Source organism: Numida meleagris, chromosome 9 (assembly GCF_002078875.1).
Source record: "Numida meleagris isolate 19003 breed g44 Domestic line chromosome 9, NumMel1.0, whole genome shotgun sequence".
Lineage (NCBI taxonomy): Eukaryota > Metazoa > Chordata > Aves > Galliformes > Numididae > Numida > Numida meleagris.
In genome coordinates, this window is record NC_034417.1 from 3,485,011 (window position 1) to 4,506,888 (window position 1,021,878).

Here is a 1,021,878-nt window from a genome sequence, read left to right on the forward strand (position 1 = left end):
GGGCGCGGGGCGGTAGCTCCCCCTGGCGGCGGCCCCGCTCCCTGCCGTAGCCCTGCATCGCCCCGCCTGAGCGGGGTACAGGGATCCCGAGCGGCCGCCCGCCGTCCTACGCCTGGGCGAGTTCCCGGGACGCGGGGAGGGGGGCTGTGGCCCCGCCAGGTGCAGGGCTGAACCCAGGGCTCGCAGGACGTGCCCCGCGCTGCCGAAGTGAGTCAGGCGGTGCTGCTCCCTCATCCCGCGTGAGGTAGGTCCGCCTCGGGAGCGGCACTCGCCGCCCTGCTCTGCCCTTTTCCCGTGGCTCGGAACTATCCAAACGAGTCAAGCCAACACCGGTCAGTGCAGTGCCCCAAGACGCTCCACGTGGCCCAAAAGCACGGCACCCTGACATTCCACGCACACCGGTAAGTACAGCGTTCTCTCAGTGACAAGCATGACTCTCTGCCCGAGCGTGACTGCACAGAACACCGTCCCAACGAGCTCCCAAACGCTGCCCTCCTGCAAAGGGAAGCAGCGCTGGGATTGGTCGGGGGGGATCGTGCTTTTCAGGCAGGGAATCTGGTAGCACTGCTCTCGCCTTCATCCTCGGCGATTCCCAAATAGTCTGCATACTTTTCCTTATAAGGAATATCTCCCCTGGATCTGCATGCGGTTCCTTTGAACGAGTCCAATAAGCGCCCTGCTAGGAAGTGCCTCTCCTCCGCGCGGCCTCGCACAGAAGAAGACAGACATCTGATCCACATTAAACACACAACCCCTCTCTCATCCCTATGTGCGCTTATTGTTGAGGTCTCTGTCAAAACTACACAACTTAATTGCTTTGCTTTATGGTTTGCTCTTTTTAAAAGTAAAATAAGATAAAAGCGTGTTGTCTTTGATGCCAAGTTGGCTTTAGCAACGTTTCCCTTTCTGAAAGTATCCTTCCTCCACTTTGCTGTAACTGGCAACTCCTTAGCTTTGGGGCTCGTTCTGAAAGCTGCGCTATAGGAAAAGGATGGTCATGGCTTTGGAAGCGCTGCGGTTTCACCGTGTCCTGTAATTCAGACCCGAGATGTATCTGGACAGAACTGGGTCGTACTGTAGGAGCCACACTGCTCCGGGCCTTATCTGCAGGAACAGGAAACTCGCATCGCTTCGTGTGTGTAGTACATTAATTAGATGCATGGCAGGGGCGGACAGGTGGGTGGGCTGAGGCCTGGGAGGGACACGAGCTCTTGCACTATTACCATATAAAGTGCTGAGCTATATATATCCCCCAGCTCGCTCCCAAGATCCCTGTCCTCTGAACTGCAAACCCAGCAAGTATCATCTTCCAATTTCCTCTCACACAGGACAGAACTTTTCTTTGAGACATGAAATCATCCCCATTTTTTTCCAGGAATAAAAACTAGGAGAAGGGACTTCATCTGTGGGATGAGTGAATGAGCCTAACTAGTCTCTAGCAGCAGCACTAACGCATGTATGCCCGCGACAGCTCTCTTGCAGAAACAACCAGCAGCCCTTACTCTCCTGCATCTGTGGGATGTACAGGACGCGCTCTTCCCGGCTGTCCCTCTCCCAGATCTAGTTGCTGTTAGCTCTCTGATTCTGTCTCATCAGCTATCAAAGTACTGCTGTTCCAACCCGAGCTATTTTTCCCATCATCTGAATTGACAATCCGCAGCAAATGGAACGACAGCAAGTACACATAGAAAGCACGTGTTGAGTGCGCAGAAACCCAATCGATGCCTCAGACAATGTGCAAATCTCATGCAAGGAGGCAGTGCTGTGTCTCCCACCTCCCTGCCCAGGAGGTGCCAGGAGCCTGACCCCAGCATGGCTGCACAGCGCTGCGGGGTGGGAGTCCTGGCTGTCCTGTGCGGCGGAGGGCCGTGCTCCTTGTATGAAGGGGGTGGTGGAAGGGACAGGGGTAACTTACATCTGTGGCCTTTTTGTCAGCCAGTTCCAACTTTTCCTGTGCATCTTTAAGGGACTCGGAGTATTTGTCCAGCTCATCCTCAGTGCCCTTCAGCTTCTTTTGCAGAGCCACCAGCTCGTCCTCCAGCTGTGATACGGGCGGAAGGTGGTGGAGAGGGGAGGGCAGGCAGGAAAAGGTGCAGCAGGCAATGTGATCGTGCAAAGGGAGAAGTGCGAGTGCAGAAGAGACAGAAAAGAACGGACAGACAGAGAGAGAGAGAGAGAGAAAGAAGGAGAGACAGTTAGATTCTCTTTGCTTACGGTAAGGGCACGATACCTTGGCAGCATTCTCCTCTGCGGAGAGGAGGCTGTCCTCAGACTTGTGCAGCTCTTCCAGCACTTGGTCCCTCGAATCCTCCGTCACGCGCAATTGCTTTTCCAATTGCACAATGTCATCCTCTAACTAGGTGCATAAGAGGAAATACAATGCACAGATACATTTCTCCCTGGGCTCTGAAAAGGGGGAAGGTCATTTTTAAATCTCTCTCCTTTCCTCTGGCCTCCTTCGGGATCTCCAAGAAACTCACAACCACCATGCCTCCCTCCCCCAAACTAATGAAGCCCCACGTGTGCCGGGGTTGGGGGGGGGAGGCTCGGAGCAGTCCGGGAAGATGGGACACATATCTGGAAAGAGGGGGAGCAGCTAGAACTGGACGAGTCTGCTGGACAGTGCTGGGGGAGGGGGGCACAAACACAGCTTTAAGTCCTTTGCCAACAGCCTGTCTGTCCAGCGCTAACAGCCGCTCGAGGCAGTGTCCCCCAGCCACGCTCCCGTGACAAAGGCACGGAGGCCGTGCAGCTGTCCCAGGACCCCTCCCCAGCAGGATGGGGCAGGGACACGACTCCTGCCCGGCCCCGGGATCCTCCAGCCACAGTGCGCCAGAGCGAAACTCTTTAGGGGAATTTCAGGAGTTCAATCGGTTCTTCGGGCAGTGGAGGGGGAGGTGGGGAAGGACACAATAAGGTACGTTAAGAAAAGATTAGAGAAAGAGATCGCCCGTAAAGGCATGTGCCCTGGCACCAGTCACACCCGGCCTCTCAGTGCAGACCTGCTTGCTCCTCTCCTCCGCTGCCTTCTTGTCCGCTTCGGCTTGCTCGGCTCTGTCCAAGGCATTCTCCTTGTCCAGTTTCAGCATCTGCATCTTTTTCTTGATGGCATCCATGGCGGCGGTGGGTTAGGGCGCGTCCCCGCGCGAGGTACAGCCGAAATCAGAGCAGGGAAAGCGGCGGGAGAGCCCCGGTACGAATCCGAGCCGCGGCCCCGGGCAGCGCTGGGGCCGAAGAGTGCGGGACGGGCGCCGGCGGAGTGCGGACGGCGGGCGGGGAGCGCCTCACTGATATGGCCTTTCCCAGGGGGCTGACTGCATTCCTCAGGACATCCAATACTTTTTTGGAAAGGTTTTTTTTTTTTTTTTTCCCCTCCCTCCTGCGTTTGTCCCTACCCCTTTCCCTCGCTTCGCTCCCCCTCGGCTTTTTTCGGCGGCTCGGCGCTCCCATTCGCTGCCGCCTGCCTTTTGACCGTGGATATGCCTATATATGGGATGTGACGGGCGAGGTAAGGCGGGGGAGTAGTTTTTTCCTAGTTCTAAGCGGGCAAGACGGGGCATTTCGCTGCTACTCCTGGGAGGAGAAAATAATTAAATAAAAAGAGGGGGAAGGGCAGCGACTCGAAGCGGGGAACGGGAGCAGGGAGCCGCGCGGGCTGCTCAGGGCGGGTGCGATGCCGGGGTGGCCGACGGCGGGACCGTGCCGGAGCCGACCCCAGCCGCGGAAATGAATCTGTTTTAAAGCAGAAGGGGCGCGGGGCAACAACGGGTTACGAACACGCACGCCCGGAGCGAGCGCGCCCCGAGTGCACCCCCGCGCCCCGGGGCAGGGGAGGACACCCCCGGCGGGCGGAGAGCTGCCGGCAGCCCGGGCACCCGGAGCGGCGCGGCACTGCCAGCTCGGGACAGACACTGCGGCACGGCAGAGCTTCTGCGGCTGCAAACGCTTCCCGGGCCGACAGCGCTCCTTTACCGGACCGCAGTCGGGTTAAAGGGAGAGGAGCGGGGGCTCAGCTGCCCCCAAGGGCGCCCAGAGCCGCCAGGTGTGGAGCCCGTGGAAAGCCGGGACACGAACTGGCTGCTGCCACGGCTTGCGCCCTCCGCCTGCAACGCCAGCGAGAAACTGAGGCAGCGAAGAGAGACGAGCAATCTGGAGAACAATTACCAAACCATGTAATTAACTAGAAACCGATTTTCGCTTCTGGCAGATGTCTGTCTCCTTAGCACACTGAACAAGATGCAACACGCTCTGCCACCACCTCGCACGCTCCTTTATGCTGCGCAGGAAGCACACGAGCCCCGAGGATTTGGTTGCATAAAGAGAAGCAGCCTCTTTGTCTGAGCTCACAACTTGCACCAGAAAATTCCTCCCTGGTGCCGTCACTGGATCTGCTGAGCCGATGTCACTGCGGCAGGCCGTACTTGCAGGGCAAATAGGGGCAGCGGTGAGCAAAGCAGGCCGTGGGGGGCAGCTCCTGCACAGCCCCAGTGAGTTACAGCACAGAGCTCCGGCTCTGCGGGACAAGAAAGCAAAGCCCCCTGGGTTCTTACCAGAGGTCATCTTCCTGCCCCTGAGAAAGGCCAGAGTCTGGCTTCAGCCCTGACCCACACAAGGTTCACACAAGCTCACAGCCAGTCTCCAGGACGTACGTATGTGTTGCTAATGCCACTGGCAAAGGAGCTTTCCTATTCCCATCCCTAAGATGGTTGCTTACTGTATTCCCTTAAAAAACGGACTCCTCAAAGTAATAGTAAAGTAATAGCAATGACAATAAAAGGAGCAAGTAAAATCTTTCTAGAGGATGACATTCTCGCTTTTCGGCACAAAATTTATTCATTAATCCTTATCAGTTTTAAAAAAATACCGGTTAAACCCGCCTAAACACAAACAGCAGCGCACAGACTGAGTAAAAGTGCCAGACAAAGTACTGAAAAAGTCTGCAGACTTATGTGGAGCAAATTCTTAACACATTTTTGCTCTTGTCGCTTATCTTGCTTTTACTGTATGGCCGGTTACAACACAAGGGCCTTTTTTAAGCACTGTGAATATTTAAAAGACATCAGTTACATATTGCTCGACAGCTTGATCGTATTATTAAATGTATCAATGTTTTGTCTGTAGTTTAGGAGAATTTAGTCCTCTGCCACAGAAAATTCCTTTAAAAGTGTGTTGTGGCTGGGAATCCAGTGAGGCAGCTCTTCTGCCTTTGGGTAAGCACATATTGGGAAATTACACAAACAGGATCCTGTCTGGCTAATTTGGGAGTGGTGCTGATAGGCTCTTAAAGAATTCCTGTGCAGAGCCATTTTTCTACAAGAATGTTAACGACGACATGGGAACCTCTGGGACACATGAGATGTGGGGAAAAGGAAAGGAACTGAACGTTTTTTAGAAAGACGCCTGGAAGATGCCACCGCCTCCACAGAAAAACAAAATCCTGAGGCCCCATATGCATGAAAATGTCCAGAAAATAAGCTTTGTTTAAGTCAAAGACAACTCTGCATCCACGGGACAAAATTGGCGTAAGTTTTTGTTGTTATTTTTCTGTAGTAGAGAATGTAGTATAGACACATGTAAGCATGCCTGCTTTACCTTTAATTAACAGTTTGAATTGCTTGGAAATTTCCAGCTGGCAAAAAAAGATAGGTTTGGAAATCAAGTAGCTTGTATAGTCACTCCCTTTTTAATTGGTATGTGAAGAAAGACGGTATACAAATTAATACTGAAAAAAGAAGGCAACACAAACCTTGTGTCTCTGACAGAATACTAATTCTGTAATGCCCCTCACAACTTCCCCCATCGCCACTCCAGCACTGCAGGGGCTGGCTGCTCTCCCTCGTTGACAAATGGTGCACGAACACCCCAGCTGCAGTTTTACTCAGCTCTGCACCTACTACACTGGTCTTGAGTTCTGTTATTTAAATCAGGCTCTTCGTAACACCAAGCCAGCCAACACAAAGAACTGGCAAAACATATCCACACGCCATTTATGCACACATACATATATATATATGTTTAATTTCACTACGTCTCCTGTAAGTAAGTGATGTGGCACTTCAGGCTTCCTAACAATTTGATTTTGTTTCCCAGGACGAGGCCAGAATCTGCTTATATCACGATGTTCCTGTGCCATGCCATAGATCTCTTGACACAGGCAGAACTTGTATTAAGAATCTGCTTTTCTGTTCATAGTTGGACCAGCCGAAGGCAATTCTCAGCAGAGATGCTGATGACATACAAAAGGGCAGGTGGACTCGCTTGGAAAAAACCTTCAAATAGACTTTCTAACAAAGTTGGAGTTGTCTTTTTTTTTTTTTTTTTTTTTTAAGGAATATGCAGGAAGTGACACCTAACTTCATGCTGCAACTGGTTCTTCCAGTTCTGTGAAAACATGCCTCTTAAAAGATGAGGAAGGATTCGAATTAGGTCAGTCAGAATGAACACATAAGACTATATGTGTCTTTTGAGAAGCACAGTGTTCCCCTGGAGGGAGACAAATGTAAATAAAATACCAACTCATTTTGAAAAGGTTTTTGAGCCCTTTGCAGCCTTTCTAAAAATGGAAGGTTTATTTTGGACAAAGGGAGAGGCAGGACTATGGCATATCAGTAAAAAAATGGGAAATAGAAAACATCCGTATCTACCTGGAAAATAAATAAAAAATAGGTACTGAATTGATTAAGTAGGTTTTACTACCACAAGTAGTGCATATATTATCCTGTAAGGATCTCAAAGAGCTTTGCGCAAAGGGAGCCAAGGGACAATATTTCTACAAGTGTAGAAATGGCAGAACTTCCCCTGAGGAAAGTGGTCATATATATACTTAGCCATAAGGCAGCAGAAAGGCTTAAAATAGAAGGGAGGAATCCTGCTGGTCAGTTCTCTGTAACGCCCAGTGGGCAGCAAATGAGTACAGAAATACCCCTGAACATGCCACTCAAGCTTGATAAATGCATGTTATAACCTTCTAAAGGCTATCCAGAATATTTCTAGGGTAATTGTGAAGAGCACTTTGGCTTTGGAAACTAAAAAACTGGGACATGACCTGTTGGAAAGTAAATTTCTAAATTCTTCTCAAATTGTTTTGATAATCTTCCCCTTCAGAACGAACATGTTGCTGTTCAGTTTGTCATTCAACGAGGCCACTCTATGAAATCCGTGAACTCCTTAAGGGTAAAAGTATTTATAGTGCAGTCCTCTGCACCTGCCCTGATCTGTAATCCAAGGGTCTGTTCAGATGCCACAGCAAATGGTAAGGAGCTCATGACCTAACTCATGACCTAAGGGTCCTAAAATAACTCGGAGATCTTTTTCTGCGCAACTCCTTTCACTCTAATTCCTTTTCAGCTGAGTAAATTTACATCTCCCAGCACTTTGTACTGTGTTTCATTTTTAAAATTGGGAGGTTTGCTTTAACTGTAGCTTACCAAAACTACTTCTCTGGAAGAAATAAACAAGAATCAAGTAACAGAGACAGAAACAAACACAACAAAACAAGCAAACAAAAGAACCAAAAAACAACCACTTTTGGTAAGATGTTTTCACACATCCTTTTTTTCAGAGGTTCAGATAGTTTTAGGCCAAATAAAGAAAAGCAGTTTGTTTAGAACTATTTGTACTTATACATTGCTGTGCTTGCGCTCCACTCCGTTAAATCTCTACGGAAGTCACTTAATTGAATTCAACTACATTCGTCTGGTACTTAAAAAAATAGTCTTGCAAAAAACATCTGGTCCATTTCAATTTAAAGCATGCTAGTGTGAAAGAGAAAAGAATGCTAAAGAGGAAGGTCACAGTAAAGAGCAAGTAATATGTGATGGGGGCTGGGGGAAAGACTTATTCAGGTTATGCCAAAATGCTCAACTGGAAAGAAGTGTGGATCAACAGATCCAAAAGGAAGTAATTCGCTCCTGGTGAAAGGGCGCAGTCATAACTGACATTAAATACAGTGGATTTCCTTCTGAATTGCACTATATCAAATGATATCAGACTCGGTTCTGCTGAATGCAAGGTGAGAAAAAAGTTCTTGAAATATCCACTGTCCTGGACAGTGCCTTCAAAAGATGTAACTCCATCCATTTGCCAGTGCTCTGAGCTATATATAGATGAATACACTATCGTTGCAGTATCTACTGCCACATCTATGTGATTATAAGCTGTACCAAAGTATAGCTTTGCAGTTTTATTGGAGATTCTGTTCTGGCAGAACAGTTACCCTACACGGTCTTAAAAGATCCGTGTTTCTGACCTACAGAGCAATATATGATGATAGTAAATTGTGGAGTAGAGCAGGAATGGAAGAAATAGCCAAGACACCTGATGATTTTTCTGACATCCACCCCTTGATACCAATAGTACAGAAGGAGATGTTACGGACATACCAGGGCAGACAACCACCTCCCCTGTCTTGGCCACAATTGAGAACACTAAAAGCCTTTTAAGAATTTCCTGAAATCATATATCTAAGTTCACAGCAGGTGAACTCTAGAAAAGAAAAAGCAGCTCTTCTAAGTGAATCAGCAGAAGCTTCTAGGCTGTACATGTGAATGCTCATTATCAGCCATGGCTCATTTTGTTTTGTGGAAGTTCTCAAACTGGCATATAACAACAATCAGTCTGAATGTGGACAGCGTGAAGGAAAATATATCCAGATTCGTGCAGCCTAAATTCAAGCTGCCTGCTCATGACTGATAACCTAGGAAAGTAGTAAGGAGTCTTCAGAGATTCTGAGACGAGCAGAAACACTGGCACAGGCTATATGAATCTGGCTCTGGGAAAAGCAAATTTTATATTACAACACTTGGTCTTCAACATTTACTCAGTTTCAATAGGATTGGATTTGTTCAAGAAAATTAGAAATTAAATTGTCAAAATGCAGTATATGAGCCTAGAAGGTAAAAAGATTACTTCTGAAAGACAGTAAACTTCCTTATTTGAACTGAATATTCACCTTTCTGGTGGTAAGATCCCAAGAACCAACTGATTATACCTTTAAATAATGTTATTGTTCTTTTTTTTTTTTTGCCAGCAGCTAGCCTACCAGGTCTGGCCAAAGTTTTCTCATTACCCTACAAGACCACACACACAGGAGAAAAAAAAAAGGGAAAAAGATCAAACTCACTTGCAGTCATTACCGATTCCAGGATGTTTTTGGAGCAAATAGGAGCAAAATGCTTACTTGAGCCTTGAGCTCCCTGTTGGCACTTGGCAGAGCCAGTGAAGGTGATTTTTGTGACATGGTCTCCTGCCTACTTTCCAGATGACAATCAGCTAATTTTAACAACAATGTTCACCCAGTCCTAGTAGGGGCCAACCGGTATTGAGGCTATATGCCTTGTTTCTCATCCTTACTGTCATTCTGTTCCTTCATGCATTTAAAGACTTAATTTAAAAATCTCTACTGAAATGTAGAGGTTTCTTTTTTCCTGTATCTGTTCTTTTTTTAAAGGAAGGAAAGACAGTGAAGAAAGATGCATTCAGCATTATTTTATAAACAAGCATTCATCATGTTGCAGTAGAAATAATGTTTTATCCCCTTCACTTTAGGCCTTGTATTTGAACAGCCTGAAACTTGCTGACACTGCAGAAGATCTGTGAAATTGTTTAGTCTCGGTTCAGGTAATTGTGTGTAGCTCAGGAACTACCCCTGTCCTTCCGTCACATATCTTCATGTATCCCACAATCTCAGCTTGTTCTTTCCCATCCTCCCTAATAGCAAATATGCATTTCATATCACTGAGATCTTTGAGCTGGCAACTTGATGTGTTATTATTTAAACATGACAGATGATATTCAGTAATAATAAACATAGAAAAGCCAGTCCACTGGAATAACAAATACATATTAATCTGTCCTCCCATTAGTTCCTTATCCTTTTTATCTCTGAAACCTTTCACCAGTTCCTGGCAGTTAATGCTCTTCTGGTTAAAGAACTTGATGTCCTCATTAGTCTTCATGCTGTTTCTTCTATGGAAAGTTATTTGGGCAGAATTCACAGGTCTGTATAATTTACATTTACACATTTGCCTCCCACTATGAAACAGAAGAAAATAGAATAAAATCACTTTCCTGGAATTACTTCTGATTTGATGTTAAATGTGTTTCCCCAAAATTCAGAGGACATACTTTTATGTCACAACGCAAGACAAAAATTACCAGATCCAAAGGGAAGATGTGAAATAAGTTGTTGAATTCCATCAAGAGTAGCATATTTCTTTAGAAAAAAGATCTTTCTATGAATTAGTTAGTTACCATGTCGCCAAAGTGAACAGCTTTCCATTTGCTTTGGAAAGCTGTATAAGAATACTGGATACAAGACTGCCATAAGAATGCTGTACAACAGCACTTGGGTAACGGCAGAGATGAGCGTCTGCAGGCCCTCTGTAGAAGTACTGTAATAGTTAATTCAGTATATCACAACACACTTATTTCAGCATTCAGACAGCAGTTTCAAGCATTAAGATCACTGCAGGTTGTTTGGAGCTTACAGCTTCTTTTCATTATGAAGGTAAAATGGCCCTTATATTTCCAATTTACAGATCAATTTTAGGGAGCATTGTTTTGAAATACGTCTAAGGCCTCGTGTCGTTCTTTGACTGTCATACTTCTCTCAGCTAATTGCTGGTGTTGTAACAATGCTTATCGAAACAGCAGCTTGCAGGTGCCAACAATACAAATGTTTGAAGAGGTAATCCTCTGCATGTCAACATGCTTAACATCCATTTCAACCATCCCATGGTCTGTATGAATTGTTAATCAAGTAGAATTGAAAACTGGCACGCAGATGGCATAACTGTTACAGCTGGATAGCAGGCAAAGAGCCAGCCAGAAGCTAAAGTTTCATTAGAAGCTATTTTAACATTCATGGGTCTAGGGGGACAATAGGCTTAGCAAACATTTGGACTTGGACTATTACAGCCCTCTGCCAGAGTGGTTCTTGACAGTTCGCGGCTGAAGTTAACAAGTTAAGAATCATCTGCACACGATTCCTCAGCAGCCGACAGTGGGCTTAACCAGAGACAGAATTCCCCAGTGGCTTTTTTTTGCAAAAATTTTACTTTGTTGATTACAGTTTCACTTCAGCTGTTTATGAGAAAGAACAACAGCTTCTAACAGAGGCTGCACAACCAGCAGCATAGCGAACACAAGTCCACATGAAGTTGAAGGCTGCTCGCAGCTTTTCTTCTCTAGCATGCAGCCCTACAGCAATGGCTTCAAAAACACACAACTGCCAAGAGTTAGGCAGATTCAGATATTCTGGACTCATTCATCTGGGCTATAGAGATGAGTAGGATAGCACATTCTGCCGCACTTTGACACTGACAGAAAAAGGTTCTGCAAACCAGCATCTACTAATTCTAGACACCTTGCTGCAAACTGATAACTGCTACAAACCTAGCATGCGTAAAACAGAAGCAGGTTTGGGGTTCCTTACAAGTTGCCGATTCAACTTCTGCACAGGCAACTTTCAGATTTTGTTACTGCCCCTGGTAGCCTGAATGGTTTTCAAGACAACACTTGGACACTGTTTGCCATCTGCTTCATCACTGAAACATCGGGCAGCACGCGACAGATCTGTAACAACTGCACGCTGACACCAAGTGAGCACTAGGAAAAGAAGATGTGTTTTTCAAGTTCTACTCATGTATTTGACTTTCAGTGTATAGCATGTACATTTTATTTTAGCATGTGTTGGTTTGCTGAAATAAATCCTGTGTCAAAAACCGGGGTATCTGCTAGGCAGCTAAAATTTATTTGCTTTAGACAAGCAATCAGCCATACTTTTGTCAGGGCTGTTGCACCAAGTGTAATTGTTTCACATGAGATTTTTCTTGTGAAAGCAAAGCATGAATTTCATTGTGTTGTTCTCCACAAGCCCACAAATCAGAGAAGCAGATCTTACACATCACACATGAAACCTTCTTTTTCACCCTATATATTTTCCATATTACTTTGCTTTAAATAAAGACATGGTTGTCTGTGTACTCCAGGGTGTAAATGCATTTCTTGTACTTAAGGCAATGGTATCTGGTACATTTACCAGTATTACTATTTATTTTTTCCCCTCCTACTGTATCACTTATTACCAGGTTCATTTTGCAGATCCTTTGGGCATGTATATGCCACATAATGAGCACCCTGTGGAAATCCTCAAGCAGGTGTTCAACTTAGCGGCAGAACTTGACGAAGTTTAGCTGCATGAATACACAAAGGTATATAAGCTAATTAACTAGCACTTAGAGCACTGCCAGCACCCAAACTGTGCTCACTATCTCTGCGTGATACTATGCTGCCCAGTGTAGAATCAGCAGCTTGCTTGGAACCAAACTTGGGATCTCTAATATGGGAGGTCTTTTCTGCAGAGTAAGCTTGGCCTTTGTTTTCTCTAATTAAACAGGATATCTGCAGGACCTCTTCTGTTCCGCAGAATACAACATCTGCATGAGCGTATAGTAAAAAATACTTAGTTCTGGTTTCTGCATGCTTTAAAGACAATAAATATAACATACTCCTGCACCATATGTTAAAAATAGAAATAATAAAATATAATCTGGTCAAATGTTATGTATGACATATATCATTTTAATGAAAAATATATTTTAAAACAAAAACAATGGGATCCTTCTGCCTCCAATCTGATGTGAATTAATTCTCAATATTGGTGTAGGAGTTTGGTACTTAGAATAAGATCTTTGTACTTCTTTTTATTCTTTTTTGAACTTTGGAAAACCTTATGCTTCTCTCCTTCCTCTGTGCAGTTTATTTTGTTTAATAACTGGTTTTCAAAGCATGAAATCCTTAGGCTCTCAAGGATTCTGACAAAATGGTTGAGTGGATTTTTTTTTTTAAGTAAGTAATTTATTCATAAATGAAAACACCACTTCCACCACAGCTTTGACTCTTATGCTTAAAATTAGACAAAAACTAGGGATAAATGCAACTGTTTTGATCGATTGGATTCCAGAAATGTTATATAATTTTCCTAATTAAAAAGGAAGCTTTATAAAAGCTCATGTAATGTAACAATCAGAAGGAAGAAAAGAATCCTATTTTAAGTCAGAGCTTGTCACTGATTTCCAGCTGGTGCCTTACCATGTCACTTACCCTCTCTGTACCTCTCCTTCTGAGTCTGTATACTATGAAAACATGAGGGGCTGGTTAGAACTTACTTGGGAAGCACTACGACAACTGTACACACAGTAACTGGATTGTCCTTTTTTACTACACTGCTTGTTATCAAGGTTCTGTCATAATTATTTCTAGCAGTCCATAAATCACATCTTAGCATCAGTATCAAGGGAAGAGAATTTTTTACTTACAAATTAAAAACATCAACATGAAATATTATTAAAATCATTGGAACTGAAAGCTGTATGGAAACACCAGTTCCTTTAGCAGTCGTGTCTTCAAGATGTTACAGCAGGAGATGATGAAAATTCTAAGGATTTAATTCAGCCAACTATTTCAGAGCATGCTTAACTTAAACACATGCTTAAATTCAAACTCACTAACTATGAAAAGGAAACAATTACTCACTATTTTTCCTGGGAGCACCCAACTGGAATTATCAGCCTTAAAACAAAAGCAAATGTTTTTTTCATAAGAAGTGTAATTAAACTATGGAACTCACTGCCACAGGATGCTTTGCTTTGAAGGCCAACAGTATAAATAGGTTGAAAAAAAACTCAGCAAACTACTACATGAATACACAGTCTATTAGCTCATGAAAATTTGTTAATGTGTTTGCTTGGATGAAAAACTGATCAGAAATCCCTAAACCGTTGCTGGAAGGAGTGAGGAAGACCAGACAGTGCAGCTGGGAAAGAAGCATCCCACTGTGCTTTTATTTGTTTTTTTCTTCCCTTAACCGTTTGCTAGTAAGTATCCCAATGTTCTCATGTTTCTTTGACCCAGTACCTATATTAATTTAATTTCTTTTCTTGTCAAAACACCTCTTTTCCTGAGAAGCTTCAGAGAAGGACTAACCTGGAATGCATGAATTTCCTGGAAAAGGAATAAATTCAGCAGATGACTAGGCAAGAATCTGCTATATTGGAAAGCAACTTCTAAAGATTGTCTAAATGCCCAAGGAGAAGGAGGAAGTATTCATTTTAAGAGAATCTCACTGTGACTATTGCCAACACCTAGGCCTAGCCCTTACAGACACTGTCTCTACACTGTGAAGTTTGCTGGTACAAAATAAAGCTGCTACTATGATGTGCAGCACCCATTACTGGGAGGGCAGCAGTGTTATTCTCCAGATTTGATCCTCCCATGGAAAAACAGTACTGGGAGCATCAAGAGTATCAAAAGAGTTCATGAAAACTCATGGCATAAGTCTCTTTGGAGGAAAAAAAATACTATGCTGAACAGCATGAAAAGAAATCTTCTGCTCTCTAATTAAGAGTCAGCTAATTAACAACACTGGAAGCATACTTCTTATGACTACAGTGAGGAAATATAATCTATACATGTTAGACAATTTTCTGCATTGAGACAACTAAAAAAATGAAGATTTCAAAAAATATTCCTATTTTTCCCTTTTGGAGGAAACCGCAGTTGCGAAGGATGTTACCAATTAAATTAAGGATACAATAAATTAGCATTGCTGTTTCCATGCAAAGAGATTACACTGTCATCGTGTTTATCTACAAAACATTAAATCTCAGTTAAAATACTTTTCTCCCTTAGAGAGCCTGACACACTGCTGTTGCTCCCCTTCTCCTTGTCTTACACTCAGGGTATAAGCCCTGTACATAGACACCAGACCTTTCGTTAGCACGTGGGGTATTCCCACGACATACCAGCAGTGTAAATACACAACAATATTGAAGAATCATTCAAACCAGACACAGAAATTCACAGAGCAAACAGAAACTACAGTGCAAAAACAGTCTAACTCTTTAAAAATACCAACCAAGACAAGAAAAGTGCTAGAAGTATATATGCTTGTGAAAATCATGAAAGTAAAAAGAATTTATGAAGGTGTTTAGAATCTGGCATGGTGAGGGTGAAGCTGTATGATAGATATTTCTGAGCACATCTTGTAGACCCTGTAATTGAAAGGGAGATCTGAATTAGGCTGCAGGATCTTATTCCTGCCCTTGCATCAGATGTTTGTTTGACCTAGCTGACCTAGCTCACTAAGTCTGCATGAAATAACCCAGTAACTCACAATAAATCTGTAGGGTTTTTTGCTGTTTGTTGTTTCCCAGTTCAGTGACCTGAATTTGCTCACCACGTCATCAGACAAAGCCTGATCTGGCACAAGGGAATGAATGGCCAGCTGTGGAGCCACCTCTTTTGGCTTCAATGAGTTGTGTCAGTTAATTTATTTAATGGAGCTTAGCCCTAGGTAGTCCAGATAACTGCCTTTGCAACCTGATGGGCTAATGTCTTTCAATTTGAAGATACCTATAATTCCAACTAAGATGTCAGGCATGTAAAGTTCATTTTAATCTGCAATATTTTATTTTCTTCATTACCTTGTAACAGATGTTTACCTTCAGCTCCTAGAGAACCGTGTACTACAGAAAGAGAACTGCTACTGAAGGACTGGCACAGCCAGCATCTTCCAGCCATCTGCTGAGAACCTAACTAACACACTATGTTATAAACATGCAGACGTGGATAGTGACAGATACGAAGTGTGCTGCAGATTAATGTACCTCCCTGTATGCCCAGCTGGGTTGCTTATAAACTAGAACAAATTTCCTGCTGTTTCACTGATTAAACTCATCCCCGTTATCATGCATTTATATAAAGTAAACCATTTTGTCAGTGAAAAATTACCTTGCCATTCTCATCATTCCAACCCAAAGCTCATTTTCTGGACAGGAAGCATTAACAAGAGTTGAATTCCCACAGCACCATATATGCATTGTTTTGCACAGACCTGCCCAGAGGGCTAAATTAAAGAGCTTGACATTTGTCCCTCACCTTACACCTCTCCTCACTTCGTCTGTTTTGGGAGAATGGGGGTGAGTGTGAAGGGGAGGAACTACCAACAGGTATAATAAGTTAAATATCAAGGACCACTCACTAACTGGTGAGTAACTCGAAAGCTGCTGCCTTTGAAGCTGTACATCTTGTTCCAGAGTGCCAGTTCACAAGTGTAGCACTCGCAGCTGAAGTCACAGAATCACAGAATTGTAGGGGTTGGAAGGGACCTCCAGAGATCATTGAGTCCAATCCCCATGGAAAGCAGGCCCCCTACAGCAGGCTACATGGGTAGGCGTCCAGGAGGGTCTTGAATATCTCCAGAGAAGGAGAAGCCACAACCTCCCTGGGCAAAGTCAGTGTGATGCTTGTGGTACACCACACATCTGAGAAATGCAACATCACAACATCGCTGTCTGAAGGTTTTGAGAGGTTGTGGATGCCCCCTCCCTGGAAGCTTTCAAGGCCAGGCTGGATGGAGCTCTGAGCAACGTGGTCTAGAGGGAGGTGTCCCTGCCTGTAGCAGGGAGGTAGGAACTAGATGATCTTTCCAACTCAAACCATTCTATGATTCTATGACTTTCAGGTTTTAATAAATTAATTCTATTTGTCTAAATGTTTTCAAGACTGAACAAATGCTATGTGTAACTTGACATTTTCTTTCTGTCTTCCTGGCTGTAGAATACATAACACACAGGGGGCTTTCTAGCCTGTGTAAATGATACTTGCTGCCAGAACATGTGTACTGTGGCAGAACAGCATCCCAACATCATATAGTCAACAAAGCAATTATGTTCCCTGAGCAAACTCATCAGGACTTTAAAATGGCCTTTTAGCACAACTCAAACATCATTTTAACTGTCTGTTCAACATCTCTAGAAAAAATATTCTATTAATCAGCAAGAAAAACGTAGACTACTAAGTGGTAGACTGCCAGGCCTGACTCTGGTCAGCTTTGCCCCAGACTGCCTAACAGAATTTCAGGTAAAGTAATCCTGTTCATGTTAGGTCTCAGTAAGACATGGATTATGGTACTGCTCTTTCTTATGATTCAAATACGAGTGCTCACCACTCAGTGCATTTGTTTTCTCAGATCTTAGGGCAACAGGATCCCATCTTGCATCACAGATACCATAACAGAGGAACTAATACCCTAAGTTCACAGGTAATGTACAAAACAAAACTGACTGAGAATAATGGATTCTTTGTTCCTTCACAGCATATTTATTTGAACTTATAAAAACCTCACGGTTTATGTTATTCAGTACTGGAATTACACTGTTTATTTTTAAAGCAAAATTAGACACCTTAGATAAAAAGAAAAATGAAGAAGTCACTCACAGAGGTCTCTTCTCTGCCAGCACAGCATCTTGCAGCTCTTAAAACCTTCAGGAGATTCTACATTCAGAGCACAGCTGCTTCATTTTCTAAAGACCCTTTTTGTTACACCTCAATGTTTTCTTGATTTAGAACTAAGAAGATTTCCTAATTTTTTCTTAATCTCCCGCTAACAAAGTCATGAGGTGTTGGCCAGGTAGAAGCTAAATATTTATTTCCCAGACCAGTAGAAATATGACTAGAACAATTTCTGCTGCGACTGTCTTCACAACAGGCCACTTATTCCAGGAATAGCTGAAAATCTATCTGCTGGAAGAGTTAAAATGATTCAGGGAAAAAAAGATGGCTTTCAGGACATTGTAGGGTGCCTTATACACATTACATGAAGGCATAGAAAGCACTCACTGTGTTCAGAGTACATAGCTAAGATGAAATTTTCCAGAAGTTCTCAAAGAAACCCTCCGCTATCAAAAGTCAACAGGCATCATGAGTTACAGGGTTCTGCAAATGCCTAATTGAATGAAAGACAAAAATGAGGAAGAATAAACACACAACTATGCTTTTATCTGTCCCTGTCATAGGCTGTTATGAAGTGCAAAAAAATAATAGGTTTGCTGAAGAGAGGCAGAATGGGGGCAAGGTAGGGGGCAGAGTCCTGTGGCCTCCATTAATTCCATAAATACTAACTCTGAAACCAGAACTATGTCAGGAATGTCTATCTTAAAACAACCACAAAGTCTTTTTCCTGCTTTAAAATGGCCAAATAGGTTAAACTTAAGAAAAAAAAATTCCTGGACTTCCTCTTTTAATGCCAAGTTTCTGTCTGCAACACATTTTTGTGGTTGTATATTAATCTTGTAAACACAGCATAGAAACGTTGACAGTTGTAATAGTTATTCCTACTGGTCCTTTACTGCCATAAAGTTGTTAAGATCTTGCAAATTACCTATGCTTAATTATCATGCCAAGATTAAAAAATAAATAAATAATCCCCCTCCCATTCCCTTTCAAGAAAAGGAACCAATATCTGTCTGTAACACCAGCGCGGGTGACATTCGGCCATGGAACCCCAAGCTCTTCATCCATGCAGTAAAAATAAGCAAACAAAAATAAAAACAAAACAAAAAGACCCTGACATGACTTCTGAAGCCAACATCAGTTGATAAAACAAGGTATGTCTTTACTTATATATTATATCTGTCATAAGGTTAGAAACAAAAATGAGCACCTGGTGTTAAAGCTATCATGTAAGCAAGTTTAGTAAAATAGTGGCCAGGGCCAAGTTTAGTAAAATAGGGCCAGGAGTCTTTTCATTACTAGCTAGTTTCAAAGCAGATCCAAAAGAACTGAGCTTGGAGGGAGGAATTACATCCTTGTTCATTACTCAGAGGGGTAGGAATTTCCAGATTTCAGCCTACACTGGTAAGAGGAAGCTAGAATGGGGGAGGGCAGGGATACACTGAAGGCAGATTTTAAATGGAAACTGAATAAAATTTTAATGAATAGCTTGACCAAACTGAATTCAACTGCTTCCAGCAGGACCCTGATAATGATACCTTGATTTTATCTGAACTTAAGCTATGGATGACGCAGTGAGAGTCAGAGAGATGCAGTTGCTTAGATGTTGTAACAGTAGAGTACAATAGAATGTACTCCATTTGTTTTTGTTAACGTGCAGTGGTTAGGATAAAACAAAACTAAAATCAAGCGGCCCTCTCTTGGTGGAGTTGTAACAGAAATTTTTGACAGAGAAGTTTAGGATGTTAATTGTACTATCCTCTGCTAAAGTTCTGCATGGGTCTATCTATCTCTACTCACAGATGCCTTTTTACAAAAACATAAATAAAACATTCGCTTCAGTTAAACTCTTTTCTTCCTTTTTTGATTGCTATTTTAAGATTATCAGTATTAAGGTAAAAGTCCCACTACTATTTTTTCCCACTTTGCTGGAGCTTTCAGAATCAGTATTTTTTGGTCCAGTTTGATTGAGATTGTTACTTTTTTTTTCCCCTCTACAGAACAAGAAATTCTGGAATGGAGTTTCTGTTGACCAACAGGGTAACAATGAGGGCATTGTCTTCCAGTGTGACTGTTAAGGGAGAAATCATATTAAACCACAGAATTTAAAGAAAATTATTCAAAATGAGGAAACTTGTCAAAAGAAAATTGGTTCTAGATAATATGAAAATATTGTGATTGAGAATCCAAAATTCAAAATGTATGATTAAAAGCTACTTCATGTATGATTCAGCTATTTCAACAGCTATTCGCAAAAATCATCAGAAATTGTTAGAGATTTCTCAGTTGCATGTTCTCTCCTGTAATTTTAAATGGGTAGCAATGAGAAAAGTAGATTAACATCAGGAAAATTCTTTACTTTTCAGAGTGAAGTAATGTACCTCACAAAGAATGTTCTGAATTTCAACTATCTGTAACTGAATATAACTGCTCATGTGCAAGATATGGGCTAATGGTGGGCAGTTCTGCTAAATCATTCTTCACGCAGCTGATGAGGTCAAAAAGGTTAAAACTCAAATGGAAAAGAATATTATAAAATTAAAATGCTATTCTAAAGTGAAAGGGGTGCCTTCACCTGTTTTAGTGGGCAAAAGCGAAGCTGAGGAGAGACTGGTGAGGAAACGAACTAAAGGAAAGATTTCCCTTTGAAAAAAGCACGGATGAAAGGAACTGTTTTAGAAAGGAGATTAACAACAACTAGATTATATAAAAACAATAAATGGTGTGGGAAAAAAAAGATAGGAATTTCTTTTTGGCTATTCCCATGTTAAAAGGAAAATCAGACGTTATGTAAGGTGCTGGAAGCTAGGAGCCCTAAAATGGATGAAAAGAAAACTTGGATAAAATAAGTTTAATCCATGAAACTTCTGCAGGTATAATTAAGGCTAAATACACAGCAGATACAAATTAGGACCAAATGGCCATGAGATCATCAAGAATCCAAAACACCAAGGGAATTTTGCACAGCACACTTTTGCAGCCTTCCATGTTGCCCCTTTCCCCTCTTCAAAGAAGCAAATTTAAAATATAGACTCAAAACAGAGTATATAGCTCCACAGTTCAGGGAGGAATTCAGTAATTTAAAAAAAAAAAAAAAAAGGTTAAAAAAGAACATAGGCAGGTTATGTCAGAATTGTGCTTTATGAATATTCAGTATTCTTTTTGAAACATCTGTCTCTGACTCTCAGAGACAGACTTCTGGACTACATAAATCATTGTTCTGAGCTGGCATGTCAAGTTTAGACTTAGCCTTATGTTGTGGACATTTTGCATTTCTGTCTCTCTATCTGCTAGAGACACAGTCAAAGCTTCCTGTGTTTATGGAATGTCTGCAAAAACCACTAGCATTTTGGGCGGGGAAAACTGACCACAAGCGCTGAACGTTCAGAGATTGTCTCAAAATTCACCCGATGATTAAAAACAGGCTTTGGGAAAAGGAATATCCCTCTCTTCCTCTCCTGAAGGAAGTGTACTGATTTAAATGATTTAAATGCATGCACTTTTTAAAAGGAAGATGAGGGATTTTAATTTTTTTTTTTTTTTTTAGTAAAGGAAAAAATAAAGGAAGTGGGTTTTTTTTTTTTTGTTTTCCCCTAGGAGCAAGTATTTGAGGCTCTGTCAGCTTTGAACTGTGCAAGCTCTGTTTCATTCACACTTGGAACTCAGCTGGGCATCTTCTCCCACTGTATACATACACGCAAATAATCTTCAGTATCTTCTGTGGAGGAGGGGGAATAACAAGCAAAAAACAAACACCCTACCATTCTACTCCAAATGCACACTAACTCCTTCACCAGTCTCTTAAAAAAAATACCACAACAGCTTGGGACTTTTTCTCTGTCCTGCATCCTGTCTGAGCAGTTAAGTGAGAGTTCATTGAGTGAAGTGTGGAATAAAGTGTCACAGCCTTTGCTAGAGCCACTGCCCAGTGCCTTAAGAAATAAAAATTAAGTGCCACAGCTGCAATGATTCCCACCCAGTGGATATCTCCTTCAAATCACAGCAAGCTGGTATTCACTACAGCAAGCTGTAATGAGGCAATGTTATTAGCCCTACTGCAGAACTGCGGAGCTGAAGCACAGAAAGGTGAAACCACTTAGCTACTGTAGGCATACTCATGAAAGAACAGACTTATACTCTGGTCTCCTAAATATGAAAATAGTGATCCAACGGCTGGAACATCTCTTCCTAGAGATACTATTAATTCCCTACTTTGCTTTCCCGACTGCCTTATTTAGATAAAGACAACAGTCAGATACAGAAAAAAATCATACAATATAGAAAAAGATCCATTCTTCTTTATCTCATACTCATTTTTGATGCAGTGAAAAACCACTTTTCTTTTTAAGTACTTGACAGTACAACATTCATGTAGGAGGAGCTCAGGACAAAGAAAAACAAAACTGCTGTAAGACAAACTGAGATGAAACCCTAAGTCCAGTAAGGTTGCTTCCTCATGGCAATCGATCACATTACAAATTTCAGCTACCTGCAACCCACTGTATTTCTTTCTCATTGCAGTGAACATGTGTAGTGGATTCTATGAAGGGCTCTACGGAACAGCCCTACAAACTAAATTTATTGCAATAAACGTTCCCTCTTTCCTTTTTCCAAGAGACAGTTGCTCATCCAGAACAGAGCTAAGAGTTGGCCCCCGCCATTTGACAACTGCTAAACTGCACAGTTTTAACTCAGAGTGTAACGAACACGGTCAACTGAAAACATAGAGAAATTTTAGGTAGGAAAATTATGGTTACTCACACTGAACTTCAGTCAGAAGGTGGAGTTATCAGCACTAGCAACAAATAGCAGGTAGCTTACACTTCTGTTTGTCACATTCAGTATCTCTTGAAGTATCTTAGAACCCTCAAGGCATGTCAAGGAAGGAAGATATGGAATTTCAGCTTCATAGTTGCTGACAGTTCCATTTATTCAACCATTGCTTTGTTTCTGTAGAAACAGAAAAGCGTTAAAAGTGGAGCATATTCAACAAAGCACACAAAATTAGCAGCAATAGTAACAACTGTAGTGTCAAACTAGTACAGCTCAACTGCTTGTAAACGGAAGAAGGTATTTAACACTTAGATCTGCCCATGAGGATAACTTGTACTAGGATGGTCCAATAATCCCTTTAACAGTCTTACAAACAGTTTCAGAAACTAAAAGTACCATTTCTTAGAAGCTAAGGTGAAACTGATTTTGATAATAAAGGGCGAGCAGTGAGGAATCAATCCTTCTGTTCTTTGAGGACTGCCATTTAAAGTCATCCCCATTAAATTCCAGACACTGCTCCCTTAGCAGACAGCCTGTGGTGCCATTTACTCACCAAGTTTTTCGAGCAGCTGGTTTCCTTTAATATGTGCATATATAAGAAGTTAGTTTTTCTCCCTGCCTTTCCCACTGAAGCTCAACATTGAGCTATCCTCAAGTGCCTTGGCCAACTTAATTAGTCCAGTCAGGCCAGGCTCATTTTCCTGGCACCAGAACTTAACAGCTCTGGTCAGCAGACAGGTATTTGGGGTTGGTTTTATGTGGCTTCATTTTGAAATCATAAGAGGGAGGGAAAAAAAAAAAGGTTCTCTAGCCTGGGCAGGTGGTGCCATCCATCTGTTCAAGATGCAAGCAAAATATAAAATAACTTCATAACTTCATCTCATACTTCAGACTTTCACTACTGTAAGATTAGAACCAATGTGGAAACAAGCAGCAGCGATTAGTTTTTTCCGCATTAACGAACTGCGAAGTAGCAATTCAGTCAGAGATGTGGAAAGAGGAAACAGTTAAAGAACAGTACTCCTTGGCTAAGGCATGCTAGTTGATCAAAAAAAGCACAATGAGCCCAATATAGTAATTCTTCAAATGCATAAGCTACCAATTTATTACCTGATATATATTTCCCATTTATAACTATGTGAAGGGAAGAAAGAGAATACTCCCTTGATGTAACAGATACTCTACAATGGCAAAGTTAGTTTATAAGGAACATGTTTACATTCTGTGGTGACAGGCAGCAGCATAGGCCCCTAATAACTTTATCTTTTCTAACACCTTCCCCTTTTTCTTCTTGGAAGTAGGAAAACTTGCATTGTTCTGAAATCACTGTCTAATAAACTGTGCTTCTCACCACAGCTAAATGCTTGGGAGGAGTACAGTTTTCCTGTGGCTGCATTGCATCATGCTGTGGGGGTGTGTCCTTTGCATTAGGCTGAATTTAGGAAGAAAGAACACATTTTTGAACTCAGCTGCCAATGTGTAGTGAACAATGCCAGAGCCTGGGCTCTAAGTTGTGCCCCAGGAGAACTGTTCTCACTGCACTGATTTTATTCAAGCCCAAACCACACGTTGATACTGCTTTTTAACACTGGTAGGTTGAGTGAAGTGACTCTCAAGCACATAATTTTGTTAAGTAGTTGGTTAGGGCAAGCTTTGGGACTGATAGCAATTTATAGGGCAAGCTGCTTTTCCTTTAAATGCTGTGATCCAGAGAGCCATAAATGAAGTTTCATGTGGGCAAAAAGAATGGCAAGAAAAAAACTTGGGATGAAATGCTTTACATTTTTCTTTTAATCTAAATTTAAGATTACTGGATAAATCACTTGGAAAAAATATAGCAAATATGTCAATCCTCCATGAATTACACATCTTAAATCAATATGCTGTAAGACAGCGTCTTCTGTAGAAACATCACAGGTAGATAAGATACATCTTGGCAGTGGCTCCTTCTATCTTAAGACTCTCTAGCAATCCCAGCAGTTGATGCAGTGATCCTGTGAATTTCCCACAGCAGTCGGGGGAATGACTAACATTCTTTTCAATGCTGTGCTCAGTAGCGGACCCCTTGCACTGACTGCGAAAAACAATCTCTTAATCCCCTCCACTCAGCACTGATCTAAAGGAGCAGATCAAAACACAACCCCTAGAATGACCTCAGCCTGCTCACCAAGGGTCAGAGGTGTCAGTCAGCTCCCTATGGGCCCTTGTTTTTGTCTAAGGAATGCACTCTGCATCAGACAAACAAGAAAACTCCTTTACAAGTATGTAACACAAATACATGAGGATATTGGCCATGTTCTTGATGAGATCTACATGCAAAACAGAAAGCAAAAATTACATGTACAGTTTACTGAGGCCACATTTTTTCAGTGCTTAATGCTTACATTTCAGTCACCAAATGATTTCTCAAAATACAGCAGAAGACACTAGTGGCACAACTATTAAAAATAATTGCACAAATCCATCATAGAAAAAAAACCATCCCAAGTAGTTTGTTGCTGATGCCAACTTGTTAAGTGCACTATTTTCCTTTTTCAAGCCTTAGAAAGGGGGGATAAAGCTGGGAACACAACTGTACATTGAAGACCACAATGCAGATTCCATTTTATACAGGGTCAGAAGAGAGGGAGAGAATTTAGACAGATTTTTAAGTCTAATTAAAATGTCTCTGATAGAAGCATCTGTTCAACTGGATTATCTTGAAGCTAAAAAAGGTTCATTCATTCACTCTTAGAAAAACTATGATTTGGTGCTTGACTAATTAGCCTCTAAATTCAGTGTCAGCAATATAGAAACATGATTGTGGTGGTAAACAAGGCATTACTTAATCCTTTTGACATACTTAATCAACTTACAAGCTATTCATTTCTTTGAGGATAATTACTTATCTTTTGGCATATTTGTTCTGTTACTCTGTCAAGATTCCCTAGCTGCCCACTAACCTAAGAATGAGATCTTTATCTGGAGAGATAAGTTAGAAAACCTGGATCTTTTGGATCAGCTGTCAAGATTTTGATCTGTGTAAGACAGTGTACAGCATTTGCTGCCTGTGACAAAACTGGGGTAAATGAGCAATGTCAGCATTAAAAAAAAGCTCATACCTGGATGTGGAAGACCCCTCTGTTTTCAGGCTCCATTCCGAAATACAATTTGTAAGTAGTTAGAGAGACTCAAGGATTATGGCATCATGTAGATGATCAGAAATGCATAAGTTAATCCTAAAAAAATCAAAGGGACAGAAACCACATTATTATATATCTCAGGAGCATACAATTTTTCTATTGCTTATCATGTTTGCTTTTTTTGCTTTACAAGAAACACACTTTTATACCAGTGCTTTTTCACCTGTACTCCCTAGACCAGTGGTGGTCTGGGGTAGGCAAGAGAAGGAAGTTTGCAAAATAACTTAAAAAAAAAAACAAAAACCAACAGACAAAACCAACAACCAGAAAACAGAACATGCATTTGCATATTGCCCTGCACTTACCTGAAGGAGACACTAAGCAAAATGAAAGAAACTACAGATTACAGAAGAACAGTTCAAATTTATCCTCATTTTCTTATCACAGTGACAGGTCTTCCTGTTGTTTTCCAATTAACACAAGTACCGTAGAGCACTGCTACATTCTCATATTTGTCAGCATGCTGACCAGATCCAGTTCAGCGTACAATGTACTCAGTACTCATAGTATGTGATGCCATAGCACATAGCTTTCTTTGTCATGCCATGACTCTGCTGCATCCCTGCACAGGTGTTCCCTCCTGCTTGCTGTCAGTCTTTATTTGAGCTCTGCGTATGTAAGACCACAACTGCTGCTTCAATCTGTCTACTGTTTGCCAATGGAAGGAAAAGCTGTGGTATTCCTTTTCCCAGCAACAGGGTCTCAGTCTGACCAAGGAAATTAAAGCAAATTCATTGTGATGCAAAATAAGACATTGGAAAGTGAGGATCAAGAAAGATTTGTATACTGTTCATGGCTCAGATCTTCAGGCAGCATGGAGGTACAGTGTTGAACTCATTGCCACGTGGTCTGGAGGGCATATATTTAAGGGTTGAAAACCAACTATGCAAACTCATGGGAAAAAATAACCCATTGTTAGTAAACATAAAAGCACCATCTTTAATTCAGATGATGTCTAAACCACAGATTAGATAGAGATGGGGAAATACCCGAGTAACTATCTCTACAAATGCACCTCGTTCTGCTTTCTTCCAGGCATCCACTAATAGGGAGAGAACGTTAGGCTCAAGGTTGGAAGAGAGTACTCAACTCTTCCACCATCATTGCAGCAAACTGCATTTGCTGACCAGAAAAGCATATATATGAAGAGTATAACACTGATGAAGTCTGGGGGGAAGCAGAGGGTATTAGAATATTTGTAAAAGATTTTTTTTCCCTGCTTCTACAAAGAAAAAGGGTAAAGGCATGTTGTTAGTGGAACAGCAAAACCCTACCAGCCTACAGACTCACAATCCTGCTATGACATTTTCATGTCTTTATTAAAATATATATAGGGCCTCTTTAAAAATGGGAGGTGGCTTTTCAAGCACAGTGAGCAAATGATCACAATGCTCCCATGGTACATAAAATATTTACACCACCTAGAGATTATTTCAGATTAAATCCAGAATATGAACTGGGAATAAAGAATGGCATAAAATTGTCTGTCATGAATACCAATATAAAAATGTTATTCAAAATTACAATATTAACCATCCTGAAATTTGTATTGGTGAGCCGCTACTCTATTGCTTACTCCATCCGTGTCTTAGGCCATTGTTCAGATAAACATCTGAGGACAAGCTGTTATACTGCATGGTACAGGTGAGTCTTATCCGCATCCAGTGGGCCCATGTAAACCTAATTAGGTTCAACAGGGCCAAGTGCAAGGCATTGCACTTGGTTTGAGGCAATCCCAAGTGTGTCTACAGACTGGGAAAACTCACTGAGAGCAGTCCTGAGGAGAAGGACTTGGGGGTCTTGGCTGAAAAGCTGGACATCATTAATTTTGAGGAGCAATACACAAAATTTTCTTGCATACAAAATGTTTGGATGCCTAGGTCTCTAAAGGACAGGAGATTCACACAGTAGAAAGGGCAGACAAATTGTATTGGACATTTACAGCTACAGAGTTCACCAGTGAATGACAAAAGGATCAAGTGACAATTTCTACGTGGAGGATTTTATTGCTCTTCCACTGTGATTTTTAACAAGAGAATTCAGCTGCAAAGCTCACAGCAAAGCTGATAGCCTAGGACTTGTTCCAAGCACTTAGTATCTCTATGATGTTTCCTAGAATAAAACTAGCGGAAATTAACTGTATAAAAGTATGGGGAGAATGATGGTTGTATCACTGCTATGTCACATTCTGCCCTCTCTGAAGTATGGATACATTTGCAGTACAGTTACTCAAGAATTAGAAGTCAAGGAATGCTAGCCCAGATCCTGGAAAACATCAAGGCTTCTAGAGCAATTCCCTTTTCTATTGTATTTTAGTGTCAGAAGCAATTGAAAAACATGCCAGCTAGATTGAGGATTTCCACTGGCAGAGTAGCAAAGAGCACTGTCTACCTTCAAAATCAACTTCTGGATCAGCTGACAAAAGTACAAAGGGTGATGCCGCTTTAGACACTGTCACTTCTGGGAAATTCTGCAAGGTTCTGCAGATGGCCAGACCTGCACATCTGAAGCATCTGAAAGATCCCAATGAGTGAAACAAAGAAAGTTCCAAGTGCAGCATCAACTAACTAATCACAAAACTTAGCAATCTGACATTAATCCTGACTGTTATTCACAAGACTGCTAGAATATATTTATTTCCCTTTACTAACTGAACATATGCCAGAATTTACTGGAAGTCAGTGTAAGATCACATTTGCATTACAGCATTTAGCTCATCAGGTTACTTGTTTTCTAAAGAGACAGTTGCCACTATAGTCAACAGATGCTACTTTCTGCACTTACACATGCTGACTCACAACAAACAGAAGAAATTAAAATGCAGTTCTTCCTCAGGAGCTTCCATGTACCATACCTCTCTGATGCCCATCTATGTCCAAAACCAGCTGTTTGTTCATTCACAGACTGCGTTTTAAAGTGCTGAGGGGTCTCAGAAATGATCAGGCCGTTTCTTGGGATGTCTTGTTTGATGCACTGAAAGCTCGCTGCCTTTCTGGCAGGAGAAAGCCTCTGGGCTATGCTACCATCATTCTTGTGGCATCACATCCCACAAACACAATTGAGCTAGCTTGATAGTACTGTTGGCACATCTCATGTATTCGGCTAGCTTCTAAATAGATTTTACAGCCAGTATTGCCCTGTACTACTGTACTGTAACTACTCTTAGTGTCAAAATTGCTTAAGGAAAGAGGTACTAAATCTTCAGTCAGAGCCTTCCATTCTAATTATATTTTCTGCTCTCATCTAGATTCTTGAAGGAATGTCTCCAAGAAAGGCATTTTCTAGGCATTTTCTTTTTTAAAATCTAAAGAGCAGAGATTGAGAAGCAGATTCATGCTTAAAACAGCTTGGAAGGAAACGCTGGGATCCCCAGGGGGACTGAGAAACATGTGGGTTTGGGATGAAAAGAACCAAGCCAAGAACTAGCTGGCCACTTCCAGCTTTCACACCATAAATCATTACATTCTTTAATAGTCAGCCAGCTTTCACAAACAGAAAGAAAATGAATACAGTAGGATGTATCAGACAAGATATGGCTTAGTCAAGGGCACATTGTGTCAGGTATCCCTTCATACTCATAGTGGCAGTGCAAATAAACAACTGGCACGAGGCCCAGCATCTCTGTAAATCAATACAGCTGTTTATTCAAACCAAATGCCTGGCAAAAATATCAAGCTTTGATTGTTGTAGCAATTTCCAAAAGGAAATTAATAACATTTCAGGAGATGACAGCGAACCCATGTGAGAACAAAAGAATTATTTCCAACTAAGTTTTTATTCATTATAGGGCATGCTTTCAGTTCACTGCTTCAAGGTACTAACAGATAGTACCCATTATTATTAGAATTGATTATCGTAAAACCCAACAGATTTCAAGACAGGTATTCCTTCCCAAGTATTCCTGACAGTAGAAAGCTTCAAAATATATTTGCAGTCACTAACGGCATGTGTGTAAGCTTCTTGGCAATGTGTGGGAATCAAATCCCTAGACTTACATTTGACTGCAAAGTCTGCTTAAGACTGGCATGGACATGTGGTGCTGCAGTGCTACATAATCCTCTGGGTGAGAAGTTGGCAAGACTCTGGCCCAAGGTTCTGCCTGCATACAGGAGTAACTGCAGTAGGAGAACTGATTTTCTGCCATGTGATATCTTGCCCTAATCCATTTTTTCCCATTTGTGACTAAGACAGCAGATACATAAATCACTGTTACAGTAAAGTAGGAAAAACCAAGAGAGAAGGATAACGCGTGTCTTTAACTTCCCTTTCCAGCGTATCCCGGATCATACAAATGTTGGTAGTATTTTTGCAATAAATAATTTGCTTTTCATTGTACAAGTGGTCCCTTTCTATTTTCAAGGTTATTGTTAATTTTTTTTAATAACCTCCCAAGAGATGGAACTAGATACTCTTATAAAAAACCACCACCAGCAAAACAACAAACAAAAATCCCGCTATGACCTTTGCCATTTTCAAGCTATGTTATTACATTTTATTGGAATTATTTAAGACGGCAGGGCAGAATAAATTTGACAGCTGCAAATGAGCACTGGGAACAAGACTAAAGTCTGTTCTTTTTACAACGACAAACAATAATGTTTCACTGTGGATGGGACTCACAACACAGACACTGTCTGGCTCACTGTCAGAGTAACATAAACCTCTCCTTTCAAAGTTACTGATTACATGCAAGAGAACTTCTGGTTGGAGCAGCACTAAAAGATCAAGAGTGAGAAAACAGGAAATTCATCAGATGTAAATTACTACTGTAGGGAATCTGCTTTAGCAGGAGGGTTGGACTCCATCAATGATCTTTTGAGGTCCCTTCTAACTCCTGCAATTCTGTGATTCCTTAGCCTGATTTTTTTGTCACACCTACTGCACGAGTTATGGATTCCAGAACATTCATATATTTAAATAAAATCTGTACTTACTGACACACAAGGAGTTTCACCTATGGATAAGGCAGAAAAACTGAGCTAATCTCACAAAAGGCCTACCAAGCTGAAAGCACGCAACGTTAGGATGTTCAGAGCAATCACTATAATAGCAAGGGCCAGCAACCTGCTCTGAGAGACAGGATTCCTTTCATGCTGTGCTAACCCACTTGATTAAGAAGCACAAGGACCGTCTTGCTATTTTTAGTCTCTGTTTTTTGAAAATTGTTTCTTTTCAAACCTGTGTTCCTGAGGATCACAGACTGCTAAAATGGCAGAAAAAAAGTTCTTTGTCACTGTGTTGTGGAAGAGATTTGTGGGACAAGACAGCCAAGGTCAGCATTAGGAAGTTAAGTGTTTGGTAGATTTGTCATTCATTCCTGCACTGATACATTGCTGCAGCTTCTTGAATACAGTGATGATCCTAAAATAGGTGCAAGGTCATTTCATAGAAGTCCTTCAACTGGCAATAGAAGATATCTAACCCTCTCAGACACAACTCAGAGACTTACAGTGAGAGGCGCAAGAAAAGTAGAGTTTTGTTTTGCATTTTGGCTGTTACTGTAATGTTATTGATAGAATTTTTCCTTTATCATTTTAAGCTTGATCATAGCCATAATAATCTAAGAGAAAAGGAGCACTGAAGATGCTCCCAGGTAAAGGTACTTCAGATGTCAGCCTGCGGAATTTCTTCTAATTTATCACTTTCCCTTGCAGAAGCTCCTGCATCCAAGTTGAAGAGCAGATGCCCTATTGCACCTGTGCAAAGCAAAGAATGTTGAACCATCAACAGCTGCCTCACACAGGCTGTAACTGAGGTCTAAATTGCATCATTAAATGACTGTTCTGCCCTACATAACACACAGCCTGCAAACACAGGAACTCTGTACCACAAAGATAACCTTAGATTACATCTAGCCTTCTCCCCTAGCTAGTGATCCTGTCCAGGATTAATCTTCATCTGTTTCAGGAAAAGAAGATGAAACGAGAAAATAAGCCTTACACCACTTCAAGTACTACCTGAACCTGGACTCAAAATCAGTGTAGCAGACAAAGTTGAACAAGGAAAAAGAGATTAGAGCATTAATTAAGAACAGTGATACAGAATCTGATCTATCACAGCATCAATCTGGAAACAAGTGAAATTATTGCTGTACTTGGCCCAAAATTAAAGTAATGCTAGTCAGTCTACTGTAAACTTTGCCATGTTTTGTGGTAAAGGACGTAATAGCTTCCCTGCTCAAAACAGTAATGCATGAAGTATAATAGTGCATAATTATGTCTTACATCATAGGCAGGTGAGCAGTCTATTCCTCTTCTGAGGTAGAAGCTCTGTCCTGAACAATCTGATTATTCTTTTCCAATGCCAGGAAAAATGTGCCTGTTTTGGTCTTCAGTAGGTCTGTTGCAATATTCTTAACCCTGTAATCAATAAAGAAGTACAGGCAATGTTACTGCTGGTCTGAAGACATGGACTTCATGATATTATATATTTAAACATGGAACATTTGAACATCTTATATATTTAGCACATGGAAAAAATTTGCTTCTCAACATTATGAAAAGTACTTGTGATCAACAAGAACAGAAATGATGTATATGCTGTTGGGAATACTGAGTGATCTTGGCCACTGGAATCACAGAATCACAGAATTGCAGGTGTTGGAAGGGACCATTGAGTACAATCCCCCTGCTACATCAGGCTCCCTACAATAGGTTGCACAGGTTGGTGTCCACACTGATCTTGAATATCTCCATAGAAGGAGACTCCACCACCTTTCTGGGCAGCCTGTTCCAGTGCTACATCACCCTTACTGTAAAGTTCTTCTGCATGTTTGTATGGAACTTCATATGCTCAAGTTTGAGGCCATTACTCCTTGTCCTGTTGCTACGCACCACCGAGAAGAGCCTGGCCTCGTCCCTTTGCCTCCCACCTCTAGCGACTGGGGGATGATGCAGCTCAGATGATCACATCACGCCTGTCACTTCAGTCTCTCAAGCCCAATTCTCAACTCAGCTTTGACGATGCTAAACAGACCCTATGACTGGAAATGAATAGCATGAGGATCATTTGTAGATGAAGGACTTTCATACTTCACAGAATCTTAGAATATGATTGTGTTTAGAGAGTGCAGTGAGACATAGGCAGGAAATGTATAACCCACTCATCTCTGCATCAAACCAAGCACGTTGCTGACATTCAAACAGAAAAAAATAACAGCATCCTTGAATGTTTTAGTATAGTCTTTAACCAAAGGACCAAGGGAAATTTTAGCCTGGCTTTTCAGAAATAAAGTTCTAAAAGTAGCCCCTCGTGGGTGAAAGTGTATAAAATTATTGCCACCACGGAGGGAACTAAAAGTTATACTCAGCCCAAAACAGCAGAAATAACAACCTAGTGTTATATTCTAAAATACCTAGGTAGTTGTGACTTTATTAAAAATAAAAACAAAAATAAAAAGAGGCTGAGAATAGTATCAGTCGAGTAATTAATCACTTTATAAGGTCATGACCGGTGCAGTTGCAATATTACTGTTTATGTATTTGTCTATTTGATTACTGCTGATACTCTGCTAGGCAGGTACAAAGGCTTAACTCTTCCTGGATTGTGACACATCTCAGGACAGTGGACAGTGACTCCAGATAACCCATTTGCCATTATTGAGTTGATATTCAGGGAATGAGGCTTTTAGAATAGACCTTCCTTATACAAACGATCCATTTCTCTGGATATTTCCAGAACATTGATGGAAAGGCTCAATCTCCTCTGCTATATCACCAACACCTGCTTCTGGTGTCATGGGCCTACATAATAAAACAGGAGGCATTACTTTCAAAGCACTCCTCACCCATGTATACGTATCTGTATATGTACAAACTTCTATACACAAACATACACTACATTCCAGTTGTTAGAAATCTGTGACTACATAAGTTTGAAAAATTTGTTATTGCTGTCCTCTAAATCAAAGTTCAGTAATGCTACTGCAGACAGTACTTGACTATCTATCTCAAAGGGTTGATTTTTGTCACCAAAGTATATCCCTTTTGTTTTACGTGTCTTACTTGATGTTCATGTTAAGTGAGCATATGATAGGATTCTTCTAAGATATCTCATAAGGACTGCTACAAAAATAAGAGCAGAGAAGATTCTTAGGTTCAATTTAAATGTGTTTTTAACGGAAACAAGCTCACCCCTACACCCATGGGGAAGGTGCAGCACATACCGCAGCAAAGAGCAAGAGGATACTGTGAGCTTTTTAGATCTATAAAATGCTGCAAGCTTGCTGCTCCCATTTCTGTCACACCTCTACACACTTTCTTAGTCTATCACCACTCCAAAGCTGAATGCCGAAGTCAGATGTCTATAAAGATGAGGATTTAGAGCCATGGGCTGTGCACACTGTGCAAATCACTATTTTTGTAAGAAATATGAAGTAGGGCCCCTGTCTCTTTTGCCAGGCAAAAAGAGATAGCATTTTCAAAGGCAACAGGTGGAAATTTGTTTTTGACAGCAGAAGTTTTTCATCTAATAAGGAACATGTGGAACACTCGTAGTGGGATATAATATTGCCCTGCCATCAGGAAATTCCACTGGTGCTCTCTGGAGTGCTGGTTTAGGAAAAGAAAAAGGGAAAAAGGAAAATAAGAACAGGAATCGGCCAAGCAAAATATTTTTTCTGGATTCTATGCTAACAGATACATTAGAACCATGCAACTTGCAGGGTAGGAGTGCTGGAAATTTGTGCATTTGTATACTCTGTAACTTGAGAGAAAATATATGGAAACAGAGTTGTACAAAACTTGTAAAGATTAATTTTGAAAAATGAAAAAATAGCTTATATCACATTTACATCAGCATCTCACATTACTGTCCTTGCAGAAGGTTGTTTAGATTTCCTAAACATTAGTAAGAAGGACTTCAGTAGAAGAATTGACTCTAAGAGTATGAAAAATGTATTTCTTTTCTTGTGTAACTAGCATTTCACAACAGGAACATTTTCAAATCTGAAGTTAGTTCTCACAATGGCAGCTGTGCTTTCTTTTTATATTTTCTGTGGCTGAAAAAAGAAAGCAGACTTTTATAGCCCAAGGCGTTTCTCTCAATTGCCATGTACTGTTGTGCTAGATCAACGCTTCCTGCAAAAGCAGATTTATTCATTGATTTAAATTAAACAGAATATTTTATTTTCTTCTTAAAAAATCTGATTTTCCTTAAAAACACAATACAAACACAAAACAAAAATACAGTGCTATAATCCACTACCCCTTAATCTCCTACCCAACCTCTTTCACCGTGGGCTATTTGCTGGCTCATTTATTTGTCCTTCCCTTCGCAAACACACATAACAGAAAGAAAAATGTTTCGCTAATTGACTGATGCCAAGCCATCAAACTCACTAACAGCTGATCAGTGGTGAATACAAATGATTGGTTGCATGGTTATTCAATTAGTAATAAATAACTAAATGGGGTTAAAGATTCTCCCAGAACCAGCCCATTCCTGAATCCGTTCTATAAGAAAGAAGTGGTTCTCTCATCTTCAGTGCAACATAGCTCATAAAAAGTTTGCTTCCCTAAGAAACTGTGGAAATGTATTGTGACCTGCACTGTCCTCTAATAGGTGTTGTATCAAGCTCTGCATAGTTACCTTGGTGCTCTGGAATCTAGGCTTTGTGGGGGCTACCTTAGCTTCTTGCTCCCATCATTACCATCTTTATCTTTTCAGATGTTATCTGCTTTCTCACCAATGCATGCAACTCAATTTTCAAAGAATGCCAAAACAAAGAAATTAAGAATGTGGCACTTGGAAGTTTCAAAGACACAGAGAACTGCTTATATTTGTTGGCAATATCTTCATTCATGCTATGTTACAATCTCTAATATGGACAGACACAAGAATAAAACCCAGTTCCCTGGAAGTGGAGCTGTAAATTCCAGACTAACCGGTTTGAAGGGAAGGGATACTGGCAGCTTAGTCACATGCGTATAGTTACCTTCTTTCTCAAAGTTGATATCATTGGAAAGCTTCTTGGCTAAACGACCATCTGGTCACCATTAAAGACAATAAAGCCAGAGACACCAGTAAATAGCAAGGGGCATTATGGAATTTAGTAATGTGTGTCAATAAATTTTATAATCTGTGGACACAGCAGCCAGTGATCCAGGTGATGCTGATGAAAGCTTTTTCCTATGACTTCATGATCATTCCAATCACTTCTGGTTATTGCAGATTTAAATGACAATGTCTGCTTAGAGAAAAGATCCCTTACACCTTATTATGTTCTGCCTCACCTGCTGCTCCAGCTAGATACAGTCCTATCACCTTTCCAGTCTTCCCAAAAATGAATTGAGTCTCCATTTGCTACCTGAAGGACGGATAGCTCAGGCAACCTCATTTTATATGGCACAGTTAGGTACAGATTACAGGACTCCACTGAGATGAAATGTGAAACTAAATTTGACAGCAACACTGAGATGAACCACTAAAACAGACACAGTCTAGATTTTGAACTGTGTAGCGTAAAAGGCATTTCCTTCTGCCCACAGTGAACAACAGTCTATGAGTCTTTATCATCTCTGCTTAAGAAATTCAAGCAGGTTTTTAGCTCCAGAGACTGAAACCCCTACAACAGCGTAAACATCCACATATCAACCAAGAAGGTCGTTAGAAGTATGTGCGCAGATTTATTTCCATCAAACTGTCCAGCAAGAGCTTAAAGTTTTAATTCCTTCTGTAGACACACATGTACATGACAAGGAACCAAATACACCTTAAGTGACCAAGATGTTGTTAAAGAATGACAAAGTAGGGATGGAAGGAGTGGGGAAGTGTCCATGGGGATGAAAAGGACAAAGTATCAGCCAACAGACATCTGATGAGTTACAACCAGAGTGGCTGTCAATTGCGGTAAGAAGGGTATTTTAAGAACTCAATCCCAAAATTCCTTTCTTTCAAGAAAATTAAGGCATTTGTAAAAATATATGTCATATATGTCATTTTACAGTGAGGGTGGTGAGGCATTGGAACAGGTTGCCCAGATAGGTCCCTCCCAACTCTAAGGATTCTATGATTCTATATGTCACAAAAGGACTGGCCTCAAGTTATGCCAGGACAGGTTCAGGCTGGATATTTGGAAAAATTTCTTCTCTGACATGTTTTCAGGCACTGGAATGGGCTGCCGAGGGAAGTGGAGTCACAATCTGTGGAGGTGTTCAAGAAACGTGTAGATGTGGTAATAAGGAACGTGTTTTAGTGGGTAACATTAGTGGTAGGTGGATAGTTGGACTAGATGATCTTAGAGATCTTCTCCAACCATAATGATTCTATGATATATGAGGCAGTTGAAAGGATTGATTTCTCATTCAAAAATTTCACGTATGCACAGCTGTACAAAAAGTTTTCTATTTCAGAGCTATTAAATAACTTAGTTTCTGATTATCCTTCATCTTAAAACACAGCCAGCCCCTGTAGTGAGCAAATATCTATAAATAAGTATTTTCTGCAATCTGACCTGCTGAATTTATCAAATTACTTTCACTCCAGTAGTACTGATTTTTGCAGAAGGTACACTTTATTTCCTAGAGACATGCTGAAATACGATAAAAGATGTACCAAGAATTGCCATGGCTTAAGGCAAGCAGAACACAAGCCAGCAGTATGCCCTCACAGCCCAGAAAGCCGACCATATCCTGGGCTGCATCAAAAGAAGCATGGTTAGCAGGTCGAGGGAGGTGATTCTGCCCCTCTGCTCTGCACTGGTAAGACTTCACCTGGAGTACTGTGTCCAGATGTGGAGTCCTCAGTATAGGAGAGACGTGGACCTGGTAGAGTGTGTCCAGAGGAGGGACATAAAAATGATCCAAGGGATGGAACACCTTCCCTACAAGAACAGGCTGAGAGAGCTGGGGCAGTTCAGCCTAGAGAACAGAAAGCTCTGAGGAGACCTTATAGAGGCGTTCCAGGACCTGAAGGGGGCTATAAGAAAGAAGGGGACAGACTCTTTAGCTGGATTTGCTGTGACAGGACAAGAGAAATGGTTTCAAACTAAAGGAGGGGAGATTTAGATTGGACATAAAAATAAATAAGTTTTTTACATTAAGAGTGGTGAGGCACTAGAAAAGGTTGCCCAGAGAGGTGCTGGATTCCCTATCTTGGACACATTCAAGGTCGAGCCGGACCAGCCTCTGAGCAACCTGATCTAGCTACAGATGTCCCTGTTCATTGCAGGGGAGTTGGACTAGACGACCTTTAAGAGTCCCTTCCAACTCAAACAATTCTATGATTCTATGAATTAGAGGAAGTACCTGTGAGCCAGGTGGACAGGTCCTCACTTGGAGGATTTTGGAAGTGGCATTCATATTGTACTGACAAAAGCTGTAGGGAAAACATGATAGGGAAAAGATAGGACAGGGGTCAGTCTATCATGTATCCTGCTTTACCTGGACGCAACCTCCTACTCTTTTGCATAAATAGGAGGGCACAGTTATGCTTTTTGTTTCTGTCAGAGTAGTTAAGTTGCCAGCAGTCCGGGCACTTCACTCTCCCAAGCTAAATGCATGAGTTTACACAATCTGGCTGGGGCAATAGCTATCTGGTAACATTTTGTAGGTTGGACTCAGAGGCAGATGTACACCACAGGTTCACTGAAAAGTTTCATGTGCCCAATTCCTGAATTTACTGCTGGTAATTCTACATAAAAAGAACATGTGGAGATAATCTCAGCCAAGTTGCTGTCAATTTGGGTAAAACCAGAGCCCTTGCAATAACAGCTGAAATAGGAGTGGGTAATGTATGTTACAGTCTGAAAGCCCAGTTAATGTTCTTTCATCCTTCTAGCCCTGTCATACTCCAGGCATTTGTTTAAAAAAGTAGCTTGAGATATACATTTAAAACATTTACGTCCTTCACTCAAAATTTTTCAGATCAAGGCTTCTCATTTAATGCTGGGGAATGACTTGTACCTTAAAGGTTTGCGCTGTTGAGGCATTACTTACCAAAGACTTGTGACTAGTAACACTGAATAAATACGCTAATTAATTACAACAGATGCTTGCTCTGTAAATGCAGGGAGGGGTCTCAGTTTTCCAGCAATTCTGCTTTGCCCAGTTCTACATGCTCAACAGGTCTTTTTATTACAGCTCCAGGGATTCTACACGTTCAGGCACTGATAACAAGAGGGGTTAGTGATGTGACCAAATGGAAGAGCAAGTCAGGGTTACAAAATGCTTCTCTGCTTGAGACTAACACTAATTCTAAGACTTCTAGCAATTCAATCATGTTTTTAAACAATACAGCTTTCAGCTTGCTAATACATAGGTACCAGCATACTAGTGTTTCTACTCCAGAAAACTCTTCTCCAGTCTGCTTGCTAGCCACAAGTGCATTAATTGACAGACAGTGTTTTAATTTTCTCTGAGCTTTTTCCATATCCATCAATGGAGAATGCTGGGTCTAAGAAGGGGATGCAGTATGTGCACCATTGGGAAACTGCATGCCCCTAATGGTTTGCTAGACCTTCAGCCTGGGAAGCTTCTAAAAACAAGGCTAAGCTTGGTTTTAAGCGTTGAATCAACTGATTAGTACTTACATGGGCTCTGTCAAAGCGATATGGCAGGGATCCTGCCCTGAAACCAGTCATACATTTTGCTCTCTGGGAAGATCTCCAGATAGGAGGGCTACAGATAATAACAGTAAGGCTTTCAGACAAGGATCTTCTCCCTGGTTATAAATCTGTTCTTATAGAGGGCTAGGATTAACCTGAAATAATTTGCTTTGGCAGTCTGACAATGTTTGCACAATGCCTATTTGCATTACACCTTGCTCATACCAACACAATGAGCTACTTGCTTTCATTATCACTAAGTACATTACCAAACTTGAAAGAATGTGGCTGTTTGAAATCAAGGAGGATCCAACAGCAATCCTCTGTTGAACACAATTAATCTTCCTTCTGCAAATTACCTGCACTTTTTAAAAGCTCAAAATCCAGAGTCAGCCTTAAGGAACAGGATAGGAAAAAGGAGACAGAGATGCAGTATGGAACTCTGTATTAGCAAATGCCATTCACACAGGCCTCTGAACTTACAGCCTGACATTTATTTTACTTGCTTACTCAGCTTCTTAGCTTGCCTCTACAAGAACTACACTCATCTGCAAAACTCTTCTGTCTTTAAGGGTTATGTCATCTCCATCCCAACAACATCTACTTACTAAAATGTGCGTACAAAATATCAAGAATGCCTCAGTATTTCAAAGGAAAGTATCTATTTCAGTACAAATAATTAAGGAAAACAGTCACGAATGCCATCTGTTTGTAATCAGTCATTCCTCGTTAATGAGGGGCCTATGGCTTTCTCAGTTTCTCAGCAATCCCTTATCTCTCACTAGCTTTAAATTCAGAATTCACATTTTAAAACATCACAGGATCTTTTAGAGCCCGTAGTTTACTGGTGTTTCGTTACCTCCAGCAGAGTTGCACTGCTGAATACCTTGAGCTAAAAGCTTCTGTAAATTACTTGACAAGTGAGAGCAGGCAGATTTTCATTTCATATATACTGTATATAAAGGTATACCTACCTAAATCCATGCTTAAATGCAATCATTTTCTTGCATACAACTTCTGATTCTGTGGGGTTTTTCATTTCTTTTTTGAAGAGCAGAAGTAAAAAATATTAAACATCCTATGAGAAGGTTAGATGGTTCTTCCTGTCTTACAGAGTAAGGATCCCAATCCCTTCAGCAGGTTGTTTTTCTTTTCTTTTTTTTCTTTTGAAGAGCGACAACAGGACAATCTCACACTTAGATCCTTGAATCTTTCTGGAACTGGCTTCCAACCTCAAAAGTGCATTTCAGATAGACTTATTTTGCCTCTCTTAAAGATCTTTAAGGACTGTTTCTACTATGTCAGAACCAAAATGACAGAAATTCCATATCCCCTGCTCATCTTCTGTTTGGGAAGGAAGTCTCAAAACAATCTCTACTGTTCTAGGATTATCAAATCTAACTGTACTTGGTTCCCACCTTTGACCTCATCAGCCACTCAGAAACCCTTGTCTGAACACTTTCCGGCTGGTTTTCATGCATGCAGACGACTTCTTTTCCTGTTAAGTACACCACAAAATGTGACTCCTCATCATCTCCGATTAGTCAGATAGCACCATGAATGACCACAAAACATGCAAAAACCAGCTACAAGTAATACTATAACTCCTTAGTTTTTAATACTATCCTGCTTCCTACTCCTTATATGTATCTGTGCTAGCTGGATTTATTTACCCACACTGAGGTTTAAAAATACTTATTTCCTTTGCCATTGTTTGTTTAAGGATTGCTGCTATGTGCAGTTCATAAATGCCAAAAGCTCCATGTCAAGGGTTACTTGTCTTGCTTCTAACTTGCCCCCAGGCACTAAAATTGGTTCCTGATGCTCTTAGAGAGAGAAGCTTCCAAAAAAGTAATGTCACTCAAGACCATCTGCTACAATACAATATTTTTGAAACATCTAGACAGATTCTACATAATTTTTATACACATTATTAAAACTTTGCACCCCAACAAAAAGGAAGTAAACTGATATTTTTAATCAAGTAAAACACCATGGAAATATAAACAACAACAAAACAACAACAAAAGACCCCAACCCCTTAACTTTCACAGCAGCGCGCAGCAAATGAGCATTGTTGTTCCTTACTTGTATTTACATTAACATAAAGCATAATATTTTTTCAGTACTTGCTTTCTAAATTAGACAAACATGCATAAAGTCACTGGTGGATTTGGCACAGGGTTTCTCATTGATCTGTTCACCCGTTCCTTGTCTCAGAGAGAATCATATACAGAATAGTACACATTGGAAGGAAACCCCAAGGATCACAGTGTACAAGTCCTGGCTCCTCACAGGACTACCCAAACCCCAAAGCCCATGTCTGAGAGCAGTGTCCAAATGCTTCTTGAGCTCTGACAAGTTGGCTGGGGCTGTGACCAATGCCCTGGGCAGTCTGTTCCATGCTCACCACCCTCTGATGCAGAATCACCAGCCTGACCCTCTCCTGACGCAGCTCCATGCTGTTCCCTCAGGCCCTTTTTGCTGTCACCAGAGAGCAGAGCTCAGTGCTGCCCTTATGCTACCCTTGTGAGGAGCTGCAGCCGCCATGAGACCTCCCCTCAGCCTGCTCTGCTCTGGGCTGAACAAATCCAGGAACCTCAGCTGCTCCTCATATGTCTTGCTCACCAGGTCCTTCACCATTTCCACATCCCTCCTTTGGACACTTGCTAATATCTTTATGTCCTTCTTATATTGTGGTAACCAAACCTGCACACAGTGCTTCAGGTGAGGTCACACCAGCGAAGTGCAGTGCAGGACAATCCCTTCCCTCACCTCCTGGCAGTGCCGGGGCTGATACACCCTAGGGCACACTGCTGGCTCAGATTCAACTTGCCATCAGCCAGAGCCCCCGGATTCCTTTCTGTGGGGCTGCACTTCAGCTTTTCATCCTCTCATCAGAATGTACAGCCAGGGTCACCTCCTTCTCAGGTGCTGAATCATCAGGGAAAATATATGCCTGATGTATTGCTTCTTCGTCCTCAAAAATGGAAGTGTAGTTTGGTATCATCAGTGTTAACCCAACAGGCTTATATTCATTACTGTGCTGTCTCTACTTGCTTTCCTGGGAAAGGCAAAGGGATGGAGGTGGCATGGAGTCAAGAACATATTCCCAATCTTAAGACCAATTTAATATCAACCACAGCAATTATGATAGCAGTTTGATAGTGTGAACTCCACAAGAGCTGTAATCACAGGAGTAATTAGAACTGAGGTGCTTTGTCAGCCTCTACCTCCTATTTCTTCCCTGGACAACAAATGTTACTGCTGGGCAAATTGTATTTGCTATGTACAGCAGTTAAGTATCTCTGACATATGATAAGTTTGTACTTTTTGATATTCTCAAAACATATAGCAGGAGCAGAGATGTGGTTTGTAAATCATCAACAATGGTCTACATATCTTTTGTGCTGACAGATACTGGACCAAAATAATTCAATCTTGTTCACTTACCTCTGTTAACATATTTCCTGGATTTTCTACAGATGCCTCTGCTTTTGTATCCACTCACATTCTGCTTTGCTTCAAGCCTGAACACTGAAAAAACTGCTCTGTAACTCCCTGCATATTCCAAAGGCATGCTCTTTAATCCGCAGAAAACAAACAGTACAGTACATTTTTTCCTACGGCAATGCCCAGAAATCTAGAATAATTACCTGAGGAACACATACTGATTCCCTACGTTTCCTTCGCCATCATTGTAACCCTCTATACGTATCACAGAGGTCAATGTGTTGATGCTGTCAGTATTGGTAAGTAAATGACACATAGTTCCTCTCCAATGACCTCCAATGTAAAGGGAAACAATTATGTTAATTATGACAATGTTATGCCACACTCCAAGTATATACAGGGACAATAAAAACCCTAAGAATCAAAACTGACTGTGAGACCAGAGGCAAGTGCACATTATCCCTCGGTTACACACTATCCTAACCCATTTAGCTCTACTAAAGGTTCCTTTCACAGGAGTAAAGGAAAAGCAAAATAGTACCTATCATCTTCTGTCTGAACTTACATTTTAGTCATGGAAATCAGAACTTTTATTCTATTCTACACCAGTGACACAGAATATTTTACATATAGAATATTCTATTCCATACCATATTCGTGCCAGCAGTCTGGCAAAAACTGTTGGCTTTGTTCCTTCGTGGACTCCTAGCTGAGCTCAGAGGAGCATCTCACTTCCACATTCAGTCATAACTTGAAAAAGATATGCCAAAGAGGCCGTTCAAAATGTTCACTAGCCAGGGCAGAAAAAGCAAAAATCTGAACAGCAAACCATTTCCCATTCCTTCCCATGGAGGCTACTTCCAAACCTTATATTCTAGTCTCAAACAAGTCAATTCAGAGGGCAAAATAACAAATCCCCTTGTCTGCCCTTCCTGCCTGGGAAGCTGTAAGGGAAGGGAACACCCTTCTCCTGATAAACAGACCCAGCTTCCACTCTGGGCTCACAGCTGAGCCCAGATTTGATAGGCCATCAGTAAGAATGGTAATGCCTCGCTTACCAGAACACCTTTAACTTGGCTGTGATATTACAGAGCGTACATAAGACAATCACTGACTATAAAGCCACCGGCTCAAATCCTGAGCAGGAAAACAAATTCTAATACTTAGGATTTTTTGAATAATTGCTCAGCTATGTAGACACAGTATCCTTACAGACAAATCACTGTGGACAGAGGAGAAACAGAAGAGCCAGTACAGTTCTTTCCTGAACTTCCAACTAGAGATGTTTCCTCTAGAAAAATGAACAATCTCGCATCACTGGATTTTTGAAAGGAATTCACATGATCAAGCTATAGCAATGAAGAGGTGTAATTCATATAAAATTACAAAATATGAGTTGAACAATTTAAGAACTTTTACCAAAGCAAAAGCTATTTATACCATCAATTATTGTACTCTCATCTCCTGTAAAGAGGGCTCACTTGTCACATCCCTACTGATTGGATTTAGAAGCAGAGCAGATCAGTGATCACTCAGATAGTTACTTGTCATGAAGTAGCACAAACAGAAGCAGTTAATCTAACACTGACACACTTTGAGAAAAATCTGTTCTCACTGAATCACGGATGAACTACAATGCAACTCCAGCTGCTCTGCTCCCAGTTAATAAGAACAGTGTTAGGCATATTGCACAAAAAAGTCTAGTATTGTGTTCTACTGTTACTTTTCCAGTTCAGGATGGACTTGAATAGTAGTCTTGGAACAGCCTTGGGACCAAGGAAAAATGAACTCTTAGAGATAAATCTCTCTGCTATAGGCCTTCGAGGAATTAAAATAATTTGTATTTGTCTATATCAACTAGAATAGAGACTTGAAAACTGCAGTACCCTACACAGACACCAAATTATTTCAATTATATTAATCTAGGATTTAAAGGACAGGGAGAATATTGGTCCAACAAAGAGCTAGAGAAGGCTAGCCAAGCATGAGGAACTGGCAAAGGAATTAATAATTTTTCACTGTCTGGTTTTGCCCAACAGTTTTCACTTGGGATTATTTGTCTCAGAAAATCAGAATACATCTTAATTCCTCTATAAGCATCAGTAACTAGAGGTTCTGGCACAGTTGAGTGATTTCTGAAAGCCTTGCCTCTAACCCTTTACAACTTGCACTATATAGCATTCATATGGTTGGAATTGGACCTTCCTGACAGGATTTAGAGTTCTGTAAGGCTGTCTTGCTGATTATATTTGAAAACATCTTGTAATTTCTCTAAGCAGCGTAATTATTTTTGTTCCATCCATACATGCCTCATCACTCTTAGTAGGGTTGTTCAATTTCTAGTCAGGCAACAATGCTGTCTATCTCAGTAATTTCTCTGCTATCAGCCTGCCTCCAGCAGGTCACCTCATACCAGTATTACCTAATCCCCTTTCCTCGTCATGTTTACCCTCTGCCATTGCTTTGAGAAGTATTCCACATCCACCATGGGCTGAGAAAAGCAGATCCTAAATCATAGCAATTTTTAAAGATATTGCTTAACATAAAACAATACACACCAATGAGCTATGCTCAAAACCAAACCTTGACAACTGACAATGGAGAAAACAGGACATCTCATTACCTTATTTTATTATTACCTTAATGTGAGCTACATCAGAACTTAAGGAAATGGTTTAATTGCTAGAAGAGTAATCAATGAAGTGTTTTGTCTGACAGCAGATCCTGATTCTACGCTGAACTTCCTCTACCAAAATATTCCCAAGCTCACAAGTTCATTGGATATGTGTTGCATGCTGCCCAGTCTGCCAACTTGTTCTTGTCTTGCTTGAGACAATGCAATGAGAAAGATATTATGGGGCTGGGCTAACACTATATTTGACACAATTTGCTCTATGTGCTTAAAGCTGTCATCCAGAACTCCATCTTTCCAGCATGAGAGAAAAGTGCCTCTTCAAACTGCCACTTATCAAGGCGAGTAGTAGCAACCATGATTCAATTTCCTGCTGCCATAACTTTGTGGGTGGTTTTGCTTGTTGTTGTTGTGTTGTTTTGTTTTATTAAATAGGGCTAAGGGAAGACCTGTAAACAAGCATACTGTTCTGAATACAGAGCTGGTATCTGTGACCACAGTACAGTGGCAGGTGATGCCAGTGGGAGGGGACAGCCTTCTGTTCAGGTCATCAGACATTTTCTATATAACTAATTATTTGTTAACAATGCCATTTTCCACTGTGACTCCACACACCGTCAGTCAGTAACAGAATTTTTCACCCGCCTTTAGAGACCTGACCTCAGCCTTACATGGAATTTAGGAGCTCACAAGGAATGCAGTAAATCTCTTGTCCCTTCTCTGAGGCAAATATTCTTTAAGGAGAATAACATTAGCGATCCTTTAAGAAATGTAGGAATTTCAAGATCAAGCTACAGATTGGTTTCTAAGGGAAAATTAAGTTCTGCTGTCTAGAATTTTTTTCCAAAAGTGTATTTTTCACAATGGTAGATAAACTAAGAGTTGAAAATACTAAGATGAAAAGGTAAATTTATTCAGGGACCCAGTAAAATGAAGTTTCACAAACTAACTTTTAGCACTACAAAGAAGTTAATTTTGAATACTACTGGGTTAATCTGTTTCTAGGAAATAGATTCTAGGCTTCCTATACACCTGATACAACACATTGCTCCTGGTTGCAGAATCTCACAGCAGCAAGATCGTGGGACTGCTCACTCCAGGGACTTCCCAAGGATACTCCTGACCATGGGATTCATTTCTGCTAAAAAACTGGGTCATAAGCAGACGAGACTTTTACAGCTCTCCTCTGACATTGGTAATGGTTATCAAGAAAACTGTCAATGTGAGTGCAGGAGCTGGTGCGGGCTGGTTGGGCCCAGCAGAAGGAAATGACAGTTGGACAAGCACCAGCTGCATCCAGGTATACAAATTCCATTTCACTTCTTGCAACTAGACCCACAGCAGTCCAAGCTGTATAAGCATACTCTGACAAAAGTTACAGCAGCCAACATCTACCCAGACTTTGAAAGAATTTTAACTAAAAAAAGCCTTTTTTTTTTGTTTTTTTTTTCCCACCTATCAGAGAGTTTTTGCAATGAAGTGACCTTTCAGAGCTGAATTCATTGATACATTCATTCCAAGAGTCTAAGAACTCCTATTTATTTAGAACAATGGCCTTTCCTTCACTGACAGAAGCAGGATGATGGTATAAGGAAGCCTAAATTAATATTTTCAGAAGGGTATTTCAAAACAGGGTTTTTTTGGACTGTGCATTCTTAAGTAGACCAGAAGTACAAACACTAAAACTTTGGTTGCCAGATGAAAACTTCCATATCAAACCAGGATGAAGATGGAGGTAAAAACCCCTATGCATTCATTTTGCCAAGCAAGAAATGCACTGCCTTGCATGATTGTTAAAGGACATGCATGCTTGATCCGCAGATATAAAATTTATGAAAATGAAATGATGCATAGGTGAAATCTTATACATTTGTGAGGAAAACATCTGCCGAAAGCCTCCCAATTTCTGCCCTTTCTCTGAACCAGTCTTTTGAAATGAAGATCTTTGTACATTGACAGCTTGCTTGTAAGAGACATTCCCATGCTTTTCACCACCTTTCAATGATTGGTATATAAGAAAAATGCAGCATGCTTTGCAGGTCTGTGAGGAAAGGTTATTCATTTTACTGAGATGCTTCGACACACTTCATATATAGAATTCTCTAAAGCTCCAAGTTCCTTTGGAGATGGGAGAAAAAACTTGACGTTTTTGCACAGCCATCCTTCCTTGAGGTAGGTATCTGATAGAGAAAGGCAGCTCAGACACTGGCTGGAAGAAATGAAGTCCAGGTTTTCTAGCACTGCAGACTAGTTTTTTTGGTTCCACCTGTCTCCTGTTAAACAGGTACAGGCTTTTAGTTCTCTGGCTTATACTTAGGGGCCCCACTCAGAGGAAAGTACAGGACTGATAAGATTTGATTCCAAGGCTCTTTCAAAACAAATACTTTGTAAACAATGAGACCCAGTGCACAAAACTATCTAATACTGAACTCAGGAACGGTTTTTCTCTCCTCTAGTCACACTCCAAGATAAGTCAACGCACCCCAGGCAAGAGGGGCAATGCAAACTAGAGGAGCCTAATCAATCCAAATCAACATTTGGAGAGCCCTGTAAACAGAGGTCATGCGGAAATGCTCTCCTCTATTAGTTTTAAATAAATAACATTAAATTTTTATTCTCAATGCCCACCATCCACAGATGCCCAAAGTACTGAAAAACCTTAAACTAGCACATCAGCAGCAGGCAGAGAGCTCTGGAACACTGTATTACCCAAGAAGGAAGCAGACAAATACACAAAAAAGGTATACTACCTCCTACCATAATTGCACAGATTTTTAGACTTTTAAAATCTCAGACAAAGAGATCAATACGCTTTGGAGTGTGCACTTGTGTTTGGCGGCCAGCTCATGTACATGCTTCTCTTGTCAGAAACCTGTGTCCTTCAATCCGGTCTCCCCAGGGAAACTTGCAATCCTGCTCTATGCTGCAAAGAGGAGGATGTGGAACTGCAACTCTCATTGCCAACTGCGAAGCATAAAAAAGCTTGGCTGGCTGCAAGTGAACACAGCAAGCTTTCAGCCTCCTAAGCAGTAAGACCATAACAGGAAGCAGGCAGAACACCGTAGTTACAGTATCAATGTTTTCTTTAAGCAATCTTGCAATTGCTAATGCATACACTCAGAAACACAGTATCTGTGTGGTGTCACCACAGTTAATCCAAATAAAATTGTCAAACAGATAATCAGCATGAAATTTGCTCCACACAGTTAAACTACCTCTTCCTACCTCTTCCTTACAAAAGGCATATTCCAGTGCCCACTGAAATCTGCAGGAGTCTTTGCATTGGCTTTAAAGGCTTCTTCAATATTTTGAAGCTTCTCACGAATTTCTCAATAGAGATGGCAGATGAGATTAAGCTTCAAATCTCAAATTAAATTCTTAGAAAACTCATCGCTGGGAAATGTCAAGAATTGGGCTATTTGTTTGGAGTCAGTTTGGGTCATGAACATGTTTGTCAAAAGAGAAGAGAGTTGAAGAGAAGGTAGCTTGTGCATGGTTGAGATTTGAGTTTGGTTTAGGTGCACTCCTGGTTTCAGTGCTTTCTGCTCCCTCCTCAAAAATGTGAATTAACATATCAAATTCAGGGTGACATTTCTGATAAAAATCAGTTTAAATATAAGGTCCTTCAACTGAACAACACAGAATGACAATGCCATTTTTACCTGCAAAAACTGCCAGTGCAAGCTGCTGCTGAATCCAGATCAGACACTATTTGTCATGAAATCACCAGTGCATTTAATTCTTTCATTCACAGAAAACTTAATCTTATCTGGTGTACGGCAATGTGGTAAATCACATTGTTGTAATGGTATAATAATGAGAAGGCATTAGACCAGTACAGGAATTGCTCTCCATGACAGACCCTGGCTGAATGCAAAAGGCACATATTTCAAGTACAGTTAACACACATTATTAAAATGCTGTAAGGTAAACAGTATTTATTTTCCTCTATTAAAGCTCTATCTTTCCACATTCTCTATATGGTAACAAAGGAACGTAATAAGAGAACAAAAGGTGTCTCGACCTTTTCTATGTTTTCCCTATCAGATAATCTTTACCTTTGGCCCTCTGAAAGCCACTCCTTTTTCCTTATGAACCTAATGTATTAATTAACGAGACAGCTGCCTCAGAAGGAGTCAGCAAAATGCATTAAACTATTCCTTCTTCAACTAGATCAACACCTCCTAAGAGGCTGGAGAACTTCTAGTAGCCATAGGCAGCCTGTCACAGCTTGTTATATGCTGGTACAGGGACCACAGTCCAAGAGCAATCAGTTCCCTTCCATTGGAATTCCTGCTATGGGACAAATCTTGCACTGCTCACTCCTGAGGTATGCTTACACTCTGGAGGTCCGAGGACAACACAGGTCAGTGTCTCTCCAGCAGTTGTGGCAAGCATGCAAGAAATTGCTCTGGCCTAGAAGTAACAGAAGAAATCACAGCACAGGGGAAGAAAAACATAAATCCTCCCACTGCAATTCCAAGCAGAGACCAGAATTGCTCTGTTGCTACACTGGTTCGGGATTTCTGGTAGAAAAGAGCACCAAGTCTCCCATTTTTGTAAGGTAAACCAGGCAGTGATAAACAGATCAGCATCTCAGACAACATCTTGAATCCTCCCTTTTTACTTTCCATGTTTTGACAGTTCTGCTGTGTTCCTTCTTCAGGGACCTTTTGCTCTACCATGTGTAACAGACATTCAGTCAACTGAAGAGCACAGCCTCATACAGTGACTTTGCTGAGCAGTGTGTTGCTGTTGCCTCATGCTCTTCTGCTGTCAAATTACATTTTAAAAAAACTAAGTGAGACAGCAGATAACTTCATCATGGCTTCAGTTATCTTGAGCCTGGTCCACAGAACAGGCTGGAGTTGGGCTTAGGATAAGCTCCAGCATGCAGTAACCTTGTAAGACAGCTATGTCCCAGAAGCTCAAAAAAGTGCTAACAGCACCTGCCACTACACAGCAAAATCCCAATATAGCGTTTAATAAATCAGAAACCTACCCCGATCCTGTCAGCCCAAAACTCGCCCTGCTCAGTGGAGGCCATTTTAATTCCACAGCCACGCCACCGCGAAAAGCTGGAACGGCTCTCTCCTTTTTCCCCACCGAACGTCGCGGGTGCAGGAGGAGGAAGCAGGTGCACCAGCGTTTGGGACTCCCTCCAGGGGTGGAAACGGCAGAGGCAGCCGCTCGGCCGCACGCCCTGCCCTCAGCACCGCCGGCCTCGCGCGCCCCTCAGCGCGCGCCACTAACGGCCAGCGCGGGAGGCGGGCCGGGCTCTGAGGCACGAGAGCACGCGCTCCCCTAGCGAGGCTCGGCCGCCATATTCCGCCCGGCTCCTCCTGGCAGCGAGTTTGAGCACAGCTGCGCGCAGAGCAACGAAGAGTTGGGACACGTACACCGTGGTGTTCAGGTGCTTGCCTGCATGGTGGAGGAGGCAGCAACGTTGACACAGAAAGACCTGTACATGAGAAGGCCATGAAAGTACCATCTTGATCAACAGCATCTGGGTTGTGTTATATGGTATTGTCCACAAAAATCTTTCTAACATGTATAGATAAAACCAACCGTTGTGCTGTTGTAAGGGTCAGAGGCAGTGGCACAGGGAAAATACGAAGCTCCACAGGCTTTGACTGCACTCCAGAGACTCTCACCACACTGGTTTGAAGCATTACTGGTCCCACACAAGCACCATGCCTCCAGACAAGAGCTGGCATCCCTCAGCGCAGGGAGCAGAAATTAGGTGTTCCTGCTTTTCAGCTGCTGCAGTATGTAATCCATATTGAAACAAAAATGGATGTTGATGGAGCAAAGGCACTAACCTGTGCAAGAGAACACCTCAAGCACAGACTGTTCTGAGGGCAGTAAGCTTAGCAGATGGACAGCAGGAGCAATCTTAGCTTCTGTGGCTTTATAGAGTTGGGTCCTTGCCTGACTTAGATGAATCAGTGCTTGTCTGTCAAAGCCTCCACTTAGGTAAAATACACCAAGCCTTGCAATGAACGGAGCCCAGAACCCAGCTTGTCTGGAGCCACTTCTGAAACACCTGGTGAAATGACAGCTTAGGTAAGATTTTGAACTCTAACACAAAATCTCATTTGTTCTGTATAAACTTGAGACAGTGGTTCTCTCTCCTTTCTCTACTCTGGAGTAACTTGACTATAGCTGTTTTCTGTGAGATACTAGAAGCCCCACTTTAAGGTTCATGAACTTTCAGAGAGTACGGATCATGCAGCAGCTCAAAAAGTTTCACTTAAATCATCTGCTCATATCAGAGCATGATGGTGTCCCGTGAGTTCCTGAGGCTGATTCCAGAGAGGAGACACCTGTGCAGCCATGCTCCGTGTTACAGCACAGGTAGTCAAAGTGAACGTAGTGGGGGAGTTGTGCCTAATGGCATACCTCACAACTGTGGAGGATTTGGAAGCATAGTGATAAAGGTAGGTTAAGGAGCTGTTTCTAGAGAAACACCAAGCTCACTACTATACTAGCAGTGTGGACTGGATTTTAAACTGCAGGTTATATTCACCTAGTTGGCTAACATAGAAAAAACAGTGGCCAGTTCTCAGAGTTACTTGAATAGTCAGTGAAATTATACCTGGTATTATCTGTTGCCTACAGAGCAAATCTGGTTGAAGACTTGTGTAATGTCTGGACCAACAGCAAAATAAACCTTTTGTATAGTATAATGCAGTTACAAAAAGCAATATATCTGCAGAAGAGAGGGTGATTTCTGGTATCTGTAGAATTACAGAATATAAAATCTTCAAATTTAGGGTAGGTTTTAACACCAAAATATAGTAATTTTTTTCAGGATTAAATACAATGTTACAGACAGTTGTGCCCCCCACATGCCCACACACGATATACTGACTGAAGTAAAGACATGGTGTCTTCAAAAAAACTGAAGCATCACGTGAAGATAGCAACACATTCACAGGTTTCTTAAGTGAGGCAGGCAACTAACTAGGTAAGTGCTGGTCAGTCTTACATTTTCTCTCTTTTAGTAGTCTCAAAACAGCACCAGAACAGTATGTTCAGACTCCTGCTTCGTGCAAACCACAGTCCAGTGGTATGTGTCTACTTCACTGTCACCATAGCATTGCTGCTTAGAGCCTCTAATCCAGAGTTTGCATGGAGAGACGGGTCAGCTTAGATATTTAAAAACTCTTGGATAGCCTTCTCTTTCAAAATCACTAGTGAAATCCCTCTGAGAGAATAACACACTTGGGTAGGCAGCAGAGAGAACAGACGAGGTGCCAGCAGATGGCACTCAAGAATGTGAGCAAGCACTCCTGAGCAAGCAGAGAAGCTGCAGTACCACTAGTTGTGTGGTGCACTGTCAAGTACTTGCATGCAGGCTGTACACACCCAGTATGCTCCTAGACTAGTGTAATTAATTACTCCTAGAGTAATTAATAGGGCTTTCAGTGTTTCACGTCTTTAATCAGGAATATAAATCCTGTCTTCAGTTTAGGAAATCTGCACGTGTATGACCAAAGTACTCTATGAAGTAGCTTCTTTCTGGATTTAGATTAAAACTGGGTTTTGCTGCATTATGGATAAGCTGAGCCATTGCTTCTAATTTTTTGTTAAGTTCTAGAAATTTTATTGCCTCTTCCTCAGGTCCTGGCAGTCGAGTTGAGGAAATGAAACTTGGATGGTTTATGTGTTAAGAGCTCTTTTTAAAGGACAGCTTTGGTCTCTAACCTGCTGCTCTTTACTAAGATCACTGCAGAAGGTTATTTCTACTGGTCTTATGAAATAAGTTAATGTCCTCCTCTCAATTGGTTTTAATTAACAACACTAAAGAGATTCTGTCTGCTAGAACTTTACTGTTGGAATCTAGGAAACATTTGGAAAGAAACATCAGGCTCTGTCTGTTTATGTCTGTCTGTCGCCGGCCTTAAATCACCTCAGATCTACCAGCTAACCTTCCAACATGCAAGAGGTCATGACTTCAGTTGATGTGGAAGATAAAGTTGCATCCTAGAAGGGTGACATTAACTAAGGAAGGGAGTCTTATTACTCTAATTAATGAAGTTAGCCCCCCAGTTTGCTGACAAAACTTTTCTTCTATGATTTATACCTGCACCCTAGGGAATTTCCAGGTTTTTTTCCTTCTTTTTACACTATGACTGGGTTGAATATATCCAGCATTCTTACACTCTGGAGTTTTCAAAGTGCCTGAGTCATACTTTCGCTTGTGTTTCTTTGGTCTAATATGGGCAGGTAAAAAAGAAGTCTGTCAATGCCAAAAGCTTTTTCCAGAACTTTCCCTGTAAGGCTTACAGACCGAATATTAAACTCCGGGCTAAAGTCCAGCATGCTGAATCCACAGAGGTTTCATAAGTTAAATAAAAGAATTAAAAAACATTTCTGCAGTTTCAAGTCTATCCATAGCACCATGGGACTAAGTGTGGCATGGATCTGAAGCTCTTGAAAGGGTCGAATGCAATTTCCCCTATAAATATAGCTGTATAGTGGTTAAAAACTTAGCACTTAAATTGTATCTGCTGAAAGCTCGGTATGCAAGTTAACATGACAGTATTTTTCTTTTGGTCTGAAATATGGTTTAAATTGGTAATACCGTTTCAAAATATTTTTGTGGTTTATATTCTGGTGGTTTTCATTTATTTGTTTACTTATTTTTGTTGTTGTTTAATAGCCCGTGAAAATAGGGTTTAATTAGAAAGCTGACATTTTGTAGCGATCTGTTCCTCTCTGAGAAAGGCAAAGAAATGAGCCACACGTGCACACACAGGCAACACTTCTGGCTTCCAGCCCACTCTGAGATTGGCCTGCAGAAAAATTTATTGCCAGTTTCTAGAGAGGTAACCTGCCTTTCACAAATGTCTTAATTATTTGAGTTAAATTACCACAACTCCAGTTGCCATACATTTGTGGATAGCTTTTCCTCCAAACTGTGCAGTCATCCTGATTGAGGGAAGAGCTGGTTAAAAAGTGGGACTGAACTAACTAAAAGAAAATAAAAACATTTAGTTGAAAATTACACATCTGTGTTTACCCCTAGGCTATTATGTGAGATAGTGGCCTGGAAACATGCACAGAGATTCAACTCTGAATCCATCTGTTTGTTTATGTTCTGACTTTGAGCAAGTCCTGCTTTACTCAGTTTTCTTTTCCCCATCAGTTTTGGCTGATAGTTCTAGTTAAGACAAAGAGATTAACTAGGATTCTTCTCTAAACATTGGTTAGTGCAGTAGATCTGTTTGCATTATGGATTATAGTCCTTGCTATGTGGCTTGAAGGCACCTTGCAGTGAGACTGAAAGTTAAAATAGCCTGCATCCTGAAGACCTGACCCGTCCGGGAGACAGCTGATGCCTGTGGAACCTGTAGGGCCATTGGAAACCTTGCAAGAATTTTGATTCCATGTTGTAGAGAGACATTGTGGAGGAACTGCTGAAGCTGGTCTGGCACTCTAACTGCTCTCCCTGCACTTAGACTACATGGGTGCAAAATATACTGCTAGGGGAAACTTGAACATTATGGGGCTACAAAAATCTGGGGGTGGTAGTCAAGAACACGGGGCCCTAGGTGGTGTTCTCCTCAATCCTACTGTGGGGTGAAAGGATTTGAGAAGGAGGGCACTGACAGGACAATAATTTTTATTTTCCCAAATCTATCATCGTTATAAAGGAAAATTACTGAATGATGGAGACTGATGGAGGCCCAGGCTGGTGCCTGAATACATACAGCCATGGACTGTGAGGTCACTGACCAGGTGGTTGTGGTTGTGATATCAGAGAGAGATGAGTGTGACCTCACTGACCCTTGCTGCAGAAATTTGGGCACTGGCAGAGTCCAGCGTGCACTTGTGCCTGGACACCAGCTGAACACACCTATGAGACTTGGAGTCCCAAACAAGGCCTTGGTTTGGTTGTACTGTGGGGCTGCTGGCAGCAGTTCTTGGTGCCTATCACACAGCATCAGCATTATTTCCCCGACCCTGCCTGGCTCAGGCAGACAGGCCCTGTGTAGTGCACTTGAAGCAGCAGAGGTAAGTGGTGTGGATATATGGCCCTGGGGCAGCTGGTGGGGAGCAAGGGCCAAGAGGTTTGCTACTGAGGGACCAAGGCATCACTGCTGCCGCCCTGGGGACAGCGAGTGACTACAGTCTTGCTCTCTTTCACAGTTGGCAACACCTCCTACCTGCTGCAGCACTAGTAAGGGGAGTTGCTTCCCAACTTCAGCTGTCCCCAGCCCACTGCACAGCCCAGGGCCATGGAGGTGCTACTGGACTGGACCTGCCCAGTCTGTGAGCGCAGCCAGGATGATGCCACCTACGTAATGCCCTATCTCCACCAGCTCTGCTTGAGCTGTGCAATCCAGTGGGCAAAGAAGCAGCCGACCTGTACCCTGTGTGCATCCTGAGAAAAAAGAAGGCAGGCAAAAATGCCAGGAGGCCTCCATGGATCAACAAAGAACTCCTGGACTTACTCAAGCTCAAAGTCTATACGGAGTGGAAGCAGGAACAGGTTACCTGAGAGGACTACAAAAAGGTTGTACAAGCAGCCAGGGATCAGGTTAGGAAAGCTAAAACCCAGACAGAATTAAATCTAACCAGGGACATAAAGGGGAACAAGAAGAAATTCTACAAGTATATCAGTGATAAAAAGAAGGTCAGGGAGGATGTGGGCTGTCTCCAGAAGGAAACTGGAGACCTGATCATGAGGGATATGGAGAAAGCTGAGGTGCTCAGTGCCTTCTTTGCTTCAGTCTTCACCAGTAAGGTCTCTAGCCACACTGCCCAAGTTGCAGAAAGCTATGGTAAGAACTTGGAGAAGGTAGGTCTGCCTGCTGTGAAGTGAAGATCAGGTGCACAAGTCCATGGGACCCAACAAGATCCATTCACGGGTTCTGAGTGAACGGGCAGATGAAGTTGCCAAGCCACTATCCATCATATTTGAAAGGTCATGGCAGTCTGCTGAAGTTCCCACTGATTAGAAAAGAAGAAACATAACCCCCATTTTCAAGAAGGGAAAAAAAGGAGACTCAGGGAACTACAGGCCACTTAGTCTCACCTCTGTGCCTGGCAAGACTATGGAGCAGATCCTCCTGAAGGCCCTACTAAGGCACATGGAAAATAAAGACGAGGTGATTGGTGGTAACCAACATGGCTTCACCAAGGGTAAGTCATGCCTGACAAACTTGGTGGCCTCTTATGATGGAGTTACGGTGTCAGTGGATAAAAGAAGAGCAACTAACGTCATCTACCTGGACTTGTGCAAAGTGTTTGACACTGTCCCACATGACATCCTGGTCACCAAATTGGAGAAAAATGGATTTGATGGATGGACCACTTACTGGATAAGGAATTGGCAGGATGGTCACACTCAGAGAGTAGCTGTCAACCGCTCAATATCCAAGTGGAGTCTGGTAATGAGTGGCATTCCTCAGGAAACGGTGTTGGGACTGGTGTTATTTAACATCTTTGCAGGCAACATGGACAGCAGGATCGAGTGCGCCCTCAACGAGTTTGCAGATGACACCAAGCTGAGGGGTGAAGTTTACATGCCATGGGGAAGGGATGCTATCCAGAGGGATCTGGACTGGATTGAGAGGTGGGTCCATGCCAACCGCATGAAATTCAACAAAGCCAAGTACAAGGTCGTGCACCTGGGTTAGGGCAATCCCAATTGATTGCACAGATACAGGTTGGGCAGAGAATAGCTTGTAAGCAGCCCTGAGGAGAAGGATTTGGGAATGTTGGTTGATGAAAGACTCATGAGCAGGCAATGGGTGCTTGCAGCCCAGAAGGCCAACCGTATCCTGGGTTGCATCAAGAGAAGTGTGACCAGCAGGTCAAGGGAGGTGATTCTGCCCCTCTACTCTACTGTTGTGAGACCCCACCTGGAGTACTGCGTCCAGTTCTGGGGCATGGAGTTGTTGGAGCAGGTCCAGAGCAGGGCCATGAAGATGATCAGAGGGCTGGAGCACCTCCCCTACGAGAACAGGCTGAGAGAACTGGGGCTCTTCCTGGAGCAGAGAAGGCTCCAAGGAGACCTTATAGTGGCCTTCCAGTACCTGAAGGGGGCCTACAGGAAAGCTGGGGAGGGACTTTTTATAGGGGCATGTAGTAACAAGAGGGTGGGGAAATGATTTTAAACTGGAAGACGGTAGATTTAGATACTAGGAAGAAATTCTTTGCTGTAAGGGTGGTGAGACACTGGAACAGGTTGCCCAGTGAGGTTGTGAACGTCCCCTCCCTGGAAGCATTCAAGGCCAGGTTGGATGGGGCTTTGAGCAACCTGGTCTAGTGGGAGGTGTCCCTGCCTGTAGCAGGGGGGCTGGAACTAGATGATCTTTAAGGTCCCTTCCAACCCAAACCATTCTATGATTCTATGAAACATATATTTATACTGTAGCTATATGAATGAAGCTTTAGGGGACTCAAGGGGAGAACATATCTACACAAAAACTCAGAATCATGTAAGTTAAGAGTTTGGAGGTAAGTACTATAGGACTGTCATGGAATCTGGAAAAAAGACCAGATTAAAGAGGAGATGGAGTGAGATACATCCAGCACAGCTGGAGATACTAACTGGGCCAATTGGAAGGCATGAAAAATGAAGCTGAAGCAATAGAAAGCAAACAGAAAGGACTAGATGAAATGGTGGAAATAGAAAGCAAGCAAAGAGGACCCAGAAGGGTGACCATTTCTCAGCACATGCAACAACCATTACTAAAGGAATTCAGCACAAGGTTGCTGAAAATGAGCAAAAGGTTCTGTTAAGTGACATTGTATGCTACAGAAGAGAAACAATAAGTAGAAATGCGATGCAAGTTGTATTCTGCAGGAAAGATGACCTCTGAGGTAACTGTATGCACATTTTCCCAAATGTGGATACATGCATAGTCCTATTCCTACTCAATAATCGCCTGTAGTCTGTGGATTGATCTTTAAGCTATTAGCCAAAATTCCACAGAAGGTAAATGTTATCTTGATCGGAACTTGCAGCAGAGAGGAGGGACCCAACATTTGATTAAGAATCTGGCTTGCACTGGTCTAAATTTGAAGTAAGCTTGTTGTTTCCCAAGATAGAAGAAAAAATCCAAGTCTTTGGGGATGTCTGCTTGTGGCAGTTTTGTGCTTGATTTTGTTTTACTTCCCTTCAGATCACAGTTAAAATGCCTTAGCAACAAGGAAGTCTTGATTCTGATCTCACAAGGCATTTCATACCAGGATGACTTCACAGACTTCAGCTGAATTACTTCCAAATATGCTAGCGTAAGTGACTCAGAATTAGACCCAAGGTGCTCATGACTTCACATTTCTTCAGGCTCCTGAATGACACGTGTTTTTATAAGTGACATGGGCACCTGCAGAAGTTGGAGCATTGATGCAGATCAGTTCTAAACAATTGCTGTGGTGAAGAAAGTTTATAAACAGCTGAGGTTCATTCCACCTGCGCATTCTCCCCTCTCTGAGTTGCCTGCCTACACTGAATTATTATTATTATGTATACATAATTCAGTGTTTATTTTTATGCAATTAAAATGGCAACCTCAAATGGCAATTCATACAATCATCAAAGCAAACAAATGGCAAATGTGCACACGACAGGAGAATAAAATCATTTGAAAGAATTCAGTCTTAATGAGACAGCCAAGAGTCTCACAGTATTCTGTTTCGCCTGTAGGATACCAGTGCAAGTGACAGGTCTTGGCAGACAGCTTCTGAAGAGAGGCAAAAGCATCATACTGAGCTCACAGCTGCAGTCAGTCCTGGCAGATGCTATTTCATTGCCATACTTGGGATTTCTTACTGGGCCAAGGTTCCAGCTGCTCCCTCAAACTGAATAAGGAAGTGTGAGTGAACACAGTCTTACATTACCCTTCTCATTTGGGAGTATATGAAATCTAATCCTAGAAACTGACAGGACAAGACAAAACTGTGACAATATAATATGATGGAAATTTTCATTTTGAACCTTTGCTTTCTCTTCCTGTCTGAAATTATTTTTTTGAAAGTAATTCTTCACAGTCATCTGAGTGGAAAATCTATAAATACCAAAGCAAGTTTCTTTCAGCGCTGAAACTACTTTCCAGCCAAGCTGAACAGATTATATATGCAGATATCTCTGAAACCTATGGCTGAGGAAAACTTGAAGTAAATCGAGACTGTGGTGTCTTGACGTTAAATACATTTATAAATTGCACTTTCATTACTTCCCACATTCCCCTTTTCAATTTTAGTTTCTATATTAAAGGACAGCTCTCTATTAAATGTGCTCTTGTTCAGGTAACAAGGCACTAACAACAATAATTATTTCTATTTCTAACATCCCATTTAATGGATTTCATTTTTAATATATCCTTTAATCTGGGAATAATTTTATTCATTCTGAAGGTTCATCTGGTATTGATTTGACAGGGTTTAATCTTAGCATTTGTGTTAGCATCTGTTTAATGGGTATTTTTATGAGAGTTTAAAGAAACACACTGAACTACACATTTCAATCCATACGAAAACATTGTCATATAGAAAATCTGCTGGTCATATCAAGGTGAAGGGCGAAGAAGTAATCAGAGCACAAATTTCACTGCTGGCTGCATTCTTTGAATTTAGGGTTCCTCAGCTATGGCAATCCTGCTACTTAGAACAGCTCCAGTTATCTACCTTTAGGCTTGCTGAGCTTGCATTTTAAAATAGGGGGCAGTACCTGGCAAACTCAGCTGGCTGTAATGCTACAGTAGGATTCAGGATGGATTATAATAGCTGGTTTCAGTGACATTGCATTTGGCTTTATGCTAGCTAGATGTCCAACCTGATAAATCTAAAAGCATGACAAAGAGGAGCTCTTTATATATGTACACATACATATATGTATATGTACTGATAGGCAAGCCCAACTGTATCCATATTAGCAAGCAGAAGTATGTAGAAGTAGCAAATTTATAGGGCAAATCTTTTGGTACTAAACAACACAGTTTGTCTTATATCCATTTTAAGAGGTTTTATTTCAGACTTCCTCTAGTCCTATGTGGACTGAATGTCTGCTGATGGTCTGGCCATAGCTTCTGTCTCATCTAAAAGGTACCTAATCAAGTCTCTATGCCCCAAGACCACCCAACAATACAAACAAAAGCATAGCAAATGAGGTTAACAGAGGTTCACATCAAAGCTACAGTGCTGATTTAAAATGCTAATGAAGTTCCATGCTTTGTCCTTGGGGCAGTGCATAATGTGAATGGGTGATGCAGTGCAGTGCCATTCTTATAACTGCTTAAAGAGAAATCTTCAGTACCATTAGGAGTCAATGATTTCTTATCTAAATCAGTAATTTCTCTTAAGTACATGCACCCTGACTTTCCCCTTGTGTTTAACTGCCATTTCAAGTTTACTGCTTCCTAGGGTGGCTATAAATCACATTTAGACTTCTTGTGGCACCTGAATCTTTTAATACCACACCATAAATGTCCTATGCTGCCCATTGTGTTTACAGCTGAGAAAATGTTTCCCTTCCAGTCTTTTTTTTTTTTTTTTTTATGAACAGTCTCTATGTCGTTAGTCAACTCAGTCAATTTTCACTGGCCTGTAAATTAGAAGGGAAAATAAAATATGCTAAGCTGAAGCTAAAATACCGAGACATACTTCACTGATTTACTAGGGAGTAAACAAAAGACAGATCTTGCCTTTTATAGATGTGAGCTTCTCTGTGCCATAGCTGTATAATCTGCCTTTGCCAAAGTTTCATTACACACAACAGTGTTTACAGGCCCTTACAATCACAACCTCTGTTAAATTCCATTAAAAAAACCTGTGTTTAAATACCTCACCAGAAGAGATTTTCCATCATGGGCAGGCTGTCACAAAGGAATCAACTGCAAAATAATATATTGGTATGAATGAAGATGCTCTGCCTCTTCCCAGGAGACAGTATTTGAACGTAGATATTTCTGATTTAACATAGCAAATACCTTGCTCCATAAATGCCAAGGAGAGTAGGATAAGTTCTGATGTCCAGAACTGGCCTGAATATTTAGAAAAGAACAATAAAATCCCAGATCTTAAGACAGCCTGAATGCTGCAATAGTTGGGATCCATAGCACTCAGGAGTGCAAATAGAGGTCCGTCCGAAGTCACACTGAAAGCTCAGGGCACCACAAACCCAGCAGTTTAGTCCTGTCAGTGTTCCTACTGAGCATCCTAGTATTGTGTACTCAGATACACTTCACACACTAGGATCCCTGGTATAAGTCAAAATGTCATAAACCTCATTGTTATCATTGCAATAAATCTTGTGAATATTTTTATAAAGTGAAAAAATAATTCATTCAATCGCTTTTTGGCTAAAAAAAAAAGAGCCTGCTATACATACTCACTTGGATTTAATTTTTTCTTTGTTCCATTTGGCAAATTCTTCTCTCTCTTATCGTCACTCTGCTTCAGTTGCAGATAGAACTGAGGCGGTGGTTTAAATTCAGCTATCCAAGCTTCCCAAGCACAACACCAGCATAGCCAAAACCATCAGCTGGCAGAGTTTTCCAAGACATGCAGAGAATTTTGAGGCAATCTGAGTAGCTCTTTTCTCAAATGCCTCTTTCCCAGCTTCCCATATAGTCATTCGGATGGCTACCACTAGCTGCCTAAGATTACTTTCGTTTGACAGTTCAAGAGGCAAGTGGCAACAGTTAGCTGGATCTGCCAGACAGCAAGATGATGATGCACATTTTGGAGTGCTTGTCACTGGCCACTGGAATGAGCTAGAGGACAGAGCTTTAATCAAAAACTCCTCGTCTTGAGCTATTTTAGAGCTGTCTCTAGCAGCTTACCTGGCAACAGCCTCTGACATATGCCTTTATTAGTGCAAAACTTATTCTACTGTGCACTGATTGTACCCAAAAAGTTATGGTGATAACTATCACTGTTGGATTTCTGCTGCTGAGACAAGAGCACGGCTTGAATGTTAGCTGCAGAATTATTAACGAGACAATCTTTGGGTGTATGTTACTTGAACAATCAAAAAAAGATTATAGATTTATAGAACTCCAAAATATTCCTGAATCTGATAGATTTTGTTTTCTGAACTATACTTTTAAGATATACAGTAAAAATCCTGGCCACAGTGCTAGTAAGGGTGAATACTGAGCTTTTAATGCTTATTTAAGCTTTTACATCAGTTACGTGATGTTATCCAACCTTGTGCTTACTGGCTACAGGTATTTTACCCACAGAGAAGTTGCTCAATGCCCATTGTTCCACTAGAGCTTAAGGTTATTGGATTCTCATGCAGAGAGAAAGCCAAACATTACAGGAACTTGTACAGCAGTGAAGAGTGGTGCAGAATGGATGAATAAACTAGCCTCAAGCTCTGTCTGGCCTATGGACATGAAAAAGGAACAAAGGTATTTTTGCAGACTATTGCAGTGTAGCACCGTGTTGCTGAGCTCACGGTTTATACGTACATGCTCCGAGATCAGAGATCCATACTTACCAGGAATAGCCACTGACTTTTGACACTGGAAACTCAGCTTCAAGTCCTTGCAGTGTTGGAATCAGCCAGGAATTTAAAGCAATGTCTTCCACATCTGAACCAAACGTCCTAAATGCAGTGCTATTGACTATATCAGTTAATTGCAACTTTGTGGTGTCAGGGAACTCAAAATAGTCACTAATCACAAAGAAAGAGTCCCAACGTGGCAGATGACAATGTATGAGAAAGAGCAGAAGGGAATGGAAAGAGATGGTGATAAGCATAACTGTAATTAAATGAAGCTCAAACAAGGAACAAACTCTCTGTAGCTGCAAACACATTTCCAAAGGTATCAGCTGTGCTGAGTGGGGTTTTCAGTACATTTGCTCAGTGCAAACTGAACTTGAATTTGAATATTGTGCATTACTAAGGTTTGCAAGGACGTTTTCTCTATTTTTGAAACTATTTCTGCATGTCAAAAAAGTAGGAATTACCAACTTTGGCCAGTAGCCTTGCACTTTTCCTCTGAACTCCACTAATGACATGAGAGCTTGAACTGCTTTCATCCTTATATTTTCCAAAATCTGTTCTACATTTTCCTTTTCTCTTCCAAGAGCAATGGCATAAACTAGCATGATCTATGTTAAATTGATTCCAATTAAATCATTTCTGTTTACGCTGATTGAGCATCTAGCCAAAAAACCACCCCCAGAACAGCCACTATTACACTTTGGCACAACTCTGCTGTGCTCCTTCAGATGGTATGAGGAGTTGGGGAGAGGAAGAAGAAGCATCTATCCACTTGCATTCAAAACCAGATATACCCAACTTACGTATGTTCCCAAATCATCATGGGAGGCAGGGGGGGAAAATGACATTTTATTTGCTTTAGATTCTCAGCCATTTTGTCTTAAAATTAAAAAAACAATAACAAAAATCAGAGAATCAGGTATGTCATGGCATGTTTGTCCTAAGCCACCTAGAGCCTCCAGTTCTGGCAGGAAGCAGGTATACTTCAACAGAGGAAATGTGCAGACAATCAGTAGCCTTTAATATTTACCTCTAGCAGATTATGTAGCTGCTGTCCCAGTAACACATGTAAAACACTTGACACCAGTGAGTGCCAGACAACGTGTTACTGAGCTGTGGATGATAAGCATATCTCCAACAGCAATAACTGTCGTAACTTATCCAGCACATTCCCTGACCAATTAACATCTTGACTGCACATGCACTGCCTGAAGGACATAAGGAATTTGACAAGGGATTAGACTAGATAACTTGGCATTATTTTTATCATGATCCTACCAGCGTTGTATCTTGCTTCTATAAAGATATTCTTAACAGCATTCCTGGTAGGAAACAAGCTTCTGTCTGTTACTGTTGCTTCCAGGTTAAGTTTTTAAATCTTGGCAAGTGGAAATAGGGACACTCCTGAGTGATACTAACACAGCAGACCATTCTCTTTTACTTACTAATTGATATGCATCTAGTGTGCTGTAGAAATGTTCTCAGCACAGTTGCCTAGATAGTGACACTGAGCTGGGATGTTCTTTGCAGTTCTGTTTACCTGCAACTATCTGCAGAGATAAAAACGTAAGTACACATTAGAGGCTGATTCAAACTCCTTCAGAAAACATACTTAGCAAATAGTCCCAAATCGGGACTCCTCTTTTCTTTTTCAAAAGAATTTGGTGGTGTAATTCCAAATTAGATTCATACTTTCACTTCCGCAAAGCTCTCTAGGAACCAAAATAGTGTAAGATCAAAGCATTTCTCAAGTTTTTAGTGTGTTTAATTTTGCCATTTATCTCTGTGAGTTTTGTGTGCAATGACTCCATTTTACAGATTGGACAGAAAGCGTAGAGGACAAAATCCACAACTGAGGTCATACAGGAAGTCTGTGGAAAGATGAATTACCAAATAGGTGAATATCATCTGCTGACACCATCACTAGCATGGCACAGAAGGCTAGCCCTTGTCACTGCAATGGACTCTGAAAGAAACCAGGGATTATACCAGCTGAGGGTGCCACAATCCTCACTGCTTTGTTTCTGAATACTCTCCAGTGCTGTATGAATGCATTTGTGTGTACACTTAAAGGGATGGAATGAAGGGAATTGGTCTGGGAGGCAAATTACAGCTTTGATCAGTTTGTTTATGGTACTGTAATGTTGAGAAGAACAGATCTCCTCTCTAGGTGACAGCCCCTTTCCTTACCATGGGGGGCTGTGAAATCCCTTGGGATGAACAGTCTTGGTGAATACTTGACAGGCTGTAAGGTATTTTTTGGTTAAAAATAATAGTTGGTGCTCTTTCAATGCCTTTGATTCTAACACACTTCGCACACATGCACTGCTGTGTGTATTTCTGATGTGAATACTTGAAGAGCCCAAGGCACAGCAGCACACCTGTTACTGAGGGGAGGAAAAGCAGAGAGAATTAAGAACACAATTATTCATCATGGACTTTTACCAGAATATAGATAACAACATTTAGATACTTTGTTACAAAACATGGAAAAAGTAAAAAACTAACACAGAAAGCTTTTCATGCAATAATCAAATTTTCTTTGCATGCCACAACTACTACCAGGACTCATTCAAAGTTTATAGCTGTATTTTCAGAAGTGCTACACCACAACACCTACGGGCCAAGATACAGTGCATCCTTCAGTCAGAGGGACCACTCCTTCCTTTCTTCAAATAAAGAAGAATCTCCAAGTCTTACATAATGACATAACGCATCTACCCTTTTACCCTTCAAAGCTGCAGACATGGCCATGTCTCTTGGCACAGAATTGCATCCTGGAGCATCTGTATCAGGTTTTACATATCTGTATCTATCTATATAAATAATGAGAAAGTCTTAAAAATGCCTATTACATTGAAGTGGCAAGTTAAAACTTGCAAGTAGCCACAAAAATGAACATTGCTATGAGATTATATAATCGTCATAGAATGGTTTGGGTTGGAAGGGACCTCCAGGATCATCAAGTTCCAACCCCCCTGCCACAGGCAGGGCTGACAGCCACTAGATCAAGTACTAGATCAGTCTGCCCAGGGCCCCATCCAACCTGGCCTTAAACACCTCCAGGGATGGGGCATCCACAACCTCTCTGGGCAGCCTGTTCCAGCACCTCACCACTCTCTCAGTAAAAAACTTCCCCCGACATGTAATCTAAATCTCCCTTCCTTTAGTTTAAAACTGTTCCCCCTTATCCTATCACTATCTACCCTTGTAAAAAGTTGATGTCCCTCATGTTTATAAACTCCATTTAAATACTGGAAGGCCGCAATGAGATCTCCCTGCAGCCTTTTCTTTTCTAGGCTGAACAAACCTGGTCCCTTCAGCCTATCTTCACAGAAGCGCTCCAGCCCTTGGATCATCTTTGTGGCCCCTCTCTGGGCCAAGCTGCTCTTGTTGTATGACTCCCTCTTTCCCTTACACACCAAATTTCTCTAGGAAGAAAGTCAAAACACCTTGATCAATTATGGAAGAAAATTATAATGCTTAAAGACAGCTTAGGTGCAAAATCTCAGACTTGGATCATTCAGAGATTACTATGCACTGCTGCCATTTGGAGTAGCCCCTAAAATCTTAACATATGTGAGCAAATATGATACATGTTCAAAACTGAAAACTGAGAGAACATATTACTTAGGTGGAGGAGAAATGCACAGGGACTGACTGAAGTTGTACTGAAAGCCATTTTTCTGTTTCGTTTTTAAATCAGTTGGTATCTCTTAAAAGCTGCTTGACAGCTTTGAAGATGGAAAGCAGATCTCTCTAATGCATGTCGAGCAGCAACCCAGGAATGCTAGCATATTCATAAGCCTTCTCTACCGCTAGAGAAGGACTGTGAAGAGAAGTGGCCAAATATGGTATTGCTTCAACATCTCAAAATGCCTTTGGAGTTGCATGTGCCTGAGTAGCAGTAGGTTCACCTCATCACAGAAAAAAAAAAAAAAAAAAAAAGATTTTAACGGAGAACCTTTACAACTGCAGCTTTTCCCTCTGCATTTTCACCACACAAAGTACCAATAGTTGTACATTACCCTGTCTCCTCCCTCCTTTAAAGAAAATTAAGATAGTGGCTTGGATGGACGCAGTGTGATAGCTAGCGGTGTCTTCAGCACTGAAGCAACTGAGCTCCTGCCAGACAGTCAGTATGCTGGCACATGCAAAGAAGCAAGTCTACACAGCCCTGGTTTTGGAAGGCTTCCACAGCTTGTGCAGAGCTATCTGGTGCTGCAAGATGGCAATTGCTGGTTTTCAAGTTAGCAGCTGAATACCATTTGTAATGGTCAGTATTTCAGTGTGGATACGGCAGATAATTTAGAATAAGGACAAAGATGTGTCAGACTGACATTGAGATCATTCTGATAATGGAGAAAAGGGTAAACAATATCAATTTGGAATACAAAATGAATCTCTGCCTTTCATATCACAGCAATGGTTTGTACCTCAAAGAAGAGCTAGCTGTGTCAAGAAGGAAAGCGCAGACTTAGTGTTAGCTTCCTCCATTTGTACAGCTGGATTTCTCACAGCAACATCGTCTGGAGATACTCAAGTCCTAAATGGGAGACTGGACACCAGATGTGGTCATATGAAAAACAAAATGCTTCTGAGGAAGGCCTTCTCATCTCTTTGCCATGGTTAATGCTGTAGGTTACCTCAGCTGAGAAACTCCCCTTTTTTGTGTCCTTCTTGTGATGAGAGCAGTTGATTCTGAGCTGAATAGCAGAAGTAAGAAAAATGGTTTAACTGAAATTTGTGGGGGGGAAGAAGGGAAGAAGCTATCTGTTGTTTCATTTCCTGGGTCTCACAAGAAGGGGACAGGAATGGAATGCAGATGTGATGCTGAGCAGCTTGGATAAGCATTATGCTGAACTATTCCAAGGTATGTTAAAAGAAGGCAATATTCATTGGTTGGTCTACTTCACCCAAAATATAGTAAGGGGATGTAAATGAAGAGGAAACAACATAAGTTGCTTAACCAAAATTAACATTAACATTTATTCAGTTTCTCAAATGATTATGTAATCTTTTTTTTTTAAAGAGCAGTTTAGAAGTGAGGCCAAATTTACTCTTTGCCCTAAGTGTATCATTAACCCAAAATGTCTTGCTCTACTGAGAAAAATGAGTGCCATTGTCAGTAAGAAAACAGAGAGAAAATTGCCAAGAACCATTCAGCTCAATGGTGAAAGAAATTCAGCTCTCAGGCTTGGGGGCTTTAAGTTATTAATGGAAGTTTTCCACAATGACGTAGTCATTTCTGCTTTGGACAATTTCTGCTTAGCACTAGTGATAACAAGTAGAGGGGCACATTTGGCATATTAAGGCAGAGGTATAAATTCCACCCAGTTCTTTGTTCTTTTGTTCCCCAGCATTAGCTGAATTCTTCCCACTTTCCATGATTTAAGAGCTCCTGCAGATGTTTTAGATTTCTTCTAATCATAGCTAAGCACTACTTACATTTTTTTTTAAAAAAAAAACCAACATGCAATATATAATTTTGTGTTAAGTTCCAGTTTTCCAAGGCCTATCCTGCCCTGTGCTTTTTGTTCTCATGTTACCCATTATAAAAACGGTCCTGTTAGCCAAAAATTATTCCACAAATATTTTCAGGCTTTGTTCATTTTGCCTGTCTACAGACATTGCATCTGTCTAATAGTACAAGGGTGCTACGTGGAACTGTGATTACTAGTATATTTGCAGTTTTACACTTTTTCTGAAGAAAAACTGCGACACAGTTCAATATTGCTTGCTGAAGAAGAGATGAACAGTAGTTGTTCTTGTAGAATCAACTGAAGTAGCACAAGAAGGAGCTCCTGTAGCTGCTAGGACCAGCTTGCATTGCAAGATAGGAATGCGAGAAGTCAGAATCACTCCATGGAGAAAAGGAATACTCATGCTGCTATCCACTGCAAACCCCTACGGCTGGACAGCACAAACAGCATCTGCGGCCATGAGTTAGCTGTGCAGTCTGCCTCTGCTCTCCATACCCAAGATGAAGACCCTAACTACATGCTCTGCCATAATCCAAACCCTGCTCGGAAGACTGCAGGTTTCAGACCACCTTGCTGCCCACAAGCAGTGCTAACAAATCAGATCAGCTCTGAGAGAAGGCAGGGAACCCAGAGCAACATTAACAAATCTAAAGAAGCTCATGAGGCTGAGTTGGACTCGGAGAAAAATCCTCCAGGAATCCACCATACAATGATGAAGCTTTCCTACTTTCTTCCTTCCTCCTTCCCTTCAATCTTGGAGCTCCTTTCAAACAAAGCCAAGTTCAGCGGTTTCAAGCACCAGTATCCAAGAAACAATTCTTAGGGTTGATAGAGCTTACATTTGCTTTTCTCTTATGTTCAGTCCACAGGCAAGCAACAAATGGGAAATGAAACAGGCAATCTTCACCCAAAATGACTTCCTGAAACAATGACTTCCTCAGTAGTTTATCTCCCTCCTGTGGGCAAAGAGAGAGTGTGAAGAGATCAACATGGGCAGGAAACGTGTTCAAGTAAAACACTCCCACAGTGAGTGAATGCAAAAGACAACAGAAGTGGGTCACTCACTCAGGCATACAGGAACTGTCAGCACTAGCAGGCATGGCTGAGAGAAGAGAGGCTCTACTGAAAAGCTCAGGGCGAGCCTCCAAGTTCACGGTCAAATCATCACCAGAGTTAAGCGGAGAGAGAGCCTGAGTAAAACAGGTTCAAGTTTCTACAGTAAGAGCGCTTCTCTAATACCAGTTAGTTGAATCTTATCCGTTACTGCATTTGCCCAGCTGGTGGACATTGCCTTTAATCCCAGGCTGTATTCCATAGTGAAATGGTGCATTCTACAATTTGGAGAACAAAGACATTGAATTGTCCTTTATGGTCTAGTAAACAATCCAGAGAAAACAGATACTGCCCTTTCCTTGGAAGAAAGGAGTTATATGCAGCACATAAAGACAATTTACAGCATTTTCAAGGGAAGAGGCGGTCCTGTTCTCCTTGACAGTTCAGCCATATCTGAACTCCAGGGTACAGTTTGCATGCAGAGGGGTTGACTGCGTATGAAAGGTTTGCTTGACATATTCTGGAAGCAAATAGGATCAAGAGAACCTTGACACTGATTCTTCTCCATATAGCACAGGCTCACGTGATATGTTAAGAAAGTTACTAAGCTACGAGCAACGTCATCTAGACTCTCCCTCAGCTATTTTCCTCCATGGATCTTAGAAGCAGATTTTCTAAAAGATTTTCTGTAGAGCTGTGTGCTTCTGAAAACTTTTAAGAGCTCTCTGATTGTAGCAGCCTTCATTTTCCAGACGTTGTTAAATGTTATTCTGGGCACTGGTCTATACCCTTGAGAAATTCCTTACTGAGCAGCCAGTGACCCAATAACCTTCATTTTCGTGGGATGAGGCAATGGCCAGTTCACGCTCAGGAAGTACAGTGGGCTGAGCAGAACGTGAAATGAGCTGCTGAAATTCCCATGTCAGCATTTTATTTCCATTCCATCGAGGGTAAGATTTCAAAGCGTAGAACAGTCCTTTAAGTTCTCTCTTTTATGAGGTCAGGCTGAATGCTTCCCTTTTATATATGAAGAGAGGGTAATCTTTGCCAGAGTCCACACTGAGCTTGCTCTTGTTTTGATTTATGTTTTGGTTGAGAGCTCTGTGTAGCAGGAAATGCAACTTTCAACAATAGTTCAGGCTTTGTTATAAAGTGTCTCCTTCAAGAAAAACAGTGGACTTAGGAGCATTGAAGCAGAGCAGCAGCAGCAGGGAGGCACTCAATTGCAACCACACCCTGTCTACAGACTCTCACTCAAGCAATCTTCCCTTCTATCTAGTCCTCAGCTTCAAGACTCCATGCTTGATTTCGGGAACGAATAACACAAACAAAAGAATAAGATGGAAAAAAGTGCAGAAGAGTTGGCCAGGGTGTGAGAAGAAGGGTAAAGATTTCAACATGAGCCTAACTGTGAGGAAGTGAAGGGCAGCTTAAAAAATCCAGGACTGCATGAGAGGAATCCTATAAGATATTCTATGTAGTAATTTGCATCTTCTTGGTTTAACCAACTAGACAAGAAAAACCAACTCCCAGCAGCCTGCAGGGACCCCCAGGAAAGCACTGGAAAGTCCATTAAAACTGGTAGATTGGATGAAAGAATCTGAAAACGTTCAGTGATGGGTAGTACCTGCAGAGAGATGAACCGAATTTGGCTTGACTGCAGGCACAAGCAGGGTCCTGCAGTCCATGCTGCTTTTAAGATTACAGGAGTCAGCTGAAGTGGCTTGAACACTAACCTCAGCTACATAGGGCATAGCTGTATCTGATCTTACAGAACAGAATGTTTCACATGATACATGTGTGAGAAGCATGTCACCATGAAATACAGTCCCACTGGATGGAGAAAGCACAGCATCATGCTGGAACACTGTTCCCCAAGGGCTCAGTTAAGTTTTCACAGCCCACAATGATGGGGAAATTGTTTAGATTTCAGGCTGACTAACCTGGGAAGCTAGCACTGGCTTACCATCACACATTTCAGTGTCAGTTTGTAAGAGTCAGAAGCAGAAGGGCCCTGTGACTGTCTAAACCCATTTCTCAGTTGTGATGTCAAAAGAAGACTCATTGCTACTCTAGCCCTACTTAAAGACAAGTCCAGTGTTTCCTTGCTCTGATGGCCATGAAATATCTTCTTATGCAAATTCATTCAGGACCAGTACATACCAATTCTTCTTATGCTAAGTGTTCTGAATTTACATAGCTCTCTGTCTCCCAACTCTGTACTACCTTCTTGCTGTTTTTATGCAACACATTCATATCCTCTCTCAGACACTTTAGCAAAACATCTCCATTTTGCTCCCATGACACTTTCCTCTCCTTTCAGTTTCAGAATTTACACCCTTAGAAATACCATGGTTTGCCAGCTCAAGATTTCTGATCACAAGGATTTCTGCAGGAAAAAAATAAAAATAAAAAAAGTCATCAGTGCATTCAGCACTGACACCCAGAATTAGTTCTAGGGGAACTAGCTTTGTTACAGAGTTCACTGGGGCTCTGTGGAAGTAGTTGGGATGAAGAGCTGCCAACAGAATTTTTAGAAAACAGCTGCCTTTTTCTTTGAAAATCCAAATGAAATGGCAGAAACTCGCTGCCGCTGGAAGAGGTTGCACTTGAATCTGGACAAGTACTGCTAAATCACTAGAATTTTCCAGGGACCATGTAACGCTTGTGGAAACAAGCCTCCAGCAGGATGCAAGATTACTCCTCAAGAACAGACTGTATATGTTCTTAGTTTAGAAGGGGAACAAAATCAGAGGAATTTGATGCCAAGTAGTGAAAAAAAAGAAAAGAAGCCAGACATTTTCTGGATGTCTGGGTTATTAGATGGGCCAGCCAGGGATGAGTTATTTGTCTTTGAGCTATAAAGCTGTTAAAGTTCCAAGAAATGAAGTCATAGCTTTCAACATGTGCTGGTTATAGCATGTGTTTCTGTTTGAACTCTGAAGGTGGCCTTGCCTCAGAAATACATGGCAGTCTCAAAGGCCAACAGCTACTTGTCTGCAAGATCAGAAGGGACCAAAGCAACATCTGAGCATACCTTATTTTAAACGTAATCCTGTAACTCAGCAAGTGAGCCCTACTTTCATTACCGACAGTGTCACTGCCGTCTGACTTACCCCTTCCAACTCTTCGGGAAACTTGTTCCCAGAGCATGGCCATCCCAGCATCACACCACACTAGTATTCAGTAGCCAGTGGCTTTTGCTGCATGAATTCTATGGTTAATTTTTACTAGCAGGGAACAACTACACATAATATAGTCCTTGTTTGGAAACAAAAATCTGAAACAAACCTCAAACACATTGTGATTGCTTTCTTAATTTATGTATTTTCAGAGCTTCTCTAGGAATTTGAAAGTAGCACAGTATTTCCTATTTCCTGACCCTGAGATTTGTGCCAGGATTTACCTTACAGGAAAATCTGAGTGTATCTCCCCTAACCTTTATAGTTTCCTTTTTGCATCAGTATCTTTCATAGTGTCAATAAAAGGGTCAGAAATTGTTATCTAATGCTTTACACCTTGCTGTTGCTCAGTGAGGTTCTTTCCTCCACCACAGGAGTTAGACATTTCTGTGGAGTGATGTTCGGCGCCTTTCCAGCCACATTTCCAGTACACATTCACACATATCCAAATCTTTGCTGGCACCTTGATTCCACTGCAGTGTGACCCACCAGACCTGCAGAGAGACCTCTCTGCAAAACCCAGTGCTGCTCCCCAACCTGCGCCAGGTTTACAGCCCCCCCACAAAGTAACAGGCATCTTCCTATACTATATCCAGTAAAAGCCATCCAACATGTTAAGCAGGGAAAAAGAAGAGTGTGAAACAACAGAATACAAGTGAATACTTGTTGTCTTTATCTACTGACATAATGAATTTACTCATTATAAATCAACTTGAGGACCAAAGAGTGAACTCTGTTGCTAGCAAATACTATCAAAAAAGGACTACAGGTTGAAGATTCTCTTTTTAGAGGCTGTTACCCTTCAGAAAGGTAAGAAGATCTGAATATGCTCTGACCTCTTCTGGAACAAGTGCACTAGCAGCCTGTATTGTCTTACAAATCTTTTAGTCTAGGAGGCGCTCAGCATATTTACAGTTTTTCTAGCGGAATAGGAAACTCCTCAAGAGAAGTTTTGCATCTAGCCTCTTTTTAGATAACAAGATTTTGGACAAACCAAAATATGACTGATCTGGTCATGTAAAAAGGAGCTGCTCATATGACTTTGAAGAGATCAGAGATGACTCCTGAACAGTCAGGCTTACCAGAAAATTCTCTGTGGCTTGAACTGATGGGTCACAGGATCTGGAAGTATCACAGACATCACAGCAGTGGTTTGGCAAGAGAATTACCCTAAATAGCCTTATTATCACCAAATGATAGAGAATGGCAGTGGGACTGTAAGCCAAACACAACGGAGTGACTTTGAAGCTGTTCTTCTGTGGTCTTCTGTTTGAACTTGTCTATTTTCTTTCCCCACAATTTTGGTATCTGAAATGATGATCCCAGTAACACACAATTCTGGGTCAGAAGAGATCAGCAATACATAAAAGAGATAAGCAACATGTTCATACCAGAGTTCTCATTCGTCTTCATTTTCCCAAGGCAAAAAGAAACATGCTTAAAGTTATTCTGGCCCACAAACATTTAACTGAAATTACTACTGATTTCATGAAGCAAAATTTCAGGCTAGTCTTGAAAAATATATCCAATTTGTTTCCTGGTATTCCACTGTCTTAGGTCATAACACAGATACTCCTACAATGTCTGCATTGCTTAAATTCACATCATTTGAAATCTATTCATGAGAATATTCACTGACCATACATGAAGGGTCAAATTTTGTTCCTATAATGCAGTTTCATAAATTCAGGGATTGAGTGTCATATCACTAACAGCAGTTGATAAATGCCACTGGAGGATTTGCTCTTAACTCAGAAGAGATACTGTTCCTGATTTTGGTAATAAATCCTTAAGAGCCCTAGTTTCTCCCCAGATAGAAACAACTGTGACTAAAGCTCCATGTACTGAAACATGCTGACTTCCAAGAAACACAAGGAACCAAAAACCAACCACTCAAACAAAAAAACCCACACAGAAGAGAAATAAACATTTATCTGAAATCTCCAATGATTTTACGGGACAGAAGTTCAGTCTAGGCTTGAAGAACAGACTCTTTCTGTTTCCCACTATGCCTCTGTCTTAGGTCATAACCCAAACATTCCCAAAGTGACTGGATTACTTCAACTCTAAATTTCAAGTCCATTCATCATTAAATTGTTAGTAATGATCTTCCCCCCCAGTAAAAGATACAAAAATGTCACAAGTATAAGCATTTAACATGCGCTCAAGCTACTAGATGTCTCACACCAACTTTACAATGCAGGTCATATTTTTTTTTAAATATAGCCAATAATTTCCATAGAAAAAATAGAACTAGATACAACAATATAGAGAATTTGCGCTAGCATGTTAGAAATATAGTGTAATCTCAATTTCTTACTGTTAAAAAATGCAAACAAAGGATGGATATTTAGAGGAGACAGGATTCTCATATAGCCAAAGGCAAAAAGTAACTACAGACAGGAGTCATTACTGTGGTGCTGCTAATGTCTAGTTCTCACGTGGATGACTAGAGGTATCCGTAGGTAAACTTCAAGACTGGTTCTGCTGCTAAAAGTGTCACAGTAGAAGGCTTCAGTGCCTCAGGATTTTCATCACATTTTGTAGGCAGATTTGGTAAAGCAAGAGGCTGATTTAAATAACCTGCAAGAGCTTTGTCCAAATTACTTCAGCTGTCACTTCTCTTGTAGAAAAAGACAGAAAAATAAAGTATTAAGTAAAAACTGGAAAAGAACTGAGGCTAGCGCCTTAACAGAAGTGGCTGCATGAGGCAAAGCCAAAGCACTGTGCACAGATTCTTGCAGATTAATTTCAGCTCTGGAAGACAGGATGTTTGTCTAAAGCATTGGCAGTGGAAGACAGAGTTGTTCTTGGCACCAATCACAATCACTGTTTAAGTCCCTCTGCTATATAGTTACAGGAAAAGAATGCAACTGATTTCTGCGGAGCTAACATAGTACCAAAACTTGAATGCAAAAAATAATGTAGACCAGTTAGCAACTAAATGGTATATAAATATTAACCCTTTCCTTGACAAGGCCTCTGCTGGTCTATCTTATTCCTGGCTCACAGTAGGTAACTTAACTAGTTACTTACAACTAGTAACTAACTAGTTCTAGCATGTAAGTTGCAGGTAACATGACAAAAGAAAACCACTTCACATGGGATAAACTCTCACAGTGGATATTTTAGGACACTGAGAAATCACCAGCCCCTTCTATCAATTTTTAAAATAAGTAAATATATTTAAAGAAAATAACAGGTAAAGAATTATAATGTCTGATATATAAGCCTTACGTTATCCAAACTAGCAGTGGGTAAACCCCACATATTATTGTATATGACAATCAAGTAAAAAAAACCCACAGTTTAGTCTTAAAGTCTTCAGGCGTTACTGTGCAAGCACAAAGAATTAACTTCCCCAGAGTCTCTAAAGTTGTTTCAACGTATACTAAAATCATGTTGCACAGAAAATAAGGACAGCAAATTCCCCAAATGCTTTTCCTAGTAATTTAAAATATCTTAAAATGTTTAGCACTTTACATGGGTATTTTTAAAGAATTTAGTCTAAAACATGCATAGTGCCTCTGTATCTGCCATTTCATTATTGAGCTAACCAACCCCGAAATAAGAACATCTTCAGTCTTGTTTCCATTGTGGAGATTGCAGGGAAGAAAGTCACCATATCATCAGCAACAAGACACACACATCTGGAGATGGATCCAAGTGATGAGCACACACATTGCAAAAAAGATCCCAATGAGTGCAGTAGTGCCAAAAACAGCCACCCTACCAATAGTAGTATCAGACTACTGGAATCTATTCTGAAATAGATTTCATGTAGCACATGAAATAACATATATATATATACACATACAAACAGAGTTGTATGTGACACGGAAAGATACTGAACAAAATGGAAACTAACATACATAAAAGCAACATCAACCTTCCCTCCACAATAACCAAGAAACATGACAACATAACCAAGCATTACGTACCCTTGAATAATTGGTGTTTGTCTTTTACATACACGTGTAGTTCACATGCTTTAAGGATACTGAAGGGTTACTGACATATAAAGTAAGCATTCATATTTTTGTTTATGCAGAAGACCTGTACATAGGACTTCTGTCAGATGGGAATTCTGCCTTTCCCCCACACTGCAGATAGATACTTCTGCTTTATTTCAATTAAGTAGCAAAACAATCCTTTGCATGACAAGTGCAACATAAGTCACAAATACTTTCATAGAAAACCAAAACAACAACAGCAGAGGAATTCCTTCAAGTGCTTATTGTTGGCACAGACAAAAATGCAATATATTATTTATAAATTTTAGTTGGTGTAGACAAAATATAGTGTATTATTTATACATTTCTGTTGGTGTAGACAAAAACTCAATGTATTATTTATTTTTGTGTCCAGATAAGAACTATACATAATGGCGTGACAGCATGACTGTGAATTCCTCCGTGCCTTTCTTGGGTGTAAAACCTGAATAGAAAAAGAAGGTATTAAAGTGAGAGTTCACTACTCCTAGACATTCTGGCATATACTTACAAAGATGAGCAGGAGTTTCTTCCACTGCAACAAAGTGTACTAATTTGAGATAAAACAGAAGTTGGTACTGCCTTATTGTTTTTCAAAAAGTCAAAATGTGACAAAATGCCAAGTACTTGTAGCTCAATGAATGACAATCTTCAGGTAAAATGAAGTCAGATACGAACTGTCATGCGTTTATCATTTCCACAATTCACGACATGGTTGCTTCTGCCTGCTCCTTGAGTGTGGCCATGTCTCATCAATTCTGTTATTACATTTCTCTGGTGCTGAAACATTGTGGCCCAGGAACTCCTCTGCATTATCTGCTTTATGCAGCAGCTCCTTAATACACACAGCTTAGCACCACCTTTACCATGCCTTCTGGAGACCTCTCTATAGCTCACATTAGGCTGAAAACAGCTACAACAAACTGGTAAGAGCCCTGATCTGACACCCGACAGCTGAATTAGGCCACGCTCTGCCAATATTGGAACTACCAGCTACTGAAGAAATGAATGCTGTTGTGCCTCAGTACCAGGTCTTCCTGCACAGTGCTGAACAAAATGTCATGAGTTTGGAGGTGCATCTACCCCCCTGACCACCCTGATGAGAGCGAAGATGTTGTCTCTTGGTTTGACATATCCCCATGTGGCTCTACCCTGTGCTGCATGCACTTAGTGATGTTTGCTCAAGGATCTCTGTAGCATTCTCCACTCAGTGATGCTCTGTGCCCAAGGACAGAGTTCACACGTTAAACGAAGAGTAGCTCATGAGCCAAATGCAGCCTGTGCATCTGTCACCTCTAAGGCCATTCATTAGACTTCACTGTAGATATTAAGGTCAGTCAAAATAGCCATCTGCAACTGACTAGCATCTCAAATGACCAGATAGCTCCTGCACTTGGCATCAACCTGTGTGCCACAGGGATGTGTGGTTCCATAACCAGGAACAACTACAGCGTGTTTATCTTACACTGCTGTGAGTACTGAAAAGTAGGTTACAGGAGTGATGTCAAATACAGACAAGTAATTTGTTAATCATTACGCAGTTACAAAAGGACAAAACATTTACAGTATAAAGCACGAAAATATTTAAAGCTGTAGATTTAGGAAATATTAGGGGAGGTAAGTTTAGTGATGGTGCTTGCCATACTTCTGGTGTGAACATCTTACCAGTTTGGTCCAATTAAAAATGAAAATGTGCTCACAAGCTAAATATATTTTGAGAAGGTTTCTAGAACATTTATCCATTCCCTCATAAGGAATTAAGTAATGAAGATGCAGAAAGTCAAAGGTGAAGGAATAGATGAAACAAGAGTCTAGCCATCAATTTTTGTTTTAAATCTTTTCTTATTTCGAAGCTTCTGACATAGAAAAGGAAAAGCTTAGGTGTCATAAAACGTTCCATTCAAATTATTTTTCGGACACTTAGGGAAAACAACACTAGACTGTTCGTACACAAACAACTTTGAGGCATTTTGCTTTTAATTTGCATACAATTTCTTAAAGTGAAATCCACATGAAGAAGGGTGAGATACAACAGAGCCCATTTACCATTTCACAAGTTAACAGCACAAAGTAAACATCTGCTTTCCTTATTAACTAACCTCCATCCCTTACCCCAACTTGTCACTTCCTGCTGCAAGTTTCCATGCCAAACAAATGCACGGACAAGTTCCAAACTCCACAGATGTGCACATCTGGACTTCAGTGGTACTGCAAATTATAACAGCAAGAATAAATTGAAATAGAAAGCTTTTAGATAAGCTTATATTCTCTGAATGTTTCCCAGATCAAGACCCAAAGTTCACAGTAAAAAAACACTTATTGAGTTGTTCAAGTTCAGCTACTTAGCTGACTGTGTTTCCTCTGTGGAGCACATAGCTAAGGAGAAAAAAAGAATAATATTTCCTGTCAGACAAGAGGGAGTATTAAATCTGAAACAGAGAGGCTTCAAAATAAATGTGCTGAAATGGACTGTCCAAACACCTTTAACTGGTACACAATTAGAGCGTGCTCTTCCCATCTACATTATGATAAAATATCCTAGCTATGCAATTTCTGCATATAGTTGCACTTGACCAGGCTTTTGGCTTTTTTCAAACTGGCAAATACCATTCTGATCAAAATATATTACAACATTATTATATAAACCTACAGTAAAATACTGTCATGGTACTAAGAACAGCATCATCTTTCTTCTTGCTTTGATGAGACTAAATAGGTCAAACATAGCTTGAAAGAGGAGCAGTAACAAATCTGTCTGGAAGATCTATCCAAAAATAGAGATGGGAATGTGAGGCTACCTAGATTTAAAAAAGGAGAAAGAGCCATAAACTGCAAAGAAGCTTGACCTACCAACAGCAGCAGAAAATCCCTGTCACCTGGAGCTGTCTTTTTTTAGGTCTTAGAACAATAAAACTGGCTTACCTTTCTACCTAAGATTCTGTGACACTACTCACTGAATTCACTGCGTAACAGCTGAAAGAAAAAAATACAAATTGTGCAGAATTGGAAATCACAGAACTCAGAATTGCCTGTGTCTGATAGTAAGGGTTTGCATATGGACACAAGCCTGCACTTCACAGCACATCTGTCAATGCCAGCAGTTCTATCTGGGATCTGCCTTTTTTTTTTTTCCCCTCTCAGTATAGATTCTCCAACAATTCAACTGAATCTGAAATATTTCAGTACCAGAGAAGAGACTCTGACAAAAAAGAAAATCTTCATACACACTAATACTTATTAATTCTGTAATCATGATTCCTATATATTTAACACTAGTGTGACAAAATTCTTGGTAATTATATGTCATGCAAGTAACTTAAATGAAGAGTTAGCACTACCTAAACCCATAAATATATCACTAGGGGTTACTTCTGAGTCTACAAGACAAGTATTTCTGCAACACTGACTAGGTGGGTATGCTTATAACATAATAGGCTCAGTTGGAGGTATGTAACAGGTATCTAATGACAGCACAGCCTTCAGAAGCACTGTAGCAGCAACGCCTTTGACCTAAATAGGCTTGACTTTTTCTTTTTTTCTTTCTTTTTTTTTTTTTTTTTTAAAAGAGGGCTTGAACAGAGGTACGTTGGAAATTGCTGTTAGGAAAAATGGTGGTTCTGTAGTTAGTCAAATAGTTCAGCTTTTGTTACTTAAAGTTGCTGTAGTTTTGTTCTTTCTCTGACAGGATAAAATGTTTTTACTCACTCTACCCATGTTGCTATTGTTTAGGTTACAACAGAGATATTGAGAACATACAGTACCTTTCTGCAGCTGCTTAGACTGCTGCTATTCCTTCTCTGCAATTCTTTGGTGAGTACATTTTCATCAATACCAAGTATGAAAATAAACTCCCTAGTGTCCAAAATTTTATTATTTATATTACAAGAAAGGTCTACTTGTAAATCACTTATTCTTTTCTCCTACAATACCCACAGGTTTCAAAACAAAACAATTACAAATGAAATTATTAGAATACCAAGAGTTGTGATAGTTCTTCTGTTGTACTGGGTATTTCCCTTTTTTAACTAGGATACATTCTAACAGAAATCCCACAGTACAAACCAGATAATTTAAACTAGAAAACAAAACATAAACTATTCAGTCCAATGTGAGAGCATGTGTATGTGTGTATAATACTGTAAAAGTAGTCACACATTAGAGGTATATAATTGGAACAGCATTTTCCTTCATGAACCTGCTATTATTGAGGCAGTGACAAGGTTTCCATCTCTTTGTTTTCTCCGCTCTTTAAAGAATGGCTATTGCCACATTTTGTGAACCATAATGCTGTACAAGCAGAAGCTTGTTGCTATCAGGTAAGGAGTAATAATACTAGTGCAAACAGATGCAGAGAATTTCTCCAGTTTTGGGATGAACCAGTTATATAACAGACAGGCCAGGCATTTTCTTCAAAATCACACTTGTGCATCTTTCCCACTCAGACATACATCCTTTTCTGTCTTGGTCTTCTTATTACAAGGGTGGGTGGGGGAGAGCCACCAGCTCATGTGATATTTATCACAGGCATGATTTCTTGACTGTTTTCCTACTAATATTATGAATATTTTATATCAAGTCAAGGAACAATAAATGTGTCAAGCATCAAGAAAGTGACAATAATACTGATTTAGAATATTCAGTAAAAAGAGGAAGATTCTCTCCTGAGATGTAAGTCCAGGAAGGAACAGGAATGAACTTAATACTGTACCATTATTTGATCATCATAGAATGCACCCTAGCTGACCAGATGACAAAGAACAAGTGGTTATTGCTCTCTGTTCATCCAATGCTGTGATAGGCAGTTTATTTAGGTAAGTGCTTGACATACCAGAATGTTGTCAGATCAGTTCTTGCTATACTGTCCCCCCTTAGCTTATTTCTTTAAAAGGAAAATTGAAAAAAAAAAAGGAATAAAGGAAAAAAGGCAAGAAGAAAATCTCAGCAGGCTAACCCTCATCTTCTCTCAGCTCTGTGGGGAGAAATTTGTATTGCTGTTGGCGGATCTGAGCTAGTTTTTTCCTTGCCTCTTCCAGCTCTCTTTCCTTCTTCAGCATTTCTTCTTGGGCCGCAATGATCTAGAAAAAGAAGCACTAATTATGACAGAAACGAATACAGTCTGTAAAACAATTTTTCTATGACACCAGTTTGACAATGGCCTTAAGCATTTTTCAGAGAAGTGTCAATGACTTCAGTAGAAATTGCTCAAATGTTTTCCAGGTTCCAACAAGAACAGTACTTTATTCCCAATTGTTTCTTATAGTGAACTTAAAAAGAAGAATCTTCCAGCATAGTTTTACCATACACCCACGTTGGATTTTACAGCGCTGCGCTCTCCCAGCACTTACTGGGTGAGGGGCTAGCAAAAATTGGATACTCATTTTTCCAGGTATTCATAGTATTTTTCTGCATCTTGAAATGTAAGAAAAGAAGAGACAGTACCATGGACACATAGAAATAACACATTTTTAGTGGTAACCACGGTATATGCTGTTCCAAATTCACAACACTGAATCCAGAAACTAGTATACCCTCAGACCCTTGAAATCTATAATTTTCCCATATTTATTAAGGTCAGGGTAATGAAATTTCATCAGTTCTTATCTCTTACTACCTTTGTCTTTGATGATGACACATATGCAAAACTGGGGTTCCATTAAGACTAGGGGATATTTCAAGTGCCTGACAGAGGTTTGAAAAGAACCATTAATTTAATCAGGAAACAACAAAAAAAAAAGATATTGGACTACTGTAGCTGCTATTATGGTAAAAGCTCAGTGAAGAGATGTAGTCATGCTATACTATTTCACTTTGCTGTTGGGTCAGTGGTTACCTAACAGTGAGGGATCCAGCAACTCACAGATTTCTAGGTAGCTTTGTCTAGTCTGCAATACAGCATACAGACATAGTAACACTTTGCTACTCCTCCATGAGACAGTTTTTCTCTGCTATAGTTTTTGGTGACTGTACCAACCTGAGCAATGCCACCCACAAACTTCGTTTTGACTACAACGTCATCATCTTCTGCTTTTCCAAATGCAGCTTTTTGAGCTGCCCTGACAAGATTGTCTGATGCTCGCTTGACAGCATTTCCTGCAGCCTTGGGAAAAGACAAAAGAAATTTAGTAATACAAAAATGCATAATTGTAACATCAGTTCTTCTGAGCATCAAAACTAAAACATCTCGGCTTGACTACACAAGAAGCTGGTTGTTTTTTTGTTTGCTTCCATGAAAAGCAAATTAATCTTCAAAAACCAGTGCAGTGGACTGCACATGGAGCTGCACATGGAAGTGTAAAAGAGATCTTTCTTATACCACTAACAGTCTCCAACTCTCTATCATCAATATTAGAGCAGAGGCAAGAAATCTCTGGGCTGATATGAATTTAGAGCTGGGAGGTACCACGGATTACTCATTCTGAGAGACTAACAGAGATCGAGCTATGTGCTCTACTCAGCTGTGCATACAAAAACTGAAAGGAGAATCCCTAAATGTATTTCAAGTGCTTTAGCAAAGAAACAACTTCACAGAATAGGATAGGCCACCACTCAAAGTTATTTCCACCTCCTGAGCAAAAGAAACACCTGTGAAGAATTTAGTTGAGATACCAGAAGGAACACGTTACCTAGACTCCTGCAGTTACGTGCCCTGGGCAAACTGACATGAATTTATGACTACTCAAACTGGCTTCTGCAATCCTGCACAGCATAACTTTGTACCACGTACTCTGAAGAGCAACTGAAGGGAAGGGTGTGAATCTTCTACTGCCTTGCTAGAATCTCTGGACTGAGAAGATATTAGCCTATAAGCTAAATTTGACACCTGTGTGCTACAAGAGTCATTCAGGTATTCCTTCTGTGTAGATGGAAACTAGCAGGAGGAAGCTGGGACAGACATAAGTGAAGGTGTCCTAGCTTAATCTTTTGCCCAACAAATGTTAATTAGACTCTAAAAGTTTACACAGGGTCAAGGAGGACTTGATAAATTTAACAGGAGAAAAACACTGAGGGTGATGAAACATACAGAATCTCAATCAGTCTTGGGAAGTTCCTAAGCTGACAAAGCTGGGAAACTGAGAACACAGAAGAGAGCAGTATCACACACACTTAACCTGTTCTTACTCTTCTCTGAACATTTATTTGTGGTCACTGCTGGACACTGATTGGGCTTTATGAACTTCTGATCTGATCCAGTAGAGTAGCAACTCATATTAAGTCTTAACATCTAACAGTAGATCAGCCAATGACACCAATAAAATACATTAATGCTATCACAGCACACAGAGGAAAGGCAGGTACTTGCAGTGCTGTGACAGGCAGTAAAAGAGAATGGGTCTTTTCTCACCTGAAACTACCAAAGAACAAATAATTTGAAATTTGCTTTGCCTAGCCTAGATCTGATCTAAACAGAATGGAAACATTTCCATTTGTTTCATTAAGTTTTGGAAAGGATACTGTAACAGTGCATTCAAAATCAGCCTTCATGGGAAATGCAGTTCAAATGTCTCCTCACAAACCTTGCAGTTGTTCGTAGGGGTAGGAAAGAAAAACCTAATACACTCAAACCTAACCTATTGACTAGACTATATGAAAATATTTGTGCTGAGGGCAAAGCCAGCTGAAAAATCATAGTAGATTTGGCAAATCCACCAATAAAAATACCTGATAGATATCAACTAAATGGTTTAGCTATGATAAAGGACACTATTTCTAAGTCCAAACTGCTTTTCCCTTCATTATTCATTTTGGGACAAATGTAACACTTGGTAAAGTGGCAGAGTTCAATTTCAATCAGTGCTTGGACTTCTCTCCACATTCCCTTCCAACTTTTCACATTCCATGTCTATTTAATAATATTTGCCTACAGTGACTGAGCACCCTGAATTTCCTGACAGAGCTGAGAAAACATGGTCTTTAGTAAATTATTTTGTTCCTCTTTGTATTCTTTGTTCTCATTTAAAATTCTTTCAGATTTATCGCAAAGTTTGGATACTAAGTAGTTCTTACATTCCAAGCCGAACATGCAGGACTGAAGTCAGAAAAGGCTGCAGCCATTTTTAAAATGAACACCCTTAAACAAAACAGTAGACTTTATTCCTCATAACACAGTGCTAATTCAGTAGCAGTTCATACAAACTCAACATGAAATGGACGTGTAAAGTAAAAGGAAATGATTTTCATTCAACAAAGTTAAAATAGACTATGGTTGAGAATTTCCTTTATTTCCTTTTTTTTTTTTTTTTTGTCCGACAATGATTCTCCATTTTAGAAACATTCTGTCTACAGTTGATGTCTCTTGCCTCCTAGAAACAAAGGAATACTGACCACACCCCTGGCGGGCAGCACTGAAGCGATTACTTTGTTAAAGGTATGTATAATCTTGCAGAGGTCAGAAAAGATACTCAGGTGCAACCACCTTAAGCATGCTTAACAGTTTGCAAGCTGTTAGCAAGGAGTCTAACTGAATACAGAATAACCACAGAAAATCTCACTATATTCAGTTGCCATAAAAATGCACACAGTAAACATTCTCAGCTGGTGTATTCCTGAGATTGACCATGAGTATGGGTCTACTGGTATTGCATCTAAACCAGGGCTTGGCACAGGCTAGTAAGCACTTGCATTTCTCAAGATCATTCAAAAATGAAGAATAAAACAAGCAGTGAAGAGAGCTTTAGCTACTGCCGAATAATCACAGAATCATAGAATGGCCTGGGTTGAAAAGGACCTCAAAGACCATCGAGTTTCAACCCCCCTGCTGAGTGCAGGGTCGCCAACCACTAGACCAGGCTGCCCAGAGCCACGTCCAGCCCGGCCTTGAATGCCTCCAGGGACAGGGCATCCACAGCCTCTCTGGGTAAATGTCAAATACACAATCACTTGATCTTTGATGAATGGTACTCTCCCCTAGAATCCTACAAAGAAGGAAAACTGGACTGAAGTCTGAAAATACAGGAGACTTCCTAACATTTTGGATTTGTTCATGCAGTACTAAAACAGTGTTTACACTGCACTACTGTGGGTTTTCGGTAATGAAGAATACAAGTACCTGTAGCCTCCTCATGGCTTCAGAATCATGATCAGCCTTCACTTTGCAAGCCACGAGCAATTGTGCTGTGGAAGCTGCGACTTGTTTTGCAGATGAGATGAGCTTCTCCTCACTAGCGTGGCCTTGTACTGAAGCATTAGCTGCTTCACAAAGATTGCTGGTTGCAGCTGCCACCATTCGGGCCTAGGAGTCAGTAAAGAAAGTCACTGCATATTCTCACAGGATATTGTTTCTTCAGAGAAGGTGCTAGCTTCCCTGATATTTTGAAGTCCAACATAAAAGAGAAGTAGTTACTCACAGCGGAAATAAGTCCCTGAGACCACTGTCCATCATCAGCTGCATTTGCAGGGATTGCTCCAACCTGGAAAAACAGTTCAGAGATGACTTACAGTGAAACAGAAAATACACCTGTTTTGTCTTAGATTTAGGCATGCAACAAGCAGTGGAAAAGGGAGAACGCCTGCAGCTGTGACTGTGCACAGTACACAACACAAAGTCCACATGAAAGTTAGTAGTCAGCAAGCGTGCTTTCAGCTTGAATTGCCCATCCCTTGAATCATGTTTAGAAATCCCAGAGTAGTATCTGTTGCAGTGGAGACTTTGGCATAAGCAACAGTGGATCACAATTACATGACCTTTAATACAAGTTATTTTTGTCTCTACAACACATTTAGATTTACATTATTTCTGAATCTCTTCTGATTCTGGCATTATGGAAAGGCACAAAACAGAAAGCTCCACAGGGATGTCCTCTAACTGCCTTCATGCTTAATAGTGATATTTGAGGAAAGCATCCTATTTTTCTTCTTAGTTTATCCACTGAAGAGTCCATGGCACCAGCAGTACTGCCAGCAATCAAGAAACAATTTTTCTTCCACTTCAGGTGAAATAAAAAAAATAAATTCCTACCACCAAGTAATGTGGGAAATTTACGTGGGACAAGAACATCCCTGGTTCACATGTATCCATTACATCCCACCACTTCCAGAGACCAGTTAAATGGTCAGTGAGGAACCTACGGCAACAGCACTTACCACTTACTGTTCAGTATCGAAGCGCTGGATGTGGAGCAGATCAAATTTGTCCCTCCCTCCTACACACTGGAGTCCACATCACATGCCTCAGAAGGTTTCTTGCAAAAGCAAAATGCTTCCCCCAGTATCAACAATAAAATCCTCCCACCTGACACACTGAAGCCATTCACTATGGGCAAGAATTTGGTCAATCACTGTAGCAGCCAGCTTCCTGTACATCTGGCCGTACTTCTATGGAGGCACAGGCCACCAGAGGTGTCTGAGGATACCCAAAAGTGACAATTATCTAAAAACTAGTAATCAGTAAAGACAGAAAAGAGAGAAGGAACATGGGGTTGGGCTTCATTATATCAGAATTATCTTAATGGCCTTACTTATTTGTGTATCATAGTGAGAGGAACTTGCACAAACAATTCTGAAGTTTTTTTTTTTTTTCATCAAGTTTTCATTTTAGGGGTTTTCATTAGGGGCTAATTTCTTCCTTTACAGATCATAGCATTATTTGCTGGCTCAAGAGAGCAGATTCTCCAAGAAGGCAAGCAACTAACAGTTAAAGCTATTCACTGCAAAAATTTGTGACCTTTCAGCAAGTCTCTATAGAATAATGAGGAATAAAGCAAAATGGCTATATATTCAGCAAAACAGGCTGAACAGATCTGTTAATATGACATTAAATTTGACAAGTGTGCTTCTATTAGAATAGTAAACTACAGCTTTCCTCTAACAGATAGATTGATGTTTGTTTTTGTTTTTAAGCAGTTTTCATTAATCACTCCCAAGCTCCTTTCCTTCTGTATTAGCACAGAACAGTTAAGAGACTAGATTCCATCTTGATGCTTTCCCTGTTGCAACTTGTCCTTTTTACCCACCTTTCCCTGTGCCACCAGTTCTCTCTGTGCTGCTGAAGCTGACTTCACAAGGGCGCTGGTAGCAGCTGCAATTGATTTAGCTGCTTCCAGGATCTGTTCTTCAAAATCCAGAGTCTCATCTGCTTGCTATAACCAAGAAAAAAACAATGTCACATGTTATCCACGAGAAAACAGTTGCGTTCTCAAGATCAAGGACATATGCAAGTGGTGACAAAATTTTGAAACACAGAAGTAGATTCGAAAAGAGGTACAACATCATTTTCTGCTAAGGAATTTCACATGGTCTACAGCTAAGAATCAGCATAAGTGAACTTAAATACTAAGTTGCAGCTGTGGTTGATCCATGTGAAATTGAATATCACTCAAGATATATCAAGAATTGCCTTCAACTTTCTAATAAATTACGCTTCACTGGGCACACTCAAAACTACATTCAGAAAAGTGCAAGTCTGAAAAGAAATATTTGCCTTTAGATATCAAAATTATCTTTATAACACTACAATACTGGCTTTCAGAATCACTAAATTAGTGGAGTGTTTTCTAAATACTTAAAGAGATAAGGCATTAGAAAAGAACAGTGATAGGTATATATTGTCTTGTACATCTGTACTAAGAAATGTAACATAAGCATGAAGCAAGTGAACAGGTTTAGCAGCTTTTGGTAAGAGCTGTTATTACACAGAGAGCAGCACTGTGCAGCAGCCTGGTTCAGCCGTCCTGAAGATATGAAGTTCCAAAGGTCTGTCTGGAATGCTTAAATCATCCAAACATATCTTCCCACAAGCATGTGTAAATAGATATATCAAATCTTCCTAATGAGGTTTCTAACTTTTTAAAGGCAAATCTGATGCTCCACAGAACAACTTACATGAGTTTCTAACCATTTAGACATATGCTAAAATCATTTATCCATTTAAGCATGCATACTAGTTTCTAAAAAGTTAACAAAATAGACAAATGGTTGTAACTGATTTTTTTTTTTTTAATATAGATACAAAATAAACTAGTGTAATTTCTTTACTGTGATCAAATCACAGGCCTACCAGAATCCAACACAGCAGGACTGCTGGATATGATACCACAACAGACCACCTTGGGGGACATGAGGCTTTTGAAATACAGGTTTTTTTCCAATTTATGCAACCATCACATTCTTGTGTCAAGTAATAACTATCAGAATATGAGCTATGTGTTTGAGTTATAAAATTGGGCACTTCATTTGCAAGGCTGAATGCATACATATGATTTTAAGGCAAGATTTGTTCTCTGGTTGCTACTATCTGATTAAATATTAGTCATTTATTAAAAAAAACACGCAAGTAATTATAATTAATTACAAAATAGCATAAAGATGTGCTCAGTCCTACAGCATTTCACATTATTGCTACCAAACAAACTAAAACAAAGTCCAGGAGATGAAACTGTAGTGTCCATGGACAGCAGACAGTCTTAACCATTAAAAACTGATGCATAGATGAAGTTGCTTGGCGCTTTATATTAATCTTATTAGGAAGAGCTGCCTAGTGCAAAGAAAAATATTTGTCTTGCTGCTGGGCTAATCGTGTGTTCCACCTAAATTTTTGGCTATGTTTGCAAACATAACATCAGAACCATTATTATATCTAAATAGTAATCACACTGGGTTTCTCAAACCTCCAATATCTACATTTTCTGTAATTTCCAACTCCTTTTACTTATGGAAAATAGGAAAAAAAATCTATTCACATCCTATCTCCCACGTGAAGAATTCGTTTTTGAACTGGCTTTAACTATACTCAAACTGTGGCACTTCTGATGAGTTTTCATTTTCTCTAACAATACCTTATTTTCTAGTCCTTCCCTTTAGCTTTTCCTTCAGCATTTTCAGGTATGACATCTAAGGGCTGGACATGTATGTTTGAAATGGAGTAGAGAGAATGCTGAGTCAGCACCATGGGTATGTTTACCCTCCTGTACCTACCTAAAAACATTGCTCAGCTATAGGGACATGTAGAAGTGCAAGACTGAGCACAGTAAAAAGCCCTACAAGAAATGTCATTCACGTGGATCAAATGTCATACAAGAAATTAAAGACTGTGTCATGGTAGGTTCATGCTCATCAATAGTGCTGTCACAGCTTGTGTCACTTCACAACCTTCCTGAACAAAGTCACGAACAACGATGCGATAGGTAGCAGAAAAATTCACCTTGTGAGATTTTTAGTTAGAGAGCTATTTGTATTTCTTTAGAAAATCAGACCTGTGAGACCAGTGATTAACCTCTCCTTCTTCAGTAAGCAACCATGAAGACCAGCACTGCTTCTTCCAAAAGCTTAAACTAATAAGCTATTATTGACTATGTATGCGTGTAAGTGGACTGGAAGATGAAGTCACCAGAACAGAAAAGCCAAAATTGTTAGGCTAGCTACAAAGTCTGCAATATAAAATACCCTAAAAATGCTGATTATGCCATTAAAAAGATATAATTTGTTTCTGTACTTTCTTTTGACCAGTCTTCTACAGAATCTCCATTATTAGGAGTGGCATAAATAAAGTCAGGGTTAATAGGAGAACAAATAAACCCCAATGTCACTGCTAAACAGTAGAAAAAATTACAAAAGACAAACCATCTTCTTTTGAAGCAGCTCTCATCTTCTATTCCATAAAGAGAAAACCTATATGGATTAGTTAGTGCACTGAGCCATGGAAAACACAATAACCATTTCAGAGGAAGTCAGCTCTTGGCATAGCTGCTGCTTGCTGCCATAAAAGGCCCTACACAACTTATAAGTCTCTCAAAGAACATATCTACTGATAGAGGAGCACTTTGTGGATATATTTAAAATCAGATTCGATTATGAGTATGCAGGAAGTCTTCTAAACCTGCTCGAGAGTGAATGTACTCCTTCATATTGCCTTCTACTATGTTAAACCCCCGGAGACAGGGCAGGACACTGTAGGAATATGTTTGATATATAGTTGGATTAAATAACAACCTAATATATCAAACATATCACACAGAGTCCTGCAGAAAAAGACATCCAGGTTTGATTCATCTTGGGGAAAAAAAAGGACAAACTGCTGAAAGCTAGCAGCAGGGAACTCTTTTTGACTACTAAAGACTCTTGTATTTGAAGGCATACGCCCACATAGAAGCATGAAGAGCATACCAACAGAATAATGTACATACAGCAATGCTCTCTGCTGTTGTATCCCGTCTACAGCACCACTTTCCTTAAAGTGTTCTTTTTTCAGTATTAACAAACCATATAGTTTTAATTACATATATTTTTTTTTCTGCAAAACATTACAAATTTTGGGAGGCTGTTATTTTACAGCCAGGGTTGTATTTACAGAATGGGGGAAAGAGGTGGCTGCATTGCACAATTGGTGCAAAAATACTAAGAGGAAACAAGGAAAAAAAAAAGAATTAAAAAATATAAAAGTATCAAAAATTTAAGATACTGGAACAAATTAGAAAAAACCCTACCTTCAACCACCGAAGTTCTCTTTAGAGATAACAGACAAACTGGAAAAAACAAAGATGAAAATTTCAAGTCTAAAAGAAGCTCACTCACAAATAGAGAATCAGCCACCAATTAACAATGAAGAAGATGGTGGGTTTCCTGCAGGCAGGTTACTCTAAAATAATCAACAAAGGACTTCTCTGCAAGTTTACTTAATGATGGTTATTATTAACCAAACGAAGATACTGGACTAGCTAGACCAGCGATCTATTCCGTTGTAGAAGAGAGCTACTACTGCTGCATTTTATGTACTAAGCATAAGTAATCAATTTGATTGTATCAACCCTATTAGCTAGCCTAGGCATACACACTACAACATCATGTATGTTGTCAAAGACTTGAGCATCAGAAAGACAGAGGCTGTTCAGGCAATCCTGCTCTCAGAAGATACTAGACAACACTGGTCTTGTCCAAAATTTAACTCTTCAACGGGAAAACTGGTATTTGAGCCACTCTGCAATCTTCTCATACCTTTGATGTACAGTACAATTCATACTGGGAAAGGGATTAAATATCTAAGTACAGGTTGGAAGGGCTGTTTAATTCCCAAATTAAGCAAAGAGTTGAATATGAATTTTACTTTATGAAAATGACAAGTAAGCAGACCAATAAATCACAGAGAGGCTGAATACACAAATTAACATGTTAAATGAGGAGCAGGTGTGGGATCTGTATTCACTAGAAAATTACAATGACCCTGGAGTGGGTCAGATGTTGGAAAGAAACTGCTCCATGGTAACCAGGCAACACACATATGCTATTGTGCAGTGAGTGTATAGAAAAGGTGATGGAGGACTCTTCCTCTCCTCAAACTCAGCCCGTGTCCTTTGCTCTGCAGAATCTCATTATGAGGAACCATTTCTTCTTTATAAACGAAAAACGGATGCACTTGTTAAAAAAAATGCAGGACAAAGAGCACTTCTTTTTCATGAGATAATTTATTCCTGTCACCAAATGGGGAAAACAAGTCCTCAAAGAGTGAAGCTACCAAGAACTATTTCATCTGATGATCCTGAATGACAGAATACCATTCTGTGCTGAAAACAAAAATTCAAAACAATTCTTGAGGGCCTGCTTTTTAGAAAGATTTTTCATTAGCCTTAGAAAACAGTTTTGTGCCTACAAAGCAGTTTAAGCAGGAAAGTAGACATGTAGTCCTTCCTGAATTAAATTACAAAGCTGAAGTGTAATTTCATTTTAAAGATAGAATTGTATGCAACATGGTTATTTCTTCTAAAGCCTGCCTCTTATTCCACACTAGGCAAAAGGTAGCAACTCTTGGTGATCCAGACACATGAACCATGCACACAGACAGAAGTAACAGCTGTGTCATACATTCCTGCTGTACCACTCATGAAGATAGTCGACTTCATTTTATGTAATATATTCAGACAGGTTTGAAATTACCTGGCAACATGCAATACTACCTGCTTTCATAGAGAACTGTGATTCATTTTCCTTCAGGATAATTGAAGATAAAGGATCATATTTGATTTGATACCAAAGCAGTTACTCTTTTAGCACAGAATAAAATGCTATGCTTTTAATCACAGAAAATCCTGAAGCTCTTGCATTCTGCTCAATCCCTTCTATGTTGTTGCTGCTGCTTTCTCCCACTATTCTACATACATTCAGATGAAAACAAAAAGTCCTCACGGGGGAGCAAGTGAGAATGACTTTTCACATCAGTAAAACAAGTTTGGAAACACAAAGCTGAATAATCAACAGTAATTATACTGTAACACAAGCATTTCTAACACTTGCCTTTTCTTCCTTTGCTTGCACGTCTCGTACTTGACTTGCTCCTTGAAAAGCATCTTTTTAACCTCTTCCTTCAGAGTAAGTCCCACCTAGTGCAGCATCTAGTGGCACTGAGGCGGATGCAAATTTTTGACTGTTTATACCATTATCATGGACAGTAACAAACAACAAACATATAGGCTATATGCATCATCTACTTTATTACCTTCAAAGAAACAACTGGGATAGACACTCACCTTTGGCTTGGCTCTGGGTTTCAGCTGCTCTAACTTCTTTGCTGCAGCCTCAATTGATGCTGCAGCCCCCAGTAGCTCTGTCTCTGCAATGACTGTTGGGTCTTCTGGATCCACCCACTCTGTCCCTGAAATTAACCGAGAGGAAGACAATAACTTCAGTGCCACTGTGAGCTGCCATTCAAACAGGGCGATTTACAACCACATTTCAAGTGTCAAATACAGAATGCATTCTGTAGAAAGCTCCTTTTAATAACATAATGGAACAAAATGCTATAATTTATGCTGAGTGCAATATTGTTTAAAGAAAGTATTTAGCAGGAATATTCTGTTATGAAAGTAATTTTAATTAAGAACTGCATAATCAAAGCTGCTTCTAAAAGGAACACTGATCACATTGGCTTCCAGTTTCACTCAGCTTCCACTTATCTGGGCTCTTACTACGTTCTTGACCAAATCTGTAAGCTAGAGGGAGAAATCTAACAGTGGTAAAGATGACATGTTACAGGCAACAGCTAATCAGACACAACACTCTTTTCAGAGTCTCTTTTTTGGCACTGGTTAGAGATGAAGCTAGTACTAAATGCAGAAAGCATGGTTTTTGACTATGTGTTTCTAATGCATTATAGAAAGGGCCAACAGCAGTTTCTGTAACATATTCAAAGGTCATCTTTGCTGTTATTGAGTTTTTGGCATTACTCTTAGCTAAAAGAAATTTTGTAGGCACACAAAGTGAATGCTTGGCTGGAGATCATCATAAATATTTCTAAGTTCTCAGTGCACCCTTACTTTCAATTTCATAACATTATTCTCCGGATGACAAGCTATAGAAAGCATCCACGTTCTTCACTGAGGGAAGCAATGAAACAGCCAAAAGTAACATCAGCTTGGGGGAAGAGAAGGAAAGCAGAAAGAAAACTTCTGAGTTCAGAAATGGCAAGGGGAGAAAGTGACATCACAGGCCTGCCAGTACCTGAAGGGGGCCTACAGGAAAGCTGAGGAGAGACTTCTTGAAAGGGCATGTAGTGACAGGACAAGGCGAAACAGTTTTAAACTGGAAGAAGGTAGATTTAGACCAGAAGAAATTCTGTACTGTGAGGGTGGTGACGCACTGGAACAGGTTGCCAGGGAGGTTGTGGATGCCCGCTCCCTGGAAGCTTTCAAGGCCAGGTTGGATGGGGCTGTGAGCAACCTGGTCTGGTGGGAGGTGTCCCTGCCTGTAGCAGGGTGGTTGGAACTTGATGATCTTAAAGGTCCCTTCCAACCCAAACCATTCTATGATTCTCTGATTCTATGAAAAAAGGAAGGGAAGAAGTGTACAGAAGACAAAGGAAGACTGAGCTACAATGAAAAAGTAAAGCAAACAATCTCTTAAGGCCTTGTTATACTTCCTGAAATTTGATAAAGTTTAAGTGAACCTTACAAAAAAATATCAACTAAAGTGTTATCCATGATTAAAGAAGAATGGACAGGAAGATATTGGCCCTTTGCATCAAGAATAGCATAATCCATTTCTGTTTCATCAAATACTAAACAAAAAATACAAAAAAACTTGAATGCTTATGGGTTCACACTGCGTATAAAATAAGGCAGTTTCTGCTACAGATGATCAAATCACAGGAGACTGCAAAATGATCTACTCTGATTTATAATGTGCTGGGAGAAAGTTAAAATACATTGCTTTGTAATCCTAGAGAGCTACTTCTCATGCTGCTAGTACTCTCTCTCTCCCTCTGTGTATATATATACACACATGTACATACAAAATATAAAACACCAGAATGTTACCTGAGACAATTTCTCACCTTAATTGGTGTACAAGATGAAGAAATTATTTATTAAACCCTAACTTTGGCCACAGAAGCAGGGGAAAAAATAATGGCATTTTTGTTAGAGGCAGCATACAGAAATACAATCAAATCTAAACTCGCAAAATGTAGGAATTCCTCTCCAAAAAAAAGGTATTTAACAAAGGTGAAAACATTTACAATCAAAATCAGTTAGGAGACAATTCTATCACGTGTCAATAAAAGTTACCTAGGAATGATCAAAAAACATTTTACTTTGAATGAAGAAACTTTTAGGGTGAAGGAAAAAAAAAAATCCCTACAGGCAATACGTAAAAAAGGAATTAAAAAAAAAAGAACAACAAGTGTAGCAGGATTTTAATGAATATGAATTAAACATCCAGAAATGACTGGAAGTAGATGTCTCCAAAAAAAAAAAAAAAAGGACAATAATATTTTTTTAAAACTAGCTGGGGAATAGGAAAATTCTGATATTGGCTTAACTTATTAGCAAACAAAAAAAGAAATTTCCAAACATATAAAAGAGTGCAGAAAAAGGGTGAAGTGTTCAATAAATTGACCTGCAGAGGAAAAAAGCATAATGAAGAGGACTGTTACATGGAACAGAGTAACAACATTAAGACCTATAGGAATATTACAACGTAAGTGGGAATTCCTTATTGATTTCTTATGACAAATATTTAGTCATCACATTCCAAGGAATGCGTACTGATTCAAGCAAGAGTTAACTGAGGAAATCATACAGTCTATACTGCAGAGAATATGAGATAAACAACTGCAGTATTCTCTGGTCTAGCTTAGGAAAGAATAATTGTACAAGTACAGATTTACTAGAAGCCTTTATGGAGGAGCAGGATTGAAAAAAATGTGACTACACTGTTTCATTCAAAGTATTTTTCTGTAACATGCTATAAACTAAGTAATTTGAATGCTTGTATGCCTTTTTGACAGCTGTGAATGTTTCTTTAGAATGAAGTTTCCTGTTAATCTTGTATTAGATATGCTTTAACAGTAGCGGTCTAATATTCATAACATTACCCATAATATGCATTTCCCTATTTATCATTATTTCTCTGAAAATGCAGCTCATCTCATTTAAAATGAATAATGTTAAAATTGTTATCCTAAGAGTTTGCACACATCATTTTCTCAGTATCTGAGAAAATACCACAAATCTAAGAACGGTACATTGACTAAGCCATGGAATTCTCTATCTATCAAGTGCTGAATTTAAGCTTGCCTGCAAGTTGCTCAATTCTAAAGAGTTCAGGAAATCATCCTGAACCACAATTTCTGAAGTCTCATTGTTTCATTAACACGCTTTGCCAGCACAGGACCCACACAGAGGGCCATATGCACAACATTCCGAAAGCTTACGTCATTACTAGAAGCTGAGTATTAACTGGCCAGACGACAGCATCCCCTTTTATTTGAAGTTGTGAAGCAGTTATCACCACAAAAGACTTATATTGCCAGAACAAGTAAGAGTGTAGGAAGAGGAACCAGCCATTCAATTAAAGTCCAACTCCCAGTTCAGTAAAAATTCTATTACACTTCATTTGCCGCTACTGTGGCTCTTGAGTGCTGTGCTTGATGGCTCCACCTTCAAAGGCTACACGCTTTACAGATGACTTATGACTGAACATATGAAGTGGAAAAGGGTCAAACTGCCATGCTTACCAATGCCATGGATATTTTTGCACAGATTACACATACTACAAGCTATGCAAGAAATGCAAATTAATCATTAATACTTTACTGGCAGGGTCATGTACATTATTCTTATTCTGGACTTCAATAAATTTGTTTCTTGCTACACATGTGCAAAAAAGTTACTGCCTTCTCTAATTGTAAACTTACATGGAAGTATTATCACTAAGATCATATTAATGATGTTACTGACTTGTACACAAGTGAATACTGGCAGAGAAATTAAAGGACTGAAATTAGATGTTACCAAGACACTTGGAACGGAGTAAGAAGGGTCTTTGTTGACTTCTGGTTTTGATTTAAAGTAAAAAAAAAAAAAGGAAAGATCATCATTTCTGGAGTAAAGAGCACGTTGTGCCAGTAACCAGGCTATCCAACTCACCCTTCATAGCTTCTGCTGACTGAATAAGCTCTGTAACAGCACTGGCAACCCTCTTGGAGAAAGCAGCCAACTGATGCTTTAGCTCTGGAGTTGGTTTTTGAAGGATCTAGAGAAAAAGATAAAACATAATTACACACATTAGTAAGGGTTCCAGATAACACTGGAATGTTCCCAAAACATTAACCACAGTGGAGTTGTACTAGATGGCTTTAAGAGGTCCCTTCAAACTCTAAGGATTCTATGATTCTAAAACACAATATTCTTTTTACAGCAATCAGCAGAGAGAAAAAGCGAGTCTAGTGAAAAAAGTACAAGTATCATTAAATCACTAACAGCGAGGCTTACACTGTAATGTCTGATGTGTACAAGGAAAGAGAAGTGACTGTACATTTCCAAAGGAGCTGGCAACATTGTCTGCAAGTTCTCAGTACTAAAACTAGGACAGAATTCTCCAAAACTGAGAGGCATGTATGTGAGTATATGGGAAGAATATACAACCTGAGCACTCCATTCTCAGATACTACAGTCATTATATTTAGGCATCAGGTTTAGTCTTTCCAAACTGCAGAGGTGGAGCTGATTTTCTAGCATTATCAAATTGGTTGCATGTTGTTTCTAAGAAATGGAATTAGAGAGTTCTCCAAACCTGTGTTAGTTGCCTGTCCTGATAAAAATAAGCAACGGTCAACACAATGGAAATATCAACCTTGGGCAAGACCCTTAAACAGATGAGAAAGTAAGACAACTCTGAAGTGAATTTGTATTAAGTATTAAAACCATGATTCTTCAAATGGAAAACAGCCCAGTGAACTTGAATTCCAGTGATGCCTGTCTTTCTCTAAACAGGAACAACATTTGCATTTTTAATTATCACTCTGTAAAGAAAAAGAAGATTAAGTTCTGGGAATTCATTTATACTTAACAACTATTTTTGAGAACGACAAATATATGGAGAGGTCTAAGATCAAAACAAAGGGTTAAGTCTCCAAAGTCACAGGTTAATGTTTTCAAAAACACCTCCTCAAAGCAGCCCTGAAAACCAGGCACATATTTAAAATACATTTAATTTTCTTAAGTCTGTTTTCCATTTTGAACCCAAATGTCAAGCCCCTTACTCTGAAAGAATAAACTCAACCTAATAGTTTCATTAATTTTGTAAGATGAAAATTATGACAGAGGAGGAATCCCATCTCTTTGGAAATGTCATGTCAAGGTATGGGTTGATAGTTTTGCTTCCTAAGGATGATGCTTAGTCAACTAGTTTCCACAGTAAATAGAAGTACACAAATCCTCAAATGGTAAACAGTATTAACAAAATGAATGTCTCCTCTAACAGTAAGGTCATAACCAGGATTTATCCAGTGCCTCATAGGTAAACTTTTCATACTTTCAAAATGTCACAAACTGCATAAATGTGGTCAGGCCTATAGCAAGGAATTGCATTTTGCACTCCAGCAGTGACAACACTAGTGCCAGCTATAAGATACTTGTTACAATATTGGAATTGAACAAGTGGACACAAATTTTAAAACTGGAAGGTTTACAAACTGCATTGTTTTAAAGGAAGTTTACCACTTTCAACAGATCCTCATCCCCTGCAGATCCATGTACAGACATTACATGAGAACAACAATGGAAGCTTCAACTTCCACTCAACTGATGTAGCACGCATCAAAACTGGGAAGGAGCACAGGTGGCATATATAGGAGTGTAGATCAGTACTCAGCCTTCCTAAGAAGGCAGCTTACAAGCAGTTTTATAATAATTTCATTAGTGATGACGATTGGTGGAATATTCCTCTGAGTAATAAAGTCAGTTTTGCACCACTTGCCCAAAATAATCTCTGCACAGGTCAACACATTGGCTTAGGTCTTAGGTATTGCATCTGATCACTCCTGCACTTAAAATGTATTGTCTTCAAAAAAAAAATAGAGCTGCTGAATACAAATCCTTGGCATTTCAGTGCTGAGATACCCATACAATCATCCCTAGCCTGAATCTCAATGCCTTAACTGAACTAACAATTGCATTACAAGATAGGACAAGAGGGAGAGGCTTCAAGCTGTGCCACAGGAGGTTCAGGTTGGATACTAGGGAAGAATTTCTTCTCAGAAAGAGTGGTCAGGTATTAGAACAGGCTGCCCAGGGAAGTGGCTGAGTCACCATCCCTAGAGGTGACTAAGGAAAGGGCAGATGTATTTCTTCAGGACATGGTTTAGTGGGCAATACTGGTGGTAAGAGGACAGTTGGACTAGATGATCTTAGAAGTCTTTTCCAACCTTAATGATTCTATGATTCTAAGATGCCTCCTGGACTAATTAGAGATTTCTAATCTGAGATGATCTGTCTTTCAAGAAGTTAAAAATTAAATGAGATTGTATACCTAGGGTTGCTTTGGTCTTTTTTTTTTTTTTTTTTTTAATGTACATTACAGGTCCTGCTTACATTTATTAAGATAAACATAGATGCATTACGTGTGTATATGACCAATTCTAGGTAGGTTTATGCAAATAGTCAAGATGAAGTTACCATTCTACTCATCTTTTTTTCCAAGCAGGCATTATACTTTTCAATTTTGGTTGTAGTCTGGGTCAGGGTCATTTTTCTAAGATTGCAAGAGTTCGGGAGAAGAAACTATTCTGAGCTTTATTCTAAAGAAATTAAAGAGGCTTAAGATAAGACAGGCCTGTTTCTCTTGTAGAACTGAACAGAATGTGGAAAGTAATCAAACTGAGAGGAATAAAATAAGCAAAAATTGACAGAAGTCCTTGATCTATTCTGGTATATAGTTTGAAACATTACTGTGACCAAGTATGGGAGACCAAATCTGAAAAATTTCTCAAAGTACTTCAAAACTAAAAATATATTACATATCTGATGTTAAATTACTGACTGCTATTCAGCTCTAGGAATTACATTAATAAATTCAGTCTTTCCTGAATGACTTTCATTGCTAGTGGCTAGCATAAACATAACTGTGGCTTCATGTCTATGCTCTGTATACATCAACAAGTTGATGTAATTGATTGGCCATGACATATTCTCAGCAGTAAGCCAGGCTTGGATTTGCTAATCCACAGTTGCAAATTTCAGTTTCAGATATTTTAATATGTCTGCTTAAAGTCATTTAAAAGAAATCTCTAGCAGTTCATGAAGCCGATTCAAATTACCTCCAGAAACTTCAATATTTCAAAAACCTTTGTTCTAACGCAGATTATTGCTTTCTACAGTTGTAATAGCAACAGAAGAGCAATATGTTATTTGACAATTACTTATTGCCAAGAAAAACCGAATGAATACAGAATGCATGTGTTTGGATTTAAGTGGCAATTTTTTTTTTCAGAGCTTCGGGTGAATCGCATCTGGTATGAGTTGGAAAGCTCTGTGAGATGGTGCTAACTTGGAGTTTTGGGATGACATTGTTAAGTGCCTCTTATTTTCCTGGAATATGCAAGAGGCATGTAAAAGTGCTTTCATAAAGTTTTCATAACGTCTTTGGTCTGGAGAACTAGAGTTTGTTTTATACGTCTAATGCTTGGAGTGGGCTTAAAAGAATACTGAAATGTCTTATTTTAATTTCTTTTCTGGGGACAATTTTTAGATCAGCACCCTTACTATCTCCACATCTGCTTCAGAACAGAACCCCATTTAGTGCTTCCAGACACCCTTCTGTCTCGTGGTTTGAGCTGAAGTGTTGAGTTTGCTCTAGACTGTTTTTCCTGAATAACAAAACTGTTCATAAAAATATGTTACTAACAGCCACTACAGAAAGAGAAATTATTCTTTTTGGAAGGGTCCAGCATGTGCATGCAGGCTCCTGCTCACCAGGAGGACATGTTCCAGAAGTTCCAGGTATCCCAGCGTACATTCTGTTCCAAAGCGCAGGGCTCTCTCTCGAACTTCTTCACTCACCTCCTGGTGATATGATGCTTGCTGAGGAGGCAAAACAACATTAGTACCCCAAATGTGCCCCAAGTAGATGTCTATACAAGGAATTTAGGGAAATAGAAAGGAAGAGATTTCTCCTAAAATGCAAAAGACATTTGAACTTGAGAGCCAGCCATTTCTATTGTAAGCAGGCAAGCAAACTGGGCTCAAAGAGAAGCAGAGCTCCAGCTCTGAGAAGAACATTGAAAATACATTTCTTTTTATTTAGCACAAATTCATCAGTAATCTTTTTTAGTATTCTTCCTTAGGTGTTGTCAGCAGTCATACTACCTCTTTTATCAGTGAAAAACAAATAGAGAATCCTCTGAAGAACACTCTGGAAACAGAGGAGAATTTATGATGTTTCCTAATGAAAATATTTATCTTGGAAAATATCTTGGGACTGGAACGGGCTCTTAGGTTGTATACACACTGTTCTATAGTGCAAGGTTCATTCCACTGTGGTTTTTCCTGTCTACTAGTATCAATAAAAATCAAAATCTTAAGTGTAGTTTTGCAGCTCAAAAATGGATATTTACATCTTTCAGGTTATAAATGTGCTAAAACTCTATTTTACTTTAAGCCCCTGCAGTCAGTCTTAAAGGAAACAAAACAGAAATGGTCACCTGGTTCAGACTCCAAAGCACTGGGCTGGATCCAGAACACTTTGTACCAATCAGAGTTCAAGTACCAGCCTAGGGTTTTCTAAAAGCCTTGTATATTGTATTGTATATATATTGAGGGAGAATGGCCTCAAGTTACTCCAGGGTAAATCTAGGCTGGACATTAGGAAACACTACTTTTCTGAAAGAGTGGTCAGGCGCTGGAATGGGCTGCCCAGGGAGGTGGTGGAGTCACCGTCCCTGGAGGTGTTCAAGAAACATTTAGATACAGCGTTGAGAGACATGGTTTAGTGGGGTTATTGGTGGTAGGTGGATGGTTGGACTAGATGATCTTGTAGGTCTTTTCCAACCTAGCTAATTCTATGATTCTATGATTCTATATTCTAAAATAAAATTCTATGTCACAGGGGACCTTTCTACTGAAGGTAAGTGCTGACTGTTGACAGAAAATCTTCCTAAATAAACTAAAAATTAGCATTTCCTCTCACAGAACAGCCTCATCCACCTGTGCAGCTTTCTGTCTTTGATTAGGTCTGGAGATTATCTCATTGCTTGTCTATTTGGAGTATTCTCTGCAACCCTCCACATTCAGAGCAAGTGCTCCTGTGAGCTGGGCCTGCAGCTTGTCTATGGGCTCCCTCTGCTGGGAAGTTCAAGATCAGCAGAACACAGAAACAGTTCTCATTTGTCACCATCAACTCCTCATCTTGTCAGTAAACAATATGAAGGGAAAGGAGTTAACAAGATGGGATTTTCCCCACCTTCAGCATACTTCAAACAACTTCCAGAGGTCCAGAAAATCCAGTACAGCTTATTTTTCATTTTCAAATGGTGCAGAAGGCTTCCCAAGTGTTCCATATGAAGATACTCTAAATACCCTAAAATGCCTCTTAAGCACTTAAGTATAAACTTCCTTTTGTGCTTTGCATACATAACCAAGTCTGATATCAGAATACTTTTGGAAACATTTCTGAGGTTCAATGAATCTTAAACCATTTACTTTCCAATAGTCTAAAGACATTTCTAGAATCTAGAGACATAATAACAGAAATCTGACTAGATCAGTTAGGACTTGTAACACAAATTCTTACTTTCCGAGACATGCACACCAAGTCTGCCAAAGCACCTTAAACTGAAAAATGCTTCCAAAGATCTAGAATATATATTTCCTTATGCCAAGGCTTCTCTTTGCCACCAACCCTCATTTTCTCTAAATATGCTTCCAAAACATTGAGGCAGCACTACCTCTCATTGTACAACTCCTAGACCATCAGCATTTGTGGAGTAAAACGTACCAAAACTATTACATAATCAAAAAATCACTGCTGTTGGAAGGGATTTTGAGAATACATTTAACCCAACCTCCTTCTGCAGGGCCATCATTAAATTCAGACCAGACTGCTTCGATCTTGTCCTAGTTGGGTCTTGAAGACCTCCAAAGATGGAAATGTTGGAAATTAGAATGGAAGTTAGCTTCTTGTTCCAGTGACTAATTACAACCCTGGTGAAACACAGGTGGAACTGCTCTTAAGTTTCAGTATTTTACTACTGTGTTTTATTCTCCTGCCATGCATTCTCCTTAAGTGTCAATTAACTGGATTCTGCCTAAGACATAATATGGAATAGTTCTCAGGAACTTAGCGTGGTTGTTTAAATTTACTGTGAAAATTAGAGCTGTGTTGTTAAGCTTCTGAGGTTTGCAAGTTGAGAGGGCAGAAACAAAATCTGAAGCTTGAAAAGTATTTAAGAACTGTCAGACAGTAAAATCTCTCTAGCAAAATGAAGTCAAATAAGAAAATTTCATTCAACAGTTTGTATAAATTCAGTTATAAGTTCTTATATAACTTCCACTTCTGTATGATGATCATAAAAAAAAAAACAAACAACAAAACACAACAAACCTTTCCATGTGGCCAGAATTAGGCTACAAGTAATCTGGAATTGACTTTGGCAGAGATGTGATGAAATAACAAAATTCCCACACGTCAGAGAGCACTATCATTCCTGTCAGCTTCCATACATGTAAAGGCAAAGTAAATAAACAGAACTTACAGACAGAGGCTCTTTTATTTCTGTAGGCCAAAAGGAATGAGTTGCTTCATAAGGTCTTTATAAACCCAACATTTCAAATTTCTGCTTAGATCCTTTTCATGATCAGAAAAAAGATAAATGACTATTAAGTCACTTCTACAACATACATGACCTCTCCTTCTCCCCCTAAGTTTTGCAGACCTGATTTTGAAACTTGTCTAGCTCAAGTTTAGAAAACAGGCTATCAATATTTTCAGTGCAAATCCAAAACACATTTTTGTAAAGCACAAAAGAAATTGAGCAAACCGATGGGTTTAGCTAGGGGAGAAGGGAGTAGATAGACCTGAATGGCTCCTTTCACCAGTGGATTCCTAGTGGTATTGGAATCATATTTCTGACCATAGCATTATTCTTATATTCTACCATTTGTATTCACTGCTTGTCTTCCAGTTAAATAAGAGATTGAAAACAATGAAAATTCAGGTCACTTAGAACCTCTTATTTTCACAAAAATAAAACAGTGAGCATTAGTGGTTTTTTTTAGCACAGAAAAATCCTCTGATAGAGATGTTACTGCATCACCTTATAATTATTATAACCATTAACTTTCTCATCTAGAAAGTAAAACACTAACAAAAAGAAAACTGAACAGCATCTGTAAATTAAAAAGACGTACAGAGGGGGAGAAAAATAAAATAGAGAGGGAAAAAAATATATCAGTCTTAGACATGGAAGCAATTCTTTACCTTACAAGCTGTTAGCATGTCAGCTACTGCTTTGCGGCTCAGATTTGCTGTAGCAATCACATCCTCCTGTCTGCATGAGTTCCCAGCTGCCACAGCTTTGGCTGTTGCCATGGTGATTCCTTTCGTCATCCGGATTGATTCTTCAGGTGATGATGTCTTTTCTGGAACCTCATTTGACTGAAACACCTTTAAGTGAAAGCAGAAGGAAAGCTTGATACCCATCAAATCAAATCAGAACAACTCAAACCATGAAAAAGAGACAGCAACTGGATGCAGAGTTTCATTAGCAGGAAATTAGAAACATATTCAGAGTACTTCAATATCATTCTCATTTGTTGTGAGCCTGGTCCTGATAAGCCTGCTTACCTACAGGAAACAGAGAAACAACTAAAGAGCCCTTGCTGCCAAAACCAGCACAGTGCAGGACAAAGAGCATCACTAAAATATTCACGTCTCTTAAAAAAAAATAGAGGTGGAGGAAAGATAAAAATTGTATTTTCTCTTACTCTACACTTAGTCTCCCTTAGAATCATAAAGATCAACTTTTGCATGAAGACTTGTATGAAAACAGTTTAAATTATGGCAATACACAACACTTATGAATAGAGGAATACATTAACAGTTTGAAGATATAGATAACAAAAGACAGGTAACCCTACTTTAATCTCATATTTCATGTTTCCAAGTTACACTCAATTTATTGCCATTCTTTTACTCTGCAGAAGCAATTCAGAATACACAATCAGGAGGTGTTTTCGCTACTACACTCATTGCACACAACGCTTTGGGACTACCTCTTAATCTTAAGCATGCGAGCAGTTACGGAGCCCAAATGTCTTGACAACCATTTAGCCTGGTCTATCCCATGCTCCCAGTTAACCAACTTTTCCACTTTTTCTCTCCAGAAGTGGAAGAAATGTTAAAAAATAGTCTAGTCAAATATCTGGATGACATTACTCAGTGTTGTTCAGATTCAGTCCCTGGAGTTCCAGGTTGAGTTTGAAACATTTTCCTTAGCACATATGTGCCATTCTTGCTTCCTCCGTACACCCTCCCAGCACTCTGCTTTTCTTCCCATGAGATGACACCAGCACTGCCACAGGACCATTCCTTAACAAAGCCGACAAAAGGAAAAAGAGGAGGAGGAATATTTCAAAGAGATACCAACTAGATGGAGAAATCACACATGGTAATGCACAATGCTTCAAACATAGATCTGAGTACGTTTTAGAATTTATGGGAATGAATGACGTTCTGCTTTTAGTCACATCCAGATCTTCATGAGGATACATGACAGTAGCATGCACTAGAAATCATAGAATCACCTAGGTTAGAAAAGCTTCTCGAGATCAAGTTCAACCTTTAACATGACCTACCGAGTCTCATCACTAAACCAGGGCCCTCAGAGCCACATCCACACATCTCTTAAATACCTCCAGGGAAGGAGATTCCAACTCCTTCCCACTCCAGCGCTTGACTACTCTCTGTGAAGAAATTCTTCCTAATATCCAATCTAAACCTCCCCTGGCACAACTCGAGACTACTTCCTTGCATCCTATCCCAACAGGTATACAAAAATTGCTTATTTTAGTTTCTTTTTGTTTTCCTTTCCCCCTTTTCCCCAATAAAGACTAATTTCATGCATAAAAGAGCACTGTTCTCACCATGAAAAACAGACACTTTCTGGAGAGCCCCTGAGAAGACAGTACTATGCCAAGTGCAGTTACGCTGCAAGTATTGTTAATGCACACACCATACAATGAAGTATTTCTCAATGAAGACACTGTCTATAGATACTTTTTTAAAATGGATTTTAATCAAGGAAAGAGGGAAAGAAGAAGAGGCTTCTTCACAAACAAATAAGTATGAATTTATGTCACTGATCAGTGTACTAGCGGAAGAGTAACTGAAAGGTGCAGCTACTGGTTATACTATCATATCTTGAAGAGGAAAGAAACTAACTGTCATGGTCTAACACCTAATTTGGGAAGTATTGCCAATTCCTTCTCAGACAAAATATCAGATACAAGGCTATTTATCACTGGTAATATCATTTCTTAATAAAGGAAAGATTGAAATAAGATTAAACTGCAGGCTTAGTGGCACAGAGACATTCCGAAAGCCAAGATCAATAAAAAGCGAACAGCATTTGACTTAGAAAATAAAGTGAAAGCTTAATGTCTAAACAACAAAGTTGCTTCCAGATTTTTACATGACAGTAATATCTCAAATCTCACAGTGGGGACTGTTAACATCTCAAAGTAGACAGGCCGAAGTGGCATGTAATTGTACTTTCAGAGATGACATACAACAGGTGGAGATAATCAAACTGCATCCAATTCACCGCAGGACTTGAGGATTCCCCGTGCAGCCTGATCTTATGATGTTAAGAGTTTACTTTCAAAAGCTGCCATGTACGGTTATTTTATTATTTACCGTGAGTTCCTGTTTGATGTACTCAATTGTGGCCTCAAGAGCTCTTGTCCCTCGAGTTGCTTCATCTTCTACTGCTTTAACAGTCTTCAAAAGTGATGTGACATTTGTTACCATCACCTGAAAAACAGAGAGATGAAAATAAAAAAAAAAGCATGATTCATTCTTCCCATTCTACAGAGATGGCATGGTATGAATCAAGGCAAATTAATCTAGTTGTCTTATTACTTCTAATGGAGCCTAAAAAACTTCATGAACTGTATTTGTTATGGGAATAAATATTGACTCTCCTGTTCGCCATCTTATGAGAGCTCCCCATAAGCTGCAGAAATATAGCATGTCTTACTGCAGAATGATACCACATTTGTTGCACCCATGACAAACCCAATAGTCATGATACAGAGAATAACATAATAGTCATTGTCTTTCCTAAACCCCAGTACTTTGACATATGAATGATATCTAATCAATACATTTGAATTCTTGGGAATTAAGATGAAACAGAAAGGCCAGCTTCTTGACAATTGGAATTTAAAACACAGGTAGCTCTTCAGAGCAGGAAGAGTCAAGAAATCACTTTTCTTGACTAGATGGGTCGTTTTCAAGTGGTGCCTCTACTGTGTACTGTTCTCATCTTCTCTGAAAGGAAGGCATGGGTCTTAAAGGTAAAGAAAAGACACGTGAGTGAAGGCATGTGAGCCAAGCAAAAAGCTATCATAACACTCCCATAGTATGGAAGCAGAAGTAATACCGTCTCAATTTCCACATTTAGAAATATTTTTTAAGATAGCTGTAAGATCTTCCTGAGGCAAATGTCAAAATACATCTCAGACACAAGGAAAATGTAGCACAAAAATGTCATAGACATGGTGGAATCTGAGTGCTTTTTGAGCTTTTACATTTATGTACTTCCTGGAAACATCTAGGAGAGAGGGACTGTAAGCCCTCCTAAGCATAATGTATCACCATAGGGTTTTTGGTGTTGTGCTCCCTACCTCTTGAAGCTGCAAGGTCTAAACAAGGAGGCTAGCATACTCATCTTGAGCATATGTCATCATCCAGATTCCACAGCTTAGGTAACAGTTTTTCTAGGATGAATTGTAGTCTGTAATGGTATGAGAACTGGCCCTTTCGGGATTGCAAAAGATGTAAATTTCTCGTTAGAAAGATTACAGTTCTTCAATCAAAAACACAAAATTCATCTAGCAGCCCACAAAAACTCACAGAACTTAATGGCAACTCAATAGTATCTCATTATTTTCATATACATCCCAGGATGCTACTGAAACATCTTGGGGAACCGGAAATTGCTGCAATCCAAAGTTAAGCTGTCTAGGAAATGTAATTGTACCTGATACTTGCAAACAAAAAGTAAGAACAAGCTTTCACACCTTGGCAGCCCCCTTCAGCTGGTACATGGATGGGTCATCTGCTGGCTTGCTGGCAGCACCTTTTGTAGCACCAATAAGGTCAGAAAGGGCCTTTGCAACATCCTTGATAGCATTGATCAGGACAACCTATAGGAATGAGAAAGAGACATAAGGCTCAATCAACAAATGGATGGAAGTATGATGAAGAATTCCCAGACAATATACAGACACTGCAACAACCTTGCCTATTATTTTATGGTACTATTTCAATAACTCCTCCAAACTTGTCCTTTTCACCAACAGAAAATCAGATGTTCTAAGTATTTTTCTAGACTTCAGAGCAGTCGTTCAGTTTAAGAAAAATGTTAACACATAAAAGAAAAGTAACGAAGCTCAGAGGAAATAAGTGGAACAATCACTTCTCAATAACTGCATTTTCGTAGCAGTATGAAAATAAGAACACAGCTTCATTTTTGCCTGATTTTGTTCACTGTAAATTGTACACAAATAAAGTCCTTGGTTCTCCTGAAAAGTTTATTAGCTTTTGGTAGCTCAGATGCTTTATAGCCAAGAAAACATGGAAAGAACCCGGGACATAAGATGTATTGATGTGATTCTCCATTTTCCAGCTGACTACACTGTACAGCAACTAGTACTGTAAGACATCTGAAACTATCATGTCAGGAGAAGTCAGCTTTGCTTCTATAGAATAATGTTGTAATGGTGTTGTGTTATACAGTTATTAGAAATGCTCCACTTTGGACAATTTCCAGCTAGTAATATAAAGTTGCTCCAAAAAATATCTACTTGTGATTAATCGCAGTTTATTCTAAATACTGTATCCTCAGCTTTTACATAGAAAAACAATGCGAGATAAAACTTTTACATTTGTAAATGTTGTTAGTTTAAGGAAATACTTCAGTTAAAAAAAATACATATATATGTATTTCCAACAGTGTTTTTCCAGACAGGAAAGTCTTGGAAGTTTACTCCATCATAGAGGTCAAGCAAAACTGAACACACAACCCTTTCAGAGCCTTATTTGAGATAATCTACACTAAAGGCTTAAGTTATCACGTTAAATTAAAAACAACTCAGATACAGCTATAGAATGCTGAGAGCTTGTTAGCCTACGCAAGTAACACACAGTGCCCAGCCCTGCTGTTAGATCAATGAAGAGTTTTGAAATGATGCACATCTATTTAGAACAAAATGAGGTAAGTCAGGATTCCCATCACAACTTAATGAAACTAAGACAAATACTTCGTGAAAAGTATTTGAGCAGGAAGACACCAACAAAATAAAAGCCAAAATCTTGTACAAAGGCTTGTCTATTTCCACTCCGTGTTCCAGGGTCTTGATTGCATTCTAAAAAATGAGCAATGCCTGATCCAGAAAAGCCCCCAGAGAGACGAACCCTACTATCTTGATTTAAAGTACAAATCTCACAAAGTCTTACCAAACAAAAACTTTCTCTAGCCTCTTTTTCAACTTCTGTTAGTTCCTTTGGTTTCTTTAAGAGTATCAGAAAAGCCTTAAGAACATCTCACCTGTGTTTCAGGATCATCTGATCCCAAGCTAGCTGCTCCCAGTTTTACTACCTCAGCAAGTTGGGTGATGGTGTTAGCTGATGACTGAGCCGCTTGAGCCAGCTTGTCCTGACTTGAAGCAGCACCGGAAACCAACAATTTCGTATCTTCAACTAAGGCTTTTGCTGTTTTCAGGATATTTTCCCTGCAGCAAAAATAAGGAAGCAGACAAGGAAGTGGAAAAGTAGAAAAGGAAAAAAAACATGTTTTTCAACATTATGCTCACTAACAGCTATATAGAAGAGCTGATATAAGTCATTGTGCCAGCGTCCACTCATGACAACATACCACAAGCCAGACAGCAATTAAAAAAATAAAAGACGACTAGTCTTAAAACAATAGCATTATATTTTGAGCAAGACGCAAGGCAGTCAATGAGGTTACTCTGCCTTGATAAGAAGTGAGACAGGGTTAACAGCAGGACAGAACATTCCATTTAAACACTGGAAGAAAATCTGGCCAAGCTGTGAAGAAACAACTGTCAAACCCCCATTTTAAACAGAATATAATAAAGAAATGAAAATAATTTAGGAGGGAGGGAGGCAGTAGCTAGAATGGCAAACCTAAGAACGTGACTGAGTTAGTGCTCCCCCTGGCTGCCACCACCATATACATCCAAAGCACGACTGGAGAAAAGAAGAAACCATTTTGAGAATGTGCTTCACATACAGGACAAGTTAACTGAGAGCTCTAATTGCTTTCATGTGAAATGTCAAGCTGGAAATTAATGGAACTTTCACAAAAAGCCAGTGACTGGTATTTCCTATGTCACTCAGCGTAGCAGAGGGACAGAATGTTGTTCTAGGGTATGCTTCAGGGAAGTATTAAATTCCAGTACTGGCACCTTAAGTAACATACATTAAGAAACTAAAAGATTGGTCTAAGACAACCATCTTTAGTTTTCACTCACTTTCAGTTATCTAAACTGAGAAATGAGTCATCGCCATCCCCCTTCCACCTTTTTTTTAAACAGGAAAATCATTCCAGGAGCATGGTAGAGAGCTCAGCACTCGCATATGTAATTTATGCTCAAAGGAATTTAAAAGCAATACTTAAAAGCATTATTATTCTTCAGTCTAAATAAGAGTTAAATCATGCTCTTCAACATGAAAAACTTTTGAGTCTCAGAATTTGCTCATCCATCTCCTTTCCAAACAATGCATCTGCTTTGAAGAAAAAGAATTACATTCACAACACAATATGAAAACATTGTGGAACAAGAAGAATACCAAATTTACACCACAAAAGACACAACTGCACCAAAAGAAAAAGCTTTAAACACTGTTCAAAACCACTGTATTTTCTGTTTTATTATAGGTGAAGAGATGCTACGTTTTAAATTAAATATGCTAACAAGACAATTTTAATTCATATCTACTCTTTAAGAGGAAATTGAGGCCAGTCTTAAGTATCTACCCATAAACCAGTAAAGCAAGCATTAGCCCTGTGAACTTAAAAGAAAATGAGCCGTGACTGTCACTCTCTAGAACAGCAGCAACTTACACACCATTGTGTCTTTCCTCTTTCCTGACCAACTCGCGTAACAAGGTGGGAAATAAATGCTAACTATGCAACTGCTGTGTTGGCCAACTAGGTTGCTAAGCAATTATTCAGTGAATAAATTGTGGCTGCGAAACCCTAGAGTTTTACTGCATAGGAAGCCAGTCAGATGGCAAAAATCTCTCAATATGCTGAAAAATGCTGTGAGATTATTATATGCCAGATGCTACTAGAAGGAAAAACTGGCTTATCTCTCCCAAAGGAGAAAACGTGTGGCATAGCTGCACCCTATGCATCACAGCTGCTTACAAACATTAACCATATAAAGCATTTAGCAAGACAAACTACCAGTGAGAAACAGCTGTTGGAAAAAACATATAGAGAAGATTCCTCTTCAATGTCATGGACCGCTGACTGACCCTACTGGAAGGACAGCATATGCTAGTTTATACACTGAAGCAGCTTAATTAAAAACAAAAAGGCCAAAGCAGAGCCAGTTATGGTTATCTGTTGGAAGTGCTCTTAGTAGATGCTCTCCATCTGTTAAAAATTCTTTCCTAACAGAAATAAAGTGAAGTTTGCTGTCCTCTACTCATATCCTAATTTTCCCATTTCTATTCACATTCCTCTGCTACATTTGACTGCATTTCTGGGAATCTAGAAAAGTAAATATTTATCTCCACGTGCCTTTTGCTTCTGCCAGTTCCTTTTTTTCCCTTTGCTTGCACTCTTCATTTTCTGTTACACTGACCTGTGGTCTGCAAATGATTCGTTGTTTTCAGCATTAAGGGTTCCAGCAGTAGCAAACATGATAGTTGTGTCTAGATCTGCAATTATCCCAGACACAGCACTGGCTGCAGTAATACAAGCTTGTGTGCCTTTGTTTCCTGCTTGAAGGGCAGATAAAACTAAGGAGACCTGGAAACAACATAAAGGAACAAGGTGATCATTGAAACAAAGACTCATTATCTGATATTGAGTTAAGCTAGCTATTTAACAGTAGGAAGCCCATTACTGGCCTTTGTCATTCATACAAAGACAGGTTTGATTGGGCACTATATACAACAAATGAGATCACAAAGGCCTTACCAACATCTACTCTTAAGTATAAAGAATGACATTTGCCAATCAATATTATAAGCATGCATCTTCCTTATTATCTGTAAGAAAGCAAAGGTGTCCCTGCTACAATAAACAAGAATTCAAATGATCTTGCAAAGCTTTGTATTGTCAATAAGCAGCCGGCTCACATTTCCTTCAGGGTCAAAATCACTTTTCCATCATCTCTGGTACTGCTTGGTAATGTGATCACAAGGTTGAAGAACTTGCTTTGTGACTCTGTGTTGTCATACATACAGTAGTAAAGGGAGGTGCACCTCTGCTGGCTGATGCTATCTATACAACTGCTGTTGCTGAGGTGAGATCCCTCCTCCCTGCTTTTGAGAAATATGTACTTTGCACAAAGCATGAGGAAAATAATGGCTTGGAGTCAATGACCAATTGTGCTGTACATAATCACAATGCAGTGCTATAGTGATAAGATGCCACTGCCACTCTAGTTCACTTTCAAGGAAACACTCACAAGAAAACGATCACCATCTGGCAACAAACATCTACATCCAAACAATACTTTGGACCAAACAACTGCATGCTAATTCCTTCCTCTTCTTCCCTCAAATACTGCTTTTGCAGTAGAATCATTTGAATTGGAAGGGGCCCTTAACATCATCTAGTCCAACTCCCTGCAATGAACAGGGACTTCTGCAGCTAGATCAGGTTGCTCAGAGCCTGGTCGAGCCTGACCTTGAATGTCTCCAGGAATGGGGCATCCACCACCTCTCTGGGCAACCTGTGCCAGTGCCTCACTGCTCTTATTGTAAAAAACTTCTTCCTTATGCCCAATCTAAATCTCCCCTCCTTTAGTTTGAAACCATTTCCCCTTGACCTATCACAGCAGACCCCTATAAAGAATGGGACAGACTCTTTCTTATACCCTCCCTCTTTGGATACTGAAAGTCCGCTAGCAGGTCTCCCCAGAATCCTCATCTAGGGATGTTTATACTAACCTCTAGTAGTATATTCTTCTTGAGGTACTGTTCAGATTCAAACTTTTCCCCTGAACAGGTTCCCGTGATTCACTATTATTTTTGCTTACAGCTGTAACTCTTCTTACAAGAAATTATCTGCCTTTGCCCAAATTTAGAATTGCTGATACTCCAGGGATACAACATAGTAGAAAAGTTGTACAGCTGAGAGCCTACTAACACAGGCTGAACAAGTGATGTTCCATGAAATCTAAACGAAGCTGACATTTAATTCTCCATTTTTGTTCCCCAACAAAATCAGGCTACTTACCACACATGTCCAAAGACCAAGAAAACCAAGACAGGCTGAAGATATTATTCTAAGCACATTAGAATGGCCCAGTCTTAAAAGCAGAGAGGATGCTAATACAGAAAGAAAGCGTCTTCAAACAGCCTCATTATGTTACCTGTGCCTATCTACATGGAGTTATGAGACACTTCCCCTGGAAGCACTTAAGACACAAGTGCGACCTCCCATCTTAGGACTAGACTCCCTCTAGTATAAGGATGAAGTTTTAATACAGGATTAGGACTAATCTAGTACATGCACTGCAGTAAATATTTAAAAAAAAGAAACAAAGTAAGAACTTTAATTCAGTCAATATCCTAGTATAATGGGAAGTTTATATATAAAATAACTGGTACCTAAGCAACTTGACTGATTGACTCCCTAGGCAACTTTGGGTTAATACAGAGGGATGTCCTACCTTTTCAGTCACAGCACGAGCACATTCTATCAGTTCCCTTTTGGTGTAACTGTCTGTTGGGCAAATCTGGAGAGCTCCAGCTTTTTGCACAAGAAAGATACAGCCATGACCAAGTTCTTGCACCCGAGTCTTGATCTGGAACCCTATCTAGATGATAAAGGAGGTACAGGGTAGAAGGGAGAAAGAGCAAAGTAAGTAAATGTCATGCTAGTACATTGTGTCAACACAAATAGAAACATAGTCACTCTGGCGATTCTTTATTATGAATATTCTGCCCATCGCTGTATTTTCTGCAGAGATTGGATAGATTTAATACCATCTATTCCCACACCAGAACCCTGGATAAGGCCTACTTACAAAACTAGTGAACTGGCTCAGGGAACAAGAACACATCTGTAAGCCTAACACGGTTAGCATAACACATTTATCCAAGTCAAGACTATTTAATTCAAGCACACACAACTTCCAAAAAGGCTGCATGCATCTGAATAACAGTTATTCTCCCAGAATTTCAAAGCAAAAAAGTTACTGTCAGCATGAGATTTCTCAAAAGTATTTATAATGAGTAAAAAGTAAATGCTTGCTCTACACTGCTGAAACCAGGTTGAAGAATATATGACTTCTTTCATTCATTTTTGAGTTAAGTACAGATTCTCAGCCCTCTAGAACCGACCACATACATATGCAATACCGAAATCTGGAAAATCCTGCCCTCACTGCTTCCAATTCACTAATAATCTTATGGTATAATGAATGGAATATCCCTGTTTGGAAATTCGCACTAGTTTTAGTACCCGTATGTACTGAGGCATATAATTTTGTATTCAGATTAATAAGTAAGCAGAACTTACAGTCAACAGTATCATAAAAGAAATTATTTCTACTTCAGGTTGAAAGTAATGTGCACCAATGGTCATCAATATAAAGACAAACGCAAGCTACTGCTTTCTTTTTAGTTACTGAGCATGGAGCACTGAAGCAGTCTATCAGTGATAAAATGTAATTACGAAGTCAAAATCTCAGAGTAGGTCTTTTATCTTATCTTGATACATGTGGTGACAGTGTGACCAGATCTCGACAGAGTTTTTCTGTGCTCCATAATCAGAGAAATTCAATGAAAAGAAGAGAGGACAAAGGATTTATTTTTGCTCACAGAATATGCAGCACCTACTATAGCTGGTCATGCCATTGAGGCAAACCATAAGCACGAGGAGCATAATGCCATGTAAAGAAGCCCCTGCTCCCACATCATATTCCGATTCTATGGCATGAAAGATGCCCTGGCAGCTAAAGACAACTCTGCTCCTACTGTTTGCCCATACCTCACTTTCAGAACAGGAAGTTAGACCTGAAATCTCTTACAGCAAACAAAACAAAACAAAACAAAACAACAACAAAAAAACTACAACACATACATAATTCATTAGATCCTATGAGATAAAGAGCTTTCTTTGTGTTTGCAAGTTGTTTCTAAGTTACATCCTCAAATGACCTGCAGGAATCTGTCCCAGACTACAGCACTGTCAACTATTATTGTGAGCTGTTCATTTTTGAAGCTAGATGGAGGGGTTTTGACTGGAGATTTTTGTTATTTGATCAAGTAATTTGTACAAAAAGGCATTAAAGCATGAAAACCCACACTTAAAGTAAAATGCTGCTCTTTTTGCATAATTTCTAATGATTGTTAAAAATCTGCTGATTCCTAGTAGGAAACTTGTTCCATAGACATTTTTTGTGCATGAAAAAGACTTAAAAGATCCAGAAGCTAAGACAAGTTAAAATTTTCATTGATCAACAAAAACATTTCATAGTAACTCCTACTTCCTATTGCTCTACAGCCACACACAAGTAATGTCAAAGCTCAGGTATGTTGTCAGTAAATATGCACTCAGTAGTACAATGCACAGCTCAGCTGTAGCCTAGAAAGCCACAGTGAAAAGAGACTATATTTTGGCTCAGTGTAAGGAGCGGTATCAAACAGCAATCAGATCTCTTCATAAATTATAATAACGAAACAGTACTTGTGACACTTATCTGTAACTAAATGTAGATACTTTAAGATTTCACGCGGTCTTGAAAAGACACAAAATTTTGCTGGATTCAGGCCCTCGGGCCCTGTCGCTGTGAGAGAGCAGAGCTCAGCGCTGCCCCTCTGCTCCGTGAGGAGCTGCAGCCGCCATGAGGCCTCCCTTCAGCCTGCTCTGCTCTGGGCTGAGCAAACCCAGGGACCTCAGCCGCTCCTCATATATCCTACCCTCTAAACCCTTCACCACCATTGTTGCCTTCCTCAGACTCAGCAACAGCTGCAACCGTATTACTGCAACTGAGTGATGTGATTACCTCCCGATATTTTGCTCTATATTTATTTTATTCACTACAGTAAAGGAATACCCATGCTGGCGCCACTGTATGCACAGAATAAAGAGGTCTAAAAGCTGCAGACCTCCTCTGGTTCAGCGGTAGCTGCAGCCATTCGGCCCTGGAGAGCCAAATGCCCATAGTCATTGGTCATTTGTGATGCAAGTCCTCCCAACTCTTCCGGGTTAGTAACCGACTTAGTCATCTGAAAAAAGAACACAGGCAAGAGAAAAATGACAGGCATGAAAATAATTTGTTAATACACTCCAGTTTAGAAGCACGCTCATTTATTTGGTCACACTGATGAAGTGGGGAAAAACGCCTGAAGTGTAAGGGAATTGTCCTCCAGTAAGAACTCCATGAGAAAATTCAAGCAAGCATGCTTTATTAGAGTCATGATAACCAGGCACTCGCAGAACATCTGGAATAATCAAAGAGCAGTGGTTAGATCTTGCAGGTCACTCTTTGACACAGTGGAGCAATAGGCCAGCTGCACAGTTATTCTCATTGGATGATGAAGTGGGTTTTATCTTTCAGAGCCACCTTATGTTGTCAAAGGTGAGCCAGCCTGTATCAATCTCAGCTGATGTGGCATAGGAGCATAAGAACTGAGAAAGTCCCAGGATCAATGCAAAACATTTCTAAAATATGAGAAGAAGGATAAAGTATACCTTGGTGTATCTCTCTGGAAAACATCTACTTTTTAACAAAAATATTTCTTCTTTCTCCAACTTATGTTAGCAAAAGGCACAAATTCCTTCCATGGGGCAAAACTAGTTTTAAACAAATTCTTACTATTTGCAAAGAAACGGTCATATTATAGAGAGCAGTAATATCAACCCTTCTGGACTGCAAAACTTAATTATTTCTTAAAGATCATCACTCCACAGTACATTTTTGCATCTAGCATACACAAATAATCCTCTATCCTTCCTGAAAACAAAGTATTCTTCAAAACTCAAACACTTCATTGTAAATGTTATACAGAATAATATTGGTTCAATTAAAATTTTTCTTTTTTTTCCTCTGTTGTTTTTAAACGCAGACAAATCCCACAAACACATGAAAAAACACTATAATATCATAATCTGTATTTATTCATAAGCATTATAAGTATCTGAAAAAAACTGATGTTATTTCATGGGCTAAATTAAATAATAGCACACACTGTGAAAGGACAACTTGAAGTTGTCAATAAATGCATGGCCATATTTCGGTGACAAGTAAACAGACTGACCAAAAGATATTTAAATAAAACATTTTCCTTGTATTTCTAACAGAAAACAAGCAAATCAAACGTATCTTTGAAGAAGAGCTGCAACACAACCCAGAGACCCAGCACTCCTAGAGAACGCCCCTATCAGCATATCTGTTAGGTCCCATGAGTGTATTTTACAAAATCATCATTTCATTTATTTAATTGTTCCTAAATAGATAAGGATATAGGAAATCAGCATGACAGAGAGTTACACATCAGTGTGTAAAGCATTCCATGGTTCTTATGTACACAGAAGAGCTTTTAGTCAGGTCTAGTCAAATTTCTTACCATTTCCTGTGCTGTAATGGCAACGGCTTTAGAGTATTTCACCACAGTGGTCTGATAATCAACAAATGTTCCCTTGGGATCTGCAGGTGTACTTTCATCCAGCTACAGAAATGTAGGAAAATTATGGAAAAAAATAGTAACTTCATAATAAATGACAAACTTTCCACATAACATTGAAATTATGAATTCATTTTAATACTCACTCTTTCTCTAAATGCACAAGGAGATATATAGATATACATACAGAACTCCAAAAAAAAAACCAACTTTATTTTATGACTGTGAAATAGAACCTAGATACAATTTTTAACTCAGAGTTTTTGAGTGCAAGGCCAACTTGCATGGAAAGTTCATACCAACTCTTATTGTTCTCCACAAACGTAGAAATGAATATACAATGGCTATAGGAAGAACTATCCCTGAGAAAAATGCATGTAAGATTCCCTTGTGAGCTAACAGCTATGGTTCTGCACACCTTTAGAACACACACACACAAAAAAAACCCCAACAAATAAGAAATGTGAAAAGATGAATTATTTGGTTCAGCTCATACTTTGCAACTGTAACATTCCAGTAGGGCACCGTTCAAAAGGCAGAAAAACACCTTAGGCTTTGCTGCTTTCCCCATTGGCACTAACCTGCTTCAAGGCAAACCAGCTGATCACTTAACACACTAACATAAAAGATGAATAAGAAAAAGGAAAACAATTAGAAATTCAGATGACCTATAACTATGACTTGCTTTCACTACCAGCATGGTACTAGACTAAAACATTCCCAACTCATTCTAAACACCACTTGCTACCTAGTTTAGTATTATGAACACCATCCCGTGCCTCATGTTGATTACACAGTTTGTATTACTTCTGAAACAATCACTGGATTGCCTGTTTTCCATGTCAGTTGCCACATACCGAAATTAATTAGCAGTATCTCCTGCACTGCAGATCTATTTCTAGCACCAAGGAAAACTGTGCTCTGCACTTCTCTGCTCACCTTGCTCATTGCCTCTGTTATCGAATCTACCATACCTCCAACCATGCCTACTTCGCTAGCAGCTTCATTTAAGGTAACCATGATATCATCCACAGCCTCTTTCATCAGTTGAGCTGCCTCAGTAATTGCATCATGAGTATGCGATGCCTGAAACAAAGAGAATAACAAGACAAAAAAAAAATCATAATAATTAAAGCAAAAAACATTCTGTTAAAAAAAAAAGATTTTAAAGCCCTGTCTTAACCCCAAGTCTCTCTAATAAAAAAGGCTGTAACAAACAAAACTTCTTTAAGCAAGGACATCAAAAATTGAAGAAAAGCTCCACTGCAAGGCCTGTAAACAAATTAAAAAGAGTAGGTGCTCCATCACACAGTTGTTCCTCAAGATATTGTGTATGCTGCACCTGCCCTTGTCCAGTGGAGCACCTCAAGGCACTGGGCACGCCGCGCTCACCTCTTACTGAGCAGCAGTGTGCATGCCTCCAAGTGCTGGGTGGGTAGATTTGTGCCCTCTGTCATTTATTCCACCACTGTCCAACTGTTTTCCAAGTCTCGTTTAACACTCTACCTCAATTTTGGTACTACGTCTCATTCAGTGACTTCTTTTTTAGTTTTACAATATCAACTTATATACAATTTATCATGCACACTTTTTTGGATGCATCACTGAGGAATGCATTTCACCCTCTGACTTCTCACCATTTGTTTATTATGCAGTGACTATACCTTGGGATTTCCTCCTCCTTCTTTGGCTGCGTACAACATCTGTAAGGCAGACTCTGCTAATGTCTTGCTCTGGTCCAACACTGTCATTTGTTGCTGATGATCCAGAGTTTTGGATGCTACACCAACTGCAGCTAACACCAAGGGTTCAAAGTAACTTGCCAGCTGTGTAACCTGGGAAAGCCAAAACAACGTAATCAACAGGCGTTTAAGACTATTTCAGAACTGAGATGAAGAATGCTACTCTCTAATTAAACTCAGATTAGCTAAAGTAGCACATGGTTGTAATGCCTAAGAGCTGTACATTTAGTTTGTAATATATGCCAGGGCAATTCTGTAGGTCAAGAGTTTTCAGTTCTGTAATAACGCAGTGTTTCTCCCCTCAGAAGCATACAGTTGAGGACATGATGGTTCATATCAAGTGAAATCACTTTCAACACTGACTCAATGATCCTTATGGGTTCCTTCCAACTCAGGATATTCTGTGGTTCTGTGATTCTAAGTTACATAGTCCTTAGCAGAACAAAGAAAACAAGTCAGCCCCGTGAAAGGGAGGATCAGCTCAACTTTCAATTGCACACAACAGGTGATCAATGGCACTGCACTGGATTTGGACTGCTCTGTTCACCTCAGAGACTGTAGACACTCACATCCTTCAGGCCCTAGCCTCTCAAACCCTCTGCACTGGATTACCATGCAGACCTGGAGATTTCCCTTATGAATAAGATGCCACAGCAGGCAGAAGCAGTACCATTTCCTCTAGACACAGGTCATCACTCATGCATTAACAGTTCTTTAAGGCAGCCACATGTCCCAATTGTCCTTACTGCTAGAGAAGTAGGAGATGGGTGGTTGAGTGACTGTCTGCAACAAAGCGGTAGGCTGACATGGCATGCTATGAAGATTACGTGCCAGGCACAGTCCATGTGCCAAGTTAACCACTTGGGTTCAATACTTTGTTTGAAATACTGAAAGATGCTTCACTATGCAAGCATTTTCTGCTGCTGTAATTTACTCTTCTACTGGAAGAAAAAAAAGAACTGCTCTGGGCTGATTATCCCCAGAATATGGACCAGCAGCCCCATGTAGAATAATTCTCTAATAACTCTGAGATTTCAGGTTACTAAGTGTCGGTACATTTTAAACAGCTATGAACATCATGGAAGCTTTACAAAACTGGCCTGATGAAGAAAAACAGCAGTGGTTAGCACATTTCTTGTGGAAGAGAAAATGAAATTTTTACTCCATCTAAATGACTATGTTGTCTAAGAGACAATTAAATTTTAAGACGTAGTAAGCCTTTTCTTGTTTTCCAGGGGAAAGCAACAAAAACACTAAGATCATATTCACATACGTAAGGTCTTTTAAACTGCATCCAGGAGAACAGCAGGAGCCATACCTTCTGCATTCAGCAGGTAAAACTAGAGTAAACTGCTTTGGTAAACATTCACCAAACGAGTGAGAGATGGAACGTGACTCCATAGCTGTTATCCTTAGCCATGTCTAGTCAGAGGAAACAGTGTCTCCCTCAGAAGGTGGTAAGCAAGCACCTTACACTCCTTAAAACCAGTCTAAACCTCCATCTTTGCTTTTCCCTTCCCTTTCTTAATTTGTCCTTTCTCCACTAATCTCTCCCACACCAAAAACTTCAGTGGAAGTGCCTTGCTTATGGCTGAAAAAATAAACAAGCTTTAGTTGGTCTCAGCCCCAAGTACTGGGAAATCCCAGGTCTTTCCTTCCAAGTACTTTCCTCTTCTCATTCAAATGAAGTGAGAAGCACTGCTTTATTGTGGTCTCCCCTTTATGTCCAACTGTTCAAGACTTCATTAGGACTGCACCTTGTGCCCAAGCTGAGCTGCCTCTCCCCGAGCTGCGGTTGCTATCGGATCAATAAGGTGGCCAATTTCCTGAACAACTGATGTCAGCTGCTCCTGTAGAGCCTAATAAAAAGAGAAGTTGACAATTACTGTTACATCTGTACATTAATCAAGTCATGCCACACCATAACTATCAGGCTTTGACCAACTGAAATACTCCAAACTGTTAAATGATCCACTACACCATGATGCAAACATGCATGCTGCCCATCTGATTTCCACGATCATTTCTTCTCCTTTATCTGACTTCAACTCCAAGAACATTGAGGTAGGCCCTGCTGCTGTAAACAGCACCGATATGGCAGGTATGGGGAGCAAGGGGAAAGGTGGCTCCCTCCAGCTGAAAGCAGCAAATTCAGGAGCAGCTGCCTTTTATCATTGCAGTGTGGCAGCCCCCACTCCCCAAACTCAAAACAAACAGGAAAAACACAACAAACAAACAAGGGAACAAAACAAACAAATATAACACCTGTTCTTGCCCTGCCTAGGGGTCAGTATCACTGCACTTATCAGAGGAACTGGTTGGAGCTCTAATTTAAATGTCAAGAGATATTTCTCAAGGCAGACAATACAGCACAAGACCTCTGCTGTGGACTGTGAAACCAACAGCAGAAATTCAGCAGTGGAGAAAGACAAAGAAAAATAATTTATTGCATTAATAAAGAAAGACATTGTAATTTAAATCACTGGTCTTCTAGTAATAGATGCATTTCAAAAACAGTCTAACTTTCATGCAGCAAGTCAACAGGAAAACATTAACTATCAGTCAGTCACATCAGCAAAGGAAACCAAAATAATACAAAGATGACGTTTAAAAATAACTACTTTCACCACTGCTTTTGGCCAGTGATTCTGTTATCTTTTCAGAAGCAATGCACTTTGGCCAGCATGAGATTTTACCCAGAAAGACTTAGTAAGAATAATTCTCCCTTCAGGCATAGATTCTGCCAAGTGCTTGGCTTTACATGTTCAAATGCACAGAAACGCTGCAGGATGAACGAGGCTGCTCAGTGTTCCTCTGTTACTACATCACCTCCCTTACCTCAACTGAGATGTCATCTCTGGTGGCCAGACTCTGACTGACGGCTGCAAGTGAGGCCTGCTCAATGTCTCTGATGCATCTGTTGATCCCATCAATAGAGTAATCACATTCCCTCTGGCCTGGGGCCTTATCCCTGAAAGACAGCAGTAGTAATTTGATCACGCTGGGAAGGAGACAGGCCCTATCCTGACTGTACACTGGTGCTCTTCATTAACTGATGATACATAAAGCAAGTGGGAGGAGGTCAACAGTGCTTAAGTTAGTTTTGTTGTACTGACAAGACTTGGACTTACGCACTGAGTACTCCAGACACGTTGAAGAAGTCTCCTCAGGACAGTCAGGGGATTAGCCCAATAAGAAATGTCAAAATGAAAAGGCAACAAACAACAGGAAAAAATACTTCTGTGTAATTGACCGTTTCAGGAAACAATTCCTTGGGTATTCTCTTTTACACTCAAATTCCCTGGTATCTGTTAATTAAGATTAGTTTTCAGGTAGTTTCTCCTGACATGCAGTTTGCTATTTCAGCAAAATCATTATCAAAAGATCAATCCAACTGTACAACTCCTTAGCGCACTATGCTCCAACAATTTTGACTTTGAATCAATATTGAGAGGTGGAAGATGGAGCATGCTCCTAATGAGTTTAAAACTTTTCAGTAAGAAATGGATATACAGGTTTAGTCCAAACATTAAAAGATGTTCACACTTTCTAACAGCATACTTGCAACAAAGCCAAGACGACTACAGTAACAAATAGGTAACAGAGATCTATTATGTACAGGAACTATCTGACTCACCCACAAAAACTACCCTTTACCACGCAGTCCATACTGCTAAGTGGTCTGAATGGAAATAATATCAGTTAAACTTGTTATTCCACAGCACGTCCTCTAACATTTATCTTTAACTCGATCAGAGGTGGAACAGATGAAGGAGAACAACAAACACAAAATCAACCCTATGCTGAGAGTGCTGTGGTCACTGATTGCAATTAAACAGCACAAATCACGGAAAAAATTATTTCCATTAGTGAAGAATACCACAGCCCCATGGACCATACAGTATTATACATTAATTTTCCTTTATTTGAACAGCTTAGCTGTGGATTAAATCTTGACATAAATGCATTTACCATAGAAGGCATACCTGATAGAGGTGATAAGACTCTTAATAGAATCTGAGACAGTATGGGAATGCCCAGCTAGCACTGACCACGTAGGAGGGTCTTTTGGATTGATTGCCAGAGAACGAGCTGTTTTGATCAATAAAGATGAGCTCTCCAACATCGTTTTAGCAGAAACGAGAATTGGCTCCTGTGCTCGTGATCCCTGTGATCAAAAGGTGAAAGATCACAAAGAACATTTATATCATTATTTGAGTTTCCCACACATTCTGCTACTAAAAAAAAAAAAAGATTTAATTAGCAGCAGTGAAGTAACATGATCAATTCTTCTTTTATACTACAATATTTACTGATAACCAACACGCAAGTAGTAGTAGAGAATGCAGTTCAATTGTTTTCTCCACACCATACTTCAAAAACTATTTTTCAAGTTTAGAAAGTCACCATCCAGCTGATAAACAGGACAAACTAGGAACATTTCTCTAACTGTAGACTACAGAGATACCATTTAACCAACTTTTTGCCACAAAACTTTCAAGATCCAAGCATGCGTACTCAAAGTAGAATACTCTAATTGAATCATCATTTTCACAACTATTTTATCTCCAGTAACCTGGTAAACTCAAGGATCACAGGCCTGGAAGGCAGGCTTAGATTTCAGTTAGAGTCCCACAACTTTTAGATAGCAACAGTTACTGTATCATCTAATATTTCCAGCTTGTACTGAGGTTTCCGACAGCAGGAAGCAGCAGTTGTGAAGTCAGTAACAATACATGACCTCTACTCTTACCTATGCTTTTATAACCTTGAAGGATTTTTTTTTCCGCTTAAAAAAAATCTTTACTAGTTCAAATAGATACTAATCTGTAGTAGTTACAGGGTTGAGGACAGAACTCTCAAAACAATACAGATGACCTACGAGAAGTTTCTCTTTGCAAAATGTCTGGTTTTTGTCACTGTGACTTTGCATCGTTTTTGGAAGGGAGAAAGCACAGTGACATCCATTCAATCCTTTCCAGAACTAATTATTCTTGAGGGAAAAGGGGAGATTTATTACTTTATAGCATGGAAGAATCCAGCTAACAAGACAAGGAACTTGCTTTTCCCATGTTACTTCACCAACAGGAGGCTGCCAGTGCTTACTGGAGCATAACTAGTTTTATCTTACTGGTGCAAAATTCAAGGCAGGAGGTTAAGCAACAGACTGCAAAATGTCCTTGGAAAATGGAGACATGTTTCAGGGCAAAGTCTTTACACTCCCTTCCTGTTTCCCAAGAGACAATTCAATCATTGTTTTTCAGGATCAAACTGCCACATCCTGCCTACCTCAGTGCTGATCTGTGCTGGGATGCTGACAAATTCTGGATTTGAAGCAAATGCTGTCAGGTTTTCCACAGCCTCTATCAACGGTGCGGTAGCAATTCTGCACTTGTTGCGGTTCTCTTCAGAGAAATCACCATCCAGGGCCTAGAAGTTAAATCATGAACACTGTGTGAATGGGTTTATTTGCAAAATCGAACGATGATAGTTTAATTCCTCATGAGTTTAAACTGTTGTGTGTTAATGACATCTGAAATTTGAAACTTCTCACAGAAACAACACTGATGTGAAGAATGTGATACTTTAACTGTTTTTTCACTTAGATGATTATCAACTCTAAACACAGCTGCTTTACTTCACAAGACTGAATAAGTGAACAAAGCGATTTAAAAACTATTGATTTCTGATTTTTCTCAGAAATCACATCACAGTACACCTCACGCTCTAACACGTGGAAATGGCTAACAATTTGGCTCTTTCTTGAACTATGTTTTTTTTAAAGTAAACCATTAATTTATTGTTATCATTTTCACACAAATGACCTAACTTCTTTCAGAATCTCACAGAAATACTTCAGTATGAATATGCTACCTTCCATTCTTAAAAGGAAAACTACTTTCACAAGAAATTCAGTAGTGGATCAGCTAATGGACTCAGATTCATCAATTCTCTGTACCTTAGCAAGTATTATTTTTGCTTATAAGAGGCAAAACTACGCCCTGCCACAACACAAGCAGGTATCTGGAAAACACATTAGCATTAACAGAAGTCTATTAAACAGAAGCAACATAAACTACTCTGGATTAGCAATACAACACCATGTACCTTGATAGTCTTAACCAGGTTAGCGGTGCTGTTTGCAACTTCCTTGGCAGACTGCACAAAGTGTCTCTTGGCAACAGGATTTGCTGTCTTTGACGAAGCAATGCGACAAGCGTTGCACAGAGCAGAAGTATGTTTGGCCACAATTGTGGCAGCTGACAATACCTGTCAAAATAGAGGGCGCAAAACAAACACACTGTCAGAACAGCATGACAGTTACTATACCTCTGCAAAGCTACAGTTCAAAGCCACACAACAGTTTCAAAGCAAAACTCCTTTGCTTGGTCACAAACAAATCATATGCCCTAACAATGACAGTCTCACCACAGTCCTCCGGAATTACCTGTGATGGGCTGCTTGCTGGATCTACCAAATTCTGGCAAGCCATCTGGATTGCTTGGTTGGCTCTGGCAAATTGAATTGGGTCAACAAGTCCCTGCTGACCTGCCTGACTGTTGGGATCTGAAATGCCAACCAGGTAAGCAGCCTAGAAATCGAGAAAGGAAGAAAAGAGCCAATGAAACCATGCTAAATTCATCTTGTCTTTCTGCTAAGCTTGACATGTTCTTGCATATGGTGTTTATTCAAAAATTATGCTGAAAAGTACTATGAACATTGTCTTCAGTAATACACCTCCAGAATCCTCCGAAAACAGGACATCTCAAGACACTGCACTAGCAAAATTTAATTAGTGAAAACAAAACCATCCCATTTGCTTAGGCAGCTGGTCTCCCTGGAAAAGTTATTTTTCACTTGGAGAGTCAATGGAAAAGCTTTAACTATCATAAGCATTACCATGTTATTTACTAGATTTGCCACAGCTGGCAGTGGAAAGGGTTTTGATGAAGCCTGAGCAGAAAGCCAGTTTTACTTTTCTTCATTACTTTTTAATATATAAATCCAACAAACACCTCCTTGCATTCCTTCTCACCAGCTAAAGTCAGGACACCACAGCAAACATGTGGCTGCTAAGCAGTTGACCATCACATCTGTGGGAGATCGTCTCACTGCAGTTCAAGATGCCTTATGGCCAAATTTATTTTCTTTCTTAATTTAAGACTGTTTCATGCCTCTCAACAAGGAGGAATTGTCTGGACTGGCAAAACAGTGTTTAAAGATTGCCTTCAATGAACTTCCATTATAGATACACCACCTATTACCTCCACATGTCGGTAAAGCAACTCAGGGTTAGATGAAGCCCATAACGAGATATTCTGTATTTGTGGAAATCAAAAAAGCAGTTTCCAGATGCAAAGCATGATTCCCCACAGCCTGATGCTTTACTGAAAAGGCTGTATCAGCTTTAATCATAAGGGAGAGGATCTCAAGAGAGCAATTATAAGATCAAATCACAGTGACCATTTCTTGACTCCTTTTGGTTATTCAGAAAGCTCCTCAAGAGCTGTAAGATGGATTGCTTATGATTTAAAATGTAGTCTGGGATTAGGAGTACAAACCAAAACAAAGCTGTATCATCCATTTTAACTGTGGCTTCACTATTTGTTTGCTTCTCTCTGATGCAATTGTTTGGAGCTTGAGCTGCAAACATGAATTCTATATACTGCAGCTTTACCATTTGCTTTATCGTCAGGAAAGCTTAACTCTCTTGATGTCATTTCCTTTCCTCATAAAATATGCATATTATTGCAGTCCGCTACGTGTGCAATGCACAGAAGTGCATTCACAATTTATGTGGCTCCTACACACAGCAAACTATGTAGAACAAGGTCATCATCTGCTTGGCCAAAATGAAGTAAACATCAGCTTTACACATGCATAACATCAGCTTTCTTTAAAAAAAAAAAAAAAGCATACATTTGCTTTACAGACTTCAATAACTTACCTGAGCTGCCGCCTCTGTGAGGCCACAAAGAGCCTTGGACGCAACTCCAACACATTCTCCAAAGACTAAAAGATCCCCGGTTTTTGCATTCTGGGAAATCCCTGCCATAGATTCTCCAAGAGCCTCAGAAATTAAAAAACAAAGTAAGCTTCTCAATATGTCTCCCAACCAGTAAAAGGCAAATGATTTCTGGTCCTGAACCAGTTCTCGCCCCACAAATCTGCTTGATCCAGCTTCTAGAAATTTTAGCTAGTTAACAAGCTCATGGACTTGGGGACATTCCTTTGTGTGATTTGAAGGATAAAGATATGCACATTAAAACCGTATTTACAGTGCCAAGAACTAACACTGTTATGGCTCCAATGACTATGAGAATACAGAAATAACCCTCATTAATTTTTCTATCATGCAATAATCATTACAGCTAGCCTGGCTCTAGGTAGGTTTCACAGATTTCAGAACATGACAACCATACCAGCAACTGCTTTCAATACATTCTGAATCTTCTTTGCCCCTAAACTCACTGAAACTCACTGGAGCTGGGATTGTGTCTAGCCTGCTGGGACCATCTGGATACCAGAATGCACACTAACTCTTAAAGCATCTCACTGAATTCAGTTCATCTCTTTTTAAAATTCAAAATAAGGTTTGACCACAACAGAGCAATAGAACAAGAATGACATACATATCCCCAATGCCTTAAGCATTCTTTTTTTCTTTTAGAGAACGAAGAATTCAAGACAATCCCAATGCATCAAGTAATAAAAACGTCAAAAGCAAAGCTTCTGAGCAAGATGTATGACATGACACAGTATGCTTAAAAATAACTTAAGAGATTCCATAAAGATCTTCTGATGTACTGGAATATCTGGAGTTCTCAGACATTTTTCTAAGCTGTTTCACACAGAACAGTGCAATGGTATTTCATTGCCAAGGCTCCCATTTACACTCTGGGCATTGCCGATAGCTGTAGTCAAAACATATCATGATGTACGACATGCTGTATAATGTCTAACAAACAGGAGAAGAGAGAGAGGGGGAATCTGTACCAGCACTGCATGCCAGTCACATAATTAAAAATGTTACCAAGGTAAAAAGCCTTTGGAGTGACAAAGAAAATGAAATGACCTTTCTCATAGCCTGCTCTCAGGCTAAGTTTTACCAAGGAATGCAACATACATTTTAGCATAGATCGTGCTGTGTTACCAACGTGTTTAATATGTATGTGGAAATGTATGATAATATACTTTACAACTGTCACAGAGATAGGAAAAGGAATTTACCTTTGAGTTTTCCATTACGCCCTCAATACAATCAAAATATGAGAGGTCGCTCACAGGCTCATTGGGGTTATCCAGCATTCCCTTAACTGTCTAAAAAAAAGAAAGAAACTTGGCTTACTGACAGAGCCTGAAGTAGCGAGCTGAGACAAACATACACCATCACAACTGTCCTGCTTTTACGCCAGTGTAGTCACAACTTTGTCTCCAGCAAGCAAATAAAACTACAGTCATGGAGAGCTCAAACACAGATGTACACACGACACCTTAAATGCTACCCCACATCAACTGAACTGCAGTAACAACTCATTATTGCACTACAAATCTGCTGGAAGTATAAGCTTATGTAAATTGCCCTGCATTTGTTACGACTGACCTATAGTCAATAACACTTGGCTGACATCAGGCAACCTGGTTCTGTGTCCATTCTGAACAGTCTAATACATGTTTTATATTTTAATATCTTATAACTGAAATTAAAAGACTAAGTGATAGGAGGGCAAGATACCATTTAAGTGCTGCCAAGATACAAAAAGGGCTATCAAACTAAATGCAACTTCATGATCTGCTCGCCTCCTCCTATTGTTAAAAGGACCCAAAGCATAGCTCCCTCTGCCAAAAAACTGCAAGCATGGGATTTAATTTTTTCTTTCTGAAGTGAATCTGATGCCTAGAAATAAAAAAGTAAAAATTAGTCATATCTTCACTTAGAAGATTGATTTATTTAGATAAGCTTGTAAAAAGCCGCAAGAAACAGTAGACAATAATTCTCTTATGCTTGAAAAATCTGCAAGGTGCCTTTTTCCAAGTTTGAAAGAAGAACCTCATCAACTACCAGGCAAAAATGACTTAGCAACCTTTCTGAAGGAAGCGAAGCCTGTAAGTTAAAAGATCCTAACGCCTGTATCTGATATTCATCTTGCACATGAAGGAAATCTGGGCATAAATTTAAGCCATTAGATCTGTACGAGAACTCAACTCCTAAAATAAAAAAAAAAACCCTACAATATTTTTAAAGGCCCAGCCATTTTTTTCTTCTTTTTTTTTTTTTTGAGTTATAGTTTTAGAAGTCTTTGAAGTCTTACAGCAATTAAGAAACTGTGAGAACAAGGCGCTGTGAAAAGAGGTCATATTTAGAAAACAATTGCCAGAGTCTTCCCATCTTTTCCACAGTTCTCACAGCAATTCCTCATGGTTGTGCTTCATCCTTACATAACAATTTGTAAACTACTTCCTGCAATATTTGCACTACTGTGAAACAGAAGCCCTCAGAATATGAGGAAACAACAGCAGAACCCAAGTCAGCACAACTTCGTGCTGACAGATAAATGTATTTGATATTGTTGCAACACCTTTGTGTATTCTATATTCCTATGAACCTTTCAGCTGAAATTCTGAAAAAGTTTAATCGTCTCCATGGAGGCCATACAGTAAGGTCCTCTCAAGACACATTATTTCAGAATCTCCAGGAAAGACGACAGAACATGCTGACAAACTATCAAGTCCCAGCTGAAATACACTCAAGTGTCTAAGTAGCACTGGAAGTAACAACCTGCTAAAAGCATAAAATCAAGGAACTGCAGCTCCCCCCTTCAGTGCACTGCTGGTCCTGGGAATGTCCAACCCGTTGTGACTCCTTTTTAATTCACAGTAATTATGAAAAATCTTGACTAAAAACTGTACTTTCTGGGAAGCAGAGAAGAGGGAGAAGGAGACAGGTCAGCAAATTTCACTCTGGCCAAAACTACAAGAGGTTCAGAGAGGTTCTATGCTTACCTTGTATGCAATTAAAACCTCTGCCACAGATATCAAGTGAGAAGACAGAGACAGCAGCCAATCAAAGAAAACAGGGGAAAAACAAACATTTGGGGCCCACTGTTCTTCAACAGAACTTTCTGGAATGTAGTAATACCTCCAGTTCTCTGAGTGCATTGTCACATTCCTTCTGCCCGGGAGCCTGCTGGGTGCACAGTGTGATGAGCTGGTTTATGCTCTCAGTCACAGCTCTAGGGAAAGTAGAAGGAAAAAGATATATTTTCAAGTTGAACTATTCTTCTTACTGAAGCTTTTGTTTCAATAAATGCATACTACAATGTTTTCAAGCTTTCATGTTCTACTACCATTTTTCTTTCCACAGTTTGGGGAATAACCCTGTATTAAAGTAACTGACCTAAAGACCTCTTCCTTAACAAGCTTTATAGCAGCAGAAAAACCTCTCACTAAGGCATTTGATAGTGATCAACATCTGAGACAATTGCAAACAACTGAGACGTTAGTCCGAAAGAAACAGAAGCTTAACTTCCCTGACATTTACTCTGGGCGTCCACGGCACTGGGGTTCCAGCTCACTCCAAAGTGGACCTACTGGAGCAAACAGTTGAGACCAGCAAACAAGCTGCTGGCACCAAATACCTCAAATCTCTTCAAATACATCATATCAATTCTTGGATTCTGCATGGCACTCAGCCCCTACCACAGTATGTCTGAGGAAGACAAGAGAAATGGCTCCAAGAGGGGACAAAAGCTAGTGAAAAGGGTAGGATTATCAATTAAAACTAGGTCAAAGAGGGAGAACAGAAAAAAAATACAAGAAAATTAATCACAGATCTGTGAAAGATCAGAGCAAAAATAAGTCAAGTTGGTGGGAAGTAAAGAAGTTGTGCCCTGTTTTTTTCATTTTCTCAGAGAAGAGAAACCAGAAATATTTGACCTGAGCATATCATAACAGCAAGGAAAAGAGCCCCGACAAACTTGTCACAACTACTGCATTTGCAAAGTTTTGAGAAGGGAAATACAGTGCCTCCTTAGAATCTTGAATGCAATCCCATTACTTTCTGTTGCTATCTAGCGTCTTAAGAATGCAGACATGCCTTCACACACAAACACCATGGCAAGAGAGACCATCCAAAGACCATACTGCTTGTCTCTCCCTTTTTTATTGAATGTTTCTACAGAGGGAATACTAGTCTGGCAGAAAGTAATAAACAGGTGGGCTCCACTGGAGACACAAACCACACCCACACCCCAAAGAATTAGGCATATTCTAAGTCTAAAGCAGAAATCCAGAGCAGTCTAGTGCTGTGCCATAACACAGCCTCATGCAACCCCTTCATTTTAAGCAGTGTACCTTTGATTACCTATAACTTTCCTAGAAGCCTACTTATTTCTGAGGAGACAAGATGGGTGTCAGAACACTGCTGTCAAGAACACAACAAAATAAAACAGCATATCTTTCTTCTTTAAGAGACTGGATTTTTTTAAAAATTATTTGATATTGAAAAGTGATGATTCCAGAGTCCAGAACAAATATCAGCTACCTTTTCCCTAAGGAAGCAACAGACGTAACTTAATCACTTCCTCTCCATGCTAATCTTTGAGGGAGTAAATATTTTGGAAGACGATAATACTAAGAGTGACATCCAAATCTCATGTCAGACATCAATCTGATACAATATCAACACTTCTAGGAGAAAGTGCTTCAGCAGTCCTCTTCCAGTTTGATATTTGAACATTCAGTTAAAAGACTTAGGTAACAGAGTGAGTTCATTTGATAAAAAAGTCATGAAAAATATGTGGGAAAAATAAATGAAGTGATACTCCAGTCACAAACACTGAAAGGTAGTGTTATTTTTCAAATAAACACTGAGAACCATGACCAAGAAACGGGGTTTTAAAGATGAAATTCAAGGGATGGTTAAAAATCTTTAAAGTAAGGTTATCTTAGAATAAATCTATCATATCATCCAATCCTTTCAAGACTTCTTGATCATATGCACTCTTGGTAATAGTTAGCCACACCATGATTTTTATGTACAGCTTATATAAGGACATGGATTCTGTTCTTTTCTTTCTTAAGGGCTGAGAGATTTACTATTACCTAGCATCTTGTCAGAACACAGATGGAAAGAAAAGTAAAACACGTTAGTTCCTTTAAAAAATCAGGCTAACTCTTTAACAAGTAATTATCTCCTTCAAGGTTAACAAGTTGTGCCAGATAAGGAACTACTGCAAAATGAGCATTTTTCCTGGGACCAACATTCATTTAAACAGAACTGAAGGTTCCAACCACTCAGTGAACTGACAGATAGCAAATACCTTAAGTAAAGCCTAAAAAAGCAAAACATCCTTACCTTGCTGCTGCTGCTAATAGGTTCTTGGCATTAGGAGCTCCAGGATCAACAGACAGAGACTTGGCAGCCAGTAAAAGCTTGCTGGAAGCCATAGAGATGCTCTTGAGGTTACCTATTACTTGAATCTGGTCTTCTTTCGTCTGAAAAGGCATAGCAGTATAACATTAAGTGCCTAGCTTGCAATACAGTGAGTGCAAAAGCATCATTTGGAAACCCATTTTGTTTATCCACCTGAAACCACTGACACGTGGAGGGCCATAGTCCAGAGGAAGACATGGACCAAAGCCTCTGTTCACCCAGACAGGTGCCTCTAGCTCCATTCACATAACAGAACAAGAGACCCATATAACAAACAGCTTCATCTCTAACAATGGCAGTATTCACAAAGGAGCAATGGAGAAACTTTACTACTTGTTAAACAAAGCTTTCATTGTCAAGATTCTCATACATCTCTGCCTGGCACAGCTGATCCACATTACTCCATCAGTGTGTACTGTCTGTATTCTAACATCCCGTGTAACCCACAAGCTCTCCTGCATCCAACTGGGATTACTTCCACAGAAAGATCCCTCCAGAAAGTCCTCTGTCCCAAGACAATAAATTTCTATAAGCCTACTTTAAAACTTCCAAGTCAGAATGCTTACTATGACCCATTCACCTAATGCCACTGTTCGAAAATGGATAACCTTCATATGTGTACAATTACAGGGAGAACTGCAAATAGCTATAATAACTAGATTCTTCTCTTAGTCATCAGCAGAAATGAATTTGTTCTAACGGTCTGTTTAAGGCTTAAACAGTTGTCTACTACTCAGTTGATGTGAATAGTTTTTCATCTATATTTACATTCTGCCCCCTACTCTCATATGGTACTGCTTCTGTACAGGCCAAATAACTAGACACAGACAGAAGTCATTCTCTATTGAAAGATCTGCCATTATTTGCTAAGATCATTTTAATCCACTATGACAGCACGACAAGCAAATCCTGAAGGTCCACAATATCACCTGGAATTCTTTCAAGTAGCAGTTTGCACTGTTATTTCTACCTTTGCCTGCACTGAATTGCCTCGGATAAAATATTCTAAAACTTAATGAGGCACATGGATGAAGAAATAGATGTTGAACTCCTATTTCACTTCAGAGAATCAGCTGGCATTCAGTATCTACCTCACTTCACAAATGTGAACCTCAGTTATTAAGGTTTGATAAAAAAAAGCCAACAATTGTTGCTGTATCTCTCTCCTCAGCATTACCTGAAAAGTACCTGCTTTATACAGGCACTTCTTAAGTGCCTTTAAAGGACCAGCACACTCCTGCCAGTATTTCTTTCAGCAACAATTTTTAGGTTTACAAATTCTGCTTACTAACTAGGCCAAAACAGTCCACAAATTCTTTTTTCTGCGTCCTCCCAGCTTACTTGATATATGACTCCTCTTCATATGCTGGCATTTGTTATGTTAAATCATCTCCAAATGACCAATGAGCATTGTTTGGTATGCCTAAACCCAGTAAGATAATGAAGGAGACATCCTCAACTTCAAATGAGAACGCAGATGACTAGGAAAAAACTAGATAATGTAATAACATTCCTGAATCCTACTGTGTTTACCAGAACAGAACTCTGCCAGATTTTTAACCACTAAATAGAAGTGCAGGTGCTGCTGTCACATGCATGGCACTTCTGCTCTTCACACACTTGCTCCACTCTGCAGTAGGTCCACGGTGGCACACAACATCAAGCAGTACAAGTCTGGATTTTAAACACATCTTCCTGTCCTTCCACTTAAAGCATTTGAAATGTAGCACAGAAAGGTGTCACATGCTGGACAATGTTTACCTACAATACATTTAACAGTAGCTCTACCAAAATAGAGGCAACTATTTCCATAACCTTTGAGAAGTTCAGCAGGCCTTTGTACCTCCAGATATACAGGTCACACATTGGTTAGCAAAGAGACCAAACCAGACAGAGGAACATGAAGGCACACTTCTGGTTGGCCGCAGAAGCAAATACACAAACATTGAGTTCACTTCACTCTGGATGACTGCTGCATAACCCATTATCTGTCATATTTGGATACGCTTACACTAGCACATTGTATTGCATTCCCAGGACAGTCTTGCTCCCAGTTAGCAAGATAAAAAAAAAAAAAAAACAAAAACTTACTTGAGCTTGGCCAGCCATTTCAATACCAGCATCAAGAAATTCATCAAAATCATCACTGAATTTTCCAGATGCTGCAGCTAGTTCTCCACTTTGGCCCCGTGTAGCATGGACAACTTCTCCTGCTGACTGATTCAAATCTGCTGCTGCCTGGTTCAGCTCACTCTGAGCTTCTTGAAATGACTTAGAACTTGGAGGAAGCTGTAAGAGATCAAGAGCTGTGTTTTATTGTCTACCAAATCACACCAGCTCTTTGTGACTGCAAAGTTCAACACAATTCAAGAATACTAAATGTAACACAGCAGTACGTTTCACAAACAAGAATGGAGTACTGGGTCTGAATGCCTACTGTTACAGTTCTCAAGGCAAAATAGTCTAGCTACAGGATAGTCAACAAGGAATCTAGACAGCAAGCTGTTTCTTTCCAGGGACAGACCATTAAGCAAGCTTTTAAAGGGACAGATAAGATGTCAGCTATTTGATTGTCTAACATTCGAAGTGATGAATTCAGTAGAAAAAGTTGGAGAAGTTTTGTTCTCCATGTCATCGCTCACTTCCACAAACAAGATTTCCAGAACAACATGCAAGTATCAGCAGTTCTTCAATGACTGAATTTAGCCCTGACTTGATCTGACCAAGCAGCACTGCACAAACACTAATGTACAATTCCTTCTTCATCCACAGAGTTGCAGGATCACTGATAGATGAGACTGAGTTGTTCAAATCACACAACCTTTTAATGAACTGGCAGTGTACAGGTTTTGTTTTTTTATGTGACCCCCCCCTGCCCATTCCTGATACTGACAGAGTTAAATAAATGTAACAGTTAATCTCTTCACATAAAGCAGCCATAGATGCACTAAAACTTTTTTAGATGATGACACTTCTTAAAACTGAATGGGTCGCTTGTGTGGGAGATTAATTATAATTTTCTCCTTTTTATATTCAAACTGTGAAGTCACAGCTAGCATTCTCAAACAAAACAACAAAGGAACAAACAAAACCCCCCAACAAAATAAACTGACGGTGATCAAAGACAGCAATTTTAATACTGCCTTCATAAGCCACAGATACATTTCAACTTTCTAAGAGAACTAAGAGAACAGCATTTTAGTCAAATAACTAAGTTCTCAAAACTGCATAGCAATCAAAACATACATGAAGTATACTTCAGGCACATTTGCTACATGATTTGATATGTGGAGAACCCAGATCAGCTCTTCTGAAATTTATTTTATGGTAAAAGACATCTCACCAAATCAACAAGGAGCTTCTTGCTAGACTCCCCAATACTCTTCAAAGCCACATCCACATCCTTTTGTCCAGGTAGACAATTCACACAGTTATTCAATGAGTGAGACACTGCTTTTGCCACCTACAACGCAAGTAAACACAACTGCAAGGAGAAAAGCTTAAGCAATCATTTAGCTTACAAACAGGAGGCACAATCTATACCCAGCAGTTTTTACAGTTCTAACTCCAACAAGGCCATTTTTGAGGCTTGCAAGTTCCTGGGTTGCTCACCTGTAGTCTAGCAATCACTAACTACACATACTCATTAGATAGGATTGTGCTGGCAGGGCAGCTCCACAACTGCTCTTGGCATCTGGAGTAAAAGCTTCACCACCCCAGATACAAGAAAGCCACAGAGGTTAACCACATACTGATCAATCTTCAAAAGCAGTTGCAGCAATCACGTAGAAAACTATGCTCAGAAGGTGAGCACAACATGAATACAGATCCTTTTATTAACAGTGAGTTTAATAGGTGTTTTGTCTTGCACTTAATTGCATCTTTGCCTCAGTTTGTTTTTCTGAAAGATGACTACAATACATTTAGCACTAACTACATTGTTTGATGCAAGACATGATGTAACTATTTGCAAGCTGCTAGAAGTACAAGCCAGCTCTGACATTTCTCGTGGCCCAATGATCTGTTGTTTTTCTCTTACCATTTAGTGCTGTACTCTATGGAACTTCAGTTGATTGTCCACAATACACGTAGCTGCTCAAGTCGCTACTTACCTGGGCTAATCTCTGCTGACTGTCTGCATCTCCTGGTGCAGCCAGGGCCTGCTTTGCCTCCTGAATAAGCATAGCAGAGCCTTCCATGACATCCCTTGCTGAATCCAACATTGCATGTGCTGCTACAGGGTCAGTAGTTGATGCTGCAACCCCTCGTGCTGCCTGAGCCAACGTCTTCAAAGCCTGAGCAGTTTCTCTGGCAGCAACTCCTATGTTCAGATTTCATTGAGGAATCTATTAGTACTTTTGAAGACAATTCTTGTATTTTATGACAGCTAAATTTGCAGGTTATGATTCCACTGCAACGCAACATTTCAAATGCAGTTTAAAAGACAACTTTCAAACATGAACATATTTGAAGTATACAGCAGCATTTGCTGAGAAAAATGCCTGCAGTGAAGCCATAAAATTAATATTATGTCCTAAAGAGGACATTCTGAGGCAGCTATAAATCAGTGACCAAATCTCACTGAAGCAGAATGAAAGAAGAAAAGCAAAAAATCGGAAATAAAGAGTCATATTGCAAGCTACGGGAGAAAGCGATTATCTGTAAGAACTGCATACATGACTTCAAGGCTGCAGCATCTCTGCCACTTTTCAAAACATGACTTTGGGTTTTTGGAGAAGAGAGAAAAACGGCTAAAGTTCAAGCAATTAAAAGCTAAATAAAAAGAGATTACTAACGATGTGGCAACTTGATACAACATAATCCCGGCTTGAGTACAAGCTTATAAAAATAAATTCAGTCAGAGAACATGTCATGTAATTACTTTCAACATACAATGAAAAGAAACTTGCTAACATAGGTACAGGCAAGAAGGAACGCTTAAATAGTGGAGGTAAGCTGTAAAGACTTCCAATCACTGATAAACAGCAGAATATGCTATAACATTCATAAACACTCTGCGCTCTTTTCAGTGCAAAAGGCTTTTTGCATAACAAAATACTATATAATAAAAAATAGTTAGTTGGGCTCTGAAAATGAACTCACTGCTTTGTAAAATTTCCCAGCTGAACAGACTTCTTAGCTCGATGTTGAGAGCTAGATTCAGTTATTAGATATCAGCTGCAATTATCTGTATTCCTTTACCACAAATCCAGCCCTAACCTTCGCTTAACTACGGAACAGAAACGCACGCCATCTTAATCCAATTAACGTGCTTCAAATGAAAGCAAATGCAAGTTACATAGCTCTGATGCAGTTACAATCAGTGAAATCGTCATGAATTCTGTCAGTATTAAGAGCATTCTACTGTAGCATTTGCATCAACATTCCATTTCTAACACAAGGAAGGAAATGGAACATTATATTATTGAAGTGTAAACCCTTTTTTCCCACGCGACAAACATTTTCCTTATTAAGGTGTTTTCAGTTCCTGAAAGTGCAGGTACATAAACTGGGGCAAGTACTGAAGAGAACCGATTGCAGAATGCGTGTGTCAACATTCCCCACTGGCTTTTCCCCCAAACTGCGCAGAAGTTGTATTAATGAGTCAGAAAGACTGGTTGCGTTATACAAAGGAGATAGCAGCATCTAATAAGAGATGAACTGTTTTAGACATCACCAAACCATCCCAAGTATGTTTACATCTTATATTTCAAAACACATCCAGAGACCCTTTCAATCTTCTGAAAGGACACAGAAACATTTCCAGTGGCACCAACACTTAAATTGCACTATATTTTCATTCTGTCTTTGGAAAGAGTGTGTAATATATTTTTGAAAACAACAGATGTCTCAGTCTGTTCTGGTTATGTACATACAGCAGATTGCAACACTGTTTTATGAAGCACATTACTTAAATTAGCAACCTGTAGTAACTTGCCAAAATTCACTATCAGCATAAAGAGGTGAGCAATTCCTTAACTTCAGCAGTTTGTGATGAGAAAGCCTTCAAACAAGCATCTGATGGGAAGTGTTGTTTTCACTGACATTATAAACAGAACAGTACCTGTGTAGTGCTCGTTGCCTTGAGCGGCACAAGTTAGTAACTGGGCCATCGATGAACCAACTGCTTTGGATGTGCTTCCCAGATCCTGGGCACATTTCTCAAGCTGTAAAAAAATGCAAAGGACAGAATTCTTTCCTTAAGCTTATCTGAAACACGCTTGCTTTCTAATCAGTATTAGAAAATTCCTCTCTCTCCAAAACCAAGCTTTTATCTTAGCTACAGGGAACATGTGGTTAGTCTGAAGACTTATTAGCATGTTTTCCCTGTCCATGTTGAAATAAAATTACATATAGGTCTTATAAACAATAAAACTAGAATTAAAATATTTCATAATTAGCAAGTGAAAGAAGTAAATAAATTTTTGGTGAGAAGGAGGCTTTTGCCAAATAAAACATTTCACTTACTGAGCCTATCAGAACATCAGCTTCTAAGTTCTCATCTTTGTCCTCATTGAAAAAAAAATCTTTTTGAAAGGGCTAAACATGACTACTACTAAACTGTATTTTGCTCAATACAGGAGGAGGGCCTACACTTCTGTATTTCTGCTAAAAAATTATGCCTCCTGTGTAATAAGAATATATACTCCTTTTAAGAGAATCAGTGTAAAATCCTGCCAGCAGAATCATCCAGTGTCTCCTAACAAGTTTTCCTCAAACATTTAAAATGCTAACAGCTAACTTTTTGTTTGTTTTTAAATGAAGGACATCCTTTATTAATTACCGTTTCTCCTGGAAGAGGTTTTAACTGTCCATCCACAGCTGCCATCTTTGCATCTTGCAGTTCACTTTTGAGGGTCTGGACCGTATTTAAAGCAGAATCAATTTCCATTGGGCCACATGCTTCGTGAGCCTATTCAGAAATCAGATCAATAGCACTGTCAGCACATGTAATCCACTATCAAAAATAGTAAATGCTTCATATACAATCCTTCCAGCATAGTTATTGGTTTCATGACTTCAGGGACCCCTACACATTATGGCTTCCAAACTACTGCACAATACTCTTAGTTTGTGAATAGAGTAACATGCTGTTAAAAGCCACCACAAAATGCAGTGCACCCAGTATACCTTCACATTAGACATTTCAGATACTGAAAAAATAACTGCGTCCATTTGGACTTCACCTTTGATAAATAGCCGAACTATGTATCGCAACTGAAGTCCGATGTGGCAGCCCACAATCATCAGTATCTTAGATGAACATTTTCAAGTTTGCTGAGGTGCACTCACCTGTATGCTACAGTCCTGGTTTTGGGCTTTGGCATTCACAAGAGCAGACTTTCCCACAAGAGTTTTTATTTCTTTTTTTTTTAAAAAAAAAAACACAACAATACATGAAGTGTGGAAATCTGCATTGATGGGCTGCTCTGTGCGTGCCCTCCTACCATCTTTCTGGTTCAGCAATGGTAACTCTAGCTTTTCAGTTTTCTTATCAGTTATTCCTCCCCTTTCTATTATGACACAGGAGCCACTTGGGATTCTGAGAAAACTGCTGACCAAGAACAACACTGAAGCACAAACTTCCTGAGCATGAGCCACTTCCTTTTGGGTGTGGGGGGAAGACAGGGAGCCAAGAAGGAGTGAACCACTGACCACTCCTTGGGCCATCTTGCTTTAGCTAATTAGAACTACTACTACCTACCTTCTGGGAGGCAGTCCGTAGCTCAGCTAAGCTGGTGGCAAGGTTCTTCGCACACTGACTTAGCTGCATGGCTGCTGCTTGATCAGTCACAGTAGGTACTGCAGCTTTAGCAGATGCCACCATTTTACTTCCAGGCTGTCCAAAGAAGAGCCAGGAACACAAATTTTACTAGCTAGTTTTCTTGAGGAGAGACTTAGTATTTAATGAACATGCTTTTTCCTCCATTTACACAACAATGAGGTTTCTAAACCTTCTGTAATGACCGCTTCATGTACTTGCCTGCTCCTTAACCATGCACTTGCCTTCTCCTTAACCATGCACCTCCTAGGTTGCAGTCTTCTATTCATATCATAACTCTACATTGCTGCGTCCCCTGTAGCAGGAACCATTCATGCCTTACTGGTACATCAGCCACTTTGTAGTAACCAGTGTCTGCCTGTGGCCTCGAAGTACTCATGCAGACTGTGTAAAAACATCTGAATTTGCAGTTTTGCTATTGAGCATCTAAGTGGCATTATCAAGCCCATTGAGGACAAATGACAAATCTCTTTCACTGTTTCCAAATATTAAATTCTTTCAAAATTCTATACATGAAACAAGTAATACAAGCAATGACTCTACAGGGTTGGCTGCTAATACAATTAATGTACTTTTCTGATTCACATCATCACTATGGTTCACAAATACAGGCACAGAGGAGATGGATCACTTTAACGACTCCAGAGGTGACCACACAGCAAAATACAGAGTGGCAACACTGTTATAAGCTCTACTACATGGGACCATAAAGAACCTCATAATAGCATTCAATGAAAGGCTTTATTTCCGCTTCACTTCTAAAGGTATAGCTGATGCCAATTAATGATAGTGTTATTACTCAGAGAATTGGTTTCTTCAGTTTGTTTCTTGTACGCTCAACAATATACCCAATAGTGTTATCAGCGCTCTTTGATTTTATCTCTTTTTTTATGTTTTATAAGAAGCAGAATCAAAATACATGTTTTGAACAGAAATCAAAATCTGCTACATCTGCAGATCAATATCTAAAACCCATGGTAATATTTCCTGTCTCCCTGTCATTTTGGAAGAATTCTGAAGATTGCTGCTGCAGCACTGTAACTCTGCCTTCATTAAAGAAGGTTACGACAGCATCTCTAACATTCAGGCCTCTGCTTTGAAAGATCCTGAATTGTCACCACCTTGTTCATTAAACTCTTTCCGAGAAAGCAAATGCCACTCAAACAAACATTTCCTCCCAGTATACTTCAGCTTTCTTATTACTAATACTCAAAACGTTGGCAGTTTTCATTCTCCTCAGGTTCAACATGCATCAGCTACCTGATCTGAGGAACTAAACTCTCCCTAGCCATGACTCCAAGTCTGCGATGAACTTCTTTACACTGTTCTTAACAGTTTACTGCTTATTCATCACAAATAAAACCACAGAGAATTAGAAGTACTATTTGTTCTGATGTAATCTACTACAGTGATTTACTTCACCTGGAGGAAGTTCTGGCTGGAGTTTATCAGAGCAAGCTGCGCACTGAGGTCTTCTGCCTGAGCCTGACTTCCTCTCACGCCTTGCACCAACTGAGGAATGTGGTCTGCAACATTCTACAGTAAATGAAGGGAGAAACTTTCAGCATATAAATATGAACAAACACTCTAACGCTAAATCAGTCTCTTTCCACATCCCCCTAAAAGATGACTGGTAAAATTCACAGATACAATACTCCTGTGCCTTCACAAAATCCGTTTAGGAGTCTGCGAAACTGAATTAATACATGACAGGATTTCTCACAAACATTCCACTCTTATTTAGAAATATTTGTTTATGTTACTTGTTAGTTTAAAGATCCTACAAGACAACCAAGATTCTTCTGAAAAGTTATGTGCTTACACAGCATTTACAATGACTTTGTTTGCATGCATAAATGTTAGTAGTACTATTTTCAAATGAGTGCCTTGCTTTAAGAAAAACAAAACTGAACACCCCAGCCTACTTTTCCTTGACAATATTAAATTTATAGAACAGCTGTAGCATTCTGAAATGTGTATTGTCAAAACATTATTCCTGGAGTGCCCAAACTCATGCTCACAGAACTCCTTGTCTATCTACTTCACATTAATCTTACTTCAGCAGTGCAATACTGAATTCCCCCCCACCCTCAATGTACCGAAGTAGGTATTGATCTCCTCCACTATCTAATAAATCATAATCATGATCAATTTAGAACAAATTGTAATGTATGTAGGGAATCAGCTTCTTTCTCTTTAATTATTCATACTAAAATAGTAGCTTCCTGCAACACAATCTTGAGACATACTTGAGCTACCTTATTTCTTTCTTTTGTGGTTTGGTTCTCATTCCCTGCATAACTGCTCTCAAGAAGAATATAATTTTGCCTTCTTCTATCCTCTTTTCAACTTATATTTTTTTTTAATATAATTTCATTAAAAACTGCAAAGTAACATTTGTCTAACATTAGTTACAAAACAAGCTTTAAAACATAGCATAAAACCAAAACAGAACAGCTTCTTGGCACAAAGACTCTGAATTTTAGCTTGGAACTATAAAACCATGCTTGACTTCAGGCATTTGGCATTGAGTTGTGACAGGTTTACCTTACAGCTCTGCACAAGTTGCTGATGGGCTGCAGTGTTCTTATTTGAAACAGCTGCATTCTGAGAAGCTGCAATAGTCTGAGTAGCAGCAGCTGCAGCTTGTTTAGCTGCAATCTAAGGACAAAAATAAACAGTTAAAACACTTAGTAGTTAGACCAAGTAATTCAGAGTATGAAGTACTCTAAAAATACTGAGAAAGTCTTCTTCAAATGCCTGGGATTTTTGTTATCAACCTTTCCTCCTTGCAAAATTAAAAATTCCAACAATTTATCCAAGATGTTCCAACATGTTATGCAATTGTCTTCTTTAACTGGCCCACTAACTACCAACCATGTATGAAGTTTATCCTTATCATCATATGCTTAATTCCTACATAAGGTGTTATGTGTTATCAGAGCATTATAAAAATAATCTTCATAGAAAAGTTTTCTTGAATTCAGTTAGCAAATTAAGGCATGATTTATTTCCTAAAATACTCCTGATTTTTTATTCTATATAGAGCAGCTTAAATACACTTATGAAATACGGTTATTGAGTTAGATGATCTTGTTTGTCTAATCTTGTTGTACATAAATAATTTTCAGACTACTGGAAAACCACATTTGTAAAGTAGAGATTATGAAAGGGTTTTTTAATCTGTCTTTTCTACATTTTAGCTGAGAACAGGAAGATCAAACCAGGCCTAAAAACCAAACTCCAGATAAATTTCATCTTTAGTGCCTTTTTTGCCTTGGCTCTGCCACCAGCTACTGTGCATATTCTCAGTTTTGTTTCTGCTATTTTTTATTTCATCAACAACTTAACACTTTAATTGGATACGGTGCATTTCGACATATCTTCACAAGGAACTTTACATGAAACTCTGGCACATATACTGATAAAAAACACCAAGGATATTTTGTGTAAATGGCAGATCATATAGATAAATTAAAACAGCAATGAAGGAGTTTCAGCTCAGCTGTTTGAAACCTAAGCTTTTCCAATTTTATGGCTAAGCCACCATCAAATATTTTCTGAATCAAATGCTAACACCAGTTTTACTACTTCAGTGATAAAAGCTCTTCAGTTTTCCATATCTGACCACTATGGTATCATACGCTAGCATTTTAAATTTCAAGCCTTGTATTTTGGAACTGATCTTACAGTGCTTAGTACTTTTTCTGAAGTATGTATTTCTAATTACTTCAACTTATCTACAGGTTTATCAAAATAAACTGAAAATTCAACAGTATGTGGCTCCAACCTCTAATCTGTTGACAATCTTCTTCTTGATGGCATTCTGTGCAGCAGCATTTGTAGCAACCCGCAGTCCCTCAGCTGCTTCTCGCAGACGCTGCTGTTGATCCTCGTTTTCAGGATTGGCTGCAGCTCCCTGCAGAAAATTTCAGAGCAAAAAACATCAGCCACATAAACTGATCTTGAAGAGGTGAATATAAAATCTTCAGTTACAGTCTGCTACATGGGCCTTTATTTTCTTTAATTACCTAATCCAAAATTAGAACATTAGACTATGAGAAGAACATTAAACTGCAAAACAAGTGTAAGCAGAAAATTTGTTGTTTATGAAACACTGTTACTATTGCTCACTGATACGTTAGTACTTCAAGGAAGTGGAACATCTGCTTTGTATACTACTTTTTGCTTCGTGTACTACTTTAGATGTCTGGGGAAAAACTTGTTTTGTAAAACAACTCTACTATAACATACCACATACCATCTCTTCTTTGTGCCTAACTACACCATTTTAAGCTGACAATTACTTCAGTTTTCCCATACCTTTGCAGCTTCAACCATGCGGGCTGTAGAATCGGCAAGGAGCTTTGCAGCTGCTAGGAGCTTCTTTGAGTTTTCCATGTCAATTTCTGCTTCAGCATCTGACCTCATTGCATTGACGAGATCTGAAGTTGCTTGAGCCAACACCCTGGCCTGCCGTACCATTTCACCTATGATATGAAAATATGTTTTTACTGGCCTAGTCTTTGCATTTGAGCTTTGCTCAACAAGATGAACAAAAAGTAACATTTGCTGAAGTATTCTTTTGACTTGAAAAGGACAGGTAAGTAGTTCGCAGCTTAGGAGCTTCACAAAGTCTTGATGACAATGTATGTGATGGATACTGCTACAGTGGACGTGCAGAAGAAATGTAGTATTTGTATTACAGATAACTTGACAAAAAGCAAAAAACAGTATGCCAGGTTCAGGCAAACTCTTGGCACAGTGAATATTAACAATAATGCTCTCAAATTACAGCCAAGATTTTACTCCTTTAATAAAAATTACCCCCTCTTGCCTATTCTTTTGGGATGTTTGTTTTGGAGAATTATCTTCTGTCTAACAACATAAACTAGACTAAGAACTCTTTCTGGAAGGACTCAATATTAATAAGGTGTTTTCAACCAAAATAATAGGAGGTGTTTGGGTCAAAGGTCTCATTCTTTTTTAATCAAAAAACTATTAGAAAGAAAACCAAAGCCCTATTTTTCTCAGGTGCAAATCTGATTTGTAGGGCTACAGCATTAAATGTAGAAAATGGAAGTGTAGTAGCTGTTACCAGGTATTTCCTAATGTCTGCTTTTGCAATTAACATTTTATCCAAACATCTAACTCAGGTCCCATTCCACATTTTCTGCAGATAACAGTCTTTAAATGGTTTTTGCTACAATATTAGGCCAGCAAATCAAACTTAAGGAATAATCTGATTAGGTAGTGATATAGCAGTCCGAAGCCGAAGTTTCTTTACCATCCAAATTATGATTGTAAGACAACTATCTGTTATTGGAAACACCACTGAAATCTGAATGGCTTTTACTAAAAACCAAGTACAGCAAGCACAAGAAGATACTTGACTGTGAAAGGAAACATTACCAAGATTATCCCTTATTGCATCCTCCTGTACAGAAGCTGAATGGTTTATAAATGACATAAAGCTTAACATGTTTCACTATGCATACATCTACTAATAAAATTCCTTAGGATAGCTACAGGACATTAGAATAAATTTTGTGAGCTTTCAATGGGAAGATCAAGAACAGTTTAGCAAACAATGCTCCTATGCATCTCTTAAAAATCTTAATCAGATTTCTCAAAGAAGCTCCTTCTAAGGCCAAAATACACTGAGAACACAAATTACTTCCCTGCACAAGTTCCACTAGGAAAGTGTTGCACAGCTGAAATGAATTCCTTGAAAAAAAATTCTGAAATAATCTGAATTTTCCAAAAAAGTTTAATTGGTTCATATTGACAGTACTGTAAATACAACTGTGACAGTGAAGTACTTAATTTCCTGGCCTTGTGTTCATATAACACAAAAGAAAAAGCAGACCAAAAACATAAAAATCCCAAGAGATACCAGAACTGCTTTTAAAAATCAATGCCAGTTTTATATATTGAATGAGTTGTTTAGATATCAAATAGACACTGTCCCTTCACACTGATAATTCATCCCATTTTTAACTACTGAAGTTTCACTGTTCAATTTAATTTCCTACAGGTCATTTAAATGTTAGGCATCTCAAGCCCGGCTGGCTCTTGAAGCTGAGCATTTTAGAAACATCATAAGAATAAGCAAAAATAATTTTTAAAACCTACTACAAAATCTAAGCACAATGAAATCAATCACTGGCAACTGTTCACTCGGGTACCTGTCTTCCTATTCAGAGATGAGAACTTGCTGCACAATTTTGTTAAGTGAAATAAGAAGGTAAAAGAAAACGGAATACTGAAGTGATTCGTTAGCATGGCATTGATTGTTTTTGAAGAATATTCATTCTATCTAGCACACAGCTATGTGCATTTCACTGATATAAATAATATCATGGGTTGAACGACTACCTAGAAGTACAGCACCCTACAAGGTTTTTGACTCTGTTTGAAATGTGCACATCTCTGAATCATGAAACACGACTATCCATTAGAGAGACTTACCAGCATCCCCCATCGAACTGAAAATACTCTCCGTGACACACATGATGGTATCTGTGGCCTGATCATAGCGTCCAATAGGCTCTCCCCTGCTTGCAAACTGGCGGACATGCTGCAAGAGGTCATTCAGGGCTTGGCTGACAATGCTGGCAGCTGCACTGACCTGCTTCAGTAACTCAGTGTCATCTGTGGCAGCCTGGCAGGCCCTCACACAGTTCTCCACTGAACGGTCCACCAGTTTTCCTGCCTCGATCAGCTGTTCCTGGCACACTGGAGAGCTGATGGTGGGACTCACAACCTGCATGTGGAAGGGGGACAAAGCATTCAGAAAACACCTTATTTGCAAATTTTCCAATTATCAGTAAACAAAACATCTGTTATATTACTGCTTTCCTTAGACAGAAAACCCTGAAGTTAATATTTAAATAGGTAGTTTCAGACATCTAAATGAGGAAGCTAAGCTCTGGATGTCATTAATTTCATTTAAATTCAGATGTCAAGAATGGAGCCCATCACTGTCTTCCACCTCTTCAGCAGCTACTGACTTGAGCAAACACAACACAGTGGTTCTGGATGGTAGGCAAACACTGAATTCCTCCAAAATAACTGTACACTTGACACACTTCCATACTCTGGAGTTCCAAACAATATGGAAACTTAATTGGAACTGATTTGTAAAGCCTTCCGATAACAGTCTCTTCTTCATACATATTCATTACAAAAAGCTCTTACAGCCAAAGCAACAAGGTGAAAACATTGAAAATGTAACAGTTAAAATGGGCCATTAGTTTTATTATAAGACTCCTGGATGTTTCAGAATAGCTGAATACCCATTTTCCAACACAATCCTATGGAAGCAGAATCTGCAGAATTCAAAAGCAGTTTCTAAAGTAAGAACTGTGAATTGCTTTAATTTTTACTGGGAAGCAACAGTTGGCCAAAGGCAATGGATCTATTAAAATAACTGAGTTAGTGCAAAACACAGCAAATATATCTGAAATTAGCAACCACTACCTTGATTTTGATTGTTTAAGTTTTAGGTGATGTGAATTCATTGTAATTTTAGGCTTCATCAGAAAACATGCACAGCCCCCCCAGGCAAGTGTTATTTCTTATACTAATACTTCTGAAGTTTGTCTTTTGATCGTTACCATCAATTCAATGGCAGAGCTGTATTATTTATAGAACCTTCTTTGGTGATTATAGAAGCACCTTGCATCCTCTGGGCCACTCTTTGCAACACTTAGGGGGGATAATTTATTTATCAGCAAGTTTGATATCGACTAACTCTACAACTCTGATATTACTGAAGTATATTGCCTGAGACTATCAGGAATGCACAGAAGGATACACCCACACGGATGCTGTGCCACATCATGAACACTGCCCGCCTCACCTTGGCACAAGCCACAAGCTGGGAAGTAGAGAGCGCACACTGTGTAGCAGCAGCAATCACTCTGTTCTGCAGGACTGTATCTTCAGCAACCTGTGCTACGTTCTTGGCCTTCAACACTAACATAGCAGCAGCATTTGCAACGGCTTTGGCCAGACTCATCAGAACATCCTAGCAAAATGAAGGGAAAATTCAGTCTTATAAACAAAAAGTATGTGCTTTGCTAATGTAAGAACAAGTCACCTCAAGGTAAACAAAAAAAAAAATTAGATTCATTAAAACAAAATAAAAAAACATTTCAAGAAAGGCAGAAAACATACCTATTACTTAGAAAACTGGACATTTTTCTGTTCTCAGCAATCCCAGAACATTTTTCCCTTGTATAACAACAGTTTAGTTCCTTGAAAATGAAAAATTAAAACACAACTCCTGCAATGAAATAGTTCAGGAAATTTCTCCCTGTTTTCCTATTTAAAATACTCCATTTCATATACTTTTTTTTTTTTTTTTTTTAAAGTGGGATGGAGCCTGCGAAGAGATGCTACAGATACAGTTACGTGTAATTTTCATGTGGGAGCAGAAATGAATTTTAATCTCAGAAAATGAAAACACCAGATTTTCATTTTAAGACATGACGGCATCATAAACTACCCCTCTCCTTACCTGTCTTTTCCAACATTCAATAGCACATAACAGAACATTTAGATTCTTCCATTTACCCAAGAGAGAAAGCAGAGGGTAGCAATATGTATAAAACTAGCAATACAAATGATAACTCTGATGAAACTTGCAGACAGATTTACTAGCGCATCATGTGTTTAAAATGGCCTACAAGGTATATGAGCAGACATTTTGCATACAATATCCTTCAGTGGTCTACCTTTTGCTGTAGAATACTTCCCCTTGTTTCTGGATCAAACCTGTTCTTGGTATTGAGTGGGAAAAAAAAAGTTTTTAACAGATCATTTAAGGACAACAGTTTTAAACTGCTAACTATGTGATTAAGCCAAACAGGCATTATCCTTTGACAATCAATAATATTAATCACCTCATAATAAAGCTACGTATTTCTGACAGTAACAAGCAATCCCCTCATTACCTGGAACCTTTCATCTGTTTCATTCTCTCCAATCTGTCTCAGTAGCTCTCCACTGGCTTGCCCAATGCTTCCAGCTGCAGTCAAAACTGTCTGTCGAGGCTAGAAAAATAATGGTGAAATGAGTTATTTCAAAGAAAACGAGCTTTACTTAAAACTTTGGATTTCCTCGAGGAATATCTGCATTAGCATGCAATCAATATGACTAAGAAAAATTAAACCAATAATTCTTTGGAGAAATCTTTATTTTTCCATATACACAGTTGGTTTATTTTGGGCGTTTCATCTGCAGAATGTGTGAAGAACTTGGATGAATTTGAATAGACATTACTGTAATAACTCCAAGGAAAAATAAGGATGGACAGCCAATATGACAACTGATCTTAAACAGCAGATTTCACATTTCTTCAAAACAAATACCTGGAGCAAACTAGCTTCAGACTTGAACTCACAACAAACCAATCCAGATATCCTATCCAGGTTAGTACTACTTTCATTTCTGGAAAACTATCACAGAGGTTAACTTCTTATTTTATTTGTCAAAGATGACAAAGACAGTAAAGAAATAAATCAGAGAAGAGTATTTCTCCGTTTCCAGCTGGCCCCAGAATGGATCCACTGCTGGCCAATCCTGAGCCAATGATTTACACTGGCTGTGCCTCTGCGGTAACGTAATTCTAGAAAGGGGAAAAGTGCTGCACAACAACAGCTGGAAGAGAGGAGTGAGAAAATGTAGAGACACGACCCTGCATGCACCAAGGTCTATGAAGAAGAAGGGGAGTTCCAGGCTCTGGATCACAAGTCCAGTGTTAAACCACCACACTCACCTCTCCTGAAGTAGGTTGAACAGCCTTCAGCAAGTCTGAGACAGCAATGGCCAATGTTCGAGCAGCTTTTAGGAGGTCCTCTCCACTTCCAACTTCATCATCCATGAGAGCAGCAAGCAGTTTCACACCTTTAGACATCTCGGTGAGGTTGGAAGAGATGGTTGTAATTGCACATCCCACAGCAGTGTAGTCAGTGTCAACAGGGTCACCTGTAGAGCAAATATTTTTTCATGAGAAGAATGCTTCAGTGGTTAAAAAGGAAAATGACACAGCCACCCCAAGCTATGATCTGGTGGGAGACAACAGACAGATGTGAAGATGGCCGAACAATGTCTACTAAATAATTTCAGTGTCACTTGAAAACTAAGGTCTGCTATCACTTTTCCAATCTCTATACATCTCTTAAATAGAACTACTCTTCATCCAACGTAATTTGCTGAAAAGTCCACGGTTTCAGCTATCTTCCCAATTTCTACCTTTGAGGAATCCAAAGTAACATAGTGTTAACCCCTTTAAATCACTCAGCTCCTTCAATTTGTAATTTGCCAAAGCAAAAACAGTCAGTAAATATCTATAATTTCTAACAAGTGTCAAACAAGTAACACTCTTGTAGTAGCACTGCAGAGAGTACTCTGTTGAATAAGCAAGCTACATTTTATCTTCATCAATGCAGTACTTTCAACATTAGCGAAGATAAAATAAAAATCAGAAAACTGTACTGGTAGGGATAGCTTGTTTTGCATGTCAATGCATGTAGGTATCTGACTGTTTTGAAGAAAACTTCTCCCACGTTCCCTTACAGTCAGTCCCTATGGTACTTGAATTGGACTGATAAATAATTAGGAGACTGCAAGCAAGTTCTTGCCTTTGAAATTTACCTGCTGTAAGGTTAACAACAGATGCAGTTCCTGCAGTGATAGCATCAACCTGAGAGTGTATTTCATGTTTTGATTCATCAACCTTGTTCTGAACCCATACTCTTGATGCCTGAAGAGCAACAACAAAAAACAAGAATGAGGGACTGCAGTAACAGGCTGCAACATGAAATCCCGTGTTAATCTCTCATTCCTTCACAAATCTTTAAAAGTGAAACAGAGGACAAATACCAAGCCTTTAAAGAGAAAAACAAAAGCAAACATTTTCTGTTGCTGAATCTCACACTTCACAATTTCCATCAGCTCAACAGCTGCCCTTTTAAGGTGAACACCAAAAACAGTGAATCCATGAAAGATTATGATTCTTTACTGATAGTCTCCTATGAATAGTAGTTTCTTGATCTGTCCTCCTGCCTTAGCCTGAATCAAAAGTTACAGAATCATATACTCTTCTTTTTCATTTGATCATATTTTTCAAGGCCTAGGAGGTGGTCGCACTCATCACAAGTATTGTTCATAGTTTGCCTTTAACAAGGCAACATATAACATTTTGTACATGAAACAAAAAAAAACTACAAAGTTATGCAAAGATGGTTGCTACAACCAATCTCAGAAGACTGATGAAAGTGAGTTGGAGCAGTGTACAGTAATTCCTTATAGCAAGCACAAAAAATTTAAAAGCTTTAGAGATACCATTTTACCTCCAGGGACAATTATTAAACTGGTCTGCAAACACCCCAAAGCATTACGATCCATTTCTATGGAGACTAGAAAAACTCACCATGTCCTGCCCTAGAGGTGGTAGGTTATCAACCTCACTGAGGTCAGCTTGAGCTTGTTGAACAGCATGCATGCTGGTATTAATAGTCCCCATCAAAGCCTGCTGAGCTGAAGTCTGAAAGGCAAAACAAGGAAATGGCTGTGCCGCATTCCAGAGGACACTTCAAGCAGGTGTTACTTTGGCATTAAAAGACAGTGAGCAACAAGTCCTGATCCTGACTATGCCATTTTACACTCACACTCCTCTGTATTTGCACACATTTACAAACTGTTAAACTTGCAGCCACCAAGGTTGACCAGCTATACATACTACTCTTCTAGCAGTAAATCATGAGCTTAAGCGTACTTAAGCTTTTTGGTATTCTTAATTTAAATGAGACAAATCAGTATCAACTTTAAGCCTGCTAGAAAATTTTAAATTGGTAGACCATTGACAAGCTGCATATGAGCATTTTTCCTAAAATTGTTTACTTTGGACAGTCTTTAAAATGTTTTTTTTTTTAAGCTTGAATTCTGTTTTAACTACTTGGAAGTAAAGAAAAGGTTGGCAGAGCTAGTTTTAAGACAAATGAAAAAGTCACTCAAAATGTGATATCCTAAATATTTCAGGCTTGCTCAAAATATATGTTCAGTAAGACAGCCAATACACCACACTCTACAACACCCTCCTGCTCTTGCAACATGGATAACATCCTGCTTCTAGCTATTTGCAAAAACAACAAGTTTCAAATGCTAATACAAAACAAGAAGATTCCTCACAAGTGGGGGCATATGTCCTCTGTGCATCTGACCAATCGTGACCTGCTGCTGGGGAGAAGGCATGATGCCGACATTAAAAGTTTCTGGGCCGCTGGACCCTGAACGCATAACAGCTGGTAATGCCACAGAGCCATGCTCTACCTTCCCTGTTCGGTTGAACTGTTGCTGTAAGATGGTGGACCTAAAAGAAAATGAATGAGCGAATAAATAAATAGACAACTAGATGGATAAGCAAATAAATATAATAGAAAAATGCAATACGGAATTAGTCATCTCCTGTAAGTCCTGCCAGATGTTCTTCCTTTAGGATTTTAAACTGCATTTTACATCATTTGGAGAAGCTGAAAAATTTCAGTCTTTTCTTCCAAACATTTTCTAATACTTTAGAAAAAAATACATCTGCAGCTTTCAGTAGATCAAATATTAATAGAACTAATGAGCAAGCAGCAAGGAAAGAAGGTAATGCACAGTTTTGGCATACATGGAACAAAAGCTTTACCTAAGATCTTTCACAGGCAGAATCAGAACAAGGTTTATAGCACGACAGCCTGCTTTGTTTTAACTGTGTCAGAGGCTGATCAAAAGAAGCACATACGCTCTGGAGATGGTTCTTGTGAGCAATCCCTGCATTTGGGATAAAAACTAACAGAACTTCCTTCTTTACACACATATGTGCACACAGTACTTGCCAATAATCTGGAAGTCCAGATTATTACTCTGCCCTTGTGAGGCCCCATCTGGAGTAATGCGCCCAGGTCTGGGGCCCCCAGCACAAGCAAGATGTGGAGTTGCTGGAGAGGGTCCAGAGGAGGGCCAAGAAGATGCTCAGAGGGCTGGAACACCTCTCCTATGAAAACAGGCTGAGGGAGCTGGGCTTCTTTAGCTTGGAGAAGAGAAGGCTCCAGAGAGACCTCACTGCAGCCTTCCAATACTTAAAGAGAGCTTTTAAACAGGAAGGAAATCAAATTTTTACACAGGTAGATAGTGACAGGACAAGGGGCAATGGTTTTAAACTAAATGAAGGGAGATTTACATCAGGTATCAGGGGAAAATTTTCACTGAGAGTGGTAAAGTACTAGCACAGGCTACCCAGAGAAGTCATGGATGCCCCATAACTGGAGGTGCTCAAGGCAAGTTGGATGGGGCCCTCGGCAACCTGATCTAGTGCTCAATTTACTGGGTGGCAACCCTGCCAGTGGCAAGGCAGTTGATCCTTGAGGTCCCTTTCAAACTAACCCATTCAGCCCAGAAGGCCAACTATGTTCTGGGCTGCATTAAAAGAGGAGTGGCCAGCAGGGAGAGGGAGGTGACTGTCCCCCTCTACTTGGCTCTTGTGGGGCCCCATGTGGAGTACTGTGTCCAGGCCTGGGGCCCCCAGTACAAAAAGACACAGAGCTCTCCAAACGAGTTCAGAGGAGGGCCACCAAGATGATCAGAGGGCTGGAGCACCTCTCCTATGAGGAAAGGTTGAGGGAACTGGGCTTGTTTAGCTTGGAGAAGAGAAGGCTCCAGGGAGACCTCACTGTGGCCTTCCAGTACTTGAAGGGAGCATAGAAGGGAGAACGATTGTTTACAAGGGTGGATAGTGATAGGACAAGGGGGAATGGTTTTAAACTGAGACAGGGGAGATGTAGGTTAGATATTAGGAGGAAGTTTTTCACTCAGAGGGTGGTGACGCACTGGAACAGGTTGCCCAAGGAGGTTGTGGATGTCCCGTCCCTGAAGGCATTCAAGGCCAGGCTGGATGCGGCTCTGGGCAGCCTGGTCTAGTGGTTGACAACCGTGCACTCGGCAGGGGGGTGGAAACTCGATGATCTTTGAGGTCCTTTTCAACCCAGGCCATTCTATGATTCTATGATTCATTCTATGATTCTACGACTTACAGTCTGAGCTCCATTGCTCAAGAATCAACTTACGACAAATAGGTACCACTGCTGGTTGCCTTAACAAGCATTTTTACTACAGAAAAACCTACCCCACAATCCTATAACAAAGCCAGAAGTCTACAGAATTGCCTGGAAATAGTGCTCCCTTCTGTTGAACTACTCTGTAGAAAATAATTTCTAAAGTGTAATAACCATACTGTATTTTGAGTGATGAAAAAAGTTGCCATTGCTAATGGATGTAACACAAATATTTACTCCTGTTGTATACACTCACTTCTTTGGTGAAACAGATTCTTCCAACATCGTTGATTCCTCATCACCTTCAAGACCAAATCTATCTTTACTTTGTTTCTAGAGGGGAAAAAAACCACAAAGTTAAACAATATAGGTGGCTTCTTGCTTGCTATCTCTCCAGTATTTTCTTGCCATTTATCAGAAATCTAGTCAAGTAAACTGCAATCTTGCCCAGTGCTGAAAACTATGGTTGTTGGGATTGTTCGTTTTTGAAAGAATGTGATAAAATAGCCTCCACTTTGGAGGAGGTTAAATAGTCCTTCAGCATTTAACAGACAAGTTCTAAGTCCTGGAAGATTAAGTGTACAAAGACAAAAGGCCTATCATAACCAGCAACACAAACAAACTTGAAGCTTTTTTGAATAAAGCAGTATGAATAAAGTGCTGATATTATTGTCTTCCTCTCAGAAAAACAAAACAAAACAAAACAACATTCTGGAGACAGTGACATGCAACAACACAAACTCCAGCACAGACAGTACACATGCCATCATCTGACTCAGGATCAGCCAACTAGAACTCAGCTACAAACCATCTTAAGAATCCTGAAATGTCATTTTATGGTGCTACCTACCACTAGGAAACACATATCCATAGGAAAGGTGTATTTAACAATGTGCCAAGTTCTTTTACTGCAGTTACTTCATATATCTGGACAATCTCAACATCTGACTTTGAGGAATGGCTGGGTTTTGTTTGTTTGTTGTTTTAATTTTATAATGCCAAAAGGGAGCTAGAAGTACACAAAGGAATTAAGTTAGTCTAAGCCACTAGAAAACATACAAATGGGAAACTATACTAAGTTCTAAAAGCATAGCCTTGTAAAAAACAGTCATTTTCCACTGCTGACCTACTGCAAATACACTGCTTTCTTTCTACCTTGTTAAATGTCTTGCACTCCAAATATTCAGAAGACAAGAGGGAAACACTCCCTGTGATCTTACGTAAATTTAAGAGGAACTCTTCATGCATATCCACATATATACACACTCCAACTTGCTTCTGAAAAGTCCTTACTGTTGAAGTTTGAGTTTATGCATGAAACTGCCTATTTCTATTTAAGATGATGTCTTGCTTCCAGATTAGCAACAAAAATTTAAAAAAACATCTGGATTAAAAACCAAGTAAAAGCTACTCAGGTTTAGGATTCCCTGTCAACTGTTAAAAAACAACTTATCACTAGAACTGCAGTTCAAGAGTTCGTGCAATTTATTTTTTTTAAAGGAGCAATAATACCATAGCAGGAAAAAAACGTTACCAATCCATACCAGAGTGAGTGAGCTGAAATAGTCCTAAACACACCAAGAATTATTAACATTATGCACCTGAGAGATGAACTATACTTCATGGTATGCACCAGTGAGGCAAGCTGGGCTCAAGAACTAGAAATTGCATGCTTCTCATGTGTACCATGAAGCATCATGAGTGTTTACTACTTAATCTGTTCCAACTTATCCATTTTTAAATTGGCTTTGTCAGCAGACTGTCAAGAAGAAATCAAAGACTGGAAATGAGTAGAAACATGCACATCTGCTCTATCAGAGACTGCTTTTGTTTGAAATTAGAGAGCAAAGCTACATGTGAAGTTTAAGAGAGTGAGAATTGAGTTTTTAACCATCTATAGAAGCCTGCTGCTTATTTAACATATTAAGTCTGAGATTGACAACCTCAAAGAAAATGGCAAGTATTTTGGATTCCAACAACCCTCCTCAAACTCTGATTTCACAACACTTGATGTTACATCCCACACTGCATGAACAAGGGCAACAAATTTTCCTGAGCTACCTAGTTTTCTATCATTCCTTGGCTATTGAAAATCTGATAGAGCAAATTATTAAGATTCAGCCAAACTGCATCAAGTAAAAACTTTTCAAGGAGTAAACAGTGCTATATGAAACACTTCAGATCACAACAACATTATTTACTTGTGAAAATTCTTAATGCCGGAGGTCCATATCAGCCTCCCCTCTCTCACCAGGCACACTTCACAAAAATATATTTCAAGATAGTCTTCACAAATACCAATTTCCTCCCTCTCTCTGCAGAAAGGAAATATAAATCTTTGCTTTACTGACCACAGTATTTGACAGACAACATGTCAAAAAATGACTTTTTTCTTCATTTTTGCCAAAATACTTGCTTGGCTTTGATGCAATATACGCAACAGACAAATATTGCATAGTCTTTAACATAGTTTTAAATGCTGATCACTTCCTCCAACTTAATTCACTGCTTTGGTCCGCAGCTTAAAAGAGCTAGCTTAAAAGGAGAAAGTTTTTAATAGTTCTCTGGATATACACTCACAGACAGAAGTTCACCTTCCAGATGAAGGTGAACCCAAGCCCAGGTGTGTTGTATTGAGTCTGACCCATACGACCAGTATAGTTAACAACCTTGATATCTTCCAGAAACAATCACACACATTGAACTGAAAGAGCTTATGGTACTTAAATATAAAAGGTAGTAATACTAAAACACTAGATAGTACTGGCTCCATGAGAGAAAAACTGAGCTTGCACACACACTGAAGCTTTTGCACTGCTATACAGTGATTTTACAGCATTTTTCCTAGACATCATCCTAATATTATACCTTCTTCAGGATGATATCAATATAACCTGCAATTAACTGAGAGATCTGCTCCCCTTCAGTGGTCTGTACTGAGTAATAGCTTTCCTGATATTCACCAAAATCCTGAAAAAAGAAAAAAGAAATAAATTAACTCTTTGAAAATGGAGGATAAACAAACAGTATCAAATGTGAGATAATTCCAATTTTAAAATGGTTTGTATAGACACTTGATTATATCTAACAATAGATGAAACTACTCCAAGAGTGTAAACTAGACTAAATATAGGAGTAAGTAGGAGGGGAGAAGGTTGTTTTTTATTGTTACTTAAAATAAGATTCTCAAATTCAAATGGCATAAGAGCAATAGATATTTAGTCTGACCTTATCAGTCACTGAATGAAAGAGGAAACTTGAGAATTGTATTCTAAAGTATTATCATCCATGCCATTGGAAATTAGATGCATATTTTTCAAATGAATGTTAGCATCTAGCTACTACTTCTTGCTCTACCACATTAAACAACACTTTCATATCGAAGATTTTCTTCTTGCAGTGGATTCCTATGGACCAATTAACAATAGATATCACATCCATGAGATTTCTTTAAATCCATAATTTATGTTCATATCCTGCAAGTCACAAATTGCATTTTTAATGATAATCAACTTAAGGGGTTAAGCAGGTGTTAATGTTCTTTTTTCATAACAGTATTAGCTGCTAGGCACAGAACAGATTTAAACAGTGCTTTTTGGAAAACTGGTCCATGTAAAAACGTCAGAATACAGAGTGACCCTAGACACCAAGATGGGCCAGTTTATTACCATAGGACTCTACACTTAATTCTAGAAAATTCCAGATATAACAGACTATTTATTTATTTAATAATAAATCGTTGAGATTGCAAGTCTATCTTCCTTTCCCTATGCCACACAGATCCCTCTTCCTTTTGAAGATGTACAGAAAGATTACCAGAGTAAAGCTTTTAGGTGAGGCAGCCCAGCGTTTCACAGTTGTCAGTGGCCATTCCTGCAACACTTCTTTGGTCTTCTCATCGACACGCATCACTGAGTCTTTAGTGACACCCAGCAAACGAGGAACCAGCTTGTTTTTACCTTTCATTTTTTCCTAAAACAGGGCACAAAAGATTGTTTTCATTAAACTGTGGCATGCCAGAGAAGAAAGGAAAAAAAAAAGTCATGATGGATACACTGAAAAAGAGAAGCATGCAGATGAAGAAAATTTGAGCTACCAAGCTCAGTTTTTGTGGCCACAGAAAGTGTCATTTCAAGCAATGCATTAACATCAACAAGTTCTTGGCTTTAACATCATTTTTACCATACAGATCAGAAGACACTCCATTTTCTCTGTCTCCTAGTAAATACAAACATTTTAAGGAGGGAACCTTTGGAAGTCACTGGAAAAAAAAAAACATGACAGCAGTCTTTCTAGAAACAAGCCTTCACAAGTAAAACCATACTAGACAAGCCGAATGGGAAATTGGAAGACTGAGAAGCTGAATTACCATCAGTTTTTGCTCTCAACTTCACCATTTCTCTATAAAATATCTGGAGAGGTGAAAAGACAGGACGGGTCACTGGGATTTATTTGGGCTGTAAATAAAGCAAGATTAGCCATAATTTTTCCCACATTCTGGATTTGAAATTTTAGTTATTTTCAAACCACAAGAGCATCCTAACCCATATGAGCATGACAGGGAAGGGGCTAGAATTAATCAGCATGCTACAAGTTTCTCTGTCTTAATTTATCGGGTATTCCACCTCTTTAGTTTTTTAAGGTCACAGAATACGGATCGCAAATAACAATTTGCTACAAAATCTATAACAAAATAGAAATGAATTTGCATATCCCATTCCCCTGAATTAATGTAGGCTGAAGAATCAGCTCCTATTTATATAGTAGGTAATCTGATGGGCTTCATAAAAGACCAATCATTCCTTTAAAGAGAAGTTTCATGATAAAATTACTTGCTTCAGTTTGCTTTAAGCTATGACCAAAAAAGCAAGATATTAATGAAAAACACAAAGATAGCATTACCTTTTAACATACATGTCAACTAGACTGTGTTAATAAATCTCTTTGAATTAGCAGCTTGTTCTAAACACACATGCTTGTTAGGTTTAATATTTTAATCACTGGAAACAGCACACTGTAACTTTATAGTTTCCAAGCTACAAATTAATACATTAGCGGACAAAGCCAGGTTGAAACATTTATTGTTTATGGTCTTTATGTAATTCTAATGCTTGCATTTTGAGGATTCATGTTAACAGCCAATTTCATTTTAGTATCTCAGAATACATAGCCCTGTATTCCTAAATAACTTATTAGAAGTTGCATAATTCAGATGGAGTAATGACAAGAGATAAAACTAAAAAAAAAAAAAAAAAAAAAAAAAAAAAAAAAAAAAAAAAGAAGAAAGAAAAAGATATTACTGCATGTTTAGCTCATTTGTTTTAGTAATTTGACGATTTATAATAAACACCAAGTACTCCAGGATGCCTAATGATGTACCTACACTCTGTATAACGGACACTAGCCTACTATACTGAAAATGAACATAGATTTGGATAGGGTTGAAAAGGCTTTTCACAGTCAGGTTGCTAACTCAGCAGCTCCTCTGAAGAGCTAAGATTGCTTTCTTCACTAAAGTTAACTAACATGGCATTTTCCCTTAAAGGAAGCAAAAAGAAAATGTAATTATTTCAAAGGTTACTCTGTGAATATTATAACCCTCTGCTTGTTTTTTCATTCTATTTTCACCTATCTGCTTCCACAGAATTTATGGGTGACTAAGTACTTCAGGAAAAGGCAAGGTATTGATATTCAGCTACCTACAATGATTCATAACTGCAACTGTAGAAATCTAAGAGCGAGAATATTTTCCTTAGTTTACCCTCCTTTCCTTTATATGTCAGCTGTTACTGAACACTGAGGCATTAGTGCTTCAGTCCAACTTTAACAGCAAAGCATCAGTAGCTTGGTATCAATTTGTTTCAACACCTTTAGACCACAGTCCATCTTATTGTAAAGACTAAGAGAAGTTAATCATGCAACTCATGAAGTTCCTCATCAGACGCAGGTTTCAACATGCAATTCATATTACCATTAAACAGAAGCAGGTTTTGAGGTTTTTTTGTGTGAAGACTTTTATGATTAAAGTGCTTTGTAACCAAAAGATAAAAGTAGAAATGTCCATTTAAAGAAGTAAAATCAAGACTAAACTTTCTTTCTGGAATTCAGTACAAGTATAAAACTGAAATCATGATCCTCTCTCGCATGGTCATTTAAACTTTTTATTTTTTCTCCCAAATTGTGCTCACAGAAAGAAAGCTTAGAAACTACCTTTCACCTTTGTTTAGTGGAGAAACTGAGGTAATACATAACCAAGCATATAATATGGACAGCAAGAGCTAAAAAGAAACCAACCTTAACAAGAAAAAAGGACACTCCATAGGTCCGTAGGGAACGAGCTAGCTTCACATACTTCACTTTGGCTTCTATTTCTGTCATCTCACCACAGTTTTTGTGTTCCTGTAATGAGAATTAACTATCACTTAGAAATAACATTCTTTCTGGAAACAAACAAAGTTAAACAGATAAAAGGCAACACATTTTTTATGCTTAGTTATAATCACTCAAATTAAAATACTTGAAACTTGGGTAGAAATGTTAGTATGACTGTATCATAATCACATAATCCCTGATTCCAAAGTATAGAATAGGTGATGGTCATGGTTATTATATCTGTGCCTCAATCAAGCAGATTTAAACTACTTCTGAAACAGTTTAAAATTATGGGTACTGCTGCTATTTGACACCATTACGTTTCATACTGTCAGTGTCTCTTTACTTATACTATAGATCATTTAAAAATACTCCTAGCATCCACAATTTATTCCGGGAACAGACTATTTCAGCTTTGTGCTCTAAACCTCTGTTTCATAGTCTCATGAGACTCATGCCGTTTAATTTCTCATCTCTTGAATGGGTTTCCTGTGGGCTTTTTTTTTTTTTTTTGCCAGTTGCACCTTTATCCACAATTACATCATGAACTGAAAAGAATTCTACAGGTGAGAAAGGTGATTTTTTTTTTTTCAAAATAGTTCAACCTGAAATATTCATCTAGGTGTCTTACAACTCCATTTCTATTTAATATTTAAACAATTTACTCATTATTACATTTTCTTACCTGCAAGAAATGACAATTACCAATACTACCCTATTCAAACCTACCAACATCTGCTTTCCTATTCCAAGACAGTTCTGCTGAAAACCCTGACTTGACTTGTTGCTATTCAAGTACTGTTTGTGGGTTTCCCTGGAACATTCCAATCTCCCTTCGCAACCATCTTCATCTTCTGAACTGCTGGATGTCATCTCCTTCATGCTGATTGATGGCAGCAGGGGGAGCACCAGCAACATGGGAAACATTTCCCTACTCCAGCTTAAGTTCCCACCTTAAAATTCCACAGAGGCACACAGAGAGGAGCAATTGCAACTCTTAGAGGCCCAAGGACACAGACTAATCAGATCTCTCAAATTCAGCATAGAACATGGTTAGGATCCCTGACCATAGACTCACAGAATCATAGAATTAGCAAGGTTGGAAAAGACCTACACGATCATCCAGTCCAACCATCCACCTACCTCCAATATAACCCCACTAAACCATGTCTCTCAATACGTCTAAACATTTCTTGAACATGGAGCACAGTCATTGTAGATGATCTGGAGAAAGTCATCTGCCAAACTCAAAAATTTCATAACTCAGGAGAATGGTTTATGTTTTCCAAAGAGACAGCTTGGCTATTCTGACTTAATGTTGCATCTTGACCCAGAGTCAGAGTCGTCACTGATTAATATCCATACACTGAAGTATGTCATTGTTGAAACTACTCAGACCTGGGCAAGTCAATCGCTATCAGTCCCACACTCGGACATTAAATTTCTTTGCTTAAACTATGTCACCACCACCAGCTGAAGGTATACAGAAAAGTGTTATGCATCCTCATTTGCAAGCATGTATTACAAGCTTACAAGTTTGAAGATTTACCAAGCTACAGAATTCCTACATTACAAGTGTTACAGACATAGGAAAGTATCTGACCTCCTGCTGCTCTTCTCTTTCAAGAATGCAGGTCACTGGTACATCTTTGCAGAAACTGTATGACTTGATTTCAGCTGCTGACCTTAGAATTTTCAAATTAATTACACTGCCAAATTCATATTTCAATCAGCACAGATATTTAGGGCATCTATAGCACTCAAGTTTGAGAACATTTCCAACAGTATTAGTATACTGGAGACTCAACTGCTTTAAGTCTTCTACAACTGTGTGACTTACAGGCATGTCACTGAATTCAAGTATTAGCTGGAAAACTCCATATTACTTGAAGCTCGTGACTGAACAGTGAATGCATGAAAGACTGTGTGGAAGAAGTCAAAATAATTTTCCTAAATGTGCTTTTGCTCTACAAACATCCATCCTTACATTTCAATGCAACTGAGAAAAAGGTCTTATTAAGTATTTTCTCTGTCCCATTCAACAAAATACACTAAATAGTCATCAGTGAAGGAAAACAGATCAGGACAATAACTCTGCTGAAGGAAGAAGAGAAAAGCTGTCAGATTTTTACACCTGATTTTCTGGTACTTATATAAGTCAACCTGTAAATGAGAGCTCAAATTTTTATTATAAAGGAATTGAAACTATAGTCAGTTTTTCAGTCTCACAATTACCTGAAATATTCTTTTTTCAGCCCCTCTTTGTTTCGTATATTCTTTAGGAAGGAATTCTTTTAGGCTAAGAAAAAAAAAAAAACAACAAACAAACAATATTATAGTTAATAATGGCATCTTGAGAAGGGATGCTTTCCACACTCCTTTATTGCTCTTATGGCACCCAACCTTCCTAAAGTGAGCATAAAATACCTATATCTTCTTCAATCTCTGTAATTACATATTATGACAGTGCACTCAGTTGAGAAGCATCTAAGAGCAAGTTTATATAACTACATCTAGTTTGAGTTACTTCCACAGTTCTTCAAAGAAGTTATACATAATCCAGTGAGGTACTAGAAGAGGTTACCTAGAGATGTGGTTGATGCCCCATCCCTGGAGACTTTCAAGGCAAGGGCTGGATAAGGCCCTGGGCAACCTGATCTAGCTGTGGTGTCCCTGTTCATTGCAGGAGAGTTGGACTAGATGGCCTTCAGAGGTCCCTTCCAACTCTAAGATTCTATGATAAGTGCCAATATATTGTCTTTCATTACCATAAAGATATACCTAGCATTCTTGAAAAAGTCAGTGTAAGACAGTAAAATGTAAGACATACATATGAATAATAAGACTATTTCAATAGATATTCTCCTATCAAATTTAAACATAGGGTGCTTCTAGGTGCAATGCAGAACTTCAACTGCTAGCAGGAAGGGCATGAAGAAGGGCTTTTTGGAATATGATAGCTTAAGAGCTTTCACAATTTCTTTTGATTTGAACTTCAAGGAAATTCCGACAACCAATATCAAAGGGTTAACAAGATGCAGGCAATAATCTTCTCCCGTGCCAAAATCATTTGTTAATGACAAGAAAAGGATAGAAAGCATTTTTGCACATAAACATAAGGCAGACATGCTCAACTAAACCAAGCAGTTTTGAAATAATACTAAAATATACTAGCACTTTTCTGCTAATGCTGTTTTCTGTAAGAGCAGATAAACCTTCCTTAAGAGAATCTGGACACATGTTCAGGTGCCAGCAGTGGGTGAGTGAACACTTGAACTGTATTTCACACATGCACCGTACACCACTACATAAAACTTGGCTACTTCCATTCTTGAAATGAATCAACACTTAGCTACGAAACAGGGAGGTGAAAGTAAAAATACCTCAGCCTTTTTGAAAAAAAAAAACACCAAACAACAAAGTGTTTTCTGAAATGGCAAGAGACATTTTTGATAAAAGTCAGCATTCACCTATAGTATTTATGTATATTGCTTGTAACATGACAGGAGAGCTTAGCTTGATTAGACTCAAAACAGAAGCATGAGATTTCACAGAAAGGCTGTCATAAAGGCTAAGTTAGGCGAATGCATACAAAGCTAAATCAAACATGTGCACTTGAAATCAGAAGACAAGGGACTTATGGTTCTGGAGCAGGCTTCTCCACAGAAGGCAAAAGTGCAACAAGAATGACAGAGAAATACTTAATTTTATGAAACTAATTATACACCCACATAGCGAGAGGCTAGATTTGGTGGCCTACAAGGCTCAATCCTATTATACTCAGAACTCATTTATATGAAAATAAAACAATAAGTAGAGAAAATTCCCTGCAGGGAATAGCAAGGTTATAATATTTTTAATTCCAGTTGTAGGTCATTTCCACTGCAGTGCAGTTCTCTTTTCTAACACGCCGTTCAGTTATTTACACTTTCCACTTACATTAGCATAAAAAGATACTGCACTTTCTGTGTAACATTTTATTCTGTGATGGACGTCAAACCATTTTGCATTGTTTACCAAGCACAAATATCATCTAACCAGCAGTTTTGTTAAAGCATAAAATACATTTATGACACAGAGCCTTAAAAAATTATCTTGAAACTGAAAAGACCGAGAAGAATGCTTAAAAAATGGAAATAAACAACTACTGCACAGCAGTTTGGAAAATGTTTGTGGGGAATTATTTCTTTAAAAATCAAAACCAGCTAGAGCTAGGAACACCTAACTCTTGAAATCATTACCATGACAGTGAGAGATGGAGAAGGAAAGAAAAAGCAGACAAAAGACAAACCCCAGAGGAAGACTGTTGCACAACTTGTCACAATTCTAGGGAGTAACAACCAAGAATACACTAATGCAATTACAGTAGATCTCCATCGCTCTTAGGGACATTAGCAGCCCTATCAGGAAAGTCTCACCAGCCAATTGGTAGTAAAGAGTTGGTACAAAGGAAAGCTAATTATTAATTGGAACGGAAGGACATTTGTTCATGTGGTTTGTTTGTGCAACTGAACTGCTGCCTCAGGGAAATCCTTCAATAGTGAAGAGTTTGACACAAACAAGGTTGTAGTATTGCACATTACAAGTCAAGCCATCATTTTAAAGTGATTCACTGAAGCACAGTAAACTCCAGACTTAGGCTCACAAAGTATAATAGTCAGCACTGAGCACTTGCTGCTTGGATATAAGGAAAAAGTCTTTTACAGTGAGAGTGGCAAGGAACTGGAAAAGGTTGCCCAGATACATGGTGGATGCTCCATCCCTGGAGAATTTCAAGGCCAGGCTGGACCAGGCTCTGAGCAACGTGATCTAGCTGTGGATGTTCCTGGTCATTGCAGAGGAGTTGGACTAGATGAGTTTTAAGGGTCCCTTCCAACTCTAAGGATTCTACAGATCAATGATTAACGTCACTAAAAAAAGTTACGAAAACTTGAGCTGCATATACAGCAGTATTAATTTCAGTCAAATGAGAAAGTATCTTTCAATTCATGTGTTTTCCTATCAAATAAAAATCTGTGATAGTCATTGACATATCTCTAACTTCACAAATTGCATTACTAAATGCAGGTAGCAGAGAACGTCCAAACAAGAATAAAATTCTAGTTCTCCCTAGCTCTGGGATAACAGAAGTTTCAGTACTCTTAAATCTAATCCCAGATGGTCAACTTGTGGCTCTTGAGCTGCAAAGAAGTTCAGAGCAGTTCTGATGCAAGGGGCTTACATGTCTTAAGTACATGACATGAGAATGGGGCTGCATTAACAGGACAGAGACTACTGAATAACATTAACTTTGGCTTTTTGAGAAAGCAGAAAGAGCTTCCATGGCCAACATCACCATGTGATTGGGAAAACTAGCTGCATAGCTAACTGGTACTCTGGGGAAAGCTGGCACCCTGTAATGCCTAATAAGCTACAGCCAAAGGTCCCCTCAGCAGATGGAGCTCTGATCTATGCAATAAGGCTCCTACAATAGAAAATGCATGGGATCTGGCTACCTCTGTTTGGAATACTAAAACACATTTAGGCTGTGACAACCTAACATTAGTTACGTTTCAGGTCACCCAAATGTATAAGTTAACAGAAGTGTTTACTCTAAAAATCCAGGTTTGTGTTTGTGCTCTACATGAGGTCCAAACTGGATCTGTGCTTGAAAGCCTCCAAACTCACAGGCCTTCTCAAAGGAGACAGGATGGGAACCATTCAGAATGTCATCACGAGCCTGTACAAAGTAAAGAAAGACATATCAAGGACACTCAAGATAATTATTCCATCTCTGAAATTCCTTAAAAGTTTAAGCACAGGCCAAGAATCCAGCAACACAGTTTTCTGTCTGAATGTCGTTGTTGTATTAGTCATAAACACATCCATGATGGAATAATAAACAAAGGGCTAGATTCTTTTCTGGTTAATATCTAGAGATACATCCTGAATTAATGACTGTAACAACTTTCATCAAAAAGTGGACTGACATACATTTCCTGCGAAATGTATATAGATGTATATATAAAATACAACTTAAATATATATACACACTTATGTGTATGTATGTACATATACATATATATTATATTTATACACATATATATGGGTATGCATACACACACAGCTTAAAAGCTCTTATCTTACTACCTTGTAATAGCAGGGAAAATGATCTACATAGCTCACAATTAAGAAAACAAACAGCAAGAGGTGAAGGTGAACAGTATTTTCCTCCCTTTTATTTACATTTTATGGTCATAGAAGATGATGGATTTTACAGCTCTGGCAACAGAATGGTCATCTATCCATACAGAAAACAATGACAAGACAGTACCTATGAATACTGTCTAGGTGCACATACTGAAAGAAGCATCCAATGAGCAAGAGAATAGCTCAGAGCGATAATCCTCCAAAATTCTTGAAAATTTAGTGCAGGCTTGCAAGCAATATCATTTTTATAACTTGCCTCAGAGATTTAAAATGTAATTTAGAGCTACATCACTTGAACCAGTTGCAAGTATAACATCTGAACATCCAATTAATCATCAAATAAATAAATAAATAAAACCATAGATTTTAAAAAAAAAAAAAACAGAACAAAACTAACAAAATATTTAAAACTTTACTGATTTCAAACTGCATTGCAGCCAACTGCGCTGGAGTACGCAGTTAGAAACCATCTTCTGCAGAAAAACTTCACTTTGCTAAGGTCTAAACATCTCTAACGGTTTGGGAAACCCACCGGTGCGGGCTACCACCATGTTAAATGATACAGTCCACTTCAAGCAGGAAGCCCACCTGCTGTGCGTTGTCTTGGTTGCAGATTGAAAAGGGCATGCAGAAGAAGCTCTCTCACTGATCAGGCAGAAAGAGAAAAGAGGTAAAAAGCAGAAAGCTGACTGCAAGTTTGAAATGAGGTTCCACGTTACAAAGGAAGCATCATCTATGCAAAAGAATTTGGAGACCTATACCCAATAACTTAAAAGACTGATCTAAAGGCAAATACATTATTGAATGTTTTAAGAAAACCAGGAGAAAGCACATCCTACACAGCTAGAACTTCTGGTGCACATACCGTACCTGAACATAAAGCAAATTCAGTTGAACAGGATCTCTTGAATCTACGTTCTGGTCTGAATAAAAGAACTTCCGTCTCAACAGTAGTGTTTCATTTTCATCGACTCCTTGCTCTCTAAACGTCCGGCTATGATCTAGCCAATTTACTGTAACAGAATCAGACACACACACTCTTTAATATGTTGTGTTGCCAGTGTTGATAGCTATTGTGAACATAATATGAAAATCACCCTTTCCACTGGAGGGGGCATCCAGCAAATAAAATACTGCTTTCATTTTTGTTTATAGACACTGTCGATGGTTGCTACAAATGAGAATTTAATGAGAGAACAGCATGCTGAGAAACAAGAACGTATTACATCACAAAACACCATGAATACCTTTAAAGAAATAACAACAGCAAAAGTAATGTTTCAATACTAAATTCAGACCTACAAAGCTGCACTGTGCAATTACTTGAACGTTTACCACCACATTTGCCCCACCAAAACCAATACTTTGCTTACTTTCCTTTCCCTTGAATGCATTTTAAAACATCTCCCTCCCAATAAAAGTTAATCTTAGTCCCCTGAAGTTAAATCAAAGCGGTTCTCATCACTTTGCAAATAAAACAAATCAAACATTGTCTTAGTTCTTCAGCAAACTCTATTTACAGTTAATGTGTTGACTTTCAAAGACATAACAACATTAAGATAGCTTTCAGGAGGCGTCAATAGTTAGACATCCTACTTGAATGAAGGCATGAAAAGGATTAATATGAAAATAAAAAAATTCCCTTCCCAACTAAATTATGACTCCACGACCAAAAAGCAACAACAACAAAATACACTTCAAAAGTCACAGGAACTCTCATAGCTAGAGGCAATAATTTGTCTGTTTAACTCAGGTTAAAAGTACACAATAGTAGAAGACACCATATATAAACAGATGCAATACAAGCAGGGATCAGCTGAGTCACACTGAAACAGCTTGAACTGCATTCCTGTATGCATTTCTTGTCCTATTTTGCGGAAAGACAGTAGTACAAGAATCACCTTGGAACACACTACTCACAATCATCATCTGTATGAAGCTTTGCCTTCAATTTTTCCATTTTTCTTTCATCACGCAACAACGTCCTATCTTTCTTAAGAGTCCCTGTACTCTCTTCTTTCTTTTCTTCAATGCTCTCCTGGATTAAGGAATATTCCTCATAATTTGTTATTCCTGGAATTATAAATAAACCCAGTGTTTGTAACAATGAGAATTTAATACATTTTAGAACAGACAAAATTATTTTCCATACATCAAAACACTGATGGTTAATTTCAAGTATAATAAAGACATTACAGATGAAATGCAAATCAAAGTACCCAGAGTATGGGGAACGGGATCCCCAAAATAATCTATGACTCCTACACTGACAGTTCTTCAATATCTGGCATTGTATCATTATTTCTTTGTATGCTGCATTTGTCAATTTTGGAAAGACAGGCACTTCTGTTTATTTATTTGTTATCTACTGTGAGAAACTGCCAGATTAAGAACATGACAGAACATAAAGCACCAGTAAATTCCAGAAGGGAGACATGCCATGGTAAAATTCCTTTCATGGATGCCTACCATTGTTTCCTGAGAACTGTGTAATTTCAACTTGCCAACGATGTGCAGAAGCTGCAAGAGCAGGGTGACGAATAAAAATAATTCTTTTTTTTTTTAATTAAAGATTTTTAGAACTCTTGACTTGTCCTGTGACTTTTACATGAAGATGAATTCAAAAACCAGCCCACAGCATTCATCATATGAGCTAAGTTGCTCTCATTTCTGCTCCACTCATCTTTCTCCACTGTTTCGTAAAGCATATTTATGTTTAATGCTTGCCTATTTGACCACATTTGTGAAAATTGGTCAAACTTTAAAAATAAGTAAATTAACTGCAGACATTGGAATTTGGCATAGGAACATTGTAAATAGATACATTTAGATTTAGCTTAATTCACTTTGAAGGCAAATTATTCCCAATCAATTTAAGACCACTAATTCAAAATGAGAATTATGCAAGGATTTAACATGGTTCAAACTGTTCTATATTGAATGCATATTTATAGTTAACTTTGAGTAAGTTTACCAAAATGTCTGTGTAGGTAAATGTAAAAGCAGACTATAACCAATGTAACACATTTTAGTCCAGCTCCTTCTCTGGATAGTTCCCATATGCAGTTATGCAAGTATTACAGTACTGTGACCAAACTTGAGTCATAACACAGTACCCTAACCTTAGGTATATTTCAGCTTCTGTGACATTAATGTTGAGTACAAATTTAGTTCTATTTTTCTGCTGCCTAGAGGAAAGCTTGTGTAAGAAGCTTCCCTCCTTGCACATAACTGTACTGTCACATAACCCTGTGTCTTCGAATACTAAATACTGAAATTTAAAGATATAACTAATTCTCAACTGACTACCACAAGAAAAACTGAACAACAGCTTTGAAAAATGTTTGGTAAATGTTAACTGATAACAAATTTCAACAGTTTTTGAAAATGTGCCAATATATACGCAGTATTTAAGATGCCAATATGGCAAGTAAAAAAAGAAATTCTTGAATATGTAGGTTCCAGAATCTTACCTATCCTGCTGCAAATGGTAACAAGCAATTCACCAACAGTTTTGGAATCATCCACCATGACTGTTTTCACTGAACCATCCAACATACGTATTTTCTGAGGTCTCTGTTTCTTTTTGTACTCCAGTACATCCTAGGAAGTAAACAGTACTGTTTCTAAGTGTTTATGGAAGCCACAGCAAAAAACAACTCAATAGAGTAGTTATTTAAAGTATGATTTCTCTTAATTTTTTATGCACACACAGTGCATCAGTTTCAAGAAAAAACTTAAAATCCTCCTACTCCTCTGAATGCTAAACATTTTTCTTGCTAAGTTGGGCAACAAATTTTCTAAAAACATGTCGATCAAAGAAATGACAGACTTGTACCATACCCCATTTCTCAGCATGTAATAATCCAGTGTTCTTCCAGCTTCCAGCCATATACCTTTACGAGGATCTTCATCCGACAAGAACAATCCATAGTCAGAGGCTGTGAAATAGAAGAGACAGCTTACTGAAAAATATCAAACCTCAAAATACAAAAGTGGTTTCAGTTAAGGCTAGTCAGCTCCAGAGTTACACTTTCATTACATTTACCTCCCATTCTTAATGAACTTAGAAAGATATATTTTTTGGTCCTTCAGAAAATATTTAGATTAGCAGCTGATACCAGAATAGATCAGATGTGAGAGAAGACCTGAAAAAAAGCTTCACTAAGCAAGAACATTTCACTTCAATTGGACAATTTCTATTTACGTTCAAGTCCTTCCAGTAAGACCTCTTCTGAATGCTCACAGGTCCTTCTTATAGGGCCTATATCCTTACAGATTAAAAAAAAAAAAATACAAACAGCTGGGATTTAATCACAGTATACTATTTTAAGCAACAGTTCTATTTCCAAATATAGTTTGTTTTCAACCCTTAACATATTGAATTTATCCTAAACTTCTAAATCTTTTTTGGTAAGTGCTTCAGATTTATACACTGAAAAAGATACAATGCTTTTAGACTTACATCCATAACAACAACCTCAGGATGAACCCACAGTTATTATAGGCTAAGCATATTCCTATTGATTCTTTCAGAATCACAAGTAAATAGTAGAATCCAAATAGTCACAGATGACCAAACTCAGGCTTAGGCATCAAAGTCCAAACTTCAGGTATACAAACTGAAGACCATGGCTGTCAACTCCAGGCCTACTAAAGTACCTCTCCTTGATTAAAATTATGCACGAACACAGTATATTCTTAGACAAATCCACTATCTCAAACATCATAAGCTACCGTTCATCAGCTGAGCTTGCTGTAGTTGTGGTCCTAAAGTTAAAGTTAATGCCTGTTTTCACAAAAGCTGGCCAGCCGTGTGCACAGCCTGTTCCAACAGTGCAGGAACGGTGCCTTGCTTATTTTCAGCCATGCAATCACACCCTCTGATCAGAATGTCAGGTAAATATAGCCACAATTTTTGGACAATGTCTCATCTTTAAGTGCGGTGTATAGCAATAATTTACATTTATTCAAGAGCTTTATTAATGAAAGTGTAACTGAAAGGTACCAAATTTTGAAGGAAGAACTCAGCTGGATAAGGAGAATTTTCCTACAGACCTTAATTAAAAACCCCACTGAAAAGCCAAATGATCCATACAGAGATGTTTAGGGAAACAAATTCAGCACAGAATCAGTTATATAAAATTTTAGAATTTGTGCCTATAAATAGCTTGTGACCTTTACAAGCAGACTAAGTGCCTTATGCAAAGCACAGAATTACCAAGGAAGCATAGACTGCTCTAATTTTCACTTCTGGGGAATGCACCTTAGTAATGAAACAGAAGTGGCTGCAGAGCTTGCACATGAATATCACGGTCATCTTTGTCCCAGCGCGCATAATTGTTGGAGAAGTGAAATGTGTACAGCTGACAGTCAAACTTCAGGATGATAACATTTTCTGCTCTGCAGGTACTAGTTTCATCAGTCCGTACTGTACCACTATGAGCTTTTCTAACAGGCAAAGAAACATTTTAACAGCCACAATGAGGGGGAAACCATATGTTATTTCTACTCATCGCAACTTCAGAAAGGTGTTTGTAGTTTGCAACTGCACGACAAACACATATAAAGATACAACCCTACCAAACAACCTCAAGAGAATTCCTTGGCTTTTCTATGAGATTCAAAATATTAAGGGGTATTTTTTACCGAGTTTCTCTGAATTGAAGAGTTGCTCAAAATAATTGCCTTGAGAGATCAGTACAGCAACAATGTGCACATTATATCTGAAAAACAAGCTCTAACTAGACCTCTTAAGGGCTCCAACAATGGGTACATATAACAAAGTAAAACTGATATCATCCATTACTAGAAAGTTGTTTATAGAAGTTGAGATAAGGTTTTCAAAAGATCTCCGAAGTTAGAAAACTGTGCATAAAATAAGCAAACTGTTTTAAGGATTACATTCTAATCGTATTATACACAGTACAGAATCAAAGGATTCTGAAGAATCTGGATTTTTTGACAACTTTGGCTACATTCAAGCCAGACTTTTTTGCCTGAGTGAACAAAGTGTTTTTTCATCTAGTTTGATTTGATTATCATATATCAGTGTTCTGAATATGATTTTATTTAACCAGTTTCAAACCTTTCCCTTTGTGCACTTTGGAGATGACCAGCCATGTTTGGTAATTCTACATTGCCTTTCCTTTGCTGAGGCACAAGTCCAATCAGATTTCCCTAGAAAGCACAGCCACAAGGTTGCTTTAACAAGATGGTACCACAAAACTATTTTTCAGTAAATGGTCAGAGAACAGAGTGAGATCCAAAAAGACTGGTGAAAGTGTGTGCACATAGGAAATTATCCTTCAGGCAAACAAGCAATTTATGTAAAAAGTCAACGTTTCACACACAAAAAAAAAATCCCACTGCAGAAAAAGCTGTCTCACCACAAGAAGGAAAAAAAAATGCAACTATCTTCACTGACTTAAAAATCTTTCCCTTTCACTCCAGAGTCTTATTCAAATAAAAGCACAAACTCTCCAACTTGAAAGACAGATGGAGGACCAGAACAGGCTGTAAAAAAGAAAAAAAAAAGTCAGTCTGTATTTATGTTCAGGAACTCACCTTGTCCCATTTGAGCCTCCGGCACTCGCTCACGAATAACTCTGCAGGCATCGTACACTGCAGTGGATGGTTCAAACTGCATCGTCTTCACAACATTGCATTGGCGGACACAGATCTTCAACGATAGGGCTACCATGGTGTCAAATCACTTGCAGTTCCCTACTGAAGTGTCTGAAAGAGCAATGATGCGTTATTGCTCAGAATTTCAACGTAATGTTTTAATGTTCTCAAACTTTTCTTTAAAGAATGAAACGAGTTCACTAAAATGATATGTTCTCGATACATTTCCACATAAAGTTCTACTATCATCATAAAGCTACAAACTATCCCCAAACAGATATTTGTCTTGGCATACTGGAAATTCATTTTCAGAAAAGGTGTGTATCCATTCCTAAAGGCTAATATTTTGTTCAAGATACATCAAAATGCTGCACAAGACTAGAATTTACTGTTTACATTTACTGTTTTTCATCACCAGCAGCCAATATTTACTACAAAGAGGAAAGCAACTGCATAATTTTTAATAAATTCATTTTTCAATCTTCAATATGATATTTAATAACAAATTCAAATCAGCAGTCAATTTCTCAGTTAATATGCTAAACTCAAATCAGAACTGTTATTTTCTCCTCCTTTTCAAATCCTGACTCGTAGGGGCAGGGGAAACAGGAAGGAGTAGGTTGCTTTCCAAAGACAAAGGCTACATATCTTCAGATGTAAAAATTAACTGCTTCCCCTAACGATGAAAATAACTTTTCTCTCCCCACACCTTTTTGTTAGTACGTTAGATTAGCTGGCAAAAAACACCTTAGAGTAATTACATAAAGAAAAGCAGATTCACAAGTATGCAATACTGTGTGTTCTTTTCAAGTCTCTAGAAAAAAATCCACTAGAATTTTTTTCTCCCGTCGTGCCGCTACTGAAAGTTTCAAGAAGTTATTTTTCATTTGAGTTCTATTTTAGAAACATCACTGAATTTGACAGCATTTGTCTACAGAAACAGGAAGCTACAGATGCTTTTTGTTCTGTTTCGTTTTATAGATGGTCTGGGTTTTGTCTCAAGTGTCTTCCCTTGCTGTCATGACACTCCAAACCACACTTCCATCACTGGACTTTCCATAACTATCTCCAAGAACTCTTCAGAACTAAAGCCCTTTCTGCACCAACGCAGAATCGACAAAATCCAAAAATCCTTTCTGCGTAAATTCAAGTACACGTGTTTTAAATAGGAGGATGTGAAATTCTAAGGACTCAAATTAGCTGCTGCTGATAATTTGAGGACAGACTCCACTAGATAAAAATTCAAATGCCAGTTGTGCATCATTTTACAACCTGCATACTCAGTACCGCTTGGAAAACTCACCTGCAGAAATAGGAAGGAACCACCATTCTCATTTCAACAATGTTAAGAAAACAGAATACCAAAGCTCTGAGCTTAATGACTGTACCCTTCTCCAAGGCACAAACAACAGACAAATCGTCTCTCAACCAATACCACTTAGGAGTCACTTTTGCTCTAAGATGTCATCCTCCACCATATTACCGGAGCAGCCCATCCATCTGCATCTTAACAGCCAACATCATCCTACTTTTTTTTTTTATTAGTTTCAGAACCACTTTGTACCAGTATAAAATCCCAGACTGTGTCAGATGCTAAGACCATCTGACAAAGGGCTGAATGGGAGAAAAATGTGCAAGAAGCAACGTAAAGTGCTTTCCAAATCTAAGAGTGCCTGATAAAAACCTGGATTTTGAGCCAATCATCCTAGACAAAGATCGGTAAATAAATGAAGATCTTTCCCTACTAATGCTTAAAACTCTCCAAAACAGTCCTTAGTTCAAGATACATTATTCAGCATAGTAGCAGCACAAAATAAATGCAGGAGAAAAACAAATCAAAAACAACAACAACTACAACAACAACAAAAAAAAAAAAAAACAAAAAACCTTTCCATAGTATTTCCACAGAGATTCAATATGATTAAGATTTTAGTACTTAATTGCTTATAAATAAGAAAAAAACAGCATTACAAAAACAAAAGTATCAAAAGAAACTACAGGCTCGAGCAGTCTTTTCACCATCCAGAATGGTCATGGGAAGAATTATGTGTCCATGTGTACATATGCGCACTCTTAAAAAAAAACACAAAAAAACTGGCACACTAACAGCTGGAAAAAAGCCACATGAGCTTGAAAAACAGCCTGAGCAAGTTGCTCAGAAAGCAATCCTAACTCCTAGGCAACCTGGCTGTGGGCTTCTGCGGCGGTATGGTGAGCTACAGCTCCTGCTCCCTCTTCTATCTGCAGAGGTGTTTGATGAAGCTCTCCACGGTCTCTCATTCTCTCCTATTTGCTACTCTTCTTCAAAAGAGTAAGAAATATAAACTGACATCAGTGAACACAAGTTCACAAGAACTACAAAAAGCTCTTGTCTGCTTTTTCTATTGCACCCAAAGGTGAGACCTGCAAGCCACTTGCATTGCATTTCAAGTCTTGAGCTGATATCTTGTTCAAATACTGCTCCTTAAAGAAGGAAGGACCTAAATGTATTGACAATCTGGTCTCCTTCAAACTCAATGCTCCTGCTTATGGACATGCCAAAAGACACTTTATTCTGAAAAAAATTATGAAGGGACCCATGAGCTATTGGCTTCCTCCAGCACTGTGTTCTTGAAAATCAGAGACAGGTTTTCATCTGTCACCTTCAGATTACCCACAAGCTCCAAACATCCCCACCTGGCTTTCAGCAGGAGCTGGGACAGGCACTTTCCATCTTCTGGGTAACAGCTCAAATAGGAGAGCTGTTTTTTCTCAAAATAAATAAATAAATAAATAAAAAGGAACTTGTTCAAGAAAAAGGACTGACACTAGTAAGAAAAACAATGGAAAAAAATCCTTCCATATTCCCTTTATCTTCTGTACATTGATTCACACCACATTTAAATATTTCTCTGTGCAGGTAATGGACTCCCTCTTTTTCCTCCCCAATACTACTCACTTTCTGGAATAGCGGACAAAAAAACCCTAAAGGATTCCTTATAATCAAATGATTTAGGAAGAAATGTTTTGCCTTGTATTAAGTCTAATGTCCTGTAAGCAATGGAGTAGTTAATTTCTAAATCAGACTGTGACTGATCTGTGCTTGCAAGGCTGGAGATCAAAATAATAAGTTATGGACCTGACAGGGCTGGGAGAGGTTACATAAGCTCCAAACTCAGTGCGGGAACTCAGTACTGACAGTACGTGTGTGGAGAATGAACATCAAGGCCTGGAGCTGAGACCTCACAGAGCCTGTGCTCTGGGAAATCCTGACAGAACAAGAGTATACCTAGTGGTGAATCATGATAAGCAGGTATCCTTGTGCCCACAGAGATAGCTTGGATAGACTATGACAACAAGCAAACCTACTTCAAGTGTAAAAACCAATATATTGCTAAACACTGAAATGACCTACAAATGAGGCAACGTTAAAGTTCTTCCGAGAGCAGTAACATCAGGCTGTGGGGATGCCTGCCATTCCAGCTGCAGTTCAGCGCTGGCTAACTGCTATGACAGCCAGCTACGTTCCAGCTCCAGAAGTTAACAGCTGCCAACATTTCTGTTTGCACAATCACATCCACCCAATTCTGACACTTTTTTTTCCTGTGTTGGCCATCGCATTTGAAAAGAATCATTTCCTTAGTTTTGACAGAACTGGGTTATAGAGTGATTATCTAACATAACTTGCTAGAGAATCCAATGCACTAGTCATCTTCAGCAGAGGAACAGGAGCACCAAGTGGTAAAGGGATAACCACTGTCTCATTTGGACCACAAGGAGACCAGCATGTCACTAACTTGGGAAGATAAAACTTGCAGCAGGCACCCATGCTTCCATTTGCACAGCCTAAAAAACTTGCATTTCCATCAAATGCTACTTCGTCTTTCCCAAAAGTTCCTTCCTTGAAACAAGTTCATCAAATGCTTTTCTACTGACTTACTGATTTGACAGAAAATAAGCCAGAAAGCATAAAGGTAATGATGGATAATAAGTCACAAGACAACGAGTCCAACAAAAACAAACATATTTGTTAAGTCCCCTTGAAATGCCTTCAAAGTAACAAGAACAAAGTCAATGTCAAAACATGCCCACTCTTTTCTTCTCCTGGAAATGCATTTGAAATGCTTCTCCCTCCTGGTATCAAGTAACAAATACACAAATTCCACAGCACATTCCCTGAGAAGCTAAATGGCAACTGAGTGCCCAGCTGTGCTAGACAGGGAAGGTGGCACTGGCTTTAAGACTATCCCATCAGCTGCTGTGCAAAGAAACAGAAGGGGAAGCGTAATTATCTCAAAAAACACTTTACAAGGACTCTTGAGAGACACGTAACCCAGGATAAAAGGCTGTGCCTCCGAATATTGACAAGAACAGGAGTTTACATCATGTAATTCAAGTAAAAATCAACTATCATCAAGCTAAAAGCATACAATAAAACAGAAGAAGTATGATGGCTTATGAAATACATGAGAGAAATGAGATTTACAGGGGCAACCACTTGCCGAACACTGACCTCCCTGACCACTCACATGACTGCCTCGCTTCATTTCTACCATTCCGATTCCAGTGTCTGCAGTGTCTGGCAGCTGATGAAATATATATAATTTGAGCCACACTGCTAAGCAAACAGAGAATATAGATTATTTATTTTCTTACTTTCTTAGCTTAATACTATCTCTGGTTAATGTTATGATGATAAGAACACTCCTTTGCCTTCCATTTCCCACCCTTGCTAATGAAATGTTTTAAGTTAGTGCAAGCCAAAAAAAGCTGTATTTCTTAACTAGGCAAATGTGGAACAACTAACACTGACACGTCAAATATGAACTACGCCCATCAGCAAAGTTGCCACTGTCGGTGTTGTTTGTGAAAAACAAAGCTCTGCTATGATTCTGCAGAGATCTGTCTTCCTGTAGATGTTCCTTAACTCAATCATTTAAGCTTGAGCAAACACATATCTAGGTCAAGAGACTCAACCTAAAAGCCTACATTTATACATGTTAGTATGGGTAAAGCTATGCATTTTTATACTAGAGTAACTTTCTAAGAAAATCCAGTGGGTCAGAAGTTCTCCATTCATCTTAGTACCCTCATCACTGCCCTGCTGGCACAAGGCACCAGAAAAACAGGACATGTTACCTTTTCAACTGTTCATGACAGCTGAACATCTAATTCTACTGCAACACACCAAACATTTCCTCAGTGGGCTGGTACCTGACAAGATCTTAAGCAAAAAGTACTCAAAACCACAAACCTTATCGTAATATTAACTACATTTCTTATTTCCAAAATTATTAACGCAAATCAAAGTGTCATCTTTCACAATCAATGACAGGACCACAGGGCAGGAAGGAAGATGGTTGTGCAGGCATTAAGATTAACAATACATGCTTTACTACAAACTCAATGGTACTTCAACCAGTTTGCTCAACGCTACTGTTGTCATCTTTTGTACTTATCCTGTAAAAGATCACACTTCACCAACTGCTCTCAAAGGTCCTATTAATTTTCATAGTACATTAGGCAGATTTTCTGGAAGATCACTGTATAGCACCTGATTGATATATTGCGGTTGTGCTTTGACATTCCCCTGAGAACACTGTAGAGAGGTGCTTCAGGGAGAATTACCACTTATATCCAAATATCATATGCGTGTATGCTGAACTCAAAGTCCAATTAGTGTTTCATTGGTAAATTCAGAAGGGATCTGTATGCACTCTTCTGGCAGCCAGAAATAAAAATGTCCCAGTTTTCCTCAAATTAGCTAAAAGATAAGGGGAATGGCAGTAAACATTAACTTTTGTTCTACGAGTACAAAGGTATCAGCCTTAGAAGTGTTCAAAAGCAGACAAAGTCTCAGGCACTGTGCGCTGTCTGGGGTGGCTAGTCAGAAGTGTTTAAGTAAGCAAACAAAATAACTACTGGCCTTCCTTCCATCACTTAAAATAAAAGTAACTTAATGCTATTCGACAGAACACTCTTTATTCTATGCTTGTAAAATGTGCATGGACAATTAAATGCAAGGCCTCTTACACATCTCCACCTCTAAGAAAAGACCACAAGGCCTATATATACACACCACACGTTCTGATAAGCAAGGTTACACTTACATCCTCCAAGAATCTCAGCAAAATTTCACAGTGTTTATGTGCAATGTGCAATACTAAATCTTAAAAGCAGGTAACTTGAAAAACAGTAAACTAAAGGTGAACAAGGGCAAGCTTAGGAAGCTACTGTAAAAGTAGCCTTTAATCATTAGCAGGCACCAATCATGCCTTTTTCAGTTCACACAGTTATACAGAAGCATCAGCTATTTTCCTCAGTACAAGGAAGTTCCTTCAAGCAAAATTATGCAAGAGACCAAAATATTTGAATCTAAGTGTTATTTATAGGACAATCATTTTATTATCAATTCAACTACAGTTTGCTTTTCAAGTCAAAAGACAGACTTGCAAACTTATATTAACGTACCTTCAAAATAAAATGTGAATTACAGGGTATCATGAGAGGAGTACCATTGTTGTGAACGAGCCAAAATAGCTTTTGGATAACAGAAGATAAGAGCTTGACGAAAACAAGCTCTAATGTGGAACTCATTAGTCTCATGAGTAGAAGCCTCTGACACAGCAGTCAACAACTAAACTCTTTGAAAAGGCCCTCCAGGCTCTTGTTCCTATTTGGCCAGGACAGCACAGAAGAAAGTTGAAATTGGAGACTACAAGTTTTGTACAAGTCAGAAGAGGTGAAGTAGCATCTTTCTGCAAGGTTCCTCTCCAAATGCACTGCTTCCCCTTTAGGCGTGAGACCTTTTAAGGCTCCCTTGGTAGGACAGTAAAGATATTCACAGGTTCCAACAGTATAACTTATGCAGTATCGAGATACTGATGTATGCACTTATTCTTAAAGCGGGGAAAAAAAAACCCAACAATCTGCTTGAAGCATTAATCTAGATTCATAACAAGAGCTACAACTTGTTTGAAGTCAGATACATATTTAATCGATTTTGTATATATTTCTGGGAATTTAAAAAGCACATAAGTGAATTAAATAGGATAGAATAAATTAATATTATTTCTTTCTCTGTGGAAGAATTAAAGCAATACAAAACTGATCTTCCACAGGAGCAGATTTAATTGTTTCAAGCATTTCATCCACATATTCTAAATCACATTGACAATGGTAATAGGTCAAACTACCAAGTGGGCTGTTAAATCCAGGCTTGCAGAATTCTGCATATTCACTTCATTTTCAACTGTGGAAATGCTATGAAATTTTGAACAACAGTTTTTATGTCTGGTTTTACAACCTTTGAACATACTCACTTCAATGCTTTGTTTTACTGAATTAATTCAAAGAAGTCAAAATTCTGGCTATGTCTGCCACTTCTTGACAACTGCCCCTAAGTAGAATGTGATAAACCAACTTGTCAGACTTGTTAATAGAGTCATTAAATGACACAGCTAGGATGTGACCTACTGGATTCATCTAATGTGGTCTAAATATTATTCCACATATCTTCATTTTTTTTCAAGTGGAATGAGGGCACAATTTAGAATGTTATGCATTTTGCACACTTTGCCCGTTTGAAAGAAAAACAAACAAACAAGGAATCTTCTTCTTTTGGTACAGAAACAGCATTGCAAAGACAAAATGTTATTGTAAATCATGTAAGGACTCAGCTATTGCTTTCCTCCTGTGCTTCTAAATGTCACTTGATATCTGTCACCTTTGAGCTTTGCATTCATTTTCTTTTCTAGAACAGTGGCAGTCAGCAGTTACTTCGTATATACTCCACTATTACCTATCTTAAAAAAACTGACAGCAAATAATGGTCTGCTCTGGTTTCTAACAAGCTCTGTCAGTAACGTTTCTCACTCAGTTACGGAAGCTGAACTACTAAATAAAACCCATTTAGCTTCTGAAGTCACAGAAATAAACTCACATTGAACATTTTGATCAGCACCATCACCCACGTTTGGATTTGGGAGACAAGCATTCAGAAGCAGCTGTGCTATACAGAAAATAAAAACTGAATCCTGTGATGGGCTGCATATGGAATAGTTCTCTGTTCTCGCTGAACTGAAATGCTGCACTTAAGAGGCACCAAAGTGACTTTCTGTAAATTTTGATCAATTTATCCCAACAATCAGTTAATACAATCTGAAGAGTCACTAAAACAGGAAGTGAGGCAGAAAAAAAAAAACAGTAAACACATAGAGTGTTATTTGGATGAATTAAGTGCAATCTAGTAATTAGTATTCCATGTAATTAAGTCAGAAATCAGAAGAATTTGAGGGAAGACAGCACAGAGTATGGAAGTTATGCTGCCAATTTAATCAAATGAGTCTTTAGAATACTTTTTTCTGCCTTGGGATATTTATTGGAAAATTCAAAATTAAGCCTATTGCTACTTGAACCTAACTTATTAATAATTCATTTATGTTTCTACCTTTTAAATACTCTTGATTCCATTTCCTGTAATAATACTCAGTCACTTTTTTCTCATGAGCATCACAACATGGAATCAATATACAGTTACCACCATTTCTGTATAAATTATCAGTTTTAACAATGTTCATGTCATAAAGTTTACAGAAAACCAATTAAAAAATCACAACAAAATATTGCGAAGACAGCAATGATAATCCAACATGCATCCCTTCCGACAAAAGTAGTCATATATAACAGTGATACTTCCATTTCATCTTGACAAGTCAAGTAGATACAACAGCTGACACACCATCTACCAGTCAAACAATGCATTCATAAAACATGCCAACCTGAACAACAGTAGATCATGTAATCTTCTCCTAACACATTTGAAAAACCTACCAGAAAAAAAGATTTTCCCACTCTTACAACCTCCATCACCTCCTTCAAATTTACTGTAAATGTGTTTACCAACCATAGTTTGCAGTATCTAGAATACCAATGGATTTTCAGATAGTATTGCAGCAAGCTTGAATAAGCTTAGTGCATACTCTTTTCATTTACTGATGCTAGCAAATGAATAGAGGGTAGGAGGAAAGGAGAAAAAAACAGTGTCCTTATACTTAAACATTTCAGGCTATCACAGAGGCTGAAAGCCAGCTGTAATAATTTTTTAAACACCAGGTTTCTGGTTGAAACATCAGTCTTCCCTCTGTTCTGATTACAAAACAATTCAGATTAAAAAAAAAAATCGCTAGCCTTTCAACAGAAAACAAACAAACAAAAAACAGGGAAGGACTAAAAAAGAAAACTCCGAGTATGAAACACAGAGAACCAGAAGGAAGAGCAACAGTAAAGGAACAAGACCTATACGCTACAGACAGTAGAAGGCTCAGTTACTACCAGAAACATCGACACGAATGAAAACAGAAAAGCTGAGCAAGGGCAGCATGCCTGCACCTATGAAATGAACATTTTTGAAGTGTTCAGAAGGATTCCTGTATGCTAGCTAAATTCAATCTGGTAGATTTTCGGACTTTACAAGGCCACATGTTACTCCAACAAGATACCGTCATTTTATATTTCAGCTCTAACACATTTGTAAGGATTCAAACACCTCTGAAGAATTGTTGCACATGAAAGGACAATAGATACAAGCTGACAATGAAAGCTATTAAAACTGGACAAGATCTGACTGCTTCACTCAATGAGGAAAGAATCCTGAAAATCTAGGAAAATTCATCCCCCCAAACCAGGAAAAAGACACAGTTACAGCCTTCCTGGTAACAATTCAGTCTCGCCCTCTCTTCTTTTTTAATGAAAATCACAGAATAGCATCATGAAAAAAATCAAGAAGCCACAAAATAGAAAAGCAGAGACACATGTGAAGTCTAACATTCTTCAGTGACTGGTTCAAGCAAGCAACCTGGCATTCATTTATTTCCAGCTTTAAGAGTATGTCCAAAGGTAAGAAGCTCACAACTAATGGAAAAGGAGATGAGAACATTACAGAATGGTGTAATCTCTATGAAAATTTATGAAACTGGTTTAAGGTTGAGGAGAGCCTAAATCTCTGAAGAAACGAGGATGGAACTCCAAAGCAGCCACTACTGCAGGGATAAAAAAGAAAAGAACTTAAAATATTGCAAGGGCTTAACAGTGTGCAAATCAAGTAGGTTATAATTAGTCTAATACATGGTCAACTATGTGCTAATCTCAGGTCAAACCTGTTCCTTCATCAAATGTGCTCATAAGGAGACCCTGGCAGTGATCTTACTTAAAAGTTCATGGTCAAATTAGCAGATTCTTCAGATGGTTGAGCCCGAATTCACATATTATTTTTCTTAGCAAGGCCTATTTCAAGATGTACATGGAACACTGGATGAATCTTACGCCTCATAACTATCAACTCATTCTTAAAATGAAAAATGTTATATAAGTATTATATGTAAGAACGCATACTCTGTACATACGTAAATATGTAAGTATACATTTATATATGTATGAAAGTGTTATGAAAAAAACACTTGTACAGACTATTGAAAATATATTAGACAGGCCAGTGCTTTTGACACGGGCACAAGTTCATATTAAGATGCTGAAATCTAGCTAGCATTGCCATCTAAAGTCCACTATCCAAGAAGATTACAGAGTACATTCTCTACATAGAGAATAGATCTCTCCAGGAAACTTGGTTCCTTAAGCCAGAATAAAATCTCCTACCAGGACCTCCCTTATGTCATTTCAAAGAGGACCACAACAGAATCAACATTATCTTGGAGAAGCAGCTGACAGTTACACATCATTTCTGTTTCATTCCAATATTCTACACTACATTCAGCCACCTAGAAAACGTAAGACACCACTCTTTGTGATGTACACAAAAAGACCAGAGGGCAATAAAAAGGCTACCACAAAAAAGCAAGGTTATTTTCCAAGCACAGGAGGGAAAAATAAACCGTCACTGTCACTGTTTCTATCAATTATTTTCAGCAACAAATGTGAAATCAACCTGTGATCCAGTCTACAACTACAGGTATCATTTCCTTATTTCCAGTCAAAACACACAGGATTCTAGTTTGGGCCTCCACTTGCCTCACTTACTATCAACCTTCAACAGCTTTCAGTTCGGCCACCTCAGAGATGCCCCTCAAAGACTTCTTTCTTACTGGCTATTTAGGTGGGAATCAGAGGAAAGCCACATAAGGGTCAGTTTTCTCATGCATCACGTTTCTCTTGTGTTAGTACCTTGATTCAGAAAAAAAAAAATAACCCACTGAATCATGGAAGACAGGAAAAAAATAGATTCCTTAAGTAAATTCCAAGTAAACATTTTCTATCATTAACACTTGAAAAATCTAAAGAATGGAATTTGTGCAATGACAAACACATAACATTAAATCTGATTAAGAAAATTTCCGGAGATTTTTATCTTTTGTTCTCCTCTAATCCAGCACATGCATGCTAGAGTAACTTGAAATGTTTCTTATTATTCAAACTCTTCTCCAGCAGCGATTCCACTAGTGACAATGCTTACTTCCTTCTACTAATGAAATATTATTTTAGGTCAGAATTGAACAGAATCATTAACATTCTATTTCCAGACTTCATACATATTGCTCTCTTCAAATACCTTAAAGGTGATTGCAGTGAGAGTGGGGTCGGTCTCTTCTCACTGGTGACAGGACAAGGGGAAATGGCCTCAAGTTGTGCCAGGGGAGGTTTAGGTTGGATATCAGGAAAAACTTCTTGACAGAAAGGGTTGTTGAGCACTGGAACAGGCTCCCCAGGGAGGTGGTTGAGTCACTATCCCTGAATGCGTTTGAAAACCGTTTGGATGTGGTGCTCAGGGACATGATTTAGCGGTGGGTTAGAGTTAGGGTAGTACGGTTAGGTTGTGGTTGGACTTGATGATCTTGAAGCTCTTTTCCAACCTGAGCGATTCTATGATTCTATGTTCACTGATCTCCATATACTGGAAAGGATATAGCCTAGACAAGCTTTAGGTTCAGATTTATGTTTTGCCTGACCAGTTCATTCAGTCAGTTACACAGCCAGACATAATCAGCCTGACTGATGTAAGAGATTTTTAAAAAAAAATAGTTTCTTAAATCAAAAGCTAATTAAGATCTTTAGCCACTCTATTTCACATCACACTTGATAACAAGGATTTAATAACAGTATCACTGAAATGAGGAAAACATTGGCACTGCAAAAGAGGACTGAATGCAGTGATAATTCATAAATATACACTAGTTACAGTGTTCTTTCTGGCAGTCTATTATAAGAATTCCCCATAAATACTTGCCTCCAACTATAAAATATCAAGAACAAAGCAGAGTTGCTAGCCTTAAGAGTTACAAATAAAATGAAATCAGTAGCTTAAGCAACTATTTACTCTTGATTTTACTTCATTTAACCTTGTCCTTAGACATAGCTGATATAAACTGAAATGTTGCGTTATTTACAGGCTATTTTAAAAGTTCACTGTATTTTTAAATACGGAGAACAGCAGGACAAAATTCCATTAGCAATCTTTCAGTATTACAAGCACCATTTCCAAATGAGGAGTCAGAGCCAGGGACACATTTAAAACAATAATGTGCACAAGGTCAAAATTACTCCAACAGATTAAGAAACCAGAGTTATGATTTAACACTTCGTCTGAAGCCAGGCTTACCACTTCAGTCTTCACTTCTCAAAGCATTATAGTATAGAAATAATGCATCTGTTTAGTCTATAAATGATTTTTCTTTTTTTTTTCCTGTTACTTCTCTTACATATATTAAAATGAAACCAAGTCATCACCTCAGCTATTTGTTCTCATACCAGTGAAAGGCACAGCCCTCCTTTCTAAGGCTTCGAGAACTCATTTATTTTGTATTATCCTCCAGTCTCCCTGGAAACTGTTTAAAAATAGTCAGAAGATGTAATGGTCAGGTTAGTCTCCTGGCTGTTATTCACAGTGTTTACTTGGAGCTTCAATATTCATGCATCACATTTAATTTTCACCTTGACTTCTCTTCACAAATACATCCACAGCTGTATATATTTCATACATTTCTAAAGAAATTACTATACCAATATATACAGGCAGCAGATAAAGGTTTTTAATTACTGTAATTATTCTCTGTCATACTGCATTAAAAAAGGTAAAAGTAAGCAGAACCTTACCTCAAAATAAAACTTCATTTCATAGAAAATAAGGCCGTCTCAATGTACTGCTAGACCATGCAGGATGCTTCCAGTAACCAGGTCTGTAACACAGGAAACAAACAAGTTACTTTCTTATCCCCAGTCCATTCATTTCTAGATTTAAAGTACTTTCTGCCAGCACATGGAAAAGGAAGCAACTCAGGAAACTATGAGTTTCCTTTTCTCTTTTAGAATTGGAATATGCACTGCCAAAGAAAATAGCCTAGGATAATCCAATTCAACCTATGCTTCCAAATTACTCACATTAAAAGTTCATTATAAATGAGATCTAAGTTTATAGAGGTAAACACCTCAAAATTGTCTAGTCACTTGACAAAAACCTTGTAGCACAAGCCTAGGTGTTAACATAAATAAAGCAATCACAGACTCTCACAGAGCACTATTTTGCAATAGCACTGCTTTTCTATGGCTTAAAGTCTCTTTGTGAAGTACCACAGTGTAGTAAATAGCTAAACAAAATCCTCTCTGGGCTACTTCCCTTCACAGTGCTTTTCATTCTGAGAGTATGATTGCAGAAAAACAGAGTTAAAGTTTCTGTCTTTTTTTGAAAAGAAAAAGGGAAAAAAATATATCTATTTCAAAGTTTTGGCTGTCTGGGGAGGTGAGCTTTGTTATTGGGCTGGTTTTAGGCTTTGCATTCCTCTGTTCCGAGGCTTTGGGGAGTTTGTTCTTTGTTTTTAATTCAAACAAAACCTAATTTAATATGAAATTTCAATACTCATCTCATGCAGATGAGCAAATCAGTTGGAACATCAAAATAAATTGTGATTTATCCTTTTTTTTTTCCATGCAACATTATGAAATCAACAATACCTTCTAGCTACGTCAACAATTTCAAAATTGTCTGGTCATTTTTCCAGGCAAAGCAATATGTTTCAAGAAATAAAAAGCCAGGTTGGATGGGGCCCTGGGCAACTTGATCTACTACTTGATCTAGAGGCTGGCAACCCTGCCTGCGGCAGAGGGGTTGGAACTTGATGATCCTTGAGGTTCCTTCCAACCCAAGCCATTCTATGATTCAATAACCTAAAGCTTTCTGCTGGAAATGTCTTGTGTATGTTCCATGCATCCAGATTGCAGTCACAGAAGGGTTTCATCCTCACTTTTAGATCTCTTGGAGCAGCTATCCAAATTTGAAACTAATTTACATATTCACTTAGAAAGACCATGAATAAAGTTACATGTCTGTACAAAAGTCCATGGCAACAAAAGAATACCTGTAGCATTTAAACAACCAAATAAATTTGATGTATTTTCCTTGGCAAGTCTGGTTAGAAAGGTGCTTCTTTGTTTACCTTCCCATGGACTTTTAAGTAACCTTAACTGTATTGCCAAACAGCTTGTAACTGTAGGCCAGCTCAGAGTAAATACAGTCTGCATTAGGATATTTCAGCATCCAAAGGATCATCCACACAGAAGCCAGCATGTACACTGAATTATAAGGCATGCCACTGGTGAGCACCACGAGGATTTTTCTGCTAATATTTAAGGCCAAGATAAAAGCAAGTTCAGTGCAGACAATGTCTGAGTATCTAATGCCTTCCCATGTGTAGCTATGTCATTGTGCAAAGAATTCAATGGAAGGCAATTATTTATTTATTACTCTAAGATGTCAGAGTCCTGTTCAGTACAGCCCATCAATTTGCTAGCCACTCTATTATCTGGAAACCACTTTTTACTTTTCCAAACTTGCACATACTTTTTTTTTTTTTTTTTTTTTAATTTGGTTTAAATGTGATTCTAAAGTATTTCAATTACTTTCAACATTTCTACCTTTCTTCATCTTCAGTTCTCTGTTGTGGGGCTGTGAGAGCACCAAACATCAGGTTGGAGGCATCTCACCTACAGAGAGTCTTCCTCAATTGTGGAAATCAAAATCCAGTGTCAAACGAATGTATCACATTTATGGGACAACGACAGCTGAGGTAGCAGGGAAATGAATCTGAGTATTGCTGCTTTCTAGTTACACCTGTCCCCCAAACAAATTTTCCACTTCAGTACAAGCTGTTCATTCATCAGCGCTGGGAAGCTGCTTTGAAACTTGCTCTTTTCAGGTTCAGTTCTATAACAGAATTTATTTCCGTTGCTAAAGAAAAACAGTCTCTTGTTTTAAAGTTATAAACTGAAAACAGAATTATAGTTTTCCTGCTCTGACAGAACTAGAAATAGATTTTTCTCTAGTTTGTCAGGGAAGTCTATCCAATGTTAACCCCAAATGTGACTATGCAGGAAGAAGATGAATGAACTGCCCTCAAATGTTTTACAAGAATAGAAGGAACACAACACCGCATTTGCACATATTATCAGAGCAATCTAATGATTACAATACCATGTTTCAAAATTACAACTTCATTTAAAACATGAGATTCAATTATATGAATATTTAACAGAAGAAAAGAGAATTAACATTGTAGAGTCTTAAAGAAACATAAATTGTTTATCCAGTGTTCCATTTTAAGGCCAGCTTGAACAAACGTGACTGTGGGAAGAATGTTAATTTTTCAAGTGGGTCAGTTGCTGCTGAAGATACCATGCACATTTTTTAAAGAACCTTGCCAAGTGACAATTGTAACTAAACAGCCTAAAATGATTAATCACTGCTTATACATTCTATTGTCTTCACTTGGAATGCAGCCAGAAATGAAACTCAACCGCCCAGAAGCCCAGTCAGCAAATGAGCTGCCCGGAACCCGGCGCTTGCTAACACTGCGAGCTCACCCACCAGCATTCTTAGCCTGTCGCAGAGTGGGGCAATGAGTTCGTAAAGCACCTAACTCCACAAGTTTACACAAAATTCAATGAGGGTGAGCATTCCAAGTCTAACTCCTCCCCACTCTATTGCTAGTAATGTTATTTGCAGAAAAAAAAGAATATTGAGAAAAGCAGAAAGGGAAAGTGTGATGTCCCAATTCCATTCCAGAACCCCACACTGTTGCTCCAAAAGTAATGCTTCCTATTTATTTCTGTGGAAATGACAACAGATACAATGAGCACAATAATACTGTTTGATAGAGCAAATTATCAGCTACAAAAGCACCATTTTTTCAACACAGTCATAACTATTAGCTGTGCATTTTCATCAGCAATGAACAAGAGCCTGTACACTGCACTCATAAAAATCTGCACCAGAAGAGATGACACACTGCCACTGTTGTCACTGCTGAAATGCACCGCCCACCGCCTCACGGTGCTCACATCCACTGCTTGGTCTCTGTACACGTTCAGCAAGCGTCAATGAACGTCAGTGGTGCCATTTTTTCTGCCTGGAGGAATCCAGTGACACTTATTTGCTTCATCCGCACTTCCATGTCAGATGCCATTCTGTCAGAGTGCCCCTCTGCTGCCATGTGTCCCACAGCAACAAAATGTATTGAAATACTGGCAGGAAGGTTCAACCTCTACTGCCATACCACTTTCATGTGCCTCTGATGTTGGCCAACGTAATAAAATAGGAGGCATTACTTAGGAGCTGCCCTCATACGACTGTGCCCCTCATAGATAGTTCAGGTAGTCTGCATCCCCAAAATTCTTAGTGCTACTGGATTTTACTTCAGTAGTGTTTGCATTGGCAGCTCACTGAGACTGTAAAGGTGAATTCCAGCCCCCTCTCATGCTATGTTGTTTCTGTTTGCATATTTTCTCTACATCTATGCAGGTTTTGCTATACCCACAGGCTAGCCATGGTTATGCCTACACTTTCATTTCCTGAGGGCAGACTGCCTCAGAATGACCCACTGGATACCCCTGATTTCTGACCGCCGCTGCCGTATTACTTCCCCAGACTGATCCAGTGTATGCAGGTATATGCATGCCAAGAGACCACCACAGAAACTCCCCCTGAGAATGATGGTCACAGACTTCCATGCACTAAGAGCAATTATTCAGAGTCTCACAAAGATCCTAGCCTGCAACTACTTGAAGAAGCTCTCATTTAAAAACTTTCCTAAGTGGTTTGTGCTCATTTTTAATCTGGTTAACAGTTCACTACCAAAGGGAGTTAAGATAAAGCTTTGAATGTTTTATATAAATGGTCCTCTAAGGTCCCATAACAATAGTAACCATGAAAAGCTGAGCAATCATACCACAGCCGTTAGTGTTCTACTCTGGATAATACACGGAAATTATTAAATTATGAGACTAGACTTTCCTTTATGCCTGAAGCCACATTTCAATAACCAACTTTTCAAGTTTTAGATGTTGCACTACTTTGAAGCTAGAAAGATGCTCCAGTTGCAAAAGGTAAGCAGAAGAGTATATATAAATCCAACAACATCCCATTTAGTTTCATTAAGTTACTTGCTCAGTGACAGAAAAGACCCACGTGCTTTGCCACTATACTCACTGTTCATGAAAAATAAAGCAAGCAAAAAAGGAAGAGAAGTGACCAATAAGCACCCTGCACTCCAAAAGAGCTGCCGCAGATAAATCAGCTTTTAATAGTGTAAACTGACACATGAAAGGTACCTTTAGAATACAACATCAGTTTTAATTAACCTTTTCTCCCCTCTAGCAAAGCATCATGGGAGACATTAAAGACAGAAACACAGAACAAGCCAATATTCGGTATTAGTCCTTACCTTGCCACCCATTCTAAAACACATGATCTATCATTTACATTTCAGATTTGAGAAATTACTGCTTGTGCAAATACAGATTGCTGCGTCTCCCCTAGCCAAAAGGCCACTCAGATTTTTCCCCCATCCCAGTTTATGTAATAAACTGTCACTGACTGAAGAACACAACAGAAAATAAAGGTGGCATTTCCTCTTTCAACATAGGGCTTTTCTCTGTAATTTTCTGCCTGTAAACAGAGGAACATTTCAGTCTTGGAAGACAGAAGAGATGAAAAGTTTATGTAAACACAAATTTAGAATATGAATAGCAAAAGCAAGCCAAAGTATTTAGAAAAGGATTTAATTTTCTAGAAATATATATATGGACTTATCTTAGGAAACTAGTCCGGTTCAAGCATGGAATCTCTCACAAGGAATGAAATCACATCATGGTATTTTCACTCTTTTTGGGTTCCTGAGCAGGTCAGACATACCGAAGTCATCAATGAAGAAAAGTAACCAACAACAGACTGAAATGGGAGATGCTTGTGAATATTTAAGCTCACTGAACAGAGACACAGCCCTAGCATCTTCAGGAATCTGAGTTTGTACCTTACCAGTGTAGACAAAACTAGCTAATCCAAGGTTATCAGGAAAATCAGAAAACTCCTCACCTTGAATTTCGGAGTTTTTATTCACCTATTTGAATTTCAAACACATTAACCATGCTTTGTTTTTTGTAAATCAAGTGGTGCTATTAAGGTGTGTGTTGAGTTTGTGTTAAGTTTGAATAGTCATTTAACCGCGACAGCCAATTTCTGTTAACTAACACTACAGTGTTATTTTGTTTAGCGTTATATTTAGTGTATATTGTCAGTGTATTATTTGTTATATATTCTAGTTTAATCAACATCTTACACTTCACTGCATTTACTAAAACCATCAAACATTTCTGGGTCTTTTTGCCTAACATCTGTAACTCACATTAGATTATCTGGTCAAAATAACCATTACAAACAAACATTCTTTTTTAATACTGTGTAGTCAACAGCTGCATCGGATATCTCATAAATGGTGAGAAATCAGCGACTGGAAAAATGTATTCAGCATATAGGCAATTTTTACTATTCCTCAACTGAAGTTATACTCTCAAATACAATTCTTCCCTTAACATTGTTAACTAAAATAACTCTAACAATATAAAGTTTATGAAAATGGTGCTTCAGTGTGTGCTAAAGTATTCAAAACTGATTTTCTTCCTATATACCTCACAGGTGGTGGCAACGCAGCCTCTCAATCATCTGCTAAAAGCCAGCTCTCAACCTTAGAGGCTCCTACTACTGCTTCACTCTAACAGGTCTTAACCATTGTTTTGAGTTTTAAAAACTTGTCAGACTTTACCACATCCTAGAAACATGGGATAGCTTGAGGAGGTCTGAAAAGGCATGACAGGTAAATTTTGCAACACAAAAGGTAAATATGTTATTAATTTCTTCTCAAGGTATGTTTGTATACAACGTTAAAGAAATTGCCTGTTGTGACCATTTAAAGCCAATGATACTCTGATGCATTTTCAAGATTATGTAAATCTCAAATCTCTTACATGATGAGGCTGAACTTATTTCTGCAATAAATACAAGAGAAACGCCCTGTGCTTTCACCAACTTTAAGTTTTTGTCCGTCAAGTACTACTTTCCTCCTGATCAGAGCTCCTCAGGAGTAGCAGGAAGTTCTCCATTAACGAAGCTTCTATTCCCCAAACTTTATTCAGAATTGTCATTTGAACCCTCTACATAACAAGCTCTAGTTCTGTTGCCTGCTAGGAAGAGAAAATCTTGTTTAATGTGTTCAGTTATGTCTGTGGGAGTTGGGGAGCAAAGAAGGTTTACCAAACTAGAAATGCTAACTTACTTCCACTTTATTATTATTACTATAGAAAAAGCTACAGCAAATACATTCAGTCACGGCTGTTAAGTTCTTTGAAATGCACGTCCCCAGAACAGCACGTCATCCTGGCATCAAATTGCAATGCCTTCCTTTGATGACAGAAAGCAAGTCTGACTTGACTGATTCACCAGAGTAACGTGAAATATAAGGCAGTCATGCTTTACTGCCCTCCTGAGAAGACACGCATTAGGTCGGTGCCACATGTCAAACTCACCTATACTTCCCTCATGATGTAAACAACTTTCGCCTTCCAAAATGTTTGGAGTCTGGCAATGATCAACCACTTAACGTAAGCCAGGCTCAGAACGTCTGCAAGGAGTTTGCTAGAATGCAGCCTTTTAAAAACGGAAATAAACTTTTTTCCAATAATGTGATTTGTGGTAAATGAAAAGGACAGATAATGATGTGAAATCACACACCTTTGAACTACGAGTACCTGGCAGTGTCTACATCGGGGTACCATTCCCACTAACTGTAACTTCTCATATTCCCTGATTTGGAGTCTGCATTGAAGTTATCCTTTATTTACAACTGGACAAAATGTAAGCTGTTCAACAACTGTAAACAAGAAGTTATGCCTATTTTTCATGGAAGCATAAAGAGTAGGTCACATCAGCACAGTTGCACTTCCTGCTGGCTTCTGACACCTGAGCAGTGAAGAACCCCATAGTATCAGAAAGAAAATCCTCAGCACAGGGTCTGTTTTCTTCTCACCCTGTGATGCCATACACTCAGAATATCTAAATATGTACTTGGACTTAAGTAAGAATTCAGATTTCTTACCCATTTATGCTTATATACACTAAAGTAACAATTATTCAGCAACCCTTGATAAAGACTCGCTGGTTCAGCTGAAGCTATTCAACCTCAGCAATTCTACTGCAATATAAATAAGCAACAGCATATTTGCATTGTCTTCATAAAAAAAAGCAGGAATTCAACTGTCATAAGTAATTACTGTCAAAAAATATACAGGATCTTCTTTTTCCTGTACTATTAAGTCATGAATTATTCAGGCTGCAAACATTTCTAAATAAGTAACACTTACAGTAGGTTTGCATTTCCCTTTAAGGTACTCGTCCAAGAAAGGCATATCAATCCATGATATAACACATGTTCTGCTCAATCTCCATTCAAGCTGTCTTCTTCAGAAAGATGTATTTAACCATCAATTACCTCTTTTTCCACTCCACCTCTCCAAGAATAAAAAAATATCCATTAACCTATTCTCACAGCTGGGTTAAAGAAGAATTTAACCTACACAGCAATTTCAACCACCATCGTTTTTATATTTTGGCTTTATTAAACTGTTTGAGAAGAAATACTTAAAATTTTCTTGTTAATATACTATACACATGGTAGATTTTAGCCCCATAGAAAATAAAACTATCACCAGATTCCAGTCTTAAACTAAGATCACCTTAAAGCCTTGACTCGCACAAAACACGAGCACACCAAGTGAGCTAGAAAGCTGTCTAGAACATGGCCTACTGCAGCACATACCCCAAGCACAGTGGTGATGAGGCATTTTCAAAAGTACGTTCATCTTCACAGTTCAAAGTACAGCCTGTGAAGCAGTTAGCTAAATGCAAAGATAGTTAACATTCATAATCAACAAGAATTAGCATGTATACATTTTGGAGACTGTAAAAAAAACCAAAAACTCACAAGCTATTTGTACTACAAAGATTTTAAATTCAAGTTATTTAAAAACAAAAAAAATGATAATACATAAGGCCTCACTGAATCTGCAGTTTCATTACTAGCAATCCACCTAAGTCTGCTGCTGAGTAGGTGCCAAAGAATCACCATGGGTTTGAAGCTGTATGAAGTTAGTAGGCAAGTATGTGAGAATGGGAGCAATCTGCGTGGCCAGCCCATTCCTTCACAACAAGCACTAAAAAGCATAGGTAAAACAAGGAATAGTGTGTATTTCTAAAACTGAATTTAGCACTGAAGTGCAAGCTATTATTTAACTAGGATAAATAATACATATGTATCTGTAGCTACTTTTAAGCTCCAAAATGAGCTAACTCCTGTAAATCCATTGTCTGTGCATACGTACTTTTACGCTTAATGGGCAGCAGTGCTCTTGGAGACAAGATACAGCTCCAAGAAAGAAAAAAGAGGTAGAATTAAAAATGGATGCTAATCAATGCACTATTTCTGCATCTTGAGTGTAGACAGTTCAGGCTATGTAATCCCTTCATATGCTGTACATTTAAATGTCTGGTTGACATCAATCTGGTTGAACAGATTTATAACCAGGTATTTTATGTGAGAAACTACAAAGGCCTTTTAGCAGACTCAATTTACAAGCTTCATAAACATTAACTTAAGAATTAAGGCTTTTCACCACTCATTTTCTATATATGCACTGATAATTCATTTAACGTAAGAATACTAAGATGCAAGAGTACTAAAGTGCAGCTACTAAAAATGCACTTTCCTTTATTGCCCTTTTGAAAGACAAGTAGAAGGGTGACATTTCTAAGGACTGATTGCATGCATGAATAAAGAGCACACATGAGAAAAGGGATAGCAAAGAACAACAATACGTGAAATTTCAGAGCAGGCACTATACTTGAACAATTCCTAGTCCTGGAGTTCATTGTTACTTGCAATGGTACGTTTTCAGAGACCTGTTGTCCACCTGCAGGTTGTCACTTAGTACTGACACAGCAGAAATGAATTTAGATTCAGATATGGACACAGGCACTGAGTTCTAGACTCTGAAGACTGAAAGTGATGGCTCCTTGACAACTGACTGCACGACTTACAGTCTGTTCTCGTGGAAAATAACAGATTCAGTTAAAACCCGAGCCTTATCTACCAAGTTACTGCTTCTCAGCTAAGAGACTGCAGTTCACTAACAAATGTAATCCTCAAGTTTCAGGCCTATAACGTTTGAAATTCAGCAAATTCAGTGGTGACCTCCTGGCTGCACTGGTTTTTAATGCTGTCATCATTAACTTTTTTCTGTTTCACTCTTCTTTATCTGGACTCTGTTCTATGGTTCTAGTTACCAACTAGACATAGTAGCAGTGCAGTTCTAAAGGAGTAATCATAAACAGGGCTTTATTCAAACTGTAAATAGCTTTAAAGCTTTTACCCACCTCGGTACTGACAGCAACAAGTCAGTTTAATCTTTCTACAGACATGGACAGCAGACATTCACTGCTGCTATTGCTCGCAATGGAACTGGAAGCTGTTGCTATTGTTAGTAGTGCTATTACTAGTTAATGAACATAAACTGCGTGGGCCACAGAAATCCTTGCAGGAAGAGTAATAGAGGTGATTGACTCCAATTACAGACAGTTAAACTGATAAAGTTTATTGCATTACCAATATTTTATTTACTTATGTAACTCATTTTTACAAGCAACAATCACAGAACCATTGAATGGCCTGGGTTGAAAAGGACCTCAAAGATCATTTAGTTTCAAACCCCCTGCCTTGTGCAGGGTCACCAACCACTAGACCAGGCTGCCCAGAGCCACATAATACAAGGTTACAAGGAAGTTATGAGATTGTCTCCAATATGACCACTTCCATCTTGAATCATGATGTGAAATTCGTATGGAATTTTGGCTAAATACCTGCAGAAAAAGTCACTAGCAATATGTGTAGCAACAGTTTCAGGAGCTCAGGTTTAGGCCCAGGGCTGGGGCATGAGCTGGATAAACAATAAAAATAAAAACAATCCTTCAAAGGGCTGGTAAAAGAAAAAACACAAGGTTTCTATTTACAGAATTTCTTCACAGTATGTTACCACGACAAGACATTTGCTATTCTTGTGGTGTATTTCTCGAACTGTCTATATTCAGCACAGAACTTGCCAGCTAATTCTGTTTCCAACAAAACTACAGTCCATTTACACTGTAGCAAAGAAAGCATACCATTTATCTCTTTGGCATGGCTAAAGAGGAATTTGCCAACTTTCCAAACAATCCTCGAAAGCTGGGTTGCTCTATATTTGCATCCAGAAGGTTAGTACAGTATTGTTTTAGAAACTCTAGAATGTGTTGGAAATTCATCCTCAGTATAAACAACCCAGATTTTTATTTTTATATCGCCCTCACTGTTTTACTAGATTGAAGTCATCCTACTTAAAGAGCAGTGTTTTGTAAAGTTTCCTTACTTTCAGATTAAGCTATTTAACACTTATTTTAGGCAACATATCAACTATCCTGAGGGTAAGAAACATACTAGAGTCACATACTTAAATACCAAAAGTTTCCGTGTGCCTCCATCTCCAAATAAAAGCCATTTATTCAAGTCAGCGAAGTCTCATCAAAAAGGTTAAGAAGCTTAATGGCTATTTAACAGATTAGGGATTCATTTTCTTGCAAGAGGTACAATTCTACCATATCACTTGAAAATAAAAGAGAACTTAAGCAGTTTTATCACTGCTACTTATTAGAATTCTTCAATGACTGAGAATTCAGAAGTTGCAGAAATTGTATACGTAACTGTTGTACACTGTATCAGACTGACATAAATAAGTTCTTCTTTCTGCATGCTGTGTCTTGGAGGACAGTAAGTTAACATTTCAGAAAAAAAAACAGCACATCTTCAGGTCCTAGCATCACCATATTTTTATGCCTGTTACTTTAACTATGTCGCTGCCAAATCAATTCTTTCTGATTAGAATACACTTTGAATTTTATCAAGTCTTCCCACAGACACAAATCTTTCTGTCTTAAGCACTTCTTGTCATTTTAATTGCTTCATTTCAAGTACCCTGAAGAACAAAAACAACGCTTTACAGTGCTCACTAGGCAGGTTGAACAGCACTCACACTGTCCCAGGTGACAACACTATTTAGAATCACCATTTAAATGGGGGAAGAAGAAGAGGCAATGTTGAAAACACATATGTAAGAAATACATGCTGCTTATACTCTTCACTGAAATCAAAGACAAAGCAAGTTGAGCATCCCTGCCACCTCACCACTGCAATAAAAGGAAGAAAGACATCTTCTCTTGACTGAACTAAGCTTTCTCATGTGTTTCAGGGCTCAGACATTGTCTAAGCTATGTAGGAGAACACAAAATAACCCGTTTCAGGATGAGTTATCTATTTCTAACTACATACTCTAAGTTTTGTTTGTTCGTGTGCTTTTACACACAATTTATATTTATTCAGTAACATAAAGAACAGGTAGGACTCCATCACACTTTTGCACTGAAATGATCTTTGTGAGATCCTTGAACTGAATCAGCCCTCCACCTGTGCACACCAGTCATTTAACTCCGAGATCTCTCTCAATCTATGTGAGACCACACAGCTGCCACTGTGCTCTTGCAAGGTGACATGGCTACAAAACAAACAAACAAGCAAACAAGCAAAAGAACAACAAAAAAACCCACACCAACCACATTTCAGCAACAAGTCAAGGTATTCCTATGGAAGAGCAGACTGAAACTTGCCTAAAATTTCCACTAAAAAGTCTACCAAAAATGTTTCCATTCGTTTCGTATTCATTTTCCTAGAGTTTCAGAGAGGAAAAAAAACCAAGAAAAACCCCAAACCCAAGCAATTTACTGTCTGGTCTTTTTGAAACATGTCAGTGCGTCACTACGACCCCCTCACAGTCTACACAGAATTTAGTCTTAAGAGAGAAAAAGGCAAAAACATTGCATTCTTAGTCCCCAGCATGCCATAGCACGGCAGTATCTTCAGAATATTATACAGTTGCTATCCAAAGTTTATTCCAAAGTTTTTTCATGCACTATTTGCCCAAGGGACTGATTCCCCTGCATTCTGAAAGCACATCTGAACTGCCTATCGCTTCCAGATTTTGAAAGGAGAAATTACTGCTATAACTCAGCTGGGTTGTCTTAAAAGCTCTGCTAAAACCTCTCTGGTTTTCATCCCAGAGTCTTACTTCAGATTAAATACATTTCCTGTGCAATAATTTTCCAAGAATATAAAGCTCATATTCAAGTCTTGGGCAAAACAATTCATTTAATAAGAAAAGAGAACATGTAACAGCATTTACATTGCAGTTTGCTTCAAACACCTGCAAAATATTTGGGAACATTAGTTGCTGCACATACCACTTCCTAACCAAGAATCTGAAGCACTACGTTCAGAACTTGCAATAAACACAAAATTTGATAATTATGACTTGGTCTAATTCTGCACTTCATGGCTTTATCATACCAAGCTAGCACATAGGTAAAAACTGATTTCACTGCCCCAGATACACAACTGAAGCCAAACAAGAGCAATAGCCAACACACAGATCAGCTCAAGTTAATGATAAATGAAGCTGATGTATAATATCTCCACACCTGCAGGTCCAGCTATGCCATAGCCCAGCTACCAGCCTGATCCTAGTTATCAGAGCATAGACACCAGTCATGGCTGCAAAAAATCAGGAATTTACCCAGACAGCTTTTCCTCCCTGAAGTCACAGGCCATAAAATTAAAATACAGGAATCTACTGAGAATACAACTGTTTTTGTTGAATGCAACAGCTAAAATACCTGTTTAGGAACATTAACTTTCTCCACAGACCACAGGAATGTAAGAACCAACATTAAGTAAATGATTACCACAAAGCTAGGCAAAAACCATCTGAATGAACGGATGAGCTGAGCGCATCCATGAAAACTGGTATCATTACACAACTGTTTTTTGGTAGATAGAATTTAGGTCGATAGGACAAACAAATAACATGGTCAGAATTCAAATTCCATCTTTGTTGCTGTTTCTAACCCTGTGCATTGGTTCCTACATGGATTTTGTCATGAAAAATTTAAAGCACTCCCGATTAACCCACTTCTATCACAGCATGCTTAAAAACAAAGCCTCTGACTTGGCAGAAAATTCAGAGCAGCCTAAGTGAGAGATACAGTGCAGACAAAGTGAGAAGCCAGCAACAGCACTGGGCTACTACTGAGCCTGGTATTAGATAATTATCTGCCAGCTAAAACAGTTATTGAAACGATATTTAGTGTGCAAGCATTTTCAAGTGTCTAACATGAAACTAGAAACGACAAGAAGAAAAAAGTTTTTCTAAAAACTAACCACCTTTTTATCAATTTACTCAATGGGGAAGGCAGCTGCAGAATGTCCTTTAGCATCAGTTTAATATCATTCACAATTATTTTCTGAGTTGACTTTCACTCCAGTTGCTCTCATGAAGGATGAGCACTCAAGTCTCCTGTCACTCGGTGTTACTGGCTAGTCAGATAGTGCTTTTCTCTACAGACAGATGGCCAACAAGTTTTTAAAAGCAACTCAAGCCAAGAATATCAAAGCCAAGCCTTGCTTCTTGACTGACAAGGCTGAGGAGGGCCATGAAGGAAGAACCACATCTCTAGTTGATGTATTTCCCTCTGGCACATTGCCCTGACTGTGCAACCTGCAGGTATTTAGGAGGGACAACTTTTGTGTTGGTGCAAAAGCAAGTGGGGACAGAACAGTGAGGGTATGGAGGATGGCAGATCAAGTTTTATACTTACAAGTACCACAGCACAATTAAACAGAAAACTAAACAAAACACAGCCCTAATGTAGCTTAAAGAGACACACAAAAAGGCTGAGGAACAAAGAATTCCAGAGATGGAAGGAAGTGAGGCCTACAATATACTGAGCTCAAAGCAGGAACAGCGTAAGAGAAACCAGAACAATATTAGGCTTTTTCACTGTAAAGGTGTCAAAAGCACTCCCCACAGTGATGTGGGTCGTGAGGTAGCTTATCACTCTCCCAGAGACCTGGACAATCTTTTTCCTAGAAAGTTGCAATGGAGATTTTCCCTTTAACTTTCATTTACAGCAGCAACTGCTCCACAATAGCTTTGCAATTCCACCCACCAGCCTCTGCTTTAAAACAGCAATTCTCACAACATTTTCCAAGCCTCTCCCTTGCTCTCCACAGGGCCTTAACAAGCTCACCCAGCTTTGCCAGTGATGCAGGAAATTAGCAGTTGCTGCTGTCATGCAGTCCATTTTTTACTAATTTCTGTATGCAGTCACATAACATTACCTCTCTGGGGACCACTATTACTAAGCTGTCAGTTCTGAGAAGCCCCAGTAATTACAGAGATGCCCTGGCCTTACATTACCTTTCAAAGAAGACAGCATATTTGCAACCAAGCAATATTACCTACTGCAAAATAAGGCTGAACACTGACAGTAATTAAACAACAACTGCAAAAATTTAGAGAAGTTGCATTCTACTTTCACTTCCTTTTTGGTTCCATAAGCCCTGCTTTATATCAAGTTCTTCAGAACAAACTTGCACTGTAATTCCTGAGCCTTTTTTTCCCACTGAAGGTGCTGGGCACAGTGCTAAGAGTTTCAGAACGATGGGAAAAGGCAATGGAAGCACCTTTCAGCCACAGTGAAATTACAGCAATGACCATAGTTCAACAAATTTTGGTAGTGTGATACAAGTTTACACAATACTTGAATTAGGCCCAGAGAATGAAATCCATGATTCTGTGGTTATTAACTCTAAAAAGAAAATACTCGAAGGGCCCTTGCTCAATATTAAATACTGTAGCAACAAGGAACCTTCAAAAATGAAACATAATTTGCAAAACAGTTCAGTGGACTCACATCATCCAGTCTCCCACAGAATTCCTCCTCCCACACAACTGCAAGTTTGAAAGATATTCAAAATGGATGCTATCCTAGATTTTCTTCAACTGAAAATAAGATTTGTAGACAATACTCACACCACAATGTTAATCAACAATTAAGCTTACAAACAAAACTAAGTTTTTAAAACAAAAGTAGCAATTGCAAGTTAAGCACTTACTGCGTGATACAATACATGCTAAAAATAACCAGAAGTATAATTTCTTTTAGTAAACAAACTAGTCATCATGGTATTTCTCTCATTTATTTCTTAAGAACACACGATGTTAGAATAAAGGCTAGTCAACAGATAAAAGCTTTGAGTGCTTTTAGGCAATTTTGTTGTTGTTTTGAGGACGGGGTAGTTAAACAAAACACCAGTGAAAGCAATGTCCTTCGTGCAAAAAAAATCTGAAGAACAGGCAGGTTAGCTCAACAAGACTTAGCCTGGGTGCATCAGGCAAGATGTGTCAGCTCATATGCATACTTGGTAAGTATCTGCACTGGTAGGTGCATCTTACACCTTCCATATGCTATGTGTGCTTGGTTAGCATACATTCAGGTTCAGTTAGCAGGTCACTGTACAGCTGTATTGTTTGAACTCCTCGTTTAAGCAATTCTAACCAAAGATTTTAGTTTGATTTGCTAAGTATCAGACTGAGCATCACATGTTTGAGCTCAGGAAAAGCAAGGCACTCTTAAGGACCCTTTAGTACAATTCTGTAAGGCTGGCATTGGTGCTCATCTCTTAACACTATGCTGAAGCAGTACTCCAGGTAATTTTTAAGAAATGCTGGAAAAAAACTGTTCCTTCACAAACCTTCTCTGTTGTCTTAAAAAGCAAAGCAGCTCCTCCACACTCCAGAAAGCCTTTGTACTTACTTATAATATCAAGCATCAAAGAGCACTGTTGTTCTACACCTCTTAAGATTCAACTTGTATGTAGCAGAAACTGCCACGTTACACAACAAGTCACCTCAGGCCACATCAGCACTCCTGTGGCTTTTTAAAAAGACATACAAATGGAGAGGGTGACTCAAACCAACCCGATAAATAATCAGGACTGCAAACAGTAGTTTCTGAAATACTTTCATTACTGTGTGGAAAACCAAAAATGACTTTAACAAATGTTTTAAGAAGCAGGCATCCTACTCATTTCCTATTTGCTTCCTCACAGAGACGAGGTCACTTCTACTGGCCAATAATTTCTTATAAACATATCTAACTTTGCTACAATTGTCAAGAAAACGGCCTGACATCCAGGTCCATTTTGCAAATGTTGGTTTGCAATTCACATACATTAGAATATAGTTCACCTGGGAGGGACCTACAAAGATCATCGGGTCCAGCTGCCCGAGAACTTCCCAAAAACTAAAGCATATCGTTGAGAGCATTACCTCTTGAACAGGCATGTCCAACCTGCAGCCCACTGTGGCCCACCCCCTGCCCCATGCCATCTTGGCGGCAGCTGGCACATGCCCATCACTCAGCAGCAACCAAACTTTCCACTGTGATACGGGAATTTGAGAATAAGATTCAAGACTGCAAAAAAATTACTTTTTTTTTTTGTATATTTGCAACTCCGTTTTCAGTCAGCAAAAATACACGACCTATTAGATACCTGCTACGTAGGAAAAAAAAACCAATGAAACGTAAAGGTTGCCATGTAACTACCTAAAGACTCACCTGTGAAACTCAGTTTGCAAAACTACCTCTCACTTTCTAGCTCTGTCTCTCTCCTCAGTACAACATTAAACGTGCTCAGAGTCACTGATGGGACTCCTACATGAAAACTGATCTGGTTTAAAATCTGAGCATAATTCAGCTGCCAGGAACACAGGCCATCATCCTACCTCTGGAATACAGTACCAGATCCACTGTTGGAAGTTAACAGAAAAAGCTTCAATGAAGAGTAGAGCCCAAAGAGTAACACTTCTCTCCACAGCATTGTAAAATCCACAATACTCAATTGCCACCACACAGGCTTTGTCAAGAGATGGCTTTTCCCCCATTCCACATTTTATAACTAGACAAAATTGAACTGCTTAATTAGCAAGTAAAATTTTACACAGCATATACCAAAATCCATACTGGCCATGTATTTCCACGTTAACATTCAATTAACACATTCTTCTGTGGAAGATTTAACACAACTGCTACCATCTCTATCATTAAATGGAGCAAGATGAGACATCTTCTGTCTGCACTGCTAATATGACAAATGTCTTGGCCACCTACAACCGCTTATACTCATTCTGACACCTTATTACTAAAGCTTCTGCCATACCCTCTGTAAACTAAGCAATACCATTTAGCCTAAATTGATTTGCTTCGCATTAACTTCATTATACCGACACCTATGCACCCAATAGGGTCCCAGACAAGCATGTGAATAAACTGAAATTAACTAGAATAAAATCACAGAACAGAAATAACATGGCCTGATGAAAAATGACTGCTTTCTTGCTATAGCTGTGAAAAGATCGAGGCCATCATTATTTGGAAAGTTAATTTCTGAATGCTGAACTTATCAGCAATGCTTCAAGGATATATTTAGCTGCTGTACTGTAGCTGTCATCTTAGATTACACTACTACATAAGTTTAAAAGCAACACATGTTCATAAAGCTGTTAAGAGTAAACATGCAAGCCCTAATGAAAAGTTTGTGTGGGCTAGGTTAACCCATACGTACATATAAAACTTAGGCATTACAGGGGAGGACTTCAGTAACTAGTTTATCACACTTTTCAGCTCTCAAAAGTACCTGCAAACTAATTTCTCAATTTAAGACAGGAAGAGATGAATAGCTCCCCTCATTACTGGAGAATAGCCTTTCCAAAACAGGCAGCTAGAAATAGACACAACATACTCTCCTCTCACAGGCTCAGCTTTCTTTCCAAGTCCTTTATCCTAGAGAATGCAATGATCCACACAAATCACGTAAGAAAAAAGGATCAGAATTGGGTATTCATTTTGTGTGCCCAAACCAAGAAATCCTTCCCAGCCTAACACTGCAAAGCTCAAGAGTCTGAGAGTGGTTCAGCAGCATTCATTCTCTGGATATGGCAAGGCAGGAAACATGCAGCCTTAACAAGCACCAGTAAGACATACAATCTGAAAGCCAAAGAGAAGAAAACAGTAAGCTGAAGGGGAAAGACACTGAAAAGAGTTTGACAGCAATTCTTCCTTCCACAGAGTGCATTTGAAAAGACAATTTGTGGCAGTCTCACTTGATGATATGAAGTATCTTAAGCCACAGGAGTCTGAACCACAATCTTCTGTAGAAGAGACCACTTTATAACTCTTATCTGCTCCCCAAAATGCTGTTTAAAAAAAAAACAAAAACAGAGAGAGAAAGGTAATATATATTACAAATAAAAGAATAAAAGATTACATTTTCATTTTCATTCCTCTGTAGTATTTTCATTGTCTTCAAATTTGGAAAGTCTCAGTGCCTCTCCATTCAGAATATTTAGAAGTCAAGAGTTTTAGTCCATGATTTCAGCTTAGTTTAAATCTCAAACTGTCCAAGTTATTTCTTACTTGTGCAATAAATATCAACACCTGATGATAATTTAGCATCCATTTGCAGAATGAACTATGGAGAGGTTCAATCAAATAAATCATTCTTAACTTAAAATCTCTGTAGAAAAGGCAGAATTTTGAGTTTACCACACACACACACACATCATGGGACACAGTGATTTATCCCGAATAAAAGGATAACATGGCAAAGTTCATTAACAAGCAAGATCTGCAGTCAAAACTCACTTTTGTTTTTAAATTTCACTATCCAACATTAAGCACTTCTGAACACATACTCACTTGCTCTGGTATACAACAGCCAAACCTTCCCTGCAATAGCTGTGATAATCAGCATGTAAACAGTCACAGCCAAAAACACAAGAAATAAATACCAGTATGGTAGTAAGTACATGAAGCAATCAAAAATCCCTGATGAGACTGAGTGGTCAAACTTCATAATCAAGTTGGTACTGAAACTCAATCTAGCATTCAAACAAATAAGCAAAACTTAATAGTAAGAATCAACTGCATTGACACAATAAAGTCATGTCAATGGAGAGAAGAATGACAGCAGAGAAAAAGTGACAGTTTTATTTACACCAGAAAATGCTTGTGACTGGAAATAATCTCAAATAAAACACTTCGAAAGCTAAACTACAACACCACTCTTCATTAAAAAAAAATCAAAACGCTGTTATACGAGGAAGGAATGTCATTTTCAGATTAGTGTAATGGTTGAAGACATCAACAGATTGTCTCAAAGGGATTGCACTCTGAAAGTGCTAGGAGAAGAACCGCAGTTTCCAGTCACATGTGAACCACATTTGGACTAAAATGCTTTCATGTTCCTTCCTCAAGTCATCATACCGTTGATGATAAACATAATCCAGTATTTCCTATTTCTGAACTGCCACAGTATGAAATACTTGCAACAACACTGTTTTTTGCTTCAAATGTCTCTCTAGGACTCGAATATTGCAGGTTGACAGTTGTTTGAAAGACCATGTAGTGGTTAGTATGACATTCCCAGTAAGGAACACCTGATGAGTTGCTAGAGACAAATACTTCTTTCTTTTCCAGTATTCTTGCTAAAACATTTAATTTAGCATCCATTACCTCAATTCTCCATTTCTCTATGGGTAATGCACCATTTCTGCCAGAAGATTTGTTCAAATATAGTTGTTACATTTTGCAACAACACACCAATGCAAAACAGCAAAGGCTATGTCATGGGGACCCAACTAGTTCCCCCAGACTACTTATTTTAGGGACCCACATTAAGTTGCCTGAAATAACAGATGTGAAACATTACATTCAGCTGTTCATTGAAGCAAACATACACTGGAGATGACACACTTCAATGCCTAAGCTAGAAAGACCTTTGAAACGTCTGCTAAAATTCCAGCTAGAGATGTCCAGAAAGGGAACGAGTCAAGAACAGACAAAGCAACAGAACCTGCTGAGCATGAGATCAGTGAGGGAACCAAGTCAACAGCTACGACGCTTCAGTTTCTGAAGCCAGCCTTGACATACTGACAGAAATATTTCATCTAATGTGGCACTCCTCAGTCATTTAGAAAGAACATTGCTTGGACTGCTAGAGTTGTTTCCAAACTATGCAACTGCAACAAAATAAATTACAAACAAAATCTTCCCATGCTTTTGTCATGCACCGCTGTACTAACAAACACACGATAAGTGCATAGGTATGAGGTGAAACACCATGTACACTACAGAATGACCAGTCAAAGACAAAAATTCCTGATATGTAACTTCAGATTATCAAACTACACCCTACTATATCCAGTTAGCTTAAAGTTAGCATGCTTCCCTAGTCTTACTCCTCCTATTGAAATAACTTTTTAGGTTACAAAGTCAAATATTTGCCTAAGATCACAAAATAACTAGAGACATTGAGAAGTTACTTTGCTAACAGAATTTTCTCCTTTTTCCACGTAATATTTTCTTTAAAGGATAAATATATAAAAAGATAAATATATAAAAAGGAGTTTTCACAGAATCACTGAAAGAGCTTCTGGAGATAATCTAGTCCGCTACCCTCTCTCTCACTAAAGCATGCTCCCTAGAGTAGGTTTTAAGAAAGTAATACCTGAACTTTGAATACTGATCAACTGTATGCACTAAATCACTGAGGGCTAAGTGGTATTAAATAAATGCTGTCAGTTGCCACTTGTTTTACAAATCTACATACAGCACAGTCAACATCATGCTAACTCTACAATTTTTCCTTACAGAATGCAGAGCTATAAGTGAAAGCAAAGTATTCCCACAGTACTTACAGATTCCTTTGTGCCAGTCTGGGATCTCAGAATATTGGAACAGGTCAACAGGACAGTCCAGCAGCATGCAAGACATTGATGTTATGCCATAGTAAAGTGCTCCTGAAGGGACCACTACCATCTCTTCTCCCTCATCTCCCGCAAAAAAACCAAGCCAACAACAAAGAACCATTTTAAATATTCTAAATGAAAAAATAAGTGAAAGCAACAGCAAGTTACGTCAGTGCTCTTCAGAGTAAGAGGCACACCAAGCCAAATAACAAAGAAAAAAACCCTTGAAATATGACAGTAAAATGACCGATACTCTAGTTCTTCAAAGTGAAGTTATTAGCAAGCCAGGGATGGAGAGACCTAAAAGGAGCAACTGCTACCCAAGCATATACAAGGAACTGCAGATCTACAGGTTCGATCAACACTCCTAACAGTGGAGATGTGAACAGAAATAGGGAACAGCTGATAGACAATAATTTTAAGATCTGCAGTGTCACTATTTCTATCACCCAACACTTGTGGGTAGGAAAACTATCATTATTTTCAAGATGACTGTGATAAAATACTACAGCAAATCCAGAGGTCTTCAGGCACCTTGAAGTTGTTTGTGAATCCAGTTTCCTTTAAACACCAGTCATTTTTCCACACTGATATCTGAGAGTTTGAATGTCATATACATCAAGATGGTCAAAATTCAATGTTTTGTCCAAATCATAACAGAATACTGATTAAAAATGCTGTACTTTAGAAGCTTTTTTAAAAAGACTGTATTTTATTCTCATACAACTCAATCATTTGACATTAATACATTTGGGCTAAAACTTAACATAACCAAACTAAGCAAAAAATTACACTGGAGCCAGTGAAAGAATAAGCACTGCAATCAAAAGAAATATTAAGCCTACAAGTGCTAGAGCATTGGTGCTAAGGCATTAATTTAATGAGACCATGTTGATGCACCAGCTACAACTGAGGTGCTATTTCACGGACTTCATCTCCCTTTGCTGATTTTAGTACTGGCCTTTGAAACTTGCAACTTACTAAGCTTTTAGCGATTACTTGCAGTGTTCCAGTGTCTTAGAAGCCAGTGATGCTGTTTATCCAGTGATGTAAATACGTATGCAACCACGTGTATGCAATGCAGATATGCATGATAACACAGTGTACCCTTTACTCCTCGCTGGCTTCATTACTCCCAGTAATGAACAGGCCACTGCTACACACTGTTTGAGGCTCCAAGGATTATTTTACAAGTGGTTAGCTTTTCACAAAAAGGATCTAGAAAATGAAGTCATTTGTTTGTCTTGAAACTATAGCAGCCGTCATTACTATTCACTTTACAATTGTTGCTCATCTGTGTAGTAAAGCTGGGCATTTCAGAAGGCATCAGTCATTCACAGCATGAGTGTCTCACTGCGTGCTCTCCAACACAGAAGAGGATCAGATTCCGCTATTCTAGAACTACTCAGAGTAATCTACAAAACCAAGAAAGTAATGTAAGATACTACCTCTTCCCATTTGATTATAATACTTGAAAGTGCATTTCAGTTTCAAGGCTCAGCAGAGGAAGGTGCTTCACGGACAAAGATGGATGAACTAAAAGCCATTTCATCTAACATCTTTACAGATGAGGGCAGTAACAGTTTTATCTAAGAAAGGAGAAGGCACTCCAGAAATAACTGGGGATTCAAAGCAAACCTACACTACAACCTACTTTCAGTTTACCTTTAGTCCTTACTGGAACTATTACATGCTTCCTGATCTAAGACTTACTTTATTTCCTTCTCCCACAAATTTGTCCACTGCATGGCTCAGAAACAGAAATATAGGTTGACACAGAGAAAGCCTAAACTGATCCTAAAACTTTGACTCACCTACTAATCAAATATCTGCAGCTGTAACAGAAAACTGCATGTGATTTGTCTGCTAGAGGAATACTAACCAGAGATCAACATATAGTTCATGGAGTGGACATATGGTATCATTGCCTCACACATCATTAGATGTTTAAGACAGACAAGATCCTTTGTAATATCAATACTACCAGTCTTAAAGACATGAGATGTCATTTGACAAGGGGCATAAGACGGCTTCCACTCTATCACTTACAGAGGAAAGAACTGAGTATCAGCCTGTGAGAAATGATTGCTTTTCTCACTGTATTAAAAGTTTAATCTAAGAATGCAACTCTTAACTCTCATATTACTTGCTTGTCATTTGACAGCAGATAAGTCATTATCATTACACTCTCACTGTTTTATCACAACCAAACACATTATACATTTGTTTCCTCCCCTTGGCTTTCTCAGAACTGACTTGAAAATGTGGTTTCCTTACTCATTAGGATCCATAAAGATGAATAATGAGAAAAAAAAATCACTTAAAAGATTCAAAAGTTACCAGATTAAAAGTATAATTTCACATTCAGCACACACACCCAGAAGCCACAAAACATCAAGCCAAAGGCATAATTAGCATTCAAACAGCATCACTCATTTCAAAGGCGTACAAAATGGAAAAGAACAATTTCGTTATAAGTAAGTAGTGAAAATGTTCAGAGCGTAGATATCATGTGTTCTCCAGTAACAGCTAAAAAACTACTAAATTGTCATCAACTATCATCACTAAATTGTCATTATCAATAAGTGTTTAAGAATTCCAGGATTAAAAAAAAAAAAGAGCTATGTTATTAAACCTCAAGATAACACATTCTGCAGTGCAGATAGCTTTAAAGAGGATATTTTAAAAACGAATGGGTAAAAATTAAAACTTGACTCCTTTATGAGCTTTTCAACATTTGATTTATATTTAAATGAAGGAAACAGAGGGCTTAGTATGCAATCACAGATGTTTTCTGCTGACATCACTTCCCCCTGCTTCCTCTACAAACATCCATCACAAGTAAAATTAACACCATGAGCTATTCTAGGAGGAAACTCCTGAGATGCATAAATTTACATGAAGCACCTTCTCACCATAAAATTTTCTGAACAGATGAACAGCAGATAGTACTTTTGAAAAGGCACAATTTTCAAACAGTGGATGTTTGAAACACTGAAAATATTTGTCTTCTTCAAATGCCATATTCAGACATCCTACAACTGATGTCTTTCACCTCTTCCACATATGAAAATCTTAGCTAGTCCAAGCATACTGTTTGGATAACCAGTGGTAGCCAGCTAAACAAAAAAACAGCTTTATGATTGCATCCCTACAATCAGCTTGGAGAGGGAGAATTCAGATCATGCTTCCATCCAGCAGCAGCTGATACAAAAGGAAAACTTCGTCTCGTCAGCAGCACACTCCTATCTTCACTCTAAGCTCTCTATTTACACTAGTCAGTAAACACAGATCTAAAATAAAACATTTAAAAATGGCATATCAGTGTTTCCCTGTTGTTACCATCATTACCAGTTTTGAATTGTTTCTGAAGGCATACTTTATGCAAAGTTTAGCTATTTACATGCATATTGTTTAGCTTTACCAGTAACAAGTGAGCAGAGCATCCACACACTTGAAGACAGGCACTGCAGCAGGTAGGTGGCTGCTTCACCTGCAGCTGCTCCTGACCCTGCACTCACCCCTTCCATCTTACTTTCTAGGAAGCAGGTAACGATGCAGCTTCTCTTAACTAGGAGCAGCTAACTAAAAGATGTAGGTTTCCTTTTCAGCTGCCATCCTTTCCCAACAATCCCGAACAAAAACTAGATGCCCCTGCCATATCCATTCCTGTAACTTAGGAGTCAATCTCATCGCCTCCAGTTCTTACTGCACATTTAGCACAAAACATATTCTGGCTTTTATATCTTCAGTTGTTTTCCAGCCCTTTGCGTCTGGCTACCTAACTTCTGTCTGCAAAGCAGAAACAGAGCCCTGTCACGATCTTTAGAGATCTATGTACAGAAACAAATGCAAAGTAATGCTAAAAAGCTACAAATAAGTGATTTACCAAGTAGTTATTTCCATACTGTATGACATCACTTTGGAGATTAAGAGACAGATATCTGTCAAGACAATCATATCTTAATAGTATGTCTAGCACTCTATAAAATTATGCAGTTTCACACAGGATACAATGATCCTTGAAATACAGAATACAAATATGGTACAGACTTGGACAATACCCTTCTATCAGTATAATGGATTTGACTTTGTGTGTGGGTCCAAGGCTTTCTAGGACAACCACATGCAATCTCATGGCCAACCAGCACAGTCAGCATTGTTAGAACACAATACCAAAAAAAAAAAAAAAACCCAACGGTGTGAGATAGGTTTGGGGCTACATGAAAACTTTTAAGAAATCATAAAGCTTTGAGAGATGCTTTAGGTAGATTTCCTGCTGTCATTTCAACTCTTCCTCAAGGGCTCTAAGAATAACAACAGAGCTGGGAAGTGCATACCAGGAAAAATAGTCAAGCCTTTACACCCCTGATTACATGGACACAGACATTTAGGATCAACTTGGCAAGCTGTTATCCAGTGAATCCATGGTAATTAACATGCACTTCAAAGTGTACTGGGTACTGGCATTCATGAAGCTGCCTGTAAAGCATGTTAGCCTCCAGTTAATTACTTGTGTTAAAAGAAAGGGTACCGGTAGAGATCAATACTGCAGAATTTGTTTCTTCACCAACCACTGGGCAGCGTGGTCTAGTGGTTGGCGACCCTGCACTCAGCAGAGGGGTTGAAACTCGATGATCTTTGAGGTCCTTTTCAACCCAGGCCATTCTATGATTCTATGACCTAAGGCTTGTGCTAGAAGTGTGTACGCATGTGTATTAAAAAAATAGGAATAATTAATTCTGTGACCTCTTATATAGAACTGGCTTTCTGAAATGCAGAAAATAATGCTTAATGGACACTTAATTGAGAAAACTTAATTAGGACACTGGTTGATTAAAATAATTTCAACAGAATAAATGTCCATCTGTATTTGCATGCCCTGATGAATTGCAGTACGATGGATAGCAAGTTCACCTATCTCTTCAGGAGCAGACTTGGAGTAAACTTCACCAGAAGATTCAAAGAACAAAGTCTTCAAAGTCAAGTTCCCTGAAGTACGTGCATTAACAGCAATCTTCCTGTACAGCATAACTTCAAGCAACCAGGAACTCCCAACAGCTAACTCAAATCTTTCACACTCCCATGGGAAAGGTCTGCAGAATCAGTGCAAGACCTGTTATTGCTTCTACAGGTTCAATTAACACTGAAGATTGGTAGGTTTCAAACACTCTCTGTAAACGCTAACTCTGTTTCTCTTGCAGCTTCTCTTCCTACCCTTCTGCAGTTCTGAAAATTCATCCAACATTACCTTGCTCACATCTCTCTAGAGCAGATAATTTCTCTCTACAGCACATAATAACACCACATTTCCACCATTCTTCTCTCATTGGCTTGGCTATGACTCAAAGCCTTTAAAACACAGGGTTCTTAGCTTGCTTCATATCCATTTTCCCTTATGCATATAAAGTTAACTCAGCCAAGATAACAGCTCAGTCAATGTCTCAATTAACAAATCACCAAATGGTATTTAAAAATTACTTTCATTAAAACCATTAATGTGGAAACCATTGTATAACTCTGACGACTGCTGAGTCAACTGTACTTGCACTCAAAATGGGTGCCTGAAGTCCATCCTTCCCATCTTCTCCTCCCATCTGCTCCCTTTAGCTCCAGATGTGATGGAGGTAAAAAGCACAGACATTCTCAGAACAGTACGCAGAGCCTCGGAAGTCTGCCATCTGGATGGTTTTATATACAGTTACTGAAAAATCATTTGCTTTACTTCTCATATAACCTGTGTTTAGTATCTTGTGACAAGAGCATTCATCACTGTTACAATGCCCATACCACTCAGCCTAGGTCAGTAAGGCAGTGAAAGATGGTTTACCCGCAGCAATGGATGACATTTGAGAGGTGGCTCTTTTTCTCTTAGTGAAATAGGCCACAATGTGCAAAATGGATAAGAAAACTTTCAAACCTTTGAAATAGCAAGCTTTCTTCAGCAGAAAACATATTTACCTTCTTCTCCTCTATCTTTTGCTATGTTTATTGGAAAGAGTCATGAGAATACAAAAATATGTAATAGAAATTAAATGAAACAACACTGATACACAAAAAACCCCACTGATAATCCAGGAAAAAAAAAAACACAAAAACAACCCTATTAATTATTTCTAAGCAACTTTGAGAAGAAACAGGGATGGCTAAGAAAGAACAAATCTCCCCACAATGTATTTGCTCCCAACTGGATTTTTTATTTTAAACCTATCCCTTCTCAATCAAGTTTTAGGAGAGGTAGAAACAAGAATCAGGAAGCACATTAACAGGAAACTGACAATTACAAGTGTTAAATTCCATATGGCAACTTAGTTTAAAACAATCACAGAAGAAACCGAACTATGTATACTGAATTCTGCTCAAATCACTATTTCCTTCTCAAATGAAGGAGACAAATCAGATTAGTAACTCACACAGAAGAGCTGGATGATACCAGTTTTAGAAAAGTGATGCTACATTACCTAAGCCCAGATGAAGGCACGCTATAGCTCCAGAAGTAACTCGTTTCATCAGTTTGAACTGGAAGCTCATAACACTGCTATCTACACCCTAAGAAGCAGAGCACTTCTATGAAGAGGACTAGATTCCCTGGGGGATTCGGTTCTTCCCAGCTTGTGCTGCCTCAGTCCCATCTTTCACTTTACCCTGCTATTGTATTCAAGGTACCCAGAAGGCCCACAGCGCTAACCTAGCCTTTACACCTTTTATGAGGAAATACTCAAGCACACATGCTCCAGAGAAAGCAAGAAATAGCTCCAAGTGGTTCTCTATCAGATATGGTCATTGTTCAAGCCTACAAACTACACAGAAGTTCAAAGTTAGGCTATTTCCTTCACTGCAGTCAGCTGTACTGGAAAAGGTGAACTCATATGCATGGTATTGTGCATGAGAATGAGCTTTTTCAGTCGAAGGTTTGTACCAATCTGCCTAACAGACTTCACCACTACAGCTTTTAGAACACAACCAGTGCTATGTTCATACTGCTAGCTAAGAAGAGCATTCATGGCAACTTCTGAAAAGGCAGATGGCACAAATTTATCTCCTCCTTTAAACAAATTATCATTCTCATTTCCTCCCAAAATTCTCTCAATTCATCCATCTCAGCCCAAGCCTTTTACACTATATGATCTAATGTAATGAAAGGGGATTCATGAATAATTTATGTAAAGATTTCAGATAATTCATTGCAATGCTCATAGAATACTTCAAGACATGTGGAATCGAATGTTTTTTTTTTTTAATAAATTGGATATGACGGCCGCCTCTACTTTCTACACTTGTAACCAAGAACAATTCTCCACAACTGAGACAGCATGTTATTTCTCAGCTGTAGAATTATAACCAGAGAAAATATATCCCTTCTATATTGGTAGCTAAGGAAGCTATGTAAAGTGTTTGGCAGCAAAAAATTCATCATCCCATCCTTAAAGAACTGGGTACCAAGCATTCTCACTGTTGACATCTTATCAAGATGCTCTCTCATAGCTAAAGGAGCACTGTATAAGAAGGTTCCCTGTAAACATACGAACCTATCTTCTGCTTTCACAGATGCTATCAGTTCCAAAGGTCTTCATCAGGATCAGTTTTAGAGCAGGTAGTTACACAGTACAGACCTTCATGGACACAAGGAAACAGCCTGGCTTACAACAAAACCAGGAACGCTATGCTGCTATGGAATGATAGCAGGCTTTGTCCTCCTCCCAGCTCTCATTTAAGCCTTAGCTCCCAATAAATGCCATAGATACAACTATTGCAGCCTACTTCATTTAGCTGCAATAAATAGATGCTTTGTTTCCAAGTTTGAAGTACAGAAAGAAGGCCCACCCCACGCATTTGTGCAAGCAAACTGGAATGCAACAGCATAAAGGTCCTCAACTATTAGTGGCTTCACATTTACAACATACAAATTTGTTATTAACTTGTCAAAGCTGAAGACTTAATGCATTAGCTCTTCTCCACCTTAAAAAGTACTGTATACACCACAAACATATGTACATACAGCATACAACAGATGCTTTTAGTCTCCTTGACTGTTAGATAATTGCTCATATATTCAAATGCGTGTTGAGACCAGCAACTTCCATTGCACTGCAAAGAATTAGAAAAGCGTGAATACTTAGAGGTTGCATGGTAGCTTTCCACCCCCCCAACTTATTCTGATTATACCTTAAGATTTTGCTTCCTCTGACCATTTCAGAACTCTCACTAAAACTTCCCGAAGAAATTCAGTTCTGCAAAAAGTACAACTGAAAAAGATGATACTTCAAATCTGAGACAAACACATTTTCTGTAAGCATGAAAGACACATGACTGCAGTACTCCAACTGACAAGAAGTGATCACTGCTATTAGCACCAGCTCTATATACTGGACACTTCTAAGGGAAATTCCCAAATACATGGTCTGGAGAAGCAACAGTCTCAATTTTCACAGAAGCGTCATATTCAAATACATTTAATCAAAGAGGAGACTCTTGACCTTTTTTATTTTCCACAGACAAGATATATGAGTGCAGGGGTTATTTAATAACTTTAAAATATAGAACGTTTTCTTGGAAAGATGAAGAGAAAATATGGGAGAGAGAAAAGAATTGGCTAAGGAGAAATATGAAGAGAAGAGAGATTAGTTTCATTTAGCAAACAACAGTTGGGAAGTGGCAAACGAAAGTAACAGTTACAGCTTAATGGGAAACATCTATGTAAACAGGAGCTGCAGTTAACAGAGGAGACGTTGGACTTAAGAGAAAATTTTGGATATCAATCCTTGTGCTGAAGGCTATGAGGGTGATTCAAGTTTCTGTAATCCTTTTTAAAAACAAAGGCTGCTATTCAACCAAAAAACCGTATGTTTAATATTTCAGTCATCTCAAAGTTTGTGACCAATAGCCGTCTTTGTAAAAAAGTTCATAACCACAAGACAAAAATCATAGTTAGGCAGTCTCATTCATCTACATTTTCCTCACATCCCAAGAGTTTAGATCTGATGACAAATCAGATGAGCAGACTCTGGACCTCATCACCTTCTATTGCTGACCTGTGTCAGGGGTGGAAGGGAAGCTCCCCTAGATGGGCATTTTCAGTGAAGGAAGGAGAGAAGGCAGAGGAACCAGAAGTACTAAGTGTAATCATGCTGATCTGAAGCCCTGGACTAATTATTAGTACTGTTTGTCACTGCCAAAATAAACTGCATTGCTGCTGCTATAGTTTTACCAGTGGGTACAATAGTTGTTCTCACATTTAGCACCATAATCCCTGTCCATCACTTCTCTTTAGGACAAAAAGAAACAAACAAAAAATTTGTCCTGTTACTCAGTTCTGAAAAAAAAAAAAAAAAAACAAAAAACAAAAAAACCCATACAGTGTAATCATGATGAAAAAAGGTATTCCGCCAGTGGTACTCTAAAAATATCAGTAAAATGAGACAATTTAACATGGTAGCATAGCAATAAATAAATTGTAAGCGTACCAAATGGATGGTATCAGCTCTCCAATAGAAGGCAGTTTTCACACCTGAAACTGAAATAAAGCAGTAATTTTGATCAAAAGTTGTCCTCTAGAAATAGTAGAACAGTAAGTTACTGCCAGTGTACATTTGGGGAGAAAATTATTCTAGTTACTACCACTGACACTATGATCACCTAGGATAGTTCTGCATGTACAGGAATGAGCACTGAAACCAGTGATGAAACAATGAACACATGCAAAGGAATGAGTTATCGTTAGCTGTTACAGCAGTTTTATCTCCAGCATTTTGAATCAAAAGACATACGTAATGAAAGTCCAAAGCTGTTAAATTACAAAATCTCAAACCACTAAGAGAGAATTACAATATAATGACCAAAGAGATGGGTGTGGAGAGGTGGGGCACAAGTGAAGGAGATGCTGTGCAAAAACAATCGCTGCTCATGACCCAGTTGTGTCAGTCATGGAGAGGCTGAATCAGACAAATCTGATTTTAGCTTCTCTGAAAAGGGTAAAAGGACGGAGAAGGATTGACATGAGTCTACTCGCAGCTCATCTTTTTCAGGCTAATTCAAAATTTCTCTCACAGTTTTACTACCTTGATTTGGTAAATGATACAGAACAAATACTTAGGCAGATTACTTTCACTATCCCTCCAGTTCAGCCAGAAGCCAAGCTTAACCACATCTTCCCTTCCACAACTGAATCACACCATGCACAAAATAATGGCATACCACTAATTTTGCTGTATTACCCAGCTACCAGATACAAAACATTTTACACTGCAATACAGGACTTGTGCTTCTCATTCTGTCCACCAGAAATCACTGGCCTAAGACTCATGTTGTTCCAATGGCACTGCTTTCAAGATCAAGCATCAAACATGTTTTAAGTAATCAGCTGCTTTCAACAAAGTAACACTTAATCACTGCAAAATCTAGAGATATAAGCAGTATAGCATGTAAGGAGAATGCTAGTAACTTCACCAGCTCATGGCTCAAGGTACGCTGGTTTTGGAGTACAGCTTGTTGAGGGCTGGAAGGTACAGCGCACTGTAAGTGAGTTTGAACAAAAATAGAAAGCCATGAATGGAGGAGAGGGGGAGAGCCACAGGGAAATCCCCTTCTTTCTCACTTCTATTTATAACTGAAGGCAAGTAAGGTCATTTCCAATTTATCACTCAGTTCTCAAGCAGCTTCTGCTGGAGTGGGAGAAAGTAACAAAAGGTACATGTATATCAAGCAAAATGCCCCAAGGCAATAAGTGTTAAACCTCACAAGCTAAGAACTTCATCAGCTATTCATAAACTTTGTAAGACAAATGACACTGACTATCTACCAGACAGTAGTAACCAAGTCAGGGTTCTGCGTGTTATTTGTTTCAACATCAAATGCAATGAACTCTAAAGTATCTGGCATCGAAATGAGGAGTAAAGAAGTAAAACTAACACTGGTTTCCTTATCAGCCATGGGAAAGAATAAATTCTGCATTGGTTGGACTTATTTGAAACTTCTGTTAGACTTCAAGTGTCCTTTAGATAGAAGGCTTCAACAGTTAGAAACATTCTTTCAAAGGGAGTCTGCAGCTTCCAGCCCAACCTAGAAAAGGAGGATGAGATTAAACACATCTTCATTTCCCACCAAAAAAAAAAAAAAAAAAAAAAAGGTATCAAAGCACACTGCTGATGAAGACTTTCATCCTAATGTCACGCAGAATCTGTCCTAATGTCATCACACTAACCTGAATGACGAACATAGGAATGCTCTTAATTTTGAAGGGTGCAGAGGGGAGTTGACACATTGCAAGTCAACTAAGTCTTCTGCCAACTCACTACCCACACATTTTTCCATCCCACCTACATGAAGAAGCCAAGTATTATACTTCAGTGCATTTAGGCTTCTCATTTCTGGAAAAATGGAATAGTGGTGAACAGTCAGCTAACCACATGGGAGGCTCTTGCACACAAGAGTATCAGTCTGCATTTTCTTTGCTCGTCTTAAGCAGGAGACAAGCTTTAGAAACTGGTTTACTTGAGAGCTTAACATAGCATAGTGACAAGAATTCAGTTCTTCAAGGTTTATGTGATAACTTTTGTGTCTTCTCACAAGCAGCTCTTACAATGTGGTACCAACTGCAAACCAATTTAACTTTCCTTGAATTGAAGCAAAATGGCTTCTGGAGAAAAGCATGCATGAAGTTATGCTACGTGCTGGTGAGATCTGCTTTAAAACAGCTTTTAAAAGTAGAATCCAGATTTTAAGCAACCTTGACAATTTACACTGGTTGAGTCAACATCCTTGCATGAATTTAACATGCTTGAAGTCTTTCAAAAAATTGTATTTGAGAAAAAAGGACAAGTCGCAGTCATTCATGCAACACAAGCATCTCCAGCTTCACTGTAATTCCTGCGTGCACTGCCACACACCACTTAAACTCCACGCCAAGCTCAGGCTCCTCTCTAGACACCAAACAAGTCTCACCCCTTAATGTGGTAAGAATTTATAGCAACTTCTCTACAAGATTCAATACCTGTCAATACACAGATAAAACCCCTACTTTTGCACAGAACATACTGAACAGAGAAGAAAACTGTATTAGTGACAATTATTCAATCTCAATGGTGCATCCCTGCTCTGCTTGGTAATAAGCATTTCTCACAAGCATTTGGAATGAGTTATTTGTTGCAAACTATATTCAACCAAAACCACAAGGACTGTTTTCAGTATCAGCACCAAGCAATTGAAACACATGCTCCCTAGGAAGCGCAGCTAAGGGAGCACCAGAAAAGAGCAAGTACTCATGCTGCTTTCCATGAGTTCAGGTGCTACAACCTTGCTAACTGGCCACTGAATTTTTGTGGGTTTTTCTGACGGCATTCATCTGAAGTCTTGAAACTGTCACCTAGCTAAAGAGACACGATCACCTAAAGTTTAACTGCAATAGGATTAGCTCCTTCCAAAGCAGGATATTAACTTCAGTTCTGGTCACTGTGCATGCAGACACTCCTTTTCCAAGGAATGACACCTTTGCTTTCACAAGCTGTACTTCAGTATGCAGCTACTAAATATTTCAGCATTGTTTACCAGAGGAACTGTTTGGGAAGACAGAAAAAAAGAAAAAGCAGGAAAAAAAATGAGAAAAACATATACATATACACATTTACACTAAATACATGAAATCCACAAATAACAGAAGCAGGTATTTAAGAACAGAAAGTTAAATGCCAAAATCCAAGAAATTTATTTTTGAATGTTGGGATAAGTAGTAACAAAGAATAACTGACAATCAACTTTTATCTTAAGTATATACATCAGATAATTACAGTGCACCAAAAATGGACTCCTCATATTCCAGGTACAAGTCAAAAATCAGCAAAATCTGCAGAAGTATGCCTTTTCTCAGGAAACCTAATATTTTCACATCATTGCATAAAAAAAAAGCAGTTTCCAGATGTGCCCCATCAGGATTTAGTGATGGTAGGTGTTACTTTAAGCTTATTCAACAAATGCCAAGCCTAATCTTACTGTAGTAGGGATTCTGTTTCCTTAATTCTCTTAATTTCAAAAGAGTTCTGAAATTAACACTGATGGGCAAAATCTGTTCTCTAGGCTTCTCTTGTGTCACTGGAACACAGCAATGCAGACTTTCAGTGAATATATAAAGGGTGAGGGCGATACAAGTTTAATAAAGCTTCAAACTCAAGGTACAGGTCAATATCTGCCTTCAGAGTCAGTATTTCAGATCCGAATCTGACATTTGGGCTTAGGAACTTGATTTGCTACGGCACACATAATTACCTCTCCCTCACCCACCAAAGTCTCTGCCTTCACTTTTCACAGAGCAAAAACATGCCCACGATGCTCCTAAGAAGGGATAAATCGTCACCACTCAGCCAACGCTACACATCCAATGCAAGGAAAAAAACTGTTCCCCCTACAGTCTCTGCTTTAACTGTGCTGAGGTTGAGGACCTCTACTGTCCCGCCCATGTGGCTACCCCAGCTCTGATCCCCGAAAGAGTTCCAGGGCCCACAGATTGGCTACATGCTATAACAAGAGAATGAAGTGTCAAGTGGCAGAATAACTTGGCTTTAGACTACCAACTCTACTTTTCTCACAGAGAGAGAATTGAGAATGCAGAAACAACTGATGCCAGTAATTCACTGATACAGGATGCAATAATTCTGTAAAAAGGTTTACCACAAAAAAATAGCGCCAGAACACAACTCACTTCTGAACACTTCAGCAGCTTACGCATAAATAATAGCCCTTGCCACTGAGCTATAATAACCACATTGGAGCATTCAAACCAACACCACAGCCTTGCTATCCAACCGTTATCAACTTTTTATAAAGTTACTTTGCAACGTGCCGTATAGTAACACAAACTTCAGCAGCTGCTCTGTGTGTGCACACATGTGCATCTATGTGAAATTACTTTTGGAGCAGGCCCTCTTGCTAAAGCTAGACCTTTTACAATTCTAAGCCACTTGGAGATGCCTTTAATATGAATTACTAGAATTTCCAAAGGCAAATTCCCCACAAGTACAAGGCCTCTACTCATCGCCAGAGGCACAGTAGATAAAGCCTCAGATGCACAGCTTGTCCCCAGCACCTCGACTCATCTGCCATGCAAAGCAGCACCCACTGCTGCTTCCTGCTATTCATTCCCATCCCAAAGAGAGTTAGGTCTCACTGAATAAGCGTAAAGGTAAATGTCACAAATAAAATCAAGACAAGCTAAATTGGAGACACTTCCTACAACAGAATTTAACTCCAAAAGAAAAAAAACAACACCTAACTGTAAATCACATAGAAATAAATGTTGGTACCATACACTCAGAGCTTCTCGAGGTCTGCTTCTATGTAGAGACAGTTGCTTTCTGTAACTTGTCATGCTAGTACAGAGACTACTCCACAGGTAGCAACGCTATTTTATTTTAAACAATGAGGTACACCTCGAGCAGGACATTTTAAGCAAGAGTCTAGCCAAGAAGAGATTAGTCCATATCACCCCATTGTAAATTTTCAGTCTTTACAAAACTGTAACTACAGGTAAAAAACCTACTTCTCATTTTTCCTTTTATCCATGTAATTTCTGTGCTCATTCCACACTTTTTCCTTCGGTTTTAAGAAGTTCCTTGTAAACAACTGAAAAAGAAACTACCTGTTTTGCCTTTCCCTTTTACTAAAGGACTTATCTACAATCCCACCTTGTGTCTGAGTCCTCTCAGGGGCTGAAGTTGTATTTCATTCCTAACAACTCACGTGACAGCTACAGAAAGCCGAGCTGCACGCGGAGATACACTTCTTGGGTGGGTACCAAGACAGTATTGGAGCCTGATAGCAGATGTTTAGCAGGTACTTGAAATTTATCTTTAAGGGAAGCCCTGTAGCTTAAGGATGAAAACTACATTTTAGTGGCTGCTAAACAAACTGAATAAGAATTGCTGCCGCTTCTTAGAAGTCCCAAACAAAACTAAACAAAACTAAAAAAAAAAGAGACTTCAATCACTTAGGAATGCTTATTTCTAAAAGTTTACCTGGCATGACCCGAGGCCACAATTCACAAAGGGGTGCTCATGAAACTTTGCATGTTGTCACAAAACACAGGGGTCACATTACCAAACACTACCTTTTAAATACAAGAATGTGAGGTCAGCAAAGGCAAGGAATTCTGACCAGGGAAATGCACCAGTGGTTTAGAGCACTCTGTAGCTGTGATCTTGCTCAACTCAGCTCCATTCTGGCCCCAAGAAGTGCTATTATGCGTTTTGTGCACAGATACTGGGGAAGATTTCAGTTTTCCCTCAAAATCCATGTACATTAACTGGTACAATCATGGCAAAACCAACAACTTTTTTCTAACATACAGTTATGCACGGAGACTGAATCCTGAACACATCAACACCTGAGCAAACAGACTTCAAATCCCCCCACCCTGCCCCACTTTGATCACCTGCAGTTAAGTACAAATACCACCACCACTCGTGGCTTCATCCATAGCTTTCCAGTTCCCAGGTGAGGAAACCGGTTACATATCACTTACACTACATCTAGTTCTCACACAGTAAGACAAAAATAAAAACAGGGCTTCAGTGTTCAGGTGTAGTGCATGCAGAGCAAGGAGGTAGCACACCAAACTGCAGCCTAAAATGAAGAAGTTAAGAACAAGCAAGCAATCTTACCGAACTGTGAGACAGTGAAACCCAGAAACTAGATCCACATAGATGGGCTATGGCATGTCATTACCATACTGTCAGCAATGATACAAGTAAATGCTTCATAGAATCAAGGAAGACAAGATAACAGACAGCCAAGAATGGTAAACAGTTCCCTCTAAGGACAAAACGTCACCCACTCATCCAGCACGCGTTAATCCGTCTGAGCTGATCCCACACATAACCATATCCTCTGCATTCAATGGCCTCGGACAAGGCCCATTAGACTCTGCATTTCTCCTTCTCTCCTCTTAATACCTGGGTTTGTGATGTACTTAATTTGTAGTCTGGCCCGTCCAATATCACATGCAAAATTTAGTTAACCACTTTCCTCACAGGTTTTAGTCTTCTTTTCAGTTATGCTTCTCTGGTCCCCTTCAGCTGCTTTTAGATCTGGTTAGAATCACACTGCGGCTGAACATGCAATTCACTTCCAGTCAGACTGACTTGGGCCTTCCAACTGCAAATGCAACAACCAAACTTTACTTCTTACTTCTTAAAATCTATAATTTTCCAGAGTGTGGGTACATAGAAGACCTTGAGTTCTCCTTTAGGGTCCACACATCCTCAACTAATGCACATAACATTTCCAAGGTGTACTATAAATATCGCAACAAAATGATCTCATTTTCTCATTTTCCGCAGCCTTTGCCTTTTTAGAATGAAGCTGGGCATTCCCTCCCTGCAATACTGCCTTCAGAGATACCCTAACGTCGGAGGCTTGCCACTGGCTCCTTCTGCCTGACCCTGCATTCCAGCTGCACAGTAGCGGTGACTACTTGATCCTTCCCTCAGATAGTTCAGATGCCTCTTGCTAATGAGAGATATTTCTTTATATTGGGAATAAAAATTAATACAAGATAATTTTGTAGTCAAAAATAGGAGAATTACAAGGAATTGCAGAACTTGCAGGCTACAGGGAACTGAAACATTCAAGTTCTGATTCCTGATCTCATTTATTTATTTATTCATTTATAGCCTCATTCATGAATTTAGATTCTTTCCTATCACTTCAGTGTTTTTACCTTGACTAAATTATTGTTTCAGTTCTATACTACAATCACATTCCTACCATCACTCTTCCCACTGGATTACTGCAGGTTTTTTCCTCATCAGGGACCATCATTTCTGCCAGAAATTCATTACCTGCCTCTGCTGCTTCCACTCTCCTCTTTCCCTCTGGCAATTACCATTTTGCTGTTTCCCCCTAGGCAGTATTTGGCTTATTTTAATTGGACAGTCAAAGATAAGACGTACCTGCCACCAGTGCCCTTAAGGACAATTAATGTATTCACTGGTACACATCTGAGCCTGATTTTTACCACCAGTAAGTTTTCCAAACTGTTTCATGCCTATGTATTTCATCTACATTCAAACCTTCCAAAAAAAAAACCAAAAAAAAAAAACAAAAAAAACCCACAGCTTTCCCACCTCTGTCAACAAACTGCAGTAAAAGCTAAAATCTACCTGGAAAAAAGGAAAATTTATCATATTACAGATACCAGCTCCCAGAAAAGGTAAGAAATCTGTCAACATAAATATAAGAAGCAGATAGGTGCTGAGGAAAGCACTGTGCAGCACCGAAGGCCTTCCTACACTGAAGACAATCCTATTGCGTAATAGGTTCTCACATCACTCAACAGGAATACTCTACAGTTACAAATGCCTCTCTCTCAGCTGTTAAAAATGTAAATTGTTATTCACCTTGAAAAACTGAATGGCCCATGTAATACCATTGATTCTTTATCATCTTAACTGTTATTTGCTGTGATTCACAAGAGTGAGACCCTCCTGGCTTCCTCCTGTGTTAAACATCACTTTTCTATGGAAATAAAATCTCAATCTTGCAAAAGCTGCCAAATAGAAAGACACATGCTCCATTTACCATTCCCTTCAACTCACATTGCTTCCTGCTGCCCAAACACAGAAAGCTGAGCTACCTACTGAGAATGCCAGCGAGGCAGTTCCAAGTGCCAGGCTGACCCGCCCTGGCAGAAATTCAGCGGGCTGCTGCCAAGAAAAGGGACTCCAAGTAAGAAGTCAACATCATAGTACTGTACAGATATTTTAAGATACCATATTATTGTATGATCACCCTCACCCTGTAAAGTCAGTCAGTGTGTTTTCTTGCTAAATACAAACAAACAAAAAAAGTACTGGAGCTTTGAGAATTGAGGGGGTGGATCTCCGGGGATGGAATCCCAGCTTGCAGCTGGAAGTGGAAAACATCAAAATGTTATCACAATTGCTTCAAGTATGCAAGCTAATTCAAACTCAATTCCAAGATAAGCATGTGTGCACACAGCACACCCGGGGAAATGGCTCTGACACAGCCATGAAATGGGTTTTCAGCAGCGTTAGCAGGGACAGCAATCTAGAACGTTCAGTGTTCACAGTTACGAGTTTGGCATCAAAGCTAACCACAGGCTCATCGCCACCACCTCATTCCCAAGTCTCACTCAAAAGGCATCTGCTTATTACACTCAGAGATGGAAGGACACGATTCTCTAACCCTTGATCAGACCCAGGATTGCAGCACCGTGTGGACTGGCCTGGGCCTTGCAAGGCTAAGTAGCTTGGGCTGCTTTCAACATAACCAGATTCTTCCCTTTTTTTTTTTTTTTCCCCAATTCTTATTTTTTTTTCCTGAAAAAGGAGTGGATTATTAAACGACAGTAATAAAAAGAGCTTAAAAGCAATGCGATGTTCATACTCATAACAACCTCATGCATCGAGTTGCAATGGCCTAGGCTATTATGCCTCACATAGCTTTGTACTTAGGAGCTGGGTTAGTCCAAAAAAAAAGCTCTTCTCTCTCATTTACCTTTCCCCTGCCACTTAAAGTTCTTCAGTTTACTTCACGTTCTTATCACTGTGTGTGGTCAAAAAGAAAATTCCAGAAGCAAAACCCTGTGTTCCCCTTCAGGTACAAACAGGGCTATCTGAAACAATGTCCAGCTATATACCAGTAACACTTATTCCATTCTGCACCCCAGAAATAACACTGAATATGCAAAATACTGCATATTGGGACTGCCTCTCTCCATTTCCAACAACACACAACCGTTCTGTTTGCTGTTCTCAATTTGCATCAGCATTCTATTGTCTGCAGAAACATGTATAAACAGACTTGCCAAATCATGACAGGATTCATGAGCAGAGGAGAAAAAAAAGAAAAGAACTTTTGAAAGCTGAATATAGAGCTCTCACACGTCTCTCCCTTTACTAATTATATTCCAGTGCAAAGGCAGCATCTGGATAAGAAGTTCTTCACGAGAAATGTCCTTTATTTAAACACACCAGGATGTCTACGTAGCTGGCAATTTCTCCAAGGTTTAGAGAGGACAAGGAGCTGACAGCTGCTTCAAACAGCGGTTTTGGTACATTAATGCTAACGTAATGGATTGGAATGATGCTTCAGCGTGGGTCCTTTCCAGCTTAGGATATTCTACGCTTCCATGCTATGCTTCAGCAAATGGCTTTGCCCGCACTTTATCATGAACATACAATACTGCTATCACAGCAGCTATCTGACACTGAAATGCCACAATAAGGGATGGAGGTGGATGCCTGCACTACTGCTGAGCTGTGATGACTAATTAAGAACTAGCATTTTTGGAAGCTGCCCAGATCTTGCATTTGCACAGATTTTACAGATATATATTCGATAGGTAAGCATATAGATTAACACAGTCCAAACATTAATGCTTCAGATCATCCTTGCTATGCTGAGTCAACTTTTTGCAGAAACCATATCAAACAAGAGAAAGTTTTCACAGCAAAAACTAAGCCACCAGGAAGACTATGCAGACCTAGCGATGCCACAGCCAGATACATCTCTTAAGCCCAGATCGCTCTCTCCAAGAATAAAGATAAAAATAAAAAAAGAATCAAACAGACTGCAGCGCTGTTTTATACTATTCAGTTATATTTTTAACTACAAATGCCTTTTCTAATCTAAGCAGAATTTGGTGATTAAATGAGTTGGCAAATGATGAAAGAAGTCTAAGTAAAACTGCATAGCTAACCAAGCTCAGAGTTAAAGCACTTAATTCTTTGCAGTTCAAATGCAAATTCATCTTTCTTAGTATCTTCTACTCCCAACCATCAGTGTATCCATCACACACTCCAAAAAACCTCTCACCCTCTGAGGCACTACTACAGTCCAATGGCAACATTTCAAATCAACTTAAATTAAGCCGTACCACATTCCATTACATGATATCATGCAACAGATGTTACGCTCAGAACACACAGGACAATTATTCAGAAGTATTCAGGGGAAAGTGCCACGATTTGGATGATAAAATGAATGGGTATCCTATTAAAAATTGCTATATTCTTCATCAAGTTTTACACAAAGATTCACAACTTAAATACTGACCAAGTTTGTCACAGTAACCCAGAGACTCCAAATGACAACCAGAAACAAGCGCTCTTATCTTACTTAGGCTCAGTGATTTTGCCACCAACATATAAGCTGGAAGAAAAATTCAACTCTTCAGCAGTCAGCAGTTAAAGGAGCTGTCATGAAGTTCATGTGAAATGCACTTCCCAGAGGAAAGAAGTCTTTTCCTAGCTCTGTGGTAACCTCCAATCTCAAGGCATTGCCTCAAAAATTTCATACTTTGAAGGTTAGAGAGGAAGTAGTTTGGACAGCTTCATTCACTGCTGACCTAGCTAACAGCTGCACTGACTGCAGAGCGTCTGACCATTACCTCAAACAAACGCGAAAGCTTTTCACATCCTGCCATTTGTAATGTATTCCTACCTAACACTGAAGCTTTCACCCGTACTTAGAATGTACACATGGCCATACAACTAAAAACAAATGTCGTTTTACTTAAGCAAGAGCAATCTGATAGACCTGTTGTGTGTTTGTAGTTAATCATACGGACATTTTCCATAGCTAATGGGCTCTCTCAACCTGATGTCCTGAAGTACCGCGCGGTGCTTTCAAACTTTGAGCTGGCTTGAAACTTAACAGGGCTCAGAGTTGGCTCTAAGACACAGGTCTGTAACATAAGCTTTTAAACAAGTTGGACTTTTTGAATCAATGAACGTTCCCATGATCTCCTCGGATAGACGCTACGCAGCGGCAGGGTTTTAACATACAACGCACCGCGCGGAGCAAACCAAGCGAACAGAAGCGCTACAGAGGCGCGCACAGGGCAGCTAAGGGGCAGCTCCGGGCAGCGACCCCCTGGGCGCGCAGGACCGCAGCCACGAGGCGGGCAGCCCACGGCCCGGGCCGGCGGGGAAGTGGCACGGGCAGGAGCAGAGCGTCGGCGGACAGCACCCCGCGCCGCGCCCCCGTTCCCTGCCCGAGGGAGCGGCCCCGGCCCGCGGGAAGGGGCACGTGCACGCGCGCGCAGGTACAGATGGGCACACGCGTGTACACACGAGCTCGTACGGGCGTCCTTGGGAGGTCGCCGTTTCGCACCGCGCCGCGAGAAAGATTTTCCTCCATTGCGGTGCTTGGGGGCGGACGGCTCCGCGCGCCCACCCACCGCCCGGTATGGGGGGGGGGCTGCGCCTTCCTCCCGCTCCGGCGGATCCCGAAGGAGCCGAGGCTTCCCTCGCGCTCCGTCCCGCTCCCGGCGAGGACCCTCCCGGGGCTCGGCTCTCCCGGCGGCTGCAGCGCTCCAACTTGTTGGGCGCGCGGCGTTCTGCGGGGCGCGCAGCTCCCTCCGGCACCGCAGCGCCTACGTGCGGAGCCACGAGCGCCCGAGCTGCCGCAGCCTCGGGGCGGCCCCGCTCACCGCCGCGCAGCCCGGCACGGAGCCCTCCCCTCTCCGCGGCGCGGACCGACGCTCGGCGCAGCGGTCAGGACGGGGTCCGAGCGGGCTCCTACCGACAAGGGCGTTACTGCAGCATCGCCTCGTCTCGCCCCGCCGCCGCTCGCCTCCTTCCTTCCTTCCTTCCTTCCTCCCTCCCTCCCCTCCTTCCCGCCGCTCCCGCCGGCTCCGCAGCCGCCGCCGCTGCGGACTCCAGCGCAGCCCCCCGCCGGGAGGACAGGAAGCGCGTCATCACTCCGGGACCGCTCCGCCGCCCTCCGCCCGGCCCGCGGCGCGGGCAGCCCGGGCAGCTCGCCGTCCCGGCCCTGGCGACCGCGGCTACCCCCCCCCACCCCCCCGCCGAGCGCCCGGGGCCGCGCCCGTACCTGGGCGTGAGGCAGCGGGCTGAGCGCGGCCCTCGCTGAGGAGATGCGGCGGCGCCGCTCGCGCCCGCCCGGGTCCGCGGTTACGGGGGTGGACGGCGGCTCCTGAAGGAGAACGAGAAGGACCGGGAGAGCTCTGCACGTTCTGCAGCCGGAAGGAAAAAAAACAAACAAACAAACAAAAAAACGAGCGGCGAGGACCGAAGCGGGCCCGGGGAGGCGGGCGAACCGCGCACCGCCGCCGCTCCCCTCAGGGGCCGTGAGGCGCCTCCCGCCCGCGGCTCCGTGCAGCGGCGCGTGGCCCCGCGCTTCCCGCCCGCACCGCCCCGGCGCGTGGCACTGCCGCTCCGAGCACGGGCTCTGCCGAGCGGGGCCGCCAGCCGGAGCCGCGCTGCTGCAGGAGCCAGGGAAGCCCCGAGGTCCCTCGGCGTCCTCTGCTGCTGTGCCGGTGGTTGCCGTACCCAGACACCTGTATTGACAGGAAAAAGGGGATGGCTTTGCAACTTAAGTCCCTTGTGTGAAATACCTCCAGATACAGATGGGACCTGTCAGCAAAGCTGTCGTAGTTCAAAATCACGCACCCAGATAACAGAACCTAATGCAGTTCCAGTACAGCATCAGTAAGACCTGTCCCTGCAACCAAAGCGAAGAGCCGCTCCAGCCAGCGGCTGTTCAGCCTTCAGAAGAAATTGAGCTCTTCTTGGGGCACAAACCAAACTGTTTCGCTGTGCTTGCATTGCACAGGGCTGTAACAAGCCATGAGAACATAATCACAATACACGCCAATATAATAATGATATTGTAACAGTAACAAATATAGTTACAGTTAAAGAGCAGTTCCCTTCCAGGAACCACTGTTTGTTATTTCAACCATGAGAAACAGCCGTACTTGAGCTGCAGCGAATCTAGAGAACGCACGAGCAGGTTGCTGGCTGCCTCACATCAGTTCAGCTCACTGAAACTTGCAGGTGGGCACATTTCTTCTGGAAAAAAAGCAGCCCCCAAACAGATGAACCTGAAAACGTTCACAGCCGTGCACTTGCATCATCCAGCATCTCTTCAGCGCATCTTGCAAAGCTTTTGGCCTTTTGATTCTATCCAGTTGCCACTGGATTCCCAGAGCACACAATCACAGAACCTTGGGGGCTGGATCCCCCAGCCCCACTCCGGCCCAGAGCAGGTTCCCTACAGCAGGTTACACAGGAAAGCATCCAGGCAGGCTTTGAGTATCTCCAGAGAAGCAGACCCCACCACCACTCTGGGCAGTCTGTTCCAGTGCTCTGTAGCCCTAAAAGCAAAGCATTTCTCATGTTCGTACAGAACTTACTGTGTTCCAGTTTGTGCCTGCTGCCCCTTGCTCTGTTGCTGGACACCACTGGGCCCCAAGCACCCAGTCTCACCCCTTCTCCTTGACACCACCCCTTATATATTGACAAGCTTGTGTAAACCATAACCATCAACCCCTTCTGCCGGTCACAGTGCAGTGTGAGACCTGAGTATCTGCAGGACACAGTAATCCCTGAGGTTGAATCAGATGCTGGCCATAGTCACATGACAGGGAATGTTTATGGTTTGTTATGACGGTGGAAAAATTACTTTCCTTTTTTTTTCCCCCAGAATAGAATATTTCTTGGTTTTACTCGTACTCAGATGAGGTTTTAAAATTGAAACATTCTAACACTGTTCCAATATTTTGCCTTTCTGTCTCCCTAGCTGCAAAATTCCAGAGCCTTCACAGTAAGCGTGCTTTGTCAGAACGAGGGTGCAGCAGCCCACTGTGCTCCTGGGACCAAACTGGGACTGGCAGGTGATGTCAGGGGTGTTCTCCAGCAGTGTGAGGTGGGACAGAGAGGCCATGAGCATGGGAGGCAGATGTTAAGCAGCCCTCAAACCCAGAGGAATGAAATGGCTACATAAACCATCTATAAGGGCTGTCTTGCTTGTTCAGAGCCCTGCATTAATTCTTCTATTGAAAATATTTTAGGATTCTACTACTTAAAATAGCCCGTGGAGGAGAGCAATTCAGTGATGCTTCAGGCACAGCAGAGCTTAGGTGTGCGTGCAGGGCCTCCTCTGATGTGTGCTGTGAGCAATTGCCTAAGCTGCCATCCCAGATACATTTTAAATCACTGTCTCAGAACATGTCCATTAAAATGCAGCACAAATCATACCCAAGCATGTAAATTAGAGTGTGTGTGTGTATGACTATGTCAATGAGCATACGCATTTCCACAGTGGTGTGGCAGATTGGGAAAACTGACAGCGATAAAATAATCTTTCATTTTAAAAATGAGTGTTCTGCCACTTAGCAAGATACTTCAAGCACCTCCATGGAAATGGCATCGCTTACAGGGCTCAGGAAACATGATTCCAGCAGGATAAACTGACTGAGCAAAAACAAATAACAACACCAACCAAGCAAGCAGCTAGCAAAGGCTGGGGCTAAGATGTGACCAGAACAAGAACTGCAGTAGAAAGCTTAGAAAGATGAACTTAAGAGGAATAGCTAAAAAACAATGGCATTTATATGGAGTCCAACTCATTCTTGATGAGTAATGTTAGGCAGTTATCAGCACTGTCACTATTAAGCATCAGCAAGCAGTAATATTGCAGCCCTGGTTGCACCGACAGCCCATCACTGCTCTGACCAGCCTCACCCGAGGCCTCACCCACACACTTGGCCCATGGGTCCCAGGGCTCCATTTAATCTCAATGTTAGGGATGTAATGCCCATAGAACCTAGCTTGTAGGACTTTCTGTTTCTGGCATGATTTGGTGGGTATGTTGCTGCACTGATGTTGTTTATTTATTTGTTTTCTTGCTTGAACCTGGCTTCTGTTCTCAGGTTTGCTCCGCTCTTCTCCCTGTGATGTGGTAGGGTGGGCTCTGGCCAGTGAGGATCATGTGCTGTTGGATGTGGCTCTGTTCTCTAGGAAGCAGCAGGTCCTTGGTGTTCCAGTAGATACTGGAAGCTTGTGTGTGTTTTATTATTCTAATATTTCTGTTATTGCTTACATTACACTGTAAAAGTTCTAATTTGCTAAGATATTAACCAAGTGCGGAATAGAAGAACTATCATTTCTTTCAAGAGCTCACTACTGAATGCCATAGTGGCACTCTGGAGTGTGACAGATAGTTAGAAGTAGCACCTTAGTAGTTTGTTTGCCATACTCTTGTTTGTATGTGTCAACAGGCTAAGGCACTGCTGATTATTATTAAGTGTTGTCGTGAAGAGAACTATTAAAAGCACAAGCAGGTGACTATATAAATGCCTTGAAAGGCATGTGAAGTGTTCATTGTAACACATCTAGCAGTTATTAATTGTGCAGCCATTAAGAAGAGCTTGAAGGAAGCCTGAGAAACCAACTTTTGATACCTTGCTATTGCAAGGTGCATAGGTTATTTGAGACTGCTGTTAGCTAAAATCATTAGGGCAGGAGATATGCTACATCGTCATGTAGCTGGTACTGATGTTCCACCAGCCACGGCAGAAGGCTTCTTTGAGGACTCCGTCCAGGTCTGTGGTGCTAATTCAGTTGACTTCTATCTGTACTTCTCTTTTGTCACGGTAAAGAAATAAGTCATGGTTCTGGCTGGGTGGTTACTGTAACAAAAACTTAACAGCTATTGTTACTATTATCTTATTTTGTCTTTACTACAGTAAAAGTCTTAGGCGTTCCTGAAAAGCTTGTTAATTCTCTGTACTCCTGTTTGTATTGCTACTGCTTCATGTATGATTTTCAAAATCTGGGATGGCCCTTCCTATGTTTTTTACCTTTCATTTTCCCCTATATCTAGGGGAAAACAAAGCAACAACAGAAAAAAAGTGCCAAACAAAAAAATATTCACCCACTTTTGAATTAGAGAGTGCATTTACAGAGTTAATTTCCTTAGTAAGGAATACTGAAGACCAAGACAGCAGAAAATAAAGAACACATTTTGGTACCTAATCTAAGGGGAAGAGCAGCTTCAGAGGCTCAAAAAGCATGAAGAATAGGATTGTTATTCAGCTCTGGTTCCCACAGAAAATGTCAGTCCCAATGAAGTTAATGGGACACAGATTTGGCAATGTGTGAGGTCAGGAGACTGAGAGCAAAGCTGGTCCCCTCTGAGTTGTATCTTGCATAGTACTCGGACTGAAAGGGTCACAAATGGGTGCCCCAGTAATCTGCCTGCCCTCATGCACAGCATCTGTAGCATCAGAGACACGAATGCCACAGCAGTGGTATGTTCTGTAATGCTGTCCCTCAGAGGGCCTTTTGTTTGTGAGCTCCCTACGGCTTCTGACAAACATACTTTAACATCAGTGTTTGCGGCTGAACTACATTCTGATATGATGAACGCTTCCAGGTTTTCAGAACTGCTGTGGGAAGAGTTGGAGAACAAGCACTGTGATTGCTGTCTGCAAACTCATGTGCATCTGAGTGATAATTCTCAGTGTGAACAGTGAATAACAATATTTGAGCTCCAGATACTCTGGAGGGTAAATATACATACTCTGTGGTTGTTTTTAAAGGCACCAGCTACACTAGTACTTATTTTTTTTAAGTCCTTTGCTTTTCTTTTCCATAGCCAAAGGTTGAGAGTAACATTTGCTGTGAGAAGTACACCAGGAAAAACTGTATTAGCTTTCAAAATAGGATTTAGTCTTCTAAATGGCTTGAGTACCCCACAGGTCTAAATCAGATGCTACCTGTTTCATACTTCTTCAATATAGAATTATATTGAACTTCTTACTTCGTCTGAAATTCACATCATGCAGCAATTAGTGTTTGTTTTTTCAATTGCTCGTACTTTACAGATGCTGGTAAAGCACTGGAGTGATGCCATGTATTTTAAGGAATTGATTGCTATTTCCATGGCTCTCCAGATGTCACAGTACGTTAGGCTTGCTGCTGTAATAGAGAGGGTTTTTTTGCTGTGTTTCTTTAAGTGTGGTGATTCAGTGCTTTGGAAAAATCTTCACCTTAAAATGAGAGCTGTTGTTAGCACTCTTTCTTCAAATGAATCACTCACGTAACAAGCACTATAATGTACACAACTGTTTCCTTTCCCTTTTACAATCTCCTTCAATGACTGGCAACATCTGCACCTCATTTCTCTCATGTGGTTTCATTGTTTAGAATTACTGATTATTTGTTATGATTTATAACTCCAAAATTCTTTGATGCTTTAAAACAATGAAACACACTTGGAGATACTTAAATGAATCCAACAAATGCATTGTCTGAGTCTGTGTGATACCAAAGGAGAGAGCTACAGCTGACACAGGAATATTTCCTACTGGAAGTTTGCCAGAGAAAAATTGGCAGCAGTCACAGTATTTTGTTTTTTTTATTGCAAATCTCCTATAATTTTTATGCTTAATAAAGCACTAACATCTGGACCCACAGGGTAAACTCTGTGTGTACAAACAGCATAGCACTCTTCAAAATGAGTATTGATTTGCAGACCTCTTAGTCAAGCAGAAAAACATTCCAGGATACTGGCTTTGGGGCCACACACTGTTCTTAGCATGACTATGGGTTTATGTGGAACCGAAGTGTTAGGTAAGCTTTATTTCCTGCAGCTCCCATTCAGTTAATCTCTTCTCTTCATGGCCACACAGGGATTCCCATAGCATGGCCCTAGGCTTCTGCAGGCAGTTGGCACTGCTGCAATTACAGACCTCCACTGGAGAGCCAAGGGATGAAATCATGGGAAAAATGGAGCTGTGCTGAGGGATGGCCACCTCCAGGGTGAAGTGCAGGGCAGAGCACAGGAAGCATCTTGGCTGATGGGCAGTTGCCTGTGTTTGTTCCTCTGCCCCTTCTCCATTCTCTGTTTCTGTTCTTTTCCCTCATCTCTCGCTGGTTGTGTGGCAGTTGGAGGGAGTATACACATGGAGTGTAAGGATGGGCTGGTGGGCTTATGTATTCTGCAGAGCCTTTTCCACAACAAGAAAGGAGTTGTGCTGAATGCTTAATTCTGCTGTATCAGGCTGCAGGTCTTTCTTAATAGCTCTATCCAAATATTGCAGAAATCTTGCTTGCTTCTAGATCCCCAGATCTGTTTTCTTACTTATGCTTTTTTTTTTTTTTTTTAATGTGAGGCAGACCCTGAGACCTAAAGCAGGAGGTACAAGAAGCTAGACAGTACTTTTTTTCCTTAGTGATATGCATTGCCTATATACAAGTGTTGGTTAATAGGCTAGTGTATTTGCTTATAGTATCTTGCTGTACTGCTGACTTGGAATACTCAATGTTGTGGGAAGCTGTGGAAGGGCAGGGGAAGTTACTGCTGGTGCAGTACCTTGAATAACCTTAGGCACTTTTTAACATACTGATGTGTGGATGGACTCTCACTCCAGAAGCCAAGTGGCTGCATAGAACTGGACTATCAGTGACCTAGGGGTGCAAAGGAGTGACTAAGAAAGAGGGTAGGGTGGTAAGTTCTTCGTAGACTGTTTTCTACATTTGTCTTAAATGTTTATCCTGCTCTATCCAAATGGATGAAGACCACGTGACAAAGGAAAGAGCTGCTCCTAACACTAAGTGGGAAAGTATAATTATACGTTATGTATGCAAAGCATATTGTAAGGATAAATGTGGAAGTGGAGTCCTTGCCTATCAGTTCTGAGCAAGTAACCTCTACCTGTGTGTGTTCTCTGAGCGTAACAGGATGACCTGTATTTAATATTTCATTTGATGTTTTGATCTTCTGCTACTTTCCTTTCTGCAGATGCATTGAATAGACATCGGTGCTGATGTACTTATTTCTGCCTTCCTAACCAGAGACATCTACTCTTGTTGATGTATGCTCAACCAGCATTTTACTTGATTGCAAATGTTAATTTTTAATTAATCATTTCTGAATATCAAATTCATACATAATCAGCTTTTCACTCATGTGAATAGCACATTAGAACTTCCCTCTGTAAAATGAAAAATTCACTCTTCACATGAAATCACTGACAGCACGTAATTATTACAAAATACAACTTAGATGAGAATTTTATAAAAATAGATCAGTGCATCTTTTGTTTCTCACATGCCATTCTTTTGGGCTGCTTCTTCAAAAGTAAGCTGCCTTTTCTGCGATTTCACCAATGAAATTCTTGACCGTTGTGGTCTCCTGTTGACCTATTAAATCAGTAACGATTCAACAGCAGTTGTTAATGAGAACTATACTACTTCTGGCAAGTCTCTGGTCTGGAGGAAACATAAGTGAAAGACTCTTCTTCTACGCTTAGCTGTAAGACACCCTTGTGTTCTTCTCAGGGAGTCTCAGTTACAGCCAGGGCCTGGTTACATTCAGATGCCTGTACCTCTTGCTGGACAGGCAGAGCTGGCATTGATCCTTCTCCCATTCTCACTGTTTTAAGCACTTGTCCCTTGTATCCCCCCAGGAAGCCTTGCTACCTACCCCATCCCAGACATGAAGCCTGTTCTCCAGTTATCAGTCCCTGGAGGGGTTGTTTCTACTCTTTTTCTGTGCTTTGGGTAATACAAATGATGTGGGGTGCCATGAGGCATTTAATGTGTGTAGACATAACTCTGTACATTAGAACAAGGCTAGATGTTCTTAATCTTCATTTTGAAGATCTCGTGGCAGAGAAGTCGATTAAATCTACAAATTGTAATCAAGACTTGTGTGTTTGGCAGTTCTCCCTTACTCCCTAATCAGGTTTACCACTTCTGCCAAGCCACCCCTTCCTTTCCAGCACTGACAGAGCTTTGTGGAGTTGGACCTAACATGCTTTTTCCATCGGCTCAAAGCAGATACATAGATACATTTTTTTTTTTTTTTTTGCTATTGTATTAACTTCTGTGATAGTCTGTTCTTCTTTGATCATATTTATTCCTTCAAGGGCAAATTTTACTGTTTCAGTGCAGCCTTGCATTCCTTCCAGAGTGGGTGCGTTGTACCATGTGCTTGCCACCCTCATATTGGAAGAAGAGGAATGACAGGATGGCAAAAGTATCAGCTGAACAAGTTTTGTATGGTTAAATCCCTGATGCTTTCATTGCTGGAATATCTCACATAGAAATGCTGACTGTTACTTATTTCATCTTCAGCTCTTAAGAAAGAGCAGAGGAGTGCTACCACACTTTATGCTCAGGAATAAGTATGCTGTGGGGTCGTTCAAGTATAGTAAACCTTCCAATAATTTTGAAGCATGAGCTCACACTTTGCTGGGGCATGTGCAGTGGTGGGAACTTGGCACAAACTTTAGCCCTTACATACCATTCTATACCCTGCGTTGTATATATCTGGCTTCGTATTTTGTATTTTTTTTCAACTCCCTTTGCAACAATTGATCAAACAGATAAAGCATAAAACAAGCCCATTCTCTTTTGGATGCAATAAGCATCTGTGCAAATGTGTGTACACGCCTACCTCCTCAATTTATCGGAAATGTGATTAATAGCATTGTCCTTGGCAGCTTGGGTGGAGGGTTTTTGAACATAGTGCTCTAGATGTAAGAATTAAAATCCTGGTGAGATGGATCCTGGCACATACTGGATATAAAGATGTACAGAATTTCTTATTTCAAGCTTGCAGGCAAGATTTTTTGACTGATGAATGTAACTTCGTCTCATCAGATATTTATAGGCAGAAAGCATAGGCAGAGTTGTTTGGAATTCTTATTTTTGAGTGTGGTTAATCTGGTGCTTGGCAGAGCTGGCTCTAGGCACAGGCGAAGAAAGCAGCAATAGGGATGCCAAGATGGGTGTTGGCAGAGCACAAGAAGCCAGGCTGACTGCTACTGCTGCCAGGAGGGAGGAAGAGAATGAATAAAACAGCAGCTACTTCTGGAAAACAGGGGGCACACAGGCCTCTCATCTTAGTCACTTGCCTGTGACAGAAGCAGCTAGCTCTGAGTGTAACCTAGATTCTTCATCCTCAGGCAGAAAACTTAGTTTGTTTATGCTGATAAGAAGTCTGGAGCCAGCTCTGGTCATTAACTTGCATTTACTGAGCCTTCCAAATTAAGTGTGTACAATCATTCACTAGCAGTTTTATGCAAATCTGATCTTTCTAAACAAAAAAGAAGCCAACCCTTCAAGTGAAAATGTTACGAATTATGGCAGACACGGGTAGGGGAAGTACTTGGAATGAAACAGAAAATATTAGTAGAACAACTGAGGGAAAACCTGGTTGTGCCAGCAGAGCAGCAATCTGCGAATGTTTATGAAGTCTGACGACAGAAGAAGTGGTGAGATGCAGAAATGCAGGAGAATTTTTTCCAGGTTGTAGAGAAGGCTCCTGCATAAGTTGTGAAGCTTTGTGAAAGGACCTGGGAGCAGCCAAGTCTCAATCATGGGAGGAAGTGCAGGATAAAGATGATCTATGAATAATCGCATTAAGAAGTGTTGCTTTTACTTTTCCATAGTTCTATCCAGAAAGAACTGCAATAATGTCTCCAATTGTTGCTGAATCCAGTGGATAAGTTTCTCCCGTGGCTCACATCCAACTATTTCTGTCTTCCAGGCTTTATATGATGGAATATTCTTCCCTTGTGCAGAAGTGTGGTCTCTTTCGTGGCCCCAGACTGGCCAGAGATCTGGATTTCTCTGCAGGAGTCCAGTCTGCAGATTCTTCCAAATGTTTAAATACAACACAGGTTGACAAATCAAATTTATTTGCACAATTTTAGATGCAGCCACCTCTATAGAAGACAAATATTCATGGATTTAGGTAGAATGTTGGCATGCAGAAATCTTCCTTGCTATTATGCCTTGGGGAATGACACAATTATGACATATCATGCCTTGGAGAATGACAAATGCTACAGTATACCACGCTCATTGTCTGCAGATAACCAATCCATGTAATTAAATATGTTTTGAATGGATCTACATGTTATAATGCCATGAGGTCCACTTTCTTACATGTATTCCCTCCCAGATTTTCAGTAACTATTAGCACCTTTATGACCTTTTCCTGCCAGTCATGATTCCTTTTCGTTGTTTTTTTTCTCTACCACTTGAATAAAGCACTGTATGTCCCTTTTTTTTTTCTCTTCTTCTTTTTCAATGCTCAGATTCAGCAGCTACAATAAAGACTGAATGTCTCTGAAACAGTATTGTAGTTGAGTTATTAGTGTGGCAATAATGAAAAAGTAAAATCAGCTAGGCTGATATAATGGTAACCTTTTTCTTGATGGAAAAAACATTTCAACAGGTAAGGAACAGTTTTCTAGATGTAATTCTTACCTGGTAGGCTCTTGGTTTTGGAAATCAGCATGAGTCCTGCTTATTTGCATATCTGCACTTAGTATCTGAAAAATCCATTCTTTATGGATGCATCCTCCACCCAGGGAAGCTGACGGCACAAATCACGTTGAATTCTGTGGGGAGGATTAGGCCTTGCCATGGCTTGCTTGTGAGCCTTGTAGCCTTGCTTTCCTAACAACAAGAAAGTACATCGTGAAGTGGTGATGCACAGCCCTGTTTTTCTGGCTAAGAGAGAGCTCTTAAGGTACTGCTGAGCCAAGGTCATAACATACGATAATATCCGACCCCTTGCCTGACAGACATCAGCTCTCTCTCTTCATGGAAGTGCTTAGAGAGTCTTAAAAATGGATGGCACAGTGCTGAAGCAATAGCTGCTTCGTGGGATTAATTAGCTGTTAGGGCACGTATTTTTAGAGAGCCAGGGACTGCAACCCATGTGATGCTGTGTGCTGCTGGGCGTGCCAGGACCATTTCACGTCATCAGGCAGTTGCAGTATTACGACGTGTTACATTTAATAGTGCTGTCTGGTGCCCATTCTGCCTCAGGAATGGTTTCAGCATTATTTCAATAGAGTGTAATTGCCAAACCAGAGTTACCATGCAAATTAGATATGTAGCTTGCACCGGAGTGTTTTGTAGCCCTCAATTACTTAATTCAATTTTATTCTAAAACTAATTTACGCTAATGGTTCTACATGAATTTTACTTCACGTTCATTTATGGTCATAAAATTGAAGTGGTTAAATATTCCTTAACTACACAGGGAAAAGAGAGTTTCTCTCCTGCAGCAACAGAGCTGACTTTGTGACGTGCTCTCCCTTGGCTGAAAGCTCCCCAAAGCTGAGACTGCAAGCTCTTGGGAGCTAATAGGAGCAACATGGAAGGGGGGAACGTACCTTTTTGCATGATCTTAGTGCTCTCGCATTGAGGCAGTACTAGGAAAATGGAGAATGATTCTGAAGTAAGAAAATAACACTTCTCAGGAAGCAAGGCGTACATGCAGTCCTCATCTGAGTGTTTTAATGAGTGCCAGAAAATTGAGTGACATGCAGCAAGGACTCAACCCTTGCACGAGGTAGCCTGCCTCATTAAACAAGGAGGGATTGCTATTTCTTTTTTTGTTGAAAAGTAGGTAGTGTGCCTTCATACGGCCATCTTAGATGACGTACTGCTTCATTCTCCATCCCATGGAACAGGTTGTACATTAGGTCTTCAGTGCTTCAATGTGACTTGCTTTTCAACTACCCCAAAAAAGCAAAAACACAGTGCCAAAAAGCCATATGTCCAATTTCAAGAACAAACCAAATGGAGGGAAAAAATATTGTTCTTAGGGGTGGGAAAGGTTATAATTACAATGCTGCAGGTGTTTGAAGAAAATAAAGGATTCTCTGGATGTGTGTAGGACTAGTGTTAGTGGGGGAAATGGGATTCCAGGATGTTACGTTTCACTAAGATTAATGGGAATTAAAAAATGAAAAATGTATTAGCGCTGATCAATAGAATAACTTGTAATTTCTCTACAAAGTTTTCAATTCTAGTTCATCTCTGCGATGGTCCATGTCAATAATCAATTTCTTGACTAGAATTTAATGAGGAGATATGTAGAAAACGACACTAACATTTGTCAGTTGTAAATCTAGTCACCTCTTCCCTCCCTTTACGGGCAGGACATGGCACAGTAGTAGAGTAAGCAGCTTTGACAGAGACAGCCCCTTTCAATCTCTTCCCAAGTCACCAGAGGCTATGCATGCAAACACAGAGCTGAATGATGAGACACCGAAGGCTGTGCTGCTGGCATACCAAGGGGGCCAAGGTATGCTGCTGGGAACCTTGTGGCTTTGCATACTTCCTGGTCAGTGGTTGGAATTGGCATTGACTAGTTGGGATGTGGTATCACTTCAGTAAGCAATGATGGTTCCATAACTTGTGGAACTCAGAGCTAAAGGGGGTTGTATGAGGTGTGCCTCTGATTGGAGACAGCTGGTTGACTGGGCATGGCATGCAGATGAAATCAATATATGTTTTGCTGTAGACCATAGAGATGGCTGAGCTGCTGATAAGGGGCCAAGTTGGCAAACTTCCCGAGAATGCAGGTAGGTATCTAGCAGAGAGTAAGAGCACCTGAGCTACAAATGCAAGCCACATCTTAGATGCTCTCTAAAATCTCAAGTCAATCGTGCATCTGCCTACATCCCTAAATGCATCTGCAACTTTGGCACTACACAGTTGCTTTACACCTTGCCTCCTTGACAATAAGCATAGGCACTTCTCATCATGGCCTAAAGCATATGTGTCCAACCTGCTTGTTCTATGTTTTTGTTACCCTCTTTTTTTTATGCTTTAATAAAAAATAAGTTTTACTACGTACATATGTTAACCATACTATCTCTTTCATATGTGGCCCAAGACTCTTTTTCTTCACTCAGTGTGGCCTAAGCCAGCCTAAAGGTTGGAGGTTGGACACCCATGGAAACGTTTCTGTAGCAGAACAGAAATCCCACACAGCTTAGAGTCCACCCGGGGCCAAACCCTCACACTGTGCAGCCCACCCTGTCCTGCCGTGGTGAGGAGGCCCCAGCAGTGTGGCACAGAGGCAGCCTGTCCCAAGTGCTCTGCTGGGTGGAAATGCTCTAAAAGAAGTGCATCTGTGGCTGGAGGTGTGCAGTGGTGGGGATTGCAGGGGAAAGGAGCTACAAACTGGTTATGGTTAGAAATAGCAAAGCTATTAGACAAGAGGGAAAAAAGAAGAAAGGGAGAGTAAGGCATTAGATTATCAAGGCATTAGTGACTGTGGAGGGAGTTAGTTACAACTTCGTAGTTTTGTGAGGAAATTTATTCTGCCTCAGAGAACTTGGCTACAGGGCAGCAGTGCCTACCAGTCTCAATTCCAAATCCTTTCCTGGCTCTCAGTCAGATATTGCAGGTGTTTCTTGTGTGCTGAGACGGTACTCCTGCCCAGCAATTCAGTGAGGTAATAGTAAGTTTCTATCTATCCAGCACTGAAGTACAGCCACTTCTAGAAGCAGCAATGTTCATTTGGACTTGGTTTTTAAATGCAGAGTCTTTGAGGGGAAAGCAATCACTAAGAATAACAACTCCAGGGAAGTAAGGCACGCTGTGTTTGTATTTGTTAGTGGGAACCATGTCAACAGTGATCAGCTCAAGTTTTTGTGGCAACCTTAACACCAATGTAAACTGGATTCTGCTACCTGTAGCCCAGCTCATATGCTTCAAGTAAGCCTGAACATTAATAGAGTCCATTGATCCAGCCTATCCAGATCCCTCTGTATGGCCTTCCTACCCTCAGGCAGACAACACTTCCCCCCGCTTGGTGTTATCTGCAAACTTACTGGTGGTGCACTCATCCAGATTGTCAGGAAAGGTATTAAATAGGATGGGCCCCAATACCAACCCCTGGGGAACACCACTTGCAACTGGCTGCCAGCTGGATTTAACTCCATTCATCACCACTCTCTGGGCTTTGCTAAAGCCGAGGTAGACTGTGACCACAGCCTTTCCCTCATCCACCAGGTGGGTCACTCAGTCACAGAAGGAGATGAGGTTGGTCAAGCAGGAAATTCCCTGTCTTCTCAAGGAGGAAGAGCCATTACTTCAGTAAGAACTGTCAGCTCTGTGCTTTTTAACAGAATCATTAAGGCTGGAAAAGACCTCTAAGATGATCTAGTTCAGCTGTCAACCCATCACCACCACGCCTGCTACACCATGCTAAAATTAAGTTCATCTGTATCAATGCCTCTGAGAAAATTATGCTGTGTTATTGGTAGGTTCAAGGACTGACTTACGGATCAGTGAGCTGGAAAACATGGAAGTGATGCACTGTAAATGTTTCTTTGTCTCCCTCGTTTTTAAATGAGGTATTAAAGACAAAGTGATAACACTTTCTGCCTTATCTTTTGGGAGGTTTCTGATGCATTGACTGCTTTATTGCTTTATATCCTATACATCGCCTTATGAAATTTTAAATAGTTTAGCTTACTTTGTGTTGCTAAAAATAGAAGAAGATTCTTTATTAAAAAAAAAAAATAGATGTACGTGGCTGAGGCCCCACGTCACTTGGTTGAGGGACTCCTTAAGTTAAGTTAACTTATTAAATGTCTGCTATTTGACTGGCAAAACTATTGTAAAACATTATGTTCAGCTATTATCCTATTTTTTCTGAGTTTGTGCCAACATACCCTGCAGAAGAATTAAAGCATCTGCCAAAAAATAATTAAAAAATCACTCTTCTCCTTCACTCTGAATTCGCAAAATTTGAGACTAACAGCTGTTCCAGTGTGAACAAAAAAAATGTATCTAGCAGGTGGTACCATGTATGTATGTCTAATTGTAGTCCAGCCATCTGCTACTTGGTTACCAAATAGTGAGGAACTGGATTGTGATTCAGGTGAAGAAGGGGAGCAAAGAGAATGGGAAACTGGAAGTTTTGCCTCAGGAAATGACCACATTTATAGATGAGAGTAATGTGTGCAGCTAGGAGCAGCGAGATGCATCGTTTCTCTTGCTTGAAATGTTATCTTTCTGACTAGTCACTACCTAGAGGAGCTGGCTATAGCTGCCAAGCATACTGGTGACATAATTGCATGTCCACTGCAGGGTTGAGTAAAAGTAAACCTGACTGATGGACTGTCTGTAACAGTGATATGCAGCTCCCAGTCCAGAGATGGCAAAGCAGCGGTATGTATGCTTAGGGAGCTTACACTGCGCGCAGTGAATCCTCCACACATGCCTGCTCACACCTGCACTTAGAAGGAGCAGTGACATGAGCATGTATTTTCATTTGTACAGTCCTGATGGTAATCCATTTCAACTCTGTGAATAGAATGTTTCTACGCAGCTTTCCCTTGGCTCCTGTCCAGGAAGCATCGTTTATTTGGATTTCTGATTACCAAAATATTCTGCCTCTTCCCTCAAACAAAGAAAGCCTTTGCTTGAAACATCCTGTGGGGGAGGATTTTGACAAGGATGGAGAAATCAGTGTTCCTCTAAGGCAAGAGAAAAAGAACTGTTGTCCACAGGGATGAAGTAAAAGAAACAGGAGGAAATTCAGAGCTGTAAAACGCGTACTCTTGCAATTAGGAGAAAGAACAAAACCCTCCACAATGAAATGTGAGCCATGTGGGATAGCGGCTCAGGTATAGGTCAGTCATGAGGTCACCATGGGCAGTTAATATAAAGCGGTTGTGAAAAAGGCAGGTATTAGGATATCCATTTCCTGTAGATACAATAAATATTCCTTCTTTGATATAAAACACTAGTGAGTGCTCCAATTGCAGGGAAGGATAGGACTAGTCTCTTGTACAAGAGAAGACCCAAAGAATATGAAGTTTATCTGCAGTGACTGGGTTCTGGAATGATCTTCCTCTGCGAGAAGTACTGAAACCTGACTTTGCTTCATGATGCAGTAAGTTCATGATGGGAAATTGGATAATATGGTGTCTGTAATAGCAGGGGATCGTGTTCAGAGACCTAGAAGACCTTTTACAGCTCTGCATTCCTTGTCCAAAAATGGTCTACTCTGCAAATTTGCCTTGTATAAATAATCTTCAAAGAAACTCTAATGTCAACAGTAGAGTTGCTGGTAACAGTAGAGGGATGTCTAGAGTGGTCATACCATAGGAAAAGCCTCGCCTTAGCTGCTTGTTCTGCATCAAACATCTGCAGAATCTGTAAGAATGACTTTAGAAAATGGTTTTGATATGTTAAGCTGAGCTGCATTTGGAAATGGCAGAAATCTGACAGGCACTTAATTTCTAGGAGAGGAAGAAAGTGGAATTCTAGAGTACAGTGTAACCTATGGCTGGAGAAAAGATGAAACAGATTGGAAGGGCAATGCTATCTAATATTTTTTCATGTTTTTTGAGATGAAGTGTTCTAAGTCTACTAGATCAGCCTTCTTTGGTCAATATGCTTGTTGTTTCAGTTGCACTGAAATGGGAGCGAGAACAACTATGACAAATGGTTTAATCATCAGTCTAGACGGAGAGATGAAAGGGTGGCATGGGAACAGTGCTCTGTAAAAGGACTGATACTGAAAAAAAGTAGTAAAAATGAAAAAGACATACATTCTACTTTGGGAGAACCGAAGAAAGAAAATTGCTGCTGCTCTTGACATTACAGATTGCCAATGAGATGCTGATTGAAAAGAAACGTACAATAAAATCAGCAAGAGAATTCCAGCAGTTCCTGCATACAGGAATTGTTCCTATGTACAGGAACTGCTAGGAAACCTCTTGCGCTGCTGCATTTTCTTCCATGAAACTCAAGCCCCTGGGAAAAATGACCAGGTGGATAGGAATATTACCGGTGGAAACTCTGGAGTCACTGTTGTGAAGCTTGGTCAGAGCACAGTGTGCATTTGGCATATGTCTTTCTTCTCACTTAGGTTGTGAAAGTCTGAACTTACACAAAGGTAAACTCAGCACAACTGAGGGGAGTGCTGACTCCCAGCTGCTCCGTCTCCAGGATCTGATGGTGATTTATTTTAATCACGTAAACTGTCAGTTTCTGCCCCATTTTTCACCGAGCCCCTAGAGGTATAATTTGTTTGCATTTCCTGTGATCAAATCAATCTTTCATCTTATTGTCAGTCATTCACTGATAGCAATCTTCAGTTAAGTCTTTCTTTTAATGATACTTTATCATGCAGATAAACCATAAAGTATTTCTTTGCCTGGAGGACTCAACGTGCTGCTAATTCAAACTGACTTATGAAATGGTTTTTTACACTTTCACTGGGCAGCACACTGCAGATACTTCTCAAAAATATTTAAAATCAAAGCATCCTGTGTAATAGCACAAGCCCAAGAGCATTCTTCTTCCTTTGTTCCCCATTCTTTTCAAACTGGGTGAAAGTTGTTTCTGCACAGTCCCAGTAGGATTATGGACCACTAAAACAGTCCTTGAAGGGCTCGTATCATTACAACCCATTAAATAGTGCAATACTTTAAGAAGGTAGTGGAATGGAGTATCAGGAACACAGCTAACAAGACATCCACAGACCTCTATTTTATTTGGCAGCTTTTCTTCAGAAAATTGGCCTAAGCATGGGGTCATGAGAGGTCTCTATCTGATTTCCGAGGGCCGCTGGTCTAACAGAAAGTAGAAGAGATTTTAATTACATTCTTAGAGCTGAAGTGGGTTGTTTTAAAGAGGATTTGACATTTCAAGGGGGCTGAATTGTTGACAGGTGAAGTGGGGCAGCTGTTGATGACTTCAGATTGTCTGAAAATGCTGTCCTCTGAATGGGCAACACTATCCAGCTATGAGGGAGCTGAAGCTCCTCTGGCCTGGTGACACTTTATCTGCTGTTGAATGCTACTGCTTTGATACTGCAGGAGAATTGTTAAGCAGTGAATTGGTGGGTATAATATTTTAACTAGTTAAGATCAGTTGTTCTTCTCAATCATAGTAAAGAGCAAACAAGAGCAAACAACACAGAGTGAGAGTGCTGTCGTTACAGAGCTTGATGTTATAAATATCAGAAGCCAGAGCTATGCTTGTTAGTGCCTGAGTATCTGTTGGCCCTGAAGGCCAGAGATTTTTCTTCTTTTGCAGTGAAACAGCAGCTTCCAAGTATTTCCAGTCCCAGAGACTCCGAGGAGGGGCTGCCCTACCATCCCTGCACTCACACATATATACCCATGTCTGAGCACCTGCCTACAAACAGAGGAGAGAGAGATTACAAAGCCACAACCCAGGAAGTCTCCTTCATCGCTTACTCAGGTGAGAGGAAAACATAAAAACCTGCTGGATGACCTGTCTGGTTTCACATTGAGCTCTGAGGATGGTGCCGCTGGTCACAAAGGAATTGCTGTGCTTCCCATAGCTACAGCCTGGACATGGTATTCCCCGCTATCCCATCTTTCTTCTCAAGGACCCTGTCCATGCAGCCCCTTATCAAACTGGTGCTGGGAAAGCATTTCTCAGAGCTTTCACTGTATGTTATTTCTATTGACAGACAGACAAAGTGGCCAGAGATGCTTGTGAGTGCTAGAAAGCAGACGAAGTTATCTTTTAATTTCCTTGTACAGATAGCAAAAAACACATCTCAAAAGCTCAAGTATTTTATTCTGCCACGCTTTTGGGTAGTGCGAGACATCAAGTGGAACATGCATGACAAGCAGATTGCAGCCTGTTTCCTTTTAAGTGTTTGGGGTAGAGAGGGAAGACTTCCTGCACACCAGTGCCATGCGTAACACATTGCCTGCTCCCAGCCTCCAGCAGGAAGGCTGCCAGCCCCGAGGGGCCAGGGAGGGAGGCTCAGGCTGGGATCAAGCTTGGAGCTTGCTTAAGGGAATAAGAGGGGTTGAGGCAGCTAAAGGACTAAGGGTTTTGTTTCATCCTCCCCTCTTAACTGAAGCTCTTCACCATGTTACAATTTCTACAAAGTGCTGGGGAATCTCATACAGCCACATGAGCCTATTTCTACTTTTCCCTGTAGGAATATGTATATGACTGCAATAACTTCAAATTGTTTTTCTTTATGTAGTAATATCTTGTGGCCATATGTTGAAATTCTTCATGTTTGGGAGCAGCAGTAAAGCTGTTTGTTTTCTCATGCTGATGGATTCCCTGACTTGGAAGCAATTTTATCAGAGAAAATCTTTGCTTTTCTCACACTCTTGCTGTCCATTGCTGTGAACCGGTGCTGTTCTGTATATATTTTTAACCCAGTTTGCTACTTTTCTGGTTATAAACCATTAATGGCAGATGATTAACAGTGGGATTTGGGAGGAGAGAAGAGGTTACTGCAAAATTCCTTTCTCCTTTCTCCTTTATCCCAGAGTACGTGACTTCTCTTTTAATTTTGTTTTAAATGAAATTTGTGGGTTTCTTTCTGATAACAAAATTGTCACTATTTTCTTCCTTTCCCACTGTTCCCTAGGACCGTAAGCAGCACTTCTGTAAGATCCCAAGCCTGTTCCTGAAGTCAGCAGAAGTCTATAGGGCTCTCTACAGTGCCTCCTGGATTCAGTTACGATAGCAGTTTCACTAATGGATTGCTTTTTTTCCACCACTGATATTCAAAATGATTTATGTTTTCCAAGTAATCTGCGAGCATAAGGAGCTCTAGCATAAGTGAGGTAATCATGGATTATCCGTATGAAGGTTTACGGGGTCAAGGCCTTAGCAGCCCCTGTTTTTTAAATAGAAAGTGAAAAATGCAGAACACTTTTTCATTTCAAAAATACTTCCACAGAAACACAACAACTTGGTGGACAGAAAGCTACTGTACAGCTGCTGAATGCACCTGGGTCCTTCTAAAATAGAACTTAGAACTGTCCTTCTGCGCAGAGAAACACCGAGGACAGTCTGAAGATGGAGGGTGGAGCTCTAAGGGTCTTGCCACGTGCAGTCTCCAAAAAGCAGGGAATCTGCTGGCGAGAACTTCAGCAGTAAGACAAAAAACCTACCGGAAATAAATAAATAGAAGGCATTAGCTTTGGTAGCAAGTGTCAGCCTCCTGACTTGGTAAAAATGCCAGGTTCACTCAGATGGCAGAAACCTTGTTAAGAGATGCTACGGGGAGAAAAAAATACTTTGTAAAAGGATGTTAACACTGTAAAGAGTAGAACTCTTGTATCCACGTTGTTTTCCTCATTTATGCTAAATTTTCAGGAATTAATATTTGTCCAGGCTCTGGCTAACTGCTCATGTAGAGAGGTAGGGAAGAAAAGGATTATACAGAAAAATTCCTAGGGACAAAGGAAGATAAAGATCCGGTAAAATATGAGCAGCTTGTGCAGGACTAAATCTTCAAGCTGTGGCACACAGCTGCTGCAGAGGGTCAGGCCACTGATTAGATGAAGAATCTAAGCCAGTCACTGTTTGTACACCTGTGTCAAAGGCTGTGGAGTTCCACAGGCATATCAGAGAGTAAAATCCATTTCAGAAGCTTGTAGTTTGTCATGCTGGGTTTTAAGGTCTATTGCACGAACAATTTTTGTCCTTTCCTACCAGGTCACAGCTTGGTAAAATAAATGGTTATTTACTCTTCACTTTTGCTACGAGATGATATTCCGTAGTTCATACAGGAAAGGAAAACCAAAAGCAATACAGATCTTGGATGGAGCTGACACTATCAGCACAAAGACGACTTGTCACCAGGCACTCCAAGAACGTATCACCTTTCTGCTTCTCCTTTTCTAGGATTAAGAGTATTCTGGTGATGAATTATTTGCTGCAAAATACAGAGTTAGCAAGCAAGAGCATAGTCTAGATCTGGAGGGCTACGTGCTATAGGTCTGAGTACTTACACTCCTTCTTGCATTGGGTTCCCATTGGTTTGGAAAGAACTCCAAGTATAATCTCTGAATAATTTTTCTATCTTGGGCATTTTCCACGAGGGAGAAGCCAGTCAGATCTGGAGGCAGGATATAGATAAAAGCCAGCAAAGATTCTTGCTAGCACCAAATGCCAGAGCTAGGAGTGGATGATGATTTTCAAATCTTATTTGAAGCAAAGCTTTGCATTGTACTTTTTTTTTTTTTTTAATTACGTGCTGCTGACTAGTGATACCACTCTGGAACGTATTGCACTTAAAGATATGATTTCTCCTATCCACCAAGATATTGAAGCCAGTCCTACCAGTGTGCCACTTTCTTCACATGGACAAAACATTCAACTAAATTTTAATACTTGTAGGATATCCCCTTCTGATTCATCAAATTTCTCTTTAATAATTTACTTGCAAGGGTCTGAGTGGAGCTGCCTGGACTGGCAGTGGCTGTCTTAACTTACTGCAAAGCAGGAATATCTTCAAGTCAACTCTTAGATCAAACAAAGTCTAGGGAAAAGCCGATATAAGTAAATAGGGGTTCACCACATGATGTGGAGAGGAGGGAATCAGCTCTGCATTGTCGATTTTTTTACTGCATAGAAAACATTTCCCTCAAGTCTTAAATAGCACATCTTTAACTTAGCATTTGTCCCTCCGAAATACGCCAGCTGTATAGCTGAAGATCACAAAATACTGATGCAATTAGTATTCTGCAACAATACCTTTTGCTCCAGCAGACTCTGAAACGGACATTTTCACGTGCTCCTGGAGGCAGCTTTTCAGGCATGCACTCCTGCATGTGCACCTTAGGAGCCTTCCACCTGACAGCAGAATTGCCCTTCCTCAAAAATGGGCAGTGGCTCCTTGATGCCTCCCGTGACAGCGCGTGGCTGAGCAGGGGAGACCTGGCTCCTTGGAGCTGTCACATTCACAGGCTCTCACAGTACGTACAGTGTGGCCTGCAGGCAGCTGTATTTAATGTTATCATAGCTGAGCCTAGAAACTCCCCTTGTTCACTGACACCCCAGTCTTTGTGACATGAGAGGGAAGTGATGTCTGTCAACACACCTGTTTTTAAAACGTTTAACACTCTGAATTAAGGCCTAGCATGTTCTGACAAGGTAAATTATCCTTTTTGAAATGGCCTTGGCTTGCTGCCTCATTCATTCTCACAAGTGTTGTTTGTACTAGCAGGTTGTTACTCCAACACAGCGACGTCACCTAGTGCACTTAAGCTGCATACGTACTGTACCTGCAGGGCACACTGCAACCAGCCAGGAAAGCCCGAGAGCCTGTGTCTGAGGTGCAGCAGAGAACTAACCTTTCCTTCCTTCCTTTTAAGGTTGTTTCTGGTCTGTGCTCTTTGGAGGACAGAGTGTGTGTGTGGTAGTGGAAATAATGTAAATGTTTTCAAATTTGAAATAGATATGAAGTAGATACTTCCTGGAATCAGGCGTATTTCCGTTTTAAACATGGAAAAGCATTTAAAGCCATGTATGGCTAGATGCCTCTGTAGTACCATACTTCAGACGCAGACCGGACTGGTTTTGCTGAGTTCAGTGGCAGTGGAATTAGGGCAGCATAATCTCTTTGGATTTTGCATGGCAAGTGTCAGCTTCTTGTCACAGGACCATATAATACGCTACAGAGAAAGAATTCGTCAGTTCAACCTAGTTGGTCTGTACGATGCATACTGCTGAGACACAAGGCACTTGAGACACTTTGCATAAAGCCTCCATGTGCCTGAAGGGCCCTGCCACTCATGTGCTCTTGCTGCCAAGCAGCATTCATTCATCTGTTCTTTCATTCATTTGTTCCAAGGAGTAAGAACACTTACAAAATTGCACAGGAATTGGCCTTTGTTGATGAGATAAAATACAAGCTGCCACATGATATGAAATAGAAGATGAAAGAAAGTTTTCGGATTAGATTTGCTGGATCTCTGCAACTACTGAGCTCTAGTACCCTCAATGCAAGTGACTGATTTAGGCTGGAGTGGTAAGCAGACTGCTGTGAGATAGCTTGCACCTTTGTCCAAATGACAGGAATGAATCAACGTGCTAAATATTTGCTCATGATATTGATATCTAACAAAAACAAAAATCCAAATGCCTCTCAGTTCTGTTGAGGATGTTTTTTCAGGAAACTACAGCTGAATGACTGCTGGAAGTCTTTGCCACCTCATCTCTGCTGTCCTTGCACACTCCCTATTTACAGCGGACAGACCAAAAAGTTTTCTTTTTTTTTTTCTCTTCCTGCTCATCTTGGCTGGATGTGCCAGGCAGGAAGGGCAGAGCCTGAGCCTTCTCCAGGGAGCTGGGGACTCTGCTGGGATTGCCAAGCCCTAGGGGAGGTGGTGTACCCTGAACTGGGGTGGGGGGCTCCCGTGCTGCACATCTGCACCTCAGGGTCCACCGTAACCCCAGGGTGAAAGTTTCCTTCCAGTTCCTTGAGCCAATCACTGCCATAAATGATCAGAGGGCTGGAACACCTCTCCTGTGAAGAAAGGCTGAGGGAGCTGGGCTTGTTTAGCTTGGAGAAGAGAAGGCTCCGGGGAAAACTCACTGTAGCCTTCCAGTACTTGAAGGGAGCTTACAAGCAGGAGGGCAATCAACTTTTTACAGGTCTGATAGTTATAGGACAAGGGGGAATGGCTTTAAACTGAAAGAGGATATATCTAGGTTAGATGTCAGGATGAAATTCTTTACTCAGATGGTGGTGAGGTGCTGGCAGAGACTGCCCAGAGAAACTGTGGGTGCCCCATCCCTGGGGGTGTTCAGTGCCAGGTTGGATGGGATCCTGAGCCCACAGCAGGGAGTGGGTGGGCTATAAGGTCTCTTTCAACCTAAGCCATTCTATGACAGACAAATACCTGGAGAACAGCTCTGGATTAGTGTAAATACTCCACGTAGAGATGTCTTCTACCAAAACAGCTGCACTGGACAGGCTGTGCAGTTGTACAGGATAAGGACATTCTCCTTCCGTTACAGAAATAGGCTATGGTAGCTGTGTGTGGGGTGTGTATGCATGTTATCCCCATGCTCGGCAGCTTGTAGCGCTACCGTGTTTCTTTAACAAATAATCAGGACATTGCCATTGCTTGCGGGAGAACGAAATCATTTGTAAACTAAACCCTGAATCAAAAACTTCAGTTAGATCCGGTGAATGCGACAGGGAAGCCTTCACGCGCGAGGCCGGCCTTCGAGCTGGGGGCTCCGGCCTCACGCACAGCCCCGAGAGCCGCAGCGCGCGGCCGACAGGGGGTGCCCGGGGCCCGCTCCTGCCCCGCGGCTCCGGGAACCGAAGCGGTGCGGCGCTGCCGAACGGCAACCGGGCTCGGCCGACCCCGAATCACTCGGCTACGGGACTTGCCGCCGTCCCGGCTCGTCCAGTCCCCGGCCAGATCGCGGAGTTCCACCTGATGTTCGGTACGGAGGGTGGGAAAGCCTCAGTCCCAAGTCATAGCCCTTCCCGTTTAGAAGAGGCTTATTGTAAGCGTTTTTATAGCAACGGGAAGCTTACTTGCTCTTTAATTACTCTCTGAAACTAATCAAGGAAAAGAGCAATTCTTTTGAACGCAGGAAGCTAAGCAGCTAATCACGCACTGGAGTGCCTATTTCCAGGGCGATGTACAAGCACTCGAGGGCCGCTGAGATCCCAGCACAGCAGCTGGCTGTAAATGGCCACAACGGGGCTGGGAGGGGGCTCGCAGCACCCACTGATAGGCACCTGCTCGGCCTCAGTCACTGGAGGGAGGGGGGTGACAGATCAGAGGATCTGGGGAATCCCTAGCGTTGTTGGTTTTTTTTTGTTTGTTTGTTTTTTACTGTGTGTAGAGGAAGCCTAAATGGAAATGATGCACCTAAAGCAGGGTAGCTGCTTTATTTCACCACTGCCATGATGGCCAGATCTGGGCAACATCCGTGAACTGTCACTAGAAGTAATAAGCATCCCACTAGAAAGCCTTCCTTCATCTTTCTCCACTTACAGAGGCCAATCTTTCTTTGATATTAAGAGCAGAGGTATGTGTAATGGGACGAAGCTCCCTTACTCAGTGGAAGTTCCATGCTATGCAGTAGGTGATGTGGTGCTACACCACCCCAGTGCTGCTGCAGTGTGTGCCACATGGCTCTGCTGCCCAAAGGAGCGCATTCCTGTGTCTCCTCCTGCCCTGGGCCACCAAGTCCTGCTTGCTGGCGAAGGTGCAGGATCCCCCTCCTGCCCTCCCCTCCAGGCCGCTCTGCATTAGCTTGGAGACGACTGGAGCTGTGCTCACAGCAAACAAGTCCACTGAAGTAAACTACAAAAGCACTAACAATTAAAATGTTACCGGGGAGCTTTTGGGTGTCCAGAACCCTTTTACAAAGCATGGCAGAAAAGACTGTCTCTTATTTAACCCCCTAGAGGATTATTACGAAAGTGAAGCTTGTAAAATGAGCAGCAGCAAGACAGGGCTCAGCCCCAGGACACGTGTGTTCCCAGCTGAACCTTTCAGCAGGTTCAAAATGTTCCCTGCCCCTGAAACCCACTTGATCTGTTTCCTCTGAGCACATCCAGTCTATTCCAAGCCAAGTAAACATGAACTTTAGCTCTTCAGGGAGAAAAGGAAAGACAAAATTGTTCCTGTCACTGCGTTATAGGCATTCAGCTTCAGCTAACCTCTCCCAGGTGTGCAGTGAAGGTTTCTCTTAGCAGCCCGTAGCATAATCACAAAGAGTTTGCAGAGCTCCATTTGTGTTCTGCTGCATTGCAGAGCTGTGCCGGGAAAGTTCGCGGATCCCACGCCACTCTGTGAGGTGTCCCATAAAAGACAGGCATGCCTGCATTTTTAAGATGCTCCTTGTCAAGGCATCTTGCCAAAGCATTTCTTTGCCTCCTCTTTCTCCTCATTTTGTCCTGGTTCCTGTTGCTCGGTATCAGTGACAGGGTGCTGCCTCGGGGCTCAGTTGGCTCATGTTCTTTGCTGATAGCACGGAGGGAGGGCACGCACCCCGATGCAGAAAATCAGCCAACTCCTTTTTAAATGAGCCAGGAAAACTGCGCTCCATGCTCTTAGGTTGGAAAACAGCCAGGATCTCAAGCAGAAAGGAAGCAGTGAGACAATTCTGCCTTTTTACTGCGTTTGTTAGATAATCTCGAAAGCGGCCGTGAATGAAAAGCAGCTGGGAACGGGGAGGACGAAGGACTTCCTCCCGCAGGGCGGCTCTGGATCAGGGTTAGCCCTCCCCAAGAGGCGCAAATCGAGAAGCGCTCTTTCGCCGAGGGCTCATTTTGCGATTCCCCCACCCCGAGCCGCTCCAGGCCCGGCTCAGAGCGCGGCGGCACCGCGGGACGCCCCGACCCCGCAGCCCCCCCCGCTGCCTCCGTCCCTCCCTCCCCGTGCCGGTGGCGCGGTGGGAGGCGCCCGGCGCCGCTAGAAAAGGGCCGGCAGCGGCCGAGACACCGGCGCGGAGGGCCGCTGGGAGCCGGCAAGGTACGGCCTGGGCGGCGCTCGGGGATGGAGCGCGGAGGGGTTGCTCGGGGAGGGCTCCCGGTAGCGACTCGATGCCTCTTTGGTGGCTTCATTTTGCCCTTGCGGCAAAATCCATGTAGCTTCACTGACGGCAGTGTGCTGGACAGAGGCTGCTTTGGAAGTGCGGGCTGCATTTGTGCCGGTCCCGCCGTTCTCAGCATCCTCAGAGCTTCGCTTTGCTGTAGTGTGCCTGGGAATCACGTTAATGTAGTTTTGCATTTCTGTGTCTACAGGTAGATTTGCCTTTTCAGCTCTTCCCCTTTGCGGACCTCCCGTCTGGGTGCAGCGATGTGGTTCTTGGACAAGATCAGAGCGTCGCAGGGAAGCGGGAACCTCCCCTGTGCCTCCTTCCTGGGCCTGCCACCCGGCCAACATCTGCTGGAAAAAGCCCGCCTGGGGGCTGCTGCATTTCCCAACGTGCTCACCCCAGACAGAATCCCGGAGTTCTGCATCCCTCCCCGGCTGAGCACCGCTGCTCCTGCTCAGGGACCCGTCTCCCGCCAGTGCCACGGTTCGGAGGATGCACGTCTTAGTTCCTCAGACCACAGCTCCAGCTCTTCTTTGCCCCACTGCATCCAGGTGGAAAGTGCCGAAGAGATCCCAGCCCTGGAGGAAGAAGGCACCAACTCAGACCCGCAGTCCCAAGCAGCGCTCTCCCTGCCTCACTTTCCCAGAGCCCCCACTTCCTATGGCTTCTGCACTTTGCTGGAGAGTCCCCACACCAGGAGAAAGGAGTCGATTTTCCATGGTGACGCTTATGGGGCTCTGCCCAGCCTGGTTCTGCCTCGATCCAGAGCTAACACGTTCAGTGGCAAAGGGAACGCGTCCAATCCCATTGCTATCAGCTTCACCTCGGTAAGGCTGCCTCCCAAGCACCTCTCCCTGCACAGGCAGGGTGCCTGCGACAGCGACACTGCCTCCTCCAGCGACTCCTCTCCTTTCAGCTCCCCACTTCTCAACAGATCGCCTCCCAGATCCTGCTCCTTGATCAAGACGCGAAGTCAGGAAGGATTGCTCTGCCGAGCACTGAAAGCCAAGAACAAATCTGGCATGGCCAGGAATAATTCTCTGTCTACAGAGGAGAGTAGCTCCACTGATAACAGCCCCAGTGCCATCAGGCGGGCCTCGGAGGGGCTGCTCTCTGCACGGAGCTGCAGCATGTCTTGTTCTCCCCTCTTTCCCCTGGACTTTGCTCACGGCCGGCAGAGACTGGTGGGAGAAAGCACGGTAGTCATGGACAAGGGGGGCATGTTGAGGCTGTCGGCTGAATACTGCTCAGAGAATGAAAGGCTGCGGATCCGTCTGATCAGTGCAGAGGGTTTATATGATGACTCTGTAGAGCCCAAAAACATAAACTGCTGCATCACCCTCTCCCTGGTGCCAGGGAAAACACAGAAACAGAGAAGCACTGTTATAAAGAGAAGCAGGAATCCCATCTTCAATGAGGACTTCTTTTTTGATGGCATTGCAGAAGAAGAGCTCCTCAGCCGCTCTGTGAGGATGAAAGCAACAAATAAAGGATGCAGCATGAAACGGGATTACACCTTGGGAGAACAGGAATTGTCTTTAATGAGTATGTTGTCCTTGTAATACTTCAGACAGACTAATTTTGTATTCTGAAATTTTTCTACTAAATAAAGTTTTGGTTTCTTATTCTTATAGAATACTTGAAAACACTGTGTCATTTGGTATTGTTTTCATGCCAATGTGCCTTAACACTCTGAGCTCTGTAATGCATTTGTTTCTAAATTCCGTGGTGGCTGTGGAGGTGGAGAAGGGAGAAGGGCTGGTTTGCCTTTAGGATCAGGTATTAAGCAGTTACCGAGTCAAAGCTGTTTTGTTTATGGTTTTGAGGGGGTGGAAGGGTTGTTTTTAGTTTCCTCTGGTCCCTAAGCACATACACAGCATATGCAAGCAGCAGGCACTAAACTCTGGCAGCACCCAGGTAATACATCAGTTAAATAGACCGTTTTAACAGCACTCATATTTACAGAAAGGAACATTTTAATGTGCCTTATGTTTGGGGAGTGAGTGCGGGAGAGATGGTTCATTTGGTAATTCACCTTTCTAGATCACTTGGGGAGGATTTGGATTCCCAAAGCAGGCGTTAACAGTTTTCCTTGTTTTGAGAATAACATAATCAGCTTCTGCTGGGCAGCAGCTACGTGCTGCCGTGTGCAGGCTCAGCTCTCTCTCCACAGACCTGTACTGTCACCATTACGCAGTCAGGTGACTCCTGCTTTGCGTCACTATGGAGAGGGCGACTGCTGTTAGCACAGTTAGCATCTTCATTTACCCTTCCTTTCCGTGGTTGATTTCACAGCTGCCTGGGTGAAGTTGCCAGGTAATTGTGTTTTGGTCCGGAACGTACCCTGGAGCTCTAGCTCTCAGCGATTTAGCTACTGCATCCTTCCATAAACTAAGGCAGATAGGGTAACAATGCTGGACGGGCAAAAGATGGCTTGGGATCTCTGAACTGAATTCCTGCTTCAGCTGCTAACTTGTTGTGTACCTTGTTTAAGGTGTTGGGGTAGAATAAGGATCACCTTTTTCTGTACTGTACCAGCAAATAGCGAGCGGCTGAGGTGCATGCTTTAACATCATAAGAACCATAAAGCTGCATGCTTGAGGACACCCTCTCCCTCCCTTTTTTTTCCTTTTTTTCTGTGCTGAGCTGGGCTGTGCAAGTGTGGGGAGGCAGAAATTGTCTTGAAAGTCCAGGACTGTTGCTGCCCCCCCCCCCTTGATTAAGTTACAGGCTTCATTATGTGAAAGGTAGGTAGGCATGGAGCATAGAAAAAGGTTTTTTTTTCAGAGCTCATTATGAGGCCGTAGAAATGGGGCTTTGCTTATGCCAAATCTACAGCTTAAAAGCTCTTTCAAATGGATTTCTAGCAGATCCTCCCCCTGCTCTACTCTGGCATGAGTATAACTGCCTGCAAACCATGGGCCTATTCATGGGAGGTTGTGGTATTGTCTGGCCACCTAATTATTTGATTCTCTTTCAGGTTTAACTACCCCAGCAAGGATTTTCTTCCTTGGAATAGCAGAAAAAGCCCAAAAGATGTTAACTGTGACCGTGAGTGCTCAGAAATGCTCGCTGCTATTCCTTGGTCCATCTCACGTGAGAAACTTCTTAAAACAATCTCTGTACAAAGCACAATTTGCACAGGGGAATGGCTGGGTATATTCCCAGAAGATGATTAAAATCAAATGTAATAATAATCCCTCTATGCTGAAGGAGAGAATTAAATGTACTGATCCATGTTTGCACAGCAGGATGTGATGCACTGACACTTGTATCTTTGAACTTGGGCAAACTGACTACTGGAGAAAACACAAAGGCAGTGGGGAGAAGTGAAATTAAGAAGTGTAACTCCAAGAAAGAATCAATATTGCTGCGAAAGAAACAAAGCCCTTTAAAATGCTCATTGTATGCCAGACCGACTTAAAATTGAACTGTTTCTTCCTGCTTTTCTCATATGGTATTGAATTCCCCAGAGGAAGTCAGATGCTTCTTCTTCAGGCAGATGACAAATCACACTTTTAGTCCTTGGAACTTGAAGTTCCCTCACAGGTACACCCACATGGAGAAAGAGGCTGAGGTCACACAGAAGGAAACATTTATAGGTGTCAGAGGTTCACTTGCAGTCACACCACAGTTGTGTGTCTGCATGCTGTGCCACTGCTGTACCACAGGGACAAAAAGATGGAACAGCTGAGGTGGGAAGGTGCTCTGGTGGCTACAATGCCTGACTGCTGCTGAGAGTAGTGTCCTCTTTATTGCCCCCCATCAGCCATTTACACACAATTATGGGATCTTTCCTGAATGTTCTCTTCACCATGCTAGTGGGCATAATGTATTTTCTAGGTGGTTGTAAAGTTTCATCCTTCATCAGGCAGGGATGGAATTAAGTACCTGGAGAAAGTCCTCCGTTCCTGTAATAGGGAAATAAGTTTCCAGCTGGGCTCATCTAGTCAGGTATTCAGAGAGGAAAAAGCTTCACCTTTGGTCAGTTGAAAGAGAATTGAGCTGTTTCTAATGATCTTTAAAAATGACTTGTTTCTGAGAAAGCCTCCTTACAGAAGTTTGATGATAGGCTTGCCTGCTAGGGGATGACTTGGGCTTATTTTCTTATGATCTTAGAGCTGAACTAAACTGTAAGTGGTGAACTCCTACAATGCTGCCTATGCTGCAGCTGCTTTCCAAAAGCGTCAGTTGTCTTGGGGCTGTTACGTAAAACACCTGCATGAGCAAACAAGAATGCAACCGGATACCTCAACCTGGAAAAAAAAATCGTGATGCTTCAGTGCTAATATGAGTCAACAGCAAGAAGAAAATCCACGTCCTAGCACTGGAAAACAGCTTCTCAGAGTTAAGAGGTGTTCTGATCAGAAGTTTTCTAACGTTTAAAATGCCATGTATGAAAAATGGCACTCTAAATGGCTCTCTCAAACGAAAACTCCAGTTTGGGGTAGGATGATCAGAGGTGTTCGGTGGTGCTCACTGGCCAAAGGATCACTTGGTAACAACATGTTTTAAAAACAGTGACAAATATTTGAGAAAATAAGTTCTTTCTGCCAAGATCCCAGACTCTTGTTTTGCTAAGCAAACATTATCTGTTTCTGCTGCACTGGATGTACTAATTGTGCTGGCCTTTTGAAACAGAGTTATTTTAGGCATGCCTCTTCAGATGGTCGGGGACAAACGTTACTGCAAAGCAAGCATTTCCTTATTTTGATGCCACTTTCCTGATTATTAAATCAGAAACAAGCCTGCACAGATTACACTCTGCAGGGTAAAATGCAGTTCCTACAACTTTGCTGCTTTTCATGTAAAGTTCAGGAATAACACCATGGGAAGCAAATACCTATGACCTCAAAAGCCTGACAGCACAGATGTGTAGACCAGGGATTAGGAGACACAGTTACTGCAGTATCACATTCCATGTATGGCACCATTTGTTCAAAGCTGCTCCTGTTTTTTCAGACCAGCTCTGGAAAGGCTCTGCTGAAAATGGCACCCATGCTGTCTCTGAGCCCTTCCTGGGAGGCAGCTCTTGAAAGAGGCTGGCCACTGTAGAAGCTGCAGTGAAAAAGTGAAAATATGGTGGGGTCTGATGGGCACAAATTCTTTGGATATAATGTAGCAATTAGATGTGGCAGGTAACTCTTATTTTCCTCAGAAAACCGAGGGGAAAAAAGCTAGACAAATGTAAAAATCTGTGAAAAACCTACATTTGGGTCACCAGGATATTTGCCCCAGGCCAGGAAAGCTGTCCCAGAGAAATCCTTAGGAGTACCACAGGCCACGTGTTCGCTGGGCCATCCTCCAGCAACTACAGCCTGCTTCAGAGCCTCCCGCTTGTCCTGCATCTGGGTTAGAGGACTTCAACTTGCTCAGGGGGCTGAACTGTGGGGCATGATATTTGGCCAAGGCAGGAAAGGTAATGAGTCACATCTATTGATGGCTTTTTGTGGCAGGATGTTTGGTTAAAACAAACAGTAGCCTTGCACTCATGAAACAAATGGCATAATTAAATGCTATCTCTCTTCCATTACTGTGTATTCTGAACACACACGCACAGAGCCACATAAGATTCGCGTGCATTTTTGAATAAGATGGTATTCAATACAGACTTAATGCTGAGGACTGGCACTAAAATGCACTCTAGAAATATTAACATTATTAATAGCGTGTTAGAAGAAAACCAATCTTCCTCTCCTTCTTTTGAAATCTTTCTGGACTATCTTTCCTCATAGTGACGGTAAAAGGAAGTTGAATGTTCCAGCGTGCCCGTGAACTAACATACTGCGCAGAAAAGTGACTGATAGAAAATGCAGGTGGCAGGAATTGGTAGACTGCAAATGCAGCCTGAAACTAGCCCTCACCCTGATCTGTGCACAGCATCACACAGCCTGCAGAGAGGGGAAGAAGGACTGCTCTCTTTGTGTTTGGATCACTTCAGGGAGTCATGCTTCGTGCTGCCAGTTTCTTGGTATTTAAGGGATTCTTGTAAGAGGAAAAGAGCTCCCAGTAGTTCTTTGCTCCTGTGAGGAACACAAATGGCTACTGCTAAACCACTGGTGGCATTTGGCAATTGGAAATTGAGCACAGTCCCAAAGATGAGAAGAAGGGTCCAACAAACAGCAATGATAAGAAATGGCAGTATCTTTTCGCCTTGATACCACCACAGGTGAGCAGAGAGCTGTCTTTGGAATTTTTTTTTAATTCCCTCTGCTATTCCTTTTCTATTTCTGGTCACAAATGTTGTAATGTTGCAAAATTATCTGCCCTGAGTGGTACAGTGAGAACCTGACCTTGTCAAGCATCACATGTACTAGACAGAAAAACTGAACAAGATTTTCCAGTTCACTTCCTTCCTGTTAAAGCTTAATGACTTTTCTACTTGCATTTCTCAGCCTTTTCAGGGCAAACCCAGGAAGCATGTGAAAGACCATAAGGTGAGTGAGAGGGTTGGTTGCAAAAGAAATTGAGTGCCTTTTTTTTTTTTTTTTTTTAAGAAAGACAGCCAGCCAAAGTTCTGGGTCTTCATTAGATTGCTTAGCTGGGGAGCCATGTACAGGGCACCAAGTCACAGCCTGTGAGTTTAAACTGTTGCTGTGAAGTCCAGGAGGTCACACAAGTATAGTTCTCCAGGGCTGGCACATTGCTCAGTGCTGTCAGTTTTATGTGGCTGACTGGCTAAGTCTCATGATGTTCCTCAGTTTCCTGAAAGGAAGAGTTTCCCTTTGCCTACACATAACAGGCAAGAAACACAGTGAGAAGAGCACTTGAATAAGAGCCTCATGCTAACGGTGCTTCTTTTCTCACATGCAGAGCTGAAGGATGAGCTAGAGTAGCTCAGAGGGGTACTGCTCAAATTCCCATGGTTATTTCTATCACCCCCTTACCAAAACACACAGTTCCTTAAGATGTGATATTTAACCATTTAACTTCAATCTTTGCTCTGTTTTCTTGTGTGTGTGCGAAACCTTCCTGTCCTAACCATTAGCCACTTCCAGTGAGCAATAAACCTGAATTTATCATTTCAGTAAAAATGAAAGTAATAACAAATGCTGTCTTGAAATGACAGAGCCAGCTTAAGTTTGTTTGAGGCTTCTCTGACTTCAGCAGATTATTTAATGTATGTAACTGTGACTGTAGATGAAACTCTGGTTGGCTGCACATTAGCTCTAGTCCAGTGCCTATAGCAGAACTGTGTCTGCCAGATTTGCTTTCTGCTGGGATCCAACCATCGGATTTCAGGGATCAGTTGGGCACAGCTGGCTTTTGCTGTGCTGGATGCTAGAGCTAGAGCTGGAGGTCCCAGCACTGTTTTGACACACACTTAAAACAGTGTGGCAAAGCTTTGATATTAAAAACAGGCTTCACAAGAACAGCTGTCTGGCCTGCAGGGATTGATAAATTATGCTGAAGCTGATGCTGACCTAGAGTTGAAGCCCATATGGGGAAATCACCTAGGCAAATGGTTCATCCTGAGTGATAGCAAAAGCAGTGACTGATGATGAAAGAGCAACTGTGTTCAATGAATCCCACATCCCTAATTATTTTGCCTAACGCGTTGAAGCTTCTGCAAGCCAGTAATTCAGCTGTGCAGTCTCAGATCAGTGTAGGAGTTTTCAGGCAGCACAAACCAGCAATGAGAATGGTGATATACTCTGTCTGCTCAGTAGGCTGTAGCCTCAAATCCACAGCTGGTAATACCAGCACACTGTAAAATGAGCTCTTGGCTTACTGCTGTGCATAAAGAGAGCTGCTTTTGCATGAGTAGTTGAGGAGTGCAAGGCTGCCTCATTTCATGCCACAAGTGAGTTAAGCCTGGGACTCACGGCTCTTTTCTGTTCTCAGGGCATGAGGCTGGTGGAAGTGAATGTGACCTCCAGCAGGGAGTGTCCATTTCAGAGGGGCTCAGATGGTGCCACCTGCAAGATTTGTGTCCTGGATTTTCCCAAACACGAGACCTGATTGACCTTGTTCTCAAAACAAGGTTAGAGCTAAATATAACCCATAGCTGCAAGGTGCATTTACAGGGCTCTGAGATATACTGCAAGTTTGTCCAGTATCTGCTTTTGTTCTGTGCATAAAGGTTATCTGCTAAACAATGTGCTTTCCTGAACTCTTATGAGGGGTGTAACTGACTTCTTGAAATTAAGCTTCTTCAGTGGTACAGGCTTGTCTGGTTAACATCAAAAACACTGTTACGAACCTGTATTATTAACTATATTATTAACTATATGAAGTTATGAGAAGCTACATGCGGTGGAATCACTGGGAATAGGATATATACATTCCAGGGTGTAAACTGTGCTTCCAAATTACCAGGTTCCTGGAGGTATTCAAGGCCATGCTGGATGGGGTTCTGGGCAGCCTGATCTAGTCGGTGGCAACTGTGCCCATGGCCAGGGGTTGAAACAGAATGGGCTTTAAGTCCCTTCCAACCCAAAGCATTCTGTGCTTCTGTGATTCCTAGGTAAACATCTCTATTGTCTTCTCCCTCCCAAATGTAACCAGTTTTCTTTTCCCTGGGAAATAGCTGTGAAGCGATAGCTGACCACTATTGCAACCAAGACAACAAAGTACTTGGCACAGCCAGGGGAAGAATCATGCCACATGTAGCCCATTAGTGATGGCAGGCGGCTGGGCTGGGAATGGAGGTGTTGTCTTGTGGGGTGCTGTCAAGAATGTCTAAATAGGTACAACTGGCTTCAGAAACATTTCCTCAGAGAGAGTGATTATTCCTATTCCCTGACAGAGGATGCAGTGCAGCTGAGAATTCATTTTACATCTTTCTCATGAAGATAAAACTTCTGATTTCCATTCAGAAAATTCCCTAAACTATTCTCCAGCTCTGTGAGAGAAATCTAAAGCAAAACCATTAATATGAAAAAATTGGTAAAACAGAGCTATTCCCACCGAAAGCACTAGACATGATCCAAGCCTGTGTAAAATTTGAGTACAAAACAATTCAATAGTGAGTTTTCTAAAATTTGTCCTAAACATTTTTACTGGGGAGAAATGGGCACATTTTGTAAATGCGTGCCAAAAGGATTATGTGAAGCACATTTCTGTAATAGTTCTAAAAATACATACGGCTTCATTTAACCATCTACTTTAAAGATACCTGTAGGAATGAATGAGCTAAGGTTGCCTCAGGATGGGACTGGAGGGAAGTTTCTGGGCAATAGCATGTCCCAGATGGTAGTGAATGATCCATCATGCTTGAAAATTACTGCATGTGTACAGAAGATGGGACTTCAACATCAAACAGCCAGACGGGGCAGAACACTTGAGAACTGCAGGAATGCAAATGGAAAAAAAAAAGAGATACTTGTTTTGTGGGACCTTTTAAAGGTCAAAATCCAGCACAATCTGAGGGAAGTTACTAGAGGAGAAAACGATAAAGTTGAAAAACAAAATGCGGAACTAGGATTATCAATATGGAGCTAATCTGCTTCACTTATTTATATTTCCACTCAGCGTTCTTGTAAACACTGTTTCAAGACTGGACACTGCTCATAGTTCACTTTTTCTTGATAAGAACTTTGTAGCAGGTTAAACTCTCATTTCTAATGAAAATCAGCCCTTGTTAGGACATTGGTCCATGACTTTCTGTCAGCTTCAGCATCACAGGATGGTTGATGCTGGCAGGGACCTAAGGAGATCAGCTAGTCCAGGAATGTCCAACCTGTGGGCCTTGGGCCGCATGCAGCCTGGCCCAGTGCATCCTGCGGCCACCCCCTGCCCCGTGCCACTGTGGTGGCTATTCCCTGCCAAGTGGCTCGGCCTGGCCCTGGATATGCACCCATTGCTCAGCAAAAACCAGACAGCAGTCTGGGCTGAAACCAGGATGAGGAGAGGGAACTGTGCAGTGCTAAATCAAGTTACGGTGAATAATTTTATGCATTTTGGTATGCTGGCTGACAACAGTCCTCTGAACAGTGAAATATATGCAGCCGTGCTTTCCATTCTGATAAAGGAATTTGAGAACAGGTTTCACAACTGCTGAAAAAATCATCAATTTTTTTTGTATATTTGTGATTCTATTTTCAGTTGACACAAATAAATTACCTGACAATTTTCGAACGGATTGTATGGAATTGCAATCAGACATTCAACTCAAAAATCTGACCATGCCTATTTACCAGACTTTTATAAAGACCTCTCTTACCAGAGAAAAATCACAATGATGCCTTATTCATGTCATAGCTTTTTGGCAGTACGCACATTTGTAAACAACTATTTTCAAGGGTGAAGTACAGGAAGAGTAAAACTGTTGATGTTTGTTTGCATTCTGCATAGAAAATCCAACAAAGATCTTGAGGTATTTGGACCGATTGTGTTTTGCAGAAAGGTACAAAATATTTGAAATTGTGAACACAGATGTTTCTAGTGATGAGCTGAATTTGGTAATAAAAATAAATGTGTCACCAAGATGCTCTAAGAGCTTAGTGCCTCTGTAGTGCTGATATGGGGCAGGTTGGATATACGTTTCTCCGTGCTAGGAACTTCTGATGGGTGTAAATATTCAGTATGTGGGATGAGAAACAATGGAAAAATTAATAGCAGTTTTCTCTGGGAAGAAAAAAACTGTCTGTGGAAAGGATAACGGTGGGGTACAGAATTTGAATCAAACATTGTTAGGAGCTAATAAGCAGTCAGAAGGGGCAATGGTTTCATACACTGAGTAGTGGTAGGTGCTAGGATATTTCTGCTAGCTACATAAACACGGTTAAACGAATGCAGGCCTATGCTACCAAACATTCTGTAAACTACAAAACAGGAGAGATAAGAAGATGCGAATGGAGAGATACCCAGCGCAACATGTAATACTAAGTCCTGCAGGTTTCTTGAGACCATGTCCACTTCAAACTCACAGAAATATAAGCATTAACAAAATCTACTGTGTAGAATTCCCTCAGGTACGCGAAGTAGAAAAAAAATGAGGAAACTGCTGATATTAGAGTACATCTTAAAACATTACCGACCTCCTCATTTAATGCAACATCACACCCCATTGGACCAAGCAGTCTGGGCAATAGCAAGATTAAGGAAATAAAATGAGGACTTCTTATATATCTCATGAATTTTAAATTGTTCTAGAAAAAAAGGGAAAAAAAAGCAGGGCCATACTAATATCAAACTAACTTCTCAGGGGAGAAAAGGTGATAGAGTTCCTAATTTACCGTTTGCCTTTACTATACATTTCTTCCCCAGCAGTTTCTGAGCCTCCACTTTATGCTGGCGTCCATAAATGTTTTGTGTATCTGTGACAGATAAATGTAACAGAAGACTACTCTGTACATGCGAGTGGGAAGCAGGCAGCTAGGCTCTGCATCCCCGCTCAGTGTGTATGAAACTAGACGATTCATGATTTATGCTGCTGCTGAAGAGGCTGAGGCACCAGTGCATTATCATGATTAATTTAATAAAGCTTACTTAGAAACGACACCAGAAAAGATATCTAATGGCATGTTGTTTCACTCTTAAAAGTAACATCTAATATGCACTTAGAAGGAAGAACAGGGAAATGAAAGCCTGCTTTCCTGTGGTAGTCTGACAGATAAAATGAGAGGTGGCATATTTCTGACTTTTCCCCTGCTTGACGCAGCTTCAGTCTGCGAAGGAGAGGGAAACAGCTTCACCTCATGCAAGATCAATGCATAATGCCTATGAAGGTAGCTCATTCATGGCTCTACAGTGGTTGCAAGCATTGCCTAGCGAGGCTGCCAGCCACACCATGCTTATTCGGGATGTTTTGGAGTTAACCACTCTATCAGACCTGGGCAGCAGTGCCCTTCCTCCATGTGCGCCCTGGCCAAATTCACTGAAGAACATTTTGCCATTGTACCTCTATGTGCCTCTCAGCCACCGAACTCCGTGAACTGCTGACATTTCTCGGGGCAGCTTTGACTTACCAGACAGGTTCTTGAGGGAAGGCTGGCAAACAGTTAGGTTCAGCAGCCTCACGGTTAACATACTTCCCAGACTGCATCAAAACTGTCAAACCATCAGACCTGCCACATAAACAAATGAACTTGATATAAAACTGCTTTTAACCTGTAATTTAATGTTTTTGTGAGGGAAATTGCCAAATCCTCATTTCACATAAACAGATATATGAGTCATTACAGTGAGTGTGTTTATTGTACACGGCACTTCTTTCCAAAACACACATGTTTAAACAGATGGCTTATGTTGACTATTAATGCAGTTCCTGCAATTAAGTTCAGACTGAACAAAGTAGGCAGAGACTGACATTCTATTGACATCAAAGCCAGTGTATTGCATCTTCTTCTTATGAATGTTCAAATTCAGAGCAGCTACTACAGCCTTACTGAAATGTCAACTGCGATAAGTCACGATGTAAATGAAGAGGAGAGATAAGGTAGCTGGCATCTTGCTAATTTACTTTTTGACTGGGATTTACTATATGCATATTTATGCTGTTACGTTTTAATGGTGAAAGTCCACGTTTGAGCAAATTACTGTAAATAAACATAGCAGTTAAGATTCAACTTGTCTCTCCAACCCTATAGCTGCAGTGGGCTCAAAGCACGTGCAAACTAGTTTCTACCATACAGGGAGCCCAACAGCAAGGTGATGGTGTGCTCTTCTTGTTGTGCTGCCAGCAGAAGTGGCCAAATGGCCCATGAACAGTTATGGTGCTGCATGCAAGGCTGCTATGCCAGAAACAGAAATGGCCATACCTGGTCAACCCCAAGGTTCATCTATCACAGTATTGTGTTGATGCAGTATATTGCAATAGAGGCTGGCTAAGAAGGAATGTGAGAGCAGCTCACGTGACGTGGCACAGATTACACAGCTGAGACTGCTCCAGGGCTTCCTGACCTGCAGCCAGTTTCCTTGTGTTTGATAGTGCCTAACAGGTTTCTCCTCTATGAATTTGTTGCAGGGCTTTTGGAATTGGTGTAAACATTCAGTATGCACAATTTCCTGTAGCGAAGTGTTTCATGGAAAAAGTGCTTCACTTTCTTTTGAGCTTGCTATTAACATTCTTTGATGACCTGCTGGTCTTGCACTGGAATAAGCAGTGAACAATTGTTCCTTATTCACTGTCTTCTGTGATTTTTTAAAGTTTATTCTATCATCCGTTGTGTTTTCCAGGCTGAGGAGCTCTATACTATTTTTGGTATGGAAGGAGTTGCATACCTATCTTTATCATTTTTTCTCTATTACCTCATGGTTATTTTTTACTTATCTCTTTATTTTCAGATAAACTTGTGCAGCAGGTAGTGCTATGGCCCTGCAGTTGGAGTCTCATGGCTACAGTTCAATGAATGGAATCTCCAGCCCCATGTGACCTGTTCAGCAGTTGCTGTTTGTAACTTCTGGAATGATATATGAGAACAGGTATGGCTAGGCTTAATGAAGTGAAGTGGCTGTTTAAAACAGTTCAACAAGCATTTCATATCTATTAGGTACTGCTTACCTTTTCCTCCTTCCTTGGTATTCTCTTAAACCAAATTTCATCTCCTGCTTCTTGTATTCTTCTTCATTCAAATTTAGTGGTGGAAAAAAACAACAACATGCATTTCATTTATGTCTTTAGATAGAGATATTTTTAAATGCCTTTTGTATTCAGTAGTAACTTTCTAAACCGGCTTGCATGAGAACAGCTTTGTTACAGCACAAAGCAGGGTAGTAGTTAGGTTACTTTGTCCTCTGCTCCACCAGAAGCTGTGACACAAGTTCTTGGAAGATCTCCAAGTGTCACTGCATGATGCTGGACAAGGCTGAAGCTGAAGCAGAACAAGGTCCCTTTTATTGCCCAAGTCTGGCACATCTTCAGCGTTTCAGGGCTGGTGCTGCACAGTGGAACACTGCCTCCCTGCTGAAATACCACCAGCTGTTGGAGAAGAGAGATCATTTTCAGTCATACTAATGCAAGTAGCCAGAGAGCCATATTCAACAATCTAATTAAGGCTGAACAAGGGGAGAAACTTGATACCTTACAACCTAAAAAACAACTAATCGTCCCTCTTTCTGTGGTCATTGCTGGAAATAAAACAAAACAAAACAAAAAATAAAAAAAAAACCAACACAGACAAAAAAACAAAACCCACAGCACTTCTGGGAAAGACCCAGGAAAGCTATTTCAGGAACAACACACAGTACTTAAATTTCTTCCAATTTGTTTTTGACCAGCTTTAACAGAATTCACAAAACAAAATAAAACAGAAAAATATATCTCCCATTACACAAAGCCTGTGAGCTTTCATTTCAGTTTATATACAACAATAAATGTTAACTTTATGGAGTTACTTCAGCACTCTGTGGTAATATTAGGAAAAAACACCACGCCAAATCAAAACAACTTTGCAAAATATCTGTCAGTGAAATGGCCTGACTGAAGTAGATTTACTCTCTGAAAAGCTATAGTTAGTGTTTTAGTTGACACAAAGCTTCAGAAAGGAAATCTCAGACCCAAAAGGAAGAACAGCCTTCATGCTTTTCCAGTAAGTGGTAACTACAGCAACCACCAGGCATGGCTATTAGCTCTCTACAGAAAGAGAGAAGTAAACTTAAGTCATGCTGCAGCTTGATTAAATATTTGTGAAGCTTATTTAATGTCCTTTCACCAAGTGAACGTATAATGCTCTAAACAGCCATAATTATAATGCATAAATATAACCTAGGAAAACAGATTCTTTTTATAACTTTGCTTGAAAAATGGCTTCAGAGCTGTAAAGGTAATGTACTGATACCAGAAACATTAGGAAGCTGATTACAAGTGTATCTCATAACACCGGTTATTCATGTTGCTTGACGCTTCCTGTCATCAGAGCTGGATTTCAGTCATTTGTAACTTTGCCAGTTTATAAATGTTTGGCCTCAAGTTTTCTAGCCTGAATGCTACGCTCAAGGCTGCATTTCAGCAAGAAACACTGATCAAAAGGCACAGTCATCTCTAAGGATCAAGTTTAGGAATGAGATCTTGGTTTTTAATTCTTATCTCCAAAGGCTTGGGAAAATGATTCAAACACAGCATTGCTGTTGGTCTTGTAACAGGGTTAGACCGCTTGATGTTCTCATGAAAGCTAGAAGGCCTTGATAAATTGTAATTTGCATATGATCCATGTAGATTTAGATCTTACTTGCTAAAATGTCAGTATTTCTTGTCTAGTTTGTGCATGTTTGATAGAATTAAATTTTCTTATTTTTGATAAAGCTGTGTATGAGAGAGCCATTAAACCTGATTCAGCTCATGGATACAAGTAGAGTCAGACTTTCCACAACGAAGCTGCTCGGGCCACAGCACAGAGCTTGTCTTTTCAGAGCTTGCATTGATTCTCCTGCTAGGACAGAATGGATGTGGAATAAGGAGGGATGAAGGCTGAGAGAAGGGAAGCAAGCTGACAGGTTGCCTTGGGGATGTGGTAGGATATGACAGCCCCTGCAGGAGTTGTTGATGACATTGGTATGATGGTGGTGGCTGGGGGGACCAGCAGAGCTGGCCAAGCAGTCAGCAGCTCAAAGACTTGGGCTCACAGAAGACAAAAGAAGAGAGGAGGAACAGAGTAGAGAGACAAACTGAGCAAAAAGGCTAAGCAAGGGAGATCTGGGAGGGTCCACAGCAGCAATGGTCAAGGCAGGGGAACAAACAGAACAGTGGAAATTTTTCAAGCAGCAAAAACAGTTTACTAGTTTTGAGGATAAAATATGCCAGGTCAACATATATATATTTTTAATGTGTATTTTCTGAAAGTTAAGTTCTAAAACAAGCTATTTCAAATGAATAATATTAACTATAGCACAATTTCAACAATAGCAGGATGCACCCTGGTCTTTCCTGGGACATAAGTTTGCCACATTATTTCTGAAGATTGTTGGTGTTTGCAATGAAAACATCAGGTAACACACTCTTTTAAGAATTTCTTAAATCCAAATTATAGACAAAAGTGAAGGAAAAATGATTCAATTATGTCTGCTAGTAGTTCTTGAATTTTATCTCCTCCTATGTTAAACAAATGATATGGTTGTGCCAGTGCCTTTATTTTAGATTCCTGTCTCTAAGCCTATTGGCATTTCCTCATGCAATGAAAAGGTAAAACTAATTTACTGAGAGATTATAGAGCAGTAATTTATGTTGGTTTAGGCAATGATTCAGCTTCTGTCTGACATGAAACATCAATCCCTATTTCCCTTTGGCTTGTGGAAAGATGTGGCAAACTTTTCACAGCTACACCGGTAAATTAAGGAGCCTTATAAATAAAGCAGGCTTGTAACCACCAGTTACACCTCAGAATGGCAGCTATCAGTTTAACCTTGTGACAGGTGACCATCAGTAGGATTCCTATCCTGTGCTTCCATATCTTGTGCTGCCAACTATGAGGAGAGGGTAATTTGCTGGCACAGTGGCCTTGGTAAAGTGGTAGGCCATAAAGCTTGATACTTAGATGGAAATAGACGTGAATGGTGACAAGGTGGTGTTTTTCCTTTTTTTTTTTTTCCCATTCAACATTTGATACAAGTAAACAGCTTCTTTTTTTTTGTTTGTTTCCATCCAGGGGCAAACTATCTGTATGTTACAAAGCACCAACAGTTTTCTTCTTTGCTTTCATGTTGAATATGAACTTGTCATTCAGAGAAATATCATCAGGCAGCTTCTCCATGCTGGTGTTTTTGGCACACACATGTACCTCTTCTTCTTCCTCTTTCTGTGTCACTTGGCTTGGGCAACTTTTACCACACACACAGACAAGCTATAAGCAGCATACATACACCTTCAAGGTACAAAGCAATTATTTGTTGCCTTATGCACAAAGATGATACGCTGGGACTAACAAGTTCTCAGACAAAGGAGGTAGGCAGGGAGGGGCGGGGGGACTGTGGGCTTCCCTTGTTCCCTGGCAGAGGCACATCCTGAGATTCGCTGAGTTGACACCCTTGATTCCTTATTTTTTCCTCAGGGCTCCACACCTTTCTAGGTAAATGATTTTCCGCCTGCATCACTGAGCTGCTGACTTTCTCAATTTCAACAATCCTGCCCCTGTCTGTGATTTTGCTTTTCTCATATTGCCCAGCTCTAGCTGAGCTCTCATACTCACAACATGGTGATCTTCTCACGAGCCCGAGTCCAGATTACATTGCTGTGCCATGCAAAACAGAGCCTGGGATTATAGAGAGCTGAGCCAAAAGGAGAAGGGTAACAGTGGAGGCACAGCCATGAAATCTCCCATTTCCGTGGTTCTGTAGTGGTCTGGGAAATCTGGCACATCCTCCCAGTATTGTGCTGAGCCAGAGCTAACAGCCGAGAACTAGGACTAGGTATTAGTGTACAGAAACAGAGTATTATTACTGAAGGCCAAAAATAATCCTCTCAATTGTCTCATGCTGAGACAGCTCTGTTTATCAGAGTCTAAAAAACAACAACCACCTGTCACTAGACAGTTTCTGCTTGCATTAGCAAAAGAGTTACTTATAAGTACGTTCCAGGAAAGTGCACATCCACCAATCCTAATGCAGTAGAGAACAGGAAGACTTCATAACTAGCACTGAAGCCTAGGGACAAACCTGAGCTTGCAGTAAAGTAAAGTTACTCAGAGGACATAACAAATCTGATGAAGATGTAAGATGAGTCTATGCCACATATTTCAAGCTCTAGTTCTATGTTATAAAATCTGACTTTGAAAACAGATGTGAGAGATTGAAAAATTCAGTCTACCTGACACACTGAGTAAATGCCTTGCAAGGACACAAGACAGAGTAAGCGCCTTGTTCTTCAAGTAGTCAGAGACCCACAGAATGAGAAGCCAATTCTGACACACATGAGGTCAGTGTGCAAGATTCATAACAATGAATAGATTTACAGTAAAGACCATGTAGGAGGAAAAATCAGATCTACTATGGTAATACATAGCTGCAGACAAATGAAGAGGCTTGATGAAAGGAAATTTATCAGAAACTGTGCAGGGAGCATTTCCAGAACTCCTACCTGAAGTTTGGAGGTAAACACCTTGTCTAACATGCTTTCAGAAGGATAAAATCACAAAGAAAGTGTATGGCTAAACAGGAAGTGGAGCCTTGTCAAAATGAACAAACATCCTTCAAAAATAATGTCCAAACCACAGAAACAGAAAAGAGTATAAGCTCTGGTTTTAGAATTAGCTTCCCCCAAAAAGGAAGCCATAAGAACTAATAAAAATCCCTCAAAAGGATCTAAAGTAGAAAAGCTGCCAGGAGGTCTGCAGCACTCATTGAGGAAACAGTATACACAAGACTGCTCATGAAACAAAAGGTTATATGAAAAATTCTTAAAAATGGGTCAGGTTGTATGGCGAAGGTAGAATTCATGGGGGATCCTGCATGAAGACTTTCTTTGTAGAGACTGAGTCAGAGAATCTATCTCAAATTGTAGTGTCCAGAGGCACCACCTTTCGAGACACATCTATAGACTGAACTATATGAAACTGAAAGGGTTATGCAATTCTCAGTGCTTAGCTGATGACTGGAGGATCGGACAGCAGGCTGCTTGGAATTACTATATTCCATTTTTTGTCATGCTTCATGGCTGCTCTGTGCCTCTTAGTCTTGGACAAAAACAAGTAGAAATTCTTAGAGGTAGCAGCACATCTGGCATTTGTGGTCATCCTTCTATACTGAAAACGTAAAAATATTTACATCAGTCAGTATTACATCAGTTATGCCCTTAGAATTCTTACTCACTGGTTAGTCAAAACACTGCATCTTTATGAAGGAACTTACTCCATTCATAGTAGTTGCACATCCTGTCAAGCTTCAGGATAAGAGGAACATCCACGAATTGCACTTATGTTATGAATTACATCATGTTGCCACGCACTTGAGCCATTCAGGAAATATTCCCTTTCTTTCAAAAAGCCTTTGAGCTGCTTCCAGGGAAAAGAAACAATTTTTAATCTTGCTTGGTGACAAAGAAAGCCTTCTAAAATTTTTAAATCGAGTTAATGTGAAAGCATGACAATTTATCTGATATCTCCAGGGAAATTTATGTGCACAACACTAACAATCAATAGAGGAAAAAAACTGCATTCTTAATACATTCAGAAATACCAGACATAGAAATTTGCAACTCACTTGTCAAGTAGCCCCACTTTTTAGATTTTCAGGACTTGACCTACTATAAAGTTTGTCTAGAGCCTTAGTCTTTGGGTGAATATGCTCCTTTATCTTCAGCCACAGTCAGCCTCTGACAGCTGCCAGCATTGGCATCACTACCTCTTCTCCCTCCATAGCACTTGTGACAGCTACGCAGAAAAGCTGTGTCTTTATCACCCTTCAGTTTGCTCGGCTATTCAAGTCAAGCTCTTTTATTCTTCTCCTGTAGAATATGCAGGAGATACACTCACCCGTCCTCTGATCATGCAAGCGGATAAGGTTGAATTCATCTTTTCCTGACAAGGGGTGATTTTCTCTAAGAAAGGCCTTTGTTTTTAAAGCCCTAATTTGTGTTACATGAGGAACCTGTAAAGGGCTATTAAATATGAAGGCATAATCCAGTTCTATGTGCTTTTTCTGATTTTATTATTTTAAATACAAAGGTAAATATTAACATCACAGAAGCACATTACATAGGCTCAACTACTGAACATTATAATCAAACCAAAATGGCAATTGAGATTAGATCAGTGTGTTACCAATTATATTGGCTTAGTTCATCAGTTTATGAAATCATAAAATTAGTACAGTGTGTAATCAAAGTGCGTGTCCAACAAAGAGAAGATGTGCTATGTGTTAATTTCGCCCCAGATGACTGAAAGAGAAGTTATTTCCTTCTGGTAAAGATCTATCTGTAATGGAGGACTTTAGCAACCTGGAGCTGACCAGACCCAGGATTCACAGAGCAAAAGACATTGCCTGGAAGAGATTTATTTAGCTCAGCTTGAGGAACTGCAGAGATTATAACGCTGTAGCAAAAATTTGTCTGTATGCTTCAAAGGCTTGAAATTGTGCTGTTGTTCTGGAATGGACGCTACCAACACCTGAGGTAACAAAATGCCAAAATGTTATCCCTCTCCTTCCCTGGAGTCTATTGCTGTCTCCATCTCAACCAATGCTGCAGTCCGCACTCATTCTGGATTATAGCAGCAGGTAGGCTGAGGTGATGACAAGATAATGGAAACTTTATTTTGTTTAATATAAAATCGAAACCAAGAAAATTCCAGTTACTTTAGAAATCAAATGTTACTGCTTAGTTTGGCTAGCAAGGAACACACAGATCTTCAGGAGGGGGAAATGACGTTTAATAAGAGGGTCCCAAAAGCTGTAATGCATGTTCTCAGCTGCCTTTGAGCATGAGGAAGAAGCACAGATCTAAGCAGGCATTTTGCAGTTTTCTGTTTCACTTCCTCCTTAAAATTTTGTTGCAGTTGTGGAGCTATTGTTTACTCTGCATAGTTATTACTTGCCTTTACCCACACGAGAACAATGGCAACGGTTTTGCAGTGAGGTCAGTTTCTGGACCAGTTTCATGAATAACAAGAGTAGGTCAACATGGCCTACTTTCAGATGACTCTTTGATCTCAATGTACATAATAGGATTTTGGGCTGGGAGCTGTTTTTCTGGGAAACACACCACTCTTTGTACATTATTACACAGAGTGACAGTAAAGTAAGTTGTGCCCTTTGAACAGAAACTGTGTGAACCAGTCCTCTTCAAGTGGGAAATCCCAAGACTTAAATCCCATTCAGAACGCATCTTCATCACACTATGCCAAATAAGAAAATCTCAGAAAGGATTCATCTATCTTTTTAAATACATAATCACCTGAGAATCCACAACTGGAATGACTTTTTTTTTCCTGTGAACATAAAATAGCTTAAATGCCAAATATATTGTTAAAGATAACAATTCACCCGTCTCCACTGAAATTTTCCAGTTTCTGGGTAATCTGAATAGTCAGTATCTTTTGTAAAAAAAAATTAAAATGAGTTCCTAAAATGGAATTGTGTCTTTCTATGTTGCCATCTCTCGGCTTTACATTACATGCATCTTCTAGGGGGAAAAGAATTCTGGCCCAGGAGCTGTCTGGACTCATTGACAGTGCTTTAAACTAGGTTTGAAAGGGGAAGCGAGCCTGCCCACAACAAGGTGTGAGATAGCATAGCTAAACTAGAGGGACAAGGTGCTAGTGAGGCCCCTCAACCTGATGAATCTTATGATGAATATACTAGGCAGCAAGCCAGCAGGGCTCATCACTGGGGCTTTAAACAAAATTTGATGGGGGAAGGTGATGTGCTGCTGAGGAACAGAGAAGAGTCAGGGAACACTGTAGCTTTTGGAAGCAGCAGGGGAAAACCTCAGATTTTTTCCCAGAGGTCTTTGGGAGGGCTCCTCCACAAAGGTAATGCAGCTGAAAGTCCAGCTGAAGTGCCTCTATACCAATGCACACAGCATGGGAAATAGCAGGAGGACTGGGAACCGTGGTGCAATTGGAAAACTATGATCTTATTGCTATCATGGAAACATGGTGGGAAGACCCACACAACTGGAGTACCATGACTGAGAGCTATGAGCTTTTTAGAGGGGATAGGCAAGGTAGAAGAGGTTGGGGAGTTGTTAAGAAATGAATAGACTGTGAAGAGCTGCCCCTGAGAAACTGTCACGAGCAGGTTGAGAGCTTGTAGATTAAAATTCGTGACTGGACCAAAAAAGGGCACCTGGTGGTCAGGGTCTACTACAGGCCACATGATCAAGGGAAGCCTGTTTATGAGGTCTTCTTGCTTCAGCTGCAAGAGGCATTGTGCTTGCAGGCTCTCATCCTGGTGAAGGATTTCAATCACCCAGGTATCTGCTGGGAAAACAACATGGTGAGCTGCAAGCAGTCCAGGAGACTCCTGGAGTCCATTGATGGCAACTTTCTGGTTCAGGCATTGTACACACCCACCAGAGGAGAAGTGTTGCTAGACCTGGTGCTCATCCATGCAGAAGAGATCCTAAAAGAGGTTAAGATCAGAGCGTACAAGTCTATGGGTCTAGACGTCAGGGTTCTGAAGGAACGGGCTGATATGGTTGTTACGCCGCTTTCCAGCATATTTGAAAAATCGTGACTGTCAGGAAAAGTCCTCAGTGACGGGAAAAAGGGTATCATCGCTCCCATATTCAAGAAAGGGAGAAAGGAAGACCTGAGGAAATACAGGCTGTTGAGCCTCATGTCTATGCTTAGGAAGATCATGGAGCAGATCTTCCTGGAAGAGAGGTTAAGTTGCCAGAGAGGTGGTGGATGCCTCACCTCTGGAGGTATTCTAGGCGAGGTTGGATGGGGTACAGGGCAGCCTGATGTAGCGGCTGGCAACCTTGCCCATGGCAGAGCAGCTGGAACTAGATAATCTTTAAGGTCCTCTCCAACCTATGCCATCCCATGATTCTATGAAAAAAGTTGTATTTTGCAATTTGATCTATTTTAATTCATAGTCTAACATCATATGATTGTGTATTTTCAGTACTTCCTAAATGTTCAATAAAAAAGAAATATTTTCAAAAGAATCTCGTAAGTAAAAAAACGTATTTGTATACACTTTAATAGCATTAATTATGAAAGATAAAAATGGAAAAAAATTAGTTTCCCAGTCACAACCTTACAAACTCATTTGTAATTGAGCTGACGGATGCAGTTATTAATTATAATATGCTTTTATCCTTTCCTGACTACACTAATTCCCAGAAATATTGTAAGTTGTGGTTCTGCACACAGTTTAGCTCCCCAGTAAACATATCCATCTGCTCAGTGTTTTTCTTCCTGAATAACTATTACCTCAGTGGTACAGCAGCTGACTGAGGGCATTAGGCAAGAAATACGTCTGCTCTTACAGACTGCCTTGTTATAATGAAACTGGAAATCAGGTGATGTTAGTTCTATCAGATGATATCTATGTTGACAAATGTCAGTTAGAGTTCAGGGATCCTGGTGACAGGAAGCATCAGTGCCTACTACCTTCACTACCTAAGTGCCAAGGAACCTTTCTTCTACTTCTGGATAGCTCTACCTTGAAGACTGTTTCAATTCAAAACAGTAGTTCTCTAAACTCTATACACCCAAAGTAGGTAAATCTGATGTGATTATGGGCAAAATTGTCATGTCCTGTACACAGTTAGGACTCAACTTATTTTAAATACTTTTCTTGTTCTCAAGAGATGTAGCGTCATCTTCAAGTTTGATTATTCTAATGGCAGAGATATACACACAGTATTGACATGAAGTTTAGAATAGTGTAAGGAACTTTCTAAGCTCTGGTGGGTTCCCTCTCGTGCTAAGCTCAGGTGGGTGCTAATTAGAAATTTCAGATGTAGGATGCTAGCAAAATTCAACTCATGAAAGCTATGTATACTGTATCTGCTCTGTACTTTATACATAAAATCTCAGACTGTCATTTTTCCCCCCAGGAAATTTATGATAGCAATTATCAGTTTCATAGGCCCCACAGACTCTACAGGGAATAAACTTCACTGCAAATTAAACAAATTCAATGCCACAGTTATGGTCTGTATGTTACTCTTGTGCCGTTATGTCAGAACATGATCTGCTAGTTGCCATTAGAGCAAGTGCTCGTATCATATCTCTTCTCATAAAGTGAAAGTGGATAAACTACAGACAGTGTGTATTACGTGGCCAATCACGCGCTACTTACATGTGGCCAGCTCCTTGGTTCTAATTAGAGTTCATTGTCTCCAGAAGGTGTTTGCCAGCTCATGTGTTCAACTTTGCCTAAAGGCTGTGTTTTCACACTGACTCCAGCTATTCTATGAAAAAGCACAAGCAAATAAAAAACTTAGTTCAGGTCAGAGGATAAGAAGATGTCCGCCATGTTTTTCAGTCCTTAGTATTTACAGTGGGGACTGGCTGTTCTATTCTTACTAGTTGCTTCGCATTGAATGGGGAGTATGCTCTTAGAACTCAGTGTCTAATTTAAAGCCAGTGTAGATTTAGTTTGTGCATTTTAGAGGAGAGAAAATATATTTTTTAAAAAATTGAAATTATAATGACTGAATAATTCTCAGAGTTGCAGGAGAAATGTTCATTGTTGAGAAAAAACGCAGGTATCTAACCAGGACATAACTTAGTATTACATGAAGGTGAATGAGAGTTGAACAAGTACAATATGGAGAGGCAGACAAGACATTTGTGTGTGACAGTACTCCTTCAGAGGTTTCACCCTAGAGAAAAATTTTGATCTTTTAAGTGACTTTTAAACTGAGATATCAATAGTGAAATGTTTGAATATGAGAGGCTTCCAATCCAGCTATGAAGTTCAGATGGAACTCGCACCTGTGCAGTTAACCCATCTATGGGACTAGGATTTAACATAAAGTGTAGGACAGGGCTTTTGATGCATGTCTGTAGTTCAGAATTGCTACACTGAATTCTTTATATCTGTAAGTTAGGAGATTTGTCATTCAAATACTCGAGATCATCACACTGATTTCTACAGACACTTGCAGCACAGCACGCAAGTGCTTAATTCACGTACATGTTTAATATTTAACAGAGTCCTTCTTTGTTAGAGTAACAACAGGAAAAAGTACATATGGTTCGTCGCTGTCAAAAAAAAAAGATGTAGAAGCACAACAAGCAGAGGCCGTTAATTCCTTTCTCATACGCCAAGTACAACCTTTCACCTAAAAAAATATCTGCAAAAGGTAGTTGATATCTTGTAACTTTTTCAGTTATTATTAAAAAGCTTTTACTTACTTTTGATAAGGGACAGCTTAAAATATGTACAACTTACAATAAAATTCTTATCCATAAGAAGTCACGTATGCTGACTGTTCAGGGGGTTAATGTTTTCATGAGAAAAACAAACTTCGGAAGTAAGGCTGAATCTATAAATAGCTTGGTTACTGAACGCTGGTGCTTAGGGCTGTGGAATATATGGTAGAAGAAGAGTTTGTGTTTCCCAATATTTCCTACAGATAATTAACAGTTATGTAGTCTATTCCAGGCTGCCTTTACTGCTTCCTAAGTAGGATGAAGGAGGCTATGGAGCAATTTGCTAAGCAGTCAGGAAGATTAGAATACAGTTAGAACTGTCAAAAATAAACTTGAATTAGATGCTGCTGAAGAACTTTGGTTCTTTGTTATTTTGTTTCTTTTCTTACTGAAAGCTTTCTATTTATACCATAATGAATGGCAAGGAAAAGGAAGTGGCACTGATTTGTAGGAGAGCTGTAATAAATAAGGAGCCACTCTGCTGAGAGGGACAAAGGAAGGGAATAGAGCAGGTGATTTCCTTGTGCTTCCTCTGGCCCTGGTGACGTGGTTTGATTTGAAGGCACATAATAAAGAAGTAACATGACAGCTGCCTTTCTTCTATGACAGGGGACTGACTCCAGTGGTTAATGTGGGAAAGAAGAGGCTGCTGTGTGTCTTTATTTGGTCTCTTTGGGATCACTGAAGCATAGCTCAGGGAGATTCTGTCTTTTGGGATGCTATTCTTTCTCCTTCTTATAGCAATCACTAGGATCAATGATGAGCACTGAGGTTTGCACTGGTATATTTCATAATGAGACTCTGTACAGTTTAAGGACTCCTGATTAATAGGACATCAATCTATCTAGACTACAACATTGTCCCTGGAGGTGTTCAAGAAACATTTAGATACAGTGTTGAGAGACATGGTTTAGTGGGGTTATTGGTGGTAGGTGGATGGTTGGATGATCTTGTAGGTCTTTTCCAACCTAGCTAATTCTATGATTCTATGATTCTGATTGTCTGATGCTTCCTGAATGATAAAGTAGCCATTACTGCTGTTGGTCATACCACCCTGCTTTGTTTTACCTGCAAATTTCATAAGAACTCAGGTTGATCTGGGATTTCAGCTCCCTTTATTTTTAAATATAAAACATATTAGACATCAACAGCAGTCCACGAAGAACAAGAATTAGTGTGATGGATTCCTTCTCCATCTTCATAATTTTTCTTTGAACATAACCTGTTACAATCTCATCTTTAGCCATGTGATACTTACACATATTCTCTTCCTTTCTATTTTAATACAACAATTTTAAAATAATTCCATTTTTAAAAGAATAATTAAACTTAATATTTCAAAAATAGTGATTTTCCACTAGGCACTGTATCAAATGCATTGTTTAAAGCTTCTTAGATTCGTTCTATTGAATTCTTCTGGTCTGTGGAGCTAGTTATTCTGTTGAAGAAAGATAGCTATTGATATGACAAGATCTCCGTTTGATAAATCTATGCGGCAAATTATTTCAGTCTGGTGACTCAGGATTAACTTCTTTGGATATTTACATTGAATCCTCTGCCTGATCTCCTCCCTAGCTCCCATTCACTCAGATTCTAAGATTTTCCATAGAGCACAGTTCAATTCTGCAGGCATTGTATCTGATCATATCACTTTTACAGTTGGATTTTGGTACTGCACTGGTTCTGAGATACACGTTTGAACTGACAGCGTAACTAAAAATCATTGCTACAGGATTTATTCTTTTTTGTACTGGCTCTTTCAATATTCTGTTATGGTGATAACAAGGAACAGCTTAAACCCCTGCTCTTCCTGAAGAGTCACACTGCAGCTACAGATCTCTGGATGAGGTCATCAAACAGTCTGATGAAAGGTGAAGGCTGTGCTAACAACAGCAGCAGAGATACAATAAACTCTACAAGCTTTTGGGGAGCAAAAGACAAAGCAAAGCTAGTCTGTTTTATCTGGAGCGTGCCACCTTTATGACTTTTTTATCTTATTGACTATTCTTGGTTCCTACAGCAGAACCATCTTATAGAATAGTGCCTATCAGCAACTGAGAGTTGTTACAACATTCATATTCTATCACAACAGAATGTACTGATTTCATGACCTCATAAAATAGAAAAAAAACAGTGATTCTAATTTGGTTTTAGTTCAGTTCTCAGATGTCAAATACATGCAAGAGTTTCAGAAGTTGAACTCAGCACTATCTGAAGATGCACTGGCATTCAAAAGCATTGTACAAATTTTCATGTGGGATGTGATTCCAAGTGATTTCATTAACAATTATATCTGCCAGACAATTCCTGTCAAAAATGAAAACCACTGCACCGTTTCACACACCATTTTTCTTCTGTGATCTTTCATTTAAGGATGTTCTTATATTCTATGGGAAAATGAAAAGTGATGTTAGCTTAAAACCATGACACTCAGTCCACCTGCCCTGCTTTCAGATTTGGCAGAGTTAAATTACAGCATTGAATTTAAAACTTTGGATTTAGCACAATCTAAGCGCCAAACTTGACATCTACCACATTATGAACTATCATTATTAAAATTACCAAAAGAAATGAAGTTTAGATTTCACTACATCACTACCATTACCTATATGGATCTGTTAGCGGGATGTTGGCTGTGCAGGATTTTGGAAAATAGCTGCCATTCTTGGTGAGTAGTGGAGGATAGGGAAGTATGAATAGAAAAGTGAAAGTTAAAAGGCAGACCTTGCTTTTAAAGTCAGGCCTGGGCTGTTCAATACTCCTTCTCAGTTGAGTAGAACTAAAAGATAGAGAACTTAAAGGTGGATATATATATTTCTAATTCAAGAACTATATTTCAGTGTTATAAATTGAAACCTAACCTTTGAGTGCCTTATTTATGAGACAACTGATAACTTGCCACTTATATTCACATACACACATACTTTCTACATGAGAATCAGAGCATAATGTACATCTATATTAAGCACATGAAACAATAGACTTGGAATGATAAGCACATTTACCATTACTGGAAATTTAAATATTATAAATCCTGCAATCAGATAAGCTTTAAAAATGCTTCTCAAAGGCTTATTCTCATATGACTAGTTGGTCTCAACAGTGAAATGGAAATAAAAATAAAGGCCATGTTCTTTGGTAATGAGAGATTACAGTAGAGATTACACTCTGCACTCTTGCTGTATGGAAAGACCTCTCTCCACAATTAGCAGCCTACCTGGTCACGAGTATGCCCTTTCAGTGCGATGACAGATTGCCTTGCAGTGTCTTGTGGACTTGTGACCCACTGGGGAGAAGTTTGCCGAAGTTCAGCTTTGAATAAAAGTTTTTCTAGCCCATGGAGCACCCTGCCTGTGTACAAGACGAACCCTGGGTCAATATCATTATTAAGAGTAAAGGAGAAAAAGAGCACATTTGCATCAAGAAACATAGATTTGCAATAACAGAAAAAATAAGAAACTAAACTTCTAAAAATGTGCTACTCGTACTAACAATACTATAATTAACGATAAGATTCCTCCTTTGATGCAGCAGTGCCTCGATTTGTTGAAATGACTAATGTAGCAAGTCACTAGAATTTATGTTGAAATTCACTTTTTTTTGCAGTTTTTTAGCTGTTACAAGCTTTTTCTTGCTTTTTCTGTCAAAGGAACAACTGGTATGGAAGCCTTCTTCTTTCTTGTAAAGAAATTTTTCTGCTTCCCCACCCAGACTTCTTCCCTCTTGCTTGCCTGTACTTCCTTTCCTGTTGTTAGAACGAGACAATAACACAGAAATAAGGGAGATCGGGTTGTATCCTTCTCCTTTTCACTGAGCATGGCCTAACTGACAATTTATTACGTTGTTTACCTAGCACTTTTTTCAGTTGGTTTTGCTTATAGATTTTTTAAGGTATCTTGGCAAAATTATACATGTTATACAATGAGGAATATCAAAGGCGTTGTCTTGGTATGTCCACAAGTCCCTTCCATCTGGGAGAACTTACAAGCTTTCTGGCAAATAAGACATTTTAGGATTGTCATGGTTGCTAGGCTCAGTGTATTTTCATGAACAAGTTCTCATGGATTACATTTTCAAACCTTCTGGGGAACACTCAATAAACAAGTATCTGAACCACAATTATTACTTTATTAGTTAACCTTGGTGCTTGTTACGTCTGTCTGACCCTCCAGTTGGTGAAATGCATTACCAAATAAGGTATCTCATATTTTCAGCCTCAAGTAAAATCCTGAAAATTTTAGGATATCTAATAAATAGACGCTGTAAAAAGTAGGTGACAATAAAGATTTTGTATTTCCTGTTGTTTAGAGATATATTTATTTTAACCAAAAGCAATAGTCCAGTACAGCAATGTCTGGAGTAAATGAGACTTCTGTGAGAAGAAACTCTTTCTTTTGATTTAAGTGAGACATTTGGAATTTTTAGTGAACAATAGGTATTATGATCGCAACATCCCCTGTTCTTCTCTTAGTCACTTAAGAAGCAAACTTCAGCTGATAATAAATAAGTGAACATGCTACCTTCCAGCATCCCATTTCTTCAAAATCAGTCAGTGCTTTGCCAAAAAAGCCACTCAAAAATTTTTATTTGAACAATTCTGTCATCATCATTTTGAGAGTTTGCTGGAAAACTGTTAAAACATCCAAGTGAATGTGCAAATAACTGACATTTTTATCAAGTTAAATTGCTTAGCTTTGGATTAATAGATACTCACGTGTCCTTTCTCAATGGCTAAGTAAAAAATTCTTATCAAGTGAATAAAAATACACTTATCGAGACTAGATTATTATTGCTTCTTTCCCCACTCAAAGGCAATTTATTCACTGAAACAAGTTCATTTTTCTTTCAAGCAATTTTCTTACATAGCTAGTGGCTTTTTCATCTTCACGGCACACCACTGAAGAAAAAAACTATGATTTCCAGAAATATCATCAAATAAAGTCCTCATAAAAAATTAAGTTAGATTAATTTCAAGATACAACTTACTTAAAGATATTGAAGTAATTTATAATTCACATTTCACATGGTATGACATACATGTGATCAATACTGATCAAAAAGACCAAGCCTCTTGGCTTAGAAATCTCATGCAAAAATGCAGGTTCTCATTCAGAAATCTCCTAGACACAGATAAGATACAGTAGGTAAAGGAAATGATGCTTTGAACTCCCTTGAAAACTACCTGTCATAGTAAGACTGTACATGTAGCCTCATTTACAGACACAGTGTTATTTCTTACCATGTGGTATATATGCAGTATTTATTCTTTTGTAAACACATGAAAACTAAAAACAGTGAAAAATAAAGTCAGTATAAAAATGAAAAACAAAAATCCAACAATATAAAATAGTATTAATTCCACAGTATTATTATTATTACCATGTTTAGAAAAAAAGGATGGCAAAATTATCAATACTGACTTGTTGCATCCATTGTCTAAAATATATGCCTTTATAAAGTTACAACTTCTGAGAATGTTACAATAAAACATGAAATAACAGGAGATTCTCAGCATCTAAAAAAAGTAAAAAACCTCTCAGAATTTGAATGGATAAAGAGCAGGATGCTCAGCGAGGCTGCGATGTAACCATTTTTGGACATTTTCAAAACTTGTACGGACAAGGCTCTTGGCAACCTGCTCTAACTCATCACAAAGTCCTCTAATCCTTGGAGGCTTTGTAATGAGGAGAGTTGATGCTACGTTACTTGGCTGATTTCCCAACTGCTAACAGGCATGCACTCTGTTTAGTGAGGTATAGTGGATAAAATTTGCCATCTGCTCACTTGCCAACAGTCAGATGGCAGGAGCTGGAGATTTTGTAATATTAATGCAGTAAAAGATGAGAAGAAAGCCGGGTTATTAAGTGATCAATCCATGTACCCGCCTCAGATTAGCATTATGCTGTGACTGTTATATTTATTTATGAGTGCAATATTGCGTAACAGGCAACACCAAACAAATATTTGTTATTTCAATGTGTATTTCTATTCATAAAACTAAAGATTTAAACTGATACTTTCAGTGTAGATTTCCTATTCTTTTAGGCTACCTTCTGCAGGAAGTTCTACCTGAGGGAACTGAGCAAATCTTGCCATACAAATAGAAAAACACAAAGTTAAGGGTTACAGTGCTGTGTTTATGGTTTCTTATTAGGAAATAATGAAGTGCTACCATAGTACACAAGGAGCATGTTTTTGAGGACTTTTAGCTGAGTTAAACTACTGACCCTATTCATATTTATCAAAGCAATAATGCCTATTCAATGTTGGCATTTAGAAAAAAATGGGCAGAATACACATAGGTTCTTCCTTGCAGTGAATGAACATGATCTGTGCAATCAGTGAATGTTAAGCAAATTCCAACGTTTCTGTTCTGAATCTGTTTTTCCAGATACCTCAGTGCTCAAAAGAAATTGCATATATGTCTACAGCTAATATCTATGTAAACTGCCTTCTTCACAGTTTGTCCATTCATAATTCCATTCCGTTTTCCTTTCCTTTTATTTTGTTTTTGAAATATATGTAGATTTTACTGAAACAAGATGTTCGACACAGACTTGGCTTTCTGGCAGTCCTGTTCCAGGTATTTTGTGAGCAATTTTTCATGCACTAGGCCACATATTTGTGTTTGTTGGGAAAGAATGTTTGTAAGCAACAACAGAAATTTTATTTTCTCAACTACATGCTACAAGAAGATGATTTTCAGAAATCATTTTGATTAATTAGAAAATGATTTGACCACAAAAAAGCTGTTTTCACCTGTTATCCAACAATTTATAGTTGTGATAAACTGATCTCTGCAGAATTTTCTGTGCAGAAATCATTATAACTGTTATGAGAAGCATAGAAAATGGATTTATCATCTTGATTATATTATAAAATTCTTATAGAGAACATTTGGTGCTATTGATTTTCACAATTGCTCTTAAATTTATATACACTAAGAGGGTGAGCTGTCACTGATTAGCTTTTGTTCAAAGCTGAGTTATTCAGCCATGGTTTGTATATAGGAAGCATAATAAGTGAAGGTCTTTTAAAGTTATAATATAACAATCACAAATGAAAGTTTGTTACCAATCAGACTGGCAGCAGAAGCTCTGCACACAATTTCCTACCTTCTTTTCTTGCGCTGACGCTTCCCTGGGATACAAATGGCTTTGAGCATACAGCACTGCATGGAAGAAGTGAAAAAATAAATTACTGTCACCTTCTGTAGTTTCTATAAATTAATTAGAATTTCTTCTTCCTGTCTGAAGCTAAACTGAGCGCAAAATGAGAATGTGGTACTTTAATGCCATCCTCTAAGGAAAACTCTTATCTGTTACAGTAATCATGTCAGATATCATCATGTCTTTCTTTGAAATCACCTCTGGGTTGACACAGGTAGAATTCTTTGAAAGAACAGAAATAGCACTAACGACTCAACATAAAACCAACTTATCCACATACAGGCACCAACCAGCCTTGCAAAAGGGCCAGAATACAGCATGCACAGATGATTTTGATCAATACAGTGACTATTAATAAAGCATCTGACAGTGCTTGTCCAAGAACTGCCACAGTATGTGCAAGGGAAATGGCGTTCAGTGTGCTCTGCTACAGCAGTGATCTCCAGTGGGTGCCTACAGAAAGGTATACAAGGGTGAAACTTCCCACTGATGAACCTTTCCATGATTTCTGTGCATCTCCAGCATTTTGTCATACAACTTCCCCCATCCAATCACACAGATCATTGTGTTCAACAACCACAGGTAGACCTGAACTTTGGTCTTAGTGACGTAATGGTCTGCCTCACGCTTTAAATCTTTAACACTGAAAAATGCTTGTGGAAAAGTGAGGCATACATATTCCCAGCAATGTACAGATCTGGGATGCACTGAGATACAGCGCTAAATAAGGAACCCTCTTGTGTTGTTGCCTGCTCTGGGCTGGCTGTATGCTTTATTAAACAGACAGATTTAACAGATCAATACTTAGATGAGGGTGATCTCATGTACGTGCCTCTCGCACAAAGAAGTCAGCTCTTCGGATTCCCCTCCGCTACAGCAGAGGGAGCCTGCACACGGGTTGTAACAGCACCGAGGGGTAACAGCCGCTGACAGATCTTCATCGGTTGACATAAATTCTTCAGCTTTGGTTTCTTAACACATCCTTGCACTCAGCTCCACCATGTTTTTATCAGCTTTTTAAAGCAGCATTTGCCTGCCTCCCTTACTGATCATCTCAGTGTTACCTTATTTTCATGTATTTTTGAGGCCTATTGCCAGCACTCATTTCTCTTGTTCCCCTTTTCTGCCAGTTTTCACGTCTCTTGGGCGGCTGCGTGAGCAGAAAGGAGTTTTTCTGTGCGCCCTAAGAACTTCCAGGGGGCACCACTTCGAGGCGACCCTCGCGCTCCCCGCGCCGCCTTCAGCGCGCTGCTCCCCGCCTCGGAACCGCGGGTTGGGACTGCTCCTCTCCCCGCCCGTAGCTCCCCAAATTCCGGCTCCGCAGCCGCCCCACACGCATCCCCCGACCCCCAGCCCCTGCGCCGCCCCGGCGCTCCCTGTGGCGCTGCGCTGCCCCGCCCCGTCACCTGACCGCGGGAACGCGCCTGGCGCTCCCTCGCGCCGCGCCCCGCCGCCCCTCCTTCCCTCCCCTCCCCGCTGCTCTCCGCTCCCGGTGGGCCGCGGACGGCGGGCCCGCCTCCGCCATGGTGCTGGAGTCGGTGGTGGCGGATCTGCTGAACCGCTTCCTGGGCGACTATGTGGAGAACCTGAACAAATCCCAGCTCAAGTTGGGCATATGGGGGGGTAAGGAGCCTATTCCGCCCCGGCTCTGTGGCGCAGCGGGGCCGCCGCTGCCACCCGGGAAGGGCGCTTCCTCGCGAGGAGCGGGTCTCGCCGGCTCCGGTCCCCCGAGGGTTTGGCGGTCCCTGTGACGAACGGGCGGGCTGCGGGCTGGCGGCCCCTGTGAGGAGCGGGCGGGCGGCCTGCGGCCGCGGAGCCTACCTCCTCCTCGCTCCCCCGCGAAGGGCGGTCGCTCTGCGGGCCGCGGCATCCCTGAGGGGCAGTCGGTTGGCTCGGGTCCGCGGACCACCCCCCGGGGGGCGGTCGGTCGGCGGGGGGCCGCGTTGCTGCCTCGTGAGGGGCGGCGGTGGTCGGTGGGGCCATGGCTTCCCGCGCTGTTGGCGCCCTCCAGCGGCGGGCGGTGCCCCTGAGGGAGCTGGGGCTGCCCGGGCGGCGGCTGCCTCTTGTGGGGGCCGTACGTGCCCCAGGGGCCGAAGCGTTTCTTCTCAGCTTGATTGCCATGGTGGTGAATGATTCACACCTATGTTATGAACAGTATAGCCCTAGGAAGTCTGGTGTTAAAGCACTCAGGTGGTACATGTGCATTCATCATCATGTATGGCTTGGTGTGCCTGTGTTCCCCGATGTTATACATTATATTTGGAAGAATGCTTTTGTTTTCCTTGTTCCAGCTTGCTTTGTGTAGTTGTTGGAATCACTGAACTTTTTTCTTCCACATAGGTAATGTGGCACTTGACAACTTACAAATAAAGGAGAATGCGCTAGTAAGTATTCCAGTAATTCTCAAGTTGTATTGGTGAAGCCCCTGACTAAGCGCTGGGGCTGCTTACTGTAGTCTCATTTCACAGAGTATGCCTTCTCTGCTTGCTACTGAAAGTGGTACTTGGTTAACAGCTTCTAATGTTGCTAATGTTATTGGAGCCAAGGGAAAAGAGGCCACAGGTTAAATCATGTGTCCAAGAAGAGCGCTTCTGAGAAATTACCAGTAGTGTTTTGAAGTACATTTCCTGACGTTTTCTGCATATCAGTCTGCCTGAGGGTTGGAAGGCCCTACAGAGGGATCTGGACAAGCTGGATCAATGGGCTGAGGCCAGTGGGATGAAGTTCAACAAGACCAAGTGTCAGGTCCTACATTTCATTTACCGCAGCCCCATGCATGGCTACAGGCTTGGGGCAGAGTGACTGGAAAGCCGCGTGGAGGAAAAGGATCTGGAGGTATTGGTTAACAGCTGAACATGAGCCAGCAGTGTGACCAGGTGGCTAAGGCCAATGGCATCCTGGCTTGTATCAGAAGTAGTGTAGCCAGCAGGACAGGGAGGTATTTGTCCCTCTGTGCTCGGTGCTGGTGAGGTTGCACCTCGAGCACTGTGTTCAGTTTTGGGCCCCTCACTACAAGAAAGACATTGGAGCCCTGGAACGTGTCCAGAGAAGGGCAACAAAGCTGTGAAGGCTCTGGAGCACAAGTCTTATGGGGAGCGGTTGATGGTGTTGGGATGATTCAGTCTGGAAAATAGGAGGCTCAGGGGAGACAACTCCCTGCAAGGTCAGCCTCTTGTGCCAGATAGCAGCAGTAGGACGGAAGGTAATGGCCTTAAGTTGTGCCAGGGGAAGTTCAGGTTGGGTATTAGGAAAAATTTCTTCTCAGAAGGAGTGGTTAGGTGTTGGCGCAGGCTGCCCTGGGAGGTGGTGGAGTCATCATCCCTGGAAGTGTTCAAGAAAAGGTTAGGTGTTGTACAGAGGGACATGATTTAGTGGGCAATATTGGTGATGGGTTGATGGTTGGACTAGATGATCTCAGAGGTCTTTTCCAACCTTAACAATTCTATGATTCTACATAGATATCACCTGTCCTAGTATTTGAAGCTTGAAATAGTAAAACTCCAAAATGTTTGTGCGTTTCTGTTACTGCTTTAGTCTTCCAGTACAAGCTAAAGAACTTAATTTCTTCTGTGATTGCTGCTGCATAATCATACTTCCGTAAAGTCATAGTATAGACTTCCATAGGTTTTATCACTTGTATGTCCAAGCACTCAATGGTTGTATGGTTCAGAACAATTTATTAGGAATAGTTGATATGCACAGGTCTGTGTATTCTTTTTTTCTGCTTGTGTTGAATAAATGGATTTTCAAAGCCTGACTCCTGCAGATCGTTATAACTGAGGTCCTCTGAGAGACTGTGATGCTGTGTTTATTGATGTAGGTACGAAGGGAGAAAACGTTCTATCCGTTGATGAAATAAAGGCTTGTATTTATGGCTATGTAAGTTGATTCTCAGTTGAAACTGTTGAGAGTGACATATTTGAGATGTGTACAGTCTGAATGTAATAGGTACATGCTGATTAACCATGTAATATGGTTATTTAAATGTTTGGTTCCTTTTAAAATAGGAGTAACAGTGAAGGAAAAACAAGAAAGAGCTTCCAATAAGCCGTGGTTGATTATTGTGTTCCATCTCTGAGCTAATGAACAGCTGCACTACTGAAAGATTCTTACAACAAACTTCAGTGTGTTTAACTCTTCTCTCAGGAAGATGAGGGAAAACATTGAATTTTTGCTTGACATCACTGTTTTTTTCTTAGTTGCTCTGAAATTTCGTATCTTAACTTCCTCTTTCACCCATTACTGATAACTTTGTACTTACAGCCCTTGACAAAAGCATCTTTATAATATAGTAGTTAAGAAAGGAAGTAGGTAAGGAAGGAAATACCATCTAATTTGTATGTAAATCTTCCTTATGGTGCTGACATGGTTGATTGCAGATCTAGCAGTTGTTATGTATGAAAATGGTTATATGTGACTGATCAGAGCTCAAGGAAAGATGAGAAAAGTTCAAGACCTGAAGATAAGGGGGATTTCTGACTAATGTACAGTTGCAATATGAAGGACATTTTTTTCAAAAGTAATTAAAATAAAGTTAGTATTGAGTACCATTTTTAGAGAAGCATTTAGAGAGCTTATTGAAAAAGGAGTTAAAGGTTTGTGCTATAATAAAACTTCATCTTTTTGTAGTTTGTCTGTCTGCTGCTGTCTGGATCATTTTTGTTTTCCTCTTAAGGTTTCCCATCAGAATATAATTAGCTTCCAATTTCTCATAAATGTGGTACATTTCAAATATCAGTAAAGAAACCCCTTTAGAAAAGGAGACAGGAGCAAATAGTTGCATTTAGTGTTATTCTTGCAAATTTATTTTCCTAGTAAAAGGGCAGTTCATTAAAATGAAAGTTTATCAGAACTCTGTCAAATTTAAACTACAGCTAATGCAAAGTGAACAAATATTAGTGTAAGATTTCTAAAATAAATTTGTGTAAAATTATATTACATATGGATTCTTATGCGCCTTGGAAATGTAAAAATAAGAAAAATAATCCCCAAATATGTTAAAAGATTATATTTGGTGACAAAATGCTGAAATGTCCGTTTGAAACACATTTTTATTTTTTCCTTTGAGGATGTTGTTTTGCTTTATGTGACCTTAGCTATAATGAGAAGTCTAATGTGGCAGTTCCCATTAATATTATATTTTTATATTGTTAAACACTTGGAATAGTGATGTTAATAATTTCTTCTTGATGGATTTCTCCAGCTTTATCCTATTTCTCAGTCATAATGTAAAATGCTGGATGACAAACTATGACCTAAACTCTGTAACAACCTGTTGTGTTTTTCTCGGGCTTATACTACCCAAATCATTGCTACAAAACTTGCAGCAGGTGGTACCAACTAGAAATTGGGATTTGTCTGTAAGAACAGTTAAATCCTTATGTCTTAATTTTTAGTTTTATCTTTTCTTTCTCTCTTTTATTATTCTTTCTATTTATTTTGTCTCTCTTTTAGCCAGTGGTTATATTCCTGTTTTTGCGGTACACTATGTAGATGGGATCCTTCATGAGGTTTTTACTTGATGGTAGTAATTGTTCACTCGTCATGTCTTCCTCAGATATTTGAGTCTATACTGTTCTTGATGTTTGGCAGGTGTTTTACTAAGAACTCAATATTGTTACTGAGGTTTTTAACATATAAATTCTAATTGCTGTACTGATTATCAAAAAGATAAGACCTAAGGGATGACTGAACAAAAAAGTAAAAATATATTCTCATATGTAGATGAAATTTTACTTCTCAAGTAACCTTTGGAGCAAAGCATTATCATACTTGTATTAAAGAGCTGCTAGAAATGTATAACTCCTTTGTTTTTTGGCTTTCTATGAGCACGACTGTATTCATGGATTCCTGTGTTCACATGGGCATTGCTGATTAATTATACCTATGTCATACAGAGAACTGCATCTGTTCTGGAACTTCAATTCTGTGTGTACAGTTTTAAGAGAAATCAGGATAATAGTTCTGCTGTGTGAACCAAGTTTCCTTCACAGTACATGAATCTGTTTAATGCTTGTTTTTCTTTTACAGAGTGAGCTGGATGTGCCTTTCAGAGTCAAAGTTGGCCACATAGGTGAGTTTTTTTTGTTTCAACGTAAAACTTAAAATGGAAGTTTTAGCACTGGCCTCAAGATCAGTCTTGCCTTTGAATTTCTTTGATCCAGCTTTCTTAGGTGATCTCTGTAGTAGTACTTGCCATTGAAGGTAGTGTAGTTGTCTAATGTGGCTGCCTTACATAAATGATAAAAAGTTCCCTGGGTAACCCTGTTTGTGTAACTTCATAGGCTGAGTATGAAAAACATATCTGAAAAGTGTTTCACAGGTATGCGGATGATCAAGGGACCTGTTGAGTAAAACAACAATGTGTGTGACTCCTGAAAGAGTAGATTAGGAATATGAAGAACTTAAGTACAATTGCTGAAAGATTGGCAAACGTGGCAAGAGTTTAGCAACTCTTAGATACGTGTTGTTAAAAGTTCTTTCCCTGAAGGTCTGCGTTGCTTTTTCAAATGAAATGTTTTTTTGGAAAGAAATGTATTCTATTCCTCCTTATACTTCCCTGGGAAAATCATATTCATACCAGTGAATTAAAATCCAGTCACAATCTCAGTTTTTGATCTGAAGTCTTTGGACTCAAAACTGCATCTTCTTGCTTGTGTTTTCTCTGCATATATTTTAGAACTCCAAGGGCTTTATAAAAGGTGTACCCATGCAGTTTCTCCTCAACTTCTAAGGCATTTAGTACATGAAGAAGTAGAACTAATAACCTTCACTGTATGTTCAAACTAAGCACAGCATAGGTTTTTGTTTGATGTAACTTTTATCTGCTTTATGTAGATAAACTGACTCTGAAGATTCCTTGGAAGAACCTGTATGGTGAGGCAGTTGTTGCAACTCTAGAGGGCTTATATCTTCTTATAGTTCCTGGAGCAAGTAAGTAATCTTGTCAACATAGTGAAGTAATCAAAGAGATAAGTATCTAAGGGTACCAATAAATTAAGTATATACCAAAAATTAGTTCACATAAGCTGCTGTTTTTACACTCCATTCCCCCAGGGGAGTTTCTAGACAAATGCAGGGAAGTGAGTGGAAGAATGGTAAGCAAAAAGAGCACTGATTGCCTTAATGGAAAGTCTTGGTTGTATCCATTCATTCTAAGTTCAGTTTAACAAACATGATTTCTTTGGTGTGTACTTATCTTGAATCCACTCTTCTCTCACAGTTTTTATCTTTTGGCTGTTGCAGGATATAGTTTGCTCAAAAATTGATAACAATCAAAAGTGGTAATTCTGTTAGAAGTGATTTTTAGGGAGAGGAGAAGATCAGAGAACTTAATTTGTTTTCTCTGAAATCAGATGCTTATAAGAAGGGAACTTTAAAATTTCTAGACTATCACATACATGTGTCGTAGAAATCAGAACCTGAGTTGCATAGTGCAGACCACATTTAGGTACTTCATTATACATGGAAACGTACTCCTATAAAACAGTGCTTAAATGTTGGTGCAATCTTTTGTATCCTGCTATGTTAAAATGCCAGTTTCAGAGGCAGGATGGAGGTTTCAGCATCTAGAATAGCCTTTGTTTAAAATGACATTTTGCAACGTAATGTTCAATATAGTGCACATTGCTTGATTACGTGTTTACATAATTTGAAATTTGGGGTAATGCTGTCCCAACTTGGCTTACAGGCATTAAATATGATGCAGAGAAGGAAGAAAAATACTTGCAAGATAATAAACAAAAGGAGTTGGCCAGAATTGAGGAAGCCTTGCAGAAAGCAGCCGAAAAAGGTACCAAGTTAATAATGCAAAACTCCGATGGAATTTGGGGATTTAGTTTGCTACAAAAGAGAAGTCTCATTTTGTGATCAATTTAATAAATTTTAAGTGTCTTGCTATTCTTACTACAGTGCTTTAAACTAAGGAGGAAAGAGCCTCTTTAAGCTTAAGAAGTGTTACTCATTTTGTTTACCATTTCTTTGTCCATTGGAAATGAGAATTCAGTTATCTGGTATGGTTTTCTTCATAAAGCTCTTTGGGAATAGGACCGAAGACAGCAACTGCATCTCATGAGGGAAATGTTTATTTCTTTAGAATTTCAGTAATGGATGTTGAATAGTATTTTAGAGCTGCACGTGAGAAGTCATTCTTTGCTCAAAAGAAACATTAAAGGAAAGTGGAAAGGTTTAATATTTTTCACAAAAAATATCAACAATAATGCCTTCATTTCAGTTTCTGCTGGTTTTTTATGTATGGTGCAAGATATATGATGTATGGTGGTCATGGTGGCAGAGCTCAAGGAGAAGGTAGAGAGATTAAGGAGGAACAGGGAGTGTGAGCAGGAGGAACAGGAGGGATGTGGAACTGTTGGAACGGGTTTAGAAGAGGGCAGTGAAGATGCTCAGAGGATTGGAGCAAACCTCCTATGAAGAAAGGCTGAGGGAGCTGGGCTTGTTTAGTTTGGAGAAGAGAAGGCTCCGCAAGACCTTACTGTGGCCTTCCAGTACTTGAAGGGAGCTTGCAAGCAGGAGGGGGACTGACTTTTTGCATGGTCTGATAGTGATAGGACAAGGGGGAAATGGCTTTAGACAAAACAAGGGGAGATTTAGGTTAGGAATAAATTTTTTACTCAGAGCGTGCTGAGGCACTGCAACAGATTGCCCAGAGAGCTTGTGAGTGTTGCATCATTGGAGGTATTCAAGGTTGGGTTGGATGGGATCTTGGGCAGCTTGATGTAGTGGTTGGCAACCGTGCCCTGGCAAGGGGGTTGAAACTGGATGATCTTTGAGGTCTCTGCCAAGCTAAGACATTCTATGATACTGCATTGGGACTGGTGTAAGAAATGAGATTGTCTTGATGAGGAAATAAATAATGACACAATAAAACAATTGAACGCGAAGACAGTAAACTTTACTTAAAGTTTTGATCTAGATCATTAAGAATTTAATAATTAAATGATTGGCTAAAATAATTGACCATTTCAGACTGGTTAGTCTGGTTTTATTTTTTGTTGTAACAAGTACGTATGTTAGAATAGTGGTATGAATTAGGCTACTTTGGACAGAGACCAAGCTCAGAACTGATGACAGCATGGCAGGTAACAATATGTGTTAGGGTAAAGACATGATTACTGAAGGTTTTGTGTGATAGGAGGTATGATGGTTGATAAGATGCATCTCTATGAAAATAGTAATGCTCCAAGTCATTGGCCTTGGAAAAGCTCCTGAAAATGAAATGTCCTTAGAATACTTGGGGAAAGATAGTCTGTATTGTAGTCTCTCTGCTTGTTTTATTTTCCAGCTTCAGGATGCTCCACTGCCTTATTCCTATTTTGTTAGTTTGAAATAAACATTTGCAGTCCTTCATGCAGCAATTAGGCAATCTGCACAGAATGCAGAAATAAACCTTGCTTTATTATTTGTCTTTGATAAGTCAGAAATGATATGTGAGCTAAGCTACTTCAGTGGATGAATTTTGCAACTGTTACTTTATACAGAAGGAATGTTCATAGAAGTTTAACCTTGGTTTCAGCTATGCCTAAGCTGTTATTCTTTGCATCAGTAGCAATGGGATGAAGGGATAATATAAAAAGAATTTAACCTAATAGGCAACACTTCAGGAATTGCGGATCAGGAACTTCGTGCAATAGTTAGTGCATCTGCAGCAAAGCCTTTGTATTTCTGAAAGAGATTTAATACCTCCAATGTTTGCAGGGCTTTGAAAACGAATTTTCTTAAAATGATACCTCAGTAGATCCACTTGTCATGTGAAGAGCTAAAATTAGATTTGTGGTCATGCTTTGCAAGGCTGCATTATTAAGTTTCTGTTGTGGGGAGTCAAAAACTAGAGGAACATTCGAATTGGATTATTCGAAATTGCAGTTCTTCTGCAGCCTCATTCAGTGGTACAGTAGCTTTGCTATTTGTGATTTTCAGGTCTTCTAGGTTATTGTGATCAGGAGGACTTGTCCGATTCTTGTATGGGGATATCTCTCCTCTTTGCTAGATATAAAGTTATTGGGGTCTAAGTTGCTCAGCTGTCCTGTAAACTAATAAGAAATTCGGCTTTTCCCAAAAGCTTTTGAGCTCACAATAGATGGTGAAAATCTGGGAAATAACAGAATGGAATGTTTTTGGGTCTGTGAATTCTTGGCTGTATTTGTTCTTCCGATTAGTACTCAACTGACATTAAGTGTGTAGAATCTTAATTCAGCACGTCAGTCCTAGGGATATTTTCTTTCAACACGCTATTCAAATGTTGAACAAATATATCTCTGTGTGGTCAGTGTAATGTGATAGAGAAGTGATAGCAAGATCTGCTAACAGAAACTGACAAAGCACTTCCTATTTTCCACGCTAGTTGTCAGTATCAGTACTCATATATGGAGACCAAAGTTTGAAACTCTTGTCTCTTGCTGAATGGAAGTAAAAAGAAAATGACATAATATGCATTTGTAGACAGTCTTTGAAACTAGATATTTCTGAAGCAGCTCCGGTTGCAAGGTACTGCAATGTGAATACTGTCTTGACACCAGTTTTATGAACTCAGCGTTAATCCAGGAGCTGAATGTAACATTAAATCAGGAGCTGATTTCCTTCTTTTAAACAAAATGCATTTTTTGGTTACTTGCTGCCATGTGGACCAAGGCGCTCATTCACAAGATTCCTTGTATGGGTTGGAGAGTCTGATTTACAAGGACACCAAGCCTGGTGGGTATGCATGGTTATTTGCAGCTTTATGTTTAAAAAACAAACAAAGAAACACAAAAAAACCCAAAGCAGACAAATGTGGAAATGAGAAAACATACATATTTGGTTAACATATGCAGATCAGTGATTCTAGAAATAAGATTTTAATGATTATTGATTCAGGCAGAAACTTCAAGTGACTAGGGCTGTTCAAGAAGACTGAGACCCTTTAGGAAGGTATCTGTCAGCAATCAGCTATGTCATATTCAAGAGTGTCATAAAATGCTGACAGCATTCTACTTCAGTATTAAAACACTGGCATAGGTTTTCTTCTCCTTCCCCCTTAGCCCATTTATTTTTTATTTGTAGGATGACCACTTTGTAAGTACGTACAGGACCAGTTAAAGTCTTGGCTGGCACTCCTTCCTCCTTTCTTTGAAGGAGCGTGTGAAGTACATAAAACAAAAATGAAGCTCTTCCCCTAAGTTAAATTGGCCTTTGTGCTTGTTCCCATTTTACTTTAGTAGGACGCACCCTTCTTATGCTATAACCTTGTAAAGTTAAGTACAGGCAGCCCTGTTGCTGAGTTCTTTTCCCCTTTTTGTTCACCTCTCTGGCCGTAATGATACAACTTACCCAACTGGTTTTCTTTAGAAACATGGAAAAATAGACCATTAACTTGATTCGTGGAATGGTTGTGATTGTTTTGACCGTGATCTGTGTGTGAATATTAGAATGTAGAATTAGAATTAGAATTTTCATATAAAACTCTTAAAGAATTATTATTTCCGTATGCATTTTTTGCAGTTTCAGCTGTCATTCATTCAAATAACTTTCATATCCTGCTGTTGATTATTGAGAGAATCTTACTGGAAAGCTCTCTTTGGGTTTTCTTGTATGTTGTGAATATCTTAACTTGGAAGTGAAACATTTGCATGGTAGAAGCCTCATCTGGATTTTGACTTCAATGTTTTTCCCATATGAGTATTCTATGAAGTGTTTAGTTATGACAGTTATGCCTTTGCCTGAAGTCATTAAATAAATGCTTGGATTACAGAAAAAAATATTCACCAGGGTTCTAACAAGTAGTCATGATTCTGTTTTCAGATCTGCTTTGTACATTGGAGATCTGAAATGAATTCATTAAAAAGTCTGAGTGTGTATTTGCTGAGAAGCGTGGTGATTATTGGTAACTCCTTAAACTCATGGATGTGGTGTAAGGAATCTTGAAATGTGAATTTCATGCCTTGACTTGCAATTGGCAAGGTCCTTGATCACAGTGCAATTTGTATACTCAATCTAAAGTTGTTACTGGCTGCTTGGTTTAGTGGGGCTTTGACATTATATAGAAAAAGAAAAGGTAAGGCTTCAGTTGCTTCCATGAAAGTGAATTCATGTATACATGAATGATGGAAAATGATGCTCTGTGTTATGAGGAGTACCTGATGGCTTCCTTAACAGCTATGAAATTCTTTAACAGCTTTTAATGAGAGCTTACTAAGGCATTCTGCTTTGACAAGCTAAACTTTCTTCTGTCTTTTCTTACATTTCTTGCATTTCTGCTTTGCTAACTTGAATTTTATCCTTTTCCCAAAAAATTGCTTGCGCTGAAAATAGGACGTAAGCGTAAAAAATATAAAAAGCATTTTAAGAGACCCTTTAAAGGTCGTGATCACTCAAAAGGTGGGTAAAAAACTTGACTTTGATTTTTGTTTTAATGCTACATATTTTGCACGCTATTTGTAATAGTTTCTCTTAGTCTTGCATATACATCCACTGATTATTTTTCCCCTCCTTTTTGAAAGAGGACGTAAAGTAGAGAGAGCTTTCTGTTGTTGGTTATCCACTCTCTGGATTGAACTTGTGCTTAGACCTTATGAATTTAGAACTTATGAACTTAGCTTAAATGATCACAGTACAATTCCACTACTGAACAACTAGAGTATCTCGCAGAGTATCTTTACATTTTCACTTACAGTATGCAAGCTATTTAATCTTCTCAGGCAATATCCTGTAAAGAGCTCTAATGGACCGATCCTTTGTTATGTAAACATCATCTTCACCGGGGTGTTTTAGAATATTTTGTGCTAAATTACCTATTTTCTTCTGAAACTCCTAGTTAATTGCTGAGGGACTTCTAAGGGGCTTTTGCCTTGGAAGGAGTGGGGAGGTATATCTTAAAAATCAAACTGGAAATTAGTGTAAGCTGAACTATTGTCAATGAAAATTAGACAAATTTTCTTACAGTTGTGGTGTATGCACAAAACTAATATTACATTTTCACAGTATGGATGGGCAGAAAAGAAAAAAAAGTACCTAAACAGCTAAAAACTCAGGTACTAGGTATTCACATTAGAATAAGCATTACATTTACATTGGAATAGCTGTTAGTGTTGTTAATATGTATTTGTTTCACTGAATGCTGTTTATTTATTTTATTTTCCAGATAAACCGAAGGAGGAGAAGAAGGATACTTTCTTGGAAAAGCTTGCAACTCAAGTTATAAAAAATGTCCAAGTCAAGATCACAGGCATTCATGTTAAATATGAAGATGATGTAAGTACCTGGCACATGCTTTCTCCATTTTAAATTTGACTCTAGTGCTATTGTTATAGTCTAGTCCACAGAGATAAGCTGTTATTTACCACCTTCAAAAAGTTACTGTGGCTTCTTATGCATATCTTTGAATGGAGTACTTCACGTACAACTGAAAGCTGGAGTTATTCTGGATATGTGAAGTAGATAATCTCTATTTTGCATTGCCTGGTGGTGCCTTGCTCACTAAATGTGTGTGGTGACAGTTTGTCACACATTAGTGCATGCAGAATTTCTCATTGTAATGACCGAAATTTAGAATGGCAGGTACTTGTGGACTTATGGATGAGCTGGAAAACAAAAAGTTAAGTACCTAATAGGTAATAGGTAGTATTCTGTCCCCATTCCAACTTCCTGGAAATGAATGAAACAGTTTGTGATGAGATAGCTGCTTGTAGTTAGGAAGCATTGGACATAGAATGTTACCCAAAGCTATTTTAGGACTGTTTTCAGGGACACTGTATTCAAAGTGGTGGGAAGAATGGAAGTCAGAAAGTGATATAGCTGACTGAGACATGGTACTTGATAGTTCTTCTGCTCTTTACTATACAAAGGTTTTAAAACTGGAAAGAAAACTTCAGAATTGAATTTCTAAGCCTTTAATCTGCAGCCATATTGGTATTGACCCAATTGAATGCTTCAGCAAGAATGATTAAGCAAAGGAAACAGCTCAAGATTTCAATTAGTTTTAATGAAGTATTCTTAGTGTGCAATGAATAGGGATAAATAGCTATTCTTTTTCTATTTTTGCAGATTACAGATCCACAGTGTCCAATTTCTTTGGGAATGACATTGGGCGAGCTTAGCTTATTGGTAATATTTGTGTGCATGTGTGCATTGTTCATGTTTTTTATTTACCTATCTTTGGGCACCAGAAAGGAAAAGTCATGCATTTGATAAAATGCAATTAAAATACAGATATGGAGGGTAAGACAATCTTTTCTTGATGCAAATAGTACTCGAAGTTTGTACAAGCAGCAGGGATGATTATTGAGGAACATCATGCTTTTTTGAGACTAGCGATTTCTTCTTATGTTTCAAGTGATCTTTAAAACTGAATGTGTTTAATTTCATAGGAAAGGTTGTTTCCATGTCCAGTAGATAAATTAAGGCTGACGTTACACTGTGATGAAGAATGTGGTATTTTGCCATGTCTCTTGAGAAAAGAGGAGAGAGAATTTCAGCTAACTTGTTTGCCATAAATGCATAGGATTTCATGGGTAGGATAAGGAGTTGAAAATTAACTTGTGTGTATGCACTCTAGAGAAGTTGAATTGTGTAATCTGGTGGGGCCGAAGTGATTTATTCTGTGCTTGGAAGAATAGTATAAAACCACAGATATGTTAAATAAGGTGTATCATGGAATGACTTTTGTCCCTTTGAACTTTTAGACAGCAAATGAGAACTGGAAACCTTCAATCCTAAATGATGCTACAAAAATAATTTACAAGGTAATGTGTTGTTTTTTTTTTCCTAACTGGTTAAAAAGAGAAGCTAGCAACTGATATTTGGAGTGACGTAGTTTGCAATTCAAAGGAAAAATTGGAAAAACTGCAAATTCTTCTATTTTTCTTAATTTTGCTTTGTATTTAAGTAGAAGTAGAACCAAAAAGGCTGGCTTTAAGTAAGGCATACCTTTCAGTGCTGTAGTTTAACCAGTGAAATGCAAACACTGATCTGCTCATAAACAACATTACACAGCAAGACTGAAATCTATGTAGTAACTATGATTTCAAATAGTTTTGTCAAATTGCCATTTCCTATGCTAGTCTATATGTAAAACGTGTTTGGGATTCTGGTAGTGAGGCATGTCATGCCCTTCTGCTCCTCCCCACCCCACTTGCTTTTGACCAGTGTGTGTGAATGTGTGCACTCTAAGAGCATGCTTTTGAGCAAATAATTTTCTTTTCAAAATAGAATTATAAGATTAAATGCATCTCAGTGCTTATAGTAGACTTGTTGTGTGGGCTATTTTTTTTTTTAATGGAAGCTAAATTCATAGAATATATTGAATACAGAGTATGGAATCTGTTGAATGTTTTTTTTTTTCTCTGCAGCTGTTATGCTTGGACAGCCTCAGTGCTTACTGGAATGTACACAGCAAAATGTACTATCGTGGCTCCCATGAACAAATACTGGTAATGCAGAGTTAAAGGTGTTGAGCAGTGCTCTGTCTCATGACTATTATATTGTTTCAAACAATGCTATATTAATTTCGACAACACCCAGCCCCAAACATTTGGTCAGCTCTATTCTGGTAGCAGGGCCATATGTTAATCCATTGCGCCCTTGATAGCTAATAGTTTTTGTTAACTCTGTGTTACCAACTGCTGTAGATTTAGAGATGAAGAAATTGGGTTTGTAAGATCAGTTCTATTAACGTGTGACGTAGCATGCTGCTTACTTAGTATTGTTTATCAAATATGTGGGCTGTATGAGGTCTTCTTTAGCTACTGAAATGAAAACTGTAAATTAACATGGAGTTATTAAAATTTCAGAATATTAAACCTTATTGGAGCAGGAACTTAAATTACATATTATGAAGATACCTAAGCTATGTAGGTGGGACTAACCAATATGATGTAATCAAACAGAACAAGACAATAAAGCAAAGAACATTGCCAAACAGAAGAACAAGACCATAAAGCAAGGAGCATTTATTCTTTTTTACTTCTAGCAAACTATAGCTTATGGGTAGTAGCTGTCTGCTGTCTGACTTAAAAGTCAGAGGGGTTAATGTAACATTTCTCTGAAGGTGGTACCCCTCTTTATGGGGAGCACATTTGGAAAAATGAGTATGCTGCACTTGTCAAGACTAAAAGGGGTCATAGCTTTAAATAGGAAATACTCAGTAAGACTGAGTAATGATGACTTCTGAAAATGTGGTTGAGTGAGACATAATTAAGGTAGACTGTATGACAAAGATGGTGCTGGAAATAATTAAAATGGTAATTACAGGGGAAGAAGAAAATCTATTTTGTGTGTGTGAGCCACTTGAAGGCTATGTGTAGTTTTTGTGATTTGTTAGCATTCTGAGTTGCTGTTAGCTAGATAAGTAGTGGTGTACTGCAAATTGTAACGTTGTAAGCCTATGAAATACTCGTGAGATAAGGCAACAATTAAATAAAAGCAAAAGAGGTTTTACTTTGAAGAGAAACTGGGAAGGTGGAACTATTAATAGGGCAATTCTGTAGACGTAAATTCTAGCTGAGGGCAAACCTCATCCGTCTGTGCTGCAGCTGAGGAGTACTGGATTGCAAAAGCGCCTTTGCTGTTAAGTTCGTTTCAGATGGCTGTTACGTAAATGTGGTTAAAAGATAGCTTATTTGTGGGTAATGAGGAGCAACTAGTTATTCTAGTGAGCTGTTGGCTAGTAAATTAATGAATACTTTAGGTTTTGAAAGTAAACTTTCGAGGGGATTATGAAGACAAGTCACTTGGCTTGGAATATTGTACATATGACTACTCTTCTTAGTTTATCAGAAATTTGTTTCATTTTGCTGTGGAGAATGCCAGATATGTGATGTATGCTGTCTATCTGCATTTTATTTTTGGTTTGAATAAGTACATCTGTGCAAAATACAGTGCATTATTTACCCCGTGTTTATAAATGTTATGCAAATGTTCTGTGTATCTTTGTACAATATTCCTTGTTTCCATTTCTTCTGTTGCTCTTGTCTTTTACAGGTATCTTTTATTTATTTTTTTTCTTGTTAACAAAACATACACTTAACTTGATGGACTTAGTACTAATAAGGAAGTATAGTTCAAAACTGGTAAAACCAGCCAGTCATTAAATGTGCTGTGAATCTTTTCTGTTATGTGAAACTTGAAACCTAAGTCCTCCTTCTATTTTTGTTCTAGTTCCCATTGTAAGGTAATCTTCATTTTCTAAAAATTAGGATGCAAGTTCACCGTGTGTAGAAGATGCTGTGAATACGTTGATTCTTTGTCCTGTCTACAGTCTCTTGCTTTGTTTAAACAGCTAAAATTCCTCAGAGTGCTTTCCATTATGCCTTTTTAGTTTATCAGAGATGCATAAAAATTCTTAATAAGCCATCATGAGGGAAGACTGAAATTTGGCGTGGGCATAAGATGACTTGTGTAAATCCTCTCAGCTGCTTGTGAAGTCCCCTCTGTTTCAGAATTTTCTTCATTAAAGGCTAGAATACATTTTAAATGTTTTCTGTAGTATATCCTGTTTCCTGAAATGCTAGGCCTTCCGTCCAGACAGGCCATTTCAGTCTTAGTTGTAAGCAGTATTATCAAGAAATGAGATTTAGCACAGTAGTTGATTGGTCTGCCTCATAGTTGGAATAAGCTGTGTAATCCACAGCAGTCTGTCACTTTCATACAACAGTCTTCATATCTAAATAACATGAGCATATGGCTGTTTGTGAAATTAGCTGTTATGCACTTAAGCTCATTGAAAAGCTTACTTTCACTATTAGAGTTCAGAAAATACATTTAAATGCAAATATTTTTAATGAGCAAATGTACTTTTTTATAAAATACAAAACATTTTTATATAAGAAGTTGGGAAAAGAAATTACTGGAAGCAATTTATATCTGTAAGATATTTTCCTTGTAAAAACTATGCTTAATATTGACAGTCTTTGTAAAATATGACAGTAACAAGCACTTCATCTGCCTTCATATAATGCATAATATGTACTGCTTCTTAAAAGCACGTGTCCTGTTTTAACTGATAGTGCCATTGCAATCCCAAAACCAGATGAAAGAATTGCGTATTTGTGTAGCATCCTCCAAAAAAAAAAAAAAACTGCTGAAGAATTGCAACAGCAAAGAGACCTGATTTTGGATGAGGACTCAGTTCCAGCATGATATTTCTCAGTCCTGTCGGGCTGTTGCATTATTTTCCTGACGATATATCTTTCATTTCTCTCTTAACTGCATAATACCAGAGGACTCAAATGGCTTCCTAATGGGATAAACATGAGGAAGGGTAGATTATGAATATGTTGTCTCAGCACCTTCAAGGAGTTCTAAAAACAAATACTTGATCTATTACACTATATGTCTGAATATACACAATTGCTAGAATATTTTAAATTAATGAACACTAGTTGTTGCAAGATATAAAGGTTCAATGAACTTATAAATGAAGTTGAATTGAATTGTAATAACATTCCACTTGATGAGAGAAACTTATTTTTATTTAGTCTGCTGTATTAAAACGTTTTACTCTTAAGTACTTGTGCCGCATTAGATATCTCATTTAAGGAGTGAAGAGGGGGGAAAATCCTGCAGAAAACTTGTTAATTGGAGTTGGACTGTCCTCTAAATTTTAAGTACACCAACAGTAGTACTCTTCAGCGATTGCTAGATAGTATCATATTCTTTTACAGGATCAACTGAAAAGAGGAATCCCGTGTGGTGATAACCAGCCTCAAGACTACCAGTACAGTAAGTAAACTATGAATGAATGAATGTACACTGTTTTGAGCATTTTAGTTGGTCTGAACTGATCATACAGGCATGCCCATACTGGCTTCATTTTAGAAAAGCCTAAAGATAATGTAACATCTTAGAGGTTTTATTTTTTCTAACTGTTGCTGGGCTGATCTCATTTGTTGTATGAATCAAACGCCGTTTCCTAGAATCATAGAATAGTTCGGGTTGGAAGGGACCCTAAGGATCATCAAGTTCCAACCCCCCTCCCAAAGGCAGGACCACCAACCTCCAGATCTGGTTCTAGATCAGGTTGCCCAGGGCTCCATCCAACCTGGTTTTGAACACTTCCAGGGATGGAGGATCTACAATCTCTCTGTGCAGCCTGTTCCAGCACCTCACCACTCTCTCTGCAAAGAACTTCCCCGACATCCAGTCTAAGCCTTACTTCCTTGAGCTTAAAACTATTCCCCTTCTCCTGTCACTGTCTACCTGAGTAAAAAGTTGATTCCCTTCCTTTTTATAACCCCCTTTTAAATACTGGAAGGCTGCAATGAGGTCTCCTCGTGGTCTTCTCTTCTCCAGGCTGAACAAGCCCAGCTCCTTCAGCCGGTCTTTGTAGTGGAGGTGCTCCAGCCCTCTGATCATCTTTGTGGCCCTCCTCTGGACCCTTTCCAGCAGCTCCACATCTTTCCTGTACTGGGGGCCCCAGACCTGGACACAATACTCCAGGTGGGGCCTCACAAGGGCAGAGTAGAGAGGGACAATCACCTCCCTCTCCCTGCTGGCTGCCCCTCTTCTGATAGAGCCCAGGATACCACTGGCCTTCGAGCTGCAGGAGCACACTGCTGGCTCATGTTCAATTTTTCATCCACCAAGACCCCCAGGTCCTTCTCTACAGGGCTACTCTCAAGGAGTTCTTCTCCCCGTCTGTATACAAATCTGAGATTACTCTGACCCAAGTGCAAAACCTTGCACTTTGCTATGTTGAACTGTTTCTGTGGGTCTTGAGTGTACACATCGTATTATGTGGAGTAGGTGATGTATCAGGCAGTGGGCTTAAGTATTCTTAAGATGTCTTCCTGTATTAAATTAATCTCAATTTTTTAATCTTTTAAGTTTTTAGACCAATATCAGCCTCTGCAAGAGTCTTTATCAACCCAAATGCAGAAGTAGAACTGAAAACTCCCAAGCTTGATTGTAATGTAGAAGTACAGAGGATTGCTATTGAACTCACAAAGCCACAGGTAAGTTGGGTTGGTGTCAGTTACCACCTGTTTCAGACTTTGTGAGGAGCTGTAGCAGTAATTGTGATAAAACATGTGATCCCTTTGTAACAGTCGCTCCCCTCCATTAGATTCAGGCTCTGTGACCCTGTTACCTGCAGAAGCTGTGAGGACAGCACTTGGAATAGTGAATAAAGAATGGGATCGTTCTTATGATTAACCCTTATCTTGTTTTGTATGCTAAAACTGTAAGCCAACACTATAATGGAAGAGAAGTAAGGATAAAAGCGAGGGTAAGACTGAATGGTGTATACTGGCTTTGGCAACAAAGCCCGCTGAAGTACCAAGAAACGTTTAGAAGTACCAAGTACCTTTAGATAGCTCCCCAGCAATGTTATTGTTTATTCAGCGATAAGTTACAGTTTGGTAAGTGTATTTTTAACTCTCATTGATACCCAAATGTAGTCTGTGTTAAGAATGGCCCCAAAATATTAGTGCAAATGCAGTTCCAATATTGGGGAAATTTTATATTGATGAAGAGAATAAGATTTATTTGAGAAAGTTCAAGACTGTGTTTTGAGCATGTTAATAGAAGTAAAAAAAATAAATTTGCTTTGTTCCTTAAGGAAACCTGAAATTCAGATGGCGGTGTCCTCCAAGAGCAATAGATGGAGTTGTTGGTCTACTTTTATATAGCAAGGAAAATGCATAGGCTTATATTTCTATGTAGTTTGGGGAGCACTGAAGACACCTTTATAAACATATATTTCTACTTGAAATATTGCATGTAATGAAATCTGAACCTTTGCTAAGGGACTTGTTTTCCTGTGTTTAGTACCTCAGCATGATTGACCTTCTGGAGTCCATAGATTACATGGTTCGCAACGCACCGTACAGAAAGTTCAGGCCAAATGTATCTCTCCATAAAAATGCCAGGCAGTGGTAAGTTGCATTTGGTCATGCGTTTTTTGGGAGATGCTGGAGTCCTTTCCAGTCTCCACATTCTTCTTTGTGGATAATGTGGTTTTAAAACCAGATGGGGATGTAAATTTGTCGTTAATCAGACATTAAATATAAGCTGTTGGTCTTTTCATGAAGTGAGGTAGAAACCACTTAAAATTTTTTAAGTGAATATCTTAAATGAAGTGGTGAAGAAATTGTTTGCGTGTTAATAAAATACCCCTTCTGCAGTTTCTAAGTTGCTGGGCATGAAATGAAATATGAAATTACTCACATGTGTGGTTTTATTGTAGGTGGAAATACGCAGGTGACAGTGTTCTTGAAGTTCACATAAAAAGACGTACTCGTATGTGGTCATGGAATAACATAAAACAGCATAGGCAGCTTCTGAAGACTTACAAAAATGCGTACAAGAACAAACTGACACAGAGCAAACCATCAGAAGAAACACAGAGACAAATTCAGGTATGCAGTGTTTCACTCGAGGGCAAGTATGTTTTGATCCCTTGATTACATAATTCTTTAAATATACATGACAGTAATCAAGATTGATAGTTTTACTAGAGCACAAGAGTTCTGGAAAGACATTTTTAATCAGAAGCCCAGTGTAACCTGTTGGGGAAAGAAAGAGTTCTAGTAAAGTGATGTTTAAATTAACATTTCTTGGTTATAGGGTAATGAAATTTGATATTTTTACTGAACTGTAAGATAAAAAGATAAAAATCAGACTGTCTAACATCAGGCTTCAGAAGCAGATGTACCCATTGAGAGAAAGGAGCATGTCTAGAAAGAAATTGGAGAATGAATATGAAAGGATTGGTAGAGAAATTGTAGTGGTGAGTCTTTCCTAAATATGACTGGGAAGCAGATGATTTCATCATACGTTTTTTCAGGAACTAGAAAGAAAGCTTGATGTCTTCAATATAGTCCTAGCAAGACAACAGGCGCAAGTTGAGGTAAGAAATTATTTCTGTTCAGTAATATTGTAACACTTCAAATAGGATTGATTTGTCATTATAGAATGCTGACAAAATTTGTGGTGATGAGTATGGCTGAATGGGAAAGAAAGAAGGCAAGCTTCCAGTCTTTCCAGGACAGGAATAAATCAGTTTACAAACTGGAAACCATTCCCTAAAACTTAGCACTGTGTGCACTGTTTCTGCTGTCTAGTCTGTACCATTCTGCAATTGTCTCTGCATTAATGATTATTTTATTCCTTTGGCTTCTGTTATTTCAAGGTTGGCTCTGCAGGTGCCAAACACATACAGCTGTTACCGTACTATCTATACCTTCAAATATTCTGATGCCTTTCTAGTGGACATCCAATTTAATTAAGCAACAGCTATGATAGAATTCTTAAAAGTTAGATGAAATCTGCATTTTATTTTGGAAGTTATTTGTGCACTATTAAGGAGTTGCCTGTTACGACAGTAGGGAAAATTTGGGGTCTGCAATTGAGAGAAAAAAAACACGTAGCATACTGAAAGTAAGCTCAGAATAGTCCCTTATGTAGGGGTGGTGTTGCTGTCCCTCACATGTCTATTAAGCACATAATTTACAGGAAAACAAAATGCATAATAATTAATACATATTTTAATGTCTGGTTTGTAGACAATAAGATCAGGACAGAAATTACTGAAGAAGAAAGCCACTGAAGCTGAGAAAAAAAGTGGAGGATGGTTTAGTGGTTTCTGGGGTAAGAGAGAATCTCGAAAAAAGGAAGATGAGGAATCATCTGTTCCTGAAAGTAAGTGTAGGCTGTAATACTGTGACTTCTTAATAGACTTGTGAGTTTCTATGTACTTGATTGAATAATGATAAAGAAGCAAGTTACAGTATGTCTTGCTTCCTACTGTAGAGAATGAAATAGACAGTACCATACAGTACCATCTATTTTATGATTTTATTTACTGTTATTGATGATTGAGTTGGGAAATAGGGCATATTTCTGAAATGGCCTTAAGCTCTTTAGAACCTGAGACGAGTATTGAGTTTTCAGCTGTGGTTTTGTAGGCGACGATTCAAATACTGTATTCTGGTGATCTGCCATCTGGATGAGAAAGTAGTTCTAATAGTACTCCTCCAAGCTCTTTTCATTGTTGGAAAATATGGATAGTCTCATAATATAAATGATGGCATTATCTATGTAGCACAGAAATTACCATATATGAAGGCTGCTTATTATTTTACAAGGTGGAATTTGCTGCAGTATGGAGTTTTGTGTCAACAGAGCTTAAGTACAGTCGAAAACTTGTGGGAGGAAAATTGGTTGTAGTTACTAGCTGAAGTGTAAGTGTTTGTGGATTTTATTTATGTATGTATGTATTTATTTATTAGCTATCGATGAACTAATGACACCAGAAGAGAAGGCTAAACTTTTTACTGCTATTGGTTATAGTGACAGCTCCTATCACCTTTCCTTACCAAAACAGGTAAACAACTTTTAAGGGGATGGTTTAAAAACAAAAAAATCTTTTGATTATTGTGCTTCAAACAGGAAAGCTGAGAATTACAAATGCGAACACCATAGTCTCTGTACAATCATGTGTGCTAGTGTTCTTGTCAGATTGAAAAGAGCAGAGCAGCAGCAAGCATCTGTGACCAACGAAGAAGATACAAAACCCAAACAGTGTAGTTGTGTAGGAAAAGATTCAGTTTTGGTTTAGACAAATTATTAAGTGTGAAGATGCTTTCATCTCTGTCAATACCACGTGGAAATGTGCAGGCTTCAAATTGATTATGAAGTATGGTTCAATTTTTCTTAATTTGCTGATTGACATTGTCAAGAAGGGTACATAGGCAAAACATGTTTTCACAGTTTAAAACCCCTGTGAATTCTGAGAAGAAAAAAAAAATCAAATTAACTCAGCATTTCTTGAAATACCATGTTTTATATTTCAGAAATGTCTGGTGAGGGTTGAAAGTTCTCTATACCTAGGTTCTTGTATTGGATGTATGGCTGCTGGTTTAGCCGTAACTCCACATTTCATCAGATTCTTTTAAATTAGGAGTTCAGAAAAATTTGTCTGATAAGATGACTAATTTCAGTTTTCTCTCTCTTTGCTAGTACATCGCCCATATTGTGACATTGAAGCTGGTAAGCACTTCTCTTACAATCAAAGAAGATGAGAATGTGGCAGAAACTCTTAAAGTACAGATCATTGATTTGAGTACAAACATATCACAACGTCCAGGAGCACAAGCCATTAAGTAATTAGATTTACATTTTATTTTTGTAGAACCATTACCTCTTTTTCAAATTCCCTACACCTTTTTTTTCCTTGAGTATTGTATTTATGTTTTACATTAATTTGTTTGTTTATATGGATTCTGATATTTCACTCTTTCTAGCTAATTAGAAGTTACTGTCAGTTTGCTGAATAATATTGAACGGAATGAGGAAAGGAATATTATTTGTTGCTCTGTGTGAATATGAATAAGCTGTTTGTTGAATCCGTATGTTGAAGTGCTATATATTAACTTTGGGAATTATTATTTAAGCAGCGTGAAGTGGTTTAGCTAACACATTCCAGCCAAGCTACTGAATGTGCTACTTACTTACTTCCTACAGAAAAGAAAATCCATACCTGTGTATTGTGGGTAAGATGTATAAACCAGCATGTGGAAAGCTGAGACCTTTCTCTTCTGAGAGAAAACACCAGAAATAATGAGCACTAGTTATTGTTACACAGTGATGTAATAATGTTTTCAGTGTCTGGGAAATGAGTCTGCCTTTTTTCACACTTTGATTTGCAGTTCCTTTATCTTTTGACTTCATGCATAAAACCATCAGCTCAGTTGTTAACTGTGGAAATATTTTGCTGAAAACAGTTTTGTGTGGTATTAAAGGTGCAATCTGATTGCTACACAACCCCAGAAAAGTTTTAAAATTTTACCAAAATGTATGCAATATAACATATTTCACAAGACTGAAGCCTGGAGTCAGGGGGTGGTCCAGAAAGTAAAGGGTTTCCAGTAATAAGAGACCCAGCACCCTAGAAGGAATTTTGTTTCTAATAGCTGCTGTTGAAAGAAAGTATCACCCTTCTTGTTGTGAACAACATGCCTCCTGCCTATTTCTTCACAGTCTCTTAACATTAAAATTTGTTAACCATATGGTATGTTAGTCCTGTGAAGCTAGCTTCTTTTCTTGTTTTCCTTTATCAAAAGCTTTGTGATCTTCCTTGTTCTACTTAGATGGAGCTGTTCTGTGTCCTAATATATATAATAATTAACCACCTGTCTTCTTTAGGGTGGAAGCAAAGCTTGAAAACTGGTATGTTACAGGCCTGAGACAAGAAAATGTTGTACCATCACTTGTGGCTTCCATTGGGGACAGCAAGTCTTCTCTACTTAAGATAGAGTTTAATATTAACCCAGAAGATAGTACTGCTGATCAGAGTCTCAGTATTGAATCACAGCCTGTGGAAATAAAATACGATGCAGTGAGTAGTAATCAAAATTGTTCTCTCTTTTTCTGGTTCTTTTTTTTTTTTTGACTGTTGCTTTCATTCTCTTTGCTCAGTTAAGATTTATTTTGGAGTTTTTACTGAATGCCTTATGCATATGTTGTTAATTCTCGTCTCTCTGTCTTTAAAAGAAAACTATAAATGCGATGGTAGAATTCTTTCAGACAAGTAAGGGAATGGATCTTGAAAGATTAACATCAGCCACATTAATGAAGCTCGAAGAAATCAAGGAAAGAACTGCTACAGGTAAGGGACATCTCACCTGAGGCAAACCCTTGACAATCGTAGAATACTTCTATATGATTTGCAGAACTTCCTCTGTCTGTTGATTGCTGGCTAAATAGAATTACTAGGTGGAATTACTAGATTTTTTTTGCCTTTTTTTTTTTTAAACTTGGATTAGTGGGTGCTCTGTTGGGGGAGAGTTTAGGTGGAAAACTCACTTCTAAAAGAGTCAGTCATTATCTAAGATGTGTTATGTTTCAGATAACATCTCTTTATATGTGGTTTGGAAAAAATGTTTTACTTGTGAGTAGCATTTCAGTTGTAATATCACTTCTCTTTTGTTAAAGGATTAGTTCATATTATCGAAATGAGGAAAGTCCTTGACTTGAAGATTCACCTGAAACCTTCCTACCTTGTGGTTCCACAGACAGGTTTCTATCATGAAAATTCAAATTTGCTGATTTTGGACTTTGGTACATTTCAGGTATATAAATGATCTCTGTTATAAATGCAGAAGAACAAAAGAAATACTCTTTTTCTCTTTACATAGCTGTCATGTAAAACTGTCTGAATTTCAGAAGGTGAAGGTGCACGTCTATGAAAGTTTTTTCACATAGTATACTTCTTGAAAAATCAATTGCAGTCAGCAGTTCTGGCAGCATTCAGAGCTGTTAGGTCATCTCTGATGTACTTTAGCTGTGTAACCTGCTGTGGAAACATTGTCTTTTTTCAATAAATCATGATCATAGTATTTAATTAATATCTTCGATATACTCAGTAAAATGTGATTTTTTTTCCTTTTGTTTTTCTTTAGAATGATGTACGTTTTATTAATATAAGAGAATATATTTTTCTTTACTTGAGTTTGAAAGTTGATTCTGTTATTTCTATGAAGCTAAAAAATGACAATTATTTAACTTGATTTTAACTGACTAAATAAATACTTTGTTTGTACTCCAGTAGTAAACTTTTAAGCTAATAGTAAGACTTCATTTCACGTTACTTGAATTGAATGGATTGATTGCACCAACAGAAATAAGAATTTATCTAGCCTTGGTGAGGGAAGTGTGAAAGACATTAAGGTATCTTCTCTGTAAGAATTCAAATGACTATCATAAAGTTACATGAATGATCTTTTTCACCATCACTAGAATTAATATCACATGTGTGTGTTTTATACTTGATAACTTATCTTGTCCTCATGTTTTTTAGCTGAACAGCATAAATCAAGGCAGTAGTGAAGCTTCTAGTTTTTCATCTTTAGAGGAGATTATGGACAAAGCTTATGACAAGTTTGATGTGGAAATAAAAAATGTGCAACTTCTTTTTGGAAAAGCAGGTATTAAAACTTTCAAACTAATAATTATCTGTTTACTAAAAACTGTTTATTCAGAGGATTGATTAAGGATACTTTTCTGTAGTTAGTAAATATACTTTTAAAGGAAAAGGGCAAACAAAAAACAGAATTTAAGTAAACATTATTTAAAAAAGAAAACACCCACCTCTTCTGGTATTAAGCTGAGAAATTGCCTTGTTAGTTTCTCTTACAACATCTGCTTGTGTTTTGGTTGTAGGTCTGTATATTATTTCTTTACTTCGCTAGTGAGCAACATCAACAGGACTATTATTTTCCTTAATATGCTGTAAAATATAGGTTAAGTTGGCCTTAGGAGTTGTTCATTTGGACTTAAGTATTATGGTCAACAAAATGCTAGGTTACTTTTTAAAGATTTTTTGTATTATAGTGTGTCTTTTAGTGTGGAATTGAGCTTAAGACTGTCAAGTCAATATACCGTTAAGGAATATTGAAAATCTATCAGAAAGCCCTAAAAAGATCTCACCCAAGTTGTTCTGAAAGCTTTGGTTTGTGAGTGGGTTCTTCAGCTTTTACCAGGGATGCCTTTTGAATACTCACAGTATTTTAATTATAGCAATTAGCAAGCAATGTGTTTCATCTAAATTGATTTAATACTTGCAGGTGAAGACTGGAAGAAGGCTCGTTTTCAGCGTTCATCAACTTTGCATATGTTACAGCCTATGGATATTCATATACAGCTGGCTAAATCAATGGTGGAAAAAGATACTAGAATGGCAAAGTAATGTATTAACGTTGAGAGGGCTGATTTTTTAATTACTGTGTACTTACAGAAAAGAAAAAATGTTTAGTTGTACTTCAGAATTGAAATACATCAAATTCTTAGTTAGCTTCCTACTTCTAACAAAGCCTTTCTTCACTATTTGTTCCTTGATCACCTTAACTTAATGAAATGACTAAATGAATGACTAAAAACCTGATTTTAATGAGTGCAACACTTGCTTTTAATGCAGATTCACTAACTTTACTGTGATCTGATCTTAATATATTAGTATTATTATCAGTAACATTTTAAATCAAGAATAGGTGTGTACTGTTTCTTTTGTCTTGGAGTGAACCAGATTTCTTTTTTTATTAAGGTTTAAAGTGTCAGGGGGGCTTCCTTTAGTGCACATCAGGGTTTCTGACCAGAAAATGAAGGCAATTTTTGATCTGATTGATAGCATTCCAGTGCCTCAGACATCATCTGTGTCAATTCCAAGCACAAAGGTAAGCTGAATATAAATGATAAAAATGAAACAATAATAGTAAAAAAGACAACATCGTCAAAGTGATTGTTGTGTGAATTCCTCCTAATGTTTGCTCTCTTTTTTTAATCTAAAATAAGAGATCTGTTGCTCATTTGAGCTGTGCAAAGTGGCTTCATTACAGCTTAACATCAGAACATGCTGGCTTATTCAAACAAAGCTAGCTTTGTCATTGCCATGGTGGCTTTAGTGTAAGTATTGGAAAAACTCAAATGTCTAATAAATGAAAGGCCAGCTTAAAGATTTATCATCAGTGGAAAATATAACTGGACGTACCAAGTTATGAAAACTTAAAAACTGATTTTTCTTTCTTGCTCTAGGCAGCAACTATTCCCACAATTCCTGTTGATGCCAAAGGGTTGCTTACTACACACCACTTGTTAGCAGAAATGGTGTCAGGTAAGAAAAAAAATAGCAGGGCAAAATTTATGGAATGACTTAGCAATTTCAGGCAAGTATTGGTCTTAAAGCATGTTACTAGGACAGTAGGGATGAGTACAGTTTTCTTTAACTTGCAGTGCATAAGAAGATTATTAAAATGCTGTCGTTACCTCAGAATACTGCATACACTTTTTTTTTAAAAACAAAGAAACCTTTTTTGAAATGAATTCATATTCTGCATAAGCAGCCTCTTCAAAATGAGTGAGCTGTTAATAGCAATTGCATCAGGATGTGATTAGCAATCCAATGTAGTTATCCGGATGACATGCCGCATCTTTTAGAGAATTGAGAAACCTGTTTCAGAAATAAATTACACTGCTTTAGTCAAAAAGGAATCTGCTGTTGCCATTTCAAGAGTTTGATGTCGAAGACATCTACTTTGGAGTAGGCACATGGAGAAGGTTAAGTAACATATTTTAAGCACATATTCTTTTGTAAGTAGCCAGCGTATGGCAGAAGTACTGCTACAAACATTACAGGAATGCTGTCTGGAATGTTTTGCATTAGCAGAGCTCTTCTGTCTCTGTAAACACAGAGCAAGACTAGCAAATGGCAAATTAATGATTGATACTTTGGATTTTAATATTAATTTTCATAGTTGTTCCAGAAGAAGTCTTGTATAGTGGAACATGAAAGATTCACTTCTGTGAGTTTATAACTGTACTTCCTTTATATAGATTCTTTAGCATCTAATTGTACAGCTAAACTCTAGTGCTTTCCTCAGTAGGGCTTCAATTTTTGTCACTTTCCCATTTCATCTAATGGGAAGAAAGCAATATAGATCTAAAAAGTATGCTTTGTCAGATTCGGTTTAAGTGGTACTAGAATGGGAAAGAGGGGGTGAGAGATCTATCCTTGTTCCTGGTAAAAGTTCACTGAGGAGATCACCTCTGTTCTGCAGACTCTGAAGAAGAATATTTCGATTTTGAAGAAAGTTGTGAACAAAGTGATAGGACACTAAGTAAAGGAGAAGAAATAGGAAGTAAGGAACCTGCTAAAGAGGAACTGACAGATCTTCAACTGAAGTTTGAAATTAAAGAGGTATGTATCTTCAATTTTATCTTAATCTTCTATATAAAGACCACTTAATATTAAAAAAAAACACAAAAAACATTATTACCAGTGTTCTCCAAGTTTATGGACACATGACACATATTTACCAAAGTAAAAATATATGTGTGTGTATATATGTATATTAGTTATTTCTATTTATAAATCATAGAAAAGAGTAAATAAAACATTCTTCAAGTGTATGTATAAGTTGTGTAATACAACACAAACAACAACAACAAAAACTATTAAAAACCCCATTCCTGGAACTATTATTTTATATTAAAAGTACTCCAGGTCCCAATTAGACATCACCACCCCCTTTATTCCCTCCCCAGAAAAGAAATGGAAGAGCAAAGCAAGTAACTCGGCAGGTCGCCTACAAAGAGCAAAATCCATAAGGTGTCTGTGACCATCAGATAAAAATGAGGCATTAATGCTAGCATTCCTTCATTGCTGACTTGAGCGAAGAAAATGCTCTATGTGAAAAGAGGGCATAATTGTATTTCTTGCTCATCCAGGTTTTGTTAGAACTCACCAGGCAAGAAAAAACTGAGGAAACAGTGCTTGTATTTGATGTAATGCATCTTGGGACAGAAGCAACTGTCAGAACGTATAATTTAGCAGCTGTATCATATTTGAAGACAATAAGCTTGGATTACTATGAAATTGGAGGTAATGTAAGAGAAATATATTATGTGTATTTATAGTAGTTAGTCTGAAATTCTCTCTTGTCTTTTTCTGTGCTCCTTAAAATTCAGACATTACTCTAGTTTTGCGGGCACAATACTTCGGTATTATGCAACTTTCCATTGGAAGTGCTTGTCTTAATTGTACAGTTGTCAGTTGTGGACTGCCACCTTAATGCTTAGCAGATAAATAAGTAGTTTTGGATAGAGAAAGAATACAGACTTGCTGGTTTAGACCTGAAGACAAACCATTCATTCATGTTTCATGGGGAGTAAATTTTAACAAACTGCATTGAAAGCTAATCCCTGGGTTCAAGGCACAAATGCCATTGGCTCACTGAAAGGATCAATCTAACTAACTGTTGTGCATTTTGTGTGTATTTTTTTTTGTATGTTACAGGAAAAAAAGCACCCCTTCATCTCATTAGCTCATCAGATAAACCTGGCTTAGACCTTCTGAAGGTAGAATATATCAAGGTAAAGATTAATCCTTCTTAAGGATGATGTGGGTTTTTTTTTGTTTTGGTTAAACCACTTCTGTACACTACAAAGTCTTAGACCTACTATTTACGGAGTATGTTATATTTTCTATTTTAAGATCACAAAGGGTGGTTTGAATTAACAACTTCTATGCTAATCATTCATTTCAGGCTGACAAAAATGGTCCACACTTTCAGACTATTTTTGACAACACTGAACAGAAGATTCAAGTGAGTGGAGTTTTTTTTCTTTTTCCTTCCTCTTGCACCAGGGAGCCTGAAAGTTCTAAAGCGCATGTCAATTTTTATACACTTAATGTAAGAGCTACATGCTAGTCTATTTCTTAACTATGGAGAAAAGATACGTAGTTACAAGCTAATGTGGATAAAATTAAAATAGTATAAGGGTGTGTCATTTTCTCAAGCGTATAAAATGTTAATGTAAAAATGCTTGCTATGGGAAAAATGTGGCAGATGGATAAGTTTTTCTGTTTCTTGTCAAATTGAATATTTGTATTGTGTGAGCTGTGTAATCAACACTCTGGTTAAATTTGCTATGAAGTCTGTGTCCAATTAGGAGTAATTTTTTGTTTGGGAGGGGAATGTGTTCTAGTTCTTGGCTCTGAAATAGGAGATTATTGTGATACTACTTTCCACTCCATCATTTCTTTCATTCTCTGGAATGATAACTTAATCTCTAAAAACATAATTTTATATTGCAGTAATTAATATGACAGTGAATATGTACCTTTTTAACTCTGGTTGTTGTGCTAATGGCATTTTTTTGAGTTAATGTTCATTCTAAGTAAAAGCAGTATACTGGGGAGAAATTTCTTCTCTAAAAGGTATTTCCTTCCCTTTTGAACATCATGACAAATATTTTCCTGCCTTAAAATCATGGGATCATTTGAGTTGGAAGGGACCTGTGAAGGTCATCTCGTCCAACTTACCTGCATGAACACTACCAGTCACATAATAGAGTGCAGATTGTATCAGGGAAGTACAGAGAATACTGGATTTTTTTTCCAAGAAGAGTTTCCTGAAGCTCCAGCAGGAGGTGACAGTTTTATTCCACTGCTAGTGAATGGAATTGACTAACTTTATCCTATGGGAGAGTGCTGGTATTTAGAAAACTCCACTTACTCTACGTGATTAAGTGTTGCATTCTAACTCTTCAGTAAGGCTTATGTGTCTGTAAGAACTGGATTTGAACTCTTTCTTATTCCAAGCTGATTCAAGTGGATAATATGGTTTGCTGAACTACAGGGCAGGCCATTTATTCACCTTTTTGGATTCCCTTAATGTATTTGCTGAGAAATTTCTTTATCCTGAGCATTTGAGCATATCCTCACTTGCTGTAGCCTAGGACTTTGCTACTATGCTGTCATTGCTGCAGTTTCCATCTTGTTACAGCATTACAGCTCCATTAGGTGCTCTTACTTGTAAGCTATATTTTGTGATGTAGAGTCTTGTGTTTTCAACAGGTAGCTTTTTCGTCACTAAATATTCTGCTGCATACAGAGGCCCTTATGTCTGCTGTCAGTTTTCTAACAACTGTTAGTCCATCAGGAAGTAGAAGTAGTAGAGAGACACCAACTAAAGAAGAAAAACAACGAGATGACCTTACGCTAAAGAAAGGTACCCTTGTGTTTGTCAGAATGATGGGTCTGGATGGATACGTTGCATGTTGGCAAAAAGATGAAATGAACCTGATGAGCTTTGTCTGGCTGGGTGAGGATCAAGGCTTGTGTCACAGTGCCTCTCTGGGTTGGAGGATTGTTGGCCTAATGAAGATCTTACTGATCCTAGAGTGCTTTAAAAAAAAAAAAATTGTATCAAAATAGTGGGCTCACAGGGGAGCAGATTCTATCGTGCTAGTTGATGAAAGAATCTGTAGGAAACTACTGAATCATCTGAATGCCACAGTCACTAAATCAAAACAGGCCTCCAGTGTTTTCAGGAGTTTAACTGAAAACACTGATTCCGTGACTTGAAAAAACACCTTCTATCTTTTCTAGTGACAAGACCTTCTAAGGATAAGGATGTCTTTGCCTTCAAGCTTTTTGCCAAGCTGGATGCCTTTTGTTTAAGTCTTTGTGATGAGAAAAAGAACATTGCAGAGATCAAGATTCAAGGTATTACATTTTCCATTAGTAGTACTGATCTTGTAGTTTAATTTCAAAGCAACTGCTGCTAATTGGTCTAAAAGATATTTAAGATGTAAACTTTCAGCACTTGTTTTTTTTTTTTTTTTTTTTTCTTCTATTGCCCTGAACTTCTGTGGCTTGTGGTATTGCTTCCAAAGTTGATCTTTTAGTTGGTCGTAATGTTTTGGCCTCCAGCTGGAGAAACATAATATATTATTCTTAAGGTTTTTAACAAGGGTTGATGTTTTGAAGGAATTGGATTACGGGTGACTTCTTGTTTTCTGCTAAGATTGGGATTTCTTTTTTTGAGTGCTTGAGTTACTTAGTATATTTTAAAAGTTTTTTATGGATTTTGAACTCTCAGGCTTTATTTGGGTTTCTTGTTTTGGTTTGTTTTTCCTTATTCTCTCCCTCCATTAGCAAAAAGTTACAGTAGAATTACTTCTAAGTTCCACTTTTTTTTTTTTTTTACCTTTTTTCCCTTGGGTTGTTTCTGTCATTGTTTTCTTTTTTTTCTACGACTCTAAAATGCCTGGGATGTAATAGAGCTCTTAGTTACTTTGTCCCTTGGTGTAGAGACTGTAAATGACTTATGACATACTATATTTGGAAACAAATGAGAAAATCAAGTGTTTGCAGGGTTTTTTTATTATGTATGCGTGCCTGTGCTTTTCTGCGGTTTTTGTTGAATTTGATGTGGGATGAAGAACAGAATTTCTTGTAGTAATGTTATTTAAGAAAAATTTGTTAAGACCTTTCCTCACCTTCCCTTCTTGTGTTGTCCCCACTTCCCTGAAAGCAGTTGTTACTTTGCTGCTACTGTTTGTTCTTGCATTTGACAGGTCTTGATTCATCTCTTCTTCTTCAGTCAAATCAAACGGAATTCTTTGCCCGACTAAAGGATATAGTTGTCACAGATGTTGATACAAGGACCCTTCATAAAAAAGTACAACTACAAGATTTTAAGTCTTACTTGATTCTTCATTAGTTTTGTGTGTGCAAGTGAAGTGTAATGCATATTCTTACTCCATTATTTAAAATACTTGATTTCCCTTGAATACCTCTTTCCTAGTCAAAGTGGTGAGAAGGGGTTTTCGTAGTAGAAGAATTGATGTCCAAATAGACTTTCTTTAAAAAGTCATGTGTAATTAGTATATCTGATAGGCTGGCAATATATTTGTTTCTTCTTAGCAGCCATCAGCAGCTTCTAAGAAGGTACTACATACTGTTTCTTTCTCTCCAGGCTGTATCTATAGTAGGAGATGAAGTTTTCAGTTTCAGTCTGATATTATTTCCATACGCTACTGAGGGAGAAGCCTATACTGATATGTCAAAAGTGGATGGTACCGTATCTTTGAAAGTAGGCTGTATTCAAATAGTATACCTTCACAAATTTCTTGTATCTTTGCTGGTAAGTCTTTTTTCTTTATGTGACTTGTGTTGCGTTCATTAGCTTTCCCTATTTGCAACCTCAGAAAAATGTATATATGTGAGTTTCTGAAAGAGTGAGCTTAACTTTCCCTATGTACTACTTATAAACTTGGATAAGCAAATTGTAACTGATTTGAAAGTCAAAAACTACCATTCTGCAACACTGCAAGGGGGCTGTTCTGTGCCCCCTCCCCTCACCTATGCTTCTCAGGCATTTCAGTTCTCACAGCCACCTCCAGGGAAAAACTGAGGTCATTGCAAATGTAGCCGAGTTAACACAGGAGACAAAAAGTTTTCTGCAAATTGAGATTCTCTGAGGACTGCAAATTAATCACTGTAAATCACTTGTCCTTTTGTCAAATATTTGAAATCTTGACTTTTTTTTTGTAAAGCATTAGTGAGTTCTCTGCCACTAATTACTGACTTGAATAAGTATTAGTGTTCACTGATAACAGGGAGGGGGGTTTAAAAAATAATGTATTCCCTGGAAGGTAATGAGATAAAAGAACCTTGCCACTAATGTGGGTGGGAAACAGATGCAAAGAGATTAGCTTAAAAATTATTGGGTTGTACTGGTTAGTACATTTCTGGCCCTGTAACAAATGTAATGGTAAAAGATATCCAGTTGCCTGGCCTCAGGGAAAATTTAACATAGCAAGCAGCAGAACTTTTGGTTGTTGTTGGTTATGACTGATGTTGTAAAAAGAGAGATTAGTCAAGATTAAAAAAGAAACAACCCTATTTATAGCTGTATTTCTCCTTTCTCTTCAACTCTTTATTCTAGGCCTTCTTGAACAACTTCCAGACAGCTAAGGAGGCACTGAGTGCTGCTACGGTCCAAGCTGCGGAAAAGGCTGCTACCAGTGTAAAAGATCTGGCTCAAAGGAGCTTTCGACTTGCCATGGACATTCACTTAAAAGCACCGGTTATAGTCATTCCTCAGTCCTCAGTTTCCTTCAATGCTATAGTAGTAGATCTTGGCTTGATTAAGGTTCAGAACCAGTTTAGCTTGGTGTCTCCAGAAGGCAGTTTGCTTCCTCCAGTCATTGACAAAATGGATGTGCAGCTGACTAAGCTGAAACTGTCTAGGTAAAGTGCATTTCATCAAGTAATGCCTTAGCTAGTTGGTAATACTGGTAAACTTTGTAAGATGCTAATCTGTTTGTTCAGAAATCGTGGTTAGTGGCAGTCAAATATTTGGTGTTAAAGTATGTCAGTTGAAAATAATGTCTCCTATTTATTTCCATGGAAAGTACAACATATGGAAAGAGCACAATAACACTGTTTGATAGAGCAAATTACCAACTACAAAATGCTGTTTTTCCAGCATAGTCACTATCATTAGCTGTACCTTTTCACCAGTGATGAACAAAAGGCTGCATAATGCACTCCTAGAAATCTGCATGGCTGTTTAGAATATGGCTTGTCTTTCATGTCACTGTCACCGATGCTGAAATGCACCGCGCACCAACCCACTGTGTGGACATCCACAGGTCTCAGTAAGCATTCAGCTAGTGGTGAGAAGTGTCAATGGATGCAATTTTTTGCACGTGGAGGAATTTAATCCCACCCCTTTGCTTCATCCACACTTCCATGTCAGACAGCATTTGTCAGACTGCCCCTCCACCTCCATCTGTCGCATGGCAACAAAATGTAACGGAATATTGCTGGGAAGGTTCATCCTCTACTGCCATACCACCACATCCACCTCTGACATCGTGGGCTAACATAATAAAATTGGAGGCATTCGGTTTGGGGCAGCTCTCATACTAACATGTTAAACCTAGGAACAAATAGATGAGCAGTGAAATAAGTTATTGTTCTGCTCGGGAAGCCATATATGCCTAAAGAGATTAAACTTGATATTTTAATATGTTTTGAGTTAAATATAGCATGATTTAACTGTATTCTTTAATGTTCTTTTTTTTTTTTCTCCTTTATTTTAAGAACCACTATGGAGGCAGGTTTATCGCATCAGGACATTCAGATACTTCGCCCTATTAATTTGAGCCTGTCTGTCAGTCGGAATCTAGCTGCAGCTTGGTTTCACAAATTGCCAATATTGGAGATCACAGGGTATCTGGATGCAATGAATGTAAGTTCAATGAAAATAAGAGAAGCTCATAACACTACTAAATGTAAGACTAACCAACCACAAAAGTGGAATAAGCTACAAGCTGTTAGCTGTGGAATGTGTTTCAGGGATGTCAGTAGCATTTAACTTATCTATGTAGATGTAGAAGTTTGAAAGTGTCCTTAAATATTTAACTCCCTGTGCGCATTTCCTAAGCTGAAAGGAAAAGACAGAAGTGAAAGGGATGTCAAGGAGTCTTGGTTATTCCCTGTTGTAAAGCAAGACCAACTTACATCTTGTGTTGTTGTGCAACGTTCTTTAAGTGAGTCTTTTTCATTGCCTTTTAAAAATTGGTATCTTCTTCAGAGGAATTTCAATGTATGTAGATAATTCCTTTAGCAACTGCAGCTTCATTTCCTACCACTCTCCAATGATCTCAAGAAAGTTGTGTATTTTGGCAATTGATATACTGTATCTCTTGGTAAAACGGGAAGTAAAATGTCACGAGGTAGCATGTTGTTAAAGGCGTCAATACTGTAAGTAAAGGCTGTAATATATATTAATACAGCTTTAAGAAGTCATAACCTTCTTAATGCTTTAACCATAAGTGCTTATAAAATTATCATTGTTTGTTATATTCCCCAAGAGATGACAGTTAAAACTTTAAAGAACAGTTGTTGTCATTGTTGTTGTTTTTTATTGTTTTTTTTCTGCTGAGAACTGTGATCTGCAATTTTGTAGGTTGTAGTAAGTCAAGAGGATTTGAATGTCTTCCTCAAAGTGTTGACAGAAAACCTTGGTGAAGCAGAAGAAAAACAAACTAATGCAAAACAAGTACTGCAAGAGGAAGGTGAGAGAGATAACTTGCCTTAAATATTAAGCGTGTTAGCTTTCAGGAATAATACAAATCATGTATTATGTGGAAAGTAAGCTTAGATCTGAGTATGATAGGCAAGTAGTAAACCCTTTTTAATTTTGCAAAGGCAATGGTCATACTTAAAAAATATTGAAAAAGACAATTGGGGAATCTTATTAGCTAAAAAGTCATGGAGGTGGCAAGGCATTGAGATTGCAGTGTCCTTGTTGCCAGAGTGTTTCTACATTCTTCTCTTGCTCCGAAGTTAAAGGCTTTGTGGAGGTATTGCTAACATATGTCAAGTGAATTTAAGCCATGTGAATGAAAAAAAGAATTGGATTTGTTTCTTGAGCTAAATGAATGCTAGCAATTTTGTAAGTAAACAAATTTATTTAATGCTGCAGGTAAAAACAAAGGAAGGGAGAAATCGATCTTGATGCAGAATAAGAGCGTTTCAGAAGGAACACTGTCTGAAAAGAGAAAAGGAACATTAAATGAAGATGTTATCAATGTGCTGCTTAATTTTGAAATCAAAGAGGTATGTATCCACTTATAAAACTTAGTGTTTCTTCTGTTTATCAGAAATTGGCTGTAATTTCTGATTAATGGGGTAATAACTGATGAAATAATAAAAATCTGGAAGCGAGATTCTTTAGTTCACAAGGATTTATTGAATACTACCTTTCTTTAGTTTTTTTCTCTTGTGTCTGCATGGTATGAGATAGTATTAATAGAATGCTTAACATACACAGTATGTCTAGCAGGGAAAAACAGATTTGTTTCATATCCTCTGCATTCGCCTAGCCTTCATCCTTCATAACATGGTACTGAGTTTTTTAAAGCAAAATGGCTAAAATAGGTAAGCTAGAACTAATACCTTTGCTGTAAAAACAGAGGACTGAGGGTGAGTTTGTAGAAGAACAAGAAAAAATGCACAAGCAGTCTAGTAACAAAGGTATTTGTGGATAAGATGTCATCCAATTCCTGTTTTTTTTTTTTCTGATGATGTCTGTGGTACTTAAACATGAAGAACTCACTATGACCTTATCATTTTTTTTTCAAGAGCCTAAGCATGCAGTTTTGTTTCATTGTGATTTTCAATGTGTAAACTAGAAAAATCTTGTTTAGCCAAGTATCAGTAGATGTTTCCATTCAGTAAGAAATCAGCATTCCTTTTCTTAGATTGAAAAGACTGCCTACAAACGCCCAAACTATTGCTGATTGAGAGGCACACTGGAAGACTAGAAACTTCTTCCTATACCATTCCACAATAGATAGGTACTGTTCGGAATGATAGGAAAACATATTAAAAAAAATTAGTTTAAGGACTTTAGGGAATATTTGTTCCATGGGTGAAGTGCAGCCTGGCAGGTAAAACAGTGTATCCAAGTTTTTGGGCATCTTTCATGTTCACAGAATTGTAGCTTCCAACTCTTTCAGATTTGTTGTTTTGGCTGTGAAGAATTTTTTAATGAAAGGACTGAAATATGTTGCAGGCTAACCTGTAGTACTTCATGTCACCTTGTTTAATATATCTTATGAATAATTCCTTGTCATACTTACCATGATTTTACATGTGACTCGTGGACAAATTAGAATTCTTTAAATTCTTTGTATGGTAAATTGTTAGGTTGAAGACACTATTTTGAATTCCCATAAGTGGAGGATAGTTGCCTCATCATAGTTGCTTTGTATTTGGTGTTGTTCATTGGTAGCTATATCTAGTTATTCTTTAATTTTCAGATGAGTTTAGAAAACTTTATACAGTTTTTTCCTTTTTTGAACCTATTATCAAAAGTTTAATTCACGTTGACATCCATTCTCTACTGCCATTCCTTCCAGATCAGTATAATCTCTATTAACTGTTTTTTCTGTGTTCAAACTGTAGCATCCAATTCAAAACAAAACCATAGTCAAGTTCTAGCCAAATTAATAGACTTAACACTTTTTTTCTTAATTTTTTTTGTTGAATGTCCAGTTATAACTGCATGCTTCTAACATACTTCCGGACAGTTTTACTGAAATAGTGTACTTAATTCTTTTTCTGTATTCAAGGTTGTAATAACCTTGATGAAACAAGTTCAGAAGGAGAGGTATCCATTACACATTCTAAATGTACTGCAGCTTGGAACTGAAACCAAAATCAGAAATCATGAGTTGACTGCAGCAGTATATCTGAAAAAAATCATTATGAAATGCACTGAAATAACTGGTGAGTATTCTAGTTAACAGGTGTACAGTCAATACCATATGTATAATCCTCTTCTGTTCAAGAGGATATTGTGCTCAAAGATAGCGTAAACAAACCAAATGCCAAGTTAACTTAATGACCCTAGTTGTAGAATAGTAGTAGTGAATATAGCATTTCACAAGGTAGTGCTTGATCTGCAGCTTCTCAGTGAAAAGATGTGTTTAGTGCCACTATGTCAGTAAGTGTAGGTTGTAATGGAGGCATTCTGTGGGTGGAAGAAAACTTGTGAATGGAAAGTGTTTCCATTAATCAGTATTTTATTTCTTTATTTGCAGACTCAAATGGAGATCCTCTCTGTATTATTAATTCTTCAAGTAAGACAGATGAACCTCTTCTGAAAATGGAATACATTAAGGTTTCGATACCTTTCTAACTAAGATTAATTGAGGAGTAAAATAAGGCTTCCATACTTAGCCTACATAAGATCTTTTTCTTGTTTGTTTTGAAACATGTAAGATTTATATTTTGCTTAGGAGTTCTCCCAAATAGCTGTTTTTTCTCTTACCATCCCCTTTTTTCACTCCATTGCATCCATATAGTGCTGGCTTCGTAAGTCAGCACACTTACTGAAATCACGGTGTGCTGTGGATGTTGGATCTTTTGGCTTGCCTGAGAAGGAGATGAAAAGGAATTGTGTTGAGCTGCATGTAAAATATATAATATGGTTAATGTATATGAGTAACGAAACTTTAAAAAAATTTTTTTTTTATTAAAACATAAAAAAGAGGGCAATGAGAACATCAAACCAGTGAGTTGGACGCATGGTGTAAACTAAATGTATGCGTTCTTCTCTGTTAAAAATACAGAGTAGTATCTTTGCAAAATTAATAGATGAGAGTGTCTTTGCATAGTTAAGTGACAGGCAGTCTTTACAGGGGATAAAAACATTTGAGGAGGAGTAATCTGGTAGATGGAATAGAAACTGACTGTGTGTTTGGCTTTTTTTCCCTCTTTCAGGCAGATGCAGATGGACCTGATTTTGTTACTAGTTACAGTAGCACCAAGCAAAACATTGATGTAAGCACAGCATGTATTTTATAACATTAAGCTTCTCAAATAGTAACATTTGTATGAACCTGTTATTACTGAATAGAAAAAAAGTCTTTCTAATCATTAAAACTTACTGCTTTGTATTTCATTATTTCAAAGAAAAATCCAGGTGAAAAAATGTCTTAAATATAAATGGTTATTACTGATTCATTAATGAGCTTCTTAACAGAAGCTATAGGCTTCTTGTGAGTTGAAGTTCGTGTGAATGTATTTCTGGCTGTAGGATGTATGAGTTGTTTTTTTTTTTCTTCCCACCCTGCCTCCAGAACAGTAAACTTGACAGCATACAAAATGAGGCCAGGTGTTGCAGAATTTGACGGCCCCTAACTGGAATCTTATGAGCATTCTCAGAGGTGATGTGTTCAGTCAGTGCTGCTTAGCTTTCCTGAAAGCAGTTACTGATGTGTAGTTTTCCATCACTTCAGTGATTGCTAAAGTAAGCTGACCATGGGAATTGTTGCTTTGAAAGATGTTTCTGTTGAAGTAATCATGTTAGTTGAAGCTTGCTTCTTGATAGCCCTATGTGGAATCTGTAGTGGTTGATCTACTTCACTGAGTCAAGAAAGCTGATAGCCCTTAATGTATCAGTAAAACTAATGTTCTCAGAGAGTTGCTTTTGTCTAGGAAAAAGTGGTTAGCTGATATTATTTTAAGTAATAGTGAACACGCTCATTGTACTTTCTGTTCTAATTTCAGATTTTGAGTCTTTTTTCTTTTCCTTTTTACTAAAATGTGTCTAGTTGGCTCTGAAGACGTGAGCCAAAGTGCTCTGTAGTCCACAACAAAATGCAGTAGAACTAAGAGCTTACTGAAGAAGTTTATCTATATTAAATAGTGATTTTGAGGCGCGCTCTGTAGCTTTCTCAAGCTTCTCTTCCATAGCTCCCTCATCTACTCTGGGGTTTGTGTATGGTGTAAAGTTGAAGGAGGTAGAAAGGATGGAATGCATCTGAAAAGCAAGACTTGAAGTTTAAGTGTGACAGTAACTCTCAGTTGTTATTAAATTGGCATTCTACAATAAATTACAATGGTACTTTGTTTCTCTGCCTTCATTTTAGGTTGTCTTTTCATGTTTGGATATAGTACTTCACACAGAGGCTTTAATTTCCATCATGAGTTTTCTCACCTTCAGTGTTCCATCAGGTGCTCTTCCCAGCACTGATAAAGCACCAGACCACAAACCTCAAACAGATGAAAAAGAAAAAGAAAGTGCCCTCAGACCAGGTATTGTCATAAAAGAAAGTCCATGCTTTTGTTACATAGCAGCATCTAGACTTTGGTTTCAAAAGACAGTATTTCATGTGACACCACTGCGATCTGTTTGGTGAGAAACAAGATACGCGCAACTGTATGTGTGGAGAAAATAATATCATTTAAAGCAAACGATAAAACATCGCTGGTATAATGGTAGTCTTTGGAGAGGTCAGATGGTTTTTGCTGTTGCTTAATTCTCCAAATCCCCCTTATGCCTTATCTTTTTTTCCTAAATGCTAAACTCTTATTATAAAAGTGGAACAAATGAAGTTGAAGTAAGTGGTATCAAAGCCTTCTCAAAAGATAAGTGTTTTAACTAGGTTGTTCTCTGGTTTATGGGCTGTAAGAGTATTTACACTGATTTAAAAAAACTAACAAAAATCAACCAAACACACACACAAAAAGAACTGACAAAAATTAACCCAAACCCCCCGCACAAAAAAAAACCAACACATGCTCTTGAGCCATGGGGAAGCAAGGAGATGTTCTCAACTTGAGTTCCTCCTCTATCTTGTGCTTATTTATAACATTGACATCTGTAAGCTTGAAATAGGACAAATTTTTACATGTAGGTTCCTTAAGGATGTTTTGTGAGTTGCAATGCAGGTAACATCATGGCATGTCAGAGCTATGCCAAAAGTTATACTTGCTTTTGGAGTAGTATTTATTCTAGTTGCAGAATTTGTAATCTCATTGGAATTTGTAATATTAAGACTTGTAGTTGGCTATCCTGTTTGTAGATCTGCTAGTTTTGATATTGTGAGTTCATTCCTCTGTTTGTATTGTTCGGGGAATTCAGGGTGTTCTAATCAGTTGGGATCGAGTCTATGGTGGTTGTTTGTTGTATTGTAATTTTGAAGGCACCTTTAATTTTGCTGCAGGAACATTTTTTCCTCAGTAAATAGAACTAAATTGACCTTGCTATTTTATACAAAAAAGAACACTTAGCATGCGAGGTAATGCTTCAAGTAATGAAATGTAGAACTGTATTCAGTATCCTGTTTTGTTAGAAATTAGATGTTGTGTTGATTGTTGTTGGACTGTGTTATCTGATGACTGTACTTGGACCAGAAGATAACTGTTTTAATTTAAAAACGAATAATAATCATGTTATATCAAATCAGTTATCGTTAACTCTAGAGAATAACTGCAGATTATTTTCATGAATGTATGCAGATATAATTCAAAAATAATACAATGTATAGATGTAACATCTGTTTTAAAACAGTGATGATGGTCATCTTACAAGTCACTTGTTTTTCCCATCCAGCCTCTAGTAATGATACCCATGATGATATCTGTGAGTTCAAACTTACTGCAAATCTAAATGCCTTCAATATTTCAGTCTGTGATCAGACTTGTAGAATTGCAGACATTAGAATACAAGGTAAGGTTTATTATTTAAGTGTTAAACGAGTTAATCATAGTGAGAAATGTTATTTCCCTTTGCAGACGCTTCTGAAAGGCAGAAATATGTGTGCTGCATGTATGCTTTGTGTAAAACTTTTAGAATATGTTTTAATTATATAATACTGTTACAGTTAAGTATCTTCATACCCAGAATTTGGTAATGCAGTAAAGTTTATGTTATAAAAATTACATTTTTGAATAGCTCAATCCTTGATATTATGAAGATTTATTTATTTATTTTAACTGCTGTTTGAAAACAAATTTATTTTGGCAGATTTTTCATGCGTAAAAAGGTCAGGATTTCTATGCTGAGCTGTGTTGGTTGTTCTGTAGCAGAATTCTGATTTCTAAGCTCTTTTTTTTTTTTTGTATTCAGTAATAATGTTTCTTTCTTTAAAAAAAAAAAAAAGGCAAAAATTCTTCGGCTCATAAATGTCTGTCTTCTTCCTTTTGTTTCAAATCAGGAATGGATGCATCTGTAGCTATGAAAACTAAAAAGATAGAAGTGTTCTCCAGACTTGAAGACATCATAATTACAAACGTTGATCCGAAAACAATCCATAAAAAGGTGATGTATCTCGCGGATTCTAAACAAACAAAAAGACCTAATACTTCAAGCTATTTAATGAAAGCACTGTAGTTGATTTGCTGTGTTGTACATATGCATCGTATCAAGTATGATTTAATGCATCAAATATTAAGTAAGGTTTCATTGGTTTATTTCTTTTATCTCAGGGAAGTAAAAGTTTTCATTAATGTTTTTAATTCTGAGAATTAACATAGGTTAAAAATAAAACTTCCTACTGATAGTCAAGTGAGATGACACAGCAGTTTCCTGTTGATTTCTTTGTGGAAATATTTATGCTTAAGTAACTTAAACAATAATTCTATCACAGATCACTGCTTGGTAGTGTTAACTGCACAGTCTTAATATTCTAGGTGGTCACCATTGTAGGAGATGAAGTCTTCAGATTTCAAATGTCACTTTATCCAGATGCTACTGCAGGAGAAGCCTATGTTGATATGTCAAAGGTGGATGGTAAAATGTCTCTGAAAGTGGGCTGCATCCAAATAGTTTATCTACATCAATTCTTCATGTCTCTCTTGGTAAGGCATTAGTTTCATTTCTCTTCTTGACATTAAGAGTTGTTTTTTAACTTTTTTTAATCAGCTCTGTTTACTGTCACCAGTACCTTTTGGCGAGCTGATGTACAAGCATATACAAATATTTTGCTGAAGAAATGTCAGTTTAAAAGTTGCACTGTTCTATAGAAAAATAATAATTAAGGGCAAAGATGTCCAAAAGCAAGTAATGAATTAAGTTGATAGCTTTAAAAATATCTTAAAAATCAAGTAAACAGTGTCTTTGTACATGTGTTTTTTTGCCTTTTTCTTCTTTGAAACTTTTTTGATTGAATTGGAAGATCAGTATTTCTGACACAGCTGAACTGTTTTTCTTTGCCTCAAACTCACTTTTTTTTTTGTGAGGCTTATTTTGCTCTAATAGAACTCTTACCTTCTTGACTACTTTCCAACAGAACTTCCTAAACAACTTCCAAGCTGCCCAAGAAGCCCTGAATGCAGTCACCGTCCAGGCGGCGGAAATGGCTGCTTCCAGCATGAAAGACTTTGCTAAGAAGAGTTTCCGTCTCTTAATGGATATCAACTTGAAAGCTCCAGTTATAGTTGTTCCTGAATCTTCAACTTCCTGTAATGCTTTGGTAGCTGATCTTGGCTTAATCAGAGTTCAGAATGAATTCAAATTTGTGTCTTCAGATGAATCTTCCCTTCCTCCAGTCATTGACAACATGGACGTGCAGCTAACTCATTTGAAACTATCAAGGTATACATAGAGTTGTCTTCTGCCTTGAGAAACGTTTGCTAAGAAAGCAGGTCCATATTCCATAAGCAGCACTGTTCTATTATGTAAAGATTGTAGGTGATGGAAACATACCAAAACCAACTAAACAAAAAAGCCCAAGCTATGCTTGAGTGCATTTATATATGAACATATATTCATAATCTTTAAAATTGCTTGGAGAAAAAGGAATGATAGGAGAGTAACTGAAGCACTCTTAACTGCATACCTGGGCATAAGTGCACATACACACACGTGATTATCAGTTTAAATAATAATTTTGAGTATTCTATTGTTTGGGATCTTGCAGCTATTAAATATCTTTCCTCTTCTGCTTGCACCTTCTTTTGTAGATGCATTTTATCTGCAGATTCTCAACCAGATTCTGAAATTCTCTGTCCTGTGAGTTTGACTTTACTGGTCCAGAGAAATTTAGCAGCAACTTGGTATCATAAAACTCCAACGATTGGCATCAAAGGAGACCTAAAACCAATGCAGGTAACATCATGGCATGTCAGAGCTACGCCAAAAGTTATACTTACTTTTGGAGTAGTATTTATTCTAGTTGCTGAGTTTATAATCTCATTGGAATTTGTAATATTAAGACTTGTAGTTGGCTATCCTGTTTGTAGTTCTGTTAGTTTTGATATTGGATAGTGAATAGTTTTGGTAATTGGCATACAAACAATGCAAAACCTTTTTTTTTCTTTTTTTGGGGAGGTGGGGTGTCTGTGGAGCTATCCTTGGGATTAACAGTGAAGTCAAGTAGGATCTATCTGTTGAGTTAACATTTAAACTCTAGATCTAATACTTCTACTTGCTTACCTGTAATCATCAGCTTATTTGAACATTCGGTAGACTTACTGGAAACAAAAATGATAGAAGTATGTCACTGATAAACAACAGTTTAAATTTACACTTGATGTCTTTGCAGATAGAGTAGTTTGCTTTCTCTTTTCCTGTGATAACCATAAGAATTAAAGTTGGTAGGCATGCACTGGAAGGTCTCTTAATAGTAAATTAGACCTATTCTGTTTCTCTGTACTGAAGCCAGATGTAGCACTGGTGAAGCACAGAGGAATACAGTACTGAAGGAGTACCATTAAAAAAAAAAAAAGAAAATATTATAACACAGCATATTTTTTTACTTTCTAAATGACTATATTTTGCCACTTTTTACTGCTTTTTTTATGACCGTGCTAATTTATAATTGGATTCAGATTAATTAACTTTTAGATGCTTATTGAATGACAGTTCTTTACTGTTTACAATGTAAATCATGGCTTTAATGTTATCTGACTATGTTTCTTGGCTGCTGAATTGTTAAGAAGCATTGATGCTTATCAACTATTAATACCTTTTTGCAACCAAAGAACCTTTACACATGTTAAACATTTATTGATCTTGTAGAATTCTTGTAACTCCTGTTCATAACAAATAAGAAATAATATTTTAGGAAGAGATCAAATCATTTTTGTTAAAATTTAAGATGTTTTGGCCAGGATCTTTTTTGAATCACTGACATGTTTATGGTGGAATCAACATGTTGTCTGTCATTATCTGAATACTATTGACCAAGATAGGGTTCTGTACTGAAAGGAAATGGGATCACCAAAGTTGAGGTTGTGGGTTTGTTGCTTTACAGATAGCTCTCAGTCAAGATGATCTAACTGTTGTCATGAAAATTTTACTTGAGAACCTTGGAGGAGCTTCTTCCCAGCCAAATACTGTGCAACAGAGCACTGAAGATAACCAGATGGTTAGAAAAGGGAAGGTTCCAGATGAATCTGGTATCTCTGAGGGTATGTTATAACCTATAACTGAATAGATTTAAGGAGAGGACTGGTGACAAATTCAAGAGTCATTGATCTGAAATGGTTCAATGTATATAAATAAGTTGTTTTTTTTAATTGTTATCAATTTGTATATGAAAAGTTGTAAATAAGATGAATACATACAATGAAAACATTGGAATGCAAGCTGTTGATGGTTAAAAATCTTGCAGCTTTTTTTTTTTTTTAACCATTTTTCTTTTGTAGGGTGGGATTATTCAGCCTGTATCAGAGGCCGAAGTTTCAGATTTCAAAAAGATAAAAGTGAAACCAACAAACTGCCTAGAATGTAACTGTTACATCCTGGGCTATTGTAATTGTACCCTTTAATATTTTAAGTGTGTTTTAATGTAAACAGTGGATGTCCTTAATAATGTGAACATTTTGCCAACTCTCAATATTAAATCATCATTTTTTAAGCCAGTAGTTGAGGTGCTTTACTATGGGAAGAATACAGAAGGAAAAGTAATGAATACTCTGTGAACAGTATTGATATTTGCTGTAGTTCTTCATTAAAACAAATGAGGAACTGCCACAGTAAATTAGTGACAGCTTGTTAAAAGTTCTTAAACCACTCAGTTAGAGGTGATTGTAGCAACCATTCAAGAGAGCAAAATATGGGTGAGTATATAAAATTTTGAATTGTCATGAGTAGTCTTTTTGACTTAGATCTTTTCTTCCTTCTGTGACTTTCTGAGCTTGGTTTAAAAAAAAACAAAGAAAAAAACACAAAATCCAAACTTGGAAAACTGTCCCCAAGCTCAGTATTCTAAAGGAATATACAAATGTTTTCTTTTCACTAACATGCTCTCTCCTTGCTTTAGGACAAGAAAACGTTTCTACATCTCAGTCTTCTGCAGAATGTTATACAGTGCTTAGATTTGACTTCAATTTTCAGTCGCTTTCAGTAACTCTCTACAATAGTGACATGAATCAGGTCTGTGACAAAGCTTTTCTTATTCTTGTGGGGTGGGGAACTTTTGCTTCTTACATGGACAGAATCCAAGATAGTAAAACAAAGAACTTCATCTGTTGTAATGCTCATCTTAAGGATTCTGTACAATTTATCCTGCAAGCTGGAGACTTTGAGCAGAAAATGACCTTAATTTGAAGAATGTCAGTGTAAAATTCACACTTAAAAAATGAATCAACCGACCAAAACGACCCAGTGTCTCTTTTAGTTATTCAAGACTTGATTCCAGATGTCCAACCTATAAAATGAAATTTTAAGATGTAGGAATTGCCAGCCTTCATGATGCTAGTTCAGTGCATGACTCATCTAGTTAGTGAGCAGGCCTAATATGTTGTACGCAGTCCATGCATCTGTCTTTCACAGTCCTGAGTGCAAACAATTAACAAACAACCTTTCTGTGCTGAAAACAGAAGAGAAACATGTAATGTTGCTTTGTTATCATGGCTTCATAGGCTTTGTTCAGCTGAGAAGTTACTTGCTTTTTAAGCCTTGGTACATAGCGAATGGGTGGTTGCGTTTAAGGCAACTGTAATATAGTAATTTGCATTTTGTTTCAGGGGCTGTGAAAAAATGTCTGTGAAACAAAGCTGTTATAGGATTTCATTTAAATGTCTTGCTTATGTATTTTCAATTTAATCCTTAGGTCCTGCTTGCAAATGTAGTTAGTGTGATGGGTATGGAGGGATCCTCTGAGGTTCAGAGTCAGGTGGAGTATCATCTCGTCATGCATTCTGAACAGCTACTGGAAATGACGTGTGCTACAAGCCAATACGTTTGTTAGATTTTTTCAGTTAGTTTCTTAGACTCATTTGTGTGGTTAAAGGAATGATTGCATCAATAGACTAATGGTTTCTTCCATTTGCAGATCAGAATGCATGTCTAGTGACACAAGAAATGTGCTTAATACTTCTGTAATAACATGTTTTACTGTTTTTTTTTTTTTTGTTACGTAGAAGTCCCTGCTTTCTCTACATAATGAGAAATTACGTCTTGGTGAACTCCGACTGCATCTCATGGCATCATCAGGGAAGATATCTTCTGATGGTTCAGTGGATGTGAGTGTTAAACTTAAGGCATGTACTCTGGATGATCTTAGGGAAGGAATTCAGAATGTGACAGCAAGGTAAGTGTGAGTGCAACAGAAATGAAAAAATTCTATGCAGTTTATGAAGAAGACTGTTTCCTAGGTCTTACTATTTTGCTTCACATGGCATTGATAAAATGTAGTAGGACTGTCAGTCTTGCTATGCGCTTATGCAGTTAGTGATGTGATTTTAATAATGTTAAACGGTTATGTCTTGTTATATGTTGATTTTTCAGGTCATCCAAAATAAAAAATCCTGAGGCTTGAGTATTACAGTAAACCATGTAGAACGACTGAGTAGAGTATGCCCAGTCTCAGCTAGAGAGTCCTGTGTCCTGAAACTGAAGTCTGATGGCTAAATGGTGCTTTTGTGGGTCCTAAACTGTACAACAGATTTTAAATTCAAATTGTTTATGTTAGGGAAAAGTCTGTATCATTTTTTTTCTGTAGACAGCACAGATTGCGTGTTTTATAATTGTGTAATAAATGACAAAGGGAGGAAAAAATGTACTGCATATACATCTTGGTTTTCTTGTATTAATGTGTTATGACAGTAGAAATAATACACTTCAAACTTGTTTTCCAGAATGATAGACAAGAAAGATGACACAAATGACAGTTCTATGATAGATATGAGTTACAAACAGGATAAAAATGGAACTGAAGTTGTTGCTATCCTTGACAAGCTGTACGTGTGTGCCAGTATGGAGTTCTTACTGGCAGTAGCAGATTTTTTCATTAACTCCATGCCAACATCCTCAACAGAACGATCAACACAGCTCCATTTGAAGAATGTTACTTCTGGTAAATCAAAGCCAGAAACAGGTCTGTAAAACTGACTTTTTTTCCCCTTCATAATGGAAATAAATAATCCAAAAGTGCTCAGGATGCTTGTCTTGCTATCTGATTTAGTTTGTTATTCACAATCTATAAACTGGCCACTGAAGCCATAGATTACTGTAAGCAGCAGTGGATGCAAAAGTGCTGCGTTAAGTAATGGAGTGCTCTCCAGCTGAACTAAATATTAAAATTCACTCCTGTTTTATAGTATTTTTTCTCACCTATTTCTGCAAAGAAAGCATCCATAGAATAAGATGGACTGTGTGGATAGTATTTAAGAAAGTAAAAAGAAACAACTTGGTCTTCAGATATGAGTGGCAATGAGTGCCTTACCCATCTGCAAGCTGAGAATTTTGAAACGATGTCCTGTTGTTTCAAAGCATGATAACTATATGTTGTTATTTCAAAGTTAGAAGACAACTTTTCCCTTTTTTTTGTGAAACACTGAAGTTATGATATGGTGGAAAAAAGGGTAAGAGACCATCTCTGAGTTGGGTTTTGTTCGTTTTGAGTGATTGCCAGTCTTGCTTGGCTTGTGGTCAGACCTAGTCATTGCGTTATGTTGTCTAGCCTGTTCCCAACAGCCCCCCTTTTGTTTTGGGGATCTTGGCAGAGCGGTAGGTGTGAACTTTCTGTTTTGTATTGAATCAGAAAAGAGTGATTTTCAACTCGGCTTTATAGAGCCAGTGCTTAGACTGACTTCCAGGTATTGAGGCAATTTGTTGAGGACAAAAAGCCTCACCAATTTCCTGAATTCTGGATGCTGTGTGATTTTCGACTTTCAGTGAAATACTGCAGTATTCCTGTAAAAGATATTTGTAAAAATTATACCTCTAAAAGCTGTGCAACAATTTCTATGTGTAGTTTATGTATTACATGTATAATAATGCTTTCAAGCCTTCTGTATTCAAGAATGGTTTTACTTGTTATCACAGAAATACCTGTATGGCCAAATACGAAAGTAAAAGCTGTGATCATGGATCCAGAAATTGTGTTTGTTGCTAATTTGACCAGTGCTGATGCCCCTGCCTTAAAAGTTTCCTTCCAATGTGACTTTTCTCTGACATTGGGAAAGCTTGCACAAAGGATGACTGCTCAAGTGAAGGACTTCAAAGTATTGGCTTGTGCTTTTCTCAGAGAAAAACAAGACAAGAGTGTAACTAAGGTATGAAAGGTAACTAATGTATGGAAGATAACTAAGATATGAAAAGTTGATTTCTGTAATGAAAAAAGTAGCAAGAATTCTTGGTGGATGTGCCTGTTTACTGGCATATTCACGTTTTCTCGGAAAACTCAGCTTTCATATAATTATTATGTAGATAGGAAAGGGCTGTGCATATGTGGTGTACCATTTAAAGATGAATCCTTTTTCCCTTAATGCATAAGCCTTGAGCTTTGTGTAAAACCTGTGTGATGCATCAATATATTAAAGTGAAGAAATTGCATGAGGGGTTTAGAAGACTAAGAATACTTCTTTGCAACTTGGTTTATTGACTGCCAGTTTACTTGTTGCAGTAGAGTATACTGGATGAGCATCCTGTCTGGAACTTGATCTGTTCAAGGTGGCCTGTGTAGTTCATTTTGCATGTGGTATCTTTGCTTGTATATTTAGTGTTCTGGAGGATTTTCAGGGCTTATGACTATAGCATTTGTCCACCTGTGTGTTGGCTTTCTGATTTTGTATGTATTTCTAATCTGTATTTAATTTAGTGAGTTTTAACTAGTACAATAGAGCTCTGGTTCAAATTTGAAAGGTAGAATGAAGCACAGTACTGCAGAAAGAATGCTGTTCCTCTAAAACCTGTTCTTTATGGGATCAGCAGCCCTTTGACCTATGGGATGAAAAAATATAAGCATTTTGAAAGCTGAAATCCAGGAGCTACCTTACTGATCAAATTACATTTTTCACTCAGGTGTTACAACCATGTTCTTTGGTCATGGAAAACATGATGCATGTTTCAGGGTTGCAGACTGTGGTTGTAACAATAGAAGAGCTTACTATAAAGGTAAGTTGGATTATTATAACTGTCTTTGCAAGAGGACCTGTGCTTTCTCAAAGGAGCTATTGCTTAGGCTTTTTTGATCTGTGTATTCCTCTCTGAAACATTAGTTTCTTGCAGCAGTTGAATTCTGGAAATAGGTGTTTCTATCTTTCAGAGCTGCTCTGTGGACAGATAGTTACTTGTCTATTGTTTTGGCTGTTTCTTGGCAATATAGAGCAAACTTTAAATATTTGATACTAAGATTCCTCCTATTAGTTTCTTCCTGTTTTACAAAACAGCCTTTTCCTTTCCACCTCTACTGTTTTTTCTCTTCAGAGAGACTTAATATGCACTTCCATGCACGCTCTTAACTTAAGGCTCTTAATGTGATTTCCAGAATGGTATATAATGTGAAATACTGTGTTCTTAGTAGGTGTTAATTGTTGAGTGTATCTATAGTAAAGGTTTTTCTGAATATAATTTGCAAGCTCTGCTATAAATATATTAACAAATAATAATTTGTGTTCTGAAAAAATGGTCAGAGATGAAATCTGAAATTGGAAACAACAGTACATTGTGCTTAAACTTTTTGATGGATGTACCATACTGTTAACTGAAGTGGTGTTATATGTAAGCATGCTGACATGCTTTTTTGACCACCTTGAATTTCTTAAACATTATTCTTGTGAATAATATTCTTGAGCCTGTGGTATTCTGAGGGAGAAACTAGAAAATGTAGGAAAAGAGGAGGTCCGCGAATAGTTTCTCTTTCTTTGTCTTGAAACTTAAGTTGCATAATTTGTAAGTGTCTTCTGTGCTGTGTACCTGTATCAGGAGCTGAGGAGTTATTTGCCATTTCCATCTATCATGTGTTTTAAATGCTTGTCAGTTTTAAAATGTGTCAAGTGATACTTGTTCGTTTGCTTGTTTTAAGATCTCACCAATAATTCTGAATACTGTGGTGACCATTATGGCTGCCATAAAACCAAAAACAACAGAGGAGGATTCTAAAGGAGCAACTGAAGTTCCTGAAAATTTGTGGCAAGTGAAGCCTATAGATCAGTGCAATGCTTGGTTTCTTGGTGTTGATGTAGCCACAGAAGCAACAGAAACTTTTAAGGACCGTGAACATGCTGTGAAACAAGAGAAGTTTGACATTGTAGTGAAATCTGTTCAGATCACCTTGGAATGTGGGCTGGGACATCGTACTGTCCCCTTATTGTTAGTAGAGTCTGCATTTTCAGGTGTCATTAAGAACTGGTCCTCACTGATGGAAGTCTCTGCTGATATGTCGCTGGAGGTTGGTACCATTAAATTATTAGCAGTTCATGGAAAGGTGCAGAAATGTTTTAATTGTCAAGTAACTTGAATTTTGATAGTTTCTATGTTCTGAGTTAACAACTGGTTTACACTAATGCTCTGATAATTCTCAGTAGTCAAGCAAGTATGAGTTAGCATAATATTTATACAGCCTTTATACACATAAAGCACTGCTGTACATGGAATCAATAGGAGATTCTAATGGCAATTACAACTGTGAAATAATCTGGTCCTCACTGAAGTACTTGCAGTGCTGAAGTTTCTCATCCCAAAATCACTCTCATAGACCCTGTGGAAGAGTACAGAGAATGCATTATAATAATAAAAGTTATGTGTGGTATTACTAGACCATCTAGCTTTGTTTCTCTGAGCGTGCTAGACAGTCAATGCTTTTGAAAATGGTGTCACTGAAGAAAAATGTGTGATATGTTTCACCTGTATGTACTGTTTTTTTGAAGCTGTTAAATATTAATGCTAGAGCTCTGAAATGTGAATCAAAGATTGAAAAGAAGTTTTAGCTTTGTTTTGTTTTCTTAACGTGATAGTGTATTAATTGCTATAGGGAGGAACTTATTTCTTTGTTTTTATATGCCATATTTAATTTTGATTCTTTCTTTAGATTCATTATTACAATGAAACTTATGCAGTGTGGGAACCTCTAATTGAAAGAATTGAAGGAGGAAGGAAGCAATGGAGTTTAAAGCTGGAAGTATGTAAACGTACTTGAAACTGTAAATCCTGGGTTTGAGTAGACAGCTGTTTTTTAATAATTTTGTGTGATGGAACATTGACCCTTTAAATGCTATTGCTTTGGGGGAGCTATGGAATTTCATAAGGAAAAATTCAGTCTGTTGACGTGAGAAAGTGTTTCTTAATGAAGTTATTTGTCCATGCACAGGCAAAATGTAGTATGTAACCACACATGTAGATAGGGAATGAAATAACATGCTTGCCTTCAGAATTGGTATAAAACTTCCATGTTACTGATGAGTTTATGTCTGAGATGTATCACAGATTTACTAGGTAAAGTAAGTATTCCTTTGCTTGGAGAAAGTTTCAAGTGTAGTGCATGCTTTTTCCTGTTGTAACATAGGAGGAAATAGTTCAATACATTCATAATTGCCTAGTGAAATTTTTGTTGTAGATGAAGACTAACCCTGTCCAAGAAAGAAGTTTGATGCCTGGAGATGACTTCATCGTTTTTCCTGAGCCACAAACTGCAGTTAACATCTCTTCAAAGGATACAATGAATATAACAATATCCAAATGTTGTCTTGCTGTATTCAGTAATTTAGCCAAGGTAATCATCAAGTTATTTGGCTCTGTAGGGAGTTCAGACTTGGGAAGAACTTTCTGTGCTGCTAGTCGCAAGCTAATCGTCATTCTACAGCCCTGACAAATGTTAGTGAGCAGGGATGAAGAGTTTTACTCTGATAGCCCTTATGGGTTAACAGCAAAGTGGTACTAGCTTTTGAAGAAGGCGGTTTCTGTGTTGGAGGAACAGATGTGCTCGTGCAGGACTGAGGAAGGAAAGATGAAAGGGAAGTAAATTTCTCTTAATATGTCAGAAAATGGACTGTAGGAAACACGTTAATTAGAGGGTTTTATTTCTGTTTGGCCTGCTTCTTTTCTGTAAGACTGTTCCATTGCAGAAATGAAGCCATTTGTACAGAAGTATCTTGTGTCCTTTTTTTTTTTTCTTTAACTTCCAAATGAACAACAGTTTATAAGCTAATACTTGCTTATGCTGTAAGTCTATACTGGAGATCAGTTAATATGGATGTTGTGTAATAAAAGAGATGTTTGTAAGCCGAAGTTATGGTTAAATACGAAGAATGGTGATGTGTTTGTGACTTCTGTGTTGTGTCACAGCTCTCTTAGTTTTCTTGTTAAGCCTGCAAACAGCAGCAACAAAAATCCCTATGAGGAGCATGTATAGTTATTGTGGTATCAGCATTTGCTGTAAGTTACCAAATAACAGTAAAATCTTATGGAAGTGATCTTCCCTGAAACAGTGCTTCACATAATTATACATATATATTTTTCTCTACATACAGTCTATATCTACATATGTAATTCAGAACATTATTTGCTGAGCACTGTCTCTTAAGACTTTAAATTTTACATTTCTACAGCTATTTACATGTGATTACATATATAATAAGTTAATAATCACTATGAATGTTCTTAATTGCAGGCATTTTCGGAAGGGACTGCATCTACATTTGACTATTCCTTTAAAGATACAGCTCCTTTCATAGTGAAAAACGCCCTTGGTGTTCCTCTCAAAGTGTTTCCTAGCTCCAGTTTTCGGATCGTTAATTCAGCTGAAAAAGAAAATGTGCACTGTGTAGAAAGTGGTCAGAACATGGAACTGGAGTACTCGGTTTTTGAAGCTCCTCAACACAGAAAGCTGTCTGCGTTGTACCGACAGGAGAGCTCTGTCTTCTCTTTAAATTTAGGTATTATGATAGGGAACGCTGTAGGGTATGACATGTTGAGAATGGGAAAATGGGTGACTCAACATGGTTAAATTCAGATAAAGTGTATTGTGTTAAAACTACTTTTGAGTACTGATGGCAATTAAAAAAAAAAAAAAATCCAGACAGCCACAAAGCCTAGTGTTGGCTTGTTTAAAAGATAGAAATTCTAGTTTTTTAGAGTGAGAAGTACATTTTTTTTTCTCTTAGGCCTTTAGATAAAATAGGTGTTTTAGTACAGTCATTGATAGACTGTTTTACAGACCCTTTGGGCTTAACTCACTCAAAAATACCTTTGTGTATTCTTTGGTGTATTTATTATGCAAATTATAACATGAAGTTAAGAAAAGTTAAGGTCTTTAGGAGTGTTCTGCCTTAACTTCAGTTTTCCCTAGTGTTCAAATAGCACTTCAGGTTGTTTTTGCTAGAGGGCAACTCTGATGCTTGTTATTGAGTCCAGAGAAACTTGGGTTTGTTCCATTCTTTAAAATTGTAATATGATTTCTGTTTTGCATAATTAACACTTGTGTATTTTTGTGGATTAGAACTGGAAGGATACAAAGAAGTGGTAAACATTCCCATTGCCAAACCAGGTCGACGACTGTACAACATAAAATGCCTTCTTGATGGTCATTCAGATTCTATCATTGTACAGGTTGATGCTACAGAAGGAAATAAGGTTATTACTGTGCGATCTCCTCTACAGGTAAACAAAAACAAAACCTGAAAGAAATGTTCTTCTGAGTGATTTTGCTTGTCGTTCTTCATGGTTGTTTTTTTTTTTTTAATAATGCATTTCCCGAAAAGCTAATTAGTGACAAATTAAGTAATTTACTATATTTATTTTTTTCTCTATATTTTGTAGGATTTTTTCCCTGAGAAATAAAAAGCTAGATTTTCTTTCTTTATTTGGCGTTCTAATATTCTGAACTTTGAGATTGAATATGTACGTTTTATGTGAATTGACATTTTAAGCATGTTTTACAATTCATGGAATTTAAAAGTTAATGTAGTCTTCTCGTACAGTTGCCTATTGCTCTCCTTCCAAAGCATATTTCTTACTAAGACACTCTTTGTCACTTTTCTTTCATCAATTTTTACAAAAAAAAAATAATGTAATGAAACTTTTGTCTTTTCATCCTAGATTAAGAACCACTTCTCCATCCCATTTGTAATCTATAAACTGGCTAGAGACTCCAGATTGCTGGAGCCAATTGGCATATCCAAGCCTGAAGAGGAATTTCATGTTCCTTTACATTCATACAGGTATGTTTTGTTTTGTTTTTTTTCCTGTTCTATAGGGCTATTCTTTGTAAGACTGATAAACAAGTAAAGCATTACTGAAGAAGCTTAAATTGCAGCTCTTCCTGGTTGGGCAAAAAGAAAAAAAGAAAAAAAAGCTGTCTTCATTAAGTAATTACACAGTGTGCTGCAAAAACCCTTCAGAATGTTAGCGATTGCTTTGAACTGGTTGATGTTAGCTGTCAATGCACAGATATTTTGTGTACCGTTTCTGTCCTTTTTCCATAGGTGTCATCTGTATGTTCGACCAACGGGGATATTAGAGGGTCAGTTCAGAGAGTCTACAACTAATATTGCTTGGAGAGAAGAGCTCCATAGGAGCAATGAAGTAAAGTGCTTGTTACAGTGCCCAGACACCGAGCCAAATTTCTTGCCTCTAATAGTCAGCACAACAGCAGTACCTGATCAGTTAAACTATATTTCAGCATATGGAGAGGAATGGGATCCTGCCTACATTATCCACCTTCACCCTACACTGACTGTGAGGAATCTTCTGCCATACTACTTAAGATATTTACTGGAGGTAGGTGCAAAGTAGTTCAGTGTTGTTGCGCCTTGTAGCAAGATTCCATTTGAAATCATGGAGGAGGGAGAGAACTGGGTCAGGGGATACAGCAGAATCTGTTTGTCTTCTTGAAATCTTGAATTGTTTAGTCTTTACTGTCCTGTAAGTAAAGTGAACTTGACCTTGGATTTTTCATAGGATCAGGCTCAAATAAAAGTGATTGGAAGTTGTGACATATGGTGCTAAAATACCTAAAAAGTGAGCATCCTGCAAGAGAAGAATAAAATGCTGTTTTGTGAATGCGTACACTTTGTCTTAACACCTTGATTTGCCCCTTTATAATTTTGATGCAGGGAACAGCAGAAGCTCGTGAATTGCAGGAAGGGAGCGCTGCAGATGTTTTTCATTCCAGAATCAATGGGGAAATAATGGAGCTTGTGTTGATAAAATATCAAGGCAAAAACTGGAATGGCCATCTTAAAATTCATGAAGGAATGCCTGAATTTTTTTCAGTATGTTTTACATCCCATTCTGCAACAGTGATGACAGTGGACTTGTACATACATACCAGGCGAATTGGAAGCCGTATGATCTTATCTGTCTTCAGTCCTTACTGGATAATCAACAAGACTTCTCGTATTCTTCAGTATCGAGCTGAAGACATTCATGTGAAGCATCCAGCAGATTACAGAGATATTGTTTTGTTCTCCTTTAAGAAGAAAAACATTTTCAGTAAAAATAAGGTACGCTTATTTTTAGGTGGAGGTGGTACTTTGAAATCTTGCTGTTACGAAGAAAAGTAACGTGTATTGCGTGCCTACTTAGTCTCTTCATCCCAAGCCACATACAACTTCAGGAAAATGTATTGGGTGGTGGTTGGTCTGGTTGTTGTTGTTTTGGTAGTATTTAAATCCCTAGACTTTGATTTAACTTTTACTTTCTCATTAATTACCCATTTAGAGGACTAACTACACTTCATTAGAAGACTAAGTAAACAGAATAGACTTACTGTCTACATGCTTTCCTGACCCTTTCGAAATGTCATGCTGCATCCAGTCAGCTAACTTTGATCCTGGGGAGAAGCTGTTTGGTAGAACAGAGTAGGCAGGGACTGCACACAGTCAGCTTACCTGCCAGAAAACTCTTCCCTCAGGGAGAGGGTGGAGGATTTAAGTTGGAAGTAAATATTCCTATGGAGGTACATTCTACTGAATAATGTGGAATCGCAAACATGTTTTAATTACCTTTACTGTTTAACATGCACAGTGTAAATGTTCTGTCCAGTGTTAAACATACATACTTTGTTTTGACAGGGTGATTTGCATGGTCAAAAGAAGAGTACTGTAGTAGTAGATGTATTTTTTTCCTCATGTGACTCCTCTTTCCCTCTCAATGTTTTACGCCCGTGTGGCTGAAGAAACAGTTTGACCAAGTGCTATTTTATTCCGTTCAGCTCCCCCTTGAAGTTGGTAAAGCACCACAAAATTGTATTTTTTTTCTACGTTTGCATGTGCTCTCATTAATGAGTAGTGATACTAAGTGCTTAATCTTATCTTAATTTATTGAAGGATTTAAAAGCACTTAAATGTGGTTTTGATACTGTTCCACGTGATATAGTAGGACTCCATAATGGATGAACTCTAAAATGAATTTATTGAAATGCTTTCTATGTTGTCCATTTGTGTGTGTAGATCCAGTTATGTATTTCAACGAGCACTTGGTCCAGTAGCTTTTCCCTTGATACTGTAGGAAGCTATGGATGTGTCAGGTGTTCAGCTAACAACATGGAATATCTGGTAAGTTCTTCTGTGTTTTATGGGTCTCTTGGCGCACTTGTTTTTCTTCATTTTGAGGCCTTTGTTTCACTGGTTTTAAATCAAACGTCAAAATGAAAATTAACCAATTCCTGTTATAAGGCCTTATGAAAATATACTGGTGATCTTTAATATTTAAGGCACAAGCATTCACACTGAAAACTGAAAATTTGGGGGATTGTTTAGAGCCTGACTGAGCAACTTCGTCTAAACTACCTCCAAAGCTTTGCAGAATACTACTAATTAAAAAAAAACCTACCCAAGGCTCCTGCTAAATTGGTACCATATACTACCAAATACTACAGCTAAAAGTGTCTTTTTTACCTTTGGACTAATCATGTTGGATAGTGCACTCCTTTTAACTGAATACTTCTTTGTTCTCACAGTGCAGATGTTCAGAACCAGGGGTATTCTGTGCTAGCCTCTATAATTAATGTAACATTGGCTTTTCTTTTCATCCATCGTGGCTTTTCATCTTCCTGTTGATTGTTTGAATAAATTTTCCTTGTTCAACAGGTTGGAGTCAGTATCAAAATGAGCAGTTTTAACCTTACCAGGATAGTTACCTTCACTCCATTCTACACAATAGCAAACAAATCTTCTCTGGAGCTAGAAGTTGGTGAAATTGGTCCTAATGGCTCTCTTCCAACTAACAAATGGAATTATATCTCAACTTCAGAGGTAATATTTTGTTTTGCTTCCTTTGGATGTTATCATAGACAAATAATAGGTCTTTCGCTGTCAGCTAAGAAAATAACATTTCTGTAGGTGCTCTGTCTTCTCTTGATGTGATATGGACACTTCACATATCTCAGGTCACTGTGAGCAGCACAGGTGACATACACTGGGTAAATTAATCAAGTATTTCAATTTAGATAACTTACTAAATGTACACAGTGTTTCTATTACTAGAGACTGGGGTAAGAACCTAAGGCATATAGGTTTGTCACACAAGACTACTTACTACTGGCTTACTATATATGAACTGTAAGTCATGCATATTTCTTGTTTTACAGTGTCTTCCATTCTGGCCTGAAAACTCATCTGGTGAACTTTGTGTAAGAGTAGTTGGCTTTGAAAGTGCATCCAAACCATTCCTGTTTAAAGTCCCAGATAATGGCACGCTGCTGAAGCTGGAAGAATTGGTGAGACTGTGACTCTTTGTGGTCCATGCTTAATACTTTATTTTAGCTTTGTAGTATTGAACTTAATGCATCTTGACTCCCGGAGATGACTGAGATGGAAGCCTTGTACTTTAAGATCTTGGTGCATCACACTTCAGTTCTGTTTCATAAGAAAGACTGTGAATCATGTTGTCGTTGTTCTCAATGTTTTCATAGCTGTTGGAAGCAGTCAAGGTGATGTAGTTTCGACGAGCTTATAGGAAGGTCAACAGCTCTACTGCTGTTAAGTTAAAAATGGTCTTTAATACTTTAAAACATTCCTTTGTAGAGAGTATTTCTTAAATGACTTGATTTTTTTTTCTTTGTCATTATAAGGTAGCTATCCTGAAATACGTCTGTCTTGTTTTCTTAATGAGAAAAGAAGAGCTTATGGATAAACTTATAATTGCGTTAGTAAAATCTTAATTATTTCAGAGTTTAGCTTCTCCTACCATTAGAGAACATGCATGTAAATGTGGCATGTTCAGACAAGTCTTTGGAGATAACGCTCTATCATAATTAGCTGAAATACAAGTGAATGTGAAGATAACCTATCTCCAAGTTTGCTGAAGCAGCTGGAACAGGTGTTTCCAAAGCAAGATGTCATCAGTAGTCTAGAATTCTATTGGCACACTTAAAAATGTGTATTTTATTTACTATTCTAAGGTAGTAGGTAGCTCATATTTGGAAGATAATCTTTTCTAGACATATATATAGTGAGGTTTTGTACTATCTCATGAAGTGGTAAATGTAAGAAATTACATGTCTCTGTGAGTGGGAGAATCCATAGGATATTTTTTTCAAAAGCAGATGTGTTCCTTTCCACAGCTACCCTTAGTCCAGCTTTACAGCGTAGTGAGAAAGTCCATTTGTCTCGGTAGACAAGCATTTGAGGAGGCTATCCAAATGGATTTTCTAAGAGGGAAAGCATGAGGTAGCTCCCTTCTGTAAGCAAATGAGAAAAAACTGAGCTGTACACGTTTCAGATGTGTCATTGTATTGGAAATACTCGGGAGGAAATCAGGATATTGAAAGCCGTTAAGAGAGACTCAGCGTGATTTGCTTAGAGATTTATTCAGTAGAAATTTTCTGCTCAGCGATCAGCGGTTGAATCTACCAACACTGAATTTATCATTCCTTTTAATAACTATGGTGCAGTCGTCTAGACTTCTGTCTTTCAGTTTTGTAAAATTTATAGAAGGAAATGTCTGCCTGTTGGTTTTACTGAGTGTAGCCAAATAAAATGATTTAAAAAATGCTAGACATCTGATTTTAAAAGCTGTTTTTCTTACAATGGGAATATAAATTTAAAGTTAAACCTACAGATATTTTGTGAATGCTACTAATGTCTTAATTAAGCCACTACATGTGTTTGATGTTACTGTTACTAGATAATGTGGAATAAGTTTCCTTTTTTTGTTTCTAAGAGGCCCATGTAAGAGACCCATGGAAGACCGATATAGAACTAATAATTTAGCCTCTTCTACCTTGAATTTATGCATAGAGCAAATACTGAACTTTCTCTCTAACTTTCACTCTAGACAGGGGGCTTATTGGTAGATGTGAATGTGACAGAGCACTCTACTCTTATAAGCTTCTCAGATTACCATGAGGGAGCTGCTCCAGCTCTTATTGTTAACCATACTTCATGGGATTCCCTCAGATATAAACAGAGGTATGTGAAAGAAACAGTTCACCGATAATTATTTAAAGAGTGGGTATCCTTTGAGAACAAAGTAGTAGTTCTCTTTTACCATTATGGTAAATGGTTCAATAAAAAAAAAAAAGAAAAAGCTATATCGTATTCTTTTAATGAAGTATTCTTTACCTGCTATTAAGCAGTTAGTACTATTTGAGAAGCTAGAGAGGATGAAGTGGGAGTATAGACCACAGTTCACCAAGAGCCTAGCTACAGCTGTTCTGGAGCTGATCGCCTAGGCCCTTTATGCCTCAGCTCCAGGAGGCTGGTCAGAAGAGTATATGGTACCATATCGTGTTATATCATCTTTAAACAATGAATTATGTAATCTTTATTTTAAAATTATAATAATTATTATTTTAAACTGCAGTGGATTACAGGAGGAAATGGAGTTGAAACCAAAGCAAGTATGCCTGTTTGCATGGACAGATCCAACTAAAACAAGAAAATTGTCTTGGGGCTACTCTCAAAGCTTTGGTGAACATGATCTACTGAAGGTAAATCTCATAAGGGGAGAAGTAGATGCTGAACCAGACTAGGACTGTAACAAGTTGAAAACTTTCAGAGAGAAAGTTTCTTCAGTAACTTGGCATCTCTGTCTTGTCCTGCAGCAGATGTTTTATCCTATTCTCAATTAAGCAAGTTTTTAGGTATTTAGATTACTAGGAATAGAGGATTTCATACGGTTTCCAAGCTGTGTTTTCACCATGCTTTCCTCAGATATTAAAGAAGAGTGGTGAAGAGCTTTTGGCTGTAGAAATATCTGTGTAATACAAAGGGCAACATAGATCACTTCTAGCAGTGCTGCATTCATCTTAAATATCTCCCTAAAGCTGTAGGAAAAACTGCAGCTGGCTTCCTTATGAGAAATGCTTGCATGGATTAGAAAACTGGGTTGTTCAATAAGAGGTATTTGTAGTGTTTCTAGCTCACACAATATTAAAATATTGTTAAGTGGGTGCAAAAGACAAATGATTCAGTTGAAAAATGAGTGAGGGGGTGGGGGCGACTAACTACAATCAGAGGTTAATCTAGGATAGGACCAATCAGGTATTTTGTTAAGCAATGGGGAAGCAGGCATTTACCATATAATCACTTTCTTGGGTCAGATTTTATTTTCAAGGGGTTTTAGTTTGCATGAAAACTTATTTCCTTGGTGTATCATTGTGATTACATTTACATGACTTTTAAGAAGGGGATTTTTATCTATCTCATATGTGCCTCACAAATTAACAAATGAGAAATCTCTGCATTTGAAGTTCTGAACTCTTTTTAATCGTTGTCCATCTCTACTGTTTTATGGTATGTGATTTAATGCATCCTACTCCCATAACATAGGATTCTAAGTTGTTTCTTTTGCTGCAAAGGCCTTTGCTTCCTAATCATTGCCAAAGTGCTTCTCACCAGCTATTATTGCTGGAGTGCGTACGCTTCAAAAGTGCTTAAAAATAAATTAAAAATGGAAAAGATAAAAAAAGAAAAAAACCAGCCAGCTTCTTTGCAGTGTTTGGGATACAGCATGCCACTAAATCAATACGATGCAGTAAGCTGAATCAGCAAAAAAAATTATTTTAGCTCTGGTTTACTTGTGTACCAGTAAGCTTGTTTGTTTATATACATGCAGCAACATTGTGGATTTACTCCTGCAATATACTAATTATATATATATTTTTTCCAATACAGGATGAATGTGGCCAATTTCCATACAATGCAAATACTCAGATACACTGGGTTTCTTTCCTGGATGGTCGCCAACGGGTGCTGCTTTTCACAGATGATGTTGCATTGGTTTCCAAAGCATTACAAGCTGAAGAGCTAGAGCAGCCTGATCAAGAAATAAACTTGTCAATTCACAGTCTTGGACTTTCTCTTGTTAACAATGAAAATAAGAAAGAAATCTCTTACATAGGAATTACTAGGTAGCGCGCATAGAAGCCTAAATATTTCTTTGAGTACTCAAAAATTGACAGTATATGGTAAATTTAGTAGTGTGGTTGAATTGATAGGAATGTCTTCCCCATGTAATTGATACGAGTGAAACCTTTTAAGCAAAATTAAGTTCTGCCTTTTTTCCTGTTATCCTATTTAAATAAATTGCGCATGATTGTTTTTCTTCTTAGCTTCTATAAAAAGAGAACAGTAGTTCATTCAGGCCTGAAGAATGAGGATAGCATCTTTTTATGTGGCCCATGTGCATAAGAAAGGCTTAAGCATTTTAAAACTGTTAACCTTGTTGTGTGTCTTGCAGTTCTGGTGTTGTTTGGGAACAGAAACGGAAGCAGAAATGGAAGCCATTTAATCAAAAACAAATAAACCTACTGGAACAAGCCTATCAGAAGTATCTTTGTAAGAGTGCTTTCCAAGGTCCAGGTTGGCATAAGCTAGACAACAGTACAGAGGTATGTTTTGAGTTGGAGCATTTAAATGATTGTAGAGCCTGTAGACTTATGTTTTGCTAATTAAGGATAGATGACCAATTAAAAGAAACACAATATGTAAAGCAAACTTTATATTGGAATAGTTTCATGTTCTGTAAAGGAAAATATCTTGTTCTGACATAATATTGATACAATATTAATGTATTTCCTGTGTGTTTATCCCTAAGTAAGGGATCACCTATCAGGATCAGGGTAGAAGCATCAACTGGGAAATGAGATAGCCGCATGTAAACATCTTCAATTATACCAGTGTGTGATGAATAACTGTTAAGATAACACAGATGTTTTTTATTTGAATAATTGAAGTTACATGTAATGTGCTTGTCAAAAAAACTTAGGATTTTCTTTCCTTTCCATGCAAATACTTAATTTGAGTAATTTCAGTAATACGTGTGATCATGAAGTAAGGAATAAGGCAGGTGTTACGTACTAGTCTGTTTATTGGTATTATGAAATGTTGTTTATCCTCAAGCTTAAGAAAACAGAACAAATGTATCATTTAATTATTATTACCAGGTGAATTTTAGTAAGGTCCCAATGGAAATGCGCCTCCCAGTTAAATGCAGCATCCGACGTAACTTCCTGTCAGGAATTCAAGTTGAATTCAAGCAGTCACCTCACCAAAGAAGCTTACGAGCTCAGTTGTATTGGCTGCAGGTATCATCTTTCCTCATGTTCTATATAGTAAACACTTAAGATTTTATTGTATTTATTTATCTACATGAAAAGATGTCTCCAAATCTAATGTGTAGCACAGAATCACAGAATTGGCAGGGGTTGGAAGGGACCTCTGAAGATCATCAAGTCCAACCCTCCTGCTAAAGCAGATTCCCTATGTTAGGTTACACAGTAAAATGTTCAAGTGGGTCTTGAATGTCTTCAGTGACTCCACAGCCTCTCTGGTCAACCTGTTCCAGTGCTCTGTTACTCTCACAGTAAGGAAGTTCTTCCTTGTTTGTATGGAACTTCCTGTGTTCTAGTTCTTTTCCATTGCTCCTTGTTCTTTTGCTGCATATAACTGAAAAGCGTCTGCCCCCATCCACTTGATGCGTATGTGACACTTTGCTCTCTGATTTCAGAGTAGCCAAAGTGTTAAGAGTACTCATTGGAAAAGAACTCCATCCTGTCATTTTGCACAGTATGGAAAAGATTACATAAAATTGTGGGTTAACATAAAACGGGATCCTAAAATGGAAAGTGTATTTCTAAAGAAAGTTTTTTGGTGTTTATAGACAAAGAAAAAATGAAGTAAAATAACCTTTTTCAAAATTTATCGTAGTTGCTTCTATACGATCATAGCTTGCGTATAGTCATGTAACACTTAATTTTAGGTAGTGTACCTAGAGAGTCAGAACTCTTTGTCTGCAGAAGTACCTACCTACTGGAAAGCAGACAGTAGACACTAAACCAGTATCCAGCAATTCGTCTGTACATAAATTTAGCAGTGAATTAACATTCAGTACTTGCCTCTGACTAGCATACTTCAGTTGGTGCTAATAGTGCTGATACATGAACAAGAATAACCAGTAGATTGTCTGAGCTGGTACTTCTGAGAAATGCTTAGTGTTAGAGGGGAATACTGAGGAAAATAACTGTCATCTTCATCAGCAGTGGCCTTTCAGAGAGTTGCACAGAGGAGGCACTCATCAAGGACCCTGCTGATGCTTTTTCTGACCAGCTGGTCGGAAAGAGTTTCCTCTTATTTTTCTTTTTTTTTTTTTTTTTTTTTTTTTTTGCATGAAGGTGCTTCTTATTGTTAGAGTCAAAAATACCATCAGTTACAGACCCTCTCAATGAATCTATGTGTGAAACTCCATAAACACCCCTTTGCAACGCTTCGAACCATTAGATCTTTTACAACTTAAAAAGTAACATGTCAAAATTATTGCAGCAAAATCTTCCTCCCCTTTTCTGCTTCCCCTAAGAAGGGGGAAGGAGTATGGAAGCAACGTTATTCTTGAACAAAATATATTAAAAAAAAAAAAGTTCTCTAGGCCTTCTAAACTGAAATGGTCTTTGATTATTGTGGTATTAAAACATGAGTCTAATTAATATGATAATTTTAGGTTGATAATCAGTTACCAGGATCGATGTTTCCTGTCGTGTTTCACCCAGTAGCCCCTCCCAAGTCAATTGCTTTGGACTCAGGTAAGTGAAGACCTTTAATGGTACCAGACTTATGCAACCTTGAATGTAGTAGCTTGACAATTTATTTTTTATTTCTTGTTTCAGAACCAAAACCATTCATTGACGTCTGTGTTATCACTAGATTTAATGAGTACAGCAAAGTACTGCAATTCAAGTGAGTTTAATAGTGTGCTGTAACGCATCTTCAGAGATTTTAAATTCTTTTTAAAGTGAACTTTATTTTAAGAGTGGGATTCTCCTATCCAAACAACTCCTGACTTTGATTGAGTTTTAAAATGTCTGTAGTGAAAAAACATCATTTTTTTATTTAATTTAGAAGGTGAGAATTGGCCTTGTTAAGAAACCGTTAAGGAAGTTCTTTAGTAATTAGAATGAGGTACCTCTTCAACTGAAACATCGGAATTCCATCTCTGCCTGTTTGCTGTGCAGTGCTGGGTTTATTCGGTGCTCTAACAACAGACAACTCATTCAGTCTCTAAAGTAGCTCAAGAATGTGTTTTACTGTGAAATGTATGTTCTCTAGTTAGTATGTCTGTGCCTTCAGTTGTGTTCTTGTACTATGAAGTGGGATGAAAACATTTTAATGGTTACTTACAATTTTTTTACCTGGCTAGAATGGGTGTAATTGAGGACGGTCAATTTCAATGAAGTAAATATTCAATAGTATGACTTACGGCAGAAGGCAGTTGGATAAGAGGAACAAATATACTACTTAGGTGAAACCAGTGAAGCACATAAAATCATAGTATACAAAATTACTAAACATTATTGAGAGCTGATATTTTTAGATCCATTTTGAATAATCTACAGTAAAATATGAATAATCTACAGTAAAGCAACACATAGTTTCATGTGGCTGCTAAGCCCTCCTAACTGTAAATAAACAGTTAATACTGTAAGTAGTTTTACTAAGCAGTATTGAATAACCAAGCCTCAGTTACTTGTTTAGCTTAAATTCCGGATGCTTTCAAATACACACTGTTCATATTCCCATTTTAGATACTTCATGGTTCTTATCCAGGAAATGGCACTGAAAATTGACCAAGGGTTTTTAGCAGCACTTAGTGAACTTTTTACTCCATCTACAGATCCAGAAGCTGAAAGGCAAAGGGTAATGTATGGCAGAAACTGATTGTTGCCACAATAGGTCCTTATATGGGCCTATGTGATTTTCTGAATATTTTAGTGAATGTTGCATTTGAGAGCAGTGAATGAAGAGACTTAATAAAATAATTGTCAACGAAGCATTGGTATTTCCATTGACATTTAGGGATGGGTATTATTAACAGACAAGCTTGAGTAACTGATACAGGGGTATGTGTAGTTGTTTTTTGTTCTTGTTATGCTGAATTGTTTGACACAGTTGTTTCAACTTTGGCTACAAAGTGTTAAGGGTAGTAGATTAAGGTTGGGGTACATAGAGTAATCTTTTAACTGACTTGTCAGTAGTGATGTATGACTGGAAAGTGATTTTTCTTAGAAATCTTCAGATCTATTATCTAAAATTCTGATTTGGTGAGGAAATACAAAAATGCAGATGAACTCAGGAAGTTAATTACTAATATTTCTAAATTAATACGGAAGTGATATCTGTTAATGATTGAGAAATATAAGGACGTATCAAGTAATCAGGAGGAACTGAAAAGTCGCAGAAATTTTTGTGTATACCCTTTTAAGGAAAAAACTTAATACAGTCTGGGATACAAAAGCAGTTAGCCCATTTCCAGTTTTGGAGTTTCTGACCATTTAGTTAGCTCACTGTTTTACAGTATTTGTACACAATTATTCTTTGTGCTGGCTTTTATTCATATATTTACATATGTTTATGTATAATGTGTATATGCTTGTATGTTTTTATGCTGATACATATAATGATAGCCTGCTGTTCAATTTTCTTTCTTTTTATCTTAAAATAGTCTAAACTAATTCAGGAAGATATGGATGCACTTAACACTGAACTAATGGAGTCTTCCTTGACAGACTTGTCAATGCTGAGCTTTTTTGAGCTATTTCATATTTCTCCGATTAAGGTATGTAAAAAATAAGTTGAGGTAATTAATCACTTCATAAAAATTACTTCTTCATTCTCTATAGTAAAATAGATGCTCAGATCAACCTTTTGGATAAAATTGCTGGTTTTACTAATTTCTTCTTTACAGTTGCATTTGAGTCTGTCTCTCGCTTCTGGTGGAGAAGCATCAGATAAGAGTGAAGAAATGATAGCCATCCATTCTCTTAATTTACTTTTGAAAAGTATTGGAGCTACTCTAACAGATGTGGATGATCTTATTTTCAAGTAAGCCAAAAAAGTCTTTTTTAATAATTTAAAAAAACAGGCTATATACTTGAATCAGCAAAGTTTAATATAGACCTTCTGATTATCACTAGTATAAAAAGGTAGAGCCTCTATGGAAAAGGAGAAATGGAGGAGAGGTGTGTTTTCTTCTCCTTTTCAATGGAATATAGCTTCAAGTTTTATCTCAAGGGAAAAAAAAAAACTGCTGAAAAGGAGAAAGAGTGCCTATAAATAATGTACAATTATTACACAATTATTTGTCTTTCAGACTTGCATTCTTTCAAATTAAATATCAGTTCTACAAGAGAGACCAACTGATGAAGAGAGCTGTTAGACATTATAGCGAACAAGTAAGTTTTAGTCCAGCCTTTGTGTAAAATATTGAATAAATGTCTTTACAGAATGAGGAAAATAAGAAAGAAAAGATGAATGAAAGCTACCAATTTTTTTTTTTAAGTTCATGGTACTGAAGTAGGAATCTGGAGGCATGCTACTCAAACATAATTACAAAAACCTCCTGAAAATATGTTGAAGGAATGTATGTAGTTACTTTTGTTCTTTCTGTCTGTGCATTTATTCACTGCAGTGTTCTGTTAGTTATCTTTGGATAAACTGTATTTTTACATTAGCCAGCCTTTGTTGCAGTAGAAATACTCGCTTCAGTACTCTAATGCCTTACTTGGGTAGTCAATCAAAAAAATTAAGCACCCTTGAATTCTACCATGTAACTGGGTAATAGCAGCCAGTAAAGCTGTTCTGGGTTGTTTGTTGTTGATGATAGTTTAATTTTTGTTGTTTCTGTTTTTATTTAGTTCCTGAAACAGATGTATGTTCTTGTACTTGGGTTAGATGTTCTTGGAAACCCATTTGGCTTAATCAGAGGTCTGTCTGAAGGAGTTGAAGCTTTCTTTTATGAGCCTTTCCAGGTATGACTTTGTGATTCTTCAACCGTACATAAACAGTAGGCTGATTAAATATATAGTTGGAGTTGCAGGCTTTTTATCATTGTACTCTACAGTTAACGTTAAAAAAAAAAAAAAAGTTTTCTCAACTCTTAAAGAAGTGCCATTTTAAAACAATCTTGCTCTAATTGATGTAATGGAATTGCTAGAACTTTCTCGAAATGCATACGCAAGTGCATAGTTTTCTTCTAATGATAATAGGCTTCATTTTCAGGGTGCTGTTCAAGGACCTGAAGAATTTGCTGAGGGCTTTGTAATTGGTGTTAGAAGTCTTCTCGGACATACAGTGGGTGTGTATCCTATTGCTACTCATTTGATGAAATAGATTAACTCATGGATTACATTTATGTATTCTTTCTCTTATTTTGGAGGGAAGTTATGTTTTGAAAATATCTATGGGATATTTCTTTCACAGGAGTTTAAGTTTGTACAATAGTGTTGCCAATCTTCATCTTAGACTAAGCCAGAGAACTATATGTGTCCTAAGTTCTTGTTACACTTACCTTAAATGTTTATTCAGCTGTGTATTACAGTTAGTAGAGAAAGTCAGTTTCCATTCAGTATGATATATGATACATATTGAGCTGATTTAAGAGTTCTATTATACTAAACTAATGGATTTCAGACCAATTTCTTCTCATACTCAACATGACAGTCAGCTTATGTAAATCAGTAATACCTAAATTCAATACGGGGGAAATCTCTGTGGTTTATTGTGTGTTTTCTACTGTTAAATTGTGAAAGAACAATAACTTTTACTTTCTGATCTGTTCCATTAGGTGGTGCTGCAGGGGTGGTGTCTAGGATCACTGGTTCTGTAGGGAAAGGTTTAGCAGCCATTACTATGGATAAAGAATATCAGCAAAAACGGAGAGAGGAAATGGGTCGTCAGCCAAGAGACTTCGGCGACAGCCTGGCCAAAGGAGGAAAAGGCTTGTTACGGGTATGAATGTGAAGTTGAGTGTATGATGCATCAACTCTTAACGTAGACTTCAAACTTCCATGTGTATAATTTTTATAATGTCTTCTTTGGCTTTATCTAAACATGAGCGCTAAACAGAAGACAAAAATGGGAAGTCAGGTTATAAGAGAATCAATAGCCTCAATATCATTTGTTAGCTTTAGTGTTTGAGGTTATGTTGTTCTTTAGGCCGACACAAGGAACTGAAGATAGGTTCTTAAAAAGGGAAACTGTAAAAAATAAACAGATTTTTCCTCTGTTGAAGTAACTGGGCCTTTAAATTTTATTCCAGTTAATTCTGTCATTAAAGCAATCTGGCTGTGAATTTGAACTCTGGACTTGTTCTGTATAGAAATGGCTTCCTATATGCTGAGGTCTTACAAAAACTCCTAATTTTTTTCATTTATTTGCACGTTCTTCTAAGTCAAGTTGAATGTTTATAAAAGTGAGCGTCTTAGTAGGTTGGAGAGATTCGTTTTCTGAAATAGAAACTGCTCAAGCGTCATCTGTTCGTTATTATCTGAAGTCAGAAACCTTTTCTGGTTAAAGAAAGAATGTCCCATTTCTGGTGCTAAGTGTGGAAGAACTCATGTAGACAATTACTGAGAGACCTGTATTAGATGAAAGTATATTAAATCTCAATAAATTCCATTACAGTCAAATTTATCAACTTATTTCTAAAGAATTATAAGTAATAAGCATTGTTTTGGTGTTTCTGGTTGAGTTTGCTGAAAGTTTAGAAGTTACCCCACTGGATTTTTTTTTTTACCTTAGTGTCACTTAATGCCTCGACTTTGAAGTCTTTCTCAGTTATCTGATGTTATCTTAGAGATTTGGTACTGCTCACTCATGACTGGAAATTCTGACAGCTTTCTGAAGAACTTTCTTTTAGGAAGAAGCTTTCTTAATTATTATGAGGCAGAGAACAAAGGATTTCTTTGTCTTTTGTTGCCAATTAAATGTTACTTGAGTCATTTCCCTCTTTTACTTAATATTTTAAAGTGAAAATAAAATATTTTTGATATTGAACTTCATTATCAGCTTTTAAAATGAAAATGAGATGATTGGTTGCCTAGCTGGACACTAGCATTCTAACTTCTAAGTAGGAACTTAATTATCTTCTTTGTTGTAGGGTGTTGTTGGGGGTGTGACAGGAATAATTACTAAACCTGTAGAAGGTAAGTTCTAAGGCTGCACTACAGTGCTTAAAGATTTTTTAATATTTTTGATTTATTTAATTTTAAGAAATTTCTGTTATGATGCTAAAGCATAGGAAGATTATTTTCATATTTCTAGCTAAAATGCAACCTTCTGCAGTGTTTTACTCAGATACGTTTACAGCTGTTGTTATTTTTTTGTATGAGTTAGGGAGATATCGTCTTTGTAGGGTAGTATGTTATGCTTGTTGTAGTAACCAGATTGTTCTTTAAAGCTAGAATAAAAATACTATCAACAATTCTATAAAAAATAATAAAACACCAATTGAAAAAGCTTTAGAAGTTATGACATAGGGACGTGGCTTTAGCGATTGGACTTAGTAAGTCAAGTTGATGGTTGACCTTAACCTTGAATTTCTTTTCCAGCCTAAACAGTTCTATGATTCTGTCCTAAGATTCTGACATTTTATATCCTACACTACTCATGGCATGTTCATATCAGATGTTGAGCTAATAGATTTTGGATACTGCAAAAATAATGAACAACTCAAATAATTACTTATTGAAGATGACAGATGTCTTATCACTACATCTTAATTTTGGGAGGACTTCAAGTATTGAGGAAATCTTAATAAATAAATCTGATTTAGTGCCCAGGAGAAGTATAAGTTTTCATGAAGGCTGTCACTTCATCAATATAGTAGATGATGCTGAACATCTAAGAAAAAATATTTTACATTAAAGTTCGTGTTTGAGTGATTTAAATATTGCAAGTTAATTGTTATAGTGCTGTATATCACCTGTGCCTTATATATGGTTGGCAGATAATTTGAGGTGTAGTATTTCTTTCACTAGTGGATGAGCAGATGTGCTCTCTAAACGCTCTCCTGGTTCTTCTCTGTTAGGTATCATGAAAAACATGGACTTCAGAGAGAAATAATTAATTTCAGTTGTGTATATGCAGCTTAGATTATTCAAATTATTTTGTTGTTATTACTGACGTATAAAAACGAATATATTAGCTTGAAGACTGGACTGAATGTGTGCGGAACAGAATCTAGTTTGACTGATGGATTGGGCTCAAACAGTTACAATTAATGAAGCTACATTAGGCTGGAGACCACTGGGATTCCACAGGGCTTCATTTTAGGGCCAATTCTCCTTGATGTTTTTATGAATGTTCTGGATGCAGGCCTCAGATGCATGCTAAATTAGGTGCTGGAGAGGCCTTACAGAGAGATCTTGACAAACTGGAGGGATGGGCAATCAGTCACCAACCACATGAAGTTTAATGTGACCAGTGCTGGATTCTGCACTGGGATGTGGCAATCCCAAAATATACATCCAGACTAGGGCACGAGAGGCTGGGGATCAGCCCTGTGAAAAGGGATCTGGGAGTTCTGGCTGACAGCAAGGTGAACATGAGTCAGTAGTGTGCCCTGGGGTGCCCAGCACTGCCAGCTGAGTGAGGGAAGAGATTGTCCCGTACTGCTCTGGGCTGTGTGGCTTCACCTCAAAAAGCAAGTTTGGGCACCACAATAAAAGAAGGACACGAAGCTTAATAGCTTAAGAGCATCCAAAAGAGGGCTACAAAGATGATGAAGGGCCTAGAGGACAACAAATGTGAGGAGAGGCTGAGTTTTGTCAAGCCCAGAGCAGCACAGGCTGAGGGGAGGCCTCGTGGCGGCTGCAGCTGCTCACAGGGAGCAGAGGGCAGCGCTGAGCTCTGCTCTCTGTGACAGTGACAGGGCCCGAGGGAACGGCGTGGAGCTTCGTCAGGGGACGGGCGGGTGGGTGTTAGGGAAAGGTTCTTCGGTAGAGGGTAGGGCATGGGACAGGCTGTCCAGGGCGGTGGACACGGCCTTGAGCTGTCAGAGCTCAAGGAGCACTTGGACACTGCTCTTAGACTGGGGTTTTGTTTTGGGATAGTTCTGTGTGGAGCCAGGAGGTGGACTCGGCCTACAGGTCCTTACCGACTCAGGATATTCTATGACTCTTACATCTTAGCTGTGTTGGCTTTGAAGGCAGCTAAGACTTTAAATGAGCAGTTACATCACTGAGTGGGCAATCTGTGACTTGTTCGGAGAACTTCTTAGTAACTGGATGGTACATAATCAGTTCCTGTGGGCTCTTTTTAGACAAAATGTTCTAATGTTGTTTGGAGCAGTAGTGGTTTAATTCTGTGGCTACTGTCTTCTGGCAGATCATTAAAACTAACATTTTTTTCCATTCTTCCTTCTGAAGGGGCTAAAAAAGAAGGTGCAGCTGGGTTCTTTAAAGGAATTGGAAAGGGACTTGTAGGAGTGGTTGCTCGCCCAACGGGTGGCATCGTAGATATGGCCAGCAGTACCTTCCAGGGAATTCAAAGGTAAAAAGTCAAGGGGATGTTTTGGCGTAGTCTCTGTATGTTGCGCACCATGTAGTGAAATGATCCAGTAGTCACACTAAATAATTTGTGTTATGTACAACATTCAGTAGGATTTATAGGACCAAGAGATAGATAGCAGCCTCTAATGAACGTGTTTTATGATAATCTCTGGAAATTGCTGCTTTAGAATTTGTCTTGCAGCATTGCAGGTCACACAGACAGTAACTAGATCATTTTCTCATTTCAGTCCCTTCTCTTATGAAAAAGTAATTAAAGGATCTTATTTAAATTTTCCCGCTGAGGTATATTTATGTTCTGCTGAATGCAAATGTCTAATTGTCATTTAAACTTACTGTAAAAGTTGACCACTGAAATATTACCAGTTTGAAACTCAGTTAGCTGCGCACACCGGGGATTTTGTGTGTTTTAAGGGAACCTTATGAAAATACGTTAATGAACTTGAATTCTTAGCACTTGTCAAGGCATGGGAGTAAGCTTTTCTAAGTTGTGTTGTAATTGGCTAATTTTCTAATGTTATCTTGGGTTTATTACTGGCAGTGTGCCTTTGTTATTTACATCTTTAGGATATTCGTGAAGTCTAAGTGAGATAGTAAATAGGATGATTTTAAACATAAATCAGTGAAACTCAAATGTGTAATGAGCTTATGAGAATACTGTTCCACTGTCTCTAACAGGGTGGCAGAATCAACAGAAGAAGTACCTAATCTCCGCCCTCCACGTCTCATTCACGAAGATGGCATCATCCGGCCATACGATAGGGTGGAAGCCGAGGGTTATGATTTATTTGAGGTATGACTTACACTGGAAATGCACTTTTAAGTTCTCTGACCTACAGGATTCCTTAAAGGATGATAGAAATTCAAGAGAAAAAAAAAAACACAAAAACATCGCTCTGAAGGGAGATAGCATTTCCACACATTCTCAAAATATTTTTAATCCTAAGAGAAACATTTTTGCACTCAGATGAAATACTTTACTGAAAAAACAGCACCTTGGGATTTATTATATTATTCTTAATGCTAGTATGTTGTAACTGCAAGCATTCTGGGAACATCTAGGCTGCTTTTACATCTGGATGTGGCTAACGTACAGGGGATTAGTAACAGTTGTTTTCAAGTTCTAAATAATCAGAACCTAGTTGAATTGTATTTCAACTTTCACTTCCTTAAAAAATTAAAATGGTGGTTTTTTGCTAAGAAGTTAAAGTAAAATGACTTTCCTGATGAACATTTAAAAAGTAAAAGTTGATAAGTTGGTACTTCCTTCTTAATGTTCATTTTTAGTCCTTATTTCCTAGTCTAATGTTTTTCTTCTTTCTCTTTCTTTCCTGGCATACGCAGCAAGAACTGGAATAAAGGAGTAAACATTTTCCATATTTCTTCTTGTTTTCCTTTGTGATATTTATCAACCTTAACTATTTTAGGTTAAGGGCATGATTTCATTTAACATGTTCTCTTCCCACTGTTCATGTCTTTTCTTTGTAGTAGATAGTGTTTCATGTTATCCGTGCTAAGAAACAAAACTAAAAATGAACTTGAATATCTAAGGTAAGATTAGTTAAGTGAGAAAGGTGAGAGAGAAAAGGGAGTGCTTTTTTCCCTTATGTCTGTTTTTCTGAGAATGCTAAGCTCCTTACAAATGGCAGCTACTGAAGGCATTTGGGTGGAAAAAAATCATGGTAGCATAGATGCTAAGTTCACTTGGTGGTTAATATTACCATTCTCATAGAGCTAGGGCTATGGATGAAGAGAGCAATGTATGAGCACAAAATTTAAAATAGTACTGAATAGAAAATTCTTCTGTGAAAGTGTTTGCTTGTAATTTCATGATTGTATGGCAATACTGTTTCCACAAAAACTTGAAGAAAACTTTGTCTTTCTGGTTTCTGTAATATGCTGTAGGCCATCCACTTAGATGTTTGATGAACCCCTGTGCCTTCAAGTAAACATTTCTACTAATACTACTTCTTTATGAAATTCTATCAATTAGAAATATTATAGCCTGCTTATTGACTCTTGATTTAATTTCCAGAATCTTCTGGGACTTTTCTGTTTAACATAATTAAGTGTCAACTATTAGCATGAATTGATAGTTAAATATATTTCTACATGAAGTGATGCCATAATTTCACTTCTAACACAACACAACACAATAAATTAACAAAGCTGAACAAGTTGTCTTAGGAGCAAAGTACTTTCGTATAATAAATGAATAAAACTTAAGCTGATACGTCTCTGCTGCTAATACCTTTCTAGAATTTGGAGTTCAATAGTCAACGTTTTTCATTTAAGTTGATTAAAGAAAGGAAATGTATTAGGGATTTCTTTATTTTAGCTGTTTTAGAGAGATTGTCATAATCGTGTGTGGAGCAAAACAGATTTCTTCATACAATGACTTCTTTTTATTTTAACTTCTATTATTTTTAAATCATGCTGAAGATATTTTTAGTAATCTTGTGCATTCTCACTGGTTTCACTGTATTTTCTCCATCTATCAAAAAGGAGAATGTAGCATAATTAGCACCAAAAACTGGGTGTTTTTGCATTTCCTGCACATCTAATATTTGTATCTTTCTTTGGCCTAAATTGTTTAGATCAGAATTGCACACTATACAAGAATGAATCCTGTGCATTGTCCTCTAGATAGTCTCTTCCTTTCATAAGCCAATTAACTGAACACAGCCTTTATTTTATTTACATATGTATTTTAAACTGCTTTTGCTCTCTTTGCTAGAGGTTAGTGTTGTGAGGGTTTTGTTTCTTAGTATAAGTTCCAAGCAAGATGGGCAGTGTCTTACAGGAAATAAGATACTTCAGCAGGGAAGACAAATCAGAAGGTCGGTTTATGCACACAGATATATTTGCCATAAGTTAATTTATATGTTAGTTTGCTTTATTTTTGATTCCACTTCCGACCCAAGATCGCAAGTAGCTTAAGCAAGATTTTCTCATCTCAGTAACTGTATTTTTCCCCCTTCTGTAAGTAGCTGAAGAATAAAGTTTATTCAGAATTGGAGAACTGTAATATGTAAATGTGTTTTGGATTCTTAATTCCTATATTCTCGTCTGCCTGGCGACGCTTTCTGTCTGCCATACAAACACTGACCCAGAAATCATTCTCCTGCCTATGCAGTTAAAATTATTCCAAATTCCATTCTTACCTCCACCGAATACTTCTGTATTTTGCCTTGACTGTATCATCCCTAATTCTGCCACTGACTTTACCTTATTAAATTGAGTAACTAATTCAAATTCATTTGAGAAAGCTCTGCTTCTTGCCTGCTGCTTTAGCCATATTAGTGGCATAGCTCAGATCCATTTACAGAGTTCATTGTTTGTATCAAATTACAGGTGACTTTCCTTAGTTGATTAAAAACCCTATGTTTCAATATGCTTTCTTTTCCAGCCACACTACTTTTATGCATCTTATACGTCATTAACTCCTTTGCTTTTCCATGGAAAAAACTTAGCTTGCTTTGACTTAATTCCTCTACAGAGGAGCTGTGCAAAATACTTTTCTAGTTTGCTCTGCTTCGACTTTTTTTTTAATGATTTAGTCTAGTACGTATATCCTTTTAAAATAAATATGTATTTCCAAGGTTGAAACCTTGTCATATTACCTTAAGGAATGGATGCCTTAATAATATCCAGTGATTGGACAAAAAATATTTTACATAAAAATGTAGATCTTCCTAAATGTTAGAGCCCTACCTAGGATGAGCAGATGTGTAGGTCAGGTCTGTCTTAAAAGACAAGGTTGTTGTTGTTGTTTTTCCTCTCAGAAGGGTGATGGGTTTTTTTGGTTTTTCTTTTTTTTTTTTTTTTTGGGTGCACAGTAAGAAGAGCAGTGGGATGGAGTAGGCTGACTGATGACAATGTTCATTTTCCCAGAGATCCTAGATGTAGTCTTTGGGCTACATGGGGTTCCAGTCAGATGTCATATCTTGCAGGACATGTCTCTAGCTTGTGCAGTGAGGCTTGATAGTCAAGAATGTGCTATGTGAAATCTATGTACAACTGGAGAAATCAAAGGAAAAAATATGGCAACTTGAGGAAAATTGTTTCTCAAGAAATGAATTCTCGTGAGCTTTATCTTTGTGCAAGGCTTTGTTAGCCATTGCCTTTTAATGTGTATTACTGCCTGTTCTCATGAGGAGACTCCCATCTATCCCCAGCACTTAAGATCTGGCTGGGTGTGATGGGTTTTTATTCATGTCTGTAGTGCTACTTTGCCTCATTTCCTAGTTAACACATGGGGCTTTATGAGGAATACAGAATACTTGAGGAATGCTTGAGGTGATGCTAGTGTTTTGCAGCAAGAAAAATGTTATCTTTCAAGAAACTGCAGATTCTATATCTAGTTGAGTTTCAGTACTGCTGTGTATATTTGCATTAGTTCTTTCATTTCCATGTAAACGTTCAATAAGTTGAACTTCTTTAAAGTGCTTGTAGTAGTCTCATCAAAATAAAAGCTTCTGATAAAGATGCCTGAATTTGAACAGTGTATGCAGATCACAAAGTAATTTGCATCATATGTCCCAAACCCCTTTTTACATAATGCTCCACCATAATGCATTGAATTTGTGTCAGGAGTATTGGTACAGCTCTGACAAATACTGCATCTCTTGGGCTGAGAGCTCCATGGAAACTCGTCTTAGTATACAAAACTTAAAAATACTAGGATAGCTTTTGAAGTTAGGGTTACAAAACCAGACTTTCTCACCAAAGTTTTGAGTTTAAATAGAGGAATAAGCTTATGAATAAATCTGTTTTAAAATACAGTATGTCTCACTTTTTGCATATCCGACAGAAAGATTCAGAATATGAGTTGCAACTTCTGAATTGTGGTCTTGCATGGTGATGTGTTTTGCTTTTCATTTCTTGTTTTTATATATTCAGATTTATATAACTGAATCAGCTGTGGTTTGGGTTTGGATATAAAATGTGAGTTCATGTTGTGGTTTTAGTCATTTGCTGCTGTCTTTCTGTGTTTTGAAGAAGTGAGAAGTCTGAGATAAGCAGTCTTTTGTGGCATTTTTTTCTCTTTCATGTCTATTTTACAGTATCAAAAAGTTCTAAGATGGCCAGAAATTGATATATTTGTATATAAATATATATAATTGTAGAAGATGGGGACCCTGTATTTTTGGTTGCTGGAAAATTCAGAAATACATACATATATTTTAATAGTACATTCCTTGGGGTCAAATCCGGGAAAACACTGGGCTGTTGATCTCATCAACTGCACATTTATCTGCCTTTGATCTTAAAGGGTTTTTCTGGGATCTGTTGAAATGTATGATGATGCTTTAAGACATTTGTTAAACTTCAAATAAATGAAAATAAAATGAAAATGTTGAAAATTCTTTTAATTGATTCTGAAGTAGGCTGGAATGACAGCTTTCTTTGTGGTTACTTGATCTGTATTGAGCTTTTAGCCTGCCTGACTGACCTTAGACGGATGAACATGGAGTCATGTCATAAATTCAGCTAAGGAAATTGAGAAGGTCATTTATTTACAGGAAATAACTAAAACTGTACTGTTTTTTTTTTTTTGTTGTTTCTTCCCTCCTCCATTTCCAGAATGTTCTTTCTAGTTTGTCACAACTTTTTCAGTTGTCAAACAATTTAAATTTACTGTTATACAGCGGCTGAATTCCGTAATAACAGAAGTAAACTGAAACTCCCCTCAAATTCATTGATGTGTCACTCTGAAATGTGGTGTCTTTAAGCTAAAGTTATTGTGAGTGTTACTTCGGATTTACTGTGAGACTCTGCTGTACTTCTCTTTGGAGTTGATTGAATATTGTAAACCTGGTAATGTGTTGTAGAAAAAACTGCTCTTCACTTAAATAGCATGTGGAATGGAAAATCAGAAAAATACTTCATCAAAAAAATATTTAGGAACGTACAAATAGTTAGAAAGCACTTCTCTGATATTTTGAAGCTTTTCTAAATCTCTCTTTGTAGTTCGTCATTTAATTTGTAGCTGTCAAACATAAATATGTGTTGGGTAGTTTGATCTACCCTTTCATATACCTTCCATATATTGGATATTGAATGACCATGCTTGTTCAGTGCTTTAGAATCTGACCCTTGGGGGGCATTGAGTATTTGTAACCTGATTATTTCTATGGGTCTAAGCAAAGCATTATATTCTTTTAAGTACAGTTGCAGGATTTTTCACTCTTGAATCAAGTCTGCAACATAGGATGTAGCAGAATAGGAATTACTAAACAATAATTAGCACAAACAGAAAATTCAAGGTAAATAAGTAGTCTAATAACACTGCAGTGTCATGTTCTCCCTTCTGAGTGGTGGGAGGAGTCAGATATTTCACTGATGCTTGAGGACTGCAAGCACTGTGAGAGCCTGCCTTTAAAGAGACAAGTTCAACTAGGTGATCTTTTTGAAAGGTTTTTGCATTGAAAACATTGCTTAGACTTCTGTTTTTACAGGCCAAATATTTTCATTTTCTGTTTCAGAAATTACACATAAGAAAGCTGGAAAAAGAGAACTACCGATACCACTGTGCACTTCCAAGAGGCCGAAGGGCAGCAAACCTTATTGTTACCAATAGGTACTAAGTTCCAAGGGCTTTTTATGAGCTTGTCTTGTTTCAATTTAGGGATCAGGCATCTGGCTAAGTCAGAACTGATAGCTGTTCTTTGCATGTTCACTTTTCTTATTTGATTTCTTATGGATTTTATAATTTATTTTCTTTCTTTTATGCAAACAGTAAGATCATGATCAGTGGTGTTGACACTAGGTACTAATCTGGGAAGCTATTTTAACTGACTCTAAAGGTCTGTGACTATTTCATCCTACTGGGGGAAGTGCTCCTTTTTCTGATGTTTGAAATTAGCTTGTGCAAAGTGTCTGCAGTCAAACCAGTGTTTTGATAATGCATGTTTACAAGCTTGTTAATTAAAAAGTACTCTGAGTCAGATTTTTTTAATTCAGATTAAAATGAATATTAAATCCATCGGGCAGTATTTAGAATGTAAGATATTGCTATTCTTGGATGATTTGAGGACTCAAAACCCTGTAACTACACTAAGAAAAAAATGAGCCCATGAATGATGATCTCTGCACTAGTTTCTGCCCTTTGCCTGGATTTATGAGGTGGGCTTATCCATACCAAGACTTCGGGAGACATGCAACTTGAATTTGTTTTATATCAACTAACACACTTCCTGTTGCAGCAGAACAAGATTTTTAAGATAGGTACTGACATACTTTTATGATAGTTACATGGTTTAGGTTTTGGGATTTTTTTGCAGCTTCAGTTAAATTTATACTTCTGTCCTTATCCCAGTTGGTCTATATATGCTTGAAACTTCTGCTTAATTCCATTCAAAGCTGCCGCTTTTTTTTTCTTAGCATGCTAGATGACACTGGATATCTAAAGTGATGAGGGGGCAACTAGTTAGCAAATGTAAACTGTAGCAATGGATCATCCGTCCGTCTAATTATCATGTACTTCACTATATAGCCAGTATTCAGCTGGCTGACTGCTCTCACATAGTAGATGCTGGCATTGAGGAGCTGGTGAGAATTAAGTGATGTTCCGCTAGTATCCAATTCTATTAAAATGTTTAGATTTGCAGAGACTGGTGGTCTTGATTAATTTGCCCTGGGCATACCGTATGATAACATAGAGCGTCTGAGTCTTAAGGACAAAGTAACGATCTCAGAGTATATACTAAGGAAATACAGTTGAACTCCTACTGAATGGATACTTTTGATCCACATAGAAAATGCATTCTGAAACATATTTCTGTTCTCCATTTTGTTTTCTCACGAAGTTGTAATTCCTGGGAGAAATTGTGTATTGACTTGTTTTTCCTTCTAAACAGGAGGGTGATATATGTAAAAGAGGTGGAAATCTTAGGTCACTTATCAGCAGAGTGGGATTACTTATTTGAAGACTTTATACGCTGGCCTACCTGTGAAGGGAATGTTTTAAAACTAACTGTTTCGGTAAGAAAATCATGTTGTTTGTGGTTTTTTGTCTTTTTTTTTTTTAAATTATTTAGTTATAATGCAACACTACTTATTTAGATGTCCAAACATGCTCTTAATTTATCTAAGGACTCCAACTCCTGGCTTTGGAGATATGGGAAAGTGCTTCATATTTTTTGAAAGTGTGGTTGGGTTGGACAGAGAATGAACTGAAGTCTAAGCTGAAGTTGACATTCAAGCCATTTATGTATCAGGTTCTGTATTCTTGTTCTGCAGTCACTTGAATTATATTTTTGTGCCCCTTTGCAACAGGATCAAGGGATGTTCCAAAGGAAGGACAGTGTAGGTCATGAATGTGTAAAGGCAGTTCAACTTCAGGATGAAGCTACAGCAAGGGTATATTCTTTATTTTTCTGTGTTCTTTTGTCTTATGATATTGTTGTAGTTGTTGAACCTCCAGACATCTGAAAAATAGTAACATTCACATGCCTGAGAACTGTTTGCCGTATTTTCTTGTTGAAAAATGAGTTTGACCAGGAAAACAATGAGATAAGATAGTTTAAAGCATTCGAGAGAGTATATGCAAGAATAAATAAAGTTGAAGTTGCATCATCTTATACTTTGTATGTTACAGCTCATTAAAGGAAAATAATTCAAATAATTGGTTAGGTTAAGTTCACTGTAGTCGGCATATGTCTGAATTATGGTACCTCCTTAGTTTTTCTAGGTAACTGAATTAACCCAGTAAGTGTACCTCTGTGTGAAAAGAATTAAACTGCATTCCTGCTCCTCATGCTCTGCTGGTTTTCTACCATTTATTTTCTGATATTTGCTCACGTTGATGCTGCAGAGGCTGATTTTGGGGAGTTCTTGTTCAGCGCGTGCTTGAGTCTCATAGCTAGCTCACACAGGCTAAGCTAACAGTTTACATTAATTCCTTGATTCCTCTACAACAGAAAAATTTACCTTGGTAACTATCTGTCTTAATGTAGTTTTGTAGCAGATTGAGAGGAAGAATTCTTCCCAATATCAGAAGTGGATTCAGTTAAATCCACAGCATCTTGTATGCACAATTAAAATTGCACCTTGAGTAAATGGCCAGTCACAATCAGAATATGGCCAAATTGCTCCTGTGAAATTGATTGAGACCGTCTAAAAGATTAGATTAGGCAAGGGAGGAAGAAGGCAATCACCTGAAGGCGTTTTGTTTTTTTTTTTTTTACATACGGAAACACTGTGTATTACTACTTTGTTGTCTCTTACCTGAAGAAAACGTTTTTTTCAATGTTCTTTTGTGGCATACATTGCAAATAACACTTTTGGTCGTTGGTTGACTAGTGAAAATCAGTTTTATCTGACAATGTCAGAAAAATCTTTGTTTCATTTTCTTTTTACTGCTTAATTACTGTTCCTTTGCTCTTATTTCTACTGTTGTGTATATGTTGAAAATAAATTTCTCTGTCCTGTTTACCTTTTGTGAATTTCAGTTGCTCTATTTTATCAGTAATACTCCATGTTTTGCATCTCCCTTCTTTGTGTAGATTACACTTGTAAAACTCTGCTGGTTTGACAGGATGCCACAAAAAAAGTTTACTTCACAAATAATAAGATTTTGGGTTTCAGGTCTGCCTCTTTTTATAGTCGTATGAATCTTTCCCCAATTTCCATAAGTTACCAACAATCCATAAATGTTTGTTGCTTCAGCTTGTTGTCTGTCCATCCAGCTTAAATTACTCTTTCTCTTCGTATTCATTGTATGAATTAGTTTGACTTAATGAAATCATGAGCAGAAGCGCACTGACAAGCATTTCAAACACTTCAGCTTTCACTAAGTGCTAAAATTACTCAAGCAGAATTAGATGGGCCATCCAAGCTACACTAGCACGCAAGCTAGTCTACGTGTATGTAGGCATGAATGTTGAATTAGCCATTTTTGGTAGCATCTCACAGAAGGAAACCGCAGACTAGCTTTTATCTCCTTTCTTTCAATGTGTTGTTTACAGAGCGTTTGTGTTGCCATTGAGGAAGCATGGGCAACGAGAAAACAACAAAATCTGGTGAAGCAAGCGTCGCTGCGGTTGAAGAAACCACAAATGCTGTCTTGATAATAACAGGATTTGTCGGGTTTGACCTTTGGCATACAATCTTATCATTAAAGTTGATTTGAAACAACATACAAGCATTTTGCAGAAAATACAGATGAAATAACCGAGGTCTTCCTTTGCTGTTAATTGTCATAACTCTTTATTTTAAAAAGCTATGTGTTTTGCCAAAACTATGGATTTTGTTACTAGATAAGCATCTAAAATTTACAACTTGTGATAAAAAGTTTTCCTACTCTGAAATTTCCTTTTCTGCTTCTTTTTTTGTAAATAGGTTCTCTAAGATAAAATGGTTATCTAATTTGTGCTCTAAGGTTGTGGTTTACAGGCACATTGCAGTGATCACGGTTCTAGCATTTTGCAAACTCAAGTACTTAAGTAAGTAAAAACCAGTTAAAAACTTAATTTTAAGCAACATTCTGTTAAAGATAAACAATGTAGCTACTCTAATTTAATCTGTCTGCTTAGTTTCCTGAAAGTGCTGTGCTAGAGTAACATAAAAATGACTATGAAATGAATGAAATAGACTACTGCTGCATAGAGGTATTTACTTTCGAATGTTGTCGTTTATACTGCAAATATAAATCTGCACTTTAAAGATGGAAAATACTATTTATCTGTCATGAGAATGTATATGTTTTTGGTTATATCACGATAGATAAAAGAATTCTCCAGGAGGAACTGTATAGTTTTTAGAAAATATTGTATGCCAAATGCATAAATCAAAGCAATTTGATTTATTTTGTTTTCAGTATTTCAGTGTATAGCTATTTCACTGCAAGAGTACCATCTAAGTCACTTCTCATATTACTTTCTGTTGCAGTTTTTCTTCTTGAGGACTCTTAGAATACAGTTTAGTAAGATACTTAAGCATATTCAAAGCATAGTTCTTAATGGGATGGATAATCCTGCAGACGTCATTGAGACAAGTTCTGTTCTTAACACAAGGCATACACAAGGTAACTGTCTGTGTCAGAGACTGTGAGAGCAAAAGGGTTTCAGTTCAATGAACTTAGTTTATTAAGCGCTCTTGCTAAAGTGCCCTTACATATACCTACTCTTAAAAATGTGTTATTCCCATCATATTTCACTTAAAGACCATCAGTGAATGATTTCTATTTCTTTTCTCTTTTTACTTTATTTTATCATTTTGTACTGGATATGACCTCAGAATAAAAATGGCAATATTCTTGCATAGATCTGTTTTGTAAGTGGAGCAATTGTGAGAGCTAGGCCTGGGTTTTTGACCTTTCCTTATATTTAAGGGCTAGTGGATTCTATAAATGTGCTCTGAACTCACAGCTATGATCTCATAAAAATTAGAGAGCTTAAGATAGTTGATCCAATTGAAGATAGTTGAATCCAATTAAGATAGTTGAATCCAATGATTCAATTGCTATGAGGGGGAGAAATGTGGTATACAATGTTTGTTGTTGATTCTGTGATAACACCTATTTTCTACATTCTACTTAAACATTAATGAGATCTGCTACCTAAGTTGTATGTATTTCAAGCCTTGTTTAAATGATATTATATAGAGAGACAATAAATTTTTATATGCAATTATTTGCTATTACTTTGAATATGTTGCTTCAGAAGTGCATTATGTGTTACTGGTTTGTTGCTTGTCACTAATGCTATATGGAAAAAAAGTATTGGACTTAAATGTGCTGCACAAGAGCTGTCTGGAGCCCTGTGTTTCCTTCAGTTTGATGTCTGGGATATAAGAGGTGATTCAGATATGTATCATAGATGGCATAGGTTGGAAGGGACCTTAAAGATCATCTGGTTCCAAAGCTTCCTGCAGAAGGATTGCCACCTGCTAAATCAGGCCCAGAGCCCCATCTGCTCCGGCCTTCAATGCCTCCAGGGTTGGGGCATCCACAGCTTCTCTGGAAAACTCATTCCGGTGCCTCACCACCACACCTCTGAGTAATGAATTTCTTCCTAACGTTTAAACTAAATTTCCTCTCCTCTAGTTTGAAGCCCTTCCCAGTAATCCCTCTGCCTATAAGGCCATGTAAAAAGTCGGTTCCCCTCCTGCTTATAAGCTCCCCTCAAGTACTGGAAGGCTACAGTGAGGTCTCCCCAGAGCCTTCCCTTCTCCAAGCTAAACAAGCCCAGAACTGTACTGTACTGTTTTTTAATCCTGGTTGAAAACAGATTTCAATTCTGTGTGTTTTAGTCCATGTTTAGAAGTTACTATGTGCCTTTTTTGAGGTGGAGAATGTGAGCTTAAAACAGTCCTGATGACATGTTTCTGGCTTCTGTCTTCTGCTTGCTTCAGTTCTGTACTTCCTCATTTTTATTTGTAAACCTTCTGGTTTGAGTTCTCAACAGCAGGTAACTTTTTCTCACTCTGTGATTAGATACTGGGAAATAGCTTCCTATTTAAAGCAGCCTGAAGAAGCAGTAGGGCTTCAAAGATCAACTGATTTTGAAGGGTGTGTCTTTGCAGTTCAGGTTGTTAGCTAAGTTTGAACTGTAGATGTCAGTAGGAATTCCAGCCTAAGTAATGAATGATCTTCTGTACCACTTGGATCAAGCACTCCAGAAAATATGAGAGAGATCACTTGCGAAGGAGTTCCATTTCTTGCTTAAATTAATACAGATATTTGGGTGTAACAGGTTTCCAATGCTTCTCTTGTGCTTTCCTTAGTCTTCCATTTTACTATGCATGCTTCCCTGTTTTGCCTTGTTTTTTTTGTCCAGCCTTTTTCATGGCTGTAATCTCTCCAACTGCAAATGCTCTTGGCTGTACCTAGGTTTTGTTGTCTCTCTTTGGCAGCTTTTTTGTCCTGTTATATGTGTGTTGTTCTTCTTTAATTTCACATCCTGTTGATGTGCTGGCTGAGAGCATTAGGAATGAGGAGTGTGTCTTGACTTGTACCTAAGTATATGCGCAGCATAAGAACAGCAGCTGAATTAAAGGCTGTTTGGATGATCTGTAAGAAGGAGGCATTGCTGGGGTGGAGTGCGTTTTCAGTGAATCTTTAGAGAGGAATTTCAACGAGGTGCTGCAATGCAAAGTGAGGTTTATCAAAGATTTAAGCATGTTCTTGCAATGTGGCAACAAAGTGATTTCCCATCCCGTGCAGATATTATGCTTTTATGAAGCTCTAGTTTCAGTGCTTCTTGAGTATATGAGTTAGCCAAACTGTTCAGAGGTTTCTAGGCCTTTCATTACAGGGAGCTCCCAGAGTTTTTGCTGTCTCTAAAAACAAGTTTTTACTGAATACAAGATGTGGAATGCTAGATTTATTAGAATACCCAGCAGTTAAGTAGGGACTGATCCTTGCTTTGCACAAGCTGGTACTGGAGATTTTTAGTTATTGATTGATTTATTTTTCAGTTTTACTTTTTCACCGATTTTCTGTCCAATCTGAAGAGTAGTAAATTAAGACTGTATTCTTTCTCCTCTTAAAAGAACCCTATATTCATTAACTATGCTACTGCCAGTGATAATGATGTTTTTCTCTTTGGAATAAGCCAACCAGTTAAAACTGCTTAAATGAGCGTGAATAACATCAAGCAAATTAAAAAAGAGTAAAATTAAGAAAAGATAATTTTAAAAGTGAGAACTTTGTGGTACCTTTTAGAAACTAGCATTTATTTGACAAAATAATTCTTTCAACAGCTTAGAAGGTCACATTTACTCAAACCCAAGTGTGAAGACTTAAATTAAAATAGATGCCAGTGGACTGACCAAGAGAAATGATGGTATAAGAAACAAGTGGAGGGATTTGAGAATCGCTGTGTACAACTTCAGATTCCATCTGAAAAACTGAAGCTTTAGTTTCATTGATGTTTCCTGGACGAAGGTATGCTTTTGAGAGGGAGGGCAGTTAGCAATTAAGTGTATGATACCACACAGTATGTGACGGGAAGATGGAAGAAAAGGAAGGCTTAGGGACATAGATGTAAAAGAAAATGTGTTCCAAATCTGTTAATATTTTTTCAGTTTATTGATGTTTCCTAATGCAAGTCCATTCCTTGGATTATGGACCTCATTTGCATAATCACTGAGTAACAGTGATGCAAATATGCAGATCTCTAGACTTCAGCAATTATTACCTCTGTGCTACAATCTACTCCTGTTCTGTAGATTTCTAGGTGTTTGTCAGCAACTAAGGTGGTAGCTTATTCTATTCACCTGATGTAGAGAGATGAAAAAACAAGGATATTTGTAATTTTAAAATGATTTTAGATTTTTTGTCATCTATTTTACAGTGAGAGTATTCAGCGTCTCTATCTTGATGTAGTCTTCAGATAGCATTTGGGATGAGGGAAAGGAGGAACTCTCCTGTAGTACAGGTGTGGTAGCTGGGAGCAAAGGAAAGTGATGCATCTGTAGAATGGCTCTTTCTTCAGAGGTAGGATATTTGTAAAAGCTAGTACAATATATTGAAAACCTGCTACAAATTCCTTTTGCATCAGTAATGAAAAATATCTCTTCTAGTTATGAAGAGTAAGTGCAGTATTTGGAAACAGTAACTGTGTTGAATTGTAACAAGGAAAATAAATTTTTGTTTGGATTTCGGTTGGGGAGGCACTTAGTAATTCACAGGCGTGTACGGGCATCAGCAAATGGAACTCTTACAAATCCTCTTTATTAATAACATGACAACAGGTAAGTTCCAGTGTTCGTCTTGTATGTACTCACGGTGTTTGTAGACTTTGCTGTTGATTACAGGCAAGCATAATAAGGTATATATATATCATAATTCTGTCCAAAACAAAGAGCTGGAGAATAGGGAAGGTGTCTATGCACTGTACAAGGGCTGCTTTGAAAGCAGTGCCTCCTCTTTTTTTCTTTTGACCCACAATGTCAGAGGCAGATGTTGGTGGGACGGCAGTAGAGACTGAACCATCCCACCAGTATTCTGTTAGATTTTGTTGCCATGTAACAGGTGGCAGCAGAGGGGCACTCTGACCAAATGACATCTGATGTGGAAGTGTGCATAAATCAAAGGTGTGGGATTAAATTCGTCCATGTGGAAAAAATTGCAGCCATTGATATTCACTGATGCTGAATGTCAATTGAGCACCTGTGGCGTACTTCCAGAGGTTGAAAACTTTTCTCCATGAAGTATGATAAGATTCCATATATATAATATATACATATATATAATATATAAAAATAAAATAAATAAAAGCCTTATAGGCAATGCACTGAGCAGTGCAGATCCTAGTCTCTGCTCTGATAAATATTATCTCAAATCTACCCTTGATTTGTAAGAACTGCGTTGTGCTTATAAAGCTTTCCGTTATGTTTATTGTAGTCTTTACCTCTGGCTCTGCTTTTCATTTGCTGTTGATTTTTGAAGAGCTATGACATGGAGCTAAAATGCTTTTGAAGGATCCAAAGAAACTTGGGCAGCTGACTTCATAGGATTATTGTAAGTTAATTATCAATAAAAGCAAGACAGAACGTATCTTGAGTCAGTAACTTAATACATAAGAAACCCAGCTTTTGACCTCATCCTGTCTTTAAAGGAATATGATAGTTGAGTAAGTTAGTTACAGTGCTAGTATGACATTCTAACAAACATACTGGGGAAAATTTTTGAATAATTGCTTTTAAATTAGAACAATAATATCAGTAGAATTTCATGGGGACAGTCCTGAAGAAACAGATACCTCTTATATTCGAACCCCAGTTATTTAAATTCCTTTTGTGCCAGACATTCTTCAGACTTTTAACAGAGCACAGCAACTTTGAATAATTGATAGCTGATGCTGATAAGCATCAAAAGAGCAGACATTCTCCAAATTTTTGTGGGTTTTTAGTAAATAAAAGAGAATGTACTACTTCAAAAGTATTTGCAGTTCACTCAGAGTAGATTTGACATCCTGTAGTATAGCTGAAATCCACATGAAGTTTGATAGATGTGTTGCAAATGATGAAATACCACAGTCAATTGTTGTTTCAGTTATTATCCACAAGGTGGGGGAATAGATCTTTATGTTCTGCTGCTGTTGTCTTTTAGCTTTCTTGCCCACACTCCTCCCATCTGGATACTGTGCTGTTGAAATCACCTTGTCAATATGTTCAATACAGAGCATGGAGCTATATGTCAGAGGCTGTCAGAAAATTTTACCAACTGTAGATCCAAGCCTGAAGTTATAGAAGTATTGGGAAAAAAAGAGTATAGGGAACATTCATATATGAATTCTTACTTGCAAATACAATGTTTGTTGTAGAATTGATGGTGATTTCCACATGTAAGAATTTCTTTAGAGACTAGTGCTTTAGAGTAAAACCTTTGTGTAGTTTTTATTCAAGGGTTCGTTCTCCTAATGCTACTGTTGAATTGCAGAAATTCATCTGAAGGTGGCTGTATAACAGACTGTCATATAAGGTATGTACTGCTTTTCTTCTGTGTATCTAATAAATTCAGAGAGATCAAAGGCAGCCCAGGAAGCCATCTCAAAACTGTTTAACAGGATTTGATTTTTCTTTGCACGGTTCATCTAAAGCTAAATCTAGTTTTTCTAAATGGAAGAGCTTGTTCTGTGATAGATATCATACCTATTTCAAATAGTGCTTAAAAACTACCTAAGACTAATAGTTGCAAACAGGGAAAATGAAGAAGTAAGTAGTACTATTCTGTATTTGGGTCATGATCATCTCCTCTTATTATAGATGTCCAATATGAGCTACTGCTCAAGAGAACTAGTCTTCACTCAGCTTCTGTAGTTCAGCTATAGGAGCCATTCTTATACTTGAGAGCATCCAGGAGAGTGCAGAATAGTGTTAGTGTTCGTCTACCGCATGCAAGAAGTGAAGATCCATTAGCCTATTTGCTCTTCGTCTGTCCCTATTGTTAGTTGCAAGTGTCCTTTTCTTTGTCTGCCTTTAGGATCCTTTTCTTTTTCTACTTTCTAGAGTTTCCCCTGCTACTTCTACAGAACAAGACACCCAGAACAGGAAATAGGTAAGGCTATCTAAATGTTTAAAAATAGTAATTAGGCCGTATATTTCTTCTGATAAAAGATATTTGAGGGGAAATGTTGCTGGGATGGCATATGCATGAAAGATGATCCTCACTGTAGTGTAAGTAAACATTTTAAAGCGCATTATTTCTAGTATTTTGAGGTGTAAAGCTTCCTGTGTTTCTGAGGCTGTGTGGCTTCTCAGTTTCTCCTGCCATCCTTCTGTTTTCAAATCCTGCAGCATTTGGGCTTGCAGGCAGCTATTTCCTGTTACAGACAGGAGCTGAGAACTGAAGAGAGGAAAAGAAAGAGACGGGGTGCCTGATTACTTCCAGCAGATGCAGTGAGATTGCTGCCTTAGTCCTCTTCTAGTCTCTGCCTAGCTATTCTAATCCATGAGAAGACAAGAACTTGCAACTTTTTGTGCCCCATCTACTATATCCTGGGTAGCTAGCAAGCAACACGTGATTTTATTATTATTTTTTTTAACTTCTAGGAGCTAATGTCTCCCCCTTTCTAAGGGGATACTTTGTGGGGTTTCCTTTTACTTGACAGGCAGACTGAGCTGGCTGTAGCGTCAGTGACACACTTTACAAAAGCTGAGTAACAAATTTCAGATGGCCTCTTTTCTTCCCAGTCCTTGGCACTTGCCTGACTAATTGAGAGGCTTTGGGAGGATTTAGAAGTTTATAATGGAGGACGAATGGGGAAAAAAGTGGTAACCTGGAAGAGTCAGGAAACTTGAGAATCATTTTCCGACTCTGATACTTGCTCCCTCTGACCTGTACTCACAAGGTTTAAAACCCTAATGTAGCTTCACTGTCATAACACTTATATTTGACTTCTAAGATCTTCAAAAATTCTCTTAGACTGAGATAATACTAATTTCTGTCATAGATAAGAGCACATGAGGACTTTTTTCAATTTTCCTCTATGGATGTCTCATAAAATATTCTGCCTCTAGTTAATTGTTTCTTCTGTATTTACACATTTGCAATTTTAAATATAAATACTATGTATGCATAGGATACACTTTTTGATGCTGCATGTTATCAAGTGACTTTCAAGTCTCTGTTTTTGAAAAGCAGGAGTAACTTCTTTGGAAGTATATGTATATAGTATATAGAAGTACTCACAGGCCTACTAATTTGATTCTTTCTTGTTTGCGTGTGAGCACACAACTTCTTTTCCAGAGCTAACCACCCCTGTGCTCCCTGCCCTTCTACAGTGTCATGGGACCCTCCCTATTCTAAGTATTTAGCAATCTTATAGGCCTGGAGAATGCATAATGTAGCTGAAAGCATGTTTAGAGCTGTGTCTGCAAATGATAAGCATTAAACAATATGGCTAAAGTAGTATTAAAATTAGACAGGTAATCTTAGCAGTGCTTACAAGGACATAATGATACTTAGCATGGGCCTACTTTCCTATTTGTTTCAGTTGTTCTACATGACATGTGAAACAAGTTTGACAGTATAAAGATTTTATAAGCAACATTGGTTTGTGGAGTTCAAATGCAGTCTAAGCCACTCATTCCTGTTTGTGTCAGTTGAGTAAATCCCATTGTTGGTGGAACCAAATGCTAAATCAGATCAGGAAACTCAAGCAGCCAAAGCAACACTAGCAAAACCCTTCAGTGGTGGGACAAAGCAATCAGAATGAGTAGCAACATTGCTACCAAATGATTTGTATAACTGAATCAGAGACTTGGCCCATGTTACTCTTAATTGTTTTGCCAGTACTTTTCTAATATGCCATGAGTATGTATATCAGCATGAGAACTTGTACTTCTTAAAGGTAATTTCTATTCTCATGCGTAAGATATACACAATATAACAATCCTCCTACATCTGTTGAGGAAACAAATCAATAATCCATATGGCATTTTGCTTATTGCAGTGCAGTAGTTAAGTCAACAGCACATCAGCTTCCCTCCTTTATTTTGATTGCTTGCAGCAATCATAGCAGCTGTGCACCAGATGATTGTTTTTCTCAGTTTTGTCTCACCAAATAGAAGGCGGCCTTACATTTCTCACCTTAACAAGATTTGTACTAAATTCATGTAATATACCAGGATGTGTCCAGGGGATATTAGTATGCTTGATACAGCCTCTATTTGATGGATCAGAGGAGATCTATGAAAGATATTTGTGCATTAGCCATTTTTCAGCTCATTGGAATCTGTAGTGAACATGGATGTAATTAGTTCACATACAGACTGTAAATTCAAATGAGCAGTATGATTTAATGTTCAGAAGAAACTGAGATGGTAGCAATTCTCTTAACAACCTTGAGCTCGAACATACAATGGGAGGATGGAAAAGACACATGAAATATTACCCTGTCTAAGTTAAGGGCTGTGATGTCAACACTTAAATACAAACAACAAAATTAACCAACATGGATTAGGTCTAAAAAAGATGCGTCCCACTTGTCCTCTGGATTAATTGTCTGCCAGATTAGCAATCAGCTGAATAACTAGGGAGGGGAAGTAAAGGGAGAGCAAGGGAATAGATGACAGGAGGCTGTTAGTTGGATCAACTTCATCCTAAATGTCACTGGTACTGAAGAACTGAAATTTCTCCATTGACGTTACACTCTGAAATGGAGATTATACTGTGGTCTGATAAGAGGTGTGAAAGCGATGGTCACTTTGCAGATATCTTTGATACTACATAAGCAGTACTGTAGCCACTGATGAAATTCAAGTTTCTTTTCACAGCAAGTTCACAAAGGCATTTGCTGTTCACTGAGAAAGGATGAGCTGGGGATTGCAGTTCTGGTCTGGATATTCTGTGCAGTTACTAATGCTGCCCCAGACTTGTAGTGAATCTTGCAGCAGATTTTAAGTGCTTTTTACAGCCTCACCCTTAAACGATTCAGTTTCCCATCTGGCAAATATGATTACAGCGCTTTTTGTAGCTGACTTGTATTTGATGTTTAAAATTGTCAAGTAATCAAATATAATTATGTTAATTCTGTTAACTCAAGTTAAATCTCTGTTCAGGTGATTTTGTGCATTGACAGTGCAAGTATGTCAAAAGAAAATATGATAGATATTTGGAGGTCCTTTGTTTTATAAACATCAGAAAATATTAATCCCTTTACACGAACTCATGTTGGCCAATGCTTATAAACCAAATCATGACAGATATTCTCTTATTGTACTTTGTCTTTCCCTTCTTTAATGAATACTTGGAGAGATCCTGGGGGTAATAGAAAATAAAACAATACTTTCTGGACATTATTTCAGTCATAGTATATGGATTCACTGAAATCTTGGTTCTGCCAGGTTATGTCAGATTGGAGCTATTTTAATTACTTTTTACAAGAAATGGATTTTAAGACGGACTAATCCTCTGCTATCCAGATCTCCTACCCTTGTTCCATGAGATCTAGATCCCTGTCACGGCAGCACAAAAATCTTGATTTTTATTTTTATTTTTTAATTTGGGTGCTTTCAATCCTGTTGGAAGCAGATGTGGTAGAGCACTGATCCTCCCACATTTCAGGTAACAGTATTTTGGTGAAACTTCTGTCTTTGATTACAAAGCCTTCAAAACGTAGTGCTTTTGTCTTACCAGATGATGGAGAAAAAAGCGATAAAGGTAGTAGTGGAACTGGAGATTAGCTTTTCTCCTGGCTGTGAATCTAAGCTGTATTTTAGAATAAACTCAGTCATGTTATGTCATCATACTAAGCCTTAGGGGGAAAAAAAACCCCAAAACCTACTGAGTATATCTGTCGTCTCATGATAGTATGTGGTGAAGAGGACAAGACAATGCTGGCTCATCTCAAGATATCAGTATTCTAGAAGAGTTGGAGCTATATTTCTCCTGTGTGGGTGTTTCAGCGTTTGAATTGGCCATCTGTAGGGACAGCAAAGCACTTAACCTTTTTCTTCTTTGTGAGATATTTCTGTAAAAGTCTGAGAAATAAACCAGAGTTCTAATCTACAGAGGAAATTCAGATGGTTAGCCACTCCATTTTGCGAAAGATATGATGCTTATCTGGAGAATTTGCCTAATAACTTCAGAAGGATTGTAAATACAACCAGTGTATATTTTTAGATGGTAATTAAATACAGTAGTGCTTATGCCGAGTGTTCTGAAGCCTGCACTGATTTTGTTAAAATCGTAGCTCTAAGATAATAGGTAAGCTCGTTGAATATCCCAGAATTAAAAAATAAATAAATAAAAAAGCAAAATATCAAAAAGCAAAATATAGCCTTTTTGTGAGTCGTACTTCTTTCTGTCCTCAACAGTGTCGGTTCTGAATCGGTGAGCTTTGCTTATGATACCAGTAATCTGATTCAACTTGCTGATATTCACTGAGGCATTTCTTTCAAGAAAATTGGCTTTTTCTCTGATTAGGCGTACATTTCCCCAGGCTAGTATTTGTAGTCAGAAATGAAGCCTATAGTATTTGTCTGGTGTAGGGTCTCTACAGATACTTGTTCATTAGTGAGTCGTGATGTTTATAAGTTCAATATCTTGAACAACCAGTGGTTGACTGAAGTTCAAAAGTTTTCATGAAAGACCTTCAATTACAAGCTTTCCTGCTTTTGACAGTTCAGTATCTATCTCAATTGTCTCCTTTTTTTCCAGAGAGACAGTGATTTAAGATTCACCCTAAACGTAAAACCAATGATCGATGGCAGCTGACAGTTGCCATTGTTTGTTTGTCCAATCCGGTTAGATGAGCAGCCAAGTCGGAACAATTAGTCCTCAGCTCAGTTCTCCTTTGGGCTGTAGCTAATTTTGTACAATGTTTATTTTGCTTGATGACCATGTAGAAAGGTATATTTTTGGCAGTTTGTAATCTGGGAAGAATGAAGTTGTGATAAAAGGTTGAACTACATTGCAAGTAGCTAAAGCTTTTCTTGTTCAAAATGAGCCNGGGAGGGCAGATACTGTTAATGATATCTGATGATAAAGTTACTTTAAAAATGAGTTTCCCTTCTTATGGTGTTAAATTCCTACACACAAGATCCTCATACTCTATTTATTTTCTATTCTAAAACACAATGTCTTGGCTGTGGCTCATTTAATGAAATCCAGAAACACTGAGAAGGCACACAGTTGTCTTCCCTTCTGGTCTGTCCTTTTTTAAAATGCTAAGTAGTTATTTTTGCCATAGTGATTCTGATGAGAAAATACGTGCTTCAAAATGTAAATTCTATACATTTGAAAAAAGTAACTGAGCAGAGGAACAAACAAGTTATTTTATGTAAATAGATAAATTTTTGAGATCAAGTATTCTCTAAGACTTCTAAAAACTGGATGTCTAAGTCAATGGAACTAAGATGCCTGTTCTAATACCTGCAAGATTCTATCTTTTATCTCAAAGGGATGTTCACTATTTGTTACTCAACCCCTTAATTTGTGTCTTTTAAAATTCTATGTGGTTTTGGCCTTGTGATTTTGAATTTAGATAAAATTTTAACCTTCTCCTGCATAGCAATTATATCAAGATCATAAATAGCTATTAAAAAAATGAGAAAATGAAAAAACCAAAACAAATCCTAGACTGAAGCAGTAAGAGATGGATAAGAGAGATGTTTAATATATGTTTTAATGGAAAACTTTTGTTTACAGATTGTATTGAGAAATTGAGATTGTTCCTTAATGTTGTTTGTGGTGGCTCAATTTTAGATGTTTTTCTTTTAGTTTTATCCTGCTTCTCTGCTTCTGGATCAACTCTGCTGCTGATTCTGGAAAAAAGATGAAGTAGAACTTCCATTATTATTGCTCTGGCTCTGCCTAAAGACTTTGGTAAAAGATCTTACTGTTGTGATAACCTGTTATTTCCTGCAGTATTCTCTGAACGCAGTCGAAACCGAAAAGATTTCTGTGACTATCAGAGGGTGTTAACACCCAGTTGAAAGGTTGTGTAGTTTTGATGTGCCAGTCAAATGATGAGTCAAATCCTCCTTCTCAGTGGTTTTCATCAATTATTTAACGTGGTGGCTGGAATCACACGGTGACTAAATCCAGTGACAAGCTTTAGAACGTGGGAAGTGAGAGTTCCGGGGAAAGTGTTTGCATGCTGCAGCTATAGAGAGCATAACATGTATTTATATATGGACAGACCTGGTAGTAATACAATGCATACTGAAATGTTTACCTGTATAGTTTCAGGTAGCCAAGAGGGTAAATGCAACAGTGTAATTGTCAAAGATAGAGATTAGCAGCTGCTTTGGGCCCCAGAGGCCAGGAAGTGTAGATAAACCAGGTACAAGCACTGCCAGTTGTTTGATGAGTTGATCTTGCTTGTGGTGAGGCCTGTGCATGTCCATTGCATTAGTGAATGCTGCAGGAAGCATTTGTCATCAGTGATACTGTACTGACTTGGGGAAAGGCTGCCAACCCCAGCTAGCCCAGTGCTTATTCCATTTACATCCTTCAGTGATTGGAACATTTTTATGCATTGTTATTTGACACTTGTGAAATTTCAAGTGTCTGTGCACGCACACTTGAAGTGAGTGGTCATGTAACCCCTGAAAAGGGCCCAACAGAAGGGTTTTGTGTGCATCTGCCTGGGATGCTTCTATGTTTGTATGTGTCAAAACCAATGAAAAAACAAACCTCAATTCATGACAAACATCTGCTTCAAAATGAACAAAATCCTTTCTTGTCAGATTTTATCTGTCAGTGAGGATCAGATTAAGAGTGTTTAAATAAAGAGTAGATGTGTAATTGTATTACCCACCTATATCCTGGTAACGTTCCCCTAATCATCCAAGATAGTTAATTCCTTAAAAATATTTAAAACTACTGTGTTATTGGTATACTCTACTTGGACTCATGTGGGCATTCTGTATTTCCTTTCTTGATAAATTTAAAACAGAGCATGTTTCAATGTCGCTCTTTCTGAATCCAAGACCTGTTTCATTCCTACTTTTTAGCACAGTAAATAAACTCTGCAAATTGTAGTCCTGTATTAATGTCATAGATTGGGATGCTTGTAGCTTTCAAGCTCAGGAGCGCAAGAACTAATATTCTTATAAATTTCACTTTATGAAATAGACTGCTTTATTGACATCATTTTTTTTAATTTTGATTTTTGTTTTACTGAATTTATAGCAAAATTTTCTAGAAAAAGCTGTTTTAAGTTGGCTGTTGTAGAATTGTTTTTCTGGAGATGTCTAATAGAGCCTCTTATTCAAATCGCAGCTTCCTTAATTTATCCTTCATTGTGCCACAGCAGAAACAATAGATTTCACATAGCTCACTTGCTGAAAATGCTTAGATGCCATGTGCTTTACTGAGATCTTTTGCGGGGTATGGCTTGAATTGTATTAGCTGTAGTAAAATCCTGTATCTTCTTTCATTCTATGGCGGTTGGTTGATACTTTGAATTCAGGCAAAGCACTGTGTATCTGGTTTAATAAATAGTTGTGAGTTGTTTTATGTGAAGTGGTGTGAATACAGTGCTATGTACGAAGTCTGCACTTGGGCTAGGTGTAAGCAGCAACAGGGCAAATTGTATTAGGGAGACAGTGCTCTGAGTATTTGAAAGTCTCCAGGGAAGCAGACTCCACAACATCTCTGGGCAGCCTGTTTCAGTGCTCTGTCAGTCTTACAGTAAAATTTTTCCTCATAGAGAGAACTTCCTGTGTTTCAGTTTGTGCCTGTTGCCTCTCAGTTTGTCGCTAGGCACCACTAGGAGTCTGGACCCGTGTGCTTGACACCCTCCATTCAGATACTTAGACACACTGATGAGTTCCCCCTCAGCCTTCTCTTCTCCTGGCTGACTAGGCCATACTCCTTTAGCTATTCCTCACAAAAGAGATGCTCCAGTCCCTTCATTGTTTCTTTTTTGGATAAGTATTTGAGATAATCAAGATACACTAACAGTTTAAGGAAGGAAAAAAAAAAATTGGTTCTAGGAGAAAAGCCAGTCATGCATGTACACAAAGCACATCAGAGCAGGGATGCTGTGCTAAGTTATGTATGAGTGTACATTTATTATTGTGCAGATCATTACTAAGTCACCTCAGAAACATGGTTGACGTGTTAAACTAAATAATAAAACAAATGCACTACTTATTTCATAAAACATTTCAGTATTAGCAGATGTTTAGAATCTGTTTCAGCACGAACTTTTGAATAATTTCTACTATATTGTAGCTGAGAAAAGCAAATGGTCAGAGTTTTGACTAGTTTTGAGTACCTCCCAACTAATTCTGTGAGTTCCAACTTAGTGACATGTTCAGCTTCTACCCAACGTATGGTCCTGTTTGTGCTGTGATTGAGGTACTAGCGAGACAGGAAGCAAACTAACTCAGTTTGTTTTCCAAATCTAGTGGGGTGATAATGGTGGGCACTGCTTCACAAAATGAGAATTGATTTTGTTGCTGTGATAGAAAATTGTGGCAGAACTACTGTTTCAGGCACCCCACCTTAATCAGCCTTTGGGTAGAAATCATTACCCTGCAGGGATGCTGGATGCTGTATGTCTTGATGACTGGAGAAAGTTACAACAACGAGAAATAGCCATCCTATACCAAAAGTCATTGAAAAGACTCACTTCACACCTAATATCCTGTAAGTTTGGTGATGCAAGATTTTAAGCACAGTTCCTTGGAGAGGACATCTACGAGAAAAGCTTTATAAACATGATTATTAAAAATGTGAGAGCTATTTTGTTGCTGTGGCAGAGAGTTGGTAAGCTTCTTGTGGTTTTACTCAGAATTATATGACAGCATTTAACGTGCCAGGCAACACCAAGATTAAAGCTTAGCTGTCCACATAATAGTTTAGCACGTTGTCTGTGTCCATGCATGCACTCTCAATTACTGCTAATAGGAGTTGTATGAAAAATCAAGGAAGGCTGGAAAAAACACTTGTCCTGGTGTTGTAGTGCTCCCACACAAGCTAATCTTTTAAACCTAATTTGGATCCTTAATTCAATTTTTCTGCATGTGTGAAGGAAGAGGACTTGAATATAAAGAGGTCAGTGGAAGGAATAGAGATGTCCTTGCATTCAAGTTCCATGTAGCTTTACAAAGCGTTCCCTTCTCTGAAAAGGAACAGGGACATAGAACACGAGGGAAATGGTGCTTTGCTCAGATCTGAGGAATATGTTGTTAGTTTCCCTCTTCCTCCCTTGATGGGGGTTGTGAATGAAATGATGTCTTTTTATTTGTTCCTGGTGAGGAAGACAAGGTAACCATGCTGTCAGTCTTTTCTTTGATACAATCTTACTTGTTTACAAATAATATATACAGTACCACTTAAGTGAAGGAATCCAATTCAGTAAGTGCTGCATGCACTATCAGCAGGTAAAAGGTTCTGTGGCCCCATACAGTCGTTGTCTTTTTTTTTTTTACATAAAAAGTATGTTTAGTGAATTACTATGACCAGCCTGATAATCCCTGAAGACAGCAAGATGTTGTAAATTAAGTGTTAGTGATCACTAATACAGTTTTCTTCCAAAGAGAACTTGAAATGTTACTCTTCTATTGCACCTTCAGTCTTCGCTTGCCCAATTATTTCATAGTCCTAATAATTACAGTTCTTAAAGGGAAAGCATTACTTCGGCTTGGATTCAAATTGGATTCATATCTTCCATGTCATTCTTTAAAATGAAACACCAATGGTGTAAAAAGTGAGTAAAATGGAGAAAATTTTAATTGACTGTGTGAGGCTTCGAATCTTTAAATTACAAGTGGCCTGGATTTCTAATTTGTCTCCACAAATACTTTTAAAAGGATATACACAGAAAACTTGTAACTTCATATCTCACTAGTTATATTTTCTTGTAGAATACTCAGAAGCCTTTTCTTCACTGTGTGATGGAAGTATATTAAATTGCATGGAAAAGGGAAGCAACTTATCCAAGCTATATGCTGTGTGATTGAGAATCTTAGGTTAAAATACTTCTGGAGACTTGAGTCATTATTTTATAGTCGTTACTGCAGTTTTGTCCTGGATGTATTCTGAATTTTCAGATGCAGTAAATTAAACATCTGCTGTACTCTGTTTTCAAGAAAAGCTGTAAATCTGTGTTAAATAATGCCCACAGCAAATGTATTTGCCTTTGGCTTAGCCTCTAGCTTTAAGACAGACTGCCCAAATGTTGATGTTACTCAAAGAGCATGGTGTCTAAGGTTCTTGGTATGTTCATGCTAAAACACTGACATAGAACATGTTTGGCTGTATTATCAACTTCAGTTGTTTGTTACTATCCCAAACAGCGAATTCTCCTAGTGATGCTGAAATGGATTTCCCTATCAGTGAGACAGCAGACTTGCTGTAAGGGGTGCATGGCCTGATTGCTATGTCATCTGCATAGTTACTGCTGACTTTGGTTATTTTTTCTACCTTTGTCAGCTGACTGATATAGATATGTAGAGTGAATAGATCATCTTTGTGGTTATGAGAGTGGAACAACCTGAAGTTCTTCTTCCTGTTCTACTTGCATCTGGGCTATTGTGTTGGATTCCGCCATGTTGAATCATCTGACACCTGCTTTTTAATTGCAGTAACTGAGGACTTTTTCCTCTGAGGTGTTTCACACTATTTTAGTGGTTGTAGCTAACTGAGCTACCAGGGTGACATTTTCTCTCGACTTTGCTGTATTATGATTATATCATAAATCTCTGTCACAACTATGTTCATACTATTCTCTAAAATTTGGCTTATTTTCACAAATGGGCATAATGATAGTCATTAGTATTGGTGAGACTCAGCAGCTGCCAGCTTCCTTAGAGCAAAGCCCCTACTAATGCTGGAGTCTGCACTTTGTTAACAGAAGGTCACTGCCATTTCCTTCTTTCTTTTCTCTCCATCCCTCTGCATCCTTCAGCAGGTCATCTTAAATAAACTAAATTAAATAAATGATCTCTGCTTTTCAGCTGCATGTAATGTGCCATGATGTTACATAATTTTAAAAGTGCCATTTCTAAGCCAGGGCTACAAACAGGGAGTCCTAATGCAAGACCATCTCAGCCTACATTTCTTTAGAAGTCCCTATTCTAGAACCATTTCTCTTAAAGCATACAAACCAAAGGCTACTTTCTCGTGAAGCTGGAGAAAGGGTGTGCATGTTGTGGTTTATTCTGCAGGCTAATGGACGTTGTTTCCATTGAACCATTGCTATGATACTTACAGAGGTATTCACAAAGGATGTTTATCTTTAAGAATCTGTCTCATTAGGTTTCTTATGGCTGATTCAGAGGTCCAGCTAACAGTGATGCAAAGAAGGAAAGCAGGCATTCCTCAAGGATGTGTTGTCCTTCAGTACCATCCAGCTTGAGACAGGACCTGTGGCATCCTTGAAGGAAGGTTTTGGAGACAGAGTGTGCTGTGTTTTACAGGCTCCGAGTCTAGGAAGGTGGGACCACCTCCTGACCCACAGCTTAGTTGTGGTCTTCTGGTGGAAGGGACAGCTGTGGGAAGGAACAGGCAGTCTGCAGGCAGATTTTAACACCCATTTTCTAACTGTGTATGATTTCAGCACTCACTCCTGCTGAATTGGACCAACTGCATCTAGTATAGCCCACCAGCCTCAGAGGAGAACTACGCTGATGATGAAAGTTCCCTCAACTGAAGCTAGGCTCCTTAAATACCTCCCTGAGTTACAAATTAGGTATCTTCTTGGTAGAAAATGTTGAGTAGAAAAATCTCTACCAGCTTAATACCAAGTCAGCCCTCGGCATTTCTCTTCTGTTTGCTATTTCAATCAGATGTAGCGTATGTTCTTCACCTCTTCAGTTTGTAGTGTAGGAGAAAGAGATAAAACTAAGAACTGGAAACGCTATGGCTCTCAGGTGTTAGCCTCCTGATGTTTTTGTATATACCTTAAGCAAGAGAAGGGACTAATCCCAGGCATCGAGCCTGGGACTGATTTTATTGCAGAAGACCAGTTGGCCAGGTTTTCACCCGCCCAATACCACAGGCAGGCCTGGAGTCTCTTCTCCATTTTCCTTGCAGTGGTCTATAGGCTTACTTGTAAAGTAGGCAACTCTCAAAAACAACTTAAAGAGCTGCACAGATTTCTGAACATTCAGGGGTACATTTTCACTGTTCTTGAGCAAATGTTTCATCATTTCAGTGGAAGAAAATATTCATCCAGAAAATGATTTTACCTCATGGCATAGCTTCTGTAGCACATCCCGTCCTGAAACAAGCTGACTGAGGTGAAGGAAATGCCTGCACCAGGGATTCCAGAGATTGCAAACTATTTCCCAAATCATTCCAAAAAAGTGGTGGTAAAAATGGAAAGTTAGAATCAGTCTGAGAACTGTTTTCTCTCAGAAACTGACAAAATAAGTGACTGTAATTCTTCTATGAGTCAGTGTAATGTGTAAGCTGCACATGGTAGTGGCACTTAATAAAGTGTATTTCTTTTGTGTTCACAGAGCATTTGGTTAAAATGGAAAATCTAGTTAAAAGGACACCATTTCCTCTTAACTTAATATTGCGAGTTGAAGTAGCTGAACAGCTTCTGCACGGAACTCATGTAACTTTAATGCCCTGTGCAGGCATTGTTTACTTGACAGGCTTGTAACAGCTACACTGCTTGAGCTCCTTGAAGACAAAATTTGTTTCATACCTTGAGGGTGCAAAGTCCCAGGGCAGCAGATGGCCCTATGATTATTATTTCCAACCTGTCTTACCTGACCATTCCTTCCCTGTATGAACAGCTGTTTCATTTACTTCAGTGCAGCCCAGCCCGATCGGCTATTTTTCTTCTCCCCTTTTCTTTGTATGCAACATAAATCTTTTTTCTTTTTTTTCCCCTCCTTTGACCTGGCCTGCAGCTCCATCCACCTGTGCATGCCTTAAGCAATGTCAGACTCTTGCCAGATCCACTTCCCTTTGACTAGATACATTCTTTTGAAACTGAACTTCTTTGCAGTAGTGCTGTATGGTTACAGTCTCTTCTCCTCTTAGAATACTCACTTCTTAAGTGTTTGGTGTGAGTTTAGCGCTCTGTTCCAGTGAGCTCAGCCCATTGGTTCAAGGGTATTAGCCTGTTGATGTTAAGCTCTGAGTGGGCAATTTGTGCAACTTACAGGTTGAGCAGAGCACTTCGTATAAACCTGTGAAGTTAATTTCATCTCTAATGTTGCAAAGTGAATTGATGTAAGAAAATGCCAGAACTAAGATGTACCCATGAAACCTCAGTTTAGCCTCTTAATGCACAGCTGCCATTTTGAGGTGGTTTTTCATTCTTTAATTACATGCCTATTCTGAAAGAACCCGGTTTCCTTCACTGTGCATGGTGCTCAGTGGAGCAGTTCTTTGGTGTTTCGGTTTATCCTTGTTATACAGACTATGGCTTATGTCCTCTTTACTGTGCAGCACTCGCAGTGTGCTGAATGTAAAGAATGTGATTTCTGTAATGTCAATTATTGTTCACCTTTAAGAGTTTCTTGTTGGAATGCCATTTCTATACAAGTTAGATACATGCCTTTCGGTTGACATCAGGACTGTTGGAACACATGGAATCCTGGTATGTACCCTACTGAATGATGACACATGATGACGTAACCTCAGTTACCAAAGCTTTGGGTTTTTAACCGCAGGGACAACTCCTGTAGTGACTGATAATGCTCAAAAATTCTGCAAATTGAGTAAGTGAAGTTGGGCCCCTGTAAAATGAAGTTTCAGTAGCAGCTGTAGAGCTTCTGCCATATGTAATTTGCACAGCATCAGATGTTCCTGGAGTCAGAGCCGGCTCCAGAATCCAGAGTAGAAGTCAGATGCCTTCACAGATTGTCTCAAACTGCAAGACAGGGGAAGAGGAGCTTTGTTCCGCACACCATTTGGTACGTTTCCTGGACACTGACCTTTCAGTCCCATTTGACAGGCCTCTTGTGGTAAAATTTAGAGGCTTGCCAGGTGACAGACATTCACAATGTGAACTTGCTGAAGTTTCACAAGCATTCTCATTTTTAGTATTTCTTAACTTCGTACACTTAATTCTGTAGATCCACTGCTGTTTTGATGTTATTTTTTTAGGTTTTAGTTGTCCCATGGAGATGTTCTTATTATCGTCTCCTTCTTCATGCCATGATAGAATAACTTGTGGCCCAGCAGATTTCTGATGTTGTTGCAGCACAGTGTCTTCTATTACATGGATAATATTTTTTCCTCGATCAAATGCCTTGATTTAGAACCAAGTGTCTGGCTTTATCCGCTTTGAAACGCTGCAAGCAGTTCCTTTTAGGTAACATGAAATGCAAATTAGGATATATTTGATACAAACTAATCCCTAAAAGGACTTGATGAAGTGCTGCAAGCTTATTTTTCTGAAAGCTGAGTCAAGTCCCACTTAAACATCAAACTGTCTTCCAGCGTATGCTCTACGCAAATAATGAGTAAATGATGCTTTAAAAAAAGTTTCATCAGACACATCTCTGATCTTGTTCCATGATTTTCTTTTTTAAAGAACATACAGTGTTTTTCATAGTACGTGGAATTCTAGCCCTAATTCTCTATCATGTGAAAAATATGTATTCCAAAAATTAAATAGGAATATTATATGGCAACTGGAAGATCTGAAAGATAGTAGATGTTAAAAAAGGAAGAGTTCTTCCTGAAGAAGTATCTGTAGAATAGCCACCTTAAGCTGAGAGGTACAGGTAGAGTTCACCTGCAGTTCTGCTTTTTGTATTCAAAGACAGAAGTGTGTAACAGGGAAGCGAAACAGTTACAAAACTAATTTTTTTATGCAAATGTATTTGTGATATAACTGCAGTTTATTTATTAACTTCTCTGAAGTAAAAACAAACAAACAAACAAAAAACCCCAAAAGGTGTTCTGTGGATATAATTGGGGAAGAAAGGATGAATTTACCTTTGGGTGCTGAGCTGGAAATTGTTTAGTGTCTGTGAATCTCTGGAAGAGAAATATTGATGATTATGATGAATTACATATATACCTGAAAGCTAATACGCACAAATGTGCTTATGTTTGATAGACTAATTGGTTGGCAGAGTCAAAGACATGACATGAGGATGGTAGTCGCTTTCCAGTAATACTGTTAGGTGGCATGGTATGTTTCCTCCCTCTTTCTGAAGGTATGTCAATGGAAATAAAGGTTTGCTGTGATTTCTGTAGTGACCTGAGTTTAATTCCGTGTATATGCTTGTCTCACATGTGCAAGCACCCATTAACACTTAGAGGTATTTAAACGTGAAGGACATCTGTTTTGGACTTATGGATGTGAGAGAGATCTTGCACATTATTTGGGTTGTGCTATTTCTAGGAAAGCAAATTGGATTTTCTTTTTACTATAGTACACAGAATCATGAATGGCAGAGTCATAAATGATGGAAAGATTTTAAAGACTTACATGAATCCTGAACGGTGCAGGGAGAATTGAAGTAAACTTTAAATGTTTCCACTGCATGTACAAAGTCATTTTTACAGAGACAGCTGTTGAAATGCAAGTGCCTGTCATTAATTCATCAGATCAGATAATCTACAACAAGAAATAACTTTTTAAAAATAAATACTAACATTTACTCTTTAGGACTGTCCTGCACTCGTTTGGCTTTGAATACAGGTTGACCTACACTGATTTGGAATCAAAAGCTTGTATCCAGAGCCTGCTTCTCTCCTTGACTCAAGTCACCCTGAGCGGTGCATAGCATTTATATATACTACAGAGCAAAAATTATTGAAGCCCTGAAATTTTATTGCTAAGGAGAATTTTATGAGCTTTTCTTAGCCCCAGTCTAATGTGAAGTTGTATTTCAAACACATTGTTTTGAGTCTGGATTTAAGAACACAAGTTAAATCAATATGTTGTTCTTTCATTTAATTTTTCTGTTAATCTGTACTTGTTTTACTGAATGTAGCAAGATGTGTATAGAGTTTAAATAATAGCTGTGAAATAGGAGGGGAAATGTAGTACAGTTGATGTATAACTGGGCATTCAGGTCTCTGTCTGTGTACCAAGTGAGTTTAGTTATTAATGCTTTGAGTGGTCCAGGAGTGTCTAGTGAGTGCTTTGTAGATGATACAAAGCAACTGGCTGGAGACAATGGACTGACCTGAGACAAAGCATTTTCCTGAACTTCTGGGCAGCTGCAGAGCACAGCTCTTGTCTGTTATCAGATGAAGTTCTCCAGGTGGGAACTTGGGACAGTCCCAGGGATTACCCCAGGTAACTCCTTCTGTTTCTAGCCCAATTAATATCAACACTTTGTATGCATCAGTGTGTTGATTAACATCCTGGGTGGAGAATCTGGCAGTCTCAGGGCATCCCCCAGGCAGCTCCTGTTGCGGAGTTGACCAAATTATGCAGGTAAGATACCTGTAAATAGTCAGCAGAAACTGCTGATGGGAAATCAAGATAAGTAAGAGAGATTTGGTGTGTAGTGTGATAGTCATTAGCAGTGGATTGGAAGTGCTGGAGTGTTCATGTAGGACCATGAACCAGCTTGACTGTAGGAGTTTACTGGGTTGATGGGCTTATCTGACAGCTGACTGCAGTTCCAGGCACTGATGCAGCGGAGACTGCTACGAGCATCAGACAGCAACTGACTGTCTTGAGAGGTTTAATTTCTCCATTTAAATATTATCCTGCACAGTATTATTTTTTTAAACCAACACTGTGTCTGTGCAACATAACACACCAATAGTTTTTCTGCAAATCCATTTGCAAAATCATTGCAAATGTGAAGCTGGGTGGGAGATGTTAATCTTCTGGTTCTGCTGACAATGTACAAGGCTGGATTTTGACTACAGAGCTTTTCTCTTGAGGAGGAGGCCAAAGAAGCCGCATCCTGCTTTAGGAGCATGACCTTGCCACAAGGCAGTGACAGGTAGTCACTAAAAACTAAATAAAATAAAAAATAAAGTGGATTATACTTATATAATTAACCAAAGGAAATGTTATGGAAATGGCTGAAAATGGTACAAGTAAGAGCATTTAAAACGCTTCTCTTACTCAGCAAGCAGTATCGCTTAATTTCCAAATTAAATTTTTGTCTGGTCTATAATGCATTTTTCTCAGATCAAAAACTTCTTTTGGTGTCCTCAGGAAGTAAAAATATTAGAAGACCATATTCTGAGGGCCTGATAGCCTTCCAAACATTAATTCAGTGTGGATTTCTTAGAGACATTTTGATATATATGTCCTCAGGCCACTACAGACACAGAACTGGAGTGTTCCTCAGTATTGAGGATATTCCTTAATATGATTTCTCAATATTTCAGAAGCTAATTTGAAATTAAGCATTTCAGTGGCTAATAGGACAACTTTTTTAGTAAAAACATACGTGAGGTATTTCTAAGAGTCAGATGTATGTCAGCAGTACACTTCATCTGAAAGCTGGTGGTAAAGTGTGCGCGCATCCTATAGGGTATACTTCATTTCAAATATTGAGCCCTTTTTCTTCCAGTCTTGTCTGTTACTACTGATAAAAGGAGCAAATACTCTTCATAAGTCTCTCCTGGACTTCTTTTGTGAACATCTGTAGCGTTGGAAATTGAGAGAGGGAATAGTACTGCTCACTTTGTGTTTCAGTGAGCAAAATACAGAAAGTAGGCAACACAGACAGAGGGTTTGCTAAGCATCTTAACAGCTACTGGTCTTGCATTTGTAAGGACTTTTCAGTGCTCAAAGAAACGCCCAGTCTCAGGCAACAAAGGAGGTAATACAAGTTCTTTGATATCTCTTAGAGCACCCAGATAAGTACAACTTAGATGAACTACAAAGCTGATGGCTCAGAAAGCAATGCAGCTATTTTTATTTGCTAAATCACTTCTACCAATAGAATGTACTGAGACACTCAGCAGTTCTTCAGCAGAGCTGTTTGTGTCACCCGGCTTAAAAGGGTTTCTGGAAGCAAATCCAAATATGATTTGTTGCATCTGCTTTTGAAAGCTGAAGGTTGATTAAAATCACTGGGGTCGCTGTTTCTTAAGCTACTAGAAATTGTAGAATGTTAACAAAAACATGCAGGCAATGTTTGGAAAGTTTCTTTGCTTTGGATGCTGAAGTAGATAGTGATTGAAATCCAACCAGGAGCTATGCTTTTTTACTTGATTCTTCCCACTGCTCTTGCTCATTTGTAGATCCACAGAACCTTCTGTATAAGGCTAAGGCTGTTTGCTTTTTTTTGAGTTGCAATCTTACTTGTAAAAGACGTGATTAGTGTATAAAGTATTTCCTGCAAGAAATTCCTAGAGTAGAGAGAATGACGAAAAATTTGGTATGTTAGATCCTCTCTCTGTCTTTGCTTTCAAATGTAGATTTGCACTCCAGAATAACATTCCTGTTTGAGTTCACCCATTCCACGAGGAAAAATATTTCTAACCTTTTACAAAGAAGGGAGAGGCACACGTTCACCTTGTGAGGAGCATGTGGTAAGCTTTTCAGATTGCCACTCCTTCATGCTGCAAAAGAAGAGTAATGGTTTTCACACAATGTGAAAAAGTGATTATTTAAAGTCAGTGTGGAATTCATTCAAATTCTTCATAAGGTCAGATCCACAGGCAGAACTCACAAAAGTGGAGTATTTTGCTTATCTGCTGACCTAAACTGCTGATCAGATATTTGTGCCTCCTAGAGAAAAAAACTACATTTTTTTTTTTTATTATTTACTGCAGCTTTCTTTCATAAACCACATTGATTCTGGACAGCAATTAAGATAGAGACACTCTTAGTTAAGACTTTCACATGGAACTGTCTCGAGATGCTGTTGAATTTCACCGAGGTCTATTGGGACTCAGCTCTTCTCCTTCCTCTTACCTAGACTTCCATGACGTTGTTAGTTCTGTGTTATAAGTACCCTAAGATATCTGCAGTCATCATGTAATCAATATATTTTAGAAATCTGCATTGTCAACCTCTGAGTCCATTCTGTCTTTTGAAGGTGCAACTGAAAACCAGCAATGAAAGGCTGAGTTAGTAACAAAAGGCCAGGTTGGCATTTCCATTGAAATGTTTGTTTTGTTTTGTTTTTGTTTTCAGTGGTTTAACTTTGTACTTTGAATTTCAGCCTCTTTGGCAGTGCATCTATACCACATGAATTCACTGGCATAAGATGGCACAGTTAGAATTAGGGAAATCTTCAACATTAGAAGTAATGTAAGATGTAAAAATGTTGGAAAATATAGCCTCCCGATTTCCTGACATTTCAAATTCTTCAGCATATTGCTAATGAACATAAATGGGAATTAGAAGAAGGCTAAGAAAACCAGGAGACCAAACTTTTAAAATTAAGGTTGTGAATTATTAAAAATAATTGATGTTAATGAAACAATGCATACTCTGGGTTTTTGAGAGAGAGATTTTCTTCCTGAATTGAAGGTCAGAGCTCCTGCACTTTTAAATGCCAGCTCTGGCGCTGTTATACTATTTTGGGTTTATGTTAAATAGTGAAAATGTATGTTAGGAGGACTTCCATTTCCCTAATTTAGTACCGCTAACAGGAACAAAAGTTAAAGGAGATAATACTACCAAAGCTACATTTTAAATTTAGACCTGGATCCTGAATTGTCTCGAACAATTGTAATTCTGGGGATAATTAGTATCCTATCTGTACATTGAACAGTAATAGGGTGTAGGTTGTAGAAAAGGACAGGGGATGAAGTATGACATCTATAAAAATATGTTTAAAAACTGTCACCTGAATAGTACCAAAGCAAAGCCTGATCTTGTGTGTGCTATTAAAACCTGAAATAAATTTATCTTCCATGGAAACCTCTGTGTGAGAGACCGTGTGTTAGCTCCCCTAAGAACACCTCAAATAACAAGACAGAAGTTCAGTCCTCCTCTAAACTTTAAACTTTCTTAACATTGTTTTTCACTAAAAAACACTGTATGGAAATTTCCTGGATCTGAATTCACCATTGATTCAATCTTGCCTTCTCCTGTTTGCAGTAAAATATGTTTATAACTCTACCTTGACTGCATCTGTAGAGTGAGTTAATATTTCTTGGAGAAGCTGCACTAACTGGATAGACTAGCCCAGCCCCCCTGATATCACGATGGATCTGACATGATACTGTTGACAACGGAGAACCGTGTGTTATAAAACACACAAAACGTTTTCTATCAGAGATCGTTCCTCCAGATCCATTTCTCTCCAATTAGCCTGTCTTCTTTCCTTGTCTCAGTGTACAGAGGCACACAGAACATCAGAGGTTGATAAACTGTGATAAGTATTGCATAATAGTTTTCATCCCTTCTGATATACATACATAGCTCTTTGCCAAAGTTATAGTTGCTAAGAAATTCATATAGTTGTAATACCCGTGCGCTCTGTGAGGTTAAATGTCATCTCGTTCCATCCCTATCACATGAATATGTTATGGGCCATGCCTGGCTGCAGGGTATAACTGCATGCCCTGACTCTGGGAAAAGGGTTTGCAGAACCGCATCTCTTACATTAAGCTCAGTCTCACAACTTAAAATATATGAAATTATATTGTAATTTCTATTGTTACTCATTTTTATACATCTAAAATGTACCGTTTCCTTTTATGAAGTCTTGGTTTATGCTCATGGTTACAACTTTTTGTGATAGTCTCTTGAATACTGCAGCTAAGTGCAGAAGGGGTTGGGGAATAGAAGCTTGAGGAACTATTTTTCTTGGTGTTTGCACTAAGTATTGTGGTTTTTTTCCTTTTCTTCTTCTCTTAAAATCTTATCCGTAATTAAAGCTGCTTACATTTCTTTTTTTTTCCCTGCAGTTTACACTTTATTTTTTTTTAAGCTTGGTTCTTAATTACGTGAAATACACATGAAATCAGCTTGTCTACTTGTAGCCATTTTGAACATTTTAACAGTTTCTGTGGGCTAAATGATTCACTAAGGTTTCTGCCAACTTCTGGAAGTTTTCCCCAAGGATTAGTGCTGTTTATGCTGCTTCTTTTCCATCTTATATTTCTGTGTATCAGCTTGATACTGCTGACACTTCCATGTTGTTGGACATCACAAAGATTTTCGCACTGTAATAATCCCTAATTCCAGATATGCATTTTCTTTGCAATATACTTTGGAATTACCCTTTCTTTCCAGCATTTCTTAGAGTCATCCAAGGCATAAGTTCAGAAATGCCTTCCCTTCACTGGTAGTCCTGATGTGCTGAATCCATCTGCATGAAAAAGTAAATAGCCAAATGCAATGCTTGTTTGTTAATTAATTATTAAGCTTCCTAACTTCTGATGAGCATGTATTTAGATGTGCTAGGTGGGGAAAGCAGATAAACAGTGCAGTCACGTGCAGTTCCCATGGCCAGCAGCTCTGGAAGCAGCAGAACAATGTATTTTGTGCTGAAATCAGGAAAAAGGAGCAGCAAAGTCTGGCAGACGCTGCTGGGCTTCTTGGAAGTTTAAATAAAACTAGTGAGCCTGTTTGCAAAGGTGGTTCCCCTTCCTTGGCAGGAGGAAAGTATCAAGCATATTTACAGAAGCACTGTTTTATTCTGACAAAATGTACCAACTTTTGATATTTTATCAAAAATGCCAGTGTAATTACCATCTGCTCTTATTCTGTTTGCCTTTTCCATCTGGATACCAACATATCTCTGTATAAACATAACCCACCTACTAACTCATTGGTCTCAAGCCTGCTTCATGAATTGTAACACTTGAATGACGACTTAACCTGTTGTCACCTTAATAGAGAGCAGGTTATGACCTCGCTGAATTAACGACTCCAGCTAGGGGGCTGTGCTGAGTGGGCATGGAATGGGAGTTGCACAGAAATATGTCCATTAAGAAAGAGCATGATGGACTGTACAAGGAGAGGGGTTTGCGTATCCAAAGCTGTCTCCATGCATGGAGTCCATGAGTCCATGGGGGTAATTCTGCCTAGCATCTGGGGATGCTCTGGCGAGCATGAAAACACAGAGGCATGTGTTTTTCACATCATATCTCTTATGCTTGTGAATTGTTAAATTTCTGACAAATGATTAAATTTGAACTCCACTGTTCTGGATTTTCTAAGTTTCTTATAGCTTTTTCTCTTTTTTCTTTTCTCTTTCAAGAGGAAATTGGCCTGAACTGATTGTTACTGTATTTTGATTTCAGACTTTGAAATTAATTTGCTTTATTCTTCACCACAGTTCTGATTAGTTTCCAGGAAAAAAAAAAAAAGAAAAATCATTTCAGAATGCAGAATGTACCTGTGTTGGGACACTAGAGCAGCGATTGCACGATATTCTCTAGAATGAAAAGGCTGGGGAGGTGGTATAGAAGTGCATGCTCTGGTCAGGTCTGTTCTTGACCCACTGGTATTTTTGGTAACTGAGTTCATGTTACTTTTGTATCTGTAGGTATGAGCGTGGAAAGTCTGTTTTAGCCATGTCCCATCAGGACAGCAATCTCTTGAGGTTTTTTTTTTTTTGCTTGTTTTTTGGTCACGTTCTGACCAAAGAAATGTCACCTCAGTCTTTTCCTTCTAATGTAAATTGAGTTGTGGCTCTTTGGCACGCTACTAAATGTCTGGCACCTTCCAGCTTCAAATGGGAGCAAGTGAAATGATTCTTCCACATTCAGATTAATCACACAAATTAATTCTACGCATAAAATGGTATATAAATAATTGGGGTGGGATTAAATGCCATCTCCAGCACCAATCCTTCATTGATTTGCTTAGTTTCCTGCTATTTTTCTTTCAAGGAAGAGCCCCAGTGTCTTTCTCAGGTTCAGCCTGGTAAAATCTGTCCTGTGATTGAATAAGAGACCAGATAGCCAAAAGCCTGGGCTGGTGCTTCCAGAGTCATTAATTCAGTCCGTCAGACAAATGGGAGGCAAGAGAACAAGAAACAGTGACCAATTGGTCACATGGCGGGGGATCTGCCCTGGAGCATGAAACACACTGAGTTCAGCCCCTGAGCTGGATGGTCACAAATATGCCATAATGATTTCTTAGCATGGCCCTGGCTGTGGTAGCTCATGCCAGCCCGCTGAGCAAGCTTGGCCGGGCTTCTTGAGATTCACAGATAAGATTTATTCCTGAAGCCTGACCTACATGAGTGTGTATCTAAATGTGTGAAAGCTGTGATTTGATGGCAAGCAATGAAAGGTCATAGAAAAAGCAGGCAATGCATTTAAATCAAAATGATGAAGCTGGGTAATTTCATTAGCAACAGTTGTATTTACTGGAAGTCACAGATGGTGCAGTTTAGCTTATGGCCAATTTGTTAAGACAAAATAAGTATAAAGAAAGAAATATTCCAAGTGAGAGGTGGTTAAAAATTAAATAGGCACCAGATGGCTCAAGATTGTCCTTCATACAAATTTGGTGAAAGAAGACATAAACAATCCAAAAGCATTTCTGAATGGGACACTCACAGGCTGGCTAGGCCTTTATCAAAGCTAGGTTTAAAACCAGAGTGATTAAACTTCCCTCACTTTGTACATCTGACATCCCAGCAAAATGCTTTACATTAAATGATGAGTTATTTTCTATTGCATAAGCTGTTTAAACTGAGAAGCAGGGTAAATGGAAAACCCACAAATGTGTCAGCTTTCAGCTACCATTAAAGTAACTTCAGCTTTTACTTACAACTAGGAGAACTTTATTGCACAACATCTACATGTCGATACTCAAGTTATGCTCAGAGAAGTAGCAATATTTTAAGTGTTGCGTGCTTCTGAGAAATGTTAGCAATGGTTGGAGATCACCGATGATAAACCAAGGTAATGGCTCTAGACTAAATTGCAGGAGATACAAATTTCTTTTCCAGGTTGCACCTAAATATTTTCTCTGGCTTTGGACAGATCACTTTCCACACTTATATATACTATGTAGACATATACAGTATATGTCAATATGCCAGCCCTCTGGTGCATTTTGGGATATTAATATCTCCTGCATAGTCCAGAGCTGCTAGATCATTAACACTGATAACTTTGAACCCTCTTGTAAGACTGATTCCCTTTGTTTCTGGTTGGTAACATTTTATTGTACTCATTACCTGAATTCTGTTTTCTGCTCATGTGCATAACGAGCTTCCTGGTTTTTGCACAGGCAGATGTCAGGGGACTTACAGTGTTTTGTTCAAATTATAGCATACCCCCCTGTACTGTAACAGAAAATCTAACAGTTAAAAAAATAAATAAAGTTCGAACATTAAAAATGACTTTAAGGAAAAGAGTTAGCATAATGTGACTGAAATGTACTCTCTGGTTTTATGTGGAGCACTTAATATTGATGACATCAGAGATACAGCAGAATCCTCTTTAAAGAAAACTGTATGCATGGAGCTGGTTTCCCTTTGCGGGGGGAGGGAAGGAATCTAAGGAAAACAGCCTTGAATAAGGGAGGCAGCTGGAGACTGTGTTAACTAATTAATGAGCAACATCCACTTGAGAGCTTTTACTCGTCCTGTGCTAGCTTTGCTCATTTTCTACTGCATGTTACATTCTCTCCGAATGAAAGCTGTGCAAGTGGTGCCTGCTTGCAGGGAAAAGATACACTTGAAAAGATAGTGGTACTCTTTCAAGGGAAATGAAAACACGTACAAATGTCCTGGAGAAGCCTGGAAGAGTCCAGATGGGGGACAGGATTTGAAGAATTTTAACATTAAATTAAATAATAGGGGAAAAAGTAGAATGATCCAGGAATAATTTTCTCCTGTGCTAAGTGATTCACGAGCACAGCCTTGCCAGGGAAACACATTCTCCACCCCCATCAGGAACAACTCATGTGTCAGAGTTAGACCCGTGAGCAGGAAGGTGATACACAGCCATGGCTTTGTGCTGAACAGGACCATCCAAGTTGGGTAATAGCATATTTTTTTTTCTTAAAGAGACAGAATGAAAAAAACAATTTTACTGATCTTCGAGTAGAAATAGCACAGACTCCTGTATGTGTCTACAGTGTTTTCCATGTGGGAAGAGAAAGGGGGAAGGGTGGAGAGGTGGGCTGGGAGGAAATCACTCTCTTTAAAGTGCATACTCCAAAAGCTTTGTATTTAGCTACTGCCTCTTGTCTGCTGCCACTCTTTGCAAACTGGTTAAATGTCTTTTGCTGTCCTCCTGACAGTCTGTCACCTGGGAGACCCTGGCAGCATTTTCACCAGAAAGCTCTGACCGTCTGCAGGTAGCACCCCTTCCTGCACAATGCCCCTGACCTCTGCTCCTCACAGCAGGTGTTGCCAGTTTATAAATGCGGCTCTGCTTCAGGCCAGTTGTCCTGAATTCACAATTAATGGGGTTATGGGGACAAAAACCTAACTCCAGTTACAGGTGGTGCTGAGCAAGAAATCTTACCTTTCCCAGGGTTTGAAGCTAATTGTGTTCAGTAGTCCGGTATCCCATAGTTGCTAATAGCCTTGGTGAGCAAGGTGTAAGGACTGCATGGATGATTAATGACATTGATATTTATTGAACAAATGGTGATGCTCTGAAGTATGCATCAACTCCTTTTTAAATGCAGCAGAAACTCTGAAGTAGAGAAAATATAAACCTTGCAAGTTATAAAGTTTTGAATTTACATCCATTTTTCTGCTGGATCAGTTTCCTGATTAAGCAGAGCAAATGTTGGTGCATTTAAGAAAATATTGTTGGAGGTGAATTTAAAATAACTTACTATGAACAAGATACTCCATGTGTCAACTGAGGCTTGGTGCTAAACACCTGGTAAATGCTGTTCTGCAAAATGTACATGAGTGGTAGTGGAGGTGTTGATATTGTCCTACTATTTGTTTGTATTACTTCTAAAATTTGAAGTCTTGTGTGGTTTAAATTGTGTACAGGTTTTTAACTCTTTGATATCCAGCATAACGCAAGACGCTTCCCAGTTCTATCTTTGTTTATACCTCTTTGAAGACTAAACAAACTTCTTCAGCAAACTAGTTTTATTGTGCTGTCTTTAAGAAACTTTTTTGCGAAATATTTTCTTTTTCCCTAACAAACCTAGGCCTTGGAATATTTTTATTTTAGAGGCTCTGTGTCCTAGCGTCTATTTTATGTCCCAGTATGGCAGTATACAAACTCTTCTTTTATAAAGCCAAGGACAGAGATAAATTAAGAACTGCCCGCATTTCATTAGAATTGCATCTGTTTAGAAGCAATGTCTTCACTGTTTGTGGATGTACCAGCCAACAAGTGTTTGAATTGCTCAGTCAAACCTTAAGGAAAATGAAAACTCATTGTTGCAGTTGTAAGCGTGGATTCAAACTGTCTTCTAGGCTGTATCTTAGCAGGTGCTGCTATTTAAGAGAAGAATAGAACTCCATTTGCATTTTCTTAACTGAAACCACCTGAAAAGATTATTGGTCCAATTCCGCTTTCCCAGTGGTGCTTACGAAGAAGGCATAATGTCAGAAGCTCTCTGCTACCGACAAGAAGAAGGTTCAAAAGCATGAGTTGGGGGTTCAGTTTATGTGAGTTACACTATAAGGTTTTCTCTTGACTGTTTTGCTGGTGTATGGGATCTGTATGTAACTGGCAAGCATAGGGTATTTGGTATGCATTTTATGTAACTGGTGCTGGGTGGATTCTTGCATAAGAGGAGTCTTTCCTGGCTCACGTGTCATCCTGTAAATTTGTGCGTTTTTACTTTTTCTGTAGCAGACTAGTCCTGATTTCTTTCTCTGTGGCTTTCCAGTGTTCAACTTTATGAATGTTTTTATAGGGTTTGTGTGCCCAGGGTCTACTGAGTTTGACTGACCAGTAAGTTACAGTTCTGTTCCGTCACTGAGGCTCTCTACCTGTGTGCCTAAGTAATCTGTAAACTTGATCAGTTATCTTAAATTTTGATTGTGTTATGAATTTTGCATTAATTGCTTAATTTTCCCTAACTAAATGTGCTCAGCCAGTTTTATTAACATATATCACAGATGTCAGTTCTAGAGTGCAAATCAGCATATGGGACTTCCTTCCAAAAACTTTGTGATGAAAATTTTGCAGTTTAAGTTTTGAATTCTCCAGGGTCAGCTTGACTTGTTTATAGCCCATTATTCTTCGATGAACACCTTAGTGTTAGCAGCTAGTTCAACAGTAAGGAAAATGAGTGGGAATATATGTGCCTGGGATTGAAAATGCGGATAAAATGAAGTTCACAATACCTTTCATCAACAGAAGTATGTATACAAAGCAGGAAATCTTCCAGAGCCTGTAGAATGTGGTCCTTTAAGGATTATAGCAGCCTTTGGAATTAGTTGGATCGAGGAGAAAAAAAATACAAATCTCATTAACTGAAACCAGGAAGAAATTATTGGTAGGTATGGAGAAGATAAGAATTCAAATTCTGGGCAGACCTGTTTCCCTCCAGGGTCATGTGGGTATTTGTAAAACCACCCAACTTAGAGGTCAGTATGATTTCCCAGATTTACCTCATTCTTTCTGCACAATTACTTTTTCTTGTCTGGAATTGTCTGCGTGTTGATAGATCACCATGCGCGTTTGAGTTTTTGCTCATTTTTTCTCTTGTTAATCCTTTCTCAAGATGAGAAGATCTAGTTCATAATGACAAACAAGACAGAAGAAGTTGTGTGGAGATGTGTAGTTGGCAGATACAGGAGCAAGTACAGTGTATATATGACAACTAAGAGCTGCCAGACAGTCACAGAAGCACTATTACAGAATCACAGAATTGTAGGGGTTGTAAGGGACCTCTAGAGATCATCAAGTCCAACCGCCCTGCAAAGCAGGCCCCCTACAGCAGGCTGCACAGGTAGACATCCAGGCAAATCTTGAATATCTCCAGAGAAGGAGAAGCCACAACCTCCCTGGGCAGCCTGTTCCAGTGCTCCATCACCCTCACTGTGTAGAAGTTCCTTTGCACATTGGCGTGGAGCTTCCTATGCTCAAGTTTATGGCCGTTTCCCCTTGTCCTGTCTCCACAGACCACTGAAAAGAGGTTGGTCATGTCTGTTTGACCCCCACACTTAAGATATTTATAAACATTAGTAAGATCACCTCCGAGTCTTCTTTTCTCAAGGCTGAACAGACTCAGTTCACTCGCCTTTCTGTTAATTGACGTATAATGCTTAACACTTTCAGAGCAATTTACATCTTCTAAGGACCATGCTATATAAACACTAATTAATACCTAATTAACTTATCTAAATGTATTAGCCAATTAATTTCTAATTAGTTTATTTACAGATTCTTCCACCCTGGAAACTAATTAAGGTGGGGCTTTTTATCCTGTTTCTAGAATATTGTCCATAGTCTATATGAGGGATGGAATTAATTTCCCCAGCATTTGAAGAGGTGGTGTAACTGTTATTTGTCTGTTGTAGAGATGTCCATTCCCACTCTTCTCCTTTATGGTGGGTAGGAGTGTTTAAGCCATTCAAAAGTAAACCCTGTGAGTGTGCTGCAAAGGCAGTAGGACTTTGTCCTGGGACAATAGGACATCTGGTTGATTTGGATCTTGGGTGTGGAGGCAGAAAGGCATGGGCAGCTTCAGCTCCTGAGGACTTCCAGGAGCATGTTGTCTTCTGTCCTTTCCATAGAAAGCACTAAATATGAAATATGGAGTCTGAATCTGAGCAAAACTGGTATTACAAACTGCTGTGCAGTTGTTTTTTTTTCTTGCTATCCCATTAGAGGAGAGAAATATGTGAGTTCTGAGGAAGTTATAAAGATCCTTCTGTTACTTTTACTGGATTATTTAAATCAGCTGAAGCTGCTGGACTACCATGTACTAAGGCTGCAGGAAGGAAACTGTCCAAATGCTGACACGAGTCATGAAACTGATATTTTATTTAGATGTCCTTGCAGCACAGGGCTAACTGCCATCATGTTTATAGTCAGCATGCAATAGAAATATAAGAAATCATATACATTTTGGTAGGTAGTGTTCAGATTCAGTTGTAATAATTCACAGTGTTGCTTCAGGGCTTCCATATTGCTTTGGGCATAAAGCTGTACTATAAATTACAGCACACAAAGCTGAATTTGACCTACCAGTTGATGCATAAGAAACTGACTTAATTCTGAATATTAACTACATATTGTGGCCTAGAGGTTTTTTTTTTTCTCTAAGTGTAGCACTGAATTATACAAGAATCTTTCTCTTGAGTGAAACCTAAATAAAAATTCCCAGTCTTAATACCACACAAAGGTACCAATGGGAGAATATTTTCATTCTAAATATTTCTAATGGCAGCAGAAAGGTAATTTCTGAATATTGCCTGCTACAGGAAGTGATTATCAAGACTTCTCAAAAACTAAGCACCAGGAGCTGATTAATATCCGAAGGATTTTAGCAGTAGTTGTTATGAATTCTGATTGCAATGGCATATGATTCCTTCCTGCATCTGGACCTGTCTTACGAACATGGATCCTAGCTCAGCTCTAAGATTTTGCCTTAGGCTGAAGTACAGGATAAACAATTTTGGCACTGGTGAAAATGTGTAAAATAAAGAAGATATGGTCCAACCATCTTGGAATTTGAATTCCACTCACAAGGTTTTTGTTACCGGTCAATAATGTATGTTAATTTAATCTGCAATATACTTGCTTACCAGCAGGACTAGGGGTGTGTCTTTAGAGATTGCGTCAAAATGTGCTTGTTTTCTATGGAGCTATTGCTGCAGAAAGCTACAAACTAGTTCTTTGTGTTACTTCCTAGCTGTTTAACAGACACGAAGAATTGTGAAAAATCATGGGCTCATCTAAAAAAAAAAAATTACCTCCATGTTACATTAGAGGTAAACATGTATTAATTACATGTAGTATACTATGTTAAATTCTTACGGATTTGCAGGATTTTTCCACAAGAGGTACAAATAAAATATGACAAACATATTGTGTGACCTACTGTAGGGAACCTGCTTTAGCAGAGCAGGTGGATTTGATGATCTCTTGAGGTCCCTTCCAACCCCTGCAATTCGGCAATACCATTTTTTTTTCTGTTCTTTATGAATAATATCTCATACACAAGATTCTTTTTCTTTCAACCATCAGCCTACTCTGACTCCTAAGAATGTTCCGTAAAACAGTATCGTTTAATGTAAAGATGATAGCATCTTTAAAGTGCTCTAGGTAGCAGACATACAATGCCACACCACCTTACCGTGTTTTCTGATGCTGACACATCACTGTTAATTCTCACCTCCGTGAGCTGAGCTCTGAATGGCATCAACTATGAAGGCCTCCCCTCCCCTTGCACGGTATAGCCTCTAGGGAAGATGTGACCCTTTCCCATGCCCAGGTCTACTGGCTGAGAGGAGCTTCCCAGGAGATGTTCTGGAAGCCATTAGCTGCCTTAAAAAAAAAAAAAAAAAAAAAAGCTATGGCAGTATAAATTTCTCAGAAATGCTGGATGGAAGATTAAAGAATATCTGCATGTCTTTTCCTTTATGGCACATCAAAAGGAGAGAAGAAGAGCAGACTATTTTTACTTCTGCTATCATCCAACCTCAGGGAAGGGAATAAAGAGGAGGAAGATGGAGCTGGTCTGCTTGGGATACTCCCATCCCTTATGTTCTTGCTGAAGGAGGAAGATGAAAAATTCCAGATCCCCAGGCCCTGTCCTCTAGCAAGGTCCATACCAATGATATTAGTCTAGATAGGCGATGACCAGCATTAGTAGTTTAATCAGAATCCACCTGGCCTTCTCTTCAGATGCCATGGTGTTTACTAATACCACCCGGTTTCTGTTTTCCCTTGCCTGAAATGCTTCAGGTGGAGAGCAGGTGATGCATATTCCTAGTAAATGCTAAAATACATTTGAAAAATTGTGATTCAAGAGTACTTTAAATACCAAGTCATCAATAATTGTTTTTAAGGGGGGAAAAAAAGGCTCATTTCAAAATATTCTGAAAATATTCTTGAATCAGCTTTCAACTACTGAAATATTTTTTTCCAGTGTTTGTCTCTAAAAATTCCTATGATATTATATTCCAGAATTATAATCTTATGTGATATTATCTCAATTTCAGTCGAGTCCTGGTGAGAAGCATATGACAAACAGCAGTACATCCAATCATTTCCAGATACATACTTCATCCATCATAAATATTTAAAATTTAATCATTAATCAAAACAGCTGCACATTTTCTTCAAGTGATCAGCCACTAATAGCTGAAGAACTCTGATTTTAATTTGTATTTTAAAAAAACAACAACAACAAAAGAACCCCACAAAACCCAGCTTTCACAAACTCCCCCCTCTCACCACCTTGCAGAAGGGAGAATCATGGAACATCTTTCTCTTCTAATAGCTCCAGCTAGCAGGAAAGATAACAGGACAGTTGGAATTCCTATTTAGGGATTGCTCCTGTTTGGATCTACCTTATGGAGTCTGGTTCTGGGTTTTCGTCCAGATTCTTGATTATGAGGAATGATGGCATGAATGATGCTACGTCTTTTCGAGTCAAGAAACACTACAAGAATTGCTTGTTGTGCATGCATAACCACACAGGATGAAAAATAAATCTTAGCTAAAGGGTTTTTTAAACCAAACCGGCAAAGAAAAAAAACACTTTATCTGTTATTTCTAGGGTGGAAAATAAAAAAATATTTCTTGAAAAGAACCCCAATATCTGCCTTACATGAGTACATTAAATTCAGTGCAGATAGTTAGCAAGAATAAAAAGTTCCTGGCTTTGCTTTGAATTCCAGATTGTAGTCGCTGTTGTTTTAAATCTGAGGCTTACACCTAGCAAATTTTGAGTGAAGTCGGCAGTAGGATAAAACTGTAGCAAATTCTCATTTTGTCTGGTAGTGTAGGATGATAGTTCATTCTTTTTCCTGAAAATGCAATTGCCAATATGCAGTAAAATAAATAACAGCTGATATTTATGTGTTATCTGAATATATGTAGCCTGTTACAGTCAGTTTTCATCTGTCTTGTATTTATTTAAAAATGTGTTTGTGAGGCCTGTAATGCTGTGACTCCATGTGCACTGGAACAGGACTGAAACTATCTGATAATCCTGAGTGGGAAAGAGACAGAGAGACAATCCCTGGTTTTTATGATGCCGTGTGGCAGTGATACACTGAGTCCTTATTTTTGTGCTTTTCAGATCCGTGGCCTGCTTTCAGACCCAGGCTTTATGGAGTCTTTTGTTTCTAGCCCTTTGGCAGAGTTAGAGAGGTATAAGGACAGCTAATGTCTCAAGTGATGCACTTTCCTACTGCATCTTCTCCCTCCAGAGTGGAACTTGGTAAATTACTGATACTGAGCAAGTCTTTATGAATATAGGTGACCTGATGTTTGTCCGGAAGTGAGGATTTCCCAGTGGTTTTCTTGTCCCCATGTCATGTGTGTTGCGTGCCACCTGTTCCTCCTGACACAGGTCAATGGATGCCCCCATGTACTATTTACATGTACAGTATTTTATTAGAGTTACTGGGCTTCGATGTCCTGTGCAAGACAAATGATTACTGCTTTGGAGGTGATAATCCCATTTGATGCCATTAGCCAGTACTGTGATGTGCTGATGTTTTAAAGTAGTGCTGTAATAAACAGACATTACAAGCTAAATGGCCGCCATTTTAGACGTTTAGATGTTGTACTGAGGGACATGGTTTAGTGGGAAATATTGGTGATAGGTGGATGGCTGGACTGGATGATCTTAGAGGACTTTTCCAACCTTGGTGATTCTACATTTTTCCCTTCCTGGCTATTTTCCTCAGAATTATTCTGGCCTGGAGGACTAAGACATTTTTTGATACCTAGACCCGATTAGACAAGGTATTCAAAGGCAGAGTTTTTTCCACAGGCAAATGCTCCCTAGTTCAGTGAAATAAAACCAGGTAGCTGATAGGAGAGAAATCTGATATAGAATCTCACGTAGAGGTGCCCAAACATCTTCATTTGTGAGCTGTCATCTTTAGAGACTAATCCAGTCTGCCTTCCTTTCTTTCTATGGTTGATAGGACCAAGCACTTCCTGGTTTTATCACCTGATTTGGCCATGTATGATAGATGCTCCAGGCACCACAGTGTTGCCTAGATCCCTAAATGAGGAGATAGTGCTGCCTTCTAAAATTTTGGGGTATCCTTTGATCAAACTCCTGATGGTTTCACCAGTTCATGGCAATCTTGGCAAATCCATCTTCTTGTTCTCTGTCTTCAGATACCACGTCTGTTCCACTGCCAGTGCTTTATTGCATCAAGCTCTGCTTTGATGTCTGAGTCTTAAAGACAGGAGAAGAACCATCCCAAATTCTGCTCTGATTCACAAAAGCTATGGTCTCAAGAACAGTGTGTTTCTCTTCACAACGCTCATTTCAAGTATTCCTCCTGCCCTGTTTGCACTGCCTCCTGTGTGGTACCACACTTCTGTTGATGGATTTTTATTTAAACCAGATCAGCTCACTGACTCAGTGTGCCACACGGCTCCACAAGTACCTGAGCTGGCACAAATGGAGAAGGAAGGGGAGCAAGCAAGAAGGGCAGTATGAAGGAAAAGAAATACTGTCACTGGGGAGAGCTGTCATCAAACACTACCTATCCTTAACTATGGCCTAAGTTCTCCTGTGAGGCACTTTGTCAGGGAAGCTTTCTGCTTTCCTGAGGCATCTCTTTACTTCATTTCTCTAAAAAAAGTTATATAGCTTCCAAAATGTGTATTAAGTTGAGTTTACTTGCTAGCTACTGTGGATAAGCAGCTCAGTGGATGAGTTTTCACTGTGATTAAATAATGTTTGGAGGGAAAAAGATGCTGAAAACAGCACATATACTGTTGAATCTGATTTGTTTATGGCAAATGTAAAAGACTGCTGTCTTACAGCCTCAGCAGGACATTTATTCTGCAATATTGTCGCCGTAAAGGTTTCTCCCATGGAATGATTGTGAGGTGAATGTAAATGTAATTACAAAAGATAGTTCACAATTTGGAAAAACAGCCTGTCTACGCAGGGAATTAATCTCATGAATGACCTCCCCAGCTGTTTAGACTGAGAACTAGTATTTCTGAACGTTAAGAATACAAATTAAATAAGAAATGTGAGGTTGTGAAGGATATTAGATATGTTATATGCCTGATTAAAAATTAAAAGTCTCAAATTCTGAAAGGAAAATAGAATCGTAACAATAGGACATTCCTTGTAGGAGGAATGGAAAATATGTTTTCCTTTTAGATGCACAGCATGAGTTCAGACCTGTAAGCCAGAGTGCTGAAATACAAATTTAGACACGCAGACATTGACAGAGATTACAGACTTTCACATCTGGAAAACTTGATAATAACAACAATTCAGTTCATGTAGATGGATAAATTCTGCTTTCAATTCTGATGCATGGCATGAGCTCTAGATGAGCAGATACAAACTGCAGTTTGTATGAGTTGACTGTTTTCCTTTTTTTCTCCAAGTGAAAAAAAGAAATAATAGCTTGCAGAAACTGGTGCTTGGTGGATTCTAAAATAATTCTTATGACATGTCTAGATTTTGTTTCCTATGCTGCTGAGAACATACATCACCTGTAGTAGAGTAGTGATAAAGTACCATCTGACTGAATGCCAATGTTTTTGAGTCTATCAAGCAGTAGATTATCTAATTTGTTGTGTACATTGCACATGTGCACCTGCTAATTCGAAATGCTGATGCACCAGAGAGAATGTAGGCTGCCTGAGGAGTCAGCTCTGACCCATTTCTTTGATATATGACTTGTTCTATCTTTGATATTAGCAAAGAAGTTTTCTATCCACTTGTAGTTTGAAGAATAATAGCTTGGGGCCTGAACACTACCTATGATTTCCATTTTATTGTGAGCATCTGTATACCACACAAAACCCAAACTACAGACTTCAAAGGAATAAAATGTAAAAAGATAGGAGAAGCATCTCTTCCCCACTCCTCCGAGGTTAGAACAAAAAGCAATCTACTAAAGATGATCTCACAAAAAATGTCAGACTTTGTATATTTAAAGTAGAAAAATGTGACATTTTTTCCCAGATTAAAACATGTTAATGGGAAAAAATTGCAGCCATAATAAATATTGTATGAAAAGCTGCCAAGTAACAAAGCCTTGACAAACTCAGGAGAACAAGGAATTTCAGTTGATGCTGCCACATTATTTTAGTATTATATTCTGCCTACTCTTTCTGTGTATGCAGAACTCTGCAGTGTCTGTAGGAGTTTCACATTAAGGGCAGATTAACTTAGACATCACATTGATACATGTCTTCTAGAACACTATGTGGCCCAGTAGTGCTGTTACCATAAGATACTGCTGTCTTTGTGATCCCATGTGAGAACCTGTACACAAGGGTGATTCTTACACACATCTTTATAATTTTTATGGCTGACAGACCAAAAAGACAGAAAAAATACCCTGAAATTTCCTGCTAGTAATGATTGATTCTTTAAGTAGTAGCTAGAAATATGTATCAATTCTGAAATAAAAAGTTTTAATGCATGTGAAATGAAGCAATATTATTGAGAGCAATGAAAAGATGTCAGACTTTGCAGAAACATTAAAAAAGAAACTCTGAATCATATCAGCTGAAAATTCGAGCTGATGCTTTGGATGTTTGAATGCAGATAGGGATAATTGATGTCCTATATGTGGGATTTTAAGAACAGAATTTGCCTTTCATAGAATCATAGAATGGCCTAGGTTGGAGAGGATCTCAATGACCATGTAGTTCCAACCCTGTGCCATCCAAGCACCAGATCAAGCTGCACAGGATCCCATCCAACCTGGCCTTGAATGTCTGCAGAGATGGGGCATCCACAACCTCTCTGCGCAACCTGTTCCAGTGCCTCACCACCCTCTGAATAAACCATTTCTTTCTAACGTCTAACCTAAATCTCCTCTCACTTAGTTTAAAGCCATCCCCCCTTGTCCTATCACTATCGCTATCAGACCATGTAAAATGTCAGTCTACCTCCTGCTTGTAAGCTCTCTTCAAGTACTGGAAGGCCACTGGAAGGTCTCCTCAGATCTTTCTCTTCTCCAAACTAGACAAGCCCAATTTCCTAAACCCTTCTTCATAGAAGAGGTGCTCCAGCCCTCTGATCATCTTCATGGCCCTCCTCTGGTCCTGCTCCAGCAGCTCCACATCCTTCCTGTACTGGGGCCCCAGGCCTGGATGCAGTATTCCAGATGGGGCCTTACAGGGGTGGAGCAGAGGGGGACAATCACTTCCCTCTCCCTACTGCCTCCTGTCTTTTGATGCAGCCCAGGATACTGTTGGCCTTTTGTGATGCAAGAGCACACTGCTGGCTCATGTCCAACATTTTGTCCATCAGGACCCCCCCCAAGTCTTTCTCCACAGGACTGCTCTCACTGAGTTCTTCTAGCCTGTATTCATATCCGGGATTACCTAGACCTAAGTTGGCCTTGTTAAATCTCATTAGTTTCTCATGTGCCCAATTTTTGAGCATGTCTGGGTCCTTCTGGATGGTGTTGCCTCTTTTAATGTGTCAGCTGCACGCAGTTTTTGAGCTGGCTCTCTTCCTGTGGCCACAAGTGTAGTGTTGCTGGTGGAGTTCAGCAGGCTGAGCATGTGGTCTGAAGAGGGAGTTTGTGGGTCTGTTCATAATTTAGGCATATTCTTCAAAATAATTGGGGATATATGCAAACTGCAGACTTGTTAAAGGCTTGAACACAGTTGTGCAGGCAGTCAGAATGCCATAGTTGATGAATCTGCGGGGCAATTTGCTGATTTTGTTACTCTTGCTCAAATACTCTTTCTCCCAGGTGATGACAATCTGCCAGGGTTACTGTGTGCATCAGGATGCCTTGTTTGGCTCTCAAATCTCTAGACCTGTTTGGATCTTGTGAGGCTGTTTTCCCTGGCCATAAAAATGGCAGTGTTGACTCTATTGTTCCTAGTCCATTTTCTATAATAGATAAAGTTACTGGGAGTGAGCCCACGCAGCTGAACTGCTCAGGAATCATCGTGGTTCACCCAGATGTTTTAGTAGGACAGACAATTTTCATTTTTCTTGGAGTTCCTTGGTCAGTCTCTAGATTTATTGTTTATTCTTGAGGCCATAACTCCCCTTTTACATAGATTTCTGGCTTGAAAACTGATTCACGTTAATTTGTGGAACTCTCACCCTTAAGTCCGGCAGAAATATTGTACAGGAATCTGTACATATTTGTGGAAAGTAAATCCTTCTATTAAATACAGAGAAATTAAATATAGAGAAACCTCTTAGGAAATCCCTGAGATGCAAATAGCTGAGGACTCAGTTGTAGTAAGAGCACTCAAAAGAATTGTTGCATGTGTCTGTTCTGCATTTGTACTCTACTGTAGGGTCATGCTTTGGGCTACTGTTAAAAGCAGGGTGCTGTGCTACATGGGTCTTTGTGTTAGGTATGCTTGCCCTATGTAACATGAATGCTCTACCTCTGTTGCCAGAGTAGGAACTCCTCTTGCGTCCTCCCACTGTGTTGAAGTCAATTTCAAGGCAAAATACACTGAGGAAGGCAAAAAGACTATCTGAAAGTGAATTTACAGAAAATTACAAACGCAACTCTCCCATTGTAAAAATAATTTGTAGATTGAACTGTGGCAGTCATCAAGACAGAACATCATCATGACATCAAGAAGCAATGCTATTAATAAAAATAAATTTAAGACTCTTCTTCCTATTCTGTTCCCTATTCTTCTAAAATATAATGTTATTTTTCACCTAAATCCTGATTGTATTTGGAAGAATTGTGAGATTGTGATTGAAAGCTCTAAGATACAGGGAAATTTTTAAATAGCCTTCTTTCTCTTTAGCACTTTGCCTTTTCCTTTTTCCCTTGTCCATTAAGAGATGTTCTGGTATTGAGTTCTAACTTTAAAAAAACTAGATCAAATGCATATTAACAAAGCAGTGGAAGTACAAAATGCAGTGATCCGCTGATTAGGAAGTAATAAAGATACTGAAGTTCAGTTTGAAGGTATAAAGAAACTGTGAACAAACAATGACTATATAAGGTTAGTGTATTTAAAATACAAAAAATAAATTTCAGATGTTTATGTAAAAGGTCAGATAATTTTTACTTAGTTTGCTTTATGTAAAATAGGATAGTTGAAGTAGGTAGTTGAAATGCCAAAGGTGGATGACATAACTATTTTTCCTATAAGTGTGTTTCTGTAACTCCTCCCAAAGCATGAGGAACTAAGTGCTCTATTCAATATATCTGTTTCTAGAGAAAATAACTTTTGTCCTGATACTTGGTGGTGATATTCATACTTTTATGAACTGCCCTCTGCTGCCTTCTGTGTAGTGAACTCAGTTTCTACATCAAGAATTCACTGGCTTTCTGAATTGAATATGTAATAGTCTGCTCAGTAATATGTAAAACCATCATAATAATCTTAAAACCTAAATGATCCAGATTCACCCCAGAATGGCTGACTTGAGCAATTGTAACGGCACTGCTTCTGTGCATGAGGATTAACTAAATTCTGCTAGTTTCATCCATAAAGCTGGATGAATCTGCTGTGTTCCTATCCACTGCGTTACTAGAAAGTGATCTATTTTGCTTTCTGATTCTTATTTCTCTGTTGTATTGGCCTAAAAGCTTCTCAAAATACCTTAGCAAAAACTGAGTGCAGTCCCTAGAATGGAATTTCAAAGTCTGTCTGTAAACACAGCCACCTCTACAACATGGAGAGCCCAATTTCCTGCGTGTGACAGATCATTTGCATTGTCTTAATAGCGAGTAATTTCTGTAACCAGGGATTCAGTCTTGTTGCAAAAACGATGTGCAGGTTTCACAGACCTGTACTTAGTCAGCAGTCTTTTTTTTTCCCCTCTGTTTTTTCATGACATAAAGTGGAAGAGAATGTAGCGTAACAGGAAAAATTTACCAAAGAGTTGTAATCTGTAATATGAGTAACTTTCTGTTCTGTATCGCAGTGTGCATTTTTCAGCTTGCTACCCAAACACAGAAACACTGATATGTTTTATAATTCAGCTACAAAGATAAAATGGGAAGGAGAAAAGTGGGAGGAAGGAGAGGGAGGGAGGAGAAGAGACGAGAGATTAAGCAGTACAGGCAAGAGAGCAAAGCCTTTTGATGCTGTGTTTTCAGACTCAAAACTTAGATTAATGAAGACTGACTTTCTTAGATTTCTTTGGAGTACTGCACATGAACTTCATCTGATAGGAAAAGGACACTTTCAATGTAACCTTCCCTCCTATGGTTCTGAATAAGCTGCTGGCTAATAACGTGGAAAACTTCAAACCATCTCTAAATATTAGAGCATCAAGCCAAATGAAGAAAGAATGACTTATTAAGGTGTTAGCACAATGTGAGTGACCTTCTTGATGTGACATTTGTTTGGCAGAAGAAACACTTCCAGCAGATGTTTAGTATTTAAAACTATTTGAGAAGAATATTCTTCCGTGGAAGTAAGCTGCTAGATCATTTAAACAACATACAGCAGGCTGTCTGTCTACACAGGTAGCAGCAAAGTAATTGTTAGGATTTCCGTACAGAAAGGGAAGAGTTGCTTCTTTCTGTTTAACCTGTATGTTCAGGATTCTTTCTTCCCTGCTCCCTCACTGCCTGTATGGTTTTGGGGAAAAATATTCTCTTCTTCCCCTCATTTCTTCTACCTGCAAATTAGACGTGTTTTTTTTTTTTTTTTTTTTAACATCATGTTGGTTTTAAAATTTGTCTGTTGTCTCTGAAATGTTTTGAGTATCTCACTGATAAATAGGAGTGGTAGAATTGTTTGGGGACAGAGACCAGGGTATCCCTGTCTGAAGAGCATTCTTACCCAAAGTGGTATTTTCTTTCCTTTGGCAGGAGGATGATGCAGCATAAGCTTTTGTTGCCAAGAAGAAACTTGCCAAGGGACATAGTTGAGAGCTGAGTAGGAAATTTATTTAGTCATAGTGATTTCTGATTTGGAAGCATCCCTCAGTGCCTATGCAGAAGTAAATGAGCCTACACTACCTTAATCAGAGGAAAGGGAAAGACCTGAGTTCAGATCCCTGTGTCTGATCAGTTGCTCTCATCGTACAGCTCATGCCATGCTGATAATGACTGGGGAGATGGAATGATTTTCACTTTGACCTGAAAATGTGCTGTGGACCCGAGAAACTCTTTCTGATTAGCATGTCTTTGAACTTGATGCATTCCCATGAAAGCTCTTTGATTCTTCAAAAATCCACTGAATTTACATTTTCTGATGAGGCAACTAGAACTGATCAGGACTTTCTCTAAGTGTCTTGTACTTTATCAAATCCTTTAAGGGAAGCGAGAAGGAAGGGAAAGGGTACAACTTCAATCCGTTTAGTTTGCTGTCTTGCTCAGAACAAATCTTTAAAGGATAGCTCACACAGGGCCGGTATCTCACAGTTTTTGCCAGTACCCTTGGGACTATGGAGTTGCCTGGGGTACATAGGTCACTCAGACAGTAACGCCTCCTATTTATTTTCATGGAAAATACAATAGATACAAAGAGCACCATAACACTATTTGATAGATTAAATTCTCAGCTATCAAACACTTTTTTGTGACATAGTCACCACCATTAGCTGTGCATCTTTGCCGTCGATAAATAGGCACCTGCATGCCATGCTTGTAAAAATTTGCACCACCAGAGTTGGCTGTCATCACTGAAGTGCGCCATCTACATCATCACTATGCTGACATCCACTGTTTGGTCTCCATAAATGTTCAGCAAGTGTTGATGAATGTCAGTAGGTGCCATTTTTTCCACATGGAGGAATTTGCTTCCACTCCTTTGCTTCATCTGCGCTTCCATGTCAGACGCCATTTTGTCAGAGTGCTCCTCTGCTGCCGTCTGTCACACAGCAACAAAATGTAATGGGATATTGGCCAGAAGGATCAACCTCTAATGCCATACCACCAACATCCACCTCTGGTGTCGTGGGCCAACATAACAAAATAGGAGGCATTACTTCTGGAGCACATACTGAAAAAAGCGTCAGATCAGTACCTGACAAACATTTTTAACAGTATTACTCTCTGTACTCGATTCATATGAAAAATATGTGGACTGATCCATTCTTGGTGTAGGGAATACAATCTGAATGAAATTTCTGACTCCTGAATTGCATCCCAGCACTCAAGTTATCTTGTTATCATTAAATGTCCTTACCATGGTGCACCTGTTCCTTCATGCTGTAATTACGAACTTTCCCAAAGTATTACGTGCAACATAGTGGCAGTAACTCTTCTTACAATCTCCTTCTTAAAAGTATCATACTTGTTTCACTAACAGAAAACATGAGGTAGAGATGTAGGAAAGCGATGAGAGAAATCCATGGCAAAGGCAGAAATGGAGGTTGTAGTCCATGAAATCACCAACACTGGACGAGTACAAAATTTGTAGCAGTAGCACACAGGCTGCTACAGTAATCTGTGTAATTGTCCATTAGCAAAGCTGCTCTCTACTTGTTGTTGCCAGAGACTGGCCCTGAAGCATGCTGGCTTAGGCCAGGTCTGAAAATACCTTAGTTCAGATTTTTTTTTTCTGTTTCAGCATTGTATGTCTGACTATTTGAATGTTGCTTAGTTCATGGCTATCACTCTCTAGAAATAAGCAGTATAGGCTAATTGAGAACCTGAAAGAAAATTATTCTCCTTTAACCATTTTGAGTAAGTCCCTCTCTAGCAATAAATCTTACTATCAGTCTTGTCTTTACAGTTAGGTCATCCACAGATTAACAGTCTCTACTCTTTCAACTCAGTACATAGTTTTTTTTTTTTAACTCAGTACAGAGGGTTTTCCAGTGCTTCTGATCGTTCTTAGTGTTCACCACTCCTAAAACAGTGAGAAAGCCTGTGTGTATCTATTGAGGCACTCACATTTAGATTATAAAATTATTTCATAGATTAAAGATGACGGGGTTTGCAGGAGGCATAACTTTCATTAGGCCAGCTAGCACAGCTGCAAGAGGAAGAGGGCTATTGTACCGAAACTTCCTAGGTATCAAGCTCTTCCATTTGAGTTAATAGAAGATACTATAGCCACATCTGCCATTATTGTCCTTTATTAAGGAGAATGTACCAACATGTTGCTGAATTTCAAAACTCTGGGGCAGTTATTTGACATATTTTACTTTACTTTGTCAGTTTTCAGAGAGATCTGATGGGGGCCTGTGCGTATCAAGAAAGATTGTTTCAATTTACTGAATTCATTGATTCCAGTAATTCAGTGATTCACTGAAATGTTCAAAACAGAAATATATGAAGAATTATCATGTATTGATTTCTGGGATATAGATGGTTGGTTTACCACTGTGCTGTATATTTTTTGCAAACTCTGTTCAGACCATATAAAATCCTTGAGGAAGTCAACACTAATATGGTGGTGAGCATATTGGTTTCAACAGTGTTGTGGGAAGCCAAAGCAGCATGAAACTCTATGTGACACAGATCATATTTCTACTGGCTAATCGTACTGAAAGAGCAGTTATTCCCCAGCTCATGATATATAGTACCCAATTCATTCCACATATAGCCCCATTGAAGTCACAAGGATATGGTGGAGAAACTTTCATCACTGTGTGAGTAAGGACATCAATGTTGTCCTGATACCTACTGAAAGTAGCTGGAGTAGATTTGTCATGTTGGACATTGTCTAATAGCACTTTCAACCTTCCATGAAATGCTTTTATTAAGTTTTCTGAGAAATGTTTTTCCACTGGCAAGGCCTTATTTCCACAGTGGATCTAGGTGCAGTGCAGCTCGAACACTGCACTGGGAATCATGTAGTCCGTGGATGATCTACTGTTATAGGGTAGCTCATGAAAGTGTTCACTAAAAGAAAATCACTTGTACTTTGTCACAGCTTTTTGGAGTTTACAAGGGGGTGTGCCCAATAGATAAGTGCCACTGATGAACTGGAAGTGCAGTATCTTTGCGTAGTGGCTGCTGGTTTCTTTATTAGCAGATGCTTTACTACTCTTAATGCTAAAGTATCCTTCAATTTTAAGTCCATGTATTTACTTTTTAATATGTTGATCTCTACATTTGATTTTCAGTGGTGCAGGCTGATGTCAGCTGTTCCTGCTTCAGGGGTTTTCACTAGAAACAAGTGTTTGGCTTTCCCTTTCTTGAGAGTTCTGTCCTTAATTTGCCTCTGCTTTGGAGGCATAGAGCATCTGTCAGCATAGTTCTTTCCTTTTGTCTGTCACAGGACACCTGGACTTAAAATCCTCAACTTGTCTATCTGCATGTTCCCAGCAGGTTACAGAGCTGATGGCAGACTATTGGGTGTCATTTTCCCCATTACCTGGCATCCCCCAGCAGCGGGGACTGGTGGGCACTGTGCTGCTCTGTGCTTCTCAACCACTTTGCTGCTGGAGCAAGGACTTGGCCATGCTGTAACTGTGCTGGGTCATCGTCCTCGGGAAGAGACATTCAGGCAGCGCTGAGCATTGCTGACATCTGAATATTTCAGTGTTGCCTCTAGCTTAGTATCAGAATGGACTAGGAGTTGTAGTCTAAAACACTGCATTTCTAATGAGCTGCTACTGTGGTCTTGAGAATGGCTCAGATGCTCTCCCCTCCTTTTCTCAGGATGTGGCAGTGAAATACTGTGTTTTAAAAAGCTTGAGTGAGTTGTGAAAAGCTCTTTATTACCCACCATAAGTCACTTGTCTTTGCAACTCTTGCATGCTCCTATGGTTATTTTTACTTGCAGAATGTTTTTTCACCATTCTTCAGCTGCCGGGCAAGATGGCGTTCATTTGGCTTCAGTTCTGACAAAAGATAAATGAGCTTTGGGCCCTCAGTGATTCACTGTGGCTGCCAGGGGGTTCCAAAATAGCAAACTATTTTTCATAACCGCAATGTGATATGAAGTGAGTTGCAGCAGGTGCTCTAACGTATACTACAGCCGTCTGTGGAGTGGGGAATTCATTAAGTTTCCTTGTTTGTCCAAAAAAAGTCACCTTTCTGACTGGCTAGCATTCTGTCTTTGCCAGCTGAAGGTACCCTCTCCTGAAGGTAGAAAAAGGGGGTTTTTGGTTGTGCAGTGTGTACATATGGAAACAGTACTGTGAGGTTAATTTGATCATCTTGTGAAGAATAGTTCTCATTTGGTAGATCCATCATTTACTTTTCCACTCAGTACAATTTTTTTTTTCTTTTCTTTTGCCCTTTCTTAGGGATGCAGATGACACGGGTCCATGATTTTTACTTTGCACTGTGTTGCACTGTCTTTGTGTGCTTATAGATATGCTGGAAGTACAACTTCTAAACGTCGTTTAGGAAAAAGATAAAATATCTAACATTTGATGGTGCATTTTGGATAAAACGCTTCTTTCATGGACCCACTATGAATAAGTCAAGTATGACTGCTAAATCAATGGCTTGATGTGTGCTGTAACTTTTTGTGTAAGATACCGTAAAATATTTTCTAGTAGAAACAGGGAATAAATGCTCAAAGGTAATCAAAGCCTGTCAGAGTCATGCAAATTTCAGGGCGAGCCCACAGAGGAATTTAGAGGAACTGGATTATTGCAGGACTCAGAGTGGGGAAGGAAAATGTGCCCAGCAGGAGGGTGCCATGAGGGGCAGGGCATTCCCTTGGAGTTGTAGGCCCCTCTCCTTCTGCAGGCTGGATGGGTCACAAAGAGACAGTGAGATGAGACAGGATGGTTTTCCTGCAAGACTTCCAAGAGAAGCTGTTCTACACTGTGAGCTGTGAGAAAGGGGCCCTGGAGCTGAGTACAGGAAGTGGCAGGCCTCCTACCACTCCTCCCATAGCTGTCCAAGGGGACGCTTATCTGGTTAAGGGTGTTTTAAAGGCCAAGCACAGCTTTTGCACAGGCTCCTACCTGAGCTCCCAGTGACATAAATAGGATACCATGTAAGCGCTCAGGTCCTGCAGCATCAGCTCGTGAAGAATTTATGCCTCTATAATTGCTCAGACATGGAAAATGTAATAAATATTAATGTTATTCTCAAGGAACAGTTTCCAAAGAAGAAACGTGCAGATAAATTTAAACTTATACATATTTTAATCCATAAAATATAGATTTTTCTTAAAGTGCTGGAGTACTTAAACCTTATATATAGGGAAGTATTCTATGCAAATGTTTTCATACTAAGATTTATGTGGCCATATATTGCACGTAGGTGTCCCAACACCCAGCGTCATGTTTACAAACACTACCTATCTGAAATTCTTATTTCTTTCCTGAAATATGCAGCACCCAAATAAACAAATAACATCAGTCAGTGACTTAGAGACCCCTCTCACACTGGAACCATAATTCTCACATGCTACATACAATTTGGGGCTCAGTTTCTGCTGCCCTGCAGAAAGTCAGTGATCTGGACTTGCCAGAACTTAGCTCATAAAACCATCACAATAAGTATGTCCTCTTCTGGAGTAGTGTGTGTAATGGATGTCTACACCTCGGCCAGTGGGCTGAGTTTCCAGAGCGCACTGTTCTTTCTGTATGACTTTTAGTATGATTGTCATTGCAGAATTTGGTCTCACTCCTGAGAATATTTGCTGCTGCTGAGGAGCAATGTAGAAAAGAACAGACTACAGATTATCCAACTGTCAGGGAAACTGAATGCTATACAACTGTTATATGCTATACAAATGCTATACATTTGTTGTCTTTCTCTGCCTCCAATGGCAGTAGGAGAGAAACCCGTGTTACAGCTGCACCACTCCTGCGCTTCCAAGGAAGAACAATATGATCAAGCTTCTTAAGTCCCTAAATGTTATGGGCAAAACCAGAAGGCAGAGCTTGATTTCCCAGTTATGATTAATGCTTTTTTAAAATTTGCTGGAAAGCCATGGTGTTGAAGGGGAATATCTTCAGGCCTCTAGCACGTGATATAAAGCTAGAGCAAAAATGATTAGAAAAGCAATAAAGCAAAGCAATTAAAATATATTCATGAGGTGATCTGTGGTGTACCGTTCATTCAGCACATTGAATGTATCAGCTGGAGTTTCTTAAAACAGCACGCTGCTGGTTACTCGTTAATTATATTTGATTAATATTGACTTTGTACCCTCATTTACCTACTTTTTTTAGTAGTGTACTTCCACTGAAAGTCAGAAGGAAGAACTCGTCCATTGGCAGATAAAAGAAATGGAGAACAATTAAAATAATCTTTGGTTTCGTATTTGCAAGTTTATCTCTATAGCTGGAAAAAAAGAACTGGATGCCTGGTGCATGATTAAGACCAACTTTCAAATTGTACAAGGCTTCAGGGCTCTTGAGTAAGCAGGAAATCTTGGCTTTTGTGAAAATGTGGTACTTAAGTGATTTCCTGCAGAACATAACGGTGAGCTCATCTTTTGACTCAAAATTCTCAAGTTAACTGCTCTTCGGGTCTCTCCCTAGCATCTAATACGAAGTGTAGAAACGCAGATTTCACACAGTATCAGTAAGTGTTTTGACAGATGAGATCTGGCAAATTTTCTGTGCTGATTTGTGCTGTTAATTAGAACGACAACAACAAAAAGCCATAAAAATTTAGTTTCTAAGTTGAAGCACTGTGTGTTGGAGCTCCAGTGCAGTGGTTAATGATTATAGCCATGCTGAGAGGACGTTTCTGCTAGAAACTTTGCATCGGTAATGTCTTTCAAGGGCTGATTCAACTGGTTCAGTTGGACATCTGTGTCATCATGGGATATTCTGCTTTAACTGATTTCTGCCTGGCAGTTTTGATTGTTTACTAAAAGTTTCTTACATTATACAAGTGGATATATTAGGAATGCCTAGTAACAGTTAGTACTACACTGTATCTGGCAAACTGTAATAAAAGAATATTAAAGCTTTAAATTAGGCATTTCAACATTAATGACTACTAAAATTAGAGATGCCCAAGTGTTTGTTCTTTTCCCCATGTATACTTATTATGAAGTGTTTTACTTGCATGATCCTTTTCTTAATGTTCATGTATGTGATGCAAGCTGAAAAAAAACATTCTGGGTTAAGCTTTGGGTTTTGTATTGACTGGTGCAGATGTCATTGAGGGACTTGGAAAGTTTTATTTTCTTCTAGTTACTGGCCCTAAACAATTTAAAGCTCTTGATTTTCAGTACAAGCCAGGCAGAAATGTTATTCCTACAAGTCATTTAAATTGGGATATTTTTGTGCCAGCTTCCCCCCAAAAATTAAACATAAGGGATGTAACAGGAAGTTTTAGTTTCAGCTGCAAAATGACAGGGGCAACCGTGCTAACATTGCCAGCAACTTTCACAGTATTTCTGTAGTCTCACCTCTTATTCATGCTGTTTCCAAAATAATAATAATAATACCAAAAACCAACAACAATAACAAAAGCAAACACACACACACACACACAAAACACCAAAAAACAAGCACTTCTTATCTTTCTAAATGTTTTTTGTATGAGTGTTTTCTTTTTACTGGGGGCATTGACAGCTAAATTCAGGTTTGAAATTTGATTAAATAGATCACACTTCTGTTTGCAACAGGAGATGCGGGATATTGTTGCTGTCATTTGCTTTGGATGATTTATGCAAGTATATTTAGAAATAGAGGATGGACTTTAATTGCTAATATTAGAAAAGAGTGGATTGCAAATAATCTGTAGAACAAAAATTATTATAAAAAATTGAGATTTCAGATTTTTATTCTCTTTTCATATAACTGTTGAGAGTTTGAGCATAATCTTTAACTATAATTATGTTTTTGTATTATAGCACTTTTTTTACAATTCAATATTGTTTGATATTTTAAGATTGATACAGAGGTTTGTTAAACTGCCCTTGTACAGGCACTGATGTGTTGAATTCCCATCAGTGAGTTTAAAGAGTTCAGAGCCCTCCTTTTACTACACAATCTTTAACGGCAAGTCCAAAATCGGCTCTGCTCCCAGCGTTCAGGTTTTCAGAAGAGAAGCAACAGCAGCTATTACTACAGTGGTGACTGCTTGAAAACTTCATGACATATATGTAGTGAGATTTGTTTGTGTTGGGTGGCCTTATTTGAGAGGCGGCACTGAGATACGATAATATTGATACAGCTGTAAAACGCCAACACTAGACTGGCATTATACACGTATGAGACACAAATATGTGAAAGCTGTGGATGGGTTTTTCAGGACATAAGGTTTTTGCTACATAACAGTAAAGATTTCTAGGTAAGAATCTCAGCTGTTATCATTCTTGTATCCTGATCTCAAATCTGATGGACTGCTGCTGTCCCAAAAATCTGTCACATACCCTGAGATTGTTTCCGCTCACTTCACTCCTATTTCTAATAGCTCTCATTCTTGTTATGGAGGGAGTCCTTCTCTGTCCCTTTTCCAAAGAAACACATTTCTGTATGTAGAAATCATTTCCCTTTTCCCTCTTTTTTGCATTCAGTTGGTACTTTCCCTTCTAGAATTTCACACTGTAAGTTTGTGTATCCCTTTTGCTGGCCTTGCATCCCTAAGACCACTGTTCTTTAGGGTGACTGTTTCTGCAGAGAAATATTAGAGGGGCTACGGAGATCACCATCTAACTTCCTTCTGGTGTAAGTAACTCACTGGTGTGGGGGTGTGCAGCCATGGTAGATCACTTTGGAAGCATTCTTCTCTAAGGATCAAACATCTGGTTAACAGCATTTCCTAATATTTGGTATCAGGAGTCATAGCAGTCAGCTATTAGCCACAAGGATGGGCAGCTCAAAGAAGGTGTGCCAATGTGTTGTTGTAAGGTTGGCTATAGGTGCCCTATTTGTATCTCTTTCCTTAAGTTCCAGCATTGCCACATACAGTGAGTTTATTTGGTATGTGCTGTGGTGAGATCACGAGGAGGATGTGATTTAATGCCTCGTGGTATGTCTTTGAACATCATGGTGCAGAACCTGGGTGTTGTTTTATAAAGCCAGTCACTCTTCACTCTCCACTGTATCCTTAGCAGCAGCACTGGCTTCTGTTTTTTACCTACTCCTCTGTCCATAACTTTTCAGAGAAACATATATCTTAATCTTATTTATTATCCGAAAGTAAGAGCTGCATCGTTCTCTGCACCCAGTCGTGTTCTTAGATTGGAAGCATTGCCACCTGCAGCTCTAACCATCCTCCTTTCTTATTATAGCAGCATTCTTAGAACCCAGTCATTTTAGGTGTTATCAGAAGATGTTATTACAGAAATGCTTGCTGTAGTTAATGTTGCATCAGCATTTCTATTTTAAAGTGCTTTGTATCAGGCCTATAACCAAGCCACAGGACTTAGGGGAGGCAGCCATTTTGATCTGGGAACTGGCAGTCAAATCTGACATCAAAGGAACTCTGTCAGCCCTGATAAATTCTTATTCGTTGTTTTAAATATAAGCTAATGGCAAGACATGAGGGATGTAAATATTCAGCAATCTCCTGCTCTGCTGGACATCTAACACAGCAGAGTTGCCTTTGGATTTTCTGAGTTGACTTCTGCTTCCCAGAAAGAGAGATATGTGCTAGAGAACACTTAGTTACAGGAGAAAATCTCCAAGAGGGATAAAGCAGACGTGTAAGATTTCTTCTAGCCTTAATTTCTGTGAATCAAGCTGGAAAAGAATACAAGTTAAACTTAAGATGAATAATTGGATTCCACTGTTTCAAATCTAGCAGTGAACAAATGAGTTAATAATAATGCATTTAACTCAGATAGGAAAGGTGTTTGACAGGAAAAAAGAAAGGCTGTTACAGAATAATTTAACTCATTTCCAAAACTCTTGTAGGCAGTTGTCTTGTTGTCATAACAGTGGCAGACAAGCTTGACAGTTACAGGTGTGCATCTGCTGCAAATTCAGGTACATAAGAGTTGTAGATGTCCTTTAATACATCAGGTTTTCAAAATTAAAGCTCAAAAACTCAGGAGGTGCTGAGGTACCTCTGCTCACTCCATTTCCCTCACTGATGTGTATTATCCAACAGACCTGGGTTGAGCCCCACTTCAGATTTTCCAAGTTGCTGCACAAAGAAATTGCATAGTAACTGCTATGTAACTATACTTAGGGTGTTCAGGAAGAGAAAGAGGGACTATTGGAGGATATAGACTACATGTTATGTCCTCATTTTTTCTTTTCTCCAAATCCATGGCTATGTCTACTTTTGTGTACATAAAAGGATTGTATTCTGGGGCGTGTGCTGCTTTTCTGCAAGTTTATCCTGCAAGGAATATTCAACAGACCAGGAAAATGTAATGTATTATGTGGGACCCTCCAAAGGTATTAGCATCTATGTCTCTGTCTGATTGCTGCAGTGGAATCTTTTGGGAGATAACTCCTGAAGCTAGAGCCAAAATATTGGGGAGCAGCAGCCCTAATTGTAGTTATTGCTATGGAAGCTCTTGTCTCTTGGGTATCCTGTGATTTTGACAATTGCATCTTAAGACAGAAACAGCTATCGTACTACTTGGAATTAAAGATATTTTCAGTCAAAGCCTCCAGAGCTATTTCTGTAGTGCAGCAAGAGACTATGCATTCTCAGAGAGGGCCTTTTACCATAAAGACATCCAATACAGAAGTCTCTGGTGCCATATCTCAGGCAGAAGTTTTTTCTGCCTCATAAATCTTCATTGTCTAACTTCATATACCCAGACCTGAGTTTCTAATGTTTTCTAAAAAATGAATTAAAGGATGAGGCCATTGTCCTGTCAGCTCTACTTTGTAAAGGACAACTCGATGACAGGCAAAAAAGTTAGTTTTAAGAGTGCATTTAATTCATCTGTAACATGGTTGTGTGTTGATATGTACATCTCCATTATAATTACTGCATTAGTGCAGTGTCAGAGAGCAAGAGTTGGCCCTTACCGTATGTTTTGAATAAGGTTTGGGCATTATAAGAAGCTTTGATGTAGTTTAATTTTGTTTGTTGGCAATAAAAGTGTGGCTTCAACAAAAATAAGAAGCATCTTTCTGCCTAGCAGAATGATCCAATTCAAATAAAAGGGTTGTTCCTTAAGAATAAATTGAATGGCAAAGCTAATTTTACTTTTTGGCTTTGTACTAAACTCATTTTCAGAATATGAGCCCATCCTAACATGTATATGCATTCTGAACTTCCTTTCTCTTTATAACATAATAAGAAATGAGATATTTGTGGTAGAGAGAGAAATATACCACAGAGTCATCCTTTAGTCTTCAGCTGCAGCAGCTATATTTTCCCTTCAATACAAAGCAAATTACAGAGTCCAGTGAATGAGAGATCACTAAGGGTCAAAAAGAAATTGCTTTAATATCATGGCGGTTCTCTTTGTTCTCAACAGATGACATATTAAAATATGAAACTGAAAGACTGCTGTGAAGTTGTTACCAGCTGTGCAATGCTTTTTCTTGGAATCCCAACATTATGCCTGTTAGAAATACATTTTTTTTCTCAGCTGAGAGTGTTGGATGGCTTACAATTTTATCCATGACAACACCCAGAATGTTGGGGTAAGAGAGATATTCCCTAAATGTGTAAGCAATCTAATGGACAGCTAAGCTTATCCCATTGCTGCTGGATGGGCTCTTCTGGTTGCTTGTGTGACATTAGACCCCTTCTCACATTCTGCCTTGCAGAAGATTCTCAAGGAATTGTTCCACCAAAGACCTAAAATGTGAAAATGTAGACCCAAAGGTTCTCTGTGCCTCTGCTGATCATCTCATTCATTCAACATCGTGTTTGTGCACTATACTGGAAAAATTATAAGTGCTCCAATACAATTACTTTTTCCATATGAAAATGGTTTATTTCCACCCAGATATTATGCAGCTGTGAATATGCAGTGGTTGTGTTGCCAGATGTCAGAATGTGGTCCCCATATTATGAAAAATTATCACAAGGTGTGCAAGCTTTATAGGAACTCTCAGCTTCCTCAGAAAGTTTCTTTAACTGGGCATGTATCCGTTCTTTGTCAATTCTGTCTTGCATAGGTTTGCAAGAACACCATAGGCATACCACAGGTGCTGGTCACTGATCCTGGATACTATACTGTTGTCAAAGCACAGTAGTACCATTCTGAATCAAAGGAAGAACAAACCACAGTATGAATTTGTATTTGTGGGCACTGGCTTGCGTCTTGTATTTGAAGCATTTTAAGCAACTTGGTCTTCAGAAACCACTGAATCTGAAAACACTGGCAAAGTGTTGTCTACTGCTCTTCACATACAAATAAGCTTGCTCTAGCTGCACATATGTTGGTGCATTTCCAAAAGCTGAAATGTAAAGGACTTGCAAATTATTTAAAAGGGTATCATCCTTCCTGCACACTTTTCAGAGTAAACAGGACAAAACAGAGGAAATTCTGAGGCTTGCTAAATGTATTCTCCATCCTGTGTTCTTCTTGCATTGCATATGCTTCCTAGATCCTGTCCAGCACAATATAGAAAAGCTTCTCAGCTTTTGAAATGCTGGTCCTGAAATACCCACCATTTAGCTTTAAGCCACCTTACTAATAAAGCTCCAAGCAATGCAAAGTGGAACCTAAAATGTCAAGCAAATGCACGGTATAGTTTATTGTTGTGTTCTTTGTTTTCGTATTCTGACTTCTTCTGAGGCTCTATATTCCTGAGAAGACAGTTTTTACTGTCTATACATACTATAGGAAGTAGAAAGAAATTTTTTCTATGAGCTGTGCATGAAGATGGTTGGTTAAGCTCAGCAGAAAGTGTACTTGAAAGTGTAGACTGCATACATGCATATGTTCTTATGCTGCTCTACTTTCACATGGACTGTCACGCTCTCTGTCCTTGTCTCTCTGACTTCCTCCCCTCTCAGTGAGTGTTAGAATGTGTGAGCAGAATCTCTAAATTCAAATGAAAGCTCTGTTACAGAGTACACTGCGAGAAGACTCAAAGCAGAATGCTAAGCTCTGATGATGTTTTGATCTCTTACTTTATACTGTCTTTTTAAAGAAAAAAAAATGGAAATATCTGTTTGGCTGAAAGCGTGTTCTCTCCTTCAACAAATAATCTCATAGTTAAAAAGTCATTCTCCTGGGTCCGTTTCCTGAGCCTCGTTTCAGATCAGCTTATGGTAAGCTGGAGCACAAAATAGGCTGTGTGTTTTTGTCAGATAACCTGAAGGGGTCTGGGAGGAGGTCTTCTCCCTTGATAAGATCTGGCACAAATGGCTGGATGCATCACAAGAGTTAGTGCTTTGGTATTTGCCTCTGTAGAAGCAGGGAATAAAACTAGACGGACGATTTGTCTGCTCCAGTACAGCAAACTCTGCACCTCCGTACAGAAATGTTAGATCCTTTTGTTATTGCCTTTCTCTCTGAAAATACACAGTGTGTTGATGCTGACTTGTTTTGAATAGCTGTGCTGTGAAGTGGCACTGCAAATGAAACATCAATGAAGACTGCATTCTTGCCTGTATAATATTTGCACGCATTTCAGTTGTCATTGTGGTCCTTAAGCCTTCATTTAAAATGTTTTCAGCCTTCCACAACTGCCTGAACTTTGTGGAAGAATTGATGACCTTCTGAAAGTAGCTTCTTTTTGCTTCGTACACGAAATGTTTTTGCAGGCCAGATACTGTCCTCATTTCTACCTGTGCCACCCTATGACTTTCCCAGAGGTTGCACAGGTGTAAGTGGTGTCAGAGTTTGAAGCCCATGAGGCTACACAGCTGGTCCAAGAATCTGAACTTAGCAGTGCTGGCAGTGCCCTTTTACTCTGTTGTGCTGGATGACTAATGAAAAGCTCTGACTGAGTAAGGATTCAGGTCCCTGATCAGTTTCTGCAATGCTCTAGTCTTTGTGCTATACTGTCACACAAACCAAAGGATATAGTTAACTCTCTTAGACTTGGATCTGCAGAACTCCACAGTAATCATGAGAGGCAGCTGAAATCCTAACACGAGCAGAGATGAGACTGCAAATCCTTTCAGAGATGATCTGTTGAGTGAAAAGGTGCCATCTTCACAGTGTTGCATCTCAAGAGTAGAACTGCACATTAAATATCTGGATGTGTAGTAAACAGACAGGTTTGTTCTAGGATCACAGCATTATGGATACAGAATCTTCCTCAGTCTGTCTCCATGATGTTTTTTTTCTAGCATTCTCTTGTAGCTTTCTTGGTAACCTGGGCAAATCTGTAAGAATATCCTCATTTGGTTATATTGTTGGGGTTTTTTTTTCCCCTCAAAATGCAGAAAAGTCGAATATATTTTCTGTTGGCTTTTAAATATATTCTTAATTTGATTCTTCTACAGTAAAATATATTTTAAAACTATGGGTAGTGCAAAAATTTCTGAAGTATTTCTGGTCAAATTTATTTCCTGGTATATTATTTTGAGATGACCCCATCATGCCCTGGTATGGAGCTCATTAGCTGGTAGCTTTTCTGGTATAAGTTGGCAGAGGAGAGAACCTATTAGCTAGTCCTAATGACTAGGCAGCCAAGCAAGGCTGCTGTAGACAGTGATTGACAGGTAGAAGCAAGTCAGGATAGCTCATTCTTCCAAGCAGAAATAAAACAAAAAGGGTCAAAAGCTTTTTTGGGAAAGATATTATATCCTAGAGAATTCTGTCTCTCTCTTCCTCTCTTTTTTTGCTCATCTCTTCTTGTTTGTAGTCTCAGAACAGCAAGTGGCAACACGTGAGTAGTTCTGGATGTTTCCTTGGTCTGCAAAGTTATTCTCTTTACATTTGCGTCATTTTTTCACAAAATGTGCACTTTTCCCAAAGAATTATTTCTTCAGTTTATGTAGCTAACTACAGTGATTTTTCTGTAAATGGAAGCATGACACTTTCCATCATATATTGATGTACAAAGGAGAGAGGGGAAACCCAACCCTGCTTACCTTTCCTCAAAGACAAGAAGCAAAGGGCATTTGTTACTTTCTCTTCTTGCAGCTGAAGGTGAGCTAGGAGCTGGGCACTTGGATAGCTGGTTGAGATGGAAGGAGCAGGAGGGATGGCCAGCTGCCACTGTTCAGTGTCAGATGCAGTTGTTTGATGTTATGGCTCCCAAGTATTTCCACCATCATTCAGTTTCTAGAGAGATTTGAAGAAATATGTCAGATACTGCCCCCATGGAACACAGAATGAATCCTGGCATTTACTGAAGAGAGGTTTAAGCACACAAGCAGTTCCACCTGTGCTAGCACAGGAATGTTCACATACTTAATTTAAAGCACTTACTTAAATGCTTTGCTAGGTTGGGACTGCACGTCACTGACGTTTACAGATTTTTGAAGAGGCAGATAGTTGTGTGAAGTCTCTGGGAAGCTATTTTCTTAGACATTTTGAGTATCTTTAAAAAACGCAAGAGCTAGAGAGCAGTTATCTACAAACTCAGTGCAGGGAAGGAAATAAAACAGAGCTGGATCAATAGAGCTGAGGGCTTTTTCTCCCACACCTGCTTTATCTGAGATTATCAAAGCCAACAGCAATGATACCTCTTCAGTTACTGTCACTAGGCAGAGCCTAACAGATATGTTCCAGCTGTTTGCCCTCAGATTTCACAGTCTCTGCTGGAATACAGCAGTAATGTAAACCCCAGAGACAAGACAAAAGGGCTTCTCAGCTGTCTGTGGCAGGTTGGTGTGAGAGAAAAGATTGCGGACCTCCTCACTGGGAAACGTGGCCAAAGCTGCAGAGGGGCTGCTCAAAGATGGAGTGGGAAGGTAATGAAATGCATCTGGAGGTAGCTGTAGCGTAGTGCATAAATTGACTTTAAACAGGGGGGAAGGATTGAAGAACTTTCCCGGAGTGAATGATTTTGCAGATTATTGATTTGGGCAGCAGTTTATTTAAACATTAAAACTCTGAATGAAGCAAGTTACCCTGAAGAAAAATGTGTCAGGTATTGGACTTGTTACAGCTAACTGTTTAGCCTCTGAGGACTTTGTAAACTGTCCAGATATATTTATTATAGAAAATATTTTCTCGAGGAAAAAATAGACTGTTTTCCCCCTCCAGAGTACACTGTGATATTTTCTGAAGCGAATGCTTGAATTTTGTCATCTGTTATCATTACAGTTACTGTATGTATGTATGACTGTACCCAAGAATTTGTAACCTCTCTATATTTCCCAGGGAAAGAGAACAAAAAATAACAATTCTGAAAAAAGAAAAAATTACTGCAATAGTAAATAGCAACAGTTGTATCATTACCCATCGAGATGTATTATTGTACTTAGAGCTATCTCTGTGTAGTGCCCCACAGCAATATGTAAGCTCTTAGAAAGGATCTGTCATTCAGAGCTGGAGGGGAGCTTCAGGACAACGAATGACAAAGCATATTCCTGCATTCCTCGCCACTCCTAGCAATCTGTGGATACTAAATCCCTCACACTTCTGTGTTTACTGCCAAACAAGGTAGGTGAAATACAAGTCAGGCAGTTAGGAGTGGGGGAGGTTATGGAGAATATTTATTCTGCATTTAATAAGGACCAAATCCTCAGGCCTTGACAGAGCTAAGCAAAAGAAAGGCTTGTAGGAGAAGCAGGCGAAGCAGCCTCCCTCATTTCTGATGTCTTGCCAAGAGTGAGGAGGGGTTCTCCTTAGGCTGAATGGACAAAGTGGATGCTTTGAGAATCCCTATGGGTGCTCTCCAGCTGCTAGTGCTGATTTCAGCTTCTGTCTGAGTAGTGACACAGGCACAGCAAGCTGGCTCCTGGCAAATGTGACAGAGCTTGAAGTTGCCTCTGTGTGCATCTGTGTGGAGGTAGGAGAGAGAAAAGTTTGGCTGGACAACTTTAAGTATCAGGATCAGATTTCTGATCCATAAATCCTGAAACATTTCAGTATTTTCTTGGCTTTTGTAGTGGAAATGCTAAGTCAAAACTTGAAACAGTGATTGAGTGTCTGGTGGGAAGGCAGGGCCAACCCAAGGGAGCTCAGGTGCATGCAATGCAATGCACTTGAGTGACCAGAAGGGGTGGAGCCAGCATCCACCCCTTCCCAGACCTCATTTAAGGGTTGGCAGTGGAGACAAGGATATCTCACTGGAGATCCCTGTGTACTGGAGGCCTTCCAAGAGTAAGCAGATTTTTTTCTTTGTTTCTGTGTCTAGAGCTGCTGCATTTGGGCGTACCCTCACTTGCTGCAGTCTAGGGCTTCGCTACCCCGCTATCATTGCTGTGCTTTCTCTCACAGTATAGCGTTACAGCATTTTATATGAGCTTTATTTATATGAGCTCTGTGTAGGTTCATGAGCTCATGTAGAGTCGGTCACAACCAGTACTAAGTGATCTCCAAGGGTTTGCAGTTTCAGTTCAAGTAATTCCTTATGTCCATTTCTATGATTACCCTACCATTTCTGTTCTTCTTTCTTTCTTTTGCACCTGCTTTCACCTCCAAAGCTTTCATCTTTCAGTGCTTCCAGCGTCAAACACCGGCACGTTACCATCCAGCCGCTAGTGAGTAGCACTGCTCCCCTCGCAGCGCAGCCTCCTGGCCAACTTGCAGCCTGCATGTCCTGCAGTGGAGGGGAGTTCTTCAAGTATAGCTCAGCTCTGTGCAACTCCACTCCAAAAAGCAGTGCTAATTCAAACCATGATGAAGTTTGCATACAGAAGCTGGCTTTCAAGCTCTGATAGTGTTTTCATTTCTGTCTTTCTTTCAGAATTGTCTCTCTACCCTCTCTCTCTCAAGCTTCACTGACCAGATCAGTCAGTCCATGGAAGTGCTTCCCAGTAACACAGTTGCACAACTGCTGACTCCTTGGTTTGATTGTTCTCAAGCACTTCGCATATATGTTTTGTCTTCTGCTCTTCAAAGACCCACAGAATGAAAAGTGGTCAGCAATTTGCTGCAGAGAGAGAATAGGAACAGCAAACGGCTTATTAGTACTGGAACACCTGTGATTCATGTGAGTTGAGTGAACAAAAAAAGGAGCTTAGTGTACAAATTAGAAGTGCTTGATACTAAAACTCATTATTTTGGAGATACAGCTACTTTGGGTTAGCTTACTCCCAGGAAATGGTCTTAGTGGAACGTCCACTGTCCAGATTGTACGGTTCATTTCCCCTACTTAGCAGCAAACACCCACTTGTTCTCTCCCACCAAATTCCACTATTTTGAATTACCAAAGCTTGACATTTTTTTGTCGCACATTTGCGTTAGTGGGTATTGGGTCTATGTGTGTAATGCTGTTGGCGCAGCAGCTGCACTATTACCTGACTCACTGCCTTAAACCACCATTTCAAAATAAACATAACACAGTCAGCACTGCATCAATAATTTCTGACTATCCCAAAACCAAGTACTATGAAACCAACAAACTTGGCCTTGAGGTTAAATTTTGAGGGAAGAAACTAAGAAGAAGGGTACGTTACCATCCTCTCTGTGACCTGTGCTGAGGACCATACGTGAACAATGAAGGCATTGCAGGACCTAGGGTACCTCATCAGTTTGAAGAGTTCTTTGTTTGGTTTAGTTTGGGGTTTTTTTTGCTTGCTTTTTTGTTTTTAAGGTGGCTTTTATTCTTTTTTCTTGGGTGCTAGGAAGCTCCTGCTTCAGCCTTGAATTCTATTTCATCATAATAGCATTTCTTAAATTAACTTTAATCTGAATGATCTCAGTAAATAATGCTTTCTGGGAAGAGAGGTAGCACCAGAGAAGAACAGTTAAAGCATCTCTGTTGTCTATTCCACCTTAAATTTTTGATAAGTACTCTACTGCAATTCCACATCCCTAGAGCTTTTCTTTTTAAATATTTAAACAATAAAAATTACTAAAGCTCTAAGAATGATGTCTCATGGTATTCAGTGACCTGAACATAAGTTGTATCAGCCTTCAAGAAGGTACAAAAAAGACTTTCATGTAGAAGGTGAAGAAATATAGTTTTACTAGACCTCTGTGAGTGAAATCACACAGGTTCTCTTATGCTAGAACATACTATCTGACAGGCCAGTCCTGGAAAATGCCTGTTGCCTTAACTTGTACACAAGTGAATAATTTAATTTTTCCAAAATGGGCATGCTTTGCTTGGACTTTGGGTGTGATGCAGACCTTATACCTGTCTTGACAGAGAAAAGGCTGAGAAATAGCCCTGTATTCTCTACCATCTCTAGAAGGAGGACCGGTGCTTAAGGTGGCTGAAAAGTTAGTTTTGACTATTTTCTACAGTTTTGCTGGTGGATTAGCCATTAGGACCAGCAACACTCCTTTTCCTGTGTTACAGCCGGGCACACCATGCACTGCAAACAGCCCATCCCAGGAACACTCCTGCAGTTCGTGCATAAAGGCTTCGGGCAGTGCTGCCCAGGGATGTTTCACACTTCTGCTGCTTGCTGGAGGTAGCTGTTAGAACTGTCCTTAAAGGAGAGAGGTTTGCTCAATCAAAATATTTTTCCGTTGAAAATTAATGGCAAAGTGAGTCATTTAATATCATAATGTAAGTTGGTCATATTGTAAATTTCAAAAGTGTGTATTTTTGATTTCACCTTGCTATAAATCTCAAAAATACTTATTCATCTCTTCTGTTAAGCAGGGAGGTGAGATCTGACTGTCCTTGGTAAGGGGGAGGGGAAAGCTATTCTTCTGCTTTAACACTCAGTCAATTTGAAATCTTATGATAAGACCTAGACCAGACCTAGATTTCTCTGTTTGTACTGAGTGTCATTTTGCACAGGCAGGCCTGGAACCCTGAGTCCCAGTTAGCAGTTGCCCTAGAAAGGTTTGCCTAGGTGCTATTCAGATTCAGGCCCATCTATAATGAGAGGCCCAGATGGTTTCGTGCAGCTAGGCTTATACGGTTTTTTTTTTAATGCGTTTCTTCAGTGAAGCTGAAATCTTTCCCATTACACCTGATTTTTAACTCTTCCTTTATCAAAAAAGCAGCCAGATGGTGATTTGCATTTCCTGGGGGAACAAAAGCAGTGGATGCTAACATGGAGCTCAGTGCGCCCTGAGCATCTCCTGCCTGGCCATGCTGTGTGTGGTTCCAGGAGCCCAAACCAGCTGCAGACTGGCTTTGTGCTTGGTGTCCTAACCCTGCTTTCAAGCAGCTCCACCATCCTACGTGGAACAACCAGTGGTGTTGCTGTTTGTGGATTGGTCCTGCTTGAACCCACGCTACTTTGCACAGTAAAAAGCATCCTATGTTTAATTCTAAGAAAACCTAGTTTGCCTAGAAAGATGGTGTGAATCTCTTTGAAATAGAAACATATCACATTTTTACATGTGGAGAAAATGCTTTTGTGTATTACTGGTTTGTTACATTGAATATCATTTGTGTGGTCCCTGACATGTCCACAGCAATATGCAGCTGTGTAAATGGACACATTATTTGGCTTTTGTCAGCTCACATCAGTCAAAACAAACGCTGCCTTCTGTTCCTCAGCTGCTTTGCCCACGCCTGTGCCCTCCTGGTTTCCTTCCTCAGCGGAATCCCTTTTTTGCTCTCATTCTGTCTGCTACAAATGGCCGAGAGTGGGAGTCGGCAGAAGCAGCGTGGTTTTCATTCACACCGAGGACAGCAGCAGACAGCGTAACAGCCAAGCTTCCCAGTGCCTCGCTGAGGCACGAGGGGCCTTTCAGTGAGCTGGGAAAGCTGGATTAATGCTAGGGAGAATTTGGTTTTAACTTGTTTCCCCAGTGCAAACCTGGCCAGGTCTGATAGGTAAGAAGACAGTGGCAGGCTGGGTGGGGAGGGAACGGGTACTGGAGGGCCTGGGCTGTGGTGGCAGCGGGGCCTCTGAGGGCGGGAGGGCTGCTCTGCCATCGCCCTCAGCACTGGTACAGCTGGGCTCTGAAAAGCCTTGCCGGATGGCCCACGCTGCTCTCTTCCTTGCACCGCGCCTTCCCAGCAGCCATGTCAGGCTGGGATTTTCTGATGTTTCTCTGGAGTTCGTTGTTCTTCAGCTTGTTCGGCCCAGAGCAGCGCAGGCTGAGGGGAGGCCTCGTGGCGGCTGCAGCTGCTCACAGGGAGCAGAGGGCAGCGCTGAGCTCTGCTCTCTGTGACAGTGACAGGGCCCGAGGGAACGGCGTGGAGCTGGGTCAGGGGAGGGTCAGGTAGGTTAGGGGAAGGGTCTGCCCCAGAGGGCGGTGGGCATGGAACAGGAGTTATTTCAATGCCCCTTTCTGCGTTTTATTTTACTTAATTGAAGTTACTCAAGAACACAATTCAGCAAATGACCAATTTGAATTAACTTTTTTTTTCCCTTCATTTTCTTTTTTTTTCACTCAGTGTAATTTTTACAAAGACTCATTTATTTTCCCCACTTCCATTTTTAATCCCCTGATGTCATGGTTGGCTACATAAGTAAAACGCTCTTCCCCTCTGGGATTTCTTAGTCTTTTGATTCAGAATTTCATTCTTATGAAAAACCTTTAAAAACATGGTCGTTAAAACTTCATGGATAATCAAATGAAGTGATGAAATAGTCCCCTAAGAGAAAATACACTTCAATATGTAAAATATTCCCTGCAGATGTCTTAGAAAGTGTTCCCTTTCCTCCTGCAGTTCCCACTAGCAATACGACATGCTTTGCATTGTAGATGGTTTTCCTAAGTGTCAGGCATTGGGACTCCGCAGAAACACCATCCTTCCTCGTTTGCATTCCATGCAGTTTAACTGAAGGGATTTCTTCTGAGGGCATTCACAGGCAGAGACAGGGATGGATAAAGACCAATCTTCTGTGCTATGCTATGTTAAGCAGCCACATACAGTCCTGTTTCCTAAGTAGCTATGTTAGATAAATAAGGTAAATCTCTGGCAGAGAAGTACTCACTCCGGGCTTTTTAACATGAATGCAGGATTTTGCCTCAGTAGGGCAATAAACATGTGTCCAGGGTGTCCTTGCAGGGACTTGCCTGTAGGCTTGGCTGCAGCAGAGCAATGCCTCACACTCTGGCTCTGTTTGCTGCAAATGACGTAGCCCTCATGATACAGCAGCCTGACATCTAACGCTTCCTCAGATCAGTCATTAATTTGAGCTTGATAAACGTCCTAACCTGGGATATTTAACAAGTCAAAATAAAAATGTGCTTTGGCCACTCCTATGCCAGGAGCTTGGAACCCGTGCAATTCTGGTTCATTCATGGATACTCTTTATCACGTCTATGGATTTTGCTCAAGGCCTAGTTCTGATGTTTGTGAGACACACTAGATTTGATTCTGGCTTGCCTTTATCAAATAAAAAACCTCTTCCGACAAACATACGTCACAACAAACTATTTAAATGTTACTTTAGCCTCCAGAGCTGCAAATGCTTAGAGAAGCTAGAGCATTTTGGCTCTAAAATTTGCCAAAAAAAGCCAAAAAACTTCTTTGGTCTGGGCCTTCTCATGTCAAAACAGCATGATGCAGTGCACTAGGAAGCCCACCTTTGTTTGGATTCAGTTAATTTTTAATTCTGATATTCAGTTTGCTTTACTGCTTATTTAAAATTCTCCCCACCAGCTGTGGGATAATTACCTATCAGGGTGTAAATCTGATGTTTATAAGCCAGTGATCCTGCTTGTCTTCTCCTCCAGTATGACCTGATCCTGGTAGTTGTGGAGCTTTATTTTTTCCAAATGACTCAAGGGCCAGTAATCATGACTGCTGTCATGTAAAACGCCATCTGTGGTTCTGGCTTGGCTGTGCTGTGTTCCAGAATGCGCAGTGCATGAGCAATAGTTCAGATTGTGGTAATGAGTTGCTCTTTCATTAGTTCTGTATGTAGTTAATATGAGCTAAGAATCATACATCTTTCCTCTGCCCTTTTTCCTACCACTGACGTGGCACCTGTGCTCTCAAGTGTGTGATAGAAAGGTATACTCTCCTTCTGGAGGCCCTCAGCCAAACAGACCCTTCCACTTACTGCAATGTTTTGGCTTTGCGTTTTTTATCAGTTTGGCTCAGTCACTGCTCTGCGGAACCTTATGCTATGGTAACATTTTATCCATCAGTATTATTCCTCTCTGTCCTTCCAGGTCAAAGTCATTCACAGCAAATGTTTTGTGGAGAACTGCATCTTCCATTCATGGGTTTGGCGGGAACCTTCTACACTCTGCTGTTATGAGTCCTTCCTTTCTCACTCTTTCTTAGAAAGGAGCTGCGACGAGATGGAATTCCTTGCTAGCGTCCCCAGCCTGAATTCTTTGGGCCAAAACACTGGGTATCTTCTTAGAGACTTGGTTAGGTGCCCTAGGTATAATACTGCATATCCTAACAGGAATTACATATTTGTACAGAGAGAAGCGGGCTGGAGGGAGGGGATGCACAAGCATATCTAAGTCCAGCCCAACTCCATGAACAAGAAGCTAACTTCTATTTATAGCCATGAATGTATATAGGTACATGTCTAGTTCTAGCTCACTACAAAGTAGTTTCTTTTTTTTTTTATAGGTATGCATACAGCAGGTACCTGTATGAACCTCTGAATTGTTCATCAACAAGACTGACAGACTGACAGTTCTGACCAGCTTGGCAAGGTACTTTTGGATAGATTTCTCAGTATTTAAGAGAAAAAGATGAACTCCCAACTCTTTTACACAGACAAAAATGTCAAATGGTGAGAGTGTAGGTAATTTACAAAAAAAAAAAAAAAAAAGAAAAGAAAAGCAGTACTGCTTTACTTCTAACTTTCTTCTTCAGATTTATAAGTTTTGGGTTTCAAACTCCACAGCTTGGAACTTGCCTTACCTATTTCAAGAACTAATCAGATTTGAATACAAAAAGTGAACAATCATTACTGAGTTTAAAAGTGAAATGTTATGTGAATGTTATTTGTCTTCAGAAGTTTACTGCGTGACTTTAAAAAAAATAAAAAGAAAAAAGAAAATTGCATCTAGTCGTCCTTACTGGGACTATTTCTGGAAGGATCCTGTCACAGAAAAGAGGAATTCTTAAGGAAAACAAAACCATTAGGTCAAACTTTGTTTCATAAGTAAGAAATAGTATGAAAGTTGCCTTTGACTGTTGCTGATCTATAAGTACAAACACCAAAAGATACAAATGGTAGTTCCAACAAGCTGCCATCCCTCTGTTTCCTCTTGAATAGTGCTGTGCATAAGCTTGTGACTTGTGCTGCTGCTGGAACATGGGAGGGCCACTTATCTGAACATTTTCTAGGTGAGTGATCTAATTTTAAAGACTGTTGGAGAATTGCATCTCCTGTTCATGCTGTTCTTATTTTTTGCTTACTGCAAATGGTCCTGAAAGGAAGCTTATTTTAGTGCTTTTTATCTTTCCAGTTATATTTTTTACTACTGCGGACACTGCTGTATAGGCTGAAAATACTTTCTCTGCCTTTGTTTCACTGTTCCGTGCTCTTTTTCTCTTTGAGGAACCTTCACTTGCTCTCCTGCCTGCAGACAAAATCACAGGCTGCTGGTAGAGGGTCACGCTTCTGAAGGAAGCGAGTGGTCAAGGGCTGGCTGATCTGAAGAACTTCAAATTTTAGCTTGGACTGGGAATCCACCTTCCCTGGGCACTTGGGATCTTTAAGTGTCAATGGCAAAAAGCACTTTTGAAGGTTGTGTTTATACTGGACACTACATTGACACCAGTAATGTTATTGTTTTTACTGTAGTTGCCTCTGGGTTACAGTGTGCAGCTGAGGTTCTTTGGTTCTATACAACTTCAGAGCAAGAAGATCCTGCCCCTGCTCTGCAGAACTGACAAATAAGCATAAGGCAAAACTCAACAGGTGGGAGCAGACAAAGTAACAAATAATTGATTCAATTTTGTCTGCATCCTGAGCTAGCAGATTTGTAAACAGCTGGAGATCCCAACTCGATTTTGAGCTGCACACATACAAAGATCAAAGCCGTATTTCTGGAGTTTGATTTATGAATTAACAATATTCTCAAAATAGAAGTTAGCTTTGTTTTCAGGCTTTTAGCTGTTCCCAGGATTTGTGCAATCCCACTCCCCACCATACCTGTCCTCAAACCTCAGTTTGGGGGTTGCTGTTTGTTTCGAGGCTGCTGTGTGGGATGGCAAGTCAGTTGTGCCAGTGAGTCAGCAAAACCTACTTCACACTTCCCCGCAGGTTCAACAGCAGCTCCAGGCAGAGGGTATTTCAGGCAAATGCTATTAGTCTGTTACAAGCTATACTGGTCTAAAGCAGTTTGTGCAAACAGCAGTTCTGAAAAAACTGGTCCTATGCGATATCTGGGATTTGTAACTTCAGAGGCTGTAGGAAGTCCTGACTCATCTTCAAAGCACAATTGGATGAGTGAATGGACACAAGGATGTGCAGGTAATCTGTTGTGTAAACGCATGCATAGGGTTTTGTGGATGTGACAGCATGAAAAATGAACTTGCTGCATCTGAACTCCTCAGATATGGTATCACACTTGGTCAGCTGTTTTCTCTCCCATGTTTGTTGCGTGCAAACAGGACTCTCCCCCCTGCTCCCAGCATGGGCTAGCCTGCCCACAGTGGCACTGGGACAGAGAAACAAGCACGGTTTGGGAAGTGGATCATTGCCAGCTAAAGCCAACAAAACTTGGTACCACCAAATCCACTTCAAAACTGCAGTATTCAGAGCTTTTCTCTGTAAATGACTGAGCCTAGTAAACTAGATTGCAAATAAGATACCTGGTTTCCAGCAGTTTCCACACGCTGTTGCACTGGCCAAAAGAAGAGAGAAGTAGCACTAGGGCAGGCAGAAGCAGGGAGGTAGAAGTGGGGGGGAAAAAGAGTGTGGTGAGTTTTGGTACCCATCATTGCCATTGAAGAAAAGGTTTCTATAACTGAAACCTAAAATGACGTGTGTAGACATACAGGTCTCCTGCTGCCCTTGCAATAGGGCAGTGATATAGAGTGGGGAAAGGGGAGAGGGAAGCAGCAGGGACCTGTAGCATCATCTAAAGCACCATGGGCTGTGTCCTGGAGTTCCCTGAGCTGGTGGTTGTGCAGTGAGGTGCCTGGGTGGGAGGACGGCTGCATTGTTCATGTTTGGCCTGTAGCTGTCCTGTACCCTGAACCTTCCTGGTGGAAGGAACTGCCACAGCCTGTTCTGGTGGTGCCGTGCCACTGCCGCATTGGGCTGTATCCACATCCCTGCTACTACTGAACAGCAGAAACAATTGGAGAAAAAGATTCTGTGGCAACGCTAAGTGTATATCTCTTGGCAAACAACTACAATGAGCCTAGCCTGAATTTTAAAGTAAAGCTATTAATTGCATGCCATTGTGCGAAACATTGATGAATTTCTTTGTGATGGAAAATATGTGCACATTTCTTCTAGGCATTAAAGCCTTCTCTCTTTGGTGGTGGTAATTAAAAAACAAGGACAATATGACTGGCAGAAGGGAGTGGTTTTTTTCTTTTTCTAAGGAGACATAATTTATAAATTAAAAGCAGTATGTCTGAGCCAAGAACAAGCTGAAGGGTGGTCTTCTGAACTGTGTAATGAAAGTCATCAATGAAAATGAAAGGTAAAAGATGAAAAGCATTATATTTTCCTGTTAGAATGAGCATTTTTTTCATATTTTTTTTCAAATTGTGCAGAGCTGAGTTTGTAATCTGTACTGACTCAAAGGGACAACTGGTCAAGAAAAGCTCCCTGAAGCTGGCTTTCACAGGAACACATTCCAGTCACTGACACTTGAAAATATGAACAGACGGAGCACCATGGTGTCAGGATTCACTGTGTTCATCTGGGAAAGCCCTGCCTCTACAAACCTGACCTAACCTGACCTAACCAAACATGAGAGGGTGGCTGAATGACCTGCTAATAAGTGCAAAGAAGTAACTATGTTCTTACAAATACACATTTACTTTACAAATGAGCGAAGATCCAGCATAACATCTAAGGCATGCTTTCCAGTATTGCTGTAGATAGGGCAGATGTGTGCACCACATGATATTTCCTGATGTAAACGTTTTCCCGAAGTCTACATAACTGTCTTTCCTCCCCCAGTCTCTAGGAGGAGGTTGTGGCCTTGCAGTTCTCATTGCTGAAATGGATGGTTTAGGTGATCCTGCTCTGTTGTGGCTGTGGAGGATGCAGCTCTGTGGTCAGTTCTGTTCTTTCCAGTTGCATTTTTATTCTCTTCTGGCAGCGCTGTGTTAGTCTGCCTTGTATGTGTCAGTCATTTAACAATCTCTTTATCTTCAAGTTAATTAAGATCAGGGATGACTGAGTATTTTTCAAGTTAAAGAGCAATGCCAATATTCTATTTTCACAACTATGTCCCTAATATGTCCCTAACCATCTAAGTTCTTAATGAAAAAATATGGGATTTCAAAGACCTTTCCCCCTGTACTTGTTGTACTTTTTCTCTGTTCTCTGTCCCTTGTTTCAAGCTTTTTTTTTTTTTTTTTTTTTTTTTTTTTATACCAGGGACAAAACTGGGAAAAAGGGTACAGAGAGATGGGAAATATAATTTTTTTTCAACTCTCCCCATGCAAGTACCTGACTTTCAATCAGTGCAGGTTGGAACCAGCTGCAAATTCATTCCTGTGGCCCCAGTACGCCTGCACTGTGCAGCACCTCTGCCCTCTTCTTGATATTTTTAGCCCTGCTTTTCTTAGCTAGATCTCTGCTCTTCCTCTGCGTTAGAGGACAAAGTAGCTTCCTGTGTGGTTCGCCTGTTCTCTCTGCCCTTTGCTGACCCCTAGCACTTTTTCCTAGAGGCAGAAGGATGAATGTTACTGGTATTCCAGCTCAAGGCACAACACTGCTAGAAGGCTCTGACGACGCTGGGTATCACAGGAACGCTGAGAACTCTGCTAGCGCTTTTGAGAGGCCTGATTATGCAGTAGGTGTCTGTCTTTGTGTCCGTACGCTGTGTTACCATGGGGGAGCTGAGTGGGAGATGAGTTCTCTCAACTCTTGGCCATTAGAACAGCCGGAGTCTGGATGGCAGCATGTATTGCCTGAGGCCGTCCTCCCACTTGGCACCCCCAGCCTGGCGGCCTCTGCCGATCCCTTCTGGGCTGGCTGTGTGTTGTCCCGACACAGACGCAAAGAAGCATCAGCTGTCTTTGTCTGCCACTGCTGCTAGCAGCTTTTTGCTGCCGACAGCTAACGCCACAGTACTGTTTGCGTGTCGGTTATTGTGGGAAGCGTGGGGAAGACGTCCCAGTGCCGGTCCCTGTGTGGATGATACCAGAACACTGGCAGCCAGGCTCCTTGCTCTCCTCCTTCCTGCGGACTGTAGCCAAGAGAACCCGCCCGACTCCAGCTCTCCATTCCTGAACCTGAGCCCTTAAAACTATTACTAAATTCTGAAACTTCCAGAGGTGATTAGATTAAGTATAGGAATGGTGTCACAGATCCTGCATCTGTCAGAAGACAAGTGAGAACAGGACACTGATTATGAGGAAAGTCACAGTTACTTCCCTAAAGTGATGATTCATTTTCAGTCTTCTATATACTGATACTGTGCGTAGTTGTAAATACCAGGGCCTTACCAATGTCTGTCTTGATCTACTAGCAACAGAAATGAAATGGTTGGAGGATTTGCTTGTGATTTGTCAAGTGAGGAATGTTTTGAAAGGGAAGCTGTGTCCTGGCTTGGTCAGATCTCTGGGCCATTCCTCTCATGGAGAGGAGGAACTGACTTCAGTGCACTTGGAAAACATCACTCATGGCAAACGGAACATTTGAGGATGAGGCAAAATCTGAAAGATAATATTTAAACTTCTGTGCTCTAGATAGTTAGACTAAGTTTTGCTTTCTTTAAAGATCTTAAAGATCAACAAAACCATGTAAGACTGTAAGATACAGGCAACAAAGAGGTGCTTGGCATGGTGCAGTGTAGGTGAATGGGCTGAGACGCCTGAAGCGTTTGCATCTGGTACAGGATGACTGTTCTCTCAGTAATGCTGGGATGGTCCACGGGATTCTTCTGCGAAGTTTAGAGACAGCAAGTTGTGTTTGTCTTTGCCGTGGTCTGAAATGTTTGTCTGGGCAGCCTGGAGGGAACATAAAGCCATCAGACCTGCCTCTGAGGAGCTTCCCACAGAGCTGCAGCTCGGGCTTCTTCCAGGACAAGAGGCTACAAATGCTGTGGGATGCACTGTTGTCTTTGGGCCTTTCAATGCTTGTTTTTAAATCTGACATGGAATTCAGAATATATACTTAGAACAGGAACTGTTCTCTGTGTGACAAAGTACACAGATGAAAAGAAAATAAATTGGAAACATAATATGCAAGTTTTCACTCATGCTGTAGACTTTTTATTAGTATGGAGAGGTCCCAATATCTCTTGGGGTCTTCTTCAGAAAAGTTTAATTTTGCAGAGAGGAAAAAGAAGAAAGCTCTTCCACAACGGCTGTATTATTTGGGATTCTTATTTTAGTTTTACCTATTGCATGAGCAGGCTGTTTTTCTTACAGTGCTTTAATGCAAAGTTTGAAGTGGAAAAAGTGACCTTATTATGAGAATACCTAGCAGACATTCAATATGCCAGCAGGACTAGCCTGGTAAAGCTAATGGCTTGAAAATTCAATTTCCAATGGTACTTTGATTTTTCTTTTTAAAAAGAATTTCTCTTTGCAGTAAATTGACATTTAAATAACATGTCTAATTCTACCAGCAGAAGTATTACAAGGCAGTGGTGTTTCTGTGTCATCCTCTTATGGCTTTTAGGGTAGCTGCTTGGCATAATACAAAAAAAAAAAAAAGGAAAACAGAACAAAAAAAGGAAACAATTGAACGCTTGAAATTCAGCTACAGAATTTAAACAGTCTCTCTCTTTCTTAGTTCTCTTTTCTTAGATGTAACTCCCATTGTATATCTTCTATATTCATGTTTTAGAAACCATCAATTGACTTCAGTTTAACTATTGTTGAACTAATACTGAAGTGGGGTTCATATTTTTCAGGGATGTGAGAGAAAATACGTGAGGAAAAACAAGGATTCAGATGCTTTTTCCTCATTTAAGAAAAAGTAGACAGTAGAAAACTGGGATGATGCAGTATGGCATCTGAACATATTTAGAGTTCTTGAGACCCTGGTATGAGACTTCTCTGTAGTTCAAGCAACGTTTCTGAACATACATTTGTTATCTACAGAGGAGGTCTTTTTTTCTGTCTGCTTTTCCCTAGTTAATGGCTTTTTTTTTTTTTTTACCCTATAGTTGAAAGGCCCAGCAGGCTCCACCTGCCATACCAGCGCAACCCGCTGGAGCAGCAGCATATCAAACTAGGCAAGGTTTTTCTAGCTGGCATTCAGCAAACTACTTGTCATAGCCAGCCTGAGACTTTGCGAGTGGGGCAGCAGACAAGGGGTTATGTGAACTCGCGTATGTTGGAGCACAAACATGTCATAGCCAATTTTAATCCTTAAGCCTTCTTTTGTTTCGAAGGTTCTTGTTTTCTGCAGGTATCTAAATTTAGCCATATTTTTGTCAGCTAGAACTTATGTTACAGAAAAGAATGCTAGCAAATCTCAGCAATGTCACACTTTATTAGTCATGCAAGCACTTAAAAGCAAGGTTAGAAACACAAAATTCTGGAGATTTGTGGTGGCAGTTGTTTAAAAATGCCACACTGAGCTTTTTAGGATTTACCTTCTGAAAATGGACCAAGTTAGAGCATTAAATTTCATGAACAATGCAGCTTTTTTTTTTTTTTTTTTTTTTTGGAAAAGGGAATATTTAAATCCTAAAGAAAAGCTTCACTGGACATGTACACTCTTCTTTTTTTGCCACGTTCTTGAGTCCATGACATTCTCTTCCAGCTTTAGAGGCAGAAAGCAGTATTTGTTGACAACCTGCTTTTCTCTTTGGCAATGGCTGCAGGCAGCTCGGGTCCTGCGGATGATCTCAGGGGAATGGTGGCATCCCCCTGCAGCCCCTTTCTCCCCGCAGCCAGCTGGCTGTCCTGCTGCAGTGCCGTGTGGGCAGGAGTGCTCCGTGCTGGGAGGGTCCCACACGTGGCCCTTTGGCTGCTGGGATTGACAAGGAGGGTTAAAAATCAAAGGCCCTTCCAATTTTGACAACCTGGACTTTCTCTGATTTATTACTTTCTTTTACTGCTTGTGACCATTAGCTACTTGAAAACCTAGTAACAGAATATCCTTTATTATTATTATTTCTTAGTAAAAGCATGTACAGAAAGTTGCATACCAAAAAAGCTGAAACATTTTAACGTAACATGGAAATCATATCATTTTTGTGATAGTGGAGCTGTGTAAAAACCCTCTGGAGCATCCTTCGGTGCAGCCTCCAGGCAGCCTTTGTGTCCTGTGAGCTGATGCTTGGCTTGGGAGCAGAGCAATGGCAGACCCTGCGTGGCAGTCCATTGGCTTTGCATTTCTACCCGGGGTGCCTCAGGACATCCCAGCTGGCCACGTTTCGTACTCACAGTGACTTTCTAGCTACTTTACTAGAGGATGCCATTCTCCAAACAGAGCTATAATCTAAATAGGTAATCTGTTTAGACCGGTAATCTAGATAGCTATCCAATAAGCAGTTGAGCTATGCAAGATCAAAAGGAATTGGATTTGGGAGCTAGGATTGTGAGCAGGAGATTCAAAGCCATCGCTGGGCAGCTGGAGCAGAAGGGAAGGGCAGCACAGGAGCCTGCCAAGCTGATGTCCAGAGCCTGCCTGGAGCCAGGAGCGGGCAGGGTGGCTTAATGGAGCTGTCTGAAGAAGAACCCAGTCTGTGGCCAAGAGGAAAACTGCCTGTGGAAAGGCTGTGCTGAGACTTGTCAGCTGTTGCCCTCTTACGTGGATTCTTTCATAGAAGAGCTTTTCTCTGAATGCTTGGACAAGTATGTACAAGTTGTCCTGACTCCAAATCATCTTCTACATAACTAATATTGCTGAAAACTTATCTACTTTCCTGTGATCGAGGGAGGTGTTTTGTAGCTCTAGTTTTCACAGACACCTGTCTGCATTGATGCAGGGCCTCAGCCACAACATTGCATCTCTAATTGGAATAATCCATTTTGCTTTATTGTTGAATACACCTTTGTTCATAAAATATCTAATTTATAACAAGTAAGTAGTACAAGGTGATTGCCTTTTACAAGAATGATGAAGTACGTGAGGAAAATATATTGTAAATTAGTAGTGGAATGTAACTTCTAGCCTTGCTCTAAGAAAATCTGCAGAATTCTCTACACATTTATGTGAATTATTTTACGTACCATGAAATAATATAAAAATGTCCAAAAATTAGGGCTATGTTAGTAGCAGACCTGGCTTTAGAAAAGGCTTATGAAGCCTTTGAAAATCTCGTAAGAAAAATAATAAAAAATTCAAAAGGATTGAGTTGGTAAAGAATGTAAATTGCTGCTGATCAACCTGGTTTATGTCATGTTTACAGACAAGCTCTTGCATTTCTGCAAATATTTAAGTCTATTTTCGTTCTTCCTTGGAATGTATGATAGCAGCTAATTTACTAATGTACTGGAGAACTGAGTAATTACCATTGCTGTTCGATAGCAGGTGGGGAAAAGGCAGTTTCAGTTGTGTTTTTACACTGGACTGTATAGTAGTGGTTCCTTTTCCTTTTTCAAATATTGTTCATGAGGACATGAAATGTGACCTAGGTGGGGAATGGGGCAGGAGTTTTGGTCCTCTGAATTCCGGATCTGATGTCCCTCTGCAGGAACTTGGCATCTGCTGTCTGACATTTGATTAGCAAATGTTTGTTTACTTTCAGTGTTAACGCCCTGATTCTTCCTGAAACTCAGTTTGTTTAGATGAGGTCTGTAGATTTGCATCTTATCTTGCATCTCTCTTACACTGTACGTCCCATACAGTCTAGCAGATTGGTGGGATCACCCTTAGAACATAAAGACCTACTCTGGGCTTCTTTCTCTGCATGCCATGAGAGAAGAGTATCTCCACCATTTTGAGTTAGGAGGTCCTCCAATTGTTACTGTAGTTCAAAGTATCTTTTTCACTCAGACAGGAAGAAACAGAAAATTTGAAACAAATGTACACAAACTATAAAATAAACATTATATAGGATATAAATACAGAATGCTTACCTGGAAATGAAGGGCATTTTCAAGATGGCTTTGTTAAACTTTGTGCCAAAGTCATGAATATCAAGAAATAAAATCAAAATTCAACTAGTTCAACTTTTTTTGCCCTTTTCCCAGACATAGAGCTGCAGCTGCTAATTTTACAAGCTATTCTGCTTCCAGGAACAGCAAATGTGAATGATAAACATCAATGAATTGCGCTTAATATGGTTCCACGAACAGATTTCTGAAGGCAGCACAATGTGGAGTTGTGGGTAATTGAAGCCTCAAGGCATTCTTGTCCCTTGATCTTTACCTGGTTACAGAACCTCATCTTCTAATGCCAAATCCCATTAGGATACCCCAAAATGACAGATGGCTCTGCCTAACTGCCAGTCGGCACAGATGTGATCCTTGGTTTTGGACGAACAATAGGACTCATTTTTGTATGTAGTAACCTAAATTTTCCTGGCCAAAGTGTAGCAGCTCTGTGATAGTAAAGCAAATTGTTTTGTATAAATTAAGAGGGATATGTGTGTGCATGAGCACATACCTGTGCATCTATAAGATTTCTGTGAAGCGGAATTACAGATCTGGGGCCTGGGAGAACTGTTCTAACATAAGGCAAGGTGTGAATTTTATACCACTCATTTTTCAAGAGGAACTCCTTCCGTGAAGCATTCTAGCTGTGTATTTCTGCTTTAGTTGAGCTGAAATTAGGGTGTCTGTGTGAGAGGTAACAGTATGACTGAAGTGGCTTAAACGTAGCTGCTTAACAGAGAATACTTCTGTCCGTAGCCTAGCCTTCAGGCTACTTTTAAAAAGTATATGCATATATATGTTAAAAACATATATTCATATTGCTATTGGAAAATGCATTAAGCATTGTAAATATAAGTGCATCCTCACAAAATGACTCAAATAGACCATTTAGTTGTCCTATTATACAGTTGGTAAACAATAAATATTAATACAAAGCAATAATTTCTACAGGATGCGATACCTCACTGTTAAACGCATTCTTTATGGCTTTCATTACTGCTGTTAGTGACTTCTTTGGCAAAGAGTAGCAAAACTGTATAGTCTAGAGGAATCACAGCACAGAGGGAGGGGCATCATAGCAAGCAGAAGGGGTTCCTGCATGTATGGGTACAGAGTGGTTGTGATGGTTATGTACTTCTACACCCCTTTTCTCATTAAGTTCTGAGTGGTTACTCTGAGTCAGAGTCCCTACGTACAATGCATTTGCTCATTATAGGCTTAATTTACTGCTTCTGTGGACCTACATACAACTTCATGGAATGCAGCCCCACAATCGTCGGTGAACTTGAGGTTCTCAACTTCCAAGCTCTGAGGCTGAGACAGGTCTTGTCAATATCCACATATACGAGGCTGCCTTAGCCACTTACTGTAGCTTCTTCATTTGTCTCCACCTAACAGCTAGAAATTAAGGAGCTTGAACTTTGTCATTTGCTCTGAACGCTTAGACTCTGTGGGGTAAATTCCCAGGAGCATTTTATGCCTGTATTTATTCACATGGCAATTGTTCCATCTCTAGTGTTGGATGGAAATCTACTTGAGGATTATTTTTAAATAACCTTAAAACTTTCGATTTTGCTCTCGGTGTGCTGAGAATAGCAGAATGTCATAACTGCCCCAGTGGCACCCTGCGTGTGCTGCTTGGGAACGTTTGCTGTGAGCAGCAGAGCTTGTTCCAGAGGGGAATGGAAAACTGCACTGTAAGGGGCAGAGGAAACAGTTGGTAAGGGCAGTGACAAAAAGCCCAGAGACATTGTCACGGTGCTGTGGGTGCTGATGAAAATGTTCAGTCCAGAAGAGTTCTGTGATGTGTTTGGTTACTCCTGGAGCCATTACACAATGTGTTAGCCTCACTTTAAGGTTTCCACCAATACAAAGAGCAGTATTTCATTCAGAATAGGTTTGTAATCACACCTTAGAACAACTTGAAATACTTGGGTTGGAATTCAAGATAAATAGACTTTTCCTTTACTATGATCAGGCTGAGAAGGTTGTGACAGCCAAAGCACTGAGCCCTCATTGCAGTCTGAGGCAGGGAGCTCCTTAATGGCTTTGTGCTTTGTTTTCCTGGGCCCAGCCATCTTGGCTGGCTGTTGGCTTGGTGTCAGTGAAGATAACAAAGAAGGAAAGGGCTCACAGTTTTACCCTGTTTGCAACTTCACTGTGCTTCTCTTGTATCAATGTCTCTTTTTTTGTAATGGGAACAATGGGTCAGGGGAAGCAGCCTCTAGAAAACACAAGTGCTGTGGGGTCCCTGAAGGACACCCACTGTTACCCACAGGCAGTGAGGGGAGGGAAAGCCTTGGGGCAGGGGATGTTAGTTCCAGCACTCCTGTGACACCAAAAGCAGTGATTTGGTTCTACGTCATTAGAAATGTATTTCATCTATAATAATTCACTCCCTCCTTTCCAGGTTATGACTCTACTATTTGAAATACCAACTTCTTGGAATGGGCATTATTTAATTTTTTCCTAATTTTTTATCAACTTTTTGCTTTGACATATTCAGCTAAATGAACAGAGGAAAACTTGCATTTGTTTACTTGTTCTTTTAGAGATAAAACACCTCTGTGCCTCAGCCTTTGAAATACTGTGAATGATGTTTTTTTGAAAGTGAATTTAGAAACTATCCTGAATTAAATATTTATGTTTAAGCTTTTACAAGGCAATCTGAATAAGTCTTTTGGGTTTTTTCCACAGCAGCCTTAACCGTACTTAGCCGTATAGGAGAGTTCGATTTCCTAGCTACAAAAGCCTTCTGTTGTTCTTTGTGGGAAGCTCTGGCTGCCTGTAACCTCAGTGCTAAGGTGCTGAGCTAGGAGGCACTGAAGAGGGCCCTGCCCATGTATTGCAATCCTGAAGTGCTGTCGGATAGGGTCCAAACAGCCAGCATCTCCAAAGCTGTAATCCCTGGTGGATCAAAGTAGGTTAAGTGCACAGTATTCTCACCAATTACCTGTGTCACTTAGGAAGGCAGCAGGCTGTGGTATTGACTATTCCAGACTTGCTGGTAGCAGAGAGATGTCTCTGTGCTGGGAGGGAGTGGGAGGAGTGTAACGTAGGTTCAGGAGACTGCGAGAAAGACCAGAAGACAGCATGATCTGCAGGGTGCAGAATGCCAGAGAGGAACTACACTTCCATGCTGACAATAGGACTAGAGAAATCCATAGGGTTTTGGACTCCTCTCCCCATCCTCAGAGAATGGAAGCATATGCTTCAAGCATATGCAGGAACAGAGATAAGAAAGCAGGGATCAGAGGCTAAAAGTACACACTCTGCTGGGAGCAAGCAAGACTCCACTAGATGTCCTTCATGTCCACATAAATGACACTGTCACATTCCCTGAAAAGGCTGAAAGGTGTCTGCAGAAGAATAGGGAAGGTGCCTGAATGAGTGGATCTAGGAGTATGGTGGGGTTCCTGTCTGCATGAAGGGAATTCATGCGTAGTACTCTGTGGCTTGCACAAAACTGTGACCTGTTTCCCTGGAGAGGTGTTTCTATTGGTTAAAACTACTCTTTAGATCACTGAGGAAGATGTCAGAAGCTAAAACTAACACCTCTGAGGTGTTAGTGTGATGTGTTACAGTCTTTTTTCTTTTTTTTTTTTGTATGTTTTACATGGCTGCTAATTGGGTACTACATACTTTATTTCATAGTCTACTACATGCTTTATTTTGTAGTCTACTATTGCTTGCATTGACTGTGGCCAGTAGGAAACTGATGTGAGTGCAGCAGTTTCCCAGAGACAACCCAATGGAAGGTCAGCATTCACTGAGGCTGTACTGAAATAGGGGAAGGAATTCAAGCTTCCAGTTTGGATGCCATCTGTGTCACTGAAGTAGATGCTTATTAAACTTGTATTGTTAATAGTTATCAATAATCTCCTTCTAGAGATGTGATGAGATGGACCTATGGCACAGCCTGAGCACTGTAGCTGGGTTCACAGGCTGGGGAAATTGTTTGTTATTGAATGCAAAGTTGTTCATGAAAAGGAATCAAATCAGATGAACTTGGTGATTTGTTTGCTTTGAAACAGTGATTATTAGAATTTTCTTATAGGTGCTTCAGCCAGGTGATGGAGAGGGGAGTGGTGAGCATTCATTAATGACCTGGATGGTGCTAGTGAGAGCATTTATGGAGCATAGTTTGTGGATGTTGTGTGTGAACGTTGGAGCATTGAACACAGAGTGGAGGAACTGAAACAAGCAGTGCACAGAGGGCAACAAATCTCACTAGGAAAACGAAAAGCATCACTCTTGAGCTGATGTTGTGTGCTGTGCTGATGCTAACACTGATGCTAATGCTGTCCACTTTACACAAAGCTGAACTACATGTCTGGCAGGAGACCCTAGCCTGGAAGGAAAACGAAGTGGAAATTGCTGAGGAATTGATTCTTGGGCAGTGCCTACTCAGTGATCTGTTAATTCTATCAGATGTTTAGGTTCACAGGGTTTACCAGTTTTTTTTTAGCAATGCTGTGCTACTTCTTACTACTATGTGATCTCAGCAGCAATGCTGGATTACAGTGACACTTCCATCTTCCTATACTGTGCATTATGCCATGAGAAGAAACACAGCTTTCAAAAGCTGAATGTTCTTCTATGATCAATATTGACGAGATAAATGTTAGTTTGCACTTAGCATGTCCACATCTTTCAGCAAGCTAGGAGATCTCCAGCTGTCTGGAGAAAATCTACATTCAGCAGTGAAGGAACAGGACAGGCAATGCCTAGTATGCATTGAATAACTGCAACATACTCAGATAAATTGCTTTCCATCATGTTAGTATGGAAAGTATTAAGTGAACACTGCAAAACTTCTGGTGTTACAAGCTGAAGAAATATGGATATGTATTTTTAAGGTTTCTCACTTTGCTATTTTCTTTCTTTTTTGAATGGGGGAGGGTGAAGCATTTTAGCAGCCTAAAAACCTTAATAATTTTGCATGGACAAATGTATGCGATATGTTACACTGTTTCTAGTACAAGGGTAAAATTAGAATTGCTGATACCATGGCAAAGGTGTGTGATGAATTATACGTCATAAGAAAGCACTTTTTATACACTGAATTCTGAGCACTTTAATACTTTGTGCCTGTTGATGTTTTAAAAGGATTGATTAAGCTGACGTTATCTCAGAAAACTGCAACCTCCCTGTTCCTCTGCCGTGCTACAAGAACAATATCTCAATTTAATGAAATGTATGGCAAGTTGGAAAGCTCCTGTGGTCATCTGCCACAAAATAAAGCTTAAAAAAAAGTACATACATTTCTGGATGGTAAAAACAGAAATATGGGGAAGGGTTTCATAGGAAAGAGACATTAAAGGATATTGAAGAATAGGCATGGTAAAGCAGGAATTCAAATAGATGTGGCAATTTGTTTTACAACATACCCATAAAATACCACTTAAAATGCCTTATTTGTATTTTGGGTCAGTGTTATGGATGTATATTTAGTAACTTTCTGAAAGATGTACATTTCTGTTGGTAAGTACTGAAAGCATATGATTAATGGAAGAAACTTGCCTTTACAGAAAGGTATCTTTCTGTAGTTAGGGCAGAATGACTGCACTTGCTGGGACGTGATTGCAAGGAGAGCTGGGTTAGTCTCTTCTCACTGGTGACAGGTGAGAGGACAAGGAGAAATGGCCGCAAGTTGCACCAGGGGAGGTTTAGGTTGGATATCAGGAGAAACTTCTTTACAGAAAGGGTTGTTAAGTGCTGGAACAGGCTCCTTAGGGAGGTGGTTGAGTCACCATCCCTGAATGTGTTAAAAAAAACATTTGGATGTGGTGCTCAGGGACATGATTTAGCAGTGGGTTGTTAGAGTTAGGGTAGTACGGTTAGGTTGTGGTTGGACTTGATGCTCTTGAAGGTCTTTTCCAACCTGAGCAGTTCTATGACTCTGTGAAACCAGCCCTCCAGTGCGACCATCCATTCCGCATCCCTCTTTGGCATTTTATGACTTTATGGCATTGAAGCATTCATTTTCATCTTGTAAGGCAGAGTAACTGGCAGCTGATGTCTGCTTTCAGCAATCATTTGCTTATTGCACAGAGGCCCCATTTATCTCACACATATATGTTACATCCATAAATAAGGCCTTCTTCAGTCTGCTGTACATGATTTGCATTAGGCAGAGCATCACTGTCCCATGATGGATATTGCTGCAAATGAAACCTATCTTCGTCAGGATGAAGGCAAGTAAATGGAAAGGTAAATTTAAATTTAAAAAGGATTCCTCTGAAAAGATGGAATAGATATCAAAAGGGTTTTTGAGGTTTCAGCTTTGAGTTGAAAACTGTGTGTGACAGTATTGGCAAGTCTCATAGTGGCTTGCCAAATCCACTGATGGGTTCAGCTTGAAATTCCTTTCACAAAAATATTCAGACATTTCAGGAAAAAAAGGTGTTAGTATTGTAGTATTTTGACTGAAATATTTTCATCCTCAGGTTCCACAGGGGAGCTTTCTGCATCTATTTGTAATATGTTTCTCACTTTGTGATTAATTAGTTCTTCTTGCTGGGAGAGCTATCTTTGTCCATCTTTTCCACTGGAGCATTATATAAGAAGTGGGATCGTCCCACAGTCTGTCAGTGGAGTATATCACCTATATGGAGAAATGACCTGGGAAACAGATAACATGTGTCTTCTCTTTGACTGCTTCTCAAGTTTGGAAGTGGTTCTCTGTCCTATGCACACAGGGAGAACAAGAGCCTTATAATGCCTGCTGCTGCGTCCTGCCTTCTGTAGTCAAGGCAACTGGTTTACCTAGTCCAACATTTGACTCCAAATACAAATCCCGTGTTTTCTACAGTCATTCATTCACCAGCTTCTGGGATGTAAGATTCCCAAATCCTGCTTTTTCTAGAAAGTGGAAAGTAGTCATTCTACGAATAATTTTGTGTTGCTAACATGAAGTTGCTTTTGGAGAAGCACTGGCACAAAATCTGTTTTTCTAGATTCTGCAAGGTTTTCATCATGGCTGTACTCAGCAGTACTTCTTGGTGCTCTCCATGTTTGGACATACATTTCTCTCTGCCATGCTTATCAGTAACATTTTTTTAAAATTCTTTACAACATTTAATATCTTACCGGCTACGGTGAGCAGAAGTAAAATTTACCCTTTGAAGTTGTGTGCCTAGTAAGAAGGCTAAGGCACTCCTAATTTGCAACCTGAATGAAAACTTAGTTCAGTGTTGTTTGCTTAGAAGACCGGGATGGAGAAAGTCCATTCCTCTGTTGGTACCTGTGGGTGTCCTCTTCATTCATACTCCTTCGCTGCACTGCATCTGTCGTCTGACTCAAAAAGTGAGTCCAGAGCGTATAAAAGCAAAGTCAGAACTGTCCTGCAAAGCTCTTTGAAGGAGAGAGTGTTTACATCTTCCCTGAATTCACACTGCATACTTCGGAAGGCTGGGCGAGACACTGAAGTCTGTGGCAGGTTAGCGTCATGCAGATGTGAGGCAATCTGAATCCAAAGCTTGCCTTGTTTTCTGTGTATAGTCTAGCCATGGGATTGTCTGTTTCTATTCATTGAAGTCCCATTTGACTCAATAGCTACTAGATGGAACCTACCAGTCTCTTAGGTAGTAACTAGTTCTTAATATCTTTTCCTTGTAACTTTACTACACGTTGAGAAGACACACACATGACAGCTCTTTTCTAGCGTTTCCCTTATTTCCTACTTTACCATAATGTATTCTGAAAGCCTAACATTCATTTTCTGGAGTACTCAGTTTAAAGTGCTGCTTTGAGATACTCCATCTCTGAGAAGTGGCACGTGTATTTGTTTTCTTTCTGTATCTGGAGGAGTATGTATGTGTAAATTGCTTTGCTTTGCAATGGTTGCCCAAACAAATACCGCTCAGGCACGTATACAACAGCTGCATGACTGGCAGGCAAGGAAGTAATGAACTCGTTGTTCATTTGCTTGGAAGACCAGTGGAGGTAGTCAGCTCCAGCAGAGGAAAACTCCACGTGTGATACATCTGCCTGCAGTTACCTCTTGGCCACCCCTCCATAATGTCCCCTAGTCATTCCCTTTCCCATTCACAGGGATGTGATAGTGTTATCTTCCGAAAAGCATTATTGAGTAAAACCTTATGGGGCTCCATGTTTAATCCTTCTCATGACTTCTGAGTTTGACATTAAAGATCAAGTAACTTTTCTCCAATTGCTCATTATGTTTTGTTTTTTAGCTTTTTGCCCCTGAATAACACAAGGAAAGGAGTTAAATCTAATGCATGTTTAGGATTTGATCTTCACAGATGTGTCTAGGTGTGGCTGTGCCTATGGTATGTGTGATATGCTCTGAAAGAATTAGAAAGCTGTATCCTTCTAAGAATAACTTTAAGTAATTTCAGTCTGAGTATAGAATATCCCATTTTTCTTGTACCCCTTTTGTGGGTGCCTTGCTGAAAATCTCCTGACAGTTTCACTGTCTGGAGAAGGCATAAATCTGTTTCCCATTTTGAACAATGAAGAGGAAGAGAAGAAGAATATAGAAGCAGCAGGTGGGGGTTTGTGGCAGAGCAGCTAGACTCTGGAGCTACAAACCCTGTTTCTAGGGATGTCTGGAAGTTGTCAGGCAGGTTGCTGCTCTCTGAGCCTGTTCATTCAGTTTCGAAAATCTTTGGCAGATAGTCACTACTTGTACTGCACATAAGCAACTGAAAGCACCGTGGGCTACTTGATATGCAAAAACTAGTCATAACTATTGGGTTCTACTTCAGTTCCAGTTAAACAGGAACTAAGGGTTTGTACAGCATTGCAGACGCTGAACAGATTGGACAAGTTTTATGAACTGTACTTAGAACTGCAAACAAACTGTGTTTCCTCTCTTTACTACTTTTGCTTCCCATTCCAAAGAGCTTTCTCTGAAGATTTAGTTCCCTAAGTAAAGGATCTGACTACAGAAATTTCAGAGAATGAGTCTGTGGAGCTACCAAACCTTCCCCCAAGCCTCTCTTTATGCCTGTCTCCCATTTAGCATGCAGTGCACAGTGTAGACGATTGCGTCTCAGGTCAGGCTTCCTAAGGCCTTCTCTACTTTCCCCCAGTTTCTTTGTGTAGCAGTCACAGAATACATTTTGCACATGACCCGACCAATGCCTGGCCAATTTGAGAATATTGCAGTGCCATTACTCAGGCCCTTACATTTTCAGCATAACTTTGCTTCAGCAAGAAGTGTGTGAGATTCAGGGAGATCAACAGACGCAATAAATGTATGGTGACTTTGGACAGAATTTTTTCGGCCTTGCTACCACTGAAATATTTGAGACCATGAGAGCTCAGTTCTGTGCTACAGCTCTTTCCAGACTTCAGCAGGAGAGGAATCGAAAGGTGCAGGTGGTAGGGCACTGTGCACTTCCACTAGCCGTAAATGAGAAAAAGCAGTAGCTTTATAGCCAAAACTGTCTTAATTTTCTATGGGATCAGTCAATATTGTTACTACAGTACTACAGCTGAGATAGTATTTATCCTGGTGTTTATGCAGGTTTCAGTGGGGACTAGAAAGGAAGGTGAGAGCTCAGTAAGAAGGAATAATCAGGCACCTTGGTGAAAATAACTAAATGGTACATTTTACTTTTGACTTCTGTGTAGATCTCTGGGAAGTAAATGCAGTAGTCTACTCTGTCTCTATGTTTTCCAATGATGAGAATTAGCCCAAAGCAAACTTAGCAGACAAATCATGTGTTGTTAGCATTTTCATATTTTTACTGTTCCTGGGAAAACTGATGATTTGGGCGACATGAATGAAGGAGCAATGACGTCTTTTTGTTTTCTTCCTGCAATATATTTGTTAGCAAACTTAGAAATGTATGGCTGCAAAGAGAGACCTTATTATAACATTTTAATAATTATTCTAATTCTGATTCAAGTGACATTTAGATGTGCTTAATCCTGACTTCTTATGCATTATTTTGTATACCATAAAAAGATGCAAGCAACTGTACTGTAAACTGCAAATTTTGTCTTTAACTTTTGTGACATGAAGTAATCTGTTCTTCTTTCACCAAAAGCTTCATTTGGTTTGGTCTATGTAATTTTTTCACTAGCTGCTTTCAAAGCATATTCTTAATCTTAAGATTCTTTAGCTCTAAAAACAAAAGTGCTTAGGAAGAGGCAGTATTAAAATGTATTTCTTAGTGTTATATGCTCTCCATTTCATGAAGCACATTGTTAATCTCCTGGAAATGTTAATCTTTGAGAGTACACAAACAGCAAATATTTTTTCTAATTTAATACTTAAAGATAATACGCTGATTCACACTGAAAGCAGTGAAGCCTGAAAGTGAAATAGGTTTAAATTTACAGCTAAGCAGTGCATTTTGTATGTTGTCTTGCTTTAAGAAAAGGTTCATGGATATTTACATGTAAGCGTACGTGTGGAATATATCGCTTACGTAGTTAAATATCTTTTTCCCTAATTAGAGCTTTTGTTTGTTTTCTGGATCTTAAACCCAAACCAAAGTTTAAAAAAATTAAAATCAGAAGGCTAAATGCAGAGAGACTATCAACATGAGGCAAACTGTCAGGAATCTATGAATATAGATTTTAGCAAAAAACATGTTATCAAGGAGTTCTCTCAACTATACTTGGCATTTTTGGAGCAAGAGGAGTGTTGGTGCTTTATTAAAGAGCAGCTCTGTGAAAAGGGAGAGTTTGTGGAGCCTCAGCCTGGAGTGTCCTTGAAATAAATATAGGAAATCTGAAAGGTGTGTTCCTGCAACTATGGCAATATCCAAAAAACCATATATTTTTTATTTATTTATGTTTTTGGAGCACACATCAACCAAAAAGCTGTAAATAATCTACAAGAATGCTGAACTGTCACAAAATTATTTATGATGAAAGCGAAGGTTATAAAATATTCATCTTCTTTTTTTAATTCATGTAAGACAGTAAAATTAAACAAGGTGAGCAGCGTACCTGTTTTCTTTCTGTGTCTAGTTTCCCTCTGACTGCCTAATAATGATGACGAAGAGGTGAACTGTGAGCATTTTGGTTATAGTTTTGAGCAGAATTTTATAGCGTTACATGCCTCAGAATCTCGTTCAAATTGTACTTAATCTGCTAACTTAGCCCACAAAGCATATGTTCTCTCTCAGCCACACAAAGTATTAAAGACAGAATTACAGGCTCATCTTTATGAAGAAAGAGACGTATTTTGAATCAGGAGCTCATTACTGTGTGTTCAATCTTGTGCTGCTCTTGCTTTTCAAAACTTCTGTTAGAGTTAATAGGGGCTTCATGTGAATGTGTAATGCAGGATCAGACTCCAAAATGATACAGAATGCAAATCTCTCTAACCAGTGAAATTTACTGGAATTGAGGGTTTTCTTCAGCCACGGACTAAATTTGTAGTGGTTTGTTCAACAATTAAGCAGTAGCAGCTTTGGGTTTCTCTGTTGTTGCTGTTGGAAGCCAAACAAGCTTGCGTTTTCAGCACTATTAATGCATGAGCACTCACCACATCTGTGTGTGACCTGAGAATCACAGCAGCAGTTCACTGCTTTTGTGGGCAGGAGGTATCTTGGGAAGGTGACCTTGGTGGAACATAGGTCGGTGCTGGTGCTTCTTGTCTTCTGGTCCCCAAAGAGATGGAGAGTTTGCGAAAGCCTGGCTGCCTGGGCTGTAAATGACATTTGCTGGGCTAAAACAAGGGTGAAAGGACAGCCAGGAATGGAGGTTTGGTCAAAGCCCACAGCTGAATGCTTAATTGTTTTTCTTCAACTACCTCCAACAGGATGAAAACAAACAAACTAAAAAAACAGCACAAAAAGAACCCACATTTGTGTGTGTGTGTGCCTTTTTCTCTTACTCCTTTTCTGTGTTGTGTCAGTCAGATCCTTGAGCATGTTAGATTAGGCCAAGTGAGAAGAGGGAGAAGAGGGCTGAGGAGGGGGTAGAAAGGAGAGAACAGCACCATCCAGTCCTTGTGATGTGGTTATATTTGCCAGAGAAAGGGATGCCACCCACTTCCAGTGTTGAGCATTAGGCTGCTGCAAGCATTTATTCAACTGCCAATGCTGCATTCAATTCTCTGGATGCTGTGCCTGAAATCGCCTCCCAAACCCCAGCTGTAAACATAGTTCCTAAATGCATACCTCATAAAAGCACTTCTTTATGCAAATGGCCCCTTTTTCTTTTGTGTATATAAAGCCATTTGGGCGTATAAAGCCTGTGTGTATGCATCATATTCCATTTGTTTATGATTGATAGACTGTCTTCCAGACCAGAGGAATAAAAAGAAAAGTGGAAGTCAAAGCCTCTGATTTTTATTTCAGTGGTAGCCAGGCACATACATCTGTGTGCAGAATTTGGCACTCAGCAAATCCGACTTTTGCCAAACCAGCAAGAGTAATTGGTGTAACAAGGCTCCCCTGAAATGAAAACATGCATGAAGTATTTCACATCTCTGTATTGGAAGTTATTTTTAGGGTTAATTTGGGCTATGCAGTTATATTGTTCATGGTTAATATAGAGTCTTTCCTATGCAAATGTTGCTTAGAATGAGCACAAACAAGTCGGGTTTTTTTGGTGATGTTAATGTCCAATGGCCTGTCCTCAGTAGGTGCACCATGAACACATGTGCTGATGTTTTGCTGCACCAGGGCCCTTAGAGTTTAATTTCAAGCACAGATCACTTCTGTGGTAGTTGCAGGTGGTGAGGCGAGAGAAGCTGCAGTCATCCACAGATGCTGACTAGGTACTGTGGAGGGGTTCTTTGTCCATCATGTCCATGTGCTCTGTAGTTCTGTTACGAAGGGATGCCCTTAGTAGGCATTACACTGCGTAAAATGTTGACTGGAGCTGGTTATGTGGCATAGCGATTCAATTGCTGTTTCTAAATAATGTTTTGATAGAAACATTGATGTTTCAAGTCCTAGCTGGGCAATGCCACCACAAATGTATTGTTTCTAGAGCATCATTAGCTAAGTATTTTTCCAACCATTATGATTTTTATCTGTTGCAGATTATTTTCATTTACTTCCTGGTATTTGTGTTTGTGGGGGGCCATGGGATTGTACTTCCATATTTTCCTCTGCAGACAGAATGCTTAGCATTTGCACAGAAAAAAAGAACCAAAATTCATATGAATCAAAGATTTCAAATATCTAATGCCTAATGATAAAATCAGGAGGACTGGATACAGCCTTCGTGTGTTTGATTTAAACAGTGTGCGGCAGCGTTCAGGGTTCTTAGAATTTCATGCTGACACTGGAAAGGCATGCTCCCAACGGTTTGCTCCCTGCCCTCTCCCAGATGATATTTGAAAACAAAGATGGGTGAAGAGGGGAGGGAAAGCAGAATTTAACCCCCTCCCAAGTATTTTATAAAGACTTTTTGTAGTATAGGTAATTAAAACATTGATTTTATCAGTTCCTGACAGTACTGGGTAAAAAGAAAGTCAGGTTTGTCTTCATATAAAGCTTCTGTGCAATTTTTCTGATTTTCTAGAGGGGAAAACAGGAAACCCCCCGTTCTCCCTGCCCGAAGATGAGTAAAGGCGTTGGGTATCCAGGTCACAACCCCACAAGACATAGCGATGCTCTTTCAAAAAAGAGATTCAAGTAAGGCATTTTTCTTTGTGATTCATGTGGAAACTGAAAGCCATACTGTTCAGCCTGGTCTTGAGAGGATACTTCTGATAAAAATGTCATTTGGTTACCAAAGCCTGTTTCAGCAAGCTTATCAGAAATCTCTCGAAGCTGAGTTCAGACCAAGAAGTATTACCTGCCACATCCTCTGCTTTCAGGGGCTCACTTCCTCCTCAGCACTCATCTAGCTTGGAACCTTCTACAGCTAAACTAGTGGCAGATTTTTTAAAAAGAAAGAAAGAAGAAACAAGAGAAGGGAAAAAGAAAAGCAGAGGAAAAATGTCACCCTTGATCTAAAGAAGTCTATTCTCGTGAGCTTTGCAGCTCAGCTGTGTTTTTTTTTCAATTTGTGTACTTACAATCAGCGTCTGACCTCCTGCGTAACCTCACCCTGAGCACGCAGAGTGCTGTGTGTCAGTGTGAGAATCCGCGTCGCTGCTCCTGCCACCCCCGCTTTGAGATCTTTACAGATGCCTTTACATAACAAATGGATTCCTAAAACTGCTTAAGAACAGTTTCTGAAGAAAAATTAAATATGATCTTTTAAGATGAAAAGAGGAAGGCCAACTACTCTGTCTAAAATGAGTTGGTAGAAGGCACGTTAGGTGCTGGTGCTGTTAAATAGTAATGCCAGCTCTGAGAACAGAACTAGAGCCCTGGTCCTGTCACGCCCTGAAACAACAAGTATTTCTGGCTTGGTAGTGTCCAGCCTGGTCGTTGTCTTTGTGTTTCTTTTAATAGGCTTTAACCCACGGTATCTCTCTGCATCAGTATCCCCCATATAATGATGATCCGTGCTTTGAAGGCTTTTTAGACAAACTACAGCTATTTAATATTTTCTGTTACATTCAGCGGGTCTTTTCATGAGGCAGACCATAGCGATCGAGCTATACAGCCTAGCACCGCTTTGTCTGTTATATGATTGTTATGTTTCCATTTATATCACAATCTCCTCGGTACTATTCAGATCCAGAAAGAGGGGGAAAAAAAACGACTGCAGTTACATTTTCTGTTTGTAGAAATGCATTTGGTAGCTGCGGGAAGGTGTGTTTTCATGAAGTTTGATTTTTTAATATCATCCAAGTTTCTTTTCGCATCGCAGCTACACTATGACAAAGAATTTGCAGGCGGGTGCCTTTCACAGAGAGAATGGAGTTGTGGGGCTCGCTGGTGTCCCACTCGCGGCCCCTCCAGCTGCTGGCCATGAGGCACTGTGGCCCAGACGCCCCTCAGCACGTAGCTGCAGCGAGCTGGGCAGGACTGGGCTCCAGGGGGCCTCGTGCTGCAGCGGGGATGGAGGACAGGGCTCCGCAGCATAGCGGGGACAGCCATGGCAAACCTTTGTGTTTTCTGAGCAAGAGGGCCTCTTCAGACTGCCCCTGGTTTGCATCGGGACCCTGCACTTCCTCCTACAACCCTCAGTGCTCAGCTCAGGGTTTTTATGAGGGACAAAACAGTGATAGCTGATTCTTTCTCTTCCTCCAACTTCAGCTTCCAACATATTCCTCATCGCATTCTCTTCAGGAGGGCTGCAGTGAGATGAGCAGCTGTGATGCTGCAGACCTTGGGCATGGGAAGGCAAGGATGACTTTGATCTTCAGAGCCAATGTGCAGTTGCCTGAGAAGGACACCCTGCCATGGATGTTGTGCCTCTATCGTTAACACTGAAAACCTGTGTTGAAACAGAGAAAGCACAAAAGCTTAAACAGAAAGATTCTCAATAATGCGTCATAGCCCGCTGGACATCTGCTTGGTTTTACCCGTGTTTGTCCTTTGAATAAGCAGCAATTTCAATATTTTCACTTTCCAAGATGTACTTCTTGTTTTAGTGAAAATATCTCAGGCACTTACTCCTGGGAGTTGATGTTACAGTGACCTCCAAGAGGGCTGCCTGCACTTTCCTGTGCGACCTGCTGTAGGGAACCTTCTTTAGCGGGGGCTTGGCCTGGATGATCTCCAGAGGTCCCTTCCCACCCCCACAGTTCTGTGATTCCTCCAGCCATGTTAGTACAGGTCTCAAATCTGAATTATTTCATTGAATGGCTTTATTTCTGGCTCATAACATGAAACTGAGGTTACTGTGCCCAGTGTTGTGTCTGTAACTGCTCTTTCCAAATCCTGATGATAAACCTCAGTTTGCTCAGTAAGAATTACCACCAGTGTTTTGAAATCACCTGAAGACAAGGTGTCCTGCTGAGCACTGCATAATTGCAGAGAGGAGCTGTTGTATGCTTCCTTGGTACTGTTTTCCCCTGTTCAGTAACCTTTGATTGTTGCTGTCTGTTGTACAAGGCTTATACATGCTGTTTTCCAGCTTCAACTGTGTGTGCATCTCTCTTGTTATTGTCTGTATGCTTAGGTAATCACTCATGTTGGCAGAGAATTTCCCTCGTTCTTCCAGGTCAGAGACCCTCTAGTCATTACATTAATTTTAACAGTTTAGGAGTGATCAACAGCAAAAGCAGTGAACACCATTCGCTTTCTTTAAATAAACAGCTAATCTCCCTGCAACTGCTGTACCCTCTGCTTATCTCATTCTTATGTGTTATACTGCAAATTTCTGCTGTCTGTGAACTCTCCTGGATTTTTCATAATTCTTTGGACTGCATCCTTGGAAACAGTTCTCAATTGCAGCTCATCATTAAGTATGTTGTCCAAGAGTCTGAGACCAGGTGCACTGTGTTGTGAAGCTGACATAGTTCTAACACCACTAGTATGCTGGAGACCTTTTGATAAACTCATTGAAAGAAATCTCATTTTTTTCAAAATGATTGTTTTCTTAGTCTTTACTTATATGGTTTTCAGTGGGTTTCAGCAAGATCTAGATTTTGTGGGTTGTTTTTAACCCAGCATGACATCAGAAGTGTTACAGAGTCATGTGGGACATTTTCTTCTGTTCTTTTTTTTAAAAAAATCAAAAGTTCACATTAATGACATTTCACACACAGACAATTCAGTCTAAGCCCTTGCTTCAGTTTAACACATTCACTTTTCCACCTTAAACTGTCCCAGTCTCAAGAAGCTGTGAACCCCTAAAAGCAGTGTAGTGCCATCCTACAAGTGACAGGTTTAACTCTGGACAAATCCATGCTGAATTTGTTATCCTGTCAGAGGGACCTTTCAGTGCACAGCCTGCTCATGTCCTGCAGTTTCCAATACCCAGAGGTGGTGCACTGGTAGTTGTGTTTGGTTTCTGCATCAAGCTTTACCCATTTATGTATTCATACCTATAGTCTTCCGAAAATATTTTCTGAATGAATCTTCCAATGTTTAATTTCTGGCTGTTTTACACATGCAACCACTGTTTTTCTGCAGTTTCATCTTCTAAAAGGCTCTTGGCTCTAGATGAGGGATTCATGGCTAGGAAGGGCTACAATGTTGAGCAGTGAGATGAGCACAGAGACGACTGGAAGGTGGTACCAAACCCAACCATCTTCTCTTGCCTCCTGACAACCAGCAACCTGGAAGCTGTGCATGGAGCTAAGAGCAGAGGAGTGCTGTCCACTCCTGCAGCTGACAGAGCAGACACAGTCCTGCTGGCTGTGTTCATACAAAGCAGCACAGCACAGCTGTAGCGCAAACACACAGTAGCCTGTCCTGAGCAAAAGCACAGTTAATGCTTCATCCCTCTTCAGACGATGACATCTCGGGCGGGATTGCCACTGGAGATTTGCTCAGGGTGGCTTTCTGTCCTTCTCAGCATCTGCCCAGCAGAAACTGTGCAACTCATAAGCTGCTGAGTAGGTCTCACATGGAAGCAACTCTTCTTTCTTTGTGATCTGGCCTGAATTTGAAGTAGCCACTGAGGGTAGAAGGCTGTCTTTGGTTAATATCTCCAGGCAGATATTCAGGAAGTTCTCTACCCTTTCCAGTTTTGAATTAAGTCATGTTGTTTGGGATATGTAGATTGAGTTCAGATAAGCTTAAAATAAGATCCCCTATTCCTCCCCACCTACTCACACATGTAACCTTTTCATCCATCAACTTATATCAGACCCTTCCCTTTAGCTAGTAGTGGGTTTGTTGTGCTCCCAGAAAACTGCCTGTGCGCTGAGCTGCACAAATTGCAGCTCAGATTGACTGCTCAAATTTAACGATACAGAATTTAATGCAGAATGCAGCAGGGAGGTTGCTAGAGAGCTTCACACCAGAGTGACGTTTGTTCACTGTGGGCACGAGTGTGTTCATCTCAACATCTTTGTGCTTAATCTGGGGAAGCAGAAAGTAAATGCAATTCTTACAAAGAAAAGTTTACAGAAAAATATCTTTTTGCATCTAGGGCTGGAACTTACAAGGGCATTTGAGGCTTGATTAACCATTTTCTTTCCCATCATCTACAATCAGAAGATACGTTGTTGTGTATTTTTTTAATAGTATGTGCAAGGCATATTGGAAAATACCAGTAGCGTGGTACTTTGGGTTCCAACTATTGATTTAAATGCACACTACCTGCCAGCCATATAAAGGGACAACATTGTTGGGTTTTTTTTTTTGGTAAGACACAGCCTCCACTAAATAAATTCAATGTTATTAATAGCTTGTCTCCTACCCTCAATTACTTAAAAGCAACAGGATGTTTTGAGAGAAGTATTGAATTGTTATCAAAATGTTTCAGTCTCCCAGCTCAGGCTTTGACATGTTCTATAGGGAGTTTATTTCTTTAGCCAGAAATATGGCATTGAGGATTCCACTCAGTAACTTCCCACTCAAGTTATAGATTTTCTGTCAGAAAAAATAAAATCATGCTTGTATACAGCTACAATTAAAACATATGGCTCTGCTTTAGCATCTGTTCTTTTTTTCTATTTAAAGACTTGAAAGTGTATAATAAAATGCACAGTTCTATGACTGTATCTACTTTAAGTTAGGGATTTTACACTTACACTACTATAGCCTTTCTTTAAGAGCTATAAAAATAGTTCTTTACTGCTGGTCTCTAGATCATAGCTTCTTTGTGGAATCAGTAATGTTTTAGATTAAGTTAATAAAACACTAAATCTGGAAATGGTATTGAAGTTTATTGTACCAGTACAGCTTAATTAATCAGAAGAATTTCTTAGCCACAGTTACAACTGGAGACCCTGTTTATCCCTCTGAGCTTTCTAAATTGGAGGTAAATTGTGCCATATTTGTAGTGGAGGTCAAGAAATTCCATCCTCTATACCTACCTCGACTAAATTTGTAGATCAGAAAAGATGTATGGAAGCTGCACATAACTTCTGAGCCGTATACAAGTGAAGTACATACACTCAGTGAAGTGTATGGGTTTTAAAATAAATCTTGTTTTCCATTTGGCGCTATTTTTGCTTTTCATGTTCTAGCTTCTGAGTTATCAGATTGAGTGTTATAGTGTTATGGACACAAATATGGAAAAGATCTTGGTTGTTTGGCAGTACCTTCACACTCACTGATCAAACACTAAGTGCCATCTGATCACATTGACAAATCACAGCAAATAATACAGTTTACAGTTGAATTATCAGGAGCCACAGAGCAAAATATGTGCTAACATATTCATCATATTCAAAGTTGAATACGTTAGAGGAAATCATGATCTTCGCATTGATAATCTATGAACCCAAGTATGCTGAATGTAGTGAATAAGTTACTTGTGAATTATTTGCTCAGCTCTGAAAAGCATGACGAGTCTTTTCAAAGTAGCTGTGAATTTTCTGATGAATCTGAGTCTTGAAAGCATCTTGTTTGGATGTAACTGTATATTCACATTTGATTGGAATCTTTTTTCATTATTAGCCTAATGAGAGAAATAATTTCTATTGCTAAGAAACAAATCCTCCCACTGAAGCCTTGGACTTCAGCCACTGATTTGTTAGGACCAGTCCCCTGCAAGTCCCTGCCTGTTCTCAGCAGTCTGGGTGGAGAGCTGGCTAAGGGCTCCACTGGGAAACAAGAAAGAAAATTGTCAACAAGTTTCTTGTGCATATAGTTTTCTATGGCACTGTTAATAGCTTTGTGGCTGTTAAAGACTGCAGAAGGAGACAAGAGATCTCATGCTTCACAGCTTCACGTAACGTCCTGCATAGTTCAAGGAAAAAACTTGAGACAAAATTCTGACTACAGTGACTGTGAGAATGGTTGCATGAGGAGTTAGCCATTGCCTACTGAGACCTAGAGAAAATGAACCAGGGATACAGCTCCTATGAGGAAATCCCCGCCTCAGTCTGCCACTGGTGTCTGGTGGTACATCTCACATCTCTGTGGATCTGTTATTTAAGCCATAATATCAAAGTCTTCTATCAGCAGATTTCTAAATACTTTAGTAAGAATGTATCTCACAATGTCTGACTTCATCTGTGGAGAAGCTGAGGCACTGAGAAGTGACATGACCTCCCTGAAGTTAAAGAAACAAAGCAGGAAATACAGCCCGCATCTCCTGAGCCTCCTTCCTGTGCTCTCCCCATCAGAGTGTCTATGTCCTGTGCTGCTGAGGCCCAGAGACTGACAGTCACATTTTGCTGAAGTCAACTATATCACTTTAGGGCTATTAATTTACATATATTGAGTGTTCCAGCCCGATGTAATTTAAGTATAAGGCATACAATAAGTGCTCAGTCTAAAAAAGTCCATTGCTATGACTGGAGAAATAAAATTACTATGGCATAAATTCTTAGTCTTTCCTAGGGCAGCTGCAGTTTTGCCATCTGCTCGTATTGACTTCTCCCTCTTGGCCAACTTGAGTAGTCAGCTCCTCGAAACCGGAGATTTTCATTGTATTAATGATTAGAGATTACGTGATGGGTGGAGACATAGGCAATGAACATATCAAAAGTCTTTTCAAATGCTCTTAGATTTTTAGCTGTGTCTTGTTCTTGTAAAAACTTCTCCATTTATTACCCTTTGTGGATGCACTAACTTCCAGAATCTTTCTCTCTTGTTACTCCCCAGGGAAAATCTTTCTCTCTCTAGAGTTTTGAAAGCTATCCAAGATGCTGTTTTGTGTCTTTTTCACACTTACTTCTTTGGAGAGACCAGAGAAATATTTAGTTGGATGCAGACTAAGACCTTTATCACTCACACTGCTTTTATTGTAGACTGTACATTTTACAGTTATTTTGGAGAAATGTTTCTTTAAAGCTAAAGATCTCAATTACTCACACCATGCTGAATGCGTTAGGATTTTATTCATCTGCAGGGTCAATTAGTCTTACTAGCTTTGACCTGCCTTGTTGGGAGGACACTTCTATAAAACACAGTGTTTCTCAAAATAGAATCATGGCCATTAGTGTATGGATCCTCAAAGTAAAGCAGTTTTGATTGTTGATATTGTTTAAGGTGTAGCTGGGAAGAAATCAAAGTTAGATGTTGGAAATGAGTGGGAGTTGTAGGACAAAAGGTCATAATGCAGCTAAAGGGGAAGGATGAAAAGGGAGGATCATGGTGGGAATTGCTCCATATTACTTTCCAGGGAAAAATTACATCTGCGTGGAAGCCGTCTAATGAAAGTTCAAAGGAAAGAGTGGAACAGAAGAGACAAGTCAGCATTCAAAGGCCCAGGAAGGACTCCCAGTTTGAGTCCTGGAGAATACTGTTCATATACTAAAAGTGAGACCTTAGCAGTGAGATGGAAAGGACACAAAAAAGCTAGGAAAAAGAGCTGGAAGCGTTTTGTTTAGCCTGCTTTTTTTGGTTTAACCTTGCAAGGGTAGGATTTGGCTGTGGATAGATAGCTACAATCACATGAGCTTGTGTGAAACAGCTGGAGGAAAAGTTGAAAAAGGTAAAAAGAGACAAAAAGTGGTATCTGTTAACATCTTGTTTTAACAGGTGAATATGGGGCCCGTACAGGTCTTGACAGAATATCTGTTGAACGTTAAATGTGAAAATTTGTTAAATGATAAAATCTCTCCATGCCCACTTCAACTTTGTCATGGTAACCGTGGCTCTATAGGTGATTTCTGTCATGTATCAGTCTTGCTGTTAGTCAGAGTTAAAATGAAAACCTATGTGCATAGTACCCACAGAGCAGAGAACTATTCTTAATATTTTGTTGACATTTGAAGAATAATGGGTTTAGTTATGTTTGTTCAAACATAAAGCTGTTGTTGCCTCCAGTCACTCTGTTTGTGGTGGATATAATAAATCTGGTTTGCACTTTCTATCTATTTAAGATCTCAATTCAGATATTGAAATCAATTTATAACAGTACTCCCATAGCTCATATTATCCTTATGTGAGCAGTCTAGTGAGAAAGTTTTATTAGGAAGAATAACTGTGGAAAGAGAATTTTGGATTCCTGTATGTGTGGGAAACAAATGTATTTATGTGACCAGCTGCACTCCAAGTATTAACCAGCTATTGTTTCACCAAAGCTAGACCTGTGATGTACCTGACAGCTGGAAATCAAGGTAAAGATATTCATTAGGGTATTTCTGTTATTAACAGTTAATCATTCAGACTGTAACTTCTTTCCCCTAAAACAGGATTAAATTCATTTTAAGAATGAAGAAACTGACAGAAGTAGCCAGCAACTTGTGCTTATTCTCTGCAAAAGGCCAATTCCATCTCGTTATTTTCCTAATTCCAACTCCTTTCCTTAGGCTTGTACCTGAGAAAGAAGAGAATTATCAAGAAAAAGAGTAAAATTGCGGGAGAGCATTTCCTTTGTCTCTTCTTTTTTTCTGAAGATGGAAAACTCTTCTCTCTTGAATTAGTTCTTCAAATTTGGCCTCAAGTCAGGATTAATTTCTCTAAGTGTTTTTCCTCTGGAAGGATTTGTGTGCTTGATAAACCCACCCTCTCTGTGCTGACATCTGGTCTGTGAGTGCGTCTGTCCCTTGTCGTGTCAGGGCACAGAGCAGGAGGTCTCTGGAATGTGTGGGACCTGTCTCTGAGTGTTCCCATGTCATGTAACTTCTTAACTTCCTGCTGCTTCTTGTTAACAGTAGTCAGACTCAGAAATGGCTTTACTATTTCTCATTTTTACAATTTTGATGGTGTTTTGGCAAAAAGAAAGACATTGCTTTCATTTGCTCACACTTCTGTATCACGTGACCTGCTTTGTACCTCTTTCAGAACTGTTTGCTTAACTCTAGGATTTAATATTAGGTGTTCTGGTTTGCAACTTTCTTCAAGTGCCCTCTGAACAATTCCCTTGTTGCATATGAGACAAATGTATGACCCGTGTCAGTCTGCAGCCTGATGTATCTGCCTTTTTCTGTAAAGCTTCAGGTAGATGTTGACCAAGTGAATGCTGGAAGCAGACTGCTTCCTCTTCTTGAGGAAGAAGCACAGAGTGCATCTGAAGGCTTCTGTTGCAATGCAGTGTGTGCCCCTTACCTGGCCACAGCTAGAGCATCCAATGAAGCCTTGCCTTGGTACATTTTTAGGCCTTAACAGGAAAGCAAAACAATTCACCAAGAAGGGGAAACTTTGTGAAGTGACTAGAATTATTTCTCTGAAACAGACAATTTCAGATTACGCTGTGTCTTTTGTCTTACTTTAGTTACCCCTGTACTCAGAATTGTGTTAAAGAGTATTTTTGGATCTTTTTGGAAACTGTGGGCCATTTGAGGCAAAGGCACTGTATTTTTGTGTGTTCAGGCTTCCAGCAAAACAAGCAGCGATTAAAGACTTCCAAAGCGTTTTTGGAAAATATACGAGCAAAGATCAAAATATGTTGACCACGGGTCGGTAGAAATGGCTGTTGTAATATATTTCGAAAAATCTGCTGTCTAAGTTAGTAATGTTTCTTGCAAAACCGATGTTAAGTTTAATAACCTATAGACTTTCATGTCTTAAATTGCAAGCTTTAATAGACTATTACAAAAAACCTTAAAACTTCTTCATTCATGGGACAAATTCCATTCTGTATATGTACGTGGAATCCTGAACAGTGTGTGAATGATATAAACTAAGTTATGGTGGGCAAAGAAAGTGCCCAGGCAGATTTCTCCACTATGACCTTCAGAGCACCCGTGTGCTATAGATTCACCCATAGTTGCCCACGGAAAGAATGGCTGGTGAACGTGCCAGCACAAACAAGCTGCAGGCCTTGTGCTACGATGGGGATCAGCGTGAAGAAGGCGAACAGAGGCTCTGATGTGAGGTGCTTTAAAAATTACGTCCCTTTACAGCGGGGTAGTAAAGCAGTGCTCAATATTACATTAAGATATGTGGTATTTCACAGCAGAAAAGGAGCCTTTCAAGCCATTTTCATGAAAACAAATTTCAGGGGCATACAAAACCAGATACTAAATAGTATTAATTGTCACTTGGTTATATCTGTGGAACAATCAAAATTATAAGTACTCATTTGTTATATAACTCCCTCATCAGCAGATAATTCAGGTTGATATTGACTTCTTTAGTAAAGATTATCATTATTTAGCGGATGGGAAACTGAGGCACATAAGATCTCTGCGGTCCCCCTGCAATTTGTGCATTAGATCACACTGCCTGCCTTGTACAACAGAGATACTTTTAGAACAGAAGCCTCCTCTAATTAAATCCATTCCTCCTCTCCTGCATACAGGAAAACTGCCAATGGGGCTACGGGAACGGGAATTGTGAATTACTCAGTGCAGTAGATTTGCATAATTTGGGGTTTTCATTCCTTTTCAGTATCTGAGTTTCATTATCTGAGCTGACTTGGGGTCGAATGCCTGAAGGATTTCATGCACCCGAAAGCAACATCAAGACCATAGTTGTGATCCTTTGGGAAATAAAAGCAACATATTATCTGCAGAAGGATCTCAAGTTTCTCTGCCAGCTGAGGAGATGCTTGTGACTTGCCACAGGACAAAGGGGAGTAGTCTGGGATAAAAATCTATTGAACTCTGGATCCTGATTCAATCGTGCACTTCCCAGGAGCTGAAATGACATACAAACACTGAACCATAGCTCTTGCTGCAGAGCTGGGAAGGGCCAAGGGACTTCTCGTTTCTCCTCGATGTTGTAAATGAGGTTTCTGTCCCTCTAGCTCTGCATTCATGGTTCTCCCAGGGAATTTTCAGGACCTAGGTAAGTATTCCCTTCTATCAGACAGAAGGGAAAGAAGCAATCTCTCTAAAAAGGAAGAAACACAAGCATCACAACAGCTTTGCAAACAGAATAGCATGAAGCTTACCAGAGGAAATCCTGGGAAAGAATTCAATTTGGAACAGTTTTATATCAGACGGGAAATGTGAGGTAGAAATCTCAACCATTTTTTTAAGCAAGTGTACTTTAGGAAACATACATTTATAAGTTCCAAAAAAAGCTCAAATAGACCCCAATGAAACCAATTCCTTCTGTTTAACTTAGATAAAGGGAGGAAAGTAAGCCTTGAGCTAAGGCAGCAGTTAATTGACATTTAATTGACATGGTGTCACTGCAGATCAGGCAGCCTGAGGAGTGTTGTGCTGCTGGGCATGGAAGGGAACATCGGTGAGGAAGTGGTAGAGCTGCTTTGTGGACGTGCAGCATGGAAGTGCCTTGTGAGAGGGCTAAAGAAGGCACAGGGAAGGTGGCTCCTTGGGATGCGAACAGGATGAGAGTGCTCCCTGCTGTTATGAGTGCACAGGGATGGCTCCTGGGGCGGGAGGCTAGCAAGATGCATGGGGCACCCTACATCATGTTGCCTAAATTTTTTACTTATTTGTGTATACCTGAAATGTCCCCGATCAGCTGTCTTTTGCAGGAGAGAGGAGGTAGTGTTCAGGCCCCACAAATTCAAGAAAGACCTCACGGTGTCTCTGCAATACAGAAGTGTATGGACAAATTTAGAAGAGGCAGAAGAGCTTTTGTTCCCTGCGGAAATGCCTCTGCACAGCACTGCAGCACCTCTGCAGCTCCTCAACATGCACATCCCAGAACCAATTAACTGTGCCATAGGTTTCCCGGCCAGGAGAAAATCTGCAGTGGTGTGCAGGATTCATTCACAACCCCCAGTGCAATGCAGTGCAACCCAGCAGGTAGAGATGTCCCTGCTCTGACACCCTAGTTCAAGAAGGAACAATATTCCTCTGCTCCCATCCCACATTAACAAAGAAGTGGCATCCATGCAGTTATAGAAGGAAACAGTCAACAGACATATTCTCAGAAAGTTTACATACAGGTAAAGGTACAAAAGAACACGATCATATATTGTATTGGCCAAATTTTGCTGAATATTCAGGGGCATGTACTTGTGTAAGGTTACATCACTAGCATGCTTCTTTAAGCATTTGACAATAGATAATACATTTCTGCAGACTAGCAATCAGGGACTGAACCAATTTCTAATATTCCTGCTAGCAAAGTAGGATTTTGCCAGTTGTGCCATTTGTTGTTACGTTTACCCCTGCTCTTAGTAAAAATGACTGTAATGCCTTTGTTCAAAACCTTAAAGAGTTGATCTGGATGTGCTGTAAACAATGCTGGACAAAACCTGAATGCTGCCTCTCCCTGTCTCTCCCGAGAGGGTAAGAACACTATATTGCTTAAAATATTGAAAGGTTAGTTTGAAGTTAGTTGCAAGATAATGATTGCAAGGAAAACTAGTATTAGAAGCACTGCTTCTGAACTGATCCCAGGCACTGGTTTCAGTGGAAATGGCAATGCTTTCTGCTAGAGTCAGCTGAGTTTTATACTGTGAAATATTTCCAAGAAAAGAGGTACTTGGTATGTTCTTACACGAGGAAAAATAATCGTGATCTGGATGTCCAGATACTGATTTTAGTAGTAGTAGCGTATTATCCGCAGTTGAAGGACCGCTGTGTCCCACTGAAGCACGATATATCAAATGTCATGAAATGCTGTTATGGGTGTGCGGGAATCACAGCAGAGACTGACATGAACACTTCTCTCTTCTGTGCAAACCTATAAGACACAAAAACTGTTAAGACTTTACTGAATGTATCATTTCAGGTTTGGGTGAAATTTTACCTCAGTAGATAGGAATCTCAAATGCCAGTGGTGGCGGTGGCATTTTGCTACTTTATATACAATATTTTCTTAGTCTGTTGTTAGAATTGCATTTAAAGGCAATAAGCTAAAGTAAAACTGTCTGGCTTAGAATCCAGGGAGATTATAGTTTCACTCAGCTAAAGGCTGTCAGATATAATAGCAAATATATAATTAAATGTATATATAAAAAATTTTTCAGTCAGGATTCATGTTGAGAAGTGAGTTACTCTAGTACTATATTCATTTCTTATCTCAGAACAATTAAACATGGATAGCCATACTTTATTTTACTTAAGAAATAACAGCAAGAGAGCTTATTCTACATGGGAGAGACAATCAGTGTTCAACCTCTTCCATTCTTGTTGGCTTGGTAGTATTCGCCTGGATCTGTTCTTCTGGGAGGACGTGTGAGAGCAGGGTAGGAGGGTAGTGAGAGATTTGGAAATGCAGAAGCTTAGGCAAGGCTGGCAGTGAGAGCAGGCAAAGCTCTAGGTCAGTGGCTGGCAGATGGCTTCTGAGCTGAGGAGTCTGCTGGCAGATGGTATTGACAGTGTGGACAAGACAAAGATTTTGGCTACAGAAAGAGAGCTTTGGAAAGACACTAGAAGTCTATCTTTCCTGATAATATCACCATCCAATTTGGATGCACATCACATTTTGGTTTTTTTTCCCCCCATTTTTTTTTTAACAAGAGGAAAGGTAGAGAGGTTTTGCTGCAGCAGGAAAGAAAAAGTAAGTAGAACAGAGAATGTGAGGTCTGTTATTTGGTTTAGCTCAGAAATCCTGACCATTCAGTAACAACAAAAAAACCTTGCGGTGCGTAATTGGCACGTAATTATTTGCGATTACCAGTCTGATTCCTCTGCTTCTCTCACTGTTAGTGAACTAATTATACCTCTTATGCAACATTAGCAAATTAAATCATTCAAATTATCTGCGTTTATTTCCTTTCATCTACTTGTGTTTTCTCTACTGCTGTAGTTCCTTCTCATCACCCGGTGCAGCAGTGCCTGTCACAGCTCCGCTCACAGCCTCACTTCTTCCTCCCAACTCTTAGCGGGTGCGAGGGCCTGGCCGGGCCATGGGCACGGCTCTGCACCACGCTGTGCCTACCCCATGCACACCTGGCCCAGCGCAGCTACAGGCACGTGCTGAACTAGGGCCGTACCCATGCGTGCAGACGCCTCAAAGGCAGAAGGCCTGTAACCCCCAAAGGAGTTTGAGAATAGGGGGATCACTTGAAACAGAGTAAGAACTGGCTTAAATGCTCACACACACAGAAGACCAAGTCTCAATATTCAATTACTGCTTATTTTGGTGTTTGTTCACTTGAGGACACCAAAATATACAGGGCAGTGAACCCTTAAGCAATGTGAAAGTGCTGTAGGAAAGTGGAGGATCTGCTGTAGAACTATTTTTCCATAACAATATTCTGAACAAGTTTTGCAGAAATGAACAGTGGGGATTTTAGCAGCACTGCAAACCCTCTCCCCCAGCATGGCAAGGCCCCACCACAGCCAGGACCCTCACGGGCTGGGAGGCAACTCATTGCTCTGTCAGGCCTTGGTTGCCCTGGCCAGCCTCACCTGAGACCCCCCCATCCCACCTGTGGTCCCAGCAGCTCTATAACAGCCTGGCAGCTCTGTTCCCATTTGGAGCTTAGCTCTGTACCCTGACATGGGGCCTTGCCTTGTAGCCTGGCCTCAAGGCTGCCTTCTTGCCACCATCCGTGCTGCTGGTTTGGCCTGGGGCTTGACCCTGGCTGCTGGTCCTGCCTGGCACACCTTGCCTGGGGCTGTGGGACCTGCCTTGCCATCCCAGCTGCGTGGTCCTGCTCTGTTTCCCCTGTGTCAGAGAACAGTGGTGCCATGCCCTGACACCTCTGCGGACTTGTTTCTCCTGGAGGCAGGAGATAAGACTGAGTTTTGCTTATGGTCCTTTCTTTATTCCAACTGAAATGCTTTACTGTGGCAATTATATTCTGCTTCATAGGGTATAACACATTATGTTTTACAGTTTCAGGGGGTCCAGGCAGCACTGTGTACTTGGAATGTTCTACTTCATGGTATGATTGAATGTTACAGTGTAGAATGGAAACTCAGGCAGAGGTGCTGCCCACTTTGCTGCCAAACAAACGCTATCAGTGCTGCACATGGAACTTCTGTTCCTTCTCTGGGAGCAGCCACCTGCAGCTGCTCCCCCCCGCCTTCAGCATGGCAGGCTGAGGTCTGCACGGTGTAAGTCAGGCTCAGTACCACAGCTGATATAAAAGATTATTGTGGCACTTCTGGGTACAATTTGTAATTTTCTTTTTCTGCACTTAATGTGTTAGATCAAGAATAATGTCTGTTCGCTTAAGTCCTTAACTGGGAAAGCTTTTCCCTGTGCAGTTGCAAATGAAATACAATTGCCTGTTTAGGTCTTCTATTGGTGAACAGATGCTTTGAATCACTTGGTTTTTATTTCCCACTGTCACATTTTCTTTTGCTAATAAAATATCTATTTCTTCTGTTTTCCTTGCTCTGACAAAGAAAATTTTAACAGCAAAACACACATTTTTGCATTTAACCTCAGGAAAAGATCACAACATACTCCCATTAGGAGCACCTAAGTAGGAACAAGAATAGACACTGGATAGAATTACAAAATAATTGTTCAAAAAGGAATCAGTGGGAGAGAAATCACTATTCTTTATTTCGCCTTGTAGCTTGGATCCAGTGTTTGAATTCAGAAGGCTGAAAATATTTAGAAGGCGATCCAGAATGATCTTGCGTCCCAGCTTGAGCACTGAGGAGTGAGGCTGGGAGTGTATTTGCACGTCTCAGGCTTGCCTTGCTTTTTGCACTTGCAGAGCTGAGAACAGGTGAAAGGCTTTGGTAATTAGTCACAGAGGGATTTTTTGTTGCCTTTCTTTGTAGGTAAAGGCCTTGCTTTGTGTGAAAACTGGAAGCAGACATTTAACTTCTTTAAAGGTCTTTAATGTATTCCCTCCAGAAACAATATTGGTGTTTACTATGTGGCAGCAGGGTGTAATCTGGAGTACTCAGGACTCTGCTTTATAGAAGGAGTATCCAGCGTTGCTGAGCTGTTATGAAGCTATCATAGGAAATCTTTAAATTTTGCAAAGCGGTCTGCGGTAAAACCTAATTAATGCACTATATTAGCACAGCTGTGGGTATGTTTAATTTGTCATTGTCTCTGGTCTGGCGCTGCAGTGTGGTGGTGTTTGGTTCTGAATTCCAGCACACGTTTGAATGAGGACTGACTTGAATCAGGTTTGTGTGCGTGGTGGTAACCTCGCCCGAGTAAGAGTGAAAGGCACTGCATGCTTGTTTGTGGTGACGGATAAGATTTAAGTTGGATAAACAATCCTGCAGAGTCTTTTTCCGGATTTTGACATATGCAGGTATATGAATTTACAGGTTTGTGAACAGTGAGGAGTTTTCATCAGCCGAGTTATCTACCTCTGCAGCAATCTGAAAGTCTGAATTCCTCTCACTTCCTCCCAGGAGAATGTAAATGATATGGAAGGAATTAAATTTGTGTCTTTATGTCTAAATTTGCTGCCTTCTGCCCTTTAAAAAATGAGCAGCAGCAGCATGATGTAGAAATTACTGTCACGCTGAACACTTGGAGGACTTCTAGTGAGTGCTGTAAACTGTTTCAGTTTATCTTAATGGAGACTGCTGAAGACTTCTGTTAAATCTGGCAACTTTAATGTTTGAACATAAGCTTTTAATTGCTGAAGTGCAAGCTGCTGATTGAGTTTAATGTGGTAATAGTCTGTACGAGCAGGTGAATTTCAGTCAGTGCTTACCAGTTGTACTGTGAGATGGGTGATATGTTCTTAACATTGTGAACTAGCCCTGTGTCAGATGTGTGTGTTCCAGCAGCTGTCAGTTATATGTATCAGTATTTACCCATTTTACCAAACTTTCTGGCAGTTCTATTAAAACAAAAGAAAAGAAAAGATCCCTGACAGTGGTTCTGTGGAGATGCAGTAATTTGCTTTTGAAAAAGTAAAGTTTTGAAGTTCCATACTTGTTAAATTTGCTGGCATCTTCTTGACAAGATATTCTTGGTGTTAACTGCACTTCTCAGGTACTGCAATTCTGGGAGCATGATTACAATATTTAGTGTGATACTGCCATCCATTATCACCAACACCACCTACTTCTGCAGAGCTGTAGCAGTGGGCGTGATGCTATCTGGTTCACGTTTATTGGCCTACAATTCCATACAGAGAAAAAAAACAAACTTCAGACTTATGGTAATGTGGGTATACATTTTAATTTACTTTTAAGTTTATTGTCCTTATCTCTAACTCAGGAATGTCTTTTTGCAATTGGAAATGATTTTCACCAAGGGAGGTGCAGCTCTCTTCCTGTGGCTGTGTTTGGTCAGTGGGTAACGCTGTTCTGAGTGGGACAAAAGCTCTTCACACGCTCTGGAGGTTGTGAAAGCTGATGCTGTGTAGAGATATCTGTGCGTCACAGCCAGCTTAATTGCTGTGACCTTAATGAATCTTCTTTTCCAGTTCGAGGCAAGATGAAACAAATAAAATACTTGCATCTTTCAGAATGACACAAGGTTAAAGAGCAGGTGCTATGTGAGAGCAGGAACTTGTAATCTGAGTTGGATCTGATGCAGAAAATGTTGTTGGATCTTTCCATGTATAAAGCAACATTTATCAGCCCAATCGTTGTTACCATACAGAGGTCACACAGCAGAGACCATGGCGAATACTTGGCAGTTGATACTGAAAGCTGCAAGCATTGTCTGTATTTTGTGTACTGTGTGATGAAACGCTGCAACAGGGACTGAAGGCTTCTTTTACATCAGCAGCCATCTTATAACATAGGAAGACGTAGTGTCTGTGCCACTGGCTTACGGCTTCAAGGTAGGCTGAGGTGCTGCCAGACTTGCTGCTATTGCTCTTTTCTGGTCCATCACTGTCCTGCACTGTTCCCTGATCTAATGTTCACTAGTCAATATCTGTTTTCTATTACACTATGAGCAGACTTTGGGGGCGTGTAAGGTACTAGACTGCGCTGCAGGGTTTCATTTTGCTCAAGGATCAATATGTAGTCAGTTGCTCGGTTTATTCGTGTCCTTATGACCTTTGGTCCCTTTTAAAAGGGATGAGGAAGAAACTCCTGTCTCTCAGTTACCTTTTGTTCCCAAATTCCTCTCAGCTCCTTCAGCTATCATTCTCCCTCCAGGCAAGAATCTCTGTGTGAGCCTTTCAGCCCTTCTGTCTCTGTTCTCATTCTGTAACAGCACTTCGAAGCCTTCCTCTTGGATAATCAGCTCAGCTTCCCTTGGTGGCACAGGGCCGTTCCGTGGCCCACCGGCAGGAGGTAGGAGGCCACCTGTACACTGTCCTGGCTGCACTAAGTTTCCTGTCATGAAGCCAGTGATTCTGTGACATATGCAGATATAATAGTTATTGCAGAGAATAATTTCATTTAGAAATCACTTGAAGCCCTTCAAAGGAGCAAGAGTTTCAATAATCTTATCTAGATTTTGAGCTGCATACTATGTAAACAACTTGCATAACAATACTTAAATATAAGCACAGATGAATGAAGCTTATGTTCAAGTTCAAATAGCCTTATTTCTTGCACTGTGATTGAGAAGCAGTAAATAGAAGAGAATCTTAAAATTAGACAATTCTCTGCAGGAAGAACTGTTTCTCCATGCAGGGACCACTGTACATACTGACTTTATATTATGTTCTGTTCATACTACTGCAGTACAAGGTGAGTATATTCGACCTAGTACAGGATGAAGTTAAGATGCTTGTGACAACTTTGGATTTGTCAGCTGTACACAGTTATAATAAGCATGATACTTGGGATATCTGGGTGAAAACAGCAGTCTGGGGGCATTTTCTACACTGTCAGGTTGGATATGGCAGGAATCTTTTTATGTTTATTCCCATTCAGCACACAGAAGCACATACAGCACATAGTCTGTGTTCATTGCAGGAGAGCTGGACTAGATGACCTTTAAAGGTCCATGCCAACTCAAACAATTCTATGATTATACATCTGTGAAATTATTTGAAGTTGTTTCAGTACTGTTCTTCTGCTGGCTGATGATACTCAGCCATCAGAAACAAGATACCTGTGTGTTTTGAAAATTAGATGTAATGAGATTGGACATGCTCAACTAACAGCCAGAGCAGAGAGTGGTGTAAAATGGAGGAAAATGGAAAACTATGCTCCTAATAGTAGTGGTGTTGACAATACTGATCCACAGCAGGTGGATTATTTCCGTGAATTTTCTCCTTAATTGTCTTCAAGCCAGGGTCTCTTGTCTCCATGATGCCAAATCCTGTGGTTTGTTCTCAGTGTAGCAGCCAAGTACAGGCAACTTCTAGAGAGGAGGGAGAGGAAGGAGACTGGCGGTGGTCATGGGAATGTGTGCTGCCCTGCATCTTCCTCTAGCTCAGGTTTGTCTGAAAGTACAGGAAGAGATGCTATTTTCATAATTTCACAATCTGTGTTTAGTAGCTTCTGCTTCATTTCACTTGAAGTTGCAGATATAGTGGCTGGAAATAATTGTGGCTAATACTACTTTTTAATGATATTTAACTTTTGGGGAGATGCCACAATGTAAGTGCTGGGGAAGTCAGAATCAGTGTGCAAACCAGATGAGAAAAGATGATGAGTGCTTTTATTTGACAAGATACTGCACGGAAATTAATGGGAGTGTGTGATTATTTGTTGTTTTATTGATATTCATAGTGGAAAGACTGGGACATGTTGCTACTATATCAGCCTTCTGGTTAGAGTAGGTAATACAAGCTTTTGGTGCTGTTTGTATGCTTTTGATTACATTGGCACAAACTGGCAGATGGAAACAAGTTCAAAAAGCAGGTACATTCAAAAACTTTCTAAGAGCTAAGACTCAGGGCAATGTTGTAAGATTGCCAGATTTCATTGCATAGCTGTTATATAAATTAGAGTGAGGAACTTGTTTTCTGGAACTCATTGCTTTAACCTTGGACACTTGAGGCACAATAAGCTGCAATAAAGTATACTGGGCACTTTGTGTCACAAATGTTTATTTTATACTCAAAATTGTTTTAGAAGATTTTATTTCAGATACGAGACTTAGTTGCATCATGTTTTGATGTATTTGGAATCACAGAAAGAAAATAATATTAACTAGGACATTAACTAGCTGATTGAATTTAGTTTGAAATATCACAGCTCACGTTGCAAAACAGGTGCGCATATGTGAAGTATTTGTAATAAAACTTTGCTCAGAACTCAAAAAGCTTTTCGGATTCACAAATGTACTGATGTTAATGAACACTTTGACAGTGGTGCTAGTGTATGAAATTTCTAGGAAAATAACAAGGTTAGTATCTTATGAAATGGCCAATCCCAGGTATCAAAATAGTTCCATTTTTCAAGTGCCTGTCTCCTATCAACTACAAGAACACGAGCTACTTATTCTGTGAATTCAAAATGCATTGAGATGCTTATTTTAAAGTAATGGCAAATAAGCAAAATGGGACCACTGCAAAAGCATGTAAAATGAATTGGTGTATACTGCAGCGGTGTCTCTAACAAAATTGTGAATTTTGTAGAGCTTTAATTACTAGTTAACTAGATTCAAGATGGATCTGTATATAAGCTAAACAATAGATACAAAAGAGCATTATGCAGAGCATAACATGCCTCTAACCATTGTTTGTTCCACTTGATTTGCAGTTCCACATAATAAGATGCCATTTGGGCTAGAGATTTACAGCACGCCTTATCTTTAGTAGATACGTAGAAATTTTTTAATCATCTATAGTAACTTCTCCAATTAGAAGATAACTACTTGAAAGGTTTTTTTTGTTTTGTTTTGTTTTTTGTTTCCCCCTAGAAATCTTTTCCTTAGACTTCATTATAGTACACCAGAGTATAAATTCATCATTTTTTTGCTAGCTGGAATTGAATAAAAGTTCAAATAGCTTACTTTGAATTTCTACATTTATTATTTATCTCTAATAATTTCAAGCACAGCTTAAACTGTCTGATTTTTGTCTTTATATATGTATATGTACATACATACCTGCTTTTTAAGTACTGCATTCTTCACCACCTGTAGTTAAGTTGCCAGTACTGGGCAGCAATTGCATCTAAAGCACTGGTAAACTGGGATGAAGACTTGAGTTTGCTTTCAATGTGAATCCAGCAGTGTTCAGGTGGAGCACAGTGCTTGAACATGAGGAAAGAAATGTTCCTGTGAGTTTTCCTATTTTATATGTGGCTTGGTAGTGTGACATGTGTGGAACACTCCGGATGTTGATTTGCTTTATGTGGAAGAGATGATTAAATCCTACTGGTCTGGTTTTCCTTCATCTCTTCAGTGAGGATTTCCTGGTTTTGACACTGCAAAGACACTTTTCCTTCTAGCTTCTAGGTTAACGGAGGAGTATTCTGCCTGTGGTAGCTGTCGACAGTGCACCTAGGCTGGCACGCAGCCTCCAACAGATGTGCCCATTTGATGTGGAATCCCATGCCCACCAACAGCTAACTCAAGGCTGGCTCTGGTGAGACCTGCTGTAAAAATGCTCCCATCTGAAGAGAACACCCTTGTCATTTTATTAAACTAGAGGGGAGTGGCAGGGTTCAAGTGGTATGCAAGGAACACTGTTGTGAATAAAAAATGGCAGATCTCCACAGCTGATGGGATCTTGGGTCAGCTTTGTGTAAGCTATTGTTGATAAATCCCAGATGTAGGGAGTCCAAAAATGGAAATGTAATTAACTCACAGCGTAGGCATCTCGTCCTTTCTTCTGACTGTCCTGAACAAAGTGTATCTCACAGTGTATGTGTTGCACAGATTCCAGTAGTTCCAACATGATGTAGAGTTTTGGTTGCTTTTTTTTGTTGGTGGTTTTTTTTTTTTTTTTTTTTTGCTAGTATGTGGTTTACTGAATGAATGCAAAGATCTAGGGGATGCATTATTATTTTTAAACAACTTTAGAGACATCTGAGTTGGTTTTGTATCCTTGAGAAAGCAATTGTAGCAACATAATAGCATGTATGAAAGAGCCCTATTGCGTTGTGCAATTGGTGGGTGTTTATTTGTGGAGCAAATGGCATTTACAATTCATCAGAACATAAATTTGCAATCCACATTTGAAATTCAGTAGTATCTTTCATCTCTACTCACAAATATAATTGTCCTCCCTAGAATGGCTTAAATTAATTTCTGAGAACTGTCAGGAAACAAGGGTACTAAGGCACATTTTTCAAGACAGAAGGAAAACGTTGGGAAGCTTCTGTTCCATAACGTTATTGAGGAACTGGAGAAATGCTGCTTTGAGTCCTTGTTCCACCTTCTTCTGTCCTTTCCTTTCCTCACTACCTCAAATTACTGAGAAACCACGGAAGCTTTCGGTGATTGAACAAGAAGTGCTACAACTGGGTAACTGGCAAAAGAAAACAAATAATATGGTGAGGGACTAGAGAAATGATATGGTGAGGCTTTTGGCCATGGGTAGGAATGTGAAAGCTACTGTGGAACTGTGAAGCTCTCTGCTGTGGAACAAGGTGGAAAGGACATTTGATAGTAACAAGGTAATAAATAAGCTATGGGAGTGTGCTGCAGATGTCACCTGGCGCGAACCATTGAAATAGCTTATTCTTTTCCACACTCTCCACATTTGAAGATGCATTGTGATGTTTCGTCTCCTGTAACAGCAGCTTGTCATTTGTTTATTGCTGACGTTGTAGAAAAGTATGATGAGTAAGATGTCTGTTGCTTTTTGCTCTGAAGCTGCCAGTGGGGCAGAGTAAACAGGGAAATGGTTACACTTGTATTTTTGTGCTTGTCCAAGCTTTCATGCTTTGGTGCTCTTTTCTGTCCTCCTGTTGAGGATGGTTTGTTAGGTGTGGGGCAGTCTTACAGTAACAAAAAGCAGGAATCTAAGAGCTCAAACTTTCACCTACTCTAGTAGGGGCACTGAACCATGTGTTGTTTCATTTGAGGCTTAAAGTGGTTTATTACATAAGAGAATAGAAAGTAAAATAGGTTGTTTAATGCAGGAAAATAATCCATAAACACTTAGTACATATAAATCAGGAACAAGTAGGCCAGTAGAAGAAAGATCAGAGTGCTTTTAATGTCACCATTGGAATCATCATCGAAATGTGTGTTTTTGGGTGCTAGGTCTTTCTCCTGAATTTGTAAGTTAAAATCAGATATCAATACGAAAAAGATCACATATTTTTTCTATGTGATATCAACTTTGCCGGATTTAGAATACGAACTGAAAACCTCAAAATTGCATCTAATGAAAACTACATTATTCCTTAGCGCTTAGTTGTGTGCAAAACTACCTAGACAGGTGTGCAATAAGGGTCCCTGTTGTAAATGCCTTGTTTTTTTTCAGGTTCTGTTTTAAGGTGAGTCAGCTCTTGGTCAGCAGGTGGGACTTGCATAGATAGTAAACCAGAATAGTTAAATGCTTTCAGAATTTGTAGTGTTGGTACCTCAAAGCTGGTAGATTTTCATGCCAAGCTGCAACCATGGCACATTGAAAGACTGCGTGTAACTGCAGTTTTAAAGTCTTGACTTATTTATTAGCCAGAATCATTAGATATGATCATTTTCACTATCATAACAGTCAGAAGGTGATTAAAAAAAATAAAATGCATTTTTGGCAAAAGCTGCAAACCATTGTTACTCATCAACACAGAAAGGTGATAAATTTCAGATTGTGTTTTGTGAACAATTTGCTTGTAAGAACTTTCTGTTGATATATATGTATTGTTTTTTGTTTTTTTTTTAATTTGAAGTGTTGGAAACGATTCCTTTCCTTCAGCTGTTAGCTGTGTCTCTTGAGAAATAAGTGCATAGAGCTTTATATCGAGATGTCTTTGAGGATGCACAGTCTCAAATGTATCAGCACAAAGGAAACAGCGGAAGAGAATGCTGTCCCACTCTTACTCAGATCAATCTCAGCAGAGTCTATCTGTGTCCAGTTGCTTTAACTTAAAGGAAAATCTGTGATCTTAAGGGGACTTGGAGACTTAAAGAGGTAGTGGCCTGGTTTGAAGAAATGCGGTTTGTGGCAGATGCATCTCCTGTTCTCCAGTGTATGGTGGGGTCTGGTCTGGATCTGGGTTTCAGCCCAATGCAGGCCTCCATGCTGCTGAGAGGTGCTGCTGGACACCTGCTCTGTCACTGCCTTCCAGCTTCCTGCTCATCCATGTGCCAGCACAACATTTACTTAGCATGGATATATTCTTAACACAGACCTGTGCTGTATATTTGGTGCTCCGGAGGTTACCAGAGTGCAAATCGATGGCAGTTTGCTGGATTGCAGTCCTGTCATTTTACCTGCATGGGATGAGGGTACAATATGGGGCCTCTCTGACACGTACACTCAGACTTTGGATGAGAGAGAAGGTGAGGCTTTATCTAGTGCTTTTGATAAAGCTACCTTGAATGAACTGTTAGCTCTGGTTGTCTTTCAGTCCAAGAGGGAGAGAAGTAGATTTTGGAAGCACTTTACGCAAGTAGCCTGCTTCATCTACAAATAGGATAAGGTAACTTATCCTTTAATGAATAAGCCACTGTGTCTCAGGGAAACTGTTTAAAAGAGTACAGTGGGAAAGAGTGTCACAAATGACTTAAGAGATGAGACACCACTGACTGGGTTTCAAAGATACGCAGTATTTAATTACTGGGCAGATATCACCGTAATCACAGTATCCAGGCAGCACCCGTGGAAAGCAATCCACTTTTTGAAAGAATTCAGGGAGATTTGGATCTGGATACAGCCCAGACCTGTGTTTGCTTAATTATCCTACTTTTGAGGTGTGACTAAATAACGTTAAATATTTGCATAATGTCTCTTAGCTAGAAAAGGCATTTAACTACTGAAAGTTAATTTAAAGCACATAATTGCTTCAAAGCTGCTTGTTTCTTCTTAAACCATTGCAAGATGCATAGCTTTTGCCATGAATTTTTACGTAGAAAGGAAGCTACAGCTGGTTGTTAGGGTATCCCATTGCACTAGGTGACAGGGTGCTCTAATGGACATGGGCACATAAAACATTGAGGGAGAAAGCAGGGTGTGTGTTACAGCGCATCAGCTATTCTGCAGTACTTGTCTGTGTGCATATTCCTTGTCTGCAGAAAGCCTGATGTAGCAGCTTTCCTGCTGGGCAGAGCACATACGGGTGGTTACGCCAGGATTACGCTGGGGAGGGGGCGGGGAGGGATGTAGCATGCGCTCTAAGCTCATACCACAGTTTGTTTTGCAAGTATTCATTCATATCCTGAGTTCTGATTCTGGCACTCTATAATAGATAGTTTGTGAATTTCAGTGGAAATAAGCTGTGAAGATAGCCAGTACCCTGGGACAGAGTGTTTGTTTGTTTGTTTTAATTTAGAGTAATGAAGTATTAAATAAATTTGGGGAATTATCTTTCTGATAAATATGCTAAAAAATGTCCACAGTGTTATGGCATAGGCATGATCATGGCAGGGGGGTTGGAATCTGATGATCCTTGGGTTCCCTTTTATTTTTACTATGTTAGCACTTTGTTAGCATTTAGATCCTTCCCTCCTCTCCCCACAGATAAGGGCTTTGGTGTGACTGCAAATAACAAAACTCCTTCTTGAAGAGAGGAAAGCCTTTTTTTCCTTGTGAAGGATAATCTCCTTTTATGCTGGCCTTTCTGCTTGTGTCCAGAGAGATTACTGGAGGGTACTTGAGTGTAATGTCTCCAGTAGAGAACAATTTTTAAGGCTCTTCATTACAGTCTTTAGTAACTTCAGTAAGAAACCTGACTTCTTAGACGTTGTGATAATTGTCAAGGTGAAAGTGTAATTATAGGCCAAAGCTAGTGAAAGTTTTTGCATACTAAAGAGCTGTTCTGAAACTTATTCTGGGGCCATTCAGTTATTTTAGTTTTGTGGTGGAAATAAGCTGTTCAGTCAGCATGAATTTAAAGGAACACATTTCATGCTGGCCTGTACTGTTAGGAAACACATTAGAATCTGCAGGAATCCTAGGGCTCGTGTGATGTCTAGAAAAGGACTATTTGATGTAGAAAAACTGAGTTTATGCTTTTTCTTTACTACTGATGATCTTTTTCAATTATGTGAACAAAAAGAATATCTCTAGAACTGGGCTATCATTGACTTGAGGAGAGCGCTAGCCAACCTGGTTTTTTGTGTCTCTCTCTCTTTTTTTTTTTTTTTTTGGCTGTTTTTTTTTTCTTCTTAACTTGCGGATAGATGTAACAAAGATGAACTGTTCTGTCTCTTCATGCACAGCACATTCAAACACTGATCCCATTAGGAAAAAAAAATGATTTTAGGTGGTCATACAATGTAGCCATTGGCAGCTCAGTTCTAACTAGCGTGGTTCAGGACTGTTCGTTTTCTTTTTCAGAACACTCCAATGCTTTTCTTTTTATATTGAACGTCTTTTTCCCTTGAGGCTCAAAACATTACTGTGTCTATTGAGCAAATATCCAACACAAACAATGACACACTGTTTATCTTTTTCCTGTTGCTAATAATATTTTTAATCAGGAACACAGACAATTCCAAAGAAATCAATCAAGATCAAGCAATCAGCATGTGGTGGTCCTTAAGCAGAGAAGGTGCTGTTGATGCAAATGCCTGATGAGATAACTGAGTTTTTGTCACAGCACTGATATTCTGTGACCTTCCACATTAGTTATGATGGAGAGTGAAATCATTGCTGTGTATCTGATGGCTCCTTTGGCTGGCATGGAGACAACTGCAACAGACTGTCAATATCGTGTGCTCGGCTTTACTTTTTTTTCCCCTTAGGGTACTGCCTGTTTTGCTCAGCTGGTAAAACCCAGCACATCCATACTTGCTCTCCATTTGTCACTAACTACATTCCGTGTAGTATACTTTTGGACTAGTGCTTCTTTGCTGTATTAGTCCTTTTACTGTAGATATGGTAGCAGCAAGACATAAATGTCACATTCCAGTGGAAATGGTTGGAGAAATCTGTGGTGTTACCTTCTTGGCTGCTTGCTTGTACCATGCCAGTAGACAATACTGGGTGGTGACACTGATTTCTCATGTTTGGTTCTGTGCTACTTGAGAAGAAAGAATACCTCCATACTTACCAGACAAGGCTGCAATACTCGTTCTTTCTTGACTATACTCTCCACATGTCCACACATAGCTGGTGACAAGTTGACTCTCTTCTCTTTCAGTCCCTTTGTGTTGGTACCCTCACCTCTCCTAATGTCTGCCATACAACATGATGAATATGGGTTGCAATGCTTGATTTCCTATCATCACATTGCATCTCATTCTGTGTTACCTTAAGTTCCACTTTCTCTTGGCAACCTAATCCTCTTGTAGAAGTGATTTTTTTGGTTTCTGCTGCTACTGCATTTTGACCAAATGATTTGAGATGGTTTTTCTTTGCTCTTTCTGGTCCATGTGTGGCCCTTTGATCACATTCAAGGGATATTCCAGTGTTTTATTAATCTGTTTGCTAATCCATAACTGACTGCCACTTTTTAGGTCTATAACATTACACAAGAACATGCAGGCAAACTAATTGTTGCTTCTCCTTTAACAACTGCATTTTTTTTTCTCCAGTTCTTCTTATAATATCCCATAACCTTCCTATAAGGTCTATTATGGATTTGAATATATATAGTTCTCCAGAAAGTAATGCCTTCTATTTATTTCCATGGAAACTACAACAGCTACAAAGAGCATAATAACACTATTTGACAGTGCAAATTCTCAGCTACAGCACACTATTTTTCAACATAGTCACCACTGTTAGCCATGCATTTTTACCAGCAATGAACGAGAGCCTGTCTCACTGTGCTCACATCCCCTGTTTGGTCTCTCTAAACATTCATCAAGTGTCAAGGAATATCAGTGGGTGCAGTTTTTTCCACACAGATGAATTCAATTCCACCTCTCTTCCTCATCCACACTTCCATGTCCGACGCCACTCTGTCAGACTGTCCCAATGCTGCCGTCTGTCACACAGTAACAAAATGTAATGGAATATTGGTGGGAAGGGTCTACCTCTACTGCCATTCCACCAACGTCTGCTGCTGACATTGTGGGCCAGTGTAATAAAATAGGAGGCATTACTTTCAGAGCAGCCCTTGTATAGCTACTTTTTCAACCATGGGACAAAATATCCTGGCTTAAAATCACATCAGATTTGTCTGTGACATGGACTAGGTACATCAAGGGTCAAAGACTCCTACGCTTCCTGTGTAGATTGCGAAAGCTCATGAGAATGTGTTCTCATTAATATTCATGAAACATTCTCATTCTGCAAACATTCGTGTGAACAGTGTTTGTCAGAACCTTCTTATTATACCTAAGCCTCCAATAGGAGTTTAACATCTTAGGCCAGCATTTCTTTCAAGGCTGTAACAGGTTATTCATTTCATCAAGCAGGCTGTTTGCAACGCTGTGTTTAGCTGCATGTCAGCCATAGGAAATCATGGATAAGCTACAAGATTGGCTTCTCTATGAGAATTCATGTCGGCTTGCACACAACTTCTTTAGCTAACTCTATTACTGTAAGTTTATTATCAAGTAGATATATGTGGTGCTGACAGCTCCTGACAGAAAAGTGCTTTATTACATAGAAGCTTGCAAAGAAAAAGCTTCAATGTTAAAACATGATAATCTTTTATGCCCAGAAAGCTACATATTGGACAAGAAATCCATATAATTAATATTAATTGTAATGAAGTGTGACAATCAAGAAAGAGTAACAGGAGATCCTGCTCATAAGTCAAGACCTCAATAGAACAGAAGATACAGAGCCAGCCAGAGATGGATGATGGAAGAACACTAGACTGAATAATTCATGAAAGAACACAGTAGATTGCATGTGAGGTCTGAAGCCTTTTAAAGGCCTGCGAATAGATGACAAAGTTCACTCGGTTCAGGTAAATAATGATGAGCCTTAAGAGAGGAGAATGGAGAATGTACGTGTGATGTATCATAAACTATTAATAAGAGTTAAAAGGTCGTATACTTGCCATGTCAAGTGTGAACGATCGGGAATTTAACATGCAAAGAGATGTATGTAATGTGTAGCATGTAAGGAAACAAAAGCAAATATTACCTTTAGAACAGCTTTGGTAATTTAAATGCTTGTTAACTGCATGTTTATGGCATAAAAAAAAACTCGACCCTATTATGAGAGCAATATGTGCACAGGAGCAGTAAAACTAAGTACAGTGCCTAAAATACATGGGAGCAGTAGGTAACTTAGATTGCCATGAACAACAGTGTTAGGTAGCTTGGGTTATAACTGGAGATGAGTGCAAAAAGAGAAAAATTCTACTTGGTATTTGAATGTCATGATCTGAATTAATGTTATTTAAAGAAATTACGGTCACGCTCCTTACGCAAATCTTAAAAGCAAGGATATAAGGTATGGGGGATCTGGAGGACTGGCTAGAAAAGATGTTTTGTCCTGAATTAAGTTTCCACTAGAGACATGAAAAAGTATATTTCTGGGGAAGCATTTCCTTAGAGAGAATATTGTATGGGGAAAAAAAAAATGCATGTTTTGGGGCAGTTCTTTTAATTTTCTCAAGCTGAACAAATTAAATACTGCAATAAATGGGAAATGAGTTTTTGGTTATTTCATCTACGCTGTTATTAGTCTGCCAGTTTTTTTCCTTACTAGTAAAGCTGTTGATTTAATTCTTTACATGAAGATATAAAGTAAGAAAGATCTTAGATTTAATGTGAGAAAGCCTAAGCAAGTAAATGGTGTTCTGAGGTGAACAGCCTTGCAGCAGTGTGGAGCAGCCTTTGGCTGAAACCTGCGAGGAGCTGGAGGGAATAGGGTAGCAGCGTGTGGCAGCAGAGGCTGTGGGCACCAACGCTGCTTCCTATTCTGTGGTTTGGCAGCTTGGTTTCTTTGAGAGCATTGTGGGGCAGGTAACTTACACACCAGTATTCAGGAATGCCTTACTGACAAAAGCCAAAGGCATAAGAACCTTCTGTATAGAAATAATAAGCTTGTGTAGTTAAGAGAGACTCAGTACGACCAATACAGCTCAAACCCTGGTGTGTGAGGCAGTTTTGTACTGATAAAGGTCTTGATATTCTGCTGCAACTTTTCCCAGTGTAATAAACAATATTTTTTTTATGATTTTAAGTCTGAAAATCATGGATGCAGCTAGCTATGATATGTCCTTTGTCAGATATTTGGAAAGTCATCTGAGCTCATTTTACACTGCCCTACCTTTCTCATTTCTGATGTGACAGATCTGTGTTAATGTATATGGTTGTGCTGAAGAGGTTGTCACAGGAAGTGAGAAGTTCTGGCAGCTGAGTAAAGGGCGTGTGGGAGCTCTCAGTGCTGGGAGTGGTGTGGGACATGATTTGGAAGCTGGATACTGGCGTGTTTTTGCCTTCAGCACTGAAGGAGCAAGCAGTGATGCCCTGAAACAACATCAGCGAAATGTTCCTACTAGCAGGAGAGCTTATTTTTGCTGAGGGGGTAAAAATAAACACTATAGAGTATCAAAGTTACTTCACCTATATACTACTCTAGCATGGGATACTGGCAAAGAATGTACAAGCTGGTTGGGTTTGTTTGTTTGCTTGTTTTTGTTTGTTCATTTGTTTTCAACAAACATTTGTATTTGAAAAGAGTTTGGGAAAAATAGTGATTCTGTCACCAAATAATGTTCAGCATTTCTCTGCAGTCATTTCTAGTATGGAGCTGAAACTTCCGAGTATACAGAAATAGCACATCTAGAAAACAGGGAAGGAGCCCTGTCTAGGGAGTCAGGAAGGCATATGTAATTGTGGCAAGGTGATCACTGAAGACAGATACTTGCAGATGTGAGTGTAAGAGCAGATGGGAAAAGGCACTTAGAAAATCTGTTACTATATAACTGAAGTCTGTTTCAAGAACTTACATAAATCCTAGTTTTAGGTGGAGTAAAGCTCTTAAATAAGCAATAGGAGTTGGTTGGCAAGATGGTCTTTTACACATGTATATGCTAATGTAAATGTCCTAATGCAAATTTAAGCGCTGAAGAACATTGTGCGGATTTGGGAAAATCCCTTAAAAATTTAATTCCATAAGCAAAATATTATTTTGGCAGCACATGACAGAAGTAATCCTGCTCCCAGATGTTTCATACCATTGCAGTTGAGACTGCTTATGTGGCCTTCTTCAAGACGGCTCTAAAACAGTGCAAAAGCTTAGTGGAATATGAAGCAACTCAGACATACAGGGGAGCAGAGTGCTGTGTGAACTGCTAACGTTGCAGACTTACGGGGAAATACCACAGGGAATGGAGTCTTCACCAAGCTTTGAAGCATGTTGATGAGAGAGTGAACTGGAAAAAAAGCTTTGTAGTCCTCTGCAGGTTTATATGGGTGCCATGGCATGCCACATGTTGGCATATGGGGGCTGTGTGCTGACAACCGACTGCTGCCCTATACATGGTGGAGGTGTCAGAGCGTTCCTTCTGCCGTGGGCATTAAGACTTCTGGGTTCCTTTTGTAGAAAGGTGAAAAATATTCTGACTACTGGCTATATGCTTATGTCAGCAAGCTGAAATGCAGTTATTCTTTTACTCCAAAAATTGAGTCTTAATGGAAATCATTAAATGCTGAGCGAAGTACACAGGAAAGCTTGGGTGTGTTGCTCTATGACCAGGAGGGCTGGGTGCCATCGGTTTGATGCTTTATAAACCGTGAGGAGCTTTCAGATGAACACTTTCCTCCCCCCCCTTTTTTCCCCCAGAGGATAATTTTAAATGAGTACATCTCATTTAAAATGCTTACTTTCGTTGACCGGTTTGTTACAAGAGCTAAACCTGGTGCAAATAGCTCTCCTCTTCGCTGCTTCCCTCACCAGTAAGGGCGGCTGGTCGGCTCAACCCAGAGCAGGAAGGGCCCGCGCCTTTCGGACTCATTCCGCTGCCTTTCATGCAGCTGTACTCAAAGCCGTGACTATTCCCTCAGCGTGCATCAGCGCGCGCGCTGCTGAAGCAGCCGAGCGGCAGAAAGCAAGCAGCTGCGCTAGCATCTGAGTGCCCGGGCAAGGGCCTGCGAGGGGAGGAGCCGGCCGCGCGATGCCTGCTGCGCCCCTGTGGCGGCGCGTGCACGGCGCGAGGCGGGAAGCGCCGGCGGGAGCGGTTCCTCGCGACTCCTCACAGCCCCTCACAGCCTGCGGGTGGCAGCGAGCGCCTGCTCGCGGGTGGGAGCCTGCCCTTCGTCGCCGACTGCCCGCCCCTCAGGTATTCTGGGCGCTCGGGCCGGCGGTGGTGGAAAGGCTGAGAGCTCTGTGGCCACAGAGAAGCCCCTCGGGTCCTGCAGCTCGCGCCTCGCCGCCTCAGCACCCGCTAGCAGCCATGTTGCGTGCCCGGCTGCTTCGGCACAGGGGAGCCGAGACTGCTGACCCGGGTAGCTCAGCCGTTGATATCACGGAGGCCGGCGGCTCCGTTCATCGTGCCCTTGAGTGTAAATTCAGGCGCTGAACCACGTTGGGAACACCGAGGTAAAGTGGGAACGACTTGAGTGAGGTGGCACAGCCCTGAGCCCGGCTGCCCTGTAAGCGTGGAAGGCGTGAGAAACCCGCTGCCCTCGCCTGACAGGGCTGCCCTGAGGCTTCCTGCACCGCGCTTCTGGATCTGCTGCTGCTGTGACCCTTAAGTGGCAGTTTGATTACCTCTGTGGTGATTACGTCCACTCTCTTTCAAAGTACCTCTGCTTTTTTTATGATTGTAGTTGAAGTAAGCGCAGAGGGCGAGTGGCAGTGTTACTTGTGTATGGCTTTGCCCTGTGTGTGCATCTCTTCGGCTAACTGGCAGAACTTCCACAGCTGTGACCTGGGCCCTGGTGTGTGACTGCAGGCAGCTGCTGCTCAAGATGGAGAGATGAACCAGCTGTGTTGAATTTAGACAATCAATTGCTGAGCAATTCCTTTGCCGTGCTAGGGCATGGAACAGGGTATACCTTGTCTAGAGGGAACGTGGCAGTGTTGTTCACGCAGTGAACGCACACCTTTTGTGCGTAAGTAACTCTAGAGGGAGGGATAGCTGTGTGAGCTGCTACCGAGCAGTGAATAGTAGCTGCTCAGCAATCGCTGATGGGTGGAGAGAAACCGACAAGAAGTGTTTTAGACCCTTTACTCACCAGACATGATACGGTCACAGAAAAGGGCAAATCTAGATTCAGGTAGGTGGAAGAAGTTCATGAGCTGTTTCAATGGTTATGTAAGCACGGCATGTTTTTGAAAGGGAATAGGAATGTAAAGGCAGATGAGGATCTGCGGTCGGAGGTAGCAGGCACTGTAGCTCCCACATGGCCTTTTTTTCCTCTTTCTTCCTGAAGTGCTGAAGATCCTGGACAGGGAACTCAATTTCAATTTTTGTGGTCTTAAGCACTAGACACAATCTGTTGTGGGGCAGTGAGTGGCCTCGTTTTTGTCCCTCCTGTCTACAATTTCTTTTTTTTTCCACCTTGATAGCCAGGGAATGTGTAATTGCACCAGTATCTATTAGCCACAAAATTTGAAGGCAATCTTTTCTTAACAAAACACTTTCAAAACTGGAAAAAAAAAAAAAAAAGCTTATCTCTAAATGTTCATGGTAGGCTTCCCCCAGAAATATAATTAACTAGCACAGCCTGTTGATGTACTCTGCTTTAAGAATTAAGTTTCTTTTCATGTTCCTGTGGTTCTTCTGTGGTTCCATAAGGCCCTATTTATCAGCCTCATGACAGTATGGCACTTGTCCCATGACATGGCAAAGTGTAACAAAGATACAGCTGTACACAAGATGGTGGTGACACCAGCTGTCACTTGGTCTGTAAACGTCAGTAGCAAGCTTCAAATGTGACTTCTCAGAGCTCTTCAGCTACTTGTATTCTTATGAACTATATTGTATTGTAAATATGTTTTTCTTTTCTGCTGCAGGATAAGTTCTACCTGAAGTTGATTATACCAAGTGCAAGAGATTTCCTCTGTAGCATGTCTAGTTAAAGATGGAAATTCTAACTGTGAACCAGCATATCCCACTTCTGTGAGCAGGTTTATCCTGGAATGCTGAAGACTTGTGTATGGTGAGTCAAGTTATTATGTGTGTGATATAAAAGACCGGAGTATGGAAATCACACCAGAGACTGGAAAAAAAGAGATGCAAATACTTCTTATCGTTACAATGCCCTGAAGTTACCTTTTATATGTTTAATGTGTACCATAGTGCAGTGTGTTGTACAGAAGCTTTTCTAGGCTGCTTACTTGAGTGCAGGAGTGAAGGGAAAGAGGAGCAGGTATTCCCTCTCTTGTATTTTGGTATCATAGTGGAGAGTGCTTTATAGGTATACTTGATTTCTTTTTGTTCTAGTGTTGTTTTTTTTTTTTTTTTTTTTTTTTTGTTAGAGTACACTACAGTTTTATGGGATTACCATATTGCGTATGAGGAACGCAACTGAAGAGCGTTCTGGCAGTACTGCTGATTCTGATGTCTTTTGCTATTATGAGTGTAGAGAATGTCTGATATCTAAAACTGGGGAGAACTTGGTTAGAATTTTGAAATATTTACCAGCAATAAAATAAAAATGTAAGTAGTGGGGAGAAGTCCTGTAAAGTGATATTTGGTGGTATAAGAGCCAGTATAAGGGTGGCCTGAATAAAAGGAACTTAAAGTGAAGCAGGGCTTTTTCTAAATGCTTCTCATACTCTTCAGAAAAAATAAAGGTAATACCATGTTGAACACTTACAAATTTAATTACGAAAAAAATCAGAGGGACTAACTGAAATCTCTTAAACTCATAATAACGTTTCTTTCTGCATGTCTATGTAGTGTACAGTTAGTTGTTTTAGTTGTTTTTTCTTAGAAGCTAGAAAATGCTAGATTTCTTTTTATTAACTATTGTTAGATGAGAAACAAGGTATGAGCTTGTTAGTAACATTCTGTAAGGCACTTTTCCCATGTTCTAATGTTACAAGAAGAGAAGGCAACACTTTTTTTTTTTTTTCTGTTCTCCTTATGATCCCATAGTTCTTGATAAGTGCTCCCCTGGGGTACTTCCAACCTAATAAGAACAAGCTATGTAAATAGTGCTTTCATTCCACAAATACACCCCTCCTTAATTGGGGAAAGACACTAGTTTTTCATTAGTTAGAATGGGAAGCTAACTCAAGCTCTAAGCCTCACTTTTGACCTGTGACAATACTTAGAGCTTTCCATAAGAGGATCTCCACATGCATCACAATCATTAACAAATTTAACTTGCCAACTGCCTTGTGAGGTAGGTAAGTACTACATTAGCATGCTCCCTCTTCAAGTGGGGAAGCTGAGAAACATTACGTCTGTCTTATTGCTTGAAAAAGCACTTTGCAGAACATATAGAAGACATGCATGCCTGCGGGAGGTTATAGCCTGAATAAAGATATAACAAATGGATACGAGAGAACAAAGGAGATTGAGATGAATGAAGCGACAGGCTGGAAGACCATGTGGTCACTTTGAGACTGATATGCACAACTTAATCCTATGGGTGTGGGTGTTATTTCATAATACTTCAGATTTTTCACTGTGACATTTGTAGAATTGAAAACCAAGGACAGTTTCCAGAAGCATCATGGACACATTAAAATGATGCTAAGCAGCATAGAGGTCAAATTCTTAGGAAGAAAGCAAATCAAAAGCCATTCATCTGCCACAAACGATAGAATAGAAGGGCTGGCATGCTATGACTTGAGTGAGACATAGACTGAAGCGGCATTTGGGTTTTATTAAGTGTGGGGGAAAAGCCAGAATTCTCTGCCTTACTACTGCTAGCATAGTACATAGTGCTAACTGCTCAGAACAGGGGAACAAGATGTCCTTTGAAAGCTTGTCCCAACAAGTGGGGAGAAGCAGCAATTAAAAACAATCTTTTCTTTAGTTTTCCTCTATTTCAAGCAACTTTTTTTTTTTTCATTCTCTGAGTAATCGGTCTTGGGTGATAGGCACTTCATAGACAATCCTGAGGAAGGAATGTGCTCTCTGTGAGATGATGCTAGATCTGTGGGTGTTTCTGTAATAGCTTTGGATATCTGATCCTATTTCCCAGTGCTGCAAGCTCCATTTGACTCTTTCTGCGAGCCTCTCACTACTTGTGAGTGCCTTAAATAGTTAAGGAATCACAGAATCGTGTGTAAACACAGAATCATGGTGGCTGTAAAGCCAGAAAATTCTACCAAGGAGATTCTGTGGAATTACAAAATTGAAATAAATTTTAGAAAGCGAGAAAGTAGCTATTAAAATCTAATGAATGTTGGAAGCAGTATCTCTGGTGATCTTTGGATATAAGAGTACTACTGTTACTTTTTTGTAGAAGTGTGTGTCATTGTGGATGGTAATGCAAAATATTTATTTTGCTGCTAATGCTTTTGTAAGATACCATAGGTATTGCATTAGTAACTGTCTACAGTTTTGGTGCCAGCAGATAAATCTGCAGCTTGTATTTAGCAGCTAAACAGCATTTCTCTTCTTGGGCTATAGGAGTAGTACCTTTTGCACAGTGGTGTTTGTTTTCAGCTAGTTAAATGCATAGTGTATTCTATTAGAAGAAAAAAAGAAAACCTTCAGCACTGGAGAGGAGGTAGTGGCACCGATGACTGTTAAGTGGAGCTCTAGAAATAACTATTAATATCTTTCATTTTCAACTCTGGTATATTTCTGGATATCAAAAAAAAAAAAAGATTCCTAGGCCTTTATCCATAGGATCAGTGTAGTAAAAAGTTGCACGTAGAGAGGGGAAAATGGAGGCTGGCTACTCAGTGCTAGAAACGATTGGCTATATTTTGATTAAATGTCATTAGCACCACTTAATGTCAAGTGCTTATTCAGCTTATGATCTAAAGTCATGCAATGCACAGCATTATTGTACATAGGATACATTTGTGCATCTAGTGCTTAAATCAAGTATGTGTTATTTGCATTCTGGAGCATCCCTAAACATTGTTGTTAGAATTGTCATTTTAAAAATATGTTTTGTCCTGCTTTTAGAGCACACTTAATCTTTTCCCCATTAATCTGCTTTCCCTAAACCTTTCCCTAATACTTCTGAAGGATCCCCGACCTGCTGTGCAGGCTATACAACACAGCAAATCTAATCATGTCTGGAATTATCATTTTATCAGTTTAATCCATATTTTTGTTATTTGCTTTCCAAAATCTTAGATATTTTATGTACCGTAGTGAGTAATGGAGCAATTGTGGCGGTTAGTATCTTTTCAAAAAAGCAGCAACAACGCAGCTAAGATAATTGATTTTCTGGAATGTAGCATTAGTGCTCCATGTTCTGAGCTTAATCCTTTGATTTATTGAATATATTTTAGTCTTCAAATTGTAGATCAGTTGAGAAATTGTGTCCCTGTGTTTAACTTTTAGAGCAACTATTCTGAATAGTCCTGATTATCACTTGGGCATTGATTATACACTCAGCATTCTGCTATCTCTCTGAATTTGTTTTCATACTCTCAAATGAAGTCTCAAATTGCTATTTTTTTTTTTCTGGAAAGCTTTTATAAAATGGCTTACAGCTAAGACAGTATCTATTTTCTTTATGCTACAGTTTGCTTTCATGAAGCGTAGCTACAAGCATCTAAAGAGAACACCATCTTAGTTCAAACTAAGTCATGTTTGTGGAGCTCATTTGATTTACAGTGGTCTAAAGAAGGGAATTTGACTTGATGCTTCATTCTTACTCCCCATGTCTGTGCTACATAAGGACATTAGTGAAATGCTAGTGCTGGCAGGGTCTTCCTCTAACAAAGTAACTGCTAGCAATACCCTGTACTAATTTGGATGAGGATGTTTTGTTACAAATACATGAGGTACTCTAGAGCAAATGAGGTGACTTCCTCTAGATTTCATAAATGAAGAGCTGTGGAAATGCCATCCTTCACTTCTGGGGGTTTCCTCTTTTCCTTGATGTGTATTCCAGGTAAGTTCTGTAATCAGCACTGCTTTCTGTTCTACTTCTGTCCTTCGCTTTGTCTTATTGTGAAGCTGTGGGATGCTCAGTGTCAGCTCGCTGCTTATCGTTCATGTGAAGGTCCACTACTGCTAAGGCTGTTTTGTAAAAATGTAGTTTAGCAGAATTCTTGCATAGGTTATCAGGCTGTAAACCATTTGCAGAAAGTTACGATTTGTGCTGTTTTCATTCAAAGTGGGACATTAAGGTTCCAGCCACATTTCATTATCCATTTGAGTAACTTTATTCAATTTAGAGCTCTCTGGCTAACCACGAGCACTAAATTAATACTAGATTTTCACTCTGCCTAGTGGGAACACTAAATAGATAAATAAAAACCATTGCAGGGTAATTGTAGGTGCTGTGGGCTGAAAGCCAAACCGGGCCAGTTCAGCCTTTGAGCTCCGTCTGCCAGCTTTTCTTTTTTCCTTGCCCATCATAATAGGGTATTCAATTATAATCTTTTCTCTGTATGTACAGTGGAGGTTTGCATACAGTGGCCCAGAGGCATTATTAATCTCAGTGCATTTGGAGAGTGAATAAAAAGACTAAAGGTTTAGGGGAAAAATCTCTCTCCCCTGTAGCTGTATTCATCACTTAAGGTCTTTGTCAAAAATGTACTTTTCTTTCTCCCTCCCCCCGTTCCTTGGAGCATAAGCTAGAAATGACTCCAGAAGTTAGAGGACAATGGAAGCATTAGTACAGAGATTATGGATCTCCATGTGGAAGATGGGGGTTGGGGAAGAAGGTAGAGGCAAGGATGGAGATTTTAAAATACGTGGATAGACCAGTGTTTAACAATGCTTAAGAAGCAAGCCATGCTGTAATCAATCAGGGTGAGGCTTTTCTGGCCACTCGGAAAGAATTAATACAAGGGCTATTTCTATTTCTGGCAAATAGATTGTTTAGGTTGCCAGTTGATTATAATTGTCTAGTGAAAATTATTGAGAAAAAAATACATGTATTTCATTTTAATCAATTACAGAAAATCACAAGCTGCTGGAAGAATTCTGTTGGGGAAAAACAGTTCTTCTGAGTAGGTTCAGTGAGTGCTTCTTTGCTTGCAGTTTCTGTGTGCTTCCCTGTAATGTTCACATGGAAACTTAAATAAACTACCTTAGTGTTTTGGAGAAACTGATTATCATGGCTGCTACCAAAAGGATTTTGTTTGAGTTGAGCAGGGGCATGTGGATCCATAGTCTCGTGTCAGGCTGAGCTTTCTAAATCAAGCTAGCATGATTTTCAAGGCAGTTTTCCTGTCTGTTTTCTGCAACATGAGTGGCTTGGATCAGCAGTAGGGCACGATAGAGCAAGTAGCAAAGTCATCCAAGTTGTAATCTCTATTTGTTGTAGGTTAACCATAAATAAAATGTATCATTCCCAATCATCATGGCAAGAAATGTTCTTCTTTCCTGTGAGGACACTAGATATTGTTGCCATATACTTTATTTTGATGGTCAAGCTGCATTAAAGAACTTAGAATAGCATTATTGCTGCCTCTGCTTCAATGAAGTTGCTTCACTCCGTCGGTAGCCACAGAGCTTATCTTACAGTGCTCCAGTGCAGGACCCGCAAATGCTGTTTGCTGACTATTCCTTACTACAAAAGTAGCTGTTTACGGATGTACTGAGTCCTTTCCAAATATTTAGATAATAAAATCTTCTTTGGAGAAGTTTTAAGGGCACAGCCAACTGCCAGATATCTCAGTAGAAATTTTATAAGAATTTACATTATGTTGCTCAATTAGATTTTCAGTTATGCTTATGAAAGCTGCTGTCTCATACGCTACTGACCTAATTAAACAGTATTAGAAATTATTCTAAATGACAAACAATTAGTCCTCTCTTCTCCTGCTCATTCTTCCCTCTTGATAGAACTTAGGCAGTGACTACTCAGAATAATAATAAAAAATACAAATTAAATAACTTGTCAGTGTCTAATACTACAAAAAAAAAAATCAAACCAAACAAAGAAACCCCACAATACTTAAAAAGTGAAAAGAACCCCAAACCACAACTGAAACCAAATAAAAAAAATCCCACACCTCAGATCTTGTAGAATTCCCCAGTGGAAGGCTTCACGCCTGCCTACTAGTAAACTGGTATTCTATGGAATCTGATTTAACCTGGATAATGCTTTAACAGTGTCTTCCAGCATAAAAGCTTTAACATTTCACATCAGGACCTTGATTTACTTACCATCTGCTCAGAGGTCTGTCATCAACAGAGATGATTTCTAGCTCCCTTCAGATAACTGGCGTTTGGCAGGGCTCTGCTAAACAGTCTATAACCTTGAAGAGAAGGAGTATATGATAACTCATGCATATCAGTTAACCTTTCAGAGGCGTAATTGTCTTCTTTCCTAAATAAAACTGTCAACTACTTCATTTTTTTCCTAATCTTTTTTTCCTCCCACAGTCAGAAAAAGACAATAGGAGATAAGGAGAAAACTGTTCTATTTTTGTTTTTATTTTGTATTAACATCGTTAACAAACTTACTTTTATTATAGTAATACTTGTCTGTATTGTTCATTGCTGCTGTAGTAATGTTTATTTCAGAAGAGTTTAAAGAATAACGTACTTGTGGTTGGTACTTGGTTTAAAAAAATAAGCTAGTGCTACTATTTCATGGAGCTTCCCCGGGCAAACTCTAGAAACTTAATGGGATCGGTTTGTCAGAAGTCAGTCAAAAACTGACTGACCTCAATTTTAGCTTTAATACCAAGTCTGACATTTGAGGAGGCTAATAATACATTTCTTTGGCTGTCACGTTAATGATTGAATTAGTCATTAAATTTAAAGAGCAAAAGACTATTTCTACAGAGGCAGCTACATTTTTATGTTTGCTGAGACTGACGTTTCAACGTTGGCTAGGCAGGCTTCCTGGTACAAGTCTTTGTTCTTTGGGCTGTTTGAGGTGGGGGATTTTTAGGATAAGATGGCTGGCGGGTTCTCTTCAGGTAGCTAGAAAGACAACTCCAGTTCGTCCGGATTCACTGGAAAGAGCTGTGCTGTGAACAGAACACTGTGTTCTACCTAATTAAATGTTGTTTCTGATTATTATTTTTATTGTGGGGACAATTTTGATGCTGACAGGGTCCCATTTATAGCAGTAATGAGAACTATAAGCCTGGGCAAAAAATTTAACTAAGATGAGGTAGAGCTCTCCTTCCTGAGCGTTAAACGTATTTGAACCTGGATTGCACAGACCCCTTGGTCTTGGCATGAACATAAACAACTGTTTAGATGAATCCTTTAGATGAATCCTTTTCAGCAAGATTTCATAGAATCATAGAATTAGCTAGGTTGGAAAAAACCTACAAGATCATCCAGTCCAACCATCCACCTACCACCAACAACCCCACTAAACCATGTCTCTCAACGCTGTATCTAAATGTTTCTTGAACACCTCCAGGGATGGTGACTCCACCACCTCCCTGGGCAGCCCATTCCAGCGCCTGACCGCTCTTTCAGAAAAGTAATTTCCTCTCACTGAAAACTCTATCAAAAATGGATTGACTTAGGCCACTCCTGTCAAAAGAAGAAACGAACCATTATAGAAGACAGGCCTGTAAGCCACACTTAACAGGGAGATGGATAGTGGCAGGCATGTTTAATCCAAAACAAAGCTTTATGGCTGAGGGCTTGCAATCAACATCTAATTGAGGCAGATGATTGTAGTTTTGGGTGGGGGAAAAATAAGAAAAACCTTGCAAATTTGACTCTCTTTATTTTTGCAGTAATTTTTTAACCCAGAATGTCTGTGGTTAACGGCTTCTTTATTCTACTGTTCAGAAGCAAATTGGAATGAAAGGTGACTTTCTAAGGAACAGGCTGTGTGCGTTCTACTTTGAGGCTTGTATATTGTGAGGGGGAGCGAGCTTCCATGTTCGTTGTAGTGTCTGTTTTTTCTAGGTACTTCCAGCAAGTTAGCACAGGTCTTTTCCCTGTGTGATAGGGAGGGGAAGTCTCACCATAGTAGCTGATAATTTCTTACTGGAATTAATTGAGTTGATGCAGTGAAGGTCTGGTAACTGCTTACTTCCTCCTTTTGTATTTGTCTGACTGTTGGGTGTGTTCAGTGTTTATAAGCAGTTGAGAACTTCTAGATGCTGTCAAGCATACAGTGAATTAGTGGGCACCTCGCTGTTTTGGTAAACTGAAATAAATTGACTGGGACTTACTTGGATTACTGTTGAACAGGTAACAGATGAAAAGCATAACTGCTGAAAAAATGGCCTAGGTCCATGATAGGTTTACCATAGGGAATGCTAGATTTCTCTCTATTACATGAAGGACTAGTAGACCCAGAGAGACTGAGCAAAAAGTCTCAACTATGTTTACTTCATGTCATTTCCCTATTTTACAGTAATGAAAAGGTGATTGTGAAACTTGATTCTATGGAAAAATCTCTGAAGATGTATACAAGCTTCGCATGTTAGCAGCTCTCTCTTACAGAGCTCTCTACAGCTTGGTCTGTATAAACAGGACTGTCATTACTGTTTCACATAAAGAACACACGAAGAATATTTAGTGTGAAGTTGGATAACAATGCCAGTCTGCTTTTAGGTCTCTGGAGGCCAGCAGAGGATTATATTACAAACTGCCCTTCAGTCTTTGCTTCTAAAGAAGCTGAGTTAAAAGGAGACTTTTTAATGCTTAATTCTTAAAAATATTTCTTCAATAATATGTCGGATGGCCTGGATATCAATTTTAATGGCATTATGCCTGATGTACATTGTTTTCTCTGAGATGAAAAGCTGAATAGCATGACTCTGAATGGTGTCCAGGTGCAGCAACACCTTCTTGTATTGCATTCAAATTCCTGACTATGCACTAGGACTGCAATTAATTCAGAATAAGGTTTGGCATAAAACACCATAATTTGGCTCTAAAGGAGCCCAGCTTAGCTTAGCTGTGATTAGCTTATGAATGTTTCTGTACTGTTAGTGATTGACAGGAGTCCCGCAGACTTCATACTACAAATAAGTACGATTTATCCGTTAATGAAAGTCGCTTTTTTATTTCTAGGCATGTTAAAATAAAAGAAGCCACACTGCAAATCCATTGTTGTTTTTTTTAAATGCTTAAGCTTGTTAATTACTGTACAAGTAGTATTCATCTGTATTGTAAGCCACTGTTGTCTCTGCATATGTACATGTTTCTTTTCATTTGTGGGTACTTATGAGATGAGGTTATAAAGATCTTTTGCGGAAATGTCTGAGCAGTAGTGTATACAGAAATTGGTCATTTGTTAGGCATGAGTTCCTGTGCCTCAAAGTGTCTTGTGACAGATGTCAAACACATTGAGATATTTAGATATCTCAATCTCAATATTTATCAAAGCTAAAAAGACTGCACTTCTGCAGAAACTAGTTTTCTGTTCCTAGTGTATTGTAGAATGTACAAGTTTGGGACTTTCTTGGTGGGATTTTCGGAAGTTTTAGACTCTGGCACTCATCTAAAACAGGTGATCTTGCGTGCTTAATTCTGAAGTTCCTTGAAAAGTCATACTTGTTGTCTTAATGGCTACCTGCAGTTCAACTTAATATGCTCTGCTTCAATTATGTTCTGCAGAGGCCTGAGGGAAGCTGGAAAGGAAGCAAACTTGTTTCTCTTTGAGAGAAAGGGAATTCATTGGTACTAGAATCTTGATTTTTGTAAGTTTTTGCCTAAATTTCTCTCTTTGGGACTGTCATCCATATTTTTGCTTTGTATCCTTCTGCCTTCCATGCTTTACATTTTTTTATTGTGCTTGGTGAAACTCGCTGCTGTGTAGATCATCAGGCAATCTTTCCATTTTCACTAAGGCCTTCTGTGAAGTATCTTTTCTGTCTTTCCAAGTGTCACCTACTCTAATACCTTAAATTGTTCTGACCAGTCTTCAAAGCCAGGAAAGAGTTACAAAAACCTCTGTATATGGAAACCCTTTGCAGGTATTTTATTTAAAATGAAAAGGACATCTCCTAATGTTAAAACACAGGTGTAGAACTCTGGTTTCTGAACATACGGCTGGTTTAGTTATCAGGTAGCCCCTCTGAGCTGAAGTAGCACAAATGAATGGATTTTTCATCTGCGAATGGCAGAGAGAAAGGAGGAAAGAATCCTGAGTGGACAGAAATCAATTTCTACTTGCTGATCCCCTTTGGCTTGTGATTCTTTAAGTCATTCACTGATGCCATAAATTAGAGCAACATGAAGAGTCCAGAATAAACCAGGGCAGCCTGCTTCCGAAGGAGCGTTCAAGCTTCTGTGTATGACACAAGTCCATTCTCTCACTTCCACACTGAGTGGAGCTCTGGCACAGAAGGGAGGACCTTTCCCTGTTCTCTCACTTTGTTCTGATAATCTTAGGTGTCAGAAATACAAGAGCATAATTATTTTGTAGGCACTTAATATTCTTTTGATATACTTTCTGTATTTGATTTTCTAACTAGCTAGTCTTTTTATCAAATGTCCTAGCTGTGTTTCCCTGATTTTCTTTCTTATTTAATACTCTGACATCTCCAGAGGTCATTAGTAGTAGTAGATGATTTTGATAAACACTTGGAAGCTGTCCAGTTTCTGCATCGCCTTCAGATAAAGCAGTCTTCTTCTGTTTAAAAGTGAGAAGATAATGGAGGACCTCTAAAGTTCCTCCAAAACGTGTGAGAGCAGGCTGAAAACATAAATTAGACTTACAGAAAATACATTCTGCTATCCTTAGTTGTATTAGGTAAGTAGAAGGTAATGCAATCTGGTCATGAACCAACGACCAGAAATGAAAAGGACCAGATCTTCTCTCATCTTGTCTATTGCTCTGGAGTCAGAATCTTGCTATTCCACGCACTGCATTGTTTCTCTCTGGTGGCTTAGTCTTGGAGGAAAGATGTACTCTAAGTCTGTATGAATTGAAGTTTGATTCCTTATTCAATAGATAGTCTTTATTTTTCCAAGTACTTATTGCAGATCATTATCTTTTGTGCTATTTTCATCTTTTGGGAAGCCATTTTCATGTAACAAATAATGAGAGATTAATATTAATTACACAAGCTTTGGGAAAACAATCTTCAGAAAGCAGGTGAAATTATTCAAGACGCTTATTAAAGTGGGCCTATCTTTCTATAGCTATTTTGAATACTTGTTTCATATTTTACATTCCCACTGTGGTCAAGATTTAGGCACGATAATTGCTATCCTACTAGAAATCTACTACATTTTGCAGTGGATATTTGTACCATAATGATGGTAATGCAAGCCACGTCTTAATTTTCAAACAGATTGTGTAAGGGAATAATTCATCTGCTGCAGGCTAAAATTTTGGTGCAGATCTCTGGGTGCCTTACAAACAAGACAGGTGTAAAGACTTCAAATGCTGAATCCTAATCAAACTTGATTTTAATGAAAATATCTTTAAGAGAAAAGTGAAAGTATGTAATTGACCTGTCTTTGTTCATCTGAATGTGATTGAGAAGAGAAATTGAATAATAACCAACAGAGGCATCACTTAAGAATACAGAAACTGCTACTGTCAAATATGCAAACACAGAGGGGAAGGAAAAGCCTCCAACTGCTCTTTGATTTCAACTGAGATGCATTACATTTATAGATACCCAGCAATTCTGAGTATGTTTAAAAGTGTTGTCAGTATAATAAAAATATACGTTCTTACTACAGTTCTGGATGTCAGGAATGGTTGGGAATGAGTCTGACTGGAATAACAAATTGTCACTAGTCAGGCTTTCACTGGATGTTGGTGGGCACCAAGCCTGTTATGCCACAGGAAATTTTCACTGTAAATGTGTTAAGGAGCTTTGAGTCTGCCTGGCTTGTTGAGTCTATTGCACACACAGTAGTGGGCTCTGCTTTCCAAAAAGGGCCATGAGGGCATGCAGGCCAGAGTTCTGTTTGTAAAACAAGGAATTCAACCCAGAAGCAGTAAGTACCCAGCATTCTGGAAAAATAAAGTTGCAACAGGAACCAGTGTTGGAAGAAAACTGGGCTAATCACTAGGTTTTGTCTGTTGAAGGTGGGGCCCAGTTCTGCTCTTCCCATCCCAACTATAAACCGTTAGCTTTGAATAGTCTCAATACAACTGGGTGCAATATATGCATTTCTTAGTCTGTTTTCTGCAGAAACGATGCCTTGTTATGTTTAACAAAATGAACAATAATGCCAAATAATTTGATAGCCAGAAGAAGCTAAAAATCTGTCAGGGACAATAAATACTATCTGTAGATTCATTAGGTAGAAGCCACTGGATCTTGACTTGAGCAATACTTAGTGCATACCAGTAAATGAATGAAATGTTAGCTTCAGAGTAAACAAGGGATGAAGTTTTTAAACTTGAAAGAGGGTAGGTTTAGATTAGATTCATTAATGAGGGTTTTTTTTTGTGATCAGAGTGTCGGACAGTGGAACATGTTGCCTAGAGTAGTTATGGGTACTCCATCACTGGAATTGTTCAAGTCTGGTTGGATTAGGGACATTAGGGATGGGGGATTAGGACAGCCTGATTGTGGCAGGGAGGTTGGACCAGATGATCTTTAAAGGTCCCTTCCAGCCCAAACCATTCTGTGATTGTAAATGAGAGAAAGAGTTTAGGTTTCTAAGGGAGGGAATGAGCCTCTTGCTATATTAAATACAATACGGTTATCTTGGCGAATAATAAGGCTAGAAAACAAAATGTTGTATTGCAAAGTTAATATATCAGGCAATTAAAACCACAAATCAGTACTTCAGGAGAAATAATCCACCATAAAATCAATTTTATCACTGTGAGAAGCCAGATCATTATTTTTTTCCAACTTTGATTTTAAAAAGAGAAATCCCATTTGTCCTGGGAGGTAGAACTGTAGTTCTTAAGAGATTGTAGCTGCCATATTTGGCTTCACATAGCTCATGCAATGCTGCAGAAAGGATGTGATCAATACGATATAGTACAGAATTCTTGTAAGGATTTAACTAGTTTATTTTGATTAAACGTGCCAGCTACAAGGCAGTGACAACAATTTCTGCCATATGTAAACAGAACAATTTTGTAATCAATTTATTGACTGTTGTTACTGATGGAAAAGCTTTACGATCAGCGCAATATGTTCAAATCATCCCTTTTTCTTCCAAAAAACCCACTGCCACCAACAACAAAAACACAGACCAGCAGGCACAGGCTGTGGAGACCGTGAAGAGTCCTGTTGTGCAAGCTAGTCAATAAAGAATTACAGTCATCTAATCCTGAAGAAAGACAAAAGTGTAAATAGCCTTTTGAAAGGCTTCTTGAGTTGGAAATGACAACTACTTGGCAATAGCCTTTTCAAATGGTCTGGAGATGTTCTTGTAATGGAGATGAAATACTCCTGTGTTCTAACATGATTTTTAAATGTTTCCAGCTGCTAAAGAAACCATTTGATTGCAAATGAGAAAAATATATGGTGGAGAAATAACCTCCTTTGAGATTTACAGCCAGGAGGCAGCATGACTGCTTTGTCCAAGGAAAGTTTGACACAGGAGATTGAAAATTCACCAAAAATTGTACACCAGACATTATCCAGTCTGCATTTGTTTAGTGGGTAAGCTTACACACAGCTTCTTGACACAATTACAGCTCTTTAGGTCACAATGCAATATCTATACAGCATTCATGATGTGGGACTATGTTTTTCTTAGGGTGCAGAAAGACTTACCGTATCTTCCACAGTGAGCCCGGTCAGTCTGCCATCTTTGTTCTCTACAGACCTTTGTGCCAAACTCCTGGACAACTTAAACTCATTATTGCTGATTTTTATTTTAACCTTTTTTTAGGACTTAAGAGAGTTTCTCTTAATATGTTGTTAGTAATGATGTTTTCCATTTCATACACGCAAGATTTTAGAAGTGTAATGCTGTCTGATAGAACAATAAGGTCTCTTGCGACCACAGTAAGAATTTGACACTTGCAGTCCTGTGAAAGAGGAAAACCACGTCTTTTTTCTTTTATTGTTAATTTCAAAACAAAAGTTTTGAAAGAAAACTATTAGTAAGAATGACTTAAGCTCTGCAGTATTCTATTACTGAGCCTGTTAGTAAAAAATCTGAGGTAGCTCTTGAAACTGCATAGTTACAAGATCAGTCTGGAGGTTTACATTGACTCAAAAAGCAAGACTGATTCTCTTGTAATTCCAGTTAGATTATTTACTGCAGAAATTCTGAGTTTTCTGAAGGTTGATATTAAATCAAGTGACTGCTTTGTTCCTTTATATAATTTTAAAGGGCTCTTTTAATTGTTGAATCTTTTCTCCTTGAAATGGATACTTATACGCTCGTAAATCACCACATTTCCTAAAATTACTCTGTAGCTGCCCTCAAGTTTATAAGATTGGAAGTACAAAAAAAATGAAGTGTTTTAAAGCTCTGTATTTTTCAACTTGCTTGCCTTGTGTATCTGAGCTCCTTCTGAATGGTTGTGTTCCCTGGTTTGGCAGTTGTTGGTCTCATGCATGTCTTGTGGGACTCTCTTCTAAATGCTTTTAAGGGGATGCCTAGTAATAGGAGCAGTAGTGCTGGAACTGCACCCAAGCACATGCACCAAAGGATTACTGAGTGGAGACTGAAATAAATAAGTTTGGGATGTGCATGATCTCTTGTGAGAAGTGTCAAAAATAAGTAGTAGAAGTATGTGCTTAGTTCCTATGTCTGGTTACGAGAATGCAAGACTTGCACTGGAGAGTGAACAAAGGAGGGGATTACATGCGCTGTTATCTAACACAGGCCCATTCCTCTGTTTCTTTACTTACAGTGCTTGCTGTCTGAACACGAATGTATTCTTGCAAGGAAGAGTTTAGAACCTGTGGTCACATCAAGCTGTTTTCATGCTTCTGTAGGCATCAGAAGACAGATCTAAATGCAATTAAGCATGCGCTTGAATTTCCTATTAACTCCTTAAGGTGCTGTTTGCACTAAGAGGCAAATCTGAGCATTCAAGTGAATTATGTGATAATCTTCTAGAGAGGAGGACGGGCTTGTTTCAAAAGATACAAGGCAGCTATGGATATTAGAAGTGCTTGATTCCAAGCGTTGCATTTTATGTAAGAAGCAAATATTCTCAGGGTCTTTTCTTTTTTCTTTAGATTTATCTTATGTTCTAAGAAATTGAAGTAGAGATACAAAGATGCTCTTTGAAGTTAAACTTCGTAATTTTTAATCAGTGCCCTGTTTCAATAAATTTGGAAAAAATAGATAGATAAAATAGATTTCCACTGACTTCTTTCAGGGGCAGGTAAGAGGAGAACAGCATCTTTGCCTCGATCAGAAAGCAGTCCTCTCCAAAGCTGGGAAACGATGTTGCAGGGATGAGAGCCGTGGGAGAAAGGTGTGGCTGAGACTGCCAGAGGTGTGAGACGCGAATTCTGGCAGGGAAATGAGACAGTTGTTGCAGCTTCAATGTTCAAGTAGAAGTAGGAGCTAAGCAATAAGGCTGAGACAGGGCAAATATTTCAAGAGAATGAAATGCATAGAAAGTTACTGGAGAAGGAAGACCAGTGAGAAATGGAGAGTGATGGTACAACTGATAAGAAATAGAGACTAAATAGGATTGCAATATTTCGGATGAAGTTACTCTTCTTGAAAATAACTGAAGTAATTAAAGAACTCTGTTATATATACAGGTGAAGCAATGGTAGGAGATGTGAAGAAATACAGAGGAAAAACCTTTTTCTTAAGCAGAAAGTTTATCTAGAAAACAGTTTAAAATCCAAAACTTCGTAGTAACTTTGGCGTATATTTGTACAACTCTTCAGTTGCCTATTTGCTTTTATAAAAATGTATATGTTTATAAGAAGATGGTTATAAAACTAACACTAGCAGATGCTATGAAAAAGAGCACGGATAGCACTGTAGAAACAATTGGTAAATATCTTTTGAAAGCTAATGCCATTAATGATTTTTTCTTGTTTAAAGACTACATGGTGAGCTAGGCTAGATAAACATTTGTTGCTTTCAAAATGTTTTTCTCACATCAAGTAGCAGTTTTTCCTTTAAGATGTGGCTGTATAATCAGTCTGTTGTATTTTCATGAGAGCCTGAGATTAACTTGATGGCTTCTTATTCTTGTGCTTCTTCAGTTTTGTAAATTGGTGGTCTTATGGTAGTTTGGCTTGCTTGTTTTTATTTTATTTTTGTTCAGATTGAGTTTTTATGGAGTTACCACCCTAATTTTGATATGGAAAAACGTACTGCTTTTATGGAAACCAGTTCATCTGCCCCCATTTGCTTGGAGTAGATTAAGTAACACCAAGCGGTATGACTTGAATTGTCCGTGTACGTGTATGGTCATGTCATTGTGATGTAAGGAGATATTTTAATTAAAAAAATTCTTTGCTTATATTGATATAATTTCTGTGACAAGATCATCTCTAAATAGTTAAAATACATTTAGGAAGTTTAATGTGTATAAAAATCTGAAATTTTAAAAGAGATGAAGAATATTAATAATAAAGTATTTTTATAGTTTGAAATTTTCAGAGATTGTCTTTTTAGGCTGAATTTGGAAGTTTTTCATCGTTAATGTGATGACTGAGAAGAATTTTTTAGAAGTCTAATCTATAAGAAGTTCTGATAGGCTTTTTTTTTAAAATTACATGCAATTTATTGGAATATAGGTATTTTGCAATGAGGAGTAGGAGATTATGAAAACACATGGGTCAGAACAAAAAAAATCCTTGCTGTTACTGCTATTTCAGAACCAGAACTGTATGAGGACTTGATCTAAAGCCATCCCTTATGTGAAGAGAATGGTAAATTTTAGAATCTGTGGAAACAATGGTTTCTAAATGTTTTTGCACAAAGGAGAGAGAAGCAAAACCTCAGTGCCTTGGAGTAAGAATGTAAAGTTTTGTCTTTTTCTAAAGCTCTGTAAGGAATGCCTTAGGCAAGGCATTGTGGTGGTAGTACTCCAGCTTTGAAAAGTCTGAAGAGCCTTAGTCCTTCCAATGTGAGTTATAACTGGAAGCACTCAATTCAGTGTGGGATCTCAGTTTTACATTTTTTTTTTAGTAAGCATCAATGCCCATATTTTCCTACTAAAGTATAGGAAGAAAGATCCGAATTTTGCAATGAATAGAAATTTATGTTTGGCTTATTCACCTCTCCTTTTTTGAAAATAAAAGGAATTCATCTTGCAGAGGAGTGCTGTCTTGACCTCCATCGTGACAGATTCAAAAAGGTGTGGCAGTGCCAAGCAGCAAAGCAGAGTTTGTAGAAGCTATGGCTTCCCCTGAGTCCACGTAAGCATGGGAGCTGCAGGATGGACATCTTTGGTGTTGGGAAGCTGGAGGAGAAAACTGAACTGTGTCATGCAGGTTAATCTATGTCTGTAGTCAGTTACTGCAGTTCTCTGCTCATGGTCTGGGTGCCTTCTCCCGGAATGCAGATGTCAGTGCTATTTGCACCTTACTTCATGTTGCTGACAAGCAAATTCACTACTTGGTTAGGGCTGTTAATCACTACTTTTGGGAAATAGTTCATATATATTTATCTTGTAGAGTAGTACCTAAGTACTACATTATGGATTTATACCATTCTCTTTCTCTCTTGTCCTCTGGACAGTAGGGAGAGCTTCAAAAAAAGTAAGGGTAACCTCAGGTAAAGGAGGGAATAGAGGTGTCCTGGAACTTTTGTGAGCTCTCTAACTGCTGAGCTATTAGATGTAGAAAGAGTCCTTTCTATAACTATTAACAAAAGACAGATGCACCCTTAGTGGTTTATCATGGAAAGGCCTCAGAGTTGGAAGTTCAGCGCGGAGGCAGCTGTTTTCCTGCAGTGAGAATTGTTCACCTGGCGTCTGGAGCCTTAAGACACAGCTCCGGTATTGTGTGAATCTCATCCCTCCTTAACCCTCCTTTGGCACTTCACAGGAGCCCTGGCACCTAACTGGGCACTGGGGATTGTTTTAAGGCTTTGACTCTGAGTTAAGCGTTGTGTCATTGTGCAAAAACTTTTATGTGAGTTCTGTTCCGAAGTCTCATGAGCATTTTTGAAAATACTTAATTTTCTTTTTCTAAGCCTGATTTTCAAAGGTGATACAGGAGCCTCTGCTGAAAAGGGGCTTGAACTTCATGATCTACAGACAATCAGCACTGTCTGAAAAAATAATTCTCAGGCTTTACTTCCATGGAACTCAGTATGTGGTATTACATCTTGAAATGAATGACCTCTTCAAGTAGTCTTTATTCTGATCTTCCCATTTCATATACTGTAGCAATGCCTTTGAGAATAATCCAGATAAGCCACTAGAAAAACTTATTTTCTGAGTGAGAAGTGTCTGTCAGAAAACTGTGAGGAGCACTCCCTAAAGAAAAAAAATGTTTCAGGACATCCATTGTTTTTGCTAAACTTGCATAAACCTTGAGTGATGTTTAAGACAATGAGTGGCTCTCCTTGACTGGAAAACCTGAGATTTTCAAAGCTCACTCACACTTTTATCCAGATTTCACCATACTGGGTGTCAACGGTTTACGGGCGTTAGGCCCGATTCCGTGACAAAGGGGACGGGGGACCCAAGGGCCCACGTCCTGGGAAAAGGGGAAAGGGGAAATGGGTAGGGAGATGGCCCTGAGAGCAAAGAACAGCGGCAACAATCTGAGGAGAAACAAACTAATTTACTAAATAAAATATCGGAATGCAAAACAACACACTATAATACAATATAATCACAATTTAAGCTGATAAATCCAATACAGAGAGAGAGAATGTCCCAAAATCAAGGTAGGCCTTACTCTACTACCGACGATAAGACGGCTGGAGAGCGAGGTGCTGCCAGGACGAGAGACGGCGGAAAAAGGGACGAGGTCTCGTGATCTGCAAGTTTTTATACTGCGAGCTTCTATCTTTTCCCTCCGGCTGGAAAATGGTAACAAAGGAGCAAAGTACCGTGGGGACTGTAGTAGTCCTTCTCTTCTGAGAACTAGGTATGTCCACTACATGATGTTATGATGTGGAATACCAATAACCGAAAATCACAAAACCATGACACTGGGTCAAGAAATGCTTTTTAGATGCATAAGGTAGTCCATAGTAACTTAATGTGAGGGCTCTGACTATGGTGTAGTTTCATCCGTTTTCTTAGCAAAGCTGAGAACTCTAGTTGAGGTGGATGCAAGTGATCAGTTTACAGTTACTTTTACCTGTGTGGAGCAATTAAAAAAACTTAAAAAGCTGGAAAAAATAGCAGAATGAGTGATTTATTGTGATTACCATATGTTAGAAACTTGGTTTTTTATTTATCTGTTTTCCAGTAAGTCCTTTTCTCCCTTTATGAACACTAAAGCTCACTATTTTTTCCTCTAGAGATCTTCCCAAGGTTCCAGCACAGAATGCATTTCCATCTACTTGTAGCTTCTTTAATGGTACATGGAAATTTTACCCAGGAGATGACTTTTTCCTTCCTGGGGTTGTATAACAGTTATTATTCTATCCTGTATTTATTTAAGCATGCAACAGGAGAGGGGTAAAGCATCTGAATCCCTTTATATGGAGAAATAACTTCAGAAAACTGTGAGATCATGCAGTGTAATTCAACCCAGTAATAATTTAAAGCGTAAATATAGAATCAAGTAATATGGAAGGCATTTAAGTTCAGTATCAAAACATCCACTGGTCTGAATGCTGACACTTTTTTAGAAACAACATGATTCAGAATTACCTGTGAAAGTCTGGAACATAATCCTCTTAATGCATAAGAGGTGGTTGCAGCACACCACTGGGTTAATATCCAGCTCAGCAATTTCTTTCTGTCCCTCTGAGCGCTCGAGGAGCAGAAAACTTGACAAAGAGCAGCTCACACATAACACAGTCCCTTAGTACAAGTCTCCAGTTCAGCTTAACCTGGGCTGCAAATGTACCTGCTGCAGCTACTCAGTATCTTCATCTTGCTAAATTGATACAGAGTGCCAAAGTAATTCTTAGTGTACATTACTTAAGATCTGATTGCACCTCATTAGCTGAATGCAGAAGACACCAATCTGCGGGCCTGACAACAGTTAGTCTGTGGTAAGGTGCTCCAGTTGGCAACATGCTAGATGACTTGCTTTTTTGACTTGTACTGTAAATGCAAGGATCTGGATTTAAACTGTTTGCAGATGTGAAAAGCCCATTGTTCAGGTCTCTGTAAGAGGAACACAGCTCTGGATTTTCTACTCCTTTACTCCGTTTTCACATGATCTCAGGTATGTCTAGTTCGGAGTGCGTTCAGGACATAATGTCAGTCTCCACTTTCTTTTCTGTATTTGAAAAGAACCCCAAAACTGCAGTGGGTAGAAGAAGATCTCGGACATCCTGATATGCTCACTGCTGGGTTTGCATGATGACTACTGTGTTTTCTGGGTATGAATTTTGCTATTTGTTAATGAAGGTCAGGATCATTCATACCTTGTAGTATTTTGACTTATTAAACAGAGCAGTCTACAGTAGGAATTTGCCAAGTATGATCGTGCAATATTTGTAAGTGGCTTGCAATTAGTTTTGCCAAGTAAATTGCAACGGCCATGTTGATTTTGGCTGTACTCTATAACCTGCCGGATCACCTAAGCTGTAGTAGTTGTAAGCTCTCCCTGAGTTGCCCTGGAACTTGTGTGAGGGCATGTGCTCCAGGAACTGCAGCTGTCTGATGCTTGGAGCCTGCAGCTTTAAGGCTGTTTGTTCCTGATGCCAAAAGATCCTCCAAACCACTCATCTGTAAGGCAGAGAGGTAGGGGTGGAAACGGTTTCTCCCCATACCTTTAGAAGTAAAGAGTTACCACATTGCCAGCGTCAGCATACCTTTGAAAAACAAAATTGGCATGTGGTTTTGGAACACTCTGTGCTTCCTAACCTGCTGGTGAATGGGCCTTCTTTAAGTAAAACGTGGAGGAATTCTGCATGCACTACCAGGCTGTGGAACTTCATCTCCTAAGAGCAAGCCTGAGAGTGATAGGGAAGGAGTAATTCTTTTCCTAATGAAAATACAGAGGTGTGCATGAGATAGTCCATAAGAAATTGCTCCTTCTCAAGCTAAAGCAGAGTTGCAGATTTTCTTTTTGTCTCTTCTTAGAGTCTAGAACTGTGGTCCATGATTAGAATTGTCTGAAACACCTTGGTAAATGATGAAATGTAAATGCACATCTTGGATGCCAATGGTATTGTGGTCCCATTTGCTAATCTACGATGCTTGTTGAGGAGACTACAAAAATTTACTAATTGTCTTTGCAACATGTGAAAAATATATTACTGCTGGTAGGTTGCATGGCACTTTGAACTGCACTGCAATCCAAATTCTTTCTGGAAACCCTGTTGCTAATTACTCTTTCCCCCAGTGTTTGCAAGGGTGTTTTTATTTATTTATTTTTCCTCAGAATGCCCATTGATCGCTGTTACTCTACTTAGACACATGCAGTGCAAACACAGAACTCCTTGCCTTGCTTGGTTGAGCTGGCATTGCAGTTTGTGAACTGCTTGCATTGAGAACCTTCTGGGACAAAGAAAGTGGCAGTGGCCAAACACTGAACTAAAAACTGAAATTAAAAGATTAAGAACAGCCTTGCATAATGTGGAAATAGCTGCACAATATACTACATGCACAGTAGAATAACGTATACAACTTCTTGGAAATAAAGGTAATACCATTCCAATTCACAATGAAATTAAAACAAAATTCCTCCGTAACAAAAAGCAAATCTGTGACAGGACTGAGTCAAGATTGAAGTTTTGAAATGATGTAGGTTCATGCAGGAGTCTTCTCTCCTTTCCCTGTTGACCAGGCAGGGTTCATGGGCAACAGACCTAGTGGGTTACACAGACAACTTGTCTTTGAATGTCACAAGCAGATGGCACCTACTTTGTGACTTGACAGGCTCACAGCCTGTTTGGATGTGTTAGACCAACAGTGGCATGCTTCAGAGCTAGCTTCCTAAAAGGTGGTGGTGGTTTTTTTTTTTCTTCTTAAAGTTTGAGGTTAACCACAATGTTATTTCATTAACCAACTAATTTTGTTCTGTATGCTGTCCTAGAGGTAAGGCATGCTATTGTCAGGTAGAATTTTATTCCAACAGCAGAGCAACTTTGGGTTGGACTCGTGAAAAGGGGATAACAGCTTTCAGATATTGCGTTCTAGTGAATAGCTGGCTATTATTCAGTGTTTACCTATTGCAAAAGTTTGATGAATAGCTGGAAAGCTAATTATTGACTTTCTGTATTTGTGAATCATAGTGCTTCAGAAAGTGCAGACTACTGAATACCACAGTCAAATTTCTGTGAGTATTCACTTAAATTTAGAAATAAATTTACTTCAGCCAAGTATGTCCTCATTTACTCATTTGCCCTTAGTGGCTTTTTGCCACCACTTAAGCATCTGTTTGGAAGGTACACAAAATGTAAATTCAAGACAGTTGAAAACCAAGAAGCAGCTGTATAAAACCTTACATACATTTATTTCTACTATCGCTCGTTACTTTAACGCATTTGGGAAAGAACCAGGATTCTTAGAAAGCTGACGGGTGTCATGCTGAAGTGGGTCCTGGTATGGCTAACTTCTCTGAATGTGCTGCTGTGGATGCTATGCTGTGACAAGTTTGAGGTGGATCGCCTCAACTTCTTGCAACTGTATGTTAAGTCATGCTGTTTGAAACCCTGGGCATGGAGCTCTGACTAGCTGGGGCTGTTCCCATTGGGACTTTGTGGCTTAGATGACTAGGCCTGTCTTTTAAAATGGAACACTGCATTGTAAAAACTGAAATAAAAAAAAAGAGGAAAGAGGAGAGGGAGAAAAGATGTTAGTGTAGAGTGAGGGCTACGAGCAGGTCTGTCACCCTGAGGCCTGCTGCTCCCCTGGATTTGCTTCCTCTGAAGCTCAGTCGGGTTGCTGCAGCTGTGCCCATCAGCCTGACAAGAACAGAGCGGTGTTATTTAACTATTTGTGGTCCTTCTGATTTCTTGCTTCCCTGCACCAGCAAAACAAGTACTGTAACTTGGCTTGAGCTTCTTGACAGCTAGTATTGAGAGCAGTAAATAATCCCACATACGTTTCCAGCAAGATGCTTATTTTGAACCAATTTACTGTTTCTTCCATATTCTTGATGGAGAATCTAAACCAACAGAAATAGGTGGTGAACGTTCTGATTAGTGTGTGGATATAGATACACGCACTCACCCACCATACTCTGGGATGAATACAAAATATGTTTTTTTCAAGGCAGCTCAGTTTTCCAACATGGAAATAGCATTGGTACCTTGCCAAATATAATTTTGTGGTAAAAAAGAGCAAGGTGAAATAAAGTGCAGCTGTGTCACTGTCTTGATAACACTTGGAGGCTGAATCAAAACTTTAAAAACTGGGGAGATTAACAAATAAAATCAGACCTCATATTTCAATTCAGGCTTTTTTTTTTTTTCTGAGAAGGAAGCTTCAGTAATTTTGATTTAATGCTATCGTATTTCAGCAAAGTATGAGTGCTGCTCTGAAAGTAATGCCTCCTCCTTCTGCTGGCCCACAGTGTCAGTGGCAGATGTTGATGGGATGGCAGTAGAGGCTGAACCTTCCCACCAATATTCCATTGCATTTTGTTGCCATGCGTCAGATGGGGCTGTCTAACAAAGTGGTGTCTGACATGGAAGTGCAGATGAAGCAAAGGTGTGTCACTGAATTCCTCCGCATGGCAAAATGGCACCTACTGATGTTATCAGTGCTTGCAGAATGTTTCTGGGCACGAAACAAGCAGTGAATGTGAGCACAGCGAGGCGGTGGGTGATGCGTTTCAGCAGTGACAACAGTGACAGTGTGTCACCTCTGCTGGTGCACATTGTTACGAGCGTGCCATGCAGGCTTGTGTTCATGGCTAGTGAAAATGCATAGCTAATGGTGGAGACTGTGTTAAAAAAGAGGGTTTTCTAACTGAGAATATCCTCTATCAAGTAATGTCATTGTGCTCTTTGTACCTGCTGTAGTTTCCATGCAAATCAACAGGAGGTGTTACTTTTGAAGCAACCTATGTATTTAATAATATGTCACGTAAAGCATGTGACTACTTTCATTATTTGTTAGCTGTATGCTTTCCCAAACCTTAGTTCTCCAAAAACTTAATTTGTAGAAAATACACACAACTCCACTGACACTAAGTTTTGTTTTCTGGATATTTTGTTTGCTCATTAGGTCTGAGATGTACATTCTATTAATTACCTGTAGTTAAATGAGGCACACAGATGTTATTCTACCTGATACGGGGAAATACTGAGCAAATCCATTCTTGACCTGTGTCAGTGTGTGGAGTGCAGGGAGTATGTAATTTTGTCTGTAAAAGGATTTTAAGAGCACATGCAGCAATCATTTACATATTCCATTTTTGATTATAAAAAATACACTTAAAATATTTTTTGAAACTTTTTGTGCCGTTTGAGATTTGTTTCTCCCCTCTCCCACATCTAATCCCTGTCTTTATGGAGGCAAACATTTAGGAAGTTGGACTCTTCATGAGAATCTCTCATCCACAAGCCAGAGGACTGCAGAAATATTACTGTGATGATCAGCACATTCATCTGAAGGGGAAAAAAAAAAGCTGAGCTATTTATTTATCTTTAATTATAAGTGGCTAAACAAGGAGAGTAGACTTACAGTTCTTACTGAACTTGAAGAGGCTTATTTGTGCCAGCTAAAAATTAATTAGTAAGGAATTTTCAATTCCAGCATCCTGGGCTGAGTTTGTGATAAAGATGTCCCCGTGGAATAGAGTTATGAGATCAGATTAGAGGGAACATAAACTTTGTCTCATGAAGCTTGTACTTGGTGCGTTGATGCACAGAGCAGGCTGAGCGCTTTTCTTGCATTGGATTCTAAGTGCAAAACCGAACAGCTGGGAGGCCCATCGTGCCAGTGGAAGAGCCCAACATCCTTGAGTGTAAATGGAAGATTCTGAAGTGGAAAAGTATTAATGGCATTTTAAGGCCAGGTATGAAATTGGCGTCTGAGAGTTGTTTGTGAACCTGAGATGATATAGTAGTGTACAGTGTCTGTTTTGGAAGATCATTATGTACTTCTCCCTCTGTCTTTTCTCCTTGAAGCAAAGATGCATGCAGCACTTGCAGTAGAAGTCATATTGCTCATTTCAAACTTTCATCTAGTCATGTTAGATTTTGGCTTTTTTTAATGTGAGGCTAAAAAGTGAAGAGGACTTAAAATTGCACAGTGAAAAGCAATCATGAATAGTAGATAGGGGAAAAAAATATATATAAACTTTTTTGGCTCTCAAAATCCAGGCTTGCCAATTTCAAGTGTTTCCTCCTCAGACAAATTTTGCAATGCTGTGTGGAGGTAGAAAAAAGATAAGAGTGTCTGTGATATGAGTTCAGATGTACATTCAGACAATCAAAAATTCTTAAGAAGAACTGCTACATTATATTTGTGTGTTAGTTTTGACATGAAAAGCCACAGATGTTGGTGAGGAACTTTGAACAACTTTTTGTTCCTGTGAATGTTGTTCACTGATCTTAGAAATGTTTAATGTTACCTTCAATGTATTGTAAAGCTGTAAGTCTCGGTGGATGGGGAACATGGCAGTAGTTTCCACTGGCAAAGGTACCGGGAAAATAATGGTGTAGTGTAAAGGATTATAGGTAACTTGAAGAAAGTAAAATGATATTTGGGTAAGGTTAGTTCTATAAATATTAAATTATTGGCTTAATCTATGTGAATCTGATGCAAATGCTTGCCATCATGCTCAGGTGAGAAAAAGCTGCTAGAGAACATTCGTGTTGATTACTCTGAGTGACTAATGGCAAGTGTACAGAGATGAGATGAGACGTGGTGGAAGCTGCAAAGAGAAACTAGGAAAGGATCTGTGGATGCTTCACTAATGTGCCCATAGGATAACATTCCTGATGGTTGTGGAAAAATATATTCCATTTTATATAATTAAATTGATTTTCACGTTACTCACTGACAGAACTCACTGGAAGATAGTAAAGGTAAAACAACAACAACAACAACAACAAAAAACAACAAAAAAAAAAAACCCAGGAAAACACAAAAACAAACAAACACAAAAACCAGAGCATAAAAGTAGCTGTAAGTGGCAAGTTCAAATGGAAGAGTGCTCTAAGAATCGCAGTTGTTTCTTTTTGCTTTTGCTTTAAAATTCATAATAACTGTGGGGTATTGGGAAGTCTCCCAGTCACAAGATTTAAACCTCAACTAAGACCAAATCTGTGTAGCAAAGAGCTTTCTATTTTGATTAGAAAACCAGTGAGGCAAATATTTGTCTAGTAACAGAATAAAGCATATCTGAATACATTTGTGAGGATATTTTACTTAACTTGTGTTTGCTTTTAAATAACAGCTTTATTTAAAGAAATGAATCTTCCTAGAAGAGGGGAGAAATGCCTTGCCTGTCCCAGTTGATGTAGCATTTATAGGTTTGGAAAGATAAAGATAGAGAGGGTTGTGATCCTGTGTTCCAGGCTTACCAAAGCTGAAATTCGCTAATTTTTGGGGTTTTGAATCAGCAGGAAACAGTCTGATATTTTGGTACTTAATCTGAATAGTTCAAGATGTACCTAGCATCCTGTGGCAAATGAGTTGAAGATAGTTATTTGGCTAACAATCTCGTTCAATTTATTTAAAATTAAAGATGGTTGCAAATGAAATACTAGAAAATCTGCCCTTTAAATCATTTTTTAACTAGACTGAATACTTCTTTAAAATTTCTCTGTTCTTTTTATAGGAAGATGACATGTCAACGTGTTTCTTCCCTCTGGCTTTATTTCACTTATAACTGATAAAGGTTTTGCAAGTTGTACTCTAGTAGCTCTTTGTTTTGCTGTTTGTAGATTTGTTAGACTGGTCTGAAAGGCAGAAGTAGCGTGTTTATTCAGCAGTATGGCTGTGGGCATTGCCATAACCAGCTGTTACTCTTTACAATTCATCCTGCGTATGAGAGTTCATAGGTAGCCACAGAGCAAGAAGCACATTCAGCCAAAGGAGAGGTGAGCACAGCTTGCCTGTGGCTTAAATCCTTGTTTTGGAAGAGCTTCTTATGGCCTTACACAGATGTAGTTCTTAGAATGCTTGTCCTAGATCCAGAACCCTGACTAGGAAAGCTATTTATAATGTTCTAGGAAGGCCTAACTTTTTCATGTCGATATGCAAATGTGTCTGGAAATAGTCTACAGCTCACCATATTGATGGTTCAAACGTGACCAGAAAGCTTTGCCATATCGTAAATGGGTATGGATTGACTTTTGGCTAGACGAATCCCTACCTGGGTCAATTGAAAGAACTCTTTTTTGTGTGTGTGTGTGTGTGTGTGTGTGTGTGCGCTCTATTTGTAGAACTGAAGAAGAAAGAGGAAATATGCAAGACTGACGTTGCTTTTTTAATATGTTCAAAAGGTTTGTTTAAAGTTAAAAATCAAAATAATGTGCATTTTTCAGCATTGTACTTTGAAGTGTATCTACATCTGTTTTTTAACAAGTAAAATATTGAGGTGCAAAAAGCATCTATTAATTTCAGGTCAAATATTGTTTGATTAAAGAAATACTTTTCCCATTGTATTTTTCATCAGAGAAAGCATGAAAGCTGGAGAGAAGAAAAAACAAAACAAAAAACAGAACTGCTTTAGATTTTTGTGCACTATTGAACATGACAGCTCGAATAGCAACTTTAAAAAGAACCCCCCCCCCTTTTTTTTTTTACACTATTATAACTGTCAGTTGTGGATGTTCTCTTCCCTCACTCATCTCCAGGCACAGGGGAAAACCAAACCTTTTCTTACTCTACCTTTGTTCCATTAACACACTCAAACATATTTACTATGGAATTCTTCCAAGGATTTTTTCAGCTTAATACTTGAAACTTCATCTTTCTAGCCCATATAAAAACACATAACATTTTGCAAAAGACAGAGGCTTCACGTGCATATATTTAAAAAAGAAAACAACAAAAAAAAGAAAGTTGTTTTATCCTAGACTTTCAGTATATCTTAGACTTTTTAGTACATCAGTTTTCTTATTCAGATCCCCTTCTCTGTCTCTCACTGTTTCTTAACTCAGGTTAAGAATTGTGTCACTAGGTAACATCAGTTGTGTGGGAACATGGTACAAAAGTAATGCAAAAACCATTCAGATAATGAAGTCAACCTGCATTACATTGGCATCTCATTAATAAAAGCATTTTATTGTCTCCAGGGCAAATGGAAGGGTTAATGTTTTTTGCTTTATATGCTTTTGCTCTAGGAGTAATATTATGTTGTAGAGTGTTAAGTTCTCAAAGAGTAAAGCAGGCAGGAGAATGCTTTCAGCAATGCTGGGCGTACACTAGTTGACCTTTGCACATAGTAGATGGCTTTCCATTTTTCTTTGAAATAAAAGTATTTGTCGTGATACGGCGTTTAAATAAATCAAATGAGGCTTCAAATTATATACAAGCAGAATAATTATTTTACATTAAATTGCAGCTTTCATTTCTGCCTTTCTGGTATAATTCAGTTTTAATGCTCATCTAAACCCTAATGTCTCTGCTGTATATTTGGGCTGCTTGAATTAGCTGATGGTTAATGTAATTTTTTGGTACGTGTTAAATGAAGGAAATCTTTATATGTCTAAGCTAGCTAGAAGATCAAGTTTTGTGACCTGGAGAAAAAGGAGGGAAATCAGAAGGTACAAAAAGCATGGCTCCTTGCCAATGGGGTAGGGTGCTGGGGAAAGCTTCCCACCTGCTGTTCAGAATGTGTTCTTCGATTGCTGGGCTGTGATGAAGTGGGAAAACTTGCCCATGTTTCAGAAGGTAGTGTGTCAGAAGGCATCGTTAATGGTGAAGTGAAGTACACAACTATCTAGCATCACGAGTTTTGAAAGGGAAGTGTGGCAGTGCTCTAGTAGATATTATGAATCGTTGACTGTGGCTACGTGTCAGCGTAGTCAGGCTGTACGTGTCAGGCTGTTCTTCACGTACCTCAGATATGTAGGTATCATCTTTCTTTCCACATACTTAGGAGAAGTAAATCTCAGAGAATATTATTTGGCCATGTTTTAGATTGGTGCAAATATGTACTTCGGTTAAACTTTATCCTCCTGTACGTGCATTAGTTCCTAGAAAGTATCTTATTAGTGACAAGTTAAATCACAGCAATAGAAGATAACTTGTTGTTTTCCTATTCAGAGTGATTTAGATGTCTGAACTTCTAATCTAATACGCTTTTCTCGGCTAGTACAAATTTCCTCAATGATTTTGAGTGAAAGTGAGCTTTCCAAGTACATGTGAACTTTCAAATACATTTAGATCCTGCCAGTGAGCCAAATAAATCAGAATGGTTCTTTCAGGTAAGATATCCTGAAGGGGGTTACTGACAGGCTCTGCTGGGAGGATGACAGACACATGAAGGAATATGACCAAGGAACAGTTTAACGGTAATTATAATATTTCTTCTAAATGAGAAGTGGTTCTTTCTCTTTGCTTTAATTTGTGTGTAACCTACAAATGCTTCTAGGGAAACACTTTGTTTTGTTTTGCAACAAAGAATACGAGATATGAGTCTGCTATAAAGGAGGAACGAGGTAATAAACACTGCATTTGAGAGAACAACTGTTCAGTAAAAATACAATTAAGAACAAAGTACTGAAGGAAGAGTTGATTAAAAACCAGCCACCCTTTCTTTGGATAGAGAATGATCCAAGATTTCAGAAATGATGCCTCACTGTTTCACTAGAAGAACTTCCATTTTCTTGAGAAGAAAAATGTATCTTTAGATCTGATTTTGCTCTTCAGTGTTTCCCTTCATGTCTCCAGAGAATATGGCCAGGCTGAATTGCTCCTCTAATTTGATTAGATTACCTTTGTGGGAGGAAGAGGTTGTCTGCAATTGTATGAAATGTGAGAACAGTGTTCATTTTGCTAAAGGAAAATATGCTGTTGTTTTTTTTTTTAACCAATCACAGAAAAACAGCAGCAAAGACATACTGAGGAAGACAGACTTCTCTTGGACTTTTGCCTTAATTCATTCCCAAAGTATTGAATTTTTAAGAACTGGCCTCTGCTGTTGCTGCTTACTCTTTACATACAGGGCGTGCTGATTGTGGATGTGGCGCCAAGCGTTAATTGATATGTTCTATGCTTCTCTACTTCCTTTTCTCAGAGATGGAAAATCCTGTAAGGAATGAATACAAATGGCCTGCTACATACTTGCATGAGTCCAGAACTTGCTCATCTGAACATCTACTGTTTTTTCTTCCATCTGTGACTTTTGCTCTTTCTTCTTTTCCTGAAAAGCCGCTAAAACCACAGATGCAAACTGGTTCAGTGGAAGCAAACGTGCCTTAGTCTTGGCAGCTTGTTGTGCCGGAGGAGCTGGACAGGAAGAATTTGGGGGAATGTCACAAGAGAACAGCAAAGACAGAAAATGCCACCGGCACCAAAATACCTTACTAGTTCTTCCCATGTACCTAAACATGGCTCTGCATCAGTATGCTCTCCACAACTGCTACACTGGAGCTAATAAACTTCCTAGGAAGGTTTGACAATTGCTTTTGACATATTGTGGCCAAAAGTCACTGTAGTGCAGATCCACAGAAGGGAATGCAGGCTACTATGTACTTCTGGATTGGGAATGTACTTTGGCATCCTTATTGAAGTAAGATATTTTAATAGCCCTGTTAGTTATGTAATTTGAGGTACTCAGTCCGGGCCGTCTAATTCAAAATGTGCTTGCGTATTAATGGATCGCCACCACTAAGGCAAAGCAGTGGTGCTCTGCTCTCCTGTGCTGTATGATTTTCCTGCTCGTGTGTGCTGTGTGCCTGTGCCTGTCCTGCCGTCCTTTCGGTGCTGTTGGCTGTGTGCAGTACAGCTGTTCTGCCATGTAGTCTGTCACCCTGGCAGTGTCCTGAAAAAGTGTCTGCATCATCCTAATACCTTGTCTACTCCAGAGTTGCACAAGGTTTGTGTGATTTTTTAATTATTAAAATGTTTAGTTACTGAACATCTATATGGAATCAAGAAGATAAACATGAAGTGTTTGGCAGTGTTTTCCCTTTTTGTTCCACTACTGTTACTTCCGAAAGAATCATTTCTGGGCCACTCTAGCATGTAACATTCCCAGCAATTTCTAGAGCGCTTTTAAATCTAACCAACCCTTTTATCTTCAAGGTTCTCAGCGTACAGAAACTTGATAGATATCTTTGCTGCTATTGCCATCTCGCTTGTTTAAACAGGCTTAGTGATCAAAGTTAATGACCTGTGTTTTGGACTGAGTTGGAAGCTAGACATAAAGACCAAAGATTGAAGAAGACCTTTTCTGTGCCCAGGAAATGTCTCAGCAGAGCACCCGCAGTGAGAGGGGTCTTGAAAGAGATGATGGTTTTCCTCAGTTATATAGAGCATGAGCAAACTGAAAAGCCTTAGCTTTTCCTGGTGAGGTCCTCAGGTTTTTCAGGCACCCTCTGTTCTTATAAAAGAGCAAAGCTGTTCTGTCTCTTTGCTATGTAAGTGCTGTGAAAATATAGATTGTTGCCTCTCCGGGCTTGCTAAAGGGCTGTCCTGCTTTGGCTGGTTCCTACTGCTGGTGACTTGAGAAACTTCAGAGTGCAAACTAATTTTTTTCTCTATAGATTCAGGTGCTTTAGACACTGGTTTACTCCTCTGTGACAACCCTCCCCCCCCCCCCAATTTCTTTTTAAAAACAACAGCTACAACAAAAAGCAAATGGAAGAATCACTTAGTTTTCGAAATGGGAGGAAGGGTACACTAAGTGACAGTTATGTTGTGGGGTAGGTGTATTAAATCTCAGCAGCCTTTAATACATCCAGGGAGGAAAAAAGCCCATGCTTCTTCCTAATTTAAAGTATTTGGAATACTAAAAACAGTCCTGCAAAACACTCACTTGAATAATCCTCACTGTGGCAAGTAGCTTGATTGTTCCTGGTACTGGTGAAAGGCAGTGGTCTGGCAGCTTTGAGGAATGAAGTCCTCTTTTTTTATTAGCTGGGCAGGTTTCCCAACACACACTGCCTGGTCAGCCTGCTTAAACCCTGAAGAGAGAAGGATAAGCTTTCTCTAAGGATAACAGGCATTTCAGTTTCCACAGCTCACATAATTCTTGCTTCTATTTGGAGGCTGCCAATTAGTGAAAAGTGAAGGAAGAGAGTTTGCAGGAAACTGCAACTCTAATCCAACGAACTTGCATCACAGAAGGACCACCTCGCTGCTCTCGGCACATTCCAGCGAAGCCATGCCAAAAGGGCTGTGAGCCGGAGTTAGCAGCACTGCAGTGTAAGGGTGGAACCTTGCCCCAAAGCCTCAAAGTAAGGCACTGGGAGCAAACTGTGCTCCCGCCTCCCTCATTTTCACCTCCAACCCCCTCCCTGCCCACTATCAAGAAGGAGGCAGAGATGTCTTCATTTTTCACCGGCGAAAAATTTCACGGCCTTTTGTGCTCCTGTGCTGGGGCTTCCAGGTCTGCAGTAACTGAATACTTAATTTTCAAGGACAAACACCACTTACTCAATGGACAGATCTGGAAGTCGAGCTCTGATCTCTGCAAATCTATTTGCTTTCTGTAAATGCAGAGTTGTTATTCTAACTAATCAGAAATACCATGTGATTTTTTTGTTTGTTTCTTTTTTTAGATACATGTAGCTGAAACTTCGGGACCTCCAAGTCAACTAATGCAAGACTCTACTTTTACGATAAAAGACTGAATATCAACAATGCAAGGGGTAATCTGATTTGTGGATGCGATCCTGGAGCAAGTATGACATGGTAGGTTTCAGAACTATTTTTGAGCAGGCCCTCTTTGTGAGAGAGCAGTGACATTGGGGCCATGGGGCTGCTCAGGCTGGGTTTGTCCAGGGTTTCCCTGGGAATGCCATCAGGTACCAATGCCAGCAGTGTTGATAGCAGTAGCACAGGACAGCACGTAGGTCCTTGCTGGCAGGAGGTGGCATATCAGCTGCCTGCATGCAGTGTAGCACCACACTGGAAGAGCTGGCACTGGACTAAGTGCTGATATCTTTGGTTCCCATCAGAACCTTCTGTGCAAAAGGTTCTGGGCTCCACAAGATGTGGCCTCTTACACAAGAGGGATGCATCCTTCAGCCTCCTCCTTATGGCAGATGTTACTTGATTTCAAAATGGGGTGAATGGAGCGCATCACTACACCGTGCCACACGAGAATGCTTCCAGAAGTCCGACCCGATGTAGGAGTTTTCTGGTACCTCTCCCATCACCTTTTGTCTTGTGTCAAAGTGCACCTCATTGAAAGGGAGGTATTGTGTGAAACGTGCCTGCGTGGCTGCTGAACGGATGGGTCCTGAGACGCTTAACATGGATGGCATCTTCTGCTGCAGCTCCGGCTGAAACACCAGGGGAGGAGAGGGCCGTGTTTCGAGGCTCTTCCCTCCGGGGTGAGGCCGGAGCCGCGAGCCCCCCGGGCGCGCTGACCGAGCAGGAGGGTCCGGGTTCGGGAGGAGGCCGACCGCTTCCCGCCGCCCCGGGCCGCGGCAGCGCCTCTCCTCCCCCGGGCCCGGCGCGGGGCTCGGCAGGGGCCGGCCGGCCGCCACCTCCTCGGTGCCCACCCGGGGCCCTGCCCGCGGCGCGGGGCCATGGCGGAGGGCGGCGGGGCGCGCGGCTGGCGGCGGGGCGCGGGGAGCGCGGGGGGTGCGGGGGCGGGGGTGCGCGGCTCTCGCTAGCGCTGCTTGTGGTCACAGCCAGGCAAGCTCGCATCCCATCTGGATCGCGCTCGCTCTCTCCCTTCTGCTTTTCTACCATAGAGTTGCGCTGGAAACAGAAGATAGAGGGAGTGTAGGAGCTCGCCATCTCCAAGCGATCTACATTGGGAAAAACATGGAGTCCGCTCCGGCAGCCCCCGATCCAGCAGCCAGTGAGCCGGGCAGCAGCGGCTCCGAGGCGGCCGCCGGCGCCAGGGACACCCCGGTGAACCTGGAGCCCGCCCGGAAAGGCGATGCGCCGGCTCCGGTCCGCAGGCAGAGCTACTCCAGCGGCGGCGGCAGAGGTAGGAGACTTGGGGAGGGGGGAGGGGGCCGGGGGAGTGGGATCGGGGTGGGTGGGAATAGGAAGAGGGGGGCAAGAGAAGGGGGAAATGCGGCGATTTCATCCCCCGGGGTGCCGCTGGCGCTCGTGGCAGCCGCGCACGCACACACGGCGCGCTCCTACCCCCTGCCAAACCTCGCAAACTTTTATCGCTTCTTTTAATTGCGGCGGGAGGAGGGACGGAGGCGATGGAATACGGAGCGGGGCTCGGCGCTCCCCTCGCGCTCCCGTTCGCCGCCCGCGGGGTCCGGATGGGCACCGCGCTCCCGAAATTACATAATTTATAAATATATAAAGCAACAGCCCGAGCGTGGGGAGGCGAGGGAACAAACTTTCAAAGCTGCGGTGTCCTTCCTGCCCCCCGCCCCCCTCCCGGCGCGTCTCCGTTTGACAGTTTCCCAACCGGTGCGCCGCGCCGTGTCGCGAACGGGGGCTCCGCGGTTAAAGGGAGCTCGGCGGTGCGGGGAGGACCCGCTCGCCCTCTGCGTGCCGTCTTCCCTCGATTCGTCGCCGTGCGCCCTATACCCGGCGGCTCCTCGCGGAGCGGGCGCTCTCGCGGCCGCCGTCGTTCCGCGGAGGCGCGCAACTTCGGAGGGGGCTCCGCCGCCGCTCCTCGAGGGGAGCCCCCGGGAGCCCCTCCCCGCCCGGCCCCGGGCCGCTCGCACCGCGCGGGGAGGGGCATCGCGCCCGCCGGAGGGGGAGCGCGCCGGGGGGGCTCGGCTCGGTGCGGAGGGCGGCGAATTAAATAAAGGCGCACGACAACGCCCCGCGGCCGCCGAGCGGGGCGCCGGGAGGTGCGGGCCGAAGGGAGCGGGGCCGTCCTCGGCGGCGGGGCGCGCGCCGCGGGCCGGAACATGGCTGACCATGTGCCGCCGTGTGTTTTACAGTATTTTTCCCCGCTTGGCCACGCCCCCTCCGCGGGCAGCTCCCGCTCGGGGACCCCGCGCGGTGCGGGGCGGCGGGGGGCGGCGGCGCTGCGGGCGGGGCCGGGCCGGGCGTGCGGGGCGCCCGCCGCGCGGTATATTTAGCGCTCGAGAGAGAGGATGTGGCGTGCGAACGCCTTATGTAACGGGGTTAATGAGAAACACCGGAGAAACGGCCTCGCTTCGGCGGGGAGTTCTCCGGGCGCTCGCGGGGCCGGCGGCTGTTACACAACGGGCGGGCGCGGGCAGACGGTGCCGCGGGGCGGCGGGGCCCGGCCCGGAGCCGGCGGAGGGCGCCGCGGGGCGCCCATCAATTATGTAACGCTCGGCCGTCGCTGCCGCCGGGAGCGGCGGGGGCCGGGCGCGCGCAGGACGGCGCCGGGGCGGCCGCGGAGCGGAGGCGCGGGGCCTCGGCGCCGCTGACCCGCTGACCTACATGTCCCCGCTCCCGCGGGGCGCTGCGGGACGGGGCCCCGCTCCGCGCCCCGCGCCGAGCCGCCCGGGCACGGCCGCACGCGAGCGGCGCCGGTTATGTAACGCGCGGCTGCGGCGCGAAGGTCGGCGGCGGAGAAGGCGCGCTGCGTGTACGGCCCCCGGCGGTGTGCGGGGCCGCGGGACGGGGACGCCGGGATGGGGGGGGGGGGAGCGAACGGAAAAAGAAATGTTTGGGTTTTTCGGGTGATGTAATGGAGTTGGCAGAAAATCCAAGCCTACTCCTAGAGTGCAAACAGTAAGAAAATCGGAGCTGGCGTTCTGTGCTAATGTTGCAGAAATTACAGTATTGGAAATAAATTGAGCTACACGCTGTACAGCAGGAGGCTGCGGTACTAAAAACACGAAGGTACAAAACTGGGCAGGAAAACATCATGGTAGTCGCCTTTTAGCCTCCCTGAAATCGGTACTCAATACTGGCCGTGCAGGGTGGTCCCTGCAGACTTGGACCTTTTACTATTGTTATTGTTAATTATTGAAATCAAATTTTACTTCTTGCTTCTTTCACGTGGTTTCCTACAGCAGCAGCATGACCTTACTATGTGCCTGGTACAGGTGAATGTATTTTTAGAGCAGCTGCCTGGAAGCTTGTATGTTCAAGTGTGCACAGGTGTAGGAATTTTCCCACTTGGGCCATGGTTCTGCAGCACGATCCGAGCCGGCAGCGCCGGGCTCTGGGGCGGCATGCAGGGAGGAGTGGTACCATCAGCGCAGCTCCATGTGCACGCAGCTGTCTGTCTGCAGGAATCCTCGCTTGACTCAGCAAACCCTTCAAAGCAGTAGAAATGTTTGGTTTATGCCCCTTATTTTCTTTCGTGGTTGTGTCTGCTGCAAAGCTGTTTTAATACTTCAACATTTGTGACAGCCGGCTTATCTGCAAGGAGGGAAAAAAGTGAGGAAAGAGCTATTGGTGAAGAGCAGACGGGGACAGTTTGCCGTAGACTAAATTCTTCAATGCAGCTGTTGTTACTCTTACGCTAGCATTTCAGAGAACCCAGCTCCCTGGTACGCATACAGGAATGCCACGTCCCCTTGTGCCTGTTTCTTATTTTGCTGAGGTTGTGTTGTTTGTGTCACTGTGTGCAATGCTGAACTGAAAACATAAATTCAGGAGTTATCAAAAGCATCTTTCAAACTGAGAACGATTACCTGGTTTACCTGGGATACGGGAGCACGTGTGTATGCCGGTACGCTGCAGAAAATGTATTTCGGTCTGATATCAGAACTGATTGTTGGAAAGGTGACAACGTATGCGGAAAAAGCAGGAAACTATTGGAAAAGCCTGTTTTCTCCTCCAAAGGATGCCATTACTGTTGACACTAATTGTAAGGGTTCCCCTAAGAGCAGTTACTGTGCAGCAGTTCAATCTCAGCCTGTGTGCGCGTTCCCACTGGGGCTGTAGTTCCCCGTGGCGAGCAGGGACGATGCTTGGCCCAGTGGCTGTGGCCCCAGCCCGAGGCTGTGAGTGCTGTGCATTGTCCTCTGTGGGCCCGGTGGCCGTGCAGCTCTCCCCAGGCTTAAGGCCTAATGTTCTACCCATCTACTTTAAAGTAGGCATAATTGAATAAGCTGTGTTCTAATACAGAACGATTGTCTCATAAAAAATGAGAAGTATGTAAAAGCTTTCTAATCTGATCAAAATGCTCTGGTTTTGGTAACCTTGGTCTTAGTCAATCCAGAGGATGTTTTACTGGGAAAAAAAAACCTGAAGACAGCATTCAGATCAGTAGAAGGTGATGTGTTTAAATATTGTCACGATGTCTGGTATTTACTAACGGGAAGCTGCAGCTGTGTAGGTGCTTGTGGTCCTCATTCATGTTATCATGCTGTTGAGCTGCTGTTGATTGTTTTCCAGAAGTCTTTGGAATTTAATATATTGCCTCGTCAGCCCGATTCTTTTTCTTCCGATGGGTGGGGGAGGTGATTTCTGTGTTTGATTTTAAGTTGGGTGCTGTTCCACCAGTAGGGATGTGACATCAGTAGGTTTGTTTTGTTCTTTTTTTCTAATCTTCTGCTGCTGGGTTTTCTCTGCTTCTGGGTTGAGACTGCTCCGCAGAGTATAGTTGTACCAAATGTTGATGTGTTGTTTTGGGAGGCCTCTGAATTTTTATGAATTTGGATACGTTGTGTAGATGCTGAGGGTTGCCTTTGTTATCACCAAGGGCTATTCCGCATGCACTACTGGCTTAGTTGTGTTTTGGTGTATGATATGTGCAGGGAACCCTTTAAAGGACAGCGCTGTTTAAAATGCTTGTAACACAGGAGCAATAATAGCAGCAGTATGTTGTTCTCTTAGGAACAGCGCAGCTCCCGTTTCAATAAACCGTAACCTATTCTCTTATTTTATTTGCTTGAAAAATATCTCAGGAGCTCATAAACCAGTATGTAAATACTGTTATCATTCAACTAAGCACTGTAATTTTACTAAATAAAGAATGTGTTTTGTAATGGAGATTAACGGGCTGTGTGACAGTTTTGGTTTGGGTACAGCACTGCGTTTGAATGGAAAGGGCAATTTCAGCTTTGGGAGGTTGTCTGATTTTTCTAGTATTTGTTTTCTAAGCTACAAAAACGCGTACTGGGAAAAATCTGGAATGTCTCAATTGATCTCGGTGGATTTAATCGGAGAGCTATCCCAGTGAAAAAGAGAGGAGAGAGAAAAGCTAGTTCTAAATTACTCTGCTATCTATATCTCCCTTGAAATTAATTCACATGCAGGTGATCCATTCCCCACTGAAACACGGTTGAAGAATGACTTTTCTGTGGCAGGCTGTTGTAGAAGAGCAGATGTTAAGAAAAAAATGGGGGTATATCTAAATGTAGTGGCCAGTCTGGGTGCTTGTACCCTCGAGGTTGCTTACAGACTGTGTTTCGTTGCTTCTAGGCCCGCAGCAAAGGGGCCTGCAGTCAGAGACCGGTGCCAGGCAGCTGGGTAAGGCCGGGAAGGAGAACGCCAGGCCCAGGCAGGTCGCAGGAGCCGTCGGAATGGAGCAGTGCACTTGGCCTTGGGCCCTTGCTTTGTGTGTTGCCAGGCAGTTGTGCCACCTCAGTCACATGTCTGTCCTGGACTTTTGGCTGCAGGCACCCACCCCCCCGGCTGCTGCCATCTCTGATCTGCAGGGCAGGATGTGTGCAGGGAGCCCGTAGCTGCTCAGCTGGTGCTGAATCTGTCGCAGTGCACTTACACCTGGCCTGGGCTCACTAGTTTTGTCATTCTTCTGATTTCTTTGGCTTTGGTAGAAGCAAAAGTTAATACAGGTGTGAGGTCAGAGAAACCTTTAGGTGGGGGAAACTTCTAACATTTCATATGCAGAGTTCTGCTGTCCTGTATTCTTTTTCTCGTTCTTTTTTTTCTTAAGTATCTCATGTGTCATCTCTTGCTAAGGCACTCCTTGTAGGCTTATTAATCACTTGTGGAAATGTAATACACAGAGTTGTTAGTTTTAACATTCAAATATGTGTGTCTGCAGCTGGCAGACGATTTGTGCCTCCGTACTGTGCTGATCCTTACGGATCCATGGAGCAGGGCTCTGTGGAGCACTGAGTCCTTGTGCTGTCACTACATCCGTTGCACAATTCGCATCGTAAACTGATTGAACTTCAGTTTAAAGGCTGTTAGCTTTTCTGGCCGCCCTGTCCTGACAGTAGGTTTTTCTACAGCTTTGCTGTTCAAGTGATTAAAAGGCTTCTTCTAACTAAATGCACCTGCGACCAGTTAGTTCTCTCGCTTCTTTAAGTACTGGTTATAAAATCTCCTTGGACTGAAAATGAGAAGGAGGCTGGTACTGTGTTTTTGATAGCTGAACTAGCATACCAAGCTCTGTTCTCTGATTCGTGGCTTAGATCTTCAGCCTGTCTGTTGTAGATGGTCTGTGCTGATAGAAACGCAAGAATAGCTTGAGCTGCATGTTAGGAGGAGTTAGTTGTATAATTTTTGAATGTGAAGGTTGTGAATTATTTCTCATGCTCTTATCTGAGGGCTCATCTGGGCATGTTACATGTTCAGCAACGACTGAGCTCTTCAGAGACTGAAGGTATTAGGGTGTGTACTTTTATGAAGAAATTGTGGGGCTTATTTTACGGCAGTTTAATCTTATAGTTTAGCCTCATTGCACCATTCATTTGGAAGGATCCCCAGGTGTTTAAAACTCTATCGGGAACCATTTTGCTTATTACTGAAATCCAGCCACTTCTAGTGTGGAATCTGACAGCTGCTTAATGGTGCTCAGCCATGCTAAGCAGATCAGAACAGAAAGTGAAGAATACCATACCTGATTGAAACACTCAGAGGGATTTTAGGTACAGATAATATAATTATCTACATTGGAATTGGGTCAAACAGCACTATTCCTGTAGAAAATTACTAGATACTTTCAGGGACTGTGTATGGTCAAGAAATTGGTTTAAAATATCTTCCTGGAAATTGTACCTGCAGCAGTGAGATAATCGAAGATCCTGCTGCTTACTCTGTTATGATCACCAGCTGCAATATTATCAGCGTTCTCTTCAGATATTTCTGTGTATGTGAGCTGTTTGGTCTGGTGCTGGTGTGTGAAATCTTACAGAACAGAGGACAGAACTGTGTTGTCACAGGTCTTCCTTTGTGAAGCAGATTGCCGTGCAGTTCTTCCTTCCAGAAGCGTTCTGCGATATGTCCTGATATTAACAGAGCTTTTTACGATGCTTGTGGAGGTTCTGTTGGCACTTAGGCCGGGAAGGAGTTGAGTGCGTGTGTGCCACTGCCCTTTCTTTGGGAAAATGTGGGGCTCTCTTCCAGTTGTCTTCAGTTTCACTTCTTATATCATCTTGAAAAACAGGATGTAAACAGAAGGTCTGCAAAGATGCGGAGGAACAAATGTTAAAATTCACGATCAGCCGAATGTACATAAATGGTCCGGTAATCACGACTGACTGCAGAGTCTCTCATTTGTAATTTAATCTAATAATTTCCATGCACTTCTAAAGGAACGCACTATGAAGCTGGCAACTTCTGAGAAATTGCTGCGCTGTTACAAACAGCGTTTGAGCTGGCATTATAGCAGCATGATAGATAGGGGGATGGAGAACAAAGTTAGCAGTGGAAACTGAGCTGAGAAATTGCTAGCAGAATGTGAGAAAGCGGAGTAGGATTATGATAACCTCCCTGGTAGAATCAAATTAAACCTTTTTAAAGGTATTATTGATTTTAGTTTATAGTTGTACCATGTATTTACCTCACATGGGTGCAGGAGATTAATGAGGCAGGTGTAGTGATCAAGGAGTGAAAAACTGTGGTGCTGCTGTTCTTTTTTAAAGGTTTCATTTTGTACAGACTGTGGGATATTTACAGCTTTAATTGACAATAGGTCTGTGGGCTTTAGTTCTGCAACTGTTTAAATGGATTGGAACTGTTTAATCTACGGCATTGGAAATGAAAGCTCCTCAGCTCTGGGAAGGAGGTTGAATGGGCCTCCCTCCCCCTTTATAACTCACTTAAGAGTCCTTAAACAATGCATACTTGTCCGAAGAGACACTTAGCGTAAAGAATGGTGAATTTTTGGCTGAGAAGGCTACGGGTAGTTTTGAAATTACGGCTGAAAGAGTACAAAAAAAAATCAAAAGCCAGAGGTAGACCATTTGGTGTAAGCGCTATGGAGTATGCATCCAAGAGTACTGCCAGCTCCTCTCATAGGAGAGAGGAATTTTTTTCCATACTTATATAGAAGTGTTTGCCTTGTATTTCTGAAAAAAACATGTTTTTGCAGAACTGTAGACACCATGGGGAAGACTTAAATTATGTATTAGTAGAGCTTGACTTGACTGTTCTGGAACTGAAGCAAGGTCTGTTAGATACAGTCAGGGATAAAACCAAGGCCAAAGCTTGTGAAATACAGATTGTAGGTTTTATTTTCTTCCTGTCACGGAAGTGTGAGAATACTTTAAGTAGAGGTGGGAAAAAGCTCCTTTATGAACTGATAGATGACGATACCAAAGCCTCTACCAAATGCAAATCAGTTAGAGGGCTGTGCTGCGTCGCATCTGTAACTGAGGGCAGAAAGGTAAGGTTTGAACTATTACTTTGAGAGAAGTACTGAAATTTGATAAGACAAGCTGAGACACAGCTTTTCTTAATACTTTACTCGAAGTCAAAAACTGTCAGTATAAAAGCGTCTTCTAAATCCTGTGTATATTAAAAAATAAAATAAAATGAAACCAATCTCAGTGGAAACTGGGGCATAACAAAAATCTCTCTTTGCATCATCTTTCATTTGTGTAATTTTCAGGAGAAGTTTTGTAGTCATTTATGTTGTGGTTATAGAAGTTAGAAAGGGTTTTTTCCTGCCTAGATTATTGTCAAGTGTCCATATAAAAATTCTAATGGAATGTACTCCGAATTATTAGCATCTGATGTTGAATCATAGTGTTTCTGAGGCCATACACGATAGTCTGTTATCAAAAGCACAAGCAATTCTTTCTAGGGCTGATGCTTGGAAGAATAATTAATGAAGACAAATGTAGTCATTTTGTAATTTCAGTCTCTAAGCATTTTTGCCCATTAATCACTGACCAGTTTGTCTTCAAACGGAGACTTTCATAACCAGGCCAGTAAGTCATTTCTAAAGATTTTATCATTCAACACTCTTGATATTTTTAGTGATACAATATATTCTGCTAAGTTCAGGTGTACTTTGAAAAACTGAAATCATATTTCCATGGACACCGATCTGCAAGAGATCAGATTTACACCCGTTGTGTTAGCAGTCTGAAGGCTTTTGTTGGCTATAAGAGTTCTGATCTGCTGGCAGAAGGCTTGATCCTCTGACATTTCATATCTGTGTTTAATATTAAGCATTGTGAATGATTCTGTTGATGTTAGTGATACTGTATAAATGTACAAAGCTGTGTGTTTGTTAAGGATCAAGAGAAGACTGCTAGCAATAAAGAACTGCACTGTAAAGTTGTTGAAAAAAATACAGATTTGTAATAGCGATGAACATAACTTTGGAAAAGGAATTGATGGTTGTTTTCAGTGTAGGTAGCACTGGGTGAGTAATTGCAATTACTTTGGCAGATATTATCCAGCTGTAATCTTGCTTCAGAGTTGCAGTTCTATCACTGGAGAAGAATCAGTCCTTGTTTAAGGAGAATCTTGTGCTTGAAACTGCCATTCCACTTCTTGGATCTTTGTGTATCCTGTATGTATGCTAATATTAGTAAAAGTTTGTCGTACATAATTGGTGAAATCCTAGCTCTATTCTTCTTATAACAACCAAAAAATCTTTTCTGTGTCCTGCTGGAGAGTAAGAGGGAGGGAAAGGGAAACAAACTGTAGGGATTCAGCTGCAGAAAATCAGGAAGCTGGTTGTTGAGATGATTGGGCTTACTGGTGTCTGTATCTTTAGACATTGGCTGGTTACCAAATCTGTGAATGCTGGCTTGATTTCATCCAAGAGAGTGTGTCTTATAACTGAATTCTCTACCTTCCCCCCCCTTCCCAGGCAAATTACACTTTAGGAGTTTACCTCTTTTTAGGGCTTCCTGACTGTAGTTTGTGAGGAAATTACAGTTGACCAGAAGTGCAATATCCAAGGATGTGCAAAAGATCAAGGTCTGATCATACTTATTTGTTTTTTAAAGGGAAACAAATTCCTTTCAAAATTTCAGCTGGTCATTAACTTTCCCCAGCAGTGAATGCATCTCTCGGTAGATGAAGCAGATCTGTCCCTAGAATCTTTAGTTTTGGTTCTCCAAAGAACATTCTCTCCTACCACATTCAGCTTAGAGGAAACAGACTGTTTTAGACAAACCCAGGATCAGTGAGGTTTACAGATAGCCTGCTGAATGGAAGTTTTTGTCCCAGTGTTGGGTTTCTCTGTTCTAGCTGCGTGCTGAAATGGCTGTCTGGAGTTCCCAAGTCCACCTTCCTGTTTCCAGCTCAGTTTAGAGGTTGCAGAAGTGACTTGTCACAGATCTCTGGAATTGGCAGTTCTCTTCTGAATTTCTTCCGCATCTCTCTTCTTTTCCACAGCAGAAGTTCAAAGTGAAATGTCTTTAGGGATTTGAGAGCAAATGATCACAAGTGTCTAGGAGGGGACTTGAGCCAATATACTGAAAATATTTTCTTACATTGCTTTTGTCTGCACACAGCAGAATGCATGCTGAAAGCAGACTCAGTTGTGGAAGAACAGCAATAAAAAATGTGAAAACAAACCCAGAAAGGAAGTAAATGAGGCCAAAGGGGAGCTTGGTAGTTTTGGGTAATGAACAGTAAAAGAAAGACGTGGTGCTTAAGAGGAGTAATAGAAGGGCATAAAGGAAAGATGACTGATTTGGAGATCAGCCTGAAAAGGAATCCAAACACATTTGGAAAAGGACGAGAGTAATGGGAGAAACATCGGTGCCTACTGGAGGGAAAGGATAGGATTTCGTTGCCTTATGGCCTCAAGACAATTCATAAATTAATATTCTGTGATGTCGCCTTTACTACGGAACGTAATAGAACATTTTTTTAGTGGGCGATGGGGTCTCAAACAGTTGCCTTTTGCAGATCTGCTTCAGCACCCTATTGTTCTCAATGAGCTCTGACTAAATGCTTTTGCCATAGAACTGCTAATGTGTTATACGAATTATTTGTCTTATCTCCGTGCTGTGAAATTAGAAGCCCTTCCCCACAGTGTGTTAAGCAGATTAAAATGAAAGCCTGTTTTTATGGTCCAGCAAAGTGCAAATATCTTAAATAAACAAAGAAAAATAATGTGATCTGATAGTGGGGTGCTATTAGAAGGCTGTATGAAGCAAATGCGTTTTGTAACCTAAATGGTGAGATAAGTTTCAAGCTTTCCTTGAAAAGTTTTATATTGTTTTTTCTGATGCCTTAAATCAGAAGGAAGAGCTTGAGATCGGTAGATTCTACCAAGATAGCCTTTTTTGCTGTTTCTTGAAATTAACTTCCCAGGCAGCTGTGCCTGTCTCTCTTCTAAACCCTTCTGCTGGCTGAAGGGCTACGTTTACCTTCTGGCAGACCATCTTGGGGTGGATTTTTGGCTGTCCTGGAAAGTGTTAAGCATCATACTCTTGTGGGGTACACCTGCTATCTTTTGTTTACAAGAGAGAAGTTGTTTGAAGTAATACTCATCTGAAGGCTTTGCAGAGGTAGATACAAAATTCAGGGTTAGTGTTGCTCTCTTGAACTGCTGCCTTGTGTACCACTCCCTCCTATCCCCCACTTCCCTGGTGGGTAGAATGTATTTTAGTTACAGCTGGATGTTAAGTTACCGATTTACTCTTAGTGCTGCAGTATTCCAAGGCACTTCATGTGTTAACTGCTCTTCTACCCAAGTGGTCTTTGTCCCACAGAAATTCTAAAACTGTAATGCCATTACTGCAGATACGACGCGCTTAAGGTAAAAAGAGGATCTTACTGTGTTTGAGCAATAGCTTAATTAAGAGATCACATACTATTGTTATGCATTTGGGAACAGACAGAATAATGGTATAATGTCAGAAACGAGCATTGTACTTTTTCAGGACTATTTCTGTAGTTTTCTTAATAATTTCTCTTATTTCCCTATGTGGAAATAATAAACAAGATTGTATCTTGTGATGTCAGTGCAGTGCTGGTCCTTGGAGCCTCTTCAGTTCCTGGTCAGGGTTGAGAATTTGAAAATAGTTACAGGCTACATTGTTTGGAGGTTTAGACTGAGACATGCTGGGTTTCACATCACTAGGACAATAAAAGGCAGAGGGGAGGGTGTGTGAGGGAGATGCCCTGTCCATGGGTTTACAGCACCAGGCTGAGGAAGTGTCATAGGGTGTACTTCCATCATTGACTTACAGACATTTGCTTCCCACAGGAAATATAGAAAGGGATAAGCAGAAGTCTGGCATTATTCCTCCTGCCAGAGTTAGAGAAGGAGGAGGTGGTAACAGCTGAGCTGATTTCCCTCTTACTCTCCAGCATCTGCTCTAGGTAGCTCCATGCAACCGCATGTCCTTGTATATTTTGTTGGTGCAGGGAACCAAAAATGTATGCTCTATACCTGATATTGCAGTCACAACTACTGGTGTGGATGCAGCTATGCCAGCAGAAGGGAGATTTTAACAATTAATCTTGTGTTCAGGAGAAGAGTTTAGCTATGTCAACACAAAAATGTTTTGTGTCCTAAAAATTGTCCGTTGTCAAGATAGCCGTGCTGGAGGTAGAGCGAGGGCTGGGGAGGAAGGGGCTCTCGTCACCGTCGCATCAGCAGAAGCCGTACTGCATAGATAGTGGGGGAAAAAAAGATAGCAGTCCTTCTTTTGGCATGAATTTCTAGCACAGTGGAGAGGTTTGTAGTACATTGTAAAAACATGGTGCTCAAGGGACTGCCATAACAAGTAGCCTGTTGACATATTCCATAAGGACACCTTGGAAGAAAAATAAAGGAACTTCTTTCAGTGGCACAGCTGTGGTTATAAATTTGTTTTCTGTTGCTGGTGAAATTTACTTGTGAATGTTGCCATTGAGGTGCCCGTTCCTTGGAACTTGTTTAAAACTTCATGGGGTCAAACTGGGGAAGGTGGAGTGCGGGTATCGTGGCGTGCTTTGCTGAGTATCACACTTGTTTGTTTGCATACAGGCGTCCACAGGGGTGCTGTGCTCAGGATAGGGACAGTGGTTTGAAATCATTCCTAGTTGGTGCATTGCAAGAAGTGAATTCAGTTGTATGCGTTGGTTAAGAGTTCTCACTGTGGCCACTGCATTATCAAGGGGAAGGAGCCCTGCGGGGAGAGAGCAACAAACACAACCTCAGAATTCCTTGGTAGCAGTGTTTCATCTGGTTGAGTCTGCCTGATCAAATCTGTACTTCAGAAGAACTTGTAAGGGATGATACGGCTGTAAAACTCCATTTCTCCAGAGCTACATTTTCCTTTGGACCCAGGAGAAGCACCTTAACCCAGCCCACCCCCGAAGTTTAGCTGCAGTATCACAGTGCCTGCAGCCACCTCAGGCTGCACCAGATGCAATACAGCCAGGGGCAGCTGTCAGCCAGAGTATCCCATGGCTCGGCAGAGTTGGGGGCTGGGAGGGCTCTGCTTTGGTGATGGCCACCTCAGGCACTGCTGCCGATTTGGAACTTAAAATGCAAGTGCTCGCTGGGTGTATCTCATCAGCCGTCAAAGACTCTTCAATACTGAGCAGAGTCTCAGATTCAGGATGTGAAAAGGATGGGAATACAGTATGTTATCTAACTTCAGTTAATATGCAGTTGTATTACTGATGATGAAGGACAGGTTCTGTTTTGTCCAGAGAGGCTTTTAGGAGCTGGAGATATCCAAAATATTATCAGTGAACCTTCCCACTTCTTATTAACAGTGTCTTGTTCATGCAAGTGTTACTGTGAACACTAGTAAGGAAAGCTGCTGGTTGATCAAGTTGCATTTAAGTGAAGCAAAGGGGCTGAAGGTCACTGCTGTTTCTTTTTCTCCAGTAACCACCCCAAATAACAAAATCCAAATTTAATCTTAATATGAAGAACTCACGTTGAGGTGTCACTTGGAACCTATTATTAATGTAGTGACTAACTTCATAATATAAGAGCATCTGAAATGCTTAGAATGAGGTCACGATACTGTGTCCTCCAGGACTGTTCTTTAAAACAGTTCTGTCCTAATTGCTGTTGATGTAAACAAGGAGTTGTCTTAGGTTCTTTTGTAAATTTTGGCTCAGACACTTAAGAATGATTTGATTTTTTTTTCAAGCTTCAGTAGTGGAAAAATATACACAGTGTGTATGTTAATTCCTATCAGTGTTCTGTTGGTTGGTTTTCAGCCACCAATTCTTCATGTTTGTGTCAGCTATCTTGAAGACACCCTTTATATTCAGCTATAACAAAATGTTTCAGGTTACTGTTGATTCCCTAATTTTCACATCTTTGCTAAAATGAATAATACTCTGAATTAAAACTCCTATTTCAAGAATAGAAACAACAGTTGAAATTACATCCTCTTACTTTCTCTCTATGTATATGTTGTCCTTTTGAAATGGCAAAGGCTTCTTCCCAAGAGACTAGGGAAGCTTCTGCTGTTCTTGTTTGAATCTTGCTAAGGCAAGTGCCATCAGGTATTGTCTATTAAATCAGCAGCGAAACAATGTTAGTTCATCTTTTTTCTGGATGGTGGAAGGAAGCAGGCTTTACTCTGAGTGACTTCCGTGCACATTTGGTTCCCAAATACTTTCTTAACACCAGAGTTCTCAAAATATTCCTATGTACGTAGGTCACTCCAAAAGTAATGCCTGCTATTTATTTTCATGGAAACTACAGCAGATACAAAGAGCACAACAACACTATTTGGTAGAGCAAATTCTCAGCTACAAAACACTATTTTTCAGCATAGTTACCACCAACAGTTAAGCATTTTAGCCAGTGTTGAACAAGAGCTTGCATGCTGAACTTGTGAAAATCTGCACCAGTGGAGGTGATTGTTTCACAGCTGCTATTACAGTGTAGAGGCTGGGAAAACGCTGCCCTCGTAGTCCATCTTTCATCAGCCCAAACAAATGGAAGTCAGAAGCTGCCAAATCTGGACTATATGATGGGTGTGGTAGGACAGTCCAGCCAAGATTGGCAATGTGCTTCATGGTCTTCAAACTGGTATGGGGCCTGGTGTTATTGTGTTGCAAGAGAAAGGTTGTCCTCTTCTCTGGTCTGACTCTGGAAGTTGGAGCCTTCAGCTTAGTCAGCGTTGACACAGAGGTCAGAGTTGATGGTTTGTCCAGGTTCTGGGAAATTCTGAAGGATCGCCCCTTTCCCATCCTGAAAGAGAGCACATATCACATCACCTGCTGAGGGCTGCATCTTGAACTTTTTCTTCAGTGGGAATTCACACTTCGCCACATCATGGACTGTAGTTCTAACTGGCTCGTAGTGGTGTTACCACAGGAAACAGTTATCGTCAGCCTTGTATTGGTTCAGTAGATCCTGACAAACTCGCACATGGTGTTCTTTCTGTTCCCGTGTGAGCATTTGTGAGGCCCACCTGGTGCAAACTTTGCAATTTTCCAATGTTGCCACCATCGTTTCCAGTGCATGAAGCTGATACTGAGCTCTGTACACAGTCCCCTGGTTGTAATCTGCCATTTTTGGTAGAAGCTCTTCGTTTCATGGTGCGACAACTGTGCATGGTGGACTGAAACGTGGCTTGTGAAAATTCACCTCCTCATATGGGCCTGTGTGATTTTTGAAGTCACCCATTTGAATATAAGCTTTTAATTGTTGGGATCAGTAAGATTTTCTACATTCGAGATTAAGGAGAACATCTGGAGAGAAGCAATCAATTCTAAAATGGCAAAGGAGGATTTTAGAGAACAGCAAATGCAGGGGACGTGGTGTCCCATTAGCAGAGATCATCTCCCAATCTGTTGTTTTTTTAATTGACAAAATTATAACAAATGATGGACTGCTGGGATCAACATGTTGTAATGACCAATTAATGGAAACAAGGAGATGATTTTGTTTCAGAAAATTGATGTGGTGAGCAACAGGAGCAGATGTAGGTATGCTCATAAATTGCTAAATTGATGCATTGAAGTACTGCTTCTGAAAGATGAACAGCTGGGTAAGAGTTTGAGGAAGTGTTGATTTTTGACTTAGTGAGATAAGTACTGATAATCGCACTAACAGAAATAATGTTTGAGTATTATTCTACTGGCTTGTATGCTTTGTGTGTTGAAATTGTAATTGAATCGAGGTCTCTCTCCACTGAGGATTAATAAACTGTTTCATTTGTGTCTTCTGTTGGAGTAATTTTGCTTTTATATTGTTGCTTTCTCACCTCTGTGCTGGTTGTGCTTCAGCCTTCTCACCCATAGATATTTCTCACTTATTTATTCCTTATATATCTTGTTCCTCATTTATAGCAAAGAATGTTTTTCAGGGTGAGTAAACTTCACGATAGCTTAATGAAATTTAGCTTTGCTTGTTGCTGTCCTAACAACCTTCCTTCTGGCTAGACAAAATTAAGCTCCAGTCTTTCAGAAGACATTTTTGTGTACAGATTTGACAAGTAACTTTAGCTGATTGCTGAAAACAAGCTAAGATTATGGGCTGGCAGTGTTTGCTACCAATTCTGAATATTAAAGAGGCAGTATCTAGTACTTGCTGGGAAAAGAGCCCCTGTTACAGCTGGTGATTTGATAAAATAAGCTGCTAGCCCAGTTGTGTTTTAAGAAGTACAATGACCTGAGTTCATTATTTTTGGTGTGGGGCTGATTACTGATGTTTTTGCCATGTTCTTCTTTTCGTAAGACTCGACCTGAGGGAGAAGGATGTTGTTCATAACTCTGAAACCTCATTGCTTAGGTTAGCTGACAGCAGTCTGTGGACCACTGCTGCTGTAGTCTGCAGTGTATGTCTTAAGCTTGGCAGAAGCTATAAACATCTGTAGCAGAAAACATCTGCAGAGGTTTAAATGGCTCTCTGATTGTTTCCTACATAATCTTTCACTTCTGAATCAATTTGTTTACACTTTGTAAAAAGTAAAACTTGTGCCGGTTTTTTTTTTGTTTGCTTTTGACTGTAATGCTAGATATGTGATCGGTGTTGCAGTATTAAATAGTCATGCAATACAAATACAAGTTATTTCCAAGCAACCAGGATCACATTAACAGGCTCCTAAAGGGCAAAAAGAAGAATATTCCCTAAGTTAGTTGTGCAGAGAACAGTTTTTTTGCTATTGCCATAGATGCAGTAACCGTCAAAACTATAGCATTATAATGTACTTAAAAGGAATTTTTGGAGGGGATTATTTTGATCACTATATATTTATTTTCTTTAAACAGTACAGTAATTTCTATAGTGTAAAAATTATCTATGTAGATTCTATTTTTTACCCAGACTGTACAGAATCCTGAGAAACTTGGATACATTCTGCTGCCTTGGTCCCTTCTTTGGGGAGGTTGTGTGTGTGTCAATGAAATTAAATAGTTTTGGCAGAAATGTGGAAAAACCCTGCTGGTGTCCTGAGTAGATATTGTCCCTGGAAGCGTAAATCCTGAAAAGCAAATGAAAGCTGCTGTTTGGGCTGGGGAAAGGAGTATGAAAGTATTGCTTGCACGCTATCCGATTAATGGGCTGATGAGGAAAATGCCTGGCGTGGACTGGGAAAAAGAAGATGAGGGCAACCCTGTACAGGGAGGCTTCCAATGCCTGGAAACCAGCTGAATGAGTTACATACTCTACAGGTTTTGAGATTTGCTTCACGTTTTTGATGCCATAGTGGAATTGTATGGATGCTGACTTGCAAATGTGTGATTGTGTCACAAGTCCAGTAACATAAAGCAGTATGGTGGAAGATGTTTACCCAGTTTGCTGGCAGTCTAGCTTTTTCTGATCCGCAGTTTCTTTGTAGTGGCCACGAAGCTTCAGCCATTTTCCTTACCAGTAAGGTCTGCATTATCTATCCTCATCAGGTTTCTCCTTCGTAGTTGTCTGAAAAGCATTAGAAGGGAAGAGGCAGGTCTCCAGGGTTGATAAGAAGCCTCATTGTGTTTCACTTTCCACTCTGATAACTACCATGGGGTGTTCTAATACTCCTTGTCTTCAGGTATGCAACACTGATACCTCCTACTCATTCAAAGTACTGAGTGAGAAGGAGTCATCTCATGTTGAATTGATCAAACAATTTGTAGATGTTTGCACAGTAAGTTTTTCAAAATGTCCCATAATTCTTAGCAAAAAAAAAAAAAAAAAGGCATTTTTAGAATATAATACTGGAACATAAAAATTGTGAAGGCTGATATCCAAATTAAGTCAGGGAATCACTTGCAGCCCACCTCCTTCTCTTGTATAAAGTATAAACATTCCATGAAGTGTTCCTAGTGTTTTAGGGTGTACAGCAGATTCAGGTATCTACACCATGGGTGTTTAAATGTAGGAGTGGGAAAGAAGTGCATTTCATTGGCATAGTATGTAGGGAAGAATTCTATGGGTAAGTTTACTTGGGGTGTACTTCCTCCTGTTTAGAAATTTTAGGACAAGGATAAACTGAGAGCAAATGACTTAGCTACTTTTTTCTTCTAGTCGTGATTTAATAAAGTTAATTGTTGTGAGTTTGAGTATTGGCTCTGTGTGTATTTAAATGGCAGAATTTTCAAATTGCTGAGCATGGCTGTCAACCCAGTGAAGCTGAACATGATTTTAATGTTAGAGATGCAGTCCTCTGTACATACTAATGCAGGAAGAGTCCTTCCTTTCTTGTGACTGTTGCATTCCTTACGGGCTTAATGCAGCAGTCAGAAAAGTCACTCATAATTCATTAGGAGCAAAAAAAAAATACGATCAGAACTGTATGTTGGAGAATAAGTGGCCCACTGCAGTTAGCCTGGTTCAGATCTAAAACAGTTACTGTTATAAACGGAGAGCTCTTCAAATTCCTTTTATTCAAGCACTATATAATGTTCTCCGTCTTCAGCTAATTTGTGTGCCACTGATTGGAAAATACTTCAGATTGAATGAAACGGAAAGACACTTCCAGTTCTTTGTATGCAATATTTAATTTTTTATGGGTGACTCTTGGGCGTAAATACGCTCTCATGTGCGCTTACAAAGCTGCTATGAGAATCCACTCGTGGCATAACTGAGGGTAGAATTTGGCCTTTCATAGCACTGTATTGTAGTTAAAAAAACAAAAAAAAAAACAGGAACTCTCATGAAATTGTCAGAATATATATGATATTTTAATAGCTGAAAATATTACAGTCATTTAAAGTTTCACCTTTTATTTACACAACTCCCTCCTTGCCCCCAACTTTCTTGCTTTAGCTGCTGCTCTCTGACTCTCATAGGAATCATTGATTTTACGCCAGAAACATTAGTGGCTCAGTGGACTTTGAAGATTAGTAGGTCATGACCAGGTACAGAATGCATGTTGTAAAACGCAGGCTCTTGCATTTGCTCGAATTCTTCCTCAACAAATGAGAAGGGGTAGCTTTGAACAACAGACATCTTTGAATGGATTAATTCCTTGTGTATTTCAAAGAGCTGAGAATATGCTGAAGAAACTACAAATGTGGAATTAATTTTCAGTGACTTGAGAATTCAGCTAGCTGACAAATAGTTCTTTTAGATAAGTCAAGATGGTGAGGATGGAAGTGAAACGGTGAAAGCTTGAGGAGGAGAGGAGTATGTTCAGTTAAGGTTTTGCTTTCCTGCATTCCCACATTCTCTTGCGAATGCAGATGCACAGAATTGGCTGCCATACTTCAGTCACATTTCTCTGATTTCAAAGCTTTGTTTTCTGTGTAAGACCGGACACTTAAGTACTCTTACATACTCAAATGAAGATAAATATGGCTAATTTGTGTCTCTTGCTGAACCGATCTTTAACTGTCTAGCGTTCAGCTACCATCTTGAAACGTTCTGCCTTGGATTTTTAGAGAAGTTCGACTAAATCCAAGTAGCTTTTGAAGGTCTCTCCAGTGATCACATTCCAGTTGTATGTTGTTTTGCCTGCTTAGACGTGAAAACAGTGAGGATTAGAAAAGGTGGCTGGTTTGATGTGACAGATGAGCGGGAACACGGACAGAATTCCAAGTGGCATTTGTTTGTTGTGAATTGACTGGCCATAGGATGCCTTCATTGCTTTTCCTTTTCTTCCCTTACTCTCAAGATTCTCATCTTTGTATTCCTCTTCATTCTCATTCTTTCGTGGGGATTTCAATTTTAGACACGCTTCTATTTTTTAATCTGTCAGTTTTGGTCATGTTTGACAGAAGGACAGATGTTTCAAAGATAATGACGTATCTACAAGTTTTGTGAGAATAGGCATACAGCAGAGGCTTAATTACATGCAATTAAAGGAAAGTACTTATTAGACACTAGAGAATCTATATGGAGGAGTGAATTTAAAAATGATTCCTCTCCAGAAAAAAATGCAAGCAGAATTTCTAATTGATAATAAAAAGCATCAGGTCACTTTGAAATCTTCTAATAGTGTCAGGGCTCCTTGCTGTGCATCAAACTTCATTTGTGATGAAGCATCAGTAATGTTAGCTGGCAAACCCGGTTCTTCATTCACTGGCTTCCTAGTGTAAAGTACACTTAATTCTTTTCCTACTGCAGCTAAAATTGCTACTAATCTACAGCAACCATATGAGTCTTGTATATTCATTCCAATTAGTAAATTACCTGACCAAGCCTGACCACAGTATTGTTGGGAAGTGAAAGAAAATCTTCCCCAGGGCAATACTGTTGGCTTTCTCCTTTTCTAAGGCATTGCTTCTATTTCTTTTTATGCTATCATATAATATGGAGAACTATATTTGAATCAGCATATCCATAGAAATTGGTATTTGGGGGGCTGACTGTGTAAGGATTTAATCTATTGTGAAAATGGTTTTTGTTTTACTGCATTATTATCAAAGCCATTTTGTGGGCTTTCCCTCACGCTCATTGTTAGGGAAAAGATTTTTCTCTGTAGTTGCAAGGTGTGCACTGAATTTTTAGGGCCACTGACAGTTTAATTCAGGCACAATCTAATTAGAGATCCAGAGAACTGGATTCAGTGTATCCTTAAGTATTGACTGTCCTGAGAGATGCTCTGGCAGATGGTTAGTTCAAAGTGAGTTTACCTTGAGCTCAGTTTCTTTAGACTGACAGCTTTTTTTACTCAATTAAATGAGACAACTGTCAAAAGAACAGACTCTGAGTTGATGCAAATAACTATGCGGCACAGATAAAGCTTAAATGTGTTCCTTGAGTCAGCTGAAACTGTCAGGTGCTTTGAGTAACTAGTTCAGCCAGCCAACAAGGCACACTGGCAAGTAAAAGAAAAGGTTGGGAGGTGCCTAAAAATAAAACAACTCCCAGGTTTTTGCTATCTTTTTCATTGACTTCTGTTTCTGTCACATGCCAGTATAGGATATTGGATACTGTTCTTCACTCTCGCTCTTGTATTCACTTAAGTAAGGAATTCTCGTTATGTTTTAATTATCCTCTGAAGTTTATTTGTTGTTAATGTGCCCAAAGTCCTTAGGCTATGAAAGCGTGAAAATAATGAGCTATTACGGTGGAGCTGTCAGGCAGTCCCCAGTCTAGCTGTCCTTTGCTCTGAGATTTCAGCTGTTTGCAAGTAAATTACTATATATAGAGAGTATATTAATATATAATATATATTACTATATACTATAATTTTTTTTTTGTAATTTAAAAATGCATGTGTAAAGCTTATAGCTAAAATTCACTATGCTCTTCCATACTCTCTCTCTTGACCCTTTCAGTAACAATTCAGATAGTTCTTCCTGGTGAGGTTCTCATTGGGCAGGTGAGAACCTGTGTTTCTGTTCTGTTTGAAGTCACTGCAACTTCCATTTCCTCATGAGTTACTAGGTTTAGTGAACTTAGTGGAGTAAGGAGGCCCTGCTGATGTTACAGCGCTGCTTGGATGGCAGCTTCTCTGCACCAGCATTTGTCCAGTGTAATTTGGCATTGGAAGTGGTGAAAGAGTAGACAGAATATTCTCGTGGGTTAAGCAGAAGCTGCTTATCTGCTGCTAACCTGAAAATGAGTTGCTGATATCTTAAGAACATGTACATAAATGTGAAATAAGAACAGCAGTCATGCAAGTTCAAAAGCCAAAAGCTGGGGTGACTGCAGAGAAGGCTGTGATATTTGGGTACCTGTTCGTTGCTGTGTTTTGAAATGTGGAGTGCTCAGATGAAAAAATGCTAAAACTTTACCGCATTTTAATTGAGAAAAGGGTAAAAAAACATCATGAAAAATCCACCCAAAAACTTTACTTACCTTTTCCTCTAGAAATTTCCAGTTCAAAGAGGAGTGGGACAAAGCAGGACGAGAGCAGCGTCCATCTCATGAAAAGGTAGATTGGTGGCTGTGTGCAGTTATGCAGCTTCTATGCCCTCAAATACGGACTCATGGAAGATTCCTGATTTTGCATTGCCTAAGATGATTAGAAACGTTAACAAACCTGTGTGATTTAAATTCTTAGTAAATGGGCAGACAGTCCCTTGAGAGAGCTCCCATTCCTTCTCAGAGCATCTAATGCAGTCAGGAGCCTTTGTTAGTTTGTTACTGTATCCGCTCCCAGTTTTATAAACTCCTTGGTTGACTGACTGGCAACTTCCATCAGCTGGCTGGTCAGAGTGCTTTAATTTCATTCCTCAAATGTACCAGAAACACGAAGTTTTTGAGTCCTAGCTATGACATTTCTGTACTACTTGCAAGTGAACTTGAGAACCAGAATCTTAAATGTTGGTTTTGGGCGCATCCTCCTTGCCAGCTTGGTGCCAGCTTCCTGAGCGGCTGCCTCCCGCCATCGCTCCCCCCAGGATGGCACTCTGCTCTCTCTCCTGCTGGCTTCACAGTGCGAGTCACGAGAAGTGTACAACATCAAGCTCATGCCAAATACATTAAATCATATTAAATACGTTCCTATCAAATAAATATCAGTCCGACTGTAAGGAAGTGCATTTAAACTTTCCACCTCCCTCACTTGGATGAAAGTTTTCAGTACTATTATTTGTCTGGCATTCCAGCTTGCCTCTGAAGTGCGTGTTGTGGAGTCAGAAAGCTTTCTTTCCCTGAACAAAGCTCAGTCCAATGAGTTCTGTAGAGTTTTTGCATTTTAAAGCATATATATGCTACTTGATACATTTTCATGAACTTATTTGAAAGTCTTTTTAAACTAGGAGCATTAAGCTCTAATTTCAGTGTGAATGAAAATGCTGACTATAATGAAAGTTAAAGAGAAGTGATGAGAACATCAAAGGCCTTGTTATGTCTATTAGGAAACAAGATACAGAACTGTCTGCAAGCCTAGAGGGAAAAGAGAATGATGAAGCCAGGAGTAATTGGGCAGCTGGGTGTGGCTGGTGGGTGTAATCCGCAGGCATTGAATGGGAGAGGAGTGTCTGGCTCCATAGAAGCTTGTGGGTGGGCAGGGCTTCTGATGGCAAGCTTAAACACAGGGCCTCGCAGCTAACTGCTGTCATGCATTTTTTCATTCCTCGTTGAAAGTTCATTTTTTGGTTGACTTGTTAATGGAAAAAAATGTGGATTAATGCTACAACTGAGTGATAAGTATTTCAAACCAGTGCACTTATCTGACACAGCTGCTTGAAGTAGCGCTGGAAAGATTCTGATAGTCCTAGTGTATAATTCTGGCAGATGTGTGTCAGTAGAGATGAACACAGACCTTCATGTGAGCATGATTTATGGGTTGAAGGAACTGAGGAGTTCTTGGTCAAACCTAATTCTGAGTTTTCCTCTATTGGTATTGGTGAAGATTCACAGTTTCATTGTATATGTATGCTTTTGAAGGGAGGGGTGGTGAAAGTGAAAATAGAGAGCGTTATATCATTCATTGCTGGTCTTAGCCTTTGAAGTTTTTTTAGTACTCTGCAGTACTGTGTAGCCATGTCTCTGTCAGACAAGTTTTGAACCTGTAGGATTGGTTCGACCAAAGCTGTGCAATCTGCTACCTGCTGAAAAGCGCTTTGACCGTCCACCTTTATCTCTAGCAAAGAGATGGGATGATCCAGAGTGCTGTAGTGCCTAGATTGTTAGCTGCTCATCAGTCTATCTGATTATTATGCTTATTTGTTGTTTCTTATTTGTAGAAATCATTTGGGCAATTGATGGGGCTTTCACATTTCTTTATGGAGTTCCCTTACAAAGAGAAAGAAGAGATTGCATTTGTGGTGCAATGCATAAGTGAGGGCATCTGCTGGTGTGGAAGGGCTTGGATTTGGCTGTCCATACACTGCATAGGTGGTGTGGGCATGCTCAGTTCAGTGCACTTGGGCCTTGGGCAGTCCAGTGTAGTACTCACAGCTCTTTTCTTGGCTGGGTTGTAGAATGTCTAGAAATAAATCCCCAGTAAGTTTTGTAAATCCTGCTTTTCAGCCCCAACAAGATTTGTGGTTGGAAGAAGGCAAGCATGTTATTTTCATAACCCCAGTGGTATATGGCTGTTTGTAAATATATCAGCGTATGCTTTCTTGTTTAATTTTAATAAACATTTTTTTCCTTGCCTTCTTTTTCATTTCTTTTTCATTTTTCACCCTATAGTAATCTACCGTACTTTGCTTATGAATGCAGAATTATTTTGAGTTTTAAGAGAGATTCTCATGTCCTTGTTTTTTAAGTACATCAAAACATCTGTGGATGCTTTTTCAGTTTATGCTTTCCTGAGGTCACAGTCAAATTTTCGTCTAGCATTGTTTAAGTGTATTTACTTCAAATGCTTTTCCTTCCCAATGGATTTGTCTAAAAAAAAATGTTGACACGTTCTGTCTCTAACCTGTGAACTGGAGGATCAGTTACAGTCATGAGGTAATATGGTGGAAGCTGGTGGTACAGTAATCTTTCCTTCTGCAATGTCCTCATTCATGTATGTTTGAAAATAAGTTTTTCTTTAGAACTAAAGTGGAAACTGTTTCTAGCAGTGACAGTAGTCAGTTTTTGCATTCAAATAAGTGTAAGCCTTTCCCAGTGAAACCTGAAGGGATTTCCAAGTCAGAAGATAGAGATCTCCAGGGTCAGTAAGCGTACAACAGCGAGAAGAAAGGAAGCATCTCTTCTCCTGAACTAGGCTCTGGAGTTCTGTGATATGCAAAGAACTTTGTGATGTTTCAAAATCATTAGAAAAGAGTATGTAAAGACCCTAAAGTGAGTTGATAACCAGGCACAGAGAGGCTTTTCCATAAAAATGTCAGTTGAGAGACATTTGTGTATTTATTGCCACTTGCTTTCTTGTTTATTTTCAGACACAGGTTGTCTGAGCTGTGTTACACTCACCTGATGCTCTGTTCTAACATGGGTGCTAATTCTCTGGTTTCAGTGAACGGTAACTCAGTGACTTGCCTGTTGGTAAATGATGAAAGGAGAACAGATTCACAGATTAATGTTAACTGATAGTCATAGGGAAGCACTAAGTGCAAGTGCTAAAACAGTTTCATAACAGTGCTAATAATACACTTTATTCTCATAATAAGGTTCCCTGTTATGATTTCGTCACGGTAAAGCACGCGCACTTTGGCTTCTCACTATATTAAACTGTGAAACTGTCTGTGCCGCCTGTGCCTGCTGTCTGAATGCATGTGGGAGAGATCAGAGCCAGCTTCGTAACCCAGCAGCCGTGCTTTCCTCAGGATTTGCAAGCTTGCTATTACAGTGGCCATTACCACCAGGTTTCTGTAACAGGCAGGCTGGAGGCTTGGCTTACCTAATTATTTCTGTGCAGGAAGGAAACTAGAATGGGCCCTATGTCTTTAAATTTCTATTATTTCATATGATCTGTCAGGCAGTGGACCTCTGTCCTAAACCTGCAGAGTTAAATTTACCCAGAATGACAACTGTATACTGAGGGTTTAGTTACATAACAGCAGTTGCTGCGTTTCACATTGCACTAATCCAAACACAGTGATAAAGCACGCCATGAAAAAGCTGTCTGTTTTTGGTATGTTACATGGGCAATAGGATAAAGAGCTTTTTAATTTTCCTTTCTGCACTGCTGAAAGTGTTCTTTTGACCAGGGTGTTGTGCCATCCAGCAGCTTATGTATTGTTTTAACCAGTATGCTGACAGATAGTGTTGTTTGATGCACAACTTTGTAAGTTATAAAGATGGATGAGAAGGTGGTTGTGTTTTTAGGCAACATGCATGCACTTCTGTATGTGTTTAGATAATAGCATCAAGCCTGGAACTCTGTGAGGTATCATAAGGATTAAACTGTGCTTCTGAAACTGCTCGTAGCCTGCTTCTGCAGCAGCACTTTCCAGCAGTATGCAGAGGAGAATCCATGTGCTGTGTAAGGCAGTTACCTCTGCGTGCTCACAAGCCCGCAGCGGTCATCTCATCTATCATGTATCCTATCGATAACATGGTACAGCTCAGCTTTTGAGCCCTGCTGAGAGCATGCCGTGGCAGGGGAGGTTGGAACTAGATAATATTTAAGGTCCCTTCCAGCTCGAACCATTCTATGATTCTGTGCCCAAATGCACTGCTGAGTTCCCTTTCTGAGTGTAGACATTCAGTTCCCTGTGGAAATGTTTGCGGAACTTTGTTAAATATTAGAGACACTTCTCCAGGTTCCCATGTGTTTAATCAAAATGAGAACTCTCCCTGGAGGTGAGGAACAGCAGTGAGGAGGAAGGAAGAACGTGTTCAATGCTTGTGTTCTGGCAAGAGCTTGGAGTTAGGAGTCAGCTTGTTCTAGGTCATGTATTTCCTTGAAACTTCCTCAGCATCCTTGCTGAGTCCTTGAGCTTCTTTCCCAGCCATGTCACTTTTGTGAGACTTCTGAAGCAGTGATAGTTGGTGTTTTTTCTCTTTTGCCATCTTGCTTGGCACTAGGTAAACAAAAATAAAGGCCATCCATGCCATATAAAGAGCCTGAAGGTAGGGAGCTTATGCCTCTGATGATCCTGGGAGAGAACCACATATTTTTTTTCTCTGGCAAAATGCCTGTGGTATGCATTGGAGCGTGGCAAAGACCCATTACAACCTCTTGAGCATCACTGTGCAGTGCACTGGTAGACCAGCTTTGTAAGGTAAGCTGCAGCGTGCTAAAGGGTCCTGAGCACAGCGGTGTGAGAGACCCGCTGCAGAACTGCGGCAGTACAGAGGTGGTAAACGTTGTGAAACTGTGCTGTCATCAGTAAGGGATTGGTTTGGGGGCACTGAGGAGAGAAGTCTTAGGAGAGTTTAAAAGCAAGAGCTTAAAATGAAGTTGTTGAAAGAGTGGAGGTTATCGTAAGCCTTGCAGGGTGTTGCCGGTGGAGGCAGACAAATTCATTGCTGTGCATTCAGAAACACTGTTGACTGAACCAAAATAAGAAGTTACAGTACAGGACTTAAATGCACGTTCAGAACGGTATATCTTACTGTCTGTCAGTACAATTTATATATGTTATTCTTAGTCAAATAATTTATTTGGATTTTCTTTACTGTGGTCTTCCTACTAATCTTTATGCACAGAACTGTTAAGATGATTAGTTAGATAGCTATACACTGGCCTTGGCAAAAGTACACTGAAATAATTAGCATGAATATATTACCTTTAATCTCATGCACATCTGTCTTTAAATGTAGAGGTCTGTCTTCTTGGTCAAGAACCCAAAAATATAAAAATCATTTTCTTAAGCAAAATTAATGAAGGTAGATGTATGCAATATAAGGCACAAGTGTTAATAGGTGACCAAAACCAAAATGGTTTGGTTTTTTGCTGGAAGCAAAGCTTCAGGAGCTAATAAGGAGCTGTGGTTAGATAATGTTTGAGCGTTCAGAAATGAGGCTCTTTCTTCTGCTGCAGGATGATTTGAAAACCCCCGCATAATGGATTACATTTTGTTTTGTATTTTTTATTTTGGACAGCCTGAGCTCCATTTGTGAATGTTCCCTGATACTTGCATTTTATCTGGGAGCTAATGGGCTTATTTTCTCTTTTGAATGAACACATGTACTGTTCATCCCAATTAGAATCAGGAGATGCAAAACTTGATTTTTTTTTCTTCCTATTCAGCTCTCCCGTGTTTCCTAATTTGTGTTCCATTCCTTGGACGCTGTTGTATGAGCAGCCATTTTGGTCACCTCTTTCAGGATGAGAAGACTTGAGTGTGTGTGACAGTGGAAGAATAGTGACGAGGAAAAGGGTGATTCTTGTCTCTTTTGAATACTGTCTTTGGTGATGGTGAATAACTGTGTGTTTCCTAGCATCACCTTGGTATGGCTGCCTTCACCTTGGTAATAGAGTTCTTAAGCGTGGATGTGTTACTGTTAATTCATCTCCTTTCAAAAAAAAATGAAACCAGAAATTGTGCAGTCATGGCTTTTGGAGCAAAAAGTAGGCAAATAGGCATCAAACTGTTAGTGACTATCTGTTTTTGCATTCACAGCGGAGGGATGAGGAGAAGGGCCTGGTCTTCATCTCTGAGTGTTACATGAAACTGTTGTCTTGGTAAGGGTAGCACCACTTTCAGACACACCAAGTTTGTGTCCATCACCTCTAATCTCGAGCAGCACTGGTGTGTAGTTTAAGTATTTGATGGAGGTCTGCAAAGTGGAAACAGTCAGTGCCTTTGGTAGTTAGCTTATATTCAGCTTTTGGAAACCCACTTTTTCTCCTCAAAATTTTTTTGCTTTTCAGTGGGAATAATCTGTGTGCTGGGAACTCAGGTTTGAGAATAGCATAATGAAGCTGCTGTGTTTTTTCTTCAGATATCCTGGGCAGGTAAAGCACTGAAGGATTTTTGTTTTCCTTTTGGTCGCTTGGGTTTTGTTTACTTTTTTCTGGTAGTGATTTTCTTTAGCAAGATGACTGTTTTATTCATCTTATAAAAAGACATGTCGTGAAGCTGTCTTTCAGTTGCAACAACATTCATAAGAGATCTTAATGCAACAAGCCCTGTCAGTTCTTCCCTGTTCTGAAGTTTTCCTTGACTTTTATGGGTGTCTGAATTCAAATATAGCCTCCTCCTCCCTTTTTTTTCTTGTTGCTGTTTGAACGTTAGCTTTCTTTAGGGTATCGCTTCATTCCTGCCAATCTGATAAAGCTAACTTAATTAAAAATATTACCATTAGATCATACAGTTCTCTTTATTTGTTTAGTCCATGGGGCTCCTTTTCCACTGGAAAATTATTTACTTCAGAACTTGCAAGAGTAGCCTTCACTGACTTTGTTTAATGCAGCTGCTTTAAAGCTTTCTCTCAGATGAATGTTTTCCAGGTCTTTTCTTGCAGGTACGCTGTTATTTGGAGATAACTCTGCTCAGATCTGCGGCGTTCACTGCGGAGCAGGGATCTGATGGGAGGGCTTTATGGTGAAGGAGCCACAATGCTTTATTTCGGATGACTGGTTATTTACTCCATTTTTCTTCTTTTTTGCTGCCTCCTTGCTGCCCCCACCTTATTTTTTCCTTCCAAGTGAGAAAACCACCTTTTTGCCATATGGGCTGTCTGAAGTCCTTGTTTAGTCTTCCACGGATTTTTTTTTTGCTTTACTAGGTGGGGGAATAGGGAACTGCCGGAGAAATTATATGACTGTTCTCTATTTCTTACAAACAGTTTTAAGCAATAGCATGGACAGCTTGTTTAGTTGGAGGTCTGACCTGCGGGTTTTTATTTATGCTTCTGTTTATTGCTTTGTAATGTGGAGGAGGTACTGGGCAGGATGCTGGAAGCAGTCAGTGTTGTATGTCACATCATCTAGAGATACAGGTTAGAAGAGCAGAGCAGTGTGTAAATTCTGTGCTCTTGAACAGGTTGTGGTGTGACGTTGCCTCTGTTCTTGTGTTGCATTTTCCTTCCTGTATCTGATGTTTCTTGCAAGTATTCTCTTCCTTAGATCCTTAGAGCTGCTGAGACTTCAGTACTACTCTGATGCAAGAGATGGCAGTGAAATTAGTACTGTGGTTTTGTTCTACATATTTAAACTCTTTCAGCACAGATACTCATTTCTCTTTATTCTCTAATCCAGTATATCTAATCAAGAGGTCAAGTTTTATTTTTCAGTAGATACTTCTAAAACCGTGATACAGAGCAGATAAACTTACATTAATACATCAGCCTATAGAAACAATCTGGCAATTAGCTTCCAAGTGCTGTTGCTGTAGGCAGCAATCCCAGCCCGGGCAGGGCCACAGTTGCAGCTGCTGCAGTGGTAACCAGCTACAGGACTGCCAAGGCCTTGCTGGGCACAGCCACGTTCGAGGCTTTTTTCTAACCTGTTCAGTAAGTCTTCTGTTTGATGCATTTGAGATGAGACTGTTATTTCCAAACCTCTCTCTTCGGGGGCATGTGACATGGTTACCTAACATTCCTATGTTACTCTGTACAGCAATAAATGTGCATATGCTCGTAGCATTTTTTTTAACACGATCTCTGAATATTGAGATATTGAATACCCGTGAGGCCAACTCCTCTCCTACTCAGACTAGCAGTCCTGCTGAGGTGAGAAGTGTGAGTGGGGTTTGTCCTCTCTTACCTTGCCTATTTCTTTTCTTGTGGGAAGTGACCGTTGCAGTTTAGGCCATACCTGATGTTAACATGCAGGTGGCACTATTTTTCAGATAGCTCCCTCCCTCATAATTGAAATTCATGAGCAGTTCCCCAGGGAGCCACCTGAGGTAACGAAGTCTTTTCAGTCCGCCATTAATACCCAGGAACACTGAATGCAGGCATTTGGCTGTGTTGGCTCTTCCTCACTCTTCCCTGGCTGGTCGCCTGTGTGTGTTGTGGAACAACAAAACTGAAATCTGGACAATTTATATTTCAGTAGCGATGGGATATTCTCTCTTTCCCTGTCACTTCACATTAAGGACCTGCCACTAATAAAACTAATTAATAACTCTTGGCTCCACACAGAACTCTTGGGCTCCCTGGTGCTGGCACTGTGCCACTGTAGCTTTTGAAACAAGTGCTTCATCTTAGTCAGGGACAGGATGAATATTCCTCCACAGTTGTAATTGGACAAAGTGCCTCGGCATTTCAAAGGCAGCAGATTAGCAGGCTGTAGATACTCCTGGTGGGACCTCCCTTCCTCAGCCTCAGAGGGGAGGGACCACAGTGTCTCATCTGCGTGCTGTGGCACGAGTAGAGTGCAGGAGTGAACTGCACCGAGGAGGCAGTTCCCAGCCAAGGGTTTCACCCTTCACAGAGTTGGCCCTTAGGGAACGTACCTATAGCACGTGCAAAAAGGAGGAGGTATAGGTAGCATGGCTTCTCGCTTGAAAAGACAATGAAGCGCTATCAAAAGAATGCCTCTGACTGTTATAAAATCATCTGACTAAATGATAGAGACAGTACTGACCAAATGACAGTCTTGCTGAAAAGCTGCACATCAGTGGGAGGCTTTGTTGGCATTATGATTCCACTTGTGGGCATATTTTGTTGGTTTTTTTTTTTTTTTTTCCTTCTCACTACTGACATAACTGTGGCAGCAAAATTTTGTAGTATAACCTGGGTTGTGTTATAAAAAACATTGTTCTGCCATCTGCTCTCACCCCTCTTTCTCTGTTTAAAAAGATACTGTTTGCTTGCACACTTCAAGACCTTTCCACTGATGGATCTGTGTTCAAGACAAGGAAGCAGGCGCCAGTGGCCCTGGTGATCCCAGATGTCCTGCTGTATGTATTTATTCATGAACAGATCATTATAAACAAGAATGTTCTTCCTGACAGCCATGAAGCACTCTCTACATGCCTTAGTTCCTGCTCAGACAGGAACAGCACTTCTTTCTGGACACAATTTTTCATACATGCTTCATTCTGAAGGAGGTCAGTACAACAAGGAATATGGTTGAATGTGAAGTGAGCCAGAGAATTTCTTTCAAAGGAAATTTAATGGAAAACAGTAATGTGGTTGAATACAAAGAAAACAAAATCGCAAACAGCGAGCCCTTTTGAATTTTCTCACCTGGGAAAAAAGCATCCAGTCCCTTACCACAATTTTGCCGAATTTCTGACTGTGCCTCCATATAATTGGTGATTATTTTTGAGACTACATTATTTTTCATTGTTAAAGTATGAGAAAGGCTTCAGGCTTTTAGACAACTGAGTAGATTCATAGTAGGAAATATCCCAGCATTGATTTCAGTATCTCATAATGTATCAAGTAAATAAGCATATATTTTCTGCATCGTACCGACTAGTTTACTGTCAATATGACACACTACTCATTTATTATAATTAATTTGTAATGGCTGTTGATGTTACTTTACTGACACAGGTGGATACTCTGACAACTTGTGCAAGTAAAATGAAGCTGGAGGAGGTGGAAAATGTTGGATTACAGGTGAAGGAATGCAGTGGTGACAGTGAGAGTACACAAAAGCCTGGGTTCTTCACAGGGCCAAGGCATTCGTAGCTTTGTACATATGTGATGAGCTAGTAGTCAAGCATACACTTCTGATATGCTTTTATTATTATTATTTTGAGTTCCTGGTACCTCTCATTGCTTACAGACCCTTAGCAATCACAGTGATGGAGCTTCAGCAACTGATACCCATGAAACAAGGAGTGCTTCTATTTAACTATAGTGGTGTCTTTGTTACTAGGAGGAATATGTTGTCAGTTGTGTATATGGAGCTTGTGCTTTTTCAGGTTTTCTGTCCTCTTTGTTGTGGAGATGATAAAAGACAGGACATGAATCCAACCCTTTCACGATGATGTGAATCAGTAGTGCCACTGACTGCACCGTAGTCATTTTGGAAACTACAGACAAGAATTTGCCTGCTGGTCTTCTTGCCAAGTCAACTTAGAAGTGTCAATATTAAATTACCGAAGAGCAGCTCCCGACTCCACAGATTCTGCAGAAGTATTAAAATCCATGTTGTGCTGTCAGAAGAAGGTATGAGTCCCTAACTCCCAGCTACATGCTTTTCCTAGTCCTGCTCCTGCAAGGGTTCTCCTTGACGTTACTCTTTAATCCTTTCCAGCAGAACAGCCAGTTGGCAGCTTCATGGGCTCAGAAAATGAAGTTGTTGTCTCTTCCCCCCAGCATTAAAAAAGGGGAAGGTTGGCTGGGTTATAACTGGTAACTTCAGTTCCTTCATTACACAGAATGCTTTCAACTACTGCCATCTCCTTCAATTTTTGTCTGGATGTCAAGAATAAGAGCACAGCTGAGCAGAAGTGCCTCTCTCTCTCCTGCTCTGGTGCACTGAGTTGTTTCCAGTTTCTTATTTGTGAAGTCAGAGGTGATGCATGAGTGTAAGATCAGTGAGACCTGACCCTTTGTTTTTCCTGGGATTCACTGTTTTCTCTACCCCCTCCCGGATGCTTTTTTTTAATAAAAGGGTTGCGTTTTTTCTATTGAACAGCAGTTCCTTCACAGAAATAGTTAGGCTCAGGCTGTGTTTCCCACCAGCAATTCTTTTTAATCAAATCCAGGTTTTCTAGGCAAAAACCCAAATTCCTCATTTCTTAACTTAAACATTTCAAAAATAATAACAAAAAAGTATTTTTTTTAAAGGTGCAATCCACAGTGGTGCTGTTGGAGGAAAGCCAATGCTGGGTTATTAAATTGCCACTATTTTGCAAATTACCACGTAGCAGAGGCAGGTAGGGGAATGCTGTCAGCAGTAGGAGAGCTGTCTTGGGGTGATATACGCCCAATTAGAATGCCAATTTGGCATACAGGGGATTAGGTGAGAGAGCATCAAAGGAACTCTGGTGACAAAATGACTTGGGCATTTAAGCAGCACCCGAGGAAGCTTGGTCATACAGATTACAGGAATGCAAAATCAGGCTTTGGTTAAAGCACAGGTACTGCTGAAAGCAAGGCTGTTGTTGGAATCAGTTTTGCAGAGAGATATTGCTTGTAATGAGAGGGATTTGTTTCAGAATATTGATTTATGATGTCTTTTCTACTCCAGTTGAGATGTTTTATTACAATACTATTGCCCCCGTAACTGCATTTTGATATAATTACTTCAGTTTTCCTTTAGAAGTTGTACTTCTAGTCAGAACCTAGGATGTGGATGTCTGCTTGCTCGCAGTTCTTGTTCTTTTCCCAATATGTGTGTGAGTTCTTCTTACGGAAGGTATGACATGGTTGCACTTCAGATGCGCCTCGATGTGCTCCGCTTTATTCCATAAAATCAGGAAATCCAAATTTCACCACGTAGTTGAATGCCTGGATGTGCAGGAAATGCTGTGCTATCTTGTGCTGGAATTCTTGAGGGCTGATTAAGGCCATCAGAAGTCTGGAGTATTTCTACAGCTGATCCCTTAAATGGGACTGTTGAGAGATGATCCTGTAACGCTTGCTTGTGGCTTGTAGTCAGAAATGAGAGCACTTCACAGACTGCAGAAGACTCTAAAAATGTCGTCTTCAAACAAAAACAATTGGTGTATGTCAAATCAAAAGCCTGGCTACAGTCCCAGTTGCTGTGCTGTGGCACGCAGGTCTTGCAGCCGCCCTTCCCTCCCGCCCTGGGCAGCAGCAGCTCCCTGGCCTCTGGGGGCAGGTCGGGCTGTGTGCCCTGCTGGGGAGGACCTGCCAGCGCTCAAACCCCTTTGCTGGTGAACGCACTTATGTGAATAGGGAAAAGGGAGCTGGTTTGTCTGTAGTGGCGAAGTAAATCCTTTTTTACATCCAGTTGTTGGAAAGAAATGTAAGAGTTAAGAAGGAGGATGTTTCACTGAGTCAGAAGGTGCCATGGAGAAGATTGAATTACTGTTGAGTGCTCCAATTTGGCGTACAGGGAATATTCTAAAACATCTTGTTGGTTTTGTTTTATTTTAGTAGTTACGAAAAATAATAATTTAGAGCACAGCCTCCCCTAAGTACTCCTCTTTAAAAGCTTTCTTGTTCAAACAGATGATTTACTTGACTGCTTTTGGAAGGCTTTAGAGTGTTGTTCAATACTGAGCTTATTTGCAATTTAAACTTACGGTGACTTATAGTGTTTGGAGGGCGAATGCCAGTTCGTATCCGACTCATATTTTTGACTGTTTGCTCCCTAATGAAATAGCAGTGTTGACTTTGATTCTTGCAAATCTATTATCTAGAAGAATCCCTCTCAGCTTTTACTCCATTGTAAGGTTCATTCATCAGAAATGAAATAGTTCTTGCTCCTGTTAGTTTTGATGATGATATAAATACACAGTGCTATCAGTAATGTCTAAATAAGCTGTGCATAGAGAAAAGTGACTATGCCATAAATCAAGATGGTGGGCTTCTACAAAGTCTCTAAATGGGGACCCATCTCTCTTCTGTTGGGTTCGTTCCATACATTTCATAGGTAAAGTCTGTAATGTATTGGTTACTGTGAAACTTTACTAGTGGGATATAACTATTTGTAGTTGGAGGTCAGGATATGTGATGCTTCTGATAATATGTAATTTGAGATCACTTGAAAGTGGTTTTTTTCTGTATTTGCCAAATGGTTACAGCTTTTCTATAGGCAGCTATAAGCATTGAGATTTCCCTTATTTGTTTTGTATTCTGGAGAGCCTCTCACTGTGATTTCTGTGTAATGTTCTATATGGACGTGCAGATACAGGAAGATTACCTGATAGGGCTTGATAGCTGCATTCATAGCATTCATAGCTGTTTTTAGAGGGGAATCTAGTTGTGTAAATGTTGATACAGTCTATCTTCTTCATGTTTTCTTGAAAAAGTTAAGTAAGGATTTATGACTTTTGTTTTATTCCCAGTTGTGCTTCATAGAAGTGTAGCACTGGAGCAATCTTTTGATACGTTATTTTGGTGCTGGTTGAGGTTTTATGGTACGTATCTGCAAGTTCTCTGGACAGCTGCCAGTCTAGCCTATGCAACAGGAATTTAGAAGGGAATCTGTACAGGAGGAAAACAGTGGTTATTGTGGAAAACAGTCACAGGCTATCCACAGGAACTTCAGTGAGGCATCTGCCAGGCTGTTATTAGTGACAACACATGTATGTAGTTGTGTGTATGCGTATATGATATGTGCATATATATGTACATATAATCAATATGTGATTCTGTTGTATATTCATCAGTTCTAAACATACATTTTTAAATTTGTCTCATGTTTAATATATGGCCCTGAATGTGAAAACATGATATTTTTTGAATTTTGGGGGAAATTTTGAACGCAGGTCTCTACATGTCAGGCCCCTCTGCAGAGCTGATGATTTATTTTAAAATTCAGAACAATCCCTATGAACTCCACACTTTTTATAACATCTCAAAACGTGTTTCTTTTTTCCTGTGGTGTGAGAACGTATATGCCTGTATAAATATATGCTGGCACATGTTTTTTTCCTTCAAAATGACTTGTGGGCCATAGCAGAACAGGCTGCTCAGTTACTATGCCTGGATTGCTTCTGGACTTAAATGTCTAGTATGTGTTGGTTTGAGGGTAAAAATATGCAGTCAGAAATAAAAATTGTCAATTTATTTTTCTGAAGGAAAATTACTCATTGGATAAAATATTTCTCCAGCAAATGGATGACTTCTGCTGTACAACAGACATCCCTTTTCCTGACGAGCACTAAGAACATTGAATGAGAAATACCTCCATCTGTAGTGTGTTGGAATGAGGGAGTGTAACTCTGAGTTATCAGAGTTGTTTGTTTTTTTTTTCCTTTGATTTTGTTTTGTTTATAAATGTGGAAGTGCAAATTAAAATGCATTGTGTAAGCCTGACCTGAGGTGTCTCACTCAGAATTGGACGTGTTACACAGTCTCTTGCAGTTTCTCCAAGTCAGTACTGAAGTGATGCTTTATTAATATAAATAAATAATGCTGTCCGGTATTGCTGAACATCCTATAAGCTTTTCAGGCAATAGAGATTCTCGATCTGAAAATACCTTCTCTAGTAAGCTTTTCTACATATATCAAGACAGACCAGCTTCTGTCACAGGTCATCTGGTTTGCTAATTATTCAGAATTCAGAGCAGGTATTTGCAGTGAAATTAGCATGCAGAAAGAACATTCCTGAAAGTGTTTTCTGCTAGGAAAACAAACAAACAAAAACAACCAAAAACCCCAAGCAAAATTTAGAGTAATATTTGGAGATGTAAAAAGATCTTTATTCCTGTGGACTTGGTTGCTGTAGGGAATATTGAATAAAGGTGAACAATAGTGAAATGAAGTGGTAGTTACAAGCTTGAAGATGGCCCACTTCTTTTGTTACAAAGACAAAAAAGAAAAGGGAGGAGTGAGGAGGCTGAAGGAGGGGAAAGGAAATGATTAAATCTTTCAGTTTGGTGGAAGCAGCAACATAAAGAATCATTCAAGGAGCATACATAGAGGCTGAAGAAATTAACAACAGCTGGAAAAAGAAAAGAAATAAAAGGTTTATGCAACTAAATTACAGGGAATCTACTCTTCAGATGACTTACACCATCTAGTTGAGAGCTTGAGAGGAGAGAGAAGGAACATTTACGATGTTGGTCTGTTTTCTGCCATCTGGATGGCAGTTATCTCTTATTCTATCCTTTGTGCTGGTTTGTTTGATTTCACAGATGGATCAGCTCATAGCTGATTTCAAAATATATTCCCAGTGCTACTGTATATTAATTCTTACGTGATAGAAAAGATGGTGAATTTTCCTTCCTTCTAGCTGATGGACATTTCTAGACATTTGTAGCAAACAATGAAGATGCTATATTATCTTCCTGTGCTCTCTTCTGCCCTGCCCCCGTAACTCATCAAGGCAAAGTCCAACCAGATAAATTTTAAGCAAAGAAAAAATGAGGTAATATGGAAGATGAATGCACTTGGAAAAGGAAGCTGAATTATAGCTTAGTACTCCTTTGTGTTTTATCTTTATTTACTGTCATGGTGCTTGTATGTAGCTTTATTTTTGTAGGGGTACCTGCTTCTGTTGAGTACCTACCTGGGTGTAGGTATCATGTCATACATATCAGATCACTCTTCTTGTTTGGATATGCTTTAGTCCTCACTGGTATGACTCCCATGTACTCCACTAGCTGCTTTGCTTTGGAGGAGAGGGCAGGCACGAGTGGGTATTCCAGCTGGACTGCTAGGCCTCCGCCATGTGCAGTGACAAGGATCCATTGCTTTGGTGCTCTTCACATGATGCTGCTTCCCGTTTTTGGTCAAACTCAACCCAGGATGCCTGTAATCCCATCTGTCCTGATCACCCTTTTTGCAGAACATGAGTTGTGTTGCACCTTGCTAGTAGCACCATCAAAACAAAGCCTGTGTGGACAACGGAACAGCACTGGAGACTCAGTTACGAAGTTACTTACAGTGAGACACGAGAGTGTTAAGAGCACTTGGTACTTCCAGCTGAAATAGCAGACGTGAGTTTTTGGAAGTGATAGAGAAGGAGAAACCTCTCAGAAAGAGATATGTGGTTTCCCTCCACAACACAGTGAAAATTTGTTGAGCTCTGAGAACAGCTTTATATCTTAGACCTTGTTTCTTTCAGAATAGTGCCTCAGGTCACCTGTGCGGTCAGAATCTGAAGGAGCATGGTGGCCCAGCAACAGGAGAGGAAACAAAGTGAGCAGTGAAACTGTTCGTTGCTGTGGTACTTGTTAATGATTCTTCTGTGTAGTAGCAATAATGAGCAGTTGAAAGAAGTACTGTATGTACCGTGAATAAATTGCTCCCAAACATCATAATTGCCACAGTTCTGGCTTTCAGTAGGCCTGGTAATGAATTTTTGACTGATGTCCACATGTAATGCCTGTTACTGTACTTGATTTTCATCCCACTTTGAGTTTTCTCATCATGGGGTGGATGTTATTTGTATTAAGTGTATTTGCCCAATATCAGGAATGGCAGAATATGCAAGCTTGAAATCAATTCTGCAATTGACTGCAAGGTGGGTTTTTTGTGTTAGGCCTCCTTTTTATGGTTCTGATTAATTTTGGTTTAATATGAGTAGATATGTCATTTCTAATGGTACTGCCTGGGAAACCTGGCGTACTGATAGCAGAGTGAAAGGATACAGCAGCCTCTTACAGGGTACTTTTATACATAGGGGAAAATAGATGCCTTCTTGTCTGGGAAATGTAGACACCACTGAGGTGCTCTGAATGCCAGAAAATGCCTTCAGTTCAGATGGGCATGATAAAGCTGAATGTCCCTTAAAAGCTTGTGGCATGCGTCTGTCATCAGAATTCAACGTGGTTCTCACCTTCTGCTGACAAAACGAAAAGGAGAAGGAAGTGGAAGATCTTTTTTTTTTTTTTTTTTTTTTTCAGAAAGAGAAAAATACAGAAATCTGGGGAGATTTTTACCTCACTTACATGAGCTCTTCCTATATGTATAATTTAACATGGCACCTTATATATAATTTAACATGTGAAATAAACATCACATTTGAATTTCACAACTGGAACTCTTCTACTTACAGAAGTGGATTTTTCTCCATCTGCTTTTAATTTGAAAATCCCCCTTCTTAAATGAAATGATCGTGTATCATGACTTACAAATATTGCTGAATCCTAAGGGTAAGGATTGGCTGACATCTTATACTCTTCATTAGATAGTGAGCTGAACCTCCATACAAGGTATATGTCGAATTGGCGTCAGCGTCATGACTGATAAATCACTTTCATCCTGCAACAGAGCCTTATGTATAAATAGCTCCTCAGTAGAATGCGCCCAGTTTGCCATGATGCTTTTTCAAACCCCTGAAAACACTGGCTCCTGCCTCAAAGAGCTTATAGTCTAAATTAAATAGATAACCAGGAAGAAAGGATCAAAGAGAAGTGGCAAGAGGAGAAGCAGTGGGTAGCAGAGAAGGGAGGTGGACATAAATCTCAGCTCAGGTCCTGTTTTTATATTCTTGTGTTGGCTTCTTATTTTTAGAAAGAATATTGTTTGCTGCAATTGTCATTGAAATCAGACAATGTTCTGGAGCAGAGCTCACTGAACTAACTAACTGGTCTTGATGAGTTTTGTGGAGGAAGAGAGGGTGTTCTTTTGTGTGTCAGGCGAAGAAAGGATGACTTGGACATTAGGAGTGGCACGAATGTGCTGCTCGCAAGGAGATTTTTACAGTAGATCAACAGCTAGTGTGAATAAGCTTTACTTCATTGCTTTTGATTCATTTCAGCTGAGGATGTAACCCAGAGGAAGCAGTTAGGAAAAAGTAGTAGACCTAGAGGGGAAGAGGAAATTGTTTTTCCTGCACTAAGCCTGTGGCCCTGCAATCTGAATTGAACCTTTGCTCTCAAGCGAATGCTTTGGCATGTCATGCACAACGGAAGTGACCAACTGCGCAAGCACATTTAAAAAACAAAAAAACAAACAAAAAGAATCACCCCAAACCAGCAACAAAGTAAAACCCAAGAAGAACAATAAAAACAACCAATGCAGAATAAGAGTTATTTGGTCGTACTCTAAAGCTGCACAGCTCAGTTAAGAGGTTCTGTTTGTTTTAAACTCTACTGCATTTGTGTCTAGTAGGTGTCTAGTAGGTAAGATGCTTAAAACCTGTTGGAAACTTCTTGTGTTGCTGCTTGCAGCTGTGGCTATCTCTTCAGGCTGGGGAGAGAGAGAATGTTCTCGTGAACTGTAATCTTGACAGTCAGCGTGAGAGTTGGTAGTAGATTATGGGTCTGATGAAATTTTGGGGAAGTACGTTGCCCGTTCACCTGTGGCAGATGATGAGAGAAGTTTTTGCAGCTTGGAGTGCGAAAGTAGTGCAGTGGTGCTGATGGGTTACCTGTCTGTTGGAAGTGGAAAGCAAATGGAAACCCAGAGACAGAACTGGAGCTCTCTGGTTTGTGGCCACTGTTTTTAGAGCAGTAATGGTACAGCCATTTAGCTGGCCTCATAAAGTGGTCAGAATTTCTTAACAAGACTTACAGCCATGTTATGGAAACCCTGCAGAAACTGGAGTTACTGAAACTTGTCCTTTCAGTCTTTATGCCATCAGTGATGGTTGTAAAATGTTTCCAAGGTGTGGAAAAGTTTGTTAGTCCAAGAGAAGTTTTCATATGTGAAGTACAGCATCCCAGCAGGACTCCTAAGTTATGTCAAACCGGTAGAGGCTTCTGAATAGAACCTGTAAGTGTTCTCGTAAAAACAGTTCTAAACTCTTAGTTTAAAAGTGTATCTTTTGGAAGTATAGGATTTACATGCCATCATCAAAAGTGGAAAAAGTCTCTGTGCCTGTTTTCTTTGGTGCAAGGAATTTCAGTATAGAAGTGATGATGAAAATCCTTGGTACTGAACCTGCTTGCTGTTAGGCAAGATGAGTCAGGGTGTTTTAATTACCAGTCTTGCAAAATGCCAGTTCTGTAACATTGCTGTTGTGTCCAGGCTGTTGGTGTGGCGTGCCGGGTTAAAACGTTGTGTGTTATTAAACAGTCACCAAATTTAGAAGTATTAAGTATTACTGTTGCCACTTGACGGTGGTCAAGTTGTTAACTTTGCTGCAGTAAGACCATTCCACTTCTCATTTTCTCTTTGTAACATGCTTTTTTTTTTATCTTATTGCACAGCCGTGCCCGTGTTCTTGTATTTTACTTGAAGTTAGTAAAACATCTTGCTGGTACTTTTCCATTAACCTTGCTTGGATGAAGATAACAGTGGTGTAGCGTAACATTTCTTTTATTGATTCCCTCCTTTGCCTCCCTGAATTGCTAAGCCAACACGGAGAGGAGTGCATAGTTATTTTTAAAATACCTGTTATGATTAAAAACTGTAGATAAGGCACTGACAATTTTTCTCTTATTGTGCTCTCTTAGTCGTCAGCTGTTACTGTGGCAATTTAACCTCCAGCTGGGAGGGTGGACAGGTAGCACCCTCTTGGATCTTTGTGCAGCGCAAGCCTTGAAAAAAGCTTTGTGGATGGGTTGGTGCAGTACATTGTGCTAGCCAATTTTCCAGAAGCAAATTGACCTGTTTTGTGTCAAGTAACAGATGAAACCTGCAGCCATGTGTGCCAGAATTTCTTCTAAGTGCAGTATTAGATTTTATGTTATGATTGTGAAACCAGCTATTTTGCTAGTTGGTGTTTTCTCTGTTCGCCCTCCCTCTTCTTTCGGTTCAGCGGGACTGCTTCTGAACGTGTGTGTATAAATACTCACAGTGTCTTGTAATCACAGGGCAACAAAGGAGAGCCCTGAGGATGTCTTGGCCTAAAAATACCCTCGCTGTGGAGCTTGCTCTGTGCAGGTAGCTAGCAGTAACATCTCCTCTGCTTCTTCTAGGGGCACCTCTGCGCTCAGGCTTTCACCGCAGGCTGACATAGCAGGGGCAGGTGGGACATGGGACCGAATCCCAGTCCTGCAGTCAGCAGTGTCTGCAGTGCCTTGAAACTGAACAAAAGAGTGGCTAAAATCTGTGCTGTCTTAGAAGATTCAAAGTGATACGTTTGTCTGTTGGGCCTTCTTCAAGCGGAGGGAAAAATAGAACAAGATTAGTTTTTCCATAATCTTTCCCCTGTAGCCCAAAGAAGACTACATGGAAGAGATGTCTTCTCTAATCTTCTCTTCCTACCCTGCATTATTTTCTTTCCCTCCTCCTTCCCTTCTGTCTCACAGCTCCCCTCCCCACATGCATGCACGTATACACAGACTTTTGACAGAACACCAGTTTTATTCTCGAGCTCTTTTTAGCCCACATGGGTGTCTAGTCAGTGCCTTAGCCCCAGCTAATACACGAGAGTTTGAATAAATGTATAACAGCAGGTAGCAAGTGACTGTTGACAGGGTGACATATTGACTTAATATCTTGTGTAATGTGATATGAAGGATGTGCCTTTTGGTGAGTATTTTCATTTAATTTTTTTTTTTTTTGCTTTGCTTAGGCAGACACTTGTAGGCAGTTTTGAGTAATTGTCTGAAATCATTAACATGTTTATTAAATAAGGAAGCAGAGTGCATTATCTAGTGAATCAATTATGTAAATGCACAAAAAGCATAAGAGATTAGTCTTTAACTGTTGCTGAACTGCAACTACTTTCCTAAATTATAGATGAAAGTGTTTTTTTTTTGTCAGTGTCTGTGTGATGTTAGGCTCCACTTTGTTCTGTTGGAGCTTAAAGTAACAACAATTAACTGGGGGTACTGTGTAAGAAGAGGGCAGTTCTGATGTACACTAATGAACACCAATGTGTGTACATCCTTTCTATAGAGGGAAACAGATGGTCTGTAGTGAAGAACAGACGTAATCTCAATTGAAGGGTCTGGATGACAAGATAAACTGACAGTGAAGCTCTAGCAATTTATTCTCTCATCTAGACACTGGGAAAAAATCTCCAGGAAAATCTGTTAATCTCCAGCATTTTTAGCAATATGTTTTCTTTCTTGATAACTTATGATAAAGTGAGAGTATGCCTCTACAGTTATACCAATCCTCAACTTACAGAGCAGGGAGAATAGAGTTTAACACTCACTGTGTATGTAGAAAATTCACTTGCACTTACAGCTGTATAAATGGTGTGTGTAGAGGAACACATAATAACAGCGCAAACTACACCACTCTGTTTTCACCCACTGCATTTTTGATTTTGCTCAATTGGAGAGTACTCTTCTCTACTTGTGACTACAATTTAGCCACTGATCTGAAGCATATTGTACAGAAAGGAGGAATACTTGCATCTGCTTATGTACATGTTGGATCCGTCTGCAAGAGTCATAGAGAAACTTACAGATACATTTTTAAAGTAAGCAGTGCTCATGGAAGCATTCTCATTCTTCTGTATTAACTACATGTATGATCTCTAGCTTCCAGTAGGAGCTGAAACCTTCTCAGGGGTGATCACCGTGCAGCAGAGTAAGAAAACATCTCCTGTGGCATCAACTGTATTTTTTTTCCCTCCCACTACTGTTGCTTCCATGTCAGCTCCTGTGTGTATTCCGTGGAGGTGAGCAGAGGGATTGGACCACATTCAGATGCCCAGGACAGGGGATGCTGAATTTCCCCACAGTGTTGCATAACTTTGCAAGTTAGCATAAATATTTGAGCTGTCTGCATCATAGTTGTCCTGTGCAGTCATATATGTCTGAACTGGCTATTTGCTGTCATTGGAAGGATTTCTGGAGTGTGTATTGCTGATGTTAGAAGTGTGGAGATGAGGTGATTTAGCTGGAGACAGTAAATTACATTACCATACCCAAAAGCTGGATTGTTATAGTTTCTGATTAAATTTTCACTTGTGTAACTCTTGTGTAAAGCCAATGTCTTCCTAAGAATTCCCAGTGCTAAAGTAACAGGACATTAATTGTGTCATGTTTATTAATTGTCAAAATTAGATCAGTCTTAACAGAGCTAACAGATATGTCTGGTTAAACTGGTAGATGAAGATGGAAGAGCTAGTGGATATCACCAAGGAGCTGAGAGATGCTAGGAGAAATGACAAATGTGGCTGGATGAGATGTAGTGGGATTGGAAGAATGCAGTTTTAGTCATTTCCTCAGGGAGGAAATAGTAAACATTGCAGGCACTGAAAAAATGTTTTGAGTGAGCAAGAACTGAGGAGTTTGATTTGTGCCATCATCTCTGACTTTCTGAAAGTGTCTCCCTCTTCACGAGAAGTTACCATAGGAAAGTCAGTGCTCTAAGAGCTAGGATTTGAAGTTTTATTCATGTTTAGATTAAAAGATAGAGCACAAACTGTAAAATATCACTGTGCTTGTCCTGATTCTTTGCAACCTGAACTGAATCCATACCTTTAGTACTCACAGAGACTTGAAAATCTTTAGCCTGCAGTGTTAAAGATCTGTCTATCCTGCAATGACTCACTTGGGAGCAGAATCCTGTACCTCATCAGAGAGTAGGAATAAATCCAAGGTTAAAAGATGGGTGATCGAAGTCCAGCCTCCCTCCTTTCTCAGAGGCTTTGTGACCTTTCCAGTGAAGTGGGAAGAGCGTGTCACAGTAATATGAGAGGAAATGCAGTGGGATTTGCAAAGCATCCATGTTTGGAGTTAGCAAAGTACCTTAGAGGCTCTGATAATATGGCCAATATACACGTAATGTTATTTCTAGTATCTTAAAAGCTAATTTGGCAATAATAAAAATAGTAAGAACACATCTTACTGCAGTTGATGCATCATCGCATCCTTTCACATACATTTGTTTTTCAAAACATAGAATATAAGCTAAATTCTCGAATGGTGGCTTTGGAAGAAGAGAACTTAGAGGTTTTTTCATGTGATAATACTGCATAGGTGTGGCACTTCTGTAAAAGTTGGTTCAGAAAGTCTGCACAATGCTCCATCGATGCTATGAAAATGTCTTTGTGATGAAGCTCAAAATATGCCTAAAATATTTTGATACTGTTTTTAACTTTTTGATACATCTCTTGGCTTCAAAGATGAAAGGATTCGCTCCTGGAATTTACACTTCTCTGATGTGATTAAAACCAGATAGGTGTACTCTAAATAGAATATGCTCCGTATGATGATAGGTATGGTTTACTGCTCTTTGAGCAGGAGGTTTCTTACAGTGGAAAACAGCTCTTCTTGATGAGTTGCATGTCACTGTTTTCAGCAGCCCCTCCTTTCATCTATTATTCATTTTGGGAGACTTAATAGTATAGTTTGGGCGTGGGCTGGTACCAGATACCAGTAAACTGTAACCCCTGCTAAAATAAGAGATCTGCAAAGCTATCAAGCATAGAGTGGAAAACAGTAAAAATGTATTTTTTTTAATTTTGAAAATAACTCCAGCTTCCAAAAGGAGCTACATTATATGGTGTAAACTCTCCTTTCATCCCTTATTTGACTGCCCGATCAAGCAGAAAAAAAACCAAAAGCTTCTGTGCACCATGTGCCTGCAATAAGGTATGATGAAGACCCCTGTATTGTACTGAACGGAGTAGGAGATTTGGTAAGTACTAGAACACAAAGCAGTATCTATGAAGACTGCATCTAATATTTTTCTCTAGCTGATGAAGACAAGCTGAAGTGTTGGTGAAAGGTCTCCATTGGCACAGATTGCCCAGAGGTTGTGAGAGCTTTTCCTTGCAGATCTTCAAATGCCGCCTGATTATGGTCCTTGACATCCTGCTCTGGGTGGCCCTGCTTGAGCAGGGGTGGGACCAAGTGGACCCAGAGGTCCCTGCCAACCTCAGCCATGCTGTGATTCTGTCTACAGTTTCTTGCCTGTGTTTTACTGTGAGGTCTGGGGGGCTACAGTTTAGTGTGTATGTAATGACTGTGAAGTCCTTCGTGACCGAGGATATGTTGCAGTCTCTGTGTGCATATAGATGGATGTATTTATAGAAGAATCCCTGTGAATGTGAGAAATAAGCCTTTGAAGTGTCAAGCCAAATATTCTAGGGGGAAAAAACGGATTTCTTGTCTACATCAGAAGCTTGCATTTCATGTAAACTTGTCTCATTTTACCCAAAATATCTCCCCACAGGTTAGGAGAGCTGAAAATAATAATAATGCGGCAAGTAGGGGGAGGGAGAATGGCAGAGAGAAAAGAGGGAAATAACAAACATCTCTGAAATGTTTTTGTTCCTCCTTACTTAAGGCTTGTTTCTTTTCACTGGCTTTCCCTCTCACTTCATTTCCTGTTCTGCTAAAGGGCTGCCAGGGCTATGGAGCTGTCTCGCTTCCGTTTGGTCGGGCCCCTGCAGGTGCCTTGTTGGCAAGAAGCAAGTGACAGAAGACAGCTTTCAGTCTTCTCCAAGCAGCATGGACCACTCCCAAGCTCTGTGATGTGATACTAAGTCAGTGTGTTGGGAGCTCTTCGAAGGATCTGCACACCTCAGCTCCCGACGTGGCTGCTACCGCAAGGCTAGCCCAGCCCTGACACAAAGCTTTTTATTTGTTCTTTGCTTCCCTTCGGAAAAGAGAAGGCATATTGTCATTCCAGAGTCACAGAAGGTGTCCAGTAGTCTTCCGTTAAGCTGCAGCAGTGATATAAGAGCAGGCTGAGTGATTTTTGGTTATGGATTAAAGCGGAGGAGTGTTATTGAAAGAGGCTCTTCGCAAAGTGAAATAGAAGGCAGAAGTTTTTCAAAATTTAATGCTCAATTGATGGCAGAGTTTTTAGGCATTTTATGTACTACTTCCATTCCAGAGATAGGAAAGGGTCGTTTTTGTCAGGAGCTGTTAGAGGCGGCCATTTGAGGCAGGTAGGCGTCTTAGCACACGTTGCCACTGGGACATCTCAAAACCTTCACTGGTGCTTTCAGTGAGAAATCCTTGAGCTCTGTTAACAGGTTGGAAAGTGATTCTCTGCATCTTTTGCTGTATATTTATGGCTTGAATACAGTATATTCTTGTCACAATTGAAAAAGGATTTTCCAAATAGTTCGTCATGTTAGGATGAGAATTCCAACTTTCTTGCTCATAGTTAGTCACTTATGTGTGTATATATATATATATATATATATATATAGTGCTCATTATTTTCATATTGTAGTTGGTCTTTCCCTTTCTTTTTCTGGCTAATATAATGTGTATTACTGAACCTAAAGAAAAGCGGGAAGGCAGGAGAATTCACTTACAAGTGGGACACAAGCGAGTCTGTTTTTAAAATACCATGTATTTTGTACTGGTGTGTTAAGCCTTTTCATGCTATGCTGTAAGCTTATGTGCTAACAGCGTGTGCTGTTAAGAGGTCATTTCGGTCCTGAGGAACTAAACCCTTCCAAACAGCTATTTGTTGTGCTCTGTATTTGAAATCCATTATTTATAATCCTACCTTGATGTGATTTCTGTGATTGTTTTAGTTCTCTGCTTTGAAACTATTAGGAATAATATTTTTTTTTACCATCTAGCAGACTTTAAAATCTTCCAGTTAAAGTAGTAATAGGGTGCTAGCTGCCATCTTTAGTATGTATTTTGAACAAATCTATAGAGACCCAAATGAAATGAGCAAGTGTCTGGAATTAAGAAAGCGTTAGAATTTAGCCTCAAATAGCTGTAAGAATCAATAATTGCAAGCACTTCATCTTTTGTGGAAATATCTGGGTTGGACTGGGCTTGCACCTTGGCATTTGAATTGACTCGCACGGCTGTAGGTAAATGTTAACATACAGCAAACACTGCAGGCAGATGAGCTGGCTGCCAAAAGAAGGGCATTTTTCAAATGTATTGCTGTAGCATTGAATGAGAAGCTGGGAATATGGTTTCTTTGAGAGACTGAAAATGCTTAAGAAGCCATTAGCAATAAATGAAAGTGCACCCATTGGTGAACAGCACTTGCCTATATATCAGGACCGTTTCTGGAAGCAAAACTTGTAACATAAATTACTGAATACTGAATTACTGCAATGTGTTAAGGATTCTTTTTAATTACAGGATGTTAAGGCTTCAAAAATAAAATTCTTCAAAGTTAATCATGGAGTAAAATAACTCCATATTTAGCTGAGCTTCAACTTCATTAAAGCTGTTCAAACGGCTGATGGAGCCCTAATAAGTTTTGTTCAAAGATAGGAAATCTTTGAAAATTTTCTGCAAATCTGACTGTTATCTTTGATACACTTTAATTGGATATTGCTATCTCTATTCATGTTGCCCAGCAAATTGCATCCTTGGTACGGTGTTGAAAATGTATCCCCTTGTCCTGAAATGAGCAGATCAAGGCTCGGAAGGGCTATTTTCAGGGCAGCATTTAAGCCTTCGAGTGATACTTTATCATCAGGCAGGTACAAAGTATATATTTTTCCTTGTATAAATATAAAGCCATAGTGTGGAGTGGAAAGCGGGGGAAAACCTGAATTCAGAGCATCATTCTGACAGTATCAAACCATTAATGAGGGCACCAGTTCCTTAATTATTTACATCGTATTCGATGCGCTAATCTGTTTTAGGATTGTTAATATTGAATGTGTTGTTTCTTACATACGCCTCTTTTTTCTTTCTTTCTGGTTTCCTTTTTGAGGTACAATTTAATTACCGATGCTGTTCAGTCTCCAGAGCTGTAAAGATTGTTTTTTTCTTCTGCAAAATAAAACCACGAGGTAGTTTACTCCAGAATACCTCTTACCGGCGGCTGCCGATCCGACGGTGGTGATGTAGAAGCGTGGTAGCCTGACGTTTATTTTCGCCGAGTGAGGCGGAGCAGGTCCGGAGCCGATGGCTGCGGGTGCTGCGTCGCCATCCGCCTGAGCGCGCTCGCTGCTCGTCCCGGCGCGGCGGCGGGGGCTGCCCGCGGGCAGGGCGCTGCGGGGCGGCCAGGAGCTGTTCCTTTCAGCACCCGCCCGGGCCCTGGCGCTCGGCGAGCGGCGCGTACCGCTTTGCCCTCTGCTGGGAGCCCGGGTTTGGCAAACACGGAGCGTGAGCCGTGGTGCCAAACATTCTGCTCAGAGACACTGTACAAATCCGGAGAAATATTCCTCTGGTTTGTAGATTTTTATTTATTTTTTTTAATTTCCTAACCCCCCCCACCTCACGCCTCATTTTGTAGGTGTTTTAGCAGCAGCCTAGGTTCCTGTTCTCTTTGTGTGTGATGATTTTTCTCCCTTACGACACCTTCTAATTTTACATCAGTGTTGTCGTTAGAAATCATCTGTGGCTCTTAGGCCTCAGTGAAGTCTTTTGTCCCGATCCCTTATAATAATATAAGCTACCGCATTCTTGCCTGCCATTGTATTTATGGATCTGATGTGTGGTGTGCAAAATCGAGAACTCAAAAAGAGGAAATGACCTACTTTCTAGCTCTGGTATGGAAGCAGGGAAATGTACTTCTTATGTAATTACTGCTAAAGTTTTTGGAATGATGATAAAAGAATTTTTTGAATATAATTTTGTTGTTCTGAAATTCCATTAAGAACAAATTTTTCTAGTTGCTGTTTTGAGATGCTTCTTGAATGAGCCCATACATCTTAGATAATTGTAATAATGGATAGGACCATTTCTTCTTCATATTTGACTTGTTACCAATGGCATAAGCTGCACAACAATTTCAGGAACATGATGCTTGCATGGTGTTCAGCTGACCAAATGTCTTGCTGCACAACATCAGGAATGTCAAAGCCCACTCTTCTGAAAAAAAAATACATACACCATCTGAAAAGACCTGAACAGTGGATAAACTTCATATCTATTTGCTGTAAAATGTCAAGTTAACCTCAACTGTCGGTGATACAAAGGAGAAATATTAATTAGGTAGAAAATATTGTTTAGCTTGTATCGAAGATCCTGAATTTTTACCGTCAGCATTGCTGTTCTTTGGTCTTTACTTAGTCTGAAACTGAGCAGCTCATTAACACAGACCATCAACTCAAAACCCTTGTGCTTTATTCATGTGAATGTAATGTGTCGCTGATATTTTGGAGGGAAAATTTATTCATTTCCTTGCAGTGCTGAGCAGCTTCACAAAACTTTCCAGAATCTTTCAGCATTTTTTCATGTAGGCATATTGTTAACTGTGGTTTGAGAACCCCTCTGGGTTGGGATGAATTTTATCCTTGGGATTATTTAGTCAAAACCTGACAGACACTGATCTGTGGCTGGTGGCCATCTAGAACCATGACATTTTCAGAATGAAATCTTTGTGGTTCATACAGAAAAAAAACCTGCATGAAAGTCACACAGAGAACAGTGTTAGAAGAGGTGTTTGGCATCTGTCTTCAGTTCAAATACTTGGCATGCATTAGAAGTTTTATCTGTGTAATTTAGTAGTCACTAAGTGTTGTGAGGTTCTTGTTATGGCATTTTTTACTCTATGAAACAAATTTTGGTCACTTTAACTGAATGGAATTAGCTTTTTTTTTTTTTTTCCTGTGAGTTGTCATTTTATCTGCAGCTCTGCCCCAGGGACATAAGTTACTGTTTTTTTCCTGAAGGATTTTCTTTGAGAGAAATAAGTCCAGAGCAGGAGACAAAATAAAGAATAGGCCCATACTGTTTCCTTGATAGCTTGTGAAAATGCCACAGGTATGTCTTGATTTTCTGCCCAGTTGAAAATTTGTTCCGTTTTAAACATCTGAATTATCAGATTGTTATTTTTATAATTTTATTATTTTAAATTAATGAAACATGGTGATTAAAAAAGGCATGCGTGAACCATTTTACCTTGAAAGTTATTGTCACGACTGCTTCGTATTAAGTGCTCGTTGAGTACTGTGAGATCAATTTACGTAATCTTGATACAACTGCCCTCCACCCCTCAGCACCATGAACGTAGTCTGTATTTGTTTGGTGTTCCTATATGCATGGACATGCTTTCATGTGCATCATTAAATGAAATCTTGTTCAAAATGATCTGTTGTCTAAGGCTCACACTGAGAGGTATTTTCTGTATCGCTTTTCTCATCTATGCTTTTCCAGCTGTTTTTATGGAATGTCCCACTTCCATAGGTGTGACTTTTTCTATTAAGTGTGGGATGATGTGTTGTGCCACGGTGTTTGACAGTGCACACATATGTGTGCACGTGCAGAAGCCTGTGAAAAGATTTGGTGAACACATCTCTGAAAATTTTCCAAACTTAAGGAGAACAAAAATAGAGAAGCAAATTGATGAGGTGCAGATGTGCTTTATGTAACTGTAATGATTTATGAGAAGTGTTGTTTTCTGGCTGTGGCAAGTATCTTGAAGCTAGAAGGTTTGGGTGCTGTTCCCAGCTCTGTCGCAGGCTTCCAGTGCGGTCACTCCGTGTCTCAGTGTCTCAGCTGTTAGTGTCACCAGGTTCTTAATGGTCCCTTGATTGCACTGCCTGAGTAGATGTGTCATTGTGGTAGGAATTAAAATAGTGAGCTTATTGCAGCAACTGCAGGTTTGCCAGGACTATAGTATTAAGAAGCGTGAAAGAGGCATTAAGAGTATTGCTCCTGCACAGTAAGTTCCAAACTGAGGGTAAAAATCTGTAATTGTATGGGATTAATTATATTTTCCTTTTTTTTAATCATTGAAATACTTTTGTCATAACTCAGCTGCAAGCATTTTTGTGTTGCTGTAATCTTTTTTGAATCTCGGAAGATAATGCAGATAACGTTCTTGATTGCTGTAGGATATTGCAACACTTAAAGTATTTTTGTTTGCATCATTTTCCTTCACTTCAGATATTCCATCTCTTGTAATCCTTTGCATTTCCATGTTTCATCAGCAGCCTGCACTCAGTTTCACTTGCTTGGTGGTTTGAGTGATAATATTCCTTGCCATCTTCTGAAGTAAATTGTCCTGTAACAGTGATACTGAATCTACTCGGTCATGAGATTCAGAGCTGGTTCCTTCTGCAGAGCTATATTGCAGGCATTGCCGAACACAAATTTGAGACTGGAAAATCACAGTAGCTGTGAAGTTAGCTCATTACATGAAAAATGTATTGCTGTTTGAGGATTATACTCCTCATTTATTTTATTCTTTTTCTCTGAACAGGTGCCTCATATTCTACAGTATACCCACTGAATCTCAATAGTGACCTAATTTTTTGCTTATATTGGTGAAGGGTGTCAACGTGGCACAGTCATACACAAATGTCTCCATGCTACATAACTTACCAAGAATACAGGAAATAGGTGGCAGCATTTATGCATGTGGTAAATATTATCTGCACGTTTGTTGGACAGATAAATTAAGTGCAGTAAGTGAAAGAATTTGTTGATTATTGAGAGACAGACAAGTAGCTAGCTTTGCCAGCTACTTGTTACAAGCTAGTCAACTACTGCTGTCTCGATACTTCGCTCATGCTGAAACTGTCCTAGCAACAGCTATGTTTAACACTGCCTTCTGATGTAGATTATGGGTAGTAGAGCAGGAAGAGTAATTTTCACACTGTCCTTTATATAAACAAACTGGAAAAAGGGATTATTCAGATACAGTTTAAAAAAAATACTTTATCATATCAAGGAAGAGGTTGTAAGTGAAGTGCAAATTAGTGTGTGAGCAGGAGATGCTTTTAAAAAAATCAAGTATAGGTGAGGGAGAGGAAAACAGCAAAAATGGAAAGTAAGAGATGAAAGATGGGAATAGAGAGCAAGGGAAGGTTAGGAAAAATATGAAGTGGAACCAAGATAAACTCTGACTTTCAGAGTTAAAGATGACAGAAATTACAGTAGCTATTCATCTCTTTAGCTTGGCTGAATGCAGAGGAGTGTAAAAGTTAAGGTCCCGTTAAAGGGCAGGTCAGCAGTGTGGCTTAATCATTCTGTGTTCCTACTGCAGTACAAGGGCTTAGAAAAAGGAATGAGATGAACTAAAGGTACATTGGAACATAAAATACGCCTTTCTCTTCTTTTTTTTCTCAAGAGATTACGATGATTCAGCATGAAATACGGGCAATAATGCCCACTGCTTTGAACTGGCTTTTTTTATACATAAAGGTTTAAAACAGTTGCCACATTAGGGATGGATTTCACCAAAATTATATTAATTTAGTCTGTCTGAATCCACATAAAAGTTACTTAATTGATTCAGACCTCTGCCCTTTTTAGTGTCTCTTTTATCTGACAGTGTTCTGTATTGGCTGCTGTGAAAGTGTGAGAAGACATGCAATGCCAAGGTAGGGAATAATGTGGCTGTATGAGATATTTTTCCTTTCTCAGATGAACACTGGCTTATGCCATGGAGTATTTGCATTTATATTCCTTCAGCATTTATTTAATTCTGTACAACATAATAAAGGATATTCTCACTAGCTATATCAATCTCAATCCTTTTAAAAAGCTGCAGCACTGATTATCCCATACCTGGATTGTCCATTCTTTGGCTGACTTGTAACATTCATTAAAATGGTGACAAGCTTCTTGGGTTGGTCACTCACACAACCATACTAAATGCAATAAAAATATAAATTTTTTTTAGCCTCAAAAAATGTAAATATAAAAAAAAATATAAATATATTAAGAGATAAAGGCAAGAATTAAAAAAAAAAAAGTGAAGACTTTTTTTTTTATGTACAAAAGTTTTAACATTTGAAAAACAAGCGCAGTTTCCTAAAACGTAGGATGTAAGAGGTAATCCTGAGGTATGCTTAAGTGGCTGCTTTCCTCTTTGAGTGCTGGGGAAAGTTCTGCCTCTTCTGTAACTTGTGAGTAATTGTCAGTTTTTTCATGACTATCTCCAGTTTGAACGTGTACAAGAGTTCTTTATGAAGTTCAGTCTTAAAAAGGCTAAACTATCTCAATAGTTTATTCCTCTCATAGCATCAAAATTCTGTTACTTCCAGCATTTTCAGTTTGTAGATAAATTCTAACACTTCATTGAAGGATGCGGTTGTTGTATTAGGTAGTTTGGTAATGTAATAGGTAAATGGAGTTCTCATTTGCCAAATCTATTTGTCAGTGCAGCATCTTCTGCCTTTGGCCATATATTGTGTATTTATGTTAGAATTTCCAATTCTACTGGATATTTGTAGTTTATAAGCAAAAAATATATGCATATATATTTGACTGTCAGAAACCAGATTGAGTTGACATAGGTAGAAGGCAGTGTTTGCATGTCCATGCATGCGGAGATTATTCTCGATGGGAGTGCTTTAAGAAATTGTATGTGATTTCTCAGTCACATGAGTATTTTGAGTGTTTCAGTTTCTCAGTTTCTTCTTGTTTCTTGAAAACCTTGATATTTCCATCAGTGATCTTAACCATTAAAAATTTGCTCCTTAAATATTGCTTTGGTATTTCAATTTATGTATTCCAAGGAATGAACCCTCAACCTCCGAGTGCCATAGGATATTTCCCTATTTAATGCCATTAATTCCATACTAGGTGGATTTTGTGTGTGTGTTGTCCTCAGATTGTTCCTAATAATGCTGAAATACATGATGTGTCAATATCTTAGCCTCCTCAAAAACCATTGAAATTTATTTGATAGCTGTCATTGAACTGCGTGCAATTTTAGACTCACATTTTTGTATTAAGGAAAGTTTTCTTTTGGTAGAGAATGTCAATTACTTTTTCTTGAGTGCGCTGATCTGAAACTTGGGTTCAAATACACCTCAAACATTTTCCTGATAAATAAAATGATATGAGGAACATACAACTTTTCCTTGTGGACTGGAAAAAAAAGGAAAGCAGGAAAAATGTTTGTGAGAAGTCGCTGACTTCCTCTGACTTAAAAATGGTGGACATCTCAGTTGAGCTTTAATCCAGGTTTCCCACTGCTTACTGCATAAAATAGAGTTGGTAAAGTAACAAGTAGTTCTCTAAATTCAAGAAACCCTCAACATGCCTCAGGAGATGTGTAGTGAAGTAACATAGAGGTTGAAATCTTGGTGAGAGTCATTAATGGAAACAGAGCAACGAATCTATCACCGAGAGGGGTGAGTTGTTTTATATGTGAGAGATGTGTATTCTAATAAGGCATCTTCTCACACCCACCAGGCATAAGACATACCATGTACTTCTATATCCCATCTTGTTTTCAGTAGGAAGAATATATTTTTAATAAGAATAATGTTTAGGAAAGACAAGCCAAGAGGTTTTCCCATGTGTAGGAGAAATCATGAATCGTTTCCATTAGAGTATGTTTCAGAAGAGGAGGAGCATGCCATAAGAGAAAGAACATCTGGTATTTTTCAGTTGTCCTTCCAAAGGAACACAATCTGGTTATGCTCTAACTGGTTTGTGACAAAGGAGTTACCTTTAGTGGGGAAAAATAAAATAAAAATTGGGTCCCCTCCATCAACTGGGAGTGCTAAATATATTGACATATATTCTCCTGGAAGGAAACAACTAAGTCTATATTTGGTGACAGCAAATCCAGGAGGGGTGATAAACAGGTGCCCACGTCGTACTGCCTTTTGCTGTGTAGTCTCCAGTGGGAGGAATGTTGTTGCTAGATGGGATGTGTGTGCTCTGGTGAGGAAGTTCAGCCAAGAAAGAGGCACAGCCAGAGTCTCTGAATCACATGGCAAAATCCCATTTGGAACTGGCAGTGGGGGGCATGATGGGAAAGGGAGAGAAGATTGAGTTTTGGGTAGTCATGGGAGGAACGTACGGAAAACAAAAATAGTTCAAAAGGGTGCCAAGTGGATGGCAAGTGCCTTTTCATTTTCTCTCTTTCTCTCCTGGCAAACTTTCTTCTTTCCTTGCTTGCCTCCTGGAACTGGTATCTCACCTGTGAGCGGCAGCCTCCACCAATCTAGTGAAAGTTTTAACTTTACCTATTGGGCAGCTGTGAAGTGGGAGAGAAAAGGCAACACCTTGTATCAGAGGGAAAGACTAAACAGGGCCTGGACGGGGAAGTGGGAAGGCAGCTCCATGGGGAAAGCATTTTTTGTGGTTTGCAGGGGGTGTGTAATAAGGGCTGTCTGCTCTCCAAACACCAACCTATTCACCTATATACAAACAGAAGAGAAGCTGTTGTGACTGGAATAGTTGCTGGCAGCTGTTCCTGGCAGCTGTCTACTCTGACTGTGCCTTGAGGCAGCCTTGGGCGTAGATACTTGAACCCAGACTTGAGCCTTTTCCTGTTCTGGCAAACTCTATATGGAATGAAAACTGCTCTAGAGAGAGCAGTAGGCAGCCACGCCTCAAAGCTGGGGTAGAATACCATGTTTCTTGAAATGTAGCTGTGTTTTGTAGGAAGCCAGGTTCCAGTTTCTGTGTTTAGTAAACTGCTGGTCAATTGGTTTGAGATTTATCATTTTCCTCTTAATTGTTCCTGGAATAAATAAATAGTTTGTTGTATTCTTGGTATACAATCTATTTCAGAAAATGGCATTCCTTACCTTTCCTGTCCTTAGATTTCAGAAAAGACACGATTAGTAGTACACAAGGAAATGTCCAAGAGAGGAGGTCAAAGAGGGATGGATACGCTCTTTTCTCTGGTGGGGGAGCTAAGCAGAATTACATAATGCATTTCAGAACAGAAAGACATGTAAGTTGAGGGATAGTGGAAGAAGGGTTGTGGTGATGTGCACCAACTCTCCCAGTGGACTAAAATAGAAAGCACGTAATTGTCCTCCAGATGGAAATGTATTGGCATTATCATCTAACATCTGCACTGCCAGAAATATGAAACCTGGAGAAAGGAGGGTCTCCAGCTGCAGGAAATAATTGAATGGGAGCAGTTTCTGCAAGGATAGAAGACAAGAGGGGAGGCTGTTCGGAGTTACAACTATCTAGAGACTGTTTTTATGGGCCTGTTCAGTAAGAGTAGGGATTTCCCTAGGTAAGTGAAGGCTCCATTAACAGTTACTGTGATCTAGAAGCTCCGAGGTAAGCAGAAGTCTGGGAACAAAATTATATATTCTAGTTTCTTTTCTTTGCAAAGTGCTTGACAGCTGAGTGGGAGAGACAGCCAGGGGCAGCTGAGGGGAAAAGAAAATCTGTACTTCATTCTGACCCCTTCACTCACTCTGCTGGAACTTGCCTAGCTACTCCCAACTCTGCACTTGGTTGTTAAGATACCTTCTGAATACTCTGCAGTGGAAAATTGTTTCCCACATCTGCTTTTTTTACGAGACTTGTTAGCATAACCGATTTATGGCATACTTAAGATAATATGCCGGTAAACTTGTGCATTTCAATAAGAATTGTCGTGCAGGATTTTCCTGGCTACTTCAAGAAGTCGTACAACTTGATGTGTTCACATGAAGGTCTTGGAGGGCCGGTTTTTCTTTTAATGAATTTCAGCTTCTTTAAGAAGTGATATTTCCCCAGCATATTATTTTAAGAAGCAGGTTTGCTAGTCCTTCAACAAATGGTACAATAAACTGTCTTTTTTAATGGCATCCCAAGGAATGCATTAGTCTTTGAAGCTGAAATACTTTGACATCACACTGGGAGATGAGTTGCTATGGTTTCGAGGGAAGTGTTAGTGCTAGGAAGAGACTGCGTCCTTGAAATGTGCGCATGGGCAGTCCTGTGCTCCTGTGTGTTTCACGGCCAGAACTTGGGAAGTAGCCTTTCGCATCAGTCACTTCTTCACAGGGCATAAGGAAGATCTGCAGGAAGATGTGTGACTTGATTCGTCTTCACTAATAGCCATTTTATGAGGTTTGAATAGGTGGAGCTCTGTGTGGCAGCTTTCAGCGCTTTGATGGAGACAGGAAGCTTATGCCTAGTGTGCTCTTTGTACGCAGGAGGAATTTTTATGGCAAGCAGAATGCAGAGTGAGAGGAGGTACAGAAGGAGAGGATTCCTGCTATGGTGCTGAATGGGCTGTTCTTGCAAGCCGTTCGCCAAACTTCTTGAAATAGATCTTTCAATCTGTAAAAATTGCCAGATTTTATCTGGTGCAGAGAGCCTTAATGTGTATGTACTTTCTCTGAAGAGGCAGCAATACAGCAGTATGTTTTTAAGAGTATAAAAGCATATTTTTAATGACCAAAACAAGTGTATTAGCCACCTTGCTTTAATTTCCATTTAAATGTCTTTAAAAATAGAGTCCTCATTACAGTTTTCCCTTGAGCCCTGTAGCCTGCAAATAAGAAACAGATAACTGTGGAATGTTTGAAACAGTACATTGTTTTTCAATATATCATAGAAATGAATTCCTCTGAGTTGTATTTAATGCATACATTAATAGTAAATATATAATAACTTCACTGTGGTTAGTGAAACATATCTCTGACAGAAAGAATGATTTTCTTAGGTCTTAATGAGCACCTTATGAGAGTTCCTCTTCCCTACAAATAATCTAATTTTGATAAAACAGGTATAATTACCATGATTGTCATTGTTAAATTTCCTCTGATTTTTCAGTTTTTTTTCTAGATGTGGCCACGGTTGGGTTCAAGTAACTACTTAGATTTGAAGCTGTGCTTGGTTTCTGTCCGTATTGCACATTTCCCTCTTCCTCTACCTAAAACAACAGAGGGGCACTCGTGAAGCCCCTTACAAGCTTCATAAATGCATCCCAGGTAACCTGTCAGCCACAGGCCTGGGATTCTCCAGCTTATCAAATGCTTTTATATGTGTTGAGAGATTAGTAAGACTTTGTGGGCACATGGAAACAGCGAGGAGTCCCACAGTTCGCTTATCTTCCTTTGTGTTATTCCATATTTTTTTCCTTGATCCTTCTTCCTTCACCTCTGTTTTTCAGTCTAGTTGGTAAAATGTGACTTTTCAGAAGAAAGCTACCTGATATTTTTGGGAGCAGCTGTTTGGTCCTCAATGAGTTTATGGATGTGTTGAGACCAGCAGGATTAGCAGTTTTCGTCTAGAAATTTCTCACTCTCACCGCAGTGAAGGGAAGAAATGGTGCCAGAAGACTGAATTCTGTAAGAGTTATTTCCAACTTGAAATGGTCGTAGACACACTGTAATTTTTTTGTTCATTTGTCTTCTTTCTAACAAGCTCATGGCGCATATTTATATTTGCCTGTGAATAACGGGGAAGTGTTTTGGATTTTCTGCAGGGAATGCAGGTAATGAATTTGATTCATTGTAGTATTTAGTAGCTGTGATGGCTGGGCATCAGAAGGTTTGCCATTTTCTTTAGGTAAAGTTCACTGTATTCTAACCCCAAATTTTTGAGATTAATATCTTCACTTCTGTTACCCAAAGAAACTACAAGTACTAGACTTCCCCAGTGGTTTCAGATGGAGTGAGACCAACTTTTTTTTTTAATGGATTCAGCTGAAGTGCAAAGTGCAGGCATACAGAAATCAGGGTGGGAGAATCTGAATTCAGGTGTGGGTCCTGCTCAAATCTTACGAGGCCATTTAGGTAGTCCTTTTTATTTTGTCTCTTTACCCACTGCTACTTAACAGCTTGTAGAGATCTTTTGAAACTCTATTACTTTATGCATTAGAGATTTGCCTGCTTCCACCCTCCCCCTTCTGGGATTCTGTGAGGCTTTCTTCTTGTATGCTGTGCCAACAGCAGATTTTGCCTGAGTATTCTTTTGCTCATTAACATCAATTGAAGTGAGACGTCAGAAATCCAGGACCATTTGCAATGACAGGACAGTGCCAATGCTCTTCCTTTTATAACCCATAGGAATAAAACTATGCAAAGCATCATTTCATTATTCACTTTATGATAGCCTGCATAAATTACAGATCATAAGCTAGGGAAATAATTTCCATGATGTCCTTTGTCAAATATCCAAAGTTTAAATTTTGAGAGGAAACAGGAGGAAGAATTAAAAAAATGAAAATGCTCCCACCGGTGGATTTTGGATGTGATTTTTCTTTGTTAACGTTTCTTCCAGGATACAATGTTATCCTACTTCAGGAAGTGAGGATGAACATCAGGCCTTCTATTTCTTTGCTGCTTTAAATAGTGTGCGCTGAAAATTCTTTAGTTTTAAAGCTCGTTGATTTTTTTTTGCTTTTTTATGAGGACCTAATAGAGCAAACAGTAGCATTTGGACTGTGATTATAATGAGCATCGCTCTTGTTTTCACTAGGCAAAATACTTCAAGTTAATTAATGAGATAAAATCCAGTTGAATTGAGTGGAGGGAAAGCCATATTGTAGTTTACTCTTAGAGAAGCAATGACCTTTTATTTTTTGCTGGATTCTGTGAGTTTTGCCCACATGGGCAGAACAAACCATTTTTCCTCATGGGGATGCAGCCAGAGCAGCCTCTGCCAGAGCTCAGTTCCATTTCATTTTTCTGCTCCTTTGTTTGAAAGTATTGCTTATGCTGGGATAAGCCAATAGCCGAGGGGGATGGCAGCAAACTGTTCTCTCCAATACGCCCAAGCTTTAATAACATGATGATTAGGCACGTACATACATCTCCTGGTCTAACATTGTGTGTCTTGCTACCTTCTGAAGATAACAGATAGGTATTTCTTTGGAGAGGATAACAGAAACTAAGAAAAGAAAAGAGAAGCTTCCATCAGTCTTCAGGTAGCCCCTCTGATCAGATGTTGCCATCATGCTTTTCTCCTGTAAAATAAGCATTTTCATGTATGAAAAGCTGGAGGAGTTAGAGAGGGGACACCTTCATTATAGAGGAAAAAGATTGAGGAAAATTGAAGACATTAAAATAATAGCTCAAGTTCAACACTTCTTTGAATTAGTTTAAATGCAAATTAATTAAACTTAATGATTTTGAGAATTTTTAGTTTTAAAAAACAAGAAGTGAGGCACCTGTTTGATTTTACGTGTTTTCATACTGCCGTGGGTCAGGGGTCTGTAGAGTGTGACAATCTTCTGTCTGACCGGGGGAGCAAGAGGGCTGGGTTTTATTTCCCCTCTGTGGGTCATGAGAAGGAAGTCTGGATTTTAAAATGAGAGGAAGGACAGGAAGCCTAAGATGCATTCAGAGGTATAATTTAGTGGGTATGTATTTCCTTACTTTTTCCTAGGCAGAAAGAAGCTTTAAAATAGAGCAGTAAACAGTTATAATTAAAGAAAAAAAGAAGAAAATGGATTAATGTTGTTTAATATGAGGAAAAGGAAAAAAAGTCATGCTTTCTATCAAATGCAGAAATATCTAAGAGTTTGTTGCTACTTTTTTAGATTCACGAAACGCACCATACTCGTGAAGTGGAGTTTCAGGGCGGTTGGAAGGCATGTTTAAGGAAAAAGGTTTTCATCCCTTCCTGCATGCAAATTATTTAGAGTTGCAGTGTTCATAGATCCTTTCCTTTGTGTCACAGCTTTCTGGGACACGGGTTTTAGATGTCTGAAGCCAAGAGAATGTGATAGGAATTGGAATGTTACACTTAACATCCTGTACCTATTCGTTTTGTGCTTGTTCTGAACAGCCAAGGTAATTTTTGGGAAGGTTGCTTAGCGTGTCAACAAATCTCTTTAAGAAGAATAAAGGATGTTTAACAGTCACTTCACATAGTTCTTCTTAGATTGAGGTAAAGTTCAGTAGTAAAGATTAAAATGAAAACAAAACATAACCAAAGGCGCTGTTAGTGGAACTCTAAATGTCATACACCCCTTACAGAAAGTATCTCTCAGATTAATTATGGAATCCCTGGATTTCAAGAAATCAGTTTCGGAGGCAGGAGGGATAGTCCTCCAGGGAGAAATGTAAAGATGCTTCATGCAAACAATAAGAAATTATTAGGGAAACGAATAGCTGTGAACCATTAAAAACAAAACAAGAATAAATAAAACTACTGAGAAGTTGTCAGGCTGAAGTAAGAAGGGAAATGAAAAAATATAAATGATGTTTAAAGAATTAGTGGAATAGAGAGGGCTTCATATGGCTGTGTCCAAGGTGCTTGGTCAATTTCAAGTGTGTTGTCTATATTCATTTGAGGTTACCTCTGTAAGTGCATCAAGTTTGATGCCTGCAGATGCAGCTCACACATGAGGCCAGCTTCAAATAAAGCATATTGTGTTCTTTGTCATTTCTTTGAATCTAAATCGCTTCTTTTGCTGTCAAGTGTCATAAACTTGTTGTTTATCACACTGTGTGCCGTAGTGACCATTCCTTTTTTGTTTTGGGTTTGATTTTTTCTTTTTTCATCCCATAGCATAGTAGGATGAAGTTGCTGCCTATGTCTGATCTGCACATAAGAGGATGGCTGGATTACATTTTGTGTGGCCCCTGCTTTTCTGCTGCCCGACTTGAGCAGCCCTGCTGGCATTTACTGTTTTAGCTGCTGCGGTTGTGTGTGTGTGTATGTGGGGGGGGGGGCATTTGTGTGTGATAAGGCAAAAAGAAATGGACAACGGTAGTTAGTGCTTGTACTGCAGATCCTAGTACTTATCATGCAGGGCTGATAGTTGTGGAGATGAGGAGTATGTGACACTGAGGAGAGCAGATACGGGGAGCCAGGGCTCTGTAATGGCCTTAGTGTGTTACAGAAGAGCGGGAGATGCGTTGCACAGCTTGAGGCAGGACTTTCATTTTGTTTTTGAGGACAGCTACAGCCTGCATATGAAATGCAAAAGAGAAAGGATTTATTGTGGCTCGTTTCAGCCTTGCTGGAAGCCAGGGTTTGGGAGGGTTGTCCAGTCTGGATTGAAGGCAGTGGGAAAGGTCTGTAAAAACTTAGCGTGGTCTTCAGAAATTGTCACCAAGACTGTTTTTTTCTTTTTCTTTTTTCTTTTTTTTTTTCCCTGTGTCCATAAGATGGTAGGGCAGGAAATTCAGCCTGAGAATCAAGTCTTTGTCTTCCTGGGAACGCTGGGATAGCAGTGGGTTCCAACAGAAGTCCTTTACCAGGAGTCAAGCTATTTGGATTTTACAGATTTGTTCATCTGGCTTGCAAGTTTTTGTGCTGAAGTAGGAATAAAATGTTTTTGTTTAACAGGAAAACTTGTGTGCGTACTTCTGCACTTGTGTGCTCACATCTCATCCTTTTGGTTTAAGCCACTCTACTTCATTTTGATCTTTAACCCTTCAGATATGAGAAAAAGCAGAAGTGCAATATTTGGACAACAGTTTACTAAATCATTTGTGATTCCTGCTTCTCAGCTGACTGAAGTGTCAGTTGGCTCAGTCAGTGTGTTTGCAAAGCAGCAGCATTTATTTATTTGCAAACGTGTCTTCATAGTATGTCCTTTTATTTCTGGGTTTGAACGACTAATCACTGCCTGTTTCCTTGAAGCAGGTACAGTAGGTTGTCTCAAGTAACTATCAGAAAGCACCTGTTTGGATTATGCTCAAATGTAGAAGTGGTGCTCTGTAAGGGAGGGCAGTCTAAGGTGCTCAATGGAGGCTGAAGCATCAGGAGTTTAAATGTACTGCAGCTGAGGGAATATGGTCTCCTTCACAATTTCAAGTTCAAACTGGTCACCAAATGGTGGAGATGGATGACGTTCAGAGGGACTCTTGGCCTCTCTTCCCTACTGCTCCATTATAAAGCACTGCGGGCCTGGCATGTTGCCTCATTAGTAGGGGGAGTATTTCTCTCACTTGTCAGGTGCTGCACGTGTCTCAGGGCAGTTCTCAGAGCTTGTGGCTTGGTGTTTTCATACAGTCTAATAAACTCTGCTTTTGCTTTCCTTTCTTGTTGGCTGCTCATTCGTGAGCATTTCTGAACCCTACCTCCCCCATAGTAGAATACTTTATTTCAGAAAAGGAAAGAGAATAAGACGGTGCCTAGGCCTTCAATGTGTGCAAAACATTACAGTACAAAGCCTTAGCTGATGGTTTCACTAACATTTTACACATAACCTGGTTTATAGCTCCCAGTTTGGTTTCTACAGGGTTTGGGAGGAAGAACTTTCTCAGTAAGTGTTCCAGAGCTTGATGTGCAGAGGTGATTGGAAAATAGAATATATTCTTTTATTTGAAACAGATGACAGAAAAAGAGCAAGGCCTCACAAGCCTCTCTGTGGCAAAGAGAAATAAGGCATGTGGCGATTGACGGATTTATGTATCTAGGTAAAATCTTCCACCTTTCCAAAAGAAGAACTTTCTCTTTGTGCAGTGTTAGTTTCAAAGCCTCCAGCTCCTGCTGAGCCTAATGGCAGGTATGTTTCCAGCTACTTCCTTTTTATGCTTGAAAATGGGATCATTCTTAGGTCTGTTCATTGTCATCTGGTAGCTCTTCCCTTTCACTAATTTCCCCAAATGAGTTGTGGCCCACTCTGAGGACTATGGGATTCATTAGAATGAAGCTTTTTGAGAATGTCCTTGGTGTTCAAACAGGAAGGAAAAATCCCCAAGGCTGCCAGAGATAAAGATCACCCACTGAAAGGATAAAAATGAATAACGCTTCTCAAAGCGAACCTAAAAATACAGTACTTGTTTCTCTCACACTGAGTTTAGTTAGTGAAATAACTTGATTGTACAGTGCCAGAATTATTTTTATCTAAAGGAACTATGAAGTCTTGCAAATGTAAACAAAATGTAATCTCAGGGAAAACACGGTTTCAAGTCTAAACATTACCTGGTGTTCTGGGGTAGGAGGGGCTTACGCGTGTGGCAGTACGAAGAAGATGGAAGATCTCTTTTCACTACTTAACTTTTCCACCGACTTGCTGAATAACTTTGGTTTAGATGCATCATCTTTTTGTGTCTGTTTTCTATTGGCAGGTTTTTCAAAAGTGAAATGTAACAACTGTGCTTTTTTGCATGTGAAAGTTGATTACAGATTGCTTTGCTGTGTTACGTGCTCTGAGTCAGAGACGTATTAAAACAAGCCAAGAACACTGCAGAGTTTGTGACAGTCTTCAAGCTGATACCGTTGCCTTTAAACTCATTATTTATTAGGTGAGCTTATGCTTAAGTTCCTTGCTGCGTAGTAGTTCCACATTAATAATTAAACTGTTCTTTATCTATTTTAATATGAATGTCTGCTTAGTATATGCACACAAACATGATAGTGATATTTGCGAATTCTACATTCTGTAGTCCAGATGTGAAGACACTGTTAAATAGCACAACTCTGTGATGTTAATGTGCACAGTTTTCTGCTGTGGAGGTTTCTGAGTCCTGCTTCAGATTGTAGAACTGGAGGAGAAAGAAGAAAAGGGGTGTAGTCAGTGCAACTAATTGTTCCTACTAGGTAAGGATATACCCCTTTTACTGTGTCTGTGATGATGACTTTTTGTTTTTAGCTACAAGCAAATCTAATTTGCAAATGAAAAATATCATTATAGCAGAAGTTGCCTGCAAGGGAATTAAAGCAGGCATATTCAAAAGAATTCAACAGAACATACAATTGCTTCTTAAAGAATGGATTTATGATCCCAGTACACAATTAAAATAACAATTGCTTTTAAGTGGTACCTATTATTTTTAAAAGGTTAGATGTTCCAACAATAGAATTTTAAAGGAACAAGTCAGCTTGTGAGGAAAACATGTGGTAGGTAATTGGCAAAGCTCACTTAATATTTTTTGTTTGCTATCCAAGAGCTATTCACGATGCCACTGTAACAGTATGTTGTTGGTACAACAGAGCTGACAGTTTTCTGAGATGAAAAGGAAGAGAATGGAATTAATCACACAAACTTCATCATCCAGTCTGGCATAACTGAAAGAGTGAAGTGTGTTCTGCTATAGTTGAACTATTTTAAATAACTGCATGTTTTATTAATGCAGTTTTTTCTCTTTTAACCTCTTCTGTGCTTTCTGCCCAAAATCATGTTGTGACTTCCTGTCCTTTGAAGGGAAGCCCCAGATACATAGGTAGCTGTAATATACAGCAAAGGGGAATCCTGCGGCAGCCCCTGTACAGTACTGTGTGTGCATGTCAAGTAATCTGGTTGTAAGCTTGTAGGCTCTGGCAGGTTACTGGTTCAGAAGGGATGAAATAATTTTCAATATGTTTTTCTCCAAGCCTATTTAGCAGTCTTCTGCTACTGGGTGCTGTGTCTGACATAATGCAGAAAGTGCCTGGCAGGCCTCAAGGGAATCCTGCCTCCATTGTGGGGGGAAGAATAAAGTACTAGGTGTCGAATCTTTACTGAACTCAAGCTCTTTATGGTTTTGGGTACTGTTTTTACCCCTTTCTGTGTTTTCTGTCCCAGCTGGCATAATGTTTCTTCAGATAAGGAAGGGTCTTTCTCTCTCTTTTTTTTAATTCTTCAATTCAGTGCAATACCACATGACCTGCAAGCTCCACACTTTGGCAATATTTTGATATGTTAGCCTCTTTCAGAGAGAAAGCAAAGAGGTCATGGCAAGATACCATTGCTAGCTTCCAAGAAAACTGCCCTAGGTCTTAGCTTTTACATATTTAATGTCAAGCTGTGAATGTGTTTGTGCAGATGACGTAAAATATTGGTCTTGGATTAGCTATTAAATCAGTTTCCTTAAAGGATTGCTTTGATTCCTTTCACTCCTGTTCCATTGAAGCTGCAAATTGCATCCACTGTGATATAACCTTTGTTGGATGTTATGCTGGATATTTGGCCTGAATCTATTATGAATTTATATGTCCATCTTGAGCTCGGATTTGCCACGTTAGACTCTGAAGACTCTATTCAGTACTTCACTGAAGCAAGAGTCCTGCACCTACACAGCCAAAGGAGCTAACACACCATGAAACCGTATAGTCTTAGCTCATGGTGTTTGATGTTCCCCTGCTGACACTGAGGAATCTTTCAGAGCTACAGATTTCTGTTCTTTCAGGCTTTTATATAATTTCTGTGTCTCAGGAATATAAATTGTATACCCAAAGAAGACAAAATGGAGATTTGAAATATTGTATCAAGACAAACGCATAAAACAGTCTGAAATCTTTCAGCTGCCACATTTCTTTAAAACAGATTCTTGCATGTTCCTTGATGTGTGAAAAGTAGTCTGTGATGAATGGATGACCGTGACTACCATGTGCATTCTCTTATTCTTAGAAACCTGATAGCTTTCTTCTACCGGAGCTTCTCACACAAGGAACCACCGTGTGACTTTCTTCTGGCTTCACACAGTCACAGACTGAGGCTGGCAGGGAGCTCTGGGTCCATCAGGTCCCACTCCTGCTCAGGCAGGGCCACCCACAGCACGGTGCACAGGCCCATCTGCAGGTGGCTTTTGATCTCCAAGGAGAAGACCCCACAACCTCTGTGGGTAACCTGAGCCCATGCTTCGTCACCCACACAGCACAGAAGAGCTTCTGTGTGTTTGAATGGAACCTCCTGTGTTCCTGTTTGTGCCGGTTACCTCTTGTCCTGGCTGCCAATATGTCCACATCTCTCCTGTACTGGGAGGGACCTCTCAACCCCAACCCTTCCATCCCTCAGCAGGGGGGGAATCTGTTAGGAAACCTAGTTCCAGTGTTGAAGCAGTGGAATTTTGAAGGTGTTACTTGTGGCTTTGCAGAAAGGCGTATGCTGGCTGACAGCAGAAATTAAGATTTCAGAAAACACTATTTTTGAGCTATGGGACCGATGTTATTTGCAGAAAATAAGTTAATGGATAAATAGTAGTTTCAAAATTGCAGTTTTAGTATAAGCAGTGTGCCAGCATAACTGAATCTACATTATTTCAACTCTTCTATTACACGGTTGAAAATAGAAATGTACTGACCACTCTTACTGTACCTCTAGTTGCTTTAAGAAGCAGAAGCAATACTGCACAATATTCCAGAAACTATGCAGAAATGTACAAAAACTTTTGTGGTGGCCATAACAAATGTTAACCACCAGAGGATTGCGGAGATGACAATTCTCATGACTTTGTCAGAAGTCTTGTCATGGTTCTTAGAAGTTTGTAACTGAAGCTCACCTTTAACTGGTTAGGAAAAGAGATCTCATTTGTAGAAAGGATACAGTTTTACATTAAGTTCTAGTTTCCTTAATAATCTTGTCCTCTTTTTCAGACACCATATTTCTTGGAAACTTTAAAGTAGTGACTACAGAGCTGTGATGAATTGCTCTAGGCCAGGAACTGTATTTTAATACACATCACGTACGTGTAGCATGAAGAGCTCAACTACAAACACTCCTCAGTGACACTGTCCTTAAGAAGAGACTTGGTAGCTTACTTTACTTAAAAAGTAAAAAAAAAAAATAAAGACTGTTTCAAGTTAGTGTTAATTTCAATTAACACTTAGTTAATTTCAAATCACAGTGATGAGCGCTTAAGAGGCTGCACCAGGGAAAGCGTAGTTGAATTGTATATGTTCATGATTAATGCTCTGGCACTGCATTCTAAGACCTCTTTCAATTTAAAGGGAAAAAAAAAAAGTATTCTTTGTTCCCAGATTATGTTTCGTGGTCTGCTTGTTTTTTTGCCAATGAAATTTCATGGTCTGCATGTAGTCTAAGGGATGTTGCTTTCTAGAAATCAAGAAAGATATTTAAGCTGACCTGAAATAAACTAGTATCACATGCCATAGACATGGTTATGTTATGAGATGGTACAGTGAGCATTTTAAAAGAGTATTTGGACAAACCTGACTGATCTTCAGGACGCTGAAATCTCTGTGCTCCTTTGCTGGAGAGCTGAATCTGACTCACTCTCTCCCATTGCCTTTGAGCGGCGTTTCTCTAATAAGGAACTGCTCGTAGTGCTGCTGTCACTTTAATTTATTTCTTGACTGTCTTTTTACTCATCTATCTTATTATAGTGCTTTAAGTATGAGTAGACAATTTGCCTTCTTTATGCGATGTGGAAACGCTTTATTGTTGCTTTATAAACACTGACAGTGCTTTGTAGAACAAGGATTGCCAGCCAGTCTGTTTTGTTCAGACTCTCAGGCAGTGAAGTTTTGAAGCAAAGTTTATTTTCTTTCATAGACTCTGAACTTTCGGATTAACAAATCGCTTTCTACATGCTAATCAGTTTAGATAAGCAGGATACATGTTAACACTGTTGTACAGATGGGGGAAACCAAGATACAGGAACGTTAGGAAACTTGCTTGAGGAAGTCTGTTGCAGCTGACCTTGTTCTGTGAGAGACCCACGCACCATCCTTTCTTGTCAGATTCTTTCTCTTTACTTAAACTCCTCCCTCCAAGAAGTCTCTGATACATAAAAAGATCTTTCAGATTGTTTCTGTGTATCTATATTTACCTACAGCTAAAACAATTTATTCTTTTCCCATGTGTGACTGAGGTCCTCATTCAATCGTGAAGCAATTTCTCATTGTAAAGCAGACATGGCTTTGCTGGTTATCTGGCAAACTGCTCTTCAGAGGCAACTGCACCAGGAAGTGAGTTCTGCAAAAAGTACAGTGAGTGTGCGGCGTGGAGCTGACTTGCATAAAGAAAGTGTTCCTTCACCTCAAGTACCCCGCAGGTCGTGAGCCCGACTGCACCGAGCTGCACACTCTGTCCTCATGCTTAAATAAGAATCTCCGGTGGAGCTGGGTACTGCAGAGATACGGTGTTTTTCCTCTCGGCAGGAATGGATGTATGGAGTTAAACAGTATAGGGAACTAGACATTTACTATTTCCATGGCAACTTCAGATGATGATTTATTAAGCTGCATTTTTTCCACCTTCGAGACTGTGCATTTTTGTTGGTCTGTGCTCTCCAGTGAATATTTCTTTCCACTCCCTAGTGAGTCCTTTTCTCTCATCCAATTCTTCCCTTCTGTTTTCTAAAATGACAGAGTAATGGAAACATGTTTGTAGCATTCTTTGTCAGGCAAATGAGGCTTGATACAATCATTACTTTATTAATAAATACACTGATTCTAGTTACCACTTAGAACTCTAATGTAATTCTGGTGGCTCGTGTAGCAGTTAGGAGGCAAAGCAGCAAAAGGGAGAGTGTCACAAGTGCTAACGGAGCACAGAATGCTTCAGGAAAAGAGAAGGAGACCTTTTGGCCCAGCCAGGCTCTCTTTTCATTGATCTTAAACTCTCCCTCTTGCTTTTGCTCCCCTGGGACCATCTCTTGCTGCTTTCCACTCGTAATGGTGGTTTCCAGCATCCCCTGCTCTGCGAGGTCTGATTAAGGAGCACTGTACTGCTGCTTCTTTGAGTCACAGTACCCCTTTGGAGTCTGCAACCTGCTCTTACGGTGTAGCTTAGTGGAACTCAGCTCAACTGAAAATGTAACATTCTATGTTTGTGATGTATTTGTGAAGTTAGGGCCTCGGTGCCTTCTGTGGCCATAATGACACCTTCCAGCTCGTTTGTACTGCTGTACTGGGCAAGCACAGTGATGGCCTCTATTGGTACATGCTTCCTCGCATATTGCAACTACTCTCTCAGCACTTTGCATCATAGGCAAGCCTGCTTTGTTCAGCATTTGGAATGCCAGCAAGATATAGCCCTAAGTAAATTCTCCAGATGCAAATACAGGAGACTTAATAAATTATTCATTTTTGAGCTGCATAGACACAGTTTGAAAATCTTGAGCGTGATGGTAACCAGGCCCATGCAAACAAAGTGAATGGAACAGTTACTGAATATAGAATTGTGAAATGAATCTCAGAGCAGAAAAGATCTTTTTCAAAAACCTGTCATCTTTCTTAACATACATCTATCTTTACGAGCAGATAGCAATCTTTATGGCTCCCATTTATAACATTAATTTCTGTGTAAACTTTTTTTTAATTTCAAATATCAGTGGCAAATGGTTTATTTTACATTTGTCTTTATTCTTCGAATTAGAAGCATGTCCTAGAATGCTAAAATACTATAGTTCTTGATGTCCCCTACCAGTTTCAGCTGGCAACTTGCCTTCTTTTGATAAGATGTATTCTTGTAGTGGGGTTCCAGTATGATTTGGCCATATTTGGTACTCTTTTTTTTTTTTACTTAGTAGGTCGTTATGGACCCCCTAATATGACAAGTATGTATTTTTAGGTGTATTTGCTTCAGTATTGATTAACTAAATTTTTAAGTCACTAATGCGTAGCTTAGTTCTTCAACTGAACCACCTGAGCTAACTCCTCCAGCAAATGCATACATCCATACCTCTGTGGTTACTTACAGTAAGGATTTTCAAGTGAATTCAAGTCACTTTACTTGGCCTGGACACACAGCCCTTGTCCAAGAGAAGTTTCTGCATTTTTTCTCTTAAATAATCTACGCTGCACTGTTATAAGACAGGGATAGTTTCCTGCCTTAGTTTCTAAGCACGTTATAGAAGTACTTAGAAAATCATAAAATTAGGTGTTAACAGCTTTGTGAACAATGCTGGATTCAGTTTTAAGCCTTGCCAGTATTGAAGCTTTGCCGACGTTACTCAGTATGATGACATAAACAAATCTGCATATAGGGTTTTTCTTGAAGAGCCCTTATGTCTCTACAACAACATGGAGTGGCTGCAAGTACCAGGATAGTTCATTTTTGAAAGTATCACTTTCCACTCTGTGGGAGTATTTTTTAAATACTGGTGTGCAGGAGGAAAATTCCGAGTTTCAAAAAAATCAGAACTGTGTAATTAAAGAGGTTGCTGAAGATCATGTGTAATATATATTCATATCCCCCTTCTCTGTCCCCCAGTATCAAAATCATTTTATTCTACTGTGCTGGACCCAGATTATAGGAAACATTTTTAGGTTCAGCTAAAAGTGGCTCCTTTGTGCTCGCAGCCCTCTGCCACCCAGTTCTATTGTTTGCTCTGTGCTGCTTTTCAAAACCTGGATAAAATAATTCATCTTTGAATGTTCATTGCCAAAAGACATTAATGTATCTCGCAGCCAGTACTTATTAATATGCCTCCATCTTTTGGATTTTCGTGTACAATGCAAGTTTGAAAATGTCTTTGTTAGCTATTACTGGTATCCTATAGAAATCAGGTGCAGTAGAAGAGCTGAAGTCTGATCATAGACTAGAACTGAAAATTCCTGTCGTCGTTAGGAAAGTCAGCACAGTATATTGTAGCTCTGATATGAAAAAGTACTTTGCCAACTCACCAACTGCTACAGGCACATTTTCTATAATCCAGTGCCTGTCAGGCACAGGAGAGATTTGGTTCTGGCACCTATTATACATCAGCATATATGTCTGATGAAAAAAATTTGTACTAAAGGCATGTAGGAAGATGGAGAAGAATAAGAGAAAGAGACAATTCGTTTACTGCCTCTGCCTTTTAGAATCTCTCTGCTTGAAAATTTGAATGAAACCCCTGGGTAACAGTGACTTTAATAATAATAATAGGACAAGATGAAGAATTAGAAGAAAAAAAGAAGCCCAAATACCCCAAACTGTACAGGAGCCCCAGAGAATCACTGGCTGGATATAGTAGCTGGGGAGCTGCAGTCCCACCATTATCATGTCAGAGCAATCACTGGGAATTGCTGCTGCAATTTTATAGACACTTGGGGAGAATTCAGCCAGCCAGGAAGAAAAAAAAAAAACAACAATCCCATAAGCAGATTGTTAAAACTAATGGTAGAAAACAAACCGAACCAAAAAAAAAAAAAAAAAAAAAAAGTTGTATTCCTTGCACTTGCATCTTGGGTAAATTAATGTTAAATTTTAAGACTGGAAGTGACTTCTGTAATTGTCTAATCTGGCTTTGATTTAACAGCAGCCACAAACTTTTGTTTAATGTCATGCCTATGGATTTTTCTTTCCAATTTTGAGGTTTTCTGTGATCTGGAGGACTTCAAACTGGGCATAAACAGTACCTCTGGCTGCCATACTTACTGAGTGCAAGTTTTAGGAAGACAGGTTGCTTTTACAGAATCTAGAAAATGATTGAAACGTTTATTATCAAGGAGAAAGACTGCAAAACAAGGGAGCCTATCTCCGACTGCAGACCTTGTGCCTTTCTGTTATAGGGAGCTGGGTTCCGACTTTGAAAAGATCTTAGGTAACCTGCCAGCAAATCCATTCTTCATGTGGTGAACATAGTGGTTGCAGGAGTTAGTATATACAGTCTAACTCTTGTGATACCTTTACTGTTCCTTTAGTAGTGGCATAACAGCTTCATGCCATAAAGGTACTCATTTAAGTGAAAATGAGCAGAAGAATTTAGAGAGAGAACAAATTTGCTTTGTCTTAGTGACATAATGTGGGATTAGAGAACAAATATTGGTGAATGCCTTGGTCCCTTTTGCCAGGAATGCGCACGCAGTGTGTGTTTGCATTTCTGTATCGTGACTCACCGCGTCATTCCAAGGGGTGTTATGTTAGCCTTGGTGCTGCTCGTAATTATTATGACCTAGTGAGGAAGATTCATATTCCAAAGCAAAGCAAGTTAAGGTGTGATGTTCTGTGCCAGTACTTCTTTCAGATGCAATGTGTGTGATTGAGTTGGTATGTACCTGTTAGTAATAGCCAGTACCTCCAGTGTCATCTATCCAGCAATATTACAGGGACGCTTCTAAATCATGCAGGTGAAAGGATGAAAGTCAGTGAAAACTGGCAGTGAGGGATTGCCAGTGATTGGAGGGGGACAAGGATTTTGCCCCAGCCGTTTGTATTTTTTGCCTGATTAGTTCTCTTTTCAAGAAGTAAGATCAAACTCGGTCATGTTAGGATGAGAGCAACTCATGCAAGATAGGAAAGGATGATTATAACAATAAAAGAGAATTATTAATAGGAGAACAATTTACATCAAGGAATAGTGGGAGTAAAGTGAATTTTGATGTTTTGAAGGTTGATTGGGTGGGTGGGCATGTTGACAATAACAAGACAATCAGAGCTGCTTTAGCAACTTAGTAACAGGCTTCAAGGTTTTCAAATAAAATGTATGAATTCAGTGGAAAGTGTTGTTTTTATAACAGTAGGAGAGTTGGTGTAATTTTGTCTGCAATGGACCTGAAAATAACTTCAGTTATATGCTGACCTTTTGGGTCATGCTGTCCCAAAAGTTTTTGTTTTCTTAAGTTTTCCTTTCAGCATTTCTAGGATTAAGGGCTGTAGTTCAGTTTTACTCTATGTAACATAGTGGCTTTTGGAAATCTTCAGAATATTATTACTCCTTTCCAGGAAGCGTTTCCCTCATGCAGAGGCTGATGTTGTGGGACAAAGTCTTTAGTGCATGTGATGATGCATCTGAGCAACAATTGTAGACGAACTCACTTATACTGGCCTTTTTGTCTACATATATCTTAAATTGTACCTTTAGCCTTAAGAAATTCGAAGTGCTGCCATGAAAGTGTTAATAAACAATGGCAATCTGTAAAATGACATTTTAGAGGAAAAAGCAGATAAGTCAGTGGCTGTTTTCATGTACTGTTGTGACGTTAGCTCAGATGATAGGTGTTTTCTAACCATTGTGTCATCCGGAGCAAGTCCCTGGGTGGATTCTGATTGTTGTCATTTTATTAACATATTCACTGGAAAACCCATTTGTGTACCAAGGCTTGCTCATACCGAAATGTAACAGGAAGCTAGCCTGGCTGAAAACTCAGCAAACAGATCATGCTCCGCTCAGATACATGGTGTGATGCTGAGCACTTTGGGCTTGGTTGACCGTCTATAAAATTAGCAGCTTGATAATGTGGAAGAGAAATAGGAACAAATGCACCATCTACTGTAGAGTATGTTTCTGGAAAAGAAAGTAGCAGTAGGTCATTTAAAGCTGAGGTAGCAGGGCCAGTGCTGGAAATAAGGATTCTTGGATCTGAGGGTCCTTCCTCCAAAATTTCAACTTCTTCCAAGGGCCTTAGTCTGTGCAGCTGGGCTCTTGAGCTGGGAGCTCATTTTGGCCTGTCCTGTGACTGCGTGAAATGCAGACAGGGCAGTTGTACGTTCTTACAGAGGAAGGAAAAAGTTCTTGCAGTATTAAATCCAAGTTGATTAAATTTAAACTTAGGTACCTTCTGCATCTTGCCTTATATTACTACATATTTTTTCCTAGACATTCAAAGGAATAAAAAGGCAATTAAAGGTGTCGATGACTTTTTCTTGGCATTTCTTTGTTTTCAAATTGCTAGTTCTCAAGACCATTTTCCAGAATATATATTTGATATAATATATACATTTTGAAAAAAGTGTGTGTATTTGTGTGTGTGTGTGTGTATACACCAAATACATATGTATGAACTCTTTGCACACCATTTTGGTTTTTAGTTGATTTCAGTTCCAGTTATAGCAGCGATTAAGCTTTAAATTTGGGCAAGGGGTGCTTTATTAACAGGTATTGCCTTTGCTTTGATGCAGTCCACTCTGTCCTACTGCAGAGGCTGAGGAAGCATAAAATCTAATCAGTTTAACCACAATGGGAGGTCAGATGTTGAAGGCTGTTCCTTTCCTGTCCCTTCTTGAGCATTCATAGGGCTCAGCAAGTCCAGGGGTTGATGAGTGCAAGAAGCAGCCTGATACCCAGGGGCCATTAAAAGATGTAGCATGTTACTTGGGTAGATTTCTTAGTGTAAGCCTTCCCAACAGTAATTATCTGTCTCTCCCTATTTTTGTTCTTAGGGGATGATTAAAAATAAAAAGCTGTATTCCCTAACATCTTATACAATATGCCTATGTCTGTGGCTTTTTTTTCCCTCGGCATGTAGTAAAAGGAAGCATAAAAAGATCTTCTCGAATGAGAAAGTGAGGATCTTTAATCAGATGCACTCTCTCGTTGTATCTCGTACTTTCACTGCATCAAATATGCTTTATGTCTTTTTTAATGTATCTAAGTATTATGACCTCTGCTGTATTTGTCCTTTGTTGATGCGCATTGTCCTGTCATCCACTGGTTTTGTTTTTCGATATTATTATTGTTTCTATGTTATGCCATTGTTACACGGTTACAGTTGTGGGTCTTTCAGGACAATCAATCTGAAAGATACTACAGATGGAGCCTACGGGCACATTTTTAAAGACATGTATTGTGAATGTGCAGATTTTGAGCCACATGTATTTTCTGAAGGTGTTCAAGCACAGTAACTCAGCCCAGTGCGTGTTGTGCCCAGGGAAATCTCGCAAAATTCCTCAGCCCCAGGGGTGGAAGTTCTCCAGTTCTGCATGGGTGACCTGCATAGGAAGCTCTTTTTGCAGCTCTAAGGAGCTACACAGAGGTGATGTGGCAGTCATGCGAGTCTCCATTTCACTGGCCTGATTTCCTGAAGTCAGTAGGAAATTCTGCGAAATACTCCTTGGCATAAGGGTCCCTACAAGGATAAATAGAGCAGTCATGCTTTCAAAAGCTCCAATAAATATCTGCTGGCCCTCATGGAACACCGAGTTTTCATTTGGGAAATACCACTTGATGACAGAGTTGATGAAAGGTCCTCAGGCATCAAACACTTATCAGCTATATATAAAAAAGGCATGCTATATATGGTCATTACTTTCTTTGGGAAGACATTCCTTCTGTTGTTCTTCTTCGCTTATTTTAGTCATCCGTTTCATACCTCCTCTTCACCACTTGACCCTTCAAGATAACCAGTCTGTGGCGCTGATCCGTATTTTTTCAGAGAACTTGGAATGAGAAAGGCTGTTAGTGATGGTGCTAGGAATTCCTCAGTGTCTTAATCACTACTTCAGATTGGTGGATCTTCACCTTTACATTGCAAATGTGATGTGGTTTTGAGAACTTCGGAACTTTAAATTCGTGTGCAGTTCCTGTTTGTAAGAGTGCTTCTTACAGCCACAACGTGGGGGATTGAATGCGCTTTATTCACCAGAATGTAATGCAAAGTTCCTTCTTGCTTCTTCCTGTGAGCTCTGCTTCAGCTGCAGCAATCTGTGCACTAAATGTAGCTCTGGCTACCTGCCGTATCTCAGACACATTCATGGAGAATCAGTGCAAGCTGGCACAGCGATTCCACAAGAATCAGGACTAGTTTCAGCACTTCAGTATTTCTGTTAATTGGAAAAATCTATGAATCACTGATGCTATATTTCCAAGTAGCACAAAGAGCAACAGACTATGAGACAAAAAAGTACTCGTGACATTTTACACAGTGAGCTCGGAATTGTTTTGCCTCTTTAAGCAGGAGGCTAATGTACGTCAACTCACCTGAGAAAAACTACATGTTTGAGTGGGAGAAAACTATGTCACATGAAGCAGAAACGCTCCTCTCAGATAACAGCTGACCACAGGCTTCTGATAGGGAAGAAAGTCACGTGGTGCTTGTTTGTGTCAGTGGGAATGAGACAGAAGAGAGAGATGAGGCTTTGCCTCTTTTTAAGCCTCTGCATGTTGGCTAGACCATTACTGAAATAATTCCTTACATTTTCAGATTCGTATATTTAGGAGGGACTTGGAAATATTGGGTGATGTTCAGAAAGTCACCATGAAGTATTTGGGATGGAAGGGTCTTCATCCAGTTGAAGCATTCTTTCTTGGATTTATCGAGGAGAAAACTGGGAGTCTGTAGGATAACAGTGCTGAAGAATCTTCAGAAAGAGAAAAGACTGGATACTGAAAGGACTGTGTTTAAACCTGACAGAGAAGCAAAATGGGAAGCAGTGGGTAAATGCTGGAGCAGATGCATTCAAACCAGAGAACCGGCAAAAGTCCTCAGCACTGAATATAGGTAAACACTGGAACAAATTAATAGAAGGAGCAGCTGATGCACCACAACTGAGCTTGGATGCGCTTCTGTAAAAAATGTTTTGATCAAACACTGTGTATGGGGCTGAGTGCAGGGGTTAACGATGTGAAATGCACCAACCCACGATAAGCAAGTTTTACATTATGAAAGAATAGATCATCCCACTGGTCTTTTTTTGACTTCAAAGTCTATGAATTTATGAATGTATGATAGTGACACATCTTGAATACCTCTGTAGAGTGCCCTAATTCTACAAGAACTTTGCACAATTTTTTGACGTTATAATCTTAAGAATACTTTACGGATTATTCTCTTGGTTTGTTAGCTACTCTTGGCCACTCATAACTTCTACTGTCTGTTATTTGGTAAGTAATTTCACTTTCTCACACTGGGTCTTAATAAGGCAGAGGTGAATTCAACTTTTAACTCAACACTTTGAAGACAAATGTTTTGAGTTATTTAACTCAATTCATGAGAAAATTATAAATTTTGGAGGTTGGAAAATGTAATTAGTGCTTACATGTTCAGCAGTACCTTGTTAGCTGTTCCTCTGTGTAAAGACTGAATGCTGGATAACACATAAAGCAAGGCTCTCCTGCTTGTGCACTCTACATCTAATCTGAGGTTTGCTACGTTGTCATATTTTTTCCGATTTGTATTTAATGCTACTGACTTTTTTTTTCCAATTGCAGAATATGAAATATTAGATCCTCAGAGAGTAGCTGCTAAAGCCTTTCTGTTCCTTTAAACATTATTTTAGCTAATAAATATACATCTGAAAAAAAGCATTGGGCTCCACATAAAAGAGAATCAGCCTATTAAATTGATCAACATGCAAGCAAAAGGTAGCTTTTTTATTTCCCCTTCAGTCTAGCGTTTAGTTGACTGAATATCTTCCCATTCTCATTTTCTCTTGATTTCATTTTTTCACACTTCTATTGTTATTTGTTGTGATATTCTGACAGTGATTTTGGTTAGCTTGGCAATATTTTATAGTTTGCCAGAATCTGCACGATACTCTCCTGTGAAATAAGACCAATGAGGTAGGTCTTGGTGCCGGCACAGTGCTGTGACCGGGAGGGCTGGCTGCGGGGCTGCTGCTCCATGCTGTGCCCATCCTTGGGACTGCTGCAGTGGCTACAGGGAAGCACCTCGCCAGACACAGGTAGACTCTGCATTGTCTGCCCCACAGGTTCTTAGGTCAGTGACCTTGAAGCCTAAAAATATGGAGCTTTTGCTACGTGATTGGATAGCTGCTGGTTGGAGGTCTGCGCTGATGTGGCAGTGGCTTGCTCTGGAGAGCTCGTTGCTGTTCGTGTGCTTTTTGTTTTCCTGTGGCAGGCATTCGGCCCTTGTTGGAGCTGAGTCAGAGCTGCTGAAGGAGGAGAGCCGCATGGGGATGCCGGCAGAGCTGCCCTGACCTCACGCGGGCACGCCGCCGGTAGTGCAGTGAGGGCTGCCAGCGAGAGCAGAAGTACAGCGCATTTCTGAATGAACGATCTGCTTGAAGATAATAGGTGTACTGCACTGAGGGGGGACAGGAAGCTTCCATCCTTCCGTCCTTCACAAGTTAAATTGCAGTTCGCTGGGGCGTGCAAAGGAGAGGAAAAGGCATCTTCAAGAGTTTTAGTTGGTTAGTTTTCACGCAGGTACTCTGTTCACCAGGATTAGTGCTGACCTCACTTTGATGTTGACAGTCTTCTCTAGCATCCACCATGGCAAAGTAGGAAAAGCAGCATGAATATAAAGAAGTGGAGATCTTTTTCTGTTCTTAATCACTAGAAACAGATCTATGATCTTCTATGGTTTGTAAAGATGGTATTGAGGAGTGTTTGCATGGTGGTTGGGTTGGTTTTTTGTTTTGTTTTGTTTTTAAAGTCAACTGCTATTTCTGAGCTCCAAGGGCTGACAGCTGTTCTAGTTTTGCTTGGGGACGTTTTCACAACGTGGATTAATCAATGTTATGAACTGGGTCCATGGGGTTTTGGGAATGTAATTGGTTTCAGATGACACTTTGCTAGTCAATCTGTGAAACAGCCTAATGTTGACACAGCTGAACAATTCCAGCTGTTTCCACTCACCCCTTCTTCCCTCCCTGGATGCACCAGCCCTTTCCCTCTCTCTTGTCTCCCTTTCTTATTGTGACTTCATGAAAGAAATCTGTGATCTCTGGTTCTGTCATTTGTCTCTGGTTTGGTTTTGCTTCTCTTCCCATTATGCTTTCAGAATAGATTATTGTAGGAATTTTTATATATATATATATATATTTTTTTTTTACATCAGTTTGGGCCTAATTTGGTTTAAAGGAATTAACTCTTTCAAAGTATATTTAGATGTTGCTTGAGGGGGCAGTTTTCAGGTGATTTGGGAAGCTTGAAAATACTTTTGTATCTGTTGTGACTAGCCTATCTTTTCTTTCCTAAAAGCTAACAAAGAAATAATGATAACAGAAGAGGGACAAACTGTGAGGTCTGTGCGCAGAAGTGTGCTGCTGAACGCCTTCTCCTTCTTTGTCTGAGACAGGATTGCTTTTGTGTTGTCCTGCCTGGTATCCTGGCCTTTTATAAGGCTGATTGCATTTCCATGCTGCTGTTTCAGAGCCTATTGGCAGGTAGTAATAACTCCTAAGGAAGAAGTGGCTCATAAATAGTCTATGTCGTTTATACTTCTAGAATTAATTTTTGAATTTTTTTTAATTTTGTTTTTCCTTATTTTTACCCCACGGTATGATGAGCACAGAAAAACATCATGCAGGTTTTAGTTACTGTATCTGTGTGCTTCCTGATTTCTAGCAATAAAGAAGAAAGTGGATGCAGAGCAGTGCAATGCACGTCTCTTTTCTGTGGCATTTTTCATGCTACTTCAGGAAGCTTTGCAGCAAGGACCAAGGCTAGGCTGTTAAAAAATCTGCTTACACAAACATGCACACATCCAGTGTTTTAACAAGTACGCCAAAAGCACTGCAGAGGTAGTCTGGCTATGTTAGGAGAGCCTTTGGGTCACCGTACCTCTTGTAATATGCTCTTGGCCAGTTTGTGCTTCTTATTAGTAACTACAGTGGTAGTGATTTTCTATTTTTAGCATTTTCCCATTACAAAGTCAGAAGGATCTTGAAGGATGTATGCTCACTTCTTTATTTGCGTGGCTCCTCCAATGGCAGACTGTTCTAATTTAGAATTGACATTTAAATGCAAGAATCTGCTGTCTTTGGGCACCAGTTAGCTCTACTAAATTTTAGGAAGAGCAGAAGGCACCCACGTATCTTGAATCATTTGAAGTCATGCCTATTATAATGTAATATATTAGAGTAGCATGTAATGGAATGGCTGATTAACTAGTTTCCACATATAATTGTTACCGCTTTGCCTATAAATTTGACTACTACATATGACCTATTTAGAAAATTATGTATATATATAAAATAGAAAAATGATGTCTCTGTGAGTATCTTAGTAAAGTGTTGCTGACAGAGAAATCTGTGAATTTGTGCACTGTGGTTTTCAGAAAGTCTCAATGTTAATTCCAGGATTTTCTTTGTTTTTTGTTTATTGGTTTTGTGTTTTTAAATAACAGCGGTATTCCATAGTATCTCACCCTACAAACTTGGTGCTGGCAGTGAGAACTGTGAGGTTTTGTGGATTATGTGATGGGAGAGACTTGGGGGGCATCTTCAGCGCCTGGGTCCATGTGGTTCTCCAGTGTCGCTAGAAACCAGCCGCTTCACTTGTCTCAGAGGCCTCATTTGTACAGTAGGATAAAAGTTGCTACATTTTCTGAGGTTTTTCCACATTCTCGCTATGTCCTGGAGATTCTGGATTCTTACCAGCAGTTTTAACCAGTATTGAAGTCCTCACTGGCTGTGAACTATTGGGATTCTTCTTTCTGTAAAATGTAGAAATTGCGGGAAGTGCTGGACGGTGTCGAAGTGCTATAGCTCTCTTTTTCCTTTTAGTTACTGAAAACCAGATGTCCTCCGTGCTGGAGGCAGACAGCTGCTGAACCTGAAGAAACATCTCAATGCGCTTGCTACTTGTGTGTGTGGTTTTACGTATGTCCCAGTGGTAAATTGGATCTTACATTTAGTCTAAATTGTATTTCAAATAATTTGGGATTTCGTTGTCCCCTGCTGTGCCAGGCCATAGCCGTTGTCAGTTTGGCAATGACTGCACAGAATGGAGCAGAGAAGTGAAGCATAGTGCTTACGTTTGTTCAGAAACAAAATCACAGTGTTTCTTTAAGCTGAATGTACATTACATTCATCAAGAATGTGTTCTTCACTCTAATGTTCTGTTCATCATTCTTCAAACAGCTCGCAGAGGTTTCCTGTATGATCTTTGACAAATCTTTCTTTGTAGCCATAGTTCTCGTTTGTTATGTTGACCCACCAAAGGGTCCTTGGAAAGCCAGAGGGAATGTCGACAGTCGGCACGGTGTCGTATGTCTGTTTGCTATTACATGGTTGGTTTTGAATGCTTGTAGAGCTGTCGTGTGTCCAGGTTTTTCCCAGTATGTCTCTTAGCTTCTGCTGGAATTTTTTATATGAGTAGAGAGGAAGGAATTTGTCTGTGGCCTGGAATTACTAGACCTGTGTATGCTGGATCAGTGTACTTGCTTCTGAGCTATCTGGTGATTGATGCCTGTGCGCAATGTGCTGTTCTGCAGGTGGATCTGCTATAGAAGTGCAGTGCATTCAGTCCTGTGCATGAACAAGAAAGAGCAGTGCATGGGATGTCCTAAGCAGAAATAGCTGCAGCTTCCTTTTTTTCTGAACGGGTTGTTGTTGTCATACTGGAATTGAAACAATTCACTGTGGTTTTTTGTCTAAACTCAATAAATGCTGTTAGTGATCTTGACATCCTTTGCCATATTTGCAAAAGGAAAGATATTGTAGGCTACAGGATGTTACTGAGTGTTGTGATTTGTCAGATTAATGCCACTAACAGCAAGCTGAATTCACCATTTGATTGTTTTGTGTCACGGTCTCTGGTGTGCAATGGAAAAAAAGAAGTTTTGGTGGTGGAACCTGCTGAGAGCACACTTGTATAAGCTCATGAGCTTTTTGTGCCTGCGCTACCTAGCATGTTCTTGTCAGCGTGATCACTGTTGTGAATTGCCTTTGTCTTTTGAGCTAACAAGTGATCTGATGAAGGAAGATGGATTGAGTGCTGCATACCAAATTCCTCTCTCTTAATTTGAAGTACTTGTTTGTGTCTCTTGAATCCCTGTCCTGGTGTGGTCCCACAGTACCTAAATGCTGAAGCAGAGACTTCAGCTAGAACCCTCTGCGAGTCATCCATCCCAGTCACCGGCTTGATCCCGTTGTTTCTGTGGCACAGCTCTGTTGTCAGCCTGGAGCTGTGCTGCTCAGCTGTGACCTGCTGGAGAAGGGCAGGAGCAGCCCTCACACCGTGATCCTGAGCTCTGATGGAAAGCAAGGCTGCTCAACTGCATGCTTCTGTGAGAGGAGGTCTTTGGCACACCCTTTGTGAAGGCTTTCACATAGGAAAGAATAACAGTGGGGTAGCAAGTTGCCGCACGTTGGCTAATCCAGAAGAAGCGCAGGGAGGATTTTACTCCTGAGGTGAAGGGCTGCCAGCTGATGGGTTTCCTCACCAGCCCAGCTGGCTTGGCCTGAGATCTGCTGATTGCTGGCAGGGCTACTGGGTGCAGGTGCACAGCCTGTCTGGCCAGCAAGGCTGCTATTTCAAAACCAGAGGAAACCTGGGATAGTATGAGGTGACTAAACCTCATATCCTAAGTTTCTGTGCTCCTACCCAGAGTAAATGCCTTTACTTTGGAACAGTCCACTCTCATTACTTTTTCTCCTCTCATACCTTTTCTGGGCATCAAAGCCCAGGTTACCTCAGGAAACTCCTCTGCTAATATCGCTTTTAGGATCAGGAAGGATTTCAGAAGAAGTTTCTAATAATCAATCCATTTGTAGCCTTTAGTAATCCCGAATCACCAGTCACTTCAGAAATGTAGGAAAGAGGCCTCACGTCCCAAAGCACCAGAGAGGCTTGTACTCCATAGGCGGGGAGATGCATTTCCCTTGCTGCCTGTCTCATCTGTTAAGTTGCTGGTAAAGGTGCGGTTCTGAGGAAGAGAGCAGCACCTGTAATTTGCATACATCCAGTGTCATGTTGCAGAATTTTCTATTTCAGCATTACTGTTTTCAGGAAAGCTTTGGTGTTTTTCTCCTCCAGCTATTTTGATGTCAGTTGATACTTAGTAAGCCTTGTCAGGGCGCTGCATGCACTAACAGCCTGTAATTGCCCTGACTATCCTCACCTGTGGCCTCTGCCCCTGGGGCTCCATTTAAGCTCAAATCTGGGCTATATCAATAAGTTTATATTTTCTTTTGTCTTACAATTTAATAATGCAGTTATATATAACTTAACAACCCTCCCCCAAGGAGTGATAGGAAGAGATAACAAAGCATTCAGAAAATTTCCATCCGTGATTGTATCATCCTGTACTGGTAAGTTGTTGGCATTATGATTTGCTATGCTGCTTAGTTTTTGAGTCACTGGAAATAAAACTTGAGTCATAAGCTCATGTATTCTCTTGCCTGATATATTTTGAGTGGTTTTTGTTTGTTTGTTTTCTTTGCTGATAGTAATAATTCTTCTGAAGAGGAAAGCTGGTAAAGCAGTTCTGAGAAGCAGACAGAGCAAGTTACAGTAAGAGTTGTGTGATAAAAAGAGGAAGAGTTAGAACGAAGAACCTTGGCTGGTATTTCAGTGTATAATTCGGTAGGTGTGGTGAAGGCACAAGTCTACTGGGAGTTTGTTGATTTTGCTTCAGCCCACTTAGTCAGTAGCTCATGCTATTAAGAAGATGATTTTGAGAGTGTGACAGATGCATCAATGAAAACTTCGAATTCAGACTTCTTCAGAAATATCATAGTTCAGTGTTAAAGTGGCATCAAAACAGTTTCGATCTTAAACTTACAGCTGAGTTTTGTAGTGCATAAAACCACACCTCATATCAACTATGACACCGCAGATTATGTTAAAGAAAATGTTAATCAGAAATATCTTTGCTGCACTTTAGTTATCATTGATAGAGATTAAAAACAAGGTTAAGATATCACTACATGTGGGAGGAAGCTGCATGAGAATCAGCAGCTTTGTCTAAGGCTTCATATGTTCAGCTTGCTTCCCAGTTGTCTGTCATCTTCTGTCTGCCTTGGTGACTGAAAGCACCATGAGAAATTGTGCAATACCTATCATTTCCCTCATTATGTAAGATCTCAGGATCTTTTTGAAGGTAAGTTCAAATAGATTTAAGTTGATTCAGGAAAAGATGTCGCTTAAGAATTCTTGCCTTTTTCAAGTGGTTCACTTAACTTCACGTGAGATGTAGCTGCTGGTGGAGGCTCCTGGCAGACCTCATTTCATTAAGGATGCTCAGACATGGCTGAGCCTGGGTCTTCCTGAGTGAAAGAAGCTGGTCATGACTTGAAGGCAGCAACAGCAAGTTCTTTCCTCAGCTCCTTTCTGTCCCTTCCCACCTCCATTTTTGGGCCTGTTCTTTCACATCCTTAGAAAGCCATAAGAATGCCATTGGTGTTCATAAGGTGCAAATCCTGCTATCTCTAGGAGGCTGACTTCGTGCATTGCTATATACATTATGTCTCTTATGTCATGATCTTGTTCTTCTTTGGAATAAGCCATCTCTGTTGTTGTTGGACCTGGCTCCCATATGTTCCTAAGTCAAGTGTGATGAGTGTGGGTTGCCGTTTCCTCAGTGCCCATGTGCAGACCTCTGTACTGGGGAACGTCAGTCTGTGACCCAATCCCCAGACATAATGTGGGGCTGCTCCTTGTTGTTTTTTGTTGTTGTTGTTTCTCTTTTGTTGAACACCATGAAACAAAGGTGTTCCTTACGGAGAACACAGCACGTTAGAGGGTTTTATAGACTTGCTGTGATGTTTTAAACCTTAGAACTGCATTTCCTACTCTCTCACCTGCTTATACAGTCTGTTGTGGATATTCTGAGATTTGTAGATGATCGCCTTTTTAACCTGTTCTGCTTTTGTTTCTTTCCTTGGCCTTAGTCTCTTCTTTTGTTACTTCCTGTTTCCTTAAATAAAGCACTCAGATGAGTTGAGCAGAAGGAGGTGCTGACTTCCTAGGTGGGTGCCATACCTGGCAACTTCAACCTCTTTATCTCAAACTGTAGCTTTCTTTGCTCCTTGCTGAAAAACAATGTGGATGGGCCCAGATTTCTCTTCTGTAGGCCTCAAGCAGAGCCAGGAGTACCAGCTCTGTATCTCTCAGGTGCCTGCCCTGGCCTGTGACGCAGCTGCAGTAGAAAAGCCTTGCTGTGAGGAAGGAGCCAAGCCCCAGCTCCAGCAGCTGAAGCAGAGCAGCTTGTAGAGAAGCAGGCGGTTGCATGGTTGGATTCAGAAATGTTTTGTTCTCGTGGAGCATTTGTATCTTGACTCCACTACTACTGGTACTCTTTGAAGACGGTACTGAGAGCGCTTGAAGGGGAAAAATCAAAACGTTTGGCAGCATTATTCCAGAGAAGAGTGAGCTGAAGGAGATCTGATAGACACTCTGTGAGGAGGTTATCAAAGTGATTGAGCTGGGCTCTTTACAGTAATACATGGCAGGAGAGGGTGGGGATTATGGGCTGAAACAATGGAGAATCCAGTTGGTATAGGGAAAAAAAGATCTCATGAGGACAATCAGACATGAGACAGACAGGTTGCTGTGAGAGGTTGTTGTCTATATCACTGAAGATTTTCAAGACCAGGCTGCATAAAGCCACAAATTCCCTGATCTTATCCTATAGCTGACCTAACTATGAGCAGGAGGTTTGAAGAAAAGCACCCTTCCAACTTGTAGTGTGAAACTGTGAGCAATAGTTTTCTGGAAGTCCATGTGGTTGGTCTGGATGCGTAGCACTGTTCTTGTTGCATATTATGCAAGAAAGTTTTGTCACAGTGTTGCCTGTTTAGAACAGAGCCTTCTGTTTAACTGCCAGCTCTTCTTTAAATATGTCATTCTTTTAAAAAAACAAATTGCTTGCAAAGGAGTTTAATGGATCTAAGGCAGACAGTCTATGAAATGCTTGGGAGAGGAGGTAGGATTGGCAAAAAGCTGTCCGTCTGAAAGTGTCCTCTTCGTCTTTCCTGTTTCTGTATTGAAAGAAAAAACAATGGTAGCACTAGATTGCCAACAGAAGTCAGGTGGAAGGGACGAAAAGGATCACCTATTGAAAAGTACATCAGATTCGTGAGCTTTTCAGAACTTGGGGAAAACTTACAACGGTTAAGTTGATGGTGTAAGGAAAAGGGGAGAGCGTAGATATCTAAGTATACAGGAAAGCTTCCTAATTCTCCATTCATTTATTTTTACTGTAGCTTAAACCGTAATATCTGACTGCTGTGGTGAAAGTATCAAGTCCAAGCCAAACTGGAATGAACTGGCAATATGAGAAGTAACCATTTCGTTTCTGGTACATGTGATTCATGTGCTTTTGTTTTGTTTCTTATGTTTAACGGAGACCTTTCTGAAAATGGAAGACAAAGGAGTTGTGAAAGGAACTCAGCAGGGAGGAGAAACCTCTAAGTAAACATTGCTTGTTTTCCCTTTGATGCTGGTACTTTTTAACTTCGTAGGATCCACTGCCACGGCGTTTGGATGGCAATATTTTAAGTTTGTAATGAGTTCACTGGCCACAGCTCCACGGAATCAGGGCCTTGGCATGGCCAGAAGGTCTCCTGTTAGTGTGGCTGGAGCTGCAGGCCAGAAATCAGGCTGGCACTTCTCCTTATGTCTCAATTGAGTGTCAGCAGTGCATCTCGTTAGGTGTACTCTCCAGAGAGGCTAAATAATGCCAGACCCAAGCCACACTGCAAGATCACTGGATGTGTGTCAGGGGAGAAGAGCAGGAACGCTCTGTGTCCGTCAGCGTGGATGATTCTCAGCTGTTAGGCACTTACCTTTCTGTGCAGCCTTTTCAAAGGCTGATACTGCTTTTTTTGGTTTGTTTATTGCATAACTCCAATATAAAGGAATTCCTGAGGCATGAATGCTAAGGAGGAAGGAAAGAATAAGTGGTGCCAGTTAAATTTTCATGTATTTATGCCTTATTATGGCCTGACAGTCAGAAATAATATTCTTTTCCTTTTATCCTGATTTTCTCTTTTGACTGTGTATTAAAAAACCACCAGCAGTAACAAAGTGTAAAAGATTGAATTAAATCCTAGTTAGAATGACTTCACCTTAAATACTGGAATATCTTAGATCTCTTTCTCTTCCTTTTTTCTTTCTCTCTGTCTAGTCTTCAGAGACTTGGCAGTCTCGGATACCCTTGGGTGTTCAAAGGTAGATCAGTCTGCGGCAGGGCTGCCTTTGATGTTTTCACCTACAAAAATGTCACATCACAACCTGCTCTGTTATTTCACATTGAATGTGAAAGATTCACTAAAAGGTTAATTTCAAGTCTTGTTGAATTTTACACTATTAAAGTCAATGCCTTTTCAAGGATGCACCTAGAATGTTTTCAGGAGGGTAAGAGAAGGGGCTGGTTATAAGCTCCCGCTGCGGCTGCTCTGGCACCTCGCAGCTGTACGCACACGGTGCTTGTGGCTGCGCAGCCCCTCTGTGCGGCAGTGTTCCACCCTGTTTTCCACACGGAGGAGGTGGTGTATCACCGGACGTACCCTCAACTCCACTACATCTGCTTATGCTGCCGTTACCCACTGGGGCAGTGTTCTGTCCCATGAAAGAGAAATCTAAAGGGGGATAAGCTCTTCTAGACTGATCTTGGGTGGGGTATTTTGTAAGAGTAATTCCAAATATCTGTTCTGATTGGTGGGTTTTAGGAGTGATTTTTGGAATGATTGGTAAAGGAATTACAAAAGCATGAGTAAAATATTTCAAGACATTGTTATTCTTGTTCCTGATCCCCAGTCCCCTGCCTCCTCCCCACCCTTTCAAAACCGATGGAGATGCTCCATGTTTGCATTAAACAAATGGGTGATTTCTTTGTGGATACCATAGATGTGGCTGGGAAATGTGCTTTTTGAAGGATGAGTGTACCGTATTTTGAATGTTATTTTGGAAAGAACACGCTTTTCTAAAGGACTCTTTGGGTTTGGAAAAAATACTTGTTTGTTGCTTATGCCACACAGTACATTTGCAAGATTTCTGAGTGCTCAAATGCTGAAAGAATGGAAGAGGTAGGTTGTGTGTTAATTTCTTTAATAATTGCCCCACAACTATATTTTGTTTTCTCATTTTACAATGAAATCCTCAAACTTAGGGCACTTAGAAAATAATGCGACCTTTCCTTCCAGCTTCCCTTAGCTCGGGTATGTCCTTCAGATGCTGAGCTCAGTGTCCTCCTTTTTGTCCCTTCATGAAATCCGTTTTCCAAGTGAGCAGTGAGGAGTCGGGCAGCTCGCTCTGGTGTCTTCGCGTTTGTAGCATAGCAGAGGCTGGGATTACATGCTCTGTCATGCTGTGTTCTTAAGGATGTGCCACGTTCTCCTACTGTTTTAACACAGGAACTGGCTCTGTCGTTGCTTTTCCCTGCATTCTCTAATTGTGTGAGAACTGAGGGTGCAGCAGGTGAACGCTTCCAGTCTAATTGGCATTTGAAAGCTGAGGACAGGAAAAACAATTAGAAAGTTGTGGTCATCTTCAAGAAGGGCTGTAATTGAGGCAGAACTTAAATGAAATTAAAAAATGGATTTCTGCTGAGCTGAAATGGAAAGGGTGTATGTATGGAAATCAGCTGTAAACAGCAGAGCAACTTAGGCTCCAAAGTTCAGCCTTCTGCAGTGAATTAGGAGAGACTCATTGTCCCTGGGAGAAGTAGTGGTGTAAGGACCTGAGTGCCTCGAGCGTACCTGACATGGGATTTAGCTTCTCAAGCTGCTTCACATTTTTTTTAAAGATAGTTGAGGATTACCATAGCTGAACTCAGGGTGTTACAGAATGTCTCTGATGTTGTTCATCCCCTTTTCAGTCCATTATATTCTGATGATAACACTGCAACGTGGCCTAGCTGGTCCATTCCACCATCTGGTTTTCTCTTAGCTTAAGATCAAATAAAGCAGTAGTGATACTAGAAACAGACTCGAGTGCTATTTCAAATCAGCCTGGTAAAGCCGAGGTAACAAAGGAGATAATTTTACTGTTCAGGCTGTAACAATTGCTGCATAAACTGAGTGATGAATCAATGTAAAAATCTTTCTCTTGCCATTTCTAGTAATTGGATGTAGGGTTTGTAAGGGTGTATTAAAATATGTAACTCAGCAGCTCGTTGCTGTTTCATCATTTGACTGAAGGTTAATAAACATCTGCAAGCTCTAATTCTTAGAAGTCGCAGTCCAATCTGTCACATTTACTGTGGAGCGTGTAGTAATGGTTGGTTTTAAAATCAATCTTAACACTAATTGTAGCAGTATAACTAGCTGGTAGTTATGTAGGCAGGAACGTAGTGTGCATATTAAGCCTCTGTGCTGGAAGAGCTGACAGCTCCTTCCCTGGTCATCGTGCTGAGGAGCTGCTGGCAAGGGGTGCAGTCCAGCCCTTAGCTCATGCAGTGACCCTGGGGAGCAGATGCAGGCCCAGCAGCCCTCTGCTGCCAGCAGCCTTCCAGAACATACCAGGAGCAACCCTGAGCAGCCAGAAAGCAAGAAGTGCCTGATGTGTATTAGCCAGCCAGTTTGTTTTTCTTTTCTGCTTTACCTTGATGTTAGAGATCATGCCATGCTGTCATTTTGCCAGATATTTGCTTGTTAAGATGATATATCAGTGTTTGCATAGGGGAGCTCTGAAGCTGCTTGGAAGAAGCTGTAAACTGCACTTCTTACTTGGGAAACAAGATGGACAGCCTGCTTGCCGAGCAGCCTGGCTGCAAGGTGCGATTGCACTGGGTTACTTATCTTTCAATCATTTTAAGTGATGGCTGTGGTGGTATCTTTCATTTCTACAGACTCCTGTTCCTTTAGTCCCTTTCCCTAGGAACCCTCCCTCTGACTCCAAGTATGAAAAATTCATTTGGGCACTGCTCTGACTTCTCCTTCGTGGTGTAGTGTGTGCTCTGCTGAGGATCTGTGGTGTTCCTGCTGCAGCGGGAGCAATTCCTGATCAAGACATGTAGTGTGAATTTGGCAGATTTTGTAAAATATGGTGCTGTTTAGTAAGGCAGGGTTGCAGTTGTAAACTTCTTGGAAGAGTATGATCAAAATCTGAAGGCCAGCGTATTTTAATGGGTTTTATAAATATGTTTCTTGTATGTGTTCCTACTGGGACTATTGCTCTACATTTTCTACAGCTAATTAGGATCTTTTGGTTAAATGGAACTTCTGGCCATGCTGTTTTCTTAACAAGGACAGTACTTTTTAATGGACACTATCCGGCTACTCGCAGAATTTTTTTTGTTCACATGGAAATAGTAGATGCTTGCTGTGCGAAAGACAAACTCTACAGGCTGTAAGGAGAATTAACCAAAGTGATAAATAGCTCGTGATAATACCCACCTTCTGAAATAGTGACGCTGCCCTAGTGACGTCAGCTTGATCCTGCCTCATTCCTCTTTGCCTGGCTGCAGTTTGCCCTGTGTGTCTGTCTTGGCAGCTCCTCCTTGTTCCCTCTGGTTTCTGTAAATCTCAAGGGCTGCTGCTGGCACTGCAGAGGTGGCAGACTGGAGCTGCTGCGTGCTCTTGTGCCTTGCTGCTGCTCTTGGTCTGGTGAACCATATAGGTGGCTGTGCAGGAAGTCAAGGAGTGCTTCAGCGTATGGACTTCTGCTGAGGCTGGTCTATTCTGTCTGTGATCTCTTTCTTCCTCTTACTGTGGACTGAGAACAGTACATGACAAATATCACTAGGTGGCATAGCCACCCTGGTGTACTATGAGGCAAAATTGCATTTGTAGCAATTCAGTTGGTGATTAGAGTTAGAAATAATTCCTGTCTAAAAGATGCTATGTCCTGGTCTTTTATAGCACTCTTTTAACACTTCATCATTGAACGCAATCACAAGACAGAAGGTAGATAGGCATGTGCACTCAGCCTTATGTAAGTCAGAGCTGTCCTGAGAAACCTGAGCTGTTTCTGCCAGCGTGCTACAAAGCAGTGCAGGCAAAATGCTGAAGATTTTGCTTACTTGGAAAAAATGAAATTAAATTAGTGTTTCCAGAGCTTTTTAAAATGTTGTTTCACCAGAAGCATAGTTTAATCTCCCTGTTGAGTTACTGAGCTCCTGTGATGTTCTGTTTCAGCCTTTTTGGAATTTATTACAGGAAATCCAGCGTATAATCCAAATTTAAATAAAGCACTTTAAAGTAGGTGCCTACGTTTTAAACATATGCTTAAGTGTTTTCACTAGGGAAATGAAGAATAGAAAGCTTTTGCTTGAAGTTGAGCACTAGTCCCAGCCCAACAATATTCTTAACTAGTCTGAGTATGTATTTATGAAACTGGCTGGGGGAACTCCATTTAAAATTATACAATAGTTCCTGTATGCATTTCTCGTAAGGTAGAAATCAAAGTATGGGATAGACTATATCAGAGAGGTGATCTAAGTCAGTTTTACTTTGACTTTTGGTGAATTAGAATGTCTTTAATCTTGGACTCAGAAAGTTCTCAGAAATTGGTGAGGAATGTCCTTTTGTTTTGAAGTAAACTCATTGAACTCTAACGTGTCAGTTCGGTTCTCTGAACTCTGACAAGTCAACCTGTGAAAACTCACATTGGTTCCTTGAAGTTGGAGGAATTTGTCTAAGAATGGAATTTGGATCTCGATTAACGTAGGTTGTTCTAAAAGTAATGCCTCCTGTTTATTTCCATGGAAACTACAATAGATACAAAGAGCACCAGAACACTTTGATAGAGCAAATTCTCAGCTACAAAACACTCTTCTTGGACATAGTCACCACCATTAGCTGCACATTTTTGCCAGTAATGAACACAAGCCTACATGCTGCACTTGTACAAATCTGCATCAGCAAAGGTGCTCCACTGTCTCCACTACTGAAATGCACCACTCACTCCTCACTGTGATCCCATCCACTGTTTCACCTCTTAGTCAACATTCAGCAAGCATTGATCAGTGTTGATGGGTGCCATTTTTTCCGCATGAAGGAATTCAGTTCCACCCCTTTGCTTCATGCTTGCTTTCATGTCAGGCACCGTTCTGTCAGCCTGCCCCTCTGCTGCCATCTGTTGCATGGCAGCAAAATGTAATGGAGTATTTGTGGGAAGGTTCAACCTGTACTGCCGTACTACCAACATAATAAAGTAGGAGGCATTACTTTTGGAATGACCCTCATACAATAAAGTTTTAAGATGGACAGTTGAACTAGATGACCTTGGAAGTCTTTTCCAACCTTGGTGATTCTATGACTTAGAAGAACAGCCAAAATTATTGAAGTTCTCCTGCAATCATGCAGTTTGGTAGATGTACATCTTACGATGGTATTGTTACACATTTTGCGTTTTAGGCACTGTAGCATAACCTCTGAGACTGTAATAATCCATGGAATTTCAAGAACTGATTTTGTCATGACTACCCTGTCAGAACAGCTGCAGGTGGGTGAGTTGCACAGCCTGGTCACTGTTCTTAACCTCACTTTTCATTAGCTCAGCTGTAAAACTGAGTTGTGAAACTGCTGTGATCCTTTCTTTGAGATAACAGCCTATTCAAAACTCCAGTGTATGTCTTATGTCCTTATGTATGTCTTATATCCATCTCATGGTATCCCTTCAACTAGCTGAATTGGTTTGTTGGGGATGAACTTCCTGCTCTCTGATACGGTCACAAGTGAGATGTTTCATACCCTCTCAAGCGTTAACTGCAGACGTGCTCCATTCCTGACATGGGATCTTCTGTCTCTGGGGCTATGGGAATACCTGGCTGGCCTGAATGGGTAGGATAGCAAGCTGAAAGTATAACATACACTTGTCTTTATCGAGTGCCGTTATTGCTTGCATTTCATTCTTTGTATATGTCTGAAAATATTCTTAGAAAGTCAGAATAGTTTGGCGAAGTGGACTTTAGAGCTATATATGAAATGTAGGGGGCTGGGCACATTTTAGCTATAATGGGAAATGATTTTGAAGTGTGTGTTTCTCCCCGTTCCTTTTGTCAAGGTATCACAAAAATATCACAGTTCTGTACTGTGGAGTTTTTTCCCACTTGGGAGAAAGGACCTTTCATTGTAAAAGGAACACGTATACTGGGACAGTAGACAAAGGTGGTGGTGTTAGAATAGATGTGAGGAACAGAATGTATATATCTCCTTGTAATGTGCCTCTCTTTGTATAGACTTGTCTAATTTTATTCTTGAGATAACTGAGCTTGCACCACTGATGCAGAGGGGTGTCTGTGCACGTGGCAGGCCTTCATTTCTGGTCCTAAATTAAAAACCAATCAAACAAAAAAAGTGAAATTCAAGCCTTTCTGAAGTTGGCCAGCGTTTGGTCTGGGTTCAGTCCCGTCCTCTCCCTTTGTAATTATTGCAAGCAAGCCCTGTGTCCTTGCTTGAGAGACTGCTGTGGGCTTCCCACGCAGGGAGAGTCAGTTGCAGGGGTTCTATGGCTCGCCCTGTGACTGATGTCAGCGTCGCCCACAGCTCAGGATGCAGCAGCACTGGAGCCGTGCAGATGAACAGCTCCTTCCTCTCGGGTGTAATAACCACAAGCAGTTGGGCTACCTGGTGCTGATGCACAGATTTTTGCAGGCAGAAAGTGAGCTTCCCTAAAACCGCTGGGTGAAAATAAAAGCATCCTTAGCGGAAAACAGCTCCACAATATGTGTGTCCCTCATCCGTGTCTTTTTTTCTTGGTGTTTGTTTGTCTGGCTGGTTGTTGTTTTTTATTTTTTAAACATGTCTTAAAAGAGATGTTTTTCCCTCTGTGATCTTTCTGTTACCCTCTACCATGTCACTTCTGCCTGATTTTATTTCTGGATGTGTGCTTCTGCATGTACAGATGAGTGCATGCATGGAACTGTTGATTCATACTGTTCCTCTCCCTTGATGTGCTCTATTTCGTTGTTCTTTTTTCCCCTCTTAATTAGGCACCCAAAGCAACTTGGCCAAGAGCATGCCATAGATCAGTGGGAAAATACAGACCAAATCTCCAGATGTTTTGTCTTCCACTCGCATTATAAAATGGAAAGTTACTTTCCCTGAAACCCTTGCTCCAAAGTGTTCTTGAAATGAGAAATTAAGAAACAGAAGAATGTGTTTTCTGGCTCTTACTCGACAGCCTAAAGTTAAACCCTTTTAGCATAAATCTTGCTGGAAAGAGAATCATTTGCTTTAAAAATAGCAGTTTCATCTTGACTGTGAGTGTGATGTGAAAAAGAGACAAGACCAAGTCCAGCCAGACATGCTCGGTTTCACTGGTGCAGTGTGCGGGAGGTGAGGGCAGAGCTGAGGGCAAAGCATGCCTAGCAGTGGAGAGGTCAGGCTTAAGTGCACCATCTGCTTTGACTTTCTAAGTTACAAATTACTAAGTAGCACATTGCAAAACCCACCTATGAGGAGTTCTTAGTCTGACATATTTTCATATATGGTGCCAGTAATTGTTCTCATGTGGGATGCAGAGTTGCACCAGCAACTACTTACTGTGTTGGTACCTGTGTTGAATTCAGTTGTCCTTGCGTTGCCTTTGCTAACTCCTCGAGGTTTGTTGTGTTCATCTAAATTTGATTCAGAGGGGAAGGACGTATGGTTAGGTTACGGTTGGGCTTGATGATCTTGAGGGTCCTTTCCAACCTGAGCAATTCTATGATTCTGTGACGCCAACGATGTGCCGTAGCAGTTGCCTTGCTGTATCTCCTTCCAGATGTTGCATTTCACAAAAGCTTTTTTAAATAGCTGAATCCATGAGGACTTTGTAGAAGTTGTGTAGTTTGAGGCCGTAAAGCGGATTTTAGCTTTTCTTGCTTTTGTGTGGCTAACACTACCATACAAATACCGGTTTTGAGGACAGACAGTAGAAGAATTTGAACTAGTTCCAGTGTGATCAGGTGGTGCCATACATGAACATCAGATTCTATTTGCTGTGTGCTCTGAAGCTAACTGCTCCAGGCTGTCTATGTAAAAGCAAATGCAAGGGGAACGCTGTACACATTGCCTCTCTTCTTTAAGGAATTATGCATCACATCCTCGAGTTGCTACCTGTTTTCCTAGCTACCGGCCTTTTCCACTTCTGGGCCAGCCAGGCAGCTTCGACTTGAGATTTTCAGAGGTCTTCATGCTGTTTTCTGAGCTGAAAAATACAGTATGTTTGTATGGAGCATTGCGGGCGTGTAACTAGAGGCTTGTTCTGAAAAACAGACTTGATCTCTGAGGATATCAATCTTGTGCTGCTGGTGAGATGGGAAGGACCGGGAGGACATACAGCGCTTTGACAGATGGCTTTTGTCTTTTTTCTTTTGGTGTGCTGCTCTTTTTATTTCATTCATCAGCCAGGATGTTAGACACTCACCCCATGTCGTGGTCTTGTGCTACATCAACTAGATGACAGGATATGCTTATAGCAGAGGTGTTCCTCTGCCAGCATCAGTGGGAAGGCCCATGGTAACAGTTAGCCCTTTTAAACAGGTGAAGATTATTTTTGTTTTGATATTAAGATAGAGATTGGTGCACAAGGTCAGTATTTGATGACTGACACCTGGAAAGCTGTTATATTTTGCACTTTGTAACTGCAGATAGTAATTATGCATATCATCTCTTAAAAGCTATTTGGTTTTAGTGAATCTATTTTATGTTTGGATTTTGTTAGACAGCAAACGGAATAGTAGCCTGCCACTAGAAGAGCATCACTTGACAGTTTGTGTCTCAGATACTGAAGTTAATCAGCTACTCAGAAATCAGTTTTAAAAGGCACACACACAAGCCAACAACAGAAAAAGCAATGCTGGTGGTTCCAAAGCTGGGCTAGTAAACATAGATGTGTCCATGTGATATTTTTGAATTGAAGCCCTTCTGTGGGGAATCTTTACAACCATTCAGACAAAATTCCTTTTAATTTCAAATAAGACCCCAGGGCAGTGAAAAGAGGAAATATTTCAACAGTTATTCTCTAAGCTTTCTGCAGCAGGATAACGTGCAGCAGGATGGGCATGGGAAGAAAAGAGCTGCAGCAGGGGCTGTATTAATGTGTTTCTAGCAGCTGTTCCGGAGCTATCATCATGCCTCCCCAGCCACCGAGAGATACAAATTAATATCCTGTGGCTGACCAATTCCATTACTTTGTCAGAAAAACAACTTCTGGGCAATAGATGCTTTCAGACTGCTGCCAGCACTTTTTCTTCCCTTTCGCAAACTACAGAAAGGCTTTGAAGCTTCTGTTGTCTACAGCTCACTTGATTTTTTTTTTTTTTTTTGTTGGTAATGGTCTGAAAATGGTCAGTTCCACCCAGAGATAAAGGAGCTCTCAGGAACATTTTGGAAAGTTTTAACACTATACTTTGTCTGGTTTCATCCTGTAAAATCAGTTGAAAATGTCAGTAATGAACTTGATGACACCAGTGTTACGACACAGAAGTTACGCTGTGGTTCTACATATGAGAAAGGACTGCAAAGCAGGCTAACAGGAATTTCTGTGTCTGAATGATTAATCAATTAAAAAAGCCAGAGACAACTTAGTTTGTTAGCTGCTGGTTTTGTTCGATCACGTACATAGTTGGTTTAATTCTGTGTTAGTCACATAGCTTGTAGCACACCGATAATAGTGCTTGCCTACCTCTGTAATGTGTTTGAAGACACGTGCTGAAAAAAAGTACTTCATAAATGTTTAAAAAGACGTAAACGTAAGGAAATGGTGAGTAAATTTAGTAGATGAATTCCAGTGATGGGAATGGCGTGTATTTGAGGAGTTTTTAAGGTAGTGTAAGGGAAAAATTTGAAGCAGCATTCCTTGAGGAAAACCTGGGAGTGACCTGTGAGGTGTGACAGTGTTGAAGTAAGTCTGAGAAAAAGAAATGGTGCACAAATTTCTTCTTTTCTCTCCCTCCGTAGTTCATACTGGTATTTAAAATGAGCAAGACCTCTGTGGTACGAAGGAAAATGTGTAACCAAAAATGTGAAAGTCCTTGTGCGGGAAGCAAATATCAGCAGCTTCCTGCTAGGAAAGTAAGCGTGAGCTTATTCAATGCTAGGCAGACTGTCAAATACCAGTTAAAATACTAGATAGGATGCAGAATAAGATTCTGATAAGATAAGAAAATGAATAGGGCTTGTGGAAGCTATTGGCAAAACTCTTGCTGATTCGATGTGGCTGGAATTTCACTTAAAATATATTGTGGTTGAGATGTTCCCTCTATTCAGTGGCTTGTCATCTTTTTGAAGCGTTTCTTTAGCTCTATTTATTTAGAATTTTTTAGCTTTTTCCTACTGCTGTAACCAATTCTGAGTAGACGTGGGGAAAACTGCAGAACGTTCTGTGCTGCTGCTGGTGACCAGGCTGGCATGGACTTTGTTCTCTGACGTGTGAAAAACGCTTGGTCTCTATAATGAGAAAGCATTATTTTTTCTTGTAGAGATCGCGGGACTTGCTGAGATGTTCCAGCAACTTCAGTGCACACACGCACACAGAGAATGGCTTTCCTTTTGGATGCGGGGATTGTTTATGGAAATTCAGATGGCCATGTATTAATGATGCCGTGAGAAGGTACTTGCAGGCCTTGGACATAGGCCTTTTTAGCATTCAGATAGCCAGGTTAAGTGAAATAAGATGCCATATTAGCATGTTACAGTTTGCAATGAGAGCAGGAGGTTTTTTTCATAGTTAATTATGTAAGGAGATAATGGGAATGGCTCGGAAGGAGTGATAATGAGCTGTGAATTTGTGGTGATAAATCTATAAGTAAAGAGAGTAGAATGGATGGAAGACAGTGTAATAGAACTGGTAGAGCTGGTGCTTTAAGCTAGGTTGTGAAGTAAATGACAGGTCCTGTTGAAGTCTGTGGAAAGATAGGGTGTTTTTTTCCAAAGAATTGCCCAGGTTTTCCAAGTATTTTTCCAAAGTGTGTTGAAGGAAGAAGCAGGAGTAAATGATAAACTTGGAAACTAAACAAATGATGCTATTTAAAGAACAAGAACGCACTTGGACACGCTAAGAGGGCTGAGAAGTTCAGGAGAGTAACTGCAAAATTTTCCTTCTGAGTTATGAATTTGAGTCTGCACTGACAGCAACCTTGGTCAGTGTGGGGAATAGAGAACTCATTTTATGGTTTCTGTACTGCACTTGGAGCAGTAAAATATTTCCTGACAGCTTAGAGAGGATGCCAAGGTGATGGTAGTGAGTTAGGTCAGTGTTTCTGGTATGGAGAAGGTGAAGATTTGACTTACCTTGGAAAAGTCAAAAGAGAGGATGAGATGAAGTGCTAGATTTAGGCAGGAAAGATAGCAAGCATTAGAAAGATGATGATGAAGTATTGCCATGGGGAAAATGTATGTGTTGGAGAAAGGTGGGAAAAAAAAGTGCGAGATCTGCTTTATCATCCATAGAAAAGAGGGTGACATTACAGAAGAAAAATCAAATTGAAGAGAAAGATTATGTTATCCTCACCAGAGGAGGATTTTTCTTTCTCTGAAGAAATCATTAAAATCCTGTCCAGAAAAACAATGGAGACAGATATGAGTCAAAGACAATTGAAAGTTGACCATGATGGTGGATGCAGGAGTCAGTGAAATGAGAGAAGTAATAGTTTTGCAGGGAAGATGGCCAAACAGAAGGAGTGTTTATATTGGAAGAGGGCCGCCTAGTTTTGTCATTCAGGCCGTGTTAAAGCAGCAGAAGGGCATGGTGTGCCAAGAGGACAGGATGAGCCAGGCTGGAGACTGAGTCATCTCTGACTTGTGTTCTTGCGTTGCAGTGATTCAGTGCTACCAGTGCAAGTTAAGGAAGGGGAGGGCTGAAATCAGATGAGAATTGTTAGTGCTGCTACTGCATCTCTACTCCTTTGATGTGTCACTGTGATGACAAAGTACCATCATGAGGGAGGAAGGTGCAAACCAACCCTAAAAACTTTTAGAGACTGATACAATAGATCTGTTGGCCATCAGGGAGGTGTGGGTTGCTGTGAGTGGTAAAACCCTTTCAGCGAGCAGTCCTGGTACCTACAGGCTGCCTGAACACAAGTATCACATCTGAAATCTTAGGGCTGTGCTGGGTGGTCAGGAAGCTGTGGTTTCTGCACGTAGTTGTTGAGGTGCTGCAGATGTAACTGGAGTTCTCTCTGATGTGCATAGACACCAATGTGAACTGTGTTCTTGGAGCCTCGTGAAGCAAGAACGTGATGTTGAAATGGTTTCTAGATGCCCATACAGCTACACATTATTTGCAGGCTGATGCCAAGGTGTTAGTAACAATTCAAGGTGAAAATTATGGTTACTGCTTCTAAAGTAATCCTTGCTTTCCATGTGCTGGTAAGTTTGCACTTTTTTTTTTTTTTTTTTTTTTTTTTTTTAGTTAAAAGCTCAGTTGTTACAGTGTTTGAAAGATGAAAAAAAGTACACGAAGTATTACATTGTTCTGGTATGGGTGGTCATGTCCTAAATTGCATGAAATATTCAGGAAAAGAAGTTATTTTATGTATTTCTAAAATACTTGTCAGTCACTTTCTAAATTCACTGAAATCACCACACTAGGCAATCTCCTTGTGATACCTAATTCTTTCCCGGCCAGAATACAAGTAGCCAGCACATAGGAGCTGCACAGATATTTTTCCTCTAGACTTTCAGAACAAGACATTGTTTACTTGTCTTTTAACTTTGCAGATAAACCCTTTCACCTGAAAATAGAAAAAAACTCACAGTTTAACTAATTCTGTCTTGTTTGGGTCCTTAGCGTGTTGTTTCTCAAACTGACCGCTGTGTTGCCTTGCCAAAGTGGTTATTTCTACACAACACCACAGCAAACAACGTGTCGTGGACAGCAATACGGAACAATGCTTAACTAGGTGACTGCACTGTGACAGGTCTAAATTCAGAGCTACAAGAGCAACAGACTTGGGAGCAACAAGTGAGTAAAGAAGGCCATGATAAGAAAGAAATGTGAGTAACACTTGAGGCAGTGAAACCTCATAAAAACTCTAGCCCTGGTTTTCATCACGGTTCAGGGCATTCACTTTCCTGCTTCAAAATGGGTATAAGTGAATTCTCCTTCACTGCCAAAAAAACACTGCTGTTGGCTTCTCAGTATACTTCGTAGAGTTTGGATCCTCTAGTAATACAGAAGCTGGTGTAGTCCTCCTTAATTGCAGCACGGATTTGTACCCCATAATAGTTTGGTGAGGGACTGGTTGTGTTTACCTTTCAGATATGCCAAGTCCTGGTTTGAATAATCTTAGCTTTGTCATGAGACTTGAGGTTTAGAATTTGGATGTGAATTTACATTTTACAAGTATTTGCTATTGCAGTGTGTAAAAGACAAGCGTCAACTGGCTTTTGACTAGCACTTTCAGGTCAAAAAGCTAAGTTTGGGGCTATCCATTTTATTAATTTTTCAGATTCTCCTAGAAGCCCACGTTACCATTTAGTTGGATTTCTGCTCCCTGGGTCTGTTGGTTTCTCTTTTTAAAAACAGCTGCCATGTGATGTGAATGATATTTTCAAGTCCTATGTTTTAGTTCTTGAGATACCAATGTGCAGAGAATTGGCAAGCTCTCTGAAACAAAGTGGCACGCTTTATTTTGTCACTAGAAGTCTGTTCAGTCTGCTATTTGATTCCCTGTAGCATTTTGATTAAGAGCTCCAGTGAAGTTATGTGAAAAGTGAAAATCCTCTTTATTCTTTCTCTCCAAGAAAATGAGACGTGCAACATTGTCAAAATATTTGCCTAATCTCACAGATTTGGATGCTTGTTGTAGTTCTTCTGACAGACCAAAACAATGGCCATTAAATGAGAAGCAGATGCAATAAGTATGCAAGCAAGCTTACCGTGATAGACTGATTGGGGGGGAGCTGCCAACAACGCTCACTAAGCACAGGAGAAAAAAAGGAAAATAAAATCCTTCCTTGCAGTTGTACCCCATAAATAATCATTTTGTGTTAGTAATCTAGGCATTATACTTTTATGCATTGGTATTTTCATATGTTCTCTTGCAATATTGACTTGAAATCTGGATGCTCCTTTTGGCTTACTGTAACTTCTTCCTTGCCAGTGAAGGAAAATGCCAAAGAAATTATTTAGCTTGATTTTTTTTTTTTTCTCTTCTGGTTTCACTCACTGTGCAAAGCTGTTATTTTAGGACTAAAGGACATTGTCCAGAAGGAATCTGGATGTGCTAAGTTTTTTAATCACAGTTTTGTGTGATTAGGAAGACAGAGAAACGGGTGAAAACAAATCACCAAGTGTGACCTCAGGAGCTGGCAAATTTTATATCAAGACGTGCAGTGTGTTTCTGAAGCAGATAACTAGAAGTCTGCTTTCAGGTTGCAGGGCTGCCGTGTGGACTGATCAGGATACTAGTCCAAAAACTGCCTAAAATTATAAGGTCTGCCTTTAAGAAAGAGAACTGTTATCTTAGAAATATGAAGAAAACTATTGTCCAGGGTCTTCCTTCAGAATTGTATACAGATTCATATATGTGAGTGCTGTTAGTGTTTGTGGTTTCTTATTTGCCTTTGTTATCCATAAGTTACTTGTATTAGCTGCTGTGTGAGAATTCTTGATCCTTGACTTAAAAAACCAAACCAAACATTGGCAATATGGTTGTGTCATACTTGGTAGTTCAAATTCTGTCTCTATCTGCTGCCCCGTTCTCCAAATTCTTGCATCTCGTTTGCAGTTGTGGATGAATATCTGCAAACGCATGGGCATATGCTTATCTTCAGAAAGAACATAAAGAAAATGCTGGTGTTGGCATATGTGGAAAAGTGTACAATAAGGACATTGGAATTAAGGTCAGCCTATGTATTGCAGAGAAAATTAAATGGAATAGGCAGCCTCTAAGCCAAAGGTACAACAGTTGTGCAATATACTGCGTTACGGAAATACATCATTTACTTAAAAAAAGACACTGCTGTTTACAGGACTCACAAAACAAACTGAGTCCATCTTGACTGCAAAAACCTGTTCTGGTTCAGATGTCTCCTGGTGCTGCCTCAGTTCATCAGCATGCAGTAACTGGGATCAGTCAGTTACAGGGTCTGTGTGCAGAGACCAAGCACCCCTTGTGCAAGGTGTTTATGCTGTTAGCACAAGTTGTATGTGTTCAGGGCATGCATTCACATGAGCAAGGCCATGTTCGTAGCCTAATGTCTACGGATTGGATTTATTTGTGTATGATGAACTGAAACTCATGTCTAAGGCTCAGGAAGAATCTTGTTGTCTTACATGTTAGACCTTGTCCCTGGTCTTTTGCAGAGTCCTTTGAAAGAAAATGTGAGAACTGATGTGCAGAGGTGTACAGCTGCTTGCAGAAAAGGCATGATGTCAGGCAACACCACTGCTTGAGTTTAGAGGAGTTTTCTTCATACTTCTGGGTCCCAACCGTAGACCGTGCCTTAATAGGTAGTGACTTTATAAGTGGTGTTTGCCTTGGTTTCAAGGGCATGGAGTTCTTTGGGAGGATGCTCGCCCATGGTTTGTAAGATGTGGTATATAAAATGCTTCTGTAGCTGCCTGGTCACAGATCGAATGCTGCCAAAGTTCCGTATACAGAATAACTACAAGTGGCTTCCTTTGCATTTGGCTTGTGAGTGTTGTTATAGTATTTCAGGTTCTCTTCATTTTTTTTTTCTAGTTTATTTATAAGAAGTTACACAGAGTTGATAAGACCTGAAGCACTGAATGGATTTCCCTGTTGTTTGTGTTCTACAATGTCATAAATGTACCTAATCTTTCAATTAACAATTCTTCTTGGATATGAGATATGTTGGAGTCTGGGAGCTTGTGTGGTACCTGAAATGCTGTCCTTCTTACGTATGGTTGGAAATGGGCACTGTTTAAGGTAGAAAAGAATTTCTAAGCAGCAAGTCAGATCATTCCTTTCACATAGCTCTCTTCTAAGGAGAAGCGGTGATTCTGGCCAAAGCTTAAAAACAGCTGAATCAGACCCAATGTCCAAGTTTAAACATCTGGAAAAAAATATTTATAATTCCTGAGAGAAATACAGAAATGTTGATCATTAACCATGGCTAGAGAGACTTCATTCACACAGGCACTGCTTCAGTGAGAGTTCACTGTGTACAGCATAGCATAAGTGCTGGATCTCTCTGAAGGATTTCCATGTGTCGTTAGCTCTGGGTCTGTTCCCACTGACTAGCTCGGGCTAAAGTACGATGTGTTCAGGAACAAAGCTCTGCCTGCTAGCGGCCCCACTCTACTCCTTTTTGTGTGGCTTTCTCTAAAACGTATTCTTTTTCCGTTCTGTACTTCTAATGGCTCTTATCCATCTGGTGTCAGGAACACATAATTTGGGGGTTTTAGACAGCACCACTGAGGTCACTGACACCCTCAGCTACAGCTGAGGGCCAGGGAGTGTTGGGTGGAGGAGCTGTGGTCCCACTGCAGGGCACACTGCTGAGAGAGCCGTTTTAACACAGATTGGATGAAACCGCCCAAACCATGCTAACAGTTTGGAAAAGGTTGGCTACAGTTGATAACAATTGAATTGCACCATTTTTCACCTATTCACACTAAAATATTATTCTATTCCTTTTATTGTCTGTCTCAGCACAGGAACATTCCCTGTAGAGAGCAATACTTTCTAATGCTTTCAAGATGTAAGAAGAACGATTTAACTACCCAAAGAAGTGATCTGAATTTTACTCTCTGCTTATGATGATTTGATCATCTATTCTGTGTTGTTTGATGCCTTTGAAAATTAGAGCAGTAGTGCAAGTGGCTAAGCTGGAACTCCTAACTTACTCTTCCTGAAGGGAGTAAATTGCAAGAGAAAGTTAATCTTGGCAGTGCTGGGATTAGGAGCCTTATCTCCTTGAATGAGTGCGCTAACCACCAAGAGCCTCCCATTCACCATCTTCTGATTAGTTTCAAACTCAAGTTTAAAGCCAATCACAAGTTAATAAGAGGAATAAGTGCTCCACAGATGCTCAAAATATATATATTTTTTTCAGGTTGTAGTTTCTGTCTACCAGTTTCAGCTGCCTTATGAAGAGACTGTAGCAAAGCAAACTGACTTGTATTAATTTTTTTAATCAGTGAAGTTAAGCTGAGGGCCAACTTGGAAGACTTTGGTTCTACTGGAATAACATCTCTGATTAGCTTGGGGCAAAATTACTAATTCCACTCAGGGATTTTGAATTTTTAGTTGAGCTTAATGTGCAAAGCCCTTAAATATTCTGTCATGTTTAGTAACCTGCAATATCGGGACCCTGCGAATCTGTGTCTAAAAGGCTAAACAGTAGAAAAATGCTGCTAAAGTTTTTGCTTTAATATTCTAAACTAAGGTGATTTTGCCTGTACTGTAGTTTTCTGAACAATAGTATAGTATTTGAATATTTTCATGTGACTATTTCTTCAGTGTTAAGATAATAATTCTATTTAGTGCACATGAACTTGTAGTATTGACAACAAATAAATCTTGCCAAAAGCTTTAGAATTTTCTGAGCATTGTCCTGTATTGGTGGCAACTCAGATACACGTCTAAGCACTAACCATGAAGAAGCTTGTTCTGAAATGAATGTAAATTGAGTTCTAGCTGATGATTAGTAATCTATACGGCTGTTAGCTTGAACTCTGTGAAATCTGGGGCTTTACAATTCAGCAGGGAAAAGAGCACAAGTGGACAATTCCAGCAGTGATCGATGGGTTGTTAGTGGGTAAAAATAAATAGCTGGTAATTGTGATAGCTTACAAAGAATGAGGTTATTTACAAATGCTCCATTTCGCATGTAATCTGACGTCTTTTCCCATGAGCTTGCTTATAATTCATATTCCGCTTTAATGTGCCTGCAAAATGTGCTTCTTTCTGTATGTGTATTATTTTTAGGATGTTATGTTTCCTTGGTGCATACACAATGAGCCTGAAATCCTGTAGGAATGTGTTTAATTTGAAAGTTTTATCCTCTGGGCCTGGTTAATTCAAATACAAGGCTCAGAACATTGCTGCAGCGCCTGGAAGAATGCAGGAATGGCAAATCGTGTGCGCAGAGGCAACAGGGAGCCAGCGCTCCCTCATCCTGTGATGCCTGTGCTGAAAGGGGCTGCTGTCCTGAAGATCTCTTTTCTGCAGCTCCTCTGCTCGCTTCTTTCCTCTGGCAGTTCTGTGCACTAATAAAGGGAGCATTTGGCCGGGTCCGCTTTCCTTTCTGCCGTTGGGGTGGTTCCTAGGGATATCATTCTTACAGCGTGCACAGATCCTCAGTTACCCAGCAGCACGGTACATAGCGAGGAGCTGCCTCGGCTTCCTTGCTGGTGATGCAGTGCCTATACAGTAATTTAAGAGGGTTTGTCGGTGCCATTCCCCACCCTGTTTTCTTTGGAAGATGGAAAAATACAGCTGCTACGTCGGTGCTACTCAGAGCAGTCAGCTATGTTTGCGTCCGTAGGAATGTGTGTGCCGAGGAACAGGAGTGTGCAGCCTGCTGGAAAGCACTGCTGGCTCAGGGCTGCAGGGGAACGGGGCTGGCCGTGAGGGGGGAACTGAAAAGCATTTTTCATAATACCCTGGGCACTGCATGCAGGATGTTATGTCTGGCTTAGACAGGGCTGACGTGGTGGCTCAGATTTTTTTTTTCTTCCTCTGGAAAAAATAGATATAAGGGGAATAGGGAGAAAACCGGTACAAAGTTAAAAGCAAGCTTTATATTTCACAGTGAATAATTTGCGGCATCTTTCCTCTAAGAAATCGGGCTGCTGCTAGAGATAGAAAGCAAGCGGCGTCGACTTCCCTGCAAATGTGTACAGGCCTCTTGAATATCCAAATTGCAGCAGCCCTGCTCGGTGTCCGAGGAGCAGGCCCACTAGTGGCCAGCGGCTGGAAGGAGCCCCGGGCAGCCCAGAGCTGGTCCGCAGGGGTTAGGGAAGAGGAGACGGGAGTGGAGAGAGGGCTGGGAGAGCTCCTGGCTTCTTGTTGGCTGAAGAACAGCTCTAGACCTGTGTGCGCTGAGAAAGGAAAGGAAGGCGTCGGCTCCTTCCTAAAAAGGGATGTGCAGTTGCTGTGGATGTGTGCGGCCTGTTCTCCAAGCACCTTGGGAGGGTGGAGTGGCTCTGATTCCTTTTCCATAACTGATTGGGAGCAACTGCTGTTGAAACCTGCTTCGTTTCCAAGAGGAGGGTGTGGTCAGATTTCTGTGGTCTGAAAGTAGTCTGTCTTCAGTTCCAGGCAGTGCTCAGACTGGTACCCTTCTTTGAATAAGGCTCTCTTCCTTGGCTTTCATTTTAACTTGATGCAAGACAGATTTTCTTCCTATCTGAAATCTTGAAGCATGTACAGACGCTGCAGTCCTTGCCCTCTGTGGAATTTGCCAGTCACAGCCCAGGATTTAGCCACTCCTTTTAGAGAGAAGTGTATTTAAAAGCAAAGATGGGAAGGGGAATGGAGGTGGAAATCCCAGTTAGTGCTGCAAACCTGATTGACGACTGCATGCTGTCAACTGCCTCATTCGTTTCAGTATATTAGTAAATCCCCAAGGCTGATTGTTGTCTCTGGATTAGACTACGTGCAAGTGCTTTTCTATTCCTATGAGTTTGGTAGTCAGAGTCCCAGTGGCACAGCCAGTACAGAGCAGCCCCTGGCTTAAAATAGGCAAACCTTGGTTGTTTCCTCATCTAGGCTGAGCCTTGCATCACCCGGGAATTTTTATGTCCCTCCTCCGGACTTTTATACAGCCCAAACAATAGACAAAGGTTTCTTTAATCATTTTTAATAATCAATTTTAATATTGAGGTAGAAGACAATAATATAGCTGTGCCATTTTATCTGCGTCTCTGTAGATGACAGGTGCTTTGTCTGATGAAATGAAACTGAACTTTTATTGGGTTTTGTTGCATTCTTCAGCTTCCAGAAGTTGCAGGGAAAGGATTATTCCCCCTCGTTCTCTAGGTGTGTACACTGGGACTTCCAGCTCAAATTTATTTCACTGAGACTTTGGAGTCAAGTTTCATGTGTAAGTTTTTGATGTAGGACCTAATTAGGCCCTACATATCTTAATGCTTTTTGCTTCATCTGCATTAAAGATGGTATTGCATATATTTGCATGCAATTTACATTTAAAAGTTAGCCATGCTGTGAGCAATAATCATTTTAGCTGAACACCATTGACAGTCAATATTGTGAATAAGCAGACGTAATATGGATTTACACATGCCTTCTTTTGTCTTTCTCGAGCACCCTGCATAATTTTGGATTTCTTTTTAAGCATCCTAAGTTAGCTGTTGTCAGGAAATTTCTCTCACAAGCAAGTGAATGAGGGCAACTTAAAGATGAAGCCTCCTACTTTAACTAGAACCTGTCTGTGTAAGACCGTGTCAAGTTACCCTGAAGTCTGAGCGTATTTGGGCTGCGGCAAGTGCCAAGGTCAGTCAGGATGCTCAGATCTGGCGTTCATTTCCAGGTCAATCTGTCTCCAAGTCTAGCTGGTGACTAAGAAGGGGACCTCTGTTAGTAGCTATTGGCTCTGATGTGTGAAATGTTGTTTTCCAATTTGCTTTTGAAAGTGCTGCTAGTGGACGATCCTGGAAAGTCCTGAGGTCTTTTGGGTGTTGCCCTGGAAGCATGCTGGGTTTTTCAATTTTTCATCTATCAGAAATGAAATCAGGATAAAAAAAATTTACAAACAGCATGAAGTCATCAAAAGAAATGAACAGTTACCATAAAGGGTGAAGAATCTTCATCCTTTGACATTTATGCCAAGCATTCAGTCCAAGAGATGCAGATTTACATCTTGAATAGTCAAGGTAAAGAACACATCAGCAGAAGTGTCTCTGCAAAACACTCAGCAGAACTCAGGCTGTGCTCTTCAGCTTAAGGGATCGACATTTTCCATTCTATGATTATGATGCCAGTCTTTCATAAAATCTCTTCTAACCTTAATCAAAGGATAGAAGGCGTGAGGAGAGCTTTGAGTCTGCTAGTGCTAAGGCTAGTAAAGATCACACCGAGCCACGTTCTCTTTAGACAGATTTTTGGATCTCATTCTGTCAGAGGGGGAGACGAGAAGTTTGACTTTGGTGCTCCAGGTGACATGTACACACCAGCAGAGTCAAATGTTAATTTCCATCTTGGCGGCTAAGTAATAGATTTCATTCATCCTTCTTGGCTTTTCCTACAATCTCTCATCTTCAGGCAAATAATTTTCCTCCTTTGCATTTACTTATGAATGCTTTTGTCTGCATAAATGTTAGAGGTAGCTGAGGTTTGGCAGATTGGCAAGCTGATAAAGGAAGGATTTGATTCTTCAATATTTAAGCTGACTGGAGGTTTTCCTGTTGTCTTGGTCAGGTGCCCTAGAGCCACTCCTGTGCTCAGGAATGGAGTTAATCATTTCTTCGTGTACTGTATTCCCAGTTAGATGGAGACATGTTTATGATCTTGAAACCTTTTATATTTAGTACCTATAGTTTCTTCCTCTGGAAATTGAACACAATTGAATTCATCTGAGAAGTTATGAATGAATATGCTGTTTCTATAGCAGCATGAAAACAGTTGTGCTGGAACACCAGCTCCATGTGTGCCAGCTGATGTGGTTTCATGAACTGGAGTTGCCAATACTGGATTAAGCATTGTGATGCTTCTAGAACTAACTGGGAGGATGAAGACAGCTGTGTTTCCCTTACAGTTGAATCGACTGTGATTCCATCTGTACTGTGCATTGTAAAAATTAAGCAGATGTCACGTTAATAGTCACAATAACAGAGGCAAATGTACTTTAGACAATCTATGAAGTAACTTGTGTCTCACCAAGCGCCAGTGTGTAGAGATTTACAGAGCAGTAAATGCTTCAGGAAGACTTACCTTTAGTGTTTTTGGCCTGTTTAGAGCTTGGATTCCTTCCCTCCCAACCTCAGCAGTGTGCTGCTGCTCTGAAGACTGCATAGCACGTACATGAGCGACGTGATACCTGCCTGGCCTTTAAAGTTCAGGACAGGACGCTGTTGTAAGACTTGGCTTGGGCTCCTGATCTCTGCTCTTTTGTGGCTGTTGGAAAACTGGCCGTACAATAGCTGATTTTGCTACGGAAGAAAAGTCACTGCAGTGTGTTTCAATAATTTTGTTCTATATTAACGTTGTGCTTCCTAATCTACAGTGTTTTGTTTTTTTTTTAATAACATCATCTCATCCAGGTCCAATGTAAGAGCTTTTTCCATTGGGGCCATTTTCAGACAAAAGGCTTTTGGAGCAATGCAGCTTCCCTCTACGTGCGTTTTCTACCGCAGGAGTGGTGTGGAGTTGTTCTGTTTTTTTATTATTTAAAAAAAATGTTTGTTTTCTAAAATATGAACTTAGTTTTAAAATCCACAAACTCTGTAGTGTTCCCTGCTTGGAGGGTGCTTTTCTGAGGCAATGTTTCTGCTTCCGTATTTGCAGGCAGACATTCTAATTATCTGAATGATGATCATGTGTTGCTTATTACCTGTTATATGAGGGATGAAAAAGCTGGAGGGTGATTAGTGATCCTGCACTTCTCTCGAATGATGAGAAACCGAAACAAAAGAGAAGAATGCAGAAAATAGAGCGTAAAAAATTAATGTTTTACTAATAAAAATCTTCCAGATTAAGCACAAAAAGGAAAGAGGGAGAAGGAAATTCTTACAGTAAATGAGTTACGCTAAAACAAGTGAGAGATTTGAATCCAGCTCAGAGCGCTCTATGCATAGTTGATTATTAGAATTTATTTTGATTGTTACTCTCTTGTTTTGGCATTATCAAAGCTTGACTTCATTGTATAAAAATGTCAGGAAGGAAATTAATGGTTTGGGGATTTTTTTTTTTATTTGATCCCTTTAAACTCAAAATCATTGTGTTTTTTGTCACCTGGAGAGGCATGAAGAGGTCAGCTGTACATAATCAGTACGCTGGCACTTAAATTATTCTCCTCAGTTTTACAAGACTTTGGAATCAATTAGACCATCCGTGGTATGCAAATATGTTCTCAGACTGTCAGCAGACTCAGGCAGGTAACATGAATGAGCTCATAGTTCCTTTGTAGTTTTTGTTTGGAGTGGAGGGGGAGGATTAGAAGTATGATTCAAGATTTAGTAGTAAATCCCTCATAAGAAAGGGTGGGATAATTTCCAGAAGCCTCCTGAAGACTTAAAAAAAAATATATATATATATATATATATATAAAATAATTAAAAAATTGTTACTGTGTAGCCAGCAAAATTGGGACCCCCTAGTCTTTCTTTGGAAAGTTGTGCACAGCAAGGGAACAAGAGGCCTCAATCTGTGCTTGCAACAAGGGAAAATCCTGCTCAGTACGGGAGCAGTCAGGCTCTGGTTTCCCAGAGGGATCGTGGAATCTCCATAACACGTGTTTATGTATTTGCAAGTGGTCTTCACTGGCATATAATGAAATATGGTTTTCTTACAGTCATTACGAATGACTTGTAACACCATTCAGTGTCACGTCTTTTGACCATAAAACACCCTTCCTGCGGCAGTCTAGTTACTAATGGGTTTTATTTGGATTTACCACAAAGCAGCCTTTTCCATTTAGTATCAAAGTAGTACTGTTGTTGTAGCATATCTGCTCCCCAGTGTTGGAACCAAGGTGGCATATGTTTTTTTTTTTTAGGGTATGTTTTAAGAATTTCAAACAACTATTAAGAAGCCTGTATTTTGGAACTGTAAGAGATTAAGCACAAAACCTCATTGATCTTTTGTATTTATTTCTGACACAATGTGTGAAGCATTCCGAAAGGATGCTGTTAGATCCCTGCAAGTCAGTGACCTGGTGAGCTCTTCATCATAGTCTGGCCTGGCCTAGCTGTGTCTTTACCAGTCTGCTACTACCTGTGTCAGGATGCAGACCCACGCTGGTGAAGGGTGTTGACCAGCTGACTTCCAGGAGTCTGACTCTGCATGATAAAGGTGCATGTCTCCTCATTCTCACTTGAAAGAAAGTTGGCTTTTCGTTGTCAAGTGCACACCTTAACACCTTTCTGCTCTGACATTCCTTTCCCTTAATGAAGGGGGTGTGTGACCAGATTCTGCCCTGGCAGAACACTCATAGAGTCAGAATGGATGTATGTATCGGATGTTTTCAGTCTACTTCTGTTCATTGTGATTCGGTATTTTGTTATTTAGGCTTATGAATGATGTAGATTTTGCACTTGGAAAATGGCCTTAGAGTCACTTGATCATAATTTATCCTGTCATCTTGCAGACTAGTAGAAGGTGGGGAGACTGCGGCCAAGAGTTCGCTGTGGTTTCATTTATTAGCTACAATCATGCGTCAAGTTCTTTAACTGTAGTAACAGCCTTATACTAAGATTGTGTTTCCACAGAGCGCGTCAGGAGGTCATGGATTAGGAAGCTCAAAATATCTGTGTATATATATCTGTTCAGAAGTCAACAGCGTGAGATTTTTAGTACGATAGTTATTTTACTTGTGCTCTTTGCCCACGTACTTGATGTGTGCCTCAGTTTTATTAAGATCTCTTTAGAACCGACTTTAAAGAACTCAGCTTGATCCTTGCACCTTGGATTGGCCTTAGGACCTATTCCAAACAAATGTCCTGACTGATGCTTCTCAAGGCATTTGCGGGTATCCAGGATTTAGCAGAAGCATAAATAGCCTTGAGGAGGAGAAAAGGTCATGAGCTTACTTAACAGAACAAGACAAAGAAAATAGTTTACCTGTTGAAACAGTTGAAATTCTTCTTTGCTTTCATCTTGTTTCTTGGTGGAGGTTTTATGTTCCATTTTAACAGCAAATTAATCTTTTCTCTCAAGAAATGCTGTCAATTAAGTGGAAGCATAATAGGTAATTAATATCAGGGAATAAAATCTCATAAATAGGAGGAAGAAAAAGGTGTTTTCTTCTGTGTGGTAAAGTGAGTGTCTTTGAGATATTCAGAAGGGTTGTAAAACTTACACACTTTGTCTTGTGATGTTTGTGAAGCAGGATCCTGCAGATCAGGGGCTGTACGTACTTGGGCCATGGCCGTGCACGAAGATTCCTATGATCTGCATCCATTTAGGAGGGACAGCTCACAAACCTCATTGCTGGCATAGAGGGAGCACCATACATCATGCAGTGAGGGGAAATGAATGTGTTAAGCACCTATTCTGATCAAAAGCAGCAAAATGATTTGCCTTACTTTCCTTACTAATCATCTGCTGTTCTCTCCCTCAAATTAACGTGGTGTTACAGAGATGTCAGATGAGGTCACTGATCCATCCGTTTGTCTGTGATGTTACCTTTCAGGAAAAGATACAAAAACTCTACTTAGCAAAACAGGTCATCTGTCTCTGCTGGCAGGGGGTGTATTAATTATCCATACAAACTCCGGGAGTTTCTCCTCGTCTCTCGGCCTTTTGTGATCTCCTCTGGCAATGAGTTCCACTGGCTGCTGTGTCTGTTTAGCTTGATCTCTTCATGTAATTTTCCGTGTGAAAGGATAGATAAACAGGTTGTATGTTCTTTACTTCTCAAAAACTGCCAATTTATTGTATATATTTCTATCCTATATGATAATTTATTTTCAGAACAAAAGTGCCCAAATTTCATAACCATATGTGCAGTTTCCTTAGATTGAATTATCTTAATGCAGCTGCTACACATTATATTTTTTGTTTATGCAGTAAACGCTTTGTAAACTTTTCTTTGCATGAGAAACATCAGAGAGAACATGTTTATTCTAAGTGATATCATGATGATTTGAAGTTTTTCTAGTTAAAACAAAAATGCAAGAGGAACACACTAAGCACAAAGCCTGTGCCACTGGGTGCTGGGCCTTTGCCTTTGGTTTCAATTTTCTCTTAGCTTCAGCGTTCTTCCTTCAACCTTGGTTCTTCTATCCTCTCCCAAGCCATGCTGTGCACTGTGAGTTATTTCCATTCTGGTTGGTCTTTCTTAAGCAGTCTGTGAGTATCTAGAGGCCAGAATAAGCGAGATTTGTCTTGTTAGTTCAGAGCAAAATCCTGCTTACCAGTGTCTCTTTTTTTTGTATTTGACAGCACTTTCTCAAAAATGTCTTCCATGCAAAATTAGAACTGAAGATATGTTGTTATATGCCAGGGGAGCAGGGGATGAAGAATTTAGAAAGCCATGCATCTGCAAATAGCTCTGTGACCAGATTGTTACATGGCTTTGTGAAATGCTTATAACCCAGCTCTGTCTCCCTTTTTGCCACTGTAAAATGTCTAAATAATACTTTTCTCACCACGGCTTCTATGGCTTTGAGTTTTAATTAGTAGATGCCCACAAAGCTCAGAAAAAATGGCCATGTTTCTTGGAGTTAATTACAGTGATATGCTTAGTGATGCCAGAAGCCCATAAGCTTGCCCTTGTGAGAATGGTTGGAGTTGGCTGCTGCCAAGTCTTTCCTTCAGGTCACAGATCTAAGAAAACTCATGGTTGAATTTCTTACGTTGAATAGCGTGAAATAATTAAACAAATTGCTCACTTTATAATATCTACACCCTTTAGATGATTAATGGTTAATCCAGGATCTAGCAGGGAGACTCTCTCTTCTTTCATCTGATAATACCAGCTATCAAAGATGACTTGAGTTTCCTCTTCAAAGGACAACTGATCTGATCACCAGCTTACAAGGAGCCCCTTTTGCTGCTGTTGGCTTGATGCGGGTGTGTATGTGCAGGTAAGATAACTGCAGTCTGCTGTGAATGAGCTTTGTGTATTACATTTGCCTTTTGAGGGAGAAGTTTAGGGCAGATTGATCGGTTGTCAGAAACCTGTCAGTATGTTGTCCTCTTTGCTCTATGATAAATGTGTGGCTTTGGGTCATGTGCATCTCTTCTGGAGGTTTTGGCTCTGGATATCCCTATTCTTGACATCTGTGCAGTGGGCAGCTTCACGCTGTCAGTTGTGAACCTGACAGTGGCTGTGCCTGAGAAATTCTGATGAGTGGGGCTGCCTCCGTGACAGGGCGTCCCCACGTGCGTGATGAAATGTGATTTCTTCTCTAATTCTTTCCCTTTGCTGTGGTTCGCCAGTACTTTCTGTCCCAACGCGTAGTCCCATCTGCTCTACACCTAGACACACCCCAGCTTTCACACTGCTTTCCATTTCTGATTTGGCAGTGCAAGTCTGAGCATTTGGATCCTCACAAGTAGCAGTTACTGCCCATATGAAGCAGAGGCAGTACCTATGTAAGTTTCTAATATCTTCTAACGATCTGTTTCCAAGTGTCTCTTCTTGGCTCTAGTTATAAAAAGCATTGGAATGCAACAAGGTATGCCCGTATCCCTTGCTTCTAGTGCTAACTTCAGGATTGGCAGGTTTTTTTGAGTAGCTGAACTAAACAAAATAAAAAAGGGGGTGAGGTTGGAGGCAAAGGATTACAGATGCTCCTGGGTGCTCTTCCAATGTAAGTCAAGAAAGTTGCAGATAAATGCTGCGGTGCTTGCTGTAAACCTTGTGAAGTAATTTAAGAAGAGTCCTTTGAGTTTAAACCCAAAGGCTTTGTTGCTGGTAGCAAAGATGTGCCACCTGAGGAAACCAGTGTGATGATTAACGAAAGCTGTTATCTGAACTGAGATTTGTATATGAGACTGTTCTTGTCTTCTTTATGCAAGGAAGCAGAAAGCACGGCATTGCTGGTACTTACCTGTACGGTAACACGGGTAGGAATGCTGCTGTTTTGCGGCAACCACTGCGTAGTTTTATCCACGCTAAAACGTGTAACAGTGACTGTGCTAGGTCAGATCAAGCTCAAGCATCCTGTCTGAAATGATAGCCCTGTGTCTAACCCAGTTAATATCAAATCAAATTTAATCATTTTAAATTCAGTATTTGCATTCAGAGGAGATGAAAGCTTCCGTCTTCTTTATGAAGCCATTCCTCTAGTTCCTTCTGTATTCATTCTTTTAGCACATTCAGAAGCTCTCTGATGTTCAAGATTAAATTAACAGGATTCCCCCTGCTGTTTCTATTGAATTCCGTTAATATAATGAGTTTATTGTTAAATTAAACAAAATAAAGTCCGCCATGTGGCAGCAATACCAGTGAGACTGCATAATTTCTTCCTGTTCTGTGTCTGTACTGCAGGTTAGAACTTAAATGGTGGAGTGCGCGTCTGTCTGTCAGACATGTTAAATACTTTTCATAATAATTTTATTTGGACATATAATCAGCTATAAAAGCAATGTGCCTGTGACACAGTACTCTGTACTTCTCTGCCTAGTACGGTAAGTTGATTTCCCTATGGCTTTCTTGCTTCACTTGTGTATGCTTAAAAACTCACAAGGTGCTTCGTGATTTGGTTAATGCATATTGCCTTACTTGTCGCTAATCCCAAGTATTTGAAGGGCTGTTGCTTAAACTGATGCCTCAGTGAAATTATTCACTGTGATGCTTATGATAATGTAGACGTGTTCTGGGGAGGGGCTAGGCCATACCGTAGGGCAGCACCAACCAGGCAGCGCGGCCCTGCTTGCTCAGCAGCTATATTCTTATGTTCTCTTCTGCACCACTGCAGTTTCATCATATAAAGAAGTTTTATGTGTCTTTTTAAACTAGATTTTTTTTTGTTCTACTGTTTTATTTCTCTGCTTGATGACACCCCTTATATGTAATCTCTCTTACTGTTTTGTGTGTGAATGTCTCCTTTTGTAGTGAAGCATAAAAGCTAGCTAGAAACTAAATGCCTAGTGTATTCTCACATTAATTCAGCTGTCAGAGCCCTGGGGTTCTAAGATGATTGGTGTCAATGACTGCAGGATTTGTCCCAAGTGAATGTCGTTACAGAGCATTATTTAGTTGTTTCTTAATTTTACACACTTCAGTTTTCTGTGATGTGCCTGTGCCTCTATGAACTGCAGGAATTTTTAGCCTGGAGGCCTGTCCAGACCTGGAAAAAATGTAAGATTCAGTTTTGCTGTTTGTTTTATTTGGTTCTGATCTCCAAATGATACAGGCCTACTTGTGGCTTGCTGGCTTGTTTATGTTTTGGGAGGATTCTAGTGCTTGGATTTTGGTCCATTGCTAATTGAAATCCCATTAAACTTAATGCCTGCATTTGATTGATTTAAAACTGTTGTTTGATTGGTGAAACTCTGAGAGATGTGGCTTTGGCACTTAAACGCTTGCAAGGCATGTGCGTGTGTGGATCTAAACCTGAGATGATTGCATAAGCCCCTCTGCAAACTGCTGACTTACTGCTGATGCTTCCTCTGAGATGAGATTTATTTAACGTTTGGAAAGTAATGTGTAGCTAATGTTATTACCATTCTTTCAGGCTTTATTTGAAAATAAAATAAAACAAGAAAAAGAAAACTAAACCCAAACCACTCCACTTCTGGAAAGTTATTTTCTTTCCTGTAAAAGACCTCTACGCTTTAAATACATTCAATAATTTTTCCATCAGTTGAGCGGCACAAACTATTAAATGTTAACTGTAGAAAGGTTGCTATTCCAGCTGCTAAACTATTTGAATGTTAAACATGTTGCAGGAAGTTGTTTTTTCCACTCTTTTAAGTGGTTCTAAATGTTGGAGAGATGTTTAAAATTCTTACCTCTCTTGCCCTCCCCAGAAATCCATCTGCAGCTCAGCTGCTCACAACGGTCTTTGCAGTCAGGGCCTGTTTAGGTTTTGCTCATGAAACGAAGTGTGAAATCTGTGGCCACGAGCCAGACCTGTCCCATAAGGCTGAGATGGCTGCAGTCTTCTCAGAAGCTAAAAGAAGAGGAAATGGGAGGACAAGGCTGCACATTTATAAAAGCCAGCCTCTCCAGGCATCGTGTTCGTTCACGCAGGACTTGTTTGCAGGCCATCTCCAAAGGCTTCCTGCTGCAGTGGGAGCAGCGTGTGCCTTGTCGGGACATGGGGCTTGTGCTGTTGCTGGCTTGGTTGATGACCGTGGGTGACTCATCTTGCTTTGGCTTGTCCCTGTCCCCGCGCGTGGTTTGGGTAACAGCTTGTGTTCTGATTTCACAGGGACTGCTTGAGAGAGGCTAGTTAAAGTTGGCTTCTCTTATGGTGATTTCGGGTGTCAGATTAAATTCACAGGTGCATGACAAATCACAGAGACCCAGATAGATTGTTAGGTGACATCCTTAAAGAAGCTTGGACTCTACTGGAAATAGTAAATGCTTTGTGTGTGAAAAAGTATGGTAATTTCTTGTAAGTGGGCAGTCACAGAATCATAGAATGGCCTGGGTTGAAAAGGACCTCAAAGATCATCGAGTTTCAACCCCCCTGCTGAGTGCTGGGTTGCCAACCACTAGACCAGGATGCCCAGAGCCACGTCCAGCCTGGTCATGCACTGACCAGCACAAGTGGAGTCCCATCATGTTACAATAAAAAAAAACTTTCCTGTGTAGATGAGAGACTCCCAAACCCCTGATTAGGAAAGCAGCAAAAATTTGTTCTTCCTAAGGCACTGAGGGTGGAGGTGAACAGACAGCGTTTCTGTGGCTTTTCTTTTCTCTTTTCATTTTCTTTGTGCATTTGATGTGCAATTTTTTTTTTTCTTCAACAGAAAGACAAACAACGTAGTGGGCGGACCAGCCTCAGCTGGCAAAACACATTTCTGAGGGAGAAAACAGCTTTAGTAAATCTGGTGCCTAGAAAGAGAAGCAGGCACAAGGTGCTGCATGGATTTTTCCTTGCCTGCTCTTTCCTGAGCTGGGCTGTTAGCTCAAATAAGTATAGAGAAGGCGAGAAGTTCCAAGCTGAACTGGGACTCCTGGCAAGCGTCAAATCAAGCTGAAAATACCACTCCAAGTTAGAGACAGTGCTCCAGTTAGAAGTGTGACATCCCACACAGATCAATGTGAACAACTGCGCTGGGAAAAGTGTTGGGTTTATCTGCTGTTAAATAAGAAAACACGTCTAGCTGTAAGACAGGAGAAAGGATGGAACTGGAATGAGGACGGGGGCTTGCAGAAGAAAATCCTGCTCCAAGGTCACCTCTTACCAAAGTTAGGGAGGGGAGATTGAAGAGAGCTCTCTTGCTGCTTTTGATGGCTAAGGGCTGCTGCAGTCCTGGCAAATCTCTCAGGAGTGGTTCAGGAAGATCTGCTGCCATACCTGAGGCATACACTCATTTATCTGAGACACTGTGCTCCGACTGCTAACAACCAGCCCAAATTGGCTTATTTTTTCACATTTGTCACAGAGCCAGCTGCATTGTCTCAGCTGTGCCTCTGTGAACAGGGAAGCTCAAACCCAGAAGAAGTTTGTCATTACTATTAAGTGTTTCTTCACCCTCTTGTCCTTTTTTTTTTTTTTTTCTTATTTTAAACTATGTTTCTAACTCTCCTTTTTCCTTTTGTTACCTTGAAATCTTGGAACCTTTCCAAGCTCTTCTGCACGTAGGTGCACATTCCTGACAGTATCTTGTTAGAACATCCATTGGCAAAAAGGTGAAATTACCTAACTCTCAGGTACTCTAAACCCCATTGTAGTATCTGCCCTTACCTAGCACCAGATAGGGTTTTGTACTGGAGATGGAAGAAGGAATGAGAATAGAAGGTGGATGAATCAGTCCCTGTTGGGGTGATGATGTTTGAGTTTTTGATCTTGTGAGCTCTGTGCCTTGTTCCCACAAAGGGATTTCTGTCAGAGCCTCTACAGGGAACATTTGTACCAGGAATTTTGGTGAAGCCTTGCTTGAGCTGCCGGGGAATAAAGTCAACGACAATTCTTATTAATTATTGTATAATGCAGTGATTATTGCATACATATGGTCTGGCCATCTTCCCCCACCTAGATCAGGGATTGGTACATCAGGTGGCTTCTGGTTTGTACCGGAAAGGTGCTTTCATCGATGAAAGCACGTGTACCCAGCGCATGATACTGCCAGATGGGACAGTTGTGTTTGTACATCACTTCATGGCAGGTGCAAGTGTTCTCAAAGGCATCTTCAAGGTAAATGACTTGTCCCGGGTCACCCAGCAGGTTAGTGGCAAAGCCAGGAATATTCTAGAGACATTCCTGGACTCCAGACCTAATGCTTCTATTCTAAACATGAGAGAGTTCAGGTTATTTGTCTAGGTAAGTAACAGTCACAAGAGTTAACAGATAACAGAAAGATACATTGTTTTAGACTACATAGCACTCAGAACATTTAATTTTTGTAGTGGTGCTAGTTAGGCTTGTTGATCTTTAGTCTTCTTAGTAGTTTGTTGGGATTTACTTTAGCTCAGTTTGGATTGCTGTCTGTGTTCACCTGTGAATGCTTTCTCTTCAGGACCTGGAGTTGTCCTTTGATTTCTTAAGCATATTTTACCTTGCCTCAGCCATGAAGGGGTGATTCTCTTTGTGTTTATCTGCAGCAGGCACATTTGGGAGCAAAACATAGAACCTGCCTGTATTGGTATCATCAATGGTCATTTCTTAGGCTTATTTTAAATACAAACTCTGTATCACTTTGTGCTGTGATTATACTTGCAGCCCTCAAATAAGTAGTCTTGGGTAGATCTCAGCTGGATTGAAGATAATTTCTAGGTAGCGCTTCTCCTTTTCCCTTCTCTGGCAAATTTGTCTGTGTTGTCCCCTGGTGATGAGATGAGGGCTGCTGCATTGCTGCAGAAACCCTTTTCAGAGATGTCAAGAGAAAAATATATTGAAAGGGGAAAAAAAAAAGCCAGCCAAGGATTGGCAGCATGCATACCAGACAAACCTCTCCAGTCTGAGATGAGGCTTGTTCCATTTCTGATAATGAGAGAGAGAGCAGTAGATGCCCCCAGTTTGCATCAGGTGCTCCAAAACAACAAATTAAGTTTTGGGGCTTTGGTAAAAGAGAGCTCCCACTCACCTCTGCCGTTCTATTCTGAAATTTCAACCAGATCTCTTGGAAAGAACTGCTCTCCTGCCTGAAAGCATTACAATTTCCTGTACTGTAATAGCTGATGAGTGAGGTAGTGGTAGAACTGACAGAACGATAATACTGATCGTGCTTGGAGACACCATCTGTACAGCTGGAAAAGCTGCTAAAATGAAAAACCTAAATCATTTCCAGAAACAAATCCATTCAGAGACTTAGGAGCATTTGCCATGGAAGATTTATTCAGCACGGACTACTTAGTTACAGGTGCTGCTACTTAAATGTCACTCATGCACAGCTGAGCGCTGGTTTTGGCATCAGGTTGAACGGTCTTAAGAAAGCCCTGTTCTGATGACAGTCACTAACGAGTTCCTTCATGTGGAGAGCGCTGTAAATATAGGTACTCAGAACTTGAGATTTATTGGTAATGTAAGTGGATATAAAGATAGAGGAGGTGTGATAAGAGAATGCTGTTGTGTTACTTTTGTGATTATTTCCATCACAGTGAATAAGGCAGTTGTGCTTCAGCAGCGTTGATGTGCTCCAGATAGCATTCTGGTCTCTGAAAGCACCTAACACCTTCGCTGCTCCTGGTGGCTGTGTGGGTTTTGTAATCTCAGAACCCTTCTGAATGCAAGTAAACCTTTATGGATTTAAGTGACACTTCCGTGGAGGATAGAGGTAAGTCTTTACCAAGCACAAATAAGATGTGCTGTTGCTTAAAAGAATCAGGTACACACAGTGCCTGTTTGGAGATAAGCCATTGCATTCTTTTCTGTCCCAGATGTTGTAAATTCAGTAGCAGGTGTGGAGATGGCTTCCAGGTGATGTTATTAGTGACAGAAGTGCTGAAAACATAGCATTTCTATCCAAGAGACAGAAGAATTGTGAAATTCAGCTCAGTGTTGTTGAATGTACTCAGTAGCCAACAGTTTTCTATTAGTTTTATGTAGTACAGTTTTTTTTTAATGTGGTTAAATAGCTGAGATGAGCCTTCTATGACTTCTGGCGTCTACAGCTGAAAATTGAAGTATTTTACACAAAATTGATAATGAATGCTTCCATCAAAAAAAAGGAAAAACACAAAAACCAGCAGTTTGACTTCTTCAGAAAAGTGGAATCGTTCTTTGAGAGACTGCATTTTAAACAATCTACTCTTCTAATTACAGTGATCCCAAAAGCTGCTGATGTTCTGAGTGAACTTGCCTTGCCTATAAGGATCCTGTTCTGGACTTAGTCCTGTTCTGAAATATATGGCTGGCAGATTAATCTGTTTCATTTTCCTTGCTATTTTCATAGCTTGTTGCTAGAGCACTGCACCAGTGGGAACTCGCTCGTTTACTGGCGCTCAGCGATCGCGTTAGCAGCCGGCCATGACACACGGCGAGTCGTGTGGTTTGAAAGCAGCTGCTAACAAATGGTGAAACGCGTCTCGCTGCCAGTGTGAGAAAAGAACCCGTGGTATCATCTAGATAAATGAAAGCTGACTTAATATTTCAATGAGCAGTGATTTGGAGCGTGTGGGAGAACGCAGGCCTCTGAAGTTGTGGTGCGCGGGGCTGGCGGTGGCGGCGCGGCCCAGCCAGCAGCGCTGTGGTGCGCACCAGGACAGCTGCCGGCTGGGCACCGGGATGCTGCTGCGCCACAGGGCAGGGCACGCTGCGCTTTCTGTGGCTTCTCTAAGAGAATGCCCTGTTCCTATTGCAGCCGTAATTATTGGCAAGGGTTTGTGCTAGGTGCCAAGGGAGTTACTTGTCTAAATCCCTTCGAAATATCAATTTAAGCCTCTTCACAGTGAAGTCTGTTGTTGGTGCTGTCCCTGTGCTGAGGTTTCTGGCTCAGGAAGTCAGTGTGCTTTGAGATATGGTACAAGGGAACGACAGACTAGAAAGATGAGACGTGTTGTTTGTGTAGAGACATGGAGCAGCTCTGTGTGTTCGGCAGCATGGGCAGATGCTCTAGTGAGCAACGTACACACGCACTGAGGAGCAGAACGCCGCATAAATGCTGACCTTCAGTAGCTGCTTACCAGGGAACACGTTTCCAAATCCTTAGTGAAGTGATACTACTGACCTTAAAGGGATTGGTAGAGAACATGAAACCCAAGTGTCACGAATCTGTAATGGTACTGTGTATTGCGGGTCTCTGAGGCACCGTTGGCTCAAGTGGTGGAATGCACTTCCCGGATTCTGAGCAGAAGCTCAGAGATTAGACTTGGGTTTATCTCATCCCAAACAAATAGCCCCTGGGTTACGTTTGAGCAGGCATTTGCACACAGATGTAGGTTTAGGCATTTTCTCAAATATGCTTTTGAAGAGGGTCATAGCCACTAGCTTGTATTCTTACTGGAGGCAGAGCAGAACTGCAGTGAGTTCTGACTCCTAGATATTATCTGGTACTTTCAGAATGGGCCAAGTGGTTGTTCTTGTGAGTGTGGAGGCCTTCAGTTTGAAACTTAATTAAAAATCCGTACTTCTTTTTGTTGTAGGAAGTTACTTTCTTTGCTGGGAAACATGTATCATGAAAGTTAGAATCAAATAACACCAACTGCATTACAAAAACTTTCAAGGACTTGCTATTGTGCAAACTAACAACTATCCAACAAAATGAATTATTTCTAATTTATTTGCTTTTAATAGCACCTACCGTGTTCAATGTACAAAGAAAGCATAAAGTATTCCATTTGTAGTAAACTCTCCTGGGTGTAACCGGGCTAACTGCAGGCTGAAGTAGTGTTTGTGCATGGTAGAACAGTGTTTTATATTTTATTATCTATGTAAAATCTGGAGAAAAACTTGAAGCACCACAATGTAGTGTTCTGCCACAGGAGCACACTGAAGGCTTCTGAAAGTCTGGCTGTTAATGGGCTTATTTACCCTTTTCTGCTGTTCTGGTTTCAGCTGGGACAGCGTTGATTTTCTTCCTAGTGTCTGGTATGATGCTGTGGTTTGGCTTTAGGAGAAGAAAAAATTCTAGCGCACCAGTGTTTTAGTAGTTGCTGAGCAGTGCTGTACAGAGCCAAGGACGTTTCAGGTTTTCAGCTCCTTGTACTCTCCTGCCAGCAGTAGGGGCTGAAGGGGCACGGGGAGCTGGGAAGGGGTGGAATCGAGACAGCTGACTTAAACTGGCCAAAGGGGAATTCCACACCATGTGACATGGTGTGAAAAAGGCAGAAAACCGGGGGGAGTTGGCTGTGGGGGCAGCTGCTGCTCAGGGACTGTCTGGGCATTATTCAGTGGGTGGTGAGCAATTGCTTTGTGCATCACTTGTTTTGTATATAATATGCGTGTGTGTGTATATATACACATGTATATATGTATATATTATTATCATTACTGTTATTTTTCTCTTCTTTTTCTGTCTTAATAAATAGTTTTTATCTCAAGCTGCAAGTTCTACCTTTTATTATTATCTTTTTTTATTCCCCTATTCTTTCCCCCATCCCACTGGAGAGAGCAAAGGGCTGTGTGGTGTTCAGCTGCCTGCCGGGTTAAACCACAACACCTACCTTGCAGCATATAGAGGTATTTTCAGGGCATTTGAGTATGTTGTATCTTAAATAGATATGGAATTGTTATATTAATGTGAAAGAATGTGACGGCAAATGCAATAAGAGGATTGTCACCTTGAATTTCTTGTGAAAACGTAGCATTCCCTGCAAAAAGCTTTTTCTTTTGTTTTAAAAACAGTTTATATAGTGTGGCTGTACTGTAGCATTGTTCACATAAGCATTGTAGCACGTGAATCATCAAATAAGATGGAAAATAAATGAAAGTAGAAAGCGTAGTGAGTATTTTTCTCCCGCTCACTTTCAGAAAATAGATTCTGCCAGATAGCATGCAACTGCATATAGTCCCGCTGTTCTGTGGTCAGGATTTCAGCTGGAACGGTGGAAGAAGATGAAGGTTAAATTTGTACCTGCGCTTGCCAGAATGTCTTTGTGGAAGGTTATTTTAATGGCATTTGCTCATCGTTCAGAGTAAGCTACTTGACTGATTTATGAATCCTTTTATTGGTGGAGTTTAGTCAAAATAAGCAGCAAAGTTTTGTTTAGCGCTATTGTACCAAGCTTGAGTTTGAAAAGCTCTCAGATATATAGACGACCTTTCAGTGCTAAAGAGGTTGTGGGTTTGGTTTATCTCTAACTATGAAAATAAGTAAGATTGTTTTGCAGTGCAGTAAATAATGCAGACTTAGGGGAACACTCTTAATGGCAGTATTCTTAGTTTTCAGCCAGCACAGCCTGGCTTTTGCCTCAAATTTTGCCATTTAATGTCTCCAGAATACCATATTGTGTGAATATACAGCTCCTAGCCTGTCATCGAGTTGTAGAAACAGCTACTGCTCCAGACTGTGTTGCTAAGAGGGATACACCTGTCAGCCTATGAGCATCCCTTGTGATGGTTGGTTTGTATTGGTTTGGGGTTCTTTCTTGCTTTTTAAAAAATGTTTTAATGTCAATATTTTTAGTAGATGGTATGAGATGAGGCCCAGACAGTCCATTTCTGGAGGCTATGTGCTAAGGGACATACAATTAGGCACAGCTTTGCATAAATGGTTTCTTGGTTACCTTCACACACACTTCTCAAGCACTGTTTTCAAACCTTTTGGATCAGAGCGGAAGTTGGATCTTGCCTGTAGCTTGGAGCAGTTGTGCACTTGAGCCATGACCCGCCATTACAGATGCTGCTGTGGAGGAGTAGATGAATCTCCTGCATTTCAAGGTAGATTTTTTGTGGTTCCTGCTAAACAACTTTAAGATGTATTCAATTTTAACCTTAGTTTAGGTTATTTTCCACGATGCCTTTAAAAAGTCAGCTTTTGCCTTTATTAAGAAAGGGTGAAGATGACGGGGAAGAATTTCTTATTTTTCTCTTCATAGCAGTCGGAACATTTTAGCAAAGCTAAGCCTGATTTATGTCGATAGCTGACACTGGGGAGATCCCTGTGAAGTTTTTATAATGGGAAAAGAATACAAGCCACATACAATTTATTGCAGATGAGAAAAGGTGCATGTGATCCCTGCCTTGATGACAATCCACACTTGTTAAAAAATAAGAATAAAAAAAAATCTGAAGGTCATGATTATTGAGTTGCCCCTGGAAATAGCACAGTAGACTGAGGACTACAGAGGTTGTAAGGAATCATGGTCCGTGTTGTGAGGGAAAGGAAGGGATGAATCTGCTGTCATTGAGCCAGTGTGTGTGGGTGACCTGCAGGGCTGCTGTAGATCATTGTCATCTTCATTTTATCTTTTCAGAGAATCCATGGAATTTAGAAATGAAAATATCTTCGTTATATGTGACAAAGCTGCTTTAGATAAGACTCAGATTTTTGAAGTGGATTGATCATTAAAATCCTTGTTTTCCGATTGAAAGGAAACTTAGTTACCAGTCAAATTTATAAATATTATGCAGATATGTAAGTAAAATATTGCTTTCAGATAGCATTAAATAACGGCAGCCCAGCTTGATGTTGGCTGTTAGGGACCACAGTAATTTATTCTCGTAGCTCTCTAAGCACCTGCTTGTACTCCTCCCATTGGGCAGGGGGTGGGTTTCCGCCATTTAGCGCTGGTGCAGTGCATTCCCTGTGCTCTGAAATGCACCACCCTCTTATTGACATAAATGGGATTGATCTCTTCTGATTGACTTCAGTTGTAATCTGAATCTGTATAGGAACACGTCAGAAAGCTGCTGCTTTTCCAAGGCAGCACCGAGGGCAGGAACTGTTTGTTTATGTCCTGCTTTGCTTGGTGTTATTTTATATTAGTAATGTGGAAAAGCCTTGTGCCAGTTTCCAGGAGCTGAAGGGCTAACCTGGCTGTCCAGACACAGGGCCTGGGTCTGGCTGAGGGTGTCACAGGGAGCGCGAGGCTGGGCCCGCTCCCTGCCTGCTCCCGCAGCGCCCAGGCCGTGCCAGGGCTAGGGGTGAGCTTCTGTGGGCCCCCCGCCCTGCAGAGCCCCCCCGCCCTCCTCGCTTAATCCAGCCATGTGCCTGAGCGCTCAGCGAGGGGGATTACTTTAAGTCTGCATATTTTCATCTTCCCTGCGTCCAGGTCAATTTACTGGCTGGGCACAGTGAGCCAGAAACTGATTGGTGTGGTGCGGTGCGGAAGCTGCCAGCTGAACTTTAATAAAAGGCAAGGCATCAATTTGAGAGGTTACTATGTTTACAGGTTCTCCTGCCGGAAAAATCACAGGAAAGCCAGGCCAAAATAAATAGCCAGTTTTTCTTTTTTCCTTCCTTTGTGGCTAGGTGATTATATTTAAGAAAAGTGTAGGAATTTCCATCTTTCCAGTGACACCATATGAGAACCCGCTTAGCGCTGAATAGTGACAGCAAATGCTGAAGTGGAAAAAATATTTTCATCCATCTGCACTAATCTTCTTTTACTCCAAGATTTAGAGAGGGGGGGAAAAATGAAAGAGTGGAATCAGAAAAATCTTAAAAGCTTGGCTTAAGCTTTTAGCTTTGCCAGCTCATTCCCTAGTCAATGAAGAAAGTGCCAGACTTCTGCATTTGTGGTGGGGATATTGGGATTTTAATAATTTGAACAGTGATGCCTGCAGACCTTATTACTGGAAATAAATAAATATCAGCCTTGAAATATAAACAGAGGAAGGAGAAGTAATAGCTGTGCAGAATTGATTTTTTTTAAAGCAGAGTGGAATACAGTGTATGACTGGAAAAAAAACCATAAAGTAGTACCTTGATGTTTAGAGAAACTTGTAGAAATTGCCCGTTTTTTTCTGTTCCTACATAATTTCTATCTTATTATGCCATTGAATCAGTGATCACACACGTTGTTGTGAACTGCACAGATCACTGCCTTTGGAGCCCTGCTGAACTGATAACAAATTTGGTAGGATTTAAATGTTCTGAATTATTCTCTCACTGCTTTTACCTTGATATATGTCACAATTTCAATGACTTTTTCATAGGAAAACCTAGGATATTTTACTCCTTTTTTTGGCACTGGATCAGACTTGAAAGTTGCATGCTTGCTTAATCAGGAATATTTTTTTCGTACACTGTTGTGGGGCCATCCTTACAAATACAAGCAAGTGCTAGATTTCTTAGTGGTACGTGTGAATCTTGTTTTAAAGCTGGAACTTCCCATTCAGAATCTTAAGCAAAAATGTAAGAAAACAAGAACAAATTCTTTAAAAATCTGATGAGACACCAAGAAAGATCTTGTAGTTCTGGTCCACAATGAGTGGATAACAAAATTGCTGGGAAGGGAATGACTTCCAAATGAAGGACTTTGCAGAAGTCAGTACCTCTCTTTTCCCTCAGGGTGGGTCAGCTAAAAATATTACTTGGGTTTTTCTGCTGAACGAAAAGCCTGGACTAAGAACCAAAGTTAGGACACCAGGAACAAAAACATCCTTTTGAATTAATCTTTGGCAAAGTAACCCACCATTTCAGATAATCTTCTGGTTCAGATTTGTTCCTCTTTCCATGTCTCTGCTGCTTTATTAATGCTAACTGTGGTTTTTTTGTGCATTCCGTTCTCTGTTCCTGTGTATTTGACTGGGTATTTCTGCCTCCTGTACCCTTCTGAGGGGGAACACAAATGTATCTTGCAGTTCAGTTTTGAGGTTCATGTATTTTTGTTGTTGTTGATGATGGCTGAATAGTGGGTAGAGTTTTCTTCTAACTAGAATTAGTACTGGTCAATGTTGTAGGAATTTGTTCTGTGAAGTAGTAGTCAAGTAGATGTAAATCAAGATTTCTGTATTTTCCCATGTGTGGTAAGTATTTGAGCATGAGGATTTGGGCATCTAAAGTCACTGTAGGTTGTGTATGGGCTGAGAGGTCATATTAGAAAAATCTGATTTAATGTTATTCAGCTTACTCATAATCCTTAGGTAAAATAAGATCATTGTTTTTATCTATGTCATTAATGTAACATGTTTCAACTTAGAAGGCTTTGGTACGAGGTAGAATAACATAGGTTATATACTAACCAAATCACCTATCTTCTCTGCTTCTGAATTCCTAAATGTGAGATTTCACAGTATGTTGAAAACTCCATTAAAAAAGGAATCCACCTGTGCTGCATTGCATGTCCAAACTGCAGTGCCTGTTGACAAAACAACAGGTCTGTGATGTGTCCAGTCTTACTACGTCGTCTTCTGGTTTGAAAATTGGCATTACATGGCTGCTGAGGTATAGAATTAAAAGACACAAAGAAAATATTTTTTCTGGTTCATCTTGTATGGGGTATATATACATAAGGACAATTTTCTTCTCTCATTTTCATGCAAGAATACCTGCTGTTTAATTTGTTGACTTTAATGTGCTCTTCGTAGACCGCATTTTCCTATTGTGTATTTTCATATTATTTAGTGCGGTAAAAGCATACTAACATAGCATATAGAAATACCCAGTGTATCCCTTCAATATGCTGCTTAGTCAATCAGCTGGTCCTACTGGAGTATTTATTGTCTTCTAAGATGCTAGAAGAAAATATTTACCTTTGAAAATTTCCTTTGTAATTGTAATGTTGTGGGGATTTTTGTTTCCCTCTGAAGTGAAATACAAAGACTGTTTTCCCCAAATCCAATTTTGAGGTTCCTGTAGTGCACCGATGACTTAAATGTAGGAGGAGCGTTGAGTAAGGCAGTTAGGATCTTTCTAAGGCTAGAGAAGTATGGGAATAGATTTCTTGGAGAGGCTCTAGAATCCTTCTGGTAGAAGCCAATGAAGGCAGGACAGTCAGGCATTTCTTTAAATGACACAGAAATTGCTGATCCCAGCTTGAGGTTGGATGCAGATTATGTGACTTCCTGAGATCCCTTCCAGCCCTATTTGTCTGACAAGACTTGAAGACACCCCGAATCTTTGTAGTAGAAGATGATTAACTTATGTAAGGATTGCATCTTAAACTGTTGCTTCAGACATCACCTGTGCTGTCGCCTTGATCTATCATTGCTGTCTACCACCCTTTGGATGCCACTCACACACAGCTTTTGGAGTAAAACCATTGTTATACATTCAGAATTTCAAGATCTAGATCCAGAGTAATTGCAGTTGGCAGAGTTTGTATTCAGGACTTAACAGTGGGAAGTCCTTGTTTTGCTTTTATTCCAAACCTATAGGAGGTGAAATGATTCTATAATGGAGGTGATGATGGGGGCATTAGCCAGGGAAAACAATCTTGCTTTTAGAGTTGTGTGGTGCCTGTTGTAATTGCCATGTTGGTTTTGATTAAATCACTGTTTTCAGTATGTGTTTGCTTTTCATAAAAGCTTTGTCAACCTCTTTTCTGATTTCTTTGGGTTCTAATCTGAGTCTTTGTTCTTCTGGGACAAATAGTCTGAAGGTTGATGTTTTGCGAAAATGAATACTACAGCACTTCCAAAACGAATTAAAATGAGAACTGGGGAAGCCACTTTGCTTCTGAATGAGGAATCTTTCAAAGAGTTTAATGATCTTTAATACATAGTAATTTTCACTTTAGTTAATTTGATTTAACTTCACTTGAATGAGAATGTGCAGACAAGCAACAAATCCCATTGATTTTCTTTGAGACTCAAGTTCTTAAAAAATACCCAAACAAAAAAACCTTGAGAAAATATGAATAAGGGTGGATTTGAAAATGTTTTCTGCTCTTGTCCTTTGCTTAAGAAGTACTTAAAAAAAGAAAAAACAAAATCCAACTGCATTTATCTTTTGTGACACCTTTGATAGTTACACAAAATTGTAATAAATCCACTTCTATTTTAAGAGCTTTTCTCATCGCTGTGGGACACATCATGGTCACTCAGAAGCTGATGGTGCCATGGGCTCGGAGTTGGTCTCCAAATGCTGTAGCCCCCGCATATCAAAGTTGGTTATCCTCATCTGCCTAACATATTTAAGTTGCTGGAAGAAAGAGCGTAGGAGAAGCTTAGTGCAACATTTTCACTCCTTGCACTTGTAAAAATTAGCTGGGTTCTGGCTTATTTATTTACACCATGGGTGGAGAGGAATAGAATTCTGCGTATAAACAGCAATCGTTACCGGCTGTTTTATAGTCATGAAAATCCTGGAATGCTTCTCCCAGATGGTTCTCAACATGCAGCACAGCAGCTTTCTGAGATTTTTATGACATCAGCAAACTATCACTTCATTCAGCTATTAAATGGAGCTGAACTCAGACTGACGAGTAGAAATACATTATTTTTTTTTTCACACTTGCTTGTGATCCAGTGCAAATAAATGATGAGCTGGGAGTTTGGAATTTGTCTTGCTTGAAAGTGAATCATAGAGCTCACTCAAGGCGCTAGCACTACTCTGCTGAAAATGCTGTGGATGCTCTGTCTGCTTTATATATGCAAGGTTTGAGAGTGTATGGAATTATTTTCAATGTTGTATTACTGTCAGCAATTACTTTTATGTTTGTAATAGTCTGTGTGGTGATTCGCACTAGATTAGAATTTCACAGAGCTATAACTGCTGCACGATAGTTGTTTCCTCCTTATTCTAATAAGTAAGCATGAGGGCAGATGAAGTTTGAGCTAGCATGTGTAATGGTAGTAAACAGCTAACAGTTGGTCATAGGTAATTGAGTAGCTGGGCTTGAACGGAGCTGGAAGGCCATGCTGTTAATTACTAATTTCTTTCCAATATAAAGCATCTGCTTTCTTTGTTTAGTTTTAGTAGTCTGTGGTTGATTAAATACCTTCTGGGTTGTTTCTTTTGATCCCTGAAGTACTTAGTCATTTGTATTCTAATAAGCCTTGTATCCAATGATACTGTTATTAGATGAGAGGTCATCTTAGCCATTCCTCAGCCTGAAGGCAGGATCTTTATCTGGAAAGTGATTCTGACAGATGTGTGCCTTAAAGAACTTCTCAGATATGTGGACATTCTGTAACTTTCTCAGATAATCCACATCAGGTATTCGTAATGTCCAGTCTAAATCTGCTTGCTTTGTTGCAGTTTGTACTTATTATTTTCCAGGGATTCCTCAGAACCCAAAGAGAAAAATGTAACTCTTCCCCTGAGTGAATTTTGTTTGCAAACTCCTATCCTGTCACTGTGAAGTCTTCCAGTATCTAGGCCATAAAGCAAATAGTGTCTTTCAGTGTTTCCTTGTGTCTGTATTACCAATTCCTGTTCTCTGTGCTCTTTCCAGCTGATCAGCATCTTTGAGGTGCTCAGAAGCATCAGATCCTCCCCTGAATTTTCTCCAACCCTGTCCTTTCCCCATGTTTTTGTGTAATCACTCATGTGAACCAAATTTTGCATTTGTTCTTCCTGAATTAACACTTCTTTCATATCACTCTCTCCAATTTGGTGAGATCACAAGCAGTTTTAAAGAAAGAGAATTCAGGTGATCCTTCCCGCTTTTAGACTGCTTGAAGATCAAGTATTTTCCTATATTGTGAAATGCTGCTATTAAATACTGCTGGTAAATGACTACTTACTGAATCAGTGCCAATAGGAGCCTAATCCAGTTGGCATAAACCAGCTTCCAAGCATGCCAACTTTTTTTCCTTCTCTGGAAAACTGTTGTCGTCCTCATATGTTCAGGTTTAGATAGCTGGAGTTTGGTCCTTCGTGTTGTTCCGTTGGTTTAGCTGTATTATGTGTGTGTTGATGTTAGTAGTCTAACTGGAAATGGTGAAGGCTCCTTTGATTAAACAAGCCTATATGCCAGGATAGAGCTGGCTCATCATTCACTTACATTGCAATAGGGTTCTGTGCCTATCTTTGTATATTTTCACTTTCTTCTACCATAATGTTAGAATTCATCAGTTATATAGATCTGTACAGTGTTAAGCTGTGGTAAGTCATTTGGCCTCAGAATATTTCTTCAAAAGAAAACAAGACCTGCCAGCCTATTTTCATCCGTTCTTTTCCAGAGACGCTTCAGTCTTGGATTCTGGACGCCTTGACCCATCTATCACTGCAGTCATTGCATTGCCAACAGGAAAAAAGTCCTTAGGGTAAAATATGGGATGCTTCTCAAAACTCGTCATTTAAATGTTCTCTCTGGTTGCTTTTTTTTTGTTGTTGTTTCTTCCCTGTCTGATGCCCTAGGTGGTGTTTAGGGAAAAATGTGACAGCTTCCTTCCTTGATGGTCAAAGGAAATTATCTTCAGGAGCTAGTTTTCAATACATTCTTTGAGCAGATAAATTTTTAACAGTCGATTGCTCATTAAATGAATTCAGCTTTTAGTCTTAATATTGTCATCAGCATCCATAAATCAGAAGAACTGAAAAGTGTGTGTTGTGTGTCAGCTTGGAGCACCCCTCTCAGGGACTTTGGCTCTTGACTTTAATGGGAATTGAGATGAGCTTCTTAACTGTAAAACACAAAGGAGAGAGAAACTAAATGGACTTCTGCTATTTTATTGGATGCTTTTACTGTTGTAAATGGCAAATTAGTAAGTTAATATTGATTCTTCTAATTTCTAAGCAGTTTTCACCCCTGATAATATTGTGGAAAAAAAATAGATTTCCTTCACAACCACAAGCATTGTTCCTTGCCAGCACGCAGTTCTTTGTTGATCAGACTGGAATGAGCTGAGACAAGCAAAGAGTGCAGGGCACTAGGTGCTCCTCAGCACTCCACCAGGCATCACGGAGAGATGGAAAAGAAAAGATTCAGGTGTCTGCAGTTAACACTGGACTGACTAGGTGCGTAGAACAAAGCAGGTGACCATGAGCTGGTGTTTCATGAAGGTGAGGGACTTTCAAGCAGAATGCATGAGTTTGATCTTTTGTTATCACCAGTGGGAGGGGGGGGGAAAGGAGAAAAGATAGTAATAAAAACAAAGAGTAGACCACGTTTAAATACTGATGTGTTTGTTTAGACACTGAAAAAAAACCAAACCATCATCATGTCATGAGATGACTCTGAAATGAGACATAGTGGTTATCCAGGAAAAGCACTTTTAATAGATGTTAAATGGGACAATAGAATAATAGAAAGCAACCCTCAAACTTAGTTTTATATTGAAAATAATAATTGAAGTTGCTTCTATAAAGAGTACAAGAAAATCTAGTTACGTGTTCAAATAACTAAGTAGATACAATCAGGAATGAATTAAGGCAAGATGTTGTCAGTGGCTTAAGATGGATTGGTTTTGCAATATTTAGTATTTTAGGCCCTTCAGAGGAAAATTCGTGTGCGTGAGCACCTGAGCTATCAGAAAATTGTGTAGATTCCACATCTTTTCATGTTTTTCAAGTTAAAGTAGAATAGCAGTTAAGATTACTGAGTGGCTTGTTGGAATTTTATCACAGCTTTCTACTCTCCAGCAGTGATAATTCATAGAAGAAGTTGTGAATATGGGAATGTGCACCATCTTAACTGTACTGTAATTAATCTTCAGAAGTGAACGTTTTGATGTGGTACGGTCCAAATCATTGATTTTTGGCTGTCTTGCTTTCCTCCTGTATTTCATCTTTCTGGTGATGGAAAGCAGCTCATTGAAGCCCTACAGGCTGCGCAGTGTGCTGTAGGTACTAGATATACAGCACGTACACAGATTGTAACAAAGAAGCAGCTACAGTAAGTCTGCCTAGCTAACCTTTCTATCACTTAGAAATGGACATTAGTGGTGGTGCACATGGCATCTTGTTTAGTGATGTGCAGTAATGAGAAACATGCACCCACCTTCATCTGAAAGTGGATGATAGATTTGATGAGGAGGTATATTTGAAACTTACAGCTGAGTAGTTTCTGTGCTTAAGAGATAATTGGTGTAGCAGCTAATGGGTGTTCCTGCAGATGAATATAGTCTGCTGACCATAGGGTTTTGGCTGTTGTGGAACAATCAATGGAACCTGTCTCTCATCAAACTGTGAATGGAGTTAATATTATTACAAAGAAAAGAAAAAATACGCATGTCCTAATGTAGTAATTTCATTAGTAATTAGGTGGGAATCATGTTGTTAAGCAATTAATCACAATTTGTATGAATGTCTGCCTGCTCCACTAACATGCATGGGGAATGAGGCCTCCAGAACTGTAAGGAATCATGTGTAATCTGCACAGATATCATCTCATAGTCTCAATTTCGTAACTTAATTTTGTAAGCTGGCTTACAGTACTGCAAATGTGTTGTGTTTTCTGGAGGCCTTTCTGAAATGACAGCTGTACGCAGTGCAGGCTCTACCAACAAGGGTTTCCTTCTGCTCGGAGGAAGTGCTGCATTCCTCAAATTGCACAAAATTGAACTAGGACTGGAAGTGTGAGGGGTAAAATCTTTCGGACATTTTAGTGGTAAGTGCTGCCTTGAAGCAGCATCAGCATTATCATTTGGAACCGAAGGGTAGTCTTCAGAAAATCTTGCATCCCTCTGTTATAAATTCACTTTAATGAACAGCAGACAAAAGGTTGTGAAGGATGGTTGTGACTGATTGCTGATGAAGTTGTGGCATACCGCAGCTAGCAAGGCTCCTGCTAGCAAAAGACATAATATGTATTGCTACAGATCACATAATGGTAAATGAACACTTACTGCTTCTGTGGCAACTGGATTGATTGTTGTGTCCACCTCCAAACAGATCTAGCTTTGTTTTACAAGTAAACGTGTTTGTCCCTGCTGTGTTGAAGTCAGAAGATGTCAAATATACAGAGCTCAAAGTGAAGGCTGTAGTGATGTGCACAGGAGCTAATTTCAGCTCCTGCAAAAAATTGCTTGTCATGTGCATATATAGTAATAAAGGATGTGCATTCTCCTCTTGCAAATATGATTTTATTTTCACAGACCCATGTACCTAGAATGTTATTGCAAGATAGCAGGGTATTTGGTTGCCAGACACTGATTTCACATTGTAAGCTGTGATCTGATTATTTAAAACAAAGAGAACTTGATGAAAAACACCATTTAACTTTCTTAATACATTTGAGAAAATGAGAGTTGCAAGAAAGTCAGCTTAAAAAGGTTTTCAGTTTGGAGTCTGTGGTGCAGATTTCTCTCAACTAAAATGCTGTATCCATTGCCCAGAATGAGAATTCAAATATTTCTGTATTTAATATTCACTCCCCTGCAACCTCAAGGGAAGAGTTACCATAGAAGGATGGCCATACGTATTTCTGCGTTGTGGAAGAGACAGGTGTGCTCAAAAGAGAGCATGCCAAATCTACATGGCAATGGACTCTAGCTTTTAACATTTGGAAACTGTATTTAGGAGGCAGAATGGTGAAGCTGAAGTCCTAGCTCTGCCTGATTTGCCACCCCATCTCAGATAATAGCTACCAGGCTGTTAATGATTCTGAGGTAGCACGTTTGCAAAATTCTTGGGAGTTTCATCTTTGCTCCAGTATAGAATGAAAAATATTTTCTAGTCCTTGATGAAATACAGTTCTCATGTTCCTGCCAGCCACAACTGTAACTCCTGGCAAGAGTCAGTTTGGCTTCCAGTCAGCACCACGGTCGGGGAAAGCAGCAGAGTAGCCTAGAGCTTGTTCTGCCGCCCTCCTCCGGAGCCGGGTCACGTAGGCAGAGTCCTAAGCCCTGAGTGTGTTGTGCACTTCTTCCCCTTAATTATGTTTGACAGGAGATTGAAAGTTACCATGTTTTGATGGAAAAGATTTTCTTTACAGTTAAAGGCTTTCATACGTCTCATTCTCATGTTTATTAATGTATGCATATACATGTACTTAATATGTATCTCTCAAATCCAGATATATTTTCAGAGATGGAGTCTGTTTGAGCTGTTAGCAAAAAATTCTCTCCTGCATTCTCCAGAACTTCTTGTTCAGGAATCTACATGCACTACCTTGGAGAGTATTTGCCACGCACAAGTATTGCTTGGGCTGAGGTGGAAACAGCACATCACTAATTGCCAGGGACACATAAACAGCTGCATGACACTTCTGCTCCATGGAGAGTTCGGTTCCACAGCAAAGTAAAGGGTGGCCTGAACAGTGAACAAGCTGTTTGCCTTTTTCATTTGTTGTGTTTTCACATAGATGTTCTATTTTGTCCTCAAAGCACCATTGTCACTCTAGTCATTAAATGCTAATTGTCTTTTTTCCTTCCATGTATTAACTTGCTCTGGTCCTATGGCTGGCATCTTTCCCCCCATCCAAGTAATGTCAGAGTTTATGCTCTTGGTATGTCACTGGAAAGCAAATTTTCCCTGGAAACGCTCTGTGATTTCTAAATGGCATAATTAGGTACAAACTACTATGTAAGAACATCTTAGATAAAAACAGCTTTTAAAGCAATTAGAAAATGGAACAAGTGTATCTGTTCGGTTTGTTTTGGTTTTTAAAGGAAACTAATAGTACATGATGTGAGGGAATGGAGATTTGAACAGACCAGAGCAACCTTTTGAAGAAAGCAAAACAAAATAGTAGTGCTTGTCTGGATTTGTGTCGGTGGGAGGCTACTGTGGCCCTACAGCAGTTAATTTGCTAAGCATGTTGCTGCTGGCTTGCTAATTAGGTATTTCTTGAACCAAGAGACTGTCAGTTGCAACTTTCAGAACTAATCATTTAAGGAAAAAAGGGCGGATGAAAGTTTCTTGTAAATATACAGTTACAGGCTGCCTGTGTCTTTCTCTGTGTATGTCTCTCAAAGCTGCTACAAAGCTCATTTTCTCTCTGTATGAAAAATAATAGTAGCATTGTAAGATCTTCAGTACTTAAAAGAAATTGACAGCTTTGAGAGGAAAGGCCTCTGCTAGTGGGCTGCCTGCTCTGAAGGGTTACCTTAATGAGGTGGAAGAATGAGGGGAATGGTGGAGCCCACAGCCCAAACCTGCAGGGTAATTATTTGGCTTGCTGGTGCTAATGTGACTTCCAGGATCAGTGGAGCTATGAACAATGAGTTGCTATAAAAGCGTAAGTGTGCTTACTCGGAGAGCTGGATGATGCATGTTTGTTGCATGTAGATTTTTTTTTAATTCATAAGAATTTGCAATCTTTTTTTTAATGGCTAAATAGTCATGATTCACTTGAGAGCATGAAGAAGTAGTAGACTTCTTAGTAGACTGAAGAAGGCTTAAATATACCTTGGATAAGTACACAGCTGTGAAGAGAAGCCATCCACAAGTATGATGCCTCCTTCTAAACGTTAGTGCAAACACTGCTTCCACCCTGTCACAATGCAAACATACCTGTGTTTCCCATCAGAACCCTAAATGATGGATCCTAATTGCTGAAGGAAAGTCAGTGAAGTGTTGTTAAGAATGACTGAAAATTGGCCTGTAGGATTAGGCAAAAATACTTTTACATATTTCCCCTATTCTTACGTGCTGTTTTGGTTCACATGCTCTCTATGAGAATTCAAGTACTGTCTTCAACAGTTTTGCAGACACAGCGTGGTTAATTTTGATGCCATTGAAAAATCTGTTAAGAGATGTAAAACAATTGTAACACTATTATGTATATAAATTAAGCATATCATCAGCAAGCCAGAAGACTGGAGAAATAGCCCTTTCAGCTCTGTGTTTCTGAGTTGACTATTGGGCAGTCTCAATTGAAGAAGACATACATCTTTGCAGGTTACACAGGCATGCATCTTTGCAGTGGATCCAAAGAAGCTGAATAGCATCTTCTTTCTCTCCATGCAGGTAATAATGACCAGCTCCTTGAACCCTGTTGCACCGTAGTTTTCTATGTGAAATAGTAGACACATTTACAGCTTACAAAGAACTAGCATTCTGTGCACATAGAAACTGTAATTTTTAACTTACCTTTCAGTTTTAACATATAGGGATGTAAATTATTCAGAAACATTGCTAAAATTTATGGAATTCATCCTTAGTGTGTAGTCTCCGAACACCAAATGTTTAGCTCTGTGGTCAAAAACAACATCAAGAAATCTGGTATCTGTCTTAAACAGCTTCTGTGACTTCGGAAAAGCGTAGTTTACCTCAAATTAGCCCAAAGGATAGGGAGAAAAGTGCCTCCTTTTGTCTTATTCTCTCTTTTCAGCAAATAATTCTTCTGTATCAGGGTTATGCTTGATGTTTGAGTTTGGTGGTGGTGGTTTTTTTTTCCATGTTCTGTTGATGAGCTTTCTGCTTCCACTTTTGTGTCAGGCCTAGGAAACTGGCAAGCACATATCACTCTGATATGGTGGTTTTGGTCTTTTATTTAAATGTATGATCCCAAATAAAATTGCTTTCAAACTACTCTCAGTCCCAGTGTTCATAGATTGGGGCAGGTTTGGATTCAGGTCATAGTTCTTACCAGCAACAAACCCTCATAACTGGTTCAGACCACTGCAGGAAAGGCGTTGTGCCTTCTTGCAGACCTCCAATTCAAGTAAAGGCTGAAATTGATCTTATTCTTACATGCTAAATATTTTCCATTGTTTGAATCTGTGAGTATGTTTCAGGCCTGTGGATGTTGCATTTCATGTATCTCAAGGAAGATACTAATTGACAGATATGCTTTGATGTTAACTGTAATGAGGTAGATCTGGAGTGTTGTAAGTGTATTAGCTTTTTACTCCAGCAAAGGCTTCCTCTAGTCTCACCATTTTAAGTGTTTTAGAGAATCTTCTCTTATTCACTGTAGTACCTTTGGGTGTTGCTTTATGAATCCAGAAATGGTTTTAGTATCTTCATTTTCAATTAGGCTTTGCAAGAATGAACTTTGAACTGGGGAATCTTAATTTATCTAAATGAGTTAGCCATGAACAAAATGCACTAGCAGCCATCGGTTGCCTTACCTATTGGTGGCAAGTGTGAGGGAGAAGATGAAGCTAAATAAGACTGCCGTAGTAGTAATTACCTAGATGCTTGTTTAACCATGCAGCAAGTAATGAAGTCAGGGATTGTAATGTCACATCAACTACATTACCTCATTTTCTTCTCTTGTAGACAGAGGGAGGTTAAAAATAATGAGCCTGTCTGCCTCTCCCCATACCCCTGAGCACACTGAATCACAAGCACCTTCTTTCTAAAACAAATTTATTTCTTGCTGCCTCCTTCCCAACCAAGACTTGCCTGTGATGAATACCAGACTTCACAGCATATTTGTCAAAGCGGTGCACCTGTGAGGGTTCCAGCACAAGATAAATTTTGGCAGGCCGAGGGAGAAGGGGGAGGTACTAGGCAAGGAATAAATCTTTGTGTGTTACGCCAGACTGCGAATGAGCGTTCTCCCCCTAAGAATCACCCCTGTGACAAGTTATGATAAATTACACTCTTTGTTGACACCTTCATCGTGTTATTTATGGCTCATTAATTGAACCAAAAAGGAGACTTGTAGCGCAGCAGGGGCATTGTACGGTGCTTTTCCGGTAGGTTGGAACTCAAACCAAGGAACAAAAAAAGAGAAGGAAAAGGTGAAGTAATATATCCGTATGCATACTCTTCACTGGAAACAGCTCAGTGCTGCGTGATGTCAGTTCAGAGCTGCTGCAAGTGTGCTCTGTCCTCTCAGGAGCATTCAGGCTTGGTCCCCCAGGATGTCCTGGCAGGCTGTGCATGTCTGTCTTGCACTTTCAGCTGTAACTCCTATGTTTGTGCTGCTGTGTGCCTTCCTGAGGTGTGGGACTATCAACCCTGTGTGGAGGCAGGTGTCCAGCTTCTCATTCTGGACTCGGCCATTCTTCATGTCCATAACAGCATTTGTCCCTGCTCCTCCCTAGCATTCTCTTGCCAAGAGCAGCCTTCTGGCATGGTAGTGGATGAGAAGGAAGGATGCAGACATGCGATGAAAAATCGGAATATTTCTAAACCAGCACCTAATGCTGTAAAGCTCTCTCTTACCAGAGAAAATTACCCCTGCTTCACAATCGCACCTGATTCATGTCATCATATTTTGGCAGAACAATTATTTTCAAGGGTGAAGCCCGGAAAGAGTAAAATTTCATCAAAACTCTGTGATGAACACCTTGAGAACTCTGAGAATTGCAGCCACCTCCAGCTGCTCAGGCGCAGTACAGCCGCACTGCTCGATGTTAAGGCAGTTAAGGTATTTCTGTGTGCAGGGGCAAACTCCCCTGTGCTCGTCCTACCAGGGGAAGATGCTGCATTTTTCCTGCTCTTGCTGAGATGGGTATTGACTTGGCCTGGGGCAAGTCAGTAATAACAAAAATGGACTTGCGGTGTTGGTGCTGTTTTCGTCTGGAGAACGGGCATTCAGAGCACAGGAGTACCACGCCGCCTGGCAGCCCAGGTGCAGGCTGAGCGGCAGCAGTCTGCTGGTGGCTTCCACCTCCCTTGTGGCTCAGCAGGCAGGCTTGGTGCTGCCCGGAAAGGCGTGACGCCAGCGCGGCTCTGGGCTGGGAGGGCTGCCCACCCTGCTCTCTGAACCAGCCACAGGGAGGTCAGGCCCTGAGGGGAATCCCACGTGGGCAGAGTTTGCCGCTGTGTGAAGCAGCAGTTCCACGCTGCTTACGTTTAACCTTGAAATATTCAAGACTGCTTTTACGTTCTGTTCTGGGCTGAAATGTAGTCTGGAGGCCTGCTAGGCTGTGTGCTCGAGGATCTGTCCAGTGCTGCAAAGCACCCTGCACACCCTTCCTTCTCTCCTTTCCGTTTAAGCAGCGATTTAAATGTGAATGCTGCTTATAGGCCTTCTTCTGTACTTCACGTCCCATACTGCATTGCCAAAGCATGGGCAGCAGCTTCTGGAGCCAGGAAGCAGAACATTGCAGGTTGAGTGTGAGCAAAGAGAAGGAAACCATACAGGCAGCAGAACTCTGAGAGAAATGTATTAGGTGGGGAAAAAAAGTTTGCAGCAGGCAATGTGTAGCATTTGGTTTCGAAAACAGCCATGACCGTCACTCAGTTCTACTGAGCTAGGCAGAACTCCTTCCTTGAACACTGTCCCTTGACTGAGAATGGAGCATTTAGCAAAGTCTTTTGGTTTGTCTTTTTGTAATTGTGTCCTTCCTTTAGCATTTTCTGTCCAGTCGGCTGGCCTTCATTTTCAGTTACGAGGCAAAGGTATGTAACTATTAATTATCATTATTTTTTTAATAACTCTCACAAAACAGCATTACAGTAATTTTTAGGAGTATTCACTGACAGGTAACTTTCTTATTTTTGAAAGTTGTTAATTACTTGTAGCAATTTGGGCCACGTTACTAGTACAAGAAGGAGGTCTCTGAATGAAGCATTTGACTGAAATAACCTTGAGGAGCTGCTGCTTCCTCATCAGTCCTTCTGTTTCCTCTGGCTGTCAGTTTTCCAGCAATATATGACCTGAACACACTTAACAGATTATTTTTTATGATTGTAGGGTGTCATGGTGGGTATGGTGGAATATCTGTACTTGATGAGAAATTGTACTGAAATAATTCCAGTTTAATATTACATTCAGGTTTCTTTATGGAAACTTTTTTTCTTTATTATTGATGGAAAGGGAATTTCACTCATGGTGGTATCTTGTCTCTGTCCGTGATAGAAAGGCATAATTTAAAAATGCTTTTTTTATTCTCCAGTTGTCTTGTTCAGTCCTTTACTGCCTTGGGGCAATTATAGACTTACCCAGTTTTGTTTTTCACTGATCATGTCACTGAGAAATACAAATTGATTCCCTGCACATTTGCACATGCTCATTGGTTCATTTCCAGATGTTGATATTAACTCTTACAGCACATGAAAACAGTTCCAATTCTTGGGTTTCACGCAGAGAAAGCGTGTGGGTAGGATCCCCCAGATGAGACTACGAATTGTGAATTGCAGGTTAACTCATGGACAACAGTTCACAGAGTTCATGTAGCCTTAGCAGGCCTTTAATTCTTGGACCACTTCTACATAAATCAGTCAGATACAGTTAGGAGAATGCCCTCCAACTTTGAAGCTGCTTTTTTCAGCAAGCTGTGGAACTACTTTCTTGTGTCTGTGACGCGAATAGAAGATGTGTGCTGTGTAGTAATGAAGATAGCAAAAAGAAGGGTAGCAGCAATGGTGTCTTACTGAAATTGAGCAATTAACATACGTGAAAGCAAAATAAAATTATTTGGTGGAGTGTTAACGTTTGAAAATATTGTCATTCTCAGTAACAAATAGGAGAGATCAGAATCAGCAACTGTGAATTAGCTCATAGGATGTAAGTGCCGCCCACACAAAAAAATGTTGGCTTCATTCTCTGCCTTTCTGCTTTCTTGTTGTCAATTACAATCCTAAAGGAGGAGGGAAAAACAACCTCAAGTCAGTCTTACATAATGCTTTGTTTTGTAAAGGATCTACTAATCATGTCAATACTGAGCCTCTAGTAGCTAGTTTTTGGTAATTACATTGGAAATGCCCAGTTTGTACATAGTAATTCCAACTATAATTACCATGAAATTATATAACTACAAATTACCCTGTCATGTGGATGGCCTAAATAAGCATGTACAGTACCTGCTCTGTGATAACAAATTAGAATTACATGGTTGGTTAGCTAGTAGTAATATGAGATGTTTGAAGTGGCCAACCAAGCTGGCTAGTTATGTGGGGAGAAAGTGTTTTTTTTTCTAATGTGTGGTTTAGATTTACAAGTAATAGATTATTTCTTTCCTCGCTGAAAAGAAAAAAAGGTTCTGACTTCAGTTTTGTTTGTTTTTAATGAACATCTATGTTGGATTCAATCATTTGCTTGGTCACTGCCAGCTGCTGTTTGTTCGCCTGGGTGCCTGCTGCTGCGTGTGGGGCAGACATTTCCAGTTTGATTTTGTTTTAGAGATTTCTGACTGTATGCATTAGTCTGATTCACCTTTTTCTTTTATTAAAAAACAAAGAGTATTTTTTTGTTTTAGCAGAAGAAAAAAAAAGAGAAAATAGCTGGAAAGATTAAATACACAACCTTTCTGTTTTCTCTGGAAAAATCATGTGTGGAAGTCATAGGCAACACAGGGCAGCCTGCTCACTGTATCTGAATCCCCTCTCAAAACATCCGTGCTGTAATTCTTTATTACAAACAATAGAAATAATGTTGATCTTTCTCTCTTGTCCTTCACCTTTAATCTGACACACTGGGGAGGAAGGGCTGAAAATGGTGGTAGTAGGTCTTTTGAAAGCCTAGCTAGTCTAGAACTGCTGTACCTTAAAAGACAGACCAACTATGAAGGTGGACTCGTAGTCTGAAGGACTCATAGTGGTCTTCCTTTACAATGAGAGCAAGGAAGCAACCTTGACAAATACAGAATGGATGAAATGATAGTTTTCGTCTACAGGAGTGTTGCTGAGCAGAGTTACTGCTGAAGATGGCTTCTGCATCTCAGTGCAGAGGTCATGGAGGAGGGAGACTAAAAGAACAACAACTCCATGCTAGTGTGGGCCTCTCCAGTGCCGAGAAATTCACTGACTGGCGGTTCTAGTTTTTGCTAATTGTGAATGTTGTTATCATTAAAGCCCACCAGGTGGCAGCATGAAGAGGTTCTTGTATTGCTTTATTTGTTACACAATTTGTCCTGAAGTTTCATTGAGGGGGGATTTGCCACGGGAAAAATGAGTTGCTTCAATCAGAGCATGTTAAATGTGGTTTCCTCTTGTCTAGCTGGACCTGTTCTTAAGACTAGCATGAGGAGACTTCTGTATCACTAAAATGCTTGTTTGGTTTAATTTGATTCATAACGATCTTAGAGTATGTAGTTATCCGACCATGGAAAAGACTTGTAACTCAGACTGAAAGTTTTTATTGAAGGTTAGAACTTCTTTCTTTTCCAGTGGTCATTGAACCTTCATGTAGAGGTCATGGCAACTGTATCTTTTCATCTGTAAGAATCACCACAGAGAAATGTGCAACTGCAACTAAATTGTTTGTTCTTGAAATTCTTAGTTTCTAACGACATGGCTTCACTTGGAATTTGCCGCAATTTTTGTTGGTTCTTTACTAATCCCTATTCTTTACATGCACATGATTCTCTGTGCTGATGGCTGCTTGCAGCCCTGTCTAACTAAAACTACCCTGAACTAATCTGCCGGTTGAGTTGAGGATGAAACACTTTTATCCTGGGAAGTACCTTGACCGCTTTTCAAAGAGGATGCAGTCGATGACAGAAAAACACACTGCCCAAGCTGCTTAGAGAGACAGAGTAGTCACAGCTTACTGCAAGGCCAGGAGATGTTCTCCTTGAAGTCGTAGGAAGACAAAGATCATGGCAGCTCCTGTGGAAAGAGAGAGATTGGAACCTGAGCGAGTTTTCTGAGGTGACTGTTACACCAAATCTCGGATAGCTCTCTGCTTTTACAAATATACTAATTGTCTGTGCTAATACAGTAGTGGAAATATGCTTTAGAGGGACTGGGAACTGAATAGCTGCCCACTTATGAAAACAGAGTGGTGCACGTTTAAAGTCTAAATGTGCCTTGCTAATTTGCTGTGTACTGCAAGGCTTTCAGTTTAACAGCTGAGACAGTGAGTTTTCTCTTTAAAGTCTGTGTTATGGAAAGCAGAATTATTTATGTTTCAGAAAATTAATTATCAAATATCCTGATGTGTATGCAAACTTAGTGATCATTTAGAAAGAGAACTGAAGTCCATGATTTATTCTGCAAACTTAGAATAAGTTTTTTGGCCTTACAAGAAGGATAATTCTCTGATTTCATGTTTTTAAAGTAGTTTTAGAATAACCAAGGAATTGTCAGTGTTTCAAGGTATGTTAATGAATCTCTTATTGTTTAAGTCAAGCCAACCAGTTCCCTTTAGGGCTGCATGTCATCTTGGCGAGTGAGCAAGAAAAGAATTTTAAGTAGGTGGTATTTTCAAGCATCATCCCAAGGAATCATGTGCTTCAGAAGAACTTGTAAATTCTGAATCTAAATTTAAGCAACAGATACGTTTCTTCAATGAATGTCTTTTATTAGCAGAGATTACAAAGAGAAGATGTCTGAACGGTTAGAACTTGGAACTTCTAACTGGCTAAAATATATGTTGTCAACATCTTTAACCAGTAAAGTAAGTATTTTAAGTTGATTTCCCTTAGGGATGCCTGAAGAAAAACATATCTTAGTATGGAGTAGCATGTAACACTTCAAATGTGCTATATGAATAGAAGTAGCTGGGGAATGTGGGATCCTTTTGAGGCCTGGCATTCAGCTTTACAATTAGAACAAAGCTACTATGTTGTAATTGACAGTTTGGGGTTTCTGTTGATTATACTTCAATAGAGAACGATGTTTATAACTCATTGGCTCAGAAGTTTGTTGTTTTTTTTTTTTTTGCATCTATTGGAAAATTCTCAGGAAGTGCAAGGATTACAACTGTTAAGTTTAGGCTACAGAAAGAAATAGCTTGTAACAGTATGTATTATCTTCTTCAAACAGTTAATTTATTATATTTATTTGTAATAAATATATAATATAGTATTATTTGTAATACTATAACATCACTAAACATTTTATAAAAGATATATAATGAAAGAGCTCATGCAAAATCTTTACAATTTGTATTAGAATAAATGCTTAGACAAAAGTAAAGGAAAAAGAAGTCTTGCATAGGTCAATGAACACTTATAAAAAAAGTGTTGATAGATAGAAATATGAATTATTTGGAAGCATTTTATATTCCCTAAAATGCAGAAGTGAAGTGTAAGTGGGTAGTGGGTATGTGCTTTCTGTTAATGAAGCATCATTAAGCCATACTGACTGTTTCCTTGTTGTCACATAGAAGGGTGCTGCATATTATGTAAGTAAAAAAAATCTACATCTGAATTTCAGTAGGTCTACTAAAATGGTAGTGGTATAAATAGAAACAGCGTTCTGCTTTGCCTACGGAATAAACCAGTTAAGGAAGTTGCATATAAATTGATAATTGCTGAATATCTTACAATTGCGCTTTTTGTCTTGCATCCATAGTTATCTTTTTTTTTTTTTAAGAGGCTACGTTGAAAAAGACTAAAACTTTGGCTGCTCCCTCCAGCTGAGGAAAACTAGTTATAAGCTCTTCCAAATCCTGTTTACTAAGTTATACAGGAGAGCCTGCAATTATTAGGTGCATTCTGAGCTAAGGAGAGGAACCTGGAGGTATGTCAGAGCTGGGAGCAGGTGCTAAACTCAGAGAACCTGAAACAGACTGCCCAGAGGAGCTGTGGATGCCCCACAAAGTGTTCAGGGCTGGACTGGGTTGGCTTTGAGCAACCTTGGTCTACTGGGAGATGTCTTTGCCCATAGTCCTTAAGGTCCAACCTAACCTCTTCATAAAATTCTCTTCAGGACTAAAGCTCATAATGTTTTGGTAAGCCTGTTTCTCTTACTGTCTTTGGACTTGCAGAGTTAACACTTTCACGAATTTCTTGTATAAGTACATGAGTCAGTCCGTAACTATATAACTAATCCCAAAACTGTGTTTATGAGCGGCGCTGGTGTTGGCTGTATAAGCAGCAGTGGACACTGTAGTCTCACCAGACTTAGGTGTTGGTTTGGCAGCCTTTAGCTACTTTTATAACAAAAAAAATATGCAGATTAAAGCAGTAACTTGTGCAAATTCTTCAGATTTCTTCTTTTTTTCATGTGCAGAATGTGTCAAGTGTATGGGTTGGTGGAGCAGCCAAGATTGTTCCCATTTTAGAGATGCCCTGAAAGTATTGCAAATGCCAGTGCCACTTGTAGCTCATGTATGTAGATTTTTGTACATGCAGTCTGTCAGACAGGAGGAGTGGGTTTGTGTGGTATAACATGTTTCTGATGATGTCATGCCTGTGCAATAGTGACACTATTTGGAGTCTGGTTTTGCTGACAGTCTCTCAGTTGTTTTTGTCAGTAGCCAGTGGAGCTTGTCTTCCCAGGATCTACAGGAGCACACGTGTTTCAACTTCATATATGCTGTTAAAAAATAAAAGAATCATAAAGTCTAAAGTTTGGAATTCAGCTCAACTTCATTTTGGGATTGTATGCATCAGCATTTGCACCAGAAGTATTTGAATGAGGTCAGAGAACATCTTTTCTGTGGTTCATCTGTTCCAGAATTACTAAGCAAGGCAACTGTAATCACTAGTGCTCAACTCGTTCGAATTATGATCAATCAATATGTTATTTTTTTTCCTAACAAAAAAGAAATAGCAAGAGGTTACTTTTGTGAAGTTGAGTTAGTTATTTTACAACTTATCTTTCTTTCTGTGTTGGACTCTATATTTGAAAGACTCTACAGTAAGCACTCTGGAGCATTCTGAGATGATAATGATAAAAGTAGTTTGCATGAGATGTTTAGGGCAAAAAATCCCCCATAAGCTCAATGTTCAGATCATGAATGCAATCACCTAAATCAATTAGACTCGTGCATTTGTTTGATTAGCTGAATTAGAGTATGATAGCGTTTACGAGTTTATGGTTTGTAGAAGTAGCTGAAGATGGGTGCAAAAGTAAATGGACCACACAAGTAGTTCTGTGACTGACTTACATGGTATGCTGCTTTTCAGTCAAGTGGTGGAGCAGTAAAGCAATGCACTTGGTAGGCTGGCTGCCTGCAGAAGAGGGATACTTTCCCTGTGTGATAGCTAGTCTTATACCATTGCTGCATGAGCTTTCCCTTTCTATGTAGGTAATGCAAGTTCTGTGACAGAGTAAAAGGCTCCATTTCCATAAAGAGTCACCTCTTCTTTTCCTTAATAGCCAACTTATGGCATATAAAAACAAAACCACTGTTAGCTTTTAGGTTACACCAACTATTGATTAACGGTTCTAGAAGTACATAATTTGATGACCTAAAGCTTTTATATGTTCAGTTCTGGAAAGGAGTTTTTGTGATGAAAAGGTTTGGACAGTAATTGAGAAACATAAACATTGGCTAATAAGGGAATCCATTCCCAAGTTAAACAAGCAAGTTAGCTTCTGTCTTGCTATCAATTAGTGCTAAGAGTAAGCAGACCAGAGAAGCTTTGTAAACTCCAGTAAGGAAGCTATTTGGGAAAAGCTCACTCACAGTTCTAGTCCAGGAGGTGAATGCAATCATGCTCATGCTGTCATGTATCACTGATCAATTCTCTGTTTATTGAGAAAATCCTGTGTTTTTATAATGCATATTGATTGCAATTATTTAATTCGCAGTAGCTCAGAGTGCAGAGACAAATGCTGCATTCTGTTACTGATGTAAGCTTAAGTGACAATCCAAATGAAAGGCTTGTCCGCATTATTTTAAGACAATAAACATGATAGGTTCTCACTGACAGCATGCTGAATATTAATTTCTCAAACTGAGTTTTAAAGGCTTTGACATGTGTCAAGATTCTGACTGTTTAAAACCGATCTTCAACCAAAATTTCTTAGAGTGAAAGAGCAAACCTTGAGTTGTGTGGCAAGCAAATAAGACTCTGTAGTCTGAATGTATTTAAATTAAAAAACAACAACAGCAACAAAACAACAAACCACTCTGTATTTTCCAGGCATGATGTAATCTCCAGGCAAGGTATTCTATGATTCTGATGTCGGCTACATTTCTCAAATAGCTAGTTCAAGACTTGTTAATTGCCTTTCATTCATGCTAGGCAGATGTTCCTAAATGTGCTGTCCTAGCTAATAATACCAGCAGTGAAAAGAAAAAGAAATGGATGTTGTTGCTTTAAAGAGTTGACAAATGCTGTATTTGTTGTGGAAGGTAGGGCTTGGGTAAAAACAAAAGGGGAAGAAATAATATCTGTGCTTCTGAAGGCAGCACGATTCACATGGCTCTTCTGAGGGGGACGTGTATTTTCTAAGATCTTCTGATACTGAAACCTTTTTACTGCTGTTGAGAAAAATCTCTCTGACAGAGGATTTATCTCCTGCTAATCCTTAAGGGACTTGTTTTGACAGAGTCTTTATAGAAGATTTTCTCAGTAAGTTGTGATTTGTTATAAAACAGCAATTACTGATCTGTCCTCGAGCACCTTTTAGATGCGTTTGTTAATGAAGTTCATGTATGTACAGGAATGAAGGAGAAAAGCCAATCAGAATTGTTTACCGCAAAAATGCGGAACACTGGGATTTTCCTGGATCTCCAGTTCTCTTTCTAGCCCACAGGGTGCTCACAGTCTGGATTTCGTTTAGTGTGTTATTTGGGTTGCTCTGCAGTACATGGAAATGGATCCTGCTTTTTCTTTGTGCTGGGCTTTGCATTTTTATTTCTCCCTCTAAACGTGAAGACATTTCCTCGTGTTCTGTGTAATGTCTGCTTCTAGATTATAGTCTGTTTTCCGATAATGTGCACAGGTAACCAGAAGGCCCTATTTATACAGTGTTTCAGTGGTGCTAGTTAAGGGAGCTCGGCAAACTTTCTTGAAATGCCTTTGCATTGATTTTCTGGGTTTTATGTTGTTGTTGTTTTGTTTTTTAAATAAAACTCAAATGTGCAACCAAATATGTCTCCTTTCAAAATCCAAGATAGTACTGTGTATCCACAGAGAATGGCTTAGCATTGTCCGTTTTCCTAGTTCTGCCTTGGTAGTGTCTCGGGTTGTACATGTGTTTACAGAATCTAGAAAAGTAGGGCTGCGTTACCAGTATTGCCTGGGTCTAATGAAACGTTGGCATGTTTTTTAACTGAAAGCAGTGTGGATCACGCTGTTATGATTGTTGTTCTCCTGCCAAACTGTCTCTTCCCTGATCTGGGGGAACTGTCTGTGTAGCTGACATTGTAGTTAATTCATCTGTTGGCTTTGCTTCGGAGAGTGAGTATGGCTGTAAACCAGTGTTAATAGGGCGAATAATTTTAATAAGTTGAATAATAATAATTTGAATAAATACAAAAATAATAAGGCATACTGGAGTGATAAGAAAACTGAAGTTTTGAAGGCAAATTGAGCCTCTAAACATTTTAAAATGTATTCAAATATTTTCCTTAATTCTAATGAATATACTTAGTCTAAATTAGCACAGTTTGTGCTTGCTTTACACTTTCCAAACCATTTCAGTGGCAAATCACACTGCTTTCAGTCAAACGTGATACTGTAGGATTTATGTCCCAGAGCACAGTGCAATTTTTGCAGCAATACAGGCATTTTCTAAAAATGCATACTTCTCTCTAGTTAAATTCCTCTAAAATTTAAGAAAAAATACCCAATGAGGGTGTATTTCTGAGGGACTGTCTTTAAAATATCCTAAATCTCACCTGCAGCTTGGGTTTGTCAGTGACCTGACAGGTGATTGCTGTAATAAATACTGCCCAGATCCAGACAGCAAATAGTTTTGTTTCTTTTGGCAAAGAATGTGGATTAGAATTTGCAACAAAATATGATAATTTAGGTTTTAATTGGGGTGACTTATTTTAAAGTGAAGAAAGCTATCCTCACCTAAAGGCCCATTAAAATACCAAGTGGACTTAGTGGAGAAGAGCTGAAATACTGTCTATACATACTGCATATGGGCTTCGTACAGAGACAGCTGGTCAGAGCTTGTTCCTCGAGCTGTGTTTTATGCGTCATTAAAAAAAACAATGCTGAATGGAGGAGATGAGAAGATGGATGTAGCCTGACCCCACCGGATAAAATCTGTTGGTTTAAGGATGCTGCAGGGCCCTGATTCTGCAAAGTGTGGGCCATACAGTCTCGGTCCCAATTGAAAAGAACTAGGGTGAAATTTAAGAAAACGTGAGAATTACAGTAGTGCTGCTAATTCTTTCTGTGAAATATATTGTAGCATGAATGATACAGCAGACTCCAACTTAGCTGACCTAACTTTCTGTGGTAATGGTGAATCTTATCCTGTTTGTTTTAACTTTGTCTGGGAGTTGCAAAATGTTTGCCTAATATCTGAAGGAGGGAAGGGGTGAAGACAATGACACCTACTTTGGTCTAGTCATTTTGGTAAAACGTGATGTCGTGTTTTTATTTATGGGAAAAGTTGCAGAGCTTCATGGGGGAAGAATATCTGATGTTTATTATGGGCTCTGAAGACAGAGCTGTGTAGAGAATGCCAGTGAGATGGTTGCAGCATCAGAGCTGGTATGTATCAGTGGTCAGAGTGGAATAAAAGGGAATGTTTTAAATGTATAGAATTGAGAGCTGTGCCTGACTGTGGGCATCGGCTTTACCACTCTTAAAATCCATGTGAATAAATGATGGAAATATATTTTTCCATGTTGCTCCAAATTATGGAACTCTTTAGTCTTGGAGTCCAGCTTAGTCTTACTGCTTGTTTCCTGTACTCTCAGTTCTCCCCTTCAAACTTATTTTGCTAATTGGGATATACAGCAAGTCTGCCTTAATATATGACGGGCACTGTGTTGCTTTTACAATAACCCAGAATCTACCTTGAATACTTCATGTTCAGAGCCCTTGATACTGTATAATTCTTTCATTATAAATTTGTGTTAAGTGGTTCTCAGAGTTAGTCTGGTTGATTTCCCCCTCTAGATATTAATTGCCACCTCTGTGCCATTATTGCAGGGTTCTTGAATAATGAAATACGAATCGGAGCAGACACTTATTACTGCACAGAGTTATCTCTCGAGTGGTTTAGCGGTTGCTTGATAGTCTGGCCACCCAAGATGAGTTATTTTGCTTTCATACTAAGCCAAAGATCACTAGATCCCAGCTTTCAAAAATTTCTGTTGTATTTAAATCAATTTTTTTTCTGGGTATGAGATAGAATTCTTAGTACGTGTGCCCAATGCTTAGTGAGACTGTGAGAGAAACTAGTTATAAATTATGTTCTTGTAAAGCAGTAATTTTGAAATTGCTATTTATGTTATTACTGAAGATTTTTATTTGAAATAGCAATGCTCTCATCAGTCCAGGCAATTGTTTATGCAAGAAGACTTTTATTTTTAAAAATTATTTTTACTCAGTGTTAAAAATCAAATTGTGTGAATATTACAAGAATTAATAAAGGAAAAGTCTTACCTTATATAGAGCTTATATCATTCAAGCTGCCTGATTTTCCTCTAGGATTCTCTCTTAAAACAGAAGTAATCGTAAGTGAAATCACTGGGTGCATCTCATTATTAATATATATAATGACCATCAATGGGCAAGAAAAGAAGTGGTTAAAACACAACCAAATATCTGGTTAAGCATAAATAATACTTTTCATGTGGTGTGACCTGTGTTTGTTGTCTGCGTTTCCTGGGCAGTTAGACCAAGTAAAACGTTTATGGTAGTAAGAAAACGAGGGAAGAAGGCATCATCAAACAAAGGTTTTGATCTAAACTCATGCATACTTTTGAACTCCTCAGAACTGTGGGTTTTTTTGGTGTTTAACTGAAGATAGAATAGTACCTATCTACTATCTCAATCCGCATTTGCAGCTAGGATTTAGCAGCCAGTTAGGTGTTGTCACTGATTTTAATGTTTATCTTTTTTTTTAATCTTTGCTAATGGTCATCTTGTGTTTTGTTCTGTCCTGAGAATGAAAACTATCTTTCTGAGTCTACAGTTTGGTTTATATACGACCTGTTTTGCCTTCTGAGAGTAAAGGAAGTGATGCTCAGGGATCACAGAGAAGCCCAAGGCTCTGCCTTATGTTGTCCTGACCATAAGTTGAGAGTTGTTGGCTGAAGAGTCCACTTCCATGGGTTTACAGCTGCCTACTCCCCCCCTTCTCCCATTGCTGGACTTCCCTATCATCTGGTTATGCTCAGATATTTGCTCTATAAAGAACTGGATAAGAAAAATAATTTTTCATCTGTGGATTACTGGACTAGGTTTTAGCAATGTCCTTATTTTACTTGAACTCACAAAGCTGCTTTTTCTGTATCCTTTCTTTTCCCTTAATCCCTTTGCTTTTAGTGCTTGTGGAGTTCACTAGGCTACTTACAAATGTAGTTAATAAGGGGCTTGGTCCTGCTTATTCTTATTCATGAAAGTGTGTATCCTAAGAGAGTTATGTTGAAAAGTTGGCTTCGAATTTGCAGGTCTCCCCCACTGCAAATAAATGGGTTTGTCATCATGTTACAGGTGCTCACAGCTTGATGGTGAAAAACAACACAAGTCTTGAGGATTCCGATGACATTTCCAGTACTGCAATTAATTCAAAGCAGACTTCTGGTCATCTATTACCTCATGAGTATTCTTCTCTAGCAGATGTGAATTTAATTGGCTTGATGTCTATCAAAGGACTACTTATCATTGTCATTGTTACTATATTCTGATTTCAACTTTATGTGAAATCCAAAAGTGTATTTGATACCTTTCAATGCTTCCCACAGCACAGTATGTCTGTAGTTTAATATGTGTTTCCACAGTATTTGAAGTTAGAAAAATCTTTTGCCCGTGGGATGAAACTAGCAAAAAAGCTTGCTTGTTTAATTTGTTTTGACACGTTAAGCACTCCTGATTAATTTTTTTCAAGCAACAAATAAATTCTAGATCTGCTCACAAATTTTAAGTGTCGATCCTGCTAATATTTATGCCAAAAACAAGTCTGTGTTTTATGATGCAAGAAAGAATAATCAGACTCAAAATGAAAATCTAAACAGGAATTAATAAAGGAGTTGTACTGTTTTCCCCTACTCTATTATGAATAAGGAAAAATGGAAAGAATAATTCCTCAAAGTTAGAGCATGTAAATATCTGTATAATTTTGTTATATTCTAGCCTTAATGAGAGGTTAATGTTGTAAAACCAACTTTGAACACTGGAAAAAAAAATTTTTGTTGTTGTTTTGTAATAGTGTAAACAGGCTTGACCAAATCTGTTGTTTTCTTGAAAAACAAAGAGCTTTGTAGGTAGACTCTACATTTATTTACTTATTAGTTATAGATGTTCCAGATTCAAGTCCATCTAGCTAGTTCTGTTAGGGTTAGGTGCAGCAGTGGATTGTTGAAGGTCACAGATATTTCTGTGCTACCCATCATACAAAATACCTGTTTTTTCCAAGAAATACTTAGCATTAAAACTCCAGATATTTTCCTAAATTCACAAACTGTAAGTAGCAAACGAAGACAGGGTTCTGCGAATACTCTCTTTGGTAGGTAAATACACATTTGCAAAGCTGAATGTGGGAACAAATTTATCCTGCGCTTTCACTCGCATATGCCTTAGGTCTGCTGTAAGACTGATCTGTGAGGTCATTCTTCACCCTTTGTGCAGTTAGTTACTTGCACAGCCTGACCAAATGACTGTTAAATTAGAAGAAATGTCAAAATTCAAATTCTTTGCTCGTATGCCACATAAATGGAGCTTTGGACAACCTGATGTAATGTGAGACGTCCTTGCCCATGATGGTGGGGTGAAACTAGAAGATCCCTTTCAACCCAAGGCATTCTGTGATTCGTAATTCTATATATGGCCATATACAAAATCTTTTTACCTGAGAATCAGTGATTGAGTGACTGGAAAGGCCTTGTTTCCGAATGCTTCGCACCATTTTTACATTTAATCTCCTTCTGCCTCTTGCTTCATAAAGTTCCCACTGGTCTGCTCTGTTGAAAATGCACGATGGCACAGTTCCATTCAAGGAGACCTTCCCTGTCTGTGGCTTTTTTCACATTGCCTGAATTTCTCCCTGTCATGCCATCATTTATTTAATCCACGTGCCTACTGTGTTTTATATTCTCAGATTTTATCTTTTATTTTAGGAAGAGAATTTGGAATAAACATTTCAGAGGATGACTTCAAATAGGCCTGTTTTCAAAATGGAACGGTTTCACTGCTAGTCTTAGTGTTCTTCCCTTTGCCCTACACATTCAGAGATTTCCTTACCCTGTCTAGAGCAACACAGGAAAAAAATTGACTTCTGCTGTCTTTACAGTGATTGCCTCTCAAGTGATAATGATGAACTTCTAAAATGCTTTTCATGTAGTGTTACATTGTATGTAAATGCATGAATGCACGCACACACTCTTGTAAATTCGTTGTTAGAGACTCGGGCATTTATTCTTTGGGCTGAGTGTCTGTAGGATACCTGTGTTTCAAGAAAGCATCTCCTTTGTTCACTCAATAAGTATTTGCACCTCTTTTTTTTAAGAGGGCCCTGAATATCTGATCATCAGATGTAAAACGAATAAGCGTTAGCGTCTTGCAAATTAAGGAAGAAAATGAGAAATACGATTTAACTAATTACTCTTTGCCATTCGTAGCTTCTATTAGGAAACTGCAAATCTATTCTTAATCTCTAATAGAGCAGACAATTAATTCGTTGTGTAGCTGTGAGGTTACGTGGGATCAAGGCAAAAGCACTGGAAAAAAACTGTATTGTTATATTTGTAAAGGGATGCATTTCTCACTTTCCCAGCAATTATTTTCCAACTTATTAAGTCAGTCCATAAAGTATTAATTACACAGGCCATACAAAGTCTGATAACCATGGACAGAGGTTGTAATTGAGCCCTGTTGGGGAAGGAATGGAATTTAAGGGGAGAAGTCTTCAATGACAGAAAACACTGTAGTTTTATCTCACTTATTTTTTGTTCCTTTTTCTACCTAAGGAATGTATCTAGGTGAAACAGAGGTGGAGGACTTGAAAAATGTCTTTGTGAGGTGCTTTTGATAAATGGTATTGTGCATTGTTTGGATGGCTGTGCTCTCCTAAAGCAAGTAGTGTTCATAAAGCAGTTAATATATCATGTAGATCCAACTTTCCCATGCTATAGACTTTGTATGGTGAAGTGAGTAATAGCTACAGCTTGCTAGGGCAGCAGTTCAATGCAGGTCATGTATTTAGAGCACACTGCACTTGAGTACTGAACTCAAAAGCTTAGCAGCAGACTTCTGAAATCTGCTTGAGTGGCCTTGAACAATATTGAATCCAGTCTTGAACTCTTAGGGCAAAAAAGTTTTTTGAGAGTAAAAGCCCTATGCTTCTGACAACAGAATGGAGCCAACATTGTCAAGATATTTACTGAATTGCCAGACATCCCAGATTATTCCGTCTCTCCAAGTGCTGCTCCTGTCAATAGTCAGTGGATAGTCAGTAGTCCAGCAGCTCTGACGTCAGATCAGATGTTTTCTGGAAGCATCATTAAAAACACAGTGTAACCACACAGGAGTAGTTACTCTGTAGGTAAATTATTACAAATTTTACCCATGGAACATTGGCAGTCTGGAGCTGCTCTGTAGTTCTTTAGCCATTTGTTTTATTTTTGCTGGGTCCATTTATAGCAGAGCGTCCTAGTCTTTCTAGCTTTCCCCTGGTTAATATAACTTGAAGTGCTGGAAATGACTGCTTCTACAGAGTTAATCTGACTGGAAATGTGTAGTCTTTGTATTTCTTTATTACAGTCTCAGGACTGAAATGAGTACCTACGTGCTTATCATTTCCCTTGTCAAATCACATAATTACCTTGGTCTAGTTTTGAAGGTGGCCAAGTATAGCAGGAGAACAGAAAATTTCAGATGCGTGTTGCTGCCTCTGAGGGTGGAGCTGTTATAATACTATAGAATAGTATTGTGGAATAATCCGTATGACTCTACTTAGGTTTTATAATAATTATTTGGTAGCGGTAACGTTTGGTTAATAAAGCTGCTAAATTTAAACAAGAAACCTACAGAAGTGTGCTCCCATTCAGTGTCCTGGTCACATAACTGTGTGCCTGTGTTTTGTAATGGTAACCATGAAAGCTAAGAACGGAACCAAGCAAGCCCAAATAAAAGCTAGTGATATTCCAGCTTACTTTCTCAGTGTAATGTAATTTATGTACTTTAAATAGTAACTGCAAATACATTACATTGACAATTTTTCTGGTGTTTCATCTTTGTGTTTTAGTATGCTTTATCACTTGCAAGTTTTCTATGCAACTCTGAAGGCTGCATCTGAGTAGCTTTGCCAAAAAGTAATTTCATGATAACGTAGGTAGCTTAGAATAAAAAATGCCTATTTTTCTTCTTGCACAAATGAAAACAGTTTTCAGAAGGATAAAAACAGTTCCTTGAAAAAGTTCTGAACTAACGTGAGGATTAAGTGGATGTTTGCGGAACATGAGCATTCAGCATTTGAAACGAACTTCTAAAATGAGCCTGTGAAATGTTCTTCAGTCAGTAGGCAAAGTAACAAGTTTGGACAGGCAAGTGAAAAGCTATTGCAAATTGGGCATACCTTTACTGTTGTGACACAATAATATGCTTTTCAATGTGGATCAGTGCTTACGTCCTTCTGTAAATTGTATGTTGTAATAGGTGTTGTACTTGATGTTGAATAAACATGAAAAATACCTGTTCATAAAAGGGCACACATGCCATCACTGCAGTAGAGGTTTGTGGGTTTTAGTGAGGATGATGCTCAGTGGAATGTTCTCTAGTTTGATTTTAAAAAAAAGAAAAGAAAAAAGAGAGGTCTTTCAAGGTCTTGCTGCCAAAGACCTTGAGAAATGATTAGTTATGTGTTGTGATGTCCTCCTAACTTCACGAGAAATGCTACATGAGACTGAAGTGCAGCACTCTGAGGTGGAGCCTGGTGTCTGAAGTTTGCAATTATGCATTTGGGTTCTCCAGACAAAGACAATTCCCATTTTATTCAGTATTTTTTGTTTCAGTTTAAATCACATATGTGCAGTGTTTATCTGAACACGTTCCTTCAAAACCAGCATATTTCTACACTGGGCCTGCATTGTGTCTTTAAGAAATAAAAAAAATTGCAGCAGTGCAGTTGGGGATGCTTTGCTTGAATAATGCAGGTGCTAATAAGTGGGCTTGAGAGGAAGAAGGACTGTGCATGATGTGTGTGTAGTAGGTAACTTGTTCATGCACATGTAGTGCAACAAATTGAACAGCCTGAAACAAAGGAAATTGTCTGGAAATTTGCTCTAGTTTTTCTGTTTTCACTAAGAGGTGGACTTTGTTGATTATAATTACTGTTGTTATTCAGTTATCTGCTGAGAACTGAACCAAATGAGAGCATGTAGTGTTGCCATTTATAGAGCCAGGTCCTGATGCTGTGTTTGGTTGTGGCTAGACAGACTGCCACAACCCTTCTGAGCCCCCCAGTCTTCTGCCTGAGTTAAACTGCAATGTGCAGCGGCGGTGCTTTTAAAACGGACTAGCCCAGAAGGCTGAATTTCATTAAATAGTGATAACGCTTGCCCTACTTGCATTAAAGACAGATCTACAGTTTTTAAGCAAAAACCTGTTTTGGGGAGAAGGTATGATGAGTATGAAATTGTTACAAAGCTCTAATAGAACTTCAGTCTTCCTTTGCTTTTGTCCGAGGGAGTAGTATCTGCCCTACTGCTGGCTGACCCCATAGTTAGGGGAGTGATGCAGAGGTACAGAGCACAGTTTTGTCCTGTGGATGGTTACAAGTACACAATCTGTATCTTAGAATTCTCCAAATTTGTTGAAGTGGGAGGCTTATAAGCCATGGAAAAAGAACATTAAATACTACTCATTAAGTAAAATTTAACTTGGGGTTGTTATTGCATTAGGACAATTAGTCACAGCAGCGTATACAGCACACAGTTTGGCTCCTGAGGATGGCAATGTAAAGCAGATTGCGAAGGACATCTCATTATTGTGAATCAGTGGGCTGCTGATTTGAGGCTGGCTGAGTTTTTCACTGCAAGCAGCAAGGAGACGAGCCATCAGAAGTCTTACTCAGTTATAATGCAAAGTGATTAAGTATTCCCCACTGGTTGTTAGTTTTCTGGCTAAATAAGTGTGCTGGGCTCATTTCTTGTTTCTGCTCAGCTAGCTGTACATCCGTTTCCACCTGCCCGAAACCTTTTACAGGTCCAGGGACAAATAAATCACTTTTAGTATATTCCCAGGGCAGTCTCAACTGAAAAAAAATAAGTATATCAACATGAAGGACAATTGTAGTGTTGAGCTGTCAGCCAGTCCCCACAGGTACGATGAAAAATTACAGCCAATAAAATAACATTTTTCAAAATGTGACACTACTCTTAAATTTATCTACTGCAATAAATGGGTTATAGAGAGAATTTCTGTCCACTTGAGTACAAACTATTATTCTAGCACTCAATAATAGATTATAGTTGAATTGAATTATTAATTTATGATAAAATAATTGTTTTGCTTCCACAGTCACTTTCAGCAGCTCAGACAGTAATTTTCTCTGATCTTTTAGTCATCTTAAAGATGCTTTCCATAATGAAAAAAAAGAAGAAAAAAGTTCCATATTGTGCTAAGGCTGTCTGAAGCTATGAAATCCAGTGTTGGAACAGAAATGCAAGCCTAAATTCGGTCTACTTAAATGAATGGTCAGAGTATGCTTATCTGCTATTCTCTGTATGTTCCTTAGAGAAAAACTCATCAGTAAAAAAGAAATCCTTGCTGTGAACGCCAGCGTTAATGATTGAGAGAATTCATTTTTTCTTCTAGTTCTGTAGATCTTTAGTGTGATGTTAATGTAGATTTAGTATGAGTTTTTTGTGGTGTTGCTTAAAACTTGTTCAAAAGAAATGCAGACAAAGGCTGTATCTGAAAATCCTAGAATTTGGAAATGACTGTTATTTATGCACTATTTATGCATGTGTCTCCCCTGACAATGTAAACCAAGAGCATCATTAACATTAAAGGAATTTGCATCCCGCACAGAGAGCTGAGTAGACTGTTCTGTTAGGATCTATTGTATAAACGTGTTGACGGCAACAGGGAAGATTTTTTTTTTTGTTCTGCTATATAATGTTTTTCCTGATGGACTCCAGTGGACATACTGTCGGACATTTATATCTCCATATATTAGACACAGTTGCAGTCTTGTGTGTAAGCCTGTTGCTGAGGCAAGTATCTAAAAAAAGAGGTCTAAAGGCAAAAAAAGTATCTAAAGCTAGAGGTCCAACTGGAGGTCTGAGTGTGAGTGCTGCTGTTTGCAGAGATCGGAGCTGCCCCTGCAGTGAAGAATGGTCCATGAAGTTACTTATGCAGTGAATCTGAAGATAGATTTGAGGACTTAGATTGTTGATAAAGACAAATTTCTGTAACGTCGTCTGAAGTGTTTAATTTTCAGCTATCATACACTTATCCAGATCAAGTCTTTTGTTAGAACATTTCCTTTCAAATACACTATAGTTTGCATAATATGATGCAGTGATTAATCTTCGCTGTGTTCTCTTTGGGAAGTTTTCTCTTCTGGCTCTGCTTGAAGCTTTTACAATGCCTTGAAGCTCTGCAGCCATATGGAAGATAGTCCAGTAGGTATTCTTCTGTAGATTTTGTGGCTGGAGAGCAAACTGGTAGTAATACCTTGTTCATACATAGCACATTTCATCCATTTTACATCCGGCGTCGTTAAGTAGCTCAGCAATTCAGCCTGAGACAAAGGCATAGAAATATGAAGTGATTTACTTATTGCAGATCAAGGAGTAGCGCCAGCTTTCTGAATGCTGGTACACTGCTGTAATTTCTCTTTCTGCCTAGTTAAATACAGCATGTGAGCCATCTTTAAAGAGTGAGTTGTTAAAGGAACTCTGTTCTATCCCCTACCACTTAATAACTGTTTATTGAGGTGAGGAGTTAACGTGTTGTGGCATACCAAGGTAATTCTCTCCGCTGTTCTGCTGTGATATTAGATGGTTCAGAGGATTTGGTCCACCTCACTGTTTGGTTGTCATGGAGTCTTTGTCATTTCACTAGCAAAGGAAGTTTGCCCGGCGTTCAAAATACATGATAACTTGCACGACGCAGTTCTCAACAACTTCAAAATAGATCTCCTATTCTTGCATGAAGGTACCTACTTTCCCTTTCATATTCTTTTTCTCTTCTTCTCTCTGAAATATCTCTTTTATTCATGAAGATGGTAATTTGCTGTTGTAGGAATACTGCAGCACGGCGGCTCCTTATTAGGCTGTGTAGAGCGCCTTAAGGGTTCTGTTTCATCCGTGGTATTTGTGCCAGAGACACTGAGATTTACATCATGGTTTTTCTAGCCCCATGTCATTCATAGAAAGTCATTCAGACTGTACAGCATCTGTTGCTGAGACTAAAAAATTGTGCACAGCTCCTGCTTTACAGTCAGCATAAGTTCATCAAACCTGTATACTGTGTAAGGGAAAAAGTGTGTGATGTGATGGGATTTTGAACCGTGCTAATTTGGGAAATCTGTTGGTACATTATATGAATTCTGGCTCAGCATATTAAATTTCTTTACTGTTGAAAGAACAGGCTACAAGTGTAAGCCATATAGTATCATGACCAGGCTAGGAATTACAGTGGCTTCTTATTTAAACAGGGGAATGTGAGCATAATGGCATTGCTACATCATTGTCAAAGCCAACCTCACAGGCAGTGGGAGCATCCTCAGAAAAAGGAATTCAATAGTTGCTGTTATTTAAAAAGGGGAAAAAAAAAAAAAGGTAGATAATTTTGGACTTTGGAAAGACGAGGAGAAGAAAGAGACTTGGCAGGGCTGCATGACAGTCAGAATGTTTGGGGTGGAGAAAGAGGCGCAATTGATAGGGAACTGTAATGAAAGAGAAGCAGAAGATGTTTTGTAGGAGAATCCAAACTTGGGAGAAGAGATTCTGCAGTACTCTGAGGACTCCAGAATACATCCAGCAAACGTGTGAGTGTTCTGGTATAACAGGAACTTGTGTGTTGACGTTATTAAAATGAGTCGGAAAACTTATAAATGTATACGTCTCAATTTTGTGCTAGCTAAGGATTGCTAGGTAATAATAAACTCGTTTGGTTGGGGCCCTGACACAGTACCTCTGTTCGCTTCAGCTGTCTCTTGTCCCTGATAAGCCGAACCATTAGCCCCAAATCTGCTGAGTTTGGGGATCTGGGAAAGGATGCGCTTCAAGCCACTGAGGACTTTGTGTTCTGTTTCTTGGGGATTTGGCTCAGTGCTGTGAAAACATAATTCTGTGTACGCTTGGGAATGGCAGAGAGGTCTGGGAAATACGTGTCTTGCTGTGTCTTCAGGCTAAAGGCAGTTTGAAAGTGTAGTGCCAGAGTCAGGTGTTCTTTAGTTCTGGTGCAAATGGTTACAAAGAACTGTAGTAAAAGATAATTGTTGCTAAAGATAATGACCTCTTTGTGGCACCCTCCTATCAAGGCCCATTGAATTTCTCACTTAGGAGTGATTTGTGTGGAGCATCATTTCTTCATACATGTAGTTTATAAAGGTGAGCAGTTCACATTTTAACAAATCTCTTTGACATTTTTGAAGGCAAAATAATAGCACTGCAGCAAATCGTCACAATGTGCTGAAGTGCACAATGTGAGAAACATGAAGAACAAGGAAAGCTTTTTTTTTTTCTGTTGGTAGCAAGAAGCAAAACCAGCAACACCCTAATGGATAGTTACTGCCAGGACCTCACTTCATGTTGCAGTATTTTGTTTCAAACCTGCCCTCATATGCATAAAAATGATTCCTTTTAAAGTTACTTTACTAAGTAGTATCCATCTTACGGCTCGCTGCTAATTGCAAGTTAATTTTACTGCACTTGTCATCACATTTAGCCTATTGTACTACACAAAAATTGTTAGTTGAACTGTCTCACCTGTTATCCATTTACCAGGCTCTATTCAGATGACTGCATGTGTTTTCTGTTTGAAATGCACTATTTTCATACTGAAATAATGCCACAATTTCTATAAGAAATAAATAATGCTACTACAAAGCAAGTACAATGGTGCATGTTAATACAGACACCTATTTAACTGCTTGTCAGAATTGAAAGCCATGTTTCTTTCTTTTTGAAGATACCATAGCAGAATGTTGGCCAGCGCATGATATGGACACAAACTGACACCGGATCACAATTCTAGTGAAGCTCCAAGATTTTTTGCTGGCACCCATATTTCTGATAAGACTTGAATTCACTTCATGTTAAAGTTTCCATGTGTGTAGTTTTTAGAAGGAATTTTGTTCTTTTCACACCTGTGATGGATGAAAGCTATAGCACAGGCAAAGTATCCTCGTTCCGAGTGGAGTAGCCAACTGCAGACATAAACTGATGAAATGTCACGTGGCCTTCAGTAAATATTTTTGCATATGTCTCAGTTGCAGAAAAATCCTGTTTATTTTATTATTGTATATTAAAATTCATAAACACATCTGCCAGAAGTTGTGAGCGTGCCTGAAGTCAATTATTGCAGACCAGGGGAGATGCAAGGCTGTGTTTGCGTGCCAGAACCCTCCAGTACCAGTCAGAGCGCACTCGTTGGATGCCATCAATACATTTTTTGGTGTGGAGTATCTTCATCCATTCCTATTGATGAGTCAAAGACAGGACAGAAATGAAAGCCAACAAGTAGTTGAGGATTCTGCTGTTAAATGCATCTGGATGAAAGCCAGATCATGCTGTGCATTTCTTGTAATGCTGTAAACAGTCTGAACATAATGTTATCACCACTTGTTTCAGGCAGTGTTATTTTGTGCGTGATGAATATATTGTGGAAGACTAATTAAGGAACAATAGAAGGCATGTGGAGTTTACAAGGCAGGCGTACCAAGTGGATAAACTGCAAGGGAACTCAGGTTATTGCTGAATAGAGAGGATTGCTTAGAAGCTTTGGAAGTTCTTTCATGAAAATTGTTCCTGTTGAGTGACTGAGGGAGAATGTCTTGCAAAATCTGGTTGAGAGCTCTTTGAAATGCTTCAAATTACACTGAAGTCAGTCTTCAGAAGAGAAAAGCATGCCAACAGAACTGTAATATGTGAATTCAGTTCTTGCACTTATTTTTTTCATTTTTTCATGAGAACACTAGACTGTTTCAACAGAAGACCTTCATAGTAATGGGTTTGGTTGTTTCTAATGCTGAATATCACCAAGAACTGCTGACTCTCCTTGTACTGCACCCTTAGTACAAATCTCTAATGAGAAGTGCTACTGATTTTTTGCAAACTGGGGAAAAAGTCAGCCTGGCTTAGAGTGTCTCAGTTCAAGTAGGCTGGTATGGTAAGCCTAAGTGTAGTTACGACATTAAGGATCTCAGTAACCACAGAGATGGATGGTTTTTGGGTTTTTTTTGTTGTTTTTTTTTTTCCCTCTCATTTGTGTACAAAATCAAACCTGGGAGTTAATATTGTTAAATAGAAAGGACACACGCTTGTGCCTTGGTATTTATTAAATCATCAATATCATAGTTTCTTCATGTTGGTAGGTTGGTACAATTGTCTTGTATATGAAAATGCTTTTAGCTTGATATTTTCTCCCACTACTCATTTTATCATGTCTGCTTGGTAAACAGAAGAGCAGGCTGCTTGTGCACACAACACCTTTGGTAGCCTGTTACTGTTTCCCTGTACAAAAACTGAATTGCAAGTCAGGGATATGCTCATTAAAATAATGCTGAGTGACATGTGAGAGCAGATGATTCTGCCTCTTATTTTTCTTTGCAAGGTGTTCATACGTAACACATTTAGATAAAACGTGTAGCTGTGCTTGTATTTTAGCAATCAGATTATTGGGGTTGAATACTTTTAATAGCAAAACATTTTTGTAACAGCTCAGACTTCTAATTCACACGTATTGGAGAAAAAAGGGTAAAAAAGTTTTAAAACTGGCATTTGGTATTTTTCTATGACGTGAGATTTTTGGGGTAATAGTCTTCATGTACACTGTCCTATTTTCTGAATTTTCATTCGCAGCCCTTCTGTGATTAAAAATACAAATACGTTTGTTAAATACAGTTACTGTGTCTGTGCAGTAGCAGTTGACTCTGGGGAGCTGTTCTTTATCTCCTCATGCAACATGAAAGGAGAAACAGAAGTTCATAAAGCATTGTTGTTTTCCTTTGATACAACTTGCTCCAGGGAGCAGAGAGGAATGTGAAAAACAGGTGTCTCACAGATTTCACCAAACATTCTTTTTATATTTTTTGGCTCAACAGATGAGTACCAGACGTCCATAAAGCTTAACTCTTTTCAGCACTGATCTAGCTCAGAAACATCATTGCACTGGGCAAGATGATGTTTATGCAGAATGAATCTGAATGTAGTAATGTGATAAAATGCATAGAAATAGTCCTTTTTCCCTGCACTGGAGAGGCTGATTATTCCAGTTCTGGGTAGCTTTTTCTATTATATTTTCTCATATGTGTAAGCTACTCTTTGAGGGATAAATGTAGCTATAACCTGTTATGTAAAATATTGTGATAGCAGTAGGGTTTTAAGCTTTTTTTTCTGTAGAAGTAATGTATTGTGCAGGTGTTTCTTTGCATGACATAAAGGGAATGGTAGTAGCGCAGAATAAGATGGGCTCCTTTCTGCAAAAAATAGCACCTCTGGGAGTTGCTTTGTGTATGGAACCTAGTAAACAGAGTTCCTTAGGTCTTTTTATTATACTGTCAAGTAAACTGAATCTACACAAGACATTCAGTCCACATCTGCTGTAGGGAGAGAGTCAACCAAAGGCATATCAGTAGCAGAACTGTCGGTTCATTGCCAGACCATCTGTAATATACCTTTCTGTTCAGTTTTGGGTTGAAAAAATCTATTTCCTTCCTTGTATACGAGGCCAAAATTTCTATCTGCAGTCTAAACTGAGTGGTACGTGGTACAACTCTTGCGTTGTATTTTTTTATTTTTTATTTTCACTACGAATATGGAATATATAAAGATCTCGCACAACTATTGACTGCACCCATGCTGGAACATTATCTTGACTAACCAGTATGTAGAAATCAATCAGGTGCACAGCCCCTGTGGATATCCTAATTTGAGGAGTGTGAAGTCTACTTCAAGAAGTTCCGATAAGAGTGTGTGGTCCCTTGAGGGCTGTAATTTGGAGCACGGTGTACTGCTTATTGTGAGTATACACTTCCAGTCAGAGCTGATGCAACAGTTGTTCCCCATTCCTTTATGCCTGCCTTTTGCTGAAGAGGCTGTAAGCACTTGGGTAAAAGCTCTCCCACTTATCAGAAATCCTTTTGTGTTCAATTACTATGGAAAACACTGCTATCCAGCAACATGCTATATTGAATATGCTACCACATGCATTGGAAGAAAAGAAGCCAATGCTGTATGAATTCTTATGTCTTTCTTCAGTGTTCAATTTGGTCCATGTTTGTCAAAATATATTTTTAATCTGGTTACTCAAAGGCTTTATCAGCCCGCACTACTTCTGGTTACTCTGACGCTTCACTTCAAAAGTTATGGCTCCCCACATCACTAATTTGAGGTTATGCATTTAATCTTTAAACCTGTATTTAATAATATTGGTATAGGTTCCATGAATTAGTTTTGGGAGAAAGTGTTTGTGGGTGTGAGAAGTATGTGGGTTGCTTCCATGTGTGAGGTCAAGATTGCTACAGAGATTACATACATCTATTGCATATGGATGTTGTGCATGCAAAGCTGAAATGTGGGGGTGTGTGACAGTTAAAAATCTGTCTGCTTTCAGTGTGCTGATAGCTTGTACTCAGCAAAAACCACTGGTTTCTAGTTCTCTGGGCAGTGCAGACGTTGCGTCTCAACTTAGTCTTCTGTTGGTTTTGTTCTTTAGTTAGGACTTGGATGAACTCCAGAATTCTGATGTACCTCAAGACAGCCGCAAGTTGCATGCATGCAATATTCAAAGCTTTGCATGATTTCCATAAATCAGCTAGGAGTCATTCATTAAAGGCTCAACTCTTATAAATTAGCTAATGTCAGTAATTTCTGGTTTGTAATGATCCACACAAGTAAGAAAAGCATAACAGTTACAGATGCCATAGAATACCACTAATCTACTCTGGGTTTCATTTAAAGTTGTCTTTGCATGTTTGAGGCATATAACTTTATCCTGTGAAAAGTGTATTTGTTTCTCATTAGGACTTTGTAGAAAGAGGGCCATTGAAGTTTTCCTTAGATAAAGAAAGTCCAGCAGATGGATTAGCACTGAAAACACTGATTCATCTCCTGAAACTGGAATCGTGCAGAGGCAACTGCAGATCATAGCACACTGCTACAAAGACACCAGCTCAGTACTAAAAGTCAAGGAGATGAATAGTGACCTTAATTATCCTACTGATTCCCTTTTCTTCTGCTGGTTAATTCATACGCATGTATAGTTTTGTTTTTATTCATTATTACTCAGCACCTGGTGTAAATTTTATTGGGAAATTGCTGTTGCTATTTATAACTTACCCAACTGGGCTTCTGTAGTGTGCAGAAGAGTCTCATTTTATATTGTGTTTCTTTGATTCCCATAAGGCAAAGTGATGAAAAGGTTTGGTGTCATGCCATATCTTAAGGTTATTGATTTTTGCACTGAATGTTCCCAGGCAAGTAAATTTTAGGAAGGTAATGGTCAAGGCTGTTTATACTGACCTTTTGGTCTAAAATGGGTGGCAGTTCTACATTCTGAGTGATACAATTCGGGCATTTTATTCTTTGCCTTATTTATTGGTTTTATTCTTTGGGTTTTTCTTTTTGGAGGGTTTTGCTTTTTGAATTAAGAGAGTACACTTTGGGAATTGCTTCATTCCCAACTTTAGTTACTGTGTTAGTGTGAGAATGTTTGACAGTATCGATGTTATAAATGAGGTTGTTGCCAAGACCATTGTAGACCTTTATGTGTGCCCTTTTACACGCGTATGGAAATAAATGCTTGGCTTAATCATCAGCAGTGACTGCAGCAAATTGGTCCCAGTTGTGTGACTGTCACACTCTTTCTCAAATGGGATCTCAAATGAAGGGCGGATTGAGTTTATTATCAGGGATGTTCTCTGTTCAGACTGTTATTTGCTTTTGCCCTCTTGAGGTTTTAGCCTTCTCTACTGTTTTCTTGATTTTGCTGTTCTTTGGGTTTTTAAACTTGCAGGTTATCCATTTTCAGTACTCACACTTTGCCACAACTTCCCCCCTCCTCCTTCCCCAAAAACCTCCAGTGCTTTTCTTCCGATGATCAATTTCAGACTTTATATATAAATCAGTGTATGTAGTCAGAATAATACTGAACAAGAACTTGGTGATGTTTATAAATGTTTTTATGCTTCATGATCTAAACAATTGCTGAGATCTGTCTGAAAGTCTGAGATCTGTAAGAAAGCCAGAGCTGATGTGACATAGAATTGCAAATCTGACCATGTGTAGTATGGCTGCAGGAAGGAGGTTCATTTCCTCTGAGGCATTTGATGAAAACCTCCGTAGGACATGATACCAGACGTAGATTATCCTGTCATTTTGCAGTAGAATACATAGCCTAAGATTTTCAAATTAAATGTGGTGTGGGTTTTTTTGTAGTTGTTTTTTGGTGTTTTTTTTTTAGCATTGCTTATAGAAACGTAGCTAAACAAGCACATAGTATCCTTCTTTTGCTGAGAGAAAGATCAAATCCTGTCTCGCCTCTGAGAGCCGTGTTAGTGGCACTAGGTCATTGCACGCTGTCCTGTGTCTCTGCTTCTCTTTTACCCTTGCTGACTTTTCACATTCAATTTTTTGAGTAATTTTTAATGATAGCTTTTTCCCAGCTGTTCATAATAGTTTGAACCAGAAGAAAACATTCCTAAAAATGAAAACTTCTGAAATTTTGACCCTGACTCAGCAGTTTCCTGTAGCTCCAGGTTTCTTGCATTCCATCGCTTTATTCAGCCAAACGTCAGAACAATCTGAATAGCTGCTTCTAGCATTCGTGTACCAGATGATGAATGGATCTGCACCAAGCTTTCGGTGGGCTTACAGTGTTAGAGGAGGTGTAAAGGAAAGGAATATGTCTTCCAATGCACTTCTATCATACGTATGAGTATCAGCTAGGACAGAAATGGGGCTGATGGGAGAGCTGTAACAGAGGGGAGCAGGCGATGTGGAGGATTCATCTAATGGACCACTGTATGCCAGCACTGGAAAAATCTACATTTGAACTACTTCCTTAGAGTTTCTTTGTATTCAGCAGAAACAAGTAGGCATTTCTAGAGCATAAATAATTTCCTCTAGTGTAGACCTCTCAGGTCAGTATATTGTGTCCTCAAAGCTCCCACGTTACCCGGAGTTAGATCAGATTAAATCTTGAAGAATTGCTAAATGTGAAAGCATTAAAAGTTTCAGGCCTCCATTTGTCTGTATTTGCTTCTAGCCTTTTGCAAAATGTTAGAATTGCATTTTGTATCAGAATTTTGTGATGTTTCTGTGTCTGAGTGCTTTCACTAATTTTCATTAACACAGTGTGCTGAATTGGACTACAGCAGCTTGCAGAATCCCCTACTCACATAAGGCTTACTAACAAATGCACTGAGTTTTGACTGAAAAACCATGTTTGTCTGCACTGTAAGGAGATTCTAATTTGGACAGATGAATTTTTTTTTTTTTTCTGAGAGCATTAAAGAGCTGTCAGTTGAAATTGATCAGATTCCTCAACCTCTTCCTGAGACTTATGCAAGCTGAATTTAGAGGTGTGTAATTAAAAAAATTAAGATCTGCATCTGACTGGTTTTCAAGCAGTCTTGAACACTAGCAGATTACTCCTCAGAATGTTTTCTTTTTAACTATAACCACGACATACCATCTTTTTCTTGTTTATTATGAGTTTGTTTTTCAGAAAAGATTTAGGTATTTATTATTACAGCAGCTGAATCTCAAAGGAAATCTGAGTGCAAGCCTTTTCTTGCAACACTGAAGGCAGAACTGGTCCGAGGAGACTTTCTGTTGAGGAAGGAAAGTGCTGAAAGTCCAAGCTCCTGTGATTGTCATGTAGCCCTGTCAGTCTGGTGTTCCTGTTGATTTAAGCAGCCAAGTTACAGTGAAGCTTCATCTCCCTCATATGTTCTCTTAGTTTAGGAGGAAACACTCCAAGCACAATGTGCTTTTCTTCCGTTTACACCGCTGCTTTATTGCGCTCCGGTTTGTATGGAACATGATGTAGAACTTCCTGTTGCAGTCGATAATAAGAATGTCCAGTCAGTGCTGTTGGTTCTGAGAAAGCAGACTGTCCGTGGCTTTGCTCATTACTGTGAAGTCTGTGTTTTCTCATTCTCTGACTCGTTACCTGATCAAAATTTTATGCTGTCTGTAATCGGGTAACCCATGGGTCTGGCTCTGCTCCCTTAAAGTTTTGGTGCACGCGTGCTATATAAATGCTAGTGACAAAGGGAGGTTACTGATCTGTCTGACAGGTCATCTGCTGGTATGGTTTTACTACCAAATGCATCTAGGATAATAAACCCCATTTAAACAAAACAAAAATGCTTTTGATGATGCAGCTTATGTCAGTTCTGTGAATACTGGAAGCTACAGAAGTGAAAACAAGCAAGGTGGTATAACTGCCTCCGTGCTGCAGGTTTTGCTTGTTTAGTACTGTTATAAAAGATAAAGGGAAAAAAAATCACACCTCTAACCAGCAGTACAGTATGGGTCAAAAGTTTCTCAGATAGGCCTGGACTCATTCAGGAATAGATGTAACAGAAATCTTACCATATTAGTCATTCAGCTCTTTCAATCAAAGTTGAATATCATGAAAGTTATGAAACATTTTCCACTACTCATGATCTGAACTGAGCTGGAACAACTTACAGTAGTTTTGCATCTTAAAGAGTGTTTTGTTGAAATCAGAGCTGAGTCCTTTACCTCATTTCCAAACTAATCTGCGCTACATCTAGCTGTGATTTCTCCAAACCGCTTGCAAGTCTCTTCCAGTTAGAATATGGGAGCCTTGTCCTCCTGTACTTTATAGAAAATGGCAGGGTTGCACATGAGCTCTGTAATTCCAGAATGCTTGCTTGTACTGGTACATGTTATGCATAGAATGCTGATGACCCTTCCAGTATTGCTTTAATACTGCACAGCTCAGCTTAGTTGTGGGTAGCAGTTTTTATCATAGAGCCCTATAAAAAATGTATATCTATAATATATATATATCTACAGGAATTTTGTTTAGTTTCACAATAGAGGGGACAAAGCTACCAGAAAGGATGAATGTTCCAAAACTTTGAGAACTGGTTAATATTTTTATTTTCTTTCTTTTACCTGTTGTGTTATCATTGCAAGCTGATCCACAGAAGAACCCAGCCGAGATGGATGCTGTCAAATGGAGGACCCCATCTAGTTTCTCAAGTCCTCAGCACCCAGATTTGATTATATTTTCATAGATACACGAGTAGATCACATTACAGTGCTTCCAAAAATCTGTTTTTCTTTTTCCTTCTTTTTCTTGTTAATGAGGAGGATTATGACATTTGAAGCCGTATCGAGGCAGAAAATAAGTACCGATCTCAACTGATACCTCTGATATTAGCAAAAAGTTGCTTAACTGTTCAAGCAAAGTGTTCTATTGCCTTAGCTGCTGCATTCTCACTGTCTGTATGTGATTGTAGTAAAAAAGTTGCTCTGCTGTTTTGTGAGCCTACCTGATTCCTCCCATACATTTATATTTTATCTAGTTAGCCATCAGAACAAACAATTTGATAAAATGTTAACTTTGTGATGCATGCAGCTTACTAATGTGTATTTAGTCAGAGGAAGCCATGCTTTCTATAAAAGTTATCTATCATAGTTGCATGGGAATTTCAACTGCAGCAAAACCAGGATTTAAACAATCTTATTTTAACATGCCAAATGAATAAAATGTGACTAAGTTTTAGAAGTTTTGTTAGGGCTCTTGGCTTTACCACACGATGCTCATTGATCTTACCAGTGTTGTGGAGTCCTGCAGAACAGCACTGAACCCTGTGTTGTTTTATTTTCCTTACTGTAGAAGACACTCTTGGGGTGAAGGAAGTGGAACCCTCCCATTTTCCAGTACGTTGGTCAAAGATATCTATTTTTTCCGTATTGTTATTGGTTTCATTAACGGCATTTGGTTTGTGGCTTTAAGGTCTCATACAAAAGAGTAAGAAAAGAAACTTTGCTTTTTTTCCTCTGTACTCAAATTTAGGAGCTGAACAACCTGTTGTCACTCTTCTTGATATTTCCTCAAAGTTTAATTTATCAAAAAAAAAAAAGAGAGAAATGAGGAGTTCGTGTTTAACATTCCCTCTAATACAAACAGACTTTTTAAACTGAGCTTTAAGTATTCCTTTGGTGTAGCAACTCAACTATCTTGAGTTAGAAGTTCCTCCTGCTTGTGCCTGTTGGTGTTTTAGCAGATAGCACTTCAGTGGAAGCCAGCAAAAGCAAATTAAAGTGTAAATCTAAGCCCCTCACTTTACCGTCGGTGCAGTTTGTCAGAGATGATGCTGATATTCTTATCACCAGTTGCTTAGGTTATAATGGAGACTAAATGGTGACAAAATGCACAAGTTCAGAAAATTCAGAAGGCTTCTGTGGGAATCTGAAATGCTTCTGTTTCTTCCAGTTGTACAGCTGTTAAACTGACATTTGGAAGAAGCATTCTCAATTCTCATAGTCCCATCAAGCTCATCCTGCTGGCCATTGAAGCAGCCTTGCTGCAGATAAGGACAAAGTCTCTTCTTTCATTTCCAAAATATCCTCACAATTCCAGGTGATGATTTAACAGTTGAAGAAGATGGAGCAGTCTTAATTAGCAGTTTGCTTTTCCCTTCCACAAAATCAGTAAAAATAGTAGAGCAAACATTATGCTCTCCAGCTTTGGAAACACTTAGGCTATTATATTTAATTTTTTAAGCTATACAGTCCGAGAGAAAGAAATGCTCTCGTGTTCTTCTTCACTTGGAGAGATAAGATATTTTAATGGCAGTAATCAAACTCAACAGGAGTTGAATTGTTGACTGTGCCTTCAAAAATTCCCTCAGAACATAGTGTTTCACTGACGTGGTTTTCTGAGGTGTAGAGAAATTTTTCTTCCATCTGTCATATTCTGCTTTCATTGTGTATCAGAATTGAGCTTCTAGTATGGTAAGAGCTCCAGAAAAAAAAAAAAAAAAGTTTTCCTATTTTTTAGAAATCATATGAAGTATGCTAGAGAGCTAGGAGAAGATTGTTCTCCTAACCTGAGGGAGCAGAAATACCAGGAGAAGCCTTCGTATTCACACGCCTAGTGCTTACTGGATAGTGATGTCTTGATGACCAGTGTGTTGATGTTTATACTGTATATCTTAGCCATTAAATTATCCATGAAAATTACCTATTCCCTTCACAAAGCCCTAAATTACAGGCTGTTTTAAAGTTAGTAAAATTTGTATTGTGTGATAATTAATGCGCGTGTAGGAGAAAAATATCTTCTCTGCATTCATGTCACATGAGCTCGAACTTGTAATAACAGTAATCAAAAGATAGTGGAAGTTTCCCATCCCTATCTGAGACACATGGTATTTGATTCTTTGGTTTTGCTTGCAAAGATAAAACCATTAAGCTTTGCAGCGTAGCCTGTTTTGGGCAGATGTATAGCTTATCAAAACATAGTTAAGTCTACCACAGAAAAAAAAGATATTAGTGAGAACCTTGAGCTAAAATGTTGGTGCCATTACGCTTATTTCCACTTTAAGGGTCAAAATTGGGGAGCAGAATTTTGGCAGCTTGGCAGGAGTTGCCAGTATTCAGTGAAAAACAGCTATAAAGAACTTGTGGGGTTTTGCTTTGTTTTTCTTTTTTTTTTTCCCTGCTGCCACTGCGTCAAAACTGAAAGATGCGATAACTTTCAAATTTTCTGATCAGCAAATAATTGCATAATTACAATTGAAGTCATTTGTCTTAAGATTTTTCTTGTATTTCTTAATGATACTAAACAAACCAGGAACCAAGAAGATACTTGAAAAATGAGTACAAATGTGCCCTCCAATCTTAGTTTTGAAAGTCTTGATTTCATTCTAACAACTGCGGAGCTGAAAGAATTTTTTGTCAATTCTTAATTTACCAGAAAACATTTTTTAATTCTGTCACGATTAAAAATGAAGGGTGGCATTTCTTTCTGAAGGTGGTAGTACTGCAAGGGCTGTGACTGCAGACTGCTGTGACTAACAATGGGTGAAAGGACCCACCAGTTGAGTTTAAAAAAAAAAAAAAAAAAAAGTTGTTTATAAGGTTCACCAAAAAAAGCATCTGCATTAAGGTAGACCTCAAAGACCTTGTTTGGAGTGTAGTCCCAGGATTCCATTTAATCTAGCTGTTTGACACACAGAAACTTTCTGATGGTTGTGTATCATCTTTGAAGATTTTTTAAGGGCTCTAGGAATGATTAAAACTTAAAGGTACCCATGAGTTGTAAAGCATTTCCATTTGGTTTGTATTTTGAAGCCTTAGATATACTTGCGCAGAGATTTTTCAGTAACAAAGTTAGGATTAAGAAACTTAGCATGTGCTAATTTAGTGTAAAAAACAACAACAACAACAAATTTCACTAGCCATCCCAGCCAGTATCTGTTTTTCCCAACTGAAACTAACCATGCCAGTGTTCTCTATCTTGTCTTGACAGCAAGTGTCTTAAGGTAGTGTGGGAATTCATTTCCTCTCTCTTTCCCTGCCAGAGAGGAAACATAAAAGCTTTTCACCTCTATGCCTCCTGGTTAAACTACCAGCAGAACCTAGCAGACTATTTTATGTTTAAGGCAGAAGAACACCGATAAAAGCTGCTGGCTATTTTTCATAATGCACATATATGGGAGGAGGATAAGTTTTGTTTCTTTCACTCTTATTTTTCCTCTTCGTAGCTTTGCCTTGTGATCCTAGACTGCTTTTCAAACACAAAAACAATACGTTGTTAGGTTTCTTTTTGTACTGTGAGTATAGCACTAGGAAGCAAACTCAAATACCTGTTTAGGGTGGAGAAATGAGCAAACTCTGTCAAAGCTTGAAATGAGCTTTGCAGTGACATAGAGAAAAACAAATTAGCAATCTTTTCCTTCAGTATCTGCAAAGTCTAAGATCAGCTATGAATCACTTCACGTTTGGTAAGCATCTTTCTTCTCCTATTATTTTTCAGAGTTAATCCTTCTTTGGTTTTGAGTTTCTGACAGTTTTGCAAGTTCCTCGTTGGGTGGATTCAAAGTTATTTAGTTGGGGTGGGGGTGAGGCGTTTTGTGATACCATAAGGACATAGAAAATATAATGAAATAAATGTAAACTTAGAAACAACACCTCTTCGTCCCACTTCAAAGAATTGCATTTAATTATGCTTACTGTGCAGATTGGATTAACTTCTGAAATAGATGATCACGTATTCTACAGTTTCTTCTTAGTTGATAGTTTACATATTTTCTTTCATCGTTGTTCACTGCCTGGTTCTATGGATACAAATACTAATTAGTTGAAAACAATTTAAAAGTGGAACAATGTCATGCATTTAAGAAAGTGTTAGAAAGGAAGAATGACAACTTGCTTTTTAATCAGTACAGCTAGATGTCTTCTAAAATGTCTGTCTTGTTGCTGTGCAGTAGCCCACTCAGAAGAGGGAGTCTGTCATGGTTAACCCTGCCAGAACTGTGGGTTGCTGACAGGGAGAACATGTTGCAGTGGCAACGCTGCCATCCAGCAAGAATAAAATATGCTCACTTTCTGTGCTCCTGGTTGGCTTTCTGCCCATGTCTTGGACAACTTTTCTAAATTCCAAAAGTCTCATTGCTTGCTCAGAAATACTGATGAAAAATTGTGACTGAATCCAATAGGATGTGAAGATGATAGAAGTGAACAAGGATTTCTTAGTTTGTTCTCTCGGTCCTCATTTGGTTTTGGTTCATTAGGTTCTCATTAGAGAAGTCCCAGAAATTGTTAAGGCAACCTAGTGTCATGTGGACTATAAATCCAACCCTAGACAAGATGTTATTTCTGTATACTTTCCAGCACGTGCTGACAATAAGTGAAGCTTCTTGGTGCTCTTTCCATCTCCCTTGTTCTTATCCTTTTGGTTGTAGATCTACGTAATAACTTAGTAATTAAATTGCAGGATTCAGCCTTGTGTGTTTGGAAGTTTGGAAGGTTTCATTCTTAAGGTATTAATATGGATGTAAAGCAATTTCATAAACTCAAAGATAATTTCAGACTAGGATAAATCTCTAAATTTGACTTATATGTGTTTTTCAGTAGCTTTCTTTAATTAGGCTTCTTAGAAGTATTCTGTAGTCTTAATGCAATTTGACACACAGGACTGGTTATTCTATTCTTCTAGTGGGATAATTGATTGAGCTTTTTTTTTTTTTACCTTAATTGAAATTCAAAATTCAGTATATTAAGAATCAAATGTCCTTGGCTTTTGTGCGATTAATTTTAACTGGCTGAGATTTATTAGCTGCATCTGGAGGTAGACCACTGTAGATGTGGCCTTTACACGGCTTTGTTTCCTTTTTTTTAGCGTGCTTGTGTTTTTGTATTATAAGCTGAGGATTGTGAGATTGCTTTTAAGGTAGATCGTGACACCCTTAAAGGACTAGGCATCATTCCATCTTTCGTTCTTAAAAGCAAACATGTGACTAGTTCCTTAAATTTGGTGACACTGTTCATATATATTTTGTGTATCACTGAGGCTGGGTAGCCCATGTCTTGTTGCCTTCAGGTTTTCTAGCCTGGGCTTGGTTTTGTTTTCATTCTCAGCGGCACGACTCGAGAGAAAAAAGCAGAACAGTGTAGGAATCAAACAGAAGACCTGTCCCTTTCCCCCAGCTTTCATTTCAACTACCTTTACTCTGTACTATTATTAATAAGCCAGAATTATTCATTTTGTAACAGATGAATGACTTGGTTGTACCAAATCACTGTGGGCTGAAAATCCACATGCAAAATCTAATTAAATATTTTGTCTGATTCTGATTGTACTTATATGATGTAAATGTAACTCCATGGAGATGCATTAACTTATTCTGGTTTTATGAGGCCAAAGACTCTGGCCCTTTGTTCGAGTGAAACAATGTCTATAGAGAGCATGAACTTCCAGATTTGTGGCTGTTGGTACTTGATTAGCCACTGATGTGTGTGTTGTCTGGCACTGGGGTGTCACTTAAGCATTTCTCCATTTTAAAGCTAGGATGGTGATGTAGTGAAACCTGAGATTGTAGCAGGTTGTAATCTGTAACGAATGCTGTGTGGTCTATGGATTGAGAGTGTTGTAAGGGTTACATGACCTACATTCAAGCAAAAAGTAATGCCTACACATGCAGTATAATGTCAAAAAAAAAAAAAAGGTTTTGTTTGTGGTTTTATTATTATTTTTAAGCAAAGAAAGTATAGGCTGATTTTCCATAAATCATACTTTTCTCAAAGGAGGTGCAGGAGTAAGGGAAAGAGAAATATCCTATTTCCCATTAAGTCTCCCATTGGCATTTATGTCAAATGAGATTTAGTATTATAAGCCTTTTTTTTTTTCCCCTTAAATATAATACTGCAAAGACAGTTTTGGAGCATGTGTCTCGTTGAGGGTTTAGAACACCTGCATGTTGATCATGTCTGGGTCAGAACTGTTAATGTACCAGAGCCCTTGCTAATTTGGGTTGTAATTTGCACCACGGTAGCTGGGACTTGGCTGTCTCTTAATACAAGTCTACAAAGAGTTCATGTCCTGGGTTTCCTCTTGAGAGCTTGTGGGGGGAAAAAAGTAAATAAATCTGCAGATAGTTGTGATGTTGTGATTGTTATTCTGCAGTTATTTCTACCTGTCAGGGACTACTGAAGTTGCACAACTTGAAATGTTCAGCAGCTGCCCTGTGAGTGCTGGGCATCAGGATCATTACAAATTTGTTTGTGGAGATTAATTTTACCTCTTCAAATCCATATGTGGGGTAGACAGGGGCCTATGTTTTATGTAAGAATTATATAAACATATTTATGAGTAAGTAAACACTAAAAAATGAAAAAAAAAAAAAAAAGGGATAGAGTATATAGGAAATGAGTAGCTTTTCTCCTGAAATTGCCTTAGTTATGTTTAGTCTTAAAAAGGTCTGAGAATCACTGTTTGTTATTTTTCTAATAAAACAATCAAGATAAATGTTGTTAGATTTTTTCACTCATTATTCATGTTTCAATAATTTGGCTACAATAATATCTGATGTAAGAAAAAAACAATTGAAAATTCTGTGTTAGATGTTATTCACTGTTTTTTTACAGGTACAACACTTCAAAAAGTGTTTTAAATTGTGCTGATGCATGCCTCAAGCCTAGTGTTTTATACATGTTACTATGGCAGTAGAGCAACCATTAACTTTTTTACCACGTACATTTTTACGAACTTTTCCTTAATTTTACTTTGTTTATGTATTCTAGTTATTTTTAATGCACTGATACTGTGTGCAAAGGTATGTGTGAGGAAACATCCACTGAAGGCTGCAGGAGGAACCTTCTTGTTCTAGATAATATTTGAACAGAGCCTTGAAATCTGACAGCCATATCTTTTGATAGAGGGAAAAAATGAGCTTTCTGAAACTCTCCAGCTCTTCTAGTATGAGTGGATATTTGGACCCTGTTTATTCTTGAGTAGCTTAGAAAATTCTGAGTGTTATCTGGATGCAGAATAAATTACTTCTTGAGTTAGTTATCTGGTTGCCAAAGCCATTGAGGTTCCAGGCCTAGCCCTGCCTCTGATGTCAGAGGGTAGAGCTGTGGGCCTTTTTAGCATTCAGGGGCAATCCTGGACCAGCAAGTGACTGACTGCGCTGCGTCAGAACTTGGACTTTGGACTAGGCAGCAGTCTAGCGTCCTGAGTCCCTTCCTCCAGTGGGTGCATTTCAGTTTGTTGAACCACTCACCATTTCACAGAAGTTGCAGTACTTGTTTTATATGCTTTCTGAAAATGCTGTCCCTCGTACAGGAGTATTCTGGGATAGTATTGCTGCTCTGCTTATGCGGAGGCCTCTCTTAGTGCTTTTCTTAACCAGAGAGACCAAGTGCTGTGGTACTGCTTAGTGCGGTGCTCTCTATTTGTAGAGAGATGCTTATGTGTGGTTTTGTGCAAATTGTTGGGTGACAAAGTTCCTTGTTGCAGTTTCATTAGATACACAGTAAGCAGGAAGCTGTATGTAATATGAGAAAATACAAGTTCATCAAATAGTTTACCATAAATGCAAGGTGCAGGAAGACTTGTGATATGGTAATGCATTTTGTTAAACTGGGAAACCAAAATATGGCGACTTGATATTACATGCAGGTGTTTTTTTTTGCATAATCCCTGGAACTGTTTGCTTTCAGTACTGAAGACATCTTTTTCATCCTCCACATTAATAGATCACTGGTGTAAACTGTGAGGGCAGAAAGCTAGTGGTGTTTGCTTGTATTAAACAGAACCCCCTCCTTGGGTTGTTAGGTGGGGTGCTCATTCAGATGGTCAGCTGAGTTTGTTTGGCCTCTATAAAAATGGCTTAGTACCCATAGCGTGCATTTAGATTTTAACAGCTTCTTCAGCTCATCAGCCTCTCAGCATGTGCCATGGAAAGGGATGGTATGAACAACTAAGAGAAGGAACGGAGTCAAGGAAACAAGGAGACTTTGTTCCTACGTCAGTCTGCATGCCAAGTCAGTTTCTATGCTGAATGCTGTAAAGGAAAGAGTGTAGTCAACGGTGCAAAAAAAAAAAAAAATAGCTGCTTTGACAGTAGCTTTAAATTTGTAGTAAATAAAGTAAGTCACTTTAGTTTGAGTGTTGGATAAACTGGAAGGCTGAATGTAAGATTCTGTAGTTCTCTTGTTTCTTGAACCTCACCATCCTTCGAGGTGTTCAGAATTAAATAAAATCCCCAGCTGGAACCTCTGTGCCCAGCAGAAAGTGCCAGATGACAGGGAGACCGTTATGAGAATGGTATAGAACCATGGAAAACAAAGTCAGTGACTTAAGAAAATACCTCTGTGCCAGGATATTCTGTAAATTACTCTGGAGAAATCCTACAACCCTTCAAGGAAGTTGTCCTCATTTGCATGTTTTGATTAGTTTGCTGTCAGGCTTCTACAGAAGAGAGTAGTTTCCTGAACAAATCTCAGAAACTGTTCCATATCAGAGTATATTCCTTGTAAATAACTTTGTAACTGAAGAGTAAGGTTTTTGTGTACAGTGTTGTGTCTAGGAGAAGCACACCCGGAACATGTTGCACAATGGGGAGAAATGCACTCCATTTATATTCCAGTTTATTGAAAAGTTCACCAGCTTCCAAAGTAGATTTCTGAAGTACTTAATAGTTAAGTAAACCTCTGAAATTGCCATGGCTTGAACACTCTTTGGAAACTTTTTTTAAAGACTGCAAGTAAAAGCATCAATTACGGTTCATGAAAATGCAAAACGGTATGACAGCCGTGCAGCTATCTGCTGGAGAATCTTTAAAAGGATGTGTGGGTGGTGGGGGGCAGTGAGTGTGGAATTTCATACCCTCAAGCAAGAGGAAGTCTAGTAGTAGAAAAATAAAGTATGATGTCATTAATATATTTGGTTGCAAAATAATGATGTGTACAGCAGAATTTAGACATTGAGGAGACTGCAGTGTTCACTGCCCTTTAACTGGGGTCGTGGATGTCTTGCATATGGATCAGATGAGTGTGTACATGTAAACAAGTAAAGCATACATAAACCCAATATAAGAGACTGTACTCAAAACTGTACTATCTCTACTGCAGCCCCTTTCTTCTAGATATATTTAGTCACAATGTTAGGGTGTCTATCAAAGTAATGGCAATAAATATCATCTTAAGAGACTTGGCACTTTGGGGTCGTAGCAGTGGAGTCGGATCCACGCTGAATCCTAGCATCTAGAGGGAAGTGGGAAATTTAACAGCTTTCACCTTGCTTGCTTTGCTTCTAGTTTCTGCATGCTGTCTAGAAACACGTAACAGATAACAGCCCATCTTCAGGTTAAACCAAATAGCCACAGGTAGTATGCAGGAGAAATGGATGTAAAGATGGACAGACGTAACTCTTACGTAACACCGACGTCCAGTCCGTTTTCTCCCCTTCACACTGCACGCTTACACACTACCTAAGTAATTTCAGTGACTGTAACAACGGGATTGTTAACATTTTTTTTCATTTAGTACTATATCCGATTTCAAAAATGAGGGAAAAAAATAGCGTCCCTTTTTGTGTTAGCAAATTTGGCTTAGTCAGTATTGCCTTAGAAACAATTTTTTTTCTTTCTATATTGTTTTTTAAGCTTCATCCATTTGCATTTTATAAAATGCAGCATTGAGACATTGTAATAATAGCAGAGACAATAATACAAGTTAAATGCAATAGCAGGAAATAGAATATTAAATGTAAATTTAATGAAAGGTGAAATTAGCCAAATACACTTCCTGCTTTGTACGGAAGGGTAACCAAAATTCTTGGCCACTGGCTTAAATATTATACTTTGTATAATGGAATACAGAATAAATTGACTTTTTTTGAATTTTATTTACAGTTCTCTCACAGATCTTTCAATTCAAAAATAGGCTCCTTTGACTTGTCAGGAAATAGGGCTCACTAGAAGAGTGTTGGAGTTGTAGTGCTCTTTTACCATCATCATAAAGTTCTTCCAAAGACGCCAGACAGTAAGAGCATTGTTTCCTGTGTAGATTAGATCGATGAACTGTAGGTAGTAATTTGTCACCAGTTAGTCAGATGGCACTCTCCATTAGAGAAGCAGTGTTCTCAGTTACTTCTGAATTTATTAAAATCTGGACAAATTGAGTTTTTCATTCTTTTTTTTTCCTTTTTTAAGTTTCAGTCAAAAGTCTGCAGTTCAGACATAACTGACATAACTGCAGATCTAATCATAGATTTTGCTCTGTTCAGAAATTCTTTGAAAACTCTGAGTACCAAAATCTGCAAGATTGATAGTTACTGACCTCTTGCCAGTGCTGTGAAACATAACCAGCTTGAATGTAAAGCTGCATGGAGTCTGTACAAAGAATTCATTTATCACGTTTCTTAATTTTTCATTACTTGAAATTGCAAGCTGAAAACATCCTCTTCACAGGGAAAGTTTTGTTATTTGCTACTGGGCACTTGGATTAGTTCAGATATGGAGGGTGACATTTTAAGAACAGGTAATGAATTAGGCAGCATTTTCAAATTTTCCTAGATGTTGCTTTTTCTCAGGTGCCTTAAAAATAACTTTTTTGCTTCTTACAGCAAAATTCAGGAGCAGAAAATGTAGACTTCGGGCAGCTTTGACTTTTCTAAGAAAAAGGGAAATGCTCAAAACAGTATTTTACCAACCAAAATGCATATTACAGGTGCGGTGGCTGTATCCCAGGCTCTTTAGAGATGAGCCATAAAGCTCATAGTTGAAATAGTTGTGCAAGTGATGGTAAATGAATTATGCTGCTTTCCGCTCTCAGCATTACAAGATGCTGTGACTTATTTCTTCCTTTTGCCACTAAAGGTGGAAATTGTATAGAATACAGAAATATTTAGTTGTCATCTTCCTACTTCAGATTATTGTTATCTGTGAGTTTGGGGTGGGTATTTTTTTGGGGGGGGTGGGGGAGGAGGGAGATTTTTGGTTTCCTTTTTAAAAGGGGAGAGCGTACATGTGCTTTATAAACAATAATCCTCCTTGTTGGATTGGGATAATGATAAGGCAGCTGGTTATAGTTGAAGGTTGTGTTGCTTATATAGGAAGGAGCTATCTTTGTTTGGTTTGTTGTCAAAGTAACAAATTTGCTCACTGAAATCATTCATGTATTGGTGGGTGTTCCCTTGGCTGTTGGAGATGGAGTTTGATTACCATACTAGAATAAATCAGTAGATCTGAATCTCCTGTGTTGGACAGCCTCACTTGCATGTTAGCTTGCAGATTATGTTGAAGTAATGAATCATAACTTGGATGAAATCTCAGTTTGAACAATGTCTTGAGTTTCACATCTAGGCAAACAAAGTATTTTCTGCCAAAATGATTTACTCAACTGCAGAGAGTGTCCTTCTGCCTCCTTGTATCCCCAAAATCTATACACAGAAAACTCACAGAGATGCCTAGACTAAAAAAATTCTGTTCAATTTCACTATTTTTCCATTTAAGGATGCCTTTAAACCTCATATTTCCCTGAAGTGTTGGAAGTTTTGACTCTTCAGTCTCAGCTCAGTTTTACCATTACTAAGAGTGAATGGAGCCAGAGATGTCCCAGAGCTGCAGAGCACATTCCTAATGACTCAGACCAAGTCTTCAGAGGGTTATATACTATGTGGTCCTTTCTCAGTTTGAGGTGGAACTGTCTATGCCATGTATTTGGTCATGCATGCTGTACATTCTGAGCTGCAGTCTCAGTTCACTGTCAGTTGGAAAGAAGTCAAATCACCAGCACAATTCATACTGAAGTGAGTCAGGCCACAGCAATGTATGGCTTCCTTTTCATTCCAGATGTTTGGTGGACAGAGATGGGATTTCTGTCCTTGGATTCTTCTGTTGTTAAGCAGAAAGGGATTTTGAAGCATCAAGTCAGGGATACCTTTGAAACATTATGCACCGGTTGGAAGGGGGTAAAAAAAAGTGATAAAGTTCCAGTAATGCACACAGCTGCATTCATAAACAAATTGTGGTGGTCTCCCCTGTAATAGGCAGAGAGAGCGTGTGATTAGATGATGTTCTTGCAAAGACAATTTTTTTTACTGTTAACAGCTGTTTTTTTGCAGCTGTTAAAATGGTGACAGCCAATTGCCTTAATTTCTGCTGAGCTTAAGGGTAAGCTCTGCCCCTAAACAAAATGAAGCCAGTGTTGTTCAGGACAACAGGCAGTGAAATACCAGAAAATATCCCCTTGAAGGTGTTAATTTGTACATGCCTGTTGGTCACCTGTTCCTCTCAAATGCAGTACTCTGTCATAGAAAAGCTAGTAAGAATTTTGATATCTTGCCTATTCATAACTCATTCAGTGGACTTGGAGCGCTAATGAGGAATTTTAGCTTGGCTTTATAAGATTTCTGTGAATGCTTATCATCACTCCCAATCAGCCCAAATGTAAAAGTAAACTATAGGAAACTTACACAGGCCCTTTAAACAGGTTGAGAATAAGGACATTTAAGGTCAATCTATTTCACATCTTTATGCCATTTGTCTTTAGAGACATCTGTAATCCAGACAGTCCTAATATCCTTCATGTTTTTCAGTTTTACATTTTGGCATCATATTTGGAGCAGTTTTCCAGAACGTTTAAAGAGAAGAAAGTAAAATTTTTGGATACAGTACTACTGCACTGCTGAATTCCAGGGTCCCATTTGCTTTAAGAAAGATTTAAGCAGTTAAAGTTGTTTCCACTCTTAATGGCCTCATTTGTTTTTAGAACAAGCCAACAAAACCTTTTTCTTCTTGCAATTTGTGTAGTGTTCAGATGCATTGAATAAAAGGAAGCCTCTGACTTCTGTTGTTCATTATGTATGTAGCAATGTCAACAGAAGATTGTTAGAAAGTAAAAAGCAAATCATTCTGTTTTTCTTTCATAAACTTCACCTGGTCTTGAGTGGTACATTTTCTATCCCCAGACCTTATCAAGTTTCAGAAGCTGAGATATATATAACATGTGGAAGTTTTTTTCCAAAAGGAGTGATCTTCCGTTTAACCTTCTGCTGCATAGCAAAAATTCATTCCTTCTATTAATGTAAGCTACCAAATCTAGCTGGCATGCTGCTTCTGTTCTGTTTCAATCACTTATTCCATTGGTTTTTGTCAAAGAATTTGAAATCCAGAAAGTGAAGTGAACTGCATTTCTGGCGAACAGACTTGTTTTCCAGCAGCTCTGCACAAGCAGTTTGTTCATTCACTAGATCGCACTTGCAGAGCCTAGCCAGCAGTGAAGTTTTCAGATAGAACCTTATCAATAGGAATTTAACAAACTAAAGCTTTCTCTGGAAGTTTCTTGTGATTTTTTTAAACCCCGAGCAATTACGAGTGTACCTGCAGTTCAGGGACGCTGAGCTTGCATGATGCACTTCAACACAAACTCAGCTGTGTCCTGACACTCAATCTTATGAGTTCTTCCCTCTGTCTCTTTGAACGCTGTGTCTCATAGGCAGCCTTGTCAGTTGAATTAGTAATGCACTGAAGCTCCACTGTCAAAGGAAAATGACAGAAGATCCTATCTTAAGTATACTTTGAGCTGCAACTCCATCCTGTCCGCATTCATAGCTCTCAAGGCTGATCTGAAGTTCTAATTTAGTTTCCTAATTCTCCATCTTACCTTCAGCAGAACCCAAGGAGTCTCTTCCCAGCTCCAACTGTGTATTTGAGTTACACCACGAACCTGATACTGACCTCAGCTGTCATTGTACCTCTCCGGGCTGAGCAAAACAGAAGAATTCCAACTTTTAAAGGATTTCAATTCACTAACCCTAGTTATCTAAAAAAAAAAAAAAAATCATCTGCTAGTACGCAAAGGCTGTCTTAAGGTCTGTTCTTTCTAGAAAGGCTACAGGCTCACTGGTAGTTACAGTGGTTATAGTTTTTGGAAGGGTTTGTGAACCTTGCTAGAGAGTCCATCAGGCAGATCACTGTACTGATTCTGTTTTCTGACAGATGTGTTCTTGTATGATATGATATATATTAATGAATCTGGTATGTTTGAAAGGGTTTTGGGTACACTACACAGAAGGGTCAATTTATGCGTCAGCTCCAGCTGAACTAATTATAGGCACTGTAAGCTTCTTTAATTGATACCATGTTGCATGATAACTATCTGAGTATCAATTGAAAGACTGGAAAAAGGAGGTTTCTTTGCCGAATGCAAATATAGAGATGTTATATACATGGAATATCAGGGCAGAAAAAAAAGTTTTCTTATAAACTCTATGAATATTTCTTCTTCTAAACAGGCTGACTTCTGTCTGCAAAGAGTTAACATCCATGAGAAGTGTGTGGAAACCTTACATAACTTGTTCAGCCTCATCTCATGGGTGTTTCTCTGTACACTCTGCCAGAACTAATTTCACGGTTTTAAAACAACTCATGATACAAAAGGAATACGTAATGAGTTGCTGTGAGATATGATTGTTTCCCATTTCAGCAATGGAGAGACCTGTAGCTCTCCAGGACTTATTAAGAATCATTTCTCAATTAGGCACAGGATGTATGTAGCTTAACAAAGGCTGTGTGGTTCATCTCAAATACATCAGGGCTGGGCTGTTGAAAGCATACCTATTGCATGAGTTTGAGATACTCTTCCCCTTCCTTTTCCCCAGCATCCTTTCCTCTACTGGTTTATAAATTCAAAGAGACTATAAGCTTGTGTAGACAAAAACACTGACCTGGCATGGTCTGTCTTATCCTGCATACTGAGCCCCTGTCATATCTTAGAGTTTGAAAACAGACAAAGCTTTCTGGTGCTGTCAAAAAAGTCATCTTTGAAAAAAGAAGCAGCATCCAAACTGTCAAGACCAATACTTGCTCCCTCTCAGCCAGTGACGTTTCACTCCTGGAGCTTGCATAGCAATAAACTACTTATTTGAGTTATCAGAAGACAGTCTATACAAAATGCTATCAAACGCAGAATTCACGGAAACAAAGCTGAATGCAGTGGGCTGGTGAAAAGGAGTCTGTTAATTTGAAGATGCAACACCTAGTGATAAATAAAATTAGGTTCCCCTCAACCGAGAAGGCTTTTACTGCAGAAGATAAATTGCAGTTCTGGAGAATGCAGTAAATGCTGCTATAGAAAATGGGTGAATACTTCAGAAAATTTGCTTGAACAGTTCGTGGTACATCCAGTCTTGTTTGAAAAGCAGCATTTTGGCTAATGAAACCAAAAAGCGTATGAAAACAGTTTCATCAGTTTTCTGTTGCAGGGATAACGTGATGTGGGCCGTAATGTCGTTCCTCCGATCTCTGTATTTCAGGATGTTTTGAAGTAAAGTTCAGTTTGATATCCCTGGCAAGGACTCGCATTACCCTCTGAGGCAGGAAGTAAAGGGGGAATTAGGGGACTGCCATTTGTCCAGATCTTTACAAGCTGCAAAGCAAGACATTTCAAAGTATGAAGCACTTTGATTCAAATGAATTAGTGCAGCATCTAAGAAGATGCAAAGAGAAATTTATGAGAAATTTTGGACCTCCAAAATACTTCAGAAAAGCAGTTGGAATTGCTAGTGTAAATTTACTGCTGTAAAAAATTTAATTTGAAATGAATGTCAATGAGTAGAAGGGGATCTCCTCCAACTTAGCATGCATTGTTGCTGCACGGCCATGGGAGCTATCATTCTAGTCTTGAATACACAATGCAGTTTGGTAACTCACAGCTTTCTGCAAACTTGTGTACTAGAAAGGTGGCAAACAAGGCAAAGATTCCTTGACTTATCCCCTTTCTTGCCCTGCTGTTCTCTGGTGAGAGTTGTTTTGGTTATCTGTTTCATGGCTTGAAAAGAGAGGAAGTGTTGGTGTGATTGCACAGGAATTCACAACTTCTTTACCCGCAGATACCAATCTTGGCCACAAGCTGAGGCTTAAGTTGCAAGAAAGGCTTAAACCGGTCTGTGTGCTGGGCAAAAGTAGTGATGTGGCAGTGGCAGGATGCGTTAAATAATTTATATTAACCTCTCAGGTTTTTTTGTAACGGTAGTGCTGAAAGTCTTGCAAGTTACTGGGAGAACTCCAAGAACAAATTTCCATGCTTATCCCAAATGCACTAGTGATGAAAGAAAATCTACTTTGCTAAAAATCATTTATGTTTCAAGAGGAAATGAGAACTTTTTGGGGAAATAATTCTTTTCACCTGCAAAACCTGCCATTTTTAATGTGTGGAAGAGCCAGAAGATGTAAGGCACAAACATACGTTGATTCTCTTTTTAGAAAACCGGTGAGACTAGTGATGCAAATTAGTTCACTGTAAAGATCTAATTAATCAACCTCTCTTTTCTTTATTCCAGTTACCTTGAATTAGAAGTCATGTTATCCTCTGGGTTCCGACTGACTAATGTTTTAGAAAACTGCCTGCTACTAATCTGACAAGAATGTCAGAAAGGGTTGATGCTCTTTTTATTGTACTTACGCTGGAACAATGACTGATTTCAATTAGAATGGCATTTGGGGGCTCTTCTGCTTCTCATATTTCAAAGGACATCTGAAAATAACATGAATGTGTCCTGAGACAATAACCATAACATATGTCAAAGGAATGTTCTGTAAAGATAAAACAGTTTTCCAGCTTTATCTGAAGAGAGCATAAAGATTTGGTTAGGACTTTTGACCCATCCAAAATTCAGAGATGTCTGAGGCTGAGCAGTTTTTCTGCGTGTTATGTTTTGCGGGGAGCGGTGGAGAAGGAAGTTTGTGGTAAAGGAAGCAGAAAATTATTCAGCGTTTTACTGTTACGTTAATAAAGAAGGCAGAGTTAGTCATTGAACTGTTAATCCATCAAATCTTCATTATGTCAGTATTTATAAAAAATAATAACAATGTTTTTTTGAAGAACAGTTATGTTCAGTGAAGGCTGTAATAAGATGATAAACTGTGTTGTAGTCAAAAGAAACAGCTATAATACCATGTCCTGTTTTGAAATGATTTTTTCACCTACCAGTCAAGCTGAGTATCAGTGCATCTGGGTTGGAGGTTATTAACTGTATTTGCTCTTTGAAGAGAAAAGAGCTCATCATAAAAATGACTTCAGCGGCAAAGAAAGATTTCACAGCAGTAGCCAATTTCCTCAGGGAACAATTCCATGATTGCCCAGTCCAGTGTAGATTTACTTGTCTGCCCACTTGGTGGTAGTGGCAGGGAAGCCAGGAGACCATGCTGCATGAACAAGGAAAATTTCAAATGTCGTAGGGACTTAACTGTATCAATGCCAATAGCAGTTTTTCAAGACAGAGATGAAACCATGCAACTGAGCAGGGCCTGAATCTTAGCTCTTTCATGAATCGCTCTAAAAAACCTCAGAAATTTTATTTAAAAAAAAAAAAATCAGGAAAGGACCACCGAACATGAGGTGTTTGTCTCTCCTCTAGGACGTGTGAGTTTTCTACCTTACCTGCTTCACAGCAGTTGCTTGTGCCAACAACCTTGTGTATTTTTGTGAGCAGAAACCTACTTAGTACAGTTGAACCATTCCTTAATGTTTAGAATGATCGAGGAGCCAGGGGAAAAAAAGCATTAAAACATCACTCATCCATAAAGTGGCACTGCCTCCAAGGTTTGAAAGATTACATCATCTTATGGGTAGAAGAGGAAAAGCACTAGTTTATTCATTTTGCTCATTTATTAAACTTCTGTGGGAATTTTACAGTGCAGTCCACTTGGATTTGCCTAATTTTTCTGTTTTAACTTCAAACTCAAGACTAGACATAGCCCAAAGGAAGGTATATACTGTAGCTCTCAAACTAATTGCAATTCATAATGTGCTTTGGCTGGTTGAGTGAAAAAACAGGATTGTATTTCTGCCTATTATGATGTCTCATTCTTGGAAAATCTTGCAGTGGTTGATCTGTATGGCTAACATTTAGGTATACAGATTAACTAAGGTGAACACTTAGTATTCTGGTTACTGTGGGGTCAGTCACAGATGCAGTTAAGTAGCACTGAATAATCACTGCTAGACACCAAATGAAATCCCAGGCTCCTAGAATTTTTCATGGGCTGAAATTCCAGGGTCTTTCCTACATCTTCCTTTCAAATTTGCCTTGTAGCTGTAGTCCACAAAAAGAGGAGCGCTAAACTAAATTTAGCACAGTGAAGAGAGCAGGAAGATCTTGTATGGTGTACTCTTTGGCACAGGCTTCCCACTTGCTTTTTCCTTTCCTTTCCAAGTCATGGGAAGCATTACCACCACCTTGAACTTTTGTTGGACAGTCAAAGAATAAGTTTTAACATTAATACCTTTCTCAAGCTATGCAATATAAGGAAATCCTGGTTCCAAAATGTGTGTTTTTTTTCTAGTGCTGAAAAGGGAAAATAATTTCTAATTCTCTTTAATTTTTCTTTTCCTGTTTTTCACTTTGGGATGCCAGTCTTGCGAATCAATATTTCATTTTGAAGGTGCCATGTTTGATGCCAGTTCTACTTATTTGCTTTGCAGTCACTGCAGTAATGCTTTGTAGCTCTGTCAGTATGTAAATTAAACCAAGCATAGATAGCTTTGTGTTGCTTAATGTTCAGCTGATAAAAATTAATGTGGTGTGAAATGAGCATTTTATCTGACTGCAGATACAGTGACGGAGTTAATTAGACTGGCAGAGTAAAATATTATTAAACATGCAGGCCCCTGATCGTCAAGAGCTAAGAGAACCTCAAAAATGTGGATTGGGGTGGGCAGTGTAATGTAAATTGACTGAGGCAGGCTCAAAGCAAACATACTGAGAATGGTGAACTAGTTCAGCAATAAGACATGACAGACTGAGCAGTAGTGCTGATGAATGCATGCCTTGGGTGCGCAGTGTAAGGTACAAGGCAAGCCAAATGCTTCCAGCACGCTTGGGAAGTGCATTAATCAGCATTAACACATGATCTGCAGTGCCTTATTGTCATTAAGCTTTGCATCTTCTTAAGTTCAGAATTTGGTGACAGTTAAATGATCAGGAAGCCAGATCAAATAAAGCATCAAAACATTTAATTCAGCAAAAGTTCTTTCAGTAAAAGTATTTTCATACACTGAGTTCTGTTGGCAGATTGCCTCTCAGCGTTGGTTTAATACCTTGCTAATTTCGGTAATTAAAAACAAAAAGCCACTAACAAGGATATATTTTACTCTGTAAACTAAATATATTCCAGAAGTGTTGATTCACTTACACTGTTGTCTGAGTATGGACTCTATTTTTGTATGCGCTGTGTCTGTTTGTGTAGTTGGATACGTTCATGAAGAGAATCTGAGATACGTTAGAATACTGACATGAAGATCTGTGCTGGCTGCAACCAAACATGTCTTTTTGCTTCTGATGCTGAGGCATGAGGCTGTAGTCTAGCCTCTCCAATATTAGTGTATCGGCAGGATTCAGTGAGTCTAATGTTTTAGTCAGTTTGGAGCACGTTTGTTTTAACGTATTGTTGAAGGCTTTAGGCTAATATGTTTGTATTCAGAGATGGGACGCTGTAAGTCTTGTTTGGTCATTCAAGCCAACAACCCAAGTTTGAGGTGCATCTGTGGATGCTTGGGCAGTCAGGTTGGAAGGGCTCTGTAGAGAAGAAGAGAAAGTCACCCCAGAGAAATGCACATTTTAAAAGGTTTCCAAAAGGTCTTGTTCACTCTGTGGGCTGAGGTACACAGAGGATGTTAGTGGGCAGTGAAATGTCAGAGCATGCTTTTCTGCCTCCTTGGCATATCTTCTCCTGTCAAAGCCCTACAACACTGCTGAATAAACTCAGTTTTACTTCCTATAGCAACCTCACTTTTAATTAAATCTCCTGATAAGCCCAAGAGTCTAACATTTTTGCCTAGGACTTGGTTCCTTCAGTAGTTAATAAATAGTATCTCTGTAAATCTATTGTTTTTTATAATCACAGTCATGTATTTTGTGCACATCATCTGTTTATCTTTTTGCTGCCTCTTTGCTTTTGATGGCGCTACATAGGTTTGTGCTCCACTTAAAATAAATGGACCTTTCGTTCTCCAGTTAATAGTTCATTTGTCTTATGCTGCTCAGATGTCCATGTATGTCTCCAAATTAGTGGTACTGTTTCTCTTGTCTATGTCACATCACACAGAATTTTTCTGGGGCCTGCAAACTTGTCCAGTGTAGTGTAATGCTATTTTACCCATCTTAAAAGGTAGCCTCCTCTCACAGGGGTTTTAGGAAGAGCACCTCATGCTTTTGCGTTATTTAATTGTAATTGCTTAACATCTTCATCAGTGACATGGATGAGGAGATATAATGCACCCTCAGCAAGTTTGTTGCTGATACAATACTAGAAGGAGTGGCTGGCACACCAGAAGGCTGGGCTGCCATTCAGCAAGACCTGGACAGACTGGAGAACTGGGTGGAAAGGAACCTGCTGAGGTTCAACAAGAGCAAGTGTAGAATCCTACACCTGCAGAGGAATAACTGCATACGTCAGTACCATTAAGGGGCTGAGCTGTTGGAAAGGAGCTCTTCAGAGAAGGACCTGGCTGTCCTGATGGAGCTGTTGGCCCTGAGCCAGCAATGTGCCCTTGAGGCCAAGAAGCCAGTGGTATCCTGGGGTGCCTTAAAAAGAGCATGGCCAGCAGGTCAAGGGAGGTGATCCTCCCCCTCTACTCTGCTGGGTGAGGGCACAGCTGGAATACCGTGTTCATTTCTGGGCTGCCCAGTTCCTCTAGAGACAGTCCAGCAGAGGGCCACAAAGATGACAGGGTGCTTGGGAAATCTCCCTTATGAGAAACAGCTGAAAGACCTAGGACTGTTCAGTCTGGAGAAGAGTGAGAGGTGTTCTTATCAATGCTTACAAATATCTAATGCTGGGAGTCAAGTGGATGGGGCCAGCCTTTTTTTTGGTGGTGCCGAGCAACAGTTCAAGGGGAAGCAGGCACAAACTGGAACACAAGAAGTTCCATATAAAAATCAGAAGAAAACTTCTTTACTTTGAGGATGACACAGCACTGGAAAAAGCTGCCCAGAGAGGTAGTGGAATCTCCTCGGGTGATACTCAAAACCCTCCTGGATGCTTTCCTGTGCAGCCTAATCTAGGGAGCCTGCTTTAGCAGGGAGTTTCTCTAGATGTCCCTTGCAAGCCCTCTGGTTCTGTGATTGAGTGATATCTGAGATATCAGTCATTGAGAGCCTTACTAGACTGCTGCTGAGTATTTCTGAACAGCGCAAGCGGGAGAGAGAAGATATTAGGAGTAAACAGCAGGGCTCTCGCTAGCTGTTGATAAATGTATTAATGAGGAACAGGGGGTGGTCAGGACTTCAGTGGACATACAAGTTGATGTCCTCTATTTAACATAATTAATATGATTGACACTGACAGGCACTTCAGGCAGAACTGAAGGCCTTAAGAGGTTTGGCTCTCCCAAAATACTTGTGAAGGTGACCAGGGTGATCCTCTCTGTACGTTGCTGCAGAAACCTTGTGGTGGAAGGACTTGGGACAGTTCTCTCAGTGCACGTACTTGTTTACATCAGGGTGTGTTTGTGAGAAAGAGAAAGGATGATACAAGGCTTTCTCAGTATTTGCATGCACTTCTTTGGCCTCTTCATGCCTTAGCGATTATCAGATAAAATCCAAATCCTCATTCTGTCTACTTATTTATTTAAAGTATTTACTACATGAAAGAAACAGTGTAAATTCCCTCCCTCAACAGGGGCTTGATAAAGGAAAGAGATTGTCGTAACTCAGTGTTGCATCTTGAGAGAGATGCACAGTCATGTTAGCTTCTCATGTGCGTGTGGCTGAGCATGAACCCTTTACTACTGGTTCAGAATTTCAGGTATGCCCTCTAAAATTCCTCCACTCTCAAATATACAGAAACGTAAGAACAATGTTAAGTGCTGTACTAACCACGAGGTAGTTAGTGCAACTGGCAACATCTGCATGCTAATCAGGAGTGATCTTTATGCCAGATCCGATTAAGTTCCATTCCATTTTTCATCGTAGTGAAAGGCACTCAGTTCTTTGTGGAGTCACATTTTACTTAGTACTGTTTCCCTTATGATTCATTCTGCCCTGCACAGGGATTTCAGTGCGTGTAGGAAGACATCCAGTTGTTCAGAACTGTTTTTGTCATCTTGGAGATCAAACCTGTATCCTTAAAGCTTCTTTTTGTGAAGGTTTTTTTTTCTCCCTAATGTTTCCTTACCAGGACGTAAAAATTAGCCCAATTCCTCTATAATAGTTGTGTTTGCTGCCTTTTATTCCTGTAATGTCGAAGGCCCAATTTTCAGGTATACTACTACTAGCGAATTTATTCCTTTTTGTACAGCTCCCCAGAACTTTAAATGGCACAAGTTATGAGTTTCTAGCACTTTGGTTAGCTTGGAATTTTGAATAGATATCCAAAACCAAAGAAGCTCATTTTGTTTGGATTAGAATTCTGTACTGAGCACAGCCTCTGACGGATTTTCCAGACTTCCCTTTGTTAAAGATGAGATGGAGGAGAAAAGTGGAAGTAGCTTCCCATGGTAACCGTTTCTGGTTTTCACCAAAAGCAAAACGTAGAGTGATCCCTATGCTACTTCAGCTTGAAAAGTTAAGATTTAATGATGGCTATGATTAAAACTTGTTTGACTTAAGATAGCTCCTATGGTGATTTGTGGAACTTACAGCTAAGAATACTGTTAAATGAAATCATGGTATTAAAGGTTTTGACCATCACTTAATTGGCTGAAAAGTTTTTCCCTTTTCTTAATGGGTCTTGTTGTTGTTTGTTTGTTTTTGTGTTGCTTTTTTAATTTAGTCAGCTGGCAACATCCATACCTTTTGCTGAATTAAAAAGGAGTATTTTTTCCTTATATGAAATTGTTTATATTTTTGTAGCTTCCAAATCAGTAGATAGGACTGTAGTGGATCAAGCTGCCTTCGATGTTTTGCAAAGCTATGTATAAAAGCTCCGTATCTCAAGAAGAATATTTTAATTTTTAGACTTAACCCTTCTGATGAAATAGAAGAATCTCAAGTCTTTCCCTTACATTTCTAAGTCTGTATGGAGCCCTCCAGAAGTAGTTTGGGTCTAAGAAACACTGTGGATGCTGGCTTTCCGATACACTGATTTTCTTCCCCCATGTCCATCTTCTCTATTCTTACTTACTTAGTAGCAACCCAGATTAGTAGTGACAGAATTTTGTTATGCTGCAAACTAATAGTCTGTAGTATGAAATAAATTACTTGTCTTTAACCTAGCATTTAGTTGACAGTGACCACAAGCAAAATGCTTGCCATCTGAGACCATTTTGGGAAAAATTGACTGAGGATTAATTGAATTCTCCCTTTAGTTATTTTTGAACCGTTTTAGTGTCACAGACTTAGGGCTAGAGCTCAAGCTGGGTTCAGTGGATAGTATTCTGCTTGCAGTCCTTCCCTGGTGGTACCGGGCTTAGTACCACAGCTGAATTTGTGCTGTGTGTATGTCTGAACACAGTATTGCATGTTGGTATTATCAGAGAGGTGTTTGGCTGTTTCTTATCAGTTGCTTATCCCTCTTGAAAAGGTTGATGCACCATAGCAAAACTCTACCATCATCATAGAAATAATGCAATCACTAATTTCACTTTTTCAAACACGCTGAGACTCTAGATAACTAAAGACTATCTCTCAACCATTTAAGGCTTCTGTCAGGTAAATATGTGGTATGGCTTGGCTTGGCAACAGTCCTTTAATTCATACACCCTAAATCATTATGTTTATTTGAGGAATGAGGGTAATAGCGCTCAGTATCATTTGTCAACTGCAGACTGAAGCACATGCAACTATGTGCAAGTGGCTGAGCTGAATTTGTTTTGCTGCTTTCACTGATTGTCTAGATAGAAAGTATGCTATGCTCTATACTGGAGGGGAAAAAAAAAAGTTACACAAAATTGAAATCCATTAGAAGGGTAGGAAGTCAATTCTTGCAGCATGCCAATCCGTAATGCCCTTGAAATGTGAGTTCCTGCCCCTTTTTTCCTTTGTGCACTCTCTTCCCTGCACCAGGGAGGCATTCAGCTCCGTGGGTTATATAACTGTGACTCGGTGCGGCAGCCAAGTTACCAGCAGCTTTGGAGTTCAGCCTGCTGAACTGTAGCAGAGTGTGAATTCTCCTCAGCGTACTTGGCGGTGGTGCTGGCTGCATGGAGAAGCACGGTTAGAAGATAAATAGATGGCTTGGTGCTACACAGCAGCTGTATTTAATGCACTAAGCTGTCGGTTACTGACTTCATGTTGTCAGAGTATTGGTAAACATGCTGAGCAGAGCACAGAAAGCACAGAACCAGATCAGTAAAATTAATAGCTCTGTTTTGCCAAACTGCATTTAGGCCTTGTCGGATTAACTTGGAGATACAGTACTCAGTATTCATCTCATGGAAGCAGCAGTCTCTTCCAACAATGAAATAGTCAACAGCATGTGGCCACACAGTGACTAGATTGCAGAATGAGTTCTGTTTTGTTTTACTTTTTTTCCAAAGCCTTAAACCTTAAATTCCAAAGCTACTTAATTCAACCTAATTCAACAAAATGGCTCTAAATGAAAGTTAGTTGTGCGGGCAGGGTTGGGGCACAAGAATATGAGAATGGATAAATATAAAATAAATGTTAATGTTGATATATTTTTGTAGATATTGGATAAGTTCTAACTTTTTGAAGAGTTTATTTTGAAAATAAAGACTGTGGTTGGCATAAAGCATTATGCCAATTTTCAAAGGTGTCCTGAGATAAAACCCTTAATTTCTCTGTACAGTGCAATATGTTCACACTTGCAACAATACTACTTATTCTTCTAAGCAGTACATGTATTTTAATGAATTTAATTTTATATGAAAACTTTCTTTTTTACAAATACATATAACCTTAACTTTAAGCCTAATCAGCTTTATTAAGCCACTCTAAATAAAAAACACTTCAGTTTATGGGAAAATTGTGTAAAAGAAAACTTCAGCAGATGTGGGAAAGGTGAGTAGGTTTGTGTTTCTGTAGCTCACTGTTCCTGTATTTGTCAGTCATAACCCAGAGAGTTACGGGAAGTTCAGAAGAGATCATGAAGTCAGTGCTAGCCCAGATTCAGCTTGCTGCCTTTCATTTCCAGCAGTGGCTCAGCTTCTCCAGTGTTCACATGCCTTGCTGTTAAATAGTCCTTGCTTGTGCGGAAAGCCTCGATCACCACGAGCACCCAAAAGTAGCTCTTGGTGGCTGTAGAGGTGCTCTCAGCAAGTTATTTCAGGTGGGCACAGTTTGATGGGTGCACAAAAGTCCATGTTCACAAAAAATATGTATAAATATACCACATTAAGTCTGTTTGAAAGTTCCCCGCCTTGTTGTTGGAAAGAGTGCGCTTTGTGCAGTTCATATGGGTTTAAATACTTCAAAAGCCATACAATACTAACAGCAATGGGTGATGGGATCAAAACTTGAAGCCTTTGCTCGTTGTACTACAGCTCCTCTTCCCCTCCACCATATATTCATTGAAATTAGAGATAGGGGTAAGTGACAGCTGTGTAGAAGTGAATACATGTCAGTTAACATCTCTGTATTAGCATGAAGCATAATTAGTGTATCTAACAAATGCATGTGAAAATTCTGGTATTAGCATTTTTTTGGTATAGCTTTCTTAACAGTTTTGTATTAAAAAAAATATACCAGGTGAAATCCAGGAAAAAAAAATCCATCACAGACGTTCATTATATGCTTGTTACGTTCCCACAAAAGTATTTCCTGTCAGGAAATATTGATTTGCTAAAGCCAAGGCTTTTTGTGTAATCCAATGTAGCATTTTCTGCAGAGATGCAATTTCCAGTCAAAACTTTAGAGCCAGACTCCTCAGCTCACTAACTGCTATTACTAAGCAAGAATCAGAACAGAGCTGGAACTTCAGTATTTCATATCCCAGGTGAGTAGATATGGCCTAGGTATGTCCTAGCCTCTTTAGTTGGAGCTTTTTATCTTAGCAGAAATAAGTATTCAAAACATCAGGTAACATAGGCTTTAATTCTGCCTTAACAAGCAGTGAGCAATCTGATGGGACCTTAATGCCGCTAGCTGCAAAGTATCCTTTTTTCTTTTTTAATTTCACCTGGGGATAAGGCTGCCTAGAATTCCCCAGGAGGCATCAGACATTCCAGGATAAGGTACAGATTCTGAACATATGGGTTGTATTAGAATAAGCCCCCAAATATTTGGATGCTGATCTGAGACTTGGATCTGCAAGCCAAAACTGCAAAATTTGCAGGCACGAGCTTTATCATCTGATCTGCACTACCACCAGCTTCAGTTCATACTGAGGTGTTGTTACCAATCTTTAGTATGGGCTGCTTTTGTTGTCTAGCTTGAAGCCTACTCAAATTCCACAAGTGCGAAGGCAGGCAGCAGGAGGTGTCCAGTTTAAGTAATACAGCTGTGTTTTCTGTATTTTTCAGAGGTTTGTCAGCTGTGATAACACATCACTTTTAGCAGTTCTGAAAGACCGGTATGTATTTCTCACAAGTGTGATGGATTGGCATATGTCTCAAATCAGTGGCATTCTGCAACGTGATCTTAGAAGTGGGAAGATTTCTTTTAAGATAGCAACAAGCAGGAAAAATACTTGCTGCTTAGGTTGCTGAGATGAAATAGAGAAATTACCCAAGGCTTGGCATGTTTAAACTGTGTAGGGGAGTTCGGTGCAGAGGTCTATAAACTAACCCTGACTGATGTAACTCTAGAAGCAGAAGCCACGTCTTTTCATCAGACCCTACAGACTAGCTGATGTGATGACCTCACGAGCAGATCATCTTTCTTTGGTTACTGAACTGCCATTTCTGCAGGGTTCTGCGCTTTCAAAACGTTCAGGCAAAAGTACACTGTGAAGGTTTCTTTTGCACCATGCTCTGTTTAGTCCCGTCTCATACCTCTTAAAAAGTAATAGGCCAATCTGAGACGGAAATGAAAAAAATGAGCTTAACAGACATGATAATCTTGTTAACATGATGAGTATGTACTTTGAGTGGCTCTACTTTAGGAAATATATACCATCGTTTCAAGTGTAGATAAGGTTCTGCTTCATCCATTGATGTGTAAGAAATTTTCCTTCTGACGAGTGCGTTACCCACTTCAGTCTTTTAAACAGCTTGTTTAATTAACCATACCAACAAATAGGATCCATAATATACCAGCCTATTTGTTTTTTTTTTCTAAGATCCATGCTGTGCTTCTTCTGCCCAATATGGTTTATTGCCACCACTTCTGATAAAATGCAAAGTTTGCTAGAGATAAGCGTGAGGCTGTGGCTCATAGACCCATTTTTTCAGACAAGAAACAGTCTTGAAAATGTTGAAGTTTATAAATCCGATCAGATGAGCTGCTGATTCCCTTTTCTTACTTTGAAAGAAGACATTTTTAGTGAATTAAGATAAAAGTGTGCAATGCCGCTAGATGATATGACTGAGGAGGCTGGCATGGCAGATTGTCAATCCACTGAAATGTTGAAGATGGCTTTTAAATAAATGAAAGCTGTATTTCTGCCATGATATGAAGACGTAGCCTACTTAATTAGCAGAATTGTCTGGTATCCTATATTCTTCCAGCTTCTTTTGCCTCCCTATAACTCTAGAGGTAGCAACATTTGGAAATGATGTGTGTTTGTTTTTTTTGTTGTTGCTTGTTTTTTTTTTAATAACGAATTCTGCAGGGCACAGGTTCGCATCAGAAGCATTAGAGTATACTTATATTTGTTTCCATCTCCATTATGCAATTCTGGTGTTGGTTCTAGAAAATAGAGAGATTCCAATGCATGTCTGTCTGCATCTAGGTGACTGTATTGCCAGCTTTACTAAGTGAGATCCAGTTTTGATAAGTCCCAGATTTATTGTGGAATGGATACTTGGACGAATGTCAATGAAAATTAAATGGGACATCCTTAGTATAAAGTTTGTTGTATCCAAACCTTTAGTAAAAGGCAAAGAGATGGAGCCATCTTTCTCTGTGTTTGGGAAAATACGGCTTTCCTTAGTTACATCTTGAGAGGGCTTTCCTGAAAGTAAAAAAGAAGCAAAGCAAACCACACCCCCAAAGCTTGCCCAAAGCATGCCACAATCTTGTCTGTTACAGAAACTTTGAGCCATGCCCAAATTAATAAGCCTGTATTAGCCAAGCTTCAAAATAGATTTAAAAAAAAAATCCTTGAGAAATCTGAGTTGATCTCTAAATGACATTTGTTTCCACAAAACACATTCCTTGATAATTGTTTCTTACTGAAGGAGCAAACTCCTGTGATATCCGTCAGTGTAGCTTAGTGGCAGTGTGCGTGTTTGTGTTAGGCAGCCCTTGCTGGAGGCTGTGTTTGAGCTCTCTGTCAATAGTCTCCACAACAGAAACTTGTATTGACTGTTGGATTAGGTTGCAGCCACTTTGTATTTGGGCTCCAACTGTCTGAGTGACGTGACACTCCAGGTGTGCTTTTGTTGGATTCTGTTAAATCATTACTGTTTTAATACTTTTTAAGCTGTTATCTCTCAGTGCCTACATTCTATTACCAAGATTTAGGATATGTTTCTATATGTTGTGCACCTGAGATTGCAGCTTGAGTTCTGTTCCTCCAAACTGTATTCAAAGAATGCACAGAGAGAGGCTCTGCAATTTGCACCCTGGTTGTTCTCTCTTCATTTCAAGATAAATGAAATGCCCATCTGCTCTGCATTTACAAAAGGATTAATAACCCTTGCCAGGATTAGTAACAACGGACAAATATTTGTTGAGTTTGTTTTATATGGATTATTCTGCCTTGGATGTGTGTGCGCATCTTTGGTCACTTATTATTTAACAGCATGGATTAAAACCGCTGTTCTATACAATGTTCGTTCTACACTGCAAGTTTTAGCCTCTGGCTGAAGTTAAGAATATGTATTAAACAAATACGTACACACTTAAGCTTTATGTGTCCTGCAGCTCATTGGCATTAGCGAATTCTGAAAATGAATCCACCTGAATGAAGTCAAATGAGCTCCAAACTTAATTTACTGTTTATTTAATTTATTAAAGCACTGTGTTTAAAGATTTTTTTTATAGTTAAACTGATCCGATTTATGTTCAATTCAGGTAAAACAGGACATAACATTTTAAATCCACATTCTCATGAAAAAGAATCAAACTCAGCAAAGGCAAAAGAATTAGTTATAAAATTCCATTTTTCATTCCAGTGTTGCCACAGTGAATAAGGTTTGAAAGGGCAGGGAGTAGTACTCAATTCAGTGAAGTGTGACAATTCTTCCATGTCAGTGATTTCAAGCCTAAAGGGGGTGACATCCCGTAAGCACACTCATCCATTTGTGTTTATTAAATTAAAGCCTATGTGAATTTGCAACAACAGACTGTTCATTAACAGGCAAAGAGACTATTGCTTTTCTCGTGGGACTGCTTTGGCTCTGATCCATTGATCCATTCTTACACTGACATAAATATTAGGGCTTCTTTTTTTTGTTGTTGTTTCTCTCCTTTAAAAGATGAGACAGTACACAACAGAGAGTGATTTTGTGCTGGTTATGCTTATATCTGCCATATGACATAACTAGCAAGATGAATTACAAAAAAATAATAAAATAGTACATAATGTACTACCCTGAGGGAAAAAAAAAAACTCAGCTTTTTTTCACAAATATCTGTACTAGCATTGTGTAATAGTTTGCTTGATATGCAGGTGTTGTGAAAAAAATATGTAAATGCTAATGAGACATTTTTATGTGAATGCTGAACGGTCATCTTTTGTACAGTCATCAGGAACAGCATCTTTATCGTGCAGTGCACCGAACAGAAAGAGATGAAAACAACAGCTGTACCTCAAAGGATGTGCACTCTAAGAAGCTAAATGTCAGACAAAGGGTAGAGAATGCATCTGTGTTACAGTTAAGTTGGTCTCTTACAACAGTAATGCGGATTTCACGTAATTGGAAAATACCTGTGTTATGAAGCAATTATCTGCCTGCCTCTGCACAACCAGGTAGAGGATGATGGAGACAGGGTTACGGTCTTTGTGACCAGCTGATGAAGTTTGTGCGGAAGGGTAGAAAGAAGGAAGCATTCAGTAGTTTTTGCAAGAAGATACCATTTTTCAGAGCACAATAATAGGTTTGGGGGTCTCAACAACCAGATACTTCACCAAAGAATACAATAAAAGAGAATGATGAGGGTATAGATGGAAGGATATAGAAATGATAGCTCTATTTTTTCAGGGTGAAAAAAAAAAATCATGAGTGTAGCAGAAGCAGTAGAAAAAGCAGAGATAGGCTTTAGAATATAAATGTTGTGTTGAGTCTAAAACAATGAATCCAAAAAGAGAGACAAATAAAGTGACAGAGCAGTCATGCATGAGAGGGGTTTTTTGGGGTGTTGAAGTACTGCATGGAACTGGCTCATGCAGGAGTGCAGGTGTGGTATTCTGCATGGGAGGGTCAGATAGAAATCAGTATTTTGCTAAGGGAAAAAATGGATACATCAAGGATATGGCAAGGTAATGGGCTGATTATTGAATTTGAAGCTGCTGAGAATGAGTGTGTGGGATTTTATGATGGCATAGCCAACAATGAGTCAGAGAAGAAGGCAAAACCAACAGAAGACAAAGCCACATGAAAAAGAGGGTGCGTCAAGCCATAGAAGGCATAGTTTGGTCAAGTTAATGGGGCTTCCTGGCTGTGATGAGTATTAGAGGGCCTTCTGGGTATTTCAGTGTAAATTGTAAAAACACCAAATGCCTGTCAACATGAATAAACATTTCATTTAGCTGTGAAACTAGAAAATGTAAAATGCGGTGGATTCTTAAAAGACCAACGTAGTTGTGCGTTAGATTGAGAAAACAGTCTGGATGGACTGAACTGACAACTCTCAAATTGAATATTAATGTCTTTCTCTAAGTTCTCTTTTCATAAGCACGAGTAAGAAACCTAGTTAAAATGAAAATTGAACGAAGTTACATGTTAGAGGGGAACTGTTTGATGTATAATAGGGTTTGTCAGTTTATGCCTATACATCCTTCCTTGGTTTTGGCACTAAATAGAAGTTAAAGTATTTAAGAAGCTTGAAAAACATCAAGATCTGCCATCAAAATGCAGAATAAAGTACACCCAGAAAACTGTATTTATCTATGGTGTCTCTTAATTATGACTTCTGTGTTGCTCAGTTGTAGCCATTGCCAAACAATGAAATAGGGGGTCTGAAATCTGCAACAGCTGTCATTTTGTAAAATGGTCCTTAATGCTGTTTTTTCCCCCTTGTCATGTGAGGGGAAGTCACAAATGATGCTCAGTAAATGCCAGGATTCAACCTCAGGTGTACGCAAGATCTGAATCATTCTCTAGAGGTACTTGTATCTATTCATTGAGTGTGATGCAGGTTTAGAAATGACTGACACACTGTACAGATGTCTGCATCTTCTGTTGAACTGTGCAGAGAGCTTGGAAAATTTTCTGATGTGAGCACCTTGAATTAGATGGCTGGTATTTTGTGGAGGTTGGGTGTATAAATCTGAGCTGGGATGCGTCTCTTCTGTTATACAAGTGAAGTCAACTTATTCTGGCAGTACAGTTGTTTGTGCAGCCTTTTTTGCTATCAGCTATTAGGCTAAAGACCAGTTAGATCTGCAGGCTCTGCAGTAAGCAAGAGAGAGCAGAGTCCATCCATGTATACTGTGAGCTGTTAAGATGTTAGTTTGCATGCTGAGACATGGGAATTTCCAGGTAAGGAAATGATTTGTAGCAGCTTTTTCAGCCTGAATAGAAGAGGTAGTGAAAGCCTAGCATCAAGCTTGATGAGTAGGTAGTGGAGCCTATCTTTTTGCATCCTAAGAAAATTACAGAGCATATCCTATTACAAAGAACTTCTGGGAACTGGTAAAAGATGCTTCAATAAGCAAAAGCTGTCTGCAAAATGAGTGACAATTTACAATCACAAGATGCAAGTAGCTGGTGTCAGATCTGAAATTTCTAAGGCCTCACACTTGACCTGTCCACTATCAGCCCTCCTCCCAACTCACCTTTCTGAGCTACTTGTCCTGAGTTTTATTACAAGCTCAGCATAGACTAGGTATAAAACAGATGCACGTCTTCGTGATTTAGTGACCTCACTTCACAGATGGACTGATTAGAGTCCATGGATTTGAAAACCAAACTTTGTTGTTCTTTCATATTCATGTAACCTCCGTTCTTGAAGGGGGTGGGGGGGGGGGGAAGTAGGAGGGATAGGGTGAAAAGACTTTGGCATGTGAGGTGGTGATATGATGTGTGTCCTATGGTTTCCTTATTCATCAGGGGTAAGCTTGGCTTTCCAGTGCCATTCTTAGTGAATTATTTTGAAAGAGGCACATCTTTGGACTTGTTCTGTACTGCCATGTATTAAACTCTATAGTTATTCAAGTTTTTGGCCGCTCTGTAATTGTGTGTGATTTCTTAATTATAAATGTTAATGCCAGGATATTTTTGATGCTTATTTACAGGTTATTATAAGACTACCTTTCTGCATGGCTGTTTTTCTAACGCCTTGGATGTGCGTGATTTGGCAATGACTTTATAGATGAAATCCATATATCAAATAAAATGAACATGATGATTTTGCAGTCATTTTTATTGCTGACTCACTAATCAGTGTTGAAAGTGATTTTGTTTGTTTTTTTAAAAAAGCTTTTCTTAAACTTTTAACACTTCTAATAGTTAGGCTGTTAGAGCTAAGGAAGTTTCTTCACTGGCTTTTTAAAAAGTGCTGAAGGAGTTGTTTGGGCTCTTAAAGGGCCTTCTTCCAAAATGGATCTCCCCTAAAGCTTCAGGAAAGCTTGAATGTTGGATTATTAATTCCAGTGTATTCAGAGCACAGTTTCATGTGAGAAGATATGTACTTTGTGGCTTGAAAAGAGAATGTGGATACCTAAGGTTTTGGAGGACGCACAAGAAGAAGTGTAGTGTAAGTGAGTCCATTTGGTATTAGTGATCTTCGAGAAAAGGAGAGCACCATTTTTTACTAGTTGGAAAAGCTGCTGCCCTACGGAAGGTTTTGCTGTGGGATGAGCATGAACGTCTATTGTCTGGGAAAGAACTGACAGTTTAAAATAGGGAAAGTAGGAAAGAGAATATGCAAAATAAATACCATTTCACTTCCTTTTTTTTTTTCATTTCTTTTCAAAAAAGCTGAGGCTTTGCAATTCCTGCTTAGAAACAATAACACACAACCTGAAATAAAAAAGGGGGGGTTGGTCTGAATGTGTGACTGTGTCTGTGTTGGTGTTTAGATAGCTGACTGTTTTTATCCTAGTGCTTCTAGTAAGTCAAACCATGAAAACAAAATCGGTGCTGCGTCAGCATCTTGGCTGCAAATAAAACTCAAAACAGATTATAGGACATGCTAGGAATACAAAATAAGGTTAGAAATAATGCTTCAGCTGTGAGTTCTTCAGGCTGTGGAAATAATAGAGCATAATTTAGTAGAAGAGGAACTAGGGAGTCAGCATGCACAGGAAAAAAAATGAAAGGAGCAAGAAAAATGAAGGGAAGTGGAAATAGATGTAGGGGAAGTTTGGCACGTCTTGTCAGTAGTAAATTATTATGCTGGCTGCATGGAAGGACCAGAAGGGATTTAAAGAAGAGCTAGAAGTAGTTCTTGAATAAAGAGGGCAGTGATTGATCTTTGTGAGAGAGCAGCATGGAAAGTCCCAAAAAAAGACACCAAATATACATAGAAGCTAAGTGTATTTGTTAGCTGCTTACAGATGACCCCAGATCAGCGCAGGCAAGCACTACAAGCTATTTACAAACTGTCCTTTCTTTCTGTGAATGCTTTGAGAGACAAGAGGCCTGCAGTCCCCTCATAGAACCACATGCCTCCCTTTCAGCAAAGGTCTCTTCTCACTCTGAAGTTGTCATTTGCATGTAAAAATACTTCATAATGCTAAGGATTAACTTTGAATGTTTATTTACATAGATTGTGCTTTTTTCTTTAATTTGACATTATAGATAGTTTTTTCCTTTTAACCTTTCTCAGTGCTGTGGGAAGCTATCTCGAGAAATAACACAGAACTGTATGTAGTGAAGAAATGTTGGTTTTCTATCTGTCACGGACCTTGTTTCTACACATTAGAAGAGATTTGAACCCATTGTTTCAGACAGTCTAGTGTTCCAGAAAGGTGCTTTAAAGGTCTGCAGCACAGCATAGGAGCAGGGACCTTCCATCATCCCAAAAGAAGCACGGCTCAGGTTTTCAGGAGCTCTCCTCCCTGCACTTCTGCTCTGTATACAGACTTTGCTGTGAACTGAAAGCCGCAAGCTCAGTGTGGTAGATGAACACATACTTGAATTTATGGTATTTGTCAAAATGCTGTAACGAAGAATGAAGCTGAACATATTAAGTGAAACTGATTAATGACAATTCTGCTGCTTTGAAAAACGGTTACCGCAAGTCTGAGTTCTTAATGTCTGCCTTCACTGTCGTATCTGAGCTTTTCTAATACAGATTTCACTGCAACCAAAACAAATTCCCGAGATTCCTTCCTCTAGGAGCAGTGTGGGGATGTGAATTTTTAACAACAAATTATCTCTTCTTATTAAAACAAAAGTAAATTGAGCCACATTGTCAAGAATCTTGAAAGATGAGGCACCGCATCCAAAGCCCTACCTCTTCTTCATTCCATTATCCAGGTTTGCTATCTGGGGAGCATTCTGCACTTTAATTCTAGTCCTGCCAGTAGCAAAATAGGGAAGACAGCAAATTGAAAGAGAGGTGTAAATTCAACCTTCAAACAGTGTAATCTCACAGCAACCATCATGTTAAGTTTAGAAAACCTAAAATCAGTAAGAAGCCTGGTGGGAGCACTGACATTTCTGAATAGGGTTCAGTCTGTGAGGAGCAGTCTTGCAATCTATTAAACAACATGTTACAATAGTCAAGTCTACGTATCACAAAGCGAGGGATTAATGTACACACATCCACACAGGAATTGTGCTGTGCTTTGAATGCTTTCAAATGCTCCTCGCCATCTGAAAACCAGTCAGCAGGCATCGCCTACGTATTTCACAGCAGTCCACCTATCTGGGCATTTCAAAATGACAACAGGAAACCTTTTTGAATGATAGTGAGACATTTCAGTGTAGCTTGCATTCAAAGTTCTAATGTCAGTGGTGGGTTTTTTTGTTTTGTTTTGTTTTTTAATGTATGTATATAGCGAAAATACGTGTATAAATACACCGACAGGAAGCTAACCAAGCCAATGCTGGCTAATCTAGGATTAGATTTTGTACTTTACTGTCACAAGGAAATAGCACGACTAAAACTTCTGTAGCATCTTGTATAACAGTAATGCTCTTCTAGCAATAACTGTAACAGAAAGAGGAATTGATATGTTCACAGCCAGTAACAACTAAAACACTACTAAAACACTTTTAAGTGCCAAAAAATCTGATTGTGTAACTGCTCTTCAGTTTACTCTGTGCTTTGTGGGTGGGGTTTTTTTGGTGGTATTTCAAAGGAAAATTGATTAATTATCTGCATGCAATTTATTTTGGGGTGGAAAAAAATGTAAACATCAATTGTCTACTCAGCATCTGTACTAGCATGAGAAATAGTGATATAAATGGCTCTTCTGTTTGATTTTGTCTTTAGTAAACAGTGAGAAATAACTAATGCTGTCCCAGCTGCGTGAGCTAAGATAAACAGTATCCAAAATATCATTACAAAAATAGTCAGCCTTATAAAGTTACTACTGGAGTTTTTAGAATGAAGGGTGTAGTAAAAGTAAAGCTTAATTGCATATTTGTTCTACTCTTGCCCAGTTAAGAAGCGTTCACCAGTTTTGCAGCAGCAGTGGTGCAGAAATTTTAATGCTCAAATTAATCTCATTATTTAATCCTTTTTTACCCTTTCCTGACCATTAAATTTATTCAAATATGAAGGAATAAGAAAATTCCAATTGCTATTGGTAAGGCTTTTCTTACATGTAAGGCAAACACACATTGATCCTTAAGTGAAGTATGATGTTGTTCCAAATCCATACAAATAATGATTAACTGACAACTCTGCTACACCATTTGAGTGGTGCGTTGCCAGGAAATCTTTAAGCACATGTGGCAAGTGAAATCTCTCTCGATAGCTTTGATCCTCTGATGGAGGAGACCATGTTGGTGCCAGTGCCTGTAACCTACTGATGCCATGAGTGCAGTAGTCAGTTACCTTGTGGTTCTGCTTCTTCGCTGTAGCACCATTACTCCATTAGTAAAATATAAAATAGTAAACAGAAAGCGTGAGTTGTGAAAGCATTAACGATGTGCAAAGTAAAATAGACTGCTGTGAAGGGTATAAAGTAGAAAAATGGGAGAAATAGTAAAAAATATGAGGAGAAGGAGAAAGTGGAACAAACTGCCACTGGCAAATACAGCGTGATTGGAAGCTGAAGTTGTTTACTTCAGAGAGTGAGACCCTGCAGAGCTGTGTTGACTGAATGACTGTCCCTGTATGTGATACAAGCAAATGAGTTAATAATTGAAGGAAAGTCTTTTAAAACTGTTCCAGATGATAGCTATAAGAGAGTTTGATCTGTTCTAGCCAGTGCAGTCTGCTCCCTTAATTAGGTTTCTATTCTTACAGCAAGGGATATGACCTTCTCAGCCTGGGAAGCAAACTGATTTCCATACTTCTTAATTTCACAGGAGTTATGCATGTGTTGCCACAGATAACTCTCACAAACAGGGAAGAAAGTTTAAATGGTTGAGAGACCTGCTTAACTCTGTGCACTAGGCACAGGCTTTATTACTGCTTGTTTGCCTGCGGAGTTCTTCTCCACCCTGTACATCTTCAGTGCAAGTTATCTCTTTGAATTGGACTTGGTGGTTGCTCACAGGGAGCCTCTGCACTTGCATCTGTCTACTGCATTTCTTAATTTCTTTTGGAAATACTCTATTCTCTCACCATATTAATGTTAAAACAAAAAAAAAAGGTTTTTCTTTTTTTTTATTGCTAAAGGCAGCAGAATAGTGAACTTCTTGGTGGAGTACTGTGCCTTCCCCAGCGAGTGAAAGCTAAATTAGTTCTGAGGTGCTTTCACTCAGTGGAAGCATAATGAGAGACACCAGCCACCTCTTCATTAATAACATGCCAGTCACATTGGGAGCAGCATACAAAGCCTGCTGGGAGAGCAGTACCACCATCAGAAGCAGGTAGGAAGCAAGAAATAGGCTTAAGAGAAAGGATACACAGGTGTAGATCAGGGCTATAATGTTAGAAGATGTGATTTCTGCCTGACTGGAAAGGCCAAGTCAGTGCTAATTTATAATCCACAACTACTGTAGCATTACAACAGCAGCACTTCTACAGCTCAAGAACTGGCAATGGTTTAGAGCACAGACCATTTTTTTCTAAATGCCTGTTAATTGTTATTACCTGTTCACAGCTTAGCATTACTTATTACTTGCCTTACAAAACTTGTGTGGTTCTGAGCTCAGCAGGCCAGGTCCTGTGTGATACTGCTGTGTGCGTCAAACGTGAGGTGCTAGGAGAACCTGAGCATGGTCTCTGTGATTAAGAGATTCCCACAGTGTTTCTGCTTCCTTATCCTGAGTTCATTCTTACATGGAACTATTAGGGGTTGAGTTCTCATAGCATCCAAGTTAGAGCACAGGCAGGTGATTCCTGCTCTAATGTTTGTAGTTCTATCTTTTTTTCCATAGAAAAATGCTACATTAGAACTGTGACGGAAAGAGTTAGCTGGATCTGTTCACAGATGCAGACTGTGTTATAGAAGATTGCCTTCCGCTTTTGCTTCTCCTTGCCTCCAAAGATATTTCTGAATCTGTGTCATCGATCTTCAAACTCTGTGAGTGGTCCTGAGATTTCTGGACTTCTTGTATTAGTTGTACGGTGCTCTATAGCTTTGCAAAACTGGTTACACTGAAGAGAGAACTGTTCTTTGGATTCTGCAGTCCAGAAGCTTGGCAATTCTGCTCAAAGTCAGGTGCACCAAAATGACTCCTACTGCCTCTATTTTGGTGTGGGCTACTTATTACTGGGGATGTTTTTCTAACCTCTGAAGGTTACAGCACTTAGAGCATAAGAAGCAGAGATTGCAACGTAAAATGTCCGAGCGTACAGTCAGGCATGGCTGTGTCCTTTAGGAATCAGTCGCAGTTCTAATCAGCAAAATAGCATTGTGAATGTCATTTTCTGAACTGATTAGACCTTGTCTAGCAGAGAGAAGAAATAGCAGTGGTTTATATTACTTTAATACTGTCCTTTCAGATAAAAAATCTTGGGTCACGTGCTGCAGAAACTGCGGAGACTATGGAATGAACTTAGGTGTATTATAAATTGCAAAAGCATTATATGAAATGACATTCATTAGAGTCATTTGACTCCCATTATCTGAAGAAATAAATACATGGATCCTTGTGTTGGCTAGTACATGTACACATTAAAGGATCTCTGCCTCATGTCCAAATTATGCCAATCTTACATTACTTTTGGTGTTGCCTGTGGCATTTGATGAATGCTTTCAAATGGAGGAAGTACTAGTATGTGTTTTATGATTAGTGCATTAGCTTCTAATGGCTTAAAAGCATATTAGAGACATAAACTGGGCATTACAGCACAGTGCCCTCAGCTGTTACCTTAAAGTACTGTCGTCCATTTTATATGTACAGGAGTCTGAGCCTGGAGTTTCTCCTGTGCAGAAATGCCAAACTGGAGTGGGGGTAAGCGTTGTCTTCTGCTTATGAAATCAGGAAGAGCAAACTCACAATGTTGTCGTTGATCACTAAATGCAGGCTGAAGCGTCCATAAAGAGATTGTCTTGAATTCAAGACTAATGAAAACACCATTCAAGGTACTTTGTTGAATTATCTCTTATTTTAGTTAGGCTTATCCATCCGTATGACCCTACAGATTTCTGAAATACAAGTTATTCTTCTTCTTACCCCAAATCCCTCTGTGCACCACAACACCACACCAAAAAAATTAAAATAAAAAATGGAAACATGATCTGCTTCACCTTGTGGGATGAAGCTAACAGGAAGGTTTGAAGTTTGGTGATGATGCTTTGGGTTAGATCTTTCTGTACTCCTTAAGTTGTGTTCACAGCTGTTTGAATTAACTCTGAAGTCAACAGTAAAGGAATATAGTTAGCTGTGCAAAAATAGCCTTTCTGACTGATTCTTGCTGTTAGCTTCAGCAGCTGTTTGTCATGGATGTCATGGCTATTGTCATAGGTTAGACTGTAGATTCTGTCTTTACATGGTTAGAAATGAGTCATGAAAACTTCTTAGGCCTTAATTGCATCAGTGTCAGCCAGCTTTGACCAGTACTGCAGAGGATCTTCAGCCTGTCTAATAGTTTTTGGTACCTTGACTATAAGGTGCACAAGCAGGAGCAGAGAGGTGATTGACAGAATTTTCAGTCTCTATATTACTGAACTGTGAATTGTTTGGCACTAGTTGGCTATCCAACAATGCAGGTGGTAAAAAATAGCATCTTCGGTTGTGAAACCCTTGGTGACAGATCAGTCTTTGTAGCATTACAGGCATTGAGTAATGGAATTCTGCCCCATACATGTTCGTTTAATTTTGAACGGGGAAATTCTGTAAAAGTTGTGTCTTCTGCACACGGTTAAAATCACCAAGCCAAAATGAAGAATACTTCATTTTGTCTCTTCTTGGGTCTTTTTTTGTTGGTGTTTTTCACATTATGCTTTGTGATATCCCTGATTTTTCATGTATCTTGCATATGGAGAACACTGTATGAATCAGATGTGCAGCATTGAAGGAGTCAACATTAGGATATTCAGAGTTTGTAATGTTATATTCTTAGTATACACAATATAAATATCTGTAAGCAAACTGAACATTTAATAAAGGTGACCACAGATGAGACATTTGTAATTCAGTAACATGATGGGCAAGCTTCATGATTATATGGTAAAAGGAATGAAGTAATATGTTTCTTATTATGTGTAAATGAGATTAATACTGACAAGTTGTCTTACTTATGCAAAAATTACAGACGTGGAGAAAGAAAAAGCACAACGAATTATGGTATGTCTGTGCATTCATACTTGCATTTCATCAAAGCTATGTAGTGTTAATAGAGAAGAAAAGCAAACAGGAAGGAGCAGGAGAGGTAGGTTTGTAGATTGTGCTTCCAGCTTCTCTACCTTATGTTGTGTTTATGACACTTCAGGAATGAATTGTGTAATACTTGCCTTTGTGTGGTCTCCATTGTCTATCACCATGATCACTGATTAAAAAATTTATATGGAGGGCTTCTGTCATTTCATATGATCTAGAAACAGGAAAAAGCCTTTGTTTTTACCTTGGTTAAGGGAGAGACTGGGTACATCAGCATATCTTCACACTGCACACTTGATCAAATACAGTAAGTAGTAAGTGCAATACCATTCAACTTCTAGCCATGCAGAATAGCTGTGAGAGCTGATGTTCTCTATGATCATACTTATATTGGAGGGAGTTGGATTTAGTGACTACACAGTAATTCTTCATATTTTGCATTGTATATTGAGGATAAAGCATAAATATACAATGAAGTATAATAGAGCACTAGGAAGTAGTTAAGTAACTATTGATGTTAGGCCTAGATTTACTTCTCATGATGAAATCTGAATGTTTGCAAGTTTCGATAATTAAAAAAAAAAAAAAGAAATCTGCCTTTTTCAAAGCACAGAAAGTGTCACAGGCTCAATGCAATTTGCAACAGTGACATGCAAATACACACCACTCCTAGTTATTGTGCTTACCTCAGCTTATGAAGCTGGCAAGGCACAAAGAATGCTACGATGGCATGTCAGGTCTAAAACTGAAGCTGATGTTAAATCAGAAGAAGCAATGTTAATTTGCCTCCATTAAAATATTTGGGATGGAAAGTAGATGTTTACATTGGAAGGAAGAAAAGACTAACAGTAGTCTTTTGCATATTTCTGAGAAGTTGGACCCAGTCCCAAATTGTGTTTATCCAGTCAGCTTGAAGGAGTAGTTGTTTAAGAAGTGTCTATTTTTCTAAAGGAAAGGTAAATAATTTGTGGGTATTTTGTGTGTAAAGAATTAGCAGTGATAATAAACGAGCTGTGCTAGCTGAGCGGTGTGATAAGCCTGGTTAATGGCTGCTTTCCTGCATCTAGCCAGCTATCAGCAATCAGTATAAACCTGCTAGGTACAGAACTGGTCTTTGTACACCTTTCAGAAGGCTGTCTTGTCCTGAAAAGCAAAACACTTACTATCATCAAGTGTAGGATTATATGAAATTGTGCAGGAAGCAAGGGAGGAGCCACTCGGAGTTAGTGAGTGCCAGAGAACTGAGATGGATAGTGTCGGGTCTCTTGGGCCATCTGGAAGGGGTTTTACTCAGTGCCCTTCCTTTCGTTTCAAGTAGCAGGAGCATAGTATTTGTCTTACTGACTGTTGGCCGTAGAGCATCCTCCAGTAGAAAGTAGAACTCCAAATAAGTCTGTATTTCAGAACTTTTGGAAAGGTCTTTCCAAAATGCCTGATCCTACTGAAAGACTGTATGTTGTCTGTCAGCTTTCAGATGATGATAGGCTTTTAGGAAACTGATTCACTCTGGTGGCTCTTTTTATAGAACATTTTATAAAACTGCTGTCTTTGTTTGTAGTCTCTCGCTCTCATTTACAAGGTCAAGCCTAATGTTTGGGTCGTTTTCCCAACAGTGTTCTACTGACCCATTTTATCCTAATCTCTGATGTCACTTAAAAAACTGGAGAGGGGGAGATTTCAGACTTCAGATGTTTTCCTCTGTTGTTGTGGTCTCCTGCAAATTAATTTGATACTCTTATGTAGGCGTAATGATCTACTCTAGTCACATCACAACATTGGGAACAGATAGAAATAACAGAAGGGAACATTCTGGATAGTGAAAGGGAGTCAGTGGAACAGACTGTTGGTCAGAACTTGAGTGGGAAGACTTCTGAGACTGAGTTACCAATACTCATTTGGGCCAGTGTTTTTTCCTCACACCACAGGAGATGTAGCTGATAAAGAGTTGGGGGCTTTTGCTCACTGCTGTCTACTAAAACTATTCATGTGTCTTAAGATTCTGTTTTGGGTGAGAGCTGAAAAGTCCTGGGTTTTCTTGAGGAAGTTGGTAGAAAAAATCATGTATTGCTTGATCTTGTTCCTCCTGTGTTTATCTGCATTTCTAAGAGTTGAATAAGAGATCTCCCACTGACACTTCATATCTCAGTGGTCATCTTTCTCAGAGTAAACAAATTCATAAATGTGAATAAACAGACATGGGCCTATGTTCTGCTCTCTGAAATTTCTCTTTGATTAATGTTGTTGTTATGAGATTACTGGCAGCTGTTTCATTAAATCTTTTGAGTGTATTTGAGTTCTTCAGCTAAAACCTCCACATCTTTCATTCAAGTGGAGATTTTTCCTTGCAGTTGTTTGACATTTATAGGTTTTTGTTCTGCCAGTGGTGCTCAGCTGTGTGTAACATTTTCCTCTTGCAGCCTGTAGCAGAGCCATCCAGCATTGCTCAAGCATTTAGGCAAACTTTTATGGGGAGTTTTGTATGTACAAAATGCACAGAACTTTTTGGGAACCCCACTTCAGCTTTTGTCTCTTTTTGGTTTTAACAAAAGTTCACGCAGTGCAATCTGTGTTCCAGTTCGTCTTGAAAATGAGCAAATAAATGTCTCTACAGCATGCTTTTACCTTTTTAGCATAATTTCCACTGGATAAGTAAATGTAGGAAGAGGGATTACAAAGCACAACAATGCATTTGAAGGCCTGATGGAACCTAGTCTGAGCTGCGAGACCTTTGGTTTTTTCTTGATATTAATTAGTACTGTAATATCACAAATTATCTCACTTCCTTGGTTTTTTGATCCTCATATTCAATCATCCCCCTTGTTCTCTCTCCACTGAAAGTTATGATAGTAATCTGATTCACGGAGCTAACATTTTTACACAAGTAGGAGAGAAAGATAATGAGAACTTCCTTGAAAAGTGATGTAGTATGATAAACCTTAGCACTGTTGTAATACTTTACTCAATCATATCCCAAAAGAGCATCTCAATGAAACCACAACTTGTGAAAGTGAAACTAAAAAGGGACTTCATACCTGACAGCATAGGGAGACTTTCTTTGTTTCTGGAAAAGACAGGAGATAAACGAATTTGACGTCCAGTCAAACATCCCCAAGAATTTACCAAAAAGGAAGTGGTGAGATGCTGCAGATAAACAGAAAGTCCAGAGTCGGGAAATGAGACATTCAGCAAAAGGTGTCACAGGCACAAAACAACATTCACAAAACTAAAAATGCCACATGCCTTCGTGGTTGTGAAAGCATGTCACAGTGGCCTGAGATGCTAAGAGGATGCCCCTACAGCAGTGTTATTTGATTTTTTTTTAGCCTCTATATTATGTGCAGAGCTAGCTCGCAAGGTTTCAATATAGAAAAGGAGAAAGATAAGCCTCTGGGAATCTTAGGGGGAAGCAAAAGAGGAGGAGATTAGGGAAGAATGAAGATATATGAAATTGGCACTCCTTGGCAGACAATAGCTAGAATTGTGTAGAAGATCTGCTATTATTCCCAGGACCTATCTTGAGTGTGCGAATTCCTTCTTTTGCAGAGGTCAAACCAGTACAGTTATGTCCACAAATTGAGTATGTGTGCAGCAGAACAGAGGCTTTATTGTAGGCTTGGTAGACTAGCCTACAGAATGCTTCCTCAGTTGGTGGTGGTTTTTATCTTCAGGACAGTTGGCAGTCCTAAATCTGTGTAACAGGTGTAAAGTGGGGAAAACAAAGACAAAATCATCTACTGTCACATTCATACTGGAACTGGAATTACAGCAAGGAGTGCCTCAAAAATAGCCAAAAAAAAAAAATCCCAAGGAACTGGAAACTATGGTTGTTTTCTCAGGGAGTGAAAAAAGAGGGAGTTGAGCTGTAGACCAATCACAGAATCATAGAATGGCCTGGGTTGAAAAGGACCTCAAAGATCATCGAGTCTCAACCCCCCTGCTGAGAGCAGGGTCGCCAACCACTAGACCAGGCTGCCCAGAGCCACGTCCAGCCTGGCCTTGAATGCCTCCAGGGACGGGGCATCCACAACCTCCTTGGGCAACCTGTTCCAGTGCGTCACCACCCTCTGTGTGAAAAACTTCCTCCTAATATCTAACCTACATCTCCCCTGTCTGAGCTTAAAACCATTCCCCCTTGTCCTATCTCTATCCACCCTCGTGAATCATCGTTCCCCCTCCTGTTTATACGCTCCCTTCAAGTATTGGAAGGGCACAGTGAGGTCTCCCTGGAGCATTCTCTTCTCCAAAGAGAAAGCCAGACGATATCTCTGTTGTGCTGAGACTGGACAGGTGACTGAACTAATAGTGGGTAACTTTTGGTGTATTCTTAATCATTAAGTGGAAGTATAGTGCACTAGAAAGTGGTATTTGTAACTAACTTGAATCAAGGTACTGTTATGAGGTCTTGCTGCAGCAAGAGAAGGAGAGGAAGTGCCTCTCAAACAACATTTCTGCTGCTGAAAAAGAACAAGTTTCCACCAGGTGCCTACCCCTTATGATCCCCATAATAACTCATCACTAAACATAGCTTCCTTTTTCTCCAGAACTGCTCCAGTAAAATGGAGCATACCTTTGTAGCATTATCCTAGACTCTCAGCATGAACACTCCTACCTCCTTGTATTCTAGACGGTCAGAGGATCTGTAGCTTACTGCAATCTGTGCTCCATCCATTTTCACTCCTCTGGGGCATGGGGGTCAGGGACCAAAACTGAACTTTGAGGACTCTGTTCCCAACCTTCTTATCTCAGTGACACGTGCCATACCAGATTTGCAACATCCTAGCTTCTGATGGCTCTTGGCTTTTCAAAATTTTTAGAATTGTAATAAGAGTCAAATGCAATATGGATAATGTTTAAAATATTTATGATTTGGGGAGAAAATCTGTATCAATTATGTAACAAAGGCCTTTTTCTGTTCTTCCAGATGACTATATTGCTAGAGGGTTGGTATCTGCATTTGTGTATAAGGGGGAAGTTAAGGAAAGGAATCTCAGGGAGGAGGAAGAAGAGACTTTCATTATTGATTTAGTATGACTGAAGGAAATCAGCTAACGTACTTCATAATGAATGTGATTGCTGCCGCTGAGAGTAATGCAAGCTGGTATTCTGCTGCTGCTGTTCAGAACAGATAGCTTCTTTTGCAAGTAAAAGTAACAATTTAGACAGGGGTATCTTTGGCTCTAAGAAGCTGAAACAGGAGGTGGAACACTGAACAAGTGTTCTAGTTAGAAATCTAAGGACACGGTGCGAATATGATGAATGGCCCTTGGCTAAAAGATGCTTTGATTCTTCTTTTTTTTTTAACTACAAAATGCCTATTTTGTAATGAGTCCCTGTGTTTGGCAAGTACAGGGTTGGTTTCCTCAGTGCATTTGAGAACCACACTGTGCCAGAAACTAGGAAGAGGATCTAAGAAGTCATACTTCTGAAGTGACCTGCAGAGACTGGACAGGACAGGCATAAGATACTGGAAAATGGCTTTCGAATGTTTTGTAAGGTAGATCAAGTCTCTTAGAGATGAGAAGTTGAATTTTGTCTTCTCTGCTGAGGAAAGTTAATTTTTATTTATTTTTTGAGTTTGAAGTTAGCTTCAGAATGTAACTTTGATTGGGAAACATTCAGATGGAGGAAGAAATATCTAAATTTCAGTTTAAATAAAATCCTCAGATAAAAATTTCCTGTGAGTATTCCTGTTTGGCTGCCACTGTCTTGGCCGAAGCATTAAAGTCTGAGCAGAGTGAAAAGGATGGATTACCTGATCCTAGTGAGCTCCTGCAAGTATTGTTAGGGACTGACATCCTCATCTGTGTGTTACCCTTTGCTAAGGGACATTGTGGACCAAATTTCTAATGAGAATGCCTTCAACCAAAAATGAGAGGAAGTGATAATAAATTGGCCTTAGTGTGTCTGATCCTTCACAAGCATATCCGCCATCTTACTCACCGCAGTTATTATGTCCATATCTACCGTGTGTCCCATTAGCTAACTGAAGTCTGTAAATCATCCTCAGTATCAAATTGGCCACTGTTAAAATAACCAAGAATAGGTGGGCTATCTGCTAGTAGGCTTTGAACAGAGTGTGCCAGGAGGAAGACAAAGCGTGTGATTTAAGACACTTTATTTATATGTAGTAGTTTGGGTGATTCTGACCGAAAGGGCGTTCACCGAAAGTATTAAAAAGAAAAACTTAAAAACTCTCTGTGTCACTAACCACAGAGAGAATTTCTGGCAGCCTACAATCTTAGCAGCTGCGCACTCATGATTGAATTTTATTTTAAACAGTGGCCATTATTCAAAGAGATTTTAGGGTTTATGTGACATAGCTCCAGCCCAGACTTACAGAATAATATTTTGGTAAGTTTTGTGTTGTAATAACCTTCTCTCACATATGCTGGCATTCTCCATTTGAAGTTAGAGAGATTTTTTTAGGAGAGGTTTCTTAATGCAGATAGGCATTTTTCTCATACTATAGATTCTTCCTGACTGAGTGCCACTGATATACAGGAAGTGAGTGTCTGTCTTCAGACTGCTCTGGATAGAACCTAGCAGTGCAGCAAAATGTTTTTCAAATTAGTAGAAGGCAAGTTGTACAAGAAGAATGTGCATCGGGTTAGCCACAACTAAAAAAAAAACAACGAATTTTCTTTGTGACAAGGCTGGTGTAACAATAGGAAAACACTAGGACTTGTGATTTTTCAAGAGTAAACCCTTGCATAGCTACTAGCAGAAGGATATTATGGAATCTCCATTAACTATATGACTAAAAGAAAACTTATCCCACTAATGTCTGCATCTGTGTTCTGACTTTGAACTGGAGTGTGCTTTTGATGAAATTTCTGTCATCTTCTGTTTGCTGGCTTTTGCTTTGGACTGGGAAGCAGACTTGGAGTACATGAACTGGATTCTTCTCAGATGAAAGTAAATGACAAGATGTGTTCTAGGAGCGTACTCAGTGAGCGTGTAAACACCAGTGAACATCCAGCCCCTGGGACTGGACTAGAGCTGGTCTGATGTAGCAGCACAGAAAGTACAGCGTGGGTGCTGGAGTTGTCAGTGGAAACTGTTCTACTCTACAGACCTGTTCCCATTGCACTGCACTGCTTTTTATGTAAACATAGACTCAGGCATGATGGCCAGTATGTTAGGGGGTTTATTTTTATGTTAAAAAAAAACAGGTTCTGTCATGAAAAACAATCCCTGAAGCCCCTGAAAACTGTTAGAGCTCCTCAGTGGGACATGGCTCTGGGACTAGGTTCCAAACCATTTCCACTTCTGACCTCATTGTTCGAGCTGACTGCACATAATTTATCTTACCAGGTCATCATGGTTGAATCTAAATGACATTTTGAATTCACTTGACCTTATATTACTCTTTTAGCTTTAGGTGTTTTTTAATTAGGATTGGGAGTATGGCAGATTATGTACAGAAAAATGTGCTATGAGTTGCATGTTTTTTTGTTGACACTTGAAGAACCAAGCTGTGCGTTAGAGTAGATAGCTTCTGTGTTGCATTAAGCAGTATAACGTGTCATGGGGTTGCTTAGGTAAAGAGTTACAAATGTCTAGGATGCTGCCCAGTTTGATGCCCAAAAATTATTACTGTCTAATGGTAGCCTAGTTTCTTCCAGAAATCAGTTGGTAATGGAAAAACAACACCTTTCAGAAGATTTCACTATGAACTGACCTTGCAAACTCTTGCTATGAAATCTGAAAGAAATGAACTCTTTGTAAGAAGCAGTGCATGGCAAGGAGAAGTCAACAGGTTATTATTATTGTCATAGAATGATGCAGACTTCCTTTGCATGTGCAAGATGGAGAAAGAATCTACTTCCTTGGGAGCTGGTGAAGAAGTAGGGTTAGCAGTCATTGGTTACCTTGTTGGTAATCTTCAAATTGGGATCAGAGGAGGATGAGGGAGGTAGTGGAACTAATTTGAAACTAGAACTGTTAGGGAAAATAGATGCATCTGTTCAAAGAGTACACATTTTTGTATAGCAAGGTTCTTCATTTACTAGCTTTCTATTATACAGTGAAAGGCATTAGCATTTCAAAGACCCCAGTAAGCTTCTGGCTAGCAGAACCACCAGCATTATTTCATTAAAGTCACTTTGCTGAAATTGAGTCTTCCTGCCGTGGTTTTGACTTCTACTCTGCATGAGTATAAAAAGCTTTATATCTGGCATGCCGTCTAACAAAGCAATTACTGTTATTTACCTCTGTTCACTCAAAAAGAACCATTTCACCAAGGCTGTGCTGCATTTGACAAAGCTTTAACAGTATTGTGGCTTTTGCTTTTAATGATTTCTCAGGCTCTGATTCACATTAAGGAATATGAATGGCTTTTCCTGACAAAGCTCGATCCTTGATTGAGAGTTTTGCATTTGAAATGGACAGTCAAAGTTAGTGCACAAAATCACGTTTTACTTTACATGGACCTGAAGTTATTTTATTAGTCTATTCATGTGGAAAATTATTTTGCTTTCGAATTTATAGTTCATATGTTGTGGTTTCCACCTTCACTGGGAAGTTTAGTATCTAGCATTATTAAGATAGTTTAGTGACCATTGCTTGAAATTGATGGTAATTTGTAAAATAGGTCCTACCAAATTGAGTACTTACATGAGCTCAGGTGTTCCACTACCCAAAAAAAGCCCGTGGGGGGAGCAGACGTGGTTTTTATTTTTTCCATCTTAACCTTTCTTCTCAGACAAGAGTTTCACTTTCAGATGTATGTTTTGACTGGTTGATCGATGAATTGTCGGGAATAAATTACATGTACCTGCAGAAAAACATACCTGATGTCAATGCAAGAACACACGTAGTATCAGTGCAATGTAGCTGCAGGAAAAAAAAACTGAAAGAAGGAAGTCGCCTAGAGATCGTGAGCTGAAAATAACGCAGCTGTTTTCACCCATATAGGTGAAAATAACGTAGCTAACCAATGAAACATGCCGTAGAGTTTATAAAGTAAATCATTTGTAGAAAACATTTTGAAATGAATGCTTGAAAGCAATAAAGGGTGTGAGAAAATATTCTTGCATATTATAGTCTTTGCAGATAGAGCCTTGTGGTGTTCTTAGAACAGAGCAGGTGATGAGCAAAGGTTGGTTTGAGGTTGGGCAGCCAGAGGGACAAATCAGACTAAGTGAAGAATTGTATCCCAGTGGCGTTTCTCTTGAATATCTAACCACATATAACATCAAATAGGTTAGTACAAGTCTGCAGGATGATTTGATACACAGCATCTGACTTCCCTTGTCAGATGCTGCATAGCATGTGTAAGAGAAATACTCCAAACCTGAAGTGTGTTGATGGCAAAGCTGAATGGGCAGAGAGGTTTGATTTCTCTCAGTCTGCCTCTTGGGGGGGCTGTGTTCCCGGTAGCTTGTGTTAATCTTTCACTCGCTGGAAGAGATTTGATGAACTGGGAATAACTGGGCTTGTCTCAGAGCCTTTAGGCAGCGCAGGAGAGGGACAACGAAGTAGACTTTTCAAATGAAACGATTTTTTTTATGTTATTTGGAAAAGGGCCAAGCTTTTAAAATGGTTTTGGGTGGAAAGTTTAAATTCTGTTGTCAATTCATTTTCCAGCAAATCTCTGAAATGCTTTTTTTTTTTTTTTTATGTTCTCAACCAGATTAGTTAATTGAAGTTTGTGAAGAGGAAGTTGCAAGACGCAATTAACCATCTTTGATCCCAGACTTAGTTCAAGTGGGTTTCCTATCTGGTATGCACGTTAAGGGTATCTCTAAGTACAAACTTACCACTTATCTTACAGACATCTAAGTGCTTACGATGTTAGGTTCTTTGGGGGAAGGATGTCTCTTCTCTTAGATTGTTAATATACTTGATACAAATCCTAAAATGTGATTTTCAATTTTTATCATTACTAATAGCAATAGTTGAAAAGACCTGTATTAAATTTTTTTAGTGTCGATATCTTGCTACATGCTGTAAGCTGCTGTAAACTGTCACGACTGCTGTCTGAGTGAAAAGAGATTAATTTCCTGTTCAACAGCCTCTGTTTCAAGCTTACTGAATGCCTGGCACTATGCATTGTTATCAGGGCATTTGAACGGCCTGCATTTTACCTTGCCTTCTGTAGGACTGCTGACTGTAGGAACTGCTCATGTTTGACAAGTAGAATTGATTGAGAATTAAATGTAGAGAAAGTGGAGTGTGTTTTATAAGCAGCCTAAATAGGCTTGAACTCTTATTCCCAAATTTTAAAACAAAATAGGCTTGAACTCTTATTCCCAAATTTTAAAACAATCTTAGAATTTGGTGATGTAAATGGTTATGTGTGGGGAGGTTAACTGTCCCCTCGGTATCTGCATTTGTGCAGCCTTCTCCATGCCCTTTGCAACTTGCTCTGGTGTGTTATTAAAATATCCTCAGTCTTTTCCAGTAATTAAATGTTAGCGATTTTCTAGAAGTCTCTAATCCAGCTGGTAATGCAGTACTATCTTTATTCCCAAAAGAGCCGCAACTTGTCAGCCATCAGCTATTGTCCTTTAGTGTTCTGCTTTGGTTACAAACATACGTGTTAGCAGGCAGGGAACAGGAACAGTCCCTCATGATTAAAAAAGCAATAAGCATGTGGCTGTGGTCTGTGATGCTGAATCCTGCCTGTGCAATGGTTTGCTAATTTACTATTTCTTTTCAAAGGATCAAGTTCTTTTAAATCACAAGTGAATCGTGAACGTCAAAGCCTATTCATAACTAGGAGAAAGGGAGAACTGGGTACAAAGATTACCCTCTGGGAATAGTTTGCTCCAGTCTAATTTGCATGTCCCAGAGTCAGGGCTGGAATTTGTCTCCTATCCAGAAAGCTTTAGATAGGTGTCACTTGTTTGTAGGCCCCACTGCTTTGCTTCTGTAAGCAGAGTGCTCAAAGAACATGCTTGGTGATGTGAAGTAGCTGTCTCACATCTAGCAACGCTAGAGAAACCAATTTCACACACCTGCACATCTCCCACCTTTGGTTTTTAGACTAACATTTTTCATTCTTGAGGTTCCTTCACACGTGTGACACGTATCTGGTCTATGTTTAGCTGAGTAGGATTTCAGACTTACATCTCAGGCAGTTCCTGACTCCACGAGCCACGTAGCAATAACATTATTTTGCCATGAGCCGCACACCTTTGGAAACTGAGGAAGGGCCAAATCTGGAAATGCCCCTGGGCAGGAGAGGAGAAGGACCACCCAGAACCATGCTCCTGCAGCACTGCTGGCAGACTGCAGCCTGTGGCAGCGGGCGCTGCTCGGGCGCTCAGCGCGGGGCCCTGCGTGCCCGGGGCGGATGGGGGCCCGCTGCTGAGTGCACACTGCAGCCTGGGAGGTGGTTGGCCTGGGCCCCACCTGAGGTACCACTGAAGAGCTGTGGTTTGGTCGTCCCCGTCCTAAAATGAAGTGCTTTTACTGCCTTATCTACCTTTAAAGCATTGAAGAATGTTTCTAACACGCAGTTGCAATCTTTTTCCCCATCAGCCGTCTTTCTCTGTAAGGTGACTCTTACTTGTACGGTGAAGTCAGCGTAATTTTTTTCTTAAAGGGTAGCCATTTAATTGATGCAGCCTCTGTTTATAATATATACCAAAATTATCTGATAGCTCCTTTTGCTTTTATTTCCAGACTTACGTAAATTTGTGTTCTAACATTGCTGTTTTCTAGTTATTACCAAAGATGGTTTAATTTTTCAAATTCACTGACTGGAATTGATAGCCAGTTGTTACGATGAAGCTACTATTTTGGTAGTTTTCATTTTAAAAAATACTGGTAGTCTCTGTCGGTAGGTGTTCTTGCTACGTTTATAAATGCAGTGATTCAAAGCAGATGAAATCATCTTTAGTTGGCATCGGTATGCTACAGCGTTGTATCAATCAGAGCAAAATATTTCAATGTCAGGCTCCCGGCAGTGTAATAAGAGGACTCTATTTAGCCAAAGAGGCAGAAAATTCCCTGATACTCTGTTAATCGACTCTACTAATCTGCTCAGTCTGACTGGAATATGTGGCTGCTTAAGCAGGCATCACCTTGAGTTATCCAGTGCAGAAGCATAATGCAAAGTGGTAATGCAACCGCTCAACTTTTAATAACGAAAACTTTCAGCATCATTAGCTGCATGCTGTGAGTGCACAGCTTGGGTGGGCATAAGAGGGTGTGCTTGCACAACACTCAAAGCTGACATAGCGCTCATTTACAAGATAGCAATTTTAGCTGTTTTCTGATGTTTCAGAGTGTTAGCTGTTTACTGTATTTTCTCATAATTGTTTTATTATGTCAAGAGGAAGTCGTTAGAACTGACAGGTCATTAATAAGATGATTCTGTGCTTCATTTCACTGCTGTCTGCATTACTACTTTGTAAGGTAACTGGTAAAAAGAAAAAACAAGTGTGGGAATTTCCTATGATCAAATCACTGTAGCCGCAGTCGATCTTTCTAAGTAAGACAAAGTGATACCTTATATAATAATTACTCTCAAATTTCAAACCTCCCGGTTTCAGCTGCCTTCTGGTATAGACTGCAATAGAAGCTTACGCTACCTTCGAGTTTAAATAAGTGTTATCTGAGGAATGCAACCATCAATTCAAATGATTCAGTGACTGTATTAAATATTATCACATTGAAAATAATAGAAAGAGGAGAATATTGAATGCCTCAGGGTGATACAGCTTTTGAATTATTACATATCGATTGAGAATATGCACTTTGGTTAAGATAGGGCTTCAAAAGGAATGAAAAAGGACAGAGATATTTTTCATAAGAGACTACTCACATTTTGGGATATTCTGTTCTCACTCGATTTCTGTGGAGGTTGAATTCATCTTTACTAAATTCTTACTCTAATGTCTTAAGTGATACAAAAAAAAATCCTGCCACTGTTGCCTCTCTGCAAAATGTTGCCGTACCTTGACAGAGGGGCTTGATGAGGGACTGAAGTCTATTTTTTTAAAAAGTAAAGTTAGGACTTCTAACCATAGTTAAGCTCTTGCTTTGAAAGTAATACTTCATTTGAAGTTAGTATCTGTCACATAGATTTGTGTTTTTCTGTTTTCTCGAGAGGAGTAATGTGTTTGTCTAGAGAGTATGTGCTGACCACAGTATAGTCTCCAAATTTCTGTGCAGCTGATGTTTCCCGAACTGTATAAATAAAAGCCCTCAGGCCCTGTCTTTCCAAGTTAGAGATTGTTAAAGTATTTAAAAAACATACTTCTTTCCACAACACACGCTGTAGATGAAGCCTTAGAGACTGCTGTCCTTTGATTGGCCCCAACTTTGGGAATAGTGCACTCCAGACATGAATTATCTGAGGATCTACTGACCATTAAGAACTAATTAGCAAGGTTTTACAGATATGTAAAGGAATTATAGAAAGTGAGAGCAAAGCTTCATATTGTACTATGAAAATTGATTAGATGTGTAATTTCTGCTGTTATATATTCTTACTCATACATACGAATCTAAGAGGGGAGCAGGTCTGCTTTCTATCTGTGGAGTGTCTGTATGGTATGGCTAGAATGAATCAAAAAAAACAAATGACATCTGTAGATGCCTTCTTTGAGGGCAGGTTTCAGACAGGCTTATTCCTGGATCTTTTTGTTCCTCCAGATCAGTTGTAGAGCTATCCACATCTTACACAGTCTTGCTCCAAATTTTCTTGTGAAACCATTGCACGTGTCAGTATGTCAGGCTAGTTTGGGAATTTTGTCTTTGTACAGACATGACTTACCTTCATCCAAGAAAAAGCACCTGCCTTTGGGGCTTGCTTATTTTTGACAGCTCAGCAGAAAATCAGACTTGTTTTTAAGTCATTAGAAATGTCATAATGATGTTTACTCATTTCCCCAAAAATGTAGGTGAGCCCAAGCAGAGATCTACTACGCAAGGAAAGCATGTTGAGAATTTAGCTTGCTACCTGCAGTAATATATCCTACATTTATTAACAAAATATGAAATACAAATGGAAGTCATTGCAAAGACCTATACCCAAGTCTGCTGAAACTGGTACAACCACACCAATTTGTTTCAGAGATTAATTTTGCTCCTAAAGAAATTGTGTGTACCACCCACCACTGTCAGAACAGAAGGAAACCAATGTGATAATCAGAATGACTGATGACAAAATAATTCAAGTAACTGAATATTTTATCTTATTTCTTTATAAAAGAGTTAAACTGCTACATTTAAAGTATCTTGTAAAACTAAAATAGCTGTTCAAAAAAGACTGGCAAGAATTAGCAATCAAATCATTGTACATGTGAAAGTTATTACAGCTAAAAAAAAAAATTTAGATCAGGGTTAATTATAAGATGATGCAGTAGTATAATTAGTATTCTTCCTATGGAGGATTATGGGTCCTTCTAAATGCCCTTTTTGATTGCCTTCTTCCCTTTTTTAATTTCCTTCTTGTCCTTTTTGATTATCTACCCCATGACCCTCAGGGCTCCTAAATGTAATACAATTGAAATAACATTTTTGTTAGAGGTGTTTTTTTTTTTATAGGCTATTAACCTCTTGCTTACCCAACCACTAAGAAATTGTTTTCTGAGAGCTTCACTAACCATAGAGGGACACTGGTATCTCTGGAGGTTTTATGCATTGTCTTTTTGCCTGTCCTGAAGCAGTCTCTGTGGATTTGCCAGGGACTGATCTGCATGAGAAGGAGCACAGTGAGAAAAAAAGAACTTTCTTGGAGAGTGTTTTAAAAGTTGGCAGCGTAAGATCTACTAGATTTTCAGTATTTCAAAGGCTTCTTCAGTGATCTAACTGTAAGTGTTAAGGTTTAATATAAGACTCTTGCCAATTGTCCATTAATGTGATTTTCACAATATTCACAGTTGTAAGCATATCCTTGAGGGCATTATCCAAGTGCTTCTGGCAGGCATTGGGCTATCAACCACCTCTCTCAGAAGGCCGTTCCATTGCTGGGCTACCCTCACACATTTTTCCTAGTGTCCAGTCTGAGCCTCCCCTGGTGCAGCCGTGCCATTCCCATGCATTATGTCCTTGGTTCCCAGGAGAAGAGACAGCACCTCCCTCTGCTTTCTCACCTCAGGGAGCTGCAGAGAGCAAGGAGTTCTCCTCTGAGCTTCTTCTCCAGATCAGACAACCCACGTGTTGCCAGCCTATCCTTACAGCTCAAGCTTTCTGGTCCTGCTACTGGCTTTGTTGCTTTCAAGGACTTTAACATTTTCTTTATATTATGGAGCCCAAAACTGCGCACAGTGCTCAAGATTAGGCCACACCAATGCTAAATATAGCAGGAGAATCACTCCTTTTGACCAACTGACTGTGCTGTGTTTAATGCACCCAAATTGCAGTTTGCCCTTTTGGCTGCCAGAGCATGCTGCTGGCTCGCGGTGAGCTTGCGGTCACCAGCACGCTCAGATCATTCTCTGCTGAGCTGCTCTTCAGCCACTCATCTCCCAGCCAGTGCCTGTGTCTGGCATTGCTGCATCCCAGGTTCAGAACCTGGCATTTACCTTTGTGGAACTTCCTGCCATTGCTGATTTCTCAGTGCTGCAATCTATCTAGATCCCTCTGCAAGGCCTCTCATCCCTCCAATAAGTCAACAGGAGGATCAGATTATTAAGGCAGGACTTTCTTTTGATAAACCCACGTTGACTGTGCCTGCTAATCGCTTTGTTCATTAAGTACTTTTCAGTGTGCCCCAGAATAATCTCCATGACTTTTCTAGCAACTGAGGATAGAACAGTAGGTCTGTAGCTTCCTGGGTGTTCTCATGCCCTTGTTGAAGCTGGCTGTAACGTTGGCTAGCTTCTACCCACAGGGACCTCTCCTGACTCCCCTGATCTCTGGTAAATTCCTGAGAGAGGTCCAGCTCTTACATCCACTGGCTCCCTCAGTGCTCTCTGTAGTGAATTCTGTCTAGCCCCATGGACTTAGTGTCATGGTTTTATGATTTTCGGTTATTGGTACTCCGCATCATAACATCATGTAGTGAATGTACCTGGTTCTCAGAAGAGAAGGACTACTACATTCCCCACAGCACTTTGCTCCTCTGTTACCATTTTCCAGCCAGAGGGAAAAGATAAAAGCTCGCAGTATAAAAACTTGCAGATCACGAGACCTCATCCCTTTTTCCGCCGTCTCTCGTCTTGGCAGCACCTCGCTCTCCAGCCGTCTTATCGTCGGTAGTAGAGTAAGGCCTACCTTGATTTTGGGACATTCTCTCTCTCTGTATTGGATTTATCAGCTTAAATTGTAATTATATTGTATTATAGTGTGTTGTTTTGCATTCTGATATCTTATTTAGTAAATTAGTTTGTTTCTCCTCAGATTGTTGCCGCTGTTCTTTGCTCTCAGGGCCATCTCCCTACCCTTTTCCCCTTTCCCCTTTTCCCGGGACGTGGGCCCGTGGGTCACCCGTCCCCTTTGTCACGGAATCAGGCCTAACGCCCGTAAACCGTTGACACTTAGGAACACTGAGATTATAAAACTGGTTCCTTAGAATTTTGGTGACCACAGATGGAAATTCACTGCTTTAATGACTTCAGTATCCATCACTGTGTGGTATAAAACCAGTGTGTGATGGCAATTCGATATATAGAGGCTAGCTGTTAATTAAACAAGATGCATCTTCATGCTTGTTTTTATTTTGCTGCACCTGATGATATTCTGGTCCTTGCATGAGACTTGTTGAATGGGGCAGGTGTGAGTTATGCTCATGGTTCCTGTGTTACCAGGCAATATCCCTTCCTCTATCCAGACAGTTGAACAAAAGCACTGTGTGGATCTTTTTTGCTTTTTGCATGGCTAGAAACATAGCAGAATGATATTGTTTTCCCTTTAGGATAATTAGCATTTTAATATCTAATGCAAAGATCATTGGTTTCTGTTCTACCAGTAGTGTAAGTGAACTGAATTACGTTCGTTCTCAGTGTATCCTAAATGGTACATTACAGTTGATGGAAAAATTGTAAACAGATTTAGACTCTTCCTATCAAAGTCTGTATTAAGACTTTCTTTGCATAAAGGCAGTTTCTGTTGTGTGTCTCTACAGGTATTTTGCCAGTCAGATTTAGTTAGGTAGCCACACAGATTGCATTTTTGTGCAGAGGTGTTTATACGATGGCATAAAAACAGATTCATTAGCATTAATAAAAAATGTATACGGTGAATTAGATAAAACTTAAGGGAGAGCTTTCTTCTCTGTCTTGTCAAATATCAAAAATTACCTTATCCGTAAAAGTGAGAACCAAAAATAATTAATGTGAAAAAAACAGATAAGTAACAGTAGATTGTCTGGCTGTTTTACTGTCTTGTGCTTCCTCTAACTGACGGGTATGAGTGTTAGCAAGGAGCTGAGCATGCAGTACAGGCATGTTAGGCAGCTGGAGTTCTGCTGTATGATGAAAATGGGAAATTATTCTTCATTTTCCATAGTGGGGCCGCTGCTGTGTTCAGTGTTTTTGCACTGATGCTGAGGTCTGTATGCTTTTCACTGTTGGCAGAGAAAACTATCGAAGATCTTGTGCTCTTAGCAGTTAGGGAGAAGTCACAGGAGGGGGAATCAAAATCCTGTTTGTTAAAAAGCAACAATTGTTTTCTGCCTTTGAGAGAGCTGGATGTAAGGATGCATCCTTACTGCCTATTTCTTCCTAATGTGAAGGACTTCATATGAGCTCATCTGAGGAAATAAGCCAGCAAGAAAGTGCTCTTAAAAATTACTTGGGCAAAAGCTGTATTTAGGTGAGGTGTTGGAGTTGAACTCACTCAATGTTATTTATTCTGAAGTGGTTTAGAATGAAAGGACCAGTCTTTCAGGCTGCCAAACCGGGAGGCCTAGGTAGGAAGACAGCTGGGAAGTTTTCCAGTGATGCGTCTCAGCAGAGACCTGGGGAATGCTGAAACTCAGTAGCTGGCAATGACACTCGGTTAGCATTTCACACTTAGAGGTGGTTGAGGTATGAAGTTAGAAATCAGCGTTTCACTGCAGCCCAGGTTTAGTTACACTTCCCGGTCTGTCCTCTTCCTAGTTCTCTCCCACAATGGTGTAGCACATTTGGTGAGTTTATATTATGTTTTTGAAAATGAAAGAAGAAAACAGAAAAACCATGTGTTGTTCCTGGAATACGCTGGCAACTTGCTTTTGAGATAAAACAGCTGTGTATGCAAAGCTTGCAGCTTGTGTTTTTTGGGACTTAAATGCCCCTGCCTGGCTTCACTGGATTCTCTCCTTGATTCCAGAATAAGCGATGGCAATTTCCATTTTTCCTCCTTACAAAAAATACAGCAAAAGAACAAGAAAAAGGAAACATAAAAACAAAGCACTGCTTAAATTCTGCATTTGTATTAGCACAAATGGAAAAAGAGGATATTCACAGCATTTTAAGACTTAATACTTTTAATTCTCCATCAGCCAGAACCCTAGGCTTTATTTTCTCAAAAGACTATAAAGGCTTTTATCATCTGAAGTTAAAATGTATGTTAGCTGACAGAACTGAAAGTTAGGTTTAGACTATGCCTTTGCTGACTTTGTTAGCCAGGGCTGCCTGGTTTTCGTTTGCCATGTCTGGAAAAGGGCTGAGGCTGGGTGTGAGGCTGCCTTCAAGCCGGTCGTCATCCATGGCTGAATTGTTGGGGTGGTCAGGACCCGAGCAAGAGTTTGGTAGTGTAAGTGGTTGAGGTGCTAACTTGAAAATCCAGGTGTGGAGGACCTCCCTGGGCTGTCCCTGAGGTACTTCTGCGTGCTGGTGTGGCCTTTCTGCTCTAAGGCCCATGTCCCCTGTGTGAGCAGATTTCCTGCCACTGAGATATTTGCCTTTTGCTGTCTCTGTGAAGAAATGCACAAAATTTATTAAACCATTTTTTTACGGTTTTTGTTCGTGTGTGTGTGTGTTTTACAGTGAAGGTGCTTAAAACCCCTTAAAACAGCACATTTTAGACCTGAAGGAGTTGAGAAAATGCAGTGATGATAGGTCTGTATTCCTTATAATTCTGTACTTATATACTATTTCTGACCCAGTATACTGACATAATCCAAATGCTTTCTGGGCATCCTGCTCCACATGTAGAGGAGCTTTCAGAGGGTTGAGTAGCAGCAGGGGGGAGCACATTCATAGTTGCTCATCTTCTAAGACTTAATGTAAAAGACGAGCACTTCAGAGGAAAGCGGACATGAGGGCAGAGGCAGGAAGCTGACAGGACAGGCCCTGAGTTTGCCTGGGACCTGTCCAGCCACTGCCAGTTTTCCAGTGGCCATGCAGCAGCTGAGCTAGGTTTGGAAATGAGCATCAGGGTGTTTGTAGGCCTAAGTCAGCTACTAGTTGTGCATCTAAGAGGGAGGATTTGATGTATCCCAGTACTGCAAGTGAATACTAAGCACTCCTTTCAGCAGGGACCCTGCAGAACATTTGCTTTTGAAAAGAAAGCCTCTCTGAGAGAAAGGTAGTGTTTCCTGTTGTCACTATCTGTCTTCATGGCTCAGTCTCAGAAGCTGAAAGTCAGATAGTTTGATTCCAGCATGCTTTGCTTGACCAACACAGGCAGGTAATGTTTCTGATAAGGATGCTGTTGCAGTGTTACCAAAACAGAAGTGTCTCAGTCAGTGTGCTTGTCAATGCACTTGTCATCTGCAGTATCTCTAGGTGGTAACTTGTCATGAAATGGAGGAAAACATTGTATACAAGACAATTTTCCCCAAATTGAAACTCTCAAAAGATAAGGAACGCTGCTTGAAACAGAAACCACAAAAGCTGGGAAATGACAAATTACAGCTATTAGTCATTCTTTACTGGCAAGAGGAGGCAATGAAAAACCCCACATGTGCAAATATGGTGTGGCAAATAAAGTGACTTTTATTAACAGAGAAGGCAGTAGTGTTAGGATCTTGAAAACGTTTTATACAAAGAGCAGACAGCAGTGGACTGCTGTTTTGAGAGAGAAGGTTTTGTCATGCACAATTCTCTATTATTCCTTTGGTAGTATCTTGTTATGACATAATTAGAGTTGCTCTCTTTCCCAATTTGCTCTGGTTACACTCTGGGCATAAGAAGTGGTCTGTCTTTATGACATTCAAATGGTTCAAATTTTAAATTACGATAACATTGTTACTCCTAAGAAAAATGAGGGAAAAATTTTAAGTCTGCCCAGTTTAACAGGAAGGGTGAGATTTTAACAAGGCTTGCATATATGCTGGATATACTGAGGAAGTGTATCACTAAATGAGGTAAAGTTATTGCCATGTTTAAACAAATACATTTTTTAAAATTAAAACTTTGATGCACAGATTGATTTCCATTCAGTGTATAAAAGCATTCCAGACAGAAGCAAAGGTAGGAGGCTGCTAGGCGAGTCTCTTAACAAGCTGATTTTTCAGAGATTTTTTTGTGCACTAAAGAACATGAAAGCCGTGTTTAAAAATTTAAAGCCTTGATATGTTCCGGTTCTGTGAAGCAGCAGAAGGAAGAAGCTTTTTAGAGTGCTGTAATTCCCTGTCCAGCAGCTCTTTAAATTAAGATATTTATGACAGCTGTTTGCACTTAATGAAATGCACATAGACTTGGTCATTAATTATTGCTTTTTTTCCCCTGTTATTATTGGTATTCAGTGAGTCAAGTTGTTATGAACATGCTGTTGTCAGTGCAATTTTACACCATCCTCTCCAGCCCCCCCAGAAATAACCTTTCCCCCTCCCTATTTATTTTTCCAGTGGCTGAGAATTTTGTGGAAAAAATATTCAACAGTAAGCTATGGAGGTTTTTTCGTAATGCAGTCGTTTAACAGCCTCAAGTTGGCAGTGATCCCATCCACCTTAATCCTCTTCACAGTTTGCGAGCAGTCAGCCGAGAGCAAGAGTGCACTAGGCCTTAATAGACTCTAGTCTTTGAACTGTGGCATTTGTGTTTAGCTTCCAGAACTGGTCTTAAGTGCCCATTAAAACCCTACAGCTTTGCTTTCATTAATTAGAGACTCCCTTCCACCGATTGGTGGAAAACACTGGCCAACTTGTTCTTTCAGCTCAGTAAATATTTATACAACTCCTGTATGATTTTTAGTAACAAATACTGCTCCTTTTTTTTTTTTTTTTTTGTGCATCCAAAAGAGGCTCTTTCCACAGACAAATGCCTTGTGTGACCTCTTCTCACATGGCAGTTCAGGTTAGGAAAAGGTAAGGAAATAGATAAATAATGTTTTTTTCTGAGCTCCACTTCAGTACGCCATCATTTTTCATTATATGTGCTCGTAGTTTGAGTGGAAAACGAAAAAGCTGATGAAGAGCAACTACTAATTTAAACCAAGTAGCTGATAATATCATTGAGTGTCTGCCAGATAACTGAATGTTGTGCTGTGGTGATGTTAGTTAGGAACCTATCAGAATATTGATATGAGCTTTCAGGGTTGTATTAGCACCTCTCAATCCTATTTATCCTTATCCATAGGATCCCTGGGGGACAATATTATCCCAGTAACTTAGATAGGGAGCAGAGATTGAATGCCTGGCTCAAGGACACATTCAGAATCTTGCTTTAGACGTGTGGGCAGAACTGCTCATCTATATGGAAAATGCATATTCAGATACACGTACATATTTAGCTGCATATGCAGATATCCATTTCCTCTTCACACAAATAAGAGTAAGGACCTATGCCTTGAATTCCTTCATCAGAACGTGTGGGAGCTGCTTGGAGAATTTCTCCTGTGTTTTCAACTAGTTGTTACTGGATTCTTACTTTCACAATGCCCCACGCTACCTTTTTGCCTTTGTTCAGTTGCCTTTCCTGTGTCCTTTTCTTATCTTTTGGTTTAGCTGCTAGTCTTAGTTGCATTTATGCAGTGCTATTGATGTCACAGAGTACGATGTTATTTTTATATGAAGTGACTTAGTAGTTTCCTTAACTTCTTGAGTGTATGCAGTTTGGAGAAATAAAAAATTAGCTCTGAAAGGGTTGGTGAAACACTGCATTCCCATTTTTGTGTAAAGAAACTTTCGTGTTTAAGACTGTAGAAGACAAGAGCTGCTTGGAAGCATCTCGTCATTGTTTAATGCATGTAATAACCTTGATGTAACTGTAATGAGCATGAGTAACTATTTGTTCACTTTACTGGAGCTCAGCCTATGGTTTTCTGTTCTGCTTTTTATATGCATTGACTAATAGAGACATGTCCCCAGAAGTGTTTATTACAGGCATTTTGAGTGTTTTTTATGGGCATCTCGAGAAAGGAGTGTGATAAGCCATGCTGTTGGCCTTAAGGCATATGCCAGGCCCATCAGCTCAAGGCACAGTTTCCACCCTCTTTTGGTCATGTTGAAGTTAATGGCAGTTTATTTGCACAAGGAGAGTACAGTGTCCCCCTAGAACCTTGGATTGCATCAGCTGTCAAGTCCTCTCTGAAAGCAGTTCCAAAAAACCACCTTTCATTAGTCAGTGCTAAATCTGATAGCAGACAAGGAAGAACACTAGGTTGGTTGTAATAAGTAGGCACAATGCATGTCAATGTAAATTTTCTCAATAACAGATACAGAACAGAAAGTGAATCTCACACAATTATACAGTAATGTACACGTTTTCTATCTGCTTGTAACTGTTCCCTACATGCAAGGGTATCAAAAGCAGTGACCTTAATTAGGTGCCTAGTGTTAAAGTAGCAATTCCATTCTTCACGTAGCAAGGCAGTGCTGTAGCAGCTCTGGGTCAGTTGGTGTGGATGAGCATAGCTGAGCTACCTGCTGTGCAGATCTGATTCCATCTGGGCAGCAGCAGTGCTCAGCAGCCCCGGTGGATGGCCCAGCCTGGAGCTGCTAGGGAGGAACTGCCTATGGTTTGGCAATCCTTTCCTTCTGCTGGAGATCCCATTTAAACCAGTCTGACTTAATTTACATTTTGCTTGCTAAATCCCCTGTATTCTGCAAAAGATCATCACCTATAAGGCTGTAGTTTCAGAATTTTAAAACTGAAGGCTTTTTTTTTTTCCTTAAGTGACTCTCTGTTGTTTTTTTTTTTCTTTTTTAGGAATGATTCTATAGATATCACTGTTATCTAGGGATAATTATGTGTATACGTGGTGTGCAGATACAGTGTATATAGCAACAGATGCAATGTAAAAAGTAGTACTTATACCAAAAGTCTATAAATATTATTTATCATTTTATAAAGAAACATCTTTGACAAAAACAATTACTGCCATGCAATATTTTAGATAAACTCAATGTTTTAATGCAGAGAATGCAAGAAACCTAAATAAGGAGATCTGATTTTCTTACCAGCTTACCACCTGTGTACCAAGAGCTCCATTCAGCGCTTTTGTTGCCGTTAATTGGCTGTCATCTTGCCCATTTCAAAAGAGAGTGTACTTGACTGCTTAAAATTTAAGAAGTCATTTAAGCACTTCAAGTGTTTGGGTGTTTTTTTTTCCTTTTAAATCGGTGAGACTGCTTGTACGTTTAAAAGTAATTTTTAATGATAAATTAGCATGAAGAGCTAAACTCACTATAACCCCCCTCTTTAGATCTAATTCATTTCACTGCGAGATAAAGCAGTGGCAGAAAGCAGACATTCACTCTGCTGCAGCTTGTTGGATTAAAGAAAACCCTTCGGTACTGAGTGTTGTCAATGCAGCAACTTTTTGCAAGCACTAAATTTACTTATAAAAGGTTCTTTTTTAATTGCCCCAGGACAAACCCTTGCATGTCATATTTTTGCCTGGAAAAGGTTTTTCTATGGAAATACATTTTTTTTTTAAGATGGTACAGAGGATGTTGAGAGTTTGTCGTGCCAATTGATCCTGCAGGGAATGTGCTGACTTTCAGTATGTATGGAGGATTTTTAAAGCAGCTGAGTGAAATCCCTTCTCAGATAAGATGGTTTCTATATTGTCAGTGAAGAGCATCCTCAAATCGAAATAGTTCAAACGTAATCAAATCTCCCTTCCTGAATCCCCTGCCTTCTCTTCCCAGCCCCCCTACACAAGCCATTCCCGAAAGAATAATCCTGGCAGTGATGTCATTAGAATGAATTTACAGACCAGTGCTCAATTTTCTTGTCTAGCTTCTGTTGCTAATGCTGTAGATTTGAGCTATGTATGTAAAGGAGTTAGGTTATGCCTTTCTCCTACCCTTGTTTAATTTCCCTAGAGCCCTAAGAATAACTAATGTGGGATTCTTTGGATATTTTCATGCTTTTTTTTTTTTTTTTTTCCTGCAGTACAGCTTCATATTGCTTCCAAGCATTTGTTAAAGCTCTCACTGGGTTCCTGAGGAAACCATTGTCTTCGGGGAGCAGAAAGTTTAAGGAAAAATGTTGCTGGCTAATTGTGCTTAGATGGTTACACTTTCTAGTGAGCGTTGAGGATGATATAATGTACAGGATGGACTGAAATTGTTTGTTTTAGCCAAATTTGTTTTCTCGTAACAAAAGTTACAATCATTGTGATGAATCTCAGTGATTTTTACCCATACAGAATATTTTAATACTGTTGAGAAGCACCAACGTGCTGAGTGGAGTGATCCAAACTTATATCAAGAATCAAATCTCATCTTAAAACGTTTGTCATATGAATGTACCTGGCAAAGAGTAGAAGATAAAGGCTGAGTTTATCTGTATTGTTGGTAAGCGATTGTAATGCATAGAAGTCAAGTGAATTTTGCAGAATTGTTAGAAAAATTAATGGCAAGACCAGAATTTAAGTACAGGTCTCTTGGTTCTTGATGTACTAGTTCAGATCCAAAACATTTCTTCCTTTTTAACTCAGACAGATGAAATCTTGACCACATAACTTCAGCCTGACAGGTGTCAGCCATATCAGTGGAGATGTATATATTTTGTTTGAAGTACTCCACTGCATTTCATTAAATTTAATGTATAATAAACAAGAAATCTTTCAGCTCTGAAAGAACAAATGAGCAATAACCCAGCCGGGACAAACTGAGATTTGGTAGGCAGTGAGCAGCTTTACAAATCACATTCCACAGATGAAGCCTGCATGTGTTGTAGGAGGAGGCCTGGAATGATGAGTGCAACACATGGATTTACTGTCACTCAGTAAACAGGAACATGTGGTTGCCTATCAGCAGAACTGCCAGAAGACTGGACTAATAAGTGCTCAGGACCATTTCAAATTATTATAAAATTATAAAATTTCAAATTACTATAGCTGTGGTGTGAGCTTAGTTTCTGTGTACAGGACACATATCTACACAGTCTTTTAGGATACTCCTTAATGTGATCTTTCCTTCCCTTTCTTTGTCCTCAGCAGGTATTTTCCCACTCAAGAGTATAACTTTTCAGAGAGACTCTTGATGTTCTAATGGAAGATCTTTCCAACTTGATGGGAAGGTATCATGTCCCATGTATAAGGGGAAGGAAGGGGTGACAGATTTGTGAAGGTGCTACTAGATTCCGTATTATGGGATGCATCTTAACGTTGTAATACAATTACAGGCTTGAGAGAGTTCTAGTGTAAAAGAAAAATACATGTGCTTGGTATCTGTGTTCTGTAGTGGTTAAAAGAAATAAAGGCTTATTAATGATGAAGGGCCTCTATTCTGACAAGGTAAACACAAAGCTGTCAGAGCACTGATTCAAGGTGTGTTTTTGACTTGTCTTCATGAAATGGCAAACACTTTTCATATGTTACAAAAAGAAAATGGATTCTGTTCTAATTCATTTTGTTGCTTTATTTAGTGTAGTTAGATATAGGCTTTTTTATTATAGAATTTCTAAAATATTCTTAAGGTCAAAGGAGTATTAACACCTTACTCTATTTCTTACACCATTTAAAGATGTTACAAGTTGCATTTAGTTTTGGAACATACAATCATTTTTGTAAAAGAATTAAGATTTGCCACTAGTCCATGAATACAAGGATCTGCTCAGAGTTAGACTGTACTCCTCATCCCCAGCCATCACAGCAGTGTGGTGAGTGCTTCGAAACAGCTGGCATTCTAAGCATATGGAGATGAAAAGCAGTAATGGCTTTCAGTAAGAGGAGGAGAAGAAAAACTCTGAAAAGTGTGTGTCCAACCATGTTTAGGGTGTAATTATGCTAAATGAGTGGAGCTAGATGACAAATAAATTTAACTGATTCTGTTTTCCATAGTTTTATGGATTTATTGAGGTAACTTTTGAATTATTAGTTCTGATTTCTTTCAACAAAAATGATCTAATGTAGATTAAACTTTTTTTGTAATACATGACCTTTTTTTAATAGGGAAATACTAGGTTGCCCTTTTTGGCAGACATTCATGTAAATCATAATTTTCCTTTATCGTTTGTGATAAGGGGAAATTATGATAAAGAAACTGGCACTGAAAGTGATAGATGAGTGAAAGTTAACAATTTTTATCACTTTTATTGTGTTAGAGTATTAAATAATTGTTAAAAATGAGCAACAAGTGCAGCATTCACAAGCTAGCTTAGAGGGAATTACAAATTTTGTCAAACTTCTGTCAGAAAATGTAGTTCACATTGGGAGCAACCAGTTTATTAATTTTGCTGGATTCAACAGAGTTTTCTCCAGAGTGTTCTCCCCTTTCCTGAAATAAGTTTAGTGATTTAAACTCAACTCTCCAGGGGTCTCAGCATGGAAGGAGTCTGAAGTGTTGAAGTACTACTTGTGCTATATTCAAGTCTCAAATTTTGCATAAACTTTTAGCACAAATTCTTTCTTATCCCTGTTTTCCCCTTATTCGTCGAAGCTGATCAAGAAGACATAATAGAATCTTATTTCTTTTTCTCAGGAGAGTGAAGCAATGAAAAGTTGAGATTTAACCTCAGTGTATTTTGAAAGAACAAAAAGTTACCATGATGGGAGACTGCTTGAAAAAGTATAATTTTTTACAACAGTCAGTCTCAGAAGAATAATGAAAGGCAAACGTACAGACACATTACAACTGGAGTATTCAGTTGGGATAGATAAAGTAATATGGAAGAAATCATTTTTTCTGGATCAAAAATATAGCCATCTAAATACTTAGCAGAACAATTGAGCAAAGAAAACATCTGTATTAAAAATGTTGATAGTCTTTCAATTAAAATAATCCTACCATTATAGTAAGAACTTGATATCCAGAGTTGGCTTCAATTAACATACAGTGGGTCAAACTCATCCAAGATGTTAAGTTGATGGAAGTCAGCTTAAAGTCCTTGGAGTGAACCAAGAAATTTATTCAGCCTTATAAACTTCCTTAGTGATTTTGAAAGGGCTTGTATGGCAGAGAAATAGCTACCTTATGAAACAGCAGTTGTTTACAATCCTTTAGAAGTCTACAAAACAACAGTGCTCTGTAGTCAGTGTGGAATTATATATTACGCATAGAGTCATAGACTCATAGAATATCCTGAGCTGGAGTTGGAAGGGACCCACAAGGATCGAGTCCAACTGCTGACTCCACACAGGGCCTCCCAAAAATCAGACCATATATCTCAGAGCATTGTCAGACACTTCTTGAACGCCGGTAAGCTTGGTGCCATGACCACTGCCCTGGGCAGCCTGTTCCAGTGCTTGACTGCCCTCTCAGTGAAGGACCTCATCCTAACACCCACATGGCCCTCCTCTGACACGGCTCCGTGCTGTTCCCTCGGGCCCTGTCTCAGTCACCAGAGAGCAGAGCTGGGCGCTGCCCTTCTGCTCCCTTTGAAGAGCTGCAGCTGCCATGAGGCCTCCCTTGAGCCTGCCCTGCTCTGGGCTGAAGAAACCCAAGGACTTCAGCTGGTCCTCATACATCTTCCCTTTAAACTCTTCACTATCTTCGTAGCTCTCCTTAGTACAGGAGGGTAATTTCGAGTATTGTAGGGTAATTTGAAAAACTTTCTCCTGAAAGTTATTTTCTATGTATTTTCACATGGAAATATACCAATACTTTCATATCTTATATTTTTAAAAGAAGATCTCAGCACATTATTACAAGAACTGCCTTTAGAACAGAGGCCGAAATTTAAATTGTAAAATAAAAGTTGATTATATTATGAGGTAAATTGTTAAAATTCCGCTCCTCAGACATGGTCCATTGCTTATCTTGCGGTCTCAGTCTTGATGAATTCATAAGCAGATTGTGAAAGATGCAGTAAGAAAATCCTTGCTTGCAGTATTTGAGTTAGGATTGGTACTCAAAGCTTGCCAACCCAGTCTTAGAAATACATGACTTGTAGTTACATAACTGCTTGGTTTCTGTTTCATTGTCTGTAAATGGCAACTAATATTTGCTTTTCAAGGATATTTAAAAGCTAACTTGCTGATGTGAAGTATCACAAAAAGTGTCAACCCAGTAACACTAAGGAAAACAAAGTACCTGTGATCATTTTGTGCTTTTTGATGTGGGATAAATCTTCACATTCTGAATAGCTTGTTTTTCACTCAGTTACTCAAATCTTTGTGAACTCTGCAATTCTACCTAGTCAGTCACAGAAGTCAGAAGTCACTCAGGAATGTGCAATAGCATACTCCTTATGATAATATAATTTTAAGTTACGTAAGGAATTGGGGGAGGGGAGAAAAGAGAAAAAGGTATTTTAGACTGCAAACACATGATCTTGTATGTTATTCCTGTTTGTTGTCAGAAGTTAACCTGGACTTTTTCATGCCTATATTTGGATTGGAGATCTCCCAGAGCAACTTAGATGTCAGGGCAAATGGGGCTGATATATCGCCTGATAGTGTCTTTCTCCCCACTGTTTTTTCTGGCTTGATAATCACAGAATTGTAAGGATAGGAAGAGACCTCTGGAGATCAGATAGTCTAACCATTCCCACTGCTAAAGCAGGCTCCCTACAGTGGGTTACACAGGAAAGCATCCAGGCAGGTTTTGAATATCTCCAGAGAAGGAGACTCCACAACCTCGCTGGGCATCCTGTTCCAGTGCTCTGTCACCCTCAAAGTAAAGAATTTTTTTCCTCATGTTTGTTTGGAACTTCCTCTATTCCAGTTTGTGCCTGTTGCCCCTTGTCCTGTTGCTGGGTACTACTGAAAAGAGCCTGACCCCATCCATTTGACTTCCCCCCTCAGCCTTCTCTTCTCCAAACTAAACAAGGGACATGTTCCAAGCTCCTAATCATCTTTGTGGCCCTCCGCTGGACTCTCTCTATAAGTTCCCTATCTGCCTTGAACTGTGAAGCCCAGAACTGGACACAGTTCTCCAGATGTGGCCTCAGCAGGGTAGAGTAGAGGGGGAGGATAACCTCCCTTGACCACACTTCTTTTTAATGCACCCCAGGCTACCACTGGCCTTCTTGGCCACAAGGACACACTGCTGCTCATAGTCAACCTGTTGTCCACAAGGACAGCCAGGTCCTTCTCTGAAGAGCGCCTTTCCAGCAGCTCAGCCCTAACCTGTACTGATGCATGTGGTTATTCCTCCCTAGATGAAGGATTCTGCACTTGCCCTTGTTGAATCTCATCAGGTTCCTCTCCACCCGCCTCTCCAGAAGACTCGTCTGTGTTTTATTGGGGTTTTGTGATACTCAAGATGCCTAACTTTCAAATACATACTAAAATACGTAGCATATTTCAATTACTTCACAGGTTTTTATATCCTTTTTCATCCCAGTTTTACAGCCTGCCCAGCTACGTTTTAGTAGTTTGTGGAGGAGACCATCCTATCTTGCAGGTGCTGAAGGACACTGGAATATGATACTGCCAGGGCTTAGTACCAAGGCACTCTTCTCATTGGCATTAGCATCTTTGCAATACTGATAATAATATTTGTCCATTGTCCTCATTTTGTTTAGCGGTTCTAAATCTGTAGAAGCTGAAATGTTGTTTTGACATGCATTAACACCATGCTTAGTGTTCTAATACTGGATTTCTACGAGGTCTTGTATTTGCCATAGAATGAGTGGCATGTACAGTAACCATCTGGCTTTAAGGGGGAAAAATTGTCTACGTTTGTATTTGATCACTTAAAAGGATTACTCTACTTTGAATGCATGTAGGTGATTATCCAATTTAATGGCTAATGTACAAATTATATATTTAGTAGGTAGTTTTTTACAAGAAATATTATCAATACTTTTTTATTGTGTAAATTTTGCTTATTTGGAGGAAATAATTTGTGAGCATTCTCTTTTCATGGTTGTTTCTGGGAATCAAGCAGTTACAACTGGCATTTGAATTGGTAATGAATTTTTTAAATCACAGCGATCTCCATGATCTCTTTAGTTCAAGAGAAGTGAACATCTGACTTAGACAAAAAAAAAAAAAAAAGAGGGGGAATACTTTGATGTAACAAGCCAGTAGGGCATGTTGCAGCACACCTTCTAACCATGTATTTTGCATACCAGCTTTGATTTGAACTCATGTAAGAAAGAGGATGAACTGAAGTTCTTGAAATCCAAAACAGTTCTGTCCTTTTGACTTAATATTTTATTTTTGTTTTCATTTTATATGAAGAGCTATATATACAAATAATAATTTGAAAAAATTTATATTCCTATGAAATAATACTTCAGAATATGATACTGTATGATTTGCTTCCTTTCACGTGAAGAATCCTTCAGAGCTTTGAAGGGGTTTCATACCATATTCACATACAGAATCAACCTGATTCTAACAATTCGCTCCCATCTTAAATAATCTTAAATATTATATGGGTTTCAATGCCAGTACTTGCTCTTAGATGGAAATTTGGGTGATGGAAAGAATGGAATGTTTTATTTGGTGACACTTCTCCAAAAGAAATATGAAGAAGTGGTATGTAGTTTTATGAGACACTCTTAAGTAAGTTTGCAGATGTCACCAAGCTGGGAGGAAGTGTCAGTCTGCCTGAGAGTAGGAAGCCCTACAGAGGGATCTGGATAAGCTGGGCCAATGGGCTGGAGCCATTTGTATGAGATTCAGAAAGACCATTGCTGAGTCCTGCACTGTGGTCACAACAGCTGTGAGGCTGAAAAGGATTTGGGGGTGTTAGTCCGCATCTGGCTGAACGTGAGCCAGCACTGTGCCCAGGTGGCCAAGAAGGCCAATGGCATCTTGGCTTGTGTCAGAAATAGTGCAACCAGCAGGATATGATTGTCCCTCTGTATTCAGCACTGGTGAGGCCGCAACTTAAGTGTTATGTGTTGGGCCCCTCACTACAAGAAAGATATTGAGGCCATGGAGTGTGTCCAGAGAAGGGCAGCAAAGCTGTGAAGGCTCTGGAGCACAAGTCTTATGAGCAGTAGCAGAAGGACCTGGGATTGTTTAGTCTGGAGAAGAGAAAGCTTAGGGGAGACGTTATTGCTCCCTACAACTCCCTGAAAGGATGTTGTGGCGAGGTGGAGGTTGGTCTCTTCTCCCAGCTAATGAGTGATAGAACAAGAAATAAAGGCCTTTAATTGCCCCATGGGAGGTTTAGGTTGGACATTAGGAAAAACTTCTCTGAAGCAGTGGTCCAGCATTGGAACAGGCTGCCCAGGGAGTTGGTGGAGCCTTGTCTTTGGAGGTGTTCAAGAAAAGGGTAGATGTGGCACAAAGATGTGGACATGGTTTAGTGGGAAAAATTGGTGTTGGATTGATGGTTGGACTAGATGATGTTAGAGGTCTTTTCTGACCTTAGTGATTATATAAGACAGAACTGGACAAAGATACTTCCAGCATGTTTGGAAGAGTCACAAAGAGCTGAGACTTTCAGTTAGACTAGAACATGAGCTACTACAGTAAGGACAGCTGCATGAGTGGTGTGTAGCTAGTGCAGGATATGATTTTCCAGAATGTACTTTCATTCTATAAAATTTAGACTATCTTATGTGGCATATTAATGCTATTTCAAATAGATTCAATCATACCAAGTAGTATATGACACAATATACTGTGAGTTCTTCAAGGAGATAGGATTCTGTGACTGGAAAATACTTGTTGCTGTATTACTGAATTATGGAATAATTCATTTTATAAATGAGTGTACTACGTGTAAAAGCAGGTAGTCCATTGCAGCACTGGTACACACTGGATGTCATCTTATAAAACATAGTAGGTCGGCAGCTCATGAATTATAGAATTATATCTTTTGTTATTGCTGTTATATTTTCTGAATGCATACAGATTCCAGAGGAAATTTTAATTCTCATATTTGTGTATTTTACAGGCATATTCTGTTCATAAATGACCTATGAACAGTTTCGTTTGTGGTCTTAGAAATACTAAGAAGATTTCACTGATTGTGTTCTGGAGTTTCAGTAAGATACTGAAACTGCATGGATTACAGAGTTTCTTGTCTGTATAGTTGTTCCCATTGATGTGCTGATAGGACAGATCCTTTAGGTGAAGGAGACTGTTCTTTGAATGTCGCTCTGAGGAAGAATGGGAGCGCTTACAGCAGAGGTGTCTCTGTAGCTAGTATTCTGCAGTCTCTATTACACTGAGTAAAATGATGACTTACAGTAAGAGTCGTGATTTGTGTAGAATATAGCAGCATTAGTAACATCTGTGACAGGTTTTAGGAAATGGTGATTTTCTTTACAGTTTTTATTTTACCTCCAGAGCTGTAGTGCTTTGCTTGGATTTATGCAACTTTGCACATTCAGCTGGATTCCGTCAATGTAATTGTGTTGCTCTGCAAGACTGTCTTTAAATCCTTACTTTGTCATTTGCTCAGTCAGTTGTGTAATAAGTAGTCATTAAAACAAAGCTCATTCAAAATTTTTCTGTATGGACCCCTGCTGAAAATAGTCTTATATGCAGTGCTGAACTATCTTTGACTTGTAATATATAAAATATGGTGCAAACTTGGAATACCCCATAGCCATGCATTATGTGGTGACCTCTATCATGTAAGAACATAATGGTTACTTAGTGAAGTTTCTTCCTCTCTTTGCTCCTAATCTACTCTAGTGTTTATTTGTGAGGATGAAAGAAATACTAAAGCTTAGAGGAACTTTCGGTGGGTTTATAAAAAAATAAAAAAATACAAGGAAGAACTGGTTAAAAATCATCTTTACAGCTTAGGAGTCTTGCACATCCTATTCTCACATTTGTTCAGTATTTCATCACACATCGAGAGTAAAGAAAGTGATAAGGCGCTGTGTGCGGTCAGGTGATGCCATCACCTCGTGGTGCAGCGGTGCCAGCTGGGAGGGAGCCATGCATCAAAAGGTGACTCTTCACTCTGGCCTCAAACAAGTATTACATTCAGGTTTCTGTGTAGCTAGGGACAGATTATTTACAGCAAGATTTGTAGCAGCGAGTTGGATGTAGCCACTAGTCCAGAATGATATTACGAGGAAAATAGTTTAATATTTGTCATAAATGAGAAGTTAGTATTTTAATTTTGAGCCAACATTAAGTGCATTTGTATTGTTACCTCACCCTTAAACAGCAGACTTTGTATCTTGAATTTCTGTTGTGACAAATTCTCGTTTCTTTTTGGGTAGTTTTGGCATCAGAGGTTTTAAGTCAGTTCAGGGGCTGTTAAGCATTACTGATTTGGGAAAATCTAAAAGGAACAGGGAATTCTTTAACTTAAAATTGCACAGATTACAAACCACTCTCATGATAGTTATGTTTTCTCTCTTAGGAATACTTGGCAATGTTGAAAGAATTACAGTAATTTGTTTTCACAGATGCTGCTGTCATTTTAAGGGCTATTGGGTAGATCTGTCAGTAGTCTGTCACCTACTGAAAAATGAAGTCATAACATTCTTAGATGAGGCAGGAAGTCAGTCTCAGAATCAGGAAGGCATTCTCAGCTGCAAGGGCTAAAAAGTTCAGCTATCGGTAAAATAGGGATAATACACGAAAAAAAAGAAAAAAAAAAGAAAAAAAAGAAAACTTGGGTTTAAATCTGGTTGAAGTTGAAGAAATAGTGGACATTTTTCTGTAGCGAATTCTGAAATAATTGTGTAATTCTAGGAGTAGGACTAGAATAACATCTCAGAAATAAAATTCTGAGAAATACTCTGGGAGTATTTACGTATGAGGAACAGCTGTGCATCTTAGAAAATCAAGATTTTGTTTTTCACTACTGGCTGAAAGATTTAGGTCAGCCTTGATTTCTAGGATTTTGGTGCATATGGTCTTTATTGCAAAAGCATGATGTAGACCTCTCTGGAAAAACTCATTTCAGATGGTGAGCTCTTTCCCAATCAGTAAAAGCTGTGAATAAATCTGGGAAAAACTGGAATATTATTAAAATTTAAATATATTATGATTATCCTATTCAAAATGATGTTAAAAAGGAAAAAGAAACCTTTTTTTTCCCCCCTCGTTACATAACTTTCATTGTTTTTCTGTGCCTAGTGGTTTGCTGCCTGGTGTATGTTGTCCTTGTTCTTTGCTACCTTGGTACATCATTTATTTCTCTTTGCAGTGAAGTACAAACGTTAATGCCCATTAACAATTTTTGGAACAAAATGCTCAAAATATTTGAGGCATTTTGAGTAATACGTGCTGTTACTCATTAACAGCTCTAGACAGTGTCCTAGAGAAGGACTCTGTTTTGCAACATCATTTTCTTCAGTTAAATCCACCTAGCGTGTATTGCCATACTTGTGTGCACATTATTTTTACCTTGGTTGCTATAAACACTGCCTGTAAAGACCACAAAGCACCCTCAAGCCAGAGATCCATACTGACTTAAATATGAATCATTATTAAAGTTTCTAAAAGAATGAACTCCTGTCTGAATATACTCAGATCTATTATTCCGCTTTGGTAGGTTCTCTGCAAGTGCCCAAGTGTTACATATAATCTTCCACCTTAATTGCTAGCTTTGTGTAGTGACAAAGTAAAAAAGAAGTGGAGTGACAGGACGAAACGCAGCGGGATCCAAGCTTGTAATACATTTTCTTTCTGATTTTACACAGTACGTTAGGCAGGAGGCGTAGAGTTTAAAATTTTAATCTTTTTTTTTTTTTTTCTAAAGATTTGCAATCTGTCATGAAAGGGCTTAGTTCCAGAATATACCAAAGCCACAATGCTGGCTTAGGTGGAGGGTAGAAGTAAGCAAAAAGTTTTCATGTTTATGCACACGCCCAAACGAGCAAAGCATCGTATGTGCAGACCGTCTAACTCCATACTCTGTAATTGGACCAGAGAGAATCACCTGGGTTTGAGCACAAAAGCTAAGCAAACTCTATAAAAGGAAGGGAAGCACAATGGTTCTTAACAGAAGTCCTGAAGATTAGCTACTAGGTTTGCCAGCGACGCGTATCTTTATGCATACAAACTTCTGAGGAAGGGTTTTCTTGGAGTTTTAAGAAAATTGCTCTCAAGAATATCCTCCTTTGATATTTTGCAGAGTAATGTATTCTGCCAGACAGGGGACTTTTTATTTATCATTCTGTACATCAAAGTATGCTTTCCCCTTGAAATATGGAAAGTTGACAACTGTACAACAGCAGCAGGGATCTGGGTTCACAGAGTAAGCAGCATTTCATTATGCTTTTTTATTTGGATGGGCAACTGTGAGAAATAGCTTCTGATGTATAAAATATCTGAGTCTCTTTTTGTACTTGAAGACATTGTTATCTCTATTTGAAGCTGACTAGTGAAGGTCAGTCAGGCTAACTTCTTGCAAAAGAATATCCTGTCTCTGTTGTTAGATACTCTTTTCAAAGTTCATTGCATACAGAAAGCTCTTTTTGTAAATATCACCCATCGTGGCAAATTGCATGTAGTTGGCAGGAGGGGGAAAGGGAATGTGGTATGAATTCTTTTCATTAAAAAAAAAATGATTACTGTTGCAAAGAGCATTGCATAGCAACAATGAAAAGTCTAAGAAGTTAATTTGCTTAAGATTTGGTGTTTATCTGGAATGTCAAATTGCACTGCTGAAGTGATAAATTCTGTGATAACTGTAATACTGAAACTTTCACTCACTGATAACCATGGCAGTGATATATTGTGGTATTTTCATGACATTTCCTTTGCTTTACTTTGAAGTCTAGTTGGTTAAGTCAGGAAGTCTTGCTGTATTAACAACACTGAAGTTAGGGTTGTTTCTTGCTTTCTTTATTTTAGTTTTTTTTTTTATTATTTGTTAAAGAAGGAATGGAAAGTTGAAAGTTCAGGACAATGCTAATAATGGCAAATTCTCACATATTATGAAGCATATCGCTTTTTGAAATGGTGCTGCATGCAGAAGAAACATTAAAAAATGGAATTGTACATTACTTATCACTTTTAAAGGAATCAGTGGGTCATTTGCACACCACTTACTACAAATAAATACGTCTTTGCTTGTCAGCGGTGAATTAGATCATATCTACTCAAACTGTGTAACTTATCATCCACTCCCGGAAATATGTAGGAACAACAGCAAACTGAATTAATTGAGCTCGTTCTTGTCAACTAAATTACTGATGTACATTGAGCTTCCAGAATTAGTTTCTCAAGAGATCCTGTCAATTTCAAAAGAACTACTGAGTTGTCTGCATAAGACTTATGGGATACAACTCATAGGAAAGGCATACAAACATATATGTAAGTGGCATTTAGCACTGATCAAAAAAAAGCAAGCCAGAGCTTGTGCAGCAGCCCTGTCTTACATGAAGTAGTTTTCAGACTGTTTTTTTAATTAATTTCTAGGAGTTTTATTATATTTCTTAGATGTTTTGAATAGCAGGCACTGGCCTCCTGCATTGAAACTAAAACAGAGTGCAGTGATGTAGGAATTCATTGCATATTTAATATTTAAAGCACTAGCTGCAGTACATCCAACCTGAGTAACTGTTTGGATAGCCCAGTACGTTTTTGCTCCAGTTTTCCACTTGCTCATACTTACTGATGTGACAGGGAAGGCTTCTTAAAACACACAAATTAGAAGGAAAAGTCAGACTTATTTTAATACAAGCGTAGCTTCCTGATTAAATCTCGTCCAGTTGTACTGCTGGCAACATTCATCCTAGGTCCACCAGGTCACAATTAGTCATGGTAAAAACTCAATTCAAAGAAAAATATTTTGATTTCAGTGCACCTACCAATGTAATTATAAAGGTGATTAAAAAAAAAACCTGCCTCTAAACTGTTGTTAAAGGTTATCTAAGGGTATCTATATAAAACAGCTAAAAGGCTTATGAGATGGTAATCAGTAATTATTGTGGAAACATTTGATTGGAAAAACCCACCACTCAGATAAAAAAGAATACAGTAAAAAAATATAAGCACTACTATTTCCATCACTGTTTCGTGTGTCAGGGGAAGTAGTCCCTCAGTCGGCGAATACAGCTAAGTCTGTTTTGTGCTGTGGCAAATCCCGTTGTGAAGAGGCTGTGAGTAATCAGAAGTGACAGCATAAGCACTTTCTGTTCAAAGTGATTTTACAGAAAGCGTTATTTTCTGAGAAAAGCACACATATGGCTTCCATAATGCTGAAAGTGCACTGACGTATCAATTCACTAGCAATAGTGTTGGGAGAGGAAGTTTTGCAAATGGTGTTCATATTAAAGACCTTTTTCCTCTGCATTTCCTATTCAGTAAAGCATCCTCTGGATTGGAAGAGCTGACCAAGCAAGCTGGGCAGGGGCAAATACTGCTGCATGAGGAATGTGTGCGTAGGTTTGGCTGGGACCTTACAGATCTCAGTCAGTAGACATATCTAATGAAGGCCTAGTAGTCTGATTTTTGTGAATTGCTTACCAGTGTCTCCCATTCACAAAATTACTCAGAGTAACTGCTTAGAACTTCTTTTCCCAGAGCCTGGATACTCGGCTTTTCTTGAGTAAAGAGGTTTCAGTACTCACACTCACAGAAATACATCATTCAAAATCAAAAGGCCTTTAGTGGTTAAAGGGTAAAGAGGAGAGCTGAGGAGGTACTGGTCTGCCTCTTTCATAAATAGTAAGCCAAACAATTCAGATTCCAAAATTTCATTACTGGCCTTAATCACAAATGAAATACTTCAAATACTTGTTCTACTTCCAGTAACTTCTCATGAAATTCCCCTCAAGGAAAGTGAAGCTTAAATACTGCAGAGTCTGAGTACAGCATCAGTTATCTACTAAAGTGGAGACAATATTGCTTGTATTCAAGCATGAATTCCAATGACATTTAACCGAGTTAATTTTATCTTTATTTGGAATTATGAATTTTGCCTCACTCTGTTCACTGTGTTACTTTCTTTAAAATGCTTCTCAGATTTCACTGGCACTGGAACATCATTGGTGATTTGCTGCCACGTGCCTATGTAGTGTAAAGACATTGCCATTATTTCAGAAAGTGTATGCTTAACAGTTTGGAGATATTTGTATCTAGCTTGGAAGTACAGCAATTAATACTCATATTGGGAGAGCTACTCATTCATTTTTAATGAGCATAAGCCATGGCTTGCAGTCAGGGAGCTGCTTTAGCTTAATAACATAGCAAATGAATTGTACTGCTCAAATCTCTTCTGGCTGGGTAGATTGTTGTGTACCAGCCGATACGAGTGTGGTAACGTTTTTAACCATGGGAAGTAAAAGGAAGCTTCCATGGTGTTGTGAATGTCCCCCATTTGCATCAGCACAGTGTAGATATGCATGACAACAACAACATATAAGTGACACATGCTGAAACATTCATTAATGAGCTGTAAGGAGAGAATATAACGTTAAAGTCTGGGTGCAAAGAAAGGAGATCCTTCTCACCCTAACATAAAAATCATTGCAATTTTCATTCCTCTTTTGTAGGGGCATCTGTGTGCCTGAAATGAAGTAGTCTAACAATCAAATACATGTCAAAAGAATTTACGTCGCGGTCATTTTGCTAACGTTTGTATTGTTTCTTCCCTACAGGTATTTCTGTAACAAAGAAGACACATACATGTAAGTAATATCTTTTGATTTGTCCTTTTATGAGTGGAGTACATGTTTAGGCCATGTTGTGGAATGTTCGATTTCAAAAATGCTGGCAAGTTCTCTGCTTTAGGGTGGTTCCAGTCCTCACTGAAATGTCGTCTGTTTGGATGTACAGTGCATGTGCGTATGCATATGTGTGTGTGTGCCTGTAAAGGGCAGGAAAGGAAAGATGTGAAGACAAAAAACAGAATTCTTTATTCTAGTATGTGTATCTTACAATTACCTGGTAAGTAAAGTATCTGGAATACATAGGTGGTCAGAATGGTTAAATTTTTCTATGTCTGTTATATATGCAATGTGTTTCACATAAAAGGAAATTATTTAGTTGAAAGTGTTCTGTCCCTTCCTATGCATTCATCTGTAAGGTAAATCATTCTGTGCTTGTGCTTAAGGAATTCTTGATGGAAATGAGATGGTTATTGTTTTGCTCTCAACCGTATGAATAGATAATCCTCATAAATGGCAAACTTGGAAACGGATGTGGATGTGTGCATTTACTTACATGTACATTTATTCTGAATCCTCTTCAAAGACGTCATTATTGGGGATCAACTCTTACCTACTCTACTGTGAGTTAAAAGCACAATGCCAAGAAAACGTTACGATTTGTAGCTAAAGGAGGTATGTTGAGATTCTTTGGATACCGTGAAGCTTTGGAAATCTGGTAGTGCAGGAACCATACTTGCCCAGGATCTCACATAGCAGCAAGATAAAGCTGAAGCTACTAGCCTTATGAGAGCTTTCCAACAAAACAGGAGGCACAAAATTTACAATGCAATTTAACAGTTATGCATTTAAAATGTTTACTGCAGTTTCATAGGCTTAAAGTGATCATAAAGTATCTGACAATAATTTCATTCTTATTTCATTCCTGTTTTTAAAATGTTCACGTAATGTAAAATCCAGCTTGATATTGTCTGCCACTTGTGAAATCTCCCCATATAGATTTACAAAATACAATTGCTTGATAGAAGAGCTTTAACTCAGCAGTTGTTTGATAAGAATTTTGAAGCAAATGTTACATGTTACCAACTTCTAGAGCATCATGGTGCTCTGACTAGGTGATCTTGCTTGCTTAATGCATTCTTAGGGTCAGCTCCTGTTTGGGTGAATGTAGATATGGTTTCCATTGACCTTAATGAGAGCTACAGATAGGCATCTGAGAGCAGAATGTGACCCTTACATTTTTAGTGAATATTTGAGCTCATACTGACTGAGATTAACAGCACAGGAGACTGAAGTCCTCTGTATATCCGCAGGCCAGGCATTGTACAGACAGCTTCCTTGCACAGCCTTGCCCATGAGCTCAACCCTGGCCTGGAGCGACCACCCTCTCTAGAGGTGGTAAGTAACTCAGTATTTGTGCTAGCTCAGGCTTGGGCCTCTCTTATATGGAGGCTGATGACTACATGGTGTTGTCTAACATTCCACCTGCAAATCAGCTGAAACTACAGCTGAGTACAGCAGTGCCACGTGCTGACTTGTTCTAAAAGTCGCGTATCCAGTTCCAATATTCAGTACTTTTTTATAGGGAAAATTAAATAGTAGCTACAGACCTAAGGAGCATAGGAGTGTACTTAAGGTCTGCCAGCCTAATAATATGTGATCACATGTATCTCAGTGGATGCTGTGATTGAGGTCTATTACAACAAAAAGGTGTATTCATCAACTTTATTAGATGATTAGCTGCTGATCACCGTGTAAGGCCTTTGCTCTACTTAAGACAGAAATTAGGGTCCCAACATCTTCTGTGCTAAGTGAGAACTATGTGCTATTCTGTCAAAGAATAGTTCCCCAATTTGTTAGCCAGTTTTCATGCAGTTGCTGAAGCATGAACAGGAAGGTTCACTTAATAATGAGAAGATAAGCTTGTCCATTAAGAAAGGATTAAAACAGAAGGATCAATATGCTGTAATTGGCATAATGAAAATGCAAGGCTAGATTTGCTAACAAATCAATGGGATTTATTCAGCTTTGATTGAAGTTTTTTTAAAAATACATTCCCATTATGAAAAATGCTCATAGAGTGGGAATTGATGTACATTGTGCATCTTTGGCATTTTGAGATCATGCAAAACAAACATTTCTTCCTTATTACTTAGAAAAAGTTTATTATTGAATAGAAAAAGTAGACTCAAAAATCAAGCTATTTGGGAATAGCTTGGAAAAAAAATCCAATTTTATATGAAAACCTGAATGCAAAAATTAAAGTTAATGCCTGAGTTTTTTGAGTGTACAGAATTCACCAACTGGAAGTTTTATCCAGGTATTCTGTTTCATTGGCTGCTTCTCCACATCCTCTCTGTAACAGCTTTAGAGTGTTACAAAACCTGCCATTTTTAAACATGGCCTATAATGCTGGTGCTTTCAAGCAGCACTAATGAGAATACATTTTGTCCACCCAAAAATGCAGTTTTTCACTCTGAAGCAGGCTTCTGAAGTAAAAATTCTTATCTGCTGTCTATTTGCAGAACTATTCTTTCTTGGGCTCACATACTGATTTGTTAAGTTATCCCTCATCTTGTGTGAGAATAACTAAGTCAGATATTAGAGGCCAAGACCTATCTCATCTTCCATACAAAGTGAGACTTAAATGTATTTCAGTTTCCTTTTGATTGGAAAAAGATTATGACTGACACTTAGATTATTTTCCAATCATTTAATTCAAACTAATACTCATAACACTATCTTCTTCCTCTTGTGTTTCATGCTTTGAATAGAAAAATATATAACTTAGATGCAGAGCTTCAGCCTTTTCACAAATTCAGACGGATATCTTTATATCCTTGATGATAAAGATGTGATATTCTGGGGAACCAAAGGCTGCAGAGGACCTGGCATTTAGTACCTCCTGGCTTGGAGTTATGCTCATCCCTGCCATATGTAGTATTTCACCTGTCATCTTAAACCTAAATCTTGCCATACTTCATAGAATCGGTTTGATGGCCTCTACCACACCACTTGTGTCTCAGAACTGTCATATAAATAAATGTTCTTCTTGTCTGGATTACTTCTATACCCTGGACACTGAATTTCTTAGAAGTGTTTGACTTGACTACCTCACAGAGAAAGGAGTTACGTCTTGCTTATGTACCTAGAAGACTATTGTGGTGAATTCTTGATGTAATGGAAACTTCTTATCTTGGTATTTGAATTTCAATGAGCTACAGTCAAAGGCTTCAGAGGAGTTTAATTACACAGCTGAGATTCTTATCTGTATGAAGGTCCAGGTACATTCAGTTACTTGTTTACCTGACATTTTTAAATAAAAAAAAAACACTCTACACACTGATTTTGCAGTCCTTTGTTTCACAGTATTTTCTGTCTGCATCCGTAAGGCCATTCAAGAGCCCCTGCAGTTCACTGGAGGAAGTTTTTAGATTGGTACAATGTTCTGCAGCGTAAAAGAGTTTAGGAGCCCAGCTCCTAGTGATACACATGTGGGCAGAGCATGACAGAGGACCTAATTGGAGTGCTCTCACCTGGACTAGATTAACTGAGGTGCTGCTTTGAATTAGGGACAACTCACTGGGATTTTCTTTCTCAGTTTGAGTACACCCACAGGTTGCTTCTGCATGCAGTGTGTGAGGTAACCCTTTGTGAGCTGAGTCTAAAATTCTTTGACAGTGACCTTCATCACTTAGTCTAAGTTATCATTCAGAGTGGAAGAGCATGCTTCTTTTGGCAGTCCTAGGGATCAGTGGCCAACTAGCTCAGTTCCTGTACCTGAACCAGGTCATTTTTCAGTAAAATTTAACCAAATTGGTTCTTCTTATGCCTCTGTGGTAAGGACTGACCTAATTGATAATGGAACTTTTTTTTTTCTTTTTTAAGCCACTGTTCTCTCTTGAATCTTTTATCTCAGAGTCAGACTTGAAAGGCCTGTGCAAAATGGTGGACCTCATTCTCAGTTCACATCAATCTGATCAGTTAAGCTATTGGGAAGTTTAGCTTCATCTCAAACATATATACTCAGAATACCTCTTTTTCCTGAGGTAGAATTAGGTAAGGACAGCAGGACCTGATCAGGATTGGTGTCAGCTTTCACATTGCAGCATGTTGCCACTTCTCACCTAATCTCTGAACTACCACAAGTTTTGACACGTCCATCTTTGTTTTGTTTCCCTGTCTGTTAATACGTGGTACCAGCTGAAACCCTGTTGGGCAATTCTGCTTTTTAGATAATATTATGGTAAGTGTAACAGTGAAAAACATACCATAAGGGATCCACGGACTAATTTTGTTCATCCTTTATTATCGCTGCTTGTAATGCAAATAGAGGTGTACTTTGGAATCACATTAAACACTGTATATTTTATATTTTTATAACCCAGGATATAACCAGATTTAACAGACAGTGCTTAAAACAAAAACCTTCCACATAAAGTGCTGAAAGATATTTGTCCTTTATTTCGGACTTGGAACTCGGCAGATAAGAAATGTTTCCAAAGCTAGACTCAAATTATAAAGGCAGGAGCACCGGATGGAAGATTGAGTGGGGGCTATATGCTTTTAATGTTTATCACTAAATAAAAGCATCTGCAAGAAGAGCTGGCAGCTTTGTTGGCAAAGAGTGGAGGTAGGCCAATGCCTTCTGCTGTCTGAGATCCCACGCCAAGCACCTACCTCAGCCATTTCCCTCATTCCTATCAAGCTCTGGGTCAATTCCTACACTACTCTTGTAGTAGTCTTGGTCTAGAGGAGTATCCTGAGTTTTTAATGAGAATGAAATTCAGAGGTAGTGTTCAATTCATTTTTCAAGCTTACACTGCAGCTGGAAGATTTGTTTAGAGCATAGGGAGATAAATTTGGCTGTATTTAAGTGCCCAGATGTTGTAATGGCACGAAGTTCAATAGGTGTTTCAGTAGGTACCTCTAAACCTGACAAGCCTCCAAATCTTTGACTGGAGCTCGGAGTATTATGTCTTCACTGCTGCTGCACCACAGCTAGCCCTAAAACAGAGAGTACCTTGCTTTCAGGCACAGCCTTGCTCATAATACTATCCTGAGCAGAGATCCATTCCTAAAACAATTCCTTCTTATTTCTGGCTCTGAACAGTTTCTAAGAAGCAGTGTTCTTTTCCTAGTAGCTGAGAGGATGATTTGGGAAAGGAGACAGAGCTTCAGCTTTTGAGATTTACACATATCCTGGAACTGTTGTTCACTGAAATTCTACAAACATATTAAGGTTTGCAGCTTAATTGAGCCCAAGATCTGAATTTCTGTTTTTCCATAACTTTATTTTCCTCAGTACATGTACAAGGCCATGAGTCTCACTGCTAAAGATTTCTTGAGGGATGTTAGTTACTCTGCTTAATTGCATTTAAGGGAAAATGTTTGATTTTTTTTTCCTGATCTGATTTATAATTACTACGTGAGTTGTACTGTCTACTTCATGTAATGTGTTTTGAGCCCCAGCTGAAGTAAGTAAATGCTGCTTTTCCTCACCAGATAGGAGCCTGCAGAATACTGATGGTTAACAGGATCTGCTGTTAGCACCAAGGCCTAAAGAGAACAGGTGAAAACTAAACCCTGTCCCCTGAGGCCAATAAAATAGCTGTTTGGTCCCCTGTGTGTAACCTCCTAATAACTTTACTGGGCAGCCTTAAGTTCCCTTGGGGGCTTCTCTGCAATAGCACTCCCTCTCTTTGCTCAGATAGCTTATTAAAAATGATTTTATAATGAAGTTGCCTCAAATAGCAGCTACTTTCCTACTTGTCCTTGAAGCACTGTTTGCCCTGCTGAAGAAGCCTAAGACAACTATCTAGGGCTTTTCTCTTGTTCAAAACTTTTACTGAACTACTGCTATACTTGATTTTTTTTCCTGTGAGCCAAATAAAACCTCTTCACTATCAGCTAGATACTTTACCCTTAATTCAATTTTGAAGACACTTCTTTAAATATAAAAAGTTTGAGTGCACTCACCTTCAGTCAATCTATTTTATTTGCTGCCACACAAATCACCGCATCACTGAGTTTTGTACCTGATGAAGAACAAATGTTGCCACCTTCTTCCAAATCTGTTTTTGCATTCTGGATGTTTTTGCAGTACAGCTACTGTGAAAACAAATTGAAATGGCTGCTGCTCACAACTTTCTTCTTTAATATGTGAATCACAAAGGCTGAACAAAGTACATTGTGACATAGTTTGACTTAGAGCCGCCTGTGTCTAGGTAGCTGTAAATATACATACGTAGGAATATCAATATGCTCAAAGCCTTCTGAGCACATACTTATCAATAGTTTCTGAAGATACAATTGAACTTAGTAAACTTCGTCCTCCAAAGATTGATTCAATTTCAACTGAAGTTAAGGGACGCTCCCTCTCATTTCATTGATGTGGGATCAGATTTGGTGCAAGGCTCTGTCAAATATTGCTTGAAGTCACTTTAACCTTTGCAGAAGGGAAGTCTTTGTTTCTGTGAATGAATTGTCACCACATGCAGCAAGGTCTTTGGTTTTGAACTGCTATAAAGTTAAAGCATGATCTTTGTGCCCAGTTTGTTCAAAGATCAAAAGTCAAAGTCTTCTCCCAAAGTGCGTAGCTGGCTTATTTCAGTGGACACCAGCACTGCTACCTTTTTTTAGCACATTGAGAAGAACCCGTCTTTAGAAATTTCTGCTCAGTCATTTCACTTCATGACGTTGTTTCTTATAACACAATACTACATTTTTGTTGTAGTAAGGCTGAATTCTAATGATTCTAAAGCAAACTGTCATACAGCCTTCTCCAAGGTTGATATCTGATCCCAAAAAAGCACATTTTATTATTTGAATTTTGAAACCAGTGACTGATTCCATCACTCCTAATAGACTCATTTAGTTGACATGCATTGCTAGACTTTTTCAGTCACCATTCTGAAACAACTGTTGAAACCTGAAAACAACTTTTTAATGTACACTAATGTTTAACCTTTTAAGAACTGTAAAAATATATTGTAAGTTCTTGCAGCCTTTCTCTGAGAAGTTCAACCTGGAATTATTTAAATGTTCACCCTAATCACGGATACATTTTTATGCAAACAACACGTAAGGCAACTCTTTATGGCAAATCAGTTAGTTACTGTAACTTATAGCTCAGTCTTAGTTTTAGGACCAAATGATATTATGTAAATCTCTTATTTAAAAAAGTGGTGTAATGAAGTATATGAAAAAGTTACTGCTTGCCTAGAAAGGACAAAAAAAAATTGAAGGCAACATGGGTCACTTTGAAGAACTAAGTCTGCAGTTGAAAAGTAATGTACAAATGGAAACAGATTAGCCTGGCATTGACTAGAATCCTGAGACAAGTAAGTTACAGTTCAGTAGTAGTATGGGTAATTTGGGGTTTTTATAATAATTGAGTAATGGATCAAAATGTAGTGACAGATACCTCGGGACAAGTCTGGGAGAACATAAATGCCAGCTTTATTTTCACCGGTAATTTGCATGCAAGCTGGGGCGATGGTTACCTGCTAACCTTACCTATGATCACAAACAGCATGTGCAGAATTCTTCAATTAACTAAAAGACTGGTTTCAGAAAATGTGGTGCCTGGTATTACTTCAGTATAGAGGAGTTGCTGAATTTCTTGTTGTGTTTTAATAGTTGTATTTTAATTTAAAACAGCAAAAGAAATACAGCTGCTTTCTTGATACAATGAAGCAACACATAATTTTTCTATAATGCCATAATGATTTCCATTCAATCAATTGTATGTACACTATGAAAACATCGTTAAAATATGTACGATTTTTCAAATACAGATGTGGTTATTTGTGCACATATTGAAATAAGCATTGCATTATTGACATAAGTTTTTGCTTAAATATATTCTATAACACATAAAGAGGCAAAGAAAGAGAGGGAAAGAGACAGTAATTGTCAGGATTACATGCTCTAGTCTAAACTTCTTTCAATTTCAGTGTGAGTTTCTTTTGGTACTTTATTGCTTGCTATTGTAAGACACCAGAGTTGCAGAATCTAGATTTGGTCTTGAACCCCAGTGCAGTCACCGTGCCTAGAATTACTCAGTTTCCTGGTTTGGGGTTCACTGTTCGCTTCACTAAATGAGTAGAGCTCACCTAAACAGAACCGAAGATCCCAAAGGATTGAAACTGGGACTTCAGTAAACTTCCTGTCTTTAACTTACTACTGCCATTACTGGTAAAGACTCTGACTTGAATAGAAATGGAAATTAATCTTCACTAAATGATTTTGTGCGTGGTGCGTATGTATATATATAAAAGCAGTTAATTAAAGATGTGAAATGTTAACTAAACATAAATCCTTGGCAAAGAGGATGATGACTTTGTTGCGAGAATTAACGTTATTATGAGACCTTTTTGCTGCCTAGCATAGCTTCCATTGTATGGTGGCTTCTTGCTTGAAGATAACATAAGCTATCAGTTGCAGCAAGCTGTAAGAATGTGACCTGCTGAACAACAGACTAGACACACCCTCAAAGCATATTTCCTCTCTTTTCTTGAGGTATTTACCACTGACTTCAAAAGCCGTTACATGACAGTGGTGGTATGCTTCAAGTTTTCTAGAAAATCACATTAGGCTTTATTTTAATCTCTTGGCAACATAGGTAGGGAAACCTCTGGTTTCAGAACACCAGTATGTTACCAAAGCCATTTAGTGATTTCCTTCTAGATAGAGTCCTCAGTTGATAACCATCCTTCCCACCAATGTTTGTCTGAAGAAACTGTTTGCTTATCTTTGTTACTGTTACCTAACCGGTAGATAGGTGTGATATCTGCTGGCTGCAAAGACCGCTTTTACAGATAAGGCAAGTTTCCTGTTCAAACTCTTTAACATTTATTTCACCCTGACCCCTTTTCCTTTTCCCTCTTTGCACTGCTAACTTATTCCAGAGTTATGGTCCTTGAAATAAAAGGGGAAATGGAGTTGTCATCCAAAAAGATGATTTTACATACTGTTTGAGGACATAAGAGTACTAAAGCTTGAAAGATTGAAAATAGTTTTCCTGTTGAACAGAAGTTTTTATACTTCAGAAAATATTTCACTGAAATACTTTCAGTTTTTCTCAGCAATTTCCAGGAGGAAGATTTGGAAAAAAAAAAAAAAAGAAAGAAAGAAAAGAATCTAATTAACAGGATGAGTATAGTGAATAGTTCTTCACATGAGATTGTGGGAACTTGACTTTAATACCTGGGCTAGAAACCCAGGAAAAGGAAGTGGACCTTACATTCCCATGCCCTCTTCGGATGACTTCACCACCTTACTGTCAGCTGTTTTGAAAGTAGGTTTTGATATGAAATCCTGTCCTTGATGAAGCAGTAATGTACTTTCCTGTAGAATATTTCATCTTTGACAAGCTCATATTTCAAAATGAACAATGTCACCAGAAAATCCACAGCCATTTCTAACAAGGGGGACCTTAGAAAAGAGACACAGAGAACCTTGACCTGGGAACACAGAGTTTGCAAACTTAGTAATATTCTGTGTGAAACTAATACCTGGCAATCTCAGCTTCCCATGAAAATTGCCCATACTGCATACTGATTTGGTGCTTTTCACTCTCACTGGAAGGCGAGTTGCATGATAGTCACTTGAGGTAGGAGCATCTCAGGTTTTTTTTTGCGAATAGACTGCTTGCCACACTCTGTTGTTAAATCTGAAGATAGGCTGCAGTCCAAACTGGTACAGCCAAGCTACGAAGGCTTATATGTAGCTACTTATTTTTGTGATTGAAGGTATTTACTTCCCTATCTTGAAATCACAAAGTTGAGCACATGAATGTGATTGACATTTTACTGTACATGCAAGGTAAACGATAAAAGACCATCTACGTATTTATTTCTAATGAAACATGGACAGGCATAGGTTGTCCATTAAATCTCAAGTGCTAGATTTGGCTTGTACATACAGAATTAATGATACTTATATAGTAAGCCTCCGTGATACTTCTCTGCAAATTCATACTTCATAGTGCTCTTTTTGGTGACCAGAAGGTCTGTTCAGCAGTTACAATTTGACTGAGTATTAGTTTGACATGGACTGCTTCTGCAGGTGGGACTTGGACAAATGGTGAGAGATTTTAATATCCTCTACAAAAGTTTTTAAAAACAATATCATTCCACTCTTTTTCTTGTCCTTTTGCTAATCTCCATCTAAAATCTTTTTTCTAGGCACTTGCCATTAAAGAGAAAAAAAAAAAAAGATTAATTCAGTATGCTAGTTCTGAGTGGCATACCCAAAAATAGCCATTCCCTTTATTAGGTTAGTTCATTGCTGTATAATAAATCCAGTTCTTAATTGACTATTTAAATAGTTTTATGACAAGCTAGTCTTTTCTCCTTTTAGCTTCAGTTGTTTTTCAGTCTGGGACCCCTGAACACATTTTAATTGATAGCTCCTTTGATGCCTTCTATGTGTGCTATACATTTGCTTCCGAATAGTTTCAAGATTAGATTTATTTTATGATTTTTGTTACTCTTAGAGCTTGAGAGAGAAAGAAATGAAAGGAAAGGCGAAAATAAAGAGGAAATAACTCAGTTACTGTTGGTATAAGCGTGATGTGCAGACATGACGTATTTGCACCTATTAGGTAAGAAGAGACGCAAGCTCCAGCTGAAGTACATGGGGACCAAATTGCATATAAAGGAATGACAACAGGAACTGAGGGATGACAGACTTTCTATTTGATCCGTTAAAGCTCTTAAACTTCAGTTTTCTTTCAGTGAGATCATAATTCATCCCACTGCTACCCTATACGCATCAAGCTAAGCATGCCCAAGCTGGAGCAAGATCAGAGCAAAAGCTCTTTGTCTCCTTCAAAAAACAAACACAGAACGTGCTTCTAAGATGCATTGTTTAGGAATCTCCATGTGAAAGCAACTAGAAATTCAAGTCTGATACTGTCCATTCTCTAAACATGTCACATTCATAAAAACATCCCCTTTTCTTTGAAGGCTTTGGTTTCTGTCTTCATTTGCTGCTGTATTCCTGATTTTCCTCACAAGACTTTTTCCATCTGAGAGAAGAAATGACCAAGGAGAGGTAAAGTGATGCTGAAAAAGGAGGAAAATAGTATATTTTTTGGAGTCAGTAGAAAAACTGCCTTTGATTTTAGAGACGGAAGATCCTGTTTTTTCTGTAGATTGCCAAGTGTTACAGCTTCTTCTTCATACCCAAAATATGCTTAGTTGTTTGCTACTCTGTTGTACAGGAATTAATTTCAGTACGGAAAGGAAAGAGATCTTATCAGTCTGTTTGTCAGCAGGGTAATGCAGATCTCCCAAACCACCTTACCATGTTACCTGTCTCTACCTTGTAATATCAAATATAGCACTCATGTCCTTAGGTGCTTTTAAATAAATTTCCAGAAGCATCTATATCTCAAGCTCTTGAATAATAAAAACAATTTTATTAGCTGTTATACTGACCCTTCATCACTTATTTAATATAAATAGTGAATCCTAAACCATTTGATTTTTAGTATGTATTTTTCAGATGACTGTGCTCAGTGTGAAGGAAATATCTCCATTTCATTTCTAAGCATGTGTTTTCATGGAAACAATCCATCTATAACACATTGTATTTCTATGAAAACACACGCTTATTAAATGGCAAACAGTTTATGTTTTCATGGCAGTCATCTTGAAATTGGCACATTCACTGTGTCAGTGTTTTATGATGCAAGCCTAAAACTGTCAGATTGTGTATGTTCAGACATGAAAAGGTCTGGAGTATCACACATGGAAGAGGAGAAATTAGGCTCTTGTCAATTAGCAGGTGGCAAGAATTTAGGAGTGTTTGTTTATGTGGCTTGTATTAAGATAATAGGAACTCTTAGTCTGAGTATCCTCAAATATTTAAGCTGATAAAGAGGTAGCTTCCGTGCTGGAATTGTGGAGTTGTTTTTGCTTACTAAGGGCTGACTATAAATATCAGGATTGCTGGTGGAGCTTGAACTGCCTTTGCACATTTCACTTTATCACTCAGCTCATGCATTACAGAAATTACTTTAGAAAGCAAGAAACCTGAGAGCACTGGCTTCGCACCCTCTAGGCTGCTGGAGCTGACTGATGCAGGAGCTATAGCAAGGGCTCTGGCATTGCATAATGGTTTGGGAGTTGTAGGCAGCTCTGTGGATCACATTGTAACAGGCTGAAAAACTACTATCAGAGCAGTCTGGCTTCTGGAAGAGAGAGCCTTCTGAATAACATTACAGCAGCAAAGTCCCCTGACAGTAAGTTGGGGCATGTTGAATGACCTGTGGTTTATCAGTAAAATCAGTTCTTCTATAAAGCTATGCTATATTCTGTAGTATAAACAGTTGGTGGTCATATCGTGCTGTAACTGAATATGACTTAATATAAAATGGCTCATTCTTTGCAGTGAAAATTTTCAGGAATAATCTGTAGGATTAAGTGCTATTGCATTTATTGCCTTATCAGAGAATGCAATTAACAAGGAAAAGGTAGCAGACTAGTTTGTTAATTCTGTAAGGAAAATACACCATTTCACATGCACATTTCAACTATATTTCCTCTTCCTATGGGTGAAGAGACACCTTTCATATGTTTTTGGTACAAGAAGTTTCAAATTTCACAGTGGAATTAACTGTTTAGCTTCCAACCCTAATGGATGGGATTTAAATCTAGTTTTCATATCATACAGGAAATGTCTTTGTGCATCTTTGTGACTTTATTCTGTGATTGTCTCTTCTGTGCTGCAAAACCATAAGCAACTTGTTGTTGGAAGAAGATGTAGCACTTGACTCAAAGCAGCATGGATGGATGCTCTTAAGTTTCTTAAAGAGGTTGTGTAGCAGCTGCTTATCTTTGAAACACTCTCTGAGGGTAACTCATCCACCCTTTCTCTGGAGTGGCACGTGGAGCTGTGAGAACAACCTGGTTCCCAGCTGAGCCTCTATGACTGCTGGAGTATCTGTGTGAGACCATGGTTCCTGACCTTTGTAGATCAGATTGCAAAACCTCATTCTTTCACGGGCAACACTCGCACTTAACTTTCTGAATTCTGTCCTTACACGTCTCTTCTAGCAGCTCAAACTGTAGTTAATGGCAGACATAAACCTGGTGACAAGCTTAATGATTCATGAAATCCTAGTCCTCGGGGCACATGCTGGTTATTTATTGTGGCACATAAACACAAAGCAGGCAGTGAATTTATCTCTTTCAGGTTTAAGTGACTGAAATGGGTGTTTGAATATCTGAAAAAGGTGGTGAATGTTTATAGGCATTTGCATAAGTCATTTTTCATTTCGTCTTACTGCTAGACACAGTGGATATGCTGAGGCTGGCTATAATTCTGCTGCAATTGCCAGTATTCTTTAAGTGTTGAGCTAAGTGTATGTCAGAGGTGTTGCACTTCCTGACAGAGTACGGTTGCATTAGTATGAAGCTGTCATTTAATTTTAAAGGATGAAAACTGTATAGGTGGTGCTGAGCCATGGTGTCAAACACCGTGTACTGCTTTATACTGTTTTTGTACTGTGATCTTTCACCACATAGTAGCAGAACAATTTTCTGGTTGTTTTTTTTCCCCCCACAAGTCAGAGTAAGATTTGCTGGAGATTTAGCAATATCCCTTCTGATTCACATTGATACAGTTTGTGCTAACCACTCTGAACTTGGGATAGACTGAGAGTAACGACACCAGTCTGGAACACTGAATGCACACCTACTTGAGCAAGTGGTGTAGGTCAAAGGGAGCAGCTCTGTAGGGCAGAGCAGTTGACAGAGTACCTAACATCCACTTCGTATGTGTTTTTGATTGTTTATTTTAGAGTAGCTCTAGTGTAATCCCATGAAGCCCAGTGCATTTGGAGTGAATTACACATGGTCTGGGAGCACATCTTTCAGTTTAGTTTCATCTGAAAGGAATCCAATTCATGTGCTCCAAGACCACTTCATGATGCACACCAAAACAAAGAGCAGTGATGGGGAGAGTTCCTTCAAAAGCACACTCCTGATCTGAAGCAAAACACTATTGGAGATGCACTCTGAAAAGCTAGAAGTGTTATTTCTGAATTCATTTGCAGTACTGACACTGCGATGATGCTTGTGGCAAATCTCCTTGTTTTCTTCATCTTCTTATGTTCTTTCTGAGGTGTTCTCCATGGCTGCTGCCCATTTTATTCACATCATGAAAATGCCTGACGCCTTCATTTCTCCCTAAGCCACCGATATGCACAGGCACATTGTAAGGTGAATTGGTTTGTAAGAGGATGTGGTTGTCTATAAATGTGAAGCATTCCTTCATTACACTGGATAACTGCCAAGGCATAAACATACTGATCTTTTAACGTTGCCCCCATTCAGAATAAACTGTTGGTTCGAGATTGTTCTTTCTCCTTGTTAAGGAACAATTGAAATTCGTAAAGCAAAGTCAGACTGATCTTCTCTTTCTTTCTGTTTCTGTTGTATAGTTATATGCAGTACAAAACTGCATGTATGTAGGAGAGGCCCTGGAATTACTGCCACATGCACATAAAACATTACTTGAAGCAGAAGGGAGAGAAGATATTGTGTGCCCAGCATATGGTTAAAATGAACACTGAAATGCAGCTTTTAATGCTATTCCATGTTATTTCCGTATGTATTTCAGGCCCCAGTGCCTCCTTTGCTTGCTCATCGTGGTGTGTGTTGTTTAATTGCTCACAGCACAGAGATCCAATAAGAAAAGAGGAGCACAGGGAGGGGTTCTAGAAAGAAAGGCTTTCTGTACAGAAACAACTCCCTTTGCAGGTGTGCAGGCAGGACCTTTTCCTTGTCATTATTTATATACATACGGTCTGTTCATTTTTGTACTGTGGTAAAGCTCTGACTGCCTTCACTTACTCAAAATTAGCCCTAGTAAATGCTAACTTGATGCTGTTTGTTGCAGCGTTGGCAATGTGTTGGTTGTCTGAGTAACTTGTAAAAAGTCTGTGATAATTAGCTCCTACAAGATAGCATTTTCATTCATGTTTGGATACAGGGATTGTCCTTTGCTGCCAGGCTTTTCATGAGTGTATCAGCAGTTCCTCATTTGTCTTTGGTACTTGGAACAGCTCAGCTATCTCCAGTGCCTTTGTCCTTCTGCCTGTTTTTTGTTGTGAGCTACAACAAGCACCTTCCTACCTTTCTTATTTATAGTGTTACCTGAAAACAGGCCTCCGGAATCTTTGCAGGTTCTGGGAGAGCACATTTTTCTCAAAGTCACTGTTCTTGTTCTGTTTCAGTGCCAGCTCATTCTCCACAGTCAATCTTGTTTCTTTACCCTAAAAGTATCCAATAGCATTAGACTCTAGCTACATTTACATTTGGGTCATCATAACTTTGGCATTTCTTCTAAAGATTTAATCTAACCGTTTTCTGCCATTAATTGTTCTATTTGTTGGCTCTGGTCAGTGTTTGTAGACTTGTGTTTCCTTTTTCTCCAAGTCTTCATTCTTAATGGGAAGGGGAGGCTCAAGCAGAGAATGCATCATCTTTTCTCAGCATTTCAGTATGCTATATTTATCTAGCTTTCATCTTGTTTTTCCATGTTTTTTTATAGACATGTTGTTATTAATTTGAGTAAGAGGGAGTCATGGGCAATGACCCTATTGTGGCTTATGTATAAAAGTGGTAATCTGTGAGTTGTTTCTTTACATACACATTTTTAATGTTGTATATATATTTTTTCTTTTTCCTTTTTTCTTCTTTCTTTTTTCTTTTTGGTTAAAATATATTTTGAGGAATTTAAAATTAAAGAATCTGGAAATGTGATGATTTGGCTGGAAATGGCGGCTGGTGCAACCAACAGCGTTGTTTTTCAGTTCTTTGCTTACACAAGTCAATAAGAACAGACCTTTTAATTTACATTGCTAGCATAGAGACACAGCCAGCAGAACTGCTTTGTAATATCCTTTTAAGCAGTAGTTTTCCTCCACCAGTAATGAAAGGTGTCTGTTTTATATTGCTGCCCATTCATCATTCCTCAGTCACCTGCTGCCTCAGTTACGTCTTAAATCTGAGTTAACCTTCTGATGTGATGCTGCCCTCCTTTCTCTCCTTGTTCATACTGATTGTTCCATAACCCAAGCTGTCCAACGTGAGTCTCGTCGCCTATGAGCATGTGGCGTAGGATTTTACTATCTATCTCCTACGCCTCCTGTTCCTCAGAGCCATTTTCACCACATCTCTGTGAACAGAAGAGCAGAGTACCTAACAAACCTGAACCATTCATTATGTGCTCTTGGTTTTGCTTTGTGTTTTCCCTTCCTGGCTTAGGACTGCACATTTTTCTCTAATTCATTCTGCAGTCAAGAATGGAACAATTAGCCTCAAACTCTCTGGCTCTGGCAGATGATTAATAAAAAAAAATTAACTTTGGCTGATAATACTACTCTATGAATTATGAGCTGGCTATAACCCAGGGAATACTCCTATTGTCCCCTCTAGAGCAGCCCATCCTTTCTTGACTCAAATGCACCGAAATATGAAGATTATTCATGTAATAGAAGTTTAACCATGGTGTTATTAAGCTATTAACTCCTTAGTGCAGTGTTTCTGAATCTCTTTTAACCACCTGCCAGGTAATCCTCAGGAAAAGAGCCCATAATTCGTTTTGTAATTCAGTATACTTTGGCAGTTGAGGGGGGAGGTGGTAAATAAAGTTCAAAGCGTTTAGGCAAAAAGCTTTTACAAAATGTTATTGTTAGAGTTACGATGGTGTTATTTAAAAATGCTAGGTAGAAACAAAAAGCAAACACCTTCGTTAGGGCACTGCCAGTGACTGGGAATCGGTTCCCAGCTACGCTTTGGTATTAACACATACTGATGTATCTGTGAAGCATACGCTTGTTACTTTTACTATTATTATTCTTTTTTATAATACTTTTTAGGCCATCGTGTAGACCACTATGGCATCCAGTGGCCTGTAGCCAGTCGGTCAGCTACTTCAATGTTTGTTTTTCTGTAGGTTGTGGAGTATTAGTGCTTCCTATTGAACTTGAATGACATTAACAATTACCTGCCGCAACTACATTTATTTCTGGAAAGAGTCCCATCTTTGCTTACTAAACAACAAGCATTGTAAACCAATTCTCTGACCCTGGATCAGCTCAGATCTGTCAGACTCTTCCTGAAAGACAGTGCAAATGTGTACTTCTTCTAGCTGCACTCAAGTATGTGTACATATGCCATCATTTTTCAGCCAGTAAAAGGTTTGTCAGAGAGGTGCTCTGCCTTCCCTACAGTGATGCAAAAGGACAAGAACCTGGGTCTGACTTGTGCCCTTTTCCATTCTTTACTGGATGATTGCTGTTTCCAAAATACAAACTATAGGTAATGTAATTTGTAAATAAAATCTGTGCTACTAATAATAATTAATTATGATGGTGCAGTTATGGGCAAATGAGAGAATAATCCAGACATGCAGTACATCTCTGGAGCACTAATAATGAAACTTGTTGCCAAGACTTTTCACAGTGTTTGAAGATTTTCATCTAACGCTTTATCTTTCATTCCTGATCAGCACACAGTGCTTAGCTGCTAGCAGTAGTATAATACCCATGTTGAGACTGGTTTGGCATGCTTCTGATATGGGAGCCAATGCTTAGATGAGTGCTCATTGTTACTAGGTTCAGGTAGCTCCTACTTAATGTTTAAATTGAAGTTCTAACTCATACTTTTAACAATTTAGCAATTTAAAAGACATAGCACTATTTACTGAAAAAAAAAGTCTAAATGAAAGTTGTTTTGAAGTAACCTGATCCATCTTGGTATCAGCTTGGCTGTTGTTACTGTCTGTAACTGCTCACAGAATTTTCCAAGCATGACGTTTCATGAATATTTCTCAGTGCACAGAAATGTACCCCTTCCTTACCTATTCCACAAACCATGGTGTCTCATAGGGGGTGTATTTGCCAGCAGGGATCAGTCTGTCTTTTGGGAGCATGTTGTTTGTTGAATTTCATCGGAATAAGGACCAATGCCAGATTTTGAGCAGAGTCTGTCCATTTATCATGGTCATATCAAGAGTTTCCCCTCATTACCACCAGATCCAACTACTTTGCAGTTGTTAATGTCTCAGAATCTGAACAAGGCTGAAAAGAATGAGTACTCTAATCTGCAGTGGGAGATCCAAGGCAGAAACCAAAATGATACAAGTCTTCTTCCAGCTCCCGCTTGTGGCATTGGTTACAATACTTCGTGTGAAGGTACCATAGTCTCCTTCTGGCAAAAGCAGCACAATTAGTCCTGGTCAGCAATTCTGACTGATAATTTTTTAATATATATATATGGATTAGGGAGTGGTTACTCCTAAACTAGCTCAGAAGCTGTCCTGCAGGCAGAAATTGAGGGCTGCATTACTGGTCAGTGCTGCTGATCTGAGAGAGAACATCAGTCTGTGCCATCAGTGCCAGTCTGCATCTCCTGCTCCTTAGTTCTTAGCTTACTATTGCATTATTTTCTTGAGGATTTTACCTCATATTTGCAAGAATATATCTTTTTTTTCCCCTAGTTTCTATGCATTTTGAAGGACAGTATCTTTACCAGCATAGCTGGTTCCTACATGACTCAACACTTAACCCTGACTCCCTGGCCTAAGCAATTGAGAGTGTGTTACAGATACAACACCTCTACAAGGAGAAAAGGCATTGCATTACTTCTTTCACACAAAAGTGAAGGGGAGAGGTTAACTGGCTTGTACAGTGTGCCTGTCTGCTGTGCCAAGAACACGGGCTGGGAGCCTGGATGCCTGCTGCACTGTTTAGATCTGGAGACCACCTCTCATCCCAAAGAGATGTATACAAGTATACTTGCGATCAGATATTTCTTTAATAAGGGAAGAATACAAAAAATTTCCTCCTGAGATAATTATGTCAGAAGGTCATTACCTACACAATGCATTCCAATAATTATGCAAAAATCTGTTATCAGGCGTTGCTTCTATGAAAAAAATACCCCCAAACAGGCGACACTGAGATTAAACAAACAGGATAGCTTTCAATATCTCTATCAAGACTTTGCTAAAAACGAGCATATTTATGCTGAGAAAAAAAAAAGCTGGGATGTGTAAGTGTAAAGATACCCTGAAAAAGAGCGTCTTGGGCATGTGGTGCATCAACCAAGCTGGGGATATTTTCAGATTTTAAAACCAGTGTGATCGCATTAAGGCCCTGTTGGCAGTATTTACCAATCCAAGTAAGGTAAGTCTCTGCGCTCTCATGCTGTCCTTTGGAAAATCCAAGTTACTGAATTTTTAGGTGACCTCCTCTAAAGGAGGCAGCTGCTGTCATGGCAAACCTTAGCTGATCTCTGTCGTAATGCTTTCCTGAAAGAAACAAAAGCAGTATGTTTCCTGGTCCTGCCTGTGCTCTTTTGAGTTCACAGCTTTTCCTCCTAAACTCCACTTAAGCTGGCAAGGCTGAGAGACTTCCGTCAGCCACAGTTAGAACTGGAAACTGCTGGTCTCATGCTGCTTACTGGTCCAGCCACAACCATGGTTTTAGCTAGCACCATGTGTTCAGGACAAAGCTGCCCCTATCTCCTGGTGATGTGAGTGCTGCGTACCCCTCCTCTGATAGATGACTTTCTTTGTCACGTAGGCTAACTGGGTGCTGTGTGGTTGTTGCACGTGCTCCTTATTTTTCTTTTTTTTTGCTGCTGGCAGTGTTGGTATGTAAGGTATCTTTTGTCACTGTCAGCTAATTGAAATTTCTGTGGGACAAAGTAGTCCTTGCTGACATTTGAACATATCCGCTTTGGTTTCTGTCAGCAAGCTCTTCTTGTGTTGATATCCAGACTCTAGCAAACATATTTTAGATAGATCTTTAATTCAGACTGCTTTAAGGACTATGCAGTAATGCTGATTGATTCTACTTCCTAATATTTTTAATGTGTTAACACACTCATAATTTCCAATCAGAAAATCTTTTTCTACTGAATTGTTTATGCTTATTTCTCTCTCCCTTGAAGTAAAACTTAATCAGAGACTTCTTCAACATGATCCCTTCCCTTCTGTCTTTCCTCCCCTTGTGAAATAGCTTAGTAATAGCAGTTTCAACAGATGTAAAAATTAGTTTGGTAAAGCCTTTCTTCCTTATCTGAAAGCCTTTTGCAATGTTCTTTATATAGAAGAAGATAGTATTATTTATTAAGACAAATATTTTCAGTCTGGATGACCAGGCCCAACTAGTGCCAGTCAAACTGTGTGGGTCTCAGGAGAAAGTAAGACCATGCTATGTAACACACAGAGATCACTCTGCCCTACGTACTTGCTGGAGCCAGGAGGCTAGAGCTCTGTAGGAAGGGTGGGAAGAGACTCCTCTGTTTTCCTGATGGCGGGAGGTGAGGGAAATAAAAATAAAGCATCTGAAACATTAGCTGCTGCGAAGGAGACCTTTGTCAAGTTGATGACAACTTGGTCAATTGGGATTGCTTATCGCTTTGTGCAAGTTGCCCCCTAGACTTCTACTTACTAGTGTTACTGTGTCCTTGTGCTTAGGCTGCACCATCTTGGCGTGCCCTTGTCCTACTGCTTTCTGTAGCAGGAGGCTGTGGTGGGCTGTTACAATTCACCACTGCAACTAGAGGCATTGTATAAATACTGACAAGAAAACTACTCACAAGGAGGACTAACACAAAGTAGAACAGTTACTGTATTCTCAGCCGCAATTATATCGTAAGCTTAGCAAGTTCATATTATATTAATGAACAGCTAGTATGGGTAACAATAGCAGCAACCCTCCCAGTGGCACACTTGGTATGTTCTAGCAACCAGATTAATAACCCTCCCTTAGCTACGCCCTTCAGTGGCAAGTATGTGGTAGATGCTATCCTATCACCATGTCTTTTCCGCTATCCTAAGTCACATCACCTGAATGCATGACACTGTGTGCTAAAGTTTTAGTGAAACACATCAGAAGACTCTGATTTACCATTTGTAGCTAAATTGATCTTCTGGATAAAGAACGCACTGAGTGGCCGTGCTTTCTTTATCAGTCCGGAAGGGAGGGCTAACAGCATAGAGCCCCTGAAATCTCTAAGTGTCCCATTAAAATCAGCTTTGACGGTGCAAAAATTTTAGAGAATAAATAAAGTGTATCCATTTCTTTGAATCCTGGCTTTTGTTATGGAGCACCAAGTGGCAAAATAGACTCGCTTGTTTTTTCATTTCTATTTTTTAAAACCTTCAGCATTCACCTTTAAGAATCTGACCCTTATTCTTTTTGCTAGGGAGATAATTATTCACTCTCAATTGCTATCTCTAGAACCAGTTAATGAATGCTACATAATAAACAGAAGTAGGGCAGCTGGATGAGAACAATGCACAGGTGGGTAAGAACACTTCATTTGGTGAGGAGATAATGAGCATGAGAACTTGTGGTTTGCCTAAATACCACCCTCACAGATAGCTCCTGCATTGTTACAGTTCTCAATCCGTTTTTCTGCTTGTTAAGTGGCAAGAGGAAGGCAGTTAGAAAAGGAAAAGAGGTTTCTTTAGAGGAAAGAGATTCAAGCAGAAGATCCTCCTTCTCTCCCAGACCTGTCCTAAACATTCTTACTTTCTTATGTGCTATTGTGCACCTTCCCAGAGGAAGCTAATTCTGCAGGCAGAGCAATCGCTGTTTTGCTGTGCCTGGTTTTATTATCTCTGCAAGGTTTATACCTTCCATCCTTAGAAGAATTGTACCAAACCTAGCCCCTGGAGGTGAGGACAGGATTTATCCTTGAAATAACAGTTTATATGATGTTAGCTCTGAGAGAGAAGGAAACTGTCGTAGCTCTGCCATGCCTGGTCTTGCCATCTGTATTGAACAGCTGCATTTCTTAGCCAGGTTTTGCTATATGCCTCATCCGTCATGGTGAGGTTTACTGTCCAGTGCACACACACAAAAAGGTAAGCAGCACTGCTATCCAGCTTAAGAATTTCCATGTGTAATACAATTAGGTTTTCAGAGATGTAGTGTGTCTGCATTTTTTTAAGCCAGCGCTAGGTCAGTGTGAGATTGTTGTTGAGTAAAGTCATACCGGTAGAGGCAAATGACTCGGTGGCAGGAACTACTGAAGATGAACTGAAGACTGGGCAATACGTTCTGTGTTCTGTTAACCTGGCTGACACATGGAAAGGAAACAAGGTCTGAAGGTTTCTGGGTCGTTTACTGAAGCATTAATCACTTAGAAATTTCACAATTCAAGTTAGTAATGTGGTTTCTGATACTCGCAATATGATTTGACTTCATATAATGTCCTTTTTGAACCAAAATGAATTAAGGTGGAATTTCAGAAAAAAAGACTTGTAGTAGCTAACTCCACTGGCTTTCATGATATGAGCACCTGTCTTCCTTAGAGTCTTTTGAAAATTTCCACCTTAATCTTTCAAAGGCATATGTAATATTCAAAATGGCAAAAGTCATAGCCAGAGCAGCTTCCAACTAGAGATGCAGTAGGAACATTATGCACACCATTCACTAATACAGGCACGTACAGGCCAGCAATAGTTCCAGTATCTGTGCCAGAAAGCTAATGAGAACATATTTGGCCATAAACTTTCCTCTGACGTGGGCAAGGACATACCTAATTTCTAGTTGTCTCGTGTCCATCAGCTGTAAAATGGAGGTATCAAAGCAACAGTGCCAGAATAAAATGTCATCTCTTAAGGATTTGCAGTGAAAGACTGAGACATGATAATCAAGGAAAGCTGCCATGGGTTGTATTTGCACAGCCAGGTGTGTATTTTTCCGGAGTAAATAGACTGGTTTTGTGTGTGCCAAGAGCTTGCCATGTGTGACAGGCCAGTGAGGAAACACAGCTTTGTTCAGTCCACCCAGAGGATGTTTGGAGGGAAAAAACCTGATGTAAAGTGCTATCTTTTGTGTGACTGGTGCGCTGAATTGCCAGTGAAACAAGGTGAAATGCTGCTAGGCATAAAGCATCATAACAGAAGGAGCCTCTCAAAGAATGCACCTCTCTACTGTGCTCATGGCCCTTGTTCACCCAAAGCTAGAAGCCTTGAGCTGCATGTCATCCTTTCATCCTAGGAAAGTGATGGAATTAGAATGGGCGTTAATTTTATCTTCCTGAGTAACTTGGAAAAGTATACCTCTTTTCTGATACTCTCTTGCCTGCAGCCTGTCAGACTGTGACCCATGATGTTTGAGAGCTGAGATGAGAGGTGCTTTTCAAGAATGCTGTGAGAGGGTAAAACTTGCTCTCCTGCTTTTAAGCTCTGACCATCTTCCTGGACAGACCCTCTGCTGATAGAATTCAAGGTGACCCTTAGAACTTGTGGTTCATCTCTAGCAGATAACAGACGGCTGAGGTTGGCAGGACTCAGAGATCCATCTCGTGCCACCCCTGCTCAAGCAGGGTGCTCAGGACCACGCGCAGGCAGCTTTAGAAGATCTCCAAGGGGGAGACTCCACAGCCTCTGAGAAACCAGTGTCAGTGCTGTTACCCACAAAAGTGCTTCCTGCTGTTCAGACAGAACCTCCTGTGTTCCTTTTTGTCCCTATTGCATCTTATCCTGGCACTGGACACCACTGGAAAGAGCCTGACTCTTTGCACCCTCCATCAGGAGTCAGCATTGCCAGATTAAACATCGCAGGACATACAGCTGCTCTGTTAAAAGCAAAATAAAGTACACGGTGATGATCATCTATTAAAGGCTCCTAGACCATATGCCTGGTCTTCTGTGGGGCCTGCGCTACCTGGGAGACGAGAGGCACTTGGAAGTTGGTGAGTGCTTGGTGTTCTTTCCCCAGATGAAATGCAGATCTCTGGCAGTGACAGACCTTCTCCACGTCGTCTGGGCACACTCCCAAGGCTGCTGTAGGAGCAAAAAGAGAAGAGTGGCTATTGCCCTCCTGCTGCGAACAAACCATTATCTCCTGCAGTTTGAAAGCTGCGCAGGGAATACTGCAGGGGGACGAAGCAGGTGATTCTGGAGGGGTGACAGCCTAAAACAGTGGTTTGTATCCAACTGATTCCAGCCATACTGTAGCAGCTATAAATGTTTGTTTTTCTTCTTGGTACAGTATGCCCAAAAGATGCTTACTGCCAACTTTCCTGCTGTACGGCCCATGGCTGACAGGAAGAACAAGACAGGAGATTTTTTATAAAACCTTCACATCATAATGAGCAGTTTGAGAAAAATTAAATTTAGAAAGATGTGAAGATGGGAAAGATTAAAACGTAAAACCCCACCCAACCACATGCAGAAGTAACCTTGTCATCCTCTTATTCTCCCTACCATATTGCTTGTTAGTCTGCTCAATGAATAACTAAGTCTAAACCAAATCGGACAACTCTTCAGTTCAGGAATATTTTTTTCTACGTGTAGCATGGTTAAATCTCTGAAAAGACTTCAGTCAAATGCCCTAAGTAAGATTTCAGTGACAGGAATATGGAATTGTAGATGTGACAGTGGAAAATGCCACCTCCTCTGGTGGTCTCCCAGTTAGCTGGAACTACTCAGCAGGTTGAAACTGCCCCGTTAGAATTAAAACTACAGACCTGTCTGAACAGTGCTGCTCTGTGCTGGGTAAAAATCACTCTACAGCTAGTTTTGGGTAGCAGAAGTAATGTAGTTGCATTTAGCTGTAGCCATACTTGCTTTGGGAGTTTCAAGGGGTTTAAGGAGTTACCATTGCCATCTGCAGTGTGGCTGGGATGCTGTTAGTGGCATGCAGCTTCCCCTGTATGTATGCGACCTGTTCTGAAGTGGACAAGTCACCTTGCTTAGGCTTCTTGAACTCAGTGTATCGCAGCATATTTGACTGTTCTCTTAGCTTGATGTTCCAGCTGAAACCCTGCTGAAAAGTGCTATTGGTCTTGTATGTGTTTGCATGTTTAGAGCTGGCCTGAATATTCATATATGATACTGGCTCTTAGGGTCTACATAGAGTTAATTAGTTGGATGTATCTGAAGAATTACAAACCTTGGATTTACAGGAATTGTTATTATGTTTTTCCTCTCTGTTGGTGTTTGATTTATACCTACAAGTCATTCCCAGAAGGAATTCAACTAGATTTATCTCCCAGATTTTTAATTTAACTGATGACTGTTTACATGAGTGTCCTTGCCAAAGTGAGGTGATTTGGCAATCCTCTGGAATGTAAAGGTTAAGTATATTGATTTAATCTTTTCCCAAAGGAGCTGTTCTCTCTGTGGCAAGGCATCATCATTTTTGTTCTCGAGTGTTTGCAGCTTTGTTTGCATGGGTTTAATTGAATTTTGTCTATATTATCCTGTAAGTTGAAGGCAGCAGTTTCATCTAGTTCTTCCATCTTGGAATAAGGATTTTTGTACTGTTGGATGATTTGGTAACGAATCCTGAATTTCCCTGAACAGTGCTTCAGAGCTTTCAATATGATAAGCACTGAAAATAAGGGAGAATCTGTTCTGCCATTATGTGCACTGTTAACAAGAGCTATTCACAGTGATGGTAGGATCTTATACCCCTGTCTTCATGTGATTAGTGCTATACTTAGCTTACAAATAAGCTTATCTGAATTGTTAGCTTACGAACAACATATATAAACTGTATTTATTTTAACATATGGCGCAAGCTTTTAACAGTCTCAGCTTTAAAATTACACGTTCCTGAAGAAATGTGATCCAGAACCGGTAGCTTTATTTTTAGAAAAGAGAGAGAATCTGGGGCAAGGGGAGTGGTCCATTTACACAGTAAGTTTGTTGGGTTTTGTGCCTGTAATTGTGGTGTAAGCTGGTTGTTGCCACTCAGGTAGTTGAACAGCAGCTAGAACTCCTTGGCTGAAGTGTTCTTTCATCTGTTTTAGAATGGGTGGTCTTTGTTGGGAACCACAGGTCTGGACTGATCACTGAGCTGCTGAATAGCCTGATAAGGACCTAACTATCACAGCTACATCTGAACTTGTACTACTTGCCCTGCCAGTAGTCTGAAGCCCATACACCCAAACCAGATGATTTTGCAGTTGCAAATGAAACTTGTTACGTGAATGTATGTTTTTCCTAGTGACATCTTCTATTAGGTACTGTTTTTCCACTTTGTTTAGATTTATCAACAGTTTTTCTCAGTGATCTTTTTTGAGATCTAGATCCAGAGCTCAGTGATCTGTTTCGCAGAGGAATAACAGGTGTACTCTAGTTCTGCCTTGTGATTTATCTCCCTTGTATCCATTCCACTGGCCTGGGTTGGAAAGGAGCTGATACAGAAGCCAGTGCCCATTCCACGGCTTCTAATCATGCGTCTGCAGAATCAGATTTGGATCTGATGGTTTACAGGCAAAATAATTCCCACCATGAAATGTGATTACAGTGGAGATAATCAGGAGTGAATGTGGTCCTCTTACACCTACACTGAAAAGACCTTTTGCTTTTTTTCCTCCTAGCACAGCGCTTCTTCCTTATGTACATGGGCTCAGTGTTAACAAATGAGGCTTCTTTTTAGATATTTCTTTTTCCTTCTTACCATGTCAAAGCAACAGATTTCCTGTTATTTTGTGTTTCTTTTCCCTCATTCCTGCAGGGCTCATTCTTAATCCAGGGATTTCTTTTGATCCATACAAGCCTTTAGGAAATGAATTTCAAATATATGATGTTTCACTTTTGTGATTCCTAACAGTATATTGTTATTAGTTTAAAAAGCCAAGACCCAGCAGCCACAGGAATTTATGCCCATCGTGGAAAATCTAGCATAGTTTCTTTGGTATGGCAACACCAAAATGTCTGCTGGCATATTCTCCTCAAGTACTTATAACCATATAAAGTGAATGCCTTTTAGGAATTGGATTAAAACACAGACATAATATTTTCCATCAATTTGACATTGAGAGATCCCAGACATACAGTGCTGCAAGTGAAATTAGATACCTTGGGAAACCTATTCCAAATGGAAATCTAATATGTGGGATCCTGACTCAGTCACCACTCCCTCAGGTTTTTACCCTCCCCAAAATATATTTGGATACACTAGTAATGTAAATATAGTAACATTATACCAGTAAACATGCACAGATTGAATCAGGCCAGCTGCGCTAAGTGTAGCCATAGAAAAACTGCAAACTTGGCTGTAAGTATTAAAAAAACCCAGCAACGGAGAACCTGCCTGTAATGCCTGTTTACCAGTTTTCTGATGTTAATGCAGATGTGCAGTACTACTATTTGCGGAATCATTTCGGCAAACTGTATTATTTATAAATGGAAAGCGCCAGAGTTTATGGTGAGCCTTCTGTCACAGTTGTTTGGCATATGGGAATTATAAATAGGACTGGGTAATCACTGATGTGCAATGCTTTTGGCAGTGTGGTCATTTCTGACCCAAAAAAATAACCCACAGAAGATAAATATATAAAGGTCCCTTCTAGCTTTTTTATGGGTAGGAATATCTTGTGTTTTGGTTTCCCTGCTTCAGCTGTAAGGAAAAATGGAATATTTTTTAACATAATTTGTTACATGCTCGCACAGCAAGGCTCCTTTCAAAATAGTTTGAGCAGTTACAGTGCTTTGGGCAGTTCTTGATCAGCACAGTAAAACCAGCATGTAATTAGCAGTTCTGCTTGCCAAATGCGTTTGAGAGCCCTCCTCCAAACTATCCCAGTGAAGTGCAGAACACCCCAAGTTTTAGGCCTGTGGTGCAGCTCGTTGTAGATGTAATCTGAAATAACCGTTTCTGAGCACACGCTGAAGTCTTCTGCAAATCGCGTGGAAGAGGAAGTGGTTTCTGAACTACATGGACAGCTTGCAGGCTTGATTTGCAGTGATACCAGGTATGAAATGGCAGTCCAAAAGGTGCCATTTGCTTTTGCTTGGCCTGATAAAGGTGGGCAAGAGTTATTCAAGTTAGTGAAGCCATTGTGCTCTTTGCAGTATTTTTCTTCCTAATTTCTATGTGCAATCGATATACCTTGAAAGTCAATCTGATTTTTTTTTTTTTAACTTTTATAACACACTCTGTGGTCCAGCTTTGTCCAGTCTGCCAGTCCTTTGATTTTTGCTATTCTCAACGATAACTAGTTTCTTCATCTGAGTTTAGCTGCCAGCTGTATTGATCAATAGTTGTGGTGGGATGAAATCCAGTTTTCTTCACTTCCAGCACTGTAACGCAAGACAAACACATTCAGCTGTATCACCCAGATAAACAGACAGTGATTCTGAAGCTGCTTAAATTCACCAAGAAAATGCCAGCCCGTGTTCCTTTCTGGCTCTGTTTATGATGTGGACAAAAACCAGTTCTGGTTTTCATGCCCTGAATCATTGCAATAAGCTAGTGGGGTGATATGCCACTTAATACTTTAATGAAGTATATACATCAAAGTTGCCAAATAAACAGCTTTTGAGACTTATGTATATTGTAATTGTGGGAAATGTTTCTACTAGTTTATTAGATAATAGGTGCAATTTGAAGAAGGAACATGTAGTTCTCTTCATCTCCACTCCCTGTGCATCCTTTGGGTGTGGGCATATAATAATGAAGTACGTAGCTCAGCACATTTTCAATTCACATGTTGACAAGAAGCTGCAAAGCAGCATAGATTTTCTTTTGCTTTCCAGCTACTTCTGGTGAACAAACCCAATAGACTTTTCCTCAAATGGTCTTTATTTTCTTTTTTCCCAGAAAAGCCTTATATTAAGAATTGTTAACAGAATGCAGAAATGACTCGTGCACTTTTATGACCTTGTACCTGCTGAAGCTTTCTGCATGAAGATCTTTTTGCAGATACAGAGAATAAAGGAAATGAACACCTTGCAGGTGTTCCAGATACAGAGCACATGGAAACACTTTCCATGTATAAACAGCGGTGTTAGCTGAGGAGCGGAGACTTTAGTAAGCACAACTCCAAGAATCCATGTCTCGATCCACCAGGATCCAAATGATTCTTTTAGACCATGGGAATTTAATCCTTAAGTCTTTGGCTTCCTGGAGAGGAGTCAGAGGCTTCTTGCCGCTTCACGGCAGAGTTTTTCCATTCCCTGACATCCCTAGGTGGACCTGCTTTTTTTGGTCTCTGTAATGTTGTTTTCGGCACTTCTCTGCAGGGAGGTCAGCTAGGCAAATGATCAGCAGAGACCACAAATCCATATCATGAGTGAAAAGAAAAACCTTTAAATGGCCAGGTCTTTTTGAAAATCATCTTTAATGAAATATTCTCGAGCTAGGGAAATGCATATAGAGAAGAAGTGTAGAAGCTTGCTCTTTACCACTAAAATCTGCAGTCTTAAAGATAGGATAGCAGATATTGCTTTTGTTGAACAAGAATTTTTATCTTCCTATCCAATCACCCCCTGCCACTAGGCTTTAAAATTCTTGTTTCCTTGGTCAGAAAGCTGGTTCAGACACCACACCTGTGGTTTCCCTCACATTTGGGTCTTTTCACAGAACTTGGTTTCCATAGTAAGTGCTTTTCAAAGAAGCTAGGGTTCAAATAAAAGCACTCCGTAGTCCATCGTTTTATAAAGGCGCTCTCTCATTAACTCACTGTTGAATAACTCTTATAACCTCAGGTCTATTTGAATTCCACTCCAAATGTTCCACTGCAGACCATCTGACACCTCACAGAACAGATTATAAGCTCCAGCGCCGAGTTTCTGATCTCAAGTCTCACTCCTCAAACTATTTTATCATAATTTTATTTGAACAAAACATGCTAAATGATACAGCGATCAAGGACCCATATTTAGAGACACAGGCTAGAAGCCAGGAGAAAAATAAGGAAAATATTTTCCATTAAACATTTCAAAAAACACTAGCGTTTTCCATACTTCCTGCAATAACATAGTATGAACATAGTATGAACCTTTTGTTTTCTCTGCATTGCTTCTTTTAGTTTCTGAAAGCTTCCTGTTTTGCCGAGGCACTACCATTGATTCTGCATGAATCTCAAAGCTTTAACTCTTGTGTCAGGGAATGTAGCTTTTTAATAGGCTTTATAGATTTTTCCTTTTGATTTTATCTTGCAATAATCCAGTGTATTTCTTCCTTCTTAATACTGTTAATGCTTTGCAGGCTTACAATGGTGACTGCTTGAAAACATTTTTTTCTTACTTGACAAAACCAATGAAGCGTTTCTGTTGCAGTGTTTTGGCATGTTTTCAGCTTGGGATCACTAGACAACTAAAGAGGAAGGGCTAGAGTTTGCAAAGGCAAAAATAATGCACTTACTCCCCGCAGTGAAACTGTGCGTATTGCTCTTTGCAGACTACTGTCCTTAAGTGGAAAAGCCCAGTATGCAATGCGGTGCTTTTGTATAGCTTTGAACACACAGCATAGCAAGGCCAGCTTCTCTATAGACAAAGCAAAAGAGCAGGGCAGGTTAGGCAGAAAGATGTAATGTGTGCGGGGCTTTAGAGTGGTTCCCTTCCCACCTGAAAGCTCACAGGGGGCAGGGAGGGCCACGGGGCTGCCCCTGGGGGCTCTCTCGAGGAGGTGACTCCCTCAAATGTGTATAGGAGGCAGAGTTGGGCCTACTGTGTGCATTTTACCTATACCATCCTACAACTTCTAAGTGGTATGGATTGCATAACGCTAATAGGTTTGTTTAACAGATGCATGTATAATAGTTCTGGTGATGGATGTTCACCATTTCAATTGCTCACGCTAGAAAGCAAATAAATTAGTTATTTAGAAGCAAACCTAAAATACTATTTTGGGGAGGAAGTTAACAATCATATATGTATATATATCTATTTGTATAGAGAGAGATTCTTTATTCTTCTGCTAAAAATGAATAGGAGGATTGAAAACACCAGTTGCCTTTTATAATTTATTGGACATTTTTTAAAAAAAAGTATTGAAGTTCAAGTGTCTCTGCTTTATTGTAGCTGGTAGAGTACGTGCTTTGCAATACATTTACTTTGGAATCAATAAATCTCTGTTTTAATAACCAGGGTATGTGTTAGAACCTGATTACAGATGTGCGCTGAAGAACAGCTGCCATGTGTTAGAGGTAACCCCTCCAGCTACAGCAGCCTTAAAGATTAACTATGTCTTAAATTAGCCTTGATTCTATTAGAAATGCCCCTCATATTTCATGCTCTGGAATGGAATATGGGGAAAGAATGTCATAATGTTTCCCTGTTCCTTGACAAGTCTTTCAGTAGGCTTGTCAAAGATCCTTTAAAATTGAACTGAAATAATCGGAAATGATGTGTCTATGTGAAAAACACTTGGTGAATTCCTTTCTGTGAGACAGGGGTATGCTAATGAGTTTTAAATCATGAGTTCAAAATGACTGTTATCAAGTAAGTGGTCATAGTTCATATCAAATTACTAAGGTAGGCAATGAGAAGGTTTCTAATTACTTGATCTGTTTTAGTTTTCTAAATAAGATAAAAAAAATACTTGAGCTAAATTAATACACGTGCAGGCTATAGAACCAGGTTTTATATGAAGCAATAGATCATTCCCTATAGGTGATCTGCCCTATATGCTCTGCTTTGTAATCACATTCATCAGCTTAGAATACTGCTCTCCCTCCTTTTGACGCAAGAGATTGTGCTGTGCAGGTGTTCCCCTTAGAATTTGGTGAATATTAGTTAAAAATCAAACAAACAAACAAAATCCTCTCAATTATCTTCCTTTGTGAGTGAATCATCTTCTTATTTTGCTTCTACTAAAGACTAATATCCTTCAACAGTGTCACTTGATCGTGTCAGATAATTATAATTATGCAAAGGAATTATCTGTGTGGATTTCATGCCCAGGATCTGTACCATCATTGTTCAGTTTATTTATCACTGTAAGTAGATGCACAGTAGTTGGTTTAAGAATGATCATTTGAGGCTGTGTTAACTTCTGAAAGTTATCATCAGTGTTTATTACCCTTAGAGTTGAAGCCCTAAAAGCTACAAACATCTGTTTATTGCTTTTCGCTAACCCAATCATAAGTAATGCATTTGCTTTGATAATATTAAGAATGTAATGGTGTCATGGGGGAGAACTTCTGGAGTGAACATTGTTGGAGTGGATCTTAAGTTTCATTAGAACAATAGCAAGCCCCCATCCTATTACTGCTAGTGCCTAATCTGAAAAAAAAAAAAAAAAAAAAAAAAAAAAAAACAACCAAGCAAATAAAAACAGTTTGCCAGCTACCAGCAGAAAACCAACAAGTGAGAAATGGGAGAGAATAGCAACAATCTAGCAGTGCATGATCAGAGGGAAGGTTGGACATGCCGGTATTCATGTTCTGAGTTCAGCGCTGACCTGAGGAGGACCTGGATATGATGTGCCGTGCACAGTACCTACGACCTGTCTGTTAAGTGCTTGAGCATTGGGACAGACAAGCTTAGAACCCAGGTAAGCTGGGGCTTGAAAACTTAGGGCGGACCTAAGCTTCTATCTTGTATTGAGACGTGGAAAAAAAAGCTGGATCTTCTAGTTTTTCTCATACTAGCGCAAGTATTCTCCAGTGCAAAGCTGTATAAATAATGTATATGCTCACAGGAGCAGGAAATATGCTGCTGATCAGACAGTGTCAACTTGGATGAATCCTATCCTGGAAGCTCTACTTTAAATGTGAGCAATAAAACCACTATTGACATGTGGCACTACTGACTGAAATGTCAATAGTTATAAAAAGAGTATTTCATAACACAGAATCATTGTTTAGTTTGCTTGACTGGACAGATGCTTCTGCTTTTCCATGAAAGAAAAAACCATTTCCATATTAGTTCTCTGAATGCTCAGCATAGCTTATTTGTTCCACTAAAGCTCATATCATATGTTGAAAATAGGAGCAAATTGCTTGCTGGTCTTGTATAGCGTAAGACGCTGACACTGGGCATGACCTGAAGCAATGTAAGTGTTGGCACGCTTACAGGTTAGCTTCGGTTAATTTTGCTAACTCTGGAAATGAGTACAGGGCAAATGCAATATTTGAAGCATCGCTGTCCTTACCCCTTGGCTGCTTAAGTGAGATTGCTTCTGTTCTCTGGCAACTCTGACTTCAACATTGTTACCAGAGCTTTCAGGCAGAACTGACAATTTTCTTTAGCTGTCTTTAGAGTATAGACTATTACATTTCTCTGGTTGTTATTATGTGAGCCTAGTTTAATCGTTCTGTTTGTCAAGAGGTTAGAGCTTGTGCCAGGAGCAGAGAGGCAGACAAGAGGCCAGAGTGCTGTTAGTGCCCTGGGCACGTTCAGGGGCAGAGGACTCACTGGCGTATATACGCCCGTATCATCCTGACTGTTGAACCATTCATCAGGAAAAGGCAATAAAGCCACAGAGTTCCTTCCTGACACTGCATTTGGACAGACACTTTGGTGAGGAAGAATCTGAGAAAGAGATCTCCCGCTTCATCTCACGCTCTGCTCACCACTACCTTTTCTCCAACCTTGGGCATCCCCAGTGATGCAAAAGAAGGTGGAAAGAGAAACCCCAAACTTAAACAGAGCAAAAAATATTTGTTCAGCATGCATCAGGAAAAAAAATTGTTGCTTATCCGTGGTGTGTAACTGGCTGAAGAGCTGAAGCATGTGGTCAGGTCAGTCATACGTGTCCTGGGGAAAGCAAGAGGGTTGTACCCTTCCTTTTAGTTCTCATTTTCCTTTTTTCTGGGAATAGATGAAAACGAGGCATCCCTGTAAGCATTGCAAGTCCTCTGCAAATGACTGTATGCGCTATGTTTTGGGAAATTGACCTAACAAAAGAATGGCTTGTGTTGGAAGAAACCTCAAAGATCATCTACTTCCAGCTGGCCTGCCACAGGCAGGGTTGCCACCCACTAGGTCAGGTGCTAGATAGGTTGCCCAGGGCCCCATCCAGCCTGGCCTTGAGCACCTCCAGGGGTGGGGGACAGCCAGCATCTCTGCATCCAGGTGCTTGTTTTCACTTGTCACCAGTGCCATGATCAGTTGTTAAGTGAGCAAATGGTATCTGTGCTCCTGAAGCCCAAGCACCAAACTGAAAAGGAGCAAAAGGACTTTTGAAGATTTCAGAATACGCTGAAGATAACTCAGTTCTTTTTGATCAGTTTACAGGGAAAGGCATTTCTTTGGAGAGCCTGTTTATGACAAAAATTATTATTTGATGATGATCCTTGAACAAAGATCTGACAATTGCTTCTCAGAAGATAACTGAAGTCTTGCTATTTTTTTGTGCTACTGACAGCCATCTCAACAGCAGTGTTTGCACCGCCTGTTGAGTCGTCCCCATCAGAAAGGACATGCTACACAATACGTAGCTCCAGCTTTTGGCAAGCAACACTGGCCAAAAATAGCCAGGTAAAATTAGATGTGAAAAAGAACTCTGTAACAACTTGCAAACAATTCCTGCTTTTTGTTAACGTGAACTTCAGGACAGTGTAGAAAGCTTTGTCAGCACAAAACCGTATAGATGAGAATCTTTCTGAGACCAAGCAGGGACTCAGTGATGGCAGTGTGATCAGTAATCCAGTACTAGTCACTTCAGAACTCCATTTGAGAGTACTCAGATAAAAGGGGAGGTTCCTAAATCCAGCTGGATGTGTTTCTTGCCAGTCTTGTCTCATCGTGGAGGCATTTGCAAGTGGTGGCAGATGATGAGAAAGATGAGATTATGGCCAGTCACTGTAATTCCAAGGTGTACTGAAGTTTCCTTGCATTTTGAAAAGCAGCAAATGTTATATCCTGTCAAGGGATGCCAAGGTCGGAGGAAACTGGTTAACAGCATAGTTTACTAGATAGCTCCAGTCCCCCACTGCCAGCAGTATCTCTAGCTGGTAATGACAAGGAGTTTGGACTTAGCTCTCATTCAGATGAATCCAGAACATTTTGCCAACTTTGTACTTTGTTTCACCAGGCTCAGAACTGTAGCAGCCATTGAACAAAGCACAGCACCCAGTTCAGCAGTTGTGAACAGCGATGCATTTAATTGAAGTTGAGGGGCAGTTTATAAAATGGCTTGATTAACAAATATAGCTGCAGGCACACACTGCACAAAGGCATACCTCCTCAGCGAGAATTCGGGAAGGCATTTTGTCTGAAGCAAAATGGTACGACTGCAGGGTCAGCATCGTAGCAGTTTTAAATAGATGAAAAAGAGTCAGCTTAATGAGGACAACCTCAGTTAAATTCATCTTCTACAGTGTGAAGCGCTTGGAGTGCTGGAAGCAAATGAAGATGAAAATACCACTATATAGAGGGGGGGAATGTGTTAGGGAGCAGTCCTTCTGTGGGTGTTGTATATAGCAATTAGAAACCCCTTCAAAACTCAGAAGTGAGTATCAATAGAACAGAGTTGTGTTTTGTATTTTGAAGATTTAGAGCAGTGGTCCTCCTGCACTTAGTTTTGGGTGTGTTTGGTAAGCTGGGCTGTTATGGCCCTCTGCACCTGCATGGCTCTGTGGGGTAACTGTTGGTGTCTAAGGAGCCCAAAAGGCAACAGTGCGGATCTCTGATGCTTGAGATGAGTGGTGTGTTGTACACTCTGGACACTGGCGTACATCAGGAGCTGCATCCCTGGTGGGGGCTGGGGGCTGAGTGCTGCACCCGCTGCCAGGACCCGTGAGCACCCGCTTGGTCCTGTTCATGACGGAGTGCTGTTACCTTTCCTGGACAGGGCTTAGCTCCTCAGAGGAGCTAGTTACAGGCTGGCAGGTGTTCTGATTTATATAGGTGTTCTAAGTACGTACAAATTCTTCAGTATTTCTAACTGTCACTAATATGTATTTGAATCAATGCAGCATTTCCTAAACATTTAAAAGAATTTATTTCATTAAAAGCATATGAAAAATTCAGGAAAAAAAGAAAAAAAAACAGAAACTTTATCCTGATGCAGCTGAAGCCATTTTTTAAGCAAAAACATACATGGGAAATTGAATTCTAGGTGATTTTAACAAAACGAAAAAGCTGTTTTCCTGCTAAAATTGAAAATCTGAAGACCCTGGCTGATTTATTGAAGTGTTTTTGTGCCACGTCTTTTCCAGTAAATTAATTCTCTGCCTGGGAGAAGCACTGCATGCAGCCCCTCCTCTGCAAGAGGATTTACATGCAGTAGTGTTTGCGACAGTAGTACAGCAGTGAGTAAACGTAGGCTGGAGTGGTTTGACAGCTTCAGCTCCAGCACTGCCCCGTGTGGTTCTACCTGCTTTGCGCAGGGGATTATTACATGACGCATTTTCTTTGAAGAGTGCTTTTCCTCCATGCTATATAGGGGAGGAAGGTGGTGGTTACGCCCTGTATTTATTATTCAAATTGTATTGATAAGGAGGGCTCAGAACTCTTCCTGAATTAAGCTTAATGATACAGAATGCAAGACGTGTCCCAGCAGGCTGCAGCAGTGCTCATGCTCCAAGCTAGGGCAACATCAGCATCCTTCTGCAGTTAGCAGCATTTACATCGCATCTCCTTGGGGATGCCTTCGGTGGAGTTGAGTAGGTATGAGGAGGTTTTGGTTGGTCTTGGAAGGTGAAGCTTTCCTTTGCTCGCCACGTTGAAGGAGAGGCGAAGGAGGAGAGCTTTTCAGATTCCGTCTCCGTTGTGCTCAGAATGCCCAATTGAATGCTGTTTCCCCAATGCCTCCTGATAACGGCCATCCTCGGCGTTTCCCCTTGCTCGCTAATGCAACGCTTTTTGCCTAGAGCAGGCCCAGAATTTTGCTAGAAACATTTGCTGCCCTCTCATTGCTACAGAGGCTTCTGGTCACCCAGCGAGTACCCCCCGTTTGCGTCAGCGCAGTGCACAGCAGTGCGCGATAAGGTAGCACGGGATGCGCTCGGCAGTCCGGCGCTGACAGCTCCCGAGCGGTGACCGTGATTAAAACGGACTGCCGCGCCGCAGCGAGCCCTCGGGCCGGCACAGCGCCGGGCGGCCCCGCGTTGCCCTCCGCCTGCGGCCGCCCCGCCCGGCAACGCCTCCCGAGCGCCGCCCGCCCCGCCCCGCCCGCCGGGCCGCGTGTGCGGGTCTGCTCAGCCCGGGTCTGCTCAGCACGCCGGGCCGCGTGTGCGGGCTGCGCTTGGCGCCGTGCGCATCGGATGTCATCCCAGATCGCAGCTCTCATTGCAGCTGGACTGGAACTAAATGCAGCTCAGTAATAACGTAATGCTGCGTACCTTAAGGTTAAATGTCTGACGAGGCAACTGCCGCTAATGGACTGTGACATTTTTCAAGCTACGGGTCTGACATTACTTGCTGTGTCAGAGTGTAACGTTCACGGGATCTCACTCGCTGCCTTACACATATGAAGGCACCGTTCTTTTCTCTTGTGCGTGCTGCAGGTTTCAGCGCTGCAGCTCACTCCCAAGCACACGGCAGGGCCACGGTCACAGCAGTGCTGCAGCTCGTGCCCGGGCATGCGGCAGGGCCGCAGTTGCAGCAGCGTGTTGCAGGCCCAGCTGCTCCCAGCAGCACCCTCAGCCTTGGTCGGGCCCATGGGGGGCACACGACGTGTTCTGCGCTGCTCCCCTCAGCACCGAGCTCAGCCGGGGCCGCATCTCACTCAGCGTGAGCACAGGTAACAGAACCGGGTCGGAACTCAGTTCCAAATCCTTGCTAAATTGATACCGCTGCACCACGTTAGCTCTTGGTGTTTTCTGAGTAAGGAAGACTTAAAAGAGCATCTTGAAGGACTGCCCTGCTGAGTGCACGCCTGGCCGCTTCTGGCCGTGTCTGGGTGACACTGTATTGCTCTCAGAGCTCCTCACGGCAGTAGGTGAGCGTGAGCCATTAGTGCCGGTGACAGAGGGCTTGACTCGGTGTCGTCGTTTCACAAAGGCCCTTTCTAGATACAGGTCTGCGTGTGACACGCTGCAGTGCTTCCTCCGGTCTGCTTTCCCTTGTTGTATTTTCTGTATGTGCATACAGGTCTGATTTGTTGCTGGGAAGTGCCCTGTTCTGCCCGCTGCTAGGCGTCTCACAATGCAGTGCCGCTTTCCCCGGGTTTTCTTTGCTAGTGACGCCCCTCCACCGGCTACTACGGGCACTGGAAAAAATCCCGCTGTTGCTAACACAGGTTCCACGGAGCTGTGGTTCTGGGGAGCGGGTTTTGGTGCGGGGCTCTCAGAGCAGCCCGGGGCGGTGCAGACGCGTGCAGAGCCGCACACCGCAACGCGAGCGCTGCCCTCCGCGGTCAGCACCGAGCCGCCGAGCTCTGCGCCGTTATTTTCTGCTTAAAACGCCGCTTCCCCGCGGTCCGCGGAAAAGCGAAAGCAAGGCAGGGCCGCCGGGCCGGGCTCCCCGTGCACCTGCCGGCCGGGCCGCGCGGGGCGGCGCTGCGGGACCGCCTCGCCCCGTGCTCCGCGCCGCCCCTCGGCGCCGGGAGGGAGCGCGGTGTAAACAAGGCGGGGGCCGGGGCTGGCGCGCTGTCAGCGGGTCACATGGAGCCTCATATGGGCCGGGGGATGGCGGCGCGGCGCGGCTCTCCGCTGGCAGGCGGCGGCGGCTGCTGAGGCGGCGGCGGCTCGCGCCGAGGGCCCGTCCCGTCCCGCCTCCGCTCCCCGCCTCCCCGCGCTCCCCGCCGCTTCGCCCCTGACAAATGATGTGTTTTGTGCTCGCCGCGATGAAAGGTAGGCGCAGCCCGCGGGGCCGCCGTGCCGGGCGGCGGGGAAACGGGACGGCGCGGCGGGGAAACGAAACGAACGGGGCGGCGGGGCCGGCGCTCGCTCGCTCGAGGCGCGGCGCTTCCCCCGGGGCGGCCTGCGAGCGGCGCGGCACGCGGCCCCGGGAGCGGAGCGCGGCGCTGAGCCGCGGGTGGGAGCGGTGCGGGCAGAGCCGCCGGCGCGCCGCGAGGGCTTGCGGGTGCGCGGCCGGAGCTGCGTGAAGCGGAGCCGTGCGGGGAAGCCGTGCCTGTGGCGCGGGGGGATCGCCGCGCAGCATCCCGGAGGCAGCCGGCGGGGCGGGAATGGCGTCCTGAGGGGCAGCTGCTCGCGTTGAAAAGGGTTTGGAACGAGAGGAGAAAGCGGAGCTGCCGGGCGATTACTTTAAGCCTCACCTTTTTTTTCCGCTTTCCGATCGCAGCCCTTAATGGGGACGGTGCCGGGCTGAGGAGAGGCAAAGGAAGTTTTGAACGAGAAATCAGAAGTGTAGGGCATGTTTTCACGCTCCCTAATAAAGCGGGCTCCGCAGTATAACTTTGCATTGCACAGTTTTTAAAGTAAGAATTCTGTTTAAAAATAATAGTCTTAAAACAGGAACTGTCTTATCTAACCGAGGTGTTCTTTGGTAGTTATCCAGAAGAGTCTTACTGCTGTCACTTGAATTTAGTGCCCAACTGAAGAACAAAATCTTTTCCTTTTAAATTATTTTCATGGATCGTGCAAGTAAAGCTTCTCCGAAGTTTCTCCCTGTCATGAAATAACTCCTTGAAAAAGAAGGTTAATGCCAGCGTCGGTGCGAGGCTGCTGCCTTTCCTCCCACTTCGCGAGAGCAGCAGCAGTGCACGGCGACAGCAGTGCAGCACTTGGAGTGCAGTGGTTTTCAATTAGTGGCCTTCCTTCTCTGCTCCAAGAGAGCCGGTGCGGGTAAAAGACGAGCACTGTGCTCATTAATCATTAGTTGTGCTGAATGTGTTTAGCAGGAAGATGTAATTGGGTTGGTTCAAATGCTTGCATGCAAAACAAAAGAAAATGTATTTTTAAGTGAGAACTACGTGGCCGTGTTAGCAGCCCCTTAGGATTTTACATGTACGGGCAGCGTGGCTTGTCAGCCCACCCCCTGCAAGCCGGCTTCAACCGTGTAACCCAGTAAACAAATGAGAAAAGAAAGCACCACTGATTTATTTTTTTTAAGTTGTATAACCATTTCACATGCGTTTGGACAGAGGCGTGAGGAGCAAGGAGCTGCTTTTCAGCAACTCACCTTTGAAGTAATTGTTTCAGTTCTTCTGGGAGTTTCGCATAAACCAATTTCCATACTGATGTAAAGTCTTGTCAGAGCCCAGCTTTGGGATTTTAAGGTATAATTCACAATGGCTTGATTATGGAGTTACTTAGGGCTTTGTCCTTTTTCCAGAATACTAGTGTGGTACATTTCATTCATATTTTGTGCTACTTAATTTCCTAATATCACCAAAAAGCTTTGTTGATTCTTGTTCTTTCTTGAATTTGCTGGACAGAGTTCTGCGGGAGGACGTGTGTTGTCACATGTCTCAAAGTGACCTCGGGCTGCCATGAAACAGTGGACCCCCAGCGCTGCTGGGGAGACATAGACGGGAGGCGCGGGGAGTGCAGCTCAGGTGTGTGCGGGGCAGACGCCAGATATGTCGGCAAGCAGAGTACTGTGCTTCTTCCTGGTGCTGCAGTGGTATCTTTGGGGTCTTCTGATCTTTTGTGGTTGTTTTGTAGTTCGAGTACAGAATATTACGGTCTGAAGGAAAATAATGGGATTTTATTTGTTTTGTAGAAGTGAAAAAGATTATTAATTCCTCTTCAGTTGTTGTTGAGGTACCCCCATTTGATGCTGTTCGAAAGGAATTGTGAGTCACTGTATTTTTTGTAATGCAGTGTAATGTTCTGTGAGCGGGCCTGCTGGCATGCTGAAGCCCAGACTCCCAGGCCTCACATGGGTCAGGGTGAGCGCACGTTGTGGTCAGCTGTCAGCACACCAATGCGTGCCCAGCAAGGCGGGCTGGGGAAGGGTCACAGAGTCACAGAATGGTGTGGGTCGGGAGGGACCGTAGAGACGGGCTGGAGGTGTCAGTGAAGTGGGCTGCGTGGTAGGAAGTGGAACTTTCTGGTTTCAGGCAGGGAGGAAAGATGTTTTTTTCTCTCTGTTTCTAAGAAAATAGGCAGTGGTGAAGCATCCGAAGTCATGAAGGTTGAGTAAATGTTTTGTAGATGGATGGACCTTTAAAAATCGTTCACTAACTGATGCACATCTGCACTGAGGACTGGGGGAACCTCACGTTGTTAGTTGATGCAAGCAGGCCAGAGTTAACTGTGGGATCCTTTCTGGGGGAGTGCAGTTTCTGTGCTCGAGCACTATAAGTTTGCAAAGAAGTCGAGTCATTTTGGCAGCTCTTCGGTACAGATCTTAGTCCTGTGAGAGTCTCGGCTGGGAGAAGCGTCAGGGTTGACTGGCAGGAGAGAAGAAGTAATGATGCTGAGTGGGTGAGCGAGTGCTCTGCACTGGAGCAACACCTGTGGGACAGGTTACCGCACCTACGTGGAACCAGCGGGGACAGACTGGAAGATAGGTCCAACCTGGTGGTATTCAGAGGCTTTGGGGTACATGGGGAGTACTTTGTAAGGGAGAGAGGTGAATAAGGCCCAGGGACGGTGGGAGCTGGAGCACTTGGCTTGTGCTGTCATCAGGCCATGACAGTAGGGTTCCATCTCCTGTGGTTAATAAAGTACAGAGCAGAACCTAGCAAGAATTTTACTGCCCTTACGTGCACGTTTCTGCAGGGAGATGGGCAGGATATCAGGCCTGAATCCTGTGAGCCGTTTCTGCAGGATGTATTTACTGTTAAGATAGAAAGGTGTGATTTCAGCTTCTAATTCTGACTGGTGCTGCATAGCATCAGTGAAATGGAATCTTGCTGCTTTGTGGACCACGAGAGAAGAATTGGTTATTTTGTTGTAGAGAACATTGTTTAACTGTCAGGGTCTGCTCTTGAGCCTTTGGAAACACAACCAGTTTTCTGACTGACGTTGGCTCCGCGTGAGGGTTTAATCATTGACGAACGCCTATTTAAGGAAACAGAACACGCAGCTTTCCTTACTGGTGCAAATTACTTCTGTACCTTGCTGCGTTCTCCTGCCGCTGCGTACAGGAGCCGGGCTGCAGTGCTGCGGGACCCCCACCTGCAGCGGCCCCGTGCCCCCTCCCCGCAGGCAGCGCCCGCAGCCGAGCTGGCCCCGGCGCACGGCGCTGCCTCTGACGTGTGTTTTGTCATGGTTCTTGGCACTGACCGGTCAGCACGTTTGTAATTACTCTGCGCTTTTCACCAGTAAACAACTGCACGGGGAAAATACCTTGAAAGCTGCTTCCCCAGTTGAAGCGTGTTTAAATTTGCCTTTCCTCTCGCGCTATTGAAAGTTAAATGCAATTTAGAAAATACCTAAGCGCAGAACTTCTGTTGACTAAATATTAACAAAATCCGGCCTTTGGAACCGCTGGCTGAGAGGCCGCTTTCTGGCTGCTTTACCTGACTGCGCCTGAGCCGAGCGAGTGCCTGCGCCGGAGCCATTTGTTGCGGCGCATTCTCAGGATACCACTGGTTGGAGGCTTACTGCTGAAATGGGTGTTTCAGGCCCTTTGAAAGACTCAAGATTTGCAAGTAAAAAGAGGAAATCTGTCTTCATGTCTCACTCTGTGATAATCAAAGGCAGTTGCTTGCTCTGTACAAGTCTCGGCTGGGGACGTTCTTTCAAGTGTGGAGAATCTGTACGTCCTGTTTAAGTCAGCGATAACTGGGGGTGCTGAACACCTCCTAGATCAAACTCGTTCAACTTTTGTACAGCTCTTGCCTAGCGACAGTGGCGAGCCTATTGCAGCCAGCTTCTAGGTTGGTACTGCTAGGCCGGTCCTGAGTGAATGGGGTACAGCTGCAGCGATCTGTGGGTGCTGTGTGTGGGTGCTACCCATCTGTACTGTTTAAAGAAAAGGAAGGAAAGAGAAAGAAAATCCCCGAAGGAATGCAGCGGTGGAGGCAGCTGGTCAGGAGCACTGAACGGGCACTCGTGGCACGGCCCCGCCTCTGCCTCCTGCTTCAGGGCCGTGCCTGGGCTGAGTCCTGTCTGTATCTAGTATTTCAGCAGCATCTAGGAAAAAAAGCTGTTTTCTTGTTCCTTGTGATAGAGATCCTCGCGTGTTCTCCTTTTTTTAGGCCTAAGTAGCACTACATTTTAACCTTCAGGGTTTTTAAATATTCGTTATTGCTTATAGCTTCTCTTGCCTACAGTACATAAAGAGACGATCGCTATCGTGTGCTAATTACTGGCAGGGCTGCAAGTATTTCATCTTCACAAGAGAATTCTAAATTGGTGTATTTGTTTCTAAACTATACGTTACTAAATCAGAACTGTCAGAACTTTGTGTCTCTCGTGGGTAGGTGCATGCAGCTGTGTGCGCCTGACTTTGCAGTTCTCTATCTAGTACTAGAGGAAGTTGTAATGTGGAGCCTTCTTTTCTTTTCTTTTCTTTTCTTTTTTTTTTTTTTGTGTTCTCATGAGATAAGTTACTGTAGTGTGCAAAATCAGCACGTGTGAAAAGAATTTGTTAAGTCATTACCGGACTAGTCAGGTTTGATACCTTTTAGAATACATGTTCGTCTTTTTTTTCATTCACAGTGAGGGAAAAAATTAAATATTCACCTTTCTCGTGTTTGTGTGTGAGCTGTAATTTGCAGTTGCAGCTGATAGCTCCCGAGATCAAACACGCTGTAGTTCTCTCCTTTCATGATTTGTCTTTTCCTTGAGGACTAATATCTGAGGGATATGCACATAACTAATGGTGCAGAAACTGTCTTCTAACCCCCTTTATGAAGATCAGTTTTGCTCGGCTTTGCAACAAGCAGTAAATAGGGAAAGGAGGATTCTGTTCTCCAGGAACAGCTGTGTTATGAGAAAAAGGTGACTCTATGTGGGACAGAGCTCTTTGCTCATTGGAGGAAAAATATCCACAGACTGAAATACGTCAGCAGAAAGCCTTGTTAGGGGACCTGGCAGATGGATGCTGCTTTTTGTGCTTCATACTGTTTTAAAGGGAAGTTCGCCCGTGGTTAATAAAGTCTTTAGTTTGCCATTTTTTTTTTCTCTTCTTTTCCCCTTTCCAGTGGCATTTAGGCTGAGAAGTTCAGCAAAGCGCAGGTTGGCACGGGGGGGGCAGTTTCAGGCAGCTCCCCAGCGCCCGTGCCATCAGCTGGGAACGCCGGGCAGTGACTCGGGGTGCCACGCTGCTCCCCACGGGCTGTGGCAGCTGCGGGCCGAGCTCACGCCAGCTGGCTCACCTCGCACATCGGCTGCGGCTGCGCAGCGTCCCAGGCAGGCTCCTGTCCTCGTGGAGAAGGCAGCGGCGTTCGCTTCGCTCTTTCTGCCTGGTGGCATGAGGGGCTGAAGCCTTCACGCTGACGGGAGCCAGGAGCTGTCCCAGCAAATCTGAGTGCAGTTAGGAAATGGTGGGGAATCCACGTTGCATCCTGCTGCCCCTTGCCTCGTGCGTGGCTATGTGCTGCTTGAAGCACGGAGCTGAAGCCTGAAGCCTGGTGATTAGCTGTGGGGCTGCATTCTCCGAAGTGGCTAATGCTCCTTATGCTCTTTGGCTGCAGCCTAATGTTAATCTCGGACGTTTAATGCTCTCACAAAGTGCAAGAGCCCCCCAAGAGGCTGGGGGCTCCCAGCAGTGTTGGAAGTGGGGTTCACCACTGCCCTCGCCATCAAACGTAGCCCCTTGGTTCAGTGCTGCTGTGCACGCAGCTGGGCGCAGTTCAGTGCAGTGTCAGCCCGCAGCACACGCTGCCGGCTCCTGTCCAGGCACAGCTGCCGGCCTCGCACAGCAGCTTCTTGTTTTCCTTCCTCGGTGGTGGGAGTGATGCAGGACCCACACTTGTGGCTCTCCTGTTTGTGTCAGTCCGGCCTTTGGGCCATTTGTCATGCTCCATACGTAGCCATCTAGGCTAAAATCAGTGTCGAGAGGTATAATCATCCCAGCTTTCATTTTAAGAGCATTTATCTCTGAGGTTAATTAAAGCTACTTGAATGTAAATAAGGCTAACCTCTTCACTTCTGAACAATGCAAATAGAATAGTCAGCATACTTATAGGGTATCAGCCGTGTAATTATTGTGTAATGTTTGTGTTCTTTGAAACACCATGCTATTTATTGCCATTGAATCCTGGTATGAGGTGCTTCATAAAACCAACTGCGTGACTCCTTTATTTTTGCACTTTAGAAGAAGCTGATCATTCACACAGGGGGGAGGAGTGACATTAAATCTTTGCATAGACAGACACTCTGGTGTTACAAAGGCTTTGTCAGAGTGTGTTCTTTCGATCTCAACGGCCACTGCCCGCAGCCCCGTCCCATGGCACACTGCAGGCCATAGCCCCACACACGGGGCTGCCTCCCTCTGGTCCCCGTGGTGCTCTCCCTGGGAGCTGTGGGCACGTGGCATGGAACCACAGAAACCTCCGGGCCTCCTGCCACTGCTGCTCGCACCCACAGCATGGAGAATGCTTTATGGCCTAAAACTGGGAAAAGATCCTCTATTTGTGCATGGTTTCTTCTGCCGTATGCTGTTAGTTTAGTGTTCTGAAATCCATACAGTGCTATTCTTGCTGTTACTCTGTAAGTGTCATGAAGGGGAACCTGAGGGAAGGATGCAATACGGCCATGGCTTCTGGCTTCAATTTCAGACAGAATTGAGTTAGTTTTAAATGATAATCTGCAAAGAAGTTAAATAGAACAGAGGGAATAAGGTGATATGCAGGGCCTCAGGTTTTCAGTGTCTCCACTATGGTTCAGAGGGGACAAGGCTGTGCTTGGGCATAGGTTTGTGATACTGAATTTCCACCTCTCTCTTCGAAGCACTGGGAGAGTCAGCATTAACTCGGCAATTTTCTCCTTTTGCCCAAGAACCATTTGCTGTTGAAGACCCAGTACAGTTTACACGGGTCAGTTGGAAATCGTTCTCGTTGCGTGTGGCATTTAATTGACGTCTCCTGTGCAACTGCCAGTGGCCTTACACGTGCTTAACCCACAGCACAGGATCAGCTCCTAGAACTTAGGTGAGATACGGTTCCCTGGTCCTGAGTTCTGAGCAGAGGCCCTGTGCCTTCCAGGGGGCATGACCCGCATCCCCAGAGGAGGCTAACTCTTCTCTGAGCCCCAGGTGCTCTTTGCCTGAAGGCAGCAGTCCAGGTGGGGTCTGGACAGCCTGGGAAAAGCATTCCCTGGCCGTCAGAACATCGGGAGCTTCGTCTCCAAGCAGTGACATTTGCATCCTCTGCTTCTGACTTGCATCTGAATGATATTAATTGCTGTCCTAGCTGAAAGGAGCAGCAGTAACTGCTGACTTCCTACATCAACTGTAATGTTACTCATAATGGGTGTGCTTTTCCATTCAGCTAAATTAATTAGCTCATCTTTGTCTGTGTTTGATTTGGCAGAGGAGTTATTGTGGGAAAACACATTTTCTAGTTAATTTATAGTGATTGCTTCAAGCTCAATTTGGGAGTTAATAAATCCATCTCTGCGCAAAACTGCTTATCAGATTTTTACTGTTTTCCCCTTGGCTGGGCTGGCTCCTGGCTTACTATAGCAGTGCTGTATTACTAAGAGATGCTGGTGAGTATTAAAGGTCAGTGAAACTACCCTTTGATGCAGTGCCTAGCGCGCGGGGAGAGTGTGTTGGAGGTGTTCTCAGCTACTGCTGCGGCATCGGCTGTGCCACACCAAGGGTGCAAACTGCTGCTCCGCGTCTGGGGAGCTGAGCCTGCCCTTGGCTTTGTCTTCCTTCAGGGGGACACTCCCTGCTGTTGTTGGATTAACAGATGTACTGTAGTAGGTTTGGGAAGAGTTTTTTCTCGTACTGTGGGTGCACTGTTGAATTACAATAAGTATTTGCTTAAAATATGAGTACATAAGGATGTTTATGACTGCTGGAAAGATTCTTGTATCAACAGATAATAAAAATCCCAGACAGGTTAATTAAAGAGCTGTAGAGCCTTCATTTGAGAAACCTCATATACATAGGCGCCTTCTAATGGCCAAGGCAGCTGGGCGCAGGCGTCCTGCCCTCGCAGCAGGAGCAGCACCGCCGTGGGCAGGCAGTGCAGGATGGAGCCAGGCTGGAGCGGGGCCGGCCGTGGCAGCAACATGCGGGGACTTCATCTCCTGGTGCTCTCTTCAAGGAGCATCAAAATACTCTCTCTGTCTCCTGCGCTGGACATGTTGTTGGAAATTAATGTGCAACCTCTTCATGACGTGAGCAGTGTTTCACTCTTAGGCTTTTCTTGGTTGATTATCTTGCTGCATGTGATAGAGTCTGGGTGAGTGCTGAGAGCTCCCTTTTGCCCAGACCTGAAAAGGCCCTGAAAATGTCACATTTTCCATCTTGCTTTGGTTGGCTCCACGTGATCCCATATCCTATAAAGCATGCTGGTATCTCAGCATAACTTTGGATTCCCATTCGGAAGGCGAAATGCAGCTCCCGAGTGCCAGGGCAGGCAGCGTCAGCTCCGAGCGTGCTGCTTCCATCGCTGAGCTGCCAGGTGTTCGTGGAAAATGGGAATTGCTATCTGTAACAAATGCTTTCTTTGCATATTCTTTTTTTCCTCTAGTATGGTTTCCTCACTTTAAATTATAACTGGAAATTAAAATGTTCAAAGCAGTGCATTTTTGTGGCCGGAACACTGGCATGTCTTCAACCTAGTAGGTTGGACAGAGGCTTTGGTAGCAGTGACTGAGGCTTCAGTAGCAGTGCTGGCTTCGTTGTGGAAACAGAGCTGAGTATGGGGAAACTCCCTATCCTTACTGTCGCTGGTCCAAAGTATTCTAGTTTTCTTCTGATGTTTTCCTTTCCAACCACACTGTTTATACTTGCAGAAGAGAAAAATGGCCAAATGTAAAGGTAACTCCAAAGCAGAGATCCAAAGCATTTCTTTCCTTGTGGTGGATTTTAAAGCCCTCACAGAAGTGCTTCATGGTGGAGACTCTACTGTGTCTCGTAGGGGCAGCTCTAGCATGTACTGGTGGTAAATTTGCACTCCGTGGTCTGTTACTCCTGCCCACATTGAGTAGAGTTCTGTAACAGTTGTCACCCACCTTACAACTTAACCTCCGTGGTGCTGTCAGTTTGACATCTGATGTACACACTGCAGTGACGGCAGAGTAGGGCCTGAAGGAGAACATCCTGAAAACGAGCTGTGTAAAACATACTGATACACTTGTTCAAATGGGATGAAGCACATGATTCCGAAGCCAGCTGGCCTTAGATGTTGGAAGAGATCCTAATGTATAGCTGTTGGTGCTTTTTAGTGGCTGGATGTGGTCTTAGTTCAGGCCTGAACTATCAAGAAGAAAGCAAGTAAAAGCACACTTGACTGGTTAATTACACTTCGTTAAATATGTTCGGGTGTATTAGCTGCTGTTCGTAAGAATTTGTAACACTTGGAAAACATGATTGGATTTTGATTTTCAATCAAGTTACCGTTCCAAAAGAGTAGCACAGTTATTGTGGAAATTCTGAAAACCCATTGCTGAGAAATCTGACTCATAGAGTGAGCACCTCATGAAATTAGAATGTTTAGAAGGGGGAATGACTGGCAGCTCCTGTTGTAAGCTGTGTTAGTTACAATAATGTATAAAAGTTCAACATCAAAGAGATCACCGCTTAGTTTGTGGCAGACTTGTACATCAAAGAACAAACAGAGGACAAAAGGAGCTGTGCAGAGATACAGTTTGGCCTCGCAGACAGGTCCCCATGGAATGCTAGCGAGCTGCTTTCATAACGTGGAAATTATCTCTGGTACATCATCATTTCTGATGTGGGGAACAGGTGAGACTAAGATTAAAAGCACTCTCTCAGAGTTCCATCTTGCCAGCGCAGTAGGTACCAGTGCCCCAGCTTGCACGATGTTAGCCGCGGTGTGACTCGGGTGCAGGACGGGGCTGGCAGACTGCAGTATGGCTACAGCACCGCACTCCTGCTGGGTGGAGCAAAAGGCAGATAAAACGCAGAAATGAAAGCTAAATGCCTACTTCTGGAGTAATTGTTATGTATTATTACGCTTGCGATCAAACAGTGGATTGTGCTCCCACAGAGGTCGTGGAGTTTCCATCCTGAGAGGTATTCAAGCCTCAACTGGACTCAGCCTGGAAGGGGAGTTGTCCCTGCATTCAGCAGGGGATGCTCCAGGCAGTCTCCAGAGGTGCCTTCCAACACCAACGCTTTCCTGATTCTGTGAGAATAATACTTTTATATTAAGGCAGCCGTCCACCTATATTTTTAGTATGATTTCTCCTGAGACAAGGCGTGATTTACCCCCAAACATAACCAGCTCCTACACGGCGGATGTCCACACCAAGTACTTTTTTTCTGTCATTTCTTCTTTTTTTGAGCTTCTGTAACAAGGAAGCCAGATGTGATTTTGCTGATTCAGGCTTTTAGTAGCTAATGCATTATAACTTAAATCCTAAATTCTCCCTGAGATCAAGGAGGAAGTTTGTGAATTTCTTCCTGTTGTGCTGTAACTGGGTAGGCAGCTGGGCACCGCACTGCTGTGTGCTCACTACCCCCTCCCAGTGGGATGGGGGAGAGAATTAGGGGAAAAAAACCCAACAACACGAAGTAGAATTAATGGGTTGAGACAAAAGCTATTTACTAAGACAGAAAAGGAAGGGGAAAATAATAGTACTGATAATAATATATATATTTACAAAACAAGTGATGCACGATGCCATTGCTCTCAACCCGCTGACTGATGCCATGCTAGCCCCAGGCAGCTCCCTCTGTTTTTTTAGCTCCACATGATGTCACATGGCATGGGACAGACGACACCAAGTTGGGAAGGAGTGTTGGTCTGCCAGAGGGTAGAAAGGCTTTACAGAGAAACCCGGAGAGACTGGAATGATGGGCCAAGGTAAACCGTATGAGTTTCAGTAGGGCCAGGTGTTGGGTCCTGCATTTAGTCACAGCAACTCCAGGCAACCCTACAGGCTTGGGGAGGAGTGGCTGGAAAGCTGCCTGACGGAAAGGGACCTTGGTGTGCTGATGGACATGGGCTGAACGTGAGCCAGCAGTGTGCCCAGGTGGCCAAGAAGGCCAATGGCATCCTGGCTTGGATCAGGAATGGTGTGGTGAGCAGGACTAGGGAAGTCATCCTGCCCCTGTACTCGGCAATGGTGAGGCCCCACCTTGAGTACTGTGTTCAGTTTTGGGCACCTCAGTACAGAAAGGACATTGAGGTGCTGGAGCAGGTCCAAAGAAGGGCAACAAGGCTGGGGAAGGGCTTGGAGAATATGCCCTACGAGGAGAGACTGAAGGAACTGGGGCTGTTCAGTCTGGGGAAGAGGAGGCTGAGGGGAGACCTCATTGCTTTCTTCAAATACCTGAAAGGTGATTGCAGTGAAAGCGGGGCTGGTCTCTTCTCACTGGTGACAGGTGACAGGACAAGGGGAAATGGCCTCAATCTGCACCAGGGGAGGTTTAGGTTGGATATCAGGAACAACTTCTTTACAGAAAGGGTTGTTGAGCACTGGAACAGGCTCCCCAGGGAGGTGGTTGAGTCACCATCCCTGAATGTGTTCAAAAACGGTTTGGATGCAGTGCTCAGGGGCATGATTTAGTGGTGGGTTGTTAGGGTAGTATGGTTAGGTTGTGGTTGGACTTGATGATCTTGAAGGTCTTTTCCAACCTGAGCAATTCTGTGATTCTATGATCCCCTTGGCCAGCTTAGGTCAGCTGTGCTGGTCCTGTCCCCTCACAGCTCCTAGTGCCCCTCAGCTTCTCACTGAAAGGACAGTATGGTACGAGGAGCGGAAACGTCCTTGGCTCTGTGCAGCTCTGCTCAGCAACAGCTGAAACGTCAGTGCATTATCAGCATTGGTTTTCTCCAAGAGCCAAACCACAGCATCATCCCAGCCACTATGAAGAAAATCAGCTCTGTCCCAGGACACAGCCTTAGAACAAAGAAAAGTAATACTGACTGTCCTGAGCACACGTCCAGTGTCAGAACAAGGCAGAGTGTGCAACATTTGTCACAGAAAGTTGTTTGACCGCTGCTTACCGATTGGTGGTATCACTGTGTTGAAGTCAGCGGAGGCTTTGCAATCAGTGTGAATGCATCTGTTTTAATACTACAATGAAAAGTAGGTCACATCAGTTCTTCAGCTCTTGTCTTCTTCATTTGTATTTCTTGTCTATATGTGCTGACTGCTTATGTGGTATAAAAATGTTAATCATGAAATCCAGACTAAATCTGAATTCTCTGAAGTTTAAGTGTGCTTGGATCAACGATTTTAATACTAATTTCATCTTCTATGGAAATATTGTTGTCAGCAGACTTATATTTTCTTTTATTGCAGAACTAAAAATATTTAGAATCTGAGGGAATCATTAGGAAATACAAAGGGTTTCTGTTAAAAACCCTAGGGAAACCTGATTAGGCATACTCCTGTATAATTAATTGATGTGCTACTACACTAAGAGGAGTAGTGCAGCAGTAAACAGAAGTCGGAATGTAAGAGGCTAAGAAGAACTGCTGGGAATTGTGTAAAAACATCAAGGCTTGAAAAGAACAATTTGGGCACCTCAGGAGAAACCAGCATTTGCATTTGTTCGAAGGACAAGAAGTTCTCCATAAGGCCGTGAAAGAGGGGGCTGTGAAGGCTCACGCTTGTGATCAGCTTTTGCTTTTGCCAGTGAAACAGCTGTAAACATGCTGGGTTTTACTGCTGGCAGTATTCCCTGCTGCCTTCAGGTGGATGCTGTGATTGTTGCTTAGACATTCTTATGCTTTTAAAATATCATCAGGTGAAGCCTTTTATTAAGACTGTTTTAAATGCACTGTTTTTAGTAAGCTGTCACTTGAAATACGAAATGGATCATGAATTTGTACCATTATTTGATTGCTCGGAGGCTAAGAAATTATTGCCAGCGCGTGGCCTGTTCTCTTTAATCTCTTCAGAAAAGTTAGGGTCTTCTGTAACGTTCCTGTGAAGGGCCGCAGCGGTGTTGTCTCTGGAGGCCGGTGGGGATTTGGTGATAGGTGGCTGAGTTGCCCATTTGTAACACATGTCAGTTCCTTGCTGCTCTGCCATCGGGGCACTAGCGCTGCCGGAAGGAGGGCTTCCACCCTGGGACGGGATGTGCACAGGGCCAGTAGCAGTGGCCCAGGAGGAGGAAGGAAGTACTGCCGTGAGCGTCCATGTGTTCAGGGAGGCTAATCCTTTGGGATTTGTGGGGTGTCACCAGGAAGAACAGTCATATTTTTTGTTTAGAGAAAAAAACATAGCGTAGGTATTTGTAGGGAGGCCTGTTCGTCTGCTGCCTTGCTGTGTTAATTGGGAGAAATGAGCCGTTCTTGAAGAGCTTTGCTAAGTGGCTCTGCGTGAGCTGCGCAGGGTGCCTGAGCACTTGTAATAGCGCTTGCTGCTGCACACAAGGGTGCTGGGGAGGGCTGAGGTGCTCTGCACACGGACATTCAGCCCGTGCCGAGCAAACTGTAGTGTTTGCACACAGTGGCCATTGCTCTCAGGTAAACGTGATGACGACGTGTGCGCCCTGCTGCAAGGAATTACCAGCAGATGTGTTTCTTCCATGCTCTTACAGGGTGGAGGTTACTTCATTCAATTATGTCAAGTCCTGACCTGCTAGCTGGCGTAGAGTATGGTAGGAAGAGATGAGCTTTACATTTTAGAAAAGCTAATCGAATGAGTTCAATTTATACATTGAACAGGAAGAATTTTTTTAAGAATATACTTCTGAATTTAAAAACAAAGTTTTCGAGCCTGTCTTTCCCCCTTTAAAACAGCTGAACTGTCAGGTTAATAGCTTGTTATTTCAGAGAGCACGTGTACGCGGGGAGAGCTGCCAGTAACTCAAAGCCGAAATCCCAAAATGAAATCCTTGAATACTTTTTTTTTTTTTAATTGCATTGAGCTGAAATGTTCCTCAGGGAAGTGCTGGCAAAAACATGATGCAGGATTTTGTTGCTTAACTTACTTTGTTGGATTGTTGCCACACTTCTGGAGATTTGGTCACTATTACAAGTTCAGATTTTCTGTCAGCACTAGATGGGATCCTTCCACACAGGAATGAATATCTGAAATGGGCAGTATGCACGGGTATCCCAAGTTGGGCATGTGTCCTTGGAGTGTAAAGTTCAAGTACTAGGAGCACACCCACAGCTGGCATCAACCTATGTGTTTCACATAAGAAGCACGGCTGCGTGTTATTTCTCAATTTGAACAAGTTTTTGTTAGGCAGGCGTATTTTCGTTGGTGGAAGTTTAACAGTTTTTGAGGACTCTTATCTACTCCAAATGTGAAAGTACCTTCATAATTGAAATTACAGAGCATGACTTGAAACATAATCACCAAATATAATGTGGGAGAATAATTTAATTGTAATTAATTCCAGTCTTCAGAAAATGCTTTCAAATTTGTATAAAGCTGGATACCGAAATTGTTATTGCTTTGGAAAATGTTCCAAATCTGCAAACATCTCTGTAATATGTCTTTTTCACAAAGGACTGCTTGGTCCAAGAGATTTATCCAAGGAGACAAAACCCGGTTTGCTTGCTGCTAATCTGGTGCTTTGCAAACAAGATTATAACTTTTGTTCTCTTGACTTTTAAAATTTAGGCAGATAGACAACGGGATGGTTTCCTCCCATAAGTAATTAATCTCACTGTAAATGTCAGTAGCATGTAATTTAGAGACTTGTTTCAGTTTGAGTATCTACTATTTTTTTTGGTCAAGTTATGTAGTTTCCCAGGCATTTTGATCATCCATATCTCACATTAGTAGAATTCAAAAAATTATTCCAAACCTGTGTATTCCAAAGCGTGTGCAGGCATTTACTTCCCTTCCCAAGACTTGTTTGTTGTGCCAGGGACTGTCCAAAGAAGGAAGTTATCCTTAATCTTAATGCATAGCAAGTTGCTGTAATAGGCCTGTTTGTTTTTCTCTTCGTGTTAGTGGAGTTCCTTGTATGCATCAAACATGCAAGCGGTTCCTGTCATTCCATGGAGGCAGGCTGAGCTTCCTATGGGCAAGACCTATCTGCTAGGATTGCAGAGGAGCTCCTCCTTTGAACAGTAAAGCCAGTAGGGAAAACAGGTGACCCTCAGTGGAGCTGTGCTTCATACTACTATTTGAAATAACACTCCTTCCGTGCTGAGAGCAGGAGTTTGAGTGACCTGATCAAAGAGGATTTAGCATGGCCTGAAAGAGTAAAAAGTATTCCCATTTAAAATAAATAAATAAAGCTTGTTGAGTGTAAATACTGTGTTGGTTTTCAGATAAGGCACAGTAGAGCAGTGGTAGCCAATAAGAAACAGAAGGACTGTATGCCTAAAGAGAAAATAAATGAAACCGAGAAGGAATTTAAATAAACGTGTATTGATTTCCCTGTGTGCGAATTCCATCACAGTAGTTCCAAGTACATTGTTCAATTGAATTAAACGACCCACCTAAACATTTTAAGGGATTGTTCCTTAACAATACTGTTTTTAACGTCAGAGGGGTCAAATTAAGTTGGTTGCACAATGAATCAGACACTGCAAAATGTTGTGGATGTTGTTAGTTGTTAAGTAACCAACAGTAATTCTGGCACTGTATTAAAACTCAAGGCACTGCATAAATAGTCCTAGATGAGAAGAATAATCTCCAGTTCAGAAGTTATCCAGTCTGACGTTTGGGACGGCTGTCCTAGCACCGTCTGACATGGGGTGAACCAGGCAGCTGTGCTCTCCTCATTGAGTGGCAGGCTTCCCCCTCCAGAAGCCGAAGCAGGCTTTGCATTGGAAGTTATTAGGACTAGAGAATGCTGGAACTGCCCCCAAACCAGTGGCACAGGACAAGTCTCTGAGTGCTGTTCGCATCCTGTGGTTGTCACGGTTGTGTCTTTCAAGTCCTTTCCAAATGAGCTGATACTAAGCTAGTAAAGCACTTCAGCCTGTCAGAAGTTACATCTGTGATAACTGTCTGCCCTCAGCTGTCCTTCTGAGCTTGGGCTTTCTCTGCTGTGGGGCAGATTTTACCTTCACTTACCTGTTACGCACCTTCTTCCCATGGCTGCTGTTGGAGAACAGCCTGTCCTTGCCTCAATGCTGCTTGCAGAGCTCTTCTCTTCCCCAGGAGGAGGGGGCATAGCACCTCGGTGTTCAGGTGAGGGCTGTGTTTCACTTGCTTTCCATCTCAGTTAGCTATCCATATTTTCTTCCTGAAGCCAAAGAGCACATCAGAATAACTCTAGCAATACGTAACTCTGGATAAATTCACGCTCCTCTTCCTCATTTCTTTCTCACTGAGTACTCTAAACAAATCTTCATTTAATTTTTTTAATGATTTTTTTTTTTTTCTGCAGCGAATCTGTCAGACGAAGTAAATTGACATGTCATGTAATAGCTTTGTGGTTTTCACTTTTTCCTCCTTGTTATAAGTTGATGCAGGAGGTATATTTTGATGCTGTTACACTGTGACGGATGAAAAAACTGCACTGACTTTTATCCAGGAGATGGAAGCGAGAAGCTTTCTTTCAAGGGCTGTAGATCAATTGGTGTCTTACAGAAGTAATACCATGAAAGGAGGGAAGAACTCCTCTTTGATACTCAAGTCTTTCTATTCCAGTTGGTACAATAATGGGCTTTTGAATTAAAGGTTTGTTAAAGCTTGTATCTATTTCAGAGTACTGACAGCTGAAACTCACTAGCTGAGCCAAAATTTAGATATCTATCCATGCCCGTTAAAATCAGAATTTATGTTGACTGGACTAATGTCTAAGCTTTAATACCACTTTTATATAGAAGGCTGCTATTTGAATGTTCAGTGAAGTTCTTTACAGTATGCCTTTGAGTTATGATTTATAACTGGATTCGTAATTTATAACTGGATTCATAGAAATAAATGCTTTCGGCCAAATGCTGTTGAACTAATTCCATTTTCAAGTTATTAATTATATTTAGCTCATTTTAGAATAGGAGGGGGAAAGGCATCAACTAACCCTATGTAAGAGTGATAACGGAATTGTTTAATGAAGAAGCTGTTGGCTCTCTTAAGCTACAAAGAGGGAACGGTTTGTTGGGTTGCTTGTGTTTTTGTTGTGTGTTATATTTGGTGGTTTTTCTAATCAAAGAAGTGTGAACAGAAGCTAGATAATGCATTATTATACTGCAAAAACAGATCACTGTTGAACAGGCGTTAATACAGTTAATGCTTTTTTCTTTTATCGTGTTAAGGTCTTTGGCTTTGCAATAGGATCTGGCTATGCTGTGAGCCTACTAGATTGTGTAGAATAAAGCCCTTATATTTGGTAGTAAATCCATTAACTCTTGTCAGATTGGTAAATTCTCAAGGTAAATTTCCTCTGATGTATTTTCAATTGAATAATTAGTCTGCTGTATTTAGGCAACTTAATGTAAGAAAGAGATGTTACAGCCTTGACATCTCATATTTAGTGTGAAGCTTAGGATAAAGTGCTAGCTGATCCTGAAAACTAAAATCTAGATGCAACCAAGAAGTATTGAATGCTAATGTAATTTTTGGTAAACCTTTGGAGTATGGAGCCTGAGTGAAAACAGCAAACCTAAGCTTTGCTGATTGCTGGGGTTTGTGCTGCTTAAACATCCTCCTAGCCTCAGTTTCTGAAGCTTCCATTCTCTGTCAAAAAGAAAATTCTGAAAGTTTTTGACTTTAATTTCGCCAGGGAGGATTAACACTGTAAAAACAGATTGGGAAATGAGTACTGCATATATTTTTAGACTGAAGCGTGATACTACTGCAGTCTCCATCTTCAGTGTTCCGTTTTGGCTATTCCATTTGGGTGGATGTAAGAATCCTCCCTCTTGGAATTCGCGTCTCCCTGGGACTGCGTCGGCTGCTTGCAGTACTGTCATCTTGCTGAAGTGCTGTGTAATTGCCTGATCCTCTTTCCTTTGTTGTCTAGTTCCTCACTTCTTTCATTTCATTTCTTTCATTTCTCCTCCTTTATGTCAACGTTCTTCATCTCTAATTCACTTTCTTGTGTTCTTCTTTCACTCTCTTTTGACAGCAAGCTGCTAGTCCCAATTTAATCTCTTTATCAGTATAGTTAAGGGTAACAACACAACTGTACCTTACTCTCTGTTTCATATCATCATGAAAGATGGGGGCCCCTAGAACACTCTGTGCTTAACTTTTCTAACATTTTGTGCACAGTTCTTCAAGAGATCTTTGTTCCTTTAGCAGCCTTCTGTAATAGTTCCAAGTGCACCAGCGGTCATGACAGCTCTGGAAACCATGTTTCCAGATGGGCTTTAATGATCTTTCCATTTACCAAAATTCACATCTGCTCTATAAAGCCCCACTTCTCCCTCACCACCCTGAAAAATTTCTCATTTTCTTACCACTTTTTGACAGTCTGGGCCAGGGACACCAACTGTGCTCACTGGTGCGCACAGGAAACTTAATTCGTGCCTACTCATCACATCACTTGGAGAGAAACTGTTGCGTTCAGATTCTGCATGTTGGAGGAAAGAGCAGTGGAAATAACATGGCAAGGTGCTGCGGAAGCTAAAATGAGTAATTTTTATGATGAGCTCCCTAAATATATGCAAACCGTTCTGGTTACAAGAGTGATTAATAACAAATCCTGCACAGGATGGATTTTCAGAAGAGATCACTCAAACCCCTGCTTTGCTCACGGATTGCTTAGGAAATGTGAGTTTATTAAAATGAACTAGCATGAAGCAAGAAGTCTATATGAATTTACTCTTAAACAAGCTGTTGTATAAAACAGAGGTCATTGTAAATTGCGTATTAAGTATACAGAAACAGAATTACAGTGAAGTGAGTTTGTCAGCAAGCTTGGGAACTGAAATAGAGAGCAAGGAAAACATGCCAGGACATACCAGTTGCGTATTTCCATTAAGCAGGGACCTTGTCTGAATTTACTTATTATTTGTTTGTGCGTGTATGTGCCAGATCCTCATCCAAAACTACGGTTCCTCACCTCTACTATCGTGGCAGCGGTGGGCAAACTATCTACCTGCCCTTGCCTTTTTTTCTCCCTGAAGTGGTTATCAAAACTTTGTCTTATAGCGGAGAACCTGACGCTGACACGTTGGTTAATGCAGGTAGCTATTAGATGTTGTGTCATGCAGATCAGATTGTTTAGAGCTGCAGTCTCCCAACAGTTTTGATCGCAGAGCCCTGTCAATGTAAAAAGTAAAGGAGCATGCCCCTCCGATATATGTATTTTTATTTATAAATTATACACATGTACTACTGTACTAATATTATGTACATTATAATATTACATGCATAATATTCTGTGCATATATATATATGCACTGAAAGAGTAATTAAAAGGGATGAGATATAGATGAAATAAACACTGTTTCTAATGTATTCATTAGTGGTACAAAAAAATAGTCTCTTCCTGTACCCCAGTGGGTTGTCGTGTGCACCCTACTTTGAAAATGAGCAGCTGAGAACTTTGAATAGTCTGTTGGTCAGTACCAAAGCTAATTCTCAGCTGCCATTAAAATTATTCTTGACGTTTGTACTTGTCACTATAGCTTGGAAATATGTTGTTCTTCCATGCATATAACCCATGGCTCATGTAATTTCTGAAACAAAGACATCTTCAAACTCCATTCAGAATCTGTCATTCCCACATGTGGGTGATACCAGGGACAGCGTATCCTGCAAACAGCAGAACTCAATCATTTGTGCTTCTTTGTTCTTCTAATGGCCTCATCATTTTTGTCCTTCTCAGAACTGTCCAGTGAAGTGCTCACGCCATCATCAGTCAGCTTGTGTGGAGTTGTTGTGTCTCTTAAGATCCAAAGCTGTATTAGAAGTCAAAGCATGAATATAGCTTCTCTTGTAATACTAATTAGGGCTCAAAGGAGTGTCTGCTTATGCGGTGATCACACTATATAGAAATGTTTCTTTGTCACTAGCTGGTACGTGAAACTTGAGCAGGCTGCTTACAGAAACCTGACAAGGTTCTTAGGCTTGATCACTGCTTCCCGGCGCTTCACAGCTGATCAAGTAGATGTTTCAGTTCTAACAGTTATTTGTCCTGTCTACTCTTAGTTTTCAAAAGACCTCCAAGAAAGTGATTGCCATGAACTGTTGAATCCATTGGCTGCTTTGTTTCATATTGTCATTTTGCTTCATTTGAATGTGATTATGGACTACTACTGTCTGTTGTCTTTTACGCTTAGAATTACAGAAGACAAGCAGCTTAACAAAACAAATAGAACAGCTCAAATACATTTCAAGAATCTTAGACTTCATCTGTACATATGCTTGCTTCTTTCTTGTTTTATACTTTTCTTATTAAATACTTGAGAGTTGGCGATGCTGTGTAGTAGAACAGTGAAACGTGAACATCAGTTGTAATAGGAATGTTGCATAGCATCTCATCCGTGTTTTGCTTGAAAACAATTCTTGATCATCTTGGCCAGGCTGACTGAAGACAAGACCTAAGGGATGTGCATAACTTTGGCTGCAGCTTCACTAACACAGTTGGGAACGGTGCCCAGCAATAAATCACACAGCACAAGTCATCGCCAGCTCCTTGATGGCTCCTACCTGCGCAGGAGCGCTGCCATCAGCCTGGCACCCTCCTGCTCCGGGGCCACGCCTGCTGCCCTGTGTGTTTGGACTACGTGGAGACATGGTGAAAGGAGAGGGCTGTTTCTCCGCCGTGCCAGGCGCTGCGAGCCGCAACTCCTTTTTCACAGCTTTCTCAGGGAGCTGCTGCTGGCCTCGGTTGGTTTATTTTTCCTCTCTGGCAACGTGACTGAAAAACCGTGGGAATGTGTTGAAGACAGGTACCACCTAGGAGTGGCAAGTCCTGTACCTTCCCACTGCTCTTCCTGGGTAACACCTAATTTCAGAGGATCACTGACATCAGATAAGGGGCTAAGGAAGCCTTTGTTTGCATGGGCTCCACTCAACTGCTCGCTTCACTTTAGAGAAGACTTTATATTTCAAGGTCCAAGATGAAAATTACTGCCCAGCTTGGTAATGCATGTTTTTCATCCCTTCCTGCTCAGGCAGTCATGCACATCAAGACCCGGCTGCCCTGTTATTCCAGATTAGGACTGCAGTTTCTGCCTGGAATAGTTATTTGGCTCTTTGCTGCTGCCTCTGCTTGCAATGTAAAAGCATGTTGGTCAAAACATTCCCCACTGCTAAGCTCCCTAAGGCAAGTGCAAAATACTTGAATTGTTTCAAAGTTCAGTATTGTTGCTTTACAGGGAGGATTCAGAGCTGTACCATCGCTAGCAAAATACTGCTTTGGTGCCGTGATAGTGTACATTCCAAAAGTGTATGGTCTAATTTCAAAGTGGCATTTCTCCAGCTTCTTTTTGGCAAGCAGCGCTTCTCCCTGCCCCGGCAGAATTGATTCCAAATTCTTAAAAGTTACAGCTTCGCAATGGTTGTATTTCCTCTATAATCACTTGCATTCTTCTTATGTAAGGCAGATAAATTACACTCAATTGGACTAGGATATAAACAGGCTGGAAATCTACTGGCGCATAGCGATGGCGAAGTCCCAGCCATAGAACTGTGTATGAAGATACGTGGGAAACCCCGATGGTGCTTTAACTCTGTATTTCCAGTTCTGGGAAGCATGAAGGATCAGACAGGCGTGTTCCTCCCTTCCGTAACGCTGAGTTCAACAAGAAGTTGAATTTGTGTTTTAGAAAAGTAATGGCATTGCTTAATTGGTACAAAATTGTAGGGAATCTTATTTCTTTAAATAAACTTAGTAACAACTTTGGGGCATGCTGATTGTGAATGTCATCAATTATGCAGCAAAGCTTGTGACAGATTAATTATGCCACCTGTGAGTAAACACGAGCCAAAGATGAAGCTAATCTGTGCTTTGACTGAGAAATTAAAAAATGATCATTTGTTGCATGTGTTCTGGGGATTCTCATAGGCTGTTCTTACTGCTCAGATGTAATGCTACAGTGAGATGTTGTTCTACTGAAATGAAGGAAGTGAATTCAGTGGTGCACAGCAGCAGTGAAAAATCCATTTTCCAGTACTGAAATATGGTCTTCAAATCAAAGGCAAAAAATGAATAATCGGTTCCTGTAACCACTAAGTTGCTATGTTTCAAAAAGAACTCAAACTGTTTGGTATGTGTGTTAGGCAGTAACTTACAACAGAATTTTGGAGTCAGTTTCCGTTGTTTTTTGAAAGCACTTTTCAGCTCCTAATTGTACGGTCGCTTTTCAGTGGCCCCTGAGAACCATACCTGCAGACTTCATAGAAACTTTATCTTGTTTTTAACTTTCAATGTTGACTATTTGAATTGATATTTGTTAGAAAATGAGATAAACGGTTTGATATTTCTAAGTTAGGTAAAGCTTGTGATAGTGAAGACTGCAAGTTTGTCTATCCTATACAATTTTTAAAAATAAGAAGATTCATGGTTTAGTCCTTTCTCATTCTAGCCTCTTCTGTCAGTGTAGGAAGAGCAACAATTAGTAATGCTCATTCCTGTCTGTAGTCTGTTTCTGGTCACCATAGTGTGAAAGCTGTATTTTATTTTACTGCACTTGAGTTTCATGTTTAGATATTGAATGGGTATATGAAACTTAGAAAATTAAGTTTTGTCGACTTCCTTTTATGTTTTAAGTGTAAGCCAGATAGTAGACACTGTATAAATACATGAAAAATCATCTGTCCCAATGAGCTTATATCCTAAAATCTGTGATAATCAGCATGCTTACTGTAGAACTTTTGCTTTCTCCAGTGACTTGAGTCTTGTGTCTTTGTGGAGCACAGTGTGTCCAACATAAGACTGTTCCAAACCAAGTAAATCTTTCAGAATTTCTCCAATTCAGTAAAATTTTGTTAACATTCCATCATATATAAGTTGTGCTGACAACTTCTCATGGTGGCATTTCATTTCAAATAAAACTAAATGCAGGAGATACCCTATGTTATATGAAATCCATACGGCAAGATGCTGCTAAGAAATACAAATTCTTAAAAGCTATCCTTGTGGAATTCAGTAAGCTTGGTTTTCTTGAATCGTCTGCAGATCCTATCATCGGTTCTGGAATGTGCTCTTTCCCTTTGCCAGAGCTGCCAGACAGAGCCCTCTGACAATCTCTTTATCTATAGGGTTGTCTATAATGCTAATTAGTGAACCCTTTGAAAAACCGGCTTCCGTGAGTTAATTTATGCACAAAACATCACTGAGGGTTGTGTTTTACCTGTTTCCCAACTCAGGGACCGAAGTAGAGCTTAAGAAACTTGGCTTGGGCCACACAAGAAGCCTGTGTCATAGCCAGGAATCAAGAGATTCACATTTCATTGCCTGACCACAAGACTTTCAGAAAATAAAAAGTTGAACAAAAGCAGATGCAGCACTGAGAATTTGAGGCTTGGGTACAGTTTGCAGGGTGCTTAACTCTCTGCCCATAAAACTGGAAGGATCTGCTTTGGAAGTCCAATAGTGCTTATGCATTCCTAGCAATTTATTTGCAAACTACCAGACTGCTGAGATTTCAGCCTGCCTTGTGTGTCAGTGGTCTTCAGTGCAAATCCAGGCAGTGCAGTATTCAGTTTTCTGACTCTTAACCCACTGGTACAACTTCATAATGGTAATTACTTAGGGCCGATCCCTGGGCTCAGAGGAGAGGAGAAGGAATTTCAGTGCTATGCTTTTTCAGGAGTTTTTAGAATGGCTAGATCCAAGTTAGAAAATCAAGGCAGGATCTAAAATCATGAGACTGGTATTTCAAAGCTTTCTTCACTGGATTCTTCTTTTCCATTTGTCTGTGTATGTTTTTTGAGTATATGCTCTATTGAAGTATTTACACGGCTGCTATTCCTGTTGGTGTATCCAAGCAGTCTGCAGTATTTCACGGATCCTCACAGACCTGGATTCTCCAGTGCCAGTATTCTACAGCTCGGGACTCAAGTGCAGAAGGGCGTAAGCCCGGCTTCATGAGGCTGTTCAATCATTTAACTCCTGTGTTTTCAGTGAGATCTTTGCGTTTTACAGAAGTTAGGCACACACATGATTTGGCGATAGTTCTGTGACGTGCCCAGGCTCTCACACAATCCTTGTCAAATCATCTCAGTCCTGTTATGGCAGTCCTGTATTAGCACCAGGAGAAGAAATGTTTCACATGTTCCACTGCGAGAAGGTAGGACAGTTCAGGCTAGAAGGAAAGGACGGTTTTTAGCTGCAAGGAAACAGACTGTGGAAATGACAGCAGTCTCACTTGATGGCTCCTCACGCGTTAACAGTGGAAGTTTGAAGAGATGCCTCCTAGTATTGCTAGTATGTGTGGGTGTTGTACAAAGCCCACTCGCTGGTAGTCCACAATTCATATCACACAGAACTTGAGATTCGATTCTGATGTCACCTGCCATCTTTACATTTCTGCTTCTGTAACATTTTTCTTAGCCTGAACCCATCATACTGGTGTTGGGAGCTGTATGCTCTTAGAATTTCTTCCAATCTGATGGAACGGGCAGGTGCGATATTTTGTAACAGGCAGTTGTGTGCCAGGTATCAAAGCCAGAAATTTCAGAATTGGGAATATGAGGAAGGGGAATGGGATACAGTCTATCCCTGAATTTTGGAAGGCTGAGTTAATACATTGGTCAATTATCCTTCACAGTGCAATTATTATTTGGACATAGAGAAGACACCTCCCTGTAAATTCCTTGTGACATAAGGTCTCTGACTAAAATTAGGTCATAGCTATTGAATTGTTCAGTTGCCCACCCACAAGGGAGCAACAGAGAGCTCTTACAATTCCTTGCCATCAAGTAAGTAGCAGTTACTCTCATTTATCCTCCAAGGAAGCAGTTCACCAAAAATAATACGTTGATTCCTTCACCCCTCCCTGTCAGTAATCACTCCTCTCTCTTAGCTATGTACTGACTTGGCCCTCATCACCAGAGTATCCAAGTCATTAATTTTCAACTTACATCACTTCGGTGATGTAAAAAGTGTTGTCCTCATTTCACAGCTGGAATTGACACATCAAGTGAGTGACTTGCCTGAAGTTTCACAGCAATCATGGCCATAGAAACCACTGACTTATTCACGGACTATTCTGTTTCTTGGAAAACCAACCTGTGTTCCTTGTCCTTGTTTCTGCTACCCACTTTGCGTCCTCTTGCAGATGACTGGGGTGATGGTTCAGTTGTCTGAGCGTTCAAACTAGCAGGGCCAAATGAATATGCCTCTCCCTTGTGTGAGCACAAGCAGCGTCTCTGCTGCCATGTGGGGAATTAAGTCAGGGAACCAATTCAGGGTGAAGTTAATCTACCACAGAACAGTTTGGGCCCCTTATCAGGCTTGTGGCAGCGGCAGAACGGGGAGAGGCAGGGCAGGACAGTGCCATGCAGTGGCTGGAAACTGCTGCTGCATGGCCTGTGGGGCTAGCAAGGTAGGGTTGTGTACTCTCTTTTCCATGATGTTTTCCCAACATCAAAACCTTAACCAAAATAGTTTTTGGTTTCTTCTTTCAAGTGCAGATTACATACTTGGTATCTTCACTGTGTCTTTAGAGCCTCCCCAAAGAGCAGTGAAGAGGCAGCTGAGAAGTGTGGATGTCATGACTTTTTAGTTGTGACCTGTGTGGCAAGCTTTTCTGGTGTGGCTGCTAACATTAAAAATGTTTGGCTACACACAAACCTTTTCTGCTTGAAATTAAACTGTTTGTGAAGAGTTTTAAGTGCAGCCAGAGAAAGGCACTATTACCAGGATAAGTACATTTACAAAAGGAGTAATTTAAGTGTTGCAGATTTGTACAGCATCTTGCCTTGCAACGCTTGGACCTACATCAGCCCATATTACCTTGCCTCTCTATCCTGAGTGGCTCCTTAGAAAACAAGACAAATAAAAATGGTGTGTGGGTTTTTTTTTTCAGTCTTTGTCTGGAGTATCATCTCCAGGAGATTCCTGCTGTGACTTTGATGTAGGAGTCACACATGCAGGGAGAATGTCCTGCTTTGCTGAGCCCTCTCCCAAAAGTGGTATTCAGAGAGCTTCCAAATTGCCCTTCTGTTTTTCAGCTTTCAAAACAAAGCGTGCATTGAATCCTGCTGCTTCACTTGAAGAGTTGCAACGTAGAAGAACTGCCAGTGTGCAATGATGCCCTCATCCTGACTATATCAGAAGTCTAGTATGGACCTAGTAGGTAGGGGACTACAGGCAGGGACCTTGACATGCTACTGACTTGCTTGTTGATGACTAAGGCAGGATGAGAGATGACAAATACTTAGAATAAAAGAAGCATTTTTTTTCACATTTAAGAGATCGCTACAGAGGAGATCACACTTTTTAACAACTGTTGTTAATATTTTTTTGAACAGTGATGGTATCTTTCCACTTGAACTGCCCCATGATTCCCCTAAAACAGCTGAGGCCCTGAAGAACTGTTTTGCTGTCAGTGAGGCTGTGACATAGGGTCTCTGACTGGAGGAAATTAAAAAAAAAAAAAAAGCATTTCTGCTTTTTTTTTCTGCCTCTGCGTGGCGTGTGAGGTCTCTCCAGGGGAGGGAGAGGCTCTTGTAGATGGACCTCGGTGCTGTAAGATTCTGTAGAGAAAAAATTCTGCCCTGTATCAGATGCAGCCACAGTCCTGTTGCCAGCCATTACAGAAACCTCAAAAGAAAAGTGTGTGGGATTGTTGTGCTCGTTTCGTTTGTTCAGGCTCAAACTGACAAATGAGTTTGATTTTTTCTTCCTCTGTTGAATACAGATTGTAATGTAACAGCACAGCCACTCTGTATAGTAGGAACCTAACAATAACCAGATTTTAACATAGTTACTAATTCTTTTGAAGGAGGCAGTGTTAGCAATTACAAACTAGACTAGACATTGGTAAGAACTTACAAAATAATTACAGGCTTCCTGAAGTGGTACAGTATGAGTAATTACAGGTTTTAAAACATTGTTATGAGCAGTAGTTTATACCGAAACTTCATCCTGCTCTTTGAAACCAGAATACATAACTCTCACCATGCCACAGCAAATGCTTGTCCTTCCACACGGAAGAACATAGCCTTGCTTTATTGTACAGCAAATGTTCTGTGGTACATTATTTAAATTAGCATATAATAGAAACCTAATTGCCCACTAGGGCCCACAGCTTTAGCTGGTGTAGATCAATGTGCTTCCACTGAAGTCAGTGTAGCAATGTTGGTTTTCACCCCTTGAGGATCTGGCTCAGCAGCTTGTTTCTATTCCAGGCATTGGTAAAGGAGATAGTGCATTTAGAATATTAAACCGTGGCATTGTCAGAGATAGCCTGCTCAATTTATGTGTGAGTGAAGAGAAATAAAGAGGTAAAACTATTATTTTTATCAGAGGATTTCAATTTACAGTGTCAATTATTCATATTGACTGATCTGGTACAACAGGGAAATCATAAGCGTTGGGGTCATCTTGTTGTGGTTTTAATTTCCTACGTCTGTAGTTATCTAATCCTCTCAGTGTGAGCAAGCATGATTAGTATTTACTTCTATTCTGTGTTCCAGTGCCCTGAGCCAGGTCCTGTGCTAAATCCAAAGTGACTCTCCCACTTCATTGACATTAACTTACACTGTGATAATTTAAGTAAAAACTTAATGTTTGAAGCTCCTGAACATACTTCTTCTTTGTGGATTCTGCCCAGATTGTTAAGGTTTGCAGCATATTCGTTGGTATTTTTAGTTGGTTTTGGATTCTTTTTGTAGCAGTGTTTTCTGAAACAAGGGTTTGGAACAAAACTGCCTGCTTGATTGGGACACAACCAGGAGCACTGTTACAGATGTACAACTGGTCTGTAAGTTGCTACAGTAAGAACAACAGCTGTCTCTCTCTCTGGAGAGTCAAGTACCAAAATGAATAATAGTTCTTCACTTTATCAAGTGGCTTTTACAATAATTTGGAATGCTTGGTTCAAGAAGCTTATTTTACTTATGAATGCTCCATTCAGGAACAGAGAAACTTCAGTTCTGAGCCGAGCCAACAATCCTTCTTTGTTGAGCTTGTTTCTTCCCGTTTCGCTGCCATTATTCACAGACCTCTGGCTGCTCCCCCCACTTACCTCTGCTTCCATTTGTCCCCTGGTAGCTCTGGATAATCACAGCTATTCTTCTGAGAGTAGGAATGTGGGAGTTCTGGTCAAACATTTTGGTTCTATATCAAGGACAGTGTGGCAATGGACTGCATATAAGTGGTTTAAAACAGTGCAGTGTTAAAGCTCTCAACAGTTTGAGTTGCCTGGTTTTGTTCTTGTCTCTCTTCTGGCAAATGCAGAACACAAGCATAAAAAGAAACAGCGTCGGGAGTGATGAGTAAAGGCTGTTGTGAAAGGGTTTAGTGATTATCGGCTTCATTCTCAGTAAAATACTGCATGGCTTCATTCAGCTATGATTATGAGGTTGTTGGGGTTTTTTTTTGTCCTGGCAAAGTGATGAAGTGTAGGTCAGTAAATGGTTTTTGGTATCTTTGGATAAGATGATTACAATAATACAGGTGCTGTTTCTATTATTTTCTCCTAACCTTTATCAGGCCTCCTTTGTTTTAGGAAACACAGATCAAATCCTTTCACTACCTGCCTGCTTGCCGTTGTCTTTTGGCCTTTAGAACCTGGTGCTGACCACGTGAAGCAAGTTGGTTCTTTTCTTGTAATCTCTCAAACGCACTGAACAATTGATTCAGTCATTTTCTTCTGATAATTTCCTGTTCATACTTACATGCTGCACAACATGTGTATTCTGCCTCGTTCTCTGGGGCATAGGATTGTCTCCTTCTTCACTGTACTTTCATACCTGTTTGAAAAAGATGCCAGTATTCTCTGGTTCTTTGGGGCATCATCTTGCAATTTCAATTTTTTTATATAAGTGTATAAACGAAGTATTAAGGCGATCATATGGATGTTGATGATAAGGCAGTACTTCAGGTTCCTTTGTTTTCAGTACTAGGTTTTTCAGCTTTAATAGGTTTTTATGGTGCTTTTCTTCCTGCTTAAAAACATGGGAATGTTTATCACATGTGGCCATATTTATGTAACATGAATCATCACCTGCTGAGGTAAGGATGCTGTCTTGCGTGTGTGAGAATAACAAGTAATGTAATTTTAGAATCTGACGGCCAACTGGCGCAACACTGAAGATGGTAGCTTCCCTGAGTGGTAAATCGCGTTAGGTAACTCATGATGCAGACTGTTGTGTTCTGTAGAGTATGTGAGCCTCTTACCTGTGTAAGTTAGAAGAAAAGCTGAATGAACTTTGAGAGCAGCAAAATATGCTGCAACTATACGACAGAAGATCAGCTGATAGTACTTTGCTTGTATCACTTTACTCCCCAGTGAGGTCAGAGTGGTAAAGCTATTATGTGTGGGGCTTTTTGCTTTTTTGTTAGGAAGAAGCAGGATTGCTAAGATAATGGGTGAAGGCACTGGAGCGTTCATGGCAATAATTTCTAAGAGTTGGAGATAAATAGGCAGGCAAAGTTGAAGACTTATCTGAGTGGGGATATTAGCATTTTGAACACTCTTTGCACAGATGCAGTTATCATTTAATTGACTTTACCTTAGGGAACACTAGAAAATCGCTACACAACCATAAAGGAAAAGCTTTTGCAGAGTCCATAAGGGCTCTGTTCTGCTGTACAAGCAGCTGAAGCTGTTACGCTAATGGAGTCGCAACAGGGAAGGAGAAAGCCTGCCTCGGATCTGCTACTGCATGAGCTTGGACATGACAACTGGTATCTTGTCCTTCCTTTACACTTATCCTCATGAGTAACTTCATTAGCTTGAATCACAGCTGTCACCATGCTTCTCTTCTGATGCCAGGAGAGAAAGTTAGCATATTTGTGAGGGAATGGGGCCTGTTGCCTCCAGGGGTGATTTGCTCCCAGACCAGTCCAATCCCCACAAGCTGCCATTTCAGCCCAACGCTCAGCTCATCACCAACAGCATGTTGCAGCAGTCCATCCTTAGGTCTGTCTGCCATGCACAGCCCTCCTAGCTGGCAGTCCAGGCTTGCTCTGCTGCTCTTTCTGTGGCATTTTTAAGACAGAGGGGAATTCTGCATTCAAGGCTGCAGCAATTTGTGCTACAAATTGGATTGTAATTGCCTGCTCCCCTGAGAGGTGCATGCAGTGTGCAGCATGCCCATTTACCCGCTGCACACGTGGCTGGTGACAGGGCTCCCAGCTGCCGTGCTGTCCCGCTTGGCAGGCAGCAGTGAGGGGAGGCAGGACTCGTGGGTCAGGGGGGAGGGCAGGGACATAGCCACCCTTCTCCTGTCATGTCCTGCGTGTCACCTGTGGAGCCGAAGGAGCAATGTGGGAATGAGAAGATGACCACTTTTTTTTTTTTCCCTAAACTTGGTTTTCCGTCTGACATCTGGAACAAGGGGGGTTACTTTGAATTTTAAAGGATTTTTGTGGAAAAAGAATTGATTGTGTAGTATTTAGAGAGGCTGCAGTTAAACCTTGTATTTGCCATATTTTCAAAGAGCTGTCTGGCAATGCAAAATGGTATTGTGCTTGTATGAATACAGAGTGAATTCTTAGCAGGTGCATTACTAGGTTGAGACGGGTGTTTGGTGTCTGAGCATTTCTGGTCTCTTACCTTGCTGACTGGCTGAAATTCTCCACTTGTCAGGCCTGCACAGCAGATGACATTGAAACCCCCAGTTCAGTGGGAACTTTTCGTACCCAGTAGTTGCTTGTTTTGTTTGTAGTCATTATTTTTAAGTTTGCTATCTAAGCATGTTAGGGTTTTATTGGTCTTATTCCTTCAGCAGCAACATCAGTTACTCCAGGCATTGTTTAAAGCTTATTTTTTTGCATTTCTTAGTGAGATTTGGCTTAAAGCAAAATCAGTAGAGGGAAAAGAATTAGTAAATCAAACCCTTCCTTTCCCTTTCGAACCTCTAATTTTTCCACCCTCAAGTAAGTACGTGAAAGGAGTTTAACAACTTTAAATTGGATTTTGGAATGTCAGATGACTCTAATAGCCTTTATACACAAATAACAACAGAAGAGCTGATTATTATTTCTGGGCTCTGCAATGCACTTATGTAATCATTAATCTTGGCACTTCTTTATCTCCAGCAGATTAGGAGGCCACTGTCATTTTGAAGACTGCCATTAAGTAGACTTCGTTAGTGTTTAAATATGTGAAGCTTAACTGTAAGCTTCCTTAATGTATACGATGGAGTTATCCTGTGCATAGAGCATTCTAGTAGAGCTGTTGTAGTAAGTTTAGTCACCTGTTTGCTGCCACAGAGTCTGAACTTACATGTTTTAATGTAAAACAGTAGTTACACAGCATCTGAGGACACTTTGAATGCTTTTTAAGTGTAAAGCATTAAAAACAGCAAACAAACTTGCTGTATCTTCCACCTTTCGGTTGGTTTTGTCACAGAGAAACAGGAAATTAAATGCTATGGTATGAATAAGCAAAAGAGGGTTTTAATGAAGGCCATAGCACCTAATCTAATTGTGGCAGTGGAAGATCTTACACTAGGCCTTTTCTTTCCACAAGCTTGTAATTTTCAAAAACATTTTTGTGGTCAAGTACTTTTTTTTTTCCTTCCATCATCCATGTCAGAAAATGAAGATGGTTTTCAAACACAGGATAGTATATGCAGACATGATAAGGAGATAAGAACTACAGAGCCAGAGCCAAGGCTGGGAAGATGCCATGAATGTACTTGGTAGGCAGACAGCGCTGTAATGCAAGGTTTGAAGAACATGCTGAAAACTAAACTTTCCCTAGCAGGAATGTTTTTGAGAGCGTTCAGTAGACTGGTTTTATTTTGCTGTAGGCTGCAGCCTATCAAATTTCCATCTCCTCCGATATGATCCTTCACGTTCTCCCTCCTGGTGTAGCTTATGGGAGCAGTTCATATCATTTCTTCCTGTGGCAGAGGACAGAAATGTGTGCCCTACGGCAAACAGGCAGGGTGGGCTGCCCTCCAGCAGCTCCCCCCAGTCCCTGGCAGCTGGGCAGTCCTGGCCCTGCTTCATGAAGATGAAGGACCGCCAAGAAACTTTCATGCAAGTCAATGAAGTACTGCTAAAAGTAGTTTCATTAATCTGAAGAGAACTTGCAGAGGAGCTGTGAAAAGGCAAGACTGCACATATACACTAAAAAAAAGAGTGATGAACAGCATCCATAGTTTTTAAAAGAAAGTGTTCCCATGTCAGCTAGGGCAACACAGAACAGACTTCAGAAGAGGTCCTTTCAGTGAGGTTTGAGGGATCCTGGTTTGGGCTTCAGTAGGTGAGCTTCTAGCAGCCAAGTACTGCAGAACTTCAGAGGAGTTGCAGAATAAATGCTCAGTATTGACTGCTATCTGAAACCAGACAGGAGGTGTTGGAGGGAGTTAAAAATGAGCACATGCAGCTAGAAGACTTTTTACTGTTCAGAGTTCTGAAGTTGGTTTTGGTTGTTATTGTTCATCTCTTAGATGAATCATCAGAAAATGAAAATTTAAAGTAGACATATAGAGCACACCTTTGTGAGAAACTAATGATTCCACTTGGCATACAGCATCAAAGGAAGCCTTTTTAATGACATCAAATTTGTGTATAGCCAGAAAGAAAACAGAAATTCTTAAAAATGCAAATGCAGTCTCTTCAGAATGATGGAGCTTTTCTAGTTCAGGTGAAATGTTTTTTCCTGCTACTTTTTCTTCTAGAAGTACAGTCAACTTTTGGGTGTTTTTTTTTTTCATCAAAGTACATCTCTTTTGCAAGGAAGTGGCTTCTTTACCAGCCACGTTTGTCTGGTTTTAACTTAATGATACAAAATGCTGTTTCTCAATACATACAGTGATACATCCTGCAATTTATGCAGAGGCCAAACCCTTAATAAAATTTTCTGCAGCCTGGCGAAATGGTAGGACAAATGTGAATCATGACAAAACTCTTTGTTTAAAGGAATACTTACCTTATTGGGAAGGGAATATCTTGCTGTATCTTCTAGATGCTTTCCATATTCCATTTTCCAAGCTGACTGTTGCTCTCTCTGGGTCAGTAACTATTAAACTGCAATATGGCTTGGTTGAATACTAAGTGTAACAGAAAGCTCATGCAGTGTGATGGAGAACAGGTGGAGATGATGCCAACCAGTGACAGCCTGCCTGGTACCTAGTAGCAGCATTCAGGAATTATCAATTGATCTGAGAGCTGTGTACATATGCGTAGAAAGAATGAAAATGCAACATGGCTTACAGTCAGATTCAGTCTCATTGACCTGATGTTCCTTTATCAGTTCAGGAGCCCATCATCTTGTTAATTGAAATTGTTAATAATTTTGACACTTTGTTGCAAGTGAAATGAAATGCCACCCCTCTCCTGCCCCCCTCCCCCCCCCCGCTCCTTTACAATTGTTCGAGAAAGCTAGTAAAAGATCTTCCCGTAGTAAATGTTAGTGCAATTTAGCTAGCAACTAATTAAATCTCATAATTTGTCAGGCAGCATCATTTTAATAGGGATTGGAATGATTGCATTCAAAGTATTGATAATTTCAGACTCTTTTGAAACCCAGGAAAAATAATCCAGGTAAAGGCTGTTGTGCTGGCACACGGCAGTGTTCAGCTGACGTGCTGAACTGTTGCTTAAAATTAGCAAGCAGCTGGTAATTTCTTATTTGTTTTTGCACAGCACAAAAAATATTAAGATGCTTCTATAGGTGATAATCCTGTAAAAAATACATATAGTGTGGACTGACATAAGCACTAGCTTGCTGCTTACTGAATAAACGCAGTAGCAAATCAGAACAGAAAAAGCAGCCAGTGCTGCCAGTTAGTCTGGTAATAGCTCATGCCTATGTTGCTGCTAAAATGTGTATTTTGTGTAATTTTATCAAGAGCAACCTTTTGTAGCTATTCAATTAAAACTGTAAGCTTTGATTTTAGACTTTTTTTTTTAAATTAAGAACATTCAGACAACTGTCAGTACTATTTGTGTAGTTTTGTGACAACTTTTACATAAGCAGTGCAAAACACTGCAGGTATTTGAAGAACAGTGTTTGGAGGGCTGCTGACTAGTTTCATGGCTCTTAAGACCAGGATGTAATACTTGGCAGTGCATACAAGTCACCTAAGATAGCTGTATAGAGATAGAGATAAAGAAAGATTATCCTGATTACGTAGATAGAGAAAATGAGACAAGTACTAGTGTCCCCATTCACACAGCAAATCAGCACTAGTGTGAAGATTATAATATCTATTTCTTGACATGCAGTCCAGGGCACAGAATAAAATATATTACATTTCTTTAAAGAGAATCACATGATTGCAGTGTCAGTGTGCTTTCTTCTGCTGTGAAAACCTGCTGTACTGCGTTGCTTTACTTAACAAGTATATTTAGCCTAGTCTTTAAATTAAATCATACTCCAAACCATCTTCACTGTAGCCGATACGTCTAGTGTTAATTTTCAGCCAAAGAAAAGGAGAATAAAATAGTTGTTTACTCATAAGCAACTGAGCCACCAGGAAAGTGAGAAGCCAAAATATTAAGGGAAATAATGGTGTTTTATTGAATGTGGAAATCATTTCTGACCATATTGAAATAATCAAACCAGTCTTAAAATGCTTTGGTTTTGAAATGCGTAGAACGTTGCACAGAAACACTTCTCCGTTCTTTCTCTGTTCTTGTTCTTTCCCATTAATTTTGGTTTCTAAGTCTTGTTACTTGTGTGGGGTCTAAAGAATGACTCTTCTCTTCCTCTGTAAAAGACACAATTTGTATTCAGAGTTGGTGCTTACGTTTTTCTTTGTTTTATCTTATCCTCAAAAGAGTTTATATCATTATTATATAATATGCTGCTGTGTTCAACGTCTGGCTGTATTTCAACCATCCGCAAGATTCTTGTGTAAGTTCATGAAAGTAGTAACAAAGATGAAGCTTTCAGAACCTCCTTGATTTCACAAACTAAGATTTTAGTTGTATGCCCTGTGAAGTAATGAGAGGCTTTCCAAAGAGCTAGTATTCTGTGTTCCTGGACAACAGAACATGTATAGATGGGGCAGTCCTGATTTTTTTAAGCCACCACGGGTCATTCACTGCTTTGCCATTGTATCCTGGTCTGTGGTATGGTTTCATAATGTGCCCATAGTCCCAAGCTAGAATTATCTCTACCTGTCATTTCTTCAACAAGGGAAATCAAATGATCTAGTTTTCAACAGCAAATCAGATTGCTGGTCTTTTTTTCATCAAAAACAGAGGGGAAAAAAAAAATAGATACTTCAGTTGCCTGATGATAGAAATGTTGAGATAACAAGTTGCATTTTGGGGTCAAAAAAGGATGACAGTGTTTCTGGATGGATAAAGTAAAGACAGTGGAGAGAGATAAGACTGTAATACAGTACAGAAGGAAAATAAAAATCATTTTACATTGCACACACAAAGGAGAGGGAGCAGACATCATCTCTCTGAGTTTCTCTAACAAGTTTTTAGCTTGTTTGTGTTTCTACATAATTGCAGAAGTCCTAAATTTTGTGTTGGGAACTTCCTTTTGTTTTAATTGTTCATTATAGAGGTTAAGAATATGTTGATGGTCTATTAATGTTTTTCTCAAGAGTTTTTCATTTTAATATAACATTAACGATGCACAGAGACCTCACCACAACAACTTCACAGAAATAGCTGTGCTTATTAGAGATTCCAAACTGTTTTCCATAAAGCCTCCTGTCATTATGTGTTCAAGTGTCTTTGTTGAAGCCCGTGCATAATGTAATAGCAAGCTTAGGTTCTTCCATTTAAAATGTTCAAGTAAAATTTCCAAGTTTAAAGTAGAACAATAAGCAACAGCGTAAATGCTCCTAGCATAAGAATACGAGCTCTTACAGCTCTGTTATCTTTGACATGTCCAGATCAGTAACAAAGGTTGAAAGAATTTAGATTTATTCCTAAAAGTTAGTCTTACAAGCCCCAAGGGGCTCACGTTGTTGTTCCATGCTATTTATCATGCATCTCATTTAATACTCTTTGAAGTGGAATGTTTTTAGCATTATGGAGTGCTGCACACTATCAATTGACCTACTAAGTAGCGATCCAGCTGTGTTCAGGCCCAAAGATCTAGCCTTGGCATTGCAGCATTTCTACCTTGTGTGTTTGAGGTGTTGCTCATACTTTACTTTTAATTAGTACTTTGGCCCTGTTCGTTTCTACTCCACCCATCACACCCACGGACTTCAAAGGATTCATACCAGCACAACCCCTCTATTTATTTCATTTTATTATTAGTGTGATTTCCTAAGGAAACAAGGCTTAGAGAGGTGGTTGTGTTTGTCTAGTTTTCTGCCCATCACCCTAGTCTTTCTCATTTCCAAAACAATTTTGAACTTCTGGTAAGCTGGAGAGCACTGGCAATCCCAAAGAGGTGCTCCTGCATGTTTTAAGACAATTGAAGAAAGATAGCCAGGTAATACTCCCCTGAGAGATGCTGTACAGCTGAGAAAGCCGCTGTGATTTTAACCTTCCTAGACTCTAGAAAATCCAACCATGAGACACAGATTGCTAGGGTAGCGGGCTTTTTAACTTCTTCACAGGAATGACTTGTTACTAGCTATACCACCGCAATATCCAGCAGGCCTGCTCATGGCCAGAATGCCATTACATGGAGGATTACACATGGAATAAACAGACTTTTCATGCAAGGAGCGGACAAAAGAAATAGAGCTTGTTTCCATCAGCTATTGATCAAAACAGTGTTCTAACAGTGCCTCAGACATCTACCAACCAGATGTCAGCCTTAGAAGTACACAGGCTTTAAATATTTTAATATATATGAGTGGACAGATGGTCACTTAGCATAACGTATTAATGGAATGGGCAGAGCTGTGCTGCCACTAGCTTTTAGTTTAGTGGAATTGCAGTGTTTGTAAGCTGCAGGTGTTCAGAGGCAAGTAATTTGCAGCCAGCTCAAATTACTTGGGGAACATGACAGAGCAAATTATTTAGGTAATGAAGCTGAAAATGCAGGAAGATTAGAATATTATATAGTAAAATCATTCCTTGTTAATTCAGTTTGTGATCAGATATTATGTTGCTTTAAATACCACATTACATGCAGTACCCTTGTTTGAGTCAATGAATATGTATGAATATGTCAGTGAATATGTATGCCTCCTAATTTAATCAATATACTTACAAACAGCACTAGCAATGTCGTCTGGCACAGACTGCATCTCTTTAGAAGCAAGTTAGCCCAATTTGTGTATGTATCATATTTTGTTCAAAGCCCTTCTGAATTGGCTGCAAAGTTCTACACGCCCTCTGAAGTGAGGGACGTGTAAGCCACGTTCAGGAAAGGCAGTTTAAATGTTTCTTGAAGCAAAAGAAGGGATAACTACTTAAGCAGTACTGCAAGACTCTGGAGATCCCTGCTTCTGTCCTGACTGCACACCACATCTAGCCTTGAGCAAAGTGTTCAGTTCAGCCAGCAGTTCCAGTCATGGTGCTTTCACCATCTGAGAAGGATGCTCAGTGCCCATACATGTAGCTTTTAAGAATTAAAGTCCAGTCTGACAGACTAACCAGTAAAAGTTTCAGTCCTTCTTAACTGAGCGATAAAAAATGGTATACACCTGGAATTTCTTGATATTCTGAATGGTGCCAGTGCCACAGAGGTGATTGGCCACATATGTACTGCAGAAGGGGAAAGGAGTACTGCCTACATGAATTTTCCTTCCAGAAAATGCTGTTTTTTATTCAGAAAACAGCAGAATTAGTAAGAGGCAGTAGGATGCACCTAACTTTCACCTTCTAAAAGTTAGGCTTGTAATTTAGTTATCAGTAGATTACTTATCTGGTGATTGAAGAGGAGGCATCTCCACTTAGGGGTTCATTTCGTTTCTCCTGTATGAGATGAATCATGCCCCTTCTCTTGCTTTCTCTGTCTTGCTTCCTCTCATTCTTTTTCTTTCTCCCTTCCTCATCACTCTAGCAGCAGCCAACACAATGACGTGAGCTAATTACCTGACCTTCAAGCAAGCTCAGGTCAGCTAGGTGAATCTCACCTGACATGAAAGAATGGGACCAATTTTTGCTTGCACTGAAGAGTCTTTCCCAGGAAATCAAACCTGAGGTTTCATACTTGTTCCAAAGTGGAAAATACAACATGATCTGTGTGAACTTACAGTTTTAAAATAACAGTGGGAAAACATGAGGAGGAATGGGGAAATATATATATATAAACTCCCAGACAAATATTTCACCAGAAACAAACATATCATTCGGACACCTTAATTAGGTGTCTGAAAAGTGTTTTCCTCAGAGTGGATTGATAATATGTTCTCCTGTGTTGAGGCTCAATGTGTTTCTACTTAAATGTCAGAACTGGGGAGAAAGATGCTCCTTGCTTTACCTGGCTGCACAGTGCCCTGTCCTGACTGGAGTCTGCCCAAGGAGTTAAAAAGGAAGAAACTTATGATGAACTTACGCAGAGTATTTCCTTACCAGTGCAGAATTAGTTTTCCTTCTATTGCTCAAACCAAAGAAGCAACAAAGCAGCATTTCATGATGTGGGAGTTAATAAAAGGGGAGAGGCTGTCCGGAGGGGTTGATTGGGGATAGACTGAAAAAGGCAGGCAAGCCCAGGGAAGGGAAAGAAGTGAAGCCTGGAGTAGGAAGGAGTAAGAGAAATTCTTCTGTTACAGACGTCAACAAAAGATGTTGTTTAGTTCTCTCTCTGGTTGTCTGGTAGGCATGGTCACTAGGAATTAGGTGGAGATAATCATGTAATTTAAGCATACCAGAGCTACTTAAGAAAATTGCCAGGTAAAGACACAATGGCTGAAGAAGAATGGTTCAGTGGACAAAACATTTTTTCCCTTCCAGTGCTTGGGCTCAAGTTACTGTTCTGTCTGATAATGAGCAAATCAGAGAGTCTGCACTCAGTTTTCCTGCTGTAAAATGCAGGCCACACAGTATCACAGCAGAAAGGGGATATATTTCTTGGAGACTGCTAGACACGTCCGTGATATTAAAATCATGTGCGCGGAGAGGTCTTAGTGGATGTCAGATTCCCTTTACTGTAAGACTAGCTTGCCTTGTGTTTGACATGAGTTCATAACAGTTACTACCTCTGATATTCTCCTACCTTTCGCCTTTATTGGCTACTTCTTTCCCTCAGAAGCTGTTTCTCTAGAAATTTGTACAGTGCTTGAGGTGGGTCTTTGTGCTCGAGTTTGTATTTGTTGCTTTTGGTGGTTTGTTTGGGCTTTTCTTCATATTCATTGCTGCCTTTGGCAGAGGACATCACTGGTAGTATTGTGAAGCACTGTTATTTCAAGGCGTGAAAGATTCTCAGGTCTTTAATCTAGGAATACAAACGACATCTGTCACCTGGGTATCTGTTGCGGTTTCTAAGCAACCACAAGAGTTTATTTTTTTCTGCATCTGATATTTAAGAACTAATTTGCTCATGTATGAACCAGAAACAGCCTGAGCACCACCTCTGGAGACAGAAATTGTAAACTATAATTTAGGCTAATTCTAGTCTAAAACATAAATTACAGTATTTTATACAGTCTTCGAAAATATACTGTATAAATATATGTAAGCACAGAACAGGTAGAATTAATTTGAACTCGGCAGGAAGCTCTAAGTAACTCAGGGAATGTGAGAAACCAAGTTGGAACATATTCTTGACATGTAAAAATATTTCCCACCTGCCTTGTTTGCATAAGAACAAGGTTTTAGCAAGTACATATTTGCATGTCAAAGTTAAAAGTGGGGAAAATATTTTCACCCTCATAAGAAAAATGCATAATCTTGGCACAGGCAATTTGCATTTAGTAAGTTTAAAGTATCTAAGTCCTTTCATGCTATATGGAAAGTGTATGAACTTGTGACAGAGATTCCATTTCAATGAGCTGATTTGCAAAGGCAGCCACGTAGAGCAGTAATTGATCTGATGTCTTTCCATGCATTAATTTGTAATACAATTGGTTGTGGCAGTCCCAAGTAATTTATGCTTCTGAGTTTCATCCCACTGTTCTGTATCTCAAAGTGAAACATTAAGTTGTAATTGTAAAAGCCGTGTGCTCTTGAAAGTAAGTACCTTGAAGGTATAGTAAACTCTAGGAAATTTGGAGTTCTAAAACGATTCTGGATTTCATGTTGCTGCTCATATGACCAGTGGTCAGCACGTACTGGCAGAGATGGAGACTGTGAATCTGCGTAGATTCTCTTCTAACAATAAAACACCCTGGCAAATGCATTTGGGACTAATTATTGCACCTTTTAGACTATTAGTAAACTAGCTTTAGGCCATGACTTTGAAGGCATGTTACATTCCTTCAGAAACACTCTGCAAACGTCCTGTTGCTTAAGAGACAGAGATTGCATAGACAGGCTTCATGGATGATTTAGCTAATATGCTGGAGATTGTAGATAAGCAAGATCCAATTATATCATACCTCTTCATAATAAAGCAGTAATTATGTATATAAAAGTGAAATGTGAAAAAAATATTACCGTGTAGCTGTTCAGATGAGCTTTATCACTACTACCCTGGTAATGGAGTTGGAGAAGGCCAGTGATTACCTGTAGCAGAGTAGAAAAACAATCATAGACTGAATAGGCATAACTGGGAGTCAACAGATCTATTCCAGAGTCTACCCATGGGATTTCTCTTCGAATTTGAACTTTACATTGCACAAATTTTGAACTCCTGTGAATTTCAGTCTGTTGTTCAATTTGGTAATGTGAAGTTAACAGTAAGTGTTAAGTGAGGGGAGAGGAGTAATGCTCCCCTTTCTGCTCAGAAGCTCTGTTTGTAAACATACGATGCTCTACTAATGATTAATGCATGGAACAAATTAATAAAATAACATACACTTTTTTTTCCTCTTTTATTATTTCACTTCCTGCTTCATGTTGTTTAGTGTGTTAGCTGAGAGAAAGGTGAAATCAAAACACTTTTTGGAGGACTGCAGGGCAGAAGTATTTGTTTATTTAAGTATCCTAAACAGACCTTTTAATTTCACCTTTTGTTGCTGCAAGGAAGGTGTGGGATTAAATGTCAAGAATGCAAAAATCCTTATGATGGAAGCAGATGCAAGTGGGGTGGGATCCTGTACTAGAAAAATATTTTGAAAGCTGCTGATACGAAAATACCAGGCAACACTGTAGTCCCTTAGCTGTTGGGTACTGCTTTCCTCAGCAGAGCATTTCAGCTGCTACTAGGTTCCTAGGAACAAATGGGTTTCTTCAGGAACTACTTAGGCGATCTGTTCACTGCATTTGATACAGTCTGGAGAATATTCTGAAGTAGTGTTTTAGCACAGTCAGTGCTGTGCAGTCTACTGGTGTTGAGTTTTGGCCTGATCCAGAGCTATGGTGTTGTGCTGCAATGAAGTGAAGCACAGAGCAGTATTAGGAGGTTATTCTTGTTATAATAAGATGATTCTCGTTAATAATAAGCAGTTGGTTAGGGATTTAATGGCACGTAAAATACAGTGTTTCAAAGAGTGGACATGACTTTTTGAATGCCTTGCTGAGAGTACAGCAAGGTTAAGCTAATGCATTATCTTAGATGTGATTTTATGTGTTGTCACAGTCTGGATAACCATAAACTGAATGAAATAAAGGCTCTCTGAGGCAATCAAGCATCTTGAGAATGGATTTCAGTTCCTCACAAGAGATTAACTGCACTTCTGATGTTTAATAAATCACACAGTGAGAGATACAGCTAGAGTTGTATTTGTGTTCCTTTTCAGTGTAATCTGGTTCGGGAAAATTAATGTAGCCCGACCCAACACAATTGCAAGACAGAAAGTGCATTCCTGGGATTCTGTTATCTACATGGAACGTACGCTCTGTGTGTTTGTGTGAGCACATGCAAGCATAGGTAAAATGTTGACTATTGGCCTTTGATATTATAAACAAATGCCTCGGCGTGGTGCTATGTAAAAGACACTTGGCTTTCAAAATGACTGCAGCTATATGCTCAAAAAGCAGCTGAAGAGGTATTCCTGAGGAGTTGTGATTTAGACATACATGCAAAGAGTTTTGTCTCTCAGTAAATCGAATTACATATGCTATATTACATAGCATATAACATATGCTACTTATATATATGAAGTCTAATAAAAAAATCAGAGCTTTTCTATCATGTCTTTCTATGGCGTTTTCATGACTAAGTCATCTCATTTTTCTTCTCTCTGTTGAATAGAATACTGCTGTGTTTTCCTCCCTCATTTACTCTGTGGGAGCTAATATGCAAACATGTACTGATTATTCAGTTTAGCTATGTGAATTTTGGATTTCTTATGTAAAATACAGTTACTACTTAGCATGTTATGTCTCTTTTGTGTTGGCTAGTCAGGTGAGCTGGATGGCACGATCAAGACTTCTCTGGTAAAGATGCTGCATTCATTTTCAGGCAGGGCAAACTTGAAAGTTACCTGCTACAACCAGAGTAAGCCTGGAAGAAACCATTCCAGTGTCTTCCTAGCTCTTTGGCCAAAATGTGAGCTCTCCTACTCTTTTTGGCTTTGAAATGCTGATTCCAGCCTTCTTGTGGGTTCTTAAACACCTTCTCAAATGACCCATTTTAATAACCCAAAAGCTATTATATAATGAGCAGCCATAATTTAGTCCAAAGCTCTAGGGGACCCTCGGAGTTCAGCAATGAATAGTTAATGCAGTATAATGTTTAGCAGGTTATTAGTTTTCACTGCACAAATGCTGATCAGGGAATGCTTTTATAAGGTGTTTAAAAGAAAATGTAATTAACTGGTTGTGTGCTTCTGTTGCAGCTCAAATTGAAATTATTCCATGCAAGATCTGTGGAGACAAATCATCAGGAATCCATTATGGTGTCATTACATGTGAAGGCTGCAAGGTAAGAGTCTAAAAAATTAAGTTTTGAAACAGTGTTTGGCCTTTGAATAGTGATTATTTTCCTTCCTTTTTTAAAGAGCAACTATTATGTGGAAGTTGAATCAGTTGATTTCATTTCAAAGAATATGAAATCAATTGGTGAGTTCTGAAGTACTGTTTTCATTCGGATTTCTAAGAGGCATTTTTGTGGCACACGCCTTCTCCCCCAGAGCCTTCAGGACAGGCTTAAAACATCATGCAGTTGTGCTGCACGTGCTCTAAACTGTCTCTCTATGAAGAAGCAGAAGAGGTATAAAAAGATGAACCAGTTCTAGCGTATCTCAAATAATCTGTTCTGCAGATGCATTTGAGAGGGATTTGTGGCTTTCTTGATTCTCCCTCTCCATTTTTTGCTTTGTAAATTGCTAAGTATTTGTGTTGAAATAGCTATGGTGAGAGCTCTCTGACTTCTCGGTTTTCTTCTGCAGCCTGCTACAGTTACAAATCTATTCTGTATGGAAGATGCTGTTGCACAAAGACCTCTTGCTACTGGTGTTAAACATGTATATTCAAGTCTTTCTGTGAGCTGTGACTGTTGCTTGAAATGTAGCTCATTGTTGTGTTACAGTTTAAGATTTGATTTTTTTTTCTGGATTTATACCTTTAGAAGCTGTAGTGAACAAGGATTACATTAGAAACCTGTATGTTTTGTTTAGTATGTCCATCACAACCAATGACGACATCAGACAATGCTCGCATTAGTCCCGAGTACTGGGAAGCCAATCATTCCTTTTTGTTACTAGTGCAGAATTACATTACTAGCTAGGGAATGACAGTTTGTACAGCTGTGCTGTAGCTTGCTGCTTTCTTTATGCAAGTATGCGTACTAGTCCCATGCTGATAGGTTTTCTACTTATAATCTACATTTCAGGTGTAAGAAATTTTATTTATGGTAGGTTTTAATGTGCTCTCCTGACATGCTTATTATTACCTTTAATCTTCAAAGAAGTTATTCCTTGCATTCACACTACAACAATTCCTTTTTGTTTTTTGATTTTTCATGGAAGATTTTTATGTTTTCATTCTGACATTCTCTCAGTCTCGTGGAAGTATTGGTAAAAAGGAAGAAAACCTCCCAAGACTGTTAAAATGATCCAGGACTTCACATCATGCCCTTTCTGATAGCCGTTGCTATGGAAAAATGCAGGAAATCCACTAAAAATACATTTGATAATAAAGTTTTTTGTAGTTAGCTCAACATCATTTATCACGTCAGCTTTGCCAAGTGGCAGACATTTACAGGGGCAGTTCAGCTGTATGAATGGAAGACCATGAAGTTATATTCAGTGTTCAGGACCCCTTAATCCTTAAATGGTCTGGACCATTATACCTGAAAGACTGCCTGATGAGCATCACTGTCAACAGACTGAGGTTAGTATAATGCTAACACTTGTCTGTGCAGAAAACAGGGCTTTCTCAACATGGCTTGTTGCAGAACAGGAACAGTCTGCCGAAGGGAAAGAAAGTTGCCAACTGTATTATCTTTTGCTTCATCTTAATACATGTCTTTGACACTGCCTTCTCTTAAGCCCTGTATGTGAGAAAAGCCCCCAACAAAAGCAGCAGGATGACTACATACGGCAGCAGCAGCACGTACCATATTCACAGTCACATTAGTTAGCATGTAGATGGTAAGAGCTTAGCACTGCAGCTTAGAGAGAAATATCCACTGAGAATTTCTCCATCAGAATGACTGTGACTTCCCAGGCATAATGCAAACATGAATTATTAGGAGAAAAGTCCTTTCTGTACCTCCCAACAGCCAGAACAAGAGATGCGAGCCTGGTAGTGAGAAGTGCTTGTGGAATTCTGTACATATTAGAACAAACAGTTTTCCTTCAAACACCATATAAATTGAGCTCTCTGGACATCTGAGCAGCCCTCGGTGTGCTTTTGACTCCAGAATGATCAGCTGGTGGGAAAGGGCAGAAGAGAGGACAAGCAAGCAAGTCTGCTCAGCACACTGAAACCTATTTGAACCTTGAAAGAGGCATATGCATGAATAAACAAGACAGAATGAAGTTAGGCATTTTCTCCTTCTCTTGCAGTAGCAGAATAGCCATACAATTTCAAGCAGCATTTTAAAGCCAACGGATAGCAACTTAGTTATTTCCCTTCTAGAAGGCAAATAAATCTGATGCTCTATTCTTTACTGCCTGGGTGATCTCCAAGTAGTGAAAGATAAGGGCGCGCTATTGGGACAAGTCACAGGAAGAGTTTAAATGATAGTGGTCACAAAGCATTTAAAATACCCTACTGTAGCAGATGGATTTTGTTTGTGCTAAGCACTTCCACAGTAATGTCAACAAAGTCTCACCCAACAGAACTATTTTGGCTGGTGAAAAAGTTGGCATAACTTGGCTTCTGCCAAACGAGCCAGGTGTTTATTGGTCTATTGGTTTTCGTTTTGTTTTTGTTGTTGGTTTTTTGTGGGTTTTTTTTTCCCCTGAAGTGCATTTCCCAGGTTTTCTGTGGTGATGATCTCTGCAGGTTTGAGCACGCTTACAATTGCTCTTCATGTTATGTTAAACCTTCTTTCATAAAAACTACTTTGTTATGAAGAGCTAGTTCCCAGCCCTACACTGATTCCTGGAGCCAATGTCTTCCCCAGCAGACAGACCCAGAGAAGTCAGTGAGGTTCCGCACAGATGTACAAACTCATCTGTGTGCATCAGATTGCAGGAACAGGGCCTTAATCATCACAAGGGAACAGCTGTGCTGCTGCCTTCTCAAGCCAGCCCTGTCAGGGATGACCTACAGCCAGCAACAGCAGCAGCAAGGTGGGATTTTTTCAGCTCCCTTACTGTTTTTCATTCCACTTCAGTGTGAATGAATGTTAATGTTAGTTAATAGCAATGTTAAATTAAATACCACTGTTTAAATACTAGTAACTATCAGCAACATGATTTATTTAAAATATTTAAAATATAAAGTTATAATTTATTTAAAATAGAAAGTAAAGCTTTAGCTGCAAAGATCTACTTTGCAAACATACCTGTATCAGGTATGGAATCACAGAAAAGCTCTGGTCAAATTGATTTTTGCTGATCCTATTTATGGTCCTGCAACAACCACAGAATCATAGAATTATAGTAACAACATTTCAGCCCTTCCATTTCATATAACAGAAAGTTTTCTGACCAGTTTTTCTTGCTATATTTCATTCCATATACTAGAGTTGAAGACTTTTAATGAAGTCAATTAGTATTTCCTGAGAAGTTTTAATTTCCTACCTTGCTATGAGATTACTGGCTATTTTTATGATGTTGTTGGCTGTGGTTTCACAAACATCACTGAGTACTCCTAACCCATCGACCTATTTATCTGATTTGAATCTGCATTAAAAATAATAACACCCCCGCCCCTAACCGAAAAATGAAGTTTGCAGCCAAGCTCTGTTTTATACTTGAGCTAGGAGGGCTCCTGTGGAGGGCTTATTATAAATAAAGAAAATTTTGGAAGACTTTTTCTATCTGACCATTGCTGATATCCAATATATGACACGATGGATATGGAAGAGAACCGGAGTCATTTAAGACCTAACTTAGAAGCACAGATGAAGAATGCCTCACGGTTGCATAACTCAGAAAAAAAAGTTTATTCTCGTATTTAATATTGAAAATAGTAGTACTGTAGTAGCACTACTGAAAAGACTAGTGTCTGTATGGAACACTTGTTCAGCTGTTAGTTGTAGGAACTCATTAAAAACTTTTTGCTCTGTGTTAGGAACTATGGTGAGAGAGGAGACTGGTTTTTCTACGACCATACTCATTTATCACACCTAAAGGTTCTGTCCGGTGTTTTCTGCTTCATATTGGCCTGTTGACCTGCTATCAGATTAATTGATTTATTTTTTTAAGTTCTGACCTCTGGCCATTTACTGTGCTAAGTCCCTTCCTTCTGCTCCCTTGCCCCCTGGGTATGAGCAGTAGATACTGTTTGACATGTTATGAAGAATTAGACAGAACTGAAACAGTTGTACAGATTAGCAAATGCATTTTTCTTTAAAATTAGTTAGATTTTTTTAAGAGAGACATCAACACTGTCTTTGGCACTACAAGGAGAAATTGATGTCAGAAAACACTTGAATGTTTCAAAAAGGGCAGAGCAAAGCATTTACTTTGAAACAATTTTTTTGTCAGTGAACTATGTCTTGAAAGTTGCAGATGCAGTTTACTTGCTTTTTCAGTCAAGGGTGATAGTTCATGCTCAAATGACCCTCAAATGTATTAGTATGACACCTCTCTTTATTTAAACGCCTGCAGTTGATCTCAAAACCATCCATGCAGGGCGCTGCTGAGCATTTCTCTTATTTTCAAAGATTTATAACTCCTAGCTTCTGTCTCCTGCGTTTTTTAGACATCAAGTGGTGGTGTTCATTGCAAATACAAGGATCATCCCTATTTGTTACTTCAGAAAACAATACTTGGTATCATTTCCCATCTTGCATTTCTTTTTTCCATTTAGACATCCACTTTGTGTAGTAGTTGATTTTTCCATTACCGTACTGAACGTAGAGTGTCACAGTGGTGCTGTAAACAGGTACCTCTAATTCATGCTGTTGAAATTTTTCAATTTTTTGCCTAACCAATTTCAAGTGAAATGTCTCAGAAAATTCATCAGCTGTGTTACAGAAAGGTCTCATAAGCTTTTTATAACCTGATCAACAAAATCTCTTTCCTGTATTTATTATGTAGGTAAAATTGAATGTTTTTCTGTTTTCAGTGGCACTATAACTTTGTTATCAAATACTTTATTATCAGTTCATTTTAAATTATTTTCACAGTATTCTTTTCCCTCTGTAACTAAAAGCATGTTCGTTGTCATTAAAGGGTTAAAACCTACTCAGAATATTTACATTTCTTACATTTGAAAGAACATTTTTCTGATGCTTCTTTGAAGAAAATTGGATGTAGTTTGCTATAGAAAAAAGTAAAAGAATGAACCCTCCCAACTAATTGTTAATTGCTCAGAATATTGCAAAACTTAATGATACGTGGAAGACTTTAAGTATTAGCCATAAATCATGGGATTATGAATAAGTCTTTTTTGTCACAGGCTTGCTTACAGTCATTCCAAAACGTCTGCCATTAGGATGCAGCAAGGCAGCTGTCAGCTGTTTTCTTGTAATTAAACAGCCAATGAGCAGCTAATTAAGACATATGTGTATACAGAAGTGGAAGTGGGTATTTTAATGAACTGTAGGAATCAATTCATTAAATGAAAATTTGTCAAAAGACCAAACATGAGATCAGCATTTCAACCCGTGCCGCACTGGAGAGGGAGTCTGTGTGGTGAGATTTGTGACATCAGAGAATCACAACAGGATTTTTCCCCTTGGAAGCAGGAAGCTTAGACACAGACGTCTGTAGTACAGAGCCATCCAACAGTAAAGCTTCTGGAACTATTAATAGACTGTGAAAACTAGCTATTTACATTTCAAAGTTCTTTTTTAACAAGTTGTTATTCAAACTGACTTGCAGATGAAAAGTTCTTGTGCCCTTTTTTTCCAAACTTGATTTTTTGGCAGCATATGAAAAACCATATATTGTTTTGTATATAAATAGGAGTCTGAAATGCAGAGATGGCTTGTAATCTGCTCTTCACTTCTTCTGGCACTGTGTTAATAGAGCTACATAAAAAGGGAGATGGGCAAAGCTCAATGATGCCTCATCAAAATCAGCTGCCTCTTTATCCTGACATCAGAAGGCGGCAGGGCTCCACACACTCACAAACACTCTGATACCAGAGACCTTGGCTCAGCTCATGCCACCCGTCAGAGAGCAGTGTAACACGGTGACATCTTTTAGTGCAGCAACAGTTTTGTTGGTTTGTTTGATTGAGAGGGGTCCGATCTGCCTGAGGCCCATTATGCAATCGGATGAATGTCAAATGATGGTTGTTATGAACATGCATGCAATTAAGAGTACGTGGCTTGGGCTGGTTTGCATAATGATGGAATGTATACACGTGTACCACACATGCATACACCTCCTCCTTCCTGAAGGAAAAATTATAGCTAGTTCTGTGCCTCTGGCAAAGGGGAAAAAATAGCACAACACAGTACAGTGTCTCTCCTTCTCCTAATAGAAGAAAAAAAAACAACTAGTAGGGAAACTGTATTTACTTACTGAAGTCACCTGTAAGGAGGGGCTTCCCCACATACCTTCAGAATTATATGACACACCAAGGACCACCAAAAGGTTGGAAAAATCACAGGTAAATGTCAACAACATAGAAAATTATTTGTGATTAAAAGCCTTCATTTGAATGAAGTTAACCTTATTGTTAACACCACCCCAATTCTCACAATATTTCTGAGCTCTAGAAGAGTTCAGATTCACTTCTAAGATTTGAGGCAAGCTTTTTCTGCTTTAGCTGCTACTGATGTTTTCAACATGCCCATGTAATATTGCATGGTTTGTTTTTAAAAGCATTTTACTCCATCTCTGATTTGTAAAGTGCAAGAGCTTTTAAAGGCCCAACTTTCAGGCAGTTCTGCTCTATTGAAAACTAGGCTTCAGGCTGTAACTTAGCTGATATATTGTACACTAAAATGTATTGAGCGGCTATGTCCCTGGGGAAAACCTGGAAGAAGCAAAAAGCTCAGTATTTTCTCCATTATAATACTAAAAATAATCCTCAGTTTGACAGGAATATTCTTAATAGAGAGAAATAGGCCTAATTGGCAATACAGACACAGTACAGGTCCCAGTTAAAAGAAAATGGAGAGATTGTTGAGGTTGTTGGGCCAGTTTCAGTTTAGATATTGATAAAGCTGACTTACAGGATCTCACTGGTGGCAGACAATGTAATACAGTCATTCATCAATGAGCACGTCATTCAGGGCAACTGATGAAGTGTTGAGAGAACTGAATATCTTAAGGGACTGATAATGCAGAGATGCAGAACCTTGATCAGTAAATCATCGCTCGTGTTGATCCCTAATCCTGTTTTCCCAGTGAATCGCATTGTCTTTGCATGCACTGGAGTGACAGGCTCTACTAAGGATGCAAACAGAACTGGAAATTAAGCTGTCTACTTATCTAAGACTTGGTTCCTCCAGAGGGATCAGTCATGATGTTGTAATGATACCTAGAAATTTCCTTGGTATTTTAGGGGGTTTTTTTAAGGTGAAATGCATTCAATCAGAGCTCAGTATGTGCAGTGCTTTCAGTCTCAGTGACTTACCACCTCACTCTTGACAAACATTAGTTGAAGATCAGCCAGATAGAAACCAAGACCAGAATAAATGGTCAGTTTCCTCATTTTTTATATACTTCACCTTTCACCATTAAAGCTTAACTGATGAAGATTTTTACCCTCCTCGAAGTATGGAGCATATGGATTTATCTCAGCATTTTGTCATTCTCCTGTCTGCAGGAAATTTGCTAGGTAGTCTCTTACTTGTCATGCAGAAGTCCCTCTTGTTTATTTCACCAAGTCTCTGGACAGAGTGTGCGTGTGCTGAGGGACTCCAGAATGCAGTCTTTGAATAAACAGAAGACTGGTAAAAGTCCAACTTTAATTAAAGGGTGCCCAGCCTTTCTGAGGAGGTATTTTCTTTGCAGCAGTGTTAATTAATCCATTATGTGGCAACATAAAACTAAAATACTGTGCTCATGCTCTCAAATGCCTCTTTAGAATGACTACATCTTCTCAGAATCCTTATGAAGTAGGTATTACACACACCAGCTTATGTTTGGGCAGTCCATGGCAAAAAGATGAAATGAACTTCAAAACAAGCAGCTGGCACAGTGATTAATAACGTGCACATTCTGGTGGAGAGAACTAAGTTGTATCTACTGCTTAGCCTTCCAGAGTTAATTTTCATTGAGGAAAGGTTTGCCCATTCTAGTTGACTCAGAAAAAGGAAAACAAATACATAAAATTTGTTTCAGCTTCCCCCTCTATCCTCTTAGAAGTCTAAACCCTGCTGCACTGAGTTGAATGAAAACTCAGCTGTCAGCATCAAACTATGTTAAAAAAAAAAAACCTTAAAAAAAATTATTCTTTATATAGGGAACTGTTCAGTATCATGCTGTGTATTTTTAAACACATTCATACATGGGAGAGGCTGAACATCCGAGCCTGCTACTGTCATTTTCAAGAGCAGAAAAGGGAATCAAGTTGAACTAACTAGCTGTTGAATCCTCCCTAGTTAGGACATCCATGCTGACCAAGAAATGATAAGGAGAACTAGGTTTATGATTATCTCATTTGGAAATAATCGTGTACCATACATCACATGGAATCTATAAAAATCAGTGAAGAAATGTGCAATTCCTTTATGTGCCATAACACCATTTTATTGATTGTTTCCTACTGTTTACTGGTTTTTGTTTGTTTCCAGGGGAAAAAAAACCTCTTAACTTCCTTTAGTGACTATAGTGCACTTGAACTTCATTTTCAGTTAGGTATGCTACTTCTCAGCGTTTTTATTCGCTCCATTAGTTAACAGCTTCTTGACTTGTATTTTGCAATGCAATCACAGGGCTTTTTCAGAAGGAGTCAGCAAAGCAATGCTACGTACTCCTGTCCTCGTCAGAAGAACTGTTTGATTGACCGAACCAGTAGAAACCGCTGCCAGCACTGTCGATTACAGAAATGCCTTGCTGTGGGGATGTCTCGAGATGGTAAGCTCTGCTAAACCCCAGTTTAACTGCAAAAAGTAAAATAATACTGAGTGTACTGTATGTTTACCTGAAATAACGAAGGGTGTAAAAGTTTTACTGTGCATCAAGCTGATAGTTGAGATCAGAGTGGTTTTTATGTTGAATATTTAGGCAAATATATACAAATTGGGGATGTATGAAGTTCCTTGTTGTTCGGTTGTTTTTTCTACTCCCCTGTTGTAGTTCACAGCTAAGAGCTTTGCCTTTGGAAGATGCAGTTTCTATTCTAATGTTAATACTTCCTCTCTGTGTTCAGTCCAATTCATGACATCCTGTAGTTCCAAGTAACGTATTGATACAGATCAGAACTGTTTTGCAGTATACATAGAAGTTAAATGTGTATGTAAAATGAATAAGGGAAAAAATACAAAGAGAAAATAAGTGCAGTGTTTTTTCAAGCCCATGTTGTGGGTTTTTTTTTTTTCAGTCATTGATTTCTGAAGAAAGTATGTTCCAGTGCATTAATATTAAGCTCAGAATTACGCCTAGTGTAATGACAAACCTATCAGTAAAATGGAAGCTTACATAACTCTTGTTAGAACTGGATTTGCAGCTGATAATTGCACACCTCCTCCAAAGATGTAGTGAAGTTGCCATCACTTACCCAATTTGAAGGTTTAATGCAAGTGTTCTCACCTGTATTTGACAGCAGTGTTGCATGTTGTATGCATACATGTGCATTACATGTGTGTAGGCACATGAGGCCCAAGTAAGGAGATACTTTTCAGATTATATTTACTTCGTTGTCTTATTTTTTTATTGGGCTTGAAACTAAAAACCTGAAATGGTACTGACTAGTACTAGTAATGACTAGTTCCTCAGGTATGTTTGCTTCTCTGTAGAAGCGTACAAGGTGGTAGCCATCTTCTTAAACTATGAGGCTTTTACAGCTGACACTGGTCCCAGAAGTCATGTAACATATTCTTAGGAACTCTTACGAATTGTGAATATGCAGCTGGTAGGAACTGAACAGTTCATCTCTCTGCTTTCCCAGGTGGGATTTGAATGCTCAAGAAATGCACAGTCAACTACAGTGGATATATAAGAAAATCTTTTAGTAGGCTAATGAATTAAGCTAAAACAGTAACTTCGAATGGTCATTTTCAGTAGCATGCTAAAATAGTGTTTTAAAGAGTACATAATGCTGCTATGTTACCTGTAATTGACAGGAATGATTCTCAGGTCTACCAGTTTTTGCTGATTTATGTTTTATACTGTGCCCTTCAGCTCGGTATTTAAAGACCGAAAACAAATAAAATGCACTACCGTATTTATAGAAATGAAATGTTTTGTTTTTGTATTTCAGCTGTAAAGTTTGGTCGAATGTCAAAAAAGCAGAGGGACAGCCTGTATGCAGAGGTGCAGAAACATCGAATGCAGCAGCAGCAGCGAGATCATCAGCAGCAGCCAGGAGAGGCAGAACCACTAACACCAACGTACAATATCACCACCAATGGGTTAACAGAGCTACATGATGACCTCAGTAATTACATTGATGGGCATACCCCTGAAGGTAGCAAAGCAGACTCTGCAGTTAGCAGCTTCTACTTAGACATACAACCTTCTCCAGATCAGTCGGGTCTTGATATTAATGGAATCAAACCAGAACCAATATGTGACTACACACCAGCATCGGGCTTCTTCCCTTATTGTTCTTTTACAAATGGGGAGACCTCTCCAACTGTGTCCATGGCAGAATTAGGTAATGAGAGAGAAAAACTTCCATTGTAATTGTCTTGATAGTACCCATTGGATTAAAATGACAAATTTAGCCAGGTGATAGCGAGAATGTTGCTTCAGGACAGCTGTGAGCATGTATAGGCATTCTTCTGTTAAGTGCACAATACCCTAATTAATTGTGGTACATGGTTGAACACATTACAGAAGTGGACTAAAAGTGACATAAGCTTGTTGTTGATCAGATCTAGTAGTGTTGCTTTTGTTTTCAATTCATGTAATAGAATGTTCTGAATACCTATTAACAATATAATTTGTAGTGCTGAGGAAATACAGTATCTCTTTATTTGAAGATTTATTTTTTTGAACATTTAATCTTTTTTATTAGCTCAGTTCTCTATTTCCTAACAAAAAGTCATGTGGACCATTTTTTTTCTGCTCTTTACCTGTACCTGGGAAATGTGGAACCAAAACACCAGTCTAATTTGAGGGCAGTTCACCTTTCCAGTGGCTGAAGAGAATCTGGCCCCAAATACCTGAGAAAAATTTTCTATGTAGCATGTTTTGACAGTTTCCCTAAGATCCGTATAATGACCACATTAATTAGCACATTTTTCTTTAAACCCTTCCCTCAGTGATTACAGGAAGGCTGAATTCCATTACTATGACTTGTTAGCATCCGGGACTTAAGATAGAGAGCACTGTGTCAAGTGGTCATAAGCAAACTGAAATAGGACATTAGAGAAATGGCTTTAAGATTCTAGTATTTATATAAGCAATCAGGAGTTTAAAACATCTATTTTTTTTTTGTTTAAATGACATTTTTGCTACTTATTCCATTATGAAAACAACCTAAAAATTGAAAAAATTGTCTACTCTGAGATAATTTTGTCTCTTTTGTTTTTAGTTTTAATTAGAGAAAAGTATTTGATGAGAAATTCTGCTTGTTTTAGTTTATGGTCTTTTGAGAAATTTTGCAGAGAGGAAGGGACAAGATTTTTCATGTCCTTATGTTGCAGAATGCAGTTCTCTGCACCATTATATGTTGTGACAGCCAAAATATTGCATCTTGCTTGAGTTCAAATACCTTCAGTAACTGATAAACAAAAATCAGAAAGAAAAAATTAGGATAAAAGTTATCTTAACAACTTTGTCTCAGTGAAGTGGTTGTTAATGTTTTCATGGGAATTATTAAAAGATGAACATTAAACCTACAGAAGAAAAGAAAGGGCTCTTCTTTCTTAGGCCAGGTATTCAGTTTGGAGCACTAGCATAAGATAAGTTTGTCATATTCCTTACCCTTATTTACACAGTGCTTGCATTTAAACCCTATGGAACGTGACTTGGGTGCCCAGCATTGACATTGCCAAACAACCTCTGAAGAATGTTTGTCTTCTAGATTGAGGTTTCAATTTAGGAAGGTGGGGCTGTTCAATGAAAGTACTTACGTGTGTGCTTAAGTACAGTCCAGAACTGAGGCTGAGGTTTGTGAATAACATGGTAATATTTCACTTTCTGTATCCTGCAAGGGCACAGGAATAATGCTGTCAGATGCTGACAGTGAGAATAAATGTTTTAAGAACACAAATATTTCACTGAAATACACCAAAGCTATACACCCATGTTCATGATCACCATTCTTACTCAGTTTCCACAAGTTGTGGGACACCACACCCGCTAGATCAGGGTGCTCAAAGCTCCATCCAGCCTGGCCTTCAGCACTTCTAGGGATGGGGCATCCACAATTTCTTCCCAATATCTAATCTAAACCTACCCTCTTTTAGTTTAAAGCCATTACCATTTATCCTGTCACCACACTACCTGATAGAGTCCTTTATGTACCCGTACCCCCACATCCTTCTCTGCAGAGCTGCTCTCGATCCACTCATTTCCCAGTCTGAATGTTTTGGGATTGCCCCCACCCAGATGCAGGATCGTGCACTTGTGGCTTTAAGGTTTCCCTTTTGGTGGTGGTCTAATCTGCTGAACAACCAACTGCAGAACGGTGTGAGACAAGCCTACTTGTCGTGTGCTAAAATATGAGACAAGACACATATAAAGAGTCAGGGTAGAAAAGTGGAAGACTTCTAAGACTGAATACTATTTCATAGCATAATTCTTAGCCCAGGTTTCAAAGCTGACTTTATTTTACTAAAACCAGCAAGACCATTTACTGAATTGACAGTAGTTTGAATGATCCCAGATTTCACTGAGTTTTGCCTTTATTTCTCACGCTTTTTGATCTTGCAAACTTTCTTTGGCACCAACTGCCATGTAGGAAGTAAGTTTGTCCAAAATACAGTATTCTTTATTCAAAAATAAATTCAAATTCACCTAGGTATCTTACAAAGTAGTGAAAGGATTCTGCTTTGTGTTACAGTATTAAAATCTCAGAGCTACATTGTGTGTGTGTGTGTGTGTGTGTGTGTGTGAGGCATGTGTGTGTGTACAGAGTGCCCTCTAATGGCTGCACTGGGCCCCTGAGGAGCTAGGCAAGGTATGTTAAGGTCCAGAATTGTGCTTTGTTTACTGCAGTCTGTTAGCAGTTTGCATTGATTTATTTTTAAGAAAAAAGAAATCCAGGGAGATATTAAATTAAAGCATTTCTTCTAACAGCTAAGCCTTCCTGCATCTCCCAATTGTAACTGGAATATGTTCGTTTTCTCGTGTCTGAAGGTATAGCTTTGCATTTTTAATGTGTGTAACTTTCTGGTCTTTCTTTTAGAACATCTTGCACAGAATATTTCCAAGTCTCACATGGAAACTTGCCAGTACTTGAGAGAGGAGCTACAGCAGATAACATGGCAGACTTTTCTGCAGGAAGAAATTGAGAACTATCAGAACAAGGTATAAAAGCATGCCAAATTGTGGCATGCTTTTTTAAAGCATGGTATTTCCATAACACACTGCAAAATTCACTTTTTCACTGCTTTCTGTTCACTGTCAGGAATGTACATTTATGTGTGTTTTCAAAACTAAAATGAAGCAAAAAAAATCTGCTAGAACGAAGATGAGCAAGATGGTTGCCATGTGGTTTGTGATTTTGCATTTATGATTTTAATTGTAAATACAGGGAAATGTAAAGCTCTGGAAATATATTTGCCTGTTATTGATGAAGTGGGATAAGAAACTATAGAGAATTTTTTTCACTCCAACATGGCATGTTACATACTGTTGTTACATTGTAATCTCCCTAATCATTCCCACACAACCCCCCCAACAACAACAACAACAACAACAAAAAAGAAGAGTTCAAAGCACCAGGTTATAACTGTTGGGTCCTTTACAGCTGACCTGTGAAATACTGATCAATACCAGGACGTGCATCAGTCTTACTCCGTTTCCATTCCTATCTGGTAATTGAAAACCTGAATAGGAGCCAGTCAAAAAGCCATTGGCTTGTTTGACGCTTTATAATTTTGCATGGTGTATTTTGTTTTGAGATTATCAACACAGAACTGGGATTTCCTGCCTTTGGTGCCTGGTTGTATCCCCGATTCATTCTACAGTTGTCACAGTGTTTCAGTTTCACCTGTAGAATAGCAGCAGAGTGCTGCCATGCCTCCAGTAGGTACTGTAAGATTTATTCAGTGTTTGTATTTCCATTATGCCTTCCATCCACACACTACTGCCAAATGGCTACTTTTGGACAACTATCTTGAGAAGCACTATTAAAGCACACTTCTCTGAATTTTTTTTTCATTTCCACAAAAAAATACTTAACCTTCAAGAATATTTTTTTCTACTTTTTAGGTAATCTCATTCTGAATTATTATTAACATCTGAGAGGAACACTAATTGCATGCCTTCTTTGTTATTAACAAGATGATCTTCATATATGCATACTTTATATGTATCCTTATGAAGACCAGCTTGTTAGATAATTTACATTCAGTACAAAACAGAGTAGTTGAAAGGAAAAATGTGATTATGCACTGCTAGCATAAGTTGGTATTTTCTTTTGATGCAGTAAGTAGAATTACCACTGAAATCACTAGAATCACTATACTTAGATTTTTTTGGCTTACGAAATAAAAATACTGCAACCTGGATCTCTCTGCCATCACTGCAGAAGTTTTACATGCTTGCATTTTCACTCCTCCTCAGGAGGCTTTGTCTTGGAGGTTAACGCCCCTTTTCTTACAAGCAGACTGTAGTCAGGACTGCTGGAGAGATTTTGCTCTGCTTAGTTTCTTAGCTCAGACTTATTTTATGAAAACAGGCTTTCCAAACTTTAATTAGTAACTTTTCAATTTTTCTTCTCTCTCAAACAGCAAAGGGAGGTAATGTGGCAATTATGCGCAGTCAAAATAACAGAAGCTATACAGTATGTAGTGGAATTTGCCAAACGCATTGATGGCTTTATGGAACTGTGTCAAAATGATCAAATTGTGCTTTTAAAAGCAGGTATGTGGGTGAATTTTAAGGTCTACTTCTATTAGTCTTGACTGAGGAAAGTGCTACCTATATATAGTGATTATGTATATATATAAGCATATATGTATATACATACGTTGTACAGTGATAATGTAAAATAATACAAGAGAAACCTTACAAATTCTGTGTCTTTGTTTGAAGTAGTATGTTTTCTTAGTTACTCTGGATGCAACAAGTTCCATCTAGTGCAAGGTGTCCCTGCTCGTGGCAGGGAGATTAGAACTTGATGATCCTTAAGATCCCTTTCACCTCAAACATTCTATGATTCTATGATAAGTCTGCATATGAAATTTGCATTGTGAACTACGGGAGCAATTAAGTGTGAAAGGATGAAAAAGTTGGATTCAGATTTTTTTATTTGGCCTATTAATAGTGAATAATATATTTCAAGTTAAAAATCCAGATTGTTCTACACAAGATGTTGTAGAGGTAATGCAGTTTACAAATGTTGGACAAAGCTGTCAAAGCTTTGTGAGCATAGATCTAAATGAACTGCTTTGACTTTGGAGACTTCATTACTCTAATAAAAAATATTTACTAGCATTAACTGAGTTGCTTTAGCAAAAAATTGTAAAGGAGTTTATGGGAAATAATTTAATTATACTATAAAATCAAACTACTCTTTGTTACACCACAGAAACCTACTGCCCTACTCAATCTATGCTAAAGGCAGAGCATTAGGGAATTTTTATCTCACTTCCTGCAACTGAAGTCTCTCTACTTAAATAGTCAAACATACATTGTTTCTGTTTTAGGGTCTTTAGAGGTTGTGTTCATCAGAATGTGCCGTGCCTTTGACTCCCAGAACAACACAGTCTACTTTGATGGCAAGTATGCTAGCCCAGAGGTTTTCAAGTCCTTAGGTAAGGAAATACCAAGTGTTGTATTTTAAAACCACACAAAGAAACAATAAGGTAGAAAAGCATGAGGACAGCTGCCTTGAAAAGAATACAGGCTGTAGTATTCAAATTAAAAAATAGTTGAAAAGCTCGAACTGCTTATTTTGTAAGTAATTGTGCCAGCTCTGTTTGAGGCCAAGCTGATTTCAGGAGATAGAACAGCTTAACTCCATGCAGTGCAGGACTATTGGTATTGAAATCCAGCACTTTCCTTACTTAGATCAGAGTAGAGCAGTTTGTAAACAATCTGTAAACAACAGAAGCCCAGTTGTCCTAACTCATGTAAAGCTTGATGTATCCAGTTGAAAAGGAAGAGAAACTTTAAATTTAATTTTAGATATACTGACATTACTGCTATGAAGATGTTAATAGTGTCTTACAATATGTAAAATCTAGTTATTTGCAGGTAAAATACTGAAATACTGTAATTCTTTTTTTTTTAATTAAACCATAGTTTACCTTTTTTATTTCTTCTCTGCATACTTTTGCTAGTTTTAAAAGGAAGAATTTAATTGGATGTAGATTTGAGATGTAAGCCATTTTAGAGGGCAGTGAAAAATGACAGTAGGAATACGGCAGTGAAGAAAGCTGTACAATTACTGAGGTATTCTCTGCCTTTTTAAACGCCTCAAGATATTAGAGGAGAAAGAGTATTAAAGTAGAATTGTTTCTACTGAGAAACAATTCAGAGAATGCCATATCAGATGTGGGCTTCTATCCGCTATTAGTTCCAATGAAACCTAACTTTCAGCTGCTACCGAGTACACTCAGAAATTTAAGCTGAGCGGGGCTGAGATCTGCAGAGAACCCTATTCCAACAGAGGTTGCAATCCCTTTCAAAGCAAGGCTTGGCTTTTTTGAACTGCATAACAGCATGTGTAGCAGCAGCAGTAACCTGACTTACACCTGTGTGAGCAAGAGAATGGATGAAAGGAAGCACAGTTCTTTTTCTGCATGAAAAACTTCCAGACCTTCGCTTCTCCTTTTGCTCCTGCATGTACCCTGTATGCCTCTTTCCCCTCCCTCTTCTGTGTGCTTGGTATTCGTAAAATCATCATTTTTCAAGTATACATTTCAAATGTCCAGCCCACAGTGACATGAGAAAGTTTCATGTAGAAAGACAACAAAGCCAAAACAATGTTGAGCTTAAAAATGCCTTGGTTTTCATCTGTATGTACCCCTAAAGCACAGAAAAGATGCCGTGCACAAAACCTTCAAAATACTGCTCACCAGGATGTGAGAGCTGGGGACTTGTGGGAATGGGGTAAAGTTCAAGTATAACTGAGATCTCATCAGTGCTTAAGGGGAAAAGCATTTACCTATTACGTATTTTACATCCATTTTTCATCTAAATCAGCAACTGTTTAGCTTTTAAGTAATTTTAAACAATTTGGCATGAACTGTACCTTCTTTTTGGCAGGTTGTGAAGACTTCATTAGTTTTGTGTTTGAATTTGGAAAAAGCTTATGTTCTATGCACCTGACAGAAGATGAGATAGCTTTGTTTTCTGCGTTTGTTTTAATGTCTGCAGGTAAGAGAACGAGTATTTATTCTGGGTTTCTGTGGCAGAGTTCACTTTTGTTTTAATGTATTTTTTAATAGTAACACATTTACTAGTGTTTACTAGTCCACATTATTTCCTGAACAATATTTTTTTAATAAATACATTAAAACTATGAATTCAAGAACAAATCAATTCAATCTGAAATTCTAATCTAACCCCATGTTTTATGGTGTTTATACTTGTCAAGGACTCAGCTTCTCTGCAAAACGTTAAATGCATGTTAGTTGAGACCACTGGGTCAATCTAGGTGGGACAGGCCAAACATAGACACTGAATTTATATACGTAACTTCCAGTGCATGTGAGCTTGCAGATGTAGCAGAATTATCTCAAGCACAGAACACAATGCTCCAGTGCCAGCTCAGATCTGGTAAGCAGGGTTGCTGTTTTAGTGTGGAACAAATGTACTGAGGCAGTTGCATACCATGGTAGCTTAGGTATCTGTCACCTTTGTGAAACCAGGTACTGGGAATTATGGTGCCAGACATACAAGAGTCAGCCTGGATCTGCTATACCCATGAATAAAGTAACTTCATCTCAAACAGGTTCACACAGTACTCCAGGTACTAGGAAGGCTTATGAGGTTGGGTGAAACAAGGTACTAGTGCAGAAATTCAGTTTGTGTCTGACATTCTGACATAACACCCAAGGAAATATAGTTTTAAACCATCACAGGAATAAATACCGGAGGAGTCTGTTAGCAACAGTGAGTTTTACTGACTACATCATAAATACATTCTCATGCTGTTTGCCATGCTGGAAATATGTTTGGCTTGTCTCTTAGTATTTAAGCCACAGAATCCCTTAGTTCTGCCACACAGGATGTAGTAGCTAATACTTCTTTTCTGCTAGAAGTTTAGGAGCACTTCTGTAATAACTGAATATTTGCTTCTGATTTTTCTGTATGCCACTGTAGATCTTAATAAGAAGATCCATTCCAACTACTTGTTCATTATGTGATCTATTCATTTCCCACTAAAAGGGGGCTAGCTTCATTTTGTAAACATCCTGCATTTTAAAGAACTTTTTAGCAAATAATTAATCAATCTTATTCAGATACGCTGCAATCTTCTTATTGAGGGCTTTATAAAAGTAATTCCAAATGCAAGTTATAAATGTGTTCCAAAAGCTATTAATGTTGAAACCCATTTCCTATGTAAGACTGTTGAAGTGGAAGGAAGTTTGCAAACAGGAAAAATGAATTTATAACAGACAGTACTTCCAAATGCACCGTGACTGATGTATGCGCTACTAGAGGTGTTAACTCCATTTGTATTTAGATCGTTCATGGCTTCAGGAGAAGGTAAAAATTGAAAAACTCCAGCAGAAGATCCAGCTAGCACTTCAGCACGTCCTACAGAAGAACCACCGAGAAGATGGAATTCTAACAAAGGTACAAATCACGTTGTGCCTGTCACGTGACTGTGAAAGCATACTTGCTTGTGAACAGTGTAACAGTTTCTATGCAGCAATTTTTTAATTTATAAACCCAGAATTCTTTGTTCAAAATCAAGGTACTTAGCTGAAGCCATCTGCTAAAGATTAGAAAGGGAGAAAGAATGATGTAGTAGAAATATGGCTGATAAAGGTCTGAAAATATTTTTCATGTTGAACTAAATGAAAAGCCATCAAGGCTTTTACCCTGTTTCTTGTAACAACACTTCTGCCATGCAGAACACTATTTCAGTTCTACTACATGTAAGCTTAAATCTTCATGAAACCTCTGTCTACGTGACAATTAGGTTGTGATGGCACGCAGTACGCAACCTAACCTTGTTTCCCAGTGCTTCATGAGAAGTTCTGCACAAGCCTTTTCCTCAGCAGTTCTTCTAAATATCAGTGGCTAGAGAAGAGAAAAAAGATACTACATATTATTATGGTAACCTCAAGTGTCTTTACTTAGGTGTTCAGAATGCAAAGGCAGTATGAAGGCACCTCCTTACAGATCTAGTTCCTTTTAGAACTCCACACAGCAGGGAAGTTCATGCTTAGTTTCACACCACAGAATTAATTACACTAGAAGCAGGACGGTACAGCCCAGTATAAAGGTCTAGGCTTTCCAGATTGTCCTCATTTCAAATCATAGCTCGTATAATTATTTTCCCAGCATATGCTTTTGATATGTTTGTTAAAAAGAGGTTTCTTCCATGTGCTTTGATACAAATATGTACTCAGTAAGTTCAGTGAGCACCCTAGTCCTATTTTTCAAGAACAGACTGTTCTGATCTGTTTCTTTAATACAATTTTATCTTTTACCTTTATTTGGCATAAGTGAAAATAGCCTCATTTATTGTACTGCCAGCTCCCTGCATAATATAGTGAGTTTAAGAGTAATCAAGCACGCCTTCTTCCAAGAGAATTACTAAATTGCATGGGTAAAGATTCGGCCATGAAGTAGTTCCACATCGATCTGGAGCTTGTGGTATCACTTACATAGGTAGGCAAGTGATACATTTTCTTAGAGACCTAAAGAAAAAGTTATTTCACAAACAGCATTAATTCATTACTCAATAGGTTTTTAGTGGCTTCTTTATTTTTTTGTTTTTTTTTTTTTTTAATATACCAAACTTAGGTGTTATTACACATCTGCTATGTAATTGTTAAAGCAAACAACTGAAGTGAGCTTGAATTGTTTGAGAGAGTTCTAATCCTGAGATCAAGATTGGGAGGCTTCATTCCGTATATGACTGTGTGACTTCTGTTCGTTTTTTTACAGTTAATATGCAAAGTGTCTACTTTAAGAGCACTGTGTGGACGACATACAGAAAAGCTTATCGCATTTAAAGCAATATACCCAGACATTGTACGACTTCATTTTCCTCCACTTTACAAGGAGCTGTTCACTTCAGAATTTGAGCCAGCAATGCAAATTGATGGGTAAACGTATCACCTAAGCACTTCTAGAATGTCTGAAGTACAAACATTAAAACAAAAGAAAGGAAAAGAAAAAAAAGAGAAAAAAAAGTAAAGAAAACCAAGACACTTTATATGGCCCTGCACAGACCTAGGGAGCCAACACACTGCACATCTCTTGGCGGTCCGGGTCAGGCGAAGGATGGGAAACAATGAAACAAAGTTGAACTTGTTTTTCTCATGCATATGATTTCCATTTTGCCTACAAATATGGACCCTTTTTCTGTCTCAACTTCTCAATCCTTGACCTCTGTTTACACAGACTGAGGGTACTAGTATCAGAAGGTTGTTTTCTCTCGTAGTTCACTGCCCCGACTTCTGACAGAACAATCAATTTGTTGATCAGAACCAGAGAGTCCACCTAGTAATCAGCGACTGGTGTGCATTGCAGAGATTTAAGCATCAGTTTGCACAACTTGCTCATTGTTTCATGAAGGACTATTTTTTTCACCTACCACTGTTTGCCAGTAGACAGAACGGCATGAAAAGGGTCCATAGCAATAGCAACAATAGCATTATAATATATTACAGGGTAAATGGGCATGAAGACTATATATAGCAAAAGAAATATTGTTTATATATTGTTTTAATTAATATAAAATGTAGTTACTGGTATAGCTTTTCTTGTTGAATTGATAAGGCACTTTCATTTTGCACCTTTTTCTTTAAATTAAATGCTAGCGTGTTCATTGTTGTGTTGCATGTGCACCAGAAATTCAAGTTTAACTGAAAAAGGTTTTTGGCAGGTACTGGTACATTGGGAGGTATTTATGCTGCTGTTTTCCATGTTACTTTTAAGGAGAGGCTGGTCATATCCTGAAATGGTTACACAGATTTTAAAAGATAATAATAATGGAAAACTTCTAAATTAAAATCAGCTTTTCAACTGTTAATTTAGCAAGCATTTTTCCTTTCAAATCTTTCAAATCTGGATGTTTAAAGTTACATACCTAGATTCAGATTTAGGCACAGCAAAAGCCTCATTTTCAAAGCTGCTGAGTTTCCGTGGTCAAACTAAGCAATTACAGATCTCTGACAGAAAGAATAATGTATCATCCTTGAAAATCAGGCTATTAAATAAAGTGTACATCTACCCACCATAACTCCAGGTTTGAAGGTATTTACTCAAGTCTGTATCTACAGTAAAAGTATGTGTATGACATGTATGTGGAAAACCAATTTTTATACATGACATTACATACTTCTGTACTCTATATTGTAAACAATGCATTCAAAGTTTCAAACTTTATCCTATCAAAATTCATAGGTTTGGTTTTGTTTTAGGTGAGATTAGACAATGACCCATGTTCTTCAAACATCCAGCAGTTCAATTTAAAGTAGCTGAACAGAATGCTGACCATTGCTCTCATTATTTAAATACATGCACTTTAAAGTTTATCAGATGAGGACAGACTAATATAAAGTACCATTCCCTGTAGGGTACTGTCTCTGAGTAAATTTAGCAAGATTAGAAATTAAACCTAGCTCTGAAGGGAACAGATCCACAGTGAAAAATATCACAAAATAAACTGTGATTGTTTGAGCCAGAGGTTTGTAACTGCTTTGGATGAGATGAGGAAATCCAACCAGATGCCTTGTAGGCCTGTGCCTGCAAGTTTCTGATGAAATATGTTGCAAGGAAAAGAAAACTTATGAGGAGAAAAAAAAAGAAAGAATGTGCTCCACTGCTTTAATTTCCAAAAATAATAAATCTCTTACACATAGTCATTGATAAGTAACATTGAATCGAACGGAAGCACACTGAAAACTTAACTATTTTAAAAGTAGAATTAGGCCAGTAGGTTATTACAAGCAAAACAGAGGTTTTATTCTATGATTTGGAAATGTTACCTTTGGGGTCAAATTGAGCCACTGAGCCACAAGATCTATTAAAGTGTTTCATCAGGGAAGCTTATAGATAGGGCTTTGGCTCTCATCCGTTTATATGGTTTGACAGTGAGGAGATGAGCATGGCATCTCTACCCTTCAAAGCAGTGTGGCCCTGGAGAATGGCACAGGAACACCTGCACCTCTGTGAGCAGCTGGATGGAGCCAGTGGGCTTTTGGAAGGAGTCCAGAGAGGCACCTCATGCTGCTCCATCCTGCCTGCTCCAAGGAGGCAGCTCCCAGCCCGGCACTCTGCGCTCTCACTCTTACACTTTTCCTAGAATCATTGTTTACTTTATTGGAGTAGCTGGCATGATACGGTACTTTGATTCCAATATGTGTTCCTATTTTTAAAGCAACCTTTTTAACAAACAGGTGTTTTCTGAATATGACCAGCCTTAGGTGCTAGTCCTTTAAAGATCAACTAAACTTAATTTCAGTGTCAACTAATGAGTAATGAGGTAAGATTCGTACTTTTTTAGAGAGTAAGGTACAGCTCCTACTTTTGACAATAAGTAGACTACCAGGCAAAATACTTCAGGGTTAATTTTCAGTCACATCCTTTACTTATCTATTCCTGATTAATATTAGTGCTTTAGCAGCCCTGTAGATACCAGAGGTTTTGTTGGGTATCTAATTCAGAGTATTTACACCCATAAGTCATTGACAACACAGAATTTTGGAGTATTTAATAATAAAATACATAATTTTAGAGAGGTTCCACATGGGGCCTTAGTTGAAAGCCTGCTGTATCCAGAATTGGCTTGTGACATGATCTTCCATTCCAGGCTGTGCAGCACCTACGTGCTGTCATTTTTGTCAAGGGGAGCTCCTGTGTACTACTAGCACCTTTCAAAATCAGGCTGTGTGTACATACCCCAGTAGGTCTGCCTTCCTGAACACAGCTAGCAGCCACTTGGCAACAGAGTATTACTCATTTTGTTTTGCTTGGCATACAGAGGGGAAAAAGGGGATACAGCATGGCAGACATACTGAAAAGACTGCAGTTGCCTATGAGGCAAAGGGGATGTAGAATAGCCTCAGAGTGGCTGGTCAGAATGGCTGCCATGGAAGAACCTGGTGCAGCAGTGGAAATGCACTCTGCAGAACCTCTGTGACTATGGCCTGGTGTCAGACAATCAAGAGAATATTCAGTTAGAAAAAATGTATTGGGAGTAAGTGGATATTCAAACAAGTATTTTCATGATCTGTCCAGCTGACTACAAACAAAAATGTGAGGATAGCTGAAGATAAAGTAGTGTATTGCTTTAGAATGATTGTACGCTAAAGTCTGCAAAGAGATTTTCATTGGGTTTTCATCTATCCACAGAGATGTTCCTGGGCTTTCTAGAAAAGAGGTAGTACAGTATACTGTCATTTGAACTACCCTATTCTTCAACATCTCTAACATTGACTCTTTAAAATGATGGGATTAGGAGAAAAGGGAGGCTGTTCTTAAGTTTGGTTGCTCTTTATTAAAGCTTATCTATCTTAGTATGGATACCAAGATATCTGTGTGTGTATGTGCACCTGTGTGTGTGAGAGAGAGTACCATTGTGTGTGCACATGAATATATGCGTGGGTGTGTGTGAGTGGCTGCTTCTAGGCTGGTAAGTGTCAATGGAAAAAAAAGAAAATGTATTCAAAATACTTACGTAAAAAATAGAAGGTGGAAAAAAGATTTATTCTATACAAAGCCTTGTCTGGACCACTTTAGAGAGACTTCTATTTTTTTAACCCTTCTATAAATATTTGATGGCACTTGAAATATTCCTGCAATAAAATGTGATTTGTGTAAACATTAAAAAAAAAAAGATTTTGTAATGTGAAACAATGAAAGAAAGTAATGTAATTTTTCTAAAAAAAAAAAAAAAACAAATGAACGAACTTTGTATTATTTTCTTGATGGAATTTGTCTATTTGTCTTTGGAAAACTTTTTATTTCATTGAATGTGCCATAGTAGAGGTGTGTGTTTCTTTTTCTTTTTTCTTTTTTTTCATTTTTTACATTGTAGATTTAAGGAATAGCTGTGTTCCGACATTCCAAAATGCAAGATGACATAGCAGTCATGATTAAAAGGTTTGATTAGTAAGCTTCAATCATTGTTGCTTTTTTTGCACATGTTCTTCATTCCTCTACAGTGCAATATGTACATAGAGCACTTGCGGGTGTAACCTTGATCCCTCAGGGAAAAATACATATTTGTACAGGATTTTTTTTTTGCTTTTTTTTTTTTTTTTTTTTTTTTTTTGGGTTTTTTTGGCTTTTTTTTTTGCTAAGGAATGTCGATTGAATCACTTGTCTGTTGTTGAGGGGCAGCCAGATAATAATCCTAAACCACTGTCACAAAACTTTGATTGTTTAATAATTTTGTGCCCTTTTATTATTTAAAAAGAAAAATAAAAGTTATTTTCTGACAGTTCTTTGTGCTGATTGGTGAAAAAAAGGGTAAATATATAAGCACCTTATGATTGACTTAACTGTGAATGACAATCCATCTCGTTATCAACAACAGAAGCCCTATCATTTTGGAGCTGGGGTTAAGAGTCAGAAACTAATGTGCTCAGGGATCTTCTAAAACTCTTCAACAGGGTGGCCAGTACTACTGGTGGGACAAATTATTTAAAAAAAAAAAGAAAAAAAAAGAAAAAAAATGCAAGTATTTCTTCCTTTCCCTTTCCCCTCTCCCCATAGGCACAAGAAAACCGGACAGATTTCTTTTTTAGCTGAAGGCTCAATGTGTGCCTCATTCTGTGATGCAGTCTTGCAGCATATCTGCTCATTGGTCTTTATTTTGTTAAAAAAAAAATACTCCAAACGATGCAAAGGTTTTGCAGTTGTACTTCAGAAAAGAAATTAATGCTGGCCCATGAATCGTTTACGACTGAAATTTAATTTAAATAACCTCTGGATGTTTTTATAACCATTGGAGTGTTTTTCCAAATTAATTTCAATGTTTTGCAATAGAAAATTAGTTTTCAGTATTTAAATGATTGTCAAACGAAACAAAGCAGTTTAAGATAGTACAATATGAATGGAAAGGCAATGGTTAGATTTTGGCAATAACATCACAAAGACTATGAGAACAACAGTTCAGGCCTTGGCTCTCACTGTTGCTTATGCTTAATGGTAAAGCAAAAAAAAAATGACTGGAAAGAAACAAAAAAGGCTGAAGTCATTTTTGTATCTCGTGCATCAATTGCAGCAATTTAAAATGATCACAACAGTCGCAAAAAACAGCGACGTCTAGTAAGTCTCTAAGTGCCAAACTGTGTGATTCTGGGAGCCTGTCACAATTAGTCTTGTTCTGTGGCTTCACATTCTTTTGAAAATTCAAGTAGGGTAAATAAGCAACTGTGTACAAAAAAGTAAGCAAGATTACAAGACTTCGGTTAGATCAGGAAGAGTGAAATTCTCCGTCAAACGAGGGTTTTTTCTTGCAAAAAGTATCAGTTCTCCAGTATCTTAGGTTGAGTTTTTGGATTTTTTTGCACTGGATTTGTGGCGTCCAGTTGTTTACTTTATGTTGCTAATAATTAGGGAAACCTTTCTTAATATTTTCCAAGCTGACACTCTAGCTTAGCTTGGAATGGCCTTCTAAGGCAGACATTGCTTAGCATCTATGACTCTTGATTAGTTGGTGTCCTGGCATCATCACTACAAGAAAATCCCTGCTACTACTGATTCCCAGTAGAAACTATCCTTCACATACTCAATGAAACATACTGTTAATACGTGCAATCTACAGATAACTTTGTAGTGGGGTGATCCAAACATGACAGTATCTTCTTTTGGGCTCTAAGGATTGACACAGACATTCCCCAATCTGTACCTGATGAACAAACAGGTTGCCAGTACAAGCTGTGTAAACAGCGTATGACTTTTTCCTGCAAATTCTTGAAGTCCCCATGTAGATAAATTTATTAATACAAATGTCAGAAACAGCACTTACTATCCAATATCCCAAAATAAGAAGCAATTTGCTCTTAGTATTTAGCATCTGAAATTCTACCTACACTAGCTGATTTAGACTGCAAAGAGGAAGCATCTTTATTTATTTTCCTTAGCTGGAGATAAGTAACTACTCAAAATAAATCTTCATTATTAATACTAATATTACTCTAAAAGTTGCATTCCATGAATATATTTGAATTTTATCCTGCTATTTTCTTTTTGCTTAAATATTCCTGTCAGTAAATCATTTGGTGGAAATGAGGGCAAATGCATAAGGATACCAAATACAAAAAAAAAAAAAGTTTAAAAATGAGTATTTGTTAAAAAATGGTTGCAGTATGTGCTTTAATCCTAGTACTGTGTTAATAGCTCACTAAACAATGCTAAGTCACTGGACTTGAGGGGAATATCTAACATACAGGTTAATATACTGTCTGTTTTTGGAACTTTATTCAGGTACTAAATAGAACTTAAACATCAAAATAAAAGCTGTATTCTACCTATTTCATACATGATGTTGCTGTTTGTCCTTTTTCTTCTTTTTTGCCTTTATCATTGGTAGAATATAGCAATAACTTTATAGCAATAAGTAGGCTATCCAAATAAGAAATAAAACATGATAAAGGCTTCAGATCGATATCTGTAAGTTTTGTTCTGCCACATACTCACTTTTTTTGTCTTCCCTCATAATCTCATTACTTCTTCAAGCTGAACTTTACAATCGAGTTATTCAACTTGACATGTGACACCACACCTTTTTGTTAACTCCTGCATGTTTTCAGTGTTTATATGTCCTTTGTACACTTGTTTTCCTGTAAGTCAGTGTTTCTCAAGCTTTCTGAAAGCACAGTCCCTCGGGGCTATATTTTTTCATAGGGCTCTATGTGCTGGAACTAACGTACATTGTTTTTCTGGGTTAGGCAGAGAGAACCAGCTGGAATTACTGGCTGTCTTTTCTAACGAAGCAACTGAGCTGCTGCTGGCACTGAGCAGTAGTAACTCTACGGCTACTGCAGCAGCCAACTGCCAGCTCTCCCTGCTCCTCCTCGCTGGGGAGCAGAGCTGCACACAGTGAGCAGGACGAGCTCCCTGGCCAGCCTACTCGTCTGCCATGGTGAACAGAGCTGCTACAATTGACATGGAACCGAGCTATGTTTGCCTGACATACGGCGCTTTGATAATAATCTGAACGCTTTAGCAACTTTCAAATGGTTGTGACTTTCAGTTTGAGAAACACTACCCTAAATTACCCCACAGAGTCTTAATGTAAATGCATCAACTTTACAGGAATTTGCAATCTGTAATGCTATCATATCTAATGCAGAGAATTCATAAGCAATACAGTGAATTTTATTTCACAAAAAGGCATACGTACTGTACACTTTTCTAAATCCAAAATGTTCCTCATTTCTACATTGATTTAGAAACAAGTTACAGAACAGTGGTGAATATTTGAAATATTAGGACATTAACTGGCTGCTTCTATATATGTAACTGTACTGTCTTGCCTGCTCCTTTTCTGGAGATGTGTTTTTGTATTGGACGTTTGGGCCAATGGGAGGCTTCAAGCTACAATGTATTTTCCCAGTTTAAATATATTTAACATATGACAAACCCCAGACAAGGCTTTTTAAAATGTATAAAGAACTGCAGTGTTAGGTGGTTTATTTGCAAACTGTTTTCAATGTTGTCCATTTTTATGGCACCTTTAACAATATTCTTGTTTCCAAAGTACAAAAAAGGTTAAAAAATACTCTAGCCATAACTGAATGTCAAGCAATAAAAACAAATGACTTTTTGTGCATAGATTTAAAAGAAATACAAGTTTTAGACATCTGCATGTAAATGCAATCTCTTGTTTACTGCTTTCTTAAACTTGAGCAACTGATTCCTTATTTTACTACTAATTTAAGGACTTGTAATGGCCTGTAAACATTTTATCTTGCTCTATTCTTTCAACTCTAACTTCGTCTCTGCTTTGGAGTCATAATATTTAATGTTGTTCTGCTCACCTCTATACAGTTAACTTTTTGCTTTCATTCTGTATAGATAAAGTTATACTATAAACAGCCTACACAGTGCAAATATTTATCTGTTTATCAAATACCACATTATGCTGTATAATATCTGTTTTACTATATAATCTATTTTAGACATAGCTGTTTAGAACTAGAGTGTGCTATTTTTGTGTTTTTCTGATGTGTGGTGCTAGATAAGTTACTTTTGTGAACAAAAGCAAACAAAAACCCCTTTTATTCCTAGACAATACCACCTTTGGGTCTTGTTAATTTCACTGAGTATAACTATATATAAATATATATATATTTGTATATATATATATATACACCTACATACGCCCAACAAGTACCTGTATCAGCGTACAAGATTTGGGACATGGTTCTCTCTTTAAATGCATAGTGTCATTATAATAAATTATTCTATAGTATATTTAATAAGGAGAAAATTACTTCACCGGTACAGATACTTGATATCAAATGTAGAATTTTTTTTCTACATTATTAACATTAATAAAAACGTTCTGTCCAGTTTGTTATCTTTTCGGTTACTAAAGCAGTCTGCCTGTGTTGTATCAGAAAAAACAAAAGCATCAAATCTACAAGAATAAATTATTTACAACATGCTGTCTGTCTGAAAGGGAGGTAGTTATGTGGCCTGTTTGGAGAGTACTGTCTTGTCGTGGCATCTGATATTTATCGGTGTTGTTCTAATGGGTGCCTTCCTCCCTCTTCACTTTAAATAGGATCTGCACACACTCAAACTGTGGATGTCGCTAGGCCATGCCTACACGCTTAACTCCGGTTATTGTAAATAGGAATTTCCTGTAAATCTTTCGTGACAGATTGATGGCTAAATTCAGTCCTTGGGTATGCTTTATAAATCATGCATACATATCTGAGGTCAGCCATTAGCACCTGAAGTTAACTAAGAAGTGGAATTTGCAACATTTTGTCAGGTCTGGGGGTTTTGTTTTTATTTTTCATGTATACCTTAATTTACATAGTCATGTACCCTTAAAATTATTCCTGTCCCCTGTTCCTTTCATTCTAGATACCGTTTTCGTGTTAATTCTTAAAAACTGATGGATATCAAATATCTAACTAAGGAGGTAATTAACCTTTTAAATATTTATTAGAATTTTTCTGTAATATTACTGAATTTATAAGATCTTTAGCAAAGATTTTTGAGCAATTTATTAAATACAATTGTTTCTGTTTACTGCACTTTTTGATAATAGAAGGTAGTGAATTTTAAAGCCATGATTCTTGGCTTCCATGCACTGCTTTTATACCCTCAATTCAAGGAATATATATATATAAATAATTTTTTTTAAACAGCAAACATACTGTTGTCCTAAAAATAAAATACAAACTTTACTGCACCGTGGGTATATTTTCATAAGTGGAATGTTTAATTGCAAACACTATCAGGATAATTATAAAAACCTCTTGAAGCTACAATCTTATTTAAATATAAGCCATGACAATTTTATTTTCCCTTGTTGATTTAAGTCACCTTTTGATATTTTAAAAAAGAAAAGGAGTCGCACTTAAATTTGTATGTACTAACTTATACGTAATGCTAGGAACAAGTTCTTCCTATTGTTTTAATTTTAATAGTTTGATATATTTATGCAAAACCATTTGGTTGACATATTTTCCCTGTTGACTAAATGTTCAACGTAACAAAACCAGAATAAATACTGATTTCAAATATATGTCAGTTTGAGGATTAAGCACATAAACTTCAAAAACCTCGTTGAGTGATATGCTCAGATTTCTGTAAATACACACAACTTTAAATGAAATTATACTGTACATGTAAATGTATGCTGTCTGTTATGTGTACAGTACGTACAAATTCCTTTTCTAGCCACCATAAAATGTAAGCCATCAAGAGGAATACTAAAGTGGTATTGTACTAAACCTTTGCTAATGATCTTTACCCAGTCACTTAACTTTTCACTTTCATGGACCTTTCCAACTCACTCTTATGATAGCCTGCTTATATTCAAGTTTGTTATTTTACTCAGTCCCGATAAAAAAGTATTTTGATTCATTTTGTAAATATGACTGTAAAAATAAGAGATTTAATGTTGTCTTTTAAATACTCCAATTTTCATTCTAATATGAATGTTGTTATATTGTACTTAGAAACTGTACCTTTAATATTACATTACCTTTATTAAGTGCATTGAACACATCGATTTTAGATGTGCTTTATGTACTGTTATCCTGTAATAAAACTTCAGCTTCTAATGGAAAAATCTGTCTTCGCTTTTTTTTTTTTTCTGTCAGTAGCACCTTGTTTGTTTTTCTGAATCTTGATGTGTATTAGGTTCAGTCTTTAAGGAATCCACCCTTACAAAATAAGCCATGATTCTTGGCACATATATCAAGAGTTTTTTGTTACATAAATCAAGCAATGTTTGACAGCAGAGAAATGAGAAGATTCCTAAACACCTTTTAAGTTCCCCTTTTGGCCAAGCAGAGTGTAAACATCTTCAGAATTACTTCGGATCAATCTAGTTTCCCTCTCCTTGAAAAGTGTCGTCGTCTTCTACATCAGAGTTAAGCGCTCAGTACAAGAAATTTGCCTTCAAACCTTCCCAGTAAATTTGGAGATGGTGCTCTGCACTAGATCTGAGAGGATTCAGTTGAAGTTGTAATATAATGTAGGCATCAAAATTCAGAGTTGCAAGCCCCCTCATATGTTAACTTTGGGAGCACCTAAGTGTCAGCAGCACCTTTGGTTTCTGTCTTAAGATTTTATGCATGTAAAATTCTACTTAGACATCTACCCAAAATCGCCTCAGTCTTGACTGAGCTTTAACAGCTCAGTATTAATTTGCCTGACCACAATCCAGAATTAGGTATTAGCATTCAACTTTGAAGCACTAGATCTGGAAGAAGCCATCACCTACAGATCAAGTCTACGAAAAAAAAAAAGTTACGGAAGCCATCGCTTTCCTAGAACTGTAATGCCATTTGTTCTACAGCAGCTTCATGACATAAGCACTAAGACAGTGAAAATCCAGGTTTAATTTTCTCATCCTCAGGAATTGATTCCTGCCCAGTCTCTCCATTCACAGGAGAGGTCATAAGCTTCAATATGTTAGGCAACAACTGTTCAAAATAAAGCAGAGGAATTATACTGAGAGACAAATCCAGGACTCCCTTGCTTGCCCATAAGAAAAGCAGAACCAGAGGTTAGGATGTGGTGTTTTTGATCCCAGAGTACATCACAAATCACAGCATGGATGTGATTGGTAGGGACCTCTGCTGGTCAGGTCATCTGGAGATCCAACTCCTGCTCAAACAGGGCCATCCAGAACAGCTTTCCCAGAACCAGGTCCCAGTGATTTCTGAGTATCTCCAAGGAGGAGACTCTACAACCTCTCTGGACAGCTTCTATCAGTGCTAGGTCACCCTCACAGCAAGAAAGTGTTTCCTGATCACAGAATCACAGAATTGTAGGGATTGGAAGGGACCTCTAGAGATCATCAAGTCCAACCCCCCTGCAAAGCAGGCTCCCTACAGCAGGCTACACAGGTAGGCATCCAGGCGGGACTAAAGTTGGATTTAACTTGACACATTCACAATCTGGGTAAGTCTTCTAATTCTGCTATGTAAACTTTACCATACCTGAGCTCTGAAATAAGAGTATTCCGTATAAGGCTACATCCATGACTGGGCTCTGGGTGACTCCAATGGGAGATAAAAACCTTTCTGCCTCTGTCTGATACACAAACAAAAGAAAGAAAGAACAGCATTAAAATTAGACTGTGTCCTTGCAAGAAAGGTAGAGACTCTTTGGTTGGTGGTTTTGGACACAGAATTAAAATCACATAATGTCTTGGGTTGGAAGGGACCTTAAAGACCATGTAGTTCCAACCACCTGCCATGTGTAGGGACACCTTCCACTACATCAGGCTGCCCAAAGCCTCACCCAGCCTGGCTTGAACACCTCCAGGGAAGGGGCATTCACACCTCCTCTGGGCAGCCTGCGCCATGACCTCACTGCCCTCTTCCTTATGTCTCATCTACATATAATAATTAAGTTTAAAGCCATTTTGCCTTGTCCTATCATTACACTCCTTGATAGAGTCCCTTCCCAGCTCTCCTAGAGGTTCCTTTAGGTACTGGAAGACAGTAAGGTTTGCTTGGAACCTTCTCCTTGCTGAACGACCCCAAGTCTCTCAGCCTCTCTCCACAGGAAGGGTGCTCCAGCCTGACGAGTATCCTCATGGTTCTCCTCTGGACTTGCTCCAACAGCTCCATGTGCTTGTGCTGGGGGCCCAGACCTGAATACAGTATTCTAAGTAATCCTGAATTTCAGTATCTTCATGTATTTGCATACAGTCCCCAGTTTTAATTACAGGACTACATGCAGTGAATGCTTTGATGGTTTCATTCTGCAGTACTCCAGACCCTCATTTCTCCATCTGTGGAGCTGTAAAGGGATCACTTTTTTGTGTAAAGCCACATGTTTCCATTACCTAAATCTACAGGTAGATAACATATAAATACCATATTTTACCACACTGGAAAGCCTTAAAAAAAAAAAAAAAGTTGTTTTTTGTGGCTCTGCCCTGATGGTAACTAGTAGGAAGCAAGCCAGAGGAACTGAAAGCCCACGTAAGAGAAGAGAGAAGCTGGGAAGGGCAGCTACTGCCATGGGGCACCGCAGCCCTCACACACCCCCAACCCCTGAGCGCCCAACGGCTCTATGGAGCCCAGCCCAGCTCCTCAGCACACCCAGGGCGGGAACAGGCGCCGCGAGGCGCATGACACCTGGTCAGGACCACACCTTAGCGAAGAGTACGTAGTCGGTGCTGAAAGGCCTTAGAGAGACTTCGTCACCCCGAGGTAAAGACGGACAGAACGGGGCGAGCACGACCGAATGCCTCTAGGCGGCCTACACGGCTTCGCCGCCATCCTGCAGCTGCACCGCCCGCCACAAGATGGCCACCCTCAGCGCCTCCAGCAGCCGCTCGAGCCGCGCAGCCATTGGCTGGCTCACAGCATCAGCTCTCGCGCGCCGCCACGCTGATTGGCCAAGGCCGTAAGGGCCAGCAGCGAGGCAAGGAAGCGGCGGATAGTTTCCCTGCGGGGCGCGCTAAGATGGCGGTCGAAGGACAGCTGTTGAGCTGGTGAGTACAACGCCACTCTCTCCCTATAGCCGAGCAGAGGGGCGTCTGAGGAGCGGAGGGCGGGAAAATACCCCGCAAGTCCCAGTGCCGCTGCGCTGTGGCGGAGGTGCGCATGCGCGGAGGAGGGAGAGAGCGGGGCGGGCCTGGGTCCTCGCGTCCGCTCCGCCCCGGCGCTGGGCTGGAGGTGGGGGCTGCGCGGCGCCATTTCGTGCCGCTCTGCGGGGGAGGGAGGAGTTGCGGCTTCCGTGAGGGAGCGGCGGTTGCTGTTGTCCGGTGTTGGTGTGAGGAGTTAAGCAATGCGCATCCCGTGTGGATTTGGGGATGATAGTGCTGGCTTTGTTCTCAAAAAGAATAAAGTGGTTTTTCTTTTGTTTTTAAAAGCCTAGATGAGGTGGTTTTGAGTTCGTTTGTGAAGGCGACGAAAATTCATCTTTTTTAGTGCCCTTCAGTGTAGTTTAGCTGACTCTGTAAGAAGGGCTCTTTCCCAAAGAAAAAGGGCCGTTCAGGAGCTGTCTGGAAAGCAATCTCCCTGTCATGAAATGAGCAGGAGTTCTGTATTTTCCTCGCAGTTGCAGTAGCTGGGTCTGCCGGCTGGTGTGGGTTGGTGACCATCCGAGAGCAGAGGGGTCAGTCAGTGCTTCTGCCGCTTCCAGAGCTTACACCTCGAACTGATCGAGTTGGGCTTCTTGGACTGCAAAGCAAGCATTCGTTTCAGTGTTGAAAACCAGTAGGGCGTTAGATGTGGTATAAATATCTTACGTGAGAAGGAGTGGGAAAACACTGTATAGATGGTTTCTGATTTTATTTAATTTTTTATAATTAATGCTGTTCTTTGTTTCTCAGGGTCAGATTTTGTCTTTAAATTTGTTATATATCACACTGTTCTTTTATTAACAGGGATGTTTCACCAAAAAATGGCAAAGAAGTATTTTTCTCACGTGAAACATATGAAAAATATTCACTGGCTCCGAGCCTCTTGGAACTATGGAATTTATCAAACAGGTACATTCTGTTATGACTTGGTGCTGCTCGTCATCGCTCTTGGTACACACGTGCAGTTACTGTTTGGGAGGCAGCTGCGTGTTACCCAGAGAGGAGCGACTTGTCATGGTTGTGGTGCAGCAGCTGCTGTGTCTTACCCCTGAGGTGCCTCAGGAAGCAGAGGGAGTTCAGGCTGGGACCTGTGGTCTTTTCTCTCTTTTGAGGGATGGGGCCTTTCTTTGGAGGGATTTGTTTTGTTTTGGGGTGGGAGAGTTGTGTTGAGTTTTTGGTGTGGGTTTGTTGTTGTTTTTTTTGTTTTGTTTTGTTTTTCGTTTTTTTGCTTTCTTTTGCAGACCAAAAAGGGATGGAGCACAAAATCCTGACAAAGATTCTGTAACCCATGAACCAAATCTCAATCACAAAAATTCATCTCCTGCTGTCAGTCTCTTGTCTTCTCACTTTGTAGCAGGTTGATGATACTATGCCTGGAAATGCTTTTTACTTGTATCTTTTGGAAGTAGCCAGCACTATTTACATAGAATCAACAGCTGCCCTGGAGATGCACTTAATCCTTTGAATAATCAAGAAGCTATATGGAGTGTTAAGCGAACAACAGGAACTGAAATGCTGTGTACACAAATAATTTTGGCATAGATGATACTGACTGCACACTTCTGATGTCTTTCATTTTAAATTGAGGAAATAGAATCAACGTTCATTTGGCATAGTGAGAAACATGGGGCTCACTGCAGGAATATTATATAGTATTTAGGCTATTTCTTTGGTTTTTTTATTATTATTATTATTTAGATATCCTCCAGCTGGTAAGGGTTTCTGGAGTAGAGTGAGATTACTTTCAGTTCTGTAGGATAGAAGTGAGTTTGTAGCCAGAAAGAGGTTGCAACCAAAGAAATAAGGATACCAGTGGGTTGGGTTGAGTGGACATCACGAAGAGGAAGAGAAATGTAACCTGTTGGTGCAAACGTGGAACTAAGAGCTAGAGGAAGCCTATCAATTTGTATATTGAGATTTGTGATAAATATTTACTAAAGCGTATGTTTGCTTCCCATAGAAGCTATGAAGGCAGGTTGCTGATAAAATAAAGGGGGAAAATTTAAGCCGTCAGCTCAAATAAAGTATAATGCTGTAAATATGGACAGAAAAGCTCTGTCAGATTATTTTTGTTTGCACCCTGATGAAGATTGTGACAGCACTGCATACTGAAATGATCTTGATGTGCTGCCATTTCATTCAGTGCTGAATATAGCCAATTTAAGCTGCTAGAATTTCTTGACATTCTAACATTGGCGTATCTGAGTCAGCATCTTGTCGCTGCTGCAGCTTAATTAAATTTGCCAGTTTGTGCCACAGGGATGGACACATTCTCATATTCAGAGAGACAGCTGTGAAGTATTATTAAGAACTGTAAATGTGATACTGTTGGGTTTGAATAACAGTTGAGATGTTTTCTCCTGCTGAAATTGTATCTTAAAATATGTTTTTTCCAGGATCAGCAGTTAATGTTCATTTTGTTAACCTTAAATATTTTATTTCTTAAAATCACCTCAAATAAATTAGGGTTGAGATGGCCTTCTCCTACTGGAGTCATTATAAGAACCAGCTTTTTGATGTTACTTCTTTGCTTTTGTTAGGGCTGTTGCTATTTCTTCCTTTAGCCCAATGTCATTCCTAGCGACTGATTTCCATCAGTGTTCAGAAATGAAAATGAAACTTGTGTACTCTATTCTTGGGAAAAATTTACACTGAAATCTGGGATTCCTATCGTTAAAATGAAGTACTTTTCTTCTTTTACAGTAAAAGAAAAGCTTTTTCTAGTTGTTCTTGGTTATTATCATAACTTTTACTCATAAGGTAGACCTTCCTGAGTGCAAATTGTTTCTGAATACCAACCATCAGCTAATGAGGAAATGTTGAGTCTAAACCTTTTCATTGTTAATGCCTTTTTGCAGAGGAAACCATCCATTTTGAATGTACCTTTTTGCCTCAATATTCATTATATAAATTAATATGTACACTTTTTTTAATTGAAATCAGTGGCAAACCTGCTGTTGGTACTAAAAGTCAGTTTGACCCACATGAAGTTTCAGAATAGGAAAATTCTTAGAATGTAGACTATAAATTGGAGTGGTATGGTATCATACAGTGCATTTTGCTGAATTTGAAATTTAGGGTTGCATGACTGCCTTTATTACATAGTTCTGACAGATATGCATTTTTACCTAGAGAATATTAAGTTCTGTCACTTGTTACTTTTCTTTCAGAATGGCAAAGAAAGACGTGGATGTATTGGCAAATTCTTCAGGAAACAAACAGACTTGTAACATACAGGCTACAAATCCAGTTGAGGTGGAGGCTAAAACCACAACTGATGAACATCCTTTTCCAGAACCTAGACTTCCCTATCCATTTACCTCTTGTCTGACTGAGAAGGAGCAGAAAACATATTTATATCTGATGACTAAGTTCTCAAAAAAACCAAGTCATTTTCCTCTCAATGGAGCAAGTCAAAGAGAATTGCTCACATACCTGGTAAGTGATAAATGTGCATATATACACATATCTATATCACAAAGGAGAGTCATGCCATTTTTTTAGCTATGAAGAGCGAAGGAAAATGTAACAGAAGTATTTTCAAAGTCTATTTGTCATAACCTCCTTTTAACCTGGTATTATTAATAGCAGTAAAGGTATTCAGGATAGCATTTTTAATATAAATGGAAAGTACCTTTGATTATTTTATTGAAAGCTACTTTTTTTCCCCTCTTTGTGCCAGGAGCATACTAACGAGCTGATATTAAGTATAAATATTTGATGGCTCATCAAAAAAAAAAAAAAGAAACTTTTTTAATGAGAAGGAAGATTGGAGTTGGCCTGTGATTTTTGATATCTCATAATGGCGTGTAGCAGCTTTTTATAATGTGAGGAGATGGATGTATTTTGATGTGACTTTTGTCAACACCCTATAATGAGAACTTTCTTCATTAGCATGTGAGGAAAACCTACATGTTGACCTTAGATGCTTGCCACGTTCGGACTTACTGCAGTAGAAATGTCCAAGTTCACACTTACTGCTCAGTCAGCAATGTTTAAATACTTTGTTTCATGTAGGTTAGTTGTATTATTTTAGCTGAGTTCTGCATATGGTAATTAGTCAGTAAATGCTTTTGAGCTGTTGTATTTGGTGTGCAGTGCATCCTTGTTAATGCCAATTCCTTTGTTTTACGCTGTATCATTGGGAGTGTCTTTTCTAGGCAAATCAACACTTAACACGTTGCTGTACTTAAAGAACAATGCTTACCAACTCAGAGCTCAGATGTCTTTGTCACTCTGTCATGTAAACTTGCTCCAACAACGTTCTCTAATGCTTCTTTTTTTAAACCACCCACGCATGGTCAAAAGAAGCCTGCTTTGTTTTTAGAGGAAGCAGGCCTAATACTGCAAAGTTGTTTTTTGTTTTTTTTACTTAAGTGAAACTAAATGCATGCAAAGACTTGCCGAACTGATCAGCAAGTGGAAGCTGTGCCCTTCCTCATACCATCACCTGTGCTACTTCTCTGTGAATTTTGCTGTTGACATACGTAGTCTGTAGGATTCCATTGTGTCTTAAAAACGAGTTTGTGTTTTTTCTCCCCCAGAAAATGAAAGAAGTAGTAAACAATGAAGTTGCAGAATTTATGAAATTCGCCCAAAATGCTGCAAAAAGCTGCACTCAAGACTATGATAATATCTCTGAAGATGCACTACTTTATACTGAGGTAATCATCAATGCTGTGTTTAATTCCACTTTCGAATAGTGATATTGAAATTGTGATTAAGATGCATACACACTGCTCATGGGATGGGGTGTTCCCAAAGCTGCTGGTTCCAAGCTGGCACGAGACATGAAAGGTCGCTTTTCCATTTATGCCCCCCAGCATGGCCCGGCCTGCAGTTTGGGTGTAGCCAGTAATGTAAGATACAAGTGGGGTTGTTGAATATAATACTGTAGAAAGATAGTCAGCATTAAAGCGTATGAGATCTTTAGATTTGTGAAGGAAGAGATTAAATTGTAAGTGTGCATTTATATTGACAAGCTAATACTAAATGTAGACTGCTGGGACATATATTGAGCAGAACGTGAAGCTTTCCTCCACAGAGGCATGTTGCAAAGTCACTTTAATCAGAGGTTAATCAGGCTTTAATCACAGCCATCTGGAAGTTCATGCTGTGTTAAATCACCAGTTTGATGATCGTAAAATTGAACATGAATGTGATTTATTTATCTTTGTTTAATGCATTTTGGGAAAAGAATTCCAGAATAGAGATTTGATCAATTTTCATGTTACTGGGTTGACTTGCTGTTGATTTATTATTTCTTTCTGCAGTGTCATGCCTTACTTAAAGTGCCCTAGCTAAATAATTTTTGCTAAAATTTCTGACTCTTCTAGTAAGTGCCATATCACTTTCTACTACAGATTAAAACAGAAATGCTTTCTGACATGAAAGCAAGTTGGAATACGTATGGAATCTTCCTCTGTCTTTACCTTTACAACTTTTACCTGGGCTGGTATAAATTAGGTAGTAGGTAATACAAAGAAATGCTAGTCCCTATAAAAACAAGGATTGAATTAAACAAACAACAACAGAAAAAAAAAACACCGAAAAACAAAATATTGAACTTCTCCAGTACAGTTCAGAGTACTGAATTTGGTGGGAGTTTCTTTGTATTTTGCTTTTTGTTTTTATTTTTTATAAGTGATTTAAGCCCGCATGCATACATTGTTAGCCTTGCCTGTGGAGGGCTGAGGAGAATTCAGAATTTCAGTTCTGAGAATTTCAATTTCAGAGTTTCAGTTCTGATACCGATGATTGTAGGATTGTTACAGGGTTGTACTGGTTGAACAAGCTTGTTGGCAGTAATCTGCTAAATGTTTCTGTATTCTCTACAGGAAGTATATGCAAATATAACTATTGCAGTTCCAGAAAACAAAGATAATCAAGTTCTTGTGAAAGATGCAAATGCTTTTTTTTTGTTTTGTTTGTTTTTGTTAGCAATTATTCAGGGCTTGCATTGGACATGTGGAAAAGTATCCTGAGCTTTACACATTACATGAGATCATGAGTATCATGGGAGGAAAATTTAACACGCAATTGACCTTTAAGCTGGAAAAAAATCTTCTTGTTATGGTAATGTCCTATGTATGCTTCTTCTCCTGGTATTATTCTCAAATAGATAGAACTATACACAGATCATACTATTCAAAAATTTAATTTTTTATAATTATTATTCATTTATTAGGTTGAAGGGTTATAATTCATAGTGAAAAGTGTTTCAATAAAATTAATGGAATTACTCTGGCGGAGAGGCTGTTAACTATTGTGTGCTCCCTAAAATGTGGTGTTAATAGTACTTGTTTCCTAACATAACACTAACTTGCACCTGCATAAATTCTTAATAACTTTCATCACAAAAAGTGGAATATTGAGTCATCATGATTTCAGTTAAGATTTCTTCCTGGTCCTGCTTGATTTTCTTCAAGGGTACAGCAAGATATGCTAAAACAGCATTCCCTACCATGCCTGTTCAGCTCTGCACAGATTATAAAACTGTTACATCTATTATAACTCCAGAAAAAAAGGCTTCTATTATGCACAATGTAAGTACCATTTTTATTGTCATTTTTATGGCGCATATTGGAGAAAAGAACCATTTCATTTTTGTGGCAGGATTATTTCATCATTTTCATCTTAATCTTACACGTCTTGTAGCCTAGTGATACATTCTGTATCGTTATTTGTGTAGTATTTCATGTATAGCAATCATACTGTCTTCTTCCAAAATTGGTTTATTGCATTGTTAAGATGGTGCCTCATGGTTGAGAAATATTTTAGGCTATTTAGTTTTCTGAAAAGTGAGTTAGGTTTCCTTTATCTGACTATCTCTTTTGTTAAATAATATAAACTGCATGCCTGAGTTGAACAATTTTTAGATTCCATTCTGCCTCTCTGTTAAATACCCAATGTTGCTGTTTGTGTTCTTCCATAGAGAAAATGGATTTGGTTTTTTTCACTCTGTAGAACGTGTTTTTTGACTGTTTATTCCAGCTAGTTTGCTGCCCACCTGTTTACGGAGTTTGTTCACATATCAGAAACCAACCGTTCGACAGAGATACGATGACTGCAAAGAGGCTTGTTGCTTAAGAGAGCTGTAGAGGTGGCACAGGAGAATAATATACTGCAAGAGGTGTTAGATGTGTAAAATATGAGATCTGCTCTGAAAGTAATGCCTCCTATTTCATTCTGTTGGCCCACAATGTCAGAGGTGGATGTTGGTTGTAAGGCAGTAGAGGCTGAACCTTCCTGCTAATATTCTGCTACATTTTGTTGCCGTGTGACAAATGGCAGCATAGGGGCAGTTTGACAGGATGGCATCTGTGTGTATGAAGCAAAAGTGTAGAATTGAATTCCTCCGTGGTAAAAAAAAAAAATGGCACCCACTGACATTCATTGACAATTGCTGAATGTTTATGGTGACCAAGCAGTGGATGACGGCACAACGAGACAGTAGGTGGCACGTTTCTGCAGTGGCAACAGCAGCATTAAAGATGAGCTATGTTCCGGACAGCCATGCAGATTTTTACGAGTACGCCATGCAGGCTCTTCTCTGTGGCTGGCAAAAATGTGTAGCTAATGGTGGTGACTATGCTGAAAAAGAGTGTTTTGTAGCTGAGAGTTTGCTCTATCAAATAGTGTTATTGTGCTATTTATATCTGAGTAGTTTTCATGGAAATAAATAGGAGGCATTACTTTCAGAGCAACGTATGTATTATTTCTCATGTTGTCTCAGGTGAACAAAGAAAGAGCGCTGCTAGCTTTTCTTAGTCCTCTTTCATGGTTCTTAGTGCTCCTGAATGTCCAGTCTCTCCTTGGTTCTTACTGTTCTTCTTCCACCTAACGAGCACACCCAGCCTTCTCTTTTCATGGAAACCTGTACTCATAATTTTTTATACTTCTGTTGTTTCAATTCTGAATTGGTGTGCTTTGTGTTCTTTAGAAGTAATCTGTATTGAAACAACTGCGCAGTTTTAATTGTACTTTAATGTTAGACTGCTCTGTGGTGCTATTCCTTATCTTGTAAGAGCATCTGTAATACATGTGTGAGTGAACGTGTTGTTTTTTTCTTTTGCATTGCACTTCTGTATTTCACTACCGCCTAATTCCTGTTTGACCTGGTAATTTGATTTATTAGGAATTAATAGAAAAGAAGAAGGCAAGAGATCTTTTCTTGTGCTGCAAGGTAGAGGTGTAGGATTCAGCTAAAACTTCGAGGCTTTTTACTTTGATTTTGAAGCCTGGCACTGTGGTGGTAGTTGGGTATCTGCAGCTGTGGAGCTAATTCATGTTTGTTGGTTCGTTTACAAGTTTAAATTACACGTGTGTTTCTTGAAAACTTTTAAAAATCTAACTTTCGTTGTTGTTTAGGATATTAGTTCAGATTCAAACGTGGAAAAGCTTGCTTTGAAATACTCTCCTCGAGTTGTTTTAAGTAATCAGTCATTATTTACGCTACTGAATAATCATGGACTAAATTACAAGGAACAGTGGGAAATTCCAGTTTGTATTAAGATGATCCCTGTTGCAGGTATAGTATATTTTTGCTATACAAACTACATTTTTGTCCAAGAAGTTCTTTATATATTTTCATAATCCCTTTTCATCTGACAGAAAGACAAAAAATTAGTAAATCAAGCAAAATCAACTGAGAGAAGGGAAAAGATAGTCTGAGTTACTTCACACAGTAAAATAGTTTAACTTTGATTTGATTTAAAAGGAAAAAAAAAGTAAGGTTAGTTAAAATCATAATTGTGATTTTAAGTTCGGATTCTTAACCTTTCTGAAAAAGTTACCCCCTAGAATGCAGCAATGAGTTTCTCAAGTACTTCCATGGCTTTTAATTTAAATAATCAAACAAAATAATAATATCTGACAGTTCTAGTTTACACGTCTTAAAGGACAGAAATCTGAAGTAAATGGTTTTCAGGTATAATCTGGTAATGAGTCCAAGGCCTTTGTTATTTCAAGAACTATGTTTATTTTAACTTCAGTTATCACAAAAATGAAGTTTAAAAATCCACTGGTATAGTATGGCTTCTGTTCTCTAGGAGGAAAGCTGATAGCAAGGTCATTTGATAGTTCTCCGCGCCTTGTCCTACCTTGTTACTGAGAATAGTAACAGCCTCTAGAGGTATTGCCATTAACATTGAGTTTGGAGACGCACAGTTATTTTCCACTTGGAAAAAAGAAAAGTCACTTAAATGTCCTTTTTGCTTTCTAAAACTGTAAACTCCTTGAGAAGAAAATAACTGCATGTGAGTTCTGGAATTAAAAGAACCAATTTCCATCATTGTTTAATGAATGTTCATGAAGTACACTCTTTCTCCTAATTACAAGAAAAAATGTTTTGAGTAAATTGATTAACTCAACTGAATACTATCCATCCATAATTTGCATATAGATTTCCCCTCTCATCATCCATTCTTTAACTGTTTTTAACTTTTTGAATCGCAGTGGAAGCTGTCTTGAAATGCCGATGTTGTGTGCATCTCGCACAGATTTGTATGGCAAACTTTTGGATAGTAGTTGGCAAATATCTGCAAGTCTTAGAAATTTTGATCTTTTTCTGCATTAATTTGAAGTACTTTGTGTCATGCTGTGCTTGGCTCCTTTTGTATTGGCTTTATAGTTTGTAAACTTAAGTTTTTCATTCAAAGTTAACAGCCACAGAGTCACTTGAAGTATGTTAGCAATATAGTGTTACATAAAGGTTTTCTCCTTAGCTCCCACCACTTTAACCCAACTCTTGCACTAATATTCTTTTCTTCCTCAGATTTTTCTAAAACAGAGGTAGTGTGGCCCACCTATTCACAGCGTGCCACTGATTTCTGGATTAAATAGGCCAGAGTGTCGCCGCTGTTTTTTGATGAATTTATTTATGATTCATGTTTAAGTTATAGACAACAGAGAGTGAGGCAAAAGTGCCCCAATTTCGTTACTGATTAGAAAAAAATATAAACTGCAGCCATCACTTCTGGGCAATGAAACTTAAAAAAAACAAAACAAAACACAGTCCCCAAGCTAAATTTACTGAGGTTAATGTATGCAAAACAGAGGAAGAAGAAAATCTTTCTGGAAAATAGAATACATTTGATTTTATAGCGCCACGTGAGAAATGTTGAATCCTTAGTTCTTTCGGAATTCATTGTGTAGTATTACATTTAAAATATGATCAGCTGTTAATGTGTTGTGCATTGGTGCTTCAGGATCATTATAATTCAAACTAGCTGGACATACTTCTCTGTTGACAGTGAATGAGAGCATCGTTTTTCACCTATTTGCGAATGTGGAATGGATTGTAATATATTCAGAAATTGAAAGATTTATGATCTAAGTTCTAAAGTGATTTTTTGTCTTTCATTTAATATGTATTTCCTTTCCTGAGAAGACAGCAAAGCAGCTAAAGTGGTTTACATTGACTCACCTCTTCTGAAAAAGGAAATGACAGTAAGAGAGAGGAACCAAATCTTCCATGAAATTCCAATGGACTTCCTAGCAACTAAAAAGTCTTACGTATCAATTTCTGATGTTTTGATGGACAAACCAGATGAGGACAATCTGTTGCAATGGGATGTATGTAGCTTCATTTCTTTTTTGGAGGGGGGGGGGGGGGAACAAAACACTGTGTTTTAAGTTACTAAGTTACTTGTGTGATGATGAAGGAAAATTTAAGTTTCCTGATGTTGCTTTTTCTTTAACTACTGAGCTTCAGATGCTGTCTGTGAGGGTGTCTGTCCAGTTCCTGTAAGAGCTATTATCTCTTCAACTCAGCTTTAATGTTTATTTCATTAAAATACGTTTTAACTGCTTTATTTAGGCAGGACAAGTTTTATGGACTTCATTTCTGTTTTGATTCTGTTTAATACCTACAGTCTAAGAACATTTCACGTGAAACACAGGAATTTTGTTCATTAACTGCCCCTCTCAGTCAACAGTGAAAATTTGGATCCTAGAACAGTTCTCAGGTTTTCCAGCTTGGTGGTGTCTCGTTCGTGATTAATGCGTTCTATTTCTTGGTTTGATTGATTGTATAATATTTATTTATTTCTCTCTCTATGTTAAGGTGTCTTCTGATACTTACCAGTACAGGAAGATCCCTCTTACAGATGATGCAGGGATGGACTTTGATGATGATTTTACAGAACTGGAAACTTTTGGAGCAGCTGTCAAACTCTCAAGGACGTCTAAAACAGAAAAAACTTCTCCAGTTAGTAACACCGATAAAGTTTTGTCGTGTGACCTACAAACAGGAAAAAAGCTGACATCTACCATAAACAGTGAAGCTCAAGAGAGAAAAACGCTTCTTTCTGAGCAAGGATTTTCAGCGTTTTCCAGAACGCAGCTTCCATCATGTGGCAGTGTATGCCTCAGTCCTGAAGGAAATTCATCTCATAAAAACTTTCATTCTGAGGAGGCAGAATTGAACAAAGCACAGGATGTCATGGCTAAAAAAATATCAGACAGTGAAACAAATACTTTATCTCCTGCTGTAAGTTTCAGAAAAGACTCTCGTGCTGCACAGAAAAATGAAATGTATGCTCCTTTATGCAGTAGTGACACCGATGAAGATCGTTTAATAATTGATACAGAACATAAAAATACTAAATGCAAAAAAACTGTTCTAAACACTGTTTCTCAGACCTTGGCCCAGACTTCCAAGTCACCTTCCCCCACCCCAAATCCGTCAGCAAGCACGGCTGATTGCTCAGAAACTGTGCATCAGGGGAAGAATGCCTCCAGAAAGGCTCCAAGAAGGTTGTCCAAAGAATTTGATCCCGTTGGACAGATTTTGAAAATGCAAACAGAACTCCTCAAGTCACCTACCCAAAAAGCTCATGAGCAGCCAGTAGTGAGCTGTGATAATGCTAATGCTGCACAAACTCGTGAGCCTCAATCTTCAAAACCATCAGTGATCTCCCACACAGCACCTGGGCTGGGCCCTGCCCCAAATCCTCATGGCTCATCTAGGAACACCTGGACGTGCCTTTTCCAGGGAGCACCAAGGAGTAAGTAGTAGAGTTCCTTGTGTATGGAGGAAGATTTAGAAATTTCATTTCAACTGAAAAGCATTTTAATTCCCCTGTCTGAAGAACATCTAATAGTATTTCTGTACCTCTGTTGCATTTATTCAGATACGACTTTTTTTTTTCCTTTTCAAAAAATACAAAAATACTTTGTGTGTAAGAAGTACTGTCTTCCACAAATAAGAGAGGATGTTTGGAGCTGTTTGTCCACAGAGGTGAATAAGAAATGTTAATTTACATTATAGAAACAACGAGGTTTCTGAGATAGGAAAAGTTGTTTGGTATTGAAATTAGTTACTTTTCCCTAGAAGTTTCAATGTTCGAGCAGCCTGGTCTGTGAGAAGGTCTGCAAAAACAGTTTCTTGTCAGTTGAAAGTGGAATTGCTTTAGTTTTTCTGTATAAGGAAAAAAAATAATCAAATTATATGATTAACATTTTGAAGAAAAGTTGGTATTGAGTTGTCCAAGTTTTGAGAACCCCAGTTCAGTTTCTGTTTCTCAGCTCTTACCAAATCTATTCCAGAGGGTGAGAACTCGCTACAAGGCACTTCGCCAAGTTTTCCAGTGTTTAGCTGGAAATTGAACCCATGTTAGACCCAGACCTCTGCCAAGAACTTGAAGGTCCTAGGGACCATAAAGTTGGAGGGTTTTTTACTTGCTTGAGTTGCTTTTGAGCTCTGCAAAACTGAAACTAGAAACGCTTGCTTCAGGTAAATAGACAGGAAAGCAGGCAGTTGCATCAGCACAGATAGGCTTTTCTCAAATATTTAATTCCAATGAATCAGTGCTTTTTGGTGGGAGAGTGTGTTTCATTGGTGTTTTCTGATTAGCTGTGTGCTTGATCACATAGGAATTAATCTTAATTATTTAACTGTTTCCATTGCAGACAGATTAACACAGCTAATACTTTTTGAGCTGAAATTGTAGTTATGTTCATTTTCTTTGAGTCATCTGAACTTTAATTATTGGTCAAAGACATGTCTCCTTCCCCTCCTTCAATCTAGAGGACTGAGCAACGTGATACTCTTCCAATTTCTTATCTTCTCACAAAGCCAGATCGTGGAATTCAAGTGTTTGGCAAGATATTTTATTTATGTATTTATTTTTAATTGGGGCGGTAAAACCAGTACTGTTAAGAAACTGAAATGTGATATTGTGAAAGAGTAGAAAACCAAGTTCAACAGAATGGAAGTTATATTGCAAGCTGATAAGTGGCTGTGCATGTCTTTTTGGCAGAAGGCTGGAACTAAGTTAAATATTTTACAAGCAGAAAATTATTTTTTGTCACTTGAACGTTAGTGCTTCACACAGTGTTCATTTATTCAAAGATGCATGTAAACAATAAATATGATGGTAAACGTATTTATTAGTAGCACTACAGCAATATTTCTTTGTGGTTGTAGTTTTGATGGTTATTTCCACAGGTCTGCAGTACAAAAGCAGAATTGGATACATTTTGAATAAATAAACATATTGGAGTTGATATTTTGTATTTTTTATGTTTCATTCAAGTATCTCTGAGGGATGCAGGTGTGGCTGTCCATCAACTTCAAAGCTGCATCTTAAGAGCTGAAGAAGTTTCTGTTGAATATACAAGTTAATGTAATTGAAGTTGAAGCAAGCTCAGTTTGGAATGGAGCCTTATGCCACCAGCCAAACCTGAGTCTTCAGCTGCTTCAGTATCTAATAAATGGATGATAACTCTCTTTCAAAGTCACTTTTGGTCTCTTTGCTCTGAGTGACCGTGACTTAAAAAAAAAACAAAACTAAACTAAACAAAAAGAAAACCTTTCGACTCCATCTGTACAAAATGCTCTGTGTAAGAAATTCAACAGGAAGAAAAAATGTGGGAGTAATTAACAATATATTCTTTAAAAGCTATTGTAGGCATTTTCTGAGATTATTTTTTTTTAAGAGGCACCTTTACATGTGATTTACTGTGCCTAATGAGCAAGCTTTTCACCTCAAACTATTATCAAATAAAATGGCATTTAAAAAATTGACTACTGTGAGAGAGGAGAAAAAAAAAACTTGATTAACCTCAAGGTGAAGAACACCCCGGTTTTGTCATTTTCTGTTCTATTTATTTTCTGTAGGAAAGCTGCCAGATGAACTTCAGATGCTCGTGGAAGACCCTGCAGAGTATAAAGCACCTCAGGATGGCAACCTGGTGTATAAGCTGTTCAGTTTGGATGACCTGTTGTTACTTGTGCGTTGCAATGTGCAAAAAGTGAGATCATTGCCACGTTTCAATAAAAAGAAGAAAGCTCAAAAGGTACAGAATTGGCTCTTCTTTCTTTAACCTACTTGATTAGAACAGATACTAAGTGTGATTCTGCATTTCCTTCCACAGCTACATTTCAATAATATGCATGTGTAATTATATTCACGTAAAATAATGCCTCTTTGAACTGTTTTTAAAAGTTAATGTAGGAACTTCTTTTTTTCCAAGGGCTTTGAGATTGTTTGGAATGATAAGAACATTCTGTTTGAAAAGATACGTCTTAGCAGATTGTTTGTCATAAGGGCTAAAATGCTTTAAGTGCAAGTGACATCCGATATTCTGTGATATAACAGGAGAAGGAAAGCTTATTCTGGAATCCTCTGTAATTCACTATTTTGTCAAGAGTCCTCATAACTGTTTGACAAACTTGATCTGGTATAGTCCTCCCCAAAATACCAGAATTATGATGGACAGGTAAACAGCTTGTAAGGTGTTTATACTTTATTGAAATAGAAATAGATCTTAGTAGCTTTTACTTGTGAAGATTCTATGCTCAAAATCTTGCTTAGAAGAATGATCATGACTTTGCTGGATTCTGATGTGAATAAAAGGCAGAATTCCAACAAGTGAATCAATGTCGTAATTACATACTTTTTTCCTAAATTCCTGCAGAGGGCAGTAGAGCATAAAAGTGGGAAAGTCAAAATACCCCAGTCTGGTGGCTAATGGCTTAGTATCAGTTCAATTTTTTGTAAAAACTTGCCCAGACTTTTCTTATTTTATTTTAACCTCTCTATTTTGCCTTCCTTTATGCAGTGTCTTCATAGCCTTAAGCTCATTGTGTGGGTTTCATAGGACACGGGCCGTTAGATCTTGGTTACTACAGTTGTAGTGGAAGATAATGATGATTATCAGCATCAAAATGTAGCTCAATTGCAATAATCATTTTTGCACAGAGAGTGCTGATTTTGCTTGTATGTTCTTTTTTATAGCTTATTCCAGTATTCTTATTGCCTAAACTGGAATACCAAGCCTATTATGGTGTCGAAGCTCTTACAGAAAGTGAAGTATGTCAGTTGTGGACAGAAAGTATGCTGCATTCTGAATGTTTATTTTATATTGGTAAGCTTGTGTTGATTTTTGCTTGCATGTATGAAACACGTATGCCTAAACATTCATGGAATATAGAAGAGAAAGGTATTTCTTACAGTATATTCCACACGTTCTTATTTGTTTTATTTTCTAACTTTGATTTTCACTTGTATCTTTAGTAAGTTCTTCTTGTAAAATTTCTCTTGGGTGGTGAATGAGGACACTTCAGCTTCGGTTTTCACTGGATAACCTCCAGCAACGTTAGTTTGCAAGAACTGCACTTATTTGCTTTTCAAAGAAAAATGTATCTGTAGCCCAAACTTAGTTCTCAGAAGTTAGCAATCTTCGTGACTTAAATTCTTTCATTATTTTTTTAATGAGTCATATACAACATGGATTATTGTAATGTAGGAGCGGTGAAAATACTTCTTCATGAAAAATGAACAGTGAACATATACTAGTTTGTGAAATCATTTTAAATGAATGTTTACATGCCAAAATTGGTGAATAAGAGAGAATTGGTATGTGGCTCAGAGAATACAGATCTCTTCACTTTTGAGCTTACAGCAGGGGAGAGGGTGAAGCACAACTTGTTTTTCTTTGAAAACATAATAATGTTTATAATTCAACACTAATAACATACAGAAAGATAAGATACAGGAGAATGAGGAAAAACAAGCAAGATAGGGCTTGATTTGTCATTCAGAAATATGAATAATTGCAAGCTCTGAAAACAGTATACTTGTATCTGAAATATAATATACTGGAAATAATTTTGTCTTTGCAGGAACAAGAAAAATACATAGCATGAGTCTATTTGAAACTACTTTCTACAGAGTTGGTATTGCTTAGAATCTCTGAACTCCAGTATATAATTCTGTTTTTCAGGCAGTTGAACAGAGGTTGTCTGTACCGAACTGGTCCTTGAAATTTCATTTCCTAATACATGATATGATTCAAAATACCCCTGTCAAAGGGATGGTTGTGATAAACTTCATCCCTTATCTCCTTTCCATCTGCTGTGTGATAATGTAATAGGGTCTATGCATGGGGAGTAATCAGTACTCAGAATGAAGCAGTAAAGAATCCTGTAGAAGAGATTACATCTGTAATACGGAGCACAGAAAATAAAAATAGAGTGAATTGGGATGGAAAGCACGGAAATGTTAGCAGCAAGTGTCTTATCTAAAGGCTCTTTTGTGCACAACTAAGACCAAACGTGCTAGGAGTGCAGTGTTAATGAGGATAGTGATAGACAAACTTCCTGAAAAAAAAAAAAAAAAATTCTATATTCGTATTTATACAGTGAGTATCTTGGAAGTCGGGAAAGTTTGTCTATTTGTTTTTCTGGAGAGAAAGAAAAATGACACATATAAAGAATGGGGCCAGATTATTTTACCAAACTTTTTAATATATGTATACCTCTTGGATACTAATTATTTAGTAATTAATTAAGTATTAAAAGGAACATCTGTTCAAGTGGTAGGTCACAATGCATCTTAGAATATGCTAAATGTTTGCTGTGGGGCGAGGGCAATCCTGTTTGTACAGTGAGTGAATGTTCTGGAGCAGGGACTGCCTCGCTTCCTGTTGTAGAAAGATTTGTCTGTTTTTGTGGTTGTTATGGCAGCAGTTGTGGCCTGTGGTTGTCTAACCTTTCCACTTTTGCACTGACTGACACTTTCTGCTCGTGGTAGCTCATGTCAGAATACTGTTTGAGAAATGCAGAGTTCTTTTTTTCCTAATTTTTACATACAAACTCTGCATCTTAATCGTAGAACTGTAAGGCTTATGTGAAATCAGATATGAGCTAAAAACCTTCACAAAACCAAATTTATTAAATCATTGTGCGCAAAGTTTTCCTGTTCTTCTCTAGTTTACCTTGATTTAAGGTCCCTAAGTTTTTTGTTATTTTTTTAAGCAAGTAGAATAGTACTAAACTGCACTGAAATATTTCTCTCCTTCAAGAAAATGTTTCTGTTTATTAGCTTCTCCAGGGTCACAGGCAGTGTGAGGAAATGATGAAGCTGTAAAGAGCGGGCTGACTGTCTTGCAAAGCATGCAGACTGAAAGAATGCGTGTCTGTCTAATCATCCATCAGTAACAGGACACGTAGCATATGGCTAGGGCACAGAAGTTTGCACATGGCTCACCCAGCCAGCACCCATTTACTGAGGCTCTCAGGATCGTAAGAGAGAGCAGTTCTTGTTCTGGCATGAGCTGTCATCCCCTTCTGATTCACAAGTTCCTTAGTCTGCACTGTACCGTGCAGGCAGCTGTTAGCCGTGGCGTGGGTGTGGAGCCCTAAGCAAGCAGGCTCCTGTGGACTGGCCTCTGACAGCTCCCTGTGCTGTGCTTGGGAGAGAGGCTCAGTGAAGCTGAGGCACTGGTTATTCTAATGGTGTTTGTTTTTCTGTTCTTGGATGCACTTCTTCCAGCAGCAAAACTTGGAATCTGCAGCGGTTCATACTGTTTATAGTAGTTCTCCTAGCATGTACGAAGGCCCCCTCCCACCACTGTTTAAACAAACAAAAAAAAAAGATTTAGAATATTACTTGTATTGTGTTGGACTTCCAGCATATGAATAACATTTGGTGCTGGCAGAATAAGGGGTTTATTCAGGTAGGTAAATTGGAAACTGGATTTTTGGTACCAGCTTATGTTTTCTAATATAGGTAGGTAAACAGATGCCTGGAAGGCAATAATCAATTTTGTATGAGAGTACTTACAACAGCTTTTAATAGGAAACTGTCATCACATCTACTTCTAACTCAAATGATTCTATGAATCCAGAAGGGACCTTTAAAGGCCATCTGGTCCACTCCCCTGCCACGGACAGAGACACCTGCAGCTGGTCAGGTTGCTCAGAGCCTGGTCCGGCCTGGCCTTGAATGACTCCATAGACTGGCTCTATACCACTCTCTGGGTGACCTGTTCCAGTGCCTCACTGTCCTTACTGTAAAAATCTTCTTCCTTATATCCAGTCTAAATCTCCCCTCTTTTAGTTTGAAACCATTTCCCCTTGTCTCGTCACAACAGACCCTGCTAAAGAGTCTGCCCCCTTCCTTCTTACAGACCCCTTTAGGTACTGAAAGGCCGCTCCCGGGTCTCCCCAGAGCTTTCTCTTCTCCAGGCCTAATACAGCTTTTATTCTGCATTTCATTTTATATTTCTGGGGAGCTCTGAAAAATACAGTGTTGAAGTGTTCTGATTTAGTTACACAACTCTTTGAAAGGCATTTTTTTTTTCCCTGTAAAGCAAGTGACAGTTCTCCAGTGGTGATTATATACCTCTGTATTATGGATGGCTTAAAATTAGGTGCATATCTCATTCTTTTTCATTGCCTTACCTGAAAGTAAGACTTAAGCTATCACACATTTGTTATAAGCAGAAAGGCAGGCATGATCTAGGTGTCTTCTTAGGTCATACTGTAATTTGATGTAATTGAAGTATTTCCTATCATAAAGGAATGTTTAAATCAGCAATAGTATAGCCATAGACTTAGTGCTGTTTTTAAATTTACCCAATAGTGTAAGTGTGAAGGTATGAAAAAACTGAAAACTCTGCCTTTACCATTAATAACACAGTACCTAGAAAACCTACATTCTTATTCAATTAGTTCTGAGAATGCGTAGATCTTAAGTGAACCCTTTTAAACTGAAGTTTTGAATGGGTAGCAGACATTAGTGATAAGTTGCTTAGGTGTTCTTGGATCTTGAAAGAACTTGAATTCACTGTATTAGCAACCTTTTGCATTGCTAATAAGTATGGATGGAAAGTTCTTTGGACCTTGGACAGTGCCCCATAATTTTCCAGTGTTGTTCTTCTGCGTGTCTAAGGGAAGTATCTCAGAGCACAGTGACTCAGCTCGGCAGATGAAAAAGAAAAGAGAAATGGAAGTATTGCCTCCTGCATATACTTTGCAAGATGTGCTGGATTTTTGATTTCTCAAAGAGTGAACTCTCCGTTTGTACAAAAGCAGAGGTATTACCTTCACACAAACCAAAGAGTGCTGTCTTCCTGTAGAGCATCTTGCTCAGCTGTTGCTTTACGTCCTGTTGCTGCTCAAATAAGATATCATGCGTTCGGGGAAGGCTGTGACATTTCCCAAAGTACTTGTACCTGTTTTAATTGGTTGAAAAAAGTTGCGATAGGCTTTGCTGATTAAAGCTGGGAATGCTTTACCGCCGAAATTCACTTGTTTGCATTAAGTATCCAAGCATAGTTTACTTTCACCTGAATGGAATAATACTGACTTCTAAATAAAGACGATTTGAAAACTGTTTAGAAAAAAGTACTTTCTGTATAGGTAACTTACTGAATGTCAAGTGGTCTTGGTCAGTCACTTCCTAAATATAGGATACAGTAATATAAATAAGTTATGAGCAGTTCAAAGGTCTTTTTTTTCCAGCTATGCTGTCAATGAGTTTACAATCGAGATTTTGAGAAGACACTGACAAGTAATGGAGAACACAGATTTTTTTAATGATTTCAAGTTTCTTTAAAAAAAAAAAGTTAGCAGTGCAGAATATGAAATTTAGCTGTTTAGTCTTGTAGAAAACGCTGCTGTCAAGAGAAGTAACACATGCGTGGTATTAAAAGTGAACCAGGACAACTGGTTTCCTTTCAAGTTTGTTGAAAATGAAAGTTCTTACTTGATCATCTTATATCACATAATGGATTGCTGAGTAATGTTTAGCCATGAATGTGAAATGTTTTTGTTTAGCAATTTTAAATATACTGTTGAGGCTTTTAGACTTCCTGCAAGAGCAGATTTATAGCATGCAGTAAATTCCACTGAGTAGGTCATTTTTTATTATTCTGTGTTCTCCTTCCAGTTCTTCTTGTGGAAGCTGAAATAGAACAGTTTTCTGCAAAAACCTCAACATGAGAGAGAGCCTCTCTTGATAAGGTGCAGTCACCACCTGAGTGTACAAGCTATGGTTATTATCTTTATTGCTTTTCAAGTGAAAACTTGGGCTAGCCTGTGCCTGTTATGACAGTATGTCGAGGGAAGCTCTTCACTATGTCAGAGACAAACAGTCTTTACAAACTTGCCATGAACAAGGCCAGAACTGTAAACTGTGTTTCACTTGAGGAAAAAAATCAAAACACAAAGATACAGAATATTCAGAAAACCAAATAATATAGATATTCAGATAACATAGCAGAACAGAAAAACAAGTATGTTCAACTCAAAGGTAAATTTGTCTTAAAAGATTAGCTTATCATGTACACAGTGAGGAAGCGCAGTGTTAAGCATGAGAAAAATTTGATAAGATACAAACTAGCTGACAAGAGTAAAGCCATAGCAAAATGAGGTTGCACATGCTAGACATCACACAAGATGTGAGATTTGCTGGAATCACGGGCACATCCCTCATCTATAAGACAGCCCAGGCACAAATGCCCGTACTTAGAAATAACTGTACATCTTACTTTCAGTTATTCTGCAACACTGAAAGATACTTTCCTCTGCTCTACGCTGTGAAACAGGAAAAAATATTCCTTTTAAAATGCACTAGGTCTGCAAATTATGCCTTTATATTTGTTTGTTCTCTTCTTTTTTTTTAATATATTAATTGATTAATGTTTTCCAGGGCATATTGATGTTCTTACATCAAAACTTATTATGCTAGAAAAGATTTCTCCAAAGATATTAAGAGAAAAACTTGGATTGATTAAGTGAGTATTGTAATAGTTTTTTTAACCATGAAACTGAAATTCTAACGAGCCTTGCAAGGTATACTTCTGTATTTATTTTTTTTTACAGGCCAGCAAATTCATTGAATATACTTCATCACATTCTGAAGAAAGTGTCTGAGTAAGTGCTTCATTCTTGTTCATTATATTTATTTCCAACATTACTCACGTGATCATATTTTTTCTGTACAAGGGTTGTCTACTCTTTGATTTTTGTGTCTTTGGATACATGAAATATTTCAGAGATTCTTTGAGGTCTAGCATAGCATAACACAGTGCCATGTAAAAATGTGCTTAGGGTTGCAGTTTTTGTATAAATGGTACAAAAGAACAAGAACTTGACTTTTATGAACCACTTATTCAGGAGAGGAGATGGGACACTTCTGAGCGGATTTAACAGTACATAGGAGCAAGCTGTAATTGTGTTTAGGCTGACACTTAAAATTTGGACCTTGTTAGCAATAACGAAGTTCCCTTTATGTTCCCTTCTGCTTAGCTTTATTATTTATAACAACATATCTCTTGGTCTGCACACTGTTGCAACCTTTCTCTTGTTCCCTCTTTTTCTTTCTTAAGCTACTCTAAGGCTTTCAGTCTGCAAGCTTCTTTGCATATATGAGAGCTGCTCTGTAATAACGCCGTCTGTTACGTTCATACATGATGTCATAGGCAGATGTTGGTGGTGTAGCAGGAGAGGTTGAACCTTCTTGCCAATATAAAACATAAGTGAGCAAGAATTTATTAATTCAGCTTAACGTGCTCATTTTTGTCCACAGTCTTTTTATATAACAAGGACTGATAAGTAAATACCTAAAGATGTTTTGCTTCTGCATTAGAAACTTACTAGCTATCCTGTTCAGATTGTCAGATAAAGTGAAACAAATAACAAAACAAACAAAAATTAATTTTTTTAATCTATATCTTTTTAGTTTGCAGGAGGGCTCTTATCTATTGACTCACGCTGCAGGAGATTCATCAGTTGCAATCTACAAGAGTTCTCTTGACAAGGCAACGAGAGCTTCATACAACTTACATAAGGCTCACAGTGATCTGCCGACAGTACCTGCCATGCTCTCAGTCCCTTGGGTGCCACTAGATCCCAGCCTCCCTTTGCCCTATCACATGAAACATGGAAGAGTCCCGTGCACCTTTCCGCCTGCACCCCAAGAAGACATATGGAAACAGAAGGTCAGTATTGCACTTAATGGAAAAACAGAGTAGCAGTTTGGAAATAATCTTTTTCAATCCACTGGCTATAGATGATGTATTTATTTGTCATCTTTTGGGTTCAAAGAGACCCTTTAGAGTTCTGCATCCACAACCAGGAACAGGAATGCCTTTTTCCTGAAAGGTATTTCAGATGAGATTCGTCTTACCTAGCTTTAAGCATTACAGTATAGAAAAGCAACGTTGAAGCTTGTAGTACTGTTAACAGAGGGAAGTGGAATGCTTTATAAAGATCCATCTATAAACTAGGATAGGTCTCTTGAGTAGGTTGCTGGACTCATGCTGTAATTATTTTCTCCCTAATGACTACAGAATTATAGATGATTAGTGCAACTGTAGACAGGTGCAATCAGGTGAGATGAATTACACTCTCTGGCCTAGTCTATGATAAATTACACTGAGCTCTTATTCCAGTTTTCCATGATACGTATGTGTTTTTCTAAAAAAATACACTTTTTACCCTGTTTGGCAAAATCTCTTCAAAATGGAGCTTTGCATCTTTAACGTGAGCTCATGATATTTTTGGACAGTAAGAATGATGCAGCATTTGCCTTACTTAAAAGCCTTGTAATTTATAGGCTTTCAGTGCAGCTGAAACAGATACAATGCTTCTATTTATAAAGATTTCCTAGCATTGCCTCTGATGTTGCTTTTGATTGATATGCTTTATCTTCAGACAATTTCAGGAAGGACTTTGTAAACTATTTTACTGTCTTTGAGTCCCGACTTCCCCTCCACTTTCCCTTTTCTTTATTCCAAATCTCAGAATCTTGAAATCTTGCACTGTTTCAGTGAAAACCGGCATGCCTTGGAGGCTTAAGACTGTGTTCTGAGGAGCTTTGTGAAAATAAGTAACAAGACAGAGGAGAGGGATCTACATTAGTCCTTCCTCTGTGGGGATTGCAATGAGCACTCGATTCTAATATTAAATACCAGGAACCTCATGTGGACAGCAGAGATTGTAAGGACATCACCCACGTCAAAACGACAGAGATTTTCTGTTATTAGGTGTGGGATAAGACTACAACAAGACAGCAGACCCAAAAGAAGTTATTCTTTATTGAAAGTTTAAGTACCTTCCCTAATCCCCTCGTGCTGTTCTTTGAAATCTTTCCTGTTTTCATTTTATTGATTCCTGATTTCAGCAGATAGAGTATCTTGAATCTGTTCTTGATTGCTTATATGTCAAACTAATCTCATGTATGGATAATGGCAAATTCTCGGCAGCAAAAATAAGATTTCCTTTTAGCCTTCTCAAGTATGTTAGCTCAGGCAGCTAGAGAACAACTAGTCACCTGTCTTTGATTGTTCTGAACACCTTTCAGCTTTGAGAAAACTTTGGTTGCAATTCACGTGGCTTCCCTGGCATAGGGAAACTTAGAATTCTTGCAGTATGCTGTTCCGTGCACAGGGAAACATTCCCTAGCAGTATCTATGCAAGAATGTTGAGTGCAGAGGTATGTATACTTTGTGTAGCACGTGGAAGTAATTTCTTAGTTCAGGAAAACGTTTCTCAGACGTAAATACATAAATGTGGATGTGGATGGCTTACTCCTAACATCTACTTCTTGTTGGTATTGTTTTTATAACAATGAAATGTATTATGAGCAGAATTAATTGCCTGCATCCAAAGGGACTTTTTATATTTTTTAATAAAATGTTTTATTTTATATATATATACATATATATTTAAATAAAACCCCAGCCTGCTTTGTAGTTTACACTTGATTAAGCAGTGCATGTCCTGCTTTGGAAATTCCCCAAAGATCCCACTCCTAGCTCTGGTATTTTGAACAGGTAATATGACATTTTACAAGTAGGAAACTTTTCATGCATTTTTTTCTTCAGTGTGGGTTTACTGATTTGAAACTTCCTGTGCCAGTTGTACATTTTAGCTATGTTCTGACCTCATATGAGGGCAATATAGAGTTGCACATCAGTTTCTGATGGCGTTGTGTACTTTGGACACTTCAGTTTCTGCCAGAGGGAAATCCAGGCAAGGAGGGAGCGGGAGCAGTGAGATCCCACTGGTGCCAGGAGGAGCAATGGTGCTTCCCACCCTGTTCGAATGTGGCCCTGAGTCTGGCTGGGATTACAAGGCAGTTCTCTGAAGGTAGTTTTGTCTTTGCTTAGTACGGATTAAGATTATTAATTCTTTTTCTTTTTTCCTCTCTCCCTACATGTCTAGATGACTGGGGTGAAAGGACAGTCGGACACACCCTACGAGGGAAAGCCAGTAACTATGGAAACAAAAGGCAATCCAGCTAAGCCTGTTAGAAATGAAGGTGTGGCTGCAAAGAAGCTGAAGAATTACTGCAAACAAAGAATGATGAAGAAAAAGTGGAAAATGAAGCAAAACAAAACACAGGTGAAGTAGGAATATCTGAACTGTGCTAAGCATGGGCTGGAGAAGGTCAAAATGGAACAAGGAATCTGAGGGTTTTTGCAGTTTCAAATGAGCCAGAACAACCCGGTGGGGGAAACAGCTCCACATATTTAGGAACACTGAAAAGTTCTATAAACCTTTAACCCTTTCTTACCTTAGTGGGCACATTTCAATTGAAAAATCTCAAATTGAACCAGAGGTTTAAGAGAAACAAACAAAATGGTGAGTGGCTCCAGCTGGGGTTAGGGGAGAAAAGTATATCCTGTTAGTCTCATCATTTTCATAGAATAACTACCGCTTGAAGAATGATGCAGTGGTCTGCAGCAGTATCTGATGTGACATAGCAACAGGAAAAACAACTTTTCAGTTTGTTTAGTTCTTCCAGAATCACGACAGATTTGTATTCTGGCATTTTTAAATCATATTTTACTTTGTGGTATAGCTAAGAGATTTAACTAGTTAATTCTTTTAACACAATGTCTACAATTTTTTAAAAATTCTTTACAAAAATGCTTTCTCTTTTTAGGATGGTGTAGCAATGAGTTTGGGGAAACAAAAGCTGTGTTTAATAGAAAAGTGTGTGCCATAAGTTTGCACTAGGAAGCCTAAGAGTACAGCAAAACATGAAACAGTTAAAGAATGTTTTTGTGCTTCCCCAGCACAATTTCCAGGAATTACTCTGGTTTCTAGCACATATTCAAAAATGAATATTGAAGTTTTTTACTGTATTATTGAAAGGCTACAGTCTAATCTCGTATCAGAATGCAGGGGGATATGTGGTAGTGTTTACCTGAGGTATTAAGGTTTGCCTTAATATGTTGTCATTTGAAAAAAAACAACCAGACTACGCAGTGCCTCAGCAGTTACTTGAAATTTCAAGCCAAACTTGTGAGGTTAGAAAAAGAGTATGCTTATTGCCTGTGGAAAAAGCCACCTAATGCAGTTTCCTAGTGAGTGAGAAAAATGAAAATTCTTATGATGGTCAGTATTTGAAGCGCATTGTAAGCTGTGATGCAGTTGTAATTATTTTCTGGATTTCTGGTTCTGTGTTCCTTTATCAGAACTGATTTTAGAAATGCTTATGAATTCTTGAAAGTCAGTAAATTCTTTCCCATGTTTGCCTTTTAAATCACAGAACTGTTTTAAAATATCTGAGCCAATTTTTGTTTGAGTGATGTTCCGGCAGGCTGCTTGTATACGTGCTTAAACAGACAACTTGAGAAACAAAGGCCTTGAATATTTTCTTCCAGTTCTTTTACTTGGACTAAGATACAACGTACATACATCTGCTTGCAGTTCTCCTACATAACATGGAAGATTTGCTTGTTTGTTTTATCATGAGAGTGAAAATAAAATATTTTGTTTACTGGGTTGTACATGATTTTTTAAATCCTGAAGACAGGTTCTTTTAAGCAGGTTTAAGCAGTGAATGTACATTAAAATCTGTTCTTTGTCAAATACAAAGCATTTTCTGAACTTTTTTTCCCTTGCTAGATGTATTTATAATATTATTCAGTTTATTATTGTACTGGCCACCGCTTCTCTTAGCTGCGGTGATACGTTGCTGACAAGCTGAATTGGCTTAGAGCTGTTTGCAAATCACAAGTATTCCTGACTCAAAATCCTAAATCCATCCAGTGACCTCTCTTAATGGGCATACTTTAGCTGTGAGTCATTTCTGAGGGATCACTAGCTCTGTGTGGGGAGTCAAAGCAGTTTTCAGTGTGTATACATAAAAACTTTCGCAAGACTTGTGTGGAATTTAGTTTCTTGATACCATTTCTTAAGTTTGACTTGTATCCTCTGTTTGCCCATGTGTCTATGCTGCTGGAAGGGTTCTACCTTTTAATATTATTCTAGTGTGTATATATATACCTGTACACTAATTGTAGTTTATTATCCATTTAGAATATGTAGCGAATGTGGAGTTTTTATAAAACTCATGAGGTGACTTTTCAATTCACTGCAGTGTTTTGTTGGAGTTGCTCTCTTTTGGATTAAGTGGGACTGGGGTAATTTGCTCTAAGGTGGCTAAATTGTTTGAAAGACTGGTTTTGTTCATACAGCATGAGAACTTGTTGTACTCCATCATTAGGTGTGTAGAACACGTGCTACTGAGAGCTGTGGTCTGTTCATTTTGTCACAGCCATGTAGAACGTACCTTCATAAAGTTTATACACCAATTACCATTTTAACAAGCTAGATTGAGCATAACAAGATTACTGTTGTTAGAAGGGAAGCTGCTGTTCTCCATGACTTTGAAGATGCTGAAACAAATCTTGGGGATATTCCCCAAGAGGAGAGATTTGAAATACCGTCACAGAGTACTGTCACTTGGGTAGCTCTTAGTTGCAATAGTACAGCTGTTTTGTGATGTGTGTGTGTGTAGATGCACCCCACATCTGCATGGACTTGCAAAGTAATGAATAGCTTGTTTCTGCTAATGGTTGTTACTTCCTAACTAAAGATCACAGCCTCTTCCTGTGTCTGAACATGAGCAATAACAGCGGGAAATTCTTAATATAAGTTGCCTTTATAGTCTGCCACATCCTGATGAGATTTTGTGGGAAGAGGAATGCTACTTTTAACAGCATATGAAAACCAAATCTTGACTTTTAGATAGGGGAGCCTGATACAGCATAAAAACAATATGCCTTTGATCATCTTGCTGCTGGATATTTCTGTTTCCCAGAAGATTGCCTTGTTTTTCAACAGCCTGTGATTGGTGAAGTAAAAATGGAGGATTATGCAACATCGTGGACTAAAGTTTAATGTGAGTTTGTTGCTTTGCCTAAATTGCAGCTTTTTACTCCAACATGATCTCTGTATTTAAAGTCAAATTACATTCTTATTTTCTCTAATAACAGTTCAGCAACATTCCATTCAGTGAAATGGGTCTAATAGCAGAATGTGTTAGTAAATACTCTTTAATTTGAGGCAAATGTTGTACAAAAGTATACTTCGGTTTGCATAAAACAAAGTTCCATTTAAAGGAGTTTGATAAAAGGAGAAATAGGAAGGGGTAACATGTTTATTTTGGGCACCAACATCTGAACTTTGAAACAAAGAAAATAAATAATATCATTAGGTTTAAAAAAAAGAAAAATCAAGTCTGAGAATGCATTACGTATCAGTTGATGAATCTCTGATTCTGTACAGGCTAATCCCAAAGGAGCAGTTACCTGTGGAGGGAAGGAATACAGGGGAGCCTGACTGTTACGGTACCACCAGAGCATGAATTCTTAAATCTAACACAGCCTGTAAAGCTGTGGTAAGGAGAAAACTACAGCTGAAGGAGTGTGCAGACCTGGATCTTACTCTAGAGATATCTCTGTTTCTGTAGCTACCTAGTACTGATATCTTACGTTGCCTCAATCAATTGAGTTTAGGAGCAGATTTTCAGATACCACCATCTTGTCCTGTAGTTTCACTCTTCAGCTTTGTGTTTGGAATGAATTATGTATATTTGTATTGCAGTTGGTAATTCATTTTTAAATGTAATTACTACTTCTTTGTCCATCTGTATTATAAGAATATCTTTTGTATAAGCATTTGAAATGCAAAGTCAGATGTTACTTACTGGGTAAGAACCTTCCAATTTTATATGTTTTTTCCTCGTTAGATTTGTCTTTGCAGTTTACCTGATTATAAAGGGTATATGCTGTCCTGTCTCTCAGAATTGAAAGTTGTAACTGCTGGAGAATTAGATTGATTTCAAAACTCTAAATTCAGTTCTCTCTCTGCTTCTTGGTGTAGATGCTTGTAGTCCGGTTCTGATGGAGCAGCTTGTGCTGCTGTTTGTGATTATTTTGTTACAGGTGCTGGAGTTTATCTCTGTTAAATCCCATGCAATTCCATATTGACCCTGTCATGCAGCCTAAGTCTCTCTGAATAGTGGCTCTTCTGTCCACTCTAACTCTCCTCTCCGTTCTGCGTTATCTGCAGACTTGCAGAATGCTGATTCAGTTGTGTTATCCAGATGATTTATAAGAAAACTGAGAAGTACTAGACCTAGCGTCAACCCCTCAGGAGCTCCATTCATGACTAACTACTAGTACAGCTCTGAGCCACCAATTACCTTAGTGAAAATGGAAGAAGCCCTCTGAGAACATAGCTTTTCCATTCTGCATAAGATCACTGATATTAAATCTATTTCTCTCAATTTCCTGGTGTTTTTTGTTAGATTAAATTGATAGGTAGTCTGAATTTAGTTTTGAAGGTCTAGGAGGGGAATTCTTACCAGGCATTAGAGATCACTGATTGATTATACATGTAAAAGCATGAAACATTAGCAGTTCTTCATATTAGCATGAATAGCTGTAACAGGCTACTGATTGTAAAATCTAACTTTTTCTTTTTTCCCTGCAGTAATAAGTGCTTGCAAACTTCATTTGCGTTGTGCACTGATGGATCACTGATGCACTGCTTTCATTGCCACGTGTTGCTGGAGAGACCTCTTCACCATGTCTGGGTGACTGAAAAAATGTTAGAAAAATGTTTACTGCGTTTCTTCAGTGTCTTGTAATGTAGCCTAGCAGGTGGAACCATAGATACAAACCAGGACTGTGGGACAGGGCATCTACTCCTGTGCTGGCAAGTGGGAGCTACCAGCAAGTGATTAGCAACCCAGTGCCGTGAAGTTCAATACCAAACACTGAACTGTTTGTACAGGTACTTCTGCTTCTTACTTGATTATGCTATATTTTATATAGCAGATTGTCTCCAAAAGACAGTGAAGACCAATTTAGATGTAGTTTTGCAGAATGTTCAGTGATGACCTCCATTTAAGCTGGCTCTATTTTCACTAGTAGATGGAATTATAGCATTTTCAGTCTCTCCTCTTCTCTGAGTCTGACTGGATATATGTCTCAGATGCTTCTCTGAGAACTTATGTAATTAGGCTCCTTCTTTCTTAAATAAAATACAGCCTTTCTTACAAGGAAGGGCACATTTCTTCCCGAAGCGTTGTCATTGCTTGATATGTTTCCAAATTTTTCTGTTCTGACAGTAAGTTTGGACTTCTTAGTTGCTTTATATTTTTCTGCAAAGATCTTTAGATTTTGTTTGCAAACTCAAATTGCGTTACTCAATGCCAAAAATAGTACACTAAAATGTTTTCAAAGATGCATTGTCTTATTACATGTTATTATACAAATTGTGTTTCAAGAAAACCACTTCCAGTGTCCAGATGACAGTAAGTTTAAGCAGAGAGCATTTGAATTACTATCTAGATCTTAGGTGGAACTCCTGCCTGATCAAGTGCCTTTTCTAGACCCAAGTCTGAAGTAGAAAGTAGGAAACTGTACATCTGGGAACAGATTCAGTTGCTGGGAGCACTTAATTCCCAGTTGGAGTTTTCCTATCTGTTTCTAGATTTGTTTTCTGATTTGAAGAAATGTATCTATATCTGAGAGCTTGACTGTTCTCCCAAATACATCTAAATAGAAAGTTTTGCCTGGGATTGTTAATCTTAGCTCAGGTAAAGTTTGCAGCTATACCACTGCTGTAGTGCATTCATGCTATCTCTTTAAAGGAATGATACAGCCTATCTGGTCTCATTGAGATCACCTACCCCTTCCCTTATCAGTTCTCCCTTCTGGTGTACTTTAGTGTAGAAAGACCATAGGAATATTCTGTAGATAAATTTGTAAATATCCAAGTTAATAATCAGTGTAGCCAATTTTTTCCTGTGATCAATATTTGCAATGTATATTTCAGAAACTACTTAAAAACATCTATGGAATGAGGTGACAATATTTTTTAGAGCTTAATTTCATCACTGAAAATCAGATTTGGAGTAATGGTGCAAGCTGGAAAATAATTCCAGTCTGTTCATGAAGTCACGGCTCTTACCTTAATGCAGACCTCCATTCTCGACTGTCTCATGGTTGAGTGAACAGTGGGAGTGCCATCCTGCTCCAGGCCTCCTGCAGTTGGTGTTTCACTGCACTCAGAAGCTCCGTCTACCAAATCTTTGTGCAAGCATTTCAGAATAAAAAGAATGCAAACAAATTCCTACTGAACCAAGTCATTCTTCACCTGTCTAGTGTACACCGTACTGCCTGCCAGTCTGAGCATTTTCACAGAAGTTCTATTGGTCTGCTTAAATTTGAGCTTAAAAAAAAAAAAAGGAAGCAGCTATCAGAACTTCAGTGTTTCTTATTCCCACCTGTGGGCTCGTTTTAGAAACTGCCTCTAAAAACTACCTCTTTAGAAAGTGCGTGTTAGGAACTGCTATTGTCATGCTTCTGAAAGAAATGAATTAACACATCCAGTTAGTGCCATCATCTGGATCTGCTCCCTTGATGGGCTGAGGAGGTTTCCTTACAGCCGAAATAGATTGAGAATATGAAATACAGTACACATTTATTTTGCTTTCAAATGACAAATGTCTGTGGCTTTATGTTACTCTGTGTGTTTAAGAGTCTACGCCCATGTCAGACTGTGGCTTAAACTTTGGGTTCTAGCCCATATACTGGCAAAACTGCACTGAAGGCTTTTCTTGGTACCACCTCCAACTCCAGGGGACAGACATCAGCTGTATGTCTCTCCCAGTCTGTTCTTGCAGACCTGGCAGCTAGTCTCCTACTCCTGTCCTCTGCTACTTTGTACTCAGTTATTCTTTACAGGCTGTGATGATTGCTCGTTATTGTGTTAATGACTTCCTTGATGATGGCAGTATCAGAAAAGTCAGCTTTAGTGTTGAAGACCTGTCTGAAAATCGTCTGTAGTTGTGCTGTCTCTGCAGCTGCTTTTTTGCTTCTTAAGGTTATAGAACTGTTCCCCGTGGAACTCGTCTGCAGGGCACAGCAGTGAGAATTGTCCACCTCAATTTAGTCTTTGTTGAAGGCTTGTATGAAAGCAAACCTTCACAAAACAGTTGTGTGTTTTGTGTATTCCTTCACGCTAAAATGACAAGGCTTTAAAAATATATTTCTGATTCACTGAAAGGAGGGAATGCTGGTTTTAAAATTCAAAACTGGAAATGCGAGTCAGCCTGCCTGGCAGAAACAGATCTCCTCGTAACAGCTGTTCCCTTTCACTGCCTCAACATCTTTGTTTGAAATCAAATTTCTTAGCCTTAAATTTGATCTAAAGGTGTATGCCACTTGAAAGAACAAAAAAGGGTATCTCTGTAGACAGTGATATTTAATGAGGAAAGACAGTTTTCTGTGTTTGTGACATTATTTTGTGTTGCAAAGTATCCTTTGTTCCTCAACCAGTACAACTTCAGCAGAGTCTTATTAAGTAATAAATCATAGAATGGCCTGGGTTGAAAAGGACCTCAGAGATCATTGAGTTTCAACCCTCCTGCTGAGTGCAGGGTCGCCAACCACTAGACCAGGCTGCCCAGAGCCATGTCCAGCCTGGCCTTGAATGCCTCCAGGGATGGGGCATCCACAACCTCCCTGGGCAACCTGTTCCAGTGCCTCACCACCCTCTGTGTGAAAAACTTCCTCCTAATATCTAACCTACATCTCCCCTGTCTCAGTTTAAAACCATTCCCCCTTGTCCTACCGCTATCCACCCTCATGAACAAGTTCAGATATATAATAAAGTTCAGATCACGTAATGACTTTTTGTTATTTTACACTAAAACAGGGTTGAGAGGCTTAAAAGAAAAGGTGCTATTTCACAAAATCATTGATGTGTTCCTTATTTCTGTAGTACCAGCATGCCAATTTCAGTAAGTGTTCTTTAATCTGCACGTGACTGTTTCAGTTCGTTTTGAGGGGTTGCATGATATTAAACAAAAAGGAGCTTTTTTTTTTCGTTTGCAGTTAGTAGCCTACTAATTTGACATAGGAATCTATTGTTTAGAGTAAGCCTAGCTGGTGCTAAATTAGCTTCCTTGAGACTTTAAAAATTATGCCTGTGAGCCTCAGGCACAAATGTGAGGTGTGACAGCCTTCCCTGTACTTCAGCAGGGGTCAGGAGACTATCCAAACCATGGGACTGTTTGTGTTCTGAGTCACTAGAATGAAAAAAGCGTAGAACAGACTTGATCTTATGTGAATCTCTTATCGCTGTTCCTAGGAAAAAGCTCCATGCTATAAAATCTTTTATAGCTGTTTCTGTCCTTCGGCAAGAGAAACCAAAGCCTAGAGTGGTTATTCTTGCTGGTCTGTTCTAGATGATGTCAGGGGCTCCATGTGCACGAGTAATATTTCCTGCAGCGTTTTCCAGTATGTTGGCAGTCTGGGGAGTGTTATTGTAGAGCTAGCAGCTGTGATCATTTTACGCACTGTGTCATCTAAATGGCTTAAAAATCTCTCTTAATGCTGTAATGTATTAGTAGTCTGTTTATACTAGCAGTGTTATGCTGATATTGCTGGAAAAGCTGGACCTGTTGTAGCTGTTTTTAACCCATTAATGTGTATAGGACCAAAGACGGCTTGATATCTAAATTCAGGTAAAATTGCAACTCCATCGCTAAGGAGCCTAAACTGTGCTTGATAATATTTGTGATACTCTGAGAAGATAAAGTAATGTCACCTTCTTTCACATCTGAGCTATGTTCTGCAGCCTTTGTAAAGCATGGATTGTGTGATTTTACCCTAGCAAAGGTAGCTGGTTGTGAAGCAGGAAGTCAGGAAATCCCCGTGGGATTTGAGAAAATTCACTGAAGCATGGTTACACACATTGTGACTGTTTGTACATTCTGTGACTGTTTCATTCGCAGTGAAGATGCTGAGCTGATTCATGCTGCCAGTACCACTAGTACAAGGAATTCGGCAAGTGTGTTTCATTTCTGTTTGTGTATTTATCTAGGCAATGCCTCCTACTCAGGCACTAGGTGGTTATTTCTGTGAGGCGCGCTGAAACACCAGAATGCTAGGGATTAGCATTTCAGTTTGGAAGTCAGAATGAACTCCAGACACCACAAGTACTTGTGAAGAGCGTATACTGGAGAAGTTACGTGTGTCCCAGAGAACAGAAGGTTGTCTGAGGTGTTATCGTTTGTTCCTGATGCATATTCCTCACTGAAGGAAGCTCCTTGCTGCCCAGAGACTGGGGGCGAAAGCATCCACTGAGACGTGAGGTTAATGAGGATGATGGTGATATCTCCACTGGTGATGAAGAAAATCTCTGAAAAGAAATTAGAGTTCAGTCTAAGAGCAGATGAAAGTGAAGTTGCATGTATAAGGAGTAGAGAGGTAGCTGAAGACAAGTGCAGTGATAACAGTATTGGGAGATGAATGGAGACTTCTCTAAGTCCCATGCAAGATGCTGCGAAGTAATTGAGGAGAGAGGTCAGCGTTTTACTAGCCATGGGAAGTAGTTGCTCTCAGGTTCTAGTACAACGGGTAAAACACTTTGAGTAGTAACTGTAGAACATAACTGCCGTTTCTTAAGTTAAAAATGTTTCTAAAATACATCCACTGTCCTGCAACGTATGTAACCTTGTACGACACAGATGGAGACAAACCAGAAACAATTTAGTGAATGTAGTGTATTTCTTTCTGTTGAAGTGATTTGGAGAGTCAAAAGGCAGGACTGCTCAGTAAGGCAGCGATCCGACTGCTCGCGCACCGTGCCACAGCACACGCTCCAGCGTTCCAGTTTCTAACTCGGTCTGCTCATAAACATACCACCTGCCTGCACCCGGGCTGGAGTGGCAAATGCCACCTATGCTTACCTAATATAGCGTGTTGTGAAGTGCACATGTAACAAAATAGGTAAGAGGTGTCTAGTACAAAAGATCACTCCAGAGAGAAATGTAGTTCTTTAAGAAGAACTCTTTCGAGTAAATACAGTTCTGAGCAGAGAGTCATGTTTGTACAGGGATATGCATGTATGTGTAGGAAATTAGATTACATAGAACAGAATGGATCTCAGAGGTTAGGATGCTAAATGGAGCATATATCTAGAACTATATCTATTTCCCTGGTATTGTATTAGATAAATGATGACATTGGTATTCAACACACTTCTCAAAAACATACGGCAGTATTACAGTTCTGTAAGATTTAAAGTAAGTCAAAAATGAAAAATTTTGCATTTCACAGAAAGAAAATAAGAACTTAAGTACTTCCAGTGTTTAGAATTTTCCTAATTTAGTTCAGGTGTGCTTTTAGGAGTCTGCCGTAGCTATAGATTCAATAACATGCCAAGTTATTATCCTGGGAGCCCAACTAGCATAACTGTGAGATTGTACTTTACTTTCTTTGTAACGTGTGATCACTCATAACAAATCTATATGTATCTGTATCAGGGCAGTTCCCAAGATAGACCAAATAACCAAGATTAAAAAAAAAAAAAAAATCCAGAGGTCTGTCTGCTCACGCAGAATGGAATTTATATTACCCTCTTGCAACATACTGCATTCAGTGAAGCAATACTATATGTAGAGGTTCAGCCACGCCTAGACCAGAAAGTCCTTTTGTCCCGACCCCATGGTTTTGGTATGCAAGAAAAATGTTTAAGTAGGCAGTAAATGTTGACAGAATTGCATTCTTCATAACTACCCTGTTAATGCATCTTTGATTTTTTTATTTATTTTTTTTTTAGGAAGGATTATGAAAGAGAGCGAGCAAGATCTGTGTAGATGAAGGAGCCAAGCATTCCATGGACAGATGTGAGAGAGAGAAAAATCTTTTTAGAGCCATCGGCCCTGTTTGCATTCATGCTATTGCAAAAATAAATCTTGGATCAGAGGGGAATTTGAATATTCAAGTTAGACACATCGATTCTCTGGTAGTATTACATAAGATAATGACAGGAAAAATCAAAGTTGTTACTGGAATGGAAGAGAATAATAGTCAAACAATGTTAAGTGGTAATAAAATAGCTGTAAATTTAGAAATGTAAATTTGACTCGAGTCTGAGAGGATGGACTGAATGGACGTGTCCACAGGATGAACCGCAGTCACAGTCAGCTGTCGGAAAGGAAGAGTGAGAATTAGCACAATCACATTTGTTTTTCCATTCTCAGGACTCTGGGGAGCTGCAGTCAACAAAAGTGCTCTCTCTTCTGTGGTCAGCATGCAGGAAGCCAGAGATCACAAGTAGGTAATTGGAGCTGAAGCAGATGCAGGTTATTTGAAAAATTACTTTCTGTGCAAACATTTTAAGGGGTTGTAGGGACTAAGCAATGTAGAAACAAGTTGAAAACCTTTCCTGGCACTGCCTAACTTACAGGCTGGTTGCAGCTTGTTTCTCCCAGATAAACCTCTGGGCTTGTGATAAGTGCAGTCCTTGTCCCAGCCTTCTATCCAGCCTAATGCTAACTAGTTATGCTAGTATAGAGCGAAGGAGCAGTGGCTGTGGATCAGAACCCATTGTGATTTACCCTCCAAGCTTTGAGGTAAATCTTCAGAAATAACCCGTGTGACTTACAAGCTAATATCTCATTTTAAAAAGTGATTCAGGCACTTGGCTGCTGTTCTCCCATTGAATTAATTTCCTTTCCCTGTTTGGCAGATAACAGGGCTTTCCTATTTGCACAGTTTGACTGCTGCCTTTTTTTCAGAGAACTGGTTTTGCAGAGTGTTTTTCACAAAGAAGAGAGGAATGTGCAGTATTTCCATGGGCAGGATCACCAGCCTTTGGTATTAGGGGACGATTGGTTGCTTGCCAGAAACACTGATGTCTTTTCTGCTCCTCATACTGCTTAGATTCCCCAGCTGGTACAAGTGCCTCTGATGTCGATTGACCTACATAAGCAGAGACCAATTCAGGTAATTTATTATAATGTTAATACAATGTTCATATCTTCATGACTGTAAATGCTGTTGCTCTTTTTCCCTATTATGGCTTTTTTTTAAATCGCTGCAGCAGCCCCTGAAGCTTGTGGAAGTTCAGACGAGCTGCTGAATGTGAGAGATGGTCTGTTTTAAGCAGAGGTGAGTTTGTGATTCCAAGATTGAATAATTGATGACTTAGCCAGATATTAGAGGCAATATGTCTGTGCTCTTTCAGAAGCTGCTGGAATTGTGGGAAAATCTTTTTATGCTGTACTTAATGTAGCTAGACCAATAAAGGTTCACCTGCTATCAGAGCTTCTTCAAACTGTTCATGTGAAGATCTAGTTAACTAAAATTAATGGTACCAGATGAGCTGTACGACTAATTTTTAGAAGTATTGAGTTATTAATAATAGAACAATTTTCTAAGGAAGTGGGAATAGTTGTGCCATTAGAAGAGGCTGTAGCAGAGGACAGAAAGGTAAATGGACCTTCTGCTAAGAGTGTGAATGTGCTCTTTGAGATTGGATGGATTTGTTAATACGTGGCTTGGGAGATCTTACACGAGAATGCAGCATATGCTGCATGTTGGCAATATGTTTGTTATGTGAAAATAATTTTTTTCCAGCTGAGGCTGTTCTGCTTATGTTTTTCTGCTGCTTTGCTCTGAGAATGTTTGACAAGAAATCGCCCCACCACCCAAACTGTCCCTGAGGGACTGTGCAGCCATTAGTAAGCAAATTGGCTGCCTGGCATCTGCTCAGCTGCTCATCCCTAGTTAAAGCCCCTAATGAATATTGCAGCACAGAGTGGCTCTTACTTCTAGGACTGTATCTTTTATCTGTGAATCACCTTTCCGAGTCTCTAGTGATTTTTCTAAGAAACCGAAGAGGCATCGGGAATTGTGTGTTTAACTGTTGGTGACAGACTCTGGTGGAATCTGGATGCCCAGGAATCAATGTTTAAAGCAGGTCCGTGGCCTCACCAAAAATAAAAACTCATGTGCAAAGCGAATGCGGTACTTGCAGTGGTGTTCTCTGATGAAATGCGGTGCCGTGAGAAGCCTTCCCTGGTGGCCGTCCCCTGTGTCTCATTTTCTTTTACGCAGAGGAGAACTGTTAACACGATCTTTGCACTCTGCAGTGACTGGTCTGTGCATCCACTCCTTTGCTCCCAGCTGCTGTTCGAAGCCCAGTGTAATGCCTCTTCCCTTCTCAATCTGATCTTGCTTTATTCCAGTGGTTACTGGTTACTTTGTCCCACAGCCCGTGTTCTGTCTCTGGTGCTTCCCTGCTTTTGCCACCGCTGTTTTTATGGCCAAGCCTAATGCTTTCTAAAAGTGTATTTTTTCTTTTTTAACTGTATCTTGTTTTTTTTCTGACTGGTGTTGCATCTGTGCTTTGATAGTTTATTTTTCCCTCGTTGGACTCGCATGAGTTTGGGTTTTTTTGTTGTTCGTTTCCTTTCCCCCACCGAGTGTGGTTTACACTGTTCGCGTTAACCGAGCGTGCACCCGTGAGCCTGGGGGCAGAGGTTGTCTGTCTCGGGCTTCTCGTACGCACTGCTTGTGGGGCACAGCACTCAGACTTCCTGTACTCCGGACTTTACGCACTGAGCTCTGAGGGCTGCTCACTGAACGGCGTTGCTCCGAATGGGGCTTCCCCGCAGCTGCAAGCTGGAAGGAGCGCGGGGCGGGCCGGGGCCGCCCGAGGAGCTGCGCCTCGCTGGCAGCGCGGGGCTCGGCGTAGGGCTGGGGCTGACGTGTCGGGCCTCCGTGCCGCAGCGCGGCTGCCGCTCGTCCGCTGTGTGGGAAGGGGCGGCCCTGCCCTACGTGCCAGCCTCAGCTGGCTGCTCCGGGGAACCCCAGGCGAGGGCCGCGCGGGCGGCGGAGGATCCCTGAGCCCCGCGTCCCCCCCGGCCCTGCCTCCCCGCCCCGGGGCGCTGCTCCGGGCGGCTCCTTTAGGGCGGCCCCGGGGGCCGGGGCCCCGCGGGGCGCGAAGCGACCGCCCCTACCCTACCCTTGCCCACCCCGTCCCTCGCCCCTTCCTGCTCTGGCGGAGGGCGCGGCCGGGTGAGTCAGCGCCGCGGGTGGGGGCTCCGGGGCGGGGAGCGCCCGCCCGACCCTACAAAACCCCTCCCGCGCCGCTGCCGGCCCCAGCCGTCGCCGGAGCCGCCGCTAGAGCCGCCCTGCCCGCCCCGGCCAGGTGAGCCCTCGGCGGGCGCCCCGGAGCTGCCGGCGCGGAGCGGGACCAGGGCCGGAGGGTGGGGGCCGGGGCCGCGGGGTGCGGCGGCTGCCGCGGGGGGCGCGGAACGAGAGCTGCCCGGCAGTGAAGCGGAGCAGGCGGTGGTTGGGTGCGGCCGCCCCCTTCCTCTTCTCTTCTTCGTCCGGCTTCGCCCTCCCGGTGCTGTCCCGTGCGCGGCTTCGCGCGGGCTCGGCGGGGGCTGAGCCGGGAGCTCCGTGCGCCCCGCGCCGCGGCGGGGGTGCGGCAGGGGCCGGGAAAGAGGAACCGTCCCGTACGTCGTCGGGCTTCCCCAAAAGCCTTCCTGCGAAGGCGCGTAACGGTTCAGCAGAAGTAGCGATGGGGCCGTGAATTCACTTTCCGTTCCGATGCTCGCCGGCCTCGCCTGCCGCTTAAAGGCGTCGTCCCTGCGAGGCTGCGGTGAAGGCGGCCTCAGAGAAGCCCCCAGCTCGGCGGGATGCGCTTGGGCAGCCGCCCCTGCCCTGCCCCAGGGCGCTGCCGGCGCCCCGCAGCTCGAGGGCGCAGCCCTTGTACGGGGCGGGGCCGGGCCGGGCTCCTCGGGCTCCCCCCGGGCTCCCCTCCGCCCACGACGGCAGCGCCCGGCTCGGGCGTGGCACTGCGGCCCGTTCCGCGGCCGAGGTTCTTCTGGGGGCCGCTGCCTGCCTGAGTCAGCCCGGGTGCGCTTCCTCCTGCCTGAGCGGGAGGGCGGAGGAATGGAGCCTTTTATTTCAGATACAGGAAAAGTGAGATGCTTTCAGGGTGGTGTTCTTACTCATAGTGGGCTTAGTTCCTTTTACCTCAGCTGTTCTGATGCTCGTATTCGAATGCATTGTCTACATAGGGATGTACTGACCCTGGCATGCAAGTTGAGAGTAGAATAATCTTTTGGGACCGCTGTGCCATCGAGTGATCCCTCAGTGCTCCTTCTCTAGGAGCTGGCTGTGATAAGCAGCCCCGATGTGTGTAGTTGGCGTTACTGTGGAATGGTTTCCCTTGGTAGGAAAATTCTTCTTGTGAAATGTTAGAAATGGAATAACTTGAATTCAGTGAAATCAAGGCCATTATTGTTGTGCATACACGGTGTCTTCCTGGAATGGGACGTCTCCCAGCCTGCTAGCGGTGTCTGTGGAAGAGAGCAGTTCAAGAAGGTTTATGGTAGAGTGCTTGAATGGTTTTCGAGATCCTTTTCTTTAAAACTAATTTCTCTCTGAGTAGTGACTTTGGATGTCCTGCTAAACCTTACAGCACGCTCTGCAGGGAGGGGGCTTGGCCCATTTGTACCAGCAGTATGCAATGAATGATTTTGAGTCCTTAATTCATTTACCCTGAGACATCGCAGCTCCTCCCTGCTGCATGTCCTCCATTGCCAGACTTCGCCCTGGTTTGAAGACCTGACACAAATATGCTCTGAGTTAAAGTTTCCATTGTCTCATTCTGGGGATGCCGTTTCCTTGGCTCATGCAATGGGAACACCCTTTGCCCAGTTTCTGACTGCAAGGATAGATTAAATTCTTAAAACGATAGCTCTGCTTATTGAGCAACATTGTTTGTGGATGCCTGGCATGGCTTTTCTCCGTGAATCATGGGGGTGTTGTGTTTTTTGTTTTTGTTTTGTTTTTGTTTTTTTTTTTCTGCTCCCCTAACTTTGTGTGCCTGAGGTGTCCCTGGGAACCAAGATGCAGAGCTGCTTCTACATATGCTCTTCTGTCACCAAACAGCTGAGGGAATGAGGCACTGAGCATAGGCTAGCCACAATGTAAAAGTAGGTTTCTAAGTCAGAGATTGCTGGCAGTGGTGGGGAGGTCTGGGCTCAAAACGGTTGTTATCTCCTTGAGTAGAATGACATTGTGCTTCAGAATGGCATAGTTCATGTTTAGGAGTACAACCAGTTGTAGAAACTTGCCTTAAGGTATTGAAGTGTTAGTTTACATTAGGAGGGTAGAAGCTGATTCTTTCCAGTGTGAGGAAGAACAAGTTAGTGCACGTATTTTCTATTTACATGCTCAAACCCAACCAACACTTGTCCAAACAGCATCAGAATCAGTTCTCAAATATGATGGCATTACAAAGCAGGGTGTGACAAGACATGCAATTGTTCTGAGTAAAGATCTCTCTCTGCAGTTTCTTGCAGAAATGCATTTTTTCTTTTGCCAACATGCTGCTGAGGAACGGGCGGTTGCTATAGCATTGTTGTGTGCCAATGGCACGAACCTTCCAGCTCCAGCCCTACGTGAGGGTGTGATCGTTCTGTTCTTGGAAGCTGTTCAAGTGCTTTGTTCCAACAAGCCTGATTCAATGTGGTTTCTAATTGACTTAGAAATAGGAGTCTTGCAAAAAGCTTTGAGAAGGATTATACTGCAATCGCTTTGCTTCAGTTCTCACTGGTGGTTTCTAGTTCTTTGTAACAAGGAAGGCTAAAGGGCTGGAACTGCTCGTCTCTGGTACTGGTTGTAAAGCTGTCAGAGTACAAAGGTCTCATTGTTAGGCACTTCATTTTATTAAAATAAACATGAAGAATGTCACAACGCAGGAATATGTCATCCACCTCTAACCACTGTAATTGTGCCAACGGCAGGTAGCAGCTTCTTGCCATTTCTGCTGCCTATCTTTAGAAGGCTATGTTGGATTTTTGCTCTGAAGGGGATTTATTCTGGAGTAAATTGACATTGACTGTGCTTTTCATTTCTCTTTTTCCTCCTTTGGGATCTTACTTTCCCTTGAAATAGATTTGGTGTTTGTTACTCGTATACTTAGGTCGCTTCAGAAGACAGAAGATTTTCTTGCTGTATTTTAAGCAAAGAAATGTGCAATTACTGCATTTATGCTAAAAAAAATATCAAAACACGTTTCCACATTTTATTTCTGAAATTTGGAATTTCTCTGCTTTTCCCTTATAGAAGAATTAATGACAAAAAGGATTTATAGGTGTTAAAGAAAAAAATCTTGGAGTTTTAACCTGGTCTCTAATATTTGGGAAATATTTCTAACCTCTTGCTGCACTCTGAGCTCTTGGGTTCAGGTCTTGCTGGGGAGTGGAAGGGAGTTTGGTTTGTCTGGGAAATGTGCCTGGGTGGCTAGCACTGCTTGCCTGAGGAAGCCCTGATGTAGGAAGAACGGTGAGTGACTTAGAACAAGAAGAAGTCCAAAAAGCCCTTGAAAGGGCATACCTGGGACTGGCTGCAGAGCAGCTGGGAGGAAGCTCGGAGGGCGTGGTAGCTGGCATGGATTGGGGAAACTGATGACTGCATGGAAATGAGGGGAAGAATACCCAGTGTGGCTGAGAATAATGCAATTTTTATTCCAGGCCCAGTTATCGGTTTGTTAAATGTCACTGATCTTGAGATGTCACTGACATTCTTTCCTACCTCCTATCAAGCCTTCTCTTTTCCCTGATTGATAATGCTGTCTCTGCAGCTTGGTTGCTGAGTTCTTGAAAAGCAAGCTCTAGTTTCAAAACACCAGGTAGTACTTGCTGTAGTTGCCAACCTGGTTGACTAGCTGGAAATATGATTGGCAATATCTCTTCTCTCAGTGGAAGAATTTCTGAGCTGAGTTTTGGGTCTACACTAAGCTATTTACATATTGCCTTTGGTTTCTAATCTTTGGGAAAGAGAGAGAGACCCTTCCAGTAAAACACCACTGCAGCACTGGCAAACTTTCCTGACCAGAAAGCAGAGCTGAAAAAAAGCACAATGTTGTAAAGTACATTTATCAAATTGGTGTTTATTTTTGCAGTGTGAATAATTTGCTTCGGGGTTAATTTTTTTTCTAATTTTCTTTGCATATCTTAGCAAGATAGTGCGCAGTTTTGGGAAGTGGAGAAGTGACATAGTTTTATGTTGCAAGGTATTACTCTAGCTGTCGGAGTCTTTGTTGCCTAGTATCTAACAATCATGTTACCAGTGGTCGGAATGAAAACCTCTCACTTGCATTATTAATGGCACTGTGGCTTGGAAACACTTACATCAGCATTCTTGCTTGCAATTAGCAGACTCACTGGATTGTGTTGGTTTCAGTGGCGCAGTGTTTCCAGACTGTATGACATGCTGCTGTAACTGTAAATATGTTTATGCCTATTTATTTCTCTCCCTCCAGGATTCTGTCAGGATGTCTACTGTCCATGAAATTTTAAGCAAGCTCAGCCTTGAAGGAGACGTAAGTATTACTATTCAAACCAGAAAAGTTTGTTTTACTTAAATGGCATATCTTTTCTTCCTTTACAGGATTTTCTTCCAAGCAGTTGTGCTGAGCTGTACGATTTACAACATTCCACGTGTTTCTTCTACTTAATCTTATCTTTACTAAAAACTTAGTTAGCAGTGGCTTGTTTTCAGCCTCTAAGCTGCTATAAACCGTAGGGAAGTTGTGTGAGGTAATGAGATCTAATGATGGCTCACCCAGCTGACCAGCAGCATGAGCATTATTCATGTGCTAGAGGCCCTACGAAAGAGACTAGAAGGCAAACTGGCTGACTAGTTTGGTTTTGGTATCTCAGTTTCTTCCAGAGAACGGAATGAGTTAAGGATGGTAAGCGAAGATGGAAATGTGTTTTTGCTGATACCTCCAAAGCTTTATGCTTTCCTTGTGTTTTGGGGTTTTTTTCTCCGTTAAAAATGGAGAACGTTATCTAATGAGAGTTGAAATACAGGGGATCTTATTCATGCTGTGCTTTACAACAAAAGACAAGCTACCTCTTGAAAAAGAATATTTTTTCAAACTTCTCTCGTTTTCTGTTTTGAAAAGCCTACACAATCCTGGTGTTGGTTGGGTATTTTCTATCACATCTACACTTGAGTAGTTTTATCAAAATACTGGAAAGCCACACTGTGATTTCTTGTGTTGCAACATTGATGGTAAAGTTACCAGTGCGGTGTCAAGATATTGTGCCATCAGTCTGTGGTTCTGCAGTTGAAGGGGAGGAAGACTTCCTCTCCACTGAAGAGGAAGTGAATGTCATCTATGCATCATTTCAGTTGCTTACAAGCTGCCTATACTTCTGAATTTTATAACCAATAAATGCAGACCTGAGCATGGTACAAGCAAACTTTTTGGCTGTTTTTGTTACTTGTGAAATAAGTTACTTGTTGTGAAATAAGTTATACCGTATGATCTCTGCGAAAGTGCTGTTGAAAAGAACTGAGTAGTGCACTGTAGGTAAGTAGCAAAGCTGATTTTGTACAGCAAAAGCAGTTAACGTCAGATTTCTTGACAACTTGCATTTAAATGGGGAGGTTTTTCTGGAATAATGTTTTAGCAGTCTAGTGTCAACGGTAGGTCTGTTTCTTCTGTGATACAAATGAGTAATTGTAAAAGACAAACTTGAGTATTTTCAGCGTTTTCATCAGAGATTTTACCATAGAGTCTAAGAGATACCAGGGAACTTGTTTGTTCTGTAGGGCCTAAGTTAGAAGCCAGAGCTGAGTAGCTGGTTCACATAAATGATTTGCCCAGTTCCCCTAAGCAATGATTCAGCAAGTTAGCAAATGTTAAACACAAAATTTCAGCCACTCTTCTTCTCAAAACAGTTTTTTAACCTTGATGGTATAGGACGGGCACGGCTGCCCTGTCTTGCAAGTTAAGGGATTTGTACATTCTGCTTCCTTGGTATAGCAGCTGATCTGTTTGAGGACCAAGAAGCTGCATTTACCACCTGGCATGCTTGCCTTATACTTGGACTGTCTTCTCTTTCCTATGTGGAAAGGAAGGAGTTGAACTGAAGTTAACCTGGTGTGTGCCATTTCTGCATCTGTCTGCAACAGAGAGTAGAGAGATTATGTGACAAAGATCTCCCCAGTATGTCCCACCATGTGCTCTCTCTTTGCATTGGAAATTGGAAGCCTTTCTTTTTAGTCATGACTTTATAGGTTACTTGCAGGATGATGGCAGGCAACTCAATTTTCAAACATAACCGATGGTTTGTTTGAAGGCAAAGAGTACCTGAGATGTAAATGTCTTGACAGGTTCCTGTTTTTTCAGAAGAAATAAAACGTTTTAGGCTTTCCTGTTAGTGATGTATGTTCCTGATGTTCTGTTCTTCTCGGTATGGTTCAGTACCTCAATCTTGGAGCAAGTAAACCAGTTGCAGGACCTCTGAAATACAGTAAATATTTGTGGAGAAAACAATTTTTCTCTGCTTTAATCTGGCCCAAACTGCTGGTGCTGTTACACACAAGGCTGAGCTTTTACTACCACATCCTGGAAATTTTTGTACTGAACCAAATGCAAAGTCAGTTGGAAAAACTCTCCTCTGAAATCATACAGCAGCAGACCATTCTGTCTGGAGTGGCTGTTTTTCATAGGAAGAATAATCATCCTGATAAGACTTTTCCCTATTCCACTGAAGTGCATAAGAGTCAATAAACGTCACCTCAGAGAGTAAAACATCGTCTCTGTGGATGCTGAATTTAGAGACAGTCCATTTACTGGTGGAGCAGCCAGCAGGTTTCTGCCTTACCTGTATGTGGCTTTTGCTGGGTCTTTTGACCACAGTCGGGGGATCAGAATCCGACTGGTTACACACTGGGTGCAGGGACACCCAGTGGCTCTGACTGGCCCCCAGATGGCTCTTAAATAGCAAATATGCTGTGTGTTTTCTCAGTGTATGATATAGTCTCACAGTTAAACACACTGTCCAAATGACGCTCAGAACAAGTGGAATGAGAGACATCCAGCTCTGCTAAGCTCACCAGGTGGCTTACATCAGGTTATCCAGCAGTGGCTAAGCAGAAGTGCCACATGGTTGTGTGTGCTGATGGGCTTTGGTTTAGGAATCTTTCAGGCACGCACATTTCTCTGAGACAAGAAGGTGCAGTGGCTGCTGCCAGAGGAATCTGTTCCAGATGGTGTGACCTCTACAGGGCAGCATCAAATGGTGCGAAAAAAAAACCCTTTGAATTTCGTAGTTAAAACTTGTCCTCCTTTTAATGATTTGCATGCAAAAAGGTCTTCCAGACCTATTAAGATAACTTTGTAGTGTTTATGAACTGTGGTGTCTGTTGGAGTTAGGGACTGAAACAAATGTTTCAGAGATCTTTACCAAAAAGCTTAGTCGTTGGTTCAGGAAGAAAATAGCTATGGCAATTTCACATTAGTCACTATGTATCTTTTCTACAGTTTTAAGTCTCTAAATTGGACTCAACATGTTTCTCAGCTCTTCATATGAAAATCTGTGATTTAGCTTAACCTGTCCATGGGAGGTGATGCGAGCTAATATGCTTGCAGCAAAGCAGCTGAGAAGACTTCAACTTCTATTCTATTGACCTCCTGTTAGAAGCTATAATCCTCAGAAAACACAGTCATCAACAGCTGATACAATCTGGTAACTTTTATAGCATTCCAGCTGTTTGCTTGGTACCTGAATGTCCTCATTCTTAGTAGAGGTAATTTGAAGTGTCATTCAGTTTTGTTAGCCTTGTGCTGGTTAAACCAAGCATCTGAGACGTGGACTTTGAGGAGATGGTAAGTAGCCTGTGCTTTATGGAAGTATAGGCTCAAAAAGATTTGGTCTTGCATTTAAAGTCTGTGAGACAGAGCATGAAACTTGTTCTGACTTGTTAATTGTTAATCTTCCATCTCCTCCAACTTTTTTTTTATTTAATCTTTATTTTATATAATTGTAGCTTGAACTCCAAAGTAAAAAGTAGGCTTCAAATCTAAAATATTTCAGACTTGAAGCAACAGATGCTTAAACTTTTGTTGAATTAACTTTTCATAATCAGTTTTCTTCTGCTCTAGCCTGAAAGCACCAGACCTGAGAAAATCAAGTTTTAGTGAAGAGATTTTTGCTGCAATCGTATATGATATTCGTTTGTACATAGTATTTTTTTTTAAATAATCATGTCTCTGAATGGACTTATGGACAACACACATCTGGAGAACAGAGTTTGGAAGCAGAATTGTGTCTTCATGAGTACCCAACAGTAGTTCTTGTGTTAAGAATTTGGTAAATAACAGTCAACTGCATGTATTAACTGCAGCAAGAACAGATTACATAATTTAACTTTTGGGCTTTTTCTTCTCTCTCCCCCCCCCAGCATTCTCTCCCTCCAAGTGCGTATGCCACAGTTAAGGCTTACTCAAACTTTGATGCTGACCGGGATGCTGCAGCCCTGGAAGCAGCCATCAAGACCAAAGGTGAGGAACATGGGTTGTGGCTTTGACTCTGTTTTTTAAGTTAGAATGCTGGCATGCAAATAAAAGGTACAGTGTCTCAAAACCACCATGTTCGTGTCCTTAATCTGGATACCTCTTTTAGGAGAGTTAGGATTTCTCAGACCTCACAGAGGAAATCTTGACAGAGTTAGACTGAACTGTGTAAATGCCTCCTTTAGAATATGTTTTAAAAGTTTGTGCCCAAAAGTTGTTCAGACTTTTACTAAAAATGCCCGCGTTTTTCTCTTGATTCATTGGTACTTCCAATTCTACTTTCTTTTGGCACTGAAAATGAAGTGGCAGCTTCTGTGGCAATGCTTTGAGACCAAGCTCTGAACAACCGATTTCTAAGGGATTATTGGATTGGACATTTCTCCTTCCTTACAGCTCTCCAAGCAGCTGAATAGGGATGGCTTGAACATTTTTCTACTGTGTTTTGAACTGAATGTTTGTGCATCTTATATTATTGTAGAGGTCAAAGTTCTAGAAACAACAGGACAGTTTCAGAAATGATATTGCAGTATTCCAGGGGCAGGGCAATGTGGGAGTTCCCCACTTCCCAGAACCAGGCTCACAGGTAGGCTTGCATCTCCTCGTGTCTGTGCCGGGATGCACCACTCCCAGTGACTGGGGGGAGATGCAGCCCCATGGAAAAGCCTGGCATACTGAAACCAGCAGGAGCACAGGGAATATGAACTGCAGCTCCCGAGTAGCAGTACCTTGTTGGTGCTCCTAGGGCAGTGATCCTTGATCCTCATCTTGCTGTAAACACAGAAAGGATGTGCCAGGCTTTCCAGACTTTCTCCAGGCCAGAGAAGCAACGGCTGGGCCCGGCTGGACCTGCCAAGTCTATTGCCTACGTTTCAGGAGACTGGGAAATTTAAAAGCCAAACAGTTTCTCATCAGAAAGAAATGCCAAGTCAGTGCCAGCAAAGCACATGTCTGACTTGCTACAGAATGTAAAATGTTGCCCCTCCCTAACAAGCATGAGGCTTCCTTTCACAGGATTTCTTAATTTAACTGGAAAAATCTCTTATATGCTCATTAAAGTAGGTTCCGTTCTGATTTTTAATTATTTTATGGTCTGTTTTAAAAAGTGCTCTTGCAAAAGAGGAGTACATTTCATTGCGTTCGGCAGAAAATGCTTTGTGCATGTGTAGACTTTTGTCAAGATTTAATAATGTTTTTGAAAGTGAGCAACAATGTCCATTCTTGTTACTCGTTGATAGAAATGCACTGATGAAATCTACCCTGAAACTTCCAGAGATTTTAGTGAACAGCAAAGAAAAATGTTTGAGCAGCTCAACTGCTTCACCCCGCCTCAGCAGATGTGAGTCAGCATCCTGTCCATGCAGCATGATTCCCAAGTGTGCAGGACGAGCACTCATTTTCCATGAAATGCCAGAGAAATGCATTAGCTCATATTTCCATCCTCAAAGCATTTGAATTAGAAACTTGGATATAGTCATTTGTGGGTTTCTAATCTATCACAATTGTCATAAGACTTGAAAATGTCATTTGGTAGTTTTGAATGGAAAGTATGGTTTAAATTTAAAATTCATTAAAATGCTTAAGAGATGGCTCTGTGCTGTAGCTCTCTTAAGGGCTGAAAGGCTGTGTATGTGTATGCGTGCCTGTTTCTGGACGGGGAGAGTTTTCTTTCTTTTACAAAAGAAAGACACTTTGAAACACACTAGCTGTAGATTATGGCTGAAATGTACAGTCAGCATGTTTTCAAACCAGAATTTCAAACTAAGACAGATGATGCTTTCCAGAGCTTTGACATTTGCAGGCTGAGCTTGTGTAAAAGCACAGAGGTAGGTCTGCCTTAATAGGAGCTAAGGTCATGGAGTACAGTATTTCATCATGAAAAATGTGGACAAGAGGGAGAAATAAGTCTGAATATTTTGGACTTGACTCCATGTTTCGTATTTTGTAACTATTGGCTAAAGGGCTTGTTGTACGCAGATTACTCTGAAAGTAATGCCTCCTGTTTATTTCCATGAAAACAGAACAAAGAGCCCAATAACACTGTTCGATAGAGTAAACTCTCAGCTACAGAACACTCTTTGTCAACATTGTCACCACTATAAGCTGTGCATTTTTGCCAGCAATGAACAAGAGCCTGCATGCTGCACTCAAAAAACCAGTATGGCCATCCACAATGTGACTTGTCTTTCACGTCACTGTCACCACTGCTGAAACTCGCCACCCACCGCCTCACGGTGCTCACATCCACTGTTTGATCTCCATACACATTCAGCAAGCATCAATGAATGTCAGCGGGTGCCATTTTTTCTCCACATGGAGGATTTCAGTTCCACCCCTTTGCTTCATCCGCACTTCCATGTCAGACACCATTCTGTCAGACCGCCCCTCTGCTGCCATCTGTCACATGGCAATAAAACAGAATACTGGTGGGAAGGTTCAGTGTCTACTGCCATACCATCCACATCCACCTCTGATGTCGTGAGCCAACATAATATAATAGGAGGCACTACTTTCAGAGCAGCCCTCGTATATCTGCTGTGGTTGTCTCAAGCTGCTATGAGGTTGCTTCTGGAAGTAAGGAATATAAGTGTAGATGGGTTCTGGAAGGGATCTGAGACCTGCCAGTAGCTGCTGATCCATTCCATACTTTCTGGTTTCTATTTAAAAAAATCATTTACACAAATGTAAAAGCTGTTTGTTCTGTTTGTTGTAGTAAATACAGAGACCCAAGTCAAGACTCTGGGCTTGGTGGGACATCTAGGTTAGAACCACCTATTTGCTTCAAAGTCTGGCATGCAATTCACTGTGTAAAAATAAAAACAAAAAAAAAACTCAGTCAAAAAAAAAAAAACCCACAACAAACCCTCCTATTACATTCTGAGTGAACACAGCGTACTGTTTTCCCATTTCTATATTTTGAGTGTTAGTTAGCTGGCTAGAGGTGTGTTAGAAAACATAGTTGCTTTATTAAGAAGCCTTAACTGAAAACTCTCAGATGAAAGGATGGGCTTTAATAAGTTCACATTTGTGTCAGTTTTAAAGCCTCTGCTCTTGAGCAAGTTCCTTTGCACAGTATTGACTGAGCACAAGTAAGGCAGTGAGGTAGGAAACAAAGGCAGCAGAGCAGGTCGTGGATGAGACTTTGCTGATACCTATACATGCCTGTGTTCACTAAGATCTTCATTGCACTGAAAATTTGGGCTGTCTTCAAGGTCATAGTGTTACACGTACCAACTAATGAGAACAGTTGAGCTCTGCTGCACACTGTGCATGTGCTGTTTTGAGTGTCAGAGGACACACTAATACAAAGAGAAGAGAAACAAGAAATCTGCTTCAATTCTTTATCTTATGTCTTTGTAGGTGTGGATGAGGTTACCATCATCAACATCCTGACAAACCGCAGCAATGAACAGAGGCAGGATATTGCCTTTGCCTATCAGAGGAGAACCAAAAAGGTAGTAAAATATGCAGAAATAATGATTGTTTGATATTTTTCTTGGGGATAGTTAGAGTTTCAGGCCTTGTACATTGCACAGTTAACTGTGAATAAATGAGATCATACTATTGGGCTTAACTTTTCACTGGAAGCAAAGATGCGTTTATTTTGTCCAAATCCACTGAAGATTTCCTAGCACTTGCAGGAATCGCGATGGGTGACATATCTGCCAGCCACCAGGCACATTGGTGAAAAGCCATTGACAGGGAATGCCTCAGTTTGAAGGCAGAACAGAACAGGAGAGGCTTTAGAGGATTTTTATTTATTTATTTTAAGGCAACTTAGCATAAGGAAAACATTTCATTTCTGTTCACAAAGGTAGCTTAAATGAAAATGGACTGCAGTCAGTTGTGTTGGAAGTGCTGTAGATGCGGAACAAAGTGATATAATGAGCTGAACTAGATATTATCTTGTCAGAAATGTATGCACTCACTATTGATGGGAAGAAATCTGTAAAATATGTGCAACAGTCTGCATAATGAGTCTTTCTGTCTGGAAGGCAAGAGATGTTCTCTTGACTTTTGAAGTTGAGAGTCTTACTGTAATTTAAGTTTTACACCCGCATAGAAGAAGTTTGTGTAGAATTGGGATTATGATGAATGTATCTCTTTCAGGTTTGCCAGACCCCAAACGGTAGTCCTCCAATAGCAGCCCAGAATGCTCATCCAAATGTAAATGTAGAGTTGAAGTGTGGAAGTTCACCAGCTTTATGCACGGCTGATACAGGCACATACATGCAGAAGCACATACCGGTTGGACACATGCATGTGTTCGCACGTCTGCACCCTGACGGTCACTCTCTTGAGAGCTCTGGGGGAATTTCCCTTATAAGCTGGACCCTAGTAATGAAGTGTGTCACTCAAAGCTCTTTTAAGTGTTTTGCATGACCACAGAAATGCACAGTCAAGAAAACCTACAGCTTCTTTCACCTAAGTGTTATCTCTTCCTTAACCTTTTTTCTTTGCTGCAACCCAAGAGCAAACTGAATTTATCAAGTATAACAAGTGCCAAAGGATAAGCAACTGTAGAAATAATGGAAATGTACGGTAGAAACCTCTGAGTGAAATAAGCAATTGAATGGTAAGAGAGGAGGAAATGAAATACAAAAAAGACATGTCTTGAACTAATGTGTATGTTTCTGGGCAAGTATCTCATGGATTTCTTTGGCAATGTGTTGTACTAGGCTGCTCATTTTGCTCATTACAGCTGCTCATTTAGTGTATTGTTGAAATAGTCCATTATAATAAAAAGTCACAGATTTACATCTGTTTTCATTCCTGTGAGTTGAGCTAGGTTTAATGGGAACTGCTGGTAATCTTGAGGAACAGTCTGATTTGTGCAGTCCTTCCCTATTACCAGCATTAGTGGAATTACCATTGGCTGCTGGGGAGTCTGCATTTGTGTCTCACCAAAGCTTTGTGTGTGCGTGGAACGCTGTATCCAAATTTGGCTTAGTGTACTAGAATATCTCTTGGACTAAGGCGGCTAGATGTCCAAAGCTCATTATCTTGGTCAATCAGTGTAGTAAGTGCATACAGTGCTAGCGTATATTGGTGTTCTGGATTAAATTGGTGACTTTGGAGGCAAACTAAGTGCCCTGTCTGTTTAGCTCTCTGGTATAAACATATCTGCAGTTTAGTTGAGGTCACTTTCTGCTGCAGTTCTCCCTCGTTCCACAGCCTCACAAATGATTAGTGTAAAAAGCAGCAGCTCTTTTCTGTATGCTGCATACTTAATTTCAGCATAGGGATAATATTGGCCTGTGTGAACCCTGAACTTGATTCCAGAGATTTGAACTTTGGAACTTCACTATAATGAAGCTGGTGCTAGCTTTATTCAAGTTACATCTGAACCCGTGAGAGATGAGATGCCACTGACTTTATTTTGCTGCAGATTTGCGTGCATCCTTTGGAGGTAACATGCCTGACTGTGTCTTCCTCCAGGACTGACTGACAGTTAACAATAGACTTAGGATACACAATTCTGACTCTTTTCTTGAAGTTAGGGATAATTTTTCTGCTTTCAGGGATTGTTGTTTTCCTTCAGCCAGCTGTTTAGGAACTGGACCTTTACAGTGGAAAAACTGTGCAGTCAGTTTTCCAACTGCTCAGCTAATATAGGGCTGCAATAATAGGAAAAACACAAATAATATGGTGCTACAGGAAAATCTGTGAACGTACGATAGAGAAGCGCTGACTGCAGGGAGTCAGGCTCAGATCCATCAGTGCTTATTGGATCTAATGAAGTGTCAGTGCTTCAAGACTGGAGCTGAGCTGTTCAGAGTCACTCGGATGTCTCTGCATCATGCTCCCCAGCACTTTGCCAGCCGCCAGTGAATTTCTTCTTATTTTCAAAGGATAAGAAAATCTCCATATGCCCTACCTTCTTTCTTAGGCTTTCACAAAACAAAAGCTCTTTGTGTTCCTTTTCCTTGTCAGTTGTGTAAGAAATACCGTGGCAGACTTGGAGACTTGAAGTGCTACAGGCTAAATTTTCTGGAGATCAGAAGTGAGCTTTAATTTTTTTTCTTCCATCTTGCCTCCTTTACTTTACAGGAACTTTCTGCAGCACTTAAGTCTGCTCTGTCAGGTCACTTAGAGGCAGTGATCTTGGGGCTGCTGAAGACACCATCACAGTATGATGCCTCTGAACTGAAAGCTGCCATGAAGGTAAATGAGCTTTGAAATTTAAATGTTTTTCTGATGTCACTATCTTAAGAGTAAATAGGGCTTTTGTATCCAAGGCCGCAGTTTTCAAATATGTCCACCGTTTTGTTTTGTTTTTGTACTACAGTTTACATATCCATCTGCACAGCATACAAAATCTGAGTGTGGAATAAAAGAAATTCTGGAACCGTGTGATTTTTGAAGTGTTAATTAAATCCTCTTTTTTAGGGAAAAAGTACAGTCAGGAATAACTGATAGGCTGCTCTAGCTGGCTGCTGCTCTCATTACTGCTCTTAAAAATAATGTACAGGTTCATAGTACAAAAAAGCATAAGGGAGCAGCTGTTTGCTGGAGCTGTTAAATCCTCAGCATTTGTAGGCTGAAAAAGTAGTTCCCACTTACTGGGTCATTTTGCTGATTTTGAAAGAACATCCTTGTACCAGTTCAGACCCCTACAATCACAGGCAAGCATGAAATAAATGGCTAATTTAGAAATATCTGCTCTGCTGGCCACTGAAACAAGACTTTGAGCCATCCATTTTGGCATACAGTGCTTTTACCTTCCTAAGCAACCATATGTTTGGGAGTTTGTATTTATAATCAGACCTCACATTTCAGCTTCTTGATTAGGTTGATTATTGATTGATTGATAATTAAAAACAAGCATTAAACTATATCTGATGGAACTTGTAACAAGACAAAGAGCTGATGGATTAATTTGTCCAAACTATGAAAAATGAGTAGAAAAAATAAAATGCCAGTACTGAGATAGTAATCCTGTAATTGGAGGCCAAATCCATTCCTCCAGCAATCAGCTGCTGCCCTCTTCTGGTTTAAGTATGCGCTATCTGTAATTTGCTGTAAATCTGATTTTTTTTTCTTTTATTTGCAATTTTTTTTACATTTTATATGTTTAGGGTGGCCATATACTTCTATAGCATATCTGCTGCATTTACGGCCTGTATCCTCAGCCATTACTTTATTGTAGCCATAGGTATAGAGGATTATATTCTCTTTGTAAATCTGATATCCTCATCTCCCAAGCACTTAGTCTAATTAATGTTCTGATGAGCTTAAGTTTGTCTTGATACTGTTCTTAAATTACACCTATGTCATGGAAATCAAAGTTGGGTAAAGAAAAGCCATCACTGAAGAGTTAATTATTTTTCTGGGACATATTCTTACAAAATGCTTTGAAAATACATAAAAAACTTCAATTTTGTTAGCCTTTATTTTTTCCCTAGACATTTATTAGAAATGCTCTGTAGAAAGCTTTCCTAATTCTCTTATCTCTGACCCATTTCTATAAAATTATTCAGTTTTAGTCCTCTACTTGTTTCCAAGAAGGCATTTTTTCACCTAATTGCCTCAGTTTTCCAAACATAAGCATGAGAAATTTTGCCAGGATTTTACCCTGCACATTTCTCCTGCAGCTCTGTGCAAACGTTGCCTGTTTTTGCCAGATACCAAACACTTTGTTAACTAGAAGCTTAACAAACTCTTAACGGTGCACATCAGAGGCTTTTTCTGATTTTTTGGGCCTGCTCTCGATGCTGAAAGACAAAGGCATTGGGATCAGCATGAACACGGTTCACTGGTAGGCAGAAACAAAAACTCAGTCTATTCAAAAAAAAGTTTCTTTTCAAAAAACTAAATTGTCTTTCTGCCAGATGGCTTTACTAACTAGTAACTCAGATATACTCAGTGGTCACTGGATAAGGAAGAATCTTCAACTTGTCCAAGTAAATCTTCTGTTTTAAGTGGTCTTTCAGAGGCTTCTGTCTCACTCCAGGAACAAGATTATTGCGATGCTGTTAGCAAAATACTCATATTTTATTTTGATGTGTTTTTATATAAAATAACAAGTTTAGAGCACATTGATCAAATCATGTTATTCGGAGTATCAAAGCTCCTCTAAGGTTTAACTGATAGCTGATCCATTTTGATGTAGTTTGTTATTTTCTTTTAGTGCTAATACCTATATTGTTTATAAAACATTAGTATTGCCGCTTAGTTCAAAGTACTGTTTCTTCATTAAGTTTATTTCAGCCCTGCAGGAAGGTAAGCAAGTTGGACCTTGATCGCAAAAAATGCTTTGGAATGTCATCTCAACCCATTCCACTTATTAATATATATATATATATAAAATCTAAATATATAGCTTATCATCCCACATACATTGTTATTTCTTAATATATATAATGGTAATACTGTTTCACCTGTATTTATGCATTGTGAAGTACACAATATGGACAAGTGAAGAGGGGACTTGATGATCTTATTGGTCTTTTCCAACCTAAATGATTATATGTTTCTGTATATTAGCTGGAAATTCAGAACATGCTTAAATCTTTGTTGGCTTAGAAACAAGGCCAAGACAAATGAACGTGTCATGCTCAGATTTGCATTTGTAGTAGAGGAGGCCTGTGGAGGGAGGTGGGGAAGAAAAGCAGGGAAGAACAAATTTGTTGCTGCCAAATTGCATGCTAAGAATCAGATTTTCATCCTGTGCTCTCAATTGAAAAAATCACATGGGCTGCAATTAGTGGATCTCCACATTTATGGTGGTGGTGAGGTTGCTGAGTGTTACAGACACTCATGAGAACTGCATGTTACACAGAGGTACTATCAGTTAGATAGTCAAAGCTGTTAGAATAATATTTGGCTACTAAAAATGTACCATCTGGTGTTCCTCTGACACATTAAAAACATCTCTACAGCTACCAAAAGTATCCTTGAATGGTTGTGGAACTGTTAGAATGGGAGAAAGGAGAAAAGATAATGAATTGTCAGTAAAATATTTTGAAACTGTTCAAGCATGTCTGTGCATTTCTAGTATCTGACTTACGTATGTATATGTTCCAGGGTCTGGGAACTGATGAAGACACACTCATCGAAATCATTTGCTCACGGACAAATCAGGAGCTTTATGAAATTAATAGAGTCTATAGGGAAAGTAAGTTTATTTTGAAAGTTTTGATGCAGTATGTTTGTACGTGAAGTTGCTTGGCTATGTTCCCCTTAGTGTTGGTTTGATGGAGATTGTTACACCACACCCGCTCTGTTTCTTTTGTGTTGGGGCATAAGAAGTTTTGTACTGGCATCTTGGATGTTAGTGTATTTATACAGTTTAATCTGATGTTTGGTAGGAAACAAATCGGAGGTGATTTACTACTCATCTAAGGTGCACCTGAATATTCTTTCATAAGCTACAGACGTTCTGTGCATAGTGACAGAACTAATGATGACAGACTTACGGATTGTAGGTTCAGTTATGTAATAAGTAGGTGAATCGGAAATCCAGGGGAGCATGTTTATAAGTTTATGTGGGAGACCTGCCAGAAAAAACATGAAGTAAAACTTCACAGAAGTATATATTCTCTTCTGTAGCTTTTCCAAAGCATTTTATCTGATTTCAGCTATAATTCTTAGCTGATTATAAGTAGATACAAGAGTGATGTAAGATCCATCCTGAAAAATATTCCCTTCCTTTAATATTCATTATATTTTTATATAGTAGTGCAGCTGTCAGTACCAGTTTGTTTCCCTGAGCTTCAGAACTGAACTCACCAGAAATAGACTGAAATGGAGAAAATCACTGTATGTTAATGCTTAACTTGTCCAGCAGTTCTGCTAAGGTACTGGCTGAATCAAAAAGGACAAGCAAAATCAGTGTGGTCTTAATGATGCATACTGAAAAAAATGAGTATCAGTAAAGAGAATGTTGCTGCTGCAGATTAGATTGCTGTCAAACAGGAGACAGAAAGTGATTTTGTACCAATGTAGCATGTGATCCTTTGAAAAACAAAGATGTTGAGACACATACTGGAATCTCATGCAGGATTCCTTTGTTTTATAATAACAGTTTTTGTCCTTTTGCATTAAACTTGTAATTGTGATTGTCTGATTGTAAATCCATGAATGGTAAAGATCTAAATGCAATGGCTGGCAAACAAGCAGTCACTGGTTCAGCTTAAAGCAATATTCCCTTCTTTTCAATATTCTAAGGCTTTCCTGTTATTGTTCCATGTTTGGCAGGCAGGCTTTGATTGCATGAGATCTCCATTGACTAGCTGATAGCAACATTCTTTCTTTTGTATGCAAGCATGTGTTTGTTTTCCTTCCCTTCCATATATGACTTCTATACAGTAGCTGTTTGTTGATGTGCATAAACTGCGATGATTAACTGTTGTGCTTTTAAACAGGTATCTGTGGGGTGCCCTTAAATGAAAAAGAATTTTTTGTTTTCTAGTGTACAAAACAGAACTGGAAAAGGACATTATATCAGACACATCTGGTGACTTCCGCAAGCTAATGGTTGCCCTGGCCAAGGTAGATCCATTCATATTCCTCCACTTTTCCTAATATGCCCGACCATAGTTCACTGATGATTGCCAGTAAAACAACAGGATTGCTAATTCACCTTTAAATTTTGTTGTATTTTCACTTTTATAAATATAAAATAAAAATTGAAGGGCAATGTATTTTGACAGTGACACTGTTTGTAGCATCTTCATAATGGAGATGAAACATGCTCATTTAGCAAATACTGATTAATTACTGATTAGTGAAAGGAATATAACAAATTGCTTGAAATCTATTAAAGTTCTTCTAAATCCTGCTATTCTCATTTGAAGGGCAAAAGGTGTGAAGATACTTCTGTGATTGATTACGAACTGATTGACCAAGATGCTAGGGTAAGTGCTAGTAATGGCCATTAAATGTCTTTAGTTAATTAAACTTCGAGGGATATTCAGAGCGCAAATGCTGTGAAGATGGAAAGAGTTTATGAAAGCAGATGCGTGTATTTCAGATCTGTCTTGCATAGCAATGCGTCAGTGATATCAAGGTATCTGCTATTTGCAGTCCTGATGCCAGTTTTCATGGGATACCTACCCACTAGCATCTATACGGCACTCTGGTATTTCCCATAGGCACATAGAAAAAGAGATCTTTTAGCAGAAGGAAACACGTGCCTTGTGAAGACTGGTGGCAATCAAGCAATTACAAAAGATTAAGGAAGAGGTATCATTGAACTTAGTGGCTGGTAATGCTGTTGATGATATCTGTACCTTACCAAGAGCATTCTGCTAAGGTAAATAAAGCTACATTTGAAGGAGAACCTATAAATAGAGGTAAATAGAAAGTAGGTAGTCTTAGTTGCAGGGTAGATCCATAGACCCTGTCCTTGGTGATCCGCCCAACTGTGTGTCCTTTTGAGTCTCTCCCACTGACACAGCTCCTGTAGCATTGTTTTTCCAGTAAGAAAATGGTATATGTTTGAAATGGCTTTTTGTGTAGCTCATGATTTTCATTCTTTACCCAGGAGCTCTACGATGCTGGTGTGAAGAGAAAGGGAACCGATGTTCCCAAGTGGATCAACATTATGACTGAAAGAAGTGTTCCACATCTGCAGAAAGGTACAATGTAAAAGACAGATTTACTTTTTTTCCCCTGCAAGAAAATAATAGATCAAAGTGCTAACTATTTTGTCCCACATGGCTTTCAAATAAGTGTGAAAGCAATCAAAGAAATCGTATTCACCTTCAAGTTGTTACATTTTTTTTGAAATATCTGGATGTGTTAATCTCACAATTTAACTGTGTGTAGCTCTCTTTATTTTTATACACGTGCAACCATTGTTTAATGGCACGTCACATATGCTGAGAATGAAAATGTTACAAATCTAGAAAACAGGGCCGCATGAGACCTTGAAAGATCCTTTAGCTTTTCATCCTGTCCTAGGTATGTTAGCTATATCATGTGTTCAAATATGACATTGAAGGACATGAGGAGCAGCTTCCGTAAGAAGAACATAGGAAAGTCAATTGAAGATTTTTCTTTTCAGGAACTAAATAACTGTTGTTTTAAAAAATACTGGTGACACAACTAAAATGGTGTGTTGTGAGATAATGGAGGTGTTCAAGGAAAACAAAAAGTTAGTAGCATGGGAACTGTACCATCAGCTGGACAACTTAGGCTGTACTTAAGAGACAGTTCCCAGAAGGACTTGGACAGATTTTTTTTAATCATGTCAGCGCATTCCTCTCTCTGCATTTTTTATTTGGGTGGTTATTTTTAACCGTTCCTGGTTTGGTTTTGATTTGATCTGCTTTCTTTCTTGTAATAGTGTTTGAAAGGTACAAGAGCTACAGCCCATACGATATGTTGGAGAGCATCAAGAAGGAAGTTAAGGGAGATCTGGAGAATGCCTTCATTAATCTTGGTGAGTTACTGTAAAATAAAGACAATGTTTAAATAATATCTTTTAGGTGCTCTTGCAGTGTACTGTGATGAAAATAGGCCCAGCTTCTTCTGTATTGCCAGAGGAGAAAGAAACTGGAGGGGCTGGTATTATCGGATCTGTTTGTGTATTTTAGGACATTACAGGTATTGAGAGGTAACATACTTTGTCACTCTGCAAAAGATAAATCTTGTTTTCTGAATGAAAATGAAAATGCACATGTCCTGTGATCTTTTGTTAGTTTCAATTTTGTCCAATACGGAAGCTTAATGCTTGTTTCTCCCAAATAAAAAGGTTGGAACTCTAGCTGTTTGCATTAATTATTCAATATGGATAGGCTGGAGAGCGAGCAGAGTGTGTGTGAAGAAAGACAGGCTGTGGAAGATACTAGAGGCTAATAAAAGAGCTGATTTTGCTCTGAATTCTCTGAAATAAGGGTTAGGTAGGTGGGGGTGGCTGCTGTTGCGGGATGAGATGAAAATACGTAGGAAGTTGCCAGGTTTCACAGAACATTCTTTAAGAGGATAATCCATTTCAGGCTAAGGGAGAAACAAGCTGCTTAAGGCTAGTGCAGAATCAAGACAGCTCAACCTTGAAAGGGACACTTCTCACCTATTAGCATACAGTGAACGTTTTCAGAAAAAAAAGGTTGTTCATAAAAGTGGAAGATGGACTTAAGAGTGAATTGTGTGGAGCAAGGTTAGCCTTCTGAAATTATACTAGCAATAGAGGGAATTATTTCTCAGATTGTAAGCATTCTTGCTTCAATCACAACCGTAGCCAACCAATTTGTAAATAACAATTCAGGTAAAAACAATTTCTCTTTTCCCCTTTTTGGGGAAACTTTTGGTGAATACCTTCTTTTGATAGCTTAGCAGGCCTTTGAAAAGGCTCCAGTATTCTATGTTCTATTCTTCCATGGGCAGGATGTTTACCTATTTATTGTGTCTCTCTCTTTAGTTCAGTGCATTCAGAACAAGCAGCTATACTTTGCAGACAGACTCTATGATTCTATGAAGGTAAGGAAGACTGTTCATTCTACTCATTATCTTCTAACCATTGTTTCATCGAATTTTTATTCCTTAGATGGTCTTATTTATATGATGTGTAACTGGCATGTGGATAAACAATGATGACTTCGTATTGCTCATAAACATTCTTTAATAGCTTAATTCATAGGCCATCTTTTAATATGCATCTGGAAATACAGAGAAGAGTCGTATAATAATTATCTTCATTATATCAGTTGATTATGATTACCGAAGTTAGATGCATCTTTTCTAGGTAAACACAATCTGGTAGCAGAAAATCTGTTTATCAAAATGGAAAAATAAGGAACTAAATTTGCCTCAGCACATTTTATTGAGAAAAGGCATGAAAGAGAAATACCTGATGACAGGCATTAGGCAATAACATAAAGAAGACCTCCTGGAGAACCAGAACTGAGGCCTGCAGTCTAAGTAGCTAGATTGGTATCTAGAAGTTAGTCAAACACTGCTGATGAGAGAGGTGTGTTCATGATCAAATTTCTGGATCACAATAATGACCTTGGTTACAGGGCTTAATTCATTGTACCTTTTACTGATGCTACTCAGTTGCCTGTAGTTTGCTGTATGTCCGCCAGTTACAGTGTCCTTTTACATATTTCATCTATTAAACTTCTAAATGTCAATGTGCTCATAGGGCAAGGGAACCCGTGACAAGGTCCTGATTAGGATTATGGTCTCCCGCTGTGAGGTTGACATGCTGAAAATTAAGAGTGAATTCAAGAGGAAATACGGAAAATCCCTCTATTATTTCATCCAGGTAAATTTTCAGCATTCTGTATATATTGATTGTATGGATCTTCAGAGTCCTTTTCTTTGAACTAATTCCACCATTAAAATTCACGTGAGATATTTTAGAGGCTGCATTGAGAATAGTAGGTCATTACCACACGCAATGGAAGAAATATTTAGCTTTGTAGTCTACCACTGGTACAATTCCTGGCAGCCATTTGACTGCTATAGGCAAGCTTTGCCAAGTTGATGTGTTATAAACAAAAATTCCGTTCACCTGTCTCTATCCCCAGACCAAAAGAAAAGAAAAATTGTTCTGGGATTGCTGAATTAACAGATGTTCTCAACTGCTGCTTCCTTTCATTCCTGTCCCTAAGGAGCAGACTTTTATCTAGAAGGATTTTTGTCCATTTGTGTGATATTCGGAAATATTGTTAGGTTTTATTTAATTGGGAATATATGAAAAGATCTTGTGCCATCTGTTTAAAACCTGGTCTTCTACCCACCTTTACATCTGCATAGATGTACTTACATCAAAACCTTAAACCCAAATCTTTTCCTGAAGATGTCAATTTGAAATTATAGGTAAATTTTCAAAATAGAGACTGTACTGCAAACTTTTTGTGGTGATCAGTGAGAAGGAACAGAATCAAGTCCTTCAGCTTTCCTTTGTTGTCTTGCTTTCCTTTTTTTACATCAAATCTCCCTATGTGGCCTTCTACGTATGTTGTGAGAATGATAATAATTTCAATTCACACGCAAGTAAAACTTGGTCTAGGTAGTTTCCTCCAGGCTAGCAAGGCTTCAGCTGTGAAAATCAGTTCAGTCCCACAGGTTTAGAGTATAACGTGTATACCCTCATATTTTGTAGCTGTTTCCTAATACATATTTTTCATTTTTTTTCCCCTTTATAGCAAGACACAAAAGGTGATTACCAGAGGGCACTGCTGAACCTGTGTGGTGGAGAGGACTGAAAACTGTGATGGGGGAAATCGAAACACAGAGATATGCCTATTCTGCTCTTCATTTTACTATAACCCTTGACAAAATCGAGTTGCCATGCAAACCCTGACCTGCCTTTCTACCTGCCAGACCACTGACGCAGTGTGCTTCCCGGCACTGTCTGCACTTCTCAGCAGCAGTGCTCTGCTTGGCTCTGCCAAAGTTCCTAACAGTGTAAAGCCAGAGAAACTAACATTCCCCAGAGAAAAAGGTTAAATGTGCTTGTGGAGAATGCCTCTTTGTGTAACATTTCTAATAAAACATAAATAAAACAGATGTATCTCTCTCAGACCTTTAATCTGAAAACTTGGCGATCACTCGATGCATCCTGGGCTCGTACCAATCCATGTCTTTTTTTTTTCCCTGTCCGTAATTCATTTCCTGTGGCTGAAACCTTATCTTCCTTCCTCAAAGCCTCTCCCATTTAGTGATGCCTTTTTTTTTTCTTTGAGAAACAAAGCCATTCCTGTGGATTTTTTTCTTTTCCTCAAGTGTGACAGCAAAACTCAAGCCTCACCTATGTGTTGTCTGTGTAAAGCAAGGGCTGAATGCATTAAAATTCCATTTAAATGCTTAGTAACGTGAGTGAAGGAAGGAAATTTTCCTGAAGGCCACCTGGCACTGCAGCAGTGGATGCTGCTCACCCCTCTCAGGCGGCTTCTTCCCGCCCTTTTTCTTCTTCCCGCCCTTTTTCTTCTTCCCGCCCTTTTTCTTCTTCCCGCCCTTTTTCTCCACACAGCACGCGGCATTCCCGCTGTGGCACCGCGTTCCTCGCGCGGCAGCAGCTGGGACTGCGCCTCGAGCTGTGCGGGAGCGTTCCAGAAGGTTCTGGCCCGCCCCTGGGCTTCTCGCAGCCCCTGCTGCGCGCGTTAGGGACCTGTGGGCGGTGCAGAGCAGCGGGGAGCCGTTACGGAATGAGCACACGCTGGGAGTCCTGTGGAAGAGGCAGGTATTGCGCGCTGTAATTGTATCTGCAGTGAGTCTCATCTGGTATAATGCACTTTTCTCGTCTTATGGCAGCGTTGTTTCTTGCTGTGGTATGAAAGACACATCCAAACATTGGAAAAAAAAGGTGTAAAGAGCAAACCTTTCTCTACATCAGTGAGTGCTGCACCTTTGCCCTCGGGCGTGCAGGCTGAGGGGAGCCTGTAACGGGAGGAACTGATGTCCTCGTTCCTCGGCTGTTCTCCCTTTGGAAATGCAAAACTAACAGCAAGTATCCGCTGTTCTCTCTCGGATGTTGCCTGGTCTGTAGCCCTGTGTCAAAGGCAGATCGTTCCTACAGAGAATTGTTAAGGCTTTCAAATGAACCCTTCTGAGAAGAGAAGCTCGCAGCAGCCTGCTTCGTGTTGATGTTAAAGAGGTGGGAGATCTCGCTGCAAAAGCATTGTCCATAGGCCACGAGAAATACTTGGTATAAAACACCACAGCTGATAAAATATTGGTAACTTAAATGCATAAGTGATAGTATTTTTCAGGAGCAGCTCCAATTTAATGCCTGATGGAGCAGAGTCGTTCACACCTGTTTACAAAATGTCTCTCTGGCTAGATTTGTACATCTAAAAACTCATGCTGAGATAGCAAATCACTCTTTGAATCTAATTAGGTAAGTCATCTCTATAAACTTTGCTTGCTTGAACGTGGCCTTGTAAAAGAAATCAAAGGGTAGGCATTTTTCCAGTTGGTGGAATGAAACTAGAATTTGACGGCTAGCATGCGCTGCCTCACTGCTACATGACATTCAGAATTGCAGGCAGTCTTTCTTCAGGAGCAAAGCAATGCTAAACAAAGCTCTGATTTTAAAGGCCAGGGCCATTTTAGCTAAACATGGACTAAAAACCAAATTAGTCTCCTGTGAGATCTAGGAGCTTTCTGTTTTCTTCACGTAGCACCAGTTTTTTTTGCTGGTGGAACTGATGGATTGATTGATTCTGCTGGCTTTCTGCTGCACCAGACAGGGAGAAATCTGCAAGCTCCTGTTGATCCTGAGATGTGGCTGCAGGCTTGCTAGGGTGCAAGGCAAGTGGGTGCCCTGAGCTTTGTTGGTCAGGAATACCTTGAAGAATGGTGCTTGGCAGTGTTGCAACGCTTGACTAGCAATTGCCCACCTGGCAAGTCAAACGTATGATTTTAAAAAAGAAATAAGAAATAAAAAAAGCATATTTTCAGTTGCTGATGGTGCAGTTTAAACTGTTATTTTACTTAAGGCATATTTATCTTCAGAAGAAAAATATTACATATTTAAAATTTGCCTCTCCGACTCATTGTGTTCCCAAAAATGTGTGAAAAAGGAGTCTGAACTCGTTTTGGGGGGTCAGGGGTTGATGTAGTTTATTGTATTTGCTCACTGGTGTCCCCATTCCAATCACACACAACAACCAAAAGTTTTCCAGGGATATTTTACGCTTCATTGGCACCATTTCTTGGAGTATCCCAAATTGCACAACAAATAACAACAGCAGAATTTGTTTGGACGTGATAATAATTTCTTACCAGAGCTACTTTGCAACACAGGCGTTGCACTAGGACTGAAAAAGCATGCCTGTGCACAAGTGTGGGCTTCAACGCCTGCAGAGACTGTAGTGCTGTTTCTAAGATGGCCGCAGGCGGTTTCCTTGGTCGCACGGATAAGGGTGACTTTTACTGTCCTCTGTACACCATGTCCTTCCTCATCTTTCAGATGAATTAGTCTAAGAGTTTAAATGGTCCAATTCAGAGTGAGATCAAGTTGCTAACTGTGGAGTAGCTGTCAGGCCTGTACCAGGCTGTCCTTCGTCCTTGAAGCAGCAATCCGTATTGCTGCAATTATAACTCTGTTTGCACAGAATGTAAACATCGTTTAAAAATACAGTTTGTTATTGCGGGGCATCGATAGTGAAGCAATGCAAGCTGTTTTACAAGTGAGAAAGTGAGATGAACTAAAATTAATTGTAGGCCAGTCAATAATCAAGCCAATATTTATATCCTAGTCAATGAAAAGTTTCTTCCAAGGTAGAAACTTAAAGTAGTTGCTTTTAAGATACCTTTTTTTCATTAATATTTTAGAAGTAAGTAGTATTTTTACCTCAAAAGTGGTAACGCTTGCTCTCTGAGCACTGTGGCTGTCTCCAAAACTTGTCCCTCAGGTGTAATTTTTCCTCACTGCAGTGAGATGAGGAACAGAAACACCAGATACATAAACTTTTTTTTTAATATATATATTACTATTTATATCCTGTTTGTTTTTCGGAAATATAATTGTATGAATAATATCTTTGGAACCAAATCTTGCTGTTCGCAAACCTCTTAGGGGCATGGTGCACCAAGAAACAAGTAATATGAAGCAGCAGCTCGTACGCTGTTCGGGTCCCGCTGGTGGCGGTGCTGTGGTGCACTTTCAGCAGCTGTTCACCAGAGGGAGCTCAGAGAAAGCTTCAAGTATTCCTGCAGTGAAAAGAAAATTAAAATCCTGATATATCTCTGTATATCGTGAACTCTGCTCTCTCCAAACATTTACATTCCGTGACTATAAACCTTCTTGTCAAAAATTCAGTTTCATCTTCCAGTGTTTCTTCTGCATCCCGAAATTGACTATGTTCTTTGGAATAATTACCCTAATTTTATAATTGTTCTCTTTTGGACATTGGGAGCCAAAATATTTTCTTATATTCTAATCTTTCTATGAATTTTCAAACCCAAAAGGTTTTCAGTAAATAACCTTCAAAAGAGTGGATTAATAATGACGATAACCATAAAGGAATTTTCTTCCTTCTTTAACAAGAAGCGTTTCTGATCTTGAAAGATCGAGACGCTGCTTCCTGATTTAAAACAGGTGCTCATTCTCATTTTCTCTATACAAAATTAAATACATATTGTATCATTTGCTGTATTCATATTAGCACTTCAGAATGTAGCTGCACAATCAGAATGTTGCACAGTCTTTGCATTTTCACTGTCTTGTCTGATAATAAAATAGATGTGCCATTAACATCACTTTCCTAAAGGAGACGTTTCCAATTGCTCGAGTGCACTGCTGCTGCTTTTCCTCTCATGCGGACTGTTTTTGCGCTCAGGGAATGCTTTTAAATTTCTCATACAGCAAGAATTATTTTAGTGATGTGAAAGGGCTTTGTTTAAGTCCAGCTTACGCATTTGTAGTGTCTTAATGAAGAAGATACTCACTGAATTTGTTTAGTGTGGCATATTTAAGGCGCTGTTTAGTGATTAATAGAAAAAAGTCACATTTTGCTCTTTTAGAGGGCTGATTGGAAGGAATATATACAGGTATGTTAACTGTCAAGCAGAGCCTACTGCTTGTGAATTGCTGATGTAATAGCTGTTAAATGATTTGTCTCCTACTCCCCTCTGCTCGGTGTACTTAGCAGGCTTTTTTGTACCTCCTTGTGCTCAAGTCCTGATTTTCTTGTAAAGGGAAAACAAGCTTTAAGATGTGGGAATGTTTCTAAACTTACACAGAATGTATTTGTTGGATGAAAATCTGCTTTTATTATTGAAAGAATATTTGTAAAATACATTTTATCACTGAAGTGCGTAAATCAGGATGAATTATCTGATCCAAAGTGGTCATCTTTCATACAAAAGGTTGGTTTTATGAAATGTTTTTTATATTATGTTCCCCACAAAAGAAAGGCTTATTTAAAGTAGCAGTACTACTGATTGATTTTAAAATAAATGCAACAGTGAAAATAATTCTGAAATCTTCTAGGTTTATGAAGCAGTAAAGAAGAGGAAATATTTTGGAAAAATAATTTTAAAAAGATTTTGTCAGAAAAATATTAAATGAGATACTTCGTGCAGTTGTAGGCTTTCTATGTTTATGTAGTTAATTAAGTTTTGTTTCTGAGGCAGTACTGCAGTGAACTTACTGCAAGTATATTTAATAATGATGTACTTACATAGGTCAATAAAGCAACAGTTGGCATTTTAGAATCAGTGCACTAACAATAGGGGGTCTGAATTCTTTCCAGCTGGTATTTTTCCTCCTCGTTTCCACAAACAGTGTCAGGAGCTTCTTGGGTGCATGTTAGATTTTACTGTGACCTGTTTGGAATTTCCATTATTATTGCAGCAAGTCTTTTTCTTGAAAGCAGGAAAGCAGAAAAGTTTATACTGTGTAGTGGTTTTGAAGCATGACCAAATCATAATATTATTGCAAATGATGGATTACAAGAGGATTACTTTTTTTTCTCGACTTCTAACAAATTTTCATATTGCAAGTGCACTCAGAATTACAGGGCTTTATTAAGTTGCTTTTATATCCTTTATATTATAGGGTTTGATTTACTAAAAGCTTTGGGTTAATTTGGTGTGAGATGTGCTATAATTACAGCTGGGCCAGTGAAAGACTTTTTTTTTGCCTTTGGAAAAAAAAAAAAACCCGAAGATTCACTAAAACAACTGCTTTTTATTTTCTAATGACTTAGGATTGTAGAGAAAATCCAGAAGTTGAGGTATTTCAAACTAGGCTCCTGCTTCTGTAATCGTAATAGAACATTTTAAAACAAGTTATTGGAACTGGGTAGGAGCCAAAAGGCTCAAGATAATGAACTTCGGTGAACTAACTGAGGAACTGACAAAACATTCATTGGCTCTCCATGTATACAGGGTTTGAGAGCTCACACTCAGCAGCACAGAACATAGGAAGGGAAGATGTGATCTGCTTCTTTCTCTTTCTGTGTGTTACATGTATTTTAGATTAGTGTAGGTCATAGCTTGGAAGACACCTTGATGCTAGATGAATAAGCTGCAGAGATGCCTCCTGGTTCTGTGTGTAAGAAATTCATTTTAAAAGGACCCAAATTTGGGTTAGTAACAGATAATTCACATAGAATGGTTTGCTGTGATTAAATATTAGAAAAAAAGGGAATATTGTGTAATTTATCAAAGAAATAACTCCCATGAGTTGGGAGAGTAATGCTGTAATTCCTGGTGTGATACGTTTGCTAAGCTGTAAAAGCCTGTCTGAGCTGTGCAAGTGAGTGAAACGCTTGGCTTGAGTCAGCTATAAGCTCAGGTCTGTATCTGCAGTCAGGAATGCAGAGTATTAGGTACTCCAGAGCCTTTGAAGATCTAGGCCTGTCATTTTTAGCAGTGGGAACTAGGTGTACACATTCCTCTGGATCCATGGGTCTGGTGTCATACAAGTGCTGCTTGCTCAGGTATTTCCCAGGTTTTGAAGTTCTGGGAAGCCCTTCAGCCAGGGCAGTGCGCCACTGACCTTGTTCAGAGCTTCTCTAAAACAGTGCAGAAACAGAGCTTGCAGCCATGCTGTTTGATCCTAGATTTTCATTGTCTGTTAGCTTAATCTTTGTAATTCTATATTCCTATGCCACTAAAAATTCTCTTTGTTTTAGAAAAAATAACTGTGAGATTGTATCAGTTACAATGAGCATGAATTGGATGTGAAAATGCTCTCGATTCAGGATTAATCCAGTACTTAATGTGTTTTGTAAGTATAGCTCTCCTCTTCTCCCCCCAAGAAAAATTAAGATGCTAGCTAACATTTTCTAATTTTTCTTAGTGTATTCATGACTGCACATTTTAAAGCAGTCTTAACTAAGGTATGTGGTTCTCAGCTTAATTAGTTTGGCAGCAGTTAGGACTTGATGCTGAAAGAAAAAAGATAGCATGTGGTACAGAATTATGTGATTGTGTTACTGCGTTGTTCTTCATATATCGTGTGACATTGGATAGGTCTTTCAGCTTATCTGTGCCTTAATTTCCTTTGGAAATTAGGGATAAATTTCTTCTTCATTAAAACAAACAAACAAACAACCGCCCCTACATTTCTTAAATAAATCTTGACCTATCAAACCTTCTACAGCAGGTGAGCTGTTCTCATTAATATTTTCATTTCCTAGGTCCAGTTCTTCAGCACTAATGACTGTTAATGATTGTGTTTCAGCTCAAATGCCACCTGAGAAATGTATTTTCAAGTACTGACCAAATTTTCATAGCCTGTGTGCCCAAAATTGTTTTCCCGGATGGGCAAGTACCATCACAGTTGTGTCAGCTGTAGGTCTTGCACTGCACTAGGACACAAGTGAATCTGTGAAAACTTGGGAACAGGCGTTTGAAAATGAACAGTTCAATGAACAAACCAGCTGGTGACTGAGTGAAACCTTCGTACTTAAATGTTTCAGGAAAGTCTGTGATGAGGGAACTGTCCTGTTTCCTGTGATGTCTGTCCTGACAATGTTCTGTGCCCTATCTTCAGTCTTTTATGGGTCTGATCAGTGATTCTGAGTGATTGTTTCTGAATCCAATTCAAAACAACTGCATGTGCTCTGAGTCTCTTGTGAAGAGATGGAGCATAAAATGCATAGTTTTTCAAACCCATTTTCCCCTCTGCCTATCTTTCGTGCACATACGGTCCAAGTAACTGGAGCATTGCAGTGAGTTAAACTTCTGGTCTGCAACCTTCCTGATCCTTCTGAAGTCCCTTCATCTTTTTTTGTCTTTTTTTTTTTCCCTTACCAATTCTGTTGATTTTTCCTTCTCAATTATTGTGGACTGAAAAACAGGACAACTCTTTAAGGCTTTAAAAGACAAGGGAAATCATCTACGAAGGTGGCTGGTGATTTCGGTATTTGAGAATACGCAGAAAGAAGGGGAGAGGGAGTAATTTTGCTTTCCACACTAAATAATATACCAGATAATTGAAATAGAACTCAACTTTGTATCAGTGTATAGATTTGCCATTAAATCATTAAGAGGGTCATTAGACTGATTCAAATTCAGTGCTGGATTTTCCAGATGGGCTTTCTTGATATTAGTGGCGCTTGTGTATTCAGAATGAATTGCAGGAGGAATGTCGAACAACTGTCAGGGTAGCTGCTGCTGAAATCTCTGCTTGGCTCAACTTAGAATTTATTGATATTTAGTGAAAATATCGGTGAGAACATAACCTTTTGTAATGTTTAATGTTTTATTGGCTATAAAAGATAAAATATAGAGTAAATGGAAGTAAAATAGTATTTTGTTAGATCAGGAGCTAGATTTATGCTTCTACTTACTGATAGAATAATCAGTGGGTCATAAAGATCAGACCGCCTGCCTCCTATCTCTTCGTTTTTTATGTGTGTATTCAACAATCCCTTCTTTGTGATAGTTAGGCCCATGGGAGCTTACCAAAACACCAGGCCTCTTTTGTCCAAGCGTATTAAATTGGCTGTTTAGATCAAGAAGAATGTAGTGGATACTTCTATTTCAGACACTAAGCAGTTGGGATAGGACTAAATAGACTAGGATGCTTGACATGTGCAAATGGAGCACTTGCTCACAAGGGACGCTCGGCTGTGTTGTGAGCTAATTCAGCGCACAAAAACCAGGCATTAAATAAATTGTGCATTAACATTTGGTGAAGAGTAATAAGCGAATAGAGACGTCTCAACTGTTCAGATTAAAAATGAGTGGAAATGTGCGTCTCCGCATTTTTTGCAGTATATATAGTGTGCTCTTATTTAAATAAATAGTGGAAATGCAGTATTTGAAGGCTTCTCTGAAAAATGGAAATGCATTGAAATTGGTACTCTAGTCATATTGTCGATAGATAGTCGACGTGGTGTTAATGAACTTGGTAAGTTCTCATGATCCATCTCAGAGGAAGCAAAGTGTGCGTGCACCATGAGGGAATGCTCGTTGGTAAAGCAGGGTGCAGTAGCAGAGAAGTGTGAGCGGCATCTTTGTCACAGTGTAACTGCCCAGTAGAGGCACAGGGAATTTCATACTCTCCAGAAATGACAGTGCAGGGTTTTTGTTGTTGTTTTGGTTTGGGTTTTTGCTGTTGTTTGTGTTTTGTTTTAGTTTTCTTTGTTTGTTTGTTTTCCAGAAGTAGAAGACTGAGGTGGGCTTGCAGTTTTGAGTTACTGTAAAAACTTTGGTAATTTCATTGGTGTTGTTTAGAAGGGGCTGCTCAGGAATGTTTTGTTAGATTAAGGAGTTGTTTCCAATTGTCCTCTTAAAGCCAATTTCGAAGAGATTAGAATTCATCCCAAAGACTTAATCCCAAAGACCCAAATAATTTAACTGAGTGAATCTTGCAAGAGAATCCCAGCCTCAGCAGTGCCTCTTGTAGATTTGGTATCAGTACACCGAGTTTTGTTTTGTTAATTATATGAACTTTGCAAAAACCACGAACCTCCTTTTTCTCTCAAAACTAGTGCTACAAATTTACTTTTTTCTAATTACATGAACTTTGCAAAAACCATCAACCTGCTTTTCTTCTTTAAACAAGAGGTTCAGTTTTGCTTCTAGTTACTTTTCCCCTCTTCCTTTCCCTACTTTAGGCCTCCTTTCTACCCCTCAGTAGGAGAAAACAAAACTCTTTTTTCCCTCTACAAAATCTCTAGTGCTGTACAAGAAGTAACATACCAAAATTCAAAATATGAAGTGAGAAAACCTGGAAAATGAATGTCATTCTTACCATATTTATATATGGTGATCTGTTCTTAGATTTTTAGGAATACAGAAAGTTTTTTTTGTTTTGTTTTGTTTTTTACTGAAGTTTTATGCTCTGGCTTACCTGCACTGAAATAGTCTCTTCAAGCAAAAGCAAGTAGAAACCTTGCAGTAAAAATGCAGCACTGGTTATGCATGTTTCTCTAAGTCCTTTATCCTCTGAAGGAAAATCTAGATGAGTTTTTAGCCACCAGTGTGAACAGTAACACAGATCAGAATTATATTTGATCTGGTCTATGAAATGTACCTGTTTGGGGGGCTTTCCTTTAAAATCAAGAAATGTCCTGCTCTCACAACACTGGTAGTGTGGAGAAAATGCATGAAAAACAGTACTTTACATATTTATATTCTAGCATTTATCCCAAGAGATCCCAGAGATCTTCAGTAACAACAGTGGAACCTGCTTTTGATTGAAGAGGACTGACAGACTTCAACCGTTTCAGCACATTTCCATGAGGTTTTTTTTTTTTCCTCTTACAGTGATTCATTTTTCTGTCTCTAATGGCTAGGTGGGAAAATATAACTGTATCTGAGAAGGTTTCTGTCTTTGCAAACCTGCAGATATCCCAGGAGACAGAAGTGAAGAAGTTTTGGTCTGTAGCTTAGGGATTGTAGCTCACAAGAAACATTCTCACTGTGTCTGTGCTTTTCTGGTGTAGTGAACTGCACATGCAGACATATACTGCTTAAATTCAGTTGTCAGTTAGTGGAACAAAGCACCCCGTACATCATGATAGGAAGGGGGAGAATGAGGTTCTGCTTATGTATGTGTTTGGATGGGGCAGGCAGCCTAAATGGCTGTCTCTTCTTGTCTCTAACTACCACCTGTCTGTTTGCTTCTAAGGAAAACAAAGATTTCTCTCTAATAGACTTCTTAGGCCAGGTCAGTTATGGACTTTCCTGCAGCACTAACATCTTGGCTTCTGGAGCATCTTGACCAATCTACTTAGAAACTGAACTGATTAAATGAGAACTTGGGTCACAGGAGATGAAAGAGATCTTACAACAGAACCATGCAAGTGCTGCTGCTCCGTTTGGCTCTCAGCTGCTCTAGTTCCTGCTGAGGAGCACAAGATCCTTTTTAAAGCCTAGTTCCACTAATTAAATATGGCACTTCTATTAAATATGTAAAACCGCCCAATTGTCAAGTACATACAACATAGAGAAAAGACAGCTGAGCAATGCTGCTTGGCTGCAGGCAGGGATTTGCAAAGTCTGCAGAAAAAAAGAATCCCGCAAGGAATGGTAACAATCTGCATTGCAGTACAACAACTCCTGCAAGAGTGTACTGTACTTTTCATCTTCCTTCATTGTACCTACATGAAAGGATCATCTGGAGGGGCAGCTGTTGGCCTCACACCAATTCTAAATAATGGATGGTACCAGCGTTTGTATTCTTCTTTTGTGGGGCCAGTTTGTGTGTCATTTTACTGGCTCCTGGAGCCCAAGGAAATATGATTTGGAGCCAACTCTGGTTCCATGCCTCTGGTTTGCCTAGCTCAGGAAAAAGCCAGGGCTGTTTCAGATAGGCCATCTGGCTCTCTTGTGTGGGCTTATTAGTAATAGTGGAGGTGGGTCTATTAGCTTGGGACGGGAGCTCAGAAACAGATGCTTTGTTTACGTGAAAAATATGGCTGGAAGCCAAAGCACTAATCATGATTGCCTCTGAAGTGGTTCTAATCATCTGTGTGAGACTGCCTCAGCTCTTGTGTTGTTTGTACAAGCTGGTAGTTTAGAGGTGTTGTGTACAAGATATTTGTAGTCATAATTTCTCCAAACAGGTTAAGGCAAACATTATGAGAATCAGCATATTAATGTGCTGTGTTTCAAATTAGAATTATAAACACTTTCCTCATTGGAGGCCTAATCTGCTAGGAAGAAGCCAGATGTTTACTGATGACACCATTATTTAGAAGGACCTATCAAACTAAAACAAATTATTATTTAACTGGAGGAAAGCCTTGTTTTATGCATCAACCCAATAAAATAGCTCTGTGCTGATACCAACTGAAGTAATTTTTGCTTTTCAGGCAGCAGACCAAACATGAATCCCACCAGATTTGTAGGTTCCTCCTATTGGCTTTAGGAAAGCAAAAGGAGATGTGTCTACATTTGAATAACCTGTACGAAATGCATGAAAATAGGAAAAAACCAAGAAGAATGATGGATAGGGCCTTGCCTTATTTTTACCAGAAAATGACTGAGTGACAGACTAAATTACTTTTTAAGACTTCAGTGAACATCAAAAGAAGAATAAAATACAGTTAGAAAGCTTTGAGAAAAATTGAACAGTTGAGCATACTCTGTTTAATTCCCTTCCCTTTTTTCTTTTTTTTTCCTTTTGTTTGTTTGTTTTCTTTTTACTGGTTCTAATGTGTTTCTGAGATGTGGAAATTATAACTAGCTACTGTTCATGTATGGTCAAAATTATGCTTGTATTCTTAAGTTCTTTGGAGTGTTTTGAAATGGTGTGTGATCAGAACACGACAGTTTTAGGCAGGCTGGCTTTATCTGTTCACTTTTTTTTCCAGTTGTCTGGTTCTATACTTGCTTTCCTAACAAATTTTGCAGTAAAGGGAACTGTCTGAATCTATCTCATGATCTTCAGAAAATGTTTCTTCTATTAGTCTCAGAAAATATTCTTATCTTAGGTAGCTTTGCATCAAAGTAACTTTGTTTTTCTTCCATTAGTCTTTCCTGCTTTTGTAAGCTGAAAAACTGACAGTGTTATTTGGTATTGTATATAACACCAGATTCTATAAGTTTATTTAAGATCCTGCTTAGAATGCTAAGCTTTTAGATTATCATTAAGTTTACTTTTTTGTTGAAGTAGTTGAGCTTCAGAATATGCTTACACTGAAGTCCAAATTTTGCTGTGCCAAAATAAAGGCCTTTGCTCAATACAGGGAAAGAAAGTAAGGTAAAGTATGGTTTGTCTCATGGTTGCAGTCATCTGGAGACAAGCTAGAATATGCAAGATAGGTGCCACCTCTGTATAATTTACTTTATACTGCCTGTGGGCACATAAATTGATACTTTTGATGTGTTCTGATAGATTGTAGAACTACCAAATGGAAAAAAAAAAAAGAAACAACACCTTTGTTGAAACCTGTGCATATGGCTGAATTGTCAATCTACAAAGTGGGGTATTCTTAAGAATATGAAATACAGAATCAAAATGAGTTTACCATATAAGGGGAATAGATGATCCCTGAAGCTAACTGTGTGATAGAGGTACCCCGAACATTAGAGTTATTTGCATGTAGTAGAGATTCAAACAATTTGATTTCTGAAAATTAAAAAGAGTAGCCTGAAATCTTTATTTTAGCTGTAGATATTAGCAGAAGGTTTCTTGGGATGCTAGGTGGCTTGTAGGAGAAAACAGTAGGTATAAGGTGGAATAAAATCTGGCATCACATGGCTATATCTGTTGTTAATTAAACATTGTACCCTTTTTTTCTTTTTCACTCCTCCGTTGCAGAAGTGTAAAGGCTGGGTACGTAAAAGCACTCCTGTCATCCCTTTGATAGGAGAGTTTTATAGAACTGAGCACTCTCAGTTCTCCACTGAAATCTTCCTAGAAGCTTGGACTTGAAGGCAAGCATGATAATCTCTGAGCAAATCCTACAATATTGCTCTTAATGAAGCCCTTTTGTGGCTAGGCACTGCAGCCCATGATATGTGCAAAAATAACTCATGGTTCAAAAAACACCTCTACACCCCCCCAGTGTGTATAAGCTTAATTGGTAGAAATCCCTGCCGTACCTATTGCTCTCCTATCTGTAATCTTACTGGGCATGGTTCTTAAAGCATAGAGACAAAATGAAAAGTTATTTAATTTCTTTTCTGTGTGTCAGAACTTTCTGAGTGTGCATAGGGCCACAAAATAAACAGTCATTTCTTTTTTAATTAGCCCATTCCTCATTTTTGCAGCTACTTTCTCTGACAAGCGCATCATCAGTTTTGCCTTCATTTTCAAACTGAGGACAACAGCACAACTATCAAAGTGAGCATCTTTTGCATGCACGAAGAGGCTGCTTTAGTGTTCCTGGCATTGTCTAGACTGAGCGCTGTGGTTGGTGTGAAGGTTTTTGTTAATAGCCGTGTGGAGTTCTCTATGTATTGGCTATATTAATGGCTGCAGGAGTTATCTATATATTAAGTTCGTAAGGAGTTCAGTGAAATGAGGATGCAAAATATTGGCTTAGCAATAGTATCGAACAGATGATAGCTGAAAATTAAAAATATAACTGAGGTCTTTTTTAAGACTATTTCAAAATTGTGCGTTCTTAATTAGCGTGGTTAGATATTTGGTTAGCTGGTATGTCTTTTGTTCAGGAGTCAAGAGAGTATCAGGAAGTAACTGTGAGAACATATTCAATGTCTCTGCCCAGAGAAAAGCTCATACTGACACATGTTCAATAGAGACCACAGAATTTGCCCAGGAAGAAGAAATTTTACCATCATAGGCTGAAAATATCTAATTAAAGGCCCAAGTGGATTTTCTTTGAAGTCAGTTGGGGCTACACATGGAGAGAGTAACTGTTCAGTGTAAGTAAAGGTGTCTGGCCCAAAAATTTTTTTAACAAATGTTGTAGTGTGTTAAGATAATATGAGAATCAAACATAGAACAAATGTAATGTTTCAGTTAATGAGTCTATTATGCCTTATTTCCCTTGGAAACTTGTAATTATAATTAATTACCTCAAATCTGCTCCTAATCCATTTGAGCTTAGAAAAGACATGAATTTTAAAAAGTTAATTTTCTTCTGCGATGTTATTCTATTTGAATATTGAAATAACATTACAACTGAATAACTTTGATTTTACATATATCTTCAAACACTTGTCAGGTCCTCACCATGCTACATTCAGTTGTGGTTGAGCAGATGTTTGTAAAAATATATCAGGAAGAGAATAGGTAGACTGCATATTTGCATTAGCTGGAAAATTTCAAGCTGTATTGAACAGTGATGAAGTTTGTGTTTCTGTACGCTGAAACGACATATGAAAGCAAAAATGGTACCATGTCACCAGTTCTCAAACAGAATGTTTTTGACTGAACTTTAGAACCTCCAGCCATTAAGTCAGTTGTCATAGAAACATAGATGATCCTGCGGGGAAGGGATCCCTCAGGATCAAGTCCAAGCCCTTGGCTCCATATCAGGCAACCTAAGGATTAAACCATATATCTAAAAACGTTGTCCAGGTGTTTCCTGAACTACAGCAAGCCTGGGACCATGACCACTTCCCTTGGAAGCCTGTTGCAGTGCTTTAGCACCTTCTCAGTGAAGAACTTTTTCCTCTGGACCCTCTCTAACAGTTCCCTGTCTTTCTTGTATTGGGGGCCCCAGACCTGGATGCAGTACTCCAGATGGAGCCTCACGAGGGCAGAGTAGAGAGGGACAATCACCTCCCTCTCCCTGCTGGCCGCCCTTTTTCTGATGGAGCCCAGGACACCGTTTGCATTCTGAGCTGCAAGCGCAACCCTGCTGGCTCATGTTAAGTTTTTCATGCACCGGGACCCCCAGGTCCTTCTCTGCAGGGCTACTCTCAAGGATTGCTCCTCCAGTCTGTTTATATGCCTGGGATTCTTCCGGCCCAAGTGCAAAACCTTGCACTTCGCTGCATTGAACCTCATTAGATTCACAGGGCCCAACTTTCGAGTTTCTTGAGGTCCCTCTGAATGGCATCCCTTCCTTCCATTGCGTCAACCGCACCACTCAGCTTGGTGTCATCTATTATGTTGTATTATATTGTGTTACCTTGCATTCTGATATCATACTTAGTAAATTAGTCTTCTCCCTTAGCTCATTGCCACTGTTTTGTTTTAGGCCCATCTCCCTATCTTTTCCCCTTTTCCCCTTCCCTTCTCCAAGGATGTGGGTCCGTGGGTCCCTCTGCCCCATTAGTCACGGAACCAGGCCTAACCAGCCCAGAAACCGTTGACACAGTGAGATCCAAATATTACACTCTATATAAACTTGAAATGTATAAATTCTAGTTCATTTTAATTTATAGCAAGAACTGTGCTACAACATGTTGTTTCTAAATACTGTTTTGTGACAAGGTACTTCCAAGTGTATGGTTTGTGGTGCACAATGTTACGATCTGACACCATGAGCTGTTCTTTATCCTAACCAAGTGCTAAGTATTTGTGGAACAAACATTATAAACATAGAAAGCGAGAGAGATTCACTGTTTTTTTTTTTGCTCTAACATTTAAAATAATTATTTGAGTTGCTAGAAAGTCATAATGCTTATGAAGTGGTTGGTGTCAAAATGGAGCGCAGACGTTTCCCAGTTGACCTAGAAGATACTCTGGAGTTATTTCATTTGTTTAAGAAACAGTTATGATAAGGATGTGAGTCTTTGTTTTGCTGCTCTTTTATGCACTGCAGGATTGCAAATTAGTGTCCTCATTAGATTTTAATTTTTACCCTGCCCTTCAACTAGGTGTAGGAGCTGCAGGCTATGTACTGCATTTCTGGCAACTGCTATCCTGAACACAGGAAATGGATTAGGAGAGTCCAGTCTAGGTACCCAGGGACCCAGGGAATCTCAGTTTAGTCTTATGAGCTCTGTGGAGCTTCTGAAAGAGGACAGGTTGATTTCAGTATTATATTAATAGTAAATGGGCCATATGGGAAATATAATTATGGGAAGAAATGTATTGCTGTATAGACAGGTGAGGAAAATCTATTTAGTTTGGGTTTTGTTAAGTGTAAAAGCCACCTTTGAAAGTTTGGAGTCACCTATGTACAAAGTTTGCATACTAAAAGAAAGCTCATATTCTGTTAGTATATGTTGGAAAGAGATAGCTTATGGTTGGTGGTATACTGAAGTAAAACCTAGTGTATCAGATGTTTAGTGTGATACTTGTCATTTGGGGCAGCTCCTGAAAGGAAGAGAGTTGGGCATAACTACCTCAGATGAGTGAAGTTCTCTGTGTATATTATCTATATCTATTTATGTCAAAAAAATAGTTGTGTGCAAAGGAAACAGATCAAAAAAGGATTGTTTACGCTCTGAAACTGAAAAAATCAGTGTGCATTAACTCACTGGGTCAAACTGAAAGACTAGAACTAGAAGCATAACTATCCTTTTGGTCTAGATTCTAGCAGTGTCTTTAAACTTGGAGGCCCTGTATGTAGGAAACATGAAGAGTATATTAGGAAACAAAAGGTATATTAGAAAACATAGGGTATATGACCTGTAGCGGATGATTTTTTCCAACTTGATGTACTTTGAAAGTGCCATTTTCGATCCATATGTAGCAGCAGGCATTAACAACTTGCATGAAACTGATTTTTATTTTTCTTTTAATAGATTTTATATTACCTAGTACCATTTAGCTTGAACTTGATGATCCTTGTGGATCCTTTCCAACTCAGAATATTCTATGATTCTGTGATAACTTGACTAGAACTGTGATTTCAGTATACGTGTGTCGCTGTCAGGATGTAACAGCATGTAATGCTTGCAGCTGAGCGCAAAGATTTGGCTTACTGTGAAGTACCTTACAGATCTTGCTGGTGTAAGTGAAGATTTGTTCTAGATCTCAGGTAGTGGTCAGCACCCCTTGTGAAACCTGCGCTTGAACTACCAGATTCCTAAACCCATGAAAAATGTTTGCAGTATGGTAAAGATATTAAATTAAGATTCCACTTCAGCAAATTTAAATTCCTCAATTTCTTTGGAAAATATACATAGAAAAATTACAGAAATACAAATTCTCTAATGTACAACATGTATAGTAGTAGGAATAGGTCTAAATGTAATGGTTTGTATGAAGTGTTTAATTTCTGATGCTATTGATAAATGCTAAGGAAACTTGGCTACAACCATAACCATTCTTTTTAAACCAACGATTAAACAAATTATAGGATAAATGTTCAGGCTCAAAGCTTCGATTTTTAATTGCCAAAACAATTTTTGACTCTGTATATTACTTTTTGCTAAGTCCTATCCTGTAGCATGCTGTCTCCTGGTATGTTAAGAGGGGTTTTACTTGTCCTTAGGCAGTTGAGTAGTCATCTCTAGTCAAGATAGCAGTTGATAATATTTGTTAGAACCAATTATGGTAAATCGATTTCTGTTAATGCCAGTGAGAATATCTTCTAAGAGCTGTTCAGAATCAGAATCAGGACATTTAGGGCTTTGGAATATGTATTGTGGAATGAGAATCTGCTGTCCGTTTTCAGGTTTAATAGCATCGTTTTTGGCAGCCTTCTAAAAGTAATTTCTATAATTACTATGTTGATGTTATGTGATCGGTTAATTCCAATACTGTACGTGTAGGAAGACAAGTATTGTGATTAGGGATTGACTGTACTGGAATCTTATCTCCCACCAGTGATGTTTCTCCAATATTTCCAAATGGTAGGTATTGCTGGTTGCGTTGATGTGTTTTGTACCTCCCATAGTGCCTTTATCTGTGTGTTTGGATTTATTTATTTATTTATTTATGGATCACCAAACAATAGTGAAGGTACAAGACTGCCAGGAGAGTAGCCTACCCTGTCTTTCAGACTGACTTGATTACTGTGTGCAGGGAAATAATGTTCTATTAAGATATAGAAGGAAACAGCATGGATGCCAATCTAAAGTTCTTGTGCCAAGCTGCTGTCCGTGAAGTTTCTTTTAAAAGGATATTTGGAAATTCCATTATGTATAAAATGTCTTTTTTTCAAAGAACTTTTTGAATGGGAGTTCTTTTCTCTCTGAAAACTTTTGTTATATTTTTTAGTAGTTACTTGGATTTTTTTCGGAGTTTCCTTATTTTGCTTTGCTCCCTGATGTGTTCTTGTGGAAAACTCAGACTCCAAATGCCTTCTCTGCCTCGGGTGGCCTTGGATATGCAAATTTGTCTTGAATAGCAGTGGAGTTGATAACTCTGGCCTACAGCTCTCACACAAAGGAGACAGATTTGTCTTCTTTACCCCCTGTTTGTCTCCTCAGGAACTGTGTTCTTGGTTGACAATATAAAGCAAAATGAAGGAAAAAAACAAAAAGCCCGCTCTAAGCAAAAGTGAGAGAAAGGGGAGTAGGGAAAGAAAAAACGCTGCTTGTGTTTCAACCAAATAAATTGCTTACTACATTTTTTGATAGGTGTTTCTCTTACTGTTTTACTGTCATTAGTGGAAACGAGGAGTATTTTTCTGTCAGATTCACCACATTTTCCCATTATTATTGGATTTGTCACAATATGTCACTGTGAAACAAATGTTTCAGAAGGGCTCTGAAGCACTTTTGCTGAAAAAAGGTATGAATTGTGTTATCTCCTATAAACTTAGTATGTTAGAGAAAAGGGAAACACTGCTGTGGATGTATGTGGAAGAAAAGGTGGCTATTGTAAACATACAGAAGAAACACAAACCTGTGTTGATTAGCAGCTGTGCTTAAACAATAACAGCTCTTTCTTAGTCACTTAGTTTGTTATTTAAAGCTTTAAATGTTCAATTTGTGGATTAATACTTCTTGTAGGTTTTTACCCTTCGCTAGCTGGCAGTTGAGGTGTTTATCTTAATTTTCTTAAAGGATGTAGTTAAAAGAAATGAGTATTAACGCTCTGAACGGCAATTAAAGATCAAAGCTTTTCTTAGTGGTTTGTCAGAGAAGGTGCTATAATGGACAGAGGGTTCGCGGCAATGCACCTAGAAACAGTTTCTAAGCTAGTTACTGACCGGCTATGTCTCGCCTTTTATGCATCACTGGTTAAATGCGGTAGCTAGTAAAAACAGGGCTACCAACACGAGTAAACTACTACTTTTTTTAAAATCTGATCGAGTTTACAGTACAAATGAGAACAGCAATACCATAATTAGAAAAATGTGAAACTGGAAAGGCCTGTTGCGTGTGTTAGCACAAAAGCCTCTACAAAAGTTCAGCAGAGAGAATTTTTGATGTAGCAGGAGTGTTAACAGCTGCACTAAATTAGAAGCTGCCTATGGAATCCATAATAAAACAGACAGTGAGGCTTCAAACAGAATTTCCATGAGTGAGTGTGCCTATGTTCCGGAGCCATCGCTGTTTTTTTGCTTTATAACCTTCCCTCTTTCCAATTTCCTTTTTCTGCTTTTGTGTTTCAATAAACAACAATGCAGTAAAAGAGTTTCCTGATGTTAATGATGTAAATGCATTGTTCAACAACAGTGACTTTTTAAAATTAATTAATAGCTTAGTAGGAAAAATGAATTAATTGCTGCAGCAGGAGGCCAGTGAGTCTGTAGGAGTTTTAGACTTACTCAGAAAATTGATGAACTGTGAACAGCAGAAATAGAAGTTTCATTATGCTGCCCTACATAGGTGCTTCAGATTCCAGGGAGTGGCCACTGGACAGAATGTACCTCATTTCATTCCAGTAGCTCTTTTGTATCTAAAAACCACTGGGCTTAAAGAAGATGTTCAGAGTGAAGTTTTTGTTTCGTATGTGTGGTAGTCCGTTATTATTTCCTATCAGTGTAGAGGCCTCTTCCATTCCATTTTCAGAGACTCTTTCTACTCATTTTGGTGTCCTTTGCCAGACTCCTGCCAACAATTTATCAGAAGTCTGTTATCTTTGATCCAGGCCTGATGTGGCTTGAGTATTATTTTTATTTCTGAAAAATTTATCCCTAGAGAGTACAATTTTCTTTACTTCATTGAGTGTCAACTCCCTTTCTCCTTAACTAATTGGTGCGTACCCACCATGACCTCAGTCAATGCATGTAAGTTCCTTGCCGATGCATAAATAACAAAGCAATACACAAATTCATTTTCCATCCAGAGTTACTTTACTGAAAGCATCAACTCAGCTGCTGTCAGCTCCACAGCCAGTTTTTCATTTGCTGCCCACAGGGTAGGACTGTGTTTCAGGTGCTTCCTTGGGAGAGAGTCTGTCTTCTGCCTCAGAATATTTTATGCTCTTTTTTTTTAAAGGCTATCCTTATGTTAAATATAATCGGAAAATACAAAGAATAGCAACAGAAGCACAGCCCTACTGCCCGTGGAAAAGAGCTGTCTAAGGACCTTGCCTGCTCTGCAGTATGGAGTATGGTACAGTGAGCCTTCCTCTGTGCCCCACAGTCAGGAGCAGCATACCCGAGAAGCGTGTTGCACTGACAACGAGCAAGTGAGGCTTTCAGAAAGATTACTTGAAAGGTTCAAGATTTATTGAAAAATTCCTGGTTCTCTTCCAGAAAATATGCTATTCAGTGATCTGGTGCTGTGATTCTAGGAATAGGAAAAACAGCATTGCTCAGAGTGAGGCAAGCAAGCACTCTGGTTGTCTTCAATACACTTTTCACTTAGATTTAATAGGATGTGTATTTTATGTTAGCTGAATGCTAATTTTTAGATAAACATTTATTGCTGTTTAACAGCTTTGCAATAGATATACAAGTGTCTCACAGAGATGTGTTACATAGCTGTTATTTCTTAATAAATATATTTTAGGTAATCAATGAGTACTTAATGTGCAATTACTGTCTTATTAAATCTAAATTGAATGTGTGGTTTAGAAAATGGAGAGCTGGCTCCAGCAGCCACATATGTCTGCCTGTTTTGCTGCATATGCCATAAAGCTTAGTTTACCAACAGTGATCTGACATGAAATTCATGATTTTAAAAAAGCTGCTTCATTTTCCCACTGGAGCTTGCCATGAGTTTATTGCTCTGTCATTAGCTACTAGTGAGGGTCTGATTAAGTGTTCTAAGGAGTTGGCTGCAGAAAGTACTCTTGTCTTGGTAGAATCAGAAATTTAAGCTTGTGATGGTTAATGAGTGCTCTTGCAAAAATGTGTTCTGCTGAAATGTTGAAGGCAGGTAATAGGTTCTGAGAGCTAGGACAAGCTGCTTACAAGCAGAAAAGTAACATGCTTTTTGTAGTGGTTATGTTGATTGCAAGATTCTTCCTTCCTTCCCTCTCTTCCCTCAGTTTCTTTTGGGTACAGTGCTTTTACAAGTCAGTTTACTAAGGAGATAATTTGTTTATGGAAATATTTCAGTGCAAAGTCATTATGAGGGAGTTATTTATTTTAAATCTGTTGTTCTACTAGTTGCATCATTGAATGTACTGAATAAGTACATAAGCTGTGAATGAGTTCAGTTCACAAGCTCAAGAATTTTCCTGAAGAGGCAGACTGAAGATTCCATGAAGATTTCGTGGGATGAGTGAACTTCCCATGTGTGTCTTGTGAGAGCTGCGTACCCCTATTGAATGCAAAGACATTACCCTTTCTGTTGTCAGGCTTTAGGTGGAATTGAAGCTACAGAAAAGCTGTTTTCAAATACGAATCTATTCAAATACAAACCACCTGGAAAAGCAGCTGATTTCTATTTAACAAAGGCAATTACTGCTTTCTTTGGGTAGTGTCTTACTAAGTAGTCTCCTAATAAAGGCAGAGGGAAATGGTGAAGGTCAGAATGTTTTTACGTTTATTTTATAAACCGAAGTTGGTGTTGTGGATCTTTTTAGGGAGAATTAGCCTAGAGTGAAGAGTTACTTCTAGGAAATTAATTTTTTCTGAAGACTTAGTATTTCTTACAGTTAAAAACTTGGCTGAGGATGAGATGCCTGCGTCTGTAATGAGCTTCTTAAAAAGCTCGTTCGTAAACAAAAGCTTATGATTGAGATTTTGTAAGCTATGAAAGGAGCCCCAAGACTTGAGTCAGGAGAGCTGGGCTGTTCATGCTGTGCTGCAGAAGACAGGAGGTGTGCACTGCAGTAGAATGCCTCAGAACCTGAAGAGAGATTTAGTGCATATTTTTTTTCTATCTGGACTATAGAGGCTGAAAATAGCGAGTAGGCTTACACAGTAGTTCAGCTAGTGAACTAGTGAGATACACGGTAAAATCTGCAGATAGGCTTGTTTAATCAATATGCAGTATGGGACAGTGGCTTGAAAGGTAAGATTAATTTGTCCTGAGATATGTGACTATTTTAATTATTTCTCTGTTGTACTTATCTTCTTGTTTTCTACCATCTCCCTATTAATTCTGGTTTCACAATTAGGTCATTACCTATTCTTATATGTTTGGGTTAAAGCTCTCATATAGTGTAGTGTTATTCTTGATCATTCAAATAACCTCTCTTACCAATTTGGAGTGAAAAAATATACAGAAATGAGTTTATTGTGCTTTTTTCCTTGCACTCAATTTCTTTTGATGCGCTATGACTTGGTGAAGAAGGCCAGTTATTTTTGAAATTGTGCTAATTAGTAAAATGGCCTTGTGCCCACAGCTAGTGATCTGAAACAGGTGTTGTTCTCCACCTCCAACCCCACCTCATGCTGCCCTCTTGCCTGAGTGGGGAGAAATGTATTGTGAATACTGAGCTGGGTAGATCCCTGGTGAAGGTACATCACAGTTGCTGGAACAGCAGTAGAGATTATATATCCTATCATGATGCTAAATGACAAAGACGTATGGATAAAATTGAGCAGATGTAACTCTTCTGGAGGACAATGACAATATAAATAAATGTACGTCATGGTGTGATGATACAGCAGTTTAGCTAGCCAGATAGTTAGTGTGAAGAAAGGACACACTATGAAGAGGCTTATCTCTCTGCAGCTAGCTAGCTGCTCGAACTAGTGTGTCCTAGCATGTTCTTGTTTTCCTTCCTACCCGTGTGCAGGTGAACCCCTGTCCTTTCCAGTAGCGAGTCACAGTGTAAGCAAAGGGACAGAGAAGACCTTGCTCTCTTGTACTCCCATGTGATTAAGAAAAATCTATGTCAGTCTAGCCCCTAGCCCTGTTGTTTGTTGAGTACTCATAGATGCATGGATTCTCTCCAGCGTGCAAGTCCAGCTTGTGGTCCTATTGTAAGCCTGGTTTCCTGTTTAGTTTGAAGGCATTTCGTGTACTTATGTACATTCTGAATACCAGTAAAGGTCCTAAAGAAAAGCTATAAGCCAGTTGTTTGCTGGGTCAGTCTTATCCCTTGTTCTAGATTCCTCCTGAGTCGAAGTTCAATACATTAGGAGTTATATCACTCATGACCTCTCATCATTCCAGCTCCAAAATGTGCTTTAAGTTTTGTGGTGTATCTAATACCTTGATGTGGCAGTCAAGAGATAAAATGGATGCTTCCTAGGCCATGCTGAAATGTAAATGAACAGGAGTGTGTGTGGGGGATCTAAGTTCTTGCCTTTTTAAATTTTTATTATTTCCCATCCAAGCTTACTGTTTTTGTTTAATCTTGCCATTCCTTTTCTTCTTCATTGTGTGCTCTTGTTCTTAGGGATATGCAAACTTTATTAGTCAGCTCAGCTTTCAAGCTCCGTGCGCTCTTGTGTTTGAGAATTGGGAATCAGGTACTTTTACAGTTAGCCTAAGGGGAGAGCTGGGCAGGAGGAGCCTTTATGAATAATCAGGGTTGACATCTCCAACGTTGTTCCTTCATTATAAATATTGTTAAAGGAGCTGTGACCACCATGGGCTCAAACAGAACAGAGCATGGAAGGGAAGAAAAAGACAGCCTTTGATATCTGCTCTCTACTAGTTATCACTCCATTGATGACACTAGTGTTGACAGGTCTCTCAGATTTGGCTGCCTTTTTTCAGAAAGTTTTTTCTTCTATTAGCATAATTATTCTGTTGAAGGCTGAGTTCATTGTACAAACTAAAGGCTGAGAACACTAGTTAATGTTGGTGCTTGTAAATTTTCTTAAATGTTGTGTGCCTAATAGATGGGTAGAGTTTTCTGATTGCATCAACTGTTTTTTGCTGCTTTCCTTAACAGAATTTACTGAATTCCCCAACTGTTAATGAACCTCTCTCTCTCGTATATAATCTAAATGATTGTTTTGCTTCCTTCTTGCAAGAGTACACACAAGAAGTACACAACACTGTTCACTTAAATAGGACCTTGCTCTATGCTTTTTCTCTTATCTTCCTAATTTAATTGTATAGGAAATTAATTGTTTAAGCCTGGACTTTTCTGATTGCTCTTTAAGGAAACTAAAATGTGTTTTTGCTATCACAGTCAAACTCTCTACAGCATTAAATATATTAAATATTTCCCTGAGAAGGAAAGGGTTCTTTAGTGGGATGATTAGTTCTCCAAAGGATTAACACAGCTTCATGGTACATGTAGTGTAAATTTTTCTGTTCCTAAGATACTTTGAAGTTTTAAAAGATATAAAAGTTTTAGATAAAATCAGATTATATATTCAGAATGACCTAGCTTTTGGAAGAGAATACAGAATGTTTGCTAATTTGAGCACAGTTACTGCTTTTTCAGGTTCCTTAGTTCTGGTACCTATATTCTCCTCTGCTGAAAATCATTGGCAGTTGGAATTCTTGCAGTAATACCTGCAGTGCCCTGGGCACTTCTGCAGAAGAGTTTTTTCTACTCTGCTCAGGTCTTCCTCTGGCCCGAGTGTCTTCCTGATTTAAAAAAAAAAAGGGGGGGGGGGGGAAGGAAAAAATCTTTTAGAGTGAGAGTGGTGAGGCACTGGAACAGGTTACCTAGTGATGTGGTTGATGCCCTGTCCCTGGAGACTTTAAGGGCAAGGCTGGATACAGCCCTGGGCAACCTGATCTAGCTGTGGTATCCCTGTTCATTGCAGGGGAGTTGGACTAGATGGCCTTCAGAGGTCCCTTCCAACTCTAAGATTCTATGATTCTATAAAAGAAAAAAAGGTCTGAAAATTACTTCCATAGATGAACTGAGACTTTTCTTCAATGCTTAGCATTGGTGCTACAGTATAAATGGAAGTGATGAAGAGAGAATGCTGAGAAGACGCTGTGTTTTTCAATGGAGCTGAGGAGAAGTTAGAAGAGACACAGATGCCGAGATGGCCTCAAGCTCTTTTTTTCTTCTTTTTTTAAATAAGAACACTCTTCAGGTAGCAATATATGTATCTTGGGGGTCAGGTAGAAGTACACTGGCTCCTTCCCAAATAAGTCTGTAGTTTGATAGTTACTAAGAAAATGATGATGAACTGAAATATGCAGTTCAGTTTGTAGACTTGTTTTTGTCTGTACTTACCTCTAAATAGGCTCAGAATGTAACCAAGAGAGTAAAGTCTTTCATAAGATAAATTCTCCTTTTCTCGATATATATTTATATATATCTACACATAAAAAAATGTTTCGAGATCTATCGAAATATAAGAAGGAAGTATGGCCTTGTGTGTGCCCTTTATCTGCATACAAGTGACTTTGCTTTACAGCCAGATTCAGTGCTTTCTACGTACGGGGAAAAAACCTTGGGCTTGATCATAGTGATGGTGGGGCATTAAGCACTGCTCAGGATAATGTTTGTTGGTACCTTCCTGCAGAATTAATTTTTTTTCCTTCAAGCTTCCTACTTTGGTTTCATTCAACTGGCAACTAAAACAACATATATCTTAAGTTCAGTATTCTAGAAAGTGTATGTTAGATATTACAGTGAGAGCTTATGTAACAGTGATTATGTGTGGGAAAGGAAAGGAGTGTTTAAGTATGCTGGAGAATATTTAGAGAAGACTCATTAACAGTTGTTATTGCTTGCTAGATTACAGATAATTACCTCTTTCTGTGACATGGGGAACAGATAAGGTGGCTCTGTAAATCTCTCCCATCCCAAAGTATGAAGAAATGGCAGAGGACCTTCACTGGAAATCAGCAGTAGTTTATGTGCTTACATTTCTTTAGTCTTCAGCTGTACTCTTGCATGTTACTGAAGATGATAGGTCACCACTGATTTACAAACATACACGCACATATTTTGGTGTAAATGAGTACAGCTTCAGTAAACTATTGCACCACATAACTTCATGTGACTGTAGTTCTGGATGCTAAACACTGCAACAGTTATCACACACTAATGTACTTCACAGTATAGTAAGCATCATTAAACAAGTCTGAGCATAGTGAGTGCAAAATTAATTTATGTTTTTGTCACTGAAATCCAGGAGTCATCTTCTTTCCAAAGATTCTTGATCCACACTGAAAAGCCTTTTTCTGTTAAAGAAAATGGAACGTCATTTTGGGCTTTTAATTGATGAGAGTGTAAAAACGAGATAATATAATGGGGAACAAAACTGTAAGTCAAGCAAATCTATTAAATAACTCTAGTGACTCTGGATCTCTGTGCAAAGCTGTAAAGTATGTATGTACAGAGAGATTAGTATGGTATGCATGCAATTTCAACAGAATTACTGATTTTGCTTATTAAAATACTGTCCAAAATTCAAACATCACACTTTCAAGTTCTTCTTTTCAGTTTTCCTTTAGCCTTTACCCAACCACAAGCAATCTGATGTTCAGTTACCCTTCACTGCTCTTTTGTTTATTTTTATTGATGTTGGACTCTATCCTGCAGATTCGTGCAAGAAAAGTTTTTATCTTTTTCACTATATTGAGACAACTGGTAAATTCCTAATGAAATATGCATGGTAGAAAGTAGTAGGTGTGTTCTCATTCTGCTTCTTAAGAAAAAGCGCTTTTGAATCAGCAGCTCTGCTTTGATGATACTTTGTGGGAAGAGCTAGTATGCATTTACTTTTAATAAAAATGATTCAACTACAGACAATTTTAATACATCTTCTTTCCTTTTAAATGTATATGAAAATAAAAATTTTGCATTGTTTGTGGGGCACTTGCAAGAAGGTATGTCTTTGTTTTTCTTAACATAAATAACCGAAGGCCCCAAGATACAGCTTGGATGTGTTTAAAGCTTGCTACCCAGTATTGGCTTTCTGTAGTTCCTGAGTTTTTACTTGGAAAACAGTCTAAACATGGATCACAAGCTAGAAATGGCCTTTTAGTTGGTTATCTGTTGAGCGATCCTGAATGTAAGAGCAGTTATGTAGGCAAGATCTTGAAGGGACTGCGGCAACTCCTGCATAAATACTTACGTTCCCTGTATCCTCAGTTTTGAAGTTAGAGACAAACCCTCCACTGAATTTTATAATTATTTATGAGACCAAGGTGTTGAATATTTTTTTTGTATTGATAAATGAATGTAGATGTAGGAGGTTGGACTTGCTAAAATGTTAACAAGTCATTTTGGCTTTTGAGATTTCTAGAGCCAAGGGTCCCTGCAAGATAAAATTCCTTGAAACAGTGTTTAAAGTTCTAGAGTGTCTTGTGCTTTTTACAGAGAAAAATACATATAGTATGTTTTATGAAGGACTTACGGGTTGGATTTTCACATGTTTGTTCATTAATCAGTATACTTGTACATTATTCTTAGCAGACTAGCATTGTGTTAAATGGGCAAATTCCTTCCCCTGTTCCAGAATTTTAAAAATACTTTTCTTGCATAAGGAGCTGGGAATTCCAGCTTGCGTTTTCTGATCTCACAATATTATTTGCTGTGCTAAGATTCTACAGAAGCAGCTTCAAACCAAAGCGTTTTGCCCTGGCTGCCTGGTTTTCTTTCCTGGCTTGAAGTGTTTGTCTTACCCTTGTTTATAAAACAAGGAACTGTGAATAAGGGTCTAGTTATATCAAAGCTTGATAAACCTTTGTAAAGCAACGTGCTGTTGCGAGTAATGGCCTCCATCCATTATTAGCCCAGTTGATTTTCATTTACTCTTGGCTCTAACAATTAGCTTGAGCAGGTGTGAAGGTGATGGAGGGCCAGGGACGCACAGAGGTCAGCTACTGCTCGGTGTGATAAATTAACCATTATTATCTGCAGTGAAAGTGGCTCTTTACGCTTGTCAGCAGCAAACAAAGGGACAACATATCTCACATAAAGTGGAATCAGGACCACTACTGCAGACGTGATGTGTCTGTAATTTTGTCTGGCAAATAAAGGCAAATCCTTTTGAAGTCACACCTGTGTGTTTTACTTCCAGGGTGTAAATCTGTGCTATCTTAGAGGTGTGTGTACATATATATAAATGTATGGATATTGAGTTCGATGCTGTAGTAGATAGCATTGTATATTAGCACATTCTAATCTGCACTGGAAATTAAGCAGAAAATTGTTAGTTTAGGGTTTGAAACATGGAATTTTTCAGCAGTCTGCAACAAGGAAATGATTTCAGTCTACTGAGTTGAAATTCCTGTGTTTATATTTACTAAATATTTAAGAAACACCAATAATTTATCTGCATTACATTGGCATTCCTCTGACATCTACCTATGTTTATATTTCAAATTAACTGTAGTCTCTCCTGGATCTAAAAGACGTCCTGTTCTAAAGTGTGGAACTGGGAGTGGGTCACGTGTGGTCTGTGGGATAATGATGGGTTGCAGATGCAGCAGTGCTGCATGGGCTTGGACCTTGCGGATTTACCACTGCTGCTCTACTATTGTGAACTGTTTGGACAACTGAATTGCATTTTTTTTTAAATAAATATACTTGAAAGGATTTGCAGGCCTCAACCCTGTGTTGTACGAAAAGTATAAAAATGGAGAATGTGGACCTTTTCTTTACAATAAAAGTAGTTAGTTTAGTGGATGTGATTGCTTGAATTGTCTGTGTTCCTCTCCCCCTTACACGATGAACACTGAGTCTGTATTTTCATTCTTTGGCTAGCAAATAGCCTACCAATTTACAGTGTTTGAACTATGGAACTCCCCACAATCTGTTGTACAAATTGATAGGAAGAGTACATGGGGATTTTTTGTTACTTTAAGTTGTAACCATGCAGTTTTTATAATGGACATGATTTTCAAAGGAAATTGAGCCTGAGTTACAGTGTTAGCTGTGATTATCTGTGTTGGGAGCAAACATCCCCTCCTTTAGTAAAGAAGTCAAAAGAATTAGGCCGTGGCACTCCTCCTATTTCTTTTATTTGTTGCTGACAGTATCTGCATTGTTAGCTCAAGCACCAGCCCCATAAGCTTGATCACAGTGGGCCATATGGTTATAATTTGAAGCATTACTTATCTTGCTGTTGAGCCTCTTTTGATTGTGGCTAGAATGATGCTGTGTTTTCTTGAAAAGCCTTTATTTCCAAACGTACTTGCACAGCTCCTTTGCAGAATATAGCTGCCTCTGACTTGGAATTCAAGTACTCCTCTGGTCTACCAGTCAAATGGCTGCTTGAGCAAATCATCTTCTTTGGTGAAGAATCAGTAACTGATCTAATGGAGCCTTGAAGTGAAACAAAATTGTACTGGGGTATGAGCAATAAGCTTTGTCCAGAACCTTTCATTATTTTCTAGGGTAGGAACCTCTCAGGCTGCCTTTACAACTGGCTATCTGTGGCATGGATGGCTTTCCAGTGACAGTGCTTTCTTTTGTGTTATGATTTTAATACAAATGTGATAATTAGTTCTCTGCCTTTTCTGGGTGTAGTTAGGGATACCTGCATAGCCCTCAAAGTGTTGGAATAACTTCCTCCTAAGCCACACAGAAGCTGCATTGCTGAATGAAGGATAATGCCCTCCTCTTTGGATGACAAATGCTTTCTATTTAGGGCTGCTGCTTATCTTGATAAAAGCATAAAGGGGAAAAGGGAAAAAGACGGACTTTTTTTTTTAAAGCCACGTGCTTATAATAGAAAGCAAAGTTCTTGCAACCAAGTGGCAGCAGTTCTGTGTTGCATAGTCTTGTTTGAAGTGTGTGTTTAATCGTTGGATTTGTCAAAAGGGAGGGTTGAACTCATGGGAATAAATATAATACACATGGGCTTAATTACTGTGAATGGGTAGGCAAAAACAAAGTATGCAAAACAGTACATTTACTCTTCACATATGTGTCTATATACATATATAATTAGAGTTGGGCAGAAAACAGTTTTTCCTGCCACCCATACTTAGCTTATTTTTTATCAAAATAAATATTTTGTTAGAAAAACATGCACCAGCTCTACCCTATATAGGTATTGCTTGTCACGGATGAGAATTTAAAAAAAAAAAAAAAAGTCTTTGAAGCTGAACTCGGAGCAAAGAAACCTACTTTTACTCATTAGAAATTTGTAACAACCTAATTGGGAAGGGCATAGTTAGGAACACAAATATTTGCTGCATCTATCTAGTAGCGGAGTAAATGTACCTTAGACAAATATATCTCTTGAGTTCTGCTTGGTAGCTTATAGCATATCTTCAACACAGACTGGTCAGTATGATAAAAAGGTACTTTTTAGTGATTCATTCAAGACTGTGTTGTATATCAGTGACACAGCTGACACTTTTGGGTTTCTACTCTTAGGGAGGCTAGAAATGAGTTGTCCCGTCTGTAATGCATCCCATAAAAGATGCTTTTTGTTTATTTGAGCAACTCATGAAGTTAAAATGCAATTTATGTCTGAGCTATTAATGATCAAGAATGATACTTCGCAAATTAAAGAAATTAAGAAATCTACTTTGCTATTCCCTTAGAAATGGGAACAAACAGAATCGTGGTGTAGTAGGAAGTTAGATATGTTCATTCTATTGAGATGGTCAGATAAGAAAAGGTCAATGAAAAACTATTAAAATATACTTGTGTCTCTTTGATGTGTATTTATAAGGATCATTTTTTTAGTTAACACATACAAGTTCAATGAATTAAAACAGCCTGATAAGGCAGAAGATTTATTCTCTTCCCAATATCTTTGCACAGGGAAGCATTAGTTTAGGAAGTTTATGATTTGGAGAAGATATATAGACTGGGCATGACGCCAAGTTTGGTCTGTTGCAGATTCATCACAAGCTGAGAATGTAGAGGATTCTTGTTACTAGTACTCAGTGATGTGCAAACATCGAGAAGTTCAGTTCAGGTATGGCTTCCTGTAGGTTGAAGCCATTTCTAAATCTCTGGTTCTGATTCCCTAGTTAGATGATCTTGTGGTGTGTTTTTTTTTATTGTTGTTTTGTTTCTTCCTGGGGCAGAGCAAAAATTTAAAAAAAAAAAAAAAAAAAGGGATCAGGTAGGTTCGCTTCCTCCTCGGTTTGCTCTAATTTGTCATACTAAAGTGAATTTTACTGAGTGGATTTTATTTAATCTGAAACTTCAGAAGTTATTCCAGTTAACTTGACAGGACAAACATTTGCTTCTAATACAATTACCAACAAGATCTAGAATGTGTTTTCACTTGAAGAACAATATCTGTACTTAAAGCTGCTTGTGTGAAGCAGGAAATTCTACATGTTAACACAGTGTACTTTCCTGGAGGAAGCAAATATATCAATACTTATGTAGAGAATACTCTCCTAATATTCAGAATATGAACTCAAATCTGAGAACTTTCACCATATTATCTCTAATTAAAGAACAAATTTTTGATTTTTGAGTCAATAAACCCCTCACATACCTTCTTGGAGTCGGTGAAACTCAAAACATATGTCTAAATGTAACACATGTTCAAGTCTTATGTTGAACATACACAATGACAGTTACTTAAGCATCCAAAAATTTTGTCAAATGGTCCCCAGTGTTGACTAACTCTTGTTGTGGGTTTTTTTTTTTAAAGTGGGAATAATGTAAGATAACAGAAGTTTGAACTATTTTCTATGAAGTTTATATAGTGCAATGGAAGTGTTGAAAACTACTGTATGCTACTGAGAAGTGTTTATTCAGTTTAAATGATAAATTATTGCACACACACCCATCTCCCAAACCCAGAATCAGCTAGTTATGTAACTGCTGACATTTTAACAACTGACACAAAAATGAACCATATGTTCCTTATTCAGCACTAGAGAATGAAAGTGTAAAAATACAGATGCTGGAGGTGAAAGTCAGTGTCCCCTTAAGGTGGTGCAAGTTCTGCCCTAGAAAGCATAAATTTTAAAACATATATGAGAAAATGAAATGCATAGGGACTCGATAGTGTTAATTATTATAAAACCACCTGTTAAAGAAATGATAATGTGTTTAAAATACTCAGAGGCTTTACCACTCTGAAGAGAGAGGATTTACATTTTCCTGAATTTATTAGATTTTATAATTCTCATGTGCTGAATTGTTTTTAAAAGGTTTTTTTTTGGTCCTTTCTTTTTTAGGGCAAATGCATCGTTTTATGTACAAGAACAATATCAACTAGTGGTCACCTGCATATTTCAAGTCAACCACATGCTGAAATTCCATAGTGGATTGCACTATTGCACCAGTGTAGAGGAAATTCCTTGGCTACTGTTTTTCCAGGTATGCAGTTCGAGGACCTGTACTTAAAATTTCTCTCAGTTTTTCTTAAAGATTCAAGCTGCTTTTAAATTGCTTCAGTGGTTTATGCACTCTCTAATTACATATAGTTCATAATAAATTTATATTTATATACTGTAAAGTGTTATATATGCTCTGCATATGTGTATACGAACCGATGCTTTTAGACCAAATTTAGGTTGTGACACTGAGTCTCTGAAAGCTTATTTTTAAAGTGACTCTTCATTTTTCTCACTTAAGCAGAATTCTGTTTCTGCAAAGTAATTGTATGAGTGAACGCTCCTGTTTAAGTGAACAGTTTATGGTTACTGTATTAAAGTGAATATTTCAACTTGGCTAACACAACCACTGAATAAACACATATTGATATTATAGAACAAAATAATATATCAGTGCATTGCTCATTTGTGCTCTGATAGTCACCCTGATACTATTAGTCATGCGGGGAGTGACAAACACAATTACACTCGAGTGCTAATAGAGTGGAAGGGCAAAACTGCCTGACCTCGGCATCCTGGGTCGATTTAAATGTTTGATGTCTCATTGAATTAGTATCACAGTGTGAAAGACAAAGCTCAAACTAATGGAAATGAGCCTGGACATGCAATACTGCTGATTGGGCTGACATAATTAGAATAATATTCTTCACACAGCTAATAACAAGCAGAAGAAATAAATAACCAAGAGATAACTTAATGACTGCATGCTAAAATGCTCCTTTGAATATGCTAAGGTTAGCATTTTCTGTTTACTTACAGAGCACTGGGAGATTTTTTTTCTGTGTAATCATCAGCTGCAGTGATCAGCTCCATACTGGTCACTAAGGCCATACGAAACTATGCAGGTTGACCTAAATTTTCCCCCTCAGTATCATTATTTAACCTTCAGAGCATTGTTATGAATATCTGCCCCTCTAGAAGACACTCCCAGTCCCTCACAAAAAGAGGGAAAAAAAGCTGACTCGTGACAGATTTATAAATATATTGTCTTGCATCTTCTTATACTCATGCCCTTGAATTGTAAGGTGCTAAATCATAAAGTGTACATAAGCATACATGGAATTTGAAGATCGTTAATTTCTGTGGGCATGAGGTGAGATTTTTTTAATAATTTCATAGAAAATTAGGAATGCTTTTTAAAGTAGCTTATCTTAACAACTGATCTTTGGCAATATCTTTACCTACTTTCCCAGCTTGAGATGAGGTGATACCAATGTAGACTTAGGAAAGATGTAGTTTAGACAGCAGCTTGCAGAAAATCACTGGATATCACTCAGCAGTTCCAGCTAGATCTCATACTTCATCACTTATGCCCCATAATGATATGCACACCAGAAATCCAATCTAACAAACCACATTAGATTAACTTTAGATCTTTGCCATCAATATGAGTCAGCTTTCAACCAAAAGAATGTACTCATTAGATTTTGTAGAAGATGGACACTTTGTACTTACCGAGGATCTACTGAAATCAAAGACAAAGCCATTTGCTGCCTAGATATCAGGGAGCATGCACCTGAAACCCAGACAAAAAAAAATCATTCAATGGTTTGATTTGATGAAAAAACTTTTTTCCTTCCTGTTTATGAAAGTTCACAACTTCTATTTCAAGATTTTCCTTCTTATGTGAGTAATTCCTTGGACTGGAAATGAGAAAGCAGCTAATTCCTGGAGAGGCTGAAGATTTATTTTTGACTAAAATTAGTGAATTGTCCTTGGAAGGTGTCAGAGGAAAGAAAAACAGCTGCTTTTAACTTTAAGCTTCATATAGTAACTGTCTTAAAATTTACTAAGAGATGCCTTTTGGGCCAGGTCTTCAAGCGAGTAGATTCTCGTCAGATTTCTTTCAAATCAGGAAGTTTTTTAGTGCCTTTGAAAACTAGTCCGGGAAAATTCCAAGTTTCTGAAAGGAAGATCTGGAAGTGAGTTTTGCTATACTTCTGGAACAACGACCTCATTCATGAGAGGATATAATTGCAGCAAAAATTGCTAATAAGATCTGATTCATTTACATTCTGCATGTTAGTGAGAACTAAATCTTTCTGGTCTTAGAACACAGAAAACAATTCAGATGTTTTTCATGCACTGTTAGCCCATAAATTTATATAATGACAAGCCTTCTATCATGAATGTACTAAAGTGGAAACCGTGGTCTTAAATGAATAAGATGTTGCACGTTGCAAACTTGCAGGTAGAGGATTCCCAACAGAGCATTTTAGCTTTGACCAGCGCGAGGCAGTGAAATGCTGTTCATCTGTTACATTCATAAAGTGATCTACATCTGTTACTTCTTTTCAAATAATAATAAAAAGAAGGCCGAGCATTTTCAGCAAATCACATTATTTCACTTCATTAAGGGTTCAGGGTTTTATGGCAGTCTATTACCCATTCAGACTGAGTTAGCATTGCTGAGCCAGCAGATGCCACAATATCAGGAGCTGGTGCAGAGGTGGATATCTCTTAGACTCTCAGCACAATTGCCCTCAATACTGTGAAGTCTGTTCAAATGTGGGCTTAGGAAGGGGTTTGGTATTTATGTTGTAATCCACTGCCATTAGTAACCACAGTTGGCGTGCAGATAGTATGAAATTTCTGATTTTGTGACCCAAATGTATGGTTCTCAGAAAAAGGGTCCTAAGTGGTGCTCTCTTCATACCAAGAAACCCTGCCTTCTGAGTCCTGGATGGTTTACTTCTGTCTGCCCTTCACACCCTGTAGAAATGTCAGTGTAAACTGTGCTTGCCTGCTCTGGGCTATTTCTGCATCCTTATGGTAGAAGTTCTAGCTCCTTTAGTAACAAATCTATTCCCACTTCACAAAGTGGAGAACACAGAAACAATATAATAAGCTGATGTAATAATAATAAGTATAATGAATGTTATAATAAACATAATTTATATTCTTTGTGATATTACGGCTACACTGTCTGTATGGCAGTAAGTGAGGTAAGTGTCCTTTTACCTAGATCCTCCTCTTTTGCCCGGAGTCTTAAACTAACAGAATTAACTATGAGAATATAAAGGTGAGGGATTATTTTCTGTTTCATAAGTTCATTTGAATTTATGCTGCTGAGCTATGTAACTCCTCTGTTTGATCCCTTTAGATGACCTCCCAGAGCTTCTATTCAAAATGAGCGCTCTAAAAACCAAATTAGAGGTACCAGTGGCTACTAAAACCAAAAGATGAATATACAAGCAAATGAAAAATGCTCTTATTCTTGTAGAGAGCTTTCTTAAAGCAAATTCTTTGGCTTTTGCTTAGCCTAGGTCCAAACTTTTGGTAATTTCACTAGTCATTTTGAGGTTGGCATCTAAGTCGTGCAAGTATTTACTGTGGTAGAGCTAATAGTGTTAATAATAGCCTTAGCGATTCTGGCAGCTGAGCCTAACAGAACAGAAATCCTCCTTATAACAATAAAAAACTAGAGTGCTTTCAAAGCTTAACATACTAAGTAACTTGGAGCAGTTTCTCAGTGTTGACCAGTGGGGAAATGCACTTTTTCGTTCATACAGTTTTATGCTTTTCCTGTGTTCATGATATTGACAGTATTATGATTTTGATGGTAGAAATATTAGCCCAGTACATGTAGAGGGTTCTGTTAGTATGCATATAGTTCTTAGCAAGTAAAAGAGAGTTTCTGCAAAGACTGTTGTCCCTTATTTAGCTTTAGTTACCAAACGTAAATCTCTCGATATCACCGCTCAGCATAACTTGCACATCATTTGGCTTATTAGAGCTGGCTAATTTTTTAACAATTATATTTCTGTTTTCAGTAGAACTGGAGGAGAACTCAGTCTAATTTTCTGCCCCCCTTATGGTAGTTAGGTGAAATCCAACTTCTGAAATTCTAGTTATTATTTGTCTTCATCTAAGTGATATAGCAAAAGTTGAAAGCTTTTTTCTTTTAAAAGGCTTCAAGCAATGACAAGTTCAGCATTGTGAAGGTATTGTACTAATAACTAAAAGGCAGAATATTATCATTTTCAGGCTAAACATTGGGTTTCATCAGTATCCATCAAATCTCAATAATGGATCACAGTTCTTCTGCTTGTCCTTTTGCAGTTCATGCCTGTTAGCATTTCAGTTCCTAAACTATGTATTTAGGTATATTCCCAAGCAGCTTTTCATACATATTTCCTGAATATATTCCATATTCTGTATTTCCTTCATTCTCTGATTGCACAGAACAATATTTATTACTCTATTTAATTTTGTACCAAGAATATTGGAATAATACATTTGAATATCAGGATAATATTTTTCAGTCTTGTCTCAGCCCTATTTCTATCATGATAAGTTGGTCTAGATGATCTCTGAGGTCCCTTCCAGCCTGTGCTTTTCTATGATTTCTATGGTGTCTATGAATGTGAGTGTGAAGAGTAACTATGTGAGTAGCTAAACCGTTCTTTAGAAAGACTTCCACTGTTCTAACGAGCTAAGTTTAATTAGTTGAAAGAAAAACTGCTCTTTGGCACCCACTAGCTGGTCATTACCCTGTGCCTTGTACACTCTAGAGTCATTTTCATGTGGCGGGAAAAAAAAGATTTTAAAAAACCCATCACTGTACTTTTATTTTTGTTCTCAACCTCAACTGGTCAGATTTTTCTGTGCTCTAATTTGCTATTATATTCTAAAGCATTCTTATCTTGTGATCTTGAAGGATCCAAATCAACTCCATTCAGGTAAACTGAAATCTTTTGATGAAAATAAAGCTTTTGAATCATAGTGCTCTTCTTTTTGGTGTTCATAGACAAGCTAATGCTTTGAATGAACTAGGAGATCTTTTTCCATTTTTTTTCCCTTTTTCCTTTCTTTTTTTTCCTCCCTTCGGTGGCAGCAGTCCTAGTGATATCTTATGCCAGCTAGTTACACAGACTAGTACTGTACGTTTTTAACGCAACAGGTCTCTAACAAAAGGAGATTGCTTCACTCACAGTACTATGTATCCATTTTAAACAGCAAATACTAATATTGTCAGGACAGGTATCACTGGTGTTGATTACTAATAACACAAAAGCTGGCATTTGAGGTAGGGCACTGGATGTGTTCTGCAAAGCATTGTCCACCTTTCTGGACAGAACTGTAGCTAGTTTTGCAAACTAACTTAAATAGTAATTTGAAATGTAGCCCTTTGAGTTGTTGAACATACCTTTCACTAGGAAGGAATGCACTCAAAGTGATACTCTGGTTTTAGTTGAACAAAAACAGCCTTCAGCAATCTGGGCTAATAAGAACGAAGAGTATCTGCAGACAAAAAAAAAAAAAGACTTTTGGTATTGAGCAAATGTAGAAATATCACATGTAGCTGTGGACTTGATTTGTTTTCATGCCTTTTGACAATCTGATAATTTTTACAAAGACGTACTTAAAATGCTGTTTCATGCAAAGTTCACTTTTTACTCCTTGTTTAAAAAGACACAACGTCTTTAATTTGCAAGGCTGTGTATTAATTTTGCTGAGAGCACCGTTTATTTCCCTTTCCTTCTACTTTAATAAAGTCAGTTGTTGACAACTCTCAGGCGTGTCAAACTCTCACCACTAATAATTGCTTAAGGTTCCCTAACTTCTATAAATGTTGGCTCCAGCTAAAAACCCCATGCTGTAGCCTTGTTTAAAGGAAGGGGGGAAAAAAGGAGGGAGAAAAGAGGTGGGGAAAAAAAGAGAAAAAAAAAAGAGAACTTCTTCTGATGAATTTTTGATTTTCCTTCTTAACAAAGAAATGTCTGTGATTCAAAGAAATAGCTTAAAGTGATATTATAAAATAGAATATGGAGTGCACTGTTCTGAATGACTCTTTGCTTTTAATGTGAGACTGAAAAATTGTCAGTGCCTTTTTTGATTAGATGAGGTTTTTTTGTTCTTGATCTAAGAATTGAGGAGAAAAACATGCTACTTGCATTTGAATATGGTATGAGCTAGATGTAATGTGTTGAAGATAAAGCAATACCAGTACTGCCTCAAGGCGGCACCTGTATCTGTGGGTCAATGCCATTTCTCTTTAGATCGCTGCTGAGCCCCTCTCTTGGCTGCTGCTTTATTAGGCCTAATTAGGCAGACTGTCACTTTTATTGGTGATGGAAAAGGAAGATAAGTAGATTACTTGTGTCATCTATCTCTATCCGGACGTGTCTAAAAAGTCTAAAGTGATTGCTGTGGGCCACAGATATATTTCACAAGAGGGAGAAAAAGAAAAAAACTCAGAAATGTATTAAACCTCTAGAAATGACTTACCTTTGGCACTACTGTGTGTAATTTCAAACCCACAGAGAAAAGAGTTACAGTACATACATAAAGTCCTTTTGTTCAGAGGGAGAAGGTTATATGTAGTGGTTTTTGTGATATCAAAACAAAAAGGCTTTCTACTTAAAATTCTATAAGTGGTTGTATATATATTAAAGTTAATCCTAGTTATAATTAGAGCACAATATTTGTGGATGGTGAAGGAAAGAGAACTATTTTTGTCGACAGGCTTGTTGACGTGTTCCTCTGATAGGCTTACTGTTTTGGATCATAGCTCAGGGCACCTCCAGATCATCTCCAGCATGTGTATGTTTTTAATGATTGTTTATAGGAATAATTAGTTATTTTCTAAATAAAAGAACAGATATCGTAAGTTGGATAAACAAATTATTGACTACTTTATCAAGAGCCAGCCTGCACTTGCAGTTCAGTTAATTTCTGAGACATCATCTGCTTCAAAGATGATACTCCCCTGATTGTTCAGAGAAAGCTTATTAGCTGTAGCATTGTGGTAGGAAAATGGAATTACCTCTGTATGGTCTCTCTTAGGACCACAAAATACTATTCTTCATTTAAGGGTGTTGGCAGAACCATATACTAATCCTTAGGAAACTTTAAGATCAAGAATAAAGCAAAATAGATTTTGTATTTTTAGAAATTCTTAAAGCTGCCAAATCACAATCACACAGATGATAAAATGCTTTTAGAAATCTAAATTCTTTCTTTTAGATATGTGCTCTTATTTCATCTGTTGGTGTGTGCAGTCATGTGGGATACAAATATTGATCTTTCAAAGTCTGTTTGCAACCACAGTGCAAGATAGCAGGGTGTCAGCATAGGCACTTAAAATGAATATTCCACAGATGTCTGGGTGATGGTTCTTAAAATCTAATGAGCTAGAATCTTTGACTGCTAGCTAGAAGAATAAATTTATGGATATAAGTAAAAACCACTTGTAGACTTGAAATTAAATTCTGTCATATCACAAGGGCAAGAGTAAGTTTTTCCTGCTCTTTGTTTGTTTGTTTGACTTTTTACTAGAGGTAGATTAAGAAGCATCAGTGCTACTGTTCTGTGATAACAACTCTTTGCCTCTAGGGCCTTCTGCAGCACTCCTTACTCCAGAAAATTCCTGTATTGCTTCAGCTATATAATTTCAGAGGACCTTTTATTGTGTATAATGAATGCTATGTAAGGTCCTCAAATGACAGATTCAGACTGCTGCACCAATGGCATTTTTATTCAAGATTCTGCTTTCCACAGGCAGTCAGCCAGTCTGTTTGCTTGGAAGCTTCAAAACTTCTCATTCATTATTCAATCCAGGCTGTTTAGGGTTTATTTTCTTTGCCTTAAAGACCCTTCTTCACAGATGCTGCCTAATTGTATCCATACATATTGAGATAGCTGTAAGTACAGTCTCATGGAAATCCACCGTTAGGATAGACAATTTAATAGCTAGCTGCTGTACCAGCCTTTTTGTGTAAGTTGCATTTTTTATTAGATGTATTGTACTAGAAAAATTGAAATATGAAACAGAGAGACAATTAGTGCCAGAAACTTTCCGATGAGTTTGTCTCAGAGATCACCATTAAGCTGAAGAAATTCAGGAAGCTGGTACTCGTACAACATTCAGGTTTTCAGTATTAGTTTTAAGATTTATTTTCTGTTGTTGTTGTTTACTACTCTAAGCTATAACTTTCACTCTATACACTGTCATGGATTACTTGATGACACTTTCTGCTTTGACTGGGAGTCTTTTAAGATCAAGAGTGGAGGTGCCAAGGTCTCTTGTTTACAAAGAAAATATTTTGATGTCTGGTCAGTCTTTGTCTTCTAAAACTAAAAGTTTGAATCTACTCCATAATACACTACAGTCAACCTTAATGTATAAGAAAATTGTGTCTAGTTATCTATATAGTAGGATTTTCCTTTTTGCAAACAAGTGCTGCTGTTGGCCAGGGATTTGTGAGCGGCCTTGCAGGAGGTGATCTTGTCAATATCTCAGTGCAATTTTTGAGGACCCCAGTGAACTGTGTGGGAAACAAAACCTCCTTATAAAAGTGCTGTGCTCTGGCTCCAGTTAATTTAATTGGAATGAGTAGCTGTTTATATCTACATTCTCCATGGTTAAACTGTAGTAAACAGGAGCACTTTGCAGCAGGCTACCAAGAGCAACAGCATCTGCCTTTGCTGTTTGACTGAATACTGCTCAGCACTGAAGAGACATGACACTCCTTTACTAAACTTTAGCTTGTGGTCTAATTCTTGTTTCTGACAGTGGACGCATCTGGTTTTAGAGCTTGACTTTAGTCATAAGATGGGACAATTTATGCCTGTTAACTAATAAGCAGACTTACATAAGGACAGCAGCAGAGTAGAGCTACTAATTGTAGAAGTGCATCATGCATGGACAACCGTACCTCAGCCTACCAAACAGAGCTGATAGTTAGAAGGTCACAAGTGGGCAGAACTGAGACCTAAACTTGGCAAGCATTATAGTTATTCTTTCTTGTCATTGTGACTCCTAACAGAAAAGGACATAGATCTGCTTTACCTTGATAGATGTTTGACCTTGTATGTTTTCGTTAGTAAACTGCGATGCCATTTTGAGCTTTCAGTATTAGAATATTGGATTCCATGAATTCCTGGCAGCATCTGAAGCTTTCTGGCTTTTGGCTCATCCAACTCAAACTACTCTGTAAAATGAGAAACTAGATCCCTCACTGGAAAGGTATAGAAACAGTGTTCTCCCAAATGGGAACGGGAAGAAGTAAGTAGTCTTTTTTTTTCTTTTTCTTCTTTCTTTTTCCTGTTTTCCTTCTCCTTCTTTTTCTTCCTTCCCCAGAAGCATGCAAATTCTCTGCATGTCCATTCTCACACTTTGAGAAATCACAGGTTATTCTACCTGTGAATAATTCAAATTGTTATATATCTAATTCACTTGATCAGAGAAGGACTAGGAACAAAGATGGCATCCTGCTTTCAAAACCAGGTTTAAAAGCTCCAGAGATTGAATAGTGCTATTAGAGTAAGAATGTTTTCAGAATACGTGGTTATAGTCAGATTTTTGGTGGTAGATACAGACGAATCAATATGACTCCAGGAAAGGACCTGCATATATTGAGCAGTAAGGGAATAAATCGGTGATGTACTGTAGAGACTTTTTTCCCTTTTTCTTTCTGCATTCTTGCAGATAATGCATGCGGATTTTTTTTGCATACCATGTGAGTGTTTTTTTTTTTTTTTAACCAAGACTGACCATGTAAATAGTGCAAACTTTTAAATGAATAAATGGAGCTCAGGCTCCTGTAGCTCAAAAGCACTGGACTAGATAGCTGGATCCAGCTCACATTTAAGGGGTATTCAAGATTCATAGAGGTTCTTGATTTCAAAAGACAGCTTGCTCTTCCCTAGTCATGATTGTTCCTTTTCTTCAGGGATTAAATCAATTAGTCACCAAGAAGTACAGTCTAAAAAGCTAGAGTTTATTCCAGGAAATTCTTACAGGACTAGCTGGGATCAGTTTTCCAGACTCTTAAGAATTTTCAGTGAAAAGCATCATGTTTATCCTTTTACTCTATTTCCTATAAAGCCAAAGCCAAACTGTCTGCCATCTACACTGGGCTCTAACATCCATATTTATTTCTGATGACTTCATTTTTGTCTTCTGATAGTAGCGTACCTTTTCTCTTTTATTTCAAACTTAGGACGGCTGTATTGGCAATGCAGGGATATTCTTGAGCAGTCAAGTGACAAAGCTGATTTTAATGAATTGCTGCAGCTCCATACCAGCTCTGCTGATGTGGCCTTTGCACACCTGTGTTGATTGAGTAAGACTAGTTAGGAGTTCCTAGTATTTTGCCTAGCGCTTCCTTAGACAGCATTTCAACATATATTCTGCCTTCCAAGGCCATCTAGTCTGCCAGATTCTGCACAGAATCCAAAACATACATGGACCCCTAGTGTGGCAGCACCATAAAGAGCAGTACCAAGTTCTCATTGCGTTAGTGTTTTTCCTTATTTCTATCTGATCTCATTAACATTAGTTTTTGCTTTTAAAACATAAAAAGCCAATACTAAAGTGCACAAATACTGTTGTTCTGTATTAATGACTTCTATATCCAATTAGTGAAGATCATTATTGCAATATGTTATGACTTTCATTGTACACAAGAGGCAATAAACAAGATTCCCCAGAAGCAGCTTTATCGCTTCTCTATAGCATTTTTTAACAACAGCAGGTCCTTTGGTCTGTCATTTTGCCATACAGCAAACTGACTTGAATGGTGCTAGGAAATAGCTTTTGTCACAGGGTGCAGATTTTATCTGAGTAAGGATAGAAGGTAGGAAGTACCAGCTTTCCACTCCACATATCTAGGTTTCTTGTAGGATGAGATTAGTTTTATGGCTGGAATAATTCACATTTCATTGCAGGTGATATAACTTGTTTGTTAAGCACATTTTAAAGAGATGTTCTGTATTTTAATGGCCATTTAGTAGCTGGCTATCAACAGTCTGAGCTCCCTGCCTGGGGACAGCATGCAAGGTTTATTAAATATTAAGAAGATGTTCATTACTTTGTGGAACTATGACAACAGAACATCTGCATATTTAGAAAGCAGTAAGTTAACATTCTTTAGACTAGCTGCTTCAGTTAGGAGAAAGGACTAATGTTTGTCTGGCTAAAGATGCATAAAAATATCTTGTCTTCTTTGAAGTTTGCTCTTTGCTCTTGGTACTGATGACTGTTGAAATTTACTTACGCTGCTTATTTTAGAACACAAAACACCGTCTCCTTCTAGAGAAGACTAAAATCAGGTATCTCAGTAGACTGTTTTTGTCATTTCTTTAAAAATCTCAATAATTTTAAAAATGTATATATTCTGTAGAGAATTGTCTATTGCCAGTAATTTGGAGATGTAACATTTATTTCTGTATGTGAACCTACTGCTACTATTCAAATTCCATTGCAAATCTCAATGAAAGGGTCAAGATAGACTGTACCTTTCTGATTTAAAAAAAACAAAAAACAAAAAACAAAAAAAACCCAGCAGACTTCCTGGAAAAACTTCCTTCACTTCAACCAGAATTAGAGGCAAAATAATAGCTCTCTCTATATTGGCTATTTACATTAGAGTGGCTCTTCAACGCAGATGAAGCCAATTACTTACTGTGAGATTTTGTACCCACTCTTGCTTATATGGCATGATTGGAAGAGTTGAAGGAAAAAAAAAAAAGCCAAAGCTCTTTTGTCCTCATCTTGCCAGTCATGCTGAGTGAGCAGAGTTATTTCCATGTAGAGCAGCTTGCATCAGAAATCCCTCAGTGATTACCACAGGGCAGAAGATCTTTTTAAGTGGATCCCTTGTGAAGTATAAAAGGACAGGCAGCAGATTTATTTAGCATTAGGCATGATTTTATCTTGAATGTATAGAGTTCCAAGGATCCCAAATGTATTACTACTCAGTGATACGCTGCTAATGTTTTTTAAAGAGTCCAGGGGAAAAAGAAGAAGAAAAAAGGGAAAAGAAACCCTCTCAGTCTCCTGTGGACACTAAAGGTGTTTTTCCAGGCTTTAGAGTATGGAACTAGCAGAGCTATTCGTATGTTTTTCTCATTTCAGCACTAAAAATACTGACAAAGAATATTAGCTGGCAATAAACTTCTAACAGTAATGATGTCTGCAAATTATTCTGCGTTGGTACCAGGTGAGATGCTGGGCCAGAGACTGTGCTGAGTTGAAGAACAGGAGATAAAATGGATTGAGGTAGTGCTACATCATGTTTTGGTTTGGTATGCCAAGGCAGATCCTGAGTCTATATCTTACTTGTTTTATTGTGACAGCAAATAGGTTGGGCATTGGATAGAGCCTGGATTGGGCACTGATTAAGTTAGTAGACTGGAGCAGAATGTTATGTGGAGAATGAAGACATTTTAGGAGTCACTGGTCATCTGCCACAGATGACACTACAGGCTGAAGAATGTTTTGTGAAACAGTGACTAATATCATCTAGAGTACCTGTGTTCTTGAATTGCTAGAAAGAAGCACAAAGTGTGATTTCATCTACTCTGTAAAGATGTTCTTAAAAAGTCACTGTGAGTACCCAAGATTGTGGTTTTTCTACTGTATGATGCACGACACCAGGACCATCTTAAAATTAAAATAAATGTCCTCTAGCATCTGGGCATGAAGGCCATTTCTGTTCAGTTCTCAGTTGCTGTTAATGCTACCTACCATTGTTAAATGAGAGTAATTTTATTGGCTTCAGTATGCGCTATTATGTTTGTTTAAGCACTTTTCTAGTTTTCATTGACAGTTCTTTTTGTCTTCAAAACTTGTCTATTTCTTTCCTAAGTCCCCTTATTCCTCCTGTATGCACATCTTTTCTTTGTTTTTTTTCTGGTCTCTCTCTTTAACCCTCCCTGTTCTGTTTGATTCCAACCCTCATCTCTTTTGTTTTTATCACCAGGCGTCCCTTTTCTTCCTTGTATTTTGGTCTGTTGATCTGTCTTCCCCGTTTAATATTCTTGACTTTTCCCCACCTTGCACGTGTACTTGTAGCTGAGTGCTGCATCCAGTAGGAATGCCACCAGGCTGCAAACGTTATTACGTTATCCTACATTATCTGTTCTCCTATCCACTGCCTGGTTCTGACCCAGTTTATGCTAGCGTATTGAAGGTTGTAGATGAGGCTGTAAAGTTTTGTGACACAGTACATAAATTGCTGTTCTTTAATGCTTCTTTTTAAAAATCATAAACGGGTAGAAAGAATGGTGTGGATCTTCCCTTTCTTATTTTAATGGAAGACTGCAAATGATAGGATTCCTAGGGGTGTTAGTAGTGCTTGGCAGATTCTTGTCCTTTTTGAGTTGCTCAGTGTCTTTTGTTCTTTTGTTTGTTCCTTTACTCCTCCCTTCCCAACAAATTCTTGCCTTTGCTGTTTAGGGAAAAGATGGAATTAAACATTTGTAAATCTTATCATTTCAATTTAAAATCCATTTTGATATAAACTTGAGAAATCCTACTTGGGAGGAAAAGAAAAATCTTCTAGGTATCTCATTCAGTGTTCCTCTGGATGGGAAGAGGAACTTTCTGCTGGTATTGAAGAAGCTTGATTTGAATTGAAGTGAAATCTTTCCAAGAGATTACAGCTCAGTTTATTAATGACTTTCAGTTATGACCCCCTCACTTATTATTTGCACTGTGGCAGAGCCTGAGTTACTTCATTTGGATGATGAAGAGTAACTGGACTAGACACAAACTGACAAATACCATGTGAGAGTCTTTATTTGAAGAGACCGCCATCTCTAGTTCACTTTCAGTAAGTGGCCACAGCAATGGTGGCTGCTGTTTCTCCTTTTGGTGGAAATCCATTTCATGTGAAGTTATAACTTGCTGACTGCAAGCTAGTATTAGCAGGTATCAGAATTGTGTCTCATTACTGTAATTTGAGCGTGGTTCATTTCAGTGCTTTGTTCTGGGTGATTATGCTGCTCTTTCATTAGTATTTCTGTTCTCATTGTTCACTTGAACTGGGGAAGATGTACTCATGTCCCTTGCTCAGCAGTGGGTGTAAGGATGTCTTCTTCCACTGCATTTGCACCTGTTTTCTCTGCAGTCTTTCTGTTCTCCTGTTTCTCAGATCTTCTGTCTGCTTGCTTTCCCTCCAGACAGGTTTCTTCATTCCCTCTGCTAGTAAATTGAATTGTTCTTGGCTGATACATCTTCCTTTTCATAACTTTTCACTGTCCTCTGTATTCAACTTCATCTGATTTGCAACCCCTCTCTGTCTCTTTGAGCTCCTTTGTTCTTTGTCTTTTTCTGTTGACCACTGTTTCTCTGTTCTCTGAATCATTAGAACTTTCAGTGCCTTCACTTAATCAGGAGAATGTGAGGAACAAGTCCAGGGTTCAAAATACTTGCAATTAAAAGAGTGTGTGTGAGCTCACCATTGTCTTAATAACTTGAGTACACATGAATTTCAGTGCATACTGGCTCTGCTTACAGATTTCCATGGTTTAATGGGAAAATTTTTATAAGAGCTGTTCCAGGGGGATTTGGGGCAACTCTGAGTTCTCATTATTTGACGCTTCCATCAACAGGTTGCAAACCTTGTAAGTTAGGGAAGGAAGGAAGTCTACTCAATCAAGACTCAAGAAACAAGGGAAAGCTATTTAATTTCTTGCTGCATTTAATGAAAGAACTGGTGTGTGCGTGTGTGTTGTAAGGGAATGAAATAGAAAAGAGGGAGCAAAACCTCTATGGGGAGCTAGATTTTTCATGAAATACTTGAAGATAAACCGAGGGAGTGGGGGACTAGAAACTTTTCACAAAGGAAGACCTACATTGGTGCAAACTGAGGCAAATTTCTGCTTTTTCAAGTCTCCTTGAACTCAGATTTTTCTCATCTATGTGTGAACTAAAGTTTAGAGAATTTTCTTTTTTTCTGATTCTGCTTTCTACTAAGTTTGCCAGTCTCCAGCTTCTCTCTGTGCCTTTATAGTGTTCTTCTCTAGTGGGAACCATCCCTTGAGTTCTTCCCCCACAAACAGTTCTTTGGTTGATAAAGGAAGCATTTTTATTTTGTTTTTGTTGCTGCCGTCCAAGACTGACGTATGAGTTTAGTCTCAAGCTCTTCCTTCAATTATTAATGAAAAATATTGTATTACCTGAGGCTAACCCAACATTGCATTCCGTTTTCAAGCCTTTGGCAACCAGCAATCTCGTTGCTGTCTAATGCAGAGAAGAAAATGTTTTTCTTCTTCTTTTTTTCCTCCTCTCCCTTCCTGAAGAAATGCTTTTGTGTGTGGATTGCATGATGACTCCAATGAGTTCACTAATAAAGCATTGTTATAAATAAAAGTGAATGTGCCATGCAGTCCGATTGTCACTTGCTTAGGATTTAAAGTATCAGTTCCTTAACATTGCAGAGATTTAGGCATGGGTTAATTAAACATTTACATACATGTGTAGAACAATATATTGTATGGCACAATAATATGCACTTTAATCAGAATCTGTGGGTGTTGTGTGTTTGCTTGTTCCATGTTAATTGGTATCATGCTGGCTCCTAGCTTAGGTCTTTGGCTAGATGGAACAGAATAGACATGGTGTTTTAAATATTTTAATTAGGACCAGCAGTTCCCGGCTCACTCATTTCTCATTGGATTGTTTTTCATGCATGAATAAATTAGCTAGCATGGAAGTACTTTGCAGAAAGTAGTTGCCCTCTAGCCATAAAATGAGTCCTGTTCATTAATACTTTAATGAAATTAGCTGTGAGCAAAATATCATTCCTTTTAACTGTGTTCTAATTTCTTAATTTTAATTAGGCACATAATTGTAGTGTGCTGAAATTATCTTAATGTACAGCAAGAAAAGTTCTGTCACTGTGGGCCTGTGGCTGAAACTTGAGCAGACTTGCACCATATTCCAGCTTGCAGTTTTTCTCTTCAACTTTCCCTAGCTCTAATCAAAATCTCTTTCTTCTTATAACACAGTGTCAGAAACTGATCAATGCTTTAAGTACTTTGAAAATTAAAAGTCATTGATGCAAGTTTTGTTGTTGGTAACATCTGTTAGACAACCCTAATTTTAGGGTGCAGTATAACCAAGGACTGAGCTTTTCAAGCAAGCACAGAAGACAGAAAATGTATTTAGTGTTTTAATTTTTTCCCCAGAGATTTCCCATGTTTTTTCCAGCCATTAGTTGCTACATTTACTTCACAATTTTACAAAGATGTGAAGTGGTGAGAATGTGTGAAACCTTCGAAATATAAATTTTGGCAGCTTTAACATAAACAGTCTTTAGTACGAAGTTCAACTGGGATAAATTAGGCTAGGTTGCTTTATACGTGCAACTTATTTCCACTTTGACATTTCCTGTTCTTCTGGGTGTCATTTGTTTACTGAAAAGATAGGTATACTCTGGCAAAAACGTTGCTTACTTTTTTACAGTTAGTTTGATGTGGATGTTCAGAGAGAATGTCCTTATCCCAGACTGCAGGCAGAAACACTGAAGCAGATCAACTTTTTAGGAGAGCTAAGCATCATTTATATCTGCTTTGTCAGAAACTAATGTTAAAAGTTTTAAAATACTGAAGAAAGAGTGTGGGAGTGTTCAGCCCTGAAGTTGTCACATCCATAACTATGTTGTGTATTTACTGTCGTCTTAAGAGAATTTCAAACATTAGTAACTAAACTGATATGAAATGTGGGCCTTCACCCAAAGCATTTCAAGTTCAAATAACAGTACGCTAGCATCTTGAAACTAGTGTCTTTATGTAGGAATTTCTATCTCCCGGCCAGTGCTCTACAGACTTACTCTACAAAAGTTTACAGTTGGGTCTGTAAAAATGGCTCTCCTGAGCTCCTGTGAAACCCATAGCGAGAAAATGAAAGTGAGTTCCAAGTTAGCCTCCCGTACACCATGAAGGTGATGTATATTTGAGCTGCTTTACCATTTTACCAGTGTGACAGGGATCTTTAACTTTGCTGGAATTGAATTTCTAATTGAGATCCTTTTTTTTTTTTTTTTGGTGGCATATTTCACTGCCTGCTGTAATTGGCACCTGCTCTAAATAATATTGATATTTCTTATTTAAATAATATATTATGGCTAATTGTAATACTTCATTATGCCCACAATTAAGTGAACTGAGGTTAGTTTACAATTAATACTAATACTAGTTGATGTGTAATTTGAATGTAATTTGCTGCTGTTAGCAGATTGCCAGTGGAAAGAAGAAAGCTAAGGGATTTCGTGTTTCCAGTGGCAATCTTGTTTTCCTAGATAAACAATTTTATTTAAAATGTGAGTTATGTTCAGATAACTAATAAAGTAGTTGGATTAAGCATTCTGTTTTCATTTCTGATCGATCTTTGTCGTTCTTCTGTTGGTATACACACACATAAACTCTTCCTTTGGAGACCTAATTCCAATTATAATTTATTAAAGATTAGTAAAATTAATGCAGCACATATTTAATTGTTTCATGTTGTAGGAGACACTGGGTATGTTCAGAAAACCTGGGTTTCTCATAAAGCAATTTTAAGCGTTGTGCATTGTATCAATGTTTATCCCATATCTGATTACCCATTGCTCTAATAGTTGAAACAGAGGGGGAAAAAAAAAAAAAGAAGGGGACACTAAGGGGAAAAAAAAAGGGCAAGCTGAAAGTGTGGTGTGGAAATCCAGCCACAAATGACAAATACTACAGATTGTGATTATTCTGAAGAAAGGAAATCACAAAATATATCTTTTTTTTAAATATAATCTCCTTGTGTGGGAGTATTCAGCAGCTTCCAAAACATCTGTTAAATTGAAAAGTATTTGCTACTGAAGCAAATAACCTAGGCAGATTGAAAATAGTTGTTTAGGTGTGCTTCACTGATTGAAGTTCTGGCCCTTCCAGTAGCAGAAAGGGTACCTAAAATGTGCTTGTGCAGCCAATTCAAATTGTGTCATCATTTTATTTGCTGACTTGAAGCAAATATATTAGAAATATGGCCTACCTGTATTTCTTATAGGCTTCCGTATAGTAAGACTTGAAAGGAAAACTGGAAATTGCTTTAGTCTTTTGTTTACACAATCAGATAAGATACCTTGAAATCAGAGCTGAACTGATGCTATGTAAACTCAGGAATGCCCCTCATCGAAAAACTGCATGGAAGTGAGAGTGGAGGGGTCGAGAGCGAAAGCATAAGCCCTAAGGGAATTTGAGTAATGAATGACTTAAAAGCCTGTTGCGACATCTAAGTACTCACAGCGCTGTAATTGAGGTCCTTTTCTCATTTCTATGACAGTAGAGTGACGATGGGTTTTGAAGTAAGGTAGTGGAGATGCTGTTTTCAGCTACAGAAAATGGAATTTTCTGGCAGTTGGGAATTTAGGCAAGTGGAAATTTAAATTACTTACGTTGGGTCTGGTGCAGGAAAGAAATGCATAAATGAGGTGGGGAGCTCCCTGCAACACTGCCTGCATTAGAATACTTTTTTTAATTAAAATGTGTACTTCTGTGTGTGTTCATTTATGTGGAGTTAGTTAATTTTCCATGTCCAGCGTCCCCAGTCTCAATCAAAAGCAGCTTAGGATGTTAGAAGGGAAAATCATATGTTTGGTGTCACATGGAAACAGGACACGGGGTAGAAAATTGCAGCAACAGAAAATGCATGCGTCTCGGTGCTTTGTGATCTTAGAATTTGATTTAATGGTGTTCTGCCCCACCATTTCAAAATAGCGACCTTGTGGTAAGGTTTTATTTCCCTGTTAGTTTAGAGAAGGACTTGTGATTGGATCAAGCACAATCTCATAAAAAATTTTAGTTACAAAATTTCTAAAGTACAGTTGCTGATATCAATTTTTAAACATGGGATCTAGACCTACAAAGGGCCACAGTTTTTTTTTAAAGTTGATTTCTTTGAATGTTTGTGTTACGGTGTTGGTACTTTTAGTGATCTTACTGATAACATAGTTCTCATCTAGCTTTTTGGTTTGCTTCTTTGTTTTTAAAGGAAGCTAGAGCTTCTTGCACAGTCGCCTGGGTGTATCGCTATCCATTTTTAAAATGATTAAAAAAAAAAAAGAAAATTAACTACTCATAATGAGGAGAAATTTTGGGCACTGTGAAAGCCAAAATTAATCAGGACTGGTTAAAAATAAAATAAATTTAAAAGCCTCTTCCACCATTTTTAACTCGTTCTTGTCAGTCAGGAGCTACCTGTGATGCTTTTGTTTCTCTTGAAAGAGGGAGGTTTACTACCTTGGGAATAACTAACTAAATTTCCTTTACCAGGAATTTAAGGTTATCTTGATAAAACACATTATTATAGTGATTTGAAAGGGAGAAAGACAAAACATTTTAATAATGAAACTCCTTTACTGACTTAGTTTTCCTTCATCCATGAGACTTCTTAGGCAAAGAATTAGAGATTCTGTGCCAAAATACTCTACTCCAATACTGTTTCTCTATATTTTTCTAAATAACTATAATGCACAGGATCTAACTATCAAGTGTAACATTAGCATTAAAAATTCTTTTAGATCCCCTGTTGTTACTGCAAGAATTCTGTTTTTAAGGCACCAATCACTGTCTTCCGATTTTGCCTGCTTTCAATTAGTGGTGCAACTGATTTCACTATAATTACATTATCATTTAGATTAATCAGCATTTTATAGTTTCAGTTGATTAGAAAATTACAAGTTGAACAGTGTATTCCTAATAAAAATACACACAAGATGGTAGGTAGAAGAATGCTGGAGAACAGTGAGTGCGCAAGTCTGTCTGTAATTTTTGTGTGACGATTGCTCCTTACTGGTGCCACGACTTAGAAACAATCCTTGATAATAATAGAAACATCAACGGTCTTGGAAGCTGTGTATTGCCTTTTTGAGGATGGATGTTTTTTATTTCTACAGTTACGGAAAACTTAGTTCTATACTTGTTTCTCTCAGTGTTCAGAAATCCTAGCTCTGTGATGGAACCAACAGCTTTGGAATTCAGTATTTTTTTTCTTACTGTAGCGTTTTCCTTGAACATTCAGAAGAGAAATCTCAATTTATTTTATTTTATTTTGTTTGTTTTTGTGGCCAGCTCTCTGCACTTAGAGGTGACTTGTATTTCAGAAGTACTGGATACCTTTCCAGTCTGCCAGTTATAGAATTATTTAATAGTACCAGAGAAGCGTGTTATGGAGCTGCCAGTTAGGCTGCTCTGTTTGCACTTTTATTGTCTGTGGTCAAAGTGGTTATCTCCATTTCAAAAAAAACTCTGTGGAATTTTTCTATTAGTTCCTGCTTTCAAAATGCTTTTTGCAGTCTTTCTGGAAAAAAAAAAGAGCATCGCTCATACCTTTTGCAAGCTCTGAGTTCCCTGTGGCCTTCTCCTTTACTTCCATCCAAGCACAAAAAAAATAAAAATAAAAATCATGTACTAGAGTATGTTATGGAATCTGCTTGTAATGACAAAGTGCAGACTGTGGTACTTGGTATCGACTGCTTGGAAAGGATGTAATTTTTAGGTAACTTTCTGAGAACTTAAGTTGGTTCAAGCAAATACTACAAGGGCCCAGTGCTGAGCATTTGTCAAAACATAATAAAACCAGAGATTATATTTTTTTGATTCCTATTTTTGCCAAATTTCAAAGATGGCAGTAGGCAGTAGGGAAGACTATTTGACAACTTGCATCCTGCGATGTAGCTTTTCCTTTTAAATATCTTGAGTTTCAGGAGTATTGTTTTTTGTGTGTGTGGAAAAATCCTGGCTCCTTCAGTAGCTTTTTTATGGGTTAATATTCTGTTGCAGAGTACAGATTACAAAAAATCAAGACAGTTCATGGTTCTGAGTGGAAAATTGATATGAGCTTCCATTGGCCTTGAATGTCCAGGCTTGTAAAAGAGCAATGTCTTTGTTACTGCTCTAGGAGAGTTAGATAATGTTTCTCCTCTAATCATGAACATATTTAGTTGCAATGTGGAGCCCATAAAAATAATAAAAAAAAACCCCTACAATCTCATCAGTATTCTTTATAGCAAACGTTGTCAGACTTCACAAGAGTGATAGTGGCATGAGCGTGCTACGACAATACCACTGTATTAATAAAGTATTGTTAAATTTATGCAGATGGTAGTTTTTGTGGTTTTTTTTTCCCTGAGGAAGATATATTGATGTTTACCATTATGAATATGAAATTGTTAACTGTGGATTTTGAAACTTCAGGAGGCATTTTGAGTATGCAATTTATCTTATTACAAAATTTATCCTAATAGAGCTGTGTCAAGCTCTCAGAATGACAAAAACAGCAGGGCAGTTAGGCATATTGTCCCTGGGGATAAAAGAAACCAAAAGTGTTTTGACATCTGTCTGAATCCTGTGTTTTGGTGTTGTTTTTTTTTTTTCCACTATCTGATGCTAAAGATGCTTTGTTTGGAGCTGTAGAGGGCATTATGCAAGCTCGTGACTGTATGGGGGGCTCCAGATCCATGAAGAGCATAAGCTGGGTGTTCTAAAATAAGATTTTTTAAAAAATTATTTATTAGCAGTGTAGAGATTCATGATGGCTGAGATAACCTAAAGAGGCCTAATTTGGAAGGGATAATGTTCTGCAGCTCAGCTGTCCTAGGTAAGGTGGGTATATGCTCATATGTCAGTGCTGTGTTCCTGCCCACGTGTCCTAGCTGGCAGAAGGAACAGAGTGTAAGGCTCCGGAGGAAGCTCTGAACAACCAGCTTTTCTGCAGGGATGGTTGGTTGTTGCCCCTCTGCTATGAAGCGGGTGGTTTTCTGGTCACCAATGAGCTGATCTTTCTGTGGTGGCTGATTTCAGTGTTGTTTGATTTCTCTCTTTTGGAAGTCTGTCTTCTGTCTTCCTGATCTGCCTTTGAAAAGTGACTAGTTCTTGCCATGCATCATACAAGGCTTTTCTTCTTTTTTAAACAAACAAACAAATCCCATGAATCTTGTTTGCTCCTGACATAATCTATTTCAATTACGTTTCAAGAAGGAATGTGGCTTGCTGCCTGGAGAAGAATGATCATAAAGCAGTGACTTGATGTGGAAGGGAGGATCAGGCAGATGAGAGAAAGAGTGGATGGCTGTGTTTTGTTGGAGGGATATAGGTAAAGTAAAGGGGAGATCTCGTCTGAAGAAAGACAGGTAGGAAGAAAGTGGGCAGGAAAAGACCCAGAAGAGTTCAAAGTATAGACCTTCACAAAGAGATGGGAGCTCTGATTCTCAGGGTTCTTAGGGATGCAGCTGTGCTCATAACAAGGTAATGCAAATGTTTTTGAACACCTAAGTGGAATTAACCCTATCATTGTAAAATTAATGGATGCAGATGGCTAACTTCACTGCTTCAAAGCTTTAGCCAAAAAAAAAACAAATTGGAAAAATGAAGAACTTTCACCAATGTTAACTCAGATGTGTGCAGAATTTAATTTACTTTGCGTTTTTTACTTTAAATCTTACCTATTTGAGATTGTCTGCATTATTTTCAGGACTTGAGGTTTAGATTCATATTAGACTTTTTTCATACTTTATGTAAATTTTAAATTTTCAGCTACAACTTTTGAATTTGAGATATTTTCCTTTTTTTTTTTTATTTGCCTCCTTATTTTATGATGTTGGGAGAAAAATATTTTTTGAGTACTCATGGGAAGACAAGCTGTCATTATGTCAAAGATCACCAGGTGGTGCTGTTACACATAGACTTCTAAGTTGTTTCTCTACTGTGCGAGCTGATGTTCAGTTACAGGAAGATATTTCGTATTGTTAATATTTGTGCTTTGAAGTCTTGGCAGCTTGAACACGTTTGAAGCAGGGCCGCTCCATATGCACAGACACCAGTGAACCTGTTCACAGGAAAAATTCTACCTATATGTATACCTGTATTGTATAGATAAAACCGCATAAAGAAAATGAGTACTAGCTTGTCAAAATGCTGCATGTTAATATATTTTTTTCAGAATAGAGTTCTTAATATTTCCTCTGTTTTACCAAGGGCTAGATGACTTACTGAATCTGTGTCACATTATTTTGGGCTGAAGTAGTTTAAGTGTTTCTATTAAATTTTTTTTTGAAAAGTTCCTAAGAAATCCATTTAGTTCCTACATTCACAGGAGTAAGACCAGACTAAGAGGTTTTGTTTCTGCTTATTATGAACATAATGAAAGAGAAAGAAAATTAAGCCAGAATAAATAATATATACATGCTTAACAGAGTAGTTAAGCATAGGAATAAGTCTGAAACTCAGTCTTTTCCAAGTGTATTAGAAGTCAGCACTGGACACAGTTAAATACAATATGTCGCTTCTGTTGAATGAAGGTTGATAATACCCATGACTCAGGAGCTGACCTAGCTTCTCTGCTCAAGTGACTGAGAAGAGCATGCAACGCATGCTCATTTCTCCAGCTTTCTCACTGAAATTGCTGACAGAAACCTAGGGATTGTAATTTCCTTGTCACGTCATACTCTTTTCCAGATGCAGGTTGTTAGCACATAAAGACCCATATTGTACTCAGCCCTTCGTTGTAGGTGCAAAAGAGAAGAATGGCGCAGAGGGTCCTATCTCCTCTTCCTTAGACAGCTTGGCAGGGACTAGGTTCACACTGACTCTGCGAGTATTTTAGTTTAAAATTAACATATTTTCCCCGTGAATAGTGTTCTGTGGCAGATAATTTTCTTAATAAGAATCAATTACCTGTTTCTTTTTTCTTTTCTTTGAAAATCTGGTTGCATGGAGCAAGTCTCAGGGGAAATGTAAGATTATGTTTTTAAACCATTAATTTCTTCTGATTATCATACTGCTTTCCTCATGCTAATTGCTAAACCCTGTGGGATCTCACTAACATGAGATACAGCCAGGAAGAGACAACAGAACCAGAAGTCAGCAGAGGTGGAGATTTTAAAATCCTCTCCTAGGTTCATGGCATTGCATTTAGAAATAGGAAAAAAAGAAAAAAAAAATGGTCTTTCTCTCTTCCTGATCATTATTGTTCGCACAGCACTGGGGACATTTCACAGCATTGTGAATGTGTTTTGTCTCCCTTGTTTTGTGTGTTCCAAATGAGGTACAAAGCTTCTGTGCACTTCTCCAAAGAGATTGTTCCATTTACTTGTACGATTTATTGTGAGAGTCTTTGCTGATGTTCTCCCTTTCATTTTTTTCATTACTGAGATGTAATTATCGGTAATGTAACTATACGTACTGTAAGGAATTTCCTTTTCTCTCTGTGATATTTACATCATTTAGATTCCTAATCATGTTTCCTTCCAACCCTTTTCAGCTATTACTTGCTATTGTGGCTATTATACTGTATCCTCTAGATGGTTTGGTACTCTTCAATTAATGAATCATGGTAACATGTGAGTTGATCTCAATGAAAAACTTAGAGCTGGGCAAAACCTTGCCATCTAAAAGTTTTGTTTAAACAAACAAAAAAAAGTGTTCTCTGAAAATGCTTGTTTCTCCCAGATAATCAACTTTTGGTTGTTGATGAAGAGTGGGAAATCCCTAAATTACCAAAAGGACAACAATAAGTATAGCTAGTACCTAATTGTTTTGTTGGAAATATTTCCATGTAAGTATCCACTGTTTTGTGTTAGAGAAGGTTTAGAAAGGCTGTCATTCAGTTGCTGCTATTACGTTATGCTTTGCTGTTCCACTTGTCACTCTGAATAATCTTTGAAGATATGGATAGTTTTAGGTTCCAATCTTGTGTGCTGTGACTATCTCTTTTGTCTCTGCTCTCCTGCCTGCCTGTAACAGTATACCCGTTTGTTTATAATAATGGCTTTTAAAGCTGTTTTTGTTTTAATAATGGGAAACTTGCTCCAGTCTTTTGTGGAGGTCATCGTGTGATTGTCTACCAAAAAACAACTGAGAAAACAGAAGTTTCCCTATGACTTGCAGTGCTCCAAGTGGAGGATATTCATGTAAAGAAGTGCAGGCTTGATATAATGAAAGAGAGAGTATTCCTGCAGGATTCCTTCATCAGGGAAGGGAACTCAGTGTCTGTTGCCAAGAAGCTGTCATACTTGCCTTAATTATGATTAACAACATACTCATGTACCTGAAAAGATTTCTTTTTTTTCTCATTGACTTTTGTAGAATGTCCATGTCATTGCTAAATATTATTTCACTAGCATCTGCTATTGTAGTTTTAGTGATAAGAGCTAGTCTCTGGTGCATCGTCCTTTACAGAAAAATCATTTGCAGTGCCTGCATCTATTTCCCATTTCAAACATCTTTCTCAGCAAATTTGTGTTTCGGCTGGCACCAAAATGCAGTTTTTGTATATCTGGGAAGTTACATAGTTTAATCCTGATAAGAAATAAAACATGTCTTTGAAAAGTGAAGAATAATGCTACTGTTGTTCGTGAGCAAGGTATTTACTACCTTCATTTAGCTACAGATTCTCCGGCCCATCTTAAGAGTTCATAATCTTACTGATGAACTGCACAGGGATGCAATCAGTCTGCTAAGTTTTCATTGTAGTGGTTGTTATTCTGCTTTTTCTCCATTTTGTTTATTGTTAGAGGAATATCAATAATGTTTAGTATGTTGTTATTAAAGGAAAAAAGCAGTTAGCTTCATATGTTGTTTTCTTAGATGCTTCCATGCACTTGCAGGGCTATTAAAAAGTTAAGCTATTTTTGTAGCAAAAATGACTGTGGTTAGAAGCATTACAGGTTCTTATTGTACAGTTACACTGTATTCTAGAAGTGACTGTAGTTTCTGCCATATATTAAGTTAAATAAGTAGAAATCAGTAGAAACCAATGATGGGACATTCTAGGAGAAACTATGTATCAAAAATAAGCCAGTCAAATCTAAACCCATCCAGTATTTATATTTATTTATTTTTAAATGCTATCTAGACATTTCTTCACTAATCTAATTTCCACTTTCTCCGTCTCATCACCTAATTGTGTTGTACAGGTAGAGTTAATGGTCATAGTCCTCCAAAGTCAACAGTAGAGAACTCTGTCTATTTCCTGTTAATTAGACATTTAAGCTCTAATTGGCAGCAGTTAAGACAATCAGCTAGTGAGCATATATAGCATTCACTCATGGGGAATTGCAAAGGCAATTGATCTATCTAATCAATGGTTTGTACACCAGGAGCAATTACCTATTCACAGCCGAGTAACTCTGATACCAAAGGACAACTGCTTTAGATATTCACAGATGGCAGAGAAGGTGCAAAAGAGCACAGTTACTACTTGGGCATCTTGCTTGGTTTCAGTGGGAAAAATATATCCATGGGCTTATTTTTTATTTGGAGCGTATATCAATCATTCTTATTGGAAATGGCTTTCTAAATTAATCTCAGCGAATGAGGAAAATTAAAGAGGTGTTTCACTGAGAGTGCCAAGACAAGTACTCAGAAACTTCTGTTTGCAGGGGAGGGAATGAAAATGTTTCACTGAGTGTTAACAAGAGGGGATGGAACCAGGAGTAGAATATTTGGGAAAAGGAAGATTGTAAGAGGGAAATTCTGCAGTTTTTTTCTTTGGAATTACTGGCTATTTATTCATCCTTCAGTATTCTCTGACACGTATTTCTGGCTTTTACTCTGAGTGATTTGGAAACTAGGCTCGCACACCGTTTATCTTTCACTACAAATTACCTGGGAGCTAGTACATTATGTAGAATATTTTGCAGTGTATTGACTTTTGCATATACACTCTGGATCAAAAGCATATCAAACAGAACTGCAGTGATATCTTGGCAGTGCAGCAGAAGTGGAGGAACGTACATTGTATACATTCTTCTGGTTGATACTTTGCATGTATGTTGCAGAATGATTGAGCTGATTTGACTGTGTCATCATGTTCCCTGTTGGAGCACTACAAGCACATCCAAGTGATAATTGCAAGGCATTTTGCCCACTAAAGGTACAATTTGACTTCTAGATGCTCAGAGTTGGGTTGGTGTACATAAAGATGAGTATACTCAGTGCACCTGAAAATATTGCAATAAGGCATGCACAGCTGAGTGAACTTCACAAACTGCAAGCAGCATCTGGCCTGCAGCCACTGTAGGGAGCCCAGGCTCCTTTAGTCTGTTGCCTTTTGCTATAGAACATGGGCTGCCAGCGCTGCTTCTTTTCCCTGAGCTACTGACCCCCGCTCCTCGTGAGCAACTGGGAAGGAAATGAAACCCTTAGCTAATAATACCTGTTCAAACCAGGCTATTTAATTGCATATTAAATGTATGTTGCAGAGCACTGTAAAAATTCTGTGGAATAAACCAGAGATGGTTTTGCTGGGCAAGGTGTGCTCTTATACTAGCAATGCTAGCAGTGTTACACTGGTATAAAATTGGTTGATGTAATTTAGACAAGGACAAATCAGTGGCACAAATCCAGTTGATTTCAGCAGGAAAAGAGATTACATGTGAGCAGGGAGGAGAAAAATGACAGCATAATGCTGAGGTTTTGCTTCAGTCCACAACAGTTGTATAAACTCGCTCAGAAGTCATAGAGGAAATCTTAAGATGAGCGTGTTTTACCTCGTTTAAATTTTAAGACAAAGAAATTTAAGGTATGCAACAGACGCTTCCTTTATTCACAGTTCAGTTTTCAGTGTATATCTATATGTTCTTATGACTTTAAGGCAAAGTGTATTAATATCAAAGATTAGTGTAAATTAATATGCTTAGGTGATTAGATCAAGAGAACTGCCTTGGGTGGATTTAGTGCATTTATAGGATGAGACTAGCAGTTTTAAACCCCAGAAAGCTTTCAGTTAACTTGAGACCCTAAAAGGTATTTTCATTTTGCGTTGCTCTTCTTGCTGCTTGAGTATTGGTGTATACATCTGCAATTGTAATCATCTTCACGTGGTACTTCTGGAAAGACAGTAAGGAGGATAAAAGGCTATAACTGTAGCTATAGTGAATTTAGCCCCTCTTCTCTTGAGTGAGCTCGATTAGGTTAAAATTTCTTCTTTTAAGTTGTATTTATTGACAATTTGAATGTACAGTTGGGAGCACAAATTCTGATCTCTTTGCATGATGAGTATAGTTTCATAATTTCTTATGCATCCACTGAACTATGTTGCTATATATGTTGTCCTTGGAAGCAGCATAGCTATATTTTGGTAGCAAGATTGAGTGTGTGCATAGATGTCTGCACAATCTGTCCTTGTAGGTGATGGTTGTAATTGCCAAGTCCCAGGATATCATGGTGTTTTTCTAATTGGAGGTGTCCAAGTGACTACAGCAGTGAATGTCCTGAAAAGGAATTTTTGCACTTCTCAGCTGTGAATATTTATGCTAGCAGTCAAGCTTAGTTCCAGGGACTGGAGCTGCAGAACTCATTCATTTTGTGTGTTTAAAATTCTGGAGGAGGAGGTAATTTGTCTTTTTCTAAGAAAAGCAAGTTTTGCTATTCACCTTTTAGAATCTCAGTTGCTTGTGGCAAGAGAGCAACGTCACATATTACAGTGAAAGTGTTTGTTGTACATACACGTCTCTACTCAAATCTGTCACCACAATCCTATCCAGTAAGCCACCCACTTCTGTTATTACCCACTTGAAAATATGCCTGTCAGGTCCTGCACAGTTAGTTTTGGCTGATGTTCACTTTATACTATTGTTAGTGTTTAATAGTAGGTTCTGGTGGCTTGAGATGTACTTGCTACACTTAGACTTGGGAATCTATTATTCTGCCTTGGAATGTGACACTGAATTATAACAGGTATGAGTAATTCAACTTATTCAATGATAGGGAGGCATTTGTATTTATATGCATAGGCTATGATTTTATTTTTTAATACCCACTCAAAGCAATGTAAATTTTTTGAAGTATTTAAGCATGTTACTTTTGTAATAGTTCTAAAGAATTAGGTTCCGAGCCTGCAAGAGTTCAAAATGTTGCATAGTGTAGGCAAGTTATCCTATGGCTCTGCAAAAAGCTGCATATATTTCACTATGTGAGTATATGCACTATTTTTTTTGTATAATGATCACTGAAGTAGGTGACTGAGCTGCAAGCCATTCAATTGCAAATAATTTCAACCAGCTTCTTAAGTAGCAGCTCAAGTGACCTTAGATGATTTTTCAGTAAGAAAGTAACTTGCAGCTACCATTTCTGTCCAAGCCAGCTGTCTTGACGGACTGCTCGTGGCCGTATCATTGGCATTAGTCTCCATGTCCCTGACCCAAAGCCTTTTTTAAAGCTAATCTTCAGAGAAACCCATGCTACATTTAACTTCGGTATCTCTCCTGTGGGTCTCAAATCTAACCAGACACGGCTGATCTGAATATTTCCTGCATGTTAAACAGACCATTGTAAGCCTTTTCCTCCAGGCTAGATTGTTATAAATGCTGTTTATGATCCTGCTATGACAACTGTGAAGGACATGGCAAAGAATTTATCACAGGATTATTCATCCACCATCAGAATACCTAATAAGATTCTAAATGACCCAAGATGATAATAAGATCTAGCTTGTAGCAATAAGGTATTAATAAACTGCTTTTTTCAATAAGGAATTGTCCTGGCATCATTACCCTGACATATTTGTTTTCCTTATATTTTGCTGGCAAAGTAGCTCTGGTGCTTTATACAGCAAATTTATAAAAACCCATGATGTATGAAAAATACACCACATATGAAGTGGAACCCATAGGTTAAAGTCAAGAGCATTCTGTTTGCCTATGCCATAGAGGACCAGACTTTCAAGTCATAGATCCTAATTTTTCCATGCTGTTTCTCTTTGTATTTAAAAATTATATATAGAATAATGCATAGCCTACTGCTGAATACAAGGCCATAATTCAAATGAAGGGATTTTGTCAAAATCATAAACCCAGGAAGTTCAGCTCGAGTGATAAATGACTGATACTGGAACCCTGAAGTCATACTGAGGTGGAATTTCACCTGCAATCCTTATTTTTGCATCATCTCAGATTGAAACTATAGTCTTCCCGAGAAAAATAAATTAGACAATGTCATAAAAAACTCTCATGTTTGTTAGTAGGAAAACAACAGGTAAAAAATACAAAAATGTGCAACTGGTCTGATTAGACAAATAGTTGATGTCAGCACAGCATGTTGCTCTGTGCAGGTGGCCCTTAGCTCTGTGGTCACCTGGAAGTGCTGTGCCTGGGAGCTTGCAGCTTCAGAGGCCTCTGCTGGCCATAAAGGAAGGACTGGTGTTGACAAGAAAGGCCAGCACAGTGGGGAATTGCCAAGGAGGTGGGAGTTCTCAGTGTAGAAAAGAACGGATTTGCAAAGCTACAGCTTTTCCATAAACCTACTGAGCTTGGAAATAAGCAGCTAAGTTACACCTCCAAAATGTAGAACTGATACAGCTTTTTCAAATGTGAGTTTGCGCTGCACGATCTCACAGTCTCTTACAAGTTGTTTCCCCCTGCCCCTTCTTTTGTCATAGGGGAAAGTATTAAACAGGTCGGTTGACTAATTGAGAGCTCTGACCTGAGACGGTGACTGATTTTGTTGTTTCTGGTTTCTGTCAGCTGCTCTGACCATTAACGTACATGGTGTCCAAAGTAGTTCCATTTGAAAAGCCAAAGGTAGGAGTATATTTCATTCTTAATTTTCATCAAAAGTTTATTCGAGCTAGATGTGACTCCCATCTACAAGAAGGGTCGTAAGGAGGATCTGGGGAACTACAGGCCTGTCAGCCTGACCTTGGTGCCAGGGAAGGTTATGGAGCAGATTGTCCTGAGGGAGATCACGCGGCATTTGCAGGACAACTGGGGGATCAGGCCTAGCCAGCATGGGTTTGTGAAGGGCAGGTCCTGCTTGACCAACCTGATCTCCTTCTATGATCGAGTGACCCGTCTGGTGGATGAGGGAAAGGCTGTTGATGTGGTCTACCTAGACTTCAGCAAAGCCTTTGACACTGTCTCCCACAGTATTCTCCTGGAGAAACTGGCAGCCCGTGGCTTGGACAGGTACACCCTTTGCTGGATGGAGGTTTGGGCCCAGAGAGTGGTGGTGAATGGAGTTAAATCCAGCTGGCGACCGGTCACGAGTGGTGTTCCCCAGGGGTTGGTGATGGGGCCTGTCCTCTTCAATATCTCTATTGATGACCTGGATGAGGGCATTGAGAGCACTCAGAAAGTTTGCAGACGACACCAAGCTGGCAGGAAGTGTCGATCTGCCTGGGGGTAGAGAGG

The 1,021,878-nt window shown here is 39.6% G+C and overlaps 8 protein-coding genes and 4 long non-coding RNA genes across 45 annotated transcripts in view; 6 read left to right on the top strand and 6 right to left on the bottom strand.

The window, feature by feature from the left end:
• The window catches only part of TPM1 (tropomyosin 1), an 18,749-nt gene extending 15,478 nt beyond the window's left edge, over positions 1-3,271 (bottom strand). Inside the window, exons 1-2 of one of the 7 annotated variants that reach the window (XM_021407141.1) lie at positions 3,003-3,265; positions 1,916-2,041 (exon numbers count right to left, since the gene is read on the bottom strand). In XM_021407141.1, coding sequence (XP_021262816.1) covers positions 1,916-2,041; positions 3,003-3,116 — 240 coding nt within the window. In that variant the 5' untranslated portion in view covers positions 3,117-3,265. Of the gene's footprint in view, positions 1-1,915; positions 2,042-2,230; positions 2,357-3,002 lie in introns of all 7 variants that reach the window. The other 6 variants (XM_021407142.1, XM_021407139.1, XM_021407140.1 and 3 more) reach the window with 6 other exon arrangements.
• LOC110403642 lies at positions 6,335-51,309 on the bottom strand. 2 transcript variants are annotated; one of them, XR_002441773.1, is made up of 5 exons: positions 49,881-51,309; positions 31,475-31,609; positions 25,170-25,286; positions 22,057-22,245; positions 6,335-15,053 (listed from the first exon to the last, which is right to left on the bottom strand). It is a non-coding gene; the product is annotated as an uncharacterized LOC110403642 (long non-coding RNA). The 2 variants fall into 2 exon arrangements; XR_002441772.1 differs by lacking the exon at positions 6,335-15,053 and having other exon boundaries at positions 20,875-22,245; positions 49,881-51,300.
• TLN2 (talin 2) lies at positions 77,884-229,822 on the bottom strand. Of its 4 annotated transcripts, none has more exons than XM_021407155.1 (58): positions 229,569-229,822; positions 186,714-186,796; positions 173,571-173,741; positions 170,847-170,944; positions 170,477-170,606; positions 168,924-169,076; positions 167,874-168,016; positions 166,406-166,533; positions 163,050-163,113; positions 160,737-160,841; positions 158,259-158,414; positions 157,311-157,412; positions 154,699-154,775; positions 152,539-152,719; positions 151,781-151,894; positions 151,003-151,111; positions 150,125-150,333; positions 149,301-149,399; positions 148,205-148,372; positions 146,812-147,106; positions 144,664-144,830; positions 144,131-144,259; positions 142,888-143,001; positions 141,763-141,876; positions 140,263-140,397; positions 139,342-139,470; positions 138,622-138,724; positions 136,670-136,878; positions 135,901-136,020; positions 134,649-134,846; positions 132,480-132,619; positions 130,263-130,356; positions 128,354-128,443; positions 127,071-127,193; positions 125,571-125,714; positions 125,231-125,392; positions 124,412-124,552; positions 123,109-123,290; positions 121,961-122,093; positions 120,880-120,981; positions 119,045-119,215; positions 118,320-118,466; positions 117,324-117,425; positions 115,863-115,982; positions 113,420-113,566; positions 111,380-111,546; positions 109,090-109,273; positions 107,561-107,686; positions 106,173-106,289; positions 103,737-103,922; positions 100,235-100,342; positions 96,410-96,515; positions 92,513-92,637; positions 87,011-87,136; positions 85,406-85,468; positions 85,108-85,290; positions 82,033-82,158; positions 77,884-81,136 (listed from the first exon to the last, which is right to left on the bottom strand). In XM_021407155.1, exons 3-58 carry the CDS (start codon positions 173,704-173,706, stop codon positions 81,008-81,010), a joined length of 7,629 nt encoding a protein of 2,542 aa, XP_021262830.1. In that variant the 5' UTR covers positions 173,707-173,741; positions 186,714-186,796; positions 229,569-229,822; the 3' UTR covers positions 77,884-81,007. The 4 variants fall into 4 exon arrangements, with proteins under 4 accessions (XP_021262830.1, XP_021262829.1, XP_021262831.1 ...); XM_021407154.1 differs by lacking the exon at positions 229,569-229,822 and adding an exon at positions 229,260-229,407; XM_021407156.1 differs by lacking the exon at positions 229,569-229,822 and adding an exon at positions 217,190-217,208.
• LOC110403869 (translation initiation factor IF-2-like) lies at positions 237,339-289,821 on the bottom strand. 11 transcript variants are annotated; one of them, XR_002441863.1, is made up of 8 exons: positions 289,320-289,819; positions 287,445-287,500; positions 283,547-283,680; positions 279,251-279,362; positions 274,349-274,491; positions 269,073-269,489; positions 267,538-267,636; positions 237,339-249,215 (listed from the first exon to the last, which is right to left on the bottom strand). XR_002441863.1 is itself a non-coding variant. In XM_021407622.1 (3 exons), exons 1-3 carry the CDS (start codon positions 289,617-289,619, stop codon positions 285,838-285,840), a joined length of 363 nt encoding a protein of 120 aa, XP_021263297.1. In that variant the 5' UTR covers positions 289,620-289,821; the 3' UTR covers positions 283,718-285,837. The 11 variants fall into 11 exon arrangements, 1 of the variants encoding a protein (XP_021263297.1); XR_002441862.1 differs by lacking the exon at positions 237,339-249,215 and adding an exon at positions 258,404-264,915; XR_002441867.1 differs by lacking the exon at positions 237,339-249,215 and having other exon boundaries at positions 264,933-267,636; positions 279,251-279,357; positions 289,320-289,821.
• LOC110403864 (C2 calcium-dependent domain-containing protein 4C-like) lies at positions 255,401-257,271 on the top strand. The gene is made up of 2 exons (XM_021407615.1): positions 255,401-255,558; positions 255,831-257,271. The coding sequence occupies exon 2, from the start codon at positions 255,886-255,888 to the stop codon at positions 257,185-257,187; it is 1,302 nt and encodes a 433-aa protein (XP_021263290.1). The 5' UTR covers positions 255,401-255,558; positions 255,831-255,885; the 3' UTR covers positions 257,188-257,271.
• Positions 267,649-269,728, top strand: LOC110403874. Its single transcript, XR_002441876.1, has 2 exons — positions 267,649-268,772; positions 268,856-269,728. It is a non-coding gene; the product is annotated as an uncharacterized LOC110403874 (long non-coding RNA).
• Positions 288,914-373,660, top strand: VPS13C (vacuolar protein sorting 13 homolog C). Of its 2 annotated transcripts, XM_021407601.1 has the most exons (83): positions 288,917-289,121; positions 289,839-289,882; positions 293,529-293,571; positions 294,336-294,431; positions 295,189-295,290; positions 300,634-300,743; positions 301,536-301,595; positions 302,174-302,233; positions 302,840-302,920; positions 306,152-306,209; positions 307,314-307,441; positions 308,256-308,362; positions 308,674-308,845; positions 309,274-309,336; positions 309,992-310,127; positions 310,718-310,812; positions 311,448-311,590; positions 312,633-312,825; positions 312,981-313,095; positions 313,422-313,558; positions 314,287-314,413; positions 315,053-315,170; positions 315,529-315,658; positions 316,017-316,095; positions 317,039-317,178; positions 317,709-317,862; positions 318,277-318,353; positions 318,527-318,586; positions 319,840-319,993; positions 320,374-320,490; positions 321,345-321,448; positions 321,746-321,913; positions 322,718-323,022; positions 323,881-324,028; positions 324,749-324,857; positions 325,268-325,401; positions 326,919-327,075; positions 327,390-327,469; positions 328,072-328,131; positions 329,223-329,388; positions 330,689-330,805; positions 331,293-331,396; positions 331,768-331,935; positions 332,367-332,671; positions 333,040-333,184; positions 334,332-334,488; positions 335,343-335,455; positions 336,445-336,614; positions 337,162-337,400; positions 338,351-338,580; positions 339,329-339,421; positions 340,332-340,697; positions 341,337-341,426; positions 341,862-342,017; positions 342,915-343,179; positions 343,743-343,903; positions 344,342-344,463; positions 344,728-345,022; positions 345,358-345,747; positions 346,696-346,800; positions 347,335-347,499; positions 347,835-347,963; positions 349,523-349,656; positions 350,051-350,177; positions 351,364-351,599; positions 351,929-352,079; positions 352,635-352,775; positions 354,185-354,266; positions 354,351-354,420; positions 355,266-355,377; positions 356,183-356,296; positions 356,426-356,562; positions 356,831-356,912; positions 357,375-357,488; positions 357,739-357,814; positions 358,304-358,467; positions 359,618-359,663; positions 361,887-362,010; positions 362,706-362,820; positions 368,516-368,610; positions 369,890-370,013; positions 370,308-370,391; positions 371,999-373,660. In XM_021407601.1, exons 1-83 carry the CDS (start codon positions 289,022-289,024, stop codon positions 372,098-372,100), a joined length of 11,145 nt encoding a protein of 3,714 aa, XP_021263276.1. In that variant the 5' UTR covers positions 288,917-289,021; the 3' UTR covers positions 372,101-373,660. The 2 variants fall into 2 exon arrangements, 1 of the variants encoding a protein (XP_021263276.1); XR_002441860.1 differs by lacking the exons at positions 355,266-355,377; positions 356,831-356,912; positions 357,375-357,488; ... (7 more) ...; positions 370,308-370,391; positions 371,999-373,660 and having other exon boundaries at positions 288,914-289,121; positions 356,426-356,460.
• On the top strand, positions 373,827-893,622 carry RORA (RAR related orphan receptor A). 5 transcript variants are annotated; one of them, XM_021407610.1, is made up of 16 exons: positions 373,827-379,035; positions 442,031-442,116; positions 442,686-442,756; positions 499,049-499,194; positions 531,693-531,825; positions 532,836-533,077; positions 781,879-781,908; positions 863,208-863,293; positions 871,826-871,967; positions 873,313-873,708; positions 876,409-876,530; positions 877,958-878,090; positions 878,876-878,983; positions 880,440-880,550; positions 881,863-881,975; positions 883,299-893,622. In XM_021407610.1, exons 6-16 carry the CDS (start codon positions 532,909-532,911, stop codon positions 883,461-883,463), a joined length of 1,575 nt encoding a protein of 524 aa, XP_021263285.1. In that variant the 5' UTR covers positions 373,827-379,035; positions 442,031-442,116; positions 442,686-442,756; positions 499,049-499,194; positions 531,693-531,825; positions 532,836-532,908; the 3' UTR covers positions 883,464-893,622. The 5 variants fall into 5 exon arrangements, with proteins under 5 accessions (XP_021263285.1, XP_021263289.1, XP_021263286.1 ...); XM_021407614.1 differs by having other exon boundaries at positions 873,313-873,519; XM_021407611.1 differs by lacking the exons at positions 373,827-379,035; positions 442,031-442,116; positions 442,686-442,756 and adding an exon at positions 497,287-497,369.
• On the bottom strand, positions 534,982-539,968 carry LOC110403873. Its single transcript, XR_002441875.1, has 2 exons — positions 538,960-539,968; positions 534,982-535,404 (listed from the first exon to the last, which is right to left on the bottom strand). It is a non-coding gene; the product is annotated as an uncharacterized LOC110403873 (long non-coding RNA).
• Positions 854,954-896,341, bottom strand: LOC110403872. Of its 3 annotated transcripts, XR_002441874.1 has the most exons (8): positions 896,166-896,341; positions 895,001-895,094; positions 882,355-882,425; positions 875,132-875,205; positions 866,327-866,393; positions 860,923-860,991; positions 859,544-859,762; positions 854,954-855,167 (listed from the first exon to the last, which is right to left on the bottom strand). It is a non-coding gene; the product is annotated as an uncharacterized LOC110403872 (long non-coding RNA). The 3 variants fall into 3 exon arrangements; XR_002441872.1 differs by lacking the exon at positions 866,327-866,393 and having other exon boundaries at positions 896,166-896,335; XR_002441873.1 differs by lacking the exons at positions 859,544-859,762; positions 866,327-866,393 and having other exon boundaries at positions 896,166-896,333.
• On the top strand, positions 896,354-931,583 carry ICE2 (interactor of little elongation complex ELL subunit 2). 7 transcript variants are annotated; one of them, XM_021407602.1, is made up of 19 exons: positions 896,354-896,508; positions 897,406-897,510; positions 899,772-900,039; positions 901,146-901,265; positions 902,542-902,676; positions 903,030-903,146; positions 904,972-905,131; positions 906,992-907,176; positions 907,667-908,609; positions 910,724-910,902; positions 911,844-911,973; positions 917,544-917,628; positions 917,717-917,767; positions 918,576-918,834; positions 921,062-921,241; positions 923,975-924,032; positions 924,419-924,530; positions 925,628-925,930; positions 930,733-931,583. In XM_021407602.1, exons 1-16 carry the CDS (start codon positions 896,480-896,482, stop codon positions 924,029-924,031), a joined length of 3,003 nt encoding a protein of 1,000 aa, XP_021263277.1. In that variant the 5' UTR covers positions 896,354-896,479; the 3' UTR covers position 924,032; positions 924,419-924,530; positions 925,628-925,930; positions 930,733-931,583. The 7 variants fall into 7 exon arrangements, with proteins under 7 accessions (XP_021263277.1, XP_021263278.1, XP_021263281.1 ...); XM_021407603.1 differs by lacking the exon at positions 924,419-924,530; XM_021407608.1 differs by lacking the exon at positions 896,354-896,508 and adding an exon at positions 896,650-896,692 and having other exon boundaries at positions 923,975-924,530.
• On the top strand, positions 935,015-958,789 carry ANXA2 (annexin A2). The gene is made up of 13 exons (XM_021407616.1): positions 935,015-935,149; positions 939,281-939,340; positions 943,219-943,318; positions 946,688-946,782; positions 949,379-949,492; positions 952,355-952,445; positions 953,742-953,821; positions 954,127-954,186; positions 954,816-954,909; positions 955,620-955,715; positions 956,694-956,752; positions 957,417-957,539; positions 958,426-958,789. Exons 2-13 carry the CDS (start codon positions 939,293-939,295, stop codon positions 958,483-958,485), a joined length of 1,020 nt encoding a protein of 339 aa, XP_021263291.1. The 5' UTR covers positions 935,015-935,149; positions 939,281-939,292; the 3' UTR covers positions 958,486-958,789.

What these genes read in the sequence shown, in the direction of transcription:
- TLN2 (XM_021407155.1), bottom strand. Translation starts at nt 173,706, where the DNA reads ATGGTAGCCCTATCGTTGAAGATCTGTGTCCGCCAATGCAATGTTGTG. An exon ending in AACTTGTGCAGAGCTGTAAG is followed by an intron (nt 141,877 to 142,887) that starts GTAAACCTGTCA and finishes CATTTACTGTAG; the next exon opens with AATGTTGCAGACCACATTCC. An exon ending in AACCTCTTCCAGGAGAAACG is followed by an intron (nt 138,725 to 139,341) that starts GTAATTAATAAA and finishes ATTTTTTTACAG; the next exon opens with CTTGAGAAATGTGCCCAGGA.
- LOC110403864 (XM_021407615.1), top strand. Translation starts at nt 255,886, where the DNA reads ATGTGGTTCTTGGACAAGATCAGAGCGTCGCAGGGAAGCGGGAACCTC.
- VPS13C (XM_021407601.1), top strand. Translation starts at nt 289,022, where the DNA reads ATGGTGCTGGAGTCGGTGGTGGCGGATCTGCTGAACCGCTTCCTGGGC. An exon ending in TGGGCGAGCTTAGCTTATTG is followed by an intron (nt 301,596 to 302,173) that starts GTAATATTTGTG and finishes TTGAACTTTTAG; the next exon opens with ACAGCAAATGAGAACTGGAA. An exon ending in TGCTGAAGCTGGAAGAATTG is followed by an intron (nt 347,964 to 349,522) that starts GTGAGACTGTGA and finishes CTTTCACTCTAG; the next exon opens with ACAGGGGGCTTATTGGTAGA.
- LOC110403869 (XM_021407622.1), bottom strand. Translation starts at nt 289,619, where the DNA reads ATGGCAATCAAGCTGAGAAGAAACGCTTCGGCCCCTGGGGCACGTACG. An exon ending in CGCGGGGGAGCGAGGAGGAG is followed by an intron (nt 287,501 to 289,319) that starts GTAGGCTCCGCG and finishes TCTTCCATGCAG; the next exon opens with TGCTGTATGCTCAAAGCCAT.
- RORA (XM_021407610.1), top strand. Translation starts at nt 532,909, where the DNA reads ATGGAGTCCGCTCCGGCAGCCCCCGATCCAGCAGCCAGTGAGCCGGGC. An exon ending in AACAAAGAAGACACATACAT is followed by an intron (nt 781,909 to 863,207) that starts GTAAGTAATATC and finishes CTTCTGTTGCAG; the next exon opens with CTCAAATTGAAATTATTCCA. An exon ending in TGTGGGGATGTCTCGAGATG is followed by an intron (nt 871,968 to 873,312) that starts GTAAGCTCTGCT and finishes TTTGTATTTCAG; the next exon opens with CTGTAAAGTTTGGTCGAATG.
- ICE2 (XM_021407602.1), top strand. Translation starts at nt 896,480, where the DNA reads ATGGCGGTCGAAGGACAGCTGTTGAGCTG. An exon ending in ATGCACTACTTTATACTGAG is followed by an intron (nt 901,266 to 902,541) that starts GTAATCATCAAT and finishes TGTTTTTGTTAG; the next exon opens with CAATTATTCAGGGCTTGCAT. An exon ending in TAAGATGATCCCTGTTGCAG is followed by an intron (nt 905,132 to 906,991) that starts GTATAGTATATT and finishes TTTCCTGAGAAG; the next exon opens with ACAGCAAAGCAGCTAAAGTG.
- ANXA2 (XM_021407616.1), top strand. Translation starts at nt 939,293, where the DNA reads ATGTCTACTGTCCATGAAATTTTAAGCAAGCTCAGCCTTGAAGGAGAC. An exon ending in TAATAGAGTCTATAGGGAAA is followed by an intron (nt 952,446 to 953,741) that starts GTAAGTTTATTT and finishes TTTGTTTTCTAG; the next exon opens with TGTACAAAACAGAACTGGAA. An exon ending in GACTCTATGATTCTATGAAG is followed by an intron (nt 956,753 to 957,416) that starts GTAAGGAAGACT and finishes ATGTGCTCATAG; the next exon opens with GGCAAGGGAACCCGTGACAA.